The sequence below is a fragment of the Delphinus delphis genome, chromosome 2, assembly GCF_949987515.2.
Source record: "Delphinus delphis chromosome 2, mDelDel1.2, whole genome shotgun sequence".
In the NCBI taxonomy this organism is placed as follows: domain Eukaryota; kingdom Metazoa; phylum Chordata; class Mammalia; order Artiodactyla; family Delphinidae; genus Delphinus; species Delphinus delphis.
Genome location: NC_082684.1, coordinates 86,727,649 through 87,742,849, shown reverse-complemented (window position 1 = coordinate 87,742,849; position 1,015,201 = coordinate 86,727,649). Strand labels below are relative to the sequence as shown.

Here is a 1,015,201-nt window from a genome sequence, read left to right as displayed (position 1 = left end):
GCTTTTACTTTTAAAATTAAATACAAAATAATTTTAGGCTTACAGAAAAGTTGCAAAGATAGCACAAATCTATATTCCTTACATCCTTCCTATACACCTATATAAGAATTCCTATATACCCTTTTCTTATGTTCCTCTAATGTTGGCATGTAGCCATGGTACATTTATCAAAACTGGGAAATTAACATTGGTACATACTATTAACTAAACATAGACTTAATCTGGATATCAGCAGTTTTCCACTAATATCCTTTTTCTGTTCCAGGATCTGATCTAGGCTCCTACAGTGCATTTAGCTGTCATGTCTCTTTTAGTCTCCTCTAATCTCTGATAGTTCTTCAATCCTTCCTTGTGTTTCATGACCTTGACACTTTTAAGTATTGCAGATCAGGAAATTTGTAAACTGTCCCTCAGTTTAGGTTTGTCTGATGTTTTCTCATTATTAGATTGAGGTTATAAATTTTTGAGAAAAATCTCACAGAGACAATGTCCTTAACACATCCTTTATCAGGGGTACGTGATATTGACATGTCTTATTACTGGTGATATTAACCTTGATCATCTGGTTAAGGTGCTGTCTGCCAGGTTTCACACTGCAAGGTTACTACTTTTTTCTCATTGTAATTGAGAATTGGAATTTTGTCTTTGTAATATTCCACAAATATTTAAGTTAATAGTTTTAAATTTACAGGAAGATTGCAAAAATAGTACATAGGGTTCCCATATACCCATTTCCCCCTATTGTTAACATCTTACATATACATTTGTCACAGCTATTGAGCCAACATTGATACATTACTATTGACTGAACTCCATACTTTATTTGGATTTTACTGTTTCACTCAATGATTTGATTGAGCTTGCCTGTAGCAATTGTTACGTGGTGTTCTAATGGTGATTTTCTATTTGCCTCATTTTTTTCTACATCATTAATTGGAATTCTTCTGTGAGGGAGGATTGTTCCTTCTCCCCCATTTATTTGTTTATTTACTTATTTAATCATTTATTTATATCAGTGTGGACTCATGGATATTTATTCTATTCTTCAGGTTATAATATAATGCTATTATTATTTATTTTGTTTGATCAAATTCTTCCAGCTCTGGCCACTGGAAGCTCTTTCAGGTCACCTCTGTGTCCTTTGGACATGCTCCTATCTTTTTTCCTTTTTTGTGGGGGAGCCCTTCCTTACTTTCTGGCACTGTGTTTGCAATTTTTATGTAAAGCTAATAGACACTGTCATTTAGGAGGCTATCTTTTCGTTAAATACTTATTAATTTCTTCCTTGGTTGACATTTTAACTATTTTTCTTTCCTTACTCTTATTATTCAAACATTATGAATATCCTAGATTACACTGGAAGGTCAAGGTGTGGAAAATACACTGAGAAGGGAAAGAGGGTGAGATCTATGTGGACAGGGCTTGCTTTCCTATTCCTTCCTTTATTTACAGTTGTGGGCAAGTTGCCCAATCTCTCTAAGTCTCAGTTTACTCATCTATAAAGTGGTGATGATAGTACTAATATTTACTTTGCAGAGTCATAAAGATTAGATGACTTAAATTTAAATTTACCTGGTGGTCCAGTGGGTGAGACTGCGCTTCCCAATGCAGGGGACCCAGGTTCGATCCCTGGTCGGGGAACTAGATCCCACATGCCACAACGAAGATTCTGGCGCAGCCTAAATAAATAAATATCTAGATGAGTTGTGTCTTAAGATAAAAAAGTACCTTGTTATTTATAAAATTTTATATAAAGGTTATAGAGTTATCTCTGTATCATAGCACAAGGGCACTGTATCCTATCCTTTTAATTATTTGGTACTGGTTGTTAAGGAAATGTTTTTATGATTACACAGAGAGGTCCATTCAAGTGAGAATAATGAACAATTGAAATTGTACTAGCCAAAAAAAATGTGCCTGGAACCAGATTAATGTATTTACTCAGATGCAATCTCATTTCTATAACTCTATTCATTCGGAAAACCCGAGGATTATACTAGTAATAAGCATGACCCATCTGTCTTTCAGACATAAAATGAAGCCTTTGTCCTTATTAAAATAAAACTATGTCAGGATCAAATTCTTTTTTTCCAAAGCCATGCAATATGTTTCCTCAACCAATATAAAACATCATACGGAAGCAATTCAAGTTGTGGAGTCTGGTTGTTTGCTCAGAGCAGTCACCCACCTGTTCATCAGTCAGTGAGATTTTTTAAATTAATTAATTAATTGTTAAATAAATGAAGACTGCGTTGGGTCTTCATTGCTGTGCGCGGGCTTTCTCTAGTTGCTGCGAGCGGGGGCTCCTCTTCGTTGCGGTGCGTGGTTTCCTCATTGCAGTGGTTTCCCTTGTTGCAGAGCATGGGCTCTAGGGCGGGGGCTCAGTAGTTGTGGTGCACGGGCTTAGTTGTTCCGTGGCATGTGGGATCTTCCCGGACCAGGGCTCGAACCTGCGTCCCCTGCACTGGCAGGTGGATTCTTAACCACTGAGCCACCAGGGAAGCCCCTGACTTGACCAAATTCTTGATGGACAGCGAATGACACTGAAGATCAAATAAGTGTTCTATGGTGCAATGTTTGAAAGAAATTCAACATAGAACATTATTAATCCTTTAAAAATGTTTATTAGAAGCACACAGTGCCCCCGATGGTTTAGTAAATCTAAAATAACCCAGTAATATACCATCTAATCTTTTGTATGTGGTAAACTAAAAATTGGGGCTAATACAGTGATGCTATTGAAAACCTCCAGCTTCTGAATCTAGCCTCACTTTGGGCCCTTTTCCCTCTCCCATGAAGTCTTAGGAATGGCATGAGGACAGTGATTTTGAAAGGATCTGCAGCATTGTCTATAAAGCAAAGAACACAGACCAAGAGCCCAAACTGGTTTACCACATAGTAGCCAGAGGGTCTCCTCTTGACTCCAACTCTGGCCTCATATTTCTTGCCTGCATTTTTTACTATTTTCAGCACAAACACCAAAGGATTTGAACTTCAAACTTCTCAGATTGAACCGTGATTGCTACATATCTGCAATAGTAAGTTCACCCCTTACTAGCGGTCGATAGTTCACCCCTTCCTTGGTTTTTATGGCTGTGGAAAAACGGAACCAGGCTGCACTATGACATTTCAGCACTAAGTGGAGCCAGACACCCAACTGCCTTAAAACTTACAAATCAGCAAAGAGCACAGCCCCCTTAACCTGAAAACCTGACTTTGCTGGCGTTTTACAAATGGACAGAACTGGAGTTTTATGGTGAATCATCTGTTTAGTGTATTTGAATGCTCAGGCCTCAGGGGACAGACACCAGGTAAACAATTTGTTTAGCTCATCTCACATGGATTAAAGAAAATGGATCAAATAAATACCAACTAACCAACTTGTTCGTACCTCATGATTCCCACACCCTCTACCCTTTGTTACAAGCTTCTGCAAGACAGGGGGCTAGCCTTTGATGGTTCAGATTCTGTTCTGCAAGACTAGAATGGGCACATTTGGGGAAGAGCCCTGGCTAATAGGAAGATTTGTGATAGTGTTTGGGTAATGCTTTTGCAAGTAACTATGTATTTGGCATAGGGACAGATTTGTCCAGTGCAGACTACTGGGTTGTGGGAGTGGGAGCCTGTCATGGGGTGATGAGTATCTGTAGGTGACTGATGGAGAATAGAAAGAATCACAAGCCAGTCTCATCTAGAAACTTGGCACAGACTGAGCCACCATTTAATTCTTGAGAGACCCTGAGAACCTAAGTATAAAAGAGATGAGCTTCTTGCAATTATTCTTCTGCTTTCTGCCTTAGTTTCCTTGTCTGTGAAAAGGAATAAGAATGCTTATTCCCACTTCCACTTCTATTTAAGGATACGGTGAAATGGGGTTACAAGGTTTAAAAATCCCTATTTTGCAGCTTCTGGAGACTAAGCAGACTTTATCTTTTTTTTTAAATTTTATTATTATAAGCAGACTTTATCTTATGGGTGAGGAACTTGGTGTGATGTGCCACATTAAAGTCAAATGCATGTGGAATCTGGGGGGTGGGATGAACTGGGAGATTGGGACTGACAAATATACACTACTAAGTATAAAACAGATGACTAATGAGAACCTACTGTGTAGCACAGGGAACTCTACTCAATTCTCTGTGGGACCTAAATGGGAAGGAAATCCGAAAAAGAGGGGATATATGTATATGTATGGCTGATTCGCTTTGCTGTACAGCAGAAACTAGCACAGCATTGTAAAGCAACTATACTCCAATAGAAATTAATTTTAAAAAGTCAAATGCATGTGGAATCTAAAAAATAAAACAAACGAATGAATATAACAAAACAGAAAGAGACTTAGAGATACAGAGAACAAATTAGTGGTTATGAGTGGGGGAAAGGGAGAGAGGGCAAGATAGAGGTAAGGGATTAAGAGGTACAAACTACTTTGTATAAAATAGTAGTAAATAAGATAAATAAGCTACCAGGATATATTGTACAGCACAGGGAACATAGCCAATATTTTATAAAAACTTTAAATGAACTATTATCTATAAAAATATTGAATCATGTTGTATGCTTGGAACTAATATAATATTGTAAATCAACTATACTTCAGTAAAAAATTAAATTAAAAATTAATTAAAGTCAAGTGACTATTGGAAGCCCAGTCCTGAGCTTGTCCTTACAGGATGACTGATGGACTGAATGGACAAATGAAGTGCTTCCTGAGGCTTTCTAATCCTACTTTCCTTTATTTACACTTTTGTTCAATGAACACTTACAAGTGCCTACTTTATGTCAGGCTTGTGTTTGGCATTGTGAAGCCAGCCATGAAAACCTTACTCTCTTTTCACAAGAGATTGTCATCCATGCATGGAGACCACTAAAATTGCTAACAGTTGTAGGGGAATAAAGCAGGTGCTATGACAGTGTGGGAACGGGGTTCTGTGGGGATATAGTCTCACTCAGACTGGGGTCAGAGAAAGCTTCGAAAAGACTGTGGCATTTGAGTCGAACCTTGCAGAATATAAACAGACAACAAAGTGGAAAAGCTCAGAGGCATAAAACAGCCTACTAGTAGCAATATCTAAGCTACAACTCAAAAGAGTATATAAAGAAGGGCTAGAACGAATAGTACAGAACAGACTTGCCCTGAAAGGGATCACAGAACTCACAATGAGATCCTGTTTGTCCATTTACTAATGCATCGTTTCCATTTGACTTATTAAAGGAGGAACTTCTGTGGACATTCTCTTCCAACTTAACGGTTGGAAGGAGTGGAGTAACTGTCTATGGCTAAGTCCCTAAGGAGAGCAAAGAGAAGTGACCTTGCTAACACTATTAGCTCAGGCCCTTTCTCTCTCTTCTTTCACTGTCAATCTCCTAAAATGTGTGGTCCACAGTCACTGTCCCTACGTCCTCCTCTCCCATTCTCTTAGTAACTTCCTGGACTTTGACTTCCATCCCTAAGAGCGCTTTCTATAAGAAAACCAGTGTTATTTTTTCTGTCAGTTTTATTTAGTTCATATTCTCTCTCTCTCTCTCCTTTTTTTTTTGGCCGCCCTGTGCAGCATACAGGATCTTAGTTCCCTGACCAGGGATTGAACCCATGCCCCCTGCATTGGAAGCTCAGAGTCTTAACCACTGGACCACCAAGGAAGTTTCCATATTCTCTTTTCAGCAACATTTATTCTGATGACCACGCTCTCTGATGGACAAACCTCTCTTTAGCGTCTTTTGATGGTTCATCACTCTATTTCCTTTGTCAGCATGGCTTCCCCCTTTTGTCCCCACTGTGTGTGCTCCTAAAGCAGTGTCCTTGGCCTGGCTTTATATTCATTCTCTTGCTCATTTTTATGCCCTCCTAGTCTTCTATATCTTCCCCTCCCAACTTCTAAGACTTAACTTTAACCTGTGCTTAATTCAAAAGTCATGATAGTATGCAGGTTAAAAGCATGGATTCTGGTGTCAGAATGTCTGAGTTCAAATACTGGCTCTGCCACTTACTAGCAGTGTCACCTAATTTCCCTATCTGTAAAATGTGGATAATAATAGAACGTTACTTCATTGGATTGGAGGATTAAGTAGGCTCCTGTGATATGCATAGAATAGTGCCTGTTACATAGTAACTACTATATAAGTATTAACTATCATTATTATTATGTTCTAGATCAAGTTTTTAATCTGCTTTTAGTACATCTCCACTTGCATGCCCCTTGAATCTATTTCTTACTTTCAGTTCTACAGCTTCTTTCTTCTCCTTGTAGAGAAGTGGCTAAGAGTATGGTCATTTGAGTCAAACATGGGTTAATCTACTTCTTACCAACCATATGACCTCCTGTAACATACTTCAACTCTCCAAGCCATCTCCTCATCTGTATCTATATCATACGATTGCTGTGAGAATTAAATGAGGTAGTATATGTGAATAAGATGATATAAACAAAGTAAACAATTAACAAATAGTAGTTATTCCATTGTTGTTACCACCAGATCTTCTGCATTTAGCACAAATACTACATCTTCCACAAAGCAGCCTCAGTGCTCCACCCACAGTGCTTACCTCCTGCTTCTGAATGTTTGTAGCATTTGTGATCTGTCCCACTTATTTCACAGTTAGCTTATTTCACTGTATATTGTCATTTACCATTTTGTTAATTTGTCTTCTCTTCCTGGTTTAAGTGTAAGCTCTTTGAAGAGAGGGACCTTGTCTTACACCTCCTGTAGCTTTAGTATCTAGCCCAGTGTTTGGTAAATAAACTGTGATGGACAATCTGTATTCTCGTCAAATTTCAAATGCCAAATTGGAGCTGATTATCCACTCCCCATCGCAGTTCCCCTGACTCTCTGTTAAGAACCACTTCGATTGAAACTGGGCCGCCAGCAGTGGAAGGGCCGAGTCCTAACCACTGGACGGCCAGGGAGTTACCAAGAACCACCTTTATTTCTAATCTCCTAGGTCAGAAATCTTTGACACTGCTCATGAATTTCTTATGTACAGAATCTTCCTGAGTTCCATTAATTCTGCATGTGCCTGGCTTAGTGCCTAACACATAGTACTTGATCAATAAATGTTGAATAATGATTGAATAAAAATTACTAGATTTTGGGCTTCCCTGGTGGCGCAGTGGTTGAGAGTCCGCCTGCCGATGCAGGGGACGCCAGTTCATGCCCTGGTCTGGGAAGATCCCACATGCCACGGAGCAGCTGGACCCGTGAGCCATGGCCGCTGAGCCTGCACATCCGGAGCCTGTGCTCCACAACGGGAGAGGCCACAACAGTGAGAGGTCCGCATACCGAAAAAAAACAATTACTAGATTTTAATTTTATATGCTTTAGATTTGCCTCTTTTCTTTATCTCTAATGATACCACCCTAGTCCAGACCCTCATTGACTGTGTCCAGAATATTGAAATAGCTTTCTATCTGGCTTTCTAATTTTCTTCTTTGATTTTAATATATAGTTTACCTGTTACTGCTATACAAATATTCCTAAAATACCATTTCTATGAACAAATATTACCTCATTTAATTCTCACAACGACCCTGTGAAGATGGGTTCTCTACTGTTTGTGGAATCAGCTTATCCTCTGAGGCTAGTTTTCAAGGTCTTCCGCAGTTTGGTCTCACTCTACTTATGCCAGTATTTTCTCTCACCAATACCCCTCACAAACTCCATGCTCCATCCCAAGCTGATAGCACTAGTTCTACGTATTTTCCTTCACACCCCCTCTTGATATCATGCCAAATCCTGCTTTAATCAACATCTCAATCATTAAACACCTTTATCTTTTTTAAATTTTTACTTCAAAATTTATCCATCTTTTAAAAAGAAAATAAGATCCCATCAGAAAACTTTCTTGGACTGTCGTAACCTTCATTTATTTCTGTCTTCTTCATATAACTCCCTTGTAAACTTGCATAACTTCCATATAAAATCTTTATTATCCTATTTACCATTTAAGTATTTATTCCAATTTATTACTATATAATTATTTTATGTGGGTTAGTTAGCAGAGTCTGCCTATTTGTATCAAAGAATACATGAGTTATAAGTCTTTGTGTGTTCTTCTGTGTCTACGTGAGCTGAGTATACAGTAGAAGCTCAAAAACACTTGGTTGATAATATTGTAGAAGTTAATCTGATGAAGTTGGTATTTCAGGAAACACAGCTTTCTCAAATCTTAATCCAGGATAAGATCTGTGATGTTTCCAAATAATTTAATCAAATGTCAAATTATATTGTCTCTAATATTGACTAGAAGGTAAAATATCATGGTATCATTTATTTTAATAAAAACAAAGTTTGCCATTGATGAAAGCTCTCTCACAGATTTATCCTCTTTTGTATGAATGTGATACCTAAAAAAAGTTTCGTAAAAGAGAATGAGAAATTACAGAAACCAAACACCATTTAAAGTTTCTGTTTCTAAATGCCAGATCAACAAGTAAACTCAAGGATGTTCATTTCAATCCTTCTAACACTAATACCATGGAGAGCTCATGGCTGCTCTCCCACATGATGCATCCAGGTTCTGGACATGCCAAGACCTTAGAATTTAAAGGAATCTGTTAAGTCCAACCGCAGTGCTAGTTGTGGTTTTTGTTGAATGCTAAGAAGGGCATTCTGCTATGAGAAAGAAAAACAGAGACTATGAAGTGTTTTCCTTTTAAATCCTGGTAGAAATCTGAGGTTCTGTGTCTTGACATAGTGTGCTACACTGTTTTATTCAGTTATGCTTTAGGGAAATAGTGCATGTATTTGTGTAGGCAAAGGGGGAGCTTTAGATGCTATCCTCTTTCAGGCTATCCTCTATCTCTCCTTGAGTATGTGGAAATTACCTGGACAAGGTTTCCTGTGCTTAAGTAATCCTTATCTCACCTTTATGGTTTTCACCAACTATTTTTCCCTTAAATTGATTACTTACATACATTTACCTTAAAAGAAGAATGTCTCTATATCACTCCTGAAAATAAAAAAAGTTTCTATTTTCATAAGTAGAATGTAACCATGAAGATAAATGTAACAAAAACAAAACCTTTTCATCAAATTCCAGCTAGAGACTTTTGGTCTCTGAGCCCAAGACTTGACTCACTCTTTGTTACAAAGGAAGATTAGTAGATCTTAGAGAGGTGTTAACACAGATTGAAGGGACTTCCCTGGTGGTCCAGCGGCTAAGACTCTGCACTCCCAATGCAGGGGGCCTGGGTTCGATCCCTGGTCAGGAAAGTAGATCCCACATGTATGCCACAAATAAGAGTTCGCATGCTGCAACTAAAGATCCCATGTACTGCAACTAAGACCGGGCACAGCCAAAATAATTAAACAGATATTTAAAAAAGACATATTGATGTTAAAATGAAATTTTTGTTCGTGCCAAAATCAATGTTACTAAAAGAAAAGTGAAAGGAAAATAATTTTCTCATTGCCCAAGTTAGTTATGATGTCATCACTGCATATCACTTAAAATTATCTCCAGCATGCCCCAGCTTGGGATACACTAGACTAGAAGAAAATTTAAATTGAATCACTTTTTTAAAAGACTGAGGGAGAATCCCAAGAAAGAGTTATCCTTATGCCGTCAAAGACTGTCATACACTTCTATTTTCAAATCTGTAAACACAATTTTGTTAGTTTTCATTTTTATTTTAGGATCCCTCATTACAAAGGCGAGGGCTAAGAAAAGAAGGCCTTTCAATGTACCTACATCACCTTTTCTGAAAACTCAGATAAAATTCATAGAGGTCATTTACCTACTTAGAAGTTAACAAATATAATCAATATTAAGCTATAAACCAAACCTTGGCTTGTAAGTCCACCACAAGCTGAAGGGAAACAAGTCAGTAGAGGTACAAGAGAGAAACATTTTAGAATTGTAATAGAGCAATTGGGAAAAGACAGGAAGGAGAAAAGAAGTGCATTAGGAAAGCTGGGTAGGTCCAAGTAAGTTTTCTATTATTATTATTATTTTTAACCCCACAGGAAAGCCATTTTAATTTCAATATTTAATGAAGACTTTCTGAGTTACAAATTAATGCTGACCAAGTAGGAATACAAGTCCATGTTTGTAAAAGTTGGCCCCATCAGTGACTTGTTTTTTTTTTTAACATCTTTATTGGAGTATAATTGCTTTACAGTGGTGTGTTAGTTTCTGCTTTATAACAAAGTGAATCAGTTATATGTAAACATATGTTCCCATATCTCTTCCCTCTTGCGTCTCCCTCTCTCCCATCCTCCCTATCCCACCCCTCTAGGTGGTCACAAAGCACCGAGCTGATCTCCCTGTGCTATGTGGCTACTTCCCACTAGCTATCTATTTTACGTTTGGTAGTGTATATATGTCCATGCCACTCTCTCACTTTGTCACAGCTTACCCTTCCCCCTCCCCATATCCTCAAGTCCATTCTCTGGTAGGTCTGTGTCTTTATTCCCGTCTTACCCCTAGGTTCTTCATGACCTTTTTTTTTTCCTATTATTTTTTAAAAGGAGTTTTCAAAGTAGGATGATCTACTGTCCTAGTTTTCCTGAGACTGGGAGATTTCCTAGGACATATGACTTGTATAATTGGGAAAGTCCTGGCAAACTGAAAGGAGTTGGTCACCCTCTTTCAAAAGCTTCCTTCAAGCATACATAATAAGCAGCAGAGAAGTAGACGTTTTCCTCCTGTGGATGTAGGAGGGTGTATGAGATTATGCGTATAGAGCATCTGATAGACTGCCATTCCCAGAGTCCAGAAATCACTTTGGGAATATTAAGTATCCAGCCTTTTTCCTAAAATTATAATTCAATTTTATTGAATAACGAAAGGGATGTGTCCTCTTCCAACACTTTCCCCCTCTATTTACTATCTGTCATCTAAGTGCTAAGTGCCACGCACATAGTAATCCTTCTAGGGTTTTGGGGCATTATCTGTATATGGTGGAAAAGTAACCAAAGGCATTTGAATAGGAAAACTCTCCAGTTCAGCATGGCAGTGTCTTTTCACAAATCATCTACTTGTCTTTTGAACTCTTGACAATTTATGACAATGTAATTAAATTAATCACTGAAATGCCTTCTCTGTGCAAGGCATTTTGTTAATTTAATTCTAAGATCTTTTTATAAACCACATGTAAAACTGAGTTACACATTTCTACTTTGTTGAAAATCAAGATTTGAGGTTTTTCCAGATCTGTGCCTTGAAGAAATCAATTTTCTATAGGGAAATAATTACCATGAAATTTTAAATTGTACATTTTCCAAGCACGTCTCGTTAAAACTCTAAAAGAATTTTCTAGGTGGAAAATACAATACAGTATTAATATTCCACAATTCACTATATAGTAACATAATTTCTTCTTCTCAATGACATTCTTCTCATTCATTTATTGCATTTTTTAAAAATTAGTGAACACCTTCTTTGGGCCAGACAGTAGTAGGAACTCTGGATACAGGAACAAGACAAAGTCCCTGCCTTTGTGGAGCTCACTTTCTGGTGCCCTTGAGACATTTACAGTGGGAAGAATAGGAGAAAAAAAGTCTCTAAGGCATGAAGCTCTGACTACTTAGGAGAAAAGGATTAGCTAGCCAAACAGATCTTGCCTATTTTTTAGTCTTCAGACCTTGGGGACCAAAGGAAAGGAAATCAGAATAGTTTAGAACAAGAAATGATTCATATTGGAAGAGAATCAGAATAAGAAGAAAATAAAAAGCTAGACTCGCTACCCTTTCTGTCTTCCTTGGAGTAGAGTTCCACAAAAAGCAATCATTTGATATGGACATAAGGTTACCATCTCTTGTCCCTGAACCTTTTCTGAAGTTCTTGATAAACAGCTTTGTTTAATATATCTTGTTTCTTAAAAAAAAAAAAAGTTTCACTATTCATCTATTACACACCTTCAACTTTGCTTTCATGGATAAGCTGCTATGTCCATGAAATTCTTCAGAATATCAAGAATTTTACTGGGCTGATTTTTTCAAGCAAAATTTCTTTCTATTGTTACAGGGCCTCACCTCTAAATAAAGAAAGAAAACTATAGGTCATTTTGAGATTCTTTTGGCAAAGAACACAACCACTATTATACACAATAATAATATATTTATTAAGCATCAACTATATGCAGGAAATTAAAGATAGTAGAAAAGATAAGTAAAGCACAGTCCTTGGTCTTAATGAAATTACCATTAGTGTGTCATGTGCTAGGGACTAGTGGAGTTGAAAAAGTATTCAGGAGGATTCTGGAGTAGGCAGAAATTATTATTCTGTTTTTCCTTACTAACAAAACTCTGATTTTGACCAAGAGTTCACCCTTCCATATGCCTCAGGAGAAACAAATCCAATTCTATATTGGATGCCTGATTAATCTAAACTGATCAGGATAATCCCTTCCCTTTTCATGTAACTGGCTTAAAAAGAGATATGTGAACCAATTCTAACAAGTCATAGATGTTTGTTGGAAGCTTCTGGAAAAAGACACTCTTATTGTTCTGGCTGGATGTTAAGAGGTAGGATGTAGCCTCGATAGCTATTGACAACTATCTTAAGACCACTGAGGAAGAGGAAAGGGTAGCCTCAGAATGAAGCTGATATTAAGGAAGACAAGCAGATAGACGGAAAAAACGAGTATTTTTTAAAAAATAAATTTATTTGTCTTTATTGATTTTTGGCTGCGTTGGGTCTTTGTTGCTGCATGTGGGCTTTCTCATGGTTTTGAGCAGGGGCTACTCTTTGTTGCGGTGGGCGGGCTTCTCAATGCGGTGGCTTCTCTTGTTGTGGAGCACGGGCTCTAGGCACACGGACTTCAGTAGCTGTGGCATGCGGGCTCAGTAGCTGTGGCACGCGGGCTCAGTAGTTGTGGCTTGCAGGCTCTAGAACGCAGGCTCAGTAGCTGTGGCGTACGGGCTTAGTTGCTCCACGGCACGTGGGATCTTCCCAGACCAGGGCTCGAACCTGTGTCCCCTGCGTTAGCAGGTGGATTCTTAACAACTGCGCCACCAGGGAAGCCCAAAACTTGAGTTCTTGATCACATAATTTTTCCACTGGGTTAACCAACCCTGAAAGCTTCTCCCACATCACTCTGGTTTTCCAGTTTTGTGAGCCAATATACTTTCTTATTAGGTCAGTTTGAATCAAGGTGAGGTTATTTACAGAGAACATCCTACTTGGATGCAGGTTCCAACTTTCAAAGACTTATAATCTAGTTGCAGAGGCAGGAGTTACCATATTTCATTGACTCTGTGATGTTTTCCTTTACCCACACATTAGCATCTCTGAAATCAGGATGTATCTCTGAAATCAGGGTAGTGTCGTAAAATTGTTCTCAGCCAAATGGCAGCCTTAACATAGTTGTCAATGCTTGTGCATGCGTGCGTGACCTTCGTCATACCATTCATATTACTAATGTTTTAATTATAGGTATTACTTGAAATACATATATTAAGTTTAATTGCCATTGAAAATTAATCATAATTACATCGTGATTCAGAACTGAAATAAAAGCTTATTAAGTCTGCAGAAATGCACAGAAACAGCAGTGAAACATACATTTTATATAAATGGAGCAATATTCATCCTTGGAGGAATTACGATTCCATAGTTTCTTGCAAATACTTTATATAGGACCTAGGAAAGAAAGATACCCACAAATATATGAAACTGCGTACACTCTGTTACTGAGATGCATGCAAAAGGAATGCCCATCATACGCCAAACTAAGCACCTGAAAGTAAGAAAAAAAAAGTCAAATTCTTTAGAAAAGATGTAAGAAATTTCAAAGTTGTGAGGGGCTTGTGTTACGAATTCATGCATAAGGCACTGTGCCATAGAAAATAGAAATATTATCAGCTGTCTTTTGCTTGTAGGAAGCTAATTGTCAAATTGGTTTTTTAGGTAGATTGTGGTTATACCAGCTGTGTATGAAACTTCATTTTCCTGAAATAGGGGAAGAGTTTTTAATTATTCAACTTTCTACTATTATTTTTGTACTCAAAAGCCAGGTCAGCGGGACTTCCCTGGTGGCGCAGTGGTTAAGAATCCACCTGCCAATGCAGGGGACACGGGTCTGAGCTCTGGTCCTGGAAGATCCCACATGCTATGGAGCAACTAAGCCCACGCACCACAACTACTGAGCTTGTGTGCCACAACTACTGAAGCCTGCGCACCTAGAGCCTGTGTTACATAACAAGAGAAGCCACCACAGTGAGAAGCCCGTGCACCGTAAGGAAGAGTAGCCCCCACTCGCCTCAACTAGAGAAAGCCCACGCGCAGCAATGAAGACCCAATGCAGCCATAAATAAATAAATAAATAATTTTAAAAAGCCAGATCACCTTCTTTTCTTTACATAATTGAGGCATTTTGTTCTTTAAATGAAAGAGCAGCACTGTTACTGGAGATAATGTTATTCAGCCCTGATAAAAATCTGTTTCAAATACTGCATGGTATCACTTATATGAAGAATCCAAAAAGAAGTCAAACTCATAGAAAATGAGAATAGAAAAGTGGTTGCCAGGGTTTTTGGGGTGGGGGAAACAGGGAGAGGTTGGTAAAAGGGTACAAACTTTCAGTTATAAGATGAATAAGGCCTGAGGAGCTAATGTATAGCATAGTGACTATAGTTGATAACACTATTGTATAATTGAAATTTTCTAAGAGCGTAGAACTTAGATGTTCTCACACACACACACACACACACACACACACAAACACACATACACAAAAGAGAAAAAGAAAAAGAAAAGACAAACATGTGAGGTGATGGATGTGTCAGTTAACTCTTTGGGGGGAATTCTTTCACAATATATACACGTATATCAAATCATCACAATGTAAGCTTTAAATATCTTACAAGTTTGTCAATTATACCTCAATAAAGCTGAAAACAAAAAAACCTGAGAAAACTACTCGAACTTTGGAACTTGCACCTCTCAGCATAAATTTAGCTGAATAGATCCTTTCTTCTCTTGGAATTATCATCTGTAGTATCCATAGGATAACCTGCATTCCCTTGGAAATGCTTATGTGCAGCAGGACAGAGGTTTCTTTATTGCTTTGTGTTTAAAATGATTACAGACATATTGAGAGTGTGGAGAGACTGCTATCTACTGGAACTAGATCTCTAAACAGTCCCTAAGTGATCTCTCTTCCACTTTTCTCCTTCTCTTTTATTTAATTCTATACGATGGAGAATATCCTCTAAAGCCAGATCTGATCCTCCTGCCTGTGGAATAACACACAAATACCTCAGTCTGATATTCAGTTTGATAAAGCCAGCCTACCTTTCCAGCTTTGTCTTGCACCATCCCCTTCCAAACATGCCATACCTCAGTCACAGTGGAGTACTTGCCTTTGCCCAAATCTACCTGTAGTCTCTTCTCGGCATACCTTGGCTCCTCCTTCCTTGTGGAATCCTTTCCCACCATTCTTCCTGTTGGAGTTCTTCCCATCCATCATGGCTCAGCTCAAGTAGTGCTATTTTACATCTTCTTACTAAGAGTTAATGTTTCCCTTCCTTATTTTCCTATCACTCTCATTGCATGTCATGTCCCTCCTACACTTAGTTTATCTTGTATTAAAATTAAAAGTGGGGTGTGTGTGTATGTTTGCTCAACTAGACTGTGGTTCTTCTGAGGGCGGTGAACAAATTTTTACTTAATTTTATTCATTCAATAGTGAATGGAGGTAGCCACTGTCTTAAATGCACTAATGAAACTTCTGGTCAATCAGAAAAGTCAGACATTGGGACTTCCCTGGTGGCACAGTGGTTGAGAATCTGCCTGCCAATGCAGGGGACATGGGTTCGATTCCTGGTCTGGGAAGATCCTACATGCTGTGGAGCAACTAAGCCCATGCACCACAACTACTGAGCCTGTGCACCACGACTACTGAAGCCCGCATGCTCTAGGGCCTGTGTGCTTCAACTACTGAGCCCACATGCTGCAACTACTGAAGCCTGTGCACCTAGAGCCCATGCTTCACAAAAAGAGAAGCCACCGCAATGAGAAACCTGTGCACCACAACAAAGAGTAGCCTCTTCTTGCTGCAACAAAGACCCAACCAAAAATTAAAAAAAAAAAAAAAATTGGTTTTTAAAAAAACCAAAAATTTAAAAAAAAAAAAGAAAGAAAAAGAAAAGTCAGATGTTAACCAATAATTATAAGTGTGTTCAGTATAATGATTGAGAAATGCAGGTTTTAACAGGAGTATACAATAAGGGGACATAATTTAGTCTGGGGAATTAGGGAATGCTTCCTGGAAGAAGTAATGTTTAAAGTGAATTCTAATGGAGAGTAGGAAATAGCTAGGTGAAGGTGAGAAGGAAATTGAAAAAGTAGACGGGAACAGTATCTAAGATTTCAGAAAAAAACGATGTGTTCTAAGTACTGAAAAAAGTCAGGGTTATGGAGATTTAATGAAGGAGGGGGAGTGTGGCATGACATGAGACTGATTGAAGTAGGCAGGGGCTTCATCATGCAGTCCTAATAATTTATTATTTTATCTTGGGGGGAGTAGGAAATAATTGGAGTTTTTAATAAGGGGAATGAGGTCAGAATTATGTTGTTAAAAGTGCACTTGGCCTTTAATCCATTTTGAGTTTATTTCTGTGTATGGTGTTAGGTAGTGTTCTAATTTCATTCTTTTATATGTAGCTGTCCAATTTTCCCAGCACCACTTATTGAAGAGACTGTCTTGTCTCCATTGTATATTCTTTCCTCCTTTGTCACAGATTAGGTGACCATAGGTGCACGGGTTTATCTCTGGGCTTTCTATCTTGTACCATTGATCTATATTTCTGTTTTTGTGCTAGTACCATACTGTCTTGATTACTGTAGCTTTGTAGTATAGTCTGAAGTCAGGGAGCTTGATTCCTCCAGCTCTGTTTTTCTTTCTCAAGATTGCTTTGGCTATTCAGGGTCTTTTGTGTTTCCATAAAAATTGTATAATTTTTTTGTTCTAATTCTGTGAAAAATGCCATTGGTAATTTGATAGGGATTGCATTAAACCTATAGATTGCTTTGGGTAGTATAGTCATTTTCACAATATTGCTTCTTCCAATCCAGAAGCATAGTATATATCTCCATCTGTTTGTGTCATCTTTGATTTCCTTCATCAGTGTTTTATAGTTTTCTGAGTACAGGTCTTTTGCTTCCTTAAGTAAGTTTACTCCTAGGTATTTTATTCTTTTTGTTGTGATGGTAAATGGGATTGTTTCCTTAATTTCTCTTTCTGATCTTTCATTGTTAGTGTGTAGGAATGCAAGAGATTTCTGTTCATTAATTTTGTATCCTGCAACATTACCAAATTCATTGATTAGTTCTAGTAGTTTTCTGGTGGCATCTTTAGGATTTTCTATGTATAGTATCATGTCATCTGCAAAGACCTAAATGTAAGGCCAGATACTATAAAACTCTTAGAGGAAAACATAGGAAAAACACTCTTTGACATAAATCACAGCAAGATCTTTTATGACCCACCTCCTAGAGTAATGAAAATAAAAACAAAAATAAGCAAATGGGACCTAATTAAACTTAAAAGCTTTTGCACAGCAAAGGAAACCATAAACAAGATGAAAAGACAACCCACAGAATGGGAGAAAATATTTACAAATGAAGCAACAGACAAAGGATTAATCTCCAAAATATACAAACAGCTCACGCAGCTCAATATAAAAAAACCAAACAACCTAATCAAAAAATGGGCAGAAGATCTAAATAAACATTTCAGCAAAGAAGACATACAGATGGCCAAGAGGCACATGAAAAGATGCTCAACAGCACTAATTATCAGGGAAATGTAAATCAAAACTGCAATGAAATATCACCTCACACCGGTCAGAATGGCCATCATCAGAAAATCTACAAACAATAAACGCTGGAGAGGGTGTGGAGAAAAGGGAACCCTCTTGCACTGTTGGTGGGAATGTAAATTGATACAGCCACTGTGGAGAACAGTATGAAGTTTCCTTAAAAAACTAAAAATAGAACTACCATATGACCCAGGAACCCCACTACTGGGCATATAAGCTGAGAAAACCATAATTCAAAAAGACACATGCACCCCAATGTTCACTGCAGCACTATTTACAATAGCCAGGACATGGAAACAACCTAAATGTCCATTGACAGATGAATGGGTAAAGAAGATGTGGTACATATATATAATGGAATATTACTCAGCCATAAAAATAATTGGGTCATTTGTAGAGATGTGGATGGACCTAGAGTCTGTCATACTCTACAGTGAAGTAAGTCAGGAAGAGAAAAACAAATATCGTATATTAACGCATATATGTGGAATCTAGAAAAATGGGACAGGTGAACCTACTTGCAGGACAGGAATAGAAAGGCAGATGTAGAGAACGGACATGTGGACACAGGGAGGGAAGGAGAGGGTGGGATGAATTGGAAGGTTAGGTTTGACATAAATACACTACCATTTGTAAAATAGCTGGGGGAACCTGCTATATAGCACAGCGAGCTCAGCTTGGTGCTCTGTGATTGCCTAGTTGGGTGGGATGGATTGGGGGAGGGAAGTCCAAGAGGGAGGGGACATGGGTATGCGTATGGCTGATTCACTTCGCTATGCGGCAGAAACTAACACAACATTGTAAAGCAATTGTACTCCAATTAAAAAAAAAAAGCACACTTGGCAGTAATATGAATAGATTGGAGACACACGAGTAGATGGGGGAAGGCCATTTTTTTAAAAAAATTTAATTTATTTAGTTATTATTTATTTTTGGCTTCATTGGGTCTTTGCTGCTGTGCGCGGCTTTCTCTAGTTGCGGTGAGCAGGGGCTACTCTTCGTTGCAGTGCACGGGCTTCTTATTGTGGTGGCTTCTCTTGTTGTGGAGCATGGGCTCTAGGCTCGCGAGCTTCAGTAGTTGTGGCACATGGACTCAGTAGTTGTGGCTCGTGGGCTCTAGAGCGCAGGTTCAGTAGCTGTGGCACACGGGCTTAGTTGCTCCACGACATGTGGGATCTTCCCAGACCAGGGCTCGAACCCGTGTCCGCTGCATTGGCAAGCGGATTCTTAACCACTGCACTACCAGGGAAGCCCCGGAAGGCCAGTTTTTTGTTTTGTTTTTTGGTGGGAGGGGAGAGGTTGGGACTAGTTTTATTTGTTTGTTTTTTGTAATAATCCAGGCAAGAGACAATGGTGACTTAGATTATTAGATCTTTTTATGTCCTACAATATTGAATACAAGTGCTTGTTTCCAGTATAGTTAAGAAATGTTTCTTGAATTGAAGTAAATTAATTGACACATCACATATAAACCACAAGACAGTATCAGGAAGGCATTTCAAACTGTTAGGCATTCTTCTCCAGATGACCTCCTCAGGTCTGTGAGCCCCAGGTCCGATCAGCCCAGAGCAAACCATTCCTTCTTAGGTGACTCCTGGAGATTCTGTATCAGGAAGAAAACGCTGTAGCTTAAACTACTGCCAGCCACATTTTAAGGGAAACTTCCCTGCAAAGGTCACTTGTTAAGTATTGGTGGAAATGACATTCCTTTCAGCTTCGAGGAAGGACGCTCATACTTTCTCATTAGCTGGCTCTTGCTTTGGTTGCTAATGTTTCAAAATATGCAAATAAAATCTCTCCCTTAGCTTACTGCATAAAAACAACAGCTTATGCTTTTAATCTTTTGTGAAGTTAGAAGATCAGTCCAGGTGTGATATTTGATTATCTTGTGTCAGAGATTTTTTATGCTTAGTAATTTTTTTTAAAATTTCAAGATAACCATTTATCACCAAAAAGGGAAGTGTGTATGGGTATGCATAGGTGCGATTCAAGAAGAAAAGTAAAGGAAAATTCTTCTTTGTTACATTTTTACCTTAAAATGAACATAATTATAACATATTAGAAAATATTTTAAATATTTTTTAAAAAGAAAAGAACATATGAGCAGATATCAGAGGACAATAACCAGTTATCTAAGGCATAATTATTCAGGGCAGCTGGGAGATATACCTATATCTATATGCTTTCAGATACCAAATATTACAATATAATTTTTTTATTGGGGTATAGTTGTTTTACAATGTTGTGTTAGTTTCTACTGTACAGAAAAATGGAGTTCCCTGTGCTATGCAGCAGGTTCTCATTAGTTATCTATGTTACACATATTAGTGTATATATGTCAATCCAAATCTCCCAACTCCTCCCACCCCCACCCTGTTTCCCCCTTGGTGTCCATGCATTTGTTCTCTACATCTGTGTCTCCATTTCTGCCTTGCAAACTGGTTCATCTGCACAATTTTTCTAGATTCCACATATATGCGTTAATATACTATATTTGTTTTTCTCTTTCTGACTTACTTCACTCTGTATGACAGTCTCTAGGTCCATCCATGTCTCTACAAATGACCCAGTTTCATTCTGTTTCACGGCTGAGTAATATTCCATCGTATATATGTACCACATCTTCTTTATCCATTCATCTGTCGTAGGACATTTAGGTTGCTTCCATGACCTGGCTATTGTAAATAGTGCTGCAGTGAACACTGGGGTGCATGTGTCTTTTTGAATTATGGATTTCTCAGGTTATATGCCCAGTAGTGGGATTACTGGGTCATATGATAATTCTATTTTTAGCTTTTTGAGGAACCTCCATACTGTTCTTCATAGTGGCTGTATTGATTTACATTCCCAACAATACAAGAGGGTTCCCTTTTCTCCACATCCTCTGTAGCATTTCAATGTAATTACCTTTTGATTAAGTTTCTTTTCATTGTGACAAAACAAAAAAAGTTAATCCCTCCTTCAAACCTAGTGTTTTTATCTGTAAAATGGGGATAATAATATGTACTTCATGAAATTGAAAGGATTAAAATTTTTAAATGTTATATTTTAAAAGTACATAAAATATTTGATTAATGAAATAATATATAGAAATCATACTAAGATGCTCTGCATAGCTAGTCTCTTCTACTCAACCTGAAAGATTTGATATTATTAGGAATGATTACATTACAGATTGGATTAATGAAAATTTTTAGACAAAAATTTTCTGGCTTTATTGAAATATAATTGATATATAATATTGTGTGTAAGTTTAAGGTGTACATGTGTTGATTGATACATGTATATATTGCAAAATGATTATCACCTTAGCTTTAGCCAAAAGTATTCTCACATCTCATAATTACCATTTCTTTTTTCTGGTGAGAACATTTAAGATCTTCTCTCTTAGCAACTTTCAGGTATATAATATAGCATTATTAACTATAATCACCATGCTGTACATTAGATCCCCAGAACTTATTCACCTTACAACTGTAAGTTTGTACCCTTTGACCTAGACAAATTTTTAAATAGTTGCAATTAGTCTTTGGTTCACTTGTCTGCTCCTTTTCATTCCTCTGCTACTCCCTGGTTCATCCTCTTCCATATTCCTGGTGTCCTCATGATGATTTCCGGTTGCTCATTGCTTCCTTCTGCAGCCTTTTCATACCTAACCGCTCCCAAGGTATTTCGTGATATATTCCAAAATGAGTTATCTTTTCCCCTAACCTTATTTAAACTCTCAACCTCTTCATGGGGCTGACTTTAGCTAAGTGTTAGGAAGAAAGTACTCTTACTAAGCTAATTTGAATCAAAGCATTGGTTAATTTAGTCTTTATGAATATATTTAATTTTGAAAAGAGAAAAGTCATTAATCTTACTTGTGCTCTTGGTAGTGGAATTTTAAACTCTGTAAAGGAGATTTTTTTAGGTCAGGTAACAATTTAACTAGCAGTAGTTCTCAAACTTAGTTGCACATTGGAATCATTTGAGAAGCTTTTTAAAAGATGCCTGTTGCCAAGACCCTACTCTCAGAGATTCTAATATAATTGGTCTGGAGTGTGGTCCAGGTATTGGAATTTTTAAAGCTTCCCAGAAGGATTCTAATATGCAGCTAGGTTTGAGAACCACCAGGTTAGAATGAGTGCCTTGATTTAGCTTTCAAGACTAAAAAATTTCCATTTTTCTGTTATGTGAGTTCCATACATATTAATTGCTATATCTGGTAAAATGAAGACTGGGAAAAAATTTAACTGAAAGATAATAGAGAATAATTATAATTTAAGTGTCATCAAATCCAAATCCCACATTTTACTAATGATAAAACAGACTCAAATGATTAAGGTTACACAGTTAGTTATAGAGCCAGGAAATCTTTACATGGCAAACAACAGGATATTTTTAAATATCCTAAATGCTTCTTTTTACTTTTAGAAATTTAATTTATTTACTAATGGACTAAACTTACTTTAAAATAAGATACATTATGCAAATGACAAAAATTCAAGCAATGCACAAAGATATAAAATGAAAAGCAAATCTCCAAACCCACTTCAAATCTCACTTTCAAAGTTACTTTTTTAAAAATAATTTCTCCACGAAGAGTATAACCATTACTTTCCACAAGGCGGCAGTATTGCTTACTCTTCAACAATCTCCCTGAAGGCCTGATACTTCCCTAATTGTCCAAGGTGGGCTATGAAGACTCAAATCCTCCCAGAGACAGAATCAATTGGGCCCTGGTACTAAAATGCCACATCAAAGCCAGATTCCTGATTCACAGTGAAATGCAGATGTGAGCAAATAACTGCAGCGGACAGAGCTGTAACTGTGTGGAGAAACATTAGGAATAGATCAGGGACTGAGGAAACAAATGGAAGCACAGGGCAAGGTGCTGTCTGGAAACCTTCCAGTTGCCTCTCTCTGTGGAGGTACTAGAAGGACTGGGGTCCTGTTTTGTGAAAATGTGCATCCAACTCTGTCCTGCACAAAATTTTCCCTTTACAACAAACTGGTCTGAGGCTGTAGGACCCAGTCAAGGGCTTCTATGCTATCCCTACAGCTCCAGGAGTCTGTGGGCTACTAGAAAAAAGCCTGAATCTTTTGATAGTGTCCTTGTAAAAAGTGCTGAGGGGATCATGTTTGGGTTTCCCAAACCTGGTAGATTCCCAGCCAGGAACAGGTGATAAAAATCACAGATGCTCTGGTTTTTGTCATTAACTTCTAGAGACATATGATGTAAGGAGACTGATTTTTAGACTTTCTATGTGGTATAATGTATCTACTAGAATAAAAAGTTTATTGCTGGTGACATCTTTGGGATCCTAAGACAATGACCCTTCTTTGTGACGTTCAGGAATAGGCTTCTCCATGACCTAGCAGGGGACAGAACTGAAGAAAGTCATAAAATGATTAGATCTTAGGAAGAAAAACTCTTTTTATTTTTTTAAGAAAGTGTTCCTTTATTTGGCTTTGCTGGGTCTTTGTTGCAGCATGTGGGATCTTTTTACTTGTGACATGCAGGACCTAGTTCCTTGACCAGGGATCGAACCCCAGCTCCCTGCATTAGGAGTGTGGGGTCTTAACCACTGGACCACCAGGGAAGTCCCAGAAAGATTCTTTTTAATGTCCTCAAAGCCTTGAGATTGTTGAGGCAGGGATGGGGCCTGGGGCAAGGAATGGACTATGAGAGAGAAAGGGTTATGGGAGGGAAGCTCTGTCCCCAAGGTGAATCCAGACAAATGAAAGGGAAAAAGATATATGAGAAGCACATAATGGAATTTGCAAGATAAAGCTCTAATAACTTCGGATCTATAGTGATCTATTAGGGATCACTTGGAGTAAAGGGTTTATTCTCCAACACAGAACATAGAGCAAGGACCGAGAACTCGGTTTTTATTTTTCCTAATCAAAGGACTCTCTAAAACCATCCAAATGCTTAGACCAACTTGTAGTTCAAAAGGTCTTTTGGTAACCAATGGCAGTTGGCGTGCCTAATCGCAACAAGAAACAAGACAGACATCATGTTAAATATTCCTCGTCATAATGTCAATTCAAGTTAAAATCCTTACTTTCCACAGGCATTATTCCTTTCAGGGCCCCCTAGCTATATCTAAATGATATGCCTGATTTTAATTATGAAGTTATATTCTTTTTTGTTTTGTTTGTTTGTTTGTTTCACTGTATCCAAACTTAATCCTAGATTAGGGCACTTGGCAATGTGTCCAGTCATCATGGTTTGTAATTCTGACCATTTCCTTCATGAAGCTTGGAAATCTTATATAGTCCTGGCAGAAATTTGATTGATAAACAAAAGAAGTGAGATGTTGACCTGCATTTTCTGGGTTTGAAGCTACAATAAGTTTTGCACTACGTATATAATGTAGTTAATGAGTATTTCCAAACCTCAAACTGGAAATATGAAACCTGATCAAAAGTCAGCGAGGGAAATCTGATGTGCTCCAAAAGACAATTAGGAGTATCCACTAAAAGGATTCTTGACAATAATGCAAGCAGAATGCCATGATCGTTGCTACGGAGTTAGTAGAACCGTGAAAAATTATTTTAAAAAATGACCACTGAGTTCTTTCAATTTCACCTTAATTCAAGTAAAAGATAGATGTAAAAACCAAGAAGGGAATAGCATTGCCAGTGCCATGCCATGCCCTTCCTTGCCCTGAAACCAGGTGCATGGTAACCAGGAAAGATGCTCTTAGTGATCAATAAGAGCGTGTGTAACCCTTTCTTATTGTCTGAGAGGATTTCCTGCTTTGTATATTGCCCATCAATATCTGGTTCCCCTTCTTGTGGGAGGATTAAAGTCTGATGAGCTCAGGTGTCACCATGTGACTTACTCTGGCCATTGAAATGTGAGTGGAGGCTTTGGGGGTTCCTCTGGCATAAGTTTTTTTTTTTTTTTTTCCAAATACAGGACTTTGTTTATTAATAAAGTAATCATTATTATGCTTTTTGGAAAAAAAGTCTAAAAATGTTCAGCCTTCATGTTAATGTAGGTTAGGCCACCCAAAAGACAAAGCAAAGATAACATTAAGTCATGGTCCAGGGTTACACTTATGAGAAACAAATACAAGACTTATGGGACTTGATATATAAAAACAACCAAAGTAAACTGTATTTCAAATTTGTTTATATAAAAACACACTAGGGGGACTTCCCTGGCGGTGCAGTGGTTAAGACTCCACGCTCACAATGCAGGGGGCCTGGGTTCGATCCCTGGTCGGGGAACTGGATCCCGCATGCATGTTGCAACTAGGAGATCGCATGCCACAACTAAAGGAGCCCACATGCTGCAACTAAGGAGCCGGTGCAACAAATTAAAAAAAAAACAAAACAGTAGGAACTTCCTCGGTGGCACAGTGGCTAAGAATCTGCCTGCCAATGTAGGGGACACGGGTTCGAGCTCTGGTCCGGGAAGATCCCACATGCCGTGGAGCAACTAAGCCCGTGTGCCACAACTACTGAGCCTGTGCTCTAGAGCCCACGAGCCACAAGTACTGAGCCCATGTGCCACAACTACTGAAGCCCACGCGCCTAGAGCCCATGCTCCGCAACAAGAGAAGCCACCACCATGAGAAACCTGTGCACTGCAACGAAGAGTAGCCTCCGCTCGCCACAACTAGCGAAAGCCTGTGCACAGCAACAAAGACCCAACACAACCAAAAAAAATAAAAAATATATATATATATTAAAGATCACTTTAAAATAGTGTCCATCTTTTCTTTAAATGAGCATAGACTAATCTGCAATCATGACATAAGTTTTAAGAGCCAGAGCATGCTTTTTTTTAAATGTTCCCTCTTTCCTCTGCCATGATTACTGGTAATATTCCACATAGAAGTTGCTCCAGCAGCCTGGGTGCTGGAGTAAAGATCATGATGTAGAGCTGGGCTCCTTTCCTGGTTTCTAATGCACATGTTGTTGCAAGCAAGGTGTATACTTTTTTTGTTTTAAGCCACTGAGATTTTGGGTTGTTTGTCACTGCAGCGCAACTGACCCATCCAACTTCATTGATTTGTTCAGTCTACTACATACATTCTCAGTGGGAATACTACTGCCCCCAAGGGGGCAAAAATTGGTTCTTAGAGGGCAAAAGAGCACAGATATACATGCAGTAACAAGTATACAATATATCTGTGGTATTAAATTTTCATGGGGCTGGGGGTGGGGGAGACCTAGGGAAAAAAATGTCTAAAAAGGCTCATTAGGAGGCAATAATGAAATAATGGTTGAGAAACATTGGTCTTTAAGGCAAAAAGTAATGGTCAACCTGTCTTTATAAAGTCTAATCCAGAGGTTCTCAACTCTGGTGGCACATTTGAAGCTCCTGGAGAGCTTTTTATTTATTTTATTTTATTATTATTATTTTTTTGTTTATTTTTGGCTGCTCTGGGTCTTCACTGCTGGGCATGGGCTTTCTCTAGTTGCGGCGAGTAGGGACTACTCTTCATTGCGGTGTGCAGGCTTCTCATCGCAGTGGCTTCTCTTGCTGCAGAGCACGGGCTTTAGGCACATGGGCTTCAGTAGTTGCAGCACGCCGGCTCAGTAGTTGCGGCACGCGGGTCCTAGAGCACATGGGCTTCAGGAACTGTGGCTTGTGGGCTCTAGAGCACAGGCTCAGTAGTTGTGGTGCGCGGGCTTAGGTGCTCCGTGGCATGTGGGATCTTCCTGGACCAGGGATCGAACCCATGTCCCCTGCATTGGCAGGTGGATTCTTAACCACTGCACCACCAGGGAAGTCCCTGGAGAGCTTTTTAAAAACACTGATACCCACGTGTGGTTCTCAGAGATTCTAATTTAATTGGTAGAATCCACCCATTGGTATTTTTTTTAAAGCTCCCAGGTAATTCTAATTTGCAAACAGGGTTAAGAACCACTGGACCAGACATTATCAAAGACAAAGCAGCATTGCTTCCCCTGGGAGAGGTGCCACACAACTAGCAGAGAAATAGCACAGTGCACTGGAAATGGCTGGCATGGAGTACAACTCACTTCTACTTTAGAAGGGCTATTCTGGCCTCACACCAGGTAACAAAAAGCTGGATTCATCAAGAAGAGACAGCAATGTCCAATTTCTGTATTTTATCTTTCCCATTTCATGACGCACTATTTGAATGCAGAGGGTCCTTTATGACTCATTTGGAAAACATAAGAAGGGAAAAAATATGGCTGTAGTTATTCCTGGGCTAGTACCCATAGTCAGCATTTTCTGCACAGATGCAATTTGGAAATCATCTCTGTCTTCAGCTCCTAAAATTTAAAATTCTTACTGAGTTAAAAGCTATTCAGCATGGAACCTTCTTTATCCTCTATAACTAGGGAAACTCTAGATGCCAGGGGGACACTTTCACATAGATTGTGAAAATTAAAACTTAAATTAACTTTTTTAAAAATTAAGAAGATAAAACACTTTCTCCTTCTTAGAAAGGGGTCTCAGTGGCTAAATGACAGTGACGAAGGATTATCATGGCTGAATTTGGTCATTAGACGTATCATCACTTATTCTTTCCTGAAATGTCACTTGGAATTGACAATGATATGGCTGTATTTTTTTTCTTTTCTTTTCTTTTTTCTTTTTTTTTTTTGATATGGCTGTATTTTAATGAAGTGACTCCATTTCCAGCCAGGAAGTCAAAATTATAATGTGTTGATTAGCAAGTATATGACTTTATATTTTCCTTTTACACATCTTCACAGGAGATAGCATTTACGTTGTTCTCATTTATTTGGAGGTTCTAACTAAAAGGTGTAGATTGTCTTTCTTGATGTTATTTTTGGTCACTGAGTACCTAGTTTAAGAGCAAGGGTGGAGATATTTGCAGGCATTTCTTGTGAAATTTCTTGAAGCTGGAAAATAAAATTTCTAGGAAATTCTTCATGAGAAGGAGAGAGTCAGCATCAGTTGTACAAGTTGACAAATGCTCACAACTAGCTTGTCAACACTTTGTTGATGATTTTGGCACAGGCAGAAAAGAGAAAATCAAGTGTTTAAGGTTACCTTTAGAGACAAGGATGGATTTGAGATGCAGAGATGGATAAAATGTGGATCCAAGAAGGTTTAAATGCTAACTGATCTGTAGTTCTAATTCTAATCTAATTCTAATTCTAATCTAGCTCTAATCTAATTCTGAAGAATGGCAACAATGTGTTGTAATGAGTCCCTTTCAAAATGCCTACCGGCTCCACTTACTAAAGGGGGGAGAGCCGCTCAGTGTCATATGATGCTGCTCCCCTAGCCATAGCTGATTGGACAAGGAGTAGACATGTGACCTGAGGTTGGGCTAATTACATTCTCTCTCCTGGATATTTGGAATTGGGATGCAATCTCTAGCTAGTTTTTCTTGGGCAATGGAGCTAGTAGGTGATAAAGAGCTGGGGCTAGACTGCCATTTTCTACCAAGGGGATGCTGAAACAGAGAAAGCCAATCTTCAAAGAAAAAAGATATTACTAAGCTTAGAAGAGGTGAAAAGAATACCTTTAGTTCCTGACTTTCAAGTTCCATGTCAAGTCCCTTGGCATGTGAAGTTCCATGTCAAGACCTGGCTGTCCCACCGGCTTTGGTTCCACTAGATACTCCTGTATCCTTTTAATAAGCATCACCCCCTGTGCTTGAGTTAGTTTGAGTGGGTTTCTGTTCCTTGCAAGCAATTATTCCTGATTACGACAGAGTTCTTCTCCACAAAGAACAGCTAAAATCTATGAAAGACATAGGCCACATTTACTGCAGACGTTCAGCTTCTTAAAATTTTGCTTGAATTATCCACATTAGTCTTCTGGTGGATGAACTGGCTGTTTAGTATAACGGATGTGGCAGGCTTTGTGAGCAAATGGGTCAGAAAGAAATGCTGAATGCCATGAAATCTTTGGAACAATGGGCACATGTTTTACCATACATGTTCTAAACAAAAGGGCAAAGATCCAAACATGCAAAACCTTATGGTTGCATTTTTCCTTCTTTAACCTAATTAAGCTCTTAATAATATAGCTAGATTTAAAGGAGATATGCATAGCAATTTAATGTCTCCATTATAAAGGGTTTGAAAAGATGCTAAGATGGATAGAATAATCAGCTCTATCAGTTCCATTAATTTCTAGCCCCCTTTTGCTTCTGCTTTAGACCCCTGACACCAATTATGCAAATTTGCTCACACAGTGCCTGGTTGCTTTTGCATAGTAATTTAAATGTAGGTGTCTTATGAAGACAAAAGGAAATGCACTGTCCTTTTCAGAATTTAGAATTTGAACTGATTCACTGATTTTCTTCCTGTGGAATTACCAGGCAGCTGGAGAAACAGCTGGACCAGTTTCTGAACACCAACAAAAAACCTCAAGTCTGAATTACAATAGGGGTTTTTATCAGAATTTTATAGTATTGTTTAATAAATACAAAACACACTTTAGTAGTAATTGGCTACTTTCCTGTTTACATTAGTAAATGAATTATGAAGATGAAGCCAAATGTGCTAAGAGTTGCTTGATTCACAGAGAGAAATCATTTTGGACTTTATTTTAAGGATTACAGAGTCCATTTTGAAGGAGGATCTAAATTAAAGCCCTTACCTAACCTGTCTTAGTTTCCTAGGGGCAGTATAGCTTAATGGTCCTTGAGGATTGCTTGGGTTCAACACCCAATTCTACTAGCTATGTGACCTTTGGTAAGTTATTCAACCTCTGTGTGCTTTAATTTTCTCATTTGTGAAGTGAGGATAAAACAGTGCCTACTTCATTGAGTAGTTGTGAGGATTAAGTGAGTTAGTTTATATGAAGCACTTAATACAGTGCCTAGCATACAGTAAGTGTTATTAGTCATTATTGTAACCCCAAATGCAAAATCTTATGTTTGCCTAAAATTTCAGCCAGTGGAACTAATTATTCCGATTAGTACAATATCCTTTCAAACCCAGTTAGTGACTCAAAAGTAGGGAAATAGACATATGTTTGCCTTTTGACAGGCAGACCAGTGTGGATAAGGAGGGGTATAGAGTCATGCATGTATAAGCTGCCTTGATCTCAAAGATCAGGCTTCCTACTTCCTTATGAGAAACACATTCTTCCCAGGAGGTTGGCTGGATGACTGTCTTATCTTCAGACAGGGCCAGCATGTTCTGGTTAATGGTAAGTAGACAAGGTACACTGGGTCAAGATAGGTACAAGGTGGACCCAACTGCAGATTCTGGGAGGAAATCCTTGCCTCACTGATACACATCAGAAGGGCGTGGAAATAAGGAAGTGAGGGTATCTTGGGGAAGCGGTTGATAATAAGGAGAAATAACTCGAAGTTAGAGAGTTTTTCTGAGTTGGATATCACTGTGCTAGGTAATACAGGAGAGGGACTATTCAGAGATCTAGACAGACAGCCTGCTGTTTGTCTTTTTTTTTTTTTAACATCTTTATTGGAGTATAATTGCTTTACAATGGTGTGTTAGTTTCTGCTGTGTAACAAAATTAATCAGCTATACATATAGATATATCCCCATATCGCCTCCTGTTTGCATCTCCCTCCCACCCTCCCTATCCCACCCCTCTAGGTGGACACAAAGCACTGAGCTGATCTCCCTGTGCTATGCAGCTGCTTCCCACTAGCAGCCTGCTGTTTGAATCAGGGCTGTTTGCAAATAGCAGCATCTGGAATGGGAGGAACTATTAAGAATACATTAAACCCTTTCTCAGAGGGACTGTGATTTTTCGGTGTATCAAGATGAAGGAGCTAATTGAAGGAGCCATAAGGGAATTGAGATACCAGAAGTAGTGGCCGGATCTCACCAATTGGACAGAACTCTGTGTCAGAACTGGAGCGTGTGACTGGAACCATAGCAGCAATGGCAGATTACACTGGTTGTTGGGATAAAGATTGGTTAGGATGGTCCTAGGGGTGGTTTGGGTAGAACCTTCATGTCCAATGGGTCTACCCGTATGGATAAGGATAAAAAAGGCTGGAAGGGGGAGGGAGAAAAGAACACCAGGGTGTTTATGAAGGAGTGAGGGAGTCCTTTAGGTAGTTTCTTTTGTCTTCTAAACTTTGAGTCACAGAAAGCACCATTGATCTTCTGGACATTTTCTCATTTAAGGAATGGTGGTCTTAAAGAATGCCTTACATCAGTCTGGGCAACATCTCTGAGTGACGGGTAGGAGAAAAAAATAAAAAGAACTGTGTTCCCTACAGAATTACTAGGCTTCTCCTGGCAATAAACTCTAAGAGATTGGAAGTTTCCCCCCCACACTCTCTCTCCCTTTCTCTTATGTCCTTAAAATACCTGCTTCCTAGCATGCAAGGAAGAAAGAGGCATGACATAAAAATCTACTTTGAAAATTCATATTTTTTGATTACCAGATTAGGGAAGAACAATGGCTCTTGGAATCAGAATTGCACTAGTTGCAAAGGAAAATGATCTTCTATGAGAGTTGGGTGCTGTGCAAATATCCTTGTGGTTGCTCTTGAGTTAATAAGCCTCCCTAACTATCATTGATTATAACTACTTCCTGTTGCAGAAAAGAATTCCTTTTCATAACTACAAACATAACCTGTTGCCTAAATTATGTAAGTAGAAACCAAGCACATGGAAATCAGAGACTAAAAGACGAGCATTTGGTATTCAATTTACATTTCTGAATGAATGAGATGCTCAATGTGCATTACAAGATAATGATGATGACAATGGTTAGGAATGAAGGAGGAAAAGGAAAGGGAAAGGGACAGAGAAAGGCAAGAAACAGCTGTAACCCTATGGCAGCTGGCTTACCAATTACTGCTGCTGAAGCGACTACAATACACTGTTTTCAATTATTCAGAGGCTGGTTCTCCAGTTTGTATATCACCTCAGGTTTTTGCTTCAGATGTCCCCTTCTACCGATTGCCCTTTAGTCATCCGTTTAATGGCTATTAATCCCCAGGGAAGATGAGGGAACAAAAGAGATTAATGTTAGCTAAAACTTTCCCAGTGTTTTCTTCATTTCATTCTCACAGCAACTCTATAAGAGAGGGTCTATTATCCCTGTTTTACAAATGAGGGAACCGAGGCCTAGCAATAGTCCCAAGGTCACAGAGCTAGTATGGAGCAGAGCTAGAATTTGAACCATGGGCTGTCTGAAACTAGAGACATGCTCTTACCCATTACATTCTCCTACTTCCACGCTACTCAGACTTTGAACTTGTTTCCAGTCATTGTAAATGTTCACAGTGCTTTATAGTTTACAAATGTTTCCTTCCCTCCGTCCCTTCCTTCATCCTTTATTTTGTGTGTGTAAATGTGTACTACTTTGGTTTATTATATTCATTTTCTTCTTGTATCTTTTGAGTTCTTAAGCCTCAAGCTGCCCCTGTGTTGTAATGTTTTGCAGTCAAAACGTTCTATAAGGCCTATTAAAGAAAACAGCAATTTCCTAGGCCCCAATTTTCTCAGTCCCCTCCCCCAGAGGCAATAGCTGTCAGCTATTTCTGCTGTTTCTTTTGGTGTTTGTCTCAGTATTTCTAAATAATATGCTTATATTGCTTACTTGTTGATTTTTTTAAATTAGGTGTTTTATGAAAGATATCTTTCAACTACCTCAACCCCAGCCTACCCCAATCACACACCTACACACTTTCCTATCCATTCTTTCAATATAGTTATATCATTATGTTGGTTAAGTTAAATCAATATTTATGTTATTATGACTATGTAAATGCCTACATACTATGATTACCTTTCTTTTTTGTTTTTCATGGAGTTATACATGCTTTGTTTTTATTTTTCACTTACTTTGTTTTATTATAATTATCACTACCTCATAACCAAATTCTCCCCCAAAGGTGTATTTCTTTTCAATATAGTCAGACACATTAGGTAGTCTATAAATTTCACCTTCTTTGAAACATCTAAGAGCCTTCTGATTTTCTCAATTTGAAAGGATACATGCACCCCAATGTTCAGTGCAGTGCTGTTGACAATAGCCAAGACACGGAAGCAACCAAATTTCCATTGACAGAGGAACAGATAAAGATGATGTGGTACATACATATACACAATGAAATATTACTCAGCCATCAAAAAGAATGAAATATTGCCATTTGCAGCAACATGAATGGACCTGGAGATTATCATACTAAGTGAAGTAAGTCAGACAGAAAAAGACAAATATCATATGATATTGCTTATATGTGGAATCTAAAAAAAAAAAAGATACAAATGAACTTATTTACAAAACAGAAACAGACTGACTTAGAAAATGAACTTATGGTTACCAGGGGGGAAAGGGGGGTGGCGGGGGAGGAACAGATTGGGAGTTTGGGATTGACATGCTGTATTTAAAATAGATAGCCAACAAGGACCTACTGTATAGCACAGGGAACTCTGCTCAATATTCTGTAATAACCTAAATGGGAAAAGAATTTGAAAAAGAATAGATACATGTGTATGTATACTGAATCACTTTGCTGGACACCTGAAACTAACACAACATTGTTAATCAACTATACTCCAGTATAAAATAAAAGTTTAAAAAAGTAAAATAAATAAATAAATAAAAATTTTATTTATTTATTTTTGGCTGCATTGGGTCTTCATTGTTGTGCATGGGCTTTCTCTTTTTGCAGAGCACAGACTCTAGGCGCATGGGCTTCAGTAGCTGTGGCTCGTGGGCTCTAGAGCGCAGGCTCAGTAGTTGTGGCGCATGGGCTTAGTTGCTCCGTGGCATGTGGGATCTTCCCGGACTAGGGCTCGAAACCCGTGTTCCCTGCATTAACAGGCGGATTCTTAACCACTGCACCACCAGGGAAGTCCCATCCATTTTGACTCTGATTCTTCGAGTAGACTCGCTTCACAGCTGTCATTCTGGGATCAAACTTGACCACTATTCTGAGAATTTACATGTCTCTTTCTTGTGTTAGATATCATTTCCAGAATCCTACGTCTTAATCAGCTTTTGATAATTTTTTCTTTCTTTTATCTTCTTTCTTTTTTTTTCTCTTTTTCAGTAATGATTCCAAAATTTCAGTGGCTAACAACAAAAAAGATTTATTTCTCACTTTCATTAGATATACTCTGTAGGTTGGCTGCAGCTCTGCTCCATGTTGGCTTCTTCTCAGGACCCAGGAGCAGTCCTGATCTGGCCCACACCAATCTTTTGGGAGAGAAAAGAGCAATGATATCCACCATTTCCACTTACTTTTAATTGTTCAAAGCAAACCAGTAGCCAGGTTTGATGTCACTGGGATGGGAAGTAAAATTATAACCCTGATAGAGAAGGGCAGGGAATTTTTTGAACACATAACACAATCTACTATGTGTTCCTATTTCTTGGTTTGCTCCAACATTTTTGGAGAACCATCCTCCAGTAGCTTCCTGAGGAAGGGTGCATAAGAGTTAAGTTTCTTGAGATCGTGTATTTCTAAAATGTCTTTTTACCCAATTGACAGCTAATTTATATTAGCTTTGTATAACTTTTTTCCCTTCTGGAAGTTTATTTTTGTTCCTAAAGTTCTGAAATTTCACAGTGGTGTGTCATGGTGTGGATTTGTTTCCATACATTGTGCTGGATAGTTGGTAGACCCTCTAAATTTGGAAATTCATGTCCTTCAGTTTAGAAAATTTTCTTGAATTATGCCTTTGATAATTTCCTGCCCTCCACCTTTTTTTCCTTATTTGTAAACATGTTTATTTTTCATGTCTCCTATTTTATTTTATATTTATAAAGGTTCTTTTTAATTATCTGAATGTGTTTTTTTCCTAAATGGCATTTGGTACTTATTTCAGGAATGCCTTATCTTCTCCTGTCTCTATTAGGATATTTACTAATAATTTGCTTTTTGAACATTTTCTTTTTCCTGCTTAGTCTTTTCATCCTTCAAGTTGCCTGTTTCCTTTTCGTTTTGGTCTCTACATTTTATGTTAGAGGAATTACTTAAACTCCTTAAATTTCTGGTGATGCCACCCCCAGTTCAGCAACTCTATTTTGCTCTCTCCAGAGAATTATTTTCCAATAAATAGACAAAAGAAGTCTCTTGGCTGCTTAGAGTCAGGGAAGGGAACTGTTTGTTAAATGGACTTTCAAACAATCTTCCTGTTTTCAGTCCTGTCTCCACTTCCTAAAGCACCTGTTGCATCAATTTCTAAATATTTTGTGGGTTCTACGTGCAAATCAGATTGCTTCTCAGCTCTCTCCTTTGCTGGATATGGATTCAACTTTCTTGGGTCTGCTCAATTATTACTCACCCATATGCTTTCTGGCTCCCAAAATGTTATTACTGTGGTTCCTCTTCATTCACATTGGTCACGTAGGTTTATGTTTTTTAAAAATCCCTTACTGTGGTTTTAACAAATTTGGAGCAAAAGTAGAGGTAAATACATGTGTTCAACCTGCTATTTTTAAGCAAAAGTCTTATGACTCTGAGAACAACCAGGGAAAACATTATCATCCCCATTTTATAAATGAGAAACAGAATTCAAATGACTTGTCAGGATTACACAGCATATAATGCTAGATCTAGGGCTTGTATTCATTCTGGACTTTTGACTCCAAGTTCAATGCTCTTTCCACTAAATTCCTAAAAAAGAAGGTTGTATAATGTAGTTGTTAAAAGCACAGTCTTTGGCACCAGAGACCTGGGTATGAGTCCAGGTCTTGCTTCTTCATAGCTGTATTCTTTTGACGAATTGTTTAGTCTCACTACAATGAAAATTCCTCATTTATAGAATGGGGATGATATCAATAGCACAACCTCACCATAGTGTTGTGAGGATTCATTTAGATAATACATGTAAGGTACCCAGCAGAGCTTCTGGCATATAGTAAGTGCTCCCTTATTACTATAATGGAAAAATTGAAATGATAAGATATAATAATGATTTGCAGTTTTAATTAACTGAACTATGTTCAGGGAAACTTTTAAATTAATTCTGCAGACATTTACTGAATAATTAGCATGTGCACTGTGGAATGTTTATTCTTGCTTTCTCTTGTATTTGAACCTCTTTATGAAAACATCTTTGATTAGTAACTACTCCAAAACTAGTTGAGCTTGGATGACAAATTTCTGAGTAAGGAAAGAAGAATTAGGCAGGGTCACAGATTTTCTATCCATCAACCTAATTACCAATAACAACAAAAAATGCATTTACAAAGTCCAAAATTCACTAGCAGCTAAAACAAGGTAAAGGACGAAACCTTACACATAAATGAAAAAAATTTTAAAGGCGACCAATATGAGAAACAGTATTCTGGTTCAGTCAGGTGTGGCTACTCACCCTGCCCCTATTTCTCAGAAGCAGAATGAGAGGGGAAAAGGGTGGGGGATTTTTAAATTATTTTTTTATTGGATTATAGTTGATTTACAATGTTGTGTTAGTTTCTGCTGTACAGCGAAGTGAATCAGTTATACATATACATATACCCACTCTGTTTTAGATTCTTTTCCTATATAGGTCATTACAGAGTACTGAATAGAGTTCCCTGTGCTATACAGTTAGTTCTTATTAGTTGTCTATTTTATATATATAGTAGTGTGTATATGTCAATCCCAATCTCCCAATTTATCCTTCCTCCTGCGGGTGGGGGATTTGACAACATTCTGAGGTTCTCCCTCATGCCTTCACTAATGTGTGAAGAAGAATTCTTAGGGTGTAGATAAGCAACCTTGGGGAGGGTGGAGAAATGGGGGAATCTAAGAAAACTGTTTTAGAATGGAAGCCACCATAAACCACCATGGGACCTCAGCAGTGACAATAAGGGCCTCCAGAGCTTTCCACTTCCTCTTTCCACTTTCCAGCTCACTGGGCTGAGCAGAAGGACTGATACAAATTACACAAGAGTGTAATATACCCCGGCTGGTTAGATTGGGCTGGGTTTAGCCATTTACTGACTCCCACAAGAGAGCAGAAAACTAAGGGCAACACTCAGCACCAACTTCCCTCTTTTCTTCCCCTTATCCCGCATCTTCATTTTAGAGCAAATTGACTAGAAAACAACTCCAAACTGGGGGAAGAAATACTGGCACATATCAGAGCAAATTGAAAGTCTGAAGAGTCTGTCCATGCTGAGCATGAACTGGATAAAATATAAGGACATGACTACTATTCAAGCATGGTAGAAAGAAACATGATTTTTGAAAGAGAGGTGAAGAATCTAGTTTAGATGGAAACAGCTGTTAAAGGAAAAACCAGAGCTGGATGGTAAAGTGTTTAAAAACAGATTTTATTCAGAAAAACTATTGTAATAAAGGAAAATAGTCCTCAGTATAGAACTGGGCTCAATTCTGAATACAGCAAGGAAAAGTGGGAATTTATAGCTAAGGAGCAGGATGGGGATTGGGGGGGGGTGGAGTTGGGGGTCAGTGAATGAGAAATTACTAAGAGGAAGCATCAGGCATAAGGGGGGATTCTACCTAAACCAACCTAGCAATATTCTTGCTGAAGGCAGGCCAAGGTGATCAGACATTATCTGGGGGATGATAGGCTATGAGAAATTTGGTAAGACGTTGAGGATGATTGGATATTGAGTTTGGGGGATTCTGGCTAAACCGACTTAACAGGATTCTTGCTAAAATTAGGTATACAAAGACAGACAAAAGTCCAAAAGATGGAAAAAAATCCAAAAGATGGAAAAAAGTCCAAAAGTCGAGGCCTGGTTAGGAAGGGGATCCATAGGGGCCAGACTAAAGTTTGGTCAAGGACAGACTCTTTGTTATAACCCAGAGAAAAGAAGCATATTCCTTAAGACTATTTTGTTCCATAGACTCAGTAAGAAATAATATTCAATACAATAAGAGATCCAAGATGAGATGTTAAACAATAGAATGATTGAGAACCAAAATAATATCATTACAGATCATATAAATAAATTTCAACAGCAAGGAACAAAATAAAATTGGCTGAATATTAGGTTAATAGCATGGAGGAAAGATTTGGGACAATCACAATGAATAAAGAGGGAAAAGGCATAGAGATTTAAGAATTTAAAAGAAATGAAAGATACAGTCAAATATAATCCAATATTGGGCTAATTGGTGTCCCAGAGGAAGAGAACTCAACAAATTAAAAAATAATAAGAGCTATTGTACCAAAAAACCCACCATCTTACACCAGGGAAAATTGATTTAGAACAATTAACATAGAGGTATGTTCTGATTAAGTTCTTGAACTTCAGGGTTAACTATATAGAGCCTTCAGCCATCTTAGAAGAAAAGAAAATCACCTATAGTGGAAAAATTTTGACTCAACTCAGACTTCTCCATAGCAAATGTCAGGAAAAAACAGACATAGGAGCCATGGCTACAAAATTCTGAGAGAAGGAACGTGAACAAAATGTGAGCCACAAGTAGTATTTCTGTTCAAGTATTTGTTCAAGGCAACAGGCAGACAAAAGAAGGACTCAGGGAATGTGGCCCTTAAGCATTCTTGAACAAACTACTTAGCAAAGAAATCCCACCTATCAGAATGTGAATAAAAATAAAAAACCCAGAATGATGTTGCTAAGATAAAAGGATTGGTGGTAAGCACTGAATCTATTTGAATACAGAAGTGAGACTAAACAACTAGAGTAAATATGGTTGCCAGAAGCTGTTAAACCCTGACAAAATAGAAATAATATAAGCCACAAAAATTGGATGTTGGTGTACAGAGGGTGGGAGGAAGTATAATAATGTTAATTATTTCATTTTCTGAGCAAGTAGTCAATTGACACTATTAATCAAGAAATATGGGCTATTCTGATTTCTTCTTGTTTATATATTTTCTTTTCCCATATTTTTGGGCTATTTCTCATGTCTTTGCTGCCATGCCACTTTATATCTTTTTTAAAACCAACGTGCATTGAATATTAATCTACATAAACTGAATACTTAATAAATGTTGCTGAAGTAATTTTGTAGACTGCATGGGACTGTAAATTCTATGAGGATGGAGAATATGTTTTATTCATCTTTGAATTCTCTCAGTACCTGGCATAGGGACTTGCATATTGTAGATCACTAGTAAATTTTTTTGAATAAATGAATTAATTTGCTTTGTTTCATATACATTTTGTTGCTAGAACAATGGCTGGCTGGAAATATAAGGAAAATGAACCATAATTGGAGAATATGATAAAGGCTGTCACCCATATCTGAGAGACCTATTATAAACGCTTCTGATGCCTCATTAAAGACATTCTATTGTTTTCAGAATGCATTTTACCCCCAGTAAATAATCTCCGTTTGCTCTAATTTAATTATTCATACAGCTATAGGAATGATCATTTCCAAACACAGATCTGATCCTGTCACTTCTCTCCTTAAAAACCTCCCATGCTCCCCTACTGTCTGAAAAACAGAATCCAAATTCCTAAGCATGGCATTGAAGGTCCTATACGATCTGGCTTCAGTCCATCTCTTTCCAGCCAATTCATCTCACATGTTGTCCATCCAGGGGTACTTGCAATTTTGGGAACATGCTATACACATTTGTGCTTCTATATCTTTGCTCATGCTGTTTCCTCTACTTAAAATGTCACTTCTCATCGCATATCCTTCTCTTCTCCTCCTGTCTGCAGCCATCATGACACTACTCCATTCCTTAGGACCCAACTCCATTGCTTTCTCTGTTAGGCTTTGCTGTCTCCCACGCGTAAATAATTGTACCATTTGTTGTTCTTCTGCAGTAATTCGTTCATGCTCCATGTATCATATTATACCTAATTGTACATATATTGAACACACTCTCCTAGATTGTGAACTTCTTGGTTTGTACATTTCCTTTTCCCATGTTCTTTGGTCTGTGTATTATGTATTCTAGAAAACTGTCACGGAGTATGTGCCTGACACATAGTAAATGCTAGATAAATGTTTGTAGTTTGGAATTTAAAAACCACATGCATTTCTTATATTTCCATATAAAGATAATTCTTTTAAGTAATGAGGGCTAAACTGAAAATCCTAAGGGTTGGTAGAAGGTAGAAAATCTGTCTCTTAAACTGTGGTTTTCTGTCCTGATAAAAGAGAAGCCTTCAGAGGTAGACTGCTCTGGGAAAACTCTGTGAATTGTTTCGTTCCTCAAATTAAAGCAAGTATACATGTATTACTCTTGGAAAACTATAAAGTAACCATTAAACTGAATGTAGATGCTTTAGGCTGAGAAGCAGTGCTCCATTTGGATACATAAATCTTTGTGTGTAGAGCAGGAGCATGGCTTCCCCAGACATTGTTGCAGAAGAGAAGAGAACTGTTTCTTTCTGTTGACTTAGACCATGTATGTGTCAATATATTGTTGTTTCTGTAGAGATGTGGATATCCTTGTTTGAGCCCATGCCCTTAGGAGAACAGATGCTGAGATCTAAAAGATATAGGAAAGCAAAGACAGGCATGATCCTTACTGTTTCCTGGAGAAACAATTACGCAAAGGTACTGAACTGGCTTTGGTGAGGCTCTACCTGTAAAGACTGAGGACCTACATGTAAAGACTGAATAACTTAGTCTTTGTGAGAAATGTGCTGCTGCTGGACTGTTATGTTCTAAGGTGATAACCCAGTTGGGTCAGAGATCAAGGTCACACCCCTGGGGATGTAGGGTGGGGTTTCCTCTGAAGGAGTAGATATTCCCATGGTTAGTCATCCTACGGAGAAGTTGCACCTGGGACAGAAAATGGGAGTTTGAAAGTGGACCTTTAACTGGGTGAGGAGAGTTGTTTTCTTCTCTGAGCTTTACAGTGGTTGGGCCCGTATGCTCAAGACATGGTTAGGAGAACTCTTGATTGAGAGGGGAGATGTATGGACACAGACATATGGACCCAGGCTGGAAACTCAACAGTAAGGCAGGCCTGATCTAGTCCATAAGGGCTCTGAGAGTAGCCATGTCATTCTTATGTTTGTGATGTCCTGGGGAAGAGAGGGCACTGCCCCTTCCTGCCAAATCCCAAGGCAATGCTGAAGATTGCATTGGCTGGAGAGAGCTCAGTGTTCCAGAACATCAGGGTATGGGACATCTGAAGCAGAGGCAGAAATAGTTCAGTTATTTCAGGAATATGTGGGTGACAGCACCTCTCCTGGGGACTCCTCCATAGTAGAGAAGGGAGAGGAACTCTAAAGGGGGCTGGCTGACATCCTGATAATTTGGAAGGTGGGAACTCAGAAGTATTGTAGTTGGGGTTTTTTTGGGGGGGAATTTTATTTCAAATATGACCTCCTTTATAGTCAAAAACTTGAATGCTATGACACTCTGATTCTCAAGGATATATGAGGCCTTTTATTGAACAAATCCTTTCCATCTTGGGCATCCTGTTCAATAGACTTGAGAAAACCAAAGGTAAACAAAGTATTCCTCCATTTGATTTTATATGAACCCTCTCTTTTTAGTTCCCCTTAGGCCTCTGTTCTCAAGTCTTATTGTAGAGGCATACAAGAAACCAGAAACCGATAGATTCTTGCTTTTCTTCCATTATTTGTCCGTCCTCTGTTTTCTTTACAAAGTGTTCTGTTTCAGAGAGTAAGGGAGAGTTTTAAGTTTTTTCTGGATATTATGCATAAGCATGGATGAGTATCTGACTGGTCTTTCAATGAGGAGAACATCTAAGCTGACATGATTTTCTTAGGCTGAGCAGGAATGTTATTTGATGCATAGGCATAGCAGCCACAATCTTATCCCTGTTGATTGTATTTGTGGTCATACTTTGAAAAAAGGCTGCATTCAGTTCTGTAGAGCTTTTCTGGATTCATGGTGCTTTGTCTTTTTATTCTGACAGCTGATTATTTGCATAACTTGTTAAAGAGGCCTCCCTATCATCACATTACTGGCTTTCCTCTAGCTTTTTGGATATTTTTTCTTGCTCTCTTAGATTTTACATCAAATAGCAACTTTTCCTTCAACAAAAGTTCTGCCTGTCTGAAATCTTTCATCATCTTCTCTCAACCACACAACAAAGCTGAACTCTGTAGAATATCACTTTGACACATTAATAATTGCATTTGTCTCTAAGACCTTCCTGAAATTCTCTTAGTTTCTTCTCTTGGGGTTTAGATGCTGTACAGTATCTATCAATTCCATTTACTTCATTTAAAAAACATTTATTGAGTATTATGTTGCAGGCACCAGGCTACCTGCTGGAGCTATGAAATAGAGGAGCTCACATCTGGTTTTATGGCTAGAATACTTGGCTCACTGCTTCTAGTTTCTAAACTAACTCATCCAGGATTGCATTGAGAAGAAGAACCTCCTCTTATGGCTCCTGAATGCCATAGGGGAGAATGTAACTAATGAGGAGAGCAATCCAGGTTACTGAGGTGATAAGCAATCCAAGATACAAAGAGGGGCAGGGTGGGTCACATGCAAAAAAAAAAAGGATAAATTCTGGAGTCCAAAGACACTAGGGAAGAAGCATACTTTAATGGTCGGGCTTTTTTCTCAGTTAACATTGGGTTTTATTTTTGTTATGTTATACCTACAACCAACAGTGTAAATGAAAATAACAGGAAATTATGTGTATTTCATTATTTTCAATTAATATATTTATTACAGCATTAACGTTGTTGATTTGATCCTTTTGTAACATTTCCTTCCATCAAAATTTTTTGAGGGAGAATACTGTCTCTTAGTGAAATTTTTATAAAGAACATGAGGTCTTTAGATATGAGGTCAGAGAAGGCAGGAGACAATTTTTTTTCTTTGTGATGTATACCTCCTTACATACTCTGGCGTTTTGTTCAGGAAGTATGAAGACACGATAATTCTAGTTCTAAAGGTGTAAGGAAAGGGTTGATCTTTTCCTCTGTATTATACCGGCGGAAGGAGCACGTCTCAGTCTCTTCCTTTTGTCTTCTGAAAATAAAAGGAAGGAGGCAAAGGGTGTTTGAGTGGAGGGTTTTCTAGGGGTTAAACCCTGGTGCTTCAGACCCTCTGCGAACCCGGCAGGTTTTCCTTAAGTAGCTCCTGTAAAACAGATGTTCTCCAAAATAAGAGGGATGGAGCAGAGGAGACCGTCGGGCTGCCTTGCGATACAGCGCAGGTGGGGGTAGCCGCCTGGTCCAGAGCCGAAGGTGCTTGCATTCTGCAGGTGCAGGGATTGTGAGCTCTCACCGCTCCGGCTCCCGAGAGGCGAGAACCGAGGTGTTGCAGAGGGTGGGACTTGGCCCCTGAAGCAGAGGCCAAATGTATTCCAAACAGCTGACAATGATCGAGCCGGGTGCCCACACCTGGTCCGGGGGTGGGGAAGTAGCATCTACAGGAACCGCAGGGAGAAAAGGAGCCCCTGGTTTGGGACGCCAGAGGGCTGGTCCGGCTTATCTCGGTCCGACTGCTTTCCCGTGATTGCTTCCCCAGCTTGTCCATCATCGCAGTGCCCTATTTCTACTGGCTCTACTGTCTGCCACTCGGTTCCGCCGCGCTGACCCCCATTGGGCCCCTCCGGCCGAGGCCCCGCCCCACGAGCAGGACACGGGCAGTAGGGCGCGGAGGAAAGAGAGCCGGGCGCTTGTTCTGGGCTGTGGGGAGGCGGTGGCGGAGAAGGAGGAGGAGAAGGAGGAGGAGCTGGGTCAGCAGGAGGCAGCGGCGGCGTCCGCGCTGGGGTGATGGTGCAGGTGCTTGGGGCCGGTGCGGAGCTGCCTGGCTGAGGGGCGCCTGGTCCGGGGTCCGCAGCGCCGCCGCGTCTCTCCCGGGGGCGGGTGGGCGGGAAGATGCTGAGCAGGTTGATGAGCGGCAGCAGCAGGAGCCTGGAGCGCGAGTACAGCTGCACCGTGCGGCTGCTGGACGACAGCGAGTACACCTGCACCATCCAGGTCAGTGCCGCGCCGCCCCGCCCGCGGGACCCCCTCGTCCCCCGAGTCTGGCCAACTTGGCCCGCGCCCGCGCGTCGCTCCAGACCCCAGCGCTTTGTCCACCCCTGGCTGCGGCGGACGGCCCCGGTGCAGGGCGCCTCTGCCTGACCCCCAGTCCGGGGCTGGGCACTCGGAGCTCGGCGCTGCTGAGAGGCGAGTCCTCGCGTTCTGGACCCCCACCTCGCCCCCTGCCCTCTCCCGAGGTGAGGACGCTCTATCCTGGCTCCTCGAACCCGCCGGTGTGGGGAGCACCTTCCTCGGGCGTCGGGAGGGAGGCTCTTTCCCCGGCCGCCCCGTCGGGGGGCGCAGGTTTTGACTCTCCGGCCCGGCAAGGACGGCTGGCGGCTTTTCTTACATCTCTTTGGCTGGAACGATAATGGTGTATGTCATAATTTGCCCCCCGCCCCCCCCCCCCGCCCAGCATTTGTGAGTCAGAGCTCTCAGAAGGTAGAATTGAACGCGTAGCCCATGCAGAGTGGCCTATTGAAGGGGATACCAGCCCTCCGGGCTTTAAAGACTTAGGCCCCCCCTCTGGCCTTTCTCTCCCCAAATCTTATTCAGTTGGGCAGTTCTGGGGGGCGTGAGGTAAAGATTTAGCAACAAGTCCCAGCGATTTGAGGGTTGGCGTTGGTGAGAATCGGTGACTTACAAAAAAACGCCAACAATACGATAAGGCTGCACAGCATTTCTTCAGAACCTGGTATTTTTGAAGGGATTTTTACAACCTCTCGCTGCGTGGCACGTCAGGAGTAGTAGTCTTTCCCAGGAATGCAGTCACAGCCCTCTTCCTCCTTTATAAAGTAAGAGATAGAAAACATTAACAATGCTCCGGTGTTTAGTTCACCAGCCAGGAGGATCCTGCGCTCACTGCCGAAAACTGCCCTTTCTGGAGAAGCAAATTGAGCTGGACCCAGAGGGTCTCACCTGATCCCTTGCCTTTGCAGCAAAAAACCCGAGAGGGCTTCTCACCTCAGATGTGGCAGACAAAAACTGACGGCCGGGGTCCTACTCTCTTTGTCTCTTTCCCCGCCCCCATTAATTTTTTTCGCTGACAATGCTCAATAGCGGAAAATAGCGGTGGGTGAGAAAGACGTTGGATAGTATATGAGAGCAGCTGCTCTCTGCTGACTCCGTGCTCAGGTCAGCCTTCTCTCCACTTTCCTTATTCTCCCACCTCCAAAACCAACTCTGGGCATGAGTGCTGACTGCTGCCAAAGATCTATGAGGGTAGAGAAAGAGAACAAAATCTCTTTTTCAGGCCACTTAAATACAGATTAAGCAGTCATAAAGATGCTAGCCATCAAGTGAAAGGATTTTTGTAGTTGAATATGATGTAGAGATGTTGTGTATTATTTCCTTACTGAATGAGTGTCATGCTACTTTTTGTTTCTATTGTATCTTTATGTGTCATGTACAGTTTTTTTTTTTGTTTTTTGGTGGGGGACTCAGGAAACAGGGATTGAGTGGACATCCTTACCATTTGAATACATTGTGCAGAGCTTTTAAAGTCTTTATTCTTTGTTTTAAAATTTAAAGCATTTACACAATAGCATATCAAGGGCAGTGTGAGATTTAGACTTCATGAGTCCTAAAAATACTTTTGGGATATATGGTGAAATAAAATTTCTGGGACAGATCATTAACTTTTGCCAAGATATAAAGTACAAATGAAACACAATTCATGTCACCTGTCCATTTAGTGATAACCTTGTGGTTTTCAGGTATCACAAAAAGGCAACTAGTTATTTTTCCCAGATAGTGGAAAACCCAGTTGGCTTATTGGTATTATACTTGTGGGTGGTTTTTATTACTGTTGCGAAAAATATTTTTAAGTTGAGGAGGACTTATTGGATTTATGCTTGCTATATGCTACTATGGTTGTATTTATTTTCCTGCTGGTCTTATTTTACATGATTACAATTTAATATGTTATAAAAATGTAGGCCACTTAAAAAAATTAAGCTTGGTGTAATATGACCATACTGTAGTAAGTGTTCACTATCTAGATATGTTAATGATTGTGCATTGTGATTCTTGCATGAAATTTAAAAAACACAGGAATTCTAAACTATATGTAATATTGTCATTCTTTGGCACTACTATTGTGAATTGCTTTTGTTTTTACCCACGTGAGGAAATGTGGAAAATAAGACAATATTTTACGTGAAATTAATATTTTGCGCATACACCTTTTTTTGAGCATTAGAGATTGAGCTTTTCTTAGCAACTTTTCCCGCTTGTATATTTCTATTGTGTGTGTGTGTGTGTGTGTGTGTGTGTGTTTGTTGGGGGGGTGGAGAGAGAGAGAGAGCGCGAGCACATATGCGCTTATTTGTCAGACATTGGGCACAGGGTCTTTTAAATCAGTATGTGAGCTACTTACTGGGTTAAAGCAGTATTTACAACATTTAGGAATTGCAGTACTGTATATTAAAAAAAATTGGTGATAATTTGACCTCCTTTTCCTAAAAGTATTGTATGGCATATTTTTCTTTAAATAAGGTATTTATTTTAGAAAAATTTCAGTGCCTCTTGAGATCATCAGAGACCACTTAGGATATTACAGAATCAGAAATGTATCACTGGGTTAGAGTCATAATAGCTACATTTGGTAAATTTCAGTTGTAGGAAATTCTATCAAAGTGTTGGTCTAGCCTTTCATATTGCAGCAGTTATACTGATCTGGCATTTAGGATGTGATTATTAAGGTAATGAAAATGCCTTATATCTTCTCAATGAAGGTTGCCACAGTTACCAGACTATTCTTTTATTCTTTCTGATATGCGAATGTAGTTGTAGACCATGAGAAATGTAAGTATACATAGGAGGGTTGTAGTATAATTGCTCCCCTGTGAAGAACATTGTTAACAGCTCCCTGCCAGTTTTGAAGGTCATTGTCTCATAAATGCAGATCTGGTCCATATTTTTCACACATCTGTTTCATTTAAACACATATTTATTTACTTACCACATTTACTATCTTACTTTGTTATTTTATTTGGGAGAAAATAGGAAAAACGAAAAGGCTACCTACTATCTTTGAACTCTCCGAATGGAGTCATTTAGGTGCTTAGGCATGTAATATCTAAAGAATAGATTTTTAACTATCTTTCAGGTTATAACAGCTTATAAAATATTAAGAATATATTGCAGAAATGCCAGTAGAAATATGTATTGAAAAATATATATTGCCAAGTCAGAATATTAGTCACTTTTTATTGGTTATTGCTGAAAAGTAAAGCTACCCTAGAAATGAATTTGATTTTACTGGGAACACATTAAAATAACAACTGATTAAGCAGCTAGGTTAGATTAGTTTTTGCAGTTAAATAAGGTGCAACCATAAATGAAATGTGTGTGCAGAGGCAGTTCTAAGTGGAACCAAGATGTGGATTTGATTGTGGCTCAGCCATTTAGTAACTGTGGGACATGGAGTAAGGGAGAGAATATTGAGGGAGAGAACAAATGCACTGATCCTTGCACCTGCCAGGCACTTCGCGTGTATTATTATCTCATTTACCTCACATCAGTGTTATGGATTGATTTTATACCCATTGTACCAGCTAAAGAAAATGGGATCGTGGATTGGTGGGAGAGCCTATATTTGTTGAATGGATAACTATGTACTAGGCTTTGTGCTAGGTGCTTTGCTTATACCTTACATCAGCCGTTGAGAGGTAGGTGGTATTATCCTCCTTTTACAGATGAAAGATAGTCCCAGATGACGGAACTTGCTCAAAGCTAGTAGGTGGCTGTACTGTATTTAAACCCCAGCCCTTTTGTCTCTAAATCCCATCGTTATTCCCTCTATCCATTCTGACTCCTTAAGTTACTTCACCTGTCTGTACCTTAATTTCCTCATCTATAAAATGGAAATTTAATACTTATTTCGCAGTAAAGAGAAAGTTATTTGGAGATATCACTACAAATAATAAGGAACATTTAAATAGACTAATATACTGTACTTATATTGTGCCTTATTCTATTCAGTTCAGAAATAGAATTGAGAAATGTTTTACTTTTTTAGAAAAAATAATTGAACTTAAGCTGTAAGTCCCCGTAAAATGATTTCTGATTAATTTCAGTAAAATTGTGAGATCCAAGACTGGCATAACTGAAATCTTTATTAGAACTCTTCTTTAAAATCAAGAGTTCAAGTTTGCTTTCCTTCTATTCTACCAAGTCTTTGGCTTTAGAGAGGCATTTATTGCTTGGACTGTGATTTGTCTTTTCTAAGAACTTCTGCTTCTTGGTAAGTGGAATCCTTGGTTTCATTAATGCAAAAAGGATGTTCTTAGAGAATTAGGATAATTTTATTCACAGAGAAAAACACAAGGCTGTTGTATTTTCATGAATATTGGTTTTTAAAAACTTTATTTTAAAAAGTAATTATGCTGTCTCAGGATCTCTGTTACAATAGCAAGTCAGTTAGAATCTAATTCTTAAAACTAAGTTCCAAAATTAGCCTTCTAGGATCCTAAAAGCACTTGTATTCTGTTTCTTAATTTGTATATTAAAACATTTATTGTATAAAACTAATGCAAATCAGTCTTTTCAGTACAGAAGGTAAATTCTAGATGTGTATTTATGCTTTCATTCTTTTTCTTTTTGAAGAAGTCCTGTTTAAGAAGTGTCATTGGCATCCAAGAGAAACCTAGACGCAATCACTACAACAGATTTTACTCAAGGGTATTTGTATGAACTTGCATTCTGTTAAGTGCTTGGAATGAGTATGCTAGATGAGGCAATTCAACATAGTGTACAGAGCATGTGATTTTGAGTCCTCTGTTTATACATTGTCCAGAGACTCGTGTATCATGTCTGTGATATTAATATCATATTTAAAAAAGGAAATGTTTGCCAAAATAAAATCAGACAACCTGAAGGCAATAAACAGTCATTTTTCATATGTTTGTAATGGTTTATGTGTAATTCTTAAAATGTGTAATCCAAAATAAATAGCAAGGCATTAGCTTTAGAGGCAATTTACCAATGATATAATAGTTACTATATTAAAATATTTTGGATTATTTTAAGAACTTTGTTTTCTGATAGATTATACTTTAGAATTTATAAAGGAGAGAGTAAGAGGAAACTATGAATCTTAAACCCCAAGAATCACAGCACCTAGTTCAGTGCCTTACATAGTTCAGTAAATACTTTTTCTGATTTGTTTGTGCTACATGATTGCTGTGTTAACTACAACACTTTAAAATTTCTTCTGCCTGAAAACAATAAACATTTTCTAACAATCGTATAACCCTTTTTGTAGTTTCATCCCATCCCATTTCGAACCGTTTTTCTCTGTAACCCCTCTCTCTCTGGTGAGAAGTACAGTATGTAAATGTGGTATTTTATGAAGCCTGCTAACTTTTTGCAGTTATCCTTTGTTGAATTAGTGGCGCTTCAGCCCACAGCTCCTATGATTTTTTTCGTTTGTCTGTTAGGATTTCAAGCCTTTCAGGTGCCCTCACTTCCCCCATCTCTGCAGGTTTAGAAGGCTTACAGCAAATGAATACTGTGTAGTACAGTGCTTCATGGAGCGTTAGAGGTCTGGCAGAATTAGGGTATTGAGCATACGGTTCACCACAGCCACAGAACCTTCCTGCACTCCTTTCCTCCAAGTCAGTACTACATAAAGCAACCTCCTCACAGACTCGTTTTCTAACCTGTTATCTGGACAGGAAGTGAACCATGCTTCCCAATCTGTTTCTAAATATGTCTATTTTATTTTATTATTTTTTAAAATTTATTTATTTATTTGTTTTTATTTTTGGCTGTGTCGGGTCTTCATTGCTGTGCTTGGGCTTTCTCTAGCTGCGGAGAGCGGGGGCTACTCTTCGTTGTGGTGCACAGGCTTCTTATTGTGGTGGCTTCTCTTGTGGCTCACCGGCTCTAGGCGCACGGGCCTCAGTAGTTGTGGCTCACGGGCTTAGTTGCTCCGCGGCATGTGGGATCTTCCCGGGCCAGGGATTGAACCCGTGTCCACTGCATTGGCAGGTGTATTCTTTTTCTTTTTTTTTTTTTAACATCTTTACTGGAGTATAATTGCTTTACAATGGTGTGTTAGTTTCAGCTGTATAACAAAGTGAATCAGCTATACATATATCCCCATATCCCCTCCCTCTTGCGTCTCCCTCCCACCCTCCCTATCCCACCCCTCTAGTGGTCACAAATCATGGCAGGTGGATTCTTAACCACTGTGCCACCAGGAAAGCCCTATCAACTGTGTGAATCAAGTCCTCTAAGGAGATCCTTCCGTGCCATGCTCATACAGGCAAAATAATTGGGCCACATGCTTGGCAACCACTGAGTTTGTGTACAATAGCTCCATTCACTTGTCTACAGAAAACACCCCTTTGACAGTGATTATAGCTTTCATCCCCCTCCTCTACTTCTGACTCCCTGCATTACCATGACCTCATCTGTTGGTCTGTATTTAGAGGCACTCTGGACCACTCCAGAAATGCTTTAGGACTTGTTCTTGTATGTTAAAGATCATTTCAAGTTAGGCAACGACTGCCCACCAGGGGAAGCCATTCAGGATCAGGACCAAACCTAGCTATTCTTATGCCTTATTTGAGCCATCTTACTGTGTCACAGCTCAGGGGTTTTCTTCCTTTTGTAGAAATTGTGAACCTTGTGAAAAGCAAGGAGAATAGAGTGGGGGGGTTAAACCTTCTCAGTGGTTTAAAAGTGTGGTTCCTGGATGAGCAGCATTAGTTTCACGTGGGTACTCGTTAGAAACGCAGATTCTTGTCCCCACTGCAGACCTAGCAAATCGGAAAGTTGGGGCCTGGAACTCATCAGTTTAAGTCTTTCAGCTGAGTCTTATGCTTGCTGAGGTTTGAGAATAGCTACTACTTGGTCACACAGATATTTAGTAGATAACATTGATGAGTATTGTTGATTGACTGGATATAAAAAATGAGGGAGAAGGAGAAGCCAAGAGTGAATCTCTTATTTCTGACTTTTGATTTATTTCTGAATGGCCTTAACTGATTCTCTACCCTTAAAAGGTAAAAAGTTATTTGCAGATATGCATATCTGTCTTCAAGTGGGCAGGATTCTAAAGATGGTTCATAATTCCAATTTGATGCTCTTATATTTATTGGTTAGTTTTATTTTTTGTCTTTCCTGACCTACAAACAATATGATTATTTCATATTTGTATACTGTTTTTCAAAGAAATCTTCACAACTTAAAGCACTGGGGGAATAGGAGGAGTAAAGCTCCCTGTCGTCCAAGGACTTACAGCCTAGAGAGGGATTATAAACATGTAAATAGCAAACTATAAAACATCACAGAATTCAGGGCTAGGACAAGGTGATATGCTGTGGCAGCGCACATGTGGGGGACTTGAAATTAAGTATTTCTCAAAGGAGGTGAGATTTGAACTAGGTCATGAAAGATTGCCAAAAGCAGAAAATGGGCTGTGCGTATGGGTAAAGGGCATTCCAGGCTAAGGTAACAGCAGGCTACTTCTAGGTAGAAAAGCTAAAAATGTAAAGCCAAGTATGCTTAGTCTTTCCTTTACTATGTTGATTTGACTTACTCTGGTACAGTTGAGTCAAACGACAGAAATCTACTTGCCTAGGAAAAATTACTGTCAGCAAATTTCAATCATTCTTGACGTGCTCAGAGGAATCAGTCTAAACTAAAAATAAATGCATAAAGCTGGCAATGAATTAAATCTAATTCCAAAACTGTGTAACACAGATTAAGATTCTTCACAAAGCAATGGCATCATATAAAGAAAAGGTAGATTGGGATATCAATCTTAATTCTGTGACTGCAGCAACTAAGTATGAATTTTATTTTCAAGAGACGTCATCAGTTTAGTTATCTGACAAAAAAAAGAGGGTATCAAATTTCAACATTCAGCTGTTGTTTGAAAATCCTTTGACTGATACAGTGTAGCCTAGACTGTGCATTAACAGTTAGGAAATGTAACCCGTGGAGCCCTAAAAGGCACTTTTCAGCATCTCTATTCCCAAACCTAAGTGGCCACCCAAAATAGCTTTTCTGGAGGACAGAGGAGTGCTTCCCTGGATTCTCGTGTGAGCCGCTGCCTGCTGGCTCCAAAGTTCCCAGCCCTACACAGGGTGCACTTTTAGCACTCAACACAGTGCCAGGCTGGAGCTTTGGGGATGGGAACCTCCAAGAAAGCACTGTTTGGCATTTGGGCAATCAATGTTCGGCAGAATGCCAATGCTAATAGGTTATTTTGCTCTGGAAGAGGAGAATAAGGAGGGATAGTCTAAAGACTGATGAATAGGGGAATGACTGACAATACAAGCACTCCATTTTGTTGGCAAGTTTAAGGAGGCTTGCTGTGAAATGGTATTATGGGAGCCAGTTAAATTAGCAAAGGCCCACAGGCCCAAGGCCTGAAAGAAATAGTGGTACCTCAAACAGCATGCCCTAGGGCACACTCAAATGTCTGGCCACTTTCATTGAATTTGTGGTAGGAAAAAGCCAAATCATTAGGAATCTTCTCAGTCTGGTACTCCCTCCAGGCACTGCATAATCAGGCAAATTATCCTTTGCCTCTAGGCAGGTGCACAGCCTTATTTCTCTATAGCTTGATTTAACTCAAGGGCCTCTAGTCTGGGTCCTAGCCTAATTCTGAGGACACCTAAGAGGAAGAGTTGGCTTCAGGAGTCCCAGAGGATTCCAGATACTCTAGTGAGGAGGTGCTACTAAGATTCTTATTTTGTCAAACATGAGCCAAGCAGGTAAGAACATTGATCACAACACAAGGAAGCAGAATTAATCAATTCACCTAAGGATCTCAAGTACTTCTGGGGGATAATTGAGGCTGGAGAAGGCATCCAGCCTGTCCTGTTTCAGATTTTTGCCTCTAGAAGGATCTAAAAGCCCCAGGAGTTATTACGGAATTGGAGGTTTGTACGTCCGGAGGACCTATGGACTAGCAATGATGTGGGGGATGTTATAAGACATGTTGAACCTACAATTTCACAGTATACACTCATCTGTACAACAGAATATCCCATCAGCTCTTTGGGAGGCCACTCAGGAAATTTGGCTGTTGAGAGATAAAAATCTGATCAAAACAGAAGGTAGTTCCAGTCCTACAGTGCAGCTTCTTCAATCTATGTCCAGTTTCAGGTTCTGGTACATGTGAAGTAGGTTTAAAAAAAAAGTGAATGAGAGTTTGCTTGGTATAGCTGTAGGACATAAGTTACTGAGCTAACTATTGTAATGTCAGATTTTATAAGCAGAATAGCTAATCAACACTTTCTTTGCTTATTTTTAAATACACCTTGGATAATTTAGACAAGCGTGTTTAAATGAATACCCATAGTACAGAAAGCACATCTAGGAATTGTCGTCTAATAATTTTTATGGTAAAGGAGAACACATATTACCTGTATTCCAATTTTTGATTTTGGGTATACTAGACAGTCTGATTATTCTAAGGAGACAGATAGAATGCTATTATATTGTCTTGCTGCAAATTAGATCTTTTAGTGTATCATTATAAAATATTATGGACTATTCCTACTAATGTATCTCATATAAGATACCTTTAGCTTCTGGTCAAAAGAAAATGACAAAAGAAGTAGAAAAACTTTACTTTCTCTTCTTGGTTTCCACAATTTTATTTCCTACCATCTTTTCTGACATGATAGCTCTTCTGTCCATCTCTTATTATGTCCTCTGTTTTATGCTGATTTATACTTTGGGCCATTCATTTAATACAATCTCTTATCACCACTTCTAATTGGCATCACTGCCAAGTTATACCTTTGCTTATGGTCAGATGCTTTGTGTGGTGGCCACACCTTCTGTTGGTGGGGGGAGGTGTTAAAAAAAGATATAATCATAGTGTATGTATGTATACACTGAGGCATAATGTGATCCATATCCTTTAATTTCATTATTTAACACAAAAGTGTATATTTTAGTTAATTGGAATTTGAGACAAGACAAACAAATGAAAGTCTGTATTGTATAAAATGGTATCTTGAGGCTGGGCTGAGTATTATGTGTTTAGAGTTTTCTATTAACTTTTTTGCAGTTTTTTATACTTAATGGATTAATAGACCTAATGAGACTCTATGTCTACTGTGACTTCAGGTCGGGTTCTTAGGGAATGGATGGACATGGCAGGGCTGCCCATGACCAGGAAAGTCTTTACTCTGGACAGCTAAAGTCAGTGAAACTGGATGGAGAGTTAAAATAGTTGACTAAAGGAAGAAACAAAAGATTAAAACCAGAGAAACAGTCGGGATAGAGCAAGATGAGCCTTAAGCAGAAATACCTGGTCAGAATTTGGAGGGAGAATCTGGAGAAGAAAGTTGGGGATAATGAAAGAATATTGAAGATCTGTGGGTTGGCCAAAAAGTTCTTTCGGGTTTTTTTCTGTAACATTACGGAAAAACCCAAACGAACTTTTTGGCCAACCTGATATTTTTTGTTGTTTCAGCTGAATGTGATAGAAGAGCTTAATGGTTTAAAGGAGGCCTCTGGGCTTGGCCCCCATGTTGGGGTGATGTTTAAAATATTCAACAATCAATGAGTCATGGTGAATACCTACCTCACTGACCAAGACTCTGCCAGAGGGCACTGAAGTTGGGTCTAGCGCCCTCTGCTGCGCCAGACACTAAATATTTAGTGCTGAATCATGGGAGGTGGGGTTGGGATTGGTCCCAGGGCAGAAGGGAGAAGTCTCTCAGGGCAGAGGCTATTTGCCAACTGATAGAGAGAGATTTCAACATTTTAATGACCGGCATGGTCTTATCGATAGCACACCAAGCTGAATTCACTCCTCACTCCCTCAGGCTTCTTCTGTTAGGTGGGATGAGATGGGAACTTCCAAGAGGCCACAAGAGCTCAGGTGTTTCTGAGGTAAGATAGGGATCTGGATGAGTTCAGTTTTCCTCTTGGAACGCTAGCCTCAGTGATGGCAGGAATCAGAGCTCCTACATTGCCTTCCCTGGCTCTCCATTTGTGCTTGCCAGATGTGGGGTCCCTAAAGGTCCAAGTTTTACCCTCCTGCGGAGTGGCGAACCAATTCTGACCTTTCTCATGCTTCCAAAATGCACCTCTGATCATTTTCTTTTTAAAATCCTTCAAGCTTTTCCCATTGCCTACTGGCTTACAGCCTTTTAGCTTGGCATAGGAGGTCTTCCATCATCTCTCTGCTGCCTCCCTTCCAGCCTTGTCTCCTATCATCCTCCATATGCATTTTCTCCTGCTGCATGAATCATCAGCCTCTCATTACCTCCTTATTCCAGGGTAGACTCACCCCCCAGTGTTGCTGGGCAGTGCCTTGGGGGACCTTATTGTAGCACTTACCACATTGAAATGTAAATGTTCACTCACATGTTTTCCTCTCCCTAGACTGAACTGTTGGAAGGGCACAGATTATATCTTTGTACAGTTAGTAGGTAAGGTCTCATGTTGGGGCCCAAGAAATGTTGATAATAGATGTACATGAATGAAAAATGTTATCTCTGATAAAGGGGATTATTAATAATGCAAATGTAAGGTTACCTCTGACTTGAACTAAATAGATTTTTTAAAATGAACAGTGATTTCCCTGGTGGGGCAGTGGTTAAGAATCTGCCTGCCGGGCTTCCCTGGTGGTGCAGTGGTTGAGAGTCTGCCTGCCGATGCAGGGGACACGGGTTAGTGCCCCGGTCCGGGAGGATCCCATATGCCGCAGAGCGGCTGGACTCGTGAGCCATGGCCGCTGAGCCTGCGCATCCAGAGCCTGCGCGTCCGGAGCCTGCGCGTCCGGAGCCTGTGCTCCGCAACGGGAGAGGCCACAACAGTGAGAGGCCCGCGTACGGCAAAAAAAAAAAAAAAAAAAAAAGAATCTGCCTGCCAACGCAGGGGATCGGCGGTGAGCCCTGGTCTGGGAAGATCCCACCTGTGACGGAGAAACTGAGCTCATGCGCTGCAACTACTTAGCCTGTGCTCTGGAGCCCACGAGCCACAACTGCTGAGCCTGCGTGCTGTAACTTCTGAAGCCTGCGGGCCTAGAGCCTGTGCTCCTCAACAAGAGAAGCCACCACAATGAGAAGCCCGTGCACCACAAAGAAGAGTAGCCCCCGCTCGCCACAACTAGAGAAAGCCCGCACGTAGCAATGAAAACCCAACGCAGCCAAAAATAAAATAAACAAATAAATTTATTTTAAAAAATGAACATATCAGATTTTCTGGTCTTTAGAGATACGTTATGGTGACTTCAAAAGGTGGTGATTTAGTGGTGATGGTTGCACAACTCTAGGAATATACTAAAAACCTCTGAATTGTACACTTTAAAATGGTAACCTTACGTTGTGAATTTTATCTCAATTCACACGTCAATTTCTTGGTTTTGACAGTGTACTGCAGTTATGTAAGTTACCACTGGGGGAAGCTGGGCGAAGGACACATGCGACATCTTTAAACTATCTTTACAATTTTTCTATTATTATAATAAAAAGTTTTAAAGAGTGATTAAATTAGTTTTCCTGAGCAAATATGTTTATTATTTAGTTAGGATTTATGGTTTAGAATGACTGTAGAAAGTTTTCTCACTTGATTAGGATCCAGTTACTTTTTTTTTTTTTTTTGCGGTATGCGGGCCTCTCACTGTTGTGGCCTCTCCCGTTGCGGAGCACAGGCTCCGGACGCGCCGGCGCAGCGGCCATGGCTCACGGGCCCAGCCACTCCGTGGCATGTGGGATCTTCCCGGACCGGGGCACAGACCCGTGTCCCCTGCATCAGCAGGCGGACTCTCAACCACTGCGCCACCAGGGAAGCCCCCTAGGATCCAGTTAGTTTACAAAATTATGTAGGATTATTTATAAGTAGATAGATACATTTTAACATATGATACTTGAAAATACAGTAAGTTCAATTATATTCTAATAAGATAAATTAAGGGTTTAGAAATATCTCAGTAGTCTTTTTTGCATCCTTTTTTTTCCTGTGATTTTCTGTTCCTCTCCTTATAATGTTTCCCTGACATAATTAATTACAATTAAAATGAATGTACTGACAAAGTATGCATATCATAAATGGTGCCATTCTTATGTGTTAGAGAGTTATGTAATGACCATATTATGTATCTTAATTGTAATATGTGTTAATTGATCCATTTAAAAATTTATTGAGTACTTAACTGTGTTTCTGGGCTCTGTGGTAAGCACTTTATATGCATTCTTTCATTTAATCCTACCTATTTAATAGAAAATATTATTGCCCCTAGTTACAGATGAGTACAATAAGGCTTAGAGATGTTAAACAGCTCCCCCAATGTTACACAGCTAGTCAGTGTGGGAGCTGGGATTTGAACATGGGTCTCTGACCTCAGAGTTGTTCTAACACACTGCTCTGTGATGAAGCAGGCAGTATAGTCCAATGGGGAAAACACTGATGTTGGGGAGTCAGGAGACCTGTGTTAAATGCCTGACTCTGACTGGTTAACTTTGAGGCCTTGAGCAGGTAACTTAAGCTTTAAGATGCAACTTAACCTCTCATCTGCAAAATGAGGAGGCTCAAATAGAAGACCCCTCAAGTCTCTTTTAGCACAGACATTTGTCCATGGCTCAGTAGTGTTTTTCTTTGTGTTCCCTCTGTGAAGGATATTCTTTATAAATGCAAATGTTCCTTTTAAAGTAAGAGATGTCAAAAAAGAGGTTGGTGACTGCTTCAGTCTATTATCTGGCCCTAGGTTTTGCAGAACACAAAATATAGTTTTATCTACTCATTCAACACATTAGATTCTGGGGGATTGACTCATGCTAATCAAAGTCATAAGAATTTTTTTTTTTGTAATCCAGAATCTGTTTGTTAATTATATAGTAGGGTACTGAATACTAGTTTCTGTCTAGGCACTTCTTTTAGCATCAGAGACTTTGGAAAACCAAATTAAAAGCTTTTTTGGAAGGCAAAGAAAATCAAATCGTTTTGAGGGATATTCTTCTAGGTTGTGTAAAAGCCTTATAAACTATCTCTGCTCCATACTAGAGTTCTAGTAATGATGTATCTACCAGAATCAGTTTTTCTATCTCCCTTGAGAAGTACTTACTAAATGCTGATAAAGTCTTCTCTTTAGCCCTCCCCCATTTCATGAAGATATGCATTAACATGTACATATGTTAATAATACATCTTCAAATTTTCTTTTTCTTTTTTTTTTTTTAAGTTATATCCAGTCTAGAGGATACTCTGTTTACTTTGATTAGGCTTAGGTGTTTCTCAGGACTCTATTTGAAATGCCATTTTCCCCCCTAAGTTAGTGGACTTAGCCAGAGAACTTTCTTTAATTTTGTCTGTATTTCAGAGGGAGGCCTTTTTTTAAACTTTGATCTCAAATTTTAAGGGGGGTTCTGCCGTAGTCCTCATATATCACTCTATCATAGACAGTATTATCTTGATGACATCAATAGGAGGCATACTCTACATATGCTATGCAATGTATTTTAAAGGTTTCCACTATTTTTTTGCTCTCAAGTTTCCAAATAGTGTTTTCTGCATTTTCTATAATGTAAACTTGCCTTTTATAAAAGTCAGTACTTGATTTACATAGACTAAAAATTCACTCTTTTATAGGTGTACAGTTCTTTGAATTTTTTTTTTTTTTTTTTTTTTGCGGTACGCGGACCTCTCACTGTTCTGGCCTCTCCCGTTGCGGAGCACAGGCTCCGGACGCGCAGGCTCAGCAGCCATGGCTCACGGGCCTAGCCGCTCCGCGGCATGTGGGATCTTCCCAGACCGGGACACGAACCCGTGTCCCCTGCATTGGGAGGCGGACTCTCAACTACTGCGCCACCAGGGAAGCCCCTCGGTAAAGGTTTTAATTTCTCCATCAAATCTGAATGAGATCCTTGCTGGGTAGAGTAATCTTGGTTGTAGGATTTTCTCCTTCATCACTTTAAATATGTCCTGCCACTCCCTTCTGGCTTGCAGAGTTTCTGCTGAAAGATCAGCTGTTAACCTTATGGGGATTCCCTTGTGTGTTACTTGTTGTTTTTCCCTTGCTGCTTTTAATATATTTTCTTTGTATTTAATTTTTGATAGTTTGATTAGTATGTGTCTTGGCGTGTTTCTCCTTGGATTTATCCTGTATGGGACTCTCTGTGTTTCCTGGACTTGATTATTTCCTTTCCCATATTAGGGAAGTTTTCAACTATAATCTCTTCAAGTATTTTCTCAGTCCCTTTCTTTTTCTCTTCTTCTTCTGGGACCCCTATAATTCGAACCTTGTGCCCTTTTGTGGTCAGTCTCTTCCCCCTTCCCTGGATCTGTGTCAGCCACTAATCTGGTTTCTGTCCTTATGGTTTTGCCTCTTCCACAATGTCATATAAACAGAATCATACAATATGTAATCTTTTTTTTTTCTTGCGGTACGTGGGCCTCTCACTGTCGTGGCCTGTCCCGTTGCGGAGCACAGGCTCCAGACGCACAGGCTCAGCGGCCATGACTCACGGGCCTAGCCGTTCCGCGGCATGTGGGATCTTCCCGGACCGGGGCACGAACCCGTGTCCCCTGCATCGGCAGGCGGACTCTCAACCACTGCGCCACCAGGGAAGCCCAATATGTAATCTTTTGAATCTGGTTTCTTTCACTTAGCATAATGCTTTTTTGAGATGCAAATTATATATCATAAAGTTAATCTGTTTAAGGTGTACAATTCAACAGTTTTTAGTATTTTTACAGAGTTGTGCAGTCATCAGCATAATCTAATTTTAGAACACTGATATCACTTCCAAAAGAAACCTTGTACCCATTAGCAGTACCCTATTTCCAGTCTCCCTCCTTCCAACTCTCTGCCCTAGGCAAACTCTAATCTACTTTCTGTCTATAGATTTGCCTATTCTGGACATTTCAACTAAATGGTATCACACTATATATGGTCTTTTGTAACTTTCACTCCCTCTTCCCAACTCTCTGCCCTAGGCAAACTCTAATCTACTTTCTGTCTATAGATTTGCCTATTCTGGACATTTCAAGTAAATGGTATCACACTATATATGGTCTTTTGTAACTTTTACTTGGCATAATGTTTTTGAGGCTCATCCAGGTAGTAACTTATATTAGTACTTCTTTTTTATTGCCAAATAGTTTCCCATTGTGTGGACATATCACATTTTGTTTTTCCATTCATCAGTTGATGGAAATTTGCATTGTTCCACTTTCTGGCTTTTAAAAATAATGCTATGATCATTTATGTACAAGTTTTTGTGTGGATATGTTTTCATTTCTCTTGGATATGTTATGAACATTTGTATACAAGTTCTTGTGTGGAAATATGTTTTTATTTCTCTTGGATAGATACCTAGGAGTGAAATTGCTGTGTTCTGTGGTAACTTGATGTTTAACATTTGAGGAATTGCCAAACAGTTTTTCAGAGTGACTGCATGAGAGCTCCAGTTTCTCCACATCCTCTCCAATCATCACTGTTGTCTTTTTGATTATAGCCATTCTATGAGTGTGAAGTAGGATCTCATTGTGGTTTTAATTTGCGCTTCCCTGATGACTAAAGATGCTGAATATCTTTTTATGAGTTTATTAGCCATTTGCATATCTTTTTTGAGGAACATCTATTCACTTTTGCCCATTTTTAAAATGGCTTGTCCTTATTATTGAGTTGTAAGAGTTCATTATATATTCTGGATGCAGGTCTTTTATCAGACAGATGATTTACAGATATTTTCTCCTATTCTGTGAGTTGTCTTTTCATTTTCTTGATGATATCTTTTGAAGCACAAAAGGTTTTAATTTTGATGAAGTACAACTTATCAATCTTTTTTATTGCTTGTGCTTTGGGTGTCATATGTAAGAAATCACTGACCTAACCCCAGAAAATTTTCCTGTATTTTCTTCTAAGAGTTTTGTAGTGTCAACTCTTACATTTGTGTCTATGGTCCACTTTGAGATAATTTTTGTGTGTGATATGAGATAGGGATCTAAATTTATACTTTTACATGTTGACATCCAGTTGTCCAGCAGCTTTGGTTGGAAAGACTATTCTTTCCCCATCAAATTATCTTGGTCCCTTTGGTAGAGGCTCAATTGACCATAAACGTATGTGTTTATTTCCGGATTCTTCTATTCCATTGATCTATCTATATGCCAGTACCACACCACTGTCTGGGTTACTTCAGCTTTGTGGTAAGTTTTGAAATCGGGAAGTGAATCCACCAACTTTGTTCTTTTTTTTAAAAAATTAATTAATTTTAGTTTATTTGCTTTATTTTTGGCTGTGTTGGGTCTTCGTTGCTGCATGCGGGCTTTTCTCTGGTTGCGGCAAGCGGGGGCTACTCTTCTTTGTGGTGCGCAGGCTTCTCATTGTGGTGGCTTCTCTTGTTGGGAGCACGGGCTCTAGGCACGCGGACTTCAGTAGTTGTGGCACGTGGGCTCTAGAGTGCAGGCTCAGTAATTGTGCCGCACAGGCTTAGTTGCTCCGTGGCATGTGGGGTCTTCCCGGACCAGGGCTCGAGCCTGTATCTCCTGCATTGGCAGGCGGATTCTTAACCACTGCGCCACCAGGGAAGCCCCCAACTTTGTTCTTTTAAAAGATCATTTTGGGGACTTCCCTGGTGGTCCAGTGGTAAAGAATCCGCCTCCCAGTGCAGGGGATGTGGGTTCAATCCCTGGTCGGGGAACTAAGATTCCACATGCTGCGGGGCAACTAAGCCCCCATGCCACAACTACTGAGCCTGCGTGCCTCAACTAAAGAGCCTGCGTGCTGCAAACTACAGAGCCCATGCACTCTGGAGCCCACGCACCACAACTAGAGAGAGAAAACCTGCACGCCACAACTAGAATGTAGCCTGGTGGAAGGAAAGATTCCGCATGCCGCGACGAAGATCCCGCGTGTTGCAACTAAGACCTGACGGAGCCAAAAAAAAAAAAAAAAGATCATTTTGACTATTCTTAATCCATTGCATTTCTATATGAATTTTAGGATTTGCTTATCAATTTCTGCAAAAAGTCCAGGTGGAATTTTGATAAGAATTGCACTGAATCTGTAGCTCAATTTGGGGCGTGTTGCGATCCCCTTAACAATATTAAGTCTTCTAATATATGAACATAGAATGTCTTTCAATTTATTTAGATTTTTTAAAACAATGTTTTGTAGTTTTCAGCGTAAGCATAATGCTTTTGAGATTCCTTCATGTTACTGCATGTATCAGCAGTTTGTTCCTTTTCATTGCTGAGTACTATTCCATTGTATGGATAGAGCACAGTTTGTTTATCTGTTAACCAGTTGATGGATATTTGAGTTAATTCTATTTTTGGCAGTTACGAATAAAGCTGTAAAAGATATTTGCATACAGGTTTTCATTTCATTTGGGTAAGTACCTAGAAATGGAGTTACTAGTTGTACATAAGTGTGTGTTTACCTTTATAAGAAACTGCCAAACCGTTTTCCAAAGTGGTTGTACTATTTTGCATTCCCACTGGCAATAAATGAGAGTTCCAGTTGCTCCAAATCCTGAGCAACACTTGGTATTATTAGTCGTTTTTTTTTTAAAAAAACTATTTTGATAGTGTAGTGGTATTTCATTGAAATTTTCATTTGCATTTCTCTAATGACATATGCTATGGGACATAAAATTCATGAAATCCTAGACTTTGGGAGTCACAATAAACATGAAAGAGTTCATTACTGGTTTTTATGCAGTGTTCTTCAGACATATCTCATGGGCTGTCTGAGGCTGGGGGAGTTAGGGGACTGAGGAGCATTCTGATTGGGTGTGGATCTGAGTTCCCTGACCAGAAGAGCTCTACTTTTATCATTTTTTATATTGAATTTCCATGTAACACGTCACTAGAAAAAAGATACCTCTGTGAAAAAAATAATGTTTGAAAGCTAATGAACTCACTCTCTTTTTTAGAGGACAAAACTGAGACCAAGAGAGGTAAATTGACTTAAGCTCATATAGTTAGTTTGGAGTAGGCTCATAATCCAGTGATCTTTATTCTACATTATATTATCTTGTCATAAATAAAATTCTAGTATTTGTTGGCCCATGGAAGAATTATGATAAAAAGCATCATCAAGATTTATTAAAATCATAAGTATTTAAAAAAACAAGTTTCTGCTATGCTGAAAAATAGTACATAGAAACTAAGTCATCTTTCATGAGTTAGTTGCACTAAGGAAGTGTTTTTTTTTCTTTAGGAAACCAGTTTCTAGTACAAAACCTTTTAAAATTATGTGCTTGGTTTCTAAGTGGTGTAGAAAATGTGGCACTACTGTCAGAGGTTACAAATGACAGTACATTATGGAAATAGGTGACGGAACAAGCAGGGATTTGCCTTGGGGAAACAGACATTATATTTTCTTATCAGTTTTGACAAACACCGGCAGTGGCTCATCAATGTTGAAAGGGTAAAATTGAATTCATTAGGCGCAATCATAATGGTTAGAATAAGTTATATTTTATAAGAAGCATTCAGTTCTGAAATCCTTCCTTTATTGAGGTTTTTCTAGAAATTACTAGAGTGTGAAAGCAATTCTCTATTGATAGTTCTGAGATTGGCTGCAGGACTGATGAGTAAGCAGTGCATGGTTAGATTGAGCAGAATTTTATTAGAATGCCTTTGGTGGATTTGAGTAGAAGTTTTATTTAATAATGGTATTGTGAAAGGTGCATCATATTTGGATTCAGAAAACTTAAAGTCAAATCTTAGTTCTGCTTCATACTACCTCTGTGACCTTGAATGAGTCACTTCTGTGACTTTTTCATTTTTTTAAAAAATTCAATTAGAAAGGATGACAGTGATATCTGCCCAGGCTACTTCCCGGAGTCATATGAGGAGAGAAAAAAATAAGAAAAACATATAAGGTACTTTGTAAATTTTAAAGTATTGCTCAGCTATAGTATTATTATAAATAATTTTTAGAATTGTGATATACAAGGTTTTTAAAGTGGTTTTTCTTCCTGATATTTGGCCACAATTTACTTGCATTCTTTTTTTTAAATTGAAGTATAGTTGTTTTATAATGTGTTTCAGATGTACAGCAGAGTGATTCAGTTTCATATATATCTATTCTTTTTCAGATTCTTTTGCTTACAGGTTATTATAAGATATCGAATGTAGTTCTCTGTGCTATACAGGAGGTCCTTGTTTACCTATTTTATATATAGTAGTATGTATCTGTTAATCTCAAACTCCTAACTTATCCCGCCACCCCCCTTCCCCTTTGGTAACCATAAGTTTGTTTTCTATGCCTGTGAATCTATTTCTATTTTGTAAATAAGTTCATTTGTGTCATTTTTAAAGGTTCTACATATAAGTGATAACATATGATATTTGTCTTTCTCTAACTTCACTTAGTATGATAATCTCTAGGTCCATCCATGTTGCTGCATTATTTCATTCTTTTTTATGACTGAGTAATATTCCATTGTATATATGTACCACATCTTTATCCATTCATCTGTCCATGGACATTTAGGTTGCTTCCATGTCTTGGCTATTGTAAGTAGTGCTATTATGAACATATGGGTGCGTGTATCTTTTCGAATCAGAGTTTTCATCTTTTCCAGATATATGCCCAGGAGTAGGATTGCTGGATCATATGGTAGCTCTATTTTTAGTTTTTAAAGGAACCTCCATAATGTTTTCCATAGTTTCTGCACCAATTTACATTCCCACCAACAGTGTAAGAGGGTTCCCTTTTCTCCACACCTTCTCCAGCATTTATTATTTGTAGACTTTTTAATGATGGTCATTCTGATTGGTGTGAGGGGTTACCTCACTGTAGTTTTGATTTGCATTTCTCTAATAATCAGTGATGTTGAATATCTTTTCATGTGCCTGTTGGCCATTTGTATGTCTTCTTTGGAGAAATGTCTATTTAGGTCTTCTGCCCATTTTTGGATTGGGTTGTTGTTGGTTATTTTGTTTTTTGTTTTGATATTACGCTGTATGAGCTGTTTGTATGTTTTGGAAATTAATCCCTTGTTGGTCACATCATTCACAAATATTTTCTCCTGTTCCATAGGTTGTCTTTTCACTTTGTTTATGGTTTCCTTTGCTGTGCAAAAGCTTTTAAGTTTAAGTAGGCCCCATTTGTTTATAATTTGCACTCTTTTTGCCTCTGTCACATGTCTCTAGTTTCTGGGGGAAGTTCTGCTCTGTCCTTAGTCGTCTTCTTTCTCTTTCAAATAGGTGACCCTTTCTTACTGCTGTCTATTAGAAAAGATGACTGTGTTAGTTTTTTCTTAAGGACAAGATGAGTTGTTTTTTTTTAAATTTTTTACAGATATTTAGCTTAAGAAGCCTGGCTGAAGTATTAAAGCTATAAACTGCATGTAGGTTTTCTTATTTGGTATTGAATTTCCCTTCCTCGTGGTTGTAGAGTTTCTTGTACTACTGCCTTTTCTCTGGGCTCTCCGCTTCCTTTAGGTGTGTTTGACACCTAATATACTTTTGCCTTGGTCATGCCCATTTGTTGGTTTGTAATGGAATTCATGATACCTTATCAAGATTTAGTTTGTGGAGATGAATGGTGGAATCATATATCTCAACTCCCCCAATACTGACAAAAAGAGATTTCATTTGCTGATCTGACTCCTGTGTCTTAGATGGAGTTAAGGGTCTTTGTCAGTCTTCAGAAACCGTAGACACTGGAAACAACTTTCTTCTGTGTTGGTGAAATGGAAGTATTTTCCGTTTCTGATATCTGAAGCTGATGAAGTTGTAAATTGTAGTGTTGTTTCTTTTTCTTCCTGGTTAAGAGAACAGAATTTTACCAGAGGGTTTTCAAAGTCATTTTGAGTGGCCACTGTCTGTCTTATTTCTTTTTATTCAAGTTAATTTTTAAAAAGTTGTATATTTTAAATATTACTGATACAAATGAATATCTTGGAGAACAGTCATATCTGGCATGAAATACTGTTTCATTGTTAGGAGATTTATTTATGATTTTTGTTAGGCTTGCCTTCATCATTTGGAGTAATATTTTTAAAGTAACAAAACATTTCATTTTTTAAAATTAGAGGCTAGTTTTTAAAAAGTCACTGAATTTAATTCTGAATTAAAGCAAAGGAATAGAAATACTAGTGTGTTCATGGTTTATTTAGAGTTACTACTGGGTTACGTTATACTTTGTATTTTAGAAAACACCATTTGTGTACTTCAATAAAAAGGATATATAGGTTACAAGTTTGAGATTAACAGATACACATTACTATATTTAAAATAGATAAACCAAAAGGACCTACTTTATAGTACAGGGAACTATATTCAATATCTTGTAAAAAGCTATAATGGAAAAGAGTTTGAGAAAGTATAGATGTACATGAAACTGAATCACTTTGCTGTATACCTGAAACTAACACAACATTGTAAATCAACTATATTTCAGTAAAAAGAAAAATTATATATAGGGATACTGTGTTAAAAGGCAACAGATAGTCATTTAAGGAATATTCTTTTCAGTGATGATGTTCTAGGGTTATTTTGTTCATGACAGTCTTTCCTGAGGGTTGGGAAAACAGAGCCTGGGATGGAGTAGATGAAGGTGCCTGTGCCAGTTGAATTCCTCATTGAGAATTCAAAGGTTGGCATATGCTGTAATCATTCATATGTAGGGGAAAATCATATCTTGGCCTAGAGAAATCTAATTTCTAAAAATACTACAGGGCCAGCATTTTCAGTGTGCATTATTGTATGTTCCATAGTATATTAAAAACAAAAATGCTGGGTCCCTAAATACAGCCTTGCAATTATAACCAAAAGCTTACAGTGTTGAATACTAAGTAGATCAGAGAAATTCATAACCAGCAAAATCGGGCAGTTTGAACAGCTTGATCAGTAATTTGGCTGCCAGTAGAATGACTTCTCTAAAATATCACTTATCAGACTTAATTATGGCGGGAATTATAATGCAGCTTTCATATTTTTCACTCATGTATACATTAAATTGTATTCTAAAAGTGCCACAATTTTGTGATAACAGTGTATTTTGTGTTTAGATGTTTTACACAAAAAATGTGCATTAACGTATTTTAAGAAGAGCAGGTTCTTCTGCTTAGGGCTATAGGGCATCTTTGTGGGCTCTTAAACATTTCTGATTGTAGGCATGTATCTCCTGACCAAGCTGTGAGTACTGTAGATTTTAATAGTTGTGTATGTGTGTTTTTAACATAGCAACATAAATAGAATATATCAATTAAAGCATTATCAGCTAGAGTAATATAGGTATATCTTGAGTCACAGAATAGATGACTTTCTAAAAAAACTGATTGTAAATGGAAGCGTTTTTAAATGAACTATTCATGAAAATCTGTAGCAAATCCTGTTGTTAAATGAAAAATCATATGTAAAGTAATACATAACTCAACCTAGTTTTCATGGTAAAGGTGTGTATAACCAGCTAGGTAAGATGACTCTTTCTGGAATAGCAGACAAAAGCCAGTGGTTTATCTAAGGGCATAAGCTCCATCAGAAGTTGCTGACAGGGGTCAAAGACAGCCTGCTTTGTTTGCAAGAGGTCCTGGGCCTCAAAATGCTTTGGGGGCCAAAAAGAGACTGACAGTAAATGTAAGGACTCTCAACTCTACTGAAAGGGAAAAATCTTGGGAAAATGGAGATTTATTTCCATGTTTAAAGAGACAGCTGAGAACAATTAGGTAGTCTTAAAAAATGGTGGGAAAAGCAAGTTTTGGGAAATCTGTATTTGAGAAGAAAACCTTCAAAAGTAATATTTAAAAATCAGAAGGGAAAATTTATACACTAATCCTGTATTCTCTCCAGGCATAAAAGGGCCTGTAGCTGCTATATACAAGGCAATAGGCAAAAGACTGAATATCATATTCCACCTCTGCATGTGTTTCAGTAATGATAGTATTTTTTTTCTATAACATGAAAGGAGTATTAGTACTATATATAAATAGGGAAATAGCTATAGTTACCATATTTTTAAAAAGTATATTCAGGGCTTCACTGGTGGCGCAGTGGTTGAGAGTCCGCCTGCCGATGCAGGGGACACGGGTTTGTGCCCCGGTCCGGGAAGATTCCATATGCCGCGGAGCGGCTGGGCCCGTGAGCCATGGCCGCTGAGCCTGCGCGTCTGGAGCCTGTGCTCCGCAACGGGAGAGGCCGCAGCAGTGAGAGGACCGCGTACCACAAAAAAAAAAAAATATATTCAGATAGTCTAAATTTGGTATTATCAGAAATTATATACAAATAGTTACCATATTTTTGGCTAAAAAAATTCCACATTTTGTCATTGTGTTGTATTGGAACTCACATATTTTGATGAGTTGTCTCAAGCAAGGGTCTCCAGAAATCTGCTGCTGTCAAGTAAACCCCCATAAAATCTGACACAGCAGGTCCTGGAGTGGCTTCATATTACACCTACATTTACTTGGAGGAGATGTGTGCTTGAATATTTTCAGGATTACTGTTCTCAGCAGCTCTCTGCCAGCCCCTTTCCCTCCTTTCAACTCTATTTTCTTAGGAACTTCATTTCTCTCAACTCCGCCTTCTACATGATGATCTTAGGTCTCAGGGATTTTTTAAAAAAGGGGTCTTTTCTACTCAGAATATTTTTGGGGGATTCCAGTTCCAAAGGAATCATTTGGTTAAAGGTAATTTTCCTGTAGGGTCTGGAGGAATGGAGGAGAATCTAAGGGACCATTTTATATTTTCTTTTTGTAATTTAATTTTATTTTTTTTGTGGTACGCGGGCCTCTCACTGCCGCGGCCTCTCCCGTTGCGGAGCACAGGCTCCGGACGCACAGGCTCAGTGGCCATGGCTCACGGGCCCAGCCGCTCCGCGGCATATGGAATCTTCCCGGACCGGGGCACAAACCCGTGTCCCCTGCATCGGCAGGCGGACTCTCAACCACTGCGCCACCAGGGAAGCCCCATTTTATATTTTCTTGATAGAAGACAAAGGATGTAGAGTGTCCTGAAGGAGTACATGCAAGGTGAGTATAAGAAATGATTAAAGCCTTTCAGGAAGCCTGGAGTAATTGGAGTTGAAGAGAGTAAGTTCAAGTGTAACACAGAAGTAAGTGGTTTATTAGGTACATATGTTTTATACTTGTCAATTTCTATTGAATAAAGTGAAAGCTGCCTCATCCAGGGCTCATGCATTTTCCACGTGAGTTCTCTGGCCATGATTACATGGAAGCACAGGAGAGATCAAATAGAGCAATTTGAAGTAGTAAGTGATAGGGAGGAGTAGCCTAGGAGATCCTGAAATGGTATCGATCAAGGAACAACAGGGAGAGGAGAAACCTTTGAAGTAAAGGAGGCCTGTAGCAGCAGGTGAGTGTATGATGGAGTAGCACTTATTTAGTCGGCTTGGCAGAAGAGGAACTAGGGCATTAAGATCAGCACCTAGGAGGGAATCAGAAAAAGGGTGGGTAGAGGTGGAGTAAATGTAAAATCTGGATTATCAGACATGAACTATCTTGGGGAAATCAGTCAATTCCAGTTCTTTGCATTGTCCCAGCCTCTAAATATAATTGCACCTACAATTTGAACTCTTAACTCCCATATACATTTAAATTGATTCCTGGATTCTGATTGGGCAGTAAAGATACAGTTTATGCTCACTTTCAAATAGTGGAGCTGTTTTAAAAAAACAGGTTTTACACCAAATTAACTGTTCTTGTCATTACTATTATAATTTCCGTTGTGTTGGCCACCAAAAATAAAACTGGCTCTAACACACAAAAATCAAACACAAGAATTCTGAAATTCCTTTTAATTTGGCAGTGAGCAAGTCTGTATGCATGTGATTTTTCCCACTAGTCCTTGTGAGAACTTAATCAAATGAGTGATCTTCTATGTGTGAAAGAACTTTAAACTCAGAAGGATCCTCATACACAGTGTGGACTTCAAAGTTTTAGAGATTAAAAAAAAAGATATTAATTGCATTATAACATTAATTTCCTCTTAATTGAGAAATCACTCAGCATGAGACTTATGTTTAAACAGCTGTATAAACTAAGTCATGGTCAATTCTGTTTAGTGCATTCATTCTCTTGCTGCAAGAGGTGTGCTTTCTCAGTGCAAACAATTTAATTTATTCTAACAGTTGTCCTAGTAGTTAAGTAAATTATTCCCCCTTTTTAATGAAGAGTTGCTTATCTATTATTGATTGGCAATTGAGTTTCTAGTCACTTTACTTGATTAGAAGATTGAACTGTTAATTGATATTAGCATCAGATTTCTTAGAACAGAGGATAAATAAGATCAGTGTTCTGCTTTGTTGAACATGGACTTTCAGTGACTTAACTACAAATTTGAAGTTAAATTTTATTAGTACTATGCCTCATTAAAGTGCTTAGAATGCCTCAGAGAGAGGGGACTTGGAATGGATATCATTGTCACCCATAAAATACTCAATAAATATCTCTTATATGCTAGGCACTAGGCCAAGTACAGAGGATGAAGAATGAAGAAGAAAGTCAGGGCCACGAGGATCCAGGTGTCTGGGGAAGAGAGCATTGTTGCTGTACGCTCCTTCTTGGACCATTGTCAGTAATGCAGATACTCTTCTCTGCTGAGCATTTTTCTTAATCCAGTGCACCTAGGCAGTCCATACCAGTTGCTTGGCAGTGAAACCTGTCGGCCCGTTTGTCTACTTATTATTATATTGAAAAGTCCAATTGGTAAAGACAGATTTATTAGGAAAAAATTACAAATTAAGGAGTTAGTTGGATTGAAAAATGCTGAAAGATATTAAACCTTTGGTCTTTGCTTCAGTTGGAATGATTCATTGACTTTCAGAAATATCTGAGTTTAGATAAAAGCAAACTCAGAAGGCAATTTCTCACTTTGGAAAAACTTTAATTTCTAAATTAGCAGTAATAGGAATCACTAGAAGAAATTAGAAATATTTGTTTAATCTTTGCATGGTGAGAGATTTCTAAGCGTAAAGATAATGGAAGAAATAAAAAAGAAAGAGATCAGGGCTTCCCTGGTGGCGCAGTGGTTGAGAGTCCGCCTGCTGATGCAGGGTACACGGGTTCGTGCCCCGGTCCGGGAGGATCCACATGCCACGGAGCGGCTGGGCCCGTGAGCCATGGCTGCTGAGCCTGTGCGTCCGGAGCCTGTGCTTCGCAATGGGAGAGGCCACAACAGTGAGAGGCCCGCGTAGTGCAAAGAAAAAAAAAAAGAAAGAGATCAAAAGATATATCACATGAAAATTAAAAATTTCTTCATGTCAGAGACATCAGAAACAAAAGCTAAAAGGTAAGCAAAAATTCAGGAGAAAACTTTGTAGCTAATATGGTAAAAGATTTATATCCTTAGTAATAATAATAAAAACTCCACATATAAACACTAAAAAATAACCCAATAGCTCAATGGGGAAAATGCCACTAAGTGGACAGTGCAGTTGGGAATTACAGTTGGCTAATAAACATGTGAAAAATGTTTACTTCACCTTCATTCATAAGCAAGAAACTATAAATTAAAATGAGATGCCAGGTATTATGATTTAAGTTAGCAAAAACTAAAAAATAATTCTCAATTATGGTAAGAATACACTGAGTAAAAGTTTAAATTGGTGCAGTCTTTTTTGAAAAGATTGGCAAGTTTATTCCTAGGTCACTCTCCCAAGGAAATGATTAAAAATACAGGAAAATAATATTTATACTAAGGTGTTCATTAGAACATTATTTATAAGAGTGAAAAAATTAAACTTATATATAAAATAGAAGAATGGTTAAGTAAATTATGGTATGTCAGAAGATAGAATAATAGAGTTAATCATGTATACAAGGATCTGATAATTTGAAAGATAATTTTATAAAAATTTAAATGTGTATTATAATCTGAACTATAGAAAAATATCAAAAGATACACTAATTTCCTGTGACTGCTGTTGTTACCACAAACTTGGTGGTTTAAAACAACAAGCATTTATTCTCTCATAGTTCTGGAGGCCAGAGGTCCAAAATTAGTATCACTGGGCTGAAATCAAGGTGTTGACAAGGCTGTATCTCCCTCCAGAGGCTCTAGGGGAGAATCTGTTCCTTGCCTCTGCCAGCTTCTCGAGGCTGCAGGCATTCCTTAGCTTGTGGCTGCATCACTACAGTCTCAGTTACGCTGCCTTCTCTTCTGTGTGTAACCTCTCTTGCCTCTGTTGTATAAAGACACGTGTGATTGCATTTAGGGCCCACCTGGATAATTCAAAATGATCTCCTGAATTTAATTTAACTTAATCAATCTTATAAAGACCTTTTCCAAATAAAGTAACATTTTCAGGGATTAGAAATGATATCTTTGGGGGCAATTATTCAGCCTATTACAGAAGGTTATACATCAAAATTTTGATGGTTATTATCTCTGGGTGTTGTGATTATGGAGGATTTAAATTTTATATCTTATATCCTTGTCTTCCAGGAAGACTCAGGGAAGTAATATTAACTCCATGAGCTTCTCTCAAACTGTATCAGATATGATTTAAACCTTTTTGAAATCTTTGACTATCAGGTCACTCTGCTTGGAGGTTCAGAAGGGATTTAAAACATTAGAAATATGACTTTTTTCCCCTTCAGTTTTATGATGGTTATTTGATTTAGAAGTTGTACCCTATCAGGACAGATAAACAGAACTCCATTATTATTTGTCCTCCTATGGATTGCTTTTCAAAGACTTTTAACCACTAAACTATATTTACTAATAATTAAATTTTCCCATTTTAATTAATGAAGGACATATATACATGCTAACTAGACTTTCTGATCATTATGAATAGCCAAATACAAAGAAATCTTGAGTCAATATAGAATTTTCACTGGGCTATTTGAAATATTGAAAATACCTCATAGATTATCACTATTATTCTCTTTACTGGTAGTGGCTTTAATGGACATCTTTATTCCTAAATGTTCTGAGAACTCTGGGTTGGGAGCGCCCTTAGAATTTATTTCTTAAAATATTTTAAATAAATATTTTAAGTTATTCTTCTCTTAGGGAAGTGTAGTATGACTATAATCTACAAAATTAATCATTGAATCAAAAGTTAAACTTGTAAATTCCTCCATCATCTTTGATAAAACCATCTCTGCTTTTGTCAGTGTCCTTTAACTTTTGGACATCGTTCAGAATTTGTTTTTATATTATTAGCTACCCCAATCTACCTTTCATCTTCAACTCACTTTCTACTTTGCTTAAACTGTCTTCTAACTTTAGAAAGAAGCAAGTGTTCCATTTCATTTTGATGGACAGATAGCAATGTGGTGAAATTTTAAGAAGTAAAGACAAGAAAGCTTAGCTGTGTTTATAACTGTAGATGCAAATAAGATCTCATCCGTTCATTTCTGCTCAAATTTGGTAGTTCTTGAAGTATCTTTATTCATTTCCAGAGCCATGCTGGAGTTGGGTACCCCAGGTTGCTGGAAGGTTGAAATTATTCCCATCCGGCTGAAGATTTCTATCACTAACATTGCTGCAGTTGCTACTATTATGAAACCCTGTTATTCTCTACTCCTTTGAATTCCCCAAGTTCTTTCTTTAAGAAGTAAAGAAAATGAGGGGGAACTTGAATATTAGGTTTGAGACTATATAAAAAATGGTTAGCTTGTGGGGTAGAGAGTGGATTTCAATTCCTTAGTTTACTTTGTTTTGTTAAAGGTCAAGGTGGCCTTTGATAAGTCACATATAACAAATATAAAACAAAATATAGCAAATACGTGTTACATTTTACAGTAGAATTGTAACATGGGAGGAAGATTTCCTGCCTCAAGTAGTAAGTGTGATATAACCAAGTTCAAGATCTCATTTCTGCGGTTTATTGAATGCTGCTGTATCTAGCTTTCCCTGATTTTATACATATTGGATAATATCTCCATAATTTATCCAGAATAGTATTATTTCACCAATACTAGTTATTTTAAGTGAAATAAATTGACTTTCCTTAGTATGGGTATAAATATGTACCCTGATTACCTGGGGATTTTAATTTTATTATTTTTAACCTTAAATTACATTTAATTATGATCAATGTCTTTGACTGGAATCCATGTGCTTGGGAAATATGCTTGCAAAATGACCACAAAATAATAGGGTTAAGCAAATCTATAATTTTGAAAATCTCAAAAAGCATTCCAAGACATATTAGAATCTTGACAAGGATGCTTATTTTTAGTATGACCAGAGGGAAATAGAAGTGGAGAGGTCAGCATTTATGTCCAAACCGCATCAGCAGAATTAGGGTTAGAATTCTTTGTTTCACATAGAAGTGTTAAGATTTTTTTTTCTGAGCCAGTATTTCTTCTACATATTGAAACGTACATTAACTGTATCTGTTTCAATACTTAGGGGTCAAATGGATTGTAACAGCCTTAGGCCATATGTTCATAAACTTGAGAGTCATGAAAATAGATTAGGAGAATGATTTTTCTCCTATAGGATGAATTACCACAAGATGAAAACAGCCTTGGAATTGCTGTCGAGTTAGGAACCTAGTTAATTTAAGAGAGAAGGTGTTACTGAAGTAGCATTCTGCTTTTTATTGCATCCTGCTATAATGATACTGCTAGGCATAGGAGAAACAAAAATGTACATATATATATTTGTTGAATTTTTTCCCCTGAAGAATTTTTCTTATAATTTTCTTGGAAATTGGGAGGGATGCTGTCTTTATTTTCATAAACGCGCCAAAAGGAGATATTTGAAGAAAAATATATACATCTGAGCATATATCAGTTTTAAAAATAAAACGTTTTATGCTAGAGAAAATACCATACTTCCTCTGTTTTGTCCTAAGATTCCAGCCATTTAAGCTTCCAGAAGGTAGGGTATAACTATTTTGATAAATTTCTATGTTTCAAAAAAGGTTGCTGTAGGAGAGAGCTCAGATATCCATCAACTGGTGAATGGATAACCAAACTGTTGAACAGCCATAAAATGGAATAGTACTCAGCAATAGAAAGGAACAAACCATTGATTTATGCAACAACATGATGAATTTCAAACGCGTTTTGCTAAGTAATAGAAGCCAGACACGAAAGGTTTTGGACTATATAATTCTATGATACGACATTCTGGAAAAAGCAAAAATATAGGGACAGAAATCACATCAGTGATTATCAGGGGCTGGGGTCTGGGAGAAGGAATTGACTAAAAACGTACAAGGCAGCTTTTCTAGATGGTGGAAACATTCTGTATGTTCATTGTGATAGTGGTTATATGATTGTAACATTTGTCAAAGCACATTACTTAAAAAAGGTGAATTTTACTTTTTGTAAATTGTACTCCACTAAATCTGACCAAAAAAGTGTAAGGTATACTGAGAGGGTCCTCAACAAATATTAATTTACGGGAATTAGATTAATATCTGCTACCTGCCAGCCATTAGCCCATTGTATCAAAGTTCTTACTTGCAAGCAACAGAACTGACTTTGGCTGATTTTAACAGAAGAGAAATTTATTGATAAGACATTACACAGCTCAGAAAACTTATAGGGAGGATACAAAGCAGGTTTGGAAAATGGACAACAGCAAGGGAAGCTAGAGAGCACCCAGAACCAAGAATAACACTGTAGAGCCTGTCTGGAAAAGACACTGCTGTCTCTGTCTCTGATGCCACAACTTGCCCCACTGTCACCAAGGATACTGGAAACTAGGTACCAGTGTCACATTCCTGCCATTTCTGCCCCTGTACACTTGATATTGGTGCTGCAACTGTCTTAGCTGCCTGTGTCTGCCACCAGCATGTATTCTCTTTGGTCCGTCCTTCTTCACTGTCACAGCTTCAGAGTCAAGGTCCAGGGTAGAAGTGTTTGGTTGGCCAAGCCAGAGTCATATGCTGTATTCCAGCTGCAAGGAAGGCTAGGAAAGTGAGTGTCTGATGTTTTCAGTTTCTACAGTATCTCCCACCAAGACCCAGAAAGTTAGAAGGCAGTTATGCTGGGCAGAAAAATCCATTATTTCTATGCATCCATCAAAATATGAACTAAATTTTAAACTTTACTTTCTGTAGCCCTTATCCTGCTAGTGAATAGGCTTGCATTCTGTTAATTTTTATTATTGTATGATGCTGTTTATGATTGTCACAGTCGAGTTTCATATATGATCTTTGATCTTTAGGCTAATTTTTGAAAGACTTTTCTTTTTTTCTTAGAGCAGTTTTAGATTTATAGCAAAATTGAGAGGAAGGTAGAGGGATTTCCCGTACACATGCATACCTTTCTCCATTATTAAGGCTGCTTTTTTTCTTTTAAAATTTTATTTATTGAGGCAACATTGGTTTGTAATATTATATTTCAACACTACAGCGTGCCTACCACAAAAAGTTTAGTTTCCATCTGTCACCATACTGTTGATCCCCTTTACCCATTTCTCTCACCTCCTCACCTCCCTTCCCCTCTGGTAACCAATACTCTGTTCTCTGTATCTATGTGTTTGTTTTGGTTTGTTCACTTATTTTCATTTATTTGTTTGTTTTTTATATTCCATGTACAAGTGAAATCACATATTTGTATTTTTCCATCTGATTTCTCTCAGCATAATACCCTCAAGCTTTATTCATATTGTCACAAGTGGCAAGATTTTATCTTTTTTATGGCTGAGTAGTATTCTATTGTATATATATACCACATCTTTATTTTATTTTATTTTTTAACATCTTTATTGGAGTAAAATTGCTTTACAATGGTGTGTTAGTTTCTGCTTTATAACAAAGTGAATCAGTTATACATATGTTCCCATATCTCTTCCCTCTTGCATCTCCCTCCCTCCCACCCTCCCTATCCCACCCCTCTAGGTGGTCACGAAGCACCGAGGTGATCTCCCTGTGCTATGCGGCTGCTTCCCACTAGCTATCTATTTTATGTTTGGTAGTGTATATATGTCCATGCCACTCTCTCACTTTGTCCCAGCTTACCCTTCCCCCTCCCTGTATCCTCAACTCCATTCTCTAGTAGGTCTGCATCTTTATTCCCGTCTTGCCCCTAGGTTCTTCATGACCTTTTTTTTTTTTAGATTCCATATATATGTGTTAGCATATGGTATTTGTTTTTCTCTTTCTGACTTATTTCACTCTGTATGACAGTCTCTAGGTCCATCCACCTCACTACAAATAACTGTTTTGTTCCTTTTTATGGCTGAGTAATATTCCATTGATATATACCACATCTTATTTATCCATCATAAATAGATAAATTTATCCATTCATATGGTTGTTTCCATATCTTGGCTATTGTAAATAATGCTGCCATGAACATAGGGGTGCATATTTTTGAATATTTTTTTGTATTCTTCAGATAAATATCCAGAAGTGGAATAGCTGGGTCATATGGTAGTTCTGTTCTTAATGTTTTGTGGAGTCTCCATATTGTTTTCCATAGTGGCTACTTCAGTTTACATTCCCACCAACAGTGCATGAAGGGACATTCCCTTTTCTCCACATCCTCACCAGCACTTATTTCTTGCTTTTTCAATAATGTAGGCTGATTTTAGTTTAAAGGATAATTCTGAATCTGCAAAGAATGACCAATAATATGTGCTTCAAACATGGTGAGTAGTCAGTAAATGTTGTTAAACAAATCCATAAAAGTTAGAAAAAGTATATTTTTCTATAACCAAAAAAGCGTGCTTAAAGATACAAAAATAATCAGTACACAAAGAGAGTGTACCGTGATCAAGTGCTGGAATCTCAGGCTAGATCATCATTTGGAAGTGTATTAGTAGACTATTATATCAGACGATGAAATGAGAAAAATCTTGGATTTGTCTTCTCGCAATCTGCTAAGATGACCACCACATACATGCACTAGTAAGGAAGGATGTTCTGGGAAACCAAAGAAAACATGATGGGGGTGGGTAGACATTGTGTGGAAGGAAGTGAGGCTGTAGAAATGAAAGGTGGAGAGGATAGTGAGGAGCAGGAGATAGAGAAGCCTCTTGTCTTGCTTTCCTAAGAGACGGTGCCCACGTTAAGGAGCAGCATAAAATGGAGCATGCAGATTTGAAAGACTTCTTGCTGGAGGAAAGGCAGAGATAGAGAATGTGGGGTTAAAAATGGATAATGATGTCTGTCGACATTTAATTTGGCTCTTATGACATGAAGTGGAGGCACTTGACTAGGCAACCTTCAGGGCCTCTAATCAGCTGCACATTCACCCCATGCAACAAGAGAAGAGGCCTTGTGAAAAATCTTAGCACAGTGGAGAGGAGAGGGAGACAGCAGCTTTTGACCCTAACGTGAGACCCTGCAAAAGTTCTGTTCATGAGACATTCACTTTCTTCTCTTTCAGATCTGGTTAAGAATGAACACTTGGACGTTTCACTTCATGTGGATTTAGTTAGCATCTTGGCAATCTTACTTTTTTTCTGAACAGTGTGTTTGTTGTTAGTTTCATGATGTTGGTCGTGTTTGTGCTTTGTAACTTATTGCTGTTTTCCCATATACAAATAGATCATTTATGCACTTTCTGAGGTCTTACCTTAATCCTGACTTTCTAAATGTTCTTAAATGTCCCAGATATATATCAGCACACTTTGTTTACTAGCATTTATTTGCCTTTTAAAAAGTGAAATATAAAAGACATAATTTAGTTACCGTACAATTCACCCTTTTGCAGAGTACAGTTCACTGGTTTTTAGAATATTCACAAAGTTGTGTGTCTATTTCCACTTTATATTTTTATTTTCACCACCCCCAAAAGAAACCTTTTACCTATTAGCAGTTACTCCCCATTCCCTCCTATCACCAGCTCCTGGCAACCACTTATCTACTCTCCATCTCTATGAGTTTGCGTGTTTGGGAAATTTCATACAAATGGAATCATGTAGTATGTGGCCTTTTGTGAATGACTTCTTTTACTAGCAAAATGTTTCCAAAGTTCACCTGCTTGTAGCCTGTATCAGTACTTCATTTCTTTAAAAAAAAAATTGTGGTAAAACATAAAAAATACAAATTTTATCATAGTAACAATTTTTAAGTGTACAGTTCTGTGGCATTAGGTACATTCACATTGTTGTACTTCATTCCTTTTTATTGCTGAATAATATTCCATTGTATGGATATACTACATCTTGTTCATCTACTCATCGTTTGGCAGACACTGGATCGTTTCCACTTTTTGGCTGTTATGTTCTGCTATGAACATTTGTGTACCAGAATTTACTTTCAATCTGAAATATTTCAATCATGGTGAAGAAGATTGAACTTTGGACTTGTATTTTAAGTGCATCTCTTAGACTGATGAGGTAATGTTAATGTATTCCTGGGCAATCACCTAACTTCTCTTGATCTGAGAGCAGGTGGTATTGTCCCCATTTTCTTTCTGGTTGTGTTTTTTTTTTTTTGGCCGTGCCATGCGGCATGTGGGATCTTAGCTCCCCAACCAGGGATCGAACCTGTGCCCCCTGCAGTGGAAGTGCAGAGTCCTAACCACTGGACCACCAGGGAATTCCTGGAAGTTGGCTTTTAGAAAAGAGGGAAAGAAAGGAGGGATGCTTGGGCAGCTGTAGACTGAAGTTCGAAGTGAATCTTTGGGCTCCACACAGTTTCCTTCCTCTTTCTGTTGTCATCCCTTATTCTCTCATCGCCAGCGCTCTCTTGCCGCCTCATTACAAGAGTTCCATATGACCCAGCAATCTCACTACTGTGCATATACCCTGAGAAAACCATAATTCAAAAAGAGTCATGTACCAAAATGTTCATTGCAGCTCTATTTACAATAGCCTGGAGATGGAAACAACCTAAGTGCCCATCATCGGATGAATGGATAAAGAAGATGTGGCACATATATACCATGGACTATTACTCAGCCATAAAAAGAAACGAAATTGGGCTATTTGTAATGAGGTGGATAGACCTAGAGTCTGTCATACAGAGTGAAGTAAGTCAGAAAGAGAAAAACAAATACCGTATGCTAACACATATATATGGAATTTAAGAAAAAGAATGTCATGAAGAACCTAGGGGTAAGACAGGAATAAAGACACGGACCTACTAGAGAATGGACTTGAGGATATGGGGAGGGGGAAGGGTAAGCTGTGACAAAGTGAGAGAGTGGTATGGACATATATATACTATCAAACGTAAAATAGATAGCTAGTGGGAAGTAGCCGCATAGCACAGGGAGATCACCTCGGTGCTTTGTGACCACCTAGAGGGGTGGGATAGGGAGGGTGGGAGGGAGCGAGACGCAAGAGGGAAGAGATATGTGAACATATGTATATGTATGACTGATTCACTTTGTTATAAAGCAGAAACTAACACACCATTGTAAAGCAACTATACTCCAATAAAGATGTAAAAAAAAAAGAGTTCCCACTGCTGCTCCTCTTCCTCACTTTCCCTCGAAACTCTCCTCCAGTATGATTAATTGTCAGCTTCTTTCAACCACCTAAGTGACCAATAAACTCATTTTGCTTAGTTTGTTTGCTTTTGGTGGCAGGAGGTGTGTGTATATGTGTTTATTTGTTAACTTAAATGAAGGTGTAAATGATGGAAATGCTTTGTAATCTAAGGGAGAGATTTTGAGGCAGGACAGGTTTTCTTCATTCATACCACTCAACCTATTGCACCTATTTACTAAAAAAAGACACTTCAAGTAGGGAAGGAAAAGAGGAGTCTGAGGTTCTTATAACCCTTTAAGAAAGTGTCTCTACCTAAAAATCCCAGGAAGGAATGGTAGAACGTGAGGCTCCTAAAGGTGACAGACAGTTCATTACAAATTCACAGAAAGCAGTCTCTCAGCTGAATCCCATTTCCAGAGAAAATAATCATTGTAGTGGAGAGTGTGTAGAAGGAGGGGAAAGTATGGTGGAGTAGAGGGCAGTTTTGGAGTTTGGGACATTTAAATAGAAGCAGAACTAGTTAAGATCAGTCCCATCTCTGATGGAGAAAGAAGTTGATCACCGTATGCCATCCCAGTGCCTTCCTGGAAATTACCAGTGGTAGTAAGTTATACAATCACTTATTGTTTGCTTAATTACCATGCATCACAGCAATGATTATGCATTGTAAACTTATTGTGTTTTATTTTATTAGAAAACTGTACATAACCTTTTTAGCTAGGCATGTTGCTCAATTACTCTCAATAGAAAGCATTACTGGTGGGTAAGAGTATTGATATGCAGGTGAGACTCTGTGGTGCTCTTTAAGTCATATCATGTTTTTTGGCAATCATTTAACGAAGCAATGTGCTAGACCCTGAGGGTGTTACAGTGAAAGCCAAGGTCTTAGCCTAAACAGGCTTATGATTAGGTGGGTGAATATCAAATCACCACAATAAACTGTGCTAAGTATTCAGACAGGATACTTTGGGACACTTGGCTCAGCATGAGAGTGGTCAGGGTAGACTTTCTAGAGGAAGTAACAGTTGAACTGTCTTGAATAATAAGTAGGAGCTGTTTGGGCACAGAAATTGGGGGAGGGCTTCCCTGGTGGCACAGTGGTTAAGAATCTGCCTGCCAATGCAGGGGACAGGGGTTAAAGCCCTGGTCCGGGAAGATCCCACATGCCGCGGAGCAACTAAGCCTGTGCACCACAACTACTGAGCCTGCGCTCTAGAGCCCGCGAGCCACAACTACTGAGCCTGCGTGCCACAACTACTGAAGCCCGTGGGCCTAGAGCCTGTGCTCTGCAACGAGAGAAGGCACCGCAATGAGAAGCCCACACACCACAACGAAGAGTAGCCCCCACTCGCGGCAACTAGAGAAAGCACAGGTGCAGCAACGAAGACCCAACGCAGCCAAAAATAAATTAAAATAATAGAAAAGAAAAGAAATTGGGGGAGCCATGGGACATTACAGGTAGAAGGAATAGCATGGGCACAGGTAGAGGCGTCTTTGCCTACATGTGTTGCCAACTCAGGAAGGGACCAATAAGCATCCAGGGGATGGTAAAGGAGATAAAAAACAATACATTTGATCCTGCTGACAAAGAGCACATGGTTTACTTACTAGAGATGTATTTATTCTTTTGTGCCACCAGGGTGTCCTTTAGCAAATTACCTGCCTCTTCCATTGTGCAATATGGTACGCTAGTGGCTTGATAAAATTAACACCCCCTCCACAAGTGAGCAATTTACTTTCTTCTTATAAAATCAGGGCTGGTAAATTGCTTTGTATTCTTTTAGCTGGTTATATAGGGTTTTTTTTTTTTACAAGTTGTTTTTTTTTTTAAACAAAAATCCAAAGAGAATTTTATGGACAAAGAATCTTCAAACAAAATGCTTAGATATTCCTAGTTGTCATGAAAATGTGCTTAATTGGTGATGATGGATTTAATAGTTTGAAAAGCTCCATTCAAACTTAAATGTCCAACAATAGGGGACTGATTGAATAAATCATGATATATTCTCAGATACTATTTAGCCTTAAGTATGAAGTTATGGAAGAATGTTATGACATAGATGCTCACCATGTTGCTGAATGTCCACGAGTGGTCTACAGATGGGTTAGTGAGTAACATGGTATCACTTTTCTAAAATGTGTATTAACTGGTAAGCTCCAGGCCTCAGTAGCCTGGAAGAATGAAACAGGTCCTTTTTATGTTCTCCCAATGATAATAACCCATCTTGCCCTTTCCTTCTTACCAACCTGTCAGATTCTGGTCTATCCTGTAATAACTCCCAGTTATTTCTGAGAGTCCTAAATGTGCCATATGATTCGTCTTTGGCTCACCCTTGTTGATAGATGCTACCCTTGATGAGCCTCACTGAAGGTACTGCTGAGAACCTCACGGCCTTGACAGAGAAGCTGCCTCTATTCAGCATGAGTCTATCAAATCCCTTAATTCTGGTGTGCCAGAGAATTGCATGTTCTTTTCGGAGGTGGGGAAAAGTGGCTTCCTCCATAGAGCTGGGCTTTGTTGCAAAAGTCCACAGACCTACTTAAGAAATCCTGCAATTCCTCTAACTGCTGGTCTTCATCCTTTATTCACAAGGGTTCAGACTTGGAAGATCACAGCAGAAGTTACCGTGCTCCCCAGTCCACCTGCTTTCGCTCTCTGGGTGAATGGCATCATCATCTGCCTCCTTGTTCCAGTCAGAAACCTGAGGCATTCCAGACTCGTCCCGATTGCTCACGTTTAGCCTCCAAATTTTCTTTATTCTTTTGTCTTTCAGTCTTGGAAATCTGTTAATCCTTTTTGTCTCCACTGCCTCTCCAGAGTTCAGGCCTTCATTTCTCATCTGGATTATATTAATAGCCTCCTAATCATTCATGAAGCTTCCAAGTCTTTCTCCTCTTCTGAGTTAGCTTCCACACTCCATTAGCATGGAACACATAGCCCTTTAGGGTCTAGCCTTGATATGGCTCCATCCTTTTCCCTGCCACTCAGTCTCTCTATAGATACCTTATTTGGTGTTTCTACTCTCTCAGACATCTGTGTCTTTTAAAAAATTTTTAATAAAATATAACATAAAATTTACCATTTTTAAATGTACAATTCAGTGGCATGAAGTACATTCACAATATTGTGTAACCATCACCACTGTCTATTTCCAGAACTCTTTCATCGTCCCAAACAGAACTGCTGTGTCTCTTTTGCCTCACTGCATGGCACGTGGGATCTTAGTTCCCCAACCAGGGATGGAACCCCTGCCCACCGCAGTGGAAACGTGAAGTCCTAACCATGGCACCGCCAGAGAATTCCCTGAACTGCTGTGTCTTTTCCTCTAAGTAGAATGCCGTGTCCCCCCACTCCCACCCCTGTTCCTCCTAAGGATCTCTCCAGACTTGAATCAAATGCCACCTTGTCTGAGAAACTTTCCACGATTCTTTAGACTTGAGTTTGGTGTATGCTTTTTTGTCTTCCCATGCCACTCTGGACATACACCTGTCATGACACATCTACAATATTATGATTGTTGGCTTATGAGGCTCTTTTCCACTAGACTTTGAGGTCTTTGAATGAAAAGTTTGACTTTGAATAAAGAGTTTTTTCTCTGCATCCTTAGCTTCTAGCATTGTGCCTGCTGTGAATAAACGATTGGACTCAGCTTCCTATCAGCTAGGCAAATTAGCACTTGCTCACATGCTAGCATTGAATGAAAATCAGGTAGCAGGTCTAAAAGAAATTTCATAAATATAGGCTCTTTCTCCTTTTCATTAGATATTCATGGAAATTTGTTTTTGAGGGCTGCTTTGAGTATGTAATTTCTCAGGCAGTTAGACATAGTCTCCTATACTTATGATTTTAATGGGTGAGTGATGGGTTGAGTTAGGAGTATACAGTAACTGGGTAAGGGGGGATGAGAATTAGGGAGAGTAAAAATATTACAAAATGCTGAAAGTATAATATGTGTGGTCTTCAATATCCAGAATAGTGAGTTTCCAAGACTGCTTTTTGTCAGGTTATGAGGTATAAAAGAAGGAAATGGATGTCTTATTTTGGTGCTATTGGATGGAAAATCAGAGAGAAGACACTGGAATGAGTCAAGGTACTAGGCAGGGTTTAAGGGCACAGCAATTTCTTTTTTTCCTTCTGTCCATTTTTTTTTTCCGAGAACAGGAAAATAGATAGGGACAATTCTTAAAAGACAGAGCCACTACTAATTCTGTTATGGCGTCCCTAGCTTCTCATGGTAGTAGTTCAACGTTTCACTTCTGGTTATACCTCACCCTGATGTGAGATGCTTTGTCAGAAGGAGTGGGACAGAGGCTCCAGAATTCCTAGAATAAGGGTTTCCCTGGTGGCGCAGTGGTTGAGAATGTGCCTGCTAATGCAGGGGACACGGGTTCAAGCCCTGGTCTGGGAGGATCCCACATGCCGCAGAGCAACTAGGCCCGTGAGCCACAACTACTGAGCCTGTGTGTCTGGAGCCTGTGCTCCGCAGCAAGAGAGACCGCGATAGTGAGAGGCCTGCGCACTGCGATGAAGAGTGGCCCCCGCTTGCCACAACTAGAGAGAGCCCTCGCACAGAAACGAAGACCCAACACAGCAAAAAAATTAATTAATTAATAAAACTCCTACCCCTGACATCTTAAAAAGAAAAATTCCTGGAATAAAACTTAGATATGTGGATCTGTCATTCATGCACTTTTATTTCACTTCCTTTTGCCTTAAATTGAGTGGAGTAAAATGCTAAGCATACCATTTAAAATCCTGTTCAGCCAGCTGCTCAGCTAGAAAGGTCAATCTTCATCACTCCATTTACACTGAACAAACATATTTGTGGCAGCAAGAGAAGAGATCTGAATCAAGAAAAAAAAAATGAAGTCCAGTAAAGTGATTCAATTGTCTAATCAAGCATCTGACTTGAACATAATTTGAAGGGCCCTTGAAGTTTCTTTTTTTTAAAGGCTTGAAATCAGAAATTTGCAATTGACACAACATGAGTCATGCAGATCTGATTGAGGTTCCTGCGTTTTCTTTTTCTTTCAACTCTTGAGTTGTACTCTTTCATTTTCTTTCCTGTTTGGAGTCCAGTGGAAAAAGGAAATGAGTAATTTAAAGTGAAATTATATGGTACATTTGCATATTGTAGAACTAGTGGTATTTTGGATTTGCAATTTATGATATAAATGACTTTGCAGTAGTTGTTTTTCACACAATACGTTTAGAAATTTCTGTTTCAGCACATTGAAAAAGTAGTGCCTTGGTAGTGTGACTTACCTGTTTAGGACTTTTTAAGTCATTATTGTTACTTAGATTCTTTTTTTTTCTTTTTTAGCTCTCTAACTTAAATACCGATAAAACAACCTGATTGTCGTTGTAAAATGCCTGCGTCTAAGAATTTAGCCTAATTCACCCACTAGTAATTTAGGGCCACATTGTGCATTGATGTAACTGAATGTCTTTTGCTGTCCAAATATGTCATTTAAAAAGTAAGTAACAACTCAGAAGAAGGGTGTTCAACATGGATCCTTTCTTCTAGCATGCTTAGCAAAAGCATTTGGTTTAAGGATGTTCTGTATTTTCTGAACAAAGCTGATGTTGTAATTTTGTTGATTTATTTATCTGAAAGTGTGTATAATTTAGACGAAATGCTTTTCAAGAAAGAAAGCATGTAGGCATTGCTGCCTGCAGGGTACTATAGTGGTACTAATAATTTAAACATCTATTAGGACTTTGATATAATCAAATGATCCACAGTTATTTAAAGAGGAGTAATTCTGAAGATTTAGTCCTTAATGTGAGGGAACCTCATAGATCACAAATATAGAATATGTCTTACACTGATGCTGATGGATTATTCTTGAACATTTGGCCAGTGGGGAGTGCTTTGGATCCTTTAAGTGTTTGTTGACATGAACTGTGTTTTGTAAATAGAGGTTGAGGATGGGGACTTCTGAAGAAAGGAGGCTTCATGCAGAGACTTAGGAATGAAACGTATCTGAAGGCATTTGAATTCAGCTCAACATAAAAATAATGTGTGCAAAAATTATTGTGTATGTTTAACATGATGTAGAAGATGTAATCATAATGACATTTTAAAATTTGAGAATAGAATGAAAAGTTGATCTCTGTCCCATCCCTGACCTCTCGTCTCCCAGCTTGCTTTCTCAGTGGCAGCTGATGTTACTAGTTTCTTGCATATCTAGAAGTGTCAATTTAAAAGGTGTTTTCCCAGTGTTTATCACCGTGCCAAACAAAATCCCATTTTCATATTTCTAAATAGCAGGGGAAGAATGTGACTTAGCTTCAGAAGCAAGAGCCTACCTGGGGCATATAGGTATTCTTCAACTTTAATACATTATGTGTTACTGGAAACACATATAAAAGTCAAATGTGTGAACCTCAAAGGAAAGTTTGAGTGCCAAAGCTCCTACAAAATCCTGAACTTTGTGCTTACTTTTTTTTTGCGGTACGCGGGCCTCTCACTGCCGTGGCCTCTCCCGTTGCGGAGCACAGGCTCCGGATGCGCAGGCTCAGCGGCCATGGCTCACGGGCCCAGCCGCTCCGCGGCATGTGGGATCCTCCCGGACCGGGGCATGAACCCGTGTCCCCTGCATCGGCAGGCGGACCCCCAACCACTGCGCCACCAGGGAAGCCCTGTGCTTACTTTTTAAAGAACAATCTTTGATGACCCATATTTACAGTTTAAAAAATTATTTGTACATGTACTTTTTGTTTTGTTTTGTTTTTGCAGTTGGGCATTTAGTTGACTGGTTTTTGTCCATTGAGACAAAACATGGTCTTTTTCAGTACACATAAGGTTTTCATCTTTGCCTCAGTGGTTCTGCCTTTATGATAGTATACTGTTTATCATTACTATCAGCTCTTTTTTTCTCCTTTCCTTTGGAGAACTTTCTGCATATTTCATTACACTCCTTACTGCATCTAGACAATGGTCACTGTAAAAAAGTGGGGGAGGGATCAAGTTAGTGAATTTAAAAAATTTAACCTTTTGAGACCATAGAATGTTATTATGGATGCAGGTTTAGGGATATTTTAAAATTGAGAAGATAATTCTAGGTCAGAGTTTCCCAAACATGTTGACCATGGAACATTTTAAAATGTAAAAATGAAATATATGAGATGTATAATTAATGCATGGATTGACATATAGCAAAACTATTTTACAGAGGAGTTAGTTATTGCAAGAAATGATCAGAATTTGAATCTTTTGCTGTTTTCTTTGTTATATAGTGTTAATCCACAACCAAAAATTTTAATTAAGAACAAAAAGAATTAAAATATTGCAAGATAAAAATATTTTATAGTTTTTTTTTTGGTTTTGAAATATAACCTAAAAACCACATTAAAAATGAAAAGAGTATTTTTGTATTTTATACATATCCACTGTTTACTCTTAGGAACCATGTTGCTCAGTCTGATTCTCATAGCAGATGTAGCATCAAACCTATTCATTAATTTTGTTGGGAGTGTTTTCTTTTTGTAAAATTTATTTTCTTTTATTTTTTGTGGGAATCTTAGTTGCAGTGCGCGGGGTCTTCATTGAGACATGCGGGCTTCTCTCTAGTTGTGGTGCACAGGTATTTTTCTCTCTAGTTGTGGTGCGTGGGCTCCAGGGAGCATGGGCTCTGTAGCTTGTGGCACGCAGGCTCTCTCACTGAGGCGTGCGACTTCAGTAGTTGTGGCGCGCAGGCTTAGTTGTCCCGTGGCATGTGGGATCTTAGTTCCCCGACCAGGGCTCGAACCCGCGTCCCCTGCATTGGAAGGTGGATTCTTTACCACTGGACCACCAGGGAAATCCCGAGAGTGTTTTCTTACAGCATAAGAACATTTCAGAAGAGATTTTTATAACAAAGGGGAGAACATGAACTGCAGGTTTACAATCATCTACTGCTCTTGAAGTATGCAGCTCTGAAAATCATAAATTGTTTCATGTTGGACAGCTCACCTTCCAATTTTTTAGAAACCAAGTGCTATGATTATTACTTTCACATTGAAGGGGTCTGGCTTTTTGCTCGCTTGGGTCATCATGTATGGATTATGAACTAGCCATAGGTCTGTGGGGAATAACTAAGAGTGGTATAAATATTCAATGTAATAAATAAAATATCACAAATATATGCTGAAACAAAATGACAGGATTCACAACATAGACCAGCATTTATTTAATTGGCAATACATGTTCTGTGTAACTGTTTGTTGGAAAATACTCTGGGTAAATGACAGGTCAAACTTTCTTGGCATTGTCAGGTATTTTGCTATTGTGTACCATTTCTTTTTCTCCCTCACATTTTAAAAATAAACTTTTAAACCAAAGTACAGTATTTTTTATACATATATATTTATATAGGAAAATACAAATAATAAATATATAACTAGATGAGTTATCACAAAGTAAACATATCCATGTAACTAGCACCCAGATCAAGAAACAAAATATTACCAGTACCCTGAGAAGCCTTCCTCATGACTCATCCTTCTCCCCCATTACGGCCTTTTTTCCTACCAAAAGGTCATCGCTATCATAATTTCTAATAACACGTCACTTTAGCCCATTTTAAATTATTTTATTATGTGTTCTTTTGTATCTGTTTTTATCCTCAATGTAATATTAGTCCAATTTATCTATGTTGTATATGTCTGTAGTTTATCTTAATTACTGTGTTGTATTGCAGTGTATAATATACCATAGTTTTCTATGGACTTTTGGGATATTCTCTTTTTAGAGCTATTACAAATAATCCTGCTATGAATATTCTTATACATATTTTTTGGTGTGTATACATGGTATATATATCTAGGAGTAGAATTGCTAGGTCATACAGTATATTTATATTCAACTTTAATAGATCCTACCAAAGCTTTCCTATGTGGCTTTACAATTTAAGTTCTTTTCAGTGGTGTATGTCTGCTACACTACATTCTCACCAACACATGTTATTATCCATCTTTTATTTTAGTTGTTCTGGTAGGTCTGTGGTGGTGTCTCATGTTCGTGTTAATTTTACGTTTCTCTGATACCTAATAAAATCGGACATCTTTTCATATGTTTATGGATGTCTTTTTAGTGAAGAATCTGTTCAAATACCTATTTTTCTTTTTACATATAGCTTTACTGAGGCATAATTCACATACTACACTATTCACACATTTAAAGTGTACAATTCAGTGACTTTTAGTATATTCACAGAGTTGTATATCCATCACCACATCAATTTTAGAATGTTTTCATTGTGCGAAAAAGAATTGCTCTCCTTAGCTGTCACTACCCAACCCCTCCACTCAGGACTCTCCTCCCTGACCCACTGGGCCCGTGGCAACCACTAATCTACATTCTGTCTCTATAGATTTGCCTATTCTGGACATTTCATCTAAATGGAATCATACAATATGAAGTCCTTTGTGACAGGCTTCTTTCACTTAACATAATGATTTCAAGGTTCCTCCATATTTCAGCATGTATCCAGTACTTCATACATTTTTATTCCTGAATAATATTCTGTTGTATGGATATGCCACTTTTTATTTACACTTTCATCAGAAGGTGGGCATTTTGGTTGTTTCTGCTTTTTGGCATAATTATGAGTAATGCTGCCATGAACATTTGTGCATCAGTTTTTGTGTGCTAGCATATGTTTTTATTTCTCTTGGGTTGTGTATTATTTCTTAAAGATTTGTGTACTGTGTAAAGGTGTTTACCGTTTTGCCTAGATATATATTTAAAATAAATTTAAAAATAAACATTGCTAACATCTATTATGTTGAACACACATTTTTGTGGAATACCATTGTTCCAAGGAGCACGGTTTGAGAATGATTTCTAAGTGGTCGTGCTCTTCAGTATGATGGGATGTGAGGACAACAAGGGTGTGAGCCAGGAATCAGAGAGTAGTAAGTACCAAGTATTGGACTCTCATTTCACAGAAGATATTTTAGTTTGGATTTCATTGTTGAAGGAACCGTAGTCAATACTGTGTGTTATTATCTTCTCTTGGAATGGGATAGAGGGTAAATAAGGATTTTATAGAGTCCAGAAGATCTAAGAAACAGCCTTTTAAAACAATTAGGAAAGAGCTGTGTGATTTCTAGAATTTTTCTGTGAGGTATTTAGGGCTTTTCATCTTTCAAAGTTGTCATAAATTTATAGAATTTGCTTCATACAGGCCTTTTCTATAATGCATCAGAGTATGAATTATCAGAATTTCAATGTCAAATAGAAAAGACATTGTATAGTGGTTGCAATAAAGGCTTTATCCATAAAGTGTTGCCTGTTTTGCAATGAAAACAGTTCACTAAAACTTAATTAGCAGTATATACCAAGCAATTTTCACTCAGAAGCATCTTATAAATCTGCTCTGATTATAAATCATAAATACTGTTTTACACTATTGAGTATGATTAAAACCCAAATTAATCTCAAAGAAAAAGCTTTGGTTCCCTAAGTAGCCAAACATGTAAGCAGATAAAGAAGTAACATGGTGATTAGGGAAAACTAAAAACTTGTGTACTGTATTGGTTGGTCTGTTCTTAACACCTGTTTTCTAAGTCATGTTAAAAGACAAAGTTATTTCAAGTTAAGTTCACATCATAGTGAAAATTCAAGTCCATTCCCATTGTGCAAAATCATAATGTATTAATTTTTTACATGGTAATAGAGCATTAAATTTTAAGTTGCCATTTCCGTATGGTAAACTTCTTTAGTATGATGTATTTTTTTTCTAATAGAGATGATTAAAATGAAAGACAAGGAGCCAGTTATATTTTATTAGTGGCCAAATGTGTTCACTAAATTCCATGTGTTAAATATTGAACTTTCTCATTCAGTTTGGCAGAATTATCCTTGGTAACCATGTGTCCCTGCGGCTTATTAAACATAATTGAACCTCTAGTGTGTGATCAGACTGTAACTGTGAGTAACATGCTGACGAATCCCAGACTCTAAGCAGTGACTTTTAGGGTTGGGTTTCTTAGAACTGAAGTCCTGTTCAGATAAGTTTTACACTGAAATGGATTTCACTCCCAAATTTTGTGTTTTGTAGCGTATGTTTCATCTATGTTTCCACTTACTTTTCCTGCCAAACCTTATTCTAAACCCTTACCAGCAATTAAGCCCTGGTAGTTTTAGTGATATAAGAACACCACGTTTATGAAACTCTTGTTCTAGCAAATGCAATAGTGAAAAGTAATATACTAATTGAAACAGCGATTTTAAAGAGATGCTGGATTTTTTTTAACATCTTTATTGGGGTATAATTGCTTTACAATGATGTGTTAGTTTCTGCTTTATAACAAAGTGAATCAGTTATACATATACATATGTTCCCATATCTCTTCCCTCTTGTGTCTCCCTCCCTCCCACCCTCCCTATTCCACCCCTCCAGGCGGTCACAAAGCACCGAGCTGATATCCCTGTGCTATGCGGCTGCTTCCCACTAGCTATCTACCTTACGTTAGTTAGTGTATATATGTCCATGCCTCTCTCTCGCTTTGTCACAGCTCACCCTTCCCCCTCCCCATAGAGATGCTGGATTTTACAGAGTTAAGTGCTAATGAGCACCCAAGGTTATGGTGCCATAACGGATGATCATTTCTCATTCCCACCTTAGCCTATGGTGAGTAGTTGGTGCGCTCAGTTCTGTACAGCTATCTGCCAGCTCTCTGATGACCTGGAGCATTAGGACCGCAGGACAGATGTTTGCAGGAGGCCTTTATGGGTAGGTCTATGAACCAAAATCAGTAGTGAAGCAGCAAAAACAGAGAAGTAAACTGCTGTAGTTTATATATCTTCGTGGGAGTATACTCCAGATATTTTTATTGTAAATCTTAGTAAACTGAAAAGAGTAAGAGTTTTCTGCCTCCAGAACAACTTATTGGGATAAATTCATCAGTCTGTGATGGTGTGACTCTCGTCAGGTTTCAACCAAAACTCTTTTCCTCTCTTGCTTTCCAACAAAGATCAGCTTTCTTTGCAGCCTGCCACAGTAAGGGAACAAGCATGGGCTTCCTCAGTCTTCTCACAGTTTGGAAGGCTTGGATATCATATGAACTTGACTCACTCTGTTGCAAGTTCCCCCTTCTAAAAGGATTTTGTTTGGAGAAAATGAATGGAATGTCTTAAATATAACAGTGGAATATTTATGAATTATGCAAGCATTCAAATGTCAGTTGCTGGGGACTTCCCTGGTGGCACAGTGGTTAAGAATCCCCCTGCCAACGCAGGGCACACGGGTTCGAGCCCTGTTCTGGGAAGATCCCACGTGCCGTGGAGCAGCTAAGCCCATGTGCCACAACTACTGAGCCTGCTCTCTAGAGCCCACGAGCCACAACTACTGAGCCCACGTGCCACAACTACTGAGCCCACGTGCCACAACTACTGAAGCCTGCACGCCTAGAGTCTGTGCTCCGCAACAAGAGAAGCCACTGCAATGAGAAGCCCATGCACCGCAACGAAGAGTAGCCCCCGCTCACTGCAGCTAGAGAAAGCTCGTGCGCAGCAACGAAGACCCAACGCAGCCAACAAAAAAAAAAAGTCAGTTGCTTATGGGAAAATGTGTTTGAAATAGATTTGTGCTAAATGGTGGTTATGTTTTCAATCTAGTCCACAGAAACCATTTAGCTCAGGTTGTACCTGTGAAGAGAAGTTATCATCTAGGATCTTTTAGGGTGCCTGAACCACCAAGTCCTCTGGGCCCAAGACACTTGATAGCTCAAAGCTTTGCATCACGTGAAGTCCCATGAGTGAAACAGTGGCGACTCCTAAGTGCATTCCTTCCTCTGCTCACTGATTCATTGCCAGACCTTTCTGTCTCCTGTGTCTCAGCCTTGCCCATGTCTAGTTGGATAAGAGGCAGTGAGCAGTCAGCCCAAAGGCTGATAGAATCAGAGGCTGAGTGGGCCTTGTTTATTTACAAGTTCCTTTTCCAGAGGGGTTTTACTTAAAAAAAAATTTTATAAAAACAACATCTACAAAAAAAAAAAACAAAACAAAACATCTACTCTATAGATATCTTCGACTTACAAAGCTCCTGTTCTTAAGCAGAAGCTATGTTTTTTGGGTTTTTTGGTTTTGTTTTGCCTTTTTTTTTTTTAAGGGAAACAAAAAGAAGAGAAGCCCTGCAATGACGTGTGAAGAACACTGGCCTGGGAATCAGTACAGTCAGTTCTTAATTCTGACTTTGTGCTCCACATTTGGAGCTTGTGCCAACCCCTAACCTCTGTTTGTGCATGTGTAAGAGGCAGAGATGTGAAGGAAGAATCTAAGGACTCTTCCAGTTCCCAAATACTATGACCATAGGGCCCAGTGTGTTCTACACCTTCCTAGAGTTGTAAGGCTTTTGTGAAATGTCATTGCAGTGTCTGATGATGGCCAGTGAAGCTCGAGGAGGATGAAAAAGAATGAGTCCTACTTAGAAGAGTGAGACCTTAGAAAGCTGTGATAGTGGAGCCTCATGGCCTGGTTCTGGTTCCAGTTTCACTATGAAGTAATCATGAGACTTCAGGCTCTTGAACTCTTTGGGTCTGTTTCTTCCTCTTTAATGTTTAAAGTTTAGGTGGTTGCATTAGGTGGCTTCTAGATTATCCTTCAGCTCTCAGATTCTACTGATATCTCCAAGGAAATAGGTATTGAATGGTAATCCTAACATCTAAGTGATTCAGTCTTCTTTGCAAGGCTTCTGGCGTAAAGGAAATCACTGCACAGAAGCAGACAAAGTACAAAATTATGAACACCTACTGTATTAGACACTGATAGGCTCTGGGAGACTTTCATAGTCACACACAGTAGCTGGCTATAATGTTTAGGTTTAGGAGTTCTGTGTTTCCATTTCTCATTTACAATCAAGAAAAAGAGCTTCAGGCAAAGATAATACTGTCTATTATCCAGTATTGCACCGGACCCCTCTCATGTAGTTTGTTGGGAAATATCATGTTTCTTTGGTCTCCAGAATTAGTTTTTACAGTTAATAATTCTCTAATAATATCTTGCTTTTTAATGGAACCCTTGGAAAGGTGCTTTAAGTAGCAAAATGTTTATTCTAGCTCATGGTTCTATATGGTTAGTGAAAATTTTGGGCTGTGTGTCCCTCTCTGTATACACAGTATCTTTATAGACAGCTGATTTCTCAGTCCCAGAGTGAACAGTCTGGATTTTTGAGACACTAAGAAAGCTAGATGGAAGTAAATCTTGTAAGTGCTCGTGTGAATTCAACATGAAGATCAAATGAGAAGTGTTTCAATGTTGGCCGTGTGAGGATGGCAGAGTATTTTCTAATCTCCAGTTTCAGTGTTTGGGCTGTACTGTGCGTGATACTTTCTTTGTGGTCAGGCAGGGCACCTCCTGTTATCTTGGAGCTGAGTTTTATAACTCTTTCTGGATTTGGAACACATTGTTTACCCTCCCCTTAGGAAGAAGTACAGAATTTGTCCAGTTGTATTCCAGTACACCTTCTCCTAATTTAAATAACCAAAGTAATTCTTATTAATTCAGTTAACCTTTTATATTTATAACCCTCCCCATACTCTTTTCCTTTCCCGAGGGGCTCCATTTCTTAGAGTTATCATTACGAGAATGATAGATTTTAAAGAAAATTTCTGGCCTACACATTGTGGAGATGTATATACATATTTTCATAATTGTAAGTCCCCCATAGAGATTCTAGTAATTATGTTATAACTGTGTGGAGTCCTCATAATTTGTTTTTTTGTAATTTATGCTAATTTATAATGAATATACTTACAAAATTCTTAATAAATTGTTGTGAGCATCTAAGAGAAGAAGCACAAGTTATTTATGCTACCATGGATTCACCAAAACCAAGTTATGTCGGACTCATCTCACTTCTTCTTGGAAAGGTTTAGTAGACCGATCATGGAAATGCAAAAAGCAAAGTTTAGCTAGAACTCAGTAGGACATTTACTCACGTGTCATAATATTTTTGAAGGCCAGATGGAAAAATATGGACTAACTGCTAATATATTTAGGTAGATTAGTATTAATCAATGGAAGAAATTTTCTGTTATCATACCTCTAGGGTTCTCTGTTTAGAACTTCTTGATCAACATTTTTATCAGTTCTTCAGATGAAGCCTTCTATCAAAGACATGCTTATTGATTTTGTGAATGAGGTAGTGTGGGAAGGGATAATGAATATATTTGATGACATAGGAAGATATGGAAACGGTCCCCAAGGATAAAGACAACTGGCTTAATTTAATGATAGCATTAAATAGATTTAAGAATAAGGCCCTGCACATGGAGGAAACAAAAAAACCCTATACAAATGAGCCCAGAATATGAGAGACTTGCTTAAGTGTAGAAGGCATGAAAATGACTTAGAGGTTTAATAGATGGTGCGTACAGTGTTCATCAGTCCTATATTGTAGTGACCAAGTAAAGCTAATGTGGGCTTAGGTAGATTGTGTTACTAGAAGTCTAATAACAGGACTGGGAAAGTGATGCTCCCACTCTACAGCTTCCAAATTACAAGGAGAATTCAGTTTGAGTACAGAGTGCCCTTGAGGAGAACAATTAGGATTGTTTAGAGCCTAGAAACTGAATCAAGAAAGAAAGTCAAAGGAACCACAGTGTTATAATTCCTTTGGAAACTTCTACAGTTTTGCTTTCACATTTAGGTTTTTTTTTTTTCTTTTCTTCTCCCACATCAATTTTACTTGGCTGTATGGTGGATATCTAATTTGCCATGTACATAGCCAAGTATCCCACCAACTTTATTGAATAGTCTATTTCCCCCCTCAGTTTGGAGTATCACCAGTGTCCAATATCCAGTTTCTGTGTGTGCACTTGTCTTTCCATTGGTTTGTTTGTCTATCCTTAGGCCAGTATCTCATGATTTTAATTATTTTACCATTTTCTTCAAAATTATCTTGGCTATTCTTGGCTTTTTATTCTTCTTTGTGAATTTTAAATATTTATTTATTTATTCATTTGGTTGCGCTGGATCTTTTTTTTTTTTTTTTTTTTTTTTGCGGTACGCGGGCCTCTCACTGTTGTGGCCTCTCCCGTTGCGGAGCACAGGCTCTGGATGCACAGGCTCCGGACGCGCAGGCTCAGCAGCCATGGCTCACAGGCCCAGCCGCTCCGCGGCATGTGGGATCTTCCCGGACTGGGGCATGAACCCGTGTCCCCTGCATCGGCAGGCGGACTCTCAACCACTGCGCCACCAGGGAAGCCCTGCGCTGGGTCTTAGTTGTGGCAGGTGGGCTTCTTAGTTGCAGCAGGAGGATTCCTTAGTTGCGGCTTGTGGGCTCCTTAATTGTGGCATGCGAACTCTTAGTTGTGACATGCATGTGGGATCTGGGATCTAGTTCCCTGACCAAGGATTGAACCCAGGCCCCCTGCATTGAGAGCACAGAGCCTTAGCCACTGCGCCACCAGGGAAGTCCCTTCTATGTGAATTTTAGAATGAGCTTGGTGAGTTCTATAAAAATTCCTTATTGAATTTTTACTGGAATTGTGTTGATTTTTTTAAATGGAGTAATTTGAGGAAAATTGATATAATTATTCCATCAATTATTCCTGTTTATGAACATGATATATCTCTATCTTTAGCTCCTCTTTGAGTTTTTAATACAGTTTTATACTTTTCTTTAGCAGATTCTTACACATAATTTGTTGAATTTATTTCCAGTTGCCTTATAGTGTTTGTTGCTTATACTTGATTTCTTTTTTTATTTTTATTTTTTATTTTATTTTTTTTCGGTACTTGGGCCTCTCTCTCTTGTGGCCTCTCCTGTCGCGGAGCACAGGCTCCGGACGCACAGGCTCAGCGGCCATGGCTCATGGGCCCAGCCGCTCCGGGCATGTGGGATCTTCCCGGACCGGGGCACAAACCCGTGTCCCCTGCATTGGCAGGCGGACTCTCAACCACTGTGCCACCAGGGAAGCCCTTTGATTTCTTTTTTTTAAATGACATTTTGAATTGGTTACTACTGGTACTTAAGAACACTGTCAATTTTTATAAGTTGATCTTATATCCAGCAACCTTGCTGAATTCTCTTTATTAATTCTGATTGTAGATTCCCTTGGATTTTTTTATGAGAGTAATGATAACATGCAAATAATGACAGTTTTGATATATCCTTTTAAATTCTTTTATCTTTATTTTTTTCTTACTTCATTACACTGTCTGGGACCTCGAAAACAATGTTGACTAGAAGTGGTGATGGTGGATATCATCATTCTATTCTTGACTATCCCTCTTTACCACTTTAGTTGCATTTTTACAATGTTTGATATATATTGCTTTCATTATTGTTCGGTTCTAGTATTTCATAATTTCTATTTTGATTTCATCCCTATGAGTTATTTTTTAGTACATTTAAAATTTTCTAAACATATGATTGTTCTCTATTTACTTTTTATTGTCGATTTCTGATTATCTGTATTGTGCTTGAGGAATGTGATTAGTATGGGATTTATTGTTAGAAATTAGTTGATGCTAGCTTTGAGACCTAATATGTAGTCAATATTATAAATGTCTTGTGTGTGCTTAAAACCAGTGTTTTTTCTTTTTCTGTTTGGTATTGGGTTTTTTTTGTGTGTGTGAGTGTGTATGTATAACATCAAACTTAGTGTTGTGTTAAATTTGCTATATCCTTAGGGAATTTTTGTCTGCTTGATTTGTTAGTTTCTGATAGCAGAATGTTAAAATCTCTCACCACAATTATAGTTTTGTTACTTTCTCTTTGTTAATTGCATAAGTTTCTGTTTCCTTTACATTTGAGAGCCTATATTATTAATTGTATAAGTTCATTATATCTTCTTTGTAGAGTGTTCTTTTATTATTATATAATGTCTTTTTTTGTTCTTATTTTTGTTTTATATCTTAAGTTCTATTTTGTCTGTTAATATTGCTTTGCCAGCTTTCCTTTGTTTAATATTTACCTGATAAATTTTTTCACCAACTATTTTCAAATTTTCTGGATCATTTTGCTTTAGATGTGTCATTAATTGGTTTTGTTAACTAGTCTGATAGACTGTCTTTTAATAGATGAGTGTGTCTGTGTTTGTGTGTGTGTGTGTAGAGAGAGAGAGAATTGAACTCGTTTTTGCCATTTTTACTTTCTCTTTATTTTCTTTTATATCACTCTTGTAATTTAGATTGATAAAATTGTCAGTATCATTTCTTTTTGGTTCCTCCACTGATTTTAGAATCCATAGATGGCATTTCTGTTCTTATCGTGGTTGTTCCTAAGTTTTTAATATTCACACAACTATAGAATTTTATATCAGAGTTTAAAAGGATCTTGGTATACTTGAACATTCCCTTCTTTTCTAGCTCCACTTGTAAAAACTGCTTTATTAAGATATAATTTGCATACCTTACAATTCATACATTTAAATGCACAATTCAGTGTTTTTTAGTTTGCTCATAGGGTTATGTAACCATCTCAACAATCTAATTTTATAACATTTCTGTCCCACTTAATTCTGTACCCTTAAACAGTGTCTGGCCTACTCCCCATTTCCTCTCCTGTCCTCCCAGTCCAGGCAACCACTGACTTCGATTTGCGTATTCTGAATATTTCATATAGATGGAATTATATAATATGTGGTTTTCTTTGTTACTGGCTTCTTTCCACTTAGCATAATGTTTCAAAGGTTCATTCATGTTACCACTTTTCTTTTAATCATGAAAAATTAGTTATTTTATTTATAGTCTATAATTAGGTACATTTGATAATACATTTTCTTCTCTTTATTTTTGTGTGTGTCGGGTTTTAGTTGCAGCATGCGGTATCTTTTGTTGCTGTGCATGGGCTTCTCTCTAGTTGTGGCGTGCGAGTTTTCTCTCTCTAGTTGTGGCACGCGGGCTCCAGAGCACATGGGCTCTGTAGTTTGCAGCACCCAGGCTCTCTTGTTGAGGCACGCGAGCTCAGTAGTTGTGGCGCGTGGGCTTAGTTGCCCTGCGGCATGTGGGATCTTAGTTCCCCGACTAGGGATCGAACCCGTGTCCTCTGCATTGGAAGGCAGATTCTTTACCACTGGACCACTAGGGAAGTCCTGGTAATACATTTTATCAGTTTGTGGGAGCATCAGTATATCTTGATTCCTTTTTTGAGCTCTTCTTTCTGAAGTTCATCCTAAAATATATCAATTCCTTACTGAGAATCTGTTAGTGGAAAACTCAGTCTTTGTAGGTCTTAAAATGTCTTTATTTTGTCCTCATTCTTATGAAGATTAACTGGGCATTGAATTCTGGTTTGACAGTTCTTTTCTCTTAACACTTTGAACATATTGAACAATCTAACTCCATTACCGTCAAGGCATCTATTATTGTTGATAAAGTATCTGCTGTCAGTCTAATTGTTATTTTTTGGGTAGGTAATATTTTTTATGGCACCTTGATCTTCTGCAGTTTCACAATTACAGGTCTCGGTGTGGATTTATTTGTATTTATCCCGATTAGTACTGAGACTGCACTTTGAATGTCTGTGTTTTATGGCTGTTTTTCCTTTATCTCTTTGAGGATCCTAAACACATTTATTTTAAGGTCATTTCAGATTGTTCTATTATTTTCATTTTGTCTTGAGTGAATTGATTTCTCAGTAGTTGATTTTTTTGGTAATTGTGGTGTCAGTTTTCTTCATGTATTTTGGAATTTTGGTTTGAGAGCTTAACTTGAGTGAGAATTATTACCTATCTCAGCTTACCCAGTCTTGCCTAACCGTTTTGTGGTTGCCTCCATCTCGTTCCACTAGGTAACTCAGGATTCCTGAGCTTCATAATAGTCATGATAATGCACATCCAGCCATTGAGCTAGCAAGTGGCTGGCTTGGATCCTGCCTTTTTCGGTGTACAGTTTCACATAAACTGATTTTTTCAGTCTCATTTCTGGAGTTCTGCCCACTCCCTGATTTTAAGCAATGAGCCTGGCTCCAGTTCCATGCCTTAAGTGAGGCACTTTTAATTCTCATTAACCTACAGAAGCTGAATTCCTGGCCCTCTTTGCTTGATTCCAGACCTGGAGCTCATTAGGCCTCATTCACTGCTTTATGTTTCTGTTCCATTTGTAGTCCCTGGAAATATGTGATTTAACTAATGTATTACAATAGAATTAATATGATTTACTGTCATCTCCTTGTATGGCATTTATGGTAGGTGGAATAACTGAGTATCTGTTTGAACCTCCTTCTAGTATGCCTTCCTTTACCACAGAGACTGAAAAGTAAAAATTACCACATAGGTTTCCTTACATCTAGGGTTCCTGATGTGATTCAGATTGCACTAATCATATTCAGTTCTATGAGACTTGAATTCAGAGCTGAGTTAAGTGTAGTATATAGTATAGGGATAGGATATAGTACACGTGGCATCACTTTTGCTGGAGCAGATCCAGTGGCTTAAATTTATGGCTATTTTTGGTCCCCAAGTTGCAGCCCTTAGTTTGTTACAGCCAGCATTTCTGGCAGCAACTTCCTGATATCTAACTGAAGCTAAGGCATTGTGTTCTTAGAGCCAACAATCACATTGGTGGCTGCCTAATTCCTGGACTGTGGCTAAGGAGGTGTAATCTGGGCCAGCACTTGGCACAGGAGCACCCTGCTTCCTTAACTTTCTGATGGTGGCAGAGGTGGCAGTTCCCTTGGCAGGCCAGTTCTGTGTGGATTCTAATACTTGTTCCTTAAAGTTCAGTATAGAGGCTATTCTTCCAACCCTCCCAATTATTGTGTTAGCATTTAAGTATTAAATCTGATTCTGCTTAAAATACTAGAAGATTTTCATACCTGCAACTGAACCCTAGCTAATACAGCAGCTAGGATTTTACATTTTTTACCTTTTATTTTTTGTGTATTGCTGTTATATGAGTAGTGCAGTAATGCGGGGGTCGGGGGGTGGGGGAGTAGGGAGCAGTGTGGCCTCAAAGTGTGAACTTACACAACTGTCTTATTCAGACTCTCTGTCTCTAATATTTTTCAATTTCAAGCACTTTCCTTTAGGTCCTCAACATGTAAAACTCTTTTGATTTGTATAGTTGTCTGAACCATAATATTATGAAACTGAAATAAAATGGTATTTGTTACCCCTAAGGAGAAAGAAGACAGTATGTATTCAAGATTCCAATACAGTCTGATTGGCCTAAAGAAACTTAGAAGATGTAACACATTTTTCTACCACTGGAAGGTAATGAAAGGTTACACTCTTTGAAGACTATGATGAATTAATATGACCAAAAAGTTAGAAAACACCATATAGGAATAACTAAATCTTACTCTCCCTGTTTTCTTTCTACTTTTATATTTTATCATAGCCAGACTGCTAGTTATATACCTAGAGAAATAAAACTCTTCTCTAGGATTTATAGAATAAAAATAAATATTCACTCTAGCCATCTTTGTGAAAGGGTTCTGGGATTTCTGACATTCTGTTTTTATTAAAATGTTATTTGCATTTGTTAGGAAATCTTCTATTTCATAATTTTCCTGGCATGACTTTGTGGTTACCAAAACTTACCTGTATCAGGTTTGCATTTTAAATAATATTGTGACTCCTGTCCAGGAAATAGGCAGAAGTATCTTTAAAATGTTATGCCTCATCTACAAACACGTCTCATTGTTCCCTTTCATTTGTAGTTATTTAAAAAATTATGCCAGACTCATAACACAGAGACATGTTTATAATACAGTGAAATCTAAAACAATTAGGCCTTAAGAACATGTCTACATTATAATTACAACTTTGAAAAATTATTTATGCATAGGACTAAGGACTGGAAAGAAATATGAAAACAATTGGAAAGAGATGATGCATTCTAGAGGGCTTGTTTTGTTCAGAGTAGGCTTGTTTTGACTCCTAGTTTCTGCAATCTGCCTTTCCTCTCCTCCGTTTGTGAGAACTAGGAAAACATTTATCTCTAGGCTTCTGGCACTCTTTTTTGTCAATTGTAAAAAATTATTGAGAGTAGTTGTGCGAACAACATATCTACATTTTTTTCGATATTCCGAGATGTCATTTATGTAGACTTGGGGACTCAGGCTCATTTAGCCACAGTTATCCCTGTTCTGGAGTTCCAATAGCTCTTCTTAGATGCATAGAAAGTAGGGGGAATAAGGGAAGGAAAGGACCACTGTGTGAGGCAGAGAAAAAAGAAGCTCTCAGTTCCTGCTTGTCTCTCTCCTTATCCAGATTGAAACTCCACTTGGCAAGGATAGAAAAACCTTGATTAGAAAGAAATTAAACAAACGCAAGTAATAAATTCCATATATTTGGTAAGGGAGCACTTCATTCATCGAGCACCTACTGTGTCCCGGGTTCTGATCCAGGCACTGAGCATGTAACAGTGAACAAAGCAGACAAAATCTTTGCCCTCATAGTACTTTTGTTCTAGTGGAGTAGATAGACAACAAACAAATAAATATAGAATATAATATTCAGTAGTGATAATACTTTAAAGAAAAATAAAGTAAGGTAAGAGGATAGAAATACTCTTTAGATAATCACTGAAGGCTTTTCTGAGATGGCATTTGAGCAGAGAGACTTGACTGAGATGAGGGTCCGGGCTATGGGGGAGAGGCCCTGCAGCCTGAAGCAACAACAAATACAAAAGTCCTGAGTTGGCAGGATGCCTAAGTGAGAAACAGCAAGAAGGCTCCTGTGACTATAGAATGAAGGAGCAAGGGAAAGTGCAACAAGAAGTGAGGTTAGAAACATTAGACCAGATAGCTTTTTGGATAGACAGAAAGTTTGGGTAACTTTAAGGCTAAAACCTGGCTTGCATTCATCCTTTGGTCAGTAGAGGTCATCTGTGCCAAAGAAACAAAGCCCTATTTATTTATTTATTTACTTACTTACTTTCTGGTAGTGACATTACTGTGAAATTTGTAGCATAGAAATAAGAATTTCTTTTCAATGTTAACACCAACAAGTTTATGCCAACAGGTTTCCTGCTTGTCTGAGTCAAGGTTGTAAGTAAATCTGTATATCTGTGTATCCTGTGCTTCGAAGTTCTAATAATGAAAAGCTACACAAGAGATGCTACGTTCTCTCCCTTCTATTTTATTTATTTATTTATTAACATCTTTATTAGAGTATAATTGCTTTACAACGGTGTGTTAGTTTCTGCTTTATAACAAAGTGAATCAGCTATACATATACATATATCCCCATATCTCCTCCCTCTTACATCTGCCTCCCACCCTCCCTATCCCACCCCTCTAGGTGGTCACAAAGCACCAAGCTGATCTCCCTGTGCTATGTGGCTGCTTCCCACTAGCTATCTATTTTACATTTGGTAGTATATATAAGTCCATGCCACTATCTCATTTCGTCCCAGCTTACCCTTCCCCCTCCCTGTGTCCTTAAGTCCATTCTCTATGTCTACATCTTTATTCCTGTCCTGCCCCTAGGTTCTTCAGAACCATTTTCTTTTAATTCCATATATATATGTTAGCATACGGTATTTGTTTTTCTCTTTCTGACTTATTTCACTCTGTATGACAGACTCTAGGTCCATCCACCTCACTACAAATAACTCAGTTTCATTTCCTTTTGTGGCTGAGTAATATTCCATTGTATATGTGTACCACATCTTCTTTATCCATTCATCTGTCGAGGGACACTTAGGTTGCTTCCATGTCCTGGCTATTGTAAATAGACGTGCAGTAAACATTGTGGTACATGCCTCTTTTTGAATTATGGTTTTCTCAGGGTATATGCCCAGTAGTCGTTCTCTCCCTTTTAGTTTATCCTCAGTGGATCCATACAATTATAAACCAGTTTCTATCCTATAACTTGTGTTAGCTACTCAAAGTTTGGAAGAAATAGGTACCTTCTGAAGTGCTAATCTTACAAATTCCCAAATAGGCTTCACAACTCTAACAGATGATACATATATATTATGGAAAGATTTCTTCTAGAGTCATTTGCTGGAATTTTGAACAAGGTTCGCTTTGCCTGGACTGCACCAGCCTTACCCCTTTTCTTTTTAGTTTCCCAGAGTCACCCGAGAAGAGCTTTCCCTTTGTGGGTGGTATATAAGTCTCACTTGGAACTACCTTGGAGTAGTAAGACTGAAGTATAATCCTTGGAAAAAGAGGTAGACAAGAATGTAATCAGGGTCCTGAGGGAGGGATCTAATCTGCATTGCCCGTTTGGGAAAGAAGGCTACGAAGATGAAGCAGAGCCGTTGAGGTCCAGTGGGCAAGTCCTGTTGCCTCCAGGGATTGACGGGGATGCCAGTCTCTCACGGGTCTCACTTTGCATGGGGGCACAGATGTGGTAATGACAGGTGGTAGCAACCTGCTGGGGCATGATGGATTTACAGGGGAGAGGATGGTTCTGGTAGTAGTGTAGCCCCCTTGGAGGTAGTACCATTGGCTGCAGGAGGAGTGATCTTACTAATCACCAAGCAAGGCTCAAGTCATCCCATCATCTTTCAAGGGGAAGGGAGGGATTTGTGTGGGAGACAGCATCAAGTAAGGGATATCTTAGCTGACATTGTGGATATTGACATTGAGGATCCTTGGTTGAGCTCCCCAAGCTGGGGTTTCTTAAGGAACACCTATTATAAAAGTTACCTGAGTCATTTGTGTCACCCGTGGCTCATTTGTTCCTTGCCAGAAGTCCACGAGAAGGGTCCTATTCACTATCCTGGGGAAATACTGCAAGTCAAAGCTTCTAGACTGACCTTCCTGCTGGAGGAAGAACAGTGCTGTGAAAATCAGACAGCAAAAGGTTCTTCCTTCTGTTCTTGGCTCTAGTTAAGTCTATTTTTGTGGTGTGGACTGTTGTGAGGAGCTTTATTCTTAAAGCTTATCCTGCAGAATCTCTTGATGTCCTTGGAAATGACTTTAAGCTGTCTCTTCTTGTTTGGAGCTAATGGGATATTGAAGCGGAAATTGAGTTATATTGTCATCTGGGGACTGCAGGGAATCTCTAAGGATTACTTTCACTCTTTGTTTATTTTAAATAAAAAAATGCCTTTGAGGTATGGATGGCAGAGTAAAGACACAATTACAGGAATTGCTGTCACTCCTCACTGGATTCTTCAGTCACAGCACAAAGTTGTTGCTATAGTTCCATAGCCCTGGGGATAATGTCTGTGATTCCTTTGCTTATTACATTTTTGGGACAATGCTTCTTGCACTTGCAAAGTCTGACTTATGGTAAATCAGAATGGTCAGATTCCAAGTGTATGAAATGGTAATTAAAGTGAACAAAAATTGGGGTTTTGACTTTAGAGGCAAAATTCCTTTTTACTAGATGGAGTTTCTTGAATTGACTTTTAAAAATGGCATGTAAGTAGGTATCTCTTGGTTCATTTTACGTTGGGGAAAAATGTTCAGCATCTTGAACATTTTTCCAATATAATTGACTTTGATCCTTAAGGGCTATTTGGATTAGGGTTAGCCTGTGGTCTCTGTTGTGTTATCTTTTTCAAAGTAAAACTTGTTTGAGATCTTATAATGTAGAAATATTTTATGTCCAATACTGTTAACTTTTGTTTCTGTAAGAGTGTTAGATCTCGACTAACATTCAGCTTCTATATCTTAATCAACTTCATAATCCTGTTCCTTTTTCACTGATACTTCTTTGTGAAACTTAATTTCTTAACTCTTTAGTACTAAATAATACAGACATAAAAATAGTTGCCCATCCTGGACATTTTTGATGAGTACCCTTTTTTTCTCAGGATAATCATTAAAATATGAGTTTCTACAAATTACTGCCATGATCCCATCTGTATGTTGGGGGTGAAATTTTTACCTTTTCTGTTCCTTGGTACAGCTGCTGAAGAAATTAATCAAACATGGAAGTATAAGTAAAAATGGAGGCAGAGTGGGAAAAGCCAGATTCCTCCAGCTGCCTCCTTCATAGTACTAAAAGCTTGTTCTCTTAGAATGACAATAACATCTGGTGGGTTATTTTTATTAACGGGTATCATTAGAGAAATAAGAGCCAACAACAACGAAGTTGGGATTGTTTAGTAGTCATGGAAATGGGGGGTGGTAGTGGTTAGTCAGTGCTTTTCCGTTTCTGGAATGACCACTGACCACTCCAGATTGAGATTTGGATATTTCTCTCTTATGACTTCCATAATAAAAAAGCATTTATTAAATGACTCTGTGTGAAACATGTTCTGTTTTGTGCTATATAGAGAGAGTGCTCCTTTCTGGTTCTTTGTGATTTGAAGTGAACAATCACAGAATGAACACTCACTAGGATCAAACATCAAACAGATACTTGAAGTGCTTATAATGTGTGAATGCAATAGCCCCCAGTGATTGGTATGAGGGAATTTTATTAGTTTAATTTAACAATCCAGTGGCTGGATGTTCCCTTCACTTCTTGTTACTTAGGAACATTTTTGTAAAGAAGACTGATTTCCACAATGATTTAAGTAATGGCAGGTTGAAGGATTGGTTGGCTGAGAGTAGGAGGGACACAGTGTGTGAGACTGCCAAGAGACAGGATAGAATGATGGGCTGGCAAAGAGAAAGAGGATTAGAAACATTCTAATGAGGAAAGAGTCTATAGGAGAATAAGAAGAGCTGAGGGTCCTTGAAGTGCAGTGACAGGAGTGTGAAACTCAGATTAAGGAGTTGGTTCCTAGTCAATAGGGTAATGTAATGTTCCTGCAAAAGTTTCTGAAGGGATCTCACCAGTGCAGAGGGAAAAGAATCTGTGTTTTTTTAGACTCCCACATTTTGTTAGGAGCTGTATGACACTTTCTTGAATATATCATAGTCTCTAGAACTGTGGCATTTAGTCTCAGCATGCTCTAATACAGATCACATACAAACTTACACTATTTTAAAGATTTATTGTATCAATTTATGCATTTTAGTTTTTTATCATGAGGTTTAAGAAGAAGGTTAAATCAAAATTTGTAGAAAGTAAAACCCGTCATAGGGGAATGCTAGTATCTCTAACACTCAGCCTGGATTTTGAAGCTGTCAGTTGGAGCCATATTTCTTTTGTTTGTTTGTTTGTTTGCGGTACGCGGTCCTCTCACTGTTGTGGCCACTCCCGTTGCGGAGCACAGGCTCCGGATGCGCAGGCTCAGCGGCCATGGCTCATGGGCCCAGCCGCTCCGCGGCGTGTGGGATCTTCCCGGACCGGGGCAGGAACCTGCGTCCCCTGCATCGGCAGGCGAACTCTCAACCACTGCGCCATCAGGGAAGCCCTGGAGCCATATTTCTTGAGATTTTTTTTTTTTAACTGACCTAGCTGGATTGTGTCATTTTAATATGGTAACATATATATAAGATAGAAGGACAAAATGAACCTCTTACTGATTATCACTTGGGAGAAGGTTCAGAGAGGCGAACTTTTAATGATACTTTGGTGTACTTATGATACATTTGTCCCACAAAATCACTGAAGTAGCTGACCTGACTTATATTGGTTTTTTGATAGCATCTGATTGCAACTCTGTGGGAATTTCTTCAAGTGAAAGGTAATTTATGGAACTTACTGATAAAACCACTTACATTTTAAAAAGCTTCTTATTGCTTTTAGATACACTCAGGAAAGGCCAAGATGTCCTAGGCTTCACTGTTAATGTTGTGCTTACCCCATAGTCAGTGGTGGCACTGTAGCAGTGAGTCAATTCAAAATGACAGGAAAAAGAGGACTACTATGGCAAGATTGGTGCCGGTGCTTTATTCAGTGATCATTGACACTCAAAAGAGTTCATAAAAATGATGGTGGAATTTTGAAGATTGATGAGAGTGAGATTTTATCATCTTCATATTCTTTTTTTTTCTTTAGGAGAAAAGAGCTTTTATTTCTTCTGAATGTCAAATCAAAAGTACTTAGTATTCATCAGACCACCCTTCTCCCTTCTAACGTCTAAGAATTTCAGGATCTCAGAAGTTATAGCTGAAACTTTATCCTCAATTCCAAAGGCCTCGAGGTAAAATAAAGGAATTTAAAAATCAGCTTAAGGGCTTCCCTGGTGGCGCAGTGGTTAAGAATCCGGCTGCCAATGCAGGGGACACAGGTTCAAGCCCTGGTCTGGGAAGATCCCATATGCCACGGAGCAACCAAGCCCGTGCACCACAATTACTGAATCTGCACTCTAGAGCCCGTGAGCCGCAACTACTGAGGCCCACGCGCCTAGAGCCTGTGCTCCGCAGCAAGAGAAGCCACCGCAATGAGAAGCCCGTGCATCGCAATGAAGAGTAGCCCCCGCTCGCCGCAACTAGAGAAAGCCCGTGCACAGCAACGAAGACCCAACGCAGGCAAAAATAAATAATAAATAAATAAATTAATTAAAAAAATCAGCTTAACCTCAGCATTTAGAGAGAAACTGAACAAATCATCTATCATCTACCTTGGAATCACTTAACAAGAGCACAAGGTACTAGGGCAATAATCAAAATGACTCTGTGAAAATCAGTCATATCAGATCCATTTCCTGTTCTATAACAGAACGAAAGACCCATAGACAAGGATGAAATAGTTACTTTCTTTTTTTTAAATAAATTTATTTATTTTATTTACTTTATTTTTGGCTGCGTTGGGTCTTCGTTGCTGAACACAGGCTTTCTGTAGTTGTGGTGCGCAGGCTTCTGTTGTGGAGCACAGGCTCTAGGCACACGGGCTTCAGTAGTTGTGGCATGTGGGCTCAGTAGTTGTGGCTTGTGGGCTCTGGAGGGCAGGCTCAGTAGTTGTGGCACACAGGCTCAGTTGCTCCGCGGCATGTGGGATCTTCCCGGACCAGGGCTCCAACCTGTGTCTCCTGCATTGGCAGGCGGATTCCTAACAACTGTGCCACCAGGGAAGCCCTAGTTACTGTTTCTTAATTCCAGTAAGCTTTCGATTCTGACTCATGAGACATTTTCATTGAAAAACTAGAAAGCACCCTTTCATGAGTGTAAGAAACTGCACAGAAAAAAAGAATACAGTAAAAACAAAAATTTATTTAGATTTTTCCAAATTAATTGCTGTCCTTTGTCACCAGATGTATTTTTAATTTCTGTGTCAATGTCTGTCTTACTGATATATTGTAGTTTTTATAACCATTCTCCTACTGAGGGGTACTTGTGTGATTTCTAGTTTTTCACTATTCTAAATAGCACATCTAAGAACATCTCTATATAGATTACAGTCATCCCTTAGTATCCACAGGGGATTGGTTCCAAGATCCCCATGACACCACAATCTGTGGATGCTCAACTACCTTGTATTAACTGGCATAGTACAGTCGACCCTCTGTTTCTGTGGGTTCCACATCTGTGGATCTGGAGAGCCAACTGTATTTTTCTTTCTTCTTCCCTTCTTCCTTCTCTCTTTTCTTCCTCCCTTCTTTCTTTTTTTAGGGTACTGAATATTTCTTTACATTCCTCATATTGCCAGTTGGAATTACTGAATCAAAAAATATGAACAATTTTATAGTTCTTACTGATTATGCATTACTGATTATTTTTCAGAAAGATTGAATTGACTAATAATGTCACTAAGTCAAAATACAGTTCATTCAACATCAGATTTTATAATTTCTATTTTGTTAGTTAAGCAGTAGTACTTAAAACCAATTTTAATTAGCATTTCTTTAATTTCTAATGGTGTATTTTCCCACATGATTACTTTCTCATTTGTATTTTCTTTTTCAAAATTTTTTCCTTTGACCACTTGTGAGTGATTTTTAGATGTTGTCCTTATATAATTGTATACTTCTTTTACATTTTTGGACAGCAAATCACATTTTCATTTATCACATTTCATTTATCACATTTTCTCAATTTGTATTCCTTTTTGTTTTTCTTTATTACAATTTAGTAAACTGATGTTTTTATTTTTTTTCTGTGAGTTATCTTCTTAATCACCACAAAAGGTTAATTTTCTGGTTTATTTTATTATTTTTAAAAATATTCAGTCATACACATATACAGATATACTAGGCAAGGTATGGATCCAAATAAATTTTTTGTACTAATATTCAGTTATTTCAACATTTCTTAAGTGGTGAGTCCTTCCCCCAAATGTTGGGTTGCTACTGATTTCTCACTTGCTATGTATTAAATAAACAATACCAAATAAATCTATCCCATTCCATGGGTCACTTATTCTCAAGTCTGTGTCATACAATTTTGATTAATGTTCATTTTATTGTATCCATAAATAATTCTTTTTTTCCATAAATAATTATTGCCATCTTATTTTCCATGTTTCATCAGGCTGATAATCAATGAAAATACAAAAATATTTTAACTGGTATTAAATTAAACTTAATTTTACTTTAGGAGTTTTATCTTTATAATACTTAGTCTTATCAGCTTGAAGTATAGCTTTTATTAATTAATGTCTTCTTTTATTCTACCATTAAGTCTCTTTCCTTAAATAAATGTCTTAAATTTTGTTAAAATAATGTCTGTTTCAAGTTTTTTTTTACCTTTTGTTAATGAATTTTTATTTTTCACTACATCTTTATTAATAGTTACATGTCACTATAATTTAGGAATGCAATTTGAATAAATGTATTTTATATCTTATAGTGAGAAGTATGGTATTGACTAGACTATTTTAACTATCATATAAGGAATATTTTTTAAAAATGTTCTCCCATGAAGCCTGGAAATACCCAGGAAGGGTACAGCAAGTTATAGAATTTACCAAGAAAGGGTCTCACAGAAGGTGAAGAGGGGAGGGAATAGAAGTCAAGAAACAAGCCTTAGAGATTTGGTGATCAGACTCTTGTCTACCTATTAGAGACTCCCCGTCTTAGTTTTACTACATTTAGACCAATGATCATTGGCTTAAAGATTGAAACTAGGCCAATAGTTCAACACTAGTGCGGCAGTACTTTTTTAGTGGTCTTTCTCACTTTGTGAAAGTCCTTTTCTCACTCTGATAGTTGTTTGTTACTCTTTTTCTTCCATAGCCAACCACCTTGAAAGATACCACCTTCTCTTGCTGTTTTTACTTCCTTGGCATTTATTTACTTCACACTCACCAGAATCTGGCTTTTGCTCCCACTCTACTGAAATGCTGTAGTTAATGTCGCTAGTGATCTTCTAACTACTAGATGCTGGAGATGCTTTTTAGCCCTTATCCTAATTGACCTTTTTGCAACATTTGACACAGCTAACAGTTTCTTCTGTGATGCTTTCCTTTAAATCAATCTAAACATTTCTTTCTCTTTTTCTGTTCATTCTTTTCCACTTCTCTGAGTTTTTTTGCAAGTTCTTTTTCCTTCCTACATGCTGGGGATTCACAGAGGTCTATACTTGAATTTCTGTTTCTCATTCTGTACTTTCTTTCTGGGTAATCTTACCCTTGGCCTCAGTTTCCACTACCACTTAAGACACTGATGACTACCGAACCTATATGTTGATTGAGTTCAGGCTGTGTTCCCAAGCATGAGGCATGTACACTCAAACTCAACACGTCCAAATTGAACTCATCATCATACCTCCAAAATCCTCTGCTCTGACATAATCCCTATTTTGAGGCAGTGTCTTTATTGTCCATCTAGTTACCTAAGCCAAATCTATTACTTATCCTATAATCCTTCTTCTGTCTCACTTATGCATCAATCTGTTACCACATTTTGTCAGTTTCATCTTCGAAATCTCTCTTAAATCTGGCCCTCCCACCCTACCTCCTCTGCCACTATCTTATTTCAGGTCTTCATTATTCTTGCCCAAACTACAGTGGCCTCTTACTTAGGCTCCTTGCCTCTAGACAGTTCTTTCCTAATTAACCTGTGCAATGATTACAGAGAGATCTTTCTAAAATCCAGTATGCTTATGCCATTCTTTTTCTTGGAATCCTTTAATGGTTTCATTATTGTCAGAATAAAGCCCAGACTCCTTAGCATGATCTATAGGTCCCTTTATGATCTGAGTCCTCTGCACCTGTCCACATTATGTCCTGATCATCCCTGACAGGTGTTCTATGCTCCGGCCATATTGAATTATCTGTACATCTCTTGACCATTCCTACTTTGTGTTTGCACATTCTGTTCCCTTGAGATATGTTCCCTCTTCTTTACTTAGTCACATCCTTTGAGAGGCTCACTCATTCATTCAATAAATACTTTTTACTACTTGCTATGTGTAAAGTACTATTCTAAATGCCAGAGATAGTAATAAATAAAACAGAGAGGAGGGGACTTCCCTGATGGCACAGTGGTTAAGAGTCTGACTGCCAATGCAGGGCACACGGGTTCAAGCCCTGGCCCCGGAACATCCCACATGCCACAGAGCGACTAAGCCCATGTGCCACAACTACTGAGCCTGCGCTCTAGAGCCTGCAAGCCACAACTACTGAAGCCTGTGCGCCTAGAGCCTGTGCTCCGCAACGAGAGAAGCCACTGCAATGAGAAGCCCATGCACCGCAACGAAGAGTAGCCCCCGTTCACCGCAACTAGAGAAAGCCCACGCGCAGCAACGGAGACCCAACGCAGTCAAAAAACAAAACAAAACAAAACAAAAACTTATAAAAAACCCCCCAAAACAGAGAGGAATCTTTCTGGAGCTTTACATTCTAGTAGAACTAGAACTGAGTTAGGTGCCTTTGTCCTCTCACAGTGCCTTACTCCTCTTACAGTGCCTTACTCTTTTTTTAAAACATTTTTTCTTAAATTCAGTATGAAGTAGATGAAGTTAGTCTCTGTGATGCTGGCGTTTCTATCAAGGGCCTTTCTTCTCATATCCTTCCCTGGAGATGACATCATTGCTAATGCATAAAAATTGCCCTCTCTCTCATCCATTATCAAAACCTGTTCTTATGAAAGGACCTTAAATTTATTCCTTTTATAGAAGGTAAAAATGAGAGTTTAAAGTATTGTCTCTCTCAAAGATATTCTATTCCAAAAGGCCAGAGAAACCTTACGCTTGCATCAAATTGCTTAAGATCAAGTTTAAATTTTGGAGCAATCTGCATTTTTCAATACCGTTGAAACTGAAAAAAAGAGAAAGAAAGAAACAAAAAGGCATCCTGATATAGAACCAGTTAGGTTATGGTGGGTAGTCACTCTGAGTCTGAAGTCAGTGGCCTTCAGTTTTTAACATTGTGACGATTTCATGAGGAACCTTGAGCCCATTCATACTATTTTTTTTTATCCCTAGTTGTCAGCTAGGGAGAAAAATACTGTTTACTTTGTTTTCTTGGATCTTGGGAAGGTTGGTGAGCCATTTTGGAGGAAAAGTGCCATATAAATCTAATAAATGATAATAAATCAACGATAATAATTTAAAACTATTCCTAGAGGACAGGCTGTATACAAAGTTCTCTGTAACACCTTTGTGAATCACGTTGGGGATCTGGTTGAATCTGAGTTTGTGACTGCCTAGTTTATGAAGATTATCTGCTTGGGGCTTGGGTTTGAATTGTATTTTGAATGAGAGAAGTAAATGATCTGATAAATTGAGGTAAGAATTCAGTGAAGTGAAACATATAAGGGTAGGAAAGGAAGAAGAGATAGGTTCTTGGAAAAGTGAATATGGGCAAAAGTGATTGAATATGGATCTAAGATATTGCAGAAATGGTAAATGGGGTTCCTATGATAAAATAATAGAGAGTATTAAGCAAGGTTGGCCTTGTAGTGGTCAGAGGAGGAGACCATCAACATGTTTTGGATTTTTAGGAGCATCAGAAAGACATCTCCCTCTGCCCTAAAGTATATTTTCCATTTACTAGGCTAAACATTCTTTGAAAGATGTCTTTGACCTTGTGCAATGCAAATGTGTGTAGAAAGAAAAACACCTTATGCTCTCTATAAATTAACTTGGTCTGCTTTGAAATTTGGCTTCGATGCTGCCCTGGAGTTATGTACTAATATGGAGTTGCCTGTGACCTATTAAAGAAATTTAGGTACCAGAGTTTTCATAATTGCTTCTTTAGTTTCTTCCTCATAGTTTTATTCTAAATCACAAGTGGAGAATTACTAGAATATATGAACCCGCCTCAATCACTACCCCTAGTAAACTTCGTTAATCTTTGAGATATTTGTTTCTGCAAAGAACAGTGACAAAAAATGAAATGGAATCCAGGTTAACTAATTTTTATTTATTCCTTCCTCTAATTCCTCAAAGCAGACTGTTAAGGCTGTGTGTACGTTTTAGAGAGAGGGTAGAAGACATATTAATGATTGAAAGCTGCTGCTATATTTAGAAATGCCTTTTATTGTTTGGAACATACGTATCTTAGACAAGGGAAGAAGTACACATAGCTGCTAGAACCCCTGACTATACCTACACCCTGTTCCCTTCTACCTCTCCTGGCCACCCCAAGTCCCTCACCTTCATGAAATACTAAGGCCCTGCTGGATCATCTTTACAGAGTTGCATATAGAGAAGCACAATCCAGCAACCAGGAGGAATTTAAAAGGGATCTCAGTCTTGACTTGCTTCTCTCAAAGAATATGAAATAAAAGTCTAGTTATGTTTCTCGCAATCCTCTTTATTCTTTTCTCCAGATTCTTTACCTTAGGGCTGCTCAGACACCCCTCCCTCACTAAAAGACTGAGCTATTTCTAGCACCTCAACCTGATTTTTTTGTTCTCAGCTACTCTCTCCAACTCTTTGTTAGATGGGCAAACTTAGTCTTTCTGGCTTCTTTAATTATTTTTCTCCATTCCTTGCCCATTATGTTACATTCTCTACATTACATTGTCTGCAACAAAGGTGAATCCAGAAACTGACAGAATAAGCAGGAATTCTTCCTTCTTCCCTCTCTGGTTCTGCCCTTCTCTGTCCATTCTCTGGATTCTGAACCACAATAAGTCCTGGGAAATTGGGCAGTACAAAATAGAACTTTCCTTAGAGGGCTGTGAAAGGGGTTAAGGCAAGTTGAATGTGTGGAGACAAAATGCATTTTAGTTTTCTCCTCCTTCTCTGAGGAGGAGTACATTCACACTTTAATAAATCTTGTTGTGGTCATATAAGGTTGCTTTGAGGATCCCGGAATTCTATTTTCTGGGTCCAAGAGAGCAAGGATGCAGACAGAAAAGAAGAGAGCAGTAACCAGCAGCAGGGGAGGGGGGAGCATAAAGGAGATAGTGCTGACCTTTTCTCCCTCTCTCCCAACCTTATTCAGTTGCAAGCAACAGATTCCTTCTTTAATCCTTTAGCTGTTTAATGGAAGTCTTCTATGCTGGCAGCATCACGTCTAACTGGCACATTCAGATCCTCCGACTGTTATAGCCTCATAGTCAGGGTGGAGGCTCTGCCAGTTGTTAAGCAAAAAAAAAAATCTATATCTGTATCTCTGTATATATCTATATATCCTGAAACATTCTTCCATATCCCCAAATAAATCATCTTTCCTTCTCTTCCTTATGCCTGCCACTTCCTCTGGTTAGCACATATTATAAGATGCTGTCATATTGGAGAAGGCTAGCTGTCAGATAGGGGTGATGGGAGAGGGCGTGAATTGTCAACAAGGGATAGCTTAGACTCCTATGCTAATATTAGATGCTTTGATCAGTCATTAGCATAATCTGGAGAAGAAATGACCCTGTCTTACTGTACCTGGTGTACCTTTTCATCCTGACGATCGCCTCAGAACCTCCATATGCTCCTCATTCAACTGACTCTAAATTTGAAGCCCCCTGAAACTGCACCTACCTTCACAGCAGTTTTTTCCTACAAGTGTTTAGAACTCAGTTTTCCTCTGATCTTGTTTCTCTGATCTGAATCCACCTGCTTCCTATCCTTTGAGAAATTCTCAAAATTTATGATCTGCTTAGCAGCACTCTTCCTTGCTTTCACTGAAATTCTGAATTTATTCTTTTAAAGTATTTTCTTTCATCTCATTGGGTTTAGGATAGGAAGGTGTTTAGATGTGTGTAAAGCCTATCATCTCGATCCAGTCTTAGTTTTTATTATTTTACATATATTTCTGTGGTTTTGCTTAATGTCACCCTTCTATGTGTGATTGACTCAAAACATTATTAAAAATCTGAACATTATTTATAGTTTTCTTTGCTAGAAAGAAACACATTTCCAGCTCAAGCTTATTAAAATGTATAGAATATGTTAAGTTGATTTTGTAAGTCAATCCCAGATTTAAAAGAATAAAGTGCATAAATGTGTGAGTAATACAAATGACTACTATTTTCATGGAGATAAAAGTTGACATTGATAACAAACTTTCTTACTGCTTTATATTACATGTGACTCGTGGACAGTTTTGATAGATCTCTGATATAAGAGTGCATTGCATTTGTATAATTTGACTTATGTCCCAGTATTTTTTGTTTTTAAACGTTATAACACAAGCATTTTTCAGAGTTGCAGAGCAGAGTTCAAACTGGCAGACTCCAGGCCAAATCCAGGCTATTCTCATGTTTTGTTTGACTCTCATAATATTGGCTCACTCGGTGTTGTTGTTCTTGTTTTAGATTGAATTAATTGCCAATGTGTGAATGTCAAAATATTTCACAAAGAGATCCTGACTTCCAGACGCTTTTGAAAAATCAGAAGATTTGGTAGCACTGGGTCCACCTTCCCCCATGGCAGTAAATGACTGGAGCTGAGTAGTGGATGCCCTTGTTAGCTAGGAGTTCACCATAGTCGTCATCATTCCCTGTTGTCTCTGAAACCAGTCTGCTTCTATCTTTATACTTTCTTTCCTGATCCTGTGGGCATATGAGTTTGTGACCCCTGCTCTGTGTAGTCTTTACAACCATTGTTTTAAATTATTATGAAATATCTATAGAGTAAGTATACTATTATAATGATCAGTTTCCTTTTTTTTTTTAAAGTGTGTATAATTCTGTGATTTTCAACTTTGTAAACATATTTTTCCACACTGGCATTATACCCTAGATGCAGAAGTATAGATTCAGAAGAATGAGAACAGTTATATGGTTCTTGATAAATATGCAAGTACCTCCTCAATAAAGATCGCTAAGGCTGGCTTCCCACCCACGCTATCCTGGTGGGGATCACATCTGTTTAGTTCTGGTTTTTACTTTTGTTGATCCAGTTAGTAATCAAAAGATGGCTTGATGAACATAGAATCAGAATAAAGGGCTCCAAGTAGTCTTCTTTTTTAAATTTGATTTTTATTTTATATTGGGGTATAGTTGATTTACAATATCATGTTAGTTTCAGGTGTACAGCAAAGTGATTCAGTTATACATATACATATATCCACTCTTTTTAAGATTCTTTTCCCATATAGGTTATTACAGAGTATTGAATAGAGTTCCCTCATTTATATATGTATATATAGTATACATTAATCCCAAACTCCTAATTTATCCCTCCCCACCGCCTTTCCCCATTGGTAACCATAAGTTTGTTTTTGAAGTCTGTGAGTCTCCAAGTAGTCTTGAAAGTACATTTCATTATACTTCAGTGGAGACTGATATGTTAAAGTTGCTTTTATAATACAGAACACCTGTCTCTCAAAATCACAATGCCTGCTGAGTCAGTATCCGTTTCCCTTGGACACAGCAGGGTAAATAGCACCAAATTCTTCTTTGTAACACCTTCCTCACCTTTCTAAAATATCCACTTATACTGTTATCTTCTTTTAACACATTCTTGCTTCATATAAATTTCAATAACATTAGGTTACAACTTTATTTTAAATAAATCATTTTTGCTGAGATACCAAATCATCTTATTGGACTTGGGGTAGAGGAACCCAAATGGCCTTTTTATGATCGATGACTTTTACAGAGAACTAATGCCATCCATTATGTTTACCCTTTGTAGATTCATGTTCAGTTTTATCTTCTAAGCTTTGGGTAATCTTTATACCGGCATTTGTTTAATACTTCACAGTTCCCCAAATAAAGTTCACATATATTATTTTATCCCTTTCAGTCCCTTTGTCAGTCCTCTGAGACAAGAGTATCATGATCCCTATTTGTGAAAATGAAGGAACTGATGATCAGAGCATGTAAGTGACTTGCTTAAGGTCAAAAAGACAGTATGTAATGGAGTTGAGAATTAAACCATGATTTTCTGACTTCAAGTCCCTGTATCTAAAGTAAGCAGTAGTCTGGAGTCCAGGAGGTCAAGTAGAACCTGACAGTGATCTCAGTGGTTCAGAAACTAGAAGGAGGCATGATCCTAAGGTGCAGATTGTTCATTTGAAGGTCTTTTGTGCTCCTGCTGTGACAGCAGGGTTGTCTGGTTATAAGTGGTGGAGAACTCTACAAGAGGGTTTCTCAGGGAGGTAGTTGCAGCCTGTTTGTGAGAGTCCTGCAAATTTGGTATGTTTTGGTCCTGTTGGGGCAGCTGCAGGGCAAAAGCTGAAGAGAGATTTTCTTACAGAACCATTCCTGGAAAGCCCCTCTTCTCATCTGGCTAGACACAAAGATACTCGCTAGTAAAGCTTAACTTGTCCCTGAAGCATTTTTATTTTAAAAGATGATTTAGAGATAAGACAGAAGGGAAAAATCAGAGAGGGTGGGATGGTAGATAGGGGATTCTTTGCTCATTAAGGTTTTTTTCAATATTTTTTCAAGATACTGGGAAGATAGAGTTATGAATTTTAAAATAATGAACAAAATGCCTAATATAAGGAATTCCTATATTCCCTTTAGGCTTTTATTCTCTTAAAATTATTTCTAAAAGCATATAATAGATTTTTGTATAAAACTAATTTTATTATAAGTTCATTCTAATTCCTGTACACTTAAGATAGTCATTACAGCAAAACTGTTAAATATAAAAATTAGATCTATTTCTGTCTCCAGGGACCTCTGGCATTTTCATATGAAGAGGGAGGGAGAAGTATTCAACAAATAATTTTTCTGGCATATGGGTCTCCAAGTTGGTGAATATATTTCCAACCTTGTTATTACACCCCAAATGACTGAGAATGGAGCCCGGGGGGGGGGGATGAAGTGCATCCATTTCTTTTGTAGAGATTAGAAACAAGATGCTTATTGTCCTACTTCTTCAAAATGTTCAGAATATGTGATTAAGAACAACTCTAAATGCTTTAGAGTTGAAAGAAAGTTGCAATCTGGCTCCTCTAGGCCTAGTGACCTTGAGATTTACAAAGAAGCTTAAAGAAACCATATGTCTCTATTGAATGATATGTTTTTGAAATCTTTCAAATGTATCCGTACATTTTAGCTGAATTAGTTTATATTCAGAGCATATATAAATCATAATTAGAACTCAACTAATCTCTATTGCAGCAAAATCATCATTCTAATCTTCGTGGTTGAAACCTTTGTAGGGATGGAAAATTGTTTTCCATGAAGTCTGAAGTGACTACTAGATTTGTATTTAGCTTTAGTAAAAATTTGAGACTACCTTCAAACCTATGGAACTTTTCAACATGCAAGTTATTCTAAGGGAAAAAACCTTCACATGATCTGCAAATGGTACCAAATGCATTTCCAAATGCTACCAAGACAAACAGACATGTCTTCATAAATAAGAAGTGTCCTATGGACATTAAAAATTCTTTATATTTTTAGATCTAGAGGTCTTCTTCCTATGAGTCTTTTTTAGCCTTAGGGTAACTATCATGAAAGGATGCATACACAGTCAGTATCTCAAGGATACTGCTAGCAGCTGCATCAAAATATTCTTAGGGATTTTGTTTATTGACAGGATAAAACCTGAAGATCAAGAGAAATAAATTGATCAGGGCCTTGCAGGAGCAATTTATCACTCTGCAATACCTTTGGCAGTTTCTGAAAATGCATGCTGGCCGGAAGTTGTTTAATTAACCAAAACCATCAGATCATTTGCTTGGTTCTTGTAGAGTCAGTGAAATATGTGACTGGGTAATGGAGTCTGTCCAAGAAAAAATGAGCTAAGCACTGTGCCTGGCCCTGTCCCTGTTGCAGATGGAAGGCCAGATGAGCAGGGGCAGTCAGTCGCCAATCATCAGGCTCATATATATAGAAACACATGCACATACATACACATATATATGCTACATATATATATATATATATATATATATATATATATGTATACATGAGAATTAAAATAAGAAAGAAAAGATATTTTGTAGTGCAAAACAAGACCTTATATTTTCAGTGGGTTGCATTCCGGGAAAAGGCATTCTAAGTGGAAATGATTTTTAATTTTAATTTGGTTTTCCTTTCAAAATAACATTATTATAGGAGTTATGTTCTTGACTAGAGGAGAGATACTTGAGTCTCTATACAATTGGCTATAACTCTAATATATAATCAGCTATTAATGATAGAAAAGCATAATAATAATAGCCAAGCACTTTTCAAAGGTAATATATTTTCTCATTTAACTTCTCACATTGTTATCTTCATTTTGCAAATGAGGAAAGTAAAGTTTGGAGAGATTCAATAATCTGAGGAAGATCATAGGGCCAGGAAGTACTACAGCATGGATTCATTAAAGGGATTAGAAAATGCTTATTCCTCGAGAGTTTCAGGGATAGAGATATAAAGAGCAATGAGAAAAATTGAGGCTAGGTGGATTATAATGGAAAAGAAGGCGTGCTCTGTGCTTTTGCTGAATTGAAAGCAATAATGGGATGTCTTTGCCAGAGGGTTGTATGAGTGATTTACGTTGCTGAATGGCAGTAAATTGAGGACTGTCTGTACTATAGTTGTAAAATATATGAAATTCTGCAAAACGTAGCTAACAGGAAAGAATGTGTTTTGCCTGGGTAACAATGGTAACATCTTAAAAATAGTTTGGGGCATCATAATGGATAAATACCTGCTTATTATTGCAATAAGATGTGTACTCTATGGTGCAGATTTGTTCTTGGTGCATGGTGACATCAGGCATATCTATAAAATAGATTAGAAGAGTGAAGGTAATTATGAAATGGCTATGAGCTATTCTATGAGCTGGAGTATTCTAGAATAGTCAGGATGGGACAGACTTATGCCTAGTATGTAGAAAACTGGATAGAGTGTTACTCTTATACCACCAACAAGAAAAAGATAATATAAAAACCATAACTTTTCTTGAACCTATCAGATAACTGAGGTTGCAAGGCAATCAACTAGCCTAAAAGCTAGGAATATATAGGTACCTCCAAGGAGAGACAGGATGCAACCACTGTCTTACCTGTGGCAGAGCATGGGAGGAAGATGGGACCACTACATAAGTGAATAAGAACTCAGCAATAAATTTTAACAAATTATTAAAGGTGGAGTGTGGGCTAGGATGAGAGTATAGAACACCTAAGAGTTGCAGACACAAAGGGTATTTGTACCTACTTATAGTTCATATCCAAGGTCTTCTGCTGTATATTCTTTGGAAAGTTTTGGAAAAGGGGTGGGAGACCAGGGAAATCCTCCCTCAGTTCTGCAGGACTGGGGAGGGGAGTAGTTGCTGCAGTGGAAAAGATACAAAGCTCTACCCATACCCTTCTCTAAGAAAAAAAAAGCCTTCATTTGTTTGGAGAAAACAGCAAACCCTGTTGCACCCCAGGGGCATGTATAAACCTACTGTGGCTGGGGAAAAAGGAAATAAAGTACCCTCTACCTGTGGGGGAATAAGCGGAAACCATCTGGGGCCCAGACCATTAAAGGTCTCCTACATGATGTATTCAATAAAAAATATTAAGAAACACACAAAAAAGCAAGAAAAAAACAGCCCACTGTCAAGAGACAAAGAAATAAACAGAAGAAGACTTAGAGATGAGCAAGATGTTGGAATACTTATAGAGGGAATTTAAAACAACTACGATTAGTATGTTAAAGGATCTAGTGGAAAATATGGACAACATAAATGAACAAGCAGGGGGTTTCAGCAGAGAGATGGAAACTTCAAGAAAGAATCAAATGGCAATGGTAAACATAAAAAACACAGTAATATTAATGAAGAATGCTTTTCATGAACTCATCAGTAGACTTGCCATAGCTGAGGAAAGAATCAGTGACCTTGAAGATAATAGAAATTACCCAAACCAAAAACACCAAGAGAAAAAAGAACGGGAAAAAAGCACTCCAAAACAGAACAGAGCATCCAGGAGCTCAGGGGCAATATCACATGGTCTAACATTCTAATGTACCATATAATTGGAATCCCAGAAAAAAAAAGACAGAAAGAATGGGCAGAAGAAATATTGGAAGGCACATGATTGAGAGTTTTCCACAACTGGTGAAATGGAGGATGTTAAACCATGGATCCAAAAAGCTCAGAAATCCCAAGTAGGATAAATGCCAAACACAATACACATATCCTACCTAGCCATATGATATTCAAATTTCTGAAAACCAAAGATGAAGTGAAAATCTTGAAGGCAGCCAAAGAAAAAGGGCACATTATATACAGAAGCAGAGATATTAATTAGAGCAGACTTCTAGTCAGAAACCTGGCAAGCCAGAAGACAATGAATAACATCTTTAAAGTGCTGCAAGAAAAAAAAGTCTGTCAATTCAGAATAGACTTTAAGTGAAAAACTGACACAAGAAACAAAGAAGGATATTAAATAATGATAAAGGGTCAGTCATATAGGAAGACAGAACAATTGTTTATGCACCTAATAACATCAGAGCACCTAAATATATAAAGCAAACATTGACAGAACTGAAGGGAGAACTAGACAACAATACAAAAATAGTGGAAGATTCAGTACTCCACTTTCAATAATGGACAGAACATCCAGACAGAAAATCAATAAGGAAACGTTGGACTTGGATTATACTTTAGACCAAATGGAACTAAAGTCATATACAGAACATTCCATCCAACAGCAGCAGAATACACATTCTTATCAAGTGTGCACAGAACTTTCTCCAGGACAGATCACATGTTAGGTTACAAATCAAGTCTTACAAAACTTAAGAAGACTAAAATCATACTGAGTATTTATTCTGATCAAATGGAATGAAACTGGAAATCAATAGCAGAAGGAAAACTGGAAAATTCACAAATATGTGGAAATTAAACGACATACTCTTCAACAACCAAAGGGTGAAGAAAAAATTTAAAAAGGAAATTAGAAAATATCCCAGTACAAATGAAAACAAAACGCAACATACCAAAACGTATTGGATGCAGCAAAAGCAGTACTAAGAGGGAAATTTATTGTGATACATGCCTACATTAAAAAAGAAGAAAGATCTCAAACAATGCAACTTTACACCTTATTATGGAGCTAGAAAACTTCTTAGACTCCTTAGTCTTTAGAACAGACTAAACTCAAAGCAGAAGGAAGAAAATTATACAGATTAGAGCAGAAATAAGTGAAATAGAAAACAGAAAAACAATAGAAAATCAGTGAAACCAAGAGTAGTTTTTTTTAAAAAAACAAACCCTTAGCTAGCTAAGAAAAAAGGAGAGAAGGGTAAATTAATAAAATCAGAAATGAAAGAGGAGACATTATAATTGATGCCACAGAAATAAAAAGAATAATGAGATTACTATGAAAAACTATATGCCAAAAAACCCAGATAACCTAGAATAATTGGATAAATTCCTAGAAACATGCAGCCTATCAAGACTAAATCATGAAGATGTAGAAAGTCTGAACAAGCCTATAACTAGTATGGAGATTGAATCAGGAATCAAAAACCTCCCAACAAGGAAAAGCCTAGGATCAGATGCCTTCACTGGTGAATTCTACCAAATTAAAGAAGAATTAATGCCAAGCCTTTTCAAACTTCTCCAAAAAATTGAAGAGGAGAGAATATTTCCAAACTCATTTTTTGAGGCCAGTATTACCCTGATACCACAGCCAGACAAAGACACCATAAGAAAAAACTACAGGCCAATATCCCTGATGAACATAGGAGGAAAATCCTCAACAAAATACCAGCAAACTAAATCCAACAGTACATTAAAAGGATCATACAGCATGAACAAGTGGGATTTATCCCTGGGATGCCAGGATGGTTCAACGTACAAAAATCAATGTGGTGCAGTACATTAACAGAATACATCTCAATAGATGCAGAAAAAGCATATAACGAAATTCAACACCCTTATGCAAATACAACACAAAATGGTTTAAAGTCTTAAACATAAGATATGAAACTGTAAAACTCCTAGAAAAAACATAGGGGAAGAGTTTTATGACATTGGTCTTGGCAATGATTTCATGGATATGACACCAAGAGCACAGGCAGCAAAAGCAAAAATAGACAAGTAGAACTATATCAAACTTAAAAAAAAAGCTTCTGCACGGCAAACGAAACAATCAACATATTGAAAAGGAAACCTATGGAATGGCAGAAAATATTTGCAAACCATATATCTGATAAGAGTTTAATCTCCAGAATATGTAAGAAACTCCTACAACTCAATAGCAAAACAAACAAACAAACAAAACCCCACCTAATAACCCAATTAAAAATTAGTTAAGGGGCTTCCCTGGTGGCGCAATGGTTAAGAATCCGCCTGCCAATGCAGGGGACACGGGTTCGAGCCCTGGTCTGGGAAGATCCCACGTGCCGTGGAGCAACTAAGCCCATGTGCCTGCACTAAAGCCTGCACGCCTAGAGCCCATGCTTCGCAACAAGAGAAGCCCCGCAATGAAGAACAGCCCCCGCTTGCCGCAACTAGAGAAAGCCTGTGCGTATCAACAAAGACCCAGTGCGGCCAAAAATAAATAAATAAATAAAATTTATTTTAAAAAATAGTTAAGGACTTAAATAGACATTGCTCCAAAGACTACAAATGGCTAACAGATACAAAGACTACAAATGGCTAACAGATACATGAAAAAATGTACACCATCACTAATTATCAGAGAAATGCAAATCAAAACCATAATAAGATATCATTTCATACCTGTCAGGATGGCTATTATAAAAAATAACAAAAGACAACAAGTGCTGGTGAGACTGTGAAAAAAATTGGAACCCTTGTACACTGTTGGTGGGAATGCAAAATGGTGCAGTCACTATGGAAAACAATATGGAGGTTCTTTGAAAAATTAAAAATAGAACTACTGTATTATTTAACAGTCCCACTTCCGGGTATTTATTCAGAAGAATTGAAATCAGGATTTCAAAGAAATGTTAGCACTCCTGTGTTCGTTACAGCACTATTTCCAATAGCTGTGATACAATCTAAATATGCATCAACAGATGAATGGATAAAGAAAATGTATTACATACGTACAATGAATTATTCAGACTTTAAAACGAGGAAATTCTGCAATATGCAACAACATGGATGAATCTTGAAGACATCATGCTGAGTGAAATAAGCTAGTGACAGAAAGACAAATACTGCAAGATTACACTTATATGAAATATTTAAAATAGTAAAATTCATAGAAACAAAGATTGGAATGGTGGTTGCCAGTTGCTGAGAGAAAGGAGGCTTGGGGAGTTACTAATCAACGGACATACAGTTGCATTAAGCAAGATGAATACGTTTTAGAGATCTTTTGAGCAACATTGTACCTGTGGTCAACAGTATTGTACACTTAAAAATTTAAGAGGGTAGTTAAAAAAATTTAACAGGGTAGATTTCATGTTGAGTGTTCTTACAACAATTAAATAAAAGTTAGAAAAGGGGAAAAGAGATAACTTCTTTGTTATGTATATTTTACCACAGTATAAGAAAAAAGAGGAAATCAAGATTTTTCAAGAGGATACAAAATAAATGCACAGAAATCTCTGGCATTCTTATACACTAATGATGAAAAATCTGAAAGTGAAATTAAGAAAACACTCCCATTTACCATGGCAACAAAAAGAATAAAATATCTAGGAATAAACCTACCTAGGGAGATAAAAGACCTGTATACAGAAAATAAGACACTGATGAAAGAAATTAAAGATGATACAAATAGCTGGAGAGATATACCATGTTCTTGGATTGGAAGAATCAACATTGTGAAAATGAGTCTACTACCCAAAGCAATCTACAGATCCAATGCAATCCCTATCAAACTACCACTGGTATTTTTCACAGAGCTAGAACAAAAAATTTCACACTTTGTATGGAAATACGAAAGACCCCGAATAGCCAAAGCAATGTTGAGAATGAAAAATGGAGCTGGAGGAATCATGCTCCCTGACTTCAGACTATACTTCAAAGCTACAGTAATCAAGACAGTATGGTACTGGCACAAAAACAGAAATATAGATCAATGGAACAGGATAGAAAGCCCAGAGATAAACCCATGCACATATGGTCATCTTATCTTTGATAAAGGAGGCAAGAATATACAGTGGAGAAAAGACAGCCTCTTTAATAAGTGGTGCTGGGAAAACTGGACAGCTACATGTAAAAGAATGAAATTAGAACACTCCCTAACACCATACACAAAAATAAACTCAAAATGGATTAAAGACCTAAATGTAAGGCCAGACACCATCACACTCTTAGAGGAAAACATAGGCAGAAGACTATATGACAGAAATCACAGCAAGATCCTTTTTGACCCACCTCCTAGAGAAATGGAAATAAAAACAAAAATAAACAAATGGGACCTAATGAAATTTCAAAGCTTTTGCACAGCAAAGGAAACCATAAACAAGACCAAAAGACAACCCTCAGAATGGGAGAAAATATTTGCAAATGAAGCAACTGACAAAGGATTAATCTCCAAAATTTACAAGCAGCTCTTGCAGCTCAATATCAAAAAAAACAACCCAATCCAAAAATAGGCAGAAGAGGTAAATAGGCAGTTCTCCAAAGAAGATATACAGATTGCCAACAAACACGTGAAAGGATGCTCAACAGCATTAATCATTAGAGAAATGCAAATCAAAACTACAATGAGATATCATCTCACACCAGTCAGAATGGCCATCATCAAAAAAATCTAGAAACAATAAACGCTGGAGAGGGTATGGAGAAAAGGGAACCCTCTTGCACTGCTGGTGGGAATGTAAATTGATACAGCCACTATGGAGAAGAGTATGGAGCTTCCTTAAAAAACTAAAAATAGAACTACCATACGACCCAGCAATCCCACTACTGGCCATATACCCTGAGAAAACCATAATGCAAAAAGAGTCATGTACCACATGTTCATTGCAGCTCTATTTACAGTAGCCAGGAGATGGAAGCAACCTAAGTGTCCATCGACAGATGAATGGATAAAGAAGATGTGGCACATATATACAATGGCATATTACTCAGCCATAAAAAGAAACGAAATTGTGTTATTTGTAGTGAGGTGGATGGACCTAGAGTTTGTCATACAGAGTGAAGTAAGTCAGAAAGCGAAAAACAAATACCGTATGCTAACACATATATATGGGATCTAAGGAAAAAAAAAAAGGTCAGGAAGAACCTAGGGGTAAGATGGGAATAAAGACACAGACCTACTAGAAAATGGACTTGAGGATATGGGGAGGGAGAAGGGTAAGCTGTGACAAAGTGAGAGAGTGGCATGGACATATATACACTACCAAATGTAAAATAAGTAGCTAGTGGGAAGCAGCCGCATAGCACAGGGAGATCAGCTCGGTGCTTTGTGACCACCTAGAGGGCTGGGATAGGGAGGGTGGGAGGGAGGGAGACGCAAGAGGGAAGAGATATGGGAACATATGTATATGTATAACTGATTCACTTTGTTATAAAGCAGAAACTAACACACCATTGTAAAGCAGTTATACTCCAATAAAGACGTTTAAAAAAAAAGAATAATCAGGATGAAAAGAATGAAAAAAAACAGTGACAGCAATACTTCATAGTTAATGTGATTAGACAAGGTTCAAGCCATGTCCCTAGAGTTTAGAAATTAAAATTATTCAAGGAACATAATCATTAAGGATAATCACATACAGGAATAATAATATCAAAATTAATAACGACAGTAGCTAACATTTATTTAGTATATGTTATGGGTCCAACACTATGATGAATGCATTAGCAAACAATTTTTTGTAAGGAACAGTAAATATTTTTGGCTTTGCAGGACACATACACTTTCTTTTGCATATTACTCTTAGTTTTTTGGTTTGTTTGATGGTTTGGTTTTGTTTTTACATACTTTTTAAAGTGTAAAAACTATTCTTAGCCTGAGGACTATACAAAAAGCGTCTGCAGGCTGAATTTGGCCTTGGCCTGTAGTTTGCCTATGCCTGGTCTTGACGTTGAGTTTTTGACCCAGCACATATGACTACTTAACAAAATTCAAACCAGTTGTATATCCCTGAAAAGTTTGTAGAAAAGACCAAAGCCAAATGTAAGTTGAAATTTAATTGTCATATTTCCATGGCTTTTGTGGCTGTAGAAAGGATAATATCACAACATTAATGAAATAATTTAAATCATCTACCACCCTAGCACTGTAACCAAGTTCGTATTACTTTCCAATCCTGGCCTTCATGCAGCATATTTTAAGGACACTAACTTTTAATGTATTTTCAGCATGTAAAAATAACTTCAGCATTCCTATTTTTAAAATCTTATCATTTTTTATGATCTAATAGAATGTTAAAATTTTTATCAGTTGGATTCCAATCATGCAGCTTCATCAGAGCTGTCACTTTTTTTTTCTTCTCTAATCACATAACATTTGAGCAGCTTTTTTCAGCCAGTGATTATAAGGCAAGAGAGAATAGAGTTCCACAGAGGAGAGTCCTGTAAAAAAAAGAGCACATGAAGATTGAGAATGTCAAAAAAGGTGGGAATGGGGTGGGATAGAATTGTCAAAATGGTGCACTTCATACCTAAAAGATCAATTTCTATTTAAGATTTTGTTCAACTTTTGGCCTTCCGTGTCTTTCATGTTTTTGGTTTTGTTTGTGCAGTTACTTGCAGCTTCTTTATTATTTCTCCTTAGACTGGTGCTGATGTACTTTATTACCACTCTTCCTTTTCTTTACCTTCCTGTCTCCAGCAGTTTTCTCTAGCTATGGCAAGGTTGTATCTCCCTTCCCGTCTTAGATCTTTTCATTTCCCCATCACCCTTCCCAAATACTTTTATTTTATGAATGAAGATACATTTTATAATTTAAGAAACAAATGAAAACTCCACTATACCATATATTGTGGTCTGGGGCTCTTGGGGGTCCCTGAGACCCTTTCAGAGAGTCCTTGGAGTCACAGCTATTTTCATAATAATGCTAAGAGTTATTTACCTTTCTAACTTTCTTGAATTAATACATGTTTTATTACAAGTTTATCCATTTTAATTTCTAATATGGTAGATATTTATTGATATCGCATATAAACAAAAGCTTTTAAAATCCTTAATTATTTTTAGCAGTGTAAAGGCATCCTGAGACCAAAAAGTTTGAGAATGGCTGATGTATCCTATCCTATCAGCAAACATTGATTAAGCACCTTTGTATTTTCAGGCAGAGTTCTAGTCCCTTGGAATAAGTGGCAGAACTTTCCCTCAAACATCTCACAGTTTAAAAAGGGAGAGGTTGGTAAAAGGGTACAAACTTTCATGTATAAGATGAGGGACTTCCCTGGTGGGGCAGTGGTTAAGAATCCGCCTGTCAATGCAGGGGACACGGGTTCAAGCCCTGGTCTGGGAAGATCCCACATGCCACGGAGCAAGTAAGCCTGTGCGCCACAACTACTGAGGCTGCTTTCTGGAGCCCGCGAGCCACAACTGCTGAGCTTGCAAGCCACAACTACTGAAGCCCGTGCGCCTAGAGCCCGTGCTCCGCAACATGAGAAGCCGCTACAATGAGAAGCCTGCACACCGCAACAAAGAGTAGCCCCTGCTCAACGCAACTAGAGAAAGCCTGCACACAGCAACAAAGACCCAACACAGCCAAAAATAAATAATAAATTAATTAATTAATAAAAAAAGATGAATAAGGTCTGAAGATCTAATGCAAAACATGGTGACTATAGTTGATAACACTGTATTGTACAATTAAATTTGCTAAGAGAGTAGTACTTACATTTTCTCTCTCATACACACTCAAAAAGTGAGTTGGTGGATATGTTAATTGGGTGGGGGCCTCCTTTCATAATGTATATGTATATCAAACCAACCCTATGTACACTTTAAATATCTTAACGATTTTATGTATCAGTTATACTTCAGTGAAGCTGAAAAAAAGAAGCACCTCACAGTTTAGTGGAGAAGACAGACACCTCAAGGAATAAGTATAGTTGGAGGCAGTAAGTGCAGAGATAATCATATATCATGGGAATCCAGAGGGAAGGACACTTAACTAATCATAATTATGGTGATGGTTGTAGAAGGGATCAGTGAGAAGCTGGAACCATATCTGTTAAGCCTTTGCAGAGGAGTTGACCACTAAACCACTGATTTTAGAAATCAGAATGAGTTAGCTAGGTGGAGGATTGTGATAGGCATTCTCAAGGAAGCAGCAGGAGCCAAGGAACGGAAACAAAGAAGAGTGCAGTGTGTGCCGGCAAACACAGCCAGTCTGTGTTATTGTGTGTTGGGTGGGTCTCAGGGAAGAGTGGAGCAGAGGCTAGAGGTGGCAGCTAGAGGCTAGAGAGATCTTAGCCATTTTTGGCCTGTTAGGAGTTTGGATTCCATCTTTAGAAGGAAAGGACCTTTTTAATTTTTTTTAAGCACATATTCAGTTTTAATGCTTCTTTCTATACTTGAAGAGTTTGGTTTATTAAAACAATATTAGCTAATTATTGAGCGTCAGGTTAACTTCTGAATATTTCACATATATCAACACTTTACAGTCATCCTCATTTTACATATGAGAAAATGAAAGCTCAAAGAGGTTAAGGATACATAGCCATCTAGAGGGTGAAATGTCCAAGCAGCCTTGCTCCAGAATCGGCACTCTTCACCGGTATGCTGTCGCACCTCTCGTATAAAAGAAAAGGTGAAAGGGTAAAGTTCTGAGAGGTGAACAGCTGGTTACAAAACTGTTCTCAAAAATGAAAACTAGCTCTGTGAATGTGCTAAAAACTACTGAAGTGTGCAGTTTGAAGGGGTGAAATTTATAGTTGTGTGAGTTATATCTCAATAAAGGAAGATCCTTATGTTGAGATGCATAGAGCTTTTATAGATACAACTCAGATAATAAGTCTCTGGCTTATATTCTAATAATAAAGCCCTTTTATTAACATTCGTTGATAGACATTTAGCAAATGGGATCTTAATAGGCTTCTGTGAAAATAACCCCTTGGGAGCTTCAAATGCAGGTTATGAGGTATATGTGTAAATTGGGTCACAGCCCCTACTTGGTTATATGTGGAAATTCAAAGGTATCTGCAGTGATGTGTATGAAATAAGCTTGTTCCATATTGTGAGTTTGTCTTTCTGCTTACTTTTATACTACTAACCTTCCAGTGCATTCTCTGCCTTATGTTGTCCATATATGGATTTATGTTTTTGCTTTAAAATCAACGGCTAATATCTTTTGATGTTTGCTTGTAAATATTGGTTTCTCATAGGCTCTGTGATACCTTGAAACAATAGGCGGAAAAATAAGCTTTAGTACCTACTTGTTTTACTACAAATTGAAAAACATTTTTGCAAGTTTACTGTCTTTCTTTGGCAAGCACTTAACTTTATTTTTCTGTGGAACAAATTTAACCATAACTTTAAAAAACACAGTCATAAGCTTAATAGGAAGGAATTGTGTGGTAAAATCCACCGTCCATTTAGTTCTAATGGGCAGTAATGTTAACATATTTTCTTGTTAAAGCTAATGAATGTAAAAAGTATTTCCATTTTTTGAAAGGCTAAATTGAGAACTGCTAGAGCTAAGTAGGATAGCCAGGAAAGCAGAATGACAGACGACACATAAATAGTGGAAAGATGAAGCAATCTTAAATTCCTCAACTCAGTAATAAATGACAAAACATGTTAGCAAATCTGCATCTTTTAAAAGTTTTTGCAGCCATTTAAATCTAACTCTAACAGTTTCTTACAACTAGCACATTTGTTTTTCAAGACATCTTGCTTTTCAGACCTTTGAAATAATTTGAGTGATAGGCTCTTGCCTAATGTATATTGTAGTAATAGTGGTATTGATAAGAATGTTTTAGCAACATTATTCATAATAGCCAAAAAGTAGAAACAACCCGAATGTCCATCAACTGAGAAACTGGGTAAATAAAATGTGGCATATCAATACAATGGAGTACTATTTGGCAATATAAAGAAATATACGTTGCAACATGGATGAGCCTTGAAAGCATCAAGCTAAATGAGAGAAACCAGTCACAAAAGACTACATACTGTATGATTCCATTTGTATGAAATGTCCAGTATAGGCAAATCCGTGGAGACAGGAAGTAGATTAATGGTTGTCTGGGGCTGAGGGAGAGTGGAGCTGGGAAATGCGTATGACTGCTGATGGGTGTGGGGCTTCTTCTTGGGATGATGAAAATGTTCTAAAACTGATGGTGGTAAAGGTTGCACAACCCTGTGTATATACTTAAACCCACTGAATTATATACACTTTAAATGAACGAATTAGTCTGAGTTATATCTAAATAAATTTGTTTGATCTGTCTATTCATCTGTCTCTATCTCAACAGTTAGAGCGATAACTTGAAGACTGAAAAGTTTGAAAATGCATGTTGTGAGGGGAGGTAAAAAGCCAGACTATAAAGTACAGAATATGTCTAATCAGAATTATGCCATAAAACTGCTTCATAATTTGAATAGAAGGATGTTTTTCCCCTTGGAAGGTAAAAAAACCCCTATACCTTGTGGTCATTTTATTACTATTTAATTCCTATTTTCTCTCTTTCTGGAGAAACTTTGGATTCTGACAGGTCTATATTGATCTGACAAGGTCTCAGAGACTAGCACTGTCGCAGCAGTGGATACCCGAGCTGGCTCTTTTCCTAAGGCTATACTGGCGTTTGGGCAAATGACATGCGGACAATGAATGCAATATATCAGCCACAGAGAGGTTTTTCTTTCTGAGTGACCATATGTGTCTTCTTGTCCTAGCCAGGTCTCTCTTTCTTGGACAACAGAAGGAAAGCCTCCCAACCATAACTGCTGGGATTCTCTTCTATCCCTCTCCCAGTGTCCCAGGGTATGAGGGTAGGCACAGCATTTGTTCCAAAGTCATCATCTCCTTTTGTCCATTTCCCTTCATTCCTTTTAGCTGTCCAAGGCTTGGACCAAAAGATTGTGATTGATGAGCATTCTGACTTGTTCACTCTTTCAGGCACACACAGTGGACAGCTGGGAGCCCAGCCAGGTTCTCTGTCCAGTTGCTTGTCTAAGTGATCCCCAAGTGAGTCAGTGAGCCCTTAAGTCCAACTCTAACCATCCATTTGATTAGTGGGGTGGGTAGGCTGTGGACTGGAAACGCTTTTCAACTCTTACAGAGTACCTTTAAATTCTTTTTTGTCCTCAAGACAGAATGAAAGTTTGCTTGGGAGTTTCTGGAAAGTCTCTTATCTTCAAACAAACAAGCACAAAAATAAAAACTACGTTTCATTTCAAGCTAGGTAAATTTCTTCCTTTCCTTTTCCTATCAAAAAGTAGTCTTCATTTTCTTACCCTAATTTCTCCATGGCTCTTTCAATTTAGCTTTTATTTCTATTGATTTGCTAGATCTGTTTACCAGAAATAACATTCTTATAAATTGAGGACCTCCTTCACGCCAAAATCCCCAATCTGCATTCTACTTGACATTAGTGATAACATCCAGACGACTCCCTCCTTCTCAGAACTCTCTCTTCCTTTGACTGGAACTCAACTGATGCTTATTGGATTCAATAACATTTCCTCACACTGAAGCATCGAGGCTTACTTCTTACTTTTCAGCTGATCCATCTTTGTCTCTTGCAATGAACTATGTATTTCTCTCATCCCCTAACTGGAGTATTCTCTTAAGGCTCTACATGTGGGTGCATGACCAACTGCATCTGGTTTAAATCTAGACCTTGTGGTCCAGGGTAGTGGGTGTGTCCAACAGGTTAAAGGTACCTGCAAAGAATGGATAATGGTGCCAAGTGGACTGCTTCTTCCATTGAGTGTGATGTGGCAAGCACTATAAAGATCGATTAACAAGGCTTTTCAACAAGTCAGTATCACAAAGCTTTTCAGCCCTAAAGTACCTTAAGCCAGGGTTCTCTAGACTTTAGGGAGCTCAGAATCACTAAGGGTAATGGTTTAAAATAGAATTCTGGACCTTCTCCAAACCTGTGATTCATGCTCTCTTGAAGTGGCTCCCAGGAATCTGCATTTTTTAAAAAAACATCTAAATGATTCTGATGCACTTGTTCCATTCATCATTCTCAGAGCAAGCAATGCCACAATCCCCTTTCCTTTAGTTATAGGCTACATCCCTAGAGAATAAGGAGGAGCTAATAGTAATTTGCAAAATATGGTATAAGTTGCCTAGGACCTGGAATATATCTATTTCTGAAATAACACAGTACTCACCACCTTATATTTCTTCATCCTCATCCTGGGAACAAGTACATTCATTGCCATTCTTTATAGTGAAGATCTAAAGAGAGCAGGCATACCAGTTCTATCAGTCTATTTCTACCTTCACAGGAGTTTCAGAATCATCTGTAAAAGGCCTGGAATCCAGAAGCACCCAAGAGAATTAGCAACAAGAAATATATAGTAAGTAGGTTAGTTAATGAGGTTATGGTGTTAGTGTTGTTTCACATCGTTTAAGATACTCCACTATGCCTATATTTGGGGGAAAACATGTATATCCTCTAACATTCTGACTTGATTTGGTTTGATTTCCTACACTGCCCACTATCTACAAGATTTCTCTGTGCTCCCCTTCCTGGGGGAAAGCCCCATGGAGTTATATGTATAGCTGCTTGGTCACAAAGCTGGCTTCTCCAGCTTGGCATTGCAAGGCCTGAAGAACTAGTTTATTTACAGCTGCAGGAACTAGTTCTCTGGTCTAGACCCTTTAGTCTAACAAGTAGAAAGAATCCAGAAATATCAGGGTTCTGTCCCTTCAGCAAATTCTTTGGGAGGTAGACTCTCAACGTCAGAAGTCAAAGTGCCTGTGGTTCACATCTGCCTTAGGAGATACCAGCTCCTCACGTGATGTCTCATTGACATCGTTGTCACTTTATTTTGTTACAAGAGACCTTGGGTGTGATGTGAGATCACTAAGATGAATAATGTAGGAGTGGTTTTTAGTTCAGAGGAGCAACTTGTCAACAGCTTGTGTTTTTATTATTTTATTTTTTAACATTTTTATTGGAGAATAATTGCTTTACAATGGTGTGTTACTTTCTGCTGTATAACAAAGTGAATCAGCTATAAGTATGCATATATCCCCATATCTTCTCCCTCTTGCATCTCCCTCTCACCCTCCCTATCCCACCCCTCTAGGTGGTCACAAAGCACTGAGCCGATCACCCTGTGCTATGTGGCTGCTTCCCACTAGCTATCTTTTTTTTTTTTTTTTTTTTTTGCAGTACGCGGGCCTCTCACCGCTATGGCCTCTCCCGTTGCGGAGCACAGGCTGCGGACGCGCAGGCTCAGCGGCCATGGCTCAGCGGCCATGGCTCACGGGCCCAGCCGCTCCGCGGCATGTGGGATCTTCCCAGACCGGGGCATGAACCCGTGTCCCCTGCATCGGCAGGCGGACCCTCAACCACTGCGCCACCAGGGAAGCCCCTAGCTATCTATTTTATGTTTGGTAGTGTATATATGTCCATGCCACTCTCTCACTTTGTCCCAGCTTACCCTTTCCCCTCTCCGTATCCTCAAGTCCATTCTCTAGTAGGTCTGTGTCTTTATTCCCGTCTTGCCCCTAGATTCTTCATGACTGTTCTTTGTTTTTTTTAGATTCCATTTATATGTGTTAGCATACAGTATTTGTTTTTCTCTTTCTGACTTACTTCACTCTGTATGACAGAGTCCATCCACCTCACTACAGATAACACAATTTCATTTCTTTTTATGGCTGAGTAATATTCCATTGTATATATTGCCACATCTTCATTATCCATTCATCTGTTGATGGACACTTAGGTTGCTTCCATGTCCTGGCTATTGTAAGTAAAGCTGCAAATGAACATTTTGGTACATGACTCTTTTTGAATTATGGTTTTCTCAGGGTATATGGCCAGTAGTGGGATTGCTGGGTCATATGGTAGTTCTATTTGTAGTTTTTTAAGGAACCTCCATACTGTTCTCCATAGTGGCTGTATCAATTTACATTCCCACCAACAGTTCAAGAGGGTTCCCTTTTCTCCACACCTTCTCCAGCATTTATTGTTTGTAGATTTTTTGATGATGGCCATTCTGACCGGTGTGAGATGATATCTCATTGTAGTTTTGATTAGCATTTCTCTAATAATTACTGATGTTGAGCATTCTTTCATGTGTGTGTTGGCAGTCTGTATATCTTCTTTGGAGAAATGTCTGTTTAGGTCTTCGTACCATTTTGGATCGGGTTGTTTGTTTTTTTTGATATTGAGCTGCATGAGCTGCTTGTAAATTTTGGAGATTAATCCTTTGTCAGTTGCTTCATTTGCAAATATTCTCTCCCATTCTGAGGGTTATCTTTTGGTCTTGTTTATGGTTTCCTTTGCTGCGCAAAAGCTTTGAAATTTCATTAGGTCCCATTTGTTTATTTTTGTTTTTATTTCCATTTCTCTAGGAGGTGGGTCAAAAAGGATCTTGCTGTGATTTATGTCATAGAGTGTTCTGCCTGTGTTTTTCTCTAAGAGTTTGATAGTTTCTGGCCTTACATTTAGGTCTTTAATCCATTTTGAGCTTATTTTTGTGTATGGTGTTAGGGAGTGATCTAATCCCATACTTTTACATGTCCCTGTCCAGTTTTCCTAGCACCACTTATTGAAGAGGCTGTCCTTTCTCCACTGTACATTTCTGCCTCCTTTATCAAAGAAAAGGTGACCATATGTGCATGGGTTTATCTCTGGGCTTTCTATCCTGTTCCATTGATCTTTCTGTTTTTGTGCCAGTACCATACTGTCTTGATTACTGTAGCTTTGAAGTATAGTCTGAAGTCAGGGAGCCTGATTCCTCCAGCTCCAGTTTTCGTTCTCAAGATTGCTTTGGCTATTCGGGGTCTTTTGTGTTTCCATACAAATTGTGAACTTTTTTGTTCTAGTTCTGTGAAAAAGTGGTAATTTGATAGGGATTGCATTGAATCTGTAGATTGCTTTGGGTAGTAGGGTCATTTTCAACTCTACTCATTTCAAATCAACAATGTTGATTCTTCCAATCCAAGAACATGGTATATCTCTCCATCTATTTGTATCATCTTTAATTTCTTTCATCAGTGTCTTATAATTTTCTGCATACAGGTCTTTTGTCTCCTTAGGTAGGTTTATTCCTAGATATTTTATTCTTTTTGTTGCAGTGGTAAATGGGAGTGTTTTCTTGATTTCACTTTCAGATTTTTCATCATTAGTGTATAGGAATGCCAGAGGTTTCTGTCCATTAATTTTGTATCCTGCTACTTTACCAAATTCATTGATTAGCTTTAGTAGTTTTCTGGTAGCATCTTTAGGATTCTATATATATAGTATCATGTCATCTGCAAACAGTGATAGCTTTACTTCTTCTTTTCTGATTTGGATTCCTTTTTTTTCTTTTTCTTCTCTGATTGCTGTGGCTAAAACTTCCAAAGCTATGTTGAATAAGAGTGGTGAGAGTGGGCAACCTTGTCTTGTTCCTGATCATAATGGAAATGGTTTCAGTTTTTCACCATTGAGGACATTGTTGGCTGTGGGTTTGTCATATATGGCCTTTGTTATGTTGAGGTAAGTTCCCTCTATGCCTACTTTCTGGAGGGTTTTTATCCTAAATGGGTGTTGAATTTTGTCAAAATCTTTCTCTGCATCTATTGAGATGACCATATGGTTTTTCTCCTTTAATTTGTTAATATGGTGTATCACATCAATTGATTTGTGTATATTGAAGAACCCTTGCATTCCTGGGATAAACCCCTCTTGATCATGGTTTATGATCCTTTTAATATGCTGTTGGATTCTGTTTGCTAGTATTTTGTTGAGGATTTTTGCATCTATGTTCATCAGTGATATTGGCCTGTAGTTTTCTTTCTTGGTGACATCTTTGTCTGGTTTTGGTATCAGGGTGGTGGTGACTTTGTAGAATGAGTTTGGCAGTGTTCCTCCCTCTGCTATATTTTGGAAGAGTTTGAGAAGGATAGGTGTTAGCTCTTCTCTAAGTCTTTGATAGAATTCTCCTGTGAAGCCATCTGGTCCTGGGCTTTTGTTTGTTGGAAGATTTTTAATCGCAGTTTCAATTTCAATGCTTGGTCTGTTCAGTGATTGGTCTGTTTATATTTTCTATTTCTTCCTGGTTCAGTTTCAGCAGGTTTTGCGTTTCTAAGAATTTTTCCATTTCTTCCAGGTTGTCCATTCTATTGGCATAGAGTTGCTTGTAGTAATCCCTCATGATCTTTTGTATTTCTGCAGTGTCAGTTGTTACTTCTCCTTTTTCATTTCTAATTCTATTGATTTGAGTCTTCTCCCTTTTTGTCTTGATGAGTCTGGCTAATGGTTTATCAATTTGGTTTATCTTCTCAAAGAACCAGCTTTTAGTTTTATTGATCTTTGCTATTGTTCCCTTCATTTCTTTTTCATTTATTTCTGATCTGATCTTTATGATTTCTTTCCTTCTGCTAACTTTGGGGTTTTTTTGTTCTTCCTTGTCTAATTGCTTTAGGTGCTAGGTTAGGTTTTTTATTTGAGATGTTTCCTGTTTCTTACGTTAGGTTTGTATTGCTATAAACTTCCCTCTTAGAACTGCTTTTGCTGCATCCCATAGGTTTTGGGTCGTCGTGTCTCCATTGTCATTTGTTTCTAGGTATTTTTTGATTTCCTCTTTGATTTCTTCAGTGATCACTTCGTTATTAAGTAGTGTATTGTTTAGCCTCCCTGTGTTTGTATTTTTTACAGATCTTTTCCTGTAATTGATATCTAGTCTCATAGCATTGTGGTCGGAAAAGATACTTGATACAATTTCAATTTTCTTAAATTTACCAAGGCTTGATTTGTGACCCACGATATGATCTATCCTGGAGAATGTTTCATGAGCACTTGAGAAAAATGTGTATTGTGTTGTTTTTGGATAGAATGTCCCATAAATATCAATTAAGTCCATCTTGTTTAATGTATCATTTAAAGCTTGTGTTTCCTTCTTTAGTTTCATTTTGGGTGATTTGTCCATTGGTGAAAGTGGGGTGTTGAAGTCCCGTACTATGATTGTGTTACTGTCGATTTCCCCTTTTATGGCTGTTAGTATTTGCGTTATGTTTTGAGGTGCTCCTATGTTGGGTGCATAAATATTTAGAATTGTTATATCTTCTTCTTTGATTGATCCCTTGATCATTATGTAGTGTCCTTCTTTGTCTCTTGTAATAGTCTTTGTTTTAAAGTCTATTTTGTCTGATATGAGAACTGCTACTCCACCTTTCTTTTGATTTCCATTGCATGGAATATCTTCTTCCATCCCCTCACTTTCAGTCTGTATGTGTCCCTAGGTCTGAAGTGGGTCTGTTGTAGACAGAATATATACGGGTCTTGTTTTGGTATTCATTCAGGCAGTCTGTGTCTCTTGGTTGGCGCATTTAATCCATTTACATTTAAGGTAATTATCGATATGTATGTTCCTATTACCATTTTCTTAATTGTTTTGGGTTTGTTATTGTAGGTCCTTTCCTTCTGTTGTGTTTCCTGCCTAGAGAAGTTCCTTTAGCATTTGTTGTAATAACGTCATATTTTTGATATCTGACTACTGTCCTGCTCTACTTTAATAGATACATCAAGGAGGTGGAAAGCAGTCCCCTTCTCTTCATCTGCAAAGCAAGCACCTTTACTCTAAATAGCAAATAGTTGATTTAGAAACTCAAAAGATAATTTTTTACCATATTTATTGGAGTATAATTGCTTTACAATCGTGTGTTAGTTTCTGCAATATACCAAAGTGAATCAGCTATACATATACATATATCCCCATATCTTGTATAAAGTTTTGTTTTGCATGGTTTGTAGACTTGTTGGGAAAAGGTGGCTTTGTCTAGTTATGCCTGATATGTAGACTAATTACTCTAATATGTGATTTTTAAAGGAATTAAATGCATGTACAAAAATGTAAGCAGTAAGGTATGGAGTAGGGTCTCCCTTTAAGTCACAGTTGTGACTGGGTCTCTTTATGAGGCATCAGAAATATCAATCAGATGACCGTGGGTGAGGATATGGCACATTTGCAGTTGGGGTTCACAGTCATCCAGCTCTGTAAGTGAAGGGAGACCCAAGGCCCTGGCAGAAGCTACCTCCTGGACTGTTTTTCTGTTGTTGTCTCCTTTTGAAGAGAATATGCTTTCTGTTCAGTGAAGGGTCACGTGACCAGGGAGAGTCACACACATTGGCGTTGAAGCTTAGACTTTTTATTTTGTCTCTTTTTTTTGTTACTCTGAACTTTTGGTAGTGTGACGTTTCTTTTTTTGGCTGCTTTAGGCATCTGGTTCCCGCTGATGCACATACCACAGGGTCAGGCCAGGTCTATACTGCTGCAGGGCCTTTCTCCTGTACTTTAAGAACATGACATTTTACAACAGGATGCAGTATACATGTCATTCAAAGGCCATGCCGCAGCTCCTGGAACACAAAGACTCACTGAGTTTGCCATGGTTGCGTGCAAATATTTGATAAGTCAAATGCCTGTCTGAAACAGTTTGTTAGGCTGTGGTTGGAGGAAAACAAGAACAAGCTAAAATCAGTTGTTTGGGAGGAATATTTGGCATGGTTTCTCTGCAGTTGGGCAAACATAATTTGTCCGTGTACTCAGCTGGGCACACAGTAGCAGTCCTTCTGTCCACAGAAGGAATTTGCACACATTAGACAAGTTACTGGTCTGAATCTCCAGGACATACATAGATCACTCCCATATGTGTATTTGTTTGTACACACACTTGTATATTATCTTAATATATAGCGTTGAAAGCAGAGCCTCCCCTGGGCTGCCTTGCGTTCTTCAGAGAGCCTCCTTGTAGTTGACACTTGCAGCACCTTATACTTCTTCCAGGGTGAGTACACGTGTCAGGCTGCTGGGTGCTCTGCTTCTCGTCTGCCTGACCTGGACACTTTCATAGCCATGTCATTCCAGCAGTTCAGATCTGACCTCGAGTAAGTCTTATGGCCCTATCCCTCCCCTTGGTTTACTGTATGCTCACTCATCAACCTTGGCAAAGTGGATTTTACCATCAGAAGTATCCATTTATTTTAGAGAAGAGGGTAGTTTTGTTGGACTTCTTGTTCTCACTAGCTTTTGTGGAGAGAAAAAAGAATCCTGTGTTCCATAAACTAAAATGATAGCATTATAATTTTGCATAAAATTGTCCGTGATTTAATTAACGATTATCAGTAAGTCTGTGAATAAACTCCTCTTTACATCCGTCCTTTACTTTTTGGCGGCTGACTCACTATCACGTTTTTTTGTACTTTCCAAAGCAGACGCCACACTTTGTGGTCTGGAGCCCCATAATCACAAGATGTGACAAGGGTCACTCACTATCATCCCTCCTTCTTACTGTTTCTTTTCTTGCTTCTGACGTTTCCCAGGGAGTAGTGGACATGTGGAAAACACAGTGCTGACTGTTTGCACAGTGACCTTAAGCACATTCGTGGTTTATGAAATGGGCTGGTCAAGGACTGCCCTTTTGAAAACTCCCTTCTACAAAATTTATTTCGAAGAAATATATGACTAATTAATTCTTCAATAGTACGCTGGGGAATCTGCTTCAGTATTTTTAAAGTGTACATACAGGAAAAGTGCTGCATGTGTGATCAAATAGATCACCTTGAGTTGGAATCATGGACATGATTTACTCACATTATGGATGGCATGTTGGTCAGCCTTCCTGGGGTCTGTTTTGGGTTGAGGTGGGCTATCAAGGCCGGGCCATACCCCGTCAGGGCTGCTTCTGAGGGCAGCATACAGTTGGAGGGGCTAGGGCAAGAAGGGGAAAACCTAAAGGGGCAGGTCGTTTATTATGGGTTTCCAGTCAGCTATGCCAGGAGGAACAAGGTAGCTGAACTCTGGGAAAGCTCCAGAGCCTTGTTGCAGGAGGGTGCATTTGGAGAGGAGCCAGAGGGTTTAATGAAGGTCAGAAAATGTGAGCCAGAGAGACGATGAAGTACAAAGGGGTGTCAAAGCCTGGTTCAGCAACATCTGACAGGGCCTTCCTCTTGAGTGTGAAGCTCAGGGGTCATTCTTAAAGTCGTGCTAAACTGTTTGGGGAAGCTGAGTCCTCTGGGGATGTTCATTATACAGAGTCCTCAGCCTGTTTCTCAGAGATTCTGACTCAGTAGGTCTGAGATGGGCTTCTGGAATCTGTGTTTGCCAGTGTTCCAGGTGAGTCTTATGATTGGGTAATTTGGGGAAACACTCTGCAGCTAGACTACATTCATTTTGTTAGATGGCTGCACTGGCTAGCTCCTCAGGGGTCCAACGCGTGATGAAAAGTGAATCACTGCATCATGGTAATATGAAATCTGTGGATGTGATAATTCCATTGATGCTTTCTAAAGAGGCCATTTCAATGTGTCCCTCAATGAATTTTCCTAGAACTGTTTATCAGCCCACTTGAAATTTGTTAGATGAACTTGGTCTGATTAAAGACAGGAAAAATGGCTTCTCTGAACTCATGGCCCCTTCATGTTCCAAAATGTCTTTTGGAATATTCGTGTCCATGTATCAGCAACTCAGAGTGAATACTAGCTGTAAAATGAAACAGGAATCATAGGCTTTGGATTTACATCATGGATATAAAACTTCTAAATATGTGTAGCCTAAAATAATTTGTGCTATAATCAAAATAAAATGTTAAATGGAATGGAAAATAAACCTCTTAGCATTCTGTACACTGATGGTGGACAACTAGTGAGTTTGATTAACACTGGAGGGTTTCCAACACACTGGTAAGTGGGAATTTTGTGGCTCAGTACAATGTTTATGTCTTAGTTAGGACTAGCTGGCTATAGGTGTCTGAAAGAAACTTGAGCTAGCCTTAGCAGAAAGAGGGATTTATTATAAGGATATAGGGGTTGGAAGACCCAAGAACAAGCGAGCAGATACTGCAACTAGGGAACAAATAGGAAGTCAGCACAGACCTAAGGGGGTCTTGTGTTCCTTCTTCCTATGCTTTTATTTGCACATCTGCTTCTTTCTTATCTATGTATAGACCTAATTTCTCTGCACCACTGTCCATTTGGTAGAAAAAGGACTACCTGATAGTACCCAAGTTACTATATTATCCCTGTTACAGTTCCATCCTCATGGAGACCTTCCTTGACTTTCTCATGGTTCTTACTCCAGAGTCTCAGGAGAGGAAATCTGATTGGCCTGGCTTTAGTTAGCGTGCATCCCTGGGCTCATGGTACATCCAAGGCTGCCAGAGTCCATATATCTCTGGAAATATGGAATGGAATGTGGAGATGCGATCCCTGAGAAAGGAAGATCCGTGTGAGGTGACCTGCTCACCCCAAAACACAACTACTGCCATATATATTGTTGAAGATTTCTGTGATTTTTTTTCCCCAGTGGGGCTGGATTATACTGCTCCACTAAGATATCAGCATGGTGGCAGTGTTTTATCACCAAGGTATTGCTTCTCTTCTGTGCTTTTGCATACGCTAACAGATTTAGTCATTCCTGCCCTTCTTCACCTGACTGACCCCTATTCATGTTCAACTTTCATATTACATAACTCTTTTCAGGAGAAGAACTCATCAGTCAGTTTTCCTTGCTTCCGTATGCCCCTCCCTTCCCTTATCCCTGATGAGATAAAGTATTTTTGGCCTGAAGGAGGAAAGGAAAAAGAGTTTAGAAAATGTACATATCCTTGAAAATGAGCCCTAGGCCCTGTACTTCCTACCTAATTTGTACAAGTTTCCATGCTGATAAAAGAGAGCAAGACAGGGCTACAAGTAATACACAATTACTATAACATGAAGCAAAATGGAAGTTCCAGAAGAACAATATAGGAGGAGATAACATTAGGATATAGGGTCAGTGAAAGACTTTATGAAGGAGATTTCACTTGAGACAGGCCTTGAAATACAAGTTGACTTGCTGGAGGTTGAGGTAGCAGGAGAGAGAGGATTCTAGGTACAGAGGTCAGAATAAACAAGAGCATAGATGTAGCAAAATTCAAGGTGTGCAAAGCTCATTTCACTAGAACAGAGGATAAAGGTGCATTAGGAGAGTAATCTAGAAAGGGTCACTTAGAAAGGGTTTCCTTTTTTGGGCAATGGAGAGCCATTGACAGATTTTGGACAGAAGAATTACATCATTAGAATATGTGAGGTCAAAAACCTATGTGCCTGTTTCTCTGAATCTTTGGAGTCTATCTAGCATTGTATCTGCTACAGAGAATGTGTGCTTAATAAATATTTGTGACTACATCAATGATCAGAACCATATTTTAGCAGCATTAATCTAGCAGTACCAGATGGAGTTATAGGGGAAGACTGGGAACTGCAGGAGCAGTTTGGAGGTGAATAAAGTAGTTTGGATGAGAATTAGTGAAGACCTCTCAGCTAGAAGAGAAAGGATGGAGGCTTCCTGTGAGATACTGTGGAGGTAGAATCTGAAGGACCAGAGATACACACCAGAGGGAAGAGACCCTTTCAGTTAAGGGACTGGGTTCCTAAAGAGATTGAGGACCACACAAAACCTACATATTACTGTTTTATGAGAGAAAAATATGAAATATTTTATTCACCTGACTTTTTAAATTAAAAGTTGAGAACATTAAACCTAGACCAATCAGAAGCGATTTTTAAAAACTATACACTTCAAGGTCTGCCTCTTTCCTATCCTTGTGTCATCATACAGTGCGGCTCTCTGTTGATGTTCCATGGAGGAGGCCTGAACTTTATCCTAAAAATCTTTCATACATGGGCCCTCTTTGTATTTTCCCCTTCTCCTGTTGACTGAGGGGGAACAGGAGAGAGGGGAGGAGGGGCTCAGGCAGCACACTGTTCTAAAGAAAAATAACACAAAAACTGCCAGTTAAAAGAGAAAACTTCCTGTGAGCAGAAGGAAATTAAGAGTTGGAGCTGGCCTAGGGTTTCCTTTCTCCAATAACAACAACAAAGTTTGTGGAAAAATGAGTCTTTAATGAAACAGCCACCCTTTTTATAGGGGTAGAGGTTGTAAACCTCCTGAAGATACCCTTCTGGGGTTTAGCACTGTAGGGTGCTTTCAGTCACCGATCCCCATTTTTTCCCCCGCTTAAAGTCTTGTTCACATTCATGTGCTGTGATTTATCTTCTTCCAGAGCCACTTGTGTTCAGGAAGGAGGAGGTAAATTACTAAGAGAAGCATTCATTAAGGATTGTATCGTAAGCCCTCTGCTAGGTAGTGGTGATGACGAGTCAGTTGTTCTGGTTTCTTGCACTTGAGGAATTTATAACCCTGGTTAAGGAAACAGGGAAGAAAAAAATATATATATATATATATGAAGTAAGTAATATTACAAAGCATATACTAAGTGCCAAATAAGCCTGATTTCATACTGTTTGCTTCATAAACGGATCAGAACCACCAGTCAGGTACACCACACCACTTAAGTGGATTTAATTTATCATTTTCTTCTCCTGAAGAAAAACACTTAAGGATTTCCTAAAGATCTCATTGAGAGAGAAAATCATGTTTGACAAATTAAATAGAATACAATTATTAATAGCTTACCGTTGCTGTAAATTGATCTCAATGGCTTGGTACTTGAATAATGAAACAGGTTCTTTGATTTATGTTGTAACTCCGTTGCCAAATGTTTCCATAGTTACAGTGCTCTTTGTGCAAGGTCCCAGAGCTGGTTGTGTTAAATAGTCTCAAATTGTCCATTTTCTCAGTTTGCATATTTGCAGTCTGTAGCAATGGAAAGAATTTAGTAGTTGTGCTAGGGATTCATAGTGCTGTTTTTAAAAATTCAAAACAAGGAGGGTAGAGTGATTAAAATATAGCACTTTCTTTGGAAATGAGTACAATAAGACTTAAAGACGCACATCTTCAGGGGAAAATTGCAGTCATTCATCTCTCTGGTAATTCAGAGAAGGCTTCCACCGCATTTTGTCTTTGGTAAAAAAGTATCTTGAGCGGGCTGAGCTGGCTGTTGTGGCTAAATATTGTATGTGCTGAAATATAGTTACACGTCAAAGTGCAAAATCTGGCTATGATACACATAATTAATGCTGGTAACACATGTGGGGCATCTAAAGTGAGAAGTAATCATACGTATTTTTTTTATGTCATCTCAGTAATTTTACAGGTGAGCCTTCTGAAGCTCTAAGAGAGGAGTTAACTTGCTTATGGCCTTGCAGCTCAGAGGTGGGATCTGAAAGTGTCCACTGGTGTGTCTGACGTTCACCAGGAGCACAGATTTTCAGATTTCTGACATTGCCATAGTCTGCCTCTGGCTTTAACTCCAGAATAGCCGAGTTTCATGTGGAGACTGGAGTAGTTCCCTAACTCACAAATTTAGTTCAAGTAAAGTAAGTGATGGAGGTGAGTGTGCATGTGAGCCTGCGTGCATGCATACACACACTCATGCGTCCACTGCTGAGGGACAGTGTTGGCGGTCTTTGCTGTGCGCTCTCTTTAAGATGAAAGGAAGAAGGGTGGAAGACAAAATTTCATTAGGCTCTTAGGTCTAATCAGCTACTTTCTCATCTCTGTAGACTTATAATATGCACTTCTGATGTCTTGACTTAGCTGGCTGCATGCACTGTGGACATCCTCCAATGAAAGTATTGCTATTCCTTACATCCCAATTATTTTCCTTCTGCCTGCTCTGACTGCTGAAAGCTACCCCAATAAAATGCCACCTGTTAGGAAGTGATCAACTTTTTAAAGGACAAACAAAGGCGTGCCTGTTTATCTCCTGGGATCTCTGGTATTGACAAGGAATGGTCAGTTCCACATTGCATATAAACTTATAACCGTTGTAATAGCTTTATGTCGGCTTTTTTCTTTCTTATTTTACATAGAAGAATGGACCCACAGAGAAACATTTCAAAGCATGTCTGAAATTGTGAAGTAGGTTAGCTGAGGGCAAAAATAAATGTGGGAAATATAGGTAGATCTGGAGTCCCAGAGGCACTGCCTTTCTTTTCCTTGTTTATACATTCTTTCTATCGACAGCCAGCTTTTATTTTCTCTAGAATTCTATCTCTGAGTTTTTATTATAAGTATACATATAAAAATAGAATTAATATGAAAGTTTATCTACAATATCAGATGGATCAAGTATCCATTTGCTTTTTTACACTAAGGGATTCCTTGAATAAGCCATTTTGATTGGCCATTTTCAGGAGAAAACCACTACTCTACTGAGTGGTAGAGCTTAATGGTTTAAAGGGGTAGGGCCTTGAAGTCAGACAGAACAGCATTCAAATCCCACCTCTGACAGTGCTGTTGTGTGACTTCAGGGAAGCTAGTTAACCTTTCTGAACCTCAGGTTTCTCTTTTGTAAAACAAAGATAATAGTAGATCTTGTTTCCCAGAGTTTCTGTAACAATGAAAGGTCATGCATGTAAAGTACCTGTCATAGTGCCTGGCATGTGATATGGAATGAATAAATGGTAGCTGTTAGAGTCATTTTCCCTCCTTAACTCTAGTCCTCAGTACCTCTCTGAACACATAGGTTTTGAAGAAAGGAAGACGATAACAAGCTAGAAGGGATGACCTGGAATAGTTGGTGCCACTCAGAGGTGTGCAAGTAGAATCAGACTTGTGGAAGAAGAATCAGGGCATCATTTCTCTCTTTCAAGTCCCAATATTGAACCAAAAAATACTTAGGTAAGGGAGTATTATACTTATCGTGGAGTGGCCTTAAAATGATTGAATTCTTACCACATATTTATGATTCCACTTATATGAAATGTCCAGAATAGACAAATCTGTAGAGACAAAGTAGCTGAGTAGTTGCTTAGGGCTGGTGGGGAGGGGGTTAGAGGGAAGTGGGGAATGACTGCTAGTGGGCGCAAAGTTTCTTTTTGGGGTGATGAAAAATATTCTAGAATTGATTATAGTGATAATTGCACAACTCTGTGAATACACTAAAAATCATTGAATTGTATACTTTAAAATTAATTGTATGGTATGTGAATTGTATCTCAGTAAATTTGTTTAAGAAATTGTTAGATTCTTGCCTGTTTTGTCAACTAGAATTCAAGTGCAGGTGGGGATATTGAGGAAAAGCCACTTGAAAGGTCATACAGGTAGTAGATAGCAGAGTCAAAGTTCAATGTAGCTCCAAAACCTGCACTTAAGTAGAGAATGGACTTGAGGACATGGGGAGGGGGAAGGGTAAGCTGGGACGAAGTGAGAGAATAGCGTTGACATATATACACTGCCAAATGTAAAATAGCTAGTGGGAAGCAGCTGCATGGCACAGGGAGATCAGCTTGGTGCTTTGTGACCACCTAGCGGGGTCGAATAGGGAGGGTGGGAGGGAGATGCAAGAGGGAGGAGGTATGGGGATGTATGTGTATGTATAGCTGATTCACTTTGTTATAAAGGAGAAACTAACACACCATTGTAAAGCAATTATACTCCATTAAAGATGTTAAAAAAATCAATAAACTCTATTTTGTCTGATATGAGAATTGCTACTCCAGCTTTCTTCTGATTTCCATTTGCATGGAATTTCTTTTTCCATCCCCTCACTTTCAGTCTGTGTCCCTAGGTCTGAAGCGGTTCTCTTGTAGACAGCATGTATACAGGTCCTGTTTTTGTATCCATTCAACCAGTCTATGTCTTTTGGTTGGAGCATTTAATCCTTTTACATTTAAGGTAATTATCAATATGTATGTTCCTATTACCTTTTTCTTAATTGTTTTGGGTTTGTTTTTGTAGGTCTTTTCCTTCTCTTGTGTTTCCTGCCTAGAGAAGTTCCTTTAGAATTTGTTGTAAAGCTGGTTTGGTGGTGCTGAATTCTCTTAACTTTTGCTTGTCTGTAAAGGTTTTAATTTGTCAAATCTGAATGAGGTCCTTGCTGGGCAGAGTAATCTTGGTTGTAGGTTTTTCCCTTTCATCACTTTAAATATGTTCTGCTACTCCCTTGTGGCTTGCAGAGTTTCTGCTGAAAGGTCAGCTGTTAACCTTATGGGGATTCCCTTGTATGTTATTTGTTGCTTTTCCCTTGCTGCTTTTAATATTTTTTCTTTGTATTTAGTTTTTGATAGTTTGATTAGTATGTGTCTTGGTGTGTTTCTCCTTAGATTTATCCTGTATGAGACTCTCTGTGCTTCCTGGACTTGATTGACTTTCTTTTCCCATGTTAGGGAAATTTTCAACTATAATCTCTTCAAATATTTTCTCAGACCCTTTCTTTTTCTATTCTTCTTCTGGGACCTCCATAATTCAAATGTTAGTGTGTTTAATGTTGTCCCAGAGATCTCAGACTGTCCTCAATTCTTTTCATTCTTTTCTCTTTATTCTGCTCTGTGGTAGTTATTTCCACTATTTTATCTTCCAGGTCATTTATCCTTTCTTCTGCCTCAGTTATTCTGCTATTGATTCCTTCTAGAGAATTTTTAATTTCATTTATTGTGTTGTTCATCATTGTTTGTTTGCTTTTTAGTTCTTCTAGGACCTTGTTAAGGGTTTCTTGTATTTTCTCCATTGTATTTCCAAGATTTGGGATCATCTATACTATCATTACTCTGAATTCTTTTTCAGGTAGACTGCCTATTTCCTCTTCATTTGTTTGGTCTGGTGGGTTTTTACCTTGCTCCTTCATCTGCTGTGTATTTCTCTGTCTTCTCATTTTTTTTTTAACTTACTGTGTTTGGGGTCTCCTTTTTGCAGGCTGCAGGTTCATAGCTCCCATTGTTTTTGGTTCTGTCCCCAGTGGGTGAGGTTGGTTCACTGGCTTGTGGAGGGGACTGGTGCCTGTGTTCTGGTGGATGAGGTTGGATCTTGTCTTTCTGGTGCACAGGGCCTCGTCCGGTGGTGTGTTTGGGGGTGTCTGTGAGCTTAGTATGATTTTAGGCAGCCTCTCTACTAATGGGTGGGGTTGTGTTCCTGACTTGCTAGTTGTTTGGCATAGCGTGTCCAGCACTGTACTTACTGGCCGTTGGGTGGAGCTGGGCCTTAGCATTGAGATGGAGGTCTCTGGGAGAGCTCTCGCTGATTGATATTACATGGAGCCGGGAGGTCTCTGGTGATCCAATGTCCTGAACTCGGCTCTCCCACCTCAGAGGCTCAGGCCTGACACCCCACTGGAGCACCAAGACCCTGTCAGCCACACAGCTCAGAAGAAAACTTTTATTTCCCTTTTCCTTCCTGCTTCATCTAGTTTCACTTGCTCATAGGGTGCAACATAGAGGGCTCAGACCCAGCACTTCAGACCAGAGTTCCTAGTGCAAAACGGCTGCGCCTGGCACCTCAGGTCAGCGGGCGTGTGAGGAAGTGCTGCGCATAACACTCTTTAATCATTTTCAAATGTACAATTCAGTGGCATTAAGTACATTTACAGTGTTGTGCAACCACCACCACTATCTAGTTCTAGAACATTTTCATCACCCCCAAAAGGACACTCCGTATTCATTAAGCAGTCACTCCCTGTTCTCTCTGACCCAGGCAACCACTAGTCTGTTTTCTGTCTCTATGGATTCACCCATCCTGGGTATTTCATATAATGGAATCATACAATATGTAACCTTTGGTATCTGGCATCTTTCACTTTGCATAATGTTTTCAAGACTCATCCACATTGTAGCATGTATTAGTACATCGTTCCTTTTTATAACTGAATAATATGCCATTATATGAATGTACCACATTTTGTTTATCCATTAATCTATTGATAGGCATTTGGATCCTTTCCACATTTTGGCTCTTGTGACTAGGAGCATTCATGCACAAGTATTTGTTGGAACACCTCTTTTTAGTTCATTTGTGTATACACCTAGGAGTGGAATTGCTGTGTCATATGGTAGTGTTATATTTAGTTTATTGAGGAACCTTTAGTATCCCTTTAGTCATGTTAAGATATTGTATAACCCATAAAGATATTGCTACTTGTATTATAATTAAACACCTCCCTTTCTTTCCTAGAGCTAATTGGTCAGCAGGGCCTCTCAATTCTACCTCTGAAACTCCTTTTCTCAACTTCACTTAAGCCATCAGACTCTTAATGTATCTTACCAAACCAACTGATGATTGTGTGACTTGAGCAAGTTATTTATCCTCTCTGTCTCAGTTTCATTATTGATGAAATGTGGAATAATTTCTATATAGAGTTATAATAATTGAGATAATACATGTAAAGTTCTTTATGCTGTCACATGAGGACTCAGTGAATGGTAGCTATTATCAGTAGTCTTCTGACTTGTCTCTTTTCCCCAAGTTTGGTTTCCTCAGATCCATTAGCCATATTGCTGCCAGAATAATTTTCCTAAAATGCAAATTTGATCATGTCTCTTCCCGCTATTTTCAGCTTTATTGAGGTATAACTGATAAATATTACTTTATGTCACAACTCTCTTTGTCTACAAGATGAAGTGCAGACTCCTTAGCTTGATTAAAGACCATATTATTTGGCTTTTCCTGTCCTGTGTGGACCTTATATTTTCAAGACTATTGTCTGCACACCCACCATCCACAGGGTTTCCACAGCAACAGATCATTTATTTACTCTTCTGTTTTTTTTTACTTAATGTTCTGTTTTGGTCTCTGACGAGTTTCCTTCTTTTCTTGGAAACTTAGCTATATATTTTAAAGTATCTTTGCTAAATTTTATTCTGAGTTTCACTGAGCTATGTTGGAGGAAGCTTTTCAGGTTCACTCTATTGTCATAAATAAAAAGTCCTTTTAATAGTTCTAGTCTCATCTCCTATCTCTCCCATTTGCCTTCATACAGGACTCCTCTGGGACTAGAACTGGGGTTAATTCATCTTTATATGCCTAGGGTCTGGAACACAGTGGTTATATAATATCTCTTTAGTGAATTAATGTGTATTCTCCAGGCTACAATGTTTATTTGGAAGACTTTTTCACTTTTAAAAATTCACAACAAACTAATGGCTGCAGTTGTTAAATAATGATCTATATAAATGCCAGCTGCTAAGTGAAGTTTGTGCATATGGGAACATTTCCCAGTAGGTGTATTAGATTTCGAAGGGTAAATGTCTTCGTACTCAGATCACAGGCATTTATGTATCCTGATCCCCGGACGTGGTTTACGCATGCTGCTTCCCCAGATTGTGTACTGTAGTCACACTCTTTTAGCAGAATTATATTTATAATTTTTATGTCAGTGACGGCCTCTGAGTTTTATAACTCATGGAAGTATTCTTAGTGTGGCTGTCAGTTATTCACTAAGGACATAACAACAATTAATGTCTCACGTTTCTATAGTTCTTTTAAAAAACTTTATAGAGGTATAACAAATATCATACAATTCATGCATTTAAAGTGTACCATTCAGTGTCTTTTAGTATATTCACTGAGTTGTGCAGCCATCACCACAAGCAATTTTAGAACATTTTTATGCTCCCCTGAAAAGAATCCTTGTACCTATTTTTAGTCTCTTCTTCCCTCAGCCTGGAAACCACTAATCTACTTCCTGTCTGTATTTGCCTATTGTGGACATTTCATAGAAATGAATTCATGCAAAATGTGGCTTTTTGTGTCTGGCTTCTTTTACTTAGCATGTTTGAAAGAGTCATCCATGTTGTAGCATGTATCAGTTCACTTTTGAGGCTAAATAATATTCCACTGTATGAATATTCCACATTTTGTTTACCCATTCATCCATTAATGGCTATTTAAGTTGTTTCTACTTTTTATTTTTTTAATTTTTAAATTTTGGCTGCATTGGGTCTTCAGTGCTGTGTGTGGGCTTTCTGTAGTTGAGGTGAGCTGGGGCTACTCTTCATTGCGGTGCAGGGGCTTCTCATTGCGGTGGTTTCTCTTGTCATGGAGCATGGGCTCTAAGTGAGTGGGCTTCAGTCGTTGTGGCTCAGGGGCTCAGCAGTTGTGGGGGCTGAGCACAGGCTTAGCCTGTGGGCTCGGGGGCTCTAGAGCACAGGCTCAGTAGTTGTGGCGCATGGGCTCTGTTGCTCCATGGCTGGTGGGATCTTCCTGGACCAGGGATCGAACCCATGTCCCCTGCATTGGCAGGCGGATTCTTAACCACTGTGCCACCAAGGAAGTCCTCGTTTCTACTTTTTAGCTCATATAAATAATGCTGCTGTGAACATTTGTGTAAAGTTTTTTTTTCTGTGTGTGGATATATATTTTCATTTCTCTTGTGTATATACTTGGGAATAGAATTGCTGGGTCATATGATACCTCTTTGTTTAACCATTTTAGGAGCTGCCCGACTGTTTCTCATAGGTCTTTTAACTTAAGAAAATAATAAGTACATCTACTGATTTATCTTTATAATATCTTAGATATTTAAAAAAATTGTTCTCCTCGCCATTTTAGAAATGAGAAAACCGGGGCACAGGAAATTGAACTTGTTTGCCAAAGGTCACACAGCTAATAAGAGTCATGTCTTCTAACACCTGTAGTGGCCATCTTTCTCTTTGTGTTTCTCAGCTGCTATCTGTATCTGGCTGCAAATATAAGGTTGGGGAAACAGAGCTGGATAGCAATGCATTACAAATATTAAAAAGTATAAATCTCATAAGTTAATATGATCTTAGTTACGTTAATAGAAACATCCAAATACATGTTTGAAAGAAGGGAAGATATAATCCTTTTGTCCTTAGCACTTAACTGTCCCATGGCTAAAATGTTAGTTTCCATCTGGGATGACATACATTAAGACAGGTACTGTCAACCTGAGTTCGTTCAGAGAAGACAATGAAAGGCTTCAACACTATGATATAGGAATAAAGGCTATATTCTCCAGTGATTGGCATGGAGAAGAGAGAAGACTTACAAGAACATGATAGCTGTGGGAATTCCCTGGCGGTCCAGTGGTTAGGACTCTGTGCTCTCAGTGCCGAGGGCCTGGGTTCATTCCCTGGTCAGGGAACTAAAATCCCACAAGCCACACGGCGTGGCCAAAAACAGCAACAACAAAAATTCTGAAGTGCTGGGGGGGTCAGTCCTCAATAAAGGTCATTTAAAAAAAAAAAAAAAAAAAGAATGTGTTAGCTTCTTTCAGATTAGAAGATCTGTCATGTGAAACATTTGGAAAAAGGTTGAGAGCTGTGCTATCTTGCCCCAGAGGGAAGAAGCAGGAAGTTTCAAGGAGATAGATTTATTCCAACATTTATATCTGAATTCATATCAGAATAATTTCTGACAGTTGGAGTTAATTGCAAATGAATTGGGCCGCCTTGGGAGTTCTTGTAATTCTCCATCAATAATAGTATCCAAACAGGAGCAAGATGACTGCTAGTAGGGAATTCTGCAATGGTGATCCAGCATCCTGTGGGTTGTCTTAGATCATTTTTGAGGTTCCTTTCAACCAAGAGAAACTGGTTCTTTTATGTCTAGAGAAAACAAAGGTAGAGGAAGTTAACTACAGCCTGGAAAACGGTGGGCAAGTATAAGGTAAAGATGGGTATATTATCATTCTCTTGGAATTTGGTAGCCAAATCATAAAATTTTAGAGCAGTGAAGGACCTCATTGATCACTTTGGCTATGCCTCCTTATTATATAGATGGGGATACAGATACAGAGATTATTCACCATACTCATGGTCAAATACTCAATTAGTGGCAGAGTCTGGACTAGAATCCATGTTACTTAAAAATAAATAAAAAATTTTTAATTAAAAATAATAAATGAGAGAATTATTCATTTCAACAATTAAAAGAAAACACAAATAACTTGATAGAAATACCAACAAATCCAAGACTAGATTATGACAAGATCCTTAATATATTATTAATGAAAGCTAGGTATGTTCAGGATGTCTTTCTAACCTTTTGAGGACAAGATCAAAGAGTGAATGACAAGCTTTACCACAAAACTCACCATGGTGCCACTGTCAGAGGGAAGATATTGAACTGAATGAACCATTGATTTGACACAGTATGGCCCTTTAAACTGTGTTCTATGTCTTTGTGTTTCTTCTGTCTTTGCCTTTATCAATGTTTTTGAATGTCCTATTATTTTCCTAGTTTGATCCCACCAATCTTGTTTTATTCCAGGTTCACCTTTTTCTGAGTGTCTTGAATGTGTAACACGCACAACAAATGCATTAAACAGCAAAGAATTCAAAACTTCTAACATTGATAACAGTAAAGCATTCAAGAACGATGAAATTAAAACAATGGGGAAAAAATCTTGGGCTCAGCTGAAGCCCTGCTAGGAGCATGCCAGCCAGTTATGAGGCCTGTGCAGGACCTACTGAGGTGGTCAGGTTACACGTAGATGTGCCAGACTATGGATAGACAGCAGTTCTGTCCCCCAAATTTAAACACATAGCCTGAAAGTATTGTAACAATTAGTAACCTTGTAAGACTGTCATGAGAAATGAAATCTAATCTTGATCGTTTTTAAAAATATTTTAAGAGGAGTTTATCAAATAAATTTTCTTCCTTAAAATGGTTGCTGTTTAGGGTACTGGGGACATCTTGATTCCCTTCTGCTCTTCCCTGTGGGATTTCATATCCTAATCTTTCCCATAGCATCCTAAAGAGAGTATTAGGATAGTTTGCATATTTCCAGATCTCTTTTCACTGTTTGTTATCACAGGAAATATCCTGTGATACTTATACATGTCCACTGAGGCCCAAAGGTAAAAGAAGGGCGTTTTAATCCGTCTTTTAAAGCATACGATCAGAAAGTGTTTGAGAAGCCTGTTATGAATTATGAGCATTTTCAGTAAGTCATTGACAAACTATCTTCAGCCACCAAATCCTGTGAAATTTAGTTTCATAATTGCGTCACACTCCTTTGATACCCCTGTTGGAGTCAGTATTTACTGGGGAAAACACTAACTTAATTGCCAAACTTTCTCTCGCCTCCTTTCAGCACACCTGCAAAGTGCTTATCATAATGGGGATTATGCTTGTTCCAAACGCTTGTTCCAAGGAGAAGCTCTCCTTTTGAATTAGCCAATTAGCCAGTGTTTCATATCTTATCTTTCATTCCCACACCTATGAATTTTTTCCCTCCAAGTACTGACACTTATCTGTGAGCTTGTAAATTGAAAAGTATGTATTCCTTTGCTAGACATCTCATCACTGCATAATATGACCTTCAGCTATGCTTTCAGGAAGTGATTATTTATGTCTGGGTAAAAAAAATCTGCAGGCTGTATGTGGAAACTGATTTTTTTAAAAATTTTTTTACAGAAACCTCCCATCTTACAGTGTTTCTTTTCATAAGAAACAACATAATCTTCAACAGAAATAAAAGAACACTGGAATGAGATTTGTGCAAAGCATGTTTCTGAAAAGTCAGCACATTTAGCTGTCAGTTATGGACAAAATCACCAGAGATAAAAGCACTGATCCCTCCAGGGAGGAGGACTGATTGTTACATAGCAAGAATCCTGGCTGACCCAGCATGGTTCAGTGAGGGAATCTCACCACCAGAAAAGTCACCCGAGAGTACTTTTTTATTTTTTTAACATCTTTACTAGAGTATAATTGCTTTACAATGGTGTGTTAGTTTGTGCTTTATAACAAAGTGAATCAGCTATACATATACATATATCCCTGTATCCTCTCCCTCTTGTGTCTCCCTCTCACCCTCCCTGTCCCACCCCTCTAGGTGGACACAAAGCACCGAGCTGATCCACCCGAGAGTACTTTTAAAAAATGCACTTCTTTGGTTTTGCCATTTCAGACTTATTCTTGATTGGTGGATAGAGTGTTTGTTTTTTTTTTTTTTTTTGCGGTACGCGGGCCTCTCACCGCCGCGGCCTCTCCCGTTGCGGAGCACAGGCTCCGGACGTGCAGGCTCAGCGGCCACGGCTCACGGGCCCAACCACTCCGCGGCATGTGGGATCTTCCCGGACCGGGGCACGAACCCATGTCCCCTGCATCGGCAGGCGGACTCGCAACCACCGCGCCACCAGGGAAGCCCGGATAGAGTGTTTTTGAAGGAGATTTGCTGCAACCTTGAAAGTCACTTTCCTTGCCTCTGTTCTGATGTGGGCTCATGGAGGAAGGGGCCCTTGACTTTGTTTTATAGAGTTAACATGAGCAAGAGAAAACTGGATGAAACTTTGATCAGTCTTAAGAATGACCATTTACGAAAATGAATAGTTTTATTGTCCCCATAGTACCAAGAAAATGAAAGAATTAATGGGAAAAGCAGGTTTTAGAGTAATTTCAAAGCCTACTGCCATTTTGCAGATCATGAAAGACCTTAGGATATTGGTGTTGATGTTTTGGGTTCACTTTCCTTCCTCATTGTCCTCTGAGGCTGTATATATGCAGCAGATGGACCAGATTGTGGCACAGCTGACCTGTTAATTTTGACCATATTCATTATTGGAAACTTTCATTGGTTGTGCTGCAATTCACATCAGCCACTAAGATGGCCAAAATTAATGGATTTTTCAATGCCTTATAAGCCATTCAATTATGGCACCAACAGACGGACAAAATGTCAGTTCAGAATTTTATTTGAGAAGGGATATAAATCAGTTTGAGCCATACTAATAATTTTTTTATTAATCCTCTGAGTTCCTAAGCAAAGAGAAAGAATCTCAAACGATCTTAGTAAATGTGAAATACGTTCATTTTTGTATGTGAAAGAATATAACTAGTGACTTCTTTGTGTTTATTATTACTGGCTTATTGCTGGATTCCACCTAACAATCTCTTTGTTTCCTGGAACAGATGATCTCAGATCTCTTAAAGAATCACAATACTGACTTGCCTTTTGATGTGTAGAACAGTGAATTTCGAGGTTATACATCCTTTCCCAAGTTCGTAGTTGAGGATTTTAAGCAGTCAGTAAAGGCAGAACATTAAAGGAGAGAAAATCCAGAACAAGCTGTTCAAAACTAATCAGTAGGAAATTATGTAAACTTAATTAACTAGGGCATCAAGGGAAGGGCTATGGAGTATAATGAAATATTTTTGAAATGAGGCAAAGCAGCCAAACTAAAACAAGGTTAGCTGAAGTTAGTTGAAGTGTTTCCAAAAGGAAGGGAGGGAATATCCTCTCTGCAAAAGGAGCAGTGCTTGACCTTGTGCCTTATTTTTGGCTGTGAAACTCTGTGCCAGGATTCTCAAGAAGGGGTGGATGTACAAGAAGAGTCTGGAGCTGAGTGAACCAAAAAAGGGGAAATTCCTGGCTTGTACTTTTTATTGAATGATATTCATGCAGTAAAATGGGTTCTGAAATATAGACCTTATGGTCCAGCTGTAAACCTCTGACCTTCCATTTACAAATGAGCCAAAATGATTAGCCAGGATTTAGAAGAAATCTGTATATTTCAGGTGTAAGTAGGCCAGATGGAGAAAGACTGAAGGTTCTGTCTACTGCTCAGATTCAGTTCATTTTTTTTTTTTTTTAAAAGGGAAAATTTATTTATTTATTTATTTTTGGCTGTGTTGGGTCTTCGTTTCTGTGTGAGGGCTTTCTCTAGTTGTGACACGCAGGGACCACTCTTCATCGCGGTGCGCGGGCCTCTCACTATCGCGGCCCCTCTTGTTGCAGAGCACAGGCTCCAGACGTGCAGTCTCAGTAGTTGTGGCTCACAGGCCTAGTTGCTCCGCGGCATTGGAACTGTGAGGTACCATTGACATGGATGTGCTATAACCTGTCATCCTTGGCTTATAGATCTCCCCAGGGGAAATGTTCCAGGACAGTGAGCAAAAGAAATGTTTTCTGGGGAAAGAATCAGGGCAAGAGCATTGTGATTTCAGATTTGCTCTAGCAGTCTATATCCAAGAGCAAATCTAGCAGTCTATATCCAAGAGCAAATCTATGCCAGCCAAGCAGATGAATCTGGCATTTCTGAATATATGTGATGGCTGGAATTAAGATTTCTGGTGACAACTATGGGCCTCTATCAGATACCCCTTTCTGGACATCTCAGACTGAGAGATGACTGGAAGAGGGATTGTTTTACACCCAGAGACCAGGAAACTTCTATTCTTATTCATAGAGCTTTTCATTTTTCTGTGTGTTTCCCTCTGCCTGTCAGGCCTTGTGTTCTCACAAATTCCTGCCCTCACACCAGGGGAGGGAATAATTGAAGTTAGATAGTTGGTTTTTGAGTTGGACCAATACTTTCCATATGGAACTTCCATAGAAGAAATGGGTCAAATAGAGGACACGCAGGGGAAGCAACTCTGAATGCTTACATGGACACATACATATTTGTTTTGATATGTTAGAACCTATGTAAAAGGAAAGTACTGTCTAAAATAAGATGATAGTGTTCTATAGTCATATCATCATTTGAGTATTTATTACTGAATGTTTTTTAAAATAAATTTATTTATTTTATTATTTTATTTATATATTGTTTCTGACCTCATTGAGTCTTCGTTGCTGCGCGCGGGCTTTTCTCTGTGTGACAAGTGGGGGCTACTCTTCGTTGTGGTGCATGGACTTCTCATTGTGGTGGCTTCCCTTGTTGCAGAGCATGGGCTCTAGGCACGTGGGCTTCAGTAGTTGTGGCATATGGGCTCAGTAGTTGTGGCTCATGGGCTCTAGAGCGCAGGCTCCGTAGTTGTGGCACATGGGCTTAGCTGTTCTGCGGCATGCGGGATCTTCCTGGACCAGGGATCGAGCCCATGTCGCCTGCACTGGCAGGCGGATTCTCAACCACTGCACCACCAGGGAAGCCCTGAATGTTTTTTTATTATAAGTTTCAAAAAGCAGATTGAGTCAGAGCTCACTTAAATTAAGAGGGGAAACACTTGTTCTTGTATGATGCTTAAACTCTATATTTGGAAATAGAGGATTAAGAAACTTATATCCTTTAATATATGTAATAAACTACAACTATTCAAGGGTTGAACAGCATCTTGTTGGAAGCAATTTATTTTCCATTAAAACTGACACCACTTAGAATTTGCATTTTGAGGTCTACTTGTCTAAGACCTCATTTCTATCCTATACTTTAAAATTGTTGCTCTCCAAGCCAGGGAAATGATGTTTTCTGGGCCTGTGTATGATGGCTCTGTACCAAACCAGCAATGTCTAGTAACCTTCCAAGGCCTGTGTGGTTTTTTAGAGATTTATTATATAGAGGGAAGAAACAAGCGTGTTCTATTTTATACTATTTAGGACCTAAGAATCACTCTTTTCCCTCAGGATTCACTTGCACTGAGGCCTAGACAGAGAAACTCTGGCTCTTTGTCATCCTGAACTGCCCCAGTCCTTGCTTTAGCTTGTAGCCTGCAGCCTCAGGAGGGACCCCAATACTCCATTTCCTTGGTGTTTGAGGTATAAGTTCTAGATTTCTGAAATGTACACCTAGGAATTCCTGGTGATGGCATAAAAGCTGACATCATTATGAAAAGTGGGCAAGAGGTATTGTGCCCTTTGTGCGGAAGTTTAAAATTTCTTATATCCTACCTACAGTTAAGGGGGGAATCATAAATTAAAACACCACACCACAAACAACCAACTTCCCCATTAACAAATAAATAGCCTTCCCATACCACAGTTGGAAGGCACCTAATAGATCATCCCCTTTATTAGACTGTGGCCGTGGGCTTCTCAGTGTTATCCTTGTAATACTAAGGCCTAGAGGAAAACCTGGTACAGGTAAATAAACAATAAAAGCTGAAAGAATAATTCAGTGACCTAGCTCTGTGATTTGCACTTTTTTCTTTGCAAAGATCTTTTAAATGAATTTTGTTTCCCATGGCCTCCAAATTTTGAAAGATTTCCTGCTCTGCATTAGGTAATAATTTATTTGTTTTCTAATTTTATTGACCAAAGCCAACCAGGATTTCTGGTCAACGTGAGAAAATCATGGTTAGTTAGGACTGTAATTCCAGCTCAGAAAAAAAGAAATTTGACATTTTAGTTAGATGATGTAACAAATAAGCTTTTTGAAATAAAAGTAACTTCCAGCCCAGTAGTACTTTTTGGAAGTCTCCTCTGAGTCTGAGCATGCAGACTGAAAATTAATGATTTGGTCTAACTTACTCATTTTATAGATAAACTTGCTAAAGTGTAAGGAGTTAGGGTGAAATGATTTATTGGTAAAGCCAGACTAATTGATTCCCATTTCGCAGTTTAAAGAGTCTGGTTAAGATGGGTATATAGGCTAAGGCTTAGAGAGGATATTTAGAATGAGGCCTTAAGCACCTGGCTCTTTTTTTTTTTTTAACATCTTTATTGGAGTATAATTGCTTTACAATGGTGTGTTAGTTTCTGCTTTATAACAAAGTGAATCAGCTGTACATATACATTTATCCCCATATCTCCTCCCTCTTGCGTCTCCCTCCCATCCTCCGTATCCCACCCCTCTAGGTGGTCACAAAGCACCGAGCTGATCTCCCTGTGCTATGCAGCTGCTTCCCACTACACTTGGCTCTTTTGTATGAATAATTTTTGGATTGTGCTGATTAAAATAGGTTACAGATAGAATCTCATTTTAATACAAACTTTATTATCTCACATCTAGTTACATATAATATCATTGCATATTTCAGTGATCTAGCTCATAGTTCATACTAATGTTTTATTGTTATGGATCACAAAGTTCTTCCAGGTTAAAATAATTCATATGAATAGGTGTCATAGAGCAGTGGTCCCCAGCCTTTTTGGCATCAGGGACTGGTTTCATGAAAGACAATTTTTCCACAGACCAGGGGGAGGGATGGTTTCGGGATGATTCAAGCACATTACATTTATTGTGCACTTTATTTCTATTATTATTACATTGTAATATATAATGAAATAATTATACAACTCACCATAATGCAGGATCAGTGCGAGCCCTGAGCTTGTTTTCCTGCAACTAGATGGTCCGATCTGGGGGTGATGGGAGACAGTGACACCCGAAGTGTGTTGCTTATGTCCAGTCTACTCCGTAAGATGCGGCTTAATTGTCACTTGCCACTCACTGATAGGGTTTTGATATGAGTCTGCAGGCAACTGATTTATTATGGTCTCTGTTCAGTCAAACCTCCCTGCTAACGATAATCTGTATTTGCAGCCACTGCCCAGCGCTAGCATCACCGCCTCAGCTCCTAGATCCCTTGTATGTGCAGTTCACAGTAGGGCTCGAGCTCCTATGAGAATCTAAAGCTGCCACTGATCTGACAGGAGGTGGAGCTCAGGCGGTAATGCGAGCAATGGGGAGCGACTGTAAGTACAGATGAAACTTCACTCGCTCACCCACCACTCACCACCTGCTGTGTGGCCCGGTTCCTAACAGGCCACAGACCAGTACCGGGAGTTGGGGAACCCTGTCATAGAGGACCCATTTTGTCCAAGAAGGATGTGGGAACACCCTCCTTATGGCCCCAGGAGAGGGAATTGCTTGAGGGTACATGTCATCAACTTGAGATCAGGCCAATGGCAGCCGCAACATATTGACTCTTGAGAACAGTGGCATCAACCTTTGTAAAGCCTACAGAGAAAACCAGGGGAGAAACTATGCAGCGAAGCAAGGTCAAGGATTTGAAGTGGGTCAAGATTCTAGTGTCTATGTTGTTTTGCATTTTTGCTGTTATTAACATGTCAACATGATAATAGATGGTCAGTTAAGTTTGAGTGTCAAAATTATTATTATTATTATTTTTGCGGTACGCGGGCCTCTCACTGTTGTGGCCTCTCCCGTTGTGGAGCACAGGCTCCGGACGCGCAGGCTCAGCGGCCATGGCTCACGGGCCCAGCTGCTCCGTGTCATGTGGGATCCTCCCGGACCGGGGCACGAACCTGTGTCCCCCGCATCGTCAGGAGGACTCCCAACCACTGCGCCACCAGGGAAGCCCCTAGTGTCAAAATTATTAATCACAATTCCCTATTCATGCAGAGAATATGAGGAAGTCATACAATGGGGAGAGAAATACCAAAATTTACCTGAAAGATGAACTCTTTACAATTTTCATGTTTTAAAATGTTATTGAGGTATAATTTATAGATAATAAAAAGCACAGATTATTATTTTTTTTGCTAGCAAAAATTTGGGACAGTTTTATCTTTGAAAGAGGCAGTATCTAGCATCCAGAATCATAGTCCAATTAATGGAATGAACCTCTTCCAACCTGAACACAGTCTTTTTTTTTTTTTTAAGGAATTCCTTTATTATTTATTTATTTATTTATTTTTGGCTGTGTTGGGTCTTTGTTTCTGTGCAAGGGCTTTCTCTAGTAGCGGCAAGCGGGGGCCACTCACTATTGTGGCCTCTCTTGTTGCGGAGCATAGGCTCCAGACGCGCAGGCTCAGTAGTTGTGGCTCACGGGCCCAGTTGCTCCGCGGCATGTGGGATCTTCCCAGACCAGGGCTCGAACCTGTGTCCCCTGCATTGGCAGACAGATTCTCAACTACTGCGCCACCAGGAAAGCCCTGAACACAGTCATTTTGACTTTAGTATGACATAAAGGAATATATATAACACAGCAAATTCTGTAGCCCTACAAAAGCAAAACTAATGAGTGCTTGTCACTGGAAGTTTTTATAATGGAGGTAAGCAGTAACCAATTCTGAAGTTGATTAAATTGTCTGTGACAACATTTCTTTAATAAATTTTACCGTTTTCACTTCTGAAGGACAAGATAGTCTAGCGATGTTTCAAAATCCCTTATTTAATTAACAAAGGAGAATCATGCAGGCTCTATTGTGACAGACAAGTAGCAGGAAGGTGCAGACATTTGCAAGGTGATGTGGATTGGTCTCTTCTTCCACCAGGCAGTCGCAACACATAAGAGGCATACCCTGCTCTTTGTTTTGAGTGTTTTATGTCACACATAGGTTTTAGAATTATTAAAAGAGAACTGATGAGGTTGATAAGTCCAAAACATGTTTTCTATCTGTTTGTACAATACGAACTCTTAAGAAATATCTTAAAAAGAAAATCCAGCATTAATAGTAAGGAAGCAGTTTTTGCATATAAGCACTTGTGTGTAGTGGAATAGGAAAAGATTTTTTTTTAAAGTTTTCCTAATTGTTAAGAATATGATTAGTGTACCTTCATTAAGATAATGAATGACACAATTAAGATTCAAATAAAGCTTTATGTCCTGAAATGATGGAGCAAAGCTTAAAGAGATGACATTAAACAAGTAAATATAAAATCCTGAACTTAAATTCCAAAAGTCAACTCTGTGTCTACAAGATGGAGACGATAGCATTTTATGGTAAAAAACCCCAGAGATTTTAGTTAATTATAAGCTCACCTAAAGCAAAGTGGTAGGACGGTAGCCCCAAATGCTTATATTAAGTTACATCTAATATGGAGGAGAGAGTTTTACAGTACACTTGACTATTGTTGCCAGAACTTTAGTTTTGTGTTCCCTTCTGGGGGTTACATTTTAAGAAGGATGTCAACCAACTGAGGCATACTGGACAGATGGTGGCAAGGTAATGAGGGGACTGAAAAGTTCCCGAGAGACCAAAGCAGAGTAACTGGGGGAAAGCATAAGTAAAATCATAGTTCTTGCCTCTGGGGAAAAAAACCTTAGCGATTATTTAATCTGGAGCTCTTACTTTTGACCTGAGGAAACTGGTTCAGAGAGCTGTGTCCTGAGTCATAGGACAAGACAGGAGCAGACTAGTTTCCAAAAGTGCTACGTGATGAGAGATCAGGTGCCAAATATGTGACATGCTGTGTGGAAGAGGGCCCAGATGTCTTTCATAGCTTGAAAAGGCAGAACCAAGACTAATGTTTGGAAGTTGAAGGAAAGATTTGAAATAAAAATAGAAGCAACAACTTCCTAGTGATTACAGATGCCTAAAATTGGAATAGATTGCCTTGAAAAGCAGTGAGCTGCCCATCACTGGATATGTTCAAGTAAAGGCTGAGAATGTTGTTGAGGTGATTCCTTCTGTGCAGGAAAGGTTGGATTACACTAGTTTATTATTATAGCCCCTTTTAATTGCTAATAAGAGCTAACATTTATTGAGTACTTATGGATTGCTATGCTAAAGTAGTATATATGTATTATCTCGTTGAGTCTTATAATATTGATGATACATGAGGAGGCTGAGGCCCAGAGAACCACTTATTTTTGCCTATGGTCACATGGTTAGTAATTGATGAGGTGGAATTCATATCCAGGCAGTTGGGCTCCAGAGCCAGTTTTGGTAATTTCTGTGCTGCAGCTGACCCTTAACTGCAGTTCTCTGACTCACATAAATATGTATTAGATTTATTTAGATCCTTTCTTTCATGACTTACAACATTTTTGAACGGAAGGAATATCTCAATGAGAGGGCCCAGCTTGCATTCGGGGGTCTGGTTTCTTATGGGATTTAGTGTTATGAATGTGCCCTGCAAGCCTGTGTGCATTCACAGCCCTTGATAATAAATCTTCTGGAAACAGCCAGCCATTTGCAGTTCCTGAGCCATTTCCGTAATGGTAGAAGTTATATTAAAGTACCATTTATCATTAAGAGAACTCATGTTCCCAAATCTACTCACTTTACGTATATTTTCAAAAATTCTCCTTAGTAGGTATTCTGATCCCTGTATTATAAATGTGAAAACTGTATGTTAGATTTTGATCAACCTGACTCCAGCCCAAACTGAACTATTTTTTAATTGAACTTTTTATTTTGAGATAATTGTAGATTCACATGCAGTTTTAAGAATTAATACAGAGATATCCAGTGTACTCATCCAATTTCCCCCAATAATACTTTGCGAACCTATAGCACAATATCACAAGGAGGATATTGACATGGATACAGTCAAGATACAGAACATTTCCATTACTACGGGGATCCCTCTTATTGCCCCTTTATTGCCACCTTCCTCTCGTCCACCCTCCTGTCCCTCACCCTGACGACCACTAATCTATTCTCCATGTGTATAATTTTTGTCATTTTAAGAATCTCATATAAACGAAATCATACCTCATATAACATTTTGGGATTGTTTCTCTTCACTCAGCATAATTCCTTAGAGATTCATCTAGGTTGTTGTAGTTAACAATAGTTTTCTTTTTATTGCCCAGAAATATCCATGGTGTAATGCAGTTTGTTTAACCATTACCTGTTAAAGGACATCTGGGTTGTTTCCAGTGTTCAGTACTATGAATAAAGCTGTTATAAACATTTGTGTAAAGGTTTTTGTGTGAACAGAGGCTTTCATTTCTCTGAGATAAATGTCCAGGAGTGAAATTGCTAGGTTATATGGTAGGTTGGTGTTTAGTTTTATAAGAAACTGCCAAAATGTTTCTTAGAGTGGCTGTACCATTTTACAGTCCTACCAACAGTGTATAAATAACCCAGTTTCTTTGCATCCTTACCAGCATTTGGTGTTGTCATTATTTTTTATTTCATTCTGAGAGATATGTAGTGATATCTCATTGTGGCTTTAATTTACGTTTCCCTGGTGGCTAATGATGTTGAACATCCTTTCATATGCTTATTTGCCACATGTGTATTCTCTTCAGTGAAATGTCTGTTCTTTTTTTTTTTTTTTGCCCGTGTCCTCATTGGATTGTTTGCATTTTTACTGTTAGGTTTTGAAAGAGCCTGAACTTTTATAGATATCCATTTCAACAATGTGCTCTTCATTACCTCTGTCATACGTGTCTTGCCAATACCCTGCTCAGGGTAACTCCCATAGCCTGACTTGTGTGACTTCTTATAGCCTGGAAAAGTTATGGTTCCATTCTGAATAGATGTAGAACAAAATACAGGTTGTCTGAACTTACAGCTGCCTAACAATCTTTTTTTCTTAGATATAATTCACATGTCATAAAATTCACCTGTTTAAATTGTACAAATCATTGATTTCTAGTATATTCATAAAGTTGTACAACTATCACACTGTGTAATTCCAGAATATTTTCATCACTGCAAAAAAGAAACCTTGTTTCTATTAGCAGTCACTCTGAATTTCCCCATTCTCCCTTTCCTCCAGTCCCTGGAAACCACTAATCTACTCTCTGACCCTGTGGATTTATGTGTTTTGAACATTTAATATAAATTGAATCATATAGTATGTGCCCTTTGTGTCTGGCTTCTCTCAATTAGCATAATGTTTTCCAGGTTCATTTTTAAGGTTCATCCATGTTCTAGCAGGTATCAGTACTTCATTCCTTTTCAGGACTGAATAATACTCTACGGATACATCCCACATTTTGTTTATCTGTTCATCAGTTAATATATATTTATTTCCGCTTTTCAGCTATTATGAAGAATGCTGCTGTGGACATTTGTGTACAAGTTTTTGTGTGGACATACAATTTCATTTCTTTTGAGATATACCTAGGAATGAAACTGCTGTGTCATATGGTAACCCTATGTTTAACTGTTTGAGAAAATGCCAAACTCAAAATGGCTGCACCGTTTGACATTCCCACCAGCAATGTATGAGAGTTACAAGTTCTCTACACCTTCACCAACACTTGTTATTTTTATTACAGCCATTTGTTTTTGATTATGATCATTCTAGTGGGTGTGAGATGATACCACATTGTGATTTGCATTTCCCTAATGACTAGTGATATTGCGTATTTTCACATAGGCTTATTGGCTATTCGTAATTCTTTGGAGAAATGTCTATTCACGTCGTTTGCCCATTTTTAAATTGTTGAGTTGTAAGAGTGTTTTTTTATATATTTTGGATGTGAGACCCTTATCAGATATAGGATTTGCAAATATTTTCTCCCATTCTGTGGCCTGTATTTTCACTTTCTTAATGGTGTCCTTTGAAGCACAAAGGTTGTTAATTTGGAATAAGACCATTTTAACTATTTCTCCTTTGGTTGCTTTTGCTTTTAGGTATCTTAGCAATTTTTAAACTATGTTCTTTTACTCTTTGTTATGGCCCCTTTGATCTTTTCCAAGTGCCCCCCATTCACAGCAAGTACCCTGTCTCCCTAGTTCCTTTACGCAGATGAACTTGCCTCCTTCTTTCTGAGAAGGCTGCGATTATTTGCCATAATTTCCCCAACTTCCTTTGTCTCAACTTCGTAAGTTTCTATGTATTTTCACTCTCCCTCCTCTTGTCACATCCTCCTTTGAAATACAAAGTTTTGCTTTTCCTTGTTAAGATGAACACCTCCACTTGGGCTATTTCATCCTCTCCCCTCAGACTTTGATTCAATGATTGGACTCTCTCTCCCTCCTAGCGTCAATAATCTCTCCTTCTCTACTCTTCTTTCTTTTCTGCCTTCATATAATCTCAGGTCTCTGTTTCCTCTTTAAAGAAAAATAAGGGGGGGGGGACGTTCCCCAGTTTTATTTTTCCTTTAACCTAACAACCTCTTTGACTTTTCCCTTTACTTTTAATCTTGAAGATGTTTCACCTCATCTAAAATATTGCAGTAACCTTCTCAATGGTCTCCAAGTCCCCAGTCTCCCGCTTTGACTCATCTTACGCACTTTCCATCAGATAAATCGTCCCAAAATGAAGTTCTTAATCACCTAACTCTCCAGCCTAAAAACTTTTGATGACTCCTTTAATACCAAGTTATCTATAGGACTCCCCAGACTAATTTAATTCAAAGTCTTTATAACATCCTCTCAACTCTGACACATCTGGACAACTCACTCTGCCCTGAACACAGCCCCTTAGCTTCCTGCCTAATGTCTGCTCCCCAGAATACCTGTTTTCCTTACTCTTTTCCTATGAAAATTCTGTCTTTACTCAGAGACCCCTGTCTTTTTTCACCATCTCCTCCCCCTTCCACCAGAGGGCACTCTCTAATCTGTATACCCCTACCACATTGCAAACTTCTATGTGGCCCTGATTATTCTGCCTTGTATTATAGCTCTTTAAAATAGATTGTAAGCTCTCTGAAGGCAGAGACTAATAGCTTGTCCGTCTCTGGACCTTCTCTAGTAACCAGACAGGGCTTTAGATCTGTAGGTACTGAGTAAGTATCTCTTGAATTGATGAAATTTGAATTGAAAACAAGAACCAGGGCACCCCACATCCTTGGAGAAAAATCTGGAAAAGATAAGGCAGAAAACATGAGGTAGACAGGGAGTGGTGAAGCTGGGCAAGTAATTTATGCTTTAGCTTTACAGTGAATCAGAATATAAGCTCAAAACCTCATTTTTCTGGATGTCAGTTTTAAAACTGATCATTGCATAGCAGCTGTATTCTTTATTTTCAAAACACCAAGGGTAAAAATCCATATATATATGTGCATATATAAATATGCACACACATATATATATATATATGTAGCAGAACCAGTTGAGTAAAATGATGTAGAGTCACTTTATGTGACAAGTTGAATAATCTGTTCAGAATCATGGCCCTAGAATTGTTAGGAAGGGTGTCATGTTCATCTCCCAATTACGGAGAAAGGAAGTAGCGAATTGCAGGAACTTTTATTCTAAGTTATTAATCTACTTATGCCTCTCTAAAGGGAGAGGTAGAGGCAACTTTCACATTTTCTTTATATCAAATTTATTGGATGAGAGAAAAATAAATATAATTTTAAAGACTTTTAAGGAACCTTTGCTTTATCTTCAGGTAAGAGTGCTTTCCAATTTTCTACGGCTACTTTTAAGTACCTTATGAGTATCCATACAGTGAAATACTATGTAGCAATTACATATGTTTTCACAAGGAAAGATGTCCACAATATATTGTGTAAAAAGAGCAAGTCCCAGAAATATATTCAGTATTCTCCCCCTTTAGAGCCTATTAATATATAGAAGATATATTTGTAAATGTATAGAAAATTATTTGGAATAATATACACCAAGCTCTCAACCATGGTTAAGTCTGGGGAAAAGACTGAGATTGAGGGAAGGAATGAAGTAGGACTTTTTATTCTACATATTTCTGTTTTATTTAAAATTATATGTGCTTTTATTTCTGTTTTGGTTGGGTTGGGTTTGTTTTTCTTGAAAAAAAGCTTCCTAAATACAAAAATGTACAAAGATAATAAAACATACTCCCATGCACCAATCACCCAAAATGAAGAAATGTCCTTTTTTTAATATTTGCTTTAGAAATTATTAAAAATTAAAATTATATGGTTGAAATCACCTATATTCTCTTCCCAATTCTATTCCTTTATTTCCCTCCCTGAGGTCAATAACTAGCTTCAATATCTGGCCATGTCAGTATCTTCAGATCTAGTTCAAACATTTGTAGTACTACAGTGGGCCCTCCATATCTGTGGGTTTCATATGTGCACATTCAACCAACTGCAGATCAAAAATATTTGCAGGGGGGAGTCCCCTGGTGGCCTAGTGGTTAGGATTCTGGACTTTCACTGCTGTGGCCTGGGTCCAATCCCTCTCCGGGAACTGAGATCCCACAAGCCATGCAGCATGGCAAAAAAAAAAGGGAGGGGGGAATTCCAGAAAGTTTGAAAAAGTAAAACTTGAATTGGCCTCGTGCCAGCAACTATTGAAATAGCATTTACAGTGTATTTACAACTATTTGTATATCATTTACATTGTATTAGGTGTTACAAGCAATCTAGAGATGATTTAAAGTATATGAAAGGGTGTGCGTAGATTATATGCAAATACTATGTCATTTTATATAAGGGAAATGAGCATCCACAGATTTTGGTATTCATATGGTCCTGGAATCAATCCCCCACAGATACTGAGGGAGGAATATATATAGTATCCAGTAATATGAATATATCACAATTTATGACACCTTCCACAGGTCGATACTTGGGTTCTTCCCATATTTTTTTTTTGTCTTATGGTTGGTTCTTCAATGGACATCCCTGTACATGTCTCTTTATGTACCTGTGTGAGAGGTTTTCTAGGGCAGGGCTTCCCAAACTTTTTGTCTGAGTCAAAGACAGAAAAGGATTTTTGCATGGCAGACTGTGGTAAACAGATGAGAGGTAAATGGCAGGGTCTCTGTCTAAGCCCCACTGCCATCCTGAGGGCTGAAGGAGTCATTACTTAAGTACACCAGGACCATCTTGCCACATCACACCTTTTGAGAAATTCTGCTCTTGGGCCTTGTCTCTCAAACTTTTATTTTATTTAAAAATTTTTATTGGAGTATAGTTGATTTATGCTGTTGTGTTAGTTTCAGCTGTACAGCAAAGTGAATCAGTTATACATATACATATATCCACTCTTTTTTAGATCCTTTTCCCATATAGTCATTAAAGAGTATTGAGTAGAGCTCCCTGTGCTATACATTAGGTCCTTATTAGTTACCTATTTTATATATAGTAATGTGTATATGTCAATTCCAATCTCCCAGTTTATCCCCCCCCTTTACCCCCTGATAACCATAAGCTTGTTTTTTACATCTGTGACTCTATTTCTGTTTTGTAAATAAGTTCATTTGTACCATTTTTTTAGATTCCACATAAAAGTGATATCATATGATATTTGTCTTTCTCTGTATGACTTCACTCAGTTATGACAATCTCTAGGTCCATCCATGTTGCTGCAAATCTCAAAGTTTTAAATGTGATCTTGTTAAAATGGAGATTTTGATTCTGTAGGACTGGGGTTGGGTCTGGGATTCTGTGTTTTAGGTACTGCTAACGCTTTGAGTAACAAAGCTCTATTGCTGTGTTGTCCAGTATGATAACCACTAACCACACATGGCTATTGAACACTTGAAATGAGGTTAGTCTGAATTGAGACATGTTGTAAGTATAAAATACACACTTTTAGTATGAAAATAACATATCTCATTTGTATTTTTATATTATTACACATTGATTATCAATTTCATATTGAAATGATACTATTGTGAAATGTATTGAGTTAAAGAAAATATATTATTAAAATTAATTTTCCCTATTTCTTTTACTTTAGTTTGGCTGCTGAAACATTTTGAATTACATGTGTGGTTTGGTTTACATTTCTTTTTTTTTTCTTCTCCCCCACCCCCCGCAAAAAAAACAAAACAAAAAACAACTAATGCCCAGCACCTACCCCCAGAAACATGGACTCATGTTTTCTTTCTTTCTCTCTTTCTTTCTTTCTTCCTTCCTTCTTTCCTTACTTTCTCTCTCTTTCTTTTTCTTATTTTAAAATTTTTAAATTTAATTTTATTTATTTTTTTATACAGCAGGTTCTTCTTAGTCATCAGTTTTATACACATCAGTGTACACATGTCAATCCCAATCACCCAATTCATCACACCGCCATCCCCACCCCACCCCCGCGGCTTTCCCCCCGCTTGGTGTCCATACATTTGTTCTCTGAATCTGTGTCTCAACTTCTGCCTTGCATACCAGTTGATCTGTACCATTTTTCTAGGTTCCACATACATGCCTTAATATAAGGTACTTGTTTTTCTCTTTCTGACTTACTTCACTCTGTATGACAGTCTCTAGACCCATCCACGTCTCAACAAATGACCCAATTTCGTTCCTTTTTATGGCTGAGTAATAGTCCATTGTATATATGTACCACAACTTCTTTATCCATTCATCTGTCAGTGGGCATTTAGGTTGCTTCCATGACCTGGCTATTGTAAATAGTGCTGCAATGAACATTGGGGTGCATGTGTCTTTTTGAATTATGGTTTTCTCTGGGTATATGCCCAGTAGTGGGATTGCTGGATCATATGGTAATTCTATTTTTAGTGTTTTAAGGAACCTCCATACTGTTCTCCATAGTGGCTGTATCAATTTACATCCCCACCAACAGTGCAAGAGGGTTCCCTTTTCTCCACACCCTCTCCAGCATTTGTTGTTTGTAGATTTTCTGATGATGCCCATTTTAACTGGTGTGAGGTGATACCTCACTGTAGTTTTGATTTGCATTTCTCTAATAATTAGGATGTTGAGCAGATTTTCATATGCTTCTTGGCCATCTGTATGTCTTCTATTTACATCTTCTGCCCATTTTTGGATTGGGTTGTTTGTTTCTTTAATATTGAGCTGCATGAGCTGTTTATATATTTTGGAGATTAATCCTTTGTCCCTTGATTCGTTTGCAAATATTTTCTCCCATTCTGAGGGTTGTCTTTTTGTCTTGTTTATGGTTTCCTTTGCTGTGTAAAAGCTTTGAAGTTTCATTAGGTCCCATTTGTTTATTTTTGTTTTTATTTCCATTACTCTAGGAGATGGATAAAAAAAGATCTTGCTGTGATTTATGTCAAAGAGTGTTCTTCCTATGCTTTCCTCTAAGAGTTTTATAGTGTCCAGTCTTAAATTTAGGTCTCGAATCCATTTTGAGTTTATTTTTGTGTATGGTGTTAGGGAGTGTTCTAATTTCGTTCTTTTACGTGTAGCTGTCCAGTTTTCCCAGCACCACTTATTGAAGAGACTGTCTTTTCTTCATTGTATATCCTTGCCTCCTTTGTCATAGATTAGTTGACCGTAGGTGCGTGGGTTTATCTCTGGGCTTTCTATCTTTTTCCATTGATCTATCTTTCTGTTTTTGTGCCAGTACCATATTGTCATGATTACTGCAGCTTTGTAGTATAGTCTGAAGTCAGGGAGTCTGATTCCTCCAGCTCCGTTTTTTTCCCTCAAAACTGCTTTGGCTATTCGGGGTCTTTTGTGTCTCCATACAAATTTTAGGATGGTTTGTTCTAGTTCCATAAAAAATGCCATTGGTAATTTGATAGGGATTACATTGAATCTGTAGATTGCTTTGGGTAGTATAGTCATTTTCACAATATTGATTCTTCCAATCGAAGAACATGGTATATCTATTCCTCTGTTGGTATCATCTTTAATTTCTTTCATCAGTGTCTTATAGTTTTCTGCATACAGGTCTTTTGTCTCCCTAGGTAGGTTTATTCCTAGATATTTTATTCTTTTTGTTGCAGTGGTAAATGGGAGTGTTTCCTTAATTTCCCTTTCAGATTTTTCATCATTAGTGTATAGGAATGCAAAAGATTTCTGTGCAATAGTTTTGTATCCTGCAACTTTACCAAATTCATTGATTAGCTCTAGTAGTTTTCTGGTGGCATTTCTCTATGTATATATCATGGCATCTGCAAACAGTGACAGTTTTACTTCTTCTTTTCCATTTTGTATTCCTTTTATTTCTTTTCCTTCTCTGATTGCTGTGGCTAGGACTTCCAAAACTATGTTGAATAATAGTGGTGAGAGTGGACATCCTTGTGTTGTTCCTGATCTTAGAGGAAATGCTTTCAGTTTTTCACCATTGAGAATGATGTTTGCTGTGGGTTTGTCGTATATGGCCTTTATTATGTTCCCTCTATGCCCACTTTCTGGAGAGTTTTTATCATAAATGAGTGTTGAATTTTGTCAAAAGCTTTTTCTGCATCTATTGAGATGATCATATGGTTTTTATTCTTCAATTTGTTAATATGGTGTATCACATTGATTGATTTGTGTATATTGAAGAATCCTTGCATCCCTGGGATAAATCCCACTTGATCATGGTGTATGATCCTTTTAATGTGTTGTTGGATTCTGTTTGCTACTGTTTTGCTGAGGATTTTTATATCTCTATTCATCATTGATATTGGTCTGTAATTTTCTTTTCTTGTGATATCTTTGTCTGGTTTTGGTATCAGGGTGATGGTGGCCTCATAGAATGAGTTTTGGAGTGTTCCTTCCTCTGCAGTTTTTTGGAAGAGTTTGAGAAGGATGGGTGTTAGCTCTTCTGTAAATGTTTGATAGAAATCACCTGTGAAGCCATCTGGTCCTGGACTTTTGTTTGTTGGAAGGTTTTTAATCACAGTTTCAATTTCATTACCTGTGATTGGTCTCTTCATATTTTCTATTTCTTCCTTGTTCAGTCTTGGAGGGTTATACCTTTCTAGCAATTTGTCCATTTCTTCCAGGTTGTCCATTTTATTGTCATAGAGTTGCTTGTAGTAGGCTCTTAGGATGCTTTGTTATTTCTGCGGTGTCTGTTGTATCTTCTCCTTTTTCATTTCTAATTTTATTGATTTGAGTCCTCTCCCTCTTTTTCTTGATGAGTCTGGCTAATGGTTATCAATTTTATTTATCTTCTCAAAGAATCAGCTTTTATTTTTATTGATCTTTGCTATTGTTTTCTTTGTTTCTATTTCATTTATTTCTGCTCTGATCTTTATGATTTCTCTCCTGCTAACTTTGGGTTTTGTTTGTTCTTCTTTCTCTAGTTTCTTTAGGTGTAAGGTTAGATTGTTTATTTGAGATTTTTCTTGTTTCTTGAGGTAGGCTTGTATAGCTATAAACTTCTCTCTTAGAACTGCTTTTGCTGCATCCCATAGGTTTTGGATGGTCGTGTTTTCGTTGTCATTTGTCTCTAGGTATTTTTTTGATTTCCTCTTTGATTTCTTCAGTGATGTCTTGGTTATTTAGTAACATATTGTTTAGCCTCCATGAGTTTGTGTTTTTTACGTTCTTTTCCCTGTAATTCATTTCTAATCTCATAGCATTGTGGTCAGAAAAGATGCTTGATATGATTTCAATATTCTTAAATTTACAGAGGCTTGATTTGTGACCCAAGATGTGATCTATCCTGGAGAATGTTCCGTGCGCACTTGAGAGGAAAGTGTAATCTGCTGTTTTTGGATGGAATGTCCTATAAATATCAGTTAAATCTATCTGGTCTATTGTGTCATTTAAAGCTTCTGTTTCCTTATTTACTTTCATTTTAGATGATCTGTCCATTGGTGTAAGTGAGGTGTTAAAGTCCCCCACTATTATTATTATGTTACTGTCAATTTCCTCTTTTATAGCTGTTAGCAGCTGCCTTATGTATTTAGGTGCTCCTATGTTGGGTGCATATGTATTTATAATTGTTATAACTTCTTCTTGGATTGATCCCTTGATCATTATGTAGTGTCCTTCCTTGTCTCTTGTAACATTCTTTATTTTAAAGTCGATTGTATCTGATATGAGTATTGCTACTTCAGCTTTCTTTTGATTTCCATTTGTATGGAATATCTTTTTCCATCCCCTCACTTTCAGTCTGTATGTGTGCCTAGGTCTGAAGTGGGTCTCTTGTAGACAGCATATATATGGGTCTTGTTTTTGTATCCATTCAGCAAGCCTGTGTCTTTTGGTTGGAGCATTTAATCCATTCACGTTTAAGGTAATTATTGATATGTATGTTCCTATGTCCATTTTCTTAATTGTTTTGGGTTTGTTTTTGTAGGTCCTTTTCTTCTCTTGTGTTTCCCACTTAGAGAAGTTCCTTTAGCATTTGTTGTAGAGCTGGTTTGGTGATGCTGAATTCTCTTAGCTTTTGCTTGTCCATAAAGCTTTTGATTTCTTCTTCAAATCTGAATGAGATTCTTGCCGGGTAGAGTAATCTTGGTTGTAGGTTCTTCCCTTTCATCACTTTAAGTATATCATGCCAGTGCCTTCCGGCTTGGAGAGTTTCTGCTGAGAAATCAGCTGTTAACCTTATGGGAGTTCCCTTGTATGTTATTTGTCATTTTTCCCTTGCTGCTTTCAATAATTTTTCTTTGTCTTTAATTTTTGCCAATTTGGTTACTATGTGTCTCGGTGTGTTTCTCCTTAAGTTTATCCTATATGGGACTTGCTGCGCTTTCTGGTCTTGGGTGGCTATTTCCTTTCCTATGTTAGGGAAGTTTTCGACTATAATCTCTTCAAATATTTTCTCTGGTCCTTTCTCTCCTTCTTCTCCTTCTGGGACCCCTATAATGTGAATGTTGTTGCGTTTAATGTTGTCCCAGAAGTCTCTTCAGCTGTCTTCATTTCTTTTCATTCATTTTTCTTTAGTCTGTTCCGCAGCAGTGAATTCCACCATTCTGTCTTCCAGGTCACTTATCCGTTCTTCTGCCTCATTTATTCTGCTATTGATTCCTTCTAGTGTAGTTTTCATTTCACTTATTGTATTGTTCATCTCTGTTTGTTTGTTCTTTAATTCTTCTAGGTCTTTGTTAAACATTTCTTGCATCTTCTCCATCCTTGCCTCCATTCTTTTTCCGAGGTCCTGGATCATCTTCACTATCATTATTCTGAATTCTTTTTCTGGAAGTTTGCCTATCTCCACTTCATTTAGTTGTTTTTCTTGGGTTTTATCTTGTTCCTTCATCTGGTACATAGCCTTCTGCCTTTTCATCTTGTCTATCTTTCTGTGAATGTGGTTTTTGTTCCACAGGCTGCAGGATTGTAGTTCTTCTTGCTTCTGCTGTCTGCCCTCTGATGGATGAGACTATCCCCATTAAGGAATTTTTGCTGAATAAAGATTTTCTTGTAGTAGTTTTAAAGTTTTACACCTCAAATTTAGACCTTCTACCTATTTGGTGTTTATTTTTGTATAGAATGTGAGGTAGAGATGAAATTGTAATACATATAATTTTGCATGTGTGTTTCCAAATGAAAAGCCTGTTATCTCACCCATTTATTGAACAGTCCATCGTTTCCCTGATTCTTTGAAATCTTTCCTCTGTCATATGCCCAGGACCATATCTATTTCTCTGTATTGCTTTTTTTCCCCAAGATAGTTGAAGATAGGCTTTCAAGGTCACTAAAGTGATAGGAAAAGGTTAGAAAGTCATCCTAATAGTGATATGAGCAGTGGATTATGCCTGAGTTGACAATATAATTTTTTCTCCTAATTCACTTTTGAGAATGAAAGTGGATTCTTAAGATAATTAAAATACATAATTTTTAAAGTATTTATTGACTGAAAAATGGTTTTATTACATTAGTGGACTGTAAAATAGCCTGTTCAAAAACTATTTTCCTGAAATATTTTTTTCTAAAACACATATACACATATACGTTAAAACAAAATTTTTAAAAAACTGTATATTGATTATCCGAAGTTGCAAAAATAACAATCAGAACAGTTATTCTTGGCATACTCACATACTCTAATTATTTTCTTAACTATGTCTGTATCTGTTAGCATGTCACTGGTCTTTTTCTGAATTATATATGTCGAAATGAACTTACTGTTTTTAGTATTCTTACAAAATTGCTCAGTTGTCTTCACAGTTACATTTTATGGCTCATAAATATGACCTTATTGACTCTTCTATATAAACCATAATATTATTAATTGAAAGAAATACTTCCTCTAAGATGCTGAGGTACTTGATAAACTCAGAACAAATTCTTTTAAATGGAGAATATTTTCATTTTTGTTTTTATATGAAAATATATAAGTACATGAATAAATTCATGCGAGTAAGTTTGACAGCTTAGATGAGATGACAAATTTCTTGAAAGACACAACCAAAGCTCACTCAGGAAGAAACAGATAACTGGAGTAGCCCCATATCTTTTAAAGGAAGCCAGCTGATAGTTAAAAAACCTTGACTCCAAACCAAACAAACAAAAACTCTAGTCCTAGGTCTTCCCTGGTGGCGAAATGGTTGAGAGTCCGCCTGCCGATGCAGGGGACACGGGTTCGTGCCCCGGTCCGGGAAGATCCCACATGCCACGGAATGGCTGGGCCCGTGAGCCATGGCCGCTGAGCCTGCGCATCTGGAGGCTGTGTTCCGCAACAGGAGAGGCCACAACAGAGAGAGGCCCGCGTACCGCAAAAAAAAAAGCAAAAAACAAAACCCTAGTCCTAGATAGATATACTAATAAATTTTACAGTCGTATACAAACTCTTCCTGGGTGGCTTTTTAAAAAAGAAACTGACAAACTGATGCTAAAAATCATATGGAAGTGCAAAGAACCTAGAATAGGTTCATAAAGGACTTATGTCCAGAATATATAAATATCACAAATCATTAAGACAATAAACTCAGTTTTTAAAATATGCAGAAGATTTAAACGCTTCACCAGTGGAAATATATAAATGGTCAATAACCACTTGAAGAGAACCTCAACACTGTTAGTCATCAGGCAAATGCACATTAAAACTACAATGGCAGCAATACACACCCACTAGAATGACTGTAATTAAAGGTTTATAATATCAAGTGTTGTTGAGAATCTGGAGGAAGTAGAGTTATTGTATACTACTGGCAGGAATGCAGTATGATACACCCTCTTTGGAAAGCAGTTTGGCCATTTCTTTTTTTTTTTCTTGCGGTACGCGGGCCTCTGTTGTGGCCTCTCCTGTTGTGGAGCACAGGCTCTGGACGCACAGGCTCAGCGGCCATGGCTCACGGGCCCAGCCACTCCGCGGCATGTGGGATCTTCCCAGACTGGGGCACGAACCCGTGTCCCCTGCATCGGCAGGCGGCCTCTCAACCACCGTGCCACCAGGGAAGCCTGGCCATTTCTTATAAAGGTAAACATACACTAAGAATATGACCCTGCAGTCCCACCCTAACGTATGTCCACATAAAGACTTATATGTAAATGTGCGTATCAGCTTTAATCATGAAAGCCCTAAAGTGGAAATAGCCCATATGTTTTTCAGCAGGTAAACTGCAGTAAATTCATATAATGAAATGCTACTCAGCAGTACAAAGGCAGAAACTTCTGATACAGGCTACAGTATGGATGAATTGCAAGAGCATTATGGTAAATGAAAGAAGCCAGAAACAAAGAATTATATACTGTACTATCCAATTTATGTGAAATTCTAGAAAAGGCAAAACCTTAGGGACACAGAACACATCGGTGGTTGCCAGGGCTGGAGAGCGGTGAGGGGATTGACTGCAAAGGATACAGAACTTTTTGGAGTGATGTGAATACTTTATGTCTTAATTGTGGTGATTTTTACATGATTGTACACAGTGAGTCAGAACTCATTGAACTATATATACTTCAGTATTATTTTATAAATTTATTTATTTTTGGCTGCATTGGGTCTTCTTTGCTGTGCGCGGGCTTTCTCTAGTTGCAGTGAGTGGGGGCTACTCTTCGTTGCGGTGCTCAAGCTTCTCATTGCTGTGGCTTCTCTTGTTGCGGAGCATGGGCTCCAGGCACGCAGGCTTCAGTAGTTGTGACACGTGGGCTCAGTAGTTGTGGCTCGTGGGCTTAGTTACTCTGCAGCATGTGGGATCTTCCCGGACCAGGGCTCGAACCCGTGTCCCCTGCATTGGCAGGTGGATTCTTAGCCACTGTACCACCAGGGAAGTCCGCTACTAACTTTTGTTGAGGTATAATTTACATATAACATTGTATTAAAAATAAACTTTTAATTTTGGAATAATTTTAGATCTACAGAAAAGTTCCAAAGATAGTACACAGAGTTCTCACTTATCCCTCACCTAGTTTTTCCTGTTGTTTACAGCTTATATTTCCATGGTACATTTGTCAAAATTAAGAAACCACTGTTGCTACATCACTGTTATCTTAACCAAACATTGTTTGGATTTCACCTGTTTTTCCACTATCGTTCTCTTTCTGTCCAAGGATCCAATTCAGGGTACCACACAGCATCCTGTCTCCTCAGTTTCTTCTGGTCTGTGGCAGTTGCTCAGCCTTTCCTTGACTTTTATGACCTTGACAGTTTTGAGGAGTATTGGTCAGGTATTTTGTGAAATATCCCTCAGTTTGGATTTGTTTGACGTTTTTCTCATGATTCAACAGGAGTTATGGTTTTAGGAAAGAATACCGGACATGTATTCAGTCATTAAAAAGAATATCCTGCCTTTTGTGACAACATGGATGTACCCTGGAGAGTATTACGCTAAGTGAAATAAGTCAGACAGAGAAAGACAGATACTGTACATTTTTACTTACGTGTGGAATCTAAAAAAGCTGAATTCAGAGAGTAGAATGGTGGTTGCCAGGGGCTTGGGTGTGGGGGAAATAGGGAGATGTTAGTCAAAATATACATACTTCCAGCTATAAGATGAATAAGTTCTGGGGACTTAATGAACAGCATGGTGACTAATTAACAATACTGTATTATACAGTTGAAAGTTGTTAAAGAGAGTGGATCTTAAATGTTATCACCACATGTGTACACACACACACACACACACACACACACACACACACAAGTAATTATGTGAGGGGATGGATGTATTACCATAACTTTATTATGGTAATCATTTCATTATATATATATGTATACATATGTGTATGTGTATATATATATATATAAATCTTTGCAACGTACACCCTAAACTTACATATATTATATGTCGGTAATATCTCAGTAAAGCTGGGGAGGGGGAAGAACCCCAGAAATGAAGTGTTCTCATTAAATAACATAAAGGGATATACATACATGCTATCAGCATGACTTATCACTGGTGATGTAAACCTTGTCACCTGGCCAAAGCAGTGTTTGCCCGATTTCTACACTGTACAGTTACTCATACCTGCCCCCCACAGCCTACCACCATACTATTTGTTATACTTCTTTGGAAGCAAGTCACTAAGTCCAGCTCACACTCAAGAGAGAGGAGGGAAGAATTAAGCTCTACCTCCTGCAGTGGGAGTGGCAGTATCTACATAAATTATTTGGAGTTCTTTTATAAAGGAAGATTTATCTTTTCTCCCCCATTCATTTATTTACTCAATAATCTATTTATATCAGCATCAACTCATGCTTATTTACTTTCTACTTTGTGTTATAAACCAAACTATGTTATTTATTTTATTGCTCAGACTGTTTCAGCTTTAGCCATTCTTTCAGGTTGGCTCTAAATTCCTTTGACATGCTCCCATCCTTTTGATTTTTTAGTACTTCCTTACCTTGTGGCACTACTGTTTGCTCCAGGCTTATGTTGCATTTTCCCCCAGCCTTAGGATCATTCATTTATCCAAGGAACCCTGGTTTCTTTTATTGTAGAATGGTATTTAGAAACCAAGATCTGGGTGTGCTCACTGCTGCTAGAGTGTGACTGCTTCTAGTCTCTCTCAGCAGACAGAGCCAGGAAATGTCTCCATGCAAACCCATGTAAAAGCACATATCTATAATTATTTCTGCATCTATCTTCATATATTAAGCTGAACAAGAGTTTATATTCATGTCTTTGACTCTAATAACATCTTTAACTCTAACCCAGTACTACTTGGTTTATTCTGGCCTTCTTCCCTTGCTTCCTCTCTAACAGTAAAAAAACTGGCTCCCACCATCCACCACTCATTTACTTATTTGTTCGACTCCTCTGTATGTGCACCTACTAACTTTTGATGTAAATGCCAATACTTCTTCAAAAGGATTATATCTTCTAGTTTTAGTATGGATGGTGATATCTGTATCCCTCCTATGGTAGATGGAAGATGTCAACAAATACTTTGTGTAGGGTACTTGCTCATAATCCACTTACTTGAGAAAGGAATTTGGGACTTAATTTTTCATTAAGCATATGCACATTTTAAACGCTCATTGATGCTGAAAGGGTTTATTACAAATTTAAAAAGCATCACCAAGCAATAAAATACAGTCTTTGTTTACACCAGTAAAATAAATGACAAAAGCACTGTAGAAGGAACGCTCTACTGTTCAAATATTTTACAGCAGGACTGCTCAGGTTGTATTTTCTTCACGTATATCTAACCTGTGACTTAATATATTTCCCACTGACCCTGGAGGCCTGGTAGCTTTGTGCATCTCACAACACATGGATGGCGTGGGCTACAACATGATTGGCTGGTTTATCAGGCAGATGGCAGGGGACAGCAGCATCAAATACTTCTCCTGTGAACACTCAAGACAGGAAAGAATGAGTTGTGCCTAGCCACTTGTGTTCTTGCACACTTCATTTTACCAGCAGGCACCTTGCATGATGTCTTTGAAAGGGCAATGTTAGTTATTTGTATCAGGAAATGGTGGTGGGAAATGATTGCTGGTCATCATGCAGATTTAACAACATATGGGAAATGTATCTCACCACTAGACAAGACCATGGGAGAGGCTGGAAGTTCAAAGCAAAGAGCCTGCTAAACCTGTCCCAGCCCATCCAAGTATATTTTATTGCAGTGAAAAATACTTTTTGAAAAGTAGATACTCTGATTCAAATGTCAAACTCTATGGAATTCCCTGATTGGCAGCTGTAACCTGGACTGGGTGACAGTCCAGGATGAATGATCACACATTTATGACCTAGCCGAAGTCTTAAACACTTTAAAGTACAGTGGATGATGATAACACTCTAGCCAAAGGGTCAGACTAATAGTGGCAGACCATGGGTACCCTTTACTGCTTTTTTTTTTAATAGATCTTTATTGGAGTATAATTGCTTCACAATCCTGTGTTAGTTTGGGTTGCACAACAAAGAGAATCAGCCATATGCATACACATGTCACCTTATCCCCTCCCTTTTGAGCCTCCCTCTCATCCTCCCTATCCCAACCCTCTAGGTCCTCGCAAAGCACCGAGCTGATCTCCCTGTGCTATGCGGCTGCTTCCCACCAGCCAATTATTTTACATTCGGTAGTGCATATATGTTGATGCTACTCTCACTTTGCCCCAGCTTTGCCCTCCCACCCCATGTCCTCAAGTCCATTTTCTATGTCTGCCTCTTTATTCCTGCCCTGCAACTAGGTTCCTCATACCTTTTTTTTTTTACATTCAATATATATGTGTTAGCATACGTTATTTGTTTTTCTCTTTCTGACTTCACTCTGTATGACAGACTCTAGGTCCATCCACCTCACTACAAATAACTCAATTTCGTTTCTTTTTATGGCTGAGTAATATTCCATTGTATATATGTGCCACATCTTCTTTATCCATTCATGAGTCGATGGACATCTAGGTTGGTTCCATATCCTGGCTATTGTAAAGAGTGCTGCAGTAAACATTGTGGTACATCTCTTTTTGTTTTTGTTTGTTTGTTTTTTTAAGTGTTTCAGAAAAACATTTTATATACTACAGACAAATTATTTTTATTATCTGCTAAAATAGTTTCCTAAGGCCAATTTTCTTATCTTTTTTTTTTTTTTTTTTGCGGTACGCGGGCCTCTCACTGTTGTGGCCTCTCCCGTTGCGGAGCACAGGCTCCGGACGCGCAGGCCCAGCAGCCATGGCTCACGGGCCCAGCCGCTCCGCGGCATGTGGGATCCTCCCAGACCGGGACACGAACCTGTGTTCCCTGCATCGGCAGGCAGACTCTCAGTCACTGAGTCACCAGGGAAGCCCTTCTTTTTTTCTCTAACATCTTTATTGGAGTATAACTGCTTTACAATGGTGTGTTAGTTTCTGCTTTATAACAAAGTGAATCAGCTATGCATATACATATATCCTCATATCTCCTCCCTCTTGCGTCTCTCTCTGCCACCCTCCCTATCCCACCCCTCTAGGTGGTCAGAAAGCACTGAGCTGACCTCCCTGTGCTATACGGCTGCTTCCCACTAGCTATCTATTTTACATTTGGTAGTGTATATATGTCCATGCCACTCTCTCACTTCATCCGAGCTTACCCTTCCCCCTCCCTGTGTCCTCAAGTCCATTCTCTACATCTGCGTCATTATTCCTGTCCTGCCCCTAGGTTCTTCAGAACCTTTTTTTTAGATTCCATATATATATGTTAGCATATGGTATTTGTTTTTCTCTTTCTGACTTACTTCTCTGTGTGACAGACTCTACGTCCATCCACCTCATTACAAATAACTCAATTTTATTTCTTTTTATGGCTGAGTAATATTCCATTGTACATATGTGCCACCTCTTCTTTAGCCATTCATGTGTCGATGGACATTTAGGTTGGTTCCATGTCCTGGCTATTGTAAATAGTGCTGCAATAAACATTGTGATACATATCTCTTTTTGAATTATGGTTTTCTCAGGGTATATGTCCAGTAGTGGGATTGCTGTGTCATATGGTAGTTCTATTTTTAGTTTCTTAAGGAACCTCCATAGTGTTTTACATAGTGGTTGTATCAGTTTACATTCCTACCAACAGTGCAGGAGGGTTCCCTTTTCACCACACCCATTCCAGCATTTATTGTTTCTAGATTTTTTGATAATGGCCGTTCTGACTGGCGTGAGGTGATACCTCATTGTAGTTTTGATTTGCATTTCTCTAATAATTAGTGATGTTGAGCATCTTTTCATGTGCCTCTTGGCCATCTGTATGTCTTCTTTGGTGAAATGTCTATTTAGGTCTTCTGCCCATTTTTTAACAGGATTGTTTGTTTTTTTGATATTGAGCTCCATGAGCTGTTTGTATATTTTGGAGATTAATCCTTTGTTGTTTCATTTGCAAATTTTTTCTCCCATTCTGAGGGTTGTCTTTTTGTCTTGTTTATGGTTTCCTTTGCTGTGCAAAAGCTTTTAAGTTTTTTTAAGTCCCATTAGTTTATTTTTGTTTTTATTTCCATTACTCTAGGAGGTGGGTCAAAAAAGATCTTGCTGTGGTTTATGTCAAAGAGTGTTTTTCCGGGCTTCCCTGGGGGTGCAGTGGTTGAGAGTCCACCTGCCAATGCAGGGGACACGGGTTCGTGCCCCAGTCTGGGAAGATCCCACATGCCGTGGAGCGACTGGACCCGTGAGCCATGGCCGCTGAGCCTGCGTGTCCGGAACCTGTGCTCCGCAATGGGAGAGGCCACAACAGTGAGAGGCCCACGTACCGCAAAAAAAAAAGAGTGTTTTTTGTATGTTTTCCTCTAAGAGTTTTACAGTGTCTGGTCTTACATTTAAGTCTTTAATCCATTTGGAGTTTATTTTTGTGTATGGTGTTAGGTAGTGTTCTAATTTCATTCTTTTACATGTAGCTGTCCAGTTTTCCCATCCCCACTTATTGAAGAGGCTGTCTTTTCTCCATTGTATGTTCTTGCCTCCTATGTCGTAAATTAGGTGCCCATATGTGCGTGGGTTTATCTCTGGGCATTCTGTCTTGTACCATTGATCTATATTTCTGTTTTTGTGCCAGTACCATAGTGTCTTGATTACTGTGGCTTTGTGGTATAGTTTGACATCAGGGAGCGTGACTCCTCCAACTGCGTTTTTCTTTCTCAAGATTGCTTTGGTTATTCAGGGTCTTTGTGTTTCCATACAAATTGTAAAATTTTTTGTTCTAATTCTGTGAAGAATGCCATTGGTAGTTTGATAGGGATTGCACTGAATCTGTAGATTGCTTTGCATAGTACAGTCATTTTCACAATATTGATTCTTCCAGTCCAAGAACATGGTATATTTCTCCATTTGTTTATGTCATCTTTGATTTCTTTCATCAGTGTTTTATAGTTTTCTGAGTACAAGTCTTTCACCACCTTAGGGAGGTTGATTCCTAGGTATTTCATTCTTTTTGTTGCAGTGGTAAATGGGCGTGTTTCCTTAATTTCTCTTTCAGATTTTTCGTTGTTGGTGTATAGGAATGCCCGAGATATCTGTGCATTAATTTTGTATCCTGAAACCTTGCCAAATTCATTGATTAGTTCTGGTAGTTTTCTGGTGGCATCTTTAGGATTTTCTATGTATAGTATCATGTCATTGGCAAACAGTAACAGTTTTATTTCTTCTTTTCCAGTTTGGATTCCTTTTATTTCTTTTTCTTCTCTGATTGCTATGGCTAGGACTTCCAAAACTATGTTGAATAATAGTGGTGAGATTGGACATCCTTGTCTTGTTCCTGATCTTAGTGGATATGCTTTCAGTTTTTCGCCATTGAGTATGATGCTTGCTGTGGGTTTGTCATAATTGGCCTTTATTATGTTGAGGTAAATGTTGCCCAGTTTCTGGAGAGTTTTTATCCTAAATGGGTGTTGAATTTTGTCAAAAGCTCTTTCTGCATCTACTGAGATGGTCATATGGTTTTTATTCCTTAATTTGTTAATGTGGTGTATCATGTTGATTGGTTGGTGTATATTGAAGAATCCTTGCATCACTTGGGTAAATCCCACTTGATTATGGTGTATGATCCTTTTAATGTGCTGTTGGATTCTGTTTGGTAGTATTTTGTTGAGGATTTTTGCATCTATGTTCATCAGTGATATTGGTCCATAATTTTTTGTGTGTGTGATACCTTTTTCTGGTTTTGGTATCAGGGTGATGGTGGTTTTGTAGAATGAATTTGGGAGTGTTTCTCTCTCTGCAATTTTTTGGAAGAGTTTGAGAAGGATTGGTGTTAGCTCTTCTCTAAATGTTTGATAAAATTCACCTGTGAAGACTTCTGGTCCTGGACTTTGATTGTGGAAGATTTTTAATTATAGTTTCAATTTCATTACTTGTGATAGGTCTGTTTATATTTTCTAATTCTTCTTGGTTCAGTATTGGAAAATTGTACCCTTCCAAGAACTGTCTATTTCTTCATGCTTATTCATTTTATTGGTGTAGAGTTGTTTGTAGTAGTCTCTTATAATCCTTTGTATTTCTGCAGTGTCAGTTGTGATTTCTCCTTTTTCATTTCTAATTTTTATAATGATTTGCATCCTCCCCCTTTTTTCTTGATGAGTCTGCCTAAGTGTTTATCAATTTTATCTTCTCAAAGAACCAGGTTTTAGTTTTATTGATGTTTGCTATTGTTTTCTTTGTTTCTATTTCATTTATTTCTGCTCTGATCTTTATGATTTCTTTCCTTCTACTGACTTTCTACTGTAATATTTTTTCTTTGAATTTAATTTTTGTTAGTTTTATCAATATGTGCCTGGTGTTTTTTTCCTAGGGTTTATCCTGTATGGGACTCTCTGTGCTTCCTGGACTTGGGTGACTATTTCCTTTTCCACGTTAGGGAAGTTTTCAACTATAATCTCTTCAAATATTTTCTCAGACCCTTTCTTTTTCTCTTCTTCTTCTGGGACCCCTATAATTCGAATGTTGGTGCGTTTAGTGTTGTTCCAGAGGTCTCTGAGATTGTCTTCAATTATTTTCATTCTTTTTTCTTTATCTGTTCCTCAGCAGTTATTTCCACCATTTTGTCTTCCAGCTCACTTATTGGTTTTTCTGCCTCAATTATTCTGTTATTGATTCCTTCTAGTGTATTTTTCATTGCAGTTATTGTGTTGTTCATCTCTGCTTATTCTTTAGTTCTTCTAAATCTTTGTTAAGCATTTCTCATGTTTTCTCAATCTGTGCCTCCATTCTATTTCCAAGATTCTGGATCATGTTTACTATCATTACTCTGAATTCTTTTTCAGGTAGATTGCCGGTTTCCTCTTCATTTATTTGGTCTTATAAGTTTTTATCTTGCCCCTTCATCTGTGACATATTTTTTTGCTATCTCATTTTTTTTTTTTTAATGAGTGGGAATGTGTTCCTGTCTTACTGGTTGTTTGACCTGAGGCTTCCAACACTGGGGTTTGTAGGCTACTCAGTAGAGCTGAGTCTTGGTGCTGAGATGAGGAACTCCGTGAGACCTCACTCCAAAGAATATTCCCTGGGGTCTAGGTTCTCTGTTAGTCCAGTGGTTTGGACTCAGAGCTCCCACCACAGGAGCTTTGGCCCGACCCTGAGCTTGGGAACCAAGATCTCACAAGCCACCAGTTCACTTTTGGGTTCCTCCTGTCTCCTTGGGTGTCAGAGTCCCACACCAGCAGCCGGCAGGGGCCCTAGTTGTGGGGAGACGTTAACTCCGCATCTTCCCACACCGCCATCTTGACTCCGCCTCCTTTACTGCTTTTTATCTTGGTCAACCCTGGGATTACCCCACAACTTTTCCTTAGGACTGAACCTCTGGGAGTATCCGTGGGCATTACAGTTTGCCTTCCTCGATCCCAGACTGATACGATGGTCTCTCCCAAATGCTTCTTGAAACCTCTCCAAAAAATCTGCCCCTAGAGTTTGACTGGGAGGGATTCAGAGTTAAGTAACTATGATATTGAGAGGAGCTGGCATGTCTGGGTTGTGGGAGTTGAGAGAAAAGAAAACATAATGATAAAATCACATTTGTAAAGCACATGGAGTAGAGAGGTGAAAGATGTAGGATTTCCCCATTGTTGTATCTTTGTGTCAAGAGCTGAAAAATGTGGGAGGATACTGTTGTACTCTTCTGACCTAATCAAAAGCAGCAGCTAGTACATAGTGAAAGCTTCAGTTGTGAAATGCACTGGAGAATGTGGCAGTTTGGAAAGTTATATTGCATGTGAGACATTATGTCCAAGGACTATGGAGGATAGAGAGAGAATCATCAAATAGTTCCTTCCTTCATTGAGCTTATATTTTTAAAGGGATTTAAAATGTTTTCACATAGGGTCCTGTCTCATTTACTCTCTAGAGCGCAGGCCCTTAAGCCAAGTATTCTTAGATTCAGATTTTGAGAATAAGTTAGTATGACAGGGATTTTTTTTCTTATTTTATGTAATTAAATGGCTTCTGACCTTGTCTTCTTTTAGATCGCCCTTATAGAATTGTCGTTTCTGTCTTCTTATCCCATCATGGAATGAAATTTCTATTGTGTGAAGTCATTAGGGAATAAGCCATTTGAGGACTAAAAAAATACGTTTTCCATATAGTTGAGGATTTGATGATTTATGTTCCCAATATTTTACTTTAATTTTGAATGAAATTGTTTTAAGAGGTGCCTTTATTATTATTATTGGGGTATAGTTGTTTTACACTGTTGTATTAGTTTCTACTGTACAGCTGAGTGGAGTTCCCTGTGCTATATAGCAAGTTCTCATTATCTGTTTAATACATATTAGTGTATATATGTCAATCCCAATCTCCCAATTCATCCCACTACCCCTTTCCCCCTTGGTGTGCATACGTTTGTTCTCTACATCTCTGTGTCTATTTCTGAAAAGATGCCTTTTTAAACAGAGAATTTTTTCTTTTTTTGGCCACAAGGCATGTGAGATCTTAGTTCCCCAACCAGGAATCGAATCTGTGCCCCCTGCAATGGAAGCTTGGAGTCTTACCCACTGGGTCACCAGGGAAGTCCCTAAACAGAGAATGTTTATCTTGACTTGATCTCTTCTTGACTCAGGGTCATGTTTAGGAATGTTAGTATTTTGTGCTGTGCATATATATGGCGTGGGGACATGGAGCTGATTGATGTAGTTTGCAGCTATGTAGCTCTGCACCGCGGACAGCCCCTTCTGCCCAGGGGCCCTTGAACTGCCTTGGCTGGCAGGCTTCTGGGTGGATGTGTGTGTCCTTAGGCACCTTTTGCTTTCTGTTTCTCCCCTGCCTTCCAGGGCTGTTGGTGAGCTGGTAACTCACTGTTGGTTTAGACTGTAGAATGAGTTTCTTTTCTGCCTCTTTTGTAACTGGCTTTCTTCTGTGCCAGTGTCTGCCACTTGCAGCCTTGCCGCCTACCCTGTCATTGTTTGTAATCTCTGCTTCTGCTTCCGGTCTCTGTTGCTGTCTGACAGCTCTCTCCCCTTCCCTTCTTATCTTTTTCTATCCTTTCTCTTCTCCTTTGTGCTCATGGACATTATCAGCAAACCTGAGGAAGCCTTTTCCTACAAATAGCCATCTGATCAGTCTGCAGCTCTTTAACACTTTGAGCTGTTTTTGTAGCCAAGTGTTCAGGGGCTGACTCTGAACGTCAAATACTTTAAGAAAAATGGTGCTTCTGAATTTGAAGCCAAGGACTTGTCGAGACTTGTCTCTATATAAATGACGTTTTATCCTACCTCTTGTGAAGTGTAGTCATCCTAGAGTGTATTTCTTGTTTACATAAGGTAGACTAATTTAGTGTTTATATTTCTTACTCTTCTTGAATGGATCCCATTATTTGTTTAGTTTTCCAGGGTACGGCAGCATATTGAATTGATATTCTCAAATGTTTGAGGCCCAGAGAAAAGGCCAGCTCTTCCATGAAGTCTTCCTTAACCTTCCTAGTACCTGTTCAGACTCTATCACAACATTTATTCACCTGGCCTCTCAGTATGCGTGTTATCTCTTTACCACGTTAGGGGCTGTTTGAAGTAGAGGAGGGAGTGGGTATATATTGGTGTCATTTCTGAATTTCCTTCTTTACTACTGCTCTTAAAACAGTACCTTGTATATAATAGTTGTCCCAAAAATGTTCTGTTGAATTGAATAACCCACTGTCTCTCCCAGATCCCTTTTGTGGTTTGTGACTGTTGCTAGTTGAAGGCCTCTCCCATTTGTGTCATTTTGCACTTGGTCACACTGAATCTCCTCTGCCAGTTGCCCAAATTCCTAAATTCTTCTTGATAGTCTGTCCCCAAAGAGTCTGGCTCTTTGCTGCTTAGGGGAATTTAGTGTCAAACAGAAACCAGATAAAGTTACTATGTAAGTCCTCTTCTACAGCCTTTTTAAAGATATAAATAAGTTCTTTACAATTCTCTGTCCTTAGGAATAAATGCTCATTTGTTCTTAACACATTTTTTTTTGTCTCTGAGCCAGTTCACTCCCCACAATAAAATAGGCCCAGTACTTTTTAAATAACTTTATTGAGGTATAATTCACATATTATACAATTCACACATTTAAAGTATATAATTCAGTGTTTTTTAGTATGTTCACAGAGTTGAGCAACCATCCCCATAAACTAATTTTAGGATATTTTCATCATCCCCAAAAGAAATCCCCTGCCCGTTATCAGTCAGTCTCCATTTCTCCAACTTCCAGTCCCAGGCAATCATGAATCTCCTTTCTATCTCTATAGATTTGCCTTTGCTGGACATTTCATATAAATGGAATCATACCATATGTGGTCTTTTGTGACTGACCTTTTTCACTTGATACTACTGATTTTTAAAAATACTCTTATATTTTTAACTTTCTACAGAACACATGTGGCCTTATAACTCTCATAACTCCTTCTGTGGCCTACTTTTATTGGATTTGTGATATTTGGTTAAGTTGCAAAATACACTGTCACACATCAAATAACACTGGCTGCTGATGGTATTGAAAATGGCCCTGTTTCAGAGCTAAGAGAATTTTGCACAAGATTCAGTTAAAGTTATATTTCATAAGGCTGTTCCAAACTATTGCTGTGATCAAATGAATTGGGATATAATAGGACTCCATGGTTTTCACACTGACCCATCTTCTCATGGGTTATGTGAGGCTTTGGATTGTGTAATTCCTAAGGATCATAAAGCACTGGAGCTGGAAGCAACCCAGCAGTCATTTGGCTTAATCTCTCTTTCTCTAACTCCTATCCCATTTCACAGATCTCAGAATGTTACAGATCCCAGAAGGTCAAATAGCCAATTAATAGAGCCAGTCATAGCAAGATTAGAACCAGTGTATCTCAATTACTAATCCAAGTTTCTTTCCTTTACTTCTTTTTGGCCTGATTGCTGTTTTAGCCTGGGTTCTCTAGAAGCCAGAGCCTGAGGGCAGGAATTAAATGAAGATTTATTTGGAGGTACAATCCCAGAACACTGAGAGTAAGGGGAAAGAGATGAGAAGTAAGAAGCTATGAGAAACAAAGTAAAGTGATTGGATTGCCGTGACTGTGTCATGATGATCCTCAAAGGGATTAAGCTGGTTGTTCAGCAAGTGCATATACTTGACCTCATGTGGTGTCTCCAGATAGGGTAGATGAACAGTTCGTGGGAGCAGGGAGGGAGAGGAAATGTATCTGCCTGGACCCTTTCTGCCTGCTGTTTCCGATTATCAAATGTCACCCTGTGGTGAGTTAAATTCATAGTTCTGTCATCCTGCTTCACCAGTGGTCACTTGGAAAGCCAGATTCCATGCCCTGGTGTAGGATTTTATCCAAGTTTGGAAGTAACAGGAGAATCCGGAAACTCAGGGCATATGGCTAACTAGCCATCAATATGGGGGATCACCCCCTCACCCACGGTGTCCCTGGTTGGCTTCAGGGACAATGAAATAATGGTCTGGAGGGGAATTGAGGAGGTGCAGAAGCTATGTTTGATGTCTTGGCAAGATAGTATCCTTCCTAGCCTAGGTTTCTGAAGTCATTTATGAGCTAGTATATCTGAAGGATTTATTTAGATTGACAGTAACAGTCTTTGTTCTAACAAGGTAGTTTTTCACATTGTCGTGGTTGAGACTCTTCAGAGTACTGAATATTTAGAAACCTGTAACGAAAACCTTGAGTTAGGAAACTTGTTCTCTCGACCACCTCTCTTCTCTACAATAAAGAGAACATCTGGAAAGGCTTTTCATAATTATAATTGCTCAGTACCTAGGTTTCTGTATCGTTTGCCCCACATGGAGAGATTTCCTCCGCCAGTTACATTCTTATTCTTCTCCAGCCTATATTGATATTTCTCCTGCTCTGACCACTTAAAGTTTGCTTTCCCTGTATTTACCCTACTCTCTCTCATTTATATATCACTTCAGAATTATTCTCTCCTAGTTTGATTCTATGCTAATTTGAATGTCCTTTACTTTTTGTAAATCCTCCCACTGCCTAGAATTATGAATGCTTGTTGACTGTCCAACCATGGGTTGGAGTATTGGGTTTATTTAGGCTAAGCTGTCCAGCAGAATCTGGACAGTGGACAAAGAGATGATTAAGTCTTTAAGCTTTTCAGTGAATAATTGCTAATGAAAAATTTAGTGAGTTTGAAAAGGTTTGAAGATGAGAGAGGATCATATATTAGTTAATGACTAAGAGAGGAGGTTATTTCATTGTGGGGACAAATGGTAAGAAATACCAGAACAAGAAGGGCAAAAACAGTGGTTAAATGATAACTGTGGTATAGAAAATGAAGATCACACAAAGAAAAGGGGATTTGTAACAATGACATTTGTAGAATTAGAGAATGTCAGAGCTGGAGGAGACTCTAGATATAATTTAGTTCAATCCACTTCGTACAAGTGAAAAAACTGAGGCTGAAAGAGGTTGAGTGACTTAAGTCCAAACCACAGGTTCAGATCCAAGTTTTTGAACTGAGGTTTTCAGTCAGGTGGTTGTTTCATACCTGCTTTGTACCACAAAGTACCACATCTACTATAAGTATGTTCCGTACTTCTTTTCCTGAAAAGCTTCTACAGAATTATTTTTACTATTTGGTGTTTTTTTTTTTTTCTTTTTACCACTGTACTTGGTAAAATGAAAGGTACCTGAGTTTTTATTTACTTTTAATGTTTCCAAATACATTTGGTATTAAAGCTTAGATTTTATGTAATGACTTCACACTGACAGTGTAGTGTCAGGTGAAGGGCTTCAACAAGAAAATCAAACCATCTTCGTAGCTGAGGATAGTATTAATAGTTTAATAAAAGCATTTTAATGGTTGCTTTTGTCATAAGCTTCCTTTCAAGACCACATATAAACCCAAATCAGATCTTAAAAGAGTCCAGTGTTTGTCTGGAGTTCAAACAGTTGCTCTTGTATGATCCTTCTGCAGTGCTACTATAACATGTTGGTGCCAACGGCGCCAGTTCTGGGCCAAACAAAATAAAATCCACCCCCCCATCCCCTGTCTTTATCCAGGCTATCCTAACCCTGTTCCTGGTCACAAGACTTTATGAGAGGAATGTGGGCTGAATTTCAGACCCCTGTGGCCAGGTGCCTGGGGCAATTCACAAACCGTGAAATCTTAGGAGACAGCTCAACATTTTTGGAGGCAGATCCTTGTGTACCTTTCACCTTTGTGATTCTGGGATTACCATTATGAAAGCTGACATATTAAAATTGTATCCTAAAGAGTTTGCATCTGTTTAAAATATGGGTAGAATCTAATTTTTAAAAATATATCCAGTTCTCTATAAAGAAGCTAATTTCATTTTCTGGAGGACACCCCTGTGAAAATAGCATTTAGCTGATGGTCACAATCTATTAAGGAAATAATTCTTTGTATTAAATGTTTCCTCATTCATTCAAATCAGTTTCTGTAATGAAGATGTTACTTTGTCACTTATGTTTAATTAGTTAATGTGTATTTGAAGAGAGTCTTGGTAAAATCTGGCAGATTTTTCCAAGTTACAGTGTTTCAGATTTTTGTGGTTCCAAATGGCTTTGGAGAGCACACAATTGCAGGGAAGGTAATAGGATGGAGGCCAGGATGTGGGCTGTTCCTGCACCTTAATTCTTTCTTCTCTCAGTGCCTCATTTTCCACCTATGGGCCAATAAGTGGGAAAATGAGATAACATTAAGTCAATCTTGTTCTTCATATCATGAATAGCTGTTAGTCCTTTACTGTAACTACTAGAGATTTTGTGTTTTTCAAATAATGAGTAATGGTATACACATTATGTTCTGTTAAGTGGTTGAACACAAGAAGGTAAACAACCGTACACATATCCCATTGGAGTGTTTTTTATAAAACACACAATTTTAATAGTAGTAACTAACATAGTTGTTGCTTACAGTTTGCCACTTGCTTTCACATATGTGATGACATTTAATCCTGACTACAACTTTGTGAAATAGGAATTATTATTAATCTCATTTTGTGGGTAACTTGACTTCTCCAGTGCCACTTCTCTTCCATTCTGTATCCTTTCTTACGCTATTATATCTGTGTTCATGGCTTCAGTTATCACCTAACTATATCAAATTTTTATCACTAACCCTGAGCTCTAGATTTTTTTAATCCAGTGATATTTTTGGCCTCTCCATTTGGATGTCTCATGAATGCCTCACATTCAACAGATCCAAAACTGAACTCATGGCCTCCCTGTCAAACTTGGTTCTCTTCCAATGTTTTCCTTATTAGTGAATGACATCGCCATCCACCATCCAATTGTGCAAAACTAGAAACTCATTTCTTGCCCTTAAACTGTTCTTTCTCTTGCCTCATACCCAAAATGTCAGAGTTCCCTCCACTTTGCTTCCTATGTAGTCCTCAAATCTGCCCACTTCTCTGCATCTCCACGGCCACCACTCCAATCCAAGCTCTCCAGCATCATCTCTTTATCCTGCTCCAGTAGCTTCGTGATTGGTCACCTCATACTGGAGCTTTTCGCCCACCCATAATCCATTCTCCACACAACATCCAGAATGATCTTTACAAAACACAAATCTCAAGATGTCTCTACCTACTTCCACCCTGCTTAAAACCTCAATGAATTTTACTTCAGGAACTTCCCATTCCTCTTAAAATAGAGGCAAAAGCTTTATTTGGCAAGGACTTGTGTTCTAGTCCCTGCTTCCCTTCCATCCTCATCTTTTGCCAGGTTCCTGAGCTCCCTTCTCTGAGCTTTTTAATACACCATGTTCCCTCCAGCCACTGCCCATTGCACATGCTTTCCCTTTGTTTGGAATTGTCTTCCTTCTGCCTTTTACCTAGTTACCTGCTACTCTACCTGATTTTAGCTCCCTGAATCCTAATCCACAACAGATCTAGACTCCCTGCAGTACTCTCTCATGCTGTCTTTTACCTCTTCTTATGCACTTAGCACACTTGCATTGCTGTGATATTTTAAAATTAATATTCATCATTCTCACAAGACCATGAGCTTCATGATATCAGGGACTGTGTCTGGTTTTGTGTACTCTTACATCCGTATCAGCTAGGATTGTACCCGGCACATAGTAGGCCCTCAATGTGTGTTTATGAGTGAGTGAACAAATGAATTTGATATCCTCTAAAGCCTTTTCTGGTCCTAACATTCTATGATTCTGTAAGAGGCAGAGAAGTATACGGCTAGATAAGTATTGAATGGAGTCTAATTGTTCACTCTTTGTAAGAAATGGTAACAATGTCTTTTGTTGAGATGGAAACTGATCCATGAGAGTGGAGCTTCCCAGAGATCGGAGTAGAAGACTTACTGGTCTCTAATATCCTTCCTAGGCTCTATCACAGGGTGGCCTGATCAACATTTTGATTCTGGAAATGGAGAGAAATATTGTATAAAAAGAAGTGGCTATAGAAGCAATGACACTCAAGTAACAACAAGTAGAGCTAGCACACAGTTTTTTGGATGCTAATACCTTTCTCCAGTAAAAGGAACCCAAGATCCTTGGAGAAATGGCTGATTCCAGGACTGGGGCAGGAAATATACAAGATGAGCATAGAGCATCTTTTAGTGCCAGAGAGTAAGGAAGCGCTCAAAAGAAACTCATATGGTGGGATATGTTAAAGGGACACAGTAGCCAACTGAATGAGTTCCTAATGGTCAAAGCTGCAACAGTTTGAGCAACAAAATAAAGTAGTGTTTTATCATAACCCAAAGTATGAAATAAATGTACGTGAGTCTATACTGATAGAAATAAATGAATAAATTAATAAATGGGAGAAAATAGAAAAATCTGTAATAAATAAATGGTGATGAAAAGACAAATCTCCCATACAGGAGAACCCAAGTAATTTATGTAGCTACTTTGCTGTCAAGAAGGTGGAGCATAAATCTCTACTCCTTAAGCGTGTGCTGTACATAGTGACTCCCTTCCAAAGCATACAGCATGGAAGAGGGAGGAGGGAAAGAGTAACTTTACAATGTAGAACCCTGACAAACACTGCCTTTGCCAGGTGATAAAGATTAATATCCACAGTGAAGGTAGTGTTCATAATACACACCCTTGATAGGATACAATAAGAATGGCACTTTAGCTCTGTAGTTTTCCTCTCCCAAACTCATAACCCCAGTATGATCATGAGGAAGACTTTAGACAAATCCCAACTGAGAGACATTCTGCAAAATACCTGACTAATATTCCTCAAAACTGGCAAGATCATAAAAAACAAGGAAAATCTGAAAAACAGTCACAACCAAGAGAAGCTTAAGGAGACATGACTACAAAATGTAAAATGGTTCCTCGGATGGGGTTCTGGAACAGAAAAAGAACATTAGGTTAAAACTAAGAAAATATGAATAAAGTATAGATTTTGGTTAAAAATAATATATCAGTATTAGTTCATTAATTGTGACAAATGTGCCATACTAATGTAAAATGTTTTAATAGGAGAAGAAACTGGGTATGGGATAAACGTACTATCTTTGCAAGTTTCTGTGTCTCTGAAACTGTTCTAAAAATGTTTTAAATTATTTAAATGTTCTTTTAAAAATGTAGCTGAATATATAAACTAATTAGGAGATGAAAGATAGGGAAAAGTTAAAGAACACTCTGAATTTCAGGGTCAATTAAGAAATCATCAATTTAGGATCTAATTGTTTGCTTTGTCAGTTTATCTATTGCCCATTTGGGGTAAATTTGGGGAAAGTTTTTCTTAAAGGAAAATACTCTTTATTCATCAGATACCCCTCAAGTATAACTTTCCCATAATTTTTTGTTTCTAGCATTTTTTTCTTTCACTTGAGCTGAAAAATTCTAAAAATGTAACCACCCCCTTTTTGGCAGTCTGCTGAAGTTGAGAAGAAACCATTTATATGGAAACTAGAATAGCTGGTATTCCAGACTAAAGTAATAAGCTTCGGCATTAACAATTCATGGATGTAATTTTTTGTGACGGTTATGCTTTATATTAATCTTCTACTGGTGTTTCTAAATTTGATATTTTAAAAACTCCATTCACTCAACTAAAATTGATTGTGTGTTCATGTACAGGGTGATATGGTGATCAGGAAGGTGACTTGTACGCAGATCCTGCCCACAGTTTATAGTTTAGTGCTGGAGACATGACATGTTTATAAACAAATATACTATAAAGTAGAGGGTTGTAACTTTCCAAAAAAGGTGTAGATAAAGTGCTATCCAAGATGATCAGTGGAAAAGGTTACTCCAAATTGAAGGGCTCATAAAGGAAATAGTAGTTTGACTTGGTCTTAAATAATTGCAGACTCCACGAAGGCAGAGTTCATGCATTATTAATTTGTGTACCTTTAGCACATAGTAGGTATTAAATAACATTTGTTGGATGACTGAAGAATTTGTAAATGCAGAGATGGGAGGAAGGAAAGACATTATAGTCCTACCTATTGCTTCTAACAATGTGATATAAGACTAACGTCTGTGTATCGTATTTTTTCTTTGCCTCGTTGATTATTTAGTTGATAAATTAGTTAGTTTGATTCTGTCACTTTCCATTTCTGCATCTCAACAAATATATTATTTATGAATACATTATTTACAAAGGATTTTACAGTGACTTTCCAATGGCTAGGATATGGAATGAAGGAGCAGAGCCAGTCCTCTATTCAATAAGGGGGCTCTATTTTTTAGGAGTCCACTGTCCAAGTTGAGATTTATTCAGGCAGCTTATACTTTCATTTGCCTTTCTTCTTTGGGCTACTTTAAGGCTTGTGGAACTCTCTACCAGGTAGTGGTACAAATTCAGGGAGAAGTAATAAAAATCAAATAAGTCATCTACTTCTTAGCAACTCTGGTCAGGGTTCTGGTGAAGAAGGTTAAAACTATATCTAAAATAAATATTGCATATCATCTGTGGGTTTCAGTTATATGGGTTCTTTCTCTCATTTCTATGGATTATTAAGAGGTAGCTGATAGCATATCTCAGCCATTTTTAGGAGGGTTTCCCTGTTGGTTGCACTATTGTAATTTGGTTTTTTAAGTGACCCAAGTTTTTTATCTACAGGTAATAGCAATAATGCGTGCTGCCTTTCCTTCAAGAAATACCAAGTGCTTTAACAGTGGATTTCTAGGGATACAGCTATAATAAAAACTAGCATAGATATGACACCAAAATCATAAGTGACAAAATAAAAAATAGATACATTAGACTTGATTAAAATAAGAAACTTTTGTGGAGCAAATGATACCATCAAGAAAGTGAAAAGACTGTCCACATAATGGAGGAGAATATTTGCAAATTGTTTAACTAATAAGGGACTTGCATCCAGAATATATAAAAACTCTTACAACTCAATAATAAAAAGCCAACCCAATAAAACATGGGTAAAGGATTTTAACACACATTTCTCCAAATAAGATATACAAATGGCCAATAAGCACACGAAAAAGTGCTCAATATCATCAGTTCTTACGGAAATTAAAATCAAATCAAAACCAGAATGAGATACTGCTTCACACTCCCTAGGATAGCTATAATAAAAAAAGTCGATAATACAAGCCTTGTGAGGGTGTGGAGAAACTGGAACCCTCATATATGATTGGTGAGAATATAAAATGGGACAGCCACTTTGGAAAACAGTCTGGCAGTTCCTCAAAAAGTTAAATATATAGAGAGTTACCATATGATCCAGCAATACAACTCATAGGTATATATGCCCAAGTGAAATGAAAACGTATGTCCACACAAAAACTTGTACACAATAATTGGAAACAACCCAAATGTCTATCAACTGAGAAGTGGATAAACAAAATATGGTATATCCCTACAATAGAATATTGTTTGTCAATAAAAAGGAAGTACCGATACATGCTACAACACAGATGCACATGGAAAACATGCTAAGTGAAAGAAGCCAGACCCCCAAAGGTCATGTGTTATATGATTCCATTTATATGAAATGTCCAGAGGGAAGAGATATGGGGACATATGTATATGTATAACTAATTCACTTTGTTTTAAAGCAGAAACTAACACACCATTGTAAAGCAATTATACTCCAATAAAGATGTAAAAAAAAAAAAAAAGAAATGTCCAGAACAGGCATATCCATAGAGATTGAAAGTAGATTAGTGGTTACCAGGGGCTGGTAGGTGTTGGGAGGAATGAGAATTAGCTGTTAATGGTTTCTTTTAGGGGAGACAAAAATGTTCTAAAATTAGATCCTGGTGATGGTTGCACAACCTTGTGAATATACTAAACACCACTGAATTGTATACTTTAAATGGTGAATTGTAAAGTATGTGAAGTGCCTCTATCTGAATAAAGCTGTTGTCCTCACAGTAGAGACAGTACTGGCATGCTAGACACCTACAGCTAAATCTAAATGTCTTTAAGAAAGGTTGCATCCAGTATTGGTGTGGAAAAGTTATAGGGTAATCTTTTCTCAGCCTGCATGGATGCTCTACTTCTTGAATTTTAGAATTAAGGGAAATTGAATTTGGCTAACCTTAATATAGCTTTCAAATGTATTAAATGTATACATTGTGTTTCCAAGAATTAGCAAACTCCAAAAATGTGGAAAGGTTAGGAACTGCTTAGAAAAATTGTAGTGACCATTGCTATTCTTAGAAAAGCAATTACACCAACACTGTATTTCAATTCCAGAGCCAACAGAAACTGTGTCAAAGTAACCTTGCAAACACTAGGAAAGCTGCTAGGGAGGAAAATTGGGAAATTAAATTAATATTAGCCTCTTGAGTCAGTTCTTTTGTGTGTGGTCCATTGTACTTTTCTGTTTGCCTTGAATTGGCTTTGGTAATTAGATGTTGAATTAAGGAAATAGATGGAAATGTGTACTATATGGAAATGACCTTGTAGCAATAAAGCTTATAATACATTTTCCATCATTTGTCTTCAAACATTTTTCTGCATGTGTGATTTGTCTACTTCCATTCTTAATGTAATGTAATAGCACATCTGTAGCTGTTTATTATTTTTCCCCCTTTTTATTTTCTTTGACTTCTCTCCTACTTGGTCTCTATTCAAAGCTAAATTTTATTTTATTTTATTTTATTTTGATTCTTTTCTCTCTCTTTTTTTTAAAAATTAATTATTTATTTTTGGCTGTGTTGGGTCTTTGCCGCTGTGTGTGGGCTCTCTCTAGTTGCAGAGAGCAGGGGCCACTCCTCGCTGCAGTGCCCGGGCCTCTCATTGCGGTGGCCTCTCCTGTTGCGGAGCACAGGCCCCAGGCACGCGGGCCTCAGCAGCTGCACCGCATGGGCCCAGTTGCTCCACAGCATGTGGGATCCTCCCAGACCAGGGCTCGAACCCGTTTCCCCCGCATGGCAAGTGGACTCCCAACCACTGTGCCACCAGGGAAGCCCCAGAGCTAAGTTAAACATGCCAAAATCTTTTCCTTTTGCGGAATATTTGTACAGGGAAGAATGAGACACCCCCCTCCCTTCTTCAATGAAAGGAGATCCTCGTTCATTCATTCAGGAATTGTCTATTGAGTGTCTACTCTGTACAAGGCATTAGGCGAGGTTGTGGGTTTTTCTAAAATAATCAAGGAGATTACTGCAAAGCTGAGCTCTGAAGTACATTTTAATGTTAACATCACAGTGCTATGAATGATGGTAGCAGCAAAGAGACAATACTGTTGTAGGTAAGAAGAAATAGATAATTCCATTGAACTCTGTGACAGAGTGACAAACAGCAACAGACCTTGTTCAGGCCCTAATCATGAGCTGAAGAATGACTGTATTTCCCAGGGGTGAGATAGTGCTTTGACCTGATGTTAAAGCCAGCTGTTCTCATATTCAGGATATAACAGCATTGTATTCACATATCAAAGAGAGTGGATGACAAATACTATATTTCTCCTTTCTACTCTTCTCCTTCTGCCCTTTTCTTATACTTCTAAATGTCCTTTCTGACCATTCTTATCTCAATTTTATTTCTCCTCCTTCCATATTACTCTCTGTTGAATAATAGGCTTTATTACTAGTTTTAGTGTCACTGATATTCCTTAACAAATCGTCTGGTTTTCCATGTTGAGCTTAAGGGACATATGTACATGTATGCACAAATATTTACCTAGGCATAGTCAACTTTTTATTCCGTTTTCCCGTTCTCTTTTTGCCATTTTAAGTTGTTTTAACTATGGTTGATGTGGGTTGAGTAGTCTTTTGGTATGAATCATTTAAGCATAGTCCGAGTACAAGATATACACCAGAGGGGGAAGTGAATCTGTCATAACATGTTAGCCTTTCTCTCATGTTAGAAAAGACAGCATGACAGGAGAATGAGTCCTTGCCGTAAATGCCATATCTAAAAATCTAAGGTTAAATTGAAAAATATCTAGGAAAAATGGTGGAATTTGCTAATTATTCAGTAATGTCACTTGTAATCATCTTGGAGGAGAACGATTGCCTTCCTGGACACATCTGACTGTCTAATCCAAGAGAGACTGAATTCCACCTAATAGGATTTTATAAATTATTGGATAAGACTGTACTTTAAGCTGAATTGGATAGTTAACTAATTTTTCCCACTAACCAGTGAATATAGGTTTGGAAGGAAAGTCACAGTAGTTCTAAACAAAATAAAGGAATTTTATTTTTCTTTCCACATCTGATTCGTAGTGTGAGCTGTTATGTATCACAGTTATGTTTAAGGGGTGGCCAGAGGAAGTGTAGTCATCAAAGGAGTTTGAGACAGAATGTTCAGAGGTAGGAGATAAACACAGGGCATGTGTTAGTGGGAAGTAAAGGAAGCAAGAGTTTAAAAAAAAAAAGCTGTAGTCATTAATGTTGAATGGTGCTTAACAGGGAACATGATGATTGAGATGTGCCTGTTGGATTCAACAACAAGGAGGTCGTTAATGGCCTTTGTCAGAGCCTTTTAGTGCCATGTGGGGCAGGGATCCTCATTAAAATAGAAGAGTGAATAGAAGATGATAAGGATGCTGACCAGCACTGCTTCTACTCACTATTGTACTGGAAGCCCATGAATAAAGCAAAACAAACAAAAACGTGTAAGGCTTAGAAAGAAACAAAAGTAATGTTGTTACAGATGTTATGGGTTTTTTAAAATTTTCTATTAGAAAAATCCAAGAGAATCTACAAACTACTGGGTACAAGAATATATAAAAATCAGAATTTGATTTTTCTTCAAGTGCTTGGCATGTATTATCTTGTTTATTCCTCTTAGTAACTACAATGAAGTACAGTGATCATCCCCATTCTATTGGTAAGGAAATTGTGGTACAGAGAGGTTAAGCAACTAACACAGTCACACAGCCATGTAGGTAAGAGGATTTAAGCCCAGGCAGTCCAGCTGCAAGGACCCAAACTCTTAACCACTGCTCTCTACTGTCTTCAAGGACAGGGACAGAGTAGTTAGAAGAGACCCAGGATACAAGGAAAGTGTTTCTGTTTGTTTGTTTTCTTAGTTTAAAGATAGGTGAATGTTGAGCAAGTGTGTGAGTGATGAGGATGAGAGCGACTGATTAATGAAACTTAGGTCTGAAGGAGACAAAAAAGAACGAGATTTAAAAAACCCTCAGGACACATTCATCCTTGGTCAGAGAAAGGATGCCTCCTCCTCTGACACTAGTTCAAGAGTGGTTATGTCTGAAAGAGATGCAGAGTTTGGAGTAAGGCATTTCTGGTGGTGTTCTATCCCGTTGACAAGTGCTGTCTGACTGGATGTATTAGGAGCTATTCCTTTGATTTTTGTGACATGTGGCGCAGTTTCTCTCGCCAGCGGCTTCTCTTAGGTCAGCACACATTTCTCACTTAGTTCATCCAAGCAGTGCCTTTAGAGAGAGTTTACTATGGGGAAGGCCTGTCAGGAACACACATGTGACATTTTTGAGTCATTCTATTTAGTTGGCTCCAGGACAGAATAAGAGCCTCTCAGCTGATGAATAAAAAGTACTGGACTGACCTCACCTTCCTGAGATGCCTGAGAATAGCACAGGGCTGCTCGGGTTTGTGATATAGAAACAGCAGATAGATTTTTCAATCTAGGATCAGAATTGTTCAATTGGCAAAGGAACAATGGGTTCAAAGGAAAATATAGTAAGGTACCAACCTCTAACAAGAGAAGCATCCACATAATTGCACATCACTGATGGTATAGATCCAAAGGTGTCTCCAAATTCTGTTACGTCTGTGGTATGCTGACAACACTAGTAGGCAGATAATAATCAACAGACATTCTTTGGATAAGAAAGTAAAATATTCTTTGGGAAATAAAACACATTCTGACACCTTCAAACAAACGCCAGAAGAATTTGGCAAAAGACATTGCAGCAAGTGCCAGAGTCTCAGTCAGCCAGGATGCTGGGTGCTTGGCTCACAGCCAGTCAGGCACATGTAAAGATTAAGGGGTACTTCTTTACACCGTCAGAGTAGCACTTAGGATAATGCTCCAGATGTATGTGTTCAAAATTTGAACTCAGACCAAGCCTCAGTGGTGTACACTTATTCCATGGTTGATTTCATTGCTTAGTGATTATAAATTTCTTAAGAGACTCTATGGCCTTTTGTCAGCATGCCATGGCAAGACAACAAAAAATTTAAACTATAGATTATGTAGAGTATCCTCTGAGTATGGGTACTGTATCTTGTAACTCAGCCAGCTCTGGAAGAGCCACCTGTGGCAGCAATTTTTTTTTTTTTATAATGGCAGTTTGTACAGAACATGACCAGTGTTGGAAGAGTAACATTTTTTAAAAACTTATTTATTTTATTTATTTATATTTGGCTGTGTTGGGTCTTCGTTGCTGCGCGCGAAGGCCACTTGCTCTAGTTGCGGCGAGCGGGGGCCACTGTTCATTGTGGTGCGCGGGCTTCTCATTACGGCAGCCTCTCCTGTTGCGGAGCACGGGCTCCAGGTGCGTGGGCTTCAGTAGCTGTGGCACGTGGGCTCAGTAGTTGTGGCATGTGGGCTCTAGAGCGCAGGCTCAGCAGTTGTGGTGCACAGGCTTATTTGCTCCGGGGCACGTGGGATCCTCCCAGACCAGGGCTCGAACCCGTGTCCCCTGCGTTGGCAGGTGGATTCCTAACCACTGTGCCACCAGGGAAGGCCAGGTCTTGGACTGAAGTCTGGAACCTGCTGCATGTGCTGGGAGGAATTTGGCAATTCTAGTTGTAGGACAAGGTCTTTGGCAAATATGGAAATGGAGAAAAGGAGGATTCCAGCAAGAAGCCAGTGGAAATGGGGACTCTTGGAGTAAGCATCATTCAGTGTTTCAGGGAGTCATCTTCAGGGCCTGAGATCACCAAAAGAGGGAATAGATACATAAGAAGACAAGGGAGGGATACAGTTCTCTAACCTGGGTACAGGGAAAGTAGACTCCTAATTACAAGCAACCAATTGCTAGGTTAGAGCTAGACTGAGCCTGATAGCAGAACTCAACAATATTGGACTAGGGCTTCCTAAATCTCTTCGCTTTCGGCTCCCAAGTTTCAGACTGCCCTAAAGCCTAGAGAAAGAGCTAAATCTGAAATAGCTGACGTCTCTGAGGATTTGGTTTGGAGGTTGGGGCCCGGGTGGAGGGACAGGGAAGTAGGCAAGCCCTACATCTCCCTGCCCCAAGCAATGCTAAGTAGGGGGGATATATTTTCCCTGAGATAGACAGATAAGCCCATTAACTCTCAAAGGAGTAAGAAAGGGAACACAGCTTTCTGTCTATAATCCCTTACTGTGAAATTGATGCAGAAACAGGTGCTAATGCAGGTGGTAAATGAGGGGAATGTGACTCAGTTTACTGGTCTATAGAAGTCTGTGAACTTGAGTGTAGGCCAAGTGGGCCGTCAGGGAAAATACACAGATGTTATTAGGTCAGGGGAAAAAACCATTTAAGTAACTAGTCAGATCATTATAACTAGAAGGCCTGAAAAACTAAACTACCTTGCTGGAAAAGGAGGGTTGAATGAACAGAAGTCATCCCTGCGTGATTGGTGACCCTTAAGATCCTATTGTGGCAAATTATATCACTGTTCTTTTCAAGGAAGCCAGATTCAATTAGATACCTGCCTGAAAAGTATATTTTCATTATCGAAATTGGGATCTTTTTCCCGCCCAGACTATTGCCAAGGAAGCAAGAGCAACAACTTCAACTCTACAGCCTGACTAAATTCCAGAACCCTGTGTGACCAGGCAAACTCCTGAAATCTTTCTAACCACCAGTTTTAGATATGCTGTGTCTGTGACCTATTGTGTTTTCCTGTATGTTGTGAGTGCTGCATGGGAAAATTTATGCTCTAGATCAAGTAGGTACAAATGAATCATAATCACCATTTACTGAACACTTATTAGATATCAGACACTGTGCTAAGCCCCAAACATGAATGATCTTATTTAATTTTTGTAAATCTTTAGGGACAAACTATTTTCCCTGTTTTGTAGAGAAAGCTAGACTTAGATCAAATAACTTGCCCAAAGTCACCAAGTTAGTAAAAGAGCCAGAATTTGAACTCAAGGAGTTTGACTGCAGTGCCTATGATTTTAATCATTATATTCTATTGCCTTTCCTCTTTCCACTTTTGAAATTAAGTCAGAACTAAAACCATTTTTTAAATATTAGAAATGTTTACCTATGTAGTTTTCTGAAGAAAAAAATCTTACAAAACAAAAGCAAATAAGGGGATAAATGAAAGCCTCTATTGAATATACACAGTGCAAATTATATCACATGAAAATATAAAGCATAGAGCTCACTAATGCCATATCAAGAAAGGGGCTTGTGGAAAAACGGTCATTTGTGATATTTGTGGAGACGCCTCTTAAAAGAGAATTTGTCCTTTATCATCGTTTGAAAAGCTTTAATAGTCTATTTTCTGGCCTGCTGCAATATTTTAAAAGCTTCCAAGGGACCTGGTCAGTATGTGGCCTGCTTCTGGCCGTATAATCTGTAGAACAGGGACAGAGTAATCATTTGAGAAATACAAAAGTTGTCCTTGTCTTTAGTTTCTCTAATGTCTTTGTAACATTCAGGTAATCTTAAAGTTAAGGCGGGGACTTCCCTGACGGTCCAGTGGTTAAGACTGTGCGCTTCCACTACAGGGGGCACGAGTTCGATCCCTGGTGGGGGAACTGAGATACCACAAGCCATGCCACAGCCAAAAAAAAAAGTGAAGGCAGAAGAAGGTGTATGGTGATTGAGGAATACCATAGAAATAGCCACCAAATACCGGAGTACACAAAATAGAACAAGAGAGCATTAACATTATTAATTTTGTTTTAATATTTTCATTGGGCAATAATGGGATCGCTATAATATCCACAGTTTTGTTTTTTTTTTTCCTTCTTGCAGATGAGAGGCCCTGGACAGACTTTAGGTTCTTGCTTATTTCAAGAAATTCAAAAACAACCTTCATTTGCACTGTCTCGGATAATTGCTTTTGTCAGCCAGGGCAAGGTAGCGACGTGTGTGGCGGCACCCACCAGGCGGGCAGGGCCCAGAGCTCTGCTGCCGAGCACATGGGTGTCTAATCACTCTGCCAGGCCTTCTGATTAGGACACTCAGTCAAACCAACAGCTCTCCTGCATGCTCAGGTCTTCTCCTTCCTTCCCTCTTTACACTGGCCCTTTTTGGAAAACTTCTAGTAAGAAAGCTCTTATCGTTTTAACAGAGAATAGATTTCTTCTCCCTCTTTATTTTTTTTTATTATTTTTTTCCTGAGATTAGATTTTTTATTTTTATTTTTATTGGAGTATGGTTGCTTTACAATGTTGTGTTAGCCTCCACTGCACAACAAAATGAGTAGGCCATACACATACAGACATCCCCTCCCTTTTGGACTTCCCTCCCATTTAGGTTGCCACAGTGCACTAGGTGAGTTCCCTGTGCTATACAGCATGTTCCCATCAGTTGTCCGTCTTATATATAGTGTCAATAATGTATGTGTGCCAATCCCAGTCTCCCAATTCCTCCCTCCACACCCCTTTCACCCTTAGTATCCATACGTTTGTCCTCTACGTTTGTGTCTCTGTTCTGCTTTGTAAATAAGACCATCTATACCATTTTTCTAGATTCCACATATATGCATTATACGGTATTTGCTTTTCTCTTTCTGACTTAATTCACTCTGTATGACACTCTCTAGGTCCATCCACGTCTCTACAAATGACCCTCTTTAGTTCCAAGCCATTCTTCTCTCTCCTGCCTGCCTCAGACTTCACATTCTTTTGTTCAGTATCCCTCGTCCAGCACTTCCATCCCCCTCCCTTCCATGTAAGCTCAAGTGTCAGCGTGACAGGAGACTGCAGGACCTCCTTCAAACTCTCCACAGAGTCAGACCATTCCAGCCTCTCCTCAGCCTCCTCCTTCACCTCCTCTTTTTGGAGAAACGGAGTGGGATCTGTGGTGTAGCTGAGCTTTGCTAACAAGGCGGAGTTGCCTGTGATTTAGCACTTAACTAGGAAGAGAAACATGCTCGCTTTTCCCCAGCATAGGTTCTGTTACCGCAAAGCTTGAGCATGAAGCTTACGGGGAGCTAGAAACTTCACTGAGCCCATCCGTGTTTGCTTCACTCATCCAGGGCTTTGGAGTCATTAACACATTAAACATTTCTGTAAAGCAGTGCTGCATTTTATCATAAATCATATCAGTAACAGTAGGTATTTTCAGCTGTACCTTATACTCCTGCTCAAGGAGAAGTAAATATAGAAATAAACAAATAGTAGAGGGCAGAATGAGGCGGCTTTGTGATTCTGCTCTTTTTCATATCCTGGGTGTAGGATTTCATTATGCAAATCTTATAGCACCAATTTCCTCTGTCCCCCTCCCTTAGCACCCCCCCCAAGTTCAACAAAAATTAATTTCATTTAATTTTTAAAAAATTAGTGTTCTAGTGACCACACATGTTCATTCTCATTTAGTCTGTCTAAAATTATGCCAGGAATTCTGTTAAGGAAGTATATACAACAAACATCAGCTATTAACTTTTTCATTTGTTTCCCATGTTCAAAACTCCCTGAGAGATCAGGCTACCCAAGGCAGAGTATTCATGACTCATTCATCCACTTATTCATTCATTACAGGAAACATTGGAGGCTAGCATATAAAAATGAATAAGACATAGTCCATACACATGAAGAATTTATAATCCCAAGGAGCTTTTTCATTCATTGATTCATTCAGTACTTGCTGATTATGTCCTCAGGTGTTCTCACTTGCAGAACACTCTGGCTATGCATCAGAATTACCTGCAGAGCTTTTAAAAATTAGTATTGCTCAGGCCCCACCCTACTTAGAACTGCCAGGCATCTGTCTATTTTAAAGCTTCACAGATGATTCTGGTGTACAGCTAGGATGCTGAGAAACATAGTTCACTGTGGAAGTTCATTGTTTCAGTCAGCACACATCTCCACCTCAGTCCCGTATAACCTTGTATTTTATTTACCATGTTTTCTCTGTCATTCCTTGTGATGTTCTGTGTTATGAATCCTAGCCACTGTTAATGCCGACAGGCTGCGTAGCTCCAACGCTGAAATTGACTTGGGACAGGTAAAATCAAGTTGCCACTAAATGCCAAAATTAGTTTATTGGTTCAGACATCACCCATTCTGGTTCCATAACGCTCACTGCTTTTCTGTTGTGACTGCAAGGTTGAATCCTGCACAGCTCTTCATGTTTTTCTCTTGAGGCAAGAGGATACTGCAGTTATCCAAAGGGCTTTGAAATGGGGAACCAGATGTAAGTTAAATATGGTGGTAGGAGCCATGTCATAAAGATTATAAGCTTGTTTTAGGAATGAAGTGGGGACTGTGTTGGCTTAATACCAAGAAGATACTGGCATTGTCTTTTTTTTTTTTTTGGTAATTAATTAATTTCGGGCTGCGTTGGGTCTTCGTTGCTGCCTGTGGGCTTTCTTTAGTTGCGGTGAGTGGGGGCTACTGTTCGTTGCGGTGAGCAGGCTTCTCATTGCGGTGGCATCTCTTGTTGCGGAGCACGGGCTCTAGGCACGCAGGCTTCAGTAGTTGTGGCACGTGGGCTCAGTAGTTGTGGTGCACGGGCTTAGCTGCTCCGCGGCACGTGAGATCTTCCTGGACCAGGGCTCAAATCCGTGTCCCCTGCATTGGCAGGCGGATTCGTAACCACTGCGCCACCAGGGAAACCCCGACATTGTCTTCTTAATTAAGTCTGCCTGGATGATATAGCATTACCTGTTGATCAGTTTCCTCTCACGGCCTCTCATTCATTCCTTCATTCAGTGAATATTTATTGAATACTTACATCAGGCACTGTGTTAGGGCTGCGGATATAGTGGTGAACAAAATAGAAGTGGTTCTACTTATTTCTTTGAGCCTTCCCAAGAGACTGTATAGCTTCATAATTTTGTCAGTATCACAGTGTCCTTTCTCCTGAGCTTCTACCCGCTGATTAGCAGGGAAGACAGATTACCTAAATATCCAATCTCGTTTAAAGCTTAAGCTGATGCAGTGATCCAAACAGTCCCTTGAGGTAATCTCACAAATGACAGGCCTGTCAGTCTCTGGGTCTCAGGGGCAATGTCCCTCATCCACCTGAGTGCTGCTTGCTTTGCTGGCATTACAGCTGAAATATGGCTGTAGGCTGCCTGATCAGAACCCGGTAGCACTCTTGCTGGCTGGGCTTCACCTTGGCTTCTACTGGTTGCACATCCCTGAGTCTGTGCTGCCTCTGCCGTCCTCTCTCCTCTTGTAATCTTTCAGGGTCTGTGCCTTATATGACCTATGGGAGCTCAGGACACCTGAATCTCAGGCTCTTCTCTGCCAGCCCTGCTATAACACTGAGTCACTGTGTCTGTGCCCCATGTGGTGGTGAAGGCCACCGGAGAGTTGATCTTGTCCTGGAGTCTTAAACAAACAAGAAAAGAGGGCAGGCACTCAGCCTTTGGTTTCATCCTCTCTTAATAGACTCTGCAGGCAGAGGAAATGAGAGCTGCTTTGCCGCCCTTGCCCCAGTCTCTCAGGGTCTGGAAGGACTGGGCTTTCTCTGACATTATATCCTCCTCCTTCCATAGACCTAAAGTGGCTGAATAGCTGGATGGAATATCTTCTCCACATTCTCTTTTATGTAGACTTGTTGATATAATAAAGGGAGAGGTAAAGAATTTTGGAAAATCCTCTCGCAAGACAACTTGGCTTGCCAGGCTGCTGTCTTTAAGCACGTTGTAGATTCTGTTGTTGTGTGCAGTTGTTCATTCTCTGTTCCTGTTGCCATGTGACTTGTAGCACCTCCTATGAGAAGAGTACACATCCTTGCCCCATTGAAGTGGGGCTGAGACAAGTGATTTTCATTGGTCAATGGCATGTGAGCGGATGTGATAGAGGCCACATCTGAGCAGAAGCTTTGAGAGTCAGTGCAGGTCTCTTGCACCACCAGCCCTCTTGTTCTATTCCTTCTGCCATGAGGGTGGCATGACCAAAACAGGGACTTCTTTGTCAGCCTACGTCACAGGATGAGCTGGCACTGGATGTGGCCAAGCTCTAATGTGAGTAAGAAATAAAATTTTGTTGCTATAAGCCACTGAGATTTGGGGTTATTTGTTACTGTAACAAAGCTGACTAATATACGCCATAATATTTTGCATATCAAAAGCCAACTGTCACTTCCTTCTTTCTATTTATAGTCCTTCTCTAATAAATCGTAATCTCTCCCCAAGCAGATGAATGCCTTGAGCTAGACAGGGTGAAGGTTATGCATTCAGAAAGGCAAAAGAATAAAGCATCTTAATTCTTTTCAAAATATTGCCAGGTTACATACATAAAGAGAGGAATTTCATATGGAAAACAAACTGTGATTTTTTGGTTTTGTTTGTTTTTGATTTGTGTGTGTTTTGCTTTTGGGTTGTTTGCTCCAAAAGAAAGAAGTAATCACCATTGTAGAAATACATGGTGGTATGCATACAGCACATCTAGGTGACAATTAGAAAGTGGTTATTAAAGAATAGAAAGTAACATTTTGAGGTTATGGTATTGTTACAGAGACGTAATATGTAGAAGAGGGTGCTAACCTCATACAGTGGCAGGTAAACTCTGGGCTGTGATCTCAGAGTTGTGGTCCATAGTTTGTGACCAACCACAGGATCCCTTCTGTCCTTATGCATGTGATTGAGTTCAAATTCCAACAGACAGCAAGGATTCTTCTTGCCATTTTTCATTCTGTTGTATTTTAGGGACTTGCAAGCAGGTAAGACTTATTTAGTGGTGAATACACCTGCTGTTTGTTTACTTATTCCAAAGGCAAACAAAAGAACTGGAAAACAATGAGGAAAGAACTGTTGGTCCCGCAGTGATTATTTTAGCTACATCTGTGCACACACAGTAGTCACCATGAGCAGATAAATTTTGGAAAAGGTAGAAAAACATAGTAGCTTTTTCCTTTAGAAATGCCTAGGGTTCTGCTGGATTTGAGTGATCAGAATTTCCCTGCTACTGTGGTTCATTTCTGATTTTGTATACAGAACTGCCCACTATTTTCTGTTCGAGAAAAAGCATTTCGCCATGCTCAAACCTGGGATTTTCTAAGAAAAAAAGTGAAACTGAGCAGGACCCCATGGGGCCCTCCTGGGTACAAAAACCCCTCTTTGTTCCCTCTTTTCTTGTTTGTAGAAAAAATTTAAAAAGGCTTTCTCCTAGGTCTTCCCTGAGTTCCAGAGAGCAGGCTCCAGCAGTTAATAGGACAGCAGAGTCACAGAACTCTTAGTTCCTCCTGAAGAGCTATAGATAACAATCTAATGCATATCTTTGAGTTATTCTGCAGAAACTAAGACCCCCCCACCCAGGTGGAGGATGATAACTGCATGCTGACCACAAGCACATAGACCCCAGACAGGTTGGAACCAGAAGGTTGAGATTCTGGAAACATCACCCTATTACCTCACCATCAACCAATCAGAAGAGAGTCACATACCCTGCAGCACTCACCCCAAATTTTGCCTTTGAAAACTCTTCCCCAAAAGAATTTGGAGTCTTTTGAGCATGAGCCACCCATTCTCCTTGCTTGGCCCTTGCAATAAACCTTTCTCTGCTCCAGACTCCAACATTTCTGTTTGTTTGGTCTCACTATGCATCAGGCACATGAACTTGGGTTCAACAACAAGAATAACAGTCCTACTGTTATTGAAGTCCAACTTCATATACTTTGTCTTGATGGACAGAGTTTACAGCTGGACCTGATAACAGGTTTGTAGGTCAGTTCTCTCATGAGTACATATATGATAAACTGTTAAGAAAACAGTAACATAAGGCCTAATTGTTTTTAAAGTAATTGATCACGTACTGTGAATTTGGAAAGAAACAAACTAGCTCATGAGAAATATAGTAATAGATATTTTAGTATATTCCAGTACAGTCAAATGCTATTTTAAATTTCAGTAGATAAAAGTAGATAATAAGTGGAGCACTTTTTGTTCAAGACAAAATATATGAAAAATTTTTTTTTTCTTTTTTGCGATACATGGGTCTCTCACTGTTGTGGCCTCTCCCGTTGCGGAGCATAGGCTCCGGACGCTCAGGCTCAGCGGCCATGGCTCATGGGCCCAGCCACTCCGCGGCATGTGGGATCTTCCCTGACCAGGGCACGAACCCGTGTCCCCTGCATCGGCAGGCGGACTCTCAACCACTGCGCCACCAGGGAAGCCCAAAATATATGAAATTTGTTTCATTCAAAAAAAAGAAAATTAGACTGACAATGATTGCCTGAGCCTATATAAGCAAAGGCAATGAGGCAATGAGAAAAGGCTGGGTTTTTTTTCTGGGTCAGATTTCAGAACTCATCTTGTTTAAGAAAGAAAATCATACCTGCTGATCCCCAGAAACTCAGTAAGTGAGCAGCCACCAAACCTGGCTCTTCAGAGCAGCAGGCCCCTTACCTGTCACTCATTTGGCATCTACATCTATTTGCTTTACCTGTATTTGTCAGATGTTCCATCTCCTATTCTCCTAATGCACCTTTCTCTGAGTAATTCTTCCACTGAGTCCTGCGCACCAAATTTTATTCCAAAGCCAACAGTATTCCATATTTATACTCAGAATGCTAATTAATCCATGAGTTACCTTTTAGTGCATAGAATACTCTTATAACCAGAAAAATGAATGCTCGCTTCCTGAGTCTGATTTATTCGGTTGTCCCTATACCTTGGGCCGACTGGAGATAGATGTATCTAATCTCCACGCCTCTGCTTTGTTTCCTAGAATGTTCTTCTCCTTCGTTTCTATCTTCCTCCAAGGCCCATTCGCACTCCATTCCTCCATGAAGCCTCCCTCACTCCCTCTGGACCCCAGCTGGATATTATCACTCTCATCTCTGCATTGTGATAGCATTGAATTACAATTTTTCTCATAGGGAATGTTAATGATATTTGGGTCTATGTTATAGTTATTTGTATACATTGTGTATCTCTCCTGTTAATGTTGATGGTGATAGCAGTTACCATATTTTGAGACCTTTCTGTTTGCCAGACCCTGGGCTAAACACTTTATACCTCACCATAACTCTGTGAGTTAACTATTATTATCCCATTTCTGCAAATGAGGAAATTGAGGCTAAAAGAGCTTAAAGCAAGGTGAGCCAAGGTCATAGAGCTAAATATAGTAAAGTCTGTTCAACTCCAGAACCAATGCTTTTTTTTTTTTTTTTTTTTTTTTTTGCGCGGTACGCGGGCCTCTCACTGTTGTGGTCTCTCCCGTTGCGGAGCGCAGGCTCAGCGGCCATGGCTCACGGGCCCAGCCACTCCGCGGCATGTGGGATCTTCCCGGACCAGGGCACGAACCCGTGTCCCCTGCATCGGCAGGCAGACTCTCAACCACTGCACCACCAGGGAAGCCCTAGAACCAATGCTTTTAATCACTCCTCTGCTACTGAGTTATGAACTTCTTAAGGTTGGGAGTTGAGGGGGAATGGAGCAAAACACATTTACTGAATATCTAATCTGTGCCTGATGCTTGAGTAGGAGCTTTCAGGTGCATTATTTGTCATGTGAGGTAATGCTATCTTTTCCATTTTCAGATGATTATAGTTCACTGTAAACAAAATTTGAAAAGACAAGGAATAGACTTTGAGAAGATATTTATAGTACATGTAACTGGGAAAAGACCGAGAGCCAAAATCTAATCAATAAGGAGAAGACCGATTTCCCAATTTAAAACATGAGCAGAAGACATGAAGAGGAAGTTTACTGCAGGAGAAACCTATAATAGACAAAAACACATGAAATGAGACTCAGCCTATTTAGTAATTAGGGAAATAAAAGTTAGAACAATGAGATACCATTTCATACCCATAGCGTTGGCAAAAATTAAAACACCTGTTGAATCAGAATGCTCCTACAATGTTGGGTGCAAAAGAAAATGATGGAGAACAATTTGTGATGGGAAGATTATCATGCCCTGTGACCAGCAATTCCACTTCTAGATATATACCCTAGAGAAATTCTCCCAAGAGGCAGGTTCAGTGCCAGTATTATTTGGGGAATGGGTAAACTGTGATATTTTCATAAAGGAAATCATAGGGCATTAAATGATCTGCCAGACATCTGGGGTTTTTTCCCCTGTATTTTTTCTGTGACTGAAATAACTTATAACTTAAAAGATGAAACAAAACCTAGATTTTAGACCATGTTTTGTATATTGTAACACTTAATGATCATTTATTGAATTAAACATTTGTGTGCACAATGTTAACAGCAGTCATAGTATACTGAATGCTTACTTATTCCTAGGTGCTGTATGTACCTCACACTCTTTTCTTCTTTTCCCCACAACAACCCTGCAATGCAGGAATTGTTAGACTAGCTAGTAAATGAGGAAAATGAGGCCCAGGGAGGTAAAGTATGTCTTCTTTCTTGATCTTGCTGATTCTCAGAAATCCACAAAGTATTACCTTTGTCTCTTGAAAGCATCAATGCTCCATATCTTACAATCAGGAAATAACTTGATCTCTCAGAAGAGTCTAGTTTAGTATTAGTAAAAATGAAATTCAAACACTATAAATGTTCTCAAAGACTTTCATATTTGCTAATTCCCCTTATAATTTCATTTTTAGACCCTTGGAAGGATCTCTGCTTTGTTGGGAGCGTGAGAACCATAAATAAGTCCAACTTCCTTTAAAAGGGGCTTTAAAAATTCACTCTACAGTTTTAAAGTCTAGATGTAAACAGATGTTGAGGGAGGAACTTATTTCTGAAAAAAAAATAGATGAAAAGGTGTTGTGCTAAAACAGCGTCTTTCTCACAATGAGACATGTTCCTCATCACAGGGTTCAGGATGCTTTGCAGTGGTCTGCCTGTTGCTAACCTCCCTGTTCTGGCAAAGCTGTTTTCTATCCAAAGCCCTTGGCTTTCTTATTCTTGCCTCTGAGCCTTTGTACATGCCATTTTCTCTGAATAAAGTGTTTTTCTCAACATCATAGCTTAGGACTCCTTTGTCAGGCTATCACTGGTAATGCCTCATTTGTAGCAACTCCTAAGACAAACTCTAGATGGGAGGTACTAGAGGATCTGGGGAAATTTAGGAGAGATGAAGATATCCTTGGATATCTATTGTCAAGGTGGTAGCTACATTTAGAAGGCAGAGACATCTCTCAGAAACCCTTGATCACAACCTAGGAGTGTACATATTTGGTGAGGCCCAAAGAAGGGAATTTTTTTAAAAATTGAAGTATAGTTGATTTACAATATTGTTTTAGTTTCAGGTGTACAGCATAGTGATTCAGTATTTTTGCAGATTATACTCCATTATTGGTTATTAAAAGATAATGGGGGGCTTCCCTGGTGGTGCAGTGGTTGAGAGTCCACCTGCCGATGCAGGGGACACGGGTTCATGCCCCGGTCCGGGAAGATCCCACATGCCGCGGAGCGGCTGGGACCATGAGCCATGGCCGCTGAGCCTGCGCGTCCGGAGCCTGTGCTCCGCAATGGGAGAGACCACAACAGTGAGAGGCCCACGTACCGCAAAAAAAAAAAAAAAAAAAAAAAAAAGATAATGGGTATAATTCCCTGTCCTATACAATAAACCTTTGTGGCTTTTCTATTATATATAGTAGTTTGTATCTGTCAGTTCCATACCCCTAATTTGTCCCTCCCCCTTTCCTCTCCCCTCTGGTAACCACAAGTTTGTTTTCTGTATCTGTGAGTCTGTTTCTGTTCTGCATATATATTCATTTGTATTATTTTTTAGATTCCACATATGTGATATCATACAGTATTTGTCTTTCTCTGACTTATTTCACTTAGCATAATATTCTCTAGATTCATCCACATTGCTACAAATGGCAGAATTTTATCCTCTTTTATGGCTAATATTCCAGTGTGCGTGTGTGTGTGTGTGTGTGTGTGTGTGTGTGTGTGTGTAAAACATCTTCTTCATCCAGTTATCTGTTGAGGGGGCACTTGGGTTGCTTCCATATCTTGGGTATTGTATATAGTGCTGCTGTGAACATTGGGATGCATATATCTTTTCAAATTAGCGTTTTCATTTTTTCTGGATATATACTCATGAGTGGAATTGCTGGATCATATGGTAGTTATATGTTTAGTTTTTTAAGGAACGTCCATACTGTTTTCCATAGTGGCTGCATCAATTTACATTCCCACCAACAGTGCAGGAGGGTTCCCTTTTCTTCACATCCTCTCAAACATTTGTTATTTGTTGACTTTTTGATGATGGCCATTCTGACAGGTATGAGGTGATTCCTCATTGTAGTTTTGATTTGCATTTCTCTAATAATTAGTGATGTTGAGGTTCTTTTCATGTGCCTGTTAGCCATCTGTATGTCTTTTTAGGAAAAATATTTATTCAGGTCTTCTCCCCAGTTTTTAATTGGGCTGTTTGGTTTTTTTTTTTCTTTTTTTTAAATTGGAGTATAGTTGAGTTACAATGTTGTGTTAGTTTCAGGTGTACAGCAAAATGATTCAGTTGTACGTATACATATATTCATTCTTTTTTAGGTTCTCTTCTCATATAGATTATCACAGAATATTGAGTAGAATTCCCTCTGCTATACAGTAGGTCCTTGTTGGTTATCTATCTTATATATAGTAGTATGTGAATGTTCACACGCTACTGATTTATCAGTAAGCTGCTGATTTATCCTTCCCCCTCAAATTTCCCCTTTGGTAGCCATAAGTTTGTTTCCAATATCTGTTAAGTCTGTTTCTGTTTTGTGACTAAGTTCATTTGTATTATTCTTTTAAAAACTAGGTTCCACAAATGAGTGATACCATATAATATTTGTCTTTCTCTGTCTGACTTACTTCACTTAGTATGATAATCTGTAGGTGCATCCATGTTGCTGCAATAGCATTATTTCATTCTTTTTTATGGCTGAGTAATATTCCATTGTATATGTACCACATCTTCTTTGTCCATTCCTCTGTTAATGGACATTTATGTTGCTTCCATGTCTTGGCTATTGTAAATAGTGCTCCAGTGAACATTGGGATGCATGTATCTTTTCAGATTATGGTTTTCTCCAGATATATGCCCAGGAGTGTGATTGCTGGATCATATGGTAGTTCTCTTTTTAGTTTATTAAGGAACCTCCATACTGTTCTCCACAGTGGTTATACCAATTTACATTCCCACCAACAGTGTAGGAGGGCTCCCTTATCTCCACACCCTCTCCAGCATTTACTGTTTGTAGAGTTTTTGGTGATGGCATTCTGACTTCTGTGAAATGATATCTCATTGTACTTTTAGTTTGCATTTCTCTGATAATTAGTGATGTTGAGTGTCTTTTCATGTGATTTTTGGCCATCTGTATGTCTTCTTTAGAGAAATGTCTATTTAGATCTTCTGCCTATTTTTTGATTGGGTTGTTTGTTTTTTTGACATAGAGCTGCATGAGTTGTTTGTATATTTTGGAGATTAATCCCATGTCAGTCGCATTGTTTGCACGTATTATCTCCCGTTCTGAGGGTTGTCTTTTTGATTATGGTTTCCTGTGCTGTGCAGAAGCTTTTAAGTTTAATTAGGTGCCATTTGTTTATTTTTTATTTTATTTTCATTATTCTAGAAGGTGGATCAAAAAGATATTGCTGCAATTAATGTCAAAATGTGTTCTGCCTTTGTTTTTTTCTAAGAGTTTTATTATTATTTTAAAAAATGTTAACATCTTTATTGGAGTACTGTTGCTTTACAATATTGTGTTAGTTTCTGCTCTGTAACAAAGTGAATCAGCTGTAGGTAAACATATATCCCCATATCCCCTCTCTCTGGGCCTCCCTCCCACCCTCCCTATCCCACCCCTCTAGGTGGTCACAAAGCAGCGAGCTGGTCTCCCTGTGCTATGCAGCTGCTTCCCACTAGCTATCTATTTTACATTTGGTAGTGTATATATGTCAATGTTACTCTCTCACTTTGTCCCATCTTAACCTTCCCCCTCCCTGTTTCCTCAAGTCCATTCTCTACGTCTGCATCTTTATTCTTGTCCTACCCCTAGGTTCATGAGAACCTTTTATTTTAGGTTCTGTATATATGTGTCAGCATAACAGTATTTGTTTTTCTCTCCCTGACTTACCTCACTCTGTATGACAGACTCTAGGTCCATCCACCTCACTGCAAATAACTCAATCTCATTTCTTTTTATGGCTGAGTAATATTCCATTGTATATATGTGGCACACCTTCTTTATCCATTCATCTGTCAATGGACATTTAGGTTGCTTCCATCTCCGGGCTATTGTAAATAGAGCTGCAATGAACATTGTGGTACATGTCTCTTTTTGAATTATAGTTTCCTCAGGGTATATGCCCAGTAGTGGGATTGCTGGGTCATATGGTAGTTCTAGTTTTAGTTTTTTAAGGAACCTCCATACTATTATCCATAGTGGCTGTACCAATTTACATTCCCACCAACAGTGCAAGAGGGTTCCCTTTTCTCCACACCGTCTCCAGCATTTATTGTTTGTAGATTTTTTAATGAAGGCCATTCTGACCAGTGTGAAGTGATACCTCATTGTGGTTTTGATTTGCATTCCTCTAATGATTAGTGATATTGAGCATCCTTTCATGTGTTTGTTGGCAATCTGTATATCTTCTTTGGAGAAATGTCTGTTTAGGTCTTCTGCCAGTTTTGGATTGGGTTGTTTGTTTTTTTGATATTGAGCTGCATGAGCTGTTTTGCATATTTTGGAGATTAATCCTTTGTCAGTTGCTTCATTTGAAAATATTTTCTCCCATTCGGAGGCTTGTCTATGGTTTCCTCTTGTTTATGGTTTCCTTTGCTGTGCAAAAGCTTTTAAGTTTCATTAGGCCCCATTTGTTTATTTTTGTTTTTATTTCCATTTCTCTAGGAGGTGGGTCAGACAGGATCTTGCTGTGATTTATGTCATAGAGTGTTCTGCCTTTGTTTTCCTCTAAGAGTTTTATAATGTCTGGCCTTACATTTAGGTTTTTAATCCATTTTGAGTTTATTTTTGTGTATGGTGTTAGGAATTGTTCTGATTTCATTCTTTTACATGGAGCTATCCAGTTTCTCCAGCACCATGTATTGAAGACACTGTCTTTTCTCCATTGTATATTCTTGCCTCCTTTATCAAAGATAAGGTGACCATATGTGCATAGCTTTATCTCTGGGCTTTCTACCCCTTTCCATTGATTTATATTTCTGTTTTTGTGCCAGTACCAAACTGTCTTGATTACTTTAGCTTTGTAGTATAGTCTGAAGTCAGGGAGCCTGATTCCTCAAGCTCCATTTTTCTTTCTCAAGATTGCTTTGGCAATTCAGGATCTTTTGTGTTTCCATACAAATTGCCAAAATTTTTGTTCTAGTTCTGTGAAAAATACCATTGGTAGTTTGATAGGTATTGCATTGAATCTGTAGATTGCTTTGGGTAGTATAGTCATTTTCACAATGTTGATTCTTCAGTCCAAGAACATGGTATGTCTCTCCATCTGTTTAATCCATCTTTTTCTCCATCATCTTTAATTTCTTTCATCCGTGTCTTAAAGTTTTCTGCATACAGGTCTTTTGTCTCCTTAGGTAGGTTTATTCCTAGATATTTTATTCTTTTTGTTGTAATGGTAAATGGGAATGTTTCCTTAATTTCCCTTTCAGATTTTTCATCATTAGTGTATAGGAATGCAAGAGATTTCTGTGCATTAATTTTGTATCCTGCTACTTTACCAAATTCATTGATTAGCTCTAGTAGTTTTCTGGTAGCATCTTTAGGATTCTCTATGTATAGTATCATGTCATCAGCAGACAGTGACAGTTTTACTTCTTTTCTAATTTGGATTCCTTTTATTTATTTTTCTTCTCTGATTGCCATGGCTAACACTTCCAAAAGCATGTTGAATAATAGTGGTGAGACTGGGCAACCCTGTCTTGTTCCTGATCTTAGTGGTTTCAGTTTTTCACCATTGAGAACGATGTTGGCTATTGGTTTACCATATATGGCCTTTACTATGTTGAGGTATGTTCCCTCTATGCCTACTTTCTGGAGAGTTTTTATTATAAATGGGTATTGAATTTTGTCCTGAGTTTTTTCTGCATCTATTGAGATCATCATATGGTTTTTATCCTTCATTCTGTTAATATGGTGTATCACATGGATTGATTTGCGTATGTTGAAGAATCCTTGCATTCCTGGGATAAACCCTACTTGATCGTGGTGTATGATCCTTTTAATGTGCTGTTGGATCCTGTTTGCTGGTATTTTGTTCAGGATTTTTGCATCTATGTTCACTAGTGATATTGGCCTGTAGTTTTCTTTCTTCATGGTATCTTTTTCTGGTTTTGCTATCAGGGTGATTGTGGCTTCATAGAATGAGTTTGGGAGTGTTCCTCCCTCTGCTGTATTTTGGAAGAGTTTGAGAAGAGTAGGTGTTAGCTCTTCTGTAAATGTTTGGTAGAATTCACCTGTGAAACCATGTGGTCCTGGGCTTTTGTTTTTTGGAATAGTTTTAATCACAGTTTCAATGTCAGTGCTTATGATAGATCTGTTCATATCTTCTGTTTCTTCCTGGTTCAGTCTCGGAAGATTGTGCTTTTCTAAGACTTTGTCCATTTCTTCCAGGTTGTCCATTTAATTGGCATATTGCTGCTTGTAGTAATCTCTCATGATCCTTTGTATTTCTGCAGTGTCAGTTGTTAGTTCTCCTTTTTCATTTCTCATTCTGTTGATTTGAGTCTTCTGCCTTTTTTTCTTGATAAGTCTGGCTAATGGTTTATCAATTTTGTTTATCTTCTCAAAGAACCAGCTTTTAGTTTTATTAATCTTTGCTATTGTTCCCTTCATTTCTTTCTTTTTTTTTTTTTTTTTTTTCGCTATGCGGGCCTCTCACTGCTGTGGCCTCTCCCGTTGTGGAGCACAGGCTCCGGACACGCAGGCTCAGCGGCCATGGCTCACAGGCTCAGCCGCTCTGTGGCATGTGGGGTTCTCCCAGACCGGGGCACAAACCCGTGTCCCCTGCATCGGCAGGCGGACTCTCAACCACTGCGCCACCAGGGAAGCCCATCCCTTCATTTCTTTTTCATTTATTTCTGATCTGATCTTTATGATTTCTTTCCTTCTGCTAACTTTGGGGTATTTTCATTCTTCTTTCTTTGATTGCTTTACATGTAAAGTTAGATTGTTTATTTGAGATGTTTCTTGTATTTTGGGATAGGATTGTTATTGCTATAAACTTCCCTCTTAGAACTGCTTTTGCTGCATCTCATAGGTTTTGCGTCATTGTGTTTTGTTGTCATTTGTTTCTAGGTATTTTTGATTTCCTCTTTGATTTCTTCAGTGATCTCATGGTTATTTAGCCTGCATGTGTTTGTATTTTTTATGGTTTTTTTCCCTGTAATTGATATGTAGTCTCATAGCGTTGTGGTTGGAAAAGATACTCAATATGATTTCAGTTTTCTTCAATTTACTGAGGATAGATTTGTGACCCAAGATATGATCTATCCTGGAGAATGTTCCATGAGCACTTGAGAAGAAAGTGTAATCTGATGTTCTTGGATGGAATGTCCTATAAATATCAATTAAGTCCATCTTGTTTAATGTATCATTTAAAGCTTGTTTTTCCTTATTTATTTTCATTTTGTATGATCTGTCCATTGCTAAAAGTGGGGTGTTAAAGTCCTCTTCTATTATTGTGTTACTGTTGATTTCCCCTTTATGGCTGTTAGCATTTGCCTTATGTTTTGAGGTGCTCCTATGTTGGGTGCATAAATATTTACAATTGTTATATCTTCTTCTTGGATTGATCCCTTGATCGTTATTTAGTGTCCTTCTTTGTCTGTTGTAGTAGTTGTAATTTTAAAGTCTGTTTTGTCTGAAATGAGAATTGCTATTCCAGCTTTCTTTTGATTTCCATTTGCATGGAATATCTTTTTCCACCCCCCCACTTTCAGTCTGTATGTGTCCCTAGGTGTAAAGTGGGTCTCTTATAGACAGTATATATACAGGTCTTGTTTTTGTATCCATTCAGCTACTCTGTGTCTTTTGGTTGGAGCATTTGATCCATTTACATTTAAGGTAATTATTGATATGTATGTTCCTATTATCATTTTCTTAATTTTTGTGGGGGTGTTTTTGGGGTCTTTTCTTTCTCTTGTGTTTCCTGCCTAGAGAAATTCCTTTAGCATTTGTGGTAAAGCTGGTTTGGTGGTGCTGAATTCTCTTAGCTTTTGCTTGTCTGTAAAAGTTTTAATTTCTCCATTGAATCTGAATGAGATCCTTGCTGGGTAGAGTAATCTTAGTTGTAGCTTTTTCCTTTTCATCACTTTAAATATGTCATGCCACTCCCTTGTGGCTGGCAGAGTTTCTGCTGAAGGATCAGCTGTTAACCTTATGGGGATTCCCTTGTATGTTTTTTGTTGCTTTTCCCTTGCTGCTTTTAATATTTTTTCTTTGTATTTAATTTTTGATAGTTTGATTAATATGTGTCTTGGAGTGTTTCTCCTTGGATTTGTCCTGGATGGAGCTCTCTGTGCCTCCTGGACTTGACTAACTATTTCCTTTCCCATGTTATATAGATTAACTATTTCCTTTCCCATGTTAGCAAAGTTTTCAACTATAATCTCTTCCAGTATTTTCTCAGTCCCTTTCTTTTTCTCTTCTTCTTCTGGGACCCCTATAATTTGAATGTTGGTGCGTTTAGTGTTGTCCCAGCGGTCTCTGAGACTGTCCTCAGTTCTTTTCATTCTTTTTTCTTTATTCTGCTCTGCAGTGTTTATTTCCGCTATTTTATCTTCAACGTCACTTATCCATTCTTCTTCCTCAGTTATTCTGCTATTGATTTCTTATAGAGAATTTTTAATTTCATATATTGTGTTGTTCGTCATTGTTTGTTTGCTCTTTAGTTCTTCTAGGTCCTTGTTAAGTGTTTCCTTTTTTTTTTTTTCCACTCTATCTCCCAGATTTTGGATCATCTTTACTATCATTTTTCTGAATTCTTTTTCAGGTAGACTGCCTATTTCTTCTTCATTTGTTTGGTCTGGTGGGTTTTTACCTTGCTCCTTCATCTGGTGCATATTTCTCTGTCTTCTCATTTTGTTTAAGTTACTGCATTTGCTGGCTCCTTTTCACAGTCTCTGGTTCATAGTTCCCATTGTTTTTGGTGTCTGTCACCAGTGGGTGAGGTTGGTTCACTGGCTTGTGTAGGCTTCCTTGTGCCTGTGTTCTGGTGGGTGGGGCTGGATCTTGTCCTTCTGTTGGGCAAGACCACATCCAGTGATGTATTTTGGGGTTTCTATGAACTTAGTATGACTTTAGGCAGCCTCTCTGCTAATGGGTGGCGTTGTGTTCCTGTCTTGCTAGTTGTTTGGCATGGGGTGTCCAGCACTGGAGCTTGCTGGCCATTGGGTGGAGCTGCTTTAACCCCCTCCTGTCTGTGTGGGGAGCAGATGCCTGAGAGCGGCCTACATGCAGAGGCAGGGTCAGAACCAAAGCTGAACCCCAAGAGCTGTGCGAACAAAGAAGAGAAAGGTAAATTTCTCTGTGCAGCCTCAAGAGAAGTGGATTAAATCCCCACAATCAACTTGATGAACCCTGCATCTGTGGAATACCTGAATAGACAATGAATGTTCCCAAAATTGAGGCAGTGGACTTTGGGAGCAACTGTAGACTTGGGGTTTGCTTTCTGCATCTGATTTGTTTCTGGTTTTTATGTTTATCTTAGTTTAGTTTTTAGTGCTTTTTATCATTGGTGGATTTGTTTATTGGTTTGGTTTCTTGTTTTTTATATTATTTTTTAATTTTTATTTTTTACTTTAAAAAATTTTTTTTCCCTTTTTTCTCTTTTTGTGAATGTGTATGTGTTTGTTTCTTTGTGTGATTTTGTCTGTGTAGTTTTGCTTTTACCATTCGGTTTGGGGTTCTATATGTTCTTGGTTTTTTTTTTCCTTTGTTTTTTCTCTCTTTTCTTCCATGCCATGTGGCTGGCAGGGTCTTGGTGCTCCAGTCGGGTGTCAGGCCTGAGCCTCTGAGGTGGAAGAGCCGAGTCCAGGACCTTGGACCACCAGAGACCCTCCGGCCCCACGTAATATCAATCAGCGAGAGCTATCCCAGAGATCTCCATATCAACACTAAGACCCAGTTTCTAAGAGTTTTATAGTGTCCAGCCTTACATTTAGTTCTTTGATCCCTTGAGTTTATTTTTGTGTATGGTGTTGGAAAATGTTCTAATTTCATTCTTTTCCATGTAGCTGTCCAGTTTTCCCAGCATCACTTATGGAAGAGACTGTCTTTTCTCCCTTGTATATTCTTTCCTCCTTTGTCATAGATTAATTGACCATAGGTGCGTGGGTTTCTTTCTGGGGTTTCTATCCTCTTGCAGTGATCTGGGTTGTTTGTTTTTTTGATATTGAGTTGTGTGAGCTGTTTGTATGTTTTGGATACTAGTCCCTTGTCAGTTCCATCATTTGCAAATATTTTCTCCCATTCTGTAGATTGTCTTTTTGTTTGTTGATGGTTTCCTTGGATGTTCTACAAAATTTTGCTTTTAAGTTTAATCAGGACCCATTTAGAAGGGTGCTTCTTCCATCTCCCCACTGCAACATTCCTGCATATCTACAGATCTAACAGCTATTGGACCTACAGACTCCTCCTACCCTAGTCTCCCATCTTCATTCTCTCCAGAACTTGCTGCATCTTTTTTTTTTTTTTTTTACCAAATTTAGCATCTTTATAGAGTTTAAGCTTTGGGGCATTTTTTTCTGATCCCCATACAGCTGTTCTGTAACAAACAGATATACCTCAGAACTTTCTGATACCAATCTGATAATTACTTGCTTATACGGAAAACAGTATGCTGCTGTAGAAACAGTGCTAGAACGCTAGAGGATCTAGAGCCAGGGCTGGCTCTTCCATTTCATGTATGACCCTGAGCCAGTCTCTCTTTTCCCTCCCTCCTAGAAGGAAGGCAAGCTCATTGGTGTGCTGGAGCCAGCCTGTCCTGGCTCACAAAATCTGTTAAATTTTCAGTAACATTGTCAGCTGTTGCTTTTCAAAAATTATTCAAGCATCAGAATATTCCTTATTTTATTTCCTGCTGTCTCTTTTGTAACTGTGTCAATATATATATATAATATAAAGTTTTTCATTTTAATCATTTTTAAGTATGAATTTCAGTGACATTAAAACAATTCTGTGAGTTGCCTTTTGTGAGCTAGTAAAAACCATGGAAATTATTAGAAATTAAATTATAAAGTTATATTTTAAAAATATAGGTGGAAGGGAGATGCAAGTGGGAGGAGATATGGGATATACGTATATGTATAGCTGATTCACTTTGTTATAAAGCAGAAACTGAAACACCATTGTATAGCAATTATACTCCAATAAAGGTGGTTAAAAAAAGAAGAAAAATATAAATGCTCAAAACTTACCATTTTATGATTATCTATGCTCTTCAGTGTATTTACATCTATTACATCTGAATTGTGGAAATACTATACAGTGGTGTACTACTGTACTTTTTTTCCCAACTCTGAGTTCACTGACTTCAATAAAATTGGTCATGGTAGGAGTATTTATAGCACTGAAATCATCAAACCTACAAATCAGCGTTTGGTTTATTGTTTTGCTGATGATCTAAATTTAAGGAAATGGTGGATAAAATGTTAATAATTTATTGTCTATGGCTATTACATAGCGAATAGCACAAAAAATTGAGAAAATATTCTTCTAATGTTTGAAAACTATTAATTTAGCAAAGAAGTCACTCAGACTATTGAGAAATGAGTGAAGTTCCAACATATGACTTTGTTATTTCAATTCTGTCTTATTAAAGTAAAGGAAATGTTAAATCATAAGTTCTTGGTGAACCTACACTCAAAGAGCTGGTTGTTAAATATTTATAAATATACCACTGATAAAGCTCCATAAGAGCAGGAACTTAGTCTTGTTCGTCACTGTAAACAGGGAACCCAGAAAAGTACCTGGCTTGTTGAACAAATGAAGGCACTTAACTTCTCAGTGTCTCATCTGTAAATTAAGGACAGTGCTCCTAAGCTGCTTCCTAGGACAGTCTTCCTTTGAGACTGGGGTGAGGGAAGAGCCAAGGTGACAGTAAAGATGAAAGTGCTTTATAAACAAGCAGCACTAAACAAATGTAAAGTAGTCTTATTAAAATATGATGTGATATGATAACATGTATTGAATATATATTTTCTTCATATGTTGATTAGAGGACCCTTCAATGAAATAAGGATTTTTATATAAATCATTTGCTTCACCCAAAGAAAACATATATTCACTTTATTTCTTTAAATACTTGGCAGTCTTTTCTTTTGCCTGATTCCGTTCTAGGTGGTCTAGAAAATACCAGAGAAATATATTCCTTACACTGAAAGAGTGTATGATCTGCTACTCTGCCAAGGACTCTAATTTTTTTTTCTTAATGAGATGCCAAAGGTATTGTGAACAGCCTTTCTGGTTATAAAAACTCTTCTTCTCCTGCCTTTAAAGTAGCATCGATTTTCTTCTCCAGGGCATCTTGGATGGTGATGTTTGATCATCATTAGTAAGCATTTAATAGATGATCACTGTGTGCACTCACTGTGCTAATAAGAATGTCAACATTATGATTTACAAACTTGGGTGAAATACAGCCTGTTGGAGAAGAAAAATAGGCAAGCAGAGAGGCATTAGAAATATATATCCACAGCAACTATTAGCCATCTCTCTGCCTCTTAACAGTCTGTCTTACTCTACCAAAAATTATTTCCCGGAATAAATTGTCTATGTCGGGAGGGACATGGGGGACAAAGGGATAGTGCTGGCTTGAGATTTATAAGACAAAAGGCTCTTTCGAACTAAATGAGAAAAAAGAATGGAAAAGGAGAGGATTAGGGCTGTGGAAGCTAGGGCCCTCTCTTCCCACCCTATATACTTTGTCTCACCCTGTAAAATTGGACTAGAATTCTTAGGGGTGCAGTCACTGGCTGGTGCCAGTGGACTTGGTATTAAACAAGTACATAGTTTGAGAAGTTAGTGACAGGACATTTTTAATGATTATGGCCCAAAGTCGTATTCTTTCTTTTCAAGACTCCATATGCATAGACCCCAATCAGATTCTCCTGCTAAGACTTAATCACCCACCTGCCTCACCTTAATCAAATTGTTCCTCATCACTTTATAAAGAAGGCCATTAAGAGTAGCTCCACACTTTATTAAAGGAGTTGGCCCTCCCCCTTTTAAAAACCTAAATCCCACTGAGACATGGAACAGAGTTGTGTTTACAGCTTAACCGTTCCTTTGAGACAGAAATGATATTTTATATTTATGTATTACATTTATATTAACTTTGGTGAAAAGTGCCTTTTGAAGTTTATTTCCATTAAGCCTCAAAGTCTAATCCCTGGATCTAAACCACATTAAATACTTTGATGGCAGCCTGTGCTTTGAACAAGTATTTCAAATAGATAACATTAACCTAAATAATCCTGCTGCCTAATATATTCTCAGATAAAATATTGATTTAAATGCTAATATAGATGTACAAGATTCCATTTGCTTACTGCTCTTTCCTTATACACAAAAATGTATGAACATTTAGCCTTTTCTAGACAGTGAGACTTGTTCTGCAGCCTGCAGCAGGGTTTGAGAGCCATGTTTAAGTTCCCAAAGGCTTCATGCTATTAGATCAGTGACTTGCTAAAATCAGCGCTTGATTGATTTACAATATACCCTGTGACCCATACTGATTAATATACAAAATAAGCAGTCAAATACAATCATGATAATAGAGTTAGATCTGAAAGGCCTTAACAGTTTACAAAGTACTTGCAGATACATGATCTCATTTGATCCCCTCAAAAATGCTGTGAAGTCGATACAGCAGGTATTATCATCATCCCTTTTTATCGAAGGCCACCCTGTTTCTAAATAATGGAGCTACACTTGAACCCAAGTCATCACGCTCCAGGACCCGTGCAGTTTCCACAATACCATGCTATGTCTATCACCTGTTTCAGGATATAGTGAAGAAATACATTATTTGCATATAAAAATATTAACTATGTTATAAAGACTGTGATGGTTTCTTGGAAAACACTTCAGTGGCATAGCAAATTCCTGTTACATGGCTTGGTACTTGTTGGTCTCAGTGTTCTAAGCAGTTTTAGTCATTTTTAGTGTTTTCCCCTTTCTGATCAGATCTGCCACGTTTTGTCATCACTCTGGGTTTGCAGATGTTGTTTGACGAGATTGCTCTGCAGAGGATGAGAGAATGGTGAGGACACCTAGCATAGCTGATAAGCAGCTTGGTTTTGAGGCAAAAGAGAGCAATGCTTCTTTGGGTCCTGTGAACTGGTAGGAAACCAAGGGGTTAGTCTTTTCTATTAGAAACTCTGTAAACGGAATTTCACCACATCTCGTCACTCCCTAGACCCAAATACTGTATTCTAAATCTTACTCTGTGCTCTAGCAAGATAATAAGGGTAATGCACATATAAATCAACCTTTCATTTACTTAAAAGGATAATCCTGCAGTAAAGGAGGAAATGACAGCTACTCTGATCTTCGAATACTGGGCAAAGGGAAACCGTTCCTAAGCACACAGTCCTTCAATATGACGTAACCTTTTTCATTTAACAAACAGTTTCCCCTAGTAATTCTTTGTGCTGGCAAACCATGAAAGGAAGCATGTGGACTTGGCAGTCCAACCCTGAAGTTTGTGTCTAAAAAATTACTGCAATTTATGTACCAAGGGTCCAAATGACGTTTGTCATTTGGCTGGGCATAGACATTTCTGAAATTAAAAAGGATGACCTTATTTCACTTAGTGAAATGAGATGAACTCTTTAATGGAACCCATTTTGAGTAGTTGTTCATAGGGCAGCACTGTCAAAAAAAAAAAAAAAAAGAGCTGAATTTATATTCTTCCGTATCATCAGAAGAAAATACACTCCTAAAGTAAGTCTAAGATTTGCTTGGTTCTCATTGAGAACCTCAGAGTACCATTTTACAATTCCTATTCCTAGATGGTGATTTGGCACAATTTTTTTCCTTTGAGGTAAAAACAGTGGTCCCAGTACAACTGAAGATAGTACTATGCTTTTTATTGATATTTAGTAAACAATACCCACCTTTTTTTCTTCTTGCTCCTTAATCCTTAGGAAGGCCTATAGTTACCGAGCTTGAATATGTTTTTAATATTCATTTAATATCACATGTATAACATGTAATTAGCAACTTATTAGGAGCCTAATGTGTTTGTTTAGTTAACACTTAAACACCCCTTGCACATCACAGGCACTGTGAATTTATTTAATTCTCCTACAACTCTTGAGGTAAGGACCCTTATCCCCATTTTACTGGGATACAGAGAGGTTAAGTACCTCATCTGACATCACAAAGCTAATAAGTTGGGAGCTGCGGTTTGAACCCAGGAATTCTGGCTCCAGGGGCCTTGCACTTGACCACTATGCTATAGTGCTTTGGCCTTAGATGGGAGGCCACAGGAAGACTCCTTTCCTCAGTGTTAGCCCTGCCTGAGACAAGTGCAGACTCTTTGCTACCTTGACCCCTACCCACTCCAGTCTCTGTCCTCACCTGCTCCAGTCATGCTAATGTTGAACATGTACTGACAAAATAGGTTGGACCAACCCTAATGATAGTCTCTGTTGAATGTGTCCCAAACTTTCCCATCACTCTCCTCTCATCATCCCCTTCCTTTCACCCCTCTTTCTTTATAGGACTTCCTGTAAAGTGAAAATGAGAAAATGTCAAGGATAGCTGGTACTTAATTTGAGTTTTCTTTCAGAGCTGAGGGAGAAATTCCCATTTGGCAACCAAAGTTAGAGGATGAACCATAGGAGAGGTCATTCCTGGTGACTAAGCTGGGACTCAGAACACATTTTCCAAAAGAAACATTTTTATATATGGTAGGTCGTTTTTATGAGTTATTTACTTTCAGGACAGCATAGACCTATACTTCATTTATCTGTTGATTCATTAGATCATTTGTTCAGCAAGTTTTTAAAGAGCACCATGTGCAGGACTTCCCTGGTGGCGCAATGGTTAAGAATCCACCTGCCAATGCAGGGGACACGGGTTCAAGCCCTGGTCTGGGAAGATCCCACATGCCGTGGGGCAACTAAGCCCGTGCGCCACAACTACTGAGCCCGCACACCTAGAGCCCGTGCTCCACAAGAGAAGCCACCGCAATGAGAAGCCCACGCACCACAACAAAGAGTAGCCCCCGCTCGCCGCAACTAGAGAAAGCCCACCCGCAGCAACGAAGACCCAACGCAGCCAAAAATAAATAAATTAATTAAAACTAAATAAATAAAGAGCACCATGTGCCAGGTATTACACGAGGCGCTAGGGACCCAGATTGCCACCATTGGATTAAGTCCATGGCTTGGCTGGTCCATAGAACCTAACGCATTATTTATAGCATTGAATCTATGAGAAAAGAAGCACTGATGAACTCTGGGAAGGTACCTCTTTCATAATGTAGGTATTGTCAGTAATGACAGTCTTAACTTCAGATATCTGAGAAAAATTTAAAACTTGGAAATGCAAACTGCAAAATATTGACTTTTAGAAATCAATGTGTGCTTTCATTTGAGAATGAACTTTTTAAAAATATGATACCTTTCCAGTAACCAGTTAAACCTGGATTAATTTATATACCCAGCAAGTGGACATCCTATTAATTGAGATCAGTGAATGACACTAGTGGCAAATACTGTGATTCTTTCCCCCAATGCTTCTCAACATCATATCTTTTCAGTGCAGATGTTTTAGAAGTTGGTCACTGAATTTGGAAGAGCTATATCTGTGTTATGTTTTTCTTTCATCTATAAATAGAATGGTTAGGCGTATTTAATTTGGTAGGGAAACTTTATCATTTAATGCCATTTTCTGTTACAGACTTGAAATGGCTAAATACACTTAAGTTCTAAGATGGTTTGTCACTAAATGTAATTAGAGTGTGTAGCTTTGCAAAACCTAAAGGTGTCAAAAGAATGATGCTGTCTGCAATCTTTAGGGAGATTTAGAGTCTCTGCAATACCCAGGAAGACTTTGGAAGTATGCACACACATAACCATTCATTCACTGGTGCACATATGCGTACTTGTGGCACTGATATCTGCCTGTCCCACTTCTGCCCCAGCTCCCCTGATGCTCCGTTATCTAAAGGCTCAAGATCCAGATTTATTGGTTCATTAGGAGCAAATCCTGTCTGGAATGAGTCTTTTGCTTCCAATCCTGGCTGGTATTCAAAAAAGTATTTAGTCCTCTGGACCCTTGCATGAGCATCAGACTTCAGTCTGCCTATCTGATTCTGCCATGTGAGGCCAGTCTCCCTACCAGGTCTTTCTGCCCACCTCCAGATAGACTTGCACGGACTTCCCAACAATAGCCACCAAACACCGACAACTGTTGTACTAAAGTCTTGACAGGATCCATCCTGCCATAAACAGTTTCCTATGTAGTTACTCCTCATCACTTATCTTCCATGTTCGGGAAGCTGGTCATAAGTGACCCCAATACCTGCATAGGCATTTCTGCATTAACACATTCACCCATCCTCTGCACTACTTTCTGTCTCTCTGTCTCTCTCTCAATAGCCTATCGAAAGTATCTTCATCCCACCTCTGTTTTGAATCTCCAGTGATCTCCACCTTGTCCTCATTTCCTGTTTCACATATAGACATTACCACACCACCTAGTACCTGTAGGGTATTGTTCCTTTATTTTCTCATCTATGTCAGCCTTGACTCTTCTAATGAGATTGTAAACTCCTGTGAGTTCAGAAACGATTTCAAATGCTTCTTTTGTGTTCCTTATTGTCTCTATCAATAATAAATACTTGTGGGAGGGAGGGAGATGCAAGAGGGAGGAGATGTGGGAACGTGTGTGTGTAGCTGATTCACTTTGTTGTAGGGCGGAAACTAGCACATCATTGTAGAGCAATTACACTCCAATAAAGATGTAAAAAAAATAATAATAATAAATACTTATTTCAGTAAGTAACCTTGATAATGTCCAGTGACAGAATAAAGAGTGATACAGTTTTTGAGCCCTTATTATATATTAGGCACCATGTACATTATCCCAGTTAGTCCTCACATCAGCTCTATGAAGTAAGAACTATTATTATATCCTTTTTCAGTTGACACATTGACATTACACAGTTAGGAAGTGTAGGGGTATAAGGATTTAAACCCAGACCTGTCTGACTCACAGCCCATGAAAATAAACAACTACATTTCTTTGTGTTCAGTATATCTTTGCCTGGGGAACAAAATCTAGATAAGCAATAACCTGCTAGGAGCCTGGGGTTTCCTAGAGGGACTTACTCATTCGTTTTGTCAATATTTGTCAGTGTCTATTGAATCCTTAATAGGAAGAGGCTTTAGAAAGTTGCACATAGCAGTGAGGAGTGTGGACAGATGGTGAGTTCAGTGAGGAAAAAGAAGAAGCAAGCAGTAAAGATAGATGGACGCTCACAAATATGAATTGAACAATTCATACGTTCCCTCTTTTTTGTTTAATTTTATTGGAGTATTGTCGACTTACAATGTGTGTTAGTTTCAGGTGTACAGCAAAGTGATTCAGTTATACATATACATATATCATTCTTTTTCAGACTCTTTACCCATATAGGTTATTACAGAATATGGTGTAGAGTTCCCTGTGCTATACAGAAGGTCCACTCATACGTGGAATCTAGTTATAAAAATGATACAAGTGAACTTATTTACAAAACAGAAACAGACTCACAGATTTCGAAAACAAATTTATGGTTACCAAAGGGGAAACCTGGGGGGGGCATAAATTAGGAGCTTGGGATTAACATACACACACTACTATATGTAAACTAGATAACCGTTGCTCCCTCTTTAACCCTTGAACTTGAAACCTGATTTGTGATCCCACCACAAGTCTAGTGAAACTGCACCTCTAAGCCCTACCAGCATTTCCTTAAGTCCCATACTCTGATCTCTGTGTGGCACTTCCCACTGTGACCTCCCACTCCTTCCTGAGCCACTTGCCTCCTTTATTTTCTGTGACAGTCTGCTGAGTCTCAGATTATTTCTCTGATGCCTACTCTTTTCGTTTTGTTGTCTGGCCCTTTTTCTCATCCTATATGCAGGCATTCCCTCAGGTTCTGTCCTTGACCCTCTTCTCTCCTCCTCCTAAACTCCCTCCCTTGTAGATCTCATGCGTTTTCATGGTGTCAGCTCCCATTTGTGTGCAGAACGCTCTCTCATCTGTAGTTTCAGCAATCCAGACCTCTCCCCAGGGCTTTAGCCCCACATGTCCAACAGCCTGTCAGGTAGCTTCACTAGCACTTCAGTGTTTCCAAAACCACACATCGTATGTTTCTCTCAAGCCTGCTGTTTCTCTCCTGGGGACCCTATTCTTGAATGACATCAGCATTCTCCAAGTCACCTTTGACTCATCCTTCTTCCTGATCCCCACAACAGTCAGTGACCTGGACCTGTTGATTTTATGTCCTAAATATCCGTTGCCTCTGTCTCTTAATTTCCATTCCCACAAACTTCATTACTACCTGATTAATCTCTCCAGAGAATAGTTCTGATCATCTTTAATTCTCTATTCAAAACTTTCAAGGATATAAAGTATTAAGAAGAAAGAAATGAAAAGAGAGAGACAGGGAGGAAAGAAAAGAGAAGAGGCGTCCTTAGCTGGCCACCCAAGGACCCAACCTTCACTCCTTCCTTCCTTGATCCACCAAGCACAAGCAACAGACCCCGCTGCCAGTAGCAAATATTCTCACCACCTCTTCTAAAAACATGTATCTGTACCTCTCTTTCTCACTTGAATTACAGTTATTAGCATTTATGTTTATCTCTACCACTAGAGATCTTGGGCTCTCATCTTGTTCACTTAGTACCCCCATACCCAGCACTGTGCTTTAACGCCTAGTAGATACTCACAGAAGTACTGAGAATGAAGTGTGACCATGACTACACCTGCCCCCAGTTACTGCTCTTTTGCTCAGCATAAAGGGTAAATGGAAGATTTCTCCATTGTATGCATGTTTGCTTTACCCCTTTTTTGCTTCTTCCCTTGCCTCTGTCATAAACATGGTTTGTGGGGTCTGATTTAGGGGAGAGGTTCTTGTACAGCTTCTTCTATGAGGTTAGCCATCACTGTCACTGTGGCCTTAAAGAACCTGAGTCATGATTATTTCTGGGCAACTCACTGGGTTCTGTAGCCACTTTGGTCTATTGCTGAGTGTCAACTGGGGACAGAAGGCAGCTTGCTGCCCTCTGGAGTATTTCGGGTAATTCATAGCCAACCCATCCGTAGCAGAAATTTCCCTCAGCAGGACAGATGCAGCCAATTCCAGAGATTGAATCTGTCCTCAACCACAGCCTGATCAATCTTAGTGGATAGTTCTCTTATAAATAGAAATGAATCCTTTTGGCCAACATGGTGCATAAATTGTGTAATAAATATTTCAAAATCCCTTAGAAGTTCAGGGTATGCTATTAGAGGAGTAGCCTCTGTGCCCTGACTAATATATTCACATTCCAAAAAGATACCTCATAAATCCCTGTTTATTCCTGGACAGGGTTCTTGTTCTTTTTGTTGTTTTTTTTTTAAACGTCTTTACTGGACTATAACTGCTTTACAGTGGTATGTTAGTTTCTGCTTTATAACAAAGTGAATCAGCTATACATATACATATATCCCCATATCTCCTCCCTTTTGCGTCTCACTCCCACCTTCCCTATCCCACCCCTCTAGGTGGTCACAAAGTACCGAGCTGATCTCCCTGTGCTATGCAGCTGCTTCCCACTAGCTATCTGTTTTACATTTGGTAGTATTTATAACTCCATGCCACTCTCACTACGTCCCAGCTTACCCTTCCCCCACCCGATATGCTCAAGTCCATTCTCGACCTCTGCCTCTTTATTCCTGTCCTGCCCCTAGGTTCTTCATTACCATTTTATCTTCCTTTAGATTCCATATATATGTGTTATCATACGGTATTTGTTTTTCTGACTTATTTCACTCTGTATGACAGACTCTAGGTCCATCCACCTCACTACAAATAACTCAATTTTGTTTCTTTTTATGGCTGAGTAATATTCCATTGTATATATATGCCACATCTTCTTTATCCATTCATCTGTCCATTGACACTTAGGTTGCTTCCATGTCCTGGATATTGTAAATAGAGCTGCAATGAACATTGTGGTACATGCCTCTTTTTGAATTATGTTTTTCTCAGGGTATATGCCCAGTAGTGGGATTGCTGGTTTGTATGGTAATTCTATTTTTAGTTTTTTTTTCTGTTCTCCATAGTGGCTGTATCAGTTTACATTCCCACCAACAGTGCAAGAGGGTTCCCTTTTCTCCACACCCTCTCCAGCATTTATTGTTTCTAGATTTTTTGATGATGGCCATTCTGATTGGTGTGAAGTGATACCTCATTTTGGTTTTGATTTGCATTTCTCTAGTGATTATTGACATTGAGCATCCTTTCATGTGTTTGTTGGCAATCTGTATATCTTCTTTGGAGAAATGTCTGTTTAGGGCTTCTGCCCATTTTTGGATTGGGTTGTTTCTGTTTTTGATATTGAGCTGCATGAGCTGCTTGTACATTTTGGAGATTAATCCTTTGTCAGTTGCTTCATTTGTAAATATTTTCTCCCATTCTGAGGGTTGTCTTTATGTCTTGTTTATGATTTCCTTTGCTGTGCAAAAGCTTTTAAGTTTCATTGGTCCCATTTGTTTATTTTTGTTTTTATTTCCATTTCTCTAGGAGGTGGGTCAGACAGGATCTTGCTGTGATTTATGTCATAGAGTGTTCTGCCTATGTTTTCCTCTAAGAGTTTGATAGTGTCTGGCCTTACATTTAGGCCTTTAATCCATTTTAAGTTTATTTTTGTGTATGGTGTTAGGGAGTGTTCTAATTTCATTGTAGCTGTCCAGTTTTCCCAGCACCACGTATTGAAGAGGCTGTCTTTTCTCCACTGTATATTCTTGCCTCCTTTATCAAAGAAAAGGTCACCATATGTGCGTGGGTTTATCTCTGGGCTTTCTTCTATCCTGTTCCATTGATATATATTTCTGTTTTTGTGCCAGTACCATATGGTCTTGATTGCTGTAGCTTTGTAATATAGTCTGAAGTCAGGGAGCCTGATTCCTCCAGCTCCATTTTTCTTTCTCAAGATTGCTTTTGCTCTTCAGGGTCTTTTGTGTTTCCATACAAATTGTGAAATTTTTTGTTCTAGCTCTGTGAAAAATACCAGTGGTAGTTTGATAGGGATTGCATTGGATCTGTAGATTGTTTTGGGTAGTAGACTCATTTTCACAATGTTGATTCTTCCAATCCAAGAACATGGTATATCTCTCCATCTATTTGTATCATCTTTAATTTCTTTCATCAGTGTCTTATAATTTTCTGCATACAGGTCTTTTGTCTCCTTAGGTAGGTTTATTCCTAGATATTTTATTCTTTTCGCTGCAGTGATAAATGGGAGTATTTTCTTAATTTCACTTTCAGATTTTTCATCATTAGTGTATAGGAATGGAAGAGATTTCTGCATTAATTTTGTATCCTGCCACTTTACCACATTCATTGATTAGCTCCAGTAGTTTTCTGGTAGCATCTTTAGGATTCTGTATGTATAGTATCATGTCATCTGCAGACAGTGACAGCTTTACTTCTTCTTTTCCAATTTGTATTCCTTTTATTTCTTTTTCTTCTCTGATTGCTGTGGCTAAAACTTCCAAAAGTATGTTGAATAATAGTGGTGAGAGTGGGTAGCCTTGTCTTGTTCCTGATCTTAGTGGAAATGTTTTCAGTTTTTCATCATTGAGAATGATGTTGGCTGTGGGTTTGTCATATATGGCCTTTATTATGTTGAGGTAAGTTCCCTCTATGCCTACTTTCTGGAGGGTTTTTATCATAAATCGGCGTTGAATTTTGTTGAAAGCCTTTTCTGCATCTATTGAGATGATCATATGGTTTTTATTCTTCCATTTGTTAATATGGTGTATCACATTGATTGATTTACGTGTATTGAAGAATCCTTGCATTCCTGGAATAAACCCCACTTGATCATGGTGTATGATCCTCTTAATGTGCTGTTGGATTCTGTTTGCTAGTATTTTGTTGAGGATTTTTGCATCTATGTTCATCAGTGATATTGGCCTGTAGTTTTCTTTCTTTGTGACATCCTCGTCTGGTTTGGGTATCAGGGTGATGGTGGCCTCATAGAATGAGTTTGGGAGTGTTCCTCCCTCTGCTATATTTTGGAAGAGTTTGAGAAGGATAGGTGTTAGCTCTTCTGTAAATGTTTGATAGAATTCGCCTGTGAAGCCATCTGGTCCTGGGCCTTTGTTTGTCGGAAGAATTTTAATCACAGTTTCAATTTCAGTGCTTGTGATTGGTCTGTTCCTTTTTTCTATTTCTTCCTGGTTCAGTCTTGGAAGGTTGTGCATTTCTAAGACTTTGTCCATTTCTTCCAAGATGTCTGTTTTATTGGCATAGAGTTGCTTGTAGTAATCTCTCATGATCCTTTGTGTTTCTGCTGTGTCAGTTGTTACTTCTCCTTTTTCATTTCTAATTCTATTGATTTGAGTCTTCTCCCTTTTTTTCTTGATAAGTCTGGCTAATGGTTTATCAATTTTGTTTATCTTCTTAAAGAACCAGCTTTTAGTTTTATTGATCTTTGCTATCATTCCCTTCATTTCTTTTTCATTTATTTCTGATATGATCTTTATGATTTCTTTCCTTTCGCTAACTTTGGGTTTTGGTTAATTGCTTTAGGTGTTAGGTTAGGTTTTTTATTTGAGATATTCCTTGTTTCTTAAGGTAGGCTTGTGTAGCTATAAACTTCCCTCTTAAAACTGCTTTTGCTGCAGTTTTGGGTCGTTGTGTTTTCATAGTCATTTCTTTCTGGGTATTTTTTGATTTCCTCTTTGATTTCTTCAGTGATCTCTTGGTTATTAAGTAGTGTGTTGTTTAGCCTCCATGTGTTTGTATTTTTTACGGATTTATTCCTGTAATTGATACCTAGTCTTATAGCGTTGTGGTCAGAAAAGATACTTGATACAATTTCAATTTTCTTAAGTTTACCAAGGCTTGATTTGTGACCCAAGATATAATCTATCCTGGAGAATATTCCATGAGCACTACAGAAAGTGTAGTCTGTTGTTTTTGGATGGAATGTCCTATAAATATCAGTAAAGTCCATTTTGTCTATTGTATCATTTAAAGCTTGTGTTTCCTTATTTATTTTCATTTTGGATGATCTGTCCATTGGTGAAAGTGGAGTGTTAACATCCCCTAATATGATTGTGTTACTGTTGATTTCCCCTTTTATAGCTGTTAGCATTTGCCTTATTTATTGAGGTGCTCCTATGTTGGGTGCATAAATATTTACAATTGTTATATCTTCTTCTTGGATTGATCCCTTGATCATTATGTGGTGTCCTTGTTTGTCTCTTCTAATAGTCTTTGTTTTAAAATCTATTTTGTCTGATATGAGAATTGCTACTCTGGCTTTCTTTTGATTTCCATTTGCATGGAATATCTTTTCCATCCCCTCACTTTCAGTCTGTATGTGTCCCTAGGTCTGAAGTGGGTCTCTTGTCGACAGCATATATGCAGGTCTTGTTTTCTTATCCATTCAGCCAGTCTATGTCTTTGGGTTGGAGCATTTAATCCATTTACATTTAAGGTAATTATCGCTATGTATGTTCCTATTATCGTTTTCTTAATTGTTTTGGGATTGTTATTGTAGGTCTTTTCTTTCTCTTGTGTTTCCTGCCTAAAGTTGTTCCTTTAGCATTTGTTGTAAAAGCTGGTTTGGTGGTGCTGAATCCTCTTAGCTTTTGCTTGTCTGTAAAGGTTTTAATTTCTCTGTTGAATCTGAATGAGATCCTTGCTGGATAGAGTAATCTTGGTTGTAGGTTTTTCCCTTTCATCACTTTAAATATGTCCTGCCACTCCCTTGTGGCTTGCAGAGTTTCTGCTGAAAGGTCAGCTGTTAACCTTATGGGGATTCCTTTGTATGTTATTTGTTGTTCTGCCCTTGCTGCTTTTAATATTTTTTCTTTGTATTTACTATTTGATAGTTTGATTAATATGTGTCTTGGCATGTTCCTCCTTGGATTTATCCTGTATGGGACTCTTTGTGTTTCCTGGACTTGATTAACTATTTCCTTTCCCACATTAGGGAAGTTTTCAACTATAATCTCTTCAAATATTTTCTTGGTCCTTTTCTTTTTCTCTTCTTTTTCTGGGACCCTATAATTCGAATGTTGGTGTGTTTAATGTTGTCCTAGAGGTCTGTAAGACTGTCCTCAATACTTTTCATTCTTTTTTCTTTTTTCTGCTCTGCAGTGTTTATTTCCACTATTTTATCTTCCAGGTCAGTTACCCGTTCTTCTGCCTCAGTTATTCTCCTGTTGATTCCTTCTAGAGAATTTTTAATTTCATTTTTTGTGTTGTTCTTCATTGTTTGTTTGCTTTTTTAGGTCTTCTAGGTCCTTGTTAAACGTTTCTTGTATTTCCTCCATTCTATTTCCAAGATTTTGGATTATCTGTACTGTCATTACTCTGAATTCTTTTTAGGTAGACTGCCTATTTCCTCTTCATTTGTTAGGTCTGGTGGGTTTTTACCTTGCTCCTTCATCTGCTGTGTGTTTCTCTGTCTTCTCATTTTGCTTAGCTTACTGTGTTTGGGGTCTCCTTTTCGCAGGGTGCACGTTCGTAGTTCCCTTTGTTTTTAGTGTGTGTCCCCAGTGGCTAAGGTTGGTTCAGTGGGTTGTGTAGGCTTCCTGGTGGAGGGTACTAGTGCCTGTGTTCTGGTGGATGAAGCTGGATCTTGTCTTTCTGGTGACCAGGACCGCGTCCGGTGGTGTGTTTTGGGGTGTCTTTGACCTTATTATGATATTAGGCGGCCTCTCTGCTAATGGGTGGAGTTGTGTTCCTGTCTTGCTAGTTGTTTGCCCTAAGGTGTCCAGCACTGCAGTTTGCTGGTCATTGAGTGGAGCTGGGTCTTAGCGTTGAGATGGAGATCTCTGGGAGAGCTTTCGCTATTTAATATTACTTGGAGACAGGAGGTCTCTGGTGGACCAATGTCCTGAACTCAGCTCTCCCACCTCAGAGGCACAGGCCTGACACCCACCGGAGTACCAAGACCCTGTCTGCTGTATCACTTCCAGAGATGAGCCAAAGGAAGTACTTAAAGAAAAGATCAGCAAATCCATTTTTCAAAAGATGTCCTTGCTATCAATTTGTCAAGGATGTCTGAATCCTGTCTTCAGAGAGCATAGTAGAGACATGCTCTCCAGTTGAGACTCCTGGGCATATATCTGCTAGTGTCGGAGGGTCTCCTGCAGAGGCGGGGGGTGTCTGTGGTTCACCACGGGGAAAAGCACACTGGCCGTAGAAGTTCTGGGAAATACTCCTTGGCATTGAGCCCTCCTGGAGTCCACCATTAGCCCCACCCCTAGACGGCGTTCTTATTTGAATTTCTGCCTTCTTTCCTACCCTGATGAATGACTTAGAAAGGAACATAAAGGTATTATCACCTTTTCCCATTAAACTGAGGACCTAGGGCAAGTTCTTGCACCCTGTGCTCTGGGCCTCTCCTCTTAGTACCCAGCAGTGCACAAAGCCCCATAGCCCCTAGGAACCCAGTGCCTCCAAAGAACACCATAACTTTAAAAAGCTAGAGAAAGACAAAAGTCTCTCCCATCTTTAAGATTTCTTTTCCACTCCTATGAAGTTTCCCTCACTCAAATCTAGTGATAACTTCTTGGAGTGGTTCTTACTTTCTGAAACATTATCATTCAGATTTTCTTGATGTACTGCTGGGGTCCACCTCCTCAGAAACCTGGAGGAAGGGGAGAGAGTGTGAGCTGAGGCAGCAGTGATTCATTCATTTGTTCTTTACTCATTCATTTATTTTTGATGGTTCAACAAACATTTTTTATGTATTATTTTCTAGGCACTGAGATTTGATGATGGGAAAGACATGGTTCCTGCCCTCAGGAAACTGTTAATGGAGGTGTGCCACTACATAGTGAAATGTAATGTTTCTTAATTTTTTTAAGTCAGAGTCTCCTTTGAGAATTTGAAGAAAGTATTAGCTTTTCCTTCCACCACTGAAAATAGATACACACAAACTTCTGAATACAAAAACCATTGGTGAACCTGATATTAAAAATACCTGGCCTGGTAGGTGCTGGGAAATGCAGTGTGTTAGGTTGTTAATCTCCATTTTGATCAGTAGAAGGAGAACTGGAAGGTTTTGTGTGTTTGTTTGTTTGTTTGTTTTTAAAGAGCGCAAGATACTCAAGGACAGGGTTTGCGTCATGCACATTTGCACTGTGCACGATGCCTGGCACATAGTAGGTGCCCTATGAATACTTGTTGACTAAGTCAATAAACACTATCACCTTAGGTAGTTTCTCTGGGGCAAAAGCTATGGGTTTTTAAAAAATATTTATTTTATTTATTTGGTTGTGCCGGGTCTTAGTTGTGGCAGGTGGGCTCCTTAGTTGTGGCTTGCCAGCTCCTTAGTTGTGGCATGCGAACTCTTAGTTGCGGCATGCACGTGGGATCTAGTTCCCCAACCAGTGATTGAACCCGGACTCCCTGCATTAGGAGCGTGGAGCCTTATCCACTGTGCCATCAGGGAAGTCCCTGGAAGGTTTTTAAATAGTGCTCTTAAAATTGTCAAGTTTGTCAAATGTGTACATTAACTCCAAATGAAATTCTAGGCCCTCACAGTATTATAGAAATTAAAAGCAGAAGCCTTACGTGTAGATTCACACAGGTTCTATAAAAGCTATACAATTTTCTCTGGAACTTTTTTTATTTTTATTTTTTGCAATACGCGGACCTCTCACCGCTGTGGACTCTCCCGCTGCAGAGCACAGGCTCCGGACGCGCAGGCTTAGCAGCCATGGCTCACGGGCCCAGCCGCTCCGCGGCATGTGGGTTCCTCCCGGACTGGAGCACGAACCCATGTCCCCTGCATCGGCAGGCAGACTCTCAACCACTGCGCCACCAGGGAAGCCCTTCTCTGGAACTTTTATTTGACATTTATTGAAGTCCCTTGGATCACTGGTATGGTTGTGTTACTTATTAAATATCTGTCAAGGACACCTTCCTCCTTGGGAGAATATTAGTCTGAAGTTTGAATATGAGAGTCATTGGCCCAAACTGCTGTTATAGGTTAAAGATCAAATTATGGTTTATAGGAAATCTTTAATCAAACTACACAGCCAAAATAGGAGATGAAGTAATTCTTGAGGCTAGGTCTCAAAAATTGATTCATTCAACATCACCAAATATTTGTTGGAGTGTCCACTGTATGCCAGGCACCATTCTGGACACCTGGAATATATCAGCAAACAAAACAGACAAGAATTCATGCCTTCATGGAGCTTAAATTCTGGCAGAGATCCAGGGATGGAGGATAAGCAATAAATAATTAACATAATCAATGAGTAAATTACATGGTATGTGAGAAGGTGATTAGTGTTACAGAAGAAAAAAACTTAGAACAGCATGAGGAGTATAGACTGCTGGGGGGGTGGAATGTAATCTCAAACCCAGGAGTCAGGGTGAGCCTCATTGAGAAAGTGAGATTGAACACTTGTGGGAAATGAAGGAATTGTTTTTAACAGAGGATTCGGAGCAAAGGGCTTAAATGGCAGTGTGGCTGGAGTGTTTGACAAATAGCAAGGAGTCTAGCATGCCTGGAGTAAGACGATGGAGACAAAAGTTAGAGATGAAGTCAGAAAGGTGTAAGAGGCCAGATCATGTAGGGCCATTTTAAGCCGTTGACTTTGGCTTTTACTCTGAGTAAAACAGGAGGGCAGTGCAGGGTTTTAGCAGACGAGTGATTTACACTTTATTTTATTTTATTTCTGTTTTTAAAAAATTTTTATTAGAGTATAGTTGATTTACACTGTTGTTTTAGTTTCTCCTGTACAGAAAAGTGTATCAGTTATACATATATCCATTCTGTTTTAGATTCTTTTCCCATATAGGTCATTACAGAGTATTGACACAAGTTCCCTGTGCTATACAGTAGGTCCTTATTAGTTTTCTGAGTGAAATAATTCGGACAGAGAAAGACAGATATCATATGATATCGCTTATATGTGGAATCTAAAAAAATGATACAAATGAATTTATTTACAAAACAGAAATATAGTCACAGGTGTGGAAAACAAACTTATGGTTACCAGTGAGGGAAGCGGGGGTGGAGGATGGTTGGGGATAAACTGGGAGACTGGGATTGAAAAAGACACACTACTATATATAAAGTAGGTGACATATTTTAAAAGGACAACTCTGGCTCCTGTGTTGACAAAAAACTGATTAAGAGGCAAGTAGACCAGTTGAGAGAAATCCAAGCCCAAGACAGTGGTGGTGGCTTGGATCAGCATGGTTGGTAGAACTGGAGGTAATGGGAAGTGGTCAGATTCTGAATGTATTTTTTTTTCTCTTTATTGGAGTATAATTGCTTTACGATGTTGGGTTAGTTTCTGCTGTATAAAAAAGTGAATCAGCTATACATATACGTATATCCCCATATCTCCTCCCTCTTGGGTCTCCATCCCACCCTCAGTATCCCACCCTTCTAGGTGATCACAAAGCACCGAGCTGATCTCCCTGTGCTATGCGGCTGCTTCCCACTAGCTATCTGTTTTACATTTGGTAGTGTATATATGTCCATACCATCCTCTCACTTCGTCCCAGCTTATTCTTCCCCCTCCCCGTGTCCTCAAGTCCATTCTCCACTTCTGCATCTTTATTCCTGTCCTGCCCCTAGGTTCTTCGGAACCTTTTTTTCTTTTTTTTAAGATTCTATACATATGTGTTAGCATACAGTATTTGTTTCTCTCTTTCTGACTTACTTCATTCTGTATGACAGACTCTAGGTCCATCCACCTCACTACAAATAACTCAATTTCGTTTCTTTTTATGGCTGAGTAATATTCCATTGTATATATGTGCCACATCTTTATTCATCTGTCGATGGACACTTAGGTTGCTTCCATGTCCTGGATATTGTAAATAGAGCTGCATTGAACATTGTGGTACATGACTCTTTTTGAATTATGGTTTTCTCAGGGTATACGCCCAGTAGTGAGATTGCTGGGTCATATGGTAGTTCTATTTGTAGTTTTTTAAGGAACCTCCATACTGTTCTCCATAATAGCTATACCAGTTTACATTCTTACCAGCAGTGCAAGAGGGTTCCCTTTTCTCCACAACCTCTCTAGCATTTATTGTTTGTAGATTTTTTGGTGATGGCGATTCTGAACGGTGTGAGGTGATACCTCATTGTAGTTTTGATTTTCATTTCTCTAATGATTACTGATATTGAGCATCCTTTCATGTGTTTGTTGGCAATCTGTGTATCTTCTTTGGAGAAATGTCTATTTAGGTCTTCTACCCGTTTTTGGATTGGGTTGTTTGTTTTTTGACATTGAGGTGCATGAGCTGCTTGTATATTTTGGAGATTAATCCTTTGTCACTTGCTTCGTTTGCAAATATTTTCTCCCATTCTGAGGGTTGTCTTTTCATCTTATTTATGATTTCTTTTGCTGTGCAAAAGCTTTTAAGTTTCATTAGGCCCCATTTGTTTATTTCTGGTTTTAATTCCATTTCTGTAGGAGTTGGGTCAAAAAGGATCTTGCTGTGATTTATGTCATGGAGTGTTCTGCCTATGTTTTCCTCTAAGAGTTTTATAGTGCCTGGCCTTACATTTAGGTCTTTAATCCATTTGGAGTTTATTTTTGCGTATGGTGTTAGGGGGTGTTCTAATTTCATTCTTTTATATGTAGCTGTCCAGTTTTCCCAGCACCACTTATTAAAGAGGCTGTCTTTTCTCCACTGTATATTCTTGCCTCCTTTGTCAAAGATAAGATTACCATATATGTGTGGGTTTATCTCTGGGCTTTCTATCCTGTTCCATTGATCTATATTTCTGTTTTTGTGCCAGTACCATACCGTCTTGATTACTGTAGCTTTGTAGTATAGTCTGAAGTCAGGGAGCCTGATTCCTCCAGCTCCATTTTTCTTTCTCAAGATTGCTTTGGCTCTTCGGAATCTTCTCCATACAAATTGTGAAATTTTTTGTTCTAGTTCTGTGAAAAATGCCATTGGTAGTTTGATACGGATTGCCCTGAATCTGTAGTTTGCTTTGGGTATTATAGTCATTTTCACAATGTTGATTCTTCCAATCCAAGAACATGGTATATCCCTCCATCTGTTTATATCATCTTTAATTTCTTTCATCAGTGTCTTATAATTTTCTGCATACAGGTCTTTTGTCTCCTTAGGTAGGTTTATTCCTACGTATTTTATCCTTTTTGTTGCAGTGGTAAATGGGAGTGTTTCCTTAATTTCACTTTCAGATTTTTCATCATTAGTGTATAGGAATGCAAGAGATTTCTGTGCAGTAATTTTGGATCCTGCTGCTTTACCAAATTCATTGATTAGCTCTAGTAGTTTTCTGGAGGCATCTTTAGGATTCTCTATGTATAGTATCATGTCATCTGCAAACAGAGACAGCTTTAATTCTTTTCTGTTTTGGATTCCTTTTTCTTCTCTGATTGCTCTGGCTTACACATTCAAAAGTATGCTGAATAATAGGGATGAGAGTGGGCACCCTTGTCTTGTTCCTGATCTTAGAGGAAATCGTTTCAGTTTTTCACCATTGAGAACGATGTTGGCTTTGGGTTTGTCATATATGGCTTTATTATGTTGATGTAAGTTCCCTCTGTGCCTACCTTCTGGAAATTTATGCCATAAATAGGTGTTGAATTTTGTCAAAAGGTTTTTCTGCATCTGTTGAGATTATCATATGGTTTTTCTCCTTCAATATGTTAATATGGTGTATCATATTGATTGATTTGCGTATATTGAAGAATTCTTGCGTTCCTGGGATAAACCCCTTTTAATGTGCTGCTGGATTCTGTTTGCTAGGATTTGGTTGAGGATTTTTGCATCTGTGTTCATCAGTGATATTGGCCATTGGTTTTCTTTTTTTGTGACATCTTTGTCTGGTTTTGGTATCAGAGTGATGGTGATCTTGTAGAACGAGTTCGGGAGTGTTCCTCCCTCTGCTATATTTTGGAAGAGTTTGAGAAGGATAGGTGTTAGCGCTTTTCTAAATGTTTGATAGAATTCACCTGTGAAGCCATCTGGTTCTGGGCTTTGTGTTTTGGAAGATTTTTAATCATAATTTTAATTTCTGTGGTTGTGATTGGTCTGTTTATATTTTCTATTTTTTCCTGGTTCAGTCTCAGGAGGTTGTGCTTTTCTAACAATCTGTCCGTTTCTTCCAGGTTGTCCATTTTATTGGCATATAGTTGCTTGTAGTAATCTCTCATGAGCCTTTGTATTTTTGCAGTGTCAGTTGTTAGTTCTCCTTTTTCATTTCTCATTCTGTTGATTTGAGTCTTCTCCCTTTTTTTCTTGATGAGTCTGGCTAGTGGTTCATTAGTTTTTTTATCTTCTCAAAGAACCAGCTTTTAGTTTTATTGATCTTTGCTATAGTTTCCTTCATTTCCTTTTCATATATTTCTGATCTGATCTTTATGATTTCTTTCCTTCTGCTATCTTGGAGTGTTTTTGTTCTTCTTTCTGTAATTGCTTTAGTTGTAAGGTTAGGTTGTTTATTTGAGATTATTCTTGTCTCCTAAGGTAGGATTGTATTGCTATAAACTTCCCTCTTCGAACTGCTCTTGCTGTATCCCATAGGTTTTGGGTCGTCATATTTTCATTGTCATTTGTGTCTAGGTATTTTTTTATTTCTTTGTGATCTCTTGGTTATTGAGTAGCATATTGTTTAGCCTCCACATGTTTGTAATTTTTACGGTTTTTTTTCCTGTAATTGATATCTAGTCTCATAGTGTTGTGGTTGGAAAAGATACTTGATATGTTTTCAATTTTCTTACATTTTCCAAGGTTTGATTTGTGCCCCAGGATATGGTCTATCCTGGAGAATGTTCCATGAGCACGTGAGAAGAAAATGTATTCTATTGTTTTTGCATGGAGTGTCCTATAAATATCAGTTAAGTCCATCTTGTTTAATGTGTTATTTAAAGCTTGTGTTTCCTTATTTATTTTCATTTTGGATGATCTGTCCATTGGTGAAAGTGTAAAGTGTTAACGTCCCCTAGTATAATTGTGTTGCTGTCGATTTCCCCTTTCATGGTTGTTAGCATTTACTTTATGTATTGAGGTGCTCCTATGTTGGGTGCATAAATATTTACAATTGTTATATCTTCTTCTTGGATTGATCCCTTGATCATTATGTAATGTCCTTCTTTGTCTCTTGTAATAGTGTTTGTTTTAAAGTCTATTTTGTCTGATATGAGAATTGCTACTCCAGCTTTCTTTTGATTTGCATTTGCATGGAATATTTTTTTCCATCCCCTCACTTTCAGTCTGTATGTGTCCCTAGGTCTAAAGTGGGTCTCTTATAGATGGCATATATACGGGTCTTGTTTTTGTATCTATTCAGCCAGTCTGTGTGTTTTGGTTGGAGCATTTAATTCATTTACATTTAAGGTAATTATCGATATGTATGTTCCTATTACCATTTTCTTAATTCTTTGGGGTTTTTTTTTGTAGGTCTTTTCTTTCTCTTGTGTTTCCTGCATAGAGAAGTTCCTTTAGCATTTGTTGTAAAGCTGGTGATGCTTAATTCTTTTTAATTTTGCTTATCTGGAAAGTTTTTAAGTTTTCCATCGAATCTGAATGAGATCCTTGCCAGGTAGAGTAATCTTGGTTGTAGGTTTTTCCCTTTCATCATTTTTAATATGTCCTGCCACTTCCTTCTGGCTTGCAGAGTTTCTACTTAAAGATTAGTTGTTAACCTTATGGTTTTCCCTTGTATGTTATTTGTTGCTTTTCCCTTGCGCTTTTAATATTTTTTCTTTGTATTTACTATTTGATAGTTTGATTAGTATGTGTCTCAGCATGTTTCTCTTTGGATTTATCCTGTCTGGTACTCTCTTTGCTTTCTGGACTTGATTGACTATTTGCTTTCCCATGTTAGGGAAGTTTTCCACTATAATCTCTTCTAGTATTTTCTCAGATCCTTTCTTTTTCTCCTCTTCTTCTGGGACTGCTGTAATTCCAATGTTGGTGCATTTAATATTGTCCCAGAGGTCTCTGAGACTGTCCTCAATTCTTTTCATTCTTTTTTCTTTATTGTGCTCCCTGGCAGTTATTTCCACCATTTTATCTTCCAGCTCACTTATCATTCTTCTGCCTCAGTTATTCTGTTATTGCTTCCTTCTAGAGTTTTGTTTTGTTTTTTTTTTTTTGCAGTACGTGGGCCTCTCCCGTTGCGGAGCACAGGCTCTGGATGTGCAGGCTCAGTGGCGATGGCTCACGGGCCCAGCCGCTCCGCGGCATGTGGGATCCTCCCAGACCGGGGCACGAACTCATGTGCCCTGCATCAGCAGGTGGACTCTCAACCACTGCACCACCAGGGAAGCCCTAGAGCATTTTTAATTTGAGTAATTGTATTGTTCATCACTGTTTGTTTGCTCTTTAGTTCTTCTAGATCCATGTTAAACGTTTCTTGTATTTTCTCCGTTCTGTTTCTGAGATTTTGGATCATCTTTACTATCATTAGTCTGCATTCTTTTTCAGGTAGATTGCCTATTTCATCTTCATTCATTTGATCTTGTAGGTTTTTACCTTCCTCCTTCGTCTGTAATGTATTTTTTTGTCGTTTCTTTCTTTTTTTCTTTTTTTTTTTTTGAATTGTGGTGCTGTATTCCTGTCTTACTGGTTGTTTGGCCTGAGATGTCCAGTACTGGAGTTTGCAGGCAGTTGGATAGAGCTGGGTCTTCATGCTGAGATGAGAACTTCCGGGAGGCCTCACTCCGATTGATATTCCCTTGGATCTGAGTTTCTCTGTTAGTGCAGTGGTTCGGACTTAGAGCTCCCACCATAGGAGCTCGGGCCTGACCTCTCGCCTGGGAACCAAGATCCCACAAGCAAGTGGCAGGTGAAGTAATGGTCCCTCAAAGACACAGACGTCCAAATCCCTGGAACCACCTGGGTGGTGTGTGGCGATGGACCCAGATCCGCTGGAGTGGCAGGGCGGCAGCCTGAGGTGCACAGGGTGGCCTGATGTCCTCAGGATCAGAGCAGGTCATCTGCACTGCCTGCACTGCCCAGTGCGCCAGGGACTCTACTTGGGCTTGATAGGCATCTGCACCCCGGATTCATGTCCAAGGCCCTGAATGTATTTTGAAAGCAGAAATGTCAGTGTTTCCTGACAGATTAGATACAGGGTATGAGAAAGCGAGCGAGAGAGAGAGAGAGAGAGAGAGGATGAGTCAGGGATGAATGCAAGGTTTTGTCCTGAACAACTACAAGGATGGAGTTGCCATCACCTGAGATGGAAAAGGCTATGGGTAGAGCCCATTTGGAATGAAAGATCAGGAGTTTAACTTCCAAGGGTTATATGACTTGGGAATTCTTAGACTACTTTTGGTTCCTCTGGGATTTAGCTCATAAGTAAAGTGAGAATAATAGGAGCCAGGTCTCTCACTGTCAGAAAAGGGAGTTACAAGTATGGCAACAGGGAAGACCGGAATAAACCTTGTGATGTTGCATTGCAATTAGAGATATCGTTGTGAATTCATGGTTTTTAATATATAGATACATAGGTATAGAAATGGATATAAATGTACACTCTCAAACACATTTTCTTAACTCCATCACTGAAAAGGCCAGAAAGGAATGATATTCCACTAACAGTGAGCACACAACACCTAGATGTAGGTTTTTAAATATCATTCTCCACTAAAGACATCAGGTACCCTGGAGAAACAGCTGATTCCAGGCTGGGGCAGAGAAAGGTTGAGATGAGCCTGGGACATCTACTGTGCCAGAAAGTACTCAAGTAATGATAAGGACCTTACTTATGTCAAAAAGACACAGGAGCGAACTTAAAAAGGTTCCATTGGCCAAATCTGGGACTATTTTAGCATCAAAATAAATAGTGATAGTAATAGATTATCACTCATATAATAAAATGAGGTCCATGAGTCCATACTGATATATAAATAAGTGAATTAAATGGGAGATAAAGAAAGCTCTTCTTTATAGTATAATGCCAGATGATAAATGAGTAAGGAATGGTAAAGTTAGAAAAATCACCATTTGACAAATATGAAGGTAATAATTGATTTATGCAAGAATTACCAATGGGTCCTAAACTAATGGATAAAAATTTGATGAGGAATAGCATCTCTACATAGCCTCAAAGCACTTATTACAAAGGAAAATAGTAATTTTACGGTAGAGAAACCTGGCAGCTATCATCTAACCAACGTTCATATCAGCAGAAAGGGGACAGACTAACATCATGACCTCCTTATATGGTGCACTGAGAAGGACATAACATCACTTTTGTAGAATTCCTGCTAAAAATGTACAGCCTCGATCTACTCATGAAGAAACCTCAGACAAACCCAAATTAAGAGTCATTTAATGGATCTAGAGTTTATTTTGCAAGATGAAAAGAGTTCTATAGAAATTGGTTGCACAACTATATGAATATGCATAATACTACTGAAGTGTGTACTTTGAAATGGTTAAGATAGCTCTATATCAAAAAAACAATGCAATCCAAAAATGGGAAGAAGACCTAAATAGACATTTCTCCAAAGAAGACAGACAGATTGCCAACAAACACATGAAAGGATGCTCAACATCACTAACCATTAGAGAAATGCAAATCAAAACTACAGTGATGTATCACCTCACAGCAGTTAGAATGGCCATCATCAGAAAATCTACAAACAATAAATGCTGGAGAGGGTGTGGAGAAAAGGGAACCCTCTTGCACTGTTGGTAGGAATGTAAATTGATACAGCCACTATGGAGAACAGTATGGAGTTTCCTTAAAAAACTAAAAATAGAACTACCATACAACCCAGCAATCCCACTACTGGCCATATACCCTGAGAAAACCATAATTCAAAAAGAGTCATGTACCACAATGTTCATTGCAGCTCTATTTACAATATCCAGGACATGGAAGCAACGTAAGTGTCCATCGACAGATGAATGGATAAAGAAGATGTGGCACATATATACAATGGAATATTACTCAGCCATATAAAGAAACAAAATTGAGTTATTTGTGGTGAGGTGGATGGACCTATAGTCTGTCATACAGAGTGAAGTAAGTCAGAAAGAGAAAAACAAATACTGTATGCTAACACATATATATGGAATCTAAAAAAAAGGGTTCTGAAGAACCTAGGGGCAGGACAGGAATAAAGACGCAGATGTAAAGAATGGACTTGAGGACGTAGAGAGGGGGAAGGGTAAGCTGGGATGAAGTGAGAGAGTGGCATGGACATACATACACTACCAAATGTAAAATAGATAGCTAGTGGGAAGCAGCCACATAGCACAGGGAGATCAGCTCCGTACTGTGTGACCACCTAGACGAGTAGGATAGGGAGGGTGGGAGGGAGATGCAAGAGGGAGGAGATACTGGGGATATATGTGTATGTATAGCTGATACACTTTGTTATAAAGCAGAAACTAACACACAATTGTAAAGCAATTATACTCCAATAAAGATGTTAAAAAGAAAAAGAATCAACAAAAAGAGTAAAAAAAAAAAATAAAAGATGTGGCACATATATACAATGGAATATTACTCAGCCATAAAAAGAAACAAAATTGACTTATTTATAGTGAGGTGGATAGACCTAGAGACTGTCGTACAGAGTGAAGTAAGTCAGAAAAACAAATACCGTATGCTAACACATATATATGGAATCTAAAAAAAAAACAATGGTTCTGAAGAACCTAGGGGTAGGACAGGAGTCAAGATGCAGACATAGAGAATGGACTTGAGGACACGGGAAGGGGGAAGGGTAAGCTGGGATGAAGTGAGAGAGTGGCATGGACATATATACACTACCAAATATAGAGTAGATAGCTATTTGGAAGCAGCTGCATAGCACAGGGAGATCAGCTCACTGCTTTGTGACCACCTATGGGAGTGGGATAGGGAGGATGGGAGGGAGCCGCAAGAGGGAGGAGATATGGGGATATATGTACACGTATAGCTGATTCACTTTGTTATAAAGCAGAAACTAACACACCATTGTAAAGCAATCATACTCCAATAAAGACGTTAAAATAAACAAATAAAATGGTTAAGATAATAAACTTTATATTATGTGTATTTTACCACAATTTTTTTAAATCTTCAAAAATTTAAGGAACATTCTATAAAATATCTTCAGTAAATCATGAAAGACGAAGACAAACTGAAACTGTCCCAGAGGAAAGAAGACTAAGGAGACATGACAACTAAATACAGTTTGTGATTCTGGATTGAACCCTGGTTAAGGAGGGAAAAAATACATATAGTAAAATATCGGGACAATTGGCTAAATATGAAAAAGGCCTGTAGATTAGATAAAAATATTGTGTCAGCATTGCCTTCCTGATTTGGATAATTGCACTGTGGTTATGTTAAAGACTGTTCTTGTTCTTAGTAAACATCACAAGCATTGGGGGAGTAATGAGCCATTATGTTTTCAACTTACTCTCAAATGGATCAGAAAAACAATAATATATATGCATACATATATGGGCAGAGAAAGTATGCTTAAGTAAATATGGAAAAATGTTAACAATTAGGGAATCTGGGTGAAGGGAATACAGGATTTCTTAGTACTATTCTTGCAAATTTTCTATAAATCTGAAATTATTTGAAAACAAAAAATTCCAAAAAGGAGTTCATTGTTGGACATGTGGAGTTTGAGATATCTAGTAGACATCTAAATGGAAATGTCACGTAGGCAGTACCATGTTCTGGAGTTTGAGATACAAGTCTGGGCTGAAGATAAAAAATTGGGGGTCTCCATTATAAATGGAGTTTAAGGCTATGAGAATTGACAAGATTACCAAGGGAGTAAGTTAAGGTAGAATAGAATCAAGAATTGAGTCCTGGAAGAGTTAACTACTTAATTTATATTTCCCTCAATAATGCTCTTTACTTCACTTTTAGTCAGTTATCCAAGATGAAGAACTTGGGATTTGTTTAAAAGCCAGTTGTGAAATGAGAAGAAACACTGTTAACAGCTGAGGAATGGAATTACTATGTGTCTCCTATCTCCAGTATTCGATGACCCCAGCTCATTTTTTTCCCCAGATGTTTTGGTGCCTAGTTGCCAGCAGGTTGTCCACAGAGAATATCTGTGTTCTAGAAAGTGAAGTCATCTTGCGTGGCAGATGGCAGCTGGATAGAAATAGGCCTGCCTGTTGCACAGCAGGGCAGAACTTCGGAGTGCAAACAGTCTTTCATTCAAATCACAGGCAAACTTTCGGATGCTAAAAGCAGCTCTCATCTCACAAGCTCCTCTCATCAGTTTCCTGGTAGAAAGCAGCTGTGCTGCTGGGGATAGAAACCCCTGGCTATCCATAATTAGATCTGAAAGAGCACCCGCTTGTTTCCCCTTTAGTGTGTAAGCCCTAGTGTCAGCCATTGTGGACAGCAGTGGGATTTGGGGGGTTGTACTTAAAGTGAGTGAACTAGAGCGCCTAACAGTCATGACAGACATCCTCCCCGCCAAATGCTGGATCACATATGCATTGCCTCTGATCAATCTGCTTGTTTGAAACTAATGTCAAAGGCAATGTGTAGTGTTGGCACTAATCTTTGACAAGAAATGAGAAATAAAACCTTTGTTCACTGGTCCAAAGATTTGCTCTCAGAGGACCTCTGTCTATCCTTTGATACCTTCACTGTGCCCTGGAAATTATTTCTATACTCATCTTCCAGGAAGCATCATTCTTTCCAACTGACCAATAACAAGCATATCTAAATCTCATAGAGCACTTTGTAACTTACAGGCCCTTGTGTATCCATTGTCTCATTTAATCTTGATAACAGAACTAAAAAGGAGTCTTATCCCCATTTTGTAGAGAAAGAAACATAGCTAAAGATCATATACCATCGGTAAGCAGCTGTGACTCTTTTCCCTGACGAATTGGTGTAGAAAGTATCAAAGTTTCCATATTGAACCAGTTAAGGAAATGTAGTTTTATTAATCACATTGTCTAATAAAGTCTCTCCAATGTGATAGAGAAAATACCTCACAGAAAACAGAGGAGAAAAAATTTTAAAGACCTACTAGATGCAGATGGGAAGTCTTAATCTCATGAATCTTGAGAAATGTATCTTTTGTTGTTGTTGTTCAGAAATAACAGAAGTCATTTGGGCTGAAATGATTGTTGCTTGTGTTGTGTATGACCATCCTGGTTTTTCTGAAAGAGTGGAGATATTTTCTTGTCATCATTGGCAAGTAGCCTCTAAATTATAGGGAGAAAACCTATCATTGTTAGACTTCACTATCATAAAGTCTTATCACTGGAAAACAAGCCTAAGGAATACAGTCGCTCACTTTGGTGATGGAGCTACATCAAGAAAACTCGGGGGAAGGAAGACAATAGGCAAAGAGACAATTTCTTGTGTGGAGAAAGACTAGGTTTCATCGGCAGTTCTGGCATCCTAGGTTGTTGGCAGTAGGCACCCTGAAGGGGATGTGATGAACTACAGGAGAATGCATTGGTAGGAATATATCCTTTACAGCTTTACTGCAGAATGAGGTATTTCTATTAAGTGTGATCCATTCTGCTTTCCTAGAACCAGAAATATGTTTTCTTGAGAAATGTCAAGAGTACTGTTTGTGTGTGATTTGGGGAGAGGAGTGGGCAGAGAACAGGACAACAATGACACCTGGTTTTAGAGATATAGAGCAAAGATGCTGTAAAATACTGATATATGTATTATTTTTTTTAAAAACTCTGTACGATTCTAATGTGTAGCCAAGGTAGAAAATACTGTTCAAAAGCAGTGATTCTCAAGCTTTGATGTGCAAGTGAGTCATCTGGGGATCTTGTTAAATGGTAGTTTCTGATTTCAGTAGATCCAGGGTACAGCCTGAGCTTTTGCATTTTTAATAAGCTATCAGGTGATACGGAACACTTTGAGTAGCAAAATTCTACAACAAAGGTCCTCAAACTCTGGCCACACAGTAAGATCACCTGGAGAGACTTCTAGTATCCCGTTCTACATGTAAGGAGCTTGGAAATCACCATCCTGTCCCAAAAGTAAAAAGCTGAATAGACTAAAAATTCAACAACTCTTCTTGGATCCAAAAGAGAGGAGAGAATACAGCTCAAACTACTGCCTCCCAAGACTGGAGAGACAGGTGAATACGGGGAGTCGCAGCTTACCAGAGCAGAAACTGTCAACGGAACCAGTGTCCTGGTAGAAAAACCTGAGCTATAATTGACAAATTGCTAGAGGCTCAGTATGGACAACTGTGAGGGTTGAAAACTCCAGGGGACCCATTACAGAGGAGGTCTCCCACAATTTTGTGAGATTTGCCACCAGGAGCTCCTCCAGGTTCACACAATACATGTCAGAGAAAAATTCCCTCATGTTTCCTGCAGAGGGGACTGAGGAGTGGGAGTGGAGGTGAGGAGGGGGACCATTTTTAAATACACCAGAGCACTCTCTTCTTCTTAATAAGGCTGACCCTCAGGAGAAACTAGTTAATTAGAGCCTAAGGTACTCAGATAATTTCAGAGCCTAACTGACCTGGGGAAAGGAAATACCCAACTCCAGCCCACTCTAGCTATCCTATTCCACCTAAAGGTGCTGGTGGTGGGGGGGGGCGCAGGAGGGGAGAAAACTAAGAAATACTTCGGAAGTTCACAGTCCAGAGGCACAAGTTCACAAAAAGAATGAGACCTAATCACCTAATCACAGGACTTTAGTATGCTTCCCCCTCCATACACCTTACCATCACATTATTAAAGGCTTATTTACAGCAGTTCCCTGTACCCAGTACATCATGTCCAGCCATCAAGAAAAAATTACAAGGCATTCTAAAAGACAAAAAGCACAATTTTAACAGATAGGGCAAGCTTCAGAACCAGACATAGTAGGGATGTTGGAATGATCATACTGGGAATTTAAAACACCTGATTATTATGCTAAGGGCTCTAATGGATAAAGTGGACACAGGCAAGAACAGATGGGCAATGAAAGCAGAGAGATAGGAATCCTAAGAAAGAACCAAAAAGAAATGCTACAGATAAAAACCACTATAACCAATAAAGAATGTCTTTGAAGGGTTTATTAGCAGACTAGACATGGTTAAGGAGCCATGAGCTTGAGAATTTGTCAATAGAAACCTCCAAAACTGAAAAGCAAAGAGAAAAAAGACTGAAAAAAAAAAAAGAACTGTATATCCAAGGACTGTGGGACAACTACAAAAGGTATAACATATATAATGGTAATACCAAAGGAGAAGAAAGGAATAGAGGAAATATTTGAAATGATAATGACTGAAAATTTCTCCAAAATTAATGTCAGACACCAAAACATAGATCCAGGAAGCTCAGAGAACACCAAGCAGGATAAATACCAAAAAAACTACACTTAAGCATATGATTTTCAAATTACAGAAAAATCAAAGATAAAGAAACAATCCTGAAAGAAGGCAGAGAGAAAATAGCCTTACCTATAGAGGAACAAAGAATTACATAAACTTCTCAGAAATCATGAGAACAAGGAGAGAGTGGAATGAAATATTTAAGTGTTGACAGGGAAAAAAAAGAAAAAAAAAACCCGCCAGCCTAGAATTCTGTATGCTCTGAAATTTCCTTCAAAGTGAAGGAGAAATAAAGACTTTCTCAGACAAACAAAAATTAAGGGAATTTGTTGCCAGTAGACCTGCATTATGAGAAATGTTAAAAGTTCTTTAGAGAAAAGGAAAATGATATGGGTCAGAAATTTGAATCTACATAAAGAAAAGAAGACCATCAAAGAAGGAATAAGTGAAGGTAAAAATAAAAACTTTTCTTAATTGATCTAACAGATCACAGTGTTTGTATATACTTATATATATAAGTGAAATGAATGACAGCAATGATATAAAAGACGAGAGGGAGGAATTAGGATTATTTTAAGATACTGCCTGTGGTACAATTGACCCTTTTATTTATTTATTTATTTTAGTTGCGTTGGGTCTTTGTAGCTGTGTGCAGCTTTCTCTAGTTGCATCGAGCGGGGGCTACTCTTTATTGCACTGCGCAGGCTTCTCATTGCGGTGGCTTCTCTTGTTGCGGAGCACGGGCTCTAGAGCACAGGCTCAGTAGTTGTGGCACATGGGCTTAGTTGCTCCACAGCATGTGGGATCTTCCTGGACCAGGGCTCGAACCCATGCCCCTGCATTAGCAGGCGGATTCTTAACCACTGCGCCACCAGGGAAGCCCTGGAGGGAAATTTTTAACATTGCATGTACTTATTAGATAAGAGGAACGATCTAAATTCAGTAGTCTAAGTTTCCACCTTAGGAAACTAGAATAAGAAAAACAAGCTAAGTTCAAAGTAAACAGAAGAAAAGAAACAATAAAAATTAGAATGGAAATCAATGAGATTGAAAACAAGAGGTCAATAGAGAAAATCAGCAAAACCAAATCCTTTTATGGACATTAAAAGGATAATAAAGGAATACTGTGAAGAACTCTATGCCCACGAATTTCATATCCTAGATGAAATGGACCCATTCCTTGAAAGACATGATTAGCCTAAACTCTCACAAGAAGAAATAGACAATCTGAATAGCCTACATCTATTAAAGAAATTAAATAAATAAATAATAACCTTCCAAAACAGAAAGCACCAGGCTCAGATGAGTTCTACCAAACATTTAAGGAAGAAATTATACCAATTTTCTGCAATCTCTTTCAGAGGATAGAAGCAGAGGAAATACTACCTAAGTCATTCTATGGGCCAGCATTACCGTGATATCAAAACCAGAGAAAGACATTACAAGGAAAGAAAACTACAGACCAGTATCTTTCTTGAACATAGATGTAGAAACCCTCAACAAAATATTAGCAAATTGAATCCAAAAATGTACAAGAAGAATTACATGTTATGATCAAGTGGGATTTATCCCAGGTTTGGAAGGCTGTTTCAACACTCAAAAATCAATTAATCCTTCAGATCAACAGGCTATGAAAGAAAAATCAGATGATCCTATAAATACATCCAAAAAAAGCACTTGACAAAATCCAACACTCATTTATCATAAAATCTCTCAGTAAATTCGGGATAGAGGGGAACTTTTTCAACCTATTGAGACTACCTACTAAAAACCTTCAGCTAGTGTCATGCTTAATGGTGAGAAACTGAAAGTTTTCCTACTAAGATTAGGGTCAAGGGAAGGATATCCCCTCTCACTATTCCTTTTCTTTTCTCTTTTTTCTTTTAATTGAGGTATAATTCATTTACAATGTGTTAGTTTCAAGTGTACAGCAAAGTGATCCAGATATATATATATATATATATATATATATATATATATATATACATATATACACTTTTCATATTCTTTTCCATTATAGGTTATTATAAGATACTGAGTACAGTTCACTCTGCTATACAGTAGGTCCTTGTTGTTTACCTATTTTATATATAGTAGTGTATATATCTTAATCCCAAACTCCTAATTTATCTTTCCCCCCTGCCCCTGCTATCCCCTTTGGTAACCATAAGTTTGTTTTCTATGTCTATGAGTCTATTTCTGTTTTTTAAATAAGTTCATTTGTATCATTTTTTTAGATTCCACATGTAAGTGGAATCTTATACATATACATATATTTGTCTTTCTCTGTCTGACTTCACTTAGTGTGATAATCTCTAGGTCTATCTATGTTGCTGCAAATGGCATTATTTCATTCTTTTTTATGGCTGAGTAATATTTCATTGTATATATATATACCACATCTTCTTTATCCATTCATCTGTCAGTGGGCATTTAGGTTGCTTCTCTGTCTTGGCTATTGTAAATAGTGTTTCTATGAACATTGGGGTGCATGTATCTTTTCAAACTATAGTTTTCTCCAGATATATGCACAGAAGTGGGATTGCTGGATGATATGGTTAACTCTGTTTTTAGTTTTTTAAGGACCATAATGGCTGCACCAGTTTACATTCCCACCAACAGTGTAGGAGGGGTCTCTTTTCTCCACAGCCTCTCCAGCATTTATTATTTGTAGGCTTTTTCCTTTAAAAATTGTTTTTCTTATTTTATTTTGTGGGAGCAGTGAACATAAGGAAACCAGTTTTTCCACCTTTATTGAGATATAACTGATACACAACATTGTGTAATTTTAAGGTGTACAATGTAATGATTTGATATGTATATATATTACAATATGATTGCCACAGTAAGGTAAGTTAATACGTCCATCACCTCACACAGTGACAATTTTTTTGTGTGTTGTGAAAACTTTTAAAATCTATTCTCTTAGCAACTTTCAAATATACAGTACAGTCTTGTTAACTTTAGTCACATTGCTGTACACTACATCTTCAGAACTTATTCATCTTATAACTGGAAGTTTGTACCCATCACTGCTCTCAACATTGTACTAGAAGTACTGGCTAATGCAAAGACAAGAAAAGGAAATAAAAGATGTATGGATTGGAAAGGATGAAATAAAACTGTCTTTGTTCACAAATGGTATCATCATCTATGTAGAAAATCTGAAAAAAAATTGATGAAAAAATTTCTGGAACTAGTAAGTGAATATACCAAGGTTTCAGGATATAGGGTTAATACACAAAAGTCAATCGTTCTATATATCAGCAACGAACAAGTGGAATTTGAAATAAAAACACAATACCATTTACATTTGTGTCTCAAAAACGAAATACTTAGGTATATATCTAACAAAATATGTACAAGATCTATATGAGGTAAACTATACAACTCTGGTGAACAAAATAGAAGGAGAACTAAATAAATGGAGAGATATTCCGTGATTCATTGTTAAGAAGACTCAAAATTGTCAAGATGTCCATTCTTTCCAACTTAATCCATAGATTCAATGCAATCCCAATCAAAATCCCAGCAAGTTATTTTGTTGATGTTGACAAACTGATTCTACAGTTTATATGGAAAGGCAAAAGGCCTAGAATAGCCAGCTCAATTTTGAAGAAGAACAAAGTTGGAAGACTGGCACAGCAAGACTTACTATAAAGATACAATAGTCAAGACAGTGTGGTATTGGTGAAAGAATAGACAAATTGATCGATGGGATAGAACAGAGAACATAGAAATAAACTCACATAAATGTAGTCAAATGATCCTTGACAAAGGAGCAAAGGCAAGGCAATGGAACAAAGATAGTCTTTTCAACAATGTGGTTGGAAACCTGGACAGCCACATGCAAAAAAAAGTGCGTAGATACAGACCTTGCACCCATCACAACGATTAACTTAAAAAGGATCATAGACCTAAATGTAAAATGAAAAAACTATAAAACTCCTGGAAGATAACATAGAAAAAAACTTAGATAACCTTGGGAATGGTGATGACTTTTTAGATACAACACTATAGGCATGATCGATGAAAGAAAAAAATAAGCTGGACTTTATTAAAAAGAAAGACTTTTGCTCTAGGAAAGACAGTGTCAAGAGAATGAGAAAATAAGCCACAGACTGGGAGAAAATACTTGCAAAACACTTATCAAACACATCTGATAAAGAACCAAAATATACAAAGAACTCTTAAAACTCAACAGTAAGTAAACAGCAACTCTATTGCTAAAATGGTCCAGAGACCTTGACAGACAACTCATCAAAGAAGATGTACAGATGGCAAATAAGCATGGGAAAAGATGTTCCACACTGTATGTCATCAAGGAAATGCAAATAAAAACAATGAAATACCACAACATCAAATGCTGGTAAGGATGTGGAGCAACAGGAACTCTCATTCATTGCTGGTGGGAATGCAAAATGGTACAGCCACTTTGGAAGACAATTTGGTGGTTTCTTATAAAATGAAACATACTCTTACCATACAATCCAGCAGATGCACTTCTTGGTTTTTACCCAAATGAGTTGAAAGCTTATGTCCACACAGACACCTGCACACAGATATTTGTAGCAGCTTTGTTCATAATTGCCAAAACTTAAAAGCAACCAAGATATCCTTCATGAAGTGAGTGGATAAATAAACTGTGGTACAACCAGACAATGGAATATTCTTCAGTGCTGGAAAGAAATGAGCTAGCAAGGCATGAAAAGACATGAAGGAAACTTAAATGCGTATTACTAAGTGAAAGAAGCCAGTCTGAAAAGTCTACATACTGTATGATTCTAGCTATATGACATTATGGAAAAGGCAAAACTATGAAGATAGTTAAAAGATCAGTGGTTGCCAGGGGTTAGGTGGATGGATGGATGAAAAGTCAGAGCGCAGAGGAATTTTAGGGCAGTGAAAATACTCTGTATGATACTATAATGATGGATACATGTCATTATGCATTTTTTTAAATATTTATTTGGCCACGCTGGGTCTTAGCTGAGGCACGCAGGATCTTTGTTGCCTCATATGGGATCTTTGCTGCCTCATGCAAGATCTTTAGTTGTGGCACGTGGGATCTGGTCCCCTGACCAGGAATGGAACCTGGGCCCCCTACATTGGGAGCGTGGAGTCTTAACCACTGGACCACCAGGGAAGTCCCACATTGTCATTATACATTTGTACAAACCCATAGAATGTATAATGCCAACAGCTAACCTTACTGTAAACTATGGATTTGGGGTGATTATGATGTATCAATGTAAGTTCATCAGTTGTAACAGTGTACTAATCTGTTGGGGGTTGTTGATAATGGGTGAGTCTATGCTTTTTGGGGAGCAGGAGGTATTTGGGGAATCTCTGTATCTTCCTCTTAATTTTGCTGTGAATTTAAAACTGCTGTAAAAAAAAAAAGTTGTAAAAATCACCTGGTGAGCTTTAAAAAAAAAAGAACAATAGTGGTCCCTACTCAGACCTATGAAGTCAGAATCAATAAGAGATAGGGTTCAGCAAGCATGGGTATTTTTAAGGCTTCCCTGATGATTCCATTCTGTGGCTAGGTTTGGGCACCTTGGTTCTAAATCTGCATTGTACTAGCATCTAACCACTTGTGGGTATTTAAATTTTAAAAAATTCACTTTCTCAGTTGCATTAACCACATTTCAAGTGGCTTAGACAGTGCAGATGTGGAACATTTCCATTAACACTAAGTTCTATTGGCCAGCACTAAAAAATCTAGAGCAACTCTATACAACAAATATTCTGAAAGGAGAAGTTCTCTTGTTTCTAAAACTGTTGCATTCTGTTCTCTTAGTTAAAAAAAAAGTCAAATTTCATCTAAAAAGAGGCTGGACAATAGTAGTTACTGTTTTATTTTAGTTTATAATAGTTATTTTCAGAGAGTCCTGTTCTCCCATCTCCTAGTAGAATCTTCTGTGAGCTTGTGAAAGAACACATTGGTTGAACAGTATTGTCCATTCTTTGTAAGTAGAGATACTTATATCAGAAGTTGAAGCAAGGTTTGTACATGTGTGATAGGGAGCAGGCTGAAGCATCTCTCTTTTAAACTCTAAAAGTGTTTGGTGACATTTGTATATTAATGTCAACATTAAATTTAAATGAAAAATTAAGTAATTAATCTTATTATAATTTTATAATTATTTCTTTTAAGAATTCACAACTTCCTCTTCAAATAGACAATTGGTCATTCTCAGGAATGCCCAACCAAAATTGGATTGTTTCTGCTGTAGGGACAATTCTCAAGTCTGAAACTACACATCAAATTAAAACAAAACAAAAGCAAGGAACACTGAGAAAAGCCTCCCATTAGAAGCCTGCTGAAAGAACAGTTTCAATTCTGATGTGACACTCATTTATGGAGAATATTTGTAGTCTCTACTTCTAAATCCAAATTTATAACAGAAAACAAATATTCTACTCCCAGTAGTATTTTTTTTAATCAAAGACACCTTGTCTTCAAGTAACTCATAGTTTAATGAACTTCTATGTCTATCATATTTCATCTTGTTGGGAGCTATGGGCAGTCAGGGTTTGGGTTTTGTCTACCACATGTTTTCTCCCTGGAAATCTAGTAATTGGAAGAAGGCTGCAGGGAGCTAGGACATTATAGTGTATTAGAGATTTCATTATCGAGCCATCCCCTGAAGAATATTGGAGTAGATCTCAAGTTTAGCACAGCTAATAGATAAATGGAGATCAGAGAATGGGAGAATGGAGAACAGTTCAATGTCCTGTTTAAAAATATCAAGTATTTCCTCACTTGGTCGCCCCGATCATTCTTAAAGGTGAAGAGATTGTGTGTTTCTTGTGGCAACAATTGTCTGGATTATAGTTCAAGAATTGTCAGTACTGAAGAGAGCTCCAAAGGTCCATTTTTGTCCTTACTGTGAATGTTTTGTCCTGGGAGGGTGTTTATAAGCCTGGTTTGGCAATAGGTTTTTGTGAATATCTATGCTTCAAACCCAAGCCAGGGCTCTGAAGCAGTGCTGGTCTGAGTGTAGAGAATGCAGCAGTGGCAGCAGCAGCAAGGACCTGTCCCAGGCACTCAGGGCTCATTTGTATGGATACACTGATGCTGTGGGAGCTGCATACATCAAAGCTACTGCAGTCCCCACCATAGAGCCTCATGGAAAACAGGATTGTTCTACAGCTTTGCTTTCCCATCAGAGTTCCGCTTCATAATCTAACGCCCTTTAACTAGAGAGGATCTGGGACAAAGAGAGCTGAATGTACAAAGCAAAGAACAATTTAAGTACAGTGCTCAGAAATAATTGGCAGCTTAGGGTAAGATAAAGTCCCACAGTGGTACAAATCATAGCATCTTAGCCCTGGCAGAGACCTTAAAAGGTCATACAGACCATCTTCCATTGCCTGTCTTCAAAACTTAAACCATTCCAGGTGGATAAGAACTGATTCTACGTTTTAGGCCTTCCAGAAAGAAAATTAAACGGCTCCCTTTGGAACATGTTCTGATATATAGTACCTTTTTCACTGTAAGTTCATTCTTCATTGAGCCCAAATCAGTCATATTGCAGTTAAAATTAGTTTTTATTTGTTCATTCTTTAGTGGAGAGGTATAATGACTAGTCAGTATCCCTTATATGAAAGTCCCTGAAGATCCGCCATAGTTAAATTACCACTTCAACCTTCTTTTCAGTGACAGAAATCTGTTTCCTTACATATTTTACTATAGCCTATTTTTTTAGTCTCTTAATTATTACTACTTTCATCTTCTCCTTCAAGTTCTTCATGTCAGTCTTCGGTTGTAATATCTCAACTGGATCCAGTATTGTAGGAATATCTGACAAGTACTTAGTATAATGAGAAAATCACCTCATGATTCCTAAATACCAGAGGTTTTTGCTTTGCACAGTAGTGTACAGTCTCATGCAGGCTGAGACTGTACAGTGTGGTCTTAATAATCAGTGGGAAAATTACGATACATGAATGTGTGTCAAAACCTTTAAAACACTGTTCCTGTTGGTTATAAATGTATAGAGAAATAAAAAACACAAACTAATATTAGTATACTGTAATTTAAAACATTAAGAATTTAAGTGTTTTATTTCTTTGTAAAAACTTATCCGGAGTAGTTCGAATGGTGCTTGCCTTCTTGTTGTGTAACTTACCATACTGGGCACACGTGCTTTCCATGCCTTGGCAATTTGTTAGACTCCTTCCTAAGTTTGGATCAGCTTCAAACATTTTTTCCCTTGTGCTATCAATGTCATGAAATAGCTCCAAGAGTTCCTTTAATGTGAAGTTTTTTGCCAGCTTCACTTCCTCTGGGACATCTTCTACTTTTCATCACAACCACTTTCCTCATTTACGTTGATTAGTTTGCCTTCCCTCAGTTCCTTTGGTGCATATCTAGTCTCTCGAATGGTAGCAGTGTCAACAATCCCACACTTAGCTCTTTCTTCTATAACACTGTACACATTCCAGCATTATCACTTTTTTATTCTTTGCTGCACATTCGTCTTTGTTGGCCAATTCTGTTTTCCCATTATCAGGTTCATCACTGGCAGACAAGGAGACAACCCCACCGGACACTTTGTTGTTTGTGTGTGAACTTGACTCACAGGCCCACAGTGACCAATCACCAACAGACTTTGAAAGAAGAGATGTGATTTGTCACTGATCATGATGCACATTTGTTTTTTATGTTGTGATTTGTGAACTGAAGAGCTAGCAGTGAAATGAGTACCTTATGCTACTATTCCATGGCAGCTGAAATTTAAACCCTGTTCTTGGAGCACTTGTGTTATTTAGCTAAACTATTATAACTGAAATTCTTGCATTTTACAACCACACAAAATGAGAATGGCCTTATTCAATTCCTACATCTACCCCCAGGTGCTAATGTTCTGGTTCCTGGGTCAGTTTGTTATCCACTCTAATAACACTTAGGTCTTTTTCTGACATACAACCTTGCCAACTTCATCTTAGTAACATTTCTTTCTTCGCCAGGGGTACTATTGATATATTAGGTCTTTCCTCTTTGATTTTATACTTTTGGTTTCCACTAGAGAGCACTCCTTCAGTCTCTAAAGTTTTTTAGAATACTGATTCCCCTCCCAAGTTTATTAGCGTTTGCAAATTAAATATTTCCCCACTCATTAATGTGAAATACTAATTATCCTCACAGAATGTCAGTTCCTTATTACCTCCCAGGTTGACCCAGCCAATTCAGAGTAATCATTTTGGTCATACAGTTCAGTCAGTTCTGTTAGCTTAAGGCCAGTGGTTCCCAGATATGGTTCATCATCGGGTTCTTCCAAGGAGCTTTACAAACAGCTTCCCAATCCCTGTAAGGGACTGGTGAAGGGCCTGGGAATCTGTATATTTGAATGCTCCCCTGTAATTAGCTAGGTTTGGTCTGTAATATAAACTATGTTTTCCTAGTTCTTAGTAACCTTATCATAAACTCATAGAACTTTAGAACTGACAAATACATTAGAGATCATTTTGTCAAACATACTCATTTTATAAATGAGGAAAGTAAGACACAAAGATGCCAGATGACTTGGCCATGGTCTCATAGTTACAGACAGAGTGCAGATTAGAACCCATGTTTCCAGACTCTGAATCTAGTACTGTTTCTACCTAATTTCCATCAGTTGGGTCACAGTCAGAGTCAGTGACTATCATCTTCAAGCTCTGCTATGGCAGTCTTTTTTTTTTTTTTTTCTGGTTATGAGTGTATCTGTGCATTAACTTTTGAGGAGAGATGCTTAACTAAGGTTCTCTGTAGCGGATGGGACAGTGGTTAAGGCAAAGATTTTTGACGTAATAGGTGCTGTGGGCCCTGGAGAAGCTCTGGGAGCCTCAATTCAGTCCTGCTCTGGTGCTTACTCTCTGCCTGCTCTGTGTCTGCCCACTGGTGCCCAAGCTGCTGCCTCTGATGTGCTTAGATATCTGTTTGAGTTCTACACAGCATTTGTTTCTGGAGGCTGTTTGTGTAACTACAGATACTGCCTGACAGGAGAGGAGGAAGGCTGGGTGGGGTGGGAATGTCCTATTCTGTGAAGCTTTCTCTATTTCCATCAGCCGTTCTTACAGCTAAACGAAGACTCTAGCCTTCAGGTTTGTTGACAAGGGAAAATGAGTCTGTCTGTAAGTCTGAGAGAAGAACTAAGGAGTCAAGCATATATCCCTTTGATATGTTTTATGAGTTCCTGAAAAATGAGTGGGAACGCTGAATAGAGTGTATGAACAGTTAATGTTTACATACTGAGCCTGGCATGAAAAAAACAAAAACGGAATTTGTCTACCTCCTAATCTCTCTGAGCTGCCCTGTCACAGGCAACGGTGTTTGAAATGCTAATGTGTCTAGTAGCCATTTTATAGGAGGAGGAGCTGCGTAATCCTAGAAGCTGAAATCCAGGGACTTCCTTATAAATTTTCCCACCTTCTCTCAAGCATGTGCTGCCCTCATCCCAGCCTCCTGCTAGGCCCCAGAGGATGAAAGATAGTATTTCACTGAATCATGGCATTTTAGAGCTGGAAGAGGTATTAGCATTCTGTTTCAATTCCACATTCTTAGTTTTCTCCCCTGAGACCCCAAGTGGTCAACAAACTTGGCTACAGTCACACGGCTTGTTTGGAGCTAGACTTGACTAGAGCTCAGGTCTCCTGATTCCCAGGCCAGTGTGGTTATGGCTGCATCATATTGCACATAAAAACATTCTCAGACTTCTTTTAATATGAAATCCTAGTGATTTGGCAATTGTGAATTTTGGTAGCTGCGACAGACTTTTAGAGAGATGAGACTGCATTGTTATAGCTGGAGAAGTCAGATCAATACTTTTCTACTAAATAGAAGATAGAATTTGGAAAGTATTCAGTGTGGCTGGAATTGAGATAGTAGGTCCCTGCGAGTGGCTAGGAGATGGACCTGGGCTCCTTGCCTAAAACCAGGGGCCAGAAAGGAACTGTCCAGTTTCTGGTAAGGGACTACTCACTTGGTGCGGGGTCCCAAAGTTAGGCTACTTGCAAAGTGCACAAGCCGCAAGCCAAGGAACCTAATGTGTAAACTGGTCCAAGGACTGAAGACAATAAACAAAAAAACCCAGCCATGCTCACAGCCTCTCCATTGAGATAACTTTTCAACTCAGGGCACCAGAAGGAGTCTCACAAAAGGCAGCTCTCACTGGAGATGAGCTCACAGAGAAAAAAAAAAATACAAACCCCACTTGCAGACAGAACCAAGAACCTACAGATAATAGAGCAATGAAAGGAACTTTAACATAAGTCTGCTTAAAATGTCAGGAGGTAAAGGAAGAAAGTCTTTATGTGAACAGGACATTAGGAAGGATGTTCTTCATTAGCCAGCTGATTCTAGGCAGGGGTATTTACCTCAAAGGTAATGTTTCTGGGATTGATTTTATAGGCAAATCACAGATTTGAACCCATTGAGTATTCCTTGGTGGTGCTGATTTTCCCCCTTTTAAATCATTTTTACCTTTTCCTAACTTCACCAGAACTGATGAATAAACACCATTCAGCTTCTAAAAGCACGCCCAGCTTCCCTGAGAGTGGGTTCCCTGTATAGACTGCCATTGGGATTGCTTAGTTCTTGGAAGAACCGGTTCTGCAGTGTCATCTCCTCCACATCCCTGGTATGTTCCACCTCTGATTTATTCTGACATTTCCAGCTTAGTCAGTATTGCAGGCTGAAGCTATTAAGGTGGCAGACCCTACCTTCCACATTCTTTTACATGACTCAAGTTTCCAGAAAGTTCTTTTAAGAAGTTGAGACACTCCTATCTGGGCTACAGACTGGAACCGTGAAGAATTATCCGTGAGGACCTTTCATAGTAGCATACTCTTTTAAAAACATTAACAGGCCCTACTGAGAAGGTGCAGAAAAGGTTCCATTACTTGTTTAAGTTATGGCTCACCCTGAAGACTGAGACCAAAATGTACAGAAAACACCTATTTTGATTATGTATAGATGCATCCGATCCCAGGATAATGAGAAGGGAACAATCATCTTAAAAAGCTAGAAGATTTGAAAAAGAAAGCGGGGGAAATTTAATTTGCAAGTGAATGCTCAGTTTTATCTTTCCAAGTAAAGGTTAGCATAAATTAATAAAAATTTTTAACATCAAGTCATACGCCCTGATAAACAAAGAAACATTACCTTCTGTTCTCTGGGAACTATACCAGCAGTCTATTTTAGGTAATAATTTTCTTTTTATTTTCTATTTTTTCTCTAAAAGCTTTTCAGTATAATTTGTGAAACATCAAAGTGTTCTTTAAGAACTTCTTAGTCGGGTTCTTGAAGTCCCATTTTTCCCCCAGTGAAGTATGAAAACTGAGTCCTCTGAACAGAAAGTAAAGTCTGCTGGCAGGTTCCCTGTATGTATATAGAACCAGGTGTCTTCACCCCATTCTGTGAATCCTGTATAGTTCTCAGTAGTCCTGCAGTCTGCACACTATATTTAGTTACCTGATGTTTTCCATCACTTTCTAGTCCCTGACCTTGCCTAAGCAGAGACCAATTCAGTCTCAATTTGGTATTTTTAGCTGGTCACTAGTTCAAGAGTTTCAAAATGGTATCTGTCAAAGACTTTCTTCATAACATTTAGTGAGGACCAGGGATAATATTACTGGGTTTTCCTGGAAGTGGTGCCTTTCCAGTGAAACTTTAAAGTAAGATACGTTTAAAGGTCTTCCAGTGCTTCTTTTTCATTTTCTCCAAAGAAAAACCATCATGAGAAAAAAATAAATTAATTAAATTAAAGGCTGTAGTGTCCTGGCTTCATTCTACATGAAAGTGTTTAATTTTGCAATAAGTAAAACCTTTTCTTCAGTACTTTAACATTCTTGGAATCCATGCTTTCTTTTACTTTTGAATTTTATTTTATTTTTTTTATACAGCACGTTCTTATTAGTCATCCATTTTATACATATTTAGTGTATATATGTCAATCCCAGTCTCCCAGTTCATCGCACCACCACCACCCCGCCACTTTCCCCCATCCATGCTTTCTTTAATGAGGTAGATTATATGGCATTTTATAAAGTTCTCTGACATCCTTATAAGATAATTTTTCTACTACTATGAGATATTTTTCTTTCTTCTCCAGAATACAAGATGATTCTAAGAGCTCACACAATCTTACTATTAATGTAGAAGATAGATATTCTTTAAGACTTGTATAAACTTTAGAATGAAACTATGCTTTTTCCCCCTCTCTGTAGAAGAATTCTTTTTTTTTTTTTTTGGCTGTATGGGTCTTTGTTGCTGCGTGCGGGCTTTCTCTAGTTGTGGCGAGTGGGTGCTACTCTTCGTTGCGGTGCACAGGCTTCTCGTTGCGGTGACTTCTCTTGTTGCAGATCACAGGCTGTAGGCGCCCGGGCTTCAGTAGTTGTGGCATGTGGCCTCAGTAGCTGTGGCTCACGGGCTTAGTGGCTCTGTGGCATGTGGGATCTTCCCAGACCAGGGATCGAACCTGTGTCCCCTACATTGGCAGGTGGTTTCTTAACCACTGCACCACCAGGGAAGTCCCTGTAGAAGTATATATATTTTTTTAGATTCCATATATATGTGTTAGCATATGGTATTTGTTTTTCGCTTTCTGACTTACTTCACTCTGTATGACACTCTAGGTCCAACCACCTCACTACAAATAACTCAATTTCATTTCTTTTTATGGCGAGTAATATTCCATTGTATATATGTGCCACATCTTCTTTATCCATTCGTCTGTCAGTGGTTGCTTAGGTTCCTTCCATGTCCTGGATATTGTAAGTAAAGCTGCAATGAACATTGTAGTACGTGACTCTTTGAATTATGGTTTTCTCAGGGTATATGCCCAGTAGTGGGATTGCTGGGTTGTATGGTAGTTCTATTTTTAGTTTTTTAAGGAACCTCCATACTGTTCTCCATAGTGGCTGTATCAATTTACGTTCCCGCCAACAGTGCGAGAGAGTTCCCTTTCTCCACACACTCTCCAGCATTTATTGTTTGTAGATTGTTTGATGAGGGCCATTCTGACTGGTATGAGATGACATCTAATTGTAGTTTTAATTTGCATTTCTCTAATGATTACTGATGTTGAGCATTCTTTCATGTGTTTGTTGGCAATCTGTATATCTTCTTTGGAGAAATGTCTATTTAGGTCTTCTGCCCATTTTTGGATTGGGTTGGTTGTTTTCTTGATATTGAGCTGCATGAGCTGCTTGTAAATTTTGGAGATTAATCCTTTGTCAGTTGCTTCATTTGCAAATATTTTCTCCCATTGTGAGGGTTGTCTTTTCGTCTTGTTTATGGTTTCCTTTACTGTGCAAAAGCTTTTAAGTTTCATTAGGTCCCATTTGTTCATTTTTGTTTTTATTTCCATTTCTCTAGGAGGTGGGTCAAAAAGGATCTTGCTGTGATTTATGTCATAGAGTGTCCTGCCTATGTTTTCCTCTAAGAGTTTGATAGTGTCTGGCTTTACATTTAGGTCTTTAATCCATTTTAAGTTTATTTTTGTGTATGATGTTAGGGAGTGTTCTAATTTCATTCTTTTATATGTAGCTGTCCAGTTTTCCCAGCACCACTTATTAAAGAGGCTGTCTTTTCTCAACTGTATATTCTTGCCTCCTTTTTCAAAGATAAGGTGACCATATGTGCGTAGGTTTATCTCTGGGCTTTCTATCCTGTTCCATTGATCTATATTTCTGTTTTTGTGCCAGTACCATACTGTCTTGATTACTGTAGTTTTGTAGTATAGTCTGACGTCAGGGAGCCTGATTCCTCCACCTCCATTTTCCTTTCTCAAGATTGCTTTGGCTATTCGGGGTCGTTTGTGTTTCCATACAAATTATGAAATTTTTTGTTCTACTTCTGTGAAAAATGCCATTGGTAGTTTGATAGGGAGTGCATTGAATTAGCAGATTCCTTTGCGTAGTATAGTCATTTTCACAATGTTGATTCTTCCAATCCAAGAACATGGTATATCTCTCCATCTGTTTGTATCATCTTTAATTTCTTTCATCAGTGTCTTGTAATTTTCTGCATACAGGTCTTTTATCTCCTTAGGTAGGTTTATTCCTAGGTATTTTATTCTTCTTGTTGCAGTGGTGAATGGGAGTGTTTCCTTAATTTCTCTTTCAGATTTTTCATCATTAGTGTATAGGAATGCCAGAGATTTCTGTGCAGTAATTTTGTATCCTGCTACTTTACCAAATTCATTGATTAGGTCTGGTAGTTTTCTGGTAGCATCTTTAGGATTCTCTATGTAGAGTATCATGTCATCTGCAAACAGTGACAGCTCTACTTCTTTTCTGATTTGGATTCCTTTTATTTCTTTTTCTTCTCTGATTGCTGTAGCTAAAACTTCCCCCAAAAATGTTGAATAATAGTGGTGAGAGTGGGCAACCTTGTCTTGTTCCTGATCTTAGTGAAAATGGTTTCAGTATTTCACCATTGAGGACGATGTTGGCTGTGGGTTTGTCATATATGGCCTCTATTATGTTGAGGTAAGTTCCCTCTATGCCTACTTTCTGGAGGGTTTTTATCATAAATGGGTGTTGAATTTTGCCGAGAGCTTTCTCTGCATCTGTTGAGATGAGCATATGGTTTTTCTCCTTCAATTTGTTAATATGGTGTATCACACTGAATGATTTGCGTATATTGAAGAACCCTTGCATTCCTGGGATAAACCCCACTTGATCATAGTGTATGATCCTTTTAATGTGCTGTTGGATTCTGTTTGCTAGTATTTTGTTGAGGATTGTTGCATCTGTGTTCATCAGTGATATCGATTGGCCTGTAGTTATCTTTCTTTCTGACATCTTTGTCTGGTTTTGGTATCAGGGTGATGGTAGCCTCGTGGAATGAGTTTGAGTGTGTTCCTCCCTCTGCTATATTTTGGAAGAGATTGAGAAGGATAGGTTTTAGCTCTTCTCTAAATGTTTGATAGAATTGGCCTGTGAAGCCATCTGGTCCTCAGCTTTTGTTTGTTGGAAGATTTTTTTTTTTTTTTTTTTTTTTTTTTTTGCGGTACGCGGGCCCCTCACTGTTGCGGCCCCTCCCGCCGTGGAGCACAGGCCCCGGACGCACAGAACCAGCGGCCACGGCTCACGGGCCCAGCCGCTCCGTGGCATGCGGGATCCTCCCGGACCGGGACACGAACCTGTGTCCCCTGCATCGGCAGGCGGACTCTCAACCACCGCGCCACCAGGGAAGCCCTGTTGGAAGATTTTTAATCACCGTTTCAATTTCAGTGCTTGTGACTGGTCTGTTCATATTTTCTATTTCTTCCTGGTTCAGTCTCAGACAGTTGTGCATTTCTAAGAATTTGTCCATTTCTTCCAGGTTGTCCATTTTATTGGCCTATAGTTGCTTGTAGTAATCTCTCATGATCCTTTGTATTTCTGCAGTGTCAGTTGTTACTTCTCCTTTTTCATTTCTAATTCTATTGATTTGAGTCTTCTCCCTTTTTTTCTTGATGAGTCTGGCTAATGTTTTATCAATTTTGTTTATCTTCTCAAAGAACCAGCTTTTAGTTTTACTAATCTGTGCTATTTCCTTTGTTTCTTTTTTATTTATCTCTGATCTGATCTTTATGATTTCTTTCCTTCTGCTAACTTTGGGGTTTTTTCATTCTTCTTTGTTTGATTGCTTTAGGTGTAAGGTTAGATTGTTTATTTGAGATGTTTCTTGTTTCTTAAGGTAGGATTGTATTGCCATAAACTTCCCTTTTAGAACTGCTTTTGCTGCATCCCATAGGTTTTGGGTCGTCGTGTTTTCATTGTCATTTGTTTCTAGGTATTTTTTGATTTCCTCTTTGATTTCTTTGGTGATCTCTTGGTTATTAAGATATGTAATTGATATCTAGTCTCATAGCGTTGTGGTTGGAAAAGATACTTGATACGATTTCAATTTTCTTAAATTTACCAAGGCTTGATTTATGACCCAAGATATGATCTATCCTATCCTGGAGAATGCTCCATGAACACTTGAGAAGAAAGTGTATTCTGTTGTTTTTGGATGGAATGTCCTATAAATATCAATTAAGTCCATCTTGTTTAATGTATCATTTAAAGCTTGTGTTTCCTAATTTATCTTCATTTTGGATGATCTGTCCATTGGTGAAAGTGGGGTGTTAAAAGTCCCCTACTACGATTGTGTTACTGTCAATTTCCCCTTTTATGGCTGTTAGTATTTGCCTTATGTTTTGAGGTGCTCCTGTGTTGGGTGCATAAATATTTACAATTGTTATATCTTCTTCTTGGATTGATCCCTTGATCATTATGTCCTGTCCTTCTTTGTCTCTTATAATAGTCTTTGTTTTAAAGTTTATTTTGTCTGATATGAGAATTGCTACTCCAGCTTTCTTTTGATTTCCATTTGCATGGAATATTTTTTTCCATCCCCTCACTTTCAGTCTGTATGTGTCCCTAGGTCTGAAATGGGTCTCTTGTAGACAGCATATATACAGGTCTTGTTTTTGTATCCATTCAGCCAGTCTAAGTCATTTGGTTGGAGCATGTAATCCATTTACATTTAAGGTAATTATCGATATGTATGTTCCTATTACCATTTTCTTAATTCTTTTGGGTTTGTTATTGTAGGTCTTTTCCTTCTCTTGTGTTTCCTGCCTAGAGAAGTTCCTTTAGCATTTGTTGTAAAGCTGATTTGGTGGTGCTGAATTCTCTTAGCTTTCGCTTGTCTGTAAATGTTTTAATTTCTCCGTCTAATCTGAATGAGATCCTTGCTGGGTAGAGTAATCTTGGTTGCAGGTTTTTCCCTTTCATCGCTTTGAATATGTCCTGCTACTCCCTTCTGGCTTGCAGAGTTTCTGAAGAAAGATCAGCTGTTAACCTTATGGGGCTTTCCTTTTATGTTATTTGTTGTTTTTCCCTTGCTGCTTTTAATGTTTTTTCTTTTTATTTAATTTTTGATAGTTTGTTTAATATGTGTCTTGACATGTTTCTCCTTGGATTTATCCTTTATGGGAATCTCTTCACTTCCTGGACTTGATTAACTGTTTCCTTTGCCATATTAAGGAAGTTTTCTACTATAATCTCTTCCAGTATTTTCTCAGTCCCTTTCTTTTTCTCTTCTTCTGGGACCCCTATAATTTGAATGTTGGTGTGTTTAATGTTGTCCCAGAGGTCTCTAAGAGTGTCCTCAATTCTTTTCATTCTTTTTTCTTTAATCTGCTGTGCAGTAGTTATTTCCACTATTTTATCTCCAGGTCACTTATCCGTTCTTCTGCCTCAGTTATTCTGCTATTGATTCCTTCTAGAGAATTTTGAATTTCATTTATTGTGTTGTTCATCATTGTTTGTTTGAGTTTTAGTTCTTCTAGGTCCTTGTTAAACGTTCTTGTATTTTCACCATTCTATCCAAGATTTTGGATCTTTACTATCATTATTCTGAATTCTTTTTCAGGTAAACTGCCTATTTTCTCTTCATTTGTTAGGTCTGGTGGGTTTTTACCCTCTTCATCTGCTGTGTGTTTCTCTGTCTTCTCATTTTGCTTAACTTACTGTGTTTGGTTTCCCCTTTTCGCAGGCTGCAGGTTCATAGTTCCCATTGTTTTTGGTGTCTGCCCCCAGTGGCTAAGGTTGGTTCAGTGGGTTGTGTAGGCTTCCTGGTGGAGGGAACTAGTGCCTTTGTTCTGGTGGATAAGACTGGATCTTGTGTTTCTGGTGGGCAGGTCCGTGTCTGGTGGTGTGTTTTGGGGTGTCTTTGACCTTATTATGATTTTAGGCCACCTCTCTGCTAATGGGTGGGGTTGTGTTCTTGATTTGCTAGTTGTTTGGCATTGGGTGTCCAGCACTGTAGCTTGCTGGTCATTGAAAGGAGCTGGATCTTGGCATTTAGATGGAGATCTCTTGGGGATTTTCGCCATTTGATAGTAGGTGGTTCTGGCACGTCTCTGGTGGACCAATGTCGTGAACTTGGCTCTCCCACCTCAGAGGCACAGGACTGATTCCTGAATGGAGCACCAAGACCCTGTCATCCACATGGCTCAGAATAAAAGGAGAAAAAAAGAAAGAGAAAAAAATAAAAAGTTATTAAAATAATTATTAAAAATAAAAGAAATTTGTAAGGTAATAAAAAAAAAGAAAGAAAGAAGAGAGCAATCAAACCAAAGAACAAATCCACCAATGATAACAAGCGCTAAAAACTATACTAAAAAAACCACAACGGACAGACAGAACCCTAGGACAAATGGTAAAAGCAAAGCTATACAGACAAAATCACATACAGAAGCATACACATACACACAATAAGAGAAGAAGGGGAAAATATATATATATATCGTTGCTCCCAAAGTCCACTGCCTCAATTTGGGATGATTCGTTGTCTATTCAGGTATTGCACAGGTGCAGGGTACATCAAGTTGATTGTGGAGATTTAATCCGCTGCTCCTGAGGCTGCTGGGAGAGATTTCCCTTTCTCTTCTTTGTTCGCACAGCTCCCGGGGTTCAGCTTTGGATTTGGCCCCGCCTCTACGTGTAGGTCACCTGAGGGCGTCTGTTCTTCACTCAGACAGGACGGGGTTAAAGGAGCAGCTGATTTGGGGGCTCTGGCTCACTCAGGCCGGGAGGGGTACGGATGCGGGGCGAGCCTGCGACGGCAGCGGCCAGCATAACATTGCACCAGCCTGAGGCTCACCGTGTGTTCTCTCGGGGAAGTTGTCCCTGGATCACGGGACCCTGGCTGTGGCGGGCTGCACAGGCTCCCGGGAGGTGAGGTGGGGATAGTGATCTGTGCTTGCACACAGGCTTCTTGGTAGCTGCAGCAGCAGCCTTAGCATCTCATGCCCGTCTCTGGGGTGCACGCTGATAGCCGCGCTCGCGCCCGTCTCTGGAGCTCCTGTAAGTGACGCTGTTAACCCCCTCTCCTTGCGCACCACGAAACAAAGAGGCAAGAAAAAGTCTCTTGTCTCTTCGGCAGCTCCAGAATTTTTCCCCGACTCCCTCCCGGCTAGCTGTGGTGCACTCGCCCCCTTCAGGTTGTGTTCACGACGCCAACCCCAGTCCTCTCCCTGGGATCCGACCGAAGCCGGAGCCTCAGCTCCCAGCCCCCACCCGTCCCAGGGGGTGAGCAGACAAGCCTCTCGGGCTGGCGAGTGCTGGTCGGCACCGATCCTCTGTGCGGGAATCTCTCTGCCTTGCCCTCTGCACCCCTGTTGCTGCGCTCTCCTCCGTAGTTCCAAAGCTTCCCCCTCCACCACTAATGGTCTCCGCCAGTGAAGGGCCTTCCTAGTTTGTGGGAACCTTTCCTCCTTCACAGCTCCCTCCCACTGGTGCAGGTCCAGTCCCTATTCTTTTGTCTCTGTTTATTCTTTCGCCCTACCCTGGTACGTGGGGGGGGGGGGGTTCTTACCTTTTGGGAGGTCTGAGTTCTTCTGCCAGCGTTCAGTAGGTGTTCTGTAGTGGTTGTTCAGATGTATTTTTGATGTATTTGTGGGGAGGAAGGTGATCTCTTCCGTCTTACTCTTCCGCCATCTTGAAGCTCCATTCCCCTGTAGAAGTATTCTTAGGGAAGCCCTATCTCAATAAATGGAACTTCCATCTATCCATCACCCCTCATGGTCCTTCTTTCACCAAGCCCTACCGATTTTACTTCCTAAAGAACTGTCAAATCCATCCACTTCTCATCTTTTGCCAGAGCCATTGAAAGAGCCTCCTAACTAGACTCCTTCTCATAATCTTGTTACTTTCTGATCACTCACAGTCTGATCCTGTCACTCCTTTGCTTAAAAAACTCTTCAGTGGCTTTCTTTTGCTCTGTGGATAATATCTCAGATCCTTAACATTGTCTCCAAAGCTCTGCACCAACTGACCTCTATCTCCTTTCGCACATCTGCCCCACTCGGGGCTCAACCATAGTCTTCCATTTTCTTGAAAGTACCTCATTCCTTTTTGATTCATGGCCTTTGAAAATCTGTTCTTTATACCTGGAGGGCTCTTCTCCTCATTCCCCTTTCACTTGGATATCTTCTATACTTCCTTCATATTAGAGCATTTCCTCAAAGACTTCCCTAAACCCCAGGCTAAGGCAGATCTTCTTCATTATTTCTATCCTGTTGTCCCTGTAGTTTTCCATTAGGAAACTTACATAGTAGATTTGAGGATTTGTAGACTTGTGGATTATTATTGTAAATTCAAAGACAGCGGAGGTTATACCATTTTGCTTATTATATTCTATCTGCAGCCACAAGCATAGTACCTGGCAGGGTAGGTCGTGAATAAATGTTTTTGAATGAATAAATTAATTAATGCCTCTTACATATAGTATATAATGAATACATGAAATGAGCACCATCCACAACTATGGTTGGCCAGGGTCAACTCCAGCCCTAACTTTACTGAAACCCTTTCCTCCATTAAAATAGCATGTATTGGGCTTCCCTGGTGGCGCAGTGGTTAAGAATCCGCCTGCTAATGCAGGGGACACAGGTTTGATCCTTGGTGCGGGAAGATCTTACATGCCACGAAGCAGCTAAGCCCATGCGTGCACCACAACTACGGTGCCTGCGCTCTAGAGCCTGCAAGCCACAGCTACTGAGCCCACGTGCCACAACTACTGAAGCCTGCTTGCCTAGAGCCCGTGCTCCACAACAAGAGAAGCCACTGCAATGAGAAGCCCGCTCACCGCAACAAAGAGGAGCCCCCGCTTGCCGCAGCTAGAGAAAGCCCGCACGCAGCATCAAAGACCCAATGCAGCCATAAATAAATAAAACAAACAAACAAACAAATTTTAAAAAATAAAATAGCATATATCTTCATTCTCCTAGGATGCTTCCAACTGGGAACCAGTCTTAATATCAAGAAGACTCTGATTTCTGATATATGGTTTAGGTGTTTATGTTTTCAGTGATTACTTCATTTCACATGTAAGGGGGAAAATGATCAAGAGACCAGATGGGGTGTCAAAGTAGAACACCATAAACCAGGGAGTATTGAGAGACAGCCAGGGCCAGGTTCTAATTGAGTGCTTCCTTGGCTCTGATCTTAAGGGACCAAAACAACTTCAGTGGTGGCAGAAAAGACATTAGGAAGTGAATAGGGAAATGGTAAAGACTTAATGGGGGATATCGTGTTAGAGATAATGAGTTATTTTCACTAATACTAACTCTTCCTAAAGAGAGGTGCATTTGTTTTTCTAATAAGAATAATCTAAAGATTGGACGACTTACACCCAGCCAGCATTGTCCACTTTCTGAAGGAGTTCTACACAAGTGGAAGGGAGAGCTCTCTGTTACAGGAACTGAGATAGTTGAGATTCTAGTTATTGTTAAGCAGAGGTAGGTTTTATTGACTCAGAGAAGCACTTAACTGCTAAGTGTAGTGAATTAGCTTTGATTTGGGGGGAAACATACTTTGTAGGGCCTAAATACCTTATTAAAAGCAATATAATACTACATAAAAAGAATAAACAAGTTTCTTGGGAAATCATGTTTATAACCAAATAATTTATAGACTAGTATTTCAAAGTGGCAACTGAAGGAATTCAAATGGAACATCGGCGATTCTGGGCAGTGCATTGGGCTTGGAGTTCAATCATAATCTGTTATTTCCTGGTTGCCTTACCCTAAATACTAAATACTCTGTTATCCAATTGGAGATTGGTTTTGTCCTTCAAGTCTTGATTTTCACATCATTGCCCAACACCTGTGTTGTTGTTGTTGAATAAGAAATATTCTGCCTTCTCTCACTATTTTATCATTCTGGGGTACTTTCCAGGCTTACCTAACATTTGTGGAAAACAGTGGGTAAAAGTAAGCAGAGATCACTCCAGAAATTCTTAATGAAACAGAAAATATACAAAAATATTCAGAGCATCTGCACTAATGCCTCATGGAAATCCATTTGGACTTTTAGGACTGGAGAGAAAGAAATCACCCGACAGTTTTGTGTATCACCACCTAGGTTTCTTTCTGGTCAGTAATGGTGGTGATGTTTCCAGATTTGCTGTCTCCTCCCCTGACCCCTGCCCCAATCCATGTGGAGTGAACTATTTTGAATCTGGAAGGAGGTTGCCTCTTTTAAGCCATGGAAGGCTGAGTTTAAGTCCCAGTCCCTTGACTTTAGCGTCTATCCCTTCTCCTGGGAATGGAATCCAAATCATTATGGGTCAGTATATACCTATAAAAGTCCAGGATTATAGAAGCTGCATGAACATGCCATGGGAAGCAAATTGAACCCTTTGTGTAAGCAGTTTCTACAGTGCCAGAAATAGAATGTGTTGCCATCAAAAGTACAGGCTTATTTATTTAGGGAACAGTACTTTGCCAATACAGGGAATTGTACTGCCAATTTAGGGAACAGTACTTTGCCAATACAGTTCCATATTCCTTTAAGCAAACTTCACATGTAAAAACTATGTTTATTCAATAGTGAGGGCTAAAGAACTTTTTGTTTTAAAGGCTTTTTTTTTTAAGTTGGCCCATGTTTCATCTAAAAAACAAACTTCCTGGTGTAGTTTTTAAAACCTTTTTATTATATATATATATATATATATATATATATTTTTTTTATATATATATATATATATATATATTTTTTTTTTTTTTTTTTTTTTGGTATGCGGGCCTCTCACTGTTGTGGCCTCTCCCGTTGCAGAGCACAGGCTCCGGACGCGCAGGCCCAGCGGCCATGGCTCACGGGCCCAGCCGCTCCGCGGCATGTGGGATCTTCCCGGACCGGGGCACGAACCTGTGTCCCCTGCATCGGCAGGCGGGCTCTCAACCACTGTGCCACCAGGGAAGCCCCCTTTTTATTATAAAATAAAACACAGACATGGAAGACCATGTAAACCAAATGTATGGCTTAATACATTATTATAAGGTGAACACCACCGCTTTGGACTGAATGTTTGTTTCTCCTCCCAAATTCATAGGTTGAAACCCCCATCCCCAATATGATGGTATTTGGAGTTGGGGCCCTTGGGAGGTAATTGGACCATGAGGCTAGGGCCCTCATGAATGGGATTAGGGCCCTTATAAGAAGTGACACAGAGAAATCACCTGTCTCTGCCATGTGAGGACACAGCAAGATGACCATCCGTAAACCAGTAAGAGGGCTGTCACCTGGTACCCTGATCTTGGATTTCGCAGCCTCCACAACTGTGAGAAATATATGTTTGTTGTTTACGCCAGTAATTTATTAGAGCAGCCTGAACTGGCTAAAACAGTCATGAAGGTCATGAAAAAGAACTTTGCCACCCGTTTGATAGTCCCATCTGTATGCCCCAACTCAGTCATAGCCCTTTCCTTTCCTGATTAGTAACTACTGTTCTGACTTCTATAGAAATCACTTTTCCTTGCATTTTTATCATTTTATCACCCAAATGTGCATTCCTAGACACTATTTTAGTCATGTCCATTTTTCTTAATGCATTTTAAAGTATTTATTTAATTTCTAATTAACTTACAATTTTTTAGGGAAAATCTGTGTATAAAAGAAGGTATACCTTAAGTCCACTTATCTTTCCCATTGTAGTAAAGGCATTTGTGGACTAAAATGTGTTACCCTCACTTTTGAAATTCATGGAGAATAGCCTAAGCAATTTGCTTGCCTTGTTTGTATGGGCATGTAAAGGGCATCCCCAGTAGGTATGACTGACTGTCTTCAAAAAGGAAAAGAAGAGAAAGAAAAGGGACAGCCCTGAAGAAGAAAATCTTAAGGGACAAGGAAATACATCCTCAGCTGTATTAGTGTAGCAATGTGAGAGTAAAAGGAGAGAAGGGAAAGGAGATAGTGTCGCATCCTACCAGCTCTCAATTTGCTTAGACTCTGAATTCTAGAAAGCATAAATATTATAGAAAGAGTAAACGGTAGATGAAAGATAGAATTAGGAATCAGGATGTGATCATTGCAAACATTCCCATACCCCATCTCAAAGGGAGATTATCAATATAAATTATACAGAAGAAATAAATATGACCAAATGAGTAGTTTGGATATAGGGCTAATGATATAAAGGATAGTCCCTAAAACTTCAGTTGGAACCACATAAAAGTTTTTAAATGAAATTAGATGTAATAATAAATAGCATCATTTTCCACAGCCCTTCAAAAGTGCAGGAACTTTTCCAATTTGCACATAGATTGTATTCCAAAACTTTATTCTAAATTGGTTCATAGAAACCTACAATATATTTCTCCAGAGACATAACATTGTAAGTGGTGATGTAATTTTTAGGTTAGCCCACAAAATATCATTGAACTCATGGGACAACTGATGAACTGTACTTTTGTGATAAAAAACAGCAGAAATACAAGTAGTACAGTACAGGTTGTAAAAATGAAACCCAATATTGAATAATACACTTATTGAAAATTTTGAATGAGGTACCTAATGAAAATCACATTATCAGAGGCTAATACGGAAGTTTTTTAAAATATATTTCTATATTTTATTCATTTAGTTTTGGCTGCGTTAGGTCTTCATTGCTGCATGCGGGCTTTCTCTAGTTGCGGCGAGCAGGGGCTACTCTTCATTGCGGTGCACGGGCTTCTCATTGCGGTGGCTTCTCTTGTTGTGGAGAATGGGTTCTAGGCGTGCAGGCTCAGTAGTTGTGGCTTGCGGGCTCTAGAGCACAGGTTCAGTAGTTGTGGCACACGGGCTTAGTTGTTCCACGGCATGTGAGATATTCCCGGACCAGGGCTCGAACCCATGTCTCCTGCATTGGCAGGTGGATTCTTAACCACTGCGCCACCAGGGACGTCTGCTAATATGGAAGTGGATGGAAAGTTTTACAGTGATTTTGAAGTAGGCTTTTGGACATTTTCAGGAGCTGTATACATGACTCACTAATTTTTTATCTATCGTTGCTGCAAGTCATGTTGCTTTCATGTTCATTGAAACCAGTATATAACTAGATCTTATTAGCTATAATTTAGATCATTTTTGTATTTACAAGTTGAATGAAGAGTGAGAGGAGGAGAAAGGAAAAAATGATTTAAATGTTTTGAGTTGGAAAAGAATGTATGAGGATATAGGAAAATAAAAAGAAATGTGTGGGAATTGTGGACACTTTTTATTTTCTTTATTAATCCTTTAACAGTAAATGTGTTTTACTTTTATAATGAAAAAATTTTTAATTTTCTTTTTAAAGAATGTGTAGTATGAGGAAAACATTGCCGAGGTGGTATTAACTAAATTGGAGTTCAGGAGGGAGATGAGTCATCTCTTTGCAGGGACAATTGAAGCTATAGAAGTGGATGTGAAATCTCAGACTTCATAGAATAAGGAAAGAGATTAGAAGAAGAAGCCATGGGGAACACCAACATTTAAAGGATGGAAAAGAGAAAGAGCCTAAAATATAAAACAGGAGACACATCAGACAGAATAGTATCCTGGAAGCCGACATGGAAGAATGCTTAAGATGGAGGTATTTGTCTATGATGTCAATCCACAGAGATGAGGAAAGGCCAGGGGTGCTCACAGCCATGGCTAAAAAGACCAAAACCATCCCTTCCATGCTCCCAGGATTCTCTCAGTTGATTCCTGGTGAGGAAAAGATGCTCCTTGCTGACTGGCAAGATTGTGGGCACTCATAAGAAGGTACCTGTTCATCAGCCTTATCATTACAGGCCCACAGCACTGTACAACCCAATCACAAATTACACGTAGTAAAACTAATCACATATCCAATGCCAGGAGGACCATTTTCTTTCAGCTACACAGGGCTTAAGTCACAATTAGCTTTCTTCCTCCAAAGAGTGTGATGAACAAACAGTATATGAATCAAGAGGATGCTAGCCTAGAGCAAGCAACCTAGGAAAAACGTGTACGTCTGTTTCTGGGCTCTTCATTCTGTTGTGTTGATCTTTTTTTTCTTTCTGTCAGGACTACACTGTCCTGATTACTGTAGCTTTATAAATACATTTTGAAATTAGGCAGTATTAGTCCTCCAAGTTTGTTCTTCTTTTGCGATATTGTTTTGCCTATTTTAGGTCCTTTGTATTGCCACGTGAATTTTAGAATTGGTTTGTTATTCTTCAAAAAAAGAAGCCTGCTGAGATTTTGACAGTAATTACACCGGATCCATAGATGTGTTTGGAGAGAATGGGTATCTTAACAATACTGAGTCTTGAAATCCCTGAACACAATATATCCCTGCATTTGTTTAGGTTTTCTTTCATTTCTCTCAGCAATGTTTTGTAATTTTCAGTGTAATTGTTAGAGTTTTAAAAATTGCTAATCACTTGCATGTGAAATGTTATCTCATTGAGGTTTTAGTGGAGGTCCCTGATCACCACTGAGATCAAGCATCTTTTGAGTGATTATTGGCCCTCAGGTTTCCTCTTCCCTGTATTGCATTCATGTTGACCCTACACTTTATTTAGCAAGAACGTCTCCATTTGGGTGTTCTTAGGGTCTCCTGTTTTTCATCTATCTTTTGTTTTTATTGATAGTTGAATTTTTTGTTGTTGTTTAGCTCTTGAATTCTGATATAGTAATTTAGACTTTGGGGCAAATACCTCTTTACATCTTTTCATTTCTTATTAACTTTATCCTCTCCTATTTTCTGCCAGTAGGAAGTTCCAGTCTTTCTCATGTGCCCTGGATGCTCTAGCTTAGATAACTTTTGAGAACTCTGATTTGAAAGCGAAGCAGGAGGTCACTTAACTTGTCAGCGTCCCTTGGGCAATGCCTAGTTTATCTCTTTGCTCAGCTAATCTGCTCATTCCTCATGGTTCACTGCGCTGGACATTCTGCGATTCTGTTCCAACTGAGCATATTAAAAGAGAGAGACAATTCCGCATCACTGGGCAGAACTTGGGCAGCCTGGGGTTCTCACCTTTGAGGCAGCAGGCACCTTGGCAGATTGCTCAGCAACTCTGGGAGAGGGTTGTCAGAAAGCACAAGAGCCTCAGTCATTGTTCTGTGAACTTGCTTTGAGCAGCAAAAGGGATCTGCAGATAACAATTTCTCAAGAAAAATTTGGTGATTGACTTTATTGATGATCCATGTTTCTTTTTTTAATTAATTATTATTTTTTGGGCCGTGCCACATGGCATCTTAGTTCTCCCAGCCGGGGATTGCACCCGTGCCCCCTGCAGTGGAGAGACAGAGTCCTAACCACTGGACCACCAGGGAAGTCCCTGTTGATTGATTTTAATTAAAAAGTTTGATTTCTGTTGGTTATAAAAGAGGCTTTCTGTGATTTCTAGGTCAGAGTCCTACGTGGATCTGGTTATGTCTTACAGAATATTCTTTATGATATTAAAGTTTGTAAATAATTACGTTTTGCTTTTCAATACTTCAAACATTTGTTGAGTACCTACTGTATGCCGAGCAGTGTGTCAAGAATCTACACTATCAGGGTGAAGACAGCATGGTCCTTCCCCTAAAAGTTAACTAACTCCAGTGCTTTCTCAGAAAAAGAAAAGGGAAGGTAAAGGCATTCTAAGGCACAAAAAGCAAGCAGTCTTATAGAAACTTGGTCAGGAAGAGTAGATCTAGGGAATTAAATGAATACCTGCAACATGTGATTTCTAGACGACTGGAACCCAAAAAGAAATATTGAAAGAAGTTGGCAGTCAGAGATTTCTGTGCTCCCAGACCCTTGCTCATGCTGTTCTCTTCCTAAAATGTTTTCCATGACCCTTTTCATTTGGCCACCTCCCACGCATCCTTAAGGACTCATCTTAGATTTTATTTCCTATGGGAAAGCTTATCTCCTTATCTCCCATTTCAGCTAGGGGACCCTCTTATGTGCTTTCATAGCACCGTAACATATGCCCTTACTGTTCCACTTATCACACTGCATTGAACGTGCCTCTTTATTTGTCTGTCTTCTCCCAGTAGACCACAGATCTATCTTGCTCACCATTGTATTGTACCGTGTTGTGTCTAGCACTGTATAAGGCATGTGGCAGGCACTGATTAAGTATCTGATGAATAAATGAATAAACAGTGAAGTGTCCGATAAGTAAATGGACAAACTGATGAACAAATGAAGGGTGAGGAGGGGGAGTGTTTAGCCCAGAGAAAGAAAAGGCCCAAATTTAAGCATAAGGCTAAGGGCTCTGAAGCTGGAGGGGTACGTACTACTATTAGACAGCATCAGTAATTGGAGGAGTGTCTCATTTTCATCATGCTACTGATTGTTGTTGGCCCCAGTCTCCTCCACAGTTCAAGTTCAAGACTTGGCAAGAATTATCAAAAATTGATTATGTGCCTAGTTGTGTATTAGGTGTCCTGGGAATTATGGTCTCTCCCATAAAGCGCTTGCAGATCAAGCTGGTGCCTTCTGTTGTTATCTAAGTGAAGGGACTACTGAAAAAGACGAGATTAAGACACAGAGCTCCCTTCTAGAATTATTTGATCTATTAAGCAACACCTTTCAGAAATGGTTGTTCAAATGGCTGTAAATCAAACTCACCTAAAAGATGACTCTCCAACTTGGTGAAGTACCTTGTTCAAAGTCAATTCACCATAGCTATGACCTTTCCCTGGCTTAGCTGTGGAGTGACTTCCCAAGAAGTTAATTTGATATGTTTTAACAGGACCCTAACATACTGAAACCGTGGGCTAACATCAACAAAAAGAAAGGTACTAGCATAATAAGTCTCACATTTAGTTCTAGCAATTGATTGCACAAGTAGAAGATAGTGGAGGTCTAGCTTAGTAAAGGAATGCTTGAAATGGGGTTCTAGATATCCACAAATTGAACAATGTAAGTTTCTCTTAAACCAAATACTGGCTTAGGTTTTTTTTAAGGGAACTATAATGTTCAGATGAAGATTTAATAGCTTTGAGGCTTCCCTGGTGGTTAAGAATCTGCCTGCCAATGCAGGAGACACGGGTTCGATCCCTGGTCCGGGAAGATCCCACATGCCGCGAAGCAACTAAGCCCGTGCGCAACAACTACTGAGCCTACACTCTAGAGCCCGCGAGCCACAACTACTGAGCCGACGTGCCACAACTACTGAAGCCCGCGTGCCTAGAGCCCTTGCTCTGCAACTAGAAGCCACCGCAGTGAGAAGCCCATGCACCGCAACGAAAGAGTAGCCCCCACTCAGTGCAACTGGAGAAAGCCCTCACGCAGCCACGAAGACCCAACGCAGCCAAAAATAAATAAGTAAATTTATTTTAAACAAAAGATTTAATAGCTTTACTATCTCATAAAGCTCTAATATACTTGGACTATCATGTTCAGTATGATCTTCTGAGTTAACGAACATTAGCAAACCAGAGAATAACACAGGATATTGACCAAGATCTAGAAATAAGTCCTGTGAAGATCCAGTTGTAAGAATTAGGTATTTAGCTTGGGGAAGGGAAGACGTGGAAGACATGGTATAGTACAGTGTCAAGTATCTGAAGGGGAATCTTGTGGAAGCCTGAGTAGAGGATATTTCATTTCTTTCAGAAGCAGAGCTAGGATCAGTGGGTTGAACTTACAGGAAGACATTTCTTCTCATTGTCAAAAAGAACTTGCCGCAGTTAACAGTACTCAGAGGTGCAGTGGAGTATGTATGTGAGCTGATGAGCTCTCTATCACTCAAGTGGAGAGTAGAAAGCCATCACCCTGAGATCAGGGCTGTATAGTTGTATAGGTTGGTTGGTACACAGGGCACCTGGCCAAGGGGGCAAGTAAGGCTGAAATCCAGCCAGTGCTGCAGTAGCTGTATCATGCATCCTGGCATCGGTCCCGCAGAGGAAGAGGCATCTTTTTATAGTTCACCAAAAGATACTCCAGGTCTAGCAGATACAGAGAGATTTTCTCATCAGGTGAGAGAACAGATTAGTAACTGCTAACTCCCTGCCAACTTTTATCGTTCAAGAAAGTAAAGTAAAAAAAAAAAAAAAATCCAAGCAACAGATTCCATTTAACCTAGAGGAGCATAATTTAATTATGCCTTTCAAAGTATTGATGCATTTGAAGGGCTCCTTAACTCTCTCCACATGACATTCTTTGCTGTGCTGTGCAGGAGGGAATGAGAGGGATGGAGTTCGGTGGTCTTCCATGCTTATTAGTAAGCTCTCCCAATAACAAGGTTTGAGCTCTGCTACATCCGAGGCATATCCAGTGCCTGTCATATCTTTCTTTGGAGATGAAGCACAGTTAAAATGTTTTCCACTGAAAATCCTTATATTTAAGTGTAAATTTTTAAAAGCAGGATATAAAATTGTACATATAATATCATTTCCACTCCGCTGCATAGAAATTTTCTTGAATCAAAGACAACAAAATAATAACAGAGATCTACTCTCTGACGGATGGAATAATTGGTGAGTTTTATGTATTTTGTAAACGGAAAACAAATACTTTAAAACAATCTTTCCTTCACCTTGAAAAATATACATTTTAAATGTTTCATTTCACCTTATGTCTCCACATATGATATAAGAAGAAAAACGGTCTCTTCTTTTTTAACTTTGCATGACCCAAACTTGTCTATTATACTGAGCTAATGGGTTGGGTCAGTTCGGTGAGTTACCCCTGGTATGCCTAGGTTGATCGTTGAAGTATAGTAGTATCTAGTAGCACAACAGAATTTGAATTTGATTCATCCTCCCACCCTGTCAGCAGATTACTCACCAATGGGATTCACACCTTCTACATTCTCAATTCTTCGATTGCATTACTACCACATACTACCAAAACAAAGTGCAATTAAAATCTTTGGGGGAAAAAAGACACCTCATCGACTGAGGAATTGATCCTGGAAATGACCTTCAGAAACAGATGGGGTAAAATGCTATATCCAAGAAGAGTGAGTTTTCCTAGATTCCATACATGTTGAAGCAGGAGAAGGCATAAGTTGCAAACAAACATCTGAGGCAGTACTTTCGACTCCTAAGCTGTGTTCTGTCTCCAGTGCAATGCTGGAAGAGGAGCATTTCAAAGACAAAGAATGGACGCATGAAGCAGTTAGCAAGAGTAAATTGTTGGAACTGCTGGCAGCAGATAGGCCACGAGCATCAGGCCAGCAACCCAGGGTGTCTCTGATGTTTCTGGGAATAGAGGTTTATCTTAAATCTCCACCTGGTTCTTGTTTTAATTTTAGACCTCTCTTTATCTAGTTCATCATTCACATTACAATGGAGTAATTGTAGAAAATTAAGCACAGAATCCAATTTCCCCTTTTTCTTCTACCCTCCCTTTTGTGATTTGCATTTTGTCAGGTGCAGTTTTTGTCTCAGCTAGGACACTCGTGTGACTGTGTGTGTGTGCAGCAATCTGCTTTGACTTCACTTTTGTGTATGATCCAGGTGCCTCACCAGCTAAAGGGCGTGTTCCAATTGCTAAGACACTGCCAGGACAGAGATTTGCCACAAGTTCCTGCAGACTCCCACTGAAAACGGATCCTCACTCTGGGGAAGGGACAGAAAAACTGGCAATAATTAAAGCCAGTTGGCAGGTTTTATGATGAAAGGCGCCGGCTGAGGGAGGAGGTACTTATATTAGAAAGTACAAGAAATAAAATTACATTGCTCCAACAAAAACATATTTATAACCATTATAGTTCTTACCTCCAGAAAATGTTAGAGGGTTAGTGTCATTCATCTCTTTTTTTTCAGTTGTGGCATGCGGACTCTTAGTTGCGGCATGTGAATTCTTAGCTGTGGCATGCATGTGGGATCTAGTTCCCCGACCAGGGATGGAACCCTGGCACCCTGCACTGGGAGCACGGAGTCTTACCCGCTGGACCACCAGTGAAGTCCCTTATTCATCTTTTCTTAACCAGGAAACTATCCAGTTAACTAGTAGAGGCCCTTCCTATTCCCACAGGCGCAGGCTTATCAGTGGCATACATTCTATCTGGAACACTGTATGGATTTGGTTACAGGCCACATACAGTCCTCTCAGATCCTAGTTACAGTTATTTATTTGCTAAGGCATTTAAAATGAGCCCCTTTTAAGAAGGCCTTTCAGTGTTTTTGAGCATATGTGACAATTTTCAGGAATCAAGTATTGCAATATTTATTTGTAGAAATCCTTCTAATTTATATGGAGAAATACCACCTAGGGGAAAGGACCACATCTGTCTTGTCCATCATCTGCATCCTCAGAATCTCACACAGAACCTGGGCACAGTAGATGTTGATCAAATGAATGAATGAGTCTGCAAAGCTGTCAAATTCTGAATAATTAAAGAATCAGGACAATTTAAACCTCTCTTTTGGGTGTCTGTAACAAAGTATATCCTTCTCTCTAAATCTGAAGTAAGGCCTCTGGATATAATCGATCAGTCCTTATTCACCCACAGTCCTGTCTCACCCCAGGTAACATAAAATAATGTTACTTTAGGTACAAATTCAGAATAAAAAGACAACTTACAGGATTTGAGGTGAAAGCAAAGACTTTTCAGTGTCTTTCAGTTATTAACTTTAAAATTCTAAATAGAATTTTTCTCCTAAGCAATGTAAGAATAAATGATTGTGGAAAAAAAAAGAATAAATGATTTTGTAATGATCGTGCCCTTAGCGAAAGAAATCCTTTTGCAATTTTAGGAAAAGCTTGTTAAATATAGGAATATATTTTTCCCTCTGAGTACAGAAAGAAAAACAGTTTTCCTTTAGCCAGTAAAATTGCCCTGCATATTCCATACACATTCAAACACAGTAGAATAACGTAAATACAAGGCATTCTATTAAAACCACCTTTAGGAAAGCTACAAGCACCTCAGGTACAGTAAACGGACTGTCATCATTCCAGCTTGGAAAAAGGAAACATACAGAATGAGAGTCAGAAGAACAAAAGAAATATATATCATTTTTCATGTACCAGAGGTAGCTTGAAAAAACGAAATTCCCAGGAAATTCTGAGAAAGGGGTCAGTTGCTTTGCTGTTCACTTTCTCACATCTCTGTAAGAAAAGAAGTGCTCTGCGAGGCAGCATACATCCTCCTCAGTTTTTCAGTTAAAGCTAAAGATAGAAAATATTCCATTTGTAAGGAATACAACTGATTTTGAGTTCTTCTTTAAAACATCAGCTGAGCCTTAAATGTAAAAGAATCATGATGTGATTTGGAGGATTTGCTTCTAATAATCAGGGATAGGTAGAGTACAGGTAGGTAGAGTACAGATGAGACTAGATTAGCTGTGAATTTATCATTGATGAAGCTGGGTGATAGGCACACAGGAGTTCATTATACTGTTCTCTCTACTTTTGTGTATGTTTGAAATTTTCCATTAAAAAAAACTAAACATATTAATCCTCCAAAATGGAAAAAAAAATTTTTTTTGACATTGGCATGGTAAATAGCAGACACATGGAATATGGAATCAGAAGTCCATCATATGCAGGTCTCAGTCCCAAAATGTACTAACAGTGTGGCCCTGTATTAGGTACTGCAGGTCTTCAAACCTCAGTTTCAACATCTAAAAAATGGAAACAATGCCAAACTTATCTAGCTCATAGGGTGTCATGAGGATAAATGAATGAATATTTCTGAAAATACTATGTAACTTGTAAATTTCTACAAAACAGTAAAGTTAAATAATAATTTTTTTTTTTTTTTTTTTGCGGTATGTGGGCCTCTCACTGTTGTGGCCTCTCCCGTTGCGGAGCACAGGCTCCGGACGTGCAGGCTCAGCGGCCATGGCTCACGGGCCTAGCCACCCCGCGGCATGTGGGATCTTCCCGGACCAGGGCACGAACCCGTGTCCCCTGCATCGGCAGGTGGACTCTCAACCACTGCACCACCAGGGAAGCCAAATAATTCTTAATTGAACTATAAACCTGTCCAAAGTTGTTCGTGCTTTACTTTTCCCACACTTAACTAAACCAGTTCCAGCCAGAACCAAGTTCACGTCTTTCTGTATCTATAGCAGCAGAACAAAACTGAAGTATCATCTTCTTCTTCCTTCCTTCTGCTTCCATCAGAGATCTGAGCTGCTCCTCTAGTCAACTCCTAACTGACTTTCCTGCCTTCTTTGTGGCCCTCTGCAATCTTCCTGCAATCTACTGCCAGAGAAATCTTCCTAGAACACCACTTGGATCATGTGATTTCCTTGCTCAGAAACATTCCTGGATCCCCACTGCCCCTGAGATTAAATCCAGTTTACTTAACCACCCTTTCAAAGTCTTACTCTGTGGTGCCTTTTTTCCCCATTTCTCCTCTAGGGATGCAGTACCCTTTTTCTCCTTGTCTGCCCAGAGTTTATCAATCCCTAAGAATCAGTCTAAATCCTTCTTCCTCCAGGAAGTCTTCCTAAACCTTTCCAGACCATATAATGTCTCCTTTTTCTCAGTTTTAAATATATTTGATTTGGCAAGTAATTGTGTATTCCTTCATGATATCACTTTTATTGTTATATTAAATAGTTAATTATCCCTGTTGTTCCTTAACTTCCTTCGTGGCCTTTTCTATTAGATTACAAACTCTTAGAAGGCAAGAACTGTAACTTTTGTGTCTTTCTGCGTCAAGGCCCAGTGCTTTGCATATAGCAGGTACTTTGATTAACCTTTTCAAATATTACCCTCTGCTTCCATCATAGTCCCTGGTGAGGCCAATAGTTAGCATATTAATACTACCCTCATTTGTATTTCTTTGGATCTTAAAAATGACCTCAATTTTTTTTTTTAATTTTGCATGATACCTTATAGAGTGGCATCATGGTGGAAAAGTTCAGTCTTAAGTGTTACACAGATCTAAATTCAAATCCCAACCTAGAGACATTAGCTATGTGAAATCCTGTCAATTTACTTGACCTTCTGATTCCTTGTCTTCCTCAATCATATAATGGAAACGCAGTAATAATACTTGCTTTGCACAGTTTGGCACAATAGATGTATAGTACCTGGCCAGTGATCCGTAAAAGACACGTATTATCTTAGTGTACATCATATGGTTTTGACAGGTTGTCAAAGTGAAGGATCATGGTTCTATCTAATTCTTGTGGGTTAGGATACAGAAAACAATAGAACAGAGTCAGGAAAAGCCTCTACCCGCTTCTCCAAGCCCTGCTTCCGTGCTCTCTATTTGCTCTTGTGCATCCTTAGCCATAAGGATTATGGGCTAAATATAGCTGGAATCCCTAATGGTCAATTTAAAAAATCCTAGGTCCCCAGGCCATTTTTCATCCCATTCTGTACCAGGTGAGTCCCTTAGTACTTCTTTGGAGGCTCCCCCTCAACCTAAACCATAGCCCAGTCATACCCTCGTTGTTTCCTCGCTCCTTTATTTCATATCAACCCTAATTATACTTAGTTCTCCTGAATTCTTCTACCTGCAGTTACGTGAGGTTTGCCAGCTCTGAGTCTGAACCATGGGCTGTAAATCATCGTGTTTTCATTTATTTAGTGATCCAAGGTTGCTTCTTCCAGGCAAGACCCAAAGCAATGATAAAGACAGACTTCAGTCATAAAGCACAATGCTGTCAATACTTGAGGATATGAAACTAGCAAAATACAAGGTCAAAAGAGAATTATCATCATCTGGAATTGGCCGTTAGGTAATATTTTCTCTCCACTGAGGGCAGGCTTCTGGACATGTGCTTGCTTATGCATAAGAAAAAGAATCACTATGTGAAAAAGGCCAAAATTAATATGCCATAATAGAAAAACCTTGTTATATCAGGATTCTGTCATTATGGGCATTTTTTTTCAATATTTAATGCTGTATTATTTCATGATTGAAAAAGTTCAGGAAAAATGGCCATAAAAACATTAATTATCAAAGAATTGAATAGGGAAAATAACATCACAAGATTATCATGTTATTATATGTAAGGACTTCTGATTGTGAGTCTGACCCACTGTATGGAATGACATTTCTGAGATGGAGCCCTTGTGGCTAATCTGTTTAAAGTTGATCTATAACCAGTGAATGGTCATCTTGCTTAATCTATGGTTATAACAGAAGTTACATCCACAAATGCTTTTAAAAGGGCAATTTTATATAGGTTACATTTTTTCAAACACAGTATTAGACTTCAATTTGTTCACTTTTGCTCCTCAGCCTTGAGTCATAGAAAGGGACTCAAATTCTAAATTATATTCGTTTATCTACTGCTCATTATCACTGATATGTTTTTTACTTATCTTTTATTGATTGCAAAACAGACCGAAGGAGAACTGTTGGTTTCCATTATATGGATCTCTTTTTTAAAAAATAATCATCTCATTGAAGAATTTTAGTGAGTGTGTGAATGTAAATAACTTGCTCTTTCATTAGTACCAAGTAATGGGTCTTGCCAACTAGAACCCATTAAAAGGGAAAATAAATATTGACTATCTCCACTCATTGTATTTGCTGGTCTTTTAACAAGCAAGAAGGTCCAGAAAAAATTTCAGAGGATTGCCAGGAATCTCAATAGAGACAGTATAATTGTCAGTGAAGTCCCCTTGAAATCCAAAGGCAGCCATATGTCTGTGGATCTAAATCATACACCCATAGAATGATGGAGTATTAGTCCTGGCAGGGACTTTGGTAATCAGCTAGACCAGCTGATTACCAAAGAGACATAAGGTAGTTGGTGTCCCAGCCAGAGTAAGAACTCTTGGGTCTCATCTCCCAGTTCACCACACGCTCACCTCACTACTTTATTTGCAAAGTTTTCCATGTCAACAATTAATGTAAGTCAATTGTGATTATTTTCAGGCATGTAATAGCAGCTTTGCTAACACTACCTCAATATCGGTCGATTTCTTTGGAACTGCCAGGACTGTATTTGGTTTATTTTTAAAGCCAGGCAGTTCTTTAAACCTTAAAATATTTTGTTTTCAAAACCTAAAAGGCTCTTTATTTAGTCCATGATGAATATTTGACTAGTGTTAAATTTATCATTTTGGCAGTACACACATTGTACTTGTCAATTAATTGTGACTCATCAAAGAATGTTTTGATGTTGAGTCCTTGGCTAACAGATGGCTCTCTTGAGAGGAATTGAAGTAGTGAGCTATGAGGTCCAAGGAGAGAGACTTCTTACATAATTAGTCACTAGAGGTTGTTTGAATTTGTAAGAAAGCACAGTCTTCTGTGATGGTGGGGGCTGGGCTTTGTACTAAGGTAAGGAAGGCCTCTTCTTTTCTACTCTGTTCATAGAATGGATGGGAGTTGACAGCAGTGTTGCTGGTGTGCCAGGTGTGATTTGAATTGACATGAGTGGCCAGCAGAGCGACACAAAGTCCAACACTAGGATATTCTGTTTCTATAGGGTCTGTCATCCTGGAAATTCTTAGTCACAGAGACCACCACACAGGAAAGAACAGGCACTCGAGTAATAGTGGTACCAATAAGAACTTGGTAACAGAATGTGAAGCAATGAACCCTGCTTTTAAAAAGCATCATGTCAGAGGCAACAGAAACATGCAAAAACATATCCCCTTTCTTTTTACTCTTTCTTTCACCTTTTCCTTTTTTTTTTCTTTCCAAGATTACTTTTCCCTACCTTTTTACTTAGGTCCATCAATGGTACCCAAGGCATGAGCAGCCCTCGGTACCACATTATTCAGCATCTATGTGCCAGCCACTATGTTAGCATGAATCTGGCTACATGACAATTAGTCTGATAGTCTGAGTCTAGTGCGTGCACCATTGAGTCATTCTTTGGGATGGCATTTAGTGCTTCTTTAATTTATGTAAGAAAAAAGGAACATACATTGTATCATAAATGGGATGAAGAAAAACCTGAAAAAAATTCAAATTCTCTTAGATATATTCTAGAAATGATCACAAACAGCTTAATAGGTGACACACACCTAACCTCTCTGAGCCTCAGTTTCTTCATCTATAAAATAGGATAATAATACATACCTCATGGAATTACATGAGAATTAAGTAAAATGAAATTATCACAGTGTCTTGCCCACAGTGAGGACTCAGTAGGTGGTCTCTGAGTTTAGAAAGGGAAGTAAACTAAGTAAGTAGGCAGTGATGTTTACTTGCTTGCTAGCACAAGGAAACATGGGGGAAATGATAAGGAATCAAGGCAGACTGGTAGTTGAATTAATAATCAATGAGAAGAGGCTATTTTAAAAGGGTGTTTGGCAAGAACATGGCATTCAAAATCAAGTGATCATGCCTTCACTGTACATCACTGGAGTGTTACTTCAGTTTGGGGCTACAAGACTTCAAAGCACTAAGAGAAGAACTAAATTAAGTAATACAAATGTCTGAATGCCTTCTGGAATGTCAGTAAATAACCGTGGAGAGAATCAAGGATTTGGGGTAGAGAAAATGGATGTGAGCCTCTGCTCAGCATTTTCTAGGCACCTAACTAGAAATTATCACAAATACTTTAATAGGCAACACATAACCTCACTTAGGTTTCACATCTGTAAAAAAGATTAAAAATAATTTTTAAACCTCTGATAATTTCTGTGAATATGCTTTGCAAATTGCAAAACATTGTATGAATCACTTTTTAAGGCGATAATGGGGGAAGATATTTACTCCCCTCAAAAAAGGCTGACTAAACTGCCTCCTGATATTACAGGTAGAAGAATAAATAAGGGATAGATGATGGTAATTCTTGTTTTCATAGAGGGTAGAGTTGAAAGAAATGAATGGATAACTGTACAATCAATGTTGCAGAGACAAAAGAAAAAAAGCCTAAATATAAAGTTATGTAAACAGTGGCCAACAATGAGCATTAGTAATCCCCTTCTTGTTTATACCTTTCCTAAAATTCATAGACTCATAATTCCCAACCTTTTTGGAAGGAGACACACACACACACGGGAAGAGTGCTATATAGCATCTTTAACAAATGAAAATGGTTTAAAATACGTCTTGTTTGATGCTTTGGAGTGCTGCAAAGTTAAGGTTCAGAGACCATAATATAGGCAGTTTCATTTAGGGATATTTTAGTTGACATATGACCCAGGAATGGGATCATAGATTGAATGACTTTTTGAGATTACTTCAGTCTATTTTTCTTAGTGGAGCAGATGTTTCTAAGTAACTGAGATGTTGAAAACTTTGGAGCAGAAAATATGTCATCTCACATCATGTGTATTTTAATTGGTTTGATTTCATTTATTTATTTATTTTTTTACATCTCACAAAACAGCTGAATTTAAAAGAAGTAAATGAGGAAAATTCTGATTTCCCTTCTGATGAGCTCTTTGTATGAGAGCTGATTTAGTCCCTTCAATACTTGAAGGGACTTAAGGGGGGAAAACTGTGTCTGGATTAAAACATTAAAAATAGAAAACATAAATTCCAAGATTAAGTCCCTTGAGTTACTTGACATTTGAAGTAATTTCCCCAAAGTAATTTCCTTTGTAAAGGTTTATAAATTTATGAGAGAAAATACCTTATCCTAGCTAGAGATTACTGTGTCAATTAAGAATAAATAGGGATTAGAGAAAACCAAGCATTAGTTTCGAAATGGATCTACTCTAAGTGTGATGGGATCATATTCAACTTATTAAGTGAAACAGTGAATGTATGCCCTCCTTTCTTCTTACCCAAGGCTTGAATAAGTGTATCTGTGAGTGATTTTCTAAAAACTCCTTGTTTGCATGTACTAGTTACTTATCCTTATATCTTTGCCTTGTTTGTCGGGAACTTCCCACCAAAATACATGAACCCCAAATGAATCCCAAGTTATCCATCTGCAATTCTGAAAACATTTTGGTTCTCTCATACAGCCAAGACCTCAAGAAAACAGTCTCTGAGGTTGCCACCTTATTCTTGGTTATAACCAGAGTAGATACAACCCATTGGAAAACAAGCAACATACAGAATAGAAAAATAATGTGTTCCTTTATTGAAAACTAATGTATTTTTCCCAGAGATTGATTGCTCATGAAATGTATTAAGAAGTTGTATACTTAGCAAAACAAACCTCACTCGAGTTTTATGGTTTGCTAATCTACACACAAGAACAGCCCTTTCGCAAAGCAGGTACCCTTCAGCAATTTTTCCATAATACCCTATATACACACATATGTATGTACATACATACAAACATCAGACTTTCAGGCATTCACTGTAGAAAACTCATAAGATCAACAAGAAATCCCTCATGATAACTGAATCTCTATTGGCTTTCTTTTCTTGGTCAAATGCATAGCATTTTTGGTTTGAGATGATAACTTTATTTTAAGCCTGAGAGAGCAGTTGACTTGCCTTTGGTCTAATGATACTGAGCAGCTGCCAAAGCCTGTTTCACATCCACGGGCGAAGACTGTCCCCGGAGAGGGGACACATAACCATGCATGTCTCTTTCAAGATGTTTCTTTGGGTACCATGTCAAGAAATGACTTTCCAAGAGGAGAGAAGGATGTGTGTTTGGCTTTTTGATTACGCCTCTGTGCACAAAGGAGAGACTGTCTTAAAAAGCTGAGACTTTAAGAAAATTCTTGTTACTTAATTTGTATTTACAGTGCACTTAAAGCTCAGGACAAAATTTTGGTTTGCTTGATTTTTTAAGCAAAATATACCAAAGGCCAATAAGTGAACTCACATATACAATAAAATGACATTTTTTCTTCTAAGTTCCAGAATCAAAAGGGACATAATTTGCAGTGGGGGATGCAGGAAGGAGAGGCATAGTCCCTTTGGCTAATCACAATTATAGCTTCCATTTTCTGATGATTTATCATGTAAAATGCTTAGCAAACTTGGACTTCCCTGGTGGCACAGTGGTTAAGAATCCACCTGCCAATGCAGGGGACACAGGTTCGAGCCCTGGTCCAGGAAGATCCCACCTGCTGCGGAGCAATGAAGCCCGTGCACCACAACTACTGAACTGTGCTCTGGAGCCTGCAAGCCTCAACTACTGAAGCCCACGAGCCACGACTGCTGACCCCGTGTGCCACAACTATTGAAGCCCGCACACCTAGAGCCCGTGCTCCACAACAAGAGAAGCCACCGCAATGAGAAGCCCGTGCACCGCAACGAAGAGTAGCCCCCACTCGCTGCAACTAGAGAAAGCCTGCATGCAGCAACAAAGACCCAACGCAGCCAAAAATTAATTTTTAAAAAATGCTTAGCAAACTATCTAACACATACAAGATACACAATATTTGTTAAATGAATGAGTGCTAGGTGTTGTGCTAGCATTTTATATCATTTATCTCATTTAATTTCATATGAAGATGCATATATATCTTCATGATAAACATAAAGAAACTGAAACTTCAGTTAAATAACTCATCCACTGTCACACAGCTACTGAGCCTGGCAGCTGGGATTCCACGCTAATCTGATTCCAAAACCTATACTTAATATATCACATCTACCTACACACACATACACACACACACACACACACACAGAGTGTCTGAGTTCACTGTCTTTTCAGATTGTCACTTGTTTCAGACTGTCTTATTGCCTTTCCTGTACTCTCCCTGTCAGATTTACTCAACACTATTTTATATTCATTTGATCTCATTTCAAGACATTCCCTAAACCAGACCCTGTTGTACTAGAAAACGCCACTTGTTCTGGGAAATGTTCTTCCCGTTCTTCATGGAGCATCTTAAATTATGTCATCCCAGAATATCTTTCCTGAATATGTTGTATTTTCCTTGAGCCTACAACATACCCAACTCCTTTTTCATTTATTCATTATTTCAGTATTTATTACTCCCCCTCCACATTCACTAACCTCCTATTTTCATTTATCCAAAATTTTAGAATTATTGTTTCAGAACTAGAAGGAACTTCAGCAATCACCTATTCCTAACTCCCAATCAGTTTGCCCAGCTTTGCTTACAGCACATCCCTGAGAGAGGAAAGCTGTGCCTCTGCTTAGTTACTGCCATAGTATGTGAGCGCTCAGTATGGTCAAGGCTACCTGGAAGAATAGCAGGGAGGTACTGTGAGAGGTTCCAGCCTAGATAAGATGAAAATAATCCACGTCTCTTGAGCAGTATTCACGGAGCACTCACCATGGACAGGGCGTTACTGCCAGGCCTTGGGGTGGGCAAACAGTGAGTAAGGCACAGTCTCTACCCACAAGAAACATAGTCTAATGATTATTCTTTGGAGGGGAATGAGCGTACTGCACAAATGTCTGTAAAAAAAGGCATGAGTTTAGAGGTGAATGTTTTGAGGCTTTAAAGGAAGGAAATATCATTGATAATTGGAAGGAATCAGAAAAGACTTCATGAAGAAAGGTAAATTTCATGTTAGGCCTTGCAGGATGGTAGGAACAGTCTTGCTAAAGGGACCCTCTCATCCCCTGCTAGACAAGGCTGTCTCATCAAGCTGAGGGAAGGTGGATGTGGCCAATGCCAAGCTCAATAGAAAGAGATGCTACAGAAACGCAAAGTAAAATGTCATAGTTATTGTTCAGATATGGCAAGCCAGGATGAGTCAACTCCCCTCCCCCACACACATTATCACCTGCTCCCTATTTTGGGATGGCATCAGGGTGAGTAAAAAGCAACACCATTCACCTTTTAGAGTCATTCTTTGGCTTCCCCTTTAATATTACTCATCGTACTTTGACCCCCAAATTCTCACTTTGCCTTCTTGCTCAGCCCCTGTATTTGGGGTAGGGAAGCACATAGGGCCAACTGAATAATTTGGGGTCTGTAAAATAACCTTTGAGTCACTGTCTCTCACAGTGCCTGGATGAGCCAGGGGCGATGCCAAGTGCATTGATGAGCTTGCCCATCTGCTTTGGGCTTCAGCCTCCAGCAGGCCTCCATCTCCTAGGTAAGCGTACAGACAGAGGCGTCTCTGGACCAGAAGGTCCTGGATCACAGTCTGTGCAGTTCTGTGCCAGTCCCCATGACAGCATGAGAGCAGGAAGGGACGAGAGGTGCACAAACTGAATAGCCCTCTTCCTGATGATATTTAATTGAATCTGGACACTGACAAGGCTTGGCTGAGTAGCTTTCTTCCCATCACGTGCCGCTCAGCTCTGCCCGATTTCTTCTGTAATGATCATTCCACCCAGGTAGCACAGAACTGTTTCATTGAATGAGACCTTGGGTGAGGATCAAGAAACCTGGGAATGGGTTTCAATTGTGCCATACCCTTTAGGCAAGTCACTTAACATCCGCAAATTACATTTTCTTCATTTGTAAATTAGGAAGAATACCCATCCTGCCAGTCTCTGTGAATTTTTTATCTGAGACTGTAAAAATCACATAATAGTTGAGAATACCCTTTGAAGGGTTAAATATGTGCTGAATATTACGATTACTAGAGTCTTACTATTAACACACCCACATGCAAAAAATACCACCCATGCAGGTAACAAATGAAAGGTACAATGTAGAAACTTGCTAAGCAGTCTTTCTGTTTACACAGGGAGTGTAAATTGTAGCTAAGGTGTGAGGTTACTGTCCTGTTGTTATTGGCAGAGGAAGTTGGAGATGAAATGTGAGGGAAGTGGGTGTGAAGGTCAGGTGTGTAAGGAGCAAAGAAGGATCTACAAGGGTTAGTGAGCAACGTGGTCTATGGTTGATCAGTGACATCAACCGTATAGAACAGTAATCGGCAGTGTAGACCATAGGAGTAGAGATTCTCCATTTGTGTTTTCCTATTACTCTCTGACCAAGCCTTCTTTTGGTTGTGGAATGGGAGCGATACTTGCTTCCTAAGTCTGCCTGCCTCTACCACCAAGAATTGGGTCTTGCTTGGACAGGGCAGGGGCGATGCTACCAGAGAGAAGCCCAGAAAGCAGGAGCGGGGACTTTGTAGTGCAGCAGTCCTGTCCCCTCTTCCACACTCTACCTCGGCAGCTTCTGTGGAGTTTTGCTTCCCTGGGAATGCTCTGAGAATTCTTTAGCAGAAACCAAGACCGTGCTGCAGTGTCCTCTCTCTCATGGCCCAAAGCAGAACTGCAAGTAGCAGTCATTCCTGAGACCACAGGACAAAGCCTCAGTGGAACTTCTCAGGGTCTAGCCCCTGGCTTCTGGGGTTCCCCAGCAATAGGAGGCAGAGGCCCATCTTGCTGATTCAGATAATTTCCCAAGACCAGATTTAACCTGCTTCCAGCAGCACTTTCTATATGCTGCTTTCTGCTGACCTACAGTCTTCCTCAAGGAGGCAAATAAACTATTTTTCAACTCCATCCACTTCTCCCGCTCTCTACCCTTCCCTGATGGATTGTCCCAGGTTCCAGCAAAGCTGCATTCGACAGCCTCTGAGTGAGGTACACGCTGCCACCCGTGTCCCTTTGACCGTCCTGATTAAAGAGGACCCAGCTTAGAAGTTGCAGGCTCCCTTTCTTTTCATAGAACATTTTCTTGAGAAATGTCAGGAAAGTGCAGTCCTCATCCCTGAAAGCTATTCTGCGGTGCTGAAGCCTGGGTCACCCAAGCGTTCCCTCTGCATGATGGCCACGCTCCCAGACTATCGAAAATGCAGCAGTGCACTGAGAGAGACAGTCTGCTGAGGTGGTGTTGGTTTGCAATACCCTGATAAGGAGATTTCATTCCCTCCTTGCTGGCAGAGTTATATAGAGTAATTACATAAGTACTGCTGTGACACTGGGTGGAATCTCATTAAAAACTGTGTAAAGAACAATTGAGTTGTGGTGGAGAATATTCATTTTATTCCAGTTGACTATAATCCATATAATAGAGTATTAGCCTGAGCACAAATGCTAGTGTTGCTCTGATAAAATGTATTTGGAATATATATTTAGTGCAGCATTTGCTTATGTGGAGCATGATAAAAAGTCGGTATGGGGCTTCCCTGGTGGTGCAGTGGTTGAGAGTCCGCCTGCCGATGAGGGGGACATGGGTTGGTGCTCTGGTCCAGGAAGATCCCACGTGCCGCGGAGCGGCTAGGCCCGTGAGCCATGGCCGCTGAGCCTGCGTGTCCGGAGCCTGTACTCTGCGACGGGAGAGGCCACAGCAGTAAGAGGCCCGCAAAAAAGAAAAAGTTGGTATGGGGCGGCTCCAGATTTTCCCACTTGGGAAGGAAGCTGCTTGCTATGCTGAGCAGATTGTTACGTGACCCCACTCATCCTGGAAGAGCCACTCAGCCAGCCTGGATGGGACACTGTATGGCAGTCTGACCACATGGCAACTCTGAACCACTCACACATATAGACAGATGCACTTACAGACTTTGGCCTAGAAGAATGCGCTCCATTCACAGTTCAGCCTTCCCCCCAAGACGGGAGAGAGGCCTGGCCAGGATAGAATTTGTCATAGGTTAGTGTTTATTTTTAAAGAGATAGTGGGCCAGCCCTTTTTTAGTGTAAGGGTGTTTTTGGTTGGTGGCATGTGAGTTATCCCTACTGAATATCACTCACCATAACAAACAAGAGCCATTCTAAACAGTTTTCTGATACGGCAGCCTAATACTCAAAAGCACTGAGGGGCAATAACATCCAATACATTTATACACCTTTCTGTGTATAAGGTGCTTTCACATACACTATGTCATCTGGTGTGTGGAGAATTGAGTATCTATGTTTAATTATCCAGAGCACAGATTATTTAATACCTGAAGTCTACATTATTTTACTTTAAATATTTTTCATCACAAAAAAATTACATCATGGAACATTGAGAAATTATGAGAAAAGTTCTCAACGTCAGCATCTTAATATACTAACATTATAATTTGCTCTTATTTCCTTCCAGTCTTTTTTCTTATTCACTCTTGTACGTGTAATCATAATGCTCTACATTGTTAAGTGCTTTTCCTCTGTAGGTCTCCAGACTGCCCCACTTGAATTTTATCTGGTCTCATACCATGTTTAAAGGAAAGAAACCAAGGTTAATCAATCTCTGTTTATATGAAGAGCATTATATTGTAGAGTATATATCCCTGTTGTTCAAAGTCAGTGTCACTTTGCTCATAATCAAAGTACCAAAAAGATGGTTAGGGGAGCATTCATTCTGTTAAGCACCCAGTTTCCCTCTCTGGTTATGAAAACATCTGGGCAAGGCAGCTGGAGAAAACCACTTGAGAATCTGGGATTTGCTGTTTCTGGTAAGGATGCCCCAGCTGCGCCTTGTTGTGCAAGATCTCTTCATCATCTCAGGATGCCAGGTCCCAAGCTGAGCTCACTCGGGGGACTCAGCTCCATCGAATGGGAGTGCTTGGCCTCTGCCTGCGTCATTTAGGAGCTGCAGGTAAAACTGAGGTTAAGAAGCACAGTTGATGCCTCTCTCAGTGTGACCCTGCCAAGAGGAGTGTGTGTGTGTGTGTGTCCGTCCCCAAGCATTCCTGAGACAGCTGAGAGGGCACAAATCCATCATCCCCAGGGACCTGTCATCAGCTTCCATCCTGGTATAGTTCAGGCATGGATGTTCATCTGTGTGAATGCATCTTTTAAAGAGTGAAGCCAATATCCCCCCCAGACTATATCTGACTTTAAAGGGTGAAGCCAACATCCCCACTGCTCCCCTTTTTCTTGAGGAGAATAGGAATAGGTGTAGGATCTCTCTGGTCACACCCCTCCAGCCTCACCCCTCCAGCCTACCTGTCCTGCAGAAACACTTCAAGCACACAGGGCCTCTAGACCAGATATTTGAGTGGGTTTCTGCAGGCGCTATACCAACTGCTGCTACCTCTGCTGGGAGGGCTGAGGCCACGGAGCAGCAGGCTTATAAGACAGTGTAAGACAACCTCCTAGACCTCCTGCACACCAGGAAGGAAGAAGGAAGCAGTTAGAGACACCGAGGCATCCTTGTGTTGAGCAGCTCATCGTTGCGATGGCCAATACAAGTTCCAAAGGCCCTGGCTCCCTGACAGGTGCCTCCGTGCCAAGCCATGGCCTCCAAGCAGCATGCAGATGTATTCTTTCTTCTTTCATCCCTTTTTTTCCTTTTAAGTAAGCAGAGCTCCCTAAAGCGCACTTACTCTCCAAATATGTACACGGCAGGATGTGAGAGATCACTTCTGTCTGTAATGGATGCCTTGTGTCCAAGGTATTTTCCTGTGTATCGTGCTGTTCAATTTAGGACTCCTAATGCATGATTAATGTGTGTTTAAACAGTCATTGCCTAATCAGACTGCTTCACCTTTGGGACACTGGTAAGTATACAAAGCAGACCTACAGAAAACACCATCAGCTTGTGCAGAATAATCCCACAATTCCAGTGTTATGCAAGGAGTGAACATTCTGAGGCTCAAAAGGTGCCCATCCAGTGCTATGGTTTCCACTGAGCTGCATATGACTTCTCAGTTTTCAGAAACTGGATTTCAGAACCATTTGTTTAATTCAGTATTTGTTGAACATCTACTGGGCAAGGCTCCATGAGTTCCAGAAAGGGGAATTGGATGAGGGCCCTACTAAAGGGAGCTTACAGTCTAGTGAGAAACAGAATATGTTTATGAATAGTTACAGCACTGAGTGGAAAGTTAGGAGGGCCTTAAGACTGATTTAGAAAAGGGATGGAAAGGCCATTGTGAAGGGGGCCTCGTGTGGACCATGAGTGTAGATGGCAGCAGATGGGACTGAGGGGAAGGCAGGGAGTAAGGAGCTTGCAGTCACTGCGGGGGTGTCAGAAGCCTTGTAGGGGCTTTGCAAGGCCTGTCTGAGTCATCCACACAGGCAGGAGGAGGTAAACTCGCTCGGGGGCCTGCAGTGCCCCCAGCTGTGGGCCTCCTTGAGTTCTTGCCCTGCGGGCTTCACCTACTGGAGCCCTATAGCTGCTGCTTTTGGCCTGTATGGCTGTGAAGAGGGAGAAGTGTCCCAAAAAGAGGTCCCCGAATTCTAGATATTTATTCGCAAAAATGTGATTTGAACCTAACGATCTGTGGACAGATGGCAAATAAGAAAGAGACTAAGGTGGCTGACTGAACATTTTAGTCATTTTCATTTCATCTCATTTGCAGCCCATCCAGGTCCTTAGAAGATGTGCTTGTGACTCACCACGGAGTCTGAACCCTTAAAGTGGGTCATGCCTGAAAAATGGATGAGGACTCTTGCTCTGAGGGATGTTAGTGAGGGGACAGTGTCGGACCTGTCCTTTTCTGAGAATTCTTAGAACTGCTTGCATATAAATAGAGTCTGAAAGAAATGGAAACTTGGCTTGAAGATGTCTTATAGGGAGAGAGTATTGGTATGTGTGTATATTTATACGTACTTTGAAAAAAATTGCACTCTCTTTCTGGAAACTGCTTTAGAAGTTAGGCTTATGATTGCTACATGATTCAACCACCAAATTACTGAAATGTTCCCCTCAAGAGGTATTTGGCATTTTGTAAAAATTTTAGTATAATGAAGTGAATATGTCAAAAACTCAAACATTTTAAATTCTTTCGCTTATTCACGTTTGAATTTAGAAGAAAGGATACCTTCAGGTAGGTTTCTTTTTCTTCCTTGACTTAAAAATAATAGTGGGTGTCTGAGACAAACACCCAAGAGGACTCGGGCCTTCTACTACGATGTCCTAACAGATTTCCCAGGTAGCAGCCAGGTGTTTGAGTACCACACACTTTCAGTCCCTTTTATCCTGTCAACTAATTTTTGGTTATTTTAGTAAATGCCATATGGCACAGTGATTATGTATTTGGGTTCTATGGTTAAACTGCCTGGTTTCAACTCCCAGCTCAGTCACTGACTGACTATGTGATAATTATCACATTACCAACCTTCCCTGTGCTTTAGCTTTCCCGTCTGTCTAATGGGCTTGATGATAGTGCCTGTCTCATATGGTTGCTGTGAAGATGAAGGAGTACATTAGTAGAGCGCTTAACATGGGGCCTGACACATAACTAGCACTCAATCAGAATTGGCTTTTTTTCTCCTTCCCTCCCCGCCTCTCTCATTTATCCACCTGCAGGAGGATAAACACAAGGATGGCTATTTATAAAACATCAGCCTGGCCACTTTTTAGCTTTTGCTAACAGCTGGGGTAGAAGGTTTTAAGTGCTAGAGGTATTTGAAATGTGGTTAGGGTTTGAGTTGTCTCTTAATTTTCAAATATCCCAGCTGCCTCTGCCTCATCAACAGGAAAATTTAATTTATCAAAACTTAAACTTTCCCAGGACTACACTGTCTATCTGGCATAATGTGCAGCTGTGCTTTCTCCCTGGATGTGCAGTTTCTCCCGTCTTTGCCTTTCTGAATCTCTCTGTCAGTGATTCAACTCGCCAATTCCCTTGACTCCATCTCCCATCTTCCTTCATCATTTGTTCATTCTTGGTTTTTTTTTTTTTTTCATGCCTTCCTTATGCCTTGAAACCTCCTTAAAACCAGAGATCATAAAAACCATCATTTTAAAATCAGAATTTTAACTTTTGAATGGATTTTCTTTTGTAAATTGCTTCTTATAAAACAACACCTAAACTCTATGGGAAGGCAGTTTTAACTGTCAATTTTTGCCTAACTCGAAATTATCAGCATGAAATCGAGATGACAGCTTCTAAATATATGGAGTTTAGAGCACAGTATAAATGGAAATTTTTGTAGCCACGCATGGCTTTTTGTAATCTACCAATAGTATATTTCCTAGCTAATATTCTTCACACATAGGCTCAGATCCAAGATAAATATCCAGCAGCCAGCCCTGGGTAATGCTTGCTAAAAATGAATCATTCAAGACACTTATGCCAGGAAATTTAGATTTTAAAGGATATCATATGATAAAACAGAAGTCACTTAAGTACTAGTATTCACTAAATTCTACTCAAGTGATAATTTTAAAAGCAGTCACTTCTACAGATATTTTTTTTTTCTTTTGGACCAGTTCACCCCAAATTGACAAGGTGTTTAGGAATTTAAAAGCTCGTACTCTTTAACATATGGGTGAACCAAGATAAGTAGTTTACTGTTTGAAATGGTGTCATTCCGTGTTTTAAAGACTGAAGTTGCCTATGAGACTTCCAAAGTATCTACTTTAATTAGCTTTAGTGCATAAATTAACCAAGTCATCATTCAGAGGGTCTCTATCTTTAAAAATGAGCTGGAAGAGTTTGAGGAACAGAGAGGTGGCCATTTGATCGCCATATGGGCAAAGAGGAGAACAAGACGAGCCCGAGACCCTCTTCTGCCCCTGGAGCCCCTGCCCCATCTAACAGGACCCTTCCTTTAAACAACCTTTTCCCTCCACTGCCCCAGCCTCCAGACCTTCCCTCCCGAGCACAAGACAACCCAGCCTCTACTCCGTTTCCTCTCCCCAGTCACTCCCAGACGTATCTTTCATGTTTTCTTTTGCATTTTACATTAATATGTTAGCAACATCCCAGAGGCTGTGTGCTGGGCGAAAGAGAATGAACAGTGGCTCTGAGCCTGAAGTTCCTCATCTGAAAGATGGAGAGGATTAGAAATAATGTGTGTAAATTAGAAATAATGTGTGTAAATACAGCGTCTGGCACACGGTTAGCTCAGACTCTGCTGTCCTGAAATGCTCCCCTTTCCTTCCAGTTATTTCCACATGTATATGAATATGCAACTATGACAGGAGAAAGCTATTAATTTATAACTGTTTACAGTCATGCTTCACACCCACACACATATACACACCCCACCACACAATGAGGAAAAGAATCCTACTGTCGAGCAGCTCGACTACACTGTCTTGGTTGTGATGAGCAGAGAACTGGAGAGAGCTGCAGATTTGAAGCAGTCGAGAGCTTTGCCTCAAAAAAGAGAGAGAAGGGAAGAGAGTGAAGGGGCTGGACGAGACTGGAAGAGGGAGACATGAGGAGGGATTTGAGTAGCTGCTTGAGGAAGTGAGACTTGGGGGAAGACATTTTAAAAGTCACTTGGGGGAAAGTTTTACTCTCTGTCGTGCTGTGGACCCCTTGCTCCACTCCCTAAGAAATGTTCACAAAGGCTGCATTACAGTTCAGGATGTTTGGAGTTGGGTGCATGTGGTTGAGCATACGTGATATTGAAGGTGCTTTTGGTATCAGTGTCCTTGCGGTTGGCGCAGAATGGGAGTGTGACAGGTTCAGGTTCCAGCAGCCTCTTCCTTCCTATTTAATATTTAATGTTACAGGCCAACGTAAGTTCGTATTTTTAAAAAATTAAATTGAGACTTCCTGAGTGGTAATTTAAATCACTTCCCCTCTGCTTGCAAGTGGCTATGACTTTGGCTTTTGTGTAGTACTCTTTCTAGTTCTTTGGGTTCAGGAAAATTTTTATTTAAAAAAAAAATAGCATCAGAATTTTTAGTGAAGGAGGTTTCTGCTTCCTTTAATGACCAAGTACTTCCTATTGAACCCACTCTCCACAGACAACAACTATAAATGCTGGACAAACTATAAAACACAACCACTTTAAGGCACTGGAGCATGATTGGAAAGCAGCAGAAACTGAAGGAGGGTCTACTCTTGGGAGAAGGAGACAGCAGTGGGCAAGCTTCCCATTCTTTTATGGCTTTTAGCTTGCGGGCATGTCGCATTTGGTGTCATGTAAGGCAGTTAAAACTCATAGAAACCCACAGTTTCTATCGAACCCACAGAGGTCAGAGTTTGGGTCAACCACAGCAGCTGGAAAGTGAAGAGGAAAATCCCAGGAAGGAGAGATGCAGATAAGGGAGCCCCAAATTTTGTGCATAAATTCTGCCTAAATCTCTGGCTGACCCTTGACTATGCACGCCTGGGACAGACTCCAAGGATCCCAGCTAAGCCTAAAAGAATCGAAACTTTATATCTTCTCTAGGTAGCATCTCCTTTTTTAAACAATGCAAATAAATTCTTGGTTTATTGAGCATTTAGTTTGGTGTGAGGCTGTGTGCTGGGGGAATTTAAATATTGTTGAAATTTGACTTTGAGACTATCATTTCAGATACTAGTTGAAATTCCATACACATACGAAACCATAACACACATGTATATGTGAAAACATTAAATAACACAAGGCCACATTCAGTGCCAAATGTCTGCCATACACAAAGTGGGACTTTGCCCTGAAAGAGTTGTATTCGTTTCCTAGAGCTGCTATAACAAACAGTCATAAACTGAGTGGCTTAAAACAACAGAACTTTACTTTCTCACTGTTCTAGAGACTAGAAGTTTGAAATTAAGGTGTCAGCAGAGCGATGCTCCCTCTGGAAGCTCAGAAGACTCCTTCCTTGCCTCTTCCTAGCTGCTAGTGGTTACTGATATAACCCTGTGTCCATTTTCATATGGCTCTTCTGTCTGCGTGTCTGTCTCCACATGGGCTTCTTATAAGGACACTATCCACTGGATTTAGGGCCCACCCTAATCCAAGATGACTTCATTTTAACTAAATAAGTCTGCAAAGACCTTATTTCCAAATAAGGTCACATTCTGAGGTTCTTAGGTAGACATGAGCTTTCAGGGGGGGAACGCTATTCTACCCAGTACAGAGGGGAATAAAAAGTATTGTGAAATATCCAGAACTTTAAGTTCTGGGTCTAATTAATCCTTAAGTATTAAAGTACTCTCTGTCTTATGGAACACTATTATTCAGGAAAGTGTATCGTGTGCTATGATTACCTAATTACTCATGACTCATCTGCATTTTAACTTTTATATATGTCATCATTGGAAGTAACAACAATTTATTTTTACTGTAAACATTTAAAATTAAGATACCGCTAATTAATCCTGGGCTTCTCCTGGCCCCTTCCCCCTTCCATTGTTCCAAATGAGTAAGGTTAAATGAAGCAGGGGGAGAATAGTGTTATAAAGCCCTTGACAAAATCTGTTCTCTAAAGCAAAGCCATTCCATTAAGGAGACCTAAATTTAGATTGTCAAAGCCCCATAGACTGAAAAGCAAGTTGTTAAAACTTATAATGAGTTTCAGTGTTGCTACATTTGGAAATGTCTGCATCTCAGCAGTAGCCCTTGTACTAGTATGCTCTAGAAGAGGGAGGGGGCAGTAAAGGACTCTTCTCTTTGAGGCTATAATTTCAGATATTAGTTGAAAGTCCATGTTTTTAACCTTCACTGATTCTTCAATTGTAAACTCCTAGCAGCTGTAATTTGTAAAAAAGCATTGGGGCAAATCCCCTAATGACAGATCAGAGATGACTGATTTAAAATATTTAATTCAATTTAGAAGAACCAAAGATGAAGCATCCTCTTTCTCCTTCTCCCTCCACCCCTATGCCAGCCACCCTGGCTTTTTCTTAACAATATCCCTGGAGTTAGGGAAAATTCAAATGAAGCTTTTGAGATTCAACTTAAAGTGAAAACATTTTTTTTTTTGACATCTTTATTGGAGTAAATTGCTTTACAATGGTGTGTTAATTTCTGCTTTATATCAGTTATACATATACATACATCCCCATATCTCTTCGTTCTTGCGTCTCCCTCACTCCCACCCTCCCTATCCCACCTCTCTAGGTGGTCACAAAGCAGCGAGCTGATCTCCCTGTGCTATGCGGCTGCTTCCCACTAGCTATCAGTTTTACATTTGGTAGTGTATATATGTCCATACCACTCTCTCACTTTGTCCCAGCTTACCCTTCCCCCTCTCCATATCCTCAAGTCCATTCTCTAGTAGGTCTGCATCTTTATTCCCATCTTGCCCCTAGGTTCTTCATGACCATTTTTTTGTTTGTTTTTTAGATTCCGTATATATGTGTTAGCATACGGTATTTGTTTTTCTCTTTCTGACTTACTTCATTCTGTAGGACAGACTCTAGGTCCATCCACCTCACTACAAATAACTCAATTTCGTTTCTTTTTATGGCTGAGAATATTCCATTGTATATAGGTGCCACATCTTCTTTATCCATTCATCTGTCGATGGACACTTAGGTTGCTTCCATGTCCTGGATATTGTAAATAGAGCTGCAATGAACATTGTGGTACATGACTCTTTTTTTTTTTTTTTTTAAGTATCAGTTGTCTTCCAGTGATCTGACTCTTACTTTATTTATTTACTTATTTATTTATGGCTGTGTTGGGTCTTCGTTTCTGTGCGAGGGCTTTCTCTAGTTGTGGCAAGCGGGGGCCACTCTTCATTGCGGTGCGCGGGCCTCTCACTATCGCGGCCTCTCTTGTTGCGGAGCACAGGATCCAGACGCGCAGGCTCAGTAATTGTGGCTCACGGGCCTAGTTGCTCCGCGGCATGTGGGGTCCTCCCAGACCAGGGCCCGAACCCATGTCCCCCGCATTGACAGGTAGATTCTCAACCACTGCGCCACCAGGGAAGCCCCATAACTCTTTTTGAATTATGGTTTTCTCAGGGTATATGCCCAGCAGTGGGATTGCTGGGTCATATGGTAGTTGTAGTTTTAGTTTTTTAAGGAACCTCCATACTGTTCTCCATAGTGGCTGTATCATTTTACATTCCCACCAACAGTGCAAGAGGGTTCCCTTTTATCCACACCCTCTCCAGCATTTATTGTTTGTAGATTTTTTGATGATGGCCATCCTGACTGGTGTGAGATGATATCTCATTGTAGTTTTGATTTGCATTTCTCTAATGATTGCTGATGTTGAGCATTCTTTCATGTGTTTGTTGGCAATCTGTATATCTTCTTGGGAGAACTGCCTATTTAGGTCTTCTGCCCATTTTTGGATTGGGTTGTTTGTTTCTTTGATATTGAGCTGCATGAGCTGCTTGTAAATTTTGGAGATTAATCCTTTGTCAATTGCTTAATTTGCAAGTGTTTTCTCCAGTTCCGAAGGTTGTCTTTTCGTCTTCTTTATGGTTTCCTTTGCTGTGCAAAAGCTTTGAAGTTTCATTAGGTCCCATTTGTTTATTTTTGATTTTATTTCCATTTCTCTAGAAGGTGGGTCAAAAAGGATCTTGCTGTGATTTATGTCATAGAGTGTTCTACCTATGTTTTCCTCTAAGAGTTCGATGGTGTCTGGCCTTACATTTAGGTCTTTAATCCATTTTAAGTTTATTTTTGTGTATGATGTTAGGGAGTGTTCTAATTTCATTCTTTTACATGTAGCTGTCCAGTTTTCCCAGCACCACTTATTGAAGAGGCTGTCTTTTCTCCATTGAATATTCTTGTCTCCTTTATCAAAGATACGGTGACCATATGTGCGTGGGTTTATCGCTGGGCTTTCTATCCTGTTCCATTGATCTATATTTCTGTTTTTGTGCCCGTACCAAACTGTCTTGATTACTGTAGCTATGCAGTATAGTCTGAAGTCAGGGAGCATAATTCCTCCAGCTCTGTTCTTCTTTCTCAAGATTGCTTTGTCTATTCGGGGTCTTTTGTGTTTCCATAAAAATTGTTAAATTTATTTGTTCTAGTTCTGTGAAATATGCCAGTGGTAGTTTGATAGGGATTGCACTGAATCTGTAGATTGCTTTGGGCAGTATAGTTATTTTCACAATGTTGATTCTTCCAATCCAAGAACATGGTATATCTCTCCATCTGTTTGTATCGTGTTTAATTTCATTCATCAGTGTCTTATAATTTTCTGCATACAGGTCTTTTGTCTCCTTAGGTAGGTTTATTCCTAGATATTTTATTCTTTTTGTTGCAATGGTAAATGGGAGTGTTTTCTTAATTTCACTTTTAGATTTTTCATCATTAGTGCATAGGAATGCAAGAGACTTCTGTTCATTAATTTTGTATCCTGCTACTTTACCAAATTCATTGATGAGGTCTAGTAGTTTTCTGGTAGCCTCTTAAGGATTCTCTATGTACAGTATCATGTCATCTGCAAACAGTGACAGCTTTACTTCTTCTTTTCCGTTTTGGATTCCTTTTATTTCTTTTTCTTCTCTGATTGCTGTGGCTAAAACTTCCAAAACTATGTTGAGTAAGAGTGGTGAGAGTGGGCAACCTTGTCTTGTTCCTGATCTTAGTGGAAATGGTTTCAGTATTTCACCATTGAGGACGATGTTGGCTGTGGGTTTGTCATATATGGCCTTTATTATGTTGAGGAAAGTTCCCTCTATGCCTACTTTCTGGAGGGTTTTTATCATAAATGGGTGTTGAATTTTGTCGAGAGCTTTCTCTGCACTTGTTGAGATGATCATATGGTTTTTCTCCTTCAGTTTGTTAATATGGTGTATCACATTGAATGATTTGCATATATTGAAGAATCCTTGCATTCCTTGGATAAACCCCACTTGATCATAGTGTATGATCCTTTTAATGTGCTGTTGGATTCTGTTTGCTACTATTTTGTTGAGGATTTTTGCATCTATGTTCATCAGTGATATTGGCCTGTAGTTTTCTTTCTTTGTGACATCTTTGTCTGGTGGTAATATCAGAGTGATGGTGGCCTCGTAGAATGAGTTTGGGAGTGTTCCTCCCTCTGCTATATTTTGGAAGAGTTTGAGAAGGATAGGTGTTAGCTCTTCTTTAAATGTTTGATAGAATTCTCCTGTGAAGCCATCTGGTCCTGGGCTTTTGTTTCTTGGAAGATTGTTAATCACAGTCTCAGTTTTAGTGCTTATGATGGGTCTGTTCATATTTTTTATTTCTTGCTGGTTCAGTCTCGGAAGGTTGTGCATTTCTAAGAATTTGTCCTTTTCTTCCATGTTGTCCGTTTTATTGGCATAGAGTTGCTTGTAGTAATCTCTCATGATCCTTTGTATTTCTGCAATGTCAGTTGTTACTTCACCTTTTTAATTTCCAATTCTATTGATTTGAGTCTTCTCCCTTTTTTTCTTGATAAGTCTGGCTACTGGTTTATCAATTTTGTTTATCTTCTCAAAGAACCAGCTTTTAGTTTTATTGATCTTTGCTATTGTTTCCTTCATTTCTTGTTCATTTATTTCTGATCTGATCTTTATGATTTCTTTCCTTCTGCTAACTCTGGGGTTTTTTTGTTCTTCTTTCTCTAATTGCTTTAGGTGTAAGGTTAGGTTGTTTATTTGAGATGTTTCTTGTTTCTTAAGGTAGGATTGTATTGCTGTAAACTTCCCTCTTAGAACTGCTTTTGCTGCATCCCATAGGTTTTGGGTCGTCGTGTCTCCATTGTCATTTGTTTCTAGGTATTTTTTGATTTCCTCTTTGATTTCTTCAGTGATCTCTTGGTTATTAAGTAGTGTATTGTTTAGCCTCCACGTGTTTGTAGTTTTTACAGATTTTTTCCTGTAATTGATATCTAGTCTCATAGTGTTGTGGTCGGAAAAGATACTTGATACAATTTCAATTTTCTTAAATTTACCAAGCCTTGATTTGTGACCCAAGATATGATCTATCCTGGAGAATGTTCCATGAGCACTTGAGAAGAAAATGTATTATGTTGTTTTTGGATGGAGTGTCCTATAAATATCAATTAAGTCCATCTTGTTTAATGTATCATTTAAAGCTTGTGTTTCCTTATTTATTTTCATTTTGGATGATCTGTCCATTGGTGAAAGTGGGGTGTTAAAGTCCCCTACTATGATTGTGTTGCTGTCGATTTCCCCTTTTATGGCTGTTAGTATTTGCGTTATGTTTTGAGGTGCTCCTATGTTGGGTGCATAAATATTTACAATTGTTATATCTTCTTCTTAGATTGATCCCTTGATCATTATGTACTCTCCTTCTTAGTCTCTTGTAATAGTCTTTGTTTTAAAGTCTATTTTGTCTGATATGAGAATTGCTACTCTAGCTTTCTTTTGATTTGCATTTGCATGGAGTATCTTTTTCCATACCCTCACTTTCAGTTTGTATGTGTCCCTAGGTCTGAAATGGGTTCTTGTAGACAGCATATGTACGGGTCTTGTTTTTGTATTCATTCAGCCAGTCTGCTCCAGATTGGAGCATTGAATCTTACATTTAAGGTAGTTATCGATATGTATGTTCCTATTACCATTTTCTTAATTGTTTTGGGTTTGTTATTGTAGGTCTTTTCCTTCTCTTGTGTTTCCTGCCCAGAGAAGTCCCTTTAGCATTTGTTGTAACGCTGGTTTGTTGGTGCTGAATTCTCTTAGCTTTTGCTTGTTTGTAAAGGTTTTAATTTCTCTGTTGAATCTGAATGAGATCCTTGCTGGATAGAGTAATCTTGGTTGTAGGTTTTTCCGTTTCATCACTTTAAATATGTTCTGCCACTCCCTTGTGGCTTGCAGAGTTTCTGCTGAAAGGTCAGCTGTTAACCTTATGGGGATTCCCTTGTGTGTTATTTGTTGTTCTTCCCTTGCTGCTTTTAATCTTTTTTCTTTGTATTTACTATTTGATAGTTTGATTAATATGTGTCTTGGCGTGTTTCTCCTTGGATTTATCCTGTATGGGACTCTCTGTGCTTCCTGGACTTGATTAACTATTTCCTTTCCCATATTAGGGAAGTTTTCAACAATAATCTCTTCATATATTTTCTGCATCCCTTTCTTCCTCTCTTCTTCTTCTGGGACCCCTATAGTTCGAATGTTGGTGCATTTAATGTTGTCCCAGAGGTCTCTGAGACTGTCTTCAATTCTTTTCATTCTTTTTTCTTTATTCTGCTCTGCAGTAGTTATTTCCACTATTTTATCTTCCAGGTCACTTATCCGTTCTTCTGCCTCAGTTATTCTGCTCTTGATCCCTTCTAGAGAATTTTGAATTTCATTTATTGTGTTGTTCATCACTGTTTGCTCTTTAGTTCTTCTAGGTCCTTGTTAAACGTTTTTTGTATTGTCTCCATTCTATTTCCAAGATTTTGGGTCATCTTTACTATCATTATTCTGAATTCTTTTTCAGGTAGACTGCCTATTTCCTCTTCATTTGTTAGGTCTGGTGGGTTTTTACCTTGCTTCTTCATCTGCTGTGTGTTTCTCTGTCTTCTCATTTTGCTTATCTTACTGTGTTTGGGGTCCCCTTTCGCAGGCTGCAGTTCGTAGTTCCCGTTGTTTTTGGTGTCTGCCCCCAGTGGCTAAGGTTGATTCAGTGGGTTGTGTAGGCTCCCTGGTGGAGGCGACTAGTGCCTGTGTTCTGGTGAATGAGGCTGGATCTTGTCTTTCTGGTGGGCAGGTCCACGTTTGGTGGTTGTTTTGGGCTGTGTGTGTCCTTATTATGATTTTAGGCAGCCTCTCTGCTAATGGGTGTGGTTGTGTTCTTGTCTTGCTAGTTGTTTGGCGTAGGCTGTCCAGCACTGTAGCTTGCCGGTCATTGAGTGGAGCTGGGTCTTGGCGTTTAATGGAGACCTCTGGGAGATTTTTGCCATTTGATGTGGAGCTGGGAGGTCTCTTGTGGACCAGTGTCCTGAACTTGGCTCTCCCACCTCAGAGGCACAGCCCTGACACCTGGCTGGAGCACCAAGACCCTGTCATCCACGCGGCTCAGAGTAAACGGGAGAAAAAAAAGAAATTAAGAAAGTAGAAGGTAAAATAAATAAAATAAAATAAAGTTATTAAAATAAAAAATGATTATTAAAAAAATTTTTTTAATTAAAAAAAGAAAGAAGAGCAACCAAACCAAAAAACACATCCACCAATGGTAACAAGTGCTAAAAACTATACTTAAAAAACAAAACAAGAAACGGACAGACAGAACCCTAGGACAAATGGTAAAAGCAGAGCTATACAGACAAAATCACACACACAAGCATACACATACACACTCACAAAAAGAGAAAAAGGGACAAAAATATATATATCGTTGCTTCCAAAGTCCACCTCCTCAATTTGGGATGATTCGTTGTCTATTCAGGTATTTCACAGATGCAGGGTACATCAAGTTGATTGTGGAGATTTAATCCACTGTTCCTGAGGCTGCTGGGAGAGATTTCCCTTTCTCTTCTTTGTTCGCACAGCTCCTGGGGTTCAGCTTTGGATTTGGCCCCGCCTCTGCGTGTAGGTCGTCTGAGGGCGTCTTTTCTTCTCTGAGACAGGACGGGGTTAAAGGAGCAGCTGATTCGGGGACCCTGGCTCTCTCAGGCCCGGGGGAGGGAGGGGTACAGATGCGGGGCGAGCCTGTGGCGGCAGAGGTCAGCATGACGTTGCACCAGCCTGAGGTGCGCAGTGCGTTCCCCCCGGGGGAGTTGTCCCTGGATCCCGGGACCCTGGCAGTGGCAGGCTGCACAGGCTCCCCGGAAGGGAGGTGTGGACAGTGACCTGTGCTCGCACACAGGCTTCTTGGTGGCGGCAGCAGCAGCCTTAGCGTCTCATGCCCGTCTCTGGGGTCCGCGCTGATAGCCGCGGCTCGCGCCCGTCTCCGGAGCTCCTTTAAGCGGCGCTCTTAATCCCCTCTCCTTGCGCACCACGAAATAAAGAGGCAAGAAAAAGTCTCTTGCCTCTTCGCCAGCTCCAGACGTTTTCCCGGACTCCCTCCTGGCTAGCTGTGGTGCACTAGCCCCCTTCAGGCTGTGTTCATGCCGCCAACCCCTTGGGATCCGACAAAAGCCCGAGCCTCAGCTCCCAGCCCCCACCCACCCCGGCGGGTAAGCAAACAAGCCTCTCGGGCTGGTGAGTGCTTGTCGCCACCAATCCTCTGTGTGGGAATCTCTCCGCTTTGCCCTCCGCACCCCTGTTGCTGCGCTCTCCCCCATGGCTCCGAAGCTCCCCACTCCGCCACCCGTGGTCTCCGCCCGAGAAGCGGAGTGTGTGGAAACCTTTCCTCCTTCACAGCTCCCTCCCACTGGTGCAGGTCCTGTCCCTATTCTTTTGTCTCTGTTTTTTCTTTTTTCTTTTGCGCTACCCAGGTACGTGGGGAGTTTCTTGCCTTTTGGGAGGTCTGAGGTCTTCTGCCAGCGTTCAGTAGGTGTTCTGTAGGAGTTGTTCCACATGTAGGTGTATTTCTGATGTATTTTTGGGGAGGATGGTGATCTCCACGTCTTGCTCTTCCGCCATCTTGAAGCTCCTCCTTAAAGTGAAAACATTGTACACCTGTCATAGCTAATTTGACAATAAGTATAAGTGCCAGTCATTCTCTTAATATATCTCTTGAATAAGAATCTTAGAGATGAAAATATATTGCCTCCAGAACGCCTGCTGATGGGCTAAATCGTGAGATGTACTGTGTTTCCTATGCCTGGAATTGACTCTGCTTGGTGTGAAAGTTTTCACCAGTATACCACTTGAAGTTAGTGCTGAGACTCAGCTGCTGGGACAAGAGGAGCATTCACATAGGTTTTTGTGCACAATTAGTTTCAGTTCTACTCGCCAGTCTAAGGAAAGGGCAGTTGGAATGGGGTTGTTAGATATACTTTACTACTTTTATTTATTTATTTTTTATTTTATTTTATTTTTTTTTTTGCGGTACGCGGGCCCCTCACTGTTGTGGCTCCGGACGCGCAGGCTCAGCGGCCATGGCTCACAGGCCCAGCCACTCCGCGGCATGTGGGATCTTCCCGGACCGGGGCACGAACCCGCGTCCCCTGCATCGGCAGGCGGACTCTCAACCACTGCGCCACCAGGGAAGCCCCACTACTTTTATTTTTACAGCTTTTATTGAGTCAAGATTATTTCCTTGAGTGCCTGCTATGTTTCAAGGATTAGGCATACCAGAGAAGTAAGACAAGGTCCCTGTTCCATCCACCCTGCCTCCATGACAAATTAGTAGATCATTACAACATACGGAGAGGGAGGGTATGCGCAGAATGCTATGGAAGATCAGAGGAGAGCATCTAAAACTAACTTTAAAGAAATGTACAAATCTCTGTTTATACAAACATGACTTATATGCCTTGAAAATTGAATTCAATCATGGTACCTATAAGAAGGAAATGTATTCTAGCAAATATTTTTTTAAGATAAGATTTGCCAAAAACAGTGTGCTCTAAAAATAAATCAATGTAATGACTGATCTAGGAAATCTTAATTATTTCCTTAATTAATTCAATAGTCGGATCCCTGAAAGAATTAATGACCCATTCACCAAAGTCATTGTGATAATGCTCAATTTAAAGATAGCTTTTCAACCTATTCTCCCAGCCTCCTTGCTGAACTGAAATTGTGGAAATTGTCCTCTGTTTCTACTCATTCACAGCCCTCTTCAAACTGGTCACTGAAACACTGTTTATTCTGCCACCTAAATATTTCTTTAATCCATCCCATTTTTATTCTTATCACCATTATCGTAGTCTGTGTGTCCATCAAAGCTCATTTGGATTGTTACAATGATTTTCCATCTGGTCTTCCTGCTTCTAGTCTTACCGTCTTCTAATCCTCCTCCACCAACATGAAATCTACTTACATCTTATTCCCACTTAAAATCTTTCCAACCTTTGCCATCATTGACAGAATAAAGCCCTTAGGATGGCATATGTGGCCATTGACCACCCAGCCCTTGTCTGCCTCTCCGTATTTCACCTTGATCTCCTGCAACAGACCTCCTTGTGCCATGGCAGGTGGTAAAATTCCTAGAACATGCCCTGCTCTGGACATGCTGTTCCCTATGCCGTTCTCCCACTCGCAGGCTGGCAAGCTCTATGCATGCTTCAAGACTCAGTTAGTAAATCCTTCTCTTTGTGAGGTCTTTCTGGTAGTCTCATTCCATCACACTATCCCTGTACCTTGTACAATACCTCTGTTATGACATATATCTCCTCACCGTAATTTGTGAGAAATTCTTCCCCTCCCCAAAATAAGGTTCACCTCTAGTTAATGGAAAATTGAGGGGATCACCCCATCACTCTTCATCTTTGGAGTCCTCTTGGGCAGGGAGAATAGGTATCAGTAATATGGCCTCAAAAGATTTCTTACTTGAAGTTCAGGGAGGACTTGAACACACTGAGGGGCTGCTCCAGAGCTTATTCCACTGACTGTGTCTCTTACACAGTCTGATGTCACATGCTTTCCTAAGTAAGTACCTTTGATGAATTGAAAAGAGCACCTCAGAGAACAACATATAAAACACTCTGCCTGGGGAGAAAGACCCGCAGGGCCAAGTTAACTTGCCAATGATGCATCGTTTTGCTGAGGCAGCAGCTTTTCTTGTCGTGAGCTGACGACTTCCTCAGGCCTATAGATGTCATGTTAAACTTTAACGATATCTGGGCTTCCCTGGTGACACAGTGGTTGAGAATCTGCCTGCCAATGCAGGGGACACGGGTTCGAGCCCTGGTCTGGGAAGATCCCACATGCCATGGAGCAGCTAGGCCCGTGAGCCACAACTACTGAGCCTGCGCGTCTGGAGCTTGTGCTCCGCAACAGAGAGGCCGCGATAGTGAGAAGCCCGCGCACCGCGATGAAGAGTGGCGCCCACTTGCCGCAACTAGAGAAAGCCCTGGCACAGAGACGAAGACCCAACACAGGCAAAAATAAATAAATAAAATGTAAAGTTTAATGATATCTGGAGTGTACAAAGGAAGAACAAAATAGGGACTTCCCTGGTGGTCCAGTGGGTAAGACTCCACGGTCCCAATGCAGGGGGCCCCGAGTTCAATCCCTGGTCAGGGAACTAGATCCCACATGCTGCAGCTAAGGTCCTGCATGCTGCAACTAAAACCCAGCACAGACAAAATAAAAAATTTTTTTAAAAAATTGATAACAGCCTTTGGGGGTATAGAAAGAGTGCATATGACCTCTCGTGTTACACCCAGCTCTTGCCTCAGCTCCCCCAAATACCTCGAGATTTGGGATTGGTTACCAGCTGATCTCTAATCTCCTGGATATAAAGATTTGGAAATGTTCTGATCCAAAAAAAAACCTAAAAGAAAAGTAAGAAGAAATCTGGCTTTAAATGCTGCTTATTTCTTATTCATCATCTTCAAATATTGTCGACTGAATTACTGGCTTCCTGTTAGGTTTTGAGGATTTTTCCCCTTTGTGTATCTTCATGGAGAAGCCTGGCATCTCCACTTTTTCCAGCAGGAGTGGTTTTCTGCTTGAAGCAGGCCAATAGTGCCCAGGTCTAAGAGATCTAAAGAGTGAGAAAAGAATTCAAGCAATGGGCTTAGCTATGCATTTAGACATAGAGTCAGAGGATTATAAATCCAACCCAAAGCTGCATAGAAGTATGGAGCTGTAGGTTGCTTCCGCAGGGGACATACGAGAAAAATCGAAGGATGGCAGTTCAGCATAATGGAAGGAGTGTGAACTTTGGGGCAAGGTAGGCCTGGATTTGAGCCCCACATACTAGTTGTGTGGTCTTAGATATGTCATTTAACTCCACTAAGCCTTGGTTTCCTCTTTGGTAAAATGGGATTAATAGAAACCTTTGTTATGGAATTGTTAGCATCAGAGAGAATGCTTGAGGAATGCTTTGCACGTTTCTCTTAAGAAATGGTAGTTATGATTTTGGGTTTGTGTTGAGAGTGATCTGATAGACTCTGATGTTCCACCCAATCCCCTGGGAGTGCTGTTGGCAGTGGTCTACATCCAGTGACTGCTCAAGCAGGGGTGTACAAGGCCTGGCTATTTTGGTTCAACTTGAAATAACTCTGAAGGACCATTCTAGCTCCAGAGCTCTCCATAGTTCAGCCTAGTCGACACTAGGCCTGCATCGCAGCTCACCTTCTCCCTCGGCCCACTCCAGCTTTCTTTCATAAGTTTCCATGGGTGTCAATTCCGAGAGCACTCCTTAAAAACGTCCTGCATGCTAAACTCCATCCCAGAGTCACTTCCTGTATAACCTGACCTGTGACAAACGACAAGGCAGGTATCCAATCCTATGTTATTAATCACCCATTGATCTGAAGCCCAAAGATCCTGGGCACCTTGGCTAGGTGTCGGGAAATATTTTAGAAAGACAGGCAAAGCATCAGAAAAACTGTAAGGGAAAGAGGGAAATACCTAGAGACATGTGGAATTTGCCCGTGGGAAGGTGTCTGATAATTTACAGAAATTAAAAACATCCTAGGGCTTCCCTGGTGGCACAGTGGTTGAGAGTCCGCCTGCTGATGCAGGGGACATGGGTTTGTGCCCCGGTCTGGGAAGATCCCACGTGCCGCGGAGCGGCTGGGCCCGTGAGCCATGGCCGCTGAGCCTGCGCGTCCGGAGCCTGTGCTCCTCAATGGGAGAGGCCACAACAGTGAGAGGCCCGTGTACCGCAAAAAAAAAAACATCCTAACTCCTATTCCACATGATCCCAGGAGCATGAAAGTGTTTTCCAATATCAACTTCCTGAAAGGAACTTGGCTCTGAGATTCACATCAATATAATTACACATACGTAATGATTAGTCTTTTCCAGTATCGAACTTTTAATTCCCTTTTCTATGGCAAGGACCCAGCTAGAGACCTTCCTGGAAGCAGAGCTGTGTTTCCCTTTCCCATGATGTGTGTGGGTGACCAAGCAGTTATTTTGGAGCCGAGCTGTACTGCAGGCCACTTTCTGTTGCCTGGTGGCGTTTAGGCTGGGAGCCCCTTGTACCACTCAGGTGCAGGTGGAGTTAGAATCAGGAGGCCGGACAAAAGGTAATACTTGGGACTCCAATCCTGGAATAATTTCTAGGGTTAAGTTTGACTCTGCTTTGGACAGGGACTCCATCTCCAGGAGCAGTCTTATCCCAACATGATCCTTCTCTGTTCTTTCCTACACTGATCTCACTGTGTATTAGGAGTTGAAGACCCAGGAGGACCTCATCAGGGAAGATGAGCTACTGCTAATCTTCAGCTAATAGCCTGGTCATATCATTTAGTAGCTAATCAACCAACACTTCCTGAGGATCAGGTACAAGGCCCTGGGCTGTGCACTATGAGCGCAAACACTGGGGAGCACACTTCTACCTCTCCTGGTAACAGACAGGAACGGGGACATGAACATGGAGAGGCAGCAGTAGGACGGGTGCATGGTACACATAGTGAGTGCCAGGAGATTGGAGGAAAGAAGATGGCTTTTCCCAAGTCACTTTTTCAGATGTCTCTAAATCCCATGTCTCTGCAGTCCTGAGAACGCTCAGGCAGTGCCTGGCCCATGGGAGGCCCTCAATAGATATATACTGAGTTGGGCATTTTTCCCAGGGGTTTGTCATCCATTTTTTGGCCTTCAAATGACACAATATTCAGTTTGCAGCAGATGTGCAAAATTTTTTTCAGGGGTGACTTCTCTGCGCTGCCGTACAGCCCTCAGGGGACTCTTGGTCTCAGTACTGGCGGCCTTGCTGTGCGGAGGCACAGAGATGACAGGGATGTGCCAGAGACCTCGGGTGTGCTGCTGAGCTCAAGGCTCCCCCTCTCCTGCCTTCACCCCTACTCTTCAGGCCGAAGAACTGCTGAAGGAGCTCTGGCACACGTCCACAAGTCTTGCCACCTCCGTTTGCTCTCTCCACCATACTGCAAGGCCTAGACCGTGGTTTCACCTGACGTCCTGGGGAGGTGATCACCCCACCCCACCTCCAGTGCATGTGAGGAGATACATTTCCAAGCCCAGGAATTATTCATAGACCAAGAGGTACCTGTTGCTGCTCAGCCACTGAAGTAATTATATCTGGAAGAACCCTCAGGAAACTTAAGCTCAGGGACTGGGAGGGCACTTACCTCAAAGCACATCCTTGACTTTTATCTCAGCCCAAGTTCAGAGGCTCTGCCTCCGGGCAAATTTAGGATAGTGTGGGATGAGGTTGGAAGGAACGCCTTATCAGCCCCTTCCCATCTCTGTCATTCTCTATCCCTTCTTTACTAGACAGTTGAAGAGTTCTCAATCTTATATTCAGGGTCATGCAAAGAAAACTTCATTCCCCTCCCCAGCCCCGACTGTCACCCCTAAGGCCCTTTCATACAGAAATTCAGGAGCCCCCTGCCGCCTGGGATGTAGTCTAGGAAACAGTGGGCCTGGGGAGGACGGAGGGATGCACAGCCTCAGCATCCAACCTGAGAAGATCCTGCAGCAGTTCCCTCTGTGTGAGGCTGGAGGTGTGCACTGGAGGATCTAAGAGGATTTTTTCCGTAGTTTACAGCGGAATGTAAAATGACCAGACTCATAGTGGGATAACAGTTTCACATAATGGTCTTCACTGTCTGAGGCCTGCTAGAGGCAGTTTCCAGAATTGAATGAATTCTGTTTAGTTACTCTTCCCATTTACTTTGAGCAATGGCCCTGAGTTTTTCAAATTAATTAAACTAGTGATAAATGTCTTAATGAACATTCACCTTGTAAAGCTACCTGATTACCCTTTTTTTTTTTTTTTTTTTTTTTTTTTTTTTTTTTTTTTTGCAGTACACGGGCCTCTCACTGCTGTGGCCTCTCCCATTGCGGAGCACAGGCTCATGTGGGATCTTCCTGGACCGGGGCACGAACCCGTGTCCCCTGCATTGGCAGGCACTCTCAACCACTGCGCCACCAGGGAAGCCCCTGATTACCCTTTTTGTTTTTTGTTCTTTTTTTTCACTTATTTTATCCTCACTTAAGAGAAGATGGACCTGGAGTGTGATTACTGTGGTCAGCTAAGAACAGAATCAGAGGCTCTGGGCACGTAAAGGCATAAAGGGACACAAGGTCATTTACACAGAGGGAAACTGAGACTCAGAGAAAGAAAGGACTTGCCCAAATTCTCTTGGGCTCAGAATTTGCTTTTCCTTACTCCCTCACGTCCCTGCTGCCCCAAACTCCCGGCTCAAAGCTGAACACAGAAGACTTTCCTCGCTGGCATGGAACATCCTCGGGGCATCTATCCCATACCCATCTACTTCCCCACCCACTGATGGAGGAATGTCTGGATCCTCGCCCAGGAAGGAGAAAGGAGAAGGCTGGTCATGACAGCCAATACGGAAGTCTGACTGAGAACCTTAAAGAGCACAGAGGCAGGAAGGAGGCAGCAGCAGGCACGGGTCTGGGGCAGCCCCCAGCCCACCTGCTCCCTAGACGAGAGACCCTAGAGGCCAGGGGAGGAAATGTTTTGGAACAGACTCCCTGCCACTGATGGCAAAACTGGGGTGAGAAGGGAGCTCTTTCTCTGAATTAGGTTTGATGATACCTGCCAGCTTTATTTTCTGATGATGTAGCTCATGGCAAAAGGGCAGTGAATTTTGTGCTACTTAGCCATTGAAAGTAAATGGTGATTGGGGACTTGAACTTTCCAGCCAGAACTGGGCAGCTGCCCACTGTCATGAAAGGTAGAGTTTGAAAAATCTGGCAGGAAGGAGCAGAATTCCTCTGTAGTATTGAACCCACAAGCCTAGTGCTCTGAAGTTGGTACTCTTGGTACGTGAGAACATGAAAACTGAATAAAAAGTGAGAGTTGTGGGACTTCTCTGGCGGTCCAGTGGTTGAGACTTCGCCTTCCAGTGCAGCGGGTGCAGGTTCGATCCCTGGTCAGGGATCTAATATCCCACGTGCCTCATGGCCAAAAAAACCCCAAAGCATAAAACAGAAGCAGTATTGTAACAAATTCAGTGAAGACTTTAAAAATGGTCCACGTCAAAAAAAATCTTTAAAAAAAAAATAAATAAACTGAGCACTTTAAAAAAAAGTGAGAATTGTGCTGACAAAGCAGGGGCACGATTCTAGAGTGGTATTTGTCCTGGAGTTCAAATATCCACTTTTTCTTCCCCTTATCCCTGCAGTCCTTGCCCCGAGAGCGGCTAGTGACCAACAGGTGCTGGAGAAGGGTGGATCCAGTCCCATGATCCCCAGACCATCCGCATGGGCATCACCTTGATCTTGCTAAGCCCCATCCCAGACCCACTGGGCCAGATACTCTGGGAGAGGGGCCCAGCATTCTGTTTTAACAACTATGCAGGTGATTCCAATGCAGGCTCCAGTTAGAACCACTGGTCCAGAGCATGGTATGGTTCTGAATTTGCTTATTAAGGAAACTATTTTCAAGAGAGCTAGCCATTGCCTCCTACCTTACCTCCCCGCTCCATCCCCCTCCACCACTGGGACAGCTGCTGTTGGGAGATCTGGGGTTTGCCCTATTGCTTTCCCAGCCCTCAGCATTTGTAAAATAAACCATCTTTCCACCACCTGCTTGGTTTCTGGCCCCAGCTGTCTCACTCCTCTCCTGGGACTTCCAGGTTTGTTGTTCCAGTGAGGTTGTCTCCACTTAAATGGTGGGAAGGGGGTCATTCATCAGTGTGGCTTTGTACCATCAATGGGACCATAGACCAAGAGCTGTGCCCTGGACCCTACCTCAGAGGCTTCTCTGCTCTGATGAGAGACTTTTCAAGGGAGGCCCTGGTTATCCTTCTCAGGAGAAGCAATGAGAATGACCTGCCTGGTCCTAGCTAGGGACACCAGCAGCTGTGAGTGACTGAGTGAGCTCTGGGGAACTTGGGACTCCAATCCAGGAGCTGTGAGCTCTGCTTGTTCGTACCTCCCCCTTTACCTGCCAGCAGGATGGACAGTCACCTGCGGACTGCAGGGGGAAGAGTCTGAAGCTACAGTTCACTCTTATAGCTTTAATGCCAAAGAGAACCAATTATGGTTTTTGAAAGAGATCGGCGCTCTGGAGGAACTTAAATACACTTTTCCAATTTTTTTTTTTCTTTCTAATTAATGCCAAGGCATTAAAAGGTATGGTGGTTGTTGGAACTGTGTCGTGTCTCATCCTCCACCTCACTCGCTCCTTCCCGAGTGTTAGGAGCGTGTCAAGAGCGTATCAGAAGAAGCTCTGCCTTTGTCCCCGTGGAATTAAATACAGCTGTCAGGCCTCCGAGGGGTTTGGGTTGATGGCATATATTTGATATTTTATACTTTTCTTCTGACCTAGTCTGGGGAAAATAGCCTTGGGATATGGAGAAGATGCAAACCTGTGCCTTGAGAGCCCTGCGGGGCAGATTTCCAAAATAGTGGCCAACGCCATAAGCTCGGGGACACTGCACAGCTGGACGTGTAGCCAGGACCCACCTGAGCATTCTTGTCCAGGGAGGACTGGCTTCTGTTCCGTGAGTGCACAGCCCCATCGCTAAGGCTGTGTTATGTTCAAGTCCATTCAGCCTAAGGGAAGAAGGGGTCACAGGAGGCAGAGGAGGTTGGTAGGGAAAATACACAGGGTTTTTATGTATATTATGTCTCTTGTTTTGAGCCTCACAATAATCCTTTGAGAGATGTAGTGTTAATCTTGTTTTGTAGCTAAGGAAACGGAAGCTCAGAAGGATTAAGGGACAGGTCTGAGGTCACAAGCTGAGAAGTGGCAGAGCAGGGCCTTGACTCCAAGCCCAGGGCTCATCCTCAGTGAACCTTCCCAGGGCCCTTCCCCTCTCTGCTCTCTTTGCCTCCACGTCAGCTCCAAGGGAACGTGAGTGACCTGATAGGGTAATTGAAAAGGAGACTGCACCAGGACTCAGAAATCCTGGACTCTTCATTATTTGATGTGTCCAGCCTAGAACCCACCACATTTGTTGGTACTGGCCAATAAGCAGTTTTCTGCTGAGGGGCAAGGAGACTGGGGGGAAGGCTGCAGGATTATGAGAACCAGTGAGGATGCTGAGCTTGACATGGTGCTCCTGACCCTGGCCACCCAGGCCACTCCCCTTAACCCCAGGAATTCCCAGGCTTGACAAATAGCATGTGCAATTGCCCTTTGCAAAAAAAAAAAAAAAGGCAATAAAATGTGTTGTCAAACTGTCTTTAGGGTTGGGTGCAAGGGGATGTCTATTGTATTTCCTTTTTAAGTAATTTATTTTACTGAAGTATAGCTGATTTACAATGTTGTGCTAATTTCTGCTGTGCAGCATAGAGATTCAGTTATACATATATACATTCTTTTTCATATTCTTTTCCATTATGGTTTATCACAGGATATTGAATATAGTTCCCTGTGCTATACAGTAGGACCTTGTTGTTTATCCATTCTATATATAATAGTTTGCATCTGCTAATCCCAAACTCCCAGTCCTTCCCTCCCCCACCCCCCTGCCCCCGGCAACCACAAGTCTGTTCTCTATGTCTGTGAGTCTGTTCCTGTTTTGTAGATAAGTTCATTTGTGTCATATTTTAGATTCCACATATAAGTGATATAATATGGTATTTGTCTTTCTCTTTCTGACTTACTTTACTTACTATGATAATCTCTAGGTCTGTCCATGTTGCTGCAAATGGCCTTATTTCATTCTTTTTATGGCTGAGTAATATTCCGTTGTATATATGTAGCATATCTTTATCCATTCATCTGTCGATGGACATTTAGGTTGTTTCCATGTCTTGGCTATTGTGTATAGTGCTGCTGTGAACATACGGGTGCATATATCTTTTTGAATTATAGTTTTTTCTGGATATATGCCCAGGAGTGGGATTAATGGATCACATAGCAACTCTATTTTTAGTTTTTTGAGAAACTTCCATACTCTTTTCCATAGTGGCTGCACCAGTTTACATTCCAAGGGGTTGTCTATTTGCCCCAAAATGCTGGGCTTTCTTTACAAATTATCTGAAGCAACGTTGTAGGCATAGTTGTATGAGAGGGTGTGCGTGTATGTGTGTGCGTGTTTGTGTGTGTGTGTGTGAGAAAGAGAGAGAGAATATGAGCTTCACACAAATACGAAGTGTTGAGTTTTTTTCTAACAAGCCAGGCTGAGTTTTCAGTAATTCTATAGCTATGATATGACTAGTCCACTGAGGTATTCAGCACTGGCTGGAAAAATACAACCGAAATTTATTCCATCAATAGCAAGAAACAGTGACGCTTCTAAGAGTCACTTTACTGTAAAAGTGGCCTCACCATGAGAAAGAAAGACGAGTTTGCTTTCCTTCAGGCCCAGCTCAGGCTTTTTGTCCTTCTGGTAACTTCACCGGATACAAGGAATCCACATAGGAATGGGGACGCCTTGGCTCTTGAAGCATCGTCACTAATGTCTCAGTAAGTCTAGCCCTCTCGTTAGCCCTGCTCTTACAAGCTCTACGACAGCAGGTTTGAGGATCTGCTCAGAGGGTCTTAACTGCCCTCGTTGAGTCTGGCTTGGACCATCTGTGCTAACAGAACACGTAGTCCTCCCTCCCATGCCGTTGACCTGCACACAGTGACCTCCACGTTCCAGACGGAATGTGTTTTGCCTACCCCACGTGCATGTCCTCTGCCTAACACACCATGTGGCGCCGAGCTCAGCCAGTTCTCTGACCCAAGCAAGGACTGCCAGCAGGGCTCCCTGAGGCCCCATGCCTGGCATCTGAACCTACACATACCTATTTGCATCATGAAAAGCACCCAGTTCCCTCAGTTTGCATGTAGAATGGCTGGTTATTGGTGCAAGAAGGTGCTGCGTTTGTTAAGGACTAGCTGGGGCCAGTGGCTGCAGGAGTCTGGGTGACCACTGTTCCTCTCTCCCTCTGAACTCTGCCTTCCCTCCTCAGGGCCGGACCTCTCCCCCAGGAGCCACATGGCCACCTGGCTCCAGGACAGCCTCCTGGTGCTACATTCTAGGTACCAAGTACCTGCATGGGCCCCATCGTTCCCAGCCTAACTGCCGAGCTCTGGAGTCCATCTCCTCTGAGAGTAGGGAGCGAGGGCCTGCGTGGGGCTCAGCTCTGGCCCTGCCGCGCTGGGGGCAACCCGCTATACGACAGAGTACAGCTGCATTTCTCCCTGCAATTACCCTCCCTCATCTGCTACCAGAGCGAGCTGGCTGCTTTTCTAGCCGCAGCCTCAGCAGTTCCTGGGCAGATTTTGTTGGTTTATGACTAAGCAAGAAAAGTGGGCTCCTGGGCCAGAAGCTCGGCGGGAGTTCTGTCCCTTCAAAGAAAATGTAAATTGGCATGGAAGGTGCAGAGGTTAAGAAATCTGGGGCCCTGCTGTTAGCATTCGTGCCCCTCTCCTCCCTGAGCCTCAGAAAGCCAGGCCGCTTGTAGTGTGCGAACACAGGGGCAGGACCGCACCCCAGTGATTGATTCACACTTCTCCGCTCAGCGTACTCGTGCCCTGGCCCTGAGAAGATGAGCTAATGTGGCTGTTCCTCTGTGACATTAAAGTGCTTTTTTTTTTTTTTAATTAATTTATTTATTTTTGGCTGCTTCAGGTCTTCGTTGCTGCGCGTGGGCTTTCTGTAGTTGCAGCGAACGGGGGCTACTCTTTGTTGCGGTGCACGGGCTTCTCATTGCGGTGGCTTCTCTTGTTGTGGAGCACGGGCTCTAGGTACACGGGCTTGAGTAGTTGTGGCACATGGGCTCAGTAGTTGTGGCTCGTGGCTCTAGGGCGCAAGCTCAGTAGTTGTGGCACGCTGACTTAGTTGCTCTGCGGCATGTGGGATCTCCCCGGACCGGGGCTCGAACCCGTGTCTCCTGCATGGGCAGGCGGATTCTTAACCACTGCGCCACCAGGGAAGTTCCGACATTAAAGTGCTTTTACACAGCTCCTGCTCCTGAACCTGGCAGACGGCTGCACACACATGCCCTTAGACGACATGGATAAGGAAAGCCAGCAAGTCTTTGGCCTACAAGAAGTGTAAATGTAAAGTTAGGACAGAAAAGAGGCTGGGATGCCATCCTACCCCTAGGGTGCCGGGTGCCTTATCCCTCCCTCTCAAGTCCCTGAGGACAACTTGTTCAGCCCTTGCTTCCTCCCCCAGGCACCCCCCATCCTGGCATGGCCTTTCCGCACCCCCGGACTCTTGTGCTTTTGGAGGGCAGGTGCCCACCTCCTGCAACCTTCCGCCTCCCCTCTGCCTTCTTGAAGGGCCGTGAAACCACGGCCAGCTCCCCTTTAACTGCACGTGGCCCAGGATCTGAGAAAGTTGTGATGGCTCGTGCCCCCTTCACGACTCAGGTAGTTTTTATTTATAATCTACCTGCCTCACAGGTAAGCTGGATTGAATAAGGCCCAGTGAGTGGGGAGCTTTCTACATGTTAGCTCCTCTTATCTGGATGCACCACGCCAGAGTCCCTGGGATTGACCCTGTGATGGGTTAAAAAAAAAAAGCGGTTCTCCTACCCAAGGGTGTTGACTGTGAGGCAGAAAATGCAATTAACCTTGACCAGTTTAGGTCACCGGCCCAAGCCTGCTTACTGCTTGCTGCTTCAGTGCCTTCCCTAAAGAACAGACAAACCATAGAGAGCTAGAACCAGGCCCTCCAGGAAGAAGCACCAATATGAATTCTCCTGACCTCTGAGTTTCAAAACGATTCTAAGGGGCTCATGAATCGTTCTGAGCACCATAGAGAGAGAATTAAAAGGATGCATGTGTACGTACTATTATTTTCAAATGTGTGTAGGTGCTATTGTGGTTCATAAAATGTACATTTATTTTTTAGATGGGTGCTTAATACATTGTTTTGACCCACTAATGTCCTTGTGAAGAGAATAACCTCTGAGGTTTAGCTGGATTCAGGTGCTCTGCCTCAGCTCGCTTGTCCTGAAGATAAACGGCCTCAGGCTTGGAGCCCCGACTTTGTGACTAAACAGTAATCACCTGTCAGCGTGCGTGCCTGTTTCTCCAGTATAATCAATGGCACAACATTGAGCACACAACACACGGGTTAGCATAGCACCAGGGCAACCGCCAGCAAAGGGAAAAGGAGACAGAACTCACTGGACTTTGCCGTCCCACCAAAAGAGAAAGCTGGCTGCCAGAGAATATTCCAGAAAGCCCCAACTTAAGGCAGGGAGACCACGGAGAGGGAATCCTAGGACACGGCTGGCATCTGGAAGTGCAAGGCCAGGAAGTTTTAAATTCCTAAACCCTAGCCCCTGTCAGAGGGTTGCTGTAGAAACCCACCACGAGGGTCCGCCTTGTGACCTTCCCCCCAAAGACTGCCTGGGGCCACTCCACCAGCCACAGGAGTGGGTGCTCCAAGGGAGGGGCGATTGCAACTCTGTGTGAAAGGTGTCCCAGCGGCTCTCAGTAGATCCTGCTTTGTGTTTCTTCTGGGGTTTTAAACTTCATGGGATTCCGCTCTAAGGAGGAGCTCTGCTCCTACCTCTCTCCCTTCCTTCCCTCCAGCCTTGGAGACACAGCAAGGGAAGATGCTTGTCTTCATTAGTCTCCACAAGAGCCTCGTAGCTCAAAACCATGCCTCCACCACGGGTAAGTGGGAACCTGAGGGAACTCTGACTTCATGGTGGGGAGCAGAGGTTTCACCAGATGCTGAGAAATAATGATAAAAAGATCCTTTTCCACTGATAAAGGGAATGTACAATAGGATGTGTCTTTTTTGTTTTACAACTACCTAAAGAGAAAAGCCATGCTTCTTTTTCTTCCTGTGAAGTGGAAGAACTCTGAGGTTGGATCTGCTGAATTTAATGTTCTTACCAGCTAAGAGCCCTACAAGTGTATTTGAGCTGCCAACCCATGAGTATGAGTTGTTTTTGTGGAAGACATGATTCTTTTTTTTTTTAACATCTTTATTGGAGTATAATTGCTTTCACACAATGGCGTGTTAGTTTCTGCTATATAACAAAGTGGATCAGCTATACATATACATACATCCCCATATCCCCTCCCTCTTGCGTCTCCCTCCCACCCTCCCTGTCCCACCCCTCTAGGTGGTCACAAAGCACTGAGCTGATCTCCCTGTGCTATGCGGCTGCTTCCCACTAGCTATCTATTTTACGTTTGGTAGTGTATATATGTCCATGCCACTCTCTCTCTTCATCCCAGCTTACCCTTCCCCCTCCCCGTGTCCTCAAGTCCATTCTCTGTGTCTGCGGGAAGACATGAGTCTTATCAAAAGTCCATGTGATTTCTATCACAGAGGTGCAATTTCCCCATGGCTGCCCCAGGCTTCTGCTAATATGGCTGTTGTATGTAAGGAAGCGAACTTCTTCAGCCATTAAAACTCACACCAGGAGGGACAAATTAGGGGTATGGAATTAACAGATACAAAGTACTATTTATAAAATAGGTGAACAACAAGGATATACTCTATACCTCAGGGAATTATACCAATTATCTCGTAATAACCTGTAATAAAGTATAATCTGCAAAAATACTGAATCACTGTGCTGTTCACCTGAAACTAACATAATATGTAAATCAACTATACTTCAATTAAAAACAAAAAACTCACCCCAGCTGATCACAGTGTAATAGCCAGCTTGGTGCAAAGGACAATTTGTAGGGAAAAATATTCATAATATGCAACTGTCTCTTAGTATTCCATTTCAATTGCTTTGAGAGAGATAACAGTACAGGACATGCTGCTTGAGACAGGGTTAAGCATATTTTCTCTGTTCCCAGAAGAACCTTAAAAATGACTTTAAACTCTTCCCACACTCTGGGGCATCAGTAAGGAAAGAGTTGACAGCCCCTGCCCACAGTGACAGTTGTTGATGGAGTCCTTTGAAAGACCTGGTTTGTGGCCCACTGCCCTGAAGTCCCCGTGTGATTCATAACAAGGCTTTGTTGTGAGAGTAGCTCTTGCTTGTGGGAGACCGAAGGGTGTAAGAATGGGGCCAGCTGCCTCAAGGTTATGTTGTGGGCGGGAGTGTGAGGCCGGCAGAAGAGCACGGGAGGTGCCCACGTGGCACCATCTTCCTTAGTTGAGCTGTCCACTCACTCATCCTTCCAATCCTGCAAGGGTAAGCTTCTTAAGATACTTACTGAGAGATTTGATATCCTGCCCTAGTTCTCCTTGGAAAAGTATAGGGTGAGCTGGCAGAAGGGACAGAGGTGAGGGGTAAACCTTTTGAGGTCTTAAAGATCTGTCCATTCCAGGAGCAGGGCCACGTCCTTCTGTAATTACCCGTGGCCTTGGGCCTTGTCATAGGTGAGATAGTTTGGATCTTATAAGACCACCTTGATTTGCATGCGGAATTAAACACAGATCCACCAGAGATGAGCCTCTCAGCTGAACTGCGGAGACCACTGGGGTCAGGCCCAGAGATGCTGTCTTGCAGAGCTCCAGCTGTCCTGACACTTCCCTGCAAGTCATTCTCCCAGCTCATCAGAGATACCCAGGCAGGTCCCTGAGGAGAAGGTTATGGGTTTAGAAGTGGCCTAATTTCTTGACATTTTGTAAAACCTTTTAGCCACCCCTCCACCTTCTATCCATTGTTTCCACAAATAATTATTGAGGACACACCTGCCATATGCCAAGCCCTGTGCTAACTTCTGGGGGAGGGCTCCTACCCTCGTGAAAAGTATGGTGTAGAAAGGGAGCAGATGATAAATAAGTAAACAAATCAACAAGATAATGACAGACTGTCAGTGCCATGAAGGAAATAAACAGGATAAATAAATGATATAGACAGTGACAGGGAGGGGCTGTTCTGTAGGGAAAGACCTCTCTGCAGCAAGGACATTTGAGTTGAGACCTCAAGGACATGAAGAGCTGGAGGAAGGGCATCCCAGGCAGAGGGGGTACAAAGACGCAGAGGCAGAAAAGCCTTGGCCTGCTCAGGAACAAAGAGATGGTGGCCGGAGAGTGGTGAGAAGAATGATTTGGGGTGAGTTCAGAGAGGAGGCAGGAGCCAGGTCGTGTAGGGCCTTGGAGGCCGCGGTCAGAGCTTGGATTTTATTCTGAGAGCAAGAGAAACCCCTTGCTGACAGTGTCACACAGGAGTGGCAAAGTCATTAAAGATCACTGCGTGCTCGCTGCAGTTAAGAGCCGTGAGGCATATCTATATGTGCTGCTATAGAGTCACAAGATACCGTGATGGGGAAAAATCCCAAGAAGCAGAATACAGTATAAAATATGCTGCTGATGTCTTTTTAAAACAGGAGATGTATATGTATATAGGCTTGCCCGTGTATAAAGTAACCTCATTAAGGATACCCAAGAAGCTGGTGAGGGTTTGCTTCTGGGGATGGGGAACTGCAGCACAGGTAAAAGGGAGACTCTTCATAGTATATTCTTTTGTATGTTTGAATATCTTACTATGTGCCTGTCTTACTTATTCATTAAAAAAAGACAGTTTGTCTAAATCGCGGTCACCCTGGCCGCCATGTGGAGAAAGGGTGAGCACAGAAGCAGAAGACTGGCTAGTAGGCTCTGGCCATGGTCCAGTTGAGAGGTGGTGGTGGCTTCACCTAGGGAGTTGGTGACGGGGATGCAGAGAAGCAGGAGGATTCATGATGCACTTTAGAGGCAGAGCCAGCTGGACTTGGTGAGTTCCACACGACAGTCCAGAGGAACGCTGTGTGCATTATAGGTGGGAACTGGGCCTACCTGACTCTTATCTGCCTTCTCTGACATCTTTGTGGAAGGAAGGGTTCTTGGGCTCCTTCCAGGTGCTGAAAGCCTCAGAATTCCTGAGAATGTTGAACCCATCACAATATGGAGGACATAGTTATGGACATGTGCCCCTTTCACATCCTCATGCAACTGTTACAAATGATTTTTAATGACCATCAAAACACAGTTACACTGAAGAAGCCCGCCCATTTCTCAACGGAGCTTGCTTTCTTTGCAGAGAGATGCCAAAGGCCAATACCTGTTTGACCTTCTTTGCCACCACCTGAATCTGCTTGAGAAAGACTATTTTGGGATCCGCTTTGTGGACCCTGATAAGCAGCGGGTAAGTCAATATTCGAAGCACAGATGGAGGAGAGGGTTGGTCAGTAAGCCTGAGGCCCTGAACTGTCTGTCACTCATGTTCGGAGTTTAGCCGCAGGAGTCGGGGACCAACCGGACCCTGCAGTTCGGTGTCATCTCTTCAGATCATATTGTGAGACGTGGAAGACCCCGTAGCAGAGCTCAGCTGGAATGGTCCATCGTTTTTTAGATGCTGAAATGGCAGCCTCGAGAGCTGAAGTGATTTGCCCAAAGCTGCCCAGTTAGAGTCAGGGCAGCTGGGCGGGTGTTGTGGTCTCAGAGCCCAGGTCACAGGCTGAGGCTGTCCTGCCCCTCTCTAGTAAATGGGCTGATTCGCCTTGTTCTGGTTAGGAAGGGTCTCACCTGAGTGCTACAAGAACCCCATCTGGGCAGGACAGAGATGGAGCCGAACTGACGTGGGCTTTTCAGCCCTTGCAAATCCTGCAGTTCTTGTTCTGCTCTACACAACGTGGGCGGCTCTACAGACACAAGGCATTGACAAGGACTGTGATATTCCGGACAGATACAGAAACAAGGCCCCTGACTACTCCTCCAGCTTCATCTCCCCGACTGTCTCCACCCTGCTGTGGCCCCACCAGACGATACTGTGGCTCTCCACACACGTCAGTCTTCTCCTCTTCAGAGCCTTCGCCTGTACAGTTCTCCTCTGGAACGTCGCTTCCCCTTTCTTCACTTCTCTACTCTCCACACTTTCCTTCTGGCTAACTCCTTCTCACATGTAAGGTCTCAGCTTAGGCTTTGACTTCTTCCCGGAAGCCTTCCCTAACCCCTACTCTGACTGAGGGGCCCCTCTGATGTGCCCCCATGTGCCCTGTTCTACCCCTATTGGAGTAGAACTTATTACACCATGCTGGTATCGCCTGTTTGATTACCTGTGTTCCTTGCAAAAATATGAGTTCCACGAGGGCATGGACTTTATCTCATTCATCACTGTAACCCATGGAACTAGCACAGGGCCTAGAATGCAGTGGATGCTCAATAAATATCTGCTGAAGGGATGATGAGTGGGTGAGTTAGTGGGTTATAGTGCCATGTTCCTGCCCTCCACTTGCCCAGCTACCCTTCAGGCCCACGCCTGCAGTTCCTATAACTTCCGTCCATCAGCCCTTTGCTCGCTGTGGGGAGGTTCTCTCTGGCATCCCCACCGAAGTGGAAAAGTATGCAGAAGCGTTCAGGCCTCACTGCCTCCCTTCCCCACACCCACTGTCGTCTACCATCCTCCAAAAGCACTGTCACCACGAGCCCCAGAGGGCCCCCCTTTCATGGGTCCACACATTTTTTTCATAGCTCCAAACATAAGCTTCATCTCTGTCACCACTGGGGACCTTGGAGCCCCGGAGGGCGCAGCCTCCCACCAGTGCCCAGGGCCACAGGTAACTCCCTCTCCAGGCCAGAATCAGATGATGTTTTTTGTTTAATTCATTCATTTATTCATTCATTTATTAATTATTTGGCTGCGTCAGGTCTTCATTGCTGCTCCCAGGCTTTATGTAGTTGCAGCGAGCAGGGGCTACTCTTCGTTGCAGTGAGCAGGCTTCTCACTGCAGTGACTTCTTTTGTTGCGGAGCACAGGCTCTAGATACACGGGCTTCAGTAGTTGCAGCACGTGGGCCCAGTAGTTGTGGCTCACGGGCTCTAGAGCACAGACTCAGTAGTTGTGGCGCACGGGCTTAGTTGCTCTGCAGCATATGGGATCTTCCCGGACCAGGGATCGAACCCGCGTCCCCTGCATTGGCAGGCGGATTCTTAACCACTGCACCACCACAGAAGTCCCCAGGTGTTGTTTTGTTGTTTGATGCTCTGAGCCGCTGTGTCTCTAGGTCACATTTAGGGTTTTATGCTGAAGACTTGAGCTGTAGGAAAGAAACCAATGCCTGAAGCTGTTTCCTTTGACAAGCCCTGCCCCACTTTGCTGCCATGTTTCATTCCTCCTGGCTCAGCAGAATTTTGAGCATCACCAGTGTTTGAGGAGTGTTGAGGTCAGCCCCTCACCCTGTAAAGGCCCCACTGTCTTGGCATAAATACTATCCTTAGCTCTGGACGATAGTATAAGACCCCCCCAAAGTGCCACGACACCAGGAAGCTACATGTCCTCACATGCTCTAGGTGTCTGTTCACTCTGTAATGGTAGAGTCTTAGACTGTTTTTACAAAGGGATTTTGTTGTTGTAGTTTGTTTATTTTTGGGAGTCAGAGCTGTTTCTCCTTAAGAAGGAAGACCGGTTACCCCAAGGTCTCTTCATCTCCCAAAGACAGTGGCATATGAAGAAAAAAGGGTAAAATGTATCCTGTTCATTATTTTTTAGTTGGATCAGCATGTGCTTGAGGAGGATAAGAGAGTATGTTAAGATGACAAAGATTAAAAGCCAAAGGAGACAGAAAAATAAGGAAATGGGGAAAAGGAGAAATAAACTTTCACGGAGTGACTCCTCTGTGCCAGGCTCCACGCTGGGCACAAACCTAGATCTTTCAGCCAATGGACGTTGAGTGATGAGGTGCATCAGGCACGAAGCTAAGAGCTTCACATGTGTTATTCGATCCTTACCACGAACGAGATGAGTATCCGCAGTTACACCATCCATTCTCCAGATGAGTGGACGGTCTCGGACAGGTTATGTAACTTGCCCAAGGCAAGTGGCAAAGCCTGTCTCCTGCTCAGACCTGCCTGATGCCAGAGCCTGTGTGGTTTCTGGGGGTTCCATGCTGAATTCATACCCTATTGCCTCTAAAGTGACACGATTCTGTGCTTTTATTGAGGGTTTAAGGAGAGCAGGGAGGCTTGAGAGCTGTGGGGAAATGGACCTGTAAGGAATTGTCCTAGATCTACTGATCACGATAGAGATGGAAGAGATGAGCTTCCCTGCCCTGCCCCACCCCAGACCTCTTCCCCTGAGCACCAGGGTGGCAGAGCCCAGCGCTCACATCCATCCCATCATCGCTTGCTCTGCAGGGGTCTCCATGGGGTCTGGGATTTCTCTGGTCCCTCCTGGAGGAGCTGCCCTCACTCCCCCTCCCCTGTTCCTGGCTCAGGCCCTGGTCTCAGACTATTCTCACCCTCTCCTTCAAGCCCCCAGAGTCTGAAGATTGTACCACCTTGGCTCCTTCACCCAAACGCAGGAGGAAGCTCCGCTCTCTGAACCTTCTTTTTACTCTTCTCCTGACCCCTCCTCTCCAACCCAATGTTATCAATTTGCTAGTGATTCTGGGACCCAGATATAGGCAGACAGATGCAGAAGGTAACTCTGGCCATCACCATATTTGGGGGATCCTGTCAAGATGTCTCTACCAGACCCTCTCTTGGACAAGCTTTCCACCTTCTTTCCACCTGCTCGTGGTCTCCTCCAGCCTCACTCCTTTCTGGAGCTCGCACTCCAGTACAAACTAAAGTCTTCTCTCCAGCTATTGCCAAGGAGAATAGCCTTTTGTCATTCAGCCTCTCTGCCTTCTGCTGATAATGGATCTATCATTGCACTTAGCTTCTCTCTATCTTCATTTATTTATTTTAATCTATGGGTCCAGCGCCTCAGGGCATTTAGTTTTCTGAGTCCCCGACACTTGCTGTGTTCTTCTCACTGTCCACAATTCTGGTGTGCTCCGCACAGACAGGCCTCCTCCGCCTTCACAGGCCTGGTCTGGAACCCCAGTTGTTTCCATGCAGTTTCATCTCCTGCCTTTGCTCCCCTGTGAAGCCAAGCCGCAGTGGGCCGTGTAATGTGAGAAGGACCTCTTAACCACACTGAGTGACTCTAATGAGTTGCCAGCCTCGTGGGAACTCAGATCAGAGGAAGCAAGAGAGCAGGATGTCAGCCCAGATTATCCATGTGGAGCTGACGGGAGAACTGGCTCTCGGTGCGTCCATTAACTGTGTGACCCACGGCCCAGCCCAGAAGGTGAGAGCTGGGCATCGAGGGAGGCCAGGATGCGTCTGCGTGGCCCTGCCTGCTTTCCTGCCCGAGGGAGGACTCTCCCAGACGTTTTACTAAATAGAAGTAGTCAGAAAAGAGGGAGGTGTGGACCTGGTTCCTTCTCCTGTTCTACAGCTGCACATTGAACACTGAGCTGGGCACCAGCGATACAGTGGTAAACAAGAGAGACTTTTCTGCCCTCACAGAGCAGTGGTTTTCAGCTACTTCCAGATAATCAGACCCCAAATATCAGCAGTTCTAGCTCTCTGCAAATTAGCAAGGTTCCTGATTATCATAAAAGCAACAAACATCAATAGTGCATTTTATAAGGCATCCATGTAGAGGTGGGAAACTGACATAGAATGTTCTCGTTGCTTCCTTTCCCAAACGTAAGTACCATGGGAAAAAATGCATTGCTACCATGTCCTGCCTCTGTGAAAATCCAGGGGAAACAGGATACTACACATTGATTGCGGTTAGTTATCTTATGAGACTTAGATTTTAAACATCCCTGGATGCCAAGGAATCCTGAGGATGTGTTCCCTAACACAAGGGTTGGCAATGCGCTGCTCAAACAAAGATCAAATATACACCAGCCATCCCTGCCTTCTCCACATTTATGAAATTCCACCTGCCAGTGCTTTCTAGAGCTGCTACCAGTAGCCTCTGTGTGTCATCCTGTCCCCACTGCATAACACAAACACAACCCATTAAAGGGAGTGTTTCCCTACTAAAAAGCCAGGTGGGGCTCTGTCCCCATCACACATATGTGCATTCATTTGTGCCTACGGGCCTGCCAGAAACATGGCTTGGAACTCTGGCGCCCTACGTTGGAAGGCGGCATTGCCAGGGAAGCCCAGAAATGGCATCTGAAGCTGGATCTCTTCCCCCCTTCACAGCTGGTTCCATGGGGAGCTTATTTCAGAAAATCATATCATTCTGTACTCTCCAAGCCTACATATCACAAGCTTCTGAGCTGCTTTCACCCTGGGCTACAATCTGTCTAGTTTTTTAAATTGAATAAAACAAGTTATATTTGACACTGCTTCTCATTAGGGCTTTCTTGTTCTGTGTTCTCTGTTTCAGCATTGGTTGGAGTTTACAAAGTCTGTGGGGAAGCAGTTGAGATGTAAGTATTGTCCATGAAAAGACGGAAGCCTCACCCCTGGGGAGGGTGGGAGGAAACCTCCCACTTGCAGTGAGTCTTGGGAATTTTCCACTGTTCTAAGTGTAAGTTGGCCCTAAACATGTGAAGATTTTCTTCAGATGGTTCAGAGACCTGTGCATCCCAGTGGGGCGGGGAGCCCAGTCATCTTCCTGGGAAGGTCTTCCCGATGGGCACCTCTTTTTCTCTGCAGCCCAGCCTCCATTCACCATGTGTTTCCGCGTGAAGTTTTACCCTGCAGACCCTGCTGCCCTGAAAGAAGAAATAACCAGGTAAGGCTGAGCCCATGTCCCTCAGCCTCTAAGACTTGTTGGAGAGGATAGGAAAGAGGGACTGTAGCTTCCTAGATCCTCTACTTTGGAAGCTCCCAGCTCTGATAGGCAAGGAATTCTTCCTAAATATAGCCTTACTTCTATATTTCATTTCCACATGCTCTCTTTGCTCATCCCCTCAGCAGAATTGCAACGGAGTGAGCTTCTTTCCTTCAAGAATACTTCGTCTTAAACTGGTCATCTGCAAAGGGGTCTGGAGTAATGAATTAATCAAAAGCATTTGTTCTTTTACCAATGATGTGGCCACCATGGATGTTTTTGGAGACGGCCGTGTTGCTGCTTATGTGGGGGCTTGAAATAGACTCCAGCGGCCTAATGTACTTGGGAAATGGTAAAGCAGGACGCTGAAAAATGAGCTGGGAAACACTGAAGATTTTAAATCCAAGTGGGTGACCTCCCATGTGCTTGTGGATCAGGCCCGTGATAAACTCTTCACTGTGGGGATCGTGTTCTGTGGCAGGCAGCTACAGGGAATGAATCCTGTCTCACCCAGCACCCCTTGGGGATGAGAAAGAACCTCTGTGCCCACACCATCCTACAAGAGGGTCAATGAATTGGAGCTTCAAAGCTCCCCCAAGGGTTTTGTGTATCTAAGCCAAATTCACTCTAAAAGTCTGACCTCAGAGATTTAGAACTCTCTGAACTGGGATCCTTAATTTTTATATTAGAAAGATGTAATTTGGACATTAGCAAAACCTTGATGTTACCTTGTAAAGGGTGGAGCCCTAGGTGAAGAGATGATGCCAGGGAATCCTAGAGCCGTGGAAGAGACAGCGCTGCCAGCTCTGCCCCCGCCTCCCTAAAGCCTTACAGACAGCAAAGATTGGGACGAGGCCATTGCCAGGGTAGAGACTGCTTGTCCTCTAAGGCCTTGAGACCTATTTCTAGATGCTGAACTCCACATGAGCCCCAGTGGAGGTTGAGGGGAATCTTGCGAAGGAATCAAAAGGATCAGGAAGGTTGTTTCCTCCAGATGCTCTGAGCGCACCCACCACCCACTTTAAAGCACTGAGGACAGTGAAGTGTGTAGTTACAACCCAGTCTCGTGCTCCTTACTGGGCACATGGAAACTGCAGGCTCTGCTCGTCCATGTGGAAGTGGATGTGGCCCCTACTTTGCCTGTGAAAACCGAGCTCGTCCATATTAATGAGCAATCCTGTAGCTTTAGGCAGGAGAGTGAGGGTAGAACCACTGTGTTTAACAACTTAAACAGAGAGGAGTTTTGGTAAAGCACTAGCCTGCCCTGCTCAGGACTTCCAGAGCGCTTGCCACAGTTCTGTACCTGCCCCTCCTTCCCCGCTTCCCTCCCCCTCCCCCCTTTCCTTTCCTCCCTCCCTCCCCACCTTTCTCTCCTGAAAGAGGTGATGGTGCCAGGGCAGACCTAGGAGTCCACGCTCCTGTCCACATGTCAGGGCACATTTAACACATCTTTGTTGAGAGCCTAGCACCTCGCCTCCTAACACCTCGCATCAGGATCACCTTTTCTGCACGTCACTGGACCAACAGCAAGGATGAGACCAACTCAGAGGGCTGCCAGTGACAGCACGACAGACACACGGCTTTCTGATTTGATTAAAGGACAAAAATATATAGTTCTCTTGGCCCTTAGGAGGAGGTCTTTTTCTTTTTTAAGATTTCTTTTTAATGTGTGGACCATTTTTAAAGTCTTTATTACATTTGTTACAGTATTGCTTCTGTTTTATGTGTTGGTTTTTTAGCTGTGAGGCATGTGGGATCTTAGCTCCCTGACCAGGGATCAAACCACACCCCCTGCATTGCAAGGCAAAGTCTAAACCACTGGACTGCCAGGGAAGTCCCAGGAGGAGGTCTTAACAATACAATTTTCTAAAACAAATGTCACTACATGATACTAATGTACAGACCCTCCTACCCAAGGAGCAGCATAGACCAGGAGGCTCAGATCCTGTTTCTGCTACTTCTTGGCTGTGTGGCCTTGGACATAAAATAGTTAACTTCTCTGACCTTCAGATCCCTTATTTATAAAATGAGGATAGTAATAGTACCTCCCAGCTTTGTTGGGAGGATTAACCACTACACGGGGTCTTGTACTTCTTAATACACCCCCAGGGCGCCTGGCACTGAGCAAAGGCTCACTGTTTACTGACAGGTCGATTACATGATCCGTGGACCTCAGGTGCTCTGCATGGGGCACAAGTACAGTTGGTTCTGGCTTTTCTCCCTTGTTTATGTGATAATCCCCACTCCTTTTCTGTCTTAGCTAGAGTCCTAACACTTAAGCAGCTAACTTGTGAGGACTGGGAAAGCCATGGCCAGGCCTCTCTCCAAGTCAGCAAACTTCAAAGACACTGGCAAGCATGTGAGCTCCTGCCCCTTCCGCATGCAGCTGTGCCCATCATCCTCGACTATTTTCCCCTTGCTCTCTGCCTCACCAGCCTTCCTTCCCTAGAGGGCATTTTCCAAGCGTTGTCAGGTGTGCGGACCTCAAGGTGCCTGGGCCTGATTTGGAGTCTTTGTGCCTCCCCCTCCCTGAGGCGTTCTGTGGAGGCCCTGGTCTTCGCTGCGTCTTTATCCTCATTCACATCCCTGCTGCTCTTAAAAGAGTGGGTACCTGCCCCGGCCTCATTCAATACCCATAATTCATTACTGGCTTAGAGCTCTCCACCCCACCTTCCTGCCAAACTAATTTAGCTGTCAGTGTGGTTTTTTCCCTGGCAATATCAGTCCTAGATTTCGCTGCCGTCTCAGCTACTCCCATAAAGCCAGGCTTAGAGGAGGGGATGAAGAAGAACTGTGCTTCAATTTATCTCTTGGACTCTTCCCAGATGATAAATTTAGTTGCCAAATCCTGATTAATCTCTTTTGTCATTTTTTAAATAAATAAATAGATTTTCTTGTCTGAGCTAGAGACAAGGCAGAGAAGATGGGAATTAGGCACCAGATAGGCACCAGATTTAGCTTTTAACAAGGGCTGCAGGTGTTCGAACTCATTGAAAGATCAAGTAATAGAAGGAAACTGAGTGCACATGGGGCCCCGCCTTCCAAGGAAGCAAACTGCCTGACACATGTTTGAGCAGGTGCTCAAAAAATGTTAATAGACTTTTCAGGTCATTTATTTTTTTAAAAAAAGTTAATAGAGTTTATAGGTAATGTATTCCATCAGTGAACATCACTTGAGCCTAGCTTAGGCTAAGATGCGTTGGCAAACTTTTTCTGTAAAAGACCAGATAGTAAGTATTTTAGGCTTTGTGGGCCATATGGTCTCCGTCGCAACTAATCTGTTCTACCATTGTAATGCGAAAGCAGCCACAGACAGTACATACATGAATGAGCCTGGCTCTGTTCCAATAAAATGTTATTTTATCTCACTGGGGACTCTGGTGGCAGGTTTAGTGTGCCAATCCTGGGAGAAGGAATCAAAAAGATCTGAGTTCAAATCCCAGGTGGTTCTTTAACTAGATGTGTGACAAGGCAGGCAACAATATCTCTGATCACTCCCTTTCCTCATGTATGAGACAGGGATAAAAACAGTAGTCACCTCATAGAATTGCTGAAAGAGTGCGTGTTAAACAGTACCGTGTGTGGCACACAGCATGTACTCAGTAAATCACTGCTGTATTGTCTCTCTCCCCTGGAATGTAAGCTCCATAAGAGCAGGGACTCTGCTTTGTTCTCTGCTGTATTCCCAGCACCTGTGGCTGTACCTGGCACATGTGTGTGCTCAGAACTAGATGGATAGATGGATGGGAGGTTGGATGGATGGATAGAGGGATGGTTGAATGGATGGATGGATGGATGGATGGGTTGGTGGTTGGATGGATAAATGGATGGATGGATGAATGAATGAGTGGATGGGTGGGTGGGAGGGAGGGTGAATGGGCACAGGATGTATAGGCTTTCTAGAAGAATATTAAAAGTGACAAAACATAATCTCTAACTCCAAGGAGCCCGCAGTCTAGTTTGGGGGAGGAAGACATACTAAACAGGATCATAGTTAGAAAAGGGATGGCAGAAAATAGAGGAAACCAGGGGCGAAGAATCTAATGAAGGGAAGACAGGGCTAAAGGATCTTTTGGAAGAAACTCTTCAGGAGCTGCCAGTGCTTTCCAGAGTTCAGAACCTTTAATTGTGGAAACATCTCTGGATTCATCCCCATCCTCTGACATCAGAAATCAGAATGCCAAAGCCAGTTCCTTGGATGTACATGTTCCAGAAATACATAGGTTTTTCTTGGTCATCTTTTTTCTTTTTTTTAAACCCTGAAGAATCGCTCTCTTTTTTTTCTTTTTTGGCTGCGTTGGGTCTCTGTTGCCACATGCGGACTTTCTCTAGTTACGGCGAGCGGGGGCTACTCTTCATTGTAGTGCGCGGGCTTCTCATTGCAGTGGCTTCTCTTGTTGCGGAGCACGGGCTCTACGTGCACGGGCTTCAGTAGTTGTGGCACATGGGCTCCAGAGCGCAGGCTCAGTAGTTGTGGTGCACCGGCTTAGTTGCTCCGCGGCATGTGGGATGTTCCCAGACCAGGGCTCGAACCCGTGTCCCCTGCACTGGCGGGTGGATTCTCAACCACTGCGCCACCAGGGAAGCCCTCCTTGGTCATCTTTTAGGCTCTCACACACTCTGCCTTTGGATGGTCCTCCATCAATTTAGGACAACCTGGCATTTAAACAAAAATGGAGGTGAGGTAAAGCCTCTTTGAAGCCAGAAGGAGATAGGCAAAGTTTAACCAAAAAAGTGTCCTAAAGAGAAAGCTTTTTGTCTTAAATCTGGTCTAAAGCTGATTTCTTTTTCATTCCAGTGAGAATTTCTCTCTGATGACAAAGAGTTCCCCTGACTTCATTTAGGACCCTTTTCTCCCTAACCCATAGCTCACTGAATCACCACGCGGGTTCTGTTTCCTCAGCTATAAAATGCGAGAGTTAGGCTCTGTAACTCCTACTATGAGGGTCTGAGACTGGGGAGCCCGACCAGCCTGCTCATTATGAGCTGCTCATTATAAGCAGGCTGATCCCTTGCCTGACAACTCAGTGGCCCTGGTGCCAAGGCCTCAGGCAACAAGATAGTCTTCCTTAGGCCCTTATGTCGCAGGGGAGAACATGCCAGGGCCTCTTGGGAATAGGCCTAAGGATGCTATGAGTCATGTGGGATGTATTTCCGTGACCAACAACACTGAGTCATTGGTTACCTCCTTAAACGAACAAAACACAAAGCTTGACGGAAGCTGCTGGGGGAGAAAAGGGAGGGGGGACCCCTAGTGTAACTGTCAGTTGATTCTTTCCTGAGCTCATCTCGTCCTCTGCAGACTGTGGTGTGTTTCTTTAGGATGTTGACTTGCCCCTCCATCCCCTCCCCCTCCAGTTGCTGCACCATATTGCTTGACAGTGTTCCCACAGCCTTACCCTTGACCTCCCTGTAGCTGTTCTACCTTCTGAAGTCTGAAGGAACCCCGCCCAGCAGCGGAAAAGCCTTGTTTCCTTTGCAGCTCACCTGAGGCACCTGTCATGCACCTATCGTGGTTCTCACCGTGAGGAGGAGCATGTCCCCCTTGGAGCTCTAGAGGAGCCTTTTCAAACCCAGCAGCACCCATAACTGACTCTCACATGCTCCTCCCCGGGGTGGGGGGTGTTGTCCTCACCACCCCATTGAGGACCACTATCCAGAGCCTTTGAAATATCTCCTTCAGTCCCGTACGTGCAGCCCCTGAATTTTGGACACAGACAAGCAGAGAGGTGTGGGAGGAGTGATGCATGAACTCAGGCCCCGGGAGTGATCTGTAAGTAAGAGGCCAAAGGCTTGCTGCTACATCCTGCCAAAGCCGGTGGAAGGTGGGAGTTGAAGCAGTGAGAGGCAGAGAAGCGCTGCCCCCTTCCTTCCACACACCTGTGGCATTTCTTCGTGGGAAGCAGAGTGAAGAGAAGCTTGATCTGGTAGATCCAACTTAAAAAATGACTACTCATTGCACGATGTATTTTTCCTTCAGTTTTCCTTGGGACCGAGTGGGAGTGGTTGGGATAAGAAGGGGAGTTCTTGTTAACTTCCAGACCACAGTAGTCACCTTCCCTTTGGTTTGAGGAGGGCAGTCCATCCTGATGTGGTTAGAAGGATGCTTGCGAATTTTCTTAGGACAGTGCTTCATAAATTTTAATCTATGTACAGATCACCTGGGGATCTTGTTAAAATGATTCAGTAGGTCTCAGATTGGCCTAATTCTCCATTTCCAACAAGCTCCCAGATGCTGCTGATACCCCTGTCGTGTGGGCCACACTTTGAATAGCAAAGCTTTAGGAGAAAAGAAGGTTTGACTGCTCCTTCGTTTCTATGTAATGACTTGAATCACCAAGCCCCGAGCTCTCAGAGTCACGTGATGGCGCCCCTCCTCACCCCAGAAGTTGTGCTGTCATTGGTCCTCTTTCTTTTGAGCATTTTCACATGATCAAGTGGGCATGGAATCCTCTGTTTTATTCTTCAGCCTGAAAACAGAAGCAATAGAAACACCTCTAGTTGTCCAGGGAGTGCCCAATGTCTTTTTGGTTCAGACTGATGGAATTTAAGGGAATTTTACCATATTCCCATTACTCCTGTGAGGATGCTGTAGTTATCTATGGCTGTTTAACAAAATGCCACAAAACTTCACTGAAAAGTATTTCTCATCTCTGAGTGTCTGTGGGTCAGGAATTCAGGAGCGGCTTAGCTGGGTGCTTCTGGCTCAGGGTCTCTCCTGGGGTTGCAGCCAAGCGGTTGGCTGGGCCTGTGGTCATCTGAAGCCTTGACCGGAGGATTCACTTCCAAGATGGTGTACTCACACGGTTGTTGGCAGAAAGCTTCAGTTCCTTGCTAGCTGTTGGCAAAACGCCTCAGTTCCTCACCATGGACCTTTCTATAGGGCTGCTTAAGTGTCCTCAAGCAGAGTGAGTGATCCAAGAGAAGGAGAGTGCAAGGAGGAAGCTGCAGGGACACTATGACCTAGTCTCAGATGTCAGACACTAACTACCACTCCTGCTGTAGTCTGCTTGTTAGAAGCAAGCCACTCAGTCTAACCCACCCTCAAATGGAGTGAATTAAGCTCTACCTCTGGAAATGAGGAGTATCAAGGAATTTGTGAACTTTTTTTTTTTTAACCATGCCACGCGGCTTGTGGGATCTTAGTTCCCCAGCCAGGGATTGAACCCACGACCTCAGCAGTGAAAGTGCAGAGTCCTAACCACTGGACCTCCAGGGAATTCCCTGTGGACATATTTTTAAACCACCACAGATGCCCCCTGCCAAGGACCCACTGTGGTAGGTGACTCACTTAAGGGTGTGATACCCCTGGCCTCTGCTCTTCTCAGGGCACCTGTGAGGTTATGAACATCAGAGACCCCGCTCCTTGTAAAGACCTTTCAGAATGGAACGTCAACAGTTCCATTCCATGGCAACAGAGTCCACCCAATTACTTGTGAAACTACAAAGCAGTTATAGTGCAAAGAGGGTAGAATAACACAGTGATGAAGAGCCAACCTCAGTCCTGAATTTGAATCCTGGTTCTGCCACTTACCAGTTATGTGCGCATGAGAAGATCACTTAAGCCTCAGTTTATCTTAAAAAAGGGAGATAATAACAATATATATCTCAAAGTGGTATGCGAAAATTAGGTGAGATGCTGATGTCAAGTGTGTAAGTCCTGGACTGGGAAACAGTAAGTGCTCAATACACATCAGCTACTATTAGCTGTTCTTGATAGCCTGCTTCCACCTGAGGTGAGAGCTTCCTACGGTTGAGGAAATATTAGCCACAAGTTTCTGCATTTCCTTCACCGTGCCTCTCCTTCACCTTATTCAAATTCTGAGAGGTCTGGTTGACCTCTGCCCATAATGAGGGCCATTCCACGTATGGACAGATTGACTTGGCAAGCCGAGGCAGAACCCTCGCTGGGGCTAGTTCCTTCACCACCTCTCTGCTTCTTAAGAGGCAACGTCAGCAAGGAGAGAGGCCCCATCAGCCCCTCTCTTATGACACAGGTTTCTTTCTCGGCACTGAATTGAGCAGGGCCAGCTCCTTCCAACTCCCAGCACTGGGGGACGATGCTTTTAACCAGGAAGTGCCATTTTTGTTTTGGTTTTTTTTTTTTTTTGCGCTACGCGGGCCTCTCACTGTTGTGGCCTCTCCCGTTGCGGAGCACCGGCCCCGGACGCGCAGGCTCAGCGGCCATGGCTCACGGGCCCAGCCGCTCCGCGGCACGTGGGATCTTCCCGGACGGGGCGCGAACCCGTGTCCCCTGCATTGGCAGGCGGACTCTCAACCGCTGCACCACCAGGGAAGCCCGCCATTTCTGTTTTGAGCTACAGAAGGAAACTGACAGGTTGTTTTGAATTGAACTTCAAAATCAGTTCAGGGCAAAGTGCTTGAAAGAGCCTTCAGGGAAATGAAAACTGTTATTTGTTCTGTGGTATGTTTTGAGATTTTTGTTTTAATGTAGTAAAAGTGTCCCGACAGAGATTTTGATAGGCTTATATTACATATTTATGTCTTTAAAGCAATCAAAGAAATCCTTTATCGTTCATTTTCTGTTTTCTCTCCAGGTATTTAGTCTTCCTGCAGATCAAAAGGGATCTGTACCACGGCCGCCTCCTCTGTAAAACATCAGATGCTGCCTTGTTAGCAGCTTATATCCTTCAAGGTAATGACTTTTGACAGGATAAATTTGCCTTTCATGCTAAGTACTGATTACATTATTTCAGTTACTGCAGATGACTACTTCTTGGATATAAACAGTATCTAACTTGAAACAGAGCCCGAGTTAAAAGACTTTGCCTGGACTCCCTAGACCCAGGAAGCTCTGACCACGCAACCTTAAATCGTTTGTACCTCAAGTCTTTCTGGCAGCCCCTTCAGACTCTGTTCGGGGGGGGGGGTGACTTTCCTTGCACCCTTGGTCGATAAAGTTATCGAGACTCTGGAGAGTAATCCAAATCAGCTTTTTCTTGTCTTTTTATTCAAATCTCAAAGATGTGAAGCACCTTGGAATTCTGGTATCTGTTTCAGAGACCTTTCCATTCAGAGTGCTCTAAGTTAAAAATGTTTCCAAGTAACAAACCCATTTTCTAACATGCAAAGAAGGCAGAGTTGGGGTTGTACTCAGCCAATACCCAGGCTGGCGATTTTTGCGAAACAGTGGGAAAGGTACGTACTCTTCGTATGTGATCCTTTCTCCTTTCGTGAAATGCAGGGGACTTCTGAGTATTCTAAGTTCGTAGACTTCTCTTAGTCCTTTGGCCTGAAGCTGTCACTGGGTTATTTTGGACCATAGCACTAAAACCATGAAGTTTCTATCAAAGAATCTGAATTCATAATCAGAAATCTGTGAACTCCAGGAAGCTACTTTGTGAACAGAACCTAAAAAAAATGCTTGCCAACAAGAAACTAAAGTTCTTCCGGCAAAAAAAAATATCACAGCTGCGTTAAGAATGTAAAAGTCAGCCTATTGCAACTTTGACTTCTGAGACTCCTGTTTTTAAAAACCTCCTAAGCCTGAAGTCTAGAAGGTACTTGCCAACTTTAAGGTACCCAAAGATACTCCTTTCATTTTTTAAAGGAAAACCTGGTCCCATCTAAGTGAAATTTTAAACTCTAGTTTTACCCTGACAACCATATTGAAATTTTCTTTTTTTTTTTTAATTTAAAGAAGTTATTGATATCCAACATTGATGTTTCCCATTTGAAGCTTTCTAAGTAAAATCATAATAAATGACTCCATGGCTCAAGATCACTTCAGACTTTAAGCCCAGGGAAACCTTTAGTCTCTTGCTAAATGACAGAAATTCCCAAGTAGTCTGGAAGGCACGATGAGGAGACCTGTGCCACAGAACAATATTCAGTTGTGAAAAAAGGGCACATTTTCCTCTTAATATTTACTCCCCACTCAAGACTTCTCACCTGCACTGGTTGTGGTTCTCACTAGGGGAGGAGAAAAGACAACCACAAAGCAGCTGAACTTCTTAACATCCTTCCTCCTGACACACACACAGTGTTCCCTGTGGAATGCTGCATGTGGAGAAGCCTGGATTCTGACCTAGGAACACATCGTAGGGAGTAGCGTGGGCCCACTGGTCACCCCAGATCTGAGATCTCAGCAGCTTTGGGGATGAACTCTGTGAATCTGCAGGACGAGAAAGCCCCACCCCCTGCTGGGCACGGAGAAGTCAGCCTTAGGACCTGGTGCTCCTGAACTCAGCGGCACTTTCTGCTTATAGCCAGTCTTCCCACTCTGCAGCCCTCTCCAGGGGGCCTGGCACCTGTTCAGCCCTCAGTGAATATTTATTCAAATGTATTCACTGGATTTGATTTGATGGGGACTGAGAGTTGAGTTCTGAGTTTGGGTCACGGCTCATTCATCATTTTGCTGTGTCCCTGCTAACATCCTCAAAACGAGATTTAGTCTTTGGAGGTGGCTCAGGCCCAAAAGCTTCTGTCTTTCTGATCAAGCTCACAGTTTCCTGTGCTGCCACAAAGAGCATTGTTCTCAGGCTCTCTTCTGGGAGCCTGTGGGCCATGGTGCAGGCTTCTGCTCTTTTATTGCAAATTTACATGTGGTGACCTCAGAACGCAGGGTCAGCTCTACCTTCTCCACTTGGCCTTGATATCAACTCAGTGTGCACACCTGGGAGAACAAAGGTGGGCCTGCTCCTGAGGAACATGCCCTCTGCCCGACTCACAGCTGTGCTCGGGATCCACTGTTCTTTGCAACTGTGGTGCAGACTTTAGCTTTTGCTCTCTGTGTTCATCTCTTGTTGTTTTGCCAGTGATGATTTACCTATCTGCACAACTGTTTTCCTCTACTTTCCTTTTGCAAGCGGAGATTGGGGATTATGACCCAGGAAAACACCCTGAAGGCTACAGCTCCAAGTTCCAGTTTTTCCCTAAACATTCAGAGAAGCTGGAAAGGAAGATTGCTGAGATTCACAAAACAGAACTCAGGTGCGTGACACTCGGTTCAGGCCGGGCCACTGTCTCCCTCACAGCCTGAGCACACAGCTTCTGCACTGCATCCTCTGCTCCTGCAGACCCAGCCTCCCTGACTCTGGGATGTACCATTTTCAGTGATCCACTGACAGTACAACCTCAAGGCTCCCTCTGCAAGAACAGTGGTGTAGGCTGAGGCTCAAAGGCAAGAGAGAAGCTATATAGGTAAGGAAAATGGAGAAGGACTGGCCTCTGAAAGGTATTTGCTTCACTAAGATAAATGAAGAGACAGAGGGAAGAATCATGAACTGGGGAAAAGGAAAAGGAAAACGTAAACAGCAGAAGAGGGAAGAGAGGAGGGGTTAAGTGGGGATGTGAAAAATGGGCAAGCCTCCGACCTTGGTCCGTGACAGTGACAGGTGGCTCCTGGATCAGTGGATGGGACCACACAGGGCTGGCCTGATTCATAGCTGGTGTGGGCACCTTGAGAGCACCTCCTTCAAGGGTGTGTCTTCAGCACTGCTTCCTCAACCCCACACCCCTGCACTGAGGGAAGGAGGGGAGAAGCAGCTGGAAGCAGGAGGCTCGTCCTCCTCAGATTCTCCTAGGTCACCCAGAATGTGCCACATCCCATAAAATAGCATCAATGCATCCTCTCACCCATATGAAATAGTGTTTTCTACAAAGGTTGGTTTTTTAAAAAGCAACAAGAGGGTGTTTAAGCTCTACTTTGTACGGCATACTGGAGCACAGATTCCCCAAACTGATAAACTAAGAAAAAATTTATATACAATACAGCATTGTAAAATAAAACCTGCTATCATATGAATACAGTGCAATTTAAAAAAAAAATCTTTTCAAATGTTTGTGTAACTACCTTTCTGGGGAAGGACAATGTCCAAGGGGTGGGAAAAAGATATTTCTAATGATAACATTAACCTTAAACTAGTTCCCACCTGATGCCCCCCGAAACAAAAAATCTTCACCTTCACTCAAAGATTTTACCAACAAATACGTCCCCAAAGCCTCTTTAGCCTTATAAACAGACCTCCTGCCCACTGTGTGTGGTTGGACTGGTCCCCACCCTCCAGAGGAATGGAGATACCTACCAGAGTTGGAATCCTAGCCGCCTCCCACCCCTCTCCCTGTGCAGGTGCTGCCCCAGCTCCTCCCATCACTCTTAGGGAATAGTGGCCCCTTGTGGTACAGGTCAGAATAAACACATCTGTGAGGGCTCCTGGCTCATTCAAAGGAGAGATCAAGGGTGTGCTGGGACAGCCGGGAGCCCCTGCCAGGAGGGTTTTAGGAGATGTCAGAGCAGTGGGGACAGTCCTCCAGAAACCTCATAGAAGTCAGGGGATCCCCCAGGAAATGATGCCCACGTTGAGGGTCCCAGAGGGTTGAGGGTGAATGCAGCCCTCCAGTCTCCACACAGGGAATAAGGAGGCTCCCTGGAAGGGGTAGCGGTGCTCAGCTGCCTCTGGTGCCCAGTCCTTTGCCTGCTGCGCCAGCATTTTCCAAACACCTTCCCTGTGTCTCAGGTGCGCTGGTGGGTGTAAACATCTGCATTCTACAAAATGCCTCCTTACACAGGTACTACTTACACAGGCTCAGCCTCATCTTCATAATGTAAAACTGTGTCTGTGTTTCCTTTCTCCAACTCTAACATGCGTTCCTTGAGGGCCCAGACTGCACTATAGTTTATGGTGTATTTCATACGGGGCAGCACAGAAGCTGCTGAGGTGCTGATTGATTGATGCGTCTCCAGAAAGACACTAGAGGGAATCTGGTCTGCTTCTCCCTCAGGCTGGCTTGTCTTCCTGCCCTGCCGTATTACTTGAGGCAAATGATGAACTTAGAAAGTTTCAGTCCTGCCCACCAGCCGTCAGAGTTGCTGACTTGACAAACTGCCCACACCTCCTCACACTGAAGCCAATCCCACATCTGTAGAAGGAGGTCAGCTTCCCAGGGCACTGGACCCTGAGAGAGCCTGTGGTGATCCTGCACTGGTTCTGTGTGGAGCCCATCCACGCCCCTGCTAAAGAGGCAGCCAGGAGGGGAGTGATGCTGAAGGCCCCTTCCTCAGATGGCTTGGTGCCAGCGCTGGTTTCTTCCTTTTTTCTGCTTGTTTCCTTTTCACAGTCATCACCCTGTGGGCAGACAGACCTATTGTGGAGTCTGGAGAGCTCAGCACTGTCTTCTGTTGCATCTCTTTACCCTCCATTCCTGTGTTCCCATTTGGTAAAGGAAGAGGGTTAGGCAGCAAGATATACAGGTCCCTTCTTTGTGTTTCAGTCTAGATCAGATGGCCTGCAGCCAGCCTACAGATGTATTTTTTTTCTGCCCCCATAGTACTTAAAACCGAAATGCCACATAAAATTCGGTATCTGTGAATTCTCTTTAAAAATCACACCTGGGCTTCCCTGGTGGCGCAGTGGTTGAGAGTCCGCCTGCCGATGCAGGGGACACGGGTTCGTGCCCCGGTCTGGGAAGATCCCACATGCCGCGGAGCGGCTGGGCCCGTGAGCCATGGCCGCTGAGCCTCTGCGTCTGGAGCCTGTGCTCTGCAACGGGAGAGGCCACAACAGTGAGAGGCCCACATACTGCAAAAAAAAAAAAAAAAAACACACCTAGCAATGATGGTGTGACTATAATCCAAGACTGCATTCCAAGACTATAGCTGAGGAGCAGCTGCCCTCATTAGACGGGGTGGCACTCCCAATTTGCCCTAGTCCCCACCACTCCCTATTGTATTACACTCAGCCCATGTCATTCATTATGTAGCCTGCCTCACTCTGAAGACTTCCAAGGTTTTGACCCTAGATAAGAGTCTCTGAAGTCGGTCCTAGGACGGAGCAGGGAGCACACTCTATGGAAAAATCGGAGTGTGAGACACCCTGACCACTTCCTAATTGAGTTTACCTCAGGGGAACCTATGGGAGCAGGAAATCCTGAAATCATCCCATTTTCTTTATTCCAGTGGCCAAACACCAGCAACATCAGAGCTGAACTTTTTAAGAAAAGCGCAGACGTTGGAGACATACGGAGTGGACCCTCACCCGTGTAAGGTAAGACCCGCCCCCATGGCTGGAGACTGCGCTGACCTTGCCCCCTCTAGGCAGGGGTCCCCGGTCCGTGGCCTGTTAGGGCCGCACAGCAGGAAGTGAGCGGCGGCGAGCGAGCGGAGCTTCATCTGCCGCTCCCCATCGCTCGCATTATGGCCTGAACCATCTTCCCCCCGCCCCCGTCCATGGAAAAATTGTCTTCCACAAAACTGGTCACTGGTGCCAAAAAGGTTGGGGACCGCTGCTCTAGAGGGTGACAGGCAGGGAGGGACCACGCGCCTGTGCCACCCGCCCCTTCAATATTGGGGTGATTGGCTTTTTTAGTGACAGACGCCAGAGAAAATGTCTCATTGTGAAAACTCCTCTGGATTCCACGCCGCATAATCTTGTGGCGCCACATCGATGTCAGAGTGTCCGAGGCAAAGTCCATCTAAATAACAAATTGGAAACCGGGGCCCCACTTTGGCAGCAGTGGGTAATTTGGTGGAAGTGAAGTGAAGAGAAGGGAATGATCAGAGGCTGCTCAGCGCACTGCCCACCCTTCCCTGACCCGTAATCTAGTTTCTTTCCAAGAGTGGGTTTTTATTGACTGCAGCGGCCTAAGTCACTGCGTGGAACTGCAGTGGAGTCACGTTTAATTCCCTTATGCGCGTGTGAGGGCGGGACAGGAACCAGCCAGGGAGGCTCTGCCCAGAGAGGAACCTCTGTGATTACTCACGTGAGTCTGGCATTTCAGAGACGAGCTCGGGCAGCCACTCGAGACTGTGGAAAGCAGTGGAGACCCGTGGCCTCTTCCTGTCTCTCTGTGGCCGGGTCCGTGCGCTTCAGCTCCTCATCCCAGCTGCTCTGACACTTCTGGTCTCTGCCTCAATTTCCCCAAATCTTTGCCTCTCTCTTTCCACTACTGGAGAGACCCCAGTATCACAAGTAAAACTGATTCTCAAACACTGACCTCTTCTTCCTAATAAGTGAGGGGCACCATAAGTTTCCCCAAAAAATTAATAGAATGGAAACCGAGGAACCCAGTGATGTGGAGGCAGAGGTGCGTTTCCCTTGGCCGCTTGGTGAGGAGATGGTGATGTTTTTGTTGCATAGGATTTAATGCCGAAACTTCAAATACGAACTTTGAGAGCATTCTGGCACTCAGAAACCTGGTCACCCTCCCAGCTCCACAGTTCCCTATCTACCAGCACAGCCTACTGAAGATAACCCCTGTGCTCTTGGGGGCCAGCACTGTCAGAAAACACATTCATGCCATTTTATACCAAAAAAAAAAAAAAAAGAAGACATACGGATATTTACAAATGAATTAGCAAAGCTTCCTGAATAATGCCTTGTGTACAACCGATGTAGTTTAACTTGCATAAATTCCTCAGATACTATCAGCAGGGGGCTGCAGAGGACTGACGGACAAGAGCTTTGGAGTCAGCTGGCCTTGGCTCCAGGGCCGGTCTCCTCCTTCCTGGGGACTTCAGAAACTTCTCTGAGCCTGGCTTTCCTCATCCGTGTTAAAGTCCTCAGCAGATACTCCGCACCTGTGCTCCCTGAACTGCTGAGTCACTTCAGGACCTGAAAAGACAACAGCTGCCTTCTCTTCTCCGCCATCCTATGTGCGGCTGGATTTGCTCCATGTCTTCTCACAAGGCTCACAAGTCTTGTCTTCTCACAAGACTTTCAGGATCAAGCAATTCCTGGCCAAGAAACAAAAGCAGAATCATCCCATTCCCCAATGGATTCGAATGAAAACTGGTAATAAAATGAGGTACAACTCCAAGAGAAGACATTGGAGAAGAACCACGCTGGGTCTGTAAGGAGCCTCGCATATGAAGTGGCACACATTTATGCTGTGTCAAGGTCACTTTCATCTTACCATATCACTTTGAGAACATCACTACCGTCTGACCAGCTGGGTGTGTTTTATTGGGGAAATTATTTTTCTCTTTGCGTGTTTCTGCACTAGTGCTTTGGTTTAGTAGTAAATATGTGAGACCTTTGGTTAGAAGGGAAAAAAAAAAAGACATAGCTGCCTAAAGATAGATATGGTCAACAGAAGATGCCAGGTCACCTCTGTATTTAACCCCACATCTGTCCAGTCCCCTTGTGGCCACACAGAGTGCCCACCTCTTCAGAGCTGGGTCCCTAGGCAGGGCTGTCACCTGATGGCACGTAGAGGTGGGCTGACAGTGAACCTGAGCATGACAACTGAGTGTAGCAGGGTGGGGATTCTCTGCTGTTGCCTATGGGGGTCTGGAAGCTACAGCGGCAGCCAGCTTGGTGTCCAGCCCAAATCCACATGCACCCTAGGACTGCGGGGGTCCTGGCTCAGGCCTGTCTTTTGACGAGTCTGTCCACCAACAGACACAGAGGTGAAGAGGCTACAGGAAGGAACCGGCTTTCACACCAGGCACTGCACAAGGCCCAATCCCATATATCATATCATTTCATCCCCACGGCACCCACTCCTAGAAGGAGAGAGGGAAGAGAGGTTTGTGGCACACCTTCCCTAGCAGGCCCACTGGAATCCTTTCACACTATTTTCTTCTCTAATCCTCCTGCCAGCACTGGGAGGTGGATATTATTCTTCCTGATTTACAGACAAGAAGATGAAGAAGATGAAGTTTCCAGGAGGCCACAGTGTACAAGGCCCTGAGTGGCAGAGCAAGAATATATGAACTAAGGTCACTTCCTGTTGCTGTGTATCTCTAAGGAGCAGAAGCCCCCAGGGGACTTCCTCTGGGGAGAAGGTGGGAGCAGTCATCTTGCTGGGATTCCACTTGTTCTTGGGCCCCGTACTACTTGCTCACCCAGGGCCACATCAGGGCCCTGCTGCAGACCCCGCGGCTCATCTCATTAGGCTCTGGCTCAGGATTCCCTCGGCCCTCCTGAGGAAGGAGAACAGTTTGGGAGCCTTTACTCTTGTCATTAAGTAGAGTCACTTTGGTGATAGGCTACCAAGCCCTCGCCTTAATGTTGCTACAAGGAGAGCCGAAATAAGCTGGAGTGCTTGGTGTAATAAATACTGATGATTTCTGTTAACAGAGAGGCAATTACTGGGGCCCTGGGAACCTGGGGCACACAGCCCTAGGGAGGACAGAAGAAGAGGAATCGTTTCGATAATTAAATGAGATCAGACCAACACTTCGGATGGGCTCTGTTCTCCTGGACTGATTAAGAAGCTGCTGTTCTTTCTGATGGTTTCTTTCTGCCCAGAGGGTCCTTGCCTGGCCCTGGGACTAGGAAGAGGGTATCCTACCCACTCTGGGTGGGACAGCCGGAGGGCTCCAGTAGCTAGCTGTCTTACACTAATACCCAAACTCTGAACTTGCACAAGCTGTCCTGAGCTCTCTGCCTTTCCCCTGACCCCCAGCTCCTGGCAGGAGCCCCTAGCAGACCAAGCCTACAGCTGCTGGATGAGGAGGATGGAGCAAACCACTGACAGCCCAGTGTTGCGTCTGCTCCCCGACCCTGACACCTCTCCAACCTCTCACCATCTTGTTCCTTCCAGGGGGCCTGGGACTGGTTGTTTGCCTTGGGTCTCCTGCAGGCCCAGACTGTGGCCTCCTGCCCTGTCAAGGATTTGAAGTGGTCAGACCCACCACATGAGCCCAGCCTTATCATGAATCATGAAGGTGCCATTTATTGAGAGCCTCCACATGCCAGCCACTTACACTATCTCATTTAACCTTTTTTTTTTTTTTTGGCCACGCCACATGGCACAGGGGATTTTGGTTCCCCGACCAGGGATCAAACCTGTGCCCCCTGCAGTGGAAGCATGGAGTCTTAACCACTGGACCACCAGGGAAGTCCCAATCTCATTTAATCTTTACAACAACACTGCCAAGAAGACATTCTTGGGCTTCCTTGGTAGCGCAGTGGTTAAGAATCCGCCTGCCAGAAGACCTAAATAGACATTTCTCCAAAGAAGACATACAGATTACCAACAAACACGTGAAAGGATGCTCAACATCACTAATCATTAGAGAAATGGAAATCAAAACTACAACGAGGTATCACCTCACACTGGTCAGAATGGTCATCATCAAAAAATCTACAGACAATAAATGCTGGAGAGGATGTGGAGAAAAGGGAACCCTCTTGCACTGTTGGTAGGAATGTAAATTGATACAGCCACTATGGAGAACAGTATGGAGGTTCCTTAAAAACCTAAAACTAGAACTGCCATACAACCCAGCAATCCCACTACTGGGCATATACCCTGAGAAAACCATAATTCAAAAAGAGGCATGTACCACAATGTTCATTGCAGCACTATTTACAATAGCCAGGACATGGAAGCAACCTAAGTGTCCATCGACAGATGAATGGATAAAGAAGATGTGGCACATATATACAATGGAATATTACTCGGCCATAAAAAGAAAGAAAATTGAGTTATTTGTAGTGAGGTGGATGGACCTAGAGTCTGTCATACAGAGTGAAGTAAATCAGAAAAACAAATACCGAATGCTGATACATATATATGGAATCTAAAAAAAAAAAGGGGTTATAAAGAACCTAGGGGCAGGACAGGAATAAAGACGCAGACGTAGAGAATGGACTTGAGGACACGGAGCGGGGGAAGGGTAAGCTCAGATGAAGTGAGAGAGTGGCATGGACATATATACACTACCAAATGTAAAATAGATAGCTAGTGGGAAGCAGCCACATAGCACAGGGAGATCAGCTCCGTACTGTGTGACCACCTAGATGAGTAGGATAGGGAGGGTGGGAGGGAGATGCAAGAGGGAGGAGATATGGGGATATATGTATATGTATAGCTGATACACTTTGTTATAAAGCAGAAACTAACACACAATTGTAAAGCAATTATACTCCAATAAAGATGTTAAAAAGAAAAAGAATCAACAAAAAGTAAAAAAATAAATAAAAGATGTGGCACATGTATACAATGGAATACTACTCAGCCATAAAAAGAAACAAAATTGACTTATTTGTAGTGAGGTGGATAGACCTAGAGACTGTTGTACAGAGTGAAGTAAGTCAGAAAAACAAATACCGTATGCTAACACATACATATGGAATCTAAAAAAAAAAATGGTTCTGAAGAACCTAGGGGTAGGACAGGAATAAAGATGCAGACATAGAGAATGGACTTGAGGACATGGGGAAGGGGAAAGGGAAGATGGGACGAAGTGAGAGAGTAGCATTGACATATATACACTACCAAATGTAAAATAGATAGCTAGTGAGTAGCAGCCGCATAGCACAGGGAGATCAGCTCCGTACTTTGTGACCACCTAGAGGGGTGGGATAGGGAGGGTGGGAGGGAGATGCAAAAGGGAGAGGATATGGGGATATATGTACACATATACCTGATTCACTTTGTTATAAAGCAGCAACTAACACAACATTGTAAAGCAGTTATACTCCAATAAAGATGTTTAAAAAAAAAAAAGAAGAATCCGCCTGCCAATGCAGGGGACACAGGTTTGAGGCCTGGTCCAGGAAGATCCCACATGCCGCGGAGCAACTAAGCCCATGTGCCATAACCACTGAGCCTGTGCTCTAGAGCCCATGAGCCACAACTGCTGAGCCCGCATGCTACAACTACTGATGCCCGCGTGCCTAGAGCCCATGCTCCACAATAAGAGAAGTCACTGCAATGAGAAGCCCGTGCGCCGCAACGAAGAGTGGCCCCCACTCGCCGCCACTAGAGAAAGCCCACGCGCAGCAACGAAGACCCAATGCAGCCAAAAATAAATAAATAAAATAATAAATTTATTTTTAAAAAACGAAGACATTCTTGTCTTCTTTTTAAGATGAGAACACTGAGCTCTGAGGAACTAACTAACATGTCCAGTGTTAGAGGCAAGGATGATACTGGGACTCAAACTTGGAGCTGTGGAGTCTCAGTGCTGTGCTCTTTCAGTTATCATTCATGGTCTTCCATCTGGAGAGGTGGCATTTATTTAGGAACAAAGTGGGACTCACTGCCAGTTCTGATCAAGAGAGGACAAAAGACCTACGAGACTACTGAAATCATCATAGAAAAACGTAATGTAAATTCACCAAATGGCTTTATGTCTGTTTTGTATAGATAGACCCGGAGAAAATTGATTTCAGCAGGGTCTAGGTTAGGTCAACCACACAAATAAAATGATAGTGTCATTCCCTTGCTCTTAAAATAGGATCATTACTTTCATAATCCAGCTACCAAAGCTCCTCTCTAAATAAACCCGCTCCCCATCTTGACACATTGCCCTTGACCTCAGAGAAGCAGAACAAGAAGCATCAGTGATGACTTGCCCTCACCCTCAGGTGGGCCCCTCTTGGCTACACTGCGGGGAGTGTGTTAGGTTTACTGCCAAAATGAAGAACTAAAGCCACTTAAGTGGCAAGTTTCTGCCCAGATTTCCATTTCTGAGCTGTCACGGGTTGATGCCAAGCCTCTTCCAGGGTGCCTGCCTCCTCCTCCTCATTTCCACTCTGGTTTCTTGTGGCTGTGTTTCAGTGTATTAAAACTGGGTGGTTTTCATGGTTGATTGAATGTGAAGGTCCCCAGCTATGAGCCCTTTCAGGAATGGGCACCACTGTCTGGAAGAGCATATGGAATCTTCTTCTCTCAGGTTTTTTAAGAATAATAGAGGCTTCATCCACCGAGACTGAATTAGTTTCAGTCGTGCTCCAGAGAGGGGATGGCTGACTTGAGAGGCATAACAACCAAGAATGCTGTGGTCCTGACTCAGACACATCCAGGATGTCCTCTGGGGAGCAGCAGACAGAAGCCTACTTCATTGTATCCAGAGGTAGATCTGGGCAAAGATGGCCAGATGTCCCTATTTCCAAGAACCAGTCAGTACTATGATTTCCAAAAATCCTTTTCTAGACAGAGTGATCCTCTTAGGGTGAACATTTGATGATGATGTATTGATGCAGGTCAAGTTTGATGGTGGGTTCCATATGAACATGAATGACTGTGCGAATCCATCCCCTCCTCAAGAAAAACACAGTGGCCTTGTCCTGGCAGTACATCACCTAGGCCATCTCCCTAAAATCGGATGGAAGTATCAACAGTATTTCTTGGAGTATGTATTATTGTCCTCATCTTACAGATGAGGAAACTGAGGTCCAGAGAAGCAAGTAGAACCAAGGCTGAAGCTTCTTCCACAAGGATGAAAAATGGAAAATAGATTTGTCACCTCACGACCATAGAAGCAAACTAAAGTCTTTTGAATGTTACCTGATGTAGAGCGGGCCTGGCGGTATCTGCTGTGGGGCTGTCAGGACCTGAGTTTTTATTCCACCTCCCAGATAATTAATGGCTCCGTCCTGGGGGTGCTGATTGCATTGGGATGGGCAGGGGACAGGGAGGAAAGATAGAATCCAGCTTGATAAGATGGAAGAGCTGAGGAGCAGCTTACTGCCACCTGTGTCACTTCTCTCCTCATCCTCATTTCCTTCTCTTTCTGTCACATAACTTGTCCTTCCACATACAAATCCAAAGGGCAGGCTCACAAGGAGAATGGCCTGTTAGATGAAAGAAACTGGGAAACTTGTGGCTGCCTGTTTGTGTTTTCACGCTGGTCCACGCTCCTTTTTTTTTTTTCGGGTGTGCTGTGCAGCTTGGGGGATCCTAGTTCCCAGCCAGGGATTGAACCTGAGCCCTCAGCAGTGAAAGCAAGTGTGGCATCCCAACCACTGGACCAGCAGGGAACTCCCTGATGCTGGTCCAGATGTGAGGTTTCTTGTTGTAATTCCAATCCCATGCCTCACGTGCCAGAGACGAGTAGCAAACATCCAAGCTGCCCGCACTGTGGATGCCCACGTGCCAGGGCCTTGCAGCTTCATTTGCAACTGTTGCATTGGAAGCAGTTTGGATAATTGCTCTCTTCAAATGGGAGGATGGATTGGGATTGCACAAGGTGCTATTATTACTTATTGGGATAATAAGTAATACTTATTGGCCTCTAATAGGGATTTACTCCCAGTTTGTTCCCTGTTCCAAATCAGCCAGTCTGGTCAGGAGAGACTGTTCCCCTCTAACTCCAATACCTGCCTTCACTTGGAGGCCGGCCCTGTGGTGTCCGGGTGGTGCAGATGGCCAGCACCACCCAGTTCATGGGAGGACCTGCCCTTCCCTTTGCTCTGGCCAGAGACAGGCCTGTCACTGCGATGACTCTCACAGATGTCCTTCCCCTCCTGCCCACTTCACTTTTCCCCCGGACCCCCAATGTATCATCCACATCCCCCTTCTCCATGGTCCCTAACAATGAGTAACTTCTCCCTTTCTACCTCAACTTCCCACACCCTCTTTTCCTAAATAGCAAAATTTAAATCCATCAGCATCAGGAAAAATAGTAAAATGTTAGGCTTTTTTAAAAGAGATTCTGTATTGAGTTCAATAAACTCAGCTAATCAGTAGCAGCTATAATATTATTAACAACAACACAACCATTAGCATGTATTGGGTGCTTACTGAACACAGCCTAAGAGGCAGATGATATCATCAACCCTGACTTGACAGCGAGGGGCCTGAAACACAGGGCAACGAAGGGACCTGGCTGAGGCCAAACGGGCGGTGAGTGCAGAGCCAGGACCTGGGCCGACTGACCCAGAGCCCGTGGTTCTGGCGCAGGTGCTCTTCTACCGTTGCCCACAGGGGCCTGGAGTGCGAGACCTGGAGGGAGGCCTTCCCTGCCCACTTCGCTGCTTCCCGTCCCTCCTCTACCATCCACAATCCATCCACAAGCCTCTGCAGGCCCTGCCCTTCCTTTCCAACCTTCCGCCTGTTCTTCCTTCTGGGCCTGTCCTTCAGCGAGCAGCAGAAGACACCTTCCCCCCCTGCCCCACTGTGCCCTCCCCTCGTTCTGCTCACGTGTGGGCTTCCCCCCCACTGCCGGCAGACACACTGGTCCCTCTGGCCCCCACCTCACTGCCTCACACATTCTCCTGATAAATGTCTGCTGCAGGCCTGTTCTCTGAGTACAAATAAGGTAAGGCCTCCACCCTCGAGTCTCTGTCCAAACCCGCAGTTGTAGGCCTTGCTCAGGTCCTGCCTGCACAGTGAGCTGAAGGCCTCCCAGTGCCCACCCTCCAACCCTGTGTGCAGAGCCCTCCCTCACCCACCGCCGCACCCCCCCGCCCAGGCCAGCCTGCCCAGTTAGTGCCGGTGGCCCCTGTGAGGGACAGTGTTTGTGTGCAGTGCTGGCGCTCAGCTGTTAGCACCCACCACCAAGCCCTGATGACAGGCAGGGGGAAGCCCAGCCCCGTGGCTTCAAAGTATCTCCATTCAGGTTATTTTTAAACAGCATTTTGCTGTGCCCATGGGTTGAATGACACTGTGCTTGCAGCCAAGTGTTGGGGTCACGACAAACCCTGAGGAAAGGACAGTAACAACTATGCATTAATTCAAGTGTCTGCAAAATATATATTTAGTTTATTCCCTGGGCCCAGATGCTAACACCTGTAATCCTGACTCTAAGAGATAGCTTTAAGGCAAAACTGCACTTTTCCTTGAGGCAAGGCTCATGAGGCCCTGCAGAGGCCCCACTGTTCTTAGGACTGATTAGGCTGAAGATCTGTGCCAGGGAGGCAAAGCCTGAAGGCAGGAGAGACTAGGAGAGCCTGACAGCCACGGCCCACACTTGCACCCATCACACCAGGGGCCTGGCCCCGACCCCATGGCACTATCTGAGCTGTGGCCCAGACAACTGGCCTGTATGCCCATTTGATCAGCAGCCTGGCATAATTTTCTGGCCACCTGAACACACACCCTGACAGAGCAGAGTCTCACCTGTGGCCGCTATCAGGTGAGAGAATGTAATCGTCACCCAGCTTTCTGTGCCCCATCCCAGGCTAGAAAAGACCTGAGCCTCCTGGAGCTCATTTCCCACGTGATGGAACCAGGACCTACAGCTTCTGCACCTTCTCCCCTCTTTGCCCAGTAGAACCTTAAGCCTTGTGTTTACCAACTGATAGTGACAGCTGACCAGGAGGCCTCTTTGTTGGTTCAGGCACCACAGGGCTGGCGATATCTGTTCCACTTGGCCAGTTGCTTCTTATATTTTCTTCAGCTAAACTTTCCTGAGGGAGCCCAGTGTGTCAGGCCATCATGATAATGATAACTGCTATTCTCTCTCTCACTCACACAGAACAGCTTTCTCGAAATATAATTCACACATCAAAAAAATCCATCCTTTTCAAAGTGTGCAATTCGATGGTTTTTAGTCCATTAACAGAATTGTGAAACTTGTGAAACAATCACCACTATCTAATTTTAGAACATCTTCATCACCTTCAAAAATAAACCCTGTGCCTATTAGCTGTCACTCCCTATCTCCTCTTCCCCACAGCCCCTGGCAACCAGTAGTATACTTTTTGTCTCTCTGGATTTTCCTGTTCTGGATATTTCATATAAATGCAAGCATACAACATGTGATCTTTTGTAACTGGCTTCTTTCACTTAGCATAATGTTTTCAAGGTTCATTTGTGTTGTTACAGGTATCAGTACTTCATTCCTTTTTACTGCTGAATAATATTCCATTGTGTGGATGTACCACATTTTGTTTATTCACTTATCAGCTGATGGACATTTGGATTATTTCCACTTTGCAGCTGGTATGAATAATCCTGCTATGAACATTCATGCACAAGTTTCTGTGTGAACATAATTTTCAATTCTCTTGGGTACATACCTAGGAGTGGAATTGCTGGGTCATGGTAACTCTACGTTTAACAATCTGAAGAACTTCCAAACTGCTTTCCAAAGTGACTGCACCATTTTACAATCCCACCAGCAATGTGTGAGGGTTTGCGGTTCTCTTTGGATATTCACCACAGCTTTCTAAGATTGGTATTATAATCTACAACTTACAGTTAAGGCCACCGAGGCTCAGAAAAGGTAAGTAACTTGGCTATTACTTCCAAATGCCAGGCTCTTCCCTCTGTGACCAATGGCCAAGTATTAACCCTGTATCCCCAGTGAACAACTGTGTTTCTCACCCTTTTACCTCTATGCCTGCATCACCCTGATGAGAAATCTTTATGTGTTACAGGATGTGTCAGGAAATGCTGCATTTCTGGCCTTCACTCCTTTTGGGTTTGTTGTTCTGCAAGGAAACAAGAGGGTCCACTTCATTAAATGGTGAGTATCTTTATTTCCAAAACAGGCTTTTTATACCTCACCAACTGGGGAGGGCTGTGATTCCCATGTCCTATGTCTGTGATTGGGCGAGTTCTGGTTCTGAGCCCTCTCCAAAGCCTTGCATCCATAATGGTAACTGATGAAGGTAGTGGTCTCTTCTAGGGATCCTATGCTTCCACAGGGGTGTTCCTGAGAGCCAACAGCCTCTCCAGAGAGAGAAAGGGTATGGAAAGTTGGTTTCTGGGTAGGATGAGACGTCTAGAGCTGGAGCCAATGTTAGGGAAGCAAAGTTCCCATGAGTCCTTGGGACTGTCCCCTGCTGAGGACCATAGCATCTGCAGGGATATTTACTCCTTACCCACTCTCCTAACGAAGGAGGGCTTGCAATGACCCCTGGGGCAGATATAAGTTACCCTGTTGCTCTGGCAAAACACCCTCCTCGGACCAAACCCCACGGTGGCCCTGCCTGCAGGAGCACAGATGCTGCTCTGTCTCCCGTCCCTCTTCAGGGCTTAGGTGTCCTCAGCCTCCAAGAGTCACATCCCCACTCTTTCTTCCCTCCCCTGCTTCTCCCGCTCCCAGTTCTAGCAGGCAAGAGCCACTGCTGCAGCCACAGCTGCTCGGAACTGCTTCATGTCCGCCCACCTGTTGGGGTCTGTTCTGCTGCGTGGCTCTGTGAGCTGATGCAGCAGACTCTGGTTTGTTGATGGACGTTTGGCTCTCCTAGAGACCCGTTTTCTGGCCCACGCAAACATCTTGCAGCCTCATGTTGTATATTTTACTAAGCCCCTGTGATCTCTGAACCTTCCTGGGCCTTAGACTGCCAAGTCTAAGCTGGCCAGCTCCTCTCAGGGGCTTGAACAGGTGTCTTTCCTTGGCCCAGCAGAGCTCAGCCAGGGAAGCCTGCTCCTGTCTTGTTTCCTCCACCTTCTCAAGAAGAGCTAGCGGGGAACCTGATGACAGAGCTGCTCCCTGGTGAGCTTTCTGCTGGGGATGCTGCAGGCCAGCTCTCCTGCGACATCCTCTTCAGCTCCCCTGTTATCTTGTGGACAGACACCCCCTTTCCAACCCTTGTGGCTCTTGTGAAGCTTGGCGACATGATCAACCACAGTGCTTGTGAAACTGCTCCCCAGACATGCCCGGCCAGGCCCCATTCCCCAGAAAACCCTTCCCAGGGCGGCCTGCTGCACTGGGCTAACAGGTGTGCTCCCCAACACGCCCATTTGCTACCCCTTCTCAAGCTGGCCCACTCACTGCACTTCTTGGGTGAAGATGGTGAGGGTTTGGGGTCTTCTGTTGAACAAGATACTTTTCAGAAAAAGACAGTGAACAGGGTCAGGCCACCGCTCTCCCAGGGAGGAGCACTTGCTCTTTGGAGACCTCTGGGTCATCTGATGTTCCTTAGAAGGCCCGGATCCTGGCCACACTCCAACCAGGGTAGCTGTCTTTATGAGGTGGCTGGTAGGGGGCATTTTAGCTAGAAACAGGTAGGACACACCGGGGCCTGTAGTCCCTAAAGTATCCTTACCCTCCAGAAGCCCTGCTGCTCACTGGGGTGTCCCAGACCCTTTTCCTTCTATAGCTTCTCTCACAGCCCATTTCTTCAGGACGTCTCTTCATATGCCTCAACTTTAAAGTAATAGATGTAAATTTAGTCACACTTCCAATAGAAAATTTCCTACTTTCCTATCTTGCTTATTGAAGCCTAGGATGATCTGTGTGCTTGTTTATATATCAATCAATTGATATTTATTGTATTCTGTATGTGTATGAGAGATTGATTGATTGGGAGGGAATCTAACAGGGAAGGAATCCCATGTGGCTTGTACTAGCTCAGAACTGGTGGTCAGAAGTTGTGAGCTCTCATCCTGACCCAGCTATGATTTCCAGGGAACAGGTGACCTTCCTCTGTCCCCTGAGTTTTGTCCAGTAGTAAATTGGGTACATTGTTTTCACTACCTTTCTGCTACTTTCTAGGATATTGAGGAAATCTCCCTAGAAATCGCAAAGAGGAAGAAGCCAAGTGGAGGCAGATATGCATGGTCAGACCTCTTTGGGGGCTCCCAGTTGGGTAGAAAAATAAAGACTCTGCCCCCAGTGAGGTAGGAGGGCCTTCAGGCTCCAGAGGGTAGCTGTGTCAGGCCAATGGAAGGGAAGTGAGGAGTGACCAATGCTAAGGCCTAGTTCTCTGGCTCTCAGGGACATCCACCTAAGACCCCAGTCATTTTTCCATTTTGTAAATGTAACCAAGGCTGAGAGCAGTATGTGGAGGTGAGGTCTAAGTCGTGCCATGTACAGTAACCATGTCACTTCTTCTGATTTGTGTCTGTCCTGCGGGTGGATGTACCCCAGTATCCTGTTTGCCTCTTTTACTGCAGCCATTCACTGGGCTGGTGGCTTCAAGGATTTTTCTACAAAAACCCCTAAGCCCCTTTCCTGGTCAGTACGCTGCATGACTGTTCCATGTAATCTGTTCTCTCTCTTTGGTATGTTGCCCTGCCCCCCCTCCCTGAGATCGTTTGACATTTGTCTGCATTAAACTGCATTTTCCATCCAGTGGCACAGTCACCTGAAAGACTCAACTCCCTCAGAACCTGGTCGCATTGTTTTTCATTATTTGCTGTTATCTTGAACTTTGGCCTCATCAGCTACCTGTGGCATCTTACATTTGACAGTCCCATCAAGATAATGCACCTGTGTTATGAACCAAATCCCGAAATGGCCCAGGACCACTCTACCTAGACTCACTTCCCATGCAAACGTTTCCCTTTTACAGCCACTGTTGATGAGCCCGAAATCCTCCTATCACCCTATTATTATAGTGTGATTGACCAGAAAACTGTGGATTGAACTGTTTCAACAACTGTTCTCTAAGGCCCCTGCGCTGCTGTCTTGTTTCAGTTCTAATTTTGGCTAAAACTGTGTCTGTGCCTGGAGCCCCTTCCAGTCGGGGTGGGCTGTGCATCTACAAGACTTAGCTGTGAGCAAGCAGCCCACAGTGAGATGACGGGCGTTCTCTTTGTGCTTCTAGGAATGAGGTGACCAAGCTGAAATTTGAAGGAAAGACTTTTTATTTGTACGTAAGTCAGAAAGAGGTGAGTGCTGGCTTCCTTCTCTTCAGGGAGGGCTGGGGCACTGGGGTGGCTCCTGATGGCCAGGGCTGAACCAAAGTGGTCCATCCAGGCAGAGCTAAGCCCCCTGCATGCCAAGCCGGGAACAAGTTCAAGGCTGGAGGTGAGGAGACATGAGATGACGACAGGTGGCTGTAGGTCCTGGAGCACAGGGACTTCCTCAGGGATGCTGGTGACCCTCAGAGGTTCCATACCTCCAGGAAGTACAGAGTAAGATTCTTTTGCTTCCATATGAAAATTCCAGGAAGATAATACCAAAAAAAAAAGTAAGAAGAAAGAAAGAAAGAAAATTCCAGAGGAGAGTGCCACTTTCTCTGGGGAGGGCTCACTTGGTTCAAGCAGTGCCAGCAGAGACTTACTCTGATTGGACCTGCCAGGTATGCCCTTCTGCACTGAACTCAGCTCTGTCCTGTGGGTGCTGCAGGCTTCTCTTCCGGCCAGCAGCCCCTTCCCCATCTGAAGCCTCTCCCTGAGAGCACTGGGGAGCCTTCAGACAGCTCAGGGCTCAGTGTCCTGGGCCTCTTCACCCTTTGCTTTGCCATCCACACTAAGCTGTTTCTATGTGGGATTTTTTGTAGGAAAAGAAAATTATTCTCACATATTTTGCTCCAACTCCAGAAGCCTGCAAGCATCTCTGGAAATGTGGGATAGAGAACCAAGCCTTCTACAAGTGAGTGGACACCTGGGATGGGAACTGGCTTTATCAGGGCCAAAGCCATAGAAGCTACTTTCAGAGGAACAATGGTCAGGCAAGTTTGAGAAACTCTGACAAAGGAGACATGAGATGACAAGGCTGGGCTTCCTTATAAAACTCAGACCCCTTTCCAGGTGGCTGTCTGTACCACCTGGAGGGTCAGAGCTGATGTCTGGGAATGTGTGTCAGCGGAGTTGCCCAAGGTGTCTACCTTGCGATGTCGTTGGACAGCCCCCAGTGGCAAAGCAGTTCTGGGTCTTTTCAGGGTAAGGCTTGGGCCAGAGAAAGCCCACAGGTGCCTGACTTGAATAAAGCTGGCCCCTTGGAGCCATTCAGAGCCCAGAATACAAGAGCTCCATGAAGGAACAGGCGCAGCCCAGAGCAGCTCCCTAAGCCTTGGAGAGACCCTGGGGCCCGCTCCCCAGTGGGTGGCCTGGTGCTGAGCTGGGATTGATACCAGCCCTTCCTGGTGTGTCACTGACAGAGGTGTTGACAGTGACAGGCCAAGTGCTCAGGAGCCAGGGGTGGGGTAGCTGGAGGAAGCAAGGACTTGACTGTTACTGAGATAGCAGCTTTGGGGCAAAGGAGAGAGCTTAGCTTACCAAATGATTTTGTAAAGTATATTGAGGCTTTTGTGCCCAGTTTTCTTTGATTAAAAAAGTTGTTATAAAAGCATTAGGGAGCAAAGAAATAGCCCATCGAGAAACTGGGGTGAGGCCAGATGAAGTGTATTTTGCTAAAACCCTTGGTCTTGTTTTTAAAATAGAATGCCATGACTTAGGCTTTAATAAGCTGCATCTTAATCAGAACAACATAAGACAGAATGTGTGGTATACTCCTCTGACAGGCCATAGTTCTCCCTCCAGTAACCTGAAGGATCCAGAGCAGAATTGCTCTGGGCTGGGAGGGCACCATCTTCCTCCCCACTCAACAGACTCTGCTACCTGCTGACTGCTGTGGGATGCTGGCCCCCACAGGCTGTTTCTTGGGCAGGCTTTCTGAGTTGTATAATCAATTCTGTGCATTTGATACCAGAATCAGGGGTGAGTTGAATGGGCAGCCTGAATTCTCACCTGAGTGGGCTTCTTTCTTCTCATGGAGAAGACACTCACAAGACTTTCATGTGGTCACATTTCCCTCCTATTCAGTCCCTGGCTGTCCAAGGAAAGCCGAGAAAACATTTCAGCACCATTTCTGGAGGCCCTCCTTTGTTTTTCCGTCTGAGCCATGGGAACAGAATTGTGCTTCTGAGCCTGTGACCAAACTCAGTTTCTGAGTCTTTCCTTAACAGATTGCCCACATCCACACTGGAAACCAAGGCCGCTTTTCACTGTTCTCCATGACTACTAATTAGGTGTTAAAAGCCTCTAGCCTGGGTCAGACCCTCATTTATGCCAAGTCGCTAGCAGGAGCCACTTCGGCGTCACTCAGAGTGTCTGTCATGGGCAGATCCCTGCCCCGCTTTTGGCCTAGTGCTTTGAAGGGAGCCGGTCAGGCTCAAGAAGGTGCTCAGAAAAAAATAACTTTACGTGTCTAACACGTATTAAATATTTTAAACCAAAAAAAAAAAAAAAGAAAGAAAAGGAATGTGCTCAGACAGGAGAGTAAGTAGGCTCAGAGCCTCATGGAGCCCTGAGACAGGTGGGGATGGTGTCCCCAGCGCCTGCTGTTCATGGATTATAGGGACAACTCCCTAAATATTCACTGCCCGCTCAGAACAAAGGCTTCAGACCAGTTCGGTTCCCAGCTGGGTTAGCACTACAGGCACCCAGGACGTGTTGTGGATGGGGTCAGGTCTTAGGAGATTCAATCTGGGCAGCTCTGCCCATGCTTCCCTTTCTAAGTGAGAGGAGTACAGGGATCAGAGCAGTCACTCAAGGGTGGCTTCCAGAGTCTCCACCTCAGCTGTTCACAGCCTTGAAAGTGGTGTTAATGGGCTTTCTGGGGGAGGGCAAATGGTTCCAAGTTCAAACAAATGGTGGAACTTTTATTAAAGTTCAGCTAGTTTCTTCATTTCACGACTTCTCAGAGTCTCTAATGTGACAATATACTTTAGGTTCGCTCCAAGAAGGAGATGGAATAGGAAGGGCACTACTCTCTTCTCCACCCACAGTTACCCAGACATGTACATGAATTCTCAAATACTAGGACTGGAAGGGACTCCTGAGGTCAAGCAGTCCCAGCTCCACCATTTTATAGATAAGACTGAGGCTAAGAGAGGAAAAATTTGCCCAGGGTCACACTGCTAACCAGTGGCCTGGCTGAGATTCAGCAGGTGGCATTCTCTTTCCCTAACATTTATTCTCTCAGTCCCCATGGTGAACCCATGAGGCACTCTTGGGGAGCCCTCACTCTCCTAACATGGAAGTGGATTGCAGCATGCCTGTCCATAGCACTGAGACCGTGAACACGGCCCTCAGGTGCTAAAGGAGTCAGAGACAAGCAGGGCTGTGAAGGGCCTTTTCCTGAGGGGTTCTTTCAAGTAGCCTTTGGAAGGAGCTGGGAACACAGCCTTAGGCTGTAAGGCATTGCAGACCATCTCTCACACTGGACTTTGCCTTGCTGCAGGCTGGAGAAGTCAAGCCAAGTCCGCACAGTGTCCAGCAGCAATTTATTCTTTAAAGGGAGCCGGTTCCGATACAGGTAAATAGTGACAGTAAGTAACCGTTATGGACCTATTTTCAGACCCTTCTCTGGAGAAGGGTGGCCCAGTGGTCCTTATCCTGAGAACAAAGACACTGGGAACCTCCAGAGAAGTGTGAGGTTTCCATCCGATTCTCCTGTCTCCTAACCCTTTGACTATTTCTTTCCTTCCCTGCAGCTGTTTGCCTGTAGGGGTTAAAATGTGTGTCTTCTCCTGCCCTTACAAAAGCAGCAAAATAAGAACTGTAACAGTGATTCCTTTCATTTCTATCTAAAGATTTCATTTTTTTGCAATATTTCTGGAACACGCTGGACAATGAGGAATCATTCCTAAATGAGGATGGAAGATCCCAAAGACCGCAGAGACAGAGAGCTGTCAGGACGCCTTAGAGCTCTTTACCCCAGCAAGCAAGCCCTACTCAGTGGCCTAAACATTGAGAAGGGGTAGGCCAAAGAGGCCACTTCCCAATTCAGCTCAAGTATCTGAGATCTTACAGAGGAGCTCAGTCCTGGAACACTGTCTCATTTCTTGCTGCTTGTTTTATTTATACTACTTATAGTGGCCGAGTTGCAAAGGAAGTGATGGAGTCCAGTGCCAAGATCAAACGGGAGCCACCAGAAATACACAGGTAGGCACCAGGGGCTTATCCCCAAACCAGGTCCAGCTCAGATCTCGGACTCTTAAAAGAGCCAGCAGTTTGAGTACTGTGAAGATTCTGGCCATGATGGCTTCCAAACAGGGCAGCAGGGTGAAGAGACCCATCTCAGTCAAAGGCATGGGAACAGGATGACCCTGGAGAATGAGGGAAGATGGGCTAATGCAGACAGTACATCAGACCCAGGAGCCACCTTCCTGGGTAATTCTCTACCATCATCCCAAGTCCTGAAATTGGTCATAGACCTTGGAGGACATGCCCAAGCAGCAAGATTTCATTGGCTCTGGAAACAGTGCATTACAGGAAGCCAGTCACACTAGGTCTGAAATAGTTTCAGGATCCATGCTTTATGTGTAACTGTAAATCATAAATTTCCAGGAGGCCATCTCCTAAAACCTGGTAAGACTGAGGGAGAATATGATTGGCCAAAAGGTCTGGGGTTTGCCAACCAGACTGACCTCTGGGAATGGGAGCATTACTACCTGCCTTCACACGGACGCCCCTGCCCTCTGTGGGAAGTCAGGGGAGGCCGCATATCAGTCTTAGGCACATTTTTAGGAGCACCGCATATCCTGGGGCTCTACTCTCTGACAATCCTGCCCAGGGACCAGTGGCACCACTGCCACACTGAAGAAAGGTTCGGGTAGGTCTGGGATATAAGGAGGTTGACAAGTTTGAAGTAGTGTCTCTGACTGGGATTCAGGGACTAAAGGCAGAAAGCAGGTATTAAAGATTTTTAAAAACAAAACAAACCTTAACACAGCCAGGCAATTCTCAGGCAATTCTAGTAACCAGTCCTCAACTCTGAGTCCTGACCACATTTGTCAGTGCACTAACAGAATTCTTTTTTTCTTTAACCTCAGAGCAGGGATGGTCCCCAGCCGCAGCTGTCCCTCCATAACCCATGGCCCAAGGCTGAGCAGCGTCCCTAGGACCCGGAGAAGAGCTGTTCACATCTCCATCATGGAAGGTGAGCATGAGTTCTGGAGATGACCTGGGGTTCCTCCAAGTTGTCACCTGGACCGGTTCCTCACAGGGACCTTGAAAAGAAGTGAATTTGCACTAGAGACAGCAGCAAGTTTCTCCAATGGTAGGGAGAATGTTTCATCCAGTCAATGGGAACACCAGCTGGGTGTCAGGTGAAGGGTAATCCCATCCAGCTCTGATGAGCTGTGGTCCAGGAGGGGTTTGTAGATCTGAGAGTATTAGACTAAACCTTTGGGAGAGAACCACGATCAAAGGCCTTATTTATGTGAGTACCTTAGTTGCTCCATTTGTAAAACCCCATGGGTTTCAAGGAAGCTGATGTACATGCAAGTACTTTAAAGAAATGAAAGCATTTACTGGGTAGGCAGCAAGCACAATGCAAAGAGCCCTGGTCAGGAAGTCAAGGATGAGGTCAAAATAGGAGCTCTGCCACACATTTTCTGGGCAGGTTGCTTAACCTCTCTGAGCCTGTTGCCCCCACTGTAGAAAGGGGTGGGGGGTGGGGGAAGGTGCCTTGGAAACTCCCAAGTATAATGGCTATGCAAGGTATGGAATTATTGAGGGCTGGCCATCATCAGACACAGCCCCCTGGTTTTCCCTCCTATCTTAGGCTGAGCGGGAGAAGTGAGCCCAGCTCTCTTATTTTGGGGTGTGCATCTCAGGAAAGTGGACTGTCTTCTCCTCTTTTGAGGAAACATAACTTTCTCCCCTCTCTGTGGCCCTTGTTCCCGTCTGTCCTGAGGCTGAAGCCACCAGGTTCATCCCAAGGCTCTTGCAGAAAGTCGGGACAGCTGTCCTCCCAGAGAAAAGGCCACCCCCTGGGGGAAGCTGGCCCTAATGCAGGTATCGCATGGGAGAACAGCCTCAGGCATTACTGCTCCCCAGCATATGGAAGAATGTCCAGTAAAACCAGCATTCCCAGAAGAGGGAAGACTGAGGCCATCCATGTGGGGATATAACTCATTTGGAGTAGCTGCCAAGCAGGGTTAGCAAAACAACTCAGAGGTGGGGAGAACCATCCTCAAGCTCCCCCAAGACGAGCTGTGAGGCTGCCTCAGTTCCCCACCAGCTCTGGCTGTGCCTTCAGCCTCCTCCCAGAACCTGTCTTCTCCCATTGTAGCAGCAGTAGGCTCCTCAACATCCAAAACTGTCACACATGCTTACAAAATGCCAGGGGAGGGCGCAGAAAGCTATTAGAGCAGACACCCCCCCACCCCAGGGCCAGGGCACGGCCTCAAAAGCTTAGGCTCAGAACTTCACACCTGGCAGATTATAACACAGCAGGCCTCCACGTGCTACTCCCCAAGCCAACGTGCTCCTTACACCCCATGCCCAGTGGTGCCTGTAGACAAGCACAGTCTTCATCCCCGGTCATGGCCCTCGAGGCCCATTAGACTCAGAAGAGCGTGGGTAGAAGCTCAGAACTGCCCTGGCAGGAATGAAACTCACAGGCAGAATGTAATTCAGGGTGAGGAGAGGCAGATGGACATCTGGTTTGGATGTGAAAAAAAATACAAGATTTTAGCAGTTGAGCGGCTCTATCAGTGCAGGGATCATCAAGCCTGGGGAAATAAAGAATGGATTATTTCAGGAGGTGAGAGTTCAGCTGCATCATCTCTCAAGAGGGGGTTTTGCCTTTAAAGCACCTAACACGGCTGACCCTCACTGTTCACCCCAACCAGGCAGGGAAGGGTGAGAGGGACTCAATGGGGACCTCAGAGGAAGGACACAAACCATCAAAACGCCCAGGAAGTTATGGACATTTGAAATTCGTTCACGCTCCATCAGGGATTGTCTTTCCTATAGTCCATATGGCACATAATTAATATCACAGAAACCATGTGCCTTTTCCAGGAGAAAGCTTTGTTTGCTATCTCCAAAAACAGTGGGGAAAATTGCAAAGACATTAACGTAACGTTACAGTTTGAATGAAACCATGTAATCTCAATGAACTGAGACCCTTAAAAAGAAGACTGCATTGGTTGGCCCTGCCCTCTGCTCTAGGGGATGCCAAGATAACACATGTTATTAGCACAGGCCTGACCCAGAGAGGACATTCAGGTATGTCAGTTCTTTCACCCATTGTGCCCCATGGGGCAGCCAGACAAATAGCGTAGATCCCAGTGGAGGAGGGGACGCAGCCCATTTCCAGCCCCAGAGCCACCGCCTTACACTTCAGAGCCACCCAACCCAAAGCCATTTTCTTTGTAGCTTCACATCCTGGATTTTCTGGGACAGTCCCGATTTCCCCTACTCTCTGGGATTATTCCCTGCCCTCTCTGTTCCTCACCCTCTGAGAGGTCTGGGGCCCTTATATGAGCCTCAGAGAAACAGCTACTGGCTGGGAAACCATTACCTTTTATAGCTCTAAGTCCTTCTGACTGAATCCAGTCCCCTGATAACGCTGGCCTCTCAGAGCTGCTCTTTCCCTGCAGCTCAGTCTGCTCTGAGACTCTCAGAGCCAACCTTTTCTCTCCAGCATGGGAGGCACTGCGAAAGGGCTGCTATGGCGTGAGATCAGTTGGTTTCCCATCCTTTCCCTCTGTACCTTCCCCGCCTGGCTGGTTCCCATGAAGAGATCAGCTGATTTCCACTGAAGAAGTACCTGCCTTCCTGGGCCACCATGGGGAAGAGTCTGATTAAGATTCACACCAGAGTCCGAGTTCAGCTCCGGTTGACTAATCACTGCCTTCGGCCCCTGAGTGTGCGCATCCTGAGGATGGGGCCCCGGCTCCAGGGTAGGCTCCTGACCACTGTGCCCCCTGGCCCACTGGGAGCCACCTCTGGGCAAGGCGATCAGCTGGAGCACCTCCAAGGTAAAAAGACACCCTCTGTTTTGCTGTGCCACTCACCCAGATCCCACCCACGACACCCACCCCATCCATCCCAGAATAACAGGTTTGAGGCGAGTGGTGGTTTCTAGTGAAACCTGAAATTCTGTACAGGACTAACCTAGCACAGGAATAACCTTAACTTTATAGGTGAGGTCTGTTGGGGGAACAGAAGACTAACATTTACTGAGTAATTTTGTTTGTCAGGCTGTCTACTTAGAAATACATATGTAGCCATTATCTTGTTTACTGAGAGCACCAACAACTCACTATAATGTGGCTTCTGGTGTCCCTCTGATTAGCTCTTTCTGATGTCATAGCCTTTGCCCCTCACCTTCCCCAGCAGGCTTAGGGCTGAATTGTAGGCCAGGCTATGATTGCACTAAGTGGCTTCCGGCAGCTATGCTGGTCATACATTGGAAGATCTGGCAGTCAGAGCTGTCCTTGTGAGGGGACAGCCCTTGAAAGGGTGTGAGGTGCCCTGTGCAACGGGGCTGAGGTTCCAGAGAACAGGGAGCCAGAAGAGTACTTGGGAAAGGAGCTGAGCCAGCAACATGTAAGATCAGAGCCTGGAAAGGTTTGTTTTATCAGAAACCCATTTCACACTCCCAGGTATGTGTTTCTCATGCTACACACGTGCAAATGGGGGAAGAAGGGAGGAACACTGAGGAAAACAGAAAACAGAGGAACATCAAAGGCTCTGGAACAAGGGACAGGCTCTTAATTTCACCTTATTTCACAACAGTTTCTTGGGCAATTGGGACCTAAGTCTAAGGCAGGTGCAGGCTGTTGACTTAATTCATCCTGGCCTGTTGTTCCACTCCCCGGAATCCAACTGCATGATCATTAGCACCATGGAATAGAAAGAGGCTTGGATTCTACCCTTGTCTTTGCCAGTAACAACCAACCACGTGACTGTAACCTCTTGCCCTCACCACTTCATGAAGTTGTTTAAAGATAAAATGGAAGTGCTTTAAAAAGTTTTAAACATTATACAAATTTAAGTATCTTATAGCATAGGGACAAAGGAAATACAGCCAGGACTGTGCAGCTTCTGAAAGCAGGAGCCAAGAGCTGCTGCTAATATACTAATGGTGAGGTGGTGGGCAGCAGAGGCGGATAGCAGGGGGCTGCCATCTCCCCTGCCCATGCCAGCCACTCGTTCGTAACCCAGGGTTCATTCCTATGGAGAATCTTTTACTGTGTGTATGCCGAGACGGGCTACAGCAGGCTGGGCAGGCAGGCGGCCTGGCTGCAACTGGCTACCTACCAAGGAAGACGAGATACACTATTTCTGAAATGTTACTGGCACCTTTTAAAAGAGACCTTGGGGCTTCTGAAGCCAGCCCAGAACCAGAAAACTCCGTAATTGGCCCTGGTTAGGTCTTACCTTTACTAGCTGGGTGTCCAGCTGTCTGGGGCAGTCAGGGTCGATTTCAGAGCAACAGAAGGGGACGAGCTTCTCTTGATGTGGACCACAAAAGCAGGGAGAGCCACTCTGAAACCACCAATATGGCCAGGAGTAGAAAATACAGACACTGAACTTGAAAACAAGAAGCCATTTCCTTGGGAGCACTATGACATGGGCCACACTTGGTGACTCTGAGCTCTGACATCCGCTGGCCTGGGTGGCTGCTGTTTGGTTGAGGGGGGTAACCAGCTCCTGTTCTTCCCTACTAGAGCTTTGAGCCCTGGAAAGAAAGAAATGTTCCATCTAAGAAAGTAAAGAGATAATGAGTAGTTTTAGGGGCAGAAGACCCTTCCTCCTAACTAATGTAAGCGAATTTCCCACTGATGCAACAAGATCGTCTCAGAGACCACTCTGTACTCTGGAGTAGCTAAAGCAAGGGGAGCTGTCAGCCTGTTCTGGACCCGGCTCAGTCTAAGGTGAAAAGAGAGGGAGAGCACTTAGGAAGAGCAGATCAGGTTTTTACCTCCCACAAAGTCAGGACAGCTAGAACTGGGTGGCTGAGGAGCCTGATAGCAGCTGCAGAAATCCAAAAGATGAGCTCATGAGCTCAAGGAGCTGTGTGCCAGCTTGTTAGGACACTCGGCTCCAGAATCTGTATTTGATGAGGCCCAGCTGGGCAAAACACAGTCTCCTCCACATTCCTGCCTCTCAAGGCCCTCGGCTCCCTGAACCATGACCCCAGCTCTGGTTGGGTCAGGGATAGTCTGCGATTCTCTTTCAAATTGGGCTAAAGCCAGGCCCAAGACACCAAAGGCAAGAAAGGCAGAATCTTTAACCAATATGGCCAAAACTATAAGCAAAAAGAAAAACTTGCAACCAATGCCACTCTGGTTCCTGCTGCTTCTCTTGTCCTATTCTTGATACATCAAAACAGAGTGCAGTGGCCATTGCTGCTGGTCACGTGGGGCGTGCAAAGGGGCTTCTCCTAAGATTTTAGTGACCAGATAAAGCAGGATAGGTGCTGCCTCCGCCTGACAGCGAAGTGGGTGCCGGCACACAGAAGGCCTGCTCATTTTCCTTTTGCCTTTCCAGGCCTCGAGTCCCTACGGGACAGTGCCCACTCCACCCCGGTACGTACCTCCTCCCACGGGGACACTTTCCTGCCTCACGTGAGAAGCAGCCGGGCAGACAGCAATGAGCGAGTTGCCGTGATCGCGGATGAGGCCTACAGCCCTGCAGACAGTGTGCTGCCCACCCCTGTGGCCGAGCACAGCCTGGAGCTGATGCTGCTTTCCCGGCAGATCAATGGGGCCACCTGCAGCATTGAGGAGGAGAAGGAGTGTGAGACCAGCACCCCAACTGCTGCAGAGATGGAGGCCCTTGGGGGAGAGCTGAGGGCCCTGTGTCAGGGGCACGGCAGGCCAGAGGAGGAACAGGTGAATAAGTTTGTTTTAAGTGTCCTCCGTTTGCTCCTTGTGACCATGGGACTCCTCTTTGTTTTGCTCCTCCTCCTGATCATCCTTACCGAGTCCGACCTTGACATTGCCTTTTTCCGCGATATCCGCCAGACCCCCGAGTTTGAACAATTCCACTATCAATACTTTTGTCCCCTCAGGCGATGGTTTGCCTGCAAAATCCGCTCAGTGGTGAGCCTGCTCACTGACACCTGAGAAGGCATGAATCCTCCCAATAACTAGCCAGGTGGACCAAGGAGCCCGGCTACCCATTCCCAGCAATGGGACCCATCGTGGAACCATCGGCACATATACCAAGTCCTCCTCTCATGACTCAAAGTCCACAGCCTAGGAGGGTCGTTTCCCAGAAGAAGAAAGGGATAGGCTCATGCCTTGTCTAAACTAACTGGGAAAACTCATTTCCTTCAGAGGTTCTTTCAAGAAAGGCTCGGCGACTCTGTTTCTCATCCTCCCAATTTGCAGGATAAAATTTTTGGTTTTGAATTTTGATTTTTCATAGATGTGTATTATTTTGAAAATATCAAAAATAATTTATTTTATTATTACTGATTCTCGCAGTAGTGTCACCTAGTAGATGGGACACTAGTTGGAGACTAGAGAGCTGTTGTCTTCTGTATTCTGCAGGAGCTTTCCTACTCAGTTCCAGTAGACTCATCACTGCAGCCTCAGCGGGGCAAGCCAGGGGTCTGGACAATGGGGACTGTCTAGGTTTTCTTCCCAGACAGAGCTTTTAAAAAAAAGTAAACATCCGTGTAGAATGATTAAATGGAAAGTTGCTTCTTATGACGGTCTGAGTTGGATTTTCTTTTCCTTTTATTTCTTTCAAATCTGAGCAGAGTGGGCATCTGAAGGGACCACCACTACAGCAGCAGCAGCAGCAGGGGTGGGGTAAGTCTGTCCCCTTAGACTAGATCCTAGTGGGCATCACCATGAGTTTTGTATGATGAACTTAGACTTCTGTGGGGGTTTTTTCTGAAGACCCTCAAGACTTTTATAGTGCTCCAGAAGCATTAGGTGAATTCGGTGGTGCCAGGGATAGAACTGTCAGAAATGCAGGACTAAGTGTAGTTAACAGAAACCAGAGCTAAGGTACCTGAGAGACCGTTGAGGTCACAGAGCAGTACTTATTTTGTACAACACCATCCCCCCCAAAAAAGACTATTTCAATTTATATTTTAACAACAAAATGTATTTTCTTATCAATTCATATTTTGTTTTTACTTTATGGATTAAGAAAAATAGAGCCTGACGAACTTAAACGACACAAGGAAGAAACTGATCCTGAGAATAAAAAGCTTCAGAAAATAGAATTCCAAGATCAACAAACAGCCTGGGAAGGGACCAGGAAAAGAATCTCTTTAAATAGGAGTTCTAAGAGATGCCTACAAAAGAAGGTGAATGTGGCAGAGACCAAGACTTAGATGTAGAAATACTGCCCCCTAGCGTCATCCTCTGCACTGGGAAAATGAAAGTTGTAGGAAAGCACTTACCATCCTTGCCAAGGCTCCATGCAGAAGAGCAGCATGTGGAGGGTGAGTGTGGGGTCCGAGGCCCGAGCTCTGCAACTCTTACAACCACTCACACACAAGATCTTGTTTTCATCTCAGGGAGAGATTTCTAAGTCATCTGGGCCTGAGGACTTATGTAAGGACAGTCAGTGGACATATTCCTGGGACCCACATAACAGTGGAGCAGCTGCTGACACCCTATGATGCTGGGGAGCCTCAAATGCAGAACAGAATGAGTCACATGTAGATCTGCTTTCCCCTAGTTTGTTCTCTGAGACAGCAGAACCACGTCCATATATAGAATCTAATAGCCATGGATAAACGGAGTTTTTCCTTTTTTAAGGTTGGGGGTGGTGCTGTGTTTCAAAATTTTAATTGCCCTTTTATCTAGACCAGGGGTCGGCAAACTTCTTCTGTAAAGTGCCAGATAGTAAATATTTTTTTATTTTGGTTTTGTGGGCCATACTCTGGCAACTACTCAACTCCGCCATCTTATCACAAAACAGCCATAGGTAATACATAAACAAAGGAGCAAAGCTGTGTTCCAATAACATTTTTATTTATAAAAACAGGCAGTGAGCTGAATTTAGCCCACAGGCCATAATCTGCCAACCCCGAGCTAGACAATAACACTGCTCCTTACCAGTGTGTAAGCAGAAAGAGGGTCAGCTCTGCTCCAATTCCTGACATGTGTTAAAGATCCGGATCATTTCCCAGTAGAGGCACTGGGGTTGCTTGTTTAAAGGGTGCTCGAACAACCAACCAGCAAAGAGATGTCTGATGCCAAGATGAGCAAGATCAACCACTGGAATGCTAAAACGCAGCCAGAATCTAAGCATGGAAGAGGGCCTGTCTGATCATTTCCATACCAGCAGAAATTTGGGCAGAATTACAAACATCTATTTTCAAAGTGACAAGACAAAATATGAGGGAGAGCCTAGTAAAGATTAGGGATCGCTTAGAACCAACTAGCCACTGCCACTTGTCATCTACACAGGAAAGGCTTTATTAGCACAGGATTGGAGTAAAAAGTAGACTCAGAAGAAAAGGCTGTCAGGAAATAGGGGGCTGGTTTTAACCTGGATATCTACTGTCTTATGCAACATAGCAGATTACCTTTTAGTGTAGTGTTCCTACCTCAGTCTGTAGAATATGGTGTTTCTATGCAGTGAGTGATAGCCTCGACTCTGACCTTTCATATTCACATTAAAGAGAGATGCAGTATTCCATATCCTGGTACGTACTTGTGTCTAGAGTTCTAACAGTACAATAGTCCATGCCACTTCCTACAGCTGGATTTTGCTCTCTGAACAGAAACTTTTGGGTTATTTTTTTCCAGGGCTTATCCCACAAAATACAGATAGAAAAGTTTCCTTCAATTTGCTTTTCAAATAGTGCTTGAATAACAAACTTCCTTTGTTGGTGACTAGTCTTTTTTGGGATCTCCCCATCATTAGAAATTGTTCAAGTTTTTAACCTGATTTTACTATGTTCCACTATGTCTCCTATTTTCTCTCAAAATTAGTTTTGATCTCATTGTAGAAAAAGCAGTGGTTTCCACAGCTTCATCTATCAGAGGAAATAAAACTCTTACTAAAGAATAGTGTACTGCATCTTTAAGCAGTAGAAGGTAAACTACCTGCAAATGTGAATTTCTTAGTTTCATTAAAAATATATATAGTTGTTAACCTCTTGTGTGCCAAAAATTATAAGTTACATTTTCCTTCAAAGCAATGTACTTTTTTCTACATATGCAGTATGTAGTTAGCATAAAATCATTGGTGCCATGAAAATTATTTTTAAACGTAAATAAATATTTAAATATCATAGAAGAGTGGACTCTTTTTTTTTTTTTTTTAACTTACAGCCTATCTCACTTTCTCCTCCTTAAAATTAACAACACATAGATAAAAGGATACCAGTGGGATTTACACAGCTGACTGCTGTCTGCGACTGGAATTATTTAAAATAATCATTTTGTTTATAGCCGTCTATTATCTTTGTTCTTCCCCCCAAAATAAATACTATTAAGAACTTAGAAGCTGTAAGTGTGAAATAATTTTGGAGATGAATTGGACCACATTTTTCTGATGAGGAAAACCAAGAAATGATTTTCCCAAGGTTACACACAGTCTCAGAGCCCAAAGGAGAATCTAGATAGTCCAGCTTCTGCACCAGTGTTTGTAAGCCTGGAGTAAGAGAGAGAACAGCAAACACTTCCTATGAAGGGAACAGAATGATATCACCACTACAATTACAAACCTCATATTTACAACTTAACAACATACATTCCTTTAACACTATCTCATTTGATTCTGTAACCATCACTCTAGCTATTGACTGGTAATGGTCTTCTAAATTCCATGAGGATAAAAAGTGAGACTAGGGTCCACCCTACTAGCTTATTATCTAATCTTCCTATTTTCAGTTCTACCTGCCTTCCAACCCTCCATTCTGCCACTAGATCATTTTCCTAAAGCACTGATCAGGTTATTCACTTACTTCCAAATTTTAAGAGGTTCCTATTACCTTTAAAATGATATCCAGGGACCTCCCTGGTGGCACAGTGGTTAAGAATCCACCTGCCAATGCAGGGGACACAGGTTCAAGCCCTGGTCCGGGAAGATCCCACATGCCGCGGAGCAGCTAAGCCCATGCGCCACAACTACTGAGCCTGAGCTCTAGAGCCCGTGTGCCTAGAGCCAGTGCTCCACAACAAGAGAACCCACTGCAATGAGAAGCCCGCGCACCACAACAGAGTAGCCCCTGCTCACTGCAACTAGAGAGAGCCCATATGCAGCAATGAAGACCCAGTGCAGCCAAAAATAAATTAATTAATAAAAAAATAAAATGATATCCAGTGCCCTGTCCCCAGGGAAGTTGGTGTTTTTTCTTAATGACAGGAGTCTCTTAAAGTTGCTTAAAGTGATCTGAAGAGTAAAAAAGCGTGAGAACCACTGGATGCAAGTGGTTTCCCATGATCCTACAGACTTACAGCTACAGCCCTTTTTTTAAAAAAAATAAATTTACTTATTTATTTATTTATTTTTGGCTGCATTGGGGTCTTCGTTGCTGCGCACGGGCTTTCTCTAGTTGCGGCGAGCGGGGGCTACTCTTCGTTGCAGTGCGCAGGCTTCTCATTGCAGTGGCTTCTCTTGTTGTGGAGCACGGGCTCTAGGTGCGCGGGCTTCAGTAGTCAGGGCACGTGGGCTCAGTAGTTGTGGCTCATGGGCTCTAGAACGCAGGCTCAGTAGCGGTGGTGCCCTGGCTTTAGTTGCTTCGCGGCATGTGGGAGCTTCCCTGACCAGGGCTTGAACCCGGGTCTCCAGCATTGGCAGGCGGATTCTTAACCACTGTGCCACCAGGGAAGTCCCTACAGCCCTTCTTTGGATAACTAATGACGACTCACCTATGCACACGTCCTTTCAAGGCCCCTGCTTAGGGTGCCTCAACCACAACCAAGCCCCTCTGCACCTGAACACACTTCTGGTTTTAGCTCATGAACAGGCTTCCTCTACACACCCCTACAACATGCTGATGGAGTGGAGTAAAACACACAAAAGATACTTTTAAAACATTTCCTCTTGCACAGCTTCCATTTTAGGAAAACATACCTTAAGATGTTTTACTCCTCGCTCTGTGTAACTGTGCTAAATATTATCTTCCTCACAAAATTCCACCTTTTCATTTGAAAAGTCAAACATTTACAGCCACATGAACCAGAATTATGGGTCTATGCTGTCTTAAAACTAAAACTCATTACTGGCCATCAACTCTGTACTAACAAGGAAAAACAAAAGTACTAAATCAGAAGGGACAGCCTAACAAACGAGACGCCTTAAGTTTTTGGAATCTGAAGACAGAGTGCATATACTTCTTCCTCTCAAGTTTGATACAGAAGGCACATGTTTATGCCCTCCTCTTCTCATGTACTGTACACTGGCTGAAAGTATTTAAACCTTTGTATCCATAGCCCTAAAGCTCTCTGCTTTCCTGGAGAACTATCTTTACAAAGTCTTCTCTATGGAAAGGTTAACTCAAAGGACAGAATACTAAAATGGGTCTTAAGCAATTCAGATTCTATCAGTTCCTAATCATTTGTGGTCTCTCTTAGTCTGACCAAGTCTCCATCCACCCCAAATGAGATCATCTCCTTCCTCCTTAACGTCACATTAAAAAAGGTCAGGCATCTCAAAGAAAATAACTACAGGAGAATTCAGAGCTTACATGCTTATGAGATGTTATAAAGGCCAGCTAACAAAAAAGGTTTATCCGGAAGGGAGAGAGCAATCATAATACACACATAATTACAGAAGCCACACAGCTTTAAGCGAGTCTCTGGGAGAAGTGCCTTTCACAACAGAATACAGTGTAAGGATGTCCTAAGGGAGGCAACTGTCCTTTACGTGCTTTCTAGATTTAAACAATTGCTCCTTTATAGAGCTTATCACCAAGAAACAAGTCCCCCACTCACCGTCCTTCTCTCCTTCCTGCACCGCCTCAAGAAGACAGAACTCTGTTAAGTAGAATGGGATATAAATAGCACAGCTGATGAAGCTACAATGGCAAAAGAAACCAGAAAAGTGAGAAACATCAAGAATTTGCTAACATTTGGTGCAGAAGCCAGGCAATTAGCACCAAGTATACCACCAAGTATTCAAAGCTTAAGTGATAGTACTAATTTGATTGAGAGTAGTTTTCAACATCTTAAAAGAACAACTCCCACAGAACTAGCTACTCTAGAACCTGTAAAATTAAGTGGCATGGAAAAGGGAAAGGGAGCCTAAAGGTTTCATTTACTATTTCCAGGAAAGTTTAAATATACCTCAACCTCACATGACCTTACTTTTTGCATTTCATAAATTAATATTTCCACCTTGCTTATCAATTCCTGTATTCATATCACCAAGAAAATAGAGAAATCCTATTCCTTCTAAACTCCCACAATGTATTAATAAACTAAGCCTCAAAACTTATTTAGACTTTAATTACAGAGAAGGAAATTATTTAAGAAAAAAATGTTCTTCAAGGAAATGAAACATGTCACTTTATTTCTGTGATATACAATTATGAAAAGTTAATATTTCCTCTTAGAAATCAAACATATTGCTGAAGCTATTTACAACAGGCTTTCAGTAGTAGTTTGGCAATGAAGAACAATGGAAAAAGTTGGATAGGTAAGGTCACACAGTAATATTAGTCACTGATTTAGTAATATCCAATAACAGACACATTCAAATTGCCATAGCTTCTGAAAAAAAAATTTTATGAAGAAATTCCAAAAATAGTATTTCATAACACTTCCCCAGGTTATTGAATCTCCTCTGGAGAGTTTAAAGACAGGGACAGATAAGGCTGTCTATGACTTTCTAAGTCAGGCGCTTTTACTTCTTTAACCATGACCCACAGTACCACAGTAATAAAGAAATACATTTTACATCAGAATATCCGTATGCATGTATACCTACAAATATGTACGCATATGGAACTAAGTTTCACAAAAGAATACTTACTCTAAGTTTGCTATTCTTTACTATTTCTCTCCTTTTCATTTTTGTAGACACTGTTCATGGCCACTTAACTGATTTCATGTGAACAGCTACAAACCACAGTCTGGGAAACACTGGTCTGAAGGTAATCTCATACTGGATTACAACAATCAGGTAGATCCAAACCCTGTGCCTACAAGCCCTGGGTTTCCTTAGCTGTGTCTCAGGAGCCATGTAGAGGAGCGGGAGGGAAAGGGTCAACACACACAGACACAGGCCCTGCCCAAGTGAACCAAAGCTTCTCAGCAATTTCTTGGGATTTCATGTAAGATTTAATTTAGAGGCAAGGGGGAAAAAAGGTGCTCAGTTTAAAAACTCAAAAGTTTCAAAGTCACTGAGTTAGATGACCTTTCAGGACCCCTTCCAGTGTATGAGTCTAGAAATAAATATTTACTGCAAACTATAAAAAAACCCCACAAATCTATATATCACTATAGAATCAAAACCACAAAAACAACCAAAATACTGATCACTCAAAGCTTTATAATTTATGTTAGAATTTCTCAACATTCTGCCTGATTAAAAGTGCTGAAGCCATCACAGTCTCCCCTTTAATTCCCTTGCCATCCTATAGAAACAACCTCCAAGGCTTCTCTTACTAAAAGTACCTTCTGCTCACAGTTCTTATTAACAAAGCAATTTTATATTTGCTAAAAATAGAACATATTACCAAGTAAACAGACTAAGCCACGTGAATTACTGGGCTCCTTAGACACTGATTAATTTGAACAAATCAGTGTTGTCAAACCAAAAACTCCGCAACTTTCTTAATTCATAAAAACATGTATCCTCCCACTGGAGTTACCACCAGCCAAAATATACCGAGTTGGGTGCATAGCGTTGATGGAACACACAGAGGCAAGGCATTCTCCACCAAGAAAAGAGTGCACCCACTTTCCTCTCTCATGGAAGATTTCCACTCGCCGTGGCTGGGCCATGCTGCCGACTATGATACAGTCTTCTTGTTTAGGGTCCCACACAGCTTGGAACCTGGTCAGCCATCTCCCAGTAATGGTGTTGTGCCTAGTGAAAAAAACGATTTTTTAAAGGACAGTAGTGTTAAATAACTCCAGGTAGCATGGGCAGAGGGTTAAGATGGCATTGCTCCTAAATGCTGATATTCTCTGCCAAGTTTCTTTTCATTAAGTTACTGCGTCACCAACAACCTATTCTCATCCTTCATGCAAGACTGAAACTCAGGACAGAGATGATGTATTCTGCATTTTTGAATCTCCAGTGCTGGGTATAGTGATTTGTGCTCAGTGGATGATCACTAAATGTCTATTGAAATGGCACATTTTTTGTTCACTATTTACTAGCTCAATGGACTCCCCTCCCTTTTTTTAAGCACATGCAAACAGAAGAAGACCTAGAACAAAGAAATATATAATCTAGGTTTTTGCTGTTTTAACAGGATCTGCTATTTCCCATATTTGTATTCCCCTAATAACCAAACCCTGAAATCATTTTATATTCCATACAACCTTAAAGTTAAAAATACATCTGGAGCTCAAAGAAGAAATCACAAGGGAAATTAGAAGATATCTGCAGACAAATAAAAATGAAAACACAACCTACCAAAATCTACGGGATGCTGTGAAAGCAATAGTAAGAGGGAAATTTACAGCAGTAAACATTAGAAAAGAAGAAAGATCTAAAAATCAACAATCTAACTACACCTCAAGGAACTAGAAAAAGAAGAACAAACAAAACCAAAAGACAGCAGAAGGAAGGAAATAATAAAGATTAGAGCAGAGATAACTGAATTACAGAATAGAAAAACAACAGAAAAAAATAAACTAGGAGTTAGTTTTTTGAAAAGATCAACAAAATTGACAAGCCCTTAGCTAGATTAAGAAAAAAAAGAGAGGAAATGCAAATCACTAAAATAAGAAATGAAAATGGGACATTATAACTGATGTCACAGAAATTAAAAGGATTATAATACTATAGACAATTATACACCAATGAACTGGACAATCCAGAAAAAATGAATGAATTCCCAGACAAAGGACTTCCCTGGTGGTCCGGTGGTAAAGAATCTGCCTTCCAACGCAGGGGACACAGGTTCGATCCCTGGTGGGGGAACTAAGATCCCACATGCTGAGGGGCAACTAAGCCCACGCACAACTACAGAGCCCACACACTCTGGAGTCTGCACGCCACAACTAGAGAAAAGAAAACCCACATGCCGCAACTAGAGAGAAGCCTGCATGCCACAACTAGAAAGAAGCCTGCATGCCACAACTAGAGAGAAGCCCGCACACCTCAACGAAAGATCCCACATGCCTCAATGAAGATCCCACATGCTGCAACTAAGACCCAACACAGCCAAAAAATAATTATTTTTTTAAAATTCCCAGACACATACAATTTACCAAGACTGAATCATGAAGAAATAGAAAATCTAAGTAGAACTATAACTAGGAAGGGGATTAAAATAATAACCAAAAACCTCCCAACAAAAAAATCCCAGGACATGGGCTTCCCTGGTGGCGCAGTGGTGAGAGTCCACCTGCCGATGCAGGAGACACAGGTTCTTAACCCAGTCCGGGAAGATCCCGCATGCCATGGAGCGGCTAGGCCCGTGAGCCATGGCCGCTGGGCCTGCACGTCTGGAGCCTGTGCTCCACAACAGGAGAGTCCACAACAGTGAAAGGCCCGCATACCGCAAAAAAAAATTAAAAAATTAAAAAAAATCCAAGGACCAGATGGCTTCACTGGAGATTTCTACCTAACATTTAAAGAAGAATTAACACCAGTGCTCCTCAAACTCTTCCAAAAAATTGAAGAGGAGGGAACACTTCCCAATTCATTCTGTGAGGCCAACACTACCCTGATACCAAAGCCAGACAAGGAACCTACAAGAAAAAAAAAAAAAAGCCTACAGACTAATATTCCTAATGAATATTGATGCAAAAATTCACAACAAAATACCAGCAAACCAAATTCAACAGCACATTAAGAGGATTATACACCATGACCAAGTTGAATCTATACCTGGGATGCAAGGATGGTTCAACATATAAAACTCAGTTAATGTAATATACCACATTAACAGAATGAAGGACAAAAATCATAAGATCCTCTCAACCAGTACAGAAAAATCATTTGACAAAATTCAATACCCTTTCATGACAAAATTCAATACCCTTTCAACAAACTAGGAATAGACAAAAACTATCTCAACATAATAAAGGCCATATATGAATGGCCCACAGCTAACATAATACTCAATGATGAAAAACTGAAAGCTTTTCCTGTAAGATGTGGTAAAAGGCAAGGATGCCTACTCTTGCCATGTCTATTCAACATAGTATTGTAAATTTAGTAGGACTAGAAAACTGGGTAGGACTAAAGACTACACAAACACACAAAAAAACTATTTAAACAATTTCAGCAAATTTACAGGATACAAAAATCAACACACAAAAATCAGTTGCATTTCTACACATTAAGAATAACCAATCCAGAAAGGAAATTAAGAAAACAATCCCATTTACAATAGCATAAAAAAGAATAAAATATTTAGGAATAAATTTAACCAAAGATGTGAAAGCTTTGTATACTGAAAACTACAAAACATTACTAAAACAAACCAAAGAAGACACAAATAAATGGAAAGACATTGTGGTTGTGGACTGGAAGACTTAATATTGTTAAAATGTCTATACTACCCAAAGTGATCTATAGAATTCAATCACTGCAATCCCTATGAAAATCCCAATGGCATGTTTTACAGAGATAGAAAAAAAATCCTAAAATTGATATGGAAACTCAAGGAACTACAAACAGTCAAAATAATCTTTAAAAAGAAGAACAGGACTTCCCTGGTGGCGCAGTGGTTAAGAATCCACCTGCCAACACAGGGGACACGCATTCAAGCCCTGGTCCAGGAAGATCCCACATGCCGCAGAGCAACTAAGCCCATGCGCCACAACTACTGAGCCTGTGCTCTAGAGCCCACAAGCCACAACTACTGAGCCCGCATGCCGCAACTACTGAAGCCCGTGCACATAGAGCCCATGCTTCGCAACAAAGAGAAGCCACTGCAATGAGAAGCCCGCACACCACAATGAAGGGTAGCCCCTGCTTGCCGCAACTAGAGAAAAGCCCACGCACAGCAACGGAGACCCAATGCAGCCAAAAATAATTTTAAAAAAAGAACCAAGTTGGGGGCCTCATGTTTCCGGATTTCAAAACATACTACAAAGCAACAGTAATCATGACAGTGTGGTACTGGTATAAAGACAGACACTACAGACCAGTAGAACAGAATAGATCCCATAAATGTACATGTACATGGTCAAGTGATATTCAACAAGGGTGCCAAGACCACAAAATGGGAAAAGGACAGTTTCTTCAACAAATGGTGCTGGGAGAACTGGATATCCACATTCAAAAGAATAAAGTTGGACAATAATCTTATATTATATACAAAAATTAACTCAAAGTGGATTAAAGACCTAAACATAAGACTTGAAACTATTAGTAAAACAGAGAAGAAAACATAGGGGGAAAGTTTCAGGACACTGGATTTAGCAATGATTTCTTCAATATGACACCAAAAGCACAGGCAACAAAAGCAAAATCAGACAAATCTACATCAAACTTAAAAACCCTGTGCATCAAAGGAAACAATCAACAGAGTGAAAAGGCAACCCACAAAATGGTAGAAAATATTCACGAATCATATATTTGATAAGGGGTTAATATGCAGAATATGTAAGGAATTCCTATAACTCAACAACAAAAATTATGCAATTCAAAAACGGGCAAAAGACTTGAATAGACAGTTCTCCAACGAAGATACACAAATGACCAACAAGCAAATGAAAAGATGTTTAACATCACTAATCATTAGAGAAATGCAATCAAAACCACAATGAGATATTACCTCCTTAGGATAATCACTAACAAAAGAACAGACATAAGTGTTGATGAATATAAAGAGAAATTAGAACCCTGGTGCACTACTGGAATGTAAAGTAGTTTGGCTGCTATGGAAAAACAGTACGAAGGTTCCTCAAAAAATTAAAAATAGAATTATCAGATGATCCATCAAAATCCCCCTTCTGGGTATATATCCAAAAGAATTCAAAGCAGGATCTTAAAGAGATATCTTTACACCCATTTTGTTCACTGCATTATTCACAATAGCCAAGAGGTAGAAACAATCAAAATATCCATTTTGAATGGATTTTGAATGGATAAAGAAAATGTGGCACATACATACAGTGGAATATTATGCAGCCTTTAAAAGAGGAAGGGACTTCCCTGGTGGCGCAGTGGTTTAGAATCCGCCTGCCAATGCAGGGGACATGGGTTCAATCCCTGGTCCAGGAAGATCCCACATGCCGCAGAGCAACTAAGCCCATGTGCCACAACCACTGAGCCTGGGCTGTAGAGCCCTCAAGCCACAACTACTGAGCCCATGTAACACAACTACTGAAGCCCGTGCGCCTAGAGCCCATGCTCTGCAACAAGAGAAGCCACTGCAATGAGAAGCCCGCGCACTGCAATGAAGAGTAGCCCCGACTCGCCTCAACTAGAGAAAGCCTGTGCACAGCAACGAAGACCCAATGCAGCCAAAAATAAATTAATTTTTTTAACATCTTTATTGGAGTATAATTGCTTTACAATGGTGTGTTAGTTTCTGCTTTGTAACAAAGTGAATCAGTTATACATATACATATGTTCCCATATCTCTTTCCTCTTCCGTCTCCCTCCCTCCCACCCTCCCTATCCCAACCCTCTAGGTGGTCACAAAGCACCGAGCTGATCTCCCTGTGCTATGCGGCTGCTTCCCACTAGCTATCAGTTTTACGTTTGGTAGTGTATATATGTCCATGCCACTCTCTCACTTTGTCACAGCTTACCCTTCCCCCTCCCCATATCCTCAAGTTCATTCTCTAGTAGGTCTGCGTATTTATTCCCATACCTAGAGTCTGTCCTACAGAGTAAAGTAAGTCAGAAAAAGAAAAACAAATACCGTATGCTAACACATATATATGGAATATAAGGAAAAAAAAGAAATGGTCATGAAGAACCTAAGAGCAAATATGGGAAAAAATAAATTAATTTTAAAAACTTAAATTAAACAGGAGGAGATCTTGTCACATGCTAGAATATGGATGAACATCGAGGGCATTATGCTAAGTGAAATGAACCAGTCACAAAATGACAAATACTGTATGATTTCACTCATATGAAGTATCTATAATAGTCAAAATCATAGAAATGGAAAGTAGAAAGATGGTTGCCAAGGTCTGGGAAAAGGGGGAAAGAGGAATTAATGTTTAATGGGCAGTTTCAGTTTTGCAAGATAAAAAAACTCTAGAAGTCTGCTGCACAACAACGTGAATATACCTAACACTATTGCACTGTATACATATAAATAGTTATGATGGTTAATTTATGCGTTTATAACCACAACTAAAAATAAAGTAAAAAAAAATTTTTTAATATATTTGGGGCTCTTTACTGCTCTCCAAAGCAAAAAGCAAAGCACTGCCTTTTTATTCTTTATATTGTAACACCATTAGCAACCCTTTCTAACTAAAGAAGTATGAACAATGGAGAACCACATTTCCCTCTGCCACTCAATGACCCTATCTCTACTGACCTGTGAATCATCACACTAGATAATTTTTTTAAATATGCATTAGAAACCAATAAACTAGAATTAATAAAGTTTGAAAAGGAAATGAAGAGGGAAATTCTGTGAAAAAGAAAACAAACATGCTTAAATATAGCCTCTATAGACTATAAAACTCATGAAGCAACAATCAACATACATTGCACACCCTGTCCCCAACTTCATAAATACTAATAAAGAGGTATGTCTAGGAAGAAGGCATTGCATAAAGTTTGATGTAAAATACATACATTAAAAGTAGCAGATGCAAAAAAAGGGTAACCAAACAAAGTAAGTGGGAAGGTGGAGAGGCCCTCCAAGCCCAGAACAAACAGGTGCAAATAAACAGAGCTTCAGCTAGCCTCACCAGCAAGTAAGTCTCAATAGGATAACATGAGTAATTCAGGTTGGAATAAAGTCACTTACCTTAACCAAAAATAACCACCCAGAGGCAGAGAACAGCTACTGACTAAAAGAGATTGAACCTCTTTACAGAAACAGGAAACCTGAAAGCAAGAACCCTTCTGTATAGGATAGGAACTAGCAACCTGGAACACTGGAACAATGTAATACAAAATCAGACCTATTACATCTCCTTGACAATCAGATGTCCAATGTATGCACTCCAACAAAGACCTCATAGTAATCCAGGGTCTACTTTATTTGGCACATGGAAACCTACCTGATGGTGGTGAGAAGAGGAATCTTCGAGGATATACAGCTGCTGTCAAAGATTCTACAAAATAAAGAGCAAGAATAAAGGGGCACACTCTTTATTGTTTCTTAATAATTTTCTGAAATATTATCAGTATATTTAACAAGGTTTTCACTGGTTCATGATATGAAATATGATTGTTATCTTAAAATATATAGGATCAGGCGCTAACAAATCTCAGCTAATATATTTACAAAAGTTACAAAGAATATTATAAAATTCAGTGCTTATAGTTTAGTGTGGAAATTACTTATTTAGACATTATTACTCCAAACTTAAATGTACATTCTAAAGTGATAATCTAGACTCTATATTCAGATTCACAGTAATATAAGTCATACATAAGGGATGTAGTCTGAAAATGCAAAAATAACCTAAAAGTGTATGCATGTATCAAGGGAGACTCATCAGTTGAGGGCGTGATAGTGTCACTTCCAGATTCTGGCGAGACTAAGACTGTCCAGTGACCAAGGGGAGGAGTTCTTGTGGGGCAACTGGAGGTATCCAGAAGCCTCGACTAGGTACCCTGGCAGACAGAAACTAACCGAATCATCACCACCTCCCCCTTCTCCTTGTGCCTAGCTATTCCACTGAAATTTCTTGGCACTAGAGCTTATTAACTAATTAGATTACTAGAAAGCCAAATCACTAATGGTTAATGTAACAAGAGTAAACTCTACAGTGCAAATGAACAGGAATGGGACAAATAAGTAGCCCTTAAGACAAAGAAAACTACATGGGTGGAAAGGGGACACTGAGCTGCCACTGTCTGGTGACTAAATCTCTTAATGTATTACCTGGTAATACTTACACACTTTACTAGAAATTAACTGGGTACCTGTCACACACTATAAACCATGTTCTTCCCAATAGATGGGTCTAAACAGAAATTAGGTGCCTTTCTAGAGCCAGGCCCACAGCATACATTTAACAGATACTTGTTGAATGAATAATGAACGAATTCCAAAATCACTTAAGGTAAAACTCTCATAAACAGAGAATTGCTTGCAATGTTAAGCAAAATCAGGGATTTTAGAAGAGAACAAAATCATTTCCTTTGTGATTGCATTAACATTCTCCACATCTTTTTTAATTGGCATTATTTTCTATTTTTGTTCAATTGGTTTATATTACATTTTAAAATCCATTTTTAGGAAGTAGCTATAGAAAGGTATCAAAGCTAAAACCATAAAATTTTATCCAGTAGTTTGTATAAAAGCCCAATTTTTGCTACCTTTTCTGCCTGCCCATGGCCTGGGGCTCTGCAACTTCGATTCAGCACTTCACTTGTGAGGTAGACCCCACTATCTCCAAAGTAAGAGCTTCTCCCTATGCTAAAATTATCTCCCTTCCAAGATATCACAAGCCTGATTTCATCTGATTCCAGTGCTAAAAGCAAAGACTGACATCACTCTCCAGGGTAGCTACAGACCTTCCCTGCCAATCTCAAGGAAATCTACAGATCCCAAAACTGCTGAAAAGCCATTAAGTACAGGTCATTGATCTTTGGGAACCTAGACATGACTATGAAACAATAACACTAGTGATTTAATAAGGAGCAATAGTCAACAAAGCTACTGTTTAACACAGTAACTACAGACTCTAGATTCCTTAACAAGTATTTCTGTCTTCCCAATTTACCTCAGCTTACAATCAGCACATGTGGTTACTACTCTGTTACCAGTAAGAGGTGAAAAATAGGCAGAAGCGATGCTCTTTGTGTGTTCAGTCAAAGAAATCAAAGGCTTGATTCTACTGCGATTCAGGCACCTTGCATCATAAATATGAATATCCCTGTAACAGGAGGAATAATTCTCAGTGTTGTCACAGTACACATAGTAAGACTCTACAATAGCACTGAACATAAATTAGACACTCAAATACTCACTACATTGAAGAACAGTTAAGACAGAACCCTCTAATCTTCTATATTAATTTAAAAAACACTGGTATAGAGTAAGAAATACGAAAAATTTCAAAATTATAGCATATATATGTAACCAGGTGGGTACAGAGAGACAAGATTCTAGCTGGTTTTCTAATCTATCCAAGAAAAAAGTTAACACAGACCAAGAAGTTATAGGTCACATGGAACTTTTATATTTTTTACGTACGTTCTTCTCCAAAGACTAGAAGTAAACGCATGAGGCCAAGGAAAACAAAAATGTATATTTTTTCAACACTTGCACTATTTATTAAATCCAAAAGAATCTCTCATTTTAAAAATAATCACGTTAAAAAAAAACAAAAATGCTCAATCAGTGTAGAAAGGAAAATTATTTGGTCTGTGGGTATTACAAAAAAAGTCAGAAGTCTTTGACCACCAAACTAAAACATTACTCCTAACATTAAAAGGCCTAAATCATAAAATTTCATGAAGGACATACCTTAATCCCGCAGTGATAAAATACTGTCTATGCACTGGGTGGACATGTACAGTTCTTATTTTGCTCAAAGAAGAATTGATAAGTTTCTCACAAGAAGTTCCAGGCGTCCGCCTATCCACTAGTGACATACTTCCATCCCAGTGACCTACTATTAAAGTGGAGGCGTCTTCTGCCAAGAAGTCAAAGGAGGAAAAGCTACTTCTTTCATCTCTGTATACCTAAGGATATAAGTAACAATCAACTTATGTAACACTCTTCTTTTAAAGAAAGCCAATGCATAAATTCTTTGTTAAAAGAGTAACAAAACACTTAACCCAAATAACCTCATTTATCCTCCCATGATCCCCACAAGAAGCATAGGGCAAAATGGTAATCCCCTTAGATGGAAACTAAGGCACTGATCAGCTGTGAGACTGCAATCAAACAGCCCGTCCACCCATGTCAGGGCTACATCCCAAATCTCTTAAATCCAATAAACCTCAGATGCAGATCTACCCTGTGAAACTTACTAGGAAATGGACTGAATCTGAATCTTACCCAGTTGAAATACCTTAATATACCAAGTAACTTTGCCAACTAAGTCCAAGGTATATATGGCTTGAATGCTCACCTACTCTTGGTGGAAGTGTAAATAGATACAAAATTTTTACAGCAATCAGGACACATCTATCAAAATATTTAATGCTTATACATACCCTTTGACCCAGTAATTTCACTAAGATATATATAAGGATGCTTGCTGCCAGACTGCTTATAACAGCAATAAAAAGCAACCTAAACGTCCACCAAAAAAGATCTGGTTAAATCATGATGGTACATCTCTACTTTGAAATACCATGCAATGCTAAAAAAGAATGAGGTAGATTTGTGCTATTAACTGTCCAAGATATACTAGTAAATTAAAAAAGCAAGTTGCAAAAAACTATGTATATAGTGTGAACCCATTAGCGCAAAGAAAAAAATCTGTATCTATATGCTTGTAAGTATATGTGTACTTTCTGGAGGCATACACAAAAAATACAAAGGTTACTTCGGGAGAGTGGGAATGGGGAAAGGGCAATTTAGTTTGCACACCCCATTTACTGTAAGTTTGTGGGGGTTTTTGGTTGCACTGGGTCTTTGTTGCAGGCTTCTCTCTAGTTGCGGCATGCAGGTTTAGTTGCCCTGCGGCGTGTGGGATCTTAGTTGCCCGACCAGGGATCAAACCCATGTCCCCTGCATTGAAGGTGGATTCTTAATCACTGGACCACCAAAGAAGTCCCCTACTGTAAATATTTTATCATGAGCATGTATTATTGTTATAACTTTTTAATCACTTACAATCCACAATGTTGTTACTTTGGGCTCAGGGCTCACACATATAAGGAATAAAAAATAAATGTTGTAGAATGTGTCAGTACTCAAGTAAGAGAGAATTACCACAATTCTTATCACTTAATCATGAATTGCTACTGACTTTTAGTTTTAATAACAATATTACTATAAACTGAGATTAACAAATAAATACACCAAAGGTATCCCAACCCCTATACCAAAAAAAGCCCAATATACACAAATGAAACTTGAAGTATTCAGTCATTATATTAAAATGGTTAAGTGCAGGGGATCTGGAGTCAGAGAGACTCAAGTGCAAATTCTAGTTCTGCCTTTTATGTCCTTCAGCAAGCTAATAAACCTCTTTACCTCAGTTTTTTCAACTGTTAAATGGGGAGAACATTACCTATTTCATAGGGTGTTATTAGGCTTAATAATATATATAAAGCACACTCAGGTTAGTACCTAACACAAGGTAATTGTTCAATCAGTAGTATCAGAAGCAAATTACTGATACATGCAATATCATGGATGAATCTTAAAAACATTATGCTAGGTAAATAAAGCCAGACACAAAAAGCTACACACCATTTGATTCCATTTACTTGACATTCTAGAACAGGCAAAATTATAGGGACAGTAATCACATCAGTGGTTGCCAGGGGCTTCAGGAATGGGGAGAGGACTGACTACAAAGGGTCATGAGGTAATTTTTCCAGGTGATGGAAATTTTTTATGTCTTGATTGCAGTGGTGGTTAAACAGGTATATACAATTTGCCAAAACTTATAAAACTGCACACCTAACAAAGGTACATTTTACAATATGTACTGTATACCTCAATAAACCTGACTTTTAAAAAAATAAATAAGTGGATAACTCTTACAACTCAATACTGAAAACACAGATAACCCAATTAAAAAATAAGCAAAAGATCCAAATTTCTCTAAATAATTACAAATGGCCAATAAGCAGATGAACATGCTCAGCATCATTAATCATTAGGGAAACGCAAATCAAAACCACAATGAGATACCACTTCATACCCACAGGGTTGGCTATACTCACCAACAACAACAAGCATTGGAAAAGATGTGGAGAAATGGGAACCCTCACATACTGCTGATGAGTATGTACAACAGTGAAGCCAGTTTGGGAAACAGCTTGGCAGTTCATCAGAATGTTAAACATAGAGTTATCATATGACCCAGCAATTACACTCCTAGGTGTATACCCAAGAGAAATGAAAGCACACAAAACTTGTGTATGAATGTTCATAATGGCATTATTCGTAATAGTTAAAAATGGAAACAACACAATTGTTCATCAACTAATCAATGGATGTGTAAAATGTCGTACAGCCACACAAGGGAATACTATTCAGCCACTAAAGAATGAAGTACTGACACATTCTACAACATGCATGAACCTTGAAAACATTTCGATAAGTATAGAAGCCAGTCACAAAAGACTACAAACTGTATGATTCCTTTTATATAAAATGTCCAGGACAGGCAAATATGTAGAGACAGAAAGTAGATTAGTGGTTTTCTAGGGCAAAAGGGGAAATCGGGAGTACTTGATAAGCAAAGGGTTTCTTTTGGAGGTGATAAGTATTCTAAAATTAGATTGTGGTAACAGTTTCACAACCCTATAAATACACTAAAAACCACTGGATTTGACACTTTAAATGGGTGAATCGAATGGTATGTGAATTATATATCTCAACAAAGTTGTATTAAAAAATAAGTACAGGGCTTCCCTGGTGGTGCAGTGGTTGAGAGTCCGCCTGCCGATGCAGCGGACACGGGTTCATGCCCCAGTCTGGGAAGATCCCACATGCCGCGGAGCAGCTAGGCCCGTGAGCCATGGCCGCTTAGCCTGCACGTCCGGAGCCTGTGCTCCGCAACGGGAGAGGCCACAACAGTGAGAGGCCCGCTTACCGCAAAAAAATAAATAAATAAATAAGTACAATCAGTTATTATTAAGTGGCTGATAAAACATAGATGTACCTTCAAATTTCAAACTCCAACCTTCCTGTAAGAATATAAACAAATACAAAACAGAACGTGACTTGCATACATAACTATATGGTATGCATTAATAACCAAAGTGCTACCATTAAACAGTTTAAAGAGGACTTTTCACAAAAATTATTTCATTTAATCCATGATTAACAGCCATCCATTTCCAATAAGGATTTTAAATATCAATGTTGCTCTTAAAAACCTATTTTTAAAAGGTAAAAATAGAAATTAAAAGAAAAAAAAGCAAAGACACCAGTAAAAAAAGAAACTGTTTCTTCTAATTGTCAGTAATTAGGAAATCAAGTCTGACCGGCAACACATTAGCAGTCTTGAAAAGTCTTTTTTTCATATGGTTAAAAACAGACTTAAAAGAAATTAAACATCCTCATTTTTAAAAGAAAACTCAAAAACTATTAGCTCTCAAGCAGAGAGAAAAAGCCTTCCCAACTGTAAGAAAGATCATTTTAGGAGTTCAGTGAAGAACAAAAGCAGTTACGTATTATACTATAGTTATTAAAATAATTAGTTAAAAACTCTTTTATAAGTAATTATGAATCATCTATACATAGAATATTAAAATAATTACAAAGACAGAATGCATTAACTTTGAATACTGGCTTACATAAAAAAATTAAGGCATAAAATTAGATCATCAATTAGTATTTATGATGATAAACCATAATCAGTGATGATACCCTGTTTTCTTCATTGTCTATCACATATAAAATGCTCTTATACTGAGGACCTCTAAAAACTTTAAAAGTCCCATTCGAAATAAGCTAAAGAATGAAAACCTACATCTAAACCATCCTAAATTTCACAAAGATTAAAATCCATATAAAAAAAAGAGTTTGATTTGTAGGAATTCTCTTAATGAGGAAATCTGATATGGTTAAGCAAATCTGAAAGCTCACTTGAAATATGTTTGTTGTAACATTAAGTAGTAGATATTTAAGTAGTAAACCAAAATGTAATCACTGGGATACAATATTGTGAGGATTCCTCAGGCCTTTGGAAGCTTCTGGCCTACCCAACCAGAGATCAAACCAATTTGAAAACCTCCAAGGGGTAAGTAGTCTGGTTAACTTGGTAGGCTATCTCTGGGAGGATGGACGGTCACGAGTGTGAGACCAACATCTTTCAACTATTCTTAAACTTCAACTTAATCTTACCTTGCAGGGGTTAGACTAGCCCAGGAAAAGACCTTATCCTCAACAGGTGGTTATGAATAAACCTGGCCTAAGATGTTCTGAATGAACCCGCTTAGGTGTCCATTTCTTGCCAGAGTACAATTATATGACACCGAATGGCAGTTTTTCATTCTAACTTCACCAGATAAAAACAGCTGAGCTAATCTCTCTACCATCAGCTATACATGGCATATAAGAGATGATAAATCTTAGCTAGAAGACAAAAAACCAAATTTTATAGTTTCTGTGTTATATTACTGGCCAAAAGTTTTGGACAATGTATTATAGTACTGTTGTGTGATGAATTTCTCTAGTCTTTTTTGTCATATCTAAGACTCATCCCCACAAAATTCATATCTGCCAAGGCTAGAAATAATGAACAAAAGTATAATAATATTCCAATATTTTTTCCTGAATAAAAGAGGACAAGTTTTAAGCCTTAAAATAGAAGAATAAGTTATTTTATTTAAAAGCTTTCTGCAAAAATAAAAAATAAGAGCAAAAACTTACTATGTACCAGGCTCTGTTTTAAGTAAATGCTTTATCTACATTAACTCATTTAATCCTCATGACAATCCTATAAGGTAGATACTATTACCATTCCATTTCAAAACTAAGGAAATTGAAGCACAAAGAGGTTATGCAACTTACCGAGTTCACACAAATAGTAACAGATGGGATTTGAATTTAGGCAGTGTAGTTCTAAAGTCCCTATTCTACACCATCTCACCCAGTTTGATGGTATAATATAATCTTTCATGTGGCATTTCATAAGGAATCCAGAATATCACCTGAGGTCCATATGCAAACATATTAACATTTACCTCCTCAAAAACAGCTCTGGAAAAATCCCCACAGCGTAATGTGCCATCATAGCTCAGTGACAGCAGGTGAGCTGGATTGGCAGGCGAGAAGTAAAGACAGCTAACTGGTTGACTATGGGGTTGAAAAATATAAACTCCATCTTCTTTAGGTTGGTGAGTCTGGAACAGAGTTGGGGGGTGGGGAGAGAGACAAAAACTGGTGAAAAGCAGTAATATTTTCTACATCATTATGTCATTAAACTATTTGTTTGCATTATATTCAGTCTTAGTCTATAATTGTACCCACCTTCCCACTCAGAAAGTCAGAACTAGAAACTTTAGACTCTCACTAAGTTACTTTTTCCTAATTTTCAATCCAACAAAATTAAGTCACATTTATTTTAATAGTTTCCAGCTTTTTGCAACTAACCAACTAGTTTTTCATAATACAGAGGGAAAAAAATTACTGCTTATAATGACTTCAGTTCATAAAATTCTCAGGAAATGTGAAATTTACTTTTATTTCACATGCAGGATAATTCCTTACTACCAAAACTTCTATCAATACCACTCCCACTTTGCTTGCTAAGTGTGTTTCTATACGAGTATGTCATTCTCAGCTCAATTTTCATAAGGTGTTTGGTCCTGGCACAAAATGATAGTTTTAAAAATATTTTAACCCCTAAATGCCCCATGAAAAATGCATGTGCTTGAGGGACTTCCCTGGTGGCGCCGTGGTTAAGAATCTACCTGCCAATGCAGGGCACATGGGTTTCAGCCCTGGTCTGAGAAGATTCCACATGCCGCAGAGAAACTAAGCTCATGCGCCACAACTACTGAGCCTGCGCTCTAGAGCCTGCAAACCACAACTACTGAGCCTGCGAGGCACAACTAGTAAGCCCACATGCCACAACTACTGAAGTCCACGAGCCTAGAGCCCGTACTACACAAGAGAAGCCCCTGCAACGAGAAGCCCATGCACAGCAACGAAGACCCAACCAAATATAAATAAATAAATAGCAGCCAAAAATAAATAAATAAATAAATTTATTTTAAAAAATACATGTACTTGAATTTCAGTAGTGATATTACTACTTCTAAGGATTATCGTTTCCACAACTGGATTAACAACTCCGAAATCATCATTTTTTGGATTTTGATGTTATATTCTTATGCAGTATGTCATATTATGAACCAGAACAACTTTCATCTCTAAATCTAGCTTAGTCGGCTCTGAAATACTCAAACACTTTTGTTTTCGTCTTTTTTATTTAAGTTTTTAAATAAAGAGAAAAAAATTTAAAGAAAATAAAGAAACATGAAAAGAGAAGGAAGGAAAAAAATTACAATCACACAAACTCCTCCTCCTACCCAGAGTTAACCACTGTTAACATTTTGGCATATTTGTCTATAGCATATATTTTTTAGAAAAACAAAACTCTCCATTGTTATAAGGAACTCAAACAAATATACAAAGAAATATACAAAGACAAAAGTTTTGAAAAACCATTCAAAACCTAAAATTTACCAAAATTATCATTAAAATACTAAGTGATCATTAAAGATGTCTTTACATGTACTTACTTATACAGATAGAAGGACAGAGAAGAAATTTAGAGAAAAAAAAAGGCCACTTTAAGTAGTATTAAATTTAACTATACTTTAGGGGCTTCCCTGGTGGTGCAGTGGTTAAGAATCCACTTGCCAATGCAGGGGACACGGATTCAAGCCCTGGTCCAGGAAGATCCCACATGCTGTGGAGCAACTAAGCCCATGTGCCAGAACTACTGAGCCTGCACTCTAGAGCCCTCAAGCCACAACTACTGAGCCCGTGTGCGACAACTACTGAAGCCCACATGCCTAGAGCCCATGCTCTGCAACAAGTGAAGCAACCACAATAAGAAGTCCACGCACCACAATGAAGAGTAGCCCCCGCTCGCCACAACTAGAGAAAGCCCACACACACCAATGAAGACCCAATGCAGCCATAAATAAATATAAAAAAAATTTTAACTATACTTTAAAATAATAAAAGAAAATCAAGCTGAAGGAATTTTTGAACTTCGAGTATTTCTTTACAAGAGCTATCTCCTAAGAAGGAAAAAGTAGAAAATATAAAGCAGTTTTAGTCATTACGCTTTTTTATTTAACTATATATGTCTCAATTTTAGACAATTTCTATTGACTGAGAACATTATTCTCACTCCTCCTCCAATCTCCCCTTTCTCCATCTCTATATTTTGTTTTTTTGTTTTTTCCAGGTTAACAACATTCATATCCAGTTCTGTAACCATAATTCATATGGCTGTTTAATATTAGTTCTGTATTTAAATATTTATTTATTTATTTCATTTATTTTTGGCTGCGTCAGGTCATAGTTGCGGCACATGGGATCTTGATTGCAGCACGTGGGATCTTTCATTGCAGCACACAGGCTCTTCATTGTGGCACGCGGGTTTCTCTCTAGTTGTGGCGTGCGGGTTCTCTCTCTCTAGTTGTGGTGCGTGGGCTCTGTAGTTTGCGGCACGTAGGCTCTCTAGTTGAGGTCCGCGGGCTTAGTTGCCCCACAGCATGTGGGATCTTAGCTCCCCAACCAGGGATCAAACCCACGTCCCCTGCATTGGAAGGCAGATTCTTTACCACTGGACCAGGGAAGTCCCAGTTCTGTATTTAAATGGATTCAATACTCATCATCAATTTTTCTGTCAAGCTTCTCCATTCCTGAATCCTTAATTTTGATTTACTTTCAACTGGCCAAGATTTGCTATCAAGCAGTTTTTTCCAGATGAACTCACAGGTCTTCAATTTCTTGAGTTTTTTCAGATGTGAAAAGACCTACCTGCTGTCTTTACATTAGAATAATATCTTGGGCTGGGTATTTATTCCAGGCCACACTTCCTTCTCTCAGAACTTTGTAGACATTACATGAAATGTTGCTGTAGAAAACTGAGGCAAATCTGGCTTTTCCCCTTGAATATAATTTGTTTTTCCTGCCTAAAGAATTCTTTATCATTTAAGTCCAAATCTTCCTAGAACATGGCATACACACTCAAATCTGTCAATCCAATTCTGTCTTTTCAGAAAAGTTCTCTTTGAATATATTTTCTGTTACATTTGTTGGGTCATCTTTGACTGGCTTTCCTTTCCTTTTTTTTTTTAATGAATTTATTTATCTATCTATCTATCTATCTTTGGCTGCCTTGGGTCTTGCTACTGCACACGGGCTTTCTCTAGTCATGGCAAGTGGGGGCTACTCTTCATTGTGGTGCGCAGGCTTCTCATTGCAGTGGCTTCTCTTGTTGCGAAGCACAGGCTCTAGGAACATGGGCTTCAGTAGTTGTGGCACACAGGCTTCAGTAGTTGTGGCTCATGGGCTCTAGAGTGCAGGCTCAGTAGGTGTGGCACACGGGCTTCGTTGCTCCACGGCATGTGGGATCTTCCTGGACCAGGGATTGAACCCGTGTCCCCTGAATTGGCAGGCAGATTCTTAACCACTGCACCAGCAGGGAAGTCCTGGCTTTCCTTTTCTATTGGCTTTTCTCATAAAACTTTTTTCATCTGTGTTTGAGATTACCTCAGATATTTCCTTTAATATCTATAATTTCATTTTCAGCCATGTCTATTCTGTTCCTTTTGTCTAATTTATTAGTTTCACTGATCTTCAAATTGTTTCCTTAGTTCTACAGTCTCCTTTTTCATTTCATTCTGTTGTTTTATCACCTTATCTTTGAGTCTTATTTTACCAAATTAATGTTGATATTAGCTTGCTCCACAGCAGCACTGTCCAAAAGAACTTTCTGAGATGACAAAAATGTTTTATGTATGCACTGTCCAATATGGTATCCACTAGTCATGTGTGGCTATTAAGCACTTGAAATGTGCCTGGTGTAACTGAAGAACTGAATTTTCTATTTTAATTAATTTAAAAATAAATACATGTATCCCCCACTTTTCAAAAGTTCACTTTATGCCACTTTGCTCTTACAAAACACCTATATTAGTACCTATTTTTGCTAACTGAAGGGAATCCAAAGAAGATTTTTGCTTTTGTGAGAAAAGGTGAAAAATGAAAATAGTATTCAATGTTTGTTTTGTAGGAAGTTGTTACAGAGGCTTTATGTATAAAGCTATACATCTTACCTCTACCCACCTGTACAGCTTCCCCCTATTCCACTCATCCCTTCCGTTTATGCCTCTGCTGTTTATGCTCTAGCCACAGAGGCATTCTTTCAGAGGCATTCTTCAGGTCCTTAAATGTATCAAGCCGGTATCCTCCTGCCTAAGGTCCTTGACATGCTGTTCCTCTTGTGTGAAATGCTCTTTTCCCTTTCTTTGCTTGGCTTACTCCTACTTAGCTTTCAAATCTCAACTCAATTCTCACTTCCTCAGGGAAGCCTTCCCTGATCCTCAAAATCAGGCCAGTTCCCCTGTTATGTGTTTTTATAACACTACTTTTCCTCCACACCATTAATCATAGTATATAATTCACTCCACTTATCAAACATGTAATTATTTCATTCATGCTGCTTTTGCCACTAAATTCTAAACTCCATAAGGACAGAGACAATCCTTCCTCACAAATATGGATGGGGAGTCATTAGAATAGTACTTAGGGGACTTCCCTGGTGGCTCAGTGGTTAAGAATCTGCCTGCCAATGCAGGGGACACAGGTTTGAGCCCTGGTCCGGGAAGATCCCACATGCCGCGGAGCAACTAAGCCCATGCACCACAACTACTGAGCCTGTGCTCTAGAGCCTGTGAGCCACAACTACTGAGCCTGCGTGCCACAACTACTGAAGACTACACACCTAGAGCCCGTACTCCACAACAAGAGAAGCCACCGCAATGAGAAGCCCGCGCACCGCAACAAATAGTAGCCCCTGCTCGCCGCAACTAGAGAAAGCCCACACGCAGGCTTGACCTGATACAGCCAAAAAATAAAGACCTAACACAGCCAAAAAATAAATATAGAAATAAATTTATTAAAAAAAAGAGTACTTAGCACAAAATACTCAATAAGTGTGGAATGAATGAATGGGTGGGGTGACCGAATAAATGACAGCTCATCTTTTGATCCTAGGTGAGACTAGGAATCTGACAGAAGGTTAAGAGGAAAACTGAGGGACTGCCAAGACAATACAATGAGGTAAAAGTCTTTTCAACAAATAGTGCTGAGACAACTGGATATACACATACAAAAAGATGAACTTGGGCCCTTACCTTACAGCATATACAAAAATAATTCAAAAAGAACAATTCAAGATGGATCAGTGAACTAAATGTGAAAGCTGAAACTATAAAATTTTTACAAAAAAACACAGGAGAAAATCTTTAAGACTTTGGGCTACACAAAAGATTTCTTAGATATGACACCAAAAACACAGTCCATTAAAAGCTTGATGAATCGGACATCACCAAAATTCAAAAATTTGCACTTCAAAAGATAGCATTAAGAAGATGAAAAGAAGAAATATTTGCAAATCACATATCTGATAAGGATGTGTATCTAGAATATACAAAGAACTCTTACAACTCAACAAGAAGACAAACAACCCAATAAAAAATTGACAAAAGATTTGAATAGACATTTCACCAAAGATATCCAAATGGCAGGAAAAGATTCTCAACATCATTAGTCATTAGAGAAATGCAAATCAAAACCACATGGAGATACAACTTCACTAGGAAGATACCACCCACTTGAAAGGCTATAATCGAAAAGACAGATAATAATAAATGTTGGTGAGCATGTAGAAAAATTTGAACCCTCATACATTGCTGGTAGGAATAGAAAATGATGCAGCCACTTTGGAAAGCAGGGTGACAGTTCCTCAAATGTTAACCAGTTACCATATGACCTAGCAATTCTACTCCCAGATACCTACCCAAGAGAAATGAAAACACAGACCTACACAAAAATGTGTACACAAATGTTTATAGTAGAATTATTCAGAATAGTCAAAAAGTGGAAACAACCCAAATGTCTGTCAAATGATGAATGGATAAACAAAATGTGGTAAAATCAAACAATGGAATACTATTCAGCAATAAAAAAAGAATGAGGTGCTGATAGATGCTATAAAACAGATAAACCTTAAAACTATGCTAAAAGAGGGACTTCCCTGGTGGTCCGGTGGTAAAGAATCCACCTCCCAATGCAGGGGACACAGGTTCAATCTCTGGTTGGGGAACTAAGATCCCACATGCTGTGGGGCAACTAAGTCCACGTGCCACAACTACAGAGCCCACGAGCCCTGGAGCCTGCACACCACAACTAGAGAAAAACCCACATGCCACAACTAGAGAGAAGCCTGCGCACCACAACAAAAAGCCCATGCCTCAATGAAAGATCCTGCACGCCTCAACAAAAGATCCCGCATGCCTCAACAAAGACCCCACATGCTTCAACTAAGACCCAATGCAGCCAAAATAAATAAATTAATTAATTAAAAAAAAAACTATGCTAAAAGAAAAATGCCAATATAAAAGACCACATATTTTATGATTCTATTTATATGAAATGTCCAAAAAGTGCAAATTTGTGGAGATTTGCCTGGGGATAAGGGTAGAAACAGGGATTAAATGTAAGTAGCCACGAGGAATCTTATAGGAATGATGAAAATGTTCTAAAACTGAATTATGGTGATATTTACACAACTCAATAAACTTATTAAAAATCATTAAACTGTACATTTTAAATGTGTAGATTTTATAAAATGTTAATTATACCTCAATAACGCTAAACTTTTTTTTAAAAAACGAGGGGAGTTTCGGAGTGAGCACAGGATAGCCAAGATAATGGTTTTAGACTAGCTCAGTCTGTTAATGAGATAGCCAGGTGTCCTGAAAAATTAGAAAGTTGATAAAAATATTGGACTACAGACACCCAATAATACAGATTTTTGGAGTCACCAGAAAAGACATGACAAAGGGACTTTCCTACATATCTTCAACACACCCTGAAAATATCTTCACTTGACTATGCTAATTCTCTATTTTTCCTTTTCTAAGTTCTTCAACAAATAGTCTATCCATTGCTTCCGTTTCTTCTTCCACCCCATACTTTTTTTAATCTCCTAAAGTCTGTGTTCCTTTCTTACCTTATTGTTGAAGCTATTCTCTCAGCTCACTTATGATACCTTATTTTCAAAACTAATGGCCCTTTTTCTGTTCCCATTCTTTTTAACTCATCTAAAAAAAAAAGCCCTGTCAAACTCCGATGCTTGAAATTCATCTCTTAGCTTATACAACCTTATACCGTTTCTGGTCCTCTTCCCACTTCTCTGCTTCTGTTTTCTTTACCAAATCCTTTCACCTCCTACCCCCACTCACATTTTATCAAAATAAGGGAGAACCTATGCTCCCAAAATAAGAGAGAATTTGGTTTTCATTTCTTCTCTTCTCACTTACAAAATCCATTTTATTTATTAACCTCAAACCACTGCAAGTCACCATGATTTCTCCATCTCTATTAATTGTCCTTATGGCATTTTTCAGGTCTTTGTTCTACTTCCCCAATTAAAAACTAAGTTCAGAGAACATTAACTCGGCTTTTTTCAATTCTGTAAATACTGAAAGCAATCAATGCATTATTATATGTACAATGAATGAAATTCAATATCTGTTTCTAACTCATCAAAAAATGACTAGGGGGCTTCCCTGGTGGTGCAGTGGTTAAGAATCCACCTGCCAATGCAGGGGACACGGGTTCGAGCCCTGGTCCGGGAAGATCCCACATGCCGCAGAGCAACTAAGCCCATGCGCCACAACTACTGAGCCTGTGCTCTAGAGCCCGTGAGCCACAACTACTGAGCCCATGTGCCACAACTACTGAGCCTGCGTGCCTAGAGCCCATGCTCTGCAACAAGAGAAGCCACCACCATGAGAAGCCCGCGCACCGCAATGAAGAGTAGCCCCCGCTCCCTGCAACTAGAGAAAGCCCACATGCAGCAATGAAGACCCAATGCAGCCAAAAATAAATAGACAAAAACTAAATTAATTTAAAAAAAAAATTACTAGGATCATCCTAAGAAGATCCTTGGGAAGATATTTTGATCCAGCTTGGAAACTATATTTTAAACATAATTAGAAACCTAAGAACTTTGTATGATCTTTTCATATACACATTTAAAGTTGTAATAAACTTTCCTGGCAGGAATTTATGCCCAGATGACTAAAGATATTCAAGCTAAAAATGTTAAAGTTCTACAAAGCAAATTTAAATTCCTCTAGGTTTCTAAAATTTGGAATCACAAAGCACAAAACTATAAATCTCAAGTAACATCTAGAAACACATGGCTCTAGGCTATTCTTTCGCAGACTATTTGCTTCAAATGTTAATATCTTCAAAACAATTAATAATAACTTACCAAATCCCAAAGCCCAACTTGTCCAGATCTGGCCCCAGCTGCCACCAAAGTTCTAATTTCTGATGGGTGGAGAGCCATTGAGAATATTGGGCCTTTGGTAACTTTATAAACAGTATCTTCACTAATGATCATGCCATTTAAATTGGCTTTGTAGCTGAGAAGATTAAAAAGTTAAATTTTAGAAGTAAAACCAAACTCAGTAGTCAAAACAAGTAAAAGATGATTCGAAAAAGTAAAATCACAATTAGTAAATGTGGGAAAATATTCAACTTCCTGGCAACCAAGGAAATCAAACTAAACAATGGGGTACTATTTTTCACTTATAAAAGCTAAGAGGCTATAGTTAAACATACATTCATATATATTGCTAACAGCAGAGTAAATTCATTTAAGATTTTCAGAAATTTTTAAAAAAGATTTTGGAAAACAATCCGGCATTTCCTAAAAGCCATGAAAATGTCCATAATATTTGACACATTAATCTCACTTCTGGAATCTATCCTAAGGAAATAATCCACTATCACGATATAAATTTCAACAAACACACATACAAACAATCAAAACTAAATAGAAAACAATTTCAAATACCAAGGGAGTAAGAGGAGGTTAAGTAAATTCTACCTGCTAAATCAAATATTATGCAATTATTCAATAAATTTAAAGACTCTAGTAACATGCAGCCACAATGTTAATAGAAAAGCATAATGCAAAACTGTACATATATTAGAACATAAAAAAGTAAAAATGTATGTGATATCACTCATTTATTAAACACTGAATGAATATATACTATGTGAAATGCACTTTTCTGGTTATTGAGACAAAATCCATGCATTCATGAAGCTTATTGCATATGGTGATACACGAAAGGAAATATACAAAAACAACAGTTGTTAGGGTAGAAATACGATGGATAATTTTTCTCACCTCTTTCAAATTTCCTGTAATGGTATAGTCTTTAAGTTATAAAGATCCCAGAAAATGTAAAACAAAGGCAAGGAATTTTAACTCACCTTTTAATGCTAGATAACTCCTTCTCAGTGTTTTTACTTCTTGTCTGAAACAATGGGAGAAACCAAAGCACTAAGTTAATATATGTACTAAAATTTGCTTAACAGATGATTCTAAAAGCTTGGGCTTACCCTCCCAAGTGACACCTTGCTCACTTCTGCCCAAGTCTGCAGAAATCCTTTAAATAGTTCACTGTTATCATCTCGATTTTCAGAAGTCATTTCTAAAGGCCCAGGAGGTAACAAAGGCTGTTATAAAAAATAAGAAAAAAAAGTTGGTTGTCGCTCTGCCCTAGAATGTAAGCTTAAGATTTCTTACTACTTTACTTTCAATACCAACAACAGTGGTGACACATAGTTAGCATTCAAAAACAGTTGTTCAATGAATGAATGCCAAGTATCCTGTAAAGTAATAACATGTATTATCTCATTTAATCCCCTTAATAATCCAGTGAATGAGATATCACATTATAAAGACAGTGGAATGAAACTTAGAGAAGTTAATTTGTCCAAAGTTACACTGCCAGTACCTGGGAATTGATTCAGATCAGTGCAATTTCATACCTCAAAGTTATTACTCTATGTGTTTTTTATTTTTTATTTTTTTAACTGAAGCATAGTTGACTTACAATGTTGTGTCCATCTCTGCTATACAGCAAAGTGACTCAGTTATACACAGACATTCTTTTTTCATATTCTTTTCCATTATGGTTTATCACAGGATACTGAATATAGTTCCCTGTGCTATACAGTAGGACCTTGTTTACCCATCCTGTATATAATAGTTTACATCTGCTAATCCCAAACTCCCAGTCCTTCCCTCCCCCACTGCCCCCCTCACCCGGCATCCACAAGTCTGTTCTCTATTTCTGTGAGTTTCTGTTTTGTAGATAGGTTCATTTGTGCCATATTTTAGATTCCACATATTAAGTGATACCATATGATATTTGTCTTTCTCTTACTGTATGTCAGTGTTTTTTAAATCACAGGTTGTAACCCATAGGTCATGAAATCATTTTAATACATTACAACGAACAGTGTGTTTTAGTGACTGAGAAAAGAACAGACTAGGAAATACAAAAGTGTATCACATGTAGTAAGGATAAGTATCATTTCACAAAAGTTTTGTTTCAGGTGTAGGTGTGTGTGTGTGTGTGTGTGTGTGTGTGTGTGTGTGTGTGTGTGTGTGTGTGTGTGTGTGTGTGTGTGGAACGGGTTCAATGTAAATGTATTTCTTATCATGGATGGATGGAGGCTTCAAAAAAATTTGAAAGCTACTCTTCCCCTAGTAACTTAATTTGCAATTAGCTCTCAAAGCACCAGGCTAATCTTCCAATTTATAATTAAGCACTTACATACAAAGTATTAAAAACAGTAGGTGCAATAAAAAAAAAAAACCAGTAGGTGCTCCTGAATAAAAAATATACTCATAATCTTATTTAGACAATAAATTTGCTAAATAAAACTCTTTCCACTCACTGATAGCATAAAATTAAACTACAGTAAGAGAACCCCATCACTACTGACATATATTATTTATTACTAATAATATTAATAACTACCATTTATTGCTTACTAAGTCCTTAATATAAATGTAGGAAACTTTATAGATACTATTTCATTTATCCCTCACAACACCTCTTTGAGAGGTTTCTGCTATTGTTGTCATTTTAAAAATGGGGAGGGCTTCCCTGGTGGTGCAGTGGTTGAGAGTCCACCTGCCAATGCAGGTGACAAGGGTTCGTGCCCCGGTCCGGGAAGATCCCACATGCTGCGGAGCGGCTAGGCCCGTGAGCCATGGCCGCTGAGCCTGCTCACCCGGAGCCTGTGCTTAGCAACGGGAGAGGCCACAACAGTGAGAGGCCCGCGTACCGCAAAAAAAAAAAAAAAATGGGGAAACTGGGGCTCAGAAAGACTAAGGAATTTACCCACAATCCCACACAGGGTAAGTCTGCAGAAATATAGAATCCAAGCCAGTCTCTTATGAGTTTGAAATCTTACTCATTAAACCATACAACAGCCAAGTATTAAATTAATGATGCACAAATTAAACATAATTTAATGACTTTTTACTCTACTTTCAAACACTTCAAATTTTTGAGTATTTTATTGGTTAATATATTATATTTGCACTCTTTCTTACATTTTCATCTGCTACTAATATTGGCTGGGTTGGAGTTGCTGGTAATGAAACTCCTGAAGGATCAACTTTTAGTAATCGCATTGACCTTCTACATCCAGTCTCATTTTCTTTCTTCTTAGGCTTCTTTCTAAAGGAGTGGGGGAAAAAATCATGTTATACTCATAAAAGTTATATGTATTTATTAATATCAAGGAGATAACATCTAGTAATCTATCTCACAGATATATTCACACATTGCAAAGATGTATATACATGGCTACACTGATTTTTTTTTTTTCTTCGCCACACTGCGCAGCATGTGGAACTTTCCCAACCCAGGATCAAACCTGTGCCCCCTGCCATGGAAGAATGGAGTCTTAACCACTGGACCACCAGTGAAGTCCCTACACTGATTTTAATTAAAAGCCTGGAAACATCATAAATGTTCATCATGGGGAAGTGAGGGGTGTTAAATAAATTATGACATACATATCTAGGACAATATTATGCAGTCATAAAAAAAGAAATAGATTTTTGTATGCTGATATGACATGAACTCTAAGATACAAGAAGCAAAAACAAGGTCCAGCACATGTTGAATATGGTTCCATTAGCTTTTGTTTTGTTTTGTTTTTTGTTTTTGTTTTTGTTTTTGTGGTACACGGGCCTCTCACTGCTGTGGCCTCTCCCGTTGTGGAGCACAGGCTCCGGACGGGCAGGCTCAGCGGCCATGGCTCACGGGCCCAGCCGCTCCGCGGCATGTGGGATCTTCCCGGACCGGGGCACGAACCCACGTCCCCTGCATCGGCAGGCGGACTCTCAACCACTGCGCCACCAGGGAAGCCCCCCATTTGCTTTTTTACAAAATATATACACATACATTTGTAATTGCTGAGATTACCTATGGAAGAATACACATGAAACTATTAACAGTGGTTTCCTCTAGGGAAAAGGCCTGGAGAACTAAGGTCCAGGATAGGAAAGAGACTTAAATGTTTCATTGCATTGCCTTCCATATAGTTTACTTTTAAAAATCATATACATACCCTACTTTTTTATGCATTATTTTTTTATTTTAAAAAAGTAGTTCAGAACTTCCAGTTTCCAGTTCCAAATTTAAAGAGCTTGAAAGTCACTGCACTGTCTATCAAGTAAAAAGCTGAACAGACTGAAAAATCAACTCTTCTAGGATCCTTAAGAGAAATGAGGGCACAGTAGAAACTGCTGAGCCTACTATTGGAAAGACAGACAGGCAAATGCAAGAAGTCATGGCTTATTGGAGTAGACTTAGAAATGGAAACCATCATGGGAACCAGCAGCAGGGTAGGAAAGCCTGAACTGTAATTGACCAATTGCTGGAGGTTCAGTGTACACAAGTCTGAGAGTTAAAAACTCCATGGAAAACTAGACAGCTACATGTAAAAGAATGGAACTAGAACATTTTCTTACACCATATACAAAAACAGACTCAAAATGGATTAAAGCCGGGCTTCCCTGGTGGTGCAGTGTTTGGGGGTCCGCCTGCCGATGCAGGGGACGCGGGTTCGTGCCCCGGTCTGGGGGGATCCCGCATGCCGCGGAGCACCTGGGCCCGTGAGCCTATGGCAGCTGAGCCTGCGCGTCAGGAGCCTGTGCTCTGCAACGGGAGGGGCCGCAGCAGTGAGGGGCCTGCATACCGCAAAAAAAAAAAAAAAATGGATTAAAGGCTTTAATGTAAGACCTGAAACCATAAAACTCCTAGAAGAAAACACAGGTACTACACTCTTTGACATTGTTCTTAGCAATATTTTTTGGATGTGTCTTCTCAGGCAAGAGCAACAAAAGCAAAAAATAAACAAATGGGACCTAATCAAACTTAAAAGCTTTTGCAAAACAAAGGAAACCATCAACAAAATGAAAAGGCAACTGACTGAAGGGAAGAAGATTTGTGCAAATGATATGTCCAATAACGGATTAATATCCAAAATATATAAACAGCTCATACAACTCAACATCAAAAACAAAAAAAAATCTGATTAAACAATAGGTAGAGGACCCAAAGAAGACATAGAGATGGCCAACAGGCACAAATGAAACGATTAGATCATCAGGGAAATACAAATGAAAACCACACTGAGATATCACCTCACACCTGTGAGAATGGCTATCATCAGAAAGACCACAAATAACAAGTGTTGGCAAGGATATGGAGAAAAGGTAACCTCTGTACACTGTTGGTGGGAATGTAAATTTGTGCAGCTACTGTGGAAAACAGTACAAATGTTCCTCAAAAGACTAAAAATAGAACTACCATATTATCCAGTAATTCCACTCCTGGGAATTTATGCAAAGAAAAGAAAAACACTCGTTCAAAAAGACACATGCAGGACTTCCCTGGTGGTGCAGTGGTTAAGAATCTGCCTGCCAATGAAAGGGACACGGGTTTGAGCCCTGGTCGGGGAAGATCCCACATGCCACGGAGCAACTAAGCCCGTGCACCACCACAACTGACCCTGTGCTCTAGAGCTCATGAGCCACAACTACTGAGCCTGCGCGACACAACTACTGAAGCCCATAAACCCTAGAGCCCGTGCACCGCAAGTATTGAGCCCATGCACCATATCTGCTGAAGCCCGCGTGCTCTAGGGCCCGCATGCCACAACTACTGAGCTCGTGTGCTACAACTACCAAAGCCCGTGTACCTAGAGCCCATGCTCCGCAACAGGAAAAGCCACCGCAATAAGAAGTCCATGCACCGCAACAAAGAGTGGCCCTCGCTCACTGCAACTAGAGAAAGCCTGCACGCAGCAACAAAGACCCAGTGCAGCCAAAAAAAAAAAAAATACATGCACCCCAATGTTCATAGCAGCATTTTTTATAATAGACAAGATATGGAAGCAACCTAAAAGTTCATCAACAGATGAATGGATAAAGAAAATGTGGTATGTATGTATATATATATATATATATGTACGTATGTGTGTATATATATATATATATACACACACAATGTAATACTACAGAGCCATAAAAAAGTTAAGTTTTCCCATTTGCAACAACATGACTGAAACTGGAGGCTATTATGCTTAGTGAAATAAATCAGACAGAAAAAGACAAATACTGTATGTTATCACCTACATGTGGAATCTAAAGCATAAAATGAATGAATATAACAAAACAGAAACAGACTCAGATATAGAGAACAAACTAGTGGTTACCAGTGGGAGAGGGAAGAGGGGAGGGGCACGATGGGGTAGGAGGTTAAGAGGTACAAACCACTTTGTACAAAAAAAATAAGCTACAAGGATATATTTATAGCACAGGGAATACAGCCATCATTTTATAGTAACTATAAATGGAGTATAATCTATAAAAATTTTAAATCACCATGTTGTACACCTGAAAATAATATAATATTGTAAATCAACTACACTTAAACTGTACTGCTATGAAACCTAATATGAAGACCAAAAATTTGAAATGATCTCTGGCCCATGGCCTTAAAAAGACTGTAACCAGTTCCTTTTAACTTAAATGTTACCACTTTAGCTTAACAATGAGGTATAAAACAAAACCAAGTATACTTGTTATATACTTGGTTAAATACTGGTTAAATTTACCAAAGACTCCTCCAGAAGTCTTTGGTAAATTTAACATTCATTATTAACTTTTATAGTATTAAAATATTATAAGTAATGTGCCAATTTCAAAGTCCTCTAAATCTTTTGTCACAAAGATATTTATAGCACTGTAAACAGAACTAAAGCCTGATATCATATATTATTAAAACTGACATTTATCTCCAAAAGAATTTGACCTATGGTGACTGAACTCCGAAAAAAGTAAAAAGACTGGTAGTTGGAGAAAAGTAGATCTCTCACATTACTTAGTCAATGGCAGTTCCATTGTAATTTAGCCTTAATCTTTTTGCTGAAATGATCTAAATAACAAAAGATCCATAATAAAAATATTTTTTAAAAAAGAAATGAGCTATTAAGCCATGAAAAGACATGGGGGAACCTTAAATGCATATTACTAAAAAAAGCAGCCAACCTGAATGAGACTACATACTGTATGATTCCAAATACATGACTGACATTCAGGAAAAGGCAAAACTATGGAGACAAAAAAATCAGTGATTGCAAGGGGTGAGGGTGATAAGGGATGAAAAGGCAGAGCACAGAGGATTTTAGGGCAGTGAAATACTCTGTACATTATAATGATAGATATATGTCTTTAAACATTTGTACAAACCCAAAGAATGAACAACACCAAGAGTGAACCCTAAGGTAAACTACAGATCTGGGGTGATTATGATGTATCAAGGTAGGTTCATCCTTGGTAACAAACGTATCACTCTGGTGAGTGATTCTGATAATGGGAGAAGCTATGCATGTGTCGGGCAGCGGATGGAAATCTCTGTAACTTACTCTCAATTTTGCTGTGAAACTAAAACTGCTCTAAAAATAAAATCTTAAAAAAAAAGAAACCTCAAGGGGGCATCACCCCCACAATTTTGTAAGATTTATATCCAGGAGCTTGGCCAGGCCCTCAAAGTAAATATCAGAGAAAATCTCCTCATGCTTCTAGCAGGGGGAGGAGAAAAGGAAGAATTTTGAAATAGGCCAGCACTCTGTTCTGCCCTCAGGAGAAATCAGTTAACCAGAGCCTAACCTGCTAGGGTATTGTCAGAGGCTAACTGACCTGGGGAAGGGAAATACCCAACAGCAGCCCACTCTTGCCATCTTGTCCAACCTAAGGAGAGAGGAAAAAAACTAAAACACTTGTGAAGTTCACAATCCAAAGATATAGGTTCAGTCAGAGACTGAGAACTAATAACAAGACTACAGAATGCTCCCCTCCCCCAACATCTCACCACCACATTGCTAAAGACCTATTTATAACAGTTACTTTTTCTTGGTACATCATGTCCAGTTATCAAGAAAAAATTACAAGACACACTGAAAAGCAAAAAACACAATTTAAAGAAACAGAGCAAACTTCAAAACCAGACGTGGCAGAAATGTTGAAATTATCACACTAAGAATTTAAAACAACTGTGATTAACATGCTAAGGGCTCCAATGGATAAAACAGACACCATGAAAGAACAGATAAGCAATGTCAACAGAGGGATGTAAATACTAAGAAAGAACCAAAAAGAAATGCCAGAGATCAAAAACACTATAATAGAAATGAAGAATGCCTTTGACGGGCTCAGTAATAGACTGGACATGGCTGAGGAAAGAATCTCCGACCTTGGGGATATCTCAATAGGAATCTCTAAAACTGAAAAGCAAGGAGAAAAAACAGAACAGAATAACCAAGAACGTAGATAACAAAAAAGTATAACATATAAATAATGGGAATACAAGAAAGAAAAAAAGTAACAGAAAAAATATTTGAAATAATAACTGAAAATTCCCCCAAATTAGTGTCAGACACCAAACCACAGATCTAGAAAGCTCAGAGAACATCAAGCAAGATAAATGCAAAAACAAAAATGAAAACAAACAAAGAAATCTTACAACTAGGCAATTCATTTCCAAACTACAGAAAAATCAAAAATAAAATCCTGAAAGGAGCCAGAAGGAAAAACCACTTTACCTACAGAGAACAAAGATAGAAATTAAATCTATCTTCTCAGAAACCATGCAGGCAAGGAGAGAGTGAAAATATTTAAAGTGTTGAGAGAAAAGAAAAACCCAACCTAGAATTCTGTACCCTGGGAAGTTATCCATCAAAGGAAAAGCAAATTAGGAACTTCTGAGACAGTGAACACGGAGAGATGCTAGAATAGTGATGCTCTCAGAGAGAGATGGAAGCTCCGTGCCATTTCCCTTGCCTGATGCATATATCCCATCTGGCTGGTCCTGAGTCATATCCATTGTAATAAACAGCACAAGGTGAGTGGTGCTCTTGAGAACCTTCTGTGATTACTACTCACACCTTTTCCAAGGACACTTTCTTAAAAGGACCAACAAGCATCCAGTTTACTCAGATATAATCCCAGATTCATGGAGTTGCTGCTGACCAGATTACACCTGTATCACTAAGACTGGAGTTTCCAGACAAAAAGACAAGATGGCACAGTAGAAGGAACTGAGCTCACCTCTTCTTACATAATCACCAAAATCACAGCTAACTGCTGAACAACCATCAACAAAAACACGCTGGAAGCTACAAAAAGATACCCTACATCCAAAGACAAAGAAGAAGCCACAAGGAGCTGGTACAAGGGGCACAATCACAATAAAATCAAATCCCATATCTGCCAGGTGGATGACTAACAAACTGGAAAATAATTATACCACAGGAGGGAGAACCCCACATCAGCATCTACAGCCTGGGTTTCTGGCAATGGGAGAAGAAGCCCCCAGAGAACCTGGTTTTGAAGGCCAGTTTGATCACAGGAATTCCACAGGACTGGGGAAACACAAATTCCACTCTTGGAGGGCACACACAAGGTCTCATGTGCACCAGGACTCAGGGAAAAAAGCAGTGACCTCATAAGAGACTGTGCCAGACCTACCTGCCAATAATGGAGGGTCTCCATTGGAGGCAGGGGTGGCTGTGGCTCACTGCAGGGACAAAGACACTGGCAGCAGTAGTTCTGGGGAGTACTCATCAGTGTGAGCCTTCCTGGAGGCCACCAATTTCTCACCAAGACCTGGCCCCACCCAACAACCTGAAGCTTCCATTACTGGGACACCATGGCCAAACAACCAACAAGGTGGGACACAGCCCCACCCATCAGCAGACAGGCTACTTAAAGTCTTCCCGACCACACAGCTGCCCACTAAACACACAGCATGACCCAGCCCTGCCCAACAGAGGGACAAGACCCAGCTCCACACCCCAGTGGGCAGTAACCAGTCCCTCCCACCAGAAAGCCTGCACAAGCCTCTTAGACAGCCTCATCCACCAGGGAGCAGGCAGAATAAGGAAGAAGAAATACAACCCTGTAACCTGCATAATGGACACCGCAATCACAGGAAGTTAGACAAAATGAGACAGCAGAGAAACATATCCCACACTAAGGAACATGATAAAAGCCCAGAAGAACAGTTAAATGAAGTGGAGAATGGCAATCTACCTGAAAAAGAATTCAGAGTAATGATAGTGTAGATGATCCAAGATCTCAGAAAAAGAATGGAGGTACAGATTCAGAAGATACAAGAAATGTTTAATGAAGAGCTAGAAGAACTAAACAACAAACAAACAGAGATGGACAATACAATAACTGAAATGAAAAATACACTAGAAGAGGGCTTCCCTGGTGGCGCAGTGGTTGAGAGTCCGCCTGCCGATGCAGGGGACACGGGTTCGTGCCCCAGTCTGGGAAGATACCACATGCCGCAGAGCGGCTAGGTCCGTGAGCCATGGCCGCTGAGCCTGCATGTCCAGAGCCTGTGCTCCGCAACGGAAGAGGCCACAACAGTGAGAGGCCCAGGTACAGGAAAAAAAAAAAAAAAACTAGAAGGAAGCACCAACAGAATAACTGAGGCAGAAGAAAGAATGAGCGAGCTAGAAGAAAGAATGGTGGAAATCACTGCTGCAGAATAAAATAAAAAGAAATGAGGAAAGATGGTGGAGGAGTTAAGACGTGGAGATCACCTTCCTCCCCACAAATACATCAAAACTACATCTACGTGTGGAACAATTCCTATAGAACACATACTGAATGCTGGCAGAAGACCTCAGACTTCCCAAAAGGCAAGAAACTCCCCACATACCTGGGTAGGGCAAAAGAAAAAAGGAAAAGCAAAGACAAAAGAATAGGGATGGGACCTGTACCTCTGGGAGGGAGCTGTGAAGGAGGAAAAGTTTCCACACACTAGGAAGCCCCTTCACTGGTGGGGATTGGCGGGGGTGGAAGTTTCGGAGCCACGGAGGAGAGCAGAGCAACAGGGGTGGAGAGGGCAAAGCGGAGAGATTCCTGCACAGAGGATTGGTGCCGACAGTACTCACCAGCCTGAGAGGCTTGTCGGCTCACACACCGGGGTGGGTGGGGGCTGGGAGCTGAGGCTCGGACTTCAGAGTTAAGATCCCAAGGAGAGAACTAGGGTTGGCTGTGTGAACACAGCCTGAAGGGGGATAGTGCACCACAGCTAGCCGGAAGGGAGTCTGGGAAAAAATCTGGACCTGCCTAAAAGGCAAGAGACCATTGTTTCAGGGTGCGCGAGGAGAGATGATTCAGAGCACCGCCTAAACAAGCTCCAGAGACAGGTGCGAGCCGCAGCTATCAGCAGGGACACCAGAGACAGGCATGAAATGCTAAGGCTGCTGCTTCAGCCATCAGGAAGCCTGTGTGCAAACACAGGTCACTATCCATACCTCCCCTCCTGGGAGCCTGTGCAGCCCGCCACTGTAGGGTCCCATGATCCAGGGACAATTTCCATGGAAGAACACATGGCATGCCTCACGCTGTTGCAACGTCACACCGGCCTCTGCCACCACAGGCTCTCCCTGCATTCCGTACCACTCCCTCCCCCCAGTCTGAGTGAGCCAGAGCCCCCTAACCAGCCGCTCCTTTAACCCGTCCTGTCTGGGTGGAGAAGAGATGCCCTCAGGTAAGCTACACGCAGAGATGGGGCCAAATCCAAAGCTGAACCCCAGGAGCTGTGTGAACAAAGAAGAGAAAGGGAAATTTCTCCCAGCAGCCTCAGGAGCAACAGATTAAATCTTCACAGTCAACGTGATGTACTCGGTATCTGTGAAATGACAACGAATCATCCCAAAAATGACACAGTGGACTATGGGAGCAACTGTAGACTTGGGGTTTGCTTTCAGTATCTCACTTGTTTCTGGTTTTATGTTTCTCTTAGTTTAGTATTTACAGCTTATTATAACTGGTAGATTTGTTTACTGATTTTGTTGCCCTCTTCCTTTTTACATTTTATATAATTTTTTTCCCTTTTTCTCTTTTTGTGAGTGTGTATGTGTATGCTTCTTTGTGTGATTTTGTCTGTATAGCTTTGCTTTTGCCATTTGTCCTAGGGTTCTGACTGTCCGTTTTGTTTTTTGTTTTGTTTTGTTTTGTTTTGTTTTGTTGCGGTACGTGGGCCTCTCACTGTTGTGGCCTCTCCCGTTGCGGAGCACAAGGCTCTGGACACGCAGGCTCAGCAGCCATGGCTCACGGGCCCAGCTGCTCCGCGGCATGTGGGATCTTGCCAGACCAGGGCACGAACCCATGTCCCCTGCATCGGCAGGCGGACTCTCAACCACTGCACCAACAGGGAAGCCCCATTTTGTTTTTTAGTATACTTTTTAGCGCTTGCTATCATTGGTGGATTTGTTTTTTGGTTTGGTTGCTCTCTTCTTTCTCTCTCCTTTTTTTTAATTACTTTTTATTTTTTAATTTTTTTCTATTTTAATAACTTTATTTTACTTTATTTTTTTTTTCCTTTCTTTCATTCTTTTTCTTCTGACCCATGTGGCTGACAGGGTCTTGGTGCTCTGGCCGGATGTCAGTCCTGAGCCTCTGAGGTGGGAGAGCGGAGTTCAGGACACTGGTCCACCAAAGACCTCCCAGCCCCACGTAACATCAAACAACAAAAGCTCTCCCACAGATCTCCATCTCAACGTTAAGAACCAGTTCCACTCAACGAACAGCAAGCTACACTGCTGGACACCCTATGGCAAACAACTAGCAACACAGGAACACAACCCCACCCATTAGCAGAGAGGCTGCCTAAAATAATAATAAGGTCATGGACACCCCAAAACACACCACCGGATGTGGTCCTGCCCACCAGAAAGACAAGATCCAGCCTCATCCACCAGAACACAGGAACCAGTCCCCTCCACCAGGAAGCCTACACAACCCACTGAACCAACCTTACCCACTGGGGACAGACACCAAAAATAATGGGAACTATGAACCTGCAGCCTGTGAAAGGGAGACCACGAACAGTAAGTTGAGCCAAAATGAGAAGGCACAGAAATACAAAGCAGATGAAGGAACAAGGTAAAAACCCACCAGACAAAACAAATGAAGAGGAAACAGGTAGTCCACCTGAAAAAGAATTCAGAGTAATAATAATAAAGGTGATCCAAAATAATGGAAATAGAATGGAGAAATTACAAGAAATGTTTAACAAGGAACTAGAAGAACTAAAGAGCAAACGAACAAGGAAAAACACCACAATAAATATAATAAAAAAAACTCTGGAAGGAATCAATAGCAGAATAACTGAGGCAGAAGAATGGATAGGTGACCTGGAAGATAAAAGAGTGGAAATAACTACTGCAGAGCAGAATAAAGAGAAAAAACATCAAAAGAATTGAGGACAATCTCAGAGACCTCTGGGACAACATTAAACACACCAACATTTGAATTATACAGGTCCCAGAAGAAGAGAAAAAAAAAAGGGGACTGAGAAACTAATAAGAACCTGCTGTATAAAAAATAAAATAAAATTCAAAAATTCCCCCCCAAAAAATTAAATACGAAGAAAAAATATTAAAAGCAGCAAGGGAAAAGCAACAACATACAAGGGAATCCCCATAAGGTTAACAGCTGATCTTTCAGCAGAAACTCTGCAAGCCAGAAGGGAGTGGCATGGTATGATTAAAATGATGAAAGGGAAGAACCTACAACCAAGATTACTCTACCCAGCAAGGATCTCATTCAGATTCGAGGGAGAAATTAAAACCTTTACAAACAAGCAAAACCTAAGAGAATTCAGCACCACCAAACCAGCTCTACAACAAATGCTAAAGGAACTTCTCTCAACAGGAAACACAAGAGGAGGAAAAGACTTAAAATAACAAACACAAAACAATTTAAAAAATGGTAATAGGAACATACATATGGATAATTATGCTCCAAACAAAAGACATACACTAGCTGAATGGAAACAAAAACAAGACCCAAACATATGCTGTCTACAAGAACCCACTTCAGACCTACGGACACATACAGACTGAAAGTGAGGGGATGGAAAAATATATTCCATGTAAATGGAAATCAAAAGAAAGCTAGAGTAACAATTCTCATATCAGACAGACTTTAAAATAAAGACTATTACAAGAGACAAAGAAGGACACTACATAATGATCAAGGGATCAATCCAAGAAGAAGATATAACACTTGTAATTATTTATGCACCCAACATAGGAGCACCTCAATACATAAGGCAAATGCTAACAGCCATAAAAGGGGAAATTGACAGTAACACAATCATAGTAGGGGACTTTAACACCCCACTTTCACCAATGGAAAGATCATACAAAATGAAAATAAATAAGGAAACACAAGCTTTAAATGATACATTAAACAAGATGAACTTAATTGATATTTATAGGACATTCCATCCAAAAACAACAGATTACACTTTCTTCTCAAGTGCTCATCGAACATTCTCCAGGATAGATCACATCTTGGGTCACAAATCAAGCCTCACAAACTTAAGAAAATAAAAATTGTATCAAACATCATTTCCAACCACAACGCTGTAAGATTAGAAATCAATTAAACGAAAAAAAAGTATAAAAAAACACAAACAGGGGCTTCCCTAGTGGCGCAGTGGTTGAGAGTCCATCTGCCGATGCAGGGGACACGGGTTCATGCCCCAGTCCGGGAGGATCCCACATGCCGCGGAGCAGCTGGGCCCGTCAGCCATGGACGCTGAGCCTGCGCGTCCGGAGCCTGTGCTCCTCAACGGGAGAGGCCACAACAGTGAGAAGCCCGCGTATAGCAAAAAAAAAAAAAAAAAAAAACCCACAAACACATAGAGGCTAAACAATGCACTGCTAAATAACCAAGAGATCCTAAAGAAATCAAAGAATAAAGAAAAGAATACACAGTAACAAATGACAATGAAAACATGATGACCCAAAACCTATGGGACACAAAAAAAGCACTTCTGTAGGGAACTTTATAGCAATTCAATCTCACCTCAAGAAACAACAAAAAACTCAAATAAACAATCTAAACTTACACCTAAAGCAACTAGAGTAAGAAGAACAAAAAAAAACCCAAATTTAGCAAAAGGAAAGAAATCATAAAGATCAGATCAGAAATAAATAAAAAAGAAATGAAGTAAACCATAGCAAAGATCAATAAAACTAAAAGCTGATTCTTTGAGAAGATAAACAAAATTGAAAAAGCATTAGCCAGACACATCAAGAAGAAAAGGGAGAAGACTCAAATCAACAGAATTAGAAATGAAAAAGGAGAAGTAACAACTGACACTGAAGAAATACAAAGGATCATGAGAGATTACTACAAGCAACTATATGCCAATAAAATGGACAACCTGGAAGAAATGGACAAATTCTTAGAAAAGCACAACCTTCTGAGACTGAACCAGGAAGAAATAGAAAATATGAACAGATGAATCACAAGCACTGAAATTGAAATTGTGATTAAAAATCTTCCAGCAAATAAAGGCCCAGGAGGGACTTCACTGGTGGAGCAGTGGTTAAGAATCCGCCTGCCAATGCAGGGGACATGGGTTCAAGCCCTGGTCCGGGAATATCCCACATGCCGCAGAGCAGCTAAGCCCGTGCACCACAACAACTGAGTCTGTACTCTAGAGTACATGAGCCACAACTACTGAGCCCACATGCCACAACTACTGGAGCCCACGCACCTAGAGCCTTTGCTCCACAACAAGAGAATCCACTGCAATGAGAAGCCCGCACACCGCAGCACAGAGTAGCCCCTACTCGCCAAAACTAAAGAAAGCCCGCACGCAGCAACGAAGACCAAACACAACCAAAAATAAATAAATAAACAAACAAACAAACTAAAGGCCGAGGACCAGATGGCTTCACAGACGAATTCTACCAAACATTTAGAGAAGAGCTAACATCTATCCTTCTCAAACTCTTCCAAAATACAGCAGAGGGAGGAACACTTCCAAACTCATTCTACAAGGCAACCATCACCCTGATACCAAAACCAGACAAGGATGACACAAAAAAAGAAAACTACAGGCCAATATCACTGATGAACATAGATGCAAAAATCCTTAACAAAATACTAGCAAACAGTTTGTCCTATAGTTTCTTAACTATAAATGAAAAATGGATCTTGAAAATTACACATATTGGTTTTTTCACTTGATATGTCTGATTTTTGCTCCTCCAAAAAAAAAAAATACTAGCAAACAGAATTCAACAGCACATTAAAAGAATCATACACCAAGGGCTTCCCTGGTGGTGCAGTGGTTGAGAATCTGCCTGCCAATGCAGGGGACACGGGCTCGAGACCTGGTCTGGGAGGATCCCACATGTCGTGGAGCAACTGGGCCCGTGAGCCACAACTACTGAGCCTGTGAGTCTGGAGTGTGTGCTCCTCAACAAGAGAGGCTTTGACAGTGAGAGGCCCGCACACCGTGATGAAGAGTGGCACCCACTTCCCACAACTAGAGAAAGCCCTCGCACAAAAATGAAGACCTAACACAGCCAAAAATTAATTAATTAATTTAAAAAAAAAAGAATCATACACCATGATCAAGTGGGTTTTATCCCCGGAAGGCAAGGATTCTTCAATATACACAAATCAATCAGTGTAATAAACCATATTAACAAATTCAGGGAGAACAACCATATGATCATCTTAATAGATGCAGAAAAAGTTTTCAACAAAATTCAGCACCCATTTATGATAAAAACCCTCCAGAATGTAGGCACAGAGGGAACTTACCTCAACATAATAAAGGCCATATATGACAAACCCACAGCCAACATTGTTCTCAATGGTGAAAAACTGAAACCATTTCCACTAAGATCAGGAACCAGACAAGACTGCCCACTCTCACCACTATTATTCAACATAGTTTTGAAAGTTTTAGCCACAGCAATCAGAGAAGAAAAAGAAATAAAAGGAATCCAAATCGGAAAAGAAGAAGTAAAACTGTCACTGTTTGCAGATGACGCAATACTATACATAGAGATGGTGAGATATACCATGCTCTTGGATTGGAAGAATCAATATTGTGAAAATGACTATTCTACCCAAAGCAATCTACAGATTCAATGCAATGCCTATCAAATTACCAATGGCATTTTTCACAGAACTAGAACAAAAAATCTTAAAATTTGTATGGACACACAGAAGACCCTGAATAGCCAAAGCAATCTTGAGGAAGAAAAGTGGAGCTGGAGGAATCAGACTCCCAGACATCAGACTATACTACAAACCTACAGTAATCAAGACAGTATGGTACTGGCACAAAAACAGAAATATAGATCAATGGAACAGGATAGAAAGCTCAGAGATAAACCCACGCACATATGATCACCTTATTTTTGATAAAGGAGGCAAGAATATATAATGGAGAAAAGACAGCCTCTTCAATAAGTGGTGCTGGGAAAACTGGACAGCTACATGTAAAAGAATGAAATTAGAACACTTCCTAACACCATACACAAAAATAAACTCAAAATGGATTAAAGACCTAAACGTAAGACCAGATACTATAAAACTCTTAGAGGAAAACATAGGAAAAACACTGACGTAAACCACAGCAAGATCTTTTTGACTCACCTCCTAGAGTAATGAAAATAAAATCAAAAATAAGCAAATGGGGGTTCCCTAGTGGCGCAGTTGTTGAGAGTCCGCCTGCCAATGCAGGGGACACGGGTTCATGCCCCAGTCTGGGAGGATCCCACATGTCACAGAGCGGCTGGGCCCGTGAGCCATGGCTGCTGAGCCTGCGCATCCGGAGCCTGTGCTCTGCAATGGGAGAGGCCACAGCAGTGAGAGGCCCGCGTACCACAAAAAAAAAAAAAAAAAAAAAAGGGACCTAATTAAACTTAAAAGCTTTTGCACAGCAAAGGAAACCATAAACAAGACGAAAAGACAACCCTCAGAATGGGAGAAAATATTTGCAAATGAAGCAACTGACAAAGGATTAATCTCCAAAATATACAAGCAGCTCATGCACCTCAATATCAAAACAACAAATAACCCAATCCAAAAATGGGCAGAAGACCTAAATAGACATTTCTCCAAAGAAGACATACAGATGGCCAAGAGGCACATGAAAAGATAATCAACATCACTAATCATTAGAGAAATGCAAATCAAAACTACAATGAGGTATCACCTCATACCAGTGAAAACGGCCATCATCAAAAAATCTACAAACAATAAATGCCGGAGAGGGTGCAGAGAAAAGGGAACCCTCTTGAACTGTTGGTGAGAATGTAAATTGATACAGCCACTATGGAGAACAGTATGGAGCTTCCTTAAAAAACTAAAAACAGAACTACCATATGACCCAACAATCCCCCTACTGGGCATATACCCTGAGAAAACCATAATTCAAAATGACACATGTTCCCCAATGTTCACTGCAGCACTATTTACAACAGCCAAGACATGAGAACAACCTAAATGTCCAATGACAGATGAGTGGATAAAGAAGATGTGGTACATATATACAATGGAATATTACTCAACCATAAAAAGGAACAAAATTGGGTCATTTGTAGAGATGTGGATGGACCTAGAGTCTGTCATACAGAGTGAAGTCAGAGAAAAACAAATATCATATATTAATGCATAAATGTGGAATATAGAAAAATGCTACAGATGAACCTATTTCCAGGGCAGGAATAGTGACGCAGACGTAGAGAACGAACATGTGGATGTGGCGGGGGTGGGGGGGAGGATGGGATGAACTGGGAGATTAGGATTGACATATATACACTACAATGTGTAAAACAGATAGCTAGTGGGAACCTGATGTATAGCACAGGGAACTAAGCTTGGTGCTCTGTGATGACCTAGATGGGTGGGATGGGGAGGTGGGGGGTGGGAGGGAGGTCCAAGAGGGAGGGAATATATGTGTACATATAGTTGATTCACTTCGTTGTACAGCAGAAACTAACACAACATTGTAAAGCAATTATACTCCAATTTAAAAAATAAAAGAGGGGACTCACTACAGATCCTATGGACATTAAAAAGGTAATAAAGGAATAATATGAACAACTCAATGCCCACATATTTGAAAACCTAGATAAAATGGACCAATTCCTTGAAACATACACTTTGCCAAAACTCATACAAGAAACAATTTGAAAAGGTCTGTATTTATTAAAGAAATTGAACTAGTAATTAATAACCTTCCAAAACAGAAAGCATCAGGCTGATACGGGTGCACTAGTGAGTTCTACCACACATTGAAGGGAAAAATTAAACCAATTCTCTACAATCTTTTTCAGAGGACAGAAGCAGAGGGAATACTACCTAACTCATTCTATGAGGCTAACATTACTGTGATATCAAAACCAGACAGACATTACAAGAACAGTAAACTATAGATCAATATCTCTCATGAGCCGAGATGCAAAAAACCTCAACAGAATATTAGTAAATTGAATCCAACAATGTATAAAATGTATTATAAACCACAACCAACTGGAATATATCCCAGGTATGCAACACTAGCTCAACACACAAAAATCAATTAATGTAATCCACCCATCAACAGGCTGAGAAAAAAAATTGCATGATCTTACCAATAAATGCAGGAAAAGCATTTGGGAAATCCCAGCACCCATTCAGAATAAAAATTCTCAGTAAACTGAAAATAGAGGGGAACTTCCTCAACGAAATAAAATCTACAAAAAACCCTATAGCTAACATAATATTTAGTGGTGAGAAATGCCAAGCTTTCCCACTGAGATCAGGTACAAGGCAAGAATGTCCTCTCTCAGCACTCCTTACCAATACTGTCGGACTTCCCTGGTAGCGCAGTGGTTGAGAATCCACCTGCCAATGCAGGGGACATAGGTTCGAGCCCTGGTCCAGGAAGATCCCACATGCCGCGGAGCAACTAAGCCCATGCGCCACAACTACTGAGCCTGCACTCTAGAGCCCGCGAGCCACAACTACTGAGACCACATTCCACAAGTACTGAAGCCCGTGCACCTAGAGCCCGTGCTCCACAACAAGAGAAGCCACCGCAATGAGAAGCCCGCCTATCACAAGGAAGAGTAACCCCCTCTCGCCGCAACTAGAGAAAGCCTGCGCGCAGCAACGAAGACCCAACACAGCCAAAAATTAATTAATTAATTAATTAACTAACAACAAAAAAAAAATCGCACTGTGCTGAAAGTTCTAGCTAATGCAATAATAGAAGAAAAGGAAATAAATGGTATAAAGATTGGGAAGAAAGAAATAAAACTGTATTTGTTCACAAATGACATGATAGTCTATTTAGAAAATTCTAAAGAATGGATAAAAATATTCCTGGAAGTAATAAGTGATTATAGCAAGGTTGTAGAATACCGGGTTAAAATACAAAAGTCAACTGATTTCCTATATACCAGCAAGAAACAAGTGAAATTTGAAATTTAAAATACAACCCATTTAAATTATAAAGCAAAAAAAAACCACTTCGGCATAAATCTAAGAAAATATTTATAAGATTTATATGAGGAAAACTACAAAACTCTGATGATAGAAATCATAGAACTAAATAAATGGAGAGATTATCCATGTTCTTTGACAAGAAGACATATTGTCAAGATGTCAGTTCTTCCCAACTTAATCTATAGATTCAAAGCAATCCCAATCAAAATCCCAGCAAGTTATTTTGCAGATATTGACAAACTGATTCTACAGTTTATACAGGGAGGCAAAAGACACAGAAGAACTAACACAATATTTAAGGAGAAGAACAAAGTTAGAGGACTGACTACCCAATGTCAAAACTTACTTTAAAGCCATAATAAGCAAAACAGTGAGATATTGACAAAAGAAACAATTCAACTGTCCATCAACATAGCACATTCATACAGAAGAAAACACATGATGAAGTAAAGCTGTACACATCAACATGAATGAATTTTAAAACATAAAGATATAAAAATGAGCAAAATAAAATCACAGAATATAAAAAGGGCACATTATATGTCAATATAAAAAACAGGACAAAATAAGCAAAATACTGTTTAACTATACATTCACAGGTGGTAAAACTATAAATAAATGCAAGGAGTGATTATCACAGAATTCAGCATAATGGACTTCCTTGACAGTCCCGTGGTTAAGAATCAGCCTTCCAATGCAGGGGATGCGGGTTTGATCCTTGGTCAGGGAACGAAGATCCCACAGGCTGCGGGGCTACTAAGCCCGCATGCTCTAGAGTCCACGCACCGCAACTACAGAGAAGCCCACGCACTGCAACGAAAGATCCCGTGTGCCACAACTAAGACCCCACACAGCCAAATAAATAAATAAATAAGAATTCACATAATGACTGTTATCTGGAGGGAGGGCCTTAAGAGGTACTATAAATTTCTATTGACCTGGATGGCAAGTACATGGATGGGTGCTTGAATTACTATTATTTTTTCAACTATACAAATACTTCATATGTGGGGATTTCCCTGGTGGCACAGTGATTAAGAATCCGCCTGCCAATACAGGGGACACAGGTTCGATCCCTGGTCTGGGAAGATCCCACATGCCACGGAGCAACTAAGCCCATGTGCCACAACTACTGAGCCTGCACTCTAGAGCCCACTTGCCACAACTACTGAAGCCCGTGTGCCTAGAGCCAGTGCGCCACAACAAGAGAACCCACTGCAATGAGAAGCCTGTGCACCACAACAAAGAGTAGCCCCTGCTCGCTGCAACTAGAGAAAGCCCACACCCACAGCAACGCAGACCCAATGCAGCCAAAAATAAATAATAATTTTTTTAAAAAATAAATTGATTAATAAAAAAATACTTCACATGTACTTCTTTGTATGTATAATATATTTAGTAATTTTTAAAAACTTAAACCCCTCCAGATTGGCATAATGCCAACTTTACAGATAAGGAAAGAAAATTACATAAATTGTCCAAAGTTAATACCATAGCTATAAGTTGCTGAATTGAAACTTGAAATCATGTTTGCCAAATTTCAAAAGCTATGCTCTTTCCTCTATATTACATAACTTCTGCTCTATCTACTGGATACTAATACTTATACAACTACTAAGTGCTGGAATTCTGTGACTTAGGTGAGAAAAACACCATTAATCTTTGCTAATAAGGCTTCCCTGGTGGTGCAGTGGTTGAGAGTCCGCCTGCCGATGCAGGGGACATGAGTTCGTGCCCCGGTCCGGGAGGGTCCCACATGCCATGGAGCGGCTGGGCCCGTGAGCCATGGCCGCTGAGCCTGCGCGTCCGGAGCCTGTGCTCCGCGGCAGGAGACGCCACAGCAGTGAGAGGCCCCCGTACCGCAAAAAAAAAAAAAATCTTTGCTAATAAAAAATATGCAAATATAAGCTAATGACCAATTGACGACAGAACCGGTGCTATTATCTTCCAGTGTTAATGATGTTCCTCCTGTAACAATTTTCCACACTCGCGGATACCTGGTCATAATTAAAGGTTTAGCTTTTCTCAAGCTAGCTAACCTGCATGAGAATCAAACCAATTAAATGATGCTACATTTCATTAGCATCTAGCACTAAAAAAATGGTCTACTGATGCCAAGATTTTCAGTTTCTTCTCTTATACATAAGCCCTGCTAAAATGAAGAGGAGAGAACTTAACCTAAGGAATCCTGGAGTTCAAATCCTGAAGCTTCCACTTAAGAACTACTTTGACCTTGAGCAAATTATCAGTACTTTACCTCTTTGAGCCTGTTTTCTATCCCACAAAATTTTTGCCAGAAATAAATGAGATAATGCAGTATAAAAATTTTAGGTCACTGCACTGTATTTCACAGATGTGCAACAAATGCTCATTTCCTTCCTTTATTCTAGGAATGGGAAAGAAAAAACAAATTGAGAAGCAAAAAGACAGCCAGAAAAATAAAGTAGAAGAATCTTTAAGAACAGTTTCTCAGGCAAAAATAAGAACAATTTAGTGGTAATAAAGATTTCCCTCCATTAGCAGCAGTAATAAATATAAACAAAATTCAGCTCTCAAGATTCTATTTCCTGTATAGTCCTTTGATGAAGATGAGAACTCTACAGTTATTAAAAGGTAGCATTCCCTCAGAGTTCCTATAAAGGATTAAGATTAAATTACAGAGTTTCTGATCTGCTATTTATTTTACTATGTTGAACCAGTTTTTCAAATTATAAAACAACTCAGCAATATATCATGGTACAGGAAATGTAAACCAAATCTTTTACCTTTTGGATTCAGGAGGCTGTCTCTTCTTTATCATTTCACGGAGTCTTGCAGCTGACTGCAAAATACACAAAACATACACATGTAAAAAAACACTATCTTATAACTACATAGCTTACCTTCTAAAATATTAGGTATCTGCTACTGTTTCCACACTAAACCAAGATCTATATAGCAACTAAAGAACCGTGAGATATGATACCTGTTCTTCTAGTAGACGTGAGGCAAATACACTATCAATAATAAAGACAAGTATATAATACTATCTAATGTACTGACATTCTGATACCTTGGACCAAGTTGCTAACAAGTTTACATCATTAAACATTAAACATTTATCAAATATACTACAAATTTAAAAGTTTAAATTCTACTACAGGCAATCCTACTTTGGTGTTTTCCAGAAAAGTTGCAGGTTATACTTCCACAAATCAAATCAGAATTTCTGTTAACTAAAATCAAAATCAGGGATACTTTTGTCTAAATTATGAATTTTCAACTGTTAGTGACTCAACAATTTAGTCCCTTATATTAACTCACCCTCCCTCCCCTCAAGATGCAAATACACACTGAATATTTAGGAATCTGGTATTCAGAGAAACCAAATAGTTATTTAATAAAGCCAAGGATTTAATGTATTTTGGGGGAAAACATCACATACCCTCCTAAACAGCTATTCTCTCATACATAGAAATTTTACCCCAGTGTGAAGACCTTCAGTGTAAATTATACCTTTAGTAATAATGATTATAAAACATTAGCATACTTCTGGCCACTTATCCTTAAAGTTTCCTATACAAAGCATACTCCCATATATTCTTTTTTTTTTTTTTTTTTGGCCTTGCCACACTGCATAAGGGATCTTAGTTCCCTGACCAGGGATTGAACCTGCACCCCCTGCAATGGAAGCTCGGAATCTTAACCATGGGACTTCCAGGAAAGTTCCTCGCATCTATTCTTAAAGTTTAAAAAAAAAGCCGTCCTCTCTCTCCTCTACCACACATCCCTTAACCCATCCCTCCCACTTCACCTTTAACCTTTAGTTAAAGCAACCTCTTGGAACATACCCTGTTTCTTTGAATCCAAGACAACTATTCATAAGACACCATTATCTTATGTACTACCAAAAAAGGGGTGAGGGGAAGCTGCCAGTTATAGTTTTAATATGCCAATTTCAAAAAAAAATGTCTTGGAATCAATAAAATATGGTAACCTCTTTCTATTAAGTGAAAATCTTGCTCCTAGCTTTACCCTCCCTCATTTGACACTATGAAACCTGATACTATGAGTATTTTATCAACCTACTGGCAAGAGGAATAGTATCTCAGTTTTAATTAGAAACTCCACACAAACCTCAGACAACTGAAGAGAAGCAAAAAAGTTTGCATTTTCTGATATGTTCTTCAGTCTCTTCTTTTCGTATGGTGACAATCCTGAAAAATCATCCTGTGAAATTACACCAAAAAGATTCTGTTACTTTATATAATCCATAGCAAAAGTGCCTCGCAAAACTAGTTGTTGCATTCTCCACATGTATATTTTCCTCCGAATTGCACCTACTCTAATTATTTTATGTTATCTTACCAAACAGGACATAATCTTTGCTGCATTGAATATTGAGATAAAGAGTCTGAGTTTGGGATAATCACAGAATATATGTATGGCTTCCCAATTAAGTAACAAGTGATCTGATGTCAGAAGTCAGGTGGTGTAACCTAATAGCACATTACTTCCTACTGGCCGTTAATTGTACTATTTCTCAAAGTTATCTTTTTATTAAACAAAACAAGAAAAAACTCAATAACAGAAATTTTAAAATTCATTGAAATGGTTAAAGAAATTCAGAAAAGAGAACAAAGAAACAGAAACACATGGGCAAAAAAGACAACTTTGAACTAGAAAATCTTGGAGGTCCAATATTCAACTAATAGTTGTAGGGGGAAAAAAGGAGCAGAGAAAACGGAGAGAAAATCATTAGATAAATAATACAAGAAAATTTCTCAAAACTGAAGAAATGAGTTACCAGATTAAAAGGGCCTGACATGTATGCAACACAGTGAATGAAAAAAGACCCAAGCCTAGGCACATCATCACAAAATTTCTCAGTTCCTGAGATGGGTGAGTTAAGAGAAGATCCCAAAAGCTTGCAGAGGGAAAAATAGACCACAAAGAACCAAGAATCAGAATGATACTAACTTCTCAATATTGAGGAAGCTAGAAAACAATGGAAGAATGTGTTAAAAATGGTAAGGAAAAATTATTTTCAACTTACAATTCTAAATCCAGTTAAGCCAGCAATCAAATAAAAAGCATAAAGACTTTTTCAGACATGCAAACTATCTTTCATACATCTGTTTTCAGGAAGTTACTATAAGCTGCACTTCACCAAAATGAGATAATAAACCAAGAAAGAGAAAGACAGGATCCAGGCTACAGAAGCTCCAACACAGGACAGATAAAAGATAAAAGAAATTTAAAGGAAAGCAGTAAAAAGAAGGCCAAGAAAGAGTAAAACAGTCCAGAAAGAAGTAGGAAGATGGAGGGCCCCAGAAAATATTTCATGAATAAAATATATATATACACATGAAGCCATTAGAATTATGTGATTTACATTGAGAGAAATTTTGCAACTCAGGTAAAGCTTGGACTATACGTAATAAGGATCTAGGAAGGGAAAACATGGGGTGGGGGGAGAAGGGGACAGCACACATGTTTAAACTTCACTTTCCATAGTAAGTCAATAGATAATGTGGGGGAGAAAAGCTAAAATGGCTTAAAGTGCAATTTGTCTGTTGAGCAGCAACCACAAATAGAGAGGTATGTGACAGAAAATTGTTGGCTGTTTTGATTTGTTCCTGTGTATACATGTGTGTACATATGGAATTACCTCTATGTAAGATACATATACACACACACGTGGAATTATATGATGTAAACACATATGTACATGCATCAATTTGACCAAAATAAAGATTTTTCTCACACACACATAAAATAACAGTGGCAGCAAAGGTTATTTTGACATTGCCTTTAAAATTGCTTCTCAGAGAAAAACATCACCACCATCATCATCAAGAACTTCCTAAGAATCTATTTCAAAATGGTGCATTTGGAGATCAAAGAAACAAATTTAAATGATTCTACTTACCACAGGAAAAATTAAGAAAATTAACAAAAATCATCAGACATTTTTTTGAGGTATGTGTAATTCAAACTATTCTCACCCATTACGCACCCCTCAAAAACTTGCAACATCAAACACTGAGCAAAGAATATCAGACAAAGTGGGCTGTCAAAGTAAATATATTATAGAAAATAGATATCTTTTTAATTCCATTATCTCGACACTTGAGAAGTTACTGCATCTATAAAACAGGAAAAGAAATGCTATCTTTAAAAAAACGAAAGAAGGAAAATAACTTGAATTAAAAATATGCTTGGGGGCTTCCCTGGTGGCGCAGTGGTTGAGAGTCCGCCTGCTGATGAAGGGGACACGGGTTCGTGCCCCGGTCCAGGAAGATCCCACATGCCGTGGAGTGGCTGGCCCCGTGAGCCATGGCCGCTAAGCCTGTGCATCCGGAGCCTGTGCTCCGCAACGGGAGAGGCCACAACAGTGAGAGGCCCGCGTACCACAAATGCTTCATGCCAAAAATTTACAAACTGTATGAAAACAAATACAACATTCCCCAAATGACAAAACTGTAGAGATGGAAAACAAATTAGTGGTTGCCAGGGGTTAAGGATGGTGAGAGGGAGGGCAGTGGGCATAACTATAAAGGGGTAGCCTAACAGAGATCTTTGTAGAGATGGAGTATTTCTGTATCATGATTGTGGTGGTGGCTACATGAATCTATACATGTGATAAAATGATACAGAACTATACACACACCTTATACCAATATGAATTTCCTGGTTTTGATATTGCAATGTAGTTATTTAAGATGTACTCATTGGGGGAGTTCCCTGATGGCCAAGTGGTTAGGACTCTGCACTCTCACTGCCAAGGGCCCGGTTCAATCAAAAAACAAACAAGATGTCCTCATTGGGAAAAACTGGGTGAAGAATACATGAGACCTCTCTGTACTACTTTTGCAAATTGCTATGAATCTGTAATCACTTTGAAATAAAATTTTTTAAAAATATACATTTCTCAGCTAACATCATATTTAATGGTGAAAAACTGAAAGGTTTTCCCCTAAACTTCGGAACAAGATAAATATGTCTGCTCTAGCCACTTCTGTTAAACACTGTACTGGAAGTTCTAGCAAGGACAATTAGACAAAAAAGGAAATAAAAGACATCCAGAATGGAAAGGAAGAAATATAACTATCTTTATTGCCAATGACATAATCTTATACGTAGAAAATCCTAAAGAATCCACACAAAAAAATTAGAATAAATGACTTCAGCAAAGTTGTAAGATACAAGATCAACATACAAAAATAAGTTGTATTTCTATAATTATCAATGGTCAGAAAATGAAATTAAGAAAACAATACCATTCATAATAGCATCAAAAAGAAAAATATACTTTGACACAAATTTAACCAAAGAAGTGCAAGGCTTGTACACAGAACATTACAAAATATTGAAGGAAATTAAAGAAGATCTAAGTAAATGGAAAGACATCTCATGTTCATAGATTGAAAAACTTAATATTGTTAAAATGGCAATACTTCCCAAATTGACCTACAGATTCAGTGCAATATCTGTCAAAATTCTAAATGTCATTTTTGCAGAAATGGATAAGCTGATCCTAAAATTCATATGGCAATGCAAGGGACACAGAATGGCCAAACAATCTTGAAAAAGAAGAACCAAGTTAAAAGACTCACACTTCCTGATTTCAAAACTTAACTACAAAGCTACAGTAGTTAAAACAGTGTGGAACTGGCATAAGGATAGGCAAATAGATCAACTAAATAAAACTGAGTCTAGAAATAAACCTATATACCTATGGTGAATTTGTTTTCAATAAGGAAGTCCAGACCATTCAACGTGAAAGAAGAGTCTTGACAACAAATGGTTCTAGGACAAAAAGATATCCATATGCAAAAGTATGAATTTGGACCCCATCTCATATCATATACAAAAATTAACTCAAAATAGATCAAATACCTAAATTTAACAGCTAAAGCTATAAAATTCTCAGAAGGAAATATAGGTGTAAGTCTTCATAACCCTGGCGTAGGCAATGGTTTCTTAGATATGACACCAAAGCACCAGCAACAAAAGAAAAAATAAACTGACCTCGAATTAAAATTTTTAAATGAAATTTAAATTTAAAACATTTGTATGTCAAAGGACATTATCAAGAAAGTGAAAAGAAAGTCCCAGAATGAGAGAAAATATTTGCAAATAATATATCTAATAAGGACCTAGTGTCCAGAATACATAAAGGACTCTTACAATTCAACAAGAAAAAGACAACTTAGGGGCTTCCCTGGTGGCGCAGTGGTTGAGAGTCCGCCTGCCGATGCAGGGGACACGGGTTTGTGCCCTGGTCCGGGAAGATCCCACATGCCGCGGAGTGGCTGGGCCCGTAAGCCATGGCCGCTGAGCCTGCGCGTCCAGAGCCTGTGCTCCACAACGGGAGAGGCCACAACAGTGAGAGGCCCACATACCGCAAAAAAAAAAAAAAAAAAAAAGGACAACTTAGAGGAGACCTTCAAGATGGCGGAGGAGTAAGACATGGAGATCACCTTCCTCCCCACAAATACATCAGAAATACATCTACATGTGGAACAACTCCTACAGAACACCTACTGAACGCTGCCAGAAGACCTCAGACTTCCCAAAAGGCAAGAAACTCCCCACGCACCTGGGTACGGCAACAAAGAAAAACAGAGACAAAAGAATAGGGACAGGGCCTGCACCTCTGGGAGGGAGCTGCGAAGGAGGAAAAGTTTCCACACACTAGAAAGGGCAAAGCGGAGAGATTTCCGCACAGAGGATTGGTGCCGACCAGCACTCACCAGTCTGAGAGGATTCTCTGCTCACCTGTTGGGGTGGGTGGGGACTGGGAGCTGAAGCTCAGGCTTCGGAGGTCAGATCCCAGGGAGAGGACTGGAGTTGGCCATGTGAACACAGCCTGAAGGGGGATAATGCGCCACAACTAGCCGGGAGGGAGTCCAGGAAAAAGTCTGGACCTGCCTAGAGGCAAGAGACCACTGTTTTGGGGTACGAGGAGAGGGGATTCAGAACACCACTTAAACAAGCTCCAGAGACGGGTGCAAGCCACGCCTTTCAGCGTGGTCACCAGAGATGGGCATGAAACACTAAGACTGCTGCCGCAGCCACCAAGAAGCCTGTGTGCAAGCACAGGTCACTATCCACACCTTCCCTCCCGGGAGCCTGTGCAGCCTGCCACTGCCAGGGTCCCGTGATGCAGGGACAACTTCCCAGGAGAACACACAGCACACCTCATGCTCTTGCAATGACATGCTGGCTTCTGCCACCACAGGCTCGCCACGCATTCCATACCCCTCCCTCCCCCCCCAGCCTGAGTGAGCCAGAGCCCCCTAATCAGCTGCTACTTTAACGCCGTCCTGTCTGAGCAAAGAACAGACGCCCTCAGGTGACCGACACGCAGAGGCAGGGCCAAATCCAAAGATGAACCGCAGGAGCTGTATGAACAAAGAAGAGAAAGGGAAATTTCTCCCAGCAGCCTCAGGAGCAGCGGATTAAATCTCCACAACTTGATGTACCCTGTATCTGTGGAATACCTGAATAGACAACGAATCAACCCAAAATTGAGGCAGTGGATTTTGGGAGCAACTGTAGACTTAGAGTTTGCTTTCTGCATCTAATTTGTTTCTGGTTTCATGTTTATCTTAGTTTAGTATTTAGAGTTAATTGTCATTAGTAGATTTCTTTATTAATTTGGTTGCTCTCTTCCTCCTTTTTTTATATATATATAGATTTTTTTTCCTTTTTCTCTTTTTGTGAGTGTGTACGTGTATGCTTCTTTCTGTGATTTTGTCTGTACAGTTTTGCTTTTACCATTTGTCCTACTGTTCTGTCTGTCCGTTTTTGTTTTTGTTTTTTAAGTAGTTTTTAGTGCTTGCTATCATTGGTGGATTTGTTTTTTGGTTTGGTTGCTCTCTTCTTTCTTTCTTTATTATTTTTTCATTTTTTTATTTTTAATAATTATTTTTTTATCTTAACTCTATTTATTATTTTTTCTTTCTTTCTTTCATTTTTTTCTCGCTTTTCTTCTGAGCCATGTGGCTAACAGGGTCTTGGTGCTCCAGCTGGGTATCAAGCCTATGCCTCTGAGGTGGGAGATCAGAGCTCAGGATGTTGGTCCACCAGAGACCTCCCAGCTCCATGTAATATCAAATGGCAAAAGCTCTCCCAGAGATCTCCATCTCAACGCTAGGACCCAGCTCTACTCAACAACCAGCAAGCTACAGTGCTGGACACCCTATGCCAAACAACTAACAGGACAGGAACACAACCCCACCCGCTAGCAGAGAGGCTGCCTAAAATCGTAATAAGGTCACAGACACCCCAAAACACACCACTGGACGTGGTCTTGCACACCAGAAAGACAAGATCCAGCCTCATCCACCAGAACACAGGCACTAGTCCCCTCCACCAGGAAGCCTTCACAACCCACTGAACCAACCTTGGCCACTAGGGGCAAACACCAAAAACAACAGGAACTACGAACATGCAGCCTGCGAAAAGGAGACCCCAAACACAGTAAGTTAAGCAAAATGGGAAGACAGAGAAATACACAGCAGATGAAAGAGCAACATTAAAACCCACCAGGCCAAACAAATGAAGAGGAAATAGGCAGTCTACCTGAAAAAGAATTCTGAGTAATGGTAGTAAAGATGATCGAAAAACTTGAAAATAGAATGCAGAAAATAAAGAAACGTTTAACAAGGACCTAGAAGAACTAAAGAGCAAACAAACAATGATGAACACAATAAATGAAATAAAAAATTCTCTAGAAGGAATCAACAGCAGAATAACTGAGGCAGAAGAACGGATAAGTGACCTGGAAGATAAAATAGTGGAAATAACCACTGCAGAGCAGAATAAAGAAAAAAGAATGAAAAGAATTGAGGACAGTCTCAGAGACTTCTGGGACAACATAAACACACCAACATTCAAATAATAGGGGTCCCAGAAGAAGAAGAGTAAAAGAAAGGGACTGAGAAAATATTTGAAGAGATTATAGTTGAAAACTTCTCTAATATGGGAGAGGAAATAGTCAATCAACTCCAGGAATCACAGAGAGTCCCATACAGGATAAATTCAAGGAGAAACATGCCGAGACACACATTAATCAAACTAACAAAAATTAAACTCAAAGAAAAAATATTAAAAGCAACAAGGGAAAAGCAACAAATAACCTACAACGGAATCCCCATAACCTTCCAAGAAACAAAAGCCCAGGACTAGATGGCTTCACAGGCGAATTCTATCAAACATTTAGAGAAGAGCTAACACCTATCCTTCTCAAACTGTTCCAAAATATAGTAGAGGGAGGAACACTCCCAAACTCATTCTACAAGGCCACCATCACCCTGATGCCAAAACCAGACAAAGATGTCATTAAGAAAGAAAACTACAGGCCAATATCACTGATGAACACAGATGCAAAAATCCTCAACACACTACTAGCAAACAGAATCCAACAGCACATTAAAAGGATCATACACCATGATCAAGTGGGGTTTATCCCAGGAATGCAAGGATTCTTCAGTATATGCAAATCAATCGATGTGATACACCATAATAACAAATGGAAGAATAAAAACCATACAATCATCACAATAGCTGCAGAAAAGGCTTACAACAAAATTCAACACCCATTTATGATAAAAACCCTCCAGAAAGTAGGCACAGAGGGAACTTACCTCAACGTAATAAAGGCCATATATGACAAACCCACAGCTAACATTGTCCTCAATGGTGGAAAACTGAAACCATTTCCACTAAGATCAAGAATAAGACAAGGTTGCCCACTCTCACCACTATTATTCAACATAGTTTTGGAAGTTTTAGCCACAGCAATCAGAGAAGAAAAAGAAATAAAAGGAATCCAAATCGGTAAAGAAGAAGTAAAACTGTCACCGTTTGCAGATGACGTGATACTATACACAGAGAATCCTAAAGATGCTACCAGAAAACTACTAGAGCTAATCAATGAATTTGGTAAAGTAGCAGGATACAAAATTAACGCACAGAAATCTCTTGAATTCCTACACACTAATGATGAAAAATCTGAAAGTGAAATTAAGGAAACACCCCCATTTACCAGTGCAACAAAAAAAATAAAATATCTAGGAATAAACCTACCTAAGTAGACAAAAGACCTGTATGCAGAAAACTATAAGACACTGATGAAAGAAATTAATGATACAAATAGATGGAGATGTATACCATGCTCTTGGATTGGAAGAATCAACATTATGAAAATGACTATACTACCCAGAGCAATCTACAGATTCAGTTCAATCCCTATCAAACCACCACTGGCATTTTTCACAGAACTAGAACAAAAAATTTCACAATTTGTATGGAAACACAAAAGACCCCAAAGCCAAAGCAATATTGAGAAAGAAAAATGGAGGTGGAGGAATCAGGCTCCTGGACTTCAGACTATACTACAAAGCTACAGTAATCAAGACAGTATGGTACTGGCACAAAAACAGAAGTATAGATCAATGCAACAGGATAGAAAGCCCAGAGATAAACCCATGCACATATGGTCACCTTATTTTTGATAAAGGAGGCAAGAATATACAATGGAGAAAAGACAGCCTCTTCAATAAGCGGTGCTGGGAAACTGTACAGCTATATGTAAAAGAAAGAAATTAGAACACTCCCTAATACCATACACAAAAATAAACTCAAAATGGATTAAAGACCTAAATGTAAGGCCAGACACTATAAAACTCTTAGAGGAAAACAAAGGCAGAACATTCTATGACATAAATTACAGCAAGATCCTTTTGACCCACCTCCTAGAGAAATGGAAATAAAAATAAACAAATGGGACCTAATGAAACTTAAAAGCTTTTGCACAGCAAAGGAAACCATAAACAAGACCAAAAGACAACCCTCAGAATGGAAGAAAGTATTTGCAAATGAAGCAACTGACAAAGGATTAATCTCCAAAATATACAAGCAGCTCATGCACCTCAATATCAAAAAAACAACCCAATCCAAAAATGGGCTGAAGACCTAAATAGACATTTCTCCAAAGAAGATACACAGATTGCCAACAAACGCATGAAAGAATGCTCAACATCAGTAATCATTAGAGAAATGCAAATCAAAACTACAATGAGGTATCACCTCACACCAGTCAGAATGGCCATCATCAAAAAATCTACAAACAATAAATGCTAGAGAGGGTGTGGAGAAAAGGGAACCCTCTTGCACTGTTGGTGGGAATGTAAATTGATACAGCCACTATGGAGAAGAGTATGGAGGTTCCTTAAAAAACTAAAAATAGGCCTTCCCTGGTGGCACAGTGGTTGAGAGTCTGCCAGCCGCTGCAGGGGACACGGGTTCGTGTCCCGGTCCGGGACGATCCCACATGCCGCAGAACGGCTGGGCCCGTGAGCCATGGCCACTGAGCCTGCGCGTCCGGAGCCTGTGCTCCGCAACGGGAGAGGCCACAACAGTGAGAGGCCTGCGTACCGCAAAAAAACAAACAAACAATTAAGGACATTAGGTTAAGTGAAATAAGTCACCAAAAGACAAATACTATATGATTCCACTTATATGAGGTACTTATAACAATCAAATTCACAGAGACAGAAAGTAGAATGGTAGTTTTCACAGGCTGAAAGGAGGTAGGGGAATGGGGAATGGGGAGTTATTTAATGGGTATAGAGCTTCAGTTTTACAAGATGAAGAATTCTGGACATTCATTTTACATCTATGTAAATGTACATAACACTACTGAACTGTACACTTAAAAATGGTAAAGATGGTAAATTATACATTGTGTATTTTACCTCAATTAAAGATTTTAATTTTTAAAAAAGACAAACAATAATAAGTATTGTTGAGGGTATAGAGAAATTGGATTTTTCATAGTGGTTATGTAAAAATGGTGCAGTCACTTTGGCAAACAATTTGACAATTCCTCAAAAAGTTAAACACAGTTACCATTTGACCCAGCAATTTCACTCCAAGGTATATACCAAGAGAATGGAAAACATCACACAAAATCTCACAAGTAAATGCTCATGGCAGCATTATTCCTAAGAGCAAAAAAGTGAAAGCAACCCAAATGTCCATCAACTGATGAATGCATAAACAAAATGTGGTATATCCATACAATGGAATATTATTCAGCCATAAAAAGGAATAAGTACCAATACATGCTACATGAATGAATGATGAAAACATGGTAAGTGAAGCCAGACCAAAAAAGCCATATATTGTATAATTCCATTTATATGAAATGTCCAGAACAGGCAAATCTATAGACAGAAAGTAGATTAGTGGTTTCCAGGGCTGAGGGAGGGAGGAATAGGGTTTGTAGTCACTGCTAACAGGTATGTGGTTTCTTTTTGGAGTGATGAAAATTTCTGAAATTGGATAGTCGTGATGGCTGCACAGCCTTATGTGTGTATACTAAAAAACACTGAATTACACAATTTAGTAAATTTTGTTATGTGAATTCTATCTTAATAAAAAAATAAATATATGCTTGATGACAGAAACCAGATATTCACATAGTCTTAAAGTATCTTCCTCAAAGTATTTAGTAATTACAAAGGGAAAAATAGTAAGTTTACATTAGAGAATCCTGGCAGACACCACCTTAGCGAAATGATCATGGTCAACATCACCAGTAAAATACCAACATCATGTACACCCTGATATGATGCACTGAGGAGGGCACTTTCATTTCTGTGGTATGCTTCCCCAAAATGCAAAATCTTACTCTAATCATGAGAAAACAGCAGATAAACCCAAATTGAGGGAAATTATACAAAATAACTGCCCAGCACTATTCAAAAGTGTCAAGGTCATGAAAGATTGAGAAACTGTTTCCAGATCTACAGAGACATGACAACTAAATCCACTGTATGATCCTGGACTGGATACTGGAAGAGGAAAAGGATATTAGTTGGAAAACTGGTGAAATCCTAATAAATTCTGTACGTTAGTTAACAGCACTGTACCAAGGTTAATTTCTTAGTTCGATAAACATTCTATGCTATGTATGATAGTAACAAAAACTGAAGACGGGTGAAAGATATAGGAGAATTGTCTTTACTATTTTTGCAGCTCTTCTGTAAGTGTAAAATTTTCTCAAATTTTTTTAAAACTGTTCAGAAATGCTTCATGACATTAAAATACTTAATAGAAGGACTGAGAGATGAAATTTAGCAAACTTCCCAGAAAAGGAGAATAAAATTCTAGACTTACAGGCACTTGTCTTTGATGTGACAGAAGCCATCCTTCACCTGAGAACAAATAAGCTTATAAACTAAATACTTTTCCTAAAGCATGGTACCACAAAGCCTTAACCATTTTACCCCAAAAAGATAATTATCAAAAGGGAAGAGAACAAAAGAATGAAATATTCTATAAAAGATGTGAGCTCGGGCTTCCCTTGTGGTGCAGTGGTTAAGAATCCAACTGCCAATGCAGGGGACATGGGTTCGAGCCCTGGTCCGGGAATATCCCACATGCCGCAGAGCAGCTGGGCCCGTGCGTCACGGCTGCTGGGCCTGTGCTCTGGAGGCGGCGAGGCACAACTACTGAAGCCCGAGCACCTAGTGCCCGTGCTCCGCAACGGGAGAAACCACCGCAATGAGAGGCCAGCGTACCACAACGAGGAGGGGCCCCTGCTCACCACAGCTGGAAAGGGGCCGCGCGCATCAGCGAAGACCCAATGCAGCCAAAAATAAATAATAAATAAATTTATTTTTTTAAAAAAAAAGATGTGAGCTCTTTCAGCTTGTCCTAAGAAAATATATGCTGAGCATTTATGACTCTGACTATCTCCAGTCCTACCTCATGTTCTAATTTCTGACCCTGTTTACCTTACATCAAAATAAAATCTGTTTTATATTAGCCTCATATACTCAGAATCTTACAGTTCAAGAGGCCAAAGAGATAATCAAATCCACTGGTTCTCAACGTGCAGTCCTGGACCGTTGTCTCTAGGAAACCATTTTAGACATGCAAATTCTATACCCACTTCAAAATTTCTGAATCAGAAACTGGTGGTGGAGCCCTGCACAGGAGTTTTAACAAGCCTCCCAGGTAATTCTGATATAGGCTAAAGTTTGAGAACCACCAATCTTATCCAATTTCCTCACAGTAGAAGTGATCTGCTTAAAGGTACAAGGTTTCTTAGAAGCGGCCATGACTAAAACCCAGGCTTCCAACCCCCAGTCCAACGCATTTATGACTTAGCCCACCCTGTCCCACCACAGGTCCTAGTTCATTACAACACCGCCTCAATTATCCCATCTCCCTTTCCCTACCATCATTTTCTGTTCTAGTTCCATCAACTTTTCATCATGTGGTAGGGTTTTACCTTGTCTTGCATAAAATTTGTCACTTTAAATGAAGTACAACACTCCCGGCAGGCAATAGAAGCCAAAAGAATTAGATGCTTAATTCCTTAAACTGATGGAACTATTATTTTAAATAGAATTAGTGTTTCTCACGTATCTTCTCTACTCCATCACTTGTCTCCTTTACATAATTAAAGGAAATATTCAGCACATGAATGCAATCAATTAATGGTGATTTTCCTAACCTGACATGGAGTCATTCAAATGCTATATGTCCCACAACTCAGCTTCTTCTGGTACACTGTGCATAAATATGTAAAGGTGAGCATGACACCATAAAGTAGAAGTAAGCTCAAAAATAAATGCAATAAGCTGAGAGGAAGAAAAAGGGAAGCAGAGTGAAGATTAAGTCAATCCCCTCTTTCACAAATCGAAACCAAGAGTAAAATTAACCCAAGGAAGTTATGTTATACATTTAAAGAATAAAATTTCAGTTAAACATAAATTAGATGACAAAATAATCTGTTTGAGCTAATGAGACCCTTGATAACCTTAGCTTATCAGAACTTAAAAACATATTTTTAAATACGAAAAATTTGAATAAGCTAGTAATTAAATTCTTACCATGCCTGGTGTGGTACCTTCATCACTGTCTCCATCCTGGCTGCTTTCTGTATCAGCACTGAGAATCACTGTATCTGAAGTGCTCTTGTATTGCCACTTGTTACTTTCAGCATGAACATCTAAGGATGATTTTTGCAGAGTGGATTCTGCCTTGGAAGATGTGGCTTCCATCTTTGGGGTTAAAATCCTTCTGCAAGTTTTCTTTATTTCAGCCTTCTTACATTTCTTACATGCCACTTCATTGTTAGAATTCTTATCTAATAGGGATTTGGAGCGCTTAAGTTGATCTGGCTTGTAGCTACTGAGTGAAAAGGGAACAAGATACACCTTAGCTGTTTTTCCTAAAACTGTAGTCTGTACCGGTCTCAGAGACACATAAGCGATGTTTTGGTTTTCCTTATATTCATTCACCTATTCAGGTCAATAAAGGAAAACAGAGAGTATTAAAATTCCAGGTTTTAAGCCTTTTCTTACAGATCTGCATACATAAATCTAATTCCTATTTCATAATGACAACACAAAGCCAAACTGATAGCCTGTAAGGAAACCTTTTTCCCTCCAAAATCTAGATACCTAATTCATTAACCTGAATAGAATTATTTATTATACTGGACACATTTCTTACCCATGAGTCGGCCAGACCAATAATAAAAATGACGACAGGGGCTTCCCTGGTGGCGCAGTGGTTGGGAGTCCGCCTGCCGATGCAGGGGATACGGGTTCGTGCCCCGGTCCGGGAGGATCCCACATGCCGCGGAGCGGCTGGGCCCGTGCGCCATGGCCGCTGAGCCTGCGCGTCCGGAGCCTGTGCTCCGCAGCGGGAGAGGCCACAACAATGAGTGGCCCGCGTACCGCAAAAAAAAAAAAAAAAAAAATGACGACAATTTGTAACTGAGGAGACTGAGTAACTGGAATTGTTTCAAGAGTGGGAAACTGACCATAACGACTGCAAAAGCAAATGCAGGCTTCCGGATCCCAGCCAGACGCTATTTTGGGGGTTATTGATAAGCATCTTCCTCAATGCTGAAGGTCTACTTTCCAGAGGAAAACCAGGACAGGCATCCCCGCTTATCTTTTAAAGCAACACCCCCAAAAACCCGTTAAACTGAGAGATGCCCCAAGGAGCAGGAAAGTTTTAGAGTCAGGAGGTGCCGGGTGGCAAGTCCTCCCATCCTCCTCGGCCTATGCCCGGCACACCCGTCACGAAGACTGAGGCAGGAACACACCCGAAAGGGACAAGCCTTTTCTCCCATTCACCTGGAGTCGCTGTCTGGAGCCCACCTTCTCCTCGGCCTCCGCGCGCGACCCAGACATCCTCCCTCCGCTTAGCAGCTGGCGTCTTCCCGCCAAGATTGCGGCGGGAGGCGGGGATGGGTGGAGGTGGGAGGGGTGGGGAGGGGCCCGGGGAGGGGGAGGCCAGGGCGGCGCAGGAGGGTTCCGATCCCAGCCGGTGGGAGGGGGAGAGAGCACTGGGCGTTACATTAGTCTCTTAAAGAGGCAAGGTTGCCAGCCTCACCCCAAACTCAAATTCCTCAGGGAATAGAAAGGACCGAATCGACATTTTTACCTTGGATCCCGGTGATTTTGATACTGCTGATGCCAGTATTTCACTTTGAAAAACACCTGCGCCTCTCCTAAGGAAAAACCACCTTGCCTAGCAACGTGAGCCTGGAAAAGACTCAGGAGCACTTAAATACCATATGAAATAGAGAGGAAATGAAATCAATATATATGCAGCCTTTACCTCATCCCCTAGTTCCTTGTAATCCCACCACCAGAAAATTATGCCCAATGGCCACCGTATTTTCTTCCTAGGAATAGAAGCATTTTGATTTTTTTTTTCAAGAGCTGATAACTTAAGCTGGTTTAAACTTCACCCACCAGTTAACTAAGTTGGTTTAAACTTCACCCACCAGTTAACTAAGATTTAGTGATGACCTTACAAAGCCCAAAGACTGGGGAAATGTTTTAAATAACTTTTGTATCACAAAGCATCATAAATAAGATTTCAGGGCACTGTATTTCTTATAGTCACTGCTATATTAAACTTTTTTTTTTTCCTATTTTCTGGGTTGCCGCGAGCAGAAAAAATTGCCTTCCCAACAGATTTACTCCCTCTGGATAGCATAGTTTTGGAGCTGATGAATTTATAACAAATTTCTATCTACTCTTTTACAGTCCTTTTCTTTATAGCTCAAAACTGCTCCCTTGATTGGTTACTTGAGTTATCCACTGTTCCTTGATTGAGACTTGCCCAATTTCATTTCTTCTCCCAGCTGAGGCCCAATTTTAGGATACAGGTGAAATAATTTGAGAACTAATCCTATTAACAGCACCTTTAAAGCCCTTCAGGAACTTGCACACTCCTTGACTCAAAAATTACTGATAAAATCAAACTTTTCATAGTGTCTGATATATACCATGTTATTTCTGGACTTCAAGACTTTGCTCAGGCTGTCCCTTCTCTCCCCACCACAGCAGTTATAAAACCCTTTCTACAGTGACTGTGTTCTGACTACCAATTAGCCTATGTTTTTTAACACAACCCAACTAGTAAATTGGGATTATTTCAGTTACTCTTCTATAAGCCCTTGAAGACTTACTAAATGAAATTCAAGTTCCTGGAGGAAACAAGCCTTTCAACAATATTCCATACTCCTTAGAGAAAGCTAAGCGTGGTGCTTAATAATTACTTATGGACTTTTATATACAAACATTTCAGCCAGGAATATGTTTTAATAGGCAGTCTCCAGAAACGGAAAGAACTGTAAAGCCTAAGAGTGTTCGGATTTCAGGCACTGTTCTAAGCCGCCTGGGGGATTTTTTTTTTCTTGCCACTTGCCCTCACGTGACCAAAAAATACCTCACCACAACCCGCTCAGCCTCATCAACTGAGCTAATCAGGTGCTATTAACAGGATTTCTATTCCGATTAAACGCTAACTCTGAGCTTTCAACAACCTGGACAAACCGCCCTTCACTATCTCCTCAGTTTCTTATCCCTCACTACCCGATTTTCCTTGGCTTCAAACCAACTCTAACGAGCGAAACCTTTCATTCAGCCTTTCCTCGCCGCAGGGTCTCAACAGCAAAGCCCAGCGGAAGCAACTTCCCGCCAGAAAGTGCGTCCAAATACTGCGAGACTGAGGAGGCCAGGGCGGCCTATGAACATGCGCAGTAACAGACTCGACGTTCTAGCCGTAGGCGCCCAGACGTCCTCCACAATCCCACAATCCTCTGGTCGCATATTTCCGGTTTTTCTAGCTCAGCTGGAAGTGGTGTCTCTATCAGTGGCGCAGCAGTGTACAGTGGCCTTAGTGGAAGAGGTTTTTTCTGTTCGTTGACGTTCTGTTCTGTTCAGTTTGGAATCAGTCAAGTTTGGGGAGTCACTGCCGCTGCCGTCAACATGTCGGTCCCAAGCTCACTTATGAAACAGCCGCCCATTCAGTCTACGGCTGGGGCCGTCCCGGTTCGCAATGAGAAAGGTACTGTGTTGAGCGGCTTTCCAGTCGGATCTTACCTCTTTCCCCAGCATATTCCAAACCTACCCCGGGCCCACCACCTCAACCCCAGCGACCCTTACGATCTTGCCCCCTATTTCTTCAACTTTCCCTATCAAACTCGCATCCAGTCGCGTTGCTTAGGGGAAACAAAAGCTACTTCCGTCTCATCCTGTTACTAGAGCCTGTGTGCTCTCTTCTACAGCAAGCACCCTGTTGCCTTGGCCTCCACCAATAAGTTAGACTAATAAATATAGTGAATGCCTGCTGTTTGCAAGGGGTTGTGTGGGATACAGTCCCTCTTTTGTTATCCATAGTCTGTTTTTGATGCTTCTGTAACTCTCATCGTTGTTAATTACATGTCCATTTCCCTCTACTGCATCATAAGCTCATAACCTCCTTGAGGCAGGAACTCTGTCTTATTAAACTTTTTATCCCTTTAACCAACGCAGTGCCTGTATTTGCTAAATTGAATACAAAATGGTGTAAGACAGTGGTGTAAGGAACTCATAGTCTACTAGATGTGAGACATGCAAAAAGAGACACATTCTAAGCAGCTGTGTGGTCTTTTGCACCTATAATACCTGTCACATAGGTGATACAAACGAAGTGCTTAGGGAGGGCAGAGAAGGAATAATCTCTTCAGATTGGGGTATTTAACTTGATCTTTAAAGGATGGGTGCAGATGGATGAAGGAAAACTGTACCTGTTTGGGAAGTCAGACTGAAAGAGTTTTTTCAGTAAAGTATTTGAAAACTAATGTCAATTCTTTTTTTAAAAAATATACGGTACCTATTCTTGTGCAACCTGCCTTTTGTTTTTTTTGACTCAACATGTTTTTTGAGAAGTATGCTTTGAATACATGAAGATCTTATTCATTCATTTTAACTGTTTATGAGTTCCATTATATAATTAAACCACAGTTTGCTCCCTGCTGAGGGACAGTGTTGTTTTGTTACTTTTTCTCCTGTTACAAACAGTGCTTAAACATGTCTCTTTATTGCACTTGTGTAAGAATTTCTCTAGGGTAGGGTGAACCTACATTGACACATCATTATCACCCAAAGTCGGTAGTTTACATTAAGGTTCACTCTGGTGTTGTACATTCTGTAGATTTGGACAAATGTGTAGGGACATTTATCCATCATTATGGTATCACACAGTATTTTTACTATGCATTTAAGGTTACTTCGTATCTTTTCATGGCTTGATAGCTCTTTTTTTTTTAATTGCTGAGTAATATTCCATCATCTGGATGTGCCACGGTCTATTTACCCATTCACCTAGTAAAGGACATCTTGGTTGCTTACAAGTTTTTGCAGTTATGAACAAAGCTGCAGTAAATATCCGTGTGCAGGTTTTTGTGTGGACATAAGTTTTCAACTCCTTTGGGTAAATACCAAGGAGTATGATTGCTGAATCATACGGTACGCGTATGCTTAGTTTTGTAGGAAACCATCAAACTGTCTTCCAAAGTGGTTGTGCCATTTTGCGTTCCCACCAGCAGTAAATTAGAGTTCCTGTTGCTCCACATTCTCACCAGCATTTGGTATTGTCAGAACTCTGGATATTAGCCAGCCTAATATGTGTGTAGTGGTATCTCATTGTTTTTTTAATTTGCATTTCCCTGACGACATATAACGTGGAACATCTTTTCACATGCTTATTTGCCATCTTTATATCTTCTTTGCTGAGGTGTCTGTTAAAGTCTTTTACCTCACCTTGTTCTTCAGAATTGTCTTGGCTCTTTTTGACCTCCTGTTCTTCCATATGATTTTAAAATCGCCTGAGAACAGCTTTTAATGAAATTGCATTAAAATTATAGATCACACATTTATTGATCAACTCGGGCACAGTTGCCAACTTCTCATCCTTGAACATGATATATTTCTCCGTTTATTTTGATCTTTTATATCTTTAAATACAATTATATATTTTTCCTCCTAAAGGCCTACATCATTTGTTGATTTATTCCTTAGTATCTTACAGATTAGTTGCTATTGTAAATAGTATTTTTTAACTGTATTATCTAATTATAGGTAGCCAATGTACAGGCACATTTATTTTTATCTAACGTTTATCCAGCATTCTTCTTGAATTTTTTTTAGCTTATCTGTTGGTTATCTTGTATTTTCTACATAAGTAATCATATAGTCTGTAAATTGTGGCAGTTTCTTCCTTTTCAGTTCTTACCTTTTATCTCCTTTTCTTATTGCTCTAATTAAAACTATAATATAACGTTGATTAGAAGATATGATAGGGACAACCTAATGATGCCCACTGTTTTTTAAAGGAATGCCTCTAATGTTTTATCATTAAATATAATGTTTGCTGTATCTATTATTAGATTATGTCACTTTAAATGTATAAACTTTATTTTTTTAATTTTTATTTTGTTGTGATTTCTCATTGTTTTTTTTTTTTCTTCCGGTACGCGGGCCTCTCACTGTTGTGGCCTCTTCCATTGCGGAGCACAGGCTCCGGACGCGCAGGCTCAGTGGCCATGGCTCATGGGCCCAGCCGCTCTGCAGCATGTGGGATCTTCCCAGACCGGGGCACGAACCCGTGTCCCATGCATCGGCAGGCGGACTCTCAACCACTGCGCCACCAGGGAAGCCCTCTCATTCTTTTTTTAATATTTATTTTTTTAATTTTTTAATTTTATTTATTTTTTTGGCTGCATCGGGTCTTAGTTGCGAAATGTGGGCTCTCTCGTTGAGGCACGCGAGCTCAGTAGTTGTGGTGTGTGGGCTTAGTTGCCCTGTGGCATGTGGGATCTCAGTTCCCCAATCAGGGATTGAACCCGCGTCCCCTGCATTGGAAGGTGGATTCTTTACCACTGGACCACCAGGGAAGTCCCATAAATATATAAACTTTAAATAGTACATTACTTTTTTCCCTGTTAATTTTCTAAGGTTAAGCCATGCTTGTAGTCCTGGGCTAAATCCTGTTATGTCACTAGAGCTTAGAGGGGTTTTTTGGTTAGTTTTTACATTGCCTGAATACATTTGCTATTATGTTATTTAGTATTTTTGTATATGTTCATGAGTGAAATCCACCTAAAATTTTCCCTTGAATTGTACAGTTTGGTTATCAGGGTTATATTCATCTTATAAAATATGTTGGTTAGTTTTCACTGATTTTCTGTTCACTGGAATTGTTGGTATTTGTAAAAGACAGATAATCTACTCTTGCAGGTTTGATAGCACATAAGCTAAAAGAAAAGAAGGTAGAAATAAAGATCAGAAGATTGCGTTATATGGTAATTTATAAAGGCTGCCACGGAAAAGTCTCAAACTAAAAGAATGAACAGTATTTTAATTTTATATTCCCACTTAAGTCATCCTTACTGTGTGCTGGGCACTATTATAAATAATTTGCTTAAGCACATAGTTGAGGTGGAATAGCATGAATTTGTGTTGGAGGTAGTCTCCCTATTTGGGGGGACTTTTTCTATTGTTTCACTGCCCGCCTTCCTCCACTTCATTGTACCCAGGCTAAGCCTCATTATCATTAGTGTTGGTGTTCACAAGAATGCCTTCGCATGACTTGGCCTTTGTAGGAAAACAGCATTAGATGAATAGATGGTTGGGTAATGGCTCTCTTCTTCTCCTGCTTGGACTCTGGTTTGCCAGGAATACAGGGCTCTACCTGGAAAGACCAAGGGTTGAAGGACATTGGGAAAGAGGCTACTGAAACATAAGTTATTTTTCTCACCCAGGTGAGATTTCGATGGAAAAAGTGAAGGTAAAACGTTATGTGTCGGGAAAGAGGCCAGACTATGCCCCTATGGAGTCCTCAGATGAGGAGGATGAAGAGTTTCAGTTCATTAAGAAAGCCAAAGAACAAGAAGCAGAGCCTGAGGAACAGGAGGAGGATTCATCTAGCGACCCTCGGCTACGGCGTTTGCAGAACCGTATTAGTGAAGATGTGGAGGAGAGGTAATGACTAGGGTTATGTTTCCCTGGACCTGAACCCCTACAGGTTAATGAATAGGAACAACAGCAGTAATAGCTAATACTTGAATAGTACTTACTATGTGCCAGACACTGTTCCAGGTATATTACATTTACTAATTCTTGTAATCCACATAATAACCTTATGAGGTAGGTACTGTTATCCCCATTTTTACAAGTGAGCAAACAGGCACAGTGGGATTAGGAAAATAACTCATTAAGGTGATGGAAAACACAGACCGTTGGTTGGTTTGTTGAGGAGTCTTTTTAGCACAAAGATGTTTTATAAAATTTGAGAAATTTGATTTTATCCATGCATTTATTCTAAAGGCCAGTGAGGAGAAATGACACTGATGAAGTAGGAAAAAAGGACTGATGTCGAAAAGGGAGCCTCCCAATGAGGGGTTTTGTGTATTGTGTATTGACTGAGACATTACCTTACAGAGGAGGCCAGAGGCCCCAAATTTTCACAGTTCATATTGTCCAAAGGAGTTTTTTCACAGAGCCCTGGGCCCAAACAATTCTGTTTATTTTATTAAGTAGTTAGATCCAAATGATTTAATAAATATTTATGTCCTAGCAACTTAGCCACTTGAAAAATATAATATGTATAAAAGAAAAAACATTTTTATTTCGTTTTTACATAACCACAGTTACTTACTACTGGGGTTTGCGTGTCTCTTGGGCACTGACAACTTCTCAAACCTTAGAGTCACATTGGCACTGTCACTCATTTCCTGTTGCATATTGACTTCATGCAGTACTTGCTTTTTATCACAGCAGCCCAAAAATCCCAGTTTTACTAAGATATATCATTGAAAGGAAACATAGTGTGATCTACTGTTGAAATTGTGAACTACCTTGAGCTTTAAAATATATCCCAGTGCACCCATCTACGTTTGTTGCAGTGCTCCAGGGTGCCTCAGCATACATGTAATGTTTTGGGTCCAACTTGACTATTTGTTCTAACACTTTGAGTTAGTTTCTTTAATCTGCCCCTCAGTTTCCTCATCTCAAGACTTCAGTACTAATAAAAGCAAACATAATGTCCAGGTGCTCTGTGACTAAGGAAATGTGGTTGATGCCTCTTCGTTTTTGTGAGGTTGGTGTTACACTTGGACACTGTCTTTCAGATTGGCTCGACATCGGAAAATAGTGGAACCTGAAGTGGTTGGAGAAAGTGACTCCGAAGTGGAAGGAGATGCTTGGCGCATGGAACGAGAAGATAGCAGTGAAGAAGAAGAGGAAGAGATTGATGATGAGGTATAATTTCGGAAAGTGGGAAGTTCTTTCTGGATACAAGAAAAAGTTAGGGCTTGTGCTCCTTTGATGAGGCCTTAAAGGTGCAAGATATCTGCTTTTGGCAGAAGTCTGATCCAGTGTTCCCTGCTTATTGGGGATAGGATTGAAATAGAATGGTACTAAACATAAAATAGATAGCTAGTGGGAAGCAGCCGCGTAGCACAGGGAGATCAGCTCGGTGCTTTGTGACCACCTAGAGGGGTGGGATAGGGATGGTGGGAGGGAGGGAGATGCAAGAGGGAAGAGATATGGGGACATATGTATAACTAATTCACTTTGTTATAAAGCAGAAACTAACACATCATTGTAAATCAATTATACTGTAATAAAGATGTTAAAAAAAAAAAGAAATAGAATGGTACTAAGTTGCATTTACTCATATCGGAATTTGTTGAGCTTGATGAGGTTAAAATAAAAAGACATCTCAGAGCACAGGCCAATTAGCTGACTGGCTTGGACATGTAACTTGACAGGAAATAGAACGGCGCCGTGGCATGATGCGTCAACGAGCACAGGAGAGAAAAAATGAAGAGCTGGAAGTCATGGAGGTGGAAGATGAGGGACGTTCTGGGGAGGAGTCAGAATCAGAGTCTGAGTATGAAGAGTACACAGACAGTGAAGATGAGATGGAGCCTCGCCTTAAGCCAGTTTTCATTCGGAAGTAAGTATCTCACAAACCAGGCCTGAATCCTGGAAATAATTACTGCTTTCCAGGTCTGAAGATGGAAGCCTCTTTTCCCTCTCCTGCTCTTCTGAAATGTAAGCACCAAGGAAGAGTCTTCTGCCCAGTGCCCCAACTCGGCAGGGTGTTTGCTGAGGAATATCTTGTTAGCAGGGAGACTGAGTTTGTTTTCACATCTTCTTTTCCACTTAAAGAAAACATACCTGCCAAGGTGTTATATTCTTTTAAACACAAAATCAAGCTTGAAGAGCAAATTCCTATTCCTTTCCTAATGGCTAGAAATCCTAGAGTCCAGCAGATTTCTTGCTATTCAGGCAATTCTCAAAGATGAATGGAATTTTGATGCTCTGAATACCAAGAATGACTCCCATTTTGGGCTCTTTGCAAATAATAGAGCCAGAGATTGTTGGGCTTTGTCTGGTTTGGATGGGACTTAATTTAGGGGAACAGAGACCTCCACTCTAAGGGCTTTGGGTAATTAACAGGACCTCTGTGCTGCAGGAAGGACCGGGTAACGGTTCAGGAACGTGAGGCTGAAGCATTGAAACAGAAGGAGCTGGAACAGGAGGCCAAACGCATGGCTGAAGAGAGGCGCAAGTACACACTCAAGGTACTGGAGGTAGCTGTGAGGATTGAATGCAAGGAGTTGTGTGCTTAGGTCTGTCTGAGGAGAATAAGGAAGTCCAACAGTTGAACTGTTCTCCCTATCCAGATTGTAGAAGAAGAGACCAAGAAAGAGCTGGAGGAGAACAAGCGGTCCCTGGCTGCACTGGATGCACTCAATACTGACGATGAAAATGATGAGGAGGAATATGAGGCGTGGAAAGTTCGGGAGCTAAAGAGAATCAAGAGGGACAGAGAAGATCGAGAAGCGTGAGTAATAGGATGGGCCTAGAGTTAAATACCACTGGTGGGACAGGTTCCTAGTAGGGTAGCTCTGAGGCACCACACCTACTATGAGTTCCATTCTAGCTTCCTTTAGGGTTCCTGCAACTGGGTGGGTTCCCCATACATTGGAATGTGGCTTTTACAATAAAATCAGGAAAAAGAAATGCATTTTGTCCATGTTTCTCCACAATAGAGTGCCAGCTGATACTCCCTTTAGTAGTTTCCTAGTAGACACACACAAGTTACTCACTGTAATCAGTTATCTGTTGTTGCATAACAACCCAACCCAAAAGTAAGTGACTTGAAACAATTATTTCTCATAATTTTGGAGGTTGGCTATGCAGTTCCTCTGCTGATTTCACCTGGGTTCTCTTACGCAGTTGCGTCCAGCTGGAAGATTGACTGGGCTTCACTCATGTGTCTGGTAGTTGGCTCTGTCAGTTACGATGCCTCACTTCTTGAGTAGGCTAGACTAGTTTCCTTACATAATGGTCTCAGGGCAGCATTCTAAGAGGGCAAAGGTGGAAGCTGGCAAGGTCTTTTGAAGCTCACATATCATTTCTGCAAAGGGACATGCATACTGTGAGGGGAAGAATTTGTGGCATTTAAATAATCCACCACAATCGCTGTGTTAGAGCAGAATCATTTCTGAGCTGCATCACCCATTCCTAAAAATTGATAGGAATGAGAGAGGGTAATCCCAGATTATAATCCTCAATAGAAGACTCTGTCCTCAGCCTGCAGTTTCTAAGGTTTTTATCCTGGGTGTCAAGGAGTCCATGTACCCTTTAACATTGTATGAAAAATTATGTGTTTATTTGCATTTTTTGAAGAAAAGGGATCTATGACTCTCCACCCCAAAAAAAGGGTAAAGTCACGCAGTTTAATTAATGAGGGTGATCCTTGGTTTGTGACATATAAGCACATTACTAAAGAAATACCAGGGCTTCCCTGGTGGCGCAGTGGTTGAGAGTCCGCCTGCCGATGCAGGGGATACGGGTTCGTGCCCCGGTCCGGGAAGATCCCACATGCCGCGGAGCGGCTGGGCCCATGAGCCGTGGCCGCTGGGCCTGCGCGTCTGGAGCCTGTGCTCCGCAAACGGGAGAGGCCACAACAGTGAGAGGCCCGCGTTCCGCAAAAAAAAAAACAAAAAGAAATACCAGTAAACTCTTATACAGAGTTATTTGTTTTTTAACATATAAATTTATTTATTTATTTATTTTTGGCTGTGTTGGGTTTTCGTTGCTGCACATGGGCTTTCTCTAGTTGGTGGCAAGCGGGGGCTACTCTTTGTTGCGGTGCATGGGCTTCTCATTGCAATGGCTTTTTTTGTTGCAGAGCACGGGCTCTAGGCACCCAGGCTTCAGTAGTTGTGGCACACGGGCTCTAGAGCGCAGGCTCAGTAGTTGTGGCACACGAGCTTAGCTGCTCCGCGGCATATGGTATCTTCCCGGACCAGGGCTCGAGCCCGTGTCCCCTGCATTGGCAGGCAGATTCTTAACGACTGCGCCACCAGGGAAGCCCCCAGAGTCATTTTAAATTCTTGATTTTTTTTTAACTAAGAAGGCTTTTTAGGGAGGGGAAATTAGTAATGTTATAAAATCAAGCAGTGGTAGTATGTCTAAACCTCAGAAAGGCTAGAATCAACTTTCAAAAGTTTGCAAAACCTGGTCTTGCAAGCATAATGAAGACTATGTCACCCTCTTATTTATTGAGCTCCCGATCTTGATTCCTAACAGGTAATAACTAGAATTGATGAAGATGAATGATGGTTGAAAGGAGCTGGGACTGTGTCATATTCAGATAACTGGGTCTTTCTGAAGCTAAAATGATACTAATAAATAGTTTTGTTCTCTGGACAGGCTTGAAAAGGAGAAAGCAGAAATTGAACGCATGCGAAACCTGACTGAGGAAGAGAGGCGAGCTGAGCTTCGGGCAAATGGCAAAGTCATTACCAACAAAGCTGTTAAGGGCAAATATAAGTTCTTACAGAAGTATTATCACCGGGGTGCCTTCTTCATGGTAAGAAGTGAAAAGAGAATGGGAAAATGGAGCAGTAGGAATAACTCCCCATTTCGCTGGTCCTGGGATGTTACTTCCACTTGCCAGTGGTCAGCTTTCTCATTTGCTTTTTGCCTCTGAAGAATACAACACCAAATAGAGGAAAGCATTGGCAACAGGATTTTAGATGTAGCAGCAACTGTTCTCTTTTGGCCCCAGCTCTCAGAAGGAGGAAATGATGTAATAGAAGAATTGAGGAACTGAAATAGTGATCTATATAGATACTAGACTGTTTGGGTTCCCCAAATCACTTACATATCATTATCCATAGCTGAGTGAGAAATTTTGGTTATGAGAAAACCAGGCTCTGCAAAGAGCTTTACGTTAACTCATGTTTGGGTGGCGTAAGTTTAATTTACTTCATTCTGAGCTGACAGAAAGTGACTAAGTCTAACCAAAAAAATTGTTAATTATCTAACCATTATGTGTAATGCCATCATCTTTTTTCTTCATATAAAAACCAAAGTCAAAATATCAGTCTGTTAACCCTGTATAAAGTGAAAAGGACTTCTTCCAAATTATTTGGGTTAGCACTAGTGATAATTCCTTAATAGAGAGATAGCAGGAAAGGGAATGGGAGAATTGGTTACATTTATTACTCTAATAGCATGTGGTTTGTCAAACTATTTCCTGATGTTAAAGAAGTTTTTATCAAAAACTAGACTAGCTTTTTCAAATGCTGTATAGCAAACCTTAAATATCCCTACTGCAGCTAATTCCTGCCTTTCACTGTAGAAAAATTTTAAAACTTCACTGGAGGATTCCTTACTCCTCTCCCTCCATAATCGGTTTCAGTCTATCTGCTCAGCAGGAAATGTTTGCTTATTATGTAGTTTTCCAGCCCATGTGGTTTTCAAGATATGAGTCAGTGGAGATTATGAATTACTTCTTATACTGCTTCAAAGTCATAAAATATCATTGCTTAAGCATTTCAGCAGCTTTAATAATCAAGCTCCTTAAGGAAGCAGTGCATTGCTGACTGTAACACATAAGGAGAGGTTTATGTGAGTCTTTTGGTGCACATACTCAAATATCAACTCTTCTCATCTGGACAAGGAGAGTGAAGTTGAAATGGCTTCTGAGATTAAATGAGGGACTCTCATACTCTAACAAGGAGAAAAGTTGATTTCATGAAAACTGTTTAATTGTCCTACCTTTAAATTGGCCTTTCTATAGCTGAAGGGAAAAAGATTACTCCAAAAGTATGTTTGGTTAAAGGACTCAGCTCTTCCATGAAACTTTCCTTAACTAAAATGGTACTATTTTAATTCTTTCAGCACATATGTTTATGATCTGTATCATAACATTATAGTCTTACTTATATGTTGATTTGAAACTATTCTCTATAGTTATTTTATACAGTTCATTAAGTAAACCTTTTGAGCATTTACTGTATGAAGGGTACTACTGTTAAGCACAGCTACAGGTTATATAGTCCTTGCCCTCAGAAGGCTTACAATCTAATAATAGAGCTAAGGCAAATATCTACTGTAACATAAGGAACAGGGAAAGTACTAAGGGACTTCTGAAGAGAGAGGTGTTATATGTGGTAGAAGATTGAAAAGGGTAACATCAAGGTGACATTTAAGATATATAGACTTCCTGGAACTTCCCTGGTGGTCCAGTGGCTAAGGCTCCACGCTCCCAAAGCAGGGGGCTCAGGTTTGACCCCTGGTCAGGGAACTAGATCCCGCATGCTGCAACTAAAAGAAAAAAAAGATCCTGCATGCCGCAACTAAGGATCCCACACGCTGCAAGGAAGATCCCACGTGCCGCAACTAAGACCCAGTGCAGCCAAATAAATAAATAAATCTTTTTTTTAAAAAATTAAGATGTATAGACTTCCTGACATTCAGGGGGGTAGGAAGACATTCCATGTAAAGGAACAAGAAATGGAGGCAAAAAGTATCATCTGTAAAGGCAAAGGAGTAGATTAAGGCTACACAGCATTTGGCCTTGACTAGTACACAGAGAAACTGTGCTTATTTAGTAAAGTAGAGAACCATTGAAGGTTTTTGAGCAGGACAGAGGTATAATGAGAGTTGTGTTCTAGAAACATTAATCCCATGAAATGTGTAAGATTGATTGCAGGGAAAAACTATAATAACCCAGGTAATGAGAATCTAGGTAATTGAGAGAATGTTGGTCCTATTAACAGAAGTTAAGTCAGGAAGAAGCTGATTTGGAAAGGTTAGGGATACAGTTTTCACTTTAGATGTGAGTTTGAAATCCCAGAATACCCAAGCTAAGATGTGTATTGGGCAGTAGAAGAATCAGGATTGGAGATTTGAGAGGCCTGTATGAAGTTGAAATCATGTGAGTGAATGAACATGTTGAGTGCAGAGAAGAATACAGCCAACCTTCAGGAAATGTCTATACTTAGGAAGGAAAAAGACAACACAAGGGAAAAAAAGATTATCATCTCCTCAACTAGATGTAAGCTCTTGGTTCAATAGGTTCAATACCCTCTGCTTTCTTTTTATCCCTTGTTGTAAAATTTTAAAAATTTGTAGTTTGAGGGACTTCCCTGGTGGTCCAGTGGTTACGACTCTGCGCTTCCACTGCAGGGGGCATGGGTTCGATCCCTGGTCAGGGAACTAAGATCCCGCATGCAGCACAGCATGGCCAAAAAAAATTAATTAAAATAATAAAGTTAAATGGTTTTAAAAAATGATCCCTAAAAAACAATGTAGTTTGAATATATGAGAAATAAAACCACAAAATTGATAAGACTCTTTTCTACAGGATGAGGATGAAGAAGTATACAAGAGAGATTTCAGCGCACCTACCCTGGAGGATCATTTCAACAAAACCATTCTTCCCAAAGTCATGCAGGTATGGGGTACCTTAATGACATGAGAGAGAAAAGTAACATATTGAGGGCTGTGACATGATATGTCTGGTGGTGTAACTCATCATCTGTCCTAACAGGTCAAGAACTTTGGACGCTCTGGTCGTACCAAGTACACCCACCTCGTGGATCAAGACACCACCTCCTTTGACTCAGCATGGGGCCAAGAGAGTGCCCAGAACACAAAGTTCTTTAAACAAAAGGCAGCTGGGGTACGAGATGTATTTGAGCGGCCATCTGCCAAGAAGCGGAAAACTACTTAACTTATTCTTCCAACTATGGGACACAAGGGGAAATCTCAGCATCTGGTCCTTGATTGTTTTTACTACTATTTACATGGCCCCTGTATCCAGCCTGCTGAGCCTACTGCCATACTTGTGACACTGGGCAAACCTAGTCTTTGAGGTGCTTTGTGAGGTTTGGACTCATGCTGAGAAACCTGCAGAAAAGCACCGTCCAGGTAGGATTAGAGGCTCCCCACTTAGGACTATTTCTGAGAAATCTTCAACTTCATTATTTCTCTGGCTTCCCATATTCACTTGGGACTGTTCCAGGTTTCTTTTTCCAGCCCTTAGCTTGGGTTAGAAAAATGGATGGGCATGTAAGCGGACAATATTACTTCTACCGTACAGGAAATCTAAGCTCATTGAAACCTGTTTTGCATTTTGGGGGTAAATTTTTCTAGATGAACATTACTTTTTGATCCATTTATGTGTGTGTGTGTGTGTGTGTGTGTGTGTGTCAAGAAATAAAAGAATCGTACACCAAGAGGTTTTTTAGCATACCAGAAATAAAATGTGCAGGCTGACAAGTATCTACCTATTAACTAAAATAAAAGACAGCAAGGAATTATCAGGCAAATTATGTTTCACATTTTAATCATCTCCTTTGATCTCAGAAACCAGCACAGATGCTAGACAGGCTGTATTGTAAGTGGCACCTAGATTTATTCCATGAGCAAATATGTACGTGGTTGTCCTTGCTGTCTAAACTGTAGCTGTATATAGAACAAAACAGGACACATGAAATGAGGAATCCATGTAGCATACTGGTATCTTCTTGCCCAGCTCATATATCGAGGGCATAGTGCTCTGAGTTGCAATGTTGCGACAACATGTTAGACGTCACTGGCAGAGTTAAATTTAATTTTTTCCATTTAATATTTACCACATGACCACCGTGCATGTGGCAGAGCATTAGGAGTCCCAGGGGTTATAAGGAATGACATTTAACCAGTGGGAAGACTATCTCTAAATTGCATTAAAAAATGAGAAGAGGGGGGACTTCCCTGGTGGCACAGTGGTTAAGAATCCGCCTGCAGGGCCTCCCTGGTGGCACAGTGGTTGAGAGTCCGCCTGCTGATGCAGGGGACACGGGTTCGTGCCCCAGTCTGGGAAGATCCCACATGCCACGGAGCGGCTGGGCCCGTGAGCCATGGCCGCTGAGCCTGTGCGTCTGGAGCCTGTGCTCCACAACGGGAGAGGCCACAACAGTGAGAGGCCTGCGTACCGCAAAAAAAAAAAAAAAGAATCCGCCTGCCAATGCAGGGGACACGGATTCGAGTCCTGGTCCAGGATGATCCCACATGCTGCGGAGCAACTAAGCCCGTGTGCCACAACTACTGAGCCTGCGCTCTAGAGCCCGAGAGCCACAGCTACTGAGCCCACATGCTGCAACTACTGAAGCCCATGCACGTAGAGCCCGTGCTCCACAAGAGAAGCCCCTGCAATGAGAACCCCGTGCATTGCAACCAAGAGTAGCCCCCGCTCACCACAACTAGGGAAAGCCCGCACGCAGCAATGAAGACCCAACTGAGCCAAAAATAAATATCTCATTTTAGAAAATGAGACAGACAAGGTCTTTTCACAATCTTTAAATGCCCCACTAGAAGAATCACTCATAAATCCTTAAATGTCCTAGAATAAAAATACGAGTGCAAATAATTACTGTGAGGTAATAAACAGAGATGAATATGTCACTTGTATGTGCCAGAAGGAGATACAATCTGAGAATTATCCTAGAGCCAAAATGAGAGTGAGAGCTACATTCACCTGCTCATGAATTCTTACAACAACCTATCAGATCTGTGTATCATTTTATAGTTGAGGAAACAAGCTCAGCAAGGGTGAGTTGGTGATCAAAAATTTGATCAACTTTTAAAGTAAAATTGCTTTCTCTCCAGGTTAGAAAATGGAATCCAAGGTGTAAGTGTTGTGGTTCAGAAAATATTAAATCAAAATCTTTCATAAATTCTATATAAGACATAACCTTTGATAACTTCTACTGTAGTTACCATGTTCCCACCTCCGTACCTAAATTCTAACTCACAGTGGCTTATGAACTGGATTGGTGACTTAAAACTATATACAGTGGCTCCTAGGCAGGTACTGGCCTTCCAGCTGTTCATAAGCTACCCTAGAGACACATGCCATGGAGTACAGTACACTTTGCTGAGACTCTAAGTGTACCTTGAATGCTGTTGAGAACTAGTCATATGAATGAGCCTGATCTGCCACATAGCATCTGCATCTGAACATGAGGCACTCTTCTACACTGATCCTTCACATAGGTTCATTAAGGGTTATACTCCAACATGTAAATTTTCCACAATAAAATACAATATGATATACATTGCACTTGATCCAAAATGATAAAACTGCAACTTGGAAAAAAAAAAAAAACGACATCTTTATTGAAATAAGTTAATCCAGTGGGTAGGTCTGGGAAAACACAAATCAGTTGGTTAGGGCAATAAGAGCCTCTACCACGTTGCCCATGTGTTCCCTCAAGCTCCGTTCTGCTGCTGCTCGCGAGATCTCCATCTCTGTCATCTGCAGGAAAAGGATCAATGATTTTACCTAAGTCTCCTCCCGGGCATTAATGTGCCAGCAGAACATGAGGACTCTACTTGTTTGGGGAAACAACCCAAATTTGACAAAGAAACCGCCCCCACCCATACACTAGTTAGACATTACTACTCACTATCAGCTCCAGATCTTCCTTCTTGATAGTGACTTTGGCCAGTTCCTTCTCCCTGCAAATATTCATGTACTTAGTCCTCATTCTTTACCTCCATCATAAACTCCCAGAAAGGATTTTTCCAGCTGTGCCTTACAAATAAATGACTCTTGATAAACACTGTTGACTGAAAATACAAAACGACTCCCACCCTCTCACCTAACGTCCCATCCCATCCCCTGGAATATTTACAGCAGGCAGCAGGTGTTGCCAGGAGGCCTTTCCTTCCACCAACAAGAGTAAAGTTGTAAATCTTAGATCTGCAGAAATGGGTGATACAGTTGAAGAACAGTACAAGGTACAAAGGCCTAACGATGGCTTTTTTTGTCTGGGGGAATGAGAGGGGCCCGTAGGTAAAACGACTTACCGCTCCTGTTTGGCTTTCTGCTCCCGGGACCGTCTATCCCCAATCACGGACATGGCCTACGGGAAAGAAAGATCTAGTTACTGCTCTGCTTACCCACAATTCCTAATAATCTAAAATACCAGTAACAAGCGGGTGAGGTGTGTATTCACGATGACGAGCGTACCAGGAACCGGGACCTACGTTTAATTCAACTCTGTGCACCTGAGACCCATTTTAAACCCAATCTCCATCAAGTTCCTTTTCGCAAGCGGCGGGCTCCAACGACGGTTCAGTTTCCTTCTTGCCTCCTCCCACCATGGAGATGGAGACCCATCCTGGAGCTGGGCTTCCAGTTTCAGCCTCCCAAGCCCCTTCTGCTCTCATCCCTCCCAGACAGGCTCCCGGCCAACCTCACCGTCTCCAGATTGGAACTCTGGATCTCCTTCTCTTCAGCATAGTCGGTGACTCGCTCCAGGTCCGCCGCCCCACTGTCATGTTTCCGTGGCTTCTCTGGAGGCCGCTCCGGGCCGCTGGTCTCAGTCTCCAACTCTAGCTCCACGTCCCCCTCTGTCGCCATGTCGATCCCACCACGCCGCGCCAGAGGCCCGGCCCCGCCTCAGGAAGACTTCCGGTAACTGCCTCGCAACTTCCGCCGGGAGAGGAGGAGGCGGGACCAGCCGTGGGCCACACCTTCTTTGGTGCTCTGGTTTTAGAACTTCAGCGAGGAAACCAGTACGCCTTTCAGACTTCCTTTCGGGCTTCTAGTGTTGCTTTCTGCCAGGCCGTGTCCCAGACCTAACCCGTCACCACTCCAGGCCTTCCTATCCTTCCCTTCTCTTCACCTAGGTCCAGCCCACACACCCCAAGGAATTCTGTTCAAGATGGATGACGTCTAATCCTAAACCAATTAAGAATGCTAATCTACAAGCCAGATATGCAAACTACTCCCTAATCTGGGGAGAACAGACTGAGTGGCCCAAGGACCCTGGGGAGAAAGTAGTTTCACAGGGACATTTGCATTTACCACATCCTGAAGGTCGGTGTTCTTTTCCTGATGTCCCTCCCCATTCTGTCTGAAACTGGGTGACCAGCCCCGGCACAGCAGGAGTCCAATGGGCTGAGGACAAAAGAAAGCTACTACTTTCTCATCTTCCTTCCCTCTGGTGGACCTGGGCCTAATCCCTGGGATAAGGATGGTGGGTGCAAAGGCGGTCACAAGCTCCAGCACCTCCCTCCGCCTGGCACAGCAACGCAGTGGAGTCAGCAGTGTCACAGTGAGTCTTCCCTTCTATCAGGTGAGAGGGTACTGGAGCAAGCGCTATCTGAAAAAATGGAAGGGAATGGTGGCTGAAGCTGGGGAGGAAAACCCATGGGAGCTGATAAAGATGATAGGCCTTCCTTTCACTTGTGAGGCCCTTCTGCTTCTTTGCCTCTAAGACTACTGATCATTAAACCTCTCCTCCCATGTACCCAGTACCGGATATTTAGATCCTGGGAAAGATTAGAGGCCAGATGTGACTTAGGCTTTTAGAAAGTTCTGCTCAAGCCTGCAGTTAAGCTCTTATGATGAAAGCTCTACTTGATGTCAGTGGAAGGCAATCCTAAATAGCTTGGAACCAGACAGTCTGAGAATTCCTGAGTGAAAGAGAAGAGAAGGGAGGGGGAAATTTTGGAATTCAGCCTCTTGGGTTAACCTCACATGTACATTAATGTAAGCCTTTCCTCAGCAAATCTGCACCTTGCTGCCCTGCATCTGCTCTCCCCTCAGGTGCTCTGCTGTGGGCCTGCTCCCTGTACCTGCTGCTGCCATTCTAGGTGACCCCCTCTCACGGAGTCTCCTTGTAGCCGCCTGTTCTACATCCTCCTCCATGTGGGGACCTCAGCAGTCTGCTGCCTCCTGCTGTCAAGGATGGTAGTGCAAAGAGTCTGGGCAAGGCACATGGGGTAAGTGGGAGGAGGTTGGGGTGCAGCAGGACAGGATAAAAGGAGAAACCCTGAGATAAACAAGAGATTCAGGTTGGGGGAAGGGGACAAATGAGTGGACATACCCATAAGAAGAAGGTACTTCTCTATGCATGATGACTTGCCCAGCCATTTCTCACATGTACCTTCCCTCCAGATCCAGATGCCCTCAGGGCTGTGTGCCCATCTGTTTGGCCACTCTCACTGCCCAGTGCTCAGCGGCTCTGGGGTTGTATACCGAGTATGTACAGGAACTGCCACCTTTCGCCTGCTGCAGGCTGTGCCGTTGGTCGACCTCCACTCCCCCACCAGCCTGAGAGCACAGCTGCATAAGAGGTGTGTGTGTATTCTTTGGGCGGGGAGGGGATGAGGAGGGAAGTAGAAATAAGCTGAGTAAAGGAAATTCCAAGATGAAGTAATAGCACTGTAAAAAGACAGAAAACAGGTTTAAGTCCCTGCTTCCACTATACTTGCTGTGTGACAACAAGCCACACACTTATCCTCTTTGACATTCTAGTTTCTGAAATGGAGATAACAGTGGGGTTACTATATGCAAATCTTTTGTCAACTCTAAAACATTGTCCGGATGTTTTTATTTAGGTATCTGAAAGTCAGAATTTGGAATGGGCTGTGATGGGCCCATCTCCAGCCCCTCTCACATGGGACTGGTTCCTCCCTTCCTATACTTAGTTGTCTCTTCTCTCCCTTCGTATAGTTCTGGCTTTCTCCTTTGCCTTCCTCCACTGGCACTGTTCACTCTCCTTTGCCTTTTCTTCTGAGTCTGGTTTTCTCTTTCCCTCTTAACCAGCTTCTGGCTCCTCAAGCTGCTGTTCCTGCTAGGTCTCTGTGCTGTTGCCTTCTGCATGCCTGATGAGCATCTCTTCCCAGGTACCTTCCATCTCATCCTGATCAGCGGAAGTAAGCTAAAATATTTTCTAAGAAAAAAAGAGGGTAGGAAGAGGACCAGGAGTAATGATATGATCAGCTACATTTCCCCCACTGGTGCCTCACTTGCAGCCTGGCATTACATTGGCATCTGTAGAGGCTTCACATTCATCCTGCTGCAGTTGGTGCTTTTTACAGCCTTTGCCCGTTCCTGGAACAAGAACTGGTAAGGAGGACATAACCCTAAAGGCTTCCTGGGAAGTCTGACATTACTAGACCCAGTTGGGTGGGGCAAAGGACATGACAGGTTGATGGTCCCAGAGCTTACCACTAAGCAGTATCGAAAAACTCAGGAATGTGAAATGACTGTGGGCCAGGTGGGATGGGTAAGTCTCACCAGTCTTTTGGAAGAGGGGAAATAGTTGATAATGGGTAAAAGAAGAGTTGGAGCACCAAGCCATTGCCCACCTCCCACCCCTAGGCAAACAGGTGCAGCCCAAGACTGCCGCTGGTTCCTAGCTGTGCTGCTGACCACCCTAGGATTCTACAGCATGGCAGGTTTAGCAGCTGTGCTCCTGTTCCACTACTACACACACCCAGATGGCTGCCTGCTCAACAAGATGCTGCTTAGTCTGCATGTTTGTTGCTGTGGTCTCCTCTCCTTCCTCTCCATCGCTCCCTGCATCCGCCTCAGTGGATACATGCCTTGCAACATTCCAGATTTGGGGGACCTTTGGTATAGCAATTTCATTAGCCTCCCTACCTCAGTCAATTCTCTGCTTCCCCCAAAGGGTGGGGGGACAGAAGTACAAGTGAGGGTAGAAGTAAAGGAAATTACTACCCTGTAGGCTAAAGCAAGGATTCACATTCTCCCCAGAGCAGCTCCACTCTGGCCTTCTACAAGCCTCTGTCAACAGCTGCTATATCACGTAGCTGACATTCTCTGCGCTATCCAGCCATCCTCCAGAGAGTGGTAAGGACAGGACATGGATTTCCCCATGCTAAAACCTTTCTTGCTCCTGCCAAATACCTATTTGTTCTTACCACCTTTCTCTTCTGTTGCCCCTTCTCAGTAATCCTTCAAGGACAGAATCACTCTGTGCCTGCCTGGCCTGAGTAAAATGGAACCCCAAACACCAGATACTTCTCTGGCAGTGTTGAGTGCTGGCATCATGTATGCTTGTGTGCTTTCTGCTTGGTGCATAAAGGTGTCAAGGGAAAGGCGTGAGAGAAGGGAGGATGCTCAGGACAGGGAACATGGTCAGGAGACTGTCTGGGACCACGGTTTATTTAAACTTTAGAGCAAGATAAGAGGAAAGCTCCCCATGAACAAAAACAACTTCTAAGAATAGCACTTGTCAGATGATCTGTATGAGATGAAGGGGGTAGGGGAAATGACTTGAGAATTTTTAAATGTATAAAGACTTCAAGGCCCTCACATGAAAAGATTTCTAAATCTTTGGCGGAAAAGGGCTCCAGGAGCACAGTACCCTCCTGAGAGTTACTAATATGGACCAACCAGCTAGCAGTAAATGCCCTCAGGCAATCCTGCTATCTGACTGGACCAGCTTGAGAACCATCTCTTCCTTCTCAGCAATGAGGCTTCCTACCTTGCTGAGGTATTTGGGCCCTTGTGGACTGTCAAGGTTTACAGCTGTGAGGTCCAGGTGAGGATGGAGAGCACAATATCCCCAATACCCCTCCCCCCTCACACATAGTCACAGACACACACACATCCTATCAACCTCTACCCAGAATGCTCAGATTCTAGCTGCTATTACCTTTTATTGAGTACCCACAATGTGCTAAGCACTGTGCTAGATACTTTACATACATAATCTCATTTAATTTAATCCTCACAACAACCCTGTGAGGTAGGTATTTGCTCCATTTTACAAATGGAGAAATTGAGGCACAGAAGGTTAAACATCTTACCAAAGTTCCCATAGCCAGTTATATACTGAAGCTAGAATTTGAACCCAGGTGTGCCTCCACTTTTTACACCACACCAATCTTTTCAAAGAAGAGGAGTTTCCTATACTGTTACCCAGACATTCTTTCTAAAGTCATTCCAAAACATGCTGCCTTTTGTTTTACAAAAGCCCTCACTCTGTTTCTGCTGCCCTGAAACAGTGCAGCCAGAGGAAGGTGAGTGTCAAGTGAGGATCCATAAGTGTAGATTTCTGCAGAGTGCCAAAGAGCCCTCAAGTGCCTTCACAAAAGATGGGGGAGGAGGGAAGAGGTGTTTCAGCAGCACTGCTGCCAGCAGTCCTTTCCTCTCTCCAGGGCAAACAGGTGGGGCTGACAGGCCAGCTAACCAAGAGACCGCTCCAGCTCCTCCAGTGCAAGCCCAGCAGCTTTCCTATAGCTATTCTGCCTTCCACTTCGTCTTCTTCCTTGCATCACTCTATGTCATGGTTACCCTCACCAACTGGTTCAGGTAGGATGGAGGCGGGCCTGGGACACTCTTCTGAAAACCTAGTTGTTTTAGGGAAAGAGCAATTCAAGGCCAGTCCCGAGTTCTGAGGACACACACATGGGTCTACCATATACCATACTCTTCGGTGGGGTGGTAGGACAGACCTAAAGGTCATGGCCCTCCAGATTCTCTAACCAGACACTTTAGTTCCACAGCTATGAGGGAGCAGAACTGGAAAAGACTTTCACCACGGGCAGCTGGACTACCTTCTGGGTCAAGTTTGCCTCATGCTAGGCCCGTGTACTCCTCTATCTGGGGCTGCTACTGGCACCATTCTGTTGGTCCCCAACCCAGGACCCCCAGCCTCCTCTTATCTTCAGGTGACACTGTCATGGCATCAGTATTGCCAGATAACAAATATCCAGTCTAGGTACTTTTAACAAACTGGGGTTCCCTTCAAATTGTACCCCTAGTCTTGACTCACAGGAGCTGTCCAGCCCAACAAACACCTCAAGGATATAATGGGTAGTTACCTCCCTTTAGGCTAAAGTCAGTAGTATGTCTGACTTGAAAAAAGTGGCCATACACACCCTAATGCCCTGGGCAGAGTATCTGACATGCTGGAGCTACCGTTACGTCTTCACCCCAGCTCAAGAGCCTGACTCCCAAGTCAGCAGCTCAGGAACCAGCAGACAGTGCGGCACCAGCTCCTTCCTGGCTCTCATGGTGGAGATGGGGGCAGGGAAAGACCAACAGGGACTGAAGACTTACTTGGCTCTGCCCTTGGAGATAAAAAGGAAAATAAGGAATTCAGCCCTGGGTACAGGGATTTAAGAAGCCCAGAACCCTAGAACAAACCAGGACACAGGAAGAAAGGAGCACAGAGACTACCCTAGGTTTCAATCCTGATGCTGAGGTCAAAGGAAATGGGACGACAAAAACCACCCTCACATAAGGAATGACAGAACAGAAGAGAATGTGAACACTTGAGAGCAGCTAACCATGGGAAGTCAGTGAGCAGCAGGATCTGGGCCAACTTCCAAGCAGGCAAAACTGAGGAAGAATGAGGAAGAGGGGCATAAATTTAGGTCTTGCAGCCTTCCTTCTTAGGACCTCAACTCCATCCGTAGGATGATGTTCAGGGTCTGAGTGGGGGACAAAAAAAATCACAGAAAAGAAGTCCCTAAGGCTCTTAGAGGATTTCTCTACCACATACCCAGAATACCTGTTTGTTGCAGTACAAAAAAGAATTTTTTCCTGTGATGTTTCACTTAGTCTACATATCCACATCCTTTTAGAGTCTGAAGTTCTCTCCCCTCTTGGTGGGAAAGGGCAGCCATTCCTCCATCCCCATCCCCCCAAATCCCCAGTCAAACCAGGCGCTCAAGGAATTACAAAGCTACTTTTAATACTTTGGGGTGAGCCCCACAGGAATAAAAAACACTGGGAAGGGGTAACCCCCTCACCCCCAGGAGTGGCCCAGGGGGAGAGAGGCTACCTGAGGGGAAGGAAGCACAAAAGGGACTCGCTGCAGACTCAGGGCAAAGGGAATGCCATCGGTGCTGGGACCTGTGAGCACTACAGGAGAAAACGCGAGCGTGGTAGGACTGGCTCCAGGCACACAGGCGAAGGGCAAGAGGGTTGGACACGAAGCCACAAAGCTACTTGGGTTCCTCCTTCTTCTCGTTTGCCTTTTTCTGCTTCTGCTGCATGATCTCCGAGTCCCTGGGGGTAGAGATGATGGGGCACTGGGAGGTACCAGAGGGCAAAAGGGACAAGATGCAGGGGGATGAAGGGCACAAAGGATAAGATGGAAGTGGATGGGACAAAATTCAGCATGTGGCTGCTGTATTCCCACCCTAGGAGAACAAGAGGAAGAGAGCTGAGGCTCAAAAGGCAATCAGTCTCTATCTGGCTATTGCCCGAGGGGTCAGAAGTCTGGCCACACAGGCCCAAGGCTATTCTGTGCTGAGTACCACACCCAGCAACACCAGTGAGAAGGCTGGGAGAAGGGAGGACAAATGAACAGCAAGGAGGGCCAAAAGTACTGGGCTGTCATAACCACCACTGCATTTGAAATGTGAGGCTCCCTGCCCTTGCCCTTAAGGTCAGACCCGGGGGCACTCAGAAATCAGACCGAGGGCAGCACCCGCCCCAGTCCCTTCCTATAAGGCTGTGACCTAACAATTTAAAGGGTGAGAGGAATAAAACCCTAGAGGAAACAATGCACTCTGCCCCTCACGACTAGTCCAGATGTAAGCTCTGAGCTAACTCTTTCCAGGTACAACCCATGGCCTAAACCCAGGTCTCACCCCACCCCTCCCCGCCCCTCCCTGGGGCTACCTCTGCTTGCGGGCAGCAGCAGAAAGCCCGTCATCTCGGCGCTTTCCCTTAACCGAGTCGCTCTGCTTTTTCATATTCTTCTGGCGGGCGAGCTCGCGCTGGTTACCGCCTAGAGAAAGAAGATAAAAGGTGAGACGAGAAGGCCTTTCTGGCCACACACCGGCGACCCTCTCCCCTCACCGGACACTCGTACGGTCCAACACTTCATTCCCGGGTCGCCGACACCGGCCTTTTTCGGGGCCTAGGCTGCAGATTGGACGGAGGGAGTAGCTGCCACAGGGCAGGTCAAAGTGGGGAGTGGACGGAGGACGGTCCTGAGGAGCCTGCTAGAAGCGTGCTTCGAATTTCGGGGCAGCATGGGGGCCCAGACAGGGGGTGGCGGTATGTGTAGACGGTCTGGGTCTCTGTGGGGGATGGGCAGGGATCTGGAATGGGGGGATCTGGGTTTATCACAGGGGCGCAGGGCTTCTCCCCACACCGCAGAGCGTCGGGGAGGGCCTTTGCCTGACGAGGTGGGGAGGTTCTCAAGAAGTGTCTCGGTGGGCAAAGGGTCGACTTCCGGGCTCCAAGTGTGAGGGTCGCTAAACAGCGCTCCTAGAGAAAGGTCTCGTTGGGGAAGTCAAAACGAGGTCAATGCCGAGGTTCGGCAGTCATGTTTAGGATGGAAAAGGAGAAAAGGGCAAGAGGAGGGGGTCTCAGTGCTCACGGGTCATGGCGACGGCAGCAGCTCCGGCCTGCCTCCGTTGCGTCCCCTCGTTCAGTACGACGTTGCAGGCCCCGCCCCTTTCTCGAAGCGTAACGAAGTTGTCTTTTCCTCCCCGCCCCTTCGCGCCCGGGAGCCGATTCCCATTGGACAGGAAGAAACACGTGGAGGCCGCGAGCCACGCTGGAGCTCGGGCGGATAACGGGCGGAGGTTCGCAGGCCGAGCGCGCTGCGTGGGGCGGGGCTTTCCGAACAAGTCGTTAGGTCGGGAGGGGAGAAAGTAGGCCAGGTCACGTGGGCAGAGTGGGTGGGGGTGGAGGGGTGCGGGTGGCTAGGTGGCGCTCCCGCGAGCTTGGGCACGTGACCTGGCAGAGTGCCCTCATGCGGGGATGGTTTGGGGCAAGGACAGACTCACTCAGAGGGAACGTAGGGGGAACAGAGGGCTTGGGGGTTCGTGGGGGCTGAAATGGTCCGGCCGGTGCTGTTACCAAGACTCTTGGACTAAACTTGCCCCTGTTATCTAGGATCCCCCCAACCAACCACCTGTTTAGATACTTGAGTTTGCATACTATGTAAAATCGTGTACAAACGCAACTTCAGAAGCCCCTTTCTAACCACATTGTTCCCCCATCCCAAACTCCTCCAGTATAGAAATTCGCATCCACATCCCATATGTCCTAAAACTTTGGTCCTGTTCATATCCCCATAGAAGCTTCAAATATGTAGCTTGGAAGTATTGGAGGACCCAAAAATCACGGACTATGGAGTTGGATCAGGGACTAAGAGATTGGAAAATCCACATACTATGTCCATTTCTCCCTCCGGCATTTCCCCACTGTACTGTACTATCTCCACCATCTCCACCAACCACACCTGGTTTGTAATTCGCAATTGAATAGGGCGGGAAGCTTAGATTTCCCACTAAAATCGCTCTCATTCCCAGTTTCACTAATCTGTGTACAAGACTCCCCACCAGTCCCGAGGAATTCACGGGATAAAGGAGAAATGCTTAGGAAATCTCACAGGAAAGGACTGGTTGTAAATTTTAACATCTGATTCTCTCCAGCTAGTGCCCACAGCAGAACCAAGCTGAGGCTGGCACTTCAGACTGGCTTCTTTCTCAACATAGAGCTGAGGGAAGACAATAAACCTCATTCAGTACCATCCTCACAATTTTTGCCATACCCAGGTATCACTTGAACTACTACTATTTATTACTTTAAAATTTTTTACCAGGGTTGTGTTTGTTTTTTTTTTTTTTTTGGCTGTGCTGTGTGGCTTGTGGGGATCTCAGTTCCCCCACCAGGGATTGAACCTGGGCCTCTGCAGTGAAAACACCAAATCCTAACCACTGAACCACCAGGGAACTCCCTGTATCAGTTTCAAATAAAGGATATAACCCAAACTTCATATTCCTTTAGTAAATTTAAAATCAGTATCACCTGCCCACAAACAGAAAGTAACTATAAAAAGAAATACAATGAAAAGGAAATATTAAATTCTACCAAAATATCATCAATGTCAAAGCTACTGAACCTGGGGCCTGCCCTCTCTTTCTCAGAGAAAGAAATTAACAAGTGTTATAGAGGTAATAAGGCATAAGTCTCCCAAACTGAAGCTTTTTCTTGACATCATCAGAATATTGAAAAGCATTTAATTTTTATACTTTCAGTGTTACTTACTGCTATGTCTCTATACTACTAAAATTACTTCTTATATCACCAGTAGCATATATCCCACCCTTTGGTACATACCAAATGTAATAGATCAACATTGGTGGCACACATAACAATGTGCAAATTCTGACTCTGCTACTTACTGGATTTGATTTTGGACAATCATTTTTTCCATGCTTCAATTCCTTTATATGAAAAATGGGAATAATATCTACCCCTTAGTGTTGTGGAAAAGATTAATATAGATAACTTAATATAAAGCACTTGGCCCATAATAGGCACTTGGTTAATAATGTCCTCTCCATCTCCCTTTGGGAAGTCCTAAAACCTCTTCATTCTCCAAATTCCTCTAACTCCTGAGTAGTAGCCAGTCTCTGAAATGGCCCCTAATGATCCCTCCCTTCTGGTATTCACATCCTTGTGTAATCCTCTCCCACACTAAATCAGGGTTGGTCTATGTGACCAATAGAATATGGCAGAAGTGATGGTATATCACTTCTGGTGCTAAAAAAAATTGCAGCTTCTGCTTTCCTTTCTCTCTTGGATCACTGGCTCAGGGAGAGCCAGCTGCCATGTCAGGAGGAGAGGCCCATGTGGTGAAGAACTGTGGCCACTGGCCAACAGCCAGAGGGCAGAGAAAATACCTCCACTTTAACTTAGCACGAGGTTGAGAGTTAGGGACCCAAGGCTCTGAGAGAAGGAGGTGAGGCAGGATTTAGGGACCCCACATATAAAGTGAGAAGATGAGGAAACTGGACTTCAAGGGTGGGGACAGCATCTGCAGACCTATAGCAACAGACTGACCACAGTTCACAAAAAGAATTTGGACTATCTGGCTTCCTAGCCCACAGGTTCCAATGGGTCCCCTTGCAAATAGAGAGACTACAGAACCAGCCCCATGGAGAAAACTGAGCTAGCCAGGGATGAGTGAAATAGTGCAGGATGAGGAAGCAAGTTCTCTTTTGGCACCTCCTACCTCTTTATCAACTCCAGCTGCTCAGGTGGGTGAGAGAGTGGAACAACCCTGTAACCAGTCTCCTCTTATTAACTCACCCCACTCTACCCCCATGCTCAAGAGTCTATTTCCAATCCTAACAGAACCTAGGCTGGTTGCCACACCTCCCTCCAGTCTAACTTTTCCAGTAATTGCCAAAGAAATCACTCATTCTTTCAACAAATATTCATTGTGTTATGCACCAACAATGTACCAACTACTGCATTAGTCATTAGGTATACAGTGATGAACAAAACATGTATATCTCCGTACTCACAGAACATATAGTGTAGAGAAGAAGAAACAGCTCTCTCTCTGTATATAACACATATATAGGTATTCCTCTGTGTGTGTGTGTGTGTATATATATATATATATGCAAATCAATTGTGATAACTGCTTTGAAAGAAATGAACAGATTTTACACAAGGATGATATTCAAAAGAGTTAACAGGGCACACAGCATAAGCACCTATCCACCAAAATAGATGTCAGTTTAACCTAAATAAAGACTATCTGTGAACAATTTTTCTACCTCTCCTGGTAAATCATACAACTGCTGGTTCTGTGAAGGGAGTATATCTGTAGACCCTAACTTTGATTAGAGAAGTGAAGCAAGTGATAACTGGGCTGAGGCAAAAGGGGGAGGATTTAGGCAGGGCAAGGGGTGGGGGGAGGTGGGAGAGAACATTTTAGGAGAGGAAACAGCATGTGTGAAGGCCCTAAGGCCCTGCTCCCTCAGGCCATCCCATCAAGAGCCACAAGGTTAGTGGATTGGTAGGTAGTAGGTGAGTCACTAATGCCTAGTGAGCATGCTTTGAAACTAGGTCAGGGAGAAGGTAGGGTAGTGATATGATCTGAGTCACTCCTGCTAATACCGCTACTCGGTAACATTAAGTGAGTACTTATTAAGTATATTAAGTTTACTTTTCTTATTTGGGCCTTACAATGACCTTTTGAGGTGTCATTATTCCCTTTCTACATATTTAGAAACTTTGGCACAGGCAGGTTAAATAACTTTCCCAAGGAAGCACAGGTAATAAAGGGTGGGGCTGAGAGTTTAACCCAGTCACTGCTCTTCAGCAGCAAGATGTAAATTTTGAAGAGATCACTCCGTGGAAGGAAAGTGGATTAGAGCAGGTAAATGGAAATGGGGAGACCAGTCAGGAGGCTATCACAGACATCCAGGATTCTAGGCCTAATTGGGTAACAGATAATTGAAATGCAGTTCAGACCAACTGGGGCAAAAAGGGGAATTTGTTGGCTTACATAACCAAACTGGGTCATGGGCTGGGGTGTGAATGACTAAAACCAATGACAGGGGGATGCCTCCCCATCTCTTTGCTTTGTTTTCTCAGATCCAGATCCCTTGACATGATAGGAAATGGCCACCAATGGTCCCTGCCCTCACATATCACAGAGTGACCAAGAGAGGGGGTCTGAGTCTCTTCCTTTAAATTCAGTTTTTAAAACCCCAGGACAGGACTCTGATGGTTTAGGTGCCTACCTTTGTGGTGAGGAGGTGGTGTGGGGCAGGATATAATGAGAGTAGCCCCCACCAGAACCATATGGTTAGTATGGGGAAGGAACAGTTTTATCAAAGAAAGGGAGTTTGTTCCCCAGAAAAGGAGGATGCTAGACAGATCAAACAAAAGATGTCCATTACATCAGGGAACAGAAGAAAGCCACTTGGACCAAAATGGTGACAGAAGAAATGGCAAAAGTGTGCAGCTTCAAAATATATTTTGGGTATTCAGTTAGAGAGGAAGATACTATTGATTTCTGGGTTCTTCATCAAATATTAAGTATACACCTATTAAGTGCAAGACACTTCTAGGCAGTGGGTATACAGTGGTGAACAAAACTGACATGGTCTCTGACCTTATGAAGTTAACCCTTTAGTGGGGGAGACTTACAATTCATAAGTAGCCAAACCAAACAGTATGAAGTTACAACTTGTGTTAAGTGTTAAAAGAGAAACAAAAGTGCAAGGACAAAGAATAATGGGAGAGACCCACTTCTGTGGTGACTTTTTTTTTGGCCACGCAACGCAGCTTATGGGATCTTAGTTCCCCGACCAGGGATCAAACCCAGGCCCTTGGCAGTGATAGCATGGAGTCCTAACCACTGGACCACCAGGGAATTCCCTGTGGTGACTTTTCAACTGAGGCCTGTAGAAAAAGTAGAAGAAGGCTCCAGAAGTGCAGCTGAATTCCAAACATTAATAACATCCCTCCTTTAACAAGGAAGAGCAATACAGTTTTAGGAAATTCTTTCCCTCCCTATATTCCAAAAGTGGTCCTGAATGGCTAAGTCAATCAAAGTAAACTCATCACTCTTAGCATTACTGGCTCAGGATTGCCTAAACCATGCATGATATTCACCTTGTGACAGTTACAGGTTTAAGAGTTAGCATATGACCTAAATTGGCCTTATCAGACCAAAGGGAAGGACTTTTGTTCCATTGTGGAGACAGACAGTGCTCTCTCCCACTGACTTGAATAAGGATTCACATAACCCTTACTGCTTTTGGCTTCTGTGACCTTGAAGGACAAGCCTTAGGTTGAAGCAAAGTGAGTGGCAGGAGGAAACTTGGTCCTTGATGATGCTCTTGGGCCACTGAATACATCAACTATAATATTTGTTCTCTCACTGAGCTTCCTGCTATGAGAACCACCGTACGTATTTGTTTTTTGTGTAAGCTGCCTTGAGTCAGATTTCTGTAACTTCTGCCAAATACATTTTAAGAAATACACAAACAATAGAAATAGCATATGCCAAGGCCCTGAGATGGGAAAAACCTTGAATAATTAGAGAAATTACAGAGATCACATAATGAAATGATCCAGTAAGATTATCTTAAAGTGCAACCAGCCCTCTCCATGCATATTAAGCTTCTAGTCAGATTTTAGTGCCTTGCTTGTAGAGATGAGTAGATAGCTGAAGATCAGCAAGCATTGGAAAAAACACTTTTAACATAAAAATAGGCCAAAACAAAACAGAAACAGAAAATAAGGTCTTAGAGGATCAGAAACAATTCCAGAAACAAAAGAAAGTGGGAGGGGGACCATAATTAGTAACCTTAGAAATGAAGGGGATATTGAACAAAAACAGGGGAGCTATAAAAAAACAAACATTCAGAGAATAATAAAGAGCTCTTGGAAATTAAAAATATGATAAAAGCATTGGAAGATAAAACTTGAAGAAATAGTCAAGGAAATTGGGCAAAAAGATAGTGATGGACAGGAAAAAATTTAAAAATTAGGCAATCAGTTCAGGAGGTCAACATCTGTATTATATGAGTTTCAGAATGAGAGGGGGCCCACTGAGTGCCCAGCACAAAGAATAAGAAAAGATCGATGCCACAACATACTAGAACACTGGAGTCACAGAGAAGATCCTAAAGGTTTCTGAGATACAAAATAGGTCACATACAAAGAGAGGATGAAGAATCAGAATGGCTTCAGACTTGTCAGCAGCAACACTGGAGTCCAAAAGACAGTGAGTGATGTCATCAAATATCTGAAGAAAAATAACTAACAACCAATTTTTTTTTTACCCAGCCAAGCTATCAATTAAGTAGAATAGAATAAAGACACACAGTCTCAAAGGACTTATCTACCATGCACCCTTTCCAGGAAGCTATTGGAGATGTACACCAAAATGAGGGGGTAAATCAAGGAAAAAAGTAGTAGAATTCAGGAAAAATTGGCATCCAATATAGGAGATAAGGAAATCCCCAGGCTGTTTGAAGGGAGACCCCAGGATGATAACTCTGCAGCAGGCTTAGAGAAGCAACTATTTCAGAGTGGAACAGGAGAATGAAAGGGTCTGGAGGTGTATATATAAGGAAAAAAATGGAAACTTATAAAACTGATAAGTTTTATAACTGATAAAATAGATAATATAACTGATTATATTTGAATATATGAGGAGGAGATTTCCACTTCTAGAGGAGCATATTAGAATTAATTGATATAAAAAAAGAATTAATTGATAATAAGTACATACAGGGGCTTCCCTGGTGGTGCAGTGGTTAAGAATCTGCCTGCCAATTCAGGGGACAGGGGTTCGAGCCCTGGTTCAGGAAGATCCCACATGCCGTGGAGCAACTAAGCCCGTGCGCCACAACTACTGAGCCTGCGCTCTAGAGCCCACAAGCCACAACTACTGAGCCCATGTGCCACAACTACTGAAGCCCGCGTGCCTACAGCCCATTCTCCGCAACAAGAGAAGCCACTGCAGCGAGAAGCCCATGCACTGCGATGAAGAGTAGACCCCGCTCTCCGCAACTAGAGAAAGCCCGCGCGCAGCAACGAAGACCCAACGCAGCCAAAAATAAAATAAATTAATTAAATAATTAAAAAAATAAGTACATACACAACTAAGTAAACAAACCAAGATAGGGATAATTATTAATATCAAGGGGGAAACATACAAGAAAGGAAATGTAAACAGTGCACTGTGTCACAGCTTGTAAATAATATTTACACACTCATAAAATGTAAACATTCATTATTGATCTAACAAAAGTAACATTACTACACTAGGAGGTTGAAGAGAGAAAGTACATGCATATATATGGAGAGGATGGGAGAGCTAAAGTCCTCATTTTTAAGATAGAAACCAATGGCTAATATCTGACACTTAAAAAGCCAGAAATGGCATGATACTTAGAAAAAGCAATAAATGCTAGAAGAAACAGTTAAAAGAGTTTTAACTTCCTTTAAGCAGTAGAAAGCAGAAAGGAATAAGGGATAAATATTTTTTATTATGTCTTGTATGGAACTTATATGTACATATATAACTTCCATAAAGACAAATAAATACTATAAAAACCCAACCATGGGGCTTCCCTGGTGGCACAGTGGTTAAGAATCCGCCTGCCAATGCAGGGGACAAGGGTTCAAGCCCTGGTCCGGGAGGATCCCACATGCTGCGGAGCAAGTGGGCCCGTGTGCCACAACTGCTGAGCCTGTGCTCTGGAGCCCACGAGCCACAGCTGCTGAGCCTGCCTGCTGCAGCTGCTGAAGCCCGCACGCCTAGAGCCTGTGCTCCGCAACAAGGGAAGCCACCGCAATGAGAAGCCCACACACAGTAACGCAGAGTAGCCCCCCCTCCCCGCAACTAGAGAAAGCCTGTGAGCAGCAACGAAGACCCAACACAGCCAAAAATTAATTAATTTCTTTTAAGAAGTCAAATTTAGGAGGGCTTCCCTGGTGGCGCAGTGGTTAAGAATCTGCCTGCCAATGCAGGAGACACGGGTTCGAGCCCTGGTCCGGGAAGATCCCACATGCCGCGGTGCAACTAAGCCCGCGTGCCACAACTACTGAAGCCCATGAGCCTAGAGCCCATGGTCCGCAACAAGAGAAGCCACTGCAATAAGCATGCGCACCGCAACGAAGAGTAGCCCACACTCTTCACAACTAGAGAAGGCCCGCGCGCACCAACGAAGACCCAATGCAGCCAAAAATAAATAAAATAAATAAATTATTTTTAAAAAGTCAAATTTAGGGAGTTCCCTGGAGGTCCAGTGGTTAGGATTTGGTGCTTTTATTGCTGTGGCCTGGGTTCAATCCCTGGTGGGGGAACTAAGATCTCAGAAGCTGTGGGGTGTGGGCAAAAAATAAAAATCAACTTTATTGAGGTATAATTTACAGACATTAAAATAGATACATTTTAAGCGTGCAATTTGATGAGTTTTGACAAATGTATAGATAATTTGAGTTAGGGTGAAGGGCATTAAGGTCATCTGGGATTATGCCCGTCCAGGGATTTAGCAGAGGTATCCTAGCTAGGAAAGAGAACAACACCAGGGCTCTAGGGAGACATACCCAAACAGGGACAAGTGGCGACACCAAGGGCCGACATGAGATTGGTCCTGGGGTTTCACTGCAACAAGATCTGGACCTCCAGAATGTCTGGAAACTTCATGGCACCTCTTGGTCCTCCTGAGGGAGTGAGCCTGCTCCCTTTCACACCAGTGTCCAACAATCTCACGTGTATAGGCCAGGAAGGGAGACCTGGGACTGAGTTCTCCCTCTCCTCTGCCCTGCAACTTTCCTGCCACCAACCACGGCCCCCATCTCTGCCCATCGATGGGGGGGCGCTCCGGCTTGCGACAGCCAAGCTTCACTGCTGCCAAAAACGGGCCCTGATTTTCTCTCCATTCATAGTTAGAAACCGGCTTCGGGTTCGCCGCAGTACGTCGGGCAGGGAAAAGCAAAAGCTCTAGGCCAGGTGTTGGCGCCGGGAATCCCCCTTCGGGTCCGCCAGCCTCCGGTCCCTTGGGGCTCTTGGCGTGATGGGCTGGGCCCGCCCAGCAATCAGTCGCTGTCGCTGTCTACCGCCCCTCTGCGTCTAAAACCCTCGGGGGTTGCAGGTTCAGCTTCACTTAGAAACCGAAACTCTTTAAGTGTTCAGGTTAGGTGGAAAAACTGAGGCAGGACTGGGGACTCTAGTGAGAGGTCTGAAGCTGGCTGCAGACTTTCTCCCCGGAACTGGGAGAGCACCTTCCGAAAGCCCAATAAGCGCATGCCAATCCAAGAAGAAACCGCTGGGGTCGGTGATAACATCTGGGGGAGAGCGAAGCGCCACCCACGCGAGCGGGAAATCCCAGAGGTGGGGCTGGCTGTGGGTGGGGCCTGGAGTGGGGTCCCGGCGGGGGGCGGGGCCTACCTGGGTTACCGGGTGTGCCAGCCTAGCCCTGCACAGCGGAGGTGGTAGTGGCCCTGGTCTGTGGCTCCCGTCCTATTTGCTCTGAACCTCGCAGCCATGGAGGGACCCCGGGAGCTTCTGAGTAGGAAGCTCCGGCTCTGCTTCACCCCCGCTGCCCGGACCAGCCTCCTGCTGCTCAGGCTCAACGACGCGGCGCTGCGGGCGCTGCACGAGTGTCAGCGGCAACAGGTACGGCCGGCCCGGGCCCCATCCTCTCCATCCCCTACCCCTCGGTTAGTCGGGCCTCAGCCGGCGACAGTGCCGAAGGGGCCTGGGGATGGGAAGCAGCATCCTCAGTCTCCGGCCTCCCCACCTCTCCAAGTGAAGCCTGCGAGGCAGGTCCCTCCACGCCACCCCCACCCCGGGCACCCGACGCCGGATCCGGGACGCTGTTTCACCTGCTCTTAGCTCAAGTCTGTGCTCTCCCTCCAGGTTCGGCCAGTGATTGCTTTCCAAGGCAACCGAGGGGTAAGCGCGGGCCTGGGGTGTGTGGAGGTGGAGTGCAGGGAGAACAGACATGGGCTCCAGGAAGGTACCATCAGGGCGGGAGGCTGAGGGCAGCCAAGGTCTGAGGAAGTTTCGAGAATTGAACCCCAAATGGGGCGAGGGGCTGCTGGGTTGTGGTCCCAAGAGGCTGCGGTTGAAGAGACTGTGCCGTCTTAGCCTCCTGAGGAACTCAGGCCCAGCTGCACCTGGTGTGCTAATGAGCCCCGTGGGACCCATCGTCAGGCTTAGGCTGGCTCAGGGAGGAGTGGCATTCATAGTAGGAGGAGGAACTGACTTTCATAGAGCTTACAGTCTCCTTTCCCCCACAGTATTTGAGGGTCCCACGTCCTGGCTGGTCCTGCCTCTTTTCCTTCATAGTGTCTCAGTGTGGCCAGGAGGGCCCTGGTGGTGGCTTGGATCTTGTGTGCCAACATTTAGGCAGGTAAGGGGAATAGGTAGCAGGTAAGAAAGAGTTTGTGCAAAGTCTGGGAAGGGGATATCCAGAGGTGCTTCAGAGATCTCCACCTTCCTGTTTTTTGTTTGTTTTTTGTTTGTTTTTTGTTTTAAACCACTTCTTTCCAGATCTGGGCCTAACCGCCTCCACTGCCTGGGTCCACTCAGGGAGCGCCTCACTATTTGGGCAGCCATGGATTCTGTCCCAGCCCCATCTTCAGTTCAGGGACACAACCTGACTGAAGATGCCAGAGATCACGAGAGCTGGCAGAACATGGGAGACTATTCTGCAGGAGATACAATTTCACAGCCACAGATGGCACTAGAAGAGGTAAGGCCAGAAACTGCAGGGAGTTGGGATAAGGTGGGGCAAAGCCTGAAGCCTAGGGAGCCAAGTGCCCCTGCCACTTTCCCTGCCAGGTGGCAGATCCACTGGCAAGCAGCCAAGGACAGTCACTCCCAGGATCCTTGAGGGAACACATGGCACAGTGGGAAGTGAGGTACTTGGGGGCAGGGTGGGACTAATCTGGGAAGCCCTGTTATTGTCTTCTCTAATCTCCACCCTAAATGCTGTAAAAAGGGATCTAGCCCTACCCTTGGCTTCATCTCTCCCATTCCCTCTTCAAAAATCCTAGGAACCAGACCCATCTTCCAAACAGAGAGCCTGATCAGGTACTGCCTTCCTCTGCTAGCCAGAAACACGTGGACAAGGTAAGTTGTAATAGCAAGGGTGTTTCAAAGAGAGTTGTGTCCAATGAGGCTAAAATTTAAAGATTGGGACCTTATCATTTTCATGCTCCCAGAGCTCATTATATGGAAGTAATTTTTATGTTTTTTAATTTTTATTTTATTTTTTTTTGCGGTACGCGGGCCTCTCACTGCTGTGGCCTCTCCCACCGCGGAGCACAGGCTCTGGACGCGCAGGCTCAGCAGCCATTGCTCACGGGCCCAGCCACTCCGCGGCATGTGGGATCTTCCCGGACCCGGGCACGAACCCATGTCCCCTGCATCGGCAGGCGGACTCTCAACCACTGTGCCACCAGGGAAGCCCAGAAGTAATTTTTAAGAGAAGGACAGAATAGGAGGCTTCTGGCTTACTGTTCATGTGACCAAGATATTTTCTCCAACAGAAACGTCCAGCACCTGCAGCTACTGTAAAACTAAAAGAAAAGAGGCTCAGATCTCTGTCTCTAGCTCCAAGTCCCCTACAAGGGCTGCCTAGTCAGGAGCTACAGGAGAGAGAAGATTGGGAGCAAGAAGATAAAGATGAAGACATTAGCCCCAGGCTGGTGCACAGTCCCTCAGTTCAAGCAGGTGAGTTAATGGGAGGAGGGTGAAACTGCCATAGTGGGGGAAAAAAAGCCTATCATTACCTTCATGTCTTGCTTCCTTCCTAGACTCTGAATCCCCAAGCCCTGAAGAGGTACCAGATTACCTCCTGTGAGTCCCCTGCCATTTCCAATTTTATCAAGCCTTGTGCATATGAGATATTAAGGTAAACTTCCTGGGAGCTGGAAGCTTTGGGGGGCAATGATATTGAAGGTGACAATACTCTGCTCCTGGCAGGCAATACAGGGCCATCCACAGTGCAGAACAGCACCATGCTTACAAGCAGGACTTTGAGACAGATTATGCTGAATACCGCACTCTGCATGCCCGTGTTGGGGCTGCAAACCAAAGGTTCAGAGAGCTGGGAGCAGAGATGAAGAGCACTCAACGAGGAACTCCAGAATACAAGGTAAGGGCTGGATGGGCCCAGGCTGGCCCCTGAGCTCTACTGGCCGTAAACTCCTGGCTAACTGCCCATAATCCTGTTTGTTCAACAACCAATGTGACAAGCAAGTCAGTTTTGAAGGAAAAATTAGTCTGTATAATTTGGTAGAAGGAGAAGGGAAGTTCCTTCACTCCCTAAGAGAACTGGAGCTTTTTTCTTAAGGTTAAACTTGGTGCTAACATTTTCTTTTCAGATGCTGGAAGAAAAGATAGTCCAGGAATATAAAAAGTTCAGGAAGGTAAGACCAGGCCTGGGAATGGTAGCAAAAAGGCAGAATTGACTTTTTTTTTTTGACATGGATGCTTTTTCTCTGCAGCAGTACCCAGGTTACAGGGAAGAAAAGCACCGTTGTGAGTACCTGCATCAGAAATTGTCCCACATTAAAGGTCTCATCCTGGAGTTTGAGGAAAAGAACAGGGGCAGCTGAAGATGACAGAGGGCTCTTTACCCTCTGCCCAGTGTGCTATGAAGGAACAAAGCAGCTATTAACTAGTGTACAATTGTCTGCTCTTCTTATTGCTGAGTCCATGGTGGGAAGTAGGAGAGCTGCTCTAGGTTCTTAAGGTTTTTCATATTGCCATATTTAAATTTTTAGGGCATGGGCACAGTGCCAAGACTCCACAGCTGTGCCCAGGAGACTAGGAAAAGTAGCAGAGACTTGGCTTCTCCACCTTTAGTTCAGCCAAGTTATTTTTAAATCCTGAGAAATGATACCATTTCCAGGACAAGATACCTTGAGAACATCAGAATTTACTTGGTAGCCTCCCTGAAGAAACAATGAAAACTTTTGGTAACAGAACTAAAGGAACTTGTAATACAACTGGATATAATGGGAAAGGGCTTGGGTGTTACCCATGTACTGAAAGTGAATTATTTTACAAACATGGCTAAAAAATTAAACTGATTGCTTCTGTGTCAAGTTTATGTTTTCCTTGAATCCTCTTACCCTTGGCTGTGTATGTGAACCAGTTCTGGGGCTCCCTAAAAATTCAGATCCCCAGATCCCAGCCCAGGTCTTATGAATTAGAATCTCCAAGATTATGGTTAGGCATCTTTACTTTTTCAAAGCACTATGGATGATCCTGATATATATTTTGCTAAGTGGCTCTGTCAAATCTTGTAATTCAGTGGTCCCCAACCTTTTCGGCACCAGGGACCGGTTTCATGGAAGACAATTTTTCCACAGACTGGGGCAGTGGGCGGGGGGCAGGGGGCGGTGGCGGTGGTTCAGGCGGTAATGCGAGCGATGGGGAGCGGCAGATGAAGCCTCACTTGCCGCCGCTCACCTCCTGCTGTGCGGCCCGGTTCCTAGCAGGCCACGGACCGGCCCAGGGGTTGGGGACCCCTGTTGAAATTGGTAACTAGAGGATACAGTAGGAATAAAGCTCTCCTTTTCCAAACATGGAGGTTGAGGATCACCTGCAACTGGGGCTATCTGGAATTATCCAGTAACTGAAATCTATAACTGTGGATAGGATTTGGATTTACCCACAAAAAGGAAGAGGGAAACGGTTCAATTCATTTGAACCAAAGATCACACCAGTCGTATCCTTTTCGTTCCTCACTGTTGCATAAGAAAGTGGATGTTTCACTTACAACGAGGGATGATACTGCCTTTCCCAGTTCCGCTGGAGAAGGAAGTTAATGACCACACCCTGGGCTTTGGGGGAGAGAGCTGTACCTGGCAGTGTCAGCAATTCTTGAAACAACTTGGATGGAACCCCAACCTGATGCCACACCCACACAGGGCATTTCTGGGCAGAGAATAGCCCTTGGGAGATATAAACATACTCAGCTGCATGGCAAGGATAAACTGCAATCCATCCTTAGGGCATGGGCAGGCCAGAAACAGCCCAACAAGAAAGGTCCCTCACCTGTTCTAATCATCAGGCTAGGGTCCTGTGCAGTAAACACGTGAGGATAGAAAGAGATGAAATCTGGAAAGGAATTACAGGTGACAACTGGGTCCACACCCAGTACAGTACAGCTGTATTGACCATTATGGCAGTCACTAGCCCTACATGTGACTGTTTAATAAAAATTTAAAATATGGTTTCTAGCTACATTTCTAATGCTCAATAGCTACAGGTATTGGGCAATGAAGATTATAGAACATTTCTATCATAGCAGAAAGTTCTACTGGACAGTGCTGGTCTAGAGAACCTCTGCTTCCCCACCTCATGGAGAAAAGACAGTATAAAGGGGGCGCATTTATTGTCACTGTTCCAAATGTACAAAAAAAATTAGAAAATAACCCCCACCTCAATCCCCCCCCAACATTCCCCCCAACACAAATAATTTTTCCCAAAACCACAAACATAAACTGGTTCTGGTATTCTCATAAACAGTGCAGCTAAGAAACAGTTTAGAGAAAATTTTAACAGGATTCAGATTATATCCATTCTGTCCTCTCAGCCCTGAGAGGTAATAATCCCATACGGGTCCCAGTCCTCCCCAATGGTTTTCCCATCTCTTGTGGAAGAGTCCTTTTACAAAGTGTTACAAAGTGTTGTGTTTGGCTGCTGCTTTAGAGATCCTCCTGTGCCTTCTTCTTCTTCTTGGGTTTTTCTTCTTGAATTACAGGGGGGTTTGTAGCCTCTCGCTTTAGATAGCTAATAAAATCACTTAATTCACGGCCACCCTGAAAACAGAAAGATAACTCTGAAAATGTAACCTTTCAAAGAACTGTGGATTTTCTTTTTCCCCAATAGGAAGACTTGAATTTTGAAAAGCACATTAGCAACCACATATATGGACCATGAGTTGAATTTCCAGTTACATAAACTCAAAGAACTGAATATGTGTCTGTGTGTGTGTGTATGTATTTGTGGGGAGATGAGACAATGAACTTACTTCATATTTCTTTGGATTCAGTTTCTTATTGGCTGGAGAGAAGTAGATGGTAGGAAAACTGGGAAAAGAAGAAAAGAGTTGACAAATTTCAGATTCCAGAGTAACTCTGACATACACTTTCCTAATAACTGCTTCTAGGAGTAACTTCTCTTCATGATTTCTAATCTGACCAGATACTATTTTCCATTGGTGGCTACATTACATCCGATCAAAACTCAGAAATATGAAAGCTCACAAGGTCTGTGGCAGCCATGTGGGCCAATGCTGCAGAACTTTAAGCCAGGAAGGCATTGGTGGTTCTGTGCTCAACTGGAATATGAGGACTCTCCAAACTATGCGCAATACAGAAATGGTTTACAAGCTTATTTTTTCCTAGCAGTTACCTAGATACTTTTACTAGTTTTTGATCTACTTACCCTCTGACTTCATATGGAGAAGGCACATCATTGGCTGTGGCATCCATCTTGGCTATGACAATATTTGGGTCTTTTCTGAGCTGTTAATAAAAAGGTTAGATCTTGAAATTTCAAGTTTTCAGTGACTGAGGGACACAGTCAATTTAGGACTTAAAACAACCTCAAAGCTTCGATAAGTTTTGCTGCTGAGACAGGAAGAGTAGTGATACATGCACACAATATCAAACTTTCCATAAACTTCCCTTTTCTCTCTTGGTTCCCACACATTAAGACTCTATATACAGACACCTTCAAAATTACCTGGCCTAAATAAGATATTTTAAGGGCTAAGCCAAGTGATATAAGATGAAGGAACATAATGAATTCATATAAGCCACTATCAAAATTCAGATGCCAGGATCCTTTTAACCACAATCTAGATTGAGTCTGAGGAGTGGAAAGGTAAAGCAGGTATCTGAGGCACTGCACAGGCTCAGAGGGCAGTCAGGAGAAAGTGAGTAAACAGTAGAGAGTTGAAAAAAAATCTACCAGTACTTAGGTTCTGAACTAATAAGGGTAACTAAATAGCCAATGCTGACTATGTATGTAAACTTCCCAACTCAAATTTAACTTCAGAATATGGTTCACACTTACCTTCTCTCCCAGTTCTTTATACTTAGGCTCCAGATTCTTACAGTGACCACACCAAGGAGCATAAAATTCAATCAGCACATCTTTATTTTCATCATTCACTATTTCATCAAAATTCTCTGCTACCACTACCTGGGAAACAGAGAAGATTCTCTAGCTGGTAAGGCAAGTTGAACACATTCATGAGCTATATTTGTTTCTGGACCCAATCCCTCTCAAATTTGTTGTGTTGCCATTAAAAATATGAAACCCAACTCATATTTATAGACTTTATTAAGATATTACCATTCCCCAGAAATCAACTCATTCCCATGTCTGTCACCTGTCAGACTAAGTTCAGTTGGGAAACAAGTGCTACCCAACTCTTGCTTAAAATAATCTCAGAACAACAATATTAAAGCTATTCTTAAAACTATTCTATTAGGTGTTAGCTTGCTCTGCCCTGAAGAGTAACCTAGCCCCAATACAAATATCATCAGAAAATTCTACTCCTGCCCCTATTAAGCATAATGAACTCTGACAATGCTTATTTTATGATGAGGGAGGTGAGTACAAACAAAAACAGAAACTGAGTAGCCAACATGGTCTTCACTTAGCACTTCCCAGTATTTGGGAATAAAGAAATGAGGAGAGACAGCTATGTAGAGGCTTGGGGAAGTTGTGTGCACCTCACCTTTACGGGCCCATCATTGCTCTCTGGGATAGGCTCAGACTTCAGGTATCTCTTCAGGTTGCCATCAAAGTAATCCTGCAGGAATCTCTCAAGAGCCTTGCCATCGCGCCTGGTATTAGAAAAACAAGGATCAGTTTTTTAACTTGCTCCCACCACTGAGAAAACTAAAAACCATTTCTTAGAATAGTTTCTACATAGTTTAAATTTCAAGGCTAGGAAGTAACTGGAAGTTTAAAAAAAAAAAAGACAGAGCCCTTGTTTCTCAATATGCAGAACTACAGACTGAACAAGAAAGCAACCACCTTCTTGTATTTCTAGTGTGTTCTTTGTGGATTAGAAAGGTCAGAGAAGGAAGAAAACATTGGTCCTTCTGGAAATTCAATTCTGCAAAAGAACCAGGTCCTATTTTGTTGCTCTGGAGAATAATGCCTATCTTTTTTTTTTTTTTTTTTTTTTTTTTTACTGATTTCACTCACAGGAAGATTTTCTCTTGTCTTAATCTCCCGAAGTCTCAGAAGGTGATAGCCAAAACTGTCTGGGGTCTTAAGATCTTTCCAATACCCTGAGTTTACTTTAGGCCAATGTGGTATTCCAAGAAGAAAAGACATTCTGTGGGGATGGGAGGGGACTGGGTTGGTCTGAAATTACATCAATCTCAAAGAGACTGTCTAATGTTCTCTATTTACTATTTTTAATGGCAGGGTGGAAATAATCATGTAAGAATTCCAAGCTGCCATCCTTTTGTTACCTTTCAAAATTTATTAAGAATCATGATCCTTAAATTATCTATAATTAATTGAGAAAAGTGACCATCATATGTCTTGATTACAAGACCTAGCTTCACATTCCAATGTTCTTCTTTATAAATCCTCAGTAGTGTAAAAGCCTTTAATAGTTTCTTTGCAGAATCAAATCCCAAACCCACGCTAACTTGTAACTCACGAGAACTCCTCCTGCATGACAAACTTCTCTCCTTTTGCAGTTCTGATAGCAACAACAGGAATCTCGCCAGTAGTGCTTTCCAAGCCAAAATCAGAAAGTTCATGGCTAAAGGTTTTGCGGCTAGCTACAGCAAAGTTGAGTTTCTTCCCAGCATCCAGGAATTTCTTTGCCACCATCATCACTCTATAGGAAACAAGAGATATTTATGCCAAGATTATACCAGGGTGGTAAAGCACTTCTAAACCAAGAAGCAAGAGACCAGAAAGCAAAATTTCATAGTCCCTGCAGCCCTCTGGAAACAGTCTGAACTTGTGTCCTTGGGCACTGACATAGGATTATGGTATACTCCAGTGTCTTACTGAACTTCACTGCCAAACTGTTGGTACAGTCCATTCCCACTGAAACTTGTTATATTATATAACTATAAAATATCGCAGGCATAATAACTAACCCAAAAAGAAAATTTATAAGGATAAAATACACTGAGGGTCTCAATGGGCAACAAGGCACAATGTGTTAAAGGACATTTTAGATAACATTTACATCTTTTATTGTGAGGTCAGGAATCAGCTGTGTCACACGGCAAAGGAACACCTATGGAAGATATGCCTAACAGATTTTGGAAATAGTTTATTTATCCTTACAGCTTCAAATCCCATTTTCTTATCTGTTCTCACATCACACATGGTAATAGGATAGTTAGAAGGAATTGTTTATGCACTGGGTAAACTTATTTACAAAGGGGAAAAATTATTATTACCTGTTTCTCCAGTAGTTGGAACCTTTAGCATTCTTTTCATAGTCCACATCATAGTAGGCCATAAGTAAGTCCTTGCCCTGTATCAAATCTTTATTGTCTTCTGTCATGTGAGGGCAGATACCAAAACTGAAATGATACAATCCATTATCAAATTTGGCTGGTTTATAGCTATGTTATGGAATTATCATAAAGTAACTGACAGCACTTAAAAAGGAAAGAAATTTTCAATATATAGGATAAGTACCGACTAATGTAACTTATAGGACCACAATAGGAGTTCTAGGACCCAAACATTACTACTTTAATATAAACTCAACTATTATCATTACAATCCCATGAATGAGGCTATTTAATCTAAAACATGGCTCTGCTTAATAACTGAGATAAACAAACTAAAATGAAGCCAAGAAATCCCAAAAGTATAAAGAGGTACTCACATGTTTTCCTGAATAAATTTTTTAATCTTTCCACTGGTCATTTTCTGCTCTGTATATGCCACAGTCCTGTCCTCAAACTTGTTCATCAGATGTGACGGACGAAACAAGGTGATACCCCTTTAGAAAAAAGTCTTAGTAGGTAGACAGCAAAAGAACTGTCTCCCACCTTTTATTTAAAGCTCAGACTATCTACACTTGCTGCCACTTCTACTATCACCATTTAAGCACATAAGGACTCTTTTCTGGGACCACAGCCTTGGCAACATGACCTTCTCATCAACGCTAAGGAGCTAACCACCTTAATTTCAAGTGTAATAATTGGGTATGATGATTTAATAAACCTGGGTTGCAAAGTTAGAATACCTTGGTTCTAATACTTGCTCCACCACTAACTTCAAAGACCTCGGGCCAGGTATCAATTTAATTCTTCTGGGCTTCAGCTTTTACATCAGTACAAAAGGAGGTTAGAGTAGATAATCAATTTCCAAACCTTTAAAAACAAAACCCAACTTACCCCAAAGCCCCAATATGTACAAAAAAATAAAGCAGAACTTGCTCTTATTGGAAGGTACCTTGCCCTGCCAGTCTCATTGAAAATTCAACTCTCCCATACAGTAAGAAAATTACTTCATTAGAGAAAATATATTTAAGATTCCTCCCAGCTGTAAAAATTCTATAGGTAGGTATATGATTATAGATAATATTTAGCTTGAGTCCATTAAAAATTTTTTTGTTCTAGATTTCTCTATATGAATAAACACAGTTTACAAAGTTTTCTCTTCCTGGTACTACGTTGCCTCTCTCCGTAAACCAAGCTTTCCTCATTCCACCAGAACACTTGAAGGAAATTCCTTCTTTTTTTTTCTTTTAATAAATTTATTTATTTATTTTTGGCTGTGTTGGGTCTTTGTTGTTGTATGCAGGCTTTCTCTAGTTGTGGCAAGCGGGGGCTACCCTTCGTTGAGATGCGCAGGCTTCTCATTGCGGTGGCTTCTCTTGTTGTGGAGCTCGGGCTTGAGGCATGTGGGCTCAGTAGTTGTGGCTCGCGGGCCCTAGAGCGTGGGCTCAGTAGTTGTGGCACATGGCCTTAGTTGCTCCGCGGCATGTGGGATCTTACGGGACCAGGGCTCGAACCCGTGTGCCCTACAGTGGCAGCTGGATTCTTAACTGCTTGCCACCAGGGAAGCGCCCTTCTTTACTTTCTAACCCTTTGTTCAGCTAAAACTGAACCCAATTTGGTTCTGAGTCACAGGTTTATATCTAGTACAAGCGTTCCCAGAAAATATCACTATTCTAACTATCAATATCTTGCCTCTTGCTTCTCTTCCATTCCTCCTCCCCACACTATACACACCTGTATACAATTTTATCACTTGTTTTGGGCTAGGTGTCAGCACCTTTAAGTCCTTATATCCCTCTCTCCACTCTTCCAATGTTAACCATTAACTTTATGTCAGTTAAAACACAGGCATTTTCATAGTATACAAGGAAACTACATAGCAAAAAGGGACCTAATATAAACACGCTGGGCAACCAAGAAGGTGACTATGTCTCAGATTTTTTTTAAAAGTATAGTTACCAATTTCAGAGCAGTTATTGTCAAAAATTGAAATCAGTTCTAAATGTGATCTTTAATGATGTTATGGCATTGGGGTACACATGAAAAACTTAAGACACCCTTCATATAAGGTCTACACATGAAGAACTTAAGACACCCCTCATATCAGGTCTTCTAAATAAGACTTCTGATCAGAGGCTGAGAGGCCAATTTTTTTTTCCTTTTTTTAAAAAAGATTTATTTATTTATTTACTTGGCTGCCCCGGGTCTTAGTTGCAGCATGCGGGATCTTCGTTGCGGCATGTGGGATCTAGTTCCCCAACCAGGGATCAAACCCAGGCTCCCTGGGTTTGGGAGGACAGAGTCTTAGCCACTGGACCACCAGGGAAGTCCCGCTGATAGGCCACTTTTTTTTTTGTTTTGTTTTGCGGTACGCGGGCCTCTCACTGTTGTGGCCTCTCCCGCTGAGGAGCACAGGCTCCGGACGCACAGGCTCAGCGGCCATGGCTCACGGGCCCAGCCGCTCCGTGGCATGTGTGATCTTCCTGGACTGGGGCACGAACCCGTGTCCCCTGCATCGGCAGGTGGACTCTCAACCACTGCGCCACCAGGGAAGACCTGATAGGCCACTTTTAATGACAAGTGTGAGAGGCAGACACAGTGAACAAATCTAAGGGTAACAGGCTGATATGTGGTGTGCTTAATGAGCCACAAGTGGCTCCACATCATTTATAGACCTGGTGTCTCTTAATCTAAAAGGCAGTAGAGAGCCTCATGGTTAAGCCCAACAACGTTGCAGCTAGACCTTCTAGCCACAAAGGTTCAACCCTGGTTCTGCCATTTACGGCATGTGAAGCTTAACCTCTTTGTGTGCTTTCTCCTCTGTAAATGGAGATAATGACAGCTCTGTCTCAACAATTTGTTAAGAGGATTAAAAGAGTTAACAGTACATGGCACATAGTAAACACTGCATATTTTGTTAAATATAAATAACACTAACCCTTGTCACGCTTTTCTTTTTACTCTATATGCTCACCTTGAGTGATCTCATCTAGTCCCATGGTTTCAATAACCACTTACATGTGGTTGACCTATAAATCTTTTAACTCAGTTGAGAACTTTTCCTGAATTTTAGTCTCATTTATCCAATTGTCCAATGGGTCTTCACCACCGGGATGTCTCAAAACTACTCAAATTCACTGTGCCAAAATAGAACTCATCATCATTCCCCCCAAATTTGTTTCTCTTCGTCTTCTTCATAGCTTGATGATGATTGGCCCAGTTATCCAAGTCTTTAGAAACCTAGACTTACTGTAGATCTGCCCTTTTTCACACTTGGCTAGGGGCCAAATCCTATTGTCTACATTTTTTATACACACTCCTTCTTCTTCATTGCCCCTAATACTGCCTTAATTTAGATTCTCAGATGTCACCCTTAGTTTAGCCTCTCTTGACTGCCTTGCCATCCCTCCCCTTTCAAACCACCACTATATGGGTGCCAGTGTCTTTTCCGCTGAAAACACAAAATTAATCACATTACTGTCTAACTCAAAGTCTTTCAATGGCTCTCAAATATCTAAAAGATAAAATCTAAATTTTTCTGTATGGCACTTAAGGTTTTCTATAATTTGGTCTCTGCTTACCTCTCCAAGCTTACCTTTCACTATGACCTCATCCACGAACAATACTCCAGCAGTACTACAGGTCCCAACACGCTTAGGTTGTTTCACATCTCGGGGCCCTCTCTCCTGCTGCTCTATCTGGAATAATCTTTATCCCCCACCATAACCTGCCTGGAAAAACTTATCTTTCAAGATATACCTCAAAAGTCACCTCCTCTACGACATTTTTTGATACTACTCCCCACCACCCCCCAAAAAAATCATTCCCTCCTCTGTACTACTGGTACACTCTGCCTAATTTCTACCATAATACATATAATGCTCACTTACACTTGTATTTTTAAATATATTCACTGTCTCCCATTACTAGATGCCCCTCAAAGGCAGCAACAGTTTCCAGAACTTAGCTTACTGCCTAGTATGTGCTCAATAAAGCTTTTGGAAAAACTAGGCTTAAAAACCACCAGTTCACACAATAGCACTTGGTCAAGGTACACATTTACAAGGGCATTTAACTCAGTTACTTACTCTCCATCATCATCATACTTGTTCACCAGAGACTCAACACTGGTGTGTGCAAATCGGTAGTTATCCCTCAAGTTGCTGGCTGCTTTTAGAAACTCAGAGTGAGCGTCACTGAATAAATCCTTGAAAAAACCTATATAGAAAATGTCAAACACGAAGAAGAAACAGTAAGTGCTGAGACATATTCAAAACTTTGAAATTCTTCTATTTTTTCAAAGTCTTTATCTTATTATGGATAAGCAAAGCAAGATAGATAGGAGGATTGGGTCTGCTTTGCCATGAGTACTGAGGATATTTGATGAAATATTTAGGATAAGAATTCTTTCTCTACCCTTAAAAAAAAACTTTTTTGAGGAAGCCAGGGGAGAGAATTTGTTAGGGTTCAAGTCTTAATTCTAGTTTTTCATAGTTGAAAAATGTGAGCAAATTGCCTATCTCCTTAGAGTCTCAGGGACTATTTCAGGTGTCAGAGGATTAAATAAGGTAGTATGTCAAAATAAAGTGTAAATTAATTCACCATATTTTTTTCTATGTCTTATTTGTCTTTAGAACTTCAAATCTAGTAAAGTGCCCGAAACCTCAGTGTTTATTAAATGTCTACTTATGGTTAACTCCTTGTAAAATATACAGAATCAATATCCAGATAAGAAGTGACTTTTAGTCAAACTTAAATGATAAACCATCCTCTACTGCCAGAAAGTCAGTTTTATTACAGTAATTAGGAGATTAAGAGAACACACGCTTGTATGTTTAAATTTATTATTATTTTTTTTGCGGTACACGGGCCTCTCACTGTTGTGGCCTCTCCCGTTGTGGAGCACAGGCTCCGGACGCGCAGGCTCAGCGGCCATGGCTCACGGGCCCAGCCGCTCCGCGGCATGTGGGATCCTCTTGGACCGGGGCACGAACCTGTGTCCCCTGCGTTGGCAGGCGGACTCTCAACCACTGTGCAACCAGGGAAGCCCTAAATTTATTTTTTAGTCAAATGTATTATGCATTACATTTAAAACAAAACAAAACAAAAAACACTCAAGATGTAGAATGTGTTTAATTGGCTCAAGTTATTTTAAAAATAATGACATATTGCAACACCCAGGAAAGCAAAGATTGCTGTAAAAACATACATAAATCCTAGCAATTTGATCTTAAATTGTAAATTCCCCTACAACTATGAAAATAGCAGACACAGAGGTTTATCATTTACTTATATCCTCCCACCTTAAAACACCATTTTCAGTTTTAAGTACTCTATTATTTGAGTTAAATCTCAGGAGTTTAAGAAGTGATAGGAAAAACTGAAGCTATTCCTATTTTCTTTAATTGACATTAAATCTTTACACCTGAAAGAATACCAGGCCACTCAAATAAAACACCAATTTTTTCTACATTATAGTAATGCTGACCTAATTTTGTGAGTTGTCTTTTCAGCTGCCCCCAAGGTTTCCCAAACAGTTTTAACTTCATTGTTTACTCAGACATAGAGGGCTTTTTAAACCATGTTGATGATTTTGTGGCATAATCAAATTTGCTACTCACCCACCACAGAAGCATCTTTATCACTAATGAACTTTTCAAATTCTTCCTCAGTCCTGAGACCAACTGAAGCTGGTCCAGCCTGCTTCTTCAGGTGGCTGACAATTCCATCTTAAAAGACAAGATGAAAGATTATAGCAACACAAATTTATAATTTTTGAAAAGGTAATCATTCACATGATTTAAAGTTTAAAAAGTTCAAAAGCATATACAATGAAGTTTTCTTCCTATCCTTCTCCTTGTGACCCAGTTTCTTCCCTAAAGGATAACATTTCAGTTTTTTGTATATCTTTCCAGACATATTATTCACAAACAAGCAATTACATATTTATTCTTTTCTTTTCTCCTCAAATGGCAGCACACACATATGCTGTTCTGTATTTTGTTTTTGTCATTTAACACAGTTTAGAGATAATTTATGTCAATATACATAATGAACTACCTCAATCTTCTTTATAGCCACATGGTGTTTCATTGTATGGATGTACCACAATTTATTTAACCAGCCACAACTGATGAACATTTGTTTCCAATTTCTTGCTACTGTAAATGATTCTGCAATAAACAACCTTGTACTAGCATCATTTTACACATGACTGAGTGTACCTGTAGGGTAATTTCCCAAAAGTGGATTCACTGGGTCAAAGAGTACATGCATTTATAACTGTTTAACTGCCCCCCCCCCAAAGAGACTGTACTTATTCATATCCCTGCCAGTGATGTATTAAAGTGTTTATAACAATACAGATAATACCTTTGTGCATGTTGTTCTCTGCCTAGAACAATCTTTCCCCAGATATCCACCTGGCTTCCTTCCTCACCTCCTCCTTTAGGTCTTAACTCAAAATGTCATCTTCTCGGGACCTCCCTGGTGGCCCAGTGGTTAAGAATCAGCCTGCCAATGCAGGGGACACAGGTTTGAGCCCTTGTCTGGGAAGATCCCACATGCCACGGAGCAACTACGTCCGTGAGCCACAACTACTGACCCTGTGCTCTGGAGCCCGCAAGCCACAACTACTGAGCCCACGTGCCAATTACTGAAGCCCGTGCGCCTAGAGCCCACGCACCGCAACAAAAGAAGCCACCGCAATGAGAAGCCTGCACACCGCAACGAAGAGTAGCCCCTGCTCGTTGCAACTAGAGAAAGCCCGCACACAGCAACAAAGACCAAATGCAGCCAAAAATAATAAATAAAAACAAACAAACAAAAAAGTCATCTTCTCAAGGAAGCCTTCCCTAACCATTCCTTGTAAACTAAAACCTATTCAACCCCCAACACTCCCTTATCGCCTGCTTTATCTTTCTTACAGCACATTTCACCCATCTAATACTCTATCCTTATTTATTTTTGTCTGTTTTGCTGCTATATACCTAATACCTAACACATAACAAGTTCAAGAAATATCCATTTTGCAAATGAATTAAACAAACAAATCCTTTATTCTTAAGTGGCACAGTCACATGTAGCCTTGCATTTTAAAAGTAGAAAATGCAGTGCCTTGGCTATCTTGTTTCAGGGTTTAACTATATACAGGTCAAACTATGCCACGACCCAGATCCACCCAAATCACATTTTCCTATTTAGGTGAAATGCGCTAGGTAAGTAAAACTGTTTAAAAATAATAATCACATACAAAAACACAAAAAATCTTTTATCCTTTAAGTCTAGTTGACAGACCATTATTCTATTTTCTTCTGGGCTCCGTGCTACACCTCTCCCACCCCTTTCTCTTCTGAGAACTCTAAGGATTTGCTGACCGACTGAGACAGAGTACTGTTTAACTGTTTCAACATGATTGAGTCTATTTTGCTTCTTTTAGAGGTTTTTCTTTCTTTCTCTCTCCATTCATGATTTTTTTTCCTCTTAAATGTTTTCCTCAACTCCTCACAGAGGAGGGGTTGTGTCAATAGGTAAATTGATATCGGATATGAATTTTTTGGCCTGCAAGGGGACTGTAATTACTATACACAATATAAATTATTATAAAGAACTTTACCTCAGGGCTATGATGAAAAGTGTTACGTTTCTCCCTGAGTATTTAAAATTCTCTGGAAGGTATAAAGGGAGGGCTGAGTAACCAGTTGAAGCAGGAAGGCAAACAGCATAGTTCGTAGAATACATGAATAAAATAATCCATATTAAGTAGCCAAACATCTGATCACCTAGTCAGATGCTGAGAAATACTTGAGTTTAAGAAATCTATGTACAGCCCAAGTGAGATTATCTGCGTAGCAGCAGTCTGGTTGGGTTCACATACAATATAGTTTAGACCTAAGTCCAGAGAAAAACATATCAATAATTCTAACTGCTAACTCTACCCTGAGCTAATAAAATCTGAATCGTAACATGTGTTCATCAATGCTTTTAAGATCAGGAAAAAAAAATGAATATTTTACCTTTTGTTCTTAGACATATCAAATTTTGAGTGTTGGCTAAATGACCTCAGTTGGGCCAAAATATTTATTCATGCATTGAAGAGTTATAATCTACTACATGTGGAGAACCTAGGTACTGGGGATAGAGTAATAAATAAACCAAACAAGGTCTCTGATCTCTTGGAGCTTACAATATAAGTAAATCTCCAAATAAACCCCCAAATAAATAATATAATAAATCTTCAAATAAGTAAACAATTTAAAATATCAGATAGTAACCAGTGCTATGCAGAGAATTAAGAGGATGGTAAGAGTATGACTGGGTGGCTACCTTAGGTTTGGTGGCCTGGGAAAGCATCTGGAAGAATTTTTTTTTTTGGGGGGGGGGGCCGTGCTGCACAGCTTGTGTGATCTTAGTTGCATGACCAGGGATCGAACCTGGGCCACTGCAGTGACGCGCTGAGTCCTAACCACTGGACCGCCAGGGAATTCCCTGGGAGGTGAAATTTAAGCCAGGATCTGAACGAAAAAAAGGAGCAAGCATGCAAACATGGGGGAAGATCATTTCAGGCTGTGGACACAGCTAGGGCAAAGGTTCTAAAGTGAAATAGTCTTAAGTCTTAATAGTCTTAAGAGTTAGACAGGAGCCATCTTATGTACAGCTTTGTATACGGGTATCAATCATACATGCTGAAAAAATTCCACATCACCTAAAACGCCCAAACTGAACGAACCCCTTTCCTCTCACCTTTTCATAATAAAAAGGTAAAATATGCCTAATTATTTGATAGACTCAAGATAAAACTATCCAAAACATACTTTCTCATTAATTATGGGCCCTATGTAGAGGGCCAGCCCACTTACTTCCCAAACTTCACCTGTCATCCTTGCTAATTATATTCCAGCCACAAGGTCTTTCTGTCCCTTGAACATATCAAGCTCAGTTATGCCTTAGGGTCTTTTTGTACCTGTTTTCCCTCTGCCTGGAGAGCTCAGGTCCACATCTTCTCATGGTTAGCTCCTTCCTATCATTCAGGTCTCAGCTCAAAGGTTACTTCCCTGATCACTCATAATGTGGTACTCCCAACCCCAATCACTATCACATCAGTTTTATTTTTCTCCTCTAATGCTCTTATCACTAACTGAATTTATCTTATCCACATATATTATTGACATTAAAAATTTTTAAATTGTGGTAAAATATACATAACATAAAATTTACCATCTTAACCATTTTAAAGTATACAATTCTGTAGCATTAAGTACATTCACACTGTTGTACAACCAATCTCCAGTACTGTTTTCATTTTGCAAAACTGAAACTCTATTCATTAAGCAACTCCCCACAGCCCTTGGGAACCACATTCTACTTCTATCTCTGTGAAACTGACTAGGAATCTCATATAAGTGGAATGACACAGTATTTGTCTTTTTGTACTGGCTTATCTCACTTAGCATATCTTCAAGGTTCACCCATGTTGTAGCATATCAGAACTTCCTCTTTAAGGCTGAATACTATTCCACTGTATTATATACAATTTACATATAATTAATTATTATTAATATACTACATTTTGTATATTCATACACCCACTGATGGGACACTTGGGCTGCTTCCACCTTTTTGCTATTGTCAATAATGCAGCTATAAACATGGGTATACAAATATCTCTTCCAGACTCTGCTTTTAATTCTTTTAGGTATATACCCAGAAGTGGAATAGTGGATCATACAATAATTCTATTTTTTTTTTTTAGGATACACCATTCTGTTTTCCATAGCAGCTGCATGCACCAGTTTATGTAAGTCCACAACAACAGTGCAGAAGGGTTCCAATTTCTCCACCTCCTTGCCAACACTTGTTCTTTTTTCTTTTTTTTTTCTTTATAGTAGTCATCCTAATGGATGTGAGGTAGTTATCTATATATATTTTTAAACTTGTGTGTTGCCTTCTTCTCTTCATCTCCCAGAATGTAAGCATCACGAGAGTAGGAACCTTGTCTGTTTTATTTATCAATAAATTCTGGGCACCTAGTATATCTGGAATATCTGGCACAGAGTAAGTACTGAATAAGTATTTGTCAAATAAAACAATGCTAGTAAACCTTATAAATCAAGTTCAAGTATTTTCTACATTACTTACATAATCTGTTCAGTTAGAGAAGTCTTTTGTTAGCTTCCAAACTGACCTCTTAGGTGAGGAATTTTTAAGACTTAAAGTATCTTGTATAGAAAATGTCAGGTTCCCACTACAAAGAACAGGGTACTTAAACAGATCCAGTTTCCAGAATGTAATCCAGGATCCTTACCAGCAGTCCTTGGCCCATCATAAGCACCTGCTTCTTCACCATCTCTAAATATCTTCAGGGTTGGATATCCACTCACTCCATACTTATTACAGGTGTTTGTGTTGGCAGTACAATCAACCTAAAGATTAAAATACATGAACCACTTGTTATCCAAAAGCCTGCTGCAGGCTCTTCCTATATTCCCAAAATATTAAGAGTGGTCAAATCAAAATATCAAGCAATTTTTGACACATCCTACAGAATATTAGATTTTAAAGGCAGACTGGTGCTTGGCTAGCTACCTCAGAACCACCTAAGGAACTCTAAAATTTAGATTCCTGGGCCTCATACAAGATGCACAAATGACTATTTAAATTCTGCCCTTAGAGTCTCTATTGTCTAAAGCAGTGTTCTCCACCTTTTTCCTGCCCCTCAGAATATGCAAAGGATAAATCACTTAAATGAGAAATAGTGGCTTACTTTGATAATGATTATAATCAGTGGGATGTATCAATGTATACCCCTTAGGTGGGTTGCGGTATATTTGATTTGGCAAGTCACCTACGGTTACTAGCAAAGGTACTGATACTTAAACATGCTCCCTGAGCTTAGTCTTGAATCTGGGCTAAACTATAACATGATAGATCTAGTGAGACCTATCAGGAAGAAGAAAAACAACTTCCATCTATTTAGCCACTTATTCGAAACTAGGTAATGCCATCAGCACTTTGCATGTATTATCTCATTAATCTTCATAAGATTCTGAGGTATGATCCCAATACTTTAACATAAATTAAAGTTCAGAAAAGTAATGCATCTATAGTAACAAAGATTATAGCTACATGAAGCAGGAACAAAATCATGACTGAACTCTTTTTTTCTATGGCAAGCTGCCACAGAACATCAGGATTAAAAATAGTTTTCAAAAACAGTCCTGGGCTTCCCTGGTGGCGCAGTGGTTGAGAGTCTGCCTGCCGATGCAGGGGACGCGGGTTCGTGCCCCGGTCCGGGAAGATCCCACATGCCGCGGATTGGCTGGGCCCATGAGCCATGGCCGCTGAGCCTGAGCGTCCGGAGCCTGTGCTCCGCAACGGGAGAGCCCACAACAGTGAGAGGCCCATATACCGCAAAAAAAAAAACCCCAAAAACCCAAAACAGTCCTATATATGTATGAACTATTTATCTGAGGCTGGCCGAGATGTGAACTTTTAGACCGGAGCAACTAGGGGTTTACTACATAAAATTCGGGAAGCATTAGTTTGACTGTAAAAGCAAATACTAAGTTTACAGTTGACCCGTTAGTTAATACTTATCAACATCCTCTTGTCATCTTCCTATTCCCATCATTGTGAATAGCGTACAGTAATTTAGGGAACTCATTCACTCATTGATAATTTTCCTCTAAACTTGACTATTGTAATTTTACTTTCCATGTTTGCCCTCCCCTTTTTTTTTTTTTTTTTGCTGTACGCGGGCCTCTCACCGCCGTGGCCTCTCCCATTGCAGAGCACAGGCTCCGGACGCGCAGGCTCAGCGGCCATGGCTCACTGGCCCAACCTCTCCGCGGCATGTGGGATCCTCCCAGACCGGGGCACGAACCCCTGTCCCCTGCATCAGCAGGCGGACTCTCAACCACTGCGCCACCAGGGAAGCCCCCCCTTAATTTTTATTTACCATATATTTTACTTCTTTCTTATGCCAGCATTTCCCTTAGTTTCACTACTTGTAATCTTTTGAAACCGTAATTAAGTCAGTTGTGTATTTGCCCAGAAACTAGTGTTCCCTCTTCTTCTTAGCACTGTAAGAATAAAGAAAATCAATGTTAATTTTTACCTACTACTATTTAAAATACCTCATTTCCTTTAATGAAGAATCCATCTATACTCACCTTTGCTAATGGGACTATTCCTTTTAATCTGGTAGCTGCAGCTTCATATTCTGGGGCAAGCTTTTTGCAGTGTCCGCACCTATACAGATATGTTGAAGAAAAAAGGCAAATATATCCTGTAAGTTTGTTAATTTTGTTTCTCTGGGAAGAATCTCAAATTATAATACCACTTTTGACTAGTAGCTGCTTCCAAGAGGAAAAACATCACCTGAACAACATCCAGTACTGATAAGGTAAATCAGAGCTCTCAGAGGTAAAGCTACCTTCTCTAGCCTGAGGTCAACTCTATAGGACTGGCTCAGTCCAGAGCAGCATCTATGTTCTCAAAAGTGCAATGGGGTGGCGATGGCGGGGGTAAATTAGGAGTCTGGGATTAACATATACACGTTACTATATATAAAATAAACAAGGACCTAGCACAGGAAACTATATTCACTATCCTGTAATAACCTATACTGGAAAAGAATCTGAAAAAGGATAGATATATATATATATGTATAACTGAATCACTTTGCTGTACACCTGAAACTAACACAGCATTGTATATTAACTATACTTCAATTAAAAAAAAAGATTAAAAAAGTACAATTGAGCCCTGAAAACTGTAGTCAGAAGTATAAGCCACATTAAAGAGGGAAAGGGCTCAAGCCCTTTTGACCAATTAATGAGGATAAAATAAAGGGCAAGACAGCAATAATCCCATTCCTGGTAGCATTTCCTAAAGGAAGGTACGTATTTTTCCTTAGAAAACCAGCACTGTGGTTCTTAAAAATATAGTGGTTGAAACCTTGTAAGGTCCCAAGTATGATATTAACTCTTTAAGAGTCACGATCAAGTACTTTTTCTCCATTCCTTGAATATGACTCTTTGACCAGAAACCCAGTTTGAGGGGGGTCAGTCGAATAAGGCCCAAAAGGTGCTCATTTGATATACTTTAGCAGCTCGATGGAGGCTTTTTTCCTTCTCAGCTGAGTTTCAACATAGCGTGAGAATGACATATTTAAGACAGTAAGCTTGATTTTTACAGCTACACAGTTCACCTGACTATAACTACTGATGAAGATAAAGCATTATGTCAGTTAGAATATTTTCCCATAGGGCCATCATAAACACCTGTTCCTCTGCCCAGAAAGCCCTAACAGTCCCACAGGCACACTGTACATGCAATGTGGGTAGGGGCTTATCAGTACGCAACTAGCACCAGCTATGTATCATCTCTTCAAAAGCCAACGACTTGCAGAAGGATCACTGGGAGAACATGATTAGTTCTGTGACCTCCTCACAGACAGCAAATATAGAATTAGAAAACAGAAGGAAGGAAACACAGAAGAAATTTGAGCTGACATTTCATAGCCGAAGTCTCAAAATTTATTTTATTAAGTAATGGATGGGTAAGTAACTTAGAAACATTCTGCCCCCAAAACTTGTTTAAAACAAAGAATTCTAAGAATTTATATTCTTCTAGGTCTTTAGAAGTCCTATTCAAAAATAATCATTAGAAAGCTTAACTGAAAGAGTGATATAAAAAAAGACTATAATATTAGATGTTGCTTAGGGTCACATACATATTTACTAAAAGTATAAAAGAACCAAATGATAAAAACCAAATTCAGGATGGCCAGTGTGTAAGATGGGGAAGGGGTACACAAGGGACTTCAACTGTACTGGCTTTATTTTTTAGACTGGGTGGTGAATAAATGGTATTCCTTATACTGTGTTTCACAGATGCACCTTTTACCATATCTGAAATTGGGATGTGTCTTGCAATCGTTGTCATAGTTTCATTGGTAGCATTTCTCTCTTCGTGAGACATAAAATATATTAATTATATCTTCTGTATTCCATAGTAAATTAAAAATAAACCTAAGCTTTTGGGAACATAAGGGTGCAAAGGTTAAAAATGAATGTGTGTTAAAGAGAGTAAGAATTGGATCTGGGCCTTAAAGGTTTAAGGCTTCAGACAGGATGGGGTAGGGTATTTTAGAGAAGGGGAATAGTAGAGCAACGTTAAAATTACTAGTGAGAATGATGCATTCAAGAGAACTATGGAGACTTCCCTGGTGGTCCAGTGGTTAAGAATCCGCCTTCCAGGCTTCCCTGGTGGCACAGTGGTTGAGAGTCCGCCTGCCGATGCGGGGGACACGGGTTCGTGCCCCGGTCCGGGAAGATCCCGCATGCCGCAGAGCAGCTGGGCCCGTGAGTCATGGCCCCTGAGCCTGTGCGTCTGGGGGCCTGTGCTCCGCGGTGGGAGAGGCCACAGCAGTGAGAGGCCCGCATAGCACAAAAACAAAAAAGAAGAAGAAAAAAAAAGAATCCGCCTTCCAATGCAGGGGACGTGGGTTCGATCCCTGGTTGGGGAACTAATCCCACATGTCGCAGGGCAACTAAGCCCGCGTGCTGCAACTACTGAGCCCGTGCGCTCTGGAGCCCACGCGCCGCAACGAAGAGCCAGAGCAGCCAAAAAAAGAGAAAAAAAGAAAAGTAATTAGGAATAAATTTATCAAGAGAGGCATAAGAACTGTACACTGAGAATTACAAAATAATGGTTAAAAAAAACAGAACTATGAAGGGCTTTTTTTTTTGGTTAAGAGATAATAAATGTGTTATATGTATTAAGAGATTTCTGTTGAATACGTATGTAGTAATTGTTAAGAAGACAGACAACAGATTTAAGAAGTTTCACCTCAACTACCTTTAAACACCTGAAAAGAAAAAAAAATAGTACAAAATAATTAGGCCAGACCAGTGGGTCTCAAAACAGATGCATATAAAAATATCCATTAAGCATTAAAAAAAAAAAAAAAAAGGGGGACTTCCCTGGTGGCACAGTGGTTGAGAATTCGCCTGCCAATGCAGGGGACACAGGTTCCCCTGGTCCAGGAGGATCCCACATGCCACAGAGCAACTAAGCCCATGTGCCACAACTACTGAGCCTGCGCTCTAGAGCCCACGAGCCACAACTACTGAGCCTGCATGCCACAACTACTGAAGCCCACGTGCCTAGAGCCCGTGCTCCACAACAAGATAGGCCACCGCAATAAGAAGCCTGTGCATCGCAACGAAGAGGAGCCCCCGCTTGCACCAACTAGAGAAAGCCCACGTACAGCAACGAAGACCCAACGCAGCCAAAAATAAATAAAATTAAATAAATTAAAAAACAAAACAAACCAAAAAGACTTGTGTGCCTAGGCCCCACCCTGGGACTTACTGAATGATTCCTCTAGGAATCCAGGAGATAACCAGAGGTGTTAAGAGGGAGTGTGTGTAAGTGGCAAGGCTGGGACTGAAAACCATTGCCTTAAGCATTGTTAATATCCACAACATCATCAAACGTCCAAAGGGAGGACCTGTCTAACAAGTTCCAATAAGGCTGGAGGAGATTGTCCTCTTTAAATTCACCAGGAATGGAATTTAGGTGGATTTTGAAGGTGATCATCAAGTTTTACCACTACTTCTTTCACCTACTACTAGATAATACTAAAACACAAATAATCCCATTCAGGGATGGCACCTTCAGGGATGGCACCCAGCAGTTAATAATGACTCCCAACATATACTCACCCAACAATCATTACTTCATCCCTGTCATGTGCCTCATGCTACTTTAGCCTCTGATAGAAGAAAAACTGATATAGTCCTTTCCCTGTAGGAACATCAGTCTGGCAGGGGTGATAATATTATTAGGTCCCAATAGAGAGGAGGGAACAACCACTTAGTTGTTCAGGGAAGGAAGAAATCACTTTTGAGCTAAATCTTGTTGAAAAGATCAACTGGGGGTTGGGAGGGGAGGGAATTCCAAGTAAAGGAATCAGTATGTATAAGAAGAAATATTAAATATTCCATTTTATACTATCCACGTAGTCTTTTTCTATACTCTAGAAACACTGTGTATCAAATATCAATTAATACTACTGTCCTAGAGGGCAGGGCACAAATCTACAACACAGGTAGATGCTGAAGACTTAAGACTGACTAGTAAATATTCTGAAATTATCACAAACATTTAAATAGTTCTATTTACTTCCAGAGAAATTCAGATACTCCCATTCTTACAAACTATATAGATGATTGACTCCATAATGGAAATATTAGTCTACAGAGTCAGCTGTAAAGAAATCTTTCACTTTCACTTGTAAAATGAAAGTGGAAAAAATACCCTAAAACAAATGAGAAAAACAACTTGTTCAAAATGGGTCCATTTTACTCTTAATAAGGATTCTTTAACTGTTCCTATCTAACTTATAACAGGAGTACAAGGCAGTTAGAGAGCATTTCCAGCTGAGATATTAATAAATAAAAGAGTTGAATGTGGAGAAATAAGGACATCATCAACAGACTTCCTTGATTCCAAATTACTCATTCAGAAAACTGATCCTTCTTGTAGGCATTGTGGAGGATGACTTTACCTTCCAGACCAATTACATGGAGACACCACAGCAGTGATCCACCCAACTTTAGGGATACTTTAGTGCATGATGGGATATGTAGTTTTTAGGAAGCACATGCAACAATTTAAAGTAGCATAGATCACTTTCAATCGGGGGGAAAAAATCTGCTTTAAACTAATAGTCTAATAGCCCACAATTCTCCAGCAATTCACTTCATGTGGACCCCTGTAGTCACAGAGGCACCTCCCAGTTTTGATACAACTCCATACAGCCATTCTAATTACAGTAACACCCCCTCAAAGCTAACAGCATGGTTACATGATTGGGAAGAGTTGTTTCTAAGAGAATGTGATTTCTAGTGACGTGTAAAGACCACCTATGATGTGTAATCAGTACTGCCAGTTAGTCGCGGTAATGCCCTGGATGCAAAACCTGTCAGAAGCTGAAAACAAAATGTGCTGCCTCTAAGCACACCCTTCTGGCTCAGGTGGCCTTCATTACAGGACTTCTAGTGTAACCCTCAAGTCAGCTGAGCCCCTGCAGAGTGAAGACCAGAGTTAGAAGCAAGTGAAAGTTATCCACTAACTTTCTTTTACTGAGACTTTTGAATACAAATAGTTTTTAATTAAGGGTCACTGTGGCAGGAGAAAACTTAAGTACTGTAATTAGCGTGGTTATACTGAGCTGTCCCCAGCGTTAAGATAATCATTGTTTGCTATGGTAAAGATGTGGGAGTTAAAAAAAAATAACAACGCTCAGGTTTACTGAGTCAGATATCCTATTTGCTCTTTCCCCACTCCCACCCCACCCCCAGCTTTTTATTTCCAGTTAGTTCTATCCTAAGTAATTTACATCCTAGTTCAGTTAAAGCACTCTCAAATGGAGTATTTCTCCAACACTGATTACTTTCTCACTGGGGTCTTCTTTGGCATTTATCAGAAATCCTAATTAAAACTGACCATTTAGACAGATCCTGACGGAATTACTCGGTTCACCTACTCTTTTTAACGGAATTCTGATGGTGCTGAGAAATGATCAGTTTAATGGAGAAAGTGTGCACCTGGCGATGGACAAATAACTGCCTTCCTTAAGAGAGCACTTATGACCATTCTGCAGCCACTCTGACCTTGGCTAGAAACCAACGGCTGCGTGGGGCAAGAAGAAAGGAAGTATCCTGGGGGCCCACGGCCTCTGCACTTGGTGAAACGTTGGCTTCCAATATAAGGCCTTGAGATGCCTCGTCTATAGAATGGAAAACAGTAAAACGGACTCACCCAGAAACTCTAAAGATACCAGTCGAGGGAGGATGGGGTGCAGGGGGTGAAACCCTCTGCAGATAGGAAGTGCCGCAGGAGCACCGAGGTAAGGATGTGGCCCTGCGCGAGAGGGGCCTTCGCGTTCTCCTTCTCGGATCTCGCTCCCAGGCCATCAGTACCGACGTCTCCGCTCTCCGCGAGGCAGCTTGGCTCCCCGGTGGGTGGAAAACCTGCCGGCCTCAGCCGGGCTCGGGGGAACGATGGAGGGCGCCGGCGCTGCGTAGGCCCTACCGTCCCCGCGCCTTCGCCCCCTGCCCACCCGGCCCTCCCTCTCCCGCCCCGGCTAAATGGCCTCACCAGGGGGCGAAGAACTCGACGAGCATGAGGCCTGCAGAGCCCGTGTCGGAGATGCGACTCTCGAAGTTGTCGTCCGTGAGTTCCAGCACGTCAGAGGCAGCGGCGAGGCGGGCCGCGGCGAGGAGCAGCGCCAGGCCCGGGAACAGCGCTAGGCGACGGAGGCGCATGGCGACTAGGTGAAGCGGCGGCGGCCAGGAGGGTCAGGGTTCGGCGGGGACTGCGGAGGCCAGGCAGAAAACCACGAGCCTTCAGGCTGCGCTCGCGCGTCTGGCCCAGTCGGCCCCGCAGCCGGAGGTCCCAACCCCCCAGCCCGGCTCGGGCCGCAGTGTGGCAGCCGCCGATTGGCTGTGCGGCGCCTGCGTCGGGCGGGCGGGACCAGCTGGTAACGGCCGAGTGGCCGGAGAGCGGGCCTGGGCGGAGGCGACGGGCGCCGGGGCGAGTGAGGCCGGGAGGGTGCTGGCGCCCGGGCCTGGTGCTGGGGGTGGGCCCGGGGCGAGCCGGAACCCAGGAGCGGGCGGGCTGGCGGAGCAGGACTTGCGGCGCTGGGAGCCGACCCTGAGCTCGACCCGCGTGGGGAGAGCCGAGCTCAGGAGGCGTCAGAGCCGGAGGCGGAGGAGTGAAGTCAGGGCTGAGTGGGCGGAAGAGAGCCTGGGCAAAGGTGAGGCCCAGAAGTGGGAATTGAGAGAGGGAGCTGGCACCCGAGGGAGCGCGTTGGAGTGGACACACTTGGGACGGGACACATTTTCAAAATGTCAGGCTGTTGCATTTTGTCCAGTTCCTCTTAACTCGGTCTTTCTTTTGGCGGCAGTCCTAAGCCCTCCCACTGACCCACCTCATCGCATTACCTGATACCCTCAGGTCCAGGTGGTGCCTGAATTCCTCTTTGTCCAACCCCGGGATTCCTGCTCTTTGTGGCTGCTGCTTTTAACTAGAAATGCTGTCACACAGGTGAAGGTGTCTGTCCACTTAGTCAACTACGCAGATTCTCTGTAATGACTCCTGTCTCATTTGTTTCAAAAAGCCTTGAGTCTGGGTACAATGTTTGTCTTCTTAAGTGCAAAGAGGTTGGGAGGAAGGGAAGAGAACCTCTAAGGCTTGGTGCAACTCCAAAAATGAAATGACACTCGATTCTTTTATTTTCTTAACAGGCATGGCCACTTATCACCCAGTAGGACACATGCAACTGCCCCGGGCTGATGCCATTCGTTCCCGACTCATTGATACTTTCTCTCTCCTTCAGCATCTGCACGGCTTGAGCCAAGCTGTGCCACGGCACACTATTCGAGAGATACTTGGTCCGCAGCCTGTTTCTTCACTAGGATGAATTTAAGACTCCCATCCACACCCTCCAAAGAGTAGGAAGCAGAGAGGCAATTTTAAGGGTAGAAATTTCAGGGGAGATTGGTTTGGTTGCTAGTTTGGAAGTTACACCAAACTTGATAAATCAAAGGCTTTATAAATAAAACTCTGGATCCAGGAGATGGAACCCATGCCGTTCACTTTTAGGCCTAGGGTAACTATTAGCCCTGGCTGACTTGGAAGTTTCTACCAAAGACACTTAAAACTTTGAGGGTTGAACCTGCAGCCTTTATTCTGGGCATGGACAGTGTTGGTCATAAGCAATAGGTGAGCTCGTACTCCAAAATAGTATTAGTTGTTGTGTGAAGGAGCAGCAAGGTAAGCCCCTGCACTAGGGGGCCCATTATGTAACCAGTGTTCCTGCCCCCAATCCTACCTGCTCCTGATACTCGCAAAGACTTCTTTTTATATTTATCCACTGTCCCTTTTTTTAAATGTTTGGTGTAGATCCTTCCTGTCAGAAGAAACTTATGTTGGGAGATCAACACCAGCTTGTGCGCTTCTCCATAAAGCCTCGTCATGTAGAACGGATTACACATGCCCAGAGACTGATGAGCACCCTTCGAGTGCGCTGCAGCCAGAGTCCACCGCTTTCCTTGTGGGCTGGATGGGTCCTTGAGTGTATCCTTTCATGCCACTCATTTTTATCCCATGACTTTACGGTCTCTCTTGCCTCATCATCTGCCTATTGACTTATTTTTCCCTTCCCAAACTCCATTTTCTTCTCATTCTCACCGCTTCTGTTCTTGCCCTAATTATGTCACCTGCCTAAACCAAAAAGAACTCCACTCTATGTTTTCTTAAGAGAAAACAGGTCCTCTCTTCAGAAACTTTATCATCTTCCTCATCTTTCTGAATACAATTGTACTGATGGTTGAAATAGGTGAGAACTCATGCTGAATGAAAGGGTGGGAGTCATTTTTCCTTTTAAGTTGGTCATTTTACACATTTGAATGTTATTTGAATTGTGATAGGAACAATTATATTAAGTCTCTTGGAGTAGGATTTGTGCAACTGCTAAGACCTAGAAACATTTGAAGGGCTCTCAAGTGTAGTAGATAGAAGGTAGTGTAGACACTTAGAGGTGGGGTGTAGTAGTCTCACAAGGAATTGGAGACAGGAAGACCAGTTGCATTTCTTGTGTTAGTCTAATAATTTGAATGAATCTTTTCTAATAGAGATATCAGTACCTATCAGCAAGTGATACAACATTTACATTTTTACAAATATGTTTAGAAAGAGTAAGTACAAATAAGAAAACTCACAATGTATGTAAAGTTACAACTAAGATATTAGATGAGCCAAAAAATGACTTGAAGAGTAGATGACACTAAAACCAATCATAAATTTTATGAAATGTATTAAAAGCAAAAGAATGTTTGGAGAATCAATGACCTCATTTGATTATCATCTCAAACTGCTCAGAAAGGACAGTAGAAGTACTCACTTCCTTGTTTCATCCTCACTATTTTGGGGAAGTTTCCCACTTTAAAAATAGCTTTTGGACTTCCCTGGTGGCGCAGTGGTTAAAAATCCACCTGCCAGTGCAGGAGACATGGGTTCAAACCCTGGTCCGGGAAGATCCCACATGCCACGGAGCAACTAAACCTGTGTACCGCAACGACTGAGCCTGCGCTCTAGAGCCCTAAGAGAAGCCCGTGCACCACAACAAAGAGTAGCCCCCACTCACCGCAACTAGAGAAAGCCCGCACAGCAACAAAGACCCAACACAGCCAAAAAATAAATAATAAAAATAAAAAGTAAATTTAAAAAAATAGTCTTTTAATGGAATCAGGTCAAAGGCATTTAAATACACAACAGTATTTGGTGTCATTGACCAACTGCGGTATACTATATGCTTTGAACTGTTTTATTTCCTCCGCACAGTGATGAGGGTTTTAAATTAAGTCACCCACATTTCCTATTTCTTGTTGTTAATGATAATTGGCAAGTATTTGCCCTGTGGGATTAGAGATACAGATTTCGGCCTTGGAATAAAGTAAATAGCAGTAAATATATGGGATTCCCTGAATCTAACAGACAAATCAAAATAGAATAGCACTAACCATTCTTTTTGGTGAAACAGCTGAATATGAAACATGATCACTGTGCCAGAGGATAGGTGGATTGCCTGAATGGGAATCACCTGGCAAGCTCATGAAAATTGTATCTTATTAAGTACATTCTCATGGTAGAAAGGCAGGAGGGATTTTGCAAAGGGAAATAATTTGTGACTAACAGATTTCTTTGAATAGACTAATTCGTGTGGTAAACATTAAGACTTTGTTTAGACTTTTAAAAAGCAATTTTCCAGATCATAAAGAATGCTGTTACAGATAAGGAACAAACAGTGCTCTAGATCAAAGCTCCCCAATCTTTTTCATCTTACAATTTTGTTTCCCAGAAAAACATATATAACCTTGAAAACCTCCATAGTAATTTTAATCATTTTATTTTATCACATTTTTTCTGTGATATGGAGAAGCAAGTTGAAGTAAAAATGATAATTTAGACTAACATGTTGCTAAATATTATATTTTAGTGTTTATTATTATATAATTTTAATAATAAAATGTAAGCAAACTTTTACTTTTGCCATTTTATAAGTGATCATGCTTTTTTTTAAAGAAAATATATAATTTGTCTACAAATGAATTTTTAAGTGACATTATATATTAAGTTCGGTTTGGGGATCAAATACATTTAATTTATGGGTTTTTTGTCTGTGTCAAGTGGCTTGCAGGATCTTAGTTGCCTGACCAGGGATTGAACCTGGGCCCATGGCAGTGAAAGCACCGAGTCCGAACCACTGGACCCTGGACCCGAACCAATTCCCTATGTATTATATTTCTAAATTTTCTGTTTCTTTTAAAAAGTTTAGATATAACGTATATTAGTTTTAGGTTTACAACATTGTGTATTGTATGTTAAATACATGTTATATGTTAAAGTGTAGGTGCAAATTTAATTATGTGTTTGGGCATAAAAAAGTAGAAAAAAAATCTTCTTCCACAATGATATTGGTAATTCTGCTTTGCACTTTAAACATCAATGGGCTTATTTTTATAATTTTCATATTTTGTTTCTAAATGGTGAGAAGGTGAGAAAAGAAAAAAGATTTGGCTCATTTGCAAGCCCTTCTCTGAAAATAACACATTGTGAGTGTGAATAGTTCTTATTTCCAACAAAAAACTGAGTACAACATTATTATAATTTAAACACTGATTTTTGGGGTTCTAGAGATATCTTGATGTGCCATATAAAATTTTCTATCAGATGAATGCAATTTATAGAATCTGATGAAGATTGTCTTGAGATAAACTTGCAGAATTATTCTTTTGCTCTTCATTAAGTTGTATTTCAACATCAGTGTTCCTTACTTCGTTAATGTAATTAGCCAAAACATTGCTAAAAGCAATAACAATTTAAAACTGTAAGTGTCAAAATCTACACAGCCATTTGTGTTGTTCAGGGTGATTGAGTGTTCTCTTGTCTCTATTAACTGCCAGGCATATCAGTCATAGTGCATTTGGAGGCTCTCAGATTGTTCTGTTTCAAAGAGAAAATTTTATTTAGCTTTTAAACCTATTTTGATCTCAGTGCTTTTTTTTACAGCATGATATACATCTATTAAATGTATACAAGAGGTGAAGAGGGTTGAAAGATGAAAGCAAATGAGTAAAGGAATTGAGGTCAGCAAATAATTAGGTTCTAGAGAGAAAGTATAGGATTCAATTTGCTTTGCAGCATAAAATCAATTTTAGGCAGAGTAGAAAGGAGAAGCTTTAAAAGTAACAAAGAACCAAGTAATTTCTTATTATAACCTAATATGCCCCATGAATCTGGCTTCTTGTTCCTAGATATGTTATAAAACACTTTCCATATCATGGCCCTACATTTGCGTTCTTTTCTCAAGGCCTGTTGCTTCTTCATGAAGTTTGGTACCAGGGTAACAGAACAGACAGGGTTGGTGGTCATTAAGAGAGCAATCCCTTGGTGGCTCTCTGACCCCAGAGTGGGAAGGCAGTAACTTGCAGCTGTTAACACGTACCAGTATCAGCAGGAGATGAGTTATAGCTATTTTTCATGTTCGATTCTATCCTCCCCTGAATTTCACAGGCTGAAGCAACAACGGCATTAAGAAGAGAAACTCAAAAGAAAAATGGCATAGCAGTGGGCACAACTGTGGTTTTTAACAGTTGCTGATCATTCTCTATCATTCAGCTTCCTGCTTCTTTACCCTTTACTCATCCTTTGCTCTATTCTCACAGAATTGCTCGAATCCTCAAATACCCAACTGTGGCCACTGAAGCTGACTCTGGAGGTGGCAGCTTGGTTCATCTTGCTTGTTTTCATCTTGGAGATCCTTCTTATGTGGCTATCCAGCTTTTTCCTCTTCTGGAAGAATGCCTGGAATGTCTTTGACTTTGTTGTCACCATATTGGTAAGGATAGATATCCTGAGAAATGTGCCTATGTGAATCAAGGACAAGAAAAGTTAAGATACTTAGAGCACAGGAAGAAACAAATAGAAATGTACCTAACCTCCTTATTTTGATTTTTTTCTTCTCTAAAAGTCAGGCATGGTAGGAGTTGTTGGTATTAGGAGCAAGGAAGAATCTGATCACAACATTAACCCCAGCAATAACATCTACCAGTTACTAACCACTTCCTAAATGTCAGAAACTGTCCTTTTTTTCATGCATTTCTTAAAATTTGAGCTCCACAACAACCCAATGAGTTAAGCACTGTATTTATCCCCTTTTAATGTCTGAGCAAGTTGAAATGCAGGGTTTAAGTAATTTCTTATAGAAAGGCTGAATAGGAAACAGTCCCCAGAGAATGCTTTTCAAAGGATAATGACCAAGGAACTATGACAATGATAAAGATAAAGATAAAGAAGGGGCAACTGTGCGTGGGTGCTTTGGGGTATATTTTACTCATGATCTGTGTGTTTCCTACAGTCCCTGATTCCTGAGGTTGTGGTGCTGGTAGGGGTAACAAGCCATTCCGTATGGCTCCAGTTGCTGAGGATCTGCCGGGTGCTAAGGTCTCTTAAACTCTTTGCACGATTCCGTCAAGTTCGAGTCATTATTTTGGCCCTGGTCAGGGCCCTCAAGGTGATTTGACTGCTGCAGCTGTATCAAGTGGGCAAGGTGGATAAACATGGGGGTTTAACATGAAACAGTCTGGGTGGATGAAAGAAGGCAATGAAAGACCCTGTGAAATGTTGTTGATGAGAAAGGGCTAGGGACAGGCTGCTGTGTTCTAGAGATGACTGGGCTCAGGCTAGAAGTGAGGGTTTGGTGGGGGATTTCCAGGGTGGGTCTGACTAGGCTGTAGGTGGAGATCAGCCTAGTCTGGCCCAACTCTGACTCAAGGTCATGGCCTCTAGAGCATGACCTTCCTCTTGATGTTGCTGCTCATCTTCTTCTACATTTTTGCCGTGGCTGGTGTCTACTTCTTCGAGAATTACACCCGTTCAACTCGCCAGGACCTGGAGTATCACATGTTCTTCTCGTAGGCAGGACTGGGGGAAGCCTGGGTTGGGGGAGAGAGTTTGGGCATGAGACTGGGAAGCTAGTCCAAAGTACAGTAATACAAAAAGTATAATATATTGTAAGAAACGGGAATAGAACACAGTAAGGAGAGGTAAAGAGAAAGCAGAGGAATAGTGAGAGGTATTAGCTCCAATTTTGAGGATAGGTCAGGTACTCCTGGTTTGCTTTGGGTTTTGCAAATTCAAACTTACCCTCACCTTTAAATAGCAGTATACTCCATGGGTTAAGCCCTGGTTTCTGTCTCAGTTACCTCTTTTGAAAAATGGGATTAAAAGTAGTACTACTTCATAAGAGTGTAGGGATAAATGAGGTAATTCATTTAAGCATTTAGCACAGCATTTCACACATTGTAAGTGATCAGTAAATGTTACTGTGACCTCAAACATGGTCACTGGTTTTACCCCAGTCTCTTAAATGTAGAGATTACACATGCACATACTTAAATTCTTTCAAAAGTAAAATCCTGATAAGCTTTTTGTCTAGAGGACACTGATTACTAGTAGAAAGTCAATTTGGATTTCGAGGAGACAGTGTTATTTGTGAATTGGAATCCAATCTTGTCAGCACCTCTTAGGTCTCTATCTTAGACTAACAGGTAGTTTTGTAAGAGTATTGACTTGGGGAAGTCCTAGAATTCATTCTGTTCAGGCTCTGATGTTTTCAGTAATATGTATTTTGAGGGATAAGAAGGAAAATTTAGATATCTTCCTGAGACCTTTTGTGATATATTCATTATCATTCATTATTTGGAGTCACATGTTTGTGTCACATATCCATCCATTTACTTGACTGTCAGTTCATGCCAGCAAACTAAGTAGGCACGATGTTTGCTAAATTTGTATGTGACTTTCCGTTAGGCGAAGTCCATAAAACAGTGGAGAATGAACTTAGAAAAAAATGATGTGTAGGGACTTCCCTGGTGGTCCAGCGGATAAGACTCCGCGCTCCCAATGCAGGGGACACGGGTTTGATCCCTGGTCAGGGAACTAAGATCCCACATCCCACATGCCACACGGCGCGGGCAAAAAAAAAAAAAAAAAAAAAAAAAAAAAATGATGTGTAATTGGTGATTCAATTTTTAAACATTCAGTTAATACCTATGTATTAAACACCTACTGTGCCCCAGGCACTGATGGAATGGTGAGAGCTATTCATAGATTATTCATGATAAAGGAAAACCTAATAAAACAATCTCAAACCGAAGAAAGATTAGGTAAAAAATTGAGTATGGTAGAAAAGGGGCTAAAGTCAGAGCAAACTACAAAGAAATGCTCTTATGTTGCTTTGAGAGTAAGAATGATAGTGTTTCTTAGAGAATTAGCTCTCTCTGTCTATACACACACCTCCTTTTTCTTTAGGGACCTGCTGAATTCCGTAGTGACAGTGTTCATTCTCTTTACTATGGATCATTGGTATGCACTGCTTCAGGATACCTGGAAGGTGCCTGAAGTCAGCCGTACCTTCAGCAGCATCTATGTCATCCTCTGGTTGTTACTTGGTTCCATTATCTTTCGAAACATCATAGTAGCCATGATGGGTAAGCATAGAAGAGGTGAAACTTGGTGAGAGGGGTGTTTGGGAAGAAATTAGAGCGAAAGCTAGGATTGGTGAATTACGGAGAGAGAGAACCTGATGTAACAGGAAGGTGCGGGGCCTGGAATGGATATTTCACTTGGTTTCTCCCCACCCAAGCCCTCTCCCCATGTCTAGTCACCACCATCTCCCAACTCCTAATGGCCCTTTGGGGCAGTTACTAACTTCCAGAATATCAGAAATGAGCTGAACGAGGAGATGACACACCTGGAGGTTCAGCACAAAGCCGACATATTCAAGCGTCAGATTATCCAGAGGTCTGCTTCCCCATTTTCAAACCCAGCTTTTGTTCATGAGGGTGCCCTGATCTCATTCTCTGTTTCCGCTCCTTGGCCGCAGTGCCATTTTCCCCTTTGTGACAGATTTGCCTCAGAGTTAGAATTCCCCAGCTCTAAAATACTGCCTGATTCTTTATCCACTGTCAGGGCTTCCCCACTCTTTTTCACTCCTTTACTACAACTTATTCTCCTCACTTGATGATCAGAATTCTTTTTTCCTTACTACACTCCTGCTTCAGTGTAACTCTCTTCACTCTTTTGTGTTTTTTGCTTTGCAGGAGACAAAACCTAATCCCCGAGGCACAGAGGTCAAGCGTTAGCAAAATGGATGCCAGGTTAGGAGTGTATATGTGAAGTGGGATGGACACACATGAAGGAGGAAAGGGTAGGAAACCAAAGGTGAAGATTGGCTTTGAGAGAGAATTCATTCATTCAATAACTATTTATTGTAGTGGGTTGAATGGTGGCCTCAAAAAAGATATGTCCATGTTCTAATTCCCAGAACCTGTGAACATGACCTTATTTAGAAAAAGGGTCTTTGCAGATGCAGTTAAATTTAGGATCTTGAGATGTGATCATTCTGGATTATCCAGGTGGGCCATAAATCCAGTGACAAGGGTCTCTGGATTTAAGAGACAGGAGAGAAGACATAGACATAGAGAATAGGAGACGATGTCAAGACAGAGATAGAGATTGGAGTGATGCAACCACAAGCCAAAGGAAGCCAGTGGATGCAAGGCAACTGCCAGAAGCAACAAGAAGCAAGGAACCTTCTCCCTTTGAGATTCCAAAGGGAGTATGGCCCTGTTGACACATTGATTTCAGACTTCCGGCTTCCAAAATTGTGAGAGAATAAATTTCTGTTGTTTTAAGCTACCAAGTTTGTGGTAATTTCCTACAGCAGCCACAGGAAACTAATAAAAGTACCTTCCGTGAAACATGTTATTCAAGACACTGAGTGTTCAGCAGTGGACAAGAGAGCAGAAGGAGAAATAAGAAATCCATCAACAAATAATTATTGAATGCTTATTAGTTGCTCAGAGTATATCAGTGAACAAAATAAATAATAATGCCTGTTCTCATGGAGCTTATATACTAGTAGGAGGAAAGGGACAGCAAACAATAATCATATTAATAAGAAAATTAGCACATTAAAATATAAGCCTTGAATATAAAAAGAATGTATATATGTGTGTATAACTGAGTCACTTTGCTATAAGCAGAAATTAACACAACATTGTAACTCAACTATACTTCAATAAAAAACAAATATAAAAATAGGATAAGCATTATAAAAAAGTAAAAAGTAGAATAGGTTAAGGGGGATTGGAGTATAAGAGGGGGGTTGCATATGGGTTGTACTTTTTTTTTTTTAGGGGCTTCAAATGCTTGGCTTTTATTTATTTATTTATTTATTTTTGGCTGTGTTGGGTCTTCATTTCTGTGCGAGGGCTTTATCTAGTTGTGACAAGCGGGGGCCACTCACTATCGTGGCCTCTCTTGTTGCGGAGCACAGGCTCCAAACGCGCAGGCTCAGTAGTTGTGGCTCATGGGCCTAGTTGCTCTGCAGCATGTGGGATCTTCCCAGACCAGGGTTCGAACCCGTGTCCCCTGCATTAGCAGGCAGATTCTTAACCACTGTGCCACCAGGGACAGTGGGTCCCTGGGTTGTAATTTTAAACAAGGTAGTCAGGGTGGCCTCTGACAGTGGGTCCCTGGATTGTAATTTTAAACAAGATAGTCAGGGTGGCCTCTGAAAAGGTAACATTTGAGCAAAGACTTGGAGGAAGTCAGGGGATTACTATGTGGATATCTATGGGAAGAGTATTATAGGCAGAGGGAACAGCTAGTACAAAGGTCCTAAAACAGAAGCATGCCTGGTGTGTTTGAGAAATAGCAAGGAAGCTACTGTGACTGAAGCAGAGTAAGTAGGGGGGGAGAATGATAGGAGATGAGGTCAGAGAGGTAATGGGGACCTGATCCTGTAGGGCTGTGGGGACCACTGTGAGGACTTAGGCTTTGATTTCGGGTGAAATGGGGAACATAGTGGAGCAGTGACATGCAGTGACTTACATTTAAGAAAAATTAGTCTGCTTGCTGTGTTGATGATAAACTGAGGGAAGAATAAAATAAGAAGCAGAGAGATGAGTTAGGAGGCTATGCTGCTATACAGGCAAGAGGCGTTGATGGCTCAGACCAGAGTGGTACCAGTGGTACCACTCTGAGAGAAAAGATATTTTGAAGGTAGAGTCAACAGGCTTTCTTTTTTTTTAAAATTATTTATTTATTTTATTTTATTTTTTATTTTTGGCTGTGTTGGGTCTCCGTTGCTGTGCGTGGGTTTTCTCTAGTTGGGGTGATCCGGAGCTACTCTTCGTTGCGGTGTGCGGGCTTCTCATTGTCATGGCTTCTCTTGTTGCAGAGCACGGGCTCTAGGCGCACAGGCTTCAGTAGTTGTGGCACGTGGGCTCAGTAGTTGTGGCTTGCAGGCTCTAGAGCTCAGGCTCCGTAGTTGTGGCGCATGGGCTTAGTTGCTCCACGGCATGTGGGATCTTCCCGGGCCAGGTCTCGAACCTGTGTCCCTTGCATTGGCAGGCGGATTCTTAACCACTGTGCCACCAGGGAAGCCCTCAACAGGCTTTCTTGATGGATTGGATGTGGGGTATGAGAGAAGAATTAAGGATGAAAGTTCTGACCCAAGCAACTGGAAGGGTTGATTAGCTGAGATGGGGAGGGCTGTGGGTGGAAGAGGTTTGGTGGGCAAAGAGTTCAGTTTTGATTGAATTTGAGATGTCCTTAGACATTCAAGTGGTGCTAAGTGAGTAAAAGTTGTATATACAAGTCTGGATTAAGGAGTGAGGTCTGGACAAGAGGCTTAAATTTGCATCTGGTAGGCATTTGAACTCAGCAGATGAGATCACCAAAGGAGCAACGGTAGATGGAGAAGATATAAAGAGCTGAGCCCAAGTTCCCTCTAATATTAAGAGATGGAATCGAGGGGGCAGAGGCTATAGTTGTGGTGTAATAGGCATAGGGCCAAGGGGTGGGGGGCTAAAACTTTGCAAAATAAGGTGGAGTGTGGAACGTGGAAGCCCGAGTAAGATTGAGCACAGACGTTATGTGGTGAGGGGCACTAATAGGGGTACATGACACGGGATAATTTAGGTTGGATGTGCTTAAACTTAGATTTTGGGAGCAGTTCGGCCTTCATTGCCTTAACTCCTAGCTTTAGGCCAGGGCCAGAATCAGAATAACGAAAGAACCAGCCATATTGTGTAAAAGTATTTGAAGCAATAAAATTTTGCCTTTCACTTACAGAGATGCCAATCAACAAGGGGAATCTTTGGAAGAGTCCAAATACAGTGCCACTAAAGAGAGTTCAAGAGCATCTAAGTCAAAAACAAAGAAGTCCTTGTCAAAAGTGAAGAAGTCTGCATCTTCCTCTTCCTCCTCATCTTCATCTTCCTACTGTTCCTCTTCTTCTGGCTCCAGATATTATGACCGTATTGGTAAGCCGAGGATTTCTCCCAGTTGAATTCAGACTCCTCTTCTCCATGAGACATCCCATTCTTAATAGGAGCTCTCCCACTATGCACATTTCCCGATTTTCTCCACCAGTCCGATTTTCTGGCCTTGGTTACTTTCTTCACGCTTCTTCATTTCCCCTGTGCTTCTGCCGCACTTTGGAAAAGTATGGTTGTGGCTCTCTTTGTTTATTGTAGAAGTGGTGTCTTGGTGATACATACTTTTCTCTCTCTCCTTCCTATATCCTCTTTCATCCCTGCTTTCTCCTCGCCTGCCCCCATAGAGTTTATCAGCTTTTATCCAACTTCCAAGAATCTAGATATGTTCTTGAGAAGCATTTCTCCCTCCAGGTCAGTTGGACTGGGAGACTCATGTGCACCAGAATCTGCCTGGGCTAATGGATATGGATCAGGATGAACGTGTTGTTTGGCCTAGGGATTCACTCTTCCGATATTTTGAGTTGCTAGAAAAGCTGCAGTATAACCTAGAGGAGCGTAAGCGGTTGCAAGAGTTTGCAGGTATGGATTTAGGGCAGCCATGGAGACCAGGAGTTAAGTCCATTGGAGTAGCATATATAACTGGGGAGAAGAAGGGTGTTTGCTATTTTGGCACCTCAGCCTCTGAATTTCCACCTCACACCTAAAAAAGGCAAATTCACGGTTTAGTATGTCACATTCTGGGCATATGTCCAGATTTCTTCTAACCTAGTGAGGACCTGGCAACCCTGCTTCTCTGGTAGGGGACACCTAAATCCTGTTACGTCTGAGAGCTTATTTCAAAAGAGAAGAGTATCCAGTTCCAGCTGCTGGAAATTAGGATAAGGTGGGCTCTCACTCTATTTGGGCAGCCTGCCCCCGCTTTTTTTGTTTTTTGTTTTTTGTTTTTTGCGGTACATGGGCCTCTCACTGTTGTGGCCTATCCCGTTGCGGAGCACAGGCTCGGGACGCACAGGCTCAGCGGCCATGGCTCATGGGCCCAGCTGCTCCGCGGCATGTGGGATCCTCCTGGACCGGGGCACGAACCCGTGTCCCCTGCCTCGGCAGGCGGACTCTCAGCCACTGCCACCAGGGAAGCCCCAGCCTGTCCCCTTTTGTACATGTTTCTTCTCTTTGAAGGTCACCTTTCAGACCTCAACAGTAAGGACCTCAGGCTCAAGTTCAATAGCTATGGGGATTAGACAGTCAGCAGAAAGCCCACAAGTGCCCACTGTCCTCAAGAGGTTTATGAATTACAGATTCCTCTTCCTTTCAGTCCCTTCTAGAGTCAAGCCTATGCAGAGAAAATATGTGATCAAATGGTAAAGTTTAGAACTTCCCTGGTGGTCCAGTGATTAAGAAACCGCCTTCCAATGCAGGGGACGCAGGTTTGATCCCCGGTCGGGGAGCTAAGATTCCACATGCCATGGGGCAACTAAGCCCATGCACCGCAACTACTGAGCACGCGTGCCACAGCTAGAGAAGCCCGCGTGCCTCAACGAAGATCCTGTGTGCCGCAACTAAGACCCGACACAGCCAAATAAATAAATAAATGTTTAAAAAAAATAGTGAAGTTGGGACTTCGTGGTGGTGCAGAGGTTAAGAATCTGCCTGCCAATGCAGGGGACATGGGTTCGAGCCCTCTTCCAAGAAAATCCCACATGCTGCAGAGGAACTAAGCCCGTGTGCCACAACTACTGAGCCTGTGCTTTAGAGCCCACGAGCCACAACTACTGAGACCGTGTGCCACAACTACTGAAGCCTGCCCACCTAGAGCCCGTGCTCTGCAACAAGAGAAACCACCACAATGAGAAGCCCGCGCACCACAACGAAGAGTAGCCCCCGCTCGCCGCAACTAGCGAAAGACTTTGTGCAGCAATGAAGACTCAACACAGCCAAAAATAAAATAAATAAATAAATTTTAAAAAATTCTTTTAAAAAAAATAGTAAAGTTTGATTTAAGCTGAGAACTACCTGCTCAAAATTATTTTCCCTAAATTTCTCATTTGAGATTTCACCACCTAGAGATTAATTTGGATCAATGAATTTTCCCTCTAAAATTACAAAAGTTAGGGGCAATTTTTTTTTAACAATTTAATGTGGATTAGTGTTATCCTCCTAATACCTAGCTGAAGTCAACCCCAAGTGAAAATATCAATGGGGGAAGAGGAATGTGTGTGTGGTGGGCATAGGAGAGCAGTAAGAGGAATTTATAACATTGGAACATGGAATTTAGAGCAGGATGTCAGACAGGCTTTGCCTACTTCGAATATTGCATTGTTATCCTGCTCTTTCCAACTGTCCTCAGCCCTGCCTCCCCATTTGTTCTGGGGAGAACAGGGTGAAAGGGCAGCGAAGGTAGCAAGATGGCTTCCTTAATCCTGATTAATTCATCTGTGGCAAAGAGGACAGACTCATATGGCTTAATTTAGGGTAAAGATTAGTAAAACTTTTTTTTTTTTTTTTTTGCCTCTCCCGTTGCGGAGCACAGGCTCCGGACGCGCAGGCTCAGCGGCCATGGCTCACGGGCCCAGCCGCTCCGCAGCATGTGGGATCTTCCCAGACCGGGGCACGAACCCGTGTCCCTTGCATCGGCAGGCAGACTCTCAACTACTGCACCACCAGGGAAGCCCCAAGATTAGTAAAACTTTGAGTGGAAACCTAGAACCCAGAAAAACAGGGTCTTCACCAAACATTTGTATGTTCTGAACATTCTTACCTCTCCAGCTTCACAGTCTGTTTCTTTACAGTGCAGGCACTGATGAATTTTGAAGACAAGTAAAGCTGACAGCGGATGGCTTCGCTATCTTTGGCAAAAATTAATGAAGGGAAGTGTTGGAAATGGAGAATTCAAAGTATAAATGTCTAATAAATCCTGCTGATAATTGTACAGTGGTCTGTCTCTGAGACATAGGGGATACTGAAAGATATCGGATCAGGTGAAAGTTAGTTCAGATGCCAGTGAGGCCCATGGTCCTTGGCTTTCTACCCTTTCCACAGCTCCTGAATCTCACTCTTTCTTTGGCTTTGTCACTATAGCCCCCACCTTTTCTATAGCATCTACTTCCTGCTAGAGTCCTAATTTCACCTTCTCCCTCACTGGTGGGTACAGGACCCTGGGGGTTGGGGGTAAGGAGACCCCAGGAACTGTGAGTGTAACTATTTGAGAACTGTTGTTTCCCTTGCTACTCTAAGAACATTGCTTCTCCTGGGCACCGTTAACTTCAATCAAACATCATTTTCATCTGTTTCTGAGCCAAAAGAGCATCCCTTTATTCCATTTCCTTGCCTTTTCTGAGGGCATTGATTCTGTTCTGTAGGGGGCGGGGCAAATCAGTATGTCCCACAGATTTTTTAGAGTCAGTCTATCTCCTGTCAGAGTAGGAACACCTTTTATATAGAACATCACCGAAAGGGGATTATCCAATGTTTTAATGTTTCTAGTTACTGTTGACTTATTATCTAGAGGGCATCATGTTCCATTGTTGGATGACTCAAGTCTTTAGACATGTTTATTATTAAAAATTCTATCATTTATTGAGTGCTTAACATATATGAACATACACATGTATGAAGAATACATGAAACACTGAATGGTGTTCTTTAAAATGGTAAATTTTATGTGAATTAGATCTCAATTTTTAAAATAAAGTAAGAAAAGATTATTTGAAACCAATAACCAACATTATGTTTCAAGGAAAAGCATTTTAGTCATTCCCCATAAAATGTGGGACAAAACAAAAATATTTTAAAAATAAATGTCAATATATAATGTTGTATTAAAATCTTATAATAAGAAATAAATACTTGGAAAGAAGAACTACAAATACTATTTTTAGACACAATTGTATACCTAGAAACCCCAAAGGAATCAAATAGAATTAGAGATAACAAAGAATTTCCATTAAGTACAAATAGAAGAATTGAGGACTGGAGAGAGAAACCTGGGAAGCAGGACCACTTAAGGGATAGGAGGAGGAGGAGCCAGAAAAAAGCCTGAGAGGGAAGAACTGAAGAGACAGGAGGATAATCATTCTAGAGTAATGTCCCTAGAATTTCAAGAAAGGAATGGTCCAGCAAGATCTGGATTGGAGCATCCATTGAACCCAGCAATCAGAATACAATAAATATAATAAAACAGAATAAGGAAGTATTTAATAAATCTTACATGTGCTATCCACAAAGTGAATGCTCATCGAGCAATATCATTGAGTGGCTTTGCTCAAAGTGTGGTCTGAGGACCAGCAGAATTGGCTTCACCTGACTTGTTAGAAGTGCAGAATCTCAGGTCCCATCCTCAGGGCCTGTTGAATCAGGTGTTACATATGCACATTAAAGTTTCAAAAAGCACTGCTTTATACCTATGTGATGACTGGTCCCTTCCTGCTTTCTGTAGTTAACCTTCTCAAATGAATGGCCTGTGCATGCTGCCTCATTCTTTAACTCCTTCCTTAACGAAAATGATCTGGTTTCAATTCTATTGGAATGGAATTTATTCAACAAATTTGCATTTTTCCTATGTTCCTATGTTCCAGACTCTGTTATAGGTGTTTGGATATGTCAATGAATGAACAAGACAGAGATCCCTGCCAGTTCTAACTAGCTCCCCATAAGATCCCCAAGTAATAAATAACTTCCATGAAGACAGTGATTTTACCTCCCTCTGTTTTTTTCCCCAAATAATCTTTCCAGCAGCCCAGAGCCGTGTGATAACATCTGCTTAAAAACAAAACCAAACTTTTTTCTGACTAAATAAAAACATTTTAAGGTCTGAGGATCAAGCCTCACTGGCAATGAATCCATTACTCCTCCAGCTTCCTTTTTTATCCTTGCCCTAACCTAATAACCCTGCTATAACTTTTACCAGTCTTCTCAAGTCAAGGAAGAGATTCAGGCTCTATGCCAGGTAAGTATGAAGCTTCCTCAGGAGCATTTTGGAAGTGAAGTTAGGATTTAGATATTGTGATACAATTGAATTTTTTCACATATGGTTTGTATTAAGCTTTTATTTTGGAACATGGTTTCCCCCTTTGATCTTCAGTTATCGCTCACACTGTCAAATATCAATGGATGGATACATAACTTTTTTTTATGTATGGTGTTTTATGTAAGGTGTTTCTGTTTAAGGACACCTTATTTAATATATATTGTTGATTCATTAGCATTGACCTCTGTCAACAACACTATAACTCATGCTTGAATAAAGTTTATCAAACACACGTTTTCTCTGTAAGGTGCATCACAGCCTTCCTGTGCTTAGGAACACTAGAAAGCACTTCAGCACTAAGCTGGGGGACCATTTTAAACGGTGAAATCACCAACAAAAAGCACTAAAATGCTAAAATTGTGGCACTAAATAGATCATGAAAAGGACACTGATTTACAGTATGAGAAGAAGGTGGAGTATTGCCTTGTTTCCCATCCAAGCACTAACCAGGCCCGACCATGCTTAGCTTCCGAGATGAGATCGGGCACATTCAGGGTGGTATGGCTGTAGAGGAGTATTGCCTTGTTTGAACTCAGCTGGGAATGTACACATCAGTCGACTCAAATTTTTTACCACTCTGCAGATGTCTGTGAAGGATTGTGAAAATGCCATAGGTATTGATTTTGGGGTCACAAATAAATTTTAGTGAGCGGAGGAATCTACAACAGAACTCAAAAATGAGAATTTACTCTAAATGCTGTGTGATAATCTGGAGCTTTAGGCTAGTTGGCCTTATGACGCTGCCATCTCAGTGTGTGGTTTCTAGGTTACCTCAACAGGGAAGAGATTGCTGGAGCAATCATTCACTAGCTCTTAAATTCTTTCGTCATTCACTATCCATTAGCCAGAACTAATCACCTGACCCCACCTAACTGCAAGAGATCTGGGGACTGCTTGGATCCTTAGTGAGCAATATATATCTATATTTAAGTTACAAAAGGCAAACCAAAAAGGGAGAAAAACAATTGCACTTTACAAAGGGAGGCCTCTGTTCTAGTCAGACAGAAAGTGCCCTGTGGTTGATTTGGGAGGTTGAGGATGCTTCAGATTTCTCAACTCCTTTGGCTCCTTGCAAGTATCTCCATTCCAATTGCCAGATCACAGAGCATTCCAATCACCCCACCAATCTAATCCATTTCACTTTAGCAACACACATGATTAATATCGTGCTCTGGACCCCCGTAATTTCAGTTTGTTGGCTCTGGTTTTCTCTCTTTCCATTTGCTCATCTGAGGATTGGAACTTGTCTTGCTTTTGTTGAACCTTACCATAGTATAAGCAGTAACTTGCTTGTATTGAATAAGGCTGATATCTTTGCTATAAATCCTAAGCACTTCATCCTCAGTTGGCAGATAGCCTGAATCCTTGGCAGCCACAGGATTGCTTAACCTGATTGCTCCATCATCATGTGGAGTGCCAAGAATTTCCCCTTCTGGGTTGAGGGAGTCCTCATTGTTCCCCTCTCTGCTTGATTCAGCTAGCTCCATACTTGTTCTAAAGGTCTTTCACTCAAGACACTACTTCTTGGTGACAATTTCTGTATTAATTAGGACTCCTTAGTTTCAAATAAAAGAATTCATATTGAGCTAGTCTAATAATAATAGTAGTCACATTTAGTGAATGTTTATTCTGTACCAGTGTCTGGCACATAATGGGTGCTTACTCTTTTTGAATGAATGCCAGGCACTGTGCTAAATACTTTAAATGCCTTATCAAATTTAATACTCATGACAACTCTATACTAGTATTTCTCCTTTTTACAGAAAAGAACACTGTGCCACAGGTTTAGAAACTGCCCAGGACATACTGCTAGTATATGCTGGAGCCAGGACTTGAGCCCAGCCATCTCATTTTTTGCTACCCTATTAGCAAAAAGAATTTATTATAAGAGGGTTGTTATAGAATCAAGGGTGGAAATTCAAGTGGATTGCAGAATGGGCTGGAGCCAGGAGCTAGAAAGCTGTTGGGAACCCAGGCCGTATTCTTCCTCTGATTCTCCTCTCTGCTTTTCAGACTAGATGTACCTTTGATAAGCAAAGAGAAAATATTGGCAAAGTGATACAATAGATCATTTCACTGGTTCTAACTTTTTGACTCACCTTGGAAAATCCCAGCACTGCCCTCACCTCCTTTGATTGCGTGGGCCAAGGTATTCTATTTCTTTGGGCCTCCATTTCCTCATCTATAAAATGAGAAGTTTTTAAAAGAGGATTCTTCAAGTCCTTTCCAGCTCTAAAATTCTATGATCGTGGGCTTCCCTGGTGGCGCAGTGGTTGAGAGTCCACCTGCCGATGCAGGGGACACAGGTTCGTGACCCGGTCCGGGAAGATCCCACATGCCGCAGAGCGGCTGGGCCCGTGAGCCATGGCCGCTGAGCCTGCGCGTCCGGAGCCTGTGCTCCGCAACGGGAGAGGCCACAACAGTGAGAGGCCCGCGTACCGAAAAAAAAAAAAAATTCTATGATCGTAAATGGACCTTCCAGGACAGAGGCACATTAATAATGGATTTAAACGTATGGGTTTGGGCTTTAGAGAAGGGTTCTAAGGAGAGAAGGACAGAATATGGTTTTAGTGGAGCCTGTGGTGAATTACTGTTTAGAACTGGTGTCAGGTAAAGGCCTTGGGGATATATAAACAGAGGGCAGAAAAGACTTCTCACCCTGACCAGATCAGAGAGATGGATCTCTCTGATCTATGAGCAGTTTCTGTGTGTGTGTGTGTGTGTGTGTGTGTGTGTGTGTGTGTGTGTGTGTGTGTGTATGCATGTGGGGAATAGCCTCCTTGCATAGTCACTTAATCTGGTTTATTTCTTTTCTCACCTCAGAATTTTCTAAGGGCTTTCTCCTGGGGCACAGGAAGAGAGCCAGAGGGCAAACCCAAACACTTGAATGGCCTAATGAGCAAGTCACTCCTCTCTGTGTATATTTTCTTATCCATAAGATGAGAGGTTTGGTCTGTGTGATCTCTGAAATCCTGCCCAACTCTTAACATTTTGTGGCTCTGGGTACTGAATCAAAAGCCCCTCTCTTCCTGAATGCTCCATCCTTAGACCAGACCTTTGTCTTCATTCCTCTTCTCTGTTTACACCTGGCTGCCCAGATCCGTTCTCCTGGCCCCCTTTCTTCTTCAATTCCCTCAAATTCTACTTGCTTTTTAGCTCCTTTGGGCCCTCTTTTGTTCTTATATTTCTATTGTTGTTTATTTAATATTATTTATATATATTTCTTATATTTCTGCAGACCCTCCCAGATTACACTCCTGATCTCCAGAACTGCTCCATCTCTATGTCTGCCTACTCCTATCTGCATCCTGGCTCCTCACTGAAGTTATATCCTTGGGTTCCTCTGAGGGCCCCCTAGGATCCCCTATCATTGGTCCCTCTGACAGGCACACCCTTCTCCAAAGCCAAAGGATCAGGTATTCAGTGGCTCAGGTGACAAACCTGCTGTCAGGTTACGGATATTGTTTCCTGAAAGACCACACTACAGTGTCAGTGGAGACTCAGGCTGCCTGCAGTGCCCTGCCCTCACCTGGCTATCCCACACAAGGTGAGAATAACCAGAACTCACCTCTAGTACCAGCGCTTACCTGGAAACATGGCTCTGAGCCTCTGGGCCCTGGTGCTGCTGCTATCCTGTGGAGGTGAGAGGAACAGTGAGCTGGGCTGGGGATGAAGGGGATGGTTGCTGGAAAGAGACTTAAGAATGCAGAGATTAACTGGTTCGAGAAAAAATAAAGGGGCAAGGAAGAGGGGCAGAGACTGGAGCTGAGAAAATGAGGGTTAAGAAATCAGGCCAAGACTTACTGTAGGGTGTTGAAAGGGACTCAGCTCACCATCTTTTTCACCTCATCTTTAGGCAGGGACTGGGCTCCAGGGCAGGGCTGAATTTGGGTTCCAGGTTTTTCCCTTTCAGTGATCTCTGGTTTCTCTTCTTACAGTGACTCTGGCCCCTACTGGGCCTCAGTCCCTGGACCCTGGTCTCTCCCTCCTGAAGTCTTGGCTCTCCGTTCTGGACCAGGCTCCCCAGGGGTCCCTCAGCCGCTCACGGTTCTCTGCATTCCTGGCCAACATTTCTTCTTCCTTTGAGCCTGGGAGGATGGGGGAGGGACCGGTGGGAGAGCCCCCACCTCTCCAGCCCCCTGCCCTCCGGCTCCATGATTTCTTAGTGACGCTGAGAGGCAGCCCAGACTGGGAGCCAATGCTGGGGCTGCTGGGGGATGTGCTGGCACTGCTGGGACATGAGCAGACCCCCCGGGACTTCCTGGGGCACCAGGCAGGTGTGCTGAGTGGACTTGCAGAGGTGCTGCTGGGAGCCTTAGTTCCCGGGGGACCCCCTAGCCCTACCCGGCCCCCATGCACCCGTGATGGGCCCTCTGACTGCGTTCTGGCAGCTGACTGGTTGCCTTCTCTGCTGCTGTTGTTAGAGGGCACACGCTGGCAGGCCCTGGTGCAGGTGCAGCCCAGCGTGGACCTCGCCAATGCCACAGGCCTCGATGGGAGGGAGCCAGCCCCCCACCTTTTGCAGGGTCTGTTGGCTTTGCTCACCCCAGTGGGGGAGCTGGGCTCTGAGGAGGCTCTTTGGGGAGGTCTGCTGCGCACAGTGGGGGCCCCCCTCTATGCTACCTTCCAGGAGGGGCTGCTCCGAGTCACTGACTCCCTGCAGGATGAGGTCTTTTCCATTCTGGGGCAACCAGAGCCTGATGTCAATGGGCAGTGCCAGGGAGGTGAGTGCTGCTGGGTCTGGGGCTGGGCTGTGGCAGGGCAAGGAAGGGTGAGACTGGGGTAGTTCTCTTCCTTACTCTTTCCCTCCTAGGCAATCTTCAGCAGCTGCTCTTGTGGTAAGTAACAGGAGAGGAATTCTGAGGGATTGGGTGTGGGACGTCATCAGCCTCCAGAGCGGAAGAGGAAACTGATGGGAGGGGTGTAGTTTACAGGTTTTTGAGTGTGACTATCGAGGTTGGTGTCCCAGCTCTACCTCTTCCTAGCCATGTGACCTTGGGCAGGTTATAGCTTCATTCTATGCCTCAGTTTCCCCACTTGGGAAATATGGATAATATTAACTACCTCAGAGTTTTTGCAAGGGATTAAATGAGTTAATACTGTATGTGTAAACCACTTAGAACTGTGCCTTGCACATGGTGCTTGATAAATGTTAACTAATAAAGATGGGGTATGGAAAGAAAGGACGGGATTGCTTCCTCCACCCCTTACTGTTTCAGTACAACAGTGCCAGAGCACAGACGGACATATTCAGTTGCTGGGCAGATTTCCTGATCTGAGGCCAACCAAGGGTTGTGTTTAAGCTGCCTAAAAGCGTATGCAGAAAGGAGAAAGAAGGGGGCCGGGTGGACAGAAGGGACTCCAACTGCTCCTAGGTGATTTTTGTGCCTTGGCGGGACAGATCTCTCTCCCCTTTCCCCCCATTCCAACATTTAAACCGGTAACACCAGTACTCCCAGCGACCTCACTTTTGGAAAAGCCTGTGCTTGCCACCCTCCCTGCAGGGCTCTGGGCCGGGGCCAGAAGTCTCAACCTGAGGACATGTAAACTGATCAGATGCTCACCTGCTCCTCCCTCTGCATCCAGGGGCATCCGGCACAATCTCTCCTGGGATGTGCGGGCATTGGGCTTTCTGTCTGGATCGCCACCTCCACCCCCCGCGCTCCTCCAATGCCTGAGCACAGCTGTGCCTCTGCCCAGGACTTCCCAGCCCTCAGCCCACATCAGCCCTCGCCAGCGGCGGGCCATCTCTCTGGAGGCCCTCTGCGAGAACTCCGCAGGCCCAGCACCGCACTACAGCATTTCCAACTTCACCCTCTACGTGATCTGCCAGCACATTAAGCCTGTCTCCCCGCAGCCCCCTCCCAGCACTGCTGCCATCTGTCAGACAGCTGTGTGGTATGCAGTCTCATGGGCACCAGGTGCCCAAGGCTGGCTCCAGGCCTGCCACGACCAGTTTCCCGAAGAGTTCCTGGAGGCAATCTGTAGCGACCTCCCCTTTTCCACCCTGTCGTTTCCCAACCGCCGCTTGGTAAAGCGGCTCTGTGCGGGCCTGCTCCCACCCCCTACCAGCTGCCCTGAAGGCCTGCCCCCTGTCCCCATCACCCCAGAGATCTTCTGGGGCTGCTTCTTGGAGAACGAGACTCTGTGGGCTGAGCGGCTGTGTAGGGAGGCCAGCCTGCAGGCTGTGCCCCCCAGCAACCAGGCTTGGGTTCAGCATGTGTGCCAGGGCCCCACCCCGGATGTCACGGCCTCCCCACCCTGCCACATTGGACCGTGTGGGGAACGCTGCCCAGATGGGGGCAGCTTCCTGATGATGGTCTGTGCCAATGACACCATGTACGAGGCCCTGGTGCCCTCCTGGCCTTGGCTAGCAGGCCAGTGCAGGATAAGCCGTGGGGGCAATGATACTTGCTTCTTGGAGGGGTTACTGGGCCCTCTTCTGCCCTCTCAGCCCCCACTGGGACCGTCCCCACTTTGCCTGGCCCCAGGCCCCTTCCTGCTTGGCATGCTGTCCCAGCTGCCACGCTGTCAGTCCTCCGTGCCGGCCCCTGCGCACCCCACACGCCTACACTATCTCCTGCGCCTGCTGACCTTCCTCCTGGGTCCAGGGGCCGGAGGGAAGGAGGCCCAGGGGATGCTGGGTCAGGCCCTGATGCTCTCCAGTCTCCCAGACAACTGCTCCTTCTGGGATGCCTTCCGCCCCGAGGGCCGGCGCAGTGTGCTGCGGACAGTCGGGGAGTACCTGGAACAAGAGGAGCAGCCGGACCCCCTGGACTTTGACCCCACTGACAGCTCCAGCTCTGGTGTAAGCAAGATGGAGCTGCTGGCCTGCTTCAGCGTGAGTGATCTGCCAAGGTGAAAGCTCCTGGAACAGAGGGAAGGGCCTCCATGGGAATTCTCTACTATATTACTGAGAGGCAGTAGTGTAGTGCAGCGGTTAAGCCCACAGCTCTGGAGTCATACAGGCTTGGGTTTACATCTTAGTTCTGTGATCAACCCTGGACAAGTTTTTAACCTCTCTGAGCAATATTTTTGTCATCTGCAAACGAATGGGGAGAATAATGGTGCCACTCTTTTTAGGGTGGCTGTAAGGATTACATCAGATAACACATGCTGTGGCCTTAGCACTAGTATATGATATAAAAACAATATATAATAAATGTTATCTCATTATTCTTCCTGACTTTTTGATTTTCCCCCTTTCTGCTCCGGAAAGGAAAGGGATCAAGTTAGAGGGCTCTAATTCTGTCCCTAGAGAGTGAGAATTGGAAACTGGCAAAATATAGGAAGATAAGGCAGAAATGAGAAAAATTCAGGGTGATTGCAAATCGGAAGAGTTGGGTTTCAGGTTCAACTATGCCACAAGTGAGGTTTTAGGCGAGTAATTTAATTTGGTTTTCCTGGGCTTCAGTTTCTTCTCTGTAGAGTGAAGGGGCTGGAATATGTGAATACCTTAGTTCATTCATTGAGTTCCGCTTACTTGTAAGGCACTTTGCTAGGTTCTGTAGGGAATATAAAGATTCCTTACTCCATGTTAGGGCCCACTTTCTCGAGTCCTGGGACCAGTGAAATGTAATAATTTGGTTCATATCTACAAGTATTTACTGAGCCAACTATGGCCTTGGCATGGGAAAGGCTATAGCAGACGTGGTCCCTGACCTAAAGGAGTGTAACATCTGAGCAGACACACATACTAGCTTCGGATGAAGGACAAGCATTCTAGCAAGTGGAGTTGGAATGCCTGGGGAAGCCGCAGGAGGGACAGAGGAGACAGCTCTCTTGGCATCTTGTCTGTCTCCCCTCCAGCCTGTGCTGTGGGATCTGCTCCAGAGGGAGAAGAGTGTTTGGGCCCTGCAGATTCTAGTGCAGGTAACAGATGCGGGGGGCTGGGGGGGCAGTATGCGGGTGGACTGGGTGATAGCTGTGGCCTGAGGTCCCTGCCCAGTGAGGCCATAACCACCATGACCTCCTACTCCCAGGCCTACCTGCACATGCCGCCAGAAAATCTCCAGCAGCTGGTGCTTTCAGCGGAGAGCGAGGCTGCTCAGGGCTTCCTGACGCTCATGCACCGTTCCTGGGCCCAGATGCAGGTGGGCACGGAGGGAGAAGGGAACGAGGGTGGCGGGGGAAATCTAGGAATCAAGAGCACCTGGAACTAGGTAGGCAATGGGCTCGCTCTAGCAGAAGGAGGAACTCAGCAGGGGAGATGGCCAGAAGAGTGGGCATCCCCAGAGCCGGCATTCATTCCTGTGCCCCCACAGGTGCCACCATCTGAGGAGCAGGCCCTGGGTCGTTTGACAGCCTTGCTGCTCCAGCGGTACCCGCGCCTCACCTCCCAGCTCTTCATCGATCTCTCACCACTCATCCCCTTCTTGGCTGTCTCCGACCTGATGCGCTTCCCACCATCCCTGTTGGCCAATGACAGTGTGTAAGGACCTTGTACCACTCCTCCTGACCCTGTCAGGGTCAGGCCAATCCCCCCCACCTAGAGCAGCCCCTTCGATTAAAACTGGGGAGTCTCCTTCCTGTCCATGACAGCAGGTCTGCACAGAGCCAGGGAACAGGGCCAAGGGCTAAGACCCATTACTCTCCCCAGCCTGGCTGCCATCCGGAATTACAGCCCTGAAATGAGGCCTGAACAGAAGGAGGCTCTGGCACGGCGACTGCTGGCCCCTGAGCTGTTTGGGGAAGTGCCCGCCTGGCCCCAGGAGCTGCTATGGGCAGCGCTGCCCCTGCTCCCCCATCTGCCTCTGGAGAACTTTCTGCAACTCAGCCCTCATCAGGTATGTGGACGATCCTTTATTTGACTAGGCTGTTTTCTGATAGGTGGGATGGGAGTCAGTGGCATGTCTCCTAGTCCCACAGTGACCCCAACACAAGCTGACCTTCCCCATCTCAGATCCAGGCCCTGGAGGATAGCTGGCCAGCGGCAGGTCTTGGGCCAGGACACGCCCGACATGTGCTGCGCAGCCTGGTGAACCAGAGTGTCCAGGATGGAGAGGAGCAGGTGCGCAGGTGAGTGGTTGTGGGACCGGTGATCACGGCCAGAGCCGGGGAGAGGCAGGTACAGCTGCCATGATGGGTTGGGGTCCTAGACAGGAAGGGGCAAGAGAGTAGGCAGTGGCCCCTGGCGGTGTAGGGCTCCAGGAGAGAGGCCTGTCTCTGGCATCCATATTTCCTAGTTTAGCGGTTGGAGTGCTTGCTCCATGTACCCACATGGTCCCTGCCTTAGTACCAGCCTTAGTACCAGCCTCGGTGAAGGCCAGCTTCGTGCCCTCTTCAGGCTGGGGCCCCTCGCCTGTTTCCTGAGCCCTGAGGAGCTGCAGAGCCTGGTACCCTTGAACGATCCAATGGGGCCGGTAGAACAGGGGCTGCTGGAATGTGCGGCCAACGGGACCCTCAGCCCACAAGGACGGGTGAGCCCCTCGGCACAGGCCTACAAGACTCCAGGCTTCCCGTGGGGGGTGGTCTGTGTGGAGGATGTGCCCAGTCATCTCAACCAAGCTTGAGCACAGTTGGTGCCAGCCCTTGTCCCACCTTGGCTACCTTCATTCCTTACTTCCTTACTCCATGGCCATTCTTATCTGTTACCACCCCTTCGGGACCCTGCTCCATCTGGTCTATGACATCTCGAACATATCCTTTGATGTCTTGAACCCAATCTGCTCCTCTCCCATCCCTGGTTCCAAGCCATTATCCAGGCCCTGGGAAATCCAGATGTGGGATTAGAGAGGAGGCTTAAGGTTCACCTGTCTTTTCTCTCCAGTCCCAGACCTTCTTTGGTTACAGGTAGCATATGAACTTCTGGGGGTGTTGCGCTCATCTGGAGGAACTGTGCTGAGCCCCCAGGAGCTTCGAGTTTGGACCCCTCTCTTCCCTCAGCTGGGCCTCCGCTTCCTGCAGGAGCTGTCAGAGCCCCAGCTTAGAGCCATGCTTCCTGAGCTGCAAGGAACCAGTGTCACACCTGCCCAGGTGGGCCTATCTCACTCCCTGGCTTCCATCTGCCACCCACGGAACCTCAGTCAAGAGAATTACATTCAAGGATACCATTGGGCCCCCTGAAGCCTCCTTTTCCTCTGTCCCAAGGAGGACTCCCTCAACCCCCTTCCTCAGATGAAGAAGAGCCCAGAGCCAGGCTGGTCACTGGTGTGGTAGAGAGGGAGCTGGAAGTTTTGGAGGGCGGGCCCTAGGGATCTGCTTGGGACCTGGCTGCCAGGACCTGAGAGCTGTTGTTTCCTGTCCCATCCTCCCTTAGGCTGCCCTACTGCTTGGACGGCTCCTCCCTAGGCGTGACGTGAGTAGCAGCAACTTCTCAACATCCCCCAGAGCTCTCTGTCCACCCCACTTTCCCTGGCTCCCTCTCAGCTCCCCTCATACCTGCCGCCTTTCTGTACTGTGATTGTCCTCTTCCCTACCACCTGGCCCAGCTTCTTCAGGCCTCTTGTCTCTCTTGCTCCCCAGCTGTCCCTGGAGGAACTCTGCTCCTTGCACCCTCTGCTTCCAGGCCTCAGCTCCCAGACATTCCAGGCCATCCCTAGGCGAGTTCTGGTTGGGGCCTGTTCCTGCCTGGCCCCTGAACTGTCACGCCTCTCAGCCTGCCAGACCGCAGCACTGCTGCAGACCTTTCGGGTATGAGAGCAGCAGGGAGGATGGTCAATCAGGGATGAGGGCTCTGGTTGGGAGGAGGGCATCTTCCCTGTGCCCAGGGAAGGCCCCTCAAACCTCATCACTTTTACACACACACACACACACACACATACACGCATGTAATTCTCATGCAGGTGAAAGATGGAGTAAAAAACATGGGTGCAACAGGTGCCAGTGCAGCTGTGTGTATCCCTGGTCAGGTACGTGTGGTTTCTCCCGACTGAGCTCCTCTCCACATCCCAGGGATGTTTCATATGGCTGGTGCTGCCCCACATTCTCTCCCTGCAGTGGCCCCGAGAGTCCAAGCTAGCTCTGTGTCCACCAAGACATTCGTAGCTCTCCCCAGAGCCAGTTGCAGGACAGCATGACATCCTAGAATGTCAAAGCCACAAGGGTCTGAGAAATCTTCCAGGCCAGTCATCCTGTTTTCAGATAAAGGGACCAAGGCTCTGAGAAACTGAGGGAGTTTAGTCCATCAGGTGCCTAATCAGCAGTGACACTTGACCACCACGGCCTTTTATGTGAGGGCTCTTGGGTGTGCCCTGTTAGAGTGGCACATGCCATTCCACCCTTCTCCTAGTTTTGGTCCCTTCCTGCCCCCATGGTTCCCCTTCTTGTTTGAGGCCTGAGTCCAGACCCTTTCACCTATCACTACACTGCTACACCCACCCCACCGGCAGCCTATCCCCACCACCTGGCCAGACTGCCTGCTGCCTCTGCTCCCACTAAAGCTGCTACAGCTGGACTCTGCTGCTCTTCTGGCTAACCGAAGGCGTTACCGGGAGCTGCCCTGGTCTGAGCAGCAGGTAATTCTTCCCACTACCCCAGAACTCCCTTCTCTCACTACTTTCCACCTCCCTCACCTATCCCTCAGGCATACGGCACATTATCCCTAGCATCCCTTATGATGTGGCCTACTTTGCTCTTTCTTTTTCCCTCCTCCCTATTGCCTCATTTCTGTCTCTCTCTCTCTCTCTCTGTCTCAGCAGTGGGCATTTGGGAGAGTAGGAGGCTGGTGGGACCCACAGGGTGGAGAGGCAACAGTGGGTCCAAGGCATCATAGGTCCTTGGGCAATATCTCTGCTGGGAAGTGGCTCCTCTTTCTTTCTCCTGTAGGCACAGTTTCTCTGGAAGAAGATGCAGGTGCCCACCAACCTGACCCTCAGGGATCTGCAGTGAGTAACTTGTGTTGAGCTGTGAGTTTAATTCAACTAACATTTTTTGAGTGCTTACCATGTGCCAGGCACCATGTGATATGTGGGGGAGTGGGGGTGTGAGGATCAGTGATGCATAGCCTCAGCCTGGGGGGTCTTCTTCTGGCTCCTCCTCCCCTGACCCTCCTGCCCTTCCATAGCACAGTATCTATCCTGATTGGGTTCAGGTCCTAGCCCCATCACCTGTTTGTGATCTTGGGCAAGTCATTTAACCTTTCTAAGCTTCAATTTTTCCTTCTGTAGAATAAGAATTAAAATGGTACCTTCCTACTACCACAGCATTGTAAATCAACTATACTCCAATAAAAATTTTTAAAATGAATAAGTAAAATGGTACCTTCCTATAGGTTGTGAAGATTAAATGAGATAAGGCATAAAAGGTACTTAATACAGTGTCGGGCCCAGTGTAAGCTTCTGGTAGACATTTGCTAATTAATCCTTCAGAGCCGCTGACCAAGCAGGAATAAACAGGAGTTAAGTATCACCTTACTTCCACCCACAGTAAAAGAACCATGGGCTTCTGAAGACGTGGCTCTAGTCTCACTTTACCACATTTCTAGTAGAATGATGCTGGGAATGTCACCTGACCTCTGTAAATCTTTATTTTCTTCTCTGATAAACAGTGATGATGTTGTGGGAAGCCAGTGAGAATATCTATGGAAAGATATTTCTCAAACTGTAAATTACCGTAAATGAACATCTGTACTTGTGTTGAGAATGTTGATATCAAGGAGCAGACAGGCTGTGGCACGTGTTGAATGAGCATCTACCCACTCACACATCTACAGGGTTCTGGGTACTCTGGCAGGGGGCATGTCCTGTGAGTTTCTGCAGCAGATCAACTCGATGGCAGACTTCCTTGAAGTGGTACACATGATCTATCAACTGCCCACTGGGGTTCGAGGGAGCCTGGTGAGAGGGGTGCTTGCGCATTAGTGGGAGCAGGGAGGCGGGGACGCTGGGTATAGAACCCAGCCTCTATGCTCAGCTCTGTCCTAAACGTGCTTCCCTACCCTGTCCTACAGAGGACCTGTATCTGGGCAGAGCTACAGAGGAGGATGACAATGCCAGAGCCAGAGCTGGCAACCCTGGGGCCAGGACTGAGTGGGCTGGACACCAAGCTACTCCTGGACTTACCGTAAGGCTACAATTGGAGATACTGGATTCTCAGAAGGCTCAACCTAGGGTAGAAGATCTGCCCTTAGGAAATACCTTAGAGGTGGTGTTTTTCGTCTGGTGGTTCCCTGACATAAGTTACGGCCTAAATCAGAGGATTCTTTTCAAAGTTGTGCTAGGGGAACTTTCCTGGTAGTCCAGTGGGTAAGACTGCATGCTCCCAATGCAGGGGTCCCAGGTTCGATCCCTGGTAGGGGAACTAGATCCCGCATGCATGCCACAAATAAGAGTTCGCATGCTGCAACTAAGAAGTCCGCATACCGCAACGGAGTCCGCATGCAGTAACAAAGATACCGCATGACACAACTAAAGATCCCACATGCCACAACGAAGATCCCGCGTGCTGCAACTAAGACCTGGTGCAGCCTAAATAAGTAAATATTTTTTTAAAAACGAAAAACAAAGTTGCTCTAGGTATTGACTGGCTCCCCAAACAAGGCCCCAGTATGGGACACCTGAGCGTGGCAACATTGTGATGTGAGCTGCCAAGCAATATACATATATATATATATATATATATATATATATAATATTTATTTATTCGGCTGCATTGGGTCCTAGTTGCAACACATGGGATCTTCATTTGCTGCGTGCGGGAATCTTTAGTTGCAGCATGCAGGATCTTTAGTTGTGGCATGCGAACTCTTAGTTGCAGCATGTGGGATCTAGTTCCCTGACCGGGGATTGAACCTGGGCCCCCTGTATTGGGTGCATGGAGTCTTAGCCACTGGACCACCAGGGAAGTCCCCAAGCAATCTTATTATAACCTAGGCCACATTAATAGAGGTAGAATATTTAAAATGAGGGAGGTAGAAGTTCCCTGGTGGCCTAGTGGTTAGGATTCCGGGCTTCCACTGCCATGGCCCAGGTTCAATCCCTGGTCATGGAACTGAGATCCCACAAGCCACATGGCATGGCCAAAAATAAAAATAAAAATAAAAAATGAGGAAGTTAATGATTCAATTCTGCCCCACAGGACTGTAGTCTGCTTAGGGAACTGTGTTCTCAGAGGAGTAGGTAAAGATAAAATGTATGAAGCATGTGATAAATACCTTCAAATACCCCAGGGGCTATCAAATAGAAAATAGATTGGCATGTTTCTGAATGGCCCCACTGGGCATGACTAGTACCAGCGAATGTAAATCAGATTTTTACACAATATGAGGAAAATTGTGGTAGTGAGTTCCTGGCCACTGGAGCTATTCAAGCCTAGTCTGGATGGCCCCATAGCAGGAATGTTGTAGAGCAAATTCAAGTGTGCATGAGGAGAGAGAAGACTAGATGAACCTAAGGCGGCTCCTAAACTAGATACTCTAGGAGTTTATGAGTATCTCACTCACAGGCTTCTTTTCCCATTTTGCCCCCATGCTCACCCCATTGCCAACTGAACTGTAAGTCAGAGTAGGAAAAAGCTGGTGTTGGTCTTTCTGGGAGGTGACTCCATCCTTACATTTTTATAGACCTTCCCACAGATTTTGGCTTTTGTACTACTTGTTCCAGTTCCAGACTTGGCAACCCTAGACAGAGTACATGGTGTCACTTCTGATTTTTTGGCAAAATGGCTTTTTAAAAAATGCCTTTCGAACCTATTTAAATATATTGGTTCTTGGAGATAATTTAGAATCCCAAAGACCTGGATGAGGTGAAAGATCCTGGACCATGAGTTGGAAGACCCGCGTTCCTCATTTGTGAAAGAGAGATGAGAAAATACCTCTCTTACCCCCAGGTTTTGCCATAGGATCAAATGAGATAACGCCTAAAAGAACTTTGTCAATTGTATAGTGCTCTATGAACGAGAGGGGACCTTCTCACAATAAGTAGAGGAAGGGTCGTACTGTGGAAAACAGGAACTGAGAGGAAGACCCCACCATTTGATCTCTTCGAACCTCAGTGTTTCATAAAATGGGGGAGGGGACTTAGTGATACTTAATATTTGGGGCTTTTGATTCCATTAGATGAGGTAGGATTGTTTGTTACTTCTCAAGAAGACTGGAAATACGTCACTCCCTTTGTTCTCTCCCTGCAAGCACTGTGGTGGGAACTGGATCTGGGGCTTCCTTTCCAGGGCCACAGGGTTTGGTCTAGTGTTACCTCTTGTCTGGGCAATGTGGCATTCTGTGGTCCCTTCTCAACTTGGCTCAATTCTGAGTCCCCCCCACTGTCAAACTGCTATAGGATCCGGCTGATGGACAGACTGTCCAGTGAATCCATTATGTTGGTGGTGGAGCTGGTACGAGGCACTCCAGAGCAGCTGCTGGAACTGACCCCACCCCACCGGGCAGCCCTGGCAGAAAGGGCACTAGAAAACTTGGTAAGAGTCCACACCATCAGACTCAGAACTGTAGCCTGGGCCATTCTTACCACTCAGACAATGCTCTCTGTCTTCTAGGCCCAGACCTGAACTTTTGCTGCCAAACAGGTTTTTGTCTACAAGGCCTTAGCCCCTAGATCTACCTCTGTGTTTATTCCTTGATAGTCTGCTTCATGTTTCTTGTCCATATCCCTTGGAGTATAAGAATTCCTTGGATTCCACCTCCCAGTCTTCCTGCCTGCTCCTGTTTGGGCTCATTGTTTAGAAAAGTGAACAATGACAATGAACTTCATAGGGTCTTGGGTTGGGAGCTGGAGGGAGGCAAGGTCAAAGGTCTTGGTGTCTTGATCAAAGAGACTGGTCCTTTGAGACAGCAGTGCATTGTCCCAAGGCCTGATGCCCCTCTCCAGGCTCCAAAGGAGACAACAGTGTCAAGGGAAGTGCTGGAGACATTGGGTCCCTTGGTTGGATTCCTGGGGATAGAGAGCACACGACGGATCCCCCTACAGATCCTGCTGGCCCATCTCAGTCAGCTGCAGGGCATCTGCCTAGGAGAGCCATTTGCCACAGAGCTGGGATGGCTGCTGTTGCAGGAGCCTGTTCTTGGGTACGGACCTCCGGGAACTTCAGATTCTAACTCATTCTTCACCCACCCTCTCAACCACCCTTATCAGTGGCAGCCCATTCAATATGCTTGAGGTCCTTGGAGCCCTGAGTCCCCAGTCCCAGCATGTCTTTCCTCTTCCTTCTCACAGTTCACTCAGCATCCCAATCCCTGATCTTCTTTCTGTCCCTCAGGAAACCAGAGTTATGGAGCCAGGATGAAGTCGAGCAAGCAGGACGCCTAGTATTCACTCTGTCTCCCGAGGCTATTTCCTTGATCCCCAGGGTGAGGTGAAGGAACAAGGGAGGGAGTAAGAGCAGAGAGGGGACTGGGGAGCTGGTTCCAGGGAGCTAAGACCAAGGAAGTTGAGGGCAAAGGGTGTGAAGCCCAAATTTAGGAAGGGGGGGGACTGCTAAAAAGAGACAGGACTTTGGAATTACAGCTGTAGCAGCTGGCCCTGACCTGCCCGGCTCTGCCCACCCTCCTTCTACCTTCTCACCCAGGAGGCCTTGGGCCCAGAGACCCTGGAGCGGCTCCTAGAAAAGCAGCAGAGCTGGGAGCAGAGCAGAGCTGGACAGCTGTGTGCAGGGCCACAGCTCACTGCCAAGAAAGCAGCCCTGGTAGCTGGGTTTGTGCGGCCCACCGCAGAGGATCTCCCAGGTGAAACTCCCCACATGCCCATACATGTAGCATGGTGTACAGGAAAGAGTATCCAGCAATGCAGTCAGACTTGTGCCCTTTAAGCAGATTTGTATAACTTCTCTCTAGGCTGGGGTTTTCTAACCTCTAAAGCACAGGGGTGTGAGGGATGATCTTCAAGGTCTCTTCTAGTTCTAGGGTTCTATAGCTCTGGGAATTTATAACTCATTATATTTTTAGCCCAGGACTCCCCTTTCCCTGCTCGCTTATCCCTGTTAACAGCTAACTCAGCTCTAGGCTTGATTAAGCGTGGAGCTCTCTCCTGGGAAGACGCTTAGGATGGAGGAAGGTGACACTGTGGGGCTAGGGACCTGGGTTCCAATCTAGATCTGCCATTCAGTCCTTGAGCAACCCCGTCGGTCTTCCATCTATACAATGAGGGGCTTGTCCTCTCGTCACTTGTTCTAATATCGAGTCCTATAAATCTCACACTGTAGTAATCCCTTGAGCCATGCTGCCCATATTGCCCTGTCCTTCAAAGGTTGGGGGGGGGTCATTCCATCTATAGCTATCTCTCTGGGCATACTTTAGTACTACACTGACCCCCTGGCCCTGCCTTCCCCCTTTAGAACCTGTGCCAAATTGTGCAGATGTACGGGGAACATTCCCATCAGCCTGGTCTGCAACCCAGATCGCAGAGATGGAGCTTTTAGACTTTGAAGACTGCCTAGCACTGTTTGCAGAAGACCCAGGACTTGGGCCTGAGGAACTACGGGCAGCGATGGGCAAAGCAAAACAAGTTAGTGATGGAGAGTCCAGTTGGGGTTGGAGGTGGAATAACATGAGGAAGCCGGTTGGGTGTGATATGGAACACAAGGGAATGGATAGCTGGGTGAGGGGTGGGGGACAGAGGAGATAAAAGAATTAGAGGGTTTGGATCCTGAGTAGGAAGTCAGAGGGGATGAATACTGAGGGAAGGAAGCTAGTGAAATGGGTAGAGGGACTAGAGAAGTGGTTACCAAACTTTAGTGTGTATCAAAGTCATCTAGGGAGCAGGTTTTTTAAATGCTTATTCGAGGATCTCATGCTAGACTCACCGAAGAAGAATCTCTGAGGATGGGGTCTGGGCATCTGCATCTTAACAGTCACCGACCGCCCCCAAACCCCAAGAGTCTGGTGCACGTAAGAGTTTAGAACTCATGGACTAGAGTCTGCTATTCTTCACTACTGAGATTCTAGAGTCTTTTAATAACACCTTAGTCAGAGGAACCTTAATCCAGTCCTCTCATTTTACAGTTGAAGAAATTAAAGACCCAGAGAAGGCAAGTGATTTGTCCAGAGTTACACAGCTAAGGTCAGAGGCAAAACTAAGACCCAGCATTCTGACTCTTAATCCAGTGCTTTTTCCATTCACACTCTTCCTCTCTTTCTCTAGTTGTGGGGTCCCCCCAGGGGATTCCGTCCTGAGCAGATCCTGCAGCTGGGCCGGCTCTTAATAGGCCTAGGAGAGAGGGAACTACAGGAGCTGAACCTGGTTGACTGGGGTGTGCTGAGCACCCTGGGGCAGATAGATGGCTGGAGCTCCATCCAGGTAACATCTTCTCTCCTCTCTACCACCTTCCAAACACCCATCCCACAGATACAGGCCTCTAGGGCATCTAAAGCCCAAGGAATTTCTTTCCTGTGATCCTGCCTGGCCATTCTTTCTATCTTTTCCTAATACCTCATACTAGTAGCCTTAGGAACTCTGTGATTTATTCACTCTGAGGCCCTGGACACATAATACTTCCTTCTGCCTCCTTTCCCTTTGGCCTTCTTTTTTTCCATCCTTCTCTTTTTTGGATCCTCAACCTTTCCCATGGCCATTGGATATTCAGGTCTTTTTTTTTTTAAATAAATTTATTTATTTTATTTATTTATTTTTGGCTGCGTTGGGTCTTCATTGCTGTGCGCGGGCTTTCTCTGGCTGCGGCAAGCGGGAGCTACTCTTGGTTGCATTGCATGGGCTTCTCATTGCGGTGGCTTCTCTTGTTGCGGAGCACACGGGCTTCAGTAGTCTTGGCTCGAGGGCTCAGTAGTTGTGGCACGTGGGCTTTAGAGCACAGGCTAAGTGGTTGTGGCACACGGGCTTAGTTGCTCCGCGGCATGTTGGATCTTCCTGGTCCAGGGCTCAAACCCATGTCCCCTGCATTGGCAGGCGGATTCTTAACCACTGCGCCACCAGGGAAGCCCGGATCTTCAGGTCTTAATAATAAAAAATCCAGTAGCACTTGTCCCTTCCCTAAGCAGTTGCCCATCCCTGACTTCCCCATGACTTCTCTCCTTACCCTGTGGCCTCCACCCCCACCCCAGCTCCGGGTTGTGGTCTCCAGTTTCCTGAAGCAGAGTGGTCGGCACGTGAGCCACCTGGACTTCCTCCACCTGACTGCACTGGGTTACACGCTCTGTGGACTTCGGCCAGAGGAGCTGCAGTATATCAACAGTTGGGAGTTTAGGTCACCTGTGGAGGAGGGTGTGGGTGGTGGTGCTGAGGGAAAAGTGGGCTCACTGGGGAGGGAAGGATCATGCAGGAGTGGTCCCATGGAGGAAGGGATCTCACCTGAAGCCATTTCTACCATCAGCTCATGACCATGGACCCTTATCACCATGGCTGAAACCTTCTCCCTTCCTTCCCACTCTTCCACAGCCAAGCAGCTCTCTTCCTGGGCAACCTGCATCTCCCATGTTCTGAGGAACAACTGGAGGTTCTGGCCCAGCTCCTTGTGCTGCCTGGTGGTTTTGGCCCAGTCAGTAACTGGGGGCCTGAGATCTTCACCGAAATTGGTACAATAGCAGGTAGGGAGACTGGGCCACTGATGCTGCTGGTTGTCAGGGGTTGGTTTCCATACCATGGATGGACTGGTTGGAGGACTGCTCTGGAATTCTTAAGGTGGGAGTCTGAGAAGGTATTTAGGTAAGAGGTTGGAGATGTGTTGGGGAAGGTCTATGGTAGGATACCTTGGGATTATCTGGAGAAGGCCAGTATAAGATAACATTTGCATGCCCATCCCACTTGCTTCAACAGCTGGAATCCCAGACCTGGCTCTTTCAGCACTGCTGCGAGGACAGATCCAGGGCCTTACCCCTCTGGCCATTTCTGTCATCCCTCCTCCGAAATTTGCTGTAAGTATTGATGGAGTGGGGTCTGGGGTGACCACAAGAGAGCCAGGGCCCAACAAGGGCTACAGTGGATGTCCTGATTCTTGCTTCCACCCCTAGGTGGTGTTCAGCCCCACCCAGCTATCTAGTCTCACCAGTGTTCAGGCTGTGGCTGTCACTCCTGAGCAAATGGCCTTTCTGAGTCCTGAGCAGCGACGAGCAGTTGCATGGGCCCAGTATGAGGGGAAGGAGACCCCAGAACAGCAGGGTGAGTTCCCAACTGCACAGCTTGACCCACCAACCCCTGACCCAGAATCTGAACCCTAACTTGGTACTGGTTGGTTCACAGAACCCTTCAGGGAGGTCCTGGAGTGAAGGGATCTACAGGCAGATAGTTTCCAAGTATCAATGGCTCCTGTGGAGCAGAGCTGTGATATTCTTTCCATTCTCTGTCTCATTATAGGTCGAAGCACAGCCTGGGGCCTCCAGGACTGGTCACAACCCTCCTGGGCCCTGGCATTGACCATCTACTTTCTTGGCAACCTGCTATGAGCCTGTCTCTGCAGTTAAAGAGAGAGATTGTTGGGAAAGACATTTTAAGTAATAATGAATAAAGTGCAAATGGAAGTGCAATCTAATTATCCTCAGGAAGGAGGATTCCTGATGAGGAATATGGGTAAAATGCTAATGCTTTCCACCCACCTGAGAATCAGTGTTCCTGGCATGCCATATCTGGAGTCTCTTTCCATCACAAATAATCCCACTGCCTTTTTTTTCTTCTGGAGGCTAGTTCCTCCTCATCCCACCATTAGAAATAACACAACTGGAGCATAGCCAGTAGTCTTTACTAGGACAGAGGGAGTGAGGGGGGAAAGGGAGGATCCAGAGTAAGGAGAATGGGCCACTGTTAGAATGGCAGAGGTCCTGGGAGTCTTGAGTCATCTGCTGGGGATGGGAGTTAATGCTTGTTGGGGAGAGGCGGAGGGACGCGGATATCCTGGCCTCTCTCCAGACGCCGTTCACAGTCAATCAAATAGTTTACTCCATCGATGACCAGCTGCACCAGCTCCACCTGAAGGACACTAACCCTTGATCTCTGCTTCCCACAATCTGACTCTCTTCCGCACTGATTTGACTGCTCTGGGAACTCGTTTCCAATTCCCTCCCCACTCAACCTGAATTTCATTTCAGATTCTATTACATTCCTGAGGCTCACTCCCTGTCACATCTCAACCCCCACAGACCTATCCCGAATCCCTAAGAATCTCACCTCTGACTTGCCCAGTCGGTCCAAATTAGAGATGTCAATGATGCCGCCTGTGGCAGCTGTGTCCACTCCTCCAGTTCCACGTTTTTGGAGTCTTAGGTTCTCTAGGATCTTTGGGAAGCGGCTATCCTAGAGGGGAGATAGAGATTGGGGGGCAGGGTCAACAGAGGCAGAGATTGGTCCGACCTGAAAGAGCCCTGAACCCACTCAGAGCTCTTCCCCTTGACTCTTTAGCTACACTATGTCTGCTCCTTTCCAAAATGCCCAATCCCTCCCACCCATACACAGCCACCTTCCTCCTTCACAACCCTCTAACTCCACAACTCCTTTACTTTGCTTAGCAGGGGCAGTTTGATGTGCACTCCTGCCCGAAGTCCAGTGCCTAGGTTAGATGGACAGGTCAAGATGTATCCCAAACGCTCATTCCACATGAACTCCCAGCCACGCTCCTGGATCAGCCGCTCCACCTGAGTGCAGAAAGGCTCTGTTAGTGAAAAGTCAGGGATATGCTAGCCTTCCCTTAGCTAGACCCACAGGAACTCTAGAAAATATGTCTAGAAACAAAGACTTGGGATGTGAAAGAATGACACTGATTTTTTTTTTTTTTGGTGGAAATGGCTCATTATCATGCATAAAAGATAATTTTGATGTTGCAAGCCCATAATGATGAGATTGTGCAAAAATATCCTGTGTGGAAGAAGAGAAACCTGAGGGAATGATGCATTAAGGATGATCTAGGGAGATGAACAGAGGTGGTAAACTGAACTGAGAAAAGATCGATTATTCAATGAGTTCTGCATGCATTGACATCTTTACTTTGCTAATGAGCCTAGAGCTTGGAAGATTCTTTCAGCCAGAAAATGAGGTTGTAGGCTTTGCAACAGGAAGAGGCAAGGGAGCCTGTTAACTGTGGAAAGAGCACATGTGAGAAAGCAAGAGGAAGGTGAAAATGCAGCAGAAGAGCCGGATTCATAGTTGTGGAGGGTGGGGGAGGAGTGTGGGAAGCATGTTTTTGTCTCACGTAAACATCCTAATCATGAAGATGACTATTAGAGTTGAAGAGACTGGAGATCTGCCGGAGTTGATGGACATGAAGACCACTACCTAACCTGAGTAAGGGGACGCTGTTCCTAGTTCAGAAAGAACCATGGCATAGGGGGATATTGTATATGATGAACAAGGGGAAATTCTTCCATCTAGAATAGTAACAGCAGTTAACACTTAGGGAACACTTATTACGGGCCATGCACTTTACATGCATTATCTCACTTAAACCCCACAACTTAAAATGTAGGAAGTCTTACTCTCCCAATTTTACAGATGAGAATACTAAGGCATATAATTTAATATGTTACCTATTACTTGCTAAAAATAACAGAAACTTCCCAGCCAAGATCTAAACGGAAGAGGAACTCTCTCCCTTTACAAGATCAAACTAGAACTGTATACATGAGAAAATACAATAAGGATTGGGTTTATGGGGATTTGTAATCTGGAATTGAATATGGAGACCTAATCCATATAGGACTGAGGATTCAGTTCAACTCCTCACACAGTGCAACGCATTTTAGAACTTAGGCCATTCCATCCTCCACCTTCCCTGGTTTCCCTCCTACTCTCAGCTTAAAATCTAGACATGCTACTTTAGCAAGAATGACAGAATCCAGAGTTAAGGCCTACCTTGGCTCCCAACTGGGTGGTTACATTAGAATCATGAACATACCAATCTCTCACTCCTTACATCCATCCAGGCTTAAACCTTTTCCTTATCTGCACATCCCACCATCCCACACCACACCCCCCAGGCACTGAGCCACCATCTCATTTACTCCTTCTTTGCATTATTTGGCAACTGCTTTATTTACTTCCTTAGACTCCTGACATTCTTTCTCTCTTCCTACTCTTAGGGTGACCACATATCCTGGTTTCCCCTGGACAGTTCTGATTTATACCTCTTGTCCTAGAGTGATTGGTGGTGATCCTTTTCACCATCAAAAGTATCCTGGGTTGGTTGATAAATTATATGGTCAATCTACCATTTTTCTTTTTCTTTTTTTTTTTGTGGTACGCGGGCCTCTCACTGTTGTGGCCTCTCCATTGTGGAGCACAGGCTCCGGACGCGCAGGCTCAGTGGCCGTGGCTCACGGGCCCAGCCGCTCCGCGGCATGTGGGATCTTCCCGGACCAGGGCACGAACCCGTGTCCCCTGCATTGGCAGGCGGACTCTCAACCACCGCGCCACCAGGGAAGCCCCAATCTACCTATTTAAATTTGTTTTTTCCTCAAGTCCTCCCACCTAGTTCCCTTATACACTCTTCTCCGACCTCTTTGAGGCCTCGGCAGAATCTTTCAAACACTTTCTTCATGTTGCCACCCTTCTCCATGGAGATGACCCGTGTATGATCCTCCTCATTCACCCAGATCAAGAAGCTCTTCTCATTGTTGTGCCTGAAGGCAGGAGAGAGGGAGGGACAGGGATTAAGAGGCAGGGCAAGAATTGGGGGAGATAGAAAAAAAAGGGCACTTATAGGGGCAGGGGGTAAGCTAAGCCTCATACCAGATTCCACGAGCATCTGGCCAGTCTCGAGCCATTCCTGCTGCGGTCAATAATGGGGACACAGGTTTATCAAACAGGAAGTGGTCCTGGAGAGAGTAAAGGGACTTGGGTTAAGAATCCTTACAGTAGCCCCTGGGCTTCTCAGAGCCCATCTACCTCATCTGGCCCAGCCTCCCCTGACTCTTCTTTCCATCTGCCCCTCCCGCCCAGCTCGCTCTCAAAGCCCCTCACATCAATTAGCTGCTGCTGCTCAGCCTCTGTCATCTCACTGAGCCGATAGTAGCGTCCAGCCAGGTCACCCTTCAGGCCACTCAGTGCCTCCACCACAACACGCTCCACCTCTCGTCGCTCTGCCCGGGTGCAGGCTGGAGGCAGGCTGAGACCCCGGATACTTCGGCCAGTTCTGACTCTTGTGGACAATACATACCTCTCATCAAAGTAGCCAGAACGGATCTGGGGAATCAGAGAAATTAATGTAAGTCACAGAAACACAGTGGATGGGAGCTGAGGGCCTTTGGGAAGGAGAGACCTTAAGGACTAGAGGGGTCCTCATTGCCTGCACTGGAGGAAGCCCATTGGGCAAGCACTCCAACCGAAAGGGCGTTGTAAACCCTCCCCCAAACCTGCCCACCTTGGGGGGTGGCCATTCTCATCCGCCCTCTCCTCTCTACAGAGGCTGCTCCTGAACATACAATTCTTTCCCCAGACAGACTAAAAGCTCAGCAGTATAATGACTATGAGTCAGGGTATAATTATGGTTGAAGGGACTGGAGAAACAGAATGTTGTATATAAGGCAATGCAAGTCAGAAGTGGAATATTTGACCTACCTTGCTGGCATCCAGGTCAGTGGTATGTTTCATTGTCTGGGGGTTGTATCCATTGTGTCGCTCTTGGATCACAGGGTCAAACAGCTCAGCAAATACCTGAGGGGCAGTTCAGAGGAAGAGGGTGGTTAAGGAGAGGGAATCCCTTCCCAAGGTTTAGTTGTGGATTGATTTCACTGGGTGAGAAAACATGAGTATGGATGGTCCAGTCTTAAGGGTAAGTGAGGTCTTTAGGGGAAAGGAGCTGGGATTACTGGGGAGATAAATTGGGTCACCAGGGGAACTCTGGGGGCCCCCTACCTCATAGGTCTCCTCATCACCAGCTACCATGCCCACAGTCTTGATGAAGGGGTGGCCAGGGTTGTCCACGCCAGTCTGGATACATTGATCTAGCGTCCAACCAGTGGGTGTGGTCTTGTCGCAGAGCCGGGCATAGACTGCTGGGGTCAGGTGACTGGCCATGCAGTTGTTGTGCTTTCGGAGGTCTGGGTACTCAGCACTAGGGAGGGGGTACCAGTAACCATGGAGGGAGGGCACAGGGGGCCTAGACCCAGTGCACTCAGCTGGGAGCATGTCTGGCTTTGTTCCTTGGGAGGAGGGGAGGTTAGAGGGAGCTAAACCTTGGTAATCTCATCAGGGACTTTCAGGATCTATTCTTTCCCAAGAGTTCTAGCTTCCTCTGGCTGGAGGCTCAATTCTCCCAGACCTGCTCAGTTCTTTCCTCCCATGGACACAACATTAGGGATGGGGGGAGGGGAAAGACTAAGGAGGGGAATTCAGGAAACGGGAGAGAACAGCAGGAAAAGGAGATGGAGGAGAGCGGAAAGGATAGTTCCTGGTCTCTCAATTAGGAATTTGGGCAGGGTAGGTGCAGCCAGAACTCACAGGGCCAGAGCTGGCCTTGGGGGTGGGAACTGCGGGCTCCAAGTCCTCAGGAATGCTTTCACCTTATGGTTTTGGCCTCCATCCCCACCCCCACTGAGGTTTTCAGACTGTCCAGCGCCTGTACTCCAGAGCCTTCGTGACTATAGCCCTTCTCTATTGCCCAGGTCCCCATCTCCATCCCCGTTAGCAACTACCCGTCCCCCACCCCCACCCTCACCCGGGCGCCTGAGACACTGATACCTCGGGGGATACAGCCTCCGTCGTTCGCCGGCGGCTCGAACAGGTTCCGAGCGGAGAAGAAATCCAGCGGCTAGAGACCCAGCTCCAGCCAAAGCCAGGAGTCTGAGCCCCGGGCGGGCAGACAGGAGACGAGAGAAGGGACCAGCCATGGCTTGAGGGTCTGGTTACGGAATCCCGGAGTAGGAGCTGGCTCAGGGCAGGAACCGGGAGGGAGGATGCAAACAGGCTGACTGAGAGCCGGAGGTGGGTGCGAGGCTGGAGCCGAAATGGAGGGAGGCTGGAGCGGGAGTGGAAGCCGGTGCCGACCAGGCTGCAGGAGAGGCGCAATGAGCTAGCGGCGGTCGGGCGCAGGAGAGGGAAGCAGAGCTGCAGTCTCCAGGGGTGGGGCTCATGCAGGCCCCGCCTTCCCGCCTGCCACGGCCCTAGGTGTGCGGGGGCAGAGGGCAGGCACCACCCACCAGGTAGATTAGGAGGACTGGAGATTCGCAGCCCTAGGCCGGGGAACGGGCCCACCTGAGATGAGGTCGCCCAGATTTCAGCACCAAGTAGAGGACAGCACCCAAGGGGACAGGAGAGACCCGAACACCCTTCCCCTAAGCCTCCCGGTTTAATAGGAAACCCGTTTCGTCGCCCTGTGGGTGTGAAAGCGTGACACTACCCAACCTCTTCTCGTTTTTTCGGCCTGCCTCAGCAACCTCTCCATCTTCCCAGGGGAGGCGGCCTCGGGGAACAGTGGAATAAACACAGATACCAGAGGAAGACAAAGAGAAAGCACACAGGCAGACGCTGAGAAAGACACCAGCTGCCTCAAGGTCACCTTTTCCTTAGAACCAGGAAGACGACCAAAGCTCCTCCCTGTCACACCTGTGCTCTCCTTATAAGGTTGTGGAAGGATTCCGGAGAGAAATCAGGGAAACAGGAACTCTTACCCCATCTGTGCTGTGTTGCCCGCCCCCACAGTGCCCCCAAGTCTGAAGCCCTGCTCTGTCCTTCCTCCACTTCTCATGATCCCCCACTTTTCCCCCTCCTCTGTCCTCCTCCCCATCTCCTACTTCACCTTTGATCTTTTACTTCTCAGAGTCTTTTCCAGGCTCCGACCAGTTTGCTGCTCACAGGACTCCCTCTGAGTATTCTCGGCAGGCTTGCCTACCTGTTGTTTGTGCTGGGCGTGGGGCTGGAGTTGGGCAAGGAATTATTATGCTTTCTTCTCCTCCTCTCCCTTCTCCCTGCTCTCTGTAGCTCCCAGTTCCTGAACTGAAGGAGAGTGTAAGGTGACGTGAAGGGTGTGGCGAGATGACGAGGTGTAGGACGGAAACAGGCAGGCACAGGTCCCCAACTGCCACATGTGTTTCCTCTCTTGGCTCCCTAATGCTGTTTAATCCAGACTGTAAGGAGCGGTGTCCAAGGGCATGGGGTCACCAAGGAATCTCTGCCTTCCACCTGGTGTCTTCTCCTCCTCCCTCCTCACAAGGTGCATATTCATATTTGAGAGGGCTTTGTTCCCATATCTCCAAGTGTGACTTGGGTATGACTTGACCTTTGTCCTGGCAGAAGGAGAATGAATGCTTGGAGCTGAAATAGAGATGTGGGCTTCAGTATGGAGGGTCAGTTAAGATGGGGTAGGCATGGTGGCATTAGCCCATTCTTTCAGGTATTGATGATAAAATATTGGCTCTCTGTACACGGATGCCGAAACGAGATACAGAGACAGAGTTTTGGAGGAGAAAGAAATAGTAGCTTTATTCTTGGAGGGAACACAGCAGGCTAGCACCTCAAGAACTGTGCCCCCCTCCCTGTGGAATAGGGAGTGGTCTTCTAGTCAGGGCTCATGGTGGGGGGGGGTAGGTGATAAGGATCAAGGCAGTGACTGGGCTTACATTCTTCTGATGGGTTGGTGGTGAGGTAAGTAGGAGTCAGCAACATCAACCTTCAGGTTCCAGCTGCTCTGGGGTCTGTGGGCAGCATACCCACCTGGAGGGGGTTTCAGTATCTGCAAGACAGCTCAAAGATATCTTTGTGTGTGTCTGTTGATGGGGAACCAGGACCTTACCCCAAGGCTGCACTAACTGTTTCTCTTGACTGTTTCTCTCTTGTCTTGCATCCTCTCACTTCCCTGATTAACAACTGCTTGAACCTGCCTATTGGAAGTAGGGAAAGGTCATGGAGGCTGAATGAAGGCTATTTCCTGTAATCAAAGACATGGGGGACACAGAAAGTCTTTGTGCCCAGGAGCCCCACAGGGCCCTGCTCAGTATCATTACCTTGATGAACCCACAAGACAGCAAGATACTTGTTAATCTTAAGGGAGAGGATCTGAGAAAAAGAAATTCCCTTCAAGTTGTCCACTGGCCTCACTGATGAGACCCCACTCCATCCCTTTACTCTCATTTCATTCATTCCTCTCAGGCTTCCCTAGTGCTCCTTTTCCTTTCTTCCTCATTTGTGGGTAGCCTTAGTAGCCAATTACCTCTCTTCCAGGTCCATCAGTTCCTTCTTCTCCTGGTAAGAGAGCAATAATCAGAGAATAGATGGAGTTCTGCAGTTGTGTTACCTGAAAACTGGGTTCACCTTTTGGTGGGTGTCAAGCCAATAAACCCAACCAAGCCAAAGATCAGGAGAAGGAAGGATTTATTATTACTTGCCACAAGTAAGGAGAACACCAGGGATCTCTCCCAAAGCAGCGTCTCCCCGAACAGCAAAATCTGGGAAGTTGGGCTTCCCTGGTGGCGCAGTGGTTGAGAGTCCGCCTGCCGATGCAGGGGACACGGGTTCGTGCCCCGGTTCGGGAAAATCCCACATATCGCAGAGCGGGTGGGCCCATGAGCCATGGCCGCTGAGCCTGCGCGTCCGGAGCCTGTACTCTGCAACGGGAGAGACCACAACAGTGAGAGGCCCGCGTGCCGCAAAAAAAAAAAAAAAATTCTGGGAAGTTTTCAGCTAAGGATACATGCATATTCATGAAGGGGTGAAACCGAGCAGGACCCTATGGGGCTCAAAGATGAATTATTATGTATATCCTTTAAGAAATCAGGGCCCTGCCCCAAGACTGCACTGTTGTTTCTTGACTGCTCCTCCCTTGTTTCTGCATTCCCTCCCTTAAGATCATTAATTACTGAGACCTGTTCAAAGGCAAGCATTGTGGCCATACTTATATCACAAAATGGCTTAGGCCAAAATGGGTTCTCTTATATCAAGAAAGCCATTCCTGGTTCTCTTTCTCCGGTGACCCCCCTAACCTACCTGCTTACACTAGGGACAAAATGGAGCAGGACGCTGTGGGTCCCTCCCAGGTACAAATCCCTTCTGTGTCCCTGTTTCTTGTTTGTAAGAAATAGGCTTCATTCAGCCTCCTTGACCTTTCCAGAGTTTCAAGGGCAGATTCAAACAGTTGCTAATCAGGGAAGGGAAGGGATACAGAAACACAGGAGGGACAATCAAAAAACTATAGTGCAGCAATTAAAGCAGGATCTTGGTTCCTCCCAGAGGAATATTCATAGCAATATTCTTGAGTTCTTCTGCAGGAACTAACCCCACCTCCCACATGGAAGATGGTAACTTCAGGCTGAATAACAGAGTTCTGGAGCACCGCCCTGTTACCTCACCACTAACCAATCAGAAGAAGGTCACATACTTGCAGCCCTCACCCCAAATTTTGCCTATAAAAACTTTTTCCCCAAAACCATCAGGGAGTTAATGGGGTTTTTGAGAACAAGCCACCTGTTCTCCTTGCTCGACCCTGCAATAAACCTTTCTCTGCTCCAAACTCTGGCCTTTCTGTTTGTTTGGCCTCACTGTGCTTTGGGCACACAAACTTGCGTTGGGTAACAGAACTTGGAATAGTCTTGACCAGGGAAACCTGAGTGAGGATGCAAAGATAATAACAATACAAACATACACAAAATGCTTTCATATAATCAGTACCCTATGAGTTAGGGTTTTCTAGTCCCACTCTCTCACAGGTGAGAAAAGAGGGGCTGAGGGAAGTTCAATGACTTGTCCAAGGCTGCACAGCTATTAAAGGCAAGAGGGCAAGCAGAGTGTGGAGATAGGAATCCACTTGTTCAGTCTTCCAAGTCCATCCATCGTCTTGTCTCCTCCATAAGTAAGTCTCTTTTCCTTCCCTTAACTTTCTGATTTGTTTCTGTCTCTTTGTCTCTAGCCTCCCTTTCACTCCTCTAGTCCATTAACATTTGCAACGTACATTTATTGGATCTCTACGTCTATCATATCCCGTTTTATTTTACAAAACGAACAGAAGACTTGGTTTTGTCCTCATGGAGGTGCAATGGCACAGACTCTGCCTCTTCCTCTACATCTCGCTTCCCCCCACTTCTTCTCACTGGAAATTCTCTGTCTAGACCAAGCATCTGGACTGTGGCGACGCAGTTAGAAATCAGAAAATGAACAACAGGTTGCACTTCCTCCCCAGAACCACTAGAGGCCACCATCCTCCGCGCAGAAGCGCCGGCCAACGCAGCCTGACTCTGCTGCCGGTGCGCGCCCTCCGCTGATTGGTGGCGCCGAAGAGAAGTCGTGCTTTGATTGGGCCGCTGTCAGGTGTCGCTGCCGGCAGGTTCGGGTGCGCGAGCGCAGGGAGGCGGGTGAGTGAGGGCCGGGGGCGGTGGGGGAGTGGCTGGGGGCTGGGGGCGGTATCTGAGGGGGTGGACTGGGTAAAGTGGGCTCCTTCGGTGCCGAGGGCCCTGGTTAGGAGCGGCTGGGGGCAGCTCTAGAAAGAGACCCAGCGGAGAGGCCTCAATGTCAGCGAAGGGAGAGTGAGGCGAGGAAGGCGGGGGCGGGCAAAAGGCTAGAGGAGTCGGGATGGGAGGTGGTTTTCGTGACCCGGAGCTGAGTGAGGAGAGCGCAGAGGAGGGGGTCAGCGAGAGAAGAGATGGGCGTGTGAAGGTCTGCGTGAGGAAGAGGGGGTCCTGCTGAGCTAGGGGAGTCTGCCGGGGAGAGGGTTAGGGCGGGCAGGTCTGTGTGAGGAGGCGTGGGAGTGGAGTCAGACCGGAGGCTCGGCTGGAGGAAGGGGTTGTTGCAGAGGAGAGAGAAGGTGAGCCTGGAGGGAAGGCAGGTTGGGAAGGAGTGGCTCTCAGACAGTCTGTGCGGGGGAGCATTGAGGGTTCCATATAAATTTGTTACCAAGTGTGGTGACTCATCAGAGGGTTTGAAAGACTGTTTAAGGCTGGGGAGTCAATGAGCGACAGGATTAGTTGTATTGTTGATTGGATCGGTTGATTAGTGATGTAGGAGGGGGCAATAGTTAGGGGAGTCAATGAAGAGTCCTTTTAGTAAGTTGGGGAAAGAAGGCAGTATGAGTGAGTTGATACCGAGAACAAGGGCATCAGCACAGTTCATCAGTGGCAGAATAAGGGTATGTATGAAGCATTAAAAACTGCATCAAGAAGGAGAGAAGGGGTCCACTGTTGAAGGAGATAGTGTTTATGGCCTGAGGAGTTTTAACTGTGTTGGAAGTATTCCCGCCTGACCCTGTACTGACCTTTCTCTTTCATCACTGATGGAGCCCTCCATCAAGTGCAGAAGTCCATGGTGGTTAAAGAAATTAGAGGATTAGGAAAGCAGCCCTAAATTCTAAGGGATAAAAAAGTTACACAGTTTACCCTCCCTTCAGTCCCTTCTCTAGATCTGATTTAACATAGATGTTCCTGAGAAGATTGCCCACCTGCCCCTCCCTCTCTCCTTACCTATTATACTGTCTCCTGCTTCCTCCCCTCCCCTCGCTCCCTTCCACACTGATTCAGGCCCCAGTAAGACTGCCCTTTAGCCTACTGTAGAGTCTGAAGTTTAGAGTCTGAAGTTTTCTTTTGCAACAAAGTATTAGGGGAGAGGGGGAAGGGGAGAAGAGCACAGAAAACAGGGCAATGGCTCTTGGAACACCACATTAAATACCAGCTTCTCACAGAGGTACATCTAAATAAATCCTGGCTTATTTCATAGCTATTTCTGTCAGGCTTCTATTTCTGCTTTGTTAACTATGAATTTAGACCTTTCATCTCTCTTCAGCTCCATATTTGTGAACAGATTCTCCTTTGCCATTCAATTATCATCTCCTGTTATAGAGTTATAATAGAATTTCAAGAATGTGGCAGTGTACATTCAGTAGAAAACCAGGAAAGACCTAGTGGAAGAAAGTGTGGAGGGTTAGGAATCTTAGAGAAAGCTCCTGCTTCAGAGAAAGGATAAAGCGTGCAACAAAATTCTGCTTGCTTAAACTATACAGGGACCTTGGGAATGTCACAAGTCATGGAAATTGGGTCAGGTCACGAAAAAGGAATTCAAAGAAACAGGCTACAATCAGGAGGAGTGTGTATGTATAAGACCTGCAGTGTACAGCTGAAAACGTTAAGCCTAAGGAGAATGTTGTGCCCTCACGGTGGTTAAGCAACAGAGAAAAGCAGATGGTGAAGACTAGAAAGGTCAAGATCTATATAAAGATTAGCTATAACTTTCTAATCGAAGCTGCAAACTCACTTGTAATGGAAGGGTTTAAAATAAAAATACGGAAAGTAAATATTGAAGACTAAAAACCTATAAGACTAAATTACTCCATTTACTTAAGGAGTTTGTGGCTTTCATTAGAGCCATTGGTCAGTATTTCTGAGAACTTTTGCAGAATGTAGAAAATTGCAGATGTGACTCAATTTCATTTTTGGAAAAAAATAACAGATACCCGTATCCCCACAATTTAGTATTAACAGATGTTAACCATTTGTATATTTGCTTCAGAGTTTTCTTAATTGAAATAAACATTATAGGTAAGGTTGTGAGGTTCCATTTGAATCCTTCTCAGTTCTGTTTTCCCCTCTGCTCAGAGGTAACCACTATCATGAATTTGATGTCTTTCTTTCCCGTCTGTTTTTATACTTCTAATTATGTATACAGCCATAAACATATGTAGTATTTTTTATTTGTACAAGTGGAATTGTCCTGCATGTATATTTCTGCAGTTTGCATTTGGAAGCTGTCCATGTTATATATAGCTTTGATTCATTTTTTAAAAATGGAAATATAGTTAATTTACAATGTGTTAGTTTCAGGTGTATAGCAAAATGATTCATATATATATATATACATATATATATATATATATATATATATATACACACAAGGTATTGAGTATATTTCCCTGTGCTATACAGTTGGTCCTTGTTGTTTACCAATTTTATATATAGTAGTATGTATATGTTAATCCCAAGCTCCTAATTTATCCCCCTGATTCATTTTTAATAATTGCTGTTAGTCAACCATTTGTAAACACAACATTATATTTATCCATTCTTCTACTTGTGACATCTGAGTTGTTCTCGGTTTTTGCCATTACCAGCAGTAAGGTTATGAACATCCCTGCAAATGTCTTTTTATGTGGGAGAGTTTCTCTACAGCGGAGTTTCTCAACCTTGGCACCACTCACATTTTGGACTGGACAATTCTTTGCTGTGGGGGTATATCCTATGCATTTTAGAATGGTGAGCAGCATCCTTGGCCTCTACTCACTAGATGCCAATAGCATCTCCCCAGTTGTGACAACCAAAAGTGTCTCCTGACAAATGTCCTTTGCACAGTATAATCACAGTTGGTTAAGAACCACTGCTGCAGGTGTATGTATGCAGAAGGGGAACTGCCAGGTTGTTCTGACTTAATTTTAAGTCTTAAGATATTCTCACTGATAATGGCTCTAGGCAGGATTTTTTTTCCATTGTAGCTTCTGGTATGAAGGACCTTGGGCTAGACCAGCCTTGTGTCTGTTGTACCCTGAGATGGTAGAGAGAAAATTGAAATTTCAGTTTGAGAATGGGTTGGAGCCTGTTGTATGGATGCCTGTATCCTCAACTTCCCAACTAGCACTAGACCTCTTTCCTTGAACAGATTTTCTGGAACTGAGCATCTCTCTTTTAAGGTAAAGCAGGTGAAGGAGAGACGGGGCATAGGGGATTTTAATGTTCTGATTTAATGTTTAGAACATAGGGTGCCCTCAGTCAATGCTTTTTTGAGTTAATCCTTGGTAGGAATGAAGATAGGGGTTAAGAGCAAAGGCAAATGAACTCTCTTATTCCTCTGCTCTTGAATTAAATCACTGAGTTCAACACTACTGTGGGGAAGTGGAGAAGGGCCAGGAACATTTTGGAATGAGTCCAAAGTTGAAATGTCACTCTGACCTTCTCTTCTGGTAGGAATCAACAGTAGCCTTCCATGAGGAACTGCCTTTCCCATTTGCTGCTGGAGTTAACGGTTTTTCCTGCTGGCAGAATCAGGGACATGCCAGCACTGTAAGGGTTAATCTACTGATCCTCTTACCAGTCTCATGGTTGGGGGTGGGGTGAGCAGGGAGGAAAAGGGAGACCTCGATTTTCTCTTAGGGATCTTTAGTCATCTCAAGTCATAGCCCACATGCCTCCTTTCCTGTTGATCCTTCTCACCATAGCTTTGTTTCCTGTTTCCCCTAGTCCGCTTGTAGTTCCCTCTTATTTTCTCATTCCCCATCCCCCATCCCCATGCACTGCCATGGGGCTTGGATTCTGAACTAACAGGGATACATACCCTCCACTGCAGAGCGGGATGAGTGGGTGCTCCGGCGGGGATGTGGTCATTGCCGGCCAGTGAGGGCGAGAGCGCCACAGCCCACTTCTTCCTTGGAGCTGGAGATGAGGGGCTGGGCACCCGTGGAATAGGCATGAGGACAGAAGAGAGTGACAGCGAGCTCCTTGAGGATGAGGAGGATGAAGTGGTAAGACCAGGGAAAACGATGTAACTTGGTTCTGGGACCCCTGTCATAGTTGAGATTCCATAGGATGGAGACACCTCTCCCCATTCTTCCCAAATGCATAGACTCCCTGTCATAAACAGGCCCTATTCTGATTAAGGGGAAGGGCAGTGGAGATTGGTTAGATTGCCTCTCTTTGAAGCCCCTACCCTTATGCCCTCGTCCTGTTGTCTCATTATTATTGGTTCTCCTACTCTTCTGCCCGAGTACACATTTCCTACTGTGGCAGTAGGAATACCTGCAGGTACCCCAATCTAGGCCTAAGTTAGGAGATAACCTTAACCCCATAGGTCCAAAGTCCTGGCAAGAAACTGTGCCCTAAGGAGATGAAACAGTGTGTTCCCTGATAGGGATGGTTTAGGTGGGAAGTACCTGACAGCACTTCCTCTCCGTAGCCTCCTGAACCTCAGATCATTGTTGGCATCTGTGCCATGACCAAGAAATCCAAGTCCAAGCCAATGACCCAAATCCTAGAGCGACTCTGCAGATTTGACTACCTGACTGTTATCATCCTGGGAGAAGATGTGATCCTTAATGAACCTGTGGAAAACTGGCCATCCTGCCACTGCCTCATCTCTTTCCACTCCAAAGGTTGGTGTGTGTGAAGGAAAATGAGAAGGAATGGTGTTGGGAATGCTGGACTGGGAAATGAGGCTCTTACTGTCCAATAGTAAAGAGGCCATCAGCTCTTCCCAACACACTAGGGAACAGTGCAAAGGGGTTTGTTCTCCCTACATCTTGGAGGAGTTGCCGGTGGTAGTTTAAAGCCCATATTTGAACCTCAGGACAGCTCTAAGATTCTTAGGTCTCTGACAGAATTGGTCTTTGGAAGGACCCTAAAAATAATTTCTGTTTTACTTTTTTCTGATGGATATTCTAGACTTGGGAAGTTGGGCAGGAGGATGAGTGCTGGGTTGGATGGGTAGTGGAGCTCAGTGGCAACTAATAGCTTTAATATGTTTATTTCTCTTGCTGTTTTCTCACTGTCTCTTTCACTTTCTTCCTTTGGTCTCTCTATTTCCTTTCTCCATCCCAGGCTTTCCTCTGGACAAAGCTGTTGCTTACTCCAAACTTCGAAACCCTTTTCTTATCAATGACCTGGCTATGCAGTATTACATCCAGGATAGGTATAGCTTTCTGTTGACTGGTGGGATGGGTGGCCCTGAGATCATGCCTGTTTAGAGAACCCACTCTGGGAGGGGCAGAGTCAAAGAAACATGCTTAATTTTTGTACCATACCCTGTTGAGTTCTGTACACGAGTGTCTCCCAATTCCTGAATGAATGAAATCCCTAGCCTCTCCCCTGGTCACCATCCCCCACCTCTCCCAGCTAATTTATTCGGGGGTGACAGGAGGGAGGTGTACCGGATCCTGCAGGAGGAGGGTATTGATCTGCCTCGATATGCTGTGCTCAACCGTGACCCTGCCCGGCCTGAGGGTGAGTACCTGGCCTTGTCCAGTCCTGCCCTGCTTTCTACGACTTAGCCCAGTTCTCCTTCCTCTAGACGTCTCCTATGTACCACCCGGCTCAGTGAGGCTTTGGTTACTGGATTATGGGTAGAGCTAGAGCCATGGGTCTTTGGACAGAACTTTGGACCTCTTATATAGATATTAATGACCATATCTATTATTAAGATATGGTCATAGCAATTTGAGGGTTATGGAGATTACAACTCGGAGAAGTGGGAGTTGGAAGTATTCTTAGGCCCTAGGAATGACCACATGCCTACCTTTCAGAGTGCAACCTGATTGAGGGTGAAGATCAGGTGGAGGTAAATGGAGCCGTCTTTCCCAAGCCCTTTGTGGAGAAGCCAGTGAGTGCAGAGGACCACAATGTTTACATCTACTACCCCAGCTCAGCCGGAGGAGGAAGCCAGCGCCTCTTCCGTAAGGTATGGGAGACATTTGGGCATTTGAGGAGGCAGAGAAGTAGAAGGGCGAGAATGAGGTTGTGGGGAGGGAAGCTGGAGGATTTGGGGACAAGTTAGAGGCAACTTTTTCTTTTCCTTCCTTTTTCTTCTGAAGATTGGCAGCCGGAGCAGCGTTTACTCTCCTGAGAGCAGCGTCCGGAAGACAGGGTCATACATCTATGAGGAGTTTATGCCAACAGATGGCACAGATGTCAAGGTTATGGTGGATACAGGGATTTAAGAGGTTATAAATGTCTGGGTGGGGTGGGGTGCTTGGGAAGCAAGTGGAAGTGTATGGAAGTGGTCGTAGAAAATAAAGTATGAATGTGATGGGCTTTCATATGCAGGTGAAGGTAAGAAGTGGGGGAAGTAGGTATTTACATTGTCACTATCAGAGCAAGGGCAAGAGTGACATGGAAAATGGAATACTGTTGATAAGTTATTTCTTAGTAAGGACTAGGCAATAGTTTTGGAGTTCTGTGGAGAAACCTTCATAATGATACTAAAGTAGAGCTCAGTAAGAAAAATGTCAGTCTCCTTGTTCATAAAACTTGGGGATTTGTTAGTTTTGTTTTTGTTTACTGTGAAACTAGTCTACAGACATAGTGCTCACATTGTCTTCTCATATGCAGGGTGAGCTGTGGGCATACTCAGTGATGCTATGTACCTGCAGGTGTATACAGTGGGACCAGACTATGCCCATGCTGAAGCCAGAAAATCTCCAGCTTTGGATGGGAAGGTCGAAAGAGACAGTGAGGGGAAAGAAATTCGATATCCAGTCATGCTGACTGCCATGGAAAAGCTGGTGGCCAGGAAAGTCTGCGTAGCTTTTAAGGTGGAGGAAGTCCCCTTGGCGGCGAAGGGGAGGGTGTGTGTGCTGGGGGCGGGGTGGGTGGGAGGGATGCAGGAGAGGGGCTGTGGAATGAGGGGGGTGCTGAGAAGGAAGAGTGGCTCTCTTGTTCTCATCTTGCTTTTATCGCCTGCAGCAAACCGTCTGTGGTTTTGACCTCCTTCGTGCCAATGGTCACTCCTTTGTGTGTGATGTCAATGGCTTCAGTTTCGTCAAGAATTCGATGAAATACTACGATGACTGTGCCAAGATTCTGGGGTAAGGGGCACAGTGGTCTGAGCTGGGGAGAATGGGCTTAAAGAAGAGAATTGGAAAGTTTTTACTGTATAGGCATGCCTCGTTTTATTGAGCTTTGTGGATACTGCGTTTTTTTTACATATTGAAGGTTTGTGGCAAACTTGTGTCGAGCAAGTCTGTTGGCGCCATTTTTCCAACAGCATTTGCTTACTTCATGTCTCTGTGTGACATTTTGGTAATTCTCACAATATTTCAAATTTTTCACTATCATATTTGTCATAGTGATCTGTGATCAGTGATCTTTGATGTTACTATTGCAAAAAGATTACAACTTGCTGAAGGCTCAGATGATGGTTAGCATTTTTTTTAAGTAAATTTATTTATTTATTTTTGGGTGTGTTGGGTCTTCGTTGCTGTGCGCAGGCTTTCTCTAGTTGCGGCGAGCAGAGGCTACTCTTCGTTGTGGTGTACAGGCTTCTCACTGTGGTGGCTTCTCTTGCTTCAGAGCACGGTCTCTAGGTGCGCAGGATTCAGTAGCTGTGGCACGCAGGCTCAGTCGTCGTGGCTCACAGGCTCTAGAGCACAGGCTCAGTAGTTGTGGCACATGGGCTTAGTTGCTCCACAACACGTGGGATCTTCCCAGGCCAGGGATCGAACCCGTGTCCCCTGCATTGGCAGGTGGATTCTTAACCACTGCTCCACCAGGGAATCCCGATGGTTAGCATTTTTTAGCAATAAAGTATTTTTTAATTAAGATATGTACATTTTTTTAGACCTAATGCTATTGCACACTTAATATACTACAGTATACTGTAAACATAACTTTCATATGCACTGCAAAACTAAAAAAACTCATGTGACTCACTGTATTGCGATATTCACTTTATTGTGGTGGTCTGGAACTGAACTCACAGTATCTCCGAGGTATGCCTGTATTTTAAATATCGTAAAAATGGTTTAAAAGTGAAAAAGGTGGGAATGTCCTGGCGGTCCAGTGGTTGGGACTCCGAGCTTCCCCTGCAGGGGGCACGGGTTCAATCCTTGGTCAGGGAACTAAGATCCTACAAGCCATACAGTGCAGCCAAAAAATAAAAAAGAATATAGGGCTTCCCTGGTGGAGCAGTGGTTAAGAATCCGCCTGCCAGTGCAGGGGACACGGGTTTGATCCCTGGTCTGGAAGATCCCACATGACACGGAGCAACTAAGCCCGAGCGCCACAACTACTGAGCCTGTGCTCTAGAGCCAGCGAGCCACAACTACTGAAGCCTCAGTGCCTAGAGCCCATGCTCTGCAACAAGAGAAGCCACTGCAATGAAAACCCACGTACTGCAAGGAAGAGTAGCCCCCACTCACTGCAGCTAGAGAAAGCCTGCGTGCAACAACGAAGACCCAACGCAGCCAAAAATAAAATAAATTAATTAAAAAAAAAGAATATAGTTAAAGCCCCTACATACCGCTTACTAATTATATCCCCTTCCCTCCCACCGCCCAGAGGTAACCAGTCCTTTATTTGGTCATTCCCATTTATATATTCATATTTTTATTACATATATGGGGTGGCTTTTGCATGTTTTTAGATTTTATATTAATGTATTTTTCAACTACTTGTTAGTTTTTGTGAGCTTCATTCATATATGTAGTTCTGGTTCATTCATTTTCACATGGCTTCTTTGCATTTCTCCTTCTAGGAACACCATAATGCGGGAGCTTGCCCCGCAGTTCCAGATCCCATGGTCCATCCCCACAGAAGCTGAGGACATTCCCATTGTCCCTACCACATCTGGCACTATGTGAGCAAAAGTAAAAGTTAAAAATCTGGAGTAACCTACTTAAGGCATCTGTGTCAGACCAGTGGTTACTTCCTGACCCTGTGCCATCTGACTGGTGGAGCCTACCTTTATTCCTAATCTCAGATAGTTTTTCCTCTGTTCTTTGAACCATCGGGTAGGATGAAATGGGAGGTGGTGTGGGGTAGGACTGGGGAGAGGCTCTAACAACATTCCCTATCTTAGGATGGAACTTCGTTGCGTCATTGCAATTATCCGTCACGGGGATCGTACCCCCAAGCAGAAGATGAAGATGGAGGTGACACACCCAAGGTGGGCAGAGTATCCTAATCTAGACAAATAGGTTTTTGTGAGGGAAATGGGGAGGGGTACCTCCCAGAGGCTCTTGTCTGTCTCAGCCCATACTGAAGCTTCTCCTTATTTCTTCAGGTTTTTTAGTCTATTTGAAAAACATGGTGGCTACAAGACAGGGAAATTAAAACTGAAGCGGCCTGAGCAGCTACAGGTAAGGTGATGAATCTGGCTGGGAGGAGCAGTGCTACAGAAAGATAGAGGGTATGGGATTGGGGGCCTCAGTGAGACACCAGGATGAAAGCCTAACCAGCCAGGACTTGGCCTCCTGCACAGATACCCTGTTGTTTCCTCCAGGAGGTGCTGGACATCACAAGGCTGCTATTGGCTGAACTGGAAAAAGAACCAAGTGGTGAGATTGAGGAGAAGACTGGGAAACTGGAGCAGCTGAAATCTGTGCTGGAGATGTGAGAAAGGGAATAGGAAAGGGGGGCCACTAGCAATGAGAATTGGGTGCTGGGGTAGAAAGTAAACTGTGAGTTTATCCTGCAGGTATGGTCACTTCTCAGGCATCAACCGGAAGGTGCAGTTAACTTACTACCCTCATGGAGTAAAAGCTTCTAATGAGGGGCAAGGTAAGATGTAATACCCCCTTCCCATTACCACTCACATCTTTTATTCTTGAACCCTTAGATGACCTCTATCCCAAATTACCTTTCCGGGCTCCTCAGAAGACCTAACATTTAGATGTCCCCACTATTTTCCTTAGATCTAGACCTGTTCACTGCCCCTTATTCCCGCAGATCCACAGGGGGAGGCTCTGGCCCCATCCCTATTGCTGGTACTGAAATGGGGTGGAGAACTGACCCCTGCTGGCCGTGTTCAGGCTGAGGAGCTGGGGCGAGCTTTCCGCTGCATGTACCCTGGAGGACAGGGTGAGTGTTTTGTAAATACCTAGCAGGGCTGAGATAAGATGATTAGAGAATAAGTTGGGGAAACAAGGGACAGAGACAATAGGGAAGTTAAAGGGGAAATGAGCATTCTTGGGTATTTATAGCCATCCATTCCTGGTCTTCCCCTTTGCCCCCAGGTGACTATGCTGGCTTCCCCGGGTGTGGGCTGCTTCGCCTCCATAGCACCTTCCGCCACGATCTCAAGATTTACGCCTCTGATGAGGGCCGTGTCCAGATGACTGCTGCAGCCTTTGCCAAGGTGCACACTACAGTTCACCCACAGTTCCAGCTTCCATTAGGTAGAGAAGCAGAGTTTGGAGAACTAGTTGGAAATTTCAGAGTGTTTGTGTGCCAACTCAGAGAAGTTTCTGCTTGTGTCTGACTGCATTCTTTTTTTTTTTTAATTGGGGTATAGTTGCTTTACAATGTTGTGTTAGTTTCTCCTGTACAGCAAAGTGAATCAGCTGTATGTACTGACTGCGTTCTATACTACTGAGAATAATTAGTGGGGTGGGCCCCTTGACCTATACCCCAACTCCCAAGCCAGCTCTCGTTGGATCTCTGGGACCATCGAGGCCTAGGGGAACTAGACTGGAAGGAAAACTAATAGATTCTGTGCTTCCCCTCTAGGGCCTTCTAGCTCTAGAAGGGGAGCTGACACCCATTTTGGTACAAATGGTGAAGAGTGCCAACATGAACGGGCTCTTGGACAGTGATGGCGATTCCCTGAGCAGCTGCCAGCACCGGGTGAAGGCTCGGCTGCACCACATTTTGCAGCAGGATTCACCCTTTGCCCCTGAGGATTATGATCAGGTCAGGCTCTCCTAGACTTTGTGCCCAACACAACCCAATCCCCAAATCCTAGAATTCTAAATAATAGTGATCAGTGATGGTACTTACTGTGTGCCAGGCACTGTTTTATGAGCTCTCCATGTATTGTGTCATTTAATCTTTACCCTTTGAGATAAGTATGGGTCCACAATCTGTCATCCACAGTTTTGGAAATGAAAAAGATTTTTATAACTTTGCCAACAAGATTTGTTTGACAGCAAAACCCGACATGGTAAGACTCTTTCTAATCCCCATTTATCCCATCTAGTGTAAATAGTCATACATTTTGCTACAGAAATAGAAAAGTGTTTGGTTATGTCCTAGGCCCTGCTGGAGGTATTATCTAACATGTGGCATATGCACCGTATTAACTTCTTAAAGTCCCAAGAATTCTCAATTCCAAAACACAGCTGATCCCAAGGATTTTGAATGGAAGGATGTTTCAGTTTATCTGTTGCTGTATAAAAAACTACCCCAAAACTCAGTAACTTAAGACAAAAACCATTTTATCACCTTACAGCTCTAGGCTCAACTAGTCTTGCTTAGGGTCTTCCCTAAAATTGCCCAGCTGCTGTCCAGATGTTGGGGCTGGAACCATCTGGGCTCAACTGGGATGCTAGGATGGCTGGGCTCTCTCCCTCCTTGTGATGTCCCTGTCCCTGTAGTCTCAGAGCCTCTCCTCTCCATGTGTTTTTCCCATGTGGTTTTTCTAGCAGACCAGGGATCAAATCCATGCCCCCAGCAGTGGAAGCATGAAGTCCTAACCACTGGACCATTAGGGAACTCCCCAGATGGATTTCTTAAATAGTAGCTTAGGACTCCCCCATACCAGAAACTTCCAAGCTTTTTTAAAGTGTAGGCCCAGAATTAGCACAGTATAACTTTATTATTTTTTGTTGGTTAAACAGTCACAGGGCCAGCCCAGATTCAAGGGAAGGGGAATGTGACAAAGAATTAATGGCCGTCTTTAATCCACTGTAAGAACTGTGGACCGGTACTACTTTTCCCCCCCTTTACAGATGAGGAAGCCTAGGCTCAGAAGAATTTAAGCAGCCTTTCCAAGGTCACCCAAGGAATCTAACTAGAGAGCCCAGGCTGTTAGCCTCACAGTGTTAATCACAGTGGATGCCACTATCCAAGCCATTCTTTTTCCTTTTTCCTATGTATCCATGCCATGATTGACTGGGGATCATGTGCCAGACAATGATTTTCTACCATCCTCCTACTCACAGCTCCTCATTTCATAACTGCTGTGTAACCATTTTTGATAGATTCTTAAGTAAGCAAAGTAGCTGAGCACATTGACTAGAGAATGGCATTTTCTGTGTTCTTCTCTGAGCAGGCCTTGATAAAGGGGCAGGACCTTGCTGCCTTATTTTCCAATCCATTGCTCAATGTCAAATCCAAAAAAGCTAAGGTATCTTTCCTTTTTCCTTGCTTCCTTTTGCCAGCAAGAATGGAACTTGGGAGGACCGAGGTAGAATGAGTACATTCAACCTGCAATCTCCTTTCCCCCTCCCCATCTTCATTGACTGTGACCATCCTAAATGCTTGAGTTGGAACTTAGTTCTGAGACAGCACCTCTACTCCAGATTCAAGCTAGCCTCTTGTTTAGAGGAGTAAGATAGTTATGTCTATTACCCACTCATGAAAACATTCTGTGGGGATTTTGGTTTAATCTGTATTCCTCAGCATTTTCCGTGCTTATTTTAGAACCCCCAAGAAAAGAACCTAGATCTATTTTATTTCCTCTGACTCCAAGACTTTTAAGATGACCCATTCTTAGATGACTGTGTGCTAGAGCAGTCCCCTCATCTGAACTGCTAGTGTTCCCAGTAGCCTAAGAATGCTCGTTGGGGGCTTCCCTGGTGGTGCAGTGGTTGAGAGTCCGCCTGCCGATGCAGGGGACATGGGTTCGTGCCCCGGTCCGGGAGGATCCCACATGCCATGGAGCGGCTGCGCCCGTGAGCCATGGCCGCTGAGCCTGCACGTCCGGAGCCTGTGCTCCGCAATGGGAGAGGCCACAACAGTGAGAGGCCCGCGTACCGCAAAAAAAAAAAGAATGCCTCGTTGGGGTGAGCCAACAGACAGAGCTTATTTGCAGGCAGTCTCTCTGTAATAAGCTCAGAGCAATCTAGGCAACTGGCACTGAACCTGTCTTGCTTTTCATCTTTCTGTTCTCCACAGCTGGCTCCCACTGGAAGCACTTCCCTACTCAACTCCATGGCTATAATCCAGAATCCTGTGAAGGTCTGTGATCAGGTATTTGCCCTGATTGAAAACCTCACTCACCAGATCCAGAAACGGATGCAGGACCCCAAGTCTGTAGGTGGGTTTGAATACTACTATCTTCCTTTCAAGATTTTGGGTACGGATGGGTTCCTCAGGCAATCCTGTGTCCTCTCCTAAGTGTCTGAGACACGTCATCCTCATCTCTCTGGTTCTGCTTCAGATTTGCTAGGGTCTTTTGTTAGAGGTGAAGCCTTTGGCTCTGTCTGTCTGTCTTCCTTCCAGACCTGCAGCTTTACCACAGCGAGACACTAGAGCTAATGTTACAGCGTTGGAGCAAGCTGGAGCGTGACTTTCGACAGAAGAGTGGGCGCTATGATATCAGTAAGATCCCTGACATCTATGACTGTGTCAAGTATGATGTGCAGCACAATGGGAGTCTGGGACTTCAAGGAACAGCAGAGTTGCTCCGTCTCTCTAAGGCACTGGCTGATGTGGTCATTCCCCAGGTGTGTCTCACATAAGGGATGGAGCCTGGGGCTAGGGGCACTGCAGAAGGAAGGAGAGAAAAGGCAGGAAGGAGGGGCGGTGTGGGAACCAGGGGAAGGAAACTTAGAGAAGGAATTAGTTGTTACAATTAGAGCTACAGTCCTGGCTCTGAGGAAGCCCAAGAGGCTAACTGAGGAAAAACCTGGAGAGGGGGAATGTGGTGATGTTGGAAGAAGCCCTAGACCTGAGGTGAAGACAAGCATGATCTTGGACCTGGGAGTATAAGGCAAGAGGAAAACAAGATTCATTGAGGTGCTTATTCCTGGCCTGTGGCCCCTAGGAGTACGGGATCAGTCGGGAGGAGAAACTGGAAATTGCTGTGGGCTTCTGTCTTCCACTGTTGCGGAAGATACTACTTGACCTGCAGAGAACCCACGAGGATGAGTCTGTCAACAAGCTGCACCCCCTGTGAGGGAGGGCTGGGTGGGATGCTGGATGGAGGGAGGGGCATGTCAGGGAGCTCTTGCGGGAACCCAGGCTGGGACAGCTTGGGGAACCAAGAACAGAAGGGGTCCTGGGGTGGAAAAGAGAGAGAAGTCTTTGAGGCGGGAGGAGGGAGTTTGTGGAGGGCTGAGAAGAGGACTGGCTGACAGTGTGAGTGACTTAGCTGCTGTCTCAGGTACTCCCGAGGAGTGCTCTCCCCAGGCCGCCATGTTCGAACACGTCTCTACTTCACCAGTGAAAGCCACGTCCACTCCCTACTCAGTGTCTTCCGTTATGGGGGACTTCTTGATGTAAGGATCCTTTTTCCTTCAGCCTATGAACATCTTTTCCCAGCGTTCTTTTACTCTCCTCCTCATGCTTCTTTATTACTGCAAGCTTCCTCTGTTCTCCTCGTCTCCCTGCCCATTCCCTGACTCCCTCGTCCTTGGGCATTAGCTTACCTCTTCTTGTGTTCGGTAGGAGACCAAGGATGCACAATGGCAGCGAGCTTTGGCTTATCTTAGTGCCATCTCAGAGCTCAACTACATGACCCAGATTGTCATCATGCTTTATGAAGACAACACACGGGTGAGGAGCTAACAGGGCGGGGTGAGGAGAGGCCCCCTTCTTTCTTCTCCATACCCTTTTAGGGAAAAACTTTTTTATGCTTAGATTCTGTAGAATCCAGTTAGGTGTGGTACCTAGGCGCAGCATGATAGAGAACATCCAGGAGGTTCCTCCTGGAACAGAAAACATGTTTTGGGTTGGTGTTGAGCCAGAGAGATACCAGAGAACATAGCTCTGGCATTAGGGAGGGTATGGAATTTGAACAATGTTACAATGAGTCTTTTTCTCTCAAACATTGTTACACATATACCTTCTTCATCTGGCTCCACAAAGATATCTTTAAATGTGCTGCTGTATGCACTGTAGCAAAGCTGAATTCCTGTGGGAGATGGATAGGGAGGGGGACCGTTGTAGAACTGGAAGTTGGCAAGTCCTGGGGAGGTTGAGAGTATGAGCATCCCGTAACACTAGACTGTAGTTAAAGGGAGCTATTACTGTAGAGGGGTGTAAGACACTGAAACCTGAGCCCTGGGAGGATGTGTCCTCTTGAGTTCCTCTCTGTTGTCCCTGCCTGGTCTTCCACCACCATGTCCAGCTTCTCCAACTGCCCTTTCATTTGGTGATGCCCTAAAGGATCCCTTATCAGAGGAGCGGTTCCATGTGGAGCTGCACTTCAGCCCTGGAGTGAAAGGTGTCGAGGAAGAAGGCAGTGCCCCAACTGGCTGTGGATTCCGTCCAGCCTCTTCTGAGGTGGGTCAGAGTGCTGGGATTTGGGACTGGAGGATTTAGGAACCAAGTGATGGGAAACTCAGAAACAGTACAGGGAGGTTAAAAGGGTTGGGGAGAATTGGATTAGGAGGCTGGAGACCATTAACACCTCTCCTGTCTATGCCTGTTGTTGGGTAGAATGAGGAGATGAAAACAGACCAAGGCAGCATGGAGGACCTGTGCCCGGGGAAGGCATCAGATGAGCCAGACGGAGCATTGCAGACCTCACCCCAGCCCTCTGAGGGCCCTGGCCTCCCAAAGAGATCACCCCTCATTCGTAACCGAAAAGCCGGCTCCATGGAGGTAATGGGAGGGGCTTGGGAGAAAGAAGTGGTGGAAGTGCTCATAGGACAATATCCATGAATCTCTGAATCCCCTCAGTGGAATTCTTAGGACCTTAAACAGAGTCTTCCTGCCCCTGATGGATATGTTTTACTTAATCTCTCTTTCACAGCTGGTCTCCCAGGAAAGCTCCTTTAAGCTGGTTGCTACTTCTGAGGTTAAAGAGATGCCAGTGAGGGGTGCCTGAGAGATAAGGACTTTTAGAGATGAGATTGAGGAGGAGGCCTCTGGATGAATTTGAGAAGGCAGTTCTTTAAAAGGAAATATAGTAGAAAAGCGTGTACTCTGGGCTAAAATCCTGGTCTGATAATCAGACGCTGTGTGATCTTGGACAGGTACCTTCTCCAAGACTAAATTTTTTTCATCTGTAAAATATAAGTAATACTCACCATATAGATGCTTAGTAAACAGTAACAATGATAACAATACAGTTGATATTGAAGGCCAGGCCCCTCCATCTCTTTGTTGTCTTGGGTAAATATTAAAGCTCAGATTGTAGTAAATATCACTTTACTAAAAATGGCACTTTAATTTAACCCCTTTAGGGTTATCTATACTCTCATCCCAGAAAGGGAATCAAGTCTCGAGGTCTATCTATCTCCCCTTTGTTCTGATGAGGTTTATCAGTCTGGGCCTGGGTTCTCCTAGTTCTGGTTCTATTTCTCTAGCCTAGAGGAAAAAGGACTGTTGTAAATCTCACATTGTGTCCTGGAGTAAAAACCAAAGTTTTGGTCTTTTCCTGGAGAGATCCTTTCCCTCTTTGGCCCAATGACACTCTTTTTGACCCCATGATTTATCCCTGTCTCAGGGACCATGACTGTCTATTTTGGGTCCTGCTTTGACAGATGAATCTGTTCACTTGGCTTGGTGCCTGCTCTCTGTCTTAAAGGAATTGGTCTTTCCATTTTGAAATATCTCAGAAGAATCTATAACTAGCTTACATAGGTTCAGACAAAGGTTTATGGTTCAGATTTTGGAGAATGCTGAGAAGACAAACTGCAGTCTCTCTTCTAGACTCATCCTTTTCTTCCTGATTATTTTAAGATGGACTTGAGGTCATGAATACTCAGAGTTTCCTTAGGTGGGGTATGCGTCATATTTTCTTTGAGGTGTAAGTTAACTTAGTATCCATAGTACATTAGTACACTGCAGACTCACGTGAATAGATCAAATGGACAGAATGACATATGATCTTCCATTAATAAACTGCTCCTCCACATCCAGTGTCTTCCCCATTCACATCGTCTGCCAGTCTCTGGCACTATTATGTTGGACCCCCTTTTTTCTTCTGATTTAAGCAGTCAAGAGACAGGCAAAGCAGAGCTCTCAGTGTATCATCTCTCAGACTTGATGAAATTGACTTCTTTCAGGCCTATAGGAAGCTTTCTGTTGTAATCAGATTTCTTCCTCTCAGTTACTAGTGCTGCTTATACCATGGCTACCCAGGATGATGGTTGCCCAAGATATGCTCCTCAGCTTTGCAAGAAAATCTTCTCTCTACGCTTTGGTCATACAACCTTTTAATATTAATATTTCCTCTCCATGTTCTATAAGTACAGGCATTGGTAGTCTTATTCTTATCAACTATGACCCTTCTTTCCATCCCTTCTTCTCCTCTTGTCATCTTATATTTTTGGACTGCTTTAGAATACAAAATCTGTGACCTTCAGAGCAGCTGTGCCCTAGGCAATCATCCTCTCCAGCCTTACAACTGCCTCTGCCCAATGGGCCCAGGGCTTTGGGGAGCCTGGGGGTGTAAGGAGCCGTGACCGGCTTTCCACCCGGTCTGATTGCAGGTCATGAACATGCAGTGCACGGGGAACCTGGACCTGATCCCCTTGCGGGGACGGCGCCGCCGGAGGTCAGGGGACCTCCCCCGGCCTTCCCCAGCCATCGGCCTACAGCCCCGGGCTGTGTCCACCACTCACCTGGCATCCTGCACACAGGTGTCCCTCCATACTTCATCTTCCCTTATTGCTTCTATCTTTGCCTTTTGGGACTTAGGGACTCAGAACACTGTTGAGGTGTGTGTGTGTGTGTGTGTGTGTGTGTGTGTGTGTGTGTGTGTGTGTGTGTGTGTGTGTGTGTGTGTGTGTGTGTGTGTGTGTGTGTGTGTGTGGTGTGGGTTATGTGATTAAGCCCTTGTGGGCTTTTCAGAAATCCATTTCATGTCTCCAGGAGTGGAGGGGAGGGCTTTCGGTTCAGATAAGAAACTGAGTATGGCTGCCGTAGCCACAGCTGTCCCATGGAAAGAAGAGAGCGCAGCCAGACTTCTTATTGTGGCTGAGCTATTGTGATTTGCTTTCTGAGTTCTGTGGAGGGATATAAAAGATTAAGGTACCCTGCCCTGCTAAGCACTGAGAATGGTTGAATAATGATTTCTCAGATTTGGGATTAGAGGGCTGTAGGGACAGACATCTTGGAAATAGAAGTGCTTTCTAGTATAGAAGGATTCCCTGGACAGTTTCCTCTGTAAAGTGTACTCTTAGACTTTGCATTCCTCTTCCTCATAAAAATCCTTAAACTTCCTGACATTGCTTGGTTTTGTAGGGGCAGGAATTCAGGACCTGGGTTTTAGACTTCTCAGCTGAGGTGGCAAAACGGTAATTAACATAGAATCCTTCTTCTCCAGGTGCTTTCTGAGACTTCATCCTCGAGGCCTGGTGGCTACCGACTCTTTTCATCTTCACGGCCACCAACGGAGATGAAGCAGAGTGGCCTAGGTATGGTTTTCCAGCATCTCTCATCTGTTGTTGGGAAGGGGTGTCTGTCTGTTCTTTAGAGTTTTATTGTGGAGAACCTTAGTCATGGGAGTTGGGGTCATCTAGTCAGTGGAATTGTTGTGTGGGGCTAGGGAGGATGAATTGGGAGAAGCCACATGTAGGTGTGAACTTTGATCCCAGATAATTGTTTGCATTCCAGGAAGGTGTCTGTCTTTTGGTTTACTACACAACCCGCATTTCTCTGGCTAAAGGGCATTTTTCTGGCTTCCCCTCTTATTCCTTATCTGTCCCTTCAGTCTAGCCCAGACATTTAGGTTCCGTGGAGACTCTGACTCTTCAGAGTTATCAGAGACAAAGCTATAAATAGAGGCACTTGTGAGACGCTCCCTTCCCTCAATAACGGTCATATTCCTCATTTGGAGAACTTGTGCCATGTCTTCCTTTGAGACCTGTGTTTATTACATCCTTGCTCTGACCCCTCCTACCTCCGTGCCCTCCCCTTCATCCTCTTTTAATCCTGTAATTCTTCTTCCTTCCTTCCTGAAAATTGAGGGACAAATCTGAGACTGGTGTAGTGGCAGAGGCTTCTCTCAGGACTTTGAGGGAATGTCTCTTGATTTTGTTGATTCCTGGAGAGGGGTGGAGAACATCATTCAACCTTTCCTAAGAACACAGACTGCAGGAAGGACCAAGCCTCAGAGGGTATTGTATTCTTTGGGAGTGGGGAGGGGTCCTTGGGAGGGACTATCTTTGAACACAGCACCTGTGAGCCATTAACCAGAACTGGCAGGTAGAGACAGTGGTGTGGGGTCTAGACTGGGTCCCCTGGCTCTTTCTATCTTGTCCTATTATTCTCTCCATTTAGCTCCTTTCATTTTTCTGTTGAAAGAGAAAGGTCTCCTTGGCACCCAATTTCTTGGCCCCAGAACGGTCAGCATTTGGACCAGAAATGGGAAGAAAGGTTTTTGGTAATTTTCCAGGCTAAGTTTATGGGAGTAGATTGCCTTCTACATCCCTAAAATGAGGTAGATGGTTTGGTGCATGAAAAATAAATGACAAATGTCTAGATCTGTGAATATGGACTTCTTTTCCCAGAAACCCCAGAAGAGAATAGGTTTCAGGTAGGTGAGAAAGAGGATAGGTGTGTCTGGCCCAGTTAAGGGGGAGTGCTGTCAAGAACAAGGCAGAGGCATGAGTCTGGTTGACAGATGGTGGTGGTAAGGTAAAGACTACCCCCTGAGATGATCCAAGACTGGACACGGCAGGATTGGTGGGACTATGCCAGAAAATTATTTCGTGGAGGAAGTAAATGTAGAACAAAGCTTGGGGGTGGGCTGGGATACAGCCAGCTAGTTCCAGCTTCTCTGAAAAAAGCAGACATATTTAGCAACCATTATTTCTCTCTGGAACTCTATTCTTGAGCTTGTTTGAACATGAAACGTAGGAGAAATTGCTGCACAGAGGAGTGGTCCTTAATTCCAGGGTGGAAATTATCAGCCATCTGAACTTCTTGATTTATGTGGTGACCCTGAAATGCTGGGACCCCTGAAACCATATCCCCTCTTTGTGGGCGCAAAGGAAACTGACGTCTCCACTCTGTCCATTTCCCCTATGAATGTTAAGTTCCCAAGTCAAACCCAGGGTCTTGGCTAAGATGGATTTGGAAGTAGAGGAGAAAATCCCACAAACTGGAGTGTTAATCTTGTTTCCTCCTGCCCATTCTCTCCTGTGGGCTATAGTAGGAGACGGGACCATGGGAGTCCCAACCCTACTGTCGATCAGATACTTGGGACAGTGACTAGCTTGATTTATTTGCTTCAGGGATTTTTCAAGTTTTATTTACTCCACTTACTGTCAAGAGTTCTCTTTGCTTTCTTTGAACTTATGTGTGTGGGCATCTGGCTTTGAGCATAGGACTTACAAGACAATAAACTTTCGAGAGTAGAAAAAACATCTTTTTTGCTGTTTTCTGCTCACGAGGTTCTCCTGAGTAGGGTGTTCAGCGGTTAGTAGGCATGTTCTGCGTATAATCACCTGACCCTTCACATGCCTTTCGATTTGTGTCCATTTTCACTTCAGAAACAATGCTCTGTTTCTTCTTGATGAAAAAAATTACTATTTCTTTTCTAACTGAACACAGTTGATCCTGAGTCAGGACACCTGGATTCTAGTCCAGCTTAGCTCCTAACAAACTGTATGACCTTGAACAAATGAGATCCCTTTTGAATGTCAGTTTCTTCATCTCTAAAGTACGAAGGCTGAACTGGATGATCTTTGAATCCATTCCAGCTTCAAAAACTCAGTGAGTCTCATACTTTCTTGGGAAAGGTAAAAAGGCCTAAGGGAAAATAGAAGGGAGGGAACGCTGGATGAAAAACTTAGGAGGAATTGGAACTTATGAGAACTTTGAATTTGAGTTGAGTACTCTAAACTTAGTCTCTAGTTTCAGTCAAAGTTTCTTTCCTTTTAAACAAATAAGGGAGTCGATTTCTGGGTTCTTCAAACCCTATATCCAGCATAAGGAGCATTGAATTAAATCTAGGGAGATCTAGAGGAATCTACCTATTCTTTGAGCATTCCTGAGAGCCACCTAGAGAGCATAGTTTATCCCTTTCAGTAGCTTTGAGTCCCCTAATATGACTAACCCTGTATTTGTAGTGGCCTCTTGTATCTGCCAAGTAGACTTTCAGGAGCATCCTCACTTTGCTTGCCCAGTGTGGCTGTGGACAGTAGTGAAAGCTGTTTGTGGTTATGTGAAGTGGCCACGTGGTGGTGGCTCTGAATGGTTATGTGTGTGTGTCCTGATGTTGTCATGTGAAATCGTGCGTACTTCTGTGTGGTAATTGCAGCTTTGCGTGGCTACTAATGCACTCCCGGCCTTGCAGGCTCACAGTGCACGGGGCTGTTCAGCACCACAGTGCTGGGCGGCTCCTCCAGCGCCCCGAATCTTCAGGACTACGCCCGCAGCCAAGGCAAAAAGCTACCACCTGCCAGTCTGAAGCACCGAGATGGTATGTGGGTGGGTTTTGGGGGGCAACTCTTTTCTTCATTTGTCCGCCAGCAAGGACACAGCTCAAGAACAATTCACGCTTAAGATGGCGCTTGACACTAGCCTTACGACAAGTTTTCTGCATCAGTTATAGAGGGGAGAAGCAACCAAGACCCCATCCACCCCTCCATTTGCATTCCCTCTCGCCATACAAATACTACTTATTTATGCTTATCCCTTCATAATCAGCCACATACAGCCCTGCTACATCAATTTACTCCACCTTTGTATTCTTTCCTGGATTCTGGCCTGTAGGGGTAGGGACCAAGGAGGATGATCCACGGTCAGGAAGAATGCAGTAGAGCCTCAATTAAGATCTAGGAAATCAGGGATGGGGAAGTTGTTCAGCCAAGGCAGGAAAAATGATATGGAAAGAGATTGGGGGAAGTGATGAAAGTTTCTACAAAGATTTTATTTCTTTGTAAATGACCAGAAAGAGGATGTGGTGGTGAGATTAGGGTTGTTTGTGGGACCGTATTATGGTAGAGATGACACATGGATTCCTGAGAGGAGATTATCCAAAGGAAAAGAGTGAAATGTGGTAGTAAGGAATCTAAGGGGCGGGGGTGGGAGCAGGTCGTATACTAACTGTAAAGAACAGAGTATATCGTGAGCAAATTCCAGAGCAGAGGGTGGGGACAGCGGTGGGTATAATCCCCGTGATGTCTTTTCTCCCCAGAGCTCTTGTTTGTCCCGGCCGTAAAACGATTTTCTGTGTCGTTTGCAAAGCATCCGACTAACGGTACGTTTGCTTCTGACTCAACGTCATTCCTCCTCACCATGTCACCTCCAGACACTTAACCTCTGAGTTCTGACACTGACTTTCCCTCTCCCTCCACTGTGTTCACACCCTGCTGTCTCTGAACCACTCACTAACTGTCGCTCTTGGGATATATCACTTGTTGTGACAGACCTTAGCCTTGGCTGCAGCCTGGCTGCCCGATTCCTGGGGCCACTCAAGGTCTTATTTCCATGGTCACCATCATCACCATTGTGTCACTTTTTTCAGCATCATCACTGAAACATGAATTAAACCTCTTTCTTTCCCATCACATGACTGCCAGGCTTTGTACAAACATGATAATGGTTCCCCTTCTTAGAAGGAGCGTAGTATTACCTATATCATCCCCATTTCTTCTCTCTATTTGTTTCCCCAACTCCTCAGCTTACGTAATTTTGATCTTCCTGTTTTTTCACCAGCTCTTTTGTTGGAGTGGATGACTAGTTTGCTTCCCTTTTGGAGCAGTGCTGCAGTTCCCAGTTCCCAAGCCTACCCATAAAGGCATTAGTCTTGGGTATATTGTTTTCCATCTCCATATTCCTATCTCCTCCCATTGTGTGTATTTTGTGTGGCTCTTGTGCTCCTGACATCTGCTTTACGTCACTACTAACCTAGGGTCTGAGCCTAGAAAACAGGAGTCCAGATTGATTTGGGATACAAGAAAGAACAAAAGGAGTAGGAGGTGGTAGGTAAAGGAAAAAGAATTGTGCCTTGAGGGTTTCCATGTGGTTTCCATGCAGCCCCAGCCTACTTATGGCACTGCAGTCTCTGAGAAGGGGAAGTGAAGAGTTGAGATGTCTACTGGATATTCCGGGGGAGCTTAGGAATAAATAATATTTCAAGAATACTGAAGAACAGGGTCTGCCCACACTAAGGTGGGACAGTTTAGAGATTTGCGTAAACCCAAAACTGAAGGGCTGTGGTCTCTTTGTAGGGTATGGCAGAGGAATCCAGGACTTACTCCTTGCTTTATCCTTTATATCCTTAGTTCCTCTCCGCATTGTATCTTGTCTTCAAGGTAAATCCAGTTTTGTTAGATACGATTTTCTTCTGTTCAAGAGCTAAGACTCTGAGGGAGGTAAAATTAGCTTGGCTTCCTGGCTGAAAAAACTCTAGGTGCTGATCACCTGCTCCTTAGACAGTGGCAGCTGCTAGATTTTAGCCCACTAAGGCCATACATCTCCATTAGGCACTGGTGAAATCTCCCTATGTTGACTAGCTTATACTTGCTCAGTTTATACCCCTACCCCCCACCTGCACTCCTGTTTGTGCCTGTGACAGGAGCTTCCCATTCAGAGTGGCGTGACTGCCTGCACAGTTAGCTTCAAGCTCTTCTGGCCTTCGTGCCACAGTCATCTCCAGAGTAGACCCTCAGGCACCAACCCCAACACTACAGCCTGGGATTTGGACTTATGAGACTTGTTACTTAGGGAACAGAAGATGGTACTAGGAACTTGGGCCCCTGACATCAGAGCTAAATCACAACTCTCCTAACTCTTAGGCTCTGTGAGAAAAGATCCAAATTCCTAAAGCAGATCCTCAAGCCTATATACCTCTAGTTCCCTGAAGGCTTGGTTAGCAGCCTCACCAGTAAAGAAGAATTAATTCTACCAAAAGGGGGAGAGGAAGAAAGACCTGGACAATTATAGTGCAAGAGAGTAAATTCAAGATCTCCTCCAGCACCCTGCACACAACCTCAGGGCTCTGCTGGCCTTTGTTTTTCTTGTACTTGAGCTTGGAGGCTAAAGTGCCTGAGAAGCAGGAATCTAGGAGAAAAAGATTTGGAGCTATTATGTCTCTTGCTGAAGATCATCTAGATTTAATTTGGCCCTGAGGACAATATGAGGGCTCTACCCCATGGCCAAATGTTACTGGACTGACCCAGCAATTACAGAGTGGATGCTCTGTCTGCAATTGCTTGCAGCAGATTAGTCATAACAATGTGCCAGCCTACTGTCCATCACCACCATCTCTTTGCCATGATGTGTGGCTTTGAAATAGCAGCTGGAAGAACTGGACCTGGCTTTGGAAAGGAGGCAAGGCAGTGCTACTTCCTTGCTTTGATGGGAGAACACCCCTCAGCCCATCCCTCCCTCTATTCCTGATAAGCTTCTGTCACATCCTGTGACTACATCAAGTATATAAGTATGGCCCATTAGTAAACCGCATGCTGAACTTACCAAGGTGAACTAATATAGTGGGAAAGAGACTGTGTCTCTCCCTCATCCAGAATGTCAGAGTGTACCCACCCGATCTGCCAAGCTCATTCTCTTCTAGGGACCCACACAACTGTATGACCATTGGTACAGAAATCTCTCTTGACATCCAGACTAAGGTCTCTGGAAACCATAGTCTCATGGGATCACCCTGTGGAGCCCATTCTGGTCTGGGGGTTCTGAGCAGTCATCCTCAGCTACCTTGATCCTACTTTCTCTGTACCATATTCCTGTTACCAGTTAAGACCCCGTACCTCTTCCCCAAGATCTTTTTCCTACTGTTCCTCTTAAACCCCCTTCCACATGCCTTTCACTGCCTTCAACCATTTGCAGCTGAATCACATATATCCACAAAGTTTGCCAACCAGCTAAGATAGTAAGTAGTTTCGGATTAAAGCTTTTCCACTCGTCTAGCTGAACAAAGTGCAGTTAAACTCACCAGCAGTGGGAAGAAAATATAAAATTATCTCTTTTGGCTTCTATAATTGATACAGTGTCCCTTAAGACTTATGCAAACGTTTTTTTAAAAGTCTATGTATCTGAACAAGAATGAAGGATAATTAATCAATATTGGCATTTTCACATATTGATTCCGTTTTTTACATGCTGTTTTAAAGGACACCTGGTTTCCTGCTAATCTACGTCAGTTACCTAACAGAAGCCTTGTCTGTGGCTATCTTAAAGTCTGGTCCAGGGAGCCCAGCCTGAGTCCTCAGGAGCTTTTTTAGCTTCAAATTTTATCTTGATAACGTATACCACTCTTGACCCTCTTCTCTGAGTGACTTCAAATCTTTTCATCTCTATCCCAACCTCATAAATACATTTGTTTGAGAAACAAGCCCTAACTAGGGTTTGCCCAAGAATGATTGGGGACACTGGAGTTCCTAGCTACAGAACTGCCAGCTCACCCCATCCAGAACGATGTGACTGCTGTCTGCAAGCACTGACTGAATTGTGCACAACGAGAAAGGAGAGGGCCTGCTGTATGATGAGGTCTCACGTGCCCCTTCTTCTAGACTCACTTCTTTTAGACTTCTTTTAGCATGATGCCAATACTCTTCTCCCCTGCAAGACACGTCCTGTGGCTCTGACCATCTCTGCTTCTCTCTTACCTCACCTTGGAGCTGAGTGGCCCCACCTCCCAGGAATGCTTATGTCATCCAGTACCCCCCTTATTGTCTCTCCCTCTTCTCTTTCTTTATCTTTGTGCTTCCTGCCGTGGTTCCCCCAACCCCTCCAAGAGCTGCTGGATGACCAGCACCCTGTGGTCCGGTTGCTGCGCAGTTTTTCCTCTGACTGCACAGGGGGCTGGCCAGTCTCCTTGGATGCCACGCTGGCGCATCACCTGCACCAGTGCTCCTACCACCTGCGCCTCTTCCGGAACTGGCTGCGCTCAGGCCAGGATGATCCTGAGTGCCTCTACGGTACCCCCTGCCACCAAGCTGGCTGCTGCCACTACCCTGGCTGGGACTGACTGCTTTGCTTCTTGCACTTTTGGCAGGAGAGCCCACCTATTCCTTTCTCCTATTTACTCTAAGGTTATGTGACTTGCATTTAGTTGCTTGGATGGGATTGGGGCCAGGCTGCCTGGTAGCTGTAGCGTTGGCTGCTCCTCCCCTTCCTGTTCTCCTTCCTCACTGCCTCCTAATGTTACCTATTCCCAGTGCTATTTGGTACAGGAGTAGTCTCTTGCCCTGGAATCTATTCTTATCTCTATGACCCTCTACTACCACCATCTTCAAATCCAAGTGTTTTTCTAGCAGTTCTGAGAAGCTGGAGACTGTACCTCTCCTGCCCTCCTGCCACTAGAGTACAGGGGGAAATTGAGGCATAGAGGTCTCAATTGAATACTTGAAGAAAACAAGGGCTGAAGGTTAGAAGATGGTCAGGTATAATCCTTTTTAGTTATATAGGTTTTAATCATTGTCAGACAGGAAGCTGTGTCTTGAATAGATATTGCTGTCCTGCCTACCTTTAATCCATTTAAGGAGATATAAAGGAAGCATAGGAAATATTGGGGACTAAAAAAGTGGTTGAGATGTATGCTTCTTGATCCTCTAATGGGGGCATTTTTTTTTTCATCAACAGGCCCTGGGATTAGAGTTACACATTTAGGTTTACCCTTCACCCTACAATGTAGATCTACATTGGAATTGTTGGGTTCAGAGCAGAGAATCGGTATTTATTCTTTTTTCTAGGGGGTTTGCCTCATTTTCCTGAAGGAATAGAGAAATACTAGCAAGTCTGGGGTCTTCAGTGAGAGCAGAGGAAAGAAGCTTTGAAGTGATGAAAATAACCAAGAAAGAACTTCCATCCCCCAACCTGTTCATACATGCGGTTTTCCTGAGCTGAGCTTCATGTGTATTGCATGCCCTCCTGCTTCCAATATTCTAGCCTTTCTACCCATATCCTAAATCTGCATGAACCCCTCCTCAGATCCCAAGCCCTCCTCCGTAATCTGGTTCTCTTGTACATGATCCCTGAAATCTGCTGTTTTTTCCCAGCTCCATGACCTCCCTACCTCTCATTTAGACCTACAATTTCACCCCTTACCTCTGGACCTTTGTTTTATTTCCCCCAGAAAGTACAAGAGGAGTGTAGGTGCTTACCTCATTGGGATTCTGTTGATTTTTCCATGGAATATTGCAGGCTTTCCATAGGTAGGATAAGAGGTGATTTGATTCACCCAGAGGCCTTAGCAGGAAGACTTTTTAGAAAATCTGGAGGTGACAGAAATAGACTCCTGTAGGGGCTCTAAAGAGTTCCCTCTCCTGAGAATCTTGGATACCCCACACTCCAAAAGCCACAGACACTCCTGATGGTTCTCAGGGACCCTCCATGCTTCCTTGGCCAGTTGGGGTATATCCGGCAGGAATAACATTGACTTTGCCCATCTCTTTTCTAACAGGATTTGAAGGGTGCTCCATGGTGCCTACCATTTACCCCCTGGAAACACTGCATAATGCCCTTTCCCTGCGTCAAGTGAGTGAATTCTTGAGTAGAGTTTGCCAGCGCCACACTGATGCCCAAGCACAGGCATCTGCAGGTATGGAGAATACTCTTATCTTGTACCACTATCTCTGCCCCCACTCCCATGCTTCCTAGAACATGAGTAATAAATTATAAAGATAGGCACTCTGAAAAAGTAGACTTGAAAAAATGTTTAATTGCATAGGTTAACTCAAAAGCATAGAACGATCACTCCTTCCACAGTTAACTTATAAATTTAATGTGATCTCAGTAAAAATAGTACTGTTTTTCTAAAGTCAGACAAATTGATTTTGAAGTTGTCATTAAAAAAAAAAACAAAAAAAAAAACAAGCAAGAATAGCCAAGGAAATCTTGAAAAGAAGAGCAGTGAAGTCATGCTGGCCCTACCAGATTTTAAAACATTTTATAAAACTTCTATAATAAAAACAGTGTAGTATTGGTACATGAATAAACAGAGACCAAGCAAACAAAGTAGAAAATCCAGAAATAGTTGAAGTTAGCATTTAAAAATACTAGGGGAAAGACAGCCTTTAAGAAATGGAGTTGGAAAGTTAGTAGAAGGAAAGAAATCATAAAGATCAGAGCAGAAATAAATGAAACAGAAACAAAGAAAACAATAGCAAAGATCAATAAAACTAAAAGCTGGTTCTTTGAGAAGATAAACAAAACTGATAAACCTTTAGCCAGACTCATCAAGGAAAAGAGGGAGAAGACTCAAATCAATAAAATTAGAAATGAAAAAGGAGAAGTTACAACAGACACTGCAGAAATACAAAGCATCCTAAGAGACTACTATAAGCAGCTCTATGCCAATAAAATGGACAACCTGGAAGAAATGGACAAATTCTTAGAAAGGTATAACCTTCCAAGACTAAACCAGGAAGAAATAGAAAATATGAACAGACCAATCACAAGTAATGAAATTGAAACTGTGATTAAAAATCTTCCAACAAACAAAAGTCCAGGACCAGATGGCTTCACAGGTGAATTCTATCAAACAATTAGAGAAGAGCTAACACCCATCCTTCTCAAAATCTTCCAAAAAAACTGCAGAGGAAGGAATACTCCCAAACTCATTCTATGAGGCCACCATTACCCTGATACCAAAACCAGACAAAGATACTACACAAAAAGAAAATTACAGACCAATATCACTGATGAATATAAATGCAAAACTCCTCAACAAAATACTAGCAAACAGAATCCAACAACACATTAAAAGGATCATACACCATGATCAAGTGGGATTTATCCCAGGGGTGCAAGGATTCTTCAATATATGCAAATCAATCAATGTGATACTCCATGTCAACAAATGGAAGAAGAAAAAAACCATATGATCATCTCAAAAAAAAAAAAAAAAAGGGAGTTGGGGGACTTCCCTGGTGGTACAGTGGTTAAGAATCCACCTGCCAATGCAGGGGACATGGATTCGATCCCTGGTCCGGGAAGATCCCACATGCCACGGAGCAACTAAGCCCGTGTACCACAACTACTAAGCCTGTGCTCTACAGCCTGTGAGCCACAACTACTGAGCCTGCATGCCACAACTACTGAGCCCACATGCTACAACTACTGAGCCCGCGTGCTGCAACTACTGAGCCCGTGTGCTGCAACTACTGAAGCCCACACGCTTAGAGCCCTGTGCTCCACAATAAGAGAAGCCACCGCGATGAGAAAAGCCTGCACACCGCAACGAAGAGTAGCCCCTGCTCACTGCAACTAGAGAAAACCTGGGCACAGCAAGGAAGACCCAATGCAGCCAAAAATAAATAAATTTATTTTTTAAAATATATATATATTAAAAGGAACCAAACAGAAAATCTGGGGTTGAAAAGCAAATAACAGAAATGAAAAATTTACTGGAGGACTTCTTAGAAGGTTTGAGCAGGCAGAATTAAAAATCAGCAAACTTAAAGATAGGTCAAGGCGGGCGCCGCCGTCAGTCATGGCCTGACGCTGGCACGCTGCGTGTGTCCCGCCCCTTGCCGCCACTTGCAGCTCGCCGGCCGGCGGCCTCGCTCGGCCCTCGGCCTCAGTCGGCCCTCAGCTCAGTGGCGGCGTTGGAAGGCGGCCCGGGCCCTCGCAGGCCCATGGCAGCGGCCGCGGTGTTGCCGGGCGTGGGCGGGCCTCCCGCGGGCGGCGGCGCTGGGGGCGGTCGGGTCCCCACCGGGTGGCTGGGCAGTGGCGCGCCTCGAGGGCTGCAAGTTCGAGTACCTGATGAAGAAGCGCTCGGTGACCATCGGGCGAAACTTGTCGCAGGGCTCGGTGGACGTGAGCATGGGCCACTCGAGCTTCATCTTGCAGCGCCACCTCGAGATCTTAACGCCCCCGGGCGGCGGCGGCAGCGGCCATCCTGGGGCGGCCCTGGAGCCGTCGGCGCAGCCCGGGCCCGATGCGGGTGGCAACTTCTACCTGCGCTGCCTTGGCAAGAATGGCATGTGCGTGGACGGCGTGTTCCAAAGGCGCGGGGTGCCGCCGCTGCAGCTGCCGCGCATGTGCACATTCAGGTTCCCAAGCACAAACGTCAAGATCACTCACCTTCACTGCCCTGTCCAGCAAGGAGAGGGAGAAACAGGAAGCGCCCGAGTCCCTGGTGAAGCCCGTGCAGGCTCACATCTCCCCACTGACCATCAACAATCCAGACACCATGGCCCACCTCATCAGCCCCCTCCCCTCCCCCACAGGAACCATCAGTGCTGTGAACTCCTGTCCATCCAGCCCCCTGGGGAGCAGGGTCTTCAGGGTACAAAATGGGCCATGTGGTACCATCTGACCTCAATTTAATGGCCGACAACTCACAGCCAGAAAATAAGAAGGAAGCTTCAGGTGGAGACAGCCCAAAGGATTATTCAAAGCCACCTTATTCCTATGCACAATTAATTGTACAAGCAATTACGATGGCTCCTGATAAACAACTCACCCTAAATGGAATTTATTCGTACATCACGAAAAACTATCCCTACTACAGGACTGCAGACAAGGGCTGGCAGCTATACGTAGGCTGACATACGTATCTTTTTGAAGTTTGCACAGAGATGGTTTTCAAACTTTTCCTGAGGAACCCTTTCTTCAAAAGATACCTCCTCCAGTTGGCCAGTATACAAAACAGATGAACACAGTGCTGCCCTGTTTCAGTGGTCCACCTGTACTTCCAGCCTATTCCTAGGCTGTCTGTGAATCCAGGCCTCCTCAGAGGACACTTTGAAATCGGTGCATAGTATTTCCATTGTTTAGCTTTTTAATTTGTTTAATTTTTTTTTTTTTTTTGGGGTACGCGGGCCTTTCACCGTTGCGGCCTCTCCCGTTGTGGAGCACAGGCTCCGGACGCGCAGGCTCAGCGGCCGTGGCTCACGGGCCCAGCCGCTCCGCGGCATGTGGGATCTTCCCGGATCGGGGCGCGAACCCGTGTCCCTAGCATCTGCAGGCGGATGCTCAACCACTGTGCCACCAGGGAAGCCCTAATTTGTTTAATTTTTAAACCTCTACATTGTGTATGTTTTTCCTCTGCATGTCTGTTTTAAGTGTGGCCATTTACTAGGTGTTTAGCAGGATCTCACTAATTAAGACAGTATGGGAAAGGGTAAGTTTGAAGTACGGAATGGTAAAAGCATAACAAAAGGGAGAAGAAATATACATTTACAAATTTTGAATTTATTAAGTAACAAGGAACGGCTACAGAACTCCTTTGAGGCTTAATGAGTAAATGATCCTTTGAAAAATGCATCTGTTGAACCATAACCATAATCAAGTGATGTGGGTGGGGTGGGGTGGGGGTAAGCCATTCTGTTTAATGGAGGGTAAAAACTTTTTTCTTCTACCTGCAGATGTATAAACATGTTATAATAAAAATAGTGTTCCAGCCAAAAGAAAAGGTAGGTCAGTTGAAGTTATCCAGTCTGAGGAGAAGAAATAAAAAAGAATGAAGAAAAGTGAACAGAGCCAAAGATACTGTGGGACACCATAAAACATACCACTGTATGTATAATGGAAATCCCAGAAGGAGAAGAGAGAGAGAAAGAGGCAGAAAAAATTTTTGAAGAAAAAATAGCTGAAAACTTCTCAAATTTGATAAAGACACAAGTCTATGTGTCCAAATAGTTCAAACTTCAAGAAGGGTAAATGCAAAGAGATCTACATTGAGATACATTGTAATCAAATTGTCAAAAGACAAAGAGAAAATGTTGAAAGTGGCAAGAGAAAAGCAGCTTGTCACATACAAGGGATATTTAATAGATTAACAAGGCACTCATCAGAAACCATAGAGGCCAGAAAGTAGTGGGGTGACATATTTAAAGTGCTAAAAGAAAAAAACGTCAACCAAGAATTCTATATCTGTCGAAACTGTTCAAAAATGAAGGAAAAATTAAGACATTCCCAAATAAACAAAAGATGAGGGATTTTTTTTTAAACATCTTTATTGGAGTATAATTGCTTTACAGTGGTGTGTTAGTTTCTGCTTTATAACAAAGTGAATCAGTTATACATATACATATATTCCCATATCTCTTCCCTCTTGTGTCTCCCTCCCTCCCACCCTCCCTATCCCACCCCTCTAGGTGGTCATAAAGCACCAAGCTGATCTCCCTGTGCTATGCAGCTGCTTCCCACTAGCTATCTGTTTTACATTTAGTAGTGTATATATGTCCATGCCACTCTCTCACTTTGTCCCAGCTTACCCTTCCCCCTCCCCTGTCCTCAAGTCCATTCTCTAGTAGGTCTGCGTCTTTATTCCCGTCTTGCCCCTAGGTTCTTCATGACCACTCTTTTTTTTTTTAGATTCCATATATGTGTGTTAGCATACAGTATTTGTTTTTCTCTTTCTGACTTACTTCACTCTGTATGACAGTCTCTAGGTCCATCCACCTCACTACAAATAACTCAATTTTGTTTCTTTTTATGGCTGAGTAATATTCCATTGTATATATGTGCCACATCTTCTTTATCCATTCATCCGATGATGGACACTTAGGTTGTTTCCATGTCCTGGCTATTGTACATAGAGCTGCAGTGAACATTGTGGTACATGACTCTTTTTGAATTATGGTTTTCTCAGGGTAGGGTATATGCCCAGTAGTGGGATTGCTGGGTCATATGGTAGTTCTATTTTTAGTTTTTTAAGGAACCTCCATACTGTTCTCCATAGTGGCTGTATCAATTTACATTCCCATCAACAGTGCAGGAGGGTTCCCTTTTCTCCACAGCATTTATTTTTTGTAGATTTTTTGATGATGGCCATTCTGACTGGTGTGAGATGATATCTCATTGTAGTTTTGATTTGCATTTCTCTAATGATTACTGATGTTGAGCATTCTTTCGTGTGTTTGTTGGCAGTCTGTATATCTTCTTTGGAGAAATGTCTGTTTAGGTCTTCTGCCCATTTTTGGATTGGGTTGTTTGTTTTTTTGATATTGAGCTGCATGAGCTGCTTATAAATTTTGGAGATTAATCCTTTGTCAGTTGCTTCATTTGCAAATATTTTCTCCCATTCTGAGGGTTGTCTTTTCATCTTGTTTATGGTTTCCTTTGCTGTGCAAAAGCTTTGAAGTTTCATTAGGTCCCAATTGTTTATTTTTGATTTTATTTCCATTTCTCTAGGAGGTGGGTCAAAAAAGAATTTTGCTGTGATTTATGTCATAGAGTGTTCTGCCTGTGTTTTCCTGCAAGAGTTTGATAGTGTCTGGCCTTACATTTAGGTCTTTAATCCATTTTGAGTTTATTTTTATGTGTGGTGTTAGGGAGTGTTCTAATTTCATTCTTTTACATGTAGCTGTCCAGTTTTCCCAGCACCACTTATTAAAGAGGCTGTCTTTTCTCCATTGAATATTCTTGCCTCCTTTATCAAAGATAAGGTGACCATATGCGCATGGGTTTATCTCTGGGATTTCTATCCTGTTCCATTAATCTATATTTATGTTTTTGTGCCAGTACCGTACTATCTTGATTACTATAGCTTTGTACTATAGTCTGAAGTCAGGGAGCCTGATTCTTCCAGCTCTGTTATTCTTTCTAAAGATTGCTTTGGCTATTCGGGGTCTTTTGTGTTTCCATACAAATTGTGAAATTTTTTGTTCTAGGTCTGTGAGAAATGCCAGCAGTAGTTTGATAGCGATTGCATTGAATCTGTAGATTGCTTTGGGTAGAGACTCATTTTCACAATGTTGATTCTTCCAATCCAAGAACATGATATATCTCTCCATCTATTTGTATCATCTTTAATTTCTTCCATCATTGTCTTATAGTTTTCTGCATACAGATCTTTTGTCTCCTTAGGTAGGTTTATTCCTACGTATTTTATTCTTTTTGTTGCAATGGTAAGTGGGAGTGTTTTCTTAATTTCACTTTCAGATTTTTCATCATTAGTGTATAGGAATGCAAGAGATTTCTGTGCATTAATTTTGTATCCTGCTAGTTTACCAAATTCATTGTTTAGCTCTAGTAGTTTTCCAGTAACATCTTTAAGCTGAAGGATTTTGTCAGTAGTAGATCTGCCCTACAAGAAATGCTAAAAGGAGGCTTTTTGGCTAAAATGACACTAAACAGAAATTTGAAGCCATATCAAAAAATAAAGAACTCAAAAAAAAAAGAAAGAAAGAAGAAAAAATAAAGAACTCTGGTAAAAGTAGCTACACTGGTAAATCTAAGAGCCAGCATTATTGTATTTTTGGTTTGTAACTCCCCTTTTTGTCTTTTTGTTTCATATGTGACAACATGCAAATGAATAAACCAATCATTATGTCTGTTTTAATGGGCACACAATGTACAAAGATATATGATAATTTATGACAATAACAAGGTGGGGACTGAGCTTTATAGCAACAGAGTGTTTGTATGTTATTGAAGCTAATCGCCATCAATTCAAACATTGCTATTGACCTTACAGAAATAAAAAGGATTGTAAGAGAGTACCATGAACAATTGTATGCCAACAAATTAGATAACATAGATGAAAAGGACAATTCCTAGAAATAAACTCTAAAAACCGACTCAAGAAGAAATAGAAAATCTGAACATACCTATAACAAGGAAAAAGACTGAATCAATAGCAAAAACTTCTCAACAAAGAAAAGTCCAAGACCAGATGGCTTCACTGGTGAATTCTACCAAATATTTAAGAAAAATTAGCCCCAGTCCTACTCACCCTCTTCCAAAAAATATAAGAGGAGGAAACACTTTCTGTGAAGTCAGCATTACCCTGATACCAAAGCCAGACAAAGACACCCTAAGAAAAGAAAACTACAGGGCTTCCCTGGTGGTGCAGTGGTTAAGAATCTGCCTGCCAATGCAGGGGACATAGGTTCGAGCCCTGGTCTGGGAAGATTCCCACGTGCATCTAAGTTGCAGAGCAGCTAAGCCTGTGAGCCACAACTACTGAAGCCCATGAGCCACAACTACTGAAGCCTGCACGCCACAACTACTGAAGCCTGCATGCCTTGAGCCCATGCTCTACAACAAGAGAAGCCACTGCAATGAGAAGCCCATGCACCACAACGAAGAGTAGCCCCTGCTTGCCACAGCTAGAGAAAGCCCACGCAGCAATGAAGACCCAACATAGCCATAAATAAATAAATAAATAAATAAATTTAAAAAGAAAAGAAAAGAAAACTACAGACTAATTTCCCCTATGAGTAGAGAGGCAAAAATTTTCAACAATCCCCCCCCACAAAAAAAATTCTCAACAAAATATTAGCAAACCAAATCCAACAGTACACATTAAAAGGATTATACTACACCATGATCAAGTGAGATTTATCTCAGGAATGCAAGGGTGATTCAACATAAGAAAACATGTCAATGTAATACACTACATTAATAGAACAAAGAGAGAAAAAAACCAATCATGTGAATTGATGTGGAAAAGCATTTGGCAAAACCCAACACTCACTGAGCTAGGAACAGAAAGAAACTTCCTCAATGCTATAAAGGACATTTATAAACAACCCCTAGGGACTTCCCTGGTGGTCCAGTGGCTAAGACTCCGTGCTCACAATGCAAAGGGCTGGTGTTCGATCCCTGGTCAGGGATCCCGCATACTGCAATGAGAGGAGCCTGCATGCCACAACTAAAGGAGCCCAAATGTTGCAACCAAAGATCCCACATGCCACATCAAAGATCCCACACGAGACAGCGAAGATCCTGTGTGCTGCAACTAAGACCCAGCATAGCCAAATAAATAAATAAATATTAAAAAACAAAACAAAAACACAGCACAAATCATACTCAGTGGTGAGAGACTGAAAGTTTTCCCTGTAAGATCAGGAGCAAGACAAGGATGCCCACTTTCACCACTGCTATTCAATATTGTACTGGAAGTTTTAGGGAGAGCAGTTAGGCAAAAAAAAAAAAAAAAAAAAGGACCTAAATCGGAAAGGAAGAAGTAAAACTGTCGCTATTCACAGAGGACATAATCCTATACAGAGAAAATGGAAAAGAAACCCCAAAAGAACTACCAGAACTAATGAACAAATTCAACAGTGTTTCAGGGTACAAGATCAACTCACAAAAATCAGTTGTGTTTCTATACACCAGCAATGAACAATCCAAAGGGGAAATTAAGAAAACAATACCATTTATAATAGCATCCAAAAGAATAAAGTACCTGGGAGCAAAATTTAACCAAGAAGTTTAAAGACTTGTACACTGAAAACTGTAAAACATTGCTGAAATAAATTAAAGAAGACCTAAATAAATGGTAAGACATTCCATGTTCATGTAGAATACATAACATTTTTAGGATGACAGTACTCCCCAAAGAGATCTCTGGATTAAATGCAATCCCTATTGGAATTCCAATGCACTTTTTTGTAGAAATGGAAAAGCTGACCCTCAAGTTTATATAGGATTGCAAGGGGACCTGAATAGTCAAAATAATTTTGAAAAAGAAAAAGTCGGAGGACTCACATCTTCTGATATTAAAACTTACTACAAAGCTACAGTAATCCAAACAGTGTGGGATTGCCATAAGGATAAAGTTAGAGACCAATGGAATAGAATCAAGAGTCCAAAAATAAACCCATACTTCCATGGCCAGTTGATTTTCAACAATGTTGCTAAGACCATTTAATGGGGAAAGAATTGTCTCTTCAATAAATGGTGCTAGAACAACTGGATACCCATATGCAAAAGAATGAAGATGGACCTCCCCCACCTCATACCATGTACTAAAGTTAACTCAAAATGGATAAATGGCCTAAATATAAGAGCTAAAACTGTACAACTCTTACAAGACATAAGATAAATCTTCATGACCTTAAGAGTTAGCTAATGGATTCTTAGACCAAAAGCACAAGTAACAAAAGGGGAAAAAATAGATAAATTGGACTTCACCAAAATTTAAACTTTTTGTGCATCAAAGAACATGAAAGAAAGGGAAAAGACAGTCTATAGAAAGGGAGAAAATATTTGCAAATCATATATCTGATAAAGGTCCATAATATAACAATTCAACAGCAAAAAGACAAACAACCCAACTTAAAAGTGAGCAAAGGACTTAAATAGACACTTCTTCAAAGAAGATATACAAATAGCCAAGAAGCACATGAAATAATGCTCACCCTCAGTAACCATCAGGGATATGCAAATCAAAGCCACAATGAGGTACCACTTCACACCCACTAGGATGGCTATAATTTAAAAAGAGAAAGAGCGAGCAGAAAAGTGTTAGTAATGGTATGAACAAATTAGAATTTTTGTACATTGCTGGGGGAAATGTAAAATGGTGCAGCCCTGGTGGAAAACAGTTTGACAATTCCTCAAAAAGCTAAATATAGAGTTACTATCTGACCCAGCAATTCCACTCCCAGGTATATATTCAAAAGAAATGAAAACAGGTACTCTAACAAATATTTACACACAAAAGTTTATGGTGACACTATTCACAACAGTCAAAAGGTGGAAACAACTGAAATGTACGTGAATGGGTAAACAAAATGTGGTATATACATACAATAGAATGTTACTGAACTATAAAAAGGAATGAAGTACTGATATATGTTGCTATATGGATGAACCTCAAAAACACGGCAAGTGAAAGAAACCAGACAGAAAAAGTCACATATTGTATGATTCCATTTATATGAAAGAACTAGAATAGAGATAGAAAGCAAATTGGTGGTTTCCAGGGGTTGAAGGTAGGGTAGAATGAGGAGTAACTTCTTTTTTTGTTTTTTTTTTTTTTTTGCGGTACATGGGCCTCTCACTGCTGTGGCCTCTCCCGTTGTGGAGCACAGGCTCCGGACGCGCAGGCTCAGCGGCCATGGCTCACGGGCCTAGCTGCTCCGCAGCATGTGGGATCTTCCTGTCATGAACCCGTGTCTCCTGCATCGGCAGGCGGACTCTCAACAACTGCGCCACCAGGGAAGCCCAGGAGTGACTTCTTAATGGATATGGGGTTTTCTTTTGGGGTGATGAAAACTTATCTAGTTTTGGAACTAGATAAGGTGGCAGTGGCACAACATTGTTGATGTGCTAAATGCCACAGTATTATACACTTTAAGATGGTTAGCTTTATGTTATGTGGCTTTCCCTTCAATAATAATAATTTTAAAAAATCATGCAAGTACTAAAAGTAAGCAGGGGTGATGGTGATAAATTCCTTTATCACCTGAAAGTAAGGAGAACCTAATTCTGACTCAAACTCAAATTTGGGAAACAATAGGAAAAGATTGATAAACTAAGCCATATAAACATTTTTTTATATGTTGTAAAACCAATAGCAACATCATAAGCAAGGAAAAATTTTTTCTGCAATTTATATCACATATAGGCTTAATCATCCTAAAATATGGAGAACTTTTGCATATCAGAAAGGAAAAGACCAAAAGTGTGATTTTTGAAAAAGGATAGTTTACAAAGAAAGAAATACAGGTGGCTGTTACACATGTGAAATGATGCTCAACCTCGATCATAAGAAATATGCAAATTAAAACTACACTGAGGGACTTCCCTGGTGGTGCAGTGGTTAAGAATCCGCCTGCCAATGCATGGGACACGGGTTCGATCCCTGGTCTGGGAAGATCCCACATGCCACAGAGCAACTAAGCCCGTGCACCACCACTGAGCCTGTGCTCTAGACCCCACGAGCCACAGCTACTGAGCCCGTGTGCCACAACTACTGAAGCCCGTGCAAACCTAGAGCCCATGCTCCACGACAAGAGAAGCCACCACAATGAGAAGTCCGCACACCACCACGAAGAGTAGCCCCTGCTTGCCGCAACTGGAGAAAGCCCGCGTGCAGCAATGAAGACCCAACACAGCCAAAAATAAATAAATAAATAAAAATTTTTTAAAATTAAAAAAAAATAAATAAAACTACACTGAGATATCATATCTCACCTATTAGATTGTAAAAAATCCAAAAGTTTGATAACACATTCTCTTGACAAGTCTATAATGAGAGAGGCAGTTCCATACATGGTGGGAGTGCAAAATGGTACAACCCCATATGAAGGTAAATTTTGTAATATCTCAGAGAATTACAGATACAGTTACTCTCTTATCTAATAATACAATTTTAGGAATCTATTCTGAAGCTACTGTACACAAAGTTGAAATAACATTTGTATACAGTTATTGTGACGTAATTTATGTTGTTTATTTATTATTTTTGGAAACAACCCCAAAGTTCTTCATTACAAGAGTGGTTGAATAAACAGTGGTATGTCCACTCAAATGAGTACTATGGATCTGTTAAAACTAATGAGGAAGGTCTATGTGTTTTGATATGAAGTAATCTCCAGGATATATTGTTAAGTGGATAAAAAAAGGTGCAGAATAGTGTTGATAGTATGTTACCTATTCTATAAGGAGGGGAAATAAGGGGAAAATATACATATTTGCAAAAAGAAATGATAAAAGTAAACACCAGAAACTAATAAAAATGTTTACCACTGGACAGCAATAGGAATGGGGCTGAAGGGCATGAAGAAAAAGGAACTTCCTCTGAATATGCCTTTTTATAAACCTTTGACTTGTGAACCTGTAAATGTTTTTCAAAATATAAGACTAAATCAAAAGAAGTGAATCCTAAAATTGGAAAAAAAAATGGAAAGAAATTACCCTAACTTTATATCAAAATAGTAACATAATCACACAGGGAAAATAATTTTTCAAATAACTTTGGAATACTGTACTTTGACTGTAAATCCTTCAGTGGAACAAAAAGAAATATAAAATAATTTTAATCCTTATTCAGTGGTTTAATTGTTAGTAGTGATATTGATACTATTTTGAAACATATGTCATATGCACATACACATATAATAGAGTGATGCAAATAAGTAATTATGTTTCTGTTATTAGGAATAAGAATTCTCAAAGTCAGATAAATTATATATAAATATAAATTCAGAAGATTTTTAAAGTGCTGTAATGTTAAATTTGAATTGAAAATATCAATATGAATTCCATTTTTTAATGCTTTTTCTAATATCATGCATTAGAAAGAGTATCAATGAGCTCCCTTGGCACCTAGATTTTGGTCTCTACATATCATTCCCCAGTAAAAGCAACCAGGATTCCATGGTTGGATTCCTGGTCTAGGCCCATGTTTTTTAACCTTCTTTTTTTTTTTTTTACTAAAATCACACCCCCTCCTACAGAGCCTTTTTAGACTTTTTTCCTCCAATCACTCCCCGCCACCTGAAATTTTAATACCACAGATAAACTTTATGTCTGTTTATGTATTGTAGCCATTTGATGGACCACAAACCAGTGGAATATCTAAGTTTTTTCACTTTCACCAAGAACCAATTTTATTGAGGATGCATGATCTAGGGCAAGGAAAGCACAAGGTGATCCTGAGGCATGTTGTAACAGAAGCAAGGAAGCAATCAAGCCTGAAGAGACTCCCACTGACCAGAATTGGAATATTTTAGCATTAAAAAGAATAATTTATTGTAATTGATTAAAGTGCACTGAACATGTAAACATCTACAAGCTCATAATGAATCTTACAAAAAAGAGAACAAAAATAAAATAAAATAATAATCATCTGTCACTATTGATGAATACTTTTCACCAGCTCTTTCTTCTGAAAACTAATTAAAGGGAAATAAACATTTATCCTTCCTTTTCAGTAAGGACTGCAGTTTAATGTAATCAAATGGCCCCAGTTAAAGAGAGAAAGCTCTTCTTTACAGAAAATATGCCAGCTAATAAATACAGAATTGATAGAATTAGAAAATCACCACTTGACAGTCCTAATAAAGTAATTAAGGATCATCAGTGGATACTAACACAATTAGGTGAAATGTTGATCAGGTTCCACAGTGCCAAAGGATTACCTCTAATCAGAAGGGCAAAACTTTACAATGGTGAGATCTCATGGGCCCCACTTTAACTTTGTTAGTAAATTTAGCCTTAGTGGGATAATGAGACATTATGTTCATCCAGTATGATGCAATATAAAGTACACAGGATCACCTCTTGAAGTATTCTTGCCAAAGTTATTTATTTACTTATTTATTTATTATTTTTTTGGGCTGTGTTGGGTTTTCATTGCTGCGCATGGGCTTTCTCTAGTTGCAACAAGTGGGGGCTACTCTTCACTGTGGTGCTCAGGCTTCTCATTGCAGTAGCTTCTATTGTTGTGGAGTACCGGCAGTAGGTGCATGGGCTTCAGTAGTTGCAGCATGTGGGCTCAGTAGTTGTGGCATGCGGGCTCTAGAGCGTGCAGGCTTCAGTAGTTCTGGCGCACAGGCTTAGTTGCTCCGCAGTGTGAGATCTTCCCAGACCAGGGATCGAACCTATGTCTCCTGCATTGGATTCTTAACTACTGCACCACCAGGGAAGTCCCAAAGTTATTTAAACTGAATCATTGAACCAGTCAGAATGGCCATCATCAAAAAATCTACAAATGATAAATGCTAGAGAGGGTGTGGAGAAAAGGGAGCCCTCCTACACTGTTGGTGGGAATGCAAACTGGTGCAGCCACTATGGAGAACAGTATGGAGGTTCCTTAAAAAACTAAAATTAGAGCTACCATATGATCTAGCAATCCCACTCCTGGTCATATATGCAGAGAAAACTGTAATTTGAAAAGATACATGCACCCCAATGTTCATAGCAGCACTATTTACAGTAGCCAAGACATGGAACCAACCTAAATGTTGATCGACAGATAAATGGATAAAAAAGATGTGGTACATATATACAATGGAATATTACTCAGCCATAAAAAAGAATAAATAATGCCATTTGCAGCAACATGGATGGACCTAGAGATTATCATAGTAAGTGAAGTAAGACAGAGAAAGATAAATATCATATGATATCACTTATATTTTGAATCTAAAATATGATACAAATGAACTTATTTATAAAACAGAAATAGACTCATAGCCATGGAAAACAAATTTATGGTTACCAAAAGGGAAAGGGGGGAGAGGGATAAATTAGGAATTTGGGATTAACATATACACACTACTATATATAAAATAGATAGCCAAAAAGAACCTACTGTATAGCACAGGTAACTATATTTATTCAATATCTTGTAATAACATATAGTGGAGACAAATCTGAAAAAATATATATACACATAACTGAATCACTTTGCCATACACCTGAAACTAACATTATAAATCAACTATACTTCAATTTTTTAAAAATTATCAAAACCTAAAAAAAATTATTAAAAATGTAAGCATTTGTTTTTACACTAAAAAAAGAAAAAGAAAAACACCTCAAATGGACTTCCCTGGTGATGCAGTGGTTAAGAGTCTGCCTGCCAATGCAGGAGACATGGGTTCAATTCCTGGTCCGGGAAGATCCCACATGCCGTGGAGCAACTAAGCCCGTGAACCACAACTACTGAGCCTGAGCTGTAGAGCCCGTGAGTCACAACTACAGAGCCTGCATGCCACAACTACTGAAGCCCACGCTCCTAGAGCCCGTGCTCCACAACAAGAGAAGCCACCGCAATGAGAAGCATGTGCACTGCAACGAAGACTAGCCCCCACTCGCCGCAACTAGAGAAAGCCCGTGTGCAGCAACAAAGACCCAATGCAGCCAAAAATAAAAAATTAAAAACAAACAAGAGGGCTTCCCTGGTGGCGCAGTGGTTGAGAGTCCGCCTGCCGATGCAGGGGACACGGGTTCGTGCCCCGGTCCGGAAAGATCCCACATGCCGCGGAGGGGCTGGGCCCGTGAGCCATGGCCGCTGAGCCTGCACGTCCGGAGCCTGTGCTCCACAACGGGAGAGGCTACAACAGTGAGAGGCCCGCGTACCACAAAAAAAAAAAAAAAAAAAAACCCAAGAAAGAACACCTGAATCATTGAATCAAGCCTTTTGTATCTGTCAGTTTATAGGAAATACAAGGGATAGTGAAACAAGTTAAATGTTTCAGTGAGGAAGCAATCAGACAAATCCAGAGTGTGGAATGTGACATTCTGTGAGACAGCTGGCCTGTTCTTTTCAAAAAGTCACTATGAGGGACTTCCCTGGTGGCACAGTGGTTAAGAATCCGCCTGCCAATGTAGGGGACACGGGTTCGATCCCTAGTCCAGGAAGATCCCACACACCACGGAGCAACTAAGCCCATGTGCCACAACTTATGAGCCTGTGCTCTAGAGCCCGCAAGCCACAACTACTGAGCCCATGTGCCACAACAACTGAAGCCTGCACACCTAGAGCCCATGCTCCACAACAAGAGAAGCCACCACAATGAGAAGCCCACGCACCGCAACGAAGAGTAGCCCCCGTTCACCACAACTAGAGAAAGCCCGCAAGCAGCAACGAAGATCCAATGCAGCCAAAAATAAATAAATAAATTTATTTTTTTAAAAAGTCAGTATAAAAAAAATAGGGGGGAGCTCGATTCTAGGTTAACACATTATTGACTGGGGGATTTTTGCAGAAACTAACACCTGTGGCCATAATACATCTCCAGTCAAAAATGTGTTAAAAGAGACTTTGGAGACATAATAAAATGGAATGCACAGTTCATGTTTGGATCTTACTATAAAAGACATTTTGGGAATAATTGGGGGAAATTTGAATATGGATTGGGTACTAAGATGATATTAGGGTATTTTTAAATTTTGTTAAGTTTATTAATGGTGTATGGCTATGTAGGAAAATTCCTTATATTTTAGAAATGAATACTGAAGCATTTAGAGGTGAAATGTCTCATACTATTCGTCATTTATTTTAAAGAACTTCAGCATGAAGAAATAGATGAAACAAATACGGCAAGATGTTAACATGTTAAATATAGGAGATGAATATATAGGTATTGATTGTACTAGTCTTTCAACTACTTTTATTTTTTTAAAATATATTTATTTATTTTTGGCTGCGTTGGGTCTTCGTTGCTGGGCACGGGCTTTTTCTAGCTGCTGCAAGCGGGCACTACTCTTCCTTGCAGTGCGCGGGCTCCTCATTGCAGTGGCTTCTCTTGTTGCAGAGCACGGGCTCTAGGAGCATGGGCTTCAGTAGTTGTGCCATTTGGGCTCAGTAGTTGTGGCTCGCGGGCTCTAGAGCGCAGGTTCAGTAGTTGTGGCGCATGGGCTTAGTTGCTCCGCGGCATGTGGGATCTTCCCAGACCAGGGATGAACCCGTGTCCTCTGCATTGGCAAGTGGATTCTTTCTTTTTTTTTTGGCCACACAGCATGTGGGATCTTAGTTCCCTGACTAGGGTTTGAACCCGCACCCCCTGCATTGGACGCACGGCATCTTAACCACGGGACCACCAGGGAAGTCCCAGCAGGTGGATTCTTAACCACTGCGCCACCAGAGAAGTCCCTCAACTACTTTTTAAAAAATATGTTTGACAATATTCATAATATAAAGTTTAAAATATTAAAAATGGTTTGTATGAAGGGTCCCTAGGAAATGCTACTTCTCAGTCTGAGGAAGTGTAAGTTGGTTTTCACTTATATTGACAACCTGTGGTTCTTGAATTCTTCCTCATAGCCTTTTTTTTTCTTCCCTCTCTCTCCCTCACCTGTCCAGCCCTCTTTGACTCTATGCACAGCAACCAGACCTCTGATAGCCCGTTTTCTCCACCTCGCACTCTTCATTCACCTACCCTGCAACTCCGGCAGCGCTCTGAAAAGCCCCCTTGGTGTAAGTAATTGTTTTGGAACTGCCTAGAGAAGGCCAAGAGGGAATGGAGGGATTGGTGAATAAGAGACTCGTCACAGGAGGGAAACAAAGATGAGGGTTGAAGGACCAGGAGTAACCAGGCAGGGAAGCAGTTGCACTTGCTGTTTCCAAGATGAAGGGCGGATCTGTTTATTCTCTCTCATCCGTCGCCTCTGTCCTCCATGTGCCCTCTATCTCCTTGGAGGCGCTCCTTAATGATAGTGGCTCAGAGGGTCCTTTAGGGAAGAAAAGATGAAGGCTGCATTCTTCTCAAGTCCCCATTTGGTCTCTACAGCTTTCTCAGTAAAAATGACTTGGGAGGAAACCTAGATATATAGAAAAGCTGGGAAAAAGAAACTAGAATCTGCTACTACTTTCTACCTGTCCCTTCTTTCAAGGTGTCTGTTCTCATTTGTAAGTTCAAGTTCAGGTGCTGCTTTTTCCCATCTCTTCTTTATAATCTCTAGCCTATCACTATTTATCCTTGGTAACAGTGTGAACAGTGGAGCCACAAGGAGTTCTTAGGGTAATTGTAGAGGGGGAGAGATACCAGTGGTGACCAGACAGGGGATAAGGCCCAGAGACACTGGCAGAGGAAGAATCCTTCCCTTATTCGTCCTACCTCCAGGGACTATCTAAAATCAAACATTATTTTAATTGGATAGAACTGAAGCAAAGATTCATATTTTTAGCATTGGGGCAAACAGTTGTAGAATTTTGCCCTTCTCCTAGCACCCTCTATGCAGAAGGAACTTTCCTTCCTGACACCAAGAATTCTTCCCCTGAATTTCAGATTATCCTATATTCCCCTTGCCATTGGTCCTTTTACCTCTGTCCAATAGTGTTTATAGGTTCTGTGCCCTAGAAATCTTATCTTTCTTCAACTTCTGTTTCTGTCTGAACTCTTTGATTTGTCAGAATCAAACTACTAGCTAAATATTAAGGCTACTTCTATCCTTGGGTGAACTCAGCTTACACGTTTTCTTCTTTTTTAAATCTCAGTATCAGATGTATAGCCTCACTGGTAAACATTTTCTTTAGGGTCTGTCTGTCTGCCCTAAATAGGCCTTGTTGGCCCCAAACCACATTCCTCTTTTTTTTTTTTTTTCCACTTGAAGCATGCCTCATATAATCCTTTACTGCAGCGGTCCCCAATCTTTTTGGTATCAGGGACTGGTTTCGTGGAAGACAATTTTTCCACGGACCAGTGGGGAGGGGCATGGTTCAGGCGGTAATGGAGTGATAGGGAGCGATGGCAAGCGGCTGGCAGATGAAGCTTCTTTGCTAGCCCACCGCTCACCTCCTGCTGTGCGGCCTGGTTCCTAACAGGCCTCGGAAGGGGGGGTGCTCTGGGGACCCCTGCTTTACAGAAAAGAGATAGCTGGCATTCCTTAAACTCAATGACTGTTGGAGCCTTTGCAGACTCAGGTTTACCAACTTCCCTGGTTCTCATTGATGACAAGCTATTCAGGTGTCCCCGATTTCCAAAATCTATCATTATTGATATCAGAGTGCTTTAAAGCTACAGTACCATCAATTAGTATGATATTTACAAAGGGAAAAGTAGATTAGTGTCCTACTAGAGACTAATGAAAGGTAGAAGTTGGGGTAGGAGTTGTCCCACAGTGTAACTGAAGACTCTAAGGCCTTCATTTACTACTGTCAAGATCTAGGAATTAGTTTTTGTATTTTATATGTATATAATATCCATAAGCCTGTAACACTGTATGTCCCAAGGCTTAGAGGGTCTTAACCCTGGATCTGTAGATGGATTTCAGGGTAAAGTCTATGAACCCCAGGAATTATATGTAAAGATGAGGGGGAATATCCATATGTACATTTTCCTGGGAAGATAGTCCATGACTTTCATTAGAATGTCAAAGGGGGTCAGTGACCCCCAGAAAGGTTAATTAAGAACTGCTGCCATTAAAAAAAAATAAAAGAACTGCCGCCATTTAGAGATTTCATGGCAGTCTTCCATCTTTGAGTAAATCATTTTCCTTCCTATTATTCTGATTCACAAAGTTTTTCTACATTTTCCTGCTTACTTGTCTCTTGGGCAGTAAATAAAGGTTACCTCTGCCCCAGAAATGTGTTTTAAAGAAATAATTCTTAACAAAAGATATACATCAGATTTAACTGGGAGTGTTTCAACATCCCACACCTTTACCCTAAATGTAGAATTAGAATCTCTGGAGATGGAATCTGGAAATATCTATTTTTTTAAAAAATTTCCCATAATTTTGGTATGTAACCCTAATTATGAACAACTGGTATGAAGTGTTCATATGCCTCCAAAGTAAGAATGAGGGGCCATGGGAATTTGGAGTTGGAATGGGGGTACATTTATGAAAGAACTGGATGAAGTGGGCCTCAGCACTGTCTCCTGAAGTCTTAGATGTCCCTTAGTGCCACTCCTGTAGTATACCTTAGGCCAAAGCAACGGTTCCTGGGCTAGGCTAACTTAGGAGTCTCTGCATAACTTAAGAAGAATTCAGACCCTCTTTCCCGAAGACATGAGTAATATAGGCCGTCTGTTCTGGCATTTGAACTACATACATAGAACCTACTCTTCCGTCTTGTCTGACTTGGTCTCCTGACTTTGCTTTGCAGACAGCAGTGGCCCTTCCAGCACTGTGTCCAGCGCTGGTCCTTCCTCCCCTACTGCAGTGGATGGTAACTGCCATTTTGGCTTCAGTGATCACCCCTCCCTAAATTCACATGTGACTGAAGAACATCAAGGCCTTGGGCTGCTCCAGGAGACCATTGGGAATGGAGCACAAGAGCTCCCCATAGAAGGGGAACAAGAGCCTTTTGAACGAAACCAGTCCCCACAGGAACCACCTGTGGAAACCAGCCAGCCATGCCAGAAGGTTGCTGAGGAGGTCAGCCAACCATGCCAGAACATCCCTGAAGAGGTCAGCCAGCCATGCCAGGAAGTCCCTGACATCAGCCAGCCATGCCAGGAGAACCATGATGATGTTAACCAGACATGCCAGGAGGTCCCTCAGATCAGCCAACCATGCCAGAATGCCAGCCTACTGTACCAGAAAGTCTCTGAGGAAGTTTGCGAGCTTTGCCAGGAGAACTCTGAGGAGGTCAACCAGCCACGCCAGGGGGCCCCTGTGGAGGTTGGCAGGCGGGTCCCTGGGTTACCTGTAGGGGTTGGTGGCCTGGCCCAGGAAATCCTCGTGGAAGTCGGCAAACCAGCCCAAGGGATCCCTGAGGAGCTCAGCCAGCCATGCCAGGAATTCTCTGGGGACATTGGCAGGCTGGCCCAAGAGGCTTCTGCAATCATTTTGTTGTCTCAGGACATCCCAGAGGTTGATAAACCATCCCAAGAGTTCCCTGGGGAGGGTGATCTGCATGTCCAGGAGGTCCCAGAGGAGGTGAATCAGCAGCAGTCCTATGTGGTCCCTGAGTTGATTGACCAGCTGTCTGGAGAGGATGTTCCTGAAGTCCAGTATCCATCTAGCAATGTAAACCCTCAGAGCCAGTCTCTAGCCTGTGACCAGAACTCACCCCTTCCACCAGCAACATGTGATTAATCATTTTCTCATTAGTGGTGTCACACTATACCAGACATTTGAGCTAGCAAATTTTTCTGTTGGCTAACTCACCCGCCAGCATTAAGGCCTTGGATCTCACCAGAGGTGTCTGAGGAAGCAGTCCTCTTGGCATGAAGCATACCTGTGCCAGAGCTGGGCTTGGGGAGGAGCCAACTTCAGGTTAAAGCAGCTGTTGACTTCTCACCCAGCCATTAGACTTGAAAACGATTTCCTTCAAGAGGTAAATGGGTCTATCATTACCTAACTTTCTCTGATCATCCCAGGAAATCCCAGATTGGTAAAGGAACTGCCACTTAACTGCTGAAGACAACACCTGGGGATAGCAAGTGCAAAAGGGGACTCCAAGGTCTCTACTTTTCTGGAAAATATTCACAACTTTTCAAGGTACCCTTAGACCATATGTGCATTCAGGGGACTCTTGTCTTTGTTAGTATTCTCAGGTGGGCCCAGGATGGCTGTCTGAAATGTCTGGGAAAAAAGAGTTCCTTTCCCAAACAAATACCCATCATGGCCACAAATTTTTAGATTGGGCTTATGGATGTTTCCATATCATCCCCAGGTGCCCTCTCTGCCCTAGTCCTTTTCCTCTGGGCAATAGCTCTAGGGAAAAATAGGTATTAGATTGCTGTGAAAATTTCAGAGTAACTACTTAAAATGCTCTGGGGGTTCTTGGCCAATCTGTAAAGCTGGGCCTCCTTTTGTTGTGGGACTATATGGCTTAGGAGATATTGTAGTAGAGAAAAATCAGGTTCTATTTTAAGCAATCAGCAGAGATCAGTATTGTACAGACATGAGCAAAGATTATATATATATTTCTGTAGTCAAGTCAGGGACAGACTGGCCAAAGACCAAATACTCCAGGGTCCCCATAGGATTTGTCCTCATATCATTGTGTCTTTAAGGCCAGGTGTGATTATGAAGCTTTTCCCAAAGATCTGGGGATGGGGATGGGGATGGGGGTGAGTAGGAGGGGTAATGTGGTCATTGGAGTTGGGGGCCGGAACATTATGAGTGCTCAATAAATATAAAATAATGAGAATAGTCAACCATAATAATGGTGGTGATGATGTATGTCCTTGTGAATTCAAGAATGAATGACTGGGGACTTCCCTGGCGGCACAGTGGTTAAGACTCTGTGCTCCCAATGCAGGGGGTCGGGGTTCAATCCCTGGTCAGGGAACTAGATCCCACATGCATGCTGCAACTAAGAGTTCGCATGCCACAACTAAGGAGGCTGCTGGCCGCAACTAAGGAGCACCTGTGCTGCAACTAAGGAGTCTGCGAGCCACAACTAAGACCTGGCACAACCAAATAAATAAATATTTAAAAAAAAAAAAGAATGAATGACTGTAGGTCAGTCAAGTCTGTGACTGAATTAATCTGAACCAGTCAAAAGCCATTGTAGTTGAGCAGGAATGGACCTTAAAAATATGGAGATTAAACATCCCAGGAGGTCCCTATGGCAATCAGCCTACAATCCCAAAATTTCTTAAATAAATAGTGTTACCGGGAAGAGAGGTTCTATCTCTGTGAAGCACCAAAGGGTACAGTGCCTTCTCACCAGATCGTTGGAATCTCCCTCTTAATTTTTAACTGATGCTTGGGAGTGAGTGTCAGGAGTTGATATAAACGGCGTGTGCTTTCTTTACCCCCTTGATGTCTTTACACTGGGAAAGCCTAGAACACTAGGGGGGCTGGAATATCCCCCTCCGCATGTATTCACATTCACAACTTGGCCTTTCCTGACATACCCAGGACTATAAAGGGTTTCACTGCAGAGGAAAATCCAACATTTTATAATACTTCATGGAAAGCCTGACTGCACAGGTGAAAGCTGTTTACAACCTCAATAGGCTCTGGATCTCTTAGGGCCCCTCAATTCCTTACCTCTTTGGTGTTCTCCTACACAAGGTATCTGATGCTGGTTATTCGGTCCTTAGCTCTTGACCCCATGGTATGCAGATCCCCTTCCCAGGAGGCCCCCTGCCTTTCTTTCCTCCCCCAAACCAAATATATGTCCCCACCCTCAGTTCCTATTACCCATACTTGGGCATTCTCACCTATTTTCAGAAATAATGCTGGCTTCCCATAACTTTTTCTCCCTTCACCTGCCCTATATTCTCTGGCTTCCCTGGGTCCTGGAACTGCTTCCAGTCATCAAAGGCATCAAGATAAATGACCATGCTGGTAGAAGCAGAGAGTTAGAAGCCAGGGCCCAGCAACTAAGCAACGTGTGGAGTCAGAAAAGGCCTAAGCAGCACTACGGCGTCTGTAATGAACTTGATTTATTGTTAGAGTTGGAGGTGGCTCCGTCACAGCAGCTGGGAACTGTAGCAGGGACGTGTGGGAGGGAGCAGAGCACAGCAGCACGAGAGGGTGGGAGCTAGGAAGAACACAGGTGGTCTCGTTTTGGTTTCCACACAGTCATTTGGCAGAGAAGCTGAGCCCTGAAGAGCGTCTGGATTTCTCAGTCCTGCAGTCGTCTGGCAGGGCTGCTTATTGGCTTGCTTGGGGTGAGGTCCTCTCCTGGGGTGGTATTTTCGGCCTGTTTTCATCTCACTCAGTAGGAGTTAAGACCTAGCTCAGCTTCCTCTCCCTCTTTCCTTCCTCCCTCTCATTTTCCCCAAGTCCTCTGGCATGGCCTCCACCTCCCCGATCCTCTGTCCAAGAGTCTGGGGCTGGAAAAGCAGCCAGCGTTCCCATTTCAGCTGCAGGATGGCATAGTGGAATGTTGGGGGAGTCACACGTTGCTGGGGTGTCAAATGTTAGGATGTCAGGCAGTGGCTTTTTAACCCATTACACACCAGGCCACAGCAGGTGACCACATGCAGATAAGCCAAGCAGGTATGAGAAGGGATCAGGAGAGTTGGAATGGGTGGGTGAAAACTTCATAAGGTCAGGGAGCTTGGAAGAAGTCTGCGATTGGGGCTGGGCTCTCCTTGCTCCTTTGTGCTGCCCAGTAGGCCTGGTCTGGGCACAGCTCTGGGATATGAATGGTATGAAGCAGGGGCCGGGAGGATAAGCTCCTTTCTTCTCTCACCAATCTGTTGGTCAAAAGAGCTTCAAGTTTTGGATTGAAACATTCAGATACGGAGAGAAGCAGTGGGACAGTGTAGCAGCAGCATACCCCCAGAACCCTGCTGGGACCCAGACTCTGGTGGGGAAGGGAATGGGAGATGGAGGAAAGGATGCAGCTCTGGCAACCTCACTGACAGTATCCTGCCCCCAGGTCACATAAATTACTATTGGAAATCCTTCCTTGGGATGCTAAATACATAGATTAAGATAAAGAGGTCCTTGGGGTTGGGGATATGATCTCCCTCCATGAGGGAGGAGGTTGCTCTCTGAGATCCATCCTCACTCCCCACCCAACACCAGCATTAGGCAGTGCTAAGAGAGGGTGTCACTCCAGGGTTCTCAGGCATCATATGACCTTGTATCCTAATTTTGCACCCTCCCCCTATCCTAATCCTGTTACCTTTGGTTTTGAGACTCCTTTCAGGCATGGATGAAGGGGAGGCACAACCCCTCCCGTTTAGTCCAGCCTAAGTTCCCACTAGACATCCTGTCCCCCTCGCCCCCCTCAACTCCCATGTCCCTCAACCCCAAAGGACTCAGCATTAGCCATTCTCTAAGGGGGTTGTGGGAGCAGATCCTTGGGGAAGGGAGAGTGGTTCTTTCAGAACTCAATCTTGCAGGCTGGGAAGGACTCATCCTGCATGACCACGGTGCTGCTGCTCGCCAGGACCAGAACGTTCAGTTGTTGCTGCTGCTCATGAGTCTGCTGGTACCACTCACGAGTCACCTCCGTGTCGTGAGTAGGGATCAGAGTTACCTAGGTGGGAGACAAGACATGCCTGAGGTGAGGATGTGAAGTCAGGGGATGGGGCACCTGATGGTCCAGGATGTAGTCCCACTCCCGGAGAAAGAACTCAGTCCTTGTATTTTATTATGTTTTATTTATTTTTTTGGCCGCGCTGCGCGACATGCAGGATGTCAGTTCCCCAACCAGGGATCAAACCTGCGCCCCCTGCAGTGGAAGCGCAGAGTCTTAACCACTGGACCGCCAGGGAAGTGCCCCTCAGTCCTTTTATAAATAGAGACTGTGTTCCATTGCTGCCTCTGAGTAAAGTTTGACCAGACTACCTCCTTGGTGCTTCTTGCCACTCACCTGAAGATTCTCCCCCCACTGGGCCTTGCCCTCCAGCAGGGCATCCAGCACAGCCCGGCTCGGCTCGCCATTGGCAGGGTCATTCCCACTGACCACATAGTAGGATGCACGCACTCGTCGGAAGAAGTCAAGGTCAGCAGTCTTGCCACTGCAATGATTCGGGATATAGGCAAGATCCACATATACAGGGGGGCCAGAGCTGCCCTTGGAACCCAAGGCCGCTGTAGAGGCAACACAGAACTCATTGTAGAGGGAAAGCAGAACTCTTTTGGCAACCTTCTTCTTCCCTCCCACCCTCCCTCTCTTCCACTGGAGCCCTTGACCAGCCACACCCAGCCCCAAACCACAATCTCTCCCACTTTCCATGTTATACTTACTTGGTCCTGCCTTGAGTCCATTGATTAGGCCTTTGGACATGGGGCTGTGTCCATCCTTTTCCTCTGCTGGGGTGACCTGGCTTGGAGTGCTGCGTGGTCGGGGTGGCACCCGGGATGCTCGATCTGCAGTCCCTTTACCAGGGGTGGGTGAGCGTTTTCCCCGAAGATCCAGACGCTGGGCAGGAGACGCTGGCTTGGCCCTGCCTGTGGCCCTGCGGCCGACTCTCCCCTGTGTCTTCTCCTTCTCCCGTAGCCTCTCTACCCTTCCAGACTCTGAGCTGAGCCCCTCGGGGTCAGCCATGCACACGTCAGGGCGGGGAGGGGCTGGGCGAGGGTCTGGCTGGGGGATAGGGGGTGGGTCATGGCCAGGCCTGGGATGGTGAGTCCCACTAAACCCACCAGCTTTGTCCACAGGCAGGAAGTCCCCATCTTCATCTGAGTCGAGGGCTGCCTCAGCTGTGATGGATGGACACTCCTCAGTTTCTGGTGGAACGTCAGAATCTGACTGCGAGGAGCCCGAGTCGCTGACTGACGTCGGGGGTGTCTCATCTGCCACGGGGCAGGGGCCCCCTGTGGCCCCTGCAGCCCCCACCCGACGCCGCCCCCCTCTCCCTACCAGCCGAGCTTCCTCAGTTAAGAGGTCACTGTCATCCGTGGATTGAGGCAGAGGTGGGTTCAGGAAGGACGGAGAGAGCTCCCCACGATGCGGCCGGGGCTCAGCAGCACATCCCTGGGGCCCAGCCTCCATCTCAGGGGAGACACTTCTAGGTTGGTCTCCAGAGGCCCCTCCAGGGCACCGTGGCTGCTCTGGGGAGAGCAGCGTGCCAGGCCTGGAGCTCCTCTCGGCTCCCTCAGGCCAGGCCCCACGTTCCCAGGCGGGACAGGCCTCAGCCTTTCCTTTCTCAGCCTCAGCTGGGGCAGGGCCTGGGGGCTTGGGGCTGGTTTCAGTTGGGCCATTGGTGGCACGATCCCTGGAGGGGCCCTGTAAGGGGCTTGGCTTCTTGGTGGCTGCCCCTGAGCACTCCAGGCGGCAGGGCAGGGTGCCCTCATCCATGTCTCCAGGCAGGCTTGGAGCCAGAGCTGGGGCCAGGTCCAGTGAAGCTGGAGGTGCTGGGCTCAGAGCAGTGAGGTCCCAGAGGCCATGGGCAGCTGGTTCCATTCCTGGGACCAGCTCTACAGACCCTTGTTCTGCAGCCTCCAGGCCGGGAGGGAAGCGCTCAGCCACACTCGACATCACAGGTGTGGTGGCCTCAGAAGAGGAGCCTTCAGATAGGGCTGGTGAGGCAGGTCGCGGAAGACTGGAGAGAGGGGCCCCGGGAGAGCTGGGTGATGGGAGCTGGGGCAGTGAAGAGTCCAGGCTGGGGGCCTTGGTCACTTCTAGGTACTCATCATGCCGGGCTCTGGTGGGGGGCCCTGGAGCCAGAGCCAAAGCTCGGTCACCAGAGAAGGCAAGGGACCCACAGGGTGCCGAGCGGGGTTCTGCTGGAGAAGGCAGCTGTGGAGGAGCTGGCTGCAATGAGGAGAAGCCAAAGGCTGATGCAGGGAAGTCCAGGCTGGGTCGGGCAGGACCCAGGTGGGAGTCCAAGGAAGGGCTGGTATGTGCCTCACTTTCAGGCCACAGGGCGGAGGGGCCTGCAGGCATGGGCTGCGGGGGACTTGGGGACTGGGCCTCTTTCTCAGGCTGCTCCCGAGCCCCCTTCTCCAGCTCCAAGTCCCTCGTGCTGTCATCCCAGTGACCACGGCCTGGTTCCTTGGGGGATGGGGTTCTCCTATCTGGGCTATGGCTCAGGATGTTACCATTAAGTGGGGGGCTTGGGCCTTTGCTCTGGGGGATAGGAGCACGGGGGGGTATTGCAGGTGGGGTGAGGCTGGGATCCACGCTTGGCCCTGGCTCAGGCTCCTGCTTGGGGGGTATGGTGGGTCCCGCCAGAGCTGCATAGCTGAAGGTTGGAGTGTCGAATTGGAGGCGATGGGGTGAGACAGGAGATGAAAGCTCCTTCTCTGCAGATGTGCATTGGCCAGCAGCCTCCTCCTTGGCTGAGATGTGTGGGGGCCAATCCCCAGCTGCTCCAAGTGGAGGCTCTCTAGTGGGGCATGCAGGGCCCAGCCCAGTGAGCATCATCTGCTCATAGATGTCTGCGTACTGGAAGCTTCGCTCATCGGGATAGGGTGTGGGCTCTCTCTGCTCTGGCTCGGTCTGCTCGGGCTCCTTAGAGGCAAGGCTCGCGCTGGCCTCTGGGACTTTTGACCCGAGGGGGCTGCTGTCAGGAACCCCAACCCCACCTTCTTCTTCCCTTTCCCCTTCAGCCTTGCGGTAGTCCTTCCCTAGGGGGGAGTACGGCCCGCCTTCCAACTCAGCTGCCCCCTCCTGCACTGCAGCCACCACACTGTCATACTCGGCTGTGTCCCAAGAGAAGGGCGCAGGAGTGAGTGGCTGTGGGGCAGGTGTTGGGGGAGCTGGAGCTGGGGACAGGGGTGCAGGGGGCAGGGGTCTGTCCTTGGGCACCCATGGTGGGATGTCAGCCAGCCATGACGGGGTGGTGGGCTCATTCCTCATGGGTGGCATGGGCTTAGGCTCTGGGATAGGGCTCTCTTGTCCTGTGGCTGGCGGAACCCTCTGTCCAACCATCTCAGGTGGGGAGGCCGGAGGAGAGATGATCTCAAAAGGGGAGCGAGTCAGCTTGTCCTCTTCCTCTGGTGGCAGCCCAACTGGTGACTCAGCAAGCCAGCGCTCCACCTCCAGCTCCTTCTGTGGTGAGGGCTCCTGGAAGCCCTTAAAGTCTGAGGCCCAGGGACTCTTGGGTGTAGGCTCCAAGGGGGGCACTTCCTGCTCATCATCCGGCCCCTCATCGAGGAAAGTGCTCTCCCGCTCTTCTGTGAACCGTGGCCGGGCCCCCTGGCCACCCAGCTCATGAGGGAACCAGACCTTCCGCTCACAGCTCAGCTCCCTCCAGTATGTGTCCTGTTCCAGGACCACATCCTCTGTGCCCCTCCAGTACCTGTCCTCCTGCTCAGGAGATGTGTCCTCCCATGTCCGGGCAGGCTCCTTCTGTTCTCCAGCTGGCTCTCCTCTGGCTGGAGATGTTTCTTGCCACTCCTGGACCACGTCCTGCTCCTTCCAGTACTTCTCGTCCTGCTCCCGGGCCTTGTCCTCCTGCACTGGGCTCTCTTCCAGCCCCAGAGCTTTGGTCTTCTCCAGCAGAGCTTCTTCCTTATGTCCCACAGCCTTGACTTTTTCTGGAGATTTTTCCTCTAGGATCTTCTCCTTTAGTGTCATGGTTTTATCCTCCTGCACAGGACTCTCCTGCTCCTGAGTTCTGTCCTTCTCTTCCAGAATCTTGTCTTTTTGTTCAACAGCCTTTGGACAAATGTTTTGTTCCAGAGCTTCACCCTTCTGTTCTAGGGCCAAGTATTTTTGTTCTAAAGCCTGGTCCTTCTTTTCCAAGGCCTTGTCCTTCTGTTCCGGGGCCTTGTCCTGCTCAGGGGCTTCATCTTTCTGTTCTAAGGCCTTGCCCTTCAGTTCAGGGACCTTGTCCTCTGGAACCTTGTCTTTATGTTCAGAGTCTCTGACTTTTTGTTCTAAGATTTCATCTTTCTCTCCTGGGACCTTGTCCTCCTGTTCCAAGGTCTTGTCTTTTGGTTCTAAGTCTCTGTCTTTAGGTTCTAAGTCTTTGTCTTTTCCTTCCAGGGCCTTGTCCTTTTGTTCCAGGGCTGTGTCCCTATGCTCTAAGTCTCTGCCTTTTTGTTCCAAAGCCTTATCCTGCTGTTCCACAGCCTTGTCCTTTTCTTCCAGAACCTCATCTTTGCGATAGATGGCTGTACCCTTCTGCTCTGTGACAGTATCCTTCTGCTCTAGGACTTCATCCTTTGGCTCAGGTCCCTTCTCCTTCTGCTCTGGGAGTCTGTCTTTCAACTCTGGAACTTTATCTTCCCACTCCATGGCAATATCCTCCATGGCAGGGCTTGGCAAGGACTCAGGACTCTTGGTGAGGGAGCTATCAGGTGTCAGAATGTGTTCACCAGGGCTTGTGATCATTCCAGGTGACTGCTTCCCATCTCCCAACAGTGTAGAGTGAGAGAAGGAGCTGGCAGGTAATTTTCTGTCAGGGCTCTCATCTGTGACGTCTGCCTGTGCAGCGTATCCACCGGTCCCATCTGTGGGAGGTGACACTGTGGCTGCACGGGCTTCTGGAATAGACACAGGGGCTAGGCGGTGAGAGGTGTCCTCAGTCTGCATCAGAGGCCCTTTTTCTTCCTTTCCAAGGGTTAGTTCCCCAAACTGGAGGGTGCCAAGGCTTTCTGGAGACAGCTGCTTAGAAGAGATATCCAGAGAGGTCTCCTTGCTGGGACTCTCTTCTGAGAGAGAAAGCGACCGGGTGTCTTCTGGAGATACCTGTGGCCAAAGGTCTTTGTGTAGGTGCTGCTCTGTCAGGCCACAGGGAGACCTAGGGACGGCTTCTCGGTCGGCAGTGTCTGGGGAGACCACGCTGAGGACAGAGGGGGACTCCACCTCTTCAGGGGAGAGGCCTCGGTCAGGAAACCGGAGCACCTCATCTTTCTGAGGTTCACCAGGTTCTTGGTGTGATGTTCTCAAATCTCTGGGAAGGGCTTCTGTTTCCAGAATCGGCCCTGTGGGCTCTCCCGTCTCCACAGTCTCAAAGACTATTGCTTTGTCCTCTTCTGGCAGCAGTTGGACAGTACAGCCTGCATGTCCTCCAACAATGCTGATGGGTGCTTCCTGGGCCTGGGGGCTCCTGGGAGGAGGCAACGTTCCCTCCTCCTCTGGTGTGCCCTCTTCAGGCCCTGGCTTGACTGTCCCTTCTGCAGCATCTTCCTTGCTCACACCTGGTGTACGCTTAGTATCTCCCCAGGAGTCTGCTTCCTGAAAGTCTTGGGGCTCAGACTTTTCTTCCACTGGGGACTGATGAAAGGGCGTGTGGGTGGCACTGGGTGGGCCAGATGGTGGGGGAGAGGCCATCTTCACTGTGCTGTCATCTGGGCTGAGGCAGCGCTCCTCCGCTTCTCCAACGGCTGGCTCCCCGGGATGTAGGGTGTGGCCAGGGGCAGCAAACATCAGGGGTTCATACTGATCGTGAAGTTTCTCAGACATCTGTACATTTGTGGTCTCCTCCTCTTCCTCTTCCACGGCTCTCTCTCCAGACAAGCCTCTCTGTACAATCTCTCCTCTCTTCTCTGACTCCCCAGTCACGGAGAACTCCTCACAGGGTGGTGATTTGAAACCTTTGTCTTCTTCCAGTGAGGAGGTGGGTGAGATGGTACCAGCTGATGGCACATAGTCCAGGCCCTGAGTGGCTTCCGTGTGGGAGGAGGGGATGCTTGTGACCGTGTCAAGCAGCAGGGAGCTCTTACCTGTCTCCTCTGTCTGGGGAGCTGTGAGTGAAGCCACGGATTGGTCCTCAGCCACAGATGTGGCAAAGGAAGAAAGCTTGTCACACTCAGTGATTGAGGTGGCCGAGGACACATGCTCCTCTTCAGCCAGAGGGGCGGCCACCATGTTGGGGGGGTAGGTGAGTTCCGACTCTGGCGCTCCATAGCCTTTGCTGGGGGTGGTGGGAACAGCAATGTCTGCAGGCTGGCTAGCCTCAAAGGGGCCAGGACCTTCAGGCCCAGGGAGGTCATAGGTACCTGTAGGAAATCTAGGTGGAGCTGCACGCTCCTCCGGCTCATCATGGATCTCCTCATCCGAGATAGTCTGCTCGGTCTCTGAGTAGCCAGGGATTGTCTCGTCCTGGATGTAAGAGACGTGCTCAGTGGCTCCTGCAGGGGTGGCCAGGCTACTTAGGAATGACGAGGTCTCCTTCTCAGGGGCCTTGCCTTGGAGTCCTAGTTCCTGGACCCCGAGAGCCTCCCTGCCCCTTGGCGTTACCTGCAAGGCTTCTTGCTTATGTTTTTGGTAAAAACCCTCAGCCTTTGTCTCTTCCTCTTCCTCCTCGTCTGAAGGGTGCAGCTCCTCCATTTCCTCTAACTCGGCCTTCTCTATCACATCCTCCTTTACCTCAGGTTCACTTTCCTCTCTGGCTTCTTTTCTGTCGGGGATCCCCTCTGATTCCTTTGCCTTTTTATCCTCCCAGGGGGCTCTCTCTTTCTCTGTTTCAGCCCCAGAGTCTGGGCCTCTGTCCTTGCTGCCTTGTTCCTCAGGGATGTCTGGGACAGCCTCTTTCTCCTTTATCACAGGCTCTTCTGGTTCCAGCCCTGGGACAGAGGGTGGTGCCCCCGGGGCCAATGTGCTTGGGAGTCCCCCCTCTGCAGTGTCTGGGGGGAGTGGTTTCTCTCCTAGTCCTGTGTCCCTTTGTTCAGCCAGCAACCCCGTCTCCTCACGCTTCAACTCCTCGAAGTCCTGTGTGAGATCCTCTGGTGAAGACAAGGCCAGCTCCCTTGTTGGGAATGGTGCAGCCCCCTTTTGGGCTGGGGGTGTCCGGGGCTCAGAGGACAGCTCCTTCTCCCCACGGGCAGCCCGGCTCTTCTCCATCTTGACTCTGCCAGGGGCCTTGGCTTTGTAGAGGGTCTTCCGTACCTCAGGGGTAAAGGGCTTCAGGTCTGGCTTGGAAATCTTTTTGACCTCAGGTTTGGTATCTTTCCTCTTCTCCTCCTTCTTGGCATCCTTCTTTTCCTCCTTCCTTCCTTCATCCTTCTTGAGCTCCTTCCTCTCCTTCTTGATCTCTTTCTTCTCTTTGTCTTTTTTCTCTTCCAGCTTTGATATCTTTTCTTTCAGGTGCTTCTTCCCCACCTTGTCTTTGATCAGCTTTCGCTTCTCTGCCTTCAGTGCCTCACTCGACTCTGTCCTCACCCTCTCAGGCTTGGCAGGCTTCTCTGGGGGCTTCTCAGATGACTCCTTTACCTTCTTCTCTGTCTTGGCTAACTCCTTGGCCAGTTCTGAGCGGGCCTCCTTGGCTCCCTCTTCGGCCACCTCCTCCCGTTTGGCCAGCTTGCCCACGGCTGTCTTGGTTGTGGCCTTGAGGCTCTCCTTGCTATCAGCCCGCTGTTTGATTTTGCTGGGTTTGAGGTTGGCAGGCACAGCCCCAGTGGCCAGCTCCTTCTGCGTGGCCACGGGGTAGCGCAGGAAGTCCAGGTGTCGAAGCTTTTCCAGGCCCTCCAAGATCTTGTTCTGGGGAGCATTCCCTGGAAAAAGCACGCGCACAATCTTCTCAGTGGGGTTGGCTGGTAGCCAGACCACCAGAGCAGTGATGGAGGTCAGGTAGGGCACCGAGATCTCAGCCTCCTTCCCATTAGCCAGCACAATGCCTGTCTTAGCTTTACTGTTGCCTGCCCACTTTTGCATGAGGAACTGCATCTCCTTGCTATCCTTGACAGGGTTGAGGACGTACATGTCCAGGCGGCCCACACCCATCTTGTGGAAGAGGGTCAGCGGCTCGATGGTGTTGCTGACCACACGGTAGAGGGGCTCGGCCTGGATGCCTAGGCGGTTTAAGTGCTGCAGAGTGAGGCAGGCCTCCTCAATGCTGCGCTTGGCCTTCCGCGAGGCATCAGGCAGCCGCAGCTTATCGGGCACGTTGAAAAAGACGACTCCAAGCTCGGGGGAGATGAGGTTCTTCACCCAGTCGCTGTAGCTGCTAGAGCCCTGGGACTGCTCCTCCTCCAGTTCCGCCACTTTGCGCTGCAGGAGTCCGTTGATGCCTGGCAGGTTGTCTGCCCCGATGTGTGTGAGCAGCACGGAGTCAATGCGGTCCAAGTGCCGCACCAGCTTCCAGAAGCAGGACTTGCGATCAGAGCCACCATCCACCAGGATGTTGAAACCATTAACGGCAAAGAGGGCAGAGTCCCCGCGGCCGCCAGGGAAGATGTAGCAGCATGGCTTGGAGAGCTTGAGGAAGCCCCCTGAGGTGGGGGGCTCCAGCAGGTCAAAGGGAGATGGCACATCCACGGTCTCAGAGACGTACTCGGAGAACTCAGCCACGCCATCCATGGTGGGCAGCATGGGCTCAGGGTTTAGCCGGAGGTGCAGGGTCTCTTGGGAACTGGATAGTCCCAGGTGGCTCCAATCACCCTCCCCTAAGCAGGACACAGTGAGGAAAGCCTGGATCCCAGGGTCTCTATTGCTGAGCAATTGGGCAATCTAGATGAAGGGGAGATAGAAGGCTGATCAGGTCATTGGGGTTATCGCAAGCCAACTCAGACTCAATCTGCTAATCTCCATCTCTCTCTGAGGTGATCTCCTACCATTCTGCCAGCATCCCTGGCGGTCAAGGAATGTGGGATTTTCCCTTCCTTGGATCCCTCCCTGCAGCTCTAGTCCTACCCCATGTTCTGTTCCTCCTAGACACTCAGACATAGAACTTACCTCTGGGTTTTGAAGGACCTGGGCAAAGTTTTGATAGGAGTAGGTGCCACTCTGTAGGATGAGGTCTCCCCCAGGCTCTAAACTTTGCCCACTCAAGATCAGTAGTTTGTGAGCTGAGGGGCTGCTAAGGAGGTGGTGAACCTAGAGTGGAAGGAGAGGACTGGTCACAGAGAGAGGAAGCCCAGGGAAGGGCACAGAATGTTCCTGGTCCCCCTCAGTTCTGCAAGGACATGCTCCCCACTGGTAGCCCCACAGCACCTCCAGGATGGGGCTGGGATTGTGAGGCAGCTTAGATGGCAGAGAGAGGATGGCTCAAAGCCAAGTCCGGGAATTCCTGGCCTTACAGCAGTAGCACTGGCAAGGGTGGGTTACGGCACTTTCGGCAGGCCCTCGTGGCAAAGCACAGGCCCTGGCCTTACCTCGGAGCTGATGCTGTCGGCACTGGGGTTTACCAGGACGATGGTCTCTAGGATCTCACTCTGGTGGCAGAGGGTCCTCTGGCCTGAGGGAGAGATGCAGGAATTTGTACTGAAGGAAGTGGGTATAGACTAAAATGGAGAGGCATTGTGTAAGGCAGGAGAGGAAAGAATGCACTGTCAGAAAATGGGGCTTAGGGGAAAGAGAAGCCTGCTTATCCTGAGATCCTGCCACTCTGGCTACTGCTGAGTAAGGTCTAGGGACTGGCTCCTGCAGCCCTTCCCTTTCAGGGTTTCCTCCTCCCCTCTCCCACAATGGCTGTCTTCTCCCTCCCTTCATCTGCCACCCCCTCTGCCTGGAACTCCCGCCTCAGACTGCCCTGGAGACAAGAACCTTTTGTCCCTGTCTGTCCCTCTCGAGCACTAAGCTCCTGGTGCTGCCTGGGGACCGGTGGGGGGGGGGGGGGCGGGGGGCGGGGGGCTCAGCTGAAGGGAGGGCCTCTCGGAGGATGGTCCTCACTCAGCTCTGTCCTCACTAGCTTGCCTCTGCCCTGGGCTTTCTTGCCAGAGTGCCTGGAAATAAGGAGATGGGTGCTTCTGTGCAGTGAGTACAGACTCCTCATCCTCCTTTCAAACCCCCATCCAAGGCCAGAAGTCCCATTCGAAAAGACTCAGAGAAGTCTATGCTATCTAAACCCTTGGGGGTTGGTTACAATGCAGAGGAGAAATAGGACCTCTTGTTCTGTGCTCTGGTTCCTCAGAGGCTGAGCGTGCACTCACAAACATGCACACAATCATACTGTTTCCACCACCAAAGGTTTCACAGCTCCCCGTCCCACCTCACCTTCATGTCCCCAGGCTCCAGAAAGACCTGGTTCACTCCCCACAACCCATCCCTTTCAAACAGTTTCTCCTCTCATCCTTGCACCTCTCCTGTGGGCCTTCTGTCATGGAGAGGGGAGTTTGGGATTCACAAACAAGAAACAGATAAGGCAGGAGAGGTTCAGAGTATTCCCCAGGCTATGGAGGAACATAGTACACCATCAAATCCCCTCTCTACTTCCCTTATCCAGGCTCACATGAAACACCAAGCAATGCAGCAAAGAAAAAAAGTGCCAGGTTAGACAGGAGATCCTGAAGAAGGATGCTGCCATCCCATTCCTGCCCTTACCAACTGCAGCACACAGTGGATTTACCTTACAAACACGGAGTTGAACAGATGGTCTGGGGAGTGGGCTGTCTGGAGGATATTGGTGGGAGGACACATAACCTGTCCCCCAGACCCTCTTCTGTGACCCAGCGCTCTCTCCTCTTTCTGGGGCTCAGACAAGAGGACCCTGGGGCCAGGGCCTTTGTTAAGCGGAAGAGCGATGGTGCCAGGATCAGGCAGATCTGGCAGCACTGGGCTGCAGTTGCAGCTGCGGGGGGGAAATGAACTAGGGATGGTGTCAGAAGACCAAGCCCCGCACAGGGTAGGTGGGGCCCATGAGGAGTTCAAGCGTTCTTTTCTATTAACTTGGGAGTTGAGGAACACTTTGAGGTCGGTTCAGAGGATGAGAAGCACCTCAGAGACACGCACGGGCAGGGCTTGGGCAGGTGAGGGATGAGGGATACACCATGGTTCGGGGAGCGGCTGGCCCTAGGCTAGCTCTAAGCAGTTTAGCTTAGAAGGGCAGTTCCTCTCCCCCCACACCCACCCGCCACACGCACCACGAATACACAAGGTCACACATTTGAACTAGGAGGGCCAGAAAGAGAAAGATCTGGGGCACGGATGGATTTGCTTTCTATCTACTACCCGCCTTCCCCAGTCTACCATTCCCTGCAGTCCCCTAGACTGGCTTACAACCATAGACCTCTCTGATCCCAGTACTTGCCTTGGCGCAAGACCCTGCCCCTCACGCATGTGCTCTCAGGTTGTGACTGGCAACTACATGGTTTACACCTTGTGCTCCTCCTTTTCAGGCCTGGGGGAAAGCCCTGTTTCTCTCTTCTACACTCCCCCACCACCCGCGATCCCACTGAAGGCAATCGACTTGTCTTCCCTCCTTCTTCGGAGAGGACACCTGGTGAGGCAGGGGCCCGTCCCTTTGCCAGAGATGGGGCTGGGGGGTGGGCTGCGGGTGCTGAGGCTGAGCGGGCGGGAGGGCAGGTGTCTCTGCAGGGAGGCGGCCGGGGAGGGGGGGCGCCCGGGCAGCTGCAGTCTGCCGCAGTGTGTGAGCGAGTGTGAGTGTGCGCGCTGAGCTCAGGCTCCAGCTCCGCCCCCACCCCCACCCCCCCACACCAGCATGACAAGTCATTTTCTTGGCTGCCTCTACACGGGGGGCGGGGAGGGGGGGGACGCAGAGAGGGAGAAGGAACTGGCTTCTCTTTTCAGAGCCCCCATCTTGGGAAGGGAAGCAGAGATGAGGTGGGGTGGGAGGCCGTGACTGGGAACCTGTGGGGTTGACAGGACGGGGAATGCGGGGCAGCTGCTGCGGAGGGAGTGCTCTCAATCTCCGGAGCGGCCTCTCCATCCCCGGAGGGAGCCAGAAAGGGGGGCTCGCGGCCCAAGTTTCAAGCTCGTCGCAGGGAATGGGTGTGGGGAGCACGCTGCAAATAGGTTGGTCTGTGAGGAGGCGCATGCCACGTCTTAATGACCCTTTCCTTCCTTCTTTTCCATAGTGTCCCCACCTTCCCATACTTGGCAAAAACTCGCAGTCTCGTTCACCCCCCAGCATAAGAGCAGCTGAGCAATGTAGCAGCTGACACCCAGAGACCCTCCCATCAGGTGCCTTCCCATAACATCCACCTTTCCCTCAGATTCTTCTGCCCCCACCAAAGACAGAGCCCCCAAACGCCACCAGAGCCCCAGGCCTCGGGGCAGAGCCAGTGACACCACCCTCTGCGGCTGCCCCTAGGCGGCTGGCTCCCAGCTCAGCTCAGCCCAGCTCAGCCTGCGAGGTGGCCTGTCACGGTCCCGGCCCCATTGGCTTCCACCTGGTTCTGGGTCCAGGCTGGCCCCACAGCCAGTTCATCTCCTCTCTCTCTTCCCCCACCCTGCCCACCCCGCTGGGCTAGTTCCAGACACACCAGATGAGGTATCAACTCCATTCCCATTACCCGCATCCCACCTCCCTATCACAGCATCCCCCGTGCCCCATGCCAAGCCCTTTAGTTCGGTTCGGTTCTTACCCTGGGGTGTGGGAGAGAGACCCTCATCGAGGCTGTGGCTCCGGCCTCAGCCGGCAGCTTCGGGGACGAGTCTGCGGCACTAGGGGTGGGAGTGGGGGGGGGGCGCTTGATGGTGAGGGCGGCGCCAGGGCGGGGAAGAGGGGCTGGTCCATGACGAGGCACTGGAGACTTAACTGTTTCTTTGCCTTCACAATGTCAGAGATCTGGTGCTTCTGCTTGGCTGGGACCTGAGGAGTTGTCTAGCAGCTCAGAGCCAGGGTGGTCTCCAATGGCCCACAGGGCCCTTCTCCCCCAACCCCGCTTAGTTAAGAAATATTCTTTTAGCATCAGCCAAAAGACCAAAGTCCTGTGCTGCACACTGGGGGGACGTAGGAGGTATGGGCTGCTTGGGCCCTCCCCCCTTCTCTCCGGAACCATCTGCTGCCTCTCCCCTCAGACTCAGGGAGTGACCTTCAATCCCTGGAGGAGCAGGAGACAAAGAGGCTGGGGGCCTGAGAGCATGGGGTAGGAGTGAGGGGGGACTACTTGAGAAGGCTGGGGACGACTGAAGGGAGGGAGTTGCGCTGAGCTCTGCTGGCTTCTGAGCCACAGCTGTAGAAATGGGGTGGGAGTGCAGAAATAAGTCTCATTTTAGGTTGGAGGGTAGTTTGAAATCCTGGAGTGGACACATGGTCCTTAGTCCATCTCTAGCCCATCGGGGGTGGGGCACAGGGGCCCTAAGACCGCATACAATTCTGTGCCGATGCAGCACAGCACAGCAACCACACAGGCACTGATACTTGGGATTCTTGGTCATTGGGTATGAAGAGGCATTTTCTGAAGATTCAGGGCACTTTCTGCCTTTCAGTGAAATAGTTAAAGGGATGAAGGAAAATCACCAGGGCCCCAGGCGTACAAGATTTTCTTACTCTAGGCCAATTATTAAAAGTCACAGAAAGTACTCTTTGGACTAAAAAGATCTTGTAATGACTTTGTAGGGTGTTGGGTCCCTGTTCTCCTTGTCTCTGCACTTTGCTATGTCTCTTTGATGTCTCCATTTTATAGGATCTTAATCCTTCTAACATTGGCCCTGTTTCCCTTAGTCTCTACCCCTGTCTCAGATTTGGTGACACGTGCTCTAGGACTTAAAGAGAGGACCTGGAGAGCTCCAGCACTCAGTTCCAACGGGGCAATGCTCATGTCCCCCTGCCCTCTTCCCTTCCATCATCCCTCCCCAGTCCTGGCCGATTCCTACTGCCTTCCTCACAATGACATCCACCCACTCTTAGCCCAGCACCAGCCCCACCCTTGCCCCTGGCTGCCAAGAGCAGCTTTTGAAGGTCAGAGAAGCCAAAATAGTCTCTGCTCTCAGCATCCCCATCCCCCCTAAACTGCCACCAGAGGAGAGGAGGAGCTGAGTCACCAGTGCAAAGGGGGGAGGGGGACTCCAGAGGGGGAGGAATCCTTGCTGAGATCCGGGGATGCAAAGCAGCAACATGGCAACAGCCCCACTTGGATAGAGGAGGCCAGCTACAGAGATATACAACACAAACCAGGCTGAGTTCTGAACATCACAAAGGGGAAACACCTCCTTTCTGCAACTTCATAGTTATTTCCTCCCACCTCAAACCTTCCATCTCCTCCCTGCTTTCTGGAGCTTTCTGGAGTGTGCAAAGAGGGAAACTTGAGTAGACATGTAGCTTGAGAACAAAATAACATTTCTCAGCCCAACGCAGAGCCCACCCTTATTCTCAGCTGTTACCCCCAAGGGCCACACCCTGGGCAAGGTTCCAACTCACAGTGGAGTTTTCCTTCAGCCTTCACCCTCTGAACAGCCACTCACCACAACCACACCTCCACCCGCTGTGTTCCTTGGCTCTGCTGCAATGAAATGGTGAGACGCCAAAGATGAGAGGGAGGCCTGAGCTCAGACACAAAGTGAGATCGCAAGTCCTGGATTTGAGACCCCTCTCTACCATTTTACTAACCATGCTTTTCAACAAGCCACTTAAGCCCTCTGAAAGCTTGCTTCCTGAATTATAAAATGAGTGTAATATTAGTACCATCCTCCAACAATGCTATGAGGAGTGAATGACATAAAAGATGAAAAAGTCCTTCATTCCTAGAATCCTAAACCTGCAATGCACAAATACCACTGGAAGTTTGTCTCCCTTTTGTGGAAGATTTATGAGAGGTCACCTAGGTGATCAGGGAAATCCTAAACCAGAATCTCAACTCTAGAGTAACTTAGCTCCCAGGTAAACCCAGGTGCCTGGGAGGTGCCTGCAGGAAGGGACTTAAAATACTCTTCATGTCCCTCCTTTCCTATTTCTGACAGCAATGCAAAACCCAGTTCTAGGGGCCAATGAGCTGTTGTATTAATTCAGAATAGTCTTCATGTTTGCAGAAGTAAAGGAACTAACACTTCCTGAGTGAGTGCATCAGTGGTGATGCAGAGTCAGACAGAAGGCTTCCAAACTGGTCCTTCAGCCTGTGTTTTTTTAGTCCTAGAATATCCATCATGAATTATAAATTATGAAGCCCTCTCCCTTTCTTATATGTGCCCAATAGTAGAAGTAGTATTAGAGTGTTATTTAAGCTCAGTTTCCCACTGTTCTAATCGTTTCTGGGTTTGTTTTAAAATGCTCAGAAGCTCCAGATTTTTTTGCAGGAGTTAGAAAGGAAGGCTCCAAGTCACCACTGGAGACAAAAGTGGTGCAAAGCCTTTACCACATTTGACCACTAGAAGGAGCTGGGCCACTGACGCTCCATCAAAGGGTCCCCTCCTTTTCTGTGTGTGTGTGTGTGTGTGTGTGTGTGTAGGGTGTGTGTGTGTGTGTGTGTGTGTGTGTGTGTGTGTGTAGGGGGTAGTGGCAGGAATGATTACACTCTCCCCATCATAGCAAGATAAATTTTTGTCCTCCTTTTCAACATTTTGGCCCAGGGCTTGAGGAGAGGTGAGAGGGATGGTGGCCCAGCCTATGGGGTGGGCAGAAAGGATTAAATCATAAGGTACTAGCATATTCCACTGAGCCCATCCCAGCAGCCTGGTTCCCTCTGCCTCCCCACTAATGGAGGCTAAAGGGAGGGGAAGTGTCTGCAGCTGCTCTGGGCTGTTGTTTGCGGGGACAGCTGAAAGAGGAGCCAGCAGGGGTGGGGCTGTGGCTGTCTTGGGCCTTGTGGGGTTTTCCAGGAAATTCTCCACTATTCTCCAGGGACATACACAGGCCACCATGAAAATGTCCAAACCTAAAAAAACTCAAAAGTAAGCCCTGATCTTGGGTATAATGGCCCTAAGCCTCTTGAGGACACCATGGTAAAACTCTTTGCTTGAGAAGATCTAGTAGGCTTGTATATCAGTGCTTGTTTCTGAGAGGTCCCTGAGAGTAACTACGCATCTCCCTGTAAGTGTTTTCTCAAGCATCCCCAAATCTTAATCTGAAGAATGGCTAGGTGTTTTGGTTTAAGTTCTATTCATTCTTACATCATTCCAGAAGGCATCCTACTCTTACATCCGTGTCCAAAAGGACAAGGTTGGAGAATTCAGTGTGAATTAATAACATCAGCAGACACTCCCCAAACTTCAGTTCAGTCATTAATTTCATGCTGCCGTCCCTTTATCCAGCCTTGCACCAAAGCTCCTAGGATTAATCAAGTGGTGAAACTGTTGATTTAAAAATTATTAGAGCTAATGGAGGAAGCCATGAAATGAATAATACTAAACAGAAGGCAGTCTCAAAACAGTGACTGGTTACCTTCATAGGAAGCCAGTCACATCAAGAAGATGCCAGACTCACATTTTTAAAATGCTGCACATATTCCTAAGATAATGGAGCATTAGTCATATTAACCATGTCTTCTCTCTCCAGGAGCAGCAGAGGAGTAGGTGATCAGGGAAATGACCAACCATGTGGCAGTTAGCAGGAGGAGCAGGAAAAGAAGGGAAGTGACTATCTATTATGCTGGATAATTGAGAATTATCTGTATAAGATACGAATTCAGTCATTTGATGGCAGTGACTGTTGAGTTGGGTGGATTTATATTCCGTAAAGACACTGGTGTATGAATTGGTTTGTCAACATTTACCAATAACATGAGCAGATGCCCAGCACTTTTATAATGGGGTGTAGGGCTTTCTGCAGTGTCCCCACAGATATTGTCGTGGAATAATAACTCCTAAAATATTATTTTCTCAAATTCCTGACCATTTCTCCCACATAGCAGAATGGGAAGCTGCATCCTGTGAACTTTGATCTCAGTGCCAAACCTCAAAGTATGACTAGTTCTTGCAGCAGTAAATCCAGGAAACCCTGCTTCCACTCTGGATTTCATGGGCTCATCAGCCTTTGGTACAAGGTTTCTGCTCTGCTCTGGACATCTGTTGACTGAGCGAAAGGAGGAGGCAGAAACCCTGAAACCTGGAGGATAGGCTGTGCAGCCTGAGGGAGACTGCTAAGCAAGGATCTGGGAAGGTGAGTGGGAGGTTCAAGGGTCTCTGCAAAGGGAAGCAAGGAGGCCAGGGCATACAGAAAGGGGAACAAACAAAAAAAAGGAATTTTTACTTGGGAGATGACTGATCACTCAAGAGGTACCACGTTCCCTTACTGCAAGTCAGTGGCTGTCCATAACCCACCCTCTTCGCAAGTAGAAATTACATTCTCCAGGCTTCCTCCACCATCATACCATCTGTCTGCGAAGTGTACTGGGTATGTGGGGATAGTTAAGGAGCTTTACAACTTTCCTCTCAGGAGTCCCTCCCTCCCTGACCCAAACTTCCCACAAGGCCAGTTCTGCCAGGGAGAGTGGACTTCTGCTCTTCTGTGACCAGCCCTCACCCAAAGGACTGAGACAAATGACATTGGTCCTAACCTTTGACCTCTGAGGAGAAGTGAGCTAGATGCCGGGTAATGAAGAGTCTCAATTGTTGGTTCAAGTCAATGGATGATAAATCAATGTTCCAGGAGAGAATCCCTGTGAGAGAAAAAAAAACAAAGAGGGACCTAGATAAGGTCAGAGGGATTGGACTTGTGGGAGCATTTCCAAGCTCACAGAAGGGGTAAGGAGAGGGAGGGGATAAGGACGGCTGCCATGATCAGCCTCACTGATGTCTTTAAGAAATGTGGCTAGTGCTTATGTCTAGCTCCCATCCTGTGCCTTTCTTGGGCTTTGCTGAGCCAGAGGGAGAAGTGCAGAGTTTAGGCTAAATTTGGTCATTAACGAGTTTGTATGTAGGAATTTTCTTGCGCAGTTGCCCAATTGTGATAGAAGTGACACCCAAGGGCCCATTCCCAGATACTAGGGACTGCCTTCCCCATACAGGTAAGTAGGATTCTACACTCTCCTTCTGTGGCCCCCTCCTTGCCTCCACTCCCCCGCGGCATGCTTCCACCCGCAGGTGGCTCCGCAGCACTGCGCCACAGGCAGTGGAGGACTGAGGAGCTTGTGGCCACGAAGGTCACTCTCTCAGGTTGGCCGCTGGCACTGGGATATTTGAGATTTGTCTGCGGCGTTCAAAACGCACCCTGTTCCTGTTCAGACGCCCTAAAGAAGAAACTAAGGTAGGGACGTGGACTCTCCAAGGGATGGTGACGACTTTCAGGACCTCTGGCCCAAGACACTGCGTGAGGGAGGGGTGTAACCAGAGGGCCCCCCACCCAGGCACTGCCCAGCTCCCCCCTCCCCCACGCTCCCGCCTGCCTCAGGGAGACTGCGAACGCCATGGGGTGTGCGGGAAGGATGGAGATGTGAGATGTTGGCAGCTTGGGAGGATATGAACGCGTGACACAGAAGATGCAGGTGACAGGGGCTGATGATTCAGATTAACAGGGTGCGCAGATCTCAGGAAGTGCACGCTAGGGATGGAGGATGCACATGGCAGAGAAGCACGGGATGGAGGATGTTCCGAGCGCAGCCAGGACAGCAAGCTCACCTTGCTCAAGGTGGGCCCGAACGGCCCTCAGCTGATTCTCTGTACCGATATCGCCGATCACGATGAGCAAAGAGTGTTTCTGCAGGTCCCAGCGTGCCGCCGCCACCGCGGCTCCGGCCTCGCAGAGCGGCTCCGCGGGGTTCTGAGCCAGCAGAGAGCCGGGGCTTCGGAGCCCTAGCCCGGGACTTGTCTCCATGGCAACGTCGAAAGGCCGCCAGGGCCCAGCCTCGGTCTCCATGGAAACTCCGTTGGAGTGCTAGGCCGGCAGCATCCGCTGCAGGGAGAGTGCGCGCGGTTCTTAAAGGCCGGCGGCAGGAGCCGCTCATTGGCTGCTGCCTGTCAGGGGGTGGACCGTTGGCGCCGCAGGGGCCGGGCTGGGGCCGCGTGCTCTGGCTCTGCGGTTTCGCTGTGCCTGGGGGGCGGGGGCGTAGCTGTCCCCCTTCGCCCCCAGTCGTTTTCCAGAGGGAGCTCCCACTCCGACTTGAGTAGGGATGGGGGCTCTGAGGGCCGGGTGGAGGGGCGAGTCTATTGCCTCGGCGCCAGAAGAAGCTTCTAGTTAGGATATTTCCCGGATAAGTGCTGTCTGGCAATTCCGCAGCCTCGCCCGAACCGAGGGGAGCCATCTTGTCCCTCTCTGACTCTGAGTTTGTTTGGGTGCATCGTTCTTTGTCGGTGTGTCTGTATTATCATTGTCTGGAGCTTTTTTTTTTCCTTCTGTCACTGCCTGCCAGGGTCCTACATTGCATCCTTGGTGTTTCTGTCGTCATTGCCTCAGGCCCTGGGTGTGCTCTGGAAGGCTGTGCAGTATTGGAGGGACAGAATGACCTTCCGGCCCTGAGTCCCTGGTGAGTTGTTATTCCGAAGATAGTGGTTGGCTCATCGCCATCTCTGCTGAGTGCAATGAGCTCAGACTGCAGCAAGGGGGGTTTGAGTAAAACCCAGGAAAGACCTACCCAACTGCAAGTAATGTGACACAGTGAGTTGGGTAACCTTGGGAGACAATGGTATTACTTCCCCCAGGGAATTCTCAAAATAGAAGGGGCAGTGTTTGAACCAGTGAAGAGGTTGACCCTTCCAAAATTAAAAACAAAACAAAACAGAAGAAAAACCAGGGGATGTGAAAGAGGACTGAGGAGGCTGGCACTGTTTTATGACTGACTGGAACATCCTTGTAAAAATGGTGTGGTGCTGTAAGTCTACCCTCCCCCTTTCCTCAGTGTGTCTCCACCACCTACTCTGCACTCCAGTGTCTTCTTTTACACAGGATACTGAATCATTCTGTATGTGTATGTATCAGAGCTTGTCTTTCACCCTAGGGCTCCAGCAGCACTTTTTGGAGTCCCATTTGCCTTATACTTTCCGGATGTACAGGGAAGAAAGGAGCACAGCACTTGATTCAGCAAGGCTGCATGTGAACCACTGGAGGCCTCCTCTGGAGGCCCTGAGGAGGATTGGACAGTGTCTGCATTTTGAGTACCTCACAGCAGTCCTGGTTCCTATCATGGAACATGTATTTAGCAAAATATCCAATCCATTCTGCAATTTGGATATGGCCCTACCTGAAATGAACATAATATGTCAATTACATCTCCGTTTTTAAAAATGGACAGGGCCCTGAAAATCCTTTTTGTAGCAGAGAGGGAGAAATAGTACTGGCAGAACATAAGACGGTGGGGATGCCTCACCCTATATGACGCATGAGACAATGCTCTGCTACACCTCCACCCCACAATTTGCAGATCTGAATCTGGCAAAGAGCACAGAGAGATGTGCAGGCCTCCTCTTCTGCAATCAGAAAAGAGTGCCACGTGGAGGTAGAGCCAGAATAGGTTGTAGGGAGAGGAAGGGGATAGTTACCATAGCAACTGTAGAGATGAAGCCTTTAACTAGCACAGGGCCTCAGTATAATGGTCAGCAGCAGTTAACCATAGGCTCTGCTTTCATCAAGTCTGACAAAGAGGTTAGACAATAGATATGAATGGTATAGGGGAAGACCACACACTGATTAGATGGTAGGGGCAGAAATTCAGGCCTGTGATCTCAGACCCTGCTAGAATTGGCTTTTTTAATAATTAGAGCTGCAGGGGACTTCCCTGGTGGCGCAGTGGCTAAGAATCCGCCTGCCAATGCAGGGGACATGGGTTCGAGCCCTGGTCCGGGAAGATCCCACATGCCGCGGAGCAACTAAGCCCATGCGCCACAACTGCTGAGCCTGCGCTCTAGAGCCCGCGAGCCACAACTACTGAGTCCACGTTCCACAGTTACTGAAGCCCGTGCGCCTAGAGCCTGTGCTTCGCAACAAGAATAGCCACCGCAATGAGAAGCCTGCACATCGCAACAAGGAGTAGCCCCCATTCGCCGCAACTAGAGAAAGCCCGTGTGAAGCAATGAAGACCCAATGCAGCCAAAAATAAATAAATAAAATAAATAAAATAAATAAAATAACAATTAGAGCTGCAAATACAGGTTATGATAGTACTAAAAGAAAACTGTGGAGTGTTAGCATCTATGCTCCAGAATTTTACAACTGAAGACAGAAACCACTGATCAACATATGTACAATGCATTGAAAGCTGAATAAAATCTTTAAAGAAATACATTTATACATGAATTGAGAAGTATATGAAGTCGTATTTTGTGTTTAGGAATAGTTTGCTGTGGCAGGAGCATTCAAAGACCTGTCCATTTGAGAACCTATGATATACATGATTGTGAGGCACATGCAGTAGTGTGTGCTGGTTATAGAGCCCACTGTAGTATTTCATTTTCCTGTTTACCCCTTGAACTGACCAGGTATGATCTTTTGGGAACTCTCCTATTCTGTATTCTCTTCCACACTCTTGTCATACAGCACTGGTAGATATAGCAGTTACAACCAATGCTTTCCAAACTATTTGTGATGAAGGACCCTTGAATCGTGGAAGGGTTCTCTAAGGATCCATCACTGAAAAAGGAAGTTAGAGGGGGTGTAAAAGGAAGATGGTATTACAGGCTCTTTCCTTGGGTATGCACTGGAGTGGGCATAAGGCAGAAGATATTACAGATGGTAAATTGTTTGAAAGGTAATGGTAGCCTTGGCTAAGTTTAAGCCATTAAGGGATTCTCAGCCCCCAGACTTTTGTCAGTTCATAATATATGGTGATAAATACCCAACAGGTAAATCATATACATGCTTAACAAAGTAGGAGGGGCATCTCTAAATTTTTTGTAGAAATAATTTCATTTTTGGTATTTCAATTATTGAAGTTGTCCTCATGAGAAAATCAGAAATTTATTGGAATTAATTACACTCATCCTGAATTATGTATGTGTGGGAGAGGAAGGTACCATAATCCTTTCAATGCTTAGGGTCTCCATAGGACTTAAGCTAGCTGTGATAATTCATAAAGAAAAAATACTGACTCCTCTCTGCTAGCCCAATGAATGTCATTAGTTTTTCTGGGGATATGAGCTCGTTTGGCAGAATTCCAGCCTGCTCTGCTGGATTGCATGGTCTTATCAACCAAAATATCCAAAAGGAGGTGTATGCAGCTCACATTCCCATCCTGTACTCAGTTCTGCCTATAAAGCATTCTTTACACAGAGAGAGGTGTGTTGGATTACATGATTGATGTGTCAGAAGCTTATCCTTGGCTTTTGGGGAAAATGCTATGATCATAATACATACCAGCAGCCATAGGGTCACTTCTTAACATGAATAGCTGGTTTATCTGCAAAGGCACTGAGTGAAATAACCTCTAATGGGGTACCGAGTAATCTCTAAAAAGGTTGAGATGGGGAAGAAGTCTGCATTTATTACTCTATCTAGTACACAGAGGAAGCCCACAATAAACATTTGTTGCATAATTTTCCTAATTATTATTTGTTCCCTAAGTAATGGGAAGAGCAAAGTCACTGGGTTTACCCTCCTTGTGCAGAGCATTGCAAAGGACAACGAAGAAACTTCCCCTTTTTCCTCCCTCACTCTCCACACTCTTCTTTTTAAGAAAGTGATTCCTAAATGTGAGAAAGAAACATTTATGGATACTATTTTCTCTTTTCCATTCCATTAGCATCTGAAATAAAAGTTAGTGTTTGGCTGTGGCCTCTGATAACACCTTTTCCTTTAGTCTGAATAAAGCTGCCTCTTCCTGTAGGGATCGCTAAGGATTTTCATGTGATGGTTAAGAGGATGGTGGTACAGAGAATCTATATGTAAAACTTAGTTTGGAGGCCATGCCTGTGTATGAATTAAATTTTGCATCGTTTTTTTTCGAGATATATAGTAGAGTTACTTTCCTTCAAGATATACTTGGGTTGCAGAAATTTTGTTCCCTTTACAATATTACAAACTCACAGATACTTTGTCTTCTCATCAGTTCTTTCTTTCTATCTAATATTTATTTATTTATTTATTTAGACTGCACCGGGTTCCAGTTGTGGCACGTGGGATCTCAGTTGTGGCATGCATGCGGGATCTAATTCCCTGACCAGGGATTGAACCCAGGCCCCCTGCACCAGGAGCGCAGAGTCTTACCCACTGGACCACCAGGGAAGTCCTCATCAGTTCTTTCTTGAAGATCCTTCATCATACCTCCTAACTTCCATTTCTAATGATACCTCCTGTAAGTACTTTGCATTAACCCCTTCATTCAGTCAATCTGAGCCATTTGCCTTTCCCTCAGCCATTCTTTTTTTATAAATTTATTTTTTTATTTTTATTTTTCACTGTGTTGGGTCTTCGTTGCTGTGCACAGCTTTCTCTAGTTGCGTCGAGTAGGGGCTACTCTTCGTTGCAGTGCACGGGCTTCTCATTGTGGTGGCTTCTCTTGTTGCTGAGCACGGGCTCTAGGCACATGAGCTTCAGTAGTTGTGGCACGTGGGCTCAGTAGTTGTGGCACACGAGCTTAGTTGCTCCATGGCATGGGGGATCTTCCTGGACCAGGGCTCAAACCTGTGTCCCCTGCATTGGCAGGCGGATTCTTAACCACTGCGCCACCAGGGAAGTCCCCATTCTTGAACTTTCTGTTCAGGCTGCATCTCTTTCCTTGAGTGCGTTGTTACCCTTAATTCTCATCTAGGGATTTACCTTTATGATTTACTTTATTTGTGGAATAAGTTTCCATCTCATCTCACAAAAAATTTAAGGAGTATGGCCTAACTCAAATAACTGCCTCTCTGAAACTGACTTCCTCACTTGCCAACTGTGTGAACTTAGGCAAGTTCTCATCCTCTCTGTGCTTCAGTTTTCTCATCTGTCAAATTATTAGTAATAGCACCCCACCTTAAGGATTATTTTGATAATTAAGTGGGATAATCTTTTAAATATGCTTAGAACAATGCCTAGAATTCACTTTTTAATTCACTTTTTAATTCATCCAGTAATATTTATTGAGCACTTATTGTGTGCCAGCAAATAAAACACAAAGATCCCTGCTCTTGTGGCGCTTATGTTCTAGTCGGGGAGACAGATAATAAATAATAAATAGGTATATAGTATGTCAGAAAGTGATTAGTGCTGTGGCAAAAAAGAAAAAATATGGTAAGGGTGATTGAGAATGCTGGAGCAGGCTGTGGTGATGGGGAAGAATGGTGAAGGGGCAGGAAAGATTGCAATTTTAAAGGGGCTGGTCAGGGTGAGCCTTATTAAGATGAGACTTAAGCAGACTTGAAGGAAGTAAGGGGGTTGGCCGTTTGGGTATCCAGTAGTGAGTCTTGTAGGCAGAGAGGATAGCCAGTACAAGGTCCCTAAGGTAGGGGTATGCCTGGTATATTCAAGGCATAGCTGGAGCCCACTGTGGCTGGAGCAGAGGAGTGAAACAAAGAGGAATAGGAGATGAGATTGGAGATAATAGAGGCCAGATTACGTAGGGCCTTGTAGGCATTGTTAGGACTTTGGTTTTTACTCTGAGTGAATTAGGGAACATATGCAGGCATTTGAACAGAGGAATGGTATGGTTTGATGTAGATTTTTACAGGATCACTTTGGCTGCTGTATTGAGAATAGACTGTAGAGGTTGTAAGGATTAAAGTGGGAAACCACTCTCATGATGTCCAGCACTGGACTCCGATCACCCCTGAGGATGAAGTGCCTGCCGGACTTTGACACCTGGGGGCCTGAGGCGCCCTGGTTAAAAATAATAATAATACAGTGAGAATACAGCCAGGGGACTTGCAGTAATCTTGGTGAGCAATGATGTAGCTCAGATCAGAGCAATGTCAGTGGAGATGGTGGGATGCTAGACACACAGTATTTTAAAGGTAGAGCCAATCTGACTTCCTGCCTCCCAAATGGGGAGTGAGAGAGAAAGAGAGTAAATAGTGACTCCAAAGTTAAATGAAAAACTTTTCAAAAGTTGTCTATAGGAGGAAAGAAGAAACAGATTGTAAGGCAGCCAGGGATGGAAGGTAGACTTTTAGAATTTATCTTATTTTGTAAATTTGACATTGGAATCATGTAAATGGTTTACATAAGTATAAAACAAAATTAAATCAAAATGACCAATCTGATAAATAACCTGTCCCAGAATATATTTTTAAAAATCTACAAATCAATAAAAAAAGACAACCCAATTATAAAGTGGCCAAGCAATTTGAATGGGTTTTCACTAGAGATGATATACAAATGACCAATAAGTACATGAAAAAGTGTTTAACATCATTAGTCCTAAGGAAATGCAAATTAAAATCCCAGTGGGGAGTCCCCTGGTGGCCTAGTAGTTAGGATTTCGGGCTTTCATTTCCATGGCCAGGGTTCAGTCCCTGATCAGGGAACTGAGATCCCACAAGCCGCGTGGCACAACCAAAAAAAAAAATAAAAAATAATAAAAAATAAAACCACAGTGTAACATCACTTATCCATAAAATGGCAAAAGTTAAAAGACCAATAACACCGAATGTGAGCAAGGATGTGGAACAACTAAGACTCTTATATACTGCTAATAGTAGTGTAAAATGTTATAATGACTTTATTAAAGTATTTGGAAGTTTCTTATAAAACTAAACATCTACACTATGACCTAGAAATTGCATTCCTAGGCATTTACCCAAGAAAAATCAACACACGTGTATCCACAAAGAGATTTGCGATAGTTGTTCATAGCAACTTTATTCATAATTGCCAAAACCTGGAAACAACCCATCCATCAGTAGGAAAATGGATAAACAAATTGTGTTACCTTCATGCAATAGAATACTACTCAGCTGTAAAAAGGAACTACAAATATACACAGCATATATGAAAAATAAAAAACATTATGCTGAAATAAAAGAAACAAAACACAAAAGAATATTTTTTGGTCTCCTGAGAAATAGATACCAAGACGTGATTAGATGTGCAAGAGATTTATTGGGGGAGTATATTGGTTATCTATTGCTTTGAAGCAAATTACTCCAACATTTAGCAGCCTAAAATAACAAACATTTATTACGTCACATAGTTTCTAAGGATCTGAAACCCAGGAGCAAATTAGGTGGGTGTTTTTTTTTTTTGCTGTATGCGGGCCTCTCATGTTGTGGCCTCTCCCGCCGCGGAGCACAGGCTCCCGACGCGCAGGCTCAGCGGCCATGGCTCACGGGCCCAGCCGCTCCGCGGCATGTGGGATCTTCCTGGACCGGGGCACGAACCCATGTCCCCTGCATCGGCAGGCGGACCCTCAACCACTGTGCCACCAGGGAAGCCCAGGTGGGTGGTTTTGACTCAGGATTTCCTGTGAGGTTACAGTCATGATGTCAGTTGAGGTTATGGTAATCTGAAGGCTTGAGGCTGAGGCTATATGATCTGCTTCCAAGATGGCTCATTCACATGGCTGTTGGCAGGAAACCTCAACTCCTCACTTTGTAGGACTCTCCATAGGTCTGCTTGAGTATCCTCATGACAGCTGGCTTCTCCCAGAGCAAGTGAACCAAGAAAATAAGGAGGGAGCTATAATGCCTCTTTATGACATAGCGTTGGAAGTTAGGCATCATCACTTCTGCCTTGTTTTATTTATTAGAAGCAAGTCACTGAGTCTAGTCCACTCTCAAGAGGAAGGAAATTGGCTCTACCTTTTGAACGGAGTGTCACTGAATTTGTGGATATATTTTAAACCACCACAGAGGGAGATCAAGGGAAGGCAGAGAGAGCTTCAGACCAAGATACAGGTCTGACATGTGTGGAAAAGAGAGAGGAAAGGAATGAGGATTGGATAGGAAGAGTCTTATCGTACAGCGTAGGTCCCAAAAAGGTTTGGCCAGGCAGATGAAGAATCTTCAAGTCAAAGGACCTGTTGGAAGAATCCTTTTTATCACAGGATTGGGCCTGCCTTTGTAGCCCTGTTGTTCTCTGGCATTGGCTGGGATTAGCCTATGGAAGTGTGGCTTTGGTGCAAACGTGGGAGTAGGTCCAGAGGGGCAGCAGGTGTGGTCACCAACCAAATATACTCTCTGAAAGAAGATTTCAGTGATGCGTATTCATGATCACCACAAGTGCATACTGCATGAATAAGTTTATGTGAAATTCTATATAGAATGGGCAAAACGTATCTACAGTGATAGAAAGCAAATAAGTGGTTACTGGGGCTGGGGAGGGGATGGGAATTGATTGCAAAGGGGTACAAGGGAATTTGGGGTGATGAAAATGTGCTGTACTTGATTATGGTAGTGGTTACACACATATATACATTGTGGAGTTGATCAAACTCTATACTTAAAACAGGCACATTTTATTGTACATTGATGTATAAAGTTTACTGAAAAACACGATGAACTACCACTTCACATTAACAATACCAAATGTTAGTGAGGATGTGCAGCACCTGAAACTCTCATATGTTGTTAGTGGGAGTATAAAATTATACAACCATTTTGGAAAACCGTTTGTCAGTTTCTTATAAAGTTAAACAAATACTTATCCTATGACCCAGCAGTTCTACCCCTGCATATCAGCCCAAGAGAAATGAAAACGTATGTTCACAAAAAGACTTATTTATGAATATTCATAGGAGCTTTATTTATAATGGTCCAAAACAACCCAAATATCTATCAATAGGTGAATTGATAAATTGTGGAACATGTATACAAAAGAATACTACTGAGCTGATACATGCACCAACATGGATGAATCTCAAAAATGTTGTATTGTGCAAAGAAGATGGAAACAAAAGACTACATACTGCATGATTCCATTTATATAAAATTGTTGAGCAGCAAAACTAATATATAGTGATAGAAATAAGAGTATAGTTGCCATGAAAAACTCTCTGGAGTGAGGAAAATGTTTTATATCTTGACTGGTATATAAGTTTAATAGGTGTTTATATTTATCAAAACTCATCAAATTATACAAATGGGCTGTGCATTTCACTGTATTTAAATTTTACCTCAATTAAAAAATCAAAATGAAGAAAGCAGTCACTAAAAATAAAAATCAAAGTGAAATAAATTAACCTGTTTATTGGTAGAATTCTTTCAAATGACTTTAAAATATAATAGTTTAACTGTATATTATTTTCAAAAAATTTTATTGTGATAAAATACACATATGGGACTTCCCTGGCGGCACAGTGGTTAAGACTCCCAGTGCAGGGGGCCTGGTTTTGATCCCTGGCCAGGGTACTAGATCCCACATGCATGCCACAACTAAGAGTTCGCATGCCACAACTAAGGAGCCCACCTGCCGCAACTAAGAAGCCCGCCTGCCACAACTAAGACTCGGGACAACCAAATAAATAAATAAATAATAAAATAAAATACACATAAAATTTACCATTTCAACCATTTTAAAGTGTACAGTTTAGTGATATTAAATATGTTCATAATGTTGTGGAACCGTAACCACCATCCGTCTCCATACCCTCCTCCACCGTTTTTTTTTTTTTTTGGCGGTACACGGGCCTCTCACTGTTGTGACCTCTCCCGTTGAGGAGCACAGGCTCCGGACGCGCAGGCTCAGCGGCCATGGCTCACGGGCCCAGCTGCTTCGTGGCATGTGGGATCTTCCCGGACCGGGGCACGAACCCGTATCCCCTGCAACGGCAGGCGGACTCTCAACCACTGCGCCACCAGGGAAGCCCTGTAGCATACTTCTTAATCTTACATTTTTATGGGATATACCCAAAGGAAAGAAATGAACTGCAAAAAATGTTAAACTGTTTTCATTTGCCATCTTGTTAGTAATATTGGGTTTTTTCAGAAATGGTTTTATATATGTAATAGAATAAAGAAAATAAATAAATCGTGCTAATGTTATCAGGAACCAAGATGTTGATTATACTAGAAAGAGATACAAATATAAAATCAAGAAAGTTAGATAAAATCCCTGAAATCCTACATTTAGTTAGAAAAAGGCAAACAGTGACCAACTCAGTAGCAACAAGCATCCAACCATCCAAATTGTGGTCTTTAAATGCCATTTACTACTAAATGAACTAAGACTTCTTAGAGAAACATCTGATTCTAGATCTGAGGCAGGAAATAAACAAGATGAACCTGGAACATCTTGTTGTATCAGAAACATCTGATTCTAGATCTGAGGCAGGAAATAAACAAGATGAACTTGGAACATCTTGTTATATCAGAAAGCAAGGAAGCTATCCAAGACTACTGGAATCATGTTAAGAGAAATCTGGGGCTAATCTGAAAGGACTTCCACAGCTCAACGATGGGACAATATGCTTTTTTCTTTTTTTAAAATGTACTTGGGTCCTCTTTATTTTTTATTTTATTTATTTATTTAGTTTTAGCTGCGTTTGGTCTTCTTTGCTGCGTGTGGGCTTTCTCTAGCTGCGGCAAGCAGGGGATACTCTTCATTGCAGTGCGTGGGCTTCTCATTGCGGTGGCTTCTCTTGTTGTGGAGCACGGAGCATGGAGCACAGGCTCTAGGTGCATGGGCTCCAGTAGTTGAAGCACGCAGGCTCAGTAGTTGCGGCCCACAGGCCCTAGAGCACACCAGCTTCAGTAGTTGTGGCTCGCAGGCTTAGTTGCTCCACGGCATGTGGGAATCTTCCTGGATCAGGGATCAAACGCATGTCCCCTGCATTGGCAGGTGGATTCTTAGCCACTGCGCCACCAGGGAAGTCCCAAGGGACAATATGCATTTCAAAATGAAGAATAATTGCAGTGGGTTGAAGCACACCAAATGTGTTAAAACCCATAGTTCATAGTGATACTAAAAACAAAAAAATCTCATAAGTCATCCAGTATGCTGGAGAATTTCATTATTTAGAGAACTATTCTCTATTACATGAGAACCTCAACTCATTATTTTGAAAACTAGTAAATCAAAGGAAAGAATCAAACATTTATCCTACCATTCCTTAGGTAATCAAATATTTGATGAAGGGAAAGTTCTTATTTATAGAAGAATTCCAGCTAATGAATAAAGATAGTGTTCTAAAATTAGAATATCACTTTTTTACAGCCCCTCATGAAATAATGCAGCTAGATAACAATTACCAGTGACTGCTAAGCTGTCAGGTAAAAAGATGGTAATATTTGAACCTATTAATCAATTGTAACAGAACAAAAATACATTAAACCAGATGTTACATGCCTCCTGATGAGATGCAATAGGAAGTTTATACCAGTTATTCTTGCCAAAAAAAGGAACATAAATCTGAACAAGTATACCTATCTGTTCATTTATAAAAAATAAAAAAGAAAATACTTTATTTATTTATTTATTTATTTTTATTTATTTATTTTGGGCTGCATTGGGTCTTCCTTGCTGCGTGTGGGCTTTCTCCAGTTGTGGCGAGCAGGGGCTACTCTTCGTTGCGGTGCGTGGGACTTCTCCTTGCGGTGGCTTCTCTTGTTGCGGAACATGGGCTCTAGGGCACGTGGGCTTCAGCAGCTGTGGCGCGCAGGCTCAGTTGCTCCGCGGCATGTGGGATCCTCGTAGACCAGGGATCGAACCCATGTGCCCTGCACTGGCAGGCAGATTCTTAGCCACTGTGCCACCAGGGAAGTCCGGAAAATACTTTAAATACTTTAAATACTTTTTCTGATTGCACAACAGGGATGCAATCAGAAAAATCCACGAAGTTGGAAATTTTACAGAACAAATGATGTGATTTCATCAACAAATAAATAAATTGCAGGAAATAAAAAAGAGGAAGACTTACAGATTAAAAGAGGCCTAAGGTAAGTATCATCCAAATGCAATGTGTAAACTTTGTTTGGAATTGTAAAAAAAAAAAATTATGAGACAATTGCAGAAACTTGAACACTATATATTTGATAATATTAAAAATTACTGTTAATTTTCCTTGGGTGTGTTAATGATATTATGTTTAAAAGATTCTCTATATTTAAAACACATACAAGTATTTATGGATGAAATGATATGATGTCTGGGATTTTCTTAGAAATAATCAGTTGGGGGGAAGTGGGTGGGAATATAGTTGAAACAAGATTGGGCATTTATTGCTGGAGAGGGTGTGGAGAAAAGGGAACCCTCCTACACTGTTGGTGGGAACGTAAAGTGGTGTAGCCACTATGAAAAACAGTATGGAGGTTCCTCAAAAAACTAAAAATAGAGTTGCCATATGGTCCTGCAATCCCACTTTTGGGCATATATCCAGACAAAACTGTAATTTGAAAAGATGCATGCACCCCAATGTTCACTGCTGCAGTATTTACAATAGCCAAGACATGGAAGCAACCTAACTGTCCATCGGCAGATGAATGGATAAAGAAATTGTGGTACACACACACAGACACACACACAGACACACACACACACACACAATGGAATACTACTCAGCCATAAAAAAGAATGAAATAATGCCATTTGCAGCACATAGATGGACCTAGAGGTTATTATATTAAGTGAAGTAAGTCAGATATAGAAAGACAAATACCATATTATATCACTTATATGTGGAATCTAAACTATGACACAAATTAACGTACCTAAGAAACAGAAACACACTCACAGACATAGAGAACAGACTTGTGGTTGCCAAAGGGAAGAGGGGAAGGGGGAAGGATAGATTGGGAGTTTAGGATTAGTAGGTGCAAACTATTGTATGTAGAACGGATAAACAACAAGGTCCTACTGTATAGCAGAGGGAACTATAGTTAATGTTCTGTGATTAAATCATAATGAAAAAGAATGTATGTATATGTATAGCTGAATCACTTCGCTGTACAATAGAAATTAACACCACATTGTAAATCAACTATACTTCAATAAAATAATTTTTATAAAAGATTGGGCATTTGTTGATAATTGTTGAAGTTGGATGATAAGTACATGGGTTATGTTTTCCTTTCTATTAAAAAAGAATGTCTCCAAGCTTTTTGTTATAAACAGCAGGAGGGATGAAGTTGCCATCAACTGAGATGGGGAAGGCTGCAAGTGGAGCAGATTTGATAGAATGAGTTCAGTTTTAAACATGTCGAGTTTAAGATGTCAATTGGACATCCAAAGGGAGATATTGAATAGGCTGTTAGGTATATAAGTTCAGGATTTGGGAGAGAGGTCAGGGCTAGAGATATAAAGTTGGGAGTCATTGGTATAAATGGTAGTTACAGCAATGAGACCGGATGAGATCAGAAATGAGTGAGACTAGACAGAGCTTAGAACACAGTAAATGCTCAATAATATTCATTATAACCACATGATTAAAATTCTTTCTTTTGATTTCTTCTTTGCACTCCTACAGCACTTTTATTGTATTTTGTATTATAGTTATTTGTATATCTCTTTTTGAAGAATATGGGCTACTTATTTGCAGAGCTTCCACCAATTTGGGCTTATCTGATGTTTCCTCATGATCAGATTCAGCTTATGAATTTTGGGCAGGAATACAATTAAAGTGATGTTGTTTCCTTCTCAGTGTATCATATCAAGTGACACGTGATGATGTTTTGTCCCATTACTAGTGATGTTAACTGGGATCACTTCATTAAGTTACCAGATTTTTTCACTGCAAATTTACTACTTTCTGTTTGTAATAATTCAGTACATTTTAGGGAGATAGTTTGAGGCAATGTAAATACCCCCTTTTCCAGCACAGTACTAGTTTTAGTATCAATGATATTTATTTATTTTAAATCATCTTTATTGTAACACATTAAAAAGTGAATGAAACATAAATGTACAGATGTATGAATTATAAATACAGTAAATCCCCTACAGATGAACGAGTTCCATTCCGAGAGCGTGTTTGTTAAGTCCAATTTGTTTGTAAGTCCAACAAAGTTATCCTAGGTACCCAACTAACACAATTGGCTATATAGTACTGTACTGTAATAGGGTTTTTTTAAAAAAAATATTTATTTATTTATTTTTGGCTGACTTGGGTCTTCGTTGCTGCGCGCGTGCTTTCTCTAGTTGCGGGGAGCAGGGCACCCCTTTTTGCTGCGGTGCGCAGGCTTCTCATTGTGGTGGCCTCTCCTGATGTGGAGCACAGGCTCCAGGCTCACAGACTTCAATAGTTGTGGCACACGGGCTTAGTTGCTCCGCAGCATGTGGGATCTTCCCGGTCCAGGGCTCAAACCCGTGTCCCCTGAATTGGCAGGCGGATTCCTAACCACTGTGCCACCAGGGAAGTCCTGTAATAGGTTTATAATACTTTTCACAGAAATAATACATAAAAAACAAACAAACAAAAAATAAAGAAAACATTTTTAATCTTACAGTATAGTACCTTGAAAAGTACAGTACACCAACTGCCAAACACGGACTGGCATCGAGTGAACAGGCAAGAGTTACTGCCTAGTGGAGGGAGAGGAGGTGGAAGATGGTAGAGCTGAAGAATTGTCAGCAATAGGAGACGGAGGGCAGGCTGCAATTTCACTCGTGCATGACGTTGTTGGCACAGTTTCTGGTTCCTTGCTGGAACCAGATGCACATTCGCATCTTTGAAAGCTTGCAGCTTGAAGGTTCATATGTAGGAAACTTAACTGTAGTACACGTGTGTAGTGCCTCTAGTAAGAAAATAGAATTTCCAAGCACCCCACTTGGCTCCTAAAGAATTACAACCTCTTTATACCCTCTAAAATTAACCACTAGGCCTGACTTAAATATATTTATTTATTTATTTATTTATCATTTATTTATTTTGGCTGTGCCGGATCTTAGTTGTGGCACGCGAACTCTTGTGGCATGCATGTGGGATCTAGTTCCCCAACCAGGGATTGAACCTGGGCCCCCTGCATTGGGTGTGCCGAGTCTTACCCACTGGACCACCAGGGAAGTCCCTAGGCCTGACTTTTATTGAATCAGATAATTTCTTTATTATTTTTTTATGATTTAGGTATGCATCTTTATTAAAATTTAGTTTTGTCTCATTGAAAAACTTTTTTATTATAGTAAAATACACATAACATAAACTTTACCATTTTAAACATTTTAAAGTGTACAGTTCAGTGGCATTAAGTACATTCACACTGTTGTGCAGCCATCACCACCATCTCGCTCCAGAACTTTTACATCTTTCCAAACTGAAACTCTGTGCTTATTAAACAATAAGTCCGTATTCCTCCCTTCCTCCAGCCTTTGGAAACCACTGTTCTACTTTCTGTCTCTGTAGATTTGCCTATTCCAGGTATATAAATGGAATATAAATGGAATCATACAATATGTGTCCTTTTGTATCTGGCTTATTTCACTTAGCACGTTTTCAAGGTTCATCCATGTTGTAGCATGTTGGTAACACTCTTGATTCTTATTCTGTTGTACTGGCCTCCAGGAAATTAGGGATTGGAAAGAAAAACTGAGAGGGAGGACAAGAGCCAGGAACTCTGGAGTCATGAGATGAGAATTTTATTTTATTTTTTAAATTTATTGTTTTTTAAATTTATTTATTTTTTATTGAGGTAACATTGGTTTACAACATAAGTTTCATGTGTACAACATTATATTTCTACTTCTGTGTGCCCTACCGAGTGCTCACCACCAAAAGTTTAGTTTCCATCTGTCACCATACAGTTGACCCCCTTAGCCACTTTGTCTTTACCCAACCCCTTCCCCTTTGGTAACCCCTACTCTGTTCTCTTTATCTATGTGTTTGTTTTTGTTTGGCTTGTTCATTTATTTTTTGTTTGTTTGTTTGTTCCTGTGGTATATGTCTCTCTCCATCTGACTTCACTTAGCATAATACCCTAAAGATCCATCCATGTTGTCACAAACGGCAAGATTTCATCTTTTTTTTAATGGTTAAGTAGTATTCATATATATATATATATATATATATATATATATATCTCACATCTTATTTTCATCCATTCATCTGTTCATGGGCACTTAGCTTGTTTACAGGATGAGAATTTTAAAGAGGAGGGAATCAGCAACACTATCAAACATGATAGAGGTCAAAGCTAATAAGATAACTTGACAAGAAATTTTCAGAATCAGTTATTAACAAACATTTTTAGAGTAACTGCTTTGTTCTAGGCACTAGATTTATGGAGGTTAAAGCTAGATTGCAAAGGATTATGGAGTTACTGGTATGGAGAAAGCAGAATTTGGAGGGCAAGGACAAAAGAAAGGCCTGGAGCTTGATAAAGAAGTGGAGTGGAGGGGAGATGCTACTAGGATGTGGAGATCTGAATACTTCTATAAGGGGAGGGAATGAGCCAGAGAAGGTAAAATGGCAGGCCCCATCAGTATTCAGATAGACAAGGATTCCATTTTGTTCCCCCCTCATACCACAACCTTCTGTTTCTACCTCTCTCTTTCCAGGTAAGCAGCTTCTGGTGGAGTTGAGCTCTTTGGATTAAACATTTGGAAAGGTAGAGTCACAATTGTGCTTGGTGTTGTGTGTTTGAGAGACTCGGGTTGATAAGAGGGCCTCCAGCTAACTGGTTGGCTGGAAAATTAAGCAACCTTGAAGGGGTGGCAGTGTGCTGCCTTGGTGGGGTTCTGCTAATGTGCCTCCAGGGCCTTATCTATATTTTGGTGTGGCAAAGTTGGGGCTCTGGAAATGTTTGAAAAGTGGGTTAAAGTGAACAAGGATGATAAACAAAATGTGATCTATACCTACAAGGGAATATTATTCAGGCTTTAAAAGGTAGGAAATTCTAACACATGCTATTAAAATTACAACATAGATATACCTTGGGGATATTATGCTAAGTGAAATAAGCCAGACACAAAAGGACAAATATTGTATGAGTCCATTTGTGTGAGGTACCCAGAGTAGACAAATTCATGGAGACAGAAAGTAGAATGGTGGTTGCCAAGGGCTGGAGGGAGAGGGGAATGGGGAAATAAATGTTGAATGGGTACAGAGTTTTAGTTTGGGAGGATAAAAAGGTCTGGAGATGGATGGTGGAGATGGTTGCATGTCAATGCACTTAATGCCACTAAACTGCACATTTAAAAATGGTTAAAGCGGTAAATTTCATGTTATGTATATTTTACCACACTAAAAAAAAGCATAGGGGGGGCTTCCCTGGTGGCGCAGTGGTTGAGAGTTCGCCTGCCGATGCAGGGGACACGGGTTCGTGCCCCGGTCCGGGAAGATCCCACATGCCGCGGAGCGGTTGGGCCCGTGAGCCATGGCCGCTGAGCCTGCGCGTCCGGAGCCTGTGCTCCGCAATGGGAGAGGCCACAACAGTGAGAGGCCCGTGTAGCGCAAAATAAAAAGAATCGGAGCCATGTGGCAAAATGTTAACAACATGTGAATCTAGGTGAAAGGGTTTATGAGAGATCATTATACTGTTTTTTTATTATACTATTTTTGTAACTTTTCTGTTGCTCTGAAATTTTTTTCAAAATAAAAAGTTTACTTAATATTAACAGGAGGACGTTCTGTAGAGGTAAGGTATAGACCAGTTAGGATTGCTTCCACTGCAGGGATTGCAGGTACCTAGTAAGCATATAAGCCTGGTGTTAAGAAGCTAATATAGTATCATAGGCAATTATTGACTACCTTAGGCAATTTATTTTCACATTTTAATCATGTCATCACCTTTTTGTTGACTTAACTTCTTCATAAGGATGTGGAATTGACAACTTTTCATTTTTCTCCTCTGTTTTCTTCATATTATTTTAATTATTATGAATTTCTAGAACACTAGGGACACCCATATTTAGTATTCAAATAAAAATACAAAAAGAACAAAAAAGTTTTGTATCAACTGTTTTGCCATTTCTTTGTCACTGTTCTCCTCCATCATGGATATATAAAACCTCTGCAGTTAGACAGACTGGGTGGGTTCTCACAGATTCTGAGACATCGTGCAAATTATGTCATCTCTCTAAGCCTTAGTGTCCCCATCTGTAACCCTCAAAGAGATATGAGGCTTTTAGGTGAGAAAATGAATGTAAAACAGAGCAGAATAGGGACTTCCCTGGTGGCGCAGTGCTTGAGAATCCGCCTGCCAATGCAGGGGACATGGGTTCGTGCCCTGGTCCAGGCAGATCCCACATGCCACGGAGCAATGAAGCCCGAGAGCCACAACTACTGAGCCTGCACTCTAGAGCCCGCAAGCTACAACCACTGAAGGCCGCGCGCCTAGAGCCCGTGCTCTGCAACAAGAGTAAGCCACCGCAACGAGAAGCCCGCGCACCACAACGAAGAATAACCCCTGCTTGCCGCAACTAGAGAAGGCCTGCGTGCAGCAACAAAGACCCAACGCAGCCAAAAATAAATAAATAAATAAATAAATAAACAAACCAACAAAAAAACCCAGAGCACAATACCTGCCACATAGTATAAATGTAATACATGTTAATAATGAATTATATCATTGGTATATGACTGGGCGTGATTGTTTAGGTCCAAGTGCAACAGAAGGCAGCCTAGGGGTCAGAATAATTCTACGTTAGATATAAGTCAGTTTGTAATACTTTAATATTGCAGCTTAAAAGGGATATGTGACAGTTTATCATTAAATTTAGTACTTATCCTCAGTAAAGTTCTCTGCCACTGAGCTTCAAAACTATGAGTTTCCAGAGGAAAACCATGAAGCAAATGTAAAGATTGGTGAATAGTGTCTGTGAGGTAGGGTTAAACCATCTGGGGTTCTTTTACTTAGAGAAGTCTGTGAGGAGACCTCAGAAAAAGACTATTAAACTAAGTATGTAGCATTTATGTTCATTGTTTGATTGGTAGAATTATTGGAACAGATGACATGATCCCAGCCTTAGTAGAATTTGTCCAGGTTTTAAACTTTCCGATTAAAGACAATATGAGTGGGACTTCCCTGGTGGTCCAGTGGCTAAGACTCTGCTCCCAATGCAGGGGGTCTGGGTTCGATCCCTTGTTGGAGAACTAGATCCCGCATGCATGCTGCAACTGAGAAGCCCACGTGCCAAAACTAAGACCCGGCGCAGTCTAAATCAATAAATGAATATTTAAAAACGAGGATCCTAATGTAATACAAATTTAAAAATGGGATAACGAATAAGATATTTAAAAAAAGAATTTAGGTTAGATAATTAGAAGAAAATTTTCAGGCAATGAGGTCTGTTAAACTTCAAAGTGAGTTAACATAGTGTCTGATGGAATTTTCTGACGGAATTTTCTCCTCTGGTGGGCTTTAGAGGTAGATTAGATTTCTCGGAGGTGGCCTAGGTAAAGATGCACCTGTAGATAGGCAGATATGCTGATGGTCCTTTGCAGTCTACGAGTCAATAAAGGACTTTGGCTCACCTGACTCTAATCAGTCACAGCCTCAGTGGGTAACCATCCTGCCTGCATTTTCTGATCTTTTTGGGTAATTTAATGATTAATTTCATTATCATCCTGCTTAACAAGGAATTCACAGTTTTTCTTCACAGTTTTGTTTTGGTTTTTTTAAAGCTCTTGTTCTATTTTGTAATGGGAATGGCTCAGGCTCATTTATTTATTTTTAGTCATGCTTATTGAGGTTTAATTTACCTTTTAGTATATAGTTTTATAAGTTTTGACAAACATACAGTTGTTTGTCAAATGAGCAAGAAAGCGTGCTTATTTATGTCTTGCTTGGTGATGGGAAATGCAGTAGCAGGACAGAGAAGGGAAAAATATAGTGACTTTGGGGAATTTTTATGGTAATCAAGGTCAAGATTTGTCACATCAGGACCTGATTGTTGGTGTCCTCTCACATCGAGCAGATGAATTCACTTTGTCTACCGAGTGTAGTCAATATTGACCTTACCTGTTTTTTTCAGGATTAAATTTATTTGGTCACTGGTATTCTGTAGCATTGGTGGGGGGGGGGAAGAGAGGAATCAATTATAAATGATTTCAAGATTAAGAAGTGGGATGTGTCTCTGTGTTCTCCATTCCACTTATTGCTCCACTCATAAAACATTCTGGGGACCCTAATTATATTCTAGTTATAGCAACAATAGATTCTAGATTTTTCAGGAAAGTTTCATTTCAAAGATTCTGTCCTTTTGTTCCCATAAGTAACATATACTGAGATGACATGCTTTGATAGGGAGAACATTCGTTGGTAGGAAGCTCCACTTCAGCTTAGCCTATATCAGGTATTGAATTGGGTATTTACAGAATTGGAGAATCATGGTTGGGCTGTGCTTAAGTCATTCTGAGGCTGGGGTAGAGAGAGAAAATTACTTCCTATTGAATGCCTACTATGTATATGCCTGGCAGTGTGCTAGGTGCTTTCCCTATTGACAGCTGCTCTGGCTAGAATTCCATCCCAGATCCAACCACCACTTAAAAACAAAAATCAACACCTCCTGAAAAAAACCCAGAAACAAAACCATATTCCTCATGGAGCCTCTTTCATTAATACAAGTCACAGCTGCCACACCCTCCATAAGACTCCGGCACCATAATTAGGATAATAGACTCTCAAGGCTTCGAGGGACCTTTGAGGTCATCTAGTTAAAGGGGCGGCAGCTGTTCTCTTCACCACCGAGTCTGACAGTTACTGTGCTCAATTGTCTCAACCGGGCGTGCAAAACATGTCTCGGTCTATGGTCTCTGTAGGCTGCAATTCCACAAAAGATAGGTCAACGATAAGAAAATGTGAAGCTTGAACTACGACGTTTCAGACTGGAAAGGGCAATGGGGAAAAATATGGCTTACCGGGGCCCTCAGACAATGTAAATGGAAAAAAAAATTTTTTTTTTTTTAAAGAACTGGCAGAGACGTAATGTGAAGCCCTTGAATTCGCGTAGAGGCCTACAAAAGGGATCCTGATTGACCCGGTAAACCCCAAAGAGTCCTCTCTCTTCAGTTTCACCAGCTCTGAAATTCTAGCCATCCTGGATCTTCTTTGCCCTTTTATTAGAAAGCCGGGAAACCCTCTCCTTTTCCACGCAAGAGGGTGAGAGAGGGGCCTTATGGTGCATGAACGATAGAAAATTGGTCTTTTCTCTTATGTCTGACTAGTGGTACAAACAACCGTCCTGGAGGCAGGGGAATATATTTCACGCCCTCTCAAGGTCCCTTCGGTTCAAGGATACTGTCATTCTCCGGCTGTATTAGAGGGACGGCCTGCAACGTCCAGGCTGCCATGGAAACACGCCGCCGTGTTCCTTTTTCTTACGTGGGGCGGGGCACTCCGCCCAGCCACCAATCATCCACAGGTTTTCTTGAGTGGCGGGCAGCAACAGCGAATGGGCGAGCCGATACCGCGTGACGCGACGGGAAAGGGGGAGTTCGCGGCCCGTGGCGGCGGTGGCTACAGCGTCGACCTGGGGATCGAGCTGGAGGGACCTCGGGAGCGAGCGGAGATCTCTAGCTGGAGCGCGAGGGACCTCCCGCCGGGATGCCTGGTACTGTTTCGAGAAAAGTGGGGGAGTAGTAGGCTCTGAAGGCTTGGGTTTCGGGTCTGAAGGGGATGGCCGACCGGAGGGGGCGGGGTGGCAAGCATGGCGGCGGTGACAGGGAAAGGGTTGGAGGGCCCTGAGGAGGGGGTGGGGTAGCCCTAGCTGGAAAGGCTGGGTGGTCGTGAGGAAGCGTGAAGACCTGTGGGGGTTAAAACGAGCAGAGATTACAAAGAAGCCTTTTGCGGGGTGGTAGAGGCTCCAGAAGGACGTAGGGAGAGTTGTGGGGGATGGAAAAAGGGGCGGGGAGAGAAGAGGTTAGGAAGGAGGGGAAAGGGTGTCTACGGGAAGGTGATGGAAGGGGGAGAGAAGGATAGGCAGGCTGATTGTAAATAACGAGGAAATCGGGCCTTGGAAGGTATGATAGGAAAGTGATTGCAGCGATTATAATGTTCTAATTGGAAGAGTCCTACACTGGTCCCCTTTTCCAGGTCTTGTACTTCTGCCTCGTTTTTTAAGCTCAGACTGCATGAGGAAGGCTAGTAGGTTACACAGAACTGATCTTTTGTTATTCCATTCCAGGGGAGCAGATGGACCCCACTGGAAGTCAGTTGGAGTCAGATTTCTCTCAGCAAGACACTCCTTGCCTGATCATTGAAGATTCTCAGCCTGAAAGCCAGGTTCTAGACGATGATTCTGGTTCTCGCTTCAGTATGCTATCTCGACACCTTCCTAATCTACAGACGCACAAAGAGAACCCTGTGTTGGTGAGTGATAGGTTGCTTGGAAATGATTGAGTAGATTTTTTTTTTTCCCCTAATCTAGACCAAGCTGCAAAGTAAGTACTTGGGAGATCACTATCTTTTGGATAAAGTTGGCTGGAAAATAAAATCATTTTCACAAAAATATGTATCATTTTGGATTACTTCATATATAGTATATTATGAAATGTATATTTCATATTATGTGCATATGTATGTATACATTATGAATGTATATTTTGTATGTATATTTTCTGGGATGTATATTATATATGTATATTTTCTAGGATGTTGTGTCCAATAGTGAACAAACAGCTGGAGAAGAACAAGGAGACAGTAATAGTGGCTTCAATGAACAACTGAAAGAAAACAAAGCTGCAGGTGAGGTCCATTTTGCAAGGGTGCTCTTGTTGGAGCTGGGTGGATATAAACATTATGTGGTTGTGGTGAATGTATGTAAGGAAGTCTGGCATAGTATCTGGTGCACAATACTCAAAAGGTTGGTTTTCTAATGTAGCTGATTAGATTGGTATTGTCTGCATTCTTGAATTTGTATTACAGTTTGGTGGTAAATGCCTTTTCTGCTAATATCCACTTATGTTTTTCAGAGTCTGTGGATTCTTCTCATTTGGACACATGTGGTTCCATCAGTCAGGTCATTGAACAGTTACCTCAGCCAAATAGGACAAGCAGGTATACTAGTGTTTGAAGGAATTTATTTAAATGTATTAGTGGATCAGTTTTTTTATCTGTACCTGTTGTCTCATTCCAAGGATAAAAGGATTAATCTTATTTTTGTGAATTAGGGAGTGGGATTTGAGAATTGTATTAACTAGCATTCTGTTGGTACTGATAGCTGGAATCTCTTTTGTGAGGTGGTAACATTTTTTTGCACCTACATTATTCAGATTGTGATCTACCTTGTGCATGTGAAACAAGCATTCCTTATTCTTAGCTTGGATATGACTTATTACTAGAAAAAATAATCAAAAAATATTTAGGTATATTATCAAAACAGTTAAGCATGGTTTCTACCTACCAACCAAAGAACCTCGCCAGTTTTAGACCCAGAATGTTTAATTCATACCCTAAACTGTATTCAGTTTTTACTTTGTCTCCTGTATATCTTTACATTGTCCATTTATTGAGTTTATCCTCTATGTTGGGCACTACATGGGATGTTTGATATATACTGCCATTTAATTTCATCCTTAAAGCAGTTGTACGATGAACACATTATGTTACTTCCCTTACTTAGGTGGGGAAGTGTTAGGCAAAGAAGTTAAAAACCTTGCTCTAGAATGCATTGCTAGTAAGTGACAGAGCTGGGCTTTGAGTCCTTCTGACTCAAGTGCCTCTCTTTCTTTTTTACTATTCAATACCCAAATTCTCCTAAGATCAAAGGAGAACGTAGGAGTCTTGGGGTGGTGGAATAGAAAAGGGAGGTAGTCAGAGAGGAGGATGTTAGTATGAGGTGAAAGACTAGGGTTTTATCTCAAAAATAAGTGCTTTTTTGTGTGTGTATGTTTGTGTTCTATTTAATACTCTGTGTTTGCACTTAAATTTTTTCTCTCAAATCATCAGTTGGATGCTTTAAAACAATCCCCAAATTAATTGGTGGACTTATTTTGGCCCTCAGGTGGGTTCTGGTTGGCCCACACATAGTTGTAAAATATATTTGAATTAGTTGATAGAATTTAAAAATAGGGAAATTTCACATAGAACTTAGATTTCCAGCTTCTGGGATTACTAGGCCGGAAGTAATGCAACTGTTGTATTATTGGCAGCAGTTGGCGGGAGCTGTGAGCAGCCAGCCTCTGCTTAGATAGGGCATGAGTGCTATGGTCTGTCATAGTGCCTGTAACTCACTGTTGTATTTGGACACTGAGGCCAGGTATTCTTCTTTCATTTATCCTAGGGCTTGTGCTTTTGTTCTTAAACCCAGCCACTTAACTCATTTATGTTACCTTTCTTTGCGTTTTGTAGGCATTTAAGTTTTTGTGATACCTCTTTAGGAACATGTGCCAGGCTTATCTGTGTTTTTGTGGCTCGGCATCTGAGTTTGAACCAGTGGGGACAGAATGCGTGTGTACCCCTTGTTATAAATTAATGGTACTGTTTGAGAAGTCTCATGCTACTTCTTTTCCCTTTTTGCATCAAGGTGTTGCTCTTTCCTTAAAAAAAATACTTGAATGCTTACATTTAGTAAACGTGCAGGCACTGTGGTAGGTGTTTTAAAGCATGTTTGCCATTATGGAGCTTACAATTTAATAGGGGAAGCAGATGTTAAATAATTACATAAATAGCTATTCAGTGAGAACTGTGATCATTGTAAAGAGGAAAAAAATAATATATAACCTAACATGGGGGATAAGGGAAAACCTCTTTGAGAAGGATGATCTAAACTATAAATACAAATTTGTTAGGCATAGTTGAAGGGCTGGGGAGAAGTGTGGCATATGGGAGGAGGAGCTTTCCAAACACAGGGAGCAGCATGTGTAAAGGCCACGAAAACCGCAGAGAATGTGGGGTTGATTCCAAAAGGGGTTGACTTCAAAGCACATGTATACTGATCTCTTTATGTTGTCTTTATTTATTAATGCAGATATTTTGAAAAAGGCTGTTTGTGAACTTTTATATATCATAAAATTCCAAAAGATCTTCCTCTCTTATCTAATGTCCTATTGTGATGTAAGCCTGTGGTCCTAAACATGAAGTGTCCTAAAATATGATGCTGAGGATATTTTTATTTCCCTGTTAAACATTTAAGAAAATTGAGGTGATTGTAGATTCACATGCATTTGTAAAAAATAATAGAGATTCTTTGTGTACTTTTCCCAGTTTCCCCCAATGGTACCACTTTGCAAAACTATAGTATACTTTCACAACCAGAATATTAACATTGATAAAATCCAATGAACTTATTCACATTTCCCTAGTTTTACTTGTACTCATGTGTGTGTATTAATTTTTATACAGCTTAATCACCTGTGTAGGTTTATCCACCACTGAGGTCAAAATGCCGAACAGGAGCTCCAGTGTTGCCCTTTTATGAACACACCCACCTCCCTCTCCTGCACATGAACCTCTGGCAACCGCTAATTAAGACCATCCTCTGGGGAATTCCCTGGTGGTCCAGTGGGTAGGACTCTGTGCTTTCACTGCTGAGGGTGTGGGTTCGATCCCTGGGTGGGGAACTAAGATCCAGGAAGCCGTGCAGTGGGACCAAAAAAAAAAGATCATTCTCCACTGGTAAAGTTTTGTCATTCAAAATGTTATATAAATAGGATCATACAGTATATAATCTTTGGGGATTGGCTTTTTTCAATTAGCATAAGTCCCAGGAGATCCATCTGAGTTGTTGGATGTATCAGTGGTTTGTTCCTTCTTATTGCTGAGTAGTGTTCCATGGTATGGATGTACCACAATTTGTTTAACCATTTGCCTATTGAAGGAAATCTGGGTTGATTCTAGATTTTGGCTAATGTAAATAAAGCTGCTATGAACATTTGCATACAGGTTTTTGTAAGTCTTCGTGTCTCTAGGATAAATGGCCAGGTGGGCAATTGCTGGGTCATATGGTAGTTGCCTGTTCAGTTCTTTTAAGAAACTGCTGAACTGTTTTCTAGAGTGGCTGTATCGTTTTACAGTCCCACTAGCAGTGTATGAGACATCCAATTTCTCTCCATTCTCACCAGCATTTGGTGTTGTCACTATTTTTTATTTTAGCCATTCTGATAAGTGTGTGATGATATCTCACTGAGGTTTTAATTTGCATTTCCCTAATGGCTAATGATGTTGAACATCTTTTCATGTGCTTCTCTGCCATCTGTACATCCTCTTCAAGGAAATGTCTGTTTATGTCTTTTGCCTATTTTCTAACTGGATTTTTTTTATTGTGTTTTGAGACTTCTTTATATATTCTATATATTAGTCCTTTGTAGCATATGTGGTTTGCAAATATTTTTCTCCTACTCTGTAGCTTGTCTTTTCATCCTCTTAAGAGGCTTTTTCCATAGAGCATGTTTTTAATTTTGATGAGGTCTGTTAATTTTTTTTTTTTTTTTGCGGTACACGGGCTTCTCACTGTTGTGGCCTCTCCCGTTGCAAAGCACAGGCTCCGGATGCACAGGCTCCACGGCCATGGCTCACGGGCCCAGCCGCTCCGCGGCATGTGGGATCTTCCCAGACCGGGGCATGAACCCATGTCCCCTGCATCGGCAGGCGGACTCTCAACCACTGCGCCACCAGGGAAGCCCTGTTAAATATTTTTAAGAGTGATATAAATACATAATTTATTTTAAAAAGAACTTATGAAAAGCAAATAGTCCATTCCCACCATTGATCCCCTTTCACAGAGGTAATGCTTTTTAAGTGTTTGTGCTTTTATTTCTTTGGGAGGTTATCTTCCTAGCTCTTAATACTGTTGTAAAACTAAGTAACACTGTTGTATTACCATTTCTTGTTTTATCAAATTAAGACACTTGAGTTCCATAATGAAAGATGAGGTTTTAACTCACAACAACATTCTCCTAATTTTTGATGATAATTGTTTTATTTCTTTCATTGGCTACTTCTGTATTTTTAAATAATATATTTAAACCTTTGTTTTCTTTTTCCATCAGTTTTGGATAGTGGAGAAAAGTTTAATATCAGTACTACTTTTTGTTTATAATTGGATTAATTTCAAGCCTCTTCTGATTCACCTGATCATTCTAATTAAATATTTATTGAGTATTTCCTATATGCAAAGCACTGTTGAGTTTTGGGGATGCAAAGTGATCAGAAGAGATAAGAAACCCTAGACCTTAATGGAGCTTACATTCTGGTATGGGATATAGCAATACATGATAGATAAGTAAAAATATATAGTATCTTAGACTCTGATAGGGCTGAAGAGAAAAATAAAGCAGAGAAGGGGATGGGAAACATCAAAGGAATTGCAAGTTTAGGTAGGGTGACTTAGGGGATGCTTTAGTGATGTGACATTTGACTAAAAATCTTAAGTAAGTGATCTCTACTATTATTTGGGATAAATGTAATCCATGCATAGAGAACAGCAAATGCAAAAGCCCTGAGAGAGGCATGTGCCTGGAATACTTGAGAAATGACAAGGAGGTTAGTGTGGCTGGCGTGGAGTGCTTGAGAGGAGTGGGAGAAGAGGTCAGGGAAGTAAAGAGGGAACCAGAATATATAAAGCCTTATGGATCATTGTGAGGAATTTGGCTGTTACTCTTAGGAAAGTATTTAACGGTTTTGAGCAGAGGAATGACATGATCTGACTTAGATTTAAACAGGATCACTCTGGCCGCTGGATCAAGAATAGACTGAAGAGTATACAATTTTTATTTGTCCATTATACCTCGATAAAGCTGGGAAAAATAAAAATTAAAAAAAAAAGCTCTTCAGATTAAATTTAAAAAGGAATAGTCTGAAGGGAGAGCAAGGGTAGAGTCAGGAAGACCTACTAGGAGACTACTGAAATAATTTAGGCAAAATGTGACAGTGGCTAGACCAGAGTAGAAGTGGATGAGGAGTGGTGAGATTCTGGGTTTTTGAAAATATGATTCAAAGATAGATTGGATGTGAAGTATGCAAGAGATGAAGGAGGTAACAGTGATTCCATGTTTTTCATTTGGGAACTAGAAGAATGGAGTTTCTGTTAATTGAGATGAGAAGACTGCAGGGGAAGTTCAGTTATAGACCTGTTACAGTTGAGCTGCCTTTTCAATTGCCAGTTGGAGGCAGTTGACAATGTGAATGTCTGGAGAAGGTCTAAGCTGGAGATTTAAAATTCCAGAGTCATAAGCATATGGATGATGTTCAAAGCCATGAGTCTGGATAAGATCACTAAGGGGGTGAGTTGTAGGTGAAGAAGAGGTCCAAGGACTCACTGTGCCTACAAGCGTTAGGAACTTGAAGAAAACCACCAAAAGAGACTGAGGAAGATCCAAGGTGTGTGGTTTGCGCTGTCTTTCATTTGCTCTTCTACTTTTTGTCATACACACTCTTGACTTTCTTTCCCTATGTTTCCTGAGGTCAGGCATCTGGTCCTCCCAGTTGTGTAGGTAACATTCTGTTTTATTTTTGTGGAAGTCTTTATTCAGTCCTTTTTTCTCTTCCTTGGATCATGGTCCCCAACTTTGCAAATTTATGTTTTCTTCTCTTTTATGCTTATTAAACTTATGCGTAATGGTCTTTATATGAAATGTTACAGGAGGCAAAAATGTCATCTATAATTCTGCCACCCAGAGGCTAATTGCTGTAAACATTTTGGCTTATTTTCCCTGTTGTTTTTTGTTGTTGTTGTGCATTTGATATACATAATTGACACATGGGAAGTAAAAGTTCGTGTGTTTCTTGACCTTTTTGCTTAACAACATGAGCAGTTAATTTCCCCTGCAATTAAAACTCTAAATAACATTTGCCCCTAGTTTTTTATTTTAAAAGTTTAAACCCACAGTAGAGATGAAAAGATACTATGCATTTTTTCAAAAGATACTATGCATTTTTCTGTGTGTGTGTATAAAATACACTGTTTTGAAACAAAGTTGCAGAAATCATAGTTCCCCTCAAATACTTTAGCATTCATCCCCTAAGAAAAATATTATCATAATACCCTTATCACACCTAAGAAAATATCGATTCTGTAAAACCTAGTAATAAGTGCATATTCAGATTTTCCAGGTTGTCTCAAAGATGGCTTTATTTTATATATATATATATATATATGTATTTTATCCAGTATCCAATCCAGATTATGGTTTACATGTTGTATTTGGTTGTTTTGAACATTTTTAATGGCTGCATAAATTCCATTTTATGGATTATGAAATTAGTTAATCATTTACCTACTGTTGGGCTTACAGTAGGTTGTTAGTCACAGTGAACTTCGAAAGTAAGTTTGTATCAGGATCTTTTCATATTTCAAATTATTTTTTACAGTTGAAATTACTAGGTATGAACATTTTTTAGAGCTCTTGATACATATTTCCCAGTTGTTCTGCAGAAAGGTTCTATTAGTTTATACTCTCATAAACAGTATGTGATAATGCTAATCTCACCTCAGGTTTGGGCAGCACTGAATAGTAGTACAGTATTTACAGTTTTTCTTTTCTAATTTGATTGGCAACAAATGGTTTCTCTGATATCTTACCTTTTTTTTTTTTTTCGCGGTACGCGGGCCTCTCACTGTTGTGGCCTCTCCCGTTGCGGAGCACAGGCTCCAGACGCGCAGGCTCAGCGGCTATGGCTCACGGGCCCAGCCGCTCTGCGGCATGTGGGATCTTCCCAGACTGGGGCCCCAACCCGTGTCCCCTGCATCAGCAGGCGGACTCTCAACCACTGCACCACCAGGGAAGCCCTGATTTCTTACATGTTTAAAGATACTTGTATTTCTTTTTTTTGTGAGCTGTCTTTTCTGTTGTTTGTCCATTCATATCTTGAGCTTCTTCTTACGAGTTCCTTGTATATTATGGAGACTATTTTGTTATATTGTTGCAGATATTTTTTCCTAATTGTTATGTGTGTTTTACTTTTGTTTATCGTTTTTTGACCTGTGATGTCTTCTTTTCAATACACAGATGTCTTACCTGAATTTTTTTCAGCCACTGTGGTTCTATGTTATGTATTCTAAGAATTTTTACTAAAATTCTTTTGTGAACTGTGTTCTATTAAATAGATGTTTTTTTTTTTTTTTTTTGTGCTACGCGGGCCTCTCACGGTTATGGCCTCTCCTGTTGTGGAGCACAGGCTCCGGACACGTGGCCATGTCTCAACGGGCCTAGCCGCTCCGCAGCATGTGGGATCCTCCCGGACTGGGGCACGAACCCGTGTCCCCTGCATCGGCAGGTGGACTCTTAACCACTGCGCCACCAGGGAAGCCCAATAGATGTATTTTTGAGCCCCTTCTCTGCACATCTAATGCACATCTTCTCTTGTCACTTGTCAGTAATTCTCTTGAGTGCAAGATTTTTCTATCCCTGCTCAGATTTTTTCAGAGAAAGATAAAAATCAAGTATGTTTGTTTCTTCCTCTGCCTCTTATTTGTATTACTTAATTCTGTACTACAGTGTTTTGAGTTGTTAACCTTTTAGGTGCCTTTTGTAGAAAGAAGCAATAATGGGGTGAGGTTTTTTACTTTTTCAAATTTGCTTAAAACGTGGTTGGTGTGTGGGGAGTCACAATAAAATTTAAAGAGTTCTTTGAGCAAAATATCCCGGCCTATCTGCGAACACATGATTGTGTCTTTTTGCTGTATAGTGTTTTGGGAATGTCAGTGGAATCTGCTCCTCCTGTGGGTGAAGAGAAGGAAGAAGAGGTGGAAGAGAAGGAGAAAAAGGAAAAAGAAGGAGATATTTCAGACGATACCACACACTCCCTTGGTGCTGAAGGTAGCTTTATGCCTTTTTCAGGATAGTAGATTGGTCTAACCCCTTTAACATGAGCATGCAGATGTCTAAATTTCTCCCTTTTATCAGGTTATAGATTTCTTATCATTAAATTGAGAATAGTCGTTAGGAAATTTGCTGGTAGCCTAAGATAATCCACCTAATTTGGTGTTCAGGAATTTTTAGCTCATTTTTTAGGCCCCTTTCTGCATACTGACTCCTACTTCTTTTGTATTCATTTGTTTTTCAAATATTTTGGGGATGCATGCCTTGTGGGGTGGAATTACAATATGAAGTACAGTGCTCTCTGCGTGTGTGTGCGCACGGCTTATGTATTTCTTTAGAAAGTAGAAATAGTCTACCTTTATTAGGTGCTTGTAAGGTTTTATGGTACACAGTTTTTGCTTCATTATGCATTTTCCCCCTTTGCTTTTAGTGCTTCTATTCTTAATTTTATTTTGAAAAAATTTGGGGTGCAGGGCTTTGATGTGAAAGACTTAATATGACCTTCTTTTGCTAAAGGGCAGCACCTTGCATAGTACATAATGTTGTGGGATGATACCTGATTTCTTGGGGTTTTCTTCCTAGATCCTGCCTCATCACAGCTGGGCTTTGGGGTTCTAGAACTTTCCCAGAGCCAGGATGTTGAGGAACAAACTCTGCCACGTGAAGCAGACAATCTACAGTCAGTAACCACCAACTCTGCTTATACTAGGCTATCTGATGTGGATGCTAATATTGGTACGTAACATGTTTTCTGGCATTTAGAGTTTGTTTATAAGTATTTTCCTCCCATGCTAGAGCTAGTTGTTTTTTCCTTGATATATCTTATAGCTATCTAAGTTAATATAATTAAAGTTAGTATAGTAAGGTTGTAGAGTTGTCTGGCGAGTACTTGTCAGTTGATGGCTTGCATACTAAGGTTTTTTGTAAGTGGGTAATTGGTTATTTTCCTTTCTGGAATGATGCCTGTATATATTTTCAGTTTGTATTTCTTTCTTTAATATCTTTGCCTTTTAAAAAGCATTTGGGACTACTTTTAGTACTTTGAAAAATTAAATATTTCCTTCCTGTCTTCTTCTAAAACTTTAAGCAATTAAGCATGAAGAACAGTCTAATGAAGGTATCCCCATGGCAGCACAGCCCAGTAAGGATATCCCTGTGGCACCACAGCCCAGTAAGGATGTATCTGTGGTAGAAGAGCAAAATTCACCACCTGCAAGGTAAACCAAGTTCTTTCTAGAAAGTATTTTTGGGTTTCTGCTATCAGGTTACACTCATTTCACTTGGCCAGGTGGAAACTTTTTTTAGAAATTCTTGATTTTTTTTTCCCCCCTTGCCTGGACATATTTATGGTCCAGTAGAAACATTTATTGTTTATGAATTCTCATTGTGTCATCTTATCTTTAGGCATATTACAAGTCCAATTTATTGCTGCTTTAACTGTAAGGATGATCCCTTAATCTTTGGTTGTTACTCCACCTCTCTGTTCTTTGTCTGCAGAGGCACTATCTCTCTGTGGTCTGTCTTTCTAAATTCTCTAGTGTTGTAAGAGTCAAAAGAATATTATATTTGAAAGTCTACTGTTTTTATACTTGAGGAGCACCCAGATTGCTTTGGGTCCTCAGGTATCCTGCGTCTGGTAGCTTATGGCATAGATAAATAGGGAGGTATTCTTTTCCCATGTCTTTCAGGCTCTTAACTTGGTGGGAATTGGGCAGTATACCTCTGTTCTGCCTATGGTGATTGTTGTATCCAAAACAGCATTGTCTCTGGTCAATACCTCAAGTTTAGATATGGCAGAGGACAAGTGGGATGCTTCCATTTTGGAGAAGGGACTGAGTAAACATTTAGTATTCTTTTGTTTCTTCCTTCAGTAGAAACAGTGGGGAATGGGGTACTGAACAAAGTTGAATATCAAGAGAGGTGGTCTTTCTAATGCAAAACACTCAGTTTAACATTCCGCTTTTCCTTAGGAAATTACTCTCTAGGTAGTTTTGCTATCCTGTTTACTCTGGGGAATGGTAGAGTAGGTGAACCGCCTAAGTCTCTGGAACGGAGCCAGCAGTGAGTGTCTTACATGTGTAAGTAGTATTTGTGTGAAGGAGTCTTGGTTTGGGGCTTGGGTTGAGTAGATCAGATCAAAAAGGTCAGCAGAAGATAAAGTGTGTGGCTGGTGCAGAGGATGATTTACATCCAAGCTCTTTCTGTGGGAGGTCATTGTTCTGGCATTGCTGCCGTCTGGATCACACTGCTTCATGCACCTCTAGATAACAATGTATGAAACAAAAATCCCTAACTCACTTATCAGAAATCTTGGACAGCATGCAGCACTGCAGTGAGCAGAGTGGAAAAGAGGTATTGCTTTGTGAGAGACTGAGACACACTTTGAAATGGGCTGAGGGCTTTGCATCATTATAAAGCGTAGCTTATTTCACTTTTAATAAATAGTTTCTGGAAGTTTTGAAATTAAAAAAGGAAAACACACAAAACAGGAAATGCTTCTTTCTTCAAAGATGAAAGCCTTTGAACATGGTAACTTTTTTTCCTGGTGATACGAATTTCCTAGGTCAGAGGACATGCCTGCTAGTCCCAAAGGCTCTCTTGCTGCTGTGGAAACAAAAGAACAAATATCTGTTCAGGAACTTCTGGAAGGTGGGATGCAGATTCAGAAGTCACCAGAGCCTGAGGTTTTGTCAACTCAGGAAGACTTGTTTGACCAGAGCAATAAAACAGGTACAAAGAGTAATTCGTTGCCGTAGCTCTTCTTTTCTGAAGATCTAAACTTTTATTTCTGTTCTGAAACTACTGTTTTAAGTCAGAAGGCACTTTATAGGTGTGCAGACTTGTTTGTGGTATGGAAGGAAAGTACGTTTCTAGCTGATTGATGAGAAGGGCTTTTTGGAAATAATTGCTATTTAGCGTGTGGTAACATAATTTTCTTTCTCTTTTGGAAATGGAGATACTGAAGAATACTAGCTAATAATATGGCAGATTTAATGTTATGGAAAGAGTAGCTATTTCTGTTATCATAAGTCTTCAAATCTTAAATATGATAATTAAGTGAAGAATTTCATGTTCACCTGGGTAACAGTCACTTATTCATCTGTTTATTAGTTCCTCTGCCACAAATAGGAAGTTATGGTCCAGCAGAAAGAATATAATACCTTTAGAAGACTAGAATGGTATTTGTTTCACCTTTCATTAACCCCCACCAGTGCCCCATGCTGCAACCTCACAGAGCCAGAAAGCTTCAGTAACAATCAGCAAAATATGATGTATTGGTTGTAAGTAGGGAGGAAGAGAAGGTTATACTCCGGTACTATGCTGTGAATGTGTGCAGGACATACAGAGCATCACCAAGAAACCTTTTCTGGTCTCTCATTAAAGCTACAAGGTTGTATTTAAGAAATTTCTTTATTCTTGCAATTAATACAGCTGATACTTCATTTGTTGCTAAGGAGAAGGGACCAACAGGAGCCTCTTCATAGTATAAATCAGTAATGACTGCTCATATATCCTTTTACTTGTGCTTTAGTATTTTTTCTGTCTTTTGAGGAGCCCAGGTTCTAATCATGAAAATTGTTGCGTTCATATCATCAGGTGTCATGCACATCGTTTTGACTTCTCCCATCTGCATCATGGCATGAGCTTTACTTCACCTTAGGTAGACCTTGGAATAAAGGGCTCGCTTGCTGTCTTATAATAGAAACTTGACCAGAAAGAAGAGCAGCCAAGGAGAGGTTTAAGCGTCCTGGCTTTTCTTCTCCAAGCTTTAATCATGACAGAAAGGACTAAGGAGTTCTTTTTGTCAATTCTTTATTAAAGAAACCCATAATTCATTAGGGAGAGGATGTTTAATGGTCACTCAAGATTTGTGTTAGTGTGGCATTCCACTAATTGTACAGCAGTTAGAAAACAGTTTCTACCCTCTTGGAACATGGGTGGATATATGAATATTATGCTTTTTGTACTACTGAGTGTGTTTTGTTTTTTGTTTTTTTGACAGTTCAGTAATGTCAATATGAGAAGTAAATGCAACTAGAATTTTTTTTTTTTTCTCAGTAGCTTCTGATGGTTGCTGTACTCCTTCAAGGGAAGAAGGTGGGTGTTCTCTGGCTTCCACGCCTGCCACCACTTTGCACCTCCTGCAGCTCTCTGGTCAGAGGTCTCTTGTTCAGGAGAGTCTTTCCACGTAAGTAAGCCTAAAATAACCCTTTCAAGGAAACATGTGCCTGATGGTTTTAGGCTAAGGTTGAAAGAGCTAAAGTTGGTAGTCCAGAAGTCTTTTTGAAACTGAAAAGTAAACTCTAGGCTTAAGAATTTTGGGGAATAAGAACTTAGTGGAATTATCGAAGGCAGGTAGATCTGCTTTCCCATTTGGAGATTTTAAAATTGTAGCCCAAAAGTTTCACCAGGAAAGAAACTGCCCAGTTATTTAGAGACTGTTACATGTCCAAAACAAGCTGCCTGCTGCTCCATTTGGCTAGCAGTTCTTCCCAGCTAATGGCATAGGGGTGCAGAAGAGGTTATGCTAGAGTTGACAGTAGTTGGATTTCTTTATCCGTATTAGGGCAAAGAGGTTGCTTTTTTTTTTTTTAATAAGAATATACATGATCTTTCTCATAGGCAAAAAATGGAGTAAATATTTGTCTCAAATCTGCAGATGAATTAATTTTTTTAGCACTATCTCATCCTGCTTTTCAGTCATGATGTCTTTGTGTCTGGTCATTTACTTTCTCTTGTAATCATATGACTTTTCCCTTAATCTTTTTTTTTTTTTTAATTCTAATTTTGGATATGTGTGGTGTGAGAAATAGTTATTGAAGTATTGTTCATGGCTCTTCTACCAAGGTCGGTTAGCTGTTTGAGAGAAGCACTAATAAGTACTTGAATGAGTTACAGATATTTTTGCTGTTAAAAAGTAGAAAGCAAGTGCGAAGCTGTAGCTGTGGTAAAATAACCTGTGGCTCTCTCTTTGTATAAAGGAATTCCTCAGACCTTGTTGCTCCTTCCCCTGACGCCTTCCGATCTACCCCCTTTATCGTTCCTAGCAGTCCCACAGAGCAAGAAGGGAGAAAAGGTGAGCTCTCTTGATCTATCTGTTGATCTCAGGTTAGAAGAGGGGCAGCACTTCTTCTGCCTTGTGAAGTGTACTGTTCCTTTACATGTTAGAACACTGTGACCTCAACTATTCGCTAGGACTCATGTCTAAGCTTCAGGGGAGTGGCCTAGTGTTAAATGCTTTCCTCAGTTCTTTGCTCTTCTAGCACTGATTCTTCTGAGAGTTCTCTATTGACAGTTTAATTTTTGAAAAGACCCTTAAGGGAAAATTGTTCAAGTTGAACTCAAATGAATTATCAATAGTATAATGAAGACCTTTATTGCTATTGGCCTAATAGTGTCCAGCAACATGATAGCATGTTACTGGTCAGAGGGAACCAAAAATTGTTTCTTTTGCTCTTTATAGGTTATTTCTGCTATTATCAAAGCAGTTTTAGCCAAAGAGTCATTAGGAGCAGGTGGTAGAAATTTTGGCTTAATTCCCTTCCTCCTTTGAGGACCTAGTGATTTTATATTACTTTATACACAAGAAAGTTTTTCTTTTTACTTAATTTGTGTCATTATCTAAACCTCTATTGCTCTCTTCTAGTCTCCTATCCAGTCATTCAAGATATTTCTAAATTTTTCCTACTTCTACAAAGCCTTTTCCAATAAATTCCATGATTTTTTTCCTTTTCATTCTTTCATATATCAGTAATGGTACAATAGCTAGTATTTATTGAACACTTATTTTATGCCAGGCACTGTTCTTTTTGCTTCTCTTTCGTTCTGGGTTCTTCTGTTTGTTTCTTTGTTTGTTTGTTTGTTTTTTAAATCCTCACAACATTCCTAAGAAGTAGGTGTTACTTTTATCCCCATTTTACAGATGAGAAAATGGAGGCACAGAGAGATTTCACAACTAAGTCCACAGAGGCAGGATTTGAACTTGGGCAGCTGCCTCCAGAGCCTGTGCTCATGGGTTTTCATTTACCCATGACAAAATTTAATCTTAGACTTTCTTCTGTCACAGAGTTTGTGTCTGGCTATTTTCTCTTGAAATCAATGTAGGTATCCAAATGGACTAATATCATTCTAAGCATAACATGATTAGTGATATCTTCAGTTAAAAATAAAAGTGAATCCATTCTACAAAAAAGGCTGTTAATGCAAGTTAAGTTTGGCTTATCCTTAGAACCATTTTTTCTATCTGTAGTGTGAACACTGAAGATATATAAAAGTAATTATATTAAAAATGCTCTCTCCCTGACTGTAAACATAATTAGTACTTACTGTGGAAAGTTTGGAAAGCATATGGGAAAGTAATGAGAAGAAAATAAAAATCACCTGTGATACCACAGTCCAGATATAATTAGTATTTGGATATGTGTTTCCTTTCAGAGTGTTTTCTATGCATAAATATAAAGAAGTATGTTTACACAAGTGGGATCATGTTATGTATATGATTCAGTGTTCTTTTTTTTTATGTAACATTGTATTTTCCTTTGTTAATTTTAGATTTAATGCATTTGCTTAATATGTGCATAACTATGCAACTGTATGGTTTTTTGTATTTTGCTGTTGTTGTCTAAGAATATTAACCTAAAGCCTTTTTATATGTAGTGCTTAGAACAGTCCTTAATAAGTGCTTTGTCACGGCAATAAAGATAAAAAGGTGTAATGAAAATACTTAACACAGCTGTGGTAGGGAAATAAAGGCCTACAGCATCAGTTCCCGAACATAGCATTAGAGTGGAGTGTGCGTTTGAGGCCAAGCTAAGCAGCAGGGGTAGGTATTGAGGTGGAGGTGGGGCGGGTACCTGGTAGCATGAATGTGGATTATAGGGAAAAACTAAATGGCATAGGTACTTTGTGAGAGTGGTCTAATGGAAGCCTGTTTGGGGTCAAGCTGTAAGATAGGGGAAAAGGGGTTGATGAATCAAATACCTAGCAAGCTAGGCTGGCTCTGAGGAAGATCCTGTTAGCCTACAGGTGGGTAGGATACTATACGAAAAGCAGTGTTTTGTGTTTTGTTTGTGTTTATGTTTCCCTCCTGAGCAATTTGTCTCAGGATTAGTGTCCTGTACTCTGTTCTTTGATAAATCATTGCTGCTTGTCACTGATAGATTTTTTTTTTCCTTCTTCTCTATTTGTCCTGGCATCCACCTCTCTGCACTTAGCAGTTAATGCAAATAAAATGAGTTCATAAATATGTAGATATTTACTTAGAGTGATGAACAAGTTCACTGCCTTTCAAGGCCTGTGGTTAAATTAGGTGCCATTAATCTGGGCGTTCCTATGCAAATGTGAAAACTGAGCTATAATCAGGAAAGGGTCTGAGAGGAACCTAGTTAATTTACTATCATATGGATGGATGGGTATCCCTAGATGAACCCTATTTTAATCTATATCTGAGTATTTTAGGAGTGTGGACTTCCCTCCCCCAGGGGAATAAAGTGTTGCTAGATTTCCAGGACTCAATCTTCTATTAACCTATCAGCTTTTCTGAAAATTGTCACTGTTTTTTTTAGGGATGAAAATATCTGAATATAATTGTTATTAGTGGTATTGGAACATGAATAGTATTGATGAGTGCTTATTTCTCAATTTGTGTTTCCTATTTTAAACTAGATGAGCCAATGGATATGTCAGTGTTATCTGAAGGGGGAGAGTCTTTTCAGAAGAAACTCAAAGGTGATGAACCGGTAGGGATAGAAAACCCTCCTCTCCCACCTGAGCCCACTATATCACCACAAGCCTCAACACCGGTATCTCAGAGCACACCAGTCTTCACTCCTGGGTCACTTCCTGTTCCATCCCAGCCTGAGTTTTCTCATGTGAGTATCATAGAAAAAGTTTTTTCCTTCTAACATGTTTTTTTTTTTAAACAACTGTATTGAGGTATAATTTAGAAACCATAAAACTCACCCATTTTAAGTGTATAGTTTAGTGATATTTTAGTAAATTTACAGAATTGTGCAGCTGTTATCAGAATCTAGTTTTAGAACATTTCCAGGGTCATCTAACATCTTGATGTACTTTTTATGTTTGAATTTTGTACTATGTCTTTTTTTTTTTTAACATCTTTATTGGAGTATAATTTGTACTGTGTCTTTAACTTCTTAAAAATGTTGCTTTGAAATTGAAAGGGGGCATTAGTCATTATTCTGCCTTAACACATGAACTTCTCACTAAATCAACCCTAGGCTCTCCACCAGTTGTCAATATCTCCTTTCAAGATGTTCAGGGGCCTCAAACTTTTTCATTTTGGAGAAACCACTTTTGGAGCCTCCTGAGTTCTAATCTGTGCTATTACCTTCTGTTCCTGGTATATAACTGTCACCTCCCTTTCATTGTCTTTGGAGATTGTCCTTACCTGTCTTTGTGTTGGATTCCTCTTGGGCTCCGTGTCTTCTTGCTTGGTTTATTCCCTCATTTTGATGGAGGACATTCTTTAGTAGCATACTTTCTACCCTCATACATGATTCATAGTTTGTAGGAGTATAGAATTTTAGGTTGGAAATAATTTTCCTTTAAACTTTTGAGAGCATCGCTCTACCGTCTTCAGACTTCCAGTGTTGCTGTTGAGAAGTGTGGCCAGTTTGATTTTGATCTTTAATATGTGAGCTGTTTTTTTTCCTTACTGGAATCTTGTAGATTTTTCTTTTTATCCCCAGTGTTCTGAAACTTCCAGACCCTTGGCATAGGTCTGTTTCCTTCATTGTGTTGGTAAGCCCTCTCAATCTAGAAACTCAAGCCCTTCAGTTCAGGGATATTTAATTATTTAATTTCTTCCCCTTTGTTCTTTTTTTTTCTTAATGGAGTACCTATTGTTCGGATATTCATATTCCTAGAATAGTTTTGTAATTTTATTATTCTGTGTCCTACTTCCCATCTCTCTCTCCTTTTGTTTAACTTTCTGGATGATTTCCTCAACTATTTTTTTTTAAAACTTAAAAAAACCCTCACTTTATTGAGATATAATTCACACATCGTGGTGTTCACCCTTTTAAAGTGTATAATCTAGTGGCTTTTAGTATATTCACAAAGTTGTATAGTTATTCACCAGAGTCTAAATTTTTTTTTTTTTTTTGCGGTATGCGGGCCTCTCACTGTTGTGGCCTCTCCGGTTGCGGAGCACAGGCTCCGGACGCGCAGGCTCAGCGGCCATGGCTCACGGGCCCAGCCGGTCCGTGGCATGTGGGATCTTCCCGGACCAGGGCACAAACCCGTGTCCCCTGCATCGGCAGGCGGAATCTCAACCACTGCGCCACCAGGGAAGCCCCAGAGTCTAATTTTAGAACATTTTCATCACGCTCCCCCTCCACCCCCAACAAAAGACCCCATGCTTATTAACAGTCACTCCCATTTCCCCCACCCCCAGCCCTAGTCAATCACTAGTCTACTTTGTGTCTCTATGGATTTGCCTGTTCTGGGCATTTCACATAAGTGGAATTATACAATATGTAGTCTTTGGTGACTGTTTTCTTTACTGTAATGTTTTCACAGTTCATCCACGTTCTGACATGTATCAGAACTTCATTCCTTTTTATTCTGAATAATACTGTGTATGTACATACCGCGTTTTATTCATCCATTTATCAGTTGATGGACATTTGGGTTGTTTCCCCTTCTTGGCTATTATAAATAATGCTGTGTACATTTGTGCGCAAGCTTTTGCGCAGATGTGTATTTTTATTTTTCTTGTGTATAATTAGGAGTGCAACTGCCAGGTTCAACCATTTTTTAACTTTCTCTGAGACATTAATTTCTACTCTTGGATTTTTCATTTCTATACTCTTTTTTTTCCTTGATTGTTCTCCCTTTTTAAAAAAAAATAGCATTTTGTCATTTCATGGGTATACTATCTTATCTCCTTAATGATATTAGTAATAGTTTCTGAGAAGTTTTCTCCCTGCAATAGTCACTATTTCTTCAAATAGATTTTAGTTAGTTTTGTTAGTTTTGATGTTTGACTTTTAAAGAGGCTTTCCTCAAGAGTCTGATAATAATCCTTGATTTTCTGACTGCTTTAAGAGTGAAATCCCAGAAAACTGATTAGAAGTTCTGAATTGGTGGTTAGTGCTTCATGTGTCTGGAATTTACTGTAGTGTGACATGCAGGGCCATTTTTGGGGTCCCCTAATGTCAGTATCTTGATTTATCTTGTCTTGTTCACGTTCCCTCCTGTCTGCCATTGCTTTAGAAGTCTATGATGGAAGAGGACTGGGGGTGTTGAGAGGCAGGTGCAGGTTCCATTGAATATGTAAATTTTCATTTAATCTCCCTGTTTTCAGTCTGGTACTTTCTGATAACTGTGCCTCTTTTCCTCCAGTTCAGGGATGCTCTGTTTTACCCTCTCCAGGGCAGAGGAGGGTCAGGAAGAGCGAATCTGGGGATTAAACTGCTTCTTAAATAGATTTCCAGCCAGTGTTCCTCCTGTTTTTAGCACTACCCTCATCACCACTTCCAGAGTTACCTGGGCTACTGCCAAGTTCTGAATCTTTTTTGGGACATGGTAGTTCTGAGGTATAATTTGGGTTACTTCTTAGCTTTCTCCACTGCTGTCTTAGGAATTCAGTTTTCAGTAGTCTGCTAGATGGATGACCACTCTTGCAAAATTTTATTGTGGTTATCTGTTCTTTGTTCTCTTTTTCTTTCTTTTTTTTTTAAAATAAATTTGTTTATTTAGTTATTTATGGCTGCATTGGGTCTTAGTTGCTGCGTGCGGGCTTTCTCTAGTTGCGGTGAGCAGGGGCTACTCTTTGCAGTGCGCGAGCTTCTCATTGCGGTGGATTCTCTTGTTGCAGAGCACAGGCTCTAGGCTCACGGACTTCAGTAGTTGTGGCTCACGGGCTCTAGAGCACAGGCTCAGTAGTTGTGGTGTATGGGCTTAGTTGTTGCGCGGCATGTGGGATCTTCCTGGACCAGGGCTCGAACCCATGTCCCCTGCATTGGCAGGCAGATTCTTAACCACTGCGCCACCAGGGAAATCCCTGTTCTCTTTTTCTTGAAAATGCATTTTAAAAAAAAATCCCTTTACCATTGCTTAGTGAGATTTTGGAAGAGAGTTAAAGAAAATGTGTGTATTAAATCCACTGTTTTTATTTGGAAGTTCCATACTTTTTTCTTTATGTATCAAACTCCTTACATGTTAGTCTTTTTTTTTTTTTTTTTTTCTTGCGGTTTGCGGGCCTCTCACTGTTGTGGCCTTTCCCGTTGTGGAGCACAGGCTCTGGACGCGCAGGCTCAGTGTCCATGGCTCACGGGCCCAGCCGCTCTGCGGCACGTGGGATCTTCCTGGACCGGGGCACGAACCCATGTCCCCTGTATCGGCAGGCGGACTCTCAACCACTGCGCCACCAGGGAAGCCCACATGTTAGTCTTAATGACTCACCTTTGCACATTTGTTATTTCTTCTGTAGATTGGTTATGGAAGTCCAAGTGAACCTAATTTTGATGTTGTAATATCTATTTATTAATTTTTGTTTGCGTTGGGTCTTTGTTGCTGCACGCGGCCTTTCTCTGGTTGCGGCGAGTGGGAGTGGTGGCTTCTCTTGTTGCGCAGCATGGGCTCTAGGCGCGTGGGCTCAGTAGTTGTGGCTCGAGGGCTCTAGAGCACAGGCTCAGTAGTTGTGGCACACGGGTTTAGTTGCTCCGCGGCATGTGAGATTTTCCTGGACCAGGGCTTGAACACGTGTCCTCTGCATTGGCAGGCGGATTCTTAACCACTGTGCCACCAGGGAAGCCCCATGTATTTCTTTCTTTTTTTCCTAATATATTTGTTAATTTCATAGCCTCTTCGACCCTTCACCAGGATGTGAGGGCTGAGGAGAGGATTAGTAGAAAATAGTTTGATATTTAACACTTTCTCATTCTTGATATACATATTAATTTGGGGATGACAAGTCAGAGTATAGATGATTGTTTGTGTGGCTCCTAAACTCTGTGTGTGTGAGACCAGTTTTTGACTGGTTGGATACTATGGATTTATGTCTGTTGAATCTAGACTGGTTGACTCATTGAACGAAGTCCTGACAGTTCTTCATCAGTCTTTATCCAGAGCCCTGAGGTGGTTTTTTCACTTAACTTCGTTATTCTGACTAGGCCTTCAGGGAGCCTCAGCGCTGTGGATTATTAGGGGCCAGACACTCGGAGGCTAGATCCAGGCAGTCTTAAGAAGTACAGCTTATTGATAGGCTGGTTAGCCCCTGAAGTTTTACTTTGCTGACTGAAATTATACATATATTGAAAAAATTCTGTAAAAGGTATCACGTATTTACTTTGATAACACTTAAAACATATTCAGAATGTGGACAACTGCTTAATGAATATGAGGTTTCCTTTCCTTTTTTTTTTTTTAATTTATTTAATTTATGGTTTTTTGGCTGCATTGGGTCTTCGTTGCTGCGCACGGGCTTTCTCTAGTTGTGGCAAGCGGGGGCTACACTTTGTTGTGGTATGTGGGCTTCTCATTGCAGTGGCTTCTCTTGTTGCAGAGCATGGGCTCTAGGCACACGGGCTTCAGTAATTGTGGCACGCGGACTCAGTAGTTGTGGCTCACGGGTTCTAGAGTGCAGGCTCAGTAGTTGTGGCACACAGACTTAGCTGCTCCGCGGCATGTGGGATCTTCCCCGGCCAGGGCTCGAACCCGTGTCCCCTGCATTGGCAGGCGGATTCTTAACCACTGTGCCACCAGGGAAGTCCCTGAGGTTTCCTTTTGAAGTGATGAAAATGTTTTCATTTTCATTTCAGTAGATAGAGGTGGTGGTTGCACATTGTAAATATTCACTTTAAAGTGGTTATTTTATGAGTTTGACTTTTAAAAAGGTATTTATAATTTTATTAGCAATGTCTTAACTATAAGCCTTTGTAAAATGACTTATTTTTTACAAGAAAAGTAAATACATTTTTCTTGTAGAGTGTGTATAATATACGGATACGTGAAAATAAGATCATCAATTATCCTGTCTCAAGTAACTGCTCATAACTTTTTTGTTTTGTTTTTCATAACTTTTTGATAATATATATTTATTAACTTAAAAAAATGAAAATTATATAAAAATGTATAGACCACAATAAAATATATATTCATATACTTTTTTAACTAAAAACTTTTCTATTTAATGCATAGCCTGAATGTTTTTCTATATTTTAAAATACTCATCTACAATTTTGTGTAATTACAAAGTATTCCATCATGTAGGTGTATCATAATTTTTAAATGAATCTCCTATCAGTGGATATTTAAGATATTTTATATTATTTCCTTTTCCAAATAATAATTTTAGTACTGAACAGCAAGCACTGTAGCTAAATCCCAGTGTATTTTCATCAAATAATTTCCTGGAACTGGAATTATTGGACTAAAGGGTATATAAAATTTCAAGGCTGTTGTCGTGTATTGCCAAATTGCCATTAGAAGTGTTGAACCAATTTAAAACCAATTTATTCAGTCATGCCTCAGAGTATATGAGCAGATTGAAATTTAAGACTATTTTTATAATCTAAAAGTGTAAACAGTAACACCAGACATTGAAATACCAGAAGTTATAGAATATACAGAATGTTTGGCAACCTATTTTGATTCCTCATTCCCTTAAAAATAGGAAATGAATGCCTTACCAGCTATGTCTAGAGCGTTACAGCATTTATGTTAGGCAAAATAACAAATTAAATTCTTACATAAAAACATATTTTAACTTTGGGTTATTTTCTTTTTTTTAAGGTATTATTTACATAAAATAAGAACGCCATTTTAAATGTATAGTTTGATCAGTTTTGGTAGTTGTATACAAATGTATAACCACCATCACCATCAAAGTACAGAACAGTTTCCTCACCCTAAAAAGTTTCTTCATAATCCTTTGCCCCCATCCACTCTTCTACCCTAGGCAAGCATTCATCTGCCTTCTGTCACTATAGTTTTATTTTTTCAAGAATTTCATATAGGTTTTCCCTGGTGGCACAGTGGATAAGAATCTGCCTGCCAATGCAGGGACACAGGTTCGATCCCTGGTCCAGGAAGATCCCACATGCTGCAGAGCAACTAAGCCCGTGTGCCACAGCTACTGAGCCTGCGCTTTAGAGCCCGCAAGCCACAACTACTGAAGCCCGCGTGCCTAGAGCCTGTGCTCCGCAACAAGAGAAGCCACTGAAATGAGAAGCCCGCGCACCACAATGAAGAGTAGCCCCCACTCACTGCAACTAGAGAAAGCCTGTGTGTAGCAACGAAGACTCAACACAGCCAAAAATTTTTTAAAAAATTTCATATGATTGGAATCAAACGTGTATGGTGTTTTGTGTTTGAGTTCTTTAGCCTAGCATATTTTTGAGATTCGTTCATATTCTGGCAAGTTTTAATATTTTAATCCTTTTTATTGTTGAGTAGTATTCTGTAATATAGATATCCACAATTTATTTATTCACCAATTGATGAACATTTGGGTTGCTTCTAGTTTTGGGCTATTATGAATAATACTGTTGTGAACATTTGCATACTACATCTTTGTGTGGACATATGATTTTATTTCTCTTGGGTTAATTACCTACAAGTACAATTTCTGAGTCATATGGTAATATTAATGTATGTTTAACTTTAGAAGATAGTACCAAACTGTTTTCCAAAGTGGCTCTAGCTTTTGCATTGCCACCAGCAGTGTATGACAGTTTCACATCCTCACCAACAGGATGTATTCTTACTACCTTCAGCCTTCCTTGTTGGTATGTAGTGGTATCTGTTGACTAATATTATTGTAAACTTTGAATTTTACATCTTTATGAATGCTAGCATATTTTGAAATAGTGGGATGTGAAATAAGGACAGGCATACCTCATTTTATTGCACTTTGCTTTATTGTGCTTTGCAGATAATTTATTTTTTACAAATAGAAGGTTTGTGGCAATCCATCATTGTCGGATGACATTTAGCATTTTTTTAGCAATGAAGTATTTTTTAATTAAGGTATGTACATCTTTTAAAGACATAATGCTATTGCACACTTAATAGACTATAATGTAAACATAACTTCTATGTACACTGGGAAACCTAAAAATTTGTGTGACTTGCTGTATTGTGGTGGTCTGGAACTGAACCTGCAGTATCTCTGAGTTATGCCTGTATATATTCCCACTTTGTGAGAACCGAAGTGGACTGTGTAGGCATATGTTCACGTGATTCCTGTATAATTGATAGGCATATGTTCACGTGATTCCTGTATAATTGAGGGCCCATCATACAGTGTATGACATGATTTTAGTAGTGGTATACAGTTAAATTTAAGTGTCTTCCTACCTAAGTTAATACCTTTAGGTTTTTGTTTGGATTGTGCTTATTCTAGATCAATGATTCACAAGAAGATCATTAAACAGTGACTTGTGTTGATGAACAGACTGGTGATTATGGCCCTAGAGTTTTAAAATTCTTGCGTAGTTGATTTAGAAATTTTAGAATTGAAGGATTAGATATAAAAGAAATACGATTATGACAAAATGATTATTTGTGTCTTTTTGTTCTTCCCTAGGACATTTTCATTCCATCTCCAAGTTTGGAAGAACGATCAAATGATGAGAAGAAGGATAGAGGTTTGCATAGTTCATCTTTGACTGTTGAGTATTCTAAAACTTCAGAGACTGAACCAAAGAATTCCTCTGAGGATCTTGGGCTTTCTTTGACAGGGGATTCTTGTAAGTTGATGCTTTCTACAAGTGAGTATAGTCAGTCCCCAAAGATAGAAAGCTTGAGTTCTCACAGGATTGATGAAGATGGAGAAAGCACACAGATTGAGGATACTGAACCCATGTCTCCAGTTCTCAATTCTAAACTTGTTCTTGCTGAAAATGATAGTATCCTGATTAATCCAGCACAAGATGGCCAAGTAGAACTGAATCAGAATGATGATAAAACAAAGAGGGTTAACACAGAAAGCAGAGACGACATTAGTATTTTAGCTGATGGTTGCAAAGGCAGAGAAGAAACTGTGGCAGAAGACGTTTGTATTGATCTCACTTGCGATTCAGGTAGTCAGGCAGTTCCCTCTCCAGCTACTCGATCTGAGGCACTCTCTAGTGTGTTAGATCAGGAGGAAGCTATAGAACTTAAAGAACATCATCCAGAGGAGGGGTCTTCAGGGTCTGAGGTGGAAGAAATCCCTGAGACTCCTTGTGAAAGTCAAGGAGAGGAGCCCAAAGAAGAAAATATGGAGAGTGTTGCATTGCACCTTTCTCTGACTGAAACTCAGTCCCAGGGGCTGGGCCTTCCAAAGGAAGTCCCCAAACAAGAATGCCAGGAAGCTATGGAAGTTGAAACCAGTGTGATTAGTATTGATTCCCCCCAAAAGCTTCCAGTACTTGACCAAGAATTGGAACATAAGGATCAGGAAGCATGGGAAGAAGCTACTTCAGAGGACTCGAGTGTTGTCATTGTAGATGTGAAGGAACCATCTCCCAGAGTTGATGTTTCTTCTGAACCTTTAGAGGTAGTGGAAAAATGCTCAGATTCTCAGTTGTGGGGGGATGATGCTCCAGAAATAGAACCATGTGTTGAGAATAGAGCGGATACCCAAGAAGAAAAGAGTGCAGAATATGAAGGAGATCTGAAATCAGTGACTGCAGAAAAAGAACCTGTAGAGGCAGACTCTTCACAGCCTCCCTTGACTTTAGTGAGAACAGATGATGCTCCAGGACCTGGCCAGGAAATGCAGCAGACCCAACCAAAAGAGACAACAGTTAGCACATTAAGGGAAGACTCAAAAATGGCTAATACAAAGCAGCTGGACTCAGGTGTAGGGGCCCAGCCACTGGAGAAAGCCTCTGCCCATGCCTCACAAAGCTTCTGTGAAAGCTCTAGTGGTAAGTGTGATTACAAATTGTTCTGTGTTTCCAACCAAATTATAATTTGGAATGGAAGGTAGGAGAGAACCACATGCTTATTACATCAGGGCTGAAAATTAACTTGGATTTATGTTTATGAGCAACCAATAATAGTTGGGATATTTAAAATTTGGGGTTGTATTTTTCTTTTGTAGCTGTAATTATTTTTAGAATCAGAGATCAGTTGAGGTTTTTATCAGCTTTATAACTCAGGAGTAATCAACATGAATTTTCTAAGTATTTAGAAATTGTACCAATCTGGTATTTTCTACTTAGGTTCAAACCTTGTTCCATATTTTTATACTTTGAGAGTGGCTTTGTAGTACAGGGATCTTTTTTGATTACCTTACACAGTTAAATCATATTCAAAACTCTCTGGATTGTTTCTTCCTTATGGGCATTAAGTAAACTTTCTAAATTTGGTTCAACATATATACATCTTAAACCTTAAACTGGGAAAGGTGTTAGCTTGTGTTCTTTATAAAGTCAAGAATGAGAATATAGATTACTTTCTGAAATATTTCTAGAATGTCATGTATGACATTAGCTGAAAAGAATTCAAACTTTCTGAATGTCCAAAGTTAGTATAATTTAAAAACAAAACAGGAACTTCCCTGGTGGTGCAGTGGCTAAGAATCCACCTGCCAATGCAGGGGACACGGGTTCGAGCCCTGGTCCAGGAAGATCCCACATGCTGCAGAGCAACTAAGCCCGTGTGCCACAACTACTGAGTCTGCGCTCTAGAGCCTGTGAGCCACAACTACTGAAGCCCGTGTGCCTAGAGCCCATGCTCCGCAACAAGAGAAGCCATGGCAATGGGAAGGAAGCCCGCACACTGCAATAAAGGGTAGCCCTCATTTGCCACAACTAGAGAAAGCCCATGCACGGCAACAAAGACCCAGTGCAGCCATAAATCAATTGATAAGTAAACAAAGCAAACTCCAAAAACAAAAGAATAAAAACAAAATGCAGACTTAAGAAAGCAAGCTTCTAAGGATATGGAAATGAGAAACAGTATTTAGGTAACACCATCGCTATCAGTATGGGTGATCATACCTTTCGGCGTTCCTGGAACAGTCCCGTTTATACTTCTTGTTTAGGAGTGATTATTAGTAGTACTTTTTTTAATCTCAAAATTTCCCCTGTTCATTAGGCTTTATATTCATGAATATTTTTTTTCCTCTTCAGAATGAGAAATGTTAGAGCTGAAAAGGAGGTTAGCCGATATTGAGTTCAGTCTCTTCTTCCTAAAGTCATGTGGCTAGTTAATGATTGAAGTGGAACTAGAACTTAGGTCTCCTGATTCCCAAGTCTATGCTTTTTCCTACTATAAAACTGTATGATATAGTTTCTCTGATTCTGTTGAGTTATGGTAAAGAACTGTCTGAATGACCTAATATTCTATATTATTGAAGATTTTTATAATTTCATTACATCTAAATACTGTTGTCAATCTAAGTCATGTTTTACAGGAAGGTTGCTTTGGTTGCTATACAGAAAGAATCGTGGGTTGGGGAAAGGGGGAGACTTCAGGCAGACAAGGTAATTGATAGGTTGTTGTAATAGTCCAGGAATGAGGCATTGAAGACCAGATAAAGGTAGTGGCAGTGCTGCCTGTATAAGAGCCAATTTTCCATTAGGTTTTAGTGATGTGTTAGATCAGTGGTGCTAAGATAACTTTTCATAAATAGTCTTCTGTAATTAACGCTTGCATATTACATTTGCGTATTATGGTTTGTCACGTAGAAGGATGTACTTAGAGATTTTATACAGATTTTCAAAAGTCTGAATGGTCGATCATAATGTGAGGGATGGTTCCTGTCAAGAGAGCAGAATAGGTGGTTGTTCCAGGAATGAAAATTATATAAAATATATCTTTGGAACGTATGATGCTTTGTGAGGTGTTTTTTTTTTTTAATTTTAGTTTCTGTATATTTTTAAAGTTCTTTATTAACTTAAAGGACTTGCTTTTTAAGGAGTTGCCAGAGAATGAATGCTTACCTATCAACCCATTTCTTTTTGCTATAACTATGGTGGAATTCTTTGCCATTTAGATAATGACGTTGAGATTCTCCACTTCTGCTTTTCACAGTTTCTTTAGCAGCGCATGTGTACTTTTCATCCTTTATTTCTGAAGTCCATTCATTTTCTCTTTTCATCCCTTCAAGTTGCTAATTCATTTTCTTTCATGTAGATGTAAGAGATGTTTTTTGTTGTTGTTTTGTGATTTTGAAGAAAAAATATCAAGGTGTGCTTGATATTAAAGATAATGAAGGGTGGAAGTGGAATGGGAAGAGATGAAAGAAGAAAAATGTGGTATAATAAGAAGTATATTTGGTCTTCATCCAGTTCCTGGCACCGAGCTCCTAAAACCCTTGTAATTTCCTAAGTGATAGTAATAAGCTTAAGCCCTTTCTGTCACACCTGAGTAATGCTATTGAGGTGATTTAGGGTGGGATCTTCCCTACATAGCCTCAGGGATGGGGCTGTTCACCAGAAAGACAAAGTGATTGGAGGGTTGGAACTTCCGGCCCCACCCACCAACCTCCTCGATGGTGGGGGTGGGGATTAAAGCTCTATAAAAACTCTTGAACAACAAAATTTGATGTTTCCTGGTTGATAAATGAGCCAGGAGGGTATCTAATCCCAATTCTAAGGGAGACAGAAGTTCCTGCTATCAGAACCCTCTGGACCTCACCCTATGTACCTCTTCATATAGCTGTTGATCTGTGTCCTTTATAATAAACTGGTAAACGTAAGCAAATGTTTCTCTGAGTACTATAAGTAGCTCTAGCTAATTAATGGAACGTGAGGAAAGTGTCATGGGAACCTGCAGTGTAGAGCCAGTTGCTTAGAAGCACAGGTAACAGCCCGGGCTCTCACTGATGTCTTAAGTGAGGGCAGTCTTGTGGGACTGCGCCTTTAACTTGTGGGATCTGATGCTACCTCTGGGTAGATAGTGTCAGAATTGAGTTAACTTCATAGGACACCCGCTAAGTGTGTGCTGGGAATTGGAGAATTGCTTGACGATGTTGGGAAGCACATTAGACAAACTGTTTTCACAAGGAATAGTGACTGGGTATGCCAGATTATAGTTATTTTGAGCCATTCCAGGAAAGTAAGTACAAATTTTCATCTGTCAGGTTTAAGAACAGCAATCTGGAGTAATTCTTTTATTCTCCCAAACTTAGTCGTTTTATTAAAAGAGATAATTAGAAAATCAGAAAATGTGATTTTGGCAATTTGCTAATTCTGATTAGAAATTGGAACTGAGACCTAGTTAAAAAGTAAAGTTTTGTTTCTTTACAAATGTTTAATTTAATAATGACTAACCAAAATGTGTACAATGGAGATGCTCATATATGTGAGATTTACCATTGCAGAGAGATTTAGATATGAACACTACCGCTGTGGCCTAGAGTGAAATGCTGGTCAGTACTGCTGAACTGTGAAACCCAAATGATTTCTGTTAGAACCAGTGAGTATTTTGAAGTCCTTTAGCCCAGTGGTCCCCAGCCTTTTTGGCACTAGGGACCGGTTTTTTGGAAGACAGTTTTTCCACAGATGGGGTGGGGGGTGGGGCAGAAGGCGGGGGTGGGGGGGTGGATAGTTCAAGCGGTAACGCAGGCGATGGGGAGCGGGCAGCGGCAGATGAAGCCTCGCTTGCCGCTGCTCACCTCCTGCTGTGCGGCCCGGTTCCTAGCAGGCCCAGTGGTTGGGGACCCCTGCTTTAGCCCATGAAATCCTTTGTCACCTCTTTGAGTAGATTGTAAATTTTAAGTATTAACATCAGATTTTAACATAGAGAATCCTACAGATTGCTAAAGCTTATAAATTAACTCCTTGGGTTAGCATTACACAAAATTAAAACGTCTAGATTTGAAACTATCCAACTTTGTATCACTGAGTATCCCCATATGTACTTACTGTCTTGAGGCTCAGATGTTTCTCTGTTCCTTTTGACCCCATGTTCCTTAGGCCTCCAAACTTTTGGGCTTCCTCTGTTTGCCTGGCCCCTGGTTGTCTGCTTTGTGTCAGTCCTGTTGATGGTTGTACAGAGAGCAGAGAAAATAGTAGGAAATTGGTTGAGAGGCCTGGTGAGGGGGGTTGGGAATGAGGCAGAATTTGGGAGCAAAGGAAAAGAATAATTGAGATATTTCTTGCAGTTCTCCTCACCTTTGCTTTTTTTATACTTCTGTTTTGGTTTCCTTTTTGTTTATCATTGTTTTGTTTTGTTTTTTGTTTTCTCCAGAAACTCCATTTCATTTTACTTTACCTAAAGAAGGTGATGTTATTCCACCATTGACTGGTGCAACTCCACCTCTTATTGGGCATCTAAAATTGGAGCCCAAGAGACACAGTACTCCTATTGGTGAGTGATTAAAATGTAATGATGTTTAAAGCAGAATTTCTGAGATATCATTCTTTATGCCAGTGATTCTTTTATATCTCAGGAGTTGGGCCTGCCTGATAAGATTGATTTTTGTCTTAGGAAGAATAAGGTTGTGGTGTCTGATTCCATGAGTTTACTCCCAGGAGATGTTGAGCAGTGATGAGAGGAAGGAAAGAAAGGATGGAAGGAAGGAAGGAAGAATATTTATAAAGATTTTATTCTATTACTTGCAAGGCCATAGACTCTGAGTGCTAAGCAATGATATAGAGCTGTTTTATGAGGAAGAGGTAGCAGGTAGGGTAGAAGTACTGTTTATTCAGGACCTTGGCTAATCAGTCTGCTGCTTGACAGGGGAAGGAAATTTAGATCCTCCTTCCCTGAAGCAGCTGGTAGTCTTCTACATTAACCTATTTGTTTTCTCTAGTCAGTGCTGGGAGGTAACAATCATGCCGTCTGGAGTCTCCTGCTACCTATGCTTGATGCTGGCAGATGTGGGTTGGCTGAGGGCTCATGCAGCATCCTTTGTCCAGATGCAGAAGTGGAACTGAATCCTGTTGCTCTTCTTAAGACCAGGTGTCAATACTAGTGCGTAGTTGTTGATACTTGTGACAGGATCTATCCTAGGAATCCTCTTCAATCCTGCAGAGCTATGGAGCCAAACAGGCAAATTGATGACCTTGAATTGTTATTTTTCATATTTGTATTTTAGTGTTCTTTCTTCCTTCCTTCCCCCTGCCTCCCTTCTTTCAGGTATTAGCAACTATCCCGAAAGCACCATAGCAACCAGTGATGTCATGTCTGAAAGCATGGTGGAGACCAACGACCCCATGCTTGGGAATGAAAAAGGAGATTCTGGGGCTGCCCCAGAAATGGGTGATCAATTGTGTCTGAGAATGAAATTGGTCAGTCCTGAGACTGAGGCGAGTGAAGAGTCTTTGCAGTTTAGTCTGGAAAGTAAGTTTTATTTTGTGTTAATCTTGGGTAACTAGTAGCTCCACATCTTCTGGAAGTATTAATTATCTTTCTTCTAGTTTTAATGATGATACTTTTATAATTATAAATGTATTTGTAAAGTCTTATTCTCATGAATTTAATTCTTTGTTTTAGGCTAGTCACTGTTAATGTTACTGCAGATGTTCTCTTTTGTAACCTCCGTGGTACTGCTTGTATCTCTGTATTAAACTTGTGTCTATATAAACTAATTGGTTTTCATAATCAGAAGGAGTTCAGAAGTGGGTAGAAAATTTAGGATTGTGGATTCACATTGTAGGTTTATGTTAGCTATTTCCCACATTAATTGCAAGTTGTTTGGTATGGCTAGAATACAGAGAAGATATGAGGGAATGGCTGCAAAGTCGGGACTAGATTCTGAAAGGCCTTTTACATCATGCTGAACAGCTGAAGAATTTTAGGCAAGGGAGTAATACGATCAGATTTGCTTTTTTTAAAGGATCAGCTGAATGTTTGAAAAATTTGTGCCTTTGTTCATCATTCCTTTCCTTGCCCATTTTCTATTCTGCCTGGCAAATGCGGTCTTTAACCAGGAAGTGGGGTCATTAGTAGTGGGGATGGAGGTGAGGGGATGAATTTGAGAGATGAATAGTAGAATAGAGAGGACCTTGGGACCAATTAAATATGGAAGCAAGAGAGAGGAAAAAATATAGAATGACTTTATATCTACATTTTGTTTTCATGATAGCACTCTGAAGTAGATATCCTTATTTCCATTTTATTGGTGAGAAAACTGAGACTAAGAGAGGTTTTAAACCTGAGGTTACAGTAATTGGTAAGAGGTGGAGCTGGAGTGTGAATCAGATCCATCTGACTCTAAAGCTTATAATTCTTCCATTAGGTAGTTTGTAAAAGTGGTTTAATGGCGTTAGAAGAGGAAGAAGTTTTATAAAGGAGATTGTAAAGGAATATTCCAAGAAGAGGACTAGGAGAGTATAACGCCATGGAAGCCTAAGGGAAGGAGAGTTAAAAGAAGACAACAATGTTATATGCAGAAGTGAGGGTCTAGTAAGATATATCTGAAAATGTACACTGGACTTGGCAATTAGGATCCGTTTGGTGACTCTAGCAAGAACTACTACAGTATAGTGGTTTGGGTAGGAGCTATACTGAAGGTAATTGAGGAGTGAAGGGGAGGAGAAGAGGCAGCAAATGTATTCTACTTTTGAGAAGTTTATGTGAGAAAGGAAGAAAAAATATGGCAAGTTAGAAATACAGGACTGAAGGAGGTTTTGTTTTTTTTTTTTTTCATTTTTAGACTGAGGGATACCTGAGCAGGTTTATAGATTGAAAGGAAATCTCCAAAAGAGAGATGCGTTAAAAATGAGACCCCTGAGAGAGAGATGGAAGGGGAGCTTTCAAAGACCACAGATAGAGTGAATGGACTTGAATAAGGATTTCTCATTCTCTGAGACCAAAGAAAAGAAATTTTAGCTAATATATTTTGAGTTCTTACTATATGCCAGGCATATATTCCATACATGTACAGCTCATTAAATCTCATAACAAACCTGTAAAGTAGATCCTATTGTTATTCTCATTTTACAGCTAAGGAAACTGAGGCACAGACAGGTTGGGCATGTTCTCTAGAGTCACACAGCTAGTAAATAAAGTAGCCTGAATCAAAGTAGTTCCAAGAACCAGAAGTCTGGTTCTGAATTATAGTGCTATTCTGTTTCTCAGTGCTTATTGATTTGAAAATTAGAACCTCAGTAGAAATAAAGTATTTCATGTTTCCATCCTTACTGTCATCTTCTCTGAAATCAAGTAGGACTTATCAAGAGAGAGTACATGGTAGCTTTGAATCTTTAGATTTGAAATTACAATTGGGAAGACCTTAAATGGAGCTAAATGTTAAAGATGACCATATTAGTAAATTTTCCTACCTTTCCTGATAATCGGGCACCATACTCACAGTTTTCCTCATTTTATCCTCACAACAAACCTATGAGGGTTGGTCTTGCAGCTTGTGGGATCTTAGTTCCCAGACCAGGGATTGAACCCCAGGCCCACAGCAGTGAAAGTGCAGTGCAGAGTCTTAACCACCTGGACTGCCAGGGAATTCCCGTGTTGGTCCCTTTTTATCCCTATTTTATGGATGAGGAAACTGACTCAGAAGATGAAGTTTACCCCCAGGTTGGACTGCTAAGTGCTAGAGCCAGGGCCTGAACCAGGTTTCTGTATCAGAGCCAGTGCTCTAACCACCAAACTTCAGCTGCCTCCTTGATGGACTATTCAGATTATATTGGGTTATGACTTATTTTAGAAATGTTTAAAAATATTTGTTATTTTCTCTAAGACTGGAATGAATTGTAAATGAACAAATTTTAATCCCTAGGCATTAGTAGCATTGCTTTGAGACTATGGGATTCTCTTCAGTATGACCTTTAATTTTTGCTACGGATTCTTTCTTGAAAATGTGTTTTATTTTTCAAATATCTATCCCAAAAGCACTTTGGGAAGAACTTGAGTACCTTCTATGTATGGGTTCTTTTAAAACTGTACACTGTTTAAAATTTGTGCATGAACCTGAGACATTTTCCTACATAATCGATTTTATTAAAGTTTTTCCTTTTTAAAAAAATTTTATTGAAGTTGATTTACAATGTTGTGTTAGTTTCAGATTAATAAACGTTTTTAGAAGTTTTTTTTAATTTGTTTTAAAATTTTTAAACTAAAATTTTTTTGTTTATTTTGCGTTTTTTTACTACATAATTTTTTTACTTGTATGAGAAGAGATGGATTGAGATTCAGAAGTTTCATTTTCATTTTTAAATGTTACTACTTAGTAATTCATTATATTGTATTTCTGGAGAAACTGAATAGTCTTCTGTAGGAAGTTTGAAAGAAAATTGGTAGAAGTCAGAAAGACATACATGGTGGCGCAGTGGTTGAGAGTCCGCCTGCCAATGCAGGGGACACGGGTTCGTGCCCCGGTCCGGGAGGATCCCACGTGCCGCAGAGCGGCTGGGCCCGTGAGCCATGGCCGCTGAGCCTGCGCGTCTGGAGCCTGTGCTCCGCAACGGGAGAGGCCACAGCAGTGAGAGGCCCGCGTACCGCAAAAAAAAAAAATGATAAGTCTTTTCATGTTCACTTATTATTCTTACTCATTTCCTTTTTATTATTTGTTGCAAAATACTAGTAAAGCAGGTTTTTATTTTTCATTTTTATTACTAATTTTTTATGTCTTAGTGAAAGGAGGCCTTCAGAAGCTTCTGAAATCCAAGCATTATTTTAGAGTATCATTGGGTTTGAGCAGGTTTTTAAGAGAAGGTTTTAAGGTGTGATACTGAGTTCTGTTTCTCTTTCCTTTCTTTACTTGCTTTTGTTTTTATTCAGAGCCAGCAACTGGTGAAAGAAAAAATGGATCTACTGCTGTTGCTGAGGCTGTTACCAGGTAACCAGAGCTGGTTGCTATTTAGAGGAGTTTAATATACAAAGCCACTGGTAATCAGGGGAAGATAATTTATCAAGAGAGGAAAAAAACTTAAAATGAAACTTCAGCATAAAGGGTTTAGCAGTGTGTTGAATGTAACCCTAGGCTTTCTTATTAATACTTTAATAAAGCTTTTGCTATACTTAGAATAAGATATTTAATGGTGTTTCCCTTTCTCCCTTTTGTTCATGTGGGAGTGCCATTTCTTCTTTTTCTGTGGGTGAGATTGAGATTGTTTTTGCTATTGGTGAGGAAACAGGGTTAACGAGATAGCCATAGACCTTTTTCCTTTTACGGTCCAGCGCCACTGCCTGACCCCCCCCCCCCCATAGCCTCAGGCCATTTTCTCTTCTGCCTGCCAAATTAGCTACAGCCTTGAAGTGTTATTTTTGCTTTGTCATGAATGCTGTAATGCTTTGAGGATGAGTATGACCCCATCCTGAGGCTCTGGTGGTAAGCTTTGCCATCTGGTGGCCGTGAGAATAGAATTGTTTCATTGGTTTCTGGCGTGAGTCATCCAGTATGAAAATACTACCAGCGGTTGTTGAAATATAAGTGAGGATTCTTAAATCAGGCTAGACAGGTACTGTACGTAAGTAAAGCGCAGGCTAGGTGCAAGAGCATGAAATGTTGACGATGATGGCCAGCTGAACGTGTGTCCCATTTAAAAGGGGGGGTTAGCCCTTGCTCATTTCCAGCCGGTCATTACCATGCACACCTACTGTTGCCAAATCTTTAAATTTGTAAAGAGAAATCAGGATTTTTAAAAATAAAATTTTCTGCTTGTCTGTAGACTAAATTTGATCCTTAGTTGGAAGTTTCTGACCCATCTGAATCCTTTGATTTGTACCAAGCTGTGTCTAGAGAGATTGGTTGTTTTCTGAGTTTTTGCATATTTAATCTGAAAGATAAGTACCTTTGAATCCTTATTCAGTTGAAGACTCTTTAATGATATGTTGAAGAAATCTCTTTGGTTTTAACAGAATTGTGTACCCGACACAACTTGTTATTAGTCTGTACATGTGCTTGCTAAGAGAGAACAGAATATGCTGCTGAAGATTCCTGGATCCTTTGGATGGACTGTAGCGATGGAAAAATAGGGGAAAAACTTGAGGCAGAGGGTTGGATTGGTGGATCATGGAATGAGATTCACTGGTATTGTTGTGAAGCAAATTTTGTATATGAGAATCTAGATTTTAAGAATCTTTGACTATTTACTTTACCATTGGGTTCACCATAAGAAATCATTTAAAGTAAGCTCTGTAGCACGTAGCACAGTTTAAATGATCACTGCTTCCTCTGCATTTAGGTGAAGCAGTACCGCTGTTTTTAAGTGTTGTCTGTAACTGGGCACTGTTCAGATTACTTGCTGCCATCTTATTTCTCTCTCACACATTTCATTATTGAAGGTTTCAAGTATATACAAAAGTAAAGAGAATAGTATAATGAACTACCATATATTCATCACCCAGTGTCAAAAATTACCAACTTATGACTAGTCTTGATTCATTTATAAATACTTCCAGCACTCTCCTCTCCACTGGATTATTTTTAAGCTAATTCTAGCATTATATCATTTTATCTGTAAATATTTCAATGCTGTCTCTAAAAGATAAGAATTCTTTACTTTGAACTTAACCACAGTACTACTGTCATGCTTTTAAATCTGACATTGATTCCTTAATGTCATCAAATATTTGGTATTCAGATTTTTCAGATTCAGAGAAAGGATTTTATTCTCTCTGTGCCTAAAAGGATAATTTCCAGAGGTACTTTTCCTTTCAGAACTAACACAGTATATTGCTTTAATTTGTTTCTTAGTCCCCAGAAGACCATGTCTGCGTTTAGCTGTGTCTGTGAAGCCCCGCAAGAGGATGAGGCTCGAAGTCAGGAGTCCCCCTCTGTACCCATCAGGCAAGCATTATTTTCATAGCATCTTTTGCGCTACATTGATTCACAAAATGGTAGCAAAATCTGGAATATACTGCTACTGTTTTGTGAACTTGAGCTTACTCTTTTATCTGAGGGACTGTGACATATTCTAGGTGGATTTATAAATAAGCTGTCAGAAATTTTATTAAATATTTTATAGATATAGATTTTTGTCTTTATCTGCCAGTTCTAGCAATTTAAAATGATTCAGTCTTCATAAACTTATGAAAATATATCATTCTGTATTTCTAAGATTATTTCCTTTTACTTAGTTTGAAAATGTTTACTTTTTTAATTAACTTTATTTATTTATTTATGGCTGCGTCAGGTCTTCTTCGTTGCTGTGCGCGGGCTTTCTCTAGTTGCGGTGAGCGGGGGCTGCTCTTCATTGCTGTGCACACACTTCTCACTGCGGTAGCTTCTCTTGTTGCGGAGCACTGGGCTCTACGCGCGTGGGCTTCAGTAGTTGTGGCTCGTGGACTGTAGAGCACAGGCTCAGTAGCTGTGGTGCACAGGCTTAGTTGCTCTGTGGCATGTAGGATCTTCCCAGACCAGGGCTCGAACCTGTGTCCCCTGCATTGGCAGGCAGATTCTTAACCACTGCGCCACCAGGGAAGTGCCGAAAATGTTTACTTTTAACAGACTTTTTATTTCTCTTTAATTTCCCATATGGCAAAACTGAGGTAGATGTTCAACATCTCAAATTTAAAGTTTGCCAGACTCGATGGAATTAAAAAATTCCCATAATTTCTTTACTCCTTCATCTCTTAGAACAGCTCTGAAGTGGGAAAAAATTTTTTGAATTACAAAGTATTTCTTCTCTATTAGAAAAGTATCTTGTTTGGAATATGTGGTTCTTATATTTAGTATAGGGAAATAAGTAATGGCAATGGAATAAGTTTGTATTATCATTATGAAGTGGAATCTTTTATCTCTAGAAATCAATGATTTTGTAATTAGGGAATATAATAATGTTTTGTCAACAGGTATATTCCTAATAGTGTTATTTGCAACATAATTTATTTTTTTCTTTTTTTGTTGGCTGCACCGTGGCTTGCGGGGTCTTAGTTCCCCAACTAGGGATTGAACCCACGCCCTCGGTAATGAGAGTGCAGAGTCCTAACTACGGGGCTGCCAGGGAATTCCCTGCAACATAATTTCTGTGTTCCTTACTGATAGAAATATTTAAGAGAAACATGTCAGTGCTTTTATTGGACATTCTGATGATTAAATGTGAACTTGTTGGTATTTTTGGGAATCAGATAGCCCAGATGATATCCTCTGTTGTATCAGGAGGCTTGTTAGGCGAAATGCCACCTTGTTTTATTCCAAAAATGGTATGGTGTTGACCTAGCAATTAGGAAATTAATTGATCGCATCGTATTGCCTTCCTATTTTAAAATAGAGACTTTTTTTTTAAACATACTTATTGGAGTATAATTGCTTTACAATGGTGTGTTAGTTTCTGCTTTATAACAAAGTGAATCAGTTATACATATGTCCCCGTATCTCTTCCCTCTTGCATCTCCCTCCCTCCCACCCTCCCTATCCCACCCCTCTAGGTGGTCACAAAGCACCGAGGTGATCTCCCTGTGCTATGCAGCTGCTTCCCACTAGAGACTGTTTTAAAATAGAGAGACTAGGATGCTGGTGATTTTTGTTCAACCTTGGTAGAACAAGGGCCTGAGAATCCAGCTGTTTTTTGTTGTTGTTGGTTTTTTTTTAATTTATTTATTTTTGTTTGCATTGGGTCTTCGTTGGGGTGCACGGGCTTCTCATTGCAGTGGCTTCTCTAGTTGCAGAGCACGGGCTCTAGGCACATGGGCTTCAGTATTTGTGACTTGCGGGCTCTAGAACACTGGCTCAGTAGTTGTGGCGCACGGGCCTAGTTGCTCTGCAGCATGTGGGATCTTCCTGGATCAGGGATTGAACCCGTGTCCCCTGCATTGGTAGGCAGATTTTTAACCACTGTGCCACCAGGGAAGCACTCCAGCTGGTTTTGATTCCAGTTCCTCCGCAGACAGACCTACACTCAAAACAGAATGGTTAGAAGTTTATTAAATATGGAGGTTTTTTCTTCCATGTTTCACTTTGGATTAATTTTACCCAGGCTTTCCCTGCTAAAATTTGCTTTCTTTGCATCAGTTTCTAAATCTGACAGAGTAGAATGTGTAGCTGGAACTAATGAAGAAAGAGAAGTGTGGTCCTTCTTACAATTATTGAATTTCTTCTGTCTCTTTTCTGGTACTGAAGTTTCCTTCTTTATTGTTTCTTGGGAGATTAATATACCACATCTTTATGATAGATGTTTCTTGGAGGGAAGTGACTGTGATTTGAACATCATTTAGTTATTTGACTGATGCTAACCCAAGAAAGATAGATACCAAAATTCTGGTATTTGACAGGAATCTGCTGAATATTGCTGATGTTGCAATGAGATACCTTTAGTCTTTAGAGAGAGAGGAGTTCCGATTAACAGTTTGGGAGAAAAAAGCAGCCTAATATTTGTCAATAAGAATTAAAAAGTCAAAAATAAAACAAAGAAAAAAATAAAGCTTTGTTTTAGAAGTAAAACTCTATTCGGAAGTTCTACACTAAATAAATAGCTTCTGAGGTAAAATGTCTAGGCTTATTTAAAGTGCGGGGAACAATGGTAATTGAATTCTTGAAATGGTTAATCAAGTCTTGTCCCTTCTAGCTTTTGGCTCACTTTCATTATTGCTCAGCTGTTGATATGTTAGATGTGTTAAAGATTCAAACATGGGTATTTAGTTCATACTTTGTCTTATGCAACTAATATCAATGAGCATCCGCTGTGTATCTAGCACTGTGCTAAGTAATTTATATGTATGATCACTTATAAACCAGATAGGTGTTATTCGTCTGTCTTCTGGTGATCTTATTCTTACCTATTCTTCACTGGACCATATATCCCCATTCAGTTGAGGTTCCTGACAGAGAAGACACAGGCTCTAACAACCAAATGCATACCAGGCTCTCTTTGGCTAGAACTCTTTTCTAAATCCCACTTTGATCTCCTGTTTTGGTAAACTGAGCTGCACAAGATAGAAACCTCAGAGACTTCTCCTTTTGTCTTTCTTCTCCAAGATCCAGAGCAGAGCAAGCCCCAAAGAGTTCTTCATGCTTCTTTTTTCTGTCTACCCAGGTCAGTTCAGCTTCTAAGGGTGAGAGCTCCTCCCAAGTTGGAGACAGCTTTTTCTGTCTAGATGGCTCCATCTTTCTCTGGCCAAACACAACAGCATGTGACATAGTTTCTAGACCCTTTATCATCCTGGATGTTATCTTCTGGGTATATCTCAGTTTATGCTTTGTAAAATATGATGACCTGAAACATTCCAGATGTTTTTCCATGGTCAGTTCAGAATGGGTTCTTTTTATCTTATTTTGGTTATTATATATTTAACACAACCTAAAAATGCATTAGTATGTTGTTTTTTATAGTACAGTGATGCATTCAACTTATGGTTTACTAAAAAGTTAGAAGTTACGGGCATTTTCTATATGATGAACACAGTTATACAATTAGTTAATCTGAAAGTAGATTTTTGCAGTTAATTGATTGAGAGAACATTCTTTTGTTGAAAATAAATTTATTAAGCACTTTATTTATTTTTTTAAATTTATTTTTATTTTTTGGCTGTACGCGGGCCTCTCACTATTGTGGCCTCTCCAGTTGCGGAGCACAGACTCCGGACGCGCAGGCACAGCGGCCATGGCTCACGGGCCCAGCCGCTCCACGGCATGTGGGATCTTACCATACCGGGGCACAAATCCGTGTCCCATGCATCGGCAGGCGGACTCTCAACCACTGCGCCACCAGGGAAGCCCTAAGCACTTTATATTAAACCCCGTGTTAAGTGTTTTAAGTGTGGAGATGAATAAGATGTGAATGTCAAGTTTCTGTGTAACCTGCTCACTTGGAGTTAATCTGGGCCTATTTATTCTGGTGTATTGTTGAGAGCATTTAAGAAAGCTCCTAGGCACCTCAGGGCTTCATGGTATCTGGTTTGTAGGAGACATGCATCAAATGCTTGTGGGATATATGAATAAATCACTGATAGCCAAATGGGAAGACTAATGAAAAGAAATACCCTGAACTGTGAGGAACCAAGTCATTCTGAAATGGTTAGTTGTAGATAATGTCAATATAGCTAGCAAAGATAGAATCTCACCTACAACTCTTTCCTTTATAGATTGGGTTTCTTTTCCTAAAATTATTAGTCAAGGGGTGTAATGAACAGTATCTAGAATGCTAGGAGTCATTTAAGGAATATTAGAACCATTAATAAAGCCAAATGAGACATCTTGACCTAATTGATCTGTTTTGAAGTAGGTCCCTAAGTTGCCTTCAGTGTTTATGACTTCAATAATGGTTTTGCATCCTTTGTTTACCTTATTTTCCTGTGTCAGTTTTCAGAGTTCATAGCTAATGGAGAGAAGAAATTTTATGGCTATTTTACCATCATGGTGGAATAGTCCTGTGCACCGTTCTTTTTTCACAGGAGTGAAATTATGATGAGAAATCTTGTAAGGTCATATACTCGGTCACCTCATTTTCACCCTTCCCCACTTATCTCAGAGTGTCAAATTATGGTTCCCCCTTGACACACACACACTCACACTCACACTCACGTATACACTTGCTTGCTTGATATGGTTTCCTTTTTTTGACATGGTTTCTTTATGTGCTTGATTTTCAGGGGGAACTTGCTGCATTTTCCAAGTACTCAAGATGAAGAGGAGAAGGGAAAATTAGAAGGTGACCAAAGGACCAGCCAGAGTCAACAGCCTATGAAGCCCAGTAGTCCTATCAAAGACCCTGCTTCTCCTACCTCCCTGGAGATGGCCACACAGGAGCCATCCAGTCCTCAAGGGGAAGCAATGGAGACAGATATGCCAGAAGGCCAGAAAGAAGGACAGAATACCAGTCAGGAAAAATCTAGTGAAGCCTTGATTGAAAGGCCCAGCCAAAATAACGTAGGAATCCAGACCATAGAGCATTCCCTCTGGGTCCCCGAAACTGTTTCAGCAGCAACTCAGACTGTAAAGAATGTGTGTGAACAAGGGACCAGTACAGTGGACCAGAACTCTGGAAAACAAGATGCCACAGTTCAGACTGAGAGGGGGAGTGGTGAGAAACCAGTCAGTGCTCCTGGGGATGATACAGAGTCACTCCATAGCCAGGTGAGAGAACATACAGGGTACCTCAGGGGCCCTGTTTTCAACTTTCTGGATTCCCAGAGAATTTAAGTTGTGGTACTTGTACTTAATGATAATTCTTAACAGTTTTATACAGACCAGTGTTTAAAGGATAAAAACAATTCATCCAGGATTGGGATAGGGTAGTGAAAATTATGGGTAGCTATAGCCAATAAGATAATCTTTCAGGGAAATGGAATAGTACTAGAGTTTGTCAAGTAGGTCTTTACTGGAAGAGAAAGCCAGGAATATAGTCTGGGTCCTGTAATACTTTTCTACATTCAATCTTTCCTTCTGCCATCATTTCTCATCCTCCTTCATAACCGTAAGAGCTAATTGCTTGTCCCCCAAGTCTATTTAACCAATGTTCCCAGGAACTGAGAGAGTAGAAAGTAAAGGAGGAAGGAGTAGAAGAAGCATGAAGGATAGTTTATCACAGTATTGTAAACAAAGAACACTAACAGGGAAAGTCCCCAGGTGACCAGAGACTGCAGAAAGAGGCTAGGAATAGACATACTGGGAAGAAAAGGTTTGGGGCTGATGAACGTGAGACTGGAAGAAGAACAGCTTCTTGGGAATAGAGTAGGGAAGTGTAGGTACTAGTGAAAATTGAGTGGGTAAGAAGTGGTGGTAGTAATGTACATGCTAACAAGAGGAAGTTCATAAAATTTCATTAGTAATAGTGGTTAAATTGCCTTTTCAGTTGCTCTGGTAGATCATCTTCACTTGGGATCTGCCTAGGAAAGCTTCACTAGTGATGTGCCTCTCATTCGAATGGTCCAAGTTGTTTGTTTTATAAAAATAAAATAATTCCTATTTATTGAACACCTACAGTATATCAGCATTGTGCTCAAGACAACCCATGAGGTTGGTATTATTATTCCCATTTCACAGGTAAAGAAACCAAGCTGAAGAGAGGTTAAGTAACTTGCCCAAGATTTTGCCATCAGTAGGTGGCAGAACTGGAATTTGAACTCAGCATATCTGACTTCAGAATCGGTATTCTTTTCATTATGCTATGTTGCTTTTCTGTTTTTAAATCACAACTTGTGTAGTCTTGTTCTGTTTATCCATGCCTCTCCAAAAATTCTGTTTATATTAGCCTTTTATAGTAACACAGCCTCTGAGACCTAAGACCTTATCAATTCAGGAAGTTTCAAAATAGCATAGCCTTTTGGATATAGGGGCTGTAGCACATCAGACCCTATTTTGCAGCTGTTTATTTTCGCCCTTAATTTAAAGTGTTTGATTCTGCCACATAGTAATTAGGTTTCTCTGCCTTTATAAAAAGAGTTTATCTTAAAGACAGCAATCATGTGGGTGCCACTAGATTGTATTTTCTTTTACTTCTTCATATTCTCCCTCTGTCAAATAGGAAAATAATTTCTGTTCCTGTCTCAACATGATGATAGGAGCCAGTGAGCCAGAGCTCAGGCTTTGGAGTCAGACAGCATCTGGATGTTGTGAAAGTTGAGATAAAGTTTGCAAAGCTCTTAGCACTGGGTCTGACACACAGTAAATGCTCAATATGTGTTGGCTACTGCTACAACCTATTGATTATTATTGTTTTAACTACTACTACTGCAGCTGTTACCAGCACAACCACCACTTATGCTGTACTACTACTATGTCATACAGAGCGAAATGACATATTTAAGAGCTAGTTGCTCCTGCTAAGGAAAGAAAAGTGCTAAAAAAATACAGATGCAGATTGGGTACAGAGTTTCTGTTGAGAAAGATAAAAAAGTTCTGGAGGTGGATATGGTGATGTTTTTACAATAATGTGAATGTACATAATGCTACAAACTGTTTATTTAAAAATGGTTAAAATGGTAAATTTTATGTTAAGTATATTTTACCGCAATTAAAAAATATAAATGGTGGGTACAGTAACAGAAATTGGGGTTGGTGTGCCATCTTTTGAAGAATGGTTGGAAAATGAGGAATGCGGTATGGAGATTTTCCAAACATCAGTGCTTTTTTATCCCTTGCAGTCTGGGTAGGACTCAGTTCAGTACTCAGAGAAAAACATAGGCAGCCTACATTTGACATTCCTTAAATTTCCATTTATGTGTCAAGTGGGCCTAGAGCCAGGTTTTCTATGAAGTGAAAGTACGGTTTTATTTTTATTTTATCTTCCCTTAATCATAACAAGATCCTCAAGCTATTTATCTTTACAGAAACTTCTTTTCAGAAGACTATTTGAAGAGAGTAAGCATAACTTTCTTTTTATCTGCCCTTTTTCCCTTCTCTCCTTTCTTATTCTATCAGACGTGTTTATTTAGGTATCTCTCTTGAAGTGATCATTTGTCTGGCTGTTGTAATGGAAGAATACAGGGAGGGTTTTTGGCCACATTTCAGGGACATATAAAGCACACTGAAACCTTTTAGACCCCTGTGTGTGCAGGCAGGAAGTCCAGGCTGCCATGGCTCTGATACACCCTGATGACTGACGTATGCCCTGACCATTCATTAACCAGAGTTGTATATACAGAAGTATTTTAAGGAATTGGTTGAATAAGTTTCCACGCATTTTATTTTATTTATATTTATTCACATAATTTTAGTAGATATTTCACCCCTAACATGAAGTTGGAGTGCAAATTATTCAGAGAAATTACTTTAGGTAAATTACTACCACACTATCAGGAAAAAACCAGACTCATTATTGCAGTGGTAAATATAACTCTTTTGAAAGACTTAGATACCTTGACACTGACTGCAGAAAGTAAAATCAGTCTACTATAGGGGAAATAAGGTGGGAGAAAAAAGTGTGCATTTCCTCTCACAGTTGCAGAGCCATGGGGTAGAAGGGGGGTGAGGGGCTTGGATATGGATAAATGTGATCTAGGTGTTATGAGAAAACATGTAGGTAACAGTTGTCATAAAAATGTAGGGTTTTATTTAAAATATATAACTGATTATGGTGCAACTAGATATGAAATCCTAATTTGCTAATGTTCTGTGTTTCTGGACACTAGCTCAACTCTTTAGTTACAATCTCTTATTTGGAATAGATCAAATATTTCATATTTAATTCTAGGAGAAATCAGTGTGTCTTGTTCCAGGTATAAATAAACCGTAGTTTTTACTTACTAATGCAGAAAAAACAGACTGCACTGAGACTAACAGATGTTATTGCTTTATATAAAGTTCTAAAGAATGCCTTCCTTTTATCTGAAGAGCCTGTTGTAAGTGTAAACTTGAATGCTGATTGACAAGTCGGCAACAAAATCAGAAGGATTACAGTCTCAATGTGCTTTTAGGGGTCAAAGTTTCACTTAAATATCCTAGATATAAGTGCTAGATGTTATGCTTTTAATTTAGGCAGGAATAGGTTGTTTTAGGTGAAACTGATACAGACTTTTCCTAGCCTCTGGCTAGACAGCTGGTCCATCCCTAGTGTTACCTATAGGTGAATAGAAACAAAGCAACGGGAAAATTCCATCACATTAGATTCATGGAACCTCTGAACAGTGCTCATCATGAAGCAGTTGACTTGTGATTCTGACAGTTTGCAGTGAGACTCTCTATTTTTTATCATAGGGAGAGGAAGAGTTTGATATGCCTCAGCCCCCTCATGGCCATGTCTTGCATCGCCACATGAGAACAATTCGTGAGGTTCGCACACTTGTCACTCGTGTCATCACAGATGTGTATTATGTGGACGGAACAGAGGTAGAAAGAAAAGTAACTGAGGTAATGTACACTGTGGGTCTATGTGGCAAATTTTTTTCAATAGAAGAATTACCCTGGCTCTCTACCTGCTCCCCTCTTCCCTATACAACTAGCTACTAACACTGTTTTCTTTAATCCTTTTATGAGAAAGTATAACAACTGGGCTAGAGTTCTGAGTTCTGTCTTTCCCAACTATGGGTTTGCTGTTTGACCTCTGGTCACTTATTTAACCAATCCCATCATGCACTCTGTATCTATAAAGAACAGATTGATAAATCTCTCATGTGTAAAGATTTTATGTGTTTAAAAAAAAAATTTTTTTTTAAATTGTAGTTGATTTACACTGTTGTGTCCATCTCTGCTGTACAGCAAAGTTACTCAGTTATACACATAGAGACATGCTTTTTTTTAATATTCTTTTCCATTATGGTTTATCCCAGGATGTTGAATATAGTTCCCTGTTACGTGTTATTTTTAATCCGTGGAAACTAATGAAGTGTAGAACTCCCTGCTTAGCTGCATGTATTTTCTCATCGTTTCTCACTGTTTTCTCACATGTTACCATTTTTTACTCATTGGTCTTAGTTTCCATTCGTGTGTGGTTATGAACCTGTTAGTAGGAGATGTACCTTTTTTTTTTTTAATTATTTAATTTATTTTTTTGGCTGTGTTGGGTCTTTGTTGCTGCGGGGGCTACTCTTCAGTGCGGCGCGTGGGCTTCTCATTGCGGTGGCTTCTCTTGTGATGGAGCACAGGCTCTAGGCGCACGGGCTTCAGTAGTTGCAGCACTCGGGCTCAGTAGTTGTGGTGCGTGGGCTCTAGGGCTCGTGGGCTTCAGTAGTTGTGACGCACAGGCTTAGTTGCTCCACGATATGTGGGGTCTTCCCAGACCAGGGCTCAAACCCATGTCCCCTGAATTGGCAGGCAGATTCTTAACCACTGCACCACCAGGGAATTCCTGGAGATGAACCTTTATTTCTTAGTAGGATTCATTATGGACTCATTCCCAGTGGCAGCATTAATATTGGTGTTTATTGACTGTTATAGTGTACAACGTTGTATGCAGACTTTGTTTAGATCTAATACTTGCTGAGGTTAGAGAGATTTTCTAGAATTAAAGATCTGGCACTTTTTTCTTGGTATATATGTTAATATCTGGGAACCATTTTAGTAATTGATAAGAGGCATAGCTATTCTATTCCTTAGTCAAGCACTTTTCTTTAATTCTGCCAGCTAGCCATATAGGAGGTTGTGCTCAGGGAGAATTAAACTGGTGTATAGTTTTATTTATTTTTTTTGAAATTTTTAAAATGAATTTATTTATTTATTTGGCTGTGTTGGGTCTTTGTTGTTACGTGCGGGCTTTTCTCTAGTTGCGGCGAGCAGGCTTTCTCTAGTTGCGGTGAGCGGGGCTACTCTTCATTGCGGTGCGTGGACTTCTCATTGCAGTGGCTTCTCTTGTTGTGGTATGCGGGCTCTAGAGTATAGGCTCAGTAGTTGTGGCGCACGGGCTTAGTTGCCCTGCGGCATGAGGGATCTTCCCGGACCAGGGCTCGAACCCGTGTCTGCTGCATTGGCAGGTGGATTCTAAACCACTGTGGCACCTGGGAAGTCCAAAACTGGTATATAGTTTTAAGTGGAACATATTATTGCTATTGTTCATTATTGGGCCATTGTGGCCCTCATGTCAGAAAGGATTTTATATTAGTTTGAGAAATTGTCTTTTTTTTTTTTTTTTGGCCATGCTGTGCAGCTTGCAGGATCTTAGTTCTTCGACTAGGAATTGAACTTGGGCCCTCAGCAGTGAAAGCATGGAGTCCTAACAACTGGACCGCCAGGGAGTTCCCAATTCTTTATTTATTATACACTAAGTTCCAGAAATAATTCTTTTAAAACGTTGATTTACCTTCAATTTTATGTTTACAAAATTTTTTCAGTGTTATTACTATTTTGGAAAAATTGTGAGCTTAGCAGCTTTATAGAAAAAATTTGCTTTCATGAAAAGTTTTTGTAACTGTTGTAGTCTACACTGAACTATGTGCCAGGTACTAGTTTTAAGTGTTAAACATATTACTTTATTTAATATTTTTTATGGTGCTTTCTAAAGTATATTTTTGGAAACAGCAGGCCTGCTAGATACTCTGAGAGGGAAAACAAAGTTCCATGGTCATAAATATTAAGTTTGAGAAAACACCTAGTGCTGTAACTGCCCCCTCCCCCACCATGGAGATTCACAGTGCATATTACATTAAAGGGTCTAAGAAGCCCTCCAGTAAAGATATCTATTTTGGGACTTCCCTGGTGGTCCAGTGGGTAAGACTCCGTGCTCCCAATGCAGGGGCCCAGGTTCAATCCCTGGTCGGGGAGCTAGATCCTGCATGCATGCCACAACTATGAGCCCGCATGCTACAACTAAAAGATCCCGCACACCACAACAGAGACTCCACAACTAAGAACCGGCGCAGCCAAAGTAAATGAATAAATATTTTTAAAAATCTATTTTATTGTGTAACTCAGCATTTCCTAAATTTATTTGACTATTGAACTTTTTTTTTTTGCGGTACGTGGGCCTTTCACTGTTGTGGCCTCACCCTTTGCGGAGCACAGGCTCCAGACGCGCAGGCTCAGTGGCCATGGCTTATGGGCCCAGCTGCTCCGCGGCATGTGGGATCTTCCCAGACCGGGGCACGAACCCGTGTCCCCTGCATCGGCAGGCGGACTCTCAACCACTGTGCCACCAGGGAAGCCCAGCATTTTTTAAAGTAATGTGTATTATACACCTATGTTACATAGTTTGGGAAACACTTGCCATAATTAAATAAAATAGTAATAGCAAATAACATTTATTGAGCACTAGCTATATGCCAGGCACTCTTTTTTTTAAATTTTTATTTATTTTTTACACAGCAGTTTCTTATTAGTTATCTATTTTATACATATTAGTGTATACATGTCAATCCCAATCTCCCAATTCATCACACCCCACCACCTTCCTCCCTTGGTGTCCGTACGTTTGTTCTTTACATCTGTGTCTCTATTTCTGCCAGGCACTATTCTAAGGACTTTTACGTGATTTAACTCATTTAATTCTCACAACTAAGCTGTGAGGTGGATATTGTTATTCCCATTTTGCACTCAAGAAACTGACATAGCAAGTTAAAATCACTTGCTTAATGCTACAAAGCTAATAAACAGAGGAACTAGAATTCATCCCAGGCAGTCTAATTCCACAGCCTGCATTCCTAACTACTACATTGTGCTGTCTCATAAGAGTGAAAGGGATGTGTGTCAAACAGAAGGTGTGTGTAGTAGTTCAGAAGAGGAGGAAACATGTCTGAAGAGAATTTTGATAAAGCCTTTCTGGGTGAGGGCCAGAAAGTACTTGAGTTGGACACTGAAGCTTTTAGATATTGGGAGATACAGGGAAAGGGTGTTCTATACAGAAAGAAGGCTTGGTGAGCAAAGGCACAGAGGCAGAAAGTAAAGAGCACAGATGTGGGAACAGTACACTTGGTGGGCAGCCCAAAGATGTGTAGAGGTGTGAAGGTGGACAGGTTGACGTCAGAGGATTCTGGGAACTTTCCTTCCCTCATCTCTTGTAGCCTTTGTTTATCATATTTTAAAAATTTTATTCATCTATTTACCAGCAGCTTCTTTTTTGCTGTGTTCCTAGCACTATGGTGGGCACTGAGACTAAGAAGATAAAAAGACAGGGTCTCTATTCTCTTAGGAGCTTATTTACACTTGACATGCAACAAATGCAGAACTTGTGGTTGCTGTAGTAGAGGTATGGAAAGATGTGTTAGAAAGAGGGGCCAGAGCCTGCTAGCTTACCTGAAGGTGACTAAAAGGCCTCACAGAAGATGTAGTGCTCAAAGTGCGGCAGATGAGATTGAAGGGCAGGGGAGAAGGACGCTGCAGGCAGAATGAAAAGGTTTGTAAATATGTAGACAGCATGGCATGCTTAATGAATATTTAGAATGTGATAAGGACGGTAGGGTAGGGAATTGTGAGAGAGGGTGCTCTTGAGGATGGTAGGGGCCCAGAGCATAAGGCTTTGTATATCATAGAAGAGAGTTTAGATTTTTATCTTTTGTGTGATGGAAAGCCTTTAAAGAATTTGGGGGAAAGGGATGACATGCTCAGATTTGCATGTTGGAAAGGTCCGATTGGCAGCAGTGTAACGATTGGAATGGGAGGGGTTAGAGGCATAGTTCAGACAAGAGGCAATGAGTGTCAAATTAGGACAGTGGTAGTGGGGATTGAGAGGAGGGAAATAGATGTGAAAAAATACATATATAGAAGGTGAAATTGATAGGCTTTGGTGAATTCCTACATGTGGGGTTTGTGGGAGAGGGAGGAATCATATATGATGCCTGGGCTTTTTGCCTGGGCAGATAGATGGTGGTACCATTTACTGAGAGAATATAAATAGGACACTGGTTTGAGAGAGAAGATCCTTCATGCAGTAAGTATTTACTGAGGACCTCTTTTGTGGCAGGCACTGTGCTATTTTGAGGATAAATCCAGGAAAGAAGGTGGTCACTACTCTGTCTTAATGTGGCCTCTGTAGTCTAGTAGGAAGGACACACAGGAAAAAAATAAGCAAATACATTAAAAAGATCATGAGGCCACCTTGGAGCCTGGGCCCAAGTCATTATAAGAGCAAGGGCTCAACTTTTGAACAGTTGCAAAGGCAGGTATAGTTAGCTACTGTTCTTTGGGCCTACTCTCCAACTGAGACACAGCCTGGAGTCCCAGCCCTCTAGGCTGGTCTTGCCCCTGCTCATTTGCCGTGTCCAAGAGAAGGAGTTGACTTAAGTTCTGAGCTCTCAACACCTGCTTTAGTCAAGTGGCCTTGGCAGATTATGCTGACTCACATCCAGCTAAAGAAGGCAAGTTGGATGATAGGAGATGGTAACTGGAGAATGGTGAGATTTCTGGAGGTGGTGCAGCTTCTGGTAATGACCCTGGTAGTAGCAGATGGCTGAGGTAGAGTAGAGGAAAAGGTTAATGGTGGTAATTAGATCAGGAAAGATTGTTGCTGGATGGGTCATCTGATGGATGTTAGCCTCGGAAAATGACAGCGGAAGGGAGGCTGTGAACCAGGAGTATAAGGTGTTCATGCATGAAGAGTCAGTAATTGATAGAATGTTGGTGAGTAACAATGAGGGAAGGAGAGAGTTTAACAGAATGGCAAATAATGATTTGGTAGGAACAAGAAGTGGGGAGTTAGAAATGATCTGTTAATGGCAGTGGGGAGCAAGGAGGCCTCTCATCTCCAAACTCTTGAATTGAGGTTTGGTTGAGAAAAACCAGCCCGTGCTACAGAGAGCTGCAGGGGATATGAGTTTCACTGGGGAGGTCCAGGATTCATTCATTGAAGGCAAGGAAATGAAGAGAAGATGACAGATTGAGTTTTGGATCGGTTAAACTGCAGGTGTCCCTAGTACATACAAGGGGAAGAGTTTAGTAGGCATTCGCATCCGTGAATTTGGAGCTGAGTCATCATTGTATTGTTGGTAGACAGGCCGGAATAAGTCAGGTAAGACTGGCCAGAGAAAGCATGGGAGAGTGAGGAAAGGAATGAGAACAGAGTCCTGGGAAATACTAATTTAAAAGGAATAGGCAGAGAAAGAGGAACCAAAAAACAAGTGCAAATAGAAGTAGCTAAAGAGGTAGAATGAAAGGAAGAAAAAGTGACTTTATAGATTTTAGAAGAGAAGAGATTTTCAAGAAGGGAGTGGTCAAAAATAATCATTTAATCATCTTATAGCGTTATTTAAACATGTGTGCATTGCATACTGTCTCCCAGAGAGACTGTAAACTCTTTGAGGGAAGAGTCTGTCTTATACTTCTCCATATTTTCTCTGATAATTAGCACAATAAGGCATGAACAGGCTAGAGTAGGAAAGCAAATGTACAGCACCTGTGCTGTAATTTCTCAATCCTGTGCCCATAGAGGACATTGCTGATTGGTCCTAGAACCTTTCCTCACTAAACCTGGGAATTAGCCTTAGTGGCTGCTTAAAACTGAGCTCCAGGCAACCACTACCAATCCATCAAAGTAGGCATGTGAGTGAGATAAAGTCAGTTTGATATTCCTGTCCTCTGTAGATACCGGAAATTCATATATTTTGATTATTGCCTTTTTGGTTTTCATTTTGGTAAACAGTGATACCATTATATAGCTATTTTTGCCTATAATTTTTAATTTCCTTGATCACATATTGAAAGGTAATAGACAATATCTAATTTCAAAAAACATGTAAGGCTACCCACTGCTATAATCATGTACCCAGAAGGGCTCCTAACCACTTCTTCCTCTAACCTACCTACTTCCTTACCTTTCTTCTGTTAGACAGGGAATTACCTGTGTCCTCTGGGTTGGAATCCTTGCTGGGTTCTCAGCAGCCAAAGGTTGTGAACTTGTCCAGTAAAAAGATAATTTAACTTAGCTCAGGATAGAGGTCTCTTTCTTCTGATCTAGTACCACCTTTATCTTATTTTTTATGGAGATATGTATTCCCTGTAGAATGCACAGGTCTTAAATGTTCAGTTCAGTGACTTTGACAGTTATATGTAATCACTACTCAAAGCAAGATATAGAACATTTCCATTACTCCAGAAAGTTCCCTCCTAATTCCCACCTTTCTGAATTGAAATTTCTTGCCATTTAGGATTTTCCAACCATCACATGCGCATTATGTTATTGTGGCTTTTTTAAGCTCTTGTATCCATTTCTTCCTTGCAGGAGACTGAAGAGCCAGTTGTAGAGTGTCAGGAGTGTGAAACTGAAGTTTCCCCTTCACAGACTGGGGGCTCTTCAGGTGACCTGGGGGATATCAGCTCCTTCTCCTCCAAGGCATCCAGCTTACACCGCACGTCAAGTGGGACAAGTCTCTCAGCCATGCACAGCAGTGGCAGCTCAGGGAGAGGAGCCGGACCACTCAAAGGGAAAACCAGTGGGACAGAACCCGCAGATTTTGCCTTGCCCAGCTCCCGAGGAGGCCCAGGAAAACTGAGGTGCAGACAGGGTCTCCAGAGAGAGAGCCACAGCAGGGGCAGGGTTGCTGACGTTTTAATATCACGGGAAAAGGGGAGTAATGGGAAGTCCCCGCATCCTCCTCCTAGGATAAATCAACTCCTCTTCCTCCCCTTTCGTTCCTCTTCTATTTTGGGTTTGCACGGGAGGTAGGGTGGAGCCCTCTGGGAGGCAGACTTCCTGAGAAACTGTAGAAAACAGGTGAGGGGACTTTGGGAAAGCTGGCACATATTCCTGTCCCCCAGCCCCCATTTTCTGCAGCCTATGAGTGTTTTGGTTGGGAGTACAGAAAGTTTGGGGTAGCAGCCCCAACTTGACACATTCCCTAGCTTTTTGTTTTCCTCTACAGGTATCCAGAGCCTGAAGTACAAGAGAAGGCAGGGCAGAAATGGATGTGCTGTTTTTGAGGGCAGCAGTAGGAAGCTTTGTCAGGAGGGAGTAGACTTGCATAGAAGGATGTCCTTTACTTGTTACCCTGTACTCCTGCTCCCAGCTGATTGGGTGGTGGGTGTGTGGACCAGCTTCCTGCTGCCCTGGAGGCTCAGCACGTGTTGGCCTGGCATGTAGTCTGAGGACCAAGGGGAGACTGTGAAGAAAGGATCCAGTAGCAGGTGCTATCAGACTAACCTGTCTTCATTCTCTAGTCCTAGAAAAGGGGTCAGTCAGACAGGGACGCCAGTGTGTGAGGAGGATGGTGATGCGGGCCTTGGCATCAGACAGGGAGGGAAGGCTCCCGTCACGCCTCGTGGGCGCGGGCGAAGGGGCCGCCCGCCTTCTCGGACCACTGGAACCAGGTACCCGGGTAGTGTGAGATACACTTAGTCTATGACTTGTTCAGAAAAAAAGGGAGTAGAGAGAAGAGAGGGGAGTAGAGAGTATGTGGGGTGTCAGGAGGGAGAAGAGGGGCCCACACTGACCGGGGAGTGGGCAGGGTTCAGAGTGAGGCTGCTGAGACACCAGGCTTCTGCCTGTGATGGGTTAGCAAAGAATGGGCTGGAGACCCATGGACAAAGGAGTGGGAAAATTGGTAGATAAGTACTGCTCTCTGCTTATTCTCACTGCCTTCTCCTTTTTCTTATCTCTCTTTAGGGAAACAGCTGTGCCTGGCCCCTTGGGCATAGAGGACATTTCACCCAGCATGTCGCCAGATGATAAATCCTTCACCCGTATTGTGCCCCGCGTGCCAGACTCCACCAGACGAGCAGACATGGGTGCTGGTGCTTTGCGTCGAAGCGACTCTCCAGAGATTCCTTTCCAGACTGCTGCTGGCCCTTCTGATGGCTTAGATGCCTCCTCTCCAGGGAACAGCTTTGTAGGGCTCCGTGTTGTAGCCAAGTGGTCATCCAATGGCTATTTTTACTCTGGAAAAATCACACGAGATGTTGGAGCTGGGAAGTATAAATTGCTCTTTGATGATGGGTATGAGTGTGATGTGTTGGGCAAAGACATTCTGCTGTGTGACCCCATCCCACTGGACACAGAAGTGACAGCCCTTTCGGAGGATGAGTATTTCAGTGCAGGTAATAAAAGAGGCAAGACCTCTCTTAACACCTCTCCAATACCAACAGCGTTCACTGCAGCCTGAGTACTTTTCTGTGTTCTCTAAAGTCGTATTTCATTCCTAGCACTGGTTACTCTCACCCCTGGCTTTTTTGTTCTTCTTTATTGCTTGTTTATTTTTGAATAAACTTCTTATTTTTGAAAAATTTTATATATGCAGAAAAGTTGCAAAGTACAGAGTATTAATAGTATATAGAGTTCCCATGAACCCCTCACGCAGCTTTCCCGTTTCCCTGTTGTTAACATTTTACGTTAGCATGGTACGTTTGTCAAAACTAAGAAAACTACCTTGGCTCATTACTATTAACTAAATTCCCAACTTTTTTGGATTTCACCAGCTGTTCCATGTCGTTTTTCTGTCCCAGGATCCAATCCAGGATTACTGTATTGCATCTAGTCCTCATGTGTCTTTTTATTTTCTTTTTTTAAAAATAAATTTATTTATTTATTTATTTTTGGCTGCGTTGGGTCTTCGTTGCTGCACGCGGCCTTTCTCTAGTTGCGATGAGCGGGGACTACTCTTTGTTGCAGTGCGTGGGCTTCTCATTGCGGTGCATTGAGGGGGCTTCTCAGTGCAGGCTTCTCATTCTCTTGTTGTGGACCACGGGCTCTAGGTGCGTGGGCTTCAGTAGTAGTGGCACGTGGGCTCAGTAGTTGTGGCTCGTGGGCTCAGTAGTTGTGGCTCGCGGGCCCTAGAGCGCAGGCTCAGTAGTTGTGGCTTGCGGGCTCTAGAACACAGGCTCAGTAGTTGTGGCACATGGGTTTAGTTGCTCCACAGCATGTGGGATCTTCCCGGACCAGGGCTGGAACCCATGTACCCTGCATTGGCAGGTGGATTCTTAGCCACTGTGCCACCAGAGAAGCCCCCTCATGTGTCTTTTGTTCTCTGATCTGTAACAATTTCTGAATCTTTTCTTGTTTTTCATGACCTTGACGGTTTTGAGGAGTACTGGTCAGGTGTTTTTTGAATGTCCTTCAGTTTGGGTTTGTCTCATGTTTTCTCTAGATTGGCGTTATGGGTTTTTGAAAGGAATGCTGCAGAAGTGAAGTGTCTTTCTCAACACATTGTATGTGGGAGGGCAGTATGTGACATCCAAAGGGCATCTCTGCTGATATTAACCTTCATCATTGGTGAAGGTGGTGGTTGCCAAGTTTCTCCATTGTAAAGTTAGTGTTTTTCCCTTTCCATTTTCTATTCTTTCACCACCGACTTGTAAAGTTACTGCCTTTCTTGATGGGAACCTTAGGTAGCTGAATGTGGCAAATATATTGAGATATTTTTGCTTAGGAGGAGGTTGTTAGTGCTGTGTTTGTATGTCTGCACACCCACCACTTACTCTCTGGTTTGGAAAAATGGTGCCTTTTTTTTTTTTAAACCGGTACAGTTCCCTGTACCGGTGATGGTGAGAGATTTCTGTCTGTTATGACTGTTTCATGTGCCCATTCTTTGAATATATTGCCTCTTTTCTGTGAAGTAATTTGGGAATACATGTTTGCATTGAGTTTGTCATTTAAAAACATCCTTTTTCTGGGGGATTTTTTGGAACAAGGATTGGTATATAATGGGCAAAAATGCCTCTATTGAAGTCTCTTCAGACTTTCTCGTGATCTGGACTCCTGAGTAGTTGCTCTTTGCCCCTTTATTTCATTGTTATATGGGCCACTTCACCTTCTAGTTCTGGATAACACTTAGCTCCATGTAGCATCAGTTAGTAGCACATGGATTGAGATCTTTTATGACCTGTGACCTAACATAGTTTGTATCAAATGCATTTGTTCCTGTTTCTGGTGTAAAGCCTCTCTTGGAGGTCCACATTAGGCCCTCTTAAGAGAGAGGCAGTTCTCTATCCTGAGTGAATTATGGCATACAGGGGAGGGGATTCTGTGTCCCATTTATTGAGGCTGTCTGCTAATGTTAACACTAGACAGCTTCTAGTTCTAGTAGCTCGTCATTAGTGTGAAGTGTATTGTTGGCCTTGGGCTTCTTTGTGCTCTTGAGGGGTCTTTTTGATTTAGAGATTTAAGCCAGGAGATGAACAAGCAAAGGGGAAAGAGAGTGATTCTGTGGCATAGGTGAGGGAGAGAACCAAGGCCTGCTTTCTCCTCTATCGTTTTTTCCCCCTTGGTGCATGCTCTGGGTTTCTTTAGCCCTTCATTTAAGCACAGGCTAATGGGAGAGAACAAATGAACCCTTCTGTTCATAGGAATGAAAAAGTATTCACATTAGTGCCCTGTTTTTATATCATATGTGTGTTGCATTTATGTTTATATTTATATATGTATCTTTTTTATAGGATTGGAAATGGGTCTTGCCCAAGATCACACAGCTTGGTGGTAGCAGAATTAGCCCTAGGCTCAGGTCTCCTGAATTCTAGCCCAGTTTCCTTTTATACCCCACATCGTGTTCCTTCTAATCTAAAGGCCTTATCTTGAGGTTCTGAATCAGAACAAGAGCAGAAAAGTAGATAATAAGGAGGGAAGATTAGGGAGGAGAGGCAGGATTTATTTTTTTCCTTTCTCTGGTCTATATCTCTATTGTGATTTTGCTACACAGACACATGCTTTCTCTCTTTGAATGATGTCATCTTTCATCTACAACTTAACTCGAGAATTACCACCCAGCCTCCAAAGAAACCAAGAAGGAAAGGTTTAGTAAAGTTGTAATGGGACTGTTTAACAAACCACATGCCGTTTCACTTCAAGAACCATTTGAACCGCTAACAACCCACAAAGGCTGGCTTTAGGAAGCTTTATTTTATAACTAAAGGGCTCCTTCTGCTGAGAAGCTTCACGGTCCAGTCCCTGGGTGGTGTCTACATGTACCCTAAGTGGTGCGGTGTCTGGGATTGACAGCCAGGGTTCTGTGCAGCCCTAACTGCAGTCCTCTGTTGTACCTCCTCTAATTCCCTGACTCAGGCCTGCTCTGAGTGGATGCTGAACAGCCTAAACAGCAAGCTGCTTTTATGTTTTTCCTACCCAGGAGTGGTGAAAGGGCATAGGAAGGAGTCTGGAGAGCTGTACTACAGCATTGAAAAAGAAGGCCAAAGGAAGTGGTATAAGCGCATGGCTGTCATCTTGTCCTTGGAGCAAGGAAACAGACTGAGAGAGCAGTACGGCCTAGGCCCATATGAGGCAGTGACGCCCCTCACCAAGGCAGCAGATATCAGCTTAGGTAAGACCTCTGCTTCCTGAACAGCTAACTGCCTCTGGACCCTGGCCTGCTTGTGGTAGGAGGATTGGTTTTTAGAGCAATCGGTAATGCTTCCCTGAATCTTATCATTCCTTGGTCGTTTATGAGATGGTAATGAGCCAGTGTTTTTGGAGCCACTTCATAGCTCTGTTTTCTCGCCAAGACCAAATAGTAAGTCCTCAGATTTTTTTTGACCTCCCCAGTTCTATAAGGGACCCAGCACATTTTAGTCATGGCAGAGACTGAAACAGAAAATATGGTGGCCTTAAAAGAGGCTTCCTGCCCCCATGGGAGGTGGGGGAAAGGGTGTGGCGGTCTCTGAATCAGGCTGTGCCCAGCTTCTTGGCGTTCAGGGCCTCAGACCATGGGAGTTGACTCACCTGCGGCTTATCCTCCCATAGACAATTTGGTGGAAGGGAAACGGAAGCGGCGAAGTAACATCAGCTCCCCTGCCACCCCCACTGCCTCCAGCAGCAGCAGTACAACCCCTACCCGAAAGATCACAGAAAGCCCTCGTGCCTCCACCGGAGTTCCCTCAGGCAAAAGAAAACTTACCACTTCTGAGGAGGAACGGTCCCCTGCCAAGCGAGGCCGGAAATCTGCCACTGTGAAACCTGGTGAGTGCTCCCTTTTGCCTCATTCTCCCTCAGACCACAGCAAATGCAGGGTCAGCTGCTGGAGAGACAGAGCCTGATACACGCAATGGCTCCTCCATCGCGGTTACACAGCTGGAGTCCTGCACAAACCTCCATCTCCCAGCAGAGTCCAGTTGGGTAGATAGGAAGCCGGGTCTTGATTGGCAACATCCGCTGACCCCGGTGTTGGTTCTAGGAGGGAGAGGAAATGTAATGCATTTGAGCAGATTCAAAATAGGTGAAATTTTTCTTAGACCTCTTCCTTTTCCTGGCACCATTTCCGTCCAGAAGCTCTACTCCCCTCTCCCTTGTGCTCAGGGCCCTTTGGCTTTCCCGGATGTCCTATTGAAAGCCAGTACCTTGGCTTGTATCTCCCCTCTCCCTACCTACCCCCAAATAACCCCTTTCTAGTCCCTCAAGTCATATTAATAGAGGAGTTCAATCCATTTATTGTTTACTGGGTCTCTGCTGTGACCCAGGCCCAGCCACTGTGGCTTTTGGAGACACAGAGGTAAAGTCCTCAGAGTCTGCCCCAAGGGCGCTTTCTGAGTCTCGCAAACTGAGGAAGTTCATTGGTTGTTACATCGTCCTGGCACCAGAGCTGCTTTTGTTTCCTGCGTATTTGAGTTGTGTCATCTCCATATCTATCTAACACCTCTGCTGTGTTTCAGGGTATGTGAGGCATGGAATTAAGTGCGTCATACATACTACCTCATATAATCCCTATGAGGTATAGGTGCTAGAATTCACTTTATAGTTGAAGAATCTGAGGCACAGAAAAGTTGGCTAACTTTCCCAAGGTGACACAGTAATCCAGAATTCAGACTCAGGCAGTCTGATTTTGAAGCCCAGGCTTATACATGCTACATCAGACTGTTCTCTTGCTGCTGGTTTTATTTTAGGGAGGCATGACCTGTCTGTCATCTTAGCCTCCTAATGAGCCTACGATTCAGCTTCTCCAAGTCAGGTATTCGTTTTCTTCTCGAGGATTTATTGGGGCACTCCGAGCATGGGTGTTCTGGACTGGCTGATTCACTTACCTACTCCCAGGTGTTGAAAACTGGGGCAGTTGAAGCAGGCTGTTTTGATATTGTTCTATCAACACGTAAAAACACTTTATTACAAAGTTCTGTGCACTGTTCTGGTGAGGGTCAGGGATAGGGTGGGAGTATCTGCTGGGGACATTTCTTGGTGAACCCACTTTTTCAAAGGCTGCTTCAAGATATCACATATCCTGGGGAAATCAGGGCACTGGGCAGAGGAAGTGGGCTGAAGATTTCCAAACGTTTTTCACTTTTACTTTATCTTTGTATTAGAATCACCTTTTCTGCAGATGACCTCAGAAGTATTTGGTTTGGCTGTATGAAAACAATACTAGTTGATTTTCACTTATGAAAATAATGTATACATTGTCATGACTGTAAAACTTAAATACATAGAACTTCTCTGCACTGCAAACTTGTTCCTAGGTTGTTGGCCATAGGATTGGTCCTTGGTTTATAGCTCAAAAAAGTTCATCAGGACACTGCCTGCACATCCCATCGTGCCCAGGAATGGTCTGTACCCTGTGCCTCTGTCCTTCCCAGGTGCAGTGGGGGCAGGAGAGTTTGTGAGCCCCTGTGAGAGTGGAGACAACATGGGTGAACCCTCTGCCCTGGAAGAGCAGAGAGGGCCTCTGCCCCTCAACAAGACCTTGTTTCTGGGCTATGCCTTTCTCCTCACCATGGCCACAACAAGCGACAAGTTGGCTAGCCGCTCCAAATTGCCAGATGGTCCTACAGGAAGCAGTGAGGAAGAGGAGGGTAAGACCCTAAGAAGCCCTGAGGGCTCTAACATGTGTACTTCCTTCCTTTCCATTCACTTTATGAACCATCTGTAGAGGAGGAAGAGCAAGTGGCAACTGGAATCACTGTCAGGGAAAATTAATTTAACCCTGCTTCTTGGTTTATAGACTATTCTCACAGAATTCCTTTTAGTGATCAGTTCCTCAAAACAATCCTGTGAGGCAGACGGGAGATAGATGTTACATTTTATAGACGCGGAAACAAGCTTGGAGAGGTCAAATAATTGCTTTTTATCCACGATAATGGTAGACTTGGGACTTAGAACCCAACGTTAACTTTACCTACTACAATCAAATCATCCATGTCAGTCAGGTTTCTGAATGCCCTGCCATCCTTCCCATTTGTGTTCTAGGGGCTAGAGTGAAGTTTATTCTCTTGAGGTCTGTGTGTAAGACTGGGAATGTGAGGTACCCAGTGTCCCAGGGTGATTTCAGAGAAAGAGCCTCTAGGCCTTTTCAACTCTTGTGTTTCAACCTTAAACTAAACCTACACATTTCTGTGTTGTCTGTTACTCAGGGTTTGAGTAGACTGCAATGGGGAGAGGTAGAAATTATTTGACATGTCTAAAGAGTGTGTGATCTAGGAGAGAAAACTGGGCAGGTACAAATATACATTGCAATATAAGTGACTGACAGCAGTGCAGTACCCAAATGTGTCTGCAAAGACTAACAGTCCAAATGGAATGATGTTCTGCAAGTTAGAGTTCTGACTAATGCTGAGTCTTGCAAGAGGGAATCGAATCAGGGAACATCGTTATCAGAAAATAGCACCAACTGCAGATCTGTGATGGTTGGCGCTTCAGGTATGTGGATGATTTTCTTTTAAATTTATTTATTTTATTATTTATTTTACTTTTGGCTGTGTTGGGTCTTCATTGCTGCACGCGGGCTTTTCTCAAGTTGGGGAGAGGGGGCCACTCTTTGCGGTGCACGGGCTTCTCATTGTGGTGGCTTTTCTTGTTGCGGAGCACGGGCTCTAGGCGCACGGGCTCAGTATTTGTGGCTCGCGGGCTCTAGAGTGCAGGCTCAGTAGTGGTGGCACATGGGCTCAGTTGCCCCGCGGCATGTGGGAATCTTCCCGGACCAGGGCTCAAACCCGTGTCCCCTGCATTGGCAGGCGGATTCTTAACCACTGCACCACCAGGGAAGCCCCTGATTTTCTTAATTAACCAAAGCTATATCTCACCAGCTACAGCTATGTGGAGCTCTGTTCAGGGACGTGGGAAGGGTGGTCAGGGAGTTGCAATTGAGGTTTATACTATCTGGAAGGTGCACAAACAGTCGTGAGTATTGAGGCTTTAGGGTGTGGGAGCAGGTGTAGAGTGGGGGGGTTTCAAGATTAAGTGTGGATCAGGCCTGGTTTGTCAGACAATTCAGATAGGTACAGTGGGAAATGAGGTGTGTGAGGAGTTTCCTAGCCAAGAATGTAGTTTGACTTTGATCATAAGGGATTGGGAGTCCCTTGAGGTTTCTGTGAAGAGGTGTCATGGTATCAAAACAGTGTTCGTGGTCTGGTTTTGCTTTCACAATATTGATGGACTCTAGTCTTTATTCTTCAGCACACTCGTAGCCCTTTCCTAGACCAGGACTTCACAAAGCAGCTCTATAGATGTTTTATTTGTTGATTAGTACAGCATGCCTAAGAAAGCTGGCTTTGGTATGAGATGCAAACTGTCAAATTCCTTCAAAATCTGTGAGCCTGCGTGAGATTTAATAAACCTGAGAATTCCCTCCATTCCCCTTTGCAGATATATCACATGTTTTTAATCCCATTCTTGTAACCATGTGTGAGGGGAGGTAGGTTTTGTCTAAATGAGGAGGAATTTGGACAGTTTTTTAGAGGGATCTCCATGTTTCTTATAGAAAGTGTGGTTATGGTGAATATGTGTGCTTTATGTTGCTCCTTCATCCTTAGACATTGCCCCAACAGTACGAAAATCCTTTGATATTTTTGGTATATGAGAATGTTTAAAGGTTCGTCTATCTCAAGAAGCCCGAGACGTTTGTATTAGAATGGTCCTCCACAGAATTACAGTTTTTAAGAAACTATGTGGTATATCTTCCAGATAAATGGGAATCTCTTTTATTTATATCGGGAGCTCAGTAAAATATTTGAATCAGTCTTGTGAGACATACTTAGTAACGAGTTAAGAATATGGCACCTAGTCTCGTTAGGTGGCACACCATCAGGGACCCATCAGCCACAGGGATGGACTCCAGAGTTAGGTTTTAGTACCTTCATCCTTGATTTAGATGATGGAATTAAAAACCTGTTCATTTTAGCCTCTGGTTGGCAGGGCCATTCATGAAGTCAAAAGTAAAGAAAATTAAATCCAAACTAACTGAGAAAAATTAGAGAAAGGGACTGCCTAGACAGGGTAATATTTGATTACACAAATGCAGGAAATATAGATGGGGATTAAAATCTAAACAGGTTGGGACTAGAAACGGTCCTGGATTAAGTTAGACATAAAATAGAAGTCTTGAGACAAATAAAGAGCTGTGCAGGGCCTTGGCAGTGACTCAGCAGCAGAGTGCTGGTACTGAAAATTGTGGCATGATATATTGATATGGGTCGAGGATGCCACGGCAAAACAGAAATAGTCTTGCTGTATTCTGAGTTTCTTATAACCCTTTAGAGTTTCCAGTTTCATTTTGAGTTTTCATTTTCAAGAAAAGAGCAATAAAAGTGAATAGGCTGGCCAGTCAGACCTAAACAGAGGCCTGAGTTTGAGGCATCAACACTGCCTGAGCAGCCCCAGCAGCAGGGAGAGGGCACCAGAGAGCAGGGGGCTGGGCAGCCTCCTCAGGGGGTCTGCTCCAGCAGGTTTTACTACGGGTATGAGGGGGAAGGGAGTGGTCTTGGCACTGAACTTTTATACATTTGGTTGGGTTTTTTATTGGTGATAAGTTCAATAGAGCTTAATTTCTACAATTTCCTAATTAAATAAAATATATTTTTAATGTGTTATTTATATAAGAGGAGCAGATGACGAGAAAACAAGCTCAAATTAGATATTGGTCAAAAGAAGCAATTTCTAATTGCCTAGGGTCATTATAGCTTCAGCCTCATGTCTCATAACTTCTACTTCTACTTCACCCTCAAGATTATAGAGCAGGGAAGCCCTGGTGGCGCAGTGGTTGAGAGTCCGCCTGCCGATGCAGGGGACATGGGTTCGTGCCCCGGTCCGGGAAGATCCCACATGCCGCGGAGCGGCTGCGCCCGTGAGCCATGGCCGCTGAGCCTGTGTGTCCGGAGCCTGTGCTCCGCAATGGGAGAGGCCACAACAGTGAGAGGCCCGCATACCGCAAAAAAAAAAAAAAAGACTATAGAGCAGTCATTGATGTTCAGTGTCCTGAGGTACTTCAAGACCATCAAAGGGAGATAGTTTTCAATAAAAGGTTGAATCAGGATTTTCTGGCTAAACTTCACTTTAATTAGTTAAATTTTAGAAACCCTGTTTTCTTTGAGCATTTTGGTTTATCAAAGATTTAGTGTATAAGGGGGTAAAATGCTGATGAAGGGCAAATTTGAAGGCTTTATTATAAAAAGTGCTAATCAGTCATTCTTCATCTCCAGAGAAGGCAGAATTAGAGGAAATAGGCTTAGTTTGCAGAAGGAGAGATTTAGGGTAGACATAAGGAGGAACTTCCTGATGGTAAGGGTTACTCAAGTTGGAGTACAGCACTGTGGGAAGTGGGTGCGTGTCCATCCCTGTGCACAGTCCCATGACTCATTCTTAGTATAGAAACCTTTGATGTTTTCAGGTGTAGGACCTGCCTCCATTTCTCATCTTCCCCCACCCCTCCTGCTCTTTCCCTTCTTTTGGCAGCATTTTATAGGCCTCAAGACAGATCTCTTTCTGACCCATGGGGAAGCCCTTCACCTGCATCTTTGGGATACAGTGCTGTGGAGATAGCTGGGGAGTAGAAAAGGGGGCAGTAAGAAGCAGGCATAAAGTAGCAAATAAAAAAACAGCTGGTAGTAACTATTATCTTGATAATGTCTCTTTAATAGAATTTTTAGAAATTCCTCCTTTCAACAAGCAATACACAGAATCCCAGCTTCGAGCAGGAGCTGGCTATATTCTCGAAGACTTCAATGAAGCCCAGGTGAGGAGTTTCTTTGTGTAGATTCCCAAAGGGGCAGTGATGAGAAGAGTCCACTTGCTGTACCGAGAAGGCTGATAGGGGCCGGGGACGATGGATACAGTTGCTAGAGATTTCAGGAACTGGGAAACTGCCAAAACATTGTCGCATGAAACAGAATTTTTACTGTGTACAAGGAGGAGAAGTTAGAACCTTGGGTTACTTAATAGCTGTGGTTCTGTTGCTGGGACAAAAGCAGATTAAAATTGGTGTTTAATAGCAATCCCTGTTACAGTGTTGGCCAAATACTTGGGGTTTTGTTGTCCCTTGAGGATTTAAGCCCCCAGAAAGCTGCAGGTGAGGCAGGGGGATTATCTAGGGAAGCTACTTGGGCTTTTTAGTGAGAGAACAGGCCTTGAGCAGAAGGACAGACTCAGTCACATTTTGGATAGTATATGGAAGTGTTCAGATCTGTTCCCTCCCTATGACTCATTAAGGCTACTATTCAGGGGCTTTCCCTAGAAGTCACTAGACCCATGGGTGCCGTTCCTTTTCTTCCAGTGTAATACAGCCTACCAGTGTCTCCTAATTGCGGATCAGCATTGTCGAACCCGGAAGTACTTCCTGTGCCTTGCCAGTGGGATTCCTTGTGTGTCTCATGTCTGGGTCCATGATAGTTGCCATGCCAACCAGCTCCAGAATTACCGCAATTATCTGCTGCCAGCTGGGTACAGCCTCGAGGAGCAAAAAATTCTGGATTGGTGAGTAGCTGAGAGCCCATCTAGAACGGCAGACAGGAAGACAGCAAGCTTCCAGAGGGGGAGAATCTAGGAGAGTAAATATTTCTAGAAACTAGAATGATCATAGGATAAATTACAGAATTTCAGTGGGTTTGAGATTATTTTAGCAGTTCATCTAGTTTGTTATCCTAGAGTATATTGGTTAGGGACCTTTTGAAAATGTGTGAGATTTTCATGTAGATTCAATATTCTCAACTTGTTTTAAGCAACACGTTTAAAAATACAGGCTCAGGAGCATGATTTGGCTTAAACTTGGCCTCAGGATAAACATGGAAATCAGAAGGGGTAGATGAGAAGGTCAGGATCTCAGAAAATACACATCATTCAGAGAAAGAGGGAAGGGGCGGGGGGTGATACCCTAACGCAGGGCTATTGAAAGCAGTCAGCTGTACCTGCGTCCCTTTGCAGAAAGGCTGTCATTGGATATTATCTGTTGTGCTGTTTCTCTGACTCCTTCGTAGGCAACCCCGTGAAAACCCTTTCCAGAATCTGAAGGTACTCTTGGTATCAGACCAACAGCAGAACTTCCTGGAGCTCTGGTCTGAGATCCTCATGACTGGGGGGGCAGCCTCTGTGAAGCAGCACCATTCAAGTGCCCATAACAAAGGTACCTGAAAAGTTTGTGTGTGTTGTTATTGCTCCAAGGATGTCCATGACCCGTAGCACTTAGGCCTTGTGGTCTAAGTCTCAGTCTTGATAGGCTGACCTTACCCGTGTTTCTAAGAGAAGAAAAGTACCACCTTCAAGAGGTGAGCCAACATGAGTGACGCACCGGGCTGTTTATGCTTCTCCTGGTGTCCACCGGTATACCTGCTAAACTCAAGGCCAGCACATAGTGATTGTGACTTTTCACTTTTGGTTGTGATCACTGGCACTGTGTTTGACATGAAGGGCTTTAGTTTGGGCAGAGCGGGATATACTGGTGAGAAGGCTCATCTGTCTTTTAACTGGAGGACTAAATTGAGTCTCCTTTCCTCACTCACCTTCCCCTGCTTCCTGCAGATATTGCTTTAGGGGTATTTGATGTGGTGGTGACGGACCCCTCGTGCCCAGCCTCGGTGCTGAAGTGTGCTGAAGCATTGCAGCTGCCTGTGGTGTCACAAGAGTGGGTGATCCAGTGCCTCATTGTTGGGCAAAGAATTGGATTCAAGCAGCATCCAAAATATAAACACGATTATGTTTCTCACTAAGGATACTCGGTCTTACCGGTTTTATTCCCTGGTGTTGTGGAGACTGTGTTTTAACCAGGTTTTAAATGTGTCTTGTGTGTAACCGGATTCCTTGCATGGATCTTGTATATACTTTTATTTGCTGGACTTTTATGATAAAATAAATGTTGAATCTCTGGTTGTAGTAACTGGGATTTCTTCATCCATTTCTTTGAGCTTAATCTCAACAAATAGCAAGACAAACATAGTACCTTCTCTGCAGTTTTCAATGGGCTTGTTCACTGTAGAAGGACAGCTAGCCAAGGAAAATAACAAGGAGTGAATTTTTTTTAAAGTTTTCTGTGGTATCATTGTCTGTCAAAAGATTAACCTGGGCTGTCTAAAATTCAGCACTTTCAAAAACCTGATTTTACAATAGGCCCAGATTTATAGTTGTGGCAGAAGTTGAGTGGAATTGGGCACAGCTTAGTTTTCTGTCAATGAAAAAAAAAATCTCTCTTTAGAGTTGAGCTCACTAACAGCTGACCTGTGGGTACTGTACGCTCAGCCAAAAGGGTAAAGGACCAATTGTTGTGAATGGGTGGTGACTATAAACGACGACTTGCTGCAAGGATATAAACATGAGAAACAGTGATAACACTTGGAAATGTTTGTTAGAAGCTCTAGCCAGAGGTCCAAAATTTTATTACGGTTACTGTTACAGTTGCTGGAAGCTGTTCCTTCTGTACTCCTAGCATCATCCCTGTTGATGTCCTCTCATTCTCTAAAGTGGGCTTAAATATCTTTTTTTTCTTCCAGATAGACAGTAAATATTTTAGGCTTTTTTGGCCATTTGGTGTGCCACAACTACTTATCTTTGCTACGACAGCATGAAAGCAACTGTAGACAATAGGTAAGCAAATGAGTGTGACTGTGTCCCAATAAAACTTTATTTTACAAAAACAGGTGGCTGGCCATAGTTTGCTAACCTCTGCTCCAGAGGAAGCAGTGGAAGGGGTCATCTTTAGCTGGCAATTACAGGGAATAAGGGTGTATAGTATGTGGTGGAAGATGTAGAGACGAGGACCAGATTGAGTGGCTACACACTGAGGCCAGAATGCTGCATTCTTTTTCAGTTTGGAGGGGGTTATTCAATGAATATTTCGGTTCACACTGATATGAAGATTGATGGTTATCAGTGATGGTTGAGCCAGATTACTCCTGTGGTCCTTCTAAGTGGGATAATTAGACCTGCATCTTTCACTATTCGAAATCTAACAATTTTTTTTCTTAAGGACCTTTTTTCTTTGTTAAAAAATACTTTGAATACATTGTCAATAGCCAGAATTATTACCCTCTTACCAATCTGAAATAATTGGAAGTTACTGGTAAAATTCTTCAGATTCACAGTTTTGAAGATCCTTAAGGATAGGAGATGCTCAGTTTTAATTTCTGAAAGAGGAAAGGAGGTCTGTGGGGTGTGGGGAAGCCTGTCTTACCTGGTGCCTTTCTTGCTCAGTGGTAACAGCCAGAATTTGACTTATTAATAAATGTAATTCCTTTTTCACATGAGCCATTTAACGTTCTGATCTGTATAGCTTACTGCTGTCTCTCTCCCAGTTTGAACAGTACCTAGGCATATAGGTGCTCAGTAAATGAACATATCCGACAAATGTTCTCAATATAACAGATCCTGCATGGTCAGCAGAGGGAGGGCTGACGCCACAAGTCCTCCTTGGTGGATGGGTTAAGAACTCCCCTAAGGTGGGGCAGGTGCCCCTTCCACATAGGAAGGAGGGGGGAGGATTTGTATCCATGGATGTTCAATAACTGCTTCTAGGAGAAAAGGTAGAGCTTTTCCAGTAGCTGCAGACATACAGTGTCTGGCCAGAGAATGGGATGTTTGTTTTGAATCTTCTGTTACAACGCAGGGGATTGACTTACTTAGTTTGTGGACCAGAAATTCTCACATCCCGAAACTGCAAAAGAAAAAAAAGAGTTGCATCAAAATATCATGCTTTCCCAAGATTTTCTTCAAAGAAATATGAATCAGGGCAACGTGTGATCTAGATAATCTCATCTTAAAATTCTTCTTGCTAATAAAATCACTTAGGAGAAATCTGCTTGACATTTCAGAGAGAGAAAGCAGAATAATAAATTGCTTTTTTTGAATGGGACAGACCTCTGAGAGAAGACATCTACCACTGAGTCTCACTATTAGATTTTTAAAAAGTTTGGAGTTAGAAGGACCAGTCCCCTCCTTTCAGAGGCAAAAAGCTGGGGGGCAGGGAGGCTGGGGTGGGGGATGCTAAGGCTGCACAGCCGGTTCGCGTCACGCTAGGGACTGACGCCCTGCCTCAGCGCCAGGAGTGTTGGTTCTTTACTCTGATGACTTTGACTGCAAAATAATCTTCACTGATGATCAGACACAGCCCTTTCTCTCGCTGAGCCTTACTTTGCTTGTTTATAAAAGGAGGGTATTTGGACTAGATGATGGCTAAAGTCTCCTTCCAGCTCTGGAATTCTACAACTCGTTACAAAGCCATACACACACAGTCCACTGAGTGCCCCAAAGGCAGTTGTTCCTACCTGCCCAGGGTGCCACCAGCCTGGGTGTAATATTTGTTATAATCTAGTCGTAACAGTAGTTGAGCCAAATCCGAGTTGATCTGATGATTGCGAACACTGGAGAGAATCTTGAATAGGAGTGAAGACTGGCGGCTAAAACCCTGCAGAGAGAAGGACTCAAGCTGTCATTCCTCTTAGACTTACCAGCTATCCATGTGGAGTGAAGGGGCAGGGGAGATTCCTTGGAAAAGTCTTGCTGAAAATTCCACAGTACCAACTGGCCTTCCCCATTCCCATTTCTATTAGCTCCTAAAATGACTTCTTCATACCGAGTCCATAGAATGCATGACTTCCTATGAAAGTACTCTCATACTCAGTAGGAATTTAGCAGCCAGCTTCAAATTAATATATTCTGCTGTGTACTGGGGTTGGGGAGAGCCTGTGTTTCCGTTACAGGCAGATAATTATAATCTCAGTGAAACAGAGGGTTAGTTCAAGGAAGTAAGGAGGTTAGATGTTAGAAAGTAAGAACAAAGCCAGTGCATATCTGGTGGGCTGAATAAACTATTCAGGGCTGAACTATATTTGAACGCTCAGGCAGCACATAATTATCTGCTTTAAAAACTGATACCAACATTTTTTATCTTATTATTTCTGTGTGTATGTATTGGGGAAATGTTTTAACTGACTCAGAGGAAAAGATCACGATTTCCCATCCACAAAGCCACCTCTGTCCTTTGGACAGGGCTGCTTACTTTCAGTGGCCAGTCTGACTTACCTTCACCAGGATGCTCAGCTGGGCGGCCCCACGTTCATCCAGTGGGCCCAGATTCTGACTGACCAGTGAGCAAAAGCTGTGGCAGAGATCTAAGATTTCATTCAGGCAGTGAAACACCTAGCCAGGAAACACAGTTGACGTTAGGAGAAAAAGGAAGATACACCTGTGAAATTAAAGATTTGGGAAAATAAGAGCCAACCTATTCCCATTCTCTACATCTGACCTCAGGAGAGACAATGCAAGTCCTGCCAGCCCCTCAAAATGCAACATGTGTAAAACACTCTTCCCTTCCAGGCAAAGACACTGTCATTCTTAGTCACCCTGCACGAAACCTCCACTCGAGCCACATTAAACTCATTGTCTCTGGGACCCACCGAGTGTGCTCCCACCTTGAGCTTTGCTTTCAGTGTTGTTCCCTGTGCCTGGGATACTCTCCTCAATACCAGCTTGAGTCCTACTCCTAACAGCGCGCTCCCTTCCCCACCACAGCCTTTAGCGACCCCTTGCTTCCCTCTCCTCTATATTATCTGTACTGTTTACTTGGCGTTTGTTCAGGCCGTCTGTGTTGTTACTGATCTGTGATGTATGTAAGTCCTGTTTCTCCAACTAGATTGTGAGCTCCTTAAGGGCAGAGCCATGACTTATACCTCTTTGTATCCCCAGTGCCTTGCATACAGTAAGCACTCAATAAATATTTAATGACGATCACCTGCTCTGATATTCTGCTTTCCCCAAGGATGCACTCATACTGTACAAGGACAGTCTACCTGTGACAATGGTTCTTGGTTGTTTTCAATTCACAGAACCCTTTGGAGTGGCATCTACAGAACTCTCTCTACCTTAAAAATAACAGCAGCCCCAAATACCAGAACAAAAGAGTGTGGCACAACTGAGGAATAACAAGTAGCTCCCGTCAAAGATAAAGCATAACTGCTCTATTAGAATCTACAAGGGGTCATTTTCATCTTCCTGCTTTTTCATCCTTGAACTGGAATCAGCTTGTGAGCTTTCAAAGATTGGTGCCTGGGTTCTACTAATTTAAGTGCTCTGGGTCCTAGATTACTTTAAAGCTCCCAGATGATTCCCACATGGGTCCAAGGCTGAGAATAACTTCCCTGAGGGAGATACACAATATATGTATGTACATATGTACACACACACACACAGAGGGAGACACTGCTCTAGTTGTCTGTGAAAACAACTTCCAAACTGGTCGATCCTGATCCACAAGATTTCTAAGAAAGTAAATTCTACATGCTTTTCATTAGTCTTTCTGTGGTGTCAGAAAGGTTTTTAAAAATTTCTTTAAATCCTTCCTTCTGAGGGTTAAGCATATATTCTTTTATCTATAGCTGCTCACCACATCTTGTGATATAGTATTTCAGAAATTCAAAGACATTTAAGTTCCTTTTTAGTATTCCCTCTTAGTTTTGCTTTATAAGTTGTTAAAAATGTTTAAAGACAGAGATTGGAAAGTTGCTTAGTGATAGTTCCATATCCTGGCAAGTGCCTAAGGGAACAGTCAGGCTAGAAGCAGTCTGAGGAAACCAACCAGCCCTACTTACAGGTTTCAACAAGATAAAGGACTGGGCCAGCAAATTGCTCAGGAAGTGGTCGTGAGCCAATCGGATGCTTTCAAAGTCTCGAGTAGAATTGATTTGATGAAGCAGCTGTGAGAACTGAGACTCCAGCACATCAACCTGGTAGACAGTTGCACAAATGATTTTAGTACCTTGCATAGTCTAAGTACTCAAGAACATCAAATGCCTGAGAGGATGAAACAGGAACTCTGCTCCCACTCACCTTCCTCCTATCCAAGCCCCTTTAAAGCTGAACGAAGACCCCCTTATGTTGCCTCGCCTTGTAGGAAGTCGTCTGCCTACTTCCTGACAACCTACAATGTCTTGGCAGATCTCACCCCCACACCCCCATCCCCCGCACGCCACATCCCCTCCGCCGACCGACTTGGTTAAGTCCTATGGGATTCCAGAAGCTACAGCAAACTATAAAATAAGGGGGCAACAATAATTAAATACTGCATTACTGATAAGGACCTTAACTCCTCGTTCTCCTTCATCCACTTATTTCCATTACCCTCTAAAATGCCCCCCAAGAAACATGCCTAGTGATATAATCCATGAATTTTCTCAAATTCCAGTTTTTCACCAAATGCAGGATTCCTCTTCAATGACTCCTGCCAACCTCCTGGACTTTTTTTTCACACCCCTTCCTTCTACTCATCCCTCGACACAGACCTGGAGGTAGTACTGAAGATTATCCACCAAGAAGGCCATGTGATTTCTTAGGCGCCACTTGACTGCGTCGGTCTGGTTGGACTTGAGGTGCTTGCGCTGCATCTGTAGGGCCCAGCAGTGCTGCAGCTCAGCTTGTACCCGGCGCACACTCAGCAAGTACTTGAAAACAACATTGTACCTTGACAGAAACACCAGACTATTCAAGATAAAAACTTCACCCCCCTCAAGCCCCACCTGCGTGACAAACCCTAGAACTCTGTGCCACCCATTTCTCCCCAAAAGGCAGGAAGGATATAAGTTTGCCTAGAGATGGGAACAGATAAACTGGTTTATTTATATGATGGAATATTGCACAGCCATTAAAATGAATGAACTTCAGCTGTACAACATAAAATGACTCCTAGCAATATGATTTTGAATAAAAAAGGGAAATTTAAAAAGATTACATATAGCCTGATACCTTTTTTTGTAATGCTTCAAACAACTAAATAGAAAAAATATATATACTTTGGGAGAACATATATAGATGTTATAAAACTGTGTAAAAAGGATAGAAGGGACTTCCCTGGTAGCGCAGTGGTTAAGAATCTGCATGCCAATGCAGGGGACACGGGTTCAAGCCCTGGTCCGGGAAGATACCACATGCCATGGAGCAACTAGGCCCATGCACCGCAACTACTGAGCCTGTGCTCTAGAACCCGCAAGCCACAACTACTGAAGCCTGTGCACCTAGAGCCCATGCTCCATAAGAGAAGCCACCGCAATCAGAAGCCCGTGCATCGCAATGAAGAGTAACCCCCACTCGCTGCAACTAGAGAAAGCTTGCGTGCAGCAACGAGGACCCAACACAACCAAAAATAAAATGTGTATAAAACAAACAAAAATTTTAAAAATTAAAATTTATAAAAAAAAATAAAACATGGAATTTAGGGTAGTGGTCACTTAGGGTTGGGGGAGGTAAGGGGGCAGGGCTGGGAAGGACCACACAGGTAGATGGACATTACTGCCAGTGTTCTAGACTTTGTTCTAAAAGTGGTTCTGTGGCATTTGTGTGTGTGTGTGTGTGTGCGTGTGTGTGTGTATGAAGGAGGAAGGAGGGCCCTGCATGGACAAATAAGAATGTGTTGGGAACCAAGGATTTTGGTTGCTGTGATTCTCTGTCCCTGAAGCCCACAGAAGAGGAGATAAAATTGAGGGCTCTGTGGGGAGTGGGGGTGGGGAGGGATAGGTTAGGAGTTTGGGATTAACAGACACACACGACTATATATAAAGTAGATAACCAACAAGGACCTCCTGTATAGCACAGGGAACTATATTCAAGATAATAACCTATAATGGAAAAGAATCTGAAAAAAAAGCATCATATATATCTATATGAATCACTTTGCAGTACACCTGAAACTAACACATTGTAAACCAACTATACTTCAATTTAAAAAAAAAAATCAAGGGCTCCCCTCACAGAGCTCTAGGTAGCTGCCTGATATTGAGCCCTGTACCGAGAAGATGCATGAGAAGAGCAGCTGATTCCTGGTGGAACTGGGCTTATTTACCTATTCTTAGGCTGGCTTGCATAAGATAACCTGATTCCATCTGCCTTTAAAAATTATTTCTAATGGAACAATGTACTGAAAATAGTACACCTTGTTTGTATTCTGATTTGAACAAACCCAACCGTAAGACATTTTTTAGATAATGGGGGAAATTTCAATGTGGACTGGATATCAGATAATAAGGAATTATTGTTAATTTTACTGGGTGTGATAATAGCACTGTAGTTATGTTAAAAAGATGCCTTTTTTTAAAAAAAAATTATTTTTGGCTGCATTGGGTCTTTCTTGTTGGGTCTTCGTTGCTGTGCATGGGCTTTCTCTAGCTGCGGTGAGCGGGGGCTACTCTTCGTTGCAGTGCTTGGGCTTCTCATTGTGGTGGCTTCTCTTGTTGCAGAGCTTGGGCTCTAGGTGCACGGGCTTCAGTAGTTGTGGCACTCAGGCTCAGCAGTTGTGGCTCGCGGGCCCTAGAGCGCAGGCTCAGTAGTTGTGGCGCACGGGCTTCGTTGCTGCGCGGCATGTGGGATCTTCCTGGACCAGGGCTCGAACCCATGTCCCCTGCATTGGCAGGTGGATTCTCAACCACTGCGCCACCAGGTAAGTCTCAAAGATGGCTTTTTTAAATTGCACAGTGGTGGAGTAAAATGACATGTCTGGGATTTGCTTTATAAGGCTCTGGCCAAAAAAAAGAGGAGATGAAACAAACAGCGTGATGTTGCTAGTTACTGAAGATGGATGATGCGTCCATGGGTGTTTGTGATAGTCCATACTTCTGTTTATATTTGACAATTTTCAAAGTAAAATGTTTAGGAAAATACTTCTGAGCTTGATTTCTTCAAGGGTGTTAAGAGCATCTCAAGTGAGAAGGAAAGTGGACTGGGAGCTACAGAGGCTCTTTGGACAGAGTCCAGGCAGCTTACTTATGTGGGCTGTGGGCTCTGCGTCTTCTCCCTAAACCAGCTTTATCTTTCCAGTTTATGTCTAGTCTCTCATACCCTAAGCTTCTCTTCCCCCCAAAAGTAGAGGGTTATGAACAGAAATGGAGAGGATGAAGAGAGGCCAGAAACTGGCAGCCTGTAAATTGCTCGTTATTTTGCAATTAAAAAAAAAAAGCTCTGATGGGGCTTCCCTGGTGGTGCAGTGGTTGAGAGTCCGCCTGCCGATGCAGGGGACATGGGTTCGTGCCCCAGTCCAGGAAGATACCGCATGCCGTGGAGCGGCTGGGCCTGTGAGCCATGGCCGCTGGGCCTGCGCGTCCGGAGCCTGTGCTCCGCAGCAGGAGAGGCCACAACAGTGAGAGGCCTGCGTACCGCAAAAAAAAAAAAAAGCTCTGATGGTTTTAAGGGTTTGACCCGCCCACTCATCCCAGCATCCACTACTCCTACCGTCTCACATCTGCAGCTTCACTTATTAATGTTATCTGTCCAGACCCCGAAGGCATCTGAGTTTGCAGCCTCTGACTTATAGACTGTTAAAAACCAGCTGGGGGACTTCCCTGGCAGTCCAGTGGTTAGGACTTGGTGCTTCCACTGCAGGGGACCCGGGTTCAATCTCTGGTCAGGGAACTAAGATCCTGCAAGCTGCGTGGCGTGGCCAGAAAACAAACAAAACCAGTTGGCTGGCTATCTTGCTCCCAACCAATTCTACTCCTGATAATTTCTTCTCGTGGAAGTAAGATGTGTAATAATTACCTGTGAGAAACTCAGAAATACTCACTTTTCCAGGACAGCAGGTGTGAAGAGAATGTGTAGTGGCCACTGCACTTTATAGGAAAGACCTAGGGCTGCCCAGCCGGATGCAGGGGCTTCCCGGGGAGAAGTTTCCCGAGAAGGCCCTTCTCTTGCCTGAGTAGCATCTGTTAAGAACAGAGAAGATGACTTTGCTCATCTAGAACTAGAGTTTCAACAAGGTGAGGAACATTCATGAAATGAGCGCTCACTCGAACCTGCAGTGTCAGAAGCATAAAGGGGATACAAAGGGGACTTGTAGAAGGCAAGGAAACTCCCATGAGGTGTTCTCTTAGGAGGTCTTTTAGAGATTCTTTTTTTAGTCTTAACTGTGGCTATAAATAAACAGAGACCATTCCAGCAGCATGACAAAAACAAGCCAAAACCATGGCCTGGCCATCTCTTAGCCTCTCGACTTTTTTCTTTTGTGTAAAATTAGGGCACTGGACTAGGTGATTTCTAAGGTCCAAAATGATATGGTTTCTGTGGAAGTGGATGGAAGCAGAACAGATAATGACCAGTAGGAGCAGAAAGACTCAAGGAAGCACAGCAAACCTTTATGCTCCTTTCCATGATACTCGATTGTTAAGTGCAACAGAGGGAGGAGGTTGTCATCATCTAGCAGCACCTTGTGTGCTGACTGTTGGAAGGCCACATTCACATCTGCAAGAAAGAACACATGGGCTGAGAGAAGGCTTGGCTATGTAACAAATCCAGACTCCCCTGGCTTTCCACCTCTCCTGCAGCCCGCCTATCACTAATAGGATACGGTAAACAGTAGTTGCTTCTGCCTGACTAGCATGCATTCCTTCTCCTGTTGCTGATAACAGCGCCCTGGTTTTCCTTGGAGAATCACCCCTGTCCAGAACAATCCATGTAGTTCCAGTGGGGTGGACAATACCTGACCGTCAGGGTACGCAGGTGACCCAGGAACGATCTACCTTGTTACACTATTTTGTTTAGGGATATGAACATGACCCAAGCCAGGCCAATCCAGAGGCTCTATTCAGATTCTGAAAGAGGGTAGCTATTTTTTATTCAAGATAAACACGGACTCAGTAGGATGTGAACTTGGTTGCAAGCCATCTTGCTACCATACGGAGCAGGCCTGTCTCAGAAGAAAAGGCAGAGGTGAAAAATGGAATGACACCAAGTCCTGAAGGCGTCATGTAAGCCTTGGAGCAAAACTGCCTAGAGCCATCTTACCTCTGACCTTTTCAGTTACGAGAATCAATAAATTCTCTGTTTTCCTTTGCTTAAGTGAATTTGAATTGGGTTTTCTTGCAACCAAGGAAGTCCTATGTAAGCACAGTGGACATCTGTTGTTTTATAGAGCTAGAAAAACAGTAACCCTGTCTCCCCTCCTGCCCCACTCCCCTCTTTTTTGACTCTGATCCTTATGTAACTCTCCTCAAGTAGTTTGATTAGGAATGGTAATCCTTCCCATTGGTCAAAGGTGAACACTTTACTGAAGTAGGCATATCTTCCTTTTTTTTTTGCTGCACCTTGTGGCATGCGGGATCGTAGTTCCCCGACCAGGGATCGAACCCGTGCCCCCTGCAGTGGAAGCTCAGAGTCTTAAACCACTGGACCACAAGGTAAGTCCCCAAAGTAGGCGTTTCTTAGTCTGACCTCTTTGATACAGGGATAGGTATATGATCCAGTTGGGCTAATCAAAACCCTTTCCCTGGAATCCCTTAACTTGCTACCAGAGAGACCAGGTTTGACTCCCTCAGTAGACTCTGTGTGGTATGTTCCTGGGAGCTGCTGGTGGCCATGTGGCCAGATGGGACTGGAAGGCCATCAAAGAGCACACAAGAGGCACAGACAAGATCAGGTAAGAGAGAGAATCCTAGCAATCCCTAGTTTCAGTTCTCAGGACCAGATACATCCCTATCCCGCTGGAGTTACAGATACAATAGCAAATACACTCCCCTTTTCTACCTAGGTTAGTTTTCCATCACTGACAGCCTAACGAGTTCTAATACAACAAGTGGCCATAAGTCCCAATATGGAGACTTCCCTGGCCGTCCAGTGGTTAAGACTCCACGTTCCCAATGCGGGGCGGGGGGGGGGGGCGCACGGGTTCGATTCCTGATTGGGGAACTAAGATCCCATGTGCCACATGGCGTGGCCAAAAAAAAAGAAAATCTCAATATGTCCCTTAAGAAATAAATGGCTATAATCTGATGAGATGAAATACTGGTTTGAAGGCCTGTACCAACCCTTCCAGGAAGAGTCACGAGCTGAAGCTGCTCCCAGTAACAACAGTGTGAGCCTACCTGAGTGGCCTTCCATTTTGGAAACACTCTCTGTAACTCACTAGGCTGCTCCTATGTGGCCCAGGCCTAAATGGTTTAGCAGCAGCTAAGAAATACACTACAACTTCAGTAAGCTGGTAATTTTTGGGCCCCAGGGCAATTACCATGTTCAGTTACTGCAGTGGGTGGTGTTTTTAACATGTGTTGAGCTGTATCAATGAAGGCCTGGAACAGTTCTCCACGTCCCAGAAGATAAAAGTCTTTAATGATCTGCAGAAAGAATTTCAATTTACAATTCAGTAATCCAGCAGAGCTTTTCACTATCCTAAGAGAATTATGCATATAATTTCCAATTTCATCAGTTTGAGCCCAACCTACAAAAGGTCGTAGGCTTTTGGCATTTTAAAGGGACATACTTAGTAATGGCAGGATGACTGGTGTGTCTTTGATATCATTTATTCAATGAAAGCACAATAATGCCAGAAGAAAGTAAGCCAAAGCTTTGTACTGTAATAAACCTGTAGCATTAGATGGAGTTTGCCCACTTGGATGAGGACATAAGGAGCCACTCTGGAAGTCTGGGGACAGGCAACCAGTACTCTCAGGAGAGGATAGAGAATAACGTCATTGTCCACCAGCATCATTTTAAGAGTTAAAAGAACAGCTAAGCTATTACCTTCAGCTGACCCAGTAAATCTGACTCTTCCACCATCAGCTTCCAGAGATGCTGTGAAAAGAACCAATAAAACAGCGTCAATTGAGGACACAGGGTGGGAAGGGGAAGCTGGGACGAAGTGAGAAAGCAGCACTGACATATATACACTACCAAATGTAAAATAGATGGCTAGTGGGAAGCAGCCGCATAGCCCAGGGAGATCAGCTCGGTGCTTTGTGATGACCTAGAGGGGTGGGATAGGGAGGGTGGGAGGGAGGCTCAAGAGGGAGGGGATAAGGGGATATACGTATACATATAGCTGATTCACTTTGTTGTACAGCAGAAACTAATGCAACATTGTAAAGCAGTTATACTCCAGTAAAGATGTGGGGAAAGAAAAAAAAACAGGGTCAAAGTTTCATTACAATGAAAACTCCTGTAAAGAATGTTTTTGTACAAATCCAGCAAGGTATTGGAAAAAAGAATATATACCATGACCACACTGGGTTAATCCCAGGAATAAAAGTCTAACAGTTAAAAAAATATATGAGATGGAAATATTCTGGAATTAGATAGTGGTAATGGCTGCACAACATCGTGAACATACTAAAACCCACTGAATTGTACCTATTTTTAAATGGCTCAAATGTTTAACTTTGTTGTGTGAATTTTATCTCAAAAGTTTTAATATGAATATAATTCACTACATTAAAGATTAAAAAAAAAATATGATCACCTCAATGGATGCAGAAAAAGCATCTGATAAAACTCAACATCTGTTCATGATTTTAGAAAAAAAGCAAACAAGGAATAGAAGGAAATTTCTTTATTCTGATAAAGGGTATATACCAGAACCCCACAGCAAAGAACCTATTTGATGGTGAAACATTAGAAGAAATTCCTTTAAAGTCATCCAACATTGTACTAAAGACTTGCCAATATAGAAAAAAAAAAAAAACTGAAAAGGAAGAAACAAAACTGTTATTATTGACAGATAATATCACTCACTACCTGCACAGAAGGTCCAAGAGGACTGACATATAGATTATTAGAACTAGTAAGAGAATTCGGCAAGCTTGGTGACTGAGATACAAAAAATCAACTACATAGCTGTTACCAGCATCAAAGGATCCTGACTAGGATTTGCCCCGTGAAGTGATCAATGTTGTGAAGTGATCAATGTTGATTCAGGATTCCTGGAATCTCCACCCTGGTGCTCCCCTTTGCCTTCTCTCACTGGAACTGATACAGATTAGGAACTGGCCTTCGGCCCTTCTCTAATACACAATACTAGACAAAATAGCTGACATCCCCAGAGGAATATAAGCACACAGGTCAAAATAATTAGACATGGGAAGAGTAAAAGAAATGCAACAGACTAGGTAACATATACCATCTGAAGCAGAAGTTTTAGAACTGACTGACTGGCTAGTATAGTGAGATATCCCCTGTAAGACTGAGGTTTCCCATATCCCAGCTGTTCAGAGTACTGCCTGCTACTGGCGCTTTTGGCTAAAGGGAGCTACCTTGCCCATCGTTCCCTCCTGAGGAACCAATTTCTGATAGATGCAGAGGTATAATGGCCTAGCCCTCTAACCTCAATTTGGGACATCTCTGAAGGGCCATTCTAGCTTCAGAGCTCTGCATAAGATGGCCAAGTCTTCTGCTGCAACCACATCACAGTTTATTTCCCCTCTCTACTCAATCCTGCTTCCCTCACTTCTTGCCAAATCTCAGTCACAAAATCTGTTTCCTGGGGAAATCTGACCTTTGACACAAACCAAAAATTTTAAATACTCTTTACAAATATGCTTAAAGAGGTAAGTGTAATAGCAATATAAATATACAAAAATAAATCATAAAAAAGAACCAAGACGCTGGATCAATTGAATATCCATATGCAAAAAATTAAAACTTGATCTATACCTTGCACCACATACAAAAATTAACTCAAAGTGATCATAACCCTACATGTAAAACTAAAACATATAAGTTTTCTAAAAGAAAACAGAGGAGAAAATTTTTGTGACTTTGGGTTACACAAAGGTTTCTCAGACACAACACCAAAAGCATAAGCCACACACAAAAAAGAAATTGACAAAACTGGACTTAATCAAAATTAACAACTTCTACTCTTTGAAAGACGCTGTTAAGAGAATGAAAAGACACGTCATAGACAGGAAGAAAATATTTGTAAGTCACATACCTGATAAAGGACTTACATTCAGAATACATAAACTCTCAAAACTCAACAGTAAGAAAATAAAACAAAAACAAGAAAAAATGGACAAAAGTTTTGGACACTTCACCAAAGAAGATATATGGATGGCAAACAAGTGTATGAAAAAAGTTTCAACATCATTAGTCATTAGCGGAATGGAAATTAAAACTACAATGGGGGAATAATCCAAATGTCTATGAACAGATGATGGGAAAACACATTGGTATGAACAATGGGATACTACTCATCAGTAAAAAAGACTAAACTATCGATATATGTGACATGGATTAATCTCAATTATGCTCAGTAAAAGAATATCTAGGAATAAATTTAACCAAGGAAGTGAAAAATCTGTACAACAAAACAAGTCTTTGTTGAAAGAAATTGAAGATAGCACAAATGGAAAGACATTCCATTTTCATGGATCAGAAGAATTATATTGCTAAAAAGTGTATACTATTCAAAGCTATCTATAGATTCAACACAAACCCTGTAAAAATTCTTATCAAAATTCCAAAGGCATTCTTCACAAAAATAGAAAAAAATACTAAAATTTGTGTGGAACCACAAAAGACTCCAAACAGCCAAAGCAATCCTGAGAAAGAATAACAAAGCCTGTGGTATCACACTTCCTGATTTCAACTATACTACAAAGCTAAAGTAATTAAAAGAGTATGGGACTTTGGGACAAGATGGCAGAGTAGAAGGGTCTGAGCTCACCTCCTCTCATGAAAACACCAAAATCACAACTAACCGCTGAACAACCATCAACAGAAAAGTACTGGAACCTACCAAAAAGATATTCTACTTCCAAAGACAAAGAGGAAGCCACGATGAGATGGTAGGAGGGGTGCATCTGTGATACATTCAAATCCCATACCCACTGGGTGGGTGACCCACAAACTGGAAAACAATTATATTGCAGAAGTTCTCCCACAGGAGTGAGAATTCTGAGCCCCACATCAGGCTCCACAGTCTGAGGGTCTGGCATCAGAGGAGGAGCCTCCAGAGCACTTGGCTTTGAAGGCTTGATCACAGGAACTCCACAGGACTGGGAGAAACAAACGCCACTCCTGGTGGGTGCACACAAGGTCTCGTGTACCAGGACCTAGGGAAAAAGCAGTGACTTCATAGGAGCCTGGGCCAGACCTACCTGCTGGTCTTTGAGGGTCTCCTGGGGAGGCAGAGGGCAGCTGTGGCTCACTGTGGGGACAAGGACACTGGTGGCAGAGGTACTGGCTACGCACTGGCGGGAGCTGTCCTGGAGGCCACCATTTTGATGCCAAGACCTCACCCCACCCAACAGCCTGAAAGCTACAGTGCAGGCATGCCTCAGGCCAAACAACCAACAGGGCAGGAACACAGCCCCACCCATCAGCAGACAGGCTGCCGTAAAGTCTTCCTGAGTCCACAGCCACCTCTAAACCCACCACTTGATCCAGCCCTGCCCACCAGAGGGACAAGACCCAGCTCCACCCACCAGTGGACAGGCACAAGTCTCTTGCACCAGGAAGCCTACACAAGCCTCTTAGACCAGCCTCATCCACCAGGGGGCAGACACCAGAAGCAAGAGGAACTATAATCCTGCAGCCTGTGGGGCTGCAAACACAGAAAGTTAGATATAATGAGGCAGCAGAGGAATATGTTCCAGACGAAGGAACAAGATAAAACCCCAGAAGAACAACTATGTGAAGTGGAGATAGGCAATTTACCTGAAAAAGAATTAGGAGTAACGATAGTAAAGATGATCCATGATCTTGGACAAAGAAGGGAGGCACAGACTGAGAAGATACAAGAAATGTTTAACAAAGGGCTAGAAAATTTAAAGAACAAACAAAGATGAACAATAACTGAAATGAAAAATACACTAGAAGGAGTCAATAGCAGAATAAATAAGGCAGAAGAATGGATAAGTGAGCTGGAAGACAAAATGGTGGAAATCACTGCCACAGAACTGAATAAAAAAAAAGAATGAAAACAAATGAGGATAGTTTAAGAGACCTCTGGGACATTAAATGCACCATCATTTGTATTATAGGGGTCCCAGAAGAAGAGAGAGAGTAGGGCCTCAGAAACTATTTAAAGAGATAATAGCTGAAAACTTCCTGAACATGGGAAAGGAAACAGTCACCCAAGTCCAGGAAGCACAGAGTCCCTTACAGCATAAACCCAAGGAGGAACATACCAAGACACATATTAATAAAAATGACAAAAATTAAAGACAGAAAATATTAAAATCAACAAGGGAAAAGCAACAAATAACATACAAGGGAATCCCCATAAGGTTACAGCTTATTTTTCAGCAGAAATTCTGCAGACCAGAAGAGAGTGGTATGATATATTTAAAGTGATGAAAGGGAAAAACCTACAACCAAGATTACTCTACCCAGCAAGGCTCTCGTTCAGATTCAACAGAGAAATAAAAAGCTTTACAGACAAGCAAAAGCTAAGAGAATTTTGCACCACCAACCAACTTTACAACAAATGCTAGATGAACTTCTCTAGGTGGAAAAGAAAAGCGCACAACTGGGAACAAGAAAATTACAAATGGTAAAGCTCACCAGTAAAGGCAAACATACAGTAAAGGTAGAAATCATCCATACACAAATATGGTATCAAAACCAGCAATCGCAGGGCTTCCCTGGTGGCGCAGTGGTTAAGAATCCGCCTGCCAATGCAGGGGACATGGGTTGGAGCCCTGGCCCAGGAAGATCCCACATGCCGTGGAGCAACTAAGCCCGTGCACCACAACTACTGAGCCTGTGCTCTAGAGCCCGTGAGCCACAACTACTGAGCCTGTGTGCCACAACTACTGAAGCCCGCATGCCTAGAGCCCGTGCTCCGCAACAAGAGAAGCCACCACAATGAGAAGCCCACACACGACAACAAAGAGTAGCCCCCACTCACCACAACTAGAGAAAGCCCATGCACAGCAATGAAGACCCAATGCAGCACAAAATAAATAAATTTATTTTAAAAAACACCAGCAATCATGAGAAGAGCGGAGTACAAATGCAGGATACTGGAAATGCATTTGAAATTAAGAGACCAGCAACTTAAAACAATCTTGGATATATAATAGACTGCTATATCAAACCTCATGGTAACCGCAAACCAAAAATCTACAATAGATATACACACAAAAAGGAAAAAGGAATACAAACACAACACTAAAGATAGTCATCAAATCACAAGAGAAGGGAACAAAAGAAGAAGGGAAGAAGAAAGACCTTCAAAAACAATCCCCAGGGCTTCCCTGGTGGTGCAGTGGTTGAGAGTCCACCTGCCGATGCAGGGGACACGGGTTCGTGCCCCGGTCCGGGAAGATCCCACATGCCGCAGAGCGGCTGGGCCCGTGAGCCATGGCCGCTGAGCCTGCGCGCCCGGAGCCTGTGCTCCACAACAGGAGAGGCCACAACAGTGAGAGGCCCACGTATCGCAAAAAAAAGAAAAAAAAAAATCCCCAAACAATTAACAAAATGGCAATAAGGACATACAAATCAATAACTACCTTAAATGTAAATGGATTAAATGCTCCAACCAAAAGACACAGACTTGCTGAATGGATACAAAAACAAGACCCATATACATGCTGTCTACAAGAGACCCACTTCAGATCTAGGGATACATAGACTGAAAGTGAGGTGATGGAAAAAGATATTCCATGCAAATGAAAATCAAAAGAAAGCTGGAGCAGCAATACTCATATCAGACAAAATAGACTTTAAAATAAAGACTGTTATAAAGAGACAAAGAAGTACACTACATAATGATCAAGGTATCAATCCAAGAAGAAGATATAACAATTATAAATATATATGCACCCAACATAGGAGCACTTCAATATATAAGGCAAATGCTGACAGTCATAAAAGGAGAAATCAATAGTAACACAATAATAGTGGGGGACTTAACACCCCACTTACATCAATGGGCAGATCATCCAGACAGACAATTAATAAGGAAACAGAAGCTTTAAATGACACATTAGACCAGATGGATTTAATTGATATTTATATTCAATCTGAAAGCAGCAGAATACACATTCTTCTCAAGTGCACACAGAACGTTCTCCAGGATAGATCACATGCTAAGCCACAAAGCAACCCTTGATAAATTTAAGAAAATTGAAATCATATCGAGCATCTTTTCCGACCACAACACTATGAGATCAGAAATCAACTACAAGAAAAAAACAAAAACACAAACATGTGGAGGCTAAACAATATACTATTAAACAACCAATGGATCACTGAAGAAATCAAAGAGGAAATTGAAAAATTCCTAGAGACAAATGAAAATGAAAACATGATGATTCAAAATCTAAGGGACACTGCAAAAGCAGTTCTAAGAGGGAAGTTTACAGCAATATGGTCTTACCTGAGGAAACAAGAAAAATCTCAAACAACTAGAGAAAGAAGAACAAACAAAACACAAAGTTAGCAGAAAAAATCATAAAGATCAGAGAAGAAATAATTGAAACAGAGACGAAGAAAACATTGCAACTAAAAGCTGGTTCTTTGAAAAGATAAACAAAATTGATAAACCTTTAGCCAGATTCATCAAGAAAAAAAGGGAGGGACATCCCTAGCAGTCCAATGATTAACACTTCACCTCCCAATGCAAGGTGTGCGGGCTTAATCACTGGTTGGGGAGCTAAGATCCCACATGCCTCGTGGTGAAAAACCCAAAACATAAAACAGAAGCAATATTGTAACAAATTCAATAAAGACTTTAAAAATGGTCCACATCAAAAAAAATCTTTAAACAAAAAAAAAAGGGAGAGGGCTAAAATCAATAAAATTAGAAATGAAAAAGGAGGAGTTACAACAGACATCACAGAAATACAAAGGATCATAAGAGACTACAGCAAGCAACGATATGCCAATAAAATGGACAACCTAGAAGAAACAGAATAAATTCTTAGAAAGGTACAAGCTTCCAAGACTGAACCAGGAAATAGAAAATATGAACAGACCAATCACAAGTACTGAAATTGAAACAATGATTTTAAAACTTCCAACAAACAAAAGTCCAGGACCAGATGGCTTCACAGGCAAATTCTATCAAACATTTAGAGAAGAGCTAACACCTATCCTTCTCAAACTAATTCAAAAACTTGCAGAGGAACACTCCCAAGCTCATTCTACGAGGCCACCATCACCCTGGTACCAAAAGAGACAAAGATACCAAAACCAAAGATACCACAAAAAAAGAAAGTTACAGGCCAATATCACTGATGAACATAGATGCAAAAATCCTCAACAAAATACTAGCAAACTGGGACTTCCCTGGTGGCGCAGTGGTTAAGAATCCGCCTGCCAATGGGGACACAGGTTCGAGCCCTGGTCCAGGAAGATCCCACATGCCATGGAGCAACTAAGCCCATGTGCCACAACTACTGAGCTTGCGCTCTACAGCCCGTGAGCCAAAACTACTGAGTCCACGTGCCACAACTACTGAAGCCTGCGTGCCTAGAGCCCGTGCTCCACAACGAGAAGCCACCACAATGAGAAGCCTGCACACCGCAATGAAGAGTAGCCCCCACTCACCGCAACTAGAGAAAGCTTGCGCACAGCAACAAAGACCCAATCCAGCCAGAAAAAAAAAAAAAAAGAATGAAATTAGAACATTCTCTAACACCATACACAAAAATAAACTCAAAATGCATTAAAGACCTAAATATAAGACCAGATACTATAAAACTCTTAGAGGAAAACATAGGCAGAACACTCTTTGACATAAATCACAGTGATATCTTTTTGGACACCCCCTTCTAGAGTAATTTAAAAAAAAAGGTAGCTAATGAAACTTAAAAGCTTTTGCACAGCAAAGGAAACCATAAACAAAATAAAAAGACAACCCACAGAATAGGAGAAAATATTCGCAAATGAAGCTACCGACAAGGGATTAATCTCCAAAATATACAAGCAGCTCATGGAGCTCAATATCAGAAAAACAAACAACCCAATCAAAAAATGGGCAGAAGATTTAAATAGACATTTCTCCAACGAAGACATACAGATGGCCAAAAAGCACATGAAAAGATGCTCAACACTGCTAATTACTAGAGAAATACAAATCAAAACTACAGTGAGGTATCACCTCACACCAGTCAGAATGGCCATCATCAAAAAATCTACAAACAGGGGCTTCCCTGGTGGCGCAGTGGTTGGGAGTCCACCTGCCGATGCAGGGGTCATGGGTTCGTGCCCCGGTCTGGGAGGATCCCACATGCCGTGGAGCAGCTGGGCCCATGAGCCATGGCCACTGGGCCTGCGTGTCCGGAGCCTGTGCTCCACAACGGGAGAGGCCACAACAGTGAGATGCCCGTGTACTGAAAAAAAAAAAAAAAAAAAAATCTACAAACAATAAATGCTAGAGAGGATGTGGAGAAAAGGGAACCCTCCTACACTGTTGGTGGGAATGTAAATTGGTACAGCCACTATGGAGAACAGTATGGAGGTTCCTTAAAAAACTGAAAATAGAGCTTCCATATGATCCAGCAAGCCCACTCCTGGGCATACATACGAAGAAAGCCATACTTTGAAAAGATACACGCACCCCAATGTTCATAGCAACGTTATTTACAATAGCCAAGACGTGGAAGCAACATAAATGTCCATCTACAGATGAATGATGAAAGAAGATGTGGTCCATATATACAATGCAATATTACTCAGCCATAAAAAGAGAATGAAATAATGCCATTTGCAGCAACATGGATGGACCTAGAGATTATCATACTAAGTGAAGTAAGTCAGACAGAGAAAAGACAAATATCATATGATATCAATTATATGTGGCATCTAAAAAAAATGATACAAAAGAACTTACTTATAAAACAGAAATAGACTCACAGACTTAGAAAACAAACCTATGGTTACCGAAGGGGAAAGGTGGGGGGTAGGGATAAATTAGGAGGTTGAGATTAACATATACACAATACTATATATAAAATAGATAATCAACAAGGACCTACTGGATAGCACAGGGAACTTTACTCAGTACTCTGTAATAACCTACATGGGAGAAGAATCTGAAAAAGAACAGATGTATGTATAACTAAATCACTCTGCTGTATATCTGAAACTGACACAACACTGTAAATCAAATATACTCCAATATAAAAAAATAAAACAGTATGGAACTGGCAGGAAAAGACATAGAGCAATCGAACAGAAAACTTAGAATCAAAGCCCCGCTTATATAGTCAATTAATATCTGACGAGCCAAGAACACCCAAGGGCAAAGGATAGTCTCTTTTCAACAAATGGTGCTGGGAAAACTGGATAAGCACATACAGAAAAATGAAATTGGACCCCTGTGTCACACCATGCACAAAAATTAACTTGAAATAGATCAAAGACGTAAACGTAAGACCTGATAGCAGAACTCCTAGAAGAAAATGTAAGGAAGAAGTTCTTCAACATTGGTCTTGGCGGGACTTCCCTGGTGGTCCAGTGGTTAAGACTCCACACTCCCAATGCAGGGGGCCCAGGTTCAATCCCTGGTCAGGGAACTAGATCTGGCATGCTCCAACTAAGAACCCGCATGCTGCAACTAAAAAAAGATCCTGCATGCTGCAACTAAGACCTGGTACAGCCAAATAAATAAATAAATATTAAAAAATAGAAAACAGTGGTCTTGGCAATGATTTTTTTTGGATGTGACACCAGAAGCACAAACAACAAAAGAAAAAGAAAACACAAAGTGGGACTATATCAAACTTAAAAGCTTCTGCACAGCAAAAGAAACAATCAACAAAATGAAAAGGCAACCTACAGAATGGGAGAAAATATATGCAAATCATATATTTGATACGGGGTTAAAATCCAAAACACAGAAAGAACTCATTCAACTCAATAACAACAACCAAAACCCCCAAACAATCCTGTTGAAAAATGGGCAGAGGTACTAAATAGGCTTTTTTCCAAAGAAGACATCCAAATGGCCAACAGGAACATGAAAAGATGCTCAACATCACCAACTATCAGGGAAATGCAAATCAAAACCACAATGAGATATCACCTCACACCTGTTACAGTGGCTGTCATTTTTTTTTTTTTTTATTTTTTGGCCACGGTGCACGGCATGTGGGATCTTAGTTCTCTGACCAGGAATTGAACCTGTGGCCCCTGCAGTGGAAGCATGGTGTCTTAACCACTGGACCACCAGGGAAGTCCCAAATAAATTTAGATGAAATGGGTAAGTTCCTTGAAAAGTAGAAAATACCAAAAGTGCTACAAGAAGAAATAAATGTCTTAAATAGATTAATAGGTTTTAAATATATTGAATCAGTGAAGATTTCCTCTCCTAAAAAAACCTAACTTACATAATTTTTCAGGTTAGTTCAATCAAACTTTCAGTAAAAATTCTTGTCTTACATTAACTGTTCTAAAAAACAGGAAAACAGTGATAGACACCAAGCTCATTTTATAAGGCTTATATAATCTTTATTCCACTACCACATAAGAACAATACAGGAAGAGACAAGTATAGTCTATTTCACTAGTAAATGTAGATACAAAAATTCCAAACACGTTTTGGCTAACTAAATCCAACAGTACATTAAAAAATAAAACATCACGCTCAAGTATGGTTTATCTCAGGAAGATTCAACATCTGAAAATCTAAACAGGAATTTACCTTATGAATAGACTGAAGGAGAAAAAGAACTCAGAGCAAAAAACTGCACCTTAGGGCTTCCCTGGTGGCGCAGTGGTTAAGAGTCTGCCTGCCGATGCAAGGGACGCGGGTTCATGCCCCGGTCCGGGAAGATCCCACATGCCGTGGAACAGCTAGGCCCATGAGCCATGGCTGCTGAGCCTGCGCGTCTGGAGCCTGTGCTCCGCAATGAGAGAGGCCACAACAGTGAGAGGCCTGCGTACCGCAAAAAAAACAAAACAAAAAAACTGCACCTTAACTGATAGAGAATAAGCAGTGATAAAATTCAACATCTATTTATTATAAAAACTCACAGCAAACTAGGAAGAGAAGGTAATTTTTTTAAACTTGATAAACTCATGTGCCAAAGCCTACAGCAAACACTAAAGTAACAGAGAAACTTTAGATGCATTATCTTTAAGAACCAACAAATCAAGGATGCCCATATCACCTCTATTGTTTAACATAGCTTATATCAACTATCAACCCAGCTGTTGAATGCCGTACTAGAGATCCTAGTTAAGGCTGTAAGAAAAAAAAGAAGCAAAAGTTGAAAAATTGGAAGGAAAATTGTAAAACTTTCAATAATTGCAAATGATATGATCATTAGTGAGGAAAATCAATAGAATTAACAGACAAACCATTAAAACTAAAAAAGAAAAAGACTTCAATAAGTTGCCAGGTATAAGATTAACCTACAAAAATTAATACCACAATTTTTCTATATAAGTAGTAACCAACTAGAGATAAAATTAACAAAAAAAAACCTATTACGTATCTAGCAATTAATTTTTTAAATATTTTTGTTGAAGTACTAAAATACATACAGAAAAGTGCACCAACTGTAAGCTTACAGCTTGAAGAATTCTCACAAAATGAACACACCTGTATAACCAGCATCCTGAAAGGCCCACCCATGTCCTTTCCACCTACCAAAGGCAAATGCTATCCTGACATCTAACACCAGATTAGCGCTGCTTGTTTTTAAACCTTATATAAAGATTCATATGGTATGTATACCTTTTTAAAAAATGAAAAAGGAGAGAAGGAGCTCCAAAAGGGGGTGAGTATGATATGTATTTGCAAGACACTGTTCCCTTTTCCTCCCTGGTACACTCTCTTTTTATTACTTTAAGCTGTTATTATTGTTACAATTATAGCTGTCAAAGTATTAGCTTCCAAGAGTCTGAGCTTCAATTCTTTGTCTATCATTTTTACAAACTGGAAATATAATTTTGAGCAACATATGCGTTTCAAAATTTCCCAAGGAAACAATTTTGAAATTCTATGTTATTCATTTAATAAAATTTTACTTTCCTCCATTAACTATATTTCCTAAAGAGTTACCACAAAAATGATAACAGAAGAGAAATCAAGTCAGTAAGATGAAAGGGAGTGAAGGCACCAGTCCCCTAGACAACAGCTGCCTTGGCTATAGATGGAGAGGCAGTGTCTTGAAAGTCTGAATGGACAGAAATATGTATTCTGGGTAGTTTAGATATTTACTTTCCCATAAGGAATCAAATCAAGTGATACTTCAAGGTCACCTCAAGATCTAATATTCTATGTCTACATCACAGCTCTGTCTCCAGTGCCTTGGAATTTTTGAGATAGTGACCAGAAAAGGAAATCATATTCATGATAGATTACTGTGCTTCCAACATGAGTATATCTGACACTAATCTTAGCAATTTTAGACACTGACCCTAGTGCCCCTGTGCTTCAAAATCACCTGCAGAGGTTTGTTGATTGGCTGGTGTAAATACAAGTACCTACCAGTACTGACTCCCTCCTGACCTATGAGTCAGAAACTCTGGAGGTAAGGATTTGGTGCAAGTGCATGTTTTCAGATTTCCCCACGTTGTTCTATGCATAGCCAGAGTTGAAAACCACTAATAAGTTAACACAACTAACAAAAGATCTCATTTCACATTATCACACACCTGTGCATCAAATCTTATTATACGCCACAGAACATATGCCCATTTGAAAAATTACTGGTCACAATTTAAGTTGGTGGATGAAGCACAATTCACTTAAAAACACTGAACTAGGAGTCAAAGACTTGTTTCTGAGCCCACCTTTGTTACTCACTATGTGACATCAGAGAAGTTAGCTTTCTGAGAATTATTTTCATTTATAAGAATGGAAAAATGTTACTTGTTCTGCCTTCCTAAAATTATCATATCCATAAATTAAGGGATATATAATAAAGCCATTCTAAAATATAAGTAAGGCACTAAATTTAGTCAGAATCAGTTGATTTCCTGAAGTCATTGCCAACTATACAGACAGACTCAAAATGCTGACAGTCTGAAATGAAACCAAGACCTCCCTTTATTCAACTAATTAACTAACTAGCTAACAATCAAACTCCTGTCAGGTGGGAAAAGGCTAAGGCAGTTCTATTATTAAAAACAGAGAGAATGCTTTTATTTTCTACTTCCTGCCCTTCAACTCTCTCAATTCCCTCCAAGCTAAGTTCTAATCACATGAAGAAGAAACAAAAGTCAAGTACTCAATTTTGGGGGAACTAACCTATTTTCTTCCGAAGAAAATATACTAAGAAAGACAAACCTCGGCCACAGTACTACGTATACGATCCACCACCTGCTCGAAGTCCACCAGGCTGAAGAGGGGTTGCTGCTTGAGACGATGCAGCTCTGCAGCAAAAGTGTCCTCCTGGTTTTTCAAAATGGATCCTGCAAAACAGGAAGGCACTGTCAAAGGAAGACAGGGAACCTGCGCAGGCAAGGGTTTCTCATCCCAGTGCCACAGCTATTTCACCTGCCTCTCAGGTAAGCATGTCACTCACAGCTGTGCTGAAATCTCAGAACATAAAGGTCAGTAACCACCCACCCTGCCCAGGCAGACTTTGGGGCCACACAGCATCAAATAAGCCTTTGAGGATGGGGTACAGTTAGGCAAGGAGATTCCTACCTTTCCTAGTCAGGTTTACATTTTGATTCTCGAACATCTGGACAGATTCTCCAACAAACAGGATTTTTTCAGCAACCCTCACTGGAATGTAGGACGGCAGAATCTCCACTCGCAGAGAAAATTGCTTTAGAGATGGTGCCAGCATGTTCTCTTCTTCTATCAGGCGCTGGTCAAAGAAATAATCCGTATCAGAGATGACGTAGGAAGTGAGAAAGGGAAAGCAAGGAAACATCCGGCAGGTCTCCCAACCCGTGATTTACATTTTCTAGAAGCAGGGACTTTAAATATGAAGTTGCATAATTGTTACATTACTGGTGCTAGAGAAATGTATTCCATTTTTAGGCAGCAAGATAGCATGGTGGAAATAGCAGTGGTTTTATTAACATTAGGATTTTAGCCCTCTGCCTTGGCTACTGTGTAAAAACTTGTGCAGGGGCTTCTCTGGTGGCGCAGTGGTTGAGAGTCCACCTGCCGATGCAGGGGACACGGGTTCATGCTCTGGTCTGGGAAGATCCCACATGCCGCGGAGCGCCTGGGCCCGTGAGCCATGGCCGCTGAGCCTGCGAGTCTGGAGCCTGTGCTCCGCAACAGGAGAGGCCACAGCAGTGAGAGGCCCGCGTACCGCAAAAAACAAACAAACAAAGAAACAAACAAACAAAACTTGTGCAGTAGGTCTGGAACCCAGTCTCCTTACTTGTACCATGGAATAATTGATCTTTGTTTTTTTCCAGATCTACATGTCTACGATTTATTATCTTGTGCATATGCCTGCTCTGCCCAGCTCTTTACACAAGCCTGACTCATTTAGCCAAGTGGTTCTTAAAGCCTGGCTCCTGGACCAGCACCATTGGCCTCACTTGGGAGCTTGTTAGAAATGCAAATTTTCAAGCCCCTCCCCAGATTTACAGAAAACCTGGGGGGTAGGCCCAGCAGTCCGTGTTTTAACTAGCTCTCCAGGTGATTCTGAGGCACTCTCCAGTTTGAGAACCACTGATCTAGCCCACTCACCACCACTTTCACTCAGGCCCCTTCTGTTCCCTGACTTGCTTTTGAGTTGACCCTTATCCAGCTCCAACTGGAACTTTAGGCTCCATACTCCTAACTTTGATCTCTGCTATTCACCCTTTTAGTTTTGGGCTTGGGTGCTGGTGTGCCTCGGGGCACTATCCTAGACTCTCTTCTCCTCTGGCTCTCAACACTCTTCCTAGACAATCACATCTTCTTCTAAGGCTGAAATGATCATCATAAGAGATATTTTTTTTTTTTTTTTTTTTTTTTTTTTTTTTGTGGTATGCGGGCCTCTCACTGTTGTGGCCTCTCCCGTTGCGGAGCACAGGCTCCGGACGCGCGCAGGCTCATCGGCCATGGCTCACGGGCCCAGCCGCTCCGCGGCATGTGGGATCTTCCTGGACCGGGGCACGAACCTGCATCCCCTGCATCGGCAGGCGGACTCCCAACCACTGCGCCACCAGGGAAGCCCATAAGAGATATTTTTAATCTTTCTGCATCACAGGACTCTGCAATTATAAAAGCTACGGACCTTCCAGAAAAATATATAACCGTACACTTCACAGACCCTCTGACGCCACTCGTGAACCCCAAATTAAAAACTTCTGTATGCCGATGACTCCTAAGACTTTAAACTAGATTACTCTCATGAGCTCTAGGCTCAGCCCACTGGTCATTTCCTACAAGTACCTCAAACTCAATGTGTCCAAAGTTAGACCCATCTTCTTTCCCCTGACACCAGCAATCTATGTTCCTTATCATCACCACTCGCCCACTACTACAGGCAGAGACTTGGGTATCATCCTTGATTCTTTCCTCTGGACCCACAGCCAATCAATCACCACGACCTACCTGTTCCAGCTCCTTAATATCTCTCAAGCCTCTTTATTCTTCACCATATTTACTGTTCCCACCCTTGGTGTAGGCCACCATTATTTTTCAGCTAATGTCCCCAACATTCTCCTAACTGAACTACCTGCTGCTAATCTTAATTTTTAAAAAAACGATTCCCCACACAGTTTCTAGAGTGATCTATCATAAAGTCTGATCTAACATACAGAGGTAGGTTAACCTCTTGCCTAAAATTCTTCACGGTTCCCAGCTCTCTTCAGGCTCAAGTCTAAATTCCTTCCCATTGTTTACAAGGGCTTTCATGATCTTACCTCTGCTCATCTCAAAAGCTTCATTGACTGCCACTTCCCACACCCGCCCCCCGACTGTCCCTTACACTCTACATCTCAGCCTTTATTTACTTGACTCTCTCAATTGAATCACTAATGGTTCCCCAAATGAGCCACGTCCTTCATGGCCTCTGTATACTTTACACAGTCCTTTCCTATGCTTGGAATTTTTTTTTTTCTTTTTGACCGTGCAGCATGTGGGATCTTAGTTCCCCGACCAGGGATCAAACCCGCACCCCCTGCAGTGGAAGCTTGGAGTTTTAACCACTGGACCGTGAGGGAAGTCCTCCTCCCAAACTCTTTGCAATTTAGACATACATTCCACTGAAAAGCCTTCTCTAGTTACTCTAAGACCATGTTCCCAGGATACCCATACTTACTCTTTCCAGAGCACTTAGTACATGGTAATATATCTTCCACTAAACTATAAGCTCTTTAAGGACAGGGACTACTACATTTTATTTGTTTATGCAGTTGTGGCATGTGGAACAGTACCTGGCATGTAACAGGCATTCAATAAAATGTTGTAACAGGATAAATGAATGGATGAATGGATAAGAACAATACAGGACTTTGGGGAGTCTAATCAAAACTCTAAACTGCATGTAAAAGCTCTGGGTACCTACAAGACTACCTGAAGAGACAAGACTTATTCTCTTAAACGCGTATACCAGGAAGAGGGGAAACAAAAGGAATCTCACAAATATATTTTCTATTTTATAGTCTCACATTGTTAGGCATTAAGTATTAAGCTAAGATAAAGCCAAGTGTTTACATCTAAAGAATTTATGGAAGGTACCCAGGCTATGATGAGCTGGGGGCTGGGGGCAGGGGCAAGTCACCAAAAGGTCATCTAGCTGTAGACTTTTCCAACTCCTGGCAGGAGCAGGTTAGGCTTCTGGTTGGGCTCTCACCAAGTCCTGGAGTTCTCTCAGTTGTTTTCCTGTCAGTCCCCCAATGCCCAGATCCTCCTCATCCTCTTCTGGTTGGGCACTGACATTACCAGAAGATGGACCCTGTTTGATAAAGAACTCTTCGTGCTGGTCCAAGAGGAGTCCATGTAGCATCCAGGCTGAGAGCTGCTTATACATGACCCCGTGACACACGGCCAGGATTCTGAGTGGAGAGGAAAGCAAGAGCCTTAGAAGTCCACTAAGAGGACACTAAACCCATGCTTTAAACTGCTACAGGATAAACAGAGGCCTGAGGGTTTGGTCAGCAGAAGGGAAATGACCAATTAAGCTAAAAATAATTGTGCTATTTTAACTTAAATGTCTGCGGATGAACTAAGTGGTTAAATTTCCAAACTTGTAGCCAGTGTACTAAAGTCTGAAATGTTCAGTAAATGTTCTGATAGTCTTTTAGAAGAAGCACATTTTTTTTCCTCTTTTTGAGTAAAGTAAGTTTCAAAATGGATGATTCCTTTTAAAATTAAATGGACTTACAGGAGTCTCTTTTTGGCTAACACAGTATTAAATTAGTTTTTATTTTTGTTGGAATCACATAAGGAAAGTAGATTCAGTATGTGAGAAGCTGATATACCTGAAAAAGTATTATCCAACAAAATCCAGAGACTGAAACAAAATGCAGAAAGGTTGCTGGAGAATGGGATAGATTCACATGGTCTCAAGGGATCACATCTCAGGTAACATATTAATGACAAAGGGGAAAACGTCCCTCTAAAACAGAGTGATCTGGTGGAAAACACCTAAACCAAGTGATGAAACTGAACACCAGTAATGGGACAAACTTACTTTTTGTGCTTTCTGATATGCTGTAACAGGAAATAATATGACCTATGTAGTATTCTTGCCAAAAATGTTCAACCTGAATCTAATCATGAGGAAATAATCAGAAAAATCCAGATTGTGGAACATTCTACAGGCAGTCTTTGATCATACTCCACATTTAATACAGTTGTAATCATAAAATTTTGTATCCTTTTTTTCAGATAGTATTATAAAAATATTTTTACATGTTGTTATAGTATTTGTAATTTTAATTGCATTATAGTCTATCAAGTGAATATATCTTTAATCAGCTTTCTTCTGCTGCTGGTAATTTTCTAATTTTTTTTTAATTTCTTAATATAGTAGACAACATTGCAGTGAATAATGATTGTGCATATGGTTATTTTCTTCTTTTGAATAATTTTGTTAGGATAAAATTTTTAAGAGTGGCATTATAAGATTATAAAGCTACTCAAAATACACATGTTTAGACATAGCTAAGCATAATCCAGCACATGTAGTGGAAATTCTCCAAGGATAATGAGATCCAAAAATGAAAAAGGACTGCCTCAAGGTCATCTAGAGCCTTGCTTCGATACTCAACACTTTATTAAAACCCCCTTTTTGCAATTTCTGAGCCACCGTAAGGATTACATGGGCTCCTCTGCTCATGGGGCTTTTCCATCCTGGTCATAACTTTCCCCAGAAGGAAACCTGAGATGACCTGAAAATAAAACTTGTGCAAAATCAAGTCACCTGACCACCCACTCCGCCTCCCAACCCCAATGAAGCCGTGACTTACTTTTCTAGTGCACTGCGAACAGGAGGCAAACCTCCACAGCTGTGTTTGTACACTGTTTCCAGGATTTGACAACCATGAATCTGTGGAAAATACAGCCTTGTCAAGCTGAATTCCATTTTAATAGTTCATGTAGCACAATCTCATATTCTATATTCAATCCAGAGGGCACAATCTGCAGAGAATGGGGATAAACTTTCTCATAAGATTTTTGTATAGTTCTGATTCTGACTCCAATGCCAATGTGTGGGGGGTTTCCCCACACTACCAAGCAATCCTCTGACACCAGCTTGGGTGTCCTACAATCCAACTCAATTCTGATACTATGCACCCAGAGATAGCATCAGATTCCACAGGTTAAGGGCTCAGTCCCACAAGACTGCCCTCCATTTCCGACGCCAATCACAAGTTCAGGTTGTTCCCTGTGCTTCCAACTGGCTGATTAATAGATCAGAGGTTCCCCCTCCCTGGATTCCACTAATTTGCTAGAGCAGCTCACAGAACTCAGGAAACCCACTTATTCACTAGATTACCTATTTATTATGAAGGATACTAAAGGGTACGAGTCAACACCCAGATGAAAAGGATACACAGGGCGAGGTCCCGAACAAAGGAGCTTCTGCCCGGCATCGTGGCACATAGAGGCACTCTGGCTCACCAATCTGGAAGCTCTCCAAACCCCGTCCTTTTTGGTTTTTATGGAGCCTTCATTACACAGGCAGGATTAATTAAATCACTGGCCATTGGTGATTGAACTCAATTTCTAGCTCTCTGCCCTGCTCTCTGCCCTCCTCTCTCCCCAGAGGTCAGGTGGGAATGGTGGGACTGAAAGTTCCAACCCTCCGATCACGTGGGTGTTTCCCCTGGCAACCAGCCCCATATTAAGTGCTTTCCCAAAATCACCTCATTAACAAACTCAGGTGTGGTAGAAAGGGGTTTGTTATGAATATCAAGTCACCTTTATTGCTCTTATTACTTAGTAAATTCTGAGTTTTAGAAGCTCTGTGCCAGAAGCGGGACGAAGACCAAATCTATATTTCTTATTATAAATCACAACATCACAATAGTTGTTGTCGAAGTATGGACCCTCCACCTCCCTGCCCCTCCCCATCCCACCCCATCCCCCAGCAGCATCTGCATCACCTGGAAACTTGTAAGGAATGCAAATTCTTGGGCCTCACTCCAGACCTACTGAATCAGAATCTCTGGGGTAGGGCCCAGCGATCTGGTTTTAACAATCTGCTCCAGGTGATTCTAAGGCACAATGAAGTGAGAACTACTGCACTAAGGAAAAACCAGAATCATTTAGAGTTGAAATTCCAAGAAAAGAGGTAAAGAAAGCTCTTACTTCAGATTAAGGCCTAATCCAGACTACTTACAAGGTATACACTTTTCTAAAAATCTGCTTCCTCTTTCAATGTCCTTTTGCCTCTGCTTTTTTTTTTTAACTGCTTTATTGAGGTATAAGTTATATACAATAAATTCACCTATTTTAAGGGTACTTTCAACAACTTTTAGTAAATTTACAGCATTGTGCAACCATCACCGTAATCCAGTTTTATAACATTTCCATCACTCTAAAAGGATCCCCTGTGCCTGTTCGCACTCCCCCATTCTCACCCACAACCTCATTTTTTAGAGCCTTAGCACTCAGCTTCCTACAACCTCCTCAGCAGGAAGGAAGGTTCACCCATCTGCAATCCCTCTACTCATTTTCCACTCTCCTTCCTTTGGCCAACAGAAGCTCAAAGTCAACTGAGATGTGCCGGCATGTATGGACCCTTACACTAACCCCACTTACCTAGAAGTTCCCCTCCAATTTTGGGAGATGGTTTAGTAGAGTGGTTAAGAGCATAGTCTTTGGAGTCAGACAGCCCTGGGTTTACATCCTAGTTGTACCATTTACTACCATCTGTGTGACCCTAAGCACATTCCTTAACCTATTTGATTTTTTAGAGGATTGACTGTGATAATGTATGTAAAGCATTTAGCAGAGTGCCTGGTATGCAACAAGTGCACAATAAAAGCTCGATGTTATTTGATGAGGGCCATCAGCTTTGCAGGGTCAAACAGCACCTCCCCTGCTGGCTCTGCTAGCACAGAATGAATGCAGCCGAGGGTAAGTTTCTTATACAGCAAAAAAATGAAGTAGCAACCTGGCAAACTGACTAGTTAACTAGTTATATTCAAATGAACACTCTTAATAAGCTAAGGCACAAATATAACAGCTTAAGAACATGAATGAACTAAACATATTTAATCCATCTGTCCTTTTTGATCCAATTATGAACCAGCAGATACTTCTTCTAATGTAAAATCTCAAAGCATCTCAGAATTATTAATTCTACCCAGAAAAGACATTCTCTGGACGCTGGAGACCCTAACTTTTCAATGCATATAATAAAAACTTGTGATAAGAATAGGCATATTTAACTAATAAAATAAACAGCTGGGTTTCACCCAATGATTTAAGAATTCTAAAAAAAAAAAAAAAAAAAAAAAAAAAAAGAATTCTCAGAAAACTGCCAGTACCCTAACGATAAACCTACTACCTTCTTTCTTTCTAAGGATTAACTTTCTGCTTCTCTTCAAGATCCATATCCAACAGTTCTGAATCCTTAGTGTAAAATGCTCTCACCTCCAAGTATCTGTAGCATTGTTCTCTTACCCAGCAGCATTCTTGGGTATATGTATTATCATTTCCCCCACCTTCTGGACCAGGAGGTGCTTAAGGGCAGGGTCCTAACTTATTTTTGCATTCCTGATACTTAGCATGATACTCAAGCAGATATCACTGAATGAATAAATAATAAAAACTTCTGAAAACTAGGCTCTTCAAAAAAGAATGTAAAGGAAAATTAATTACGAGTATTTCCTTGGTGCTTACCAGAGCAAAAGGAAAAAGGAAAATTCTCACCTTTTGACTTTTAATTTGTTCTACTACAACCATCACAGAGGGGAAAAGGAGCTGGAACTGCAAAGGAGAGAATAATTAGGATGGTATATAATCAAATACAAGGAAAAAAAATTAACTCAGGAAATGCCTTTGTTTTTAAATAGTCCCACTTAACATAAAGATGGCAATACCACAGAACAGCCAAGATCCAGTATCCTAAGGCAATTTGCTACAGGGGTTGGCTGCAGATAGAAAGAGAATGGCAGACAGAAGCAGTTTCTATGTTTGAGGCTAGCATAATTGCTAATACTGAGGCCAGTCTAGAGCATTAACATCACACAGTAAGTTTTCACTAAATTTGGAACTTTTCAAACAGTTCTGATCTAGGAAAGCACACAAAATATCAAATGCCGAGCTCTGAATCCAGAAGGAAAAAAGTTCTCAAAAATAATATTTTAAGTTAGATTATTCTAATGATATCAACAGATTCCAAAGCATTTTGTTATCTGGGCATCATACCTGATCTAAGGAGTAATTGACATGTGATATGGAGAGATGGGGGTCAGCCAGGAACTGCAACAAAAAAACACTCTGATTATGGCTCCATATAAAATATCTTGAATCTATTTCTTCTATGAAAACCGGAAGCGAATGTGAGAGTAGGCTTAGGGTTCATTTTAGGGTATTGAGAATTGATCATTTATAGAAGATTATTAATGTTGATTTTCAGGTGATAACAAAACCAAAGCTAGGGCTCTTCTAAACTCACTCAGGAACCTTTGCCGTGATCCACTTGCCACTTTGATCATGGCTTGGGCAATCACAGAGAGCACACTTACCCTCCAGCCACGCAGAAAATAGCTCATTCTTAACCACCTGACCGTATCAAAGGGCATTACAAATCAGGAACATGTCCTCATCTGCTGTCCCAGAGGTGTTCCTTCCCGTATTTCTTCTCACCTCTTGTTCCAAATCAAGCAGTGCTTGGCGATAAGGCTGCAAAACTGAATCCAGCCCCGTGCAGAAGGCCCTTAGGTAGATTCCATGTGACCCACCTTGGCCCTGCTGAGATGGATGGTGATCCTGAAATCAAACAAAGAGAAGTCAACTTTTCAGCTCAGACCCTGAAACCCAAGGAAGACATTATCCTTTATTAATGGCATTTTTTTGTTTAAATAATTCCCTATCAAAGCAGTGCTTCAATGAGAGGAATACCTGACTGAAGAGACCTTTTAAGATGTGATAATATTTTCATTTTCCAAGTGGCTCAGATGTTACAAACAACCAGGTATTACTCCATACTGTCACTAGAGGTTTTCCAACAACTCAATTCTAACCTTATAACTTCTAGCTCAAATCCCTTTGGTGGTTTCCCCTTGCCCCAGAATAATATCTAAACTCCTCTACATGGTATACAACTTCTGGCCCTTACTCTCTCTCTAAAATTATCTTTAACTGCTTCCAACTTCACATCTTCATTTACAAATTACTCAGCAGTTCCCTGAATGTGCCTTGTTTCTCTCTCTCACCCCTGTGAATGAGTGTAGTCTGCTTGTAACTCATGTTTGTGACAAATACCTACTCTTCCTGCAGGACCCAACTCCAGCATCTCTTCCCTGAAAAGCCCTTTCTAACTCTCCCTAGGGAATTAATAGCTCCCCTTTGTTGCTTTCATAGCATCCCTGTTTAGTGCTGGAACTGAACTTTTGTTTATCTGTCCCCTCACTAGACCAAGAGCTTCATGAAGCAAGGGCCCACACTTTGTTCATCTTTGCATTTCATTTCCTAGCACAGTTCTTTGAACAGATGGTAACTATTTACTGAATAAATAAAATGACCTCAGTCCTCCTTCTAACAACCCTTCTCCTGCCTAGATGGCAATTCATCAAAAACACGAACCTGATAGCCAACGTGGGGAGTTAGAAGACACTCACCAAGAGGCTATTAACAAATATGGTTTGTCTTTCCAGAAAGCTGCAGTTTCTTTGTAAAAGCATTCTTTTTCTACACGGGGGAATTGCAGTTAACAGTTGACTAGAGGCCATGATGACTAGCCTTTCTGGCTATGTACTGATTTTCATGATCAGGCTCTGGTGGTGGTAGATACCATAGCAGAATTCAGCAACAAATGTGGTAGGAAGCTTGGGCTCAGAGGTTATAAGGCACACTGTAGCCAGAGGATGCTGCAGAGGATACTAGTAGTTCCTGGAGATAAATGTTCCCAGCTATAATAAGAATAGCACAGGCATAGGGTGAAATAGACCAGATTGGCTTACAACCAGGTGATTTTGTTTTGGTTGTGTCATTCCAGAGAGCTGAATGTCTTCATTTATCACAAAATGAAAGAAAAAATGAGACTGCTTTTACTTTTCAAAAAAGAAAAAGGTACTACAAATATCTTTAGAATTTGGGAAAGTAGGAATTCACATATAAGATCCACATCGTCACACGAATATAGGACAGGTTTGGTTTTTTTTAAGTGTTATACAAACACTTAAAGAGCCCTTTTCATCTATATTAATATGTACACAGGTTCCAACTTTGATCATTGTGTTCTCATTATGACTTCATAGCAAACTGGCACTGATTAGGTTTTTTTAAATATAAATTTATTTATTTATTTTTGGCTGCGTTGGGTCTTGCTGCATGCGGGCTTTCTCTAGTTGCGGCAAGCAGGGGCTACTCTTCGTTGCAGTGCACGGGCTTCTCATTGCGGTGGTTTCTCTTGCTGTGGAGCATGGGCTCTAGGCACGCAGGCTTCAGTAGTTCTGGCACATGGGCTCAGTAGTTGTGGCTCGCGGGCTCTAGAGCGCAGGTTTAGCAGTTGTGGCTCACGGGCTCTGTGGCATGTGGGATCTTCCTGGACCAGGGCTCAAACTCATGTCCCCTGCCTTGGCAGGCAGATTCTTAACCACTGCACCACCAGGGAAGTCCCTGGCATTGATTAGATTTTAAATTCTTTTCTCTGCAACAAAATCTGTTTGAATCAGAATCCCTGTCCCAGAGATGAAAATATAAGCCATTATTCTCTGACTCCTTTGTCCATAGATTACCACCAAGGGCCTGACAACCAGTTTATATAACAGGGGCCAGGTGGTACTGACTGCATTGTTTCAGAAAACTATCCTTCCTTTTCCTTTCTAGAAGTCTCTGCCTTTCTCTTCAACCTGAATCATTCTTTCCACTGGGAAATAGTCATCATTGAATCAGAGTCACACAATGCAGCAATTTTCTTACTTACCACTGACAGAATTGCAGACTGTTAAAAGTAAAAAAGAACTTTAAAATTTCTCTTAAAAAAAAAAATTTGAGTGTCTACTATATGCCAGGCACTTCACATGAATTACCTTGTTTAATCCCCACAACCCTATTAGATAGGTACTATCTATCCCCATTTTATAGGTAAGGAAACTGAGCCTCAGGTTACTGCTGAGCAGTCTATGGCCAGTAAGTGATGGACAGGAAACAAATCTTTGGCCACTACACTATAAAGCACTGACTTCCAATTAATTTATATTAATCAATAATATTTATTAAGTCTTACCACATGCCAAAACCTTCTCCAGTTTAACTCTTATTTACAAATAAGAAAAAGGAAGCCTGAAGATTTTAGTTGCCTGCCTCAATGTAACTACGGTAGTTAGAAACAAAGTGGCAAAGGAATTTTAAATAATGCTTTGTGTTTTCACCTCTGGGACTGGAACTCTGGTCCAGCTCAAACTGATTTAATTCAGGTCTCTTAAAACTTGGGCAAAGCATACTTTCTCTTACATCCATCTGCCTAAATTGGTCCCCATGTATATTTTCCCCTTGTTTGAGGTACAGTCACCTTGCCTTCACTTGAATAATTCCAGTGATGAGAAATTCATAACTTCTTGACACTTACATCACATGAATTACCAATGGATTCACTGAAAGCTTAACATAGCTCCAGCCCTGGGGAGGTGTACGTTCCCTGAGAACAGGAACCTACCTGCTGCTGCACATGGCCCGTGTACTGTTCAATGAACTCGGTGAAACGAATGTAGTCTGTGCCCAGCCGGCAGAGTCGATTCAGGACACTGGTTTCACTGGGATGGAGAAATGGGAAGTCCTGTGACACCTGCAGGAGAGGAATAATGTTAAAAACGCTGATGCCCGCTACTCATTGCTCACTAGAACGATTGTCTCCCTTTGCAAGATAGCTATTTAAGACTGGTAAGTTCTAGATAACAAAAGTATTTCCAAATCACTACAAAGACGTTGTTCCCCAGTCCCAACTTAGTTATTTATTGAAATAGGCAGTAATGCATGGTAAAGAATTTAAACAGTACAAAATGGTATACATGAAAAATAAGTCAACCTCCACAGAGGCAGCCACTACTACCTGCTTTTTTTTTTTAATTTTAGTATAAATATTATATTGGTTTCAGGTGTACAACATAGTGATCCAGTATTTTTACAGATTACAAACCATACTAAGTTATTATAAAAGACTGACTAGGGGCTTCCCTGGTGGCACAGTGGTTAAGAATCTGCCTGCTAATGCAGGGGACACAGGTCCTATCCCTGGTCTGGGAAGATCCCACATGCTGCGGAGCAACTAAGCCCGTGTGCCACAACTACTGAGCCTGTGCCCTAGAGGCCGCGAGCCACAACTACTGAGCCCACGCGCAGCAGCAATGACCCAATGCAGCCCAAAATAAATAAATAAATAAATTTATTTTAAAAAAAAGACTGACTATATTCCTGTGCTGTACATTACATGCCCGTGACTTGTTTATTTTGTAACTGGTAGTTTGTACCTCTTAATACCCTTCACCTATTTCATCCCTCCCCCTATCCCTCTCCCTTCTGGCGACCACCATTTGTTCTCTGTATCTATGCATCTGTTTCTGTCTATGCATATGTTTGTCTGTTTGTTTTGTTTTCTAAATTCCACATATAAGTGAAATCATAAAGTATTTGTCTTTCTCTGTCTGACTTATTTCACTAAGCATAATATCCTCCAGGCCCATCCATGTTGTCACAAATGGCAAGATTTCATTCTTTTTCATGGCTAAGTATATTACCTATTCCTTATGGAATCTTCCTGGGATGGTCTATAAGGATATATGGGGTTTTTGATCTGGTTGCAACAAAGTCTCTTAAGCAATATTGCTCACTCTTGGTTCTGCAGATTCCAGAGGTTTCTCAGACATATTCTTAGGATTTACAAATTCTCTATGAAAATTTAAATTTTGTTTTCATTTTGATAAAAATGTAAAATTAACGTAGCATATTATAATCTGTAAAAGCACCTTATAACTGGACATATAATTTAGTGTCCATATTTTCATTTGTATTTTTAATTTAAATCATGGCCAAATGATAGCCTAGTATGGTATGTAAAGATTTCACAGCAGTTCAAGCAGAAAAATAGTAGTGGGAGAATGTATTCATTCAATCAACTAAGAAAAAAGTCATAGCAAAATATACATAAAGTTACCATTTTAGCCATTCAAGTGTACAGTTTAGTGGCATTAAGTGCATTCGCTTTGTTGTGCAACCATCACCACCATCCATCTCCAGAACTTTTTCATCTTCCCAAACTAAAACTCTGTACCTCTTGAATGATGACTCCCCATTGTTCCTTCCCCCACACACCCTGGTAAGTACCCTTCTAATTTCTGTCTCTATGAATTTGACTACTCTACAATATTTATCCGTTTGTGACTGGCTTATTTCACTTAGCATAGTGTCTTCAAGGTTCATCCATGTTGTAGCATGTGTTAGAATGTCTCTCCTTTCTAAGGCTGAATAATATTCCATTGTATGTACATGCCGCATTTTGTTTATTCACTTCATTTGTCTATGGACATCTGAGTTGCTTCTGCCTTTTGGCTATTGTGAATAATGCTGCTATGAACATGGCTTTACAAATATCTATTTGAGTCCCTGCTTTCACTTCTTTTGGGTATATACCCAGGAATAAAACTGCTGGATCATTTGGTAATTCTGTGTTTAATTTTTGGAGGAGTCACCATATTGTTTTCCACAGGGACTGTACCATTTTACATTTCCACCAGCAATGCACAAGGGTTCTAATTTCTCTACAACCTCACCAACACTTGTTATTTCCTGTTTTTTTGGTAATAACCATCCTAAAGGGTATAAAATGATATCTCATTGTGCTTTTTTTTTTTTTTTTTTTTTGCGGTACGCGGGTCTCTCACTGTTGTGGCATTTCCCATTGCGGAGGACAGGCTCCGGACGCGCAGGCTCAGCGGCCATGGCTCACGGGCCCAGCTGCTCCGCAGCATGTGAGATCTTCCCGGACCGGGGCACGAATCCATGTCCCCTGCATTGGCAGGCCGACTCTCAACCACTGCGCCACTAGGGAAGCCCCTCTCATTGTGCTTTTGATTTGCATTTCCCTAATGATTAGTGATATTGATCATCTTTTCACTAGTTGCCCATTGTATATCTTCTTTGGAGAATCAACCAACTTTTAGTGACTACGTACTTATCCCAGGCACTGCGCTAACAGTCCAAGATTAAATAGTGAACAAAATCAGACATATTTACTACTCCCAAGGAACTCAGAATATTTCACATTCATATTGTATTTTGTGGAAGCCATCTTTATGTGACAGTAACTGTAGTAATAAATAGGCAAAGAAGAATTTTTCTGTTACTGATTCCACAATAATTTGATTAGGAATCCATTTAATGTAGATTTTAATGACACAATGCTAACCATATCTTCAAGTTAACAACTTAAGAGGTAGCATGACATAGTCCTTAAGAACTTGATCTCTGGAGCCAGACAGCCTAGGTGTGAATCCCTGAGTTGCCTCTTACTTGCTTGAAATCTTAGGCAAGCAATACCCCTCTGTGCCTCAGTTTTCATACCTATAAAGATGATAATTGTGAGGATTAAATAAATTAATACATGTAAATCACATGTGCCAAGCACATAGCAAGTGCTCAATACATGTCAGCAATTTTTTATTATTAGGACAGCTCTACTCAGTTATTAAGTGATACTCCTATTAAAATTGGCATTTGAGGGCTTCCCTGGTGGCGCAGTGGTTGAGAGTCCGCCTGCCGATGCAGGGGACGCGGGTTTGTGCCGCGGAGCGGCTGGGCCCGTGAGCCATGGCCGCTGAGCCTGCGCGTCCGGAGCCTGTGCTCCGCAACGGGAGAAGCCACAACAGTGAGAGGCCCGCGTACAGCAAAAAAAAAAAAAAAAATTGGCATTTGAGCAGTGTTTGTTGGCAGAGTTTTAGAAAAGTTCCAGGTCTGGTTACTCTGAAACAACAAACGATACCTTAAAGTTATTGGTACCATTTGGTACAACCTACTTATATGAACAGGCATTCTCTTCATTAGAGTTACTGAAGTCAAAATAGAAAACAGAGAGCCAGATCTGCAGAAAAGTCATTCTACCATTTAACTCAATGTTGACAATTTAGTTTTAGCAAAACAACAGTATATATTACATTAGATCAGTGGTTCTCAGTGGGGGCAATTTTGCCCCCAAGGGACATGGTAATGTCTGAAGATATTTTTGGTTGCACAACTGAGGGGATACCAGTGGCATCTAGCAAGTAGAGGCCATGGATGCTGCTTAACATCCTACAGTGCACAGGACGGCCCCCACATTATCCAGTCCAAAATGTCAGTAGTGCCAATGCTGAGAAGCTGCATTAGATTAACGTCAATTTGAATTGATCAGTTTGATAGTTTTATTTACTTTGTAAAAATAACCGGTTTTACAGTTGTTAAAGAGCAATATGCTTGAGTTTATACTTAGCTTCATGTGTATACATATTCAATATTACAATAAACTTATTTTTATCAACACTGGGCATTCATGACAATTTTTCCCTTTATCGAAATGTGAAAAACACCATTCTGCAAAAAGTATGCAATATTTGCTGATTTTGGTGGAATTTTTTTCTTTCACAAATAGCTTAATACCTACTATGTGGCAGAAACTGTACTAGGTGCTCCTGGTACATCTATGAAGAAGACCACTGTGGTCTTAGCCCCCATGGGCAATCTATGTGAGAGAAAGACTAAACATAGGTAACAACAATAAATAATATGAATTGTGATGTCCTATAAGGGAAATGAACAAGCTGCTGTGATAGAAAATAATGGCATAAGGAGTATACTTAAAGAGGTGGTCAGAGAAGGTTTTTCTGAGAAGTAACTTTAAAGCTGAGAACTTAAGGAGGAAAATATCCGACTGAGACTATTTTATAAGAAAAAAAGGAAGGCAGCTATTGTTCCCATATTCTTTCGTCTCTTTTTACTTCTGACAGTCAGGCACAAACAATTACCTCCTGAATATTTTTCTCCTATATTCCTGGCATTGTGCTAGTTTTACAGAAGAAAAGAAACAATAACAAAAGCAATCTGTTTGATTTATAAGTTTTATAGACCAAGAATGTATATTTTCTGCTCCTCTACAGCCTATACTACCAATTCTCATAGGAACAGGCATGACTTTGTGATCAGACAGAGCTAGATTCAAATCTTGCCTTATCAAGACTAGCCACCATAAAGTTCTCTGAACTTCAGTTTGCTCGTCTGTAAACTGGGGCCAACAATACCTAAGTTACTAAGTTATGGAGATGATTAGATAATATTACTGGAAGCAGGAGTAGAAAAGAGTGGTTGAGATACTGGAGCCAGACAAAACTGGGTTCAAAAGAAACAGAAGCTTTAAATGACACAATAGACCAGATAGATTTAATTGATATTTATAGGACATTCCATCCAAAAACAGCAGATTAGACTTTCTTCTCAAGTGCGCACGGAACATTCTCCAGGATAGATCACATCTTGGGTCACAAATCAAGCCTCAGCAAATTTAAGAAAATTGAAATCATATCAAGCATCCTTTCTGACCACAATGCTATGAGATTAGAAATGAATTACAGAGAAAAAAACGTAAAAAACACAAACACATGGAGGCTAAACAATACGTTAGTAAATAACCAAGAGGTCACTGAAGAAATCAAACAGGAAATCAAAAAATACCTAGAGACAAATGACAATGAAAAAACGACAATCCAAAACCTATGGGATGCAGCAAAAGCAGTTCTAAGAGGGAAGTTCATAGCTATACAAGCCTACCTCAAGAAACAAGAAAAATCTCAAATAAACAATCTAACCTTACACCTAAAAGAAGTAGAGAGGGCTCCCCTGGTGGCGCAGTGGTTGAGCGTCCGCCTGCCGATGCAGGGGACACGGGTTCGTGCCCCGGTCCGGGAAGATCCCACATGCCGCGGAGCGGCTGGGCCCGTGAGCCATGGCTGCTGAGCCTGCGCGTCTGGAGCCTGTGCTCTGCAACGGGAGAGGCCACAACAGTGAGAGGCCCGCGTACCGCAAAAAAAAAAAAAAAAAAAAAAAAAAAAAAAGAACTAGAGAAACAAGAACAAACAAAACCCAAAGTTAGCAGAATGAAAGAAATCATAAAGATCTGAGCAGAAATAAATGAAATAGAAACAAAGAAAACAATAGCAAAGATCAATAAAACTAAAAGCTGGTTCTTTGAGAAGATAAACAAAATTGATAAACCATTAGCCAGACTCATCAAGGAAAAGAGCGAGAGGACTCAAATCAATAAAATTAGAAATGAAAAAGGAGAAGTTACAACAGACGCTGCAGAAATACAAAGCACCCTAAGAGACTACTACAAGCAACTGTTTGCCAATAAAGTGGACAAACTGGAAGAAATGGACAAATTCTTAGAAAGGTATAACCTTCCAAGACTGAACAAGGAAGAAATAGAAAATATGAACAGACCAATCATAAGTAATGAAATTGAAACTGTGATTAAAAATCTTCCAACAAACAAAAGTCCAGGACCAGATGGCTTCACAGGTGAATTCTATCAAACATTTAGAGAAGAGCTAACACCCATCCTTCTCAAACTCTTCCAAAAAACTGCAGAGGAAGGAACACTCCCAAACTCATTCTATGAGGCCACCATCACCCTGATACCAAAACCAGACAAAGATACTACAAAAAAAGAAAATTACAAACCAATATCACTGATGAATATAGATGCAAAAATCCTCAACAAAATACTAGCAAACAGAATCCAACAACACATTAAAAGGATCATACACCATGATCAAGTGGGATTTATCCCAGGGATACAAGGATTCTTCAATATACGCAAATCAATCAATGTGATAAACCATGTTAGCAAATTGAAGCAGAAAAACCATATGATCATCTCAACAGATGTATTAAAAGCTTTCAACAAAATTCAACACCATTTATAATAAAAACTCTCCAGAAAGTGGGCACAGAGGGAACCTACCTCAACATAATAAAGGCCATATATGACAAACTCACAGCAAACATCATTCTCAATGGTGAAAAACTGAAAGCATTTCCTCTAAGATCAGGAACAAGACAAGGATGTCCACTCTCACCACTATTATTCAACATAGTTTTGGAAGTCCTAGCCATGGCAATCAGAGAAGAAAAAGAAATAAGAGGAATACAAATTGGAAAAGAAGTAAAACTGTCACTGTTTGCAGATGACATGATACTATACATGGAGAATCCTAAAGATGCCACCAGAAAACTACTAGAGCTAATCAATGAATTTGGTAGTTTCAGGATACAAAATTAATGCACAGAAATCTCTTGCATTCCTATACACTAATGATGAAAAACCTGAAAGAGAAATTAAGGAAACACTCCCATTTACCATTGCAACAAAAAGAATAAAATACCTAGGAATAAACCTACCTAGGGAGACAAAAGACCTGTATGCAGAAAACTATAAGACACTGATGAAAGAAATTAAAGATGATACAAATAGATGGAGAGATACAGCATGTTCTTGAATTGGAAGAATCTATATTGTGAAAATGACTATACTACCCAAAGCAATCTACATATTCAATGCAATCCCTATGAAATTACCAATGGCATTTTTATGGAACTAGAACAAAAAATTTTAAAAGTTGTATGGAGACACAAAAGACCCCGAATAGCCAAAGCAGTCTTGAGGGAAAAAAACGGAGCTGGAGGAATCAGACTCCCTGACTTCAGACTATACTATAAAGCTACAGTAATCAAGACAATATGGTACTGACACAAAAACAGAAACAAGATCAATGGAACAAGATAGAAAGCCCAGAGATAAAACCACACACCTATGGTCAACTAACCTATGACAAAGGAAGCAAGGATTTACAATGGAGAAAAGACAGTCTCTTCAATAAGTGGCGCTGGGAAGACTGGACAGCTACATGTAAAAGAATGAAATTAGAACACTCCCTAACACCATACACAAAAATAAACTCAAAATGGATTAGAGACCTAAATATAAGACTGGACACTATAAAATTCTTAGAGGAAAACATGGGAAGAACACTCTTTGACATAAATCACAGCAAGATCTTTTTTGATCCACCTCCTAGAGTAATGGAAATAAAAACAAAAATAAACAAATGGGACCTAATGAAACTTCAAAGCTTTTGCACAGCAAAGGAAACCATAAACAAGACAAAAAAACAACCCTCAGAATGGGAGAAAATATTTGCCAATGAATCAACGGACAAAGGATTAATCTCCAAAATATATAAACAGCTCATGCAGCTCAATATTAAAAAAACAACCCAATCCAAAAATGGGCAGAAGACCTAAATAGACATTTCTCCAAAGAAGACATACAGATGGCCAAGAAGCACATGAAAAGCTGCTCAACATCACTAATTATCAGAGAAATGCAAATCAAAACTACAATGAGGTTATCACCTTACACCAGTTAGAATGGGCATCATCAGAAAATCTACAAACAATAAATGCTGGAGAGGGTGTGGAGAAAAGGGAACCCTCTTGCACTGTTGGTGGGAATGTAAATTGATAAAGCCACTATGGAGAACAGTATGGAGGTTCCTTAAAGAACTAAAAATAGAATTACCATATGACCCAGCAATCCCACTACTGGGCATATACCCAGAGAAAACCATAATTCAAAAAGACACATGCACCGCAATGTTCATTGCAGCACTATTTACAATACCCAGGTCATGGAAGCAACCCAAATGCCCATCGACAGATGAATGGATAAAGAAGATGTGGTTCATATATACAATGGAATATTACTCAGCCATAAAAAGGAATGAAATTGGGTCATTTGTTGAGACGTGGATGGATCTACAGACTGTCATACAGACTGAAGTAAGTCAGAAGCAGAAAAACAAATATCGTATATTAACGCATATATGTGGAACCTAGAAAAATGGTACAGATGAACTGGTTTGCAGAGCAGAAATTGAGACACAGATGTAGAGAACAAACATATGGACACCAAGCGGGGAAAGCAGCGGAGGGTGGTGGTGGTGTTGTGATGAACTGGGCGATTGGGATTGACGTTTATACACTGATGTGTATAAAATTGATGACTAATAAGAACCTGCTGTATAAAAAAATATACATATTATTCAAGTCATCCAATGATGGAATGACCCAGTTGACTGTATGACTGATTTGACCAATAACAGAGTGATGTGAGTAACAACAACAAAAAAATTAAATAAAAATTTAAAAAAGACATAGTTTGAAAGTAAAAGGAAGGAAAATGACATACCATACAGTAAACATAAAAATCTGTTTTTCTGTCAGGTTTGGCTATGTTACTATCAGACAAAGTAGGTCTCAAGAAAAGAATTATTACCAAGGATAAAAATAAGGCTCAACAAAATTCTGAAAATTTGAAATCTGACAGAGTTTGTTCTCTGACTATAATGCAGTTAAATTAGAAATCATTAAGATATCTAGAAAAACCCCTCCAAATACTTGGAAATTAAACAATACAAATCTAAATAACCCATCAGTCAAAATATAAGAAAATAAAATAACAGGCATGGATTTGAATTTCTACTTCATCACTTACTATCTTTGACTTTCACAAGTAACTTAACTTCACTTTGCCTCAGTTTTCTCATCTTTAAATCTAAGTAAACTGGTTAAAATCACTCCTAAATCTTAAAATATATCAGATTTGTATTTTATTTCAATCCCACCACCAATAACGAATGCAGATTATTTTCAATGGTAATAACAGCAATAAACTCTATATATACATAGAGGACACTATTATTTTTAAAATACCCTTTAGATGTGGAAAGATGTTCAACATCCCTACTTATTAGAGAAATGCAAATCAAAACTACAGTGAGATACCACTTACACCAGTCACAATGGCCATCATTAAAAAGTCTATATAAAAAAAAAACTGGGTTCAAGACCAAGTTTGCTAATCGCTACGTGATCCCTGACACCGGGAGTTAATCTCTGAAATGGAGATAGGTGGTTGTGAAGATTAAATGAGATAAAGCATATAGCACATAGCCCTTCCCCCTCACACATTCCTGGTTACATGAAGGCCCCCCCTCCAAATTCTCCTAGTGCAGAAATTTCCCAGGCGAGGTGTAATAAGGGAAAGACTCTCACTTTTTCGTCCAACAAAACTGGCTGAACCCTTATTGTGCGTCAGGCACTATGTATTTGAACTAGCTTTCAAAACTCAGTTTAAAAGCACATACAGGGCTTCCCTGGTGGCGCAGTGGTTGAGAGTCCGCCTGCCGATGCAGGGGACACGGGTTCGTGCCCCGGGCCGGGAAGATCCCACATGCCGCGGAGCGGCTGGGCCCGTGAGCCTGCGCGTCCGGAGCCTATGCTCCGCAACGGGAGAGGCCACAACAGTGAGAGGCCCGCGTACCGCTAAAAAAAAAAGAAGGAAAAAAAAAAAAAAGCACATACAATTACTGAGCCCTCCGGTTACCTGCCTAGGGACAAGCCCCCCCCACGCCTCGGGCCCTGCAAGCCCCGCCTTGTCGGTCCCTCAGACTCCTCCCCTTGGCACTAGCTCGCCCCACCCATTCCGCTCTCGCTAGTTCCCGCGCTCTGAGGCGGACAGTACCTGCAGGCCACTCCGCTTGTTCCAGGTGAAAATGGACCCTGGGTACCCGCTCAGAGCCAAGAGCAGTTCGTGGATCATTCCCACGGCGGACCGCGAGTCCCTATATCCGTCGCACCCTCCTCCAGAGCCTCACCAGGCGACCAAAGAGGCGAGCGCTCCCTCCACTACACGCGCACAGGACCCCGGGAAGGGCAGTTCCTCCTGACTGTACCCGCCGAGACTACTGCTGAGGAGAGCTGACGGGAAGCCGGGAAGGGGTCGGCGCGCCGCGTCCCGGAAGTGAGCCGCGCTCGCCTGGGCCCACTTGCGGGCTCCAGCTGGTGCTCCGCAGGAGTCGCGGGAGCTTCCCTCGCGCATGCGCCTCCAGCGCCCGGGTCGCCCGCTCGGACTTCCGGTTTGGGAGCTGAACTGGAAGGCTGGAGAACCCGGGCTGGAGCCCTACCCCGAGTGGGTGAGGCTAGCCCGCGGTCAGAAATGCGGGTGGGTTGAGTGACAGCCCGAGAAGGAGAAGCACCCGGGGGTGGGTCGGAGGGTGCTCTCAGGGCGCTTAGCCCGGTCGGAGGCCTCTGGAGGGGCTCACGACGGCTTTCGAGAGTGACCTGGCCGGAGGGAGAGAAGACAAAGAGGCCGGAACCCCGCATCCGCGAACCTTGCAGCCCTCGGAGCGCCTGGCCAGCACCCGAGCTTGTCCTCAGGAGACCCATGACTACTGCCCCTTCGGACTCCCACTCTCCACCAACTCAGTGGGACTCTCCCCCAGCCCACCCGGCCCTCGCTTCAGGAGCCCAAACCAACTTCTCTCAATGCGCGAGGTTTCCATTCAGTAGTTCCCGGCTATTTACTGAGCGGTTACTTTTGCTGTGAGGGAGAACAAAGACCCAGTATTCAGTACTTGATTTTTGTTTGGGGTGGGAGTTGGTAGTGGTGGAGTCCGAGGGGGCGGGGCGGACGGAGAGGGCCCGGGGAAGGACGGCGGAAGTACTGGGGGAGATAGCTGCGACCCGCTGGACAGAGGCTTTTTGTTGCCTTCAGCAGGATGGTGACACGCCTTTAGAACCTCTCGAGCTCCCATATGGTTCGAACACACTATGCTACACTGGTCGGGGGAGCTTCAGTGGGTCAGATTTGGGGGAGGTGGAAGAGGAACAGACAGTACTTTCTATTCTTTGCTGCTTACCCGGGCTGCCCTGCAAGTCGCCCAGAAATGCAGCTTTTGAATGGTCTCTCACCTTCATGCTCGGTTTTGGCTTGCTGTCCTGAAGTTGGTGCTACGTGGAGCATCTGCGAAGTCAGGCCAGCTCTGGCAAGACTTCAGACATATGAGTATGTTCCTTCTGATAGTGCCGTCTCTCTCTATCCTAGGAGGAAACTCTTCTTACAGAGAGAGACTCATCTGCAGGTGGTTCTCCAAGGACATGAGAAGATGGGTGTAAGCTGTGGAACCTAGACCCTTAAGTGGAGGGAAGCTGCTTTCTGCTGTGAACGATGGCCAAACCCACCCTGAGAGGGAATGGCACTAACTCTGAGACCTTCCGACAGCGCTTCAGGAGATTTCATTACCAGGAGGTAGCTGGGCCCCGGGAGGCTTTCAGCCAACTCTGGGAACTTTGCTGTCGGTGGCTAAGGCCGGAGGTGCGCACCAAGGAGCAGATTGTAGAATTGTTGGTGCTAGAGCAGTTCCTGACCGTCTTACCTGGGGAGATCCAGAAATGGGTACAAAAGCAATGTCCAGAAAGTGGAGAGGAGGCAGTGGCTCTGGTGGAAGAATTAGAAAGAGAGCCTGGAAGACCTGGACGTTCGGTGAGCAGGGAGGGGGTATTCAGAAGTGTGTGACTGGGCAGGGGCAGGATAAAAAGCCAAATTAAGGCACAGTCAGATTTAAAGTGGGGCACAGTCTCCCTTGGTGATGCTTATACTTCTGGTCCTTTAATAGGTAACTTTTTCAGATAGAGCTCATTGGGAGATGCTACCTGGGTGTACCTTTGCTAGGTATCATAACGAGTTATTCATAGTTTCATAGTTTTTTACTTAATAGGGAAGAAAGGGGAGTTATTTTTTAGCCTGGAGTCGGGTTTACTATTTTGATCTTTTTCTTTTGTAGTTCCAGCTGCTCTAAGCTAACAGTAATGGACTAAGAAAGACCCTTGTTCACTATTAACCACCCCCCGCCCCAAGCCTAGCCATGTCCCAAAAGGATGATTTCTTTTGGGGTAATAAATAATCTCCTCTGGGAATACCCCTCATTATGACCTTGCAGTGACAATTCATGGGGGTTGTTTCTAGGTCACAGTCTCTGTGAAGGGGCAGGAAGTGCGCTTGGAGAAGATGACACCCCTGAAATCATCACGAGAGTTATTAAGTGTTCGGCAGGAGTCAGTGGAACCCCAGCCCAGGGGTGTACCCAAGAAAGAGAGGGCAAGAAACCCAGACCTGGGACCACAGGAGCAGATGAACCCAAAGGAGAAGCTCAGACCTTTTCAAAGGAGCGGTGAGGAGTAGATTTATATGGGAAGATAGGATGCCATTCTAAATTGGGAAGTAGGGTTGGGAGTAGTGAGTGGGAAAGGGATTTCAGGAAAGAGTGGAAATAGAGTATGCAGTGTTGGGGACCTCCTGAAGGCATATAGTTTAGCTCTCTGCTGCAATTCTTACATTTCCTCTTTTGATAAGTCTGCCAGAGGATGGCTCCCTAGTTTTTCCAGAACTTGGAATTTCTTTCCTCCTGGTAATGATGACACTACGTCAGTATTTTCTAGATAAAAATCCTTTTCTATACTTGAAAGCACATTTTCCTTTTAGTCATTTTCTTTCTCCATATTAAACTATATTTGTTTCTTTCTGCTTTTCCCCAGAAGCTCCATTCTTCAGACCTACTAAGTTTTTGTTACTCTCCCTTGGAAACTTTAAGTTCTCCAAATAGCATGTTAGTTGTGCAGAATTAAATTATATATATTATTCCAGTGAGGGTCTGGTAGGTAGAGGCAGAGTAAGAATTTTACTTCAGAATTTCACTACACTTTCTTTCCGTATAACTCAACTAATGATTGTCGTTCACTTGATACTCCCCCGTCTCTTAGAGCTTTCCCCATTGTCTTTGTGCCTAGTTCTTATTCTTAAACTTGATTTTGTGGAACTTGTTTTTCTTCTTTGTACTCTGCAGAACTCCATTTTGTGTGTTTTTTTCTTTGATCACTTCTTTAACTTGTTGAGGTTGTTTTGAATTCTGATCTTGTCTAAGACGCTAGGCTTCTCAGCCAGTCTGGTAGTGGTCTCTGTTTAGTCATCCAGATGCAATCCCTCAACTGCACACACAGACTTGCAGAATTAATCAGTTTTGAACACCTACCATGTGCTCAACACCTTGCAGGGTACTCTGCAATGAGAAAAGGTGCCTATCCTCAAAAAGCCTATAATATGATTGAGAACACAAAAGTGAACATAAATATGTGCTGAACTGAACTGTATTGAAACAATGCCAAACAATGACTTGTCACTCAATTGTGAGTACAATAGGGGTTTGGCAGAGTGGGAGACGAGGGAGGGCTGTAGGGAAGGCTTCATGGGGGCACTGATGGGTTAAATTTCGATAGAAGGGAGGGAGTTAAAGGAAAGGCACAGAGTGGTGAATAAACATGTGCTGTGTTTTGGAGAGGAGTCTGCTTTGAATGGGCCATGCCTGGTAACCACTCAGGTTAAGGCTTGGCAATACAAATAGCATATGAGCTGAGGAAGCAAGAGCCTGGAGTTAGGTAGGACAGTGACTGCTGCAGTTACCCAGGTGTGAGAAGGTAAGGGGTCTAGACTTGGATGGTGGCAGTAGGAATAAAGGATATACTAAGGGAAAAACCTTTAGAACTTCGTGACTCAGTGTGAAGGAAATGGAAGAGTTGAAGACAGTCTCCCCCTTGAAATCACTCTGAGTTTAATTCTCTGGCCCTAAGTAGAGAACTACAGCTGATCCTTGAACAACGTGAGTTTGAACTGTGTGGGTCCACTTATACGTGGATATTTTTCAATAGTAATTACTACAGTACTGTGGTTGGGTAAGTCTGCAGATGTGGAGGAACCATGGATCCAGAGGGCCTGCTATGAGCTGTACTTGGAATAACCCCCACATTGGTCAGCTGTGTAGGAGGCAGGAGGTGACTTTCCAGCAGTGCAGGACTTGCCTACAAGTGGTTAGGAGAGCTAGGGAGCAACTTGGAACAGAATTATCTGCTCTGAACACACAACAGAACGTTTTCCTCTCGTCACCCTGCTCTGGAAAGTAAAATATTTCTCATTTTTTGAGGTTTCATGTATTTTTCCCCACTTTCTTCAACCCATTGAACTTTCTGAAAACATTTTCTTAGATACTTTGCTTTATAAGCCTCTTGGATAAAAAAGGCAGGTCTGAACTCAGAGATGTTTTTTATGGTCAGTCCAAACTATGATATCCTTTGTTTGCCTCCCTGCAAGCAGGATTTCCATTTCCTAAATCCAGTGTGGTCTCCAAGTTGGAGCAAGGAGAGCCATGGATCCCAGATCTGGGCTTCAAGGAGAAGGAATTCCCAAGAGGAAGTCACACAGGAGACAAACGAATGCATGCTGATCTGTTACCATCCAGGAGAGAGAGAAGAAGCTGGGTGGAACAGGATCACTGGGGCTTCGAGGATGAGAAGGTGGCAGGTGTGCACTGGGGCTATGAAGAGACCAGAACTCTCCTCGCAATTCTCAGTCAAACTGAGTTTTACGAGGCTCTCCGAAACTGTCATCGAAACAGCCAAGTGTATGGGGCTGTGGCTGAGCGGCTCCGGGAGTATGGGTTCCTCCGGACCCTGGAGCAGTGTAGGACCAAGTTCAAAGGTCTCCAGAAGAGCTATCGGAAAGTCAAGAGTGGCCACCCACCTGAGACCTGCCCCTTCTTTGAAGAGATGGAAGCCCTGATGAGTGCCCAGGTCATTGCCCTGCCCAGTAATGGCCTGGAGGAGGCAGCCTCTCACTCTGGCCTGGTGGGCAGTGATGCTGAGACTGAGGAGCCAGAGCAACAGGACTGGCAGCATAAGGAGGGAGAAGATGCCATGGCTGAAGAGTCTGACAGTGAGGAAGTGGGCCAGGAGGCCACCCCCCAGGACCCCGACAAGTCCACCACACCCGTCCTTTTCCGAAGCCCAAGTGGTAAGCTTTTCTTCTTGGGGTTTTAGGATTAGACTGAGGAGTTATGAGGCTGGATGTGGAGTCAGGAAGCTTAATGTCACCTGCCAGCTTTGTCACTTAGAGAACAGAGGCACTTCTTAGTTCTCTGTGTATTTCATTCTCTTTTGTGGGAAAATCATTGAGCTAATAGTAAGTAGAGAATAATTTTAGATATTTTAAAGAAGTACACTCAGAGAATTCAAGAGACTCCTGAAAAGGAGTATCATTCCTTCCATTTCTTTCTTAAAATATTTTTTCCTGATTATAAAATCACTGAAGGCTGAGAAAAACTTGGTACTGTATTATCTTTAAGGAGAACTAATATTTGTTGAGCACCTTATATGAACTGGTGTTTTATCTTTACTTCTCCAAACTCAAGGTCAGTTTATTATGTGTTCCTTTTTACTTAGAAGAGCATAGTGAAGGACTGCCCAAAGTTGGGGAAACATTTTGTTTCCTCTGTGAGGTCTGCAACACACATTGGCATTTTAACAGGACTAAGAGGTCTTGCAGCAAGAAACCTTGCTTAACACTCTGCTGAAATATTATTTGCCTATGGAACGATTTTAAAATATCACTTATTACTGTTGATGTAATTTGTACAACCATGTTGCTATGGGAAGAGCACCAAGTATGAATCAGGAGACTTCGTTTCTAACCCTGACCACTAATCAGCTGGGTGACCTGGCACAGCTATCTGGCCATTTCACAGTTTGCGTCCTCAACTGTAAAATGTGGCACAGCAGCAGGACTACTCTAGAGTTGCAGTTCCACTGGGAACAGTTATGTGTCCCTTCCATGTTTTATCATATGTGTTGTTACTTTTGTTCTGTTCTAGTCTTCTTCTGTCTTGGACTTTTTCTTTTCCTTTTTAAAATAAATAAATAAATAAATTTATTTATTTATTTTTGGCTGCGTTGGGTCTTCGTTGCTGCACGTGGGCTTTCTTTAGTTGTGTCGAGCGGGGGCTACTCTTCATTGCGGTGCGCTGGCTTCTCATTGCAGTGGCTTATCTTGTTATGGAGCACAGGCTCTAGGCACGTGGGCTTCAGTAGTTGTGGCATGCAGGCTCAGTAGTTGTGGTACACAGGCTTTGCTGCTCCATGGCATGTGGGATCTTCCCGGACCAGGGCTCGAACCCATGTCCCCTGCATTGGCAGGCAGATCCTTAACCATTGCACCACCAGGGAAGCCCCTCCTTTTCCTTTTTTAAAAAAATTTTGGGATTTCCCTGGTGGTCCAGTGATTGGGACTCTGAGCTTCCACTGCAGGGGGCATGGGTTCTATCCCTGGTCTGGGAACTAAGATCCTGCATGCTGCATGGCCTAAATTAAAAAAAAAAATTTTTTTTCCCCCCGTTTTGTCACTGGAATAAATTTTGGTAAATCACAATCATGGCACATGTGCTAGCTGCATTACTTGCAGTAAGTGGAGGGTAATGGAAGCAGTGTAATCTCCAGCTAGCTCTCAAGTGGGAGGAAGGCTCTTAGAATCTTCGTTCCCTCTACCTTGGGTACCTTCAGGGAGCAGAGCCTGTAGTCATCCTGAAGAAGTACTGCCCAAGCTGGGATGGCCTGCAGCATTAGCAGAGCTCAGGCCAGAAGATGCTATCTGCTCTGCTTCCTCCCTCTTTCTGGCTCTGCCACTCCTTCACTCCTAAGATGGTGCATGACTACAGGTTCTTATCTTGTACCCTTCAGGCCTTTGCTTTTGCTGGGTTGGCTTTTTTTGAGATTGTGGCAAGTGAAGAAGGGCCGTAAAAGGGATTGGATTAAGCAGCAGTGTGATTCTGAAAGAGACTCTTCCTTGGGATTTTGAGTCATTCTATGGGAAACTTAATTCATAAGGAAGTAGGACTGGTAGAAAAAGATTGATCAGAGAATTTAGGGATGGCTCATGGCTGACAGTGACTGATTGTGGGTCTCCTTCCCCATACCAGTTATTTTCTAATTAGGATCAGAATTCCAGAATTACCAGAAGAATGGGGAAATGCATTCTGTACACCTGCCTCAGAGTACATAATGATTGTTACAGTGATAAGGTGGAAAGGCCTCTTTTGAACAGAATGTAGGAATAAAGGTCTCTGTGAAATTGATATAGGATATAGAGAAGCAGAACATTCTGAGAGTTTGTATTGATTTTGGAAACATGAGGTGTTTTTACTTTTTCACCTAGGAGCCCGAGCTTAGGTGATTTTTCATGATGCACATGATAGGACTGAGGAATTGAGACTATAAAGCCCTGGATTAAGTGGTGCTGAAATTTCTCTTCTGGTGGCAGGTGTACACTGGGGCTATGAAGAGACAAAGACCTACCTTGCAATTCTTAGTGAGACTCAGTTTTATGAAGCCCTCCAGAACTGCCACCGCAACAGCCAGTTGTATGGAGCAGTAGCTGAGCGGTTATGGGAATATGGCTTCCTTAGGACACCAGAGCAGTGTCGGACCAAGTTTAAAAGCCTCCACACCAGCTATCGGAAGGTCAAGAATGGCCAAGCACCAGAGACCTGTCCCTTCTTTGAAGAGATGGATGCTTTGGTGAGTGCCCGGGGTGCTGCCCTGCCCAGTGATGGCCGGGAAGAGGAGGCAGCCTTGTGTCCCACCCGGGAGACCAGTGAGGCCGAAGCCGAGAAGCAAGCCGAGGAAGCAGATGAGGCCATAGAAGAAGATTCTGAAGATGACGAAGAAGATACCGAGGTACCCCCAGAGGCTATGACCCGTGCTCCAGTCTTATTTCAGAGCCCCAGTGGTAAGATCCTTTTACTTCTTAAGGTGGATATAGCAAATAGCAAAGGGAAGGCAGTGGGATTTAGGAGAAAAATCATGAGACTGAAGACCAGAAGTGGCCTCTACACCCAGCTCTCATGGATTCTTATTGTGACCACCTTCTCTTTTCTCCATGTTTCCCGTCTATTATAAAGCAGCTAGTTTATATCCCCTATTCACTTGACCTGCCTCCTCGCACTACAGCATCAATCTGAGACGGCTGCAGACTTTGTAAACTAGCCATCATCTGCATGTGACCTGCTAGGTTACTAGGCAGTTTACCTAGCAGGGAATCTGAAAGCCTACATTTCCCAAGTAGCATGTCATATACCCATAGATGGATGAAGTTGATTTTTAAAGTTCATTCTCATTTGTTTTTTCTTCTAGCTTCAGCTTGTAAACCAGCTGTATGCTTGCTTTATTCACATATATGAAAACCTGATAACCTCTTTCTTCAGACACACTTATGCAAAAGTCTGAGATTCCTGAGGGAACTGATCCTTTGAATCTCAGCTACTGTATAAGAAAAGAACCCCAAAACTTCATTATGGCTTCCCTCCTTGTGAGGAAAATTATTCTGATTTTGGAGTCACACATATATATGTATGTGAATCTAGACTATGTTGTTTATTAGTTGAGTACCTTACAGCAAGTTACTTAACCCTGTACATTCGCTCATATGTTAAGACCTACCTCATAAGGTTGATGTAAATGAAGTACCACAGTGAAGCACTTAACACAGTGCTTGGGCATTTGATAAATAAGTTTTCTTTTCCAAAAGTTCTTTAGATCAGCATTCTTTTAAGTGTGTTCCATAGAGCATCGATTCCATTAGAGAAGTAAAACATCGGAATTTTAACAGATGGTAGTTATTTGGGATCTAGAGCTCCCTAATTTTTACATTTAATCATCTAATGTGATACTTGCTTTACCCTGGTACATAACTGAGAAAACGGATAACTTTTAAAATTCTATTCTTATGTCAGGTTTTGAGGCTGGATTTGAGAATGAAGAGAATCTAAAACGGGATATTGCTGAGGAAGTACAACTACACAGGACGTTACTTGCAAGGTCTGAGAGGAAAATTCCCCGGCATCTTAATCAAGGTAAAGGCATTGAGAGTGAATGTAGATCAGGAAGACAGTGGGAGAAGACCCCAGGGGAGAGAAGAGGAAAACCAGCATTCCCAGAGAGGAGTTTAGGTAAAGTTCTAAGTCATCAGAGACCTTACTTGGGGGAGAGACCCTATAAATATCTCAGATATGGCAAAAGCTTTGGTCCAAACTCCCATCTCATGCATCAGATATCTCCTCAAGTAGAAAATCCATATAAATGTGCTGACTGTGGGAAAAGCTTCAGTCGGAGTGCACGCCTCATTAGACACCGGAGAATCCACACTGGAGAGAAACCTTATAAATGTCTTGACTGTGGGAAAAGCTTCCGTGACAGTTCAAATTTCATCACCCATAGAAGAATCCACACAGGAGAGAAACCGTATCAGTGTGGTGAGTGTGGAAAACGCTTCAACCAGAGCTCAAGCCTTATCATTCACCAGAGAACCCACACAGGAGAAAAGCCCTATCAGTGTGAAGAGTGTGGGAAAAGCTTCAATAACAGTTCTCATTTTAGTGCACATCGAAGGATACACACAGGAGAGAGACCCCATGTGTGTCCTGACTGTGGAAAGAGTTTCAGTAAGAGTTCTGACTTACGTGCACACCACAGAACCCACACAGGAGAGAAACCCTATGGGTGTCATGACTGTGGCAAGTGCTTCAGTAAAAGTTCTGCTCTTAATAAGCACCGAGAGATCCATACACGAGAAAAGCTTCTCTCACAGCCAGCCCCTAAGTAAGCCCCTGAGGATCTATGAAGAAAACAGTCTCATTACATGTATTGAAATTGTTTAGAAAAGTCCTCCAGTAGTGAGATCCATCTCCTAATTTGTGCCTGACTAGTTTAGGAAATACTCTAGAATTTACCCCACTCTTTGTTCCTATGTTTCTTCTGGATCTAGAGTCAAATTCCCAAAGCATCTTAAGAATGAAAGGAAGATTTCATTCCCTCTCCTTGCCTTTATTGACGGCAACACCTTTCCCTCTCAGTGCCTATGTTGTTCCCTTAATAGAGAGGACACAGTAGTAGATCCTGTGAGTGTGACGTGCACCCTTCTTTACTCATCCTGTTATAGACTGCATTTCAACTAGAAAAACCCATCACAGCAGCATTTCATGGAGAAGTAGTAAGAATTCTCATTGAATGGGTGTAGCTCTTTATATAGCAATGGAAATGCAAAGAAGAATGACTTTTCCTGCTCACTTAACCCTGTGCTCAGAATGATATATTTGTCATGCACACTCTTCCTTTACCTTAAAGGAGAGTTTAAGTGTTCAATTTGGTTCTGACCTATAAGTCATTTTGTCAAGAACCTAGGTGTAAAAAAAAAAAAAAAAAAAAAAAAGAACCTAGGTGTGCTATATGGGGAAACAATGTAAACCTCGTATAAATATTGAGGTGTGAACCCTGGATTTCTTAGTTTCTTCCAAGCTCTAGAAGCTTTGGAATAGAAAAATACTGTATTTACAGCGTCTGGTGTGATTTTTTTTTCTGGTCCATCTCATCAGAATTTCATGTGTCCCTTGTGGTCCAGAAGCTTAAAGAGCAAACCAGTTGGATGCGGTGATAGGGAAGGCAGTTAGAACTGCCAAGAGGGAATTGTCCATATTCCACACACTCTAAACACATGGGCCAGTGTCATGCACCCTGTGGACATAATACTGACCTGCAATGCGCAGAGGCCACTTGCCACATTCCCACGGACTGGGAAAACAGACCACTTTGTGCCAACAACTCTTTACCCTAATGGTAAGGAGGACCGATTACCTTTGGTCAGTGGAGTTGACAATACTTACACACACACATGCACACATATTCAACTGTATACATCTACTTTTAAAAGCAGCTGTTCAAGTGCAAGTGTAATTCTGATCTTTATGATCAAATAGTATTGAATTAATTGCCCACATGTTCATAGCAGTATGATGAGCAGGTACAGCACAAGTTAAACAGACCCTGTCCTCTTCCTTACAAACTAAAACAGATGACACTGACATGGACAAATAGTGCACATGTATGGCTGCAACAGTTTTAGAGAAATCTAGAAAGCTAGGTAGTAACACTATGCATAAAACTTGAGGTCTGATGCATTAGAGTTTGGAAAAAATTTAAGAGGTATTTTCTTCTCTTTAATCAGGAAGGCTTCATGAAGCAGGAAGTGCTCAGAGGGAAGGTTACTGGGTGGGATGAACTTTCCAAAACTCATTGCAAAACTGAGTGCTGAATGGGTGAAAAATGGGAAAACTGGGGAGCAAGGGAGCAGAGGGCAAAGGACAGACTGTAAGGAAGGTTAGACAAAGCTTGGAGTAGCACAGAATTGGAGAGGTAGCAAGATATGGGCCGTGCAGAAGGCAGAGAGGGACTCGCCTCAGCTAAAACATGGAGTGCCAGGCAGATCAGGAGATGGGCTCCCATCCTCCAGAGTAAATCAGGTACTGTGCTCTGCTTACTGACAAGGAAACAGCTGACTGGCACTGGGGAAGAAGTATGAGCAGTCTTAGGGGACTAGCTCCTATGGGAGACGAAGGTCAGAAACCAGTATCTTAAGAAGATACTTCAATGGGCAGTTCAGAGGAAAGAAGAACGTGAGTGATGGCCAAGGCCTGGGATAAGTAGCTGCATCATTAGTCACATTGAATGAGTTGGGATGGGAATGAGATCTGAGAGAGAAGTGGGGAGGTAGAATTTTCTAAAATCCATAGCTTACTGTGGTAGATGAAAGATTAGTTAGGGTTCTGGTGCTGAGGGAATTTCCTAATTCCTAACTCTTACGAATTAAGGGGAGATGGTGTCTCAATTATGTTGCCTAAGCAGACAGGAAGATACAAGAAACACGAGTCTAAAGCAATGCCTCGGGATCTGAGATAGTTTAGGAAGTGTGCTATAGTGTTTTTTAAAAAATGAGAGATCACTTGTCTTCAGTATATCTATGTATATAGTCTTGTGGGAAAAGCACTGGTTGTGGTACCAACAGATATAAATTCTGGTTCCAAATGTCTTATGTGTAAGTCAACCTGCCTCCATTTCCCTTTCTGTAAAGCAGAACAGTGTTTACACCTTAATCTGCCTCTCAGGGATACCATGTTAATAAAAATTCTATCTATAAAATGCCCAGTGGTTCTCTAGGTGTTTTTTAAAAAAAATGTATATATGCAAATTATGATTAAGTTGTTGCTGGTAGGAAAAGATAAATCTTTACCTGCTTTTTCTGGCTGCCTGTGTGGGGTTACTACAGGTATGCCTGTCTGAATCTTTATGTTCTAGGCTGAAAAACAAATTAGAATGTGGTAAAATAGAAATAAAAATCTTTCCTTAGTATCTGTATCCATATCCATTGGGACCCATCATAACTGGGCATGGAGAATGAGTCAATTTTAAAAGACCCAGGACCAGCCCTCCAACCTCCAGATGAAGAGAATGTGCAAAAGGAATAGGGCAAGAAAACCATAATTCACAAAGAGTCATGTACCACAATGTCCACGCAGCTCTATTTACAATAGCCAGGACATGGAAGCAACCTAAGTGTCCATCGACAGATGAATGGATAAAGATGTGGCACATATATACAATGGAATATTACTCAGCCATAAAAAGAAACGAAATTGAGTTATTTGTAGTGAGGTGGATGGACCGAGAGACTCATACAGGGTGAAGTAAGTCAGAAAGAGAAAAACAAATACCATATGCTAACACAGATATATGGAATCTAAAAAAAGAAAAAAAAAAGGTTCTGAAGAACCTAGGGGCAGGACAGGAATAAAGATGCAGACGTAGAGAATGGACTTGAGGACACAGGAAGGGGGAAGGGTAAGCTGAGATGAAGTGAGAGAGTGGCATGGACATATATACACTACCAAATGTAAAACAGAAAGCTAGTGGGAAGCAGCCGCATAGCACAGGGAGATCAGCTCGGTGCTTTGTGTCCACCTAGAGGGGTGGGATAGGGAGGGTGGGAGGGAGACGCAAGAGGGAGGAGATATGTGGATATATGTATATGTATAGCTGATTCACTTTTTATACAGCAGAAACTAACACACCATTGTAAAGCAATTATACTCCAATAAAAATGTTTTTAAAAAAAAAGGAATAGGGTAAAGGCAAAAACTCTTACCAGGGAAAACCCAATTTTATCTCAAACTAGCTCACAAACCATTATCTGCCACCCAATCTGCCACTCCTGAGGATGGAAGCAGCAAGAAATAATACATAGTCTTCAAACATTCTAAGAAAGAGTAACCAAGCCCACTGATGGGGGAGCAAGAGGATCTATGCACCCCTCCCTTTTAATACTCGTTCAGCCTTTGTAGGGACAGACTGGATGGCATGTGCAGCAGAGGAAGCAAGAATATATTAGGAGCTGGACAGTCATATTTGTTCTCATCAATTGTTTCCTTAGTGCTATTATTTCTTTTTATTTTCCCCATGCTATCATTCTTCCCTTTATTGCTTATTCTCTATGGCCAATGCCACAGAACTTAATACACACACACACACACACACACGCACACACACACACACACACACATACACATACATACACATATATATACACAGAGGGAGAGAGAGAGAGCACTGCCATTTCTCTTTTACTGTAATCTGAATATAGAGGCTGTCTTGTCAACTCTGTAGAGAATTATTTTTATGGTAACCAGGTAGGGGAGGGAAGATGAGATATGAACATAAGAATGGATCAATTCTCTCTCCATTGTTCGATTCAAAATCTAAAATGTATCTTGACTCCAGGAGGATTAATCATGAGAAGGGCAAAGGCAGATATCAGAAGCTAGCTTTATCTGTCACTTAGGGTCACCCACCCAAAGGAGACTAACCCTGGCTACTGGGATTCACAAAAATGCATGGTATCCCTGGAGTCCACAGTTCTGGGGAATACTTAAGTGAAAGGAGTCCGATTAAAGTAAGCACAACAAAATACAGAGCTGTCATCACAAGCTAGATGGCTTAAAGGTTTTGGCGACAATCTGTTTTTCCTTCTCTCTTCACCTTATTTAGACTAGTAATTCCAAAACTTTTCCTGATGAGAACCTACTTTGATTTTCTTGAAGTTTCATGATCACTAATGAAGGACTGTTAAGTCAAAATCACTGCTGGAATGGGGAGTTCAGTGAGCAGCAACTTTCAAGTCCCTTCCTGTAAGCAGCATGGAGGTGAGCCATGGACAACCTCAGAGCCTGCCAGTCAGTTTAAGAGAGACTGGGCATCCGCCATGAGTAAGGTGCTAGTGTCGGAGCCCACGGCACTTGGCTGCTATGCTTCCACGGGAGGGAGCAGTGGACAGCTTACTAAGTGGGATACAGCAGGGAGATCTAGGTTGTCATACATACTCGAAAGTAGTTCACCTCATTACAGCTTAAAAATGGAACACTTTTGGCTTCAGATGATTCCACTTCTTCCTCAGATCAGACTTGGTGCTGTCAGAAGCAAAGATGTAGCTGATGGATTCATAAGACAGATCCCACACCTGAGACTGGGTCAAATGAAATGTTTCAGCTGCCAGCTGGTACTCTTGAGAAAGGTGTGTTGCAAAAACACCCTTATCATCGGTCTGCCAACATAAGCAAGAAAGTTTCAAAATGAACGAGGAAATGATTTTTTAAAAAACAACAGCTTTCGTTTAGAGTATTTTCCTATTTACCATGCTTCTTTTAAGAATTTAAACAGGGGCCTATAAATATATCCATGCACATCTATGACTGAACAGGCTTGTTTATCCTTTTTAAGAACAAAAAATAAAACACCAGGGCAGTGGCTCTCAACCACGGCTGCATGTTTAGATCACCGAGGGAGCTTTTAAAATGTATCTGTGCCCAGGACTCCCCTCAGATCAATTAAAGCCGAATCGCAAGGGCTGGGTGCTGGGCATCAGTATTGTTGTTTCCCCAGGTACTGTCCAGGACCTTTCCCCGTAGAGCCAAACCAGAGTCACGCTGGCCCTTTGCAGCCTCTCAAGCCCCAATCTCCTCTCACTCCTCCACTTGGGCATCACCCCCAAGGTGTGCAAGGCAGCCAGCTAGGTAGTGAATGTCTGACCTATGGCAACTCAGGGACTAAAGAGGAGCAAAATACCTCACAAGAAAACACCTTACACAGATCACGGCAGGATGGAGCATGCTGTACCAGAATCCAAAATGATGCTGCTTATAAGATGGAACTGTCTGACTTTTGACGTTCGAGGTCAAACAGAGTTCTAGATGAAGGGGGGAAAGGAAGAAGCCTCTTATTAAAAGCAGATTAGTAGACTCATTCACTGTCACCAAGTAGATACATGAGAAATCTTTCCAAACTATGCTAGTTTTCAGTAGTTCATTATTTTACAAAACTGACCTTTCTTACATGTGAAAATTTGTAGTCCAATAAGTGTAGTTGTGTGGGAACTATGTGCTGCAGCTCATGGCAGGGAATTAACATCCCCTTCACAGCCCTGTGCTTCTTTCTCCCTTTCTTTTACCAAAGAAGGAGAGGAAAGAGGGGTGTGATAAGCCAGTTACCATGAAGAAGGCAGGGAAGTATCGTGATAGGGGAGCAGAAGGAATCTTTGAAGGGTTGCTGCACTTCTTCCTGGTCTTACAGTGGGAGCTAAAGTAAAGGTAAGAAAATGGTAGCACTGTCGAGGGTTACAGTATTATAAAAAGCCAAGAGCAGAAATGGACTTCTTCTGTGGCTTCAAAGAAAACCTCTAAACTCCTTTACTCAGACAACCATCCATTCACTGCCTGCTGCAAGTCCATCTTAAGAACGACTTCTATGATTATAAAACTCCTGCCTTGAAAAGCTATGCCCGGCTCCCCAGCCAGAGTAAAATACTTCACCGACTTGACTGATGGCATCTGCTCCCTTGAGTAAGGCGGCTGCAACACAGGGCCACTCAGTCCCAGCAATGGCAAACCCAACCTGCCCCTGCTGAGAGCAGAGCCGGGCCACCACACCAAGTAAGATCACTATGCAAGTGGTTTCCAAGATCCTCTACTTTTGTAGAGGTTTAAAAATTTCCTTAGTAAAAAGAAAAGAAATCTCACCCATTATGAATTGCTGAAAAACTCTATGTTAGTTAAAAAACACACCCACACAGGTGTTACTACAAATTGTTAAATTTGTAAGTTCAGTGAATTCATCATTCAGTAAAGAGGTTTTCAGCCAACTGCTTCTTTCCCTCATCAGAAAGGCCTTCCCGAACTATCCAATCAAAAGTGGTTATCTCATCACTATTCTACCGGCCTGTTTAATTTTCTTCAAAGAACTTAACACTGATATTTTCTTGTGTATTTGCTTACTGTCTCTCTTACCTATGCTAGAATATAAGTTTCTTGAGAAAGAAACATTGTCTGTTTTGTTTACTGCTGTATTCCCAGCAATTTGAATAGTGACTGGAACAGAGTAGGCACTTCATAAGTATTTGTTGTTAAATAAAAATAGCTCCAGGGGGGCTTCCCTGGTTGTCCAGTGGTTAAGAATCTGCCTTCCAATGCAGGGGACGCAGTTGAATCCCTGGTTGGGGAACTAAGATCCCACATGCCGCAGGGCAACTAAACCCATGCGCCACAACTAGAGAAGCCCACGAGTTGCAACGAAGACCCAGCACAGCCAAAATAAATAAATAAATAAAAATAAAAACCCTACAGCTAACATTATACTTAATAGCGACAGACTGAATGCTTTTCCCTAAGATAGGGAACAAGGAGAGATGTCAGCTCTCATCACTCTTATTCTACAAAGTAATGGTGAATAAGTTAAGTTCGGCAATGTCACATAACACATGATAAATATAAAATAATCTACTGTATTTCTCTATACTAGCAATGAAAAATAAAAATAATAAATTAATAAAATAAATTAATTTAAAAAAAAAAGCTCCAGGTATACACATGCAGACAAGCAAGTGTGTGATGGTTAACAGACATATAAAAATATACTTGGAATCTTGCATAAGTCTTAATTTTTAACTAAATGTTACACATTTTCACAACATACGTAAATTGGTTAAAGTCATTCCAAAATACTAGACGACCTTATTCCCTCAATATAATACCTGGTTCCAGGAACTGGGGAATGTGGCAGTGAACAAGACAGATAAGGGCCCTGCTCTCATGGAGCTTATACTCTAATGGGAGCTAAAACTTCCTGTTATTTAATGAGGCTGAGAAAGCATCACTTAACTTCTAAATGATATTTATGTATTTAGAACAGTGCTTCTCTACATATGGGTTGCAACCTGGGGGCTGGGGAGGAAGGGACAGTGAGTTGCCTGGAGGACCTAAAGCCTTAAGCCTTACCGAGCGGTATCTGGTGTTGCCTCACAAAGTCCACCAGATCCAGGGATCCTCCCTCCAAGGAGTTGAGAAATGTGCCGTGCCCGATTCGGTCAGGAAGCAGGTCCAGGAGTACTTGTGTTTCTTTTTTTTGGTTTGGAATCTCAAAAAAAGGGGAAAGAGGGCATCAATAACCTCTTTCAGTGGTTCTTAAAAGTACTTTTTTCTATAGCCAGGTATTTTGTCCCTCTGGGAACGTAATGCAGACATTCTGGGAAGCTGAACCACTTAGACCTTCCAGCTCCCTTCTTTGCCTTTTATCTTCCCACTTATTTCCCAGTATTCTTCTAGATTCATTTTGATGATAGTAACTATGGAGTCAATAGCCTTTTCACACCATTCTCCTTTAAACCTCACAAGAATCATACAAAAGTATTAAGATGAAGAAATCAAAACTCAGAAAAAGTAATTTTCAAAAACAAAATCTCACAACTCTATATGCATATGTGTGTTTTGTGTTGTGTATATGTCTTCATACATATTACAAAAAGGGATAGAAAAAATATATATAAATAACAAAACTGTTAATAGGATCAACTCAGGAGCAGAACTAAGGGGACCTTTCATTTTTTATTTCTTTACTTCTACTTTACACTATTTCTGTACACGTGGATTTTCTTCAGATACATATAACTTTTGTAGTTAAAAATACAAAGCATTTTAAAGAAAAGCTGTCCAGGCTCACAGAGCTAGTGAATGGTGGAGATAAGGGTGAAACCCGGCTCCATCTGACTCCGGGGCCCAGACTCCATCCACATACAGTGCGCTCATGTTCTATCTAACGACAAGGCTAGCTAAGTGCAAACCACAACCACCATGAAAATGTCTGGCTGTGCTCTTCATCTCCTAGATAGCCTAAAAGACAAACGACCATAACATGTTGAAATGAAATGTTTTATATCCAATGGACCAAACAAGAAAAGCCACAGAAATTAAGGTAAAGAGCAGGTTCTGATGCTGTGCACAAAGGCCAGAGGTAACTGGCCTCATACTGGCTGTTCTGTTATCCTGACCAATGACTTCAATCTGGCATCAGTTTGGTCAACTAGAGGGTGTCCTACACAAGAAGGATCTTTTGATCAGAGTGTGGAAACATGGATCCTAGATTTTAAGTTCTGCCACTAGATTACTGACTCTCTGCTTTGTAGACATGAAAAAGAGCCAGTACTGACACGAAGCTCCCATTTTTCCCCTAGTCTTTAAATCATGACCTTAATTCTCAAAATAATCATACGAGGTAAGTAAACTAAGTATTATTTCCTGCATTCAAGAAACAAATACAGGGGCTTCCCTGGTGGCGCAGTGATAAAGAATCCGCCTGCCAATGCAGGGGACATGGGTTTGAGCCCTGGTCCGGGAAGATTCCACGTGCCACAGAGCAACTAAGCCCGTATTCCACAACTACTGAGCCTGTGCTCTAGAGCCCGTGAGCCACAACTACTGAGCCTGCGTGCCACAACTACTGAAGCCCGTGCGCCTAGAGCCCGTGCTCTGCAACAAGAGAAGCCATCAATGAGAAGCCCGTGCACCACAACTAGAGAAAAGCCCGCACACAGCAACAAAGACTCAAGGCAGCCAAAAATAAAAATAAATAATAATAATAAAAAAAAGAAACAAATTCATCAAGTTGTATAATTATGTATAGCTTTTTGTATGTTAAAAAAAAGAAAAAAAAGTAATAGGTAGAAGTACTGAAGTAGAAAGTAAATCCATCTGTAAAATGGGGAAAAGTCCAGGAGAGTCCCTTGGTTGCCTCACAGGGATGTGCTGATTAAGAAAGTGACTGTTCTCCAGCTACTCTCTGTGCATTATCTGCACTGTGCTCATGCTGCCAAGGAGCTGGTGCCACAGGGGCACTTGATCTTCTGCTGAGCCTTATAAAATGATGATGAGCTACTTCCTTTCTTGCCAGTGTACGTGACACATTCAGGTCCCTTCCCTGCAAGGACAGGTGAGACAAACTCATGCTTTTCTCAGTGTCATCTTGCCGCTAACAAGGCTGCTGATATAAATTCATGCATTTTCTCTAGCAAGCTGTCAATTAAGCTGTTTTAAGGACACAACCATAGTGCACGTCAACAGCCAACCCCAGGAACCACAAAAACAAAGGAACAGTAACGTGAGGGACTAAAGCAAGTTATGCCTTCATCATTATAATTTACACAAAAATATTTCTACTTTCTCTTTCTAAAAATGTTTTCCCAAGCCAGGTCTATCTTTAGCCATGTACAAATGATTATTATTTTCCATTAATTATTTTCCATTGTAATCTATCCTCTCCAGCCTAATTTTACAATATTATTTACCTCTGAAAGATGCAATGCCAACTTCAGACCTGATTTTTTAGCTTCTAAAAGAGGTTCCAAGAAGTCTTTTGCTTGTCCTACCTTGAAGACAAAAGTTAAAATGAGGATGTATGAGTACAGGCAAAGTGAAGAACTGGTTACTCTGTCTCAATAAAAAAAGAAATAAAATAATGGCAGAAAAAAAACGGCAGATGGACTTATTTGCACATTTTGTTTATAAAGTATCTATGGTGTGCTAGACATGTTAGAGAATTCAAAGCTGGCACAGACACAGTCCTTGCCCTCAAGAATCTTAAGTATCAGTGAACCTGATGACAATCAGCTAAGCTTGATATAACAGTCACCAAATTTTACTTTTGGAAGGATATCTAGATATCTAAAGCTAAGAAGGAGAACTCACCTGATTCAGGAACCAGCATGATTTGTAAAGAAAGCTTCTATCAAATGGACGGATGAAACAAGGCCAGAACAGCCCAGGTTTTGACAAAGCCGTAAGAACCAGGTTCACAGGACTTTCTATTTCAATGGTTTTCAACTGGGGTGATTCTGCCCTCCAGGGGACATTTGGTAATGTCTACAAACATTTTTGGTTGTCACAACTAAGAGGGTGCTGGTATCTATTGGGTAGAGGCCAGGGATGCTGCTAAACATCTTATAATGTACAGGACACCCTCCTACAACAAAGAATTCTTTGGCCCCAAATGTCAGTAGTGCCACAGCTGAGGCACCCTGCTTGAATCTGACCAAGAAGCTCTAGACCAGCCTTTCTCAACTGGGGCTTCTGTGAGACAATTTAAGCCCTAGCCATAATTAAGCATTAGACATGGATTACATGTTAATAAATTAACTTCTCTAGTAGAATGGTACTAGCTGTGAACCAAAATAAAATAATCATATTGTCATGCAAATCTTTTCCTCTTTTTTTAGGGGGCTTAATTCTTTCACAGAACCCTGTCTGAGAGCAGTTGCTATAGACGTTCTGGTCATCCAGGGCAGGATAGGGCTTCATCCACACAGAGAGTCTGCTGGACCTCTGGAGAAAGCAGGATGCTCCAAGCTAATCCTCATCCCACAAACTGATTCTACCTTTTAGACATAAAATATGTTTTGGAAAAGTAACTTACAGTAGGGTCTCCACTGAGGTCAAGGCCAAGAACTGTATCCTCAGTAGAAAGGAAGAACTCTTCAGCAAGTTTAACAGTCTCCTTGGCTACTGAAGGGCCACCTCTTCTGTCGACTGATATCAAATACCTTTGATACAAGAAAAACACAGTTGAAAATGAGTATTGATTGTGTAGATGAAAAAGACAACTCTTGAGTATGGCCAGAGAGGTATGGCAGGCTACATGGAATACATCTTACTGGAAAAGTACAGCCTGACTAACTTGACATCTTACTTTGCCATAAGGAATGAGACATAAATTACTAAACAGCACCAAATATCTAGTTAGTGTTCAAAGTTCTATCTCCTGTTTTTTTGTTCATGTATTTGTTTTTTACAGTTTGATTCGGAATCCAACTAAGGTCCACACATTGTGTTGGTCAATGTGTCTCAAGTCTCTTTTAATCTATAGCCACTTCCCCCATGCCTCCACCCTCTACCTCACACCTCCCCCCGGCCTCTTTTCTTGAATTTATTTGTTGAAGAAACCACATCATTTTTCCTATAGTTTCCCACATCTGATTTTGCTGATTGAATCCCCATGTTGATAACATATTCTCCTGTCTCTTGTATTTCCTATGAATTGGAAACTGGATCTAGGCTAGAGGCTTAATCAGATCAGATTCAATCTTGAGGCAAGAGGATTTCATAGGTGGTGATAGTTCTTTCATCAGGAGGCTTAGATCCCTTATTTCATTAAGGGTTACAAGACTGGTAATATTCTAATTCTAACATGTATCCAATAGCTGATACAAATTCATTCTTCATACATTACCTGGATTCCTACAAGGAATCAAATACCCAGAGAACCCCTGTTAATATTGTGTAATTTTCCTCCAGCATTTATTAGTTTATCTATTTATTCACAAAATAAAGAAATCTCTCTAGCATATATTTATTTACAAAATCTGGATCAACTATATATAAAATGCAGTCTTTTTTTTTTTCCACTTAACAATTTCCCCTGCCATTAAATGTTAGAAAACAATATAAATCATATGAATATAACATAATGTAATTGTTCTCTGATTGTTGGACATTTTAGGATATTTTCTACTTTTTGTTATAAATAACACTACTGTGAAGAATCTTAACATTAATCAATCTATTTCCTTAGGATACATTTCTAGAACAGAGTTACTGGATCACAGAGGGAAATTATTTTTATAGATCTTAATACCTCTTTAGAGAGGTTTTATTAATTACATATGCTCACCAGCAGTGTGTAAGTTCACAAACACTGGTTAATACTCTTTTTGGGGAGCGGGGTACCTGTTGAAATGGCATTGTAATATTTCGTTTTAAAATTATTTGATTAGTGAAGTTAAATAGTTTTCTATACATTTATTGGCCATTTGTATGTCTTCTTTTCTGAATTCTCTTGTCTTTTGCCTGTATTTTTTTTTAATTGGGGTATTAGTCCAGTTAAGCTTAATTTTGAGAGATTTTATAGCCAGAAACTATACAGTTAGCTTTCTTCCTTTCTTCCTTCAAGGACTTACTGAGCCCTAATTATGTGCCAGCTCTGTTCTAAGTACTGGTGGGGTAGTGGTGAATCAAAAGACAAGGGCCCTGGCCTCACTGCATTTACACTCTAGCGGGTGAGTGTGTGTACACAAATAAAACAAGAAGACTTCTGATCTTGTTAAGAAGAGTGCCATAAAGGAAATAAACGGGGTGACTAGAAGATGTGGGGAGGCACTTTAGATAAGGTGGTCAAGGAAGGCCCCTCTGAGGAAGTGACAGCCACACTGAGACCTGAATAATGAGAAGCCAACCATGCGAGGATACAGTGGAGGTGTGTTCTAGGCAAAAGTAACAGGAAGTACAAAGGTGCTGATGTGGGACAGTCTTGGACTACTTGAGGAACAGAGGGTGGGCCAGTGCGTGATAAGTGACCAGTGGTCCAGATGAGGCTGTTGAAGTAAGAAAGGCAGCCACGTGGGACCTTGCAGGCCATAGTAAGAAGCCTGGATTTTCGCTGAAGAGCCATGGGAAGCCATACTTCACAAGAGCAACAGGACTCAGAACTTTACTGCCACACGAAAAAATTCAGAATTGCATTCTCAACTTTAAACAACAAGGTTCTTGACTCTGTTTTTTATTAAAAGATAAAAATCGATTATTGGTTGATTTATAAAATCCACTATACTCAGGCTCAAAAGAGTAAATTTTTCACATTCTAGTATTTTAAATGGTGACCACTAAGGTACAATGCTTCTTACCTAACATCAATGTCTATGTTTTCTTGTTTGGACTGTTTTATACCCTCAAGTACAGATTCCACATAAGTCTTTTTAGTCATTCCTGGAAAGGACACAAATAAAACATTTTTAAAGAGATCATCAACTACTTCATCCTTCAACATTAGCATCCCTATATGAACAAATACATTTTCATTTTATGTGTGATACGGGTATGGTTAAAGATGAGTTATGGATACATTTTAGTAAATACCATTTATACTTTAATAAAATTGAAAAAAATGAAATACTAGAAAAATGAAATTAAAAAAAAGACATAAAATTCAAGCTTGTTTAAAAATTATTCTCAAATTCAACAAACATAAAGTTACTCTCAGGACTTCCCTGGTGGCGCAGTGGTTCAGAATCCGCCTGACAATGCAGGGGATACGGGTTCGAGCCCTGGTCCGGGAAGATCCCACATGCTGTGGAGCAACTAAGCCCGTGTGCCACAACTACTGAGCCTGTGCTCTAGACCCTGCGAGTCACAACTACTGAAGCCCACGCACCTAGAGCCCGTGCTCCACAACGAGAGAAGCCACTGCAATGAGAAGCCCACACACCGCAATGAAGAGTAGCCCCTGTTCACCGCAACTACAGAAAGCCTGCGCACAGCAACGAAGACCCAACACAGCCAAAAATAAATAAATAAATAATCAATTTAAAAAAAAACAAAAAACCTACACTCACAAATTGCTATAAAAAGTTTAAATGCTTGTTCTAACAAAACAAGAATAACAAAAGCCCTTTTCTGGGAATTCCCTGGTGATCCAGTGGTTAGGACTCCGTGGTTCTACTGCAGGGGGGCATGGATTCGATCCCTGGTTGGGGAACCAAGATCCCCACGTGCGTAGTGTGGCCAGAAAAAAAAAAAGAAGCCCTTTTCTAAGGCCTGTCCTTAAAAACAAAAAATGCCAGAAAATGTTTTCTCTACTAGCAGAATGTTTTCCTGCTTGTCCAGGAAAAAATCCTCTCCCTCAACCCTGCTCAGACTCAGTGTTTCTCATCCAGGGCACTAGAGACGTTCTTTCAAGTTCAGGTGCTCAAGTCCTCCTCTTCTGTGGGTCTCTGAAAAAGCACTCTCCAGAACAACCTCCTCTAAAATACTCTCATACCCCAGTTATAAAATGTTTACTTTTGTTTTGTTTTGTTTTTTGCGGTACGCAGGCCTCTCTCTGTTGTGGCCTCTCCCGCTGCGGAGCCGCGCAGGCCCAGCGGCCATGGCTCACGGGCCCAGCCACTCCGCGGCATGTGGGATCTTCCCGGACCGGGGCACGAACCTGCGTCCCCTGCATCGGCAGGCGGACTCTCAACCACTGTGCCACCAGGGAAGCCCAAAATGTTTATGTTTAGTGGAAAATCTCTAGAAAAAACACAGACGATTATAAAGAAGAAAAATAAAAATAACCTGTAATCCCACCACTCAGAGATAACCACTGGCTGTTTTTCTAAGTGTGTGTATATGTGTAAACATATATAGATAGATAGATAGATAGATAGATAGATAGATAGTTTTGAACAGATGAGATGCTACTAGGTATATATGTATCCTGTTCCTTCATTTAACACTGTATTCTGAGCAAGTCTTCACGTCATTAAAGTGTCTTTGCAAATATTTTTAATGGTTGCCAAATATTCCATTAACTTTTATTTAACTATTCTCCTATTGCTGCATACTTAAGGTGACATTCCCCTTTGAATCTCCATTTGAAGAGTCAACTAGCCCTAATAATTGGCAGGTCTCTTCTTTCCTTCCCTTTCACTATCCTCCTCAGGATACTACAGTTTAAAAATGTGAGATAAGAATCTTCTGCTCAGGGGGAGGAATAAATCGGGAGATTGGGATTGACATATACACACCACTATACGTAAAACAGATAACTAATAAGGACCTACTGTATAGCACAGGGAACTCTACTCAGTACTCTGTAATAACCTGTATGGGAAAAGAATCTAAAAAAGAGTAGATATATGTGTATGTATAACTGATTCACTTTGCTGTACAGCAGAAACTAACACATTATAAATCAACTATACTCCAATATAAATTTAAAAAAAAAAGAATCTTCTGCTTGTCTCATTTCAGCACTTACTTTACTATATGCAGTTTCAAAAATTTTACCCCCTGAATGATGCTGGGCTACACATATCAGGGTGCAAGATGATCTGGTAGGGCCTCTTTAGGTCACAGACAAAGTGCTAAGGAGGACCCAAGGGCACTACAGAATATCTCCTGATGCTGCTCTTATGGAAAGAGGGTCCCAGGAAATTTCTCCAGATCACATCCAGATCCACTCATCTCCATCCAGAGAGGTTTTGCCACATCACAGCTTGCTCCTGGCCTAAGATACCATCAGTCCCTGAGACGTGAGTCAATAACCTTCATTTCAGTGATTGTCATGAAATGTGATTCTGCATCCACTCATTGTCTCACAAGTGCCTTGATGCAGGGAACTCGAACTAGCATTTATTTAAGACAATGTAACTATAAGGAAAAAGTGTTCTCTTCTCAGAGTGAGAAAAATAAGAACAAACAAAATGTTTGCAGGTCTTTTTATTTCCCTTCAACAGACAATACCTGACCTGATTTTTTTAAGTTAAGAATAACTCACTCGGGGCTTCCCTGGTGGCGCAGTGGTTGAGAATCTGCCTGCTAATGCAGGGGACACGGGTTTGTGCCCTGGTCTGGGAAGATCCCACATGCCATGGAGCAACTAGGCCCGTGAGCCACAACTACTGAGCCTGCACGTCTGGAACCTGTACTCCGCAACAAGAGAGGCCGCGATAGTGAGAGGCCTGCACACCGCGATGAAGAGTGGCCCCCACTTGCCACAACCAGAGAAAGCCCTCGCACAGAAACGAAGACCCAACACAGGCAAAAATAAATAAATAAATTTAAAAAAAAAAGAATAACTCACTCATTAATAACATACATCATTAATGTACATCAGAAGATTTGGACCACTGACCCTACTTTTACAATAGTGTAAAAGTAAATACTTCATAGTCTCAACTTGCAAACACATGCATCATCAAAGCACACGAGAAAAAAGATAGACATCTCCTGAGAAGTAGTTAGATTCTACCTGTAGCATTTTCTCTGGGTGTGCTCCTTAGTTCCAGGTACTTGACACCATCATCTGCAAATTCTTTAATGACATCTTTCGTGACCTGATAATAAAGGCAATGTATGCAATATTGATTATGTTAGTGTAAGCGTCCCCATGAAAATGCCACGTGCTACAGCTTTATTTCATGCATTAAGTTTGACTTGCAAGTAGTGTTGGGAGTCTCCCACATGGTGAGGATGACCTGCTTTGTCACACCCCTGGTGGAGGCTGTGACAAAACTACCACATTTCCAATAGCTCCCCTCACCCAGCGCCCATACTCACATGAAATCCAAATCTGGACATCACCCACACCTTTTGTTTCTCTTCTCCCCTTTTAACCATTTCTCTATTTGCTAATGAACAGCAGACTGATAAAACAGAGGCAAAACTAAAACCAGTAAAACCACCTATGAGTGTATACTATTTGAAATTTCATTACATATGGAAATAAACAACTAAAATGATTAGGTAGTACTGATGTACCATTTAAAGTCATGGCTTAAGATTCTTATTCAAGCTATTTAGGGATAAGTTGTATTTTTCAAGAATTTCTTCCGGCAGGGTTAAATTCCCCCCAAAAGTACTTAGGAAGATTCTTCTTAGGCAAAGAAAATGGGTGATAAATTTGAGTAAAACTGTATCCAATCTAGCACAAAACTCAACAATCCAAAAATTACTAAATCACCAAGATAAATGACATCTAACGGCTGAAGGCATGTTTTCCTTCATTGCCATCAACCCTAAAATATACCAAATCTAGAAGAAAAAAGGACCAAGTTAGAAATGCTGTGACAACCAGCCCTAGTTAGTCCTTACAGCTGGTATCCTACTCTTAACCTGCTTTGACCATGTGCACATGGGCACGCAGGTGCAGCGTCCTGGCCAAGGAACAAGGCTGGCTGGTTGCGCAGATGGTGCCTAACTGGGTGGCCCCGCCCGGTGGATTCATTGCAATCCAAGATCTGGGCCTCATCTTTTTTCTTTACACTAAAGCCAAAAAAGGAATTTATTATAATATGAATATAACGGGTGGCTTGGATTCACCAGGAGGTCTGGAGAATCAGCCTCAGAGATTACACAGCTCAGGACAACACAAAAGCATTCAAAATCACGTGACACCCCTGGACCAAGCAAGACACCACTGCTTCCTCCACCACTGAGCATAACCCTGCAGCCTCTGCAGCATCATCACAGGCACTGGACCCCATAGCACTGCTTTCTCAGGAACCCCATGATGCTGCCACTGCCACCACCAGAGCACAGGCCTCATCTTTGCAGGTTGAAGAACTCACATCTTATCATTGCTCCAGAACTAAGCAGACCCAGAGACACCCTAACCCAGCTCACAGGAGACTAACGCAGAAGCCTATTTGTAATGTATGAATTGCGAACGAGGGTGGAAGTGAGGGTGTGAAGCGATCCTATCTACTATCCAGGGCACCCCCTTTCTTGATGGTGAGGTACGTGTGAAACCAAATAGAACAACAGAAGATTGCTGGCAAATACTGATTGAGAGCAATGGGAGGAAGATTTCTCTAGGCCACATTAAGGCCTGTGGAATCATCTCTAGCTCACGTCCAAGAACACTCCCCTAGGGTCCATGTCCGTGTTGGCCAGATTCAGCCCTTTCTGCTCCATGCAGCAACAGGTATCGAGGGCAACTCTTGGCACTTTGGGCTTTCCTCTCCTATGCGCTGGACTGAGAACATCTACTCAAGTACTTTCTTCAGATAGAATCCATCACAATTAAATTTCCGCTTTCTCCAAGAATGGTAAGACTGCACATCTTGAATGAGAAAGAACATGGGCTCTGGAATCGGACAAAATAGTCAATTCTGCCACTTACTCGCAGTGAGTGACCTTGAACAAGTTACACTTAACCTCTTTAGGCCTCAGTTTTTTTCATCTGCAAAAAGGGAACAATAAAAATGCCCACCTCGATAGGGGGAGTGGGAGGGGGATGCAAGAGGGAGGAGATATGGGGATATATGTATATGTATATAGCTGATTCACTTTGTTATAAAGCAGAAACTAACACACCATTGTAAAGCAATTATGCTCCAATAAAGATGTTAAAAAAAAAATGCCCACCTCAGAAAGTCATCTTGAGTATAGTGTCTGGCACATGCAACAGTTAATATTATTTCAGTCACATTTCAATCCTGTCTCTTTGAGATTACACCCAGTCGCCATAACTTGACTGTTAAGTGATCCCCGCTCAGTCCCACATCTGTAAACAATCTCTTGGCTTACTCTCACACATGATTCATTTATTATATGTAAATGTTATTAATTTCACTCTCTGGGGCAACTCACTGTCATCCTCTCGACCACCTACAGGTGTTCGTCTAAGTAGCACTAAGTCAAATGCTACAGAATCTTAATTCCTCGCCTCATTTTAATAAAGCTTTTTACCAACTTTGGAAGGAATGAAACAATGAGCATGGCATATGATACCCATGGAGCTCTCAGAATCTAAAATTTTATCAGGTTTGCTCTGTTACACTCAACAGCAGAAAGTGAGACAGAGCCTCCTGTGGTGGACGTTCCTAGCAGGGTTCAGTGGTACCTGTTGAGTGGCTGATTAGACAATGCTCCCTTGGGTTCCTATAAATCCCTGTGCATGTCTGTAACACAGAGCTTACCTCATGATGTTGGATTTATCCTCTTATGGGACTGTCTTTCCAGCCTGACTATAGATTCCTGAGGGGCAGGGACCATGCTGATCTATCTTTATATCTCCCAGTCTTTAGCAGGGTGCTTGGAACATTGTGGGCACTCAGTCAACTTTTGTTGAACTAAACTTTTAGAGTTAACACTCCTCCAAAAGGTGATTAATTTACTTAATAACTACCATGAGGATCCGTGTCAGCCAAGGAGGAAAATTCTTTCTTGACCAGTCAAAAGTCACCTCTCCAGAAACGCAGGTTACATTTCTTACTTTGCATTTTTTCTAAGGGTTAAGAACACTGATAGGATTCTGCTTCTCTCCAATTACAAAGAGAATATTTAAAAATGCCAACCTGGTCAGATCAATATACAGAAGCCAGTCTGCCATATCAGACTGTAGTATCACAGAGCTTCAGCTAAGGCAACACAGTGGAGTCCTCTAGCTCTTCATCCCCAGAGGGAAGGCACAATTTCCCTAGGGATTAATCATTCAATCTGTAAGCACCTCTTGAACTTCTTCATTCTCTATAATGTCCACCCAGGGGCAGTTCAAAGTATCCCAAGCAATACATGTAAAGTCTGTGGTCAGATATTTCATATATATATATGTAAAACAGGACAAGATTTTCTCCTCCACATTGTCCACTACCTAACAGAAGATTCTGATCTTGATTCTTTCCTCATATCTTTTATAATGAACATATCTTTTGATATTAGCTCGTAGACAAATGTCTTACACTATGTTTTAAAAGAGTTACCATAAAAAAAGCAGAAAACATTTTTCATCAGATTCTTGATGACAGCAAAAGGTCACATGCAACAACAGAAGGGCATCAATTACTTACTAATTTTTAAACCAGTCTAAAAATTACTTCATTTCTCACCATTAGAATATCTTCAGGGCCAGTAGTAAGCTGGTGAATAATTTGAAACATCTGGAAACATCTGCAACATGAAAAGTTTTAACGTACTTTAGTCAGCAAAAACTTCACTAAATTAACTGATTTTAGGCTAATAGTAATCATATATTTATAAAGAACTAGAGAATAGGTTTTTCAAAAATTACATTGATCTGGAGGGATAATCAAATGACTGAAAATCATACATTACTTTTAAGTGGGAAGTAACAGTTTCCCTTCTCCACCCCCAACCCCTACCCCAAGTGGTAGCAGGAAACTGGGGGAAAAAACCAACAAGTCTATATTTTCAAGTCTAAAGAATATTACAATATAGTGTAACTTCACAAACAATACAAATCACTAAAAATACTATCAACAGTCTGACAGTCGGAAAAAATGCTATAAGTCAAGTTATACTCTCCATACCAGACGGCTACCCTATTCCTTTAACTACAAAAATCTGAATCCTTACATACTATTTACAATCGCAAAATAGAGAAAAAAAGAAGTATGTCCACAATCTCCCCAAACTCACTCTTCTAAAGTTCTTTTCTTTCCCTTGTCAATCATAGTCATCTGATAGTGGATTTTAAGACCTGGCTTCTTGGCTATTAACTTCTTTATGGTATTGGAACTAATGGATCCATTCAAGTGGGCATGAAGTTCCTAAAATAAGAATACAATCAGTAAAAACTTCTCAAGTCCACTAGATTCATAGCATCATACCAGGTGCTTGATGTCTGTAGTCTGTACTAGGCAAACTGCCTACTAGATGTAGCTATATAACTTTTAAAATATACAGAGTTTGCAAATTCTACTTATAAAATGTACTTGTCTTTTGTGAAAAGAAACAACACAGAAGTCATTATAATTAACAACACTCCAGATTCCCTGGTTGAATTCTCACCACTTTAGGTAATTCTGAGTAAAAGGTTGTCTTCCATGGCTGTTGTTCTTCTGCCTCCATCATGATTTAGCAGAATAGCAAGGTCTTTCTCCAAACACTTATTCTTGGCATGAACAATACAATGTGGTTCAGTCAGTAAGTTCTGTGGTCTTGAATTTCCTTCAGATTGCTTCACGTCCACCCATTTTGATAAGATAAACAGTATGCATGGTTCTGGGCTCAGCTTCACCTATTTAAATGAATGTGAACATTTTCAGATGTTGATGCAAAAGCAAAGAAACAGGTTTTGTTAATTTATTCCTCTATAGACAAAATCTACTCCAAAGCTAACTTAAGTGAGCCAACAACCTGAACAAGAAATAAGAAAAGCCCTCAAGCTGGTAAGAGGTGAATTAAAATCTGAAATTTAGTAGGGTATATTCCTTTACCTATTAGCACTTTCTATAAAACTACTTCTAAAACTAGAAATTTATAAGACCTATTTTGGGTCCAAAAGTTTACATTTTTGAACTATTTAAAATATATAAAGGAAGAGGCATTGGAGTCAGATGGACCTAGGTTAATTCTTTTACCAGTTCTGCTCTTAAGTAGCTGTGTGGCCTTAGTCACTTTTAACCCCATGGCTTCAGTTTCTTTATTCGTAAAAATGGGATAAAAATGCAGAGTAGCTGTGAGGATTAATAAAGTACTTTAAATTCCCCTCTTCTATGTTCCCACATAATCCAGTGACTACCTTTAACTCAGTACTTTATCACACTGTATCTCAATCACTGATTTACTTGTCTTTCTTCCTCACCAGACTATATAAACTTCCTAACAGGGACTATGGCTTATACTACCTCTCTAGCACCCGATAGGGATAGAGTAGGATAGAGTAGGAACAGTTACTTTAAAAATCCCACTAAAGGATTAAAGACAGAAAGGGAATTTCAAGGGAGTCTGGGAGACTGTTGTAAACTAACGACCACTTAAAAGAAGAATCCAGTAACCTAGCAACAATCTACTCTACCTTGAAGGAAGAACAGGTGCACATCAGACGCACTCAAGCCACAAACCCTGATAGTTAAAACACAAGACAGTAGATACCGGTCTGAATCTTGTTACATGAAGTCAGGGAGTTAATAGTCCTTGAAGAGTAGCATTTCTTTGTGTAGCCAAGACAGAAATACAGGGAAACAAACTAGGTGAAAGGGGACATTATACTGAAACCTGAGATGAATTACCATATTTTAGTATATGTTACCACCTTTTTGCTAATATACATATGATTTAAATAGCAGCATGACAGTCCTGGTTAAACCCTTCAGGGCCAAAGGAGGAAATAATGACGTAAGCCTTGACGTCTGCCCAAGAATGAGGAAGAAGGTGGTCTTCTTCCCCTCTCCAATTTTCTTTTGTTTATAAAAATGAAGCCTTCTCAGTCCTGGGGCAGAGCCTTCTCCCCTGCCCGCTTGAATTTCTTACAAGCATCCCATGCTAATAAACTCACTCTTTGGGAATTCCCTGGCAGTCCAGTGGTTAGGACTCGGCGCTTCCACTGCACGGGGCTCAGGTCTGATCCCTGGTGGGGGAATTAAGATCCCACACGCCGTGCAGGCACAGCCTAAAAATAAAAAAGTAAACTCACTCTTTGTCACTTTCCCTCTCAATGAATTCTTTCTGCGCCAAGACAAAAGTACCTGAGTTTCAGTAAGTCCTGACACCAGGAGAGCGGTTTCAATTAAAAGACAGCGGGAACTACTGAGCCCGTACGCCACAACTACTGAAGCCTAGAGCCCGTGCTCCGCAACAAGAGAAGCCACCGCAATGAGAAGCCCGCACACCGCAACGAAGAGTAGCCCCGGCTCACTGCAACTAGACAGAGCCCACGCACAGCAACAAAGACACAACGCAGCCAAAAATTAAAAAAAAATTTTTTTTAAAGACACTGGTTTCAAGTCCCTCCTAAGTCAGGGATCATGGGTTCAAGTCCCAATCTGAGGTGCAGGTGGGTTCGAGCCCCAGCCCGTGGGTTTGAGTCCCACCCGAGAAGGAGTGCAGTTTCACACCTAACACAGTGCCCAGCATTTTGTAGGTGATAAATAAATCCTGATTTCCCTTTACCTCTGAAGGTGGCTTATAAATTAAGACAAAATTCCAAGTGAAATTCAGTGATTTTCAAAGTATGGTCCTCAGATATTAATGATGATGATGTTGATAAGAATAGCAGTTTCCATTCAGAGCCTACCAATTAAGTGGCAAGCACTTTTAATAATATTATCTATAACCCTCCCCATAAGCTTGTAAAATAAATATTTTCACCACATTAAAAATCACTAAATTGATACTGAGAGGGTTAAATAAGTTACCAAGATATTAAAATGGGCAATTAAGAAAATAGTTTGTACAGATCTAGACAGAGCCATAGAAATCCACAGAAAGGCTAACCCAGTATGAGATAAATTTCAATAGAATTTCAATAAAATGCCGTAGTAAGTGCTTAATAGTAACAAATGAAAAAGATAGACTATTTAATCAATATGTTTAATATGTCTACTGAAGTACATAAGAGATGTCATTAACACAGAAAAACATACCTTGACATAGTAAAGTCAATTTGTCATAAATTGACCTATAAAGTAAATGTTAATCAAAATATTCCCAAAATTATTCCTTAGAAATTGATTTTTAAAGTTCATGTGGAAGACTTAACTTGTAAAATTATTCAGAAAAAAATATGAAGCTCAGAAGAATACCCAATATGGGTGAAGGTGAGAGTAAGAGTTCTGGTGGGAGCAGAACTTGGTATGATATTTTTGGAAGGTACTTTGGCAACACACACACACACACACACACACACACAAACCCACATACTTTTTGACCCAATAATTATACTTTTAGGAATTTATCCTGTATCTTATAGGATACGTACAAATACACTTCTTGTAGCATTATTTATAATAGCAAAAAATTGGAAACAACCTACATGCCCATCAGTAGGGTACCGGTTAAATTAATTGTATATCCATCCAACTGAATATCTATGACTATATGGAAAGACTTCTATAATATAGTGTTATTTCCAAAAAGTAAGTTGCAAAAAAACATTGTTCACAAAGATGACATTTATAAACAAAGCATGTGTGTATACACACACACACTCTTATTTATATATATCTTTATTCCTAAAATAGGTATGAAAGGATACATAGAAAACTGTTCGCACTAGAAAGTGGGTTGGAAGCGGCAAAGGTCAAGGGACAGAATTTTATTTTTACTTACCTTATAAAGTTTTGCGCAATTTGAAGGTATTACAACTTGCATGTAATACCTGATTACTTTTTGAAATAATTTTAATAAATTAAAATTTAAGTAATAAATTTCGGTAATTAATTCACTTATTACTTTAATAAATCCATTAAAATAAATAATTAATTAATTTTACAGAATTGTTCATAAAATAATTAAATAACTTTTTAGAAACCTTGCAAAACAGCTTCATTAATATGAATTACGAGAGGGAAGAACTTTTACCTTTAGACAACAGAATGACAGCCTGAAAAAGAATTTAGGACATTTTACATAGCAGGCTGTTAACAAATGTTACAGATGGCTAAATTTTCGTATAAATTTTCAGTCCTACTCTAGGATCCTGACCTGATTTTGTGGCACATTTCAAACCACCTCCAGATTGCCCCTTAACTAGTTATGAGTAAATTTACTGACCCAATAGTTACAATGTTAACCTATGGAAATTTGAAAGCCACCAAAGCAAGCACAGTTTTTACACATTTTTAAAAGTTGTTTCACTGATCATTACCTAAGCTATTGCTATCAACAATTCCATGCCCTGCCAGATTCAGTCTGCCTGGGCTGGCTTTGGCATGGATTAGAAGCAGGTGGGGTGGGAGTGATGTGCCAAACGGCAACACATTGAGATAAGATCTTTCTACATTTGTACTAATATTTCATCAAGTTAGAGCAGGGCCAGAACCAGGTCTCCTGTTCTCCTGGAGCAGGGGTCCCCAACCCCCAGGCCACGGACCGGTATTGGTCCCTGGCCTGTTAGGAACCGGGCCGCACAGCAGGAGGTGAACGGTGGGTAAGCAAGCGACGCTTCATCTGTATTTACAGCCGCTCCCCATCGCTCGCATTACAGCCTGAGCTCCGCCTCCTGTCAGCATTATGGTGAGTATAATTATTTCATTATATATTACAATGTAATAATAATAGAAATAAAGTGCACAATAAATGTAATGCGCTTGAATCATCCGAAACCATCCCAACCCCCAACCCCGTGGAAAAATCGTCTTCCACAAAACCGGTCCCTGGTGCCAAAAAGGTTGGGGACCACTGTCCTAGAGAACTTTTTTCCTCCCCGCCCTCCACCCCCACCCCCAAAAGGGAACTCAGGATAATAAAAACACTTGTTACTATTTATTAAGCACTTAGTATGAGCCAGGCATTCTGCTAAATGTCTTGGATGGTAATTTTACTTGATTCTCATAATAACCCATGAGGTATTACTGTCTCATTTTACATAAGAAAATATAGATTTTTAACAAATAACCAGAAAACAACTGTAAGGCACCCAAATCACAAATTTTGCTCCATTCTCTTTCTTCTTGAATCACTTTTCTTGATCTGTTCTTTACCAAAAAAAGTAGTATTTCTAATATATCATGTACATTTTACTAACTTGTCATATAAAAATTCATTTCTGGGGTTCCCTGGTGGCGCAGTGGTTGAGGGTCCGCCTGCCGATGCAGAGGACACGGGTTCGTGCCCCGGTCCGGGAAGATCCCACATGCCGCGGAGTGGCTGGGCCCGTGAGCCATGGCCACTGAGCCTGCGCGTCCGAAGCCTGTGCTCCACAACGGGAGAGGCCACAACAGTGAGAGGCCCGCGTAGCGCAAACAAACAAACAAAGAAAAAAAATTCATTTCTACAGCACAGTATATTTTTTTTCAAAGTCCTACAACTTTTTTTTCTCTTTGACCCTCGATAAACCCTGAAACACCACACAAAGCAGCACTTAATCCCCTCATTTTAGAAATGACTATCTCAAAGTCCAGCAAGCTCAGGAAAGTCCTTCTCCCATTCCAATTCCAAACTCCTCAAGCGTTCCATAGACCCAGCTGCCTTAGGCTGAACTTTACAACTCAGTCACTACCTTTATAGAGACAACGAAAGCCTTCAGACACGAATTCCCTCTATTTCTCTCTGCTTCCCTCACACTTAAATTTATCTTTATCTATACCCCTTCTTCCCTCATGAATCAGAGAAAGAGGATTCATTCTCTTGTCCCCAAGACTAATTTGTGCCCAGGATCCCATTCCTTCCTATCTATTCCAAGTCATTACTCCACTAATCTTCTCACTTTTCTGTTCATCAACCTCTCTCTCTCCAGTTGCTAATTTCCCTCAGGGAACCACCAGGTAAGTACAGTACTTGCTTCCACCTTAAAAAAATAAAAATAAACTTTCTTTTATCCCCCATTCCTCTTTAACTACTGCCCTGTCTCTTCTTTCCTTCTGAGCTAAACTTGAGCTGCCTCCATTTACTTATCTCCCATTCATTATAACATGGATTCTGCCCTTACTACTCCACAGAAATTGCTCTCCCTAAAGTCATTAAGAGCTCTTAAACACCACATCTAAATGACACAGTTGTATCCAAATCCAAACTGGCTGGACTCCAAAACTCATGCCCTTCACCATTATACTATGCTGCTTCAAGGTAACCATACTTATAGTCATCCTGATTTCCTTCTCCATCTCAGTCACCAAATCCCAATTAATAAGTTACAAATCCTGTAAATATCTCTGCAAGCGATTTCCTACGGGTGACGACTCCCAAATACTCAAATTAGAAACTCGATTATTTTAAACCTCCAAGACTCAGACCGTATCAGAGGGAAAAATCACCTCTCTTCCATGATTCCCTCTTCCACAGACATTCAACTTTGTCTTAGAAAGCAGAACTTTGAACGTGGAGGGGAATGTCATTTTACAGCTGAGAAACAAGAGGCTGAGTGGTTTACTTATTGTCAGCTTAGCACAGAGCCGGGAATACAAGGGAATCAATAGTGTACATCTGTGGGGAAACATTGATTGGGTGAGTCACAACTTCTGTAAAGGTTTCTTCATTTTGCACCTGGCCTCACTGGCTTGTTTTCAGATTTAAATGGGATCTCTTAGTAAGCACTCGTAGTTAGCATCCGAGGAGCGACCCCTTCTCCTTGCCCACCAAAGTCAGTGGTTCTAACCCTGCTTTGCCCCTACCAGACACTCAATGCAGACCATACCGTCCAAGGAGCTCTGGTTGTCAGTCCCCACAGACTCACCTCTTAAAGATTTTTGTCAGCAGTTGAGTCAACTTATGACAGCTTAAATTTTCACTTCAGACAGGAAGGCTTGTAGGAAAGTGATAACCCGCGCTTCCCTGACACAGTCCACGTGTCCACAATAAGCCGCAGCCGTCAGTCTTGCCGCGAAACTGCAGTCCCAGAGAATCAAAGAAATGTCAATCACAGCCGAATGTCAGCACCAGCTGCACCCTCCTCAATACTGATTGGCGAGGTGCGCTCTTCCCGGAAGTGACGCACACCTGTCCAAGGAAGAGGCGTCACGGAGCGGGGTGCGGGGGGGGTGTGATTTTTCCGTACAGAGTCCGCGAGGTGGCTACTGGGAAACGAAAAGGTAGCTCACCACCGGGACGGACCGTCGCTCCTGAGTTCCCTAACCATGGGCCCGCGGAGCCGCGAGCGTCGGGCCGGGGCAGTGCAGAGCACCAACGACAGCAGCGCCGTCAGCAAGACCTCCCTGGCTGCGCGCGGGTACGTGCACGACGCCTTCGCCGCCTTGCTAGTTCCAGGGACCGCGCGCCGCGCGCCGCTCATCCACCGCGGCTACTACGTCCGCGCACGCGCCGTGCGGCACTGCGTGCGCGCCTTCCTGAAGGGGACGTGCGCGGTCCCCGGCGCGCCTCGCGCCCAGATTCTGTCGCTCGGCGCTGGCTCGGACTCGCTGTATTTTCGCCTCAAAACTGCGGGCCGCCTGACCCGGGCTGCCGTCTGGGAGGTAGATTTTCCGGACGTGGCACAGCGCAAAGCGCAGAGGATTCGAGATACGCCGGAACTGTGTGCGTTAACCGGGCCTTTCCAGAGCGGGGACCCCGGGTACACGTTGTGCTTTGAGAGCTCGGACTACTGCATCCTGGGCCTGGACCTGCGGCAGCTTCAGCGATTGGACCACGCCCTGGGCACCGCGGGCCTTGACGCAGCCGCACCGACTCTTCTCCTGGCTGAGGCCGTGCTGACCTACCTCGAGCCGGATGATGCCGCGGCCCTCATCGCCTGGGCCGCCCAGCGTTTTTCTAATGCCCTTTTCGTCGTCTACGAGCAGATGAGGCCGCGTGACGCCTTTGGCGAGTTCATGCAGCAACATTTTCGGCAGCTGAATTCTCCCCTGCATGGCCTGGACCGCTTTCCCGACGCGGAAGCCCAGCAGCAGCGCTTCCTTCAGGCCGGCTGGACCGCCTGCCGTGCCATGGACATGAATGAGTTCTATCGCTGCTTTCTTCCCGCAGAAGAACGCCGGCGCGTGGAAAATCTCGAAACTTTCGACGAGTTTGAGGAGTGGCATCTGAAGTGCGCCCACTATTTCATTCTGGCCGCTTCTCGGGGAGACGCCCTCTCGCAAACTCTGGTGTTTCCACCCTCAGAGACGTTTCCTCGGATAGATCCTGCTTCCCCTTCAGGAGTCTTCCCTGCCAGTATAGTCACTGGTGATAGCCAGGGCCCAGACCTTAAGAGGTATGGGCACGCCTCGGTCCTTTTGAGCCCAGGTCTTATTCTCAGTGCTGGAGGATTTGGAGAGCAGGAGGGGCGACATTGCCGAGTGAGAAAGTTTCACTTGCTCTCAAGATACTGTGACTTTGAATGGAAAGGCAACCAAATATGCAGTTGGGGGGCTGGAGCTCAGTGGGATGGACGCCTTTATCACACCATGACAAGACTTTCAGATACTCAGGTTCTGGTTCTGGGAGGGAGACTGTCCCCAGTAACTCCAGCCTTGGGGATTCTCCAGCTTCTTTTTTGCAAGAGTGAGGATAATAACCCTGAGGACCTAAATGTCACAGTCACAAAGGTCGGCCCAGAAGAAGATTCCACTTTGTCATGTTGGCGCCACTCGACAACAGAAGTGTCCTATGAGAATCAGAGATATTTGTTTGTGTATGGGGGCCGCAGTGTGGCCGAACCTGTACTAAGTGACTGGCATTTCCTACATGTGGGGACAATGGCTTGGGTCAGGATCCCAGTGGAGGGAGAAGTACCTGAAGGTCGGCATTCCCACAGTGCCTGCAGCTGTCAAGGGGGAGCCCTCATTGCTGGAGGTCTGGGTGCTTCTGAGGAGCCGTTAAGCTCTGTACTCTTTCTGAAACCAATCCCTTGTGGATTCATCTGGGAATCAATAGCCATCCAGCCTCCCATTACCCCAAGGTACTCCCACACAGCTCATGTGGTCAATGAGAAGCTTTTGTTGGTTGGAGGGGTCTGGATTCATTCCTCCTCAGTTCCTGGAGTGACTGTTATTGATCTGTCTACAGGACTGAGCTTCGAGTATCAGATTGACACAACATGTGTGCCATGGCCATTAATGTTACACAATCATACCAGCATTCTCCTTCCTGAGGAGCAACAGCTCCTGCTCCTTGGAGGTGGTGGGAACTGCTTTTCCTTTGGTACCTACTTCAACCCCTGTACAGTGACATTAGACCTTTCTTCCTTAAGTGCTAGGCAGTAAGGACTGGACTTGTGATATATTCAGGACCCACTAAAGTAGACAATAAAGCTTTCCAAAATAGTATTTGACTCTGGCTATAGATATTACCACTCCCCTGTTCCCATTCCTTTGTTTTTTTCTGTTCAGTGCAAAAAGAAAAAAAGTTGTTTAAACACACACCAACATTCAAAGAGATGGTACAAAAATAAAACATAAATAGGCCTATCTGAAGAGAGTGGTCATATAGTCCTAGAGTAGGAATTGGGGGCCTTTGGGTCCCTGTATCTAGTTTACTGGTCTTCCTCCCATTTTCTAATCTGAGTTTATCCATTTACTGAGTTACAATGACCTGTAGCCTAAGTCAAGTGAAACTTTTCCCAATGCCAGGCTTTGTGATTTTAGATGGGACCTTGGAAGAAGTTTCACACAGATCCTTGGTAAGAATACAAGGCTGAATATAGGTGAAGGGACATGGTATTGACCTCGTTCTTCATGTATGAAACCTGAAATGAACCCAGTTGCAGTTTGATTAAAGCATTGTGCCATTTAGTGCAGCAGAGAACTCTGTGATAGCTTTAATAAGACACATTTGTATGACTTTATTGACACATGGTTTTGTTCCATTTTTTTGCCACCGGTTCTATATTTAGAATTATAAGTGCTAATAAACCAAACATTTGATTTCTCAGCTCATTTTGTATATGGTATGAAAATGTTTTGCTCCAGATCTACTCCACCCTTCACTATGTTCTGTGTACCAGGAGGCCAACCTTTATGAATTGCATCAATGAGTTTACTTGTTCTCTGGTGTTTGGTGAGTTCCATCAGTCAGAGGTACCAGAGAGGGATGGTTGGACAGTGAGAGTATTCCAGGTGTTTCCCCTACCAGTCTGCAAGTTGGCATTAGCTGCATTCTTTTTTTTTTAAATAAATTTATTTATTTTTGGCTGTGTTGGGTCTTCATTGCTGTGCGCGGGCTTTCTCTAGTTGTGGTGCGTGGGCTTCTCACTGCAGTGGCTTCTCTTGTTGCAGAGCACAGGCTCTAGGCGCATGGGCTTCAGTAGTTGTGGCTCGTGGGCTCTAGAGCGCAGGCTCAGTAGTTGTGGTGCACGAGCTTAGTTGCTCTGCTGCATGTGGGATCTTCCCAGACCAGGGCTCGAACCTGTGTCCCCAGCATTGGTAGGTGGATTCTTAACCACTGTGCCACCAGGGAAGTCCGCAGCTGCATTTTTTTCGTAAAAGCCACAGCTCCTGTCATGTAGTCTTCTATAAGGTATAGCTCTAACTCTGCATCACTCCAAAGAATTCTGTATCTTAGTTGCATTAACCATATTTTAAGTGTTCAATAGCCACATGTGACTAATGGCTACAGTATTAGACAATATAGATGTAGAACATTTCCATCATTGCAGAAACATCTGGACTCCACTGAGGTACTTCACCATCTTGACTTGGTTTCCCTTAACCCTGCTCAACCCCTTTTAATTAGTATCTTCATTAAACTCTCCTCAACTATCCCCTTGAAATGGACCATCTTTCCTGGTGCGCCTTGTGAGATCATGAAACATCTTAGGTATTCATCCTTAAAACTTGAGCCTTAATTTGTCATCTAAATTGTGAATACCTTGTGAAATTCGTGTGTCAAAAGGTAGTGGCTTTGTTGGTACTTAAGTGTACCACTTCAGTATTTCTTGTTAGTCTTCAATCCTTGAAACCTTAATAATAACTTGAGATTCTACAAGTACCTAAATTCTACAAGTACTATCAATGTTAACATCTTGATGGACTTAGTATGACCGAGAATCTTTTTTCCCTAATATTTTAATTAACAACTTTGCATATAAATGCATGTAAAAAGTGTTCAATATGAAAACCAAGTAGCAAACACAAGCCTAGTGTATGGAGAGGGCAATGTTCGCTCTGTTGGATGAAGGTTCCCAGGAGAAGACAAACTGAATAAACTGTTGTTTAACTTCAGCTTCCCTGAGACTGCACAGCCCTTTCTGGGAGAGTTACTAGTTACTGTCATGAGTCCTGGTAAACAAAGGACTTAACTATGGCTAGGCATCTGCAAGGCTATCAGTGGGCCAGGTACTAGGTTACTGGCAAGACTGTGACTGGAAGGGGAAAAGGCTGCTCTGTATTTTTTAAGTTCACCACAAGCCCACCTCCAACTTTTAGGAGCAGATCAAAGCAGAACATGAATGAAGTGAGTGTTCTCAGCTATGTAGTAGTTAGTACCAGAATTCTAACCTAGAAATAACTCCAAAGCCCAGGGTATCCCTTCCATTATGTTACTTCTTAGATGGTACCATCAACCATTACTATATCATTACTTTGGGGCCATATAGAGGGGTGGGGGTGGGAGGGGGAGGCTGTCAGGAGAATGTGGATGTATGTCAGACCTAAATTACTAGCACAGTGATGCCTATTCTCTCAAGTGCTGCCCAGTATGGCACATTGTGAGTAATTGGGCTTGTTCCACATTTCTATATGATTACCGGATTAAGCATGTGCTCCACCTCTGACCCTACACATGCATCATACTCAGTTAAAGAGTTATTCATTTCTCAAGCTCTACTCTTCAGAGCACTTAGAGTTTTGTCCTCAACATTAACTCTGTGCCTTTGGAGCAGCACTCAGAGGTGCTGGGTCCCAGTTTCATAACAGTAATCCACAGCAGTTAGAGATGTGGGCCAGATTAAGAACTGAAGTTGGACTATGCTTTTTGTTTCTCCATTTCACCTCTGAATATCTTTGTTTTAAAATTCTGGTATGGAGCTCTGGGGCAGTTATGAGAGTTATCAACTTCTTGATTGCAGTTTCCAGCTGATCTTCACCCCTTTTTGCTCAACAATGGACCATGGTTACCCCATATCCATTGGAAATGAAATGAGTTCACGCTGCCAGAAGGCTAATCTGAGGGAGTAGGAACATGCATAAATGTGCTTGCGAGCACATGAATACAGGATTTTCCTAGGATGTGCTGATGCTTCACTGGGTATGACTTGGTGTGTAACTCTCAAAGTAAGTTTAACAGGGATAGGAAAGACCTTGCCCTAATATTTATGTGAAGAGTCATTTGCCACCTAATTGTCAGACTAAGACTGGGAAATAAATTGTAATAAGAATGATTTTTAGGATATTACACTACATAGAGCTTTTCTCATTCCCTAGCTTTTGTCCACATTTTTAGGCTTTTCTAATGAAAAGAGCCTCAACCTCTGATTCATATTTAGACTTGCTATTTCAGGAAAAGTTAGCAAAACTGATCTTTCTTATTCAAGGATACATCAGCAATTTAAGGAGGAAAAAAGCTTTGCCACCACCCTTCCTCCCCCATTGTCTTGCTTTTTTCTAATTATCATTTATTTCTCTATTAATATTTATTATACATACTATGTAATTCTTCATTGGCAGCTTTTTCATAAGGCCAGAATCTGACATTCCCTATCTCACAAGCTTCATCCCCTGCCACTCCTCCTCCCCTTATTGACATCCCACTTATATAGGAAGTATACCTGGGACCCAAAGGACAGAATACTGTTACATGCTTCCATTCTTTTACTTACCGTGTTCTCCCTGTTGGGACTCTTAAGACTGCCTCTCCTACCTTACTCTCAACCTCACTATCCCAACTTTGTTCATAAAACTCCTACTTGACTCAAGGCTTATCTTTGGAAATCATTCCCTGGTTCGAATCCACCACCCTTTCAGGCTGGGATGGGTTACTCTTCTGTGTTGCCAGAGCACCTTGTAACTATCATCCATATTGTGTTATAATCTATTTTTTCATCTGTCTACTCACTAGATTGAAGATCCTTGAGGGTAGGGATAGTATCTTATTCACCATTGTATTTCCAGCACCTGGAAATACAGGTGTCAACATCGGAATTGAACAACGATCTCTCATTGTTGGGGTTTAACATCACCAGATCTTTCTCATACCTTTTTAATGTAATATATCCTGTGCCACTGGCTTCCTGGGGAAGAACAGAGTAGCAGTAGTGAAAAATAATACAATGACACCCCAAATGCAAGCCTGTCATGCAAACCTGTGCCCTTGGTCAGAAGTGCAGAGAGAATCAGCCAGAACCTTTAGAACACAGCTGTGATTATAAACACCTGCTTTCGGGAACCCCTCTCTTAGTCCCACTGCTTCCCGCATCTTCCACTCAGACATCTGGTGGGTAGTGACAGAGATAAGTAACCACAGAGACAGTGGATTTTTTTTTCTTATTTTAGAAGGAGACTAGCATATTAACCACATTTAACTATAAAGAAGATCCACTCCATAGTGACTTGAGCCTGCAACCTACCCTCTAGCCCAATTTCCTTTGAGTTTGCAGTTTGGGTAAGATTTGCTTGTGGTCACTTTGGGTTTGAGCTGACGACCTAGACTCACACCAGTGTCAACTCGACTAGAGCACACAGCATCGAAGTTTCTGTACCCTGCTATGTGTTAGCCAACAGCTCATTGAAAAACTCTTATTGTTAATGATAAAATGAACGTATTTACAAAACAGAAACAGATTCACAAAGAAAACAAAGTTATGGTTACCAAGGGGAAAGTGGGGGAGGGATAAATTAGGAGTTTAGGATTAGCAGATACAAACTACTATATATCAGGTAGATAACTGAATCACTTTGCTGTACACCTGAAACTAACACAACATTGTAAATCAACTATAGTCTAAAATAAAAATTACATTAAAAAAATAAAATAAACGACAAAGTCCTACTGTGTAGCGCAGGGAACTATATTCAATACCCTATAATAAGCCACAATGGAAAAGAATATGTATATATATGTATAACTGAATCACTTTGCTGTACACCAGAAACTAACACAACATTGTAAATCAACTTTACTTCAATTTTTAAAAAGCCTATAGATTAAAAAAAAAAACCTGTTGCTATTTATTGTGTATATGCTCATTATAGAAATATTTAAAAAGCAAGATCTGATACATTTAAACATTTTCCAGGACTTTCTAACCATGTTGGGGTTACACTGTATGCCTTTTTTATAAACTCTGAATAAAAATTTTCACAGCCACAAAGAAAGTTAACTTCAGGGGGATAGAATCAAGTGATTGATAGTTCTTGTGCATGACTCTTGTTCAGCTGGTGTCTGCATGACAGTTCCTCAGTTGATGAATCTCCTCTTTGATGAGTGAGTGCCTTCTCTTGCTATATCTGATAAGAATCACTTCAAGTCCCTAAGGTTACTAAGATTATGAAACTAAGATATATGGTATTATTCATGCTATTTTTTTTTTTACAAGCAAGATGAGAGCTATGGTCTACAAAATCAGCTCTGGGGAGACCTGAGAAAAAGAATGAGCAGGTGAAGAACCAACGTACCGCTACCCAAGGTAGAAGAGAAGTAAATACAAAACTGAGGAGCACAGCAAATGTGTAGTCATTGGCAACCTGAATTAATGTTCTCTCATCCTGAAGAACTAACCAGAGAGAACTGTGACAAAAATTCATGCTGGGGCTTCCCTGGTGGTGCAGTGGTTGAGAGTCCGCCTGCCGATGCAGGGGACACGGGTTCATGCCCCGGTCCGGGAAGATCCCACATGCCGCGGAGCGGCTAGGCCCGTGAGCCATAGCCGCTGAGCCTGCACATCTGGAGCCTGTGCTCCGCAACGGGAGAGGCCACAAACGTGAGAGGCCCGCGTATCGCAAAAAAAAAAAAATTCATGCTGAACAACTAAGCCAATGGCAGCTGTGTAGTTTAAGCTCATGGGATTTGGAGTTAGATAGACCTGGGATTGAATCCTGGCTTTCTTCCTTACTGGTATGTGACCTTGGGAAAGTACTTAACTTCTGTAAACCTCAGTTCCCACATCTGTAAAATGGGTGGTATAATAATGGTACCCACATCAAAAGTTGATGAGAGAATTTTATAAGACAATGTAAATAGTGCATTTTAGCACAGTGTAGAGCATACAATAAGGCTCAGTAAATGTTAGCCCAGGACATGGCACAGGTAGGGAGGGATATTCTACAACCTCCCCTGAGTAGTTTGTCCCCAGTGCTTAACCAGTAAGTCCAATATATAATGACTGTTTAACACTGTGCTAGATCTTAAGCGGGAGAAACGTGGTCTCTTCTCCCCAAGAAGCTTACAATGTAAAAAAAAGAATACACACGGAACAACTGGAGAACAATTAGAACGGACAGTGTAATGTTCAGGGACTCACAGAATATCCTTGAGAAATCAGATAAAGAGTTTGAGAGATGTTACACAGCTGCACAGGTAATTCTTGGCAAAATGGGTTTTGACTGGCATGAGAAGGAGTAGTCAAAGGATGCATCAAGGATAATGTGAGAAAAATGCCTCCTATGGAAAGGATGGATAGAATATAGATGAACAGAGGCGAGAAGCAGGGCTTCCCAGGTTCAATTGTGATGATGCTTTTGGAATGCTTCCCAACACATTTTCTCTTCTTGATGATTCCTATTTGGTTCCCTTAGGTCACATAGCTTTTAACCCTAGGCCGTGAGGCTGGAGTACAAAATAAGGAGATAAGACATAAGAGAAGCACCTTCTAGATGGAAAGGGAGCTAAAGGTCCTCTGGTCCTGGAAGGGAGAGAAAAGGAGAGATTATGGTGATCATCCGGATGACACACAGAAAGATGAGAAGCCTAGAGGGGAAGACCAAGTACACAAATGACTATTTAGAGTGTGATCAGTGCTGCGAAGGAGAATCCAAGTGTTCCAAGAGAGTAAATATGGGGTTTCAGCTAGTTAGAAAAAGCTTCTGTGAGGAGTAACATTTCTATGGAGGTCTGGAGAGATGGCAGAAAGCGTGATCAGGGAAAGCATGGCTTGCAGAAAGACTTTAATTTGGGAATTTGGTAATTGGGCAAACCACCAAAAGATCAGAAAGCAAGTGAGAGGTAGAACTGTGGGCAATAGAGATGGAGATGTGGTCAGGGTAAATATGGTGGCAGAACGTGTGAACCACTGGAGCAATGCAAGCCATTGGTGAGTTTGAAGCAGAGGTATGATCCAATCAGTTTAGGTCATATGTGGTGTCTTCAGTCTCCCTGAGAATAATCAAGCCAGGAGTACTGACAAGACTGAGATTGAGTCTGGACTTTGCTATGACAGTTTCTCCGTCGTCATGAATGTCTCCATGAGCATCTTAGCAACAGATGTTGACACATGTTCTGTCACTCAACATGAATCTCACATTCTGAAGGATCATAAATATTATCATTATTACCAGTGAAACTGACAAATGTTTATAGAGAACTTTAAGGCTTCCACAAACACTGTCTACTTTATTCTCAAAGCAGCTCTGTGAAGTGAGCACTACTATTAGCCCCATTTTACATAGGAGTGAGGCTCTGGTCAGTGCTTCCTTGCTGAAGGTCAAATAAAGTAAAAAAAAATCTCAGAAGGCCTGGAGCAGTATCTTAAACCAGGTTCTCTAACTCAGACACCTCTGTTCTCTCCATTTGGTCACACGACCTTCAAATAGCAGGTTCCAAACAGCTAATGAAATTTCATAATATTTACAAGGATGAGTAAGAAATCATATGAATTCGGGGGATGGGTGGGGCTAACGAGTTCAATTTTGAAGATATTGAATCTGAAGTGACTGTAGGATCTTCAAGTGGAGAACCCAGTAGACACATATTAAGGGTGTGGAGCCAGGAGAGGATTATAATATGTCTGTATCTATTTTAGAGTTAAAGATCACAAATCCAATGGATTAACCTTAACAGAGGTTAGTCTTTTATCAACATAGAAATGATTTTATGGTTAAAGCGCTTTTTTGTTCTGGAAACTAAATTTAAAGGTTGACTGTATTGGGCTTTTGTCTTTTAGGGGAAAAATCTATAGAGTAAACAGAAATAATATGAGCAGTCAAAGAACATGATTTGCAAAACCATAATGAATATTGATCATAACTTAATCAAATGATTATAACTTAATTAAAAACTAGTGGCCCAATATAGTTGCTTCGCTAGATTCCAGGTGGGGTTGGCAATCATGTATAAGAAGCTGATGTGGGAACTATATTCAATATCCTGGGATAATTAACAAATTGAAGAAGAAAAACCATATGATCATCTCAATAGATGCAGAGAAAGCTTTCGACAAAATTCAATACCCATTTATGATAAAAACCCTCCAGAAAGTAGGCATAGAGGGAACTTACCTCAACATAATACAGGCCATATATGACAAACCCACAGCCAACATCGTCCTCAATGGTGAAAAACTGAAACTATTTCCACTAAGATCAGGAAAAAGACAAGGTTGCCCACTATCACCACTATTATTCAACATAGTTAGGGAAGTTTTAGCCACAGCAATCAGAGGAGAAAAAGAAATAAAAGGAATCCAAATCAGAAAAGAAGAAGTAAAGCTGTCACTGTTTGCAGATGACATGACACTATACATCGAGAATCCTAAAGATGCCACCAGAAAACTACTAATCAATGAATTTGGTAAAGTAGCAGGATACAAAATTAATGCACAGAAATCTCTTGCATCCCTATACACTAATGATGAAAAATCTGAAAGTGAAATTAAGAAAACACTCCCATTTACCATTGCAACAAAAAGAATAAAATATCTAGGAATAAACCTACCTAAGAAGTCAAAAGACCTGTATGCAGAAAATTATGACACTGGTGAAAGAAATTAAAGATGATACAAATAGATGGAGAGATATACCATGTTCTTGGATTGGAAGAATCAACATTGTGAAAATGACTATACTACCACAAACAATCTACAGATTCAATGCAATCCCTATCAAACTACCACTGGCATTTTTCACAGAACTAGAACAAAAAATTTCACAATTTGTATGGAAACACAAAAGACCCCAAATAGCCAAAGCAATCTTGAGAAAGAAAAACGGAGCTGGAGGAATCAGGCTCCTGGACTTCAGACTATACTACAAAGCTACAATAATCCAAACAGTATGGTACTGGCACAAAAACAGAAATATAGATCAATGGAACAAGATAGAAAGCCCAGAGATATACCCACGCACATATGGTCACCTTATCTTTGATAAAAGAGGCAAGAATATACAGTGGAGAAAAGACACCTTCTTCAATAAGTGATGCTGGGAGAACTGGACAGCTACATGTAAAAGAATGAAATTAGAACACTCCCTAACACCATACACAAAAGTAAACTCAAAATGGATTAAAGACCTAAATGTAAGGCCAGACACCATCAAACTCTTAGAGGAAAACATAGGAAGAACACAGTATGACATAAATCACAGTAAGATCCTTTTTGACCCACCTCCTACAGAAATGGAAATAAAAACAAAAATTGAAAAATGGGACCTAATGAAACTTAAATCTTTTGCACAGCAAAGGAAACCATAAACAAGACGAAAAGACAACCCTCAGAATGGGAGAAAATATTTGCAAATGAAGCAACTGACAAAGGATTAATCTCCAAAATTTACAAGCAGCTCAGGCAGCTCAATAACAAAAAAACAAACAACCCAATCCAAAAATGGGCGGAAAACCTAAACAGACATTTCTCCAAAGAAGATATACAGATTGCCAACAAACACATGAAAGAATGCTCAACATCAGTAATCACTAGAGAAATGCAAATCAAAACTACAATGAGGTATCATCTCACACTGGTCAGAATGGCTATCATCAAAAAATCTCGAAACAATAAATGCTGGAGAGGGTGTGGATAAAAGGGAACACTCTTGCACTGCTGGTGGGAATGTGAATTGGTACAGCCACTATGGAGAACAGTATGGAAGTTCCTTAAAAAACTACAAATAGAACTACCATACGACCCAGCAATCCCACTACTGGGCATAGATCCTGAGAAAACCATAATTCAAAAAGACACATGCACCCCAATGTTCATTGCAGCACTATTTACAATAGTCAGGTCATGGAAGCAACCTAAATGCCTGTCAACAGACGACTCGATAAAGAAGATGTGGCACATATATACAATGGAATATTACTCAGCCATAAAAAGAAACAAAATTGGGTCATTTGTAGAGACGTGGATGGATCTAGAGACTGTCATACAGAGTGAAGTTAAGTCAGAGAGAGAAAAACAAATATCATATATTAACGCATATATGTGACACCTAGAAAAATGGTACAGATGAATCAGTTTGCAGGGCAGAAATTGAGACACAGATGTAGAGAACAAATGTATGGACACCAAAGGGGGAAAGCAGCGGGGTGGTGGTGGTGGTGGTGGGATGAATTGGGAGATTGGGATTGACATGTATATACTGATGCATATAAAATAGATAACTAATAAGAACATGCTGTAAAAAAAAATAATAAACAAAAACAAAAAAAAACCTGCCTTTAATCAAAGGAACACTTTCCCTTAAATATAAAAGTAATACACGTTCAAAGCAAAAGCTTGACCAACACCGAAAAGCTCAAAGTAAAGAAAAATTTCCCATAATTTTACCACCTACAGTTAATCTGTAACGTATTGTTTTTTAAACTTATGTTGCTTTTTAATATCTCATGAATTATTTCCCAATATCCTTTGTCCTTTTGTTGATTACATCAGGATGAGAGGAATAAAGTTTACGTATCCGACTCATTGTAGGATATTTGGGTTGCACTGAATATCCTTATGTTTACATTTTTATACACAAATTATGATTTTTTCTTAGGAAAAATTCCTAGAGGAGGAATCTGTGGATCAAAGGAATTTATGTTTTAAGGCTTTCTTTTATTTTGTAAGAAATGTTGATAAATTGCCCTCAGAAAGGTGTAACACTTTATCCTTCCATCAAGGAGAGGTATACCCATTACTGCTGAGCAAATAGCAGCACCTCTGCCTGGAGTCAAGCCACTCATCATCCTGGCCCTGCTGCCCTCACAGGCTTTTCTCTCTCTCCTCCTCTACAGCCCCACTGCCCTCCCGCCAGATTATTCTCCTCGTACCTCACACATGCAAGCACATATCCATTCAGCAAACATCTCTGAGCACCCACCAGGTAAGGCGGGAGATTGTGGAGGTTAAGATTGTGCCTGGGTTTGATCCCAGTCCTCCCATTCCTGCATGTCAGGGACAATATGAACACCTCCATCCACAGGCTGTAAGGACATAAACGATTCCAGACACGTAAAATGCTTCTGACAGTGGCTGGCATGTAGTGAGTGTTCAGCGAACATTAGCTGTAATTATCAGCAATTAGGAACAATGCTCCGTTCTAGGCAAAGGGGGTCCAGGTGTAAGAAGATGGCCAAGGTCTCTGCTTCCGTGGAACTAATTCTAGATGCTATGAAGTGCTCTTCAGAAAATAAAAAGGGTGTTGTGATGGCAGATGATCATAGGGTGGGAGATGGGGCATCATGTTCAGAGGTCAAGGAAAGCCCCTGTGTGATGTTACCTCTCAGCCAAGACCCGAGGGGGAGACGGGCACTCAGGAGAACAGGGCTGGCTTAGTTTTTGATGTCTCAGATGGCAGGAGCTTTGCATCCCAGAGCTCATTGCAGGCAGATGGCTGTTCTAAATTCTCTATTTGTTTTAAGGCTCATAATACATGGGGATATATTTTGATTCTTTTATATCCTTGTCTTTATCTTAATCAAGCGCCAGGAGTCATGTGGCCAGGCTTTACAGCTCTTACTTGTCATTAACCAGCGTGGGCTGGTGGCCAAGGCAAGAAGGACTTGTGGGCATTGCCATTTTTTTTTACTAATTGATTCTGCTTTACTAATTGATTTCCTGCTTTGCTGAACCTCTTCCTAATCCTCTTGGCTTTCTTTGCCTGCTCCCTTGAAGGCCCTCCCTTTTGTTCTCTAAAGTCATTGTCTGCCTGACATGAAAAGCACTTCAGTGAGCCAAATGCATAATTATATTAGGTAAAATAAAAACAAAAACAAAAACAAAAAACTGAGTCCCCTAATGGAGAATGAGTTTTCTCCATGCATTGTATACCTTGGGCGTGGAGGGGAAGATATCTTCCTTCTTCCCCCTCCCCTTTCCTTCCTAAACCAATAGTTGGCCTGGGTAAAGGGGAAACAGAGTGGGCTGCCCTTAGGAACAACACTTTGAGCTGTGGGCAGCGGCCAGGAAAAGGCTGCCCCCAGTCCCGTTCCCCACTGTGGAGGTGATGCACACACCTGTGTGCTCTTCACTGCCCCTTTCAGGTATCTGATCTTTCAGGATCGAATGGCCATTGGTTGTTATGTATCGGGTGGAGAGGCTTCTGTGAAGGCTCAGTAGGTCCTGGTATGAAAATGCAGGCCCCTCAGGAACAAATGAGATGTATCAGTTTCCACCAGGATCTAGGCTAGTTGCTTTCAAACTTTTTGACTATAACCCACAATTTATATCATGATCCAGTTATATAATACATAAAATTATGCTTGCTTTTCCTATGTAGGGTGCATTGTGATATTTTCTATTCTATTCTTTAAAAAAAGTATTGGCCACATTTCTCTAAATTTCTTTCATGAACTACTAATAGATTAGACGTGTTTACAAAATGTTGTTTAATAACTCACAGGCATCTGTCTTAGATCTTGCCCTGAATTTTCTCGTTCCAATAATATAACTATTTAAGTGCCGAAGTTACATTTAAGAGGTTGAAAAACTTTGTACTATTTGATCCAGTGATTCATCTTTGAATCTGCTTCAAGGAAAGATTGTTACTAGGAGGGAGGGCCAAGGGACCATCATGCACGTTCTGTTTTCAGCCAGATGTTTGACAAATTTGTGGGAAAGATGCAAAATGAAAGCTGGATTTGATTTTAGACTGTGAAGGAAATTTAAAAACACCTAATCCAATTTCCTCACGTAAAGAATTAGATGTAATCACAGCTAGTTGAACAACTATACTTAAAGAGTATTTCCTAATGGCTCAGTGTTAACGTGGAAGGAGTCTCCAACAATAATACTCCACTGGCCTCTGCCTTAAGTCTTAATGCTTAGAACCATCGTATTACCAATGACTTGGACAAAGACCTGGAAGACTGTTTAGCCAGTTCCCAGAGAGTAAGATAAAGCGTTTAGGTGAAATAATTAGGACTCAAAAAAAATCCAGCCAGGTAACAAAGATGGGCTAAAACTATCAAAGTGAACTCATTTAGTGATAATATAGAGAACTTATGTGAAGAAAGTTCCAAATGCGAATGGCACAGAAACTGGCTGGAGCAAACACGAGTTTTTCCGCAGCATCCCCAGCCTCTACCCACTAGACACCCATAGCAGCCTCTCCCCGAGTTGTGACAACCAAAAATGTCTCCAGACTTTGCCAAATGTCCTCTAGGGGGCAAAACTGCCCCTGTTGAGAACCACTGAGATAAACTGAGGTACTAATGGGGGAAAGGACCTAATGAATTTTTATCCCCAGCAAAAATAGCAAAGCAAATGCAATCTGAGGCTGCATTATTATCAGTACTAAGAGCAACTACTGATGACCGAGTGCTTACCCTGCACCCGCCACTATGCTAAGGTCTTTACTTGTGAGTCCTCACTTAATGCCCACATGAATTCTAGGAGGTAGGAACACCATTGTCACCATTGTTTTGATGTCTAGGGACCTTAAGTGGCTTGCTTAAGGTTTCACAGCCAAGATGGTGAGAGCCTGCACCTTGCCCATTATGCTATGAGAGTTTTAAAATTACACACTAAGTGTACGTCCTAGGAAGCAGCCAGTACCCTCATCCACCTGGAACGTGGCTGAGAAGCAAGAAATAAGGTGCAAATAACCCTGAGGTGCCCACCCTCCCCCATATCCTAAAGCAGGGACTTGCCTGTAGCTGAGGTCCCAGCCTCCAGTCAGCTCATTGACTTAATTCATACAAAATTCGAGTATGCTCTTTCTTCTATCATCAGGATGAGTAATTTTTAGAAAGATTGTCAACAAAAGTGATTAAGAGTACATGGCGGCACTTTGAGGTTAAGTTTCAGTTATCTGGAAATGTTGTGCTGTCTGGGACCCCAGTTCTCGAGCACTGTGGCTCCAGGCCCAGGTCCAGAGGTCACTGGGATCACGATGCTGAAATGCTCTCTGAGGCTGAGTCCTGAGATTAGGGGGCAGGTGGCAGAGGGCTAAGATCTGGACAGCAGTCTTACCCAAGTCAGAGCCAGGTGCCATGAAATGTCAAGAAGTGTCAGGGGATGCTGAGCCCAGGGAGCCACAGCTGGGCAGTGACCTGTCCCCCCGCCAACCCCCGTCCCAGTGGCAGCCTTGGAGCTCAGGTCCGTCGACCTGCAGAACGCCAGGAACAACCAGGAGCCTCACACGCAGGAGGTGGGCCTGCAGTGGCTCATCATGCGCCACGGTGAGTCCTTCACAATCCAGCTGCATTTCAACCGACGCTTCCACTCTGGGACCGACTACATCATCTTTGTGGCTGAGACAGATGAGCCCGCCCCTCCCCAAGACAAAGTTCACCTCAAGGGCCCCTGCCTCTCCTTTCTGAACTTCCACATTTTTTTGTGTGTGTGGTACGCGGGCCTCTCACTGTGTGGCCTCTCCCGTTGCAGAGCACAGGCTCTGGATGTGCAGGCTCAGCGGCCATGGCTCACGGGCCCAGCCGCTCCACGGCATGTGGGATCCTCCCAGACTGGGGCACGAACCCACGTCCCCTGCATCAGCAGGCAGACTCTCAACCACTGCGCCACCAGGGAAGCCCTTGCCTCTCCTTTCTGAACCGCCCTCCCCTCTCTTCTCCTGGGACCCCGGGGACCCTATTAGCGCTGTTAAGAAAAGATTTGGCCAACTCAGCAAACTAAGATTGTGATAATAACAGACAACTTTTAAATACACAACAGGCACTGTGCTAAAAATTCACACACACTAACTCATTTAATCCCTGTGACAAGACTTTCAGGTGGGTACTACTAAGATCCCATTTTACAGATTGAAAAACTGAGGCCCACAGATCGTAAGTGCATGGCCAAGGACACCCAGTGGCAGTAAAAGGATTAGCAAGTGGTAGGAGAAGGTAAGGGTCCTCCCAGTTCCTCTGAAATCGTGTCACATAGATTTTGCACCTCACTTTGGGGTCATTCTCTCTTACACAGGACCACAGCCCACCGAGCTGCTGGGAACCCGAGCCACCTTCTTGCTCACCCAGGCCCGACAAGGCAATGTCTGGAGTGCTTCTGACTTCACCATTCATGCCAACTCACTCTTTGTCTCCCTTTTCACACCAGCCAATGCAGTCATTGGTCCCTACACTCTGAAGATGGAGATCTCTCAGGGCCCTGGTCACAGCACAACCCACCCTCTGGGGACTTTCATCCTGCTTTTTAACCCTTGAAGTGCAGGTATAACTTGCTCACAGGTTGTAATTCTAACTGATCCATTGGGAACACTCCGTGAGGATCTACTTAGAAAGCCCTGAAGATAAAATGCTGCACATCTATGCAATGTGTTACCATGTACTCACTAAAAATCATCTTTACAGAGAATTTTTAATGGCATGATGAAAATGTTCATGGTGTGATGTTAAGTGAAATCAATTAGGAAATGGAACACATATGATTCTAATTACATATATGTGCTGAGAAAGAGAGCACAGCCAGAATACACTAAAATGTAACGACGGCTGTTTCTGAGTAGTAAGAAGGGAGATCCTCATTGTCTTCTTTCTGTCATCCATATTTTCCAAATCTCTATGAAAAGCTTGAGGCTTTTATAACCAAGAAAAGATCATCTTTTTTTAAAGTATAGATTATATCGCTGGCCTCTAGAAAAGCACACAAGCTTTTAAGGGGTCCAGTCTTGATTTCTATTGCCATCAACCCATTGCTTATCTGATTATCCAGGAAGATACTGCCATTACTGTTTTTAATTTTATTACTGTTTGTTTTTTGGTTTGGGGCTTTGCCCCCTCTGCTATTCTTAACTGCTCAGAGGATGACGTCTACCTGCCAAGTGAAATACTGCTGCAGGAGTATATCATGATGGACTACGGCTTTGTTTACAATGGTCATGAAAGAGTCATCACCCCCTGGCCCTGGAACTATGGGCAGGTAACACTGTCACCTGAAGTGGGCCTTAGACAACTCTATTAGGTTATGAAGTGCCACTAACAGAAGTCAGGATGTGCAGTGCTGGACCAATTTCCCTTCCAGTGAGAGGCACAAGGAGGGAAGGGGAGATGTCTTTCCTTCTCAGTTTTTAATATTTTATGAAAAACTTAAAAAATGGAGGTTCAGGCTACTATAATGAACCTCCATGAACCTCTTACCTTCAATAGTGATCAATTTATGGTGTATTTTGTTTCATCTAATCAGGGATTTGCAAACTATAGCCTGTGGGCCAGATGTGGCCCACTGCCTGTTTTTGCATGGCCCAAGAGTTTAGAATGGTTTTCATACTTTATAAACTGCTGAAAAAAAGAATTAAAAAAAAATAACACAGTCGGGCTTCCCTGGTGGCGCAGTGGTTGAGAGTCTGCCTGCCCATGCAGGGGACGCGGGTTCGTGCCCCAGTCCGGGAAGATCCCACGTGCCGCGGAGCGGCTGGGCCCGTGAGCCATGGCCACTGAGCCTGCGCGTCCGGAGTCTGTGCTCCGCAACGGGAGAGGCCACAACAGTGAGAGGCCCGCGTACCGCAAAATAAATAAATAAATAAATAAATAAAATTAAAAATAACACAGTCATCCCTTAGTATTTGCAGAGGATTGGTTTCAGGACGCCTCCACAGATACCAAAATCCAAGCATGCTCAAGTCCCTTATATAAAGTGGCATAGGCCGCTCTCGCCTTCTGAGATGGCCCACGCTCTGTCTGTGGAGTGTGTTTCTCTCTAAATAAATCCACTTCTTACCTATCACTTTGTCTCTCACTGAATTCTTTCTGCCATGACACATCAAGAACCTGAGCTTCATTAAGTCCTGAAACCAGATACTGAAACCCCTGCCAGGTGGGAGAAGTTAACTGTATGCTGCCACAACTGGCAGGACCCAGGACCGGTTGGAACCAGAAGGCTGATGATGCTGACTCCCACTTACCTCACACCAACCAATCAGAAGAAAGTCCATGAGCTGATCACACCCTCGTCTTTGAACCATTACTATAAAACTCCTCACTACCCCCTCCAGGTTGGGACACTCAGTTTTGAGAGCATTAGCCCTCTGTGGCCCCCTTTGCTTGGCAAAGCAATAAAACTATTCTTTTCAACTTCACCCCCCAATAAATAAATAAAAAATAAAGCGGCATAGTATTTGCATATAACCTATGCACAACTTCCCATGTACTTTTAAATCATCTCTAGATACTTATAACACCTAAAACAATGTAAATGCTATGTAAATAGTTGCTGGCACTGTGCAGCAAATTCACGTTTTGCTTTTGGGAATTTTCTGGAATTTTTTCCCCTAATACTTTTGATCCTATTGGTTGAATCCATGGATGTAGAATCCACGGACACAGAGGGCCAACTGTATTTTGTGATGTGCAAATTATATGAAGTTCAAACTTCGGTGTCTAATAAACAGCATTTCATTGGAACACAGCTATGCTCATTCATTTAGGTATCATCTGTGGCTGCTTTCATGCTACAATGGCAGGATTGAGTAGTTGAGACAGAAACCCTATGGCCTGCAAAGCCTAAAATATTTATTATCTGGTCCTTTACAGAAAAACTTTGCCGATCCCTGATGTATTCTTCCCCATTCCTCGCATCTCATCACTGGATTTTTGGGAAGCAAATTACCATATCATTTAATCGAGTAATACTTCCAAATATAGTTCTAAAAGATGATGACTCTCTGAAAAACTGAGCCACAATACAGTATTATAACTGAAATAATGAACAGCAATTCTTTAATAACACCAAATATCCAGTTAAGGTACACAGCGGGGGACCTTTGACTCTGGGCAACTTTTCTACTCTCAACCACCAGCCGTGGCTGGGATAGTTTCTCTCCGCCTCCCACTGCCTTCTCAGCCCTGTCCACACCCACCGGGAGGGAAAAGTGGGTTGGGGGTAGGAAGCAGGGAGCCTTGCTGAGGAAGAGCAGGTTCCCTGTTCTCCAACAACTTGTGTAATTTTTTGAAACTTAGAAAAATACCAGGGTATTTGGTAGCCAAAAGGGTTACGACACATGTAGCAAATACATGTTGTAGCTGTATGTCATGAGTGTACACTGGCTTCTCCTGTGCTCACACCATCAGCACTGAACCCTCTACCTGATTTGAAGGTTCTCCACGCTCTTCCCCCTCTCCTCACATGCCTGGCCTTATATGTATCCATCCGATCTCTTCCTACTCTCGCAAGTCCTCCAGGAGGAAAATCTCTGAGCCTCTGTCTCTGGTACCCATCACGCCCAAAGACCTTGGGTGAATGCCTTCACCCTGCTCTCTTCCTGTCTACCTTGTCCTTCCAAGCCCACCGGCTCCAATAGCCTTCTCTGATGCCTTCAGCTGACTCGCATCTTTCCAAATTCCATTTGCATTTTCCATCAGAAACACACAGGTTAGTTCTTCAAAATTCTGAATCTTAACACATTCCCAACTTGACTTACAAGCTCTTTGAAGGCAGGAACTTGTCTGATATTTGGCCCCACCCCAAACGTCGGTGTTACTGACTTGGCTTCAGAATTCTAGACGTTTTTACTCTTCTCTTTGTTCTTCCTTGAAGTCCCCTGGAAGTTTGAAGAGGACATGATAGATATCTGCTTTCAGATTCTGAACAAGAGCCTGTACTTCTTAGAGAACCCAACCAAAGACTACTCCCAGTGGAACAATGTGGTGTATGTCTGCAGGGTGGTGAGCGCCATGGTAAGGCCAGAAGCTTCCCCGGCCCTGCCTGAGCTCCCTGCCCCCCGCCCCCACCGCACCGCGAAAACCCACCTGTCTCTCCTCTGCAGATCAACAGCAATGATGACAGCCGTGTGCTGCAGGGGAGCTGGAGAGAGGACTACTCCCAGGGGGTCAGCCCACTGGAGCGGACGGGCAGCGTGGCCATCCTGTGACAGTGGGCAGCCAGGGGCAGGCAGCCTGTGAGGTATGGGCAGTGCTGGGTATTTGCAGCTGTTATGGGTACCAGTGAGTGAGGGGGAGATGGGAATGCAGAATCACTTATTGACTCTTCGTGATAACTCTTCGAGGTTGGGCTGGGATTATCTCGACTTCACCTGAGTTGACTGTGGCCTGTCCACAGCCCCATGGCTAAGGAGTGGTGGTCACTTGACTCTTAACCAGCACACTCTATAGTCTCAAGGAATCCTGCAATAACCAGGGAAGGTGTGACCTGCTGCAATCACTCTTCAGTCTCCTTGATGGAGCAGTTAGGCTATTAAAATGGTCACCTGGTCCCAAAGTGGAGGCAAAACTGGCTTGTTTCTGACACCTGCTCAGGATTCTCAGCTCAAGGTGAGCCTGGAGTCAGGGGCAGGTTGAGGGAAGCTTGAGGTGCAAGCAGATAATCTGGAAGCCTGATCTCATCTGTGGGCAGAGCTGGTGGCTCCCAAACACTTCTCAGAGAGATTCTTGAGGAGTTACAGTTAGAGATTGACTACTTTGCTGACTACCCTTAAGGAGCATCCATGTTTCATGCATTATCAGTTATTTACAATTTAGTCCCAAGTCATTGATCAGATTATCTGTGAAGATGAGGGAAAGATGGAAAGCACTGTGGTACCTGCCTGTCTTCCCCCAAGAGGCAGGAGTACCTTGCACAGTGCTGCCTGTTACATTGTGATGCTCAAGAAGTGTTTACTGAACCGGTGTGTTGACTCTGAGTTGGAGAACGAGGGAGCACAGAATGGGGAGGACAGAGACAGGGTCCAAAGACAAAGTTCTAGACTTTTCTGAGAGGGGCAACATAGCTTGGCAGTTATGTACAGGTGCTACAGACAGTGGAGGGGTTTAAATATGAGTGTTCAAATCAAGTGACCTCATTTTGTTCATTTGTTTTCACGGGAAAATGCTCAGCACAGTGCCAGTATTTAGTACAGCCAAATTTGCCTTGGACTAGGCAGGTGTTAAGGAGGAGGGCTCAGGCCTTTAGACCTGCAAAGAGAGACCTGCAAAGAGAGACCTGCCTTTAGACCTGCAAAGAGAAGGTCTAAGTCTGCATCTTTGCTCCACCTCCGAGCCTCTCCCCACGGCTAGGCCCTAGAGTCTACGACCTTTGAGCGAGGGGAAAGCTGCTCCTGCCAAGTTGCCTCTGGCCACTGGCAGCCCTGGTCTAACTCTCACCAAGGGTTAAGGGTTTGTGAAAGCCCAGGAGCTGTGCTGGCAGTGGATAGGCGACTGTGGACAGGTGGCGTCCTTTGGGGATCTTCAATGAATCGAAACAAAAAGATTGGTCATTCTTAATAGTCCTCTTACATTTCAAAGCATTGTAATCCTCCCAGCAGCCTCAGCGGGCACCATCTGCTCCTAAGCAGGACAGGGGTGGAATAAACCTCTCTCTAAACTCACCTTGCTTGCTTCCACACCTGGCTGTCGGCTTAATTTCATCTGGCCCTGGTCAAGTGTGTGTGGTGGTGGTGGTGGTGGGGATGACGGTGATGTAGTGACTGCTTTGTGTGATTCCTGAGACGCCACAAGAGAGTGCTGTGGTCTTATCAAAGATGGTCATTGCCTCGTACATGCAAGGTTCCCTTCGTCGCTGTCTTCCACATATCTCCATAAGTCTATCTGGCTCTTCTATCTGTGCTTTGATTTCTTTCTTTCCTCCAAACCCTTTTATTTGAGTATAATTACAGATCCAGAATTTCAGAACTGAAAATCATCTAGTCCAACTCTTCATTTTGTTACATATAAGAAGACTAAGGGCCAGAGAAGTTAAGCCAGTTACCTAAGGTCACACAGCTTCTCTTCTGGCCACAGCATAGGTCTAATTTTTTAAATTTTTCTTTCCAATTATCAAATGTTTAGGTTCTCTTTTTTTAGTTTGGAAAGCTGCTGAATGGAAAAATCCCTAAATGATAAACTGAGTTGTTGTTAAGTGACCCTCAAATGATTTCTTTCTCCTGGTGGAATGGAGACTATGGATAGGGCAGGTAGGCCACAAGGTTCTGGGCCTGGGTGAGGTGCTCTGAGGATAAAGGAGTGACAGGTATGGATCTGCAAGAATCTTGGCCTTTTTTTCTCCTCCAGCTTGAAAGTGAGAAAGTATGCTCATGAAACCAATGATTCTTCTTGAAATAAACTCAGTTAGTCCCCATGCTTTTCTTCTCTTTAGTAATGAGATGCTTAGGTGTTCCAACCCGTGTCGTTTCCAATTTCCATTCTGCATACAACGTGGATGCAAACTTGACCATCGACACCTACTATGACCAACAAGCAGAGATGCTGCCAACTCAGAAACAAGACAAAATGTGGTAAGGGGCACTGTCTCCTACAGGTCTCTGCTCCGTGCCAGGTAGGGTAGGAAAATTCTGGCCTGATGCTGTCTGGCCTTGAGGAAATATTGCCCCGTACATTGCTGCCGATGCTCAGAGAACAAGTTCCCCAGCCAGAAAGCTGTTTTGGCTAATCAGAGCATCACATCAAGTTCATTTCAGAGATAGAAGACTATGGGATAATGTATTCTGAAGCTGGCAACCAAATGAATAGGTCGTGTCTCCTCTGAATACTGACCTCAAAATCTGTTTCATCTTACTCTTCCTTCTTTGAGCCTTTCTGTTTCAGAAAACAGAGCACATTTCTCTGTTTCTCTGTCAGGGCAAAGCCAGGACTAGCTGCCTCTGCATATTTCCTTTGGTCTCTGCTGACTTCTCCTCTCCCTGCCCCACTCCCTCTCTGTAGGCATGTGTATATACGTCTGTGTGTGTCTCTGTGTGTCCCTTTATTTTTGGACCTCTAGTTGCTTCCTCTGGTTCCTTTCTCCTCTGCTCTACCCCACATCTGATTTCCTGTTTTTGCTTTTCCAGCCAGTTTCCAGGTGAGACCTTTGAATTGTATGAGAACTAGCTGCTGTCCTTGGAGCTCCCTCCCTCTCTGGGCTCCTCGAGGGCTGAAACTTCTCTGGGTCAATGAGCAGTAGTGTATCTAGGAAGGACATGTCACTTGTGTAGAATTCTGTCTGTGAGCACGTAAGCTGAATCTAATCATGAAGAAACAGCAGGCAAGTCCAAAATGAGGGCCACTCTGATAAAAATAAATAAATAAATACTGTATTCAAAATGTCAATGTGATAAAACAAAGCCAGAAGAACTCTTCCAGATGAAAGGACACAAAGGTTTTTGGTCAACTAAATGCCATGTGTGATCCTGGACTGGGTGGAAAAGAATGCCACAGAGCTGCAGTCCCCAACCTTTTTGGCACCAGGGACCGGTTTTGTGGAAGATGATTTTACCACGGGAGGGGTGGGGCGATAGTTCAGGCGGTAACGCAGGCGATGGGGAGCAGCAGATGAAGCTGCTGCTCACCTCCTGCTGTGCGGCCCAGTTGCTAACAGGCCACGGGCAGGTACCGGGGGTTGGGGACCCCTGCCACAGAGGACATTATTAGCTGACAACATTGAAATATAGACAGTAAAGTAGATAAAAGGATAGTATCAATTTTTTTTTTTTTTGCGGTACGCAGGCCTCTCACTGTTGTGGCCTCTCCCGTTGCAGAGCACAGGCTCCGGACGCGCAGGCTCAGCGGCCATGGCTCACGGGCCCAGCTGCTCCGCGGCATGTGGGATCTTCCCGGACCGGGGCACGAACCTGTGTCCCCTGCATCGGCAGGCAGACTCTCAACCACTGCGCCACCAGGGAAGCCCAAGGATAGTATCAATATTAAATGTGTGAGGTTGATAACTGTACAAGAGTACACCAGGGAAGATCCCTATTCTAAGAAATCTCCATATCCACACTGAAAGAAAGCTAGTGATAAAGCAAATGGGGCAAAATGCTAACAACAGATGAACTGGGTATATGGGTGCTCTTTGTACTATTCTTGCAACTTTATTATAAGCTTGAAATTACTTCCAAATAAAATGTAGAAAAAAAAAAAAGAAGAAACAATGATATAAAGCACTCAGTATAGGGTTTGATACCTGGCAAATCCTCTGAAAACGTGAGTCCTTTTCTCCTTACTGCTTTCTGCAGGAATTTCCATGTCTGGAACAAGTGCTGGATGATCTGGAAAGATCTCCCTCCAGGATACAACGGGTAGCAGGTTCTGGACCCCACTCCCCAGCAAACCAGCGCTGGTGAGAGCAGACCATTGTGGAAGGGTCTGGGCTCTGTGGGGACGCCGGTCAGGGTGACTGGCCTCGTGAGCAGGAGGCCAGAAAGGAACGATGCCTTTCCCACTTCATCCGCTTTCCAAAGTCGTAGCAGAGACAACTTCAGGTCAGGGGTCTAACTTTGCCTTTGACAGTTGGGTGAGCTGATGAGTCACTGGACCTCTCAGTTGTTTCCTCACCTGTAAAGTAGGGAAGATGAAGGTGATGACTGCTGCTTCCCAGGGTGGCTGTGAGCATCAGATGAATTAATGGGAACTGGAGAGCACCCCATGGATGAGGGTCATTAATGCCACTGCCCCTCCCCATCCCATCTCCCTACCTCTACCTCCCATGGCCAGGACCCGCTGGCCCTGGTCCATATGTCAGCAGCCAAGTTAATGGTCCACAACTCCTGTTCCCTGAACAGGGTTGTTCCACCGTGGCCCTGCCTCTGTAAAGGCCATCAGGGAAGGGAAGGTCCACCTGCCCTACAACACCCCATTTGTGTATGCTGAGGTGAACGCCGATGAAGTCGTTTGGCTGTTGGAGGATGGCCAGGCCCAGGAACTCCTGGCCCATATCATCAGTTCCATCAGGAAGGAAATCAGCACCAAGATGGTAGGGTCAGACCAGAGCCAGAACATCACCAGCTCCTACAAGTACCCAGAAGGTGCCTGGGGCCCCAGTTTTTCAGGGAGGGGGGCAGCTGTAACCTCCTTTGTGTTGCCTCCCAAAGGACATGAGGATGGCTCTCACGTTGAAACCATCACCACCTAACCACTGCCTCCGCAAAAGATGACAAAAGACACCATCCAGTGCTTAAAATCAGGAACTCATTTAACCCAAATTTTTGGCAACTCTATGAGGCAAGGAAATATCCCTGGGCTATATGTGACTGAACTGAGCACCAAGAGATGAAGGGACTGTGATAGAGCAAGGGTTTGAGCCCAGCACCAAGCAACACCAATCGTTCCAGCCATGATGCTGTATTGTCTCCTTAGGCAGCTATTCTTTGTGGCTGAGGCTTCGGGAGGGGACCTGGGAGTTGCTGGGTGCCTTGTTTCCAGCAAGAAGTTCATTGGTCCTCCTGACCCCTCCCCACTGATGTCTTTCCTGGCTCTCCTTTCTGTCAGGATCCTGTGAGGAGCGACCTGTGTTCATGAAGGCCTCCTGGAAAATGCTGGGCCCTTGGAAGGCCTCTTCACCCTTCCTGGACCTGCTGGGGTCTGGGGGCTTTGAGGATCAGCCAGCACAGCTGCAGCTTTACCTGACCAGGAAGGCTGAGTGGGGCCAGGACCTGCTGCCGAAGCTTAATGCCGGGAGTCTGGCAGATAGAGCCCAACCCCAGGGGCCCATCCGCCTGGTGGTGCATTTCTGTGCACAGACCCTGCTGCACGACGGTGGCACCTGGGAGCCCCTCTGGAGACAAATAGTGCGCTTGACCCTGGACTTCGGGGAGGGTGAGTATGAGGCAGGCCTGGAAAGGCACATACAGGGAGGGAAGCTTGGGGCCGTGAACAAGGCACCCCCACACACACGCACGCACACACACGCATGCACACACATGCACGCACAGCACACACGCACACACACACACGTTGGGCAGTGAAGCTGCTGTTGGCAGGAGATTGAATGTCAGGTACTGTACCTCTGATGCCATCCCACCAGGTGAAACACAGCAGTGACCTCGGGGGGTCAGGGGCACAGGGTAAGCACCATCTGTCTCTCTCTCTTACACACACACACAAACACTTTCACACATGCACATAGACTCATACTCATATTCTCTCTCAAACACAAACTATTATTTCCTCTCTCACACATACACGTTTTCACTCTCTCTTTCCGAGACCCATTCCTGGACTCAAGATGTATTTTGTCTGTGCTTAGAGACACAGTGGCTGCTCTTGCTACCCTACAACAATTATAGAAACAAACTGATGGATGAAAAGCTGATCTGTGTGTCTGGCATCGCCAAGGTGGAGGAGACAGGGAGGTCCATGCTGGGGCCTCCCCACTTATCTACTGAGGTAAGGCATCTGGACAGAGATGGGGCCCAGGGGCCCTCTGACTCACCCAATTCAGGGGCTGGGGGCACAGCAGCTAACAAGGCACAGTCCCTGCCTTGGACACCAAACAGGTGATTAAAGTGCAGTATGGTGTGGTCCCTTGCACTCTGTGCAAAGGGAAGGCTTCCCAGAGGAGGTGACATTTTACAGAAGATGCACAGGAAGACACTCTAGAGAAACGAGGTGGAGTTGAAGGCATTTTAAGTAAGGAAGTAGCTTTGCAGAGGCAAAGAGACAAGAAAGATGGTATCTGGGAGATGGAGTAGAGAAGACAGGTTTGAGAGAGACTCAGGCCAAATTCCTTGTCACCTGATAAGACAGGGGTGACAAGGAAGAAGGAAACAAATGAAAGGTGAGCCTCACATTTCACGTTCAGAGGCTTGAGTGGCTGGTAAGGCAATTGCATGAGGAACGAATACAGGTGAAGGAAGGGTAGATGGGGGAGGGCAGGGATGACCTCCATGTCCTATAACCAGGGTTTTTCTTCCTCTGAAGGCTCCTTTCCTCACTTTCCCCTCCTACCTGAAGGCCTTGCCCACTGCCTAATCCCCACCTGACTGTGCACCTGGTGGATCTGTGAACAGAACCCTCCACCCCCACCAGAAAGAGATGTGAGTGGCTCCTCATCATAAACCGTCTGGCCACCTGACAGTTTTCACCTGGACATGCTGTGAGGTCATCAGGCCAAGTGATGCCAGGCAGCCTCCGTGAGTGGGGAGGGGGTAACAGTGGGCAGAATCACAAGAGCAGACACAAGCCTGGGGCTGAGGTGAGGGCCCTGCCCATTACACAAAGCCCTGGTTACAACAGGATCCAATGCAAACACATCAAGTGCCAAGTAGGCTATTAATTGGTCCCCATTGCTAAGGAACCCCGGGATGATTTGTGTGACCATGCTGGATGCCAAAGCTATTTTGACCTTGTTCAACTTTGGCACACTCACTAGAGTACAAAGGACTTGTTTCTTTTCTTTGAATTCCAGAGAAGTCAGGATGTGTTCTTCCTTCTCCTCGAGTCTCTGGTTGAGCCAGAACGTGCCCCCAGTATGATCTGGGTGGTCAGGTCATTTCAGTTCAACACTCGTTTACCAAATATCCATCATTTGGCTGGTACTGTGCTAGGCACTGGGGCTCTAGAAGTGAGTAGGATGGATCCCTGCCTCCCACTCACAAGTCAAGGCCATGCTGCCCTATGACACAGACCTCACATGTGATGCACTGAATACACCTGGAGAAACTCAGGGTCTGCTAATGTATATGAAGACAGAGCAGCATGGGAGGAAGATCCTGACTGGGGTCTAGGACACCTGGGTCAGGTCCTTCTCTGCCATTAACATATCCTGCAACTTGGGCCTCAGAATGACATCACGAGTGGCACATGGATGGCACACATGACACCACTTCCTTATCCCATGCCTGTGTCAGACACTACTAATCAATCATGACCCTCTCACTGGCTCTGGATTGTCCTCAGGATCCTTTTTAACACACCATTCCTATCAGCCACAACTAACGGATTGGAGCTGGCACTTAAGTTGAAATCTAATTGCCATCCTGAGCTAGATGACGGGGAGGGAAATAGATTTCACTTGGTGCCAATTCCCAGTTGGTGGTGGCTTCCAGTAGTACTGTGAGCTCCTAAGGCAGGCCAGTGTATGTGTTAACCGTGAATGCTGTGGGCTCATGTTCTCGCCCCTGCAGCGTCTTCGTGCTAAGTGAGCAGTCCCTGGTGGTCATCAGAGGGATGGGGAAGTGAGGTAGCTGAACTGAGTGTGGACATGAGGCCAGTTGCCCATGATAACCCCGTCTTCTCTCCACACAGGTGCCCGAGAGGGCCGAGGTGGGCAAGGCCCTGAGAGTCCACATCACGTTCACCAATACCCCCTCGGTGGCTCTGAGTCACTGCACAATGGTTCTGGAGGGCAGTGGCCTCATCAATGGGCAGATAACAAATGAGTAAGTACCATGGCTATCCACCTGCCTCATGCTGGTTTTAGATAAGGGGATGCCTCGTGGGGTCATAGGATGGTCATAGTCTCCTGGATGCTGCCTCCTTTCCCCCACCTTCCCACCTCCTTGGGGAAGGTTGAGCTCAGTGGTGTTGAGGGTGCGGGGGTGTGGGATGTGCTACCAACGAAGAGAGGAAACCAGATCACCCACCCAAGCAGTTACTCAAGGCTCTAAAAGGCCCTTTTTGACTTTCAGTCTTGGAACTCTGGTGGCCAGACACACCATCCAAATTCAACTGGACCTCTACCCCCATCAAAGCCGGACCCCACCAGCTGCAAGTCCTCATCAGCAGCAACAGATCAAGGAGATCAAGGGCTACAAGTACATCTTCGTTGCTGCAGGAAGGGCTTCTTGAGCCTCACACCCACCTCCTCAGGCCTTCCCAGTCATCCAGCCACTCCCCCGCCCCCCTCCTGACACCCTCTGGGGCCCCCGTACCCCTCCAGGCCCATTTTGCTCTCTTCTCCTCCTGAGGGTGTGGTGTTATCTTTGCTCCTTCTCTGTCCTCTTCCCCCCCTGCCTGGGGGTGAAGGAAGTGCTGTTAGAAGCACTGTGCATCTCGGGAAGAGACAATAAAAATGCTTTATCTATCATCAGTGTTCCTTTTTGTGTGCTAACAAGCTACTTATTGCTACTGGCTGGTCCTCTCAGCCTGACTGCCACCTGTGTGGCTGGGCCCTCCCTGCTCTTCCTGTCTTCTCTCTCCTCCTGCAAGATCTGCAGCCACAAAATAAGTGCAACGTGATCCCCTCTAAACCACCCTCTCTGGAATCCTAGATCCCAGGTCTCTCCATTTAAATTGTCTTAGTGAGCCCGCAAGCAGAGGCTGGAGGGAGGTCTGGGGAGGGCGGCCCAGACATGCTGGGAGGACACTGTGGCCTGCGGGGACCGGCCAGAAGCTGCTGCCGGCCTGAGAGCCTGGGGACAGTGGGGCAGGGCCCACTCACAGGGGTAGCGGGCTGCCCCCCAAAACAGGCCCCCACTTTCCCTGACCCCATCTCCCCTTCTTGCTCCCTCACCAACTCCCTCTCCTCAACCTGACCTCCTCAGCCTCTCTTCCTTCATTGTGCGTGTTTTTGTTATTTTAAGAACAGGGAGCCACTCTTCTGTATTTTCTTCCTGTGATTCTCTAGATCATTTGTGCTCTTCTTAGATAATTTGGAAAGTACAGAAAAGTGAAAAGAAACAAAAGAAAAATCACCGATAGCTTCCCCATCCCAGAAGAAATCTCTGCTAACATTTGACACTTATCTTTCTGGTCTTTTCCCCTCTTTCACTGTGTTTTTGAAAGTTATTATTACATGGCTATCATCAAAAAGACAAGAGATAACGAGTTTTGGTGAGGGTGTGGAGGAAAGGGAAACCGTGTGCACTGTCGGTGGGAGTGTAAATTGGTGCAGCCACAGGGGAAAACAGCATGGAGGCTCCTCAAAAAATTAAAAATAGAACTACCATATGATCCAGTAATTCAACTGTTGGGCATATAACCAAAGGAAATAAAATCACTATCTCGAAGAGATATCTACACCTCTGTGACACTAGCCAAGATGTGGAAACAACCCGTGTCTGTCAACAGACGAATGGATAAAGAAGATGTGGTGTATACAATGGAACATTAGGCAGCCGTGAGAAAGAAGGAAATCCTGCCATTTGCTACAGTATGGATGGACCTTGAGGGCATTATGCTAAGTGAGAGGTGATTCAGATAGAGAAAGACAAATACTGTATGATACTGCTTATACATGGAATCTAAAAAAGCTGAACTTGTAGAAACCGAGAGTAAAATGTTGGTTACCAGGGGCTGGAGGCAGGGGATTGGGGAGTGTAAGGCCAACTGGCCCGAGGCAGGGGAACACAATCAGATTCACAGGTTGCATCAGACCGAAATTCTCCGGACCACCCAGTTCCAGAAACTGACCTGGAGACTTTCCGGACCACCCAGTTCCAGGAACTGACCTGGGGACTTTGCACCCGGCCCAGCCTTCCCGCCTTTCGAGGGGCGGGACTAACGGTCCCCCAGGATACCCGAAAAGACCACCAAATAAGGAATACCCTGCGCCCTCCCAGATTCACCACACCCCTTTCCCTTCTTCCCCTATAAAATCTTGCCCAACCCTCGCCCCGGGTGCGACTTCTCTGGCCCCTTTCTCTCGGACCAGTGAACCTCGCCCGGGAGCGCTCCCTAATAAAGCTCACTTGAGGCTTTCCTCTGTTTCGCGGTGCCGTTTGTTAAGATCCGACCTTACATTTGGTGCCGAAACCCGGGAGGGGTACCAAGCCCCGCGGGTTACCGTGCGGGCCGCTCCTCCCCTCCCCCAGGAGACAACCAGGGAACCTCTCCGATCCGGCAGAAAACGGGGTAAGTCCCCCTCCCTTGTTCCCTCCGACCCCCAGAGTCCCTGCCCACCGGACTCCCTGTCCCTAATCGCGGCTGCGTCAGGGACTCCTCCGTCCTCTCTCCGGGCCTCGGGCAACTGTGGAGACGTCCCAATTGCCTGACCGCTCTCCGACCCTCCGGGCCTCGGGTGATTGTGGAGACGTCCCTATCGCCTGACCGCGCTCCGACCTGCCGTGAATTGGAGACTGAGACCAGGAACGCCTCTCTCCCTCTCCATTCACTCAGGGACAGACTGGGGGTCATGGGAACCTCACAATCGAAACCAGATCCTAAGACGCCCCTGGGGTGTCTCCTAGCCAAGATCTCCGTTGCCGATGGCTTATTTTTCTATTCCACTGTGGCCTGGCCACAATATCCTCTAGACAATTAATCCTGAAGGTACTTTCGATTTTAACATCCTCCGTGATCTAGATAATTACTGCCGCAGGACGGGCAAATGGTCCGAGGTACCCTATGTTCAGGCCTTCTGGTATTTACGCTCCCGCCCTTCCTTCTACATATCCTACATCCAAGCCCCTAATTTCCTTTGACGATGACCCCTCTCCACTAGCCGACCCACCCGAATCTCTCGCCTCTCCTCCCTCCAGAACTCCTCTCCAACCTCCACCCTACCCTGAAGCGGTGCCTCCTCCTCCCGAACCCGCTCCGGCCCATCCAACCGCTCCCCCGCCTCCCTCAACGGTTTCTCCTCCCACGCCCCTTGCTTCGCCAATTAGTGCACATACACGCTCTCACGACTCCCAAGATCCAAATCTCCTCTGCCCTCTGAGGGAGGTAGCAGGAGCGCAAGGATTAGTTAGAGTTCATGTTCCCTTTTCCCTCCAAGATCTCACTCAAATAGAAAAGCGATTAGGCTCCTTTTCTGCCGACTCTTCCCGCTACATCAAAGAATTTCGCTACCTCTCTCAAGCTTACGATCTAACCTGGCACGATATCTTTGTGATCCTATCTTCTACTCTGACCCCTGACGATAGGGAAAGAATTCAAACTGCTGCCCGAAACCATGCAGATCAGGTTCACCTTACCGACAACTCCATGCCTGTCGGAGCGACTGCCGTACCTGGCACCGATCCAGGCTGGACTTATCAGGATGGCCAAGATGGCCGTCGTAAGCGCGACCTCATGATCCAACGCCTCCTGGCTGGCATGCAGGCTGCCGCTCATAAGGTAGTCAATTTTGAGAAACGAAAAGAGATAACCCAAGAACCTAACGAAAATCCAGCTATCTTTCTCAATCGCCTTACAGAGGCTTTAACTCTATACACCCGGCTGGATCCCGACACCCCGGCAGGGGCAGCGGTCCTAGCCACCCATTTTATCACCCAATCAGTCCCAGACTGATTTCCGAAAGAAATTAAAACAGGCAGAAGACGGCCCTCAAACCCCTATTCGAGATCTGGTAAAGATGGCCTTTAAAGTCTACAATGGCCTTGAGGATTTGGCAGAATCCAGCCGACAGGCTCGGATGCACCAGAAGGTGGCCCTCCAAACCCAAGCTCTTGTAGCCGCCCTAAGGACGGCCATCTCCCATGGATCACAGCATCCACGGGGTCCGCAAAAGGCAACCCCGCCGGGGGCCTGCTTCAAATGCGGAAAAAAAGGCCACTGGACTCGCCAATGTCCCAATCCCCGACCTCCTTCTAAGCCCTGTCCCAGCTGCGGGCTAACGGGCCACTGGAAGAGTGACTGCCCTACGACTGGCCCTCCCTCAGCGTCTCCACGCGGGGGGCAGGCCGACCCAACGGCATTACCATTCGAACTGCTGGGATTGGCTGACGACTAACGGCGCCCGGACTCGAAGACCCCCATCACCCTCGCCGAGTCCAGGGTAACGCTACAGGTAGCGGGTAAGTCCATCTCATTTCTGGTGGACACGGGGCTACCTATTCGGTCCTGCCTACTTATTCCGGGACAGTTTCTCCTTCCCAGATCTCGGTCATGGGTATTGATGGCAAACCATCCTTCCCACTCCAGACCGGTCCACTCCCATGTCATATCGAAGGACTCCATTTTACTCATTCCTTCTTAGTCATACCATCCTGCCCAGTTCCCTTGCTAGGCCGAGATGTCCTTTTCCACTTAGGGGCCCCCCTCCAGCTGGTTAGACTTGACCCTAAGGTCCCCTCCTCCCAACTCCTGCTTCCTCTTCTCGGCCTGTCTCTAGAACCCTCCCTCTCCTATCCCCCTCTTCCAATCACCGAACCCAGTCAATCCCCAAGTCTGGACATATTTTCCTATCAGTACATTCTTTTTAATAGCTACGATCACTCCACTGTTTGCATGTACCAAATGTTTCTCATTAGTCCCCTACTTATGGGCATTTTGGCTGTTTCTAGTGTTAGTCTTAGACAGACAAAGCTACAGAGAGTGTCCCAGCACCACATGTCCAATAATTCCCATCCTCTAAATCTGCCTGGGGGCAGGGGTAGTTCCACAGGCATGCAGACACAGTGTGGGCAGAAGGAAGGGCGAGCCAGGAGGAGAGAGCAGGAAGAAGGGCAGGGAGGGATGAGAGTAGGGAGTGGGTCTGGTGGGCTTTGGGGGCAGAGGCCAGACTCAACCAAGCCTTACTTCTGACTTAAAGGATGCTGAGTAATATTCCATTGTATATATGTGCCACATCTTCTTTATCCATTCATCCGATGATGGACACTTAGGTTGTTTCCATCTCCGGGCTATTGTAAATAGAGCTGCAATGAACATTTTGGTACATGACTCTTTTTGAATTACGGTTTTCTCAGGGTATATGCCCAGTAGTGGGATTGCTGGGTCATATGGTAGTTCTATTTGTAGTTTTTTAAGGAACCTCCATACTGTTCTCCATAGTGGCTGTACCAATTCACATTCCCACCAGCAGTGCAAGAGTGTTCCCTTTTCTCCACACCCTCTCCAGCATTTATTGTTTCTAGATTTTTTGATGATGGCCGTTCTGACTGGTGTGAGATGGACTATTACTCAGCCATAAAAAGAAACAAAATTGAGCTATTTGTAATGAGGTGGATAGACCTAGAGTCTGTCATACAGAGTGAAGTAAGTCAGAAAAAGAAAGACAAATACCGTATGCTAACACATATATATGGAATTTAAGAAAAAAAATGTTATAAAGAACCTAGGGGTAAGACAGGAATAAAGACACAGACCTACTAGAGAATGGACTTGAGGATATGGGGAGGGGGAAGGGTAAGCTGTGACAAAGCGAGAGAGAGGCATGGACATATATACACTACCAAACATAAGGTAGATAGCTAATGGGAAGCAGCTGCATAGCACAGGGAGATCAGCTGGGTGCTTTGTGACCGCCTGGAGGGCTGGGATAGGGAGGGTGGGAGGGAGGGAGACGCAAGAGGGAAGAGATATGGGAACATATGTATATGTATAACTGATTCACTTTGTTATAAAGCAGAAACTAACACACCATTGTAAAGCAATTATACTCCAATAAAGATGTAAAAAAAAAAAAAGACGCCCCAGCTTCCCTTCCTCCCTCTCCCCCAACCTTATCCCCAGGGGGCCTGCTGAGTCGTGCCAGAACCCAGAACCCTCAACATCTCTCACCGCCCTGTCGCTGAACGGCTCAGAACTCTTACCTATCAGCCCGGTGAAGAGGCACTGCCACTGAATCAAGGAGGACAGCTGTCTGTCTGTCTCTCTGTTCTCCCAGTCTCTGTGTCTCTCTTACACACACACACACACACACACACACACACACGCATATCTCCCGGCCTCCAAGACTAGGGGTTTCCGACTTGTACTGAGGGCCTCCCTGAGCTGTGGGGAGGAGAGTGATGCCTGTGCGGCCTTCTCTTTTCAGTCTTGTGCCCCACCCAGGTCCCAGGGAGAACCTATAGGGGCTAGGGATTGGTAGGGGCTGAAATCAGGATCAGTGGCTCCCCCATCACCACGGCCAAGATATTGGCTGGGGAGCCCCACACACCCTGTCTCAGGCCACTGCTGCTCCCCACTATGGAGAGGGATGTGCGTGCTCTCAACCATGAACCTGCAGCTCTCACCACACTGGTCCAAAACCTGATAAAATGCATGTCAGCCAGGAGTCCTTCTCCACCAGCGACGCCCCCCCTCAGACTGTCTGAGGCTGCCTCTGAGGAAGGGGGGAGGGTACCATCACCTGACGCTCAGGCAGGGCTTCCAGACAGTTCCAGGACACTGCAATGAGGACATCTGCCCCCATGGCCTTTGTTTGTTCATTCTTAATTTTAAAGAGAAAATTCTTTTTATATCATAAAAGGGACATGTTCATTCCAGAAAATCTAGAGAACACCAATAGGCAAAAAGAAAAAAAATACTGCTAACATCTTTCAGAATAGGGTTCAAAATCCTCTGTTCATACACATATGTTTATAACAAAAGTCAATTCGTGCCCTACACATTATGTAACCTATTCAAGCTTAATATATCAAACGTAGATTTCTGTCTAAATATACAATTTTGCACCCATATATTAATAGTGTACAGAATTCTGTGATGGAGATGATCATTTAACTAGTCCCTAAGAACAGGGCCTTTAGGTTGTTTCCAACTTTTCAGTGTTATAAACAGCACTCAGATGAGCAGCTTAAGTATCTAAATCTTTGTGCACTTTCTAAATACTTTGCTTAGAATAAATTCCTACAGAAGGAATGCTGAGGTCAATGCCAACCCCTAGGTTCCAGTTTTCTCATTTCCCACCAGGACTAGTTGAGTGTAGCAGAAAGGGAAGGGAACATGGACTCACATGGGCTCTGTGTTCAAATTTCACTCTACATATGTGTGGTTTGGGCAAGTTTCTTATCACTCTGAGCCTGTTTCCTCAACCTTGAGATGGGGCTAGGAGGTAAATGTACTCTGTAAACCAAGAAATTCCACCAAAGGTAACTTTTACTTCTACCCCATGTTCCTATTGAGCCTGTTGCTGGTGTTGATGGGGGGTAGGGGATGGGCCTCCCCAAGACGCCTCACTCATGCCCTTCTTGGAGTCACCGGGTTCTCTCCCCAGAGCTCAGTTTCCATGGCCCTGGGCCTTCTGGGGGTGGGAATGGAACAGGAAGGGTGGCATGACTTTTCTGCTTTGTGTCCTCCCACTTTGATTCCCAGGAGACTCTGTCTCCTTGGACGGTGAACCCCAGAGGCAGGAGTATGTCGTGAATGATTACGGCTTCCTATCAAAGGAACAAGAACTGGATCTGTCCCTGCCCCTGGAACTATGGACAGGTGAGTCTCAGCCCTGTTCATGGCCCATCCGGGCCCTGGGCTCCTAGGGAGAGGGGAGGAGGACCAGATGGGAGGGTGCCCTTCATGCAAGCTTCACCCAGAACTGCTGACAAGTGGGGACTAAACGGCACCAGGAAGCTGTGAGACATGACCCCACAACTTCCTGGGAGCTAGGGGAGCAGCCATAGAAAGTTGGAAGGTGTTCTTTGCTGATCACGTCTGATTAGGACAACAGGATTTAAGGGGGAAGGACAGCTGAAGGCACACACTCAGGAATTCCACTAAGTAAGAGGGTGAAGATGAAGGGACAACAGTGACAACGGCCATGATGGCGGCTGGTTTTTTGTTTGTTAACTGTGTTTCCAGCGGGGGCCCAGCTGCCACGCTTACTTAATCCTCACAACACCAGGCGACAGTCCCTAGGGTCAGTTCTGTCACACTGAGGAAAACTTGTGCCCGGAACATCTCATCCAGAAGCACGGCTGATGAGCAGCAGTGCGTCTCCCTCCCCATTACTATTTGCTCTTTGGTTATTTGCTTTTGAAAAAAAAATATATATATATATTTATTTATTTGGCTGCACAGGGTCTTAGTTGGAGCACACAGGATCTTTAGTTGCAGCATGTGAACTCTAAGTTGCGGCATGTGGGATCTAGTTCCCTGACCACGGATCAAATCCGGCCCCCTGCACTGGGAGCATGGAGTCTTAGCCACTGGACCACAAGGGATGTCCCTAGTTATTTGCTTTGATTACGTATCTTTTTATTATAAAAGTAATACAGGGATTTGCCTGGTGGTGGCCCACATCACAAAGTGTATGAAGAACCCAGCAGCAACCACCTCACAGAAGAGGGCCCACAACACAAAAAGGTGAGGAACCCAACATGAACACCCTCAAACCAGAGGGCCCACACCGTAAAGGGGATGGGAACACAGCAGGAACCACCTTAAACCAGAGGGCCAACATAACAAACGGGATGTGAATCCAGAAGGAACCACCACACACCAGAGGGCCCACAACACGAAGGGTATGAGGAACCAAGCAGGAAGCACCTCACACCACAAGGCCGACATCACAAAGAGGATGAGGAACCCAGCAGGATCCACCTCACACCAAAGGGCCCACATCGCAAAGGGGATGAGGAACCCAGCAGGAAGCACCTCAAACCAGAGGGCCCGCATCACAAAGGGGAGGAGCAACAAAGCAGGAACCACTTCACACCAGAGGGCCCACATCACAAAGGGGAAGGGAATCCAGCATGAACCACCGGACACCAAAGTGCCCACATCACAAAGGGGATGAGGAACCCAGCAGGAACCACCTCACACCAAAGGGCTCAGATCATAAAACGGTGAGGAACCCAACAGGAACCACCTCAAACCAGAGGGCCCACATCACAAAGGGGAGGAGCAAGAAAGCAGGAACAACTTCACACCAGAGGGCACACATCACAAACAGTATGAGGAACCCAGCAGGAACCACCTCACATAAGGAGGCCGATATCACAGAAAGGTTAGCAACCCAATAGGAAACACCTCACACGAGAGTGCCCACATCACAAAGAGGATGGAAACCCAGCAGGAACCACCTGTCACCAAAGGGTCCACATTACAAATGGGATGAGGAAACCAGCAGGAACCACCTCACACCAGAGGGCCCACATCACAAAGGGGATGGAAACACAGCGGGATGCGCCTCACACAAGAGGGCCCAAATCACAGAAAGGTGAGGTACCCAACAGCAACCACCTCACACCAGAGTGACCACTTCACACCAGAGGGCCAACATCACAAATGGTATGTGGAACCCAGCAGGAACCACCTCACACACCAGAGGGCCCACATCACAAAGGGGATGATTAACCCAGCAGGATCCACCTCACACCAAAGGGCACACATCACAAAGGGGATGAGGGACCCAGCAGGAACCACCTCACACCAAAGGCCCCACATAATAAAACGGTGAGGAACCCAACAGGAACCACCTCAAACCAGAGGGTCCACATCACAAAGGGGATGATTAACCCAGCAGGATCCACCTCACACCAAAGGGCACACATCACAAAGGGGATGAGGGACCCAGCAGGAACCACCTCACACCAAAGGCCCCACATAATAAAACGGTGAGGAACCCAACAGGAACCACCTCAAACCAGAGGGTCCACATCACAAAGGGGATGATTAACCCAGCAGGATCCACCTCACACCAAAGGGCACACATCACAAAGGGGATGAGGGACCCAGCAGGAACCACCTCACACCAAAGGCCCCACATAACAAAACGGTGAGGAACCCAACAGGAACCACCTCAAACCAGAGGGCCCACATCACAAAGGATATGAGGAACCCAGCAGGAACTACCGCTCACCAAAGGGCCCACATCACAAAGGATATGAGGAACCCAGCAGGAAGCACCTCACGCCAGAGGGCCCGCATCACAAAGGGGAAGAGCAACAAAGCAGGAACCACTTCACACCAGAGGGCCCACATAACAAAGAGGAAGGGAATCCAGCACGAACCACCTCATACCAAAGGGCCCATATCACAAAGGGGATGGAAACCAAGCAGGAACCACCTCACACCAAAGGGCCCACATCACAAACGGGATGAGGAGCCCAGCAGGATCCACCTTACACCAAAGGGCCCACATCACTAAGGGGATGAGGAACCCAGCAGGAACCACCTCAAACCAGAGCGCACACATCACTAAGGGGAGGAGCAACAAAGCAGGAACAACTTCACACCAGAGGGCACACATCACAAACAGTATGAGGAACCCAGCAGGAACCTCCTCACACAAGGAGGTCCATATCACAGAAAGGTTAGGAACCCAATAGGAAACACCTCACACGAGAGTGCCCACATCACAAAGAGGATGGAAACCCAGCAGGAACCACCTGTCACCAAAGGGTCCACATAACAAATGGGATGAGGAAAACAGCCGGAACCACCTCACACCAGAGGGCCCAGATCACAAAGGGGATGGAAACACAGCAGGATCCACCTCACACAAGAGGGCCCAAATCACAGAAAGGTGAAGTACCCAACAGCAACCACCTCAAACCAAAGGGCCCACATCACAAAGGGGATGAGAAACCCAGTAGGAAGCACCTCACACCAGAGTGCCCACATCACAAAGGGGATGAAAAACCCAGCAGGAAGCACCTCACAACAGAGTGCCCACATCACAAAGGGGTAGAGGGACAAAGCAGGAACCATTTCACACCAGAGGGCCAACATCACAAATGGTATGTGGAACCCAGCAGGAACCACCTCACACACCAGAGGGCCCACATCACAAAGGGGATGGGAACCCAGTAGGAACTACCGCTCACCAAAGGGCCCACATCACAAAGGATATGAGGAACCCAGCAGGAAGCACCTCACACCAGAGGGCCCACATTACAAACGGTATCAGGAACCCAGCAGGATCCACCTCACAGAAGAGGACCGAAATCACAGAAAGGTGAGGTACCCAACAGCATCCACCTCACACCAGAGTGCCCACATCACAAAGGGGATGGAAACCGAGCAGGAACGACCTGACACCAAAGGGCCACATAACAAAGGGGATCAGGAAACCAGCAGGAAGCACCTCACACCAGAGGGCCCACATCACAAAGGGGATGAGCAACACAGCAGGAACCACTTCACATAAGAGGGCCCACATCACAAGAAGGTGAGCTACCCATCAGGGACCACCTCAAACCAGAGGGCCCACATCACAAAGGGTGTGAGGAACCCAGCAGGATCCACCTCACACCAAAGGGCCCACATTATAAAAAGGTGATCAACCCAACAGGAACCAACTCAAATCAGAAGGCTCACATCACAAAGGGGATGAGCAACCCAGAAGGAAACACCTCACACCAGAGGGCCCACATCATAAAAAGTTGACTAACCCAATAGGAACCAACTCAAACCAGAGGGCCCACAGCACAAAGGAGTTGGGAACCAGGCAGGAATGACCTATCACCACAGGGCCCAGATCAGAAAGCAGATGAGCAACAGAGCAGGAACCACTTCAGAACCACCATTCACAAAGGGTATAAGGAACCCAGCAGGAACCACCTCACACAAGAGGGCTCACATCACAGAAAGGTGAGGAAACCAACAGGAACCACCTCACAGCAGAGTGCCCACATCACAAAGGGGATGAGGAACCCAGCAGGAACTACCTCACACCAAAGGCCGACATCACTAAGGGGTTGAGGAACTTAGCAGGAACTACCTCAAACCAGAGCGCACACATCACTAAGGGGAGGAGCAACAAAGCAGGAACAACTTCACACCAGAGGGCACACATCACAAAGGGGATGAGGAACCCAGGAGGAACCACCTCACACAAGGAGGTCCATATCACAGAAAGGTTAGGAACCCAATAGGAAACACCTCACACGAGAGTGCCGACATCACAAAGAGGATGGAAATGATGTCAACGATGTCAAACGATGGATCGATGTCACACCAAAGGGCCCACATCATAAAAAGGTGAGGAACCCAACAGGAACCACCTCAAACCAGAGGGCCCACATCTCAAAGGGGATGAGAACCCAGCATGAACCACAAAGGGTATGAGGAACCCAGCAGTAACCACACCAGGAAGCAGGCTAAGATTCAGGCTAAGATTCCATGCTTCCACTGCAGGTGGCATGGGTTCCATCTCTTGTCAGGGAAATAAGACCCCCACATGCCATGGGGCACAGGCAAAAAAATTTAAAAAGTAATACATATTATTTTCCCTTATAGGTTATTACAAAATATTGAGTATAGTTCCCTGTGCTATGTAGTAGGTCCTTGTTGGTTACCTATTTTATATATAGCAGTGTGTATATATTAATCCCAAGCTCCTAATTTATAACCTATAAGGGAAAAGAATCTGAAAAAGGATATATATATATATAACTGAATCACTGTGCTATACATCTGAAATTAACATAACATTGTAAACCAACTATACTACAATTAAAAAATAAAATTGGTATAAAATTTTTAAGAAGTAATACATAATTGCTTTAAAAACTTTATAGAGAAACATTACAAAAATAGGTGCCTAGAATATGAAGGTCTTTCTAAGCACTGTCACCAGCAAAATGTATGTTCCTCTACATTTTGTTTTCTGTGCATATTCTAAAACATGCGATTTTATTTGTAAAAATTGCATCGTATTAATTGCAATGCTCTGCAACTCCTGCGTTACTGAAAGCCTGCCTCTCGCTGAAAGCTCAGCCGACAGCAGGAAGCCCAGTGCCAGGCCAGGGAAAGGATTCTTAAGGCTGAGCCCCAGCACAAAAACACTCTCGGGGTAGCAGGGGAGAGGGCCAGCTCTGGCTTCTCAGAAGGGGTGTTGCCTGGAAAATCCTGAGCAGGGGGCTTGTAGAGCTGGTATCAGTTTAATATGGGTCCCTCTCCTGGACTTGCCCAAATAGAACTCCAACATATGTAGCATCAGGCCTAGCCTCGGCCCCTGGGGTGGCTATAGTCAAGATGAGACATGGCAGCCTCAACTGGTCCCAACTGACATCCCCAGCTCCTCACGCACCATGGGCAGATGCGGATCCTGGAAGTGAGGAGTTGATGCCTTCTGAGCCCTGGGTTCTTCTCTCTCTCTCTCTCTCTTCTTCAGTGAACGTATATTGAATGCCTGCTCAGTGCTAGGCAAGGCACTGGGTGCCAGAAGCATGAAAATGAATGAAACACTGTCCCTGAGCCCACAGTAAAGTGGGGACTTGGTCACATAAGCAGGTCGCTTATTACACAGTGGGGTATGTAAAGACTGAGCGCCAGGCAGAGGGTGTTCTGGGAGCCTGGAGGAAGAGCACTCGGCTGGGCATGGGGGTGCCAGGGAAGCTTCCTGGGAGAGGGTGTGCTTGAACTGAGTTAGCCAAGTGAAGGAGGGGGAAAATATCCCAGTCAGAGGGAAGCGTGGGCAAAGACACAAAGGTGAGAAAGGGTCTGGCCTGCTGCAGGGGTTACAAGGAATCTGGTGTTGCTGGAGCAAAAAACGGTGAGGCGACGGGGGGTTACTGAGACATGAGGCTGGAGAGGTAGAAGGGGGCCAGATCAGATAGGGTCTTATGCACCTTGTAGAGGAGGTTACAGCTTTGATCCTGTAGGCCACAGGAGCCGTTGAACATTTTAAGGCAGAAAAGTGAGCCAATCAAACTGTCCCCTGGGGATAATGGATCAGAGAAGCCTCCGAATCCTGATTATTGCCCAGTGTACCATGGGAATAAATGGAACACTGTCGTTTACTCTCATTCAACAAAGATGCACAGAGTCACTACTATGTGCTGGGCACTGTGCCAGGTCTGGGGGTAGAGTTGTGAGAACAACTGGAGAGAAACACGCATACAGTCAGGCAGGCAGGACAGACCTTGGCTACCGCATTGTAACAGAGTCTGATGAGTAAGAGACGTGGTCAGGGCCGTGGAGAAAAACCTGGCTCACGGAAAGCCTCAGGGGAAGTGGTGTTCATGACAAGCCTGAAGGATACGGAGTCAGCCTGCCTTCGCTAAAAATTTTCCATAACTCACATGCTATTGGTCAATCCAAAGCCCCACTGGATCACAGGTGCTGTGGCAAGTCGGGGCCATCACCTCAGCACTAGCTGCCAGTGATGAGCTGGGTCAGCAGGTGCGGGTGGAAGATGAGGCAACGTGGCTTTAGCAAGAACATCCCAGGAGCTCCATGAGTGTGGGATTAAAGGGGAGAAGAGGGAGAAACAGATGTTTCAGCCAGTCAGACTCATTGGGAAAAACTACAGGAATTTAACAGGCAGGACCTACAAACTGGGTGAGTTGTGACCCCAGAGCTTTGAGACCCTGTACCTGCCCCAGAGGCAGGGCAGTCCATAGCTGTGCTGCTAGACACAGTTTCCTTCCAAATGGGCTTGTATTCCACAAACGCACTCCATTGGACAGCTGGGAGGGGTGGGTCATGCATTTCTTTTCATCTCACGTGTGCCAAGTCTGGGCACCTTGCCTCTCTGCATCTCCTCTCGCAGTTGGAAGAGAATATCATAGACATCTGCCTGGAGCTGCTAGACAAGAGCCTGAACTTCCAGATTGACCCAGCCACAGACTAGGCCCTGCGGGGCAGCCCCGTCCACGTCAGCAGAGTGGTGTGTGCCATGGGGAGGCTGGGTCTCTTTCTGCCCACCCAGGGCATGTCCAGGGAGGGCGGAAGCTGTGCAGGGGTGCCCTGCCCACTCACGGTTGCCCCTGCAGTGAGGGAATGAAGAGTCGAGAGGCAGAGGCCCTCCAGCAAAGCCATTTTTGATGAGACTGATGAAAGAATGTGGGTAACAGGTTTTCTCAGCTGAGCTCTGAAAGAGCTGGATGTGGGCCATCACCTTCATTAATTCCAAATTGCATTTTTTGGGAAAGACTAAGTGTAGCTCTGGTTTGGGAAATAGTCTCATTGTTTCTAAATTTCTGCTCTTAGAGCCAAGCTCTGGCTTTGCAGGGATGGGGCATGGAGGGGTTAAAAGGGTGGGTAGAAACAGAATAATAAACTAATTAACAGTGGTACACAAGTCAGAATAGCTGGCTTCCCACCCTCACCCCTTCCCCAGCAGGTAAAATGAGATCAAAGCCTCCTGCATCTCAGGCCCAGGGTCCTTGCAAAGGCAACCCACACCTCACTTCTCGTTGAGGAAAAGGCTGCTTCTAATGCTTCTACATATGGCTTCTCTTCAGATCAACAGCAACGATGACCGTGGGGTGCTCAATGGAGACTGGAGCGAGAATTACGCAGACGGCATCAACCCCGTGGAGTGGACGGGCAGCGTGGCCATCCTAAAGCAGTGGCATGCCACAGTCTGCCAGCCAGTGTGCTACGGGCAGTGCTGGGTCTTTGCCGCTGTCATGTGCACAGGTAGGGAGTGGAAAGGGCCCCACGGAAAGATAAAAAATACAATGGCTCATGTCGCAACCCTCTGAACCATTCTTGTCCCAGAAATCTCACACAGTTCCCACCAAGGGACATTTGCAAGGAAGCAAAACGTCTCATCAGTGACCTCAGGCTTCACATATCTGAGCTCATTTCAGAGGGTGGTTCTGAGGGGGAAACCACACACTTCTCAGAACCTGGCGCCCTTCCCTTCTTTTGAACTTGGACAAACCTAACAGAATCCTCTTAAGAGCCTGGCTGGGAATTGTCCAGGTCTAAGACAGGAAAGAGGTGAGAGGCCAAGTAATTAGAAAACTTACAAACTGATTAGTGTCCTTTCTGAGCACAGAGAATGGGCTTGATGAAGATGCATACATGGGAGGGAAAGGTGTGTCTGAGCAGGGGTATGGGCCACGGGGCCAGAGCAAGATGGCAGACGAAGAACAATGACCTTGAATCTAGAGTTGTCACATGTTCAGAGGGCCTGGAGGCCTGATTCAGCCCAGGGAGTCAGGGGAAGGGGGACCAAGAGAGATCAGCTTCTCAGAGAGGGAGTGAATGCTACATTAGTAGAAGAAAAGCTTAAAAATTGGTACTGGGAAAGAGGGCAACTGGAAATTGGTTTGCTGGTGACAAGAGGAGCAAGCTGAAGGCAGGGGAGGAGGCTGTTGAGGGAGGGCACACCTGGAAATGAGTTATATACTGCAGGTAGCAAGAGGAGGCTTTCTGCTTCACTCAGGGCCACACTTGCTTCTGGTCCTCACCCTGCCCCCCAGGCCTAGGCCGGCTCTCCGCCTTCTGGCAGGCGTATCTATGTACCTGCCTTGGGCCACCATCAGGAAGTTATTCTTGTTGGCTGGGCAAAGAGGTCAAGTATGGCTTTTTCTCACAAGACTCTCTAGTCTAATCCAGGGACGCCAGATCTGCCCACAATTTGGTGTTTATTGAGGGCTCAGGCCTTTTGTGTAGAAATTCCCTGTATGCAAAGGCTGGTGCAGTGTGCGTGTGTGTGCGCACGCGCGCTGGACCCATCTCCAGGCTCTCGCAGGAAGCCTGTGGAGCCCCAGGCTGCTAAGAAGCAGATGCCAGCTCCCTGTCCAAGGGCACCAGGAGGTTTCTGTCAGCACCCACACAGGATGACTTCATATGGGTTGGCGAGGGGGAGCTACTCCTCTGCAGCTGCACAGCCCCATCTGGAGTCGGATGCCTTGATTGCCCAGGGGTAAGAAACCAGGAATTCGACAGCTTTGATGCCCAGAGTCACAGACATTTGGGTGAACTGGGATGTCTGAGTCATCCAGGGATCAGGCGTAAGACTGAAGGCAGAGAATGTATCACTCCTGTATATGTGAGAGAGGGAGCCTTCCTGGGCCTGGAAGAGCCTAGAGTCTAATGGGCCAGGTGCGTGTGTGTAGAAGGAGAGGGTCAGGGGTTTGGGTGTGGTTGTCTGGAACTGGTTGGTGAGAGAGATGGAGCCAGTGAATGGAGATTATGGTATGAGAGCAGGCCAATTAAAATGTTTATGAGAATCACGGCGCTTTGGTGACCTAGGAAGCAAAGGGTTGGGCAAAGTGGGTCAAACGTGGCCGGGTCCACCTGCAGCTCCATCAATACCAGCCTTCCCCAACAGGGCCACCATGTTTTACATTAATAAATACGTCTATCAGTTTGGAAAACTCATTCATTCATCCAACAACACATACTGAGTCCTTATGCTAGGCACTGTGCTTCTAATAATCTTGGTTATAAAGACGGATAAGACCCAGCCTCAATCCTCCACTAAAAGTCAAGGATTTAGTCAAACTCCTTAATCCAATACAGTTGCCAAAGCATGTTGTTAAAAATTATTCTTCTTCTTTAACAATCACAATAGCTGACACTGGGGACTTCCTTGGTGCCAGGCATTGTGCTAAAACCTTGACAGCCTAGAGTAATGATGAAGCTTGGGTTCAAATACCAGCACTACCATTAATTGTCTGAGTAACCCTGGGCAAGTCATTTAACTTGTACCTCAGTCCCCTCAGACATATGATGGGGAAATTAATAGTACCTACCTCGTCGGGTTATTGAAAGGACTGACTGAGTTCATACATGGAGAGCGCTTAGAATAATGCCTGGCTACAGTGAGAATTCAGTAAGTTCTAACCAGGATCACCTTGTTTGATTCCCCAGAAGAGCTTTAGAGGTAGGTTCTATCATTATCTCCATTCTACAGATGAGGAAATTGAGTGGCAGGGCTAGTCTCACATTGAGGTCTGGCTGGCTGTAACCACTAGACTATACTGCTGCATGAACGATGCTAGCAGCTGCCATTTAGCCAGCATCCCCTGTGCTTAAGGCACATGCTGGTTACTTTACAGTGCTCACAACCATCTGCAAAGTAGGTATCATTAATTACAATCCACAGATGAGAAAACTGAGGCTTAAGGTGACCATGTGACTCCAGTCTGACTCAGAAGTGCATTCTCCCCTCTGCAGCCCTTCCTCCCTGTATTACCTGTTTTAATAACAACAGCATATTGACTTCAAGCTTCCTAAAGAAAAATCACAAAAAGGAGATTTTCCATGCATCAAAGATACGATTATAATTTTTTGGACAGATGTTTCCTTGACATCAATTTACTTGGCTGTTACTTTGGGAATTTCAGAGAAATCCCTGACCTACCTTCCTTCAGTGCTCATGTCTGACTGCTCCATAGGTCTCTCTCAGTCATTAGGCTTTTCCTGTCCTGGCCGTCCACTCCTTGTGACAACGTCAGACCCCTCAGCCCTGAGGTCTATGAAGTAGCCTGGATGCCTTGCTCTGTAACAAGGGAACAGAAGGGACAGTGATGTTCTGTTGCCTGAAAATTCTCCCCCATGAGGGTTTCTCTTTTACGAGGGACTCAGCTCCCACCGAATTATCCATGAAAGAGTCACGTGAGTCTCATGTCAAACTGAGGCATCAGGACTGATAGCCTGCAGAAGTGAGGTTAAAGAAAACTCACTTCAACATGAATTTAATGAGCATCTACTCTGGGCAGCACTGTGCTAGGAATGAAGAAACGCAAGAAAAGTATTTGATCTGAGCCCTACTCTAGGGGGATTTGTAATCTGGCTGACAAGATAAGATAAATATATGAGATCATAGAGAGCTTCATGCATTGATAAAGTGTGTGGCATTGGTGGCTGGAATCAAGTGAGAGCATGGGAAGGGAGATTAGTGTGGCATGGAGTAGTCAGTGAAAACGGCACAGAGGAAGGCGCTTTGAGAATGATGCCTTCCCAGCGTTGCTGGGATGTCTAGTGAAGTTGCAGTGGGGTTTTGAGATCAGAGAAATGTGGGTTTAAATCCTGCCCTGGCTCTCCTCTTCCCGCCATGTGACCTCAACCTCTCTAAACTTCAGGTCTTTCCTCTTCAAAGGTGGGATAATCACAGCGCTGTGGAGAGGATTAAGTGTGATTATGCCTGTGCAGTGATTGGCACCATGCCTGGCACCTATGAGGATGATGATGTCATCGACTGGCAAGGAAGCTTGGAAAGAATGAAAGACAAGCTCGGCTGGGGATGTGCTTAGTGACGGCAAGGTGTCCATGCAGGCTCAAGATTCAAATTCAGGAGTCGTGGGCAAGGAGTGAGAGATGAAGCCACAAGACAGGAGGAGCTCTTTGCGGGGGTACAGAGAAAGCAGGACAGAGGGGGCAAAACCCCGTGAAACATGTATGTGCACAACTGTGCAGATCTGAATGCTGTCAGCTCCCTTCGTGTGATACCGGAGCTACAGCCTTGGCCTTCTCCCTATGTAAGAAACAATTCTTGTCCCTCTGTTGCCTCACTGCGACAGCTGTTGTCCCCTATCCCAGTCCTCTCACAAGGCACGATGAGGAAGTGGTGAGAATGGATCAGTGCAAATCCATTACCACTCAAAGCTTATGCTCTACCGACAATCAAGCTTGGTAACCACAGCACAGCACACAGTGACGGTGCTGTGCTGAAGTCGGAAATCACCAGAATCGACAAAAGATTCAAGACATTCATTCATCCATCCAGCAAAGATGCACTATGTTTCTGCAATACAGACCTGCCTTGTATTGTTAATGGTTGTATAACGATAAAGCTGACTATCACACAATCCCTGCCCTCAGGAAGACAGACTCATAAACAAATCATTACACACCATGTACCATGTCTAGTAGAGAACTCAGAGCGCCATGAGACCAATGACCTGTGCTCAGGTGGAAAAGTGCCCATCCCGCCATGTCTGGCAGGAGTTGACAACACCACTGGCACTTCATGAATTCATCAATCATGGTGAAGAATGGAGGCTTGCTCCTTGCTCTCCCTGCCCACCCCTCCTTGGCATGTGCTCTTATTACCGTAAGTGTTATACACCCTTCTGACTGTAATCTTAACATAAATGTGCCCATGCAATGCTCCTGAGTCACTTGCATGCTCTCGCCTCACTCCTGTCTCATGCTCCTTCAGTGGCAGCTTTTCCCACCTTCACCCTCCCCTCCGAGGCGGTCCTGTGTCACCTCCACCTACAATTCACTGTCAGCTCTGCTCACTCCCTGCCCTCCATTCCTTGCAGATCTGTGCAGACCTGCCGTTCCAAGGAAGTGCATCCTCCCCCTTTGGGCTTCTCTGCATCCAGGGATGTGTCCCCACCCCAGCCTGGAAGGGCTTTGTGCCAAAATATAAGAAGGAGCCTAAACTAAAATCTATAAGCAAATAAATGCTTAATATAAATAAGTATCTAAACTAAAAATTATAAACATTTTAAAATGACAGTAGTATTTGTGAAGAACCCTTAGAAATATCTGTATTTTTTGACTCAGTCATTTTACCTCTTGGAATCTGTCCCAAAGGGGGAAAAGTAGAATTGATCTACAGAGATGTCCATCACAGTATTATTTACAACAGGGGAAAAATTAGAAACCAAGCAAATGTCTAAAAATAACCTCTGCTGAAGTGAAAAAAAAAAATATGTGAACCCATAACAATACCAAAAAATGGGAGAGGGGGATTGAAATGCTTTTCTTTATAGAAGAATGCCAGCTAATACAGGTAGAAGAAATGACAGTGTTAGAATATAATCATTTTGGTACCACCAGTATAATAATTAATTCAGGCAAGGATCATCAAGGATGCTTGTCAAGGCAAGTCAAGCTGCTGAGTCTTGCCAAAGGAGGCATGCCTCTCCCACCCTACTGGCTGGGGCAGGGGAACCCAACACTTGCTAGACCCTCTATTGGCCCTGGCAGTGCTTGTCTGAGCAACCAGCTGCCTAACCTCTGTGTGGAGCCCCAGGGAGAAGAGCTCAGGAAGGTGGGGAGGGAAGTTGGAAGTGTCGCCAACCCAGTGCCCCAGGCAGCTCCTGCCTGCCAAATGCATGATTTCCCTGAGCCTAAGGGAACTAAGTCCAGGAATCCACAGCCCACAGGAGATTTTTCTGTCCTTTCTACAGTGATGAGGTGCCTGGGGATCCCCACCCAAGTAATCACCAACTTTGACTCTGGCCACGACACAGACGGAAACCTGATCGTAGATGAGTATTATGACAACACAGGCAGGACTTTGGAGAGTAAGAAGGACAGTGTCTGGTGAGAGACACCTTCTCTTTCTAGGGCAAACCCTACCAGCAGGAAGCAGGCCAGGACTGTACCTATGAGCCTGCTGCCCTCTCATGCCTCACCCCCATTTTCACCAGCCCCAGGGCTTGCTAGCCCCAGCCCGAAGGCTGGGAGGCAGCTGAACACAAATACGATGATTTTCTGAGTCTAGAATTGTCACATCACAAGAGCTCTCTGCCCTGGGGGAGTTTTCCCCTTTGTCACCTCCTTCATTTAATACTCAGCCTGTGGCTCTGACCACAGGAGGGCCTGAAGTCTCACCTCTGGACACAAAAAAACCTCTGCCTCTGTGACTGCTTCTGTGAGTCAGCAGCACATACAGGAAAGGGCTTCAAGGGTCTCTTTGAGAGAGAGTGAAGGGTTTTTAACTTCCGTTGCCTCTGGAAACCTTCACTCTTATTTACAAAGAGAGGAAAGCTCTTTTCCAGGCAAGTTGAGGCTCACAGGAGGAAGAGCGGTCACCTGTCACCCACGGAGGGGTGCAGGCCTGTGGTGCCCTGTCTTTCTATCTAGCCGTCCATCACACATCGCCCCCTGCCTTGCTCCAGAAAGAACTTGAGCATCATAAACTCTCCCTCAGCTTCATGTGACACCCACTCCTCTGGCTTCTCCCTCAGGAATTTCCACGTCTGGAATGAGTGCTGGATGGCCCGGAATGACCTCCCTCCCGGATACGGAGGCTGGCAGGTGCTGGACGCCACACCTCAGGAGATGAGCAACAGTGAGGCTCTTGGGAGGACAGGCAGAGCCCACTCCCACAGAAACAGACCCGACTCCACCCGGCCCTGCAGTCACAGCCCACTGAGGCCCCGCTGTTCCCCTTTAGGCCTCTACTGCTACGGCCCTGCCTCCATCAGAGCCATCAAAGAAGGAGAGGTGGATCTGAACTAGGACACAGCCTTCGCCTTCTCCATGGTAAATGCTGACTGCATGGCCTGGCTGGTCTTTGGAGGGAAGGAGCAGAAACTTCACCTGGACACCAATTCTGTTGGCAATTTTATCAGCACCAAGAGGATCCAGAGTGATGAGCGGGATGACGTCACGGAAAACTGCAAGTACGGAGAAGGTACGACCAATCCCTGTAGGCACCTTCCCCACTACCCCAGAGAACCTCTCTGCCAGCTGGGGCAGCCCTCTGGGGTGTGGATGGGCAGGACCCAGGCCCACTGTCTCCTCAGCCCTACAGGTTCTTTTTTTGTTTTTTTTTTTTTGCGGTACGCAGGCCTCTCACTGTTGTGGCCTCTCCCATTGCGGAGCACAGGCTCCGGACACGCAGGCTCAGCGGCCATGGCTCACGGGCCCAGCCGCTCCGTGGCATGTGGGATCCTCCCGGACCGGGGCACGAACCCGTGTCCCCTGCATCGGCAGGTGGACTCTCAACCCCTGTGCCACCAGGGAAGCCCAGCCCTTCAGTTTTAAGGTCCCAGTTGGGGTGTCCCCACTGTCTCACTTCCTCATGCCCACCACCACCCCACTCCCCACAGGCCAGTGAGCACCCTCCACAAGATGGTCACATTGATTGCAGGGCCACTGACAGGCATCCCATCAACAGTGTATGAATTCCTTGCGCCTGCCTTCCCGAAAAATCAGCCTCCCACTGAAGATGGCAGGGGATTGAGTAAACTCTCTATTAATTTTATTAATTTCATTTAGCTTATTGTTTGATTCACGTTTCATTGGGTGTTTGGAGGACAGGCCAGACCACAGCCAGCACCGAGGCCCATGTAAGGCCAAATGTTCACTCCTACGTCCACCCTGTGTAGAGGATGATTCTGAGAGATGGGAGCCCTAGCAGGGTCTTCTGACCCAAGCCAGCAAGAGCAAGGGGCATCTACATCAGTCAGCTGGACTGATTCCTGGAAACTGAGACAAACCACCAGTTTCAACCACCAGGGAGCCAAGCAAAAATATGCAGTCCAAGAGGGCCAGAAGCAGGGTGAGGGGCAGGACCCAAGCAGGAGTGATTCATGACTACACAGGGCGGGGGCGGGGGTACCTGAGGTTCCTGGGAGCGCCAGCAAGTGGGTGTCTGTGGTGTGTCCGTGTCGGCCTTTGGGGCCAACACAGAGGAGCTCCAGAGTCTGAGCCTGAGAGACAAGCACTGAACACATCCAAGGTACTGGCGATCATCCCCTCCACCCCCGTTCTCTCTGTGGCTATTTTGGTGAGGGATCCTGAGGACAAGTGGTTTATCACTGAGGAGATTCAAGAACTACTGGACAGGTACATGTAAAAGCATGAGATTAGATCACTCCCTAACACCATACACAAAAATAAGCTCAAAATGGATTAAAGACCTAAATGTAAGGCCAGACACCATCAAACTCTTAGAGGAAAACATAGGCAGAACACTCTATGACATAAATCACAGCAAGATCCTTTTTGACCCACCTCCTAGAGAAATGGAAAGAAAAACAAAAATAAACAAATGGGACCTAATGAAACTTAAAGCTTTTGCACAGCAAAGGAAACTATAAACAAGACCAAAAGACAACCCTCAGAATGGGAGAAAATATTTGCAAATGAAGCAACTGACAAAGGATTAATCTCCAAAATTTATAAGCAGCTCATGCAGCTCAATAACAAAAAAACAAACAACCCAATCCAAAAATGGGCAGAAGACCTAAATAGACATTTCTCCAAAGAAGATATACAGATTGCCAACAAACACATGAAAGAATGCTCAACATCATTAATCATTAGAGAACTGCAAATCAAAACTACAATGAGATATCATCTCATACCAGTCAGAATGGCCATCATCAAAAAATCTAGAAACAATAATGCTGGAGAGGGTGTGGAGAAAAGGGAACACTCTTGCACTGCTGGTGGGAATGTGAATTGGTACAGCCACTATGGAGAACAGTATGGAGGTTCCTTAAAAAAACTACAAATAGAACTACCATACGACACAGCAATCCCACTACTGGGCATATACCCTGAGAAAACCATAATTCAAAAAGAGTCATGTACCAAAATGTTCATTGCAGCTCTATTTACGATAGCCCAGAGATGGAAACAACCTAAGTGCCCATCATCGGATGAATGGATAAAGAAGATGTGGCACATATATACAATGGAATATTACTCAGCCATAAAAAGAAATGAAATTGAGCTATTTGTAATGAGGTGGATAGACCTAAAGTCTGTCATACAGAGTGAAGTGTCAGAAAGAGAAAGACAAATACCGTATGCTAACACATATATATGGAATTTAAGAAAAACAAATGTCATGAAGAACCTAGGGGTAGGACAGGAATGAAGACACAGACCTACTAGAGAATGGACTTGAGGATATGGGGAGGGGGAAGGGTAAGCTGTGACAAAGCGAGAGGCATGGACATATATACACTACCAAATGTAAGGTAGATAGCTAGTGGGAAGCAGCTGCATAGCACAGGGAGATCAGCTGGGTGCTTTGTGACCGCTTGGAGGGGTGGGATAGGGAGGGTGAGAGGGAGGGAGATGCAAGAGGGAAGAGATATGGGGATATATGTATAACTGATTCACTTTGTTATAAAGCAGAAACTAACACACCATTGTAAAGCAATTATACTCCAATAAAGATGTAAAAAAAAAAAAGAACTACTGGAAGGAAGGAGAGTGAGCCAGGGAGGCGGGGAAGGGGAGAAAGCCAATGCAGAGCACCTTGTCAGGCGGGGTTAGCACTGTGGGCTGCTGGGCCTCAGTCCTGCTGGGGGCCCTGCCAGTGGGGTGACCTGGGAAAATGCAGGACGAAGAATGCTGTTGTCTAACCATGGCCCAAATTAGTTGTTGTTAATCTGAAATCCAAATGAAACTGCCCTGTATTTTTATTTGCTAGATCTGGCAACCCTATCAGAGATTTAGTGTAAAGTGTAGAACAACACCGCAGATTCATCCCACCCACGAGGCAAGGGGCCTAGGCTCTTCATCCACCAACTCCTTTCAGTCAGGGGTTGAGGGCTGCTCCTTAGGGGGCGTAACTTCCCTAGCACTCCTGGCCTGCTCCACGCATGGGCGGAGTCAGCTCTGGTGGCAGAGAAAGCCACAAAGAGCCGCAGGTGCTAGAATTTGAAATTAGGGCACGTGGGCACTGACACAGCAAGTGCCAAGGAGATGTGAGTGGGGCACTGACAGCATGTGCTACAGAGGTCCACAGGGTTCTGCTGTGAACTTGGGCCGGGCGTCCAGGGGGAGGTTGGAGCTATTTTCCAGTGGGCCTGAGTGTCCTGTTCAGTCAGATAGCATTCTGTCTCCTCCCACTGGACTGGCAGAATCTGGGGGTCGAGCAGCCCACAGATGAGCTAAGTCTGATTCACACCTCTCTGGGCTCACTCTTACTGAAGCCAATGTTGCAAGATCCTCTTCTGCCTGGATCCAGGCTTAGAATGACCCCAGAGCGAGGGGAGAAGAGTGGCCTCAGCCTGGGGAGATTGTGGGGTTGCACTGAGGGGACCAGTAAGTGCTCAGTGAAGGCAGCTGCTGGGATTATTAGGGAAGCACGGATGAGTGTTCCTGCACATCCTGGCCACAGCGCCTGCCCAGGACTGAAGCCTGGGTACTCTGGAAACTCGGCTTCCTTAATTTCCTTTTTTTTTTTTTTTTACCGTAGCTTCTCAGTTTCTCAATTTCCAGGAATTAGTCTTCAACTGACCCATAATTTGGTCCTGGAGCAGAAAATCACACCATGTCCTGTTGTCTTTAAGGTTTATTCCTCTGCATTGTGAGACTTCATCTTTCCCTTGGGGAACACGGGATAGAGTCCAGTGGTCGTGAGCACAGATTTTCACGTCAGATGAATTTGGTTTCCACTTGACTCTGCCCTGTGCAAGCTGTGTGACTTGGGCGAGTGACATGACCTCTCTGAGCCCCGTTTTCCTCATCTGTATATGGAATGATAATAATAATAGTAATACATCTCTCTCACAGTTGATATGAAGATGAAAGGTGTAAGAGCTCAGCAGAGTGTGACTCCTGGAAAGACTTGATGACTAGTAAGGAGCCTTTGTTATTGGAAATGAAGGTTTTAACACCCTGGTGGAGCCTTCACGGAGGGTATTCAGCCAAGGTTTACCCTCTGGGTCAGCCTGGCCCACAGCTGGTTCTGTGCTCTGTCCTCCCAGGTTCCCTCCAGGAGAGGCAGGTGATTCTGAAGGCTCTTCAGAAGCTGAAGCCTGGAAGGTCCCAAGGCTCCCTCCAAACAAACTTCCAGGTCCATGCTGCCAAGGGACAGTCCTAGGAGCCTTGCTACGCCTTCCCTTCGGCCCAGTGATGTTGTCCAGGTCTCCCTGACATTCCAGCTGCTCGACCCACCCGACATGGGCCGGGACATAAGGTTTGTCCTGCTGGCCCTCAACACGGCGCCCCAGTTCAAGGACCTCAAAGTGAACCTGAGTGCCCAGTCTCTGCTGCATGATGGCAGCCCCCTGCCCCCATTCTGGCAGGACACAGCCTTCATCACACTCTCTCCTGAAGAAGGTATGGGCTCTGGGTATGGGCATGGGGACAGTCTGTGAACACAGTGGCTTATGGAAATGCCAGTGGGGTCAAGCCAGCCAACAAGGGTTTGGGGGCAGACCCCTGTGACACTGGTCTTCCTAGTGTCCCCTCCAGCACAGAGTCTTCCTCCTTCCCTTCCTTCCTTCCCTCTCCCTCCCTTCTCCTCTCCTCCTTCTGTTTCTTTCCTTTGTCCTCCTCCTTCTTCTCCAATCCTTTCTTTACTACTTCAAGGAATATAGCCTGGGTTAGTGGGGAAAGCCTGAGCTTTGAAGTCATCCAGACCTTGGTTACAGCCTCAGTGCACCCATTTACCAGCAGAATGACCCTAAACAAGCCATTTCACCTCTCAGCCCCTCCATCTGAAAACCGAGTACCTACTTTACTGGGGATCAGTACAGGTTGGCCCCCTCCTCTCTGTAGAAGGGTCCCCAGATCCACCCAGGCCCAGCTGATTTCCCCAGCAAGTCTCACCTCATCCTGTGTTCTCTCCCTAGCAAAGACCTATCCCTGCAAAATCCCCTATTCCCAGTATGGCCAGTACCTGTCCACAGACAAGCTGATCTGCATCAGTGCCCTGGGTGAAGAGAAGAGCAGTCCCGAGAAGACCGTGGTGAACAAGATCATCACCTTAGCCTGTCCCGGCATCATGATTAATGTAGGCAAGAGCCCTGCGTGTGACCTGAGGGCTCCTTGGGTCCAGCTTGGGCCGGGGGCAGTGGGGGAGCCCCCTGAGAGCTTGCTCAGGAGAGCAGCCCCTCCTGTCCCCTGCCTCTTCTGTGGCCTCCAGGAACCTCCCACCAGGAGCGGGAGGTTTATCTGAACACACTCGGTCTCCATCCTCTTACACCATGAGAGGCCTTCCCCAGGGTCAACATGAGGAAACACGGGCTCAAATGGGAGGGTCCTGAGAGGGGGAAAAGCACTACGCGAACAAAGGTCAGCTTAGGTTTGACTTGCCATTTCCTGGCTGTGCATCCTTGGACAAGCCCCTGGGCTTCTGCATCTTGAACTGTCAATGATGGGATTAGACCAGATGGCCTCCAAGGACCCCTCCTTCTCTGACATTCTGGTGGGGAGACTTCACAGGGCCCTTCCTGCCAGTGCTGTCTCCCCAGTGCCAAGTAGCCCCCTGGACCCTGCTGAGTGAGCCTGGGGTGCCCCCTGGTGGGGTGTGTCTGGCAAGCCCAGCCACTGGAGTCTGTTTTAGGGAGGGTTTCCACAGGTGCCTTCAAGTTTCCTGAGGCTACTTCCTTCTCTCTATGCCCCAAATGATCCTTTGCTCTTGACTCACGCACTGGTGTGAAAAGAAATCAAGCCAGTCTGGGCTTCCCTGGTGGCGCAGTGGTCGAGAGTCCGCCTGCCGATATAGGGGACGTGGGTTCGTGCCCCGGTCCGGGAAGATCCCACATGCCGTGGAGCGGCTGGGCCCGTGAGCCATGGCCGCTAAGCCTGCGCGTCCGGAGTCTGTGCTCCGCAACGGGAGAGGCCACAACAGTGAGAGGCCCATGTACTGCAAAAAAAAAAAAAAAAAAAAAAAGAAATCAAGCCAGTTAAGATACGAGGGTAGGAAGGGATGGAGTCAGATTGCAAAAAGAAGAAACCAGCAAAAATTGCCAAAAAATATTCTATCCACTCAAATTATGCATGAGAATCCTTTGGGAGCTCTTGCTTATTTCACACTTGGATGAAATCCTTGGAGCAGAGGAAATATTACTGGAGACTGCCAACTCATCAGACCTTTCCATATGCTGGGCTGAGTAGAAATATTTTACACAAACATCCATACATGTATAAGTGAAGTAAAAGTTTCATGTAACAATATCTTTTGTGATGTACACTGATATTCTCTTCTATTTCATTTTTTTAAATGTTAATGACAACCCATTAAGTTGTCCATAGTTGGAAAAACACAGGCCACGGAAATCCAGCTCTTCAGGAACAGATCTAGGGAACAGTGCCCTCCATAAATGCCTGGTGAACCGGGGGATGAGACTAATTCTCTGCTCCCTCCTCTCTGGATTTCCCTGTTCAGGCTTTAGGAGCAGCCATTGTGAACCGGCCACTCTTCATACAGGTGATATTTTCAAACCCTCTCTCGGAGCAGGTTGAAGATTGTGTACTGACTGTGGAAGGAAGTGGTCTCTTTAGGAGACGGCAGAGAGTGCTGTGAGTGCTCCGCCCTCCCTCCCATCTTATCCTGGGGGTAGCACTGTCCTTTCTGGACACAGGGAAAGGGGAGGCCTGGTTGCTGCGTGGAAAGGGACTGTGGGGTTATCATAATCCTATGGTTTTCTGACATTCTCCTTTCTCTGCTGCAGCATTGGAGTCCTCAAACCCCATCACAGAGCCAGCCTCACTCTGGAGACTGTCCCCTTCAAGAGTGGCCAAAGGCAGATCCAAGCAAATCTGAGCAGCAACAAGTTTAAAGACATCAAGGGTTACAGGAACGTCTATGTAGACTTTGGGTTATAAATTCTGGGACAATGAGGTGGACACGTAGATGTTAAGCTTCAGGGAAAGAGCAGGTTCAAACGCAAGCTGTGCCATTCCCCACCCAAACAGAGGCTTCTCTGGGCTCCGACGTGAGCAGCAGAGAGATGCTGGCAATGGATAGTCCCCTGGGCCATTTGCACAGCTCCCCAGGACTCTGTTAAGGGCCCAGGAATTCCATGGTGTCCCGCCCAGAATTGTGAGATTGGCCACGCAGTCCAGAATTGTTGGACTTGGCCATGATTTACTGATTCCCAGATGTCCAGAAAAGAAGAAGACTGGCTGAGCAGCTCACTGTCACTTTGTCATTGCAATGGCTACTTCCCTAGTACCAATAAACTTCAGCCCTCATTCTCATCTTTGTGCCCATACAGTCAACACTTCCCCCACAGCAGCTCCCACCTGTTCCCTGGATTCTGGGAGTCTCCTACTGTTTTACTACCTGAGCCCACTCACTCATTCAAGAAACATTTACTGAGTGCCTGGTATGTGCCAGGCACTGTTCTGAGTGTACAGGATGAAGTGGTAAATAAAGCAAAGTCCCTGCCCCCCTGGAGCTTACATCCTGCCGGGGGGTGGGGGAGACAGAGAATAAACATGTCAACAAATAAGGAAGGCGCTTACAGATGGTGTATCAGTCGTGATTGAGTTAGGAAAACAAAAGGTGTTTCTACATGCTACTATCTTTGTGACACAGAAAAAAGTCTGGAAGATCTCTCACTTGGCCATCCTTTGAATCCCTTCCCAAATCACATCCAAGAGGTCACTCAGTCTTAACAGTTCCAACCCCTTGGCTGAAAGTCCACCAGTGCGTTGTGGTCTAGCATGGCCCTGGGATGGCTGTGTTCCAGGGAGAAAGCCAGCTGAATAATGCAGTGAGGTAGATTTTGGGTAGGGAATGAAATACTCTCAGACTTTTCTATTGGTTGCAGCTTGTGTTTATGGTCCTACTGAGCACAAAGCAACTGCAAGCATTATCTCCTCTGGGACACACCCACTTTCTCACAGCAATGCGAGAAGCTCTGCACAAAGGCATGATATACCTGCCCTCTAGGAACTGGCTACCTGACTGAGTCAGCTGTTTACGGTATATATTAAATGCACACATTAAATTAAAAAGTTAAATACTTCTATTATATATGAACAAAAGGGTAAGTGCAGTCAATCAGAGAGAGAGGAGAGGGTGTGGGTGGGAATTACAGAGTAGGTTGATAGCCATGTTAAAGGGAGGGCTGAGAACCAGGAGAATCCTGGCAGCATGGAGCTAGAGGCAGCCTATAATTATTTTTTCTATAATTATCATCTGACAATTATGAAAAATGGCTTAAGGAAAACATCATGGAGGGGAGCATCTTACAGAGACAATGACCTCTGAAACACTTAAGCTACCGCACTTCCAGACTCTTTCACAAATCCTAATTTTTTTTTTTTGGCTGCCGCACAGCATGCAGGATCTTAGTTCCCCAACAAGGGATCGAACCCCTGCCCCCTGCAGTGGAAGCTCAGAGTCCTAACCCCTGGACAACCAGGGAATTCCTACAAATCCTGATTTTAACATCATATTCATTTACTCTTTTCCTCAACAAATATTCACTGAGTTTCTACTAGGGGCCAGGCCCTGAGTTAGGCACCGAGGACATAAGAAGGACCAAGACTCGCCCTCATGGAGCTCAAGTCTAGGCATATCAAGAATGAAAAATAAACAGGAGGTTACAATACAGAGTGGTGAGAACCACCATGAGGGTGAGTACGGGGTGTTGTGGGAGCGTGAGGAGGGGCAGTTAGTCCAGTCTTAACGATTGTGGATCAAGGAAGACTTCCTGGAGGGAGTGGCATTTAAGCTGAAAGCTAAAAGCCCAGGAGTTAGCCAAAGAGACTCAGCCGCGTTGAAGGGTTGGGGGTGGAGTAAAGCAGTCAGGAACCGCATGTCACTGAGATGGCTAGAGATCAGAGCAGGATGGAGCAAGTTGCAGGAAAAAAATGTGGCAAGAGCCAGGGGGTGAAGAGCTTCAGGTGGCAGTCTAAGGAATTTGGACCATGATCATCTTCAGGCATCTGTTTCCTCTAAATCTTGATTCATAGTCATTGCCTGCGATGTCAATGCTTAAAGTTGATCCTATTTTGCAGAGCTGAGCAGACTTCATGTGATTTGAGAAGTACTTAAAGGACAAATAGTTCTCCATCCTCATCTGTCACAGGACCTTGCAATTTCCATCAGAGTCACTCTGATGGCCTTGGAGTTAAGGCCTTCCTTAAGGCCTTCCTTGAATGTCAAGGTTGTCTTTCATCTATTCATTTAACATAGGAGTACCTATGTGTAGAATATTCTAGGCCCAGGGGATAGAGCAGTAAACAAGGCAAACAAGGTCCTCCCCCATTCATTCTCAACTCCTAACCCCCAACCCCTGCCAGTGGAATTCAGCACTGGCAGACCTCAGAGATATTGCAGGTTTGGTTCAAGACCACTGCAATAAAGCAAATATCACAATAAAGCAAGTCACACGAATTTTTGGGTTTCCCAATGCATATAAAAGTTATGTTTACACCATACAGTAGTCTATTAAGTGTGCAATAGCACTGTGTCTAAAGATACAATGTACAGTCCTTAATTAATACTTTATTACTAAAAAATGCTAACTATTATCTGACAACACAGAGTTGCCACAAACCTTCAATTTGTAAAAAATACAATGTTTACAAAATGCAGTAAGTAAAGTGCAATAAAACGAGGTGGGTCTGTACAAAAGTCTAGCCGCAGGCACAAAGGAGCCTTGTACAGACTTGTAGATGCTGGAAATCATGAATCCCGTATGTGCTTCCACATGTTTCAACCTCGCAACACCTATGAGATCAGTATTGTTATTATCCCCATTCTGTAGAAGGAAAAACTAAGTGTCAGAGAAAGTTACGTGATTTGCTTAAGGCCTCAAAGCTTGAAAGTGACAGAGCCAGACTCAAACCTAGGTCTTCTAATTCCAAATCCAGGGTCTTTTTTTTTTTTTTTCCCCAGCACCACTTTCTTGCTGTAGGTATTGACATTAATAACATCATCTATCTTCTATCAATCACCTTCCCCTGTACCTGCCAGTCATATGACCTACATTACATTAACTCATTCTCATAACAGTCTTGCAAGATAGATATTATAACTCCCATTTGATAGAGGAAAAACCTGAGGCACAAAAGTGTAATGGACATTCATTGATTGTTCTTGCCTTTCCTTTGGTGACAGCATCCCAGCTTCTTCTGGAGGAATCCCTTTGTTCCTCATAGTAGCTCTGGTGGGTCTGTCAGCCAAGGCTCCCTGCCTTCCTCTAGCCAAGAGGTGGGCATGTGACTTACACTGGACCAGACGCTTCTCCTAGGACTTTGGCTGCAGAGGGAAGTGAGCCAGAGAAGGCAGAGACTTGGAGCTGATCCATTCTGGCAACAGAGCCCCAGAAAGAGACCATCCAGCAGCTCCTGCTTCCTAGACCTCCTGAGCTGCCCTGGATTCCACCCTTCTCCTGGTTCTGAGCTTGGTCCTCCTTTTTCTATCAGTTCTAGGAGTTCCCTCAATTACTTGCATTCAAAAGACTTTATCTGGTTCAGAGAGATTAGATAACTTGTTTAAGATCACACAGCAAAGTCATTGCGACTCCAAATTCCCACTATACCATGCTGTCCAGTGCTCCTAGAAGTCTGCCCTTTGGTCCTAGGGGTGTCCTTGTTAGTGCCAGAAACGAACCTGAAGTTCAAGGAAGTGGCAGAAACCCTCATTCACCCCAACCCTGTAGATAACAAAAGAGGCTGAGGCTGGCAGTGTGGAAAGGGCAGGCAGCAGCAAGAGCTAGAGTTTGTTTCCCAGGCCCTGCTCCTCCTTTGGTCTCTGGCATGATGCTTCAAGGCCCATTGCCCAGCATTTCTCCCTCACCATCTGCCCACTGACTAGCAGGAAAACAACCAATGTGCAGCAAGTACTGCCTCTCTACCTGCCCATAAGACCCAACTTTTCAGTGTCTGGAAAGCACCTGGTGCCAGCTTTGGGCATGCTGCTTTTTCAGAAGTACAGACAAAAAGAATTTGATTGCAAAGTGCTCCCAGCTTGCCTCAGACCCATAGGATGGGACCTGGCTTCAGACTGTACACGAGCACAGAGCTTCCTAAGGGGAGGCAGGCCAATTGCTGGGGATAGCAAGGGGGTTCAGTAAATGCTTGAGCTGGGACAATATAGGAATCTGTGGGAATGTGAGAAAGAGCTCTGTCACTCTTCACCAAGTTGGAGGGAGAAGGGTCAAGATTAGAAACAGAGGGGGAACGAAAGGCTGATTTTAGAAACATATTTTTTACATCCATTGTACTTGGGGATTTTCTAGTTACCTTTTGGTACTGATTTCTAGCCTAGTTCCAACGCGACTAGATTACTCTATCTGATTTTAATCCTTTGCAATTTGTTGAGATCTGTGCTGTGGACCAGAGTGTGGTCCATTTCGACAGATGTTTCATGTGCTCTTGAGTGTGTGTTCTGCAGTTTTGTAATGCATGTTTTTTTTGTTTGTTCTATAAATTATTAAGAGAAGTGTATTAAAATCTCCCATTATGGAACTTCCATGGTGGCGCAGTGGTTAAGAATGTGCCTGCCAATGCAGGGGACACGGTTCAAGCCCTGGTCCAGGAAGATCCCACATGCCACGGAGCAACTAAGCCTGCGAGACACAACTACTGAGCCGCGTGCTACAACTACTGAAGCGTGCGTGCCTAGAGCCCGTGCTCCGCAACAAGAGAAACCACCACAGTGAGAAGCCTGCACACCACAACGAAGAGTAGCCCCCGTTTGCCACAACTAGAGAAAGCCCAGCAACAAAGACCCAACACAGCCAAAAATAAATAAATAAATAAAATAAAATAAAATAAAATAAAATCTCCCATTATGGGACTTCCCTGGTGGTGCAGTGGTTAAGAATCTGCCTGCCAATGCAGGGGACAGGGGTTCGAGTCCTAGTCCAAGATGATCCCACATGCTGCGAAGCAGCTAAGCCTGTGCACCACAACTACCGAGCCTGCGCTCTAGAGCCCTCGAGCCACAACTACGGAGCCCACTCACCACAACTACTGAAGCCCGTGTGCCCAGAGCCCATGCTCCATAACAAGAGAAGCCACAGCGATGAGAAGCCCGAGCACCGCAGAGTAGCCCCTGTTCGCTGCAACTAGAGAAAGCCCGCGCGCAGCAACTAAGACCCAAAACAGCCAAAAATTAAAAAAAAAAAATCTCATTATGACTGTTGATTTATCTATTTCTCCTTTTAATTCTGTCTGTGAGGGGGGTATATTTTTAGGAGAGGGGCTATTTAGAGGTGGGCAGGGGGTAGAGAACCACAGTAACTGTGGGGCACCCAGAGACTTAGGCCTCGAGGAGCGAGAGGAGGTGGAGACTGTTGGAAACAGGAGACAGAAGGAGCTTTGTGGAGAAGGCTGCCTGCCGGGAACTGACCTTTGGTGATGCTACAGGGAGGGAATCAGAAGAACTGATACTCCAACCTTGCTTTTCTCCATCCTCTGATTTTATGTTTGTGCCCCTTGTTAGGCAAAGGACATAACGGGGGTCAGAGGGCAGGGAGTCTTTGTGTATCATCCACACTGGTCCATCAGCCAGCTTTGGGGCACAAGGCAAGGTGGAGAGGGGTGCAGAGTATATACAAATGGAAACTATCCAGCATAGGAAGTAACTAATCCAACCTCCTGATTTTAAAGGTACTGAGCCTCAGAGGCGGAATACTGGCCCAGAAAACCGTGGGTGAGGAGCATAGCTTGGCCTGGGTACCAGTTCACACTCCTCTACTCTCCATGTTACCTTCTTAAAAGTGTGACTCAAACCTTAAAAAATAGTTGGTCTTCATGTTAGCTGGAAATGGCCTATCTCTCATTTATGGATGGTATATTCTACAGCCACTCCTCCATGGTACAGTCTGCATTCTCCAGGAACTACTTCTTAAATGCCTGCTTAGTTTATTACTGTGTTACACATTTGGCAAGGGAGTCAAGCTTCCCACAGTTTAAAGGGGCTATAATTCAGAACCAAAAAACTTACAGCAGGCATAGGTATGCAAACACAATGAACCTGCAGAGTATGTCTGAAGTTCTGCAGTAAAGCCCAGCTGCTCACACACTTTGGTGTCCAGCTGGGGCACAATAAGGATAAAGAAAGTTCCTGCATCCAGCACCCCAGCTCAGCCCCTGACCTTCAGTGAGCTGACAGACAGACCACTCTCCCATCCTACTTAAATCCAGAAATAGCTGTGCATTGACTCACAAGTTGTTCAGGCCTGGAAAAAATCCTGCAGGAAATGTTAAAAGTCATATGGTCTTACAAGCCCTTTTAAACTGGACTGCAGAACACTTTGGCTAAGAAAAGAGTGACTCATTAAGACCCGTGTTGTAGGCATTAACTGAGTTACAAATACAGAATGACAGACCAGGAATTATGTTAATTGACTTTCAGTTTCCTTATATATTTTTAAACTTTACCCCTTTTATGGAATGAGGTGAGCTATCCAATTCTTTGGGTAATAGGCTTCTATCAAGAAAAACATTAAAAGACTATCAATGATTAATCTCACCCAGACATTAGCATTATCATTCTATAATTCAAAACTAAAAAAAAACAAAACAACAAACTAGGGAATCCTTGTTCAGCTTTCTAATTTTTCATTTGTTCATTAAACCCATCAGTCCATAAATGTTTCTTGAGCCCCTGTGTTTGCTGCCGTGGGCATAACAAAAGATAACAAGGAAAGTTTGTTTGCCTGGAAATATAAGCCTTCGTTTGTTGGAATATATTCTCTCATATATACAATTCTAGATTAGCCGGTTTCTCCTTCAGCATTTTTGAAGATCATTTCATTTATCTCCTGGCTTATATTGTTTTCATTGAGATATCATCTATTTATCTTATTTGACTACTTTGAAAGTAATATGTTTTTCTCTGGTTACTTAAAAAAGTTTTTTTTTAAATCCTGACTAGAGGGACTTCCTTGGTGGTCCAGTGGTTAAGACTCTGTGCTCCCAATGCAGGGGGCCCAGGTTTGATCCCTGGTCAGGGAACTAGATCCCGCATGCCGCAACGAAGATCCCATATGCGGCAATGAAGATCCCATGTGCTGCAACTAAGACCACATTCAGCCAAAAAAAAAGTCCTGACTAGAGTTCTGAGCACATCTTGAATTCGTGGTTTTAGTTTTGGAACATTCTTGGCATTATCTCTTCAAAAATTTCTTCTGCCCAATTCTCTTTCTCTCTCTTCTCCTCTGGGACTGCCGTTTCACAGAGACTTTTTCCTCCATGCTTAATTTGACTCTCTTCTATTGATTTGTTCTCCAGCTCACCAATCTTCTCTTCTGCTGGGATTAATCTGCTTTTAAACTCATTTATGATGGTTTTAATTTTAGTTACTGTATTTGTCAATACTAGAATCTCCATTAGATTATTTACTACATATTTCAATCATCTGCCAAAATTCTGCAGATTATCATTTATTTTCTTGAATATAATAAACATATTTTCTAAAGTCTGTGATGAATAACTCTAATACCTGGATCTCCCATGGGCCTATTTCTATTGTCTATATTTTCTCTTGGTTCTCAGTCATTTGGTCTTTTTTTCTGTTATGGTTGGTAATTTCTCATTGAATGCTAGATATTGTATATAAAAATCATAGAGATTAAGTCAGGTTCTGGATACTGTTAATATCCTCCAGAGAAATTTCCTTCTAGTAGGCACTTAAGGTAGGACACCATAACCCAGGCTGATTTAAATAAGGTTTCAGCAGACAACCAAAGCAAAAATAGACAAATGGGACTATATCAAACTTTGAAACTACGGTTCATCAAAGGACACAATCAACAGAGGGAAAAGGCAACCTATGGTTTATGAGAAAATATTTACAAATCATAAATCTGATAAGGGGCTAATATCCAGAATATATAAAGAACTCCTATAACTTAACAACAAGAATTAAATAACCCAATTTAAAAATGTCCAAAGGATTTGAATAGACATTTCTTCAAAGTTGATATACAAATGGCCAATAAGCATATGAAAAGTTGCTCCATATCACTAACTATGAGAAAAATGCAAATCCAAACTGCATTGAAGGGGCCGGAGCAGCCTGTGGCAGTAGCACCTAGGGGCTGCCATTTTACCAGGGTGTCTGTCTGCTGGACGGTAGAGAATGTGCTGAAAGCTGAGGTTCTGGGAAGATTATAAGGACGTGCTATGGGATAAAAAGGTGTGTAGAAGTCTTTGTACCTCCTTTCATGGGAGAATATTTTCCCCCAGAGTTCAGCTACAGGAGTTCTGAGGAGGTGGAGACAAGATGGTGGAATAGAAGGACTTGAGCTCACCTCCTCTCATGAAAACAGCAAAATCACAACTAACTGTTGAACAACAATTGACAGAAAAGACTGGAACCTACCAAACAAATATGCTACATCCAAAGACAAAAAAGAAACCACAATGAGATGGTAGGAAGGGCACATTCGCAATACAATCAAATCCCATACCTGCCTGGTGGGTGACCCACAAACTGGAAAATAATTATATTGCAGGTGTGCTCCCACAGGAGTGAGAGTTCTGAGCCCCATGTCAGGCTCCCCAGCCTGGGGGTCTGATATCAGGGGGAGAAGCCCCCAAAGCATTTGGCTTTGAAGGCTAGCAGGGCTTGATTGCAGGAACTCCACAGGACTGGGGGAAACAGAAACTCCACTCTTGGAGGGTGCACACGAGGTCTCATGTGCACCAGGACCCAGGGAAAAAGCAGTGACTTCGTAGGAGCCTGGGCCAGAACTACCTGCTGGTCTTGGAGAGTCTCCCTGGGAGGTGGGGGTGGCTGTGGCTCACTGTGGGGACGAGGACACTGGTGGTGGAGGTACCGGGGAGTACCCATTGGCGTGAGCTCTCCTGGAGGCTGTCATTTTGACACCAAGACCTGGCCCCACCCAACAGCCTATAGGCTCCAGTGCTAGGATGCCTCAGGTCAAACAACCAACAGGGTGGGAATACAGCCCCACCCATCAGCAGACAGGCTAATTAAAGTCTTCCTGAGCCCCTAGCCCCCTCTAAATGCATCCCTTGACACAGCCCTGCCCACCAGAGGGACCAGACCCAGCTCCACCCACCAGTGGGCAGGCACCAGTCCCTCCCACCAGAAGGGCTGCAAAAGCCTCTAGAACAGCCTCACCTACCAGGGGGAAGACACCAGAAGCAAAGAGGAACTACAACCCTGCAGCCTGTGGAACGGAGACCACAAACACAGAAAGTTAGATAACATGAAATGGCAGAGAAATATGTTTTATCTTGCTCCCTCACCTGAAGGTGAGGGAGCAAGATAAAACCCCAGAAGAACAACTAAGTGAAGTGGAGACAGGCAATCTACCCAAAAAGGTATTCAGAGTAATGATAGTAAAGATATCCAAGATCTCAGAAAAATAATGGAGACACAGACCAAGAAGATATAAGAAATGTTTAACAAAGAGGAGATACAAAGAACAAACAGAGTTCAAGAATGCAATAATTGAAATGAAAAATACACTAGGGACTTCCCTGGTGGTCCAGTGGGTAAGACTCCACACACCCAATGCAGGGAGCCCGGGTTCGATTCCTGGTCGGGGAACTAGATCCCGCATGTATGCTTCAACTAAGAGTCCGCATGCCGCAACTAAGAGTCCGCATGCCGCAACTAAGAAGTCCACATGCTGCAACTAAGAAGTCCACATGCTGCAACTAAAAGACCCTGCACATGGTAGCAAAGATCCTGCGTGCCTCAACTAAGACCCAGCACAGCCAAAATAAATAAATAATAATTTTTTTTAAAGAAAGAAAAATGCACTAGAAGGAATCAACAGCAGAATAAATGAGACAATAGCCAAGACATGGAAGTAACATGAATGTCCATCAACAGATGAATGGATAAAGAAGATGTGGTACATCTATACAATGGAATACTACTCAGCCATAAAAAAGAACAAAATAATGTCATTTGCAGCAATATGGATGGACCTGGAGATTATCATACTAAGTGAAGTAAGTCAGTCAGAAAGACAAATATCATATGATATCACTTATATGTGGAATCTTAAAAAAACAATACAAATGAACTTACTTACAAAACAGTAATGGACTCACAGACATAGAAAACAAACTTACGGTTACCGAAGAGGAAAGGTGGAGAGTAGGGATAAATTAGGAGTTTGGGATTAACATAAACACACTATTATATATAAAACAGATAATCAACAAGGACCTATTATATAGCACAGGGAACTCCACTCAATATTCTATAATAACCTATATGGGAAAAGATTCTGAAAAATAGATATATTTGTATGTATAACTGAATCACTTTGCTGTATACCTGAAACTAACACAACATTGTAAATCAACTACACTCCAATATAAAATAAAAATTTAAAAAAAAGAAATTCCTTAGTTCTACATACTGTTAAATGTCTTTTAAAAAAAATTGCATCTAGAGTGGATGTGAAATACATGTGATCTCTGAAAAAAAAAATGATTGCTTCATTGTGAGATAAATGTAATTACTCTTCAGTAATCATGTGAAATAATGAAAATTCAGTACTGTGCTATAAATACTGATAATTTTCCAATCATTTTTAATTTAATAAGGAATTATTTCAGGGCCTTTGAGTATATAACATGTCTTTCTAAAAATTAAAACTATCTTCTAATTTATGTAGCTACCTATTCTTAGGACTTCAATATTTACTTCCCAAATATGATTCAGTATGTTTTTGAGTGAGATGGGAGGGATTATTTTTAATCCCTTTACTGTTGAGGATTCAAAAAGAATTTTTCCTTAAAACAGCTTAAATAGTTTTGCTTTTTAAAAACTTACATACAAATTAATTACAACGAAATATAAAATTTCAGAGAAAAACGGTAAAAGCCATCTAAACATTTTCACAGACAACTTTCTCAATATACAGGCACAGAGATATATGCATAAAATTTTATATAAATAGGCTCATATAATATGTGCAACCTTTAAGATGTTTTAGTACTTTTTTTTTTTTTTTTTTTTTGCTGTACGCGGGCCTCTCACTGTTGTGGCCTCTCCCGTTGCGGAGCACAGGCTCCGGACGCGCAGGCTCAGCGGCCATGGCTCACAGGCCCAGCCGCTCCGTGGCATGTGGGATCTTCCCGGACTGGGGCACGAACCCGTGTCCCCTGCATTGGCAGGTGGACTCTCAACCACTGCGCCACCAGGGAAGCCCTGTTTTAGTACTTTTATCTTTAAAATGAAATAATGTATTTTATATACATGCACATCTATGTATACACACACATCTATGTATACACACACATAGGTGTTGCTGAGTTTTAGTATTTCATTGACTTGGAGGCATAATGTTATCTGTGGGCAGATTAAAAGCTGATAGTGCTTATATGTATATTATAGGTTTTAATAAGTTTTTTATTCGGTGCATACTATGTATTAAGATTGGTGAATTGGGAAATGTTAAAGCAAGTATTAAGATCCTAGTATCTAATACAGCTTAGCAATACAGTAGAAGTTTTCTCATCCATTTATTCATTTATTCAATAATATGAGTTGAATTATTTGAGACTATATATTAAACTTACATTGTGGGTTGAACTGTGATAGGCAATTAGGAATATAAAAGTAGAATGATTTGGATTTGTTGACAGTTGGGAACTGTTGGATGTACCTGATTAGAAAAGTGGCATCTTGAAATATATTAGGAAAGTTAATCTGGCAGTTCCATGTCATTTGAGTCAAATAAAAAGAGACAGTATAGCCTAGTGATAATAGCATGGACCTTAGAATTAGAGGGACTAGGGTTCAAATTCCAACTGTGTCCAATAGAGAGACCAGAAATAAACCCACACACCTATGGTCAATTAATCTTCAACAAGGGAGGCAAGGATATACAATGGAGAAAAGACAGTCTTCAGCAAGTGGTATTGGGATAACTGGACAGCCACACGTAAATCAAAGAAGTTAGAACACTCCCTCACACCATATACAAAAAGGAACTCAAAATGGCTTAAAGACTTAAACATAAGTGGATGGACATAGAGTCCGTCATACAGAGTGAAGTAAGTCAGAAAGAGAAAAACAAGTATCGTACATTAATGCATACATGTGGAATCTAGAGAAATGGTACAGATGAATCTATTTGCAGGGCAGGAATAGAGACACAGACATAGAGAATGGACATGTGGACATGGCGGGGGAAGAGGGGTGGGATGAATTGGGAGATTGGGATTGACATATATACACTACCATGTGTAAAATAGATAGCTAATGGGAACCTGCTGTAGAGCACAGGGAGCTCAGCTCAGTGCTGTGTGGTGACCTAGATGGGTGGAATGGGGGTGGGGGGGTGGGAGGGAGATATAAGAGGGAGGAGATATATGTATACATATAGCTGATTCACTTCGTTGTACAGCAGAAACTAACACAATATTGTAAAGCAACTATACCCCAATTTAAAAAAAAAGACTTAAACATAAGACATGACACCATAAAACGCCCAGAAGAGAACATAGGCAACATGTTCTCTGACATAAATCGTACCAATAGTTTCATAGGTCAGTCTCCCCAGGCAGTAGATATAAAAACAAGAATAAACAAATGGGACCTAATCAAACTTACAAGATTTTGCACAGCAATGGAAACCATAAACAAAATGAAAAGACAGCCTACAGAATGAGAGAAAATATTTGCAAATGATGTGACTGACAAGGGCCTAATTTCCAAAATATACAAACAGCTCATACAACTCAACAACAAAAAAATAAACAACCCAATCGAAAAATGGGCAGAAGACCTAAAGAGACATTTCTCCAAAGAAGATATACAGATGGTCAATAGGCACATGAAAAGATGCTCAACATTGCTTATTATTAGAGAAATGCAAATCAAAACTACAATGAGGTATCACTTCACACCACTCAGAATAGCCATCATTAAAAAGTCTACAAATAACAAATGCTGGAGAGGGTATGGAGAAAAGGGAACCCTCTTACACTATTGGTGGGAATATAAATTGGTGCAGCTACTATGGAGAATAGCATGGAGGTTCCTTAAAAAACTAAAAATAGAGTTACCACATGATCCAGCAATCCCACTTCTGGGCATATATCCAGAGAAAACCATAATTCGTAAAGACATATGCACCCCAACATTCATAGCAGCACTATTTACAACAGCCAGGACATGGAAGCAACCTATATGTCCATCAAGAGAAGAATAGATAAAGAAGATGTGGTATGCGTATATATGTAACAGAATATTACTCAGCCATAAAAAAGAATGAAATAATGCCATTTGCAGCAACAGGGACAGGGATGGACCTAGAGATTATCATACTAAGTGAAGTAAATCAGAAAGAGAAAGATAAATACCATATATCACTTATATGTGGAATCTAAAATATGACACAAATGAACTTATCTACAAAACAGACTCAGACATAGAACACAGACTTGTGGTTGCCAAGAGGGGAAGTGGGGGGAGGGATAAATTAGGAACAGGGGTTAGAAGATATAAACTATTATATGTAAAACAGATAAACAACAAGGTCCTACTGTATAGCACAGGGAACTATATTCAATATCCTGTAATAATCCATAATGGAAAAGAATATGAAAAGAATACGTATATATCAATATGTATAACTGAATCACTTTGCTGTACACCAGAAACTAACACAACATTGTAAATCAACTATACTTCAATTTTTAAAAATTAGGATAAAAAAATAAAATCTTACAAACAGTGAAAAAAAAACTTAATTGAAATATTGCCTCACCAGGCAGAGCCCCGCACCCCTGGGCTGGGGAAACCTGCTTCCCTAGAATGTGGGCCTGGCTTCCCTATGGGTTCTTCTGGAATTACTCCCGGAAGCCGGTGCTGGAGCTCGGGCTGAATCGAAGTTTAATCACTGCAGTTGGTGCTAGTGCTCGGGGATCCAATCCTCCCGTAAAACTCGACCACGTCCCAAACCCAGGGCTGGCGTCTTGGTGGAGGAGCATTTGAGTTAATGGAGGGCGGCGTCCCAGCGGAGCATGGGCCGCGGGGGGCCCACCTGGTCCCCTGTGCCCTCCACGCTTCTGGAAGGGCCGCTCAGTAATCGGGGCTGCGGTCCCCACCGGGCAGACTCACGCACACTGCAGTTTAGGGGCCCTCACGCTCTCCTCAACCCTTTGGGGGGGGGGCGTCCTCCCAGTTAGGATTCCAACCCTGGGCGCGGCCGGGGTGGGTAGAGACATAGACTTGCCTTGTCCGGGGCCCGAGCCAGGGGGGTCGGCCATGCGCTGCTGAGATGAGGCCCGGGTCCTGACCTCGCGGAGCGGGCGGGGCCAGCTGGTGCAAGGGACCGTTGGTGGCCTGGCCCAAGACCCCCTCTCTGCTTCCGCCTTAGTTTACAGAAGCAAGGTTAGCTGCGTAGGTGGCTGTGCTCGTATTTCTGCGTAAAAGCGCTCACTAGGCGCCAGGCCCTCCCCTGGGAGGGCTTTTCGGCGCCGCTAGGAAATCTCCATGGAAACCCGGCCCTAATGTGACCCCCGCGTCGGCCGAGCGCAGGCCCGCGGGCTGGACTCAGTGAGGCTAGGACGTGGGTGTCGAACCGTAGAAAATGACCTGTGGGGAAGCTGAGGGGAACAGGCCCACTTGGTTCCGGCACTCAGCCTTCCGCGTTTGGCGGCGAATTGGAGCGCCCTGGGTCCCCCAGCAAGTGCGTCTGGGGACCGACCCGGAGAGTCTCCACCATTTTCTAGTTGAACCTCCTTTGGCCTCAGTTTCCTCTTCTGCAAAATGAGGGCGGCACAGCGTCCGCCTCCAGAATCACTGACCAAGCCCCACTGCGCCCCCTCGGTCCCCGTCACGGGGTCTGACCCCGGAAAGTGCCCCTAAGAAGGGAGAAGGCCTCCCTTCTGCTTTTGCTTCTCTTAGAACTGATTCTTCCCCTCGTGGGAATATGGGTTCATGCAGGACCGTTCCCGGTGAAAGTCTCCCCACCACCAACACGGCTGCCTTCAGAGCGTCTCCCCAACACGACACTGGCCACCCCGCGAGCCCCTTGGACATATTGGTGGGGAGCCTGAGTCCGCTCAGGGTCGCAAACACGCTGCGCCCGTCCGTCCTTCGTACGTCTTCCGTCTGTCCTTCGGTGCACGTTACAGCTCTGCCCGAGGAGGTGAGGGGTCAGCCAGACACACGTGAAAGAAACCCTACGACAATAACAGCTTAAACTTAGGGGCCTGGAGGTGTCCACCTCGTTGGCCCTGCATCCGGTCAGCAGGAAGGAGGGCCTGGGGCTGCAGGGGGGCGGGGTGGGCGGCACCCAGTCGGACCTGGGACTCTGGTGCGGAGCAGAGCCCCGAAATGGCCAGAGGGGAACACGGGGCTGCCAGAGTGGAGAGTGAGCAAGCCTTTTTAATTTTAATAAAATGGCTTATTCTATGACTATATAGGGATAGGTATCTTTAACTTCTAAGTTTTCTTTATCCCTCGTCCTGAAAGAAAGCAGAGTGCAGTGTTCTGCGGCAGCTCCACAGTGTACAGGGATCACAAATCAGGAATCCTTTCTTCATAAGAGTGAACGTCTGTATTCTTAGAACCAGAAAAATAAATCCCGTCTCTCTCACGCTCAAAAAGAAAAAAAAAAAAGGAGAGAGAGAGAGAAAGAAATATTACCTCACACCCATTCGGATGACTAATATGAAAAACAGGAAATAATGAGTATTGATGGGAATGTGGAGAAGCTGGAACTCATGCATTGTTGGTGGGATTGTAAAATGCCGCAACCACTTCAATAGAACTACCATATTATCCAGCAATCCCACTTCTGGGGATATATCCAAAAGAATTGAAAGCAGGGTCTTGAAGGGATCTTTGCACGCTCATGTTCATAGCAATATTCACAGTAGCCGAGAGGTGGAAGCAACCTAAATGTCTATCAGTGGATGACTGGGTAATCAAAATGTGGTATATACATAACAATGGAATGCTATGCAGCCTTTAAAAAAGAAAGAAGTCCTGTCACATGCTACGACATGGATGAACCTTGAGGGCATTATGCTAAGTGAAATAAGCCAGTCACAAAAGGATAAATACAATATGATTCCACTTACATGAAGTATCTAAATTAGTCAAATTAATGATACAGAAAGTAGAATGATTGTTACCAGAGGCTGAGGGAAGGGGGCAAAGTGGAGTTGTGTTTAATGGGTATAGAGTTTCAGTTTTGCAAGATGGAAATGTTCTGGTGATTTCTTTCACAACAATGTAAACATACTTAACACTACCGTACACTTACAAATGGTTAAGATGATAAATTTTATGATACATATTTTCTATCACGATAAAAATTTTTTAAACCATTCTCTGCTATTCCAACATTTAGAACCTTATTAGATAAATAATAGTGATAATAGCATCCATAACAATGTCAGCAGGAGTAAAAATTTCCATTGAATGAGAGCCTAAAAACAATCAAAATCAGGCGTCAGTTTTTGTAAGTGTTCGTCTATTTCCTATTTACATTTACTCCTGGGGTACAGCCCTTAAGGGCTCCCTACTGATAACCTAGGGTGTTTATTGGGGTTATTCATCCTTAATGGCTCTGAAACTCCAATTTTTATCCTTCATCCTTCTAAGACTGCCAGAGATCTGCTCAGATCCTCAGGCTGTCATCTGCCCATAGTGAATCAGCAAGTGTCCCAAAGGAAAAAGTGGCACTCTGTCAGACTTACCTCTCTGTGCTTCTCTTCTCCCTACGATCCCTCAAATCTCTGCTGCCTTTGATTCCTTCAGACAGGAATTTGAGATATTTTAGTCAGATTTCTAGTTAATTTTCAACAGGGGCAATGGTTTCAAGCTATTCTGCTATATTTAGAAGTTGAAATGCTTGAGGTTTTTTTTTTTAAAAAAAAGATTGACTACAGAGACCTTGTCAGTGGTGGTTTGGATTACAGACTAATATGAACTCAGATGTACGGGATCTGAGCTGGAAAACCCTAGTGGAGTCCAGTCTTTATCATACACTGTGAGATCTTGCGAAAGCCTCAAATACTGGGAAGCTTAGAGATGAATTTCTAGTGTGTGGACAGCATGTGTACAGGTAGGTTTGATGTGCATTTTTAGCCTCATCTTTGCTCTGTTTTGTCTCCATCTCTATTCATCTTTCATCTTTTGCATTGTTTTAATATATGCTCTTCTGACACATCATGTTTCATTGTTAGTCATCTTAAATTCTTTCTGGAACAAGGCAGTATGGTAATCGATTTATTCATTAATTCATTCATTAAAATAAACATGCTTACTCCCTGAACCTGTTTTCTCACCAATAAAATTGGAATATTGATTCCTTACTGTGTTTACAAGATTGAGGTCAGATGATATGAGATAATGTATGTGAAAGTGCTTTGTAAAGCAATGTACTGGCATGATTAGTTTATTTGAAGCTGGGAGTCACGTTGAATATCTTTTCTTCTTTGCCCTCCATATCCTGGCCATTAGCATGTCTTGCCAATTTAACCTCCTACATTTCCGTCAAATCTGTCCACCTCTGGGACTTCCCTGGTGGTCCAGGGGTTAAGACTTTGTGCTCCCAACGCAGGGAGCCCGGGTTTGATCCCTGATCAGGGAACTAGATCCCACATGCCACACTAAAAGCCCGTGTGCCAGCAACTAAAGATCCCGCGTGCCGCAACTAAGACCTGGCGCAGCCAAATAAGTGAATAAATATTAAAAAAAAAAAATCTGTCCACCTCTATCTTCACCAACACTCCTCTGACCAGGCCACTGTCATCTCTCACTTGAACCATTACAGTTGTTCCTTATTGGCCCTCTGTCTTCCACTTTTGCCCCCTTTAAATAACTTATTATCCCTATTTTAGCCAGTGTGGGTTGTTTTTGTTTTTTTATTTTTGCGGTACGTGGGCCTCTCACTGTTGTGGCCTCTCCCGTTGCGGAGCACAGGCTCCAGACGCGCAGGCTCAGCGGCCATGGCTCACGGGCCGAGCCGCTCCGCACCATGTGGGATCTTCCTGAACCGGGGCACGAACCCGCGTCCCCTGCATCGGCAGGCAGACTCTCAACCACTGCGCCACCAGGGAAGCCCACCAGTGTGGTATTTTTAAAATGAAAATCTGCTTGTGTGACACTGTTGCTTAAAATACCATTCAATAGCTCCCCAGTGATCTAAGGATAAAATTTTAAATCCTTAACTCAACTCTGCAAGAGGAGCCCTTCCCTTACTTCTCCCCATTATAATCTGTGCTCCAGTCCCATGGCATTCTTTCAATTGCTTACTGCCTTAGGGCCTTTTCACAGGCTGTTCTCTCTCCTCCCACCCCATCCCTTGTACCATTGCCTAGCTCACTGTTTACCCTTCCAGTTTCTCAGCTTAAATATCACTTTCTCAGGGAAGCTTTCCTTGACCTCCACATCTAGGTCCTAGAACTCAGAACTTATCTTTTATAGCACTTGTCACAACAGCAAGTAAATAATTAATGGTTTAAGCACTTAATACTGTCTGTTTGCCCCTGCTGGAAATATAAGCTCCTTGGTGGCAAGTACACACCCAGCTAATTTATTACTATATTACCAGTCAGTGCCTAATACAGTTCCAGAATCACAACAGTGCTCAATAAATATTTGTGTCACGTGAATAAATGAATCCTTCTTGGGTGCACACCAGCTGAAAGTTTGTTGTTCTGTCAGAGGCTGGGGCGTTGAAAGGTGTGGGTGCAAGAGGAAGCAGGACAGACCTTTCTGGTCACTCCTCCCTACATCCTCCTCACATCTCCCACTGGCCTTTCCCCAGCTCCCCCAAAACACAGTAGTATCTGTCTCATCACAGGCTTCTCTAAAAGTGGCCCAATGGAAATACTGCCAGAGAGTGGATATTTGTGAAGCTCTATGGAAACTGTATCAGGAAAGAGAAGATTCTCTTTGCTAGTGCCAGAAGTGGAACCCCAAAAGGGGAGCCAACCCACAACTCCCCCATTGTCCTCCCAGGTAGGGGGCTCACAGTGGTGAAAACAGTTTTCTGGTCAGCCTTTTCTTACTCCTACAAGTTTTGGGGTTTTTTTTTGTTTTTTTAATATTAACACATAATATATTCCTGTGGTACAAAGACACTAAAGGACATAAAGAAAAAAGCCTTACTCCCAGGCACTGAATTTTCCTATATAGAAGCAGTAACTTTCCAGAAACATTCTATGTAAACACAAGCAAATTTATATATATTCTCACACACACACACCTTTATACAAAGGTACATACTGTTCACACTGTTCTATACCTTGCTTATTTCATTTAACAGTATAGCTTGGACAGCTCATTGCAGCTCAATATCAACAAAACAAACCACCCAATCCAAAAATGGGCAGAAGACCTAAATACACATTTATCCAAAGAAGATATACAGACTGCCAACAAACACGTGAAAGAATGCTCAGCATCACTAATCATTAGAGAAATGCAAATCAAAACTACAATGAGGTATCACCTCACACTGGTCAGAATGGCCACCATCAAAAAATCTACAAACGACAAATGCTGGAGAGGATGTGGAGAAAAGGGAACCCTCTTGCACTGTTGGTGGGAATGTAAATTGATAGAGCCACTATGGAGAACAGTATGGAGGTTCCTTAAAAAACTAAAAATAGAACTACCATATGACCCAGCAATCCCACTACTGGGCATATACCCTGAGAAAACCATAATTCAGAAAGAGACATATACCACAGTGTTCATTGCAGCTCTATTTACAATAGCCAGGACATGGAAGCAACCAAGGTGTCCATCGACAGATGAATGGATAAAGAAGATGTGGCACATACATACAATGGAATATTACTCAGTCATAAAAAGAAACGAAACTGAGTTATTTGTAGTGAGGTAGATAGACCTAGAGACTGTCATACAGGGTGAAGTAAGTCAAAAAGAGAAAAACAAATACCATATGCTAACACATATATATGGAATCTAGAAAAAAAAAAAAAGGTTCTGAAGAACCGAGGGGCAGGACTGGAATAAAGATGTAGAGAATGGACTTGAGGACACAGGGAGGGGGAAGGGTAAGCTGGGACGAAATGAGAGAGTGGTATGGACTAATATATACTACCAAATGTAAAATAGCTAGCTAGTGGGAAGCAGCCGCATAGCACAGGGAGATCAGCTCGGTGCTTTGTGACCACCTAGAGGGGTGGGATAGGGAGGGTGGGAGGGAGACGCAAGAGGGAGGGGATACGGGGATATATGTATAGCTGATTCACTTTGTTATACAGCAGAAACCAACACACCATTGTAAAGCAATTATACTCCAATAAAGATGTTTAAAAACAAAACAAAACAGTAAACAGCAGAAAAATCACATTCTTACCCCATTCCCTAGCTCCCCTCCCCACAGGCAACCAATGGTCTTTGTAGTTTCTTTTATATCCTTCTATAGATATGCCATATATATGCAGGCCAGTCCAGCTGCACCTGAGAGAGCTTCTGGTGACCCAGTCTCAGAAGCCCAGATAAAACCCAGGAGGCCAAAGAGGACCAAATAGGAGATCCTCCTCTGTGTCGTGTCCTTGTTGACTAAACAAGCAGAAATAGGAAAGACATAAGCCCTAAGTCCCAACAGAGTTCCAAACCTTCTGGTAGAGTGTCTCAAACCCATCAGGCTTGGAAGAGGCAGAGCTCTTGCTTCTGCTTTTAGGACATTTATTTTTCACCAACAAATTCCACCTGCTAATCTCTTTCACACAGATGAATCGCAGACACACATGTTCTCTCTTTATACTATCAAAATGGCCCATGAACATCTAACAGCTTGCAGCTCATGATATGTTTAGGCCCTGAATTTGGAGTTGGATATGGGCCTCCTTCCAGAGTCTTTCAGTGTCATCCAGGTAACATCTCTGAGGGTCTCTTGAGGCCACTGAAGCAAGAGGCTTAGAAGCTTACCTGGGCTTCTCCAACTGTCAGATCTTGCCCCCCTCCACCCCCCACTCCAGCCTGTCAGACATACCCCTGTCTGGGCCTCCTGGCACAAGAGATAAAACGAGAAAGGGGAACTCCTAGCAGCTGGTCCAAGAGATACCAGAGGGGAAGGAGCAGGAGAGACAAACATGTGGGGAAGCAGAAGGAAACTCCAGTATTTACAGATTCTTAAGCCAACAAAAGTGCCTTCATCATTTTCTGTCTGGAAGACAGATTCAGAGAGGAAGCTCAGAGCAACAGTTCAAGACAGGCATTTCCTATAGCCAAGTGGATAAGAGCAGCCTGCAGCCATGGGACAAGGTGAGCCAAGCCTGCTCTCCACAGGGCTTACTGGGCTCTCAGTAGCTCCTCCATCCTTACATGTTTTCATTAAAAGAAGCAGAATGGTGGTGGAGGTGACGATGATGTGATCGTGACGGCGAGGTGGTAGTGGGTGCTAATGGTGGTGGAGGTGATGGCGGGCGGTAGGGCTATGGTAGGGGGATAGTAAACGGGTGCTGCTGCTGGTGGAGGGGCTGAGGTGTGGGGGCTGGCAGTGGGTACTGGTGGTACTGGAGGTAATGGTTGTGTGGCTCTGGGGGGAAGGGTAGTAGTCGGTGCTGGCAGCAGTGGAGATGACGGAGGTGGATTATGGTGGGAAGTGGTGGTGGGTGCTGTGGTAGCGATGGTACTGGGAGCATGGCTATGGAGTGGCAATAGGGTAGGTTGTTGGTGGTAAATTGGTCATCGTCATGATGATGGTGGTAAGATGATGATGGTGGTTATACGGATTTGTATTCTTTATCCCAGGATCATCCTAACATGGCTCTTCTCACTAGGTTGTGGTACATCAAAGCTAAATGGGAGAGAAGGAAGGTAGGAGCCAGGGAATCCAACTAAAAGGGGCAGAGGCAGACACCAAGCCGGGAAACAGGCAGCAGCAGAGAATGCAGAAATCTCAGGGGCCTCTGTTAGCACATTTACATTTACAAGTTCTCGATGTAAAGTGAGAACTGCCTGAGGGGACGTCATGATACTCACAGGCCCCCTTCTTGTAGCGTTTTTCTGGGCTGCATGGTACCAAGGGTTTAATGAGCCTTTAGGTGAAAGAGCCACGTGCAATCTCGAGTGAGTTGCTTCTGCTCTCTGGGCCTCACTCTTCTCACCTATAAAACAAAACAATTGGACTCAGTGATTTCAAAACCAGCTCTAAAAGTTGTCTGATTGTGTTCTTAGGAAAAAAATGAGTAGGGGTGAGCAAAATTCTGGATTTTATTCATTGCTTCTGGATTGGGACCAGAAAGTGGGGTTGACAATGAGAACAAGCTTCGCTCTTATTAATAATAGTAACAGTCCTACTTAATGGGACTTACTATGTGTCTGACATGGTGCCAAGCGTATTATATACATTACCTCATTTGCTTTCCACAACCCTGCAAGGAGGGATGATTGTTCTAAGGAAGAGGAAACTGAGGCTCAGAGTAGTTAAGTTACTTGCCTGAGATCGCACAGCTAGTAAGTGAGTTGAGCCAAAGATTTAAACCCTGGTCTCTGACTCCAGCGTCTCTGCATTTACTGACGTTGTCATATTTGCCTAGTCTCCATGATTTCTTTCTTTTCACAACAGGCCTGGGGATCAAGAGCTGCGACTTCCAGGCAGCAAGAAACAATGTAGAGCACCACACCAATGACATCAGCTCCCAGCGCCTCATTGTGAGGAGGGGGCAGCCCTTCACCATCAGCCTGAACTTCTGGGCTCCAATCCGCACATTTTTGCATACCCTGAAGAAGGTAGTCCTCATTGCACAAACTGGTGAGTGGGGCAGGCCTCGACCTCTTTGGCAGCAGGACTGGGGGTTTCTTTCTCTTGCCCACCAAGGGGCACATGGCTCACACTGCACCTGGGCCTCCAGAAGTCCTGCCCACTGGCAGGGCCTGTGAGGATGAGACAATATGCATAATAAGTAGCATTTATTATGATTCAGAAGTTTCTCAGCCGCATTATCACTAAGGGGTTCCTTTGTTGCATATATAATATCAGTTTTGTAGAAAAGTCTGAATGGGATTTAACCTAGGCTAAATATAACATTTAATTGCTACTACTTGCTGAATCTGTACTACATGTCAGATATTGAGCCAAGGGCTCATTAAAACCTCACATTGGGGGCTTCCCTCATGGTGCAGTGGTTAAGAATCCTCCTGCCAATGAAGGGGACACGGGTTCGAGCCCTGGTCCAGGAAGATCCCACATGCTGCAGAGCAACTAAGCCTGTGTGCCACAACTACTGAGCCTGCACTCTACAGTCTGCAGGCCACAACTACTGAGCCTGTGAGCCACAACTACTGAGCCCATGTGCCACAACTACTGAAGGCTGCGTGCTTACAGCCCACGCTCTGCAACAAGAGAAGCCACTGCAATGAGAAGCCCGCGCACCGCAACAAAGACTCAATGCAGCCAAAAATACATAAATAAAATAAATAAATGTATTAAAAAAAAACAACCTCATGTTGGCCCTATGAAAGAGGTATCATTACTACACCCATGTTATACACTATGAACCTTTTCTAGATTTAGGTCCATGAGCGCTGAGGACCTGTGCTCTCCCATCACCCTTTACTGCCTCCCATTCCTGGATGGGCTGCTTTCATTCTCCTCCTAATCTAATTTTCACTTGCTCCATCTTTGGGATACTTCACTTTGTTACTCTGAGTTGTGGCAAAGAGATCCAAATGACCACTTCATCTCTGTATGACTGCAGGAGAGCAGCCTTCCAAGGCCAACCAGACCCAAGCCACGTTCTCAATTTCCAGTCTTGGGGACCGGAAGTGGTGGAGTGCAATGGTGGAGGAGAGAGATGACCAGTCCTGGACTATCTCTGTGACCACACCCGCAGACGCTGTCATTGGCCACTACTCACTCCTGCTGCAGGTTTCAGGCAGGAAGCAATGCCTGGGCCAGTTCACGCTGCTCTTTAACCCCTGGGGTCGAGGTGAGTTTGGACCTTGGCCAGCCTGGGCTACAAAGGACTCAAGGCCCCGGAGCTGGGGTGCGACTGCTCCAGGCCTCAGGACCCAGCTCGCTCTAGGGCGGCACTAGCACTCAGCTCCTGTGGTGCCTGCCTTCCGGATGAATGGCCTCTCAGACCGAGGGTCCTCTCTTGGGGTCATCTTGGAAGAAGCAGCCCACGGCTTCCCACTGAGAGCAGAGGCTTGTCTGGTGCTGGCTCAGGCTATTTGGTCACAGGAGCTGAGACTCACTGAGATGACCCTAGGAGAACTACCCTCTTTTATAACAGGACAGGGGCCAAGAGCTGGAAAGCGCTTCAGGAAAAGAGGCGACCTGAGGGACGGGCTTCTCTGTTCCCTCCCTGGGCTCCCATAGTCTGTCTCCAGGGTGAATCCAGGTTTTGTGGGACCTGAAGTTTATATAATTTGGGGGACCCTCTTTCAGAAAAAGAACACAGAATTTTGAATTGCTAAGGCTCCTCCCTGGGCTTATAGGGGTCTGTACTGGTGGGGGGCCCAAAGCTGCAGCTTCAACTTCACAGTAAATCTTCCTTTCTGAGCTCTCTGCTTTTCTCCACTTGTTAGTTCTGTCCTTACTACAGACTGCTGGGTTCTCTCCACAATGACCTATCCCAATATCTGCCTGGAGCAACAAATCAAACAGCCAGCCTCCCTAGCTCAGCAGCCTCTGGGTGGACTTCCTGGGGTCAGGTGGCCTCCAGTGGCCACCTCTGGCAAAGCTCAGCTCTAGCTGTCGGGACTATTTCATCTAGAAAAGTCATCAGACATGGCTGACGTGCTCCAAACAGGAGCTAAGAGAACATTTCCTCTTCCTGCCCATTCTGAAGACTGAATCTGTCTTCCCTTTAGAATCTGCCACCCCCCACCTTAAACCTTTGTGTTCCCTGAACGGTTGTTTGGGGGACAGGCAAAGTTTCCTCCTGCTTGCCTGTCCCTGCTACGCCAGACAAGCCTTTTCCTTTCACAGCCTCATTACGAGGCAGGGCTGGGAACAAGGGGAAGTAGAAGAAATCTTACCAGGTTCCTGCACCCCAGTACCTGATGCCCTTTCTATATGGCACCTGAATCCCAGTGAGCTCCCTATCTCCACTTCTTTTGCCCAGGCTGGGGTTCTGCAGTATCCCCTCTTTCAGGTGGCCCTGTCTCTCCTCAGTTCAGGCCCTTTGCTTCTGCTCCAAGGGGTTTGGCAGGTTGAACAATGGATGAGAACTAGTGTCCATTGAGGTGCCCTTGCCCCATGTGGGTGAGTGTGGATTCAGGGCCCCTTCAGCTGGGGGAGGCCCCATGGCTCTCCGTACACTGAAAGACCCTCAAGCCATTCCCTCCAAAACTGAGGGTTTAGTGTACCTGCCTCGCTGACTTTGAGCCCACATCCAGAGTTAGACCCTGATGGCCAGAGCAAAGACACAGCAAAGACAGTTCTGGGACAGTGCTTGGTTCAGAGGGAGCTCACAGTCTTGACTCAGTGCCAGGATTCTTGCCTCCATGCCTGGCTTGTAGGGACCTGTGTAGGGAAGCCCTCTCTATGGGGGTGAGGGAGGCGTGGAGGGGGGCAGGGTCTGTCTGGCCAGGAGTGAGTTGTTGACACTGCTCACCTGGGAGGTAAGAGATTTTCAGAGGTTATCTGGGACTCAGTCTCATCTTAGCATACTTGGAGATGGGGCTCTCCTGGATTCAAAAGGAAATTTTGCACCCTGTAATGAAAGAATCCTATTCATAAGCAGGGACTTTATAAAGGGGGGAGGGGCTACACCCAAGCAGAGAAGAGGAGGGGCTGCTACCTATGCTCTGAAAATGTACTTCCCACAGCCTGCAGGGCCTGGGGCCAAACACCTCAGTTTAAAGTGATTTCCAAAGAAGTGATGTCCAGCTGACTTCACAGACAGTACTAAGGATGGAGGGGCAGGGGCCCAGGGCTCCTTGGGCCCATGGTTCTGTGATCTTCTGTCCCAGGTTTTTCAGGGATTCTTGATTTCTAATATGCCATCCTTCTTTTACTTTGAGTACCCTCATCCCAGTTGGATGCCTGGGGGATGGTTTGGAAATCCTCTTCTATTTCTAGTCACCAGGAACTAGTCTACCACCCCCCACTTCACACCTAGCACTAGGCAGAGGGAGACACTTGGCAAGCAGAGCAGGTCCCTCTGCTGCTCCCAGCTTCCTAGAGTGGGTGATGGCCTCCTTAAAGCCCCCACCCTCCTCATGATCCCCAGCCCAACCCTCGGATGAAGACAGCAGGAGAGGCAGCGGGGAGAGACCATAGGAGTCCCAGACCCACTTGGACACCCTGGGTGGAAGCTAATGCTCTGGCTACCGCTCTACACATACCTGCTCAAATTCCCTTCTGCTCATGCCTGTCAACACGTTTGATTGGTTTTTCGGAATCACTTTTTTTTTTTTGGTTGAACTTGTGAGAGAGACATAACAGGCCCCCTGGGACGCTCCCTGGGCTGTTGCCAAATTCTCTTGGTTCACTAGCACTCTGGCTGCAAGTATCTTCGGGAACCAGCAGGCCTTTTAAGGTTGGCTTGTTCCTGTTGGCTGGCTGACCATGAAGGCCACCATGGCTGACCCAGGGACTCTGACCCCCTTCCCCACTCTCACCAGAGAGGAGCCTGGATCCCAGTGTGGGGTGAAAAGAGGGGGTTCCTCCTCAGTCCCCATCAGGCCTGGAGCTGAAGAGAAGGCCTGCAGCTGAATCCCACCTGAGCATGGAGGGCAGAGGCCTGGAGGTGGAGGGCAAGCCCAGTATCCCCCAGAGCCTCATTCTTGCCTGCTTCTCTCCAGAGGATGCTGTGTTCCTGGCGAATGAAGCTCAACGCAGGGAGTACTTGCTGAACCAGAACGGCCTCATCTTCCTGGGCACAGCTGACTGCATCCAGGCTGAGCCCTGGGACTTTGGCCAGGTACAGGGGCCTCCGGGGAAGCCTCAGGGACAGTGAGTGTCCCATAACCTTCAGTACTCAGGTCAAACAGACTGGGCAGGTCCAAAATCCCCTGGTCATGAGGCCATTTCTTTATGCAGTTTCAGCCCCGTGGTACCTCTCCTCCCTCAGAGCCACACTAGACCATCCTCCACAGCTTCCAGAGTTATCTTCCTAAAGACGACGCAAATCAAACCTCTGTTAAATTCCCACCATCTACAGGATAAAACACAAATCCCCGGGCTTGACACGCAAGGCTCTTCACAGCCAGGCCACTGCTTTCCTTTCCCCAAGAGCCACTCCATGCTCCAGCCCCTGGCCATCCCTTGAATGTGCAGGCTGAATGTTCCCTCTGCCAGGAATACCTTCCCTCCCTTATCCCCTGGAAAACTCCTACCCATCTTTTAAGGCCCTCTGAAAGCCTTCCCCAGCCCCCAGAGGCAGAGTGACTCTCTCCACTGTGCTCTCTGGGTGGGCATCTCTCCTAGAGCCCTGGCCATGTTGCTGAGATCTGTAGCCTAAGCAGCCACATGTCCCCCTCACTCCTAACCCCGGGCTCCTCAAGAGCAGGAGCTGCCGTCTTATCTGCCCCCACACAGGACTGCCCTGTCAGGGGCAGTGGGAGCAAATGACACAGAAAACGATAGAAATGAGAGGACTCGACACGGCCCTGGTGCTCAAGAGCTCACGCTATCAGGAGTCAGACGACAGAAGAGGCAAAGGGCTGGAGTGCCGGGCACAGGGACCAGGCAGCCCTGGGGGCAGAGGGAAAAGCCAGAACTCCCGAGGGGGCAAGGCAGGAAGGAGTGGAGCCTGAGTCTGGAGAAGGACGAGGGGACGGGGTTGACTTGTGGGAAGAATGCCTGACCTGCACACCCACCATCATGGCCCTGTGTGGTCCTTATAGTTCGAGGAGGATGTCATCGACCTCAGCCTGGACTTACTGAGCGTGGACAAGCGGGTGGAGAAGTGGGGCAACCCCGTGCATGTGGCCCGTGTCTTGGGTGCATTGGTGAGTGAGGACAGGGTCGGGAGGGGGAGGTGACGAGACGGCAGCCCTCTGACAGAGCTGCCCCACCTCTACGGCCCTGGCGATCTTCAAATCACAAGTGGTCCCCTCCTCCCAGGGTGTGGGGGACAGTCCTTGAAGAAGGTTCTGAGTGAGGAGGGAAGGACAGTAGCATCCACAGGGGAGAGAAAAGCACAGGGAGGTGTCATCCCTCAGGACACAAGCCAGCAAGGACTAAAACTGGCCCGGATTTCCTTGGCCCCTCCCTTCCTCCCCACCCCCAGCCCAACCTGGGGGCTTAGGTCCCTGGGAGGAAGGGGGTCACATCCATCTTACCCAGTGTTTGCTGCTAAGGTGGTCAAAGGCATTTGTTCTCATTTCTAAATTATTCCCATGAAGGTAGCTTGGTGCTTTCCTGTTGTCCTTAAAAGTTCTCTCACAGGAATAACGTGTCCCGCATTTCCTCATGTGGCTCCGTCCACGCCTCTGAAGAGCTGGTGAGGGACAGGGCCAGCCTGCGAGGGGGAGGAAGCTTGGGATGCGTGGGCCTCGAGGCCCCAGGTGCAAACACTTACAAGGAATGGGAGCCAGGCAGGCCAAGGGGCAGCCCTCCTGCTGCTCTTGTGTCCTGAGTTTTGTTTTTCACGACGGTCCATGAAGCCCTGCTTCTGGAGGACTTGTTAAAAAGGAGGAGTCCCAGGAATTCCCTGGTGGTCCAGTGGTTAGGACTCAGTGCTTTCACTGCCCAGGGACACACAGCTTTAACAAGTTCCAGGTGATTGCCATGCAGGTGGTCTGTTCACGCCCCCTTGGAGAACTGTGATGAGCCCTCCTTGCCCATTCACATTTCCCCAAACAGCTGCACGCCCTCAAGGAGAAGAGTGTCCTGCCCACCCCGCAGATCCAGACCACCGAGGAAAAGGCCTTGCTGAACAAGCGCCGGGGCAGCGCGCCCATCCTGCGGCAGTGGGTCAAGGGCCAGGGGAGGCCCGTGTATGATGGTCAGGCCTGGGTGTTGGCCGCCGTTGCTTGCACAGGTACAGAGCAGACTTGCCTGACGCACCCAAACGTCCCCTTGGCGACGGCGCAGTGTCTGCCCTGCTTCTTGGGTTGCCCCTCCTCCACCCGCAGCACTTCCCCGCCTCCAATCACACCCATAACTGCTTCCGGTGCAGTTATAACTGCTTCTGCTTCCGTCTGGCCAAGAAACCAGCTACTTATCCCAAGCAACTCCTCCCAACCAGCTGCCGCTCCTTTTGCCCCTTCGGCAAACTTGGGCCCATCTGGAGAGCTCTGCTCCCAAACTCACTTTTCCCCAAAGCTTCCCCTGGCCCTGCCCCAGGAAAGCAAGCCCTGCTGTGTATCCCGTAAGCCTCCCTCCGCTGTGTACTCTGCCTGCTGTGTAACTGGTTTGTTCCTCGTTTCTGGGCCCTCATATGGCCTGGGTCTGGCTGGTGTCAATTCTAACTTTCTGGTGCCTGTGCCCCTTCTCTTTCCACAATATCACCTGGCATTTAAGATAGTGAAAGTGCCCGGTGTCCAGAGGAGACCCTGAAAACGCTAGCCATGTACCCTGCCCTCCAGATCCCAGGCCTCTCTGGTGCCCTGACCCCCTGCCCCCTTCCATGCAGTGCTGAGAGGCCTGGGAATCCCTGCCCGCGTCGTTACCACGTTCACCTCAGCCCAGGGCACTGGCGGGGGCCTGCTCGTAGATGAGTACTACAGTGAGGAGGGGCTTCAGAATGGAGAAGGCCACAGAGGCAGAATCTGGTGAGAAGCCCGAAGGGGATGAGGTCCCAGACCTGGAAGGGCTCCAAGCCCGCGGGGTGTCACCCATGGGAACCCCAAGGGGCCCTGCTGAGAGTAGGCCTTCAAGACTCTTGACAGCAGCATGCTGATGGTCAGGGTGAGTTGTGGAGTGCATGCCCCTTCCCAGGAGTGTTGCAACCACTTTTATGCAGCATCCTCCTATCCCCCTAGTAACAGCTCTGTCATTTCTAGGACCACTTCGGGACTCTTTTTTTCCCCATTTGAGTTGCTTCCTTTGCTACCTTCAGGATCTTCCAGACTTCCACGGAGTGCTGGATGGCTCGGCCTGCTCTGCCCCAGGGTTATGACGGATGGCAGATTCTGTACCCAAGTGCCCCTAATGGAGGTGGAGGTAAAGCCTGGGCATGGGCCCAGGACTTCCCTGGGCTGCACAGAGCTGCAGGAGGACAAAGAGTCCTTCGGAGAGGAAAGAGGGGTAGCAGGTGGTCCAAAGGGGGTCTGCATCCCCTAAAACAGGAGAAGCGCCAGGAATGATAGTGACCAGCAGAATGCTGACCTGATGCCCACAGGCTCAAGGGAACAAATGAGTTAGCCATCTTGGCCCCAAGGTCTCAGGGAGACTAGCCCCCCTCAGAGCAACAGGTGAGGGAGCTGAGTCTCATGGAAGGGCAGAGGGTCTTAAGACAGCTTGTAGAGTGGGACTTCTGGGGTTCTGGATGTGGATGAAGAGGATATCAGGATAGGCTCAAGCTCAGAAAAGGAGTCTTCAGGAGTTATAAAAGGATGGCTCTTCCTTTCCCAGGAACAGAACTGTCACAGAGCCTAGCACATAGGAAGTGCTCAGCAAAGGCAACCTATCCCTATCTTGTCTGTAGTCAAGCTGGCTTAGGAACTCCCGTGTACTCTGTACCTCTGAGGTTATTACCTGTCCAGTTTCTGAGAGGGCTCCTGCCATAGGCCATGACCAAAAAGTGTTGTCGCTAAATAGTGAGTTTCACCTCAGCAGTGCCCTCTCAGAAACCTTGCCTAGTGCCCACCTCTGACCTTGATCCCAGGGGAGGGACAATAGGGCATAGGATGGGGACTGCTGTTGTGAGCTCTGACCCAAGCTGAGGTCTGGGCGTGGTTCCTCTCGCTCACCGACCTTTCTCCCTTTCTCTCCCTCAGTCCTGGAGGCCTGTGATCTGGTCCCAGTCAAAGCAGTCAAGGAGGGGACGCTGGGGCTGACCCCTGCAGTATCAGACATTTTTGCCTCGATAAATGCCTCATGTGTGGTCTGGAAGTGCCACGAGGATGGGACACTGGAGCTGACCGACTCCAACACTAAGTATGTTGGCAACAACATCAGCACCAAGGGTGTGGACTGTGACCGCTGTGAGGACATCACGCAGAACTACAAGTATCCTGAAGGTACTGGGCAGAGGAGGGCCCTGAAACAGCAACAGGAGGAAAAGAATGGGCCAGACACACGCAGGCCAAAGAGAGGTCCTTTCCCCATCATATAAAACAGAATTTCTCAGCCCTGTTTGACATTATTCACATTCTGGACTGGCTAACTTCGTTGTGGAGGGCTGTGCACCATAGGACATTCAGCAGCATTCCTGGCCTCTATCCACTAGATGCCGGCTCCCCCTCAACCACTGCCATCAGTTGTGACAACCAGAAATGTCTCCCAACATTTCCAGATGTCCCCTGGGGGCACAACTGCCCCCAGTTAAGAACCACTGCTATACAACAGCACAGTTAATACCAAGCCCAGCTGCCAAGAGAGGTTCTCCCTCTTCTGCTCTCCTTCAACACCCCCCAAGCTGATTTGGAGCCCACCACTGCAGTGTCCACCCATTTGTCCAAACAAGAAGCCCTGCACTGTCCTTGAGTCTCCCCCATCACCACCCCACTGTACTCTCACACCCATCTCCTCATCTCCTTCCCCATTGCCTGTAGGTCATCCAGGGCCTCATCATCTCTCGTCTAAAGTATTGCAGCAGCCTCCTAACTAGACCCCCGCCTCCAGTCTCCCCATCATTACTCTATTTTCAACTTACAGTTTCCAGAATGAGCTTCACAAGACACAAATATAATTATGTTACAGAATATTCCTGTTCCAGAATATTCCATGGCCTCCATTGCCCTTGGAATAAGTCCAAACTTCTTCACTTAGGAAGATTCAAGTCCCTGCAACTTGTACAAAAACTAGCTCTCTCACCGTTCAAGGGGCAAATTCATAGCACTTGAAGAACTTGATCCCATGAGTGGCTTGGAAGAGATACACTGTATCTGTGGTGGGTCTAACACAGATCTTTTTTTAGCTAAATATGGACCTAGAGGTTTGCAAAGCTCATGTGGCTTTGGCATTTGAATAGCAGCGGGGAAATGAACCTTAATCCTGGGCTGCTATTAGAAGGGTCTACAGCTGCTGGGTAAGAGGTCTGCTTTGTTTATTCCATTCTTCAGGATCTCTTCAAGAAAAAGAGGTGCTGGAGAAGGTCCAGGAAAACAGAATGAAACATGGGAAAGACGATGGCATCCATCCTCCCAGTCTCGAGACTGATGATCCTTTACATTTCTTCTTGGAAGCACCCAGCTCCCTAGCCCTGGGAGGGGACGCCCGGTTCTCTGTGAACTTGTTAAACCCTAGTGACCATGATAAAGAGGTGCAGCTGGCTGTTGGGCTGCAGGCAGTGTACTACAATGGTGTCCTTGCTGCCAAGCTCTGGACGAAGAAGCTTGTCCTTACACTCAGGGCCAACTCAGGTAACTCTCTACGGCCCCCCTCCCCAGACACTCCACACACCCAGCTCCCGCCCTGGGCAGGCAGCAGCCATACAGCACCCCCTGCAGATCTGAAGAGATAGCATCTAGCCCCTGGTGTGCCCTCTCTCTCTCTCTTTCTCTCTCTCTTTCTCATTCAACACATATTTATTGAGCTTCACACAGGGAAAAAAACCCACAATTCTGATTGCAGTTATATAAGCAAACAGACAGTGTAAGAAGTGTTTGATAAGGTAAATAGAGTACAATGGCAGGTTAGCGTCTTACCCAGGCTGGAGCAGGCTGCCCCCAGGTAAATTGGGCTGCCCTCTGTCTTGAAGGTTGAGTAGGACAGTGTCAGACAGTAAAGTGAGTCAAGGGCGGGCTTCCCTGGTGGCGCAGTGGTTGAGAGTCCGCCTGCCGATGCAGGGGACGCGGGTTCGTGCCCCGGTCCGGGAGGATCCCACATGCTGCGGAGGGGCTGGGCCCGTGAGCCATGGCCGCTGGGTGAGCCATGGCCGCTGGGTGAGCCATGGCCGCTGGGTGAGCCATGGCCACTGGGCCTGCGCGTCCGGAGCCTGTGCTCTGCAACGGGAGAGGCCACAGCGGTGAGAGGCCCGCGTACCGCAAAAAAAAAGTGGGTCAAGGGCATTCCAGGAAGAAGGGACATATGCTCAGTTTCTTCCTCCTCCTTCAGATTCTTATTTAATTGAGTTGGGATGGGATCCAGGCACTGGTATTTTTTCAGAGCTCCCTGGGTTATTCTAGGGTTGAAATTCCCTAGACTAGAGCAGTTGTTCTCCAACTTTGCTGCATATCAGAACCACCTGGGGGAAGTTTGATGGTCAGCCTGCACCCCAGACCAATTAAGTCAGAAACTCTATGGTTTGCCCAAACATCAGAAAAAGTTTTAAGTCCTTGGGTGATTCCAATGTGCAGGCAAGAGACTCAGTGGAATAGTGCTTGTCTACATGATTGCAGCAGCCTCCTGATGGGTCCCCCTGCCTCCAGTCCCTCCACCCTGATCCCTTTCCAAGGGAGGGAGGGATGGAGTGTGGGAGTGGTGTGAGAGCTGGACAAGGCCAGATCATGAAGGGGCTTGTAGGTCCTGCTGAGGAGTTTGGGTTTTGTTCTCCGGGCAGTGGGGAGCTGGCGGGAGGTTTTAACCAGGGGAGTCAATGTGATCAGAAATTCATGGGCAGAATGGAATGGAAGGGGTCGTATTAGAGTCGTGGTTCTCAACCTTGGCTGCATGTTGAATCACCTGGGGAATTTAAAAAATACTGATGCTTGGGCCTCACCGTCAGAGTCTGTTATAATTGATTTGGGGTGTGGCCTGGCACTGGGATTGTTTTATAAAGCTTTCCATATGATTCTAATGTACATCCAATGTCGACAACCACTGGATTGGAGGTTGGAAGGTTTTGTAATAATCAAGCCAAGAAATAAAGGACAAACTAAACTAGCTGCACTTTTCAAATGAAGTCATATTGAAGAGGTAGGCTAGATTGAACTCGTGTATGTGGGGAGACGGTGCTTCCAGCTTGGGTGAGCCTCCAGAATAGGGCAAATGGGGAAGAGCAGGTTTGGGGAGAAAGATGTTGAGTTCTGTTTGTGGCATGTTGGATTTGAAAGCCCATAAGACATCCAAGCTGTGACGGCCAGTAGGCAGCTGGAAACCTAAACCTGGTATTCAAGATAAAGGCCTGTTTGGGGGTGGGGGGAGTGGGAGAGGACTGTGAGAGAGTGAGGAGGAAACCCAGGCAGCACAAGCATGTTGGGGTGCAGGGGGCAGTCAGGGAAAGAGCAGAGTGAGAGACTGAGAAGTGAAAGAGAGGATGGGGGCACGAAGCAAGGTCAGCAGAGAGGCCATGAGAGGTCAGGGCTGAAAAGCGTCCACTGACAGAGTGGTCTGACAGAGAAGCAATGGCAAAGACCAGGTTCCTGGGGCTTAAACAGATTGAGAGTTGAGGAAGTGAGACAAGGTGTGCAGTCCTTCCTGGAAGAATGGATGGAAAAAGAAGGGAGACCTGGTGGTAGTAAGCCAGGGACACTGGGGAGGAGGGTATTCTTTGTTTTCTTTTAAGATGAGAGACAGCAGAATCCACTTACATGCTGAGGAAGAATCAGCAGAGAGAAAAGGACGGAAACCTCAGGAGAGATGGGTTATAATTGATGGTGCAATCCTTGGGGAAATGAGAGGCAACTAGAATAATTATAGCTCACATTTATCGAGCACTTGTTTTTGGCAAACATGGTGTTAAATGTTCTATATGCATCATCTCATTTATCTTCATAACGACCTTATGAGGCAGGAACCATTATTATCCCACTTTACAGATGAGGAGACCACGACACAAAGAATTAAATAATTTGCCCGAAGTTACACAGCTAAGCAGTGGTGGGATCAGGGTGGGGCACTGATTTAAAAAGCAAAGGACTGAACTTGGGCAGGGGGGATGCCTCACCCTCCGGGGGGGTTAACAGCACGGGTAGATGTCTATGTCTGTAGGTTGCGAATGAGAACATGAGCTCGAGAGGCTTCCTCAAGGACGAAGGATGGCTTCATTTTCTCTGCAAAAGGGAAAGAGCAGAAGCAGAGAAGGGGAGGGGACTAAGCATACATATATTCAGCCACGGCTGGGTGGCAGGTCTGAGACCAGCACTTAATGACTGTCTCGTGAACCACAAGCCGTCCCTCCAGGTAGGCATTGTTATTAGACAAGGAAACAGGCTCCAAGAGCTTCACTTGTTCTAGTTCACAGGGGCCCTTTCCCCAGCCCTGTGGAGGTGGTCCATCAAGAGTGTTAGTGGCGGCAGGGATGGTGGTCACGGGTGGGTTCTTGACTGAGTTCAATTTTGAAATTGCTGTGAGGAATGAGGCATCTTTCTGGCTTCAGTGAGGTCCCGACTCCTTTGCGTTGTGTGTGAAACTACTGCTTGTTTCCAGGGCGCGTGCACTCACCCCTGGGTGCTGACTCCACCTGTCATATGTTTCAGCTGAGAAAATCTCCACGTTCCTGTCCTTCTCCAATTTTAAACAAAACCCGCCAGAGAATAGTTTCCTCAGACTCACCGCTATGGCAACACACTCCAGCCCTACCTGCTTTGCTCAGCAAGACATCGCCATTTGCAGACCACACCTTGCCATCGAGGTAGGCACCAGTCCTTCCCCATATCACTGGCATTTGCCGCTACTCAGGTCCCCATTTCAGAAGGCACCGAGCCCCTCAAGCTTCAGAGCAGGTGACCGTGCTGAAGAACTACCAGGAAACGCTGGGTTGAGAGCTCCTTCTCTTGAAAGAGATCGTTTCTTATACATGCTATTAAAGTTTAAATCTTCCAACTTTAGTTCAGATTAAGTAAAGTTTTCTAAAATTGGGGTCTTCCCAGTTGCTGCCTCTATACTTACAGAGATAATAACAGCTTATGTTTATTTAGCACTTTGTACATGTGCCAATGTATTTTCACCTCTTTTACTTCTTTTAATACAAAAGCCCTGGGAGGTGGAATTGTTCCCATTGTTCAGAGGAGGAAACAGTCCCAGAGAGCATCATGTCCACAATCATAAAAATAGGACATTTTAGAGGCTTAGGGCTCTTGGTCCAGTACTCTTTCCACATGTCTACCCAGACCAAAACGAATGTGACCTGGTCTCTGCTCTGGAAGAGGTTATTACAGTTGGGCAAGGGAGACACAACGTGTGGTCTTTTATGTCAGAGCTTTAGGAGAGGTACAAAGTCGCTCTGGGACAAGTGAAGTAAAGGGGATTAATTCCAGCTGGTGGGTTTGGGGAAGACTTCATGGAGGATGTGGCATTTGTGTTGGGCCTTGAAAAATGGGTAAGCTTTCAGTACAGAGGTGGGGGAAGGCCGTTGCAGAGAGAAGGCTGAGTAAAGAGGCCCAAAGGAGGGGAGCCTGAGGGGTACATTGAGGCTCCGAAGGTGCCCGAAGAGGCTGGCGTGTCTTGCAGTCAGGGGAGGAACAGATGAGCCTGCAGGTAGATTGGGAGCAGATCAGGAAGGGCTCTGAATGCCAACCGAAGCTGGATTCTGAGGACAATGGGAAACCCTCCAAAGTTTCTAAGTGAGGGAAAGGCACCATCAGAGGTTGTCAGTGATGGGTCAAGGGTGAGAGTAAATGCAGGAAGAGCAGGTAGAGGGGTAGAGAAGTCAGCTGTGGAGTTTGGGTGAGGATGGCAGAGCTAGGAGAGTAACTGAGGAGGCTTCAGGGAGGGTGGCCAGGAGGGGAAGGAGTGACTGCAGCTCTGTGCTCTTGGCATCTCCCACAGATGCCAGAGACAGCAGAGCAACATCAGCCCCTTACGGCCTCAGTCAGCATCCATAACTCCTTAGATGCTCCCTTGAAGGGCTGTGTGATCTCCATCTTCGGAAGGGGACTCATTCACAGAGAGAAGAGCTACAGGTAAGAGACCGCAAGCTTCTCAACCCACAAAAACATCTCAACTGGTCAGAAAGGCAGGAACCCAAGATCGATGACTGTCTTTTTGCTTTGTCTATGGAGACAGAGAAAATACCTGCCAGAGTTGAACTAAAGGATTAGGGCCTCTCTCATCCTGGGGCCACCAATGTGGGTGCAGGAGTGACGGAGGAGGCTCTGTGCCTCTCGGGCACCTGACGCTGGCCGCGGTTCTGGTCACACAGGGAGAGCCTGGGTATTGCTGGTGCATGCAGGTGAGGGGGTTAGGGCTGGGTGGGAGGGAATGCCACAGGGAGGGTAGGCTGCCTCTCAGTGAAGCCAGAGAGCTGCATTCTACTAGTGACAACACAATACAGAATTTTGTTTATTTCTACATTCTCTTTTACTCCTATTCCCTACCCCCATTCCCACTACCACCCTTCATATCCCTTTTTTAGTATGTATGAGTACTGTTGCTTCATGAGTACTGTATTCGTAACTTACGTAAACGGTGTTACGTCTAATTCTTTTTCTTTTCACTCAGAACTATGTTTTTACGATTCATCCACATGTCAAGTCCATTGCTTCTGCTACATATTACTCCATCGTGTACACCCCCGACTTCCTACCACACCACTCCACAGCGCCTCCAACTCTCAGACACTACAGATATACGTCCCCTTACATACTCGCTTGAAAATCTGTGGGAGGTGGGGGGAAATATGCACAGGAATGGAGTAGCTGAGACATAGGATATGACCTGGTTTGACCACGTGCTATCAGATTGGCTTGCATAATGGCTGCAAGAGTCTACAACTCCCTCCAGCAGTACTTGACAGTTTCTATCTTCCTACGATTCCTCCATTCTTGGCAATACCCAGCTTTGTCTTTTTTTCCAGTCTAACAGGATAAGGTAATATCTCATTATTGTTTTAATTTGTAACTCTTCATATGTTTATTAGCCTTTTCCATTTCCTCCTCTGTATAGTTTGTTTTTAACTTTGCCCACTTTTCTTTTGGTGTTCCTGCCTTTTTTCCTTGTTGATTTGTGTGTGTGTGTGTGTGTGTGTGTGTGTGTGTGTGTATATACACAAACCCTGTATAGTCTAGATTAGTGCCTTGTTGGTTTTAGATGTTGTATCTTCGTTCATTATTGCTCCTTCTCTCAAGAAGTCCACAGCATCTTCTGCTGAATACATACATACAGTTTAGAGTTCACAATGCCTACTCCTACCACCCATGAGGTCCCTCACAGGTTGTCTGGTTGTTGAGCCACTGCCTCAACCTCAAGAAACTCAGTGGGTCAGTCTTGCCCGTAAGTTGAGAGGAGGGACTACCAACATTTAACCAGACTTCTGTGTTCTCCCAGCTCAACTGTGGGGCAAAGCTCCTCAAAAGTATCTGCACCATTCCCTCAGTCAACATAAGAAGGTCCACAGGCAGACTAGAAGGTTGCTAATAGGGCTGCAAAACACCACCTGTTGACATACTGACATCTCAATATGCCCACTGGACCCACTGCAGTTAGCAACGAGGGTTCCAAAACAGCCTTCCCAAACATACTATTACTAAGAACGAGACCAGACTGAAGTCGCAGGTGATAAATGAAACAACAGGTGTAACTTGGAAGCCCTTAGAATAGGATGTTTCTCTTCTCAAACATACAACTGCTCACCATAGGAGGCTCCTGCCTTCCATCCCCTTCAAACCTCCTCTGTTTTAACAGCAAGGTACTTGGATGTTTATTTCTTCAGAGTCCACTTCTTTAAGCAGGTAAGGATCAGAGGCACTGGGACCAGCAAAGCAATGACCCTGGGACAGAACTAGCACCTGCCTTTTCCTTTATTTCAGATTAAGTTCGGTGCAGTCCAGAAACACCTTGCGCACCCAACTCGAGTTCACACCAATGCAGGTGGGGCTCCAGAGGCTCACTGTGGAAATGGACTGCAACATGTTCCAGAACCTAACCAACTTCAGAAGTGTCACTGTGGTAGCCCCTGAAACTCCAGCTTAAACTTCCAGCTCCAGCATCACTCTCCCCAACCACCCCTTGAATCTACAATCTAAAATCGAATGTGCTGGGAAGAGAAACTCTGCTTATCAGACAAGTAGATCTCTGTTCAGGTTGACCAGAAGAGTGACCAAGAACAAAACTACATTCCCAGAAATCAATAGAAAAGACATTCATTCATTTCTGTCACCCCAGCTCAAGGCACCCATGAAGACTAGTTGTCTTAGAATGGAAACTACTGGGCTTGAGGAATAAAAAGAAGCCTTTGTAAAGGTACTCAGATAAGTAAATTCAGATTTTTTGAGTCCAGGGTTCTTCATAACCATTCACTGTTCACTCATACATTAATTTATAAAGGAAAAGAACCTAACATTTAAATCATTCTTGTATTTCTAACGAAATGGGACAATATTAGCTAAAAATATGATTTTTAGGTAATCCTAAGATTACACTGACCAGTGCCATCCCTGATCATTATCCTTAAAGATCCAAAGATGACTGAAGAAAGTTATAAAACACACAGCATGAGACCTGAGCACAGAATGATATTCTAGATTCAGCTACAGATAAGTCCTTATTAGAGTTAAATATTATTAAATATTAAATATCCCACAATTAAGTCTGATGTTAATAACATAAATTTGGTCCAGTAGAGAAATACACAATTATTAAGTATAAAGAAAATAGGACCTATAAAGAAAGATAAAAGAACTGGACTCCTTTTGTACAAAGTTACAAGTTTTTTTGTTTGCTTACATTTTGTTGCTTTGATACTCTGTTTGATTTTAGTTCCTTTTCCTTATAACACTTTTTAAAAGTACAGAATGGCACTTTATAAAAGTAAATTAAAACTCTTAAAAAATAAAATAAAATAAAACTCTTGACTCAAGGAATTTCGACCCCAAGTACACACTAGTCTCTCAAAAGAATGGCTGCTGGACTTGGAGGGTACTATGCTAAGTGAAATAAGTCAGACAGAGAACTATAAATACTGTATGATATCACTTATATGTGGAATCTAAAAAATACAACAAACTACTGAAGATAACAAAGAAGGGTGGTGGGAATTAAAAAAATGGATAGCTGCTGTTGCTGATTATACCTAAAGAGACCATGGGGACATCAGAAGGGCAGATGTGATGAAGTACATCTATACAAGACAAAGGACCAGCAATAGAAGTGTGGAGACCTGTAGTACATACATAAGGCCAAGTCAGGTCACCAGAATATACATCACTGTGTACCTTGCTCTCTAAGATATGACCTTCCAGGTTTACCATGCTTTCCAAGATGTGATTTTCCAGACTGATGCAAAAATATAATTAACTGGCGATGGTTTTTCAAAAGGATTAACTGAAGAGGCCCTTAATATTATATAAACTCTTATACATTTAAAATTTTTTGATTTATAAAAATTTTGTACTTACATTTGGGGATACGTAATACAGAATAGAGAACAACAATACAAGTATGTATAAGGAAAACAACCCTGTTCAATAAGGTGAACAAACCTAACAACTGAGCTTGTTAACCTAAAAAAACAGCCAATTATTTTACCAGCAAGATGGGTTTATTCAGGAATAACAAAGAACTGCAATTCGGGTCAATCAGGCTATAGTAAAAGCCACAGGCAAGTCCCACAAATGAAGGAGTAAAAAGGAGGAAGCTGGAGTTCTGAACAAAATTCCATGGAGGAAAGCAAGAATTCAGGGTGATGAGGGGTTCTCACTGGCTTAGTAGCTGGGGTAGTCAGTTTCTCCTAGGAGAGGCAATATACATCATTCCTGTCTGTAACTCACAGTCCTTCCTGTTATTGACCTAGAGTGGTACTGCATGAGAGCCGCCCCCCCCCCCCCCCCCCCCCCGCCCTTTCTGGCCTCTCAACTCCATTTTAAAGAAGGTTTCCCTTTATTAATTTTCACAAGCTCAATACCAATAGAGGCATGGAGTAAACTGGAATAATATTCAGAAGAACCTTCTGGTAAGAATAATTATATTCTATAACATGCTGAAGTACTAAGAGGGGTTCTGGAGACATCTGCTCTAAAAAAAAGTCAAGTCTTTTTCTTCTAAATGTATTTCTGAGCAGAATCAGATCTTTAGACCTATAAACCTAAACAAAAGCAATGTTGTTAGTCTCAACCCACATATTTCTGGTAGAAAAGACTTTGGAAAGGTACTCATTTAACCACCAGCAGGTTAGCATTTTATTGAGACTATCAACATCTTTAACAATGAAACGACACACGTTATTGCAAATAGGGAATAAGGCAGCTTCCCCAGGAATCTCTGAGAGGCAACTCAAGAACAAAAACTCATAGTTATCTTTTATATCTGGCACAGAAAAACATATCATATTCATATGGTTTTTAAATAATTGCCAGTTTGGCCTAATCAACAAACTTTGGTAATAGTGTCTCTTGATAAGTATAGATGGGACCTCCCTTTCGATCCAGAAAGTATCCTAGCCCCATTCTAAAAGCAGACATCAGAGCTTGGCTGCGACAGTAAGAAAGGGAGAGAGGCGAGTACAAATGAGCCTGAAAATTCATAATTCAACTTCATGCTGAGTGAGCTCCTTGATTCTGTTCATGCAATGATCAACAGCATTAATAAGTAAAGGGATCCAACTATCTTCTGGCTGTGGGGTCACATGACTTGCTCTGCAAATGGAATGGGAAAACCAGAAGTTAAATTTATTATACTGTCAAGGAAAAACCTATCCTCAAAAGGGAGCACAGGGAAAATTACAGTAAGAAAAGGCAAGTTTCTCTGCAGAAATACAGCTGCTCCACAGGTAAAGTTGAAAGAAAACACTACACTCACCTTCTACTCCTCAAAATGGGGGTTTGGGAGTTGAGAATGGCTATATAGGTTTATTCTCAAAAAGCTATTTGGGGATAAGTCTTCATACTCACTTTGTAATTTCAAGTGCCTTCTTTAAAACGGATACAAGTTTTGCACACTAGAAAAAAACAAGAGAAGTTACTCACCCTGAGCCCCACCATAAAAAGGAAAGGAGGGAAAAATAGGGGGTGGGGGGGAAGGAGAGCTAAAATATTTTAATACTCAAGTAATAAAAAGTCACTGTTAAAAAGTCATTAAGTATTATTACTTAATAATCAAGTAATAAAAAATCCATTGGAGAAAACAGTGAAAAACAAAAATGTTGATTAGATTAGGGTGGTGGGATCATGGATTCTTCTCTATTTAGCAAAATCTTATTAATACTGTTGCTATAACATCTTTTTTTAAAAAATAAACTTATTTATTTACTTTTGGCTGCATTGGGTCTTCCGTTGCTGTGCCGGCTTTCTCTAGTTGCGGTGAGCAGGGGCTAGTCTTCATTGTGGTGTGCAGTCTTCTCATTGCAGTGGCTTCTCTTGTTGTAGAGCATGGGCTCTAGGCACGCAGGCTTCAGTAGTTGTGGCATGTGAGCTCAGTTGTGGCTCGCAGGCTCTAGGGCGCAGGCTCAGTAGTTGTGGCGCTCGGGCTTAGTTGCTCTGCGGCATGTGGGATGTTCCCAGACCAGGGCTTGAACCCGTGTCCCCTGCATTCGCAGGCGGATTCTTAACCACTGCACCACCAGGGAAGCCAGCTATAACATCTTTGTAAGTTTTTCTATATTTAAAATATTTTTTAATTAAAGAAAACAGAAAAAGGAAGAATATAACCTGAATTTGTCCCAATTGCTGATAGCTCAGGATATATAATAGCAGAAACAACTGGATTTTTTTTTTTTTTTTTTTTTTTGGCTGCATTGGGTCTTCCTTGCTGCACAGGCTTTCTTTAGTTGCGGTGAGCGGGGGATACTCTTCACTGTGGTGCGCAGGATTCTCACTGCAGTGGCTTCTCTTGTTGTGGAGCATGGACTCCAGGTGCGTGGGCTTCAGGTGGTCACAAAGCACCAAGCTGATTTCCCTGTGCTATGCGGCTGCTTCCCACTACCTATCTATTTTATGTTTGGTAATGTATATATGACCATTGCACCCTCTCACTTTGTCACAGCTTACCCTTCCCACTCCCCATATCATCAAGTCCATTCTCTAGTAGTAGGTCTGTGTCTTTATTCCTGTCTTACCCCTAGGTTCTTCATGACATTTTTTTTTCTTGGATTCCATATATATGTGTTAGCATACGGTATTTGTCTTTTTCTGACTTCACACTGTTTGACAGACTCTAGGCCCATCCACCTCACCACAAATAACTCAATTTCATTTCTTTTTAAGGCTGAGTAATATTCCATTGTATATATGTGCCACATCTTCTTTATCCATTCATCCAACGATGGACACTTAGGTTGTTTCCATCTCCTGGCTATTGTAAATAGAGCTGCAATGAACATTTTGGTACATGACTCTTTTTGAATTATGGTTTTCTCAGGGTATATGCCCAATAGTGGGATTGCTAGGTCATATGGTAGTTCTATTTGTAGTTTTTTTAATAAATTAATTAATTTATTTATTTTTGCTGTGTTGGGTCTTCGTTTCTGTGGGAGGGCTTTCTCTAATTGTGGCAAGCAGGGGCCACTCTTCATCGCGATGCGTGGGCCTCTCACTATCGTGGCCTCTCTTGTTGCGGAGCACAGGCTCCAGACGCGCAGGCTCAGTAGTTGTGGCTCATGGGCCCAGTTGCTCCGTGACATGTCGGATCTTCCCAGACCAGGGCTCGAACCCATGTTCCCTGCATTAGCAGGAAGATTCTCAACCACTGCGACACCAGGAAAGCCCCTATTTGTAGTTTTTTAAGGACCTCCATACTGTTCTCCACCGTGCCTGTACCAATTCACATTCCCACCAGCAGTGCAAGAGTGTTCCCTTTTCTCCACACCCTCTCCAGCATTTGTTTCTAGATTTTTTGATGATGGCCATTCTGACTGGTGTGAGATGATATCTCACTGTAGTTCTGATCTGCATTTCTCTAATGATTACTGATGTTGAGCATTCTTTCATGTGTTTGTTGGCAATCTGTATATCTTCTTTGGAGAAATGTCTATTTAGGTCTTCTGCCCATTTTTGGATTGGGTTGTTTGTTTTTTTTGTTATTGAGCTGCATGAGCTGCTTGTAAATTTTGGAGATTAATCCTTTGTCAGTTGCTTCATTTGCAAATATCTTCTCCCATTCTGAGGGTTGTCTTTTGGTCTTGTTTATGGCTTCCTTTGCTGTGCAAAAGCTTTGAAGTTTCTTTAGGTCCCATTTGTTTATTTTTGTTTTTATTTCCATTGCTCTAGGAGGTGGGTCAAAAAGGATCTTGCTGTGATTTGTGCCATAGAGTGTTCTGCCTGTGTTTTCCTCCAAGAGTTTGATAGTGTCTGGCCTTACATTTAGGTCTTTAATCCATTTTGAGCTTATTTTTGTGTATGGTGTTAGGGATTGTTCTAATCTCATACTTTTATATGTACCTGTCCAGTTTTCCCGGCACCACTTATTGAAGAGGCTGTCCTTTCTCCACTGTACATTCCTGCCTCCTTGATCAAAGATAAGGTGACCATATGTGCGTGGGTTTATCTCTGGGCTTTCTATCCTGTTCCATTGATCTATATTTCTGTTTTTGTGCCAGTACCATACTGTCTTGATTACTGTAGCTTTGTAGTATACCCTGAAGTCAGGGAGCCTGATTCCTCCAGCTCGTTTTTCGTTGTCAAGATTGCTTTGGCTATTCGGGGTCTTTTGTGTTTCCATACAAATTGTGAAATTTTTTGTTCTAGTTCTGTGAAAAATGCCAGTGGTAGTTTGATAGGGATTGCATTGAATCTGCAGATTGCTTTGGGTAGTAGAGTCATTTTCACAATGTTGATTCTTCCAATCCAAGAACATGGTATATCTCTCCATCTGTCTGTATCATCTTTAATTTCTTTCATCCGTGTCTTATAATTTTCTGCATACAGGTTTTTTGTCTCCTTAGGTAGGTTTATTCATAGATATTTTATTCTTTTTGTTGCAATGGTAAATGGGAGTGTTTTCTTGATTTCACTTTCAGATTTTTCATCATTAGTATATAGGAATGCCAGAGATTTCTGTGCATTAATTTTGTATCCTGCTACTTTACCAAATTCATTGATTAGCTCTAGTAGTTTTCTGGTAGCATCTTTAGGATTCTCTATGTATAGTATCATGTCATCTGCAAACAGTGACATGCTTTACTTCTTTTTCGATTTGGATTCGATCTGGATTTCTTTTATTTCCTTTTCTTCTCTGATTCCAAAACTATGTTGAATAAGAGTGGTGAGAGTGGGCAACCTTGTCTTGTTCCTGATCTTAGTGGAAATGGTTTCAGTTTTTCACCACTGAGGACGATGTTGGCTGTGGGTTTGTCATATATGGCCTTTATTATGTTGAGGAACGTTCCCTCTATTCCTACTTTCTGCAGGGTTTTTTATCATAAATGGGTGTTGAATTTTGTCAAAAGCTTTCTCTGCATCTATTGAGATGATCATATGGTTTTTCTCCTTCAATTTGTTAATATGGTGTATCACGTTGAATGATTTGTGTATATTGAAGAATACTTGCATTCCTGGGATAAACCTCAGTTTATAATGGCCTATGATCCTTTTAATGTGCTGTTGGATTCTGTTTGCTAGTATTTTGTTGAGGATTCTTGCATCTATGTTCATCAGTGACACTGGCCTGTAGTTTTCTTTCTTTGTGACATCCTTGTCTGGTTTTGGTATCAGGGTGATGGTGGCCTCCCAGAATGAGTTTGGGAGTGTTCCTCCCTCTGCTATATTTTGGAAGAGTTCGAGAAGGATAGGTGTTAGCTCTTCTCTAAATGTTTGATAGAATTCACCTGTGAAGCCATCTGGTCCTGGGCTTTTGTTTGTTGAAGATTTTTAATCACAGTTGCAATTTCAGTGCTTGTGATTGGTCTGTTCATATTTTCTATTTCTTCCTGATTCAGTTTTGGCAGGCTGTGCATTTCTAAGAATTGGTCCATTTCTTCCAGGTTGTCCATTTTATTGGCATAGAGTTGCTTGTAGTAATCTCTCATGATCTTTTGTATTTCTGCAGTGTCATTTGTTACTTCTCCTTTTTCATTTCTAACTCTATTGATTTGAGTCTTCTCCCTTTTTTTCTTGATGAGTCTGGCTAATGGTTTATCAATTTTGTTTATGTTCTCAAAGAACCAGCTTTTAGTTTTATTGATCTTTGCTTTGTTTCCTTCATTTCTTTTTCATTTATTTCTGATCTGATCTTTATGATTTCTTTCCTTCTGCTAACTTTGGGGGTTTTTTGTTCTTCTTTCTCTAATTGCTTTAGGTGCAAGGTTAGGTTGTTTATTCGAGATGTTTCCTGTTTCTTAAGGTAGGATTGTATTGCTATAAACTTCCCTCTTCGAACTGCTTTTGCTGCATCCCATAGGTTTTGGGTCGTCGTGTCTCCATTGTCATTTGTTTCTAGGTATTTTTTGATTTCCTCTTTGATTTCTTCAGTGATCACTTCGTTATTAAGTAGTGTATTGTTCAGCCTCCATGTGTTTGTATTTTTTACAGTTCTTTTCCTGTAATTGATATCTAGTCTCATGGCATTGTGGTCGGAAAAGATACTTGATACAATTTCAATTTTCTTAAATTTACCAAGGGTTGATTTGTGACCCAAGATATTATCTATTCTGGAGAACGTTCCATGAGTACTTGAGAAAAACATGTATTCTGTTGTTTTTGGATGGAATGTCCTATAAATATCAATTAAGTCCATCTTGTTTAATGTATCATTTAAAGTTTGTGTTTCCTATTTACTTTCATTTTGGATGATCTGTCCATTGGTGAAAGTGGGGTGTTAAAGTCCCCTACTATGAATGTGTTACTGTCGATTTCCCCTTTTATGGCTGTTAGTATTTGCCTTATGTATTGAGGTGCTCCTATGTTGGGTGCATAAATATTTACAATTGTTATATCTTCTTCTTGGCTCGATCCCTTGATCATTATGTACTGTCCTTCTTTCTCTCTTATAATAGTCTTTGTTTTAAAGTCTATTTTGTCTGATACGAGAATTGCTACTCCAGCTTTCTTTTGGTTTCCATTTGCATGGGATATCTTTTTCCATCCCCTTACTTTCAGTCTGTATGTGTCCCTAGGTCTGAAGTGAGTCTCTTGTAGACAGCATATATATGGTCTTGTTTTTGTATACATTTAGCCAATCTGTGTCTTTTGGTAGGAGCATTTACTCCATTTACATTTAAGGTAATTATCGATATGTATGTTCCTATTCCCATTTTCTTAATTGTTTTGGGTTTGTTATTGTAGGTCTTTTCCTTCTCTTGTGTTTCTTGCATAGAGAAGTTCCTTTAGCATTTGTTGTAAAGCTGGTTTGGTGGTGGTGAACTCTCTCAGCTTTTGCTTCTCTGTAAAGGTTTTAATTTCTCCATCAAATCTGAATGAGATCCTTGCTGGGTAGAGTAATCTTGGTTGCAGGTTTTTCTACTTCATCACTTTAAATATTTCCTGCCAGTCCCTTCTGGCTTGCAGAGTTTCTGCTGAAAGTTCAGCTGTTAACCTTATGGGGATTCCCTTGTGTGTTATTTATTTTCCCTTACTGCTTTTAATATGTTTTCTTTGTATTTAATTTTTGACAGTTTGATTAATATGTGTCTTGGCGTATTTCTCCTTGGATTTATCCTGTGTGGGACTCTCTGTGCTTTCTGGACTTGATTAACTATTTCCTTTCCCATATTAGGGAAGTTTTCAACTATAATCTCTTCAAATATTTTCTCAGTCCCTTTCTTTTTCTCTTCTTCTTCTGGAACCCCTATAATTCGAATGTTGGTGCATTTAATGTTGTCCCAGAGGTCTCTGAGACTGTCCTCAGTTCTTTTCATTCTTTTTTCTTTATTCTGCTCTGCAGTAGTTATTTCCACTATTTTATCTTCTAGGTCACTTATCCGTTCTTCTGCCTCAGTTATTCTGCTATTGATCCCATCTAGAGTATTTTTCATTTCATTTATTGTGTTGTTCATCGTTGCTTGTTTCATCTTTACTTCTTGTAGGTCCTTGTTGAATGTTTCTTGCATTTTCTCTATTCTATTTCCAAGATTGTGGATCATTTTTACTATCATTATTCTGAATTCTTTTTCAGGTAGACTGCCTATTTCCTCTTCATTTGTTAGGTCTGGTGGGTTTTTATCTTGCTCCTTCATCTGCTGTTTGTTTTTCTGTCTTCTCATTTTGCTTATCTTACTGTGTTTGGGGTCTCCTTTCTGCAGGCTGCAGGTTCATAGTTCCCATTGTTTTTGGTGTCTGTCCCCAGTGGCTAAAGTTGGTTCAGTGGCTTGTGTATGCTTCCTGGTGGAGGGGACTACTGCCTGTGTTCTGGTGGATGAGGCTAGATCTTGCGTTTCTGGTGGGCAGGTCCACGTCTGGTGGTGTGTTTTGGGGTGTCTGTGGACTTATTATGATTTTAGGCAGCCTCTCTGCTAATGGGTGGGGTTGTGTTCCTGTTTGCTAGTTGTTTGGCATAGGGTGTCCAGCACTGTAGCTTGCTGGTCGTTGAGTGAAGCTGGGTGCTGGTGTTGAGATGGAGATCTCTGGGAGATTTTTGCCGTTTGATATTATGTGGAGCTGGGAGGTCTCTTGTGGACCAGTGTCCTGAAATTGGCTCTCCCACCTCGGAGGCACAGCACTGACTGCTGGCTGAAGGACCAAGAGCCTGTCATCCACATGGCTCAGAATAAAAGGGAGAAAAGGTAAGAAAGAAGAGAAAAGAAAAGAAAAGAAAGAAAGAAAGAAAAAGAAAGAAAGACGGTAAAATAAAATAAAGATAAAATAAAATAATTAAAATAAAAAATAATTAAGAAAAAAATTTTTTTTAAAAAGTAACAATACAAACAAAAAAAACCGGACGGATAGAACCCTAGGACAAATGGTGAAAGCAAAGCTATACAGACAAAATCTCACACAGAAGCATACACATACACACTCAGAAAAAGAGGAAAAGGGGAAAAAATAATAAATCTTGCTCTCAAAGTCCACCTCCTCAATTTGGGATGATTCGTTGTCTATTCATGTATTCCACAGATGCAGGGTACATCGAGTTGATTGCGGAGATTTAATCCGCTGCTCCTGAGGCTGCTGGGAGAGATTTCCCTTTCTCTTCTTTGTTCGCACAGCTACCGGGGCTCAGCTTTGGATTTGGCCCCGCCTCTGCGTGTAGGTCCCTGGAGGGCGTCTGTTCTTTGCTCAGACAGGACAGGGTTAAAGGAGCCGCTGATTCGGGGGCTCCGGCTCACTCAGGCCGGGGGGAGGGAGGGGTACGGATGCAGGGCGACCCTGAGGCGGCAGAGGCCGGCGTGACGTTGTACCAGCCTGAGGCGCACCGTACGTTCTCCCGGGGAAGTTGTCCCTGGATCCCGGCACCCTGGCAGTGGCGGGCTGCACAGCCTCCCCGGAAGGGAGGTGTGGAGAGTGACCTGTGCTTGCACACAGGCTTCTTGGTGGCGGCAGCAGCAGCCTTAGCATCTCATGCCCGTCTTTGGGGTCCCTGCTGATAGCCGTGGCTCTCACCTGTCTCTGGAGCTCCTTTAAGCAGCGCTGGTAATCCCCTCTCCTCACGCACCAGGAAACAAAGAGGGAGGAAAAAGTCTCTTGCCTCTTCGGCAGGTCCAGAGTTTTCCCCAGACTCCCTCCTGGCCAGCTGTGGTGCACTGACCCCTTCAGGCTGTGCTCACGCCCCCACTCCTCTCCCTGAGATCTGACCGAAGCCCAAGCCTCAGCTCCCAGCCCCGCCCAACCCGGCAGGTGAGCAGAGAAGCCTCTCGGGCTGGTGAGTGCCAGTCGGCACCGATCCTCTGTGCGGGAATCTCTCTGCTTTGCCCTCCGCACCCCTGTTGCTGCGCTCTCCTCCGTGGCTCCGAAGCTCCCCGCCTCTGCCACCCGCAGTCTCCATCCGCGAAGGGGCTTCTAGTGTGTGGAAACCTTTCCTCCTTTACGGCTCCCTCCCACTGGTGCAGGTCCCATCCCTATTCTTTTGTCTCTGTTTATTCTTTTTTCTTTTGCCCTACCCAGGTACGTGGGGTGTTTCTTGCCTTTGGGGAGGTCTGAGGTCTTCTGCCAGCATTCAGTAGGTGTTCTGTAGGAGTTGTTCCACGTGTAGATGTATTTCTGGTGTATCTGTGGGGAAGAAGGTGATCTCCACGTCTTACTCTTCCGCCATCTTCCTCCGACTTCTGGCAGGTGGATTCTTAACCACTGCACCATCAGGAAGCCCGTGGATTTTTTTTTTTTTTAATTTACTTACAGAATTTTAGGAATATCAATAACAAGATAACATGAGGATGTATGTATGCTTCCAATACACTGTGCATTCCTTAAAATTTTATTTGGGGTAACTGACAAGGCATATTGCTAAAGATGTTTATTTCTTATGAAGTCAACTTTTAAAAAAGTGTATGTGGAAAAAAAAAAAGTTAATGCCCAAAAGGATCCTATTGTACTCCAAGGTGTTTGCACATTGTGAAGATACATTTGATCACTCTAATTTCCACTGTCGAATTTACCAAATATTATTAGGATTGATACATCTGATGGTAAAATATAAGCCACTGGCAGTTTTGCTTCTCTTTCCAATAAAATGAGACATAAGAACTTGAAGTTTATAAAAATAAGAGAATAGAACTCTAGCACAGGACCCAGGACTTGAAAGAATACAATAAAATCAGATTTTTATAAAGAGCTTATCCCTTGTGGTTAAATTACACAATGTGTTGATATTAAAACAGAGTATGTTTCTGAAACACCTATTTTGGCCTATATAGGAAATTAGAAACTTGTGACTTTAGGTTGAAAGAATCCTAAAACACTGTAGTAATTAAGACTTTCTTTTCAAAGCAGGATTTTCCACGGTCTTTGGGTTTTTCTAAATGATTACCCAAGTGGTTATGGAAGAGAGTACTACCAGAGCTCGTGGCTATTAGAATTCAAATTCAGCTTGATAAAGATCAAGCACAAACACATCGTGACATTACTGTTGTACTTGCATCCAAGTGTAACAAATAAACATATTCCCTATAGCTTAAAGGAAATACTAGTGATTACTGAAATTCTACCTATTAGGTCTGTAGTTATTCCCTCAAAGCCGGTACTTACATTGATTCGCACAGTCGGATGGCACACGGGTGGGTATATGCTCAGAGCCAAATCATCCACACTTAAGGGGAGAAAGCAAAAATAACCATTAACAAAGAAGGAAGAAAGCTCAGCTAGGTGGTCTCCAGTACACAAGTAAGGATGTGACTAGTGAAAAAATGACTCCCAGAAATGCGTATCAGTTCCTTAAATTGGGCAACCAATAAATAACCAATTCAACTGGTATTTACGGAATACATACATACCCTGTTTCACTAGGAAGCTGGGGGGAAAACCTCCCTTGACCAGTAGGATGGGACATAATTAATTTAGTTAAAAATGTGAGGATCTGAAACCATAAATTTAATAACTAACACAGGCAGGGTTCATCCCTGAATGCCACTAAAGTGGGCACCACTTTAACCAAGCAATCAAGTTATTACTATACCACCAATAATGGGACAAACTAACACCATGTGCCTCCCCGATATGATATGATACAATGAAAAGCACAAAACACTCAACTATGTGATATTCTTGCCAAAAAGTGTTTAACCTGAATATAATTATGAGAAAACAATCACATAAATCCAGATTGTTGGATATTCTACATGGCAACTGACCCGGATTCTTTAAAAATGTCAATGTTAAAAAAATACATTAAAAAAAAATAGTCAATGTCAAAAGAAGCTAAAAAGGACAGGGACTGTTGTAGTTGCAAGACACCAAAGAGAAGACAACCAAATGTGGTATGACACCTTGACGGAACCCTGAATTAAAAAAAAAAGCTATAAAAGACATTGTAGAGACAACTGGGGAAATCTGAATATTAGATAACATTATTATAAATTTTTTAAATGTAATACTAAGAGTAAGAATGTTTGTTCTTAGGAGATACACACTGAAATATTTAGGGGTGAAATGTCATTAAAGTCTGCAACTTACTCTCAAATGGTTCAGGGATAAAAATGGCACATCTACTTCAATTTTTAAAAAGCTACCTCTAATTATAAAGAAATAAACCAATAGAGAAAAAATTGTGAACAATAGGTGAATCTAGATGGAGGTATAGGTACTCACTGCAATACTTTTTCAACCTTCCTGTAGGTTTGAAAATTTTCAAAATAAAAAGGTGGGGAAAAACCTTGGGTTGACGGCACAAGTTGACATCAGAATGCTGCTGCTCAGAGGTTTTGAGTGGAGATCACGCTTACCTAGGGCTGATCTCATCAGAAATGTCCACAATGTCATCCAGCTGAGCCACCTGATCCTTCTTCCCATTCTCTGCCACTGAGAGCCGGATTTTCTTCAGGCAGGCTTTGGATGCTCTCACCAGTGCAAGGCATGGGATTATGAGCTCCTGATCTTCCTCTGACCAATACGAGTCCCGATTGCTTGGACATCCCAATATATCCTCCTCATCACCGTGGTTGTCAGAGTTGTCCTCCTCAATGTCACTCAAGAGGCCATAGTAAGGGTCACATTCTTCCACAGCCTAAGGCACGCCATGATACATGTGAATGCCAAAAAAATAAAAAGGTGTTGTACTTTCAGCATCATGTCCGAGTTGTCCCCAAACTTTAGCCTGCTACTTCCCTAATGGCTACAGAGTTGAATTACTTCATAAACCCTCTTCTGACTCTCCTAGTGCAGCAGTGGAACAGAGGGGAATGGTACTAAATCACACACCAGCACGGGGTGGGAGATAGGAGATGGAGGACAGGAGTGAGGATGGGACCTATTTGGTCGACGCTCAGCACATCTTCTCTCTTTATAACCGATCCTCATCTAGACACAGAGTTGCCTTCTGATGACCATCAAAGACAGAGGTCCCCTCACCTGCTCCATTTCCTCATGTGCATCCTTCACAAGATCCACACTCTTTGTCAGCACTGAAAGGGCTGCAGCTTTGTTATCTATGAGTGAAGAATTGGAAGTACTACAATTAGAGAAGAAACCCAACAATTCTCTTAAGTCTGCAAAAAGCAACAATGTTCCCATTTGAAAAGAGTGCCAAGGACAGTCAACAAGGGCAGCAGTTTAATGTAAAATTCTTCTCACATACATCCTCTGGGTACTCAGACAGGGGCTGAAAAGTTTTTTGTCATTCACCACAGGAAGAAATAAAATGGTCATATGATGTTTCTCATCATGGTCCTCTTGGATGACCACTGCTTTTGGCCTAGCAGGCTCTACCTCATAACTGTTTCAGTGTCCTCAAAATACTGCCCCTGGGGCAGGACCAGAAGAGGAAACCATGTCTTTCAACAAGAGACAGAGCCACAGCCAGAGAGTGTTTGAATTTAGAAGTTATGAGAACTAAAAAGACTGGCAAAAAGTATTAATACCTGTCTTTTCATGTTGGTGATAAACCAGATCTATTTCACTAAGCTCTTTATCTAAGTAAAAATACATATATACTACAAAAATGGCAGCTAGATATGAGAGGTCTATCTGCTTTGGCCAGCAGAGTCGATGTCCACTTTGCACTCTCACCCACCTCTTGGGATCCGAGGCACCTGCTGGCACGCCTCCCAGACACTGTTGTAGGAAATAAGGTTCTCCGGGCTGCAGAAAGGAATAAGGATGTATCAATAACCTAGGTTCCTGTTTCCTAAAAGGTCCTTTCTGCTGGTCAGTTATCAGTAACTTTGCTGTTAAAATGAGTTTTTCCCCCCTCCCAGAAGCAAGGAACCCCATTAACCAATAACCCCAACTGTGGCATCACTACCTCTGAGTTGGAGTGATATAAAGCACTTCCACAAGCTGAGCCATGCCATCCACGATGTCCAGAGTAGCACTCCGTACCAGCTTTCGCAGGGTGATTCCTGTAGCCAAACCCAAAGACTAAGCAGCCTGGTCGTCACCAAAAATAAATTTTAAAAAAACCAGTGGCTTCCTGACAACTGTGGATAAAACACTTTAAATTTAAACCACATGAGTAGCCCTGAAGATCCATGAGACATGTACTCATTTATAATTATAGCATGATTATAATCAAGGCATGAATATACAAGCAGGGCTGGAGGCCACTTAACCTATAAGGGAGCTCAGGAACAGCATGTGATGTAATATGGGTGGAGGAGCCTGGGGACTGCCTGGGCCTGGGGATGGGGCTGATATCCAACCAGCATCTGTGGCAGTTATAATGTTAGAGAGAGGGAGGAGCCAGGGAGAATTAAAAATGTTAAGAGTCAAGCAAGGGCTTCCCTGGTGGCACAGTGGTTAAGAAGCTGCCTGCCAGCGCAGGGGACACAGGTTCGAACCCTGGTCCGGGAAGATCCCACGTGCCACGGAGCAACTAAGCCCGTGTGCCACAACTACTGAACCTATGCTCTAGAGCCCGTGAGCCACAATTACTGAAGCCCGCATGCCTAGAGCCTGTGCTTCACAAAAAGAGAAGCCACCGCAATGAGAAGCCCATGCACCGTAACGAGGAGTGGCCCCCGCTCGCTGCAGGTAGAGAAAGCCCGCGCTCAGCAACAAAGACCCAATGCAGCCAAAAATAAATAAATAAAATAAATTTATTAAAAAAAAAAAAAAGAGTCAGGCAAGGCAGGGGAGATGGGAACACAGTATCTGAACCTTAGCACAAAGGCTTACTTATGGAGGTCACATATATTACGTAACTACCTTTGACTGCACTTTATGGGAGAAAGTTACATTACATGCTCAAAATGAGGAAAAGGTAGAAGTTTCAGGATAGAAGCTGTCATAGTAGCAAAGATCTATTCCATAAACTGAATGCTTACGTGTATGGAGTGGCTTACCCTGATCCTTGGGAAGCGAATAGTATACTGCAATAATTGCCTTGATGGAAGCATGGACTTGTTCAGAGAACTTCTGGGTTTCCTATGAGGTGATAAGCCAATTTCAGAAAGAAAAAAGGAAATGGATTAGATCAATGTGGTCAACCCATCTACTGTGGAAGAGAGCAGACATCTGTACAGCATCATCAAACATTTTCTGAAGTCTTATTATGCGTTAGGCCCTGTGCTATTCTCATAACATACCAGAGAGGAGTTAGCTGGATACCAGATACTGAGCAGACAACTGATTAAGACATGAAGAAACAGCAGGAAAAACTTATTCCTGATACTCTATATCCCAAGATATTTGTGATCTGTTTTGAGGTATTCACCATACCTTAGACCAGGAGTTGGCAAACTAGGGCCCAAGGGCCCAGTCAGGCCCAATGCCAGGTTTTGTAAATAAAGTGTTACTGGGACACAGCCACATTTTTTTTTTTTTTTTTTTTTGGCTACATTGGGTCTTCATTGCTGCGTGCAGGTTTTCTCTAGTTGTGGCGAGCGGGGGCTACTCTTCATTGTGGTGAGTGGGCTTCTCATTGCGGTGGCTTCTCTTGTTGCGGAGCACGGGCTCTAGGTTCGCAGGCTCAGTAGTTGTGGCGCACGGGCTTAGTTGCTCCGTGGCATGTGGGATCTTCCCGGACCAGGGCTCGAACCTGCATTGGTAGGCGGATTCTTAACCACTGCACCACCAGGGAAGTCCCAACACTCTTGGTTTACATATTGTCTACAGCTGTGTTCACACTACAGGGGCAGAGTTGAGGTCTGCAAAGCCTAAAATGTATACTATCTGGCCCTTTACAGAAAAAGTTTGCCAACTCTATCTTAGGCCATTAACCAGTTGTCTGTCTCTCTGCCTCTGTGTGTGTCTCTGTCTCTTTCTAACAGAATCTCAGTATATCTAAAAGTAATTAGCATGGACTCTACAATGCTCAATGTTGACTATTTTTCTTCGAAGCAGTCACTGGCTTTCTCTTACCTTCTTTGTCCTCACTTCTCTGCTCAATTCTAAGCCAGCATTATGCAAAATGTGGTCCACAGATTGATGCCAGTCCATAAATGGTCTGTTACCAGTCTGGGATGGATAAATACAATGACTGAGAGCACTTAGAAACTTTTATGCCAATTTGACATTGTTTCAACATTCAAACATATAATTTCATAAAAATACCAAGCCATAAGAACTGGAATTAAAATGAAGCAAAACAAAAAAACCCCCAAACATTCTTTAATAGAACTAATGTGCTGAGATCCTAAGAAAGCAATTGTGATTCAAATATATATAATTCAAATAAAACCATATTCTAATTTTTCATCAATGAGTAAAAAACCACTGTCCTGAGCATGTACAGAAAAATAGTTCTATTCTTGCTCCTCATGGTATCTTACTAGCTGTGAATTTTAGCCACAAGTCCTAAGTGTATTTGGAAGAAAGGAGTCAGCACATAAGAAAAATAAGGTAACATTACTACTCCCTTTGAAATAAAGATTGACTTTCTTCAACAAACTTTTAAAGTACTTTCATACAATTCTCTTGTTTCCTCATCTCAGATCTCTGAGGTATGTAAGTGGAGAGAGTTTACTACTGTAGGTGCAGCAAGAGAAGATTTTTTCATTTCAAAACATCTAGATATATAATTGAGAAAGAGAATGAAAGTATTGACTATGAAAATAAAATAAGGCAATGAATATGTCATTTTGAAACAAACTTACTCCCAAATTAAGTATACCTAGCTCTAGAAAAACTGAGCATAGAGCATACCTGGCCACAGCCAACAACATTTACTTTCAAGTATTTTATAATAAAGTTTTATAATAAAGCACAGAGTCTTTGTTCTAGCAATTCCACTTCTGGGAATTTTTACCGATATATAGATATACACAAAGACTGTATTAGGCAATCTACCACAGCACTATTTATAATATAATAGTTACAAACTGGAAACAACTTAAATGTCCACACAGTACTGGTTAGATAAATTATGGTTATGTCCACTCTGTTGAATACCATGCTGCCATTACAAAAAACTAAGCAACTTTATATATGCTCCCAAAAATCAATTTGCAAGCTATGTTGTTAGTTTTTTTTAAAAAGGTCCAGAAAAGTGTTTATGGTATCCTATCGTTTGTGTAAAAAGAAGCAGGTATATATACGTAAGTGTGTACATGCACAGCATGTATATGGAATAATACAAAAGGAACAAGGGACAGGAGATATAAACTTTTTAGCACATTTAACTTTGATATCTTTTGAATTTTATACTGTCTACATTATTACTAATGTAAAAAATAATTCAATGTAAAAGAGTATTATGTAATATAACAAAAAAGGTGTAGCTTAGACATTAGATAGAACCTAATTTAAATCCTAGCTCCACTACTTATCCACCTTAACCTGAGCGTCTGAGCCTGCTTACTCATCTGTCAGATGGGGATCATGTATGTGAAAACACCTAGCAAATAGCAAGTGCTTTTTAAAAAAAATTATCATAAGGGAAATAACCAGGATGAACTTCAGAATGAACCAATATTTAGAAGAGTTGCCCACCCCATGACAGCTACTGCATTTGGCAATTTGATCTTCAGAACAATCCTGTAATGTGAGAACCACCATCTTACTTGACAGATGAGGAAATTAAATCCCCTGCTTTCAATGTAAAACGTGGAAAGAAAATGAGAGGATTCCTAAGGAATAACAAGGCATCACAAGAACTGTAGGAAAGTGAAGCCCACCTGTGGTGACGGCAGTGGAAGTCGAGAGAAGACTTCGGTCAGAGTCGTGGCTGCCCTTGACACTGCCATAGCTGCCTCACCTGGGAGGTGATAGAGGAGGAGGCGGGAGCCAATATGTTAGTGCCAAAAGGATAAGGCTCCAGCGGCTGCATGGACTTTGAAGATAACGCGTTCCCTCTCCACCCTTGCCGGCTAAGACGTCTCAAAAAAACAACCCCAAATCAGTGTTTTCTATCTCAATCTCAGAGGTGCCGAGGATGGGTAAGGCGAGGTATCCCCACAGACAGGATGGGGCAGGGGAAAGCAGGAAGGAAAGGGGTAGGGACGCTGCAAGAGATGAGAGATGGCAGCCTGCAACAGGAGAGGCACTCACGGAATCTCCTCCAAAAGGTTTCCCGATCAAACTCCTTGGTGGTCTCCCGGGCTTCGCCGACTAGTGGGCGCGGCGTGCGGACCGGGCGGCCGCAAAAGAAAGAGCACAGGTAAGCGGAGTCACCTCCAGACCCCACCTCCTCCGCCCGGACCCCGCCGCCGCCACGGCCTCGCCCCTTCCCACCCAAGCCCGCCCCGGCCGTCGCCCGTCCCCACTACGTCAGCTCACCCCGCACTCCAGGAAGGAGGAACCGCAGCTCCCCTGCTAGGTGCCGGAGCTGCTCCAAAGCCGGAGGCAGGGTGGAGTCTGCGGCTGCAGGTGCAGCCGCGCTCGCCATCTCAGCAGGACGCGAGGAGTCCGCGGCCTAAGCCGCTGCGGGAGCCGCACTGCCGTGACCGCCCCACTTCCGGGCCGCGGGTTCGCTTCCGGCAACAACCCGCCCCGCCCCGCCCCTGCCCAGAGGCCCAGCCGCGCCTCCTTCCGCGCTCCAATGCGCGGCTACACCTCCTCTCGCCCCGCCCTGCCCCGCCACGGCGACACAGGCAAGTCCCAGACCGAGTTATGATCATTCATTTATTGATATTTAATTACTCGAAAACACCCCCGACTGAGGAAGCAGACAGCCCATAACCCTGCTGGAAAAGAGGACTCAGAACTAATCAAGGGTAGTCAGGGTCAGGCTCAAGTTTGCACTGGTTCCCTGCCCCTAAAGTGGCGCCCTTATAGGCTGCTGAGTTCCAGACACTGTGCTAGGTACTTTACATGAGGTAACGTAAAAAACACACTGGGTGGGCCGCAGATACTCCCATACCCACCAGCCCCTGGCCTGTGGATCTCCTAGATTAGGGCTTTCTCTTCACAAAAGTAAATCAACCCTTTGCCTTGTTGGGGAAGGAAGGAATCATGGCATTATTTAGAGAATTTTCTGCAGTCCATTCTGCAGGAATCAGTAGTGGGTAATCCCCTCAACTCCCAGGCGTCCAAGGAACGTCCAAGGCTTGCCCACCAATATTGGCCTTCCGTCTGCTGCTGGGGCAGAGGCCTGGGCAACACAGGTGGATGATGAGACATGGCCTTCAGGAGCTCAGGTGGCTTTTTAACTGCACTATGAAGGTTCCAAGCTCGGCAGAGTTCAGTGTCCACACACAACGAATGAGAACAGGCGTCACCAGTGTCAACCAGGTCCGCAGAGGGGAGAATAATAAAGCTAGAGTACCATATGTCATATGAAGAAAGTAGCAGGAATAAATCTGCCAGATGTACAGTAGTAACATAAGTAGGTGAACAGGTACAATTTTCAAGTATTTTCCTTGATGGAGATGAGACTTGAAGCTGTGACCAAAGCACCGCTGTAGCAAGCTCCAACACAGGTAAACCATCAAGGGGATGTTAAAAAACACCAGCTGGAAAGAGCGAACAGGACCATTAGCTTATTAGCAAGCCCTGGAAGGGTCAGGTCTCACTAACATATTATTGGTGGCTCTTAAAAATATGTTGCTTTCCCTCTTGGGGGTTAACTGATTCTTTATGCTTCAATCACACTTGCTTATAACACTCACAATAGTTGACTTGTAGTTAGTTGTTTATTTTCCTGTATCCTTTTGTTCATCTTAAAGGCAAGTGTCATTTCATTTATGTTGAAGCCCTCAAATAATGTTTAAGGTAGAAATGAACTGAATATGTGGGTGTACAGACACACACACATATGTACAGGGCTCTGTTTTTTGTTTTTTATTTTTGGCAGAGTGGGGGGGACTTGGGTATCAGTATTTTTTCTTCTCCCTGCATTTTTATGTGAAGTGGCATAATGAATACTGGAATACAAATTAGAAGATTTAAGTAATAATCCAAGTTTAACTACTATATGAGTCACTCATTCACCAAATAATTATTGAACACCCATTATGTGGCAGATACTGTGCAAGGCTCTAGACAAGGGATACACACATGGGTGACCAAGTTGGAAAAGATGCATCATAGAGCTTACATTCTAGTAGAGAGAAGAGAAACCAAAAAGAAAAAAAAAAAAGGAGGGGGAAGATAATTACAGATTGTGATGAATTCAATGAAGAAAATAACTGGGTCACAGGAGGTAACTGGGAGATGGGCCCTCTGAGGCCTGAAGGACAGAAATGAGTCAGTGGAAGGAAGTGCATTCCAGGCAGAAGAAACAAATGAAAAGCCCAGAGGTGGGAGAGGTTAGCTGGAACATGGTAAGCCAGGTGGAAACTGGGGCAGTCAGCATGACCCAGACACGTCACTGATTTGCTTAAAGGGTTTTAAGCTGAGAAGTGAGTGAGCTGATTAAGATTTTAAAAGGACCACAGTGCATGCTCTGTGGCAAACTGACAATAGGGAGGCAAGAGCAGCAGTGGGAAAACAGTTAGGGGGTTACTGCAGCAGCCCAGGCAAGAAATAATTATTATTTAGACAAGGGTGGTGGTAACAGTAATAGTGGTGGATTCAGCACATGTATTGGAGGTAGATCAAATACAGTACTACTTGCTGATGAACTAGATATAAAGTATAAAGGAAGGAGAAAAATTGAAGATACACCCTGGAGAAGATACATCCTGGATAATTTATTGAAATTGGAAAGAACTGGGGGAGGAACAGGTTCAGGGATAGAAATTAAAGGTCCTGTTAGAGGTATATTAAGTTGAGATTCCTGTTAGATATCTAAGGAAGATGCAAAATGGTGGTTGGAGGCACCTGAGGTGCAGAGAAGAGGTCTAGGTCAGAGATATTATAGATTTAGGGGCCATGGGCCTAGATGATACATAAAATCCATTCTTAGTGTACTATTTATTAAAATATGACTATAAGCCCACCTTTTGGTAAGGGTCAGGTTTTACTTGGAATAAGAGTGCTCCTGAGAGACAGCCTCCATCTACATAATAGAAAACTGAACTAGACCCAGATCTAGTCACATATAAAATGCTGCTAAACAGAGAATATTCTGGTCTGTGGTCAGTGTTCACTAGGCAAAGATCTTCCCTACTTGTCTGTCTCTAATCCTGCTGATCATGTTTTACTGCCCTCTTATGAGGCTGTGAACTCATTTCAAACAATGTTTTTGGATCTCTTATACAACTCTAGATCATCACCTCAGATTTTGATTCATTAGCCCCATCAGATGAGTACAAGAGAAAAATTGTTAGGTAAATAGTTTTCAAACCCATTTATAGAAATTTGCTATAGGTCTGGGTTTTTTATTGGTGTTTGTTCTAAAGGAATGTCAATCCAAATGTAAACCTAACATATCAGTGTTTCATAAACAAGTGTATTGCTAGGACATCACTAGAAAGCTACCACTGGGTAACTGACCCACTTTTCTTGTGTGTCTATTTTTCTTTTCCTCTGAAACAATTTCCTTCTTCATTATCATAACCAATTTTGTTTTACCCAGAAGTCTCATTTATTCTACCGTAAGTCTCTTCTTTCACTGTTTATCGATGAAAAAGCACAGTGAAACAAACAACAAAAACAAAAAGCTCTTTCACCTCTTATAAAACTTCCTGCCAAAAATGTATTTTAGATGTTTACAAGAGTGGTGGAACAAAGAGCTTAGGAAGCACTCTAAAAGCAAACAAAACACCAGATACTAAAGACTGCCCTGCCAGTAAATTAGAAAACATGATCTATGGTGATAAATTTGGGATTTGGGATTTAATTCATAACTATTATGCAATTAGCCCAACAAGGCCAAGATGTTCTTAATTGCGTTTCTGACTTCTTACCTGGAGAATTCCAACTATAAACGTTACACTGCCTTGTAGGAAATGTCCGTCAACAAAGATCCCAAAGGAAAAGCAGCAACCCAATTTGCCTTTAGTGATTTCACCAACAAACCATGGTCCTGAAAGAGGCAATGAACAAGAAAGGAAGTTAAAGAACTATGACTGATTACATACATCATGACATGCATTTACAGAAATAATGAAAAAATATGAGACTAGTCATCTATAAGCATTTATTTGTATAGCTTTTCTTCTTTGCTAATCTCTGTGTTGCACTCAATATCCTAGCTAACGAATTATTTGCTCCTTTGCTCCATATTTCTCTAGATTATAAAATTGCCTGAGTACGTGCTATACCTGGAATAGATTCCAGAAACAGATAGGAGTACGTTCACAAATTTTAGAAGTTTCTATTACAGTAGTAACCTCAATATAAAGCATTAACATTTCCTTTAAGAAGCAAAAAGGTACTCCATAGATACCACAGTTAATTTTCCAGATAACTGAGATTTACTCCTTTACGCAGTAAGACTTCAACCACTTTAATCATTCTAAAACACTTCTTTCTTATAAATATTAATGAATGTATTTTAACCTTTTCTGGCTGACCCACAGTCATTACTTTGTACATCAACTACATACTCAGGGTTAACATGTACAAAGTTTAACTCACTTCTTTATTTTAATTTTTCATCTGCAATGCCAGAATGACTTTTCTCTACCCCGTATTATTATTTACTGCCCCTTCTCAATGTTCAGGCTTCTAGAACTACTATATTGTCAAGAGTGATTAAGGGACAGTCGGATTTCCCTTCTCAAAATGTTATACCATCATTTGCTGGTAAGGGTAGATTTCAACTGGGACTTCCCTGGTGGTCCAGTGGTTAAGACTCCACGCTCCCAATGCAGGGGACCCGGGTTCAATCCCTGGTCAGGGAACTAGATCCTGCATGCCACAACTAAAAGATCCCACATGCCACAACGAAGATCCCACGTGCTGCAACTAAGACCCGGTGCAGCCAAATAAATAAATGAATAAATATTAAAAAAAAAAAAAAGAGTAGAGTTCAACTTTAAAAAGTCATAGGTAATTTTCTCAGATATATATTATATACACTCCATTAGATACACATTAGTTTTAAAAAGTGTTTCCCCTTTAAGTTTCAACCTTTAAAAATGAAACAACTTCTCCCCTTCTAATGTTTTCCTTTACAGCCAGGAACCAAATCACCTGCTTTGCCTCCTAGTGGAAGACTAGTGTGTAAAACAGCTTCAACCTATCTTCTAACAAGAAAACCAACCTCAAAAGGGGAATCTGGCATAGCTTGTTATACAGCATTGTAAAGGGTCATATTATTTCTTTAACTACTTTCTGTTCTCTGGTGGGAGTTACTAATGAGGAAAGAAAAGTCCAAAGATGGACTAAAAGTAGAAAACATAGACTAAGCAACAAATAGTCTAATCTACTCCTAAATGACTCTTAGTAAGGAACATTAGTAAAAAGCTTTAAAAAGAGACTCACAGTGCTTTCTGCTTCCATAAGTGACTAAGTGATTTTGTCAGTATTGGGTATAATAATTAACATAAGAGAAGAGCTCAAATGCCTGAACTCACTGCTCATCTCAGTTTCTCTCTTTTTTGAGCTGAGTTTTTAGGAGTCACACAGTAGTAAATAGTCACTCAACTACATACTAGGCATTGTGCTTAATGCTGGGCATAGAGGGGAACAAGATAGACAGGACATCAATGGATATTCTAATGAGGGGAGAGATGATATATACAGAAGATAATCATAAATTCTGATAAAGTAATGAAAGAAATAAAAAGTATGGTGAAATAGAGGATAAAGCTTTAAGGTGGTCAAAGAAGGCTGCTCTGAGGAGATGGCATTGAAGCTGAACTTCTATCTTCTATTAGGTTTCTACACAAATACTAATTGTCATGGTCCTCTCAGCACCCTTAAGTTAACTTGGTGTTGACTAAATGTCCTTTAAGTTAGGAAAGAACTTTATTTCCCAAGATCATGTCACAGGAAATGACTTATGAAAGAGTGGTGTGCCGGTCATTATGCTCTCAAGAACCTAAATGGCTACTGTTAAAATTCTCAGTATATTCTTCGGCAGAATTCTCCACAATCTCAGGTTTCCTAATTGACTTACCCAGCACTGTATAGAGTGTCAGCAACAACATAGAATAGTAGAAGATGCTTATTTTGCTCAAGACATGAAGGGAAAATGAGGTCAAATTTACAAATCCTGGAGGTCCTAAACAGAATAAATTTGAAAAATCCAGTGAACACATGCAAAGTTCAAGTTTTTTATAATATTTTCTAGAAGACTTCCATGGGCATCTACTACATTTTCAGCAAATCATTTGTTATATGGATGACACCACTTTAAATTCAGAAGTTGGCAGGAATTCTAATAAACCAACTCACTTAGAATTACAGAGGGTAGAAAGGCAAAGCAATGGTGTAGTTGTGACACACACACACAAACACACATATACTCTGTGCTCAAAGGATGATCAAATCCCTGTTTTCCATGAGATTTAGTATCCAAATGTACAAACTTCCAAAAGTTGCATCAAAATATATCAAAGGCCACCACAATGTTCATTGCAGCACCATTCACAATAGCCAAGACATAGAAGCAACCTAAACATCCACTGACAGAGGAATGGATAAAGATGTGGTACATATATAATGGAATATTACTCAGCCATAAAAAAGAACGAAATAATACCGTTTGCAGCAACATGGATGGACCTAGAGATTATCATACTAAGTGAAGTAATTCAGACAGAAAAAGACAAATATCATATGATATCACTCATATGTGCAATCTAATTTTTAAAAAATGATACAAATGAACTTATTTACAAAACAGAAACAGACTTACAGATATTGAAAACAAATTTATGGTTACCAAAGGGGAAACGTGGGGGTGAGGGATAAATCAGGAGCTTGGGATTAACATACACACACTACTATATATAAGATAGATAACCAACAAGGGCCTACTGTATAGCACAGGGAACTCTACTCAATATTCTGTAAAACCTATATGAGAAAAGAATCTGAGAAAGAATGAATATACATATATGTATAACTGAATCACTTTGCTGTACACCTGAAACTAACACAATATTGTAAATCAACTATACTCCAATAAAATTTTCTAAAAACTATATATATATAGTACTATATATACTATATATATCAAAGGCATATCAAACAAATATCAAAATTTAATCTTGGGCTTCCCTGGTGGCGCAGTGGTTGAGAGTCCGCCTGCCGATGCAGGGGACACAGGTTCGTGCCCCAGTCCAGGAAGATCCCACATGCCGCAGAGCGGCTGCGTCCGTGAGCCATGACCGCTGAGCCTGCGCGTCCGGAGCCTGGGCTCCGCAACGGGAGAGGCCACAACAGTGAGAGGCCCGCGTACCGCAAAAAAAAAAAAAAAAAATTTAATCTTAACTATGAGTATCTGTCCAAATATTCCTTTCCCATATATGATACAGCTCTTAACTCACAGCTATCCTCTTACTCCAACTGAAAGGGATCCACAAAACTCCAAATTATCATCTCTTAAAGGGAATTCCCTGGTGGTCCAGTGGTTAGGACTCTCTGCACTATCACTGACGAGGGCCCAGGTTCATTCCCTGGTCAGAAAACTAAGATCCCACAAGCTGTGTGGTGCGGCAAACACACACACACAATACAATGCCAGAAAGCCCAAGCATAAGGGCTTCATTCTGCAGCCACAGACTAAAGCATCACAGTTCCTCAACCCCAGCCAGCCATTTCACTCATCTGCAGCCGATCATACACTGGTTAGCATAAGACTATGATGGCAAGCTCAGTACACACTGAGCAATGCTAGAGGTGTACTATTTAAAGGTTTAAAGGACTGGCTCCAGTGAAAGACAGCCTGATGTAAGTTAAATAGCACGTCTTCCCTAATAGGCCAGCATATTCATTTTATACTCATAAAACTGTTCAGCCTGACAGTTAATTTCAGACAAAGCCTGATAACGCATGGCCTTTCTCACTTTGTGTGTTTCATACTTGCTACTCATTCATCTCTCAGCTTCTTTCTTGTTCTAGTCTGGTACTTCTCAAAGTATTAATCTACATATCCACCTATAGTAATTATTATTTATTATAAATACATCATTCTTTAGCCTTAGAGGCAGCTATGCTTTAAACTTTAAGCAATGATTCTCTACTTTGGCTACACATTAGAATAACCTGAGGGAACTTTTAGTAAATACTTATGCCCAGGTCTCACCCTCCAGAGATTCTGATTTAATTGGCCTGGGGAAGAGGGGAGCTGGGACAGCAACCCAGCTGATTCTAGGCAGCAGGACTGAAAATAATGCTTTAGACAGAGCCGTGCTTCTCAGCCCTGACTGCACATTGGAATCATCTGGGGTGCTTTAAAAAATACTGATGCTTAGGTCCTACCCCCAGAGATTCTATGTAAACATTGAGGGTGTTGTGTAGACACTGAGATGTTAAAAAGTTCCCCAGGAGATTCTAAGGTGTAGTCAAAGTTGATAAGTGTTGTTTAAAGAAAAAGAAAAAAACTAACCTGGGGTCAGTCTCTTATTAGCTATGAGACATTGGACAGCCTACATAACCCCTGCAGTCCTTAGTCTTCTAATCTTTAAAATGGGGACAATAATACCTACCTCACAGGATTGTTGTAAGGATTAAGTGAGATAATGTAGGTAAAAATATGTTGTAAATTTTAAACAACTATACAAAAATACTGGTATTCCCACATGAAGCTGAGCCCTCCCTCAAATATTTATTTATTTATACTGTGGGCAAGAAAATATATGTGTGCAATAATGCTTCTTGAACTTTTTCATAGAATTTAAAAATATATATAAGCAGACAAACATTCAGTAGGATATGTATACTACCTATTCAGTTCATCATTTTACTGTTTAACCTTTACTACAGTACTCACTTCCCCCACAATCACTTCCTGATCCCAGGGACTTCATCCAAGCCAAGAAGGGATAATGAACATTTAATCCAACAAGTATTTATTGTCTGTAATGCACAAACTGGGTGCCGTGGAAAAGAGAAAAGAAGTAGAAAACAAGAGCTCCTATATTGAGGAAATTACAGTCTGATTGAAGAGAAAATGTATATACATTTGAAGTGGTAATGTAAAACAAGGTCATTGGCTAGTTAAATACAGAATTAATCCTCAGGAAGGACTGTTGGGATTCAGAGAAGCAAGCGCTCATTATGACCTAGAATGGCTGGAGAAAATGGTATGGAAAAGAGGGTTTGAGGTGAGCATGGTAGCTTGAAGGATGCACCTCACAGAGCTCAGGCAAAGATAATTTGCATTGATATTTATCACTTGGTAATAGTGAGGACATTATGGGATACACTAAAGTAAAGTCTTCTAAGATTAAGGAACCATGGTGACTAACCTTTATGCTCTGGATATGCTCGATAACGAAAAGCAATGAGAATGATGAGCTGGATCAGCACAATCATCACAAAAAGGACCCGGGCCTGCAGAGAAATAGATATTCACATGACATACATACATGGATACAGCTTCAGTTTTTTTAAATGGCCTAATTAACAAAAATGGAAATGACATCATTAGCAGAAATGACTATATGAGAAAAATATACAGTCAAAGAGAATTGAACATCTGACCCACCAAAAAAGATAATTGTAAGTTGCCTCAGCATTATTCTTTCAAGATTTGGATATGATACCTGGACCAATGTTGAAACTAAGTGATTTCATACAGTTATATAAAGTGATCAAATTAAAATAGTCTACTTTCACTGTACTAGGATAAGTATAATTTGTACTGTTTTATTTAAAGTTGTATAGGAGTGAAAAAAACACAACAGTACACAGTACACTGCAGGCTGAGTGAACAGAGACTGCATTTCCTTATGCTTTCTCTATCAAGAAGTCACTCACTTGGAGATTAATTCACAGTAAAGAGACATTTTATCTAGGTTCTTGTTTCTCAAAGTATGGGTCCCAGATCATCATTGGAATCACCTTCAGCCTGTTGGGAATGCAGAATCTCAGGCCCCATCTCAGCCCTACTAATCAGAATCTGCCTCTTATTAACATTCCCAGGTGATTCATAAGTACACCAAAGTTTCCAAAGCCTGATCTAGGTGACCATTAAAAATTCCCAAAAGAGGGCTTCCCTGGTCGTGCAGTGGTTGAGAGTCCACCTGCCGATGCAGGGGACACGGGTTCGTGCCCCGGTCTGGGAAGATCCCACATGCCGCGGAGCGGCTGGGCCCGTGAGCCATGGCCGCTGAGCCTGCGCGTCCGGAGCCTGTGCTACGCAACGGGAGAGGCCACAACAGTGAGAGAGGCCGACGTATCGCAAAAAAAAAAAAAAAAAAAAATCCCAAAAGAAAAATAAATGACACAAAAAGATTTGTAAAAATGAGATGCAAATGCCCATTAGTCATATTTTTTAAAAGTTCAATCACACAAGTAATAAAAGTAAATTAAAATAATAAGGAATTCATTTTAAGTATGTGAGGATATATACTAAGGTATCTCTGGAAGATGAAATTAAAGGGGGTTTAAATTTTCTTCTGAACATTGTAGCGTATTTTATGTCAATGCCCAGGACAGGGAGATCTGAGGAAAATAAAGTGTAAATTGCCAGAGCTTCTCTGAAAGACAGTTTGACAGTGTATATTAAAGAAAAAATCCCATTTATTCATTCAAGAAATATTTATTTGAGGGCCTACCTGTGTTAGGCATATCAAAAAGACAAAGATCTCTGCCCTCATGGGGCTTATATTTTAATGAGGGGGGACAGACCAAAAACAATGAATATAATAAATAATTTAAAATTTTGGGTAATTATATAATAAATGAAGTATATAGAATAATGTGTCCACTATTTGATCCAACAATTCATTTCCAGAAATTTCCAAAAAAACTAATATGTATGACTCACAGACTTAGAAAACAAACCAGGGGCAAAGGGTGGGGGGAAGGGATAGTTAGAGAGTTTGCGATTGACATGTACACACTGCTATATTTAAAATGGATAACCAGGGACTTCCCTGGTGGCGCAGTGGTTAAGACTCCACGCTCCCAATGCAGGGGGCCAGGGTTCAATCCCTGGTCAGGGAACTAGATCCCACATGCAATGCTGCAACTAAGAGTTCACATGCCACAACTAAGGAGCCGACGAGCCACAACTAAGGAGGCCACCTGCTGCAACTAAGACCCAGTGCAACCAAATAAATAAATTAAATAAATAAATAAATATTAAAAGAAATAAAATAAAATGGATAACCAAAAAGGACCTCTACTATATAGCACAGGGAACTCTGCTCAATATTATGTAACAACCTAAATGGGAAAAGAATTTGAAAAAGGATAGATACATGCATATGTATAACTGAATCACTTTGCTGTATACTTGAAACTATCACAACATTGTCAACTATACTCCAATATAAAATAAAAAGTTTAAGAAAAAAAACTAGTATGTGCAAAAACTTAGTTATAAGCAGTATTTTTATAGTAGAGGGAAAAATTGGAAACAAATGTCCAACAAAAGGGAAATAGTAAAATAAATTAAGACGTATCTATGATAATATAATGCAGCCAATAAGCATCATTTATAAAATAAATGTGATGTGAGAAAACAGTCAAATTCCTCAGTAGAAAAAATCAGACAGAAAAAAGAGAATGAAAAGTATATTACCATTTTATATTAAAAACTCATATCTTAATGTAAATAAGAGAAAAATAAATAGAGAGTATCATAATGAGAAATACAATGGCTATAATGGCTAGTGTGATAAAAGAATGATGTGGGGCTGATTGTACTTTATTTCTAAATTTTCCAAGTTTTCTATGTTAAGCATGTATTATTTATGTAGGAAGAAATATTATTTTTGAAAGATCCCAATCCAATTTAGCACAGTCCCTATAATTCCCTTAGTTATCCTTGTTTTATGGCACTAGGTAGAACTAGGTCCCAAAACAGGTACTATATGTCCATGCCTCCACTTCAAAATCACTGTATTCTTCTAGACAAGCAACTAAACTTTTAATTTTATAAGGTTCCACTTTCTCATCACATGATTATTATATTATTTATGACTTTGGACCTACCAAATTAAAAACACACATAACACTTAGTTGAATTTACTCACCACAGTACAATGGTCAGTAAGGAGAATAAATGATGCCAGAGGATCAAACCTGAGGTGAATGTCCTCTCGAGCAGAAAATATGTGGTGAACACTCTTACTTCTTCCAGCAGAGTCCTAGTTATAAGCACAGCAGAGAAGCAACCCTCATGTACAAATACGTACAATGTTCCAAGATTAAGTTTCCAATAACTTGTCAGTTATCTCAGAATAAGCAATATTTTTTTCATTTACTTTTGATTCTTCCTATAAGCACTTTAAATAAAACTTCTTTTAAACCCTGTAATTCTAGATTTGAACTGGAAATATCAGCATGTATTACAATGTATTCTCTCTTTTAAAAAACAGAAATCTGTATTTCCCTCTGTTTACTGAAAAGCCCTAAAAATAATAATGAACTCAACAACAATGAGCTAGCTGGGCTAGTGCCCAGATTTTGGTCTCAAAATAAAACTTATCACTACAAGAAACCAGTGCTCTTTAGAGAAATAGGTGATTCCAGTTCTTGAGTAAGAAATGCAAAAGAACTTGAAACATCTTCTACCAGAAAGCAAGAAAACTAACAAGGACTACAGGGATTGTATCAAAGGACTTAGTGGCCAACTTGGAGAGGCTCCCACTAGTCAAACAATTGAGCATCAAAAAGAATAAATGCAATGGATTGAAACGTACCAAATATATATATTTTTTAACTATGAATTAATAATGATACTAGAAGACTCATTTAGTTACCTTTGGCAGAAGCTAGAGAAGTAACTCATTACTTTGAAAACTGGTTTAGAACAGGAAAGGTGGAGGAAGAATGAAGATTTATCTTGCCTTTCCTGTATGAACTCTATATCTCGGTACCAAATAGATGAGGCAAATTTTTTCTTTGTGGGACTATTCTAATTAATACTCCTATAATTAGGAGTGTAATTTGAATATCACCATTTTATAACTCTGATGAAATAATGGATCTAGACTGAGATTATCAGTAAGTGCTAATCCCTCAGTGAAAAGCTGGTTGAGTACTGAAAAGCTGAATGGAGGATAAGCCTGCAGTGTGCTGGTACTGGCTTGACTGACCCACAAGGGCCAACTGCTACATATTCAGGAATTTTGCAGACCAGCTGATGTGTCAGTAGCTTAAAACCAGCTACAGGAGAAATATTTATACTATGGAAATTGGTATAAATCAGGGAGACGCTACAAATCAGGGTCCTCCCTTCAAACCTGCCCCAAGCTGGTTGTTAAATATTTACCAGCATACCACTGGGTAGGGTCAACAATATCTGCATACATTGATCAATCTTAACATTATTAAAAGAGAGACAACCAGATACTATAGGCTTCTGATAAAAGCATAAAACACCAAATGAAGTATTCCTGCCAAAAAACAGACTCAGATCTGATCTAACCTCAAATCTAACTACAGTAATAGAAACTAGATGGGGTAGAGGAACATGCTATATGATAACACATGGATATAAACAGCAAAAATCCAGAATACAGAAACAGTACAGGATAAAAGATCCAGTTTCCAAAGCAAAACAAATTGAGAGGGGAAAAAAAAAGGAGGGTGGAGAGGGAACCTATAGGTTAAACGACACTGAAGAGACAATCACCTAAATGCAATATTTGAGCCTTGTTTGGATTCTTATTTGAACCAACCAAACGCAATTATATGTGACAAAATAAGAAAACTGAACACTAGCTGGATAGTTTGATATTAAGGAATTACTGTTAATTTTTCAGGTGTGATATGGTACTATGGTGACTTTTTTTTAAAATAGCTCTTATCTTTTAGAGATATATACTGTCATATTTACACAGATGAAATGACATCGTGGTACAGGGAGGAGAGAAGTGGATGGAGTACAGATGAAACAAGACTGGTCAAAAGTTGATAATCTTTGAAGTTGGGTGAAGGATACATGGAGATTTATTATAGTATTATCTCTTTCATATATTTTAAAAATTCCTCATCATAAAAAGTTTTAAAATAGCAAAAAGAACTTGTACTGGTGTTTATCAAACTTTTATTGCTCAAATGTTCTAACTCTGAATGACAAGTTCTTAGGGTTTTTTTTAAGTTCTTGTTTTAAAGCAGAGATTTTCTTTAATTTTGAGATATAGAGATTTCTAGAGTTTGCTCTTTAAATTGGCAAAGGAGGCACAATAATCTTAAATTCTGGTTCTCAAACTTTAATGCACATCAGAATCACCTGGAGGGACTGTCAAAACAGATGGCTGGGTTCCATCTCCAGAGTTTCTGATACATAGGTGTGGGATGGGATTTCTAACAAGTTCCTAGGTGATGCTGACGCTACTACTTCAGAAACCACACTGAGAACCGATCTAAAGGTCCAGTTGGTACTAGGCTGCCCAGAACTTTACAGATATTCAATAAATACAGTGAATAGGTAAAATATAAGATAATAAATCGATGTCTTCTCCCATGAATTTTTCTTTCAGACTTATCTATGGTATACTGTATTTAAAAGGACAGAACTTTCTCACTGATGAATGAGGGGACAGGTTCCCTGTTTAATATTCAGTAGACTAATTTTTTAAAGTTATACTCATAGACATAAAACAGATCAGTGGTTGCCTGGAAATGAGGGTGGAGGGAAGGCAGTTGCAAAGGGACATAAGAAAACTTTTGAGGGTGATAGATCATATTGATTGTAGAAATGGTTTTAAGGATGTATAAGAAAGTCAAAACACACAAAATTGTACTCTTTAAATATATGGAGTTTTTTAATATAAATTCTACCTCAATAACGTAAGAAATGTTAAACATATAAAAAGTATATGTGATTTCACATTTTTACTAAGGATTCAACTAAGCAGGCAGAAAGGTTCAAGAAATGTGAGCTATGGTTTCTTCCTCATAAAACTACAGAAGCTGAGGTTCGGAAGCAATCCAAAGATTTGGAAGTTCCCCATTCCAACAGTGAGCAGGTCTCCTACGGTTGCTCCTACTTCTTCCCCATGACTGTAAAGATAGGGAACAATTTATTCTATGTGCACTTGTATCTTCAAGTCTTTTTTTTTTTTTTTTTTTGCGGTATGCGGGCCTCTCACTGCGCCACCAGGGAAGCCCTTCAAGTCTTTTTAAAATGAGCCAACTTCTAATATGAAAGACATTAAGGAGTTCAACCCCAGGAGTCCCTCCTTCCACTTTCTACCCATGAGTGTCTTCTTCCTCCTAAGCAGAACCCTTCAAAGATGGGTGGTATTGGGCTTCCCTGGTGGTGCAGTGGTTGAAAGTCCGCCTGCCGATGCAGGGAACATGGGTTCGTGCCCGGGTCCGGGAAGATCCCACATGCCACGGAACAGCTGGGCCCTGTGAGACATGGCCGCAGGGTCTGCGCGTCCGGAGCCTGTGCTCCACAACGGGAGAGGCCACAACAGTGAGAGGCCCGCATACCCCCCAAAAAAAAAAAGATGGGTGGTACTGCAAAGTGCCTTCTCTCGTTTCCTCATCTATGAATTGGGGATAAAACTACCCACCACATAAGATTGTTATACAGATTTCGTAAAAAATTCTAAGTGTCTGGCATCTCCTTAGAAGAAGCTCAGTAAATAGCTCCTTCCTGCTCTAAATCCTTCTCTGTGACACATACAAAAAAGATAATGAAAATAATCACATGTGTTTTCCGAAGGATTACTTGATAATCTTCAAACCAAGACTTAACATTAAAAGATTAAATAGTTTAAAACTTCATCAAATCATAAAGTTGTAGAAATTGACAGATTTTTTTTTCCAGAAACTAATTTTTTAGCACAGTCTATCCCCTAAAGTGTTTCAAATTGTTGATGAAACTGCTATATTTTGGTGATGATGATCACTTTCTACTCTGGCAGGTCTAGTGAATTAAATGCTCCCCAAGCTGAATCAGAAAAGGGACAGGCAGACAGTTACTGCATGTGCTATCAATGCCCACTCCCCAAACAAAAATCCCTTTGATGGATGCCTTAAAAATTATTTATCCTAGAGCTTTCAAAATAGTGACACAATTTCCTATACTTGGAGACAGCAATCAAAGGCGTGGATACGTAAATATTATGTTTTCTGACTTATTCTATTATCTTCAGGAATATTGGGGAATGTGCTCCCATTATTAAAAGATTCTGGCCAAAGTTGGAAGAAAACAGAACAATGATTCCCTGGGGATAAAAAGAGGGGACTATAGCCAGTAGTTGCACACTCATGTCCTCTGCCCAGTTTTTAGTCTAAAAGTAGAATTATTCCTGAGTGTCCATTTTCAGAACATACTAAATCCAGTGTATTCAAATTATTTATTAACTTAGTTTCATCTTATCAATTGACAAAAACAAAACAAAACAAAACACAAATCGGAGTTCAATGTGGTTACAGCCTAATCATTCACATAGCAAGTTGAAAATTACTAACTTACCTGGACGATTACTTCTATGTTATGTGTCCTATTACTGTAGTTTCTTGGATTCCACTTTAGTATGAAAATAGGACCAGACAAATGACTAGCTTGCCCTAAATGAACTCCATCAATCTTAACTGCGACTGAAGTAATGGAAGATAAGGAAAACACCAAGACTCTAAAATGAGAGCATAAATGCATGGTTTTAGGTATTTGGCATTGTTTTTATAAAGAAGAATAACCCTATTATAACCCGAAAAGATGTAAGTACAGTTGGCCTTCCGTTGGTTGATCTGCGAGTTACTGGGATGTGGAACCTGTGGTTTCTACCAACCATGGATCGAAAATATTCAGAAAAGAAAAATTTCAAGAAAGTTCCCAAAAGCAAAACTTTAATTTGCCTCTCGCCAGCAACTATTTACATAGCAGTTACATTGTGTTAGGTATTATAAATAATCTAGATATGATTTAAAGTATAGGGAGGATGTGCATAGGTTATATGCAAATACTACACCAGTTTATATAAAGGACTTGAGCATCTGTACACTTTGGTATTCCCAGGGGGTCCTGGAACCAATCCCCCAGAGATACCGAGGGACAACGGTAAGGCAGACCATTACATTGTACAAATGTTCATATGACACTCTTCATATGATCTGGTTTCTTTCTAAATGGTGGCTTCTGGAGTTGTATAATTCAGTCAACCTGAATTGGTGAGAAATTAGAAACTATTCTAAATCTAAATCTGATATCCAGCTCCTATCAAGAAACCTGACCAAGAGATGTATGTTCCACTTACCTAGTGATCAAAAGAAATAAATTAAAGCGTATTGGTACCCTTTTTTTCCAGAATAATTAGTAAATTTTTTTTTAAGTACAATATCCAATAATGATAAGAGTGCTGTGAAACTGGCACTCATATTGCTTGGTAACATTATAAATTAGTATCTGTTTTAAAAAGTAATCAGGTACCTTGTGCACTGCTGGTGGGAATGTGCAATGGCGCAGCCACTGTGGAAAACAATGTGGAGGTTCCTCAGAAAATTAAACATAGAATTACCACATGATCTAGCAATCCCACTTCTGAATATATACCCAAAGAACTGAAAGCAGGGACTGGAACACATATTTGTACACCCATGTTCATAGCAGCATTATTTACAGTAGTGAAAAGGCAGAAGCAAAAATGTCTATCAACAGATGAATGGATAAACAAAATGTAGTGTATATATGCAATGAAACAGTGAATACTCAGCCTTAAAAAGCAAGGAAATTCTGAAACATGCTTCAAAATGGATGAGGACATTATGCTAAATGAAAGAAAGCCAGTCACAAAAGGACAAATACTGTATGATTCTCCTATGAGGTACCTAGAGTTGTCAAATTCATAGAGACAGAAAGTAGAATTGGTGGTTGCCAGGGGCTGGGGGGAGGGGGAATAGGGAGTTAGTGTTCAATGGGTACAGAGTTGCAGTTTTGGAAGCTGAAAAAAATGGTGATGATGGTTGCACAACAATATAAAGGTACTTATTGCCACTAAAAATGCTTAACATGGTAAATTTTATGTTATGTATATTTTACCACAATTTTCTGAAAAAGAATAATGATTTTAGTTGCAAAAAAAAAAAGTAATCAGGCAATCTTTATCAACAGTCACAAAGGAATTCAAACTATTTCACCTAGAATCCTATTTCCAGAACTCTATCTAAAGCAATTATTCAAATGAAGGAAGAATCTATATGCATCAGATGTTCATCCTCAAATTAGAAAAAAATCTGAAAGTTCACCAATAAGATAGGAAAATGGTTAAACTGTGGTCCATTCTCTCTGTTGACAGAAAAAAAATAGCAATTAGAATACACGGTGCCCTATGATTACGACTGTGTAAATACAGGCCTGAAAGAGAATGCCTGAGAAGGAAAACTCATGTTAATAATAGTTCTATTGGGGTATGGGGGGGGAGTGGGACAGGGATACACATATAATCCCATTACTCTATTTTCCAAAAGTTATGTTGTACTGCTTTTCAAAATAAAATTTAAAAGAGTATATTAAAACAAGTGCCCTTATGTTTGCAAAAGGTTATGTCTCTTTGCAAAAGGAATGTTAATGTCTCATTAAGATTCTATTTAATACTACTCAGTCATAAAAAAGAACGAAATAATGCCATCTGCGGCAACATGCATTCAACTAGAGATTACCATACTAAGTGAAGTTAGAAAGACAAATACCATATAGTATCACTTATATATGGAATCTAAAATATGACACAAATTAACCTATCCATGAAACAGCAACAGAATCAGGGACATAGAAAATAGACTGGTGGTTGCCAAGGGGGAGGGGGTGGGGGAGGGAAGGACTGGGAGTTTGGGATTAGCAGATGCAAACTGTTATATATGGGATGGGTAAACAGCAAGGTCCTACAGTACAGCACAGGGAACTATATTCAATATCCTGTGATAAACCATAATGGAAAAGAATATGAAAAAGAATATATACATGTATAACTGAGTCACTTTGCTCTCAGAAGTAATTAATACATTGTAATTCAACAATACTTCAATAAAAAATAAATTAAAAAAAAGATTCTATTTATATGCACTGTCAAATTCATATGCCAAATGATTTTTCAATTCCGGAAGGTTTACATAGCTTTTGCTTTTTTGAAAGGCTATGTAGCAAAACAAAAAAATATATACTTCTGATATATGATGTAAATTTTTTAAAGTAGGATACAAATGAATAGGTACATTATGATTACAGCAATGTAAAACCATGCATATAAAAAAGCAAGAATAAAAGACAAAAATAATAATGGTAGGATTATGGGTTTCTAGATTTTTTTTATTTCAGCAGCTTAAAAATTATATACTTTTTAACTGAATAGGAATGAAACAGTAGGCAATTTATATAATGTTTAGATTGCTGAGAAAACTAAAGTAGAGCATCTCATAGCTTTCACATAAGAATGCAATCACAATAACTTACTCTTCATCAATATCAAACTGAAAGTAAATTCTGAAAAACTGCTACATACCTGATGTGTGTTGAGTGAAGGAGTCTTTCTAGTGGTTCATGTTTAGCAGAACTATAGAGGAGTGATTTAGGATTAGTGATAAGAACCACAGGCCACTCGCCAAAGATCAAATCTGCAAAGCTAAAGAGGTCATGATCAAAAGCAAAGATCCGGTACCTAGACACCAGAGGACAATAAGGTAATTTAGTTACTTCATATTATAAGACGGCCTGAAGGATATATACAGAACAAATGTAAAACGATAAAACTATACTTTCTGAGATCATGAATTTGAATGCAGAGTAAATAATATTGTTCCTCTTTCTTCCCTTGCCCTTATCACTTTATACATTTTGGCACATGTGACATGTGTCACAACTGGGATCTGACTGAAGCAATGAATTTTTACTGTGTCCTAGAACAATGCCTGGTACATAGCATGTACTCTTTAATTTTTAAATAAATGTTTGTTGAATTAAGTCATTTGATTTCTATACTTTAAGACTATTTTGAACCTAAAACATTCATCATAAGTCTAATAATATCTGACATTCTTCATCCCATCAACAATGCTACATAAAATATTAAAATAAACACACTTAGAAACCTTTAATTCTTCTTTTAAACTTTTATTTCTATAATTTCAAAGAAAACAGCAAAAGTTAAGTGGTTTTGATTTTCTAAATGCACAATGAAAGGTAAAACTATTCACTAAAAAGTAACCAAAGTTTTGTATTTTCTAACTTTTAGAACTAAGGAGAGAAATGATTAGCTATGGCAGAAACAATAGTGCTCACCAAATACTCCACGTGCTCCCCTGCATTTCCCAGTCTCCCTGGTATTAGGTTGGGGCCATGTGACTAGTTCTGGCCAATGGGCTGTGAACAGAAGTGACACGTATCACACTTCTGGTCCAAAGTACTTAAGGATGGATATGAGTTCTCTGTGATCTCTTGCCTGCCCTGGAATTGAGGTGTTGAAATAGTCACATTATAAGACGGAGGAAGTCTGAATCCCTGAGTTACCCCATGGAGGAGAATTTCCCTGACTTATACTGATTTACATAAATGAAAAAATAAACATCTGTTGTGTTAAGCCATTGATATTTCTAGATTTATTTGCATCCACAACAAAGCCTAGTCTAACATTACTAATACACTAACTGTTTTTAAAAACTCTCCTAGGGAATTCCCTGGCAGTCCAATGGTTAGGACTCCATGCTCTCACTGCTGAGGGCCGGGGTTCTATCCCCAGTTGGGGAACTAGGATCCCACAAGACACAGCCAAAAAAAAAAAAACCTCTTCTATTGTACTAATATAATTTAAACGTTTATAAGGGCAGGTAAAGGTTAGGTCCTTTCAGTAAAACAAACTCCAAATAAAACCCCAGGGTTGGAATACAGGAGAGCAGGTGGGAAGAGAAAGAAAGGAAATGGCTCCATAATTAACATCACTTAACTTGTAACTGTAGCATTTATAAGAAATAAAGAAGCTGATCAAGGGTAAGGAAGGCTACCTGGTAAAGGCAATTCCAGCCCAGCCCACAGCCTCACAGTCATGAACAGACAGGTCTTAGTTTAAAGTAATTACAGTTGCCAACTAATCACAGGCTTCAAGCATAGCTCTTATACAGTTTCTAGAAAAGCCAACTGAAATGAATAAGTTCCTTCCAAGATATAAAGCTGCTTTTTAATGAATGGGAGTACAGTTGACCCTTGAACAATGAAGGCGTTGGGGCACCGACCCCCAAGCAGTAGAAAATCCGAGTATAATTTCCCAATCAGCCCTCTGTATCCTCAGTTCCACATCCACAGATTCAACTAACCACAGATTGTGTGGTACTGTAGTATTTTGTGAAAAACATCTGAGTATATGTTGACCTGCACAGTTCAAACCGTGTTGCTCAAAGATCAACTGTAGTTATTAGAAAGATAACATATTCAGCTCAACAAATATTCACTAAGTACCTAATATCTTCATAGCATTGGGTTTGACTAAGTTAAAGAGCAATTGATAAAAAACAATGAGATGATACTTATTTATATTTAAACTTGCACTTAGTTATTCTCCAATATATCTATTTCGTTCTTCTCAATAAATATATATTTAACTATACTGTATCCTTTTGATAAATAAGTTATGTTTTCTCTTCAGAAGACTTTAACCTTAGATCTACCATATGACCCAGCATTTCCACTCCTGGGTATATATCCAATTTGAAAAGATACATGCAGCCCAATGTTCATAGCAGAATTATTTACAATTGTCAAGATATGGAAGCAACCTAAGTGTCCATCAACAGAAGAATGGATAAACAAGATGTGGTACATATACAATGAAATACTACTCAGCCATAAAAAAAGAATGAAATTTTGCCAGTTGCAACAGTGATGGACTTGGAGGGTATCATGCTAAGTGAGTAAGTCAGACAGAGAAAGACAAATGTTGTACGATACCACTTACATGTGGAATCTAAGAAATACAACAAACTAGGGAATATAACAAAAAAGAAACAGACTTACAGATATAGAGAACAAACTAGTGGTTACCAGTGGGGAGAAGGAAGGGAGGAGGGGCAAGATAGAGGTAGGGGTTAAGAGGTACAAACTATTACATATAAAATAAGCTACAAGGATATATTGAACAGCACAGGGAATACAGCCAATATTTTATAATATCTATAAATGGAGTATAACCTTTAAAAATTGTGAATCACTATACTGTACAACTGTAACTTACATAATATTGTATAACTATACTTCAATTAAAAAAGTGTTTAATAATAATAATTTTTAAAAGACTTTAACCTTAATAAAACCAACTATAATCTGTTTGAAGAACTTAAATCACTAACATGTTGTAGCAATAACTAGAAAGGCAAATATCAAATTCAGGGAAAAAGATGACGTATTTCTAGCCCTAGTGTTTCTCAAAGTATGGTCCATTGAGCATCTGGTGGGCTTTTTAAAAAAAAGCAGTTTCTTGTGTCCTAACCCAGACCAACACACCCAAAATCTCTAGAGACAGGGCCTGGTAATTTTTATTTTTCATAAGCTCCTCCACAGATCTCGTGTATACTAGATTTTGAGAACTATTTCCTAGAGGATGCATTTGAAAAGCCAACATAACATAGTGATGGCAAACATAATTGCTGCAACAAAGTTTTTGCATAAGGATAAAGACTGCCAGATACATATATTCCTTCAAAAACATAGAGATATCACATGTTTTTCCTTAACTGGGATCACTCACTCATGATAGTGATCAGAAAACTATCATTGCTTTAGCAAAACTTACACGTATAAGTTGTATTCTGTGGGGTAGTTCCCTTACCTTCTGTTATCCTTCCAGTCTCCCACCTCAAGTTCCAAAGTGCCCTGGAAGTGACGAGTGTGCAAAACAGGCATCAGTCCACCAAGTGTGTGGAGGTGCCCACACAAATAAGCTGTAGCCGAACTAACCAATGAAAAATAAATGAAATAAATGAACAAAGATAACTTGTGATGCCAAACTAATAAAAATATCTCTTCAGAAAAGCAAGATACGTAGAACAACATAAAAGAATTAAAAGCAATTCATTTTGATTTTGGAAGCTTGCCTCACCTCATTATGGACCGAATTCCTGGTGATGGAGAAAGGATAGTGGATGTTGTGAAGTGTCCAAACCAAATACTGTGGTTGCTCCGACTACTTTCCTTGGCCAGTAATGAAAGATCCTCCATCTGTTTCTGAAATCAGAGAAAAACAGAAGGAGCTTTAATTAGAGCTCAGGCTGAAATCTAATGTCAAGAGGTTACACAACTCCCTTGAGGTTTTATAATATTACGTCTAAAGCTTAAACCCTACTAACCAGTGACCTGTATGGACCTCTGTAAGTTTCAAACTGTTTAAACATACAATTCATTTGATCCTAAAAATAACTCTGCACTAAGGAGGACAGGGATTATTCCCATTTGATAGATAAAGAAACAGAAATAAACAATCTTTAAATTACATAAATTTTTTTCTTTATTTATAAATTTCTTTGCAGCAATGAAGAAGAACCACTAATCTTTTCAGCCCTGTATACCACAGTGCAATTAATAAAGAGGATATTGAAACTAAACTTCTAAAACAAGATGAACATATGTCCACAGAAAGCCTTGTACCTGAATATTTACAACATTCTACTCATAACAGACAAAAACTAGAAACCACCAAAAAATTGCAGTATATCCATACCCATACAACGGAATACTACTCAGCAGTAAAAAGGATATACACAGTAATAGGGATGAATCTCAAAAACATACTAAGCAAAAGAGGCCAGACACAAGAGTACCTACTGTATGATTTCATTTATGTAAAATTCTAGAACAAACAGCGCTAATCTATACTGACAGAAAACCCATCAGTGGTTCCCTGGGACTGCAGGTGAAGACTAACAACACAAGAGAACTTTCTGGGGTAATGGAAATGTTCTGTCTTGATTGTGCTGACAGTTACACCAGTATATACATTTGTCAAAGCTCTTCAAATACTCAAAATGAGTGCATTTTATTGTCTGTAAACCATCCCTCATAAAGATGATTTCTAAAATAACTTGTATATATAAATATATACATTAATATTATCTCCAAAGTGCTTATAGCAATGAATTCCTGGGCCCTACTTTCAGAGTTTCTAATTCGTTAAGTCTCAGACAAAGCCTAGGAACCTGCATTTTACAAAACAGCTGCTTTTCATGCAGATTATCAAATCATACCTTAAAAAACACTATTCTAAGGGGTAGGCTTTAAAATAATAAGCTGATCAACTCTGTCTAAAGACACTCAGTAGACAGGAAACAAAATATACCTTCCTTAAATAAAATGCCTAATAAACCCAAAGCATTTAACAATATTCTGCTCAAGTTTCTTTGAACCCTCATATCACTTTAAATCTTTCAGCACTTAGCAAATTCTGCCTTTTATTATAGTTATTTCTGTATAGGTCTTAAGCCCCACCAGTACATTAAATATTCTAAGAGGCCAAGCACTTGATCTTATCACCCTTGTATTCTTATATATGGACACATATGTCTTGCATTTGGGCACGTGCTCAATAATGAGTTGACATTTGCCGTACCAAGAAATAATTAGAGGTTCTCAGATGAGACTTTCCATACAGTTTTAATCCAGCAACAATTTTCACCGAGCTTAACGAAAAATACTTTAAAAGAAACTTATTTAGGACTTCCTTGGTGGCGCAGTGGTTAAGAATCTGCCTGCCAATGCAGGGGACACAGGTTCGATCCCTGATCTGGGAAGATGCCACATGCCGTGGAGCAACTAAGCCCGTGCACCACAACTACTGAGCCTGGGCTCTAGAGCCCACGAGCCACAACTATAGAGCCCACGTGCCACAACTACTGAAGCCCACACACCTAGAGCCCGTACCCTGCAACAAGAGAAGCCACTGCAATGAGAAGCCCGTGCACCGCAAGGAAGAGTAGCAAGTACACCGCAAGAAGAGTAGCCCCCGCTCATCACAACTATAGAAAGCCCGCATGCAGCAATGAAGACCCAATGCAGACAAAAAATAAATGGGAAAAAAAAAAAAAAGAAAACTCATTTACTTCGATGGTTGCCCTTCTCGTACCAAAAAAATATAGACCATTAGTTAGAAATGGCAACTGTGGGGATTTAGGAATATACCATATAGTATACAAAGCTGTATGCCCTGCGCCTTGCAAAGTGCATCCTGCACTTAGTACATATTTATTTTATTTTTTAAAAATATTTATTTGGCTGCGCTGGGTTAGTTGCGGCATGCAGGATCTTCGTTTTAGTATAAGGGCTCTTTTAGTTGCAGTATGCGGGCTCTTAGTTGTGGCATGCGGGATCTAGTTCCCTGACCAGGAATCAAACCCTGGTCTCCCACATTGGGAGCAAGGAGTCTTAACCACTGGACCACCAAGGAAGTCCCAGTACATATTTAACAACTGTTTACTGAATTAATGTAAAATGTGAGGTACTGCTTTCCCAGATTTTGGAACAAGGACAGGGATAACAATAATAGGGTTCAAGTAGTCGGTAATTTCTTCTAGCCATACCTGTAACCACAGCAGAATTTTCCTCAAGCATTTCTAGATAAGAACTTGTTTACCTAGTATAACTTTAAGTGAGCCGCATGTATCTGGGAAAAGATAAAATAGGTTAGCTGCAAAGGGAAGTGAGATTTTTTACTGTACCTGATCTAAAATTCCAAAGAAATTAAAAGGTCTCTTAGGCCCTGGATTTACGGTGGCATCCAAAGAGATGAAAGAATAGTTGCCAAAGGGAGTACTGTGGACGTAATGGAAAGAGCCATCCCTACGTACAGCAGAATATTTCCTAAAAAATACAAGACAGGAAAGTTTTAGTGTAATCATAAAATAACAGAATGAGTTTAAATTCCTGCCCTAATATCACACTATATTTTGCCTCCCTTTGAAAAGGAAATTTCCATGATCTGACAGAGAAATACACAAAACTAGATCCACAATGGATACATCGATTAAAAGAAATTTTAAAGATTTTCTCCCATTGTCTCCAAAGATTCAGGCAAACATATTCATCAGTAACCAAGCACAAGGTCACCAAGCAAAGCAGAGAAGTACGTGGCTAATTTAGGTGGTCCACTAAACATTTTAAAAGAGATTAGTCAGAATCCAGGGAAATGGTATTTATCAATCATCAAAAATTTTAGTGAGGGCCTTCTAAGTACCTAGCAGAATTCTTGGTATAGTGAGATACAACTGTTTACTTCTTGAAACAGGACTGCAGAGGCTTAAGTCACAATAAAGCCTTGCAAAGATGAAGTCATCAAGCCAGGAGAAAAATGTTAGGTCTGGGCCAGTAAATCTTTTATCGGTTCCTAAAAATATATTGAAAACATACACAGGGTCCACATCCAGTAATGAAAGTCCTCACCACCTTAAGTATCAACAGTATTCAAGTGTCCAGAAAGTTGGAGAGTAAAGATGGGTAACAGAGTACACAGCGTCGGCACTCATTAAGTATTTATTGAATAAATGTGAAAGAAAGTATAGATTATATTTGGAGCATACCTTTATTATTCAAATGTCAGAACATTATAAGAAAATATCTAAGTGTCTTATATGATGTTTTACCTAAGAGCACATATGAAAAAAATACAAATAAACTTCTGAAATTTAATGTGCTATCAGGGAGCTATTTTTAAGCAACAGCCAACAAATATATCATAAATAAATATATTATCATAGATATTACAATTAATAGTCAATTAGCTCCTCTTGGTATATGTTGAATTTCTATTTCAGGGTTTTTTCCTCATTAAGATTTGTATTTATATTTTTCCTGGTTAGTTTGTTTTCAGAGTTATTCTTCAGGATCTTATAATCTTACATATGTTGTTTTATTTCCTACATTTTTGACATATTAAAATCCAACTATCTAAAATAAAATCCAACTACTTGAAAGCAGAGGTTAAAATATACAATAGTTTTTGAATTCTGGATTTTGGCATCTCTGAGTCATTGTAGAGATCAAGATTTAACCTTAAGATTTTTTTCCTTCCAGTTGATATTTCTGTAATGTCTACATCTCTAGCAAAATGTCACATATTAAATCCGGATAAAGTTTAGGTGGTTAGAAACAAAAATATAAAGGTAAGAAACTTTAAAGTGACTAATAATTTTACCTTCCCAATAACTAATCAGTCCCTAAGTCCTACTGATTCTTTGAAAATGTCTGTTAAGCCCATTCCCACAGTCGCCATCAAAGATACAAACAGTTAATAAGAAGTGAAAGATTTTCATCTCTGTCCTTTTCCTTCCTCACATTAACAAAAGAGGACAACCTCCTCTTCCAAGTTAAGATGACTCTAGTTATATGTTAACTAATGCTTTTTGACCTACCATCCTCAAATTAATGTCACCATCCCCATATCCATGACCCTTTTTCAGACAGGTATGTCTTATATTCATTTCAGGCCTTTTCCTTATGATGGTTAGACTGCTGCAGGATTCTTCGATTTGGTCTACACAACTCTAATCTCTCTCTTTTTCTTTTTATCCCTATCCCTATTTTGTTGTGTGTCTGCCCTTTATAAAATACTATTTTCATTGTTACTTATCTCCTTAGGAACCTATACTGGATTATAAACTATTACCCATCACATCTAAATTTTTGTGCTTGTCACTTGTCACTTGACACCTCCATAAATTGGCTCTACACTATCTACCCAGTGTCACACCAATCCTCAATATGAACCTTTATTCTGGTGATAGCAGTTTCCTTACTGCCCCCCAAAAGCTCATTCCAGCTTTCTTAATGTATTTTTTAATTTTTTAAATTTATTTATTTGGCTGCATCGGGTCTTCATTGTGGCATGCAGGATCTTCGTTGCAGCATGTGGGATCTTTCAGTTGCAACATGCAGGATCTTTTAGTTGTGGCATGCAACTAAAGCTCTGTTTATACTAATCCTTTCAAAATATACCCCTCAGAATTTCTTACTTCTCCAAATGCTACCCGTCTTTTTTAAGACTGGACACAATTTTCACTTCTTTTACAAAGTCTTCTCTAACTTGCAGCTAGTAGATAAGTAAGTTCTAGAGATCTAAAGCACAGTATAGTACTTATAGTCAACAATACTGTATTATAAACTTCAAAGTTGCTAACAGACCAGACCTTAATTGTTCTCACCACAAAAAAAGAAACAGTAACTGTGTCACTTGTGATAGGGTTATTAGCTAACCCTATGGTGACAGTCATATTGCAATATATAAATGTATCACATGAACACACTGTATACCTTAAACTTACACAATGTTATATGTCAATTATATCTCAATAAAAAATAAAGGCTGCTCTATGTCCACCCCATGATAACCTCTGCCTTTTCTGATTTCTCATAGTGATAATTAAGTGTAATAAATAATCTAGGGCTTCCCTGGTGGCACAGTGGTTGAGAGTCCGCCTGCTAATGCAGGGGACACGGGTTCGTGCCCCGGTCCGGGAGGATCCCACATGACGCGTAGCGGCTGGGCCCGTGAGCCATGGCTGCTGAGCCTGTGCATCTGGAGCCTGTGTTCCGCAATGGGAGAGGCCACAACAGTGAGAGGCCCGCGTACCGCAAAAAAAAAATAAAATAAAATAAAAATAAATAAATAAATAATCTAGCATTTCACAGCCATTCCTTCATGGTTTTTTTTTTCACATTCTTTTCTAATTGTTTCCTGAACAATTTTTATCTCCCGTAGCTAGACTTACTTGAAGCTAGAGGCCATATTTTTTAATATTAGCTCTTGTATCTCTCACACTATCCAACTAATCATAGGCTCTTAAGACTTGCTACTTGACGGACTGACAGTGTAAAACAAAGCTACTGAATACCCTGGAACAGAAAGTGAAATTACAGCCAAAAGAAGAATTCCAATATAGTAAAACTAGAGAATGGGCTTTCTAACTTAAATATCCTTTCATATTCATTGCCTTTTTCATATTCATGCACATAAAATTTTTTTTTAATATTTGTATGACATACTGGACAAACCAGCAAGGGGTGAACAACTGGGCTCTTCGGCCACCCCAGAGGCTAAGAGAATCAGTATCTCAGCATTATTAAAATCCACAGTACTCTGGTTGACAAGCTCTGATCTAAACGGTTTATTCTGTGCATCCATGGCAAAAAAAAAAAAAGTCTTATAGAATATTAAAAGTACCATTAGTCGACAAAAAGCATTAAAGTATATGAAATAAAAATAAAAGGGGGCTTCCCTGGTGGCACAGTGATTGAGAGTCCGCCTGCCGATGCAGGGGACACGGGTTCGTGCCCCGGTCTGGGAAGATCCCACATGCCGCAGAGCGGCTGGGCCCGTGAGCCATGGCCGCTGAGCCTGCGCGTCCGGAGCCTGTGCTCCGCAACGGGAAAGGCCACAACAGTGAGAGGCCCGGCCCGTGTACTGCAAAAAAAAAAAAAAAAAAAAAAAAAAAAGAATAAAAGGGACTTCCATGGTGGCGCAGTGGTTGAGAATACGCCTGCCAATGCAGGGGACATGGGTTCGATCCCTGGTCCAGGAAGATCCCACTTGCCGTGAAGCAACTAAGCCCGTGCACCACAGCTACTGAGCCTGCACTCTAGAGCCCATGAGCCACAACTGCTGAGCCCGCGAGCCACAACTGCTGAGCCTGCATGCCACAACTACTGAAGCCCGTGTGTCTAGAGCCCATGCTCCACAACAAGAGAGGCCACTGCAATGAGAAGCCCACGCATCGCAATGATGAGTAGCCCCTGCTCACTGCAACTAGAGAGAGCCCTCATGCAGCAACGAAGACCCAGTGCAGCCAAAAATAAATAAATATTTTTTTAAAAAGTATAAAAAGAAGAGGTCCAAGCAAACAAACAAAAAATGAATCACCAAAATAATAATAATAAACTAAAAGGCTCCTTTTCTAAATTACCAGAGGTTCTTTTCTCTGTTAAAAAATGTTTTCACCCATTCAGTGAATTGATTGCACCCTCCCTGTAACAGACTCTACATTGTGGTCTGTCGTCTGTTCATTACAGTACCTGTAATAATTCTCAACACTCTCCAGACTTGGAATGTTGAATGCATCTAATTAAAAAGAAAAGAGCAAACATCATCTATATTAAAAAGAAAAATGCAAACATATTAATGACTAAAGAAAAATGACAATTCTTTCAATAACACTTTAGATGATAGATGCCAATTAATTAGATTGGCATTTAATTTTAATTTTTAAAACTTGATAATAGAATTCAGGTTATCTGGAAACTTATCTAAAGCACATAGTATACTGAAGAACAATAAATATTTTGAATTATGTACTACTCAGAATAAATCAATTTGAAGTTATAAGACTGGACCACTGTTGCTGCTGTTTTAATTGTGTGATTCTGGAAGCCAGGAAGGACTGGATTCATGCCTGATATATGGATCCATGTCATGGGCTTCTAAACAGCAGATGACTTTGATAACAGGGCCAAAGCCCCTCTTTTTAAATCTTAAAAAAGATTCAGTAACAAAGAAGTTATATAATGGTAAGGGAAAAGGTTAAGGACATCATAGAATACTTATCTGGAAATATAATAATTTCATAGAGCTTGATTGCTTGGTTGCAATAGGCTAAAATTGTTTATCAGCTTTGACTTCCAAGAATCCACAACATTTCTAATAACCTTAGAAAGTAAGCTGAAAGCTCAATTTAGGCCAAAAGAAATATTATTGTGTATATAATCCTCTTGCTAAGAGAACAATTCTGTTAGAGTTAAATCTTCTTTTTTTTTTTTGGCTACACTGCATGGCTTGTGGGATCTCAGTTTCTGAATCAGGGATTGAATCCAGGCCACGGCAGTGAAGTGCCGAATACTAACATTTAGACCACCAAAGAACTCCCTATTATAGTTAAATCTTAATAAAGATTTATATATATATATACACACGCACACACACACATATATACCATAAGCATTTATGCCTATACAAGTCAAATTAAATGATTATGAACTCCAAAGGACTATCCAAATCATTTAATCACAAAACTCCATTTGATATTTGTTACTTTAAATATATCAGTAGTTTGGCTTGGAAAACTTTTTTAATATACACAGATTTGCTTTTATTGCAAAAGAATTTGACTTGTACCCTTAATTAAGATCAGGGAAAAAAGGGAATGTAAACATACCAGAGAAAGTTGTAAGCCAGAATCCTATTTTTAATTTATAATTTCTAGCTGCTTTGTAAGAACTATAGTTGACCCTTGAACAACACAGGTTTGAACTATGTCAATCCACTTATATGCAGATTTTTTTCAATACATACATACTATAGTACTACATAGATCCTTGGCTGGTTGAATCTGCAGATGCATAGGGCCGACTGTAAAGTTATATCCGAATTTTTGACTGCTTGGGGGTCAGTGCCCCTAACCCCCACGTTCTTCAAGGGTCAACTGTTTTTATAAAGAGGGATTTTTCGATCTAACCAATAGCTGTGTATTTCACCAGATAGAATTTTAAAAGATAGCTTTTTAAAAAATATATAAATAGGTACTCATCAGCAATGAATAATCAAGTGAAGCAAACAAATGAAATACTTAAGTAACCAATAAGAAAGTCAACCTTTATGAAACAAACAGATCTACCATCAGGACTCTTGGAAAACAGTTCAATTCCTTATTAACACAACAATCATAGTCTAAAAAATGGGAAGGGGTTATCCATTTCTCTCTCCATGCATATTGGAATATATTTGTAATTTTAATTTTTAAATATATATACAGCAAAATTCAATCTTTGTGATGTACAGTTCTATGGATTTTGACAAATGCATAGTCACGTATCTACCACCACAATCAACATACAGAACAGTTCTATTACCCCGCAAAATTATCTCATGATGCCTCTTTTTAGTCAGCCTCTCCCTCCATCTTCAACCCTTTGCAACCACAGATTGTTCTCTGTCTATAGTTTTGCCTTTTCTTGAATGTCATATAAATGGAATTATACAGTAATGTAGACTTATGGGTTTGGCTTCTTTCACTTAGCAAAATTATATCTTTTTAAACATCCATCTGCATGGATTTTGCTATATGCTTTTCTTCCATGTAAAGAAGAAAGAAACCATACCAGTTTCCCCCTCAAGGTCTAACAGTGACATCTGAAGTTTTAAAATCACATATTATCATTGAATTTCACAGTTGTGGCCTTTAGTATACTTAAGCTTATGTTACAATGTCCCATTTTGTAATTTTACAATTTAAATTGGAGAATCTAGGCTCCTGAAGGAAAAAAATCTAGTCTTAATTATAACTGGGACTTGACTCTTACCATGATTTCCTTTGATATCGAGCCACTTGGTTTTTTCCATGACCCTTGTCTTCTTCAGAATACCCTGGTAAGTTTGCCATTCTGCCTCCTGCTGCCTAGATCCCAAATTTTCCTTTGTTTTGGCGTCTGTCAGGTCTCCTGTAGGTTTACATAAGAATTGAATAACAATGCAAAATAAAGCTGGGCTGGGGGTTCAATTTTTTTTTAATGCACACTGAAGAACAAAGATATTTAAAGTACTCAACATGTATTAGCATAACCACTTATGAATCCATCTCTGTCCAAAGCAAGCCACTGAAAATAAGATTCTCAGCACGGGCTTTATTTGTTTCTTATAGGTTAGCAAGTGCCTATTTAACTTCCTGTGATATTAGAAATAGGTTGTGAAAAATGTATCTTTAAAGGGAGCAGTACAAAATGCATCTTGAGACTCTGATGAAATGAAAACTCTTTAATAAGAAATTCCAACACTTTGGGAAGGTGTAAATATCTATGGTAACCTTATTTTCCAAACCCCAAATCAGGATATGTGATCTGACCAAGTATTATTTTTATGGCAAGAAACAATCTGGAAGGTGTAGTTTGGAAAATGAAATACCAAAATTTCTGGGAAACTAGACAGACATTTGAAATTGAGATTGTCTATAAAATGAGGACTCCATCATATCAGCAGAGGTGTTTCAGTAAGGTGGGTGAAAGATGAATCCCCCAAGAGCCGGGGTAGATGCTCCTTTAGCTGCTTCTCCAACACAGTTGGGAGCAAAGGGTTTGGGTTGTTTGAACACTCTAGGGAACCAACTCACAGAAGTACCAAAGGATGGAAAAAAAAAAAAAAGTGTCCTGAGTTACCTGAAGCCTCAAACAACTGACAATATAAGATTAATACTGTAAGGAAAATGGAAAAGTTAAGAAAAAAAAAAGAAGAGGAAGAGGAGGAGAAGCAGAACTTTTCATTTCTGGTTAAGGGGCTTTCTCTAAGTCTCTCTCAAATCCAGAGCTGCAATAACGACAACAAAAAACAGATAACAGACGGCAGACGGAACACTAACGCGAGAATCATGAGCCTTGCTTCCACCGCTTGGCCAAAACCTTGCTATGGCAAGTCATTTAGCCCGGATCTTGACTCAGTTATCCATAGACAAAGGAAATTATAATATCCTATCTCCTCTACAGGAGGAGGACTCACCTGAGGCTGTAGCTAAAGTTCCCCTAACGTCCCCAAATTAAAAGGCTGCAGCCCTGTTTTCATTCTACCATCCGGACCACAGAACAACATGACAGCACGGCAATCCTCCCTACCTGTTGCTAGGACGAGAGCTGGTTGAATGATGTCAATAGTTTCAGAACAGAACTTCTCTAAGTCTACAGCTCTGCCTGGATCGCGAAACCTGCTCAGGTGAATGTCGGATATCTGCCGAAAGCAGGTGTTAAACAGAGATATCTGAGTCAGGAGGAGGCAGCACGAACAGAGACCCAGCGGCTCTCTCCGGCGGAAGTAAAAGGCAAAGACGCAGTGCATCAACGAAACCCCCAGGGAAGGACGGAGCACCAACCCCCTCTCCCCCAGCCCAGAGTGTGGGCCCAAACAGGAGCGGGTCGCGACCCCGCGTTAACTGCTGGCGTCTCACCGCGCGGCGCCAGCTCTGCACCCACCCAGCCCCCGCCTGAGCTCCCGCTGCGTCACCTGCAGACCCCAGAAGATGTTGCTGGCTCCGAGGCCCGGCGCAGGGTGCGGGCTCCGGGGGGTGCGGGGCTGGGGCAGTGGCGAGGGCGGCCCAGCCAGGCCGTAGTGCTCCAAGAGCACTGCCGCTAAGGCCGCGGCCGCCAGCCCGGCGACCACCCTGACGGCCAGCGCTGCGACCATTCCCGCCGGGGCGCAGCACGCGAGTGCGGGGCCGGGTCAGGGACCGGCCGGGACCGAGCGGTGCCCACCGGGAGCTGCTTTGGCCGCACTTCCGGACTCTATGGTCGCGGGGCCTACGGCGCCGGTCTGGCCAGCCGGCGCTGGCACCTGCGCCTGGCTGTGTACCTGCAAGCCGCCCGCGGCTCTGGGCTCGGTTTGCTAATGCAATGCGGGGTAAAAAAAAAAAACCTTGACACCCCCCCCCCCCGCCCCCAGCGCCACTCGCAGTAGCCTTGGGGTGGCAGGGAAGGAGCCCGGGTCTGGGAGGCGGAGGCTAGCGTCCTGACTCCGCCTTAGTCAATCATGCCGGACCTCGGTGATCGGTTTCCTTGCAAACCAGAGTTAATACCTACCGAGCGTACTTCACAGGGTTGTTGTGAGAATTAAAGTATGTATGAGGACGCCTTTTAAAAATTGCTGCACACATGTGGCAGGTGGCTTTCTCTGGTTCCTTCTGATTATTAACAAAGTCGCTCTGTAGGTTTTCTATAGATTTAATCCGTATGTTTTGTGAAAGTTGTTTTTTCCTGAAACTGATTTCATGTGCACTTGGTTGCATACTAGTCTAATACGGTGGTGTGCCATTCATTTAATACATTTTAAAATACTTCCTATGGGCCAGGTACAAGAGAAGAATTACATTAGGGCCCTGCCCTTAATTTATCTAACCATTCCCTTATTGTTGAACTTTTGGATTGTTTATTATGTTCTGAATAAACATTTTTGAATAAACATGTTTTGAAAAATATTCTGGATAAACATATTTCTGTTCTCAATAAACAGTTTTATATGAATACAGCCCCCTTCTTAACCCCTTTTTGAGTTATTTTATTGGGCTGTGTTGCCAGTATTTAAGTTATGCCTATTTCAATTCATTAAATATTTTTTTAGTACCTTTGGAATTCAAGACATTGATCTAAGCAGAAAACATAAAGAAACATAATGGTAAGTAGCTAAAAAGTTCACTATCTTAGAAGTTTATGTAGCAGAGAGAAATACATAAATGAGGTTGAGAAGAACATGCCATTTTGCTACAAGTGACATTGAGATATAAAATGCTAGAGGAAGGTTAAAACCTGGAGAGATCACTTCTTTGGAGAGACTCTGGAAAAGTTTAATTAAGGAGGTGGCATATAAAGGATGGATAGTATTTCTGAGTGGCAGAGATTGGGGGCAGGATGGGGAGAAGCACTTTCCACCAGGACCTAACAACATGAACCAGAGCATTAAGGTGAGAAAACGCAGGTCATGTTGAAGAGACAGTGAGAGTCTTCCTTATCCAGGGGTTGGGCATCTGTGGATTCAACCAACCCATAGGGGTGTGGAAGCTGCAGATACAGAGGGCCAAGTTTGGGACTTGGGCACCCAGTGGTTTTGGCAGTTGGGTGGTGGGGGGTGGAAGGTGGGGACAGACTCCTGGAACTGAAACAGGAGGGAAGGGGGCAGGGCACAACCTTTAAAAGAATGACATAGATGTTGAGGATACAACAAAAACTGGTTAGAACCACCTAGGTCCAAGATGGCGGGAGATTTAACTTCCAGTAGACCTTGAGCCTCATTATATGCTCGTTGTAATATATTAGCATGCTAAATGACACACCACACCCACAGGCGCCATGACAGTTCCGAGGCTGACCATAAAAGGCCAAAAAGTGGGCCGAGGCCCAATTCCTGGAAATCCCTGCCTTTCCCCCAAAATAGTTGAAATAATCCTCCCACTCATTAGCCTATGAAATTACCCAGCCCATAAAAAACTAACCATGCCGTATTTCGGGGCCACTCCCACTTTCTGAGAGGGACTACATTTCATTCTGTCTTTGGAGTATGTTTCTCCCATGGCCACTCTCACCTTCTGATATGGACTGCATTCTGTCTATGGAACGTGTATCTCTCTAAATAAACCTGCTTTCACTTTTCTATGGCTCACTCTTGAATTCTTTCCTGTGCAAAGCCAAGGACCCTCACTTGGCGGCCAGTCCCACAGACTCACTCAAGACCTGGGACATGACCCTCTTCTTGTGCCCCCTTTTTTTTTTTCCCGCAACAGAAAGCCTCTATAAATGCCAAGAGTGAATATAGATCTGGCAATGGCATAGGGAACCAATTAAACAGAGGGATGTGGCAGAGAGTCCTGTTAAAAGAATACTGCACTAATCCTGTGTTACGATCTGAATATGTCCCCACAAAATTCATATGTTGATAGTATTTGGAGGTGGGGGCTTTGGGCTCCAACCTCCTGAATGGGATTAGTGCCTTTATGAAAGAGACCTTAGAAAGATCCCTGGCCCCTTCCACCATGTGAGGATGAGGCAGGAGATAGGTGTACCCCAGGCTGAGCAGCTGGAGTTTGTCCCCTGTGGGGTGACAGTAGCAGAGAGGAGCTGAGCCCTGCCCAGATAAAAGATAAAGAGACCACATATTTCTCATTCTCGAAGTCAAGGAGACCTTCCCAACTACACATGTGCAGAAAGGCTCCTTGGAGGTCAAAAAGGGAGTGACGTCAACCTACCCATAGGCCTCTTCGCTAGAATCCATCTTGGCTAAGAGATGTGCATGTGTGCACACATGGGAGGACCCTGAGATAAACCAAATAGGGACTCAGAACCAGGCAGAGCAAGATGATTGGCCAGAGGAAACCCAGAACAAATGCCCCATATAAGTGATTCAAACTACCATGAGGGCACAACTCTCTCTCTGCAACGGCCCCTGTGTGTCTATTCACAGGTACTCTTTTTCCTCCTAATTAACACTTTACTTGTTTCACTACTTTCTGTCTCCTGGGGAAATTGATTTCTACAAAGCCAAGGGCCAGGGCCTTGTCACTATGTTGCAATGTAAATAGCAGTGAGAGTTTTCTTTCTTCTTCTCCTGAGAGCAAGGAAAACAAAGGGAACAGCAAACAAGCTAGAGAAGAAACATAACCTGGCCTGAAAGAGTTAATCACTCCTTGTTTTATTTAACTGTCACTAATTTGTAGTAACTAGATTTGTACTTTACAAAGCTAATCTCACTCCCTGACACTATGTAATTTACATTTGACACCTATCACCCCCAACTCTGTGTGAGTTACATCCTCACACAGGATGCCTGTCACCCCCTAACCTTATTACCTCCAAGCACTTACATTCTATATGCCCCTGGTAACAAATCACCCCCTGTAGTTTTTGCATTTCAGAAACAAGGTCACCGGCCAATAAACCAGAGGCAAACAGACACAATTACCAGCCTGCAGGACCTCAATTACCCAACAGCCTGACCCCAGCTATGACTGTTTTGAAATAATGCAAAAGAAAGGAAGAATGCAAGACTTTCACTACTTTGATCCTTATCTTATACCCCGGAGTGCGAGCCCCACATATAAAATCTTACCTGATTCCCAAGGAGTTGGGGGACACAGTTCTTGAGACACTAGCCTGCTGTGTCTTCCCTTCAGCCTGGCAGAAAAATAAAGCCATCTCTCTCTTTCTCCAAAATCCCTGTCTCCATATTTCTGTTCAGCATCAGTGCACAGGGAAGCCCACATTTCAGCAACAGCTGGACACTGTCCCTGGTGGTCTATTGGCTAGGATTCAGCACTCTAACTGACACGGCCTGACTTCAGTCTCTGGATGAGGAAACAAAATCCTGCTTCAAGCCACTACAGGCCTAGGCCACCCAAGATCAAGGACACAGCAAGAAGTCAGCAGTCTGCAACCTGGAAGAGTGTCTTCACCAGAACCTGACCACACTGGCACCCTGATCTTACACTTCCAGCCTACAGAACAGTGAGAAATAAATGTCTGTTATTTACAAACCACCCAGTCTGTGATATTCTGTTATAGCAGCCTGAATGGACTAAGATATCCAGGTGGTGGGTAATTACAAAGGCCTGAAGTAGGAAGGTGGAAGAGTGTGACATTGAGATTAGAAAGGAAGGATTGTAAAGACAGAGACTACAGAATTTGACAGCTGATTGGATATTTGAAGGAAGAACAAAAGACAGCTGAAAGTTAGTATAAAATTTGGAACTCTAGTGATGAAAAAAACTAGGGCTATAGTGTATGTGTAGAGACCATTGTCCACATGAATAAAGTTTTTGGTTTTGTCTAATACTGTGCCACTAAAAAACATCTGGATGAATATCTTTAAAGCAAATTTGGAAGATATGGTTGAGATAATCTGATTTAAAACACAGGCAATGTAGCATATAAAAAATGCATTTGAAGAGGTTTTGGAGGAACCTACCTCAAAGATATGAAAATCATTTTCCAGAAATGGAATACAACAAGAAGCCATGTGATAGATGATAGGAACAGACTTGCTGTAAAGACATCTTGGACAGAGAAACATGGTTTAAAGTCACAAAGGCCAGCAGTTTGAATTTCAGACACTGAATTGTAACCAAGCTGCTTCACCCAAGGTGCTCAAAGTGAAACAGATCAGAACCCTATGGGGCCATCCCTCCTTTCTGTGTCCCCCATCTCTTGTTTGTAGGAGATGGGCTTCATTCAGCCTCCTTAAACTTCCCTAAGTTCCAAAGGGCAGGTTCAAACAGTTGCTAATCAGGGAAGTGAAGGGATACAGAGACAAGGGAGGAGCCACCAAGAAACAATAGTGCAGCCTTGGGGCAGGGTCCTGGTTCCTCAGGAAGGAATATATACATAACAATACCTTGAGTTCTGCAGGAACTAAGGCCCCCACCCAGGTGGAGGATGGTAACTTCAGACTGAGCACAAGATTCCTGGAACACCGCCCTGTTACCTCACCACCGACCAATCAAAAGAAAGCCACACACCATACAGCCCGCATCCCAAATTTTGCCTATAAAAACTTTTCCCCCAAAACCATCAGGGAGTCCAGGGTTTTTGAGCATGAGCCACCTGTTCTCCTTGCTTGGCCCTGCAGTAAACCTTTCTCTGCTCCAGGCTTCAACATTTTGATCTACTTGGCCTCACTGTGCATCGGGCACACGAACTTTGTTCGGTAACAAAAGTGAGTAGAAACAGGAATTTATTTATGTCATGATGGTTAATGATTCTCCAGAGAAATACTGGTTTGACCAGCTAATCACTACAAATTAGTATAAAAGCTGGTTCTCAGTTCCTGACAGTCAAAGGAGAAAGGTAGATTTCTTGTAATCTCATAAAGATAGCAAGCAGCAATTCACCATGAAAGCAAACTTTCCTAGAATTAAAGTGAAGGGAGAATCTATCACTTGGACATTTCACAATACAATGTACATTGTCATCAAGACTCATAAATTGAACTATATGACTCATAAACATGAGTATTGGTGACAATGTACATTGTATTGTGAAATGTCCAAGTGAAGGATTCTCCCTTCACTTTTTTTTAAATTATTTTATTTTTTTTTGGCTGCGTTGAGTCTTTGTTGCTGCACACGGGCTTTCTCTAGTTGCGGCGAGTGGGGGCTACTCTTCATTGCAGAGCGGTGGCTTCTCTTGTGGCAGAGCACGGGCTCTAGGCACGCGGGCTTCAGCAGTTATGGCGTGTGGGCTCAGTAGTTGTGGCACACAGGCTTAGTTGCTCCGTGGCATGTGGGATCTTCCCGGACCAGGGCTTGAACCCGTGTCCCCTGTGTTGGCAGCCGGATTCCTAACTACCGCATCACCAGGGAAGCCCCTCCCTTGCCTTTAATTCTAGGAAAGTTTGCTTTCATGGTAAATTGCTGCTTGCTATCTTTATGATAGCAATTGCCATCAGATCACTATTTCTATACTAACGTTATTTTAAAATCTGAAACTGTATTATTAAATCATTGTTCTGTGAAGTCATTTTGTTACCCAGTGAGGTCCATTTGCTCGACACACAGTAAGCCAAACGCTGAGACTCTGAGGATTATGGCTGAGAAAGAGTTTATTCACAAGGCAGCCAGACAAGGAAATGAGAGAACAAGTCTCAGATTTGCCTCCCCAAAGGCGACGGGGGTGGGATATTTATGGGATAAGCAGGGTGGTCTTAGGCATGGGGAAAGGTGATTGGAGGTAGGGGAAAAGCTGAGGTAATTGGTGTTCTGTGCAGGTGCATGTGGGTTACATGTTTCTGCATATTGAAAATGGAACTGCTTAGCATGATTAGAGGGTGGAGTTTTCCAGCTGTCTCACATCAAGAGGCTATTCATCAGACACCTGCCCTGGCCCAGTTTTAAAGGTCACACAGCCCCAGCCAGCTTGCACTGGGCAAGAGCTAACTGCAAGTTTCTGTGAAACAACTGGGCTGTGTGAAGATGGGAAGGTGTGGAAAGAAAAAAGAAAGAAAGAAAGAAAGAGAGAGAGAGAGAGAGAAAGGAAGGAAGGAAGAAGGGAGGGAAGAAAGGAAGGATGGAAGGGAAGGAAGGAAGGAAGGAAGGAAGGAAGGAAGAAAACCTTAATCAATGAAGGCCATTTACAGGCAGAGGGGTTTTAACAAGCCGTTCCCACACCTGTTGTTCTGTAAGACAAGCTCAACAATTTTCATTAGTTACCAGCTTCTGTTAACGCTATGGAGCATGGCTTCAATTTCCATAGAAAGCTAAAGTAGTATAATCAAAAGACTTTTACGTGTATATAAATGTTTTTAAAAATTATTTTTCAAAATCATGATAAAATACATATAACGTGTTATATATCTATTAACTGAAAAACCCACACAACCTAAGAGCAGTATGTTTCAATTTTATTTACAGACCTGACTGAGAACTATAGCCCAGGAGACAGCCTCTCAGATAGCTCTAAGGAACTGCTGTGAAGAGGCAGGGAAGGAGCCAGGATATATGTGAATGTTTTGCTGTAGTTTGCTGTAGGGAAAAACATGTAGTCAGGCATAAAAACATTACTGCTAATCACAAAGAACAGATATTTCAAGTGAATGATTTTAGCACTTTTCTCTATATGGGAAGATGCAAGAATCTGGGGTCACAGAAATTTTTCCTTAGATATGCATCTTAACTATCTAGGTGCCCTTATATCCAAAGCACAGAATGCTTCTTGTTCCATCCTGAATTTTCCTCAGGGTGGGTGACTGCAGTGGGTTGCAACTTAATCCTTGAAGAACTGGAATGGATGGCAACATTCCTTGTTTTACACATCTTAACAATGTTTAAGTGTACAATTCAGTGGCATTAAATACATTCACTTTGTTGTGCAACCATCACCTCTTTCCATCTCCAGAACTCTTCAGCATTCCAAACTGAAATGTGTAACCATTAAACATTAATTCCCTATTCTTGCCTCCCTACCCCAAGCCACTAGTAACCACTATTCTACTTTATGTCTTTATGAATTTGATTATTCTAGGTACCTCATATTAGTGGAATCATACAATATTTGTCATTTTGGTACCTCATATTAGTGGAATCATACAATATTTGTCATTTTGTGTCTGGCTTATTTCACTTAACGTAATGTTTTCAAGGTTCATCCATGTTGTGGCATATGTCAGAATTTCCTTTCTTTTTAAGGATGAATAATATTTCATTATGTGAATATAGCACATTTTCTTTAGTCATGAATCTGTCAATGGACATGTGGATTCTTTCCACCTTTGGGCTATTGTGAATAATGCTGCTAAACATCATTATGTACCGGGTATTTTTTTTTATATAAATTTATTTATTTATTTATTTATTTTTGGCTGCTTTGGGTCTTCATTGCTGCGTGTGGGCTTTCTCTAGTTGGGGTGAGAGCAGGCTACTCTTTGTTGCGGTGCACAGCCTTCTCATTGCAGTGGCTTCTCTTGTTGCGGAGCACGGGCTCTAGGTGCACAGGCTTCAGTAGTTGCAGCACACGGGCTCAGTAGTTGTGGTGCACAGGCTTAGCTGCTCTGCCGCATGTGGGATCTTCCCAGCTCAGGGCTCGAACCCGTGTCCCCTGCATTGGCAGGTGGATTCTTAACCACTGCGCCACCAGGGAAGTCCTGTACCGGATATTTTTAAAGCTTTTTAAGGAACACTCCTTTTTTAAAAAAATTGAAGTCTAGTCGATTTACAATATTGTGTTAGTTTCAGGTGTACAGCAAAGTGATTCGGTTACACACACACACACACACACGCACATATGAATATATATATTCTATTTCTAATTCTCTTCCATTATACTGTTGACAAAAAATTAATCAGTTCATCTAAGAAAGAAACAGAAATTTTTATTCAAGCCAAATTTGAGGATAATAACCTGGGAAAGCATCTCCAAAAGCTCTGAGAACTCTTCCACCCATTAGAAGTCAAGGCACAGTTATGTCAGTTTTTCAAGAAAGAGGGCTGTACATTAAATTACATATTATTGACAGTTTACACAATCCAGATCTAAGTGCCATGGGACCCCTTATCAAGAAGGAATATTATCTTTAAGGAGTCATCTTATTGATGGTAGGAGAATGTTGCTCTTGACAATCGAGCAAGTATTTCTGATGAGGGAGGTTTGGTCGATGCATAATGCAGTTAAACAATGCACAGTGCAGGGAAAGAGGAGGCCAAAGGACATAGAAAAATTTTTATGTTTAAAAGAAAAATTTCTATGTTTAAATTTTTCTTATCTTGCCATAAAATATGAATTTTATTTCACAATAGTTTATTACAAGATATTAAATTTAATTCCCTGTGCAGTACAGTAAGTCCTTGTTGTTTATCTATTTTATATATGATAGTGTGCATGGTGGGGAGAATAAATTGGGATTGACAGATGCACAAGGAGCACTCCTTTAACTCCTTAGGAAACAGAAATTTGAGGGGAATTTTATCTAGGTAGTTAAGGCTCTGTATAAGGAACCTGAAACACCTGCAAAAGTAGTGTCAGAGATCAAAGAAATTCTGATGCATACTACAACATGGATGAAGCTTGAGGACATTATGCCAGTAAATTAAGCCAGTCACAAAAGACAAATACTGAATGATTCTGTTACCAAACAAAAGTTCGTGTCCCTAAAAAAAAAAAAAAAAAAAAAAAAAAAAAAAAAAAAAAGTTCGTGTCCCTGACTCACAGTGAAGCCAAACAAACTGAAACATTGGAATTTGTAGCAGAGAAAGGTTTATTGCAGGGCCAAGCAAGGAGAACAGGTGGCTCATGCCCCAAAAGCCCAAACTCCCCAGTGGTTTTAGGGGAGAAGTTTTTATAGGAAGAATTTGGAGTAAGGGCTGCAGAGTATGTGACTTCTCCTGATTGGTTAGTGGTGACATAACACGGTGGTGCTCCAGAAATCTGGTGCTCTGCCTGAAGTTACCATCCTCCACCTTGGTGGGGGGGCCTTAGTTCCTGCAGAACTCAAAGATATTGTTATGTATACTTCCTCAGAAGGAACCAGGACCCTGCCCTAAGACTGAACTATTGTTTCCTGACTGCTCCTCCCTTGTTTCTGCAACCCCTCCATTCCCTGATTAGCAACTGTTTGAATCTGCCCTGTGGAACTCAGGGAAGGTCAAGGAGGCTAAATGAAGCCTATTTCCTACAAGCAAGAAACAGGGAGGGGACTTCCCGGTGGTGCAGTGGTTAAGAATCTGCCTGCCAATGCAGGGGACAGGGTTCAAGCCCTGGTCCAGGAACATCCCACATGCCGTGGAGCAACTAAGCCTGTGCACCACAACTACTGAGCCTGCGCTCTAGAGCCGAGGATCCACAACTACTGAAGCCCGTGCACCTAGAGCCTGTGCTCCGCAACAAGAGAAGCCACTGCAATGAAAAGCCCGTGCACCACAACAAAGAGTAGCCCCTGCTTGCGGCAGCTAGAGTAAGTCTACGCACAGCAATGAAAACCCAACAGAACCAAAAATAAATTAACTAATTAATTAATTTTTTAAAATGTAAGTGTTAAAGGAGCAGATTGAAGTGGGTGTATTTAAAATTCAATTAAAAACAAAAAAAGAAAGAAACAGGGACACAGAAAGACTTTTGTGCCCAGGAGGGCCCCACAGGTCCAGGTTTCAATTCCATTTATGTGAGGCACCAAAACTACTAAAATTCACAGAGACAGAAAGTAGAATGGTGGTTGCCAGGGGCTGGGGAGAGGGGGAAATGAGGAAATAATGTTTAAGAGGTACAGATTTTCAGTTTTGCAAGATGAAAAAAGTCTTTGAGATGCATGGTATAGTGATGGTTGCAAAACAATGTGAATGTATTTAATGCCATTGTACACTTAAAATGTGCATGCCCACAATGTCCACTTAAAAATCAAACTGAGTTCCCCTAAAGCCAAGTTCTTCTGCAGAGTTTATAATTAACCTCTCTATCCAAAACTTTATGCCCTGTCTGTCCCACACTTGTTCTCTCTCAAGATTGAGGAGCATCAGGAGAGGCGCCTTCAAGATGGCAGAGGAGTGAGATGTGGAGATCACCTTCCTCCCCACAAATGCATCAAAACTATATCTACATGTGGAACAACTCCTACCAAACACCTACTGAACGCTGGTAGAAGACCTCAGACTTCCCAAAAGGCAAGAAACTCCCTGTGTACCTGGGTAGGGCAAAAGAAAAAAGAGAAAAGAGACAAAATACAGGGATGGGACCTGCACCTCTGGGAGGGAGCTGTGAAGGAGGAAAAGTTTCCACACACTAGGAAGCCCCTTCACAGGAGGAGACAGGGAGTGGCAGTGGGGGAAGCTTCAGAGCCACAGAAGAGAGCACAGAAACGGGGTGCAGAGGGCAAAGTGGAGACATGCCCGCACAGAGGATTGGGGCCGACCAGCACTCACCAGCCTGAGAGGCTTGTCTGCTCACCCGACGGGGCGGGTGGGGGCTGGGAACTGAGGCTCGGGCTTTGGAGGTCAGATCCCAGGGAGAGGACTGGGGTTGGCTGCACAAACACAGCCTGAAGCGGGCTGGTGTGCCACAGGTAGCCGGGAGGGAGTCTGGGGAAAAGTCTGGAACTGCCTAAGAGGCAAGAGACCATTGTTTCGGGGTGCGCGAGGAGAGGGGATTCAGAGCACCACTTAAATGAGCTCCAGAGATGGGTGCGAACCGTGGCTATCAGCGCAGACACCAGAGACAGGCAGGAAACGCTAAGGCTGCTACTGCAGCCACCAAGAAGCCTGTGTGCAAGCACAGGTCACTATCCGCAACTCCTCTCCTGGAAGCCTGTACAGCCCGCCACTGCCAGGGTCCCGTGATCCAGAGACAACTTCCCCGGGATATCACACAGCACGCCTCAGGCTGGTCCAATGTCACACAGGCCTCTGCCAGCACAGGTTCGCCCCACATTCCGTACCCCTCCCTTCTCCCGGCCTGAGTGAGCCAGAGCCCCCTAATCAGCGGCTCCTTTAACCCCCTGCTGTCTGGGTGAAGAACAGATGCCAGAGGGCAACCTACACAAAGAGGCGGGGCCAAATCCAAAGCTGAACCCCAGGACCTGCACGAACAAAGAAGAGAAAGGAAAATCTCTCTGTGCAGCATCAAGAGCAGCGGATTAAATCTCCACAGTCAACTTCATGTACCCTGCATCTGTGGAATACCTGAACAGACAATGAATCATCCCAGAATTGAGGTGGTGGACTTTGGGAGCAACTGTAGACATGGGGTTTGATTTCTGCATCTAATTTGTTTCTGGTTTTATGTTTATCTTAGTTTAGGATTTAGAGCTTATTATCATTGGCAGATTTGTTTATTGATTTGGTGCCCTCTTCCTTTTTTATACATATATATACTTTTTTCCTTTTTCTCTTTTTGTGTGTGTATGTGTATGCTTCTTTGTGTGATTTTGTCTGTACAGCATTCATTTTGCCATTTGTCCTAGGATTCTGTGTGTCCGTTTTTTGCTTTTTTTTTAGTATAGTTTTTAGCACTTGTTATCACTGGTGGATTTGTTTGTTGGTTTGGTTGCTCTCTTTCTTTCTTTTTTATTACCTTTTAATTTTTTATTTTAAATAATTATTTTATTTTAATAACTTTATTTTATTTCCTTTCTTTCTTTTTTTTCCCTTTTATTCTGAGCCATGTGGCTGACACGGTCTTGGTGCTCTAGCTGGGTGTCAGGCCTGAGCCTCTGAGGTGGGAGGGCCAAGTTCAGGACATCGGTCCATGAGAGACCTCCTGGCTCCACATAATATCAAATGACAAAAGCTCTCCCAGAGATCTCCATCTCAATGCTAAGACCCAGCTATACCCAATGACCAGCAATCTACAGGGCTGGACACCCTATGTCAAACAATTAGCAACACAGGAACACAACCCCACCCATTAGCAGAGAGGCAGCCTAAAATCATAATAAGTTCAAAGACACGACAAAACACACCACCAGATGTGGTCCTACCCACCAGAAAGACAAGATCCAGCTTCATCCACCAGAACACAGGCACTAGTACCCTCCACCAGGAAGCCTACACAACTCACTTGACCAACCTTAGCCACTGGGAGAAGACGCCAAAAAAAATGGGAACTATAAACCTGCAGCCTGCGAAAAAGAGACCCCAAACACAGTAACTTAAGCAAAATGAGAAGACAGAGAAATACACAGCAGATGAAGGAGCAAGGTAAAAACCAAGCAGACCAAACAAATGAAGATGAAATGGGCAGTCTACCTGAAAAAGAATTCAGAGTAATGATAGTAAAGATGATCTAAAATCTTGGAAAGAGAATGGAGAAAATACAAGAAACCCTTAACAAGAACCTAAAAGAATTAAAGAGCGAACAAACAATGATGAACAACACAATAAGTGAAATTAAAAATTCTCTACAAGGAATCAATAACAGAATAACTGAGGCAGAAGAATGGATAAGTGACCTGGAAGATAAAATAATGGAAATAACTACTGCAGAGAAGAATAAAGAAAAAAGAATGAAAAGAATTGAGGACAGTCTCAGACACCTGTGGGACAACATTAAAGGCACAAACATTCGAATTATAGGGGTCCCAGAAAAAGAAGACAAAAAGAAGGGACTGAGAAAATATTGGAAGAGATTATAGTTGGAAACTTCCCGAATATGGGAAAGGAAAGAGTCAATCAAATCCAGGAAAGCAGAGAGTCCCATACAGGATAAATCCAAGGAGAAACACACCAAGACACATATTAATCAAACAATCAAAAATTAAATACAAAGAAGAATTATAAAAAGCAGCAAGGGAAAAACAAGCTTTAAATGATACATTAAACAAGATAGACTTAATTGATATTTATAGGACATTCCATCCCAAAACAGCAGAATACACTTTCTTCTCAAGTGCTCATGCAACATTCTCGAGGCCACATCATATCTTGGGTCACAAACCAAGCACTGGTAAATTTAAGAAAACTGGAATTGTATCAGGTATCTTTTCTGACTACAATGCCATGAAACTAGATATCAATTACAAGAAAAAAATCTGTAAAAAATACAAACACATGGAGGCTAAACAACACTGCTAAATAACCAAGAGATCACTGAAGAAATCAAAGAGGAAACCAAAAAATACCTAGAAACAAATGACACTGAAAACACGACACTTCAAAACCTATGGGATGCAGCATAAACAGTTCTGAGAGGGAAGTTTACAGCAATACAATCCTACCTCAAGAAACAAGAAACATCTCAAATAGACAACCTAACCTTACACCTAAAGCAATTAGAGAAAGAAGAACAAGAAAACCCCAAAGTTAGCAGAAGGAAAGAAATTATAAAGATCAGATCAGAAAGAAATGAAGGAAACGATAGCAAGGATCAATAAAACTAAAAGCTGGTTTTGGGGCTTCCCTGGTGGCGCAGTGGTTGAGAGTCCACCTGCTGATGCAGGGGACACGGGTTTGTGCACCGGTCCGGGAAGATCCCACATGCCGCAGAGCGGCTGGGCCTGTGAGCCATGGCTACTGAGCCTGCACGTCCGGAGCCTGTGCTCCACAACGGGAGAGGCCACAACAGTGAGAGGCCCGCGTACCACAAAAAAATAAATAAATAAAATAAAATAAAAGCTGACTTTTTCAGAAGATAAACAAAATTGATAAACCATTAGCCAGACTCATCAAGAAAAAAAGGGAGAAGACTCAGATCAACAGAATTAGAAATGAAAAAGGAAAAGTAACAACTGACACTGCAGAAATACAAAGGATCATAAGAGATTACTACAAGCAACTATATGCCAATAAAATGGACAACCTGGAAGAAATGGACAAATTCTTAGAAAAGCACAACCTTCTGAGACTGAACTAGGAAGAAATAGAAAATAAAAACAGACTAATCACAAGCACTAAAATTGAGACTGTGATTAAAAATCTTCCAATAATCAAAAACCCAGGACCAGATGGCTTCACAGGCGAATTCTATCAAACATTTAGAGAAGAGCTAACACCTATTCTTCTCAAACTCTTCCAAAATAGCAGAGGGAGGAACACTCCCAAACTCATTCTATGAGGCCACCATCACCCTGATACCAAAACCAGACAAAGATGTCACAAAGAAAGAAAACTACAGGCCAATATCACTGATGAACATAGATGCAAAAATCCCAGCAAAATACTAGCAAACAGAATCCAATAGCACATTAAAAGGATCATAGACCATTATCAAGTGGAGTTTATCCCAGGAATGCAAGGATTCTTCAATATATTTAAATCATTCAATGTGATACACCATATTAACAAACTGAAGAATAAAAACCATATGATCATCTCAATAGATGCAGAAAAAGCTTTTGACAAAATTAAACACCCATTTATGATAAAAACCCTCCAGAAAGTAGGCATGGAGGGTACTTTCCTCAACATAATAAAGGCCATATATGAGAAACCCACAGCAAACATCACTCTCAATGGTGAAAAACTGAAAGCATTTCCTCTAAGGTCAGGAACAAGATGAGGATGTCCACTCTTGCCACCATTATTCAACATAGATTTGGAAGTCCTAGCCACAGTAATCAGAGAAGAAAAAGAAATAAAAGGATACAAAATGGAAAAGAAGAAGTAAAATTGTCACTGTTTGCAGATGACATGATACCATAGATAGAGAATCCTAAAGATGCCACCAGAAAACTACTAGAGCTAATCAATGAATTTGGTAAAGTTGCAGGATACAAAATTAATGCACAGAAATCTCTTGTATTCCTTTACACTAATGATGAAAAATCTGAAAGAGAAATTAAGGAAATACTCCCATTTATCATTGCAACAAAAAGATACAGTACCTAGGAATAAACCTACCTAAGGAGACAAAATACCTGTATGCAGAAAACTATAAGACACTGATGAAAGAAATTAAAGATGATACAAAAACAGATGGAAAGATATATCATGTACTTCAATTGGAAGAATCAACATTGTGAAAATTACTATACTACCCAAAGCAATCTATTGGCATAGACACCAATGGCATTTTTCACAGAACTAGAACAAAACATTTCACAATTTGTATGGAAACACAAAAGACCCCGAATAGTCAAAGCAATCTTGAGAAAGAAAAATGGAGCTGGAGGAATCAGGCTCCCTGACTTCAGACTATACTACAAAGCTACAGTAATCAAGACAATATGGAACTGGCACAAAAACAGAAATATAGATCAATGGAACAGGACAGAAAGCCCAGAGATAAACCCACGCACATATGGTCACCTTATCTTTGATAAAGGAGGCAAGAATATACAATGGAAAAAAGACAGTCTCTTCAATAAGTGGTGCTGGGAAAACTGGACAGTTACATTTTAAAGAATGAAATTAGAACACTCCCTAACACCATACACAAAAATAACTCAAAATGGATTAAAGACCTAAATGTTAAGGCCAGACAATATAAAATGCTTAGGAGAAAACGTAGGCAGAACACACTATGACATAAATCACAGCAAGATCCTTTTTGGCCCACCTCCTAGAGAAATGGAAATAAAAACAAAAATAAACAAATGGGACCCAGTGAAACTTAAAAGATTTTACTTAAAAGCACTTAAAAGCACAAGGGAAATCATAAACAAGATGAAAGGCAACCCTCAGAATGGGAGAAAATATTTGCAAATGAAGCAACAGACAATGGATTAATCTCCAAATTATACAAACAACTCATGCAGCTCAATATCAAAAAAACAAACAACCCAATCAAAAAATGGGCAGAAGATCTAAATAAACATTTCAGCAAAGAAGACATACAGATGGCCAATAGGCACATGAAAAGATGCTCAACAGCACTAATTATCAGAGAAATTCAAATCAAAACTACAATGAAGTATCACCTCACACCGGTCAGAATGGCCATCATCAGAAAATCTACAAACAATAAATGCTGGAGAGGATGTGGAGAAAAGGGAACCCTCTTTCACTGTTGGTGGGAATGTAAATTGATACAGCCACTATGGAGAACAGTATGGAGCTTCATTAAAAAACTAAAAATAGAACTACCATACAACCCAGCAATCCCACTACTGGGCATATACCCTGAGAAAACCATAATTCAAAAAGAGTCATGTACTGCAATATTCATTGCAGGTCTATTTACAATAGCCAGGAAATGGAAGCAACCTAAGTGTCCATCGACAGATGAATTGATAAAGATGTGGCACATACATACAATGGAATATTACTCAGCCATAAAAAGAAATGAAATTGAGTTATTTGTAGTGAGGTGGGTGGACCTAGAGACTGTCATACAGAGTGAAGTAAGTCAGAAATAGACAGACAAATACCATACGCTAACACATATATACGGAATCTAAAAAAATTTAAATGGTTCTGAAGAATCTAGGGGCAGGACAGCAATAAAGACCCAGACGTAAAGAATGGACTTGAGGACACAGGGAGGGGGAAGGATTAGCTGGGACAAAGTGAGTGAGTGGCAGGGACATATATACACTACCAAATGTGAAATACATAGCTAGTAGGAAGCAGCTGCATAGAACAGAGAGTTCAGCTCTGTGCTTTGTGACCACCTAGAGGGGTGGGATACGCAGGTTGTGAGGGAGATGCAAGAGGGAGGAGATATGTGGATATATGTATATGTATAGCTGATTCACTTTGTTATACAGCAGAAACTAACAAAACATTGTAAAGCAATTATACTCTAATAAAAATGTTAAAAGAGATTAAAAATAAAGTAACAGGAAAAAAAAAGAAAAAAAGATTGAGGAGTATCAAAGAAAAGGGGGGATTAAAACTAAGTAGGTCCCTGCAGGCCTTCCTAGACCTTCCCTGAGCTCCAAAGGGCATATTCAAACCGTTACTAATTAGGGAAGTGAGAGGATGAAGAAACAAAGGAAAAGAAGTCAAGAAACAATAGTGAGGTGATAAAGCAGTCCTCATTTCTCCTGAAGGGATATAGATAACAATCTGATACATATCTTTGAGCTCTTCTACAGGAACTAAGGCCCCCACCTAGGTGGAGGATGGTGACTACATGCCAAGCACAAGCACATAGAGCCCAGACTGGCTGAAACCAGAAGACTGAATATTGTGATTCCTGAAACACCACCCTGTTACCTCACCACCAAACAATCAGAAGAAGTTCATGCATCCTGCAGCCCTTCCCCCAAAATTTGCCTTTAAAAACCCTTCTCTGAAGACCATCAGGGAGTTCAGGTCTCTTGAGTATGAGCCACCTTTACTTCTTGCTTGGCCCTTGCGATAAACCTTTCTCTCCTCAGAACTCTGACATTTCTGTTTGTTTGGCATCACCGTTTGTCAGGTGCACAGACTTGGGGTCGACAACAAAAATGTACACAATGTACACTTTAAAAATTAAAATAGTAAATTTTGTGTTATTTATATTTTACCACAATTCCTAAAATAAGAATAAGTAGTAAACTAAAAAAAAATAGAGGTAGGAGGCTTGAACCTAGGTCACTATTAAAATGATCACCATTCATAAGTCATTTTACGGTTGAGTAAAAGAGACAATGACCAGATAGCCACTTTGGAATGAGTCAATCAAGGCAAGTTTGGTTAACTTCAAATCTATTCTTTACATCTATTTAAATGTATGAAACAGATTTACAAACAATCATAAGATTGTCAGCTTTCACTTTCCTGTGATACAAATACCACTCTGCCGTCCCTTCAATGAAGCATGAATCCACAAGCTTTAAATTAAAAAAAAAAATGCAGAGGACTAATGGCTTCATCAAAAGTCAGAAAAAGCACCAAAATCAGTCATTAAAACTAAATACTACCAGAAAAATATTTTGGTCACATTATTATTATTTATTTTTAATATTCAAAAATTAGCCTTTGGGACTTCCCTGGTGGTCCAGTGGCTAACACTCTGAGCTCCCAATGCAGGGGGCCCGGGCTCGATCTCTGGTCAGGGAACTAGCTCCTACATGCTGCAACTAAGAGATCGCATGCTGCAATGAAAGATCCCGCATGCTGCAACTAAAGAGCCCACATGTCACAACAAAGATCCCACGTGCTGCAACTGAGACCCAGTGCTGCCAAATAAATAAATAAATATTTTTAAAAATTAGCCTTTATTTCTTAAGCTGGTGGCTGATACACTGGTATTCATTCTACCGTTATTCTTTTTTTTTTTTTTTTGCGGTACACGGGCCTCTCACTGTTGTGGCCTCTGCTGTTGCGGAGCACAGGCTCCGGACGCGCAGGCTCAGCGGCCATGGCTCACGGGCCCAGCCGCTCTGCGGCATGTGGGATCTTCCCAGACTGGGGCATGAACCCGTGTCCCCTGCATCGGCAGGCAGACTCCAAACCACTGCGCCACCTGGGAAGCCCTCTACCGTTACTCTTTAACTTGTACACATGTTACATGTAATCTTTAGTAGTATAAAATATTTAACACAAAATTCTTATGAGATACATTTAATAAAAATATAATAAATTCATACTTTATCCATCAAAGTATAAAAAATATTAAAATGTACATTCAGCTTACAACTTATCCTAAGTATTTCTACTTACAATTTATCCTACGGAAAAATATGGATGTTTATAGAAATTTACCAGTAAGTATGTTTATTAAAGCAAAATTTAGGAATTCCCTGGTGGTCCAGTGGTTAGAACTTGGCACTCTCACTGCTGGGGTCAGGGATCAACCCCTGGTCAGGGAACTAAGATCCCTGGAAGTCGCGTGGCCAAAAAATAAATAAATACATAATTTTAAAAATTTAAAAATAAAGCAAAATTTATAATAGGAGAAAACTAGAAACAAACTACAGTAAATGTTCCACAATAAGAGTCTTAAAAATAAAATGTCACAGCCATATAAGGGAATTACATGCAATAATCTTAAAACAATTTTGAAGAAAAATATTAATGTTATGAAAATATGTTAATAACATAATGAGTATTTTATAAAGCTGTACAGTATAATGTCACTTTACACACATACACACACACACACACACACACACACACACACACAGAAAAAAGCCTGGAAACATGTATAGCAAACTGTCAATAATGCTTATCTTGGGATAGTGAGATTTTATGAAATTATAGGTTATTTATATTTTCTTCTCTTTGCTTATACATATTTTCTGAGTTGTTAACAATGACCACGTAAAGAGAAAAAAAATTTTGTTTGTTTTGGGTTAGCAAATTTTTTCTATAAAGGACCTGATAGTAAATGTTTCAGGTTTAATGGACCAGATTGTCTCTTTTGCAATTATTCAACTCTACCCAAAAGAAGCCAGAGTCAATACATAAATGAATGAAGTGGCAGCGTTCCAATAAAACTTTGCATATGGACACTGAAATTTGAAGTTCATGTATTTTTCATATATTATGAAATATTCTTCTTTTGATTTATTTTTCAACCATCTGAAATGTAAAAACTATTGTTAGCCTGAAGGCTGTACGAAAACAGGCAGCAGGTGGATTGGGGGCCACATTTTGCTAACCCCTGCTCTAGGACAACTATTCTTATCTTACACAACTCCTTTTCCTACAGTGATGAATTATCTTGGTTTTTCTATATGTTTTGTTTTTCAAGTTCTTAGCACTAATTGTCTGAACTTCTACTTGGCATTTTTAAACACTTCAAGTATTGTGTCAGTCTGATTTTTCAGAAGCAGCGTCTCCCAGAGCTTTCTAATTTCTAACCTGGTCTGTTTTTTCACCATGTCTGGTGCACAGCTGTTGTCTGGGTATCTGCTTTCACTCTGTGCCTAGGGATTTCTTTTGCCTTTTATCTCTGTTAGTAATACAGTGCTCCATGTATTGCTTATACTCAGCTCACCTCCATTTTTTCAAGTTTCAGTGTCCACATAGAAAGTTTTTAAAATTAAATTAAATTAATTAATTAATTAATTTTTGGTTGCATCATGTCTTAGTTGCGGCAGGCAGGATCTTCCATTGCGGTGCACAAGATCTTCAATGGGGCGTGCGGGCTTTTCTCTAGTTTTGGTGTGCAGGCTCCAGAGCACATGGGCTCTGCAGTTTGCTGCACGCGGGCTCTCTAGTTGAGGCGTGCGGGCTCAGTAGCTTTGACATGAACTTAGTTGCCCCATGGCACGTGGGATCTTACTTCCCTGACTAGCGATTGAACCCGCATCCCCTGAATTGGAAGGTGGATTCTTTACCACTGGACCATCCGGGAAGTCCTACCACACATAAAGTTTTATTGGAACACTGCCACATTTTAAGGGAAAAGATGCCTGTATAGAATATATAGTTGGTTGGCAAGCTGCATCGACAGGTTCTCAAACCATCGTGGGTCCATCATGGGTCCCATGTGGGTCCTCTTCCTAGAATTTACTCAGATCCTGGACAAAGAAATTTGCTCATGTCTATTTAATGTGTTCACCAAACCACTTGAACCCCAGGATTGAAGTAGTCGTCTGCAAACTAGGGCATATAACTCCTTCCAAAAAACTAGATTTTTTAAAAAATTTATATTTTATTTTTGGCTGTGTTGGGTCTTCTTTGCTACGCGCGGACTTTCTCTAGTTGCGGCGTGAGGGCTTCTCATTGTGGTGGCTTCTCTTGTTGCGTAGCACGGGCTCCAGGTACATGGGCTTCGGTAGTTGTGGCATGAGGGCTCAGTAGTTGTGTTTTGTGGGCTCCAGAGTGCAGGCTCAGTAGTTGTGGCTCACGGGCTTCATTGCTCCACGGCATGTGGGATCTTCCTGGACCAGGGCTCGAACCCGTGTCCCCTGCCTTAGCAGGCAGATTCCTAACCACTGTGCCACCAGAGAAGTCCTCCAAACTAGACTTTATTCTCCTGGTAGACTGAGCTATTTCCTGCATGTCTTAACAAAGTTCTTTCCATTGAGCATTTAGTCTCATTCCTTCCCAATCACTTCCACATCTCCATGCCCAGGAGCCTCAGTGAAGAGCACATTCCCTAGAGTCTTATGGATCTTGATTCACATCCTGACTCTATTTCTTCCTAGTTGTGTTACCTTTGGCAAATTCTTTATTTGTCTGATCCTCTTTTTCCACACCCTTTCCCCTCCACTATGGCTGAAATGCTCTTGTGTTTCATCACCTGCAGTGCCAGCATCCTCTGACCAGAGTGCCCTAAATGATCCAGGGCTTAGATCCAGGGCTTAGAGTAAAACCAAGATCCAGGTCTATTTACGCCCCCTAACCTATGTCTGACTCAATTTGAACAAGCAATCTGAGTTTCACTCCAGAAATGATTCCCTGAGTGTGGAAATCCTTATCTCTAAAATGAAGCTAGCCCTGACAAGCCAAGCCAAACTCAGAAATGAAATTTCTGATCTGAGGACTGATTCTTCCAAAATTGGTGCTGATGTCTCCAACCCTGATTACTTCTCCACATTCTCAGGACTTTCCTCATTCTAACAGAGGGTTGATCCCAGCTGTGGGAATGATCTTAGTCCAAGACTAAAGACTACAGTGGACCACCCTCTCCACATCCTTTGACCCTATTGACCTCAATGACCCCTGCTTCTTAGCTTAATATGGGAACCTCTTTCTTCAAGTGAATCTGCCCCCAAATCGGTTTGCTATGGTCCACAGCCTCCCTGAGAGGACAGATAGCCACCCCCCCTCCCCCGTCCCACTTTTCTCAGCTCAGAAATCAGCACTTTTGGGACAGGTAGCAGGAGTAGAAGCTGCGAAGAAACTGAATCAGAAAATGAGGACAGTGGTACCATTCTATAATTTTCTTTCTTTCTTTGCTTCTTCTTTAAAATTTATATTTCCTTTAGTAAGCACAATGTAGTGGGATAACTGAGGACATGGAAAGGAGACGTGACCCATGAGCCCCCCCCCCCCCCGAAAACTGGAGGCTGGCGAATAAGCCAGAACTGCAAACAGTCCTGATTGCTTTGAGCACCCCCCCCCACCCCCGGCAAACCGGGGGCATGCGAATAAGCCAGAGTTGTGAACAGTTCTGAATGCTTCGAGCGCCCCCCCCCCCCCGGGCAAACCGGGGGCCTGCAAAAGAAGCATTGAGTGCTTTGGGCACTGATCCATGAGATGTCCTCAGTATAATCAGAGTGGTGGGAACGCAAGGAAATGTCCTTGTGCTACTTCAGTATAATCAAAATAATGGTGGGAACTTTATGCTGTTCTTGCGCTCAAGGACGAAGCACGGCAGGTGCTCACGAAAGCCAATTATTGCTTGTATAATTAATAAAAACATAGGTTGCTGCCTTGGCACTTCTGAAATGTTAAGAAAACAAGTCTTAAAGTGTAAATCTAGATAATGCTTTAATAAAAGTTACCACAGCAAGACAGACGGCGCTGTTTTGCCTGAGCGAGCGGCAGCCCTCTACTGCTGTGCTTTGGCACAATTCATCTCGTGTGATGAGCTTACTTTCCGCCCTGTCCTAAGAAACTACAACACACAAGACTCAGCTTAGGTTCATATTGTTTTGTTTTCTAAACTGATCATGAGATAAGACGAGTCCCCCTCTCTGAAGACAGGCTAACTTTTCCATCCCAGAGCAAACAATCATCATTCAAACCACTAAGCATTCACCATACGTAAATAAATGCCTTTTCAAATTTGCAGAGGGTATACTGGATTTGCTTCCATACATGTTTCATTTTTACACCTGTGTTCCAACCCTGCAACATTCAAATTGCTGGCATTTAAGAAATCATGCCTGGTCCCAGACTTCCCTGGTGGTCCAGTGGTTAAGACTCTGCTTCCACTGCAGAGGACGGGTTTGATCCCTTGTCTGGGAACTAAGATCCCACATGCTGCGAGGTGCAGCCAAAAAGAAAAAAAAAAAAAAAAGAAAGAAAAAAAACAGTCCCTAATGTTAAAAAGTAAGGAAATATTTCTTGACAAGGAACATGATGACCCAACTGAGACAATCCAGGAACTCTAGTCAATGAACAAGACAAATAAAAGGCTAAGAATAACCACTCATGTAAATTACAGACTAACAGGAAGCTGGGATAATCTTACTAGAATAGTAAAAATAGACAATTTTTACAAATGGAAACGTTCAATTCAATGTAGATGCTTAATTTGTACATACATAAACATATATATTAGCTTTACATCCTTTATATTTATTCAAGTTCTGCCTGCACATGATTTTTTTGTTTTCCCAACTTTCTGAAGTTGCTCCCCCCACACACACACTCCCTCCACACCAGGTGGCTTAGTCCCATTAACAGTATTCCTGACAGGAGAGCTCAGGTGTCTCTTCACGTATCTCCAAAGCCTCGGCTGGGAAGGGAGGGCTATTATTTTTATCCAGAGCTCCCAACGTACCTGAACAGAGAAAATATGAAGAAGTTTGGCCTCTACTGAATCCCCCCAGGTTTCCCCCACCGCACCCCGCCGCGTGGCATGCAGGATCTTTGTTCCGTAATCAGGGATCCGGATCGAACCCGTGCCTCCTGCAGTGGAAGCGCACAGTCCTAACCACTAGACCACCAGGGAAGTCCCAGAAGTAGTCTTTTCTTAAAACACAAAATATATTTTTCCCATAATCTAGGACAATTCATCTTATTACCCAAGAATTTGGAACCTGGCCATGATTCTCCTTTAGGTACGTTCAAATCTTGACAGTCTAGTGAAGCCCTGAATGTGGAGCCAGGGGACAGCCCTCATTCAACACGACCTGCCCACGGTGATCAGGAGATTGAGCCACAAGAGGGACACTAGGCAGTATTAACTAATTTGCTCTGCCTCCTAGGGAAGCGCTTCCTGGCAAAAGCTCCAGCCCTTCAGTGACGTTATGGGGGCGGGGCGGGGCGTTCCGAGTGGAACCCGCCCCTCTGCCGCTGGCCGCGCCCCTTAAAGCCCCGCCCAGTCGGTGGTGGGAGGCTGCGGTTTCCATGGGGACGATAAACAGCGCCAAGTTTTTTTCCATTGTCACTTCAGTTACCCGTGTCATACCCATGATATGATGATATCCCCTGAGCATTGGAAACCAGAGTGTGAGGAGCCAGTGCTGGTGAGCCGGAGTTCGAGCAATGGGGTCTGAAGTCGGTGCCTGGGGTGGGAGTGGTCCTGGGTGGCCTGCCCAAAGAGAGGTGGAGTTCCAAATTAAAGGACCTCAAGCCAAATTCCCCAGGCGCCAAGGACTGTTGGGGGTTAAACACTAATACTTAGGGAAGGAGTTGGGAGTTGAGTAGGGCAGAAGGGACAGAGCCAGGACTAGGGGAAGACCAAGGACGTGGGGGGACGCAGTACAGGCCAAACTTCTTCATATTTTCTCTATTTAGGTACGTTGGGAGCTCTGGATAAAAATAATAGCCCTTCCTGGGCTTCCCTGGTGGCGCAGTGGTTAAGAATCCGCCTGACCATGCAGGAGACACGGGTTCGAGCCCTGGTCTGGGAAGATCCCACATGCGTAGGGCAACGAGGCTCGTGCGCCACAAGTGCTGAGCCTGTGCTCTAGAGCCTGTGAGCCCGCGTGCTGCAACTGCTGAGACCCGTGTGCCTGGAGCCCGTGCTCCACAAAGAGAGAGGCCACCACGGTGAGAAGCCCGCGCACTGCAATGAAGAGTGGCCCCCACTCACCGCAACTACAGAGGGTCCGCGTGCAACAACGAAGACCCAACACAGCCAAAAATAAATAAATAAAATAAATAAATTTAAAAAATAATAATAGCCCTTCCTGCCCAACCGAGGCTTTGGCGGTATGTGAAGAGACACCTGAGCTCTCCTGTCAGGAATACTGTTAATGGGACTAAGCCACCTGGTGTGGAGGGACTGGGAGGAAAACTTCATTTACCCTCTTAAGTTTGGTATTTGGGAGCCTGTGAATTCAACTGAAAAAAGACAGATTGACAGGAGAAAAGGAATACAAGTTTATTAATATTTTTTACATGCATAGGAGTTCACAGAAAAGAGGTAACTCACAGAAGCCATTAGGCTTGGGAATTTATATACCTTTCTTAACGAAGAAAGGGCTTGGGCTTCAAGGGAGATCATTTGTGGGGAAGTAACTAGGAAATATATGGGGGAACTAATAGAAGATAAGGGGCTACTTTTTTTTAGTAAGATTTGTTTATGCAGGCTCATCTTGGTGCTGGCTCTGTCTCTGGTGATAAGGTCTCTCTCCTCGTCCTGGTCCAGGAGAGGGAGGGAGGAAATGTATGTCACCTTCACAAAAGGAAATATATGCCGTGATTTTGGAGAGATAAAGGCAGAGAACCCTTCCTATATCTGTTGATTATGAATTGCCTTTAGCTCAAAATAATCCTTATGCTAAAATGGCATATTTTGGGGTGTTATATCCTGATTCCCTTCATGGCACTATTTTCTAATATAATTTTTATTTTACTCAAAATTATACATGCTCTCAGTTTAAGGAATCAATATTTCAACAGATTTGTGACTAAGAAAGTGGCATTTACTACCAAGAAAATGTTGGGTCCCAAGTGTTCCCCATTCACAATTCCAGAGGAGACTTTCAATTCTGGAGCTCACTCTTTTTTATCAACCTCCATATCTCTCTTGACATGCCAATCATGATAGTTTTGGGCTCTCAGGATTAAGTGATATCCTACTGACTCCCACCTAGGAACAAACCCTCTTTCACAACCACCACAAGGACTACCTTAATTCATACCCAGACCCCTCCTCCCAAAACAGTTGTATCACAATTTTGGTTAAGTCAGTATTCAGGGTTGACCTCAGTGTAACTATGTAATTTCTACTCGGAGCAGAGCTGTATCATTTTCTAGGACAGGGGTAGACACACTTTCTGTAAAGGACCAGATAATATATGTTTCAGGTTTTGTGGGCCATCTGATCTCTGTAGCAAGTACTCAGCTCTGCTGTGGCAACATGAAAGTAGCCAGAGACAAGTGGCAAAGTTCCAATAATACTTTATGGACACTGAAATATTAATTTCAAATAACTTTCACAGGTCACAAAATATTATTATTCTTGATTTTTATGACCACTTAAAAATGTAAAAACCATTCTTAGGTCAGAGTGATACAAGCACTGGGACAACCATAGTTTGCTGACTACTAGTAAAAGCTATTAGCAGATTATTGCCTTAGATCCCTTTATCTCATCAAATTACTGTGAATCTCTATGAACAAAAAAGTATCTTTCATTACATGCAGGTGGTTATATTCAAAGATAAATTATTTTGAACTTCAAAACATAAAGCCCATATCTGAAATGCAATATTTTGGGACCTAATTATTCAAACACTACAAGATCCATTCAGGAAAAACGTACAGTGAAAATAGAAAAACAACAACAACAACACACACACACACACACATAAACTTAACAGTTTACCCTTAATAGTTACTGAAAATTTTGACATAGCCAACTAATACAAATACAATAACAAAAAAAAAAATCCGACAAAACAACCCTGATATATGTTAATAAGATATGGAATGAGAGCATTACATTCAAGACAAATTATCTTTAATTTTAAAGCATCTTTGTACTCTCAAAGAAAGATTTTCATATATGTTGTTTTCTTGGGAAATTGGATGCCTAGGAAAAGCTTGTATAACTTAAGTGACATGGTGTAAGATAAATTATTACAATATCCTTGCCTTTATGATTACTATAGGTTCTGGTTAAAGTAGTTCCTGGGAGTGTTAAACTATGTCACTTAATTTGTTTTAGTTTTGCTGCCTTTTTATTATTGTGACAAAAAGTGTATGTATGTGTGTATTTATGACAAGAACAGGACCTTTCAGTAAATTTACTCAATTCTGTCACCCTTTTATCACTCTGAAAATAAATTAATGTAATATTCCTTTTTTCTTCCTCATCATGTTAAGAGCTTATCTTCTCTGTTTCCACTAATTTTCCTTCATCCCCTTTTTCCTTTCACTCTTGTCTGCTCATTTCCCCTTCTTCTTATTTTGTCTCGTGCCTGGAAGGTCATTAGACTCTTCTATAACCCAACTCCACTTGCCCTTCCACAGAGGTCACAAGTCCTTGCCTTCTTCATGCCTTGTCTCCATTTCTTTCACTCAATTCTCCCTTTCTTCTTTTTTCTTCCCCCAAAGTCACAATTATTGTGTTCTCCTCTTTTTCACTCTCTACCTTCAGTTTTGGCCTTAATGAAACAATAAGGCAGTTTTGGAAATTTTAGGTAAAGATAGCACATCCATTCAATCCCACGCAGCCTTTTTTGGGTCTCCCTGGTTTTTTATCCACATGATTATCCCCACCTAGCCAGGTCTTTTTAGGTCACTATTCTTTCTTTTATTACTTTATTCATAGACTTATTTTCCCACTTCTACTACCCTCCCTTTGTCATTATCTCTTCTCCAGGAGTACCTGTTGGTTTCAGGCTGAAACCACACTTTTCAGGCAATATACTATTGCGGCTAAGAACCTCAGACGTATCTGTGTTGAAGCCAGCTCTGTCACTTTTTAGCTGTGTGACTAGGCAAATCTTGTAACCTCTTTGACCCACTGTTATCTTACCTCTAAAATGAGGACTATAGCAGTCTTTGCTTCACAAAACTGTTTTAAGGAGTAAATGAGATAATACATTTGGGGTTAATGGATTTTCTCATGGGCTCACTGCCTAAGCCCTTTCAATCAGCAGCAGCTCAGCTTTGTCATTCCCCACATCTCTCAAAAGCTTAAGCTCCTCTGTATCTCCATCCTCTGCCATTCTCCTCCTGAGTTCCTGAGCTGCCTTCTGTTCTGAGATCATCAGTCCCCACCTTTAGAGCTTCATGTATAAAGGCCATAAATTATATCCTTGGAACATGTTAATATAGAAATAGCTCACATATAATTCAATTACAGTTTCTCTGGCCCAAGACAATACTACCAAATCCACATACATTGTTAGGTAAGGAAGTTATTGCATTGAAATATGGTTTTTAAAAAGTTAAAAAAAAATAGTAGGGCTTCCCTGGTGGCACAGTGGTTAAGAATCCGCCTACAGTGGCACAGTGGTTAAGAATCCGCAGGGGACACGGGCCTGGTCCGGGAAGATCCCACATGCTGCAGAGCAACTAAGCCTCTGTGCCACAACTACTGAGCCTGCGCACTAGAGCCCGTGAGCCACAACTACTGAGCCCGCGTGAAACAAATACTGAAGCCCATGCACCTAGAGCCCGTGCTCTGCAACAAGAGAAGCCAGCACAATGAGAAGCCCGCGCACCACAACTAAGACTAGCTGCTGCTCGCCACAACTAGAAAAGCCTGCACACAGCAACTAAGACCCAATGCAGCAAAAAATAAATAAATAAAATTTTTTTAAAAAGTAAAAGAAATTTTAAGGTAGGCATCTTGGCAGCCTCTTGGATCAATGGAGCATACCGAGCAAGAGCTAAAGAGGAAACAATACAAAAGAGTTGTACTCCCTCTCTGCTACCTGCTAGTTTTTGAACAGAGAACTTAAACAGATACTTAGTTTTTGAACTAGTTAACTTAATCAATAAATCAAATATTTGTAACAACACCATGTATTTGTATGGCACTTGATAATCGACAAAGTAGTTTCACATATGTTTTCTTGTTTAATTATTGCAACTACCTAATCAGGGAAATTTTTTCATCACAGTTATAGATGAGAAAATTGAGGCTGAGAGACTCTATGAGACTTACCTAATTCTTTGCAGGTAGGAAGTGGTGAAATCAGGATTCAAATCGCTGGCATTCGGAGTTCCATAGTCTCCACGTGTCACACAGCCTCACAAGAGCATAGGCTAAACTGAAGAAGATAAGATTTGTCTTTGGGCTTTTTTAGCTGCCTTTTTCCAGCCCTTTGTTTCTCACCATTCCTATCTGTGTTGGAAACCATGATGTGCAGCCCAAATCCCCCTTCAGGAATGAAGGACTTACTTCCCTAGCTGCTGGCAGTGCTGCTGGCTGCATTGCCTCAGCTGGAAGGGAATAATTGCCTCTGCTGAAGAGGCCTGCCTTGTTCAAGGTGACCCCTCTTGCCATGGCTGCCACATCTAAGGACTGATCAATGTGAGGATATAAAGGCCTAGCCACCCTGGTCCCAATTCTGAAGAGCGAGTCCAGCTTCAGAAATCCCCAGGGAGTTGGCTGAGTCCTTCATTCAGACTGCATTGCAGCTCAGCTTCTCCCTCAGCCTAGTGATGTTTCTTTCCCATTCTTTCCCCTTCCTACAGGTGTTGATCCCAAGAAATCTCCCTAATAAACCTGTATGCTAAACTCTGCTTCAGTCAGTTTCATTTGAAACCCAACCTCTAACACCATGTACAATTCATAGAACTTGGATTTCAGGCATCTGTTAAACTAATCCCTACTACAAGGTAATCTGATAGGAAGTTATCCTCCTCAAATATAACTTGCATTTTAAGAAGGCCTCAGGCTGAAAACTCTAAGATCCCTAGAAAGAAGCCTCTGATTATGAAATAAATATAAGTGCTAGTTTCTAACCTGGATTTCTAAATTATTGTGGGACCAATGAATATTTTGTGAGTTGATTTTTTTAAGATTGTATTTTAAGAACCATTTATAAATTTCAAATACAATAATTTGTATCGTGTAGTATTTTAGTCTTTTCTGAGTTTTTTCCATAAATTTTAAGCGTCCATGATACGGCAGGCAGCCACTCTGTGCTATGTATACAAAGCTGAGACAGACTTCCTGCTCTCAAGAAGCTCACAGCCTAGTAGGGTTAACAGGCATTGAAATAACTCCATCACATGATAAGTACAGGCCCAGAGGCATTTAAAGTGCCATGAAAACACAGAACAATTCCACCTGTTGGAGAATGAGAGAATCAGAAAACTCAGAGGGAGTCATATATAAGCTGATCCCTAAAGAAGCAGTCAAAATCTCTTTATAGAAAGAGTTGTGGTGAAGGAGGTGGGCACTCTAGGCCAAGGGACTAACCTATGTGAAAGCACAGAACTATGAGATGGCATGGTGTGTGGAAAACACAGTGTGGATAGTTTAAGAAGAGGGGTGGCAAGGGAGATAAGACTAGCAAAAATCATTTCAAGCTAGGTTGAGAAGGGCTTTGAATGCCATGCTTAAGGGTTAAGTTTTATCCTAGAGCAGTTGTCTAATACATTTAGGTAAGAGTCACATGATCAGATTTATTCTTAATAATTCTGGCAGGAGGACAGAGGATGACATGAGCAAGAGAGAGGAAATAAGGAGACCAACTAGGAAGGCTGCTCTTCCCTAATCTCGATGAGGAATATCAAGGGTTTGTACCAGGCAGGAGGAATTATGTAGGCCCTACTATCATCCTATATACGAAAATAATCCCAGCGAATGAGATCAGTTAAAATGGAATCACCCAGGGGTTCTTAACTCTGATTGCTTATTAGGATCACGTGGGGGAGGTTTAAAAAAATGAAAATTCAGGTCTCACCCCTTTCTAATTAAATCAGAATCACTAGAATGAGGCCTGGCATTGGAAGTTTTAAAAAGATCCCAGGTGATCCTAATGTGTAACCAGGGTTGAAAGCCTACAGCATAACCCATATATGAGTATTCTAAGGAAAACCGTTCTGAGCATGGCTGTCCCAACTGACTGTGTCATCCTGGGGCATCCAGAAAGTGTCAGTTGTTAATGTGTCAAACAGTAAAATGGCACCTGAAAAATGACCTTGTAGCTTACTTACTCACAAAAGTTACTGTGAACTGATGTTAATTGAAAAAAGTGTGTCTTTGCATAAGAATCAAAGAAATTAATAATCTTATTCTAAACTAGGCCAAACCACACCTTGGTCTAGATAAGAAAAGAGCAATGATAAATCATAAGTTTGTATCTATTTTATCTGGTTCATGCCCTGTAAAATGTCTAATATAAATGTGCTAGGATGTTAAATGTTTGCCAGATACCTGATGAAGACATTTATATTATATAAAATGGTAAAAGAGACTTAAGTTTCTTTTTTTAAAAAATAGGAGGTAGGAGAGTGCAGTGGCTAAAGGCACAAATTTTGAAGCTAGTCAGAACTAGGTTTTGAATACAGGTTTTATTACTTAGTAATTGCACGTTTGAACAAGCAACCTCACTTGTTCAAACTTTAATTTCCTTGTCTGTACAATGGTGATAATGAGAACAACATCATGGGATTGTTTTGAGAGTTATTTTAACATACTTTAACATGCATCTAAAACCTTTCACGCAGTAGTTGACATTTCTATGTATGTGTCTTGGTTCCTGCACTTAAGGAACTAACATATTAGAGCGGTATAGCTACTAGTTCCTCCAAGGGGAGGGAAAGATCCACCACAACTGGCTAGATCAGGAAAGACATTATCAAGGAAGCTTTTTGATCTGGATAGATTGGGTATCCATCTACTATCTATCTAGCTGGGTATTCAGTATTTTTTCTATCTTAAAAAAGAGGTAGATTAAAATATTTTTTACACAAGTAAGAAATATTAATTGTAAGAAAAACTAGAAAATACACAAAGTAGAAAATAAAAGTTTCTGGGACTTCCCTGGTGGTGCGGTGGTTAAGATGTGCTCCCAATGCAGGGGGCCCGGGTTCGATCCCTGGTCAGAGAACTAGATCCCACATGCATGCCGCAACTAAGAGTTCGCATGCCACAACTAAGGAGCCTGCCTGCCGCAACTGAGACCTGGCACAGCCAAATAAATAAATAAATAAATACTGAAAAAAAAATCTTCCTAAGTCAATAAGAATGCCTCTACGACAGTAGTTCTCAAATTGTCGTCTCGAGATCCTTTTATACCTTTTTTTTTTTTTTAAGCTGAGCCACGTAGTGTGCCAGATCTTAGCTCCCCAACAAGGGATTGAACCTATGCCCCCTGCAGTGGAAGCGCAGAGTCTTAACCACTGGACCGCCAGGGAAGTCCAAGGTCCTTTTACACTCTTAAAAATTAGGGAACTTGATTCTTGAGGTGCTAGCCTGCTGTGTTTTCCCCTTTGCCAGGCAAAGATTAAAGCCATTTTTCTTGGGACTTCCCTGGTGGTCCAGTGGTTAAGAATCTGCCTTCCAATGCAGGAGACGTGGGTTTGATCCCTAGTCGGGGAACTAAGATCCCACACGCCATGGGGGGAACTAAGATCCCACATGCCACAGGGGCAACTAAGTCCGTGTGCCACAACTACTGAGCCCACGCTGTCTGGAGCCTGCGTGCTGTAACTACTGAGCCGGTGTTCTGGAGCCTGAGTGCCACAACGAAAAGCCTGTGCGCCACAACAAAAGATCCCACATGCTGCAACTAAGACCCGACGCAGCCAAATAAATAAATAAATAAATTTTTAAAAAGAAAAAAAAAATTAGGGAACTCCAAGTTCTTCTGTTTATGTGGGTTATATCTATTATATTTATTGTATTAGAAACTAAAACGGAGGAAAATTTAAAAATATCAATTTGTCTAAAATAACAATTACCAACCCAATACATGTTAAAATAAATAAAATTGTAAGTGAAAAATAGATTATCCAAAACAAACAAAAAGTGTGGCAATGTTTTACATTTTTGCAAATTCCTTTAACAGAAGACAGCTGGGTTCTCGTGTCTCTTTCTTTTTTTTTTTTTTTTTGCGGTATGTGGGCCTCTCACTGTTGTGGCCTCTCCCATTGCGGAGCACAGGCGCCAGACGCGCAGGCTCAGCGGCCATGGCTCACGGGCCCAGCCGCTCCGCGGCATATGGGATCTTCCCAGACCGGGGCACGAACCCGCGTCCCCTGCATCGGCAGGCGGACTCTCAACCACTGCGCCACCAGGGAAGCCCTCGTGTCTCTTTCTTCATTCCATCTACTGTGATATGTTGTTTTGGTTCAAGTATATGAAGAAACTCTGGCCTCACACAGATACCTAGCTGGAAAAGGGAGTATTTTAAGTGTTTTCAGATAACTGTGGATATTATTCTTTGAATTTACATCAGAACTGGGCCAATAGTAAAATCTTAAAGATCAATTCAATACGGAATCTGAAATTTTTGTACTCCATAACATTAAATTCTACTGGTCTATTTAGCAATGTGAACAGATCTTTTACCCATGCTGGATTTCATAACATCCTGCATTTGTCATTTGGAAAATATTGGTTCATTGACTTATACAGATCTTCCAAATGACAATACTTTTCATTACACAATACCCCCCAAAACCACGTTTTAATATCCTACCAAATTCACTGGGACTTTGTCAAACTCACAGTGGCAGATACAAGTTCTCCACAAAACATTCACTTGAAAGCTTGAATTTTATTGTAGACAAAAACTGTTGTTTTCCTTGATGAGAATGGCTTATTTGTTCATATTTGAGAAAATGCCTGCCTTCTCATTCTATCTTTTACTTGCTCCAGAATCTCATAACCCTAGAATATCTGTCAGTTGTTTTAAGTAAATATGGTGTTCCATGAAAATGGTGGCTGGTTCAGCTAGCAACTCCATCACAGAAATGTTTCTCTTCAAGTCAACAATCATACTTTGGATACAGCAGAAAAGTTTTATGTGTGCTTCCCATTTCATCATACAGAATATTTAAAAGACTCACAGGTTGAGATTTAATAAAATTAATAATTTTTACTGTTTCATCAAGAACATTGTTAAGAGAAACAGCCCCCCCCGCCCCGCCCCGGCCCCCTGACTTTTTCAAGTGCAAGGGAATGGTGGTGAAGAAATTACCAGTGACTTTGGTGCCTAGTTGTTTTTGGTGCCACTGCCTTTATTTTGTGCTGCAGCCAGCAGTTTCATCCACCATTGCCTCTGCAGCAGTAATTACAAATACCAACATGGTTGTTTAAAAAGACACGTAACTTCTTTGCCATTACCATAAAAAGTTTTTACCTCACGAACTTTCCGAATCTTGGGAACTCTCATGGGGTCTGTGGGCCACACTTTAAGAACCAATGTTCTAAAATAGTTTTAAAGGCTACAGAGTACTACACTGTATGTGTGACCACAGTTTATTTAGCCAGTGTCCTTTACTGCGGGCATTTGAGTTGTTTCTAATTTTTCTCCATTGCCAGTAATGATGTAGTTAAAACTTCACTTGCACCCTGAATTATTTCTCTAGGATACAGTCTTAAAAATGGAATTGCTAGGCCAAAGTGTATGCATTAAAAAAAAAAAAAAGGATCCGGAAGGTTGCCACATTGCTTTCCTGCAGGTTTACCAATTTACACTTGCATTTTACATAACAATATATGAGTATCCTTCCAGCTTATCAACAACGGTGATTATCTTTAAGAAAACAAACAAAAAAACCTCACCAAATTTACAGGCAATAAATGGAATCCATTTTTCTTTAATTTGCACTTATTTGCTTACTAGTTAGGTTTTTTTCATATATTTATAAAAAATGATGAGTATTTTGTTTTTTAATAAATTTATTTATTTATTTATTTTTGGCTGTGTTGGGTCTTTGTTCCTGAGCGTGGGCTTTCTCTAGTTGTGGTTAGCGGGGGCTACTGTTCGTTGCGATGCGCAGCCTTCTCATTGTGGTGGCTTCTCCTGTTGTGGAGCATGGGCTCTAGGCACGCAGGCTTCAGTAGTTGTGGCTCGCGGGCTCAGTAGTTGTGGCTCACGGGCTTAGTTGCTCCGCGGCATGTGGGATCATCCAAGACCAGGGCTCAAACCCGTGTCAATGCATTGGCAGGAGGATTCTTAACTACTGTGCCACCAGGGAAGTCCCCCAAATTGATGCGTATTTATGTATTTTGTCCATTTTTAAAATCGGAAGAGTCTTCTTTGGGATTTTATCCTTTGGTCTGTCATGAGTGAGTGTTACAGAAATTTCTACCCAGTTTTTGTTTACTTTTTAACTTTGTGTAACTTATTTTTATATGTAAGTTTTTAATTTTGATGAAATTACCTATCAGTCTTTTTATATTATCTGTCTATATTTCTGACATTTAATATTTTCTATATTTTATATTTTCTGCCTTTTCTGTCATGCTTTAAAAAGCCTTCTCCACCCCAATATTATACAAATACATTTACTTATTCCTTTACTTTTTTAAAGCAGTTAACGCCTCAATTCATTATTTTTATATACTATTTGAGGTAAAGACCTAACTTAATCTTTCCCCAAATAGTTAACTACTATTAACTCTTTCCAGAACGTTAGCTTTTTTCCTTTTATTAAAAAATACGTTTTAAAATTACTTCTTTTGTAAACAATTTACAACAATACAGAAGGTAAAGTAGCTCTAGACCACCTCCCTCCTCTCCTGTTCCTCAGAGCTAACTATTAATAGTTTGCTCTGTTCCCTTTCAAGACTGTTACTTTCGCATTTAAAAGGTAGGTAAGTGCCAAACCATAGTTTGTGGCAACTTGATTGCATTTTCCTCCCACTTAATTTATCTTTATCTTTTCACACAGAGCTATTTTGTTCTCTTTAAGAGCTACACGATGTTCCATAATGCAGATGTACCACGTTTATTTCGTCTTTCCTCTGCCGCTGAATGACTAGGTTTCCCATTTCTCGTTACTTCTTCACCACCTCTCCCAAGAGCTGCTGGGGCCCAAGCTTTCTTGCGCGCATGTGCAAGTTCCCACAAGCTACGCTCTTAAAGAGAGCTTATATTTGAGTATTTTTTCATTTTGTTGGCTCTGGGGAACCAATGCAGGTACTTAGGAAGGCAAAACACACCCAACAACCGCCCGACCAGAAAGAGACTCAGAGCAGGTTCTCACTTAGCCCCGACAGTTTTCTTCCTTTCATAATGGACGCTGAACTTGTTTTTCACCTCGTAGATGCAACAGTTCCCAGCACCGAAACCAGCTATACAACCACTCGGCCACCAAGCACTGTGACTAAAAAACAAGTGGAAGAAACAGCCGCACCGGCCGTGACGCCTGCTTCCGGAAGCGGACCGGAAACCGCTGTTTGATTCTGCGTCAAACCCGACTTCAGGGGCCGTCGTAAAACTGTCGCCCTTCGTCTCTGGGACCGGCCACAGGGTCCCACGCGCCTCCGGCGGGGCGTGTGGATTTGCGGGTGTCAGTTTTCCTCAAGATGGCGGAGGAGGAGGCTGGGGACGCAGAGAGGATGGAAGTCAGCACGGAGTTGCCTCAGACTCCACAACGACTGGCCTCTGTAAGTCCGTGTAGGCTAGTTGCTTTTGTCCCCCCGAGTCCTTCCCTACCGCGTTCAGGAGGATGTGGGGCTTCACCCCTTACGGTGGCTCTGGGGAGCGGGAGTCGTATGGATTGATCAGAAAGGAAGCCACAGAATAAAGTTAGTCATCACCCACATTCCTGCCGGCCAAGTCTCCGGTGTATAATGACTGTCATTTATTAGCCGTGACGAGTTCAAGCTTGTCTCTATCCTGAAATAGAAAGAACTGGTAATGTTATTAGATGGTCTGGTGTAGGGGTTTGGAGGAAGAGCCATTTTCCGACAGACGTAGTGTTAACCCCTCCTAGACGATAGACGTCCAGGACGCAGCACCTAGTGTTGTATTGCATAGCTGGCTGGGTGGGGCTTCATAGTGACAGGGAATGCTGCCTCTGTCAACTCACGTCAAGATATAGGGTGTAGGAGTTGTAGTCCTTCGTTGTAGCATCTTGAGAACCCAGGCCTAATCCTCCGTGGAGAAACCCATCATCTGTCGTTGCTTTTTACAGGTGAAGAACAGACTTTCAGACATTTCAAGTCAGAGCGATACCATTAATTAATATCGGAATCTATACTTTGCCCTTGTATTTTGAAAACCAAAAAAAAAAAAAGAAAAGGGAAGGCAGAGATAGTGAGTAAATTTGAGTCAATAGTCTGACTACAGGGAGAAAGCTGACTGAGGAGGATAAGAGGTAGGGGGGCAACATTAGGGAATGTTCTGGATGTCCCCAGGCACCTAGTGGGGAGGTATATAGAAAATATTCAAATATTGGTCACTGCATGCTGTGAAGAGTTTTATTAATTTATCTTTATTGGTGCATATAGAAAGGTGTGGGATTACACCTCTTTCTGAAGTTTCTTTGGTTTGTAGTTTTAATAAAATCATTTTTGAAGTATTTTAACCCTGCAGACACTTGAGCATTGTTTTATGAGAGAACAGAGTGAGCTCCAGAAAAGAGTCCACCTCAGGGACTGAAGAGACTGGCTGGGAGACAGAAATCAGGTGGGGAAGGAGTTGGACTAAGGGTTTGGCCATTAACTAGGGCAGTGCTTGCAACCATCCTCTACCCCAAGTAGCAGTTCAACCTCATTTCACGTATTGAAGGGGGAAGCATGTGTTTGAGATGATAAGAAATGAGAAGATAGGGAAACTTTAGAAGCAGCTGAAACATCTGGTCTTAATGTAAAGCTGTGCTTCTTACATTTTCTAAGGAGTGGAGAAACTGTGCTGTGGTCAGAAGTGTTATCGTAATTTTGTATTGCTAAAGATGACTAAGCTTTGATATATTAATTCCTTCCAGGTGGTACCAAAAAACCTCATCAATCTGGATCTTACTTATTTGAGATTGGAGATAATGGTACAGGAATTCAGCTGGAATTATGTTGCAAACTCTTCAATATTAGATTTCTTTGGGCAAGGTTTTGGGTTTTGCAAGATAGTAGGTAGATGACAAGAGAAGTGTAAAAGCCTCAGGTAACTCACACTCTAGAGACACAGGTAGGACAAGTGCTCAAGTTTTAATACAAGATAGGGTGATGTAAGTGAATGAAGACTTGTGACTGGTGAGCCTCCTGATCACTTTTTTGGCTTGGCTCTCTCTATTTTAGAACTCCAGACATCTTCCTAGTTTCCTATTCTTTTTAAAAATACCACCTTCAATTTTATCCTGATAATGGAGTAAGACACTGGCTTTTCCAGTTTACTTCTTCTTCTCGATTAAGTGAAGTGATCTCAGAGATTCTTTAACATTTGAATGATTTGAATCTTAAATCACCATTGGGAGGCAGGGGAAAACAAAATAGTAAATATGGAACAGTTACAGAGGTCTAAGAAATCTTACCAATTCCATTAGAGTCTTGTCCCTGGGTATTATATAGTTTCTGTTATTCTTAAATCAAACTTCCTTCTTAGAGCCCAGGTCTTTTTTTACTGTCATGTTGCAATCAACAGGCATGAAGTCTCTCAAATTCCTGACATCACATAACATGCAATTAGAGTGAAGTAATAGGTATGAATTATTGGACATTTATTAGAAGAGCCATTGCTTAAGAATAATTAGGGGAGTTGATTCTGTAGGTCTAGGGTGGGATCTGAGAATTTGCATTTTCACAAGCATGCACTGCAAATGAAGTCCTGGTCTGTGGGCCACAGAGTAAGATTTAGCCAGAGACATTTAGAAGTTCTCAGTATAGAGTTGAAAGTTGAGGTTGTGGGGATGGATAAGATCTTTGAGGAGGAAAGTCTGTGTTTGTGTGTGTGTTTATACATACACAGAGAGAAAGAGACGGTCACACAGAGAGGGAGGGAGGAAGAGAGGGAGAAGCGAGGAAGACAGGAATGATTGAATTTCAGGGATAGACAGTGGAGGAAGGAGCTAGAAAGGGAGCAGACAAGCAGGTAGGAGGTGAGAGTAGTGCAGTGTCATAGGGTGTAGTTTCTAGGAGAGGGTAGTTTATTGGGTCTAGGGAGGTGAAGAGTGAGAAAAATTGGGAATTCATAGTATGTGGAGTGGTCTGACAGAACTTCTGCCTGTCTTCATTAACTGGATTTTCTTCATTAAGTCCATCTCAAAAGATGCCTCCTGGTATGGTACTAAACTCTTTTCTTTTCCCTGTCTACATCCTCTGCCCATGTGATTTCATCCAGTTCTGTGGCTTTAAATACCATCTGTATTCGTTCAGTTCCCAAATTTGTATCTCAGGGTCATCTCACTTTTGAGCTCCACAGTCACAAGTCCGTGTGCCTACTTGACATATCCACTTGGATGTCTGAAAAGTGTTTCAAACGGAGAAGCAATTAGGAAGCTACTACAGTAACCAAGCCATAGTTGCTGGTGGCTTGTACTAAAGCGATATCACTGGAGATGAAGAGAAGTGGATGGATTGGGGAGTATGGAGTATGGTAGAAGTATGGTAGAAGTAGAAAGATTTGTTTATGGTTTAGGCATGAGGGAAAAGGGAAGAAACAGATGACATCTGGATCCCCAGTTTTTGACTTAAGTATTCATGATTGTGGCTGTGTCATATACTGAGAGGGAAGACCAGGTTATGGGAGGGCAAAGAAGGGAGACATCAAGTTTTGTTATCCCTGTCTCAGTAGATGACACTTCCATAATAGCTCTTGAATACAAACAACTCTGTCTGTCTCCACTCCATCTCTTTAGTCCTAGCCACCATCTGTTGCCTAGGCAACTGCAGTGGCCTTTTAACTGGTCTCTTAGCTTCTGTTTTTGCCCTCTTCCAGTCCATTCTCCACAGAGCAGCCAGAGAAATCTTTGTAAGACTAAATCAGATCATGTCAATCTCTTGCCTAAATCCTTCAGTGGTTTCCCATCTACTTGGAAAAAAATCTAAACTCATTACATGTTCTTCAAGATCTGGCCTGATCCAGCCCCTCCATCTCCCCTCATTTTCTGTTACTTTCTCTTCATTTACTTTTAGCCACCCTAGCTTCCAAAATAAGTCCAAGCTCTGTCTTACTTCAGGGCCTGTGCCTTTGCTTGCTGTTCTTTTTCATACAGTGTTTTTCCTCTGTTTTTTCTTGATACTTACCTTGTCTAAAAGATGGGTTCCTTTTACCATTCTCTGTCAAAGCACCCTGTTTATTTCCTCCACTGCACTTATTACAATCTGTGATTACTGTATTGTCTTTATTTATTTAAATGTCTGTTTCTCCTACCAGAATGTAAGTTCCGTGAAGGCAAGGATCATGTCTGACTTGATCATGATCATTTCCTGATCATGTCAAGGAAAAATTATCTACAATCTCATGTGTATAGGGGATCTTTAAGAGATAACATAGTCTTTTTATAGTGGACTTTAAAATATTGAGATATAGAGGAAGGAATGAGAAGTTATATGCTATTTTCAGTGGAGGTGATTTTCCTTAGAAATCTGTATCTCTTATTTTAGGCCAGAGCACAGCTTTCTGTAGTAAGAACATACTTAGAGTGAGAAAACAAGGATGAAAACCAAAGTCTCTCTTTTTAAAAAATAAATAAATTTATTTATTTATTTTTGGCTGCATTGGGTCTTTGTTGCTGCGTGCAGGCTTTCTCTAGTTGCAGTGAGTGGGGGCTACTCTTGGTTGCGGTGTGCAGGCTTCTCATTGTGGTGGCTTCTCTTATTGACTAGGCATGCGGGCTGCAGTAGTTGTGGCACGCGGGCTCAGTAGTTGTGGCACACGGGCTCAGTAGTTGTGGCACGTGGGCTCAGTAGTTGTGGCACACGGGCTTAGTTGCTCCACGGCACGTGGGATCTTCCTGGACCCGGGATTGAACCCGTGTCCCCTGCATTGGCAGGCGGATTCCATAGCAGAACCTAGTGACAGTTATTTTTTCATCAGCATCTCCTAATTTCTATTGTAGGCAGCTAGGGAAAATTCTGATTTTCAGTACCAAATTCTGTAGAGTCCGATGAAGTTAAGTTTTAAAACTGCAAGTCAAGAGTGACAGCTTCGGGCTTCCCTGGTGGCGCCGTGGTTGAGAATCTGCCTGCCAATGCAGGGGACACGGGTTCAAGCCCTGGTCTGGGAAGATCCCACGTGCTGTGGAGCAACTAGGCCCATGAGACACAACTACTGAGCCTGCGCGTCTGGAGCCTGTGCTCCGCAAAAAGAGAGGCCGCGATAGTGAGAGGCCCGCGCACCGTGATGAAGAGTGGCCCCAGCTTGCCGCAACTAGAGAAAGCCCTCGCACAGAAACGAAGACCCAACACAGCCAAAAATAAATAAATAAATAAAAATAAAAAATAAAAATTAAAAAAGAGTGACAGCTTCAGTCCTACTAGTAATTTATCTAGTAATTTATCTAGATGAGCTGGTGCTTGAGCCTGACTGCTTATGTTTAATAACAGACATTGTCTTGCAAATAAAGAGGTTTTTGTCCTCAGTACTGCATAGGGTGTCTGTCTGGGTAGATATTATATAAATCAATGATGCAGGATGAACCAATGCAGTATCCTGCCCGTCCTTTCTTCGTGTGTGCTGGCTTTGAGGGTTACCTCAGATTTCTTTGAAGGTGTTAATCGTATGTTGTGTTCTGTGAAACAATTTTCTTTAAGCTTTTAACTCAGATGGCTTAAAACAAACTATTAAGACCTCTTTAGTCCTGAGTGATTTCTGTGAACTCCTATGTGTTCTTCTAAGATATTCTGGTTAACATGCCTCCTGTTGAAGAAACAAAAGTTATTTCATGAGTTTGTTTTTTTAAAGCATTTGGTACAGCTTTTTTTTTTTTTAATGTTGTTATACCCTGTAGTAAGCTAAGTGCTTATGGAAATACGCTCTACTAAATAATGCTATTGAAAGACCCCAGAAGAGTTATTGTGCTTCCATAAGTGCCTACTTGATATTCAGGAGTGACATAGGCCCTGTCCAGAATGGAGTTTGTTTTTGATCACTTGAATGTAATTCTCCTTCTAATAGTTTACTTGATGCTATTCTTCAGAACGAAGTCTGTTTGACTTGTTTGGAGGAGTGGGGCTATAACCACTTAATGTGTCTTTATGGACTACCTTTTAAAAGTCCTTTGAACTTTTGATATTGTTGGATAAGCTAGAAATGACTTTAGCCACAGGGGGAAAAATCTGTAAATTTATGCATTTATGTTTTTATATATACATACTCTGCCTTCCAATCTAAGAAAGAATTTTAGTTGTATTGGAAATATTCAATACAGTAGAAAGAGAATATGAGATATGTACCCCATAGTGTAGGAAACCAGATTTCATTCATCCAGGGACTTAAAGGAGAGCTTAGAAAATTGGAGCATGAGCCTATGGTCAGAGCAGAAAAGGAAGAGAAAGGCTTAGAAGGGATGGTATGCTTTCGAAAACTAAATTCTGACAGCATGAATATATGTATATTATCTCAACAGGAAAGAAGAGAGAGGGGCCTTATTTGTCACACTACTCTATATTTGATTCTGGCTAATTTTACCAATGCCATGAGGACATAGTAGACTTATGTACGAAACAACACAAGGCTTAACAGACATAGGACCGATATGTTATAGGACACACACATAAAATCTCCTTAGGCTAAATTTTGCATCAAAACTAACAAGGTGAAATTTAATTGCCATGAAAGTAAAGACTATGTCTAGGACCGGGTATTTGTGTGTAGGACTAGGTCTCTTATGTGAATGATTTGAGGGTTTTAGTTTTCTGCAAACTCACTAAGTCATAATGTGATGTGGCTGCCAAACAAACAAAAAAGCGAACTTTTAAAGCAGTTTAGTGTCCTGGATAAGGAAGGTAATAAGCAGTCCCACTCCTATGTACAGAGACATATTGTGCATGTTCTATGTAAGAGAGAGAGTGCATGTTCTATGTAACATGGAGAGTGGGCTGGATACCATGTCATTAGGGATGGCTAAATTTCATTTCTAGGAATGAACAGATTTCTTTAGTTTCTACATTCCTGTTTAGCCCTGGAATAAAGAAACTAATGAGAGACATAATATTTAGCTTCATTTATTTGATAGGTTGTTGGGTGAAAGAGCAGAGTAATTTGTATTGGATTATTTCAGGCAGCATAGGATAAAAGTTACAGGAAGGTAGATTTTGGTTTAATTATGAGCTGTAAGAATGGAAGTTGGCTGAGTGGATGTGTTCAGACAGGCTTAGGGAGCTGATTATCAGATATGTTTTAGACAGGGTTTCCCTATGGGATAAGTGGGTGCACTAGGGGTTTTGTTGTTTGCTTGTTTTTAAACTTCATAAACCTGTCAAATAGTATTACAAGAAAATTTAGTATAACCAAAAGATTTCTTGGTGCCTAGAGGTGCTACAATTACTAGTCCAGTACTTGCTTTGAGCAGTTCTGCCGCCTCCAGATTTTGTTATGCCTTTAAAACAGGGGAATTAGAAACAGAATTACAGGCCCTCCATAGATGTCCATCAGTTATCTAAGGAAGGGTAAATTGTGATTTGAACAAAAGGAACCTAGTGTACTTAAAGTAAGTTCTGTTTTCAGACTGATGTTACCAGTCATCCCAGTCCCTGGGTCAGAGTTGAAAACATATTTTTTAATCTCCATGGGGATGAGGAAAATGTTTGGAATGTTTGGGGATTTAAATGTTGTGAGAATTTGTTTTTACAGGACAGTCAATTGGGAAAGTCTTCCCTTAACTCCAGATGTTGAAAAAAGTTTTTTTCCCTGAACATGAAAATAAAAATTCCTTAATTTAATCATGTCTCAAATTGGAGAAAATACTAAAAGCAACCAACCAAAGAATCAAACCTACTCCAGTCACCAGTAATTCCTGAACATGTCACCCAGTAGAATACATCCTGTATAGTTTTTCTTATCTAGAAAAAAAACCCAGAAATCTTAGTTGAAAAAAATTTTTTCATACTTGCAGCAGTCATCTAGGAAAAAATATTTGTGAAACAGTGTAATTGTACTTTATCTCCTGTAAGAATTTCGTAAACAGTTTTAGAAGGCTTAATGTTATTATTTGCTTTGTTCTCTTTAGCAAGAAGTCTATAACTTTCAACAATGACTGAGACCTTTTGTTAAGTACTTGAGATAGGCTTGTGTGAATACAAGGATTTGGAAGGAAAGTTCCTTCCCTCAAGGAGCTGAAAATCTGGTTGAAGAGGCTCGATGTACACATTTAAAGGTAACTAATGTTATCTGGCAAAGGTACAGGTGCTGAATGAGTACCTTCTTTAGTAAGTGCTGCATTGGAGTTACAGGGGAGAGAAATTTTCTTAGATGGGTCAGTGAAGTGTTCATGGAGGTGGGCTTTGAGCTAAATCGACCTTAAGGAACAACTAAGGTGGGGGGAGGTGGAAGGATAGAGAGCTAGTGGTAAGGTCAATGGAGAGGGCATTGATGGCATCAACACCCAGACATTCTGTCCAAATCATCCAATTATGTAAAGATAACATTTTAAAATATCAGTTCCTCAGACTGAGACATGTAATGACAGGGATATAATTTAAGAATATTTAGTGGTATTCATTTAGAGGGAAAAATTAAAAAGAAGGCAAAGCTTTGTTTTTTGTTTTGTTTCACTATTAAAGTGAAATTGAGCAAGTCTTAAGGGTAAATTTAAAACAATAATGTATTTATATTTGGTTAAGTAGAATGAACACTGAACTCTGGGAGTCAGGATACCTAAGTTCTATTCCTGACCCGGATAGTATTCAGTCTTGAACAAGCCAGTTTACTTTTTCCTTGTCACTCAGTTTTAAATGAAGGACTTGAACCAGAATAGATCCCTTAGGTTTTTGGTGATTCTCAAGTTTCTCATGTTCTTGAAAATATTCTTGAAAACTAGAACAGAAACTAGTTCTGTGCCTTCCATAATTAGGAAGGACAGAAAAAGGTTTTTGTTTGGTGTATAGGACTGAATATACAGGATTTTTTTTTTCTTTAGTGCTGTTTGAAGAAAAGAACTTTAGGTACTCCATAGAACATTAAATCTGCTAATTATAGTTGTTGCCAGGTATGCAGAGAACACAAATTGTTGGTTTGTGAGTATCCTAGAAAAGTTGGAGTTAGAATATTGGAAGGTTTAGTTCATTTTTTAAAAAAAGATTTTAGTAAAATATTTAAAATTTTACAGTTAAAAAATTACTCCCAAAATATGGAATCACTGTAAGGATATTATTCGTATTAGGTAAGCAGACATACAAATTCCATGAAAGTATGCTAAAATCCCACTACCCACTACTGTTAACATTTTGGTATATATTCCATCTAACTTTTTCCCCATGTTAATATATATAACACTTAACCAAAATGAGATTTTATACACACTGCTTTGTAACCTACTTTAATGTACTGTGTATCTTCAATGCCTTTCCATTAGATGGAAATAGACATCTTCAGTTATCAGCTCTTTTTTTCTAACTTCTTATTTTGAACTCATTTTAGACTTTTAGAAAACTTAGAAAAATAGCACAGACAGTTCTCTTATATCCCTCACTCCTGCATCCCCTAATGCTAACATCTCACATAAATGTAGAACAATTATTAGGGACCAGAAATTAATATTGCTACTAACTAAATGACAGACCTTATTCAAATTTTACCAGTTTTCCTACTAATATCCTTCTTCTGTTCCAGGATCCTATTGAGGATCCCATCTGACATCCCACCTGTTTGTCTCTTCCAGTATGTAACAATGTCTCACTTTCTCCATAGTCTGCTTCCAGTTTGTAAGTGTCTTGGTCTTTCCTTGTTTTTCATAACCTTGACATGACTACTCAAGAATATTGAGCAGTAATTTTGTGTCATGTTCCTTAATTTGGGTTTGATATTTTCTTAAGTTAGGAATGAGGGCATACATTTTTGGCAAGAATAACACAAAAATGGTACCATATCGTTCTCAGTGAATCATATTAAGGGATTCTTGATATCAATATTTCTTATTACTGGTGATATTTATCTTAATCATTTGGTTAAGTTGGTATCTGCAGGGTTTCTCTACTTTACACTTACTATCTTTTTCCCTTTGTAGTTAATAAGTATCTTCAAGGGAGATACTTTGAGTGTATTTGGCATCATTTTATTTTATTTTTAAAAAAATTTAAATTGATTTTAATTGGAGTATAGTTGCTTAACAATGTTGTGTATTTGGCATCATTTTAAATGGGTGTATATCCTATAGTTTTTTGAGTGGCTCCCCCACCCTGCCCCTTGATTGCAGAGGTATTGTCACTTGTCAAACAAGGTCAAACAGAATTACATTGTTTGAAGTAAAAAGTGAAAATTCTTAGACCCTCTCCACAATTCCTTTTCTCCATGTAATCACTGTAAACAGTTTGATGTTTCTCTTTCTAGACACTTAACTCCATGTTTAGGAAACATCTATACATATATCTATACATTTATATACATGTGTGTATGTTGAATTAGGAAACTCAAATTTGTAGAAATACATAAAGTAAATATAATTTAGGTTTTCATTTAATTTACAAAAATGAAATTTTATTATTTTAAACTTGCTTTTTCGGGCTACAGTATTTTATGATATTCTGACTGCATAGAATGGTATAGATGCATCTTTATTGATAGACATTTAGGTGGACGTTTTTTCACAGTTACAAGTAACATTGTGCACACAGTGGAATATATATATATATATATTTTTTTTTTTTTCACAGTAGGGCAGGTGTGGCTAAATGATAGATTCCATCATTTCTTTAAACTATTCCCCTATTGATGGACATTCAGGTTTTTTTTCCTGATATGAATAACTTTGTACATGAAATGTGTAGATGGCAAAAGCTTTAAAATGATTTCTAATAGATAATCTATATAGTAAAAATTGAAATAGTAAAAATGGGTATGTAGTGAAAAATAAATACAGGGGTCTTTCCACTGTTAACAATGTATTTTGAATCCTTTCAGAGGTTTTCTACTCAAATGTAAGCATATACATATATATCTCCTCTTCATTCTCTTCCCTTCTTTATAAATGGTAGCATACAGTACTTAATGTTCTGTACCTTTTGTTTTTTTGTGTGTTTTTTTTAGTATTAGTTGTTTTTTTTGTTTGTTTTTTTATACTACAGGTTCTTATTAGTCATCAATTTTATGCACATCAGTGTATGCATGTCAATCCCAATCGCCCAATTGAGCACACCAACATCCCCACCCCACTGCGGTTTTCCCATCTTGGTGTCCATACGTTTGTTCTCTACATCTGTGACTCAACTTCTGCCCTGCAAACTGGTTCATCTGTACCATTTTTCTAGGTTCCACATACATGTGTTAATATACGATATTTGTTTTTCTCTTTCTGACTTACTTCACTCTGTATGACAGTCTCTAGATCCATCCACGTCTCAAAAACTGACCCAATTTCGTTCCTTTTTATGGCTGAGTAATATTCCATTGTATATATGTACCACAACTTCTTTATCCATTTGTCTGTTAATGGGCATTTAGGTTGCTTCCATGACCTGGCTATTGTAAATAGTGCTGCAATGAACATTGGGGTGCATGTGTCATTATAAATTATGGCTTTCTCTGGGTATATGCCCAGTAGTGGGATTGCTGGATCGTATGGTAATTCTATTTTTAGTTTTTTAAGGAACCTCCATACTGTTCTCCATAGTGGCTGTATCAATTTGCATTCCCAACAACAGTGCAAGAGGTTCCCTTTTCTCCGCACCCTCCCCAGGATTTGTTGTTTGTAGATTTTCTGATGATGCCCATTCTAACTGGTGTGAGGTGATACCTCATTGTAGTTTTGATTTGCATTTCTCTAATAATTAGTGACATTGAGCAGCTTTTCATGTACTTCTTGGCCATCTGTATGTCTTCTTTGGAGAAATGTCTATTTAGGTCTTCTGCCCATTTTTGGATTGGGCTGTTTGCTTCTTTAATATTGAGCTGCATGAGCTGTTTATATATTTTGAAGATTAATCCTTTGTCCGTTGATTCATTTGCAAATATTTTCTCCCATTCTGAGGGTTGTCTTTTCATTTTGTTTATGGTTTCCTTTGCTGTGCAAAAGCTTTGAAGTTTCATTAGGTCCCATTTGTTTATTTTTGTTTTCATTTCCATTACTCTAAGAGGTGGATCAAAAAAGATCTTGCTGTGATTTATGTCAGAGTGTTCTTCCTATGTTTCCCTCTGAGAGTTTTATAGTGTCCAGTCTTACATTTAGGTCTCGAATACATTTTGAGTTTATTTTTGTGTATGGTGTTAGGGAGTGTTGTAATTTTATTCTTTTACATGTAGCTGTCCAGTTTTCCCAGCACCACTCATTGAAGAGACTGTCTTTTCTCCATTGTATATCTTTGCCTCCTTTGTCATAGATTAGTTGACCATAGGTGTGTGGGTTTATCTCTGGGCTTTCTGTTTTGTTCCACTGATCTGTCTTTCTGTTTTTGTGTCAGTACCATATTGTCTTGATTACTGTAGCTTTGTCTAGTCTGAAGTCAGGGGGTCTGATTCCTCCAGCTCCATTTTTTTCCCTCAAGACTGCTTTGGCTATTCGGGGTCTTTTGTGTCTCCATACAAATTTTGGGATGATTTGTTCTAGTTCCGTAAAAAATGTTATTGGTAATTTGATAGAGATTGCATTGAATCTATAGATTGCTTTGGGTAGTATAGTCATTTTCACAGTATTGATTCTTCCAGTCCAAGAACATGGTATATCTATCTCTCCATCTGTTGGTATCATCTTTAATTTCTTTCATCAGTGTCTTATGGTTTTCTGCATACAGGTCTTTTGTCTCCCTAGGTAGGTTTATTCCTAGGTATTTTATTCTTTTTGTTGCAATGGTAAATGGGAGTGTTTCCATAATTTCTCTTTCAGATTTTTCATCATTAGTGTGTAGGAATGCAAGAGATTTCTGTGCATTAATTTTCTATCCTGCAACTTTACCAAATTCACTGATTAGCTCTAGTAGTTTTCTGGTGGCATTTTTAGGATTCTCTATGTATACTATCATTATCATGTCATCTGCAAACAGTGACAGTTTTCCTTCTTCTTTTCCAATTTGTATTGCTTTTATTTCTTTTTCTTCTCTGATTGCCTTGGCTAGGACTTCCAAAATTATGTTGAATAATAGTGGTAAGAGTGGACATCCTTGTCTCGTTCCTGATCTTAGAGGAAATGCTTTCAGTTTTTCACCATTGAGAATGATGTTTGCTGTGGGTTTGTCGTATATGGCCTTTATTATGTTGAGGTAGGTTCCCTCTATGCCCACTCTCTGGAGAGTATTTATCATAAATGGGTGTTGAATTTTGTCACAAGCTTTTTCTGCATCTATTGAGATGATCATATGGTTTTTATTCTTCAATTTGCTAATATGCTGTATCACATTGATTGATTTGCATATATTGAAGAATCCTTGCATCCCTAGGATAAATCCCACTTGATCGTGGTGTATGATCCTTTTAATGTGTTGCTGGATTCTGTTTGCTAGTATTTTGTTGAGGATTTTTGCGTCTATATTCATCAGTGATATTGGTCTGTAATTTTCTTTTTGTGTAATATCTTTGTCTGGTTTTGGTATCAGGGTGATGATGGCCTCATAGAATGAGTTTTGGAGTGTTCCTTTCTCTGCAATATTTTGGAAGAATTTGAGAAGGATGGGTGTTAGCTCTTCTCTAAATGTTTGATAGAATTCACCTGTGAAGTCATTTGGTCCTGGACTATTGTTTGTTGGAAGATTTTAAATCACAGTTTCAATTTCATAACTTGTGATTGGTCTGTTCATATTTTCTATTTCTTCCTGGTTCAGTCTTGGAAGGTTACACCTTTCTAAGAGTTTGTCCATTTCTTCCAGTTGGTCCATTTTTTTGGCATATAGTTGTTTGTAGTGTTCTCTTAGGATGCTCTGTATTTCTGCGGTGTCTGTTGTAACTTCTCCTTTTTCATTTCTAATTTTATTGATTTGAATCTTCTCCCTCTTTTTCTTGATGAGGCTGGCTAAAGGTTTATCAATTTTGTTTATCTTCTCAAAAAACCAGCTTTTAGTTTTATTAATCTTTGCTATTGTTTTCTTTGTTTCTATTTCATTTATTTCTGCTCTGATCTTTAGGATTTCTTCTGGTAGCTTGGGGTATGTTTGTTCTTCTTTCTCTAGTTCATTTAGGTGTAAGTTTAGATTGTTTACCTGAGATTTTTCTTGTTTCTTGATGTAGGCTTGTATAGCTATACGCTTCCCCTTAGAACTGCTTTTGCTGCCTCCCACAGGTTTTGGGTCGTTGTGTTTTCATTGTCACTTGTCTCTCGGTATTTTTTGATTTCCTCTTTGATTTCTTCAGTGATCTCTTGGTTATTTAGTAATGTATTGTTTATCCTCGAAGTGTTTGTGTTTTTTACATTTTTTTCCCTGTAATTCATTTCTAATCTCTTAGTGTTGTGGTTAGAAAAGATGCTTGAAATGATTTCACTTTTCTTAAATTTACTGAGGCTTGATTTGTGACCCAAGATGTGATCTATCCTGGAGAATGTTCCATGCGCACTTGAGAAGAAAGTGTAATCTGCTGTTTTGGATGGAATGTCCTATAAATATCAATTCAATCTATCTGGTGTATTGTGATATTTAAAGCTTATGTGTCCTTATTTGTTTTCATTTTGGATGATCTGTCCATTGGTGTAAGTGAGGTGTTAAAGTCTCTCACTATTATTGCGTTACTGTCGATTTCCTCTTCTATAGCTGTTAGCAGTTGCTTTATGTATTGAGGTGCTCCTATGTTGGGTGCATATATATTTATAATTGTTATATCTTCTTCTTGGATTGATCCTTTGATCATCATGTAGTGGCCTTCCTTGTCTCTTGTAACATTCTTTATTTTAAAGTCTATTTTATCTGATATGAGTATAGCTACTCCAGCTTTCTTTTGATTTTCATGGAATATCTTTTTCCATCCCCTCACTTTCAGTCTGTATGTGTCCCTAGGTCTGAAGTAGGTCTCTTGTAGACAGCATATATATGGGTCTTATTTTTGTATCCATTCAGCGAGCCTGTGTCTTTTGGTTGGAGCATTTAATCCATTCACGTTTAAGGTAATTATCAGTATGTATGTTTTATGACCATTTTCTTAATTGTTTTGGGTTTGTTTTTGTAGGTCCTTTTCTTCTCTTGTGTTTCCCACTTAGAGAAAAGTTTCTTTAGCATTTGTTGTAGAGCTGATTTGGTGGTGCTGAATTCTCTTAGCTTTTGCTTGTCTGTAAAGCTTTTGATTTCTCCATCGAATGTGAATGAGATCCTTGCTGGGTAGAGTAATCTTGGTTGTAGGTTCTTCCCTTTCATCACTTTAAGTATATCATGCCACTCCCTTCTGGCTTGTAGAGTTTCTGCTGAGAAATCAGCTGTTAACCTTATGGGAGTTCCCTTGTATGTTATTTGTCATTTTTCCCTTGCTGCTTTCAATAATTTTTCTTTGTCTTTTTTTTTGCCAATTTGATTACTATGTGTCGCGATGTGTTTCCCCTTTGGTTTATCCTGTATGGGACTCACTGAGCTTCCTGGACTTGGGTGGCTCTTTCCTTTCCCATGTTAGGGAAGTTTTCAGCTATAATCTCTTCAAATATTTTCTTGGGTCCTTTTTCCCTCTCTTCTCTTTCTGGGACCCCCATAATGTGAAGGTTGTTGCATTTAATGTTGTCCCAGAGGTCTCTTAGACTGTCTTCATTTCTTTTCATTCTTTTTTCTTTAGTCTGTTCCGCAGCAGTGAATTCCACCATTCTGTCTTCCAGGTCACTTATCCGTTCTTCTGCCTCAGTTATTCTGCTATTGATTCCTTCAACTGTAGTTTTCATTTCAGTTATTGTATTGTTCATCTCTGTTTGTTTGTTCTTTAATTCTTCTAGGTTTTTGTTAAACATTTCTTACATCTTCTTGATCTTTGCCTCCATTCTTTTTCCAAGGTCTTGGATCAACTTCACTATCATTATTCTCAATTCTTTTTCTGGAAGGTTGCCTATCTCCACTTCATTTAGTTGTTTTTCTGGGTTTTTATCTTGTTCCTTTATCTGGTATATAGCCCTTTGTCTTTTCATCTTGTCTATCTTTCTGTGAATGTGGTTTTTGTTCCACAGGCTGCAGGATTGTAGTTCTTCTTGCTTCTGCTCTCTGCCCTGTGGTGGATGAGGCTATCTAAGAGGCTTGATGGGAGGGACTGGTGGTGGATAGAGCTGACTGTTGCTCTGGTGGGCAGAGCTCAGTAAAACTTTAATCCACTTGACTGTTAATGGGTGGGGATGGGTTCCCTCCCTGTTGGTTGTTTGGCCTGAGGCAACCCAACCCTGGAGCCTACCTGGGCTCTTTGGTGGGGCTAATGGCAGACTCTGAGAGGGCTCACGCCAAGGAGTACTTCCCAGAACTTCTGCTGACAGTGTCCTTGTCTCCACGGTGAAACAGTGCCACCCCCCGCCACTGCAGGAGACCCGCCAACAGTTGCAGGTAGGTCTGGTTCAGTCTCCCCTGGGTCCCAATATGCACACTACTTTGTGTGTGTCCTCCAAGAGTGGAGTCTCTGTTTCCCCCAGTCCTGTCGAAATCCTGCAATCAATTCCCTCTAGGCTTCAAAGTCTGATTCTCTAGGAATTCCTCCTCCCATTGCCGGACCCCGGTTGGGAAGCCTGACGTGGGGCTCAGAACCTTCACTCCAGTGGGTGGACTTCTGTGGTATAAGCGTTCTCCAGTCTGTGAGTCACCCATCCCGCCGTTATGGGATTGGAGTTTACTGTGATTGTGCCCCTCCTACCATCTCAGTGTGGTTTCTCCTTTGTCTTTGGATGTGGGGTGTCTTTTTTGGTGAGTTCCAGTGTATTTCTGCCGATGATTGTCCAGCAGCTAGTTGTGATTCTGGTGTTCTCGCAAGAGGGAGTGAGAGCACGTCCTTCTACTCAGCCATCTTGGTTCCTCCCACCTTTTTTTTCTTCTTTAAAAATATAACTTGAGGAATGTTCCATAGCAGTACATATTGATATCTGCCCCCCTTTTTTATAATGGCTGCATTGAATTTATGTACCATGATTTATTCAACTCTTCTTATGGAGCATTTAGGTTGTTTCCAGTCTCTTATTTATTTATTTTTTTTAATTTAAATTTTATTTTTTTTTATTTATTATTTAAAAAATAATTTATTTAGTTGCGCTGGGTCTTAGTTGCGGCAGGTGGGCTCCTTAGTTGCCACGCGTGGGCTCCTTAGTTGCCGCAAATGGGGCTCCTTAGTTACGGCAGGCGGGCTCCTTACATGGGCACATGTCCAGTCTTTTATTATTATAAATAATGCTGTAAAAAAAATACTTGTATGTATTTCTTTTTACATATTTGAGTTTATCTGAGGTACAAATTCCTAGAAGTGGGAATTTCTGAGTCAAAGGTTATATAAATTAAAACTTTTAATAACTATCAAAATTGTCCTTCTGAGAGGATAGGCTAATTTAATTTCTACAATGATACCTAATTAAAAATTTTTTTATTATTATTATTTGTTTTTTAAAGTTTTGGCTCTGTTGGGTCTTCGTTGCTGAGTGCAGGCTTTCTCTAGTTGCGGCGAGCGGGGGCTACTCTTCTTTGTGGTGTGTGGGCTTCTCATTGTGGTGGCTTCTCTTGTTTCAGAGCATGGGCTATAGGAGGGCTGGCTTCAGTAGTTCCAGCACACGGGCTCAGTAGTTGTGGCATGCGGGCTCTAGAGTGCAGGCTCAGTAGTTGTGGCTCACGGGCTTGGTTGCTCCACAGCAGGTGGGGTCTTCCCGGACCAGGGATTGAACCCATGTCTCCTGCAATGGCAGGAGGATTCTTAACCGCTGTGCCACCAGGGAAGTTCCTAATAATATCTAGTTTTAACATAATGTTTTACATGAAGTTTTATTGAGTTCAGCTCATTTATAGAGCCATATTGAGCTTCAGGAGAGCAAACTCAGAAAGCCTTATATATAATCAAATATGTGTAACCTTCCTTACTTACCTGTGATGGAACTTTATGTAAATTTTTAAAAAAATTTTTATTGGAGTATAGGTGATTTACAATGATGTGTTAGTTTCAGGTGTACATCAATATGAATCAGTTATACATATATCCACTCTTTTTTTAGATTCTTTTCCCATAGAGGCTATTACAAAGTATTGAGTAGAGTTCCCTCTGCTCTACAGTAGGTTCTTATTCGTTATTTATTTTATAGGTAGTAGTGTGTAATATCTTTTTTTAAAAATATCTTTTAATATCTTTATTGGAGTATAATTACTTTACAATGGTGTGTTAATTACTGCTTTATAACAAAGTGAATCAGCTATATGTATACATATATCCCCATATCTCCTCCCTCTTGCGTCTCCCTGCCACACTCCCTATCCCACCCCTCTAGGTGGTCACAAAGCACTGAGCTGATCTCCCTGTGCTATGTGGCTGCTTCCCACTAGCTAGCTATTTTACATTTGGTAGTTTATATTAGTCCATACCACTCTCGCATTTCGTCCCAGCTCACCCTTCCCCCTACCTGTGTCCTCAAGTCCATTCTCTACATCTGCATCTTTATTCCAGTTCTGCCCCTAGGTTCATAAGAACCTTTTTTTTTTTAGATTCCATATATATGTGTTAGCATACGGTATTTGTTTTTCTCTTTCTGACTTCACTCTGTATGACAGACTCGAGGTCCATCCACCTCACTACAAATAACTGAATTTCGTTTCTTTTTATGGCTGAGTAATATTCCATTTTATGTATGTGCCATATCTTCTTTATTCATTCATCTGTCCAGGGACACCTTGGTTGCTTCCATGTCCTGGCTATTGTACATAGAGCTGCAGTGAACACTGTGGTATATGTCTCTTTCTGAATTACGGTTTTCTCAGGGTATATGCCCAGTAGTGGGATTGCTGGGTCATATGATAGTTCTATTTTTAGTTTTTTAAGGAACCTCCATGCTGTTCTCCATAGTGGCTGTACCAATTTACATTCCCACCACAGTGCAAGAGGGTGAGGGTTCCCTTTTCTCCACATCCTCTCCAGCATTTCTTGTTTGTAGATTTTTTGATGATGGCCATTCTGACTGGTGTGAGGTGATACTTCATTGTAGTTTTGATTTGCATTTCTCTAATGATTAGTGATGTTGAGCATCCTTTCATGTGTTTGTTGACAATCTGTATATCTTCCTTGGATAAATGTCTATTTAGGTCTTCTGCCCATTTTTGGATTGGGTTGTTTGTTTTTTTGATATTGAGCTGCATGAACTGCTTGTAAATTTTGGAGATTAATAATTTGTCAGTTGCTTCATTTGCAAATATTTTCTCCCATTCTGAGGGTTATCTTTTCATCTTGTTTATGGTTTCCTTTGCTGTGCAAAAGCTTTTAAGTGTCATTAGGTCCCATTTGTTTATTTTTGTTTTTATTTCCATTTCTCTGGGAGGTGGGTCAAAAAGGATCTTGCTGTGATTTATGTCATAGAGTGTTCTGCCTTTGTTTTCCTCTAAGAGTTTTATAGTGTCTGGGCTTAACATTTAGATCTTTAATCTATTTTGAATTTATTTTTGTGTATGGTGTTAGGGAGTGTTCTAATTTCATTCTTTTACATGTAGCTGTCCAGTTTTCCCAGCACCACTTGTTGAAGAGACTGTCTTTTCTCCATTGTATATCTTTGCCTCCTTTGTCATAGATTAGTTGACCATAGGTGCATGGGTGTATCTCTGGGCTTTCTATCTTGTTTTGTTGATCTATGTTTCTGTTTTTGCGCCAGTACCATATTGTCTTGATTACTGTAGCTTTGTAGTCTAGTCTGAAGTCAGGGAGTCTGATTCCTCCAGCTCCGTTTTTTTTTCTCTCAAGACTGCTTTGGCTATTCCAGGTCTTTTGTGTCTCCATACAAATTTTAGGGTGATTTGTTCTAGTTCCATAAAAAATGCCATTGGTAATTTGATAGGGATTTCATTGAATCTATAGATTGCTTTGGGTAGTATAGTCATTTTCACAGTATTGATTCTTCCAGTCCAAGAACATGGTATATCTGTTTCTCCATCTGTTGGTATCATCTTTAATTTCTATCATCAGTGTCTTATAGTTTTCTGCATACAGGTCTTTTGTCTCCCTAGGTAGGTTTATTCCTAGGTATTTTATTCTTTTTGTTGCAATGGTAAATGGGAGTGTTTCCATAATTTCTCTTTCAGATTTTTCATCATTAGTGTGTAGGAATGCAAGAGATTTCTGTGCATTAATTTTGTATCCTGCTACTTTACCACATTCATTGATTAGCTCTAGTAGTTTTCCGGTAGCATCTTTAGGATTCTCTATGTGTAGTATCATGTCATCTGCAAACAGTGGCAGTTTTCCTTCTTCTTTTCCGATTTGGATTCCTTTTATTTCTTTTTCTTCTCTGATTGCCGTGGCTAAAACTTCCAAAACTATGTTGAAAAACAGTGGTGAGAGTGGACAACCTTGTCTTGTTCCTGATCTTAGTGGAAATGGTTTCATTTTTTCACCATTGAGAACAATGTTGGCTGTTGGTTTCTCATATATGGCCTTTATTATGTTGAGGTAAGTACCCTGTATGCCTACTTTCTTGAGGGTTTTTATCATAAACGGTGTTGAATTTTGTTGAAAGATTTTAATACATCTGTTGAGATGATCATATGGTTTTTCTGCTTCGATTTGTTTATATGGTGTATCACATTGATTGGTTTGCATATATTGAGGAATGCTTTCATTCCTGGGAGAAACCTTACTTGATCATAGTGTATGATCCTTTTAATGTGCTGTTGGATTCTGTTTGCTAGTATTTTGTTCAGGAGTTTTGCATCTGTGTTCATTGGTGATATTGGCCTGTAGTTTTCTTTCTTTGTGACATCCTTGTCTGGTTTTGGTATCAAGGTCATGGTGGCCTTGTAGAATGAGTTTGGGAGTGTTCCTCCCTCTGCTATATTTTGGAAGACTTTGCGAAGGACAGGTGTTAGCACTTCTCTAAATGCTTGATAGAATTCACCTGTGAAGCCATCTGGTCCTGGGTTTTTGATTATTGGAAGATTTTTAATCACAGTCTCAATTTCAGTGCTTGCGATTGGTCTGTTTTTATTTTCTAATTCTTCCTAGTTCAGTCTCAGAAGGTTGTGCTTTTCTAAGAATTTGTCCATTTCTTCCAGGTTGTCCATTTTATTGGCATATAGTTGCTTGTAGTAATCTCTTATGATCCTTTGTATTTCTGCAGTGTCAGTTGTTACTTTTCCTTTTTCATTTCTAATTCTGTTGATCTGAGCCATCTCCCTTTTTTTCCTGATGAGTCTGGCTAATGGTTTATCAATTTTGTTTATCTTCTGAAAAAGTCAGCTTTTATTTTATTTTATTTGTTTATTTTTTTGTGGTACGCGGGCCTCTCACTGTTGTGGCCTCTCCCGTTGTGGAGCACAGGCTCCGGACGTGCAGGCTCAGTAGCCATGGCTCACAGGCCCAGCCGCTCTGCGGCATGTGGGATCTTCCCGGACCGGTGCACAAACCTGTGTCCCCTGCATCAGCAGGTGGACTCTCAACCACTGCGCCACCAGGGAAGCCCCAAAACCAGCTTTTAGTTTTATTGATCCTTGCTATCGTTTCCTTCATTTCTTTCTTATCTGATCTTTATAATTTCTTTCCTTCTGCTAACTTTGGGGTTTTCTTGTTCTTCTTTCTCTAATTGCTTTAGGTGTAAGGTTAGGTTGTCTATTTGAGATGTTTCTTGTTTCTTGAGGTAGGATTGTATTGCTGTAAACTTCCCTCTCAGAACTGTTTATGCTGCATCCCATAGGTTTTGAAGTGTCGTGTTTTCAGTGTCATTTGTTTCTAGGTATTTTTTGGTTTCCTCTTTGATTTCTTCAGTGATCTCTTGGTTATTTAGCAGTGTTGTTTAGCCTCCATGTGTTTGTATTTTTTACAGATTTTTTTCTTGTAATTGGTATCTAGTCTCATGGCATTGTAGTCAGAAAAGATACCTGATACAATTTCAGTTTTCTTAAATTTACCAGTGCTTGGTTTGTGACCCAAGATATGATGTGGCCTCGAGAATGTTGCATGAGCACTTGAGAAGAAAGTGTATTCTGCTGTTTTGGAATGGAATGTCCCATAAATATCAATTAAGTCTATCTTGTTTAATGTATCATTTAAAGCTTGTATTTCCTTATTTATTTTCATTTTGGATGATCTGTCCATTGGTGAAAGTGTGGTGTTAAAGTCCCCTACTATGGTTGTGTTACTCTCGATGTCCCCTTTTATGGCTGTTAGCCTTTGCCTTATGTATGGAGGTGCTCCTATGTTGGGTGCATAAATATTTACAATTGTTATATCTTCTTGGATTGAGCCCGTGATCATTATGTAGTGTCCTTCTTTTTCCCTTGTAATAGTCTTTATTTTAAAGTCTATTTTGCCTGATATGAGAATTGCTACTCCAGCTTTCTTTTGATTTCCGTTTGCATGGAATATCTTTTCCCATCCCCTTACTTCCAGTCTGTATGTGTCCCTAGGTCTGAAGTGGTTCTCTTGTAGACAGCATGTATATGGGTGTTGTTTTTGTATCCATTCAGCTAGTCTGTGTCTTTTGGAGTATTTAATTCATTTACATTTAAGGTAGTTATCAATATGTATCTTCCTACTACTATTTTCTTAATTGTTTTGTGTTTGTTATTGTAGATCTTTTTCTTCTCTTGTGTTCCTGCCTAAAGAAGTTCCTTTAGCATTTGTTGTAAAGCTGGTTTGGTGATGCTGTATTCTCTTAGCTCTTGATTGTCTGTAAAGGTTTTAATTTCTCTATTGAATCTGAATGAGATCCTTGCTGGGCAGAGTAATCTTGGTTGTAGGTTTTTCCCTTTCATCTCTTTAAATATGTCTTGTCACTCCCTTTTGGCTTGCAGACTTCCTGCTGAAAGATGAGCTGTTAACCTTATGGGGATTCCCTTGTTTGTTTGTTGTTTTTCCCTTGCTGCTTTTAATATTTTTTCTTTGTTTTTAGTTTTTGATAGTTTGATTAATATGAGTCTTGGCATGTTTCTCTTTGGATTTATCCTGTATGGGACACTCTGGGCTTTCTGGGCTTGATTAACTATTTCCTATCCCATATTAGGCAAGTTTTGAACTAAAATCTCTTCAAATATTTTCTCAGTCCCTTTTTTTTTTCCTTCTTCTTCTGGGACCCCTATACTTCGAATGTTGGTGCGCATTTAATGTTGTCCCAGAGGTCTCTGAAACTGTCCTCAATTCTTTTAACTCTTTTTTCTTTATTCTTCTATGCAGTACTTATTTCCACTGTTTTATCTTCCAGGTCACTTATCCGTTCTTCTGCCTCAGTTATTCTGCTTTTGCTTCCTTCTAGAGCAATTTTAATTTCACTTATTGTGTTGTTCATCATTGTTTGTTTGCTCTTTAGTTCTTCTAGGTCCTTGTTAAGGGTTTCTTGTATTTTCTCCATTCTCTTTCCAAGATTTTGGATCATCTTTACTCTCATTACTCTGAATTCAATTTCAGGTAGACTGCCTATTTCCTCTTCATTTGTTTGGTCTGGTTGGTTTTTACCTTGCTCCTTCAGCTACTGTGTATTTCTCTGTCTTCTCATTTTGCTTAAGTTACTGTGTTTGGGGTCTCTTTTTCGCAGGCTGCATGTTCTTAGTTCCCACTGTTTTTGGTGTCTTCTCCCAGAGGCTAAGGTTCGTTTAGTTGGGTTGTGTAGGCTTCCTGGTGGAGGGGACTGGTGCCTGTGTTCTGGTGCATGATGGTGGATCTTGTCTTTTTGGTGGGCAGGACTACGTCCGGTGGTGTGCTTTGGGGTGTGTGTTACCTTATTATGATTTTAGGCTGCCTGTCTGTTAATGGGTGGGTTTGTGTTCCTGTCTTGCTAGTGTTTGGCATAGGGTGTCCGGCACTGTAGCCTGCTGGTCGTTGCGTGGAGCTGTGTCTTAGCATTGAGGTGGAGATCTCTTGGAGAGCGTTTGTTGTTTGACATTAAATGGAGCCAGGAGGTCTCTGGTGGACCAATGTCCTGAACTCGGTTCTCCCACCTCAGAGCCACAGGCCTGACACCCGGCCAGAGCACCATGACCCTGTCAGCCACATGGCTCAGAAGAAAAGGGAGAAAAAAATAAAGAAAAAAATAAGGTAAAATAGAGTTATTATAATAAAAAATAATTATTAAAAATAAAAAAATTAAAAAGTAATAAAAAAAGAAAGAAAGAAATGAGAGCAACCAAACCAAAAAACAAATCCACCAATGGTAACAAGTGCTAAAAGCTATACTAAAACAAAAAAGAAAATCAAAAACGCACAGACAGAACCCTAGAAGAAATGATAAAAGCAAAGACAGACAAAAATCACACAAAGAAGCATACACACACACACTCACAAAAAGAGAAAAGGGAAAAAAATATATATCTATATACAAAAAAAAAAAGGAGGAAGAGAGCAACCAACTCAATAAACAAATCTACCAATGATAATAAACTCTAAATACTAAACTAAGATAAACATAAAACCAGAAACAAATTAGATGCAGAAAGCAAACCTCAAGTCTACAGTTGCTCCCAAAGTCTCCCGCTTCAATTTTGAGATGATTCGTTGTATATTCAGGTATTCCACAGATGCAGGGTACATCACGTTGATTGTGAGGATTTAACCCACTGCTCCTGAGGCTGCTGGGAGAGATTTCCCTTTCTCTTCTTTGTTCACACAGCTCTTGGGGTTCAGCTTTGGATTTGGCCCCGCCTCTGCGTGTAGGTCGCCTAAGGGCGTCTGTTCCCCGAGACAGGACGAGGTTAAATTAGCAAGTGATTAGGGGGCTCTGGCTCACTCAGCCTGGGGGAAGGGAGGGGTATGGAATGTGGGGCAAGCCTGCAGCGGCAGAGGCCAGCCTGACCTTGCAACAGCCTGAGGTGTGCCATGTGTTCTCCCTGGGAAGTTGTCCCTGGATCACGGGACCTTGGCAGTGGCGGGCTGCACAGGCTCCCAGGAGGGGGGATGTGGATAGTGACCTGTGCTTGCACACAGGCTTCTTGGTGGCTGCAGTAGCAGCCTTAGCGTTTCCTGCCTGTCTCTAGTGTCCGCGCTGATAGCCGCGGCTCGCGCCCATCTGTAGAGTTCGTTTAGGCAGTGCTCTGAATCCCCTCTCCTCACTCACCCCGAAACAATGGTCTCTTGTCTCTTAGCCAGTTCCAGACTTTTTCCTGGACTGTCTCCCAACTAGCTGTGGCGCACCAGCCCGCTTCAGGCTGTGTTCACGCCGCCAACCCCAGTCCTCTCCCTGGGATCTGACCTCCGAAGCCCGAGCCTTAGCTCCCAGCCCCGACCCGTCCCGGTGGGTGAGCAGACAAGCCTCTCAGGCTGGTAAGTGCTGGTCCACACTGATCCTCTTTGTGGGAATCTCTCCACTTCGCCTTCTGCACCCCTGTTGCTGTGCTCTCCTCCATGGCTCCGAAGCTTCCCCCCTTTCACCCCACGTCTCCACCAGTGAAGCGGCTTCCTAGTGTGTCGAAACTTTTCCTCCTTCACAGCTCCCTCCCAGAGGTACAGGTCCTGACCCTATTCTTTTGTCTGTTTTTTCTTTTTTCTTTTGCCCTACTCAGGTATGCAGGGAGTTTTTTGCCTTTTGGGAAGTCTGAGGTCTTCTGCCAGCGTTCAGTAGGTGTTCTGTAGGAGTTGTTCCACATGTAGATGTATATCTGATGTATTTGTGGGGAGGAAGGTGATCTCCACGTCTTACTCCTTTGCCATCTTGAAGGTCTCCCTGCCTTGTAAATTCTTAATTCTAATTAAATGTCAGGTTAGAAAACTCCTTAGACAAGTTTTATTAGTTTATCATAGCTGAATAGAATTCTCATTCCTTTTCTTTGCCTTGAAAATTGTTTTTTAACACTTCAAGGGGACACCTGTTAATTTACTTTAAGATATAGTGGACAAGTATATGTTAACTGTGTCGAAACTCTTTATGATTTTATAAACGTTATCTAGCCTTTGTTTTTACAGACTGAAGAGTCCTAATTTTCCATCCCTATTATTTTTTCTAGGATTCCTTCATTCTTTTGGTAAGTTTTTGCCTAGATAACACTACCCAGTGGTCTGAATAATCAGTCTCACATCTTGGCACAAGGGTGTTCCTGTGCCAAAAGGGCCAGGACCTTAGCTACCATAGATAGCTGTGGGTTGGTGCCCTATGCTCTACTGGCAAGTTGGGTTAGTGTATGATAAATATACTTCTTAGTTTCCTCCTATTTCTGTGTAATTTCATAGAAGGGGTAGCTTAATTTAAGAAGTAGGGGCATGTTCATTTTAATATAGATCCATTCTAAAATTCATCTTTCAGTATTTGGTTGTATGAAAAATTTGAAAAATGCACAGTGAGTAGCAGTATTGGGTAACAGTTACTCATGTTCATTTTGAGTAACAGAAGGTTTTAATTTTGATTAAAATAAAAAATTTATCCATTTTTTTCATGGTTGGTGCTTTTTCTGCCCTGTCCAAGAACTCTTTGCCCACCCATAGGATGTCAAAGAGTTTTCTCCTATGTTTTTGTCAAGAAATTTTAGTTTTATTTTATTTTTTTAAAAAATTTATTTATTTTATTTATTTATTTTTGGCTGCATTGGGTCTTCGCTTCTGCACACCTGCTTTCTCTAGTTGTGGCAAGTGGGGGCTACTCTTCATTGCAGTGCACGGCCTTCTCATCGTGTTGGCTTCTCTTGTTGCAGAGCACAGGCTCTAGGTGTGTGGGCTTCAGTTGTTGTGGCTCGTGGGCCCTAGAGCACAGGCTCAGTAGTTGTGGCACATGGGCTTAGTTGCTCCGTGGCATGTGGGATCTTCCTGGACCAGGGATCAAACCTGTGTCCCCTGCATTAGCAGGTGGATTCTTAACCACCGCGCCACCAGGGAAGTCCCAACAGTTTTATTTTTTAATATTTAAATCTTTTATTCATTTTGAATTAATTTTTGTGTGTGGTGTGAAGTACGGGTTGATGCCATAAGGATATCTAATTACTCCTGCACCAGTTTTTGAAAATGCTGTCTCTTTTGAATTATGTTGGTTCCTTTTAAAAAAATCAGTTGTCTTTATATGTGTGGATTCATTTTTAAACTCTCTCTT

At 42.0% G+C, this 1,015,201-nt stretch overlaps 23 protein-coding genes, 3 long non-coding RNA genes, 2 other non-coding genes and 1 pseudogene across 57 annotated transcripts in view; 17 read left to right on the top strand and 12 right to left on the bottom strand.

Moving 5' to 3' along the window:
- LOC132419677 (uncharacterized) overlaps nt 1-14,254 on the top strand; it is a 36,185-nt gene extending 21,931 nt beyond the window's left edge. The window contains exon 3 of the long non-coding RNA XR_009518224.1: nt 13,956-14,254. This is a non-coding gene — a long non-coding RNA (uncharacterized lncRNA). The remainder of the gene's footprint in view (nt 1-13,955) is intronic.
- Nucleotides 14,255-43,378: 29,124 nt separating this feature from the next.
- Nucleotides 43,379-384,171, top strand: FRMD5 (FERM domain containing 5). 2 transcript variants are annotated; one of them, XM_060005146.1, is made up of 15 exons: nt 43,379-43,480; nt 336,044-336,148; nt 341,177-341,219; nt 341,449-341,527; nt 350,125-350,222; nt 352,396-352,519; nt 355,485-355,572; nt 366,586-366,674; nt 369,706-369,769; nt 370,384-370,475; nt 373,068-373,142; nt 373,703-373,771; nt 374,662-374,768; nt 380,120-380,463; nt 380,643-384,171. In XM_060005146.1, the coding sequence occupies exons 1-15, from the start codon at nt 43,379-43,381 to the stop codon at nt 380,688-380,690; spliced, it is 1,527 nt and encodes a 508-aa protein (XP_059861129.1). In that variant the 3' UTR covers nt 380,691-384,171. The 2 variants fall into 2 exon arrangements, with proteins under 2 accessions (XP_059861129.1, XP_059861128.1); XM_060005145.1 differs by having other exon boundaries at nt 380,120-384,171.
- On the bottom strand, nt 78,811-78,883 carry TRNAG-UCC (transfer RNA glycine (anticodon UCC)). The gene has a single exon. It is a non-coding gene; the product is annotated as a tRNA-Gly (tRNA).
- Nucleotides 356,576-357,380, top strand: LOC132421174 (large ribosomal subunit protein eL39-like). Its single transcript, XM_060006392.1, has 2 exons — nt 356,576-356,633; nt 357,214-357,380. Exons 1-2 carry the CDS (start codon nt 356,576-356,578, stop codon nt 357,378-357,380), a joined length of 225 nt encoding a protein of 74 aa, XP_059862375.1.
- A 2,866-nt stretch (nt 384,172-387,037) lies between the features above and the next one.
- WDR76 (WD repeat domain 76) lies at nt 387,038-450,296 on the bottom strand. 4 transcript variants are annotated; one of them, XM_060005144.1, is made up of 13 exons: nt 449,914-450,296; nt 448,347-448,647; nt 435,565-435,657; nt 434,214-434,269; nt 414,154-414,280; nt 412,143-412,259; nt 412,014-412,057; nt 411,001-411,154; nt 402,653-402,811; nt 397,299-397,516; nt 396,553-396,705; nt 394,879-394,932; nt 387,038-388,582 (listed from the first exon to the last, which is right to left on the bottom strand). In XM_060005144.1, the coding sequence occupies exons 2-13, from the start codon at nt 448,515-448,517 to the stop codon at nt 388,327-388,329; spliced, it is 1,602 nt and encodes a 533-aa protein (XP_059861127.1). In that variant the 5' UTR covers nt 448,518-448,647; nt 449,914-450,296; the 3' UTR covers nt 387,038-388,326. The 4 variants fall into 4 exon arrangements, with proteins under 4 accessions (XP_059861127.1, XP_059861124.1, XP_059861125.1 ...); XM_060005141.1 differs by lacking the exon at nt 449,914-450,296 and adding an exon at nt 449,604-449,697 and having other exon boundaries at nt 448,347-448,757; XM_060005142.1 differs by lacking the exon at nt 449,914-450,296 and adding an exon at nt 449,604-449,697 and having other exon boundaries at nt 412,158-412,259; nt 448,347-448,757.
- A 1,319-nt stretch (nt 450,297-451,615) lies between these two features.
- On the top strand, nt 451,616-465,690 carry MFAP1 (microfibril associated protein 1). The gene is made up of 9 exons (XM_060005135.1): nt 451,616-451,830; nt 455,567-455,786; nt 456,935-457,064; nt 457,577-457,764; nt 458,287-458,395; nt 458,498-458,658; nt 460,536-460,695; nt 463,480-463,569; nt 463,666-465,690. Exons 1-9 carry the CDS (start codon nt 451,752-451,754, stop codon nt 463,846-463,848), a joined length of 1,320 nt encoding a protein of 439 aa, XP_059861118.1. The 5' UTR covers nt 451,616-451,751; the 3' UTR covers nt 463,849-465,690.
- Nucleotides 465,691-466,248: 558 nt separating this feature from the next.
- Nucleotides 466,249-467,653, bottom strand: HYPK (huntingtin interacting protein K). The gene is made up of 4 exons (XM_060005136.1): nt 467,365-467,653; nt 466,971-467,026; nt 466,568-466,619; nt 466,249-466,416 (listed from the first exon to the last, which is right to left on the bottom strand). The coding sequence occupies exons 1-4, from the start codon at nt 467,524-467,526 to the stop codon at nt 466,321-466,323; spliced, it is 366 nt and encodes a 121-aa protein (XP_059861119.1). The 5' UTR covers nt 467,527-467,653; the 3' UTR covers nt 466,249-466,320.
- Nucleotides 467,654-468,072: 419 nt separating this feature from the next.
- On the top strand, nt 468,073-472,645 carry SERINC4 (serine incorporator 4). Its single transcript, XM_060002372.1, is given in 15 exon segments — nt 468,073-468,244; nt 468,718-468,897; nt 469,069-469,247; nt 469,720-469,799; nt 469,929-470,022; nt 470,278-470,489; nt 470,674-470,769; nt 470,870-470,891; nt 470,893-470,994; nt 471,391-471,463; nt 471,715-471,717; nt 471,899-471,944; nt 472,083-472,236; nt 472,431-472,614; nt 472,616-472,645. Coding segments are annotated over 15 exon segments (1,557 nt in total). The 5' UTR covers nt 468,073-468,142.
- Nucleotides 472,646-473,603: 958 nt separating this feature from the next.
- Nucleotides 473,604-475,367, bottom strand: SERF2 (small EDRK-rich factor 2). 2 transcript variants are annotated; one of them, XM_060005140.1, is made up of 3 exons: nt 475,265-475,367; nt 474,559-474,667; nt 473,604-473,963 (listed from the first exon to the last, which is right to left on the bottom strand). In XM_060005140.1, the coding sequence occupies exons 1-3, from the start codon at nt 475,269-475,271 to the stop codon at nt 473,678-473,680; spliced, it is 402 nt and encodes a 133-aa protein (XP_059861123.1). In that variant the 5' UTR covers nt 475,272-475,367; the 3' UTR covers nt 473,604-473,677. The 2 variants fall into 2 exon arrangements, with proteins under 2 accessions (XP_059861123.1, XP_059861121.1); XM_060005138.1 differs by having other exon boundaries at nt 473,742-473,940.
- LOC132420578 (uncharacterized) lies at nt 474,650-476,382 on the top strand. The gene is made up of 3 exons (XR_009518388.1): nt 474,650-474,687; nt 475,416-475,472; nt 476,328-476,382. It is a non-coding gene; the product is annotated as an uncharacterized lncRNA (long non-coding RNA).
- Nucleotides 476,383-484,635: 8,253 nt separating this feature from the next.
- Nucleotides 484,636-488,272, top strand: ELL3 (elongation factor for RNA polymerase II 3). Of its 2 annotated transcripts, XM_060003568.1 has the most exons (11): nt 484,636-484,837; nt 485,081-485,116; nt 485,464-485,576; nt 485,717-485,918; nt 486,008-486,087; nt 486,223-486,298; nt 486,718-486,901; nt 486,985-487,027; nt 487,154-487,325; nt 487,555-487,599; nt 487,678-488,272. In XM_060003568.1, exons 1-11 carry the CDS (start codon nt 484,706-484,708, stop codon nt 487,786-487,788), a joined length of 1,194 nt encoding a protein of 397 aa, XP_059859551.1. In that variant the 5' UTR covers nt 484,636-484,705; the 3' UTR covers nt 487,789-488,272. The 2 variants fall into 2 exon arrangements, 1 of the variants encoding a protein (XP_059859551.1); XR_009518223.1 differs by lacking the exon at nt 486,985-487,027 and having other exon boundaries at nt 487,678-487,770.
- A 1,341-nt stretch (nt 488,273-489,613) lies between these two features.
- PDIA3 (protein disulfide isomerase family A member 3) lies at nt 489,614-512,174 on the bottom strand. The gene is made up of 13 exons (XM_060005134.1): nt 511,864-512,174; nt 505,863-505,941; nt 503,996-504,113; nt 499,314-499,421; nt 497,781-497,910; nt 494,073-494,189; nt 493,636-493,761; nt 492,876-493,058; nt 491,934-492,042; nt 491,264-491,392; nt 490,631-490,710; nt 490,215-490,272; nt 489,614-490,002 (listed from the first exon to the last, which is right to left on the bottom strand). Exons 1-13 carry the CDS (start codon nt 512,028-512,030, stop codon nt 489,889-489,891), a joined length of 1,518 nt encoding a protein of 505 aa, XP_059861117.1. The 5' UTR covers nt 512,031-512,174; the 3' UTR covers nt 489,614-489,888.
- A 381-nt stretch (nt 512,175-512,555) lies between these two features.
- LOC132420572 (stereocilin) lies at nt 512,556-549,585 on the top strand. Of its 5 annotated transcripts, none has more exons than XM_060005130.1 (29): nt 520,208-524,162; nt 533,771-533,864; nt 533,954-533,978; nt 534,727-535,981; nt 536,950-537,012; nt 537,123-537,233; nt 537,405-537,571; nt 537,740-537,926; nt 538,043-538,158; nt 538,427-538,559; nt 539,026-539,115; nt 539,399-539,437; nt 539,605-539,772; nt 539,925-539,990; nt 540,471-540,596; nt 540,907-540,965; nt 541,793-541,916; nt 542,030-542,142; nt 544,356-544,491; nt 544,902-545,098; nt 545,290-545,380; nt 545,599-545,755; nt 546,364-546,533; nt 547,170-547,325; nt 548,087-548,229; nt 548,421-548,569; nt 548,799-548,896; nt 548,993-549,140; nt 549,336-549,585. In XM_060005130.1, exons 1-29 carry the CDS (start codon nt 524,151-524,153, stop codon nt 549,422-549,424), a joined length of 4,482 nt encoding a protein of 1,493 aa, XP_059861113.1. In that variant the 5' UTR covers nt 520,208-524,150; the 3' UTR covers nt 549,425-549,585. The 5 variants fall into 5 exon arrangements, with proteins under 5 accessions (XP_059861116.1, XP_059861113.1, XP_059861114.1 ...); XM_060005131.1 differs by having other exon boundaries at nt 538,933-539,115; nt 545,001-545,098; XM_060005129.1 differs by lacking the exon at nt 520,208-524,162 and adding an exon at nt 532,399-532,781 and having other exon boundaries at nt 533,079-533,864; nt 538,933-539,115.
- Nucleotides 549,586-549,684: 99 nt separating this feature from the next.
- LOC132420571 (creatine kinase U-type, mitochondrial) lies at nt 549,685-555,895 on the bottom strand. Of its 2 annotated transcripts, none has more exons than XM_060005127.1 (10): nt 555,796-555,895; nt 554,646-554,955; nt 553,821-554,019; nt 553,524-553,619; nt 552,927-553,148; nt 552,696-552,781; nt 552,463-552,586; nt 550,472-550,606; nt 550,143-550,268; nt 549,685-549,944 (listed from the first exon to the last, which is right to left on the bottom strand). In XM_060005127.1, the coding sequence occupies exons 2-10, from the start codon at nt 554,792-554,794 to the stop codon at nt 549,831-549,833; spliced, it is 1,251 nt and encodes a 416-aa protein (XP_059861110.1). In that variant the 5' UTR covers nt 554,795-554,955; nt 555,796-555,895; the 3' UTR covers nt 549,685-549,830. The 2 variants fall into 2 exon arrangements, with proteins under 2 accessions (XP_059861110.1, XP_059861111.1); XM_060005128.1 differs by lacking the exon at nt 555,796-555,895 and adding an exon at nt 555,703-555,717.
- Nucleotides 555,896-559,217: 3,322 nt separating this feature from the next.
- Nucleotides 559,218-608,775, top strand: PPIP5K1 (diphosphoinositol pentakisphosphate kinase 1). Its single transcript, XM_060005125.1, has 31 exons — nt 559,218-559,246; nt 563,214-563,388; nt 563,820-564,015; nt 564,461-564,551; nt 564,777-564,862; nt 565,162-565,316; nt 565,450-565,551; nt 566,008-566,169; nt 566,321-566,442; nt 568,110-568,211; nt 568,434-568,520; nt 568,638-568,713; nt 568,857-568,966; nt 569,052-569,134; nt 569,303-569,434; nt 569,590-569,711; nt 570,083-570,265; nt 572,471-572,612; nt 572,798-573,021; nt 573,342-573,469; nt 573,681-573,795; nt 573,965-574,072; nt 574,685-574,801; nt 574,958-575,122; nt 577,794-577,884; nt 580,770-580,895; nt 581,613-581,675; nt 585,172-585,354; nt 586,839-586,976; nt 603,876-603,989; nt 606,621-608,775. Exons 2-31 carry the CDS (start codon nt 563,242-563,244, stop codon nt 607,553-607,555), a joined length of 4,605 nt encoding a protein of 1,534 aa, XP_059861108.1. The 5' UTR covers nt 559,218-559,246; nt 563,214-563,241; the 3' UTR covers nt 607,556-608,775.
- Nucleotides 588,772-589,929, top strand: LOC132421173 (forkhead box protein K2 pseudogene; annotated as a pseudogene).
- Nucleotides 608,776-609,846: 1,071 nt separating the features above from the next.
- MAP1A (microtubule associated protein 1A) lies at nt 609,847-630,180 on the bottom strand. Its single transcript, XM_060005124.1, has 7 exons — nt 629,943-630,180; nt 628,883-628,984; nt 620,864-620,946; nt 620,445-620,585; nt 612,125-620,219; nt 611,748-611,968; nt 609,847-611,411 (listed from the first exon to the last, which is right to left on the bottom strand). The coding sequence occupies exons 1-7, from the start codon at nt 630,178-630,180 to the stop codon at nt 611,256-611,258; spliced, it is 9,036 nt and encodes a 3,011-aa protein (XP_059861107.1). The 3' UTR covers nt 609,847-611,255.
- Nucleotides 630,181-635,960: 5,780 nt separating this feature from the next.
- Nucleotides 635,961-636,049, top strand: LOC132421465 (small nucleolar RNA SNORD88). Its single transcript, XR_009518711.1, has one exon. It is a non-coding gene; the product is annotated as a small nucleolar RNA SNORD88 (small nucleolar RNA).
- Nucleotides 636,050-651,486: 15,437 nt separating this feature from the next.
- Nucleotides 651,487-717,675, top strand: TP53BP1 (tumor protein p53 binding protein 1). Of its 4 annotated transcripts, none has more exons than XM_060005114.1 (28): nt 651,487-651,585; nt 652,159-652,343; nt 652,625-652,718; nt 652,946-653,030; nt 660,600-660,730; nt 661,316-661,468; nt 661,821-661,950; nt 663,297-663,463; nt 664,796-664,922; nt 665,716-665,810; nt 668,399-668,604; nt 676,290-677,616; nt 681,890-682,009; nt 682,781-682,984; nt 686,381-686,438; nt 688,299-688,391; nt 693,131-693,614; nt 697,176-697,328; nt 704,062-704,333; nt 704,997-705,146; nt 705,442-705,872; nt 708,893-709,084; nt 709,504-709,719; nt 711,324-711,539; nt 715,599-715,693; nt 716,231-716,430; nt 716,931-717,076; nt 717,472-717,675. In XM_060005114.1, the coding sequence occupies exons 1-28, from the start codon at nt 651,579-651,581 to the stop codon at nt 717,657-717,659; spliced, it is 5,925 nt and encodes a 1,974-aa protein (XP_059861097.1). In that variant the 5' UTR covers nt 651,487-651,578; the 3' UTR covers nt 717,660-717,675. The 4 variants fall into 4 exon arrangements, with proteins under 4 accessions (XP_059861097.1, XP_059861096.1, XP_059861098.1 ...); XM_060005113.1 differs by having other exon boundaries at nt 664,793-664,922; XM_060005115.1 differs by lacking the exon at nt 688,299-688,391 and having other exon boundaries at nt 664,793-664,922.
- Nucleotides 717,676-718,473: 798 nt separating this feature from the next.
- Nucleotides 718,474-765,101, bottom strand: TUBGCP4 (tubulin gamma complex component 4). 2 transcript variants are annotated; one of them, XM_060005122.1, is made up of 18 exons: nt 764,778-765,101; nt 754,827-754,955; nt 751,814-751,936; nt 751,373-751,426; nt 750,875-750,931; nt 747,961-748,040; nt 746,343-746,544; nt 743,240-743,405; nt 742,877-743,001; nt 729,433-729,483; nt 728,921-729,026; nt 727,051-727,158; nt 726,485-726,623; nt 723,219-723,396; nt 722,529-722,663; nt 720,964-721,080; nt 720,207-720,346; nt 718,474-719,596 (listed from the first exon to the last, which is right to left on the bottom strand). In XM_060005122.1, exons 1-18 carry the CDS (start codon nt 764,853-764,855, stop codon nt 719,584-719,586), a joined length of 2,001 nt encoding a protein of 666 aa, XP_059861105.1. In that variant the 5' UTR covers nt 764,856-765,101; the 3' UTR covers nt 718,474-719,583. The 2 variants fall into 2 exon arrangements, with proteins under 2 accessions (XP_059861105.1, XP_059861106.1); XM_060005123.1 differs by lacking the exons at nt 754,827-754,955; nt 764,778-765,101 and having other exon boundaries at nt 751,693-751,917.
- Nucleotides 765,102-765,164: 63 nt separating this feature from the next.
- ZSCAN29 (zinc finger and SCAN domain containing 29) lies at nt 765,165-775,183 on the top strand. Of its 5 annotated transcripts, none has more exons than XM_060005117.1 (6): nt 765,165-765,257; nt 766,140-766,577; nt 767,061-767,265; nt 769,239-769,934; nt 772,233-772,700; nt 773,704-775,183. In XM_060005117.1, the coding sequence occupies exons 2-6, from the start codon at nt 766,263-766,265 to the stop codon at nt 774,570-774,572; spliced, it is 2,553 nt and encodes an 850-aa protein (XP_059861100.1). In that variant the 5' UTR covers nt 765,165-765,257; nt 766,140-766,262; the 3' UTR covers nt 774,573-775,183. The 5 variants fall into 5 exon arrangements, with proteins under 5 accessions (XP_059861100.1, XP_059861103.1, XP_059861101.1 ...); XM_060005120.1 differs by having other exon boundaries at nt 765,166-765,257; nt 766,140-766,343; XM_060005118.1 differs by lacking the exon at nt 765,165-765,257 and adding an exon at nt 765,260-765,589.
- A 2,183-nt stretch (nt 775,184-777,366) lies between these two features.
- MAPDA (N6-Methyl-AMP deaminase) lies at nt 777,367-802,162 on the bottom strand. Of its 4 annotated transcripts, XM_060005110.1 has the most exons (12): nt 801,782-802,156; nt 796,946-797,059; nt 795,457-795,685; nt 795,085-795,215; nt 794,535-794,595; nt 790,955-791,039; nt 787,851-787,932; nt 785,588-785,714; nt 784,464-784,544; nt 782,122-782,260; nt 779,938-780,038; nt 777,370-779,396 (listed from the first exon to the last, which is right to left on the bottom strand). In XM_060005110.1, the coding sequence occupies exons 3-12, from the start codon at nt 795,517-795,519 to the stop codon at nt 779,202-779,204; spliced, it is 1,065 nt and encodes a 354-aa protein (XP_059861093.1). In that variant the 5' UTR covers nt 795,520-795,685; nt 796,946-797,059; nt 801,782-802,156; the 3' UTR covers nt 777,370-779,201. The 4 variants fall into 4 exon arrangements, with proteins under 4 accessions (XP_059861094.1, XP_059861093.1, XP_059861092.1 ...); XM_060005111.2 differs by lacking the exon at nt 796,946-797,059 and having other exon boundaries at nt 777,367-779,396; nt 779,918-780,038; nt 801,782-802,162; XM_060005109.1 differs by lacking the exon at nt 796,946-797,059.
- A 19-nt stretch (nt 802,163-802,181) lies between these two features.
- Nucleotides 802,182-805,127, top strand: LCMT2 (leucine carboxyl methyltransferase 2). The gene has a single exon (XM_060005108.1). It carries the CDS (start codon nt 802,182-802,184, stop codon nt 804,240-804,242), a length of 2,061 nt encoding a protein of 686 aa, XP_059861091.1. The 3' UTR covers nt 804,243-805,127.
- A 6,665-nt stretch (nt 805,128-811,792) lies between these two features.
- LOC132418479 (protein-glutamine gamma-glutamyltransferase 5) lies at nt 811,793-860,493 on the top strand. Its single transcript, XM_060002361.1, is given in 14 exon segments — nt 811,793-811,868; nt 818,410-818,593; nt 838,919-838,981; nt 838,983-839,034; nt 846,041-846,168; nt 846,734-846,912; nt 852,375-852,510; nt 853,158-853,261; nt 853,367-853,606; nt 857,646-857,721; nt 857,723-858,000; nt 858,516-858,676; nt 860,054-860,187; nt 860,340-860,493. Coding segments are annotated over 14 exon segments (1,965 nt in total).
- A 21,333-nt stretch (nt 860,494-881,826) lies between these two features.
- EPB42 (erythrocyte membrane protein band 4.2) lies at nt 881,827-899,589 on the top strand. Its single transcript, XM_060003566.1, has 13 exons — nt 881,827-881,836; nt 883,143-883,328; nt 884,275-884,505; nt 887,330-887,448; nt 888,374-888,478; nt 889,335-889,512; nt 890,107-890,245; nt 890,533-890,636; nt 891,413-891,655; nt 892,700-892,999; nt 895,997-896,151; nt 897,288-897,421; nt 899,267-899,589. The coding sequence occupies exons 1-13, from the start codon at nt 881,827-881,829 to the stop codon at nt 899,427-899,429; spliced, it is 2,067 nt and encodes a 688-aa protein (XP_059859549.1). The 3' UTR covers nt 899,430-899,589.
- A 2,152-nt stretch (nt 899,590-901,741) lies between these two features.
- On the bottom strand, nt 901,742-918,807 carry CCNDBP1 (cyclin D1 binding protein 1). 4 transcript variants are annotated; one of them, XM_060005105.1, is made up of 13 exons: nt 918,626-918,807; nt 918,398-918,457; nt 918,025-918,104; nt 916,271-916,366; nt 915,253-915,334; nt 914,214-914,310; nt 913,983-914,050; nt 913,322-913,398; nt 912,697-912,977; nt 911,504-911,564; nt 910,444-910,528; nt 902,345-902,391; nt 901,742-902,089 (listed from the first exon to the last, which is right to left on the bottom strand). In XM_060005105.1, the coding sequence occupies exons 1-12, from the start codon at nt 918,732-918,734 to the stop codon at nt 902,354-902,356; spliced, it is 1,134 nt and encodes a 377-aa protein (XP_059861088.1). In that variant the 5' UTR covers nt 918,735-918,807; the 3' UTR covers nt 901,742-902,089; nt 902,345-902,353. The 4 variants fall into 4 exon arrangements, with proteins under 4 accessions (XP_059861088.1, XP_059861087.1, XP_059861090.1 ...); XM_060005104.1 differs by lacking the exon at nt 910,444-910,528; XM_060005107.1 differs by lacking the exons at nt 910,444-910,528; nt 916,271-916,366.
- Nucleotides 918,808-918,962: 155 nt separating this feature from the next.
- On the bottom strand, nt 918,963-952,828 carry TMEM62 (transmembrane protein 62). 3 transcript variants are annotated; one of them, XM_060005101.1, is made up of 14 exons: nt 952,255-952,828; nt 951,870-951,981; nt 950,571-950,708; nt 948,291-948,336; nt 943,946-944,087; nt 941,338-941,462; nt 941,068-941,190; nt 937,756-937,911; nt 934,734-934,893; nt 930,331-930,444; nt 927,595-927,679; nt 924,297-924,401; nt 922,138-922,256; nt 918,963-919,800 (listed from the first exon to the last, which is right to left on the bottom strand). In XM_060005101.1, exons 1-14 carry the CDS (start codon nt 952,432-952,434, stop codon nt 919,474-919,476), a joined length of 1,932 nt encoding a protein of 643 aa, XP_059861084.1. In that variant the 5' UTR covers nt 952,435-952,828; the 3' UTR covers nt 918,963-919,473. The 3 variants fall into 3 exon arrangements, with proteins under 3 accessions (XP_059861084.1, XP_059861085.1, XP_059861086.1); XM_060005102.1 differs by lacking the exons at nt 948,291-948,336; nt 951,870-951,981 and having other exon boundaries at nt 952,255-952,317; XM_060005103.1 differs by lacking the exons at nt 948,291-948,336; nt 952,255-952,828 and having other exon boundaries at nt 951,870-951,977.
- Nucleotides 952,829-977,700: 24,872 nt separating this feature from the next.
- LOC132419673 (uncharacterized) lies at nt 977,701-988,361 on the bottom strand. The gene is made up of 3 exons (XR_009518222.1): nt 988,324-988,361; nt 981,264-981,364; nt 977,701-977,816 (listed from the first exon to the last, which is right to left on the bottom strand). It is a non-coding gene; the product is annotated as an uncharacterized lncRNA (long non-coding RNA).
- Nucleotides 988,362-988,426: 65 nt separating this feature from the next.
- Nucleotides 988,427-1,015,201, top strand: part of UBR1 (ubiquitin protein ligase E3 component n-recognin 1) — a 167,584-nt gene continuing 140,809 nt past the window's right edge. For all 3 annotated transcript variants that reach the window (XM_060005097.1, XM_060005098.1, XM_060005096.1), the window contains exon 1: nt 988,427-988,673. In XM_060005097.1, coding sequence (XP_059861080.1) covers nt 988,593-988,673 — 81 coding nt within the window. In that variant the 5' untranslated portion in view covers nt 988,427-988,592. The remainder of the gene's footprint in view (nt 988,674-1,015,201) is intronic.

Excerpts from the sequence above, each read along its gene's own strand:
- FRMD5 (XM_060005145.1), top strand. The coding sequence starts at position 43,379 with ATGCTGAGCAGGTTGATGAGCGGCAGCAGCAGGAGCCTGGAGCGCGAG. Across the intron at positions 350,223-352,395 it reads AGCAGCTTATATCCTTCAAG|CGGAGATTGGGGATTATGAC; the intron begins GTAATGACTTTT and ends TCCTTTTGCAAG. Across the intron at positions 369,770-370,383 it reads TGTACGTAAGTCAGAAAGAG|GAAAAGAAAATTATTCTCAC; the intron begins GTGAGTGCTGGC and ends GATTTTTTGTAG.
- LOC132421174 (XM_060006392.1), top strand. The coding sequence starts at position 356,576 with ATGGAAACCGAGGAACCCAGTGATGTGGAGGCAGAGGTGCGTTTCCCT. Across the intron at positions 356,634-357,213 it reads GCGTTTCCCTTGGCCGCTTG|GCTCACAAGTCTTGTCTTCT; the intron begins GTGAGGAGATGG and ends TCTTCTCACAAG.
- WDR76 (XM_060005141.1), bottom strand. The coding sequence starts at position 449,660 with ATGTCTGGGTCGCGCGCGGAGGCCGAGGAGAAGGTGGGCTCCAGACAG. Across the intron at positions 448,758-449,603 it reads GCTCCAGACAGCGACTCCAG|GTGAATGAATATAAGGAAAA; the intron begins GTGAATGGGAGA and ends TGACCTGAATAG. Across the intron at positions 434,270-435,564 it reads CTTCTCTTCAGTTGTCTGAG|TCAGCTGCAAGACTCCGTGA; the intron begins GTTTGTGTGGAG and ends TGTATTTTGCAG.
- MFAP1 (XM_060005135.1), top strand. The coding sequence starts at position 451,752 with ATGTCGGTCCCAAGCTCACTTATGAAACAGCCGCCCATTCAGTCTACG. Across the intron at positions 457,065-457,576 it reads AGGAAGAGATTGATGATGAG|GAAATAGAACGGCGCCGTGG; the intron begins GTATAATTTCGG and ends GTAACTTGACAG. Across the intron at positions 460,696-463,479 it reads ACCGGGGTGCCTTCTTCATG|GATGAGGATGAAGAAGTATA; the intron begins GTAAGAAGTGAA and ends TCTTTTCTACAG.
- HYPK (XM_060005136.1), bottom strand. The coding sequence starts at position 467,526 with ATGGCGACAGAGGGGGACGTGGAGCTAGAGTTGGAGACTGAGACCAGC. Across the intron at positions 467,027-467,364 it reads AGAGTTCCAATCTGGAGACG|GCCATGTCCGTGATTGGGGA; the intron begins GTGAGGTTGGCC and ends TCTTTCCCGTAG. Across the intron at positions 466,417-466,567 it reads AGGAAGATCTGGAGCTGATA|ATGACAGAGATGGAGATCTC; the intron begins GTGAGTAGTAAT and ends CTTTTCCTGCAG.
- SERF2 (XM_060005140.1), bottom strand. Across the intron at positions 473,964-474,558 it reads GCTGCTGCCCGCAAGCAGAG|TGCCCCATCATCTCTACCCC; the intron begins GTAGCCCCAGGG and ends GGTACCTCCCAG.
- ELL3 (XM_060003568.1), top strand. The coding sequence starts at position 484,706 with ATGGAGGGACCCCGGGAGCTTCTGAGTAGGAAGCTCCGGCTCTGCTTC. Across the intron at positions 485,117-485,463 it reads CTTTCCAAGGCAACCGAGGG|TATTTGAGGGTCCCACGTCC; the intron begins GTAAGCGCGGGC and ends TTTCCCCCACAG. Across the intron at positions 485,577-485,716 it reads GTGTGCCAACATTTAGGCAG|ATCTGGGCCTAACCGCCTCC; the intron begins GTAAGGGGAATA and ends ACTTCTTTCCAG.
- PDIA3 (XM_060005134.1), bottom strand. The coding sequence starts at position 512,030 with ATGCGCCTCCGTCGCCTAGCGCTGTTCCCGGGCCTGGCGCTGCTCCTC. Across the intron at positions 494,190-497,780 it reads AAGTATGATGATGATGGAGA|GGGTATCACCTTGTTTCGTC; the intron begins GTAAGTAACTGA and ends TTTTTTCTAAAG. Across the intron at positions 492,043-492,875 it reads GTCATGCAGGAGGAGTTCTC|GCGCGATGGCAAGGCTCTTG; the intron begins GTGAGTTACAAG and ends TTCTAATACCAG.
- LOC132420572 (XM_060005129.1), top strand. The coding sequence starts at position 532,736 with ATGGCTCTGAGCCTCTGGGCCCTGGTGCTGCTGCTATCCTGTGGAG. Across the intron at positions 533,979-534,726 it reads CTTCAGCAGCTGCTCTTGTG|GGGCATCCGGCACAATCTCT; the intron begins GTAAGTAACAGG and ends CTCTGCATCCAG. Across the intron at positions 549,141-549,335 it reads GGAGACCCCAGAACAGCAGG|GTCGAAGCACAGCCTGGGGC; the intron begins GTGAGTTCCCAA and ends GTCTCATTATAG.
- LOC132420571 (XM_060005127.1), bottom strand. The coding sequence starts at position 554,794 with ATGGCTGGTCCCTTCTCTCGTCTCCTGTCTGCCCGCCCGGGGCTCAGA. Across the intron at positions 554,020-554,645 it reads CGGAGGCTGTATCCCCCGAG|TGCTGAGTACCCAGACCTCC; the intron begins GTATCAGTGTCT and ends CCCCCTCCCTAG. Across the intron at positions 553,149-553,523 it reads CTGACCTGGATGCCAGCAAG|ATCCGTTCTGGCTACTTTGA; the intron begins GTAGGTCAAATA and ends CTGATTCCCCAG.
- PPIP5K1 (XM_060005125.1), top strand. The coding sequence starts at position 563,242 with ATGTGGTCATTGCCGGCCAGTGAGGGCGAGAGCGCCACAGCCCACTTC. Across the intron at positions 569,712-570,082 it reads CTGCTGCAGCCTTTGCCAAG|GGCCTTCTAGCTCTAGAAGG; the intron begins GTGCACACTACA and ends CTTCCCCTCTAG. Across the intron at positions 573,796-573,964 it reads GTTATGGGGGACTTCTTGAT|GAGACCAAGGATGCACAATG; the intron begins GTAAGGATCCTT and ends TGTGTTCGGTAG.
- MAP1A (XM_060005124.1), bottom strand. The coding sequence starts at position 630,180 with ATGGAGACCGAGGCTGGGCCCTGGCGGCCTTTCGACGTTGCCATGGAG. Across the intron at positions 620,947-628,882 it reads CTTCTCCTCAGAGGTCAAAG|GCCAGAGGACCCTCTGCCAC; the intron begins GTTAGGACCAAT and ends TCTCTCCCTCAG. Across the intron at positions 620,220-620,444 it reads AGGTCCTTCAAAACCCAGAG|ATTGCCCAATTGCTCAGCAA; the intron begins GTAAGTTCTATG and ends CCCTTCATCTAG.
- TP53BP1 (XM_060005113.1), top strand. Across the intron at positions 716,431-716,930 it reads GAGCAAAAAATTCTGGATTG|GCAACCCCGTGAAAACCCTT; the intron begins GTGAGTAGCTGA and ends ACTCCTTCGTAG. Across the intron at positions 717,077-717,471 it reads TTCAAGTGCCCATAACAAAG|ATATTGCTTTAGGGGTATTT; the intron begins GTACCTGAAAAG and ends TGCTTCCTGCAG.
- TUBGCP4 (XM_060005122.1), bottom strand. The coding sequence starts at position 764,855 with ATGATCCACGAACTGCTCTTGGCTCTGAGCGGGTACCCAGGGTCCATT. Across the intron at positions 748,041-750,874 it reads AACAAATTAAAAGTCAAAAG|ATTCATGGTTGTCAAATCCT; the intron begins GTGAGAATTTTC and ends TATTTTCCACAG. Across the intron at positions 729,484-742,876 it reads TACGTAGTACTGTGGCCGAG|CATCTCTGGAAGCTGATGGT; the intron begins GTTTGTCTTTCT and ends TTCTTTTCACAG.
- ZSCAN29 (XM_060005117.1), top strand. The coding sequence starts at position 766,263 with ATGGCCAAACCCACCCTGAGAGGGAATGGCACTAACTCTGAGACCTTC. Across the intron at positions 767,266-769,238 it reads CAGACCTTTTCAAAGGAGCG|GATTTCCATTTCCTAAATCC; the intron begins GTGAGGAGTAGA and ends CCCTGCAAGCAG. Across the intron at positions 769,935-772,232 it reads CCTTTTCCGAAGCCCAAGTG|GTGTACACTGGGGCTATGAA; the intron begins GTAAGCTTTTCT and ends TTCTGGTGGCAG.
- MAPDA (XM_060005110.1), bottom strand. The coding sequence starts at position 795,519 with ATGATGGAGGCAGAAGAACAACAGCCATGGAAGACAACCTTTTACTCA. Across the intron at positions 780,039-782,121 it reads GCAACACCAGATACCGCTCG|AACTCTGTTTGACCTCGAAC; the intron begins GTAAGGCTTAAG and ends CCCTTCATCTAG. Across the intron at positions 779,397-779,937 it reads TCCATCCTGCCGTGATCTGT|ACCGATGATAAGGGTGTTTT; the intron begins GTAAGGTGTTTT and ends TTATGTTGGCAG.
- LCMT2 (XM_060005108.1), top strand. The coding sequence starts at position 802,182 with ATGGGCCCGCGGAGCCGCGAGCGTCGGGCCGGGGCAGTGCAGAGCACC.
- EPB42 (XM_060003566.1), top strand. Across the intron at positions 890,246-890,532 it reads GGCCACAGAGGCAGAATCTG|GATCTTCCAGACTTCCACGG; the intron begins GTGAGAAGCCCG and ends TGCTACCTTCAG. Across the intron at positions 897,422-899,266 it reads CACAGAGAGAAGAGCTACAG|ATTAAGTTCGGTGCAGTCCA; the intron begins GTAAGAGACCGC and ends CCTTTATTTCAG.
- CCNDBP1 (XM_060005104.1), bottom strand. The coding sequence starts at position 918,734 with ATGGCGAGCGCGGCTGCACCTGCAGCCGCAGACTCCACCCTGCCTCCG. Across the intron at positions 914,311-915,252 it reads TTCGCTTCCCAAGGATCAGG|GAATCACCCTGCGAAAGCTG; the intron begins GTAAGCCACTCC and ends GTTTGGCTACAG. Across the intron at positions 902,090-902,344 it reads AAGGCACTTGAAATTACAAA|AGCAAGTCATGTGACCCCAC; the intron begins GTGAGTATGAAG and ends TTCCATTTGCAG.
- TMEM62 (XM_060005101.1), bottom strand. The coding sequence starts at position 952,434 with ATGGTCGCAGCGCTGGCCGTCAGGGTGGTCGCCGGGCTGGCGGCCGCG. Across the intron at positions 927,680-930,330 it reads TTACTGACCATTGTACTGTG|GCCCGGGTCCTTTTTGTGAT; the intron begins GTGAGTAAATTC and ends ATTTCTCTGCAG. Across the intron at positions 922,257-924,296 it reads GACACTCTATACAGTGCTGG|GACCATGGTTTGTTGGTGAA; the intron begins GTAAGTCAATTA and ends TGCCTCTTTCAG.